The sequence below is a fragment of the Hypanus sabinus genome, chromosome 1, assembly GCF_030144855.1.
Source record: "Hypanus sabinus isolate sHypSab1 chromosome 1, sHypSab1.hap1, whole genome shotgun sequence".
In the NCBI taxonomy this organism is placed as follows: Eukaryota; Metazoa; Chordata; class Chondrichthyes; order Myliobatiformes; family Dasyatidae; genus Hypanus; species Hypanus sabinus.
In genome coordinates, this window is record NC_082706.1 from 44474793 (window position 1) to 45617480 (window position 1142688).

The window sequence follows — 1142688 nt, forward strand, 5'->3', positions numbered from 1 at the left end:
TGTTTGTTTTCACACCACACGCTGTAAACTCTAGAGATCGTTGTCCATGAAAATCCCAGGAGATCAGCAGGGTCTGAGATACTTAAACCACCCAGTCTGGCACCAGCAATTATTCCACAGTCAGTCACTTAGATCACATTTCTTCACCACTCTGATGTTTGGTATGAACCTCTTGACCATGTCTGGATGCATTTAAGCATGAAGTTGCTGCAAGATGATTGGATGTCCCTGATAAAGTAATCACTGAGTGCATGTTCCATGGAGGATTTGTCTAATGTTACATTTATTAAGAGTGGGATTAAAGATCTATCAGTTTTACATCTCTGAACGGTTTGCTTCTATTGGATTTCCTACGTCTCCTTGACAATTCGCTCCCTGTGTCCGTGTTTCTAATGTTAACATGTCACACTGCCTGAGCACACTCCCACCTGGGACAACTTCTGTTGGAATGTGCTCAGTGGAGCAGAACACATGCTTCAGTCCAACGACTGTGCATTTTCTCTCTCAGCCACAGCCCGTCCAATTTATGTGGTGCTTGCGCACAGTGTGATGCCCTTAATGCCAACGTCATAATATTTTTTTTTATCAATGGCCTGGATGGCAGGGTGTCTTTGATGATGAATGCTGGTTTCTTTTGGCAGCACTCCATGTAAACGTGCCCATTGGTGTGTGATTAATCACAGCATTGAGTGATGTTTCCTCTTGCTGAGAGTTTGCAATTGCTTATTGATGGACAGACCACGCTTGTGTGACGAGAAATGTCACAAGGCATATGGGTAATGTCTGAGATTGCCCAGGGGCACCTTGGCTTGCCTGTTGCACCCTGTCCAGTCCCATCCAAGGGGAGTGGGTGTGGGTGTATTGGTGAGGAAAAGTGGGTGAGTTGCATTGATCTGGCTGTGGGTTCAGAAGCCAGGGTGATCACTTCCAAGGGAGTGGATCTTGAGCACCCGTTCATTTCCGCATCACTTTGCTCAGTGTTAATATCTCTGGGTAGAGTTCGACAGCTACCCTGTCCCAAATTTTGCCACAAATGATCCCAACACAGCTTTGATTTCCAGTGATGAGGCATCAAAGGTTATTGCAGGAGATAAAGAGGTGCAGGAGATAACACATAAAGTCAAGGTGGGCTGGCTGATGGGAAGCAAGTGGAGGACTAACCAATCAGGTGAGGAGGATGTGATGAATGGTGTGCCACAAAGGGAAGTGCTGCAGCCTCGGATTTTCACATCAGTGCCAAAGCAAAAACTAAACCATACGCTGCAAACATCAGCCAGAAGGGCCATGTCTGTACACAGCAGACTTGAGCAGACAATATCTTCATCCTCCTGTAGTGGTCCCCAGCGTGATAGACACCAGTCCTCTGTCAGTTTGGTTGATTCCACAATATCAACAACAGATGGCATTGACACATCTAACCGGGCAGTTGCTTGGCAACAACCTGATCACAGAAGCTATTCCACTGAAGTCACCTTGTCTCCAGACTTCACCACAGCTCTGATCCAAACAAAGCCCCAGGGTTAGGTAGCATTCACTAGTCTCGTCATCAGGGCCACATTTGATTGTGTAGCATCAGGGGCTCTGGTTACACTGGAATCCTCCACTGCTCAGAATCATCCAAGGCCAAGGGAGAGAGAGTGGACATGCAGATGATGTTTGCAATAGTGGGAGAGTCTAGGACCACAGGGCTTAGCCTTGGAATAGGACGTCTGTTTGAACAGAGATGAGGAGGACGAATTTCATTAACCATACGGTGGTGAATTTACAGAATTCATTGCCGCAGATGGCTGTAGAGCCCAAGTCATTGAGTATATTTAAAGAGGAGATTGACGTGAACTTAATCAGTGAGGGTGTCAAACCAATGGGGAGAAAGTGAGGAGAATGGGGCTGAGAGGGAAAATAAATCAGCCATGAAAGAATGAAAGAAAAACACGATGTGCTGAATGGTAAAATTCTGTTGCTGGGCCTTATGGTCTATCACATCATGGTGGTGGGAGATGAATCATCTCAGTTACAGGATGTCCCTGTAGGGATTCCACAGGATGGTGTCCTGGGCTCAAACATCTTCACTGCTTCATCAATGACCTTCCATCCATCAGACGGTCAGACGTGATAGATGCACCGTGTTCACCGTTCACAACTCCCCAGGTAATGGAGCAGTCCACAGCCAAACGCTGGACAACACGCAGCCTGGGCTGATGTGTGGTGCCCGTGTCATTTGCCAGCTAAGTGTCAGATAGTAACGATATCTAACAAGAGAAAAATCAACCATTTATCGCTGACATTTAGTAGTATTTCTGTCATGGTATCCTCTACCGTCAATCCCCTGGGGTGGGGGGAAGGCAGCTCACAACCACATTCTCAACGACAATTAGGGATGGGGGATTAAATACCATTTCAGCCTGTGAAGCTCACTACCTCTGAGTGAATAATAAATGTTATTTTTTACATTTTATGTCAGTGACGTGAAGGAGAGCACAGAAGTTCTGGTTACTAATGGCATGTGATGGCACTGTGATTGTAATTGGTATCTGGTTTATTATTGTACAAGGATACAGTGAAAAGTTCCGTTTACATGCCAGCCATTCAGATCATTCCATACATAAGAACATCAAGGTAGTATTAAAGAGAAAACAATTTCAGAATGCAGAAGAAAGGCTACAGCTGCTGAGAAAGTGCAGTGCAAGCAGACAATAAAGTGAAGGGCCATGGAGAGGAACTTTCGGAGATCTGTTCTTTGTACAAAAAGCCCATTCAGGAGAATCTGAAGGTGGATTAGAACTCACCCCATCGGTCTATAGAGAGATGAGTTGAGCTCCAAGCATCCTAGATATTCAACCCCATTCGGGACAGGGATGGCACCCGAGTGTTCCCCAGAACTGACAAGTGGCATTTGTCCGAAGTGATACCAGGGAATGACCCTCTCCCTTCATCCCTCCCAATCTGCCAACACACACCTCATCCTCACTACTGACTCTCTGCCCTTGAACGTCAGCCAAAAGCATTGACAGTTCCTTCTACAGGCCCTTTCACCACTCCCCGCCCCACATTACTCACTTCCTGATACCCAAAGCCACTGTTAACCGGACTCAGGAGTGCAATTGAATACTCTCTGCAAGACAACATGAGAGTAGCTACAACGTACAAGATTCTCTCCACTGGTGCTGGAATCTGATCAGTAATAGAGGTGATAATGGGAACCATTAGGGGAAGGGAGAAGGGAAACGGAACCAGTATTTGATGATGGAGGAGTGGACAGAATGTCAGAGAGTGAAATGGGTGGGTGGATGTGCGAAGGAAGGCTGTGCGATGGGGAGGAGGACAACATAGAAGGATGGGAGGGGGAATAGGAAGTGATGGAGTTACCTTTAACCGGAATATGTATTGGAGTTGTTAGATAAACCCAGGAGAATATGTGGTGTTGTTCCTCAAGTTTCCTCTGGGCTTTGAATTTACCTTCCCCTCCCCTATCCAGCTCCCTCAGCCTATCATCCAAAGACTCCCACCATCCCTCCCAATATACCAACACACCACTCACCCTCAACGCTGACTCTCTCCCCTTCACTGCCAGTCCCAAAACATTGACAGTTCCTTCCACAATCCCTCCCCCACCCCCCACACATAGGTGGTACTGGACCAATTGAGATCCCCAACAGAGGTGCTCCACATTCAAACACGAACAGATAACTGGAGATAACACTCTGCCACACAAGTGCCTGGCAACTACCAGCTGCAACCGGAGAGAACAACCTCCCGTTGAGATTCAATGACAATCCTGACACTGAGTCCCAACCATCAACATCCTGGGGATCCCCAGTGTCCAGAAACTCAAGGGGACCATATGCATAAACCTTCAGATACAGGAGCAGGTCAGAGACTGGGTACCTGCACAGAGTAACATCCCCAAACTCCTAATGAAATACAGCCAGTGGCGTGCCTCCTTCGTGATTGATTCAATGTGTTGGATCCAGAACAGATCCTCTGAGATGTTGATGCTCAGGAACTTGAAGCTGCTCAGCCTTTCCACCGCTGACCCCAGGATGAGGACTGGAGTGTGTTCTCCCGACTTCCCCTTCCTGAAGTTCACAGTCAGTTGCTTGGACTTGCTGAGGCTGAGTGTAAGATTGTTGTTCTGACATCACGGAGAGGGCCGCACTGTGAAATGGGAGACATACGACCACCTCTCAGAGTACAAAGGATTCTTTGCACCACTACACTCCCCTCACTTCCCCTCACACCCTCTCCACTCCCCGTTCTACTTCCTATTGTGTTACGTCCTCCCTCTCCTTCCCCACTCCAACATGCCACTCCCTACGCAAACAGACCCTTCACTCTCTCTTCACACCTCCCTGTCTACTTGCAACCCCTTCTTCCCCCACCACTCAGACCCCTATTCCCTTCTCCCCACTCTTACATTCCTACCTCTCTTTCCCTCTTCCATCATACTCCAACACTCTATACCCACTCTGACAACTCTTCCCTCCTCTGACATCCCCTCCCCACTTGGATCACTATCCTCTCCCCACCACATGACGACAGACCCCTTTAGACCCCAACCTCCTCCTCAAATCACTCCCCCTTTCTCTCCTCACTTGGACTCCCCTCTCATCGCTCAGTCCGGCATTGAGTGAAGGGACACCATCACTGGTGGGAGCACACTGAGCCCAGCAGGCCAGAGCACTGCCACATAGAGTATTGACTCTGCACCTGAGGCCGCTGGTTATTGATCAGGTGTGGGGTTGAATTGTGTGTTGTCGATGTGGGGCTCAGTGGGGTGTTTGCTTCCCTCGCTCAGAGTTGGCTTTCTGGATTCACACTCACCCGTACCCTTGTGCAGAAAATGTATTTAGATTGGCCAGGGCAGGACTGACGGTGCACTGCTCTATCAGAGGGGCTGCACTGTTCAGAGGGCAGCACAGAGGGAATGCCACACTGTCACTGTTGAGGGAATACTGATCATCTGGAGCAGCTGTCTGCTTTCAAGGAGACAGTTCTTACCTGGATTATTGTGGAGTTTGCACTGGTTCTTTCATCTCATTTCCTGCTGCTGTACGAGACCATTTCATACAAATCCGTTGGCACAGGTCTTTCTACATTTCTGGTTGGACTAGGAACAGATTTGAGGACAACATTTAACTGGGGCAAGGTGCAATGAGAGAGGCTGGGGTCCAGGTGAGGGGGTGTAGCTGTGGAGGGGCTGACTTAGACGGGGAGGAGTGCAGGGGCTGGAGGAGATAACAGAGATGGGAGGGGTGTGTTGGGACCAGAGGGCATTACAGAGAAAAGGAGAATTACATGTTCCGAAGGAGGTTTCAGAAATTTTTGGGAGGTTTCCCAATACTCACTTGTCAGTTTTCCAGTAGGATTTAACTAACCAAATCACAGCCACTGTTGCAAGAAGAAAAAGAACTCCTCTTACAGCCAATGAGATGAGTAGTATCTTGGACGACTCTCCCTCAGCTGAGACACAAAGAACAAAGAGAATTATCGATATCAATCTCAGGCACGCTGTCATCAGTACTCATTCCTCAGGTACTGGGTGGCAAACAGAACGTGATTACTGTGATGGTCACTGATGGCTACAGAAACTTTGATGGGGTGAGAAAGGATTGTGAAAGGCTCGATTCCACCAAGCCATCTCAGATATCCCACAGAATGTGTTTGTAAAGCAGGATGTTCAATGTTTGCCCCGATACAGATAGAGTTAACAATTATCCCTCAACCACTAATTACTTCAAATCTATCTTCACTGCAAGGTGGGCATCAACAGATCTGAGGGAGGTCGACATCGGTTGTAGGGCAAATTTTGGGGCAGAAGTGAAGGAATGGCCCATTGTGGGAGAGCAAATACTGAAGGAACTCCATGTTTGAGTGGACATGGCGCACTGTGGAAGGTTGGGTGATGGGGCTGCACTGGACTATGAAGGGGTTAGCGATGAAGGAGAAGGAGCTCAAGATGAAAGGGTCAGTGAAGAACATAGAACAGCACAACACAGTACAGACCCTTCAATCCGTGAGTTGTGTTGGCCTTTTAACTCATTTCGGGATCAATCTAACTTTTCTCCCCTACAGAACCCTCCATTTTTCTTTCTCTATTTGTCTATTGAAGGGTTTCTTAAATGTCCCTAATGTATCTGTCTCGACCTCCACCCCTGTTAGTGCCTCTCACATACCCACCGTCTCACATACCCACCATTCTCACTCAACCTACTTCTGACATCTGCCCTATATATTCCTCCAAACACCTTCAAATTATGTTCCCTCATAGTAACCAATTCTGTACCGGGCCAGAGCTCGCTGTGTGAAGTGCGGTCAAATATAACTCAATGAGGGACGGCACCTCCGCGGGGATTTAACCACCTTTTCTCCTTTCCGCGCCGTCTGCTTATGCAGCTGGAGCGGGGTGGGGATGTCGAGGGATGCTTTCAGGTACAATTTCAGGAGTAATGTTACACAATTCCATGGCTACCAACCGTCTAGGAAGCACATAGTTCGGACATATTCGTAACCGCCAGGCTGCTAACCATCACGAAGGCAGAAGCCGACGCCTCTGGGCTTCCCCCGCTGCTCCCCTCTTTCTGTTCCTCCTGTCACCCCCCCCCCCTTCTCCCCTTGCCCTGGTGATGGAGGTCGGTGTTGGGCGCGGCACGGTTGAAAATAAGGGGTGGGTACAGATAGTAAGGCAAGGAAAAACAAGAAACACCCCGAGGCTTCTACCCCTGCGAAGGGGCGGACGGTTCCTGTTAAACCCGACACGGAGAGCCCAAAGCATCTGCGTTCCAGTAAAGGCCGGGAAAGGGGAGGTGGTGCCGGAGGCTGCGGACACATCCGAAATGGATGTCAGCATGCCTCTGCACATTTGTGGTCTGAAAGAGTCCAGGGGTCACACGAAGGGCAGGATTTACCCTCCGGTTAAGGCTGGATGCTCAGAGTGTGTCTCCCCAGAGCTGGAGGATACTCCTACCGTAGAGGAGCCCGCAGCCACGGCGGCATCTGCTGAGCGTGTGGCCTCCGGGCTGGTGAGTGGTGCCATAGCACTGGGTGCTGGCGGGGAACAAGCTCTGCCCCATGGTCGGGAGGAGAAGGGCGATGCTTTGGTAAAGCTGCAGTATCTGGAGGACGATGCTGACGGCCGCTACTGAGATTATTTCAGATGTCCCGGTAGGTTCAGAGCCCAGCGGCCCTCAGCATCGGTCATTCCGGCAGCCCCGTCCGCGGCGGGAGCCCCGCACAGCGAGGAGGTTTATGGCAGGTCGGAGATGCTCGTTTGAAAGGAGAGTTAGCGGGTATTCTGTGTCATTCCGGTGTTCCAATCAGCGCCAGGAGCAGCGCAGAGAGGTGTAAATAAAAGTAGAGAAGTGACAAGCGGAGCGGCCATTGTTGAGAGTGGGCCAGTGGTGAGAGTGCGAGTGACAGGCTTTGGCTCAAAGGAGGCTTCAGCTCGGAAGAGGCTTTGGCTCTGGGTAAGTTTCCGGGTAAGTTTCTGTTAAATTTCCCCTTTTCTGCTGTGTGGGGTAATAAATGTAGATTAATTGGTCATTGTTTGTTTTCGTGCTGCATGCTGAAGTCATTCTCAGAGTTTCCCAGGGAACTACATCTGCATGAGGTCCATCCAGCTGCAGTTACATGAAGAACATATTAGGGATCTGGAGGAGCAGCTGGGGATGACCTTCAGCTTGTACGGGTGAGGAGACCATCGATTATAGTCATAGGGAACGGGTCACCCCGAGGTTGCAGCAGGACGGGGTAGTTGGGTGACTGTCAGGAGACATGAACATGTGAAAAGTCAGTTCGTACAGAGCATCCCTGTGGCCGTTCCTCTCAATAATAAGTAAACCGTTTTGGATACTGTTGTGGGGGATGACCTTCCACAGGAATGGCATGGCGACCAGGTTTACTGGCTCTGAGCATGGGTCCATGGTGCAGAAGGGAAAGAGGGAGTAGAGGGGAGCGGTAGTGATTGGGGAATCAATAGTCAGGGGAACAGACAGGATATTCTGTGGATGTGAACAGGACACCTGGATGGTTTGTTGCCTCCCAGGTGCCAGGGTCAGGGACATCTCGGTTCACATCCACAGCATTTTGGAGGAGGGAGATCCGCCAGATGTCTTGGTACATATTGGCACCTTTGCATTTACTGACTTTACACAGACTCAACCTGTAAGTTAACCTTCTGTGGTGACCCACTTCCCAGCGCACTCGAACAGGCTCACAAAGCGGTGCGCGCCGGCATTGAGGCCGGTCCCAAAGAGGGCGCCAGGCCTGCTTCACCAGCAAGGGGAAAAGCCCGCGCGCGGGACGGGACTGTGAATACCCGCCCCCTACAGTATTTCCGCCCGGGGAGGGCGGGATCAGGAAGGCTTTAAAGCGAGGCCGCGAAGTTTGAATAAACCTCTTTTGCAACTGTAGCTCACTGTCTGCGTGTCGTTATTCCAGCGCTGTGTGTGGCACCCTGCTACAATTGGTGACCCCGACGGCCCAAACGATATTTGGACCGGAGATGAACGACGCCGCATCTGTTCATGCAGTTTCGTTAAAACTGCCAAGCTTCTGGACGCTGCGACCTCACCTATGGTTCCAACAAGCAGAAGCCCGATTCCACATTCGGCAGATAACCTCGGATGCCACACGTTACTACTACGTGGTGAGCTCCCTCGACCAGGAGACAGCCGCCCAGGTTGAGGAGTTCATACAATCGCCCCCGGAGGACGGCAAATACACAGAATTCAAAGCCTTGCTCATAAGGACTTTCGGACTCTCACGGCGTGAGTGAGCTGCACCTGGATAGTTTGGGGGACAGTCCACCGTCGGCTTTGCTGTCCCTGGCCGGAGGTCACAAGCCCTGCCGCATGTTTGAGCAGGCACGCCTGGAGCAGCTGCCCGAGGACATACGCCTGGGGCTGTACGACGCGGATTTTAGCGACCCCCGGAAGGTGGCGGTTCGAGCGGACGTGCTGTGTAAAGCCAAGTAGGAGAGTAGGGCGTCCGTCGCACAGATCACCAGGCCACGCTCCCAGCAGCACACCAGACCAGTCCCAGCCGCAGAGCCCGCCAACCCCAGGGGCACGGGTGGGGGGCCCAACGAACAATGGTGCTTCTACCACCAGCGGTGGGGCGCAGAAGCCCGCCGTGGTCGCCCGCCCTGCAAGTTCCCGGGAAACGCCGGGGCCAGCCGCAGCTGATGGCTACGGCGGCTGGCCATCGGGATAGCCTCCTGTATGTCTGGGACAAGCAGTCGGGACGCCGCTTTTTGGTCGACACCGGAGCCCAGATCTGTGTCTTACCTCCGAAGAGTTATGACACCTGCAACAGAGAACCGGGTCCCACCCTGAGGGCCGCGAACTGCAGCACAGTAAGGACCTACGGCACCCGTACGGTGCGGCTACTGTTCGGCTCCAGCCGGTTCACGTGGGACTTCACACTGGCCGCCGTAGCCCAACCGCTCCTGGAAGCGGATTTTTTGCGGGCTCACAGCCTACTGGTCGACCTGCCAAGGAAGAGACTGGTCCATGCCGAGACCTTTCAAACGTTCTCCCTGGGTGAAGCTCAGTTCCTGGCCCTACACCTAGACGTCATCATGCTGTCCGATAACAACTTCACCAGAGTCCTGGCGGATTTCCCATCGGTTCTGGCACCGCAGTTCATGGCAGCCATGCCCAGACACGGCGTACAGCACCACATCCCGACCCAGGGACCACCCCTCCACGCCCGTGCTCGAAGGCTTCCCCTGGGCAAGCTCTGACTGGCGAAGGAGGAGTTCAAGAGGATGGAGGAATTGGGGATTATCCGGCGGTCCGGCAGCCCATGGGCCTCCCCCCTGCACATGGTGCCCAAAGCGACAGGGGGCTGGAGACCATGCGGCGACTACTACAGGCTGAACGAGGCTACCACACCGGACCGCTACCCTGTGCCGCACATTCAGGACTTTGCAGCAAACCTGCACGGCACACAGATCTTCTCCAAGGTAGACCTCGTCCGGGGATACCACCAAATCCCGATGCATCCGGACGACGTCAACCAAACGGCACTCATCACCCCGTTCGGCCTTTTCGAGTTCCTTCGCATGCAGTTCGGCCAAAAGAATACCGCGCAGACGTTTCAGCGGTTAATGGACGCGGTGGGACGCGATCTGGACTTCGCTTTTACCTATTTGGACGACATCCTCATAGCCAGCAGCAGTCATCAGGAGCATCTGTCCCACCTCCGTCAACTCTTCGCCCGACTAAGTGAATACGGCCTCACGATCAACCCGGCCAAATGCCAGTTCCGGCTCGACACCATCGACTTCCTTGGCCACAGGATTACTAAAGACGGGGCAACCCCTCTACCCGCCAAGGTAGACGCGATCCGCCATTTCCCCCGACCCAACACAATCAAAGGCCTTCAGGAATTTGTGGGTATGGTGAATTTCTACCACCGCTTCCTCCCTTCAGCTGCCCGAATCATGCGCCCCCTGTTCGCCCTGATGTCGGGTTCGGGCAAGGTCATTACCTGGGACAAGGAGTCCGCAACCGCTTTCATTAAAACCAGAGAAGCGTTGGCAAACGCCACGATGCTAATGCGCCCCAGAACGGACGTCCCTACCGCCCTCACAGTGGACGCATCTAACACGGCAGTCGGTGGAGTGCTGGAACAGCTCATCTGGATATCTCGCTTTGGGGTACCGGCCCACATTACCTCCGACTGAGGCGCCCAGTTCACCTCCAGCCTGTGTTCAGCTATGGCCAGCCTTTTGGGGACACAGCTGCACCACACAACTGTCTACGGACTGTGGGGCGTTTCCACCGTCATCTGAAGTCGGCTCTCATGGCCCGCCTCAAAGGGCCTAACTGGGCGGACGAGCTTCCCTGGGTCCTGCTCGGAATTCGCACGGTGCCCAAAGAGGATATTCACACCTCGTCGGCCGAGTTGAAGTACGGCTCACCCCTGGTCGTCCCAGGAGAGTTCATACCAGCCCCAAGGGGGCAAGAGGAAGAACACGCAGTAGTCCTGGGCAGACTACGCGAGAGGCTCGGTAACCGGGCCCCCGTGCCGACTTCACAGCACGGGCGGACCCCGAACTGCGTACCTAAAGACCTGCAAAACTGTAAGTTCGTTTTTGTATGACGGGGCGGACATCGGGCACCCCTACAGCAACCCTACGAGGGGCCGTTTACGGCATTCAGAAACAACGGGTCCACATTCGTGCTGGACATTGGGGGGAGAGAGGAGGTTTTCACGGTGGACCGACTCAAACCGGCCCATGTGGATGGCGCAGACGGTCGAGACTCAGGCACCGCGGGCAGAGGCAGGCCTCCCAAATAGAGTCCGACCCAGACTGTGGACATTGGGGGGTGTATCGCCGGTTGCGGGGGGGGGGGTATGTGGCGACCCACTTCCCAGCGCACTCGAACCAGCTCACAAAGCGGTGCGCGCCGTCATTGAGGCCGGTCCCAAAGAGGGCGCCAGGCCTGCTTCACCAGCAAGGGGAAAAGCCCGCGCGCGGGACGGAACTGTGAATACATGCCCGCTGCATAGATCTGTCAAGCAAGAGCCCCGTTAACAGAAACCATGCTGACTTTGACTTTTTCTTATCAAGATGCGACGGATAATGGTAGTGGCATGGAATCCGAGCACACAATCCTCTCTGTGATGTCACTTGTGATGGTGTCAGCTCTCCACTCCTTCGACACTGCGGCTGAGGAGAGAATGAATAATGATTGACAATGGATGACTTGTCAAAACACCAGACATGATATCCACACCCTGTATCACTCCCGCACTGTGGACATAGTGCGCACCGAGTGTGGGAAACACAAGGAAACCCAGCCGGGCTCCTCACAGATGGCGGGGACATGTTAGATTTTGGGGGGCAGGTTCATTCTCTGTGGCTCATTGGCCTCAGGGTCAATGGAGTTTGTCTAATACTGTCAGGAAGGATCAATGAAATGGGTATCATCTAACACGGCAGGAAGAAATGGAGTGCCCAAAATTGGTCGTTTCTTCATTGGTAATCATTTCCTATATGCTCTTCAACGTATCACTATCTCTGCTCCTTCCATGATCTGCTACATTGGATGTATGTGATCTTATGCATCTCGGAATGAATGTGGATCATTATTATCTCAGTGATCCCTGTGGGACTGCCACAGGTACAAGGATGCCGATGTGTCTGTGATCGAGTAGCATTGATGCTGGTGACAGAGAGATTGCGATTCGGGTCCGTATTGACAGGTCCCACACATACAGAGCAGCTGGATGAACTTTGGCTTGTATGGGACAGTGAGATCATCAAATAGAGTTACAGGGAACTGGTTACCCTGATGTTGCTGGAGGAGGGGGTATTTATGTGACTGTGGACATGTGAAATGTCAGTTCATGCAGAGAATCCCTGTGGCCATTCCTCTCAATAATAAGTATAGCATTTTGGATACTGTTGTGGGGGATGACCTTCCACAGGAATGACATGGAGACCAGGTTTACTGGCACTGAGAATGGGTCCGTAGTGCGGAAGGGAAAGAGGGAGTAGAGGGGAGCGTAGTGATAGGGGAATCAATAGTCAGGGGAACAGACAGGAGATTATGTGGATGTGAACAGGACACCAGGATGGTTTGTTGCCTCCCAGGTGTCAGGGTCAGGGACATCTAGGTTTACATCCGCAGCATTTTGGAGTAGGGAGAGAAGTCTGATGTCTTGGTACATATTGGCAACTTTGCATTTACTGACTTTACACAGACTCAACCTGTAAATTAACCTTCTTAGAGTCTTGCATAAGGACTCCTGATTCCCTCTGGAACTGTAATGTTTGAACCCTTCCATTTCGATAATAGTCCGCACTACGGTTCCTTTTATCAAAATGGATTATCATGCATTTGCCAACACTCTATTCAATCTGCCACATTTTTGTCCATTCTTCCTGTTTGTCTAAGGCAGGGGTCAGCAACCCGCGGCTCCAGAGCCGCATGCGACTCTTTCATCTCTGTGCTGCGGCTCCCCGTGGTTTGTTAGTTTTTGAAATGTAATTCGAAATTTGAAGATTATGGTGATCTTGTACAATCTAAAAATGTTGTGGAGACCCCATTTCCTGGCACATCCGAACCGGCTCACAATTAGCCACCGTTCCGGCTAAGGGAGATAGCCTACGGGGGTTTGTGAGTACGTGTCTTTTGGAGCATCCGCGCCCACGGGGACGGGTTGAGGGAGGCTTTAAAGCAAGGCTGCTAGTTTGAATAAAGTTACCTTTGACTGCAGTGTCTTTATTTTAGCGCTGCGTTTAGCACACTGCTACAACGTGTTTTTTATCGCTATTAATATACATCACCACTGCCAATGCCTGACACCCACCAGTACGCGCTTTCTTTTAATTCTTTGATCCAAGGTAGGCTAACTATGGAGTAACCTTCAACCCAACGTCTTTTTTTCGGAGTTCAAAATGTTTTTGTTGCATGCAGAAATGTAATTTCGTTTTCTCTGCAGGAGTTCATCAATTTCATAAATGCAACACATTATAGTTTGTTTATACATAGCATAAAGGCAAAAAAAAACCGTTGTATACAGTGTTATTTCATTTTAAATGTCAAACGGGTTTTGTGGCTCCCAGTGTTTTCTTTTCTGTGGGAAATGGGTCCATATTGGCTCTTTCAGTGGTAAACGTTGCCGACCCCTGGTCTAAGGCCTGCTGCAATCACATTGTTTTGTCAGCACGACTGACCTCCCAACTATATCTGATCATCAGCAAAGTTGCCACAAAGCCATGAATTCCATTATCAAACAATGTGAAAAGCAGTGGTCACAATACAGACCACAAAACACCTCTAATCACCAGCAGCCAACCAGTCAAGGCCTCTTTTATTCCCATTCACTGCCTTCTGCCTGTCAGCCATTCTGCTATCACGATCTATCAAGCAAGTTCCTGCTTACAGAAACCATGCTGACTTTGACGTTTTCTTATCATGTCTCCAAGTACCTCGAAGCCTCATTCCTAATAATGGACTCCAACACTCCCAGCCACTGAGGTTCGGCTAACTGGCCTATAATTTCCTTTCTTCTGCCTAACCTCTTGTGCTTGCTAGAATTTAAAAGGATGAGGTTGGATCTCATTGAAATCGTTTGAACCTTAAAAGACCTAGACAGAGTAGATGTTGAAAGGATTTTACCTATGGTGGGGAAGTCTAGGACATGAGGACATGACCTCAGGATAGAGGGCTGTCAATTTAAAACAAAGAAACAGAGAAATTTCTTCAACCAGACGTTGGTGAATTTCTGGAATTTGTTCTCTGTTGTAGAAACCAGGTCACAGGTTGTATCTAAGGCAAAGATTGATGGGATCTTGATAGACCACGACATCAAAGGTTATGGGTAGGAGGTCAGGAGTGGGGCTGAGGAGGGAAAATGGATCAGCCATGACCGAATGATGGAGCAGGATCAATGGATCAAATGACTTAATTCTGATCCCATGTCTTATGGTCTTCTCATGGATATTCAGGGCGGTATATAGTTATCCTCATACTGAAATTTGCAGCATCTTTCTGTGTACTCTGCAGAGTATTGCTGTACCTGTGTGATAACTGTTCTCCATACTTACACACTGCACAGTAAGTGAGAGGGTCTGCTCCGATGAAACAGATGGGTATCTGACTCTGCAGGTGAGACTTTGCCCGTGGTGTTTGGGTACTGGGGTCATGGTCAGGACAGAAGTATATGTCAGAGTGTTGTGCCACCGAGTTACACTGCTTGAGACTGATGGTGGTACATCCGTGGGGGTGACCCAGGTTAAGGTGGGTGAAGTTCCATTACACGTTGTGTTGAAGACGCATTTTATGTTCACAGACTTTCCTTCAACAAGTTCAGCAGCAAATATCGTGGGTTTATCTGTGAAATCTAACACAGAGAAATGAATCATTCTAGTTCAAAATCACAAGATGCATCAGTTCAGATAGAAATCCCAGTTCCACAAGTGAAAATATGTTTACAGGATGATCCCTGAACAATGAGGGTAGAGTGTGAGGGGAAGTTGAACAGTGTGGGGTTCATTACTGTTCTGAAAGCTGTTGAGAGGGGAAATGGGAATCAGAGTCCTCCACTGAGAGCCTCAATATCACCCAGTCACTGATACATCCAGTGGGGTACGTCCTTCCCCAAACAGTGAGATATGGGCAAAGTGGACTTGGTCATGGGGAGGGGTGAGTTCAAAAAGATCAAATTAAATTTATTAGCAAAGTACATATACAGGTTGTTACCTTGTACTGTACTACCTTGAGATTCATTCTCTTTCAGGCATTTTGGGGGAAAAGTAATCAAATGGAATTTACAAAAATTTACACAAGTTGAAAAAGACTGACAAGAAAAAGATAAATTGTAAATTCAAAAAATACAGTATTGTAAATATGAGTTGAAAAGTGTCCTTGAAAGTGAGCCTGTAGGGCACAGTATCAGCTCAGAGTCGGGGTGTTTGAGGTTATCCACACCATTCCAGGAGACTGGTGTTTGAAGGGGAATAACTGTTCCTGAACTGGGTGGTGTGGGACACAAGGCTTCTGTACCTCCTGCCCGATGTTAGTAGTGAGATCAGGGCATGGCCTGGATGGTGGATAGAAACACAATGGACAGAGGAAGGTAAGGATGTGCACATGTTTGTGACAGAGAAGGAGAAGGAGTGGATGGTCAGTGGGATGATGCGCACTGTCACATGCAGAGAGACCCAATTGAACAAGTAACTGCATGTCATTCTGAGAACCTTTCGTATCCATGTCAGTTGTACTTCAATATGATTGAGAACATAGATCAGCTTTCATAACATAGCAATAGTTGATAAGATGAAAGTACAGAGGCTGCATCGGCAATGAATTTGAAGTTTCCAAAAATATCAGGAGTTGTGACAATGTGAATATTGAACTCGTACAAGTTTAGATCATTCCTCACTGACTGCTGATTGTCTGCTGTGGAGTCACCACACAGAACACCTACCAGAAACACTGAGCAATGTAGTAGATTGATAGTTGAAATTATCTTGTCCGCCAAATTCAATCCTGAAAAAGTATGGCCCTGCATCTTCCAGAGTGATGTTGTCTATAACCAGGGAACAGTCACCATCTTTCACGTCTGCAGGCATACGGGTCCGATAAAAAAAATTCAGGATCTCCTGACTGTGATCAATCAAGTGAAAGGCTATTTGAGGATTTTGTGCTATATCAGCCTTATACCAGATACCAGTCCTTGACTTCTTATCCAGATGTGACGGATAATGGTAGTGGCATGGAATCCGAGCACACAATCCTCTCTGTGATGTCACTTGTGATGGTGTGTCAGCTATCCACTCCTTTGACACTGCGGCTGAGGAGAGAGTGAATGATTATATGACAATGGATGACTTGTCAAAACACCAGACTTGATATGCACACCCTGTATCACTCCTGCACTGTGCACATAGTGCATGCTGAGTGTGGGAGACCCAGTAAAATGCATCAGGTCTCCTCACGGATGGCAGCGGCATGTTAGTTTTACAGGGGGCCGGTTTATTCTCAGTTGGCTCATTGGCCTCAGGGTCAATGGAGTTTGTCTAACACTGTCAGGAAGGATCAATGACATGGGTGTGATCTAACACGGCAGGAAGTAATGGAGTGCCCAAAATTAGTTGTTTCTTTATTGGTAATCATTTCCTATATACTCTTCAACGTATCACTGTCTCTGCTCCTTCCATGATCTGCTACATTGGATGTATCTGATCTTACGGATCTAGGAATGAATGTGCATTATTATTATCTCAGTGATCCCTGTGGGACTGCCACAGGTACAAGGATGTTGATGTGACCGTGATCGATTAACATTGATGCTGGTGACAGAGAGATTGCGATAGGGGTCCGTATTGACACGTCCCACACTTACAGAGCAGCTGGATGAACTTTGGCTTGTATGGGACAGTGAGATCATCAAAGAGAGTTACAGGGAACTGGTCACCCTGATGTTGCAGGAGGAGGGGGTATTTTGGTGACTGTCAGCAGAAGTGGACATGTCAAACCTCAGTTCATTCAGAGCATCCCTGTAGCCATTCCTCTGAATAATAAGTATACCATTTTGGATACTGTTGTGGGGGATGACCTTCCACAGGAATGACATGGAGAGCAGGTTTACTGGCACTGAGAATAGGTCCGTAGTGCAGAAGGGAAAGAGGGAGTGGAGAGGCGCGGTAGTATAGGGGAATCAATAGTCGGGGGAACAAACAGGAGATTCTGTGGATGTGAACAGGACACCAGGATGGTTTGTTGCCTCCCAGGTGCCAGGGTCAGGGACATCTGGGTTCACATCCACAGCATTTTGGAGTAGGGAGAGAAGTCTGATTTCTTGGTACATATTGGCAACTTTGCATTTACTGACTTTACACAGACTCAACCTGTAAATTAACCTTCTTAGAGTCTTGCATAAGGACTCCTGATTCCCTCTGCAACTGTAATGTTTCAACCCTTCCATTTCGATAATAGTCTGCACTACGGTTCCTTTTATCAAAATGCCTTATCATGCATTTGCAAACACTCTATTCAATCTGCTACTCTTTTGTCCATTCTTCCAGTTTGTCTAAGGCCTGCTGCAATCACATTGCTTCCTCAGAACAACTCACCTCCCAACTATATCTGATCATCAGCAGACATGGCACAAAGCCATCAATTCCATTATCAAGCAATGTGAAAAGCAGCGGTCACAAGACAGACCCTAAAGCACCTCTAGTCACCAGCAGCCAATGAGAAAAGGCCTCTTTTATTCCCACTCACTGTCTTCTGCCTGTCGGCCATTCTGCTGTCCGTGCCGGTAGATTTCCTGTAATGTCGCAGAATTTTCTCTTCTTCAGCAGGGTCATGTTACCAATCTTATCAATGTTATCATGGTCAGTTTATCAAACTCTTTCAGAAAATCCAAGTAAATTACTTTCACTGCCTCTCCTTTGACCACTCTGCTTGTTACTTCCTCAAAGAACTCTAATAGATCAATCAAGCAGGTTCCCGTTTACAGAAACCATGCTGACTTTGAGGTTTTCTTATCATGTCTCCAATTTCCTCAAAGCCTCATTCCTGCTAATGGACTCCAACACTCCCAAACACTGAATTTAGGCTAACTGGCCTATAATTTCCTTTCTTTTGACTACCCTCTTGTGCTTGCTAGAATTTAAAAGGATGTTGGATCTCATTGAAATCGTTTGAACCTTAAAAGACCTAGACAGAGTAGATGTCGAAAGGATCTATGGTTCGCTATGGTAGGTGAGTCCAGGACATGAGGACATCACCTCAGGATAGAGGGGCATCAATTTAAAACAAAGAAACAGAGAACGTTCTTCAACCAGATGTTGGTGACTTTCTGGAATTTGTTTTCTGCTGTGGAAACCAGGTCACTGGATGTATGTAAGGCAGAGATTGATGGGATCTTGATAGGCCACGACATCAAAGGTTATGGGTAGGAGGTTGGGAATGGGGTGAGGAGGGAAAATGGATCAGCCATGACCGAATGATGGAGCAGATTCACTGGATCAACTGACCTAATTCTGCTCCCATGTCTTATGGTCTTCTCATGGATATTCAGGGCAGTATATAGTTAAACTGAAATTTGCAGCATATTTCTGTGTACTCTGCAGAGTATTGCTGTACCTGTGTGATAACTGTTCTCCATACTTACACTGCACAGTTAGTGAGAGGGTCTGCTCCGATGAAACAGATGGGTATCTGACTCTGCAGGTGAGGCTTTGTCCGTGGTGTTTGGGCGCTGGGGTCATGGTCAGGACAGAAGTATATGTCAGAGTGTTGTGCCACCGAGTTACACTGCTTGAGACTGATGGTGGTACATCTTTGGGGGTGACCCAGGTTAAGGTGGGTGAAGTTCCAATACACCTGGTGTTGAAGACGCATTTTATGTTCACAGACTTTCCTTCAACAAGTTCAGCAGCAAATATCGTGGGGTAATCTGTGAAATCTAACACAGAAATGGATCCTTTTAGTTCAGTATCACCAGATGCATCAGTTCAGATAGAAATCCCAGCCCCACAACAGGAAAGGTGTTTACAGGATGATCCCTGAACAATGAGGGTAGAGTGTGAGGGAAAGTTGAACAGTGTGGGGTTCATTACTGTTCTGAAAGCTGTTGAGAGGGGAAATGGGAATCAGAGTCCTCCACTGAGAGCCTCAATATCACCCAGTCACTGATACATCCAGTGGGGTACGTCCTTCCCCAAACAGTGAGACATGGGCCGAGTGGACTTGGACATGGAGGAGAAGAGTTCAAAAAGATCAAATTAAATTTATTAGCAAAGTACATATACAGGTTGTTACCATGTACTGTACTACCTAGAGATTCATTTTCTTGCAGGCATTTTGAGGGTAAAAGAAATCAAATGGAATTTACAAAAATTTACGCAAATTGAAAAAGACTGACAACAAAAAGATAAATTTTAAATTCAAAAAATACAGTACTGTAAATATGAGTTGAATTGTGTCTTTGAAAGTGAATCTCTAGGAACAGAATCAGCTCAGAGTCGGGGTGTTTGAAGTTATCCACATCATTCCAGGAGACTGGTGTTTGAAGGGGAATAACTGTTCCTGAACTGGGTGGTGTGGGTCACAAGGCTTCTGTACCTCCTGCCCGATGTTAGTAGTGAGATCAGGGCAGGGCCTGTATGGGTGGATAAAAACTCAAAGGACAGAGGAAGGGAAGGATTTGCGGATGTTTGGGACAGAGAAGGAGAAGGAGTGAACGGTCAGTGGGAAGATGAATACTGTCACATGCAGAGAGACCCAATTCTGCTAGAAACCGCATGTAACTCTGAGAACCTCTCATGTCCATGTCAGTTGTGCTTCAATATGATTGAGAACATAGATCGTCTTTCGTAACATACTGATAGTTGATAAGACAAAAGTAAAGAGGCTGCATCGGGAATGAATTTGAAGTTTCCGGAAAATCTGTAATTGTGACAATGGGAATATGGACACAGTGCAAGTTTAGATCATTCCTCACTGACTGCTGTTTGTCTGCTGTGGAGTCACCACACAGAACACCTACACAGAAACACAGAGCAACGTAGTAGATTGATAGTTGAAATTATCTTGTCCGCCAAATTCAATCCTGAAAAAGTATGGCCCTGCATCTTCCAGAGTGATGTTGTCTATAACCAGGGAACAGTCACCATCTTTCAAGTCTGCAGGCATACTGGTCCGGTGACGAAACTTCAGGTTCTCCCGACTGTGATCATTCGAGTGAAAGGCTATTTGAGGATTCTGTGCTATATCAGCCTTATACCAGATACCAGTCCTTGACTTCTTATCCAGACGTGACGGATAATGGTAGTGGCATGGAATCCGAGCACACAATCCTCTCTGTGATGTCACTTGTGATGGTGTCAGCTCTCCACTCCTTCGACACTGCGGCTGAGGAGAGAGTGAATAATGATTGACAATGGATGACTTGTCAAAACACCAGACTTGATATGCACACCCTGTATCACTCCTGCACTGTGCACATAGTGCATGCCGTGTGTGGGAGACCCAGCGAAATGCATCAGGTCTCCTCACGGATGGCAGCGGCATGTTAGTTTTACAGGGGGCCGGTTTATTCTCAGTTGGCTCATTGGCCTCAGGGTCAATAGAGTTTGTCTAATACTGTCAGGAAGGATCACTGACATGGGTGTGATCTAACACGGCAGGAAGAAATGGAGTGCCCAAAATTGGTCGTTTCTTCATTGGTAATCATTTCCTATATGCTCTTCAACGTATCACTGTCTCTGCTCCTTCCATGATCTGCTACATTGGATGTATCTGATCTTACAGATCAAGGAATGAATGTGCATCATTATTGTCTCAGTGATCCCTGTGGGACTGCCACAGGTACAAGGATGTCGATGTGTCCGTGATCGAGTAACATTGATGCTGGTGACAGAGAGATTGCGATAGGGGTCCATATTGACAGGTGCCACACTTACAGAGCAGGTGGACGACCTTTGGCTTGAATGGGACAGTGAGATCATCAATTAGAGTTACAGGGAACTGGTCTGCCCTGATGTTGCAGGAGGAGGGGGTATTTAGGTGACTGTCAGCAGAACTGGACATGTCGAATGTCAGTTCATGCAGAGCATCCCTGTGGCCATCCCTCTCAATAAATACCATTTTGGATACTGTTGTGGGGGATGACCTTCCACAAGAATGGCATGGAGACCAGGTTTACTGGCTCTGAGCATGGGTCCATGGTGCAGAAGGGAAAGATGGAGTAGAGGGGAGCGTAGTGATAGGGGAATCAATAGTCAGGGGAACAGACAGGAGATTCTGTGGATGTGAACAGGACACCTGGATGGTTTGTTGCCTCCCAGGTTCCAGGGTCAGGGACATCTCGGTTCACATCCACAGCATTTTGGAGTAGGGAGAGAAGCCAGATGTCTTGGTACATATTGGCACCTTTGCATTTACTGACTTTACACAGACTCAACCTGTAAATTAACCTTCTTAGAGTCTTGCATAAGGACACCTGATTCGCTTTGCAACTGTAATGATTCCATTTAGATAACAGTCCACACTATGGTTCCTTTTACCAAAATGCATCATCATCCATTTGCCAACACTATTCAATCTGCCACTTTTTTGTTTATTCTTCCTGTTTGTCTAAGGCCTGCTGCAATCACATTGTTTCGCCAGCACAACTGACCTCCCAACTATATCTGATCATCAGCAAAGTTGCCACAAAGCCATTAATTCCATTATCAAGCAATGTGAAAAGCAGCGGTCACAATACAGACCTCAAAACACCTCTAGTCACCAGCAGCCAACCGGACAAGGCCCCTTTTATTCCCAATCACTGTTTTCTGCCTGTCGGCCATTCCGCTATCCGTGCCAGTAGATTTCCTGTAATGCCGCAGAATTTTCTCTTCTTCAGCAGGGTCATGTTATCAATCTTATGAATGTTATCATGGTCAGTTTATCAAACTCCTTCAGAAAATCCAAGTAAATTACTTTCACTGCCTCTCCTTTGACCACTCTGCTTGTTACTTCCTCAAAGAACTCTAATAGATCAATCAAGCAGGTTCCCGTTTACAGAAACCATGCTGACTTTGAGGTTTTCTTATCATGTCTCCAATTTCCTCAAAGCCTCATTCCTGATAATGGACTCCAACACTCCCAAACACTGAATTTAGGCTAACTGGCCTATAATTTCCTTTCTTTTGACTACCCTCTTGTGCTTGCTAGAATTTAAAAGGATGTTGGATCTCATTGAAATCGTTTGAACCTTAAAAGACCTAGACAGAGTAGATGTCGAAAGGATCTATGGTTCGCTATGGTAGGTGAGTCTAGGACATGAGGACATCACCTCAGGATAGAGGGGCATCAATTTAAGACAAAGAAACAGAGAACGTTCTTCAACCAGATGTTGGTGACTTTCTGGAATTTGTTCTCTGCTGTGGAAACCAGGTCACTGGATGTATGTAAGGCAGAGATTGATGGGATCTTGATAGGCCACGACATCAAAGGTTATGGGTAGGAGGTTGGGAATGGGGTGAGGAGGGAAAATGGATCAGCCATGACCGAATGATGGAGCAGATTCACTGGATCAACTGACCTAATTCTGCTCCCATGTCTTATGGTCTTCTCATGGATATTCAGGGCGGTATATAGTTATCCTCATACTGAAATTTGCAGCATATTTCTGTGTACTCTGCAGAGTATTGCTGTACCTGTGTGATAACTGTTCTCCAGACTTACACTGCACAGTTAGTGAGAGTGTCTGCTCCGATGAAACAGATGGGTATCTGACTCTGCAGGTGAGACTTTGCCCGTGGTGTTTGAGCGCTGGGGTCATGGTCAGGACAGAAGTATATGTCAGAGTGTTGTGCCACCGAGTTACACTGCTTGAGACTGATGGTGGTACATCCGTGGGGGTGACCCAGGTTAAGGTGGGTGAAGTTCCATTACACGTTGTGTTGAAGACGCATTTTATGTTAACAGACTTTCCTTCAACAAGTTCAGCAGCGAATATCGTGGGGTAATCTGTGAAATCTAACACAGAGAAATGAATCATTCTAGTTCAAAATCACAAGACGCATCAGTTCAGATAGAAATCCCAGTTCCACAAGTGAAAATATGTTTACAGGATGATCCCTGAACAATGAGGGTAGAGTGTGAGGGAAAGTTGAACAGTGTGGGGTTCATTACTGTTCTGAAAGCTGTTGAGAGGGGAAATGGGAATCAGAGTCCTCCACTGAGAGCCTCAATATCACACAGTCACTGATACATCCAGTGGGGTACGTCCTTCCCCAAACAGTGAGACATGGGCCGAGTGGACTTGGACATGGAGGAGAAGAGTTCAAAAAGATCAAATTAAATTTATTAGCAAAGTACATATACAGGTTGTTACCATGTACTGTACTACCTAGAGATTCATTTTCTTGCAGGCATTTTGAGGGTAAAAGAAATCAAATGGAATTTACAAAAATTTACGCAAATTGAAAAAGACTGACAACAAAAAGATAAATTGTAAATTCAAAAAATACAGTACTGTAAATATGAGTTGAATTGTGTCTTTGAAGGTGAATCTCTAGGGCACAGAATCAGCTCAGAGTCGGGGTGTTTGAAGTTATCCACATCATTCCAGGAGACTGGTGTTTGAAGGGTAATCACTGTTCCTGAACTGGGTGGTGTGGGTCACAAGGCTTCTGCACCTCCTGCCCGATGTTAGTAGTGAGATCAGGGCAGGGCCTGGATGGTGGATAAAAACACAAAGGACAGAGGAAGGGAAGGAAGTGCAAATGTTTGGGACAGAGAAGGAGAAGGAGTGGACGGTCAGTGGGATGATGCACACTGTCACATGCAGAGAGACCCAATTCTGCTGGAAACCGCATGTAACTCTGAGAACCTGTCGTGTCCATGTCAATTGTGCTTCAATATGATTGAGAACATAGATCGTCTTTCATAACATACTAATAGTTGATAAGACGAAAGTAAAGAGGCTGCATCGGGAATGAATTTGAAGTTTGTGGAAAATCTGGAGTTGTGACAATGGGAATATGGACACAGTGCAAGTTTAGATCATTCCTCACTGACTGCTGATTGTCTGCTGTGGAGTCACCACACAGAACACCTACCAGAAACACTGAGCAATGTAGTAGATTGATAGTTGAAATTATCTTGTCCGCCAAATTCAATCCTGAAAAAGTATGGCCCTGCATCTTCCAGAGTGATGTTGTCTATAACCAGGGAACAGTCACCATCTTTCAAGTCTGCAGGCATACAGGTCCGGTGACGAAACTTCAGGTTCTCCCGACTGTGAACTTTCGAGTGAAAGGCTATTTGAGGATTTTGTGCTATATCAGCCTTATACCAGATACCAGTCCTTGACTTCTTATCCAGACGTGACGGATAATGGTAGTGGCATGGAATCCACGCACACAAACCTCTCTGTGATGTCACTTGTGATGGTGTGTCAGCTCTCCACTCCTTTGACACTGCGGCTGAGGAGAGAGTGAATAATTATATGACAATGGATGACTTGTGAAAACACCAGACTTGATATCCACACCCTGTATCACCCCTGCACTGTGCTCATAGTGCAAGCCGAGTGTGGGAGACCCAAGGAAACGGATCAGGTCTCCTCACAGATGGCAGCGGCATGTTAGTTTCTCAGGGGGCCGGTTTATTCTCAGTTGGCTCATTGGCCTCAGGGTCAATGGAGTTTGTCTAACACTGTCAGGAAGGATCACTGATATGGGTGTGATCTAACACGGCAGGAAGAAATAGAGTGCCCAAAAACTGGTCGACTCTTCATTGGGAATCATTTCCTATTTGATCTTCAACGTGTCACTGTCTCTGCTCCTTCCATGATCTGCTATGTTGGATCTAGGAATGAATGTGGCTCATTATTATCTAACTGATCCCTGTGGACTCCCATAGGTAGAAGGATGTTGATATGCCTGTGTTAGAGTACCACAGTTACTTGTGACAGATATTTTGTGACATGGATCCATACCGACAGTTCCCACACTAACAGTGCAGCTTTCTTGCAACGTGTCCCATTCAACAAAACAGCAATCCCACACACTGTCCTGCTGATACTGCAGCCCAGTCAACGTGTAACATCACAGTACTTCACTGCGGCAATTTGGATCTTCTGGAACATGAGAAGCTGGTAAGAGTTGTGGACTTAACGCAGTATGTCACAGGTACATCCGCGCCCCCTCCCCCCGGTGACCATTAGGACTACTGTATCTACAATAGGCGCCACCTCAAGAAGGCAACGCCCATCGTCAAACATCCCCACCATCCTGACGGTGTCCTTTTCTCTCAGCTCCCATTGGGCAGGAGGGACAGAAGCCTGAAGGCCCACATCACCAGGTTCAGGAACAGCTCCTTCCCTTCAAACATCCCGATCTTGATCAAACACAACCACATCCTCAGTATCACAACACTGTGACCACTTCGCATTACAATAGGCTTCTTTTGTTTCAGTTGTGTTTTTTCTTGTAAACTTGTGTAGAATTTGTTTTTCTCCTGAATGTTGTGCATCTCGTGTTAATGTACCTGTGAGGCTGCTGCAAGGAAGTTTTTCATTACACGTGCAGACATGGAGTTGAGCGTCTGATAATAAACTCCACTTTAACACACGTGACTCTGAATGTGTGACACTCCAATATCTACAGTGCAGTGTTCCTTCTGCACCTCCCCTTTTCAGTTACAAGTTTATTCACACAAAAATACACAAAATACATATGTACAAGTGAATAAGTTTCAATTAAAATATGTTAATCAGCCAAATCCCTGGGGTGGGAGGGACACCGTTCCTGGAAATTCCCAAGTGTACCCAGGGTAACGCACGCCCACTCTCCAAGGACAGCCGGGCATGAACATATCCCCGGAAGCGGGGCAGTCATTCCGGCCGGACAGAATCCTTGATTCTCTTCCGCCTGGACCTATAAATGGCCAACCTGGCCAAGTCCACCAGTGGATCCTCCGAAGGACCTGCCCCTTCCGTACTGGGTGCCTGTATATCAGGAGCACAGGGCTGAAGTGCAAACAAAGCCTGAGGAACAGCCAATTCAGATACTCAAATAGGGGCCACAGCCCCTCACACTCCATATAAATGTGGTACACTGACTCTCCCTGGTCACAGAATGGACAGGTGGACGGCACCCCCAGTATACAGGGGAGGAACCCTTCATAAAGACATTTCCCCCGTAAATCCTTCCCCTGGATTGCAGACTCAGAGACACGTCTCTCCGTATCTGCAGACCTCAGGGGTGCTGTGGCACGCTGACCTCCATATCGGAGGCTCCCTCAGACTCGGGCACCACTTTCTGTACCCGGCTTCCCCAGGCCTTTGCTGAATCTCAGACACCATAGGGCCCTTCGAGTCGGGTTCAGGAGTAACCTCCTGCCCCTCTCCTCCGGGGGAGAGGCCTCGAGATGGTTGTTCTTTTTCATCACCTTCCTATCAGTCACCTGACCCCACCCCTCACCGTCATCTGCATCGCCCGCATCCCCAAATATCACCACCAGTGGTGGTGGCGGGGGGGGGGTGGTGTGGAGAGACTAGAGGAGGAACAGCAGGGGTAGGGCAGCTCAGGAAGTCTCAGCAGTGCTGCCCTGTGTCTCCGGAGTTAAGTTAGCAGCCCTTGAGTATGCCCGAACTCTTTACAGGCACGTCATGATGGTACGACAATAATGCCTCTCCAATTGCACCTGAAAGCACCCATCTGTGTCCCCACCCCATTCCAGTTGCATCAGCAAGTGGCGCTGAAATGAGAAAAGGTGATCAAACCCCTGCAGAGGTGTCCTGTACCACACTGGGGTGGTATTTGACCGCACCAAGAGAGGGCAGCTGGGGAGGAGGGCCGTACCAGGGATATTGGAGGTGGGTGTTGGAAAGAATAACCAACTTCACAAAAGCCCTCTCACGGCCAGGAACACATCTCTCCCAGACCAAAGATAGAATATGATCTCCCTGTTCAATTTTGTAGACTAACAAGATGATTATGACAACCAACAGTCTCAGCCATGGCTTTTAAAGCACTGTTTCTACTTATTGAAGTTGGTGCAGTGGCACTGGTTTAAAGTGATGGTGGAGAGGTTTAATGAAAACTCGAGGAGCAATTTCTTCTCCTAGAAAGTGAACAATATATAAGACCATAAAACCACATGACACATAATTAGAATTAGGCAATTCTGTCCATTGAGTTGCTCCACCATTCTCTCACGACTGACTTATTATCCCTCTCAACCCCATTCTCCTGCCTTCTCCCTGTAACTTTTGAGGTCCTTACTAATCAAGAACCTATCAACCTCTCCTTTAAATGAATAGGCCTCCACAGCTATCTGTGGCAATTAATTCTACAGATCCACCACACTTTTGCTAAAACATTTTCTCTGTTCTCAGGGGATATTTCTGTTCAGAGATAGTGCCCTCTGGTCTGAGTCTTTGCCACTATAGGAAACATCCTCTCCACATCCAGTCTATGAGGAACAAGGTGCCAGAAGCTGTTGTTGTGGCAGGGATATTAACAATGTATGTACAGGAACATGGAGGGGAGATGTGTAGAAGGACATGGGACAGAGGTGACCAAATGTCCAGATGAAGGCTCACGGCCCAAAATGTTTATTCCCCTCCAGAGATGCTTGCTGACCTGCTGAGTTCATTCAGCATTTTGTGTGTGTTACTCAAGATTTCCAGCATCTGCAGAATCTCTTGTGCTTGTGAATAATTTTGAAGGGAATCTTGGTCAGCAGGAACAATTTGGGCTGAAGGGCCTGTTTATGTGTTGTATGACTCTGGCTCTTTCAGCTAACCAGTCGGACACACAGCCCAGCCCCCTACTCAGCCCTGAGTACCCTGGTTAGTGTCACACCAGCCAGACTAGAGGAAAATCAGGGATTTGCTGCCCCAGCTGCTGCTGATTTACCTTGAAGAAGTGGTAGGAGGAAGTACACCTTTCCGATTGTTCTCAGATCCAGCATATTCTGTCAGTTTTCCGCCCTTAGACTGAAAAAGAAAGTAGTTACAATGAATCTCCAGCAAACTGTCATGCTTCCAACATCAGTGTGAGGGACAAGAATATTTCCAGACTGTTCCATGCTATTCCCATCAGTGATCCCAAACACTTCTAATTTATTCATTTTTAATGTTGTACTGGGCATTTTAAAGGGGGCTTTGAAAACAAGGACACATGAAAGAGGAACTGGGCCCCAGTGAACCAGAAGGGAACAGGAAACTGACACAAAGTGGTGAAGGAGGTGTTTGGTACATTGGACATATCGGTCAGGACAGTGAGAACTAACGTTAGAACGTTATCTTAAAACTGTTCAATGTGTTGGTAGACAAACCTTGGAGCATTTTTCTGTTGTTCTCGTCACCCAGCTGAGGAGGGTGTCATTAAGCTGAAGAGAATGCAGGAAAGATGTTACTGGGATTAGAGGGTTTGAGTTATAAGGAGAGACTGGACAGTTTTCCTGAAAGAGACGACGTTATTAATGATTAAAAACCATGAGGGGAAGAATTGTAAGTAGGCTCTATTGAGGATCATAGTCCAAATTTAATTGAGTGGGTTGCAGAACTATGAAACTTTATTTACATCATAAAAACACAAGGTACGGGCATTCAGTATTTACCAGACAGTGAGACCACTCTGTTTAAAACATGGTTACTACCATCTATAGACAATGAATACCCCAGGGCCCACCACCCCCAGAAATTCCCCAATGTGCCCATTGTGACTGTATGCTCCCTCTTCAAGGACAGCCAGGCATGAACTGATCCTTGGAAAAGGGGCAGACAGTCAGCCCCGGGAGTGCTCCCCACTTTCCGCCACCTCCACTCGTGAATTGCCATCAAGGCCAGGCCCAGGACCAAGCCCACCAGAGATCCTTCTCATGAACAATCTGCTTCTGAACTGGGTGCCCATACCTGTGGAGCGTGGGACTAAAACACAGCCAGAACCTCAGCAGCAGCTCTTTTAGAAACACAAACTGGGGCGGCAACCTCTCACATTCCGTGTACACGTGGTACACTGACCTCTCCACTCGCAGAATGGTCTAGTGGATGGGATGTCAGTAAAACTGCTCAAGAATCTGCAGTACAGGACTGCGAAGACAACACCTACCCCACCTCAGAACTGTCCCTCTGACAGTGGGACAGTCCTTCATTTCTATTTCTATGACTCGAATAATGTTCCCTTTTCCCTCTCACTGCTCACTTGAAGTGCAAAGCTCATTACATGGGTCGAGTGCGGGGTAGATTTAGCAGGATGTTGAGCAGACTCAAGGGAGTGAGTTATTGAGGAAAGGTGTGTCTTTTGGGATTTATTGTTTGGCGCCTGGGAGAATGTGGGCATCTTCTGAAGGTATATAAAATCATGAGAATCAGAGATAGGAGGAGTAAACCCAGTCTTTTAGCAGGACTACTGAAAGAAGACGTACAAAAAAAGTTGAATGAACTGAGCAGGTCGGGCAGCATCCTTTGAAAGGAGCAGTCAACGTTTCGGGTTGAGACCCTTCGTCAAGACTAAAGAAGGAGGGGGCAGGGGCCGTATAATGAAGGTAGGGGGAGGGTGGAAAACCAATCTGAGGAAAGATCAAGGGGTGGGAGAGGGGAAGCAGGGAGGGGATAGGCAGGACAGGTGAAGGAATGTAAGGGGAACTATGGCTAGTAGCACTATGGCTAGTAGAAGAAGGCAGAACCATGAGAGAGGTGATAGGCAGCTAGAAGAGGAGACAGAGTGATGGTGGGATGGGGGAAGGGAGAGGGAGGGAATTCAGAGAAGTTGGAGAATTCGATGTTCGTACCAAGGGGCTGGAGACTACCCAGACGGTATATGAGGTGTTGCTCCTCCAACCTGAGTTTGGCCTCATCATGGCAGTAGAGGAGGGCATGTATGGACATATTCGAATGGGAATGTGAAGGAGACTGCTCCTTTCAACGGATGCTGCCCGATCTGCTGAGCTTATCCAGCTTTTTCGTACATCTTAATTTGACCACAGCATCTGCAGTGCACTTTGTGTTTACTGCTCAATTAAGAACCAGAAGGCTCCTGTTTCAGGTAAGTGGGGAGAGATTTAATGGAGTCTGAAGAAACAACTTGTTCTGTCAGTTTGTGCTCTGTACCTGGAACAGGCTGACAGAGAAAGTTCTTGAGTCCGTACAATTACATTTATAATGCATTTAGGCAGATACAGGGATCAGAAAGTTTTAAAAGGATATGGGAAAGAATCAAACAAATGGGACTGGCTTAGTCAACATACATTGGATGGGCTGAATGGCCTGTTCCTGTGCTGTTTGATTCGACCATCGTTCGACAGTGTGACACTCTTTGAGCACTGACTCTGCGGTGGTTTGTCTGATGTGTGACACAGTCCACTGAGGTATGGTGGCATCGTGGTTAGCACAACACTTTACAGTACCAGTGACCAGGGTTCCATTCCCACTGCTCTCTGTAAGAAGTTTGTACATTCTGTGTGGCTTCCTCATACATCCAAAGACACACTGATTGGTAGGTTAATTGGTCATTCCAAACAGAAGAAAGGGAAGGAGGAGGGGCATTGGGAGGCAGGTGATTAGCACGAGGTAAGAGGGGAGCCGAAATAGGGAATGGATAAAGCGAGAACGGGTAAGGGAGAGAAATTTCTGGAAGTTAGAGACATCGATAATTTTGCCATCAGGTTGGAGGTTACCCAGATGAATATGAGGTGTGGCTCTTTCAACCTGAGTTTGGCCTCATTGTGACAGTAGAGGTGGCCATGGACAGACATGTCAGAATGGGAATGGGTATTGAACTGGGTCACCGATGGAGGATCTGCCTTTTGCAGTGGATGGAGTGAATATGTTCAACAGAACAGTCCCTCAATCTGTGTCGGGTCTTACTGATGTAGAGCAGTCCAGACCGAGAGCATCGAATACAGTCGATGACCCTGACGGAACCTCAGGTGAAGTGATGTGACACGTGGAAGGACTGCTTGGGGCCTTGAATGATGGAGAGGAAAGAGGGTGCTGGGCAGGTGGGAGTAGGGCAGGTGTAGTATCTGCCCCTCCTTCCACTTTATTCTGGCTCCTGCCCCCTTATTTACCAATCCTGATGTAGGGTCTCGGCCCAAATATTCCCTCTTTATTCCTCTATACAGATGCTGACTGACCTGCTGTGTTCCTCTAGTATGATGTGTGTACTGACGATCTTTATTACCACTCCCCACCACCCCCCCAATCTCAGTCCGGATTCAGGGTCTCAACCCAAAACATCTACGATTCCTTTCCTGCCACAGACCTGCTGACCCACTGAGTTCCTCCTGTGGTTGTTTGTTGCTCCAGATTCCCACATCTGCCGTCCTTTGTGTCTCCAGAGGCCGGAGGTCAGTCGGTGTGCAAACGACATGTAAATTGACGATGTTGTGATTAGCAGGGAAGTGTGTCAAATGTTGCCACAGGGCAAAGTGCAGGTGAAAAGTTCGGTGATGCCATGGCAGATGGAATTTAACCTGAACAAGTGTGAAGTGATGAATTTTGGAAAGTCAATGCCGACACTAAATAGTGGGGCCACAAGGAAAAGTGACAAGCAGAGAATTTTCAACAATACTAGAGAATCTCAGCAAATCTCACAGAATGTCTGACTCATTGAGTTCCTTCAGCATTTTCTGTGTGTTGCTCAAAACTTTCCCTCATCTGTAGAATGGTTTGTGTTTAAAAGCAGCGACTCTGAGACCACTGTTGTCTGACAGCAGTAACACAGGTGGATGGGATGGTGAAAGAGAAGACAGTATACTCCCCTTCATGGGTCAGTGTGCACAGTATCAGAGTTGGGATGATATGTTGCAATGTTACAAGCCACTGGTCAGACTGCAGTAGGAGAAATGCGTGCAGTTACGGTCATTGCATTATACAGAGGAAGTTATATTTTCTTTTTTTATCTCTCTCTGTCTGTCTGTCTCTCTCTCTCTCTCTCCCTCCCTCTCCCTCCTCTCTCCCACGCTCTCACCTGCTCACTCTGTAGGGTGAGGACAAGGGGTGACCTCATAGGAATAGAATGCAAGGAGAAGCACAGAGAGGAGCATTCAGTAGATTACCTCCTGGGTTGGAAGGCATTTACTGAGATATAGGGCTTGCTTTCTGTCTTTCTTTTCTCTCTCTCACTCTCTCCTGTCCCCTCCCCCCCTTCCCATTCCCTCTCTCTTTCTGCCCCTCTAGCCCATTCTCTCACCCTCTCACTCTCTGGAGTGAAGGAGGACAAGGGGTGACATGATAAGAATAGAATGCTAGGAGAGGCACAGAGAGGGTTGATCACTAGAATGTATTTTTGTCATGGTGAGGTGTCAGCAATGAGAGGATGCAGGGTGAAGGTGCCAACGAGGGGTTTCAAACGGGGTCTGAGAAGAAATTACTTTCTGCCGGTTTAGTTTAGAGTGAATTGTCAGAGGTGCCCCAGGCTGATACATTCAGTATATTTAAGAGGCATTGGAACAGGCACAATAATGGGAAGGAACAGAAGGATACAGACCTAAAGTGGCAAAAGGGCAGACGAGACAGCAGGAGTGTGGAGGGCTGGAGAGCCCATTGCTGTCCTGGATAAAGCCGGGAACTGAGAACCACAACCAAGTCCACCAATGATCGGACTCTGTACAGCATCCCACCGCCACTAAACAGGACGTAGAACCCCAAACATTGCATCAATGATCAGACTCTGTACAGCATCCCACCACCATTAAACAGGACGTAGAACCCCAAAAATTGCATCAATGATCAGACTCTGTACAATGTCTCACATTCACCAGTTCTTGCCAGAGTTGGCTACAAGCATGGAATTACATACCCAGGATCAGTCCACTGCTCGTCTCCAGAGTTAATCAGACACTTCAGGAGTCACTGCCCCCTCCTGCAGCAGCTGCACTGTGTGGATAAAATTGTTGAAGAGAACACTTAAATGAGGAAAGGGAAACAAAATGAGGAAGTATTCACAAATGATTAACCCATTCAATCCAACAGTGAATTTATTGTTGCTTAGCCTAGTGACTGCTGCACTGTGGGATAGGACAGGCAGAGCCCTCCCTCTCTCTGTAACCCCACTCTGGACCACACACCCCTCCCTGTCTCTGCAACTCGACCCCCTCTGGACCAGTTGTCTCATTCAAATTTCAGAGTCTCTTGATCAATAAATAGGGAGGATGAGGGGAATCCAGCTGATCGTTTTGAAAAGGCAAGTGATGCGAGACCACGTCAGGATTGAAGGTGCAGCCCAGTTGGTTAATTGGCCATTTTAAACCATTCTGACCGTACAGTTATTCAGTACAGTCTGAGAGGAACTGATAGGAATTTACTGTGGGTGTTGGGATCACCCCAGAAACTATAGATTCACTTTCAAGGACTTTTCATCTCATGTTCTTTTCATTTATTTTTTTTCTCTTTTGTATTTGCAGTTTGTTCTCTTTGCACACTGCTTGATTGTCCGTCCTTTTGGGTGTGACATTTCATTGATTCCATTGTGGTTCTTAGATTATCTATGAAATTCAATCCCTGGGTTGTGTATGGTGACACATATATACTTTGATATTAAATTTATTTTAGCTTTGCACTTTTGAAGTGCATTCCCTTTATGAATAAATGTTAATGACTGGAACTTGGGCACCAATTGGAATTTTTAAGCTAACAGATGAAACAGACTTGGAGAAGGGAGTGGATCGAGCAGGAGATCATGGGAAACATCAAGGAGCTAAATATAGAACAGGGAGGCAGCAGAAAAAGGAGAGGCGTTGGTTTTCACTGAGAAAGGAGAAGTGCTAAACGCAGAAAGGAAGAAAGAAAACAGGATGCAATTTTGCAGTCAATATAGGGGAAAGACATGGGGAAAGTGTGCTTACATCAAGGCAGGGCAAAGAAGTGGTTAGAGAAATGTTTCGAATAGAGACAGAACCCAGAGATCACTTTAATCAGAGGGTGGTGAATCTGTGCAATTCATTGCCCCAGACTGCTGTGGGGTCCAAGTCATAGAATATAGTTAAAGCAGAGGTTGATATGTTCTTGATTAGGGTGTCGATGGTTATGGGAAGGCAGGAGAATGGGGTTGAGAGAGATAATAAATCAGTCACGATGGAATGACCGAGCAGACTCAATGGGCCGAATGGTCTATTTCTGCTTCTCTGTCTTATGGACTTATGGTCACAATGAATTATTCCGAAAAGCCTCGTACAGGGGTTCCAAACTTTTTTTATTCCATGGACCCCTACTATTAACCAAGAGTCCACAGACCCCAGGTTGGGAACCCCTGGTCTGGTGTTTAGTCTGGTCATCACATTTTGGGGAAAAAGTCAGTGTGTGTGTGGTAGAGATGAATTGAAATTATTCTAGGTTCAGGGAGTTCAATTCTGCGGGTTGATTGGAGAATGATTCTCTGGTCATGAGGGTGGAAAATTGGAAAAACAAATGCTAAGAACTAAACACAAGGCTCAACGATCCTCAGTGGATAACTGCACACCCTCCAGCACACTCATACATCAAACCGCTGGTTACACATCCACAGGGACAAGCAATAATTTTAACCTTCACAGTTTTGGGTTCAGTTTCATCGTGAACTTCCTTCTCTATTTGAATCATAGAAAACATTCTGACCGGATGCGTCACGGCTTGGTACAGTAACCGCTCTGTCTGTGACCGCAAGAAACTTCACATCACGGAAACAAGCCTCCCCTCCATGGCCTCTGCCTACACTTCCTGCTGCCTGAGTAAAGCAGCCAGCATTGTCAAAACCCCCACACACCCCGGACACTCTCACCTCTCCCCTTCTCTCATCAAGTGAAGTCAAGTTTATTGTCATTTAATTATATGCATGTCAAACAATACAATGTTTCTCTGGACCAAAGAGTAAAGCACAGTAGTACACATAACATACATGTAGACATGTAAAAGGATAAAATCTATAGATGTATTAAGCATAAATGAACAAAGTAAATTTTATAAATTAAATATTATAAGGCACAGACACACTTGCTGGTGACACTTTGAATGCGATACCGCAGGGAGTTCAGAAGCCTCTCTGCACTCCAACTCATCATCGCTGTTGATGAGGCCAACCAATGTTGTGTCATCTCCAAACTAGTTGACGCGGTTTGGGTCACGGGTCAGGAGTGTGAATTCCAGTGGTCTGGGCACACAGCCCTGGAGAGTACCCGTGCTCAGTGTAATGGGACTAGAGACATTACTGCCTACACGGACTGACTATGGCCTTTCTGTTAGGAAGTCCAGGATCCAGTTACAGAGGAAGGAGTTAAGACCTGGGGAAATAGTTACCCCACTATTTCCTGGGGTATGATGGTGTTAAATGAAGTTTATAACAGCAGCCTGACATTTGAGATCCCATCTTCCAATTGGGGCAGCACAGAGTGGAGGGCAGAGGTCACTGATCATCAGAGGATCAATTCAAGCGATAATCAAACTGGAAAGGGTCCAATGTGGCTGGGATCAAAGCTTTAATGTGTTCCATGACCAGGCACTCAAAACATTTCATAATGGTTGATGTTAAAGGTACCAGACAATAATAATTTAGACAGGTTACCATCATTTTCCTTAGAACTGGAATGAAAGTTGCCATCTTGAAAACCAAGGGAACAATGAACATTTCAGGAGAAATGTTGAATATATCATTAGCACCTCGGTTATCTGGGCTGCACAGTCTTGGACCCCGACCTGGTCTGTTTTCAGGCCCCGGAGCTTTCTGTGAGTTGACTTGGTCAGGGTCTTCCTCACCTCAGCTTACAGAACATCTGCTTTACTGGGGGAGTTGCCTGTGTCACCAAGTCTACTAATTCACCACCCTCTGGCTAAAGACATTTCTTCACATCTCTGTTTTAACTGGGCTTTCCTCTATCCTGAGGCTGTGCTCTGTTGTCCTGCAGTCCCCACCATGGGAAACATCCTTTCCACATCTAATCCGTCTAGGACTTTCAATGTTCTAAATGTTTCAAAGAGATCCCCCGTCATACTTCTGAATTGCAACATGTACAGACCTTGAGCTATCAAACATTTCTTGTATGATAACCTTTAATTGGCAGAATCATATTTGTGAACATCCTTTAAGCCCTCTTTAATGCCAGCACATCTTTTCTTCAATGAGGAGCCCAAACTGTTTACAGTACTCAAGGCGGGGCCTCACTAGTGCCTTATAAAGTCTCAGGATCACAACCCGCAGTTATATTCTAGAACTCTTGAAATAAATGCTAACATTGCATTTGTGCTCCTCAACACTGACTATCTGCAGGGTAACCTTTGGGTGTTCTGCAGAAGGACTCCCCAGTCCCTTTACATCTCAGATATTTAGATTTTCTCCAAGTTTACAAAATAGTCTCCACATTTATTTCTACTACCAAAGTGCATAACCATGCATTTTCCAACATTGTATTTCATTTGACACTTTCTTGCCCATTCTTCTAATCCATATGTCTTTCTGTAGCCTTTCCACTTTCTCAAAATTACCTGCTCCTTCACCCATCGACATATTATCTGCAAACTTTGCAGCAAGGCCATCAATTTCATCATCTGAATCATTGAAATATAATATAAAAAGAATCGGTCTCAACACAAACCCCTCTGGAACCAGCAGTTAACCAGAAAAGGCTCCTGTCAGTACCTCCAGTTGAACTCTGTCTTTTTGTGTGTTTCCCCCTAGATGTCAGTCTGGATTTTGTATTACCATGTGCTCCTGTTTGTTTTTATGCCTGATGTGCTCCTGTCCATGCCCCTGCTCTACTCTGGCCCCTGTATTACTGAGTACCCTGCCTCTCACCTGTTTGTCATTATTACCTATTTTGCTGCCACCTGTGTCTCATAGTGCTCCACCTATCATCTGCCTCTCTGTTTATTGTTCAGTGTATCTTGGTCCTATGTTTTCACCTGCTTGTTGCCAGATTGTGCCAGTGAATTTTCCTGTGCCTTTCCAGCATTCATGTCTGTACTCTGTCAGTCTGAATATCAACTCTGCCTGTTTCCCGATTCTGGTTTTTGGATTTCTCTGGAATTTTTGATCTCTGCCTGAACTTTGATGCTGACTTTGTTGTTGCTCTGGATTTGTTACTCAGTAAATATCACAGTGTGCTCAGTACTGGGTCTGTGACTGGATCCCTGCTTCAGCGCCCTGACAGTACAATCTGGCCTGAATGGATCCAGCAGACCCCACTCGTCTGAGAGCTGCCCTGGAACAACAGGGAGTGATGCTGGGGAGGCACCAGAACCAGCTGGATTCCGTGCTCAGGGCAATGGAGTCACTTTCTGCCAATGTTACCAATCTTGTGGCCCAGACTCAGTCACTCCAGGTGTCCAAGCGCACCCATCAACGTTCTGCGACTGCATCTGTGCCCTTCACGTTCTCGCATGCTCCTCCCATCTAAAAGCCCTGTCTGCCTCCTCCAGAAAAGCACTCAGGTGAGCCCAATACCTGCCGCTCTTTTCTTTCCCAGTGAACCTTCATTTTATAAATACAACCATCAACATTTCCAACTGATCATCACCCAAATGTCCGGTCGGGCAAGAGAATGGGGAACAGCCGCCTGCGAGGCAGACTCACTTTTCTGCAGTAATTTCCGGTTATTTTCTGAGAAGATGAGAAAAGTGTTTGATCGCTCCAAATGTGGGAGAGAGGCTGCCTGTGAAATGCTGCACATGCACCAGGAGCGCAGATCTGTGTCAGATCACGCCATAGAGTACCGGACCCTAGCCACCTCCAACGGCTGGAATTCCTGAACAGCCCCTCCGAAGACATCAAAGGTGAGCTGGTCACCCTGGACCTTCCTGCCACCTTTGAAGCCCTGGTGGATTTGGCAAACATCTGGATTGATGTTTGCCTTTAGCAGCGCCACAGACGGAGGGGTTCCAGAGTGTCACTGGGGGGAACTGGATGATTTAAAAGCTCCTTGTCAGTCTACATTGCCTTGCTGTTTGCCCCCATCTACAATTCCCGTTCCAGAACCTGTCATGTTGACTGTACCAGCCTGATACTGACTGAAAGACAATCAGCATCCGCTGATACTGTGGCCAACTAGACCACTTCATCTCCACCTGCCCAGTAAAAGCCAAGCGCTCACCAGTAGGACGAGGAGTACTGGTGAGTGTGACCCCTGTCTGTCCCTCCTCAGCACCACTCACTCTCATACCTGCTTCTCTGGAGTGGGGTGTCCAACGGCGAGCAGTCTCCGTCTTGGTCGATTCTGCTGCAGAGGTTTTATCGATTCCGGCTTGGCTGCCTAGTAGGGAATACCCACGTCTGCTCTTCAGTCACCATTGTGAATGAAGTCATTGTTAAAAACCTTTACCCTCTTCTGCTCAAGACCTTCAGTTTTCACTAAGCTTGATCACTGTAATGCCTAACATCTTGTCCGCATCTGCAAATGTGATGAATGGAATAAGGCCTTCTACACCACTTCAGGCCATTATGAGTATCTGGTCATAGCATTTGGTCTCACCTATACCCCCGCCATGTTCCAAGCCCTTGTAAATGATGTTCTTGGGGAAATGCTGAACCAATTTGTTTTTGTGTATCTCGACAACATTTTGATTTCTTTTTCTAAGTCTCTTTCTGAACACACAGGTCATGTCCATAGAGTTCTCCAGCACCTTCTGCTGAACCAGCTCTTTGTGAAAGCTGAGAAATGTGAGTTTCATCACAATACACTCTCCTTCCTGGGGTATGTAATTTGAGGTGGTTCCATTCAGATGGACCAACAGAATCTCAAGACAGTTGTGAAATGGCCCCAACCTTCGGCTTGTTGGGTCCTGCAACACTCCCTGGGCTTTGCTAACTTTTATCGCCACTTCATCATAAATTACAGTACACTGGCTGCTCCACTCACTTCATCTGCTGTCAGATTCTCTTGATCCCCTGATGCTGAAAAAGCATTCTCTGACCTGATGTTTCACCTCTGCCCCCATCCTAATTCAACCTGACACTGCCTGGCGGTTCATTGTGGAGGTGGATGCATCTGACATTGGCATAGGAGCTGTTCTCTCTCGGTACTTGACAAGGGTGAGAAGGTAAACCCCTGCGCCGCCTTCTCTCACTGCTCGACTCCCACGGAGCGGAATTACGATGTCAGAAACCAGGAGATGCTGGCTGTGAAGCTAGCTCTGGAGGTGTGAAAGCATTGGCTGCAGGGAGCTAAGGTGCCATTCTGAGTCTGGACTGATCACAAGAATCTGGAATATATCTGTACTGCCGAGCATCTCAACTCTTGTCCCTGTTTTGCTCAAGATTCAATTTTACTGTCCATCTTCCCATTTGAAGGATGGAAAACCTGATGCCCTCTCCCAAAGATTTCCCTCCTCTGAGACCCCTGAGGTACCTGATGTCATCCTCCCTGCTCACTGTCTTGTGGGTGCAGACCAGTGGGACATTGAATCCCTGGTGCACACTGCTCAACAGAGCGAGGCAGCCCCTAGTCATTGCCCCACTAACCGTGTTTACCTGCCCAGCTCTGTCCACTCACAGGTATTGCAGTGGGGTCATTCTTCCCCGTTATCCTGTCACCTTGGAACCAGGCATATTCAGGCCTTCATTGTCCATGTTTCTGGTGGGAGATGACATCTGCAACTTCGCCTCAGCTTACGCTGTCTGTGCTCTAGGCAAGAACTCTAACCGATCACCTGCTGGTCTGTTCCAACCCCTGTATGTCCTCAAGAGACCCTGGTCCCACTTTGCCCTGGACTGTGTCACTGGTCTTCCCCCATCAGATGGTAACACCACTGTTCTCACAGTAGTTGACCACTTTTCCAAGTCTGTACACTTCATTCCTCCTCTGCCAAAGAAAGTCAAATTACTTTTACTACATGTTTTAAAATTACATGGTTTACCTGTAGATGTTGTGTCAGACAGGGGCTCGCAATTTGCACCCAACTTCTGAAAGGCATTCAGTAATCTTCTGGGTACCTCGGTGAGTCTGTCTTCAGGATTACACCCAAGGACCAATGGCCAAACCAAGTGGGCCAGCCAACAATTTGAGACTGTATTGTGGTGTCTGGTCTCCCATAAACTCTCATCCATTCTCACCCCCGGTCCATCTCCCTTCAAGTGCTGCCTTGGCTACCAATCTCCACAGTTTCCTGCCCAGGAGGAGGAGGTGGTTAGCATTCTATCTGCAGAGACATTCATCTGCCATTATCAGCAGATGTGGAAGTGCACTTGCTCTGCCTTTCTCTATGCTTCAACTAGGATTAAGCATCAAGCTGACTGCCATCAGTCCAAGGCCCCACGTTACCGTTACGGACAGCGTGTGCAGCTTTCAAACCGAGATCTGCCCCTTGAGGTGGATTCCCGCAAGGTCCCCCTCCCTCGCTTCATCAGATCCTTCCCATTGCTAAAGTTATCAGCCCTGCTGCCATCTGCCTCAAGCTCCATTCTGCTCTCCACCGCATTCATTCCACCTTCCATATGTTCTGCATCGTCTTTCACGAGCCACTCCCTGTGCCCTGTCCACAAATCCCCCCCTCCCCGACGGCTCATCGATGGGTCAGAGGTCTTCACGGTGTGTCGACTGCTGGACGTTTGTCGCCGGGGCCGTGGCCTCCAGTGCCTTGTGGACTGGGAGAGCTACTGAGGAGAGGTGCTGGGTCCTGCCCGTAACATCCTGCACCCCACTCTCATCAGGGACTTTCATCACCAGCATCCTGTTCCACCTGCCGGGATGCCAGAAGACATCCGTGGGGCAGGGGTGGGTGGGGTACCGTCAGTAACTCCAGTTGAACTCTGTCTTTTTGTGTGTTTCCCCCCTAGCTGTCAGTCTGTGGTTTTGTACTGCCATGTGCTCTTGCTTGTTTTTATGCGCCAAGTGCTCCTGCTCCTGTTCCTGGACCTGCTCTACTCTGGCCCCTGTATTACCGAGTACCCCTCCTCTCACCTTTCACTCATTATTACCTGTTTTGCTACCACCTGTGTCTCACTGTGCTCCACCTATCATCTGCCTCTCTGTTTATTGCTCAGTGTATTTCAGTCCAGTGTTTTCATCTGTTTGTTGCCAGATTGTGCCAATGAGTTTCCTGAGCCTGTCCAGCATTTATATCTGAACTCTGTCTGAATATTGACTCTGCCTGTTTCCCGGCTCTGGCTTTTGGAATTCTCTGCAATCTTTGATTTCCATCTGAACTTTGATGCTGTCTTTCCCCTCTGGATTTGCTACTCAGTAAATATCACAGTGCGCATAGTACTTAGTCTGTGACTGGGTCCCTGCTTCAGCCTCCTGACAGCTCCCCAGTCAACCATTGTTTCATCCATGTTAGTCGTTCCTGTAAAACCAGGGGCTCACAGCTTGTGAAGCTGCCTCATGTGTGGTACCTTGTCAATGGCCTTCAGAAAATCCAAGTTCACGTCAACCAATTCTCCTTCGGCCAGCCTGCTTGTTTATTCTACATTCTGTTATTGCTTTACCTTGTTCTACCTCAATGCACTGTGTAATGATTTGTTCTGTAGAAACAGTATGTAATACAAATTTTTACCTATGGTTTGGTATGAAACAATAATAAACTTATTGTCCATTCAGTGCCAATATTAGTTTTTAAATAGTAATCGATAAAGACAGTGCAGGTCCATGGGTTCAAATCTGGAACTGGAGCAGGTTTGACTTGGAGGGCATCAGGTAGGATCTAGCTGGGGTCGACTGGAATGTGGAAGGCTTTCAGAAGGGCCACAATAAGAGTCAGGGGCATCATGTTCCTCTTAAGGTGAAGGGTAAATATCAAGTTCAAATCTGAATCTGAATTAGGTTTATTATCATTGACATATATCATCAAATGTGTTATTTTGTGGCAAGAGTTACATTTAATACATAAAGCAGAAGATATACCGTAAAAATTAACAAATATGGTGGGGTAGTGTTCAGGAGTTCATGGACGATTCAGAAACCTGACATCAAAGGAGAAGAGGCTCTGACTAAAACATTGAATGTGGGTCTATTCAGTCTCCTGTACCTCTTCCTCGAAGGCAGCAAAGAGAAGAGCACATGTCCTGAATGGTGAGATACCTTCATGATGGATGCTACCCTCTTGAGGCATCACCTATTGAAGATGTCCTTGATCATGGGGATGGTTGTGCCTGTGATGGTGCTGGCTGAGTCTAGAACCCTCTGCATCCTTTTACAACTTTGTGCATACCAGACGGTGATGAAACCAGTCAGAATGTTCTCCACGGTACATCTGTAGAAACTTGCTCGAGTGGTTGGTGACACTCCAACTCTCCTCAAACTCCTATTGAAGTATTTCTGTTCATCAACATCTCAGAGCTTTGTGTGAGGGAGCAGAGAAGAAAGTGAAAACTCCAGTTTTCCTCTGCCTTCGCAACTCTTCCCATGGATTGTCGTGAGGCAAAAATCATCCCACTCTCTAAGGAGGGAGAGATAAAACAGGGAACTATAGAGATCTCCGCCCAATGTGATGGACAATTTTGTGACCTTTGCCTGGTCTCGAACATTTCATCATTTCTTGCCTCTTGCGATTTGAATAATTTTTGTAGATACACTGTAGAAAGTAAGTCTTCTAGGGTGCATCACAGCCTGGTATAGGAGTTGTCTTGTCCAAGACCGGAAGAAGCTGCCGAAGATTGTGATCGGAGCCCAGCACATCACACAAACCAATCTTCCATCCTTGGACTCACTTTACACCGCATGCTGTCGGAGCAGAGCTGCCAGGCTGCTCAAGGACATGACCCACCCAGCCAACACACTTTTTGTCCCTCTTCCTTCCGGGAGAAGGTTCAGGAGCTTGAAGACTCATACGGCCAGATATGGGAACAGCTTCTTTCCAACTGTGATAAGACTGCTGAACAGATCCTGACCCGGATCTGGGCCGTACCTTCCAAATATCTGGACCTGACTTGCACTATCTTACCTTACCTTTCTTACCTTTTCAATTTTCTAATTATGATTTATAATTTAAATTTTTATTATATTTACTTTGATTTGTACTTCAGGGAGCATGAAGCGCAGAAACAAATATCACTGTGATGAGTGTACATTATACTATCAATTGTTTGGTGACAATAAAGTATAAAATGTTGTCATTGAAGCCAAGCTGCCATTATGTAATTTTCCATGGATTAACATGGCTCTCTGAGGTGGATGTCTCTCTAACACGAGATATCAGACCCAAGGAAGATCTAACCAGCACAAACAACATGCTGCAGGAACTCAGCAGGTCAGACAGTATTAATGGAAATGCATAAACATTTCAAGCATTTTCATCTGGACGGAAAAGGAAGAGGGCAGAAGCTGGGGGAGGGCTGTGCAATCCATCAGCTGATAGGCAAGTCCAAGTGAAGGTAGAGGGGCGAGTAGGGAAGAATGGAGGAAGTAAGAAGCTGGGAAGTGATAGGTGGAAGAGGTGACGGTGAAAAGAAGGAATCTAATAGGCGAGGAGAGTGGGTCACGGAAGAAAGAAAAGGGGGTGACGAGCCAAAGCGAGGTATTCGACAGGTCTTGTGAGTGGGGGAGGGAAAGAGAAGGGCTGAGAGGGCCACCAGAACGTGTAATGAGGAATACAGCTAAAAAGGAGAACCAGGGGGAGATAGAGGGGAATGGTTACCAGAAGTTAGAGAAGGGCAACACGGTATCAAAGTAGTCAGCATCGCATAGTACAGCACCAGCAACTGGGGATCAGTCCCTGCTTCTGTCAGTAAGGAGTCTGTATCTCTCCTCTGTGACCACATGGGTTTCCTCCGAGTGCTCCCGCTTCCTTTAACAAAGATGTAGGGTTGAGGGTGAGTAAGTTGTGGGCATGTGATGTTGGTGACACTCAGCACAATCCTTGGACTGTGTTGGTCATGGACACAAATTATACATTTCATGGAATATTTCAATGTTTCAATGTACATGTTACAAATAACTTTCACCTTTAATAATTTATGCTCATGCTTTCAGTTTGAAATATGAGGTGTTGCTCCTGCTAACTGTATTTGGCCTCGAGTCATGGACAGACATGTCGGTGTGGGATGGGAAGTATGAAAAGGAGGATACAAAGAAGGCAATCACTCCTCCATCACTATCCACCGCCTCGGGATGCCCTAAAACCTGACAGCCAATGACGAATGCTCGATGGGTGGTCACTGGGAACCACAGAAGCCAATGTGCACACACCTCAGTCTCCACATGAATGGCAGCAGTTCATGGTAGTGGGACAACTCTACCTTCCTGTTAGGTCAGAACCCACATACTGAATAAGAGAACACATCGGTGTTTGTGGACCCAATTGATTTCAGTGGTCTCCATTTCCCTGTGCTCTGATTGGTCAGAAATACACTCAGGAGTACCTCCTGTATCAAATAGAGTGACCACTGAGTGTATGTTCATCGTCTTCTGCTGCTGTAGCCCATACACTTCAAGGTTTTATGTGTCGTGCATTCAGAGATGCTCTTGCCCAAGCCACTACTGTAATGTTTGCTTCCTGTCAGCTGGAACCAGTCTGACCATTCTCCTCTGAATTCTCTCATTCAGAAGACATTTTACCCACAGAACTACCACTCAGTGGATATTTTTGATTTGTTTTTCACACCTTCTCTGTAAATTCTGGAGACTATTGTATGCGAATATCTAAAGAGATCAACAGTTTCTGAAATACTCAAACCACCCCAGCTGGCACCAACAATCATTCTACAGTCAAAGTCACATAGATCACTTTTGAACAACCACCAAATCTCTTTACCATATCAACATTATTTATGCATTAAGTTCCTGCACATGACTGGTTGATTAGTCAAGTCAAGTTATTTTCTATTGTCGTTTCGACCATAACTGCTGGTACAGTACACAGTAAAAACGAGACAACTTTTTTCAGGACCATGGTGCTACATGAACAATACAAAAACTACATTGAACTACGTCAACCAATACAAAAACTACACTAGACTACAGACCTACCCAGGAGTGTAGTAGAGTGCAGGCATTACAATAAATAATAAACAAGGCAATAGGCCCAGCAGAGGTCAGTAGGTTGGTAGTCCGATGGCTTGGGGGAAAATCTGTTACTTAAATAATCAGCAGAATGGCAGCGCCGAGGATTCTGTTCATTTCTGTACTCCAGCCGAGTATTTCGTTGCCACAGATGTAGTCAATTTAATGTCCATTTGAGAGCAGACTGGACGGGAGAGCCGGCCGGCTAGGGCTTGTTTTTTTCCTGGCATGGACTCCTGCCCACTCCCCTCTCTTCCGCTTCCTCCGTCCCTACCTCTGGCCACCGGCATGAGGCGACTCCAAGGACTGCAGGCCTGATTCCCTCAGCAAGCGGACATTGGAGAGCAGAATAGACAGGAGAGCTGGCCGGCTAGTGCTTGCTTTTTTTCCTGCCACGGACTCCTGCCCGCTCGCCTCGCTTCCGCTTCCTCGCGCATCACCTCTGACGTTCCCAACTCCGGCTACCGGTATCAAGCGACTCTGACAACTGCAGGCCCAATTCCTTCAGCAAGCTGAGGTCGCGCAATCGACCCAGCAGATTTTCATGAAGGTTTGTTTTTGGGCGAACTCTGTATTGTAGCAGTTACTGGCGATGGTAGATAGTCCCTCTGTTATCCATTGCTGTAGACCCCAATTGTGCCTTAAAATTAAATTTTAATTTAAGATTAAATTTAAAAACTAAATTAAAGTAGCATCAGATCCGAAAGGCCGCTGCTGCCGTGTGCCGCGCCTGATTAGATACCTTTGTTAATGAGCAGTGTACAGGTGTACTTAATAAAGTTGCCACTGAGTGTTTGCAACAAGAAAGCTGTGATTTCACAGACTGTATCCTTTACTGCGATCCCACGGACTGTATCCTTTACTGCGTGATTTCACTATTGAATTCTAATTGCTGGACACACAGTTTCAGATTTGAACAAAGTTAAGAAAGTTAGCAAGTCCCAGTCAAACCTTACAAAATTTATCCCCAGTTTATTGTTCCCCAGTGTAATAGATTGGACTCTTGACATCACAATCTACCTCATTATGATGTTGCACTTTCTCGGTAACTGTTACACTTTATTCTGAATTGTTATTGTTTTGCCTTGTTCTACCTCAATGCACTGTGTAAGAATTTAATCTTTTTGAACAGTACGCAAGACAAGCTTTTCCCTGTATCTCAGCACATGTGACAATAGTAAACCAATACCAATACACGAGGATCCCATTCTATTCTCCCACTTTCCCAACGACTACCCCCACCTTCAGATGCTACTGCTCACACACACTCTGTCCAATCCCAATTGCAACTCCACAGTGAACCGGGTAGTCCATTCGTACACAGAGCAAGACCAGACAATATTCAGATACCAGAGTCGGCAGACGCTGGGATATGGAGCACTCGCCATCTGCTGGAGAATTTAGCGAGTCCAGCAACATGTGTGGTGGGGAAGGAATGGTCAACGTCTCACGTCCAGACCCTGTATCAGAACTCAGAGTGGACGGAGAGAGAGTACTCAGGGTGAATGGGGTGGTCGGGTCCAGAGGTGGTTAAGAAGATTGGCTTTATTTGTCAAATGTACATTGAAACAACCAGTGAAATGCGTCATTCCCGTCAATGAGTAACACTGGGGCAGCCCGCAAGTGTCGCCATGCTCCTCGCGCCAGGATAGCTTCCCACAACTTACAAACCCGAATTTGTGAGTCACTGGAGTGTTGGAGCAAAACTGGAGCACACGGAGGAAGCCCACACGGTTACAGGGAGAACATAAAAATTACTTGCAGCGGAGGAAATTGAACACCCCCCCCCCACATAGGTGATTGGGAGGGAGATGATGAGAGAGTGGTTTGATGATGGGAAGTGAGACTGGTAGAGGAAGTGGGAGGTAGATTCTCTACAAAGGGAACTCTGAGAATTAAATGAATGATTCCGCTGGGCTCATCTACAACTCCAATTGAATGAATAATTAGATTTTCCATTTTCAGATAAACCACTCCCCTTCCAATCCAACTCCTGTCTCTGTATTTTTGCTCTCTTCCCTCTCCACTAGGCAGTCAGCCCGGTCAGACCTCCACTGTACGTATCCAAGGTCATGGATACTTAGCTTAGCCAAATCAGGAGTAGATTATCGAGGACGTCCTCCTCCCTCCCTACTCCCCTCTTTACTGGATGACCAGAGATAAAGAGGGCGGGGTTAAAATGCGACGAAAGCGAGAAACAGTCTCTGCAGATATTCGAATAGGGGCTGCAGCCTCGCACACTCCCTGTTTATAAAGTACACGGTCTGATCCAGCCCGCGGAATGGACGGGTGGCCGGGAGATCCGTGTAGAAAGTGATGAACTTGTTGCAGAGCACAGCTCGATGGAGCACACTGTACCCCAGGTCCCTGATTTATGTGGGAAGGACACCCCGTAAAAAAAATCCACTGTGGACATGGCCCACCAGCGCACCCAGCTACACTGACTTTTCAAAACACAAAAACACAACTGCAGATGTTGTGGATCAAAGAATACGTACACAATGCTGGAAGAACTCAGCAGGTCAGGCAGCATCCGTGAGAAACGAGTAGTCAACGTTTCGGGCCGAGATCCTTCATCAGGAATGGTGGGGGGGGGGAGGAGGGAGACAGAGGGCCAAAGTCCAGTAATAGAGATAGGGGAGGGAGTAGGGACTAGAGGCGCCAGGTGGAAAACCAATCCGAGGAAAGATAAAGGGGGAGGGGATAAAGCATGAAAGAACTGTAGAGATAAAGGAGCAGAAAGTTGAATGAGGAGAGAGGCAGAGAGGGACCTGGGATAGGGGGAGGGAATTCCCGGAAATTGGAGAATTCAATGTTCATACCACCAGGCTGGAGGCTACCCAGACGGTAGATGAGGTGTTGCTCCTCCAACCTGAGTTTGGCCTCATCATGGCAGTAGAGGAGGCCATGTATGGACATATCTAGATGGGAATGAGAGGCAGAGTTGAAGTGGGTTTCCCTTCTGGCGTCATTAAAGATGCCCTCACCCGCATGTCCTCCACTTCCCGCACTTCAGCCCTTAACCCATCCTCCCGTCTCCACAACAGGGACAGGGTTCCCCTTTTCCTCACCTACCACCCCACCAGCCTCCGGTTCCAGCATATTATCCTCCGAAACGCCCACCACCTTCAACAGGACCCCACCACCAAGCACAGCTTTTCCTCCCTACCCCTCTCAGCTTTTCGCAGGGATCGTTCCCTCCGTTACTATCTGGTCTACACATCCCTCCCCACAGAACTCCCACCTGGCACATCTCTGCAAGCGCAAATACTACACCTCCCCCCTTACCACCATTCCGGGCCACAGTCAGTTCTTCCAAGTGAGTCAACCCTTCAGCTGTGAGTCTGTTGGGGTCATCTATTGCATCCGGTGCTCCCGGTGCAGCCTCCTCTACATCAGCGAGACCCGACACAGATTAGGGGACCGCTTCGGCGAGCACCTACGCTCCGTCCGTCACAATAGACAGGACCTCCCGGTTACCGCCCACTTCAACTCTGCCTCTCATTCCCATCTAGATATGTCCATACATGACCTCTTCTACTGCCATGATGAGGCTAAACTCGGGTTGGAGGAGCAACACCTCATCTACCGTCTGGGTAGCCTCCAGCCTGGTGGTATGAACATTGAATTCTCCAATTTCCGGTAATTCCCTCCCCCTCTCCCCCCCCCCCCGTCTCAATCTGCCTCTCTCCCCTTTCAACTTTCTGCTTTTTTATCTCTACAGTTCTTTCATGCTTATCCCCTCCCCTCTTTATCTTTCCTCTGATTGGCGCCTCTAGGCCCTACCCCCTCCCCTATCTCTATTACTGGGCTTCGGCCCTCTCCCCCCCCCCAATTCCTGATGAAGGGTCTCGGCCCGAAACATTGGCTACTCTTTTCTCACGAATGCTGCCTGACCTGCTGAGTTCTTCCAGCGTTGTGTATGTATTCACTGACTTTTGTTTTATAAAAATAAGTTTATTACAAATTACTTTCCACAATACGACAACAGACTTCAGCTAACATAACCACTGGCACTGATTAAGCTAAACAAACATTCTACAATCCTACAATAAATACAGTGACTTACATAAAAGCTAACACTGACTAAATTAAACAAGCACGTTCTACAAATCACATTCTACGATACTACAATAAATATGGTAACTAACAGACACAACTAAAATATTCTCGTCCTGATCTAGTATGACATTTATCCCCTGCAATTCCCAATGACCCCGGAGCAACTCAATGTTAGCCATGAACACCGCGTGTTACCTCTCCGTGGTTACCAGGACTCGGACATACCGCCCCCACCCCCCCGGAACATCGCCACGCAGTCAGCCTGGGCAGAAACCTCCGCTGCCCGCCGCTGGTGCCCGCGGATAGCAATTTTTCGCAGCCCCAGGAACTAGTTTCCCAGTACATCCTCCTCCATCCTTGCCCCCACCCCCACCATCCTCCTGTCCCATGGATGACCGCATATGAAGAAGGTGGGGCTAAAATGCAAGCCGAGAGAAGCAGCCTCTTCAGATATCCGGATAGGAGCTGCAGCCTCGCACACTCCATGTACATGTGATACTCGGTCTCTTCCCGTCCGCAGAAGCGAAAGGCGGCTGGGAGATCCCCGTACAAACTGATGAGATTATTGCAGCGAACACACAACACAATATCCTGGAGGAACTCAGCAAGACAGGCAGCATCGATGGAAAAAAGTATAGTCGACGTTTCGGCCTGCTGAGTTCCCCTAGCATTTTGTGTCCGTTGCTTGCATTTCCGGCATCTTCAGATTTTCTCTTGTTTGTGAACCTATTACAAGTCACCGGTCTATGCAGCACCCACAAGCCCAGGTCCCCGATGTACATGGGAAGGACAGCCTCGTAAAAAGGACTTCCCCTGGGGAGACCCTCCTCTTTCGCAGGTGGGAAATCCGACCGCCGCTGCATGTCGACACGCTGCAAGGGCTTGTTCATTTTTATAAGAAATACACTTGTTATAAATTCAACCCACAACAGTCACATTACCAATAGAACCAGACAAATCATAACTAATTCTCCGTCCTCATCGAGGGAAGCAGTTTCTCGTGCATTGTCCTGGCGGGACAGAAGAGGCAGAAGCTCTGCTCATTGACAGTGGCTGGGATTTGAATCCACGCCTCCCCGGTCACTGAACCCAGCGATTTTGAGCACAATACCACCCAGCTCGGTACAACTGTTTGCTGTCAAGTGCTGGGCTTCATTTTCGGGTGGATGTAGAGGTCGTGCCGCGGGGGTTCGGTGGGGGGGGGGGGGAAGGAGGATCCACAGGGTAATGTTATTCCGCAACTAGAAATGGGAGGGGGATAGGCTGCGGTGAGGAAGCCCCCTCAGTCGTTGAAATAGTATTCCATCCCAGGGGGCGACATGTGCGACAAAAGAGATGTTGATTTTAAAAGGTAACAACACTAACTAATGCATAGTCTGTGGATGTAAGAATGAAAATACCATGTACACTTTATTCTTGTAAATATTTGTATCTCAATAAAGTGTACAGGCAGAACACAGAACAGAACGGCACAGTACAGACCTTTCGATCCACATAAGAACAGGAGAAATTGGAGCAGGAGTAGTCCATCTGGCCCGTCAAGTCTGCTCCGTCATTCAATCAGATCATGGCGATCTGACCACGGACTCATCTCCTCCTACCGGCCTTTCCCCCTAACCCTTAATTACCCAACTATGCAAAAATCCATTCAAACTTGTCTTAAATATATTTACTGAGTTATCTTTCACTGCTTCATTGGGCAGAAAATTCCACAGATTAACCCACTCTGGGAAAAGCAGTTGTTCATCTCCATCCTAAATCGAATCCCCCGAATCATGAAGCTATGTCCCCTGGTTCTAGGCTCACCAATCAGTGGAAACAACTTTCCTGTCTCTATCTTATCTATCCCTTTCATAATTTTATATATTTCTATAAGATCTCCTTTTATTCTTCTGAATTCCAGCGAGTACAGACCCAGATGACTCACTCTCTCCTCAGAGTTCAACCCCCTCATCTCTGGAATCAACATGGTGAACTTCCTCTGCACCACCTCCAAAATCTGTACATCCTTCCTCAAATCAGGGGACTAGAACTGCACCAGTACTCCAGCTGTGGCGTCAGCAGTACCCTGTACAGTTGCAGCATAACCTCCCTTCTCTTCAATTCAATCCCTCTAGCAATGAAGGCCAACATCCCCGCTACACTTGAAAACAAAACTTTTGAAATTCGCACACAAGCACACTTCAAATCCCCCTGCATTGCAGAATGGGGCATTATTAACCATTTATATAATAATCTGGTGTTTTTCTTGCTAAAGTGGATGACCTCACAGTTACCAACATTGTATTTCATCTGCCAAACCGTTACTCTCTCTTTACCTAACTATATCTCTCTGCAGACTCTCCGTATCGTCAGTACGATTTGCTTCTCCATTCAATTTAGTATAATCAGCAAACTTAGTTACGCTACATTTGGTCCCCCTTCCAGAACTACGATGTAGTTTTGACCCTTTAACTTACTCCGTCAGTCCATTATTTTATCCATGTATGTATCCGAGAGACGTTTAAGTGTCCCTCATGAATCTACCTCTATCATCACCCCTGTCAGCGCGTCCCACGCACCCAACTCCTGCGGCATCTCCTAAAATAAACTACCTGTGGTAGTAAAGGTAGTAAAATAAACTACCTGTGACGTCTCCTAAATATTCCTCCAATCACAATAAAATTATGCACCCCAGTATCAGCCAAATACGAGGAGAATATAAAAACAAGTATCCTCGCTCTTTGTTGTATCTTAGGGGAGCGGTGGCCCTATTGTGACGGGAACAACCGCCGAGTGACCGTGCGATGTTCGGAGACCTCTGCTGCGCAGCAGCCTGCTCCCCCTAACCCACCAGCGGTCCCGCCTCGCTCCCGAAGCAGCTCGGAAGGCGGCTCCGACACGGAGATGCCACGGTCCAGCCTGGCGCCCGTGCTAATCCTACTCGCCGTACTGCCGAACCGGGGACGCGCCTGTGTGACCTGTGACGGGAGATTGTGGTCCAAGTTTCAGGAGATGATGGACCGCTGCCTGGTGGTAGCGAACGAGCAAGAATGTTCTTCACGGATGAAACCTCCCGTCAGCTACACCAGGAACTTCAAGATCGCTAAACACAAGAGATTGTGGAGACGCTGGAAATCATGAGCAACACACGCAAAAGGCTAGAGAAACTCAGCATGTCAGGCAGCATCTATGGATATGAAACAGTCGATCCTTCAAGACTGGGATGGAATGGGGATAGAAGCCTCCCGGCACTTACCCTGCGAGCATGACTTGCTATAGATCCACCCTCACTACTCTTGTGGCTCCCAAATAGTCCTTCCAGGTGAAGCAACACTTCACCTGCGAGTCTGTTAGTGTCAGGAACGGGGGCCGGATGGACCCGAACGCAGGACGCAGACACTGAAGTTCTAGGGGGAGGACAGGATGGGGATGCCGTGGCATTTAAGGGTTAATACAGGCGGGGCTGGATCCAAGAGTTCAGATGAGGCAGGCAGGAGGATCCCACAGTGCAGACGACGCAGGCAGGCAGGAGGATCCCACAGTGCAGACGACGCAGGGATCCCGGGCAGGGCCGCCTCCCAGGCGGGAACACAGAGGCCTGGGCCAGTCACGGACACCTGGGCAGGTGCTGGGCACAATCCATGGGACACGAGGGGAGGCAAGGATAGGAGTCCCTAGGGTGGGCCGCATGATTCCCAGGCAGGGCCGCCTCCCAGGAGGAAAACGCAGAGGCCTGGGCCAGTTGCAGACACCTGGACAGGTGCGGGGCATAACCCTCAGGGAGCAACAGGTGGAAAAGTTAGAATCCCCGCCGGGCAGCGGCAATCTGGCCAGTCCCGCCCGACAGAGGCAACGAGTAGGAGGGGGCAGAACCCCCGCCGGACAGCGGCAGTCCAGCCGGACCCGCCCAACAGAAGCAACGGGTAGGAAGCTGGTGAGCAGCAGAACTACAGTGATCCACCGGGTACATTGGTACAGGCAACCGAAAGCGCGGGCAAGTCGAATAAGATGGAACAGCGGGACCAGCGCACCCGAGAGGAGCAGGAAAAGCATGACGAACCGGGTAAAACAGGTACAGAGTGGGTTGCAGAGCGGAATGCAGAGCCGTTTGCAGAACAGGCGAAGAGTAGGATACGGAGTAAGATTCGGAGCAAACGAACCAGGTATAGAGCAGGGTAAACCGGCTTCGGAGCAGACAGGATGCCGAAAAAAACGACCCCCCCCCCCCCGCGGTCTCCGTCCCACGGCCCCTTATAAACACCTGCGGCCGAATTGGCCACAGGTGTGCCTCCTTGATCCAGGATGATCTTAACAGGCTCAACGGGGCCGGGAGGGACAGCTGCAAGACCCGGAGACCGGTGCATTCGGACCAGATCGAGACCCGGAACGTGGACTCCGGACCGGACTGGACCCTGACAGTTCGTGCCGTCTTCTGTATCCGATGCTCCTGGCGAGTCTCGACACAAAACTGGTGACCGCTATGTCCGCTGCAAATGGCATGATTTCCTGGAGGCCCCCATTTCAATTCTGTTTCCCATTCGCAAATGAGATGGCTCTCCATGGCTTCCTCTGCTGACAAGACCAACTTAAACTAGGGTTGGAAAAGCAACACCCCATATTCCATCTGTTTCGCCTCCAACACAATGGCATGAATATCGATTTCTCCAACATCCAGTAAATTCTCTCCCCGCCCCCTTTCATTTTCTATTCCACATTCTGGTTATCATCTCACCTCTTGTCCTCGTCTGCCCACCAACACCCTCTGGTTCTCCTCCTTCTCTTCATTACACAGTCTAGTCTCCTGCCCTTTCAGATTCCTTCTTCACCCATCACCTCCCAGCTTCTCACGTCATCTCCCTCCCCCTTCACTCACCTCCTTTCCCTTCATCTGGTCTGAACTTTCACCTGCCAGTGTCATAACAGCCGACTCAAATGCAAGACACAGAAACTGAACTACCAGGAACAGGATTAGGCATGAGACAGAAGGAAGGAAAGTGGGAAATAAAGGACGCTGGACATGACACAAGCCCCGGACGAGACACGGACTCCAGGCCTGGGCTAGGACCTGACTAGGATAGGCAACCAGGACATGAAACTGGGAACTAGGAGCCTGGACTTGGTCTCCGAGCCAGAGACTGGACAAGGACCCAGAACCTGGGTCTTGATTCGTTCCTGGACACCGGAAGTAGGCGAAGACAAGACGTGGCAACAGGACGAGGAGAGGCAACTGGATTAGACGTGAGACTCCTGGACAGGACGAGGGAACCCCAGCACCAGGCTGGACGAGGCTCATAGACAAGACGAGAACACAAAGCCGTGACTTGGACAGGACAAGGTTCTTGGACGTGACTAGGACTGGACAAGACCCCGAAGCCTTGACTTGGTCGAGGGAGAGACAGGAACATGGAACACAGAGCAGGGAGCCTTCCTTGGGAACAGGACATAGGGCCGGGACTCATTACACAGAATGCAGAATACGACGAGACGGTTCCCATCACAATGTAGCAGCAGATGACCGGACTTACCTAGCGAAGGCATGGACACAGACAGTTCCCGACACTAGGTAGTGGCAAAGGCCACCCTGGGTAGCGAAGGCGTGGACACAGAGACAGTTCAAAACAGCGGAAGACAGTCCCTTATCTTGCTCCAGTAGAAAAAGTTGACAGTGGTGAAGGGATACAGACAAAGAGTTTGGATAGAAACAATCCAGCAGCCAGAGGCGGAATCCTGAAGCTATTTATGAAGCCAGCCCTAACGAGAATCAGCTGCCTCAACAGAAAATGGAGAAAACCGGAAAACCTGGAATAAAGAACATGGACCAGACCGTTAACCGGAATGTGGATTTCACGGACCGGACCATGACACCCGGCTTCTCACTTCATCTCCCTTCCCCTTCATTCACCCACCTTTCCCATCACCTGGTCTCACCTATCACCTGCTAGTTTGTACTCCTTCCCCTACAACCGCCATCTTATTCTGGTTTCTGCCCTCTTCCTTGCCTCTCCTGGCGAAGGCTCTCGACCCGAAGCGCCGAATGTTTATTTCTCTCCAGAGATGTTGCTTTACACGCTGAATACCTCCAGCAGTTTCTGTCTTCAAGATGGGTAAAAGCTTCCAGCGTGGAGATGGGACAGTGGCAGTGGGGGAGGGGTGAAAGTGAGAAGAGGGGCGGGGCTGGGGGGTGAAACCAATTCGAGAGATACTGTGGTCATAATCCGGCCAAACATCTCCCTAGTGATAGTGATAAGAGGGTGACATGTTGCGATATGGAGAGTGCAGAGTGGGCACTGAAGGAGGGATGGTGATGAGGGTGTACTGTAGGAGGGGTGAGGAGGGGTCGCTGTGGGAGGGGCGGTGCTCTAGGTGGGGTGGTGTTGAGAACCCTGTGGGACGGGCAGTGAAGAGGGACCACTGTGGGAAGGGTGGTGAGATGGGAGCACTGTGGTAGGGACTTTTTAGGAGGGAGAGCTCTGGGAGGGGATTGTGAGGTGTGAGTTCTGTGCGACGGCCAGTGAGGAGGGGACGCTGAGCTATTAAAGTTCAGTTAGGGTCGGGTATGTACCTGGCAGTGCAGCACACTGAGTATGTGTCCTGGGAAGAGTCAGGCTGTCCTGGAGGAAGGTTAAACCGGTGTTTGGTTGAGATATAGTAGTCACTGCTCTGGAATTAATCTCACCACAGATATGACCCCCATCTGTCTCTTCCTCCCGTTAGTGTACATAGAGACAATGATTTATTCATTCCTGGAGCTGATGGATTTGATTTATCCTTTCATGTTTACCTTGGGTAAGTTGTAGTTCTAGATATAGTGCTCGGTCTTGTCGAGGAAAGGGGCTGATCCACCGGGAGGGCAGCAGTTTCTAGTGGCTCTGTAAAAAGTCTGGGAATCACCTCCATATGACTGTAAAGTAGAATTGTTCGCTCGTACACAGTCTCTGTTTCCCTGCGTCAGACCCACACCGAAAATACTGAGAAATGCTCCAATTTCCATATCCCTGGGTCAGACCCACACCGGGAGCACCGTGATTAGCTCCAGTCTCCATATCCCACACCTGGAACAGTTCAAGTCTCCATATCCCTGGGTCAGACCCACACCGGGAAGCCCCGCCCCCCCGCACCACCACCACCGCCACCTCTCCCTGAGCAGGTGGACTTCACCGCAGTGAGGAGGGAGCACCGCGCTACAGGAGGGGAAGAGGGGGAAGCGCCACATTGCGGAAGGGAACTCCGAGATGTTCCTCTCTCTTCCGTTCCCACTCAGAGACAGATCGTGAACATCGACACAGACAGCGAAATGCGTCACTTGCTTCATCGTTTGCGATGTCCGGGGGCAGCTCACGAGCGCCGCTACGCACCCGGTGCCAGCACAATTTACTCTTTTTAATCCTACCACCGAGGGAATGCTGGGAAACTAGATGAAACCCCCGGTTTGTAGCTACAAACTCCTTGCAGTCAGCGGCTGGACTCGAACCTCGGTGAAGTCTATTGTCATTCAACCATATAAATGTTTACTGCGGAACGAGCCCCGGTTCTGCTTCATCGGATCTGATCCCCGGGATTCCCTCCACCCCTGTTCCCCGGGTCTCCCTCCACCCCGATCCCCAAGCGGACTGCAGAGGAACGGTCGTGCAGGCCTGTCGATTGAGGGGCAGATCCAACACTGTACATTGGGGTCTTGTTGTTCTGTCCTCTTGGAGTTCTATGTGTACCGATGTTTGTTCACAGAGGGATGTATGAAAGACTGGAGCTTAACGACGTTTTTCTCTCTCTGAAGCCTATGAACCGTTAGATATGTCGCATGCCTTTACTCAGATGAAATTGAAGGAAGGTCAGACAGAATTCTTTTCCTGAGATCATATCAACAATTCCTGTAAATTAGTGTTTTAATTCCCCGTGAAAATTGAAATGCATCTATGGATGGTCTGACCCAGTTAGGAGGAAAGTGTAGGGGGGATACTGGGCTGTGGGAGGGGCGGTGAGGAGGGAGCGCTGTGCTGTGGGAGGGATGGTGACGGAGTGTGTGACAGCGCAATGTGCTGTGAGGCAGGACCGCTCATCCCAGTGACAGAGTTCCTCTTGTCCTTACCTACAATCCCATGAGCCTTTGCACCCAACACATCATTCTCCGCAAGCGATGCAAGCGGCCAAGGTGCTACAGCTGTCCATCACCTCCTCCCTCACCTCCAATCAGAGCCCCAAACACTCCTTCAAGGTGAGGCAACACTTCACCTGTGAATTTGCCTGGGTTGTCTATTATATCCGCTGCTCCCGATGCCCCATCCTCTATATTGGTGATACCCATTGTAAATTAGGGGGAAGATTCACTGAGCATCTTCGCTCCATCCACCACAAGCATAACTTCCCAGTGACCCAGCATTTTAATTCCAATTCCCATTCCCGCTCCAACATGTCAGTCCATGGTCTCCCCATAATAGGCCACAATCAAATTGGAGCAGCAACACAGTATATAGCGTATAGCCTTCAACCTGATGGTATGAATGTTGATTTTTCATCAAATTTAAAAAAAAACTTCACTTCTCTCTTCTTCTATTCTTCTCCTACCTTCTGCCTCTTCTCACCGGTCTATCACTTCTCTTGGTTCACTCTCCTCTCTTATCTGATTCCTTCATCTCCAGCCCTTTGCTTTTCCCGCCTAACTGGCTTCATCTATTATCTTCTAGCTATCACATTTCACTTCCCCCTAACTTTTTAATCTCGTGACATTCCCCTTCTTTTCCATTCCTGAAGAAGGGTTTGGACGGGAAGCGTCGCCTTTGTTCATTTTCATAGATGCTGCCTGACCTGCAGAGTTCCTCCGGCATTTTGTGTCTGTTGTTTTCGATTTCCGGCAACTGCAGAGATTCTTGTGTTTATACCCTGCTAATCGCACACTTTTGGAATGTGGGGGAGAACCGGAGGACCCGAAAGAAACCCACTCGATCACGAGGAAAACGTCCAAACTCCTCACCCACAGTGTTGGAATTGAACCAGGTCGCTGGCGCTGTAATAGTGTTCCGTTAACCGTTACACTGCCGTGCTGCCCACTGAATCTCTGAGTGGAGATGTTCGGGTTCCTATAACTCCTCCCCGATGGTTTTAATGAGAAGAGGACATGCCCTGGGTGGTGAGGGTCCTAGTGATGGATGCTACCTTCTTGAGGCACCGCTTCTTGAAGATGTCCTCGAATATGGGAACGGTTGTGGCCGTGATGAAGCTGGCGGAGTCTATAACACTCTGCAGCCCCTTTCCATTCTGCAGAATGCTCTGCACCGTACAGCTGTAGGGATTTGCAAGTGTTTGCCGACATTTAAATTCTCGACAAGCTCCCAACGAAGTGGAGTCACTGAATAAATGGTTCGGAAGGTGAGAGTGGACATGGACACCCGAACAGAATGCTCCTGTTTCCCCACTTAGTGTATAAGAATATAGACTTGCAGGTCCTGTCATCCACTGATCGTCTTCTCCTTTTCTTTCCCAACCCCAGCTGGTTGTGACGAAAACTGCAGTGAGTATCGGCTAATTTTTAAACTAAACTCAAAATTAGCAATTACTTTCATACGTGTGTTGGGTGGGTATTATTAATCCTCCCCGTCTCTGTGACTCCCTCTAGTCGCTACAACTCTCTGCATCTCTATGACACTCTCTAGTTCCTACACTCTTCCCTGTCCCTGACGCCCTCCATCACCGACACGAGCCCCCCGGCTCTCTGACCCTGTCTTTGTCCGACATTCCTACTGCCCTCCCTCCCCCTCTCTGTGACACCCCCCCTCTGGTACCTATACCCCTCCCCGTATCTGAGCCCCTCCGTCCCCTAAACACCTCCCCGACTGTGATGCCCCTCTAGTCCCTACACTACACCCTGTCTCTGTGACCCCACCCTCTCGTCCCTACAGTCCTTCGCATGATTCTGATCCACGCGCCCCACCTCCGATCTCTACACCAGTTCCTGTCTCTGTGTTCCCCTCTGGTCCCTATGTCCCTCTCTTGTTCCTACGCCCCTCAATATCTCTATACAACTTCCGTCCCTTACATCCCTCCCGTTTCTATGACATCCTACAAACACACTTCTGTCTCCTCCCTCCTCTACATCATCAAGACCCCCACCATCCAGGCCATGGTCTCATGTTGCTGCTGCCATCAAGAAGGAGGTACAGGAGCCTCAGGACCCACACCAGCAAGTTCAGAAATAGTTATTAACCCTCAACCATCGGGCTCTTGAACTAGAGGGGAGAACTTCATTCGCCCGTTGCTGATCTGTTTCCACAATCTATGGACTCAAAGACTCTTCATCTGATCTTCTCCAAATCTGTCGCTTATTTACTTATCTATTATTTTTTTCTTCGCTCAAGCTGGTAAAGCCTGAGGTGCGGACATGGCCAAGCACACTCATTTCTCAATAGCTAGGAACTTTCTGACTGTACCAGTGATGTTTAGTATTGTGGCTTTCTGGACATGTACATCAATACTGCGGTGTCGGCCTCATTGTTTAATGTTATTGTGTAGTGACTCTGGGATGATACCAGTTATAGATATTACTATTGGGATAATGTACACCCTGTTCACATTCCATAGTCTTTCAAATTCTTGTGTTAGTTCAGCATATTTCTGTCTTCACGTATTGGTTTATGTATGTTGTGTGTTTGGAATGGCTATATCTATTCAGTAAGTTGTTCTTGCTTGTTTACCCTGTAATATCGGCCAGTTATTATGGATTGTACTATCTGTCATAACAGATCGGTAGTAATATCATTTGTGGCATTCTGACTATAAACCGATCAAGCTTGTATTTATAATAAAGAATTGTGTCTTTTATGAGTTTGCATCGGTGTCGACATCTAGACTGCTCAGATCGTGGGGACGTCTTCCGTAGACAGTCGTGCTCCTCCATCGGTGAAGTTTTTCTTCTATGGTGATAATTTCATTTTTCTGGGTTGTACTTTCTGTGGCGTGTATCTCCTATCAGAATGGCGTAGCTCGCATGGATTGCCGGATCCTGTTTTGCTGATAAAAATATATCTTTAGAAGTGTTATCTGGTTGTTGTGTAATTTTATGTCTGTTTTTCTCCTTCCTCCTTCTGTCCCAGGTAGTGTTAATCTTATTTGTGATTTCAGTTCTAATTTTTCCTTGTAAAATTACCAGAGGTTTCAGACCAATATATTATCCCAAAAGAATACGTTTATATGGTATAATTAAAATATTTATTGTCTTCGTTATAGCTTTCTGCTATTCGGAAAATTTAGTTTAGTAAATTTTCTTAAGCTTCGAAATAAATTCTGTCGAGAGTTTTCCCTTTATCCCAAATGCTGATATGTTTCATCGGTTGTATTGTATCCCACTTGTCTGTTTTATATTCGATTAGCTCTGTTATTAGTGTTATTATTTTATGTTTATATTTTTGTATTTGCACAGTTTGTTGTCTTTTTCACACGGATTGCTCTTCCGTTGGGTGCGGGATTTCATTAATAGACCGATATATTATATTTACTCTGAATGCCCGCAATAAAATGAATCTCAGGGTACCCATGCTAACATAAATGTAATTTGATAATAAATTTACTTCGGGTTTTGAATTTTAGCTTCTCCACCCTCCTCCAGTCCCCATTGCTCCTCCATTGAGCGCGCCCCGAGTTCCGGAGTTCCTTCCCTGACACTCCTGCCTCTCCCTCCTCTTCTACCCTCTACCCCTCTCCTCACCGTCCCCTCGCTCTCTCCGTCCGGGTATTTTGTAACCGCTTCCCCCGAAATCTCTTTTTCCCGAAGTTTCTTGCGGCGTTTACTTGTGTTAAACTGGCCGTGTAAACCTTTAGTGCGATTGGATTCTGATACTTGCTGCAGCCGTTAGGCCCCTCTTCTCCCTGTTGCACGGTGACGGAAGCCGTTCTACACTCATTTCCCTCCCCACCCACCCCCACGTCGCTCTCCCAGCAGCCCCCCACACACAGTCCTCCCCAACCTCCCTAATAAAATTTCTCTCGGTCCGGATCCGAAACTGCCCCCGGGTGTGAAATGTCAGAACTCTCTCGCACCTTCCCCGTCGAGCTTTCGCGATTTTCGTTCCGGGATCCTGGAGCTGGGAATAACCCGTCTCCCGAGAACCCTCCCCGATCCCCGACCTTCGGGAATTACCGCTCTTCCATCCCAAATTGCCGGGAACACAGCACCATTTGTAGGGACCTCGCCCCTCCCCACCCCCGAGACTGACCCTCGGAGACCTGCGGCGGTGACGCGGGGTGTGATCGGTGGGTTGGCGGTTGGAGGTGAAGAGCGGGTCAGAATCAGATGCGAATGTCGTGAAATTTGTTATTTTGCGACAGCAATACATTCCTATATAAAATTAAAAACAAATTAAAATAAAGAAATCGTGCAAAAAGAGAGGAAAATAGCGAGACGTCGTAGGATGGTACATTGCCCGTTCAGAAATCTGATGGTGAAAAGGAAGAGGCTGATTCTGAAATGTCTTCAGGCTTCTGTACCGCGGTAGCAATGAGAAGAGGGCATGTCCTGGGTGATGGGATTTTCATGTTGGATGCCACCCTTTTGAGGCATCGGCTCCTGATAGTGCCCTACCGAGGCTGCACCAATTGCACTGACACTCCGCCTTGTCCGGTGTTTTAGGTAATGATTTCCCCGTCCCGGTCCTGTTCTGCAGCAACTGCTCGGTGAACCCGGTGCCCTGTCACTGGCCGCACATCTGCGGAGGCGGGAGGCGGCGCAGAGCCCGGGGTCCGGCCGCCCGATCCCGAAGAGGTACGACGTCAATGCTGGGAGTTGTGGCTGTTACTAACCTTTCCTCACCTCCTCTTACCCCAACCACCTCGCCGTCCCGTTCCAGCCACGCTCCCGGAGATGGGTCCCGGGGAGGAGGTACATCCCGGAGCGGTATCTGTGGTGAGTGGGAAGGCTGAAACAGTTCAGCTCTGACTCTACACCACCTTCACCTTCGCTCTAACTCATCCCTCCCTCGGGCACGGTGTGGAGTGGGGAGTGGGGGGATGGTGGATGTTATACAGACGGATCAGTGTGTGGCGTGGAGAGGGGTCGGTGTGGGTGGGAGAGAGTAGTTCGGGGACGGATCAGAAAGAGAAAGTGGGAAAGAGGTCGGTATAGGTTGTGGGAGGACTGGTCGGTGTTGGAGGAGGGGTCGGTTTGAGGAGATAGGTCAGTGTATAGGGACGGAGGAGTTTAGGAGTAGGGGTCTGTGGGAGGGATAAGTATGATGTGTGGATGAGAGGGGTCTGTGTGGGCTTGGATCGGAGGAAGTCAATGTGGGTTCCAGTCCCGTCACTGAGACCCGCCCTCCATTCGAGTTCCCAGGTTTCAGCCGAAAACGAGTATGGATCTCGTAGGCCTCGAGTCCCTGGAAGCCGAGATGATGATAATTCCCACCGTCGCCGTCCTCTTCACCGGCATGTGAGTGCGCCCCAGGGTTAATGACCTGTTAATTGTCAGAAGCAGAAGTCCATGGGTGTCAGTGCCAATACAGCAGAGACCAGTGCGGACCTTCGGCCCACGCTGTTGGGACTGAGGAACGAGAGTGTGAAGAGATCTGTAGGATGATTCAATCTGGACTGTTCCTTTAAAAAAAAGAGAGAGGGAGAGGGAGAGGGAGAGGGAGAGGGAGAGGGAGAGGGAGAGGGAGAGGGAGAGGGAGAGAGAGAGAGAGAGAGAGAGAGAGAGAGAGAGAGAGAGAGAGAGAGAGAGAGAGAGAGAGAGAGAGAGAGACTGGCTTTTCAACTAGATACGCCAGAGATAAGGAAGACACTGACACTGGTTGAGCTTTGTGTATTCATAAGCCCGTGTGTTTTCGGCTTTAATGTTGTCAAGTCAATTGTTGCCGGCACATGTTTCCCACATGCTATGATTATAGAGGACTCTCATTCAGGGGCTCAGTGGGGTCATTGTGTGGGAGAGGATGAATTCTCCCGGTGTCGCTCATTCGCACCTCGGAGGTTCTGATTCCCACATTTAATCTCGTATTTTTGTCTTTTGCTGGGGATCCTGCCGTTCTTTGGCCCACCTGGGTCCAATCCTTCGGGAGCGCACCATAACAAACATAACTTATGTACAATTGTACATCGAAGAGCACGTAATCAGAAGGAAGCTAATTTTAGCGGCAAAGGGTCAAAGTGAACATGCAATATCTGCGAGAAAATGGTAGGGAAGTGCACGAAAACGGGGTAACCTAGTCCAAGTGTACTTCTGGTCTTGAAAGGTAAATGCGAAAAGGTACTGCGACTCCGGAGCAAGGGGAATCGCAAAAAACTCATGCTGCAGATCCACTATGGTAAAAATTCGAGAGTCCGGTGGAATGCGGTTTAAAATCATAGCGGGATTAGGGACTACCAGATGTATCGGCTGCAAAATTTCATCAACCTTACGGAGGTCCCGTACCAACCGCCACTCTGGCCTGATAGTCTGGCACTCTGGCTGTGGAACCGGCATGATAGGAGTATTGCTAGGGGACTGGCACGGTACTAGAATGCCCTGCTTACAGAAAGATTCTGTGAGATGAGGTGATGCCGTCAACCACCTCCTTCTTGGGACGGTATTGGGGAATAGATGGCAACTGAGCGCCTTCCCGAACGTCTATCTTTACGGGAGGGACCGAGGTGAGACCCACCTCCATATTGGAGAGTGCCCAAAGATCCTGTACAGGTTCATCAGTTGCCATGTGGAAGGCTGATGGTGCTGCAGACAACCCGGGACACTGAAGAGTTGTTTGTAAAAGGTGAGGGTGGGTTGGGATTACCTTGGGGCGACCACTTGCCGTGGGTTGGGGTCGCCAGTCTTCCTCCTGCTCTGTCTCATGATCATCAAACAGCATGGGCAGTCCAGAGAGGTCAAGAGGTGCCTCAGTTTTACATTTGCCGGCTTCACCTTTACCTTGTCGCCTATCTTTAACCCGCCCATCTTTTATTTTCCTATTCTGTTTTCCCTTATTTGCATCACAATCCTCACACTTGTCTCCCACGATTTCAAATTTCCTTCATTATCACATACACTAATCCCTCTTCGATGTGCATTATGCACCCAACTACTCTGCTTAGATCTATTATTTAATTCTTCGGCCGTTTTTCTCCAATTCGACATTAAAACCTTCCATTTCTGTCCGGCACTACGTTTCCAAATTGCTTCCTCTGCCTTCAGACATTTATCTAAGTCCCAGGTCCCACCCACAGGCTAAATTTCACTTCCCATTTCTTATTTAGGCATGCCGATAACCTTCGGTGATCATTTTCTCTTTCAGGGTCATATCTGCATAGTTTAAAATTTAACGTTTAAAATGGCGTGTTATTTCATGACTTATCTAATGCTTGCCCCATACTTCCTAATTAGGTGCGTCAGCTGCCTCCTTTTCTCACATCCACTTCAGGGTCCTGACCTTCGCCTGGGGGATTTCCCCTCTTAACAACTGGTCTACAGCTGGATGCTGATACAGGAAAATTGGCGTAAGCATACCCCAAAGCGTATTTACAACATCCGGAAAGACTGCAGGAGAAAGCCTCTTCCCCTGTGTTTGGCCAAACTTTCGCTTTGTCCTGTGCTAGTCAATTTAACTTGCTACACACCCCGCCCCCCCACGTCAATTAAGGTGCTCACCAGCTTCAAATGTAATAGGTTACTGCCACTAACCCACTGCCCAATTTGCGGCGATGCACCAAAGAAAAATGTAATAGATCACTGTTGATGATCCGCTGCCTAATTCTTCAGCACACAGAGGCTAATACAATACCTCACAAACTTAAATACTCACATTATCTCGTCGGGTCCTCTGTTACCCCGAATCTACTGACCTGTGGTACTTGGGTGATCCTCAACTTAGGTTTCGGAAGGAGTCCGTCAGAGGATTACCCACCAGACAAAGGGGTCGTCAAGTTGGACAGTTAATGAGAGAGATCAAGGTTAATCTTACCCTGTGGGCCCATCCATCTCAGGTCACGGTTACCAAGGCGACCACTAACGCCGTCTCTCGGGAATACCTCATCTTGGACCCCTGGCTGGCTCGGCAAATTGTCAAAGACCCGATGAAAAGGCGCAATGACCAAGGACACAATAAAATCATAAAACAAGCGATACTTCATCAAATATTTTACTCTTTATTCATAGCATGCTATGGGGGAAGTTACAGACACATTTCCCAAAGAGCCAGTCCGGACACTGTCCTGCCCCCGAAGCACAATTCTTCACAATTTATATTTTACTTTATTTATTGTCACCAAACAGTTGATACCAGAGCATACAATCATCACAACAATATTTGATTCTGCGCTTCACGCTCCTTGAAGTACAAATCAAAGTAAATATAATAAAATTTTAAATTATAAATCATAATTAGAAAATAGAAAAGGGAAAGTAAGGTAGTGCAAGTCAGGTCCGGATATTTGGAAGGTACGGCCCAGATCCGCACCTTTATAACAGCAATCATTACAGGAAATATTATAATTACACGAGTTAATGCAGTTTTATAATAGTTTTGATCACATGCTGAGATATAATTAGATGTAAAATCAGCATTGGTTAGCTATAATTATTTTCTGCCAAAACTAGCCTGGATACAACCTTAGTTCCTCATGTTGATACCTCCCCCTACTCTCGAATGTTTTACCACCCCCCCCCCACCCCACCACGCCATCCTTCCTCTATATGGTTATGTTATACCTCAAAATGCTTTGTGTGACCAGACAATTCCTCATTTGGACCTATGTCTAACACTATTAGGGAGCAATGTCTGGTCCATCACTTGTTGCCTTTTGGCTGTCCAGCAACTAACGTAAGGTTCCTGCAAGGAAATTAATCATTAGCTAATCATTGTCTTTTAATCTGTTTTAATCTATACCCCTATTTACCTATTCCTTTATTCTATCAGCAGGGTAACAAATTTGATTACGGTATTACCCCTGTCTGGTTATTACCCTCCTGTGGATGAAGCAGGCGCGTTGGTACTCAGCGAGTTGCTGCCACGCTACTGATACGGTTGCTAATTATTCAGAGGACTCAAAGGAAGGCAGTTAACCTCTGAATAGCAGGCCACAAAGCTTCTAACTCAAGGTCAGTGGTTGTGAACTATGTACATTTTTCCCAATTATGTTTCACTACACATGGTCCCCAGAATTCAGTAGAGCATCCATTATGAGCTTTTTGGAGCTTGAATGAGCATCCCGGCTCTGGTTCCGTGTTCTGTGGATGGAGGAACCGTAGGTGTCTCTGGCTTGTCATGTCAACCACAGATGCTCATGGTCCTGTTGTGATGTCAGATCCATGGCAGCAGAATACTCCAAATGTTGGTGGGCCAGTTTAAGGTGATCTACCAAAATATGTTCAGGTTTACCTCTCTAATTTATGATAAAAGTTTTTTCTCCCCATTCTAAAATGAGGAATGGGCCATCATAAGGGGATGTTGTTGTGCGTCATGGTGGATAAAAATAAGCAAAGTGGAATGTAGGTCAACAGGAACTCAAGAGTGCTGTACGCTATGATTGGAGGTAGGGATCGGAATTGAATTTACTGACCAGGCATCATGGTGTCAGGAATGACATCATTTGGCATTCGTATCAGCTGCCTGTATAGAAACTGAGCTATGGAGGACTGCAGGTCCTCTTTTGGAGTAGTTTTAAGCCCCCCACAGGGCCCATGAGGGGCAATCATGCCAACACTCATTGGTCAGGGAGACATTTAGAGCAGCAAAACTGCTCGCATAGGCCATTGGACTATGGGTGATAGGCCGTAGTGTGATGCAACCTAACACCAAAGTTCTGGGCCACCACAGCCCAGACATCTGAAATGAATTGGGGACTGTGGTCTGAGGAAGTATTTGATGGGGTGCCAAACCAAGCATCCCAGCTGCTGATGAAAGCCCAAGCCATGTCTGCGGCCATCGTTGATTCTTGAGAGATGATCTCTGGCTAGCTGGTGGTACAGTCCACCATTGTAAGATGGTGTGTGAAACTGTGGGACAAAGAACGAGGATAAACAAGGTCCACATTGAGATGGTCAAACCATCTCTTAGGGATCTCAATAGTTGTCAATGGCGCCTGAACATTATGGTTAATTGTTGCCCTCTGGTACCCCACAAAAGCTGCAGTCCAATCACGCATGTCCTTTTTGAGGCCGTGCCAAACAAACTTTTGTGCAACCAGTTTTTGTGAGGCCTTCTGTCTTGGATGTGGCAGGCCATGCATAGAGTCAAATACAGACCATCTCCAGCATACAGGCACGATGGAACAAAAGTGTCTGTTTGAGACATCACACAGGAGACAAGACCCAGCTTTTCCAAACTTCATGTTAGCCAACCAGAGACTGGTGGCTGCTATTCTGTAAGCCTGGACCTTTGGGTCAGTAACTTTGTCAGCTATCATGCTGTTATAGTCAACCCCTGCGTCTACAGTATCAACAGCTGTACATGAGAGACAATCGGCCACGGCATCATTTTTCCCATGATATGTTGTATATCCGTTGTGAACTCGGATATGTAGGCCAAGTGCCTTTGCTGCCGTGCAGGCCAAGGATCTAATATTTTGGCCATCATGTCCGTAAGGGGTTTGTGGTCAACAAATGCTGTGAAATGGCAACCCTCTAGAAGAAAATAAGAATGGCAGACACCAGATAGAGACTGAGAAGCTCACAGTCAAACATACTGTACTTCCTTTCGGGTGGGGAGGTGGATCTTTTAGCTAAAGAAGGCAAGCGGCTGCCACACGGCTCTGACAAACTGTTCACGCACAGCACCCACAGCACAGTTTGAGGTCTCAGTAGTAATGGCTATAGGTGTGTTGGGGGAGGGTGCATCAGTAAGATTATGTTTGGAAAAGCTCGTCTGGTATCATCAAATGCCCAGATAATGTCTGCAGACCAGTCAAGCACTTGATTGAGGTATTGCCTTTAAGCGCACTATACAGGGGGAGTACAAGTTCATCAGCTTGTGGAATGAAGCAGTGATAATAAATCACCATAACTAAAAACTCCTGTAGATTTTATAGTGTGAGCAGAGGGAAATCCATAACAGCGACTACTTTTGTTGGGATGGCTTTGCACCTTCTGTGGAGATGCGACGGCCAAGAAAGTCAATGGTAAACAACCCAAACTGGTACTTAGCAGGGTTAATGATCAACTCATCTTGGCTTAAGCATTTAAATTATGCAGAGATGAGATACGTCTTCAGATTTGGACAAGCTAGCAACAAGTATGTCATCCAGGTGAACAAGAGGAAAATCTGTCTTAATTCTGAGTCCATCAGCTATTGGAAAGTCTGTGTGGCATTTTTCAGTCCAATCAACATGGACAGAAACTCAAAAATGCCAAACAGGGTTTTCACTCAGTTTGGGTAATGTCTTCTGAGTACACAGGCACTAGCTGATAGACCCTAAATGGATCAAGTTTGGAAAAAAGTTAACTTTCTGACTAAATGTGCCAAAAGGTCTTGGATGTGTGGGACTGTGTAACGATAGGCTGATCTTATTAGTGCATCGGTGATCACCACATGGGCAGCAACTACCATCAGACTTAGTGACCATATGGAAGGGTGAAGCCCAGGGGCTATTCAACAGTGTACAATGATGAGTCTTTCCATGGTGGCAAACTCACCCTTCACAGTTACAAGCACTTGGCATGGACTGGCAGACCAGTTGTGGGAGTATGGTGCTCAAAGCTACGTTTTGTGACTGCAGTGGAGAATGAGGGCAAGCTGAGGATTTGAAATTCGCCCAGCAGTCATGTAAATTCACATGCAATGGAGCATACACTTGACAGAATAACTGTGGGGATCCTACTAGGGGAACAGGGCAATGAAACAAAGTCCTTGACATGCCAGGCTGATACTGGATTGTTTGAAACATAACATGGAATAAAAACAACTATGGATTGCAAGTTGCCTCAGTAACAGACAACAGAGATCGGTCGACAAAAGAGATAATAGACAATAGACAATAAGTGCAGAAGTAGTCCATTCGGCCCTTTGGGCCTGCACCACCATTTTGAGATCATGGCTGATCATCTACTATCAATACCCAGTTCCTGCCTTGTCCCCATATCCCTTAATTCCCCTATCCATAAGATACCTATCGAGCTCCATCTTGAATGCATCCAGAGAATTGGCCTCCACTGCCTTCCGAGTCAGTGCATTCCAGACCCCTAAAGCTTTCTGGGAGAAGAAGTTTTTCCTTAACTCTGTCCTAAATGACCTACCCCTTATTCTCAAACCATGTCCTCTGGTACTGGCCTCTCCCAGCATCTGGAACATATTTCCTGCCTCTATCTTGTCCAACCCCTCAATAATCCTATATGTTGCAATCAGATCCCCTCTCAATCTCCTTAATTCCAGCGTGTACAAGCCCAGTTTCTATAACCTCTCTGCGTAAGACAGTCCGGACATCCCAGGAATTAACCTTGTGAATCTACGCTGCACTTCTTCTACAGCCAGGATGTCCTTCCTTAACCCTGGAGACCAAAACTGTACACAGTACTCCAGGTGTGGTCTCACCAGGGCCCTGTACAAATGCAAGAGGATTTCCTTGCTCTTGTACTCAATTCCCTTTGTAAGAAAGGCCAACATTCCTTCTTCACTGCCTGCTGCACTTGCTCATTCACCTTCAGTGACTGATGAACAAGGACTCCTAGATCTCTTTGTATTTCTCCCTTACCTAACTCTACACCGTTCAGATAACAATCTGCCTTCCTGTTCTTACTCCCAAAGTGGATAACCTCACACTTATTCACATTAAACGTCATCTGCCAAGTATCTGCCCACTCACCCAGCCTATCCAAGTCACCCTGAATTCTCCTAACATCCTCATCACATGTCACACTGCCACCCAGCTTAGTATCATCAGCAAACTTGCTGATGTTATTCTCAAAGCCTTAATCTAAATTGTTGATGTAAATCGTAAACAGCTGTGGTCCCAATACCGAGCCCTGTGGTACCCCACTAGTCACCACCTGCCATTCCGAGAAATACCCATGCACCGCTAACCTTTGCTTTCAATCTGCCAACCAGTTTTCTATCCATGTCAATGTCTTCCCCCCAATGCCACGAGCTTTGATTTTACCCACCAATCTCCGATGTGGGACCTTATCAAATACCTTCTGAAAATCGAGTTACACTACATCCACTGGATCTCCCTTGTCTAACTTCCTGGTTACATCATCAAAAAACTCCAATAGAATAGTCAAGCATGATTTACCCTTGGTAAATCCATGTTGGCTCGGCCCAATCCTATCACTGCTATCTAGATCTTAGATGCTGGAATACAGAACAAACAGGCAAACTGCTGGAGGAACTCAATGGGTCAGGCAGCATCTGTGGGGGGAAGGAATTTCAGGTGAAGAACCTGGAGCAGGATTAAGAACAAAAAGAGCAGTGTGCCAGCATAAATCAGAAGAGATGATGTGGTGAGGCAAGGCTGGATTGAGGACGGAGAGAACATGGGGACTGTTGGGTGCTTCTGGTCCTGGGATTTGTGAGTGGGGGAAGTGGAGAAGGAGAGGGTGAAGGTGTAGACATGGGATGGGGGTTGATGTGTGGAAGCACAGGATCAAGTGCTGGCCCCTGATATGAAAAGAAGGTGATAAGTTGAATCAAATAAGAGAGGGCTAATGCAGCAGAACCTGATAGGGGAGTGGACAGGCGACCCTCTGGAAAAGCGTGTGGTTTGTAGGTGGACATAACTGGTGTTGTGTAAGGTATGATGTCAAGAGACGATCAAGGAGAGGAACAATGTGGATCAGAAGAAGACAGAGAGGCTGGACACTGGAGGTGTGCGTTCCCTGAAGTTTGAAAATCTAATGCTCATCCATTACTTTTTAGATGACTTTGGCAGAAAATGAGAAGTTGTTCTACAAGTGGCAGCAGGGAAGGTCAAGGCGGGCAGATTCCAATCCGGAATGGTGGCTGATGTTGGTCAGGGAGGAGGTGTAGGGACAACCACTCGCGTCATGTGGTTGCAGGGGAAGGTGCCTGGAGAGCGAGAAGGATAGGTGGCCCAGGGAGTCACGGGAGAGTGGTCCCTGTGGAAAGAACAGGGATAGAAGCATTTGACGTAGTGGAATCCTGCAGCAATAGACAGGAGTGAAGGACAGTGCCCCAGACATGAAGCTTAGTTGTTTGAAGGGTGAAGAACAGGGAGTGTTATCTCTGTTCTGTTTGGAGGGAGGGTCTTTGAAAGCTGAAGGTCCAGAAAATGTAAGTGTGATCTCTATCAATCACAGGAGGATTTCTCAGATGCTCTGGAATAATAAACCTCATGTTGAGAGTGGATTCAGCAGAGGTGAAACTAAGATAAAGGGAAGGAATCCTTACAAGAGACAGGGAGGGAAGAGATGCAGTCAGGATAGATGTGGGGTCAGTGATTTTGTAGTAGTTGTGAGTTGACAGTTTGTATCCTGATATGGAAACAGAGATCTATGGAAAAAGGAGAGAAGTGTACATTATTATCCATGTGCACTGGGTGGAATGCAGTGTAGTGTCAATGTAATGTATTTGCAGTGCCAGCCACCTGGTTCAATTCTGCCACTGAATGAAAGGAGTTTGTACATTCTCCCTGTGAACACTTGGGTTACCTCCCAGAGCTCTGCCTTCCTTCCAATATCCAAAGGGTTGGTAAGTTAATTGGTCACAAGGGTGTAATTGGAATTAGGTTAAATGACTGGGAGGCTCGGGTTTATTGGGCCGTGAGTGCATGAGGGAGTGAGTAATGTCCTATGTCTATACAGGGTAAGGGAATGAGCAGGGAGCGGACAGGTAAAGGTTATCAGTGAGATATTGAACAGTGGGTTTAATAATGGCTTTCAAAGGGAATACCAATGATATACAGCTTAGGAGAATGGGCAAGGAACTTGCAGATGGAGTAAAGTGTCAGGAAGTGTATAGCCACGCCTTTGGCAAATGCAAAGGCTGTATCCTAAATAGAGAGTAAATTCAGAAATCAAAGTTGCACAGGGACTTGGGAGCCCTTGTGCAAGTTTCTCTAAAGCAAGGGTTCCAAACCTGGGGTCCATGGACACTTCAGGTAAAGTTAGGGTCTATGGCATCAAAAAGGTTGGGAACCCCTGCTCTGAAGGTTAATGTCGGTTGAGTCAGTGGTAAGGAAAGCAAATGGAAAATTAGCATTCATTCTGAGTGAACTGGAATATAAAAGCAAGGATATAGTACTGGGCATTGGCCAGGGCACACTTGAAGTCTTGTGATAAGCTTTGGGCCCCATATCAAAGAAAATATGTTTGTGAGAATGGCCCTAGGAATGCCAAGGTTAATGTATAGTGAGCATTGGAAGGCATTAAACTTGTACTTACTGGAGTTTAGTAAAATAAGACAGAAAGGATGTCATTTAAACTTAGCAAATATTGAAAGCCCTAGACAAAGTGGACACGCAGAGGATGTTTCCAATTCTGGGAGAGTCTAAGACACGAGGACTCAGCCTCAGAATTGAAGGACATCCCTTCAGAATGGATATGAGGAATTTGTTTTTTAGCTAGAGGGTGGTGTAACTGTGTAATTCTTTGCCACAGATGGCTGAGAAGGCCAAAACATTGGATATATTTAAAGCAAAGATTGATAGGTTCTTGATTTGTAAAAGAGTCAAAGGTTACGGGGAGAAGTTGGGAGAATGGAACAGGGAAATAAAGTCAGACTTGATGGAATGGCCGAGCAAATTTGATGGGCTGAAGGACCTCATTCTGTGTCCTATGTTTTTATGGACTTTTGAGTAAGTACCAGGAACTGGGACAGAGTGGGATGTGACAGACAGATCTTTGAGGTTATGACAGAGTGTCATGTCCTAAACAGCCTCCGTGCTGTAACCGTGGGTGAGCATCCTTAAGGGAGTGGTGGACGTAGGTCAGTCAGTAGGGCAGTTATCAGGATGGCTGCCTCACTGCGTTGTGGTCCAGGTTGTCCCAACTTGCAGCATTCTATGTGTTGAGTGTACCTGACGGAGTGGGCTTCTCCCTGGTGCTGCGGATTCCTCCATTATTCCAGGGACATGGAGGTCTATGGGTTCACTATCCACTGTGAATTGCCCGGTGGTGTCATCGTCAACGTAGTGGGTTGATGGGATGAGTGACTCTGTTATATTTGGTTCACTAGCCTTTATTTGCCGAACTCTTTGGTTTCAGTTCCTGTTTGGTTTCTTTGCCTTTGGGTCATAGTTCTAAGTTAAGAATGATCAAGAGGGTAAGTGTAAATATTGTGTAGCTATGTGGATGCTTATTGAAATTACGGCCCCTGTAGCTCCTCTAGCTCCAGCGTGGGGCTAGGAGAGGAGGGACAGACAGAATGTGTGGAGTTTGCTTTGGACGATTGCCTTCAAGAATGAGGGAGAGGAATAAAGAGATTTAGGAATTGTGAACTTGGAGCTCAGACAATTAAAATCATAACCAGACATAGCAGAAAGATGGAAATTGGATCAGCACCACACGGTCATGTAGAGAAGCACAGAAAAGAGGAAGGATGTTGACTGGTTACAGACTCAGCAAGGGTATAGAGGATGGAGGTGACAACACGGAGCTGGTTGCAGGAGCTTGGAGTTTACTGAGTCAGCGAAGGTGAGGAGGAGGTTCCAGGGGTTGGTGGAGGGAACAGAGAGGGAGATAGATGCAAGGGCAAGAAGAAGCTGCAGAAATAGGTGTGAATGTCTATCCTGGGGTTAAGCAGAGTGAAAGATTTTGGGCCTGGAGGGGTTTACAGACAAGGAGGACTATAGGGGTAGGAGAGCTCTATAGAAACAGTCAGGTAAAATAGAAAGTTGTGACAGAAGACTATTAGGGTCATATGAGGAGCACAGTGTTGCTATCTCACATTTCCAGAGGCTCAGGTTTGATCTGGGCTTCTGGTACTGTCTATGTGGAGTTTCCACCTTCTCCCTGTTGATTCCCCGCCCCATCTACATGGATTTCTCTGGGTGCTCTACTTCCTCCCACATCAACAATTGCTTCTCCTTGCTCCCCACAGTTCCTCCAGCTGATGTTTGTTGTTCCAGATTCTAGCATCTGATGTCTCTTGTGTCTCCTATCAAGAACCAAAGACCACAACATCAAGTTACACACCCAGACAGTGGCAAAACTTAGGAATTCTGTAGTGAGAGTATGGAAGGCAGAGTTTGATAAAAGATTTTGACTATTAAATGGACAAAGGAGCTGGAGTTAAATGAAGGAAATTGTCTTTCTGGTAAAAGATCAGTAATGACCTTAAGGAACATCAGACTGCAGTTTCCACTCCTCTCTCTCTCTCTCCTTCTCTGTTTGAGTACTCACACCTACTCAGAAACAAGTTCTCACACAGTAGGCTGTCATATCCCCACAATTTTAGTGGAGAATGAGATATACCTCTCCTGGGTTGCAACTCAAGTACTGCTGAGCATGGAGTTGGTGTTCTCCCTGTTGTGGCTCATCTTGTACTCCATTATCAGGTCACCTCTCATCCTCCTTTACTTACTGCTCCTGAGAAGGTCAGCTCCCTTCTTGAACCAGAACAGAGCTGGGGAGGGGTGCGGGGTTTACTTAGACAGGCTAAGGTGTATGATTCAGAAGGGGATTGAGGAAACTTGGAGGGGTGTAGGCACTGGAGGGAGTTACAGAAATGTACAGAGGGTCCAAAAGGAGAGTACAGAGACAGGCAGGAGTTTAGGAGCCAGGGGTGGTCACAGGGTGAGGGACAGTTCTGCCTCAGAGACCGATCCCATAGTGCAGCACTCCCTCAGCTCAACAAAAGTAACATCACTGTTGGATTGAATGGGCTCAGCATTTACTGATACTTCCTCATCTTGATTCCTGATTTGAGTATCCTCTTCAACATTTTTATCCAATCATTGCAGCTACTGAGGGGAGAGGACCCTGACCCCTGAAGTGTCTGTCAGTGATTAACTCTGGAAATGGCCCCTGAAGGGCCTGTCAGTGATTAACTCTGGAAACGGCCCCTGAAGTGTCTGTCAGTGATTAACTCTGGAAACGGCCCCTGAAGTGTCTGTCAGTGATTAACTCTGGAAACGGCCCCTGAAGTGTCTGTCAGTGATTAACTCTGGAAACGGCCCCTGAAGTGTCTATCAGAGCTTAACTCTGGAAACGGCCCCTGAAGTGTCTATCAGAGCTTAACTCTGGAAACGGCCCCTGAAGTGTCTATCAGAGCTTAGAACTGGAAATGGCCCCTGAAGTGTCTATCAGAGCTTAACTGTGGAAACGGCCCCTGAAGTGTCTGTCAGTGATTAACTCTGGAAATGGCCCCTGAAGTGTCTATCAGAGCTTAACTCTGGAAACGGCCCCTGAAGTGTCTATCAGAGCTTAACTCTGGAAACGGCCTCTGAAGTGTCTATCAGAGCTTAACTCTGGAAATGGCCCCTGAAGTGTCTATCAGAGCTTAACTGTGGAAACGGCCCCTGAAGTGTCTGTCAGTGATTAACTCTGGAAACGGCCGCTGAAGTGTCTATCAGTGCTTAACTCTGGAAACGGCCCCTGAAGTGTCTATCAGAGCTTAACTCTGGAAACGGCCTCTGAAGTGTCTGTCGGTGATTAACTCTGGAAATGGCCCCTGAAGTGTCTATCAGAGCTTAACTCTGGAAACGGCCCCTGAAGTGTCTATCAGAGCTTAACTCTGGAAACGGCCTCTGAAGTGTCTGTCGGTGATTAACTCTGGAAACGGCCCCTGAAGTGTCTGTCGGTGATTAACTCTGGAAACGGCCCCTGAAGTGTCTGTCGTGATTAACTCTGGAAATGGCCCCTGAAGTGTCTGTCAGTGATTAACTCTGGAAACGGCCCCTGAAGTGTCTGTCAGTGATTAACTCTGGAAACGGCCCCTGAAGTGTCTGTCAGTGATTAACTCTGGAAACGGCCCCTGAAGTGTCTATCAGAGCTTAACTCTGGAAACGGCCCCTGAAGTGTCTATCAGAGCTTAACTCTGGAAACGGCCCCTGAAGTGTCTATCAGAGCTTAGAACTGGAAATGGCCCCTGAAGTGTCTATCAGAGCTTAACTGTGGAAACGGCCCCTGAAGTGTCTGTCAGTGATTAACTCTGGAAATGGCCCCTGAAGTGTCTATCAGAGCTTAACTCTGGAAACGGCCCCTGAAGTGTCTATCAGAGCTTAACTGTGGAAACGGCCCCTGAAGTGTCTGTCAGTGATTAACTCTGGAAACGGCCGCTGAAGTGTCTATCAGTGCTTAACTCTGGAAACGGCCCCTGAAGTGTCTATCAGAGCTTAACTCTGGAAACGGCCTCTGAAGTGTCTGTCGGTGATTAACTCTGGAAATGGCCCCTGAAGTGTCTATCAGAGCTTAACTCTGGAAACGGCCCCTGAAGTGTCTATCAGAGCTTAACTCTGGAAACGGCCTCTGAAGTGTCTGTCGGTGATTAACTCTGGAAACGGCCCCTGAAGTGTCTGTCGGTGATTAACTCTGGAAACGGCTCCTGAAGTGTCTGTCGTGATTAACTCTGGAAACGGCCACTGAAGTGTCTGTCAGTGATTAACTCTAGAAACGGCCCCTGAAGTGTCTGTCGGTGATTAACTCTGGAAACGGCCCCTGAAGTGTCTGTCGTGATTAACTCTGGAAATGGCCCCTGAAGTGTCTGTCAGTGATTACTCCGGAAATGAGCAGTGCACCAATCCTGGGTATTTAATTCCATGCTTGTCGCTAACTCTGGCAGGAACTGGTAGTGTGAGACATTTTACAGTGTCTGTTCATAGATGCACTTTGTGGGGATCTCAGTTCCCGGCTTTATCCAGAAAAACTCTGGGCTCTCCAGCCCACCACGCTCCTGCTATCTAGTTTTCCCATTTGCCTGCATTCGGTCTGTATCCTTCTGTACCATTCCCATTCTAGTGCCTGTCCAAATGCCTCTAAAAGATAGTGAATGTATTTGTCTGGAGCAGCTCTGGCAAAACATTCAAAATTAAACTGGCAGAAAATAATTTCCTCTCAGATCCCCTATGAAACCTTAACCCTGTACCCTCTGCCATGGGGGCATCAATATGTTCTGCTGTTCAACCCTGTCTGGGTGTCTCATAGCTGATATTCCACTGTCACATCACTCCTTGGCTTCCTGCCCTCTAAGAAAATATCTCCTTAAACCTGATGTCCTCTCCAATCCAGGCTACCTTATAGTGAATCTCTACTGCACCTTCTCCAGCGCTGTCACGTCATTCATATGGTGCGGTGACCAGGACTGCTCAGAACACAGAGTTGTAAATTAACATCCCAACTCTTGTATTCTGTGCTAACACATGATTAATGTCCATGTAGAGAGCAACTACCATCCTACTCTGGTCAATATTCTTTGTTATCTCTTCAGAAATCCCAGTGAAATTTACTGGGTACCATTTTCCGCTCATAGACCCATGCTGACTGTCATTAATCAATCTTTATTATTCAGTCCATTAGAATATCTCCAGTAATTTTCCCATCACTGATGTTAGGTTCACTGTGACCTGTACATAGTTTCAAAGCTTGTCCTTTTGTCCTTTCTACCTCCTGCATTCCAATACCTCACCTGTGGCCAAACAGAATTCAGATATCCCCGCCAGGCCCCTGAACTCCTTCTCTACCTTCTCACAATGTCCGAGGTTCTACTGGCTCCCGGGTTCTCTTCCTGTTCATCACAGTTGTAGAATGCAATAGCTCAGAAAAACATGCCCCTTAACTCATCTAGTTCACACTGAACCACTATTTTGCCTAGGCCAATCAACCTGCACCTGGATCACAGCCCTCTATACATTTCCCAGCCATGTAGTTATCCAAACCTCTTGTAAGTGTTGAAATTTAACCTGCACTGCCTATTTCCACTGACAGTTCATTTCACACACTCACCGCCTTCTGAGTGAAGAAGTACCCCATCTTATTTCTCTTAAACATTTTATCTGTCACCTTTAACTCTTTATAGTATCCAAAGCTGTATGCTTGTTTTTAAGGAGGAATGACTTTTGAGGAGGGATACCCTGCACTGGGTGCCTATCTCCTTTCCCCATCCTGATGTCCACTCCATTACCTGTATTCTACACGTTAGGTGTTACCACTTCTCTGTATCATCTACCAATGAACCGCTCCGACTCCCTAATGATCCAGTGTTCATTCACCTCCAGTTCCCTGATATGGTCTGTGAGAAGCTGCAGCTGAATGCACCTCTTGCAGGTATAGTCTTCAGGGGCACTGGAGGTCTCCCTGCCTTCCCATATCCTCAAAAAGATTCTGGTTTATTTTTCAGTTCACTGGGGCTCTGGTTCTTATGCTCTCCTTAAGATATCCAGGTCATATTTCCCATGATCCCTTGAAACTGGAATAATGTCACTGGAAGTTTATTGTCATATTGTGCAACATTAAAAAGGAGTGAATTAATAGTGTGTGAGGGTATCAATGGGAATAGCTTGGGACAGTGTGGGAATCTGCTTCTTTCTCACCACTGATGTTGGAATCACGGTCGGTCATTGGATCTTCAATGTAATCACTTTCCCTTTCAGACTGAAGGTGGGAAACGGACAGAATATGTTGGATCTGAGAACAATCGGAAAGTTATGCTTCTTCCTGCCATTTCTCTCAGGTACATCAGCAGCAGTTCAGACATGTTTACAGGGAACAGTCTGCACAGGACTAATGGCAGTGAGCTGTGATGGGTCTGGGATTTCAGCAGAGATCCAGTGAACTAACTCACACCGAGTCCCTGTCACCATTATCATCTGCTCATTGACCCACACTGGCCTCCTGGTCCATCAAAGCCTCACCTTTAATATCCTTCTTTACAACGACAGCTGAGTTGCTCAGTTGTAATTGATCTATGAATTATCAACTGGTGGGTCATTAGCCAAGGTACCCAGGGATGAGTAGGGAGGGAGCTGGCCTCTGTGCCTGGCTGGTTAGTTGAAAGAGCTGTTCCACAGAAGATTCACTTCTAAGCTGGTCACATTTGCCCTCATTAGTCCCATAACTTTTTAACTTTTCATAACTTTCCTATCCATATACCTGTCCAAGAATCTTTTAATTGTTGTTAATGTGCCTATCCCAACAATATTTTCTCCATGGTAGCTCATTCCATATACGGACAACTCTGTGGATGAAAATGATGCCCTCAGGTTTCTATTGCATCTCTCTCCAATGAATAGGAGGGTAGGAGAATGAGGGTGAGATTTACAGGTTGATTCTCCGACTGGTGATCTGTGACTCGTGGAGTACCCCAGGGGTTAGTGTTGGAACCTCTGTTATATTAGTTATATATATAAATGATTTGGCTGTGATTGTAAATGGCATGATTAACAAGTCTGCTGATAATACTAAATTAGTAGGTCTTGTTGATAGTAAAGCAGGTTGCAATATATTGCAAAGTGGTATTGTAACGTTCTCCTTCGCGTGTAACGAACGCCGAATTTAACGTCGAGATAAACCACAGTTAATAAGAACCAGATCGCAGTAAGAGTAACCATTTACTGTTCACTCTTCACATTAACATATGGTGAAAACTGTTGATAAAACAATACAAGATTGATACAGTATTTGTTCCTTCCTTAATATCACATTTCAAGTGTAAATACTTGTAAAGGTGACTATAACTACATTACACTAAGGTGCAGTATACAGGGAGAGTTTACCTGCTCCATTGACTACTTTAAATACACTTCCATGCAAACTATCCGCGACTCTTTAACTAACGAAAGCATAAACATTATCTACCGTCGTTACTTCTAACAGGATCGGCATTAACATCTTAGTTCAATATATCGATTATCTATTAACTTACAGCGTTGCTGTCACTGTGATTTCTCATGCCTGCAAAACAACTTCTGCTCGGGTCTGCCTCGTGGTGAGCCCCCACCTTCGCGCTAATTTCAAACCGGTATTTTCCCACAAGACGCGGCGAAACCGGATGTGACATCATCGCATGCCAATATATTTTACATGCAATGAATATACTTTAAACACTTCTAATTCTAACTAGAAAATACTATCGAATGAATTACTAAGCAAAAATATTATAAACTAAATAACTGTCGTAAAGACAGCACAGGTATTATTGATCAGTTCGGGAGCTGAGCTGAGGAATCAAACAAATTTCAATATAGCCAAGCGTGAAGAGATTCATTTTGGACATTCAAACCAGGATAGGACATTTACAGTGAATGTCAGGGCACTGGAGAGTGTTGTGGATTACAAGAGCCTGGGAGCACAAGTACTCAGTTCACTGGTAATGGCTGCATTAGCATACAGGGTGGTGAAGAATGGTGTTTAGCATACGGGTCTTCGGTCAGGGCACTGAATCTAACAGCAGGGCCATTATGTTTCCAGTTATGTAAGCCACTGATGAGGCAAGACTTGGTTCCCTGATAATAGTGTTTGTTCCCTGGATCAGTCACAAATGAGCAGCTCAGCAGTAGTTGTAACAAGGATAATAAAGGTGAGGCATTGCAAGACCAGGAGGCCAGTGTGGGTCAGAGACACTGTCAGGTGGAAGAGGGTGCAGAAGAGATTTATGAGGATTCTACCTGGATGAAAGGCCACGTTACAGGGAGAGTTTGGCCACACTGAATCTGTATTCCCTGGAACAGACGAGAATGAAAGGTGACCTCATAGGTTTATAATATCATGAAGGCTGTGGATAAGGTGGATGGTCATAGTTACTTCCCCCCCAAACCCCACGGTTGGGAAGTCCACAATTAGAAGGCAAGGATACAATATAAGAGAGAGGAGATGTAAAAGAGACTGAGAGATTATCTTTACACAGAAGATAGTGAGCACTGGGAATGAGCTGGTAGGGTAACAGGCAGACACCATTGCAACATTTAAGAGCATTTGCATAGTAACATTAAAGGGGGAGGGGCTTTGAGGGTTACAGACCAAACTAAGGCAACTGGGAGTAGCAGGAAGGAAGCTGAGGTCAGCAGGGACCAGTAGGGCCAAAAGGCCTGCTTTATGCTCTACTACTCTATGGCCCAATAACTCTAAAGCCGTTTGTTCAGCCTCTCTCCATAAATTAGTCTCTCAGGTCCCAGCAACAGCCTCATCAGGGTAGAGGAGGCAGATTTGGCAAGTTTGATCGGTTGCAATTAGATCAGTTGTGAAACGTGGGGTGAGAGCCCGGCTGATTGGCGAACAGCATCACAGAGACATCACTGGCTCAATAAGAATAGTCAGTGAGAACTCAACAGTGTTGGTTAAGTTGAAATGTGTCAAACCGCTAATGCTGGGCAGTTCATACACAAGATTGTTCAAGCGCTCAATCCCACATATCAGAATTAGCTCAGAGGGTTGTGGAAACTCGAACAAAAAGTGCTGAGGGAGGGTCACACAATGTGGAGGCTGTAATAAGAGAGGGTCACACAGTGGGAGAGGTGTATTTGAGGGAGGGTCACACAATGTGGAGGCTGTACTAAGAGAGGGTCACACAGTGGGAGAGGTGTATTTGAGGGAGGGTCACACAATGTGGAGGCTGTACTAAGTGAAGGTCACACAGTGGGGGCTAGTCACTTTATGAGCTCTTTCTCGTAAAGTTGAAAGTTTTGTGGCAAAACCCTATCAGGGGTCAGCAACCTTTACCGCTGAAAGAGCCACTTGGACCCGTTTCCCACAGAAAAGAAAACACTGGGAGCCGCAAAACCCGTTTGACATTTAAAATGAAATAACACTGCATACAACGTTTTTTTTGCCTTTATGCTATGTATAAACAAACTATAATGTGTTGCATTTATGAAATTGATGAACTCCTGCAGAGAAAACGAAATTACATTTCTGCATGCAACAAAAACATTTTGAACTCCGAAAAAAAGACGTTGGGTTGAAAGTTACTTTTAAGTAAAATACTCAATGTCTATTTGAGTCCTTCTTGTATTTATGAAAAACGCCGAACTTAAATTTTCCGCCAGCAGCAAACCAAAAATAACATCAGCTAGCTGTCAGCCTGAAAAATAAAAGGACTATTTCACTGAACAATGAAAAAGTATGAATATACATAAAATAATAGGCAATTAAAATATTTATCATACTTGGTTAATGGGATTTCTGCTCCTGGACCTCAGCGCACAGCGTCTGCACATCAGGGCTGTATGACGTCACCTTCATCTTTACACAGGATCGCAAGCTGTCATCTGTGAGGCGTGCGCGATGTTTGTTTTTAATAAAGTTCATGTTGGAGAACACCTGCTCACATACATATGTGGATCCAAAGATCGACAGGACTCCAAGCGCATACTTTTTCATGTTTACATAAATGTCGGGCATAGCATTCCATGTTTCGAACACAAGTTTGTCCGGTTTTGGAAGGTTTTCAATATCACTCCATTTGTGATTCTGAGCAAGAACGGCCTTCTGACGGGCAACATCTTCAAGGTCTGCTGTCAAGCGTCTAAACTTGGACACCCATATGTCTTTGTCGGCTATGTCGGCCAGTTCCATCTCAAGATCAGGTTGACTCACACCTGCCAATGCAGTCGTATTCAGTAGGGAAGGATCGATGCTTAAGGGAGTGACCGGGAAGGATAATGTGTTTTTTTCCTCTCTGAACTCACAGAAGCGTTTCCCAAACGATGTTTGCATTGCGATGATTGCAGAATGTAAATACTCCGAAATTATCATGTCGTGCCCTTGTTTGAACTCTCTCAAATTGGGGAAGTGAGACAAAGTGCCTTTCTGTAAATCTCTGGCAAGCACTGTCAACTTGCGCTCGAATGCCAAGACATCCTCCAACATGTGCAGGGCTGTGCGTCCTTTCCCCTGAAGAGCTGTGTTCAGCGTGTTCAGGTGCGCTGTTATGTCTACCATGAAGTGTAGCTTTTCCAGCCACTCTGGCTGTTCCAGCTCAGGAAAGGTGAGCCCTTTGCTGCCCAGGAAAGTTTTCACTTCTTCCAGACACGCGACAAAGCATTTCAGCACCTTCCGTCTGGACAGCCAGCGATAAAAACACGTTGCAGCGGTGTCAGTAAACTGCAGTCAAAGATAGCTTTATTCGAACTAAACAGCCTTGCTTTTAAGCCTCCCTCAACCCAGCCCCCATGGACGCAGATGCTGCAAAAGACGCGTACTCACAAACCCCCTTAGGCTATCTCCCTTAGCCGGAATGCTGGCTAATTGTGAGCCGTTTCGGATGTGGCAGGAAATGTGTCGCCACACTTAGATTGTACAAGATCACCATAATCTTCAAATTTAGAATTACATTTCAAAAGCTAACAAACTAACATAAAATACATTTTAATTAAATACTGACCAATTATTTCCCAAAGCCACAGGGAGCCGCAGCACAGAGGTGAAAGAGCCACAAATGGCTCGGGAGCCGTAGGTTGCCGACCCCCGCCCTAGTTGAACAGTTCTGGAGACCACCAGAAGGCTCTGAAGCTGCTTAATGTCTTCTTGGCAGCGGACGAGAACAGTTTCTTTTTAGGAAAGACTCTGTTTTTGAAGATTTCTGTCCATGTCCCTCGAGCACTGAGCAGTGGCTGCAGCTGTCAGATTGCCAAAGCTCGCATTTTAAACTTCGTGGAGAGCAGGAACGTATTTATTCCGTTTTATGACAGGGGAAAACTCCTCCCATTAAGATTGTCCAGCCCAGGGCGACTGGGTGAAGGGGACTTTGGAGCACCAGAGGAAGAGAGGACTGGTCTGCGAAATGCCTTCGTTTACGCTGCGGCACGGACGGGCTGAGGTTGTTCCATCGCACGGACTTTCCTGCCTATAGACGAATAACTCCCAATTTTTGCATCTGTATTTACTCAGGAGAGAGACACACAGAGTCTATAGGATTGGGGCAAAGAGGCATTGACTTTATGGATCATATCCAGATTACAGAGGAGGAGATTGCTGTTTTCAGGCAAATAGGGTGGATAGGCTGGGATATCCATCTGGTTTTAAATACACCCAGTGACTTGACCTCCACCGCCATCATTGGCAATGAATTACACAGATTCACCACCCTCTGGCTAAAGAAATGCCTCCTCATCTGCTTTCTACATGACATCTCTCTATTCTGTGGCTGTTCCTTCTGGTCCACAGCCTACACACTATGGGAAACATTATCTCCACATCCTCTCGATGTAGGCTTACAATGTTCGATAGTTTCAATTAGATTCCTCCTCATTCTTGAAAAGTGTCAGCCCAAAGCCATCACATACCCCTCATTCATGTAAATCCACAAAGAACTATCTTCAACTCTCTCGTGCTCTGCAGATATGAGTCAACAGGCCCCAATCATAATTTAAAACTGATTTATGATCTTTTATCACAAACAAGAGAAAATGTGAAGACGCTGCAAATCTGAACAACACATGCACAATTTTGGAAGAGTTCAGCAGGGCAGGCAGCATCAATGGAAGACAGTAATCGATATTTCAGCCAGGCCTGCTGAAGGGTTTCAGCCCGAAACATCGACTGTACTTTTTTCCCATAGATGCTGCCTGGCCGACTGAGCTCCTCCAGCATTTGTGTGTGTTATATAATCTTTTATTGTCTCAAAACTGTTGCACTGTTCACCATCTGTTTGCCTTTAGACGCCCCACATAATTTCTCAATCACATTTCCCGATAACGTAAACAATTCCTGGGTGAATATAAAGGAAGGAATTACGACAGCGATCCTCTGCTCCGTCCAAAGATTCCTGGCATCCAACCCAGCATGGAGACATCTCGGTGTCACACTGAACACAAGAAGTTCCAGCAATGAACTGTGGCTGGAGTTTCCTCAGGTGACCCCCCAGCAGGCTGGAGTCTATCAGTGTGTAGCGGAGAATGAAAGTGGGGCAGCGGAGAGGGTCATCACCCTCACTGTGGAACGTGAGTGGACATTGCCCAGCACTCATCTTTAAACATAGATGTATCATTGCAGATGGGAGGAGCAGGTATTCACCATCACCACTCACACACGTGTGATCACACAAAGAAATGTGCACACACACATCAGTACAATTGCAGAAGCACGCACAGATACATCACGTGCAAGTACACACTCAATTTACAGATGTGCCTCTGAGATGCAGAAATGTGTTATCAGACACAGATTTACACTCACAGATTCCCCCTTCTCTTTGTTCTCAGTCTAACCCTCACTAATTGTACAGTTTAAGTATCGACCTCACTTACAGTGCATGGGTAGTATGATCCAGATCACGAGCCCTTTCATAGGGAGGTGCTCCCTCATCACAGACCACTTCAAAGTGTGGTGCTCTTTCATCTGATGCCTTCATACAGAAGTGTTCCCCCTTCACTGAACCCTTCATATTAAAGTGCTCCCTCTTCATTGACCATTTAATAGTGCACTGCTTCCTCCTCAGTGATCCTTTATAGTGAGGTACATGAGTCAGGAGAAATGAGATGCAGGGAAATTTGGCTGTCTGAATTCGGAATTGGCTTGCTCACAGAAGGTGGTTGTAGATTGAGTGTATTCTGCCTGGAGGTCAGTAACCAGTGGTGTTCCACAGGGATCTGTTCTGAGACCCTGCTCGAGGTGAATTTTATATCTGGGATGGATTAGAAAGTGGAAGGGCGGATTAGTAAGTTCATAGAAAACTCGAAGGAGTTCAACCCAGAACAGAGTGAAGCAATCCGTTTGAGAAGATTGAACCTAAAGTCATATTACAGGGTTAATGGTGTGATTCTTGGCAGTGTGGAGAAAGAGAGGGATCTCGGGGCTCACCATAGACTCTCAAAGCTGTGAAGGAGGCTCTGGGTCCAAGTGGGGAGGGGATGTCAGAGGAGAGAAGAGGTGTCACAGTGGGTATGGAGTGTTGGAATAGAATGGGAGAGGGAAGGGGAGGTGGGGATTTATGAGTGGGGAGGAGAAGGGAATAGAGTTCTGAGTGGTGGGGGAAGAAGGGTTTCCAAGTATAGTGGTAGGGTGTGTAGAGAGAGTGAAGGGTCTGTTTGTGTGGGCAGTGGTGTGTGGGCAGTTTGTGTGGGCAGTGGTGTGGGCAGTGATGGGAAGAAGAAATAGAGTCGGAGTTTGAAAGTGTGTTGGGAAGTGAGTGGAGTGTGGTGGTGCAAATTATCTTTTCTACTCTGAGGGTGGTTGAATGTCTCCCATTCCACAGTGAGGCCCTCCACATGCCTCACAACAACAATCTTACACTCAGCATCAGCAAGTCCAAGGAAATGACTGTGAACTTCAGGAAGGGGAAGTCGGGAGAACACACTCCAGTCCTCATCCTGGGGTCAACGGTGGAAAGGCTGAGCAGCTTCAAGTTCCTGGGCATCAACATCTCAGAGGATCTGTTCTGGATCCAACACATTGAATCAATCATGAAGAAGGCACGCCACTGGCTGTATTTCATTAGGAGTTTGAGGATGTTACTCTGTGCAGGTACCCAGTCCCTGACCTGCTCCTGTATCTGAAGGTTTATGCGGCTGGTCCCCTTGAGTTTCTGGACTCTGGGGATCCCCAGGATGTTCACGGTGGGGGCTCAGTGTCAGGATTGTCATTAAATCTCAACGGGAGGTTGTTCTCTCCGGTTGCAGCGGGTTGTTGCCAGGCACTTGTACGGCAGAGTGTTATCTCCAGTTATCCGTTCGTGTCTGAATGTGGAGCAGCTCTGTTGGGGGATCTCAATGGGTCCAACAGCATCTATGCGTGGGGGGTGGGGGAGGGATTGTGGAAGGAAATGTGAATGCTTTGCCTGACAGTGAAGTGGAGAGAGACAGTATCAAGGGCGAGTGGTGTGTTGGTCTATTGGGAAGGAAGGTGGGAGAGGGTTTGGATGATGAACGGAGTGAGCTGGATAGGGGAGGGGGAGGTAGGTTTAAAGCTCAGAGGAAACTTTAGGAATAACACCTCATTTTCTCCCGAGCTCATCTACACCCCAATGCATGTTTAATATACAGGTAACTCCATCACCTTCCAATCCCCCTTCCATTTTGTCCCCCACCCCCTCCCACAGCCTTCCATCACCCATCCACCCACCCATTGCACTCCCTGACTCTGCGTCTCCACCTCCCCATCAGAATCTGGTTCAGTTTGCCTTTCTCCGTCCCCTAATCGTTCCCATTATCACCTTTATTGCTGATCATATTCCACCACCAGTGGAGAGAGTCTTGAACGTTGCAGCTACTCTCATGTAGTCTTGCAGAGAGTATTCAATTGCACTCCTGTGTCCGGTTGACAGTGGCTTTGGGATCAGGAAGTGAGAGACTCACCACAGGGTAACAGTCCCAGACCAACGTCACCATATGTGGATGGCCGAGATGAGTGTCTGGTGATCACCCCCAGAATGTTCAGGGTACGGTAAGTGATGATGACATCGCCTTGAACATCCTGAGGGGCGTTGAATGTGGGGCCATCACTGATGCAAGGGGTAGCAGGTCAGACTCTCTCTGGTTGTAGGTGGTCATTTCCTGGCATCACTTTGGACAAATGCCACATGTCACCTGACAGTTTTGGGGAACACTCGGGTGCCATCCCTGTCCCGAATGGGGTTGAATATCTAGGATGCTTGGAGTTCAACTCATCTCTCTATAGACCGATGAGGTGATTTCTAATCCACCTTCAGATTCTCCTGAATGGGCCTTTTGTACAAAGAACAGATCTCCGAATGTTCCTCGCCATGGCCCTTTACTTTATTGTCTGCTTCCACTGCACTTTCTCAGCAGCTGTAGCATTTATTCTGCATTCTGTAATTGTTTTTTCTTTAATACTACCTTGATGTTCTGATGTATGGAATGATCTGAATGGCTGGCATGTAAACGAAGCTTTTCACTGTATCCTTGTACAATAATAAACCAGATACCAATTACAATCACAGTGTCATCGTGAAATTAGTAACCAGAATTTCAGTGCTCTCCTTCACATCACTGACATAAAATGTAAAAAGTAACATTTATTATTCACTCAGAGGAAGTGAGCTTCACAGGCTGAAATGGCATTTAATCCCCCATCCCTAATTGTCATCGAGAATGTGGTTGCGAGCTGCCTTCCCCCCACCCCAGGGGATTGACGGTGGAGGATGCCATGACAGCAATGCTACTCAATGTCAGAGAAATGGTTGAATTTCCCTTGTTGGATATCATTACTGCCTGACACTTAGCTGGCAAATGACACGGGCATCACCCATCAGCCCAGGCTGCGTGTTGTCCAGCGTTTGGCTGTGGACTGCTCTATTACCTGGGGAGTTGTGAACGGTGAACACGGTGCATCTATCACGTCTGACCCTCTGATGGATGGAAGGTCAATGATGAAGCAGTGAAGATGTTTGAGCCCAGGACACCATCCTGTGGAATCCCTGTGGGGACATCCTGTAACTGAGATGATTCATCTCCCAGCACCATGATGTGATGGACCATAAGGCCGAGCAGCATAATTTTATGGTTCAGCCCATCGTGGTTCTCCTTCATTCATTCATGGCTGATTAATTTTCCCTCTCAACCCCAATCTCTTCCCTCTCCCCATAACCTTTGACACCATCACTGATTAAGTTCCCATCAGTCTCCTCTTTAAATATACCCAATGACTTGGGCTCTATGGCCGTCTGTGGCAATGAATTGCATAAATTTATAACTGAGTAGTTAATGAAATTCCTCCTCCTTGTTACGTTTCAAAAGGGCATCCTATTCCGAAGCTGAGCCCTCTGGTCCGAGACTCCCCCACTATTGCAAACTCATCTGCATGTCCACTCTCTCTCCCTTGGCCTTGTATGATTCTGAGCAGTGAGGATTCCAGTGTAACCAGGGCCCCTGATGCCACACTGGATCAAATGTGGCTATGATGACGAGGGTGGAGAATGCCACCTCACCCTGGGAGTTTGGTTCTCTGTCTGTGTTTGGATCCCAGCTGTGATGAAGTCTGGAGTCGAGATGACTTTAGTGGAACAGCTTCTGTGATCAGATTGTTGCCGAGCAACTGGCCGGGTTAGACGTGTCCTGTTCAGTGTGGATAGGAGAAACTCAGTCAGTTTGTTGGATAGTTGCCAGTGACGTAGCTGCCCTGGAACAGTCTGGCTAAGGAGGTGGCAGGCTCTGGGTCACAGGGCATCAGTACCATTGTGAGAATGTCATCAGGAACCATGGTCTTTCCTGTACCCAGTGTCATCTCTTGTTGATATTGTGGAGTCAAGCAAACTGGCAGAAGACTGCTGTCTATCGTGCTGGGGACCACTGCAGGAGGGAAAAGCAGATCACCCGTCAGGGCTGGTGTCCATTCTGCCGGGGATCTTCCACTGCAGGAAGATAAGGTGGATCCCTGCCCTTTGTGGCACACAATTCACCACATCTTCCTCACCAGATTATTTAGTCCTCTCCTTGCTTCCCATTAGCCAGCCCACCTTGACTTTGTGTTTTATTTCCTGCACCTCTTTATCTCCTGCAGTAATCTTTGATGACTCATCTCTGGAATTCAAAGCTTTAGTGGGACAATTGGTGGAAACATTTCGGTGGGTAGCTGTCCAAACTGCGTAGAGATAATGACACTGAGCAAAGTGATCTGGAAATGGATGGTGCCCAAGATCCATTCCCTTGGAAGTGATCAACCTGGCTTCTGAACCCATGGTCTAATTAATGCAACTTACCCACTTTTTCTCACCTTTCCGCCCACAACCAGTCCCCTTGGATGGGACCCGGACATGGTGCACCAGGCAAGCCAAGGTGCCCCTGGGCAACCTCAGACATTACCCATATGGCTGCTAGACACTTCTGATCACACAAGGGTTGTCTGTTCATCATGAAGCAATTGCAAACTCTCAACAGGAGGCAACATCTCTCAATCACACACCAATGGGCACTTTTACATGGAGTGCTGCCAAAAGAAACCAGCATTCATCATCAAAGACCACCTGCAATCCAGGCTATTGATAAAAATATATCTTTGACTTTGGCATTAAGGGCATCACACTGTGCCTAAGGCATCACATAAATTGGACCTGTTGTGGCTGACAGAGAAAATGCATTCGTCGTTGGACTGAAGCATGTGTTCTGCCTCGCTGAGCACATTCCAACAGAAGTTGTCCCAGGTGGGAGTGTGCTCAGGCAGTGTGACATTTTAACATTAGAAACATGGACACAGGCAGCTGCATTGTCAAGGAGAGGAAGGAAATCCAATAGAAGCAAACAGTTCAGAGATGTAAAACTGATAGACCTTTAATCCCACTGTTAATAAATAAAACATTAGACAAATCCTTCATGGAACATGAACTCAGTTATTACTTTATTAGGGACACCCAATCATCTGACAGCAATTTCATGCTTAAACGCATGCAGACATTGTCAAGAGGTTCATACCAAAAATCACAGTGTTGAAGAAATGTGATCTAAGTGACTGACAGTGGAATAATTGTTGGTGCCAGACAGGGTGGTTTGAGTATCTCAGACCCTGTTGATCTCCTGGGATTTTATAGATAATAGACAATAGACAATAGGTGCAGAAGTAGACTATTCGGCCCCTCGAGTCTGCACCGCCATTCTGAGATCATGGCTGATCATTCATTATCAATACCCAGTCCCTGCCTTGTCCCCATATCCCTTGATTCCCCTATCCATCAGATATCTATCCAGCTCCTTCTTGAAAGCATCCAGAGAATTGGCCTCCACCGTCTTCCGAGGCAGTGCATTCCATACCTCCACAACTCTGTGGGAGAAGAAGCTCTTCCTCAACTCTGTTTTAAATAACTGACCTCTTATTCTCAATCCATGCCCTCTGGTACTGGACTCTCCCAACATCTGGAACATATTTCCTGCCTCAATCCTATCAAATCCTTTAATTATCTTAAACGTTTCAATCAGATCCCCTCTCAATCTCCTCAATTCCAGCGTGTACAAGCCCAATCTCTCCAATCTCTCTGCGTAAGACAGCCCTGCCATCCCAGGAATCAACCTAGTGAATCTACGCTGCACTTCCTCAATTGCCAGAATGTCCTTCCTTAAACCTGGAGACCAAAACTGTACACAATAAAACTGTACACAATTTTCATGGACAACGGTCTCTAGAGTTTATAGCGTGTGGTGTGAAAACAAACAAAGAAAAAAATAAAAACTGGTGAGCTGCAATTTTGAGGGAAAATATCTTGTTAATGAGAGACTCAGAGAAGAATGGGCAGACTGATTCAGCTGACAGGAAGGCGACAGTAGCTCAAATAACCATCAGTTACAACAGTGGTGTGCAGAACAACATCTCTGAGCACCCAATAGGTCGAACCTTGAAGTGGGTGAACTACAGCAGCAGCCAACCACATGACCTGTAATATCAGGACAAGACCATCTCTGTTCCACTATGCAATGGATATGACTGATTATGGACTACATCGTCACTTCCCTCCCCTAAGTCCATGCCCGCCAACTCCATTAATATTATCGTTGAGCACAGGCAGTGTCTGAGCCCCCATCACCCCGCGAGTAGACTCCCCTTCACACGGAGCCCAGAGCTGGCTGCAATATTCTAACTGTCCGGGCACCTTCTGTGCAAGGATAAACAGGTCAATGTTTCAGGACCATGTATGATTTTGGCAAGATATTGTTCTATGGTTCTATGTAGGTCAGTGGGACTAGATGGAAAAATGGTTTGGCTCAGCCAAGAAGGGCCAAAAGGCCTGTTTCTATGCTGTAATGTTTTATGGTTCTATGGTTCCATATCTTTGCCATTGAATTGGATTTCCATACAATTAAGGCAATGCAGTGTTTACCTTCACATGCCCAGCGTACCTGTGTTTTAACCATCAGCAACCTGTGCACAGTGAGCTGTGACAACTTCCATCGAGTCACAAGTTCGGAAACCAACCCTTCCAACCACCTGATCCATACCAACAAAGAATACCATCCAAGTGACCTTTAGCCCATATCCCTCTGTCCATGCACCTGTCCAGGCAGCTTTTACACTTTACGGATTAGCTGCTAGGTGAAAGCGATGCCCCCCCACCCGAGTTCCCAGAAAAGCTTTCCCCGCTCATCTTAACTGTGCATTCACCCTATCTGTGCCCCTGTTACTTTTATACAACTCCACAAGGTCACACCTCATTCTCCTGTACTCCAAATCTCAGCCTGTTCATCCTCTCTCCATAACTCAGTCCCTTGAGTCCTGACAATGTCCTCGTAAAACTCTTCTTCATTCTCTATTACAGCAAGGTGACTAAAACTGAGCATTGATTCCCGGACCGTAAGTAAAAGAATCCCTGTATTCAAACCGTCTCATTATGTTATGAAAGATATCTTTGTCTTCCTGTTTTTTTCTCTGACAAACCGGATTGTCCCAAATGATGTTGGAGTTGCAGACTCTGGGCCTGCCTCTGTACGTTGTACCCACTCCCGACCCTCACATGGTCTCTGTCCTCCTCACACCTCGTTTAATCTGCCTCTGACTTTGACTCCAACATGAGGAGGTAACCTGGCGGAGAGACCGAGCAGCCATCTGGGACAGTTCTAATTTATCCCCACAATCGCACTCCCAACCCCAGGACTCAGATGAAGTCTGCTAACTGAAGTCACATAGAGAATGCCATATCCTGGCGGAGATCAGTACAGAGACCCAGCAGCCATCTGTGACGTTCCACAGTGCAGTACTCCCTCCACCTCGCTGCTCCTCTCCACACCGCCCCCCCCCACAGTGTTACCTTCCTTCCATATCGTCCCCACCCTCCACATTGCCCCTTCCACGGTGCAGCACCTCCTCCTATAGTGTAGCACTCCCTCTTCACTGCCCCTCCCACACTGTGGTGCTCCCTCCTCACAGTCCCTCTCATAGCACAATGAACCTTCCTCACCGCCCCGCCCACAATGCAGTACTCCCTCCTCCCCACCCATTCCACAATGTGGTACACCCTCTTCACCACCCTTGCCACTGTTCTCCCTCCTCAACAGCTCCCCTCACCCTCGAGTGGCATTCACTGAGTGACGGCGTCTCCTCACTACGCACCCTCGCCCCCGAATCGAAGCAATGTGACTTTATTTGTCTGAGTCAGCGAGTCTCGTTTCTCTTGATATCAATGAATAAGATTAGAAAGTAGTTGATAACCTGGGTCTGGGGAATGCAGTCATCTGTGGGATCCTGCTGTGTAGTTGGCCGCAATGTTCCATTATTGGCCATCTCTGACCCCACCACTGACCCCTCAGGCTGGCCCGATTGACTGGAAGTGCAACTCTGCATATACAACCGTCTCCCCCCTGCGAACAGGACCCCCACCGCTGGACAGTTCCCGCAGGCTGGCATACACCGGGCTACACTCCTCCTTCTCTCCAACGGGCATTACTGGTGAAACTTCCAGTGGGATCTGGCTCCTCCTCTGCCTCTCCGTGTCCTGGGGCAGAAATTAAAGCAAAGCTCAATTCTTCATCAAACACCATTGAACTGCTCACTCCCCATCACGAAACTAATTCCACAACATCTGGATTTACTTCCAAGGACTCTACAACTCAGGCTCTCAATATTTATTACTTATTTGTTTACTGTTACTTTTTATTTTGTATTTGCAGAATGTTGTCCTTCGCACATTGGCTGTTTGCATCAATGATGTTTGGAGATTTAATTGATTCTATTGTGTTTCTTAGTTTTTATTGTGAAGGCCCACAAGAAAATGAATCTCATAATAGAATGTGGAGTACTTTGATAATAAATCTATTTTGAACTTTGAACACTGAGGACGATGACATTTAAATGCTGCGAACACTGGCTAGAATAACTGAATAACAGACTAGAACCCTGTTGTGGACACAGTCCTCTCGTTCTTTCCCCTCCCCTCCCTCATTCCTTCTCTATCAGTTACTCTCTCTCCTCTGAATTCCCTGCGAGTCTCTAATCTTTGTCTATTTCATTCATTTACTCTCTTATTCCTCCTTTTTCTCTCTTTCCACCTCTGCCTCTCTATCTCCCTCCCTTCCTCTCCCTCCATCTCTCTTTCACCCTCCCTCACTTTTGCTACTTCCTGCCCCCTCATTCACTCACCCATGCTCCTAAACCACTGTGGTGAACTATGTGCCTGTCTGGACACGCCCCCTGCTGACTGCTCCTGTGGCTCCTCCCACAGGCCCCTGTATAAAGGCGATCTGAGGCCTGACGCTCGGCCTCAGTCTCCAGGACAAAGTATGATAGACACTCACTCCTGGTTCCTTCTTCCAGTCAATAAAAGCTGATATCTCGCCTTACGTCTCAGTGTGAGTTATTGATGGTGCATCAACCACAAACCATGGCAGTCTGTGAGCATCGCCCCATGGTGCGACACCCCCCCCCCCCCATGTCCTTCCCGCAGCACTGTGCTCCCGGTATCCTGACCTTTACTGGACTGAGCTCTGACCTGTACCTGAAGTGCGGTCAAGTGTGCTCTGGAGCTGACGGTGCTGTCCAGGATCTCCAATGTCCTCTCCTTGCTCCGTGCATCCCGTCTGGAACAGCAGAAGTTTGGCCCAGGGTTACAGAACATCAGAGTGTCAGCCTAATCCCCACCCCGATCCCACCTCACTGTGACATCCAGACCGTCTGATACAACGTCCTCCACTGAGGCTGTGGAGTGGCATCATTCCACCCCTCCTCCTCCTTCGCTTCTCCACTCTTTCCCCACCCTCTGCCTTCCCTTCTCCCAACCCTCCTCCTCCCCTCTTACCATCGCCTCCCTTAACCCTCCTCCACCCATGAGAGGCAGATAGAAGAAATATATCTGAAAGTTTAATAGTTTCCTTCTTCGTTTGGATGCCTCACCTGTGGTGCTGACAACTGACCAAGCGCTGTGTGACCACGGGATGACAAGGACCAGACTGGAAGGCAGGGAATTCCCAGTCTCCCTGATTGTGCTTTTGGATCTGGAGCTCTCTTTGTTTATGTTGGTTTATTTTATAATGAAAGTCACGTATAACATACAGACGCCATGTACGTCCTCCCCGTGACAACGTGGATTCCTTTGGGTGCTCTAGTTTCCTTCTACATTCTAAAGACGTACCAGTTAGTAGCTCAATTGGTCAATGTAAATTGCCCTGTGATCGGCTCGTGTTTGGGAATGAAGGGCCTATTCTGTGCTGTGTCCTTAATAAATTATTTTGTCATATCTGTAATGTACAGTGCTGCCAAAGCATATTACAGTGTATAAAACTATTCAACCCCTCGGGTGTCTTCATGTTTTATTGTTTTACAACATTGATTCACAGTGGATTTATTTTGTCTTTTTGACTGAGCAACAGAAAAGGGCCCTTTCATGTCAAGGTTCAAAAAGCTCTCTACAAAGTGATCCAAATTAATTGCAAATATAAAATGCAAAATAATTGATTGCGTAAGTATTCACCCCTATAATATAATATGACACACCAAGTTATCACTGCTGTAGCCAATTGGTTTTAAAAGTCACATAATTAGTTTAGTGGAGATCTGCTTTTGGAGACCTGTGTACAGTCAAGGTGTTTCAATTGATTGTAGTAAAAATACACCTGTATCTGGGAGCTCCAACTGCTGGTGAGTCAGTATCCTGGCAAAAGCTACAACATGAAGACAAAAGAACACTCCAAGCAACTTTGTGACAAGGTTATTGAAAAGCACAACATAAAGAAGATGGATAAAAGAACATTTCCATGTCACTGGATATCCTTTGGAGAACAGTTAAGTCAATCATCAAAAAATGGAAAGGATATGGCACAGCTGTAAATCTCCCTTAGCAGGCCATCCTTAAAAAACTGAGTGACAGTGCAAGAAGGAGACTAGTGAGGAATGCCATTAAGAGACCGATGAAAATTCAGGAGGAGTTGCAAGCTTCAGTGGCTGAGATGGGAGAGACTGTGCAAACAACAACTGTTGTCCAGTTATCCAGAATGGGAGAGTGGCAAAGAGGAAGCTTCTGTTGAAAATCGCTCACATGAAATCTCAGCGAAAGTGGGATTATGTGAAGTCATCTGAAAGAAGGTTCTATGGTAGATTCAAACCAAAAGTGAGCTTGTTGGCCATCAGACCAAATGCTACGTTTGGCGTAACCCAAACACCACACATCAATAAGCACCATTCCTACCATGAAAATTAGTGGTGACTGCAACATGCTGTGGGAATGCTTCACTTCAGCAAGCCCTGGAAAGCTTGTGAAGGTAGAGGGTAAAATGAACGCAACAAAATACAGGAAATCATGATGCCATCTGCAAGGGAACTGAAACTAGGAAGAGGTTTGTTTTCCAGCAAGACTATGACCCCAAGCATAAATCCAAAGCTACACACGAATGGCTTAAAGCAGAAAATGTAATGCCCTGGAGTGGCCAAATCAGAGTCCAGATCTCAATCCACTGGAGAGTTCGTGGCTGGACTAGGAAAGTAATATTCACTCACAAACCCCATGCAATCTGAGCTGATTTTTTTGAAGAAGAATGGGGAAAAGTTGCAGTGTCTAGATGTGCAAAACAGAAAGAAACCTATCCACACGGACTCAACACTGTAATTGCCGCCAAAATTGCATCTACTAAGTACCAACTTGAAGGGGGTGAATACTTATTCAATCAGTTATTTTGTGTTTTATATTTGCAATTAATTTAGATCACTTGGTCAAGGTTTGTTTTCATTTTGATACGTAGGAGTCTTTCTGCTGATCAGTGTGAAAAAAAGCCAAATTAAATCTACTGTGATTCAATGTTGCAAAACAATAAAACCTGAAAACTTCCATGGAGGGGTGAATACTTTTTATAGGCACTGTATACCACCAGTATGTAGAATGTAAAATGTAACAATGAATGTGAATCTTTGTTGGTTGCTAGACAGTTGGGGGAACAGGGACGGGAACAGATGCAGACCCGGTGAAGCAGTCACCCACAGGCAGACAGCAGAGGGTAGGATTTGAACAGAAGCTGAAAATTCCTCACCTACAATTTCACCTGGTCCCGCAACACCATCTCTTTCGTCAAGAAAGCACAACATGTCTCCATTTCCTAAAGCGATTGAGACGTGTGAGGCTATCTCCTCCCTCTGTTCAAACCAATTTTTAACAGGAGCTCCATCGAGAGTGTCCTGACCAGCTGTATCACCGTCTGATACGGCAATTGAAAAGCATCTGATCACAAGACCCGACAAAGGTTACAAGGGCTGCTGAGATGGTCATTGGGGTATCTCTTCCACCCATCCAAGATGTTTACCAGGACGCTTAGGATTGCCAAAGATCTCTTCCATCCATCTCACAATCTCTTTGTCCATCTTTTCCCCCTCTAACCTCACCATCAGGCAGGAGGAACCGTAGCATTATGACAAAGACTGTTACAACGGAAAACAGCTTCTTCCCCACCACTGAACTCCAGGTCTCAGGTCTCATCACTTATGAAGTATCATAAATGCACCTTATGATCATCGTCAATCATATAGAATATATTTAACTATTTGTTAATTTATTTGTGGTAATGTTGTTTATGTGCTATGTGTATCATATGCACTGTGTTGTATACCCTAGTCCAGGGAACGTTGTTCCGTTTCGTGATATAAATGTATACAATACAAATGACAATAAAACTGAACTTGAATGTTCATCTGGACTTACTTCGGGATGTACCTGGAGATGAAGAATCCAGCCAGTAGCATACTGAGAATGACACTGCTCGTGAGTAACACAGTGATCCAGACAGCAGAGACCCCACCTGTAACATCAAGAAGCAGGACAGCTTCAGAATAGTCTACTGTACAAGTCAAACCGTTTCTTATTTATTGACGGACTAATGCACAGGATCTGAAAAAGCTACAGTAAGTTGCAAACTCAGTAGCATCATGGGCACTAGCCTCTTCAGTACCGAAATCATCTTCAAAAGTTGAAGCCTCACAAAGATGTCGTTATGGACCTGCACCACTCAGGATATGACTTCTCACTGCTTCCATCAAGGAGGAAGGACAAGAGCCTGAAGACACACACTCATGTGTGAGGAATAGCTTCATCCTGACTGCCACTGCCTCACTTTTTCGCACTCTTTTTGCCCTACGTATTTAATTTAACTTTTATAATATATATATATATAGTGCTTATAAAAAGTATTCATGTTTTATTGTTTCACTCTGTATTTAATTTGGCTTTTTGACACTAATCAACAGGAAAAAACACTTTTGTGTCAAGGTGAACAAAGTATCTCTACAAAGTGATCTAAATTAATCACAAATGCAAAGCACAAAATAATTCATTGCATACGAATTCAACCCTCTTTAACATGGCACACCAAGTCATCACTGGTACAGTCAATTGGTTTTAGAAGTCACATAATTAGTTATGAGGAATTTTTTTTTCTGGACTCCTGTGTACAGTCAATGTGTTTCAACTGATTGTGGTAAAATACACCTGTTTCTAAAAGCTCCAACTGCTGATGAGTCAGGGTCCTGGCAAAAACTACACCATGAATACAAAATAACACTCCAAGCAACTGTGTGACAAGGTTATTGAAAAGTACAAGTCAGGAGATGGATACAAGAACAAGTCATTGACTATCTGTTGCACAATTAAGTCAATCATCAAGAAATGGAAATAATATGACACAGCTGTAAATGTGCTTAGTACAGGCAGTCATCAAACATCAAACCATGCTAGAAGAGGACTTGTGAGGGAGGCCAGCAAGAGACCTATGATAACTGGAGGAGTTACTATCTTCAGTAGCTGAAATAGGAGAGAATGAGCATATAACAATTGTTGCCCGGGTACCTCACCACTTGCAGCTCTGTGGGAGAGTGGGAAACAGGAAACCACTGTTGAAAAGAAACTCACATGAAATCTCGGCTAGGGAGGGTAAAATGAATGCAGCACAATACAGGGAAATTTGGAGGAAAACGTGATGTAGTCTTCTAGAGAACTGAGAGTGGGGAGAAAATTTGTTTTCCAGCAAGACAATGACCCCATGCATAAAACCAAAGCTACACAGGAATGGCTTAAAAACAACAATGTTCCTTTAGTGTCCAAGTCAGAGTATTAACCTCAATTTGTGGCGGTACTGGGAAAAGGCTGTACAATCGCAATCCCCATGAAGTCTGACAAAGCTAGAGCAGTTTTGTAAAGGAGAATGGGGAAACAACACATTTGATGGCGTATGTCGTTTATATTGGACATGATTGTGATTCTGATTCTTATGTAATATCTAGGACTTTTGGCTTTTCATCATCAATATTTTGTAAGTCAGAGAGAGATCCATGTGTTCCTTCTGGATTTTATTTGGGTTTTGTCCTTAGCACATTGAGAGACATGGCTAAATCCTTGGATAAATGAAGTGAGGTCTTAAAAGAGCATGGAGAGTGTGATTCCTATCCCACCAGCACATTTCACCATCCCAATGTGTTCCTCAGCTTGTGATGTATGGTTGTCATCTGGTCCCATGGGTTCCTTGCTGATTTGATATTTTCTTTTTCATTTTTTTATTAATTACTTGCACAGATGAATACAAAATACATTATGATATTATGCAAACAGAAACAAAGTTGAAATGCCCCATATCTATGTATAGTCGGTTAACTATAATATTGAAAAGGTATAAGAATGAGAGAGCTTATAGGCTCTATGAACCACTTTAAGCTCTCTCATTTTAACTCAGATTTTTCTCCTTACTGTAATAGGTGTAATGTCGAAGAGGCCTCTCTAATTCATACGTTTTAGTCCTGCCCGCGGCTTGATAAATTTTGGAAAGAAGTGAAGGCAGATAATGAAGAGATGTGAACAAGTTTAAAAATTTCATTCCAAGTATCCTCATCAATTGAAATCTGTAGGTCTTGTTCTCAGAGATTTTTAATTTTGTCTATCAGAATGTTTCTCATTGCCAACAACATATATAAATATTAGAAATAGATCCATTATGAAAAGGTTTCAGAGTAAAACGTATCAATTAAATTCTTATCTGGACATTTAGGAAATGTATGAAGTTGAGAACTCAAGAAGCCTCTAATTTGTAAATATCTAAAGAGAGCTTTACGAAGATTATATTTAATACATAGTTGATCAAATGAGGAAAGACTATCTCCAACAACCAGATCCTGCAAATATTTAACACCTAGTCTGTACCACTTTTTAAAAACCACATCAGTCAAAGAAGGTTTAAAAAAAAATCAGAAAAAATTGGACTGGAGTGTGAAAAACCAAATATCACAAAGAATTTTCTAAATTGTAACCAAATCCTCAAAGAATGTTTAACTACATAGTTATCAGTTAAATTACTTAAGTTAAGAGGAATTGAAGAACCAAGAAGAGAAATGATAGGAAATTTATTAACAGAATTAAGCTCTCAAGAAACCCAAACCGGACAGTCATCACAATTAATATAATATAACTAAAACATAAGGTAGCGTATGTTGACTGCCCAGTAGTAAAACCTAAAATTGGGTAGGGCTAATCCGCCATTTTTTTAGTCTCTGAAGATGAACTTTTTTTAATCGGCAGGGGGTGGGGTGGTGTTATTCTTCCATAAATAAGAAGATATAATCGAGTCTAAAGAGTCAGAAAAGGATTTAGGAATAAAAACAGGTAGGGCTTGAAATAATTTTTTAAAAATAGGCAAAGTATTCATTTTAATAGAATTAATATATCCAATCAGTGATAAAGGGGAGACCAGTTTGACAGACCCTTCTTAACATATTCCAAAAGAGTGATAAAGTTTTCTTTAAAAATAAATTAATAATTCTTCGTAATTGTTACACCCAAATAAGCAAATTGATTTTTTCCAATTTTAAAAGGAAGGTCAGAGTTCACAGATGCCAAATTATTCAAAGGAAAAAGTTCACTCTTATGAAGATTAATTTATATCCTGAGAACTGACTAAATTCAGAAAGTAAAGAAAGTACTGAGGGTAGAGAGAACTCCACATTAGAGGTGTGGAGCAAAAGGTCATCAGCATAAAGCTGATTTTATTTGGGCTTTGCTCACAAAACATTGAGGGAAATGGCTAAACACTTGGATTAATTCAGTGGGATCTTAAAGGAGAGTGGAAAGTGTGATTCCCATCTCACCATCCCAAAGTGTTCCTCACCTTGAGATCTTATCCCTAAGGAAGCAATGTGGCCAGTCTGTATACAGCAAAGTCCCTAACCAGCAATGCGATAATGACCATTAGTGGGGTCGGGATGCTGGAGTGAACACCCCATTGGCCGTGCAATTTTCCCCATCCAGCTGGAAGGGAAGGCAGACTTTGCTCAGATGGAACTCAAGTGGAAATCAGAGGGAATTGCTGAGCTTAGGGCTGCACTCTGCTGAATGGAGAATATTTCTCATTGATATCCTCACCTTTCGGCCACAGGGACAAAGTGAACATGACCTCTCCATGCTGGTTTCAGACAGTGCAGAAGGCGGTCCCATCCTCCTCTCCCTCTCCCTCGCCCACACCCAAGGTCAACAAGCCAGTCACGAGTTGCCCGTCTGCCACCTGCCACGTCTGGAAACGACCGCACGAGGCGGAGGTGCCAGGTGAGCTCTCCGGGTGGGTTTGATCTGGCCGTGCACACACATGTGATGACCTCAGGAGTCCAAGTGCATCGTGAGTCTGGAGATATCGCAGGCTGATCTGGGAAGAAACAGGCAGGAGATGTTGGTAGCACTGATATATTGTAACGGTACCGTGTAACTCTGAAGCATCAGCTGTGCCTCAGTTGTCTTTTGGACACCCCTTTCCATTCTCTGTAAACTGAGGCTGTCTCCATTTTGATGCGTTGGATCTCCCTCCTTCACATTCAGAGATGCTCTTCTGCATATCACTGCTGTAACGTGATTGTTTGAGTTACTGTCGCCTTCCTGTCAGATTGAACCAGTCTAGCTATTCTCCACTGACCTCTCACATTAACAAAAGGTTTTCACCCACAGAACTGCCACTCGATGAAGTTTTTTCTCTGTTTGTTCCTCACACCATTCTCTGTAAACTCTAGTGTAACCTGACTGCTCTGAGGACAAATCAGCTGCGGAATTGAGTTCTGAGGAAGTGGTTGCTGCTCAGCGAGATGATCCGGGCATTGGCACCATTTGGGCAGTGGTTTCAAACTGGAGACAGAGTCCTCATAAGGTATTAGGGGCTATCTGTCTCCCTTTTTAACTGACACCCAAATGGTACCAGTTGAAGCCACAGCTTGGCAGGCCCAGGAAGGTAGCAAGAGTGGCGGGGACACCCAAATTTCCCAGAGTGCCCGAGGGCAAAGTCCTCTTAATGGATGCTCCAGAAGACCTCGAGAGGGAGTTGGGATTTCCTGCTGGGGTACTGGTGAGGCCCGAGCTGCAGATAGCCCCAAATTCCTTATGAGGACTCTGTCTCCCTTTTCGACCTCCATCCAAATGGTACCAAAGCCTGGATCATCTCGCTGAGCAGCACCGACCTTCCCAGAACTCAATTCCAGCAGCTAATTTGTCCTCATAGCAGTCAGGTTACACTATTGTGTGTGAAAACTCCATGGGATCAACAGTTTCTGAAATCATCAAGCTCTTGAACAAAAGGTGATAGCAGCACTCATTTAAGGAGTATTAAGGACTATTACTTCATGCTTGTTATTTATAAAGAGTTATTTATATCTGCATTTGCACAGTTTGTTTATAGTTAACAGTTACCGGTCCACGGATTTCTTAAGTATGCATGCCGAGAATGGTTAAAGTCACGTTGATCATATTCCTTCCACATTCCAATATTTGCTCTGAACAACAACAGAAACAGCAACAACAAATTCATTCCAGATGCCATTTAATGTGGATAAATGTGAGGTTTCCCGCTTTGGTGGCAAGAACAGGAAAACAGATTAATATCTGAATGGTGGCTGATTAGGAAAACGGGAGGTGCTACGAGACCTGGGTGTCATTGTACACCAGTCATTGAAAGTGGGCATGCAGGTACAGCAGGCGGTGAAAAAGGTGAATGGTATGTTGGCATTCATAGCAAAAGGATTCGAGTACAGGAGCAGGAAGGTTATACTGCAGTTGTACAAGGCCTCGGTGAGACCACACCTGGAGTATTGTGTGCAGATTTGGTCCCCTAATCTGAGGAAAGACATTCTTGCCATAAAGGGAGTACAAATAAGGTTCACCAGATTGATTCCTGGAATGGACTTTCATATGAAGAAAGATTGGATCGACTGGGCTTATACTCAATGGAATTCAGAAGATTGAGGGGAGATCTTATTGAAATATATAAAATTCTAAAGGGATTGGACATCTAGATGAAGGAAGATTGTTCCTGATGTTGGGAAAGTCCAGAACGAAGGGTCACAGTTTAAGGATAAAGGGGAAGCCTTTTAAGACTGAGATGAGGAGAAACTTCTTCATACAGAGAGTGGTGATTCTGTGGAATTCTCTGCCACTGGAAACAGTTGAGGCCAGTTCATTGGCTATAGTTAAGACGGAGTTAGATATGGCCTTTGTGGCTGAAGGGATCGGGGGTATGGAGACAGAAGGCAGGTACAGGGTTCTGAGTTGGATGATCAGCCATGATCATACTGATTGGTGGTGCATGTTCGAAGGGTCGAATGGCTATTTTCTATGTTTCTATCTCTTAATCTTGTCTGCATGCTTTTATGCATTGAGTTGGCAACACCTAATTCCCTGATTAGATATTTGCATTAATGAGCAGGTGTACAGGTGCTTAATAAAGTGGTCACTGAGTGTGTATTGTGTATCGAAGGATAAATAGTCCACTGACTTTGCATTTGTACTTAGAGATGTATCAATGCATCCACTTACACTCCACACTGAGGGTGACGGCCCTCTCCGCTGTCCCGTGTTCATTCTCTGCCACACACTGATAGACTCCAGCCTGCTGGGGTGTCACCTGAGAAAGCTCCAGGCGCAGTTCATTGCTGGAACTTGTTGTGTTCAGTGTGAAACCGAGATGTCTCCACGTTAGATTAGACACTGGGAAACTCTGGACGGAGCAGAGGATCGATGTAGGAATCTCTTCCTTCATATTCACCCAGGAATTATTCACGTTGCTGGGAGAAATGATTGATAGATTCTGTGGGACATCTATTAAAGAAAAACAAAGAGTTCAGTATGGGAACACCATGGTGTAGAAGATTCCACGTGTCAATCACCTGAATTTTTTCTGCACTCAATTCCATTCCAACTTTGCAATGTGTTCCAATATACATAGAATGTGGGAAAGTACAGCTCAGGAACAGCCCCTGCAGCACATGATGTCATGGTGAGCTAATTATTCTAGATACCAAATCCCTAACTAAACTAACCTATTCTGCCTACAGTATGTCCATATCCCTCCATTCCCTGCACAATGATATGTCCATCTTAGTGCCTTTGAAACACCTCTATCTTCATCAAACTCCCTGACAGAACATTGCAGGCTCCCTCAACTCGCTGTATATAAAGTAAACTTGTCCTGTGAATCTTCTTTGCATTTACGTCTTCTCACCTTTAGTGCATGGCCTCCAATACTGCACATTACGACCCCGGGTAAAAGATACCGACAGCTTATTTTTGCTCTGAGTTTTCCACTCAGTCTCTGGCGAAAAGAATTTCTATCTCCAACCTCTCCTTATTGCTCATGCTGTGTCATCAAGCTGGCAGCCTCTTCTTCACACCCTCCAAAGCCTCTATGCCTTTCTTGTAATGAACTGAACAGAACTGAACAAAATACTTCACATGCAGTCGAACAAAACTTTATTCAGCTCTAACGTAACTTCACAACTCTGGAACTCATAAAGGCAAACATGCCTTACACCTTTTTACCCACCCTATCAAACTGTTGTGAGCTGTGAACTCAGATCTCCAGCTTCTTCTGATCATCAACATTGTTAAGAGTCCTACCATTGACTGTTCCTGTCGCTTTACACCTGATTTTACAAACTGCAACACCTCACACATGCTTCCATCTGCCACTTCTCTGCCCCAATCTGCTACAGATCTATGTCTCACCTAAACTTTTGGAAACCTTTTTCACTATCCACAACAAGACCAATTTAGGAAGTATTAATTTGGGAAATGACAAATTAAATGGGCCCGCGAGCTGGGACACTCAGCTCATGGAGAACAAGAGGGAACTTTTCCCATCCTCACAATTTCTCCAATCTGTTGAAAGCTTTTAAACGACGATTCATTCTAAGCTTGGCTCTTTCATGGTGGATGTGGGACATCAGAGATGTGGGTGGGGTGAGGGAGTTCGGGTTTATGGGATATCAGGGTCAGTTCATTCTTCCTATTGATCAGCCTTGCTCCCCCCTCCCCACTCCCGTGTCAGGTAAAGTGGGGAGTGATGGGTTACAAGGAGAGGTGCTGAAGGTCTCTGGAGACGGCAGAGCAGCATCGTCAGGGTCCCGTGTCCAGTGTTTGTTGCACCTGATATTCCTTGAACATCTGAAATGAGCCCAGAATGTCTGACAAAGCTCTGCTGCATATCACTGCTGTAATGTTTGATTGTTTGAGTTACTGTTGCCTTCCTGTCAGATTGAACCAATTTGGCTATTCTCCTCTGACCTCTCTCATTAACAAAGTGTTTTCAGTCACAGAATTGCTACTCAATGAATTGTTTTCTGTTTGTTTTTCACACCATTCTCTGTAAATTCTATTATGCTTGAAAACTTGAGAGATCAGCAGTTTCTGAAATCATCAGGCTCTTGAACAAAAGGGGATAGCCACATTCATTTAATGACTCTGTATAATGGTATTTCATGCTCGTTATATATTAGGATTTATTTATATCTACATTTGCCAAGTCAACTGTTCATGGTGTTTCCAGTTTCCAGTTACTGCTCTATAGCTTTCCAAATTTTGCCTGCAGTGAAAGAATCTAATGGTTGCAGATAACACAAAGCTGGGTAGTTGTGTGAAATATGAGGAGGATGTTAGGAGAATGCAGGGTGACTTGGACAGTTTGGGTGAGTGGGCAGATGCCTGGCAGATGCAGTTTAATGTGGATAAATGTGAGGTTATCCATTTTGGTGCCAAGAACAGGAAGGCAGATTACTATCTGAATGGTGTCAAATTAGGAAAAGGGGAAGCACAATGAGATCTAGGTGTCCTTGTTCATCAGTCATTGAAAGTAAGCATGCAGGTACAGCAGGCAGTGAAGAAAACTAATGACATGTTGGCCTTCATAACAAGAGAAGTTGAGTATAGGAGCAAAGAGACCCTTCTGCAGTTGAACAGGTCCCTGGTGAGACAACACCTGGAGTATTGTGTTCGGTTTTAGTCTCCAAATTTGAGGAAGAACATTCTTGCTATTGAGGGTGTGCAGTGTAGGTTCATGAGATTAATTCCTGGGATGGTGGAACTGTCATATGTTGAAAGATTGGAGCGACTGGGCTTGTACACACTGGAATTTAGATGGTTGAGAAGGGATCTGATTGAAACATATAAGATTGTTAAGAGATTGGACACATTAGAGGCAGGAAAGATGTTCCCGATGTTGGGGGAGTCCAGAACCAGAGGCCATAGTTTAAGGATAAGGGGTAGGCCATTTAGAACAGAGTTGAGGAAAAACTTTTTCACCAAGAGAGTTTTGGATCTATGGAGTGCTCTGCCTCAGAAGGCAGTGGAGGCCAATTCTCTGAATTCTTTCAAGAAAGAGTTAGATAAAGCTCTTAAAGATAGCCGAGTCAAGGGATATGGGGAGAGGGCAGAATCCACACACTGTCCTGCTTGTACTGCAGCCTAGTCAATATGTCACGTCACAGTATGTCACACTATGGCGATTTGAATCTGCTGGAACATAAGAAGCTGCCAAGAGTTGTGGACCTAGAAAAATATATAACAGGTACATCCCTCCCAACCATTGGAACTATCTAGAATAGGAGCTACCTCAAGTGACAACGTTCATCATCAAACATCCCCACCATCCGGACCGTGTCCTGTTCTCACAACTCCCATTGGGCAGGAGGGACAGAAGCCTGTTGGCCCACATCACCAGGTTCAGGAACAGCTCTTTCCCTTCAAACATCCCGAACTTGAACAAATACAACCACATCCTCAGTATCACAACACTGTCACCACTTTGCATTACGATGGGCTTCGTTTGTTTCAAGAATCATAGAAACAGAGAAAACACAACAAAATACAGGCCCTTCAGACCACAAAGCTGTGCTGAACATGTCTTTACCTTAGAACAGCCTAGGGTTACCCATAACCCTCTATTTTTCTAAGTTCCATGTATCCATCCAGGAGTCTATTAACAGAGCCTATCGTTTCTGTCTCCAACACCGTCGCTGGCAGCCCATTCCACACACTCACCACTCTCTGCATAAAAATACTTACCCCTGATATCTCCTCTGCACCTACTTCCAAGAATCCCTCTCGTATGCCCTCTCGTACTAGCCATTTCAGCCCTGGGAAAATGCCTCTGACTATCCACATGATCAATGCCTCTCATTACCTTGTACACCTCTGTAAGGTCACCTCTCGTCCTCTGTCGTTCCAAGGAGAAAAGGCCAAGTTCACTCAACCTATTCTCATAAGGCTTGCTCCCCAATCCAGGTAACATCCTTGCAAATCACCTCTACACCCTTTCTATGGTTTCCATGGCCTTCCTGGAGTGAGGTGAAAAGAGCTGAGCACAATACCTCAAGTGGGGTCTGACTAGGGTCATATATAGCTGCAACTTTACCTCTCTGGTCTTAAACTCAATCCCACGATTGATGAAGGCCAATGCACCGTATGCCTTCTTAACGACAGAGTTAACCTGTGTAGCAGCTTTGAGTGTCCTATGGGCTTGGAGCCCACGCTCCTTCTGATACTTTGCACTGCCATGAGTCTTGCCATTAATGTTATATTCCACCATCATATTTGACTTACCAAAATAAACCACCTCACTCTTATCTGGGTTGAACTCCATCTGCCACTTCTCAGTCCAGAATTGCATCCTATCAATGTCCTGCTGTAAACTCTGACAGCCCTCCACACTATCCACAACACTTCCAACATTGGTGCCATCAGCAAATGTACTAACTCCTCCCTCCACTTCCTCATCAAGGCCATTTAAAAAAAAATACAAGGAGTAGGGGTCCCGGAACAAATCCCTGAGGCACACCACTGGTCACTGACCTCCATGCAAAATATGACCTGTCTACAACCACTCTTTGCCTTTTGTGGGCAAGGAAAGTCACCTTAGATCCCATACCTCCTTAGTTTCTCAATAAGCCTTGCATGGGGTGCCTTATGAAATGCCTTGCTGAAATCCATATACGCTACATCTACAGCTCTATCTTCATCAATGTGTTCAGTCACATCCTCAAAAAAATCAATCAGGATCCTAAGAAATGAACTGCCTTTGACAAAACCATGCTGGCCATTCCTGATCATATTATTCCTCTCCAAATGTTCATAAATCTTGCCTCTCAGAACCTTCTTCATCAACTTATCAAACACTGAAGTGAGACTGACTGGTCTCTATATCCTACCTGGGCTATTCCTGCTCCCATTCTTGAACAAGAGAACAACATCCACAACCCTCCAATCCTCTGCAAACTCTCCCATCCTCATTGATGATCCAAAGATCATCGCCAGAGGCTCAGCAATCTCTTCCCTTGTTTCCCATAGTAGACTGGGGTACATCCCATCTCGTCTGGGTGACTTATCCAACTTGATGCTTTCCAAAAGCTCCAGCACATCCTCTTCCTTAACATCTACATGCTCAAGCTTTTCAGTCTGCTGCAGGTCATCCCTACAATCGCCAAGATCCTTTTCCATAGTGAACACTGGAGCAAAGTATTCATTAAGTACCTCTGCTATCTCCTCCGGTTCCATACACTCTTTTGCACTGTCACACTTGATTGGTCCTATTCTCTCACTTCTTATTCTGTTGCTCTTCACATACTTGTAGAATGCCTTGGGGTTTTCCTTAATCCTGTCCACCAAGGCCTTCTCATGACTCCTTCTGGCTCTGCTAATTTCATTCTTAAGCTCCTTCCTAATAGCTTTATAATCTTCTAGATCTCTATCATTACCTTGTTTTTGAACCTTTCGCAAACTCTTCTTTTCTTCTTGACTTGATCCACAACAGCCTTTGCGCACCATGGTTCTGTATCCTATCATCCTTTTCTTGTGTCATTGGAACGTATCTATATAGAACTTCACACAAATATCTGCTGAACATTTGCCAAATTTCTTCCGTACACTTCCCTAAGAACATCTGTTTCCAATTTATGCTTCCAAGTTCCTGCCTGATAGCTTCATATTTCCCCTTACTCCAATTAAACGTTTCCCTAACTTATCTGTTCCTATTCCTCTCCAATGCTATGGTAAAGGAGACAGATCACTGTCTCCAAAATGCTCTCCTACTGACGGACCTGACACCTGACCAGGTTCATTTCTCAGTACCAGATCAAGTGCAGCCTCTGCTCTTGTAGGCTTATCTACATATTGTGTCAAGCTACCTTCCTGAACACACCTAACAACCCCCACCCTATCTAAACCCCGCACTCTAGGGTGATGCTAATCAATATTCGTGAAATTAATATCTCCCACCACAACCGCCCTGTTATTATTACTCCTTTCCAGAATCCGTCTCCCTATTTGTTCCACGGTGTCCCTGTAACTATTTTGTGGTCTATAAAAAAACACCCGGTAGAGTTATTGACCCCTTCTTGTTCTTAACTTCCAGCCACAGACTTCGCAGACAACTCCACAACTTCCTCCTTTTCTGCAGCCTTGGTACTATCTCTGATCAACAGTGCCACACCCCCACCTCTTTTGCTTCCCTCCCTGTCCTTTCTGAAACATCTAAAGCCTGGAACTTGAAGTTGCTGTTCCTGCCCCTGTACCATCCAAGTCCCTGTAATGGCCACAAATCATTTCTCCCAGTGATGATCCATGCTCTAAGCTCATCCTCTTTCTTCATAATGCTCCTTGCATTAAAACAGACACATCTCAAAACATCAGTCTGACTGCATCGCTTCTCTATCACCTGCCTATTCTGCCTTTTGCACTGTCTCCAAACTTTCTGTATTTGTGGACCTGCCTCTCTTTCCTCCATCACACTCCAACAATTCTAGTTTTAACTCTCCTGAATAGCCTTTGCAAAACTCCCTGCCAGGGTATTGGTCCCCCTCAAATTCAAGTGCAACCCGTCCTTTTCATACTGGCCACGCCTGCCCCAGAAGAGGTCCCAATGATCCAGAAATCTGAATCCCTGTCCCCTGCTTCAATCCCTCACCCACGCATTTATCCTCCAGCTCATTTTATTCCTATACTGACTGTCACGTGGCACAGGCAGTAATGCCACGATTACTACCGTCGAGGTCCTGCTTCTCAACTTCCTTCCTTACACTCTGTAGTCTGCTTTCAGGACCTCCTCCCTTTTCATACCTATGTTGTTGGTATCAACATTTGCCATGACCTCTGGCTGTTCTCCTTCCCACTTCAAGGTATCGTGGACGCGATCAGAAACACTCTGGACCCTGGCACCTGGGAGGCAAACTACCATTTGTGCTTTTTCCTACGTCCATAGAATCACCTGTGTGACCCCCTAAATATAGAATCCCCTATCACTACTGCCATCAGTAGTGTTTTTTTTCCATGTAAGATTGTGTATAATTTGTGTTGTTCTTCTGAATGTTGTGCATCTCATGTTAATGTGCCTGTGATGCTGTGATGCCTTGAGCGTCTGATCATAAGCTTCAGTTTAACACTCGTGACTCTGAATGTGTGACACTCCAATATCTACAGTGCAGTGTTCCTTCTGCACCTCCCTTTTTATGTTACAAGTTTATTCACACAAACATACACAAAATACAAACGTCAAATATTTACAAGAAAGTGAACAAGTTCAAATGAAAATATGTTAAACTAGCCAAATCCTTGGGGGGGGGGCGGGGGGCACGTCGTCTCGGTACGATAATAATGCCCCTCAAATTGCATCTGAAAGCGCCCATCTGCATCCCCACCCCATTCCATTTGCATCAGCAAGCGGCGCTGAAATGAGAAAAGGTGATCAAACCCCTGCAGAGGTGTCCTGTACCACACTGGGGTTGTATTAGACTGCACCAAGAGAGGGCAGCTGGCGAGAAGGGCCATACCAGGGATATTCGGGGTGGGCATCATAAAGTATAACCAACTTCACAAGTACCAGCATCGGCTCCACCATTGTGAAAAGCCTACTCACGGCCAAGAACATATCTCTCTCAGACCGAAGATAGAATTTGGTTTTCTCGTTCAATACGATCACAACAACCGACAATCTCGGCCATGGATTTCAAAGTGCCATTCTTACTGATTGAAGTTAGTTCCTGTACAGTGCCTTGCATAACGTTTTCAAAGTCAATAATTCGAATGGGTGACTTTCCACCGGCTGTAACTCCAGAAGTCACAGCCTCCACACATGACTGATTGGTCAGGGTATCAAAGGTTAATGCGAGAAGACAGGTGTGTGGGGTTGCTTGGGATCCGGGATCAACCATGATGAAATTGTCAGGCAGACCTGATGGGTTGAATAGCTTAATGCTGCTCCCAAATCTTGCGGTCACGCACCACTGGGAATCTACACAACTATGCAACCACGGGAACAGCAGCAAATAGTCTTTCAAAAACACCAGGTCAGACAGGGGAAGGAAAATGGGAGTTCTCTGTAGACATGAAGAGATGTCCATGTGGTAAAAAAAGAAAGCTTCAGCGCTGTCCGTGTCACTGCGAAAACCAAAGTCTAAAGTCCTCTTCACTCATTCGCACACCAGCCTGGACTTTGCATGCTGAAGAGAAGCCACCCAGCCAGAGGCCCTTGTGTGACAGGACTTTCCTCCAGCTCTGGGGAGACATACTCTGAGCATACGGCCTTAACCGGAGGTAAATCCTTCCCCTGGATTGCAGACTCAGAGACACATCTCTCCGTATCTTCAGACCTCAGGGGTGCTGTGGCACGCTGACCTCCATATCGGAGGCTCCCTCAGACTCGGGCACCACTTTCCGTACCCGGTTTCCCCAGGCCTTTGCTGAATCTCAGACACCATAGGGCCCTTCGGGTCGGATTCAGGAGTCACCTCCTGCCCCTCTCCTCTGGGGGAGAGGCCTCACACAGTGCTATCCTCCTCTATGGAGCTTCATCGTGCCCTTCCGATTTAAGAGGGCGTTGGTGAACCACAGTGACGACTTGCTGATAGCAAAGTCAACAAAACGGTAAATTACGGTCTTAATCACACTTTTTTCTCGGAACTTTCCTTTCGCAGTTGATCTTTTGATCTGCCTGTACGACCTGGTATTTTTGCGGTGTGAAGTCTGGGAAGTGCAGGACAGTTGTGACGTGGCCTGTAAGGGTCGAATCGAGACATCTGGACCTGGTCCTGAGAGCGGGGAATGAACCAATGTTTGGCCATTGCTGGAGTGAATTGGAGGCAATTCGACGCGGTAGAACAGAGGCGATGTGAGTGGAAGGAAGGCAGAGTGGAAGCGGTGGGACCCGGGCCCGAACCCGAACTCGTATCGAAACGGCAGGGTTCGTGTCCAAGAGCGAGGAACAACCCATGTTTGGCAATTTAAATGCTGGGACAGATTGAAAAGCTGAGGGTGTCGTGGCGGGGGACGAAGTTCAGCTCGCTGCTCCGCGACGTATCACAAGATTGTATATATTCTACATTCCGATAATAAATGTACTTTGAACTTTGAACTATGGGAACTAATTGCTGATGTGTGATATCGAGAAACTAACCAGCCGATTCCTGAGAACTGCCCAACACCCGTGGTTTCACACATTTCCACCGTCAGCAAGACTGTGAACCAACACTGCTGAGTTGTCACTGACTATTCTTAAGGAGCCAGTGATGACTCTGTGAAGCTGTTCACCAATCAGCCGGGCTCTCGTCCCACTGCCCCACACGTTCCATCCCCGAACGATCCAATTCCCACCGGTTAATCTTGTTAACGCTGCTTCCTCTACCGTGATGAGAGACTGAGTAACGGAGAGAGGTTGAACTGGTTGGGACATTCTTCATCGGAGTGTATCATACAGGGTGATCATATTGAGGTGTATAAAATCATAACGGACATCGACAGGGTAAAAGTTCACAGTCTTTTTCCGCGTTGGGAAATCAAGACCACAGAGGCACAGGTTTGCAGTGATGGGGGAGAGATTTTATGCGGTCTCGAGCAGCAATTTCTTCTCCCAGAGAATGAACAACATATAAGACCATAAATCCACAAGACACAGAAGTAGATTTAGGCCATTCAGCCCATCGAGTTGCTCTACCATTCTCTCTTATTATTCTTTATTATCCTTCTCCTGCCTTCTCTTTGTAACTTTTGAGGACGTTATTAATCAAAAACTTGTGAACTTCTGCTTCAAGTACACCTAATGAGTTGGCCTTCACAGCCATCTGTGGCAATTGATTTTACAGATTCACCACACACTGGCTAAAGAATATCCTCTTAGTCTGTTCTAAAGAGATGATTCTGTTTGGAGGAATTGCCCTCTGGTAACAGACTGCCGCTAGAAGAAATACCCTCTCCACATCGACTCTATGTGGAAAAAGTCACCAGTGGAAGTTGTTGAGGCAGGGAGATTAACAACAAAAGTGCAGGTAAATGGAGAGGAGGTGTGTAGAAGGATATGGGGCAGTGATGGCCAAATGTCCAGATGAAGGGTCTCGGCCCAAAATGTTTATTCCCCTCCAGAGATGCCTGCTGACCTGGTGAGTTCCTTCAGCATTTTGTGTGTGCTGCTCAAGATTTCCAGCATCTGCAGAATCTCTTGTGCCTGTGAATAACTTAGATGGGAATCTTGGTCAGCAGAAACAATTTGGGCTGAAGGGCCTGTTTATGTGTTGTACGATTCTGGCTCTTTCAGCTAACCCAGCCCCCTACTCAGCCCCGAGTACCCTGGTTAGTGTCACACCAGCCAGACTGGAGGAAAATCAGGGATTTGCTGCCCGAGCTGTTGCTGATTTACCTTGAAGGAGTGATAGGAGGAAGTACACCTTTCCGATTGTTCTCAGATCCAGCATATTCTGTCAGTTTTCCACCCTTAGACTTAAAAAGAAAGTAGTTACAATGAATCTCCAGCAAACTGTCGTGGTTCCAACATCAGTGTGAGAGACAAGAAGATTCCCAGACTGTTCCATGCTACTTCAATTTGCAATCCCACACACTTCTAATTCATTCAGTTTTAATGATGCACTGAGCATCTTAAAGGGGGCTTTGAAAACAAGGACACATGAAAGAGGAACTGGGCCCCAGTGAATCAGAAGGGAACAGGAAACTGACACAAAGTGGTGAAGGAGGTGTTTGGCACATTGGACGTATTGGTCAGGACAGTGAGAACTAAAATTAGAACGTTATCTTAAAACTGTTCAATGTGTTGGGAGATTGCACTTGGAGCATTTTGTGCTGTTCTGGTCACCCAGCTACAGGAAAGATGTCATTAAGCTGGAGAGAATGCAAGAAAGATACACGAGGATGTCACAGGATAAGAGGGTTTGAGTTATACGGAGAGACTGAACAGGCTGGCATGGTTTTCCCTGAAAGTGGCAAAATTATTAATGATCAGTATGACATTCCCTCAGTACTGTCCCTCTGACAGTGTGACACTCCCTCAATACTGTCCCACTGACAGTCAGACGCTCCCAAAGTACTTTAAAACTGCAGTACGCACTCAGTGTCGTCCCATCGACAGTGTGACACTCCCTCAGTACTTTCCCTCTGACAATGTGACACTCCCTCAGTACTGTCCCTCTGACAGTGTAATGATTGCTGTCGCTGGAATAATGTTCCCTGTCCAATGTCACCAGTCTTTTGAAGTACTATGCTCTCAATGTGGAAAGAGTGCAGGATAGATTTAGGTCAGACTCGAGGGACTGAGTTGAGCACAGAGGTTGTGTATTTTGGGATTTATTCATTGGAGCCAAGGCTAATGAGTGGTGTCTTCTAGAGGTACATAAAATCAAGAGGGGCAGAATCATGAGAAGATGAATGCACCCAGTCTTTTGCCAGGTACACTGAATTAAGATCCAGGCTCCTGTTTTAGGTATTGGGGAGAGATTTAGTGGAACAAGAAAAGTCAACTTTTATGCTCAGTGGGTGCTCTGTACCTGGAACAAGCCTCCAGAGAAAGTTCATGAGGCAGTACAATTACATTTAACATGCAGTTAGACAGATCCATGGATCAGAAAGTTTTAAAAGGATATGGGAAAGAAGTGAGCAAATGGGACTGGCAGAGATTTGGAATGCATTGGATGGGCTGAAGGGCCTGTTCCTATGCTGTTTGACTCAACCATCGTTCGATAGTGTGACACTCTTTGAGCATTGACTCTGCGGGGGTTTGTCTGATGTGCAACACAGTCCACTGAGGTACGGTTGCATTGTGGTTAGCACAACACTTTACAGTCCCAGTGACCAGGGTTCCATTCCCACTGCTCTCTGTAAGAAGTTTGTACATTCTGTGTGGCTTCCTCATACATCCAAAGACACACTGATTGGCAGGTTAATTAGTCATTCTAAACAGAAGAAAGGGAAGGAGGAGGGGGATCGGAGGCAGGTGATGAGCACGAGATAAGAAGGGAGTGAGAGGGGACCCAGAATGGGGAATAGTTAGAGTGAGAAGTGGGAGGGAGAGAAATTACTGGAAGTTAGAGACATCGATAATCTTGCCATCAGGTGGGAGGTTACCCAGATGGGTTGAGGTTTGGCTCTTTCAGCCTGAGTTTGGCCTCATTATGGCCATGGACAGACATGTCAGAATGGGAATGGGTATTGAATTGGGTCACCGATGGAGGATCTGCCTTTTACAGTGGATGGAGAGAATACGTTCAACAGATCAGTCCTTCAATCTGTGTTGGGTCTTGCTGATGTAGAGCAATCCAGACCAAGAGCATCAAATACAGTTGCTGACCCTGGCAGAACCTCAGATGAAGTGATGTGACACATGGAAGGTGCTTGGGGCCTTGAATGACGGAGAGGAAGGCGGTCGAGGGGTAGGTGGGAGTAAGGTATGTGTAAGGGAGTAAGGGCCTGCAAGAAATATATACTTTGATAACAAATTTACTTCAGTTTCACAATTTTAAAGTGGATTCCCTTTATGAATATATCTTTATGACTGGAAATTTTGCATTGGACAGAATTTCCAAGCTGACAGAAGAAGCGATCTTGGAGAAGAGGTGGATTGAGAGGAGGATTGTGGGAGAATTCAAGGAGATAAATATAGAATGGGGAGGTAGCAGAAAAGGGACGTGTAAGAATTACTGAGAAAAGAGAAATGATAAATGCAGGGGGAAGAAAGAAAAGAGGATGCAATATTGCAAGCCGTACTAGAAAGGAGAAAGACTCAGGGAAACCGTTCTTAGTTCATCAAAGGAAGCAAGTCAAGTGAGGAAGTAGTTAGAGAAACGTTTTAAATAGAGGCAGAAATGAAAGATCATTTTAACCAGAGTGTGGTGAATCTGAGCATTGCATTGCCCCAGATGGTGACGAAGTCATAGTATATATTTAAAACAGAGGTTGATGCGATCTTGATTAGTCAGGGTGTCAGTGTTTATGGGAAGAAGGCAGGAGAATGGGGGTTGAGAGAGATAATAAATCAGCCATGATGGAATGGCGGAGCAGACTCAATGGGCCGAAAGATCAATTCCTGCTTCTCTGTCTTATGGACTTATGGTCACAATGAAGCATTCTGAAAAGCCTAGAAGGGGGTTCCAAACTTTTTTTATGCCAAGGACCCCTACCATTAACCAAAGGTCTACAGACCACATGTTGGGAACCCTTGATCTAGTGTTTAGTCTGGTCGTCACATTTTGGGGAAAGGTCAGTGTGTGTGGTAAAAATAAACTGAAATTATTCCAGATTTAGGGAGCTCCGTTCTGCGGGTTGAATGGAGAACGATTCTGAGGGTCTCTAGTGATGAGGGTGGAGAAGTGAAAAAAATACAAAGAACTAGACACAAGGCTCAACTACCCTCAGTGGATAACTGCACACCCTCCAGCACACTCATACATCAAACCACCGGTTACACATCCGCAGGGACAAGCACTAATTTTAACCTTCACAGCTTCCCTTTTTCCAATTGGGGCAGCACAGAGTGGAGGAGGTCACTGATCGTCAATAGGTCAATTGAAGCATTAATCAAACTGGAAAGGGTCCATTCTGGCTGGGAATAAGGCTCTAATGCATTCCATGCACTCCAAGCATTTCATAATGGTTGATGTTAATGGCACCAGACAATGGTCTTTTAACAGGTTATTGTCAATTTCTTTAGAACTGGAATGCAAGTTGCTGTCCTGAAAACCGAGCGGACAATGAGCATTTCCAGAGAGATGTTGAATATATCCGTCAGCACCTCAGTTGTCTGGGATATGCAGTCATTTGGAACCTGACCCTGTCTATTATCAGGCCCCGCAGCTTTGCGTGAGGTGACTTGGCCAGGGTCTTCCTCACCTCAGCTTCAGCAAGACGGAGCGTCTGCTCCAGTGGTGGGAGTGGTGCCTTCCTCAGCTGCACTTTCTTCTGTGCGTCAACCTGGGTGTAAAAGATATTCAGCCTGTCGGGGAGTGAGGTGTCCTGGTCACTGATGCAGAGTGCAGACTTGTGGTTTGTAATCCTCAGAATTCCATGAAACCACAGACCGTAAGTTACAGGAGCAGAATGAGACCATTTGGCCCAGCAAATCTGCTCTGCTAATTGAACATGGCTGATTCTTTTTCCCCTCCTCAGCTCCACACCCTGACATTCCCCCATAACCACTGATGCTGTGTCCAATCGAGAACCTATTAAACTCTGCCTTAAATACACTGGTCTCCAACGAGAGGGAGATAAAACAAAGAAATATAAATCTTCTGGCCTAACATGATGAACAATTTTGTGACCTTTGTCCCGTCCCAAATATTCCATCATTTCCTGTGTCTTGTGACTTGAAAATACTGTCATTGAAGCCAAGCTGCTATAATGTAATTCTCCGTGGATTAATATGGCTCTCTGAGGTGGGTTGCTCTCGAAAATGAAACACCAAGGAAGATCTAAGCTACTCCCACAAAATGCTGGATCAACTCAGCAGGTCAGACGGTATCTGTGGGAATAAATAAATGTTTCAGACAAGACCCTTAATTAGGACTGAAAAGGAAGGGGTGAGAAGCTGGGGGAGAGGTTACCATCTGGTAGGTGACAGACAAGTCCAAGTGACAAGTAGATGGGTGAGTGGGGAAGGGTGAATGAAGAAAGAATCTTGGACGTTATCGGTGGAAGAGATGAAGGGTAGAAGGTGGAATCTAATAGAACAGAGTGGGCCTCGCAAGAAAGGAAAGGTGGTGGGGAACGACAGCGAGGTATTGGACATGTTATGTGGGTGGGGGAGGGAAAGAGAAGTGGCTTAGAGGGTCAGCAGAATGTGTAATACAACTAAAAAGGGGAGTGGGAGACAGAGGGGAATGGTTACCAGAAGTTAGAGAAGGGCAACACGGTATCATAGGGTCAGCATCGCATATTACAGCACCAGCAACTGGGGTTCAGTCCATGCTGCTGTCAGTGAGGAGACTGTTTGTCAATTCCGTGACCTCATGGGTTTCCTCCGAGTATTCCGGTTTCGTCCCACAAAGACTTTCGGGTGAAGGTGAGTAAGTTGTGGGCATATGATGTTGGTGACTCTCGCGGGCTGCCCCCAGCACAATCCTTGGACTGTCTTGGCCAATGACACAATGGAATATTTCGATGTGTCAATGTATATGTGACAAATAATCTTCATCTTGAGAAATTTATACTCATGCCATTAAATTGGAATCTGAGGTGTTGTTCCTCCAACCTGAATTTGGCCTCGAGCCATAGACAGACATGTCGGTGTGGGATGGGAAGTATGAAAAGGAGGATACAAAGAAGGCAATCACTCCTCCATCACTATCCACCATCTCTGGATGCCCTAAAACCTGACAGCCAATGACGAACGCTTGATGTGTGGTCACTGGGAACCACAGAAGCCAGTGTGCACACACCTCAGTCACCACATGAACTACAGCAGTTCATGGTAGTGGGACAACTCTACCTTCCTGTTAGGTCAGAACCCACATACTGAATAAGAAGAAAACACATCACCGTTTGTGCGCCAAATTGATTTCAGTGGCCTCTATATCCCTCTGCTCTGATTGGTCAGGTACACTCAGGGTACCTACTGTATCAAATAGAGTGACCACTGAGTGTATGTTTATTGTCTTCCACTGCTATAGCCCATACATTTCGGGGTTTTATATGTCGTGCATTCAGAGATGCTCTTCCCCAAGCCACAGTTGTAATTTCTCTCATTAAGAAGACATTTTTCCCCACAGAACTGCCGCTCACTCAATTTTTTGTTTATTTGCACACCTTCTGTGTAAACTCTAGAAACTGTTGTACATGAATATCCAAAGAGATACCAAGGCATTTGATAAGGTAACGCATGCAAGGCTTATTGAGAAAGTAAGGAGGCATGGTGTCCAAGGAGATAATGCTTTGTGGATCCAGAACTGGCTTGCCCACAGAAGACAAAGTGTGGTTGGAGACAGGTCATATTCTGCATCGAGGCTGGTGACCAGTGGTGTGCCTCACGGATCTGTTCTGGGACCCCTTCTCCGCATGATGTTTATAAATAACCTGGATAAGGAAGTGGAGGCATGGTTTAGTAAATGTGCTGATGCCACAAAGGTTGGGAGTGTTGTGGACAGTCTGGAGAGCTGTCACATTGGTAGGATGAAAAATTGGGCTGAGCAGTGGCAAATTGAGTCCAACCCAAGTAAGTGTGAAGTTGTTCATTTTGGTAGGTCAAATCTGATGGCAGAATATAGCATTAATGGTAAGACGCTTGGCAATGTGGAGGATCAGAGGGATCTTGTGGTCCGAGTCCATGGGCCACTCAAAGCTGCTGTACTTGTTGACTCCGTCGTTAAGAAGGCATACGGAGCATTGGTCCCCATCAATTGTGGGATTGAGTATAGGAGCTGGGAGGTAATTTTGCAGCTATATAGGACCCTGGTCAGACCGCACTTGTGCTCAATTCTGGTCACCTCACAACGGGAAGGACATGGAAACCGTTGAGAGATTGCAGATGATATTTACAAGGATGTCGCCTGGATTGGGGAGCATGCCTTATGAGAACAGGTTGAGTGAACTCTGTCTTTTCTCCTTGGAGTGATGGTGGATGTGTGATGACCTGATAGAGGTGTTCAAGATAATGAGAAGTATTGATCATGTGGATAGTCAGAGGCTTTTTCCAAGGCTCAAATGGCTAGCATGTGAGAGCACAGTTTTGAGGTACTAGGAAGTAGGTATAGTGGTGATATCAGCGTGCGTTTTTTTACGCAGAGAGTGGTGAGGGCATGGAATCGGCTGCCGGCAGCAGTGGTGGAGGTGGAAAGGATAGGGTCTTTTATGAGACTCTGTATGGGTACATGGAGGTTAGAAAATTAGAGGGCTATGGATAAGCCCAGGTTGTTCAAAGATAAGTACAAGTTTGGCTCAGCTTTACCAAAGGGCCTGTATTGTGCTGTAGGTTTTCTATCTTGCTATGCATTCTTTATTGCAATCTCACAGACTGAATTCTTTACTGTGATTTCACAGATTGTCTTCTTGACTGCAATCTCACAGTCTGTATTCTTTACTGTGATCTCACAGACTGTATTCTTTACTGCGATCTCACAGACTGTATTCTTTACTCTGATCTCACAGACTGTATTCTTTACTATGATCTCACAGACTGTATTCTTTACTGTGATCTCACAGACTGTATTCTTTGCTCTGATCTCACAGACTGTATTCTTTACTGTGACTCACAGACTGTATTCTTTGCTCTGATCTCACAGACTGTATTCTTTACTGTGATCTCACAGACTGTATTCCTTACTGTGATCTCACAGACTGCATTCTTTACTGTGATATCACAGATTATATTCTTTACTCTGTGATTTCACGGTAGAAAAATTCACACTGTTTCAGATCTGGTCAAGGTAAGAAAGTTAGTTAGTCCCTGTCAAACCCTACAAAATGTATTGACGTACCAGATAAACCATTCTAATGGATGCATCATGGCTCGGAATGGCAACAGTTTGTTTTGGCCCATGATCAGAAGAAACTGCCAAGAGTTGTGGACATACGTAGCTCAGCACATCTCCGAAACTACTTTTCCCTCCATGGATTCTGTCTACACTTCCCACTGACTCAGTAATCAAGGAGCCCACCCTCCTTGGACATACTCTTTTACAGCCCCTTCCATTGGGTAGGAGAGATGAAAGCCTTAAACAAGTACAGTATCAAAAGTTTCAAAGGCAGATTCTATCTCACCTTTGTAATAAGATTAAATAGTTCCCCAGCTGTTACACTTTATTTTACATTGTTATTGTTTTACCTTGTTTTGCCTCAATGCACTGTGTAAGAATTTAATCTTTTTGTACAAGCTTTTCCTTGTATCTCAGCATATGTGACAATAGTAAACCAATACCAATACACGAGGATCCCATTCTATTCTCCCACTTTCCCAATGACTACACCCACCCTCAGATTCTACCGCTCACACACTCTCTGTCCAGTCCCAATTGCAACTCCACAGTGAGCCGAGCAGTCCATTCGTACACAGAGCAAGACCAGACAATATTCAGATACCAGAGTCGGCAGACGCTGGCATACGGAACACTCGCCATCTGCTGGAGAATTTAGCGAGTCCAGCAACATGTGTGGTGGGGAAGGAATGGTCAACGTCTCACGTCCAGACCCTGTATCAGAACTCAGAGTGGACGGAGAAACAGTACTCAGGGTGAACGGGGTGGTCGGGCCCAGAGGTGCTTAAGAAGATAGGCTTTATTTGTCAAATATACATTGAAACAACCAGTGAAATGCGTCATTCCCGTCAATGAGTAACACCGCCCGAGGATGTACTGGGGCAGCCCGCAATAGTCGCTATGCTCTACCGTCAGCATAAAATGCCCTCAACTTACAAGTGCGAACTCGTGAGTCTTTGGAATGTTGGAGCAAAACTGAAGCACACAGAGGAAGCCCACACGGTTACAGGGAGAACATAAAAATTACCTTCCGCGGCGGAAATTGAACCCCCTTCCAATTCCATCTCCTGTCTCTTTATTTTTGCTCTCTTCCCTCTCCACCAGGCAGTCAGCCCGGTCAGAACCCCCACTGTAGGTCTCCAAGACTCACTTCAGCCAACCTCAGGAGTAAAATAACGAGGACATCCTTCTCCCTCCCCGCTCCCCTCTTTACTGGATGATCAAAGATAACGAGGGCGGGGTTAAAGTGCGACCAGAAAGTGAGAAACAGCCCCCGGAGATATTTGAATTTGGGCTGCAGCCTCGCACACTCCTTGTTTATATGGTACACGGTCTCCATCAGCCCGCGGAATCAACGGGTGGCCGGGAGATCCGTGTAGAAAGTGATGAACTTGTTGCAGAGCACAGCTCTATGCAGCACCCCGCACCCCAGGTCCCTGGTGTACATGGGAAGAGCACCCCCGTAAATAAACGTCCACTGGGGACATGGCCACTCACCGCACCCGCCTCCACTCCCAGGTGGAAAAACTGACCGCGCTGCGTGTTAGGCCGCCGTATAATTTTTTTTTTGGTTTATTTTGCTGTAATATGTTTATTACAAATTTCCTTCTACAATACGACAACAGACACAACAATTACTGTAACATAAAAGCTAACACCGATTAAGTTAAACAAACAGGTCCTACAAATTGCGTTCTACGTTGCTACAATAAATATCGATAAACACAACCACAGCCTAAATTAAACAAAAAAAAAAATCCCATCATGATCGAGGATGACATTTATCCTCTGCAGATCCCACCGGCCTCTGAACACCTCAGTAGTACCCGTGACATCGCGTGTTACCTCTCCATGGTTACCCAGGCACGGACATACTCCCCGGAACATCGCCAGGCAGTCAGCCCGGGCAGAACCCTCCACTGCCCACCGCCGAGTCACGCGGATAGCAATTTTTAGATATCCGGATTGAGGCTTCAGATATCCGGATAGGGTCTGCAGCCTCGCACACTCCATGTACATGATGTACATGTGATACTCGGTCTCTTCCCGTTCGCAGAAGCGAGAGGCGGCTGGTAGATCCCTGTACAAACTGATGAAATTATTACAGGGATCACACACACACACACACACACACACACACACACACACAATGCTGGAGGAACTCTGCAGGACAGGCAGCATCGATGGAAAATGTACAGTCGACCTTTCGGCCTGCTGAGTTCCTCCAGCATTTTGTGTCCGTTGCTTAGATTTCCAGCATCTTCAGATTTTCTCATTGTGAACTTATTACAGGGCACCGGTCTGTGCAGCACCCCGCACCCCAGGTCCCCGATGTACATGGGAAGGACACCCCCGTAAAAGGACCTCCCCTAGGGAGACCCTACTCTTTTGCAGGTGGGAGATTCGACCGCCGCTGCATTTCGGGACACCGCAAGGGCTCATTCATTTTTACAAAAAAAATATTATAAATTCATACCACAACAGTTACATTACAAATAGAACCCGACAAATCATAACTAATGAATACGTACACAACGCTGGAAGAACTCAGCAGGCCAGGCAGCATCCGTGAGAAAAGAGTAGCCAACGTTTCGGGCCGGGACCCTTCATCAGGAATGGGGGGAAGAGAGGGCCGAAGCCCAGTAATAGAGATAGGGGAGGGGGTAGGGCCTAGAGGCGCCAGGTGGAAAACCAATCCGAGGAAAGATAAAGGGGGGAGGGGAGGGGATAAGCGTGAAAGAACTGCAGAGATAAAGACGCAGAAAGTTGAAAGGGGAGAGAGGCAGAGTGGGACCTGGGATAGGGGAAGGGGGAGGGGGAGGGAATTACCGTAAATTGGGTAATTCAATGTTCATGCCACCAGGCTGGAGGCTACCCAGACGGTAGATGAGGTGTTGCTCCTCCAGTCTGAGTTTAGCCTCATCATGGCAGTAGAGGAGGCCATGTATGGAGATATCAAGATGGGAATGAGAGGCAGAGTTGGCTGGCAACTGGGAGGTCCTGTCTATTGTGACGGACGGAGCGGAGGTGCTCGACGAAGCGGTCCCCCATTCTGCGTCGGGTATCGCCGATGTAGAAGAGGCCGCACCGGGGGCACCGGATGCAATAGACGACTCCAGCAGACCCGCGGGTGAAGTGTTGCCTCACCTGAAAGGACTGTCTGGGGCCCGGAATGGTGGTAAGGGGGGAGGTGTGGGGACAGGTGTAGCAATTGCGCTTGCAGGAATAAGTGCCGGATGGGAGTTCTGTGGGGAGGGACGTGTGAACTAGGTAGTCGCGGAGGGAACGATCCCTACTAAAAGCTGAGAGAGGTAGGGTGGGAGAGATGTGCATGGTGAGGTCCTGTTGAAGGTGGCGGAAGTTGCGGAGGATAAATTGTCGGATCCGGAGGCTGGTGGGGTGGTAGGTGAGGACAAGTGGAATCCTGTCCCTGTTGTGGTGACGGGAGAATGGGTTAAGGGCTGAAGTATTTTTGTATTTTTGTGTTCTGAAATCATAACTAATTCCCTATCCTCATTGAGGGAAGCAGTTTCTCGTGCATTGTCCTGACGGGACAGAAAAGGCAGAAGCTCTGCCCATTGACAGTGGTTGGGATTTGAATCCACGTCGCTCCGGCGTCTGAACCCTGAACCCAGCGTTTCTGACAGCTTGAGCACAATACCACCCAGCTCGGTACAAGTCAAGTCAAGTCAAGTCACTTTTATTGTCATTTCGACCATAACTGCTGGTACAGTACATAGTAAAAATGAGGTGATGTTTTTCAGGACCATGGTGTTACATGACACAGTACAAAAACCCAGACTGAACTACGTAAAAAACAACACAAAGAAAAAAAAATCAACTACTCTAGGCTACAGACAGACCCAGGACTGCATAAAGTACACAAAACAGTGCAGGCATTACAATAAATAATAAACAGGACAATAGGGCAGTAAGGTGTCAGTCCAGGCTCTGGGTATTGGGGAGTTTGATAGGTTGAGGGAAGAATCTGGTACATAGTCTGGTCGTGAGTGCCCGAATGCTTCGGTGCCAGACGGCAGGAGGGAGAAGAATTTGTATGAGGGGTGTGTGGCGTCCTTCATAATGCTGTTTGCTTTGGGGATGCAGCGTGTAGTGTAAATGTCCGTGATGGATGGAAGAGAGACCCCGATGATCTTCTCAGCTGACCTCACTATCCACTGCAGGGTCTTGCGATCCGAGATGGTGCAATTTCCGAACCAGGCAGTGATGCAGCTGCTCAGGATGCTCTCAATACAACCCCTGTAGAATGTGATGAGGATTAAGGGTGGGAGATAGATTTTCCTCAGCCTTCGTAAAACGTAGAGACGCTGCTGGGCTTTCTTTGCTATGGAGCTGGTGTTGAAGGACCAGGTGAGATTCTCCATCAGGTGAACACCAAGAAATTTGGTGCTTTTTACGATCTCTACCGAGGAGCCGTCGATGTTCAGCGGGGAGTGGTCGCTCCGTGCCCTCCTGAAGTCAACAACTATCTCTTTGTTTTGTTCACATTAAGAGACAAGTTGTTGGCTCTGCACCAGTCCATTAGCCACTGCACTTTCTCTCTGTAAGCTGACTCGTCGTTCTTGCTGATAAGACCCACCATGGTCGTGTCATCGGCGAACTTGATGATGTGGTTCGAGCTGTATGTTGCATCACAGTCATGGGTCAGCAGAGTGAATAGCAGTGGACTGCCCGGGGGGGGGGGGTGTTGTGCTCAGTGTGATGGTGTTGGAGATGCTTTTCCCGATCTGGAGTGACTGAGGTCTCCCAGTCAGGCAAACTAGGATTCACTTGCAGAGGGAAGTGTTCAAACAACTGTTTGCTGACAAGTGCTGTGCTGTACTTTCGGGTGGATGTAGAGGTTGTGCCGCGGGGGTTCTGTGGGGGGAGGATGATCCACAGACTAATATTCTTCCGCCACTAGATGGAGGGAGGGGTTTAGGGTGCGCTGAGGAAGCCCACTCAATCATTGAAATAGTATTCAATCCCAGAGGGCGGCATGTACGCCAACTGTGCTTTTGATTAACGCTATTAAAGCATAGCCTGCGGACTTAGGTATGAAAAGGTCCTGCATGCTTTATTCTTGCAAATATTTGAATATCAATAAAGTTTCCAGGCAGAACATAGAACAGAACGGCACAGTAGAGACCATTGGATCCACCTAAGAACATGAGAAATAGGAGCAGGAGTAGTCCATCTGTCCCGTCGAGCCTGCTCCGCCATTCAATCAGATCATGGACTCATCTCCTCCTACCTGCCTTTCCCCATAACCCTTAATTCCCCAACTCTGCAAAAATCCAATCAACCTTCTCTTAAATGTATTTACTGTGTTAGCCTTCACGGCTTCATTAGGCAAAAAATTCCACAGATTAACCCCCTCTGAGAAAAACAGTTCCTCTTCATCTCCGTCCTAAGTCCACTCCCCCGAACCTAAAGGTTACGTCCCCAAGTTGTAGACTCATCTGTCAGAGGAAACAACATTTCTGCCTCTATCTCCTTCTCTTTCTCAACCCCAGCTGTGTGTGACAACAACTGCAGTGAGTATCAGCTATTTTTTAAAACAAATTCCAAATTCTCTGTGAGCCCCTCTGTCTCCTACACCCCTCCTCGGCTCTGTGACTCTTTCTGACAATATGCAATAGACAGTAGGTGCAGGAGTAGGCCATTCGCCCTTCTAGCCTGCACCGCCATTCACTGTGATCATGGCTGATCATATACAATCAGTACCCCGTTCCTGCCCTCTCCCCATATCCCTCGACCCCGCTATCTATAAGAGCTCTATTTAACTCTCTAGAATGCATCTAGAGACTTAGCCTCCACTACCCTAGAGCATTTCACATATCCACCACTCTCTGGGTGAAAAAGTTTTTCCACATCTCATTTTTAAATGGCCTACCCCTTATTCTTAAACTGTGTCTCTAGTTCTGGACTCACCCATCAGCGGGAACATGCTTCCTGCCTCCAGCGTGTTCAATCCCTTAATAATCTATATGTTTCAATCAGATCCCCTCTCATCTTTCTAAATTCCAGTGTATATAGGCCCAGTTGTTCCAATCTTTCAACATATGACAGTCCCGCCATTTCGGGAATTAACCTTCTGAACCTACGCTGCACTCCCTCAATAGCAAGAATGTCCTTCCTCAAATTTGGAGACCAAAACTGCACACAATACTCCAGGTGGGATCTCACCGGGGCCCTGTACAGCTACAGAAGCATCTCTTTACTCCTATACTCAATTCCTCTTGTTATAAAGGCCAGCATGCCATTAGCTTTCTTCACTGCCTGTTGTACCTGCATGCTTTCTTTCATTGACTGATGTACAAGAACACCTAGATCTCGTTGTACTTCCCCTTTTCCTAACTTGACTCCATTTAGATAGTAATCTGCTTTCCTGTTCTGGCCACCAAAGTGGATGACATCACATTTATCCACATTAAACTGCATCTGCCATACATTTGCCAACTCACTCTGCATTCTCATAATATCTTCCTGACATTTCACACTGCCACCCAGCTTTGAGTCATCAGCAAATTTGTAAATGTTACTTTTAATCCCTTCATCTAAATCATTAATGTATATTGTAAATAGCTGCAGTCCCAGCACCGAACCTTGCGGTACCCCACTGGTCACAGCCTGCCATTCTGAAAGGGACCCGTTAATCGCTACTCTTTGTTTCCTGTCAGCTAGCCAATTTTCAACCCATGTCAGTACTCTGCCCTCAATACCATATGTACTAATTTTGCCCACTAATCTCTTATGTGGGACTTTATCTAAAGCTTTCTGGAAGTCCCGGTACACTACACCCACTGGCTCTCCCTTGTCAATTTTCATAGTCACATCATCAAAAAACTCCAGAAGATTAGTCAAGAATGATTTTCCCTTCAGAAATCCATGCTGATTTGGACTGATCCTTCTACTGCTATCGAAATGTGTCGTAATGTCATCTTTTATAATTGACTCCAGCATCTTTCTCACCACTGACGTCAGGCTAACCAGTCTATTATAAAGAAAACCCTACTTTCTCTCTCCCTCCTTTCTTGAAAAGTGAGACAAATTTAGCCAGTCTACACTCAGCAGGAACTGCTCCTGAATCTATAGAACATTGGAAAATCATTACTAATGCGTCCACGATTTCTAGAGCCACCTCTTCAGATACCCTGGGATGCAGACCATCAGGTCCCGGGGACTTATCAACCTTCAGACTCAACAGCCTATCCAACACCATTTCTTGCGTAATATAAATTTCTTTCAGTTCATCCTTTTCTGCAGTTCCTTTGGCCACTATTACATCTGGGAGATTCTGGTCCCCATCTCGGTGGCACCATCTAATTCCTTCACCTTCCCCATCTCTAAGTCCCAATGCTCCTACACCTCTCTTCTCTCTCTGGGCCCGTCTTGGTCCTACACCACCCCGTCCACGGTCTCTGTGACACCCTCTCTTTCCTATACCCCTCTCCCTATCTGAGTTCCTCCGTCCTCTCCACACCTTCCTGTCTATGACCCCCTCTGGTCCCTGAACTACACCCTGTCTCTGTGGCGTCCTTCTGGTCCCTAAAACCCTTCCCGTGACTACGATCCACACACTCCCATCCCTTCACCAGTCCCTGTCTCTGTGCTCCCCACTGGTCACTATGTTCCTTTCCGGCTCCTATGACCCTCAATATCTCGATATACCTTCCGTCCCCTACATCCCTCCCTGTCGCCGAGACTCCCAACAAATCTTCCTCAGTCTCTTCCTTCCTCTAATTCCTTCATCATCAAGGATCGCCGACCATCCAGGCCATGCTCTCATGTCGCTGCTGCCATCAAGAAGGAGGTACAGGAGCCTCAGGACCCACACCAGCAAGTTCAAAAATGGCTATTAGCCCTCAACCATCGGTCTCTTGAACTAGAGGGGAGAACTTCATTCGCCCGTCACTGAACTGTTTCCACCATCTATGGACTCAAGGACTCTTCATCTGACCTTCTCCATATCTGTCGCTTATTTACAAGTACTTAACTATTTTTTTCTCAGCTCAAGCTGGTAAAGCCTGAGGTACGGTCATAACCAAGCACTCTCATTTCTCCATAGTTAGGAACTTTCTGACTGTACTAGTGAAGTTTGGTACTGTGGCTTTCTGGATATGTACATAAATATTGCGGTGTCGGTCTCATTGTTTAATGTTATTGTGTAGTGACTTTGGGATGATACCGTTTAAAGAGACTATATGGACTGTATGGACTTTAGGACCCGGCGGATCTCGGGACCTGCTGCCCGCAGTGTTCCTGTTCCTGAAAACGATCACGATTGAAAATAAGGTAGAAATAATAAAGCGATTGGAAAGAGGTGAAACGCCATTGCCTATTGGAAAACATTTAGGCTACAGTCGGTCAACGATCGGAATAGTTTTAAAGGATAAAGTGAGAATGATGGAGCATGTGAAGGATCTGCTCCGATGAAAGCTACAATTATTACTAAGCAACGCAGTGGTTTAATTATTGAAAAAATACTTTTCTTACATACATAGAAAGGTAAAATATATACTAAGACAAACGTCTGACTAACAGACACTAAATAATACTGGATGTACCTGCTGCGACTTAGAGAACTTCCGTTTTTATCGATTCCCAATCCGCAGTAACCTATACACATCCTCCCGCATACTTTAAATAATCTCTAGATTACTTATAATACCTATTACATTATAAACGCTATGTAAATAGTTGTTATACTGTATTGCTTAAGGAGTAATGACATGAAAATAGCCCGTACCTGGAAAGAGAACTTCCGGGTTTTCCCGATCCGCGGTTGGTTGAATCTGAGCATGCGGAACCCGCGAATAAGGAGAGCCGACTGTATTACTGTCGGGATAATGTATACCCTGTTCACCTTTCATAGTCTTTCAAATTGATGTTATAGTTCAGCATATTCTGTCTTCACTTATTGATTTATGTATGTTATGTGTGCTTGGGATGGCTATATCTATTGAGTAATTTGTTATTGCTTGTTTATCCTGTAATATCGGACAGTTCTTATCAATCGTACTATCTGTCATAACAGATCAGTTATAATATAATTTGTGGTATTCTGACTTTTAAACTGAATCAGGCTTGTATTTATAATTTTAAAAAAGTGTGCTTTATGAGTATGTATTTTAAAGCAAGATTTTAGTGAATGGTGATTATTCCCGTATACGCAATCAAGTTAATATGGTAAAGTTAAAATGTTTAATATCTTCGTTATATTTTTCTGCTATTCGGCTCTTTAGTAAATTTTCTTAAGCCTCGAAGTAAATTCTGTCGAGAGTTTTCCCTTTATCCCGAATGCTGATATGTTTCATCGGTTGCATTGTATCCCGCTTCTCTGTTTTATATTGGATTAGCTCTGTTATCAGTGTTATTATTTTATTATTTCTTTTTGTCCTTGCACAGATTGTTGTCTTGCACACAGATTGCTCTTTAGTCCTGATGGGTGCGGTATTTCATTAACTTTATTGTTTTTCTTATATTTACTCTGAATGCCCGCAATACAATGAATGAATCTCAGGGTGCCTATGCTGACATAAGTGTAATTTGATAGTAAATTTACTTTGTAATTTGAATTTTAGCTTCTTCACCCTCCTCCGGTCCCCATTTTTCCGCCATTGAGCGCGCCCCGAGTTCCGGAGTTCCTTCCCTGACACTCCTGCCTCTCCCTCCGCTTCTCCGCTCTAACCTTTGATCATCCGCCCCTCCCTCCTCACTCCGGATATATTGTAACCTCTGCCCCCGATATCACTTAACTTTTTCCCTAAGGTTCTTGCGGCGTTTCCTTGTGTTAAAGTGGCCGTGTAAACCATTCGTGAGGCTGCGTTCTGATTTTTGCTGCAGCCGTTAGGCCCCTCTCCTCCCTGTTGCACGGAGAGGGAAGCCGTTCCACACACATGCCCCTCCCCACTCATCCCCCCTCCCCAAATACACGCAGTCCTCCCCAACCTCGTTAATAAGATTTCTCTCAGTCCGGATCCGAAACTGCCCCGGGTGGGAAATGTCAGAACTCTCGCACCCTCCCCGTCGAGATTTCGCGACCTTCGCTCCGGGATCCCGTAACTGGAAAAATTTCGACTCCCAAGCACTTTCCCCGATCTTCAGGAATTGCCTCTCTTCCTTCCAAGATTCCTAAATTCCCGCAACTACACCATTTGTGGGGACCTCGCAGACCTCGAGACTGACCCTCGGAAACCAGCGGCGGTGACGCGGGGTGTGATCGGTGGGTTGGGGGTTGGGGGTGAAGAACGGGTCAGAATCAAAGGCATATGTCGTGAAATTTGTTGTTTTGCGATAGCAGTACATTCCTAACAGAAAAAAAGCAATAAATTACAATAAGGAATTAAAATAAAGAAATGGTGACAAACAGAGAGGAAAATAGTGAGGCGGTGTAGGTTGGTTCATTGCCCGTTCAGAAATCCGATGGTGAAAAGGAAGAAGCTGTTTCTGAAATGTCGTCAGGCTTCTGTACCGCGGTAGCAATGAGAAGAGGGCATGTCCTGGGTGATGGGGTTCTTTAATGTTGGATGCCACCTTTTTGAGTCATCGCCTCCTGAAGGTGTCCTACCGAGGCGGCACCAATTGCACTGACACTCCGCCTTGTCCGGTGTTTTAGGTAATGATTTCCCCGTCCCGGTCCTGTTCTGCAGCAACTGCTCGGTAAACCCGGTGCCCTGTCACTGGCCGCACATCTGCGGAGGCGGGAGGCGGCGCAGAGCGCGGGGTCCGGCCGCCCGATCCCGAAGAGGTACACGTCAATGCTGGGAGTTGTGGCTGGTACTAATCTTTCCTCACCCCCTCTTACCCCATCCACCTCGCCTTCCCGTCCCAGCCACGATCCCGGAGATGGGTCCCGGGGAGGAGGTACATCCCGGAGCGTTATCTGCGGTGAGTGGGGAAGGTTGAAACAGCTCAGCTCTGACTCTACATCACCTTCACCTTCACTCTAACTCATCCCCCCCTCGGGCTCGGTGTGGAGTGGGTGGTGGGGGAATGGTGGATGTTGTACAGACGGGTCAGTGTGTGGCGTGGAGAGGGGTCGGTGTGGAGTGGGGAGTGGGGGAGTTATGGTTGATGTTGTACAGACGGGTCAATGTGTGACGTGGGGGGGATGGTGGATGTTGTACAGACGGGTCGGTGTGGAGTGGGAGGATGGTGGATGTTGTACAGACGGGTCAGTGCGTGGCGTGGAGAGGGGTCGGTGTGGAGTGGGGAGTGGGGGGATGGTGGATGTTGTACAGACGGGTCAGTGTGTGACATGGAGAGGGGTCGGTGTGGGTGGGAGAGAGTAGGGTGGGGACGGATCAGTATGGAGAAAGAGGTCGGTGTGGGTCGTGGGCGGACCGGTCGGTGTGGGAGGAGGGGTCGGTTTGAGGAGATAGGTCAGTGTATGGGGACAGAGGAGTGTAGGAGTAGGGGACTGTGAGGGCTCTGATGGGATGGATAAGTATGATGTGTGGATGAGGGGGGTCTGTGTGGGCTTGGATCGGAGGGAGTCAGTGTGGGTTCCAGTCCCGTCAGAGACCCGCCCTCCATTCCAGTTCCCAGCATTCAGCCGAGGACGAGGAGGGATCCCGTAGGCCTCGAGTCCCTGGAAGCCCAGAGATGGAAGATAGCCGAGATGATCATAATTCCCACCATCGCCGTCCTCTTCATCGGCATGTGAGTGCGCCCCAGGGTTAATGAGCTGTTAATTGTCAGAAGCACAAGTCCGTGGCTGTCAGGGCCAATACAGCAGAGAACAGTGCGGCCCTTCGGCCCACGCTGTTGAGACTTAGGATCGAGAGGAAGGAGGGAACTAGGGAGGGAGAGGGAGCGTGAGGAAGAGAAAGAACTAATAAACAGAGAGAGACCGCTCTGTAAAACAAAACTATCTCTGACATCTCTCGCTACCACTCCCTATAATTTTCCAGTTTCTCGCTTCCTCTTTCTGCTCCTCTCCCTCCATCCTCTCGGTCCACAGTCGCTGACGGCCCAGGTCGAAGGGCCAGTACAGTGCTGTACTGTTCTGACGTCTACTGTCCCGTGCAGACTCGGACCTGTCTGCTTGATCTTCGCCTTTTATCAGCTTCTCCGCCGCTATCAAGTCAGAGCTAATGCAGAAGCACAGCATTATCGCATCAGATAAGGAAGAACATGGTCATGAGCCCTGCGGCTTGCCGTAGAGCTTTGAGCTTCCCGGGTGTTTGAGCACCTGTATTTGTGAATCGATATTTTAAACGGAATGGATAGGCCCTTGTGTTTTCGGTTTATTCTTGTCAAGTTAATTGTGGCCGGTGGGTGTGAGCGATTTGGACGGAAGAGTCTGGACCAGAGGCAGGGGCGGGGTCTGTGAGTGAGTGTTATAAAGGCGAGGAGGTTTCATCGCGAGGGAGGGAGTTACAGGGATTAGGACAGTGTCAAGGTTTCGTTGGGGGAGGGATGGTTCAATTTACCAAAAGTGTTGTCACCAGCCGCCTCCCTCCACAACTCGGCTAATCTCGGGATGTCCCAGCACAAGGCTTGTATAGAAGACACCCATGCCAATGAAACGGGGCAGTCAGTGTGCACACAGCAAGATCCCGTAGTCAGGAATGTGACAACCTGTACCTTCCACTCTGTCGTATCACACGCCTTGGGGTGAGACAGAGTAATGCTCCCTCCACACCATCGCATTTCACACTCCTGAGGTCAGGCACAGAGTGAAGCTCCCTCCGCACTGTTCTATCACATAACTACGGGGTCAAACACGGGGTGAAGCTCCCTCTACATCATCCCATCACACACTCCTGGGGTCAGACACAGCGTGGTGTTGTTCTGAAAGAGTTGGGAGAAATCGAGGAAAATCTGCTGCATAAATTTCGTGAGGTATTTTGGAGGGGATTCGAAGTCGCTCTTGGATATTTTAGTGAGAGGCTGTTTTATTGTGGAGGCTTCGTTCGGAGTTTTTCTGCCAGATTGGACTGGGTTTGTTGGCGGCTGCTAACTGTGCAGCTCCCAGCTGCGGCCGCTGGCAACGCGCCAGGAAACCGTTTCTCTCCGAAAACAGAGAGACAAGCGCCGTTGTCCCCCCATTAACATCGGGACAACATCCTTCGTCCTTTGTCGTCGTGATTTTCGTTCAGTGTAGGAGCTGGAATATTTTTTGAGACTTCTCGACCTCTCACGGCCTGGGAATACCTCAGAACCGACGGAGCCTTTCTGGGCGTTGAAATTTCTGGCGCCGAGCCAGCAATGTACTTTCGAGTACAAATGTTTCCGTCCAGTTACTTCACTCGCTCCAGGACTTTATAACAGGCGCCGCCGCATATTTATCCGATTCGGCCGTAGTGGCAGCATACCGGACCGATCTCCAGGGAGTCGCTGGCCTTCGGGGAGTTGCGTCTCCATCCTCGGACAACGCCCTGCTTCGGTAGGTGGAATATGAGCGCGGGGTGCAGTCTACTTTGCTTTCTGGATTAACTCTGGAACAATGTGCGGAGGCCATGGAGAACTTGATTGGGGAAAGCGGCATCTTGGTCCCCGAGAAAGAGTTCGGGAAGACAGTGTTTTATTTGAGAAATGATGAGTCAGTGCACCATGCTCTCAGTAGGGGGATCAATGTGGAAGACATCTTTTTACAGATGGAGCCGGTGACAAGTACAGTCAGGGATAACTGTCATAAGACACAAATCTAAGAGACATACCCCCCGCAACGTAATCTCTTTCCGGCGCCTGGTGTTCGTGCAGCTGGCACAGATAACACGGTTGAGGGCCGGTTTACTGTCCAGAGGACAGTCCGGCACCTTCCCGCACGCATGGCATCGCGGGCGCTCAGAGCTCCAATGCACCTGATGATCTACTGGGGCTCTGAGCGCCCGCGACGCCATGCGTGCAGGAAGGTGGGGCACTTTCACAGCACCCGAAACCCTAAGGAGAGCATTTCTAGCACCAATACCCCAGCTGCCCCTGCTCCGGTTCTTATTCCTGCCCCTACACCTGACCCTATTCCTGCGTCTCTTTCAATCCCTGTCCCAGCCCCTGTGGTTCGGGTGGGAGATCTTGAGGAGGCTGTGTGCAGGGAGCTTCCGGCAGGGGACGGGGTGGAGCCTGCCCGGGGCAAGAAAGCGAAGAAGAAACACAAACACCCTAAGAAGTCGGCCCCCGGCAACGCAGAGCTCACGCCCACTTGGGGAAGTGTACAGGTGGACGGGGAGAGTGCCGCCGCCTCGGTGAATTCTGCAGCTGTGTGCTCCTCTGGCTTGAAAAGGAGAAGGGGATCTTCCCCCAAGAGGGCATGGAGTGTAGACGCGGGGGAATCCCCGGGAGGGGTGGGAATCTGGGTGGAGGCTTTTAAACCTGAATCCCCAGATGTGGCCTCCAGTCCTGTGGTAGGTGGAGTGATTGTGCAGAAATGTGTTTTTTGCCCTGTTTATGCAACTGAGACAGCCCGAGAGCCCTCCACCCAGGACTTACTAGTTAGCGCCTTCCTGGAGGCAATAATGTCAGCGGAGCGGAGCCCAGTTCTGTCACTCTCAGCATCAGTCTGCCGGTGGACCCCTAGAAGCGGAGTTGCTCGGGTCCACCTCGTACCTGTCTCCTGGGGAGGGTGCAGTGCACTCCACATGCTGACCCCTGCAACTAATGGCTCGCCTGGTGATTATTCCTCCGTTGTCTCAATTGTGTATAAGGTTGATGCGACTGGGGAGCAGGCAGCTATGAGTGGGGTACCCACTGCGCAGTGTGGGTTACATGTACAGCCGTCAATTGGTACACACGCGGAAGAGATGAGGGATCTATTTGTAGTGAGGGGGTGGACGGAGTTTTCTTTGATAGCGAGACACCCACTCCTGAGAAATCACCGTTGATACCCTTGGAGGAAATCAGAGAGTTCATTCTCACCTCTGACCGTGCAAAGCATCGGCCGAAATTAGCATCTCTTCGCTGGTCTTAGTATGCCGAGACTGGTTAAATCCTTGCGTGTCATCCTCAGACGGATGGGGAAGGGGAAGAGGAATTCTGTGTCTGGGAACGACAGGCGACAGCTGAAATCCCTCCCGGATGACCTGGTGAGGACATCAGAGTGGTAAGCAGCTTTACCCCTTCGGGAGATGGTGGGTCACAGGGATGAGTATCACAAGTCCGCTTGGCTCCTGGACTGGCAGTGAGAGGTCTACATGAGCCACCTCAGCAACAGCTCTAGTGGGGTGGCGATCCTGCTGCCCCCAACCTTCCAGCCGAATATCGTGAGTCTAAGATGTCGTGCCCGGCCGTCTGCTCCACCTGGCCGTGCACCTGGATGATGTACCTCTGCAGTTTATCAATATGAATGCCCCGAGGCGCGGGGTGATGCAGACGCGCCTAATCTATCAGCAGTCAACTCCGCTGGTTCCATGGATCGTGGCGACTGCGTCATCCTAAGGAGAGACTTCAACTGTACGCTCGAGGTGGAGGACCGCTCTGGACTCCAGCGCAACCACTATCAGCAAATAAGTTAAAGGAGTCAGTCGGCTCCTTTACTCGGTGGTCACCTGACGGAATATTCACTCCGATTCTAGCGCCTTCTCGAGGAGGTCTAAAGCGGGAGGTTCTCTGGTGGGTTCTTTGCAGGCACTCGGGCTCGGACAACACTTTATAACCCGAGTTCGGCTCCTAAACTCTGCTGCAGAGAGCCTTGTTAAGATCAACGGATCGTTGACAGCGCTGATTCCCTTCAGAAGAGGTGTACGTCAGGGGTGCCTAATGTCCGGCCATTTGTATGCGATCTGTATCGAACCATTCCTGAGCCTTCTTCGGTGAAGGCTGATGAGTCCAGTTCTGCGCGAACCGGTCATGGAGGTCGTCCTCTCGGCTTAAGCCGACGATGTACTCCTCATGGTGACGGATCCCAGTGACCTGCGGAGGATGCACGAGTGCCAAGAAGTTTTCTCGGTAGCGTCCTCCGCTAGGATCAATTGGGTGAAATGTTCCCGACTCAGTGGTCAGGGGCAGGTGGACTCCCTGCTTGAGGAGATGAGAGTTTTTGAGTGGAGCACCAGGCATTTCCTCTAACTCGGAGACCACTTGAATCCTTCTGGGGAGACCTGGCTTGCGAACTGGCAGGACCTGGAGACGAAAGTCATGGCCCGGCTGGGGTGTTGGTCAAGCCTTCTCAGGGTGCTTTCCTATCGAAGCAGGGTGGTGGTCATAAACCAGCTGGAAGCCTCCATGTTGTGGGAACGGGTGGTCACTTTTGCTCCACCTACTCCCTTTGTCGCGAGAATGCAGAGGAAGTTAGTGGACTTCTTCTGAGGTACTGTAACACTGTGTCTCTGCAGCGGTCTAGAGTCTCCCAGTGGGAGACGGCGGACAGTCGTTGGTGTGTGTACGTCCGAGACTGGCGTCTGTCCGGCTCAGGACCCTGCAGAGATTACTGTATGCCGAGCACCCTCCCAGGTGGCACGTATAGGCGACATTCTTCCTCCGGAGGGGCTGCTGTCTTTACGAAGAGATGCAGCTACCACCCAGGGGCGTCAGCCGTGCTGCTTTGTGGATTCTGCCCGGCTTCAATCAGGACTTACTGAGAGTCTGGAACGTGGTTTGCTCGGGCCGGGTATCCCCTCCTCTGGCTGAGGGCGGAGTTCTGGCCGACCCTTGCCCTACCTCAACCGAAGCCGGTGCTGCTCGGGTGAGTGGAACGACTCAGGCTGGGCTCACCTCTGCACCGCCGGAACTGCTTGTCGGGCCCAGGCCCCGCAATCTGATCCGAGAGCCGAGCCAGACAACCGGAACCGTCGCTCCTCGACACCCACAATCCCATTCAGGGATGCAAGTAGGAGGTACCTGTATGGGTTGCTGCTCCACACCTTCCACTTCCCAGCCCTTGTCCACCGTCCCGGCACGCCATGGCGGGCTGACTTTCCACCTGGAGGTGAGGGGAGTCCCGAATGGAAGTCCCTTTACGAGGGAGTTCTTCCCATGAAGAACATAGACTGGAGGCTGCTGTATCGAGCAGCAATAATAAGTTATTTAGTTTGTACACGGATCTCCCAGCCGCAAGGAGGAGACCTTGTACCACAGTGCATGGAGTGTGCGAGACTGCAGCTCCTTTTTGCGCATCTTCGTGGTCTGCTCCTCGCCGTCTGGTTACATTTTGACCCCATCCTATTGATATATGGTCATCCAGTACCCAGCCCCATCCTATTTATATATGGCCATTGTGGGATGAGGACGTCCTTGTCAACCTGCTCCTGGGGCTGGCAAAAACAGCCAATCGTTGGTCTTGGAAACGGGTGGTGGGAGGATCCGCCCGGGTGGTCTGCCTGGCAATGTTTAGGGGGTATGTTCGTACCCCGGTAAATATTGAGAAGGAACAGGCGCAGTCCACGGCGACCACAGAGGCGTTCCGGGACCGTTGGGTTGGGCGTGGGTGGGGGTGGTGCTTAGTGTCCTGATTGATAATGATGGAAACATTTTGGTTTAATTGTATTGTCAATTTGCAGTGAAGTAATTGCGCTAGACACTGTTTTGTATATATAACACTGAATTTGTGATAAAGATATTTTGTATGGGAAAAAAGGGTCAGACACAGAGTGAAGCTCCTTCCACACCGTTCCATCACACACTCCCGGGGTCAGACACAACGTGGAGCTGTTCTGAATGAGCTGAGAGAAATCGAGGAAAAACTGCTGTATTGTTCTTGAGATACTTTGGAGGTGATTCTAAATGTCTATTGGACATCTGAGTGAGTGGCTGTTTTAGTGTGGATACTTCGTTTAGAGTTTTTCTGCCGGTTTGGACTAGGTTCGTCGGCCGCTTCTAACTGCGTACTTCTCATCTGCTGAAGCTGGTGTCGCGTCCCTGTCTGTGGTGATAAATGACACGGTGGTCTCTATACAGGCTCATTATGACATCTGGCCCAACTCTGCAGAGGCTGTGAGAAAGGGAGGAGGGATAGGAAGAGAGTAGGGGTGAAGACTGAGGGGAGAGAAGGAGAGGGAAGAAGCAGCGAGAGAGAAAAGGAAAGAGCGAGAGAGAGGTGGGGAAGAGAGAGAAGGTCAAGTGAAAGAGAGTGAGAGAGAAATAGAAAAGGAGGAGATAGAGACAGATAGGAAGGGTGACAAAGAAAGAAGATCAGAAGAGAAGCAGACCGAACAAGGTGGAAAAGAGCGTGGAGAAAGTGGGAGAGAGAACTGTTGAAGAAGTGAGGATGTGATGGAGAGGAGGAGAGGGACCAAAACTGGAGAGAGAAGGTAAGAGTGGAGAGGAAAGGGGAAAGGGAAGGGAAGGGAACTAGATTCTACATGGTTCTGGAGATCTGGGTAAATGAATATGTCACTCTATAAGAAAGGAGGGTGGCAGAAGGAAGGAAATTATAGGCCAGTTAATCTGACTTCAGTGGTTGGGAGTATGTTGGAATCCATTATTAAGAGTGAGGCTTTGGGATACTTGGAGACACTTAAGAAATCAGGCCAATGTCAGCATGGTTTCCTAAAAGGTAAAGGAATTCTTTGAGGAAGTAACAAGCAAGATAGACAAAGGAATGTCAGTGGATGTTGTTCACTTGGAGATTTAGAAGGCCTTTGAATAGGTGCTGCACATGCTGCTTAACAAGATGAGAACCAATGGTATTAAAGGAATGAAGCATGGATAGAACATTCACTGATTGGCAGGAGGCTAACAGTGGGAATAAAGGGAGCCTTTTGTAATTGGCTGCTAATGACTAGTGGTGTTCGTCGTGTTGGTGTTGGGACCATTTCTTTTCAAGTTATATGTGTGGTAAACTATGTATACCTGTCTGGACAAGCCCCTCTGCTGACTGCTCCTGTGGCTCCTCCCACAGACCCCTGTATAAAGGCGATTGGAGGCACTGCTCCTCCCTCAGTCTCCAGGATGTCATGGTCACTCGCTGCTAATTAAAGCCTATCGTTCACCTCCCGTCTCCGATGGTGCATTATTGATGGTGCATCAATTTTATTAGCAGCAAGTTTAATACATGGAGAGCATTTTACGACCAGACAGATTGGATCTCGACCCACAATCCCAGGAAGCCGGCGACGCTTTCGAACTCTGGCTAGCATGCTTCGAATCGTACCTGGAGGAGATTCTTGTGGCCGACCCTGCCACAAAGCGCAGGGTTCTCCTCTCCAGAGTCTACTCCATGATGAGAGACCAAACAGACTACGAGGCTGCGATGGATGCCCTCAAAAGGCAATACCTGCGGCCGATGAACACCGTCTACGCAAGACATCGCTTAGTGATATGGCGGCGCTGAGTTTGTCCGGCCCTACAGACACTCGTGTTAGCCTGCGACTGCAGGGGACTGACGGCGGAACAGCATGCGGAACTCCTGGTGCGAGACGCCTTCGTTACGGGGATCAGGTCAGTGTACATGTGCCAGCAACACGCTGATCTTACCGTACATTCGGCGTTGAAGCTGGTCGACACGCGGGAGGCCACTCTGCACAATGCTGACGCTGTCCAGGCGCGCGATCACCCGCCGACCCCATGGACGCTGCAGACCCCGCAACCCGCCGGCGAGTGGACCACGGCTGCTGCCAGTCGCAAGTCTGCGCAGTGTTACTTCTGCAGACTCTAAAAGCACCCCCATAAACGCTGCCCGGCCCGAGAAGCTACCTGCTCCAGCTGTGGAAAGAATGGCCACTTTGCCAAGGCATGTAAGTCCAAACCACGAGCGGGGTCACGCAGCGCCGTGTGCGAGGCATGGGGGTCGCCATCTTGGTCGCCGCCATCTTGCCTGCCCGCCACGTGCGAGGCATGGGGGTGGCCATCTTTCTCGGCGCCACCTCGCCCTGCCTCCGACCCACGGGTGCTTACCGGGCACCAAGACGCCAATTCAACTCTGGCCTCCGTGACCCTCGACCAAAGTGCTCCATACCAGCTGGCAAGGTCAATGATGGACATCCTGGTGGAGGGCAAGGACTAGCTGCCTGTTTGACATGGGCAGCACTGAGAGTTTTATTCACCCACACACAGTGCAATGCTGCCGACTCGTGACACAGCCGGTAAGCCAGAAGGTCACCATGGCTTATGGATCGCATTCCACAGACATCCAGGAGGGTTGTGTAGCGACATTGGTGGTGCAGGGCACAGGATATCTGGACTTTGCGTTACTGGTCATGCCTCAACTGTGTGCCCCTGTGCTATTGGGGCTCGACTTCCAGACCCACCTGAAAAGTGTGAGAATGGAGTATGACGGGCCCCTCCCACAAATCACTGTCAGAAATCCTCAGTTTTGTGGGTCTTCGTCATATACCCCGCTACTGGCCATACATACACATCGACCCGCACATCCCACTCAACACCATGCTAACAGCCGTGCTACTGACACCATTTGCAGCCTCTCCACCCTCAAGATCCCTCCCCCACCGCTGTTCGCCAACCTGAACCCTGACTGTAAACCTGTGGCAACTAAAAGCAGAATGTAAAGCGCGGGGGACAGGGCCTTCCTTAAGTCGGAGGGGCAGCGGCTGCTCAGGGAGGGGATCATTGAGCCAAGCACAAGTCCTTGGAGGGCCCAGGTGGTCGTTGTTCAGACCGGGCAGAAAAATAGGATGGTCGTGGACTATAGTCAAACCATCAATCAGTTCACGCAGCATGACGCGTACCCACTACCCCGCATCGCAGATATGGTCAATCAGATAGCTCAGTACAAGGTGTACTCGACCATAGACCTGAAATCCGCTTACCATCAGCTCCCCATCCGCCCGGAGGACGGCCCCTACACCACCTTCGTGGCAGGCGGCAGGGTCTATCATTTCCTGCACGTCCCCTTCGGTGTCTCTGTCTTCCAGAGGGAAATGGACCAGATGATGGACCAGTGCCAACTGAAGGCCACGTTCCCATACCTGGATAACATCACCATCTGTGGTCACGACTGGCAAGATCACGACACCAGCCTCCAACGATTTTTCCAAGTGGCCAAAGCTCTTAACCTTACCTATAACAGGGACAAGTGTGTGTTCGGAACCACCCGACTTGCTATCCTTGGGTATGTCATGGAAAACGGGGTCATTGGCCCTGACCCCAACCGTATGCGCCCACTGTTGGTACTCTCTCTTCCCACCACTCTCAGAGCCCACCCCCTGGTCAAGTCCACCGCATTTCCCCTCTTAGCTGAGGCCCGTGCGGCCTTCAGCCACATTAAAGAGGACATTGCCAAAGCAATGATGCATGCCATGGACGAGACCATTCCCTTCCAAGTAGAGAGTGACGTCTCCGATTTCACGTTGGCTGCTACCCTCGATCAGGCAGGAAGGCCGGTAGCATTATTCTCTTGTACCGTTCAAGACCCTGAAATTTGGCACTCTGCGCTGGAGAAAGAAGCCCAGGCCATAGTGGAAGCTATTAGGCACTGGAGGCACTATCTCGCCGGCAAAAGGTTCACCTTGCTGACCGACCAGCGCTCAATTGCATTCATGTTTAGCACCCAACAGAAGGGCAAAATCAAAAATGATAAAATTTTGAGGTGGAGAATGGAACTCTCCACTTATAACTATGACATCCTGTACCAGTCTGGAAGGCTCAATGAGCCCCCTGATGCCCTATCCCGGGGAACATGTGCCAGCGCGCAGTGCGACCTGCTACACGCCCTGCATGCAGATCTTTGTCACCCAGGAGTCACCCAACTTTACCATTTTGTGAAAGCCCGGAACCTGCCTTTCTCCCTTGAGGACATCAGGATGATGACCAGGAACTGTCAAGTCTGTGCTGAGTGCAAACCGCACTTCTACCATCCTGAAAAGGCACAACTTATCAAGGCCACCCGCCCCTTTGAGTGACTGAGTGTCGACTTTAAGGGTCCCCTTCCCTCCATGGACCGCAATGTCTACTTTCTCAACATAATCGACGAGTACTCGTGGTTCCCCTTTGCCATCCTCCGCCCCGATGCCACTACCACGTCCATCATAAAAGCCCTGCACCAGCTTTTCACTCTGTTCGGATATCCCTGCTGTATCCACAGTGATAGAGGGTCCTCGTTTATGAGTGATGAGCTGCACCAGTACCTGCTGGCTAGGGGTATTGCTACTAGTAGGACCATGAGCTATAATCCCCGGGGAAATAGACAGGTGGAGAGGGAGAATGCCACAGTGTGGAAGGCCACACTCTTAGCCCTTAGGTCAAAGGGTTTGCTGGTCCCTCGCTGGCAGGAGGTCCTCCCCGAGGCACTCCACTCTATCCGCTCCCTGTTATACATGTCCACCAATGCCACCCCTCATGAGCGACTCTTTTCTTTTCCCCGGAAGTCTGCCACTGGGACCACTCTAATGGCTTGGCTGTCGTCGCCAGGGCCAGCGCTGCTCCGGAAACATGCAAGGAGCAATAAATACTACCCGATGGTCGAGAGGGTTCACCTACTTCATGCGAACGCCCAGTATGCCTAAGTGGTCTTACCTGATGGGTGGGAGGAGACGGTCTCTGTCCGGTCTCTTTTAAAACAAAGCGTGGGGGGGGGGGTGAATGTGGTAAACTATGTATACCTGTCTGGACACGCCCCTCTGCTGACTGTTCTTGTGGCTTCTCCCATAGACCCCTGTATAAAGATGATTGGAGGCACTACTCCTTTCTCAGTCTCCAGGATGTCGTAGTCTCTTGTTGCTAATAAAAGCCTATTGTTTGCCTCCCGTCTCCGAGAGTTATTGATGCATCATTATGTGAATAATTTGAATGACAGAATTGATAGCTTTGTGGCCAGTTTTGAAGAGAATACAAGGATAGGTGGAGGGGCTAGTAATGCTGGGGAAGAAGGGAGTCTGTAGAAGGATTTAGACAGATAGGGAGAATGAGCAAAGAAGTGGGAAATAGAATATAATGTAAGAAAGTGTATGTTTATGAAATTTGGTTGAAGGAATAAAAGTGTCGATTGTTTTCCATATGGGGAGAAAATGCAAAAATCCGAGGTGTAGAGGATTCTCCAAAAGTTGACTTGTAGGATGAGTCAGTGGTAAAGAAGGCAAATGCAATATTAACATTCATTTCAGCAAGATTAAAATATAACAGCAAGGATGCAATGCTGAGGCTTTATATGTATTTTTCAAACTGCACTTTAAGTATTGTGAGTAATTCTGGGCCCCTTATCTGAGAAAAGATGTGAAAAGTACAACTATTAGTGTTTGTAGTCTTCTCAGTATTTCTGACTAGACCATCATGATTCCAATTCCAGGGATGTAACATCATGTCACCAGTACACACACGCTGGGATCAAGCAACGAAAAGGAAGAACCTGTTTCCTGTGATTGCGTTCAGTGCAACACTTCCAGAATGTGCTGGTCAGAACTGAGGCGAATGAAACTGCAAGCTTGGCTGTACAGCATATTAATCAGAATGGAGAAGGCAGGGACTATCATCTTTGATCATTACTTCTGACTGACAGCAACACTGTGAAGGTGATCAAACTAATACATTGACCAATCAGGATTCTCCAATGATTAGAATAGTACAGTTTTGTTCTCTGCTAAAATTCCTTGGCACTGAGCAACTGAGTTCTTCTTTGAGAGGTTTAGTGTATGTGAGTGAAAATGACTCTGTGTGTGTGTGTGTGTGTGTGTGTGTGTGTGTGTGTGTGTGTGTGTGTGTGTGTGTGTAACTGAAAGAGAGAGATCATGGAGCCTCAGGAATACTGTCCCACTCAGATGTAGGATTCCTCTTTGCTGTTTCTGTAACAATTTTGTTTTACCAGTCTTAGTTCTTAGCTAAATGACAGAAACTTGACCACTCTTAGTCGGCCCACTACTCTTCAATCCATTTGCAATGGGTGACCCCACCAAAGAGTCAAAACATAAAGCCTTGACGCCACGAACATATCTCTCCAGATCGTTGAGGCACACAAGACTCTGAAGCCAAGGGCAAGATTGTGATCCTCTTGGAGAATAGTGAAATAGAAAATGCTGAAAACTCTCAGCATCTGGGAGAGAGCAAAATGTTTCAGGTCCGAAATCTTTTGTGAGAACCAGGAAAGAGGGAAAACAATAGTGGTGATGGCGGGAGGAGAAATGGATAGAACAGAAAATAGCTCAGAAAGGGTGAGACTTGATGAGTTCATGGAATGATTTGGATCAGATTATGCCTCTAATATGTGATGTAGCAGGGTTGTGGGGGCATTCCCAGTAAACCCTGCCACATGAATAAAAAGAGAAAAACTGGACCAAAATCACATATGGATGACTAGCGGAAATGACTTATTCTGACACAGAAAGAAAGAATGATTTGAGGGTTCAGTACTGAATCAAAAAAGCTGGAGTATACCCAAATGGAAGATAAGGTGTTGTTCTTTAAGCTCGCGTTGGGTCTCATTGCAACAATGCAGAGGTAACAGACAGACAGGTCACAGTGGTGTTGGATAGGGAATTACACTCCTTGGCCATATTATTAGGTACCTCCTCTCCTGTCCATCTGCTGCTGTACACCATCCACTTCAAAAGATGCTTTTTTGAAGTTTAACACTTGCTTATGAGTTAGTGTCACCTCGAACCATTCTGACCATGCTCCTCTGACTGCTCTCATTTACAAGGCTTGGTTGTCCATAGAACTGCCTCTCACTGTCTGTTTTTCACCATTCCCAGTAAACGCTACAGTCTTTTGTGCATGAAAATCCCAGCTGACCAGCAGTTTCCGAGATACTCTAACCATACCGTCTGGCACAAGCAATCACTCCACAGTCAAAGTCACTTCGATCACATTTCTTCTGCATACTGATGTTTGGTCTAAAGAACAATCAAACCTCTTGACCATGTCTGCATACTTTTATGAATTGAGTTACCACCATGTGATTGGCTGCATGATCGAGCAGGGTACAGGTATAACTAAAAAAATGGCCGCTGAATGTGTGCTGATGGACAACCAGACTCTCAGAGTCACTTCTATAGACTGAATGAGTTAGGCAGTAATTGAGGAGTTTTGATTCCATCTGCTTTAACATTCAACAAATCACTTAAATATCGAAAGCTCCCATTTATCTCTTCCCTTCACAGGGATTTAGGGAACAGTTCTGGGTCATAGTGCTGTCTTGATTAAGTCACCGGGGAGGCACGGTTAAACAGTGTATTGTTCAAAACTTTGCAGTACAGACGATGTGGGTTCAATTCCCACTGCTTCCTGTAAGGAGGTTGTAAGTTCTCCCCATGACCACGTGGGTTTCCTCCAGGAGCTCCGGTTTCCTCCCACAGTCCAAAGACGTACAAGTTATTTGTTCGATGTAAATTGTCCCACTATTTGGTGAGCGATAAGTTGCGGGATTGCTGGGCAGTGCAGCTTGACGGACCAGATGGGCCGACTCTGTGCTAGATCAGATTAAATAAATAAATAAATAAACAAACGGACAGACAGACAGACAGAGAGATAGATAGATAGATAAATAAATAAATAAAATCTGGACCCTGGATTCACAGATTTGAATCCCAAATTAGCAGCTGGGTTTAAGTTTAGGTAACAAAAGCTACACTGTGTAATATGTCTGTGAAGCATCTGACATATTATAAAATACTACATATTATCCTTTTTTAAAAAATCCTCCCTCTTTATCTGCTCAAGCTGATTCACTTCTCCAGACCCAACAATAAGGTCCATTCTCAACCACTCCATGAGTTCATCTGAGGAGATCTTGTGGTATTAAATAATGATCAGTTGGGCACAGGAAGAATTTACATACTATAGAGTGACAAATATCTTTATTTGTTTAGTTAACAAGTAGCAGGTGACTAATAAAAAATAAACCTGTGTGAACAATGTTTATCTTAGCCTTCTTAAACTGTTAAAGAATATCAAATATAATGTCCAGGAATAGAGACTATGCTGGCTTCTTGATCCCAATTTAACCTCCATGTTTCCAATGTGAGTTCATCCATATATCCAGAGTGGTAACAGCTGATACTCTGGAAATTCTCCATTCTTATCCTTACCAGATCAAATTGTTATGCTTTAATTTCATTATTTCAGGTGTATCTGATTGACTCATGTCAGTTTTCTCATTGCATCTGGCCAAAACTACAAGCAGTGTTCTTGTGTCACAGGTATCTAAATGAGACCAAATCAAACCAGTTTAGCCAACTTAGCCAAACCTGGGCTCAGGCTGCTTAAGGTCACATGTTCTTCTTTATACAAAGGCTGTCATTTCTACTCTAGCAAATGAACAGCTTCTTATTTGGAAATGGGGAGAATTATAATGGCATTGGCATTGCTGTCCATGAAGTTCTGACCTCAAACAAAGATCTTAAACCCAATCAGATATTGATAGTTATGGGTACCCTCATGGAAGGGAGTTTATCCACCTGCTCTTGTTGTTTATCCAATGGCCAGTCTAGCTGCCAATGCCCAATATTTGAGCCGTGGATCCAAACCCACCCCCACCACCAAAGAGGATGTTATTTCCATCCAGACAATTAACTTTTAGTGATCCATATTCAAATTTTTGTAAAATTCCTAAAACACATTTAAAACTCACAAAGGATTTGTATCTTATAAAAGATTTGCAAATTACAAATGATTTTCAAAATACAATTTCCAAATCACAGGTAACATTCCTAAAAGATAAAAAGCATACAAACAAATTATCTGTTGCAGAAATCAAAGGCAGAGGAATGGATTCTTGTCTTTCTGTCATTTGTCTTGATCTTCCTTGACCGTTACTAACAAACCTGACTGCCAATATTTATACTGTTTTTTCTGCCATTAGATAATTTCACACAGAATGTTTAAAAGGCTATGGTGACAGAGATCCCAAACTTTTATGTAGCCCCCTGGTAAGCCTCAGGCCCCCTCAGCTTGCTTCCGTCTAGGGGGAGCAGCCTTCGGCCCCACCAAACTAGGTAATCAGCTTGTGTGGATGCTGTGTGATGTCCCTTCCATGCCAAATAACAGACAGTACACCATATGCGATTAAATGATTACACTTTATAGATCTTACTGGAACTATGTACTTAATCGAGCTTGAATATAAAAGGAAAAGTAAAAGGCGCCAAACTTATCAAAGCTCAACCACTTCATGCACAACCATTGGAGCTCAGTTAACGACGTCTTCTTGCCAGCATTCGATCCCCTCCAACCTCCTCAACACACCACCTGGGAGCAACAATGGTGGTCGACCAGACGTTCCAGAGAAATCTGTCCTCTTCTCCTCTCCTCACCGAAAACCCTGGGCCTCGGAACCCCACTTGGGGTCCGTCCCATCACCAAGCTTACAGCATCGCGCCTTCTCTCTCTAAACCTTCACCCCAAAATTCCGTGAAACACTAGCTTATAGACCCACAAGAAAGAATAGCATCTATCCCAATTGGTTAACAAATGAATACAATTCCTGTTATCAGTAATTAAAACCCAAAAAAGCTGCGGGAGAGAGCACTCTCACCAGTTAACATAACAAAGAAGCATTTTTACTTTTAACATAACAAAGAAGCCATTTTATTAGCTTTAGCAGTAACATAAAAGAAGAAACCCCTTACACTTATAATTAATGCTATGAGGGCTGATTCTCTGAGAACACATATCTCTCAACTATTGATAGATCAGCTATATGATGTGCTAAGCGATAGTATTAGTCTGGTCTACAGCATACTGTGAACTAAATAACTCAGTGCTGTCTTGATTGACGCAGGCCCAATGAACATAATCAATTGACTTACACTGTATCACTTGAGCAGCCAGCCCTGTGCTGTGAGCCAGCTGACTGTGTTCTATCGACAGAAGTTTGTTTGCATAGCTGCTCTTTTAACATCAGACTGATTATTGCATGCAATTTACAATTCAAAACAAGAAGCTGAGCAAAGAACATTGGTTCAATGTATAACTTACTCACAAACAACTCTTTGATCCCTGGAAGTGTAAGCAGCTGAGTTTGTCAAAATGGGCCCTGGACCATGGATAGTGAATATCCATCCCATATTAGGCCATTCAACCCAATCAAGTCTGCTTCACCAGTCAATTTTGACTGATATATCTCAACTCCATTGTCTTGCATTCTCCTTACTATGACATTCTTACTAACCTCAAACCTATCAACCTACTAATCCCCACTTAAAATATGTCCGGTTATTTGCCCTCTACATCTGTGGCAATGAATTCCACAGATTCACTACTCTCCTGCTGAAGAAGTTCCTGCTCATCTCCGTTCTAAAAAGATGTCCTTATATTCTGATGCCAGGGCATCTGGTCCTAGATCATCTAACTTTTGGAATCGTTCTCTCCACATTCCCTCTATCTCAGTCTTTTAATATTTGGTAGGTTTCTACAGGATGATGAAACCTCTCAAAATAGTAAAAAGAAAAAAAAACAGAATCCAGAATCACATGTGACCTGAAACTCAAAGCCCCTGAAACGAGTCCAAAGTCATGGCTCACCGATCAATTCTTGTAAAGTGGAACCCAAGACTCCTGCACTTCCCTCTGGCAGCAGCAAGCAAGAGGGATGGAAAATCAGGCCAACACAAGCAGATGGCTGACCGCATCTGAAGCCATTCCCAAAAGATGTCATGAAGTGAGGAGGCAGCCACTGGGTTGACTTCTGTGAGTCCTGCTTCAGCACAATCTCTCACTGCTGAAAATAAGCTCCACATCTCTCAGTCATTATTATCAGGTGACTAGTACGGCCTGAGTGGGTACGCTGGTGAGCGGAGATAAACAGTTCCCTGCGGTGCTAGGCGAGTAGCATGGTCCCGGGAGGCTGGAGAGACGTGCTGCCACTTCGCCACCACCTTCCCTTCCTGAACGTGCTCTTCCATCGCAGAAACCCGGTTAGCTGACTACCCACTGTCGCACCCCACAGCCAGTCGCCGTGTGACCATTCACAAAAGTAGTTCTTCTGCTTTTGTCCTCATCAATTTCCACCTTTCTCAATGCAAAAATGGCAGAGAACTAATGGAGATGATCAGAGGTGTCTGCTCTGCCTACAGCACACACACTCTGCTCTCAAACTCGTGGAACTTCCTCAGAGACAGCAGAAGGTTTCTTGACACCATATGTAGATCACTCAATTGGCCCGAATACACGCCATCAAAATGTAAATCACAGGCTCCAGCTTAATAGCAGAAACATATTTGAAAGATGAAGAAGTAGTTCTGTGCATGGCCATGCTCGCGCCCTGGGTGTCACCTGGCCAACGGCTGTGGGGAGTGATGGCGGGTAACAGACCGATTGGGTTTACAGGTTGCCAGGGTCTGGGATTTTTCTGATTGCGCCCACAATATCATGAAGTGGGATGGAGAACAGCCAGAGGTAGTGGTACATATTGGTAGCAATGACATAGGTAAGAAAAGGGAGGAGGTCCTGAAAACAGACTACAGGGAGTTAGGAAGGAAGTTGAGAAGCAAGACCTCAAAGGTAGTAATCTCAGAATTACTTCCTGTGTCACGTGACAGTGAGTAAAGGTATAGAATGAGGTGGAGGATAAATGATTGGCTGAGCAATTGGTGCAGGGGGCAGGCATTCAGATTTTTGGATCATTGGGACGTCTTTTGGGGCAAGTATGTCCTGTACAAAAAGGACAGATTGCACTTGTATCCCAAAGGGACCAATATCCTGGCGGGGAGGTTCCCAATCGATATTGGGGAGAGTTTAAACTAGAAGTGATGGAGGAAAGGGCTGTTGGTTCAAAAACAGAGAAAGCTTTTAGACAGTGTGAGAGGGAGGATAGGCAGGTGATAGAGAGACAGACTCAAACCGGTGGTTTGAGATGTGTCTATTTTAATGCAAAGAGTATTATGTACAAAGCTGATGAGCTTAGAGTGTGGATCAGCATCTGGAATTTTGTGACCATTACAGAGATTTGGATGATGCAGGGGCAGGAATGGCTACTTCAAGTGTTTCAGAAAGGATAGGGAGGGAGGCAAATAAGGTGGATCACTGTTGATCAGAGATAGTGTCACGGCTGCAGAAAAGGAGGAAGTAATTGAGGGGTTGTCTGTAGAGTCTCTGTGTGTGACAGTTTGGAATAGGAAGGGGTCAATAACTCCACCGGGCATTTTTATAGACCGTCCAACTGCCATTGAGAAGCAGATAGGGAGAAAGATTCTGGAAAGGAGTAATAATAACAGGGTTGTTGTGGTGGGAGATTTTAATTTCCCAAATATTGATTGGCATCTTCTTGGAGTGAGGTGTTTAGATGGGGTGGAGTTTGTTAGGTGTGTTCAGGAAGGGTTCTTGACACAATATGTAGATAGGCCTACAAGACGAGAGGCTGTACTTGATCTAGTATTGAGAAATGGACCTGAGCAGGTGTCGAGTCTCTCAGTGGGAGAACATTTTTGAGATAGTGATCACAATTCTATCTCCTATACCACTTTACCATGATATTGGAGAGGGATATGAACAGATAAGTTAAAGAAACATTCAATTGGAGTAGGGGGGAATATGAGTCTATCAGGAAGGAACTTGAAGCATAAATTTGAAGCCAATGTTCTCAGGGAAACGTACGGAAGAAATGCCACAAAGGTTCAGCAAATATTTGCGTGAGGCTCTGCGTATGTACTTTCCAATGGGACCGGCAACCGATAGTAGCATACAGGAACCATGGTGTAGGATTGAGATTAAAAGCCAACAGGTAATTTTGCAGCTATATAGGACCCTGGTCAGATCCCATTTGGGGTACTGTGCTCAGTTCTAGTTGCCTCAGTACAGGAAGGATGCAGACGACATAGAAAGGGTGCAGAGGAGATTTGCCTGGATTGGGGAGCATTCCTTAAAAGAAAAGGTTGAGTGAACTTGACATTTTCCCCTTGGAGGCCACGGAGGATGAGAGGTGACCTGATAGAGGTGTATAAGATGATGGCAGGCATTGATTAGTTGGATAGTTAGAGGCATTTTTTGAGGGCTGAAATGGCTAGCTCTAGAGGGTGCGGTTTTAAGATGCTTATAAGTAGGTACAGAGGAGATGTCAGGGGTAAGTTTTTTAAAGCAGTGAGTGGTGAGTGCATAGAATGGGCTGCCAGCAGCGGTGGTGGAAGTGGGAATGATAGGGTCTTCTAAGAGTCTCCTGGATGGCTACATGGAACGTTGAACTATAGAGGGCTAGGGTTAAGACTCGGTAATTTCTAACTTAAGGACATGCTGTGCACAGCTTTGTGGGAAGAAGGGCCTGTATTGTGATGTAGATTTTCTATGTTTCTATGAAGGAGCCAAGTTCTCACACGATCAGAAAGATACAGTGGTGGCGATTGGACCGGAAGTCTCTCCCATCCGCCAGGGTCACGTGACTTCTGTGAACAGAAGCACCTGCTTGGGCAACCTAATCACCTGATATTGATGATGGAGAAGTGTGGAGCTTATTTTCAACAGCGAGATATTGTCCTGAAGCAGGATGCATGGAAGAATCAATTTGCATCATTTGAATCAGGCTGTGAAGAATCAATTTGGCTGCACCTTCACTTCATAAAATGAACTTATGGGAACGGCCTTAGATTCTGTCTTGCAATAGAAACTGTACTGGAGAATGAATTGTTCATAAGTGGAATTTCAGACAATCCTTCCCTGATTATCTATCTTCTGTTCCTAATCTGATTAAACATTGGCATATTTGGAGTATCAAACTGACTGTTTTGTTATATATTTTCCATCTGATATTGGTTCGTGTGATGGTGCAATGCCGTTTCCGACTTCTTCTGTGCTCCCCCCTGCAACAAGAATGAAAGTAAGTCAATTGACACAAGCAGGTTCAAGATTTGTTTTGTTTGTTCGAAAACAATATTCCTCTTACTATTGATTATTGGAGTCGTATCAGTCTTTTATTGGAGTCATTGAGTTATGCAGCACAGAAAGTGCTTCTATAGACCAACCCATCCTTGCTGATCAATGTGCTAACCTGGGCTCGTCTATTTCCCTCCATTTGGCTCATATTTATTTAAGCATTTCCCATCCACAAAACCTGTCCCTAGTGTCTTTTAAATGTTGCAACTGTACCCTCTCAGCCAATTCCTCTGGCAGCTCATTCACATGGCCCACCACCCTCTGTGTGAAAATCTTACCCCTCCCATCGTCTTTCAATCCCTTCCCTCTCATTTGTGCCCTTTGGTGTTAGACTCCCATACCCTGTGGAAAAAGACCGTGATCATTCATGTTCATGCCCCTCTCGGTTCTATGTAACCCCTATAAAATTACCACTTATCAAGGGTAGAGTGAAATGATGATAGCACTAAATGGCGACTCTTTTGCATGCATCTTCAGAAACAGTTCTTTTTCTCTCTTTGATATTTTTTCCCCATTTCATGCTTCATTTGAAGACCTTGACTTGGAGTTACATCCTGACTTTGGTTCTTTGCGGGAATGGGACCCGGTCACGACCAGCTGCTTTTTGATATTCCAAGGATGTGGCCTGGAAGATCAGAGCGGCTTCAGGGTGCCAAATTTCCATAGCTCTGGAAGCCGGCAGATTTAAGCCCAGTGCACCTGACTGAGGCATTGCAGAAGAAGATAGAACATCAAGATAAGCAGGTTAGCTGCCATGGGCTGTGTGTGCAGGGCCTGAGCCTTGGGCTGACTCTCTGGGCACAGATCTTGGAAAATTGCAATGCAACAGACTTTTAACATCATAAAGCAGTGATTTCTTTTGTTATGTGTCCGTTCTCGCTGTGAAACAGGGACACCATTTTTTCCCTTATTCTGGGGCGATCCCGTGGTAGGTCTACTGGGTGATGAGTAATATTTGGTGTACTGCAAGACTATGTCTTTATTGACACTTTGCTGCTCTCTTGAGTGCACGGTGTTTTTGGGGGGGGATGCGCCAATACTTTTTTTGTTGTTGGGGAGGGGGGTGTTGTTGCCTTATTACCTTGCGTGTGGGAGGGGGAGCTGGAGGGAGTTTTGGGGTTCTAACATTTAACTGTCATTCATATTTTGGAGCACCTCTATTTCTGAAGAAAATAATTTCAGAATGTATGTGGTATAAATTTCTCCGACATTAAAAGTACCTATTGATGTGTTTTTGACTCCTGCACTTAAAGGGAAAAAAGGCCTGGTCTCCTTGTAACTCAAAACCTCCATTTAATTTGACTTCAATAATAGGGTGGCAGCTAGACCCAGTGGAGAGCTGAGTCTTGGACAGAAGGCTGTGAGTTCAGACTCACCTGCCATGTCTTAAACACAAGAACCGAGGCCTGTATTCCCAGGGAAGTAGTGAGGGACTGCTGTGTCTGGTACATTGCAAAGGGAGTACCATACTGCTAGAGGGGCTGTAGATTTCAAGTTGCGTTCGGTTCGATTGTAATTGTTTAACGTGTGGTTACTGGAGAATGGGCTGATACTGCACTCTTGTTTGCCTACCTTTAGAGTTAATGTCTTGTGTTTGTGTGTCAAATGAAAATAGAATAATTGTTACACTCACTGCATCTGTAACCTGGTTTTCAAATGGTTCATCGTGCTTTTGACCATGCTCCTTTTCCTTCTGTTTGTTTCTCATGGTCACCTTCCCAAATTCCTTCCCTGATGTGTGTCTTAATGCATCTTCTTGAGCACTAAGAGCAATGATGAAGGCAACATTAACATCCGCAGAGACACAGAGTCTTGTTGGGGGAACATTCCTGTGTCTGACTTTAACAAAACAGAGAGAGTTGAAATACTGGGCAATTTGCTCAGCTTCTTACATTTACTGAAATATCCCAGGAGCTTCATAGGAATAGAAATGAAAGAGGAATTTATCTGTGAGTCACATGAGATGTTGAGGACCGATATTTCTATTTATTCACTGAAGGGAAGTGACCATTACTGGCAGCACCATGTTCATTGTCCATGCCCAAATACCCCTGAGCTGAGGAGGCAGTTCAGATTCACCGACACGATGGGTCTGGACTTCTAACAGGTGGCAGGTTCTCTTTCACAAAGAGCTTTAGTTGCTCTGACAGGTTTGTATGATGTTCCCTTCTTATTGAGTCTATTTTGTTCAATTCCAGACAGATTTCATTTTAAAATTTAATTCCCCAGACACAGAGGTGGGAATTTATCTCTTTTCCAAGAATCAGTGATGCAGAACTCTGGCTGTTGATCCCTTAATAGAATCATTGTGCAAAAGAACCCAAGAAGCATGATCTAAGTGTATTTTAGAAAAAGGGGAGGTTGAAGAAGGTTGGGGAATTCTGGAGTTCTGGTCTAGGCTTTTGAAGGTAATGATGGAGCATTGAAAATCCTATATCAATTGGAAAGATGGAGTTGGAGAGGAAAAGAGGGTAGAATAGATGGAAGAATATATTATGGACATGGTCATTGTTCTACCACTTACCTGATTGTGCTTTGTTGCGTTTTGCAAATGAGGAAAATCACAGCTGACGTGACGATCAGGAACAGAATTACTGCTGTAACTGCCAATGGGATGACTGGTAATTTTTGTCCCACTGTTGTAGGTACTGAGATCAAAGAGGTGGTTAACAGAGATTGTCTTCCACAAAGCTGACATTCACTCGCAAAAACAGAATCCTCTCTTTGGCAGCTGCCTTAAAAATGTAAAGATTACTTTCATTTGTCTCAGATATATTGAAACATACAACGAAATGTGTTATTTGTGTCAAAGACCAATACAGTCTGAGGTTGTGCTGGGGGCAGCCCACAAGTGTCACCAAGCCTCTGGTGCCAACATTGCCTGCCCACAACTTACTAACCCCAACCTATACATCTTTGGAATCTGTGAGCAATCCGGAACACTCAGAGGAAACCCACACAGGCATGGGGAGAGCATACAATCTCTTTACAGAAAGCAGCAGAAACTGAACCCCAGTTGCTGGCACTGTAGAACATTATACTAACCACCACAGTACCATGTTGCCCTTCAGCAATATGTGAATTTAACTCCTCAGTGAGCAAAGTACTCAAAAAAATTGACTATAATTACATTTTGATTTTTTTTTGCCTTATTGCTCTTCGGAACACTTTGGTTGGTTTTGAAAGATGCATAATTTTCTAGTTTTGCACTATTTTGTGCAATATTGTATTCCCTCTCTTTAGATTTTATGCTGTATTTGACTTTCCTTTCAGCCACATTTGTACTCATCTTCCCTTTAAAATGCTGCTTTTTCTTTTGGATGAACCAATTCTGCATCCTCCAAATTACTCCCAGAAACTCCTCCTATTGCTGCTCTACCACCATTCCTGCTTGGGTCCATTTCCTATCAGCTTCATTTCTCTGTAATTCCCTTTACTCAACTGCAATACATATATCTGATTTTAGCTTCTCCCTCTCAAACTGCAGTATGTGTTCTATCATATTTTGATCACTGCTTCTTAAGGGTTCCTTTACATTGATTTCCTTAATCCATTCTGGTTCTCTGGTGGGCAAATTCCAACTTCCAACCTGGCCTCAAATTTACCCAGCCCATTTCCGACTCACCTCTCCCCTATCTTTATCTCTCTGTCTTCATCTCCGGAGAGAGCCTATCAACAGATATATTTTATAAATCCACTGATTCCAACAGCTGTCTGGACTATACCTCTTCCCACACTGTCACTTGTAAAAATGCCATCTCCTTCTCTCAGTTTCTCAAGCTCCACCATGTCTTGTCTCAGGATGAGATTTTCAATACTAAAACTAATGAAGTGTCTTTCTTCTTCAAAGAAAGTGGCTTTCTGTCCTCCGCCATCAATGCTGGTCTTAATACTTATCTTCCATATCCTGCATGTCTGCCCTCACCCTGTCATCCTGCCACCTAACCAGGATAGGGTTCCTCTTGACCTCACTTACCACCCCACCAGCTAATGCATCCAGCGCATAGTTTTCTGTAATTTATCCCTCTCCAACAGGGTGCCACCACCAAGCATGTCCTTCCCTCCTCCCCACTTTCTGCTTTCCATAGGGATCACCCTCTATCCAAACCCCTTGTCCATTCATCCCTCCCCACTGATCTCCCTCCTAGTGCTTATCCTTGCAAGAGGAACAAGTGCCATACCTGCCCCCTACACCTCCTCCCACTACTCCTGGTGTAGCTTCCTATAAATTGGTCAGATCCGACATAGCTTGGGAGACTGCTTCAATGAGCACCTACACCTCGTCCACTGGAAAAGGTGGGGTCACCTGGTAGCCATCCATTTCAAGTCTACTTTCCACTCCCATTCTGACCTGTCAGTCCATGACCTTCTCTGCTACTGCAAAGAGATACTTAGACTGGAGGAACAATACCTTACCTATGTAGACTACAACATGATGGCATGAATATCAATTTCTTAAACATCTGGTAATTGTACACCCCCCCCCCCCCACTCTCCCTCACCGTTCCCCATTCACAATTCCCTCACTCACCTTACCTGCCATCACCTCCCTCTGGTGGTCTTCTCCCTTCCCTTTTTTCATCTTCTCCCTCTCCTATCTGATTGCCCCTTCTCCAGCCTTTATCTCTTTCACCCATCAACTTCCCAGCTCGTTACTTCATCCCTCCCACCCTCCCGGTTTCACATATCAGCTACCACCTTCTACTTTTGGCTCCCTGCCACCTTCTTGCTCTGATTTGTCATCTTCTTTTATCCAGTCCTGAAGAAATATCTCAGCCTGATGTTGATTGTTTACTCTTTTCCATAGACGCTACCTGCCCCGCTGAGTTCCTCCAGCATTTTGTCTATGCAACTGTGCAGTTTGCTCATGACTCAGATGGTAATCTAGATTATTATTCTTTTGGTCCGCTTTTTAATTTCGTTCCTGGCTGCTCGAATTCCCTCACAAAACCTCTTTATTTCTTCTTCCTATGTCATTGGCCCACATATCAACCCCAACTACTGGATTTTTCCCCTTACACTCCAAATTCTTCTGCACGTTAAATGAAATTATCTGAAATCTGTCATCAGATAATAGAGCTTTCATGACACTCAATCCTTATGTCTATAGTAACTCCACTTGCAAATAGGTTTCCCTTCTCTTCTTTCTCTCTTGAATGGCTCCTTATACCACAGTGTCACAGTCAATTTTTTCATCCTTCCTACATCCACATAAGAAGCAACAATCTCAGACCTGTTAGCCAAACTCAAGGGCTGAGACTGCTCTAACATTACCTGCTGGATTGCCTTGCCTGCCTCACACACAATCACTCTCTTTTGTCCAGGCCACAGAACAAACTAAAAACAATTAATGCAACTGGTGTTATTAATGAAAACTATTTTCCTGCAGTGCCATTGCAGCTTCATTCTGGCCAGCATCCTAGCTTCATGAAGAGTCATCTGTGGATCAGTGGGAAGGCTGGATACTGTTTAGAAGTTGAAATGTTATTCATTCCTGTCCACAACTCAATTGTGTCTCTGCCTCCTGTTTCTCTTGATACAGCTGTGTCAACAACTCTTTTAAATGCCAGTTTGTTTCAGTTAAGAGCTGTTTTTGAATGCTTCTTTGCAATGTTCCACAAACTAAATGATCCCTGGGTGCATCATTAAGCCCATCACTGAACTAATAATGCTCAGCCAATCTTTACAATTCAGCGACATTTGCTGAAATGGTCTCTCCTAGCTTTCCATTCTGCTTATGAAACCTAAAGCATTCTGCAATCATCAATGGTTTTGGCTCTGACTGTTCCCGCATTACTTCCACAATATCAGCAAAACTCATTTCTGCTGGTTTGGTTGGAATGGATAACCTTCTAGGCAAATTGCATGCCTTTAAATCCAATGCACTCAGCAAAATTGGTGCTTGTTTCTGACTGGCTGTTTCATTTGATTTGAAATACTGCTCAATTCCCTCAGTGTATAAAATCCTGTTATCTGTTATGGAATTGAATGTGTCTATCTTTCTGGTGTAGCCAGCCATTTCTGCATTTTTATATTTTTGATTATTATAACTTTGATCTCACTGCTTATGAATCTGTGAATTTGCCTTTTTTAACTCAACTGTGTTCTCCCTCTCTTCTGAAGAGACACATGCTGTGCTGTTTTTTTAACACTTGAACATATCGTTGTGCTTCAACAAGTAGGTAGTTGTTTTGTGTTCATTTTAAAGATACCTTGTCACTACAGTTCTATTTTGTAACTCCAATGCATACAATTAATTGCAAGAAAAAATGTGAGCCTAGGAGAGTGGGTCATAGTTTTGTCTTTATTTTAGTGTCACAGCTTGGATAAGATTTTTACTGCTATACTGTAGGTATTTCATTTTAGCAGTTCTGTAAGAGCAATCTGTTCTGCTTTCAGCTTGTTTGGGTTGAGCTGAGAAAAGAGGATTGTTGTTCAATTTAGAATGTGGCGTCAGCTAATCGGGATAGTAGAATTGAGGGAAGGTGCCGGAGAATGCTGGGAAGACAGGCCTTTGTTGGTGGGATCTGGGTGTAGACAGGAGGGGAGATGGAGGATGCCATCCCTGTTGCATACTGTGCTTTGTGCAGATGAAAGGCTTTGAAGAGGAAGGGCCAATCCTCACATGGGAGAGCCCATTTGTTCAAGATGGATTTTGAGCAACCTTTGGAAAGTGCTGTGTGCATTCACACAGACTGAGGGTCCAGCGCATGATTTACAGACAAGTTCAAGATTCGAGCTCCACTGTGCACATGACTGTTTAAATCTAATGGACCCTTTTACTTTTTTTGCTTCCTTTTCTTTGCTAACTGTTTGCTTAAGTTAACATTCTTAAATATATTTCTGGTTAATTGTATACATTTGTATGATCTGTTATCTCTTGCCAACAGGTGATTGCCAGGGGCAGTAAACCACTCAGCGTTGACACAAACCGGGGTTTCTGTGGGCAGGACATCCCAACCTTACTGATTTGGCGGGACCACAGTCAAATACGCGGCAGACGTATGAAGCCTGATGAAGGTAGGTTTCTCCCTGTGGCTGTAAGGGAGGAACTAATGAGCTGCATTTTGTGAGATGCCGAGTAAAAGGTTTCATTAGTAAAATATGCACACATAAAGTGATAGCACAATTATGTACGCTATTTATGTACTTTTACATATAAACCACAACAGGTTATGTGAAGAAAAACAGATGCTTATTTAAACAATATATTTGCAATATTACTTTAATGTTATTTAAGTTCTGTATTAAATAGACATCAGATTCAATGAAGCACCTTAAAGGGAAATAAAAATCAAAGTCCTTACAGTGGTTCTGAAGTAAAATGAGAGTATCCAGGAACATCAGGTGTTTGATGTCAATACTAGTTGCTTTGCAAAGCACAATTCAAAGCAGTACTGTGGAGAGGACTGAGAATGCGCTACAGTAAAGCTTTCTATGTTCCACCTCCCCTCCTTTCCCTTCCACTTTTCCCTGCCTACACATTTTCCTCCGCATCTCACTCTTTCCTTCTTTATTCCCCCCTCTTTCCCTTCTTTACTCTTTCCTTTTTCTTCTCCCCTATCCCCCTTCACCTCCTTATTCCCACACACTCACATAGTCTTTGTCCCTCTCACCACCCCGAGGGTGGGAAGCTGGAATGTGCGTGCAGGGTGTTGGATGTGAGGCAGAGCTTGGCAAGGAAGGAGCCTGTCCTCGTCTGGGAAGAGACATCAGGCACCAGTTGGCTACCTCAGCTGTGGAGGAACGTGCAAGTCATTCCATCACTCCACTACTCAGCCCTTCCATTGCTTTGTATCTACTGAAAGTCCCCACCTTTACCTTGTAGATAGTTCCTTCACCATCACAGCTTCCTGTCAACTCTTGGGATCTGCTGTTTGATTAGTCTGTGCGAGTACTTGCAGTGCGTTCTGCAGGTGGTGCATAGGGCAGCTATGGTACACTATTGGGACTACTTTAATATCTCCTTACCCAGTCTTCGAACAACACCAGCTATATCAGACAGCAATGTCAAAGAAAACCCTTTATTCCACAAGGGCACACTGAATACTTCCAATTATTGAACTGTGATCTCTTTCCAATCCCAGGGTGGACTCACCCTTACCAACCAGTGTATCGCTGTTCACTGTGTCCTGTACCCAACACCAGGACTGTTCCCATGGGACAGACAGGAGGACCAACCACACCCACTCCATACAGACAGAACCGCAGAGATGACCAGCCGCATACTGAGAAGCCGAACACTTAACATGTGACTGACATCATGGAAGGATAATATGGTAGGTAGCGGGGGTCTGCAGATTGGAAGGAGCAGCATAGAGGGTGTGACACACTGTGGGAGGGGCAAGGCTGACAAAGCCTCACACGTATGAGGGGCAGTGCTGAGAGAGTCCAGCACTGGATCCTTTAGGAAACTATCCCAAGTGGAGAAATTCTCAGGGAGTGCCTCAATCTGGGAGAGCTGGAAGTGAGAGGCCCTTGATGTTTGGAAGAGGAGTGCTGAGGGAGGAGTGCAATTTGAGTGGGTGAGGGGTTGGTGGTCATTTCCGATAAAGCTCAAAATTGTTGAAATGTGTGCTTCTTGCTCTGAAGCAGTGATGTGAGAGTACAACTGTACATTTAGTATAATATCCTCCAGAAATCCAGTCAAGTAAGTGTTCTCATGCATATCAGGGCAATTTTTAACAGCAAAAGTGGATCAGTCGTGCTATGTAGTGTCTGGCATTTTACTAATCAATATACATTCAATGATCTCCATACTTACACTTCACAATTAGAGTGAGGGTCTGCTCCGATGAAACAAATGGGTATCTGACTCTGCAGGTGAGATTTTGCCCATGGTGTTTAAGTTCTGGAGTCAAGGTCAGAACAGAAGTATATATCATTGAGTCACCCCACGGAGTTATGATTCTTGAGCTTGAAGCTGAAATATCAGTGGGCATGTCCCAGGTTAATGTGGGTACCATTGTCTCACATTTGGTGTTGAAGGTGCAGTTTATATTCTCAGGCTTTCCTGCAACCATTTCAGTGGCAGATATCGAAGGTTTGTCTGTGAAATCTAACACACAGAGAAATGGATGCTTTTAGATAATTGTCACCAGATGGATCAGTTCAATGGAAATCGCAGTCCACAAGAGAAATGATGTTTACAAGAACAATTCATGAACTGGGAGGGTGCAAGTTTCAGGAAAGATCAATCAGGCTGAGCTCATTAGGAAAGGGGACACTGAATGGGAATGTAGAGAGACCTTTCATCCTCCAAAGGAAAGGTTAATGTGATAAAACACTAATTCAAATTCAAAGTAAATTTATTAACAAAGAACATATACTGTATGTCACCATGGACTGCTCTGAGATTCATTTCCTTGTGGACATTCACAGTAGCCACAAAGAAATAGAAAAGAATCAATAAAAAACAACTCACAAAGATGAAAAAAAAAGTGCAAAGGAAGAAAAACTGTACAAACACAAAATAAAACAGAATAAATTAATATTGAGGACATGAATTGCAGAGTCCTTGAACGTGAGTCAGAAGGTTACGGAATCAGTTCAGTGTTGATGTGAGTGAAGTTATCCACACTGTTACAGGGGTCTGATTACTGTTATACTATTATAATTATTATATAATATAATACTATAAAACTATAATTATAACTATTATAGTTATTACTGTTATAATAACCATCATAACAACTGTTCTGAATCCGGCAGTGTGGGACCTAAAGCTCCTGTACTTCTTCTGCAATGTCAGCAGTGAAAAGAACAGTGGTAAGGTGGAGTTTTTTTGGTCAGAGAGTGGTGAATCCATGGAATGCTCTGCAACATACTACGGCAGAGGCCAAGTCCGTGGGGTATTAAAGCAGAAGTTAGTAGTTTCCTGCTTGGTCGGGGCATCAAAGGATATGGCGAGAAGGCAAGTGTATGGTGTTGAGTGGGATGTGGGATCATCCATAATGGAATGGCGAAGACACGATGGGCTGAATGACCTTATTCTGCTCCTAGGTTTTATGGTCTTACGGTCTAAGCCAGCATGGCCTGGATGGAGGAGGTCCTCAGTGATGAATTCTGCTTTCTTGTGGCAGAGTTCCTTGTAGATTTGCTCAATGGTAGGGAGGGCTTTTCCTGTGATGGACTGGGCTATACGCAGTACTTTTTGTTGGCTTTTCAGTTCATGGTCATTGGTGATCCATACCAGGCTGTGATGCTTCCAATCAGGATACTCTCCACTGGGCATCGACAGAAGTTTATTAAAGTTTTAGATGACATGCCGAATCTTCACAAACATCTAAGAATGCAGAGGTGCTGCCATGCCTTCATTATAATGGCACCTATGTCTGGTATCAAGGCAGATCTTCTGAACTGATAACATCATGGAATTACAGTTACGGACCCTCTTCACTTCGAGTTCTCCAATGAGTGCTGGCTTATGGACCTCCAGTTTCCTCTTCTGTGGTCCATAATCAGCTGTTTGGTTTAACCGATGTTGAGTGAGTGCTTGTCATTGTAGTACTATTTAACCAGATTTTCGGTCTCCAGCCCCCATTTGCTAATTTAGCACCACCTTTGATCAGGCCAACAATGGTGGTTTTGTCAGCAAACGTGAGTGTGGCATTGGAAGTGTACTTAGCTTCACTGTCCTAAGTATAAAGCGAGAAGAGCGGAGGGTGAAACACTCAGCCTCATGGTCCCTGTGCTGATGGTGATTGTGGCAGAGATGTTGCTGCTCATCCAAAACTGACTGGGGCCTGCAACTGAGAAATCAAAGATCCACTTGAGCAAGTACGTATTGAGGACTGGGTCCTGGAGCCAGTTGTTTAGCTTTGAGAGGGGGATAGTATTGAATACGGAGCTGTAGTCAATGGGGAACATACTGATGTATGCGTCTTCACCATCCAGATGTTCTTGGGCTGAGTGAAGAGCCAATAAAGTGGCACTTGCTATTGACTTATTGCAATGGTCGGCAAATTGGAGTGGATCCAAGTCACTCCTCAGGCATGAGTTAATATGTTCTCAGTTAGAACCCCAATTTGAAGGAAAAACAGGAAAAGGGAAGAGGTCCTGAAAAAAGACTACAGGGAGTTAGGAAGGAGGTTGAGAAGCAGAACCGCATAACTGCCTGTGCCACGCGACAGTGAGAATAGGAAAAGAATGAGGAGGAGGATAAATGCATCGCTGAGGAATTGGAGCAGGGGGCAGGGATTCAGATTTCTGGATCATTGGGACGTCTTTTTGGGCAGGTGTGACCTGTACGAAAAGGATGGGAGACACCTGAATCCCAGGGGGACCAATATCCTGGAGGGGAGGTTTGCTAAAGCTACTGGGGAGAGTTTAAACTGGAATTGTTGGGGGGTGGGAACTGAATAGAAGAGACTAGGGAGGAGGAAGTTGGCTCACAAATAGAGAAAACTTGTAGACAATGCGAGAGGGAGGATAGGCGGGTGATAGAAAAGGGAAACGCTCAGACCAAAGGTTTAAAGATTTGTCTATTTTAACACAAGAAGTGTTGCAAACAAAGCCAATGAGCTTAGAGCGTGAATCAATACTTAGAGATATGATGTGGTGGCCATTACAGTGACTTGGACGGTTCAGGGACAGGAATCGTTACTTTAAATGCCGGGTTTTAGATGTTTCAAAAAGGACAGGGAGGGGGGCAAAAGAGGTGGGTGTGTGACACTGTTGATCAGGGATAGTGTTATGGCTGCAGAACAGGTGGAAGCTGTGGAGGGCTTTTTTACGGAGTCTCTGTGGGTGGAGGCTAGGAACAGTCTGAGACCAATAACTTTAATGGGTGGCTTTTTATAGTTCGCCCAATAGTAACAGGGATATCGAGGAGAAGAAAGGGAAACAAATCCTGGAAAGGTGTAATGATAACAGAGTTGTCCTGCTGGGAGATTTTCATTTCCCAAATAGTGATTGGCATCTTCCTAGAGAAAGGGGTTTAGATGGGGTGGAGTCTGTTAGGTTGTTCAGGAAGGTTTCTTGACATAATATGTAGATAAGCCTACAAGAGGAGAGGCTGTACTTGATTTGGTATTGGGAAATGAACCTGGTCAGGTGTCAGATCTCTCAGTGGGAGAGCATTTTGGAGACAGAGATCATAATTCTGTCTCCTTTACAATAACATTGGAGAGAGATAGGAACTGATAAGTTAGAAAAGTATTTAATTAGAGTAAGGGGAATTGTGAGGCTATCAGGCAGGAAATTGGAGGCTTAAATTGGAAACAGATGTTCCCAAGGAAAAGTACGGAATAAATATGGCAAATATTCAGGGGATATCTGTGTGGAGTTCAGTATAGGTGTGTTCCAAGGAGACAGGGAAGTTACGGTAGGGTACAGGACCTGTGGCTGTAATAAATCTAGTCAAGAAGAAAAGAAAAGCTTCCAAAGGGTTCAGAGAGCCAAGTAATGTTAGAAATCTAGGAGATTTTAAAGCTAATAGGAAAGAGCTTAAGAAGGAAATTAGGAGGGCCAGAAGAGGCCATGAGAAGGACTTGGTCTGTGGGTGAGAAAAAAAATCTGCAGGTGAAAACAATTTGCTAATGGGAGAAAGTGGAGCTGGGTGGTCAGACTGGGTTGAACAGACAGGAAGGCAACAGTACCTCAAATAACCTCGAACCAGGAAGTAGTTTTCTACAGCAGAAGAGGACTGTAAACAATACAGTTACTGGCCACTTGCTTAGGTGCTGGAGATAATTAATAAAGTGGCTACTGAGTTCACAACCCTATTTTTTGTATTGAGGTATGATCTGACAGATCTGATGAAGTTGCTGATCTGAGAACAGAGACAGATAGAATCAAAACATGTAACAAATGATCATCAGGTGCACAAAGGAGTTTCTGTTGCTACTGGACTGGGTGGGATTGTCAGATTACTGATGTTCAGGTCCTGCATTGGATGAAATTGTGTTCTGTTGGTATTAACTGCCATATTTCTAATTCCATCCTATTGGCTACTGAATGTAGATAGATACTTAATCATAAAACAGCACTCACCAGAAACATGAAGCTGGATGACTGGATAATCAAAATTGTGACCATTCTGAAATTCTATTCTGAAAAAATAAGGACCTTCATCTGTCTGTTTAACATAGTTTATAACCAGGGTGCATTCTCCGTCATCCAGATCTCCAGTTAGCTGAGTTCGATGGCGAAATTTTGAAGACTCAAATACATGATCCCTGGAGTGAAAGACGATAGAATGTGCTGCCCATTTCACATTATTGAACCATACTCCAGTTCGCAGTTCATTTTCCAGATTCGATGGGTAGCTGTAGTAGCATGGAATCCGGGCACACACGCCCCTCTGCGCTGTCACGTTTCTTGGGATGTCAGCTCTCCACTCTTCAGACACCACAGCTGAGGTGAGAAATATCAGTATTTAGCAAGCGATGACTAGAAGATTCAACAGACTTGATATGCACCCTCTGTGTCTGTGTACACAAAATAAGGCACTCCTCAAGAATAGAGGAAAAAAGAGGAATGGGAATGGATTACATCTATGGAGAGAAATAGACAGTCATCATTTCAGGTCGAGAATATGCAAAGCAATCTGTATGATACATCTCACCACAAAATCAACATCCATTTTCCTCGCTAAATGCTGTCTGAGACGTTGAGTTCCTGCAGCTTTTTGCCAGTTTCTCCAGATCTCAGCATCTCTTGTATCTCCATGGGAATTGTTAGTTGTTCATTCAGTCCTGGAGATCAAAACCCTAACTATTTAATATGACACTAAAATCGCCCATCTGGTCCATACTTCCATGTACAATCCCGTCAGTCCACTCCTCCTCCGACTACTCTGTAACCCTGCAGCATATTCCTTCTCACATATCCAGCACGTTAATGTTTGATTTTTGGACGGTTACCAACACCAAAGAGTGATTAACAGTTCATGTGGAAACTAAAGACTTGGAGGAGGTGGTGGGATGTGGTGGGGAACCATGTGATTACAGGGATGATGTGCAAACTCCACACAAATATAAACCAGGGTGAGGATTGAATCTGGGTTGCTGCTGACTCCACCACCTATTCCCATTGCCATTCCCACTCTGACCTGCCCATCCTCAAACATTCATTGCTACGGAGAAGGTGAACATTATTTTGAAGAGCAATATCTCAGTTCCGCTGAGTAACTAGCTACCGAATGGAATGAAACTCCCCAGAGTTATCTCCCACATACACTCCCCTGTTATAATCTCGGCCGCTTCTCCCTTTGTTCACCATTGCCATCCACTCCTGCTTGTCCCTCCTGCACCTGCCCATCAGTTTCCTCTCCCCAGTCACCACACAGCCTCTGTCCCACCCATGTTCCCCACACTGTTGATTCTTGGCTCTTTCCTCCTCTCTCCCAGTCCCAATGCAGAACCTCAACTTGAATCATCAACGTACACCTTTGACTCAATAGATGCCATTTAACCAGCTGAGTCTTTCTGGCATCTGGCTTCTTGCTGAGGGATTGTTCACATTGTTAGAAATGATTGACAAATTCCCTGAAGGTCTTAAAGGCAAATAAAGATCAGAGTCCAACACCGGTTCTCAAGTACACCGAGAGCGTGCCGGAATAGCACAGGCTTGATGTCAATACTGGTTCCTTTACAAAGCACAGATTCACTGTGGTGTGCTGAAGGTGTCCAACTTTAAGCTTCTGGTCTATAAAGCTATCACCCTCCCCTCCTGGCTATTTGGAGAGGAGTCATGGACAAAATACAGCAGGCATGTAAAATCCTTAGAAACGTACCTTCAAAAATGTCTCCAAAAGATTCTGAGAGTTAGCAGGTAGAACAGGGAAACTAACTCCTGCATCCTGGAGGGAGCTAACATTAACTCCATAGCCACAATTGTGACTCAACACCAATTGTGATGGGTTGGCCACATCATCTGTATGCCTGACTCCTGTTTGCCTGAACAACTCGTGTTTGGCAACTCAAGGATGCAGAGTGCACTCCTGGAGGGTGGAAAATGTGTTTCAAGGACAATATTAAAACCCAACTGAGGAAGTGCCATATCAGCCTGAATGGATGGGAGAAATTAGCACAGGACTGGAAAAGCTGGAGTCAGTGAAGAATACCTCAGCTTGAAGAATACCTCTACCGTACGCTGAGACTGAGCGGTTTCATCGTAAAGAGTGACTGGGAAAGGCCCAACCAGCTACATCCATCACTACTTCAAACACTGCATTAGGACTTGTGGGTCATGGATCGGCCTCTTCATTCATCTCAAGACCCACAAGTGACCAGACCAACCACCAGAAGAATCAGACTTCACTATGAGTGATCACAGATGTTGACTGTCGTTGTGCTGTAGTAAATCTTTTATCCCTCTCCCAGTTCCCCTTCCTCTTATTTCCCTGTTCTGCCTTGCCATGTCCCTTTTTCCTGTATTCCCCTCCCCTTTCACCCCAATTCTCATTCTCCCCTCTCCTTCACCACCTCTCCTTTAATCCCCCATCCTCCTTCACCACCATCCTCCTTCAACTCATCCTCCTCACCCCACCCTCTCTGTCCCCTGTCCTCACCCCCTCTGTCCTCCTTCACCCCGTCCTCCTGCATTTCCTGTTCTCCACCCCATCCTCCTTCACCCCTTCTTATCTGTCTTTCCTGTCTCCCCTCTGCCTTTCTCTTCTCATTCCATCTCTCCCCTTCCCTTTCTTTTTTCTCTCTCCCCAAATCCACTCCACCTGCTTAGTCCAACACACTTCCCCAGTAGTTGCCCCTTTCCCCATGACAAAGGAAGCTGGAATGTGTGTGCCAGGTGTTGGATGTGAGTTGGAGCTTGGCAATGTAGGAATCTGTCTTTGTCTGGGAGGGGGCATTAGGCACCTGTTGTCGACCTGGACTGATGTACGTTCAAGCCCTCCCACCACTACTCTCCTCTTCCTTTGACGTGTTTCCTTCCTGAAAGTCACCACCTTCCACCTGAGGGGAACGTGGAGATGGTGGTGCTCTCCTGCCCCCGCTGCTCTTGTGTCTCTGGGAGGGAGAGGTGTGCATTTGGGAGATACTGTTTGAGTAGCCTGGGTGAGTACCTGCCAGGTTTTCTGCAGATCCTGCAAAATGCACTGCAATTGGCAGCAATTTGATATCGCCATTTCCATTCTTCAGAACACTAGCCATTAGAATCGTCTAACATTACTTGTATAGACTGTGAAATTTGTTGTTTTGCAGCAGTGCAATGTATAATAAAAGATGATAAATTGCAATAAGAAACATACACACACATATATTTAGTGATATACCAAATCTCCTCAAACTCTTGAAATATCAGACATCAATGTCAAAGAGTACCATTTACATCACAAGAGCAAACTGATTATCTCCAATTATTCCATCATGATCTCTTTCCAATCCCAGGTGGACTATCCGTTACCAACCCGTGTTTAAAGGCCCTTCAACATGCCCTGTACCTAGCACCATCAGTGTTCCTGTGGGGAGACAGGAGAAAAACCCACACTCACTCCATACGGCCAGAATTGGGAAGACAGGCAGTCCACACACGAGGCCAAACTGTTAATGCGTGAGTGACAACATGGAAGGACCAGCACAGAGTGGTGGGGCAGTGCTGAGGGAGCTCTTCACTGTGGAATGACTGTGTTGAGAGAGCCTTGCATCAGGAGCAGTGGTGTTGAGGGAATCTTATACTGGGAGGAGTGGTTTGAGGGATCACTGTGCTGAGAGGAGTGGTGTTGAGGGAGCACTGTACTGGGAGGAGTGGTGTACTGAGAAGAGTGGTGTTGAGGGAGCACTGTACTGGGAGGAGTGGTGTACTGAGAAGAGTGGTGTTGAGGGAGCCCTGTACTGGGAGGAGCGGTGTTGAGGGATCCCTGTATTGAGAGGAGTGGTGTTGACGCAGCCCTACACTGGGGTGAGTGGTGTTGAGGGAACACTGTACTGAGGGGATCTGTACACTAGGAGGAGTGGTGTTGAGGGTGCCCTATACTGAGAGGAGTTGTGCTGAGGGAACACTGTACTGAGGAGTGGCTTGAGGGATCCCTGTACTGGGAGGAGTGGTGTTGAGGGAGCCCTATACTGGGGGGAGTGGTGTTGAGGGAGCCCTATACTGGGAGGAGTGGTGTTGAGGGAGCCCTGTACTGGGGGGAGTGGTGTTGAGGGAGCCCTGTACTGGGAGAAGTGGTGTTGAGGGAGCCCTGTACTGGGGGGAGTGGTGTTGAGGGAGCCCTGTACTGGGGGGAGTGGTGTTGAGGGAGCCCTGTACTGGGGGGAGTGGTGTTGAGGGAGCCCTGTACTGGGGGGAGTGGTGTTGAAGGAGCCCTGTACTGGGGGGAGTGGTGTTGAGGGAGCCCTGTACTGGGGGGAGTGGTGTTGAGGGAGCCCTGTACTGGGGGGAGTGGTGTTGAGGGAGCCCTGTACTGGGGGGAGTGGTGTTGAGGGAGCCCTGTACTGGGGGGAATGGTGTTGAGGGAGCCCTGTACTGGGGGGAGTGGTGTTGAGGGAGCCCTGTACTGGGGGGAATGGTGTTGAGGGAGCCCTGTACTGGGGGGAGTGGTGTTGAGGGAGCTCTGTACTGGGAGGTGGTGTTGAGGGAGCCCTGTACTGGGAGGAGTGGTGTTGAGGGAGCCCTGTACTGGGGGAGTGGTGTTGAGGGATCCCTGTACTGGGAGGAGTGGTGCTGAGGGAGCCCTGTACTGGGAGGAGTGGTGTTGAGGGAGCCCTGTCCTGGGGGGAGTGGTGTTGAGGGAGTCCTGTACTGGGGGGAGTGGTGTTGAGGGAGCCCTGTCCTAGGGGGAGTGGTGTTGAGGGAGCCCTGTACTGGGGGGAGTGGTGTTGAGGGAGCCCTATACTGGGAGAAGTGGTGTTGAGGGAGCCCTATACTGGGAGGAGTGGTGTTGAGGGAGCCCTGTACTGGGGGGAGTGGTGTTGAGGGAGCCCTGTACTGGGGGGAGTGGTGTTGAGGGAGCCCTGTACTGGGAGAGTGGTGTTGAGGGAGCCCTGTACTGGGGGGAGTGGTGTTGAGGGAGCCCTGTACTGGGGGGAGTGGTGTTGAGGGAGCCCTGTACTGGGAGAAGTGGTGTTGAGGGAGCCCTGTACTGGGAGAAGTGGTGCTGAGGGCGCATCTTCATCACATAAGTTGCAGTGGTTTATAAACATGGATACCACCCGTTTTTGATATTGTTGAGAGACAATAAGGGATGGACAATAAATATTGTCCACCCTGGGCCTCCCACAGTCTGAGAAATGCTACAAAGGAGACCAAGAGTGTAGCGGTGGAGGATATTTTTGAATAGAAAGGAATATAGGGGTTGGGGGAGGTTACTGCAATAGGGAGAAGAGTGGAGGAGTGGGTAGCTTACAGAGCTAATGACGGGTGCAGGGTCAGGAGGGGTGCACTGAGAAATAAACAAGTGTAGTTTGCAGAGACAGGGAGATGTATGGGACCTGGTGATGGTCAGAGATTTGGAGTAATTGAAAACAAGGATGAGAGCATTAAAATTGGCCATTGTCAGACCAGGAGCAGCAGATATCACCAACACTGGGGGAGGGGTTGTGGGAGTGCAGGGGATGATGGAAGGACCTCAGGACAAGTTTAGCCTACTGAGTCTCTGCTGAAATCAGTCCGTGTCGCAGATCACTGAGAACAATGTCGTCCAAAGATTTGTCAGTCATTAATATCTCTGACCTACAGCTGACTTACCTTGGAGAAGGGACAGCAGGAAGTAAAATTTACCGATCATTATCTAATTCTTGATATTCCGTTGGTTTTCCGCTGACAGGAATTGAAAGAGAGAATAATTAATTGACCTCTTGCCTGGCAGCAAACGAGATTACAATTCACAATGTGTTTTTACTTAGTATGATGACGGGGTCTTTTCTGTGTGACACAGGGATTAAATGAGAAAATGCTTTCATCGGGAATCCAAAAGCATCCCTCAGCACTGTTTCCCCAACCTCAGTAGCGTCTCTCTGACAGTCTGGCACTCCCTCAGTACTGTCCCTCTCTCAATGCAGCACTCCCAGGGTACAGTCCCCCTGACAATGCAATGTTACCCCAGTACTGCTCCAGACAGTTTGGAACTTCGTCAGTACTCTCCCTCTGACAGTAACACACTCCCTCAGTACCGTCTCCATGACAATGCGATGCTCACTCAGTGTTGTCCCTCTGACAGTGCAGAACATCCTCAGTACTGTCCCTCTGACTGTGACACTCCTTCAGTACTGTCCCTCCGACAGTGTGGCATTCCCTCAGTACTGTCCCTCTGACAGTGTGGCACTCCCTCAGTACTTTCCCTCTGACAGTGTGGCACTCCCTCAGTACTGTCCCTCTGACAGTGTGGCACTCCCTCAGTACTGTTCCTCTCACAGTGTGACATTCCCTCAGTACTGTCCCTCTGACAGTGTGACACTCCCTCAGTACTGTCCCTCTGACAATGTGACACTCCCTCAGTACAGTCCCTCTGACAGTGTGACACTCCCTCAGTACAATCCCTTTGACAGTGTGGCACTCCCTTAGTACTGTCCCTCTGACAGTGTGACACTCCCTCATTACTGTCCCTCTGACATTGTGACACTCACTCAGTACTATCCCTCTGACAGTGTGGCACTCCCTCTGTACTGTCCCTCTGGCAGTGTGACAATCACTCAGTACTGTCCCTCTGACAGTGTGACATTTCCTCATTTCCATCACTCGAATAATGTTCCCTGTTCCCAGTCAGTGGTCTTTCAAAGTACAAAGGTCATTACATGGAGAGAGTGCAGGGTAGATTTAGGAGGGTGTTGATCAGACTCGAGGGACTGAGATCTGCAGGGACGTTGTGTATTTTGCGTTTTATTCATTGGAGCCAAGACTAATATGGGGTGTTTTCTCGAGGTACATTAATTCATGAGGGGTAGAGAAAGGATGAATAAACCCAGTCTTTTACCAGGTCCACTGAATTAAGAAACAGAAGCTGCCATCCAACTAGACGGGCTAGCTTTATTTCGTTCGGACAGAGATGCAGCTCTCTCCGGTTGGACTCGCGGTGACGGTGTCTGTATTTATATCGACACGGAATGGTGTAAGAACTCTGTGCTGGTTTCCAGACACTGCTCATCGTTAGTGGAGTTTGTGGCAGTTCTATGCAGACCATTTAATTTGCCACGGGAATTCAGACCTGTCCTTATATTTAGTGTCTACATTCCCTCCAGCGTTAATGCTAAGGAGGCGTTCTGTGAACTGTACAGGGCTATTAGCGAACTGCAGAACGCACACCCTGATGGTCTGTTTATTGTCGCCGGTGATTTTAACCACGCGAATCTTAAGTCAGTGCTCCTTAAAGTCCATCAGTATGTGGACTTTGCAACGAGGAGTTTGAACGCATTGGACCTGGTTTACACAAACATCCCCGACACATACCGGGCAGAGCACCGCCCCCACCTCGGATACTCAGATCACATCTCTGTTATGCTAATCCCAGTGTACAGACCACTCGCCAGGCGCTCCAGACCAGTTCAGAAGCAGGTGAAAACCTGGCTAGCAAGAGCCATGTCTGCTCTTCAAAACTGCTTTGAAAACACCGTCTGGCACATGTTCAGGGAGGCTGCAACCGATGGCGACTCTACTAATTTAGAGGAGTACACAGCATCAGACACCAGATACAAGTGCATTGATGATGTTACGCTGTCCAAGACCATCAATATACGTGCCAACCAGAAGCCATGGATGACCGCGGAGGTGCGTGCGCTGCTGAGGTCCCGCGACTCCGCCTTCAGAGCAGGCAACAAGACAGCTTTAACAACAGCAAGGGCCAAACTGTCCCGAGCCATCAGAGGGGCAAATCGTGCACATGCGCAGATAATCTGCAGTTACTTCCAGGACAGCGGCGAAACGCGGCGCATGTGGAAGGGCATCCAGGACATCTCCAATTACAAGACAACATCTCCTGACTGTGCAGGTGATGCCTCCCTCCCAAATACGCTGAATAACTTCTACGCCCGGTTTGAGATGGAAAATGACGTGGCGGCGAGGAAGTCCACCCCTCCTGCGAATGAACAGGTGCTGTGTCTCTCCGTGGCCGACGTGAGAAGAACCCTGCGCAGGGTTAACCCACAGAAGGCTGCTGGACCAGACAACATCCCTGGTAGAGTGCTCAGAGGATGTACAGACCAGCTAGCAGATGTTCTCACTGACATCTTCAACATCTCCCTGAGCAGCGCCACCATTCCAACGTGCTTCAAGGCCGCCAGCATCGTCCCCGTGCCGAAGAAGTCTTCAGTGTCCTGCTTAAATGACTACCGTCCTGTTGCACTTACATCCATCATCATGAAGTGTTTTGAGAGGCTCGTCATGAGGCATATCAAGACCTTGCTGCCCCCCTCACTGGACCCCCTGAAGTTTGATGAACCCCCTAACCGCTCAACAGATGACGCCATTGCCACCACCCGCCACCTGGCCCTAACACACCTGGACAAAAAAAGATACATACGTTCGATGTTGTTCACAGACTTTAGTTCAGCATTCAACACAATCGTCCCTGAGAAACTGATTGGAAAGCTGAGCCTATTGGGTCTGAACACCTCCCTCTGCAAATGGATCCTAGACTTCCTGACTGGGAGACCTCAGTCACTCCGGATTGGGTGCAGCATCTCCAACACCATCACACTGAGCACGGGGGCTCCCCAGGATTGCGTGCTCAGTCCACTGCTGTTCACTCTGCTGACCCACGACTGTGCTGCAACACACAGCTCGAACCACATCATCAAGTTCACCGATGACACGACTGTGGTGGGTCTCATCAGCAAGAACGACGAGTCAGCTTACAGAGAGGAGGTGCAGCGGCTAACGGACTGGTGCAGAGCCAACAACCTGTCTCCTAATGTGAACAAAACAAAAGAGATGGTTATTGACTTCAGGAGGGCATGGAGCGACCTCTCCCCGCTGAACATCGACGGCTCCTCGGTAGAGATCGTAAAGAGCACCAAATTTCTTGGTGTTCACCTGACGGAGAATCTCACCTGGTCCCTCAACACCAGCTCTATAGCAAAGAAAGCCCAGCAGCGTTGTTACATACTCGTGACACATGACAGTGGTGCCCTTGTCATGTGACTGGGGTTGAAGCTGTACTGGACTTGAGGTGATGGTCTTGTGATGGTGGAATGACGTCATTTTCCCGCCAGTAGAGATCATGTGATGGGTTTTTTTTACAGGTTATAAAAGGTAGACCCCACCCTGTGAGGAGGGGCAGTTCGGGGCTGGATTTGCCAAGTTGACTTCATGCCACTGCGTGTTTGAAGTGATGACGCAGTTTAGTTGAAGGATGAAGTTTTTATTTAATGCCTAAAGTTTAAAAGGTCATTGCCAGCAGGTTCTTTATGATTCTGTTAGTTTGAGAATTAAAGGAGAGTGAAGATTCAAGGTTGGAAGTTAAAGATCGAGGAGAATCGCTTTCTACGGTGAAACGGGGGCGACCTTTGTTTGATCCTTATTTGGAAGGATTTCATTGACTATCTTCGTGATAATCCCTGGGTTTACCAGAAAGGATTGAAGGTAGTGAGGAAGGAAAGGTCAGTGCCTTTAAGCCGTTCTGTTTCGTAAATTCTTCGTGGGAATTTCGACGTCGGGGATCGAAGCAAGCGACGTGAAAGAGAACTTAAATCGTCCTGTAAAGTCTCTCCTTTTAAATGGACTGTGAGCATATCGAACTTTTGGCAATATCACTTTAAGAACTGTTTTGGAATATCACTTTACGAACTGTTTGAACAGCCGCTCAGCATCTGTTTCCGGTTATGGTAGTGTTTGTTTACCTTTGGGGGGTTTGTTTTCTGTGTTTAATAAACGTGTTGTTTGTTATAAGAAACCCTTGTCGAACTCATATATTTATTGTTGCCTGAATACGTAACAGCGTCTCTACTTTTTGTGAAGGCTGTGGAAAGTCCATCTCCCACCACCCATCCTCATCACATTCTACAGGGGTTGTATTGAGAGCATCCTGAGCAACTGTATAACTGCCTGGCTCGGAAATTGCACCATCTCAATAGACAATAGACAATAGACAAAAGGTGCAGTAGTAGACCATTCGGCCCCTCGAGTCTGCACCGCCATTCTGAGATCATTCACTATCAATACCCTGCCTTGTCCCCATATCCCTTGATTCCCCTATCCATCAGATATCTATCTAGCTCCTTCTTGAAAGCATCCAGAGAATTGGCCTCCACCATCTTCCGAGGTAGTGCATTCCACACCTGCACAACTCTCTGGGAGAAGAAGCTCTTCCTCAACTCTGTTTTAAATAACTGACCTCTTATTCTCAATCCATGCCCTCTGGTACTGGACTCTCCCAACATCTGGAACATATTTCCTGCCTCAATCCTATGAAATCCTTTAATTATCTTAAACGTTTCAATCAGATCCCCTCTCAATCTCCTCAATTCCAGCGTGTACAAGCCCAATCTCTCCAATCTCTCTGCGTAAGACAGCCCTGCCATCCCAGGAATCAACCTAGTGAATCTACGCTGCACTTCCTCAACTGCCAGAATGTCCTTCCTTAAACCTGGAGACCAAAACTGGACACAATATTCCAGGTGTGGTCTCACCAGGGCCCTGTACAAATGCAAAAGGACCTCCTTGCTCTTGTATTCAATTCCCCTTGTAACAAAGGCCAACATTCCATTTGCCCTCTTCACTGCCTGTTGCACTTGCTCATTCACCGTCATTGACTGGTGAACTAGGACTCCTAGGTCTCTTTGCATTTCTCCCTTACCTAACTCTACACCGTTCAGACAATACTCTGCCCTCTTGTTCCTGCTTCCAAAGTGGATAACTTCACATTTATTCACATTGAATGACATCTGCCAAGTATCTGCCCACTCACCCAGCCTATCCAAGTCTCCCTGTATTCTCCTAACGTCCTCTTCGCATGTCACACTGCCACCCAGTTTAGTATCGTCAGCAAACTTGCTGATATAGTTTTCAATGCCCTCATCTAAATCAGTGACATAAATCGTAAAGAGCTGTGGTCCCAATACAGAGCCCTGTGGTACCCCACTAGTCACCTCCAGCCAGTCCGAGAAACACCCATTCACTGCTACCCTTTGCTTTCTATCTGCCAACCAGTTTTCTAACCATGTTGAAACCCTGCCCCCAATGCCATGAGCTCTGATTTTACTCACCAATCTACTATGTGGCACCTTATCGAATGCCTTCTGAAAATCTAGGTATACAACATCCACTGGCTTACCCTCGTCTAACATCCTTGTTACACCCTCAAAAAACTCCAACAGATTAGTCAAGCATGATTTGCCCTTGGTAAATCCATGCTGGCTTGGCCTAATCCTATTTCTGCCATCTAGATGTTCCACTATTTCGTCCTTAATAATGGACTCAAGCATCTTCCCCATGACTGACGTTAGGCTAACAGGGCGATAGTTCTCCGTTTTCTCCTTCCCTCCCTTCTTGAAAAGTGGGATAACATTAGCCACTCTCCAACCTTCAGGAACTGATCCTGAATCTAAGGAACATTGGAAAATGATTACCAATGCATCCGCAATTTCCTGAGCCACCTCTTTTAGAACCCTCGGATGCAGACCATCTGGACCTGGGGATTTATTAGCCTTCAGTCCTACCAGTCTACTCATCACAGTTTCTTTCCTAATGTCAATCTGTCTCAATTCCTCTGATATCTTATGACCCTGGCCCATCCATACATCTGGGAGATTGCTTGTGTCCTCCCTGGTGAAGACAGATCTAAAGTACGCATTAAATTCAGATCGCAAGACACTGCAGCGGATAGTGATGTCAGCTGAGAAGATCTCTTCCCGCCATCACGGACATTTACACTACACGCTGCATCCGCAAGGGAAACAGCATTATGAAGGGCCCCATGCCCCCCAATACAATCTTTTCTCCCTCCTGCCATCTGGGAAAATGCTCCGAAGCAGTTGGGCTCTTACGACCAGACTATGTAACAGTTTCTTCCCCAAGCAGTCAGACTCCTCAATACCCGAAGCCTGGACTGGCACCTTGCTCTACTGTCCTGTTTATTATTTATTGTAATGCCTGTACTGTTTCTGTGCACTTTATGCAGTCCAGTGTAGGTCTGTAGTCTAGTGTAGCTTTCTCTGTGTTTTTTTTTATTACGTAGTTCAGTCTAGTTTTTGTACTGTGTCATGTAACACCATTGTCCTGAAAAACGTTGTCTCATTTTTACTATGCACTGTACCAGTAGTTATGGTCGAAATGACAATAAAAGTTGACTTGACTTGACTTGAAGAAGGCCCCTGTTTCAGCTAAAGTGGGAGAGATTACATAGAACCTGAAGAGCCAAGTTTTTTGCTCAGTGGGTGCCCTGTACCTGGAACAGGCTGACATAGAAAGTTCATGAGGCAGTACAATTGCATTTAAAATGCAGTCAGACAGATAACGCACATTGATCAGAAAGTTTTAAAAGTTATGGGGAAATGCTGGCTTAGTTGGCATGCATTGGATGGGCTGAAGGGCCTGTTCCTGTGCTGTTTGACTCAACTATCGCTCGACAGTGTGACACTCTTTGAGCACTGACACTGGTGGTTTGTCTGATGTGTGACACAGTCCACTGAGGTATGGTGGCATAGTGGTTAGCACAACATTTTACAGTACCAGTGACCAGGGTTCCATTCCCACTGCTCTCTGTGAGAAGTTTGTACATTCTGTGTGGCTTCCTCCTACATCCAAAGACACACTGATTGGTCATTCTAAACAGAAGGGAAGAAGAAAGGACATCAGAGGCAGGTGATGGGCACGAGAAGAGCTGAGAGAGAACCCAGAATTGGGAATAGATAGAGAGAGAAGGGGGATGGAGAGAAATTACTGGACTTTAGAGAAATCGATATTCTTGCCATCAGGTGGGAGGTTACCCAGATGGATATGAGGTGTGGCTCTGTCAACCTGAGTTTGGCCTCATTGTGACAGTAGAGGTGGCCATGGACAGACATGTCAGAATGGGAATGGGTATTGAACTGAGTCTCCAATGGAAGATCTGCCTTTTGCAGTGGATGGAGCGAATATGTTCAACAGATCAGTCCCTCAATCTGTGTCAGGTCTTACTGATGTAGAGCCATCCAGACTGAGAGCATCGAATACAGTCGATGACTCTGACAGACCTGCAGGTGAAGTATTGTCACACATGGAAGGATTGTTTGGAGCATTGAATGATGGTGAGGAAGGAGTTCAAGGGGCAGGTGGGAGTAGGGCACGTGTAGTATCTACCCTTCCTCCCTCCTCCTTATTCCGGCTCCTGCCCCCTTATTTACCAATCCTGATGAAGTGTCTCAGCCCAAACACTCTCTTTTTTCCTCTCTATAGATGCTGACTAACCTGCTGTGTTCCTCTAGTATTATGTGTGTACTGGTAATTTTTATTACCACCCCCCACCCCCTCCAATCTCAGTCCGGATTCAGGGTCTCAACCCAAAACATCTACGATTCCTTTCCTACCACAGACCTGCTGACCCACTGAGTTCCTCCTGTGGGTTGTTTGTTGCTCCAGATGGGTGGAGGTCAGTAAATATGCAAACGGCATGTAAAATGATGAAATTGTTGTTAGCACGGCAGCGTGTTAAACGTTGCCTCAGGGCAAAGTGCAGGTGAAAAGTACGGTGATGCAATGGCAGATGGAATTTAACCCAAACAAGTGTGAGGTGATGCATTTTGGAAAGTCAATGGCAACACTGAATGGTCAGGTCGCAAGGAAAGGTGACAAGCAGAAAACTTACAAGAATACTGGAGAACTCAGAAGATCACATAAATTATCTGACTCATTGAGTTCCTTCCGCATTTTCTATGTGTCGCTCAAACTTTCCCGCATCTGCAGAATGGCTTGTGTTTATAAGCAGAGACTCTGAGACCATTGTTGTCTGACAGTAGTAACACAGGTGGATGGGACGGTGAAAGAGCAGACAGTATACTTCCCTTCATGGGTCAGTGTGCACAGTATCAGAGTTGGGATGATATATTGCAATGTTACAAGCCACTGGTCAGACTGCACTCAGGAACTGCGTGCAGTTACAGTTATCACACCGTACATAAGAAAAACAGATGTCTACAGTAGTAGCTGTACATAAATCAAACTAATACTTTTCATCCACAAACAAGCTGATCTTAGTGTTGGAGCGGAACCACAGCCTGTTCTCTCCCTCCCTCTCTTCCTCCCACCCACCCACTCTCTAGAGTGAAGGAAAACAGTTAGTGATCTGATTAGAATGGAATGCTAGCAGAGGGACAGAGAGTGTTGATCACTGGAATGCATTTTTGATACAGCAGGAGTGTGGAGGGCTGGGAATTGAGTTTTGAATTGAGAACCACAACCAAGTCCACCAATAAACAGGACGTAGAACCCCAAAAATTGCATCAATGATCAGACTCTGTACAATGTCTCACATCACCAGTTCTTGCCAGAGTTGGCTACAAGCATGGAATTACATACCCAGGATCAGTCCACTGCTCGTCTCCAGAGTTAATCAGACAGACACTTCAGGAGTCACTGCCCCCTCCTGCAGCAGCTGCACTGTGTGGATAAAATTGTTGAAGTGAATACTTAAATCAAGAAAGGGAAACAAAATGAGGAAGTACTCACAAATGATTAACCCATTCAATCCAACAGTGACATTATTTTTGCTTAGCCTAGGGCAGGGGTCGGCAACCCCCGGCTCCGGAGCCGCATGCAGCTCTTTCATCTCTGTGCTGCGGCTCCTTGTGGTTTGTTAGTTTTTGAAATGTAATTCGAAATTTGAAGATTATGGTGATCTTGTACAATCTAAATAAAACGTTGAGGCGACCCCATTTCCTGGCACATTGGAACCCGTTGACAATTAGCCACCGTTCCGGCTAAGGGAGATAGCCTATGAGGGTTTGTGAGTACGTGTCTTTTGGAGCATCCACGCCCACGGGGGGGGGGGGGGGTTGAGGGAGGCTTTAAAGCAAGGCTGTTTAGTTCGAATAAAGTTATCTTTGACTGCAGAGTTGTTATTTTAGCGCTGCGTGTAGCACACTGCTACAACGTACAACGTGTTTTTTTTATCGCTATTAATATACATCACCACTGCCAATGCCTGACACCCGCCAGTGCGTGCTTTCTTTAATTCTTCGATCCAAGGTAGGCTAATTATGGAGTAACCTTCAACCCAACGTCTTTTATTCGGAGTTCAAAATGTTTTTGTTGCATGCAGAAATGTAATTTCGTTTTCTCTGCAGGAGTTCATCAATTTCATAAATGCAACACATTATAGTTTGTTTATGCATAGCATAAAGGCAAAAAAAAACGTTGTATGCAGTGTTATTTCATTTTAAATGTCAAACGGGTTTTGTGGCTCCCACTGTTTTCTTTTCTGTGGGAAATGGGTCCATATGGCTCTTTCAGTGGTAAACGTTGCCGACCCCTGGCCTAGGGACTGCTGCGCTGTGGGATAGGACTCTCAGGCAGAGCCCTCCCTCTCTCTGTAACCCCACTCTGGACCACACACCCCTCCCTGTCTCTGTAACCCGACCTGCTCTGGACCTGTTGTCTCATCCAAATTTCAGTCTCTTGATTGATAAATAGGGATGATGAGGGGAATCTAGCTGGTAGTTTCGAAAAGGCAAGTGATGTGAGACCACGTCAGGATTGAAGGTGCAGCCCAGATAGGTTAATTGGCCATTTTAAACAATTCCGACTGTACAGTTATTCAGTACAGTCTGAGAGGAACTGACGGGAATTTAGGAGTGGGTGTTGGGATTACCCCATAAACTGTCAGATGTAGACTCGATGGGCCAAATGTCTCTAATGTCCCAAGGAGATACGGAATTGTAAACAGGCTGGACTGAGAGTTTGTTGAGCAACAGGAAAGAATTAAATCTTTCAGAATGCATGGAAGTACAGAGTGGATCAGATCACTGAACTGTTCCCACAACCTATAGACTCACTTTCAAGGACTTTTCATCTCATGTTCTCGATATTTTTTTTCTCTTTTGTAATTGCACAGTTTGTTCTCTTTGCACACTAGTTGTGTCGTGGTTTCTCGTGCCCCACAAATGACTAGGAAACGCAGATGATTCTTCAAGAAGGGTTAAACTTTAATTTGCAAATCAAAGCTGAGACAGTCATTGAGCTAGTCGCTGATTGCCCACCGATCCTTGGACATAGCATGTTTTACAGCAATCTCCTGGTTTAGTTGCATTAGCATATGCAATCGGTCTATAGCTGCGTACCACACGTACATCCGCCACTATTGTTCCTACCCATTGACTTAATCATGTTCTAATCTACATCTCTTAGCTACCTCTCATTAACCCACCATTGTCTTCTACATTCTTCGGATTTTGTGACTTAATCATGTTCAAATCTACATCTTTTAGCTACCTTTCATTAACACACCATTGTCTTCTACATTCTTAAAATTTAATTCTCCTACTAAATTGGGTACATGCATAGCAAATAGCAAACTCAGATTACATAATTGACATCTCTTTGCTTCCTCTTATTAACACAACATTGTCTTCTACATTCTTAGGATTGCATTCTCTAGCAAATAGCAAGTTACAACTTTTATACTCCCAATAGTTGATTGTCCGTACTTTTGGGTGCGGTCTTTCGTTGATTCTATTGTGCTTCTTGGATTAATTGTGAAATTCAATCTCTGGGTTGTATATGGTGATACATATATACTTTGATAATAAATTTATTTTAGCTTTGCACTTTTCAAGTGCATTCCATTTATTAATAAATGTTAATGACTGGAACGGGCACTGGTCAGAGTTTACAAGCTGACAGATGAAGCGGACTTGGAGAAGGGGTGGATCGAGAGGTGGATGATGGGAGAATTCAAGGAGATAAATATAGGATGGGGAGGTAGCAGAGAAGGGTCAAACGTATGTTTTCACTGAGAAAGAAGAAGTGTTAAATGCAGGGAGGAAGAAAGAAAAGAGGATGCAATTCTGCAAGCAGTGCTTTAAAGGGGAAAGACATGGGGAAAGTGTGCGCAGTTCATCACAGGTGCCAAGGCAGGGTGAAGAAGTGGTCAGATAAATATTTTCAATACAGGCAGAAACAAGAGATCACTCTAACCAGAGGGTGGTGAATCTGTGTGATTCATTGCCCCAGGCGGCTGTGGGGTGCAAGTCATAGGATAAATTTAAAGCAGAGGTTAATGAGTTCTTGATTAGTCAGGGTGTCAATTGTAATGGGAAGAAGACAGGAGAATGGAGTTGAGAGAGATAATAAATCAGTCACGATGGAATGGCCGAGCAGACTCAATGGGCTGAATGGTCTATTCCTGCTTCTCTGTCTTATGGACTTATGGTCACAATGAAACATTCTGAAAGTGTAATATAGGAGTTCCAAACCTTTTTTATGCCGTGGACCCCTACCATTAACCAAGTGTCCACAGACCCCAGGCTGGGAATCCCTGGTCTGGTGTTTGGTCTGGTTGTCAGACTTTGGGAAAAAGTCGGTGTGCGTGGTAGAGATAAAGTGAACTTCCTTCTCTATTCAAATCATGGAAAGCACCTTCACCGGAAGCATCACAGCTTGATAACTGCTCTGTCCGTAACCACAAGAAACTTCACATGACAGAAACAAGCCTCCCCTCCATGGCCTCTGCCTACACTTTCTGCTGCCTGAGTAAAGCAGCCAGCATTGTCAAAAACCCCACACACCCCGGACATTCTCACCTCTCCCCTCTCCTATCAAGTCAAGTTTATTGTCATTTAATTATATACATATATACCATCAAAAGATACAACGTTTCTCTGGACCAAGGTGTAAAGCACAGTAGTACACATAACATATATGTAGACTTAGGTAAAAGATAAAATTTATAGATGAATTGAGCATGAATGAACAAAGTAAATCTTAAAAATTAAATATTTTAAAGCGCAGACAGATTTGCCGGTGACACTTTGAATGCGATACGACAGGGAGTTCAGAAGCCTCTCTGTACTCCAACTCATCATCGCTGTCAATGAGGACAACCAATGTTGTGTCATCTGCAAACTAGTTGACACGGTTTGAGTCACGTGTCAGGAGTTTGAATTCCAGTGGACTGGGCACACAGCCCTGGAGAGTACCCGTGCTCAGAGTAAATGGGACTAGAGTCATTACGGCCTACACGGAGTGACTGTGGCTTTTCTGTTATGAAGTCCAGGATCCAGATATAGAGGAAGGTGTTAAGACCCCATGAAAATAGTTTCCCCACTATTTCCTGGGGTTTGATGGTGTTAAATGCCGAACTGAATTTTATAATAGCAACCTGACATATGAGACCCCATCTTCCAACTGGGGCAGCACAGAGTGGAGGGCAGAGGTCACTGATCATCAATGGATCAATTCAAGCGATATGCAAACAGGGAAGGGTCAAATGTGGCTGGGATTAAGGCTTTAATGCGTTCCATAACAAGCTACTCAAAACGTTTCATAATGGTTGATGTTAAAGGTACAGACAATAATCATTTAGACAGGTTACCTGAAGGTTGCTGTTTTGAAAACCGAAGGGACAATGAGCATTTCAGGAAGAATGTTGAATATATCATCAGCACCTCAGTTATCTGGGCTGCATAGTCTTGGAACCCGACCTGGTCTATTTTCAGGCCCCGGGTCAACCATTGCTTCATCCATGCTACAGTCATTCCTGTAAAACCAGGGGCTCATAGCTTGTGAAGCAGCCTCATGTGTGGTACCTTGTTAAAGGCCTTCTGAAAATCCAAGTTCACATCAACCAATTCTCCTTCGTCCATCCTGCTTGCTTATTCTGCATTCTGTTATTGCTTTACCTTGTTCTACCTCAGTGCATCGTGTAATGATTTGTTCTGTAGAAACAGTATGTAATACAAGTTTTTACCTATGGTTTGGTATGAGACAATAATAAACTGATTGCCAATTCAGTGCCAATTTTGTTTTTAAATAGAAATCGATAAAGACAGTGCAGGTCCATGGGTTCAAATCTGGAAATGGAGCAGGGTTGACTCGGAGGGCATTAGTCAGGATCTAGCTGGAGTCGACTATGAAGTGGAAGGCTTTCAGAAGGGCCATAATAAGAGTCAGGGACATCATGTTCCTCTTAGGGTGAAGAGTAAACGTCGTTCAAAACTTAATCTGAATTAGGTTTATTATCACTGACATATATTATCAGGTGTTGTTTTGTGGCAACAGTAGTGTAAAACAGAAGAAATATAATAAAAATTAACAAATTATGGTGTTTCCGGACTATTCAGAAACCTGACAACAGAGGCTCTGACTAAAACGTTGAATGTGGATCTATTCAGTCTCCTGTACCTCCTGCTCTAAGGCAGCAATGAGAAGAGCACATGTCCTGAATGGTGAGGTTCCTTCATGATGGATGCTGCCCTCTTGAGGCATCACCTGTTGAAGATGCCCTCGATAGTGGGGATGCTTGAGCTGTGATGGAGCTAGCTGAGTCTAGAACCCTCTGCAGCTTTTTACAACTTTGTGCATTCCAGACAGTGATGCAACCAGTCAGAATGTTCTCCACGGTACATCTGTAGAAACTTGCTCGAGTGGTTGGTGACACTCCAACTCTCCTCAAACTCCTAATGAAGTATTTCTGTTCATCAACATCTCAGAGCTCTGTGTGAGGGAGCTGAGAAGAAAGTGAAAACTCCAGTTATCCTCTGCCTTCACAACTCTTCCCATGGATTGTCGTGAGGCAAAAATCATCCCACTCTCTAGGGAGGGAGAGATAAAACAGGGAACTATAGAGCTCTCCGCTCAATGTGATGGACAATTCTGTGACCTTTGCCTGGTCACAAATATTCCATCATTTCCTGCCTCCTCGTGATTTGAAAATGTTGTCATTGAAGCAAACTGCCATTATGTAGTTCTCCGTGGATTGGCATGGCTTTCTGAAATGGCTGTCTTTTTAACACGAAATATCAGACCCAAGGAAGATCTAACCAACACAAACAACATGCTGCAGGCACTCAGCAGGTCAGGCAGTATATATGGAAATGAATAAACATCTCAAGCATTTTCATCTGGACTAAAAAGGAAGGAGTCAGAAGCTGGGGGAGGGCTGTGTCAGGTGATAGGCAAGTCCAAGTGAGGGTAGACAGGTGAATGGGGAAGAGTGGATGAAGTAAGAAGCTGGGACGTGATAGGTGGAAGAGGTGATGGCGTGAAGAAGCAATCTAATAGGCAAGGAGAGTGGGCCACAGAAGAAAGGCAAGGTTGTGAGGAGCGAGAGCGAGGTGTGGGTGTGGGAGGGAAAGAGAAGGGCTGAGACGGCCAGCAAAATGTGTGATGAGGAATATAACTAAAAAGGGGAGGCTCTCAACAATCTCTACCGAGAAGCCGTCGATCTTCAGCGGGGAGTGGTCGCTCCATGCCCTCCTGAGGTCCACAACCATCTCTTTTGTTTTGTTCACATTCAGAGACAGGTTGTTGGCTCTGCACCAGTCCGTTAGCCACTGCACCTCCTCTCTGTAAGCTGACTCGTCGTTCTTGCTGATGAGACACACCACGGTCGTGTCATCGGTGAACTTGATGATGTGGTTCGAGCTGTGTGTTGCAGCACAGTCGTGGGTCAGCAGAGTGAACAGCAGTGGACTGAGCACACAGCCCTGCAGGGGAGCCCCCATGCTCAGTGTGATGGTGTTGGAGATGCTGCTCCCAATCTGGACTGATTGAGGTCTCCCAGTCAGGAAGTCTAGAATCCATTTGCAGAGGGAGGTGTTCAGGCCCAGTAGGCTCAGCTGTCCAGTCAGTTTCTGAAGGATGATTGTGTTGAATGCTGAACTGAAGTCTATGAACAGCATCCGAACGTATGTGTCAAAAGCTGTCGTTATAGCCCTATTTACCTGTGAGGCCTCTTCCAAGGAAATATGGACCTGTATTCCAAGATCCCTCTGTTCTACTGTGCTCGGTGGCGCACTACCATGTCCGTCTCAACTTGGTGTCCTTCTAAAGTGTAACTGCTCACACTTGTCACACATCTGAAATTTTTCAGCTGGTACAGATCATGCTGCAAGCGTTGATAATCTTCCTCACTGTCCACTATGCTCCCAGTCTTAGTGTCATCCACAAATTTGTTAATACAGTTTACCACATTATCATCCTGATCGTTGATATAGATGGCAAACAATAATGGATACAGCACTGAACCCTGCATTACACCATTTGTTACAGGGCTCCAGTTACACAGGCAATATCTAATCCAAATTAATACCTCATCTTGAATGCCAAGAAATTCAACCTTCTTGACGAATATCCTATGCAGTAATCTTGTTAAAGTTCATGTCGTCAACAACCACGTTGCCTAAAACGGCACTCCAAGTAACCTTCTCAGAAAACTCTATCAGATTGGTTGGACATGAATTAGTATAACATAGCCATGCTGACTATCCCTAACCAGTCCCTGTCAATCCAAATACTTGTATATCCTGTCCCTTAGTATACCTTCCAATGATCTACCGACTACTGATATCAGGCACACGTGCCTAAAATATCCTGACTTATTCTTAGAGCTTTTCTTAAACAACAGAACATTAGCTATCCTTCAATTCTCTGACACTTTACCCATGGCTAAGGATTTTTTAAATATCTCTTCTAGGCTCCCTACAATTTCTGCACTGGCATCACATAATATCTGACGGAAGACCTAGTCACGTTGTGGATATTTATCTTTTTTTTCAATCTTTTTGTTGATTTTTAAAAAATGCATATACAATCAGGAGGAGAATTCTCTGGTATAAATGTCAATAACATTACATACAGAAGGTAAAATAAACAGTATCAGAATCACACATAGTGTTGATCTACAAATTATAAATTTGATAAAGAATGTATAATTCTCTTATCAATTTATGAAGAAAGGAAGGACTATTAGAAATTCTTATATAAAAGAGGAAAACAAAACACTATTCTAAACAGGAAAAAAAAGGACTGGTCAGTCCATCCTGACAGAAAAAACCCAGCGAAGAGAGACTATCTGATCAAATCCAAGGTTCTGAAAAAATAGCTGGAAAAGAATCAGTACAAAAATCAGATCATATGAAAATATTGAATAAAAGGTCACCAGATTTCTTCAAATTTAAAGGATGTATCCAATGTCCAACTTCTTATTTGGTCCAGACTTAAACAGGACGTGACAGAGGAAAGCCGATAAAAGGCGGTAGGAGGGTTAGGGTATTTCCATTTAAGTAGAATGGCTTTCCTGGCCTATAAGGTTGAAAAGGCTATCATCCACTGAACGGAAGCAGGAGAATATCCTGTTTCTGATGGAATAATCCTAAAAATAGCTGTAAATAAGTTTGGTTGTAAATCCAGATCCAGCACTTTTGATAAGGTTTTAAAAACATTTTTCCAAAATTCTCCAACTTTATGCAAGACCAAAAAATATGAGTTAATATGGCCACCTGAGCAATACATCTATCACAAATAGGATTAATATTGGGAAAAAATATGGGCTTATTTATCCTTTTACATATGTGCCTGATACACTACCCTGAACTATATCAAGGAATGATTGGCACAAATAGATGAAGTATTTACCAAATGAAAAATTGTACTCCATTGATTATCTGAAAGTAACTCTTGAAATTCCAATTCTCAGGCAGCTTTAATTTTATCGTTACATTTCATTTGTAAAATCAATAACCATTTATAAATTATAGCTATTAATCCTTTTTGGAGTGATTTAACATGGAAGAGGGTATCTATTGTATTAGATAGATAAGCAGGGGGATAATTTGGAAGCAAAGTACGTTAAAAATTCCTAATTTGTAAATATTTAAAGAAGTATACATTGGATAAATCAAATTTATCTGCTAGCTGAGTAAAAGACATCATACAATTCCCTATAAACAAATCAAAAAAAAATATTCCTTTGGTTTTCCAAATGTGAAAAGCTTGATCTAAAATTGATAGTTTTAAAACATAGTTACGATATATTTTACGGGAAAGGACAAAATTATCTAATTCAAAAAATCAGTGAAACTGAAACCAAATTCTTAATGTATGTTGAATAAGAGGATTAAGGTCTTGTCTACCAAACTTAGAGAGTAGAAAAGGAAGACGAGCTCCCAGTAAGAGCCCAAAGAATAACCCTTCACTGCGTTTTTCTCCAATTCCACCCATAAAGGACAGTCATATATGACTGTATAATGAATCCAAGAGGTAATATATCAAATATTAATTGCTCAGTAGTACAGTCTAAGATTTGGCAAAGCCATACCACCATCCTTTTAAAATTTCTGCAATAAAGGTTTTGTAGTCGCGCTGATATACAACGAGTGAAAGCAACACACTGAGTCGAGCAGGGTCAGATTGAACTGTGCACTGTTTCAATCAGCGCGCGCTTAAGTACCCGCTCCCAGCATCCCCCACTCTCTGCGGGGCAGAAGTGACGTCAGCTTCTGGGCCGAGGTCTGCCCACTCTCAGAGCCTTCTCGGATGCCACTGGCTGCGGACTCGCCTGCAACTGTTGGAGCCGGTTCGCTTGCCACGTGGTCGAGCCGCCGCATGACCTCCCCGCGAAACCCCAGAACTGGTGCTAGGAGGTGCAGAGTCCACAGCCTGCACACTGTCCGTTCTTTTAGATGGCCGGCCTCGTCGTCGTGGAGGGTGGCACCGCAACCGGGCGTTCAAGGTCTAGATGCGCCGGTTTGAGACGGTCGATGGTAAAAGTCTCTTCACGGCCGCCGATGTCGAGAAGGCAGGTCGTCCCGTTATGGCACACCTTGTAGGGTCCTTCGTATGGTCGCTGCAGGGGTGGTCTGTGCGCGCCTCGGCGAACGAAAACATACTTGCTCTGTTGTAGGTCATTGGGCACAAAAGAGGGTGCTGCTCCGTGATGGGACGTCGGGACTGGGGCAAGTGTTCCAAACCGCTCCCGAAGTTTAGTTAGGACCGCCCTAGGTGTGTCCTCCTGGCCACGGGGCGCTGGCACAAACTCACCGGGAACTGTGAGTGGGTCACCGTAAACATGTTGGGCCGATGATGCGGCCAGGTCCTCCTTGGGTGCCGTGCGGATGCCAAGCAGCACCCAGGGGAGTTCGTCAACCCAGTCTGGCCCTCGGAGGCGTGCCATCATGGCTGACTTCAAGTGCCTGTGGAAACGTTCCACCAGGCCGTTGGACTGCGGGTGGTAAGCAGTCGTTCGGTGGAGCTGGGTTCCCAGGAGTTGTACCAGTGCAGACCACAAAGCCGATGTGAACTGCACATCCCTGTCTGAAGTGACGTGGGCTGGGAGTCCGAACCGTGCCACCCAGGTCATAATCAGAGCTCTGGCACATGTCTCCTTAGCCATGTCAGTGAGTGGGATAACTTCCAGCCACCTCGTGAACTTGTCCACCATGGTGAACACGTATCTTGCTCCTCTTGAAACAGGCAGTGGGCCAACGATGTCCATGTGGACATGTTCAAACATCCTATGTGTCGGCTGGAAGTGTTGCAGTGGGGCCCTCACGTGCCTCTGGAATTTGGAGGTTTGGCAGTGCGTGGATATCTTGGCCCAGTGCCCGACCTGCTTGCGTAGGCCGTGCCACTCATACCTGTCTGCGATCAGCCGGATGGTCGCCGGGATGGAAGGGTGGGCTAAACCACGCAAGGCGTAGAAAACACTGCTCCTCCAAGCAGTCGGGACAATGGGCCGAGGTTTCCCGGTGGTCACATCTGAAAGGAGCTCATTACCTTCGGCCACATGGGTATGTCTTCGAGGTGGAGTCCGGAGACTGCGGTTCGGTGCGCCGGCATCTCGCTCTCCAGTAGTTGCACCTTAGCTAACGTCACATAATCCACCCCCGGAGACAGAGAGTGCACTGACTGGACGGAGGTGCGTGACAGTGCGTCAGCTACCACGTTTCTCTTCCCAGAGATGTGTTTGATCGTTGTGGTAAACTCCGAGATGTACGACAGGTGGTACGACAGATGGGTCCGACACTGGCAAATGCGAAAGTGAGGGGCTTGTGGTCTGTGAAGACCGTGAACTCCCTCCCTTTCAGGAAATATTTGAAGTGCTGGATAGCAAGGTACAGGGCAGCAGCTCCCTGTCGAACGCGCTGTATTTCTGGGGTTCGTAGGTGCCGGCTGAAGAAAGCGAGCGGCTTCCACTGGCCTTCGATGAGCTTCTCGAGCTCGCCGCCAACTGCCACGTCAGAGGCATCCACAGTGACGTCGACCCGGGGGTGGCATTTGCTAGCATGTTCTTGGCGTGTTCAAAAGCCGCCGTCGTTTCCTCTGTCCAGGTGACCTCTTTGACCTTGCCAGACAGCAAGCTGAAAAGGGGCCGCATGATCCAGGCTGCTGAGGGCAGGAAACGGTGGTAAAAGTTAACCATCCCAACAAATTCCTGCAGGCCTTTAACAATGCTGGGACTGGCGAATCAGCGGATGGCTTCAACTTGCCGGCAGGGGCACAGCTCTATGGCGGTTGATCTGGTGTCCCATGAAATCGATGGCGAGTAGGCCAAACTGGCACTTGGCGGGGTTGATAGCCAGTCTGTAGTCACTTAGGCGGCGGCAGAGCAGGCATAAATGTGCTAAATGCTCATGGTGGGAACGGCTGGCGATAAGTACGCCATCCAAGTAGATGAACAGAAAGTCCAGATCTCACCCTACTGCGTCCATCAGGCGCTGGAACATCTGTGCCGCGTTTTTGAGCCCGAGCGGCATCCTGAAGAATTTGAACAGGCCAAAGGGGGTAATGAGAGCCATCTTGGGTACATCATCCGGGTGGACTGGAATCCGATGATACCCTCGGACCAGGTCAATCTTCGAAAAGATGCATCCCTGTGCAGGTTGGCTGTAAAGTCCTGGATGTATGGTACTAGATAGCGATCGGACATGGTGGCGTCATTCAGCCTCCTATGGTCGCCATACGTTCTCCATCTTCCCGTGGACTTGGGCACCATATGGAGTAGGGAGGCCCACAGGCTGTCGGAATGCGGCACAATCCCCATCTCCTCCATCTTCTTGATTCCTTCTTTCATGAGGCGGAACTTGTCGGGCGGTAGCCTGTGAAGCCAGGCATAAAGGGGAGGTCCCTGTGTGGGGATGTGGTGCATCACGCCGTGCTTGGGGTCTATTGAGGAAAACTGCAGCGTGATGATAGATGGAAACTCTGATAACACTCTGGCGAACTCGTTGTCAGAATACATGACAGAGTCCAGGTGTGGGGCCGTTAACCTTGCCTCACCCAGGAAGAAAGTCTGGAACGTCTTCCCATCGACCAGTCATCGTCCCTTCAAATCCACGAGCAGGCAGTGTGCGCAGAGGAAGCGCACACCCAGCAATGGCTGTGATACTGCGGCCAGCGTAAATGTCTATGTAAAGCAGCTGGAATGGAACTGCAAGAAGATGGTTCTTGTGCCATAGGTGCGGATGGTGCTGTTGTTGGCTGCTGTCAGTTCCGGTCCTGTTTTTCTAGTTCCAGTATTGTGGCTGGAGGGGCGCGCAGGACACTGATTTCCACCCCCGTGCCCACCAGGAATCTACGCCCGGAGTGCTGGACTTTCAGCCGTGCCGCAGCACTAATTCCGATGGTGGTTTCGCCTTATTGTTTGGCACGCCAAAGCATATCCGCTTGGGTGGCCACCCTGCAGTGGTCCTTGAAGTCTTCATCTGCTAGCAGGAGGAGGATGTCTTCCAGCATTTGCTGCAAAAAAATCTGTTCAAAAAGCATGCCAGTGCTAGCATGTCACTCATCAGGGCTGATGGCACGCGGTCACTCAGGCCATCCATATGCAGTAATGGCATGGCCCGTTTGTGGCGGGAAAGGCCAAGTGTGCAGATTAACAGTACCTTGAATGCCTCGCACCTGTCTGTTGCCGGGGGCTGATGCAGAAAGTCGATAACATGGCCCGCTGTCTCCTGGTCGAGGGCGCCCACCATGCAGTAATACCTGGTGACATCTAAACAATTTACCTGACCTGGAACTGGACTTCTGCTGCTCGAACCAGACAAGGGGTTGAGTGGTGCAGAAGGTTGGCAGTTTAAGGGAAAATGCATTCTGCAGAGCCGAGTCATTCATGCTAGGTCCAAATGCTGTCGGGGTCACCAATGTAGTCACGATGAGTCGCATAATGAGTGAAAGTGACACACTGAGTCGAGCAGGGTCTGGTTGAACATTGACTTCTCTAACTTCCATTAATGCCCCTCCTCCACTTCTTACCCCATCCCTGACATATTCAGTTGTTTGTTATTTTTTTTCTCTCTCTCTGCCCATCACCCTGCCTGTTCTCCATCCCCTCTCATGCTCACCCCTCCCCCTTTCTTTCTCCTGAGGCCTCCCGTCCCATGATCCTTTCCCTTCTCCAGCCCTGTATCACTTTCGCCAATCACCTTTCCAGCTCTTAGCTTCATCCCACCCCCTCCGATCTTCTCCTATCATTTCGCATTTCCCCCTCTCCCACTACTTTCAAATCTCCTAATATCTTTTCTTTCAGTTAGTCCTGACGAAGGGTTTCGACCCGAAACGTCAACATTGCTTCTTCCTGGCCTGCTGTGTTCCACCAGTATTTTGTGTGTTGTTGTTTGGATTTCCAGCATCTGCTGATTTCCTCGTGTCTGGTTGAACTGCTCACTGTTTCAATCCGCGTGCGCTTAAGTACCCACTCCCAGCATCCTCCGCTCTCTGCGGGGTAGAAGTGATGTCGGCTTCCGGACCAAGGTTTGCCCTGCACTCAGAGCCTTGTCGGATGCCACTGGCTGCGCATTCGCCTGCGACTGTTGGAGCCAGTTCGCTTGCCACGTGGGCGAGCCACCACAGTTTACTCATTCTAGGATTTTCATTGTTCCAAATTTTAGAGTCTATTCTGTCAAAAAAACGTTTAGGAATAGATGAAAGAACTGCTTGGAATATATATGTATACGAATTTTGGTAGAACTATCATTTTAATAGCATTAATTCGACCAATATATAGCGTCGTGGGAGACAATTTAGAAAGTATTTGTTGGGAATAATCAATTAATGGAAGAAAATTATATTTATACAGATCTTTAAAATTCTTAGTAACTTTAATACCAAGATAAATGAACTGATTTTTAGCAATACTAAAAGGTAATTGCTCATACTGATCCAAATGATTATTAATGGGAAATAATTCACTTTTGTTTAAATTTAACATATCCAGAAAAACTACTAAGTTCGGAGAACATGGAAAACATAGAAGGAATAGATTTCTTAGGATCTGAAATGTAGACTAAAGTGTCATCTGCATACAATGAAACCTTAAGCATTTTTTCCCATCTCTTAATACCCTGAATACTATTGCAATTCTGAAGAGCAATAGCAAGAGGTTCTAGAGCCAAGTTAAATAACAAAGGACTAAGAGGACAGTCCTGACAGGTACCTCTGTATAATCTAAAATAGGGAGATTTTTGATTGTTAGTGATAACTGCAGCCAAAGGTACCTGATAGATCAATTTGATCCAGGAAATGAGACCCAGAATGAAATTAAATCTTCCTAAAATTTCAAATAAACAAAACCACTTCAACCTATTAAAGGCCTTTTCTGTGTCAAGGGAAACAACATATTCAGGTTCTTTGGATGGAGAGGAATAAATAATGTTCAATACTCTCCAAATATTAAAATGTGAATATCTATTCTTAATAAATCCAGTCTGATTGTTAGAGATAACTTCAGATAAAATATTCTAGATCCTATTAGCCAAAATTTTGGAAAGAATTATAAAATCCACAGTTAGTAAAGAAATTGGACTATAAGAGGCACATTCAGATAAATCTCTTTCTTTTTTAGGAATTAGTGCAATTAATGTCTCATAAAAAGTTTTTGGGACAGTCCCAGAGGATACAGAATCAGTGAAAACTTGACATAAATGAAGTGCAAGTATCAAAGTAAAAGTCTTAAAAAATTCCACTGTATATCCATCTGGTCCCGGATCCTTACCTGATTGAAGAGAGGATATAGCCTTTATTATTTCCTCCTGTTTAATAGGCACATCTAATTTATTCATATCTTGAGTAGAAATTTTAGGTATATTCAGCTTTTGCAAAAATCTATTCATAGAAGGAGTATTGTCTGAAAAGTCAGATTTATAAAGGTTAGAGTGGAAATCCAGAAATACCTTAGTCATTTCCTGACCATCTGACGTTTCAATTCTATCAGCTCTTCATATTTTCAAAATCTGTCTTCTAGCCATCTCTGTTCATTATGTTTTAATGAATAAACTTTATCTATTTCTTTAATCCTGTTAGTAATCACTAAAAGTTCCTCTTTGGTTTTCCTTCTTAAGCCTACTGAATATGAAATTATCTGCCCCCTGAGAAAAGATTTCATCGTATCCTAAATAACCAAATTTGACATTCTCTCTGTTGTATTTAATTCAAAAATTAAAGAAATTTGGTTTTTAATAAAACTTACAAAAGCTAAGTCCTGTAATAACTTAGTATTAAATCTCCACTGAGAAGAATTTAAAATGTTATCACGAAATCTAAATGTTAACTTCATGGGTGCATGGTCTAACAATGTGATGACATCATACGTGCAATCAGCAACAAAAGACACCAATTGTATGTCCAGCAAAAAATAATCAATTCTTGAGTATTTATGATATGCATGTGAAAAGAAAGAAAATTCCATGCCTTCAGGATGTATTAATCTCCAGATATCATCCGAACCGTATTCCGATAAAAAAGAGTTAATACAAGTCACAGCCTTATTTGGAAGTAGCGGACTGGTTGATGACCTATCACTCGAAGGATTTAAACAACAATTGAAGTCACTGCCCATATTCAACTTGTATTATTTTAAGTTTGGCAATGCAGAAAGTATTTTCTTAAAAAAGTCAGGACTGTCTATATTAGGTGCATAAACACACTCTAAAGCCAATTTTTGACCACATAACGGACCAGTAAAAATTAAATATCTTCCAATTAAAGATTAGCTTCCCTCACTTCCTTCCATCTTGGAAAACCACTTCTTTAGTTGTAAAATAATGCAAGCATTATTTCATCTCAGCTGAATGCTTTGAGCGGAGAGAACGATGGGCTCTATCTTTCATCAGAGGAGCTTTAAGTATCTCAACAAGAAGTGAATGTAACATATCTGTAACATATTTTAGTGGCTCACTGGATTCTGTATTTTAAGGCAAACCCAGTATGCATAATTTCTACTTTCCAGATCAACCGTTTTCTTCTTAATTCTCGATATTTCTGAAGTAGCCTCATTAACTTTCTTTTCCATAGCGGATATCTTTAATTCTTGTTATTTAATAACTTGATTCATTGCCTCCTGTTCTCTTTTAAATCTGTTAGTAGTCTGCTTGAGTACCTCGAATTGGATTTCCAGATTGCCGCAAGATTCCTGGATGATGGAAGTAATTTTTTCAAACCTTTCATTAGCTTTCACCAGGTTATCAATCTTAATATTCATATCTTCCATTAAATAGAGCATTCTTTCTGAAGTAAAGATTTCTGCTGATTGCTCTGTTGGGTCAGTTTCAGCAATGGTTTATCCAGCTTTTTTAAAAAATCCCTGCCATCCTAATTAAATCGTAAAACCATTCAGTAAAAGTAATAAATCTTCAAACATTAAACGGATCTAGCAGTGTGAAGTAGGTTATCAAAGTTAGGAGCAGTGCCACATGGTTCCTACTCCACGGACTGCCAGGGGGACACTCCAGGTTGTGGCCATTTATCGACCCGAATTTAACCATCCCTCAGATTGCTCTCTGCTCCTTCAGCTCTGCCCTCCCACATTGTGCCACTCCCTCAATGCTGTCTCTCAGTTCTGGCGTATGATTTAGCAGCCCAGAGTATGGCATCAGTTGTTGGAGACCTGAGCATGTGAATGTTGGACAGGTGGATCAACAAGCCATCCAGTATGTATTTCATTCTCGGCTGTAGTGTCAGGTGAAATTTGAGATCATAAAACCATAAGATAATGGAGCAGAATTAGGTCATTTGCCCATCGAGTCTTCACCATTTCAGCATGACTGATCCAATTTTCCTCTCAGCTGCAATCTCCAGCCTTCACCCCATATCCCTCCATGACCTGAGCAATCATGAATCTGTCAATCTCTGAGTTAAATATACATGAAGACTTGGCCTCCACAGCTGTCGGTGCCGAAGAACATGGAATAAAAGCAATTATGGATTGTAAATTGCCTCAGTAACAGGAAACAGAAATTGGTCGACACAAGACATTTCAGATGCTGGAATACAGAACAAACAGGCAAACTGCTGGAGGAACTCAATGGGTCAGGCAGCATCTGTGCGGGAAAGGAATTTCAGGTGAAGAACCTGGAGCAGGATTAAAAACAAAAAGAGCAGAGTGGCTGCATAAATGAGAAGATATAGTGTGGGTAGGCAAGGGTGGATTGAGGACGGAGAGAACATGGGGACTGCTGGGTGCTTCTGGTCCTGGGATTTGTGAGTGGGGGATGTGGAGAAGGAGAGTGTGAAGGTGTAGACACAGGATGGAGGTTGATGTGTCGAAGCACAGGATCAAGTGCTGGCCCCTGATATGAAAGGAAGGTGATAAGTTAAACAAAATAAGAGAGGGCTAATGCAGCTGAACCTGATAGGGGAGCGGACAGGCGACCCTCTGGAAAAGTGTGTGGTTTGTAGGTGGACATAACTGGTGTTGTGCAAGGTATGATGTCAAGAGACGATCATGGAGAGGAACAATGTGGATCAGAAGAAGACAGAGAGGGTGAACGCTGGAGGTTTGCGTTCCCTGAAGTTGGAAAATCGAATGTTCATCCATTACTTTTTAGATCATCTTGGCAAAAAATAAGAAGTTGTTCTTCAAATGGCAGCAGGGAAGGCCAAGGCAGGTAGGTTCCCATCTGGAATGGTGGCTGATGTTGGTCAGGGAGGAGGTATGGGGACAACTACTTCTCATCCTGTGGTTGCAGGGGAATGTGCCTGGAGAGCGAGAAGGATAGGTGGAACAGGGAGTCATGGGAGAGTGGTCCCTGTGGAAAGAACTGGGATAGAAGCATTTGATGTAGTGGAATCCTGCAGCAATAGACAGGAGTGGTGAAGGACAGTGCACTGGATATGAAGCTTAGTTGTTTGAAGGATGCGAACAGGGAGTGTTATCTCTGTTCTGTTTGGATTGAGGGTCTATGAGATCTGAAGGTCCAGGAAATGTAAATGTGGTCTCTATCAATCACAGGACGCTTACTCAGATGCTCTGGAATAATAAACCTCATCTTGAGAGTGGATTTAGCAGAGGTGAAATTAAGATAAAGGGATGGAATCCTTACAAGAAACAGGGAGGCAAGAGATGTTGTCAGGAAAGATATCGGGTCAGTGATTTTGTAGTAGTTGTGAGCTGATAGTTTGTATCCTGATATGCAGACAGAGATCCATGGGAAAATAAGAGAAGGGAACACTATTATCCAAGTGCACTGGGTGGAATACAGTGTAGTGTCAATGTAATGCATTTGGAGTGCCAGCAACCTGGTTCACTTCTGCCACTGAATGTAAAGAGTGTGTACATTCTACCTGTGAGCACTTGGGTTACCTCCCAGAGCTCTGCCTACCTCCTAAAATCCAAAGGGTTGGTAAGTTATTTGGTCACAAGGGTGTAATTGTGTGTTGAATAAGGGTGTGCTGAGTGTACGTGATGGAGTGGGCTTCTCCCAGGTGCTGCGAATTCCTCCATTCTTCCAGGGACATGGAGGTCTATGAGTTCACTGTCCACTGTGAATTGCCCGGTGGTGTCATCGTCAACGTAGTGGGTGATGGGATGTGTGACTCTGTTATATTTGGTTCACTAGCCTTTATTTGCAGAACTCTTTGGTTTCAGTTCCTGTTTGGTTTCTTTGCCTTTGGTTATTTTGACCCTTGTCATAGTTCTGAGCTGAGAAGGAGAAGGAAGAGTAAGTGTAAATATTGTGTAGATATGTGGATGCTTATTGAAATTAGGGCTCCTGTTTTCCTCTAGCTCCAGCGTGGGGCTAGGACAAGAAGGAAAGACAGAATGTGTGGAGTTTGCTTTGGAAAAGTGCCTTCAATAATGAAGGAGAGGAATAAAGACATTTAAGGATTGTGAACTTGGAGCTCAGGCAATTAAAATGGAAATTGGAGCAGCACCACACGGTCATGTAGAGAAGCACAGAAAAGAGGAAGAATGTTGACTGGTTACAGACTCAGCAAGGGTGTAGAGGATGGAGGTGACAACACGGAGCTGGTTGCAGGAGCTTGGAGCTTACTGAGTCAGCGGGGGTGAGGAGGAGGTTCCAGGGGTTGGTGGAGGGAACAGAGAGGGAGATAAATACAAGGGCAAGAAGAAGCTGCAGAAATAGGTGTGAATGTCTATCCTGGGGTTAAGCAGAGTGAAAGATTTTGGGCCTGGAGGGGTTTACAGACAAGGAAGACTGTAGGGGCAGGAGTTGTGATAGAAGACTATTATGGCCACCTGAGGAGCACATTGTTGCTACCTCACATTTCTAGAGGCAGAGGTTTGATCTGGGATTCTGGTACTGTCTACGTGGAGTTTCCACCTTCTCCCTGTGATTCCCCTCCCCCACCATCTACGTGGGTTTCTCTGAGTGCTCTACTTCCTCCCACATCAACAATTGCTTCTCCTTGCACCCCACAGTTCCTCCAGAAGTCTGTTTGTTGTTCCAGATTCTAGCATCTGACGTCTCTTGTGCCTCGTATCAAGAACCAAAGACAATAACATCAAGTGATTCACCCAGACAGTGGCAAAACTTTGGAATTCTTTAATGAGAATGTCATCGTCTGGTCCGTGAAATCCGCATTCCGGGTTTTCCCAGTTTCTGTTGAGGCAGCTGATTCTGGGTTGGGCTGACCTCATAAATAGCTTCAGGATTGTTCCTGTCTTGCCTTGCCTCGCCTCGCCTCACTTCTGCCTGGAGCCTCGCCTCACTTCTGCCTGGAGCCTTGCCTCACCTCGCCTCACTCTGCCTGGAGCCTGCCTCGCCTTGTCTCGCCTCTACCTGGAGCCTTGCCTTGCCTTCTGCCTGGAGCCTTGCCTCGCCTTGCCTCACTCTGCCTGGAGCCTGCCTCGCCTTGTCTCGCCTCCGCCTGGAGCCTTGCCTTGCCTTGCCTCACTTCTGCCTGGAGCCTTGCCTCGCCTCGCCTCGCTTCTGCCTGGAGCCTTGCCTCGCCTCGCTTCTGCCTGGAGCCTTGCCTCGCCTCGCCTCGCTTCTGCCTGGAGCCTTGCCTCGCCTCACCTCGCTTCTGCCTGGAGCCTTGCCTCGCCTCACCTTGCTTCTGCCTGGAGCCTTGCCTCGCCTCGCTTCTGCCTGGAGCCTTGCCTCGCCTCACCTCGCTTCTGCCTGGAGCCTTGCCTCGCCTCGCCTCGTCTCTGCCTGGAGCCTTGCCTCGCCTCGCCTTGTCTCTGCCTGGAACCTTGCCTCGCCTCGCCTCACTTCTGCCTGGAGCCTTGCCTCGCCTTGTCTCTGCCTGGAGCCTTGCCTTGCCTCGCCTCACTTCCGCCTGGAGCCTTGCCTCATCTCGCCTCACTTCTGCCTGGAGCCTTGCCTCGCCTTGCCTCACCTCTGCCTGGTACCTTGTCTCGCCTCCGCCTGGAGCTTTGTCTAGCCTCCCCTCGCCTCCCCTAGCCTTGCCTCGCCTTGCCCCTGCATGGAGCCTTGCCTCGCTTCACCTCTGCCTGGAGCCTTGCCTTGCCTCGCTTCTGCCTGGAACCTTGTCTTGCCTCGCCTTGCCTTGTCTCTGCCTGGAACCTTGCCTCACCTCGCCTCACTTCTGCCTGGAGCCTTGCCTTGTCTCGCCTCACCTCGCTTCTGCCTAGAGCCTTGCCTTGTCTCGCCTTGCCTGTGTCTGGAGCTTCGCCCTGTTTGGAACTGTCTGTCTGTGTCCACGCCTTTGCTAGGTAGGACTGGCCATTTTGCCACTACCTAGCATTGGGAACTGCCTCTCCGTGTCCACGCCTTCGCTAGATAGGTCCGGCTGTTTTGTCGCTACCTAGCGTTGGGAACTGTCTTGTCATGTTCTGTGTTCTGTGTCATGAGTCCCAGCCCTATGTCCTGTACCCAAGGAGGGGTCCTGGCTCTTTGTTTCATGTTCCTGTCTGTCCCTCAACCAAGGCTCTGGGTTCTCGTCATATCCATGTGCCTCGCCCAGCACAGGTGTACCTTGCCCAGCCCAGTTCTGGGATTCCCTCATCCTGTGCTGAGGTTCCCTTGTCCCATCCAGGAGTTTTTCGTCTCATCCTGTGCCTCTCCTCATCCTGTAACCTTGTCTTGTCCTCTCGTGGTTCTGGAGTCCGAGCCCGAGTCGAGACCCTGGTTCTGGATCCTTACCCAGTAACTGGCTTAGAGTCCAGACCCAAGCCTCAAAGGACCATGGCCTTTTCATCCTGGGCCCACTTCGAGCCCGAGTCAAGACCCAGGTTCTCGATCCTTGTCCAGTCTCTGGCTCGAAGTCCAAGCCCAGGCTCCTAGTTCCCAGTTCCTTGTTCTGGTTCCTCTGTCCTAGTCAAGTCCTAGCCCAGGACCAGAGTCCTTGTTTCATCCGGGGCCTGTGTTGTGTCCAGCATCCTTTCTTCTCCACTTTCCTTGGTTCCTCCTCCCGCCGAGTCCTGTTCCTGGTAGTTCTGTGGCTGTGTCTTGCACTTGGGTCCGCTCCCAACACCCCCCTTATGACAGAGAATATTGACGACAGAGTTTGATAAAATATTTTGACCGTTAAATGAACAAAAGAGTTTGAGTTAACTGAAGGAAATTATCTTTCTGATAAAAGATCAGTAGTGATCTTACTGAACATCTGACTGCTGTTATCATCTGTCTTTGTGTCTTTATGTCTCTCTCAACTTATCTGCTCAAGTACTCACCTACTCAGACACAGGTTCTCACACAGTAGGCTGTCATATCCCCACAAATTTAATGGAGAATGGGATACACCTCTCATGGGTTGCAACTCAAGTACTGCTGGGCATGGAGTTGGTTTTCTACCTGTTGTGGCTCATCATGTACTCCATTATCAGGTCACCTCTCATCCTCCTTTGCTTACTACTCCTGAGAAGGTCAGCTCCCTTCTTGAACCATGGCAGAGCTGGGGAGTGGTGTAGGGTCTAGAGGGGTTTACATAGACAGGGTGAGGTGTATGATTCAGAAGGGGATTGAAGAAACTTGGAGGAGTGTAGGCACTGGAGGGAGTTACAGACAAGTATGGAGGGTCCAGAGGGAGTGTGCAGAGACAGGGAGGAGCTTAGGAGCCAGAGGTGGTCACAGGGTGAGGGACAGCTATGCCTCAGAGACTGATCCCATAGTACAGCACTCCCTCAGCTCAACAAAAGTAACATCACTGTCAGATTGAATGGGCTCACCATTTACTGATACTTCCTCATCTTGATTCCTGATTTGAGTATCCTCTTCAACACTTTTGTCCAAACAATGCAGCTACTGAGGGGAGAGGACCCTGACCCCTGAAGTGTCTGTCAGTGATTAACTCTGGAAACGGCCCCTGAAGTGTCTGTCAGTGATTACTCTGGAGATGAGTAGTGCACTGATCCTGGGTATTTAATTCCATGCTTGTCGTTAACTCTGGCAGGAACTGGTAGTGTGAGACATTGTACAGAGTCTGATCATAGATACACTTTGTGGGGATCTCAGTTCCCGGCTTTATCTAGCACAACTCTGGACTCTCCAGCCCACCACGCCCCTGCTATCTAGTTTGCACATTTGCCTGCATTTGGTCTGTAACCTTCTGTACTCTCCCCATTCTAGTGCCTGTCCAAATGCCTCTAAAAGATAGTGAATGTATCTGTCTGGAGCACCACTGGCAAAACATTCAAAATTAAACCAGCAGAAAATAATTTCCTCTCAGATCCCCTATGAAACCTTAACCCTGTATCCTCTGCCATGGGGGTATCAATATGTTCTACTGATCGACCCTGTCTGGGTGTCTCACAGCTGATATTCCACTGTCACATAACTCCTTGGTTTCCTTCACTCTAAGAAAAAATCTCCTTAAACCTGATGTCTTCTCCAATCCAAACTACATTTTGCTTAATCTCCACAGCACCATCTCCAGCGCTGGCACGTCATTCATATGGTGCAGCGGCCACGACTGCTCAGAACACTCAAAGTTGTAAATTAACATCACAACTCTTGTATTCTGTACTAACACATTGTTACTGTCCATGTAGAGAGCAACTACCATCCTACTCTAGTCAATATTCTTTGTTATCTTTGGGTACTATTTTCCACTCATAGAACCATGCTGACCGTCGCCAATCAATCTTTATTATTCTTTCCGTTAGAATCTCTCCAGTAATTTCCCCATCACTGATGTTAGGTTCACTGCCTTGTACTTAGTTTCAAAGCTTGGCCTTTTGTCCTTTTTACCTCCTGTATTCCAATACCTCACCTGTGGTCAAACAGAATACAAATATCTCTGCCAGGCCCCAGAAATCCCTTCTCTACCTTCCCACAATGTCTGAGGTTCTACCAGCTCCCAGGTTCCCTTTCTGTTCATCACAGTCATGGAATGCTCAGAAAAACAGGCCTATTATCTAGTTCACACTGAACCACTATTTTACCTCAGTCCAACCTACACCTGGATCACAGCCCTCCATACATCTCCCATCTACATAGTTATCCAAACTTCCCGAAAATGTTGAAATTGAACCTGCACTCACTATTTTCACTGACAGCTCATCCCACACTCTCACCACCTTCTGAGTGAAGAAGTACCCCATCTTATTCCCCTTAAACATTTTACCTTTCACCTTTATTGCTTTATAGTATCCAAAACTGTATGCTTGTTTCTGAGGAGGAATGACTTTTAAGGAGGGCTACCCTGCAGTGGCTAATGATCCCCTTTCCCCATCCTGATGCCCCACTCCATTATCTGTGTTCTACATGTTAGGTGTAACCACTTCTCTGTATCATCTAGCAATGAACCCCTCAGCCTCCCTAATGATCCAGTGTTCATTCACCTCCAGTTCCCTGATATGGTCTGTGAGAAGCTGCAGCTGAATGCACCTCTTGCAGGTATAGTCTTCAGGGGCACTGGAGGTCTCCCTGCCTTCCCATATCCTCAAAAAGATTCTGGTTTATTTTTCAGTTCACTGGGGCTCTGGTTCTTATGCTCTCCTTAAGATATCCAGGTCATATTTCCCATGCTCCCTTGAAACTGGAATAATGTCACTGGAAGTTTATTGTCATATTGTGCAACATTAAAAAGGAGTGAATTAGTAGTGTGTGAGGGTATCAATGGGAATAGCTTGGGACAGTGTGGGAATCTGCTCCTTTCTCACCACTGATGTTGGAATCACGGTCGGTCATTGGAGCTTCAATGTAATCACTTTCCCTTTCAGACTGAAGGTGGGAAACGGACAGAATATGTTGGATCTGAGAACAATCGGAAAGTTATGCTTCTTCCTGCCATTTCTCTCAGGTACATCAGCAGCAGTTCAGACATGCTTACAGATGACAGTTTGTGCACAGGACTAATGGCAGTGAGCTGTGATGGGTCTGGGATTTCAGCAGAGATCCAGTGAACTAACTCACACCGAGGCCCCGTCACCATCACCATCTGCTCATTGACCCACACTGGCCTCCTGGTCCAGCAATGCCTCACCTTTAATATCCTTCTTTAAAACTACAGCTGAGTTGCTCCATTGTAATTGATCCATGAACTATCGACTGGTGGGTCACTAACCAGGGTACCCAGGGATGAGTAGGGAGGGAACTGGCCTCTGTGCCCGGCTGGTTAGTTGGAAGAGCTGTTCACAGAAGATTCACTTCTAAGCTAGTCACATTTGCCCTCATTAGTCCCATAACTTTCTAAACCATTCCTATCCATATATCTGTCCAAGAATCTTTTATTTGTTGTTAATGTGCCTGTCCCAACAACATTTTCTCCATGGTAGCTCACTCTCTGGGTGAAAATGATGCCCCTCAGGTTCCTACTGCACCTCTCTCCAATGAATAGGAGTGTAGGAGAATGAGGGTGATATTGATTCTCCGACTGGTGACCTGTGACTCGTGGAGTACCCCAGGGGTTAGTGTTGGGACCTCTGTTATATTAATTATATATGTAAATGATTTGGATGTGATTGCAAATGACACGATTAACAAGTATGCTGAATATACTAAGTTAGGAGGTCTTGTTCATAGTAAAGTAAGTTGCAATGAATTGCAAAGGGGTATTATTGATCAGTTAGGGAGTTGGGCTGAGGAATCAAACAGATTTCAATATAACCAAGTGTGAGGTGATGCATTTTGGACATCAAATCAGGATAGGACATTTACAGTGAATGTCAGGGCACTGGAGAGTTTTTTGGAACACAAGAGCCTGGGAGTACAAGTACACAGTTCACTGAAACTGGCTGCATGAGTATACAGGGTGGTGATGAATGGTGCTTGGCATACTGGTCTTCAATCAGGGCACTGAATCTAACTGCAGGGCCATTATGTTGCAGTTATGCAAGTCACTGTTGAAGCAAGACTTGGAGTATTGTGTACTGTGTTGGTTCCCTGGATCAGTCACAATTGAGCAGCTCAGCTGTAGTTGTAACAAGGATAATAAAGGTGAGGCATTGCACGACCAGGAGGCCAGTGTGGGTCAGAGAAACTGTCAGGCGGAAGAGGGTGCAGAAGAGATTTATGAACATTCTACTTGGATGAAAGGGGCTACGTTACAGGGAGAGTTTGGCCACACTGAATCTGTATTCCTTAGAACAGACGAGAATGAAAGGTGACCTCATAGTTTTGTAATATCATGAAGGCTGTGAATAAGATGGATGGTCATAGTTCCCCCTCCCACCCCCACGGTTGGGGAGTTCAGAATTAGAAGGCAAGGATACAACATAAGAGAGAGGAGATGTAAAAGAGACTGAGAGGCATTATCTCAGCAGGGTCAGCAGGGACCAGAAGGGCCAAAAGGGCTGATTTATGCTCTATTACGCTATGGCTCCATAACTCTAAAGCCGTTTGTTCAGCCTCTCTCCATAACTCAGTCTCTCAGGTCCCACCAACAGTCTCATTGGGGTAGTGAAGGCCGATTTAGCAAGTTTGATCAGTTGGATTTAACCAAGTTGTGAAACATGGGGCGAGAGCCCAGCTGATTGGTGAACAGCTTCACAGAGACATCACTTGTTCTAAGTGACAACTCAACAGTGTTGGTTGAGTTGAAATGTGTCAAACCGCTGATGCTGGGCAGTTCTTACAAAAGATTGTTCAGGCGCTCAATCCCGCATATCAGAATTAGCTCAGAGGGTTGTGAAAACATTTGAATGAAAAGTGCGAGGGAGGGTCACATAGTGGGAGGGGCATTACTGAGGGAGGGTCACACAGAGGAAGGAGCGCTACTGAGGGAAGGTCACACAATGTGGAGGTTGTACGACGGGAGAGTCACACAGTGGGGGCTGGTACTGGGGGCCATGCTGTAAGAGCTCTTGCTCTTAAAGTTGAAAATTTTATGGTAAAATCCTAGTTGAACAGTTCTGGAGACCACCAGAAGGCTCTGAGACTGCGGAATGTCTTCTTGGCAGTGGACCAGAACAGTTTCTTTTCAGGAAAGACTCTGTTTTTGAAGAATTCTGTCCATGTCCCTCGAGCACTGAGCAGTGGCTGCAGCTGTCAGATTGCCAAAGCTCGCATTTTAAACTTTGAGGAGACCAGGAACGTATTTATTCCGTTTTATGAGAGGGGAAAACTCCTCCTGTTTTGAGTGCCCAGCCCAGGGCGACTGGGTGAAGAGGGCTTTGGAGCACCAGAGGAAGAGAGGACTGTTCTGCGAGATGCCTTCGTTTACACTGCGGCACGGACGGGCTGAGGTTGTTCCACCGCACGGACTTTCCCGCCTATAGACGGATAACTCCTAATTTTTGCATCTGTATTTACTCAGGAGAGAGACACAGAGTCTATAGGATTGGGGCAAAGAGGCATTGACTTTATGGACCATATACAGATTACAGAGGAGGAGATGTTTGCTGCCTTAAGGCAAATAGGATGGATAAATCCCCAGGGCCTGACAAAGTTTTCCCTCAGACTCTTAACTGCTCCTTGACAGCGCCCTTGCGCTGGAAGGGAGTGCATCAGGGATGCCTGTCTCCAGATAGTTGTACTCTGTTTATGTGAAGTCACTCCTGTGCCTTTTCCATAAGAGGTTGACGGGTTTGGTTCTACACAAACCAGATACGCTGGTTTATGCCAATGATGTCCTCCTCATGGTCACTGACCCTGTTTACTTGCAAAGATGTGAGACTGCCAGCAGATCTTCTCAGCTGCATCCTCTGTGTCAACTGGGAAAAGTGAGCCAGCCTCTTGGTGGGTCAGTGGCAGGTGAAGGGGTTAAGACCCTTTGCTGGAGCACATGCGCCTCTGCTACCTGTCGTTCCACTGAAGAGGCCTGGCCGGGAGAAAAGTCTCTGCCCAGTCGAAACAGCTTTGGGCAATTTCATACCGGTGAGAGCGCTGGTAATAAAGCAGCTGGTTTCCTCCATGATCCAGTGCCACCTTGTCAATCTGATCCAGCCACTGTTTCTGTCTCCAGGACCCGGAGGAGGCTGGGGGACTTCTGGGGCAATCGGAGTCATTGGGTCTCTGCTGCCGTCCTGAGTCTTCCGATTGCTGAGGGTGGTCAGTCATTGTTGTGCTCACGTACACAGCTGGCGGCTCCCCACATCAGGACCCTTCCTGCTTCTGTACACCGAGCACCCTCGGAGATGTCATGAACCAGTGACACATTATCTCCACTGGGACACTGGCTGCAGGAGGTCACACTGCTTCAGTGGCAAACCTCAGCCATTCTACTTTGCAGGAGCATTCTCAGTTTTATCAAGAGCTGTTGCATGTATGGGATTTAGTCACATCAGGTCAGGGAGCTCCAGTACCAGTAGGGGATTACTGCTGTCGTGAGAGGTCTGGTCCCCATCCCATTATGGTAGGTTCAGAGAGGCTTGCGTGTCTAGAGAGTCCAAGGTGTATTAACACCTGCTCAGAGGACCACAGGTGCAAGAATCCCCTCAGGAGAGGGACCCACGTAACATGAGGAACAGTGCAACAGGCTTGCAAGTTGGGTCACTAACATCCAGTCCACCTGTCCACTCTGTGGCCGAGAGGAGTTACTGTACCGGATTTATACGGAGTGTGAGAGGTCGCAGTCCCTATTCGAATATCTGAAGGGACTCTTCCTGAGGTTTCAGCTGCACTTCAGCCCTGCGCTCCTGATATACGAGCACCAAGTACGGGAGGTGGGGGGAGCGGGGGAGTGGTTGTGGGTCGTCAAGAAATCTACTGGTTGGCTTGCTCCTGGCCTGGCCGGGAAGGCCATCCACCGGACCAGTAAAGGGTTCTGTCTGCGCTGACTGCCTCCCTCCTCTGGCGATGTGTTCAGTCCTGGGTGTTCTTCGAGAAGGAGCCCAGGAGCTGCCAGGGGTACAGTGTGGAATTTCCGGGAGCAGTGTGACTCCCCAGGAATCTTGCTGTTTAGACCGTAATAATATTTTAATTTGAACTATTTCACCATCTTGTAAATATTTTGATTGTAATTCATGTATTTTTGTGTGATTAGTTTTGTAAAAGAAAAGGGGAGTTGGAGAAGGAACACTTCACTGTAGATAGAGGGACACAGTCGGAGGCACTTGTTATTAAAGTGGAGTTTGTTGTCAGATGCATGAGTCTATGTGAGCACAGATACAATGAAAAACTTACTTGAGACAACATCAGACACAGAGCATGATGTGCACAACAGTCAGACAAAAACAAATTATACACAATTTTACAAGAAGGAACACAACTAGAACAAAAAAAAGAGAACAAAAAAAGTCCATTGTAATGCAAAGAGGTCACAGTGTTGCTACACTGAGTTGTGATTATGTCTGTTCAAGGATCGACTGATCGAAGGGAAGTAGCTGTTCCTGAAACTGGTGCTGGGGGACTTCAGGCTTTTGTACCTCCAGCCTGATGGCAGCTGTGAGAAAATGGCACGGTCCGGGTGCTGGGGAGCTTTGATGGTCATTACCTTCTTGAGTTAGGTATTCTGGCCTGTTGGAAGGGTTTGTGATGCGATAATCTACTCCATATCAATGGCATTACTGGACGAAAGCAGAGGGCCATTGAGGACAGACAGTACAGAGGGAATGCCTCACTCCTGGATAGACAGCACAGACAGAATCGTGGCTCTGTGAATTCTGATGATTTGGTTTGAGTCAGTGCAGGAACAGTTAGTGCAGACCCCTATTCCCGTCTATCACCAGCATCTGTGACTCTCGATCACAGGCGTGTTGGCACTACTGGGTGCATCTAAAAACCAAATGGTTGAAGAGAAGCAGTTGTTCCTGAACCTGGCGATGTGGGTCTCCAGGATTCTGTCCCTCCAGCCTGATTGGAGCTGTGAGAACATGGCACGGTCCCGATGGTGGGGATTTTTGATGGTGGACATTACCACTTGAGGTAGTAGCGCCTATTGTAGAGATTTCCAATGGTTGGAAGGGATTTACCTGTCATATATTGTGTTAAGTTCACCACTCTTGATAGATTCTTGGGTTCCTGCAGATTCAAATCACTGGAGTGTGATATACTGTGATGTTACACGTTAACTGGGCTGCAGTATCAGCAGGGTTTTGAAGTGGGTTTGCTGCATTGTTGAATGTGACGATCTGTGAGAATGCTGCACTGTTAGAGTGTGAACAGTCAGTATGGACCCCTGTTCCAGTCTGTCTGTCAACAGCATCTCTGGTACTCGATCACAGGGATGTCAGCATCCTTGTAGATGCATGGAAGGAGCAAAGAAAATGACACGATGAAGAACAAATGGGAAGTGATTATTATTTTACACAGGATCAATACCAATCAGAATGGATCACAGAATCACATACTGAGGGATATCAAATAAAAACTAAGAATAGATCTTGGCAAAGACCAGGTATCTCGAATCAGTCTGTCTGAAGACTTGAAAGACAGTGATTGTTCCCTGGTTATAGACAACAACACTCAGGAAGATGAAGGGCTGTACTTTTTCGGGATTCAATTTGACCAAAGGAATCATTACAACTATCTCCCTGCTACGCAGCTCCGTGTTTCTGGTGGGTGCTCTGTGTTGTCATTCAACAGCAGGCATTCAGCAGTCAGTGGAGAATAATATACACTTGTACCTGGCCCATATTCACATCGGCACAATTACCAATTTTCAATTCATTCCCAATGTAGAGTCTGTACTTTCAACTGTTGAATCGACTGTTGCTATGTTATGAAAGGCAATCTATGTTCCCAATCATATTGTAGCACTAATGACATGAGTATGAGAGTTTCTCAGAGGTTCTGCAGTTTCTTGCAGAACTAGGTCTCTCTGCATGTGACAGTGTTCAGCTTCCCACCGGTCCTCCACACCTCCATCTCCATCTCGACCATCCGTACTTCCTTCCCTTCCTTTGTCCTTTGTGTTTTTATTCACCATCCAGGCAATGCCCTGATCTCACTACTAACATCAGGCAGGAGGTACAGAAGCCTTGCGGCCCACATCACCCAGTTCAGGAACAGTTATTCCCCTTCAAACACCAGTCTGCTGAAATGGTGTGGATAACCACAAATGCCTCTACTCTGAGCTGATTCTATCACCTACAGACACGTTCAATGACTCTTTGCAACTCAGGTTCTCAGTATGGTGTTTATTTTAAATTTATAGTTTCTCCTTTTGCACACTGTGTCATGGTTCTGGTTGGCTATTCCACCTAAATGCTCCTTTCTCCCTGATCATGCCCTAATTTCATTCATTAGATCTCCAAATGCTGGCTAGTTTACTCAATTACACTACACCTGATTTTCATCAGAGACTGAAATAAAAACGATGGCGTCATCATCACAGGTTCTCAGTTTGTTGGTCTATTCCCATGTGATAACTTCGTTTCTCGACTTCTTAGAACTGTTTGCTCCAAGTTCAGCTTCACTTTCAAGATATTCCATGAAAACTCCGTCTCTGTGTCAAGACTCCATACCAGAGCTCCGTGTCAAGATTCCTCCTGTTTGCTGTTCAACGTTCATGTCTGCACAAGCATCCCCAACTCAATCTCCGTGCCTGAGTCCTACAGTTGGGTTCTTCTCATTCGCTCCGTGCAACATATTGGTTGTTGTCAGTGTTTGTTTGTATAGATATTTGTAAATTCTATTAAATTTATTTCTTTTTTTTTCCTGTAAATGATGGCAAGGAAATAAAAGCTGTATATATACTTTGCTAATAAATTTACTTTGAACTTCCTGAACATCTCCTTCATGGCCAAGTCCACCCTCTCCCCCCACTGTTTAGGGAAGGACATATCCCCACTGTGTGATATTGCGGTTCTCAGTGGAGGACTCTGTTTCCCACTTACTCTCTCAATGGCATTCAGAACAGCAATGAACCCCACACTGTTCGAAGTGCTCTGACTGTTGTAGCCTTACTGTTCCAGGATGTCCCTTAAACATTTTTCTGTTTTGTGACTGGGATTTCTATCTGAACTGAAGCAATTTGTGATATTGAAATAAAAGGATCCATTTCTCTGTTTCAGATTTCACAGATAAACCCACAATATTCACTGCTGAAATTGTTGAAGGAGTTCTGTGAAAATAACCTGCACCTTCAAAGAACATGTTATAGAACTTCATCCACCTTAACCTCCCACGGTTGTACCACCATCAGTCTCAAGCAGTGTAACTCGGAGGCACAACACTCTGACATATACTTCTGTCCTGACCATGACCCCAGCGTCCAAACACCATGGGCAAAATCTCACCTGCAGAGTCAGATACCCATCAGTTTCATCAGAGCAGACCCTCACACTAACTGTGCAGTGTAAGTATGGGGGTCAGTTATCATACAGGTACAGCAATACTCCACAGAGTACACAGAAATATCCCACAGATTGCAGTATAACTAAATCATTTATCTAGTAACAACCATTGCCCTGAATATCCATGACTAGACTATAAGTATTAGGGACTGAAGTAGGTCATTTGGCCCATCGATTCAGCTCCACCATTCAATCCACTGATCCTTTTTCCTCTCCTTAGCCCCATTCCCTAGCCTCCTCTCCATAAATTTTGATGCCATAGCCAATCAAGAACTTCTCAATGTGGTAACAAATTCATCACCCCCTAGCTAAGAAATATTATTTACCTCTCTGTTTTAAATGAATGCTCCTCTAACCTGAGACTGTGCCCTCTTGTTCTAGTCTCCCCCACTGTGGGAAATACACTTTTCGCATCTACTCTGTCTAGACCTTTCAACATACGAAAGGTTTCAGTGAGATCCCCCTCATTCTTCTAGATTGCAGCAAATACATGTAGACAGCCATCAAACATTCTACTCATGATAACCCTTTCATTCTCAGAATCATCCTTGCGAATCTCATCTGAAACCTTTCCAAATCCACCATATCTTTTCTTAGCTGAGGAGCCCAAACTGTTCACAAAGTTCAAGGTGAGGCCTCACCAGTGCCTTATAAAGACTCAGCGACACATCCCTGGTCTTATTTTCTAGACTTCTTGGAATGAAAGATAACATTGCATTTGCCTGCCTTGCCGACTCAAACTGCAAGTTAACCTTCAGATGTTCTGCACAAGGGCTCTCAAGTCCCTTTGCATCTCTGAGTTTTGGAATTGTTCCCCATTTAGAAAATAATCTGCAGATATTTTTCTTCTACCAATGTGCATGTCAATACATTTTCCAACATTGTATTTCATTTGCCACTTTCTTGCCCATTCTTCCAATTTGTCTAGGTCCTTCTGCAGCCTTCCTGTTTCACAAATACTGTCTGTGCCTCCGACAATATTCATATCAATTGTAAACTTGGCAACAAAACCATCTATTCCATTATCTAAATCATTGATATACAGCATAAAAAGAAACAATCCCAACACTGACCCCTGCCAGTCAACCAGAAAATGATCCTTTTATTCACATTAAGTCAAGTCAAGTAACTTTTATTGTCATTTCGACCATAACTGCTGGTACAGTACATAGTGAGAATGAGATAACGTTTTTCAGGACCATGGTGTTACATGACACAGTGCAAAAACTAGACTGAACTACGTAAAAAAAACAACACAGAGAAAGCTACACTAGACTATAGACCTAACATGAGTGCATAAAGTGCACAAAAACAATGTAGGCATTACAATAAATGATAAACAGGACAATAGGGCAAGGTGTCAGTCCAGGCTTTGGGTATAGAGGAGTCTGATAGCTTGGGGGAAGAAACTGTTTTATAGTCTGGTCGTGAGAGCCCGAATGATTTGGAGCCTTTTCCCAGACGGCAGGAGGGAGAAGAGATTGTATGAGGGGTGCATGGGATCCTTCATAATGCTGTTTCCATTGTGGATGCAGCGTGTAGTATAAATATCCGTGATGGCAGGAAGAGAGACCCCGATGATTTTCTCAGCTGACCTCACTATCCGCTGCGATGTCTTGCGATCCGAGATGGTGCAATTTCTGAACCTGGCAGTGATGCAGCTGCTCAGGATGCTCTCAATACAACCCCTGCAGAAGTTAGAACGTAATGAGGATGGGGGGTGGGAGATAGACTTTCCTCAACTTTCGCAGAAAGTAGAGACGCTGCTGGGCTTTCTTTGCTATGGAGCTGGTGTTGAGGGACCAGGTGAGATTCTCCGTCAGATGAACAGCAAGAAATTTGGTGCTCTTTACGACCTCTACCGAGGAGCCGTCGATGTTCAGCGGGGAGTGGTCGCCCCGTGCCCTCCTGAAGTCAACAACCATCTCTTTTGTTTTGTTCACATTAAAAGACATGTTGTTGGCTCTGCACCAGTCCGTTAGCCGCTGCACCTCCTCTCTGTAAGCTGACTTGTCATTCTTGCTGATGAGACCCACCACGGTGGTGTCATTGGTGAACTTGATGATATGGTTCGAGCTGTGTGTTGCAGCACCATCATGGGTCAGCAGAGTGAACAGCAGCGGGCTGAGCTCGCAACCCTGGGGAGCCCCCGTGTTCGGTGTGATGCTGTTGGAGATGCTGCTTCCAATCCGGACTGACTGAGGTCTCCCAGTCAGGAAGTCTAGGATCCAGTTGCAGAGGGAGGTGTTCAGGCCCAATAGGCTCAGTTTTCCAATCAGTTTCTGAGGGATGAATGCTGAACTGAAGTGTATGAACGGCATCTGAACATTCGTGTCTTTTTTGTCCAGGTGTGTTAGCGCCAGGTAGAGGGTGGTGGCAATGGCGTCAGCTGTTGAGCGGGTGGGACAGTACACAAACTGCAGGGGATCCAGTGAGGGGGGCAGCAGGGTCTTGATATGCCACATGACGAGCCTCTTGAAACACTTCATGATGATGGATGTAAGTGCAACGGGACGGTAGTCACTTAGGCAGGACACTAAAGATTTCTTCGGCACGGGGACGATGATGGCGGTCTTGAAGCATGTTGGAACGGTGGTGCTGCTCTGTGAGATGTGAAGCTGTCAGTGCGAACATCTGCTAGCTGGTCTGCACATCCCCTGAGCACTCTCCCAGGGATGTTGTCTGGTCCAGCAGCCTTCATGGGTTGACCCTGCACAGGGTTCTTCTCACGTCAGCCACGGTGAGACACAACACCTGGTCATTTGTAGGAAGAGTGGACCTCTTCACCGCCACGTAATTTTCCGCCTCAAACCGGGCGTAGAAGTTATTCAGCGCATCTGGGAGGGAGGCATCACCTGCACAGTCAGGTGATGTTGTCCTGTAATTGGTCATGTCCTGGATGCCCTTCCACATGCGCCGCATGTCGCCACTGTCCTGGAAGTGGCTGTGGATTAGCTGGGTATGTGCATGCTTTGCCCCTCTGATGGCTTGTGACAGTTTGGCCCTTGCTGTTGTTAGAGCTGCCTTGTCGCCTTCTCTGAAGACGGAGCCGCGGAACCTCGGCAGCGCATGCACCTCTGCGGTCATCCATGGCTTCTGGTTAGCGCGTACGGTGATGGTCTTGGACAGCGTAACATCATCGATGCACTTGCTGAAGTAGCTGGTCACTGATGCTGTGTACTCCTCTAAGTTGGTAGAGTCGCCATCAGTTGCAGCCTCCCTGAACATGTGCCAGTCAGTGTGCTCAAAGCAGTCTTGAAGAGCAGAGATGGCTCCTGCTGGCCAGGTTTTCACCTGCTTCTGAATTCGTCTGGAGTGCCTGACGAGCGGTCTGTATGCTGGGATTAGCATAACAGAGATGTGGTCTGAGTATGCCAGGTGGGTCAGGGCTCTGCCCGGTACGTGTTGGGGATGTTTGTGTAAACCAGGTCCCATACGTTCTCCCCACTCGTTGCAAAGTCCACATACTGATGGAATTTGGGGAACACTGACTTAAGGTTCGCATGGTTAAAATCACCGGCGACAAAAAACAGACCATCAGGGTGTGCGTTCTGCAGTTCGCTAATAGCCTCATACAGTTCACAGAGCGCCTCCTTAGCGTTAGCGGTGGGGGGATTGTAGACACCGAATATAAGAACAGAGGTGAATTCCTGTGGTAAATAAAATGGTCTGCATTTAACAGCCACAAACTCCACTAGCGATGAGCAGTGTCTGGAAACAAGCACTGAGTTCTTACATCATTCCGTGTTGATGTAAACACACACACCACCACCGCGAGTCTTACCGGAGTGAGCTGCATTCCTGTCCACGCGAAACAAGGCAAGCCCATCTAGCTGGATGGCAGCGTCGGAAATCCCATCAGTGAGCTATGTCTCTGTGAAGACATACGCGGAGCAAACTCTGTACTCCCATCGAGTATTACATTGGAAGTCGGATGTAGTACATTTTCTTGTCCAGGGAGTGGATATTGGACAGCAGAATGGATGGGAGAGCCGGCTGGCTAGGGTTTGCTTTTAAAACACAAAAATACAGCTGCAGATGCTGTGAATCAAAGAATATGTACACAATGCTGGAAGAACTCAACTGGTCAGGCAGCATCCGTGAGAAAAGAGTAGACAACGTTTCGGGCCGAGACCTTTAATCAGGAATGGCGGGGGGTGGGAAGAGAGGGCTGAAGTCCAGTAATAGGGATGGAGTGGGAAGGGCCTAGAGGTGCCAGGAGGAAAACCAATCAGAGGAAATATAAAGGGGGGAGGGGAGGAGATAAGCATGAAAGAACGTTAGAGATAAAGACGCAGAAAATTGAAAGGGGAGAGAGGCAGAGAGGGAGCTTGGATAGGGGAATGACGAGGGGGAGGGAATGACCAGAAATTGGAGAATTCAATGTTCATACCACCAGGCTGGAGGCACCTCCAACCTGAATTTGACCTCATCATGACAGTAGAGGAGGCCATGTTTGGACATATCTGAATGGGAATGAAAGGGAGAGTTGAAGTGAGTGGCAACCGGGAGATCCTGTCCGTTGTGGCGGGCGAAGCGTAGGTGCTCGACGAAGCGGTCCTCCAATCTGTGTCGGGTCTCGCTGATGTAGAGGAGGCCGCAACGGGAGCACCGGATGCAATAGACGACTCCAACAGACTCGCAGGTGAAGGGTTGCCTCACTTGGAAGGACTGACTAGGGCCCGGAATGGTGGTAAGGGGGGAGGTGTAGCATTTGCACTTGCAGGGATGTGCCTTGTGGGAGTTCTGTGGGGAGGGATGTGTAGAACAGATAGTCACGGAGGGAACGATCCCTGCGAATAGCTGAGAGAGGTAGAGAGGGAAAGATGTGCTTGGTGGTGGGGTCCTGTTGAAGGTGGTGGAAGTTGCGGAGGATAATATGCTGGATCCAGAGGCTGGTGGGGTGGTAGGTGAGGAAAATGGGATCCCTGTCCCTGTTGTGGTGACGGGAGGATGGGTTAAGAGCTGAAGTACGGGAAGTGGAGGAGATGCAGGTGAGGGCATCTTTGAGGACGCCAGAAGGGAAACCACGATCCTGAAAGAAAGAGGACATTTGAGAAGTCCTGGAACGGAAAGCCTCATCCTGGGAGCAGATGCAGTGGAGTCGGAGGAACTGGGAATAGGGAATGGCATTGCTGCATTGGGCAGTGTGGGAAGAGGTATAGTCAAGGTAGTTATGGGAGTCAGTGGGTTTGTAGAAGATGTCAGTGGATAGTCTGTCTCCAGAGATGGAGACCGAGAGATCAAGAAAGTGGAGAGAAGTGTCTGAGATGGACCGAGTGAATTTGAGGGCTGGGTGAAAGTTAGAGGCAAAGTTGATGAAATTGACGAGCTCAGCATGGGAGCAGGAAGCAGCACCAATGTAGTCATCAATGCGCGGAGAAAAAGTTGGGGAGTGGTGCCTATATAGATTTGGAGCATAGATTGTTTGACATAACCCACAAAGAGGCAGGCATAGCTGGGGCCCATGCGAGTGCCCATGGCTACGCCCTTGATCTGGAGAAAGTGGGAAGAACCAAAGGAGAAGTTATTGAGAGTTAGAACAAGCTCCGCCAACCGGAGGAGTGAGGTGGCGCTGGGGAACTGGTGGGGTCTGTTATCCAAAAAGTAGCGGAGGGCTTTGAGGCCTTCTTGATGGGGGATGGAGGTGTATAATGATTGAACTTCCATGGTAAAAATGTAGCGCTCAGGGCCGGGGAATTGGAAGTTATTGAAGAGGTGAAGGGCATGGGATGTATCCTGGATGTAGGTGGGGAGAGACTGAACTATGAGGGATAAAATGGAGTCCAGGTAGGCAGACACAAGTTCGGTGGGGTAGGAGCAGGCTGAATCTATGGGTCTGCTGGGACAGTCAGGCTTGTGGATCTTGGGGTGGAAGTAAAATCGAGCTGTGCGGGGTGTGGGAATTATGGTATGAGCATTGAATTCTCCAATTTCCGGTAATTCCCTCCCCCTCCCCCTTCCCCTATCCCAGGTCCCTCTCTGCCTCTCTCCCCTTTCAACTTTCTGCTTCTTTATCTCTACAGTTCTTTCATGCTTATCCCCTCCCCCTCCCCCTTTATCTTTCCTCTGATTGGTTTTCCACCTGGCGCCTCTAGGCCATACCCCTGCCCTATCCCTATTACTGGGCTTCGGCCCGCTCTTTCCCCCCCCCCCATTCCTGATGAAGGGTCTAGGCCCGAAACATTGGCTACTCTTTTCTCACGGATGCTGCCTGACCTACTGAGTTTTTACAGCATTGTGTAGGGTTTGTTTTTAGCCTGGCATGGACCCCTGCCCTTTTGCCTCGCTTTTGCTTCCTCGGACATCGCTTTCGACGTCTCCATCTCCAGCTACCAGCATCCCGCGAGTCCGAGGAGTGTAGGCCCATTCCCCGAGCAAGCCGAGGTCGCGTAATTCAGCCAGCAGATCTTTGTGAAGGTTTGTTTGTGGACAATCTCTGTATTGTAATAGTATCTGGTGATGGTAGATAGCCACTCTGTTATCCATGTACCCTAATCAAAAATTGTGTATCAAAGTTAAAAAACAAAATTAAATTAAAGTAACGCCTGGTCTGAAAGGCCGCTGCTGCCATGCCGCGCTGCCTCATGTCGCTGCCTCTGACCAAAGAGCCAATGCTCTAACCATGCTAATAACTTGTGCTCTTAATACTATCGGCTTTTAACTTGGTAAACAGCCTCATGTGTGGCACCTTGTCAAAGGACTTTCGAAAATTCAATGTACAACATCCACTGCTTCCCCTTTATATATCCTACTTATATTCTCCTCAAAAGAATCCCAACAGGTTCATCATGTAAGATTGTACCCTAAGAAAACCATGCTGACTTTGTCCTATGTTGTCCAGAGTCACCAAGTACTCCATAACCTCATCATTAACAATTGACACCGACATTTTCCCAACCACTGAGGTTAGGCTAACTGCTCTACAACTTCCTTTCTGATGCCGCCTCCCTCCTTTCTGAATAAGTGGAGTGACATTTGCAATTTTTCAGTCATTTGCATGGTTTCAGAACCATGACTGATCCCAATGATTCTTGAAAGATCATTACTAATGCTTCCACGATCCCTACTGCAACCTCTTTCAGATCCCTAAGCTGCAGTTCATCTGATCCAGGTACCTTATGGGACTTTAGGTCTATCAGCTTTTTGAGCACCTTCTCTCTTGGAATTGTAACTGCACTCATTTCTCTTCCCTCACACATTTCCCTACAACATTTGCCACACAGCTAGTGTCTTCTTCAATCAAAACTAATGCAAAATACTCATACAGTTCATCTGCCATCTCCTTGTCCCCTGGAATTATTTCTCCAGCCTCATTTTCTAACAGTTCTATATCGAATCTCATTTCTCTTTGACTTTTTATATACATGAAAATGCTTTTTTATCCACCTTGATATTGTTTGCTAGCTTGCTTTCATATTTCATATTTTCCCTCCTAATGGTTCTTTTAGTTGCTTTCTGTAGGGTTTTAAAAGCTTCCCAATCCTCTATCTTCCCGCTTTTTTAAATTTTGTTATGCCCTCTCTTTACCTTTTAAAATAGCTTTGACTTCCCTTGTCAGCCGTGATTGCATCATTTTGTCTTCTGAGTACCGGTATTTCTTTGATTTTGGAATACACCCATCCTGCACCTTTCTCATTTTCCCAGAAACTCAAGCCATTGCTGCTCTGCTGTCAGGTGTGCCAGCATCTCCTTCCACTTTACTATGGCCAACTCCTCTCTCTTACCACTGTAATTTCCTTTACTGAAATACTGCTCTGTCAGACTTTACTTTCTCCTCATCAAATTTCAAGTTGAACTCTATCATATTGTGATCACTCCATCTTAAGTGGTCCTTTAGCTTAGCTCCCTAATCACCTCTGGTTCATATACTAGGGGTGATCAATAAGTTTGTGGCCTAAGGTAGAAGGATTTGGGTTATTAACTTCAAACTTTCTGCCTAATCACTCAAAGAGTTGACCTGCAAGTGCATGCAACAAGAGCTGTATCGCCAATTAGCAATAAATCTCCTCGCAGTGCGCTGCTCCCGCCGTGAACTGGGCTGCCGGCATAACCGATGCTGAGATCCGCTGGGCTCTGAACCTACCATGCCACCTGAAATAATTTCAGACGCGACCATCAGCATCATCCTCCAAACACTGCAGCTTTACCAAAGCAGCTCCCCTGCCCTACCACCCTCCTTTTGAATAATTGCGTGGGATGATGTGCCAGGGCTGGACGCTCCTCGGCAGGGTGCTTGGCCTCTATTGAGCCTTCCACCCACAGGCAATTCCTGTTCTTCAGGGCATTTCCCCCTTCCCGGAGGATATGCGCTCTGGTCGTGCAGCCTCAACCGGAGGAAATTCTGTCTCCCACACAGGGGCCCTACACTGAGGCGCCACTCACCAGCCCGGAGGCCGCATACTCAGTAGATGCTGCCGCAGCTGCGGGCTCCTGGATGGTAGGTCTATCCTCCAGCTCTAAGGAGACATATTCTGAGCACCCGGCCTTAACCGGAGGGTAAATCCATCCCTACGTGTGACCCCTGGTCTCCTTCAGACCACAAATGCACAGAGGTACGCTGACCTCCATTTCGGATGTGTCCGCAGCCTCCGGCTCCACTTCCCCTTTCCCGACCGTAACTGGAACTCGGATGCCTTGGGCCCTCCGGGTCGGATTGAATAGGAACTGCCCGCCCCTTTGCAGGGGAAGAAGCCTCGAGATTTTTCTTGTTTCTCTTTGCCTTCCTACTTAAACCCACTCCTCACCTTCCTCTGTGCTTTGCCCATCACTGATCTCTATCGCCACAGGCACGGGGAAAAGAAGTGAGGGTGGGGGCGACAGGAGGAACAGAATGATGATGCAGAGGGGGAAGACACAGCCACAACAGTTTATGCCTTCATGATGGAGTTAGCATCCTGGTGGTTACAAAATAGTCCAAACATATTGAAAATTGTATTCCCGTTCGATTTCTCAGATGCAACAATGCATTCAAGACCCTCTCCCTGCATCTCAGCCATGATATTCTCAGCATCATTCCTGCTGACTGAAGTTGGTACAGTACATTGTACAACATTTTTCAGAGCCATTAATTTGAAAGGGTGACCCACTTCGCGAGATGTAACTCCAGAGCTTGCATCCTCTGCATTCGACTGCGACCCACATCTCGGAGCTGCAGTCTGACATGACGGTCACTACTCAGTCTGAAATTCAACAACTACACAACTCTGAACCCAATGGGGCGCCAGCAACTAAACTCAAAATGCAACAGTTCAGAGAGGGAGGGAAAATAGTTATCCGTGGATAGGCTGGGATATCTGTTTGGTTTTCCAAATCCCCAGTGACTTGGCCTGGACAGTCATCTGTGTCAATTAATTTCACAGACTCACCACTCTCCAGCTAAAGAAATGCTTCCTCATCTGCTTTCAACATGGACATCCCTCAATTCAGAGGCTGTTCCCACTGGTCCTTGACAACACACTATATGAAGTATTATCCCCACATCCGCTCGACATAGGCTTACAATGTTCGATCGTTTCAATGAGATTCCTTCCTTCTTGCAAAATATAAACCCAAAGCCATCAAATGCTCCTCATAAGTGCAAGACCACAAAAAAACTACCTTTAACTCTCTTGCTCCGCAGACCCACCCCAACAGGCCCACTCACTATTTAAAAGTGACTTATGATCTTTTATCACAAACAAGAGAAAATCTACAGATGTTGGAAATCCAAGCAAAACACACAAAATGCTGGAGGAACTCAACAGGTCATGAATTATCCATGGAAAAAAGTACAGTTGACGTTTCTGCCAGTCCTGCTGAAGGGTTTCAGCTTGAAACATCGACTGTATTTCTTCCCATAGATGCTGCCTGGCCTACTGAGTTCCTCCAGCATTTTGTGTTTGTTGCTATGATCTTTTATTGCATTGAAACTGTGGCACTGTTAACCATCTGTCTGTCTTAAGATGCCATACTAAATCTCTCAATCACATTTTCTGACAATGTAAACAATTCCTGGGTGAATTCACTGGACAACAAAGATTTTGCTTCTTGAATACTTTTTGGTGCATCTCATGAATTTTGGCTACTGATCATGAAAATCACCATGAAATTTCCCTATCATGCACCATATTTAAAAAAAAACATTTATATTTTGATTCATAATTCAAGTCAATTAAAATGTTGCCCTCAATGTAAGCTGGAAAGTTTCCTATCTTGTCCAGGTGTGCTTGGGGATGCTTAGGTGGCACGGCAGCTGCATGGCAGGACAGGTTTTAGTAATAATTATTGGGTTCAGGAGTGCAAGGATGGAATTTGTTATCACCAGGCGCAAATTTTCTATGAAGGATTTTGATATTTGAGACAGATGCTTCCCAGAATAACTGATACTATGTTGTCCTTAAGACATTCATTTAACTTTATTACATTTTTGATTTAGTAATTCGTTTGTAACTATTTTCTAGTTAAAGTTAAAGGTTGTTAACTATGTTGCAGTTGTTGAAGGTAAATTCATTATCTGTGATGTATCGCGGCATGTGATGATGTCACATCAGTTTCGCCGCGTCTTGTGGGTAAGTTCCGGTTTGGAGAAATGGGAAGGTGGGGGTTGCGTGTGCAGGATCAACACGAGATAAACTCCATTTCTACCCACTAAGGAACATTATAGAAACAATGCCATAAGTTCATAAGGCAGTTGATATGTTGAAGAGAAAATGTGAACACTGCTTCTGTTAAAAGAAATGACAGTTAATGAGATTTATATTCTTGTGCTATTGAAAGCATTGCTGGAAAGTTTATGTATTTAAAGCTGTTGATGACGTAGGCAGATTCTGACTATATTGTGCTTTAATGAGTCTTTAATGTAATATAGTTTGTTGTAGTTTTACTTATACAAGTATTTATGATGTAAATGTGATGCCAAGAAGACAACAGATACTGTATATATTTTGTATTATTTTGTCAACAGTTTTCACCATACGTTAATGTGGAAGTGTGAACAGTGAACGGTTAATTGTACTGCGATCCTGTCCTCACTGACTTCAGTTTAACTTGGTGTTTAGTCAGAGTTTCAACACACTGCACGAGAACAATACAGATACCGAGATTAATGAAAGCATTTTGTTGGTCCACAAATCAAACAGGTCATCAATGACAGGCAATTTGAAGAATTTCTAGTGGGACTGGAGAAAATTGTTCAAGGAAATTGTTGAATTTTTTCTCAGCATCTGCAGAGCAACAAACTACATGTAGTTGGTTGAAAGCATGCTTCAAGCACATAAAACCATGAAATGCAACATGTCACTAAAGGTTAATTTTCTGCATTCCCATTTAGAGTTCTTCCCTGCACACCTTGGTGCTGTTAGTGACAACCATGGTGAAAGGTTTCACCAGGACATTGCGGTCATGGAGAAAAGATACCAGGGCAACCGGAATCCATCAATGCTGGTGAATTATTGTTGCACACTTAAATGAGAAGCCTCAGACACACAGTACAAATGAAAAAAAATACTAACAAAATATTTTAACTTAGTTGAACTATTGCAAAGCATCAGCACCATTATGCAATTAAACACATCATATTCAATAAAAGTTAATTTGTTGTTTCTCCAAATTCCTACATGATACAAGTATTCTGAAATTATATTTGTGTTCATCTTCAAGCAGTCTATCATAAACAAAGCAAAACATCCTGAGGAAGCAAAACTTTTCAAAAAAATTGTTGTCCAGTGATATGAAGGCAGGCATTCCTACAGTGATCCTCTGCTCCGTCCAGAGTTTCCCAGCATCTAACCTGACATAGAGACATCTCGGTGTCACGCTGAACCCAACAAGTTCCACACAAGATGTGACTTGATTTTCCTCAAGTGACACTCCAGCAGGCTGGAGTCTATGGGTGCGTGGCGGAGAATGAACACGGGACAGCGGAGAGGGTCAACACCCTCAGTGTGGAACGTGAGTGGACGTTGCCCAGCACTCGTCTCTAAACACAGATGTATCATTGCAAATGGGAGGAGCAGGTATTCACCAGCCCCACCCACACACGTGTGATCACACAAACAAATGTGATGTATGTTTATACACACACATCAGTGCAATTGCAGAAGCACACACAGATACATCACGTGCAAGTACACATTCAATTTACAGATGTGCCTCTGAGATGCAGACATGAGTTATCAGACACAGATTTACACTCACAGATTCCCCCCTCTCTTTGTTCTCAGTCTAACCCTCACTAATTGTGCAGTTTAAGTATCAATCTCATTTATTGTGCATGGGTAGTAAGATCCAGATCACGAGCCCTTTCATAGTAAGGTGCTCCCTCATCAATCACCCTTTTCATTGTGATGTGCTCCCTAGTCACTCATCCTTTAATTGTGAAATTCTTCCTCCTCACTGACTCTTTTATAGTGAAGTGCTCCCTCATTACTAACTATTTCATAGTGAGGTTCACCCTCAAGACTGGCCCTTACATTGTGAGGTGCTCCCTTGTCACTGACTCTTTTATAGTGAGGTGCTCCCTCATTACTAACTATTTCATAGCGAGCTGCTCCCTCATTACTGAATATTTCATAGTGAGGTTCTCCCTCAAGACTGGCCCTTTCATTGTGAGGTGCTCACTTGTCACTGACTCTTTCAAAGTGAGGTGCTCATTCATCTGATCCTTTCATACAGAAGTGTTCCCTCTTCCCTGACCATTTAATAGTGCACTGCTTCCTCCTCATTGATCCTTTATAGTGTGGTACATGAGTCAGGAGGCGTGAGATGCAGGGAAATTTGGCTGCCTGAATTCGGAATTGGCTTGCTCATGGAAGGTGGTTGTAGATTGAGTGTATTCTGCCTGGAGGTCAGTAACCAGTGGTGTTCCACTGGGATCTGTTCTGAGACCCTGCTGTAGGTGTGTTTTATATCTGGGATGGATTAGAAAGTGGAAGGGCGGATTAGTAAGTTTGTAGAAACACAAAGGATTTAAACGCATTAAAGTGTGAAGCGATGTGTTTGAGAAGGTGACAGCTGAAGGTATATTACAGGGTTAATGGCATGATTCTTAGTAGTGTGGAGAAAGACAAGGATCTTGGGGTTCACCCCCATTGACCCTCAAAGTTGTGATGGAGATTCTGGGCTGTGGGGAAGGGATGTCAGAGGAAAGAAGAAGTGTCAGAGTTGGTATGGAGTGTCAGAGTACGATGGGAGAGGGAAAGGGAGGTAGGGGTGTAAGAGTAAGGAGGAGAAGGGAATAGGGGTCTGAGTGCTGGAGGGAAAAGGGGTACCAAGTAGAGTGGAAGGGTGTGCAGAGAGAGCGAAGGGTCTGTTTGTGTGAGGAGTGGTGTGTTGTTGGAGTGGGGAAGGAGAGGGAGGAACAAGTAGCGCAGAAGGTGGAAAGGGTGTGTGGGAAAATGAGGAGAGTGCGGTCGTGAAAAGTATCTTTTCTGCTCTGAGAGGTGGTCGTATGCCTCCCATTTCACAGTGAGGCCCTCTCCATGATGTCAGAACAACAACCTTACAGCCTCAGCAAGTCCAAGGAACTGACTGTGAACTTCAGGAAGGGGAAGTCGGGAGAACACACTCCAGTCCTCATCCTGGGGTCAGCGGTGGAAAGGCTGAGCAGCTTCAAGTTCCTGGGCATCAACATCTCAGAGGATCTGTTCTGGATCCAACACATTGAATCAATCACAAAGGAGGCACGCCACTGGCTGTATTTCATTAGGAGTTTGAGGATGTTACTCTGTGCAGGTCCCCAGTCTCCGACCTGCTCCTGTATCTGAAGATTTATGCAGATGGTGCCCTTGAGTTTCTGGACACTGGGGATCCCCAGGATGGTGATGGTTGGGATTCAGCATCAGGATTTTCATTAAATCTCAACCGGATGTTGCTCTCTCTGGTTGCATTGAGTTGTTGCCAGGCTCTTGTATTGCAGAGTGGTTATCTGTTCGTGTCTGAATGTGGAGCAAGTATGTGTGGGGGGTGGGGTAGGGACAGTGGAAGGAACTGTCCATGTTTTGGGACTGACAATGTAGGGGAGAGAGTCAGTTTTGAGGGTGAGTGGTGCGTTGGTGTATTGGGAGGGATGGTGAGAGAGTGCTTGGATGATAGGTGAAGTGAGCTGGTTAGGGGAGTGGGAGATAGATTCGAAGCTCAGAGGAAATTTAAGGAACAACACATCATATTCGCCCGGGCTCATCTACAACTCCAATGCATATTCTGTTTACAGGTAACTCCATCACCTGTCAATCCCACTCACGGCCTTCTATTTTGTGCTCCTCCCCCGACTCCCACAGACTTCCTTCACCCATCCACCCACCCATTTAACTCGGTTACTCCACTCCATCCTCCCCATATAACACTGGTTCAGTTTGCCTTTCCCCTTCCCCTAATGGTTCCCATTATCACCTTTATCACTGATCAGATTCCAGCACCAGTAGAGAGAGTCTTGAATGTTGTAGCTACTCTCATGTAGTCTTGCAGAGAGTATTCAATTGCACTCCTGTGTCCGGTTGACAGTGGCTTTGGGATCAGGAAGTGAGAGACTCACCACAGGGTAACAGTCCCAGACCAACCCCACCATATGTGGATGGCCGAGATGTGTGTCTAGTGAATACCCCCAGAACGTTTAGGGTATGGTAAGCGATGAGGGCTTCACCTTGAACATCCTGAGGGGCGTTGAATGTGGGTCCATCACTGATGCAAGGGGTAGCAGATCAGACTCTCTCTGGTTACAGGTGGTCATTTCCTGGCATCACTTTGGACAAATGCCACTTGTCACCTGACAGTTTTGGGGAACACTGGGTGCCATCCCTGTCCCGAATGGGGTTCAACATCTAGGATGCTTGGAGCTCAACTCATCTCTCTATAGACTGATGGGGTGAGTTCTAATCCACCTTCAGATTCTCCTGAATGGGCCTTTTGTACAAAGAACAGATCTCCGAATGTTCCTCGCCATGGCCATTCACTTTATTGTCTGCTTCCACTGCACTTTCTCAGCAGCTGTAGCATTTATTCTGCATTCTGTAATTGTTTTTTCTTTAATACTACCTTGATGTTCTTATGTATGGAATGATCTGAATGGCTGGCATGTAAACGAAGCTTTTCACTGTATCCTTGTACAATAATACACCAGATACCAATTACAATCACAGTGTCATCGTGAAATTAGTAACCAGAACTTCAGTGCCCTCCTTCACATCACTGACATAAAATGTAAAAAATAACATTTATTATTCACTCAGAGGAAGTGAGCTTCACGGCTGAAATGGCATTTAATCCCCATCCATAATTGTCATTGAGAATGTGGTTGTGAGCTGCCTTCCCCCCACCCCAGGGGATTGACGGTGGAGGATGCCATGACAGCAATGCTACTCAATGTCAGAGAAATGGTTGAATTTCCCTTGTTGGATGTCGTTACTACCTGGCGCTTAGATGACAAATGACACGGGCACCACACATCAGCCCAGGCTGCGTGTTGTCCAGCGTTTGGCTGTGGACTGCTCCATTACCTGGGGAGTTGTGAACGGTGAACACGGTGCATTTATCACGTCTGACCCTCTGATGGATGGAAAGTCATTGATGAAGCAGTGAAGATGTTTGAGCCCAGGACACCATCTGTGGAATCACTACAGGGACATCCTGTGGCTGAGACAATTCATCTCCCACCACCATGATATGATAGACCATAAGGCTGAGCAGCAGAATTTTGCCATTCAGCCCATCGTGGTTTTCCTTCATTCATAGCTTATTTATTTTCCCTCTCAACTCCATTCTCCTCCCTTTCTCCCATAACCTTTGACACCATCACTGATTAAGTTCCCAACAATCTTGTCTTTAAATACACTGTCTGTGGCAAAGAATTCCATAAATTCACTATCATATGGCTAAGGAAATTCCTCCTCGTTACTTTCCAAAAGGGCGTCCTTCTATTCCGAGGCTGAGCCCTCTGGTCCTAGTCTCCCCTACTATTGCAGTCCTCTCTCACTCCCTTGGCCTTGTTTGATTCTGAGCAGCAAGGATTCCAGTGTAATCAGGGCTCCTGACACCACACTTGACCAAATGCGGCCTTGATGATGAGGGTAGTGAGCATCACCTTACACTGGGACTTCCATTCTCTTATCTGTGTTTGGATTCCAGCTGTGATGAAGTCTGGAGAGGAGGTGACTTTAGTGAACAGTTTCTGTGATCAGATTGTTGCCCGGCAACTGGCCGGGTTAGACGTGCCTGTTCAGTGTGGATAGGATCTACTCAGGCAGTTTGTTGGATAGTTGCCAGTGATGTAACTGCATTGGAACAGTCTGGCTAAGGAGATGGCAGGCTCTGGGTCACAGGGCATCAGTACCATTGCCAGAATGACGTCAGGAACCATGGTCTTTCCTGTACCCAGTGTTGATATTGTGGAGTCAACTAAACTGGCAGAAGACTGCTGTCTATTGTGCTGGGGACCACTGCAGGAGGGTGAAGTAAGTCACCTGCTAGGACTGGTGTCCATCATGCCTGGGACCACTGCAGGAAGACAAGGTGGATCACTTGCTCAGCCCTTCTGGCTGAAGGTTACAGTAAATGCTTTAGCTTTTCTTTGGCTCTGATGTGAAAATCAGAGGCTGCACGCTGCCCTTTGTGTCACACCATTCATCACATCCTCCTCACCAGATTAGTTAGTCCTCCACTTGCTTCCCGTTAGCCAGCCCACCTTGACTTTATGTGTTATCTCCTGCAATAACCTTTGATGCCTCATCACTGGAAATCAAAGCTTTGTTGGGACAACTTGTGGCAATATTTCGGTGGGTAGCTGTCCATCTCTGTGTAGAGATAATGACACTGATCAAAGTGATCTGGAAATGGACAGTGTTTAAGGTCCAGTCCCTTGGAAGTGATCAATCTGGCTTCCATCCCATGGTAAAATTAATGTAACTCACCCACTTTTCCTCAACTTTCTACCCACATCAACAACCTTTGTAGGGGCCTGGACAAGGTGCACCAGGCAAGCAAAGGTGCCCCTGGGCAACTTCAGACAATGCCCATATGCCTGGTCGGTACTTCTGGTCACACAAGAGTGGCTCTGTCCATCAGCAAGCAATTGCAAATGCTCAGCATGAGGCAACATCACTCAATGCTGTAATTAATCACACACCAATGGGCACGTTTATATGGAGTGCTGCCAAAAGAAACCAGCATTCATCATCAAAGACCCCTTGCCATCCAAGCCATTGATAAAAATAATTACTTGACTTTGGAATTAAGGGTATCACACTGTGCCCAAAGCACCACATAAATTGGACCTGCTGTGGCTGAGAGAGAAAATGCACAGTCGTTGGAATGAAGCATGTGTTCTGCTCCACTGAGCACATTCCAACAGAAATTGTCCCAGGTGGGAGTGTAGACAGGCAGTGTGACATGTTGACATTAGAAACACAGACACAGGCAGCTGCATTGTCAAGGAGAGGAAGCAAAGCAATCGTAACAAACAGTTCAGAGATGTAAAACTGATAGACCTTTAATCCCACTCTTAATAAATGTAACATTAGAAATATCTTCCGTGGAACATGCACTCAGTGATTGTTAGGTACATCCAATATCTGGCAGCAATTTAATGGTTAAACGTATCCAGACATGGTCAAGAGGTACATACTAAACATCAGAGTGGTGAAGAAATTTGATCTAAGTGACTGACTGTGGAATAATTGTTGGTGCCAGACAGGGTGGTCTGAATAACTGCTGATCTCCTGGGATTTTCATGGACAACGGTTTCTGGAGTTTACAGCATGTGGTGTAAAAACAAACAAAAAATAAAAACTGGTGAACTGCAATTTTGAGACCGGGCACGCAACAGATTGAAACTTGAAGTGGGTGGGTTATAATCGCAGAAGTCTACATAACCCGTAATATCAGGACAAGACCGCCTCTGTCCACTGTTCAATGAATACGACTGATTACTGTCCTGATCGTCACTTCCCTTCCCAAACCCCATGACTGCTGATTCCAATCATATTCAACAAATCAGTACTATCACTGAACAGAGGGCAGTGTCTGAGCCCACACGACTCCGCAGGTAGACTCCCCTTCCCACGGATCCCAGAGCTGGCTGCGGTATTCCAACTGTCCAGGCACCTTCTGTGCAGGGAGAAACAGGTCAATGTTTCAGGACTGTGTATGATATTGGCAAGATATTTCTGCCCTTGAACTTGGATCCCTGTACAAATCAGGCCAATGCAGTGTTTCCCTTCACATGCCCAGCGTACCTGCGTTGTAACCATCAGCAACCTGTGCACAGTGAAGAGATTTGTCCCAAATGATATCGGAGCTGCAGAGTCCTGTCCCACTTATGTGTCTGTATGTTACACCCACTACACACCCCCACATGTTCTCTGTCCGCCTCACAGACCCATTTAAACTGCCACTGTCTATGACTCCAACATGAGGAGGAAACCTGGTGGAGGGAACCAGCAGCCTTCTGGGACAGTCTGAATTTATCCCCACAACCCCCCCACCCCCAGGACTCAGACGTCTTGATATCAGCTCACTGATGTCACGTGGGGAATGTGGTAATCAGTCCACAGCAACGAGGGTGACCCAAATCGTCTCCAAGTAGACCAATGAATACTGGCTACAGCTCCCCACCCCTCAGCTGATGGGAACCAAGGTCCGTCTTCCCAACAGTGATACACTGTCAGAGATTCCTTCAAATCTGCTTACCTCGCCTCTCACAATGCAGTGCTCCCTCCTCCCCACACTTTCCACAATGTGGCGCATCCTCTTCACCATCCCTCCCACTGTACTCCCCCCTGAACAGGTCCCCCCATTCTCGAGCGGCATTTCCTGAGCGATTCTATCTCTTCACTGTGCACCATGCACCCCCCAAATAGAAGCAATAAGATTTTGTTTGTCTGAATCTGCGAGTCTCCAGTTTCGCTTGATATGAATGAACATGATTAGAAAGTAGGTGGTAACCCGGGTCTGTGGGACCCAGTGGTCTGTGGGATCCTGCTGTGTAGTTGGCTGCAATGTTCCCTCCAGCACTGGCCATCTCCCGGAGAACCAGAAGGATCTCTCCCCAACCTCCGCCCCCCCCAACCACCAGTGCTGTGACCCCTCAGGCTGGCCCGATTGATTGGAATTTCAACGCTGCGTATATGACTGTCTCCCCCCTGTGAACAGGACCCCCACCGCCGGGCAGCTCCCGCAGGCTGGCATACACCGGGTCACACTCCTCCACCTCGCCAACGGGCATTACTGGTGAAACTTCCTGTGGGATCTGGCTCGTCCTCTGCCTCTCCATCTCCTGGCGCAAAAATAAAAGCAAATCTCAATTCTTCATCAAACACCATTGAACTGCTCACTCCCCATCACAAAACTAATTCCACAACATCTGGATTTACTTCCAAGGACTCTACAACTCAGGTTCCCAATATTTGTTTCTGATTTGTTTATTTTTACTTCTTATTTTCTATTTGCAGAGTGTTGTCATTTGCACATTAGCTGTTTGCATCAATGATGTGTGGAGCTTTAAATGATTCTGTTTGTTTCCGTAGCTTTTATTGTGAAAGCCCACAAGAAAATGAATCTCAGGATATAATGTCGTGTACTTTCATAATAAATCTACTCTGAACTTTGAACACCAAGGACGATGATATTTAATGTTGCGAACACTGACTAGTGAATAACAGGCTAGAACTTTTTCGTGGACGCAGTCCTCTCATTCTTAACCCCTCCCCTCCGTCATCTCTTCTTTTTGAGTTACTTTCTCACCTCCCAGTTTTCTGCGAGTTTCTCATCTTTGTCTTTTTGATTCATTCACTGTCTTGTTCCTCTTTCTCTCTTTCCATCTCTGTCTCTCTATCTCCCTCCATGCCATTCCCTCCATCTCCCTCTCACCCTCACTCACCCTTCCTCCTAAACCCCAAACCATGGTAGTCTGTGAGCATCACCCCATGGTGCAAAACACTCCCCCCTCAATGTCCTTCCCGCAGCGCTGTGCTCCCGGTGTCCTGACCTTTACTGGACTGAGCTCTGACCTGTACCTGAGGTGTGGTCAAGTGTGCACTGGAGCTGACAGTGGTGTCCAGGATCTCCAAGGCCCTCTCCTTGGTCCGTGTATCCCGTCTGGAACAGCAGAAGTTTGGCCCAGGGTTACAGAACATTAGAGAGTCAGCCTAATCCCAACCCCGATCCCGCCTCACTGTGACATCCAGACCATTTGATACAACATCCTCCACTGAGGCTATGGAGTGGCACCGCTCTAACCCTCCTCCTCCTTCCTTCTTCCCTTCTCCCCTCCTTTCCCACTCCCTCCCTTCCCTTCTCCCAACTCTGTTCCTCCCTCCTAGGGTTTGGTAATGAAGGGCCTGTTCCGTGTTTTGTCTCTAAATAAATTATATTGCCATGTCTGTAATGAACAGTGCTGTTGTTACTTGCCAAATCCTATACAGTGCCTCTAAAACTATTCATCCCCCTTGGAAACTTTCATGTTTTATTGTTTACAGCATTGAATCACAGTGGATTTAATTTGTCTTTTGGACAAGAACAGAAACTGATCTCTACAAAGTGATCTACATTAAATACAAATATAAAACATAGAATAATTGATTGCATAAGTATTCACCCAGTATAATATGACACACCATATGATCACTGGTCCAGCCTATTGGTTTTAGAACTCACATGATTAGATAAGTGGAGATCTGTTTTTGGAAACCTGTGTATCGTCAAGGTGTTTCAATTTGATTGTAGTAAAAGTACACCTGTATCTGGAACCTCCAACTGCTAGTGAGTCAGTTCCCTGGCAAAAACTACTCCATGAAAAATTGCAGCAAGAGGCAGAAAGGGAAGAGGTAAGAGAAGCTCGGAGGGAAGCTGCTTTTTTTAACTGATCATGGCAAAGAGGCTAGACTGCGCAGGCGCGTGACGTAGCACACCAAAGGTTTAAAACGGAAAAAAAAAATGACATATAAGGAGGCCATCGTCGTAGCGGCCATTGTCGGAGTGCACTGAGGCAGATTGGGATGGCTTTGGCTCAATCAGGCTTCGGGGAGAACAGGCAGAGAGGAGGTTGAACAGGGCATGACTGCGCAAGTGCATGAAGGTCGGCCTCTGAGATCAGTGCAGGAATTTAAAAAGCGAGCAGAGGCTGAGGACAAGCTTCACTCCAGGTGAGATAAAGCCGGGTAAGCTCCTTTAATTAATCTAATTAGCTTAGGAGTAGGTAACGGAAGCAACAGTTAGGCAGTTGAGTGCTCCGTTTGCAGTATGTGGGAAGTCAGGGCGAGCACTATTGTCCCTGATGACAACACCAGCAAAAGGTGCATCCAGCTGCAGCTCCTGACAAACCATATTAGGGAACTGGAGCTGGAGCTGGATGAACTTCGGATCATTTGGGAGGCAGAGGCAGAAGTAGACAAGAGTTTCAGGGAGATAGTCACCACTAGGAGTCAGGAGACAGGTAGTTGGGTGACTGTCAGGAGAGGGAAGGGGACTAGACAGGAAGAGCAGAGCACCCCTGTGGCCACTCCCATCAACAATAAGTATAAAGTTTTGGATATTGTTGGTGGGGACGACCTATCACGGACAAGTTGCAGTGGTTGCGTTTCTGGCACCGAGACTGGACCGTCGGCTCAAAGGGGAAGGAGGGAAGAGAGGAGAGCAGTAGTGATAGGGGATTCGATAGTTGGGGGGGCAGATAGGAGGTTCTGTGGAAGAGATCGAGAATCTTGGATGATCTGTTGCCTCCCTGGTGCCAGGGTCCGCGATATCTCGAATCAACTTCTCAGTTTTCTCAAGAGGGAGGGTGAGCAGCCAGATGTCATGGTCCATGTAGGGACCAATGACGTGGGTAGGAAGAGTGAGGAGGTCCTGAAAGGTGAGTTTAGGGAGCTAGGTGCCAAGTTAAAGGACAGGATCTCCAGGATAGCAATCTCAGGATTGCTACCAGTGCCACGTGCAGGTGGGTTGAGAAATAGTAAGATAGTGCAGATCAACACGTGGCTGAAGACGTGGTGCAGGAGGGAAGGCTGCAGAGTTATAGATAATTGGGCAGTTTTCCAGCAAAGGTGGGACCTGTTCTGGTGGAAAAGTTTACATCTGAAAAGGAGTGGGACAAATATTCTTGCAGGTAGGTTTGCTAGAGAGGCTCCACTGGATTTAAACAAGATATGAAGGGGGAGGGGAACCAGTGTGTAGGAACAGATGTATGGGAGAAGGAAGAAAAAGAAGACAGTAAAGTTCTTTGTCCTGTTAGAGATAAGCAGAAAGGAAGAGGTGGAGAATTTCTTAAATGCATTTATTTTAATGCCAGGAGTGTTGTAAGAAAGGTGGATGAGTTTAGAACATGGATTGATACTTGGAAATATGATGTAGCTATTAGTAAAACATGGTTGCAGGAGGGGTGTGATTGGCAACTAAATATTCCTGGATTTCGTTGCTTCAGGTGTGATAGAATCAGAAGGACAAGAGAGGGAGGTGTTGCGTTGCTTGTCAGGGAAATTATTACAGCAGTGCTCTGGCAGGATAGATTAGAGGGCTTGTCTAGGGAGACTATTTGGGAGGAATTGAGGAATGGGAAAGGTGCAGTAACACTTATAGGGGTGTATTATAGGCCACCTAATGTGGAGCGAGAATTGGAGGAGCAAATCTGGAAGGAGATAGCAGATATTTGTAGTAAGCACAGGGTTGTGATTTTAATTTTCCACACATAGATTGGGAAGCCCATACTGGAAAAGGGATGGATGGTTTGGAGTTTTTTAAAATGTGTGCAGAATAATTTTTTGCAGCAATACATAGAGGAACCAACTACAGAAGGGGCAGTGTTGCATCTTCTGTTAGAGAATGAGATAGGTCAGGTGACGGAGGTATGTGTTGGGGAGCACTTTGAGTCCAGTGATCACAACACGATTAGTTTTAATATAATTATTGAGAAGGATAGGACTGGACCCAGGGTTGAGATTTTTTATTGGAGAAAGGCTAACTTTGAGGAGATGCGAAAGGATTTAGATGGAGTAGATTGGGATATTTTGTTTTATGGGAAGGATGTACTAGAGAAATGGCGGTCATTTAAAGGTGAAATTTGAGGGTACAGAATCTTTATGTTCCTGTTAGGTTGAAAGGAAAGATTAAAAGTTTGAGAGAGCAATGGTTTTCAAGGGATATTTGAAACTTGGTTAGGGAAAAAGAGAGATATCTACAATAATTATAGGCAGCATGGAGTAAATGAGGTGCTCGAGGAATATAAAGAATGTAAGAAGAATATTAAGAAAGAGATTGGAAAAGCTAAAAGAAGATACGAGGTTGCTTTGGCAAGTAAGGTGAAAATAAATCCAAAGGGTGTGTACAGTTATATTAATAGCAAATGGACAGTGAGGGTTAAAATTGGTCTGTTAGAGCATCATAGTGGACAGCTATGTGTGGCACCGAAAGAGATAAGGGAGATTTTGAACAATTTATTTTCTTCAGTATTCACTAAGGAGAAGGATATTGAATTGTGTAAGGTAAGGAAAATGAGGAGGGAAGTTATGGAAACTATGACGATTAACGAGGAGGAAGTACTGGCACTTTTAAGGAATATAAAAGTGGATAAATCTCCGTGTGCTGACAGAAAACTCCCTCTGACCTTCAGGAAGGTTAGTGTAGAACTAGCAGGGGTTCTGACAGAAATATTTCAAATGTCATTAGAAACGAGGATGGTGCTCGTGGATTGGTATATTGCTTATGTGGTTCCATTTTTTAAAAAGTGTTCTAATAGTAAATCTAGCAATTATAGGCCTGTCAGTTTGACATCAATGGTGGGTAAGTTAATGGAAAGTATTCTTAGAGATGGTGTATATAATTATCTGGATAGACAGGGTCTGATTAAGAACAGCCAACATGGATTTGTGCGTGGAAGGTAATGTTTAACAAATCTTATTGCATTTTTTGAAAAGGTCATGAGGAAAGTTGACGAGGGTAAAGCAGTGGATATTGTCTATATGGACTTCAGTAAGGCCTTTGACAAGGTTCCGCATGGAAGCTTAGTTAGGAAGGTTCAATCGTTAGGTATTAATATTGAAGTAGTAAAATGGATTCAACTGTGGCTGGATGGGAGATGCCAGAGAGTAGTGGTGGATAACTGTTCGTCAGCTTGGAGGCCAGTGACCAGTGGTGTGCCTCAGGGATCTGTACTGGGTCCACTGTTGTTTGTCATATACATTAATGATCTGGATGATGGGGTGGTAAATTGGATTAGTAAGTATGCAGATGATACTAAGGTAGGTGGCGTTGTGGATAATGAAGTAGGGTTTCAAAGTTTGCAGAGAGATTTAGGTCAGTTAGAAGAGTGGCTGATGGAGTTTAATGCTGATAAGTGTGAGGTGCTACATTTTGGTAGGACTAATCAAAATAGGACATACATGGTAAATGGTAGGGCATTGAAGAATGCAGAAGAACAGAGTGATCTAGGAATAATGGTGCATAGTTCCCTGAAGGTGGAATCTCATGTGGATACGGTGGTGAAGAAAGCTTTTGGCATGTTGGCCTTTATAAATCAGAGCATTAACTATAGGAGTTGGGATGTAATGTTAAAATTGTACAAGGCATTGGTAAGACCTAATTTGAAGTATTGTGTACAGTTATGGTCACCGAATTATAAGAAAGAGGTCAACAAAATAGAGAGAGTATAGAGAAGATTTACTAGAATGTTACCTGGGTTTCAGCACCTAAGTTACAGGGAAAGATTGAACAAGTTAGATCTTTATTCTTTGGAGCGTAGAAGGTTGAGGGAGGACTTGATAGAGATATTTAAAATTATGAGGGGGATAGATAGAGTTGACGTGGATAGGGTTTTTCCATTGAGAGTTGGGGAGATTCAAACAAGAGGACATGAGTTGAGAGTTAGGTGACAAAAGTTTAAGGGCAACACGAGGGTGAATTTCTTTACTCAGAGAGTTGTAGCTGTGTGGAATGAGTTTCCAGTAGAAGTGGTAGAGGCTCGTTCAGTATTGTCATTTAAAGTAAAATTGGATAGGTGTATGGACAGGAAAGGAATGGAGGATTATGGCCTGAGTGTGCGTCAATGGGACTAGGTGAGAGTAAGCAATCAGCATGGACTAGAAGGGCCGAGATGGGCTGTTTCCGTGCTGTAATTGATATATGGTTATATGAAGATAAAAGAACACGCCGAGCAACTTTGTGACAATGTTATTGAAAAACACAAGATAAAAGAAGATGGATAAAAGAAAATTTCCATGTCACTGAATATCCTTTGGTGAACTGTTAAGTTAATCATCAAAAAATGTAAAGGATATGGCACAGCTGTAAATCTGCCTCAGCAGGTCATCCTCAAAAACCTGAGTGACTGTGCAAGAAGGGACTAGTGAGGAAGGTCACCAAGAGACCTGTGACAACTCAGGAGGAGTTGCAAGCTTCAGTGGCTGAGATGGGAGAGACTGCGCAAACAACAACTGTTGTCCAGGTGCTTCACCAGTCCCAGGTTTATGGGAGAGTAGCAAAGAGAAAGCTACTGTTGAGAAAAGCTCACATGAAATCTCGGCCAGAAGGCACGTCAGAGTCTCCGAAGTCAGCTGGAAGAAGGTTGTATGGTAGATTGAAACCAAAAGTCAGCTTGTTGGCCGTCAGACAAAACACTATTAAAAACCACACAGCAGAAAGCACCATCCCGACCACGAAACATAATGGTGGCTGCAACATGCTGAGGGGATGCTTCACTGCAGCAAGCCCTGCAAGGCTTGTGAATGTAGAAGGTAAAATGAATGCAGCAAAATACAGGAAAACCCTGATTTCCCAGGAGAAATGGGACTTGGAAGAAGATTTGTTTTCCAGCAAGACAATGACCCCAAGCATAAAGCCAAAGCCACACAGGAATGGCTTAAAAGCAACAAATCAAATGTCAAGTCAGAGTCCAGGCCTCAATTCACTTCAGAGTTTGTGGCTGGACTAGTAAAGGGATTTTCACTCACAATCCCCATGCAATCTGACAGAGCTTGAGCAGTCTTTTTTTTTAAAGAAGAATGGGGAAAAATTGCAGTGCTCAGATGTGCAAAGCTGATAGAGACTGATCCTCACAGACTAAAGGCTGTAAATGCTGCCAAAAGTGCATCAACTATATATTGACTTGAAGGGAGTGCATACTTATGCAATAATTTATTTTCCATTTTACATCTGTAATTACTTTATATCACTTAGTGGAGTTCCGTTTTCACTTTGACACGTATGAGTCTTTCTATTCATCATTGTCAAAAATAGCTAAGATAAATCTACTGTGAGTCAAAGTTGTAAAACAATAAGACATGAAAACTTCCAAGGAGGGGTTAAAACTTTTTATAGGCACTGTATACCACCAATATGTAGGATGTAACAATGAACGTGAATGTTTGTTGGTTGCCAGTCAGTAGGGGAGACAGGGACAGGAAAAGATGCAGACCCAGTCTCTTTAGTCAAGAAAGCACAGCATGTCTCTATTTCCTGAAGAGATTGAGGCATGTGAGGCTACTTCCTCCATCTATTCCTACTAATTTTTAACAGGAGCTCCATGGAGAGTATCCTGACCAGCTGTATCACCGTCTGGTATAACAATTGAAAAGCATTTGACCACAAGACCCGACAAAGGATTACAAGGGATGCTGAGATGGTCATTAGGGTATCTCTTCCATCATCCAAGATGTTTGCCAGGACCCTTAGGAGTGTCAAGGATTCTTCCCACCCATCTCACATTCTCTTTAACAATCTTTGTTCCCTGCAACGCCCACCATCATGCAAGAGGAACCGTAGCATTATGAGGATTGTTAGGATGGGAAATACCTTCTTCCCCGCTGTTGAACTCCCTGTCACCGCCCTGGTCTCATCACTTATGATGTGTCGCAAATGCACTTTATGATCAATGTCAATCTTATAGAATATATTTTATTATTTGTTAACTTATTTGTGGTAATGTTGTTTTATGCTTATTGTGTGCTATATGCACTGTTTTGTATACCCTGGTCCAGGGAATGTTGTTTTGTTTCATGGTATAAATGTATACAATACAAATGACAATAAAACTGAACTTGAACGTTCATCTGGACTCACTTCTGGATGTACCTGAAGATGAAGAATCCAGCCAGTAGCATACTGAGAATGACACTGCTCGTGAGTAACACTGTGATCCAAACAGCAGAGACCCCACCTGTAACATCAAGCAACAGGACAGCTTCAGAGTAGTCCACTGTACAAGTCAAACCCTTTCGGCTTATGGATTGTCCACTGCCCAGAATTGGAAAAAAGCTGCAGAACGTTCTAAACTCAGCTTCATGGTCACTAGCCTCTTCAGTGCCGAGGTCATCTTCAAAAGTTGAAGCCTCAAAATGACATTGTTATGCAACCCCTCCACCAATGATATGCCTTCTTCGCATTGCTACCATCAAGGAGGAAGTACATTCTGAAGACAGATGCTCATGTGTGAGGAACAGCTTCATCCTCACTGCCACTGTTTTTTCAATTTTCAATTTTTCAATTTTTTTTCAAAAAATCCTCAATTTTTTGCTCTCTCATTGTACAACTTATTTAATATAATTTACTTTCTATCAATACATATCATGCATATAAAAAGTGTTCATGTTTTATTGTTTTACAACACTGAATCGCTGTGGGTTTTAATTTGGCTTTTTTGACACTAATCAGCAGAAAAAAAGACTCTTTCATGTCAAAGTGAAAATAGATCTCTGCAAAGTGATCTAACTAAATTGCAAATTCAAAACTCTAAATAATTGATTGCTTAAGTATTCACCCCTATTTAACGCGGCACAACAAATCATCACTGGTGCAGCCAATTGGCTTTAGAAGTCACATAATTAATTAAATGGAGATTTGTTTTTGGAGACCTGTGTGCAGTCAAAGTGTTTTAAATGATTGTGGTAAAAATACACCTGTGCCGGGAAGGTTCAACTGCTTGTGAGTCAGGGTGCTGGAAAAACTGCCCGATAAAGTCAAAACAATACTCCAAGCAACTCCCTGAAAAGGTTACTGAGTACAAGTCAGGAGTAGGATACGATAAAAGTTGCAAGTCACTGACTATCCCTTGGAGAATCAATCATCGAGAAATGGAAAGAATATGGCATAGCTGTACATCTGCCTGGAGCAGGATGTCTTCAAAAAGTGAGTAACCACGAAAGAAGGAGAATAGTGAGGGAGGCCACCAAGAGACCGATGACAACTCTGGAGGAGTTACAAGCTTCAGTGGCTGAGATAGGAGAGATTGTGCATACAACAACTGTTGCCCGGGTACTTCACCAGTTTCAGCGTATGGGAGAGTGGCAAACAAAAGGACACTGTTGAAAAGAAACCCACATGAAATCACAGCTAGAGTTTGCTGGAAGGCAGGCAGGAGACTCTGATATAAAAAAAAACCTGATGCAGTCTACCAGAGAACTGGGACTGGGAAGAAATGTATTTCCCAGCAAGACATAGACCCCAAGCATAAAGCCAAAGCTACAAAGCTTAAAAACAACAATATTCGTGTCCTGTACTGGCCAAGTCAGAGTATGGACTTCAATCCAATTGAAAAATTATGGCTGGACCGGAAAAAAATGGTACAATCGTGATCCCTATGAAGTCTGACAGAGCTTGAGTAGTTTTGTAAAAAAATAGGGAGAAATTGCAGTGTCCCTGTGTACAAAGCTGAAAGTACCCTTTTGTTATGTGTGAAGCCCAGCAGAGCTGCAGAACGGAGAGAGAGAGAGAGAGAGAGAGAGAGAGAGAGACTTAATTCAGTATTTTGATGTCTGCACTGATACTGCCATGGACAACACTAACACTCATGCTGAGACAAAAGGAAGTGGTGAAGTTTGATGGACAGGTGATACCCCATGGGGGGGGGTGTTAAATAGCGGGTTTGCTAAGACCTAAGACACAGCAGACACGCCACAAGACTCTGAAGAGAGCATTGTGCCCCCACAAGTTAGTGGGAGTTTGGAGGACCGATTCGCGGAAATCGGCCAGAGGCTCACGGGGTGTAAAGGCATGACCGGTGGGGACCACCCTTGGCTGGGTGACGGGTTCACCACGGAAGAGCTGTCGCATCTGGAACGGAGGGGTCACAGTCAGTGACCACAATGGCACAAGAAGACCACGGAAGGTTTGCCTGAAATTTCAGCTGAATCTCTCAATCTCTCTCTCCCCCCAAAGGTACCACAACAACTACCTCGAACTACACTAAACTGAACTGAACTCTGCTTCACTTGAAGACTGATCATTTACCCCTAGACTTCGATAGAGCTTGGCTGATTCCTATTCCCGTATTTTTGTGTATATGCGTATATTATCATTGCTAACCTGTTACATTGATATCCTTGCATTTAGTGTACTGTATTACTTAATTTACTAATAAACATTATTAGTTTCTAGTAAATACAGACTCCAACGAGTGTTCCATTTCTGATAGTTTGACAACCCAGTTACGGGGTACGTAACACTATCCACACAGACTCAAGGGTGTAATTGCTGCCAAAGGTGCATCTACTAAATACTGACTTGAAGGGAGTGAATACTTGTGCAATCAGTTATTTTGAGTTTTATATTTGTAATTAACTTAGATCACTTTGTAGAGATCCATTTTCACTTTGACATGCACGAGTCTTTTCCTGTTGATCAGTGTTACAAAAAAGCCAAATTAAGTCTACTGTGATCCAATGTTGTAAAACAATAAAACATGAAAACTTCCAAGGAAGTGAATACTTCTTCTAGGCACTGTATATATATAATTTATAGATAGTGTATTGTACATTGCCATGTAGTCTTGCCACAAAACAACACATTTGACAGCGTGTGCCGGTAATACTGGACCTGATTCTGATTCTAATGTAATATCCAGGATATTCGGATTTTTAGTGCTAACATTTTGTAGGATAGAGAGAGAGAGAGATCCATGTGTTCCTTCCTGATTTTACTTGGGCCTTGTCTTAGCACATTGAGGGAAATGGCTAAGTCCTGGATAAAGGCAGTGGGGTCTGAAAGGAGAGTGGGGGGTGTGAATCCCATCTCACCAGCACATTTAACTATCCCAATATGTTCCTCAGCTTGTGATGTATGGTTGTCATCTGCTAACCTGTGTTCCTTCCTGATTTCACTTGGGCTTTGTCCTTTACACATTGAGTAAAAACCCTAGTCCTTGGATAAAGGCAGTGGGGTTTTAAAGGTGAGTGGAGAGTGTGATTCCCAATTCACCATCCCAATGTGTTCCTCAGCTTGTGATCTGGTCCCAAGGAAAGCAGGGCAGCAGTTTGTACACAGCAAGATCCCATGACTAACAATTTGATGATGACCATTAGTGGGGTTGGGATGCTGGCGTAAACTCCCCTCTGGCCGTGCAATTTTCCCCACCCCGCTGGAAGGGAAGGTGAACTTTGCTCAGATGGAGCTCGAGTGGAGGTCGGAGGGTTAGGGCTGCACTCCGCAGAATGGGGAATATTTCTCAGAGATATCCTCACCTGTCATCCACAGGGACACCGCGAACATGGCCTCTCCATGTTGGTTTTGGACAGTACAGAAGGCGGTCCCATCCTCCTCTCCCTCACCCACACTCAAGGTCAGCGAGCCAGACACCAGTTGCCCGTCTGCCACCTGCCACGTCTGGAAACGACCGTGCGTCTGGTTCCCGCTGAGGTTGGCGAGGGGGAGGTGCCAGGTGAGCTCTCCGGGTGGGTTTGATCTGGCCGCACACACACATGTGATGACATCGGGGGTCCGAGTGCATCCTGAGTCCAGAGAAATCTCAGGCTTATCTGGGAAGAAACAGGCAGAAGATGTTGGTAGCACTGATAGATTGTAATATTGTAATTTTCATATATTGTTATTCTGAAGCCTCAGCTGTTCTCTGTTGGTCACCCCTTTCCATTCTCTGTAAACTGAGCCTGTCTCCATTTTGATGCGTTGGTTCCCCCTCCTCCGCATTCAGAGATGCTCTTCTGCATATCACTGCTGTAACGTGTGATTGTTTGAGTTACTGTCACCTTCCTGTCACATTGAACCAGTCTGGATTTTTTTTCTCTGTCTGTTTTTCACACCATTCTCTGTGAACTCTCAAGACTATTGTGCATGGAAATTCCAGAGGATTAGCAGATCCTGAAATTATCAGGCTCTTGAACAAAACGGGATAGCTATACTCACTTAACGCCTCTGGATACTGTGATTTCATGCTCTTTATTTATAAGGAGTATTTATATCTGCATGTACAGTTTGCTTACAGTTGACAGTTACTGTTCTATTGTTTTCCTAAGTATGCCTGCAGGGAATGGTTAGTCACTTTGAGCATATTTCTTCCCCATTCATATATTTGCTCTGAACAACAACTGAATCTCTTAACCATTTCTACATGATTTTATGCCACCACATGATTCACTGATTAGATATTTGCATTAATCAGCAGGTGTGCAGGTACTTAATAAAGTGGCCACTGAGTGTGCATTGTGTGTCGAAGGAAAATTGCTCCACTGCCTTTTCATTTGTACTTAGAGATGTAGCAATGCATCCACTTACACTCCACACTGAGGGTGAGGACCCTCTCCGCTGTCCCGTGTTCATTCTCCGCCACACACTGATAGACTCCAGCCTGCTGGGGTGTCACCTGAGGAAACTCCAGCCACAATTCATTGCTGGAACTTGTTGTGTTCAGTGTGACACCGAGATGTCTCCATATCAGGTTAGAGGCTGGGAAACTCTGGACAGTGCAGAGGACTGATGTTGGAATCCCCTCCTTCATATTCAGCCAGGAATTGTTCACGTTGTTGGGAGAAGTGATTGACAGATTCTGTGGGGCATCTAATAAAGACAAATAAAGAGCTAAGGATGAGGACACATGGTGTAGAACATGATTCCACATGTCAACCCTGAATGATTTCTGCAATCAATTCCATTCCACCTTTGCAATGCATTCCAATGTACATTGCTCGTGGGAAAGTACAGCTCAGGAACAGCCCCTGCAGCTCAGGAATTTATGGTGAGAGCATGATTCTAGAAACCAAATCCCTAACTGAGCTAACATGTTCTGCCCACAAAATGTCCATATCCCTCAATTCCCTGCACATTCATATGCCTAGCTCAATGCTTTCAAAACACCACTATCTTCACACCCCTCCCCAACAGAATATTACATGCTTCCACAGTTTGCTGTATAATAAGAAAACTTGTACTGTGAATCTTCTTTGCATTTATGCCTTCTCACTTTCAAAGCATCCTCAGAACTTCTCCAATCTGTTGGAAGCTTCTAAAGAGCGAAGCATCTTAAGCTCAGCCATTTTGTGGTGGATGAGGGACACCGGAGATATGGGTGGGGTGAGGGAGGTTGTTTTTGTGGGATATCAGTGTCAGTTCATTCTTCCTGTTGGTCAGCCTTGCTCACCCCCATGTTAGGTAAAGTGGGGAGTGATAGGTTACATGGGGAAGTGCTGAAGGTCTCTGGGGAGGGCAGAGCAACATCACCAGGGTCCCGTGTCTGGTGTTTGTGGCACTTGATATCCATGAAAATCAAGCAGAGTCCAGAAGATCAAACAGAGTGAAAGCAGGCAATGCATGTGGGATTACCCTGTCCCACAGTAAGGGCCAAGGTACGTGAGTGAGTGTGTGTGTGCGCATGCTCGCAAAATGAGTCCTGAACGATTCTCTCTCTTTCTCTCTCCCTCCCTCCAAGTAAGAGTAAGTGACTGTAATTTTGTGTTCTTGTCTACAAACATATATGTTTGAATCTCGTTAGGGCACGTATGTAAATTCCTGTTTGTGTGCCTTTATAACACCTATACGAGGTCTGATGATAACTGATTTCAACAGTCATAGGTTCTTGAACCCACCCACATTGTTTTATTTATTTCGTTGATTAAATGTATGTTAATTCATGTTCATCGTGTCTGCTTTGACATTCTGCTGTTTCTGCAAGAAGCTCGTTTTTACGGCATTGATAACCCGTGATGGCCCATGACAATAAACAAACTGCATGCGTGTTTGAGACAAGTGAGTACATGGTCATATGTTGCTGTTTGTGCATCACGTCTTTGTGTGCCTTGGAGATCTGAGGCTTCACTGAGGGAATGAACTGCAGGGAGGAGTGAGAGAGAGGGGAGTAAGGGATTGTGCTGGAGCAGGGGATGGTAGGATGTGTGGACAATAATTGAGGGTTGAGGTGGAAATGGTTAATGCTGGGGGAGTGAAAGAAACTGAGAACAAAGAGAGAGGGTGAGTGGAATGCATGAATTCCACTGTGTCTCACCATAAATCTGAGTCTGACAGCATGTCCGCATCTTGGAGGCACATCTGTAAATTGAGTGTGTACTTGCATGTGTTGTCTATATGTGTGCTTCTGCAGTTGCAATCAAGTGTGTGTATGCATTATATCCTTGTCTGATCACACCCGTATCGAACTGGGGTAATTGTCCCGTGATTAGGTTAGGATTAAACTAGGGAATTGCAGGGCAGTGTGGTTCGAAGGCCTGGAGGGCCTTTTCAGCGCCGTATCTCAATAAATAGATAAATAAATTTAGAGAGAACTCTTGGGCAATTTCCACCCACTCACATTCCACAGTGAGGGTCACTGCCCTCTTCGCTGTCCCGTGTTTATTCTCTGCCACACACTGATAGTCTCCGGCCTGCTGGGGTGTCACTTGAGGAAACACCAGCCACAGCTTGTTGCTGGAACTTGTTGTGTTCAGTGTGTCCCCGAGATGTCTCCACCTCAGGTTCGATGCTGAGAAACTCTGGACACAGCAGAGGATCAATGTAGGAATCCCTTCCTTCATATTCACCCAGGAATTGTTCACGCTGTTGATAGAAGTGATTGAGAAATTCTGTGGGGCATCTAAAGACAAACAGATGGTTAACAGTGCAACAGTTACCAGACAATAAAAGATCAAACAACACACACAAAATGCTGCTGGATTGCAGTAGGCCAGGCAGTATCTATAGGAAGTGGCACTGACAACATTTCGGGCCGAGACCCTTCGTCAGGACTCCTGACATGAGTCAGTATTGAGATAGGGTCACATTGTGGGAGGGACAGTACTGATGGAGGCTCACACTGTGGGAGGGGGGTACTGGGGAAAAGTCACACTGCAGGAGGTTAAATGCTGAGGAAGATTTACACTGTTGTAGGTATATACTGAGGAAGTATACTGAGGAAGTATACTGCGGGAGGGGCGATACTAAGGAGGAGTTACTCACTGGGAGGGGCAATACTGAGGGAGAGTCACTAAAGTTGAAAATATTGGCAAAATCCTAAAAGTTCGGGTTTAGAGACCTCCAGAAGGTTTTGGGAGAATGGGGTGTCATATTGACAGTGAACTAGAGCGGGTTCTTTCCTGCAAGGACCCGGTTTTTGAAGTTTTCGGTCCGTGTTTCTCGAGCGCTGAGCAGTGGCTGCAGCTGACTGATTGCCAAAGTTCGAGTCTTTAACTTTGTCGGGAGCGGGAACGGATTAAATCCGTTTTGAAACGGCGGAAACCCCTCCCGTTTAGATTGCCGAGCCCAGGGCGATTGGGAAGACTTCGGAGTGGCCGGAGGAAGAGCGGACTGACCTGGGAGACACCTTCGTTTTTGCAGCAGCACGGATGGCGCTGAGGTTTTTCAACCAGACGGACATCCAGCCTGTCCACGGATAACTCCCATCTCCCTCCCCTCTCTCAACTGTTTCTTTTTGAGAGATTATTTGCTGGGGTCTCGCTGTGTTTAGTCTCAGCGGCGCTGTCGAATTTCGGACTGAGTGGCAGACTGCAGCTCCGAGATGTCGGCATGGCGCGGAGGATGCGGACTCTGGAGTTACATCTCGCGAAGTGGGTCACCCTTTCAAATTAATAGCCCTGAAAAATGCTGTACAATGTACTGTACCGACTTCAGTCAGTAGGAATGACGCTTTAAAAGTCATGGCTAAGACTGTTGGGGGTCGTGAATGCGTTGTTGCATCTGCGAAATCGAACTAGAAGACCGTTTTCTATCTGCGGTCTGTGTTTCTGGTCCTGAGTAGGGGGTTAAAGGCGGGGAGGGTTTCCATAATGGTGGAGCCGGTGTTGGTCCCCGTGCAGATGGTTATAATTTCCAACGTCCACTATCGGATGTGGCCCTCCTCCCCGCCAGAGCTCTCTGTGTGAAGTGCGGTCAAATATAACTCAATGAGGGACGGCACCTCCGCGGGGATTTAACCACCTTTTCTCCTTTCCGCGCCGTCTGCTTATGCAGCTGGAGCGGGGTGGGGATGTCGAGGGATGCTTTCAGGTACAATTTCAGGGGTAATGTTACACGATTCCATGGCTACCAGCCGCCTGGGATGCAAATTGTTTGGACATATTCGAAACCGCCAAGCTGCTAACTCCATTACCAACGCAGAAAGCGACGCCGCTGTGACTTCCCCCGCTGCTCCCCTCTTCTTGTTCCTCCTGTCGCTCCCCCCCCCCCCCCACTTCTTGGCGATGGACGTCGGTGATGGCCGCGGCACAGATAAAAATGAGGAATGGGTTCAGATAGGAAGACGAGGAAAAACAAGAAACACTCAGAGGCTTCTACACCTGCGAAGGGGCGGACGGTTCCTGTTAATCCCGACCTGGAGGGGGCCCAAGGCCTCTGAGTTCCAGTAAAGGTCGGGAAAGGGGAAGTGGTGCCGGAGGGTGCAGACACATCCGAAATGGAGGTCTGCGTACCTCTGCACATTTGTAGTCTGAAGAAGATCACTGATCACACGAAGGGATGGATTTACCCTCCGGTTAAGGCTGGATGCTCAGAGTGTGTCTCCCCGGAGCTGGAGGATACCCCTACCGTACAGGAGTCCACAGCCGAGGCGGCATCTGCTGAGCGTGCGGCCTCCGGGCTGGTGAGTGGGGAGCAAGCCCTGTCCGATGTCGGTGTTGAGGAGCGATGCTTTGGTAAAGTTCTAATGTTTGGAGGAAGACGCTGACGGCCGCTACTGAGATTATTTCAGATGTCCCGGTAGGTTCAGAGCCCAGCGCCCTCAGCATCGGTCAATGCCGGCGGCCCAGTCCGCGGCGGAGCCCCGCTCAGCGTGGAGGTTTATGGCAGGTCGGAGATGCTCGTTTAAAAGGAGAGCTTCGCGGGCATTCTGTATCATTCCGGCGTCCCAATCAGCGCCAGGAGCAGCGCAGAGAGGTGTAAATAAAAGTAGAGAAGGGCCAAGCGGAGCGGCCATTGTTGAGAGTGCGAGTGACAGGCTTTGGCTCAAAGGACTTCGGCTGGGAAGAGACTTTGGCTCTGGGTCAGTTTCCGGATAAGTTTCTGTTAAGTTTCCCCTTTCTCTTGCTGTGTCAGGGGTATTAATGTAGATTAAATGGCCGTTGTGCAGTCTTCGTGCTGGATGTTGAAGTTATTCCTAGAGTTTTCTAGGGAAGGACATCTGCATGAAGTCCACCCAGCTGCAGCTCCATGAAGACCATGTTGGGGATCTGAAGGAGCAGCTGGGGATGACCTTTGGCTTGTACGGGAGAGTGAGGAGATCATCAATTAGAGTTACAGGGAGTGGGTCACACCGATGTCGCAGGAGGATGGGGTAGTTGGGTGACCGTCAGGGGACATGGACATGTGAAAAGTCAGTCAGTGCAGAGCATCCCTGTGGCCATTCCTCTCAATAATAAGTAAACCGTTTTGGATACTGTTGTGGGGGATGACCTTCCACAGGAATGGCATGGAGACCAGGTTTACTGGCACTGAGCATGGGTCCATGGTGCAGAAGGGAAAGAGGGAGTAGAGGGGAGCGTAGTGACTGGGGAATCAATAGTCTGGGGAACAGACAGGAGATTCTGTGGATGTGAACAGGACACCTGGATGGTTTGTTGCCTCCCAGGTGCCAGGGTCAGGGACATCTCGGTTCACATCCACAGCATTTTGGAGGAGGGACAGCAGCCAGATGTCTTGGTACATATTGGTACCAATGACATAGGAGGGAAAAGCAAAGAGGTCCTGAAGAGAGGATTTAGAGAGTGAGGCAAAAAGCTGAGAAGCTGGCCATCCAGGGTATTAATTTCCGGAATGGACCTGTGCCACGTGCCGGTGAGGGTAAAAGCAGGATGATTTGGCAGCTAGATGCACGGTTGAGAAGTTGATGCAGGGGGCAGGGCTTCAGGTTCTTGGATCATTTGTCTGGGGGAGATACGACCTGTGGAAAAGGAACCCGAGAGGGAATAACATTCCTGCAGGCAGGTTTGTTATAAGTTTTGCAGAGGGTTTAATCTAATTTGGTGGGGGGGGGGGGGGTGTGAACTAGAGGGAAGGGAGCCTGGATAGGACGGATGGCAAAAAAACAAAGACAGCATGCAGTGAGACTGCCAAGAAGGACAGGCAGATGAGAGGACAAAACTGCAGCCAGCAGGATGAATATCAGTGAATTAGGGATGCTGAGTCAAAAAAAGGTAACAAATACGATACTCAAAGTGTGATATCTCAGTGCATGGAGTATGAAATATAAGTTGGATTATCTTTTTGCTCTTCTACAGATTGTCAATTATGATGGTGTGGCCATCAGTGAATCGTGGCTGAAGGATGGTTGTAGTTGGGAGCTGAATGTCCAAGGTTACATATTGTATTGGTGGGATAGGAAGGTAGGCGGAGGGGATGGTGTGACTTTTCTGGTAAAGTACGGCATCAAATTATTAGAAAGATGTGACATTGGATCAGAAGATGGAGAATCCTTGTGGGCTGAGTAAAGAATCTGCAAGGGTAAAAGGACCCTGATGGCAGTTGCATTCAGGGCTCGAAACTGTAGCTGGGATGTGAACTACAGATTACAATGGGAAATAGAAAAGGTGTGTCAAAATGGAAACGTTATGATAGACATGGGAGATTTTACAAGCAGGTAGATTGGGAAAATGAGGTTCGTCGTAGATTCAAAGATAGTGAATTTGAATGCTTACGAGGTGGCTTTTTAAAGCAGTTTGTCATTGAGTCTACAAGGAGATTAGCTATACTGGATTGGGTGTTATGTAAATTTGGCGATTTGGAAGCTGAAGATAAAGTATTGAAATTTGATAGGAAGAAAGCAAAGTCTTACAGAACAGTATTTCAGTAAAGGAAATTACAGTTGTATGAGAGTGGAATTGGCATAAGTAAATTGGAAGGAGATGCTGGCACTCATGACAGCAGAGTAGCAATGGCTTGAGTTTCTGGGAAAATGAGCAAAGTGCAGGATAGGTGTATTCCAAAAACAAAGAAATACTCAAATGGCAAAATAGTACAATCACGGTTGACAAGGGAAGTGAAAGCTAATTTAAAAGCTAAAGAGAGTGCATACAACAAAGGGAAAATTAGCAGGAAGATAGAGGATTGGGATGCTTGTAAAAAAGTCATATCAACGGTATAGAAGAAGCATTTTCAATATTTAAGAAGAAAATAGAGATGAGCTTCGATATAAGACCATTAGAAGATGAAGCGGGAGAAATAATACTGGGGACAAGGAGATGGCAGATGAACTAAATGAGTATTTTGCATCAGTCTTTGCTGTGGAAGACATGAGCAGTAAGGCAGATGTAGACAGGTGTGAGGGAAGAGAAGTGAATGCAATTTCTACTACAAGGGAGAAGGTTGCTCAAAAAGCTAAACGACCTAAAGGTACACAAGTCACCCAGACCAGATGAACTGCACCATCGGGTTTTAAAAGTGGTGGCAATAGGGATTGAGGAGGCATTAGTTATGATCTTTCAGGAATCATTGGACTTTGACATAAGACCATAAGATATGACAGTTAAGCCATTCAGCCCATAAAGCTGCTCCACCTTTCTATCATGACTGATCCCAGGTCCCATTCACCTCCATACACTTGCCTTCTCGCTATATTCGTTGATATCTTGAAATAATTGCTAACTTTGCATTTGACTTCTTTACCACAGACTCAACCTGTAAATTGACCTTCTTGGAGTCTTGCATGAGGACTCCTAAGTCCTTCCACACCTCTGATGTTTGAACCTCTCCATTTAGATGATAGTCTACACTGTTTTATCTTTTACCAACATGTATTATGATACATTTCCCAACACTGTATTCAATCTGCCACTTTTTTGCTCATTCTTCCAAAAGTACTACTGCAATCTTATTGCTTCTTCAGAAATACCTATTTACACTTTGTATCATCCACAAATTCATCAATTCTATGATCTAAATCATGGACAAACAACATGCAAAGCAGCGGTCACAATACTGACCCTTGAACACCACCAGTCACTGGCTGCCAAGCAGAAAAGGCCCCTTTTTTTCCCACTCACTTCCACCTGTCTGACAGCCACTCTGCTATCTGTGCCAGTATCTTTCCGGTAATGCCATTTATCTTGTTAAGCAGCCTCATGTGTAGCACCTTATCAAATGTCTTCTGAAAATCCAAGTAAATTTCATCTACTCCCACTCCTTTGACCTTGTTTCTTGTTTCTTACTCGTAGATCTCTAACAGAGATTTCAGGCAAGATTTCCCTTTACAGAAACCATGCTGACTTTGACTTACCTCATTCTTCATACCTCAAAGCCTCATTCTTAATAATAGACTCCAACACTTCCCCAATCACTGAGTTCAGGCTAACAGTCCTATAATTTCCTTTCTTTTGCCTTCCTCAATTAAAGAGTGAAATGACATATGCAATCTTCCAGTTTTCCAGGACAATGCCAGAATCAAGAGATGGTTTGCAGAAGACTGGAAAATTGCAAACGAGGGACCAGTGGAAAAGAAATTGTAGAGCAGTTAGCCTGAATTCTGTGGTTGGTAAGAAGTTGGAGTCTAACAATTGACAAGGTTTTGGAGTACTTGGTAACACAGGACAAGATAGGATAAAGTCAGCACAGTTTCTTTAAGGGAAAATCTTGGCTGATAAACTTGTTAGAATTCTTGAGGAGGTGACAAATAGGGTAGATAAAGGGTAAGCAGTGGGTGTTGTAAATTTGGATTTTCAGAATGAATTTGACAAGGTGCCACACATGCTTACCAAATTAGGAGTCCATGGTGAGAGCATTGGCTGATTAGTGGGAGGCAGCAAATAGGATTAAAAGGATCTGGTTAAATGGCAGTGACATGGTGGTTCTGCAGGGGTTGGTGTTGGGACCACTTATGTTAAGCTGTATAGGTGATTTAGATGATGGCTTTGTTGCCAAGTTTGCATGGGATACAAATATTGTTGGAGGGGCAGGTAGTGTTGAGGAAGCAGGAAGGCTACAGAAGGATTGAAGGTTTGAAGAATAAGCAAGAAAGTGGCACATGAAATACAATGTTGCAAAGTGCATGGATATGCACTTTGGTAGAAGAAAATAAAATTGCAGATTATTTTGTAAACAGGGAGAAATTCCAAAATTCTGAGATGTCCTTTTGCAGAACACCCTAAAGGTTAAATTGTAGGTTGAGTTGGAGGGAAAATGGACTGTTAGCATTCATTTCAAGAGGTCTGGAATGTACGAGCAGGGTTGTGATGCTGAGGCTTTACAAGGCACTGGTGAGGCTTCACCTTGAGCATTGTGAACAGTATTGGGCTACCTATCTAAGAAAAGATGTGCTGACATTGGAGACGGTTCAGGTGAGGTTCACAAGGATGATTCTGGGAAGGAAAGGGTTATCATATGAGGAATGTTTGATGGGTCTGGGACTGTGCTTGCTGGAAATTAGGAGAATGAAGGGAGGGATCTCATTGAAATCTTTTGAATGTTGAAAGCCCTAGACAGCGTAGTTGTGGAAAGAATGTTTCCTATGGTGGGAGAGTCTAGAACAAGGGGACACAGCCTCGGGATAGAGAGGTGTCTATTTAAAACAAAGAGGCAAAGACATTTCTTTAGCCAGAGGTTGGTGAGTTTCTAGAATTTATTACTACAAGCAATTGTGGAAGCCATGTTATTGGGTGTACTTAAGGTGGAGATTGATAGGTTCTTGATTGGCCATGGCATGAAAGGTTATGGGGAAGAGGCTGGGGAGTGGGGCTGATGAGGGGAAAAATGGATCAGCCATGACTGAATAGTGGAGCAGATTGGATGGATCAAATGGCCTAATTGTGCTCCTGTCTGTTATGGCCTTCTCATGAATTTTTGGGGTACCATTTGTCACTAACTAGTTAATTTAGTAATCATACTGAAAGTTGTGGAATATTTCTGTGTTGTCTGTGAAATATTGCTGTACCTCTATGATAACTGATCCCCATACTTACACTTCACAGTTAGTGTGAGGGTCTGCTCCGATGAAACAGATGGGTATCTGACTCTGCAGGTGAGACTTTGCCCGTGGTGCTTGAGCGCTGGGGTCATGGTCAGGACAGAAGTATATGTCAGAGTGTTGTGCCACCGAGTTACACTGCTTGAGACTGATGGTGGTACATCCGTGGGAGTGACCCAGGTTAAGGTGGGTGAAGTTCCATCACACGTGGTGTTGAAGATGCAGGTTATGTCCACAGACTTTCCTTCAACAATTTCAGCAGCGAATATCGTGGGTTTATCCGTGAAATCTAACACACAGAAATGGATCTTTTTAGTTCAATATCACCAGATGCATCAGCTCAGATAGAAATTCCAGGTCCACAAGAGAAAAGGTGTTTACAGGATGATCCCTGAACAATGAGGGTAGAGTGTGAGGGAAAGTTGAACAGTGTGGGGTTCATTACTGTTCTGAAAGACACAAAGGATGATGGAAATGAATGATGTGCAGATGGGAGGAGATCGAGAAGGAGTGGAGGGTCAGTGGGAAGCTGAACACTACCACATGCAGAAATGTCCAATTCACCAAGAAACTGCACGTAACTTGGAGAACTTCTCATGTCCACGTCAGTGGTACTTCAATATGATTAATAACATAGATTAGCTTTCATAACCTAGTAACAGTCAATAAACTGAAAGCACAGAGGCTGCATTGGGAATGAATTGGAAGTTTCCTGAAAATCAGGAGTTGTGACGATGTGAATATGGACCCAGTACAGGTTTATATTATTCCCCACTGACTGCTGAATGTCTGCTGTTGAGTGACCACACAGAACACCTACCAGAGACACGGAGCTGCGTAGCAGGGTAATAGTTGTAGCGGTTACCTCCGACAAATTCAATCCTGAACAAATACCACCCTTCATCTTTCTGGCTGATGTTGTCAATAACCAGGGAACAGTCACCATCTTTCAAGTTTCCAGACAGACGTGCCCGAGAATGAAACTTCTGTTTCTCCTGACTGTGATCGTTGGAGTGAACGGCTATATGTTGAGATTTCGAATTGTCACTGTTATACCAGATACCAGTCCAGGACGACTTATCAACACTTGATGGATAATGGTAGTGGCATGGAATCCGGGCACACAAGCCTCTCTGTGCTGTCACTTGTGATGGTCTGTCAGCTGTCCACTCATTCGACACTGTGCCTGAGGAGAGAATGAATAATGTTTGGTAATGGACAGCTTGTGAACAAACCAGACTCAATATCCACCCCCTGTATCACTCCTGCAATGTGGACATGGTGTGTACCGAGTGTAGGAGACACAAAGAAACCCACTAGGTCTCATCACAGATGGAGGGGATGTGGTAGTCATGGGGGTGGAGTGGAGCAGGTTCATTCTCTGTTGTCTCATTGGCCTCAGGACCAATGAAGTTGGTCTAACACTGTCAGGAAGAATCATCGACGGGGTGTCGTCTAACATGCAGGAAGAAATAGAGTGGTCGAAACTGGTTTCCTCTCCTCTACTCAGAATCACTTCCTGTTTGCTCTTCAACGTGTCACTGTCTCTGCTCCTTCCATCCATCTACTACATTGGATCTATCAGCTCTAATGTATCTAGGAATGAATGTGGATCATTATTGCTTAAGTGATTCCTGTCAGACTCCCAAAGGTACAAGGATGCCAATGTGGCTATGATCGAGTACCACAGATGCTGGTTTCAGACAGACTGAAACAGGGGTCCATATTGACTGTTCACACTCTAATAGTGCAACTTTCTCACAATCTGTCCATTCAAAAAATGTAGTAATCCCACAGCAATGTCTTGCTCATACTGCAGACTAGTTAACATTTACCTTCACAGAAAATCACACTAAAGTGATTTGAATCTGCTGGAACATAAGACAGCTGACACTAACACATGACCGGCAGTGTGACTGTCGTTCTGTACCATCCATCCCGCAGAGTGACCCTCCCTCAGTATCACCCATCCAGCGGTATGACCCTTCCTTAGTACCACCCGTCCGGCAGTGTGGCTCTCCCTCAGCACTGCCCCTCACACAGTGTGACTCTCCCTCAGCATTGCCCCTCACACAGCGTGAATCTCCCTTAGCATTGCCCCTCACACAGTGTGAATCTCCCTCAGCATTGCCCCTCACACAGCGTGACTCTCCCTCAGCACTGCCCCTCACACAGTGTGACTCTCCCTCAGCACTGCCCCTCACACAGTGTGACTCTCCCTCAGCACTGCCCCGCACTCAGTGACTCTCCCTCAGCACTGCCCCTCACACAGTGTGACCCTCCCTCAGCACTGCCCCTCACACAGTGTGAATCTCCCTCAGCACTGCCCCTCACACAGTGTGAATCTCCCTCAGCACTGCCCCTCACACAGTGTGACTCTTTCTCAGCACTGCCCCTCACTCAGTGTAGCTCTACGTCAGCTCTGTCCCTTACACAGAGTGACTTTACCTCAGCGCTGCCCTTCACTGTGGTATTCTCCCTCTATGGAGCTTCATTTTACTCTTCCGGTTTAACAGGGTGTTGGTGAAGCACAGAGACGACTTGCTGACAGCAAAGCCAACAAAATGATAAATTACGGTATTAATCACACTTTTTTCTCGGATACGATCACAGCGATCACTAGCCTGTAACCTTCCTTTCGCAGTTGATCTTTTGATCTGCCTGTACGATCTGGTATTTTTGCGGTGTCAAATCTGGGAAGTACAGGACAGTTGTGACATGGCCTGTAATGGTCGAATCGAGACATTTGGACCTGGTCCTGAGAGAGGGGAATGAACCAATGTTTGGCCATTACTGGAGTGACTTGGAGGCAATTTGATGCGGTAGAACAGAGGTGATGTGAATGGAGGGAAGGCAGAGTGGAAACGGTGGGGCCCGGGTCCAGGACCAAGCATCTATTGAAGCTGCATGGTTCAGGTCTGAGAGCAAGAAATAACCCAAAATTTGGCAATTTAAGTGCAGGGACAGATTGAGAAAGTGAGGGTGTCGGGGTGGGGACAAGGCTGAGCTCGCTGCTCTGTGACATATCTCAAGATTGTATATGTTCTACATACTCCGATAACAAATGTACTTTGAACTTTGAACTATGGGAGCCAATTGTTGATGTGTGATATCGAGAAACTAACCAGTCGAGTTCTGACAACTGCCCAACACCCGTGGTTTCACACATTTCCACCGTCAGCAAGACTGAACCAACACTGTTGAGTTGTCACTGACTGTTTTTATCGAGCCAGTGATGTTTCTGTGAAGCTGTTCACCAATCAGCTGGGCTTGTTAAAGCTGCTTCCGCTACACTGATGAGAGTCTGAGTTACGAAGAGAGTTTGAACTGGTTGGGACATTCTTCATCGAAGTGTATCATACAGGGTGATCATATTGAGGTGTATAAAATCATAACAGACATAGACAGGGCAAAAGTTCAGTCTTTTTCCCAGAGTTGGGAATTCAAGACTACAGAGGCACAGGTTTAACATGATGGGGGAGAGATTTAATAGGGGCTCGAGAAGCAATTTCTTAAGCAAGAGAACAATATATAAGAGCATAAAACCAGAAGACACAGAAGCAGAATATGGCCATTCAGCCCTTCAAGTTGCTCTACCGTTCTCTCACCATTGACCTTTTATCCTTCTCAACCTCATTCTCCTGCCTTCTCCTTGTAAAATTTGAGGTCTTACAAATCAAGAAACTATCCATCTCTGCACTAAATACACCTAATGAATTGACCTCCACAGCTATCTGTGGGAACTAATGTTACAGATTCAACACACTCTGGAGAAAGAATTTTCTCCTCTTCTTTGTTCTAAAAGGATAATTTCTGTTCAAAGAATATGCCCTCTGGTCTGAGTCTCTGCCACTAGGTGCCAGAAGAAGTTGTTGAGATAGGTAGATGGACAACATATGGACAGGAACACAGAGAGGAGATGTATAGAAGGATGTGAAGCAGAGGTGACCAGATGTCTAGATGAAGAGACTCGGCCCAAAATGTTTATTCCCCTCCAGAGCTGCTTGTTGACCTGCTGAGTTCCTTCAGCATTTTGTGTGTGTTGCTTGAGCTTTCCACCGTCTGCAGAATCTCTTGTGTTTGTGAATAATTCAGATGGGAATCTTGGTCAGAAGGAACAAATTGGGCAGAATGGCCTGTTTATGTGTTGTATGACTCTGGCTCTTTCAGCTAACCAGCCGGACACACAGCCCAGCCCCCTACTCAGCCCTGAGTACCCTGGTTAGTGTCACACCAGCCAGACTAGAGGAAAATCAGGAATTTGCTGCCCGAGCTGCTGCTGATTTACCTTGAAGAAGTGGCAGGAGGAAGTACACATTTCCGATTGTTCTCAGATCCAGCATATTCTGTCAGTTTTCCGCCTTCAGACTGAAAAAGAATCTAGTTACAATGAATCTCCAGCAAACTGCCATGTTACCAGCATCAGTGTGAGAGTCAAGAAGATTCCAGTCTGTGCCACACTATTCCCATTAGTAATCCCACACACTTCTAATTCATTCTAATGTTGTACTGGGTATTTTAAAGGGAGCTTTGAAAACAAGGACACATGAAAGAGGAACTGGGCCCCAGTGAACCAGAAGGGAACAGGAAACTGACACAAAGTGGTGAAGGAGGTATTTGGTACAATGGACGTATTGGTCAGGACAGTGAGAACTAACGTTAGAATGTTATCTTAAAACTGTTGGTGCACGACACTTGGAGCATTTTGTGCTCTTCTGGTCCCTCAGTACTGTCCCTCTGACAGTGTGACACTCCCTCAGTACTGTCCCTCTGACAGCGTGACACTCCCTCAGTACTGTCCCTCTGACAGTGTGACACTCCCTCAGTACTGTACCCCTGACAGTGTGACACTCTCTCAGTACAGTCCCTCTGACAGTGTGACACTCCCTCAGTACTGTACCCCTGACAGTGTGACACTCTCAGTACTGTCCCTCTGACAGTGTGACACTCCCTCAGTACTGTCCCTCTGACAGTGTGACACTCCCTCAGTACTGTCCCTCTGACAGTGTGACAATCCCTCAGTACTGTCCCCCTGACAGTGTGGCACTCTTTCAGTACTCTCTTTCTGAAAGTGCAGCCCTCCCTCAGTACTTCCCTTTTTTGTTACAAAACTATTAATGTTTCTTCACTTTACGAAGACACAGTGAATGGACTTTCAGTACTTACAAGACAGAGAATACACTCACATTAAATTATGGTAACTACCTTCTATTAGGCAGTCAATAGCCCAAGGCCCACCACTCCCGGAAGTCTCCCAATGTGTCCATTGTAACCGCACATTCCCTCTACAAGGTCAGTGGGGCATGAACGTATCTTTGCAAAAGTGGCAGGCAGTTGGTCTGGGCAGTACTTTCCATTTTCTAACACACTTACCCGTGAATGACCATCTTGGCCAGGTGCAGGACAAAGCTCACCAGGAGATCCTTCTTTCTACCTGCCCCTTTCCAGACTAGGTGCCCCTACATGAGAAGAATGGGTCTAAAATGCAGCCAAAATCTACTCAGTGACCCTTTTAGAAACTCAACCAGGGGCAGCAACCTCTCACATTCCGTGTACACTGACTCATTCCACCCACAGTATGGACAAGTGGACGGGTGTCAGTGAACCATCTCAAGAATCTGTTGAATGGGACTGCCCGATGCAACATTTTCCACCCCATCAGTACTGTTGTTCTGACTGTGTGGCACACCCTCAGTACTGACTCTGACAGTGTGATGCTCCCTCAGTACTCGTTCATTCTCTCTCTCTCTCTCCTCTCTCTCTCTCTCGCTCCTCTCTCACTCCTTTCTCTTTCTCTCTCTCCTTTCTCTCTCCCCCTCTCTCTGCTCTCTCTCTCTCCTCTCTCTCCCCCCTCCCCCCCGTCTCCTCCCCCTCTCTCTCCCCCACTCTCTCTCTCTCCCACTCTCTTTTCCTGGCAGTTTCACCAATTGCTACCAGTTCCTGTTTGCTGCACCTTTGTTTTACCATTACAGTCTAGTATTGGAGAGTGAAGACCTCACCAAAGTACGAGAACCCGAAGGATTGAGTAAAGTTGGTGTCATTTGGTGGTTTTGTAAAGGCTCAACCTTATTCAGTTTCAGATTCAGTTTTTTGTCTTTTACCAACCACAAATTTAATGCAGTTAAACAATGAGACAATGTTCCTCCAGAATGATATCACAAAAACACATGACAAAACAGACTACACCAGAAAATCCACATAACGTTTGGCAATCCCCAATCCAGATTCCGGAGAGGCTGCTGTGTATTAATATTGCACTACTATCTTATTGCGTTCCCCGGAAAGGAGCTCCAAATCCACCAGACAAACAGGACCAAAAACTAAAGCTACAAGACATGCACAAATCCACATAGCGACAACATATAGTTACAACAGTGCAAACAATAGCATAATTGACAAAAAAACAGACCATGGGCACCGTAAAAATAGTCCAAAGATGTTAAAAAGACTATATGTTCGAAAGAAACCACAACACAGTTTCCACAACTCCTCAGGGTCCTGATTGACTGCTGATCCCACGCAGGCAGCAGAAGGAAATAACCCCGCTGCGTTGCCCGACTCAGCCTCGCAGATGCAGCACACAATGAAAGCGCTGTTGAACCTGGCCTCGCAGACGCAGCAGGCCCTGCAAACGACCTGACTACAGTGGACTTCAAGTCCGTCGAACCTCCGACCATCCCCTCCAGCACAGCTTCTCTGAGCACCATCCTCTGTCGAGCGTATTAAGTTGCCCCCACCAACGGCCATTGGCAACGTGACCCCAAGGACTGGGGCCTGTTCTTCCCAGCAGAGACCCGGACCTCAGGTGCAGCAGCAGCAATGAAGAAGATATTCCTGGAGATTTCTAGATGTTCCTCTATGCTCCCATGTCTGTTTTTCATCCAATTATGATTGCGCACGGCACTCCACTTCACAAATAACAGATAATCAGCTCCAGAGTGGCTGCTGCAAGCAGCATCACACCGCCATCTTGAATCTTCTTTCAGGAATAGTGGCCTGCATCTGAGATAGCCCCTGCAAGATCAGGAGTGTTTGTGCAGTGTTCACCCTCTAGCAAAAAGATCATTTCCTTTAAACCGTGTGATTTCCTTTCTTATGAATCCTTTGGACAAGACATCTCACGGCTGGGATCAGCAGTAACGTCACCTCTTCGAAGAAATCAGTTTTCAGGAAATTCTCTCCTTACTGACTGTATAAATCACTCAGACTTTTGAATTTACCACTTTAAGACTGTGTTTGAATTTACCACTCTAAGAACTATTCGAGAGTATGGCTGTTTGTTAAATTGCTATATGGCAGTTAACTTCTGGTTAAATTAGTTATCATATCAGAAGGAGGTGATAGCAGAGCAGAGTAGAGACCCTGTGATTATTAAGTTAAAAGAGCAAGCTCATACAGATAGTGAAATTGAGAAGGTGTCTGTAGGATATTATTTTAAGAATGGGGTGTTAATGAGGAAGTGGAAATCACCTACAGTTCCTGCTAGTGCGGAATGGGAAGTTGTTCACCAGGTAATAGTTCCTAAAGTTTATCGGAGTGAAATTTTAACTTTGGCTCATAGTCTGCCCTTGGGTGGCCATCAAGGTGTGAAGAAAATTGAGATCAAGGTTTTTAAATCATTTTACTGGCCTGGTTTAAGAACAGATGTGGCAACATTTTGCCAAACTTGTCATACTTGTCAGATTGTCGGTAAACCTAATCAAGTTATTCCAGTTGCCCCACTGGAACCCATTCCTGCATTTGGTGAACAGTTTTCCAAAATTATTGTAGATTGTGTAGGCCCATTGCCAAAAACTACAACTGGCCATCAATATTTGCTGACCATCATGTGCACTGCGTGTAGCTTTCCAGAGGCAATGACACTCAGGAATATAACAGCTAAAACTGTAATAAAGGCTCTTATAAAATGCTTTACTTATTTTGGGTTGCTTAAGGAAATACAATCTGATCAAGGTAGTAATTTTATGTCTGGGTTGTTCCAGCAGATAGTTTATAAACTGGAAGCCAAACAGACTACCTCACTGGATACCATTCAGAATTGCAAGGAGCCTTGAAAAGGTTCCATTCTACCCTTAAAACCGTGATTAGGACTTAATGTGTGGAAAATGAAAAGGATTAGGATGAGGGTGCATGTTTACTTTTATTTGCAGTACGGGAATCAGTACAGGTATCATTAGGTTTTAGACCTTTTTAACCTGTGTTTGGGCATAGAGTTAGATGACCTTTGGCCTTGTTAAATAAGGATTAATAAGGAGGTATATACTAATTTGCTGGATTATGTTTTGAAATTTCTGGAAAGATTGCATAAAGCTTGTAGCTTAGCCATGGTAAATTTAAAATGGGCTCAGGAGAAAAAGAAAACGTGGTATGATAAGGAAGCTAAAATTAGTTCATTTAAGCCTGAAGATAAGGTGTTGGTTCTTTTCTCGATGCAAATGAACCCTTTACAAGCTAAATTTCATGGTCCTTATGAGATTATATCTAAAGTTAATGACGAGGATTATGTGATTAAAAACACCAAATTGAAGAATGTCAAGCTTTGCCATTTAATTCTGATAAAACCATATAATGAAAAACAGTCCGCTACTATGACTGTTGTGGTTACTAATAATGAGTCTGATCCCACTGAGAACTTAATGGATGATTCATCTGAAACTCATTTTAAACCCAACATTATTTCAGCCAGATTACCAAACTCAACATTTCTGGACAATATTGATGAGAATTTAGTTCATTTACAGCCAGAGCAGAGGCAGCAGATGAAAAAGTTATTTTGAAATATATGGATTTATTTCCAGACGTTCCTAAAAGATCCACAGTAGTTTCACATGATGTAGATTTTGTAGATGCCAAACCCATAAAGCAACATCCATATCGGATGAACATAGAAAAATGTGAACTTGCTGAAAAAGAAATTAAGTATATGTTAGAGAATAATATTATTAGAACTTCTAATTTGAATTGGAGTTCACCTTATGTTATGGTGCCTAAATCAGATGGTAACATTCAGTTTTGTACTGATTATAGGAAGGTGAACGCTGTAACAAAAATAGATGTGTATCCAATCCCTAGAGTGGATGATTGTAGGGACAAAGTTGGACAAGCAAAGTTCCATACAAAGATTGATTTGTTAAAAGGTCATTGGTGTGCTCCATTGACAGATAGAGGCAGAGAGATTTCTGCATTTGTAAACACATCTGGGTTATATGAATATAATGTTCTTACCTTTGTGATGAAGAATGCTCCAGGTACTTTCCAGCGGATGATTAATTCTGTGATTCATGGGTTAAAAGATACAGATGCCTATAGTGATGATTTAGTTACAGGAAATGATACTTGGGACACATATTACTGTGGTGGAGGAACTATTTGAAAGGCTTTCAAAAGCTAACTTAACTATTAACTTAGCTAAAAGTGAATTTGGTCATGCCACTGTGACCTACCTTGGTTATGTTATAGGTCAACGTAAATCAGTTCATGCTCAGGCAATATTAAAGGTCCCCACTCCAACTGGTAATAAGACTCTCAGAAGATTCTTGGGAATGGTAGGATAATACTAAAAATATTGTAAGAATTTTGCTGACTTTGCCCTTCCATTAACTAATCTCTTGAAGAAAGATGAAAGGTTGATGTGGACAGTGCTTTGTCAGGAGGCATTTAATAAATTGAAAATTATGCTATGCCATCAACTTGTGCTCAGGTCGTTAGTTGTAGATGCTAGTGATGAGTCTGCAGGAGCAGTGTTAATTCAAAGGGATGAGGGTGATGAGGCTGATCATCCAGCAGCTAACTTTTCTAAGAAATTTAATGAGCATCAAATAAATTATTCAACTGTAGAAAAGGAATTAATCCTTGTTTTGGCTTTACAACATGTTGATGTGTCTGTGTGTACAACTCGGAAACCACTCGTAGTTTAGAGCAATCATAATACATTAGTGTTTTTGAGTAAGATGAAAAACAAAAAATATAAGGTTACTGAATTGGAGTTTGATGTTAGAGGATTATAATATTTTGTTAACTCATATTAAAGGCAAGGATATTGTGATTGCTGACTGTCTAGATGTTGATTGTACAATACAATTTTTTTATGGAGAATTATTTTAACGTTTATAACATTCCTACTATATATTAGATTGTAAGATGCTGTATGACAATACTGTGCACATTGTGCATGTTGTAGATTTTATACATTTGTTTTTTTTTGTAAATAGCTAGTTGTTAAAATTTTGCTCATAGCAGACCAAATTTCCGTTTTTGGAGGGAGGTGTTACATACCTCTTGGGTATCTTGTGACTGACTTATGACCATGATGTAATTGAGTATCTTGTGAACATGATGTAATTGTCTTGTGATGGTGGAGTGATGTAGTTTTCTAACCAGTGTGTCACATGATGTAATTTTCCCACCTGTGTGAGGTCACGTGACGGCATGTTCCTATAGGTATATAAGGGGAAACCAATGTTGTCATGTGGTTAGTTTGTTGGTTAGTTTGTTAGTTAGTTTGTTAGTTATTTTTGCTGCGTATTCATCTCATGACGCAATTTCGTTTTAAAGTGGAGTTTTACTTTCTATTTTAAGGTGCAAACGTTATTGCCAGCAGTTTCACAAATTGCTGCCAGTTCTCATTTTCTGCATTTTTGTTTTGCCTTTGCAGTCTAGTATTGGAGAGTGAAGACCTCAGCAATGTACGGGAACCTGAAGGATTAAGCAAAGTTGGTGTCACTCTGTGGTTTATAAAGGGTTGAACTTATTGAATCTTCATTCAGGAATAGTGGCCTGCATCTGAGATAACCCCTGCAAGATCAGGAAGTTTTCACCCTCCAGCAAAAAGGTCAGTTCCTTTAAGCCGTATTATTTCCTTCATCATGAATTCTTTGGACAAGGCTTCTCACAGCTGGGATCAGCAGTAATGTCACGTCTTCGAAGAAAACAGTTTTCAGGGAAGTCTCTCCTTTCAGACTGTATAAATCACTTGGACTTTTGAACCTACCACTTTAGGGCTGTGTTTGAATTTACTACTCTATGAACTATTCCAGGGTTTGGCTGTTTGTTAAATTGCCATATAGCAGTTAACTTCCAGTTAAGTTAGTTGTATGTTTACTTTTCACTTTTGTTGAGCAGAGTTTAATACATGTTTATTTTTGTTTATAAAACCTGACTCAATTTAATACATGTTCATTCTTGCCCACCACGTTACAATATATATCTCTATATATATCTGTCTACCTCTCTTTAGTGAAAGGAAAAGAGGTGACCTGATAGGAATAGAATGCTAGGAGAGGCACAGAGCGGGTTGATCACTAGAACGCCTCCTGAATGTGAGTACATCCATTTTACTGAGACACATTGCTTGTTTTCCATCTTTCTTTTCACTCTATCTCTCTTCACCCCACTCTCTTCCCCTCCCTCTCACCCCTTGCCCTCTCTCTCCCTCACCCTCTCCCTCTCCCCTCCTCCCCCTCCTCCTCCCTCTCTCCCCCTCGCCCCTCTCTCCCCTCCATCTCTCTTACCCTCTGTCTCTCTCCCCCTCTCACCCCTCTCGCCCACCTTTCTCTTTGGCCCCCCCTCCCTCTTCACATTCACTATTCCTGTCCCTTACCCTCTCGCTCTTTCCCAGCTCTTGCTCTCTTACCCTCTCACTGTCTGGAGTGAAGGAGGACAAGGGATAACCTGATAGGAATAGAATGCTAGGTGAGGCACAGAGAGGGATGATCACTAGAACACCTCCTGGATTGGAGTATATCAACTTTACTGCGATATAGATCTTGTTAGTTATCTTCTTCTCCTTCTCTCTCTCCTCTCCCTCTCACCCTCTCACACTCTCCCCCTCCAATTCTCTCTCCCCCTCCAATTCTCTCTCCCTTTCCCCCTCCTCCCTCACTCTTTCTTTCTCTGGAATGAAGGAGGACAAGGGGCGATCTGATAGGATTAGAATGCCAGGAGAGGCACAGAGAGGGTTGTAGAATGTATTTTTGTCGTGGCTGATGTGTCAGCAACAAGAGGGTGCAGGGTGAAGGTGCCAATGAGGGGTTTCAAAGGGAGTCTGAGAGGAAATTATTTTCTCCCAGTTTAGTTTTGAATGAATTGCTAGAGGTGACCCAACAAGATCCATTCAGTATGTTTTTTTATTGATTATTTAATGCATTTTCTACAACACTACAAAAAAAAACCAAGAGCGAAATAGGAAATTAATACAGTGCAAGATAAACATACAATGGTAATATAATACAGAATATAATCATTGGAAAAGCACCCAAATTGAAGTTGTGTAAAGTTAGTGTCCACCCCCACCCCCGCAAAAAAAGACTCCAGAACAAACAGAGCAAAATGGAGAAAACATACATCAGAACATTCAAATGCCAAAACTGTAAATACAATTAAAAACAGAAGATAATAATGCTTACTACCAAAAAAACTGAAGACAAGGGACTGAAAAAGAAACTTAATCAAAAGGAAAGTTATGAAAATACTCAATAAAAGTTCCCCAGACCTTATGAAACTTTATGTCCGAATTAAAAATTGAGTAATGAATTTTTTCAAGACAGGATGTGGACATGGTATTTTTTCAAGACAGGACATGGTATCGTTAAGCCATGCGTGGGTGGGGCAAAATCCCTCCATCTAAGAAGTATTAGATTTCTAGCCAGAAGAGAAGCAAAAGATAATATTCGACGCTTAGTCAAACTCAAACGTTTATCTGTCTCACCCAAAAAACCAAAAAGAGCAATTAAAGGGTTAGGTTCTAAGTGGCAATTCAGAATACAGGATAAAGTTAAGAAAACATCTCTCCAAAATTTCTCTAGCCCAGGACAATTCCACTACCTATGAATGGGAGAAGCCTTGCCACTTTTGTATTTATCACAAAGAGGTCTAATATTAGAATAAAATCGAGATAATTTAAATTTGGACGTATGAGCCCTATGAACAATCTTAAACTGTAAAAGACAGTGGCGAGCACAAAGAGAAGTTGAGTTAACCAACTTGAGAATCGAGTCCCAAACCTCATCAGATAAAGGTATATTTAAGTCATGCTCCCAAGCCATTCTGATTAAAAAAAAAATCAGAAATCAGTTATGTTAAAGAGGCATTGGAACAGGCACAAGAATGGGCAGGAACAGAAGGATACAGACATAAAGCTGGCAAAAGGGCAGATGAGACAGCAGGAGTGTGGAGGGCTGGAGAGCCCATTGCTGTCCTGGATAAAGCTGAAAATTGAGAATCCCCACCAAGTTCACCAATAAACAGGACGTAGAACCCCACAAAGTTCACCAACAATTAGAGTCTGTACAACGTCTCACATCCACAAGTTCTTGCCAGAGTTGGCTACAAGCATGGAATTACATACCCAGGATCAGTCCACTCCTCGTCTCCAGAGTTAATCAGACAGACACTTCAGGGGTCACTGCCCTCTCCTGCAGCATCTGCACTGTGTGGATAACATTTTTGAAGAGAACACTTAAATCAAGAAAGGGAAACAAAATGAGGAAGTATTCACAAATGATTAACCCATTCAAACCAACAGTGACATTATTTTTGCTTCGCCTAGGGACTGCTGCACAGTGGGATAGGACTCTCAGGCAGAGCTCTCCCTCTCTCTGTAACCCCACTCTGGACCACACACCCCTCCCTGTCTCTGCAACTCGACCCCCTCTGGACCTGTTGTCTCATCCAAGTTTCAGAGTCTCTTGATCGATAAATAGGGATGATGAGGGGAATCCCAGCTGATAGTTTTGAAAAGGCAAGTGATGTGAGACCACATCAGGATTGAAGGTGCAGCCCAGATAGGTTAATTGGCCATTTTAAACCGTACCGATGGTACATTTATTCAGTACAGCCTGAGAGGAACTGATGGGAATTTCCGAATAGATTGTGGATGTTGGTATCACTGCATAAACTGTCAGATTTAGACTCAATGGGGCAAATGTCTCCAATGTCTGAAGGAGATAAGCAATTATACACAGACTGGACTGAGAGTTTGTTGAGCAACAGGAAAAAATAAATCTGAAAACATTATTTTTCAGAATGAATGGAAGTACAGAGTGGATCAGATCACTGAACAGTTTCTGGAAATGATAGACTCACTTTCAAGGACTTTGCATCTCATGTTCTCGATATTTATTATTTTTTTCTCTTTTGAATTTGCACAGTTTGTTCTCTTTGCACACTGGTTCTTTGTCCGTCCTTTTGGGTGTGGTCTTTCATTGATTCTATTGTGCTTCTTGAATTAACTGTGTTTGCCCGCAAGAAAATCAATCTCAGGATTGTGTCTGGTGACACATATATACTTCAATAATAAATTTATTTTAACATTGCACTTTTGAAGTGCATTCCTTTTTTGAATAATTGTTAATGACTGGAACTTGGGCATTGGTCAGAGTTCTTAAGCTGACAGATGAAGCGGACTTGGCAAATTGGTGGATTGAGAGGAGGATCATGGGAGACCAAGGAGCTAAATATAGGATGGGGAGGTAGCAGAGAAGGGTCAAACGCAGGTTTTTACTGAGAAAGAAGAAGTGTTAAATGCAGGGAGGAAGAAAGAAAAGAGGATGCAATTCTGCAAGCAGTACTAGAAAGGGGAAAGACATGGGGAAAGAGTACTTAGTTCATCACAGGTGGTAAGGCAGGGTGAAGAATTAGTTAGAGGAATGTTTTGACTAGAGGCAAAAACAAAAGATTACTCTGACCAGACGGTTGTCAAATCTGTGCAATTCATTGCTACAGGCAGCTGTGGGGTTCACATTATAGGATATATTTAAAGCAGACGTTGAAAGGATCCTGATTATTCAGGGTATCAATGGTTATGGGAAGAAGGCAGGAGAATGGGTTTGAGAGAGATAATAAATCAGTCACGATGGAATGGGCCAAATGGTCTATTTCTGCTTCTCTGTCTGGTGGACTTATGGTCACAGTGAAACATTCTAAAAAACCTTGTACAGAGGTTCCAAACCTTTTTTATGCCATGGACACCTGCAATTAACCAAGGGTCCACAGACCACAGGTTGGGAACCCATGGTCTAGTGTTTAGACTGGTCATCGGATTTTGAGAAAACGTCAGTGTGTGTGGTGGAGATAAACAGAAATTATTCTAGGTTCAGGGAATTCAATTCTGTGGTTGATTGGAAAGCAATTCTAAGGGTCTCTTGCGATGAGATTGGAGTATCGGGGAAAAAATTCAAAGAACTAGACAGAAGGCTCAGTGGATAACTGCACACCCTCCAGAACACTCATACATCAAACAACTGTTTACCCATCCACAGGGACAAGCAATAATTTTAACCTTCACAGTTTTGGGTTCAGTTTCAGCATGAACTTCATTATCTATTCATATCATAGAAAGCATGTTGACCGGATGCATCACGGCTTGATACAGTAACTGCTCTGTCTGTGACCGCAAGAAACTTCACATTACAGAAAAAAGCCACCCCTCCATGGCCTCTGCCTACACTTCCTGCTGCCTGAGTAAAGCAGCCAGCATTGTTAAAAACCTCACGCACCCCGGACTCTCACCTCTCGCCTCTCCCATAAAGTCAAGTAAAGTTAATTGTTCTTTAATTAGATACATGTATACCGTCAAACGATACAATTTTTCTCTGGACCAAGGTGTATAGAACAGTAGGACACATAACCTACATATAGACTAACTTAAAGGATGAAATCTATAGATGAATTAAGCATAAATGAGCAAAGGAAATGTTATAAATTAAATATGATAAGGCGCAGACAGATTTGCCAGTGACACTTTGCAATCTGGCAGGGCGTTCAGAAGCCTCTGTACTCCAACTCATCATCGCTGTTGATGAGGCCAACCAATGTTGTGTCATCTGCAAACTGGATGATACAGTTTGATTCACGTGTCAGGAGTGTGAATTCCAGTGGACTGGGCACAAAGCCCTGGAGAGTACCCGTGCTCCATGTAATGGGATTAAGACATTACTGACTACACGGACTGACTGTGGCCTTTCTGTTACATAGTCCAGGATGCAGTTGCAGAGGAAAGTGTTATGACTCTGAGAAAATAGATTCCCCACTATTTCCTGGGGTATGATGGTGTTAAACAATGAACTGAAGTTTTTAACAGCAGCCTGACTTATGAGAACCCATCTTCCATCTCGGGCAGCACAGAGTGGAGGGCAGAGGTCACTGATCATCAGAGGGTCAATTCAAATGATAAGCAAACTGGAAAGGGTACAATGTGGCTTGGATTAAGACCTTAATGTGTTCCATGACCAGCTACTGAAAGCATTTCATAATGGCTGATGTTAAAGGTACCAGACAATAATAATTTAGACAGGTACCTTAGAAATGGAATGAAGGTTGCTGTCTTGAAAACCGAGGGAACAATGAGCATTTCAGGAGAAATGTTGAATATATCATTAGCACCTCAGTTATCTGGGCTGCTCAGTCTTGTAACCTGACCTGGTCTAACTTCAGGCCCAACAGCTTTGTGTGAGTTGACTTGGTCAGGATCTTCCTCAACTCACCTTACAGAACATCTGCTTTACTGGGGTAGTGTTGCCTGTGTAACCAAATCTACTAATTCATCACCCTCTGGCTAATGATATTTCTTTACATCTCTGTTTTAACTGGACTTTCCTCTATCCTGAGGCTTGTCCTGTAGGCCCCACCATGGGAAACATCCTTTCCACACCTAATCCGTCTAGGAATTTCAATGTTCTAAAGGTTTCAAAGAGATCCCCCCTTATACTTCTGAATTGCAGCATGTACAGACCTTGAGCTATCAAACATTTCTTGTATCATAACCTTTAATTTGCAGAATCATACTTGTGAACATCCTTTAAGCCCTCTTTAAATCCAGCACATCTTTTCTTCGATGAGGAGCCCAAACTGTCCACAATGCTCTAGGTGAGGCCTCACCAGTGCCTTATAAAGCCTCAGGATCACATCCCGCAGTTATATTCTAGAACTCTTTGAGTTGAATGCTAACATTGCATTTGCTTTCCTCAACACCAATTCTATCTGCAGGTTAACCTTTAAGTGTTCTACACAACGACTGCCATGTTCCTTTACATCTCAGATATTTAAATTTTCTCAGTTTAGGAAAGAGTCTCCACATTGATTTCTACCTCCAAAGTGCATAACCATCTATTTTCCAACATTGTATTTAATTTGACACTTTCTTGCCCATTTTTCTAATCCATATAAGTCTCTCTGTAACCTCTCAACTTTCGCAAAATTACCTGCTCCTTCACCCATCGACATATCATCTGCAAACTTTGCAACAAAGCATCGATTTCATCATCTGAATCATTGACATATAACATAAAAAGAATCGGTCTCAACACAGACCACTCTGGAAACAGCAGCAAACCAGAAAAGGCTCCTGTCAGTACCTCCAATTGAACTCAGTCTTTTAGTGTGTTTTCCCCCTAGCTGTCAGTCTGTGGTTTTGGATTGCTATGTGCTCTGGTTTGTTTTCATGCCCCATGTGCTCCTGTCCCTGCCCCTGATATAGTCTGGCCCCTGTATTACTGAGTTCTCTGCCTCTCACCTCTTTCTCATTATTACCTGCATTGCTGCCACCTGTGTCTTATTGTGCTCCACCTATCATCTGCCTCTCTGTTTATTGCTCAGTGTATCTTGGTCCTGTGTTTTCACTTGTTTATTGCTAGGTTGTGCCAATGAGTTTTCCTGAGACTTTCCAGCATTCATATCTGAGCTCTGTCTGAATATCAACTCTGTCTGTTTCCCAATTCTGGTTTTTGGATTTCTCGGGGTCTTTGAGCTCCATCTGAACTTTGATGCTGTCTTTCCCCTCTGGATTTGCTACTCAGTAAATATCACAGTGCACACAGTACTTGGTCTGTGACTGGGACCCTGCTTCAGCTTCCTGAGAGCTCCCCAGTCAACCATTGCTTCATCCATGCTACAGTTGTTTCTGTAAAACCAGGGGCTCACAGCTTGCCAAGCAGCCTCATGTGTGGTACCTTCTTAAAGATAATTTTAAGAAGGCTTAAAGGCCTTCTAAAAATCCAAGTTCACATCAACCAATTCACCACTGTCCATCCTACTTGCTTATTCTGCATTCTGTTATTGCTTTACCTTGTTCTACCTCAGTGCACTGTGTAAACATTTGTTCTGTATGTAATACAAGTTTTTACCTATGGCTTGGTATGAAACAATAATAAACTAATTTCTCATTCAGTGCCAATATTAGTTTTTAAATAGTAATTGATAAAGACAGTGCTGATCCATGGGTTCAAAGCTGGAAATGGAGCAGGGTTGACTCGGAGGGCATTAGGGAGGATCTCGCTGGGATCAACTGTTATGTGGAAGGATTTCAGAAGAATAAGAGTCAGGGGCATTGTGTTCCTCTTAGGGTGAAGGGCAAACATCAAGTTCAAATCTGAATCTGAATTAGGATTATTATCACTGACATATATCATCAGATCTGTTGATTTGTAGCAACAGTACAGTGCAATACATAAAGCAGAAGAAATACAGTAAAGATTAACAAATATGATGGTGTGATAGAGTCCTGAATTACCCCTATGAACTGTGTTTTTGGACAGAGAGAGGGAGTTGTGTTTGAACACAGGCCACCTTGTCATTAAGAGAGAGAAGAGAGAGAAAGAGAAAGAGAGACAAAGACTGCCCAGAGATAGTGTTATGGTTTCTCTGCCAGCTTGCTTATACTTTAACAGCAACACTGCCTGCTTGTGAGTTTTTGCAGAGAAAGAGCAATGAGCAGCTCATGGGTCACCATGGTGAGTGAGGAGAGCATTATTTGATGAACGGTTGGTGTTCAGCGTGCTGAGGTAATTAGTGGGTCAGCTGATAGACGTACAGACACATGGTTTCGGATACTGAATGAGCTTTGCTGGGCCCACAGAAAGGTGGGTTTTGGAAGATCAATCAGGAGAATCGATCAGTGGCTCTCGCAGTGTCGAAAAGGGTGTGACCGGTGGAGAGTTATTTGTGTGTCCAACCCTTGCCTGGGTTGATAATTCCACCACAGAAGAACAGTCGCCTTTGTTATGGTCACAGTCGGTAAATTCCAAAGCATTTTGGAGGACAATGGGATGATCGACGACGTCAGCCTGCCTGTGAACTCAAAACTATCTCCCCCTCTCCCCGCTCTCCCCCCGTCTCTCCCTCTGCCCCTTACCCCTTCTCCTCCTCCTCTCTCTCTCTCCCTCCCACATCATCCCCCTCTTCCCCCTCCCCGTTGTCCTTCCCCCCCATCACTACTCAACTCAATACCATGAATTGAAGAGAACTTCACTCATCATCATAAGACTGTATCCATTTACCCCTAGGCTTGAAGAAGCGTGGTTTACCTGCTTCCACACTTATATTCATTGCTAACCTGTTTGATATATCTGCCTTTATATTACTGTATTGCATAGTTACTAGTAAATAGTATTAGGTTATAGCAATACCAGACTCCATGGTGATTCTTTAGCCCATCACGGGGTACGTGACAAAATTGGGGCCTGCGTCTGGGATTTGAACAAATTGTTGGGGGACTTGTTTGAATTGATTGGGGACAATCCCTTTTGATTTGGTTGATTTGGCAAAATGGATGTTGAGGATTTTTTGGCTAATGCCAGACCCTGCAGGCTTAAAGCTAAAATGGATGAGTTGTGGGAAGTTGTTAATGCGAAGGTGGAACTCTGAAGGATAATAGTGGAGCACTATATTTCTATGAAGCACTTTAGTGAGGAAGAGTTAAAACGTTTCCTCTAGGTAAAGAGGAGATCCAGTTGTGACCGGAACAAATAAAGTTAGACTTAAATTAGAGAGAGAAGAGGCAGAAAAACAGAGAGTGTTCGAGAGAAAGGAATAGCAGTGACTGCATCAATCACCAGGTATTGGTAATGAGCTGGTGATGCCATTTAATATCAGGCTAGCAATTAAGTTAGTACTGCCCTTTGATGAAGCTGAAGTCGACTGGTATTTCCTACACTTCAAAAAGGCAGCCCAGATTTGGAAATGGCCGAGGGATGAGTGGGCTATCATGTTAAAATGTCTTGAAGGGGAGGCTTAACAGGTATTTTCTGCTCTGCCCCTTGAACAGGCAAAGGATTATAATGCAGTGAAAGATGCATGAGTTGGTTCCGGAGGCATATAGACAAAAGTTCAGAGATTTAAGGAAGTCCAGGTGTCAAACTTATGTGGAGTTTGCCCATGAAAAACAGAAGTACTTCAATCGCTTGTATACCTCGGAAGGAGTAACTGAAGGTTTGGACAGCTTGAAAGTGCTGGTTGTGATTGAGGACATTAAGAAGAGTGTTCCCAATTCTGTCAGGGCATACCGAGATGAAAAGCATGTCACTACCTTGCGGGATTCTGCTAGGTTAGCAGACATGGTTGTTTTAACCCACAAGGTTGAGTTTACTACAGATGGGAGTTTCCCAGACAGTAGCTGGGAGGATCAGGGGACCCTGGAATTTGAATCTGGGACTGGTATTGAAAGCCTAGAATAGGCAGCTGTCCCGATTGCCTGTGTTCAGGTTTGTGAAACACCTGTGAATTTCCAGGGTGTTGAACGTTGTGTAGAAACTCAGTTGAGGTCTGAGATGTCTGATTTGGTTGAAAAGGAATGCAGTGTTTTTATGTCAGATGGAGTTGGTTCGGTGAATAAAGGGTTAGCCTTGGTGCCAGTGGAAATTGAGGATTCTCAGTTACTTGCGTTAGATGGTGCTCTAAAACTTGGTGGTGAGTTGAAAGCTGGTGATGTGAATTTTATTGGAAATGTGGTGAAACGTGCTGTGTCTGGACTTTTACATAAAGAACTTGTGAAGTTAGGACTGGTTTTGCGACATTTGACCTGCTTGCAGGACAATGATCTGTTGAAGTATGTGTTAGCTTGTTAAATTCTGCTTTAGAAGTTGTTAGTAAACAACGCCAAAGTTTATGGAGTTGTTTTTCACAATTGCAACGTAGAGAGAAAGGATTGTTTTGGTTCTGAGAAGCCACCTGTCTGCGTTACTATGGAGATGAGTCAAACAAAAAGTCGAAGAAACAGAATAGTTGGATTGCTTGGAAACTTTCATAATGTAAACATGGTCTTCGTAAGCTTAATGATGGTGCTAAGTTTGGTAAACATTAGACTGGCACCTATCCAGGGTGAAGTTAATTCAACAGTACAGCTAACAAGCAAGCTTGTGGCTGACGACCCACGCACAGACACTGATGCAGTTAGCAAAGACGGGTTTAATTTTTTGGAATTTGTCAGAGACTTTTCTATCTTTCATGTTACATCAGGATTTGGGTAGTAAGGTGAATGAGAAAGATTTGTCCTTGTCGTGGAAGGAATTATGGAGGAACAGAATAAAGATCCTGAAATTGTGGCTTTAAAAGAGTCAGCTCTCTCTGAGGATGAAATTCAGAATGAGTCAATGGGATATTACCTTAAAGATGGGGTGTTTATGAGGAAGTGGAGACCACCTACTGTGACTGCAAGTGAGGATTGGGCATTGAACTTTAAGTTGTGGTCCCGAAAGTTTCACCTACTGTGACTGCAAGTGAGGATTGGGCATTGAACATTAAGTTGTGGTCCCGAAAGTTTACAGGGCTGAGATTTTAAACATGGCTCATTGTATATCTTTAGGTGGACACTTTGGAGTGAGGAAGATGGTAAACATGATTGTGAAGGAATTCTACTGGCCTAATTTAAGGATGGATGTTGTAAACTTTTGCAGGACTTGTCATACCTGTCAGTTTGCGGGAAAACCTAATCAGTTGATCCCAGCAGCACCACTTTAGAAGATACCCGCTTTTGGTGAACCATTTTCCAGGGTCATAGTGGATTGTGTGGGCCCATTGCCAAAGACTGCAGCTTGCTATGAGTATCTGTTAACCATCATGTGTGCCGTGTCTAGGTTCCATGGAGAGGTGTCCCTCTGGAACATTAAGGTCAGGACTGTGGTAAAAGCACTTAACAAATTTCCACACTGTTAGGTCTACCTAAAGAAATCCAATCTGACCAGGGTAGTAACTTTACTTTCAGAACATCCCAAAGGATAGTTAAAGAGTTGAGAGCTAAGCACATTCTGTCACCTTTGACCTTACTCAGAGAGCAGTGGTTAGATCAGAATGTAAATATGATCAAGCATTATCATGATCCAACCCTGCACCAGTGAGGGCTGTTATGAAAACAGAGGAGATTGTAGTGTCTGGTACTGAAATACCAGATCATTTTGATGAACACCCTGTAGTTTCCACAAGACTCAGAAAGTCTGATGTTTTGAAAAATATTGATGGAAAGATTCAACATTTGCAGTCAAAGCAGCAAGGCCAACTGAAGAGTTAAACAATTAACAAGTATAAAGGTTTATTCACTGACATTCTAAGACCATGCATGGCTATGGTGCATGACGTCATTGTAAATTCAGCCCAGCCCATAAAACAACATCCTTACAGAATTAACTTGGAGAAAAGCAAGTTGATTGAAAAAGAAATTGACTACATGCTAGCAACTGGTATCATTGGGAAATCTACCTCAGACTGGGCGGCACCTGGCGTTTTCGTGCCTAAACCGGACGGTAGCATGAGATTCTGTACTGACTACACGAAAATCAATTCAATAACCAAGACAGATGCTTATCCTATCCCGAGTGTGGATGACTATATTGATAAAGTGGGATAGGCTAAACACCTTACAAAGATTTACTGGTTGAATGGTTATTGGTGTGTTCCTTTAACAAAAGGGGCTAAAGAAATATCTGCATTTGTGACACCATCTGGATTGTATGAGTACAATGTTTTTCCCTTTGGGATGGAAAATGCTCAATGATCAATTCTGTGATTAAAGGTTTAGGAAATACAGGGGTTTATTTCGATGATTTGGTGGTCTGGAATGAGACACGGGAAGAGCATATTGTGGCTGTAGAAAACCAGTTTGAATGGCTGTCCAAGGCAAATCTCACTGTAAACCTCGTCAAAAGTGAATTTGGCTATGCCACTGTCACGTATCTTGGCTACATAGTAGGCCAGGGCCAACTGGTTCCTATATAGGCCAAGGTTCAAGCTATTGCTGAGGTTCCTGTTCCGACTGGTGAGAAAGCTTTGAGAAGGTTTTTGGGAATGGTTGGTTATTACCGAAAGTTTTGCAAGATATCGCTCTCCCCCTAACAAAATTCCTAGGGAAGAGTGGAAGATTTGTATGGAATCACCTTTGCCAGGAGGCGTTTGAATGTCTGAAAATTTGATTATGTTATCATCCTGTGCACAAAGCACCTGATTTTTCAAAGCCATCCTCTATAGCAACAGACACTAGTGACAAAGCTGTTGAGACAGTATTGTTACAGAAAGGTGTGAATGACATTGAACACCCAATGGCTTATTTCTCAAAGAAAGTTAATGTGCATCGGAAAAACTATTCCACTGTTGAAAAGGAATTACTATCACTTATTCTGGCTTTACAGCATTTTGAAGTCCAGAGACCACTGGTGGTTTACACGGATCAAAATCCATTGGTGTTTCTAACTAAAATGAAGGATCAGAATAGAAAGTTATTAAATTTGAATCTGATATTGCAAGAATGTGACTTAAAAATCAACAATGTGAAACGTACTGACAACAATGTAGCTAATTGTTTATCCAGATGTTAAGTTAGAAATTGTACACGGTTTTGCTCTGTTATGTAATGATTATATAGGTATGGGTTTAAACTTTGTAATCTACAGTTAAACTAAAAATTCGTAAAATCACTTCCTAACAGGAGGGGATGTGATGGGGTCCTGAATTATCCCTATGCACTGTGTTTTTGGAAAGAGAGAGGGAGTTATGGTTCAACACTGGACAGCTTATTATTGAGAGAGAGAGGGAGAGAGAGGGAGAGGAAGAGAGAGGGGGGGGAAGGAGACGGGGGGGGGGTGGGGGGGGGAGATATATATATATACCCGGAGATGGAGTTATGGTATTTCTTCAATCTTGTTTACACTTTAACAAGGACACTGCCTGCTTGTGAGTTTTTGCTGAGAAACAGCAACGAGCAGCTCATAGGTCGCCATGGTGACTGAGGAGAGCGTTATTTGATGGACTTTTGGTGTTCAGCATGCTGAGGTAATTAGCAGGTCAGCTGACAGACCTACAGACACATTGTTTTGGATACTGAATGAGCTTCGTTGTGCCCACAGAAAAGGTGGGTTTTGAAGGATCGATCAGTGGCTCTCGCAGTGTAGAAAAGGGGGTGACTGGTGGGGAGTAATTTCTGTGTCCATCTCTCTCTCTGTCCATCACTACTCAACTCAATACCACGAACTGAACTGAATTTCCCTCATCATCGAATATGTATATATATATACACATATATCCATTGCTAATCTGTTTGATATATCTGCATTTATATTACTTATCGCTTAGTTACTAGTAAATAGTATTAGTTTATAGCAATACTATTGTGTTGCCCTTAAGGCATTTTTTTTAGCTTTATTATGTTTGCGCTTTAGTAATTCATTTGTAATTATTTTCTAGTTAAAATTAAGGCTGTTGAAAGTAAATTTGTTGTCTGTGATACACCGCGGCATGCGATGACGCGACACCCGATTTCACTGCGTCTTGTGGGAAAATACCGATTTGGAGAAAGGGGGACTGTGTGTGCAGGAACAGTTGAGAAAAGTTTCATTTTACGCACTAAGAAACATCATAGAAACAACGCCGTAAGTTCAGAAGATAATCGATATGTCGAAGTAAAAATGTTAAAGCTGATTCTGTTAAAAGTAATGACGGTTGATAAAGTTATTTTCTTGTCCTATTGAAAATGTTACCGGATAGTGTGCATTGAAGTATTTAAATCAGTTGATGGCATAGGTAGATTCTGACTGTATGTTGTATTTTAATGTAATATAGTTTGTTGTAGTTTTATTTTTCCAAGTATTTATGATGTAAATGTGATGCCAAGAAGGAAACAAATACTTTATATAATTTGTATTGTTTTATCAACAGTTTTCACTTTTATCAACAGTTATCAATGTAGAACATTAGATGTGGGTCTATTCAGTCTCCTGTACCTCCTCCTCGAAGACAGCAATGAGAAGAGTACATGTCCTGAATGGTGAGGTTCCTTCATGATGGATGCTGCCCTCTTGAGGCATCACCTTTTGAAGGTGCCCTCAATAGTGGCGATGGTTGTGCCTGTGATGATGCTGGCTGAGTCTAGAACCCTCTGCAGCTTTTTACAACTTTGTGCATACCAGACGGTGATGAAACTAGTCAGAATGTTCTCCATGGTACATCTGTAGAAACTTGCTTGAGTGATTGGTGACACTCCAACTCTCCTCAAACTCCTGTTGAAGTATTTCTGTTCATCAACATCTCAGGGCTTTGCGTGAGGGAGCTGAGAAGAAAGTGAAAATTCCAGTTATACTCTGCCTTCACAGCTCTTCCCATATAACCATATAACAATCACAGCACGGAAACAGGCCACCTCGGCCCTCCTAGTCCGTGCTGAACTCTTAAACTTACCTAGTCCCACCTACCTGCAATCAGCCCATAACCCTCCACTCCTTTCCTGTCCACATACCTATCCAATTTTACCTTAAATGACACAACTGAACTGGCCTCTACTACTTCTACAGGAAGCTCATTCCACACAGCTATCACTCTCTGAGTAAAGAAATACCCCCTCGTGTTTCCCTTAAACTTCTGCCCCCTAACTCTCAAATCACGTCCTCTCATTTGAATCTCCCCTACTCTCAATGGAAACAGCCTATTCACGTCAACTCTATCTATCCCTCTCAAAATTTTAAATAACTCGATCAAATCCCCCCTCAACCTTCTACGCTCCAATGAATAGAGACCTAACTTGTTCAACCTTTCTCTGTAACTTAAGTGCTGAAACCCAGGTAACATCCTAGTAAATCGTCTCTGCCCCCTCTCTAATTTATTGATATCTTTCCTATAATTCGGTGACCAGAACTGTACACAATATTCCAAATTTGGCCTTACCAATGCCTTGTACAATTTTAACATTACATCCCAACTTCTGTACTCAATGCTTTGATTTATAAAGGCCAGCGTTCCAAAAGCCTTCTTCACCACCCTATCTACATGAGACTCCACCTTCAGGGAACTATGCACTGTTATTCCTAGATCTCTCTGTTCCTCTACATTCCTCAATGCCCTACCATTTACCCTGTATGTTCTATTTGGATTATTCCTGCCAAAATGTAGAACCTCACACTTGTCAGCATTAAACTCCATCTGCCAACGTTCAGCCCATTCTTCTAACCGGCATAAATCTCCCTGCAAGCTTTGAAAACACACCTCATTATCCACAACACCTCCTACCTTGGTATCATCGGCATACTTACTAATCCAATTTACCACCCCATCATCCAGATCATTTATGTACATTACAAACAACAGTGGGCCCAAAACAGATCCCTGAGGCACCCTGCTAGTTACCGGCCTCCATCCTGATAAACAATTATCCACCACTACTCTCTGGCATCTCCCATCTAGCCACTGTTGAATCCTTTTTATTACTCCAGCATTAATACCTAACGACTGAACCTTCTTAACTAACCTTCCATGTGGAACTTTGTCAAAGGCTTTGCTGAAGTCCATACAGACTACATCCACTGTCTTACCCTCATCAACATTCCTCGTAACTTCTTCAAAAAATTCAATAAGGTTTGTCAAACATGACCTTCCACGCACAAATCCATGCCAGCTACTACTAATTAGATCCTGTCTATCCAGATAATTATTAATACTATCTCTAAGAATACTTTCCATTAATTTACCCACCACTGATGTCAAACTGACAGGTCTATAATTGCTAGGCTTACTTCTAGAACCCTTTCTAAACAATGGAGCCGCATGAGCAATACGCCAATCCTTCGGCACAATCCCTGTTTCTAAAGACATCTTAAAGATCTCTGTCAGAGCTCCTGCTATTTCTACACAAACTTCCCTCGAGGTCCTGGTGAATATCCTGTCAGGACCTGGAGATTTATCCAATTTAAGTTTCTTAAAAGCACCAGTACTTCCACCTCTTTAATTGTCATAGGTTCCATAACTTCCTTACTAGTTTCCCACACCTTACACAATTCAATATCCTTCTCCTTAGTGAATACCGAAGAGAATAAATCGTTCAAAATCTTTCCCATCTCCCTCAGCTCCACACATAGCTGAGCACTCTGATTCTCTAAGGGGCCAATTTTATCCCTCACTATCCTTTTGCTTTTAATATAACTGTAGAAACCTTTCAGATTTACTTTCACCTTATTTGCCAAAACAACCTCGTATCTTTATTTAGCTTTTCTAATCTCTTTCTTAAGATTCCTTTTACATTCTTTATATTCCTCGAGCAATTCCTTTACTCCATGCTGCCTATATCTATTGTAGACATCCGTCTTTTTCCGAACCAAATTTCTAATATCCCTTGAAAACCATGGTGCTTTCAAACCTTTAACCTTTCCTTTCAACCTAACAGGAACATAAAGATTCTGTACCCTCATAATTTCACCCTTAAATGGCCTCCATTTCTCTATTACATCCTTCCCATAAAACAACTTCACCCAATCCACTCTCTCTAAATCCCTTCGCATCTCCTCAAAGTTGGCCTTTCTCCAATCAAAAATCTCAACTCTAGGTCCTGTACTGTCCTTCTACATAATTATATTGTGATAATGCTATTGTGATCGCTGGACCCAAAGTGCTCGCCAACACATACATCTGTCAGCTGACCTATCGTATTCCCTAACAGGAGATCCAACACTGCCCCATCTCTAGTCGGTACTTCTATGTATTGTTGCAAAAAACTATCCTGCACCCATTTCACAAACTCTAAACCATCCAGCCCTTTTACAGAATGAGCTTCCCAGTCTATGTGGAAAATTAAAATCTCCCACAATCACCACCTTGTGTTTACTACAAATATCTGCTATCTCCTTACACATTTGCTCTTCCAACTCACGCTCCCCATTAGGTGGCCTATAATACACTCCTATCAGTGTTACTACACCTTTCCCATTCCTCAATTCCATCCAAATAGCCTCCCTAGAGGAGCTCTCTAATCTATCCTTCCAAAGCACCGCCATAAGATTTTCTCGGACAAGCAATGCAACATCTCCTCCTCTGGCCCCTCCTACTCTATCACTACTCTAAATATCCAGGAATATTTAGTTGCCAATCACACCCTTCCTGCAACCATGTTTCACTAATAGCTACAACATCATAATTCCATGTATCAATCCATCCTTTAAGCTCATCCACCTTTCTTACCATGCTCCTAGCATTAAAATAGATACATTTAAGATACTCTCCACCTCCTCCCCTCTTTTCATCCCTAACAATGCATTCAAATTTATTATCCTTTTCTTTCTTCTCCCCTACATCTTTGGGCTGAGCACATCCCTTCTCCATCACCTGCCTTTCCTCCTCACACACTGTCTATTTACTTGCTCTACTGGTGAACTAACCTCCTCTCCCATAGTTTCCTCAAATTGATTCCCGACCCCCCATCTTACTAGTTTAAAGTCTGCCCTGCAGCCCTAGCAAACCTCCCCGCTAGTATATTGGTCCCCCCAGGTTTCAAGTGTAACCCGTCCTTCTTGAACAGGTCACGCCTGCCCCAGAAGAGGTCCCAATGATCCAGAAACTTGAATCCCTGCCCCCTGCTCCAATCCCACAGCCACGCATTCATCCTCCACCTAATTCCATTCCAACTCTCACTGTTGCGTGGCACAGGCAGTAATCCCGAGATTACTACCCTTGCGGTCCTTCTTCTTAACTGCCTTCCTAACTCCCTATACTCTCGTTTCAGGACCTCTTCCCCATTCCTACCTATGTCATTGGTACCTACATGTACCACGACCTCTGGCTCCTCACCCTCCCACTTCAGGATATCTTGGACGTGATCAGAAAAGTCCCGAACCCTGGCACCAGGGAGGCAAATTACCATCCGGGACTTCCGATCATCTCCACAGAACCACCTGTCTGAACCCCTGACTATTGAGTCCCCTATTACTATAGTCCTCTTTCTTCTATCCCTACCATTCTGAGCTACAGGGCCGTCCTCTGTGCCGGAGGCCTGGCCACTGTCACTTCCACCAGGTAGGCTGTCCCCCCCAACAGTACTCAAACATGAGTCAAGGGGTACAGCCACTGGGGTACTCTCTAGTACCTGCCTCTTCACCTTCCTGACCGTGACCCACCTATCTGCCTCCCGTGGCCCCGGAGTGACCACCTGCCTGTAACACCTATCACCTCCTCACTCTCCCTGACCAGGCGAAGGTCATCGAGCTGCAGCTCCAGTTCCATAACTCGGTCCCTCATGAGCTGCAGTTCGGCGCACCTGGTGCAGATGTGGACGTCCGAGAGGCTCAGTGACTCCAGGATCTCCCACATCCGACACCGAGAACAACAAGCTGCCCTCACACTCATACTTCCCAAATAACTGAAAATAACAAGAACTAAAAGATAAGCCTACTGTGCCCTCTTCCGCCTAAGCCCCCTAAGCCCAAGCCCTACACTCTGCTCCCGGCGCACTCCATTGCCCGCAAACGAAGCTGCCCACTTCTTAAGGCTGCATTCTTTTTATATCTTCCCTCCTTCCAGGCCTCCTTCACACGCCTGCGCCGTCCCGCCTCTCAAAACTCCGATCTGAGATGCAATTGGACAATTTGAAAATGGCCGCCGCCGCACTTCCTCTCAAAGCCTCGCTGTCCTCTTCCAAAAGAGAACTACCTCACTCAGTCTCTCCTTTTTATATCTTCCCTCCTTCCCAGGCCTCCTTCATGCGCCTGCGCAGTCCCGCCTCTCAGAACTCCGATCTGAGATGCAATTGGACAATTTGAAAATGGCCGCCACCGCACTTCCTCTCAAAGCCTTGCTGTCCTCTTCCATGTATTGTCATGAGGGAAAAATCATCCCACTCTCTGAGGAGGGAGAGATTAAACAGGGAAATATAGAGCTCTCCGCCCAATGTGATGGACAATTCCATGACCTTTGCTTGGTCACAAATATTCCATAATTTCTTGCCTCCGCGCAATTTGAAAATGTTGTCATTTAAGCCAAGCTGCCATTATGTAATTCCTCGTGGATTAACATGGCTTTCTGAGGTGGGTGGCTCTCTAGCACGAGATATCAGACCCAAGGAATATCTAACCATCCCACACAAGATGCTGCAGGGACTCAGCAGGTTAGACGGTATCTATGGAAATGAATAAACAGTTCAACTATTTTAATCAGGACGGAAAAGGAAGGTGTTAGAAGCTGGGGGAGGGCTGTGCAATCTGTCAGGAGATGGGCAAGTCCAAGTGAGGGTAGATAGGTAAGTGGGGAAGAGTGGATGAAGTAAGAAGCTGGGACGAGATAGGTGGAAGAGGTGACGGCGGAAAGAAGAAATCTAATAGGCGAGCAGATTGGGCCATGGAAGAAAGGAAAGAGGGTGAGGAGACAGAACAAGGTATTTGACAGGTCTTGTGAGTGGGGGAGTGAATTAGAAGGGCTGAGAGGGTCACCAGAATGTGTAATGAGGAATACAACTAAAAAGGGGATAGGGGAGACAGAGTGGAATGGTTACCAAAAGTTAGAGAAGGGCAACATGGGATCATAGTGTCAGCACAGCATATTTCAGCACCAGCAACTGGGGTTCAATCCCTACTTCTGACATTAAGGACAATAGACAGTAGGTGCAGGAGTAGGCCATTCGGCCCTTCTAGCCAGTACCACCATTCTCTGTGATCATGTCCGATCATTCACAATCAGTACCCCGTTCCTGCCCTCTCCCCATATCCCTTGACCCTGCTATCTACAAGAGCTCTATCTAACTCTCTCTTGAATGCATCCAGAGACTTGGCCTCCACTGCCTTCTGGGGCAGAGCATTCCACATATCCACCACTCTCTGGGTGAAAAAGTTTTTTAGCATCTCATTTTAAAATGGCCCCTTATTTTTAAACTGTGGCCTCTAGTTCTGGACTCACCCATCAGCGGGGACATGCTTCCTGCCCTTAATAATCTTACATGTCACAATCAGATCCCCTCTCATTCTTTTAAAGTCCAGTGTATACAAGCCCAGTTGCTTCAATCTTTCAACATATGACAGTCCCACCATTCCTGGAATTAACCTTGTGAACCTAAGCTGCACTCTCTCAATAGCAAGAATGTCCTTCCTCAAATTTGAAGACCAAAACTGCACACAATACTCCAGGTGGGGTCTCACCAGGGCCCTGTACAGCTGCAGAAGGACCTCTTTACTCCTATACTCAATTCCTCTTGTTATAAAGGCCAGCATGCCATTAGCTTTCTTCATTGCCTGCTGTACCTGCATCCTTGCTTTCATTGACTGATGTACAAGAACACCTAGATTTCGTTGTGTTTCCCCTTTTCCTAACTTGACTCCATTTAGGTAGTAATCTGCCTTCCTTTTCTTGCACTAAAGTGGATCAACTCACATTTATCCAGATTAAACTGCTTCTGCCATACATTTGCCCACTCACCCAACCTGTCCAAGTCACCCTGCATTCTCATAACATCTTCCTGACATTTCACACTGCCACCCAGCTTTGTGTCATCAGCAAATTTGCTAATGTCACTTTTAATCCCTTCATCTAAATCATTAATGTATATTGTAAACAGCTGCGGTCCTAGCACCGAACCTTGCAGTACCCCACTGGTCACAGTCTGCCATTCCAAAAGGGACTCGTTAATCGCTACACTTTGTTTCCTGTCAGCCAGCCAATTTTCAATCCATGTCAGTACTCTGCCCCCAATACCATATGCCCTAATTTTGTCCACTAATCTCCTATGTGGAACGTTATCAAAAGCTTTCTGGAAGTCCAGGTACACTACATCCACTGGCTCTCCCTTGTTCTTTTTCATAGTTACGTCCTCAAAAAACTCCAGAAGATTAGTCAAGCATGATGTCGCCCTCATAAATCCATGCTGACTCGGACTGATCATTCTAATGCTATCCAAATGTGTCATAATTTCATCTTTTATAATTGACTCCAGCATCTTTCCCACCACTGACGTCAGGCTAGCTGGTCTATAATTCCCTGTTTTCTCTCTCCCTCCTTTCTTGAAAAGTGGGACAACATTAGCCACCCTCCAATCAGCAGGAACTGTTCCTGAATCTATAGATGATTACCAATGCATCCAGAATTTCTAGAGCCACCTCTTTAAGTACCCTGGCCTGCAGACCATCAAGTCCCGGGGACTTATCAGCCTTCAGACTCAACAGTCTATCCAACACTGTTTCTTGCCTAATATAAATTTCTTTCAGCTCATCCTTTACCCTAGTTCCTTTGGCCACTATTACATCTGGGAGATTGTTTGTATCTTCCCTAGTGAAGACAGATCCAAAGTACCTGTTCAACTCGTCTGCCATTTCCTTGTTCCCCATAATAAATTCACCAGTTTCTGTCTTCAATGGCCCAATTTTGGTCTTAACTATTTTTTTTTGCTATTCACATACCTAAAGAAGCTTTTACTATCCTCCTTTATATTCTTGGCTAGGTTACCTTCGTGCCTGATTTTTTCTTGACGTATTGCCTTTTTTGTTATCTTCTGTTGCTCTTTAAAAGCTTCCGAATCCTCCAGTTTCCTGCTCATCTTTGCTATGTTATATTCTCTTTTATTTTTATACTGCCCTTTACCTCCATCGTCAGCCACGGCCGCCCCTTAGACCCCTTAGGATCTTTCTTCCTCTTTGGAATGAACTGAACCTGCACCTTCTGCATTATTCCCAGAAATACCTGCCATTGTTGTTCCACTGTCTTCCCTGCTAGGGTATTGTTCCATTGAACTTTGGCCAGCTCCTCCCTCATAGCTCCATAGTTCCCTTTGTTCAACTGTAATACTGACACATCCGATTTTCCCTCCTCCTTCTCAAACTGTAGGTTAAAACTTATAATATTATGGTCACTACCTCCTAATGGTTCCTTTACCTCGAGGTCCCTGATCAAATCCGGTTCATTGCACAACACTAAATCTAGAATTACCCTCTCCCTGGTAGGCTCCAGTACAAGATGCTCTAGGATCCATCTCGGAGGCACTCCACAAATTCCCTTTCTTGCGGTCCAGTACCATTCTGATTCTCCCAGTCTACCTGCATGTTCAAATCCCCCATGACAACTGTATCATTACCTTTGCAACATGCCAATTTTAACTCTTCATTCAACATACTCCCTATATCCAGACTGCTGTTTGGGGGCCCGTAGATAACTCCCATTAGGGTCTTTCTACCCTTAGAATTTCTCAGTTCTATCCATACTAACTCAACATCCCTTTATTCTATGTCCCCCCTCGCAAGGGACTGAATATCATTCCTCATCAACAGAGCCACCCCACCCCCTCTGCCAGTCAGTCTGTCCTTTTGATAAGATGTATACCCTTGAATATTCATTTCCCAGGCTCTGTCTACTTGAAGCCAGGTCTCTGTTATTCCCACAACATCGTACTTGCCAATTTCTAACTGAGCCTCAAGCTCATCTGCTTTATTCCTTATACTTCCTGCATTTATATATAACACATTTAATTCGTTACTCCCCTCTCCTTTCATATCAATTCCTGTTTCACCTGGCCATACTGTATGATCTCCTCTTGAGCTTTCTACTCCATTGATTCTGTTGTCCTTTTTAACTTTTCTTATTTTCACTTTCCCTTTAACACCATCCTTGTATTTCCAGTTCATCCCCCCCCCCACTACTTAGTTTAAACACATCCATGTTGCAGTGGCAAACCTGTCTGCCAGAATGCTGGTCCCCCTTCTATTAAGGTGCAACCCATCCCTTTCGTACAATTCATCCCTACCCCAAAACAGATCCCAGTGGTCCAAGAATGTAAATCCTTGCTTCCTGCACCAGTTCCTCAGCCACCCATTCAATTATCTCCCTGTTCCTGCCCTCTCCAGCATGAGGAACTGGAAGCAAGCCAGAGATAACCACCCTGGAAGTCCTGATTTTCAGCCTTCTTCCAAGTTCTCTGAAGTCCCGCTGCAGAATGTCCCTCCTCTTCTTCCCGAAGTCATTTGTGCAAACATGCACTACCACCTCCAGCTGTTCACCGTCACCCTTGAGGATTCCATGCAATCGGTCCATGATGTCTTGGATCCTAACACCAGGGAGGCAACACACCATCCTTAAGTCTCACCTGTTGTCACAGAAACCACTTTCCGTACCCCTTACTATGGAGTCCCCTACTAACACGGCTTTTCCTGATGTCCGACTCCTCAGCTCTGTAGTCTGCATCTCCCCTCTATGACCTCATGGGTTTCCTCCGAGTGTTCTGTTTTCCTCCCACAAAGATGTACAGGTGAGGGTGAGTATGTTGTGGGCATGCGATGTTGGTGACATTCATGGGCTGCCCCCAGCACAATCCTTGGCCTGTTTTGGTCATTGACACAAATTATACATTTCATGGAATATTTTGATGTTTCAATGTACTTGTTACGAATAATTTTCTCCTTTAGAAATTTATGCTCATGCCTTCAATTTGGAATATGAGGTGTTGCTCCTGCAAACTGAATTTGGTCTCGAGCCTTGGACAGACATGTCGGTGTGGAACGGGGAGTATGAAAAGGAGGATACAAAGAAGGCAATCACTCCTCCATCACTATCCACCACCTTGGATGCCCTAAAACCTGACAGCCAATGACGAATGCTCGATGTGTGATCACCAGGAACCACAGAAGTCAATGTGCACACACCTCAGTCACCACATGAACTGCAGCATGACAAGGTACTGGGACAACTCTACCTTCCTCTCAGGTCAGAAGCCACATACTGAATAAGAATGAACACATCGGCATTTGTGGACCCAAATGATTTCAGTGGGCTGCATTTCCCTGTGCTTTGATTTGTCAAAACTACACTTAGGGGTACCTCCTCTTTCAAATAAAGTGACCACTGTGTGTATGTACATGATCATCTGCTGCTGTAGCCCATACACACAAGGTTTTATATGTTGTGCATTCAGAGATGCTCTTCCCAAAGCCACTACTGTAAGTGTTGCTTCCTGGCACCTGGGACCATTTTCCCCTGACTTCTCTCATTAACAAGACATTTTACCCACAGAACTGTGGATATTTTTGTTTTGTTTTTGACACCTCTGTAAACGCTGGAGACTGTTTTACGCAAATGTCCTAAGAGATCGGCAGTTTCTGATCTACTCAAACCACCCTAGCTGGCACCAACAATCATTCCACAGTCGAAGTCACGTAGAGCACATTTGAACAACAACCAAATCTCTTGACCATATCAGCATTTTTATGCATTAATTTCCTGCACATGATTGGTTGATTAGATACCTTCATTAATCAGGTGTACAGGTGAACTTAGTAAATTTGCCACTGAGTGTTGTTTACAACCAGAGAGCTGTAATGTCACAGACTGTATTCTTTACTGTGATGTCACCCTTTGTAACCTTCACTGTGATCTCAGAGACACTGAGCAATTTCACCGTAGAAGAATTCTAATAGCTGGACACACTGTTTTAGATTTGAACAAGGTAAGAAAATTAGCAAGTGCAGTCAACCCTTACAAAATTTATCAATGCGCCAGAGAAACTATTCTAATCGATGTATCATGGCTTGGAATGGCAACGGTTTGGCGCATAACCAGAAGAAACTCCTGAGAGTTGTGGACATTGCTCAGCACATCTCCAAAACAATTTTTTTCTCTCCAAGGATTCTGTCTGCACTTCCCGCTATCTCAGGAATGCACCCAGCATACTCAAGGTCCCCACCCTCCTTGTACATTATCTCTTATACTCCCTTCCACGGGGTAAGAGAGCGGAAAGCCTGAAAGACAGACAGTATCACACACAAAATGCTGGTGGAACACAGCAGGCCAGGCAGCAACTATTAGGAGAAGCACTGTAGACGTTTTGGGCCGAGACCCTTTGTCAAGACTAACTGAAAGGAAAGATAGTAAGAGATTTGAAAGTAGTGGGGGGAGGGGGAAATGTGAAATGATAGGAGAAGACCGGAGGGGGTGGGATGAAGCTAAGAGCAGGAAAAGTGATTGGTGAAAAAGACACCGAGCTGGAGAAGGGAAAGGGTCATGGGACGGGAGGCCTCGGGAGAAGGAACTTGGGGGAGGGGGGGGAAGCACCAGAAGGAGATGGAGAACAGGCAAACAACTAAATATGTCAGGGATGGCATACGAAGGGGAGGAGGGGCATTAACAGAAGTTAGAGGAGTCAATGTTCATGCCATCAGGTTAGAGGCTGTTGTTCCTCCAACCTGAGTTTGGATTCATTTTGACAGTAGCGGAGGCCATGGATTGACATATCAGAATGGGAATGGGATGTGTAATTAAAATGTGTGGCCACTGGGAGATCCTGCTTTTACTGGCAGACCGAGCGTAGGTGTTCAGCGAAACGGTCTCTCAGTCTGTGTCGGGTGTCACCAATATATAAAAGTCCACACAGGGAGCACCGGACTCAGTATACCACACCAGCCGACTCACAGGTGAAGTGTCGCCTCACCTGGAAGGACTGTCTGGGGCCCTGAATAGTGGTGATGGAGGAAGCGTAAGGGTAGGTGCAGCACTTGTTCGCTTACAAGGTTAAGTGCCAGGAGGGAGATTAGTGGGAAGGGATGGGGGGGGGGGGGAGACGAGTGGACAAGGGAGTCGAGTAGGGAGCGATCCCTGCGGAAAGCCGAAAGTGGGGGAGGGAAATATGTGCTTGGTAGTGGGATCCCGTTGGAGGTGGCGTAAGTTAAGGAGAATTATACGTTGGACCCGGAGGCTGGTGGGGTGGTAGGTGAGGACAAGGGGAACCCACTCCTGAGTGGAGTGGTGGGCGGATGGGGTGAGGGTAGGTGTGCGGGAAATGGGAGAGATGTGTTTGAGAGCAGAGTTGATGGTGGAAGAAGGGAAGCCCCTTTGTTTAAAAAAGGAAGACAACTCCTTCGTCCTGGAATGAAAAGCCTCAACCTGAGATCAGATGCGGCAGAGATGGAGGAATTGTGAGAAGGGGATATCATTTTTGCAAGAGACAGGGTGGGAAGAGGAATAGTCCAGGTAGCTGTGAGAGTCTGTAGGCTTAAAGTAAATATCAGTAGATAACCCGTCTCCAGAAACGGAGGCAGAAAGATCAAGAAAGGGGAGGGAGGTGTCGGAAATTGGCCAGGTAAATTTGAGGGCAGGGTGAAAGTTGGAGGCAAAGTTTATGAAGTCAACGAGATTTTCCAACGGGATCCCACTACCAAGCACATCTTTCCCTCCCCTCCTCTTTCTGCTTTTCGCAGGGATCGCTCCCTATGCGACTCACTTATCCACTCCTCATCCCTTCTCACCGATCTCCCTCCTGGCACTTATCCTTGTAAGTGGAAGAAGTGCTACACCTGTCCTTACACTTCCTCCCTCACCACCATTCAGGGCCCTAGACAGTCCTTCCAGGTGAGGCGACACTTCACTTGTCAGTCGGCTAGTGTAGTATACTGCATCCGGTGCTCCTGGTGTGGCCATTTATATATTGGTGAGACCCGACGCAGACTGGGAGACCGTTTCACTGAACACCTACGCTCGGTCCGCCGGAGAAAGCAGGATCTCCCAGTAGCCACACATTTTAATTCCACGTCCCATTCCCATTCTGATATGTCTATACATGGCCTCCTCTACTGTCAAAATGAATCCAAACTCAGGCTGGAGGAACAACACCATATATAACAGCTGGGTAGCCTCCAACCTGATGGCATGAACATTGACTTCTCTAACTTCCGTTAATGCCCCTCCTCCCCTTCTTACTCCATCCCTGACATATTTAGTTGTTTGTTCTCCATCTCCCTCTGGTGCTTCCTTCCCAGTTCTTCCTCCCGAGGCCTCCCGTCCCATGATCCTTTCCGTTCTCCAGCTCGGTATCACTTTCACCAATCACCTTTCCAGCTCTTAGCTTCATCCCACCCCTCCGGTCTTCTCCAATCATTTCGCATTTCCCCCTCCCCCACTATTTTCAAATATCTTACTATCTTTCCTTTCAGTTAGTCCTGACAACGGGTCTCAGTCCGGAAATTCGACAGTGCTTCGCCTCGAGATGATGCCTGGCCTGCTGTGTTCCACCACCATTTTATGTGTGTTGTTGTTTGAATTTCCAGCATCTGCAGATTTCCTCATGTTTGCTCTTAGAAGACATACAGTATCACGAGTTTCAAGGACAGATTCTATCTCACCTTTTTAACAAGATTAAATTGTTCCCTAATACAATAGTTTGGACACATGCCATCACAATCTATCTCATTATGATGTTGGTATTAAGATTAAATATTTCCTCAGCTGTTACACTTTATTCTGCATTGCTATTGTTTTGCCTCAATGCACTGTGAGTATTTAATCTTTTTGAACAAGCCTTTCATTTTTTCTCTGCACATGTGACAATAGTAAAACAATACCAATACATGAGGATCCCATTCTACTCTCCCACTTTTCCAATGACTACACCCACCCTCAGATTCTACCGCTCACACACACTCTGTCCAATCCCAATTGCAACTCCAGAGTAAACTGAGCATTCCATTCGTACACAGAGCAAGACCAGACAATATTCAGATACCAGAGACGGCAGACGCTGGCATACGGAACACTCGTCATTTGCTGAAGGAAATTAACGAGTCAAGCAACATGCGTGATGGGAAAGGAATGGTCAACGTCTCACGTTCAGACCCTGTATCAGAACTCAGAGTGGACGGAGAGAGTACTCAGGGTGAATGGGGTGGTCGGGCCAAGAGGTGGTTAAGAAGATTGTCTTTATTTGTCAAATGTACATTGAAACATGCAGTGAAATGCGTCATTTGCGACACTGAGCATCGTCGTCCGAGGAAGTGCTGGGGGCAGACCGGAAGTGTCGTCATGCTTCTCGCGCCAGCATAGCTTCCCACAACTTACAAATCCGAACTCGTGAATCTTTGGAATGTTGGAGCAAAACTGGAGCACACGGAGGAAGCCCACACGGTTACGGGGAGAATATAACAATTACTTTCCACAGAGGAAATTGACCTCCCCCCAACATAGGTGATTGGGAGGGAGGTGGTGAGAGAGTGGTTTGATGATGGGAAGTGAGACTGGTAGCGGACGTGGCAGGTAGATTCTGTACAAAGGAAACCCTGAGAATTACACGTCTGATTCTGCCTGGCTCATCTACAACACCAATTGAATGAATAATTAGATTTTCCATTTTCAGGTGAACCCACTCCCCTTCCGATCCAACTCCAGTCTGTATTTCTGCTCTCTTCCCTCTCCACCAGGCAGTCAGCCCAGTCAGAACCTCCACTGTACGTCTCCAAGACTCATGGATAGGTAGCTTAGCCATCCTCAGGGGTGGATTAACGAGGACATCCTCCTCCCTCCCTACTCCCCACTTTTCTGGATGACCAAAGGTAAAGAGGGCGGGGTTAAAATGCGACCAGAAAGCGGGAACCAGCCCCCGCAGATATTTGAATAGGGGCTGCAGCCTCGCACACTCTCTGTTTACATGGTACACGGTTTCTTCCAGCCCGCGGAATCGACCGGTGGCCGGGAGTTCCGTGTAGAAAGTGATGAACTTGTTGCAGAGCACAGCTCGATGGAGCACCCTGCACCCCAGGTCCCTGATTTATGTGGGAAGGACACCCCGTAAAAAAATATCCACTGTGGACATGGCCACCTCCACTGACTTTTTTTTGTTTTACATAACTGTTTATTATAAATTACGTTCTACAATACGACGACAAACACATCAGCTAACATAACCACTAACACTGATTAAGCTAAACAAACACATTCTACAATCCTACAATAAATACAATGACTTATGTAAAAGCTAATACTGACTAAATTAAGCAAAAACATTCTACAAATTACATCCTGCGATACTACAATAAATACGGTAACTAACGTACACAACTAAAATATTTTAAACTAAGATATTATCATACTGATCTGGGATGACATTTATCCCCATGCAATTCCCAACGACCCCGGAGCACTTCAGTGTTGGGCGTGAACACCGCGTGTTACCTCTCCATGGTTAAACGGGCACGCTTAAACAAACAAACAGCTCATCCATATTACATTCTACGTTACTAATAATAAGTATCGTAATTTAGATAAACACTACCACAGACTAAATTAAAGTAAAATATTCCCATCCTGTTCTAGGATGGCATATCTCTTGCAGTTCCCAACGGCCCCGGAACACCTCAGTGGTACCCGTGAACACCGCTTGTTACATCTCCACGGTTACCTTCGCGCGTTCATACTCCTGGAACATCTCCAGGCAGTCAGCCTGGTCAGAACCCTCCGCTGCCGGCCGCTGGGACACGCGGATAGCAATTTTTAGTGGCTCCGGGAGCAAGTTTCCCAGTACATCCTCCTCCCTCCACGCCCCCAACCCCACCATCCTCCCGCCCCATGGATGACCGCATACGAAAAAGGTGGGGCTAAAATGCAACCCGAGAGGAGCAGCCTTTTCAGATATCCGGATAGGGGCTGCAGCCTCGCACACTCCATGTACATGTGATAGTCGGTCTCTTCCAGTCTGCAGAAACGGGAGGCGATTTGACTATTCCATCCCTGGGGGCGGCATGTATGACAACAGTCCTGTTGATTTTAAAAGGCAATAATACTAACTATGGCATAGTCTGCGGATTTAAGAGTGTAAAGGCCCTGCATGCTTTATTCTTGTAAATATTTGAATATCAATAAAGTTTATAGGCAAAACATAGAACAGAACGGCAAAGTACAGACCATTCGATCCACATAAGAGCATGAGAAATAGGAGCAGGAGTAGTCCATCTGGCCCGTCGAGCCTGCTCCGTCATTCAATCAGATCATGGGCTCATCTCCTCCTACCTGCCTTTCCCCATAATCCTCAATTTCCCAACTAAATATTGCGACATTTCCTAAATATTCCTTCAATCACATTAAAATTATACACCCTAGTATTAGTCAAATACGAGGAGAATATAAAAACAAGTATCCTCGGTCTTTGTTGTATCTTAGGGGAGCGGTGGCCCTATTGTGATGGGAACAACCGACGAGTGACCGTCCGATGTTCGGAGACCTCTGTTCCTTTTGCTTTTTCCAACTTATTTATTTTGTAATATTGTAATTTTTATTATTCACACTAAACTACTGCCAGAAAACAAGAAATTTCACATCATACTGTATAAGAGTGAAAATAAACCTAATTGTGATCGTGATTCTGAAGTTTTCATCAGAATCAGATCAGGTTTATTATCATCAGCATGTGACGTGGAGTTTGTTAACATAGCAGCATCAGTTCAATGGAAGGCATAATATAGAAGATAGAAAAGAAAAATAAAATAAAAATAAAAGTAATAATCAATAAATAATTTAATCAATTAAAGTATACACGCATTGAATAGATTTAAAGACATGCATAAAATAGTAATACTGTATATTTAAAAAAATGAGGTAAAGTCCAAGGTTTCAATGTCCATTTAGGAATCGGATGACAAAGGGTAAGAAGCTGTTCCTGAATCGCTGACTGTGTGCCTTTAAGCTTCTGTACCTTCCTGACGGTAACAGAGAGAAAAGGGCAAGCCCTGGGTGCTGGAGGTCCTGAATAATGGGCGCTGCCTTTCTGAGACACCGCTCCCTGAATATGTCCTGGGTTCTTTGTAGTCTAGTACCCAAGATGGAGCTGATTAAATTTAATCAGCTTCTTTGTAGCTTCTTTCCGTTCCGTGCAGCAGCCCCCCGCCCTCATTATAGGCAGTGATGCAGTCAGAACTCTCTCCACAGTACATCTTTAGAAGTTTTTTGAGGGTATTTGGTGACATGCCATCTTCTTTATAACTACATCGATATGTTGGGACCAGGTTAGATCCTCAGAGATCTTAACACCCAGGAACTTGAAGCTGCTCGCTCTCTCCACTTCTGATCCCTCGATGAGGATTGGTACGTGTTCCTTTCTCTGACCCTTCCTGAAGACCACAATCAGCTCTTTTGCCTTACTGACATTGAGTACCAGGTTGTTGCTACAGCACCACTCCACTATGTGGCCAATCTTACTCCTGTACGCCCTGTTGAGAGATTCTCTCAACAATGGTCGCATCGTTAGCAAATTTATAGGTGGTGTTTGAGCTATGCCCAGCCACAAATTCATGTGTATATAGAGAGTATATCAGTGGGCAAAGCACACACTACTGAGATGTGCCAGTGTTGACCATCAATGAGGAGGATATGTTATCACCAATCCGCACAGATTGTGGTCTTCCAGTAAGGAAGCCAAGGATCCAATTTCAGAGGGAGTTACAAGGGCCCCGGTTCTTCAATTTGTCAATCAAGATTGTGGGAATGATGGTATTAAATGCTGATCTATAGTTGAATGACAGCATCCTGACGTACCGTAAGTGTTCCTGGTGACTTGGTGGTCAAAAACCATTTGCCATTGACCTATTGTGGCTTTAGGCAAATTACAATGGGTCCAGGTCCTTGCTGAGGCAGGAGTTCAGTCTAGTCATGATCAACCTCTCAAAGCATTTCATCACTATAGATGTAAGTGCTTCCAGGTGATAGTTATTAAGGCAGCTCACCTTATTCTTCTTAGGTACTAGTATAATTGTTTCCATTTTGAAGCAAGTGGGAACTTCTGCCCACATCAGTGAGAGATGAGAAATTCCCTTGAATACACCCGCTAGTTGTTTAGCACAGGTTCTCAGAGCCTTACCAGGTACTCCATGTGGACTCTCTGTCTTGCTAGATTTCACACTCTTTAAAGGCCGCCTAAGATTGGCCTCTGAGACAGAGGTCACAGGGTCATCAGGTGCAGCAGGGATCTTCACAGCTGTGGTTATGTTCTCCCTTTCAAAGCCGGCATAATGGGCAATGAGATCAGCTGGTAGAGAAGCATCGCTGCCAATCACTATGTAGGAAACAGAGCTACCATGCTTCCGATTTCGCTTGCAACGTCATTTGAAATTGTCTTTTCACCCTTGAAATATCCCTCTGCAAATAATATCTGGTGTTCTGGTATAGGTCTGGGTCACCAGACTTGAATGCCTCAGATCTAGCCGTCAGCAGATGACGTACCTCCTGGTTTTTCCACGGCTTTTGGTTCGGGAATGTACAGTAAGTTTGTAGGCACATACTCATCCACACAGGTTTTAATGGAGTCGGCAACAACTGCAGCATACCCATCGAGGTTTGAAGATGAATTCCTGAATACAGTCCAGTACGCCGATTCAAATCAACTCCTATAGGCGCTCCTGTGATTCCCCTGTCCATCCATTCTTAGTCCTCACTACTGTTGCTGCAGTCTTCAGTCCCTGCCTATACTCAGGGAGTAGGAGTACAGCCAGTTGTTCAGACTTTCCGAAGTGAGGGTGTGGCATAGTACGGTAGGTATTCCACTATGCCCATTGTCCATCTATTTGGTGAAGAGCTGGTGGGTTTGCGAGAGTTTGTCAGAGCAGACTGGCAAGTGAATATATTTTGTAAGCTGTAGCCTAAGACACTGGTGTGAGAAACTGGCTCTTTGCCATCTGGTGCCTGCGATGACTAAGAAACAACCACACTAATTCGCCACGATGCGCTGTACAGTTGCCAGAGTGGGCAAAATACCATGAGATACAGGAGCAGAATTAGCGCATTCGGCACACTGAATCTGTACCGCCATTCAATCATGTCACTCTCCAATGCCAGCATATCCTTTCACAGATAAGTGGCCTAGAATTGCTCACAATACTCCAAATGCAGTCTGACGATTGCTTTATAAAGCTTTAGCATTCATCCTTGCTTTTATATTCTAGTCTTCTCGAAATGAATGCTAGCATTGCATTTGCCCTCTTCCATTGACTCAGCCTATAAGTTAACTTTTGTTTTATGTAGCAGCACAGTGCAGGCATACAAGTTACAATAAAAAAAAACAATGCAAAAGAGGAACAGCAAGGTAGAGTTCATGAGTTCACGGACGTTCAGGATTCTTCACTAGGCACTCATGGAGTGAAGTTAGATACCTATTCTCTCCATTACCGATATCCTTTTAACCCCATGATCAACCTTATTTAATCTGTTTTTATCGACACTAGAAGATGGTTACTATTGAAGTTTCTTTGAGCTTTGACTGTGAATTTTTGAAGAAACGAGCTCAGAAATGTCTACAAGATCTAAAGGGTTAGATGCACAAAACGGGGAAAATGCCGACGGTAACGGTAATAAGAAAAGAGGTGAATCTAAGCAAACTGGTTTAACTTATGATACAATGTTGGATCTCTTAAATGCACAATCTATTGAACTATGCCAAAATATTAAAGAAGTCTTTAATGCACTCCAGGATTCTTTGGATTCGCTTGGTCACGAAGTTAAACAACAGCAATCCAAAATCAGAGAACTGCAGGACGAAGCTCGGAAGAGAGATCAGAAAATTGAGTGTTGGAACGAACTCTGTCTTCGACAGTTAAACAGCTGGAGAGTTTAAAACCCAAGATTATTCATCTTGAAAATCAATCCAGAAGACAGAATCTGCGGATAATCGGTCTCCCTGAAGATGTCGAGAAAGGGGACACTTAAAAATTCTTTTCTCAACATTTAAAGGATGCGTTTACCTCTAAATTCCCAAATGACCCTCCATTACTCGACCGTGCTCATTGCTCCTTTCCCCGAAAACCGGACCTCGGGGCTAAACCCCGCACAGTGGTTGTCCTGCTTTATTATGTGCACGTGAAAGAACATCTTATCCGCTTCCCTCGTCAGCAAGGCATTATTAAGATTCAAAATGATCAATTCCGCCTCATGGAGGATTATAGCCCAGAAGTGATGAAGGCGCGGTTGGCTTTTAAATCTCTGATGTCGGAGTGTTAAGTAAAGGGTCTCAAAACAGCGTTAATGTATTCTGCGTGCCTCAGAAGTTTTCCTTTGGAAGGACAACGCCATATCTTCCTTCCTACAAGTGCAGCTCGAAGTTTCTTGAATGAACATTACCCATCTGCTTCGGACGCCCAGCTTTAATTAATTTATGGCTTTTGTAGTCCTGGCTCTGTACTTACGTGCTTCCTTTTAAAGCCTACAATTTTCTTATGAAGTTTGATCATTATAAGTTTAAGATTTTCGTTTTTTTTGTTTACTTGTCTAGTTATACTTTACATTTTAACTATAGGTTTTTTTTTGGTTGATGTACTCGTCTTTTTTCCTCTAATTTTTTAAACTATTTGATTTTAAACATTTTTATTAATGATTTGACGGTGGATTTTTATTATTTTGGAGGAATATCTCGTTTCTCTTTTTATTTCGTATAATCAAAATGGCGGTTTGTTTCTCTTATCTCATATTACCTCTTGTTCTTTAACTTCACCATTTCTTTTTCTCTTCGCCTTATTCTTCGCATAATGCCTTTTTGTATTTTGATGTGTTATTTTTAATCACTTATTTCCCCCCCGATTCATAATATTCCGACGTTTACTCTTTTTCCCCCTTTTTTTAGAAACCACTTTACAAGGATTGTTAAAGTACAATCTTCAACTTTTTTTGGATTTTGGGTGGTCTTTTTTAATATATATTTTTGGAGTTGCCTTCGGGAAAAATGGGGGATAGATTTAGTATTATTTCTCTTTCTGCCTTCTTTAGGCTCAGTCTTGGGTCCTTGTGGGTGGAGGGTGTGGCGATTTTCTTTTTAGTTATTTTTAGTTTTCTCATTTGGGCTGATTAGAACTACCAAAGATGTCTACACAGTCGTCATCTCCGGTTCCTCCCCGAGCTTTTGTTCCTCTTCCCGGTTCATGCGTTCACAATATGGTTAACTCTTTACATACCAAAGAGTTGATTCTACGAAATTATGGCTCAAGTTATTAATTTTGTCTCTTGGAATACAAATGGTTTCAACCATCCAATTAAACTGAAGAAGACTTTTAAAGTATTCTAAAGACAGAATGCGCATATTATTTTTGTACAAGAAACTCATGTGAGGAAAGAGGATAATCTGCATTTTTTCAGGTTTTGGGTCAATAGATTGATTCGAATTCGCATGCCAAAGTGAGAGGAGTTTCAATTTTTATAGATTCCTCAATTACATTTGTTCATCATGATACTGTTTCGGATCCGAATGGTAGAATTTTGCTTATTACTGGGTTACTTTTTAATAAAAAAGTGGTTATGGCTAATGTTTATGCTCGAAATGTGAATTATCCTGATTTGTTAAAGAATTTATTTAGTGCTTTCCCTAATCTAAATGAATATATGTTGATAATGGGTGGTGATTTTGATTGTTGCTGAAATCCCTCGATGGATAATTCCGTATCTACTCAAGCCTTACCAAACTATTCGGCCACACTTATCAACTCCTTCATGAATGATTCTGGAATTTTGGATATTTGGAGATTTCTACATCCCAAGGATGAAGTGTTTTCATTCTTTTCACATGTTTATCATTCTTACTGTAGAAATGATTACTTTTTCATTGACTCTCATCTCATCCCATCTATGATTGACTGTAACTTTGACATTTCTGATCATACTCCAATGAAACTTTCCATTAAATTAATGGATACAGCTCCTGGTATTAGACAATGGTGATTTAATTACAATCTGTTTGAAAACTCGGATTTTGTTATGAAGAAACAGATGGATTTATTTTTTTCAACTAATTTTACGAAAGAAATCTCCAACGGAACGCATTGGGACATTTTTAAGGCCTATATTCTTGGTCAGATTATTTACTAATCTGTTTGCTTGAGAAAACTTATTAAGAATGAAGCATTATTATTGGTTGATAAGATAAAAGAAATTGATAATAAATAATCCATCGCTACTAGTAAGGAGCTTTATAAACAAAGAGTCGAGGTTCAAATGGAACATAACTAATTACTTACATCCTCGATTAAAAATCAATTAATTAAAACAAAATGGGAGTTTTATATACACAGTGATAAATCGGGTAAATTATTAGCTATCAATTGAAAACTGCCCCGGTTAAACGACAAATTATTAAGATTCGTAAACAAGATGGTAATTTGACAGTTAGTCATGACGAAATAAACAAATCTTTTCAAGAGTTTTATACCTCTTTATATAACTCTGAATTTCCCAATGATCCCAATATCATATATGACTTTTTAAGGAAATTGAATTTTCCGAATCTATCGTCCGAAGAACGTTTAATATTAGAAACTCCTGCTACAGATGAAGAAATAAAATATGTTATTTGTTCAATGAATTCTGGTAAAGCACCAGGTCCAGATGGTTATACATTATATTCTTTATGTGTTCTTCTATTTCTATTTCTTCTATTCTTTAAGTGTTTTTCTTCAATTCTCTCTCCGTCGTTAGGTAGAATTTTTAAAGAAGCAATTGAATTAGGTAAATTACCACAATCATTTTATAGGGTTTCTATTTCTTTAATTTTTTAAAAAAAGAATAAAGGTCCTACTGATTGTGCTTCATATAGACTGATATCTTTGTTGAATGCAGATTCTAAAATTTTTTCCAAGATATTGGCGACTGGGTTGGAGATGATGAACCTCGAATTATATCTGTGGACCAAACTGGATTCATTAAAAACCATTACTCTTCATTAAATATCAGGAGATTAATGAATATTGTTTACACTCTTTTACGTAGTACTCCAGAATGTGTCATTTCATTAGACGCTAAGAAAGCATTTTACAGAGTTGAATGGCCATATTTATTTACTGTGCTTGAGAAATTTAATTTTAGTTCGACATGGATATCTTGGATTAAATTGATATATCATATCCCAGTAGCTTTGGTTATTATTCATAATCAAAGATCTCCTTTTTCTCGTTTATTTCGGGGCACCAGGCAAGGTTGCCCTCTCAGTCCATTACTATTTGTTATTGCTCTGGAACATTTAGCAACTGCTATTCGAGAACCACCTAATATTATTGCTATTACCCGCGGGAATGAAATAAATTAGCTATCATTAAATGCGGAAGATTTAATATTATATATTTATTATCCTGAGGAATTCATTCCCGCAGTTTTATCTATGTTGGCTTAGGCTAGTAATATTTCGGGTTTTGAAACTAAACCTTAATAAGAGTGAACTGTTTTCTCGAAATATGCAGGTTCCAATTTATGAACGTTTACTTTTTCGATTGGTTACCGACTATTTTATTTATTGAAGGCGTTAAAATTACAAAAGAAAACATAATATTTTATTTAAGGCTTTTTTTTACCTTTAATTGATCAGATTAAACATTTATTTACCAATTGGTCACCTGTGTTTTTGTCATTGATAGGTTGGATCAATGCTATCAAGATGATTATACTAACTAAATTTTTGTATTTATTTCAAGTGGTACCAATTTTTATACTGAAATCTGTTTTTTTGATAGTGTTGATTATAAAATCTCATCATACTTCTGGCAGAATAAAAATCCTAGTCTAGGTAAAAGGTATTTATAGTAGTCTAATAAGGAGTGTGGTCCGGTACTGTCGAATTTTAGTTTTTATTGTTGGGCAACTAATATGGGCTATTTTGGCTATGTGACTTGAACATAACTTCAAGTCCTCATTGGGTAAATCTTGAATGTAAATCTGTACATGAGTTTTCATTGGGTTCTATACTTGGGACCTCGCTTCCCTTTGCTGTTTCTGAATTGTATAAACAATTGGATAATCCAATAATTAAATACACTTTACAAATATGGTTTCAATTTCAGAAATTCTTTTGAATTGAATCGTTTTATTTTAGCAAGTCCTATTATTTCTAACTTTTTTTAATCCCTCTCTTGTGGATCAAGCCTATTTGACTTGGATAAAACTAAAGGTATACTACGATTTTGTGATTTATTTTTAGATAATTGTTTTATGTCCTTTGAACAATTATCTAAGAAATATAATTTATCTGGATCCCATTTCTTTAGATACTTACAGGTTAGAAACTTTTTAAATACCGTCCTTCCTACATAACCGAATCTATATTCTATGGACATTTTGGAAAAAAAATAAATTTAAATCATTTTCAGAAAGGTGGAACAGCAACTATCTACAAGATAATTATGAAGATGCGTTCAGATGCATCTAACAAAATTAAAAATGGTTGGGAAAGGGAACTTAAGCTCCTATCGAAAAATGGAAAAAAATTCTTCAATTAGTTAATTCATCCTCTATATGTGCTAAACATTCGTTGATACAGTTTAAAGTAGTGCATGGGGCCCATATGTCTAAGGATAAATGAGCTATCCTGGTGCCATCATATCAGACATTTGCAACCATTTAGAAGGCTTTCCATCGTACATCCATAGAAATTTACTAGAGTTTTTAGTGACAGATCAAAGCTTCTCAAACTCCTAATAAAGTATAGCTACTGGTGCGGCACCTTCATTATTGCACCAGGATAGATCCATTGAAATGTTGATACCCAGGAACTTGGAAGTTGTTCACCCTTTCCACAGCTGATGCCTCAGTTCAGCTTGGTGCATGTTTTCATGACTTCCCCATCCTGAATTCTTTGGACTTGCTGGTATTGAGTGCAAGGTTGTCATTTTGAAATAACAATGGATTCAATCAATCTAGGGCTTCGAAGAAGACTGGGATCAGGGTAGCCTGTTCCCAGTAAAAGACCACACTCCCAGAGCCAGCCAAAGTTTAACACTGAGCCATAAATTTAATCAATGAGAGGATATAACACACATCTAGTTTGGTTGGCATCAGCTCACAGGCTATGATAACATGTTGACAAATGGCTCACTAAGTTATGTGGAGAAGGCATCACTCCCTGCAGTCACACTGGTGGCTAGGTGACGATGAGCTCTCTCATCCACTCCCACCAACGTCATAGTTCACTTACTCTGCACCTCCCGTTTCTATCTCTTAACCAAGATCCATAAACCTGCACGTCCAGGTAGACCCATTGTTTCTGCCCACTAAATTGATACCTGCATACCTCAACAATATTCTATTCCCCCTTGGTTCAGTCCCTTCTCACATCTATGACACTTCATACAATCTGGATCTTTTCAATAACTTTAAGCTGCCTGGCCTCGATTGTCTCATTTTCACTATGGACATCCAGTCCTCATGCATCTCCATCCCTCATTAGGAGGGCCTGAAAGCTCTCAGCTTCTTTTTTAGACAACAGACCCAGCCTGTTCCCCTCTACCCCCATTCTCCTATGTCTGGTGGAACTGGACCTCACTTGCAATAATTTCTCTCTTATCTCATCGCACTTCCTCCCAATCAAAGGTGTAGGCATGGGTACTTGCATGAGTCCCAGTTATACATGCCTTTTTGTTGGGTGTGTGGAACAGTCTAGGTTCCAAGCCTACACCGGTTTTGCTCCTCAACATTTCCTACGCTACATCAATGACTGCATTGGTGCTGCTTCCTCCACCCATTGACTTCATCATTTGCCACTAACTTCCATTCTGCCATCAAATTTACCTGGTCTGTTTTCAACACCTTCCTCTCCTTTCTCAATCGCTCTGTCTCTGGAGAAAGTTTATCGACTGATATCTTTTATAAATCCATAGATACCCGCAACTATCTGGACTATATTTCTTCCAACCCAGTCACTTATACAAATGCCATCCTATTCTCTCAGTTATTTTGTCTCCACGACATCCTCTCTCAATATGATATGGCGTTTCATTTCAGAACTAATGGGATGACCTCGTTCTTCAAAGGAATTGGCTTTCCTTCCTCCACCATCAATCCTGCACTCATCCACATATCTTACATTTCACACAGGTCTGCCCTCACCCCATCCTCCCACCAACCCACCTGGGATAGGATGCCTCTTGTCCTCACCTGCACATAATTTTCTGTAAATTCCACCGTCTTCAACAGGATCCCATCACAGCAGCATAACTTCCTCTTCCACCCTTCACTTTCCATTTACTGCAGAGATCACTCCCTTGCCCTTTCATTCCTCCTCACTCATCTCCCTCTTGGTATTTATTCTTGCAAGCGGAAAAAGTGCCATATCTGCCCCGATATCTCCTCCCTCACTACCATTCAGTGCTCCAAACGGTCCATACAGGTGAGGTGACACTTCACCTGTGAGTCTGTTGGAGTCATAAAAAGTGTCTGGAGCTCCAGGTGTGGTTCCCTGTATATTGTTGAGTTCCAACATTGATCGTGAGACCACTGCACCAAACACGCCTGCCAGAAAAAGCGGAATCTCCCAATGGCCACTGATTTCAACTACACTTCCCATTCCCATTCTGACATTTCAGTCCTTAGCCTCCACTTTTGCTGCAATGAGACCACACTCAGGTTGAAGGAACAACACCTCATATTCTGTATGGGTAGCCTTCAAATGGACGGCACAGACATTAACTTCTCAAACTCCCCACCACCCTCCTGCACTATTCCCCCATTCCTGCTTTCCTCTCTCACTTCATCTCCTCACTTCGGTCTGATGCTCCTCCCCTTCCCCTTTCTTCCATAGTTTTCTACCCTCTCTTATCGGATTTCCCCCTTCTCCAGCCCTTTATCTCTTTTTCCAATCAACTTTACAGCTCTTAACTTCACCTTCCCCCAAACCACAGCCCTGCTCACATTTTCACGTACCTCTTACCACTTTACTCCCCCACCCGCATCCAATTGCTCTGGCTTCCTATCCTTTTTCCCCAGTCTGGATGACGAGTCTCAGCCCGAAAAGTCAACTATTAACTATTTTCCACAGAAGCTGCTTAGCTTGCTGAATTCCTCTAGCATTTTGCATGTGTTGCTTCGGTTTCCAGAATCTAGAGATTTACTCCTATTTAACCCTACCTAATTCAGTTTGCGTCGATCAAATCTTATCTCAATTTTCTACATTCCAGAGAATAAAGTTCTGACATATTCAATCTTTCCATATAACTCGGGTCCTTCAGAGCGAGCATCATCCTTGTAAATTTTCTATGTACTCGTTCAACATTATTTGCATTTTTTCTGCACGCAGTACACTAAGTTGGGCCTCGGCAATGTATTATTCAGCTTCAACATAGTACCCCATCTCCATTACTGCGTACTTTGATTTATGAAGGCTAATGTGCCAAAACTTTTCTTTATGACCCTATCAACCTGTGACGGCACTTTCAATGAATTATGAACCCTTTGTTCTACTGCACTCCTCAGCGCCCACCCATTCACTCTGTTTGACTGGTCCTGAATAATCCTACACCTGGCACTTGGCTGCATTAAATTCCATCTGCCATTTTTCTAGCTAGTTCAGAATCCACTGCAAGCCATGGTAGTCTTCCTCGCTGTCCACTACAACCCCAGTCTTGGTGTCATCTGCAAATGTGCTGATCCAATGAAACATGTTATCATCCAGATCATTAATACCTATAACAAACAACAACAGACCCAGCACAAATCCCTATGGCATTCCACTAGTCACAGGTCTCCAGTCAGAAAGGCAGCACACTCCACGCTACCACACTCAGGTTTTTCTCACCATGCAAATGTCTAACCCAATTTACCACCTCATCTTGAATGTTTAATGACTGAACCTGCTTAATTAACTTCCCATGTGGGACCTTGACAACATCCACTACCTTTCCTTCATCAGCTTTCCTAGTAGCTTCCTGGAAAGACTCTTTAACGTTAGATGGACATTACTTACTATGCACAAAGCTATGCTGACTATCCCTAATCAAATACTAACCAAATACTCAGATCTCCGGTCCCTTAGACTCCCTTCTTATAAACACTCCCACTGTAGTTTCGCAAACAAAAGCAGTGGAGGCATTAAGAAAAAATCATACTAACTAATTTATTGTGCTCCGAACACCGAACAGAAATAGCGGCAAAAATTATTTATGCAATCACGTCTTCATGTCAGACAGGCCATTAGAGTGAACTCCAACTCAATGTTGGAGACAGAGAAATATATATGTTTCCACTGATTACATTGGGCAATGCAGGCTCACTGGAATTCACTAATACCAGCATTGTCAGCCTGTCAGGAGGTCGGACGAGCCACCCGACCCCGGTCCTCTGTTCCATGAGTAGAGGAATAGCAGATGCCTTTAGCTCATCCAGAGGTCTGCTGATATGCTCGTGATCAAGCTGTACCAGCAGGGGCATGGTAGCAGAATCCTCCAAACCTTGGTGGGCCGACGTAAGGTGATCTACTGAAATATATTCAAGTTTACCCCTCTTATCTATGATCAAAGTCTTTTCTTTCCATTCCAAAATTCAGAATGAGCCATCGTAAAGGGGCCTAAAGGGATGTTTATGTGCTTCATGGCAGATGAAAACAAATTAGGGTGAATGCAGGTTAACTGGTCCCAGGAGTGCTGTATGCCATGATTGGAGGTAGGACAAGGTGCAAAGGAATTGAAGGAGGGTGAAACGACTCACATAGGCCATTGGACTGTGAGTGATACACCCTGTGTGATGCAGCCTAACACTGAGACTCTGCGCCATCGCAGCCTAGAGATCGGATATGAATTGGGGACTGTGGTTATAGGAGATATCGGATGGGATGCCAAACCGAGCAAACCAAGTTGTTATGAATGCATGAGCCACATCTACTGTCGTTGTTGATGCAAGAGGGATCTCATGGTAAGGAGGTGCAGGAAACCATTGCGGGGGGGTGTGGTGGAGAAGAAGAACAAGGACCATATTGACATACTCAAACCATCGCTCTGGGGCACCAAAGGTTGCCAATGGTGTCTGGACATGTTGGTCAATTTTTGCCCACTGGCAACCCACACAGGATGCAGTCCAATCATGCACACCCTTTCTGAGGTTGTGCCGCACATTTTTTAGTGCAACCAGTTTCTGCGAGGCCTTCCAACCCAGATGCGAGACCATACCTGCAGTCGACAACAGTCTTTCCCCAGCTTGAAGACACGATGGGATGAGGGCAACTGGTTGAAACATCGCACAAGAGAGAAATCCAAGCTTCCCTGAAATTAATGCCAGGCAACTGCAGAACTGTGACTGCTGTTCTGTAAGCCTGAACTTCTGGTTCAGTAGTTTAGTTGGCTGCAATGCTGGCACTGTCAACCCCTATGTGTATGGCCTCAACAACAGGCCATGAGGGACAATCGGCCACAGCATTATTTTTCCCCTTGGCATGTTGTATATCAGTTGTGAACTCTGATATATAGGTCAAGGGTCTGATATTTTGACCTTCGCATGTACGAGGGGTTTGTGGTCAATGAACTCAGTGAAATGGCGACTTTCTGAAAGAAATCTAAAATGGCGGACCATTCGCTAGAGACCGAGAAGCTCGCAGTTAAACTGCTGTACTTCCTTTCAAAGGGAGGGAGCTGCCAGCTGATGAAAGAGAGCAGCTGCCACACTTCTTCAACCAACCTTTCATGCACAGAACCCACAGCATAGTCTGACCCGTCAGTTATAATGGCTATGGATCCATCGGGCGGGGGTGGGGGGTGGGTATACCATTCGGATCACTTTGGAAACAGCTCGTTAGGTATCATCAAATGCCATGTTCATGCCCATTGACCAGTCATGCTTGTGATTAGTGGTATTGTCTTTAAGCACACTATACAGGGGAAGCATAAGTTCACCAGCTTATGGAATGAATCAGCGATGGAAATTTACCATAACTAAAAACTATAGTTTTTTTGGAGTGCAAGGCAATGGGAAATCCATAATAGCAGATAGTTTGCTTGGAAAGGATTTCACACCTTGTCTGGAGATGCGATGGCTGAGAAAGTCAGAGATTGACAACCCAAACTGGCATTTAGCGGAGTTAATAATTAATAATCAACCCGTGTTGGCTTAAGTGCTTAAAAAGTGTGCAGAAATAAACTACTTCTTCAGATTTGAAAGCACTGGTGACACGAATATCATCCATGTAAATAAAAAGAAAATCTAAATCATTTACTACAGAGTCCATCAGCCATTGGAAAGTCTGTGCTCCATCTTTCAGCCCAAGCCGCATATGTAGAAACTCAAAATGCCAAACGGGGCATTTTTCACAGCCAATTTCAGAATGTCTTCCGAGTACACAGGCTCCTGATGGTAGATCTAGATCAATTTTGGAAAAAATTAACTTTCCAGCTAAACGGGCCAAAAAGTCTTGTACGTGTGGGACCAGGTAGCAATATAGGTGGCAACCACCATCAGACTTAGAAACCATATGGAAGGTGGAAGCCCAGGGCTATTTGACCTGCGTACAATGCCAACTCTTGTTGTTGGTGATGTCCAAGAGGAAATCCTCTTGCATTTGTACAGGGCCCTTGTAAGACCACACCTGGAGTATTGTGTACAGTTTTGGTCTCCAGGGTTAAGGAAGGACATCCTGGCTGTAGAGGAAGTGCAGCGTAGATTCACGAGGTTAATTCCTGGGATGTCTGAACTGTCTCACGCAGAGAGGTTAGAAAGACTGGAAGACTGGACACGCTGGAATTAAGGAGATTGAGAGTGGATCTGATTGCAACATATAAGATTATTAAGCGATTGGACAAGATCGAGGCAGGAAATATGTTCCAGATGCTGGGAGAGTCCAGTACCAGAGGGCATGGTTCTTCTCCCAGAGAGTTGTGGGGGTCTGGAATGCACTGCCTCGGAAGGCAGTGGAGGCCAATTCTCTGGATGCTTTCAAGAAGGAGCTAGATCGGTATCTCATGGATAGGGGAATCAAGGGATATGGGGACAAGGCAGGAACCGGGTATTGATAGTAGATGATCAGCAATGATCTCAAAATGGCGGTGCAGGCTCGAAGGGCCGAAGGGTCTACTTCTGCACCTATTATGCATTGTCTATTGTCATCCTGCGCGGTTGTCAGCTTTTCTGGATCCAGTCCACACACGAGTACATGGACTGGTGGGACATTTGTGGGAATGTGGTACTTGACGCCATGTTTTGTGGCTGTAGTGGAGAATGTGGGGTGGTGAGGTTTGGGAATTCATCCAACAGTCGAGTGGATGCAATATGCATATGCTTGACAGAGTCATTGTGGGGAACTTACCGGGGAAGCACTATAACGACTAAAGTTCTTAAGATTGACTAATAGTCCTTCAGCACTCAGGAAATCTACACTGAGCCGTGGTCAAGGCACTTTAGCCAGGAACAAGTCCCATAGTGAAGCAGTTTATGTCCCATAGTCCCATAGTGAACCAATTTATGCAATAATCTGGATTCTGCTGCTATTAGTGGCCTTCAGCAAGGCTTCGCCACTCTTTAATTTCTTATACATAGGCAGTGGTAGTAGCACACTCACTTGAGCACCAGTGACACACAGGAAGTGTCACCTTGAAAGGGTGTCTGTAATCAATAGTAATCAACTCTGGAAGCTGGACACCATGGTGTTCACAGACCTCTGATGTCCCAATTGCTGGTACTGTTGAAACTGCAAGGTGCTCAGCAGTTCCAAGCATTCATACCAAAGCAAACATGGAAAAAGCAAAGGCTCACTGTCACCTATTTCACAGCTGCAGGCGTCTGTAGGTTTGTGGCCTTGCTGACCGGGATTATTGAGGTAGAGAAAGGAGGAGAAATTGCCTACTGCTCCCTGGCTCAGTGTAGACTATCAGCCATTTTAGCAAGCGCTATATAGTCCTTCTCGGATGCATTAGCGTGGGCTATGTGAACTTGATCAGGCATTTGCTGCATGAAGAGTTCTTTGAAAATAAACCAAGGGTTGTGATTTCCCAGGAGAGACAGCGTTGGTCCATTAGCTCCGATGGCCTAGCATCACCGAGGCTGTGCAAGGAGAACAACTGCTTGGTGTGGTCAGCTTCTGATAGTCCAAAAGTCTGTAAAAGATGAATTTTCAGCGATTGGATTTTCTTATGTTCCAGTAGACTCACCACTCTCACAGCCATGGAATTGGTACTGTCAGTAGAGATTTCTCACAATGTTAATTGGGCCTTGGCCGTAACAATGCAAGCAATAGCATTTTACTCCCTAAATTCCGGTAGTTTCAAAGCGACTGTGTTGATTGTCATGTTCAAAAAATCTGAAATCGTCCTGGAGCATCGGGGTCACCAATGTAATTTTTTGCAAATAAAAATGATGGAGGCATTTTATGTTTTAGGAAAAAAACACAGCAATTCATTTATTGTACTCCTAGCATGGAATACAAAGCATGATAAAAGTACTTTACCTAATTACATCATCATATCAGACCAGTCTCTTAAAGCAACCCCCATCTGAATGTCAGCGGCTGTGAATGATGTTCTGTACATTTCCACCAATTACCTCACCCTGCACCACTACTGATGTTCGGCTCACTGACCTATAATTTCCTGCTTTATTTTTAGAGTTTTTTTTTAAACAGTGGAACGACATTGGCTATCCTCCAATCCTCATGTCTGCATGCTTTTATGCATTGAGTTGCAGCCACGAGATTGGCTGATTAGATATCTGCATTAATGAGCTGGTGTACCTCATAAAGTGGCGACTGGTGTAATTAGAGTTAGCATAGAAACAGACCCTTCAGCCCAACCTTCACATGTCGACCAAGATATCTATCTAAGTCAGTCCTATTTGCCTGCATGCCCATATTTCTCTAAACCCCTCCTATCCAAATAGCTATTAAACAACCTAATTGCACCTGCTTCTGTATCTACCTCTGGTAGTTCATTGCATTTACCTGCCACCCTCAGTTTAAACAAAACTAGCCCATCAAGTCCCCTTTAATCTTTTCTTTCTCACCTAAAACTGTATGCATCTGTAAAAAGCATCATGACAATCCACCTTATCTATGCCCCTCAGGTTTAATAAATCTCTATCACATCAACTCTCAGCCTCCTAAGCTCCACAAAAAACTTGAGCCTTTCTCATCTTTCTTTGTAACTCAGTCTTTCCAGACTCACTAACATGCCTGTGAATCTTTTCTGTACCCTCTCCATCTTAATGTCATCCTCCCTATAGTTGGGCGACCTGAACTGCACACAATATTTATGTGTGGATGCAACAACATCTTGTCCAGGTGTAATATGACATCCCACTCCTGTACTTACTACCCTGAGCGATGAAGTCCAGTGTGCCAACCACCCTCTTCACTATCCTGTCTACCTGTATCTCCATGCTCTGGGAACTAGGTATTTGTATCCCTAGATTCTTCAACAGATCCCTGAGACGGCCATTAACCCTTCCCTAGCTTAACTGATAAAGCGGCAATACTTCATACTTATCCAATTTAAATTCCATCAGCCATTCAATTGTCCATTTTCCCAGCTGATCGAGATGCCCTCACTGTCCACCATGCCATCCATCTTGATGACACCCGCAAACTGAGGAACCATGCTAACCAGATGTTGGCCATAACGGAATTTAAATCTGCAAAATAGCCAACTGAAATGAGTTGAGGACTGTGGAAGAAGGCAAATCTGTGGTGCAGGGTATTGGATGCCCCCATTCTGTGAGCCCATTTTTGCGACCATCACTTTATAAAGTTGTTAGTTCTATTTCATGGTCAGGAAAGGTTTGATCCATGTAAGTGAAGGTGCACGCATTGAGGTCTCTACTGATAACTTGCTAAAGCAGAGTTAATTTCCAAACAGCAATCTGTTTGAGATCTCCTTTGGTATGATAGAATCTACAGGCTGATGAGGAGAATGACCTAAAGTAACCAGAGCCTCATACTTGCCTGAACTCGTCTGATTCAGGGAGATAAAGAAAGTAACCTGAGGTACATGTCCAGCAAAATGGCGCCAATGACCAGCGCCGACACCTTGCAGACAGCATGTAAAACTGCTGGATACTCTCCATTTTCACGATATACTTCTGTCTTCCTCATCTTCTAAACTAAGATCCAATGCAGCCTGTAATTTCCCTTTTAAGAAAGCATTTTTTGGCAGAGTGAATGATCTGGTACTTCTGCAATTTCCTGGGGCATTCTGCCCGAAAAGCAACTATGGCCATCCCGGGGGGGGGGGGGCGAGTGGGGATGGCTGCATCAAATCCTAATGGCAGAACATAAATGCATAAATGTGGAGCATCAAGCAGATTAAAATCGATGAGAATGAGAGTGGAAAACGAATAGTCTAGTGCATTTGCCTGCATTTGACCTATGCTCTCTCTCCTATGCTACTGGTGGAAAGTTTCGTGGGTCCCATGTTCAATCTTCTAGGCAGTTCATGAATATGTAGTTACTGTCGGCTGTGGTTTGATGTTTATTGTCCTCAGTGCTGAACGCTTTACTCTTTATGTGATTTGATCGAGGCACTTCAGTGCAGAACTGAATCTGCGATTGTGGCCTTCAGCCATTGACATAGAGCTGACTCAAAGGCTGTGGCTGCATCCATCGGTTCCTGGACCAGATTCACTCGTGCTGGCGGCTCGTGGATGTGTACTCACTTTTAGTTACGGACTCACTGTTGTAGTTTGTGATGTTTGATATTTAGTATTCCATGTTTATATTTAATATTGATATAGTGACTGTACTTTGTTCCATGGATCCTGGTGGCTTTCTGTTCCTCCAGCACTTGGTATGTGTTGCTTGGATTTCCAGCATCTGCAGATTTTCTCTTGTTTATATTTAATATTTGTTAGCTTTCCGTTTGATTTGTTCTTTTTTCACATGTTTGATGGTCTTTTTTTCTTTGAATGGGTTCTATTGTGTTTCTTTGCTTTGCAGCTACCTGCAAGAAGACAAATCTCAAAGTTGTGTACTGTATACGTACTCTGATAATGAATGTATTTGAACTTTGAAATCCCTCTCAGCTGCACAAGCAATAAACTGTAACCCTTGGGTCAGATCCAATGAGAAACTGACACAGGCTAAGCAGATGAACCTAAACCAAAGAAATTGAAACACAACATAGAACGGTACAACATAGTACAGACCCTTTCACCCACAATGTTGTGCTGCCCTTTTAACCTACTCCAAGATCAATCTTCCGCTTTCCTCCCAGACAGCACTCAGTTTTTATTTCATCCATGTAGCTATCTACAGTAAGAGTTTTTTAAATGTCCCTCATGTATCTGCCTCTACCACCGCCTCCGGTTGCGTGTTCCACGCTCCTACCACTCTGTGTAAAAAATCTAGGTCTGGTACGCCTCCCCTCCTCCTATATTTTCCTCCAATAACCTTAAAATGATGCCCCCTCATATAAGCCATTTACTCCCTGGGAAAATGTCTCTTTCTGTCCATTCGGTATAATCCTCCTATCGCCATATACACCTCTGTCAAGACACCATTCATCCTCCTTTGCTCCTAACTCACTCAAACTTTCTTCCTAAGAAATGATCTCAATTTCAGGCAGCATCATGGTAAATCTCCTCTGTGCCCTCTCTACAGCTTCCAATTCCTTCTTATAACGAGGAAAGCAGAGAAGATGGAGCATTTCCAGAGGAGTGGCAGTGAAATCTGTGGAGACCGAACATTACAGAAGTATGTGATGCTCACATTGGAGACATGGAGGTCTTGTTAGGAAGAGGAGGAATACCTGACCTGTGCAAACTCCTGTTTTCTGATGTTACCTTCCTAATGTTTGGCTGTTCAGCGAGATTCAGAGATACCTTGTGTGTGTGTGCACAGAGATATTTAGTTTTGCATGAACTGTTTGTTTTTAAATGAACTGATAAAAGGAGTAAAGGGTATTAGCTAATACAGATTGTCGGGTATAAACATTATGGTTTTGGGTTGAAACAGCTGACATGTGTGAGTGGCAGCAGCAGTTCAAAGTTCAAGGTAAATTTATTATCAAAGTATGTATATATCACCACGTACAACACTGAGATTCATTTTTTGTGGGCATACTCAAAAATCCAATAGAATCAATGAAAGACTGCCCCAACATTAAGGACAATCAGTGTGCAAAAGACAGCAAACAACCAAGGAATAAATATTCAGAACATGAGATACAGAGTCCTTGAAAGTGAGTCGATGGGTCGTGGGAATAGTTCAAGGTGCGGCAAGTGCAGTTGAGTGAGAGACTGATGGTTGAGGCCTGATAACATTTGCAGAGCAGTGCATGGATTCAGTGTGTTGGGTTGTAGGTAGCGCACTGAGGTCACCTATAGAAACTATTTGCACAGTGAAACAACTGACAGATCAGTCCTTCAGAACCCCGTTCAGATTGTTACCTTACACGATGAACAACGGTGAACCCAATTCCGATTCCTGTTCACAGCACTTGTCACGGGCCTCCAATGGTGCAGTGCCCCCCTCACTATATCTCTACGCTCCTTTGTCAGACCATTTTGACACTGCAATGTCCCATCAGATCCAGATTCATACAGTGAAATGTGTTGTTTGTGTTAACAAACAACGAAGGATGTGCTGGAGGCTTCCCGCCAGTGTTGCCACAAATGCCAGTGCCCACATAGCATGCCCACGATGCTTGGCAGAATATCACAAGCAGCAACAATAACATTGACAACAAACTAAAACAAGACAATGGCAAAATAAGCCCCTTCCCCAATCTTTTTCTCTCTCTCTCTCACACACACACACACACACACACACACACACACACACACACACACACACACACACACACACACACACACACACACACTTGCGAGAATTGGTGAAGGGGCATGTGGACGATTGTTGGGGTGAATTGGCCAGGGGGCATTGGTAAGGGAAGGGGACATGCGGACGTTTCTGTGGGTGAATTGGCGATGGGCATGTGGAGGATTGTAAGGGTGAAGCAGCAGAAGCAAGCCAAAGGTATACTCCCTCACTGATTAAGAAACTTCGCAATAAATGTTTCATGTGGAACAACAGAGGGGAAAGAAACGGATGATTCCAGCTGCAATGATTCCAGTTGTATTTCCCAACACAAGAAGACAATGCCTTTCATGTTAAAATTATATTGCTAAAACGGAATCAATTGGCTTCCAAAGATCATGGCACATTTTCGACCACAAGTAATCTATTGTGTCCAGTTCTGGGTGTCACACTTTAGAAAATATCAACAGACTTTGGAGAGAGTGTGGAAAGGAATTACTTTAAAGGATGCCACTAATTAGTGAATAGACTGCGGTTATTCTCCTTACAGAATAGGAGATGCTGGGAGATCTGATGTAGGTACTTAATGTATGAAATGGCCAGACTGAGTAGACATTAATGGGAGGGTCAACAATTAGGGATGGAGAATGTGGGTGTTGGCAAAAGAATCAAATATCACACAAGGACTCGATTTGCACGGAGAACAGGATGGGGTTGATCTGTTGGAGTAGTGGAGGTAAATTCAGTAGTAGTATTGAAAGGGAGCTGGATGAACACCATTAGGAATTAATTTCCAGGGTTGTGAAGATGAATGTAAGTGACACTTGAAGAGGACACTGCGATTCAAAGCTTTGCTCTAACCATGTCAGATGGTGTTTAACACATTGCAAATACACAGAGATCAGGAAGAATTCCTGTGCTGCTTGTGTATGGTTAATAAGGATGACGGAAATGAGTGAAAACAGAAAATCCTGGGAATACTCAGTAGATCAGGCAACATCTCCGAAAGGAGGAGACATTATCCTGCTTCAGATCAGTGATTATTCATCAGGTGAATAAAGTTAGACATCGGGCATATTTGTGTTGCAGATACGGAGGGGTGGGGAAACAAAAGGAGTGTCTGTGGAGAGAGAAGAATGGAGGCAACATTCAGTGGTCATGCTGTCATTGGAACTGGAAAATTTGGAAGCAAGCAGAAAGATTTTTGGTCTGAAATTGTTGCATTCACAGGATCAGAATGAGGTTTATTATCACAGACATATGGCATGAAAGGTATTGCCTTGCCTCAGCAGTACAGTGTAATACACAATAAACAAATAATAAATAAAATATTACAAATGTAATAAATATTTTGGGTTCTGAGGACCGTCGAGTGGCAGCACTTTAGACTTTTCAGAGCTGCAGGAGAAACTGTGAGCAAAGAATCATTGGTGCTGTTCTCCTTTCCTGATGCAACTCAGCAGTTTCTTCTAACTGTTCATCTGTGGTACCCTGTTACAGAGTTACACCTCAGTACTCTCTCCAACAGTGTTGCACTCCCTGAGTCGTTTTTACCCTCTGACAAAGTAACATCTTCTACCCTAGGCCACGAACGTATCAATCACCCCGATGAGTTATTAATTTCAAACTATTCGCATAATCACTCAAAGAGTTGAATTGCATGTGCACGTAACAAGAGCTGTATAACTAATCTCCTTCTACCTTAAGCCACGAACTTATCAATCAGTCATCTGTGCGCACATTCTGGAGGTCCAAGATCCGTATGCTCCACGACCACTGGACTAAGTGTGTAAATGTAGGAGAGGACAATGTTGACACCCACAAAAACAGAAGAGTGCCCCAAAGAATAAGTGTCAGTGAAAACATTAGAACTCAAATCCCCTCACTCTCCCCTCCCACTCATAAGCAGCAGGAAAGCATAGACCATCCCCCTCACCCACTAACTGTAGCGAAGGGAAGCATTAACATTCTCCACCACCAAGCAAGCAATAGCAAAGCCCCCAAGAGAGACCATGAACTGTTATGCAACAAAAACTAATCGCCCAACAATTCAAAATACCACAGGCTCCCTTCTCTCTCTTTCTCTCCATAATAAAGAGACAGAGAGGAGTCACACAGCAAGAGGGAGGCTAATAACACCAAAAAGCACTTGCTGAATTACGGTGTTAATATCTGCCACATTACTTTTTTTCCCCTGAGTTCACCAATTCGAGATTCGACAACAAACTTTACCCCGCTAACAAGAGAAAGGGAGAGGTGATATCTGTGAGTGTCAGCAGCAGTTCAAATTTCAAATTAAAGTTATTGTAGGTTCATATATATCACCATATACAGAACTGAGATTCATTTTCTTGTTGGCATACTCAATAAGTCCAATAACTGTAACTGAATCAATGAAAGTCTGCATCCAGCAAGGGGACAACCAATGTGCAAAAGTCAATAAACTGTGTACATTCAAAAAGAAAAACAGAAATAACAACAACAACAACAACAACAACAACAATAATAATAATAATAATAATAATAATAATCCAATAAATATCGAGAAATCGAGAACATGAGAAGAAGAGTCGTTGAAAGTGTCTCCATATGATGCGGGGACAGTTCAGTGATGGAGCAAGTGAAGTTGAGTAAAGTTATCAGTACTGGTTAAAGAGCTTGATTGTTGAGGGGTAATAATTATTCCTGCATCTGGTGGTGTGGGTCCTGAGGCTTCTCTGTGTTCTTTCTGATGGCAACAGCAAAAAGAACCCATTATCTGGGTGAGGGGTCTCCCTGATTATGGATGCTGTTTTCAAAGCTTTCATGCTGTATTTTCACAAACTTCTAAGGACGTAGAGGTGCTGTCATGCTTTATTCATAGTTGTCCCAGTGCTGGGTCCAGGACAGATGCTCTGAAATAAGAACACTGAGGAATTGAAAGTTGCTGACCCTCTCCATCTGTGATTCCCCAATGAGGACAGGCTCCTGACCTCCAGTTTCCTGCTCTAGAGTCAATAATTAGCTCCTTGGTGTTGCTGACATTCAGTAAGGGCTGTTACTGTGGAACCACTCAGCCAGATTTTCAATCTCCTTCTTACTGTATACACTGATTGACAGCACCTATAATTCGTCCAGTGACAGTGGTGTCCTCGGCAAACTGAAATATGGCACCGGAGCTGTGCTTAGCCTCTGAGTGATAAATATAAAGCGAGTAGACCGGACCGTAAGCACACAAAATACTTGTTAATCCGGATCTGATGCCGCAGAAAAACAAGCTGTGTTGGTCCGGTCCATGAAATCTACATTTCGGTTCACGGTCCGTTGCGTGGACTCTGGATCCGGGTCTTCCGGTTGTTGCTTGCTTCAGTTGGGTTTAATCAGAGGCACCTGGTTCTCGTCTTGAGGCTGGGAATATAAATGGCCCCTGCTGTCGACTGTGATGCTTGGTTTGTCTTGTCAGCGTTCCCTTGGAGCAACCTGCCGCTGGAAGGCTAGAGCAGCTCTTCATGATCTCAAGGTCTGATTGGAGGATCACTGCTTCATGGAGCCTTGTTGTTTCTAGTCGGAGCAGTCATCGTGGTATGGATAAGTCCGTTTCAGGAGCCAGCTGAATGGCCGTCTACACTCCGAGCTAGATCTAGATTTGGCTGTTTCTGTAGCCAGCCCAGGTCTCCCTCCTGTTCTTGCCTCCGTGGGGTAAGTCAGGCTGTCTTTACTGTTAGCCTGAGGTTGGACTGTTCCCTTCCCCTCCCCTTCCTTCCTTCTGAAGCCTTGCCTGCAACCTCGCCTGTATCGCTGTCAAGTTCAACTGCCGGGGCAAGACCGGAGTCTTGCTGTGTCTAGATAAGGGACTGTCTATCATTGTTCGGAACTGTCTCTTTGTATCCTCGCCTTCGCTAGGTAGGTCCGGCCATTTGCCGCTTCCTTGAGTTGGGAACTGTCTCTCAGTGTACTGTGTACGAGTCCCAGTCCTGCGTCCTGCTCCCTAGCCGGGGTCCTGACTCTGTGTAGAGCCTCGGCCCAAAGTGCTGTTCCCAAGGAGGGGTCCCAGCTCTGTGTTCCTATTCTCCCAAGACCAAGGCTCTGTGTTACCGTTCTCCTAAGACCAAGGCTCTGTGTTCCTGCTCTCCCAAGACTCAAGTCAAGGCTTTGGGTTCTTGTCCTGTCCATGTGCCTCGTCCTGTGCAGGATTTCCATGTCTAGTCCTGCAGCCAAGCATCGAAGAAGGCAAGCCTCGCCTCGTCCTGCAGCCAACCCTTGAAGAACCCAAGCTTCGACTAGTCCTGCAGCCAAGCCTTATCTAGTCCTAGCCAAAGTCCCACCCCAAGTCTGTGTCCTGCCCTGTCCCTAACTCTAGTCCATTCCAGTTCCTAGTACTTCAGTGTTTGTGTCTTGCAATTAGGTTCAGTCCCAGTGCCCACCTTATGACACAAACACAATAAAGATATATCACAATTCATAAAATTAAACATAATAAATATAAATACATGAGATACCTTATGTACAACAATTGTATGTACTTAAAGTGACACTAGACACAGAATTGTCTGTACATAAGTTGACTGACAAGAATTGATAAAGTAGTGCTGTTGGGGATGTGGTGTGGTGGGTCAGTGGGTAGAGGTGTTGATCAGCCTTACTACTTTAAGAAAGTGACTATTGTTGAGTCTGGTGGTCCCGGCGTTGATATTATGTAGCATCCTCCCTGATGGGAGTGGGACAAACAGTCCATGAGCAGGGAGGCTGGGATCTTTCCAGGGAGAATAGTATAACTGAAGTGTATAAAATTAGGACAGGATTGGATAGAGTAAATAGGAGAGACTTGCTTTCCATAAAAAAGTTATAAATCTAGGGGAAATGGATTTAAACTACTACGAAAGAGAAAGATTAGCTTTTTTGTCATATTGCGTCAAAACGTTGAAAAATAGAGTGAAATGTGTCATTTTGCGTCAATGACAAACACAGTCCGAGGACGTGTTGGGGACAGTACACAAGTATTTCCTTTCTTCTGGCACCGACATAGCATGCTCACAACTTATTTACCCTAATCCATACATGCAGAAGGATCTGGTGCTTTCCTGGTGAATATGATGAATAAACTCTTCTCGGGCTTCCAGCTGGGTACAGGTATCGATGCCCAACTCTGTTATTTTCATCTTGTGATCCTGGCTTGGATGTTACGTAGCCCCTCTCTTTCAATGGTGGGAAGGATCTCTCATAACATTACTGTCCATTTTTGGCACCTTTCTGTATATGGGTCCTTCCTAGAAAGGAGGCTGGTGCCAGTGACGCATCAGACAGTTTTGACTATCTATTCTAGAGTGTTTCAACCGCTGCAGAGCAGTTTAGGTATAATTCAGTGATGCAGTATGTTCAGATGCTTTCTACTGCGGATCTGTAGAAGGACGTGAGTATAGACGTGCATGACCCAGCTCTCTTCAGCCTTCTCAGACAGTAGAGATATTGGTGAGCTTTCCTGATTGAGTATGATGTATTCTCGGACCATGAGAGGTTATGTGAGGTGTGCACTCCCAGGAGTTTGAAACTGCACAGTTTTTCACTGCAGTGTCACCAATGCAAGGAGGGGCGTGATTTCTCATGAAGTCGATGTCCTTTGTTGATGATATTGAGGAAGAAGTTATTTGCCTGACAGTAGGTCTTCAGCTCTTCCACCTCTTTTCTGTAGGCTGTTTCATCATCCTTGGTAATAAGCCATCTTATCACATGATGACTGTCATGTCATCGGCCAACTTGACAATGTGATTACTTGGGTGTTTGGCTGTGCAGTTACGTGTGAGCAGCGCACACAGACATGGGGCATACCAGTGCTGAGGATGATTGGAAAGAAGGAGCGGTAGTGCATCCTGGCTATCTGTGGTCTGTTGCCTAGGAAGCCCAACACCTAGAAGTACAGAGGGAGATGTACATCACAGTAGATGCTGATACAAGCTACCTATTGATAAATACAATTGGAAATCGAGGGGTAGCTTCTTGAATAGACAATAGACAATAGGTGCAGAAGTAGACCATTTCGGCCCTTCGAGCCTGCAGCGCCATTCTGATATCATGGCTGATCATCTACTATCAATACCCGGTTCCTACCTTGTCCCCATATCTCTTGATTCCCCTATCCATAAGATACCTATCTAGCTCCTTCCTGAAAGCATCCAGAGAATTGGCCTCCACTGTCTTCTGAGGCAGTGCAATCCACACCCCCACAACTCTCTGGGAGAAGAAGTTTTTCCTTAACACTGTCCTAAATGACCCACCCCTTATTCTTAAACCATGCCCTCTGGTTTAAGAATAAGAAATAGGTCATTTAGGACAGAGTTAAGGAAAAACTTCTTCTCCCAGAGAGTTGTGGGGTGTGGAATGCACTGCCTCAGAAGGCAGTGGAGGCCAATTCGCCCACAGGGCAATAGGAAATTCGATCCTAGTTGTTGAAGAACTAAACCTAGTTGAATACAAGGGGAAGCTGGATACAATACAACAGAAAAAAATAAGTCAAAGTCATAGCAGCGGAATTATGCCATTCAGCCCATCAGGTCTGCTCTGCCAATCCATCGTGGCTAATCCTGGATCCCACTCAATCCTGTCCTGCTCAGTGCATTATTTTGCATGTCTCCAGTCAGAAATGCAACAGTAGATTGAAATAATATGCATTACGTATCAGACTAGTGCAGTCAACCTGTTGTCCCAGAAGAGAAGTGGTGACTTGAAAAAGTGTTTCAGAGATCCAGGACTCCATAGTCAACTACATAGTTGGTAATATATCAGGTACAAGATAAGAACATAAGAACAAGGAGCAGGAGGCGGTCATCAAGCCTGCTTTGCCATTCAATAAGATCATAGCTGATCTCCACTTATCAACCTTTTCCCCAGAACTCCTAATTCCTCTGCTATGCAAAAATCTATCCAACTGTTCCTTAAATATATTTTATGAGGTCACTTCTACTATAAACTGTCAGGTGTTTGATGAGACCAGATGAGGGGAAGATGGTGGGAAGGTGGGAGAGAGATGAAGGAAGAAGATTGGGCATGATAGTAAAAGACATGAAGGACCAAAGAAGAAGAAATTTGATAGGTGAGGTGAGTAGTCCATGGAAGAACGGGAAGGAGGAGTGAACCAGAGCGAGTTGATTGACAAGTGATGAGAAGAAAAGGGGTGAGTGGAGAACCAGAATGCGGAATGGAGAACGAGAGGAGGAGGGACTAACTTATCCCCCTCAATGCCATTCTCTGGTCTTCTCCGTAATATTTGACACGCTAAGCAAGAAGCAATCAACCTCCATTCTAAGTATACCCAATGACTTTACTTCCACAGCAATCTGTAGCAATGAATTACACAGACTCATCACCCTCTTGCTGAAGGATTGCTTCCTCATCTGCTTTCTGTGTAGACATTCTCCTATTCAGAGTCTGTTACCTCTGGTCCTCAAACTGCACAATATACGAAACATTATCTCCACCACATCTCAACATAGGTGTAAATGTTCAATATTTTCAATGAGATACCCCTCATTTTTGTAAACTCCAGTGAGTATTGGCCGAAAGCCATCTAACGTTCCTCATATGCACAACTCCACAAAGACCTGTCTCCAACTCACTCGGTGATCTGTTGTTCCGCAGACGTGACCCAACAGGCCCCGCTCACTTTTTAAATTTGATTTGTAGTATTTTACTACAAGCAAGAGAAAATCCGCAGATCCTGGAAATCCAAGCAGCACACACAAAAAGTTGGAGGAACTCACCAGCACAGGCAGCATCTATGGAAGTAAGTAATCGACGTTACAGCAATCCTGATGAAGGGTTTTGACCCGAAACGTCGACTCTACTTTTTTCTATAGATGCTGCCTGGCTTACTGAATTCCTGCAGCATTTTGTGTGTGTGTGTGTGTTGCCATGATCTTTTATTGCCTCAATTGCTGGATTGTTAACCATCCATTTGCCTTTACACGCCCCCACAGAATTTCTCAATCATTTGTCCCAACAACGTGAGCAATTCTTGGGTGAATATGAAGGAAGGGATTCCTACATCGATCCTCTGCTCTGTCTACAGTTTCCCAGCATCGAACCTGACATCGAGACATCTCAAAGTCACACTGAACACAAGTTTTAGTAATGAACTGTGGCTGAAGTTTCCTCAGGTGATACCCCAGTTGGCCGGGGTCTATCAGTGTGTGGCGGAGAATGAATACAGGACAGCGGAGAGGGTCATCACCCTCTGTGTGGAGTGTAAGTGGACATCGCCCAGCACTCGTCTCTAAACACAGATTTATCAGTGCACATGGGAGAAGGAGGTATTCACCAGCCCCACTCACACACGTGTGGTCACACAAAGAAATGTGATATATGTTTATACACACACATCAGTACAATTGCAGAAGCACACACAGATACCTCACGTGCAAGTACACACTCAATTTACAGATGTGCCTCTGAGATGCAGAAATGTGTTATGAGACACAGATTTACACTCATAGATTCCCCCCCCCCTTTGTTCTCAGTCCAACCCTCACTAATTGTGCTGTTTAACTATCAACCTTATTTATCGGGCATGGTTAGTAAGATCTAGATCACTCACCCTTGCACAGTGACTATCTATTTCATACTTAGGTGCTGACTCATTACTGACTTTCATAGTGAGATTCTTCCTTGTGACTGGCCCTTTCACAGTGAGGTGCTCCCTCATCACTGACCATTTCATAATGAAGTGCTCCCTTATCATTGACTCTTTCAAAGTAAGGTGCTCATTCATCTGATCCCTTCATATAGAAGTGCTCCTTCTTCACCAAACCCTTCATATTAAAGTGCTCCCTCTTCCCTGGCCATTTAATAGTGCACTGCCTCCTCCTCATTGATCCTTTACAGTGAGAGACATGAGTCAGGATTCATGAAGTCCCAAAAATTTGTCTGCCTAGATTCAGAATTGGCTTGCTCCCAGAAGGTGGTTGTAGATTGAGTGTATTCTGCCTGGAGTTCAGTAACCAGTGGTGTTCCACTGGGATCTGTTCTGAGACCCTGCTGTAGGTGTGTTTTATATCTGGGATGGATTAGAAAGTGGAAGGGCGGATTAGTAAGTTTGTAGAAACACAAAGGATTTAAACGCATTAAAGTGTGAAGCGATGTGTGTACGAAGGTTGAAATTGAATGTATATTACAGGGTTAATGGTGTGATTCTTTGCAGTGCGGAGAGAGAGAGGGATCTTAGGGTTCACCTCCATAGACCCTCAAATTTGTGAAGGAGACTCTGGGTCAAGTGGGGAGGGGATATCAGAGGAGGGAAGAGGTTGTCAGAATTGGTATGGGGTGTCGGAATAGGATGGGAGAGGGTAGAAGAGGTAGGGATGAAATTGCGGGGAGAAGAAGAGAATAGGAGTATTAGTGGTGGGGTAAGATGGGATTCCAAATAAGGAGGCAGAGTGTGATGAGAATGAAGGGTTTGTTTGCGTGGAGAGTGGTGTGTTGTTGGAGTGGGGAGGGAGAGGGTGGAATGAAAGGAGTAGGAGGTGGAGAGGGAGAAAGGGAGAGTGGAGAGGGTGTGTGGGGAAGTGAGGACAGTGTGGTGGTGCCAAGTATCCTTTCTACTCTGAGAGATGGTCATATGTCTCCTGTTCCACAGTGAGGCCCTTTCCGTGGTGTCACAATAATCTTACAAATAGAGTCAGCAAGTCCAAGGAACTGACTGTGAACTTCAGGAAGGGGAAGTCGGGAGAACACACTCCAGTCCTCATCCTGGGGTCAGCGGTGGAAAGGCTGAGCAGCTTCAAGTTCCTGGGCATCAACATCTCAGAGGATCTGTTCTGGATCCAACGCATTGAATCAATCACGAAGAAGGCATGCCACTGGCTGTATTTCATTAGGAGTTTGAGGATGTTACTCTGTGCAGGTACCCAGTCTCTGACCTACTCCTGTATCTGAAGGTTTATGCATATGGTCCCCTTGAGTTTCTGGACACTGGGGATCCCCAGGATGTTGATGGTGGCGACTCAGCATCAGGATTGTCATCAAATCTCATTGGGAGGTTGTTCTCTCCGGTTGCAGCGGGTTGTTACCAGGCACTTGTACGGCAGAGTGTTATCTCCAGTTATCCGTTCGTGTCGGAATGTGGAACAGCTCTGTTGGGGGATCTCAACGGGTCCAGCAGCATCTTGTGTGGGGTTGGGGGAGGGATTGTGGAAGGACTTGTCAATGTTTTGGGACTGACAGTGAAGGAGAGAGAGAGTCAGTATCGAGGGCGAGTGGTGTGTTGGTGTATTAGGAGGGATGATGAGAGATGGTTTGGATGATGGGTGGAGTGTGCTGGATAGGGGAGTGGGAGATAGAATCAAAGTCCAGAGGAAATTGAGTAACTGCCCCTCATATTCTCGAGGTCTCATCTACAATCCCAATGCATATTCCATTTACAAGTAACTCCATTACCTTCCAATCCTCCTTCCATCCTTCTATTTTTTCCTCCCCGCCACCCCATAGCCTTCCTTCACCCATCCACCCAGCAATTTCACTCTCTGACTCCGTCCCCTCCTTTCCGATCCTCCACTGGTTCTGTTTCCTTTCTCCCTTCCCCCAATGGTTCCGATTATCATCTTTATCACTGATCAGATTCCAGCACCAGTGGAGAGCGTCTTGAACGTTGTAGCTACTCTCATGTCGTCTTGCAGAGAGTATTCAATTGCACTCCTGTGTCCGGTTGACAGTGGCTTTGGGATCAGGAAGTGAGCGACTCACCACAGGGTAACAGTCCCAGACCAACCCCACCATATGTGGATTGTCGAGATGAGTGTCTGGTGATCACCCCCAGAATGTTCAGGGTACGGTAAGTGATGATGACATCGCCTTGAACATCCTGAAGGGCGTTAAATGTGGAGCCATCACTGAGTTAAGGGGTAGCAGGTCAGACTGTCTCTGGTTGAAGGTGGTAATTTCCTGGCATCATTCTGGACAAATGCCACTTGTCACCTGACAATTTTGGGGAACACTCGGGTGCCATCCCTGTCCCGAATGGGGTTCAGCATCTAGGATCAACTCATCTCTCTATAGACTGATGGGGTGAGTTCTAATCCACCTTCAGGTTCTCCTGACTGGGCCTTTTGTACAAAGAACTCTTGATCTCCGAAAGTTCCTGACCATGGCACTTCGCTTTATTGTGTGGATACGATCTACTCAGGCAGTTTGTTAGATAGTTGTCTGCGAAGTAACTGAACAGTAACTGCTTGGCTAAAGACGTGGCAGGCTTTGGATCACAAGGCATCAGTACCATTGCCGGAATGTGTTGAGGGAATATGGTCGTTCCTGTACCCAAAGCCATCTGTTGTTGATATTGTAGAGTCAACTAAACTGGCAGAAGACTGATGTCCATTGTGCCGGCGACCACTGGAGGAGGGTAAAGTAGATCACCTGTCTGGACTGGTGTCCATTGGACTGGGGACCACTGCAGGAAGAGAAGGTGCATCACTTGCTAAGCCCTTCTGGCTGAAGTATGCAGCTGTGGCGACCCACTTCCCAGCGCACACGAACCGGCTCACAAAGCGGCGCGCGCCGGCATTGAAGCCGGTCCCAAAGAGGGCGCCAAACCTGCTTCACCAGCAAGGGAAAAGCCCGCGCGCGGGACGGGACTGTGAATACCCGCCCCCTACAGCATCCCGTCCGGGGAGGGCGGGATCAGGAAGGCTTTAAAGCGAGGCTGCGAAGTTTGAATAAACCTCTTTTGCAACTGTAGCTCACCGACTCCGTGTCATTATTTCAGCGCTGTGTGTAGCACACCGCTACAATTGGTAACCCCGACGGCCCAAACGATATTTGTACCGGAGATGAACGACGCCGCATCTGTTCATGCAGTTTCGTTAAAACTGCCAAGCTTCTGGACGCTGCGACCTCACCTATGGTTCCAGCAAGCAGAAGTCCAATTCCACATTCGGCAGATAACCTCGGATGCTACACGTTACTACTACGTGGTGAGCTCCCTCGACCAGGAGACAGCCGCCCAGGTTGAGGAGTTCATACAATCGCCCCCAGCGGACGGCAAATACACAGAATCCAAAGCCCTGCTCATAAGAACTTATGGACTCTCACGGCGCGAGCGAGCTGCCCGCTTTCTGCACCTAGATGGTTTAGAGGACAGCCCCCCGTCGGTTTTGATGAACGAGATGCTAGCCCTGGCTGAAGGACACAAGCCCTGCCTCATGATTGAGCAGGCATTCCTGGAGCAGGTGCCCGAGGACATAAGCCTGTTGGTGTCCGACGCGGATTTCAGCGACCCCCGGAAGATGGCGGCCCGGGCGGACGCGCTGTGGAAAGCCAAGAAGGAGAGTGGGGCGTCCGTCGCACAGATCACCAGGCCACGCTCCCAGCAGCAAACCAGACCGGGCCCAACCGCAGAACCCGCTCACCCCAGAGGTAGGGGTGAGGAGACCAACGAATCATGGTGTTTCTACCACCAGCGGTGAGGCGCAGAAGCCCGCCGCTGTAGCCCGCCCTGCAGGTTCCTGTGAAACGTCAGGGCCAGCCGCCACTGATACCTACGGCGGCTGGCCATCGGGATAGCCTCCTGTATGTCTGGGACAAGCAGTAGGGACGCCGCTTTTTGGTCGACACCGGAGCCGAGATCAGCGTCTTACCTCCGACGAGTTACGACACCCGCAACAGAGAACCGGGTCCCACCCTGAGGGCCACGAAGGGCAACACAGTAAGGAGCTACGGCACCCGTACGCTGCAGGTACAGTTCGGCTCCAGCCGGTTCACGTGGGACTCCACGCTGGCCGCCGTAGCCCAACCGGTCCTGGGAGCGGAATTTTTGTGGGCTCACAGACTACTGGTCGACCTGCCAAGCAATAGACTGGTCCACGCCGAGACCTTTCAAACGTTCTCCCTGGTTGAAGCTCAGTTGTCGGACCCAAACCTAGACTTCATCACGTTGTCCGACAACGACTTCATCAGAGTCCTGGCGGATTTCCCATCGGTTCTGGCACCGCAGTTCACAACAACCATGCCCAGACACGGCGTACAGCTCCACATCCCGACAGAAGGACCACCCCTCCACGCCCGTGCACGAAGGCTTCCCCCGGACAAGCTCCGACTGGCGAAGGTAGAGTTCAAGAGGATTGAGAAATTGGAGATCATACGGCGGTCCGACAGCCCATGGGCCTCCCCCTACACATGGTGCACAGCAACAGGGGGCTGGAGACCATGCGGCGACTGCTGCAGGCTGAACGAGGCTACAACACCGGACCGCTACCCTGTGCCGCACATTCAGGGCTTTGCAGCAAACCTGAACGGCGCACGGATCTTCTCCAAGGTAGACCTCGTCCGGGGATACCACCAAATCCCGATGCATCCCGACGACGTCTCCAAAACGGCACTCATCACCTCTTTCGGCCTTTTCGAGTTCCTCAGCATGCCGTTCGGCTTAAAGAATGCCGCACAGACGTTTCAGCGGTTAATGGACACGGTGGGACGCGAACTGGACTTCGCTTTTATCTATTTGGACGACATCCTCATAGCCAGCAGCAGTCGTCAGGAGCATCTGTCCCACCTACATCAACTCTTCGCCCGACTCAGTGAATACGGCCTCACGATCAACCCGGCCAAATGTCAGTTCGGGCTCGACACCATCGATTTCCTGGGCCACAGGATTACTAAAGACGGGGCAACCCCTCTGCCCGCCAAGGTAGACGCAGTCCGCTATTTCCCCCGACCCAACACAATCAAAGGCCTTCAGTAATTCGTGGGTATCGTGAATTTCTACCACCGCTTCCTCCCTTATGCGCCCCCTGTTCGCCCTGATGTCGGGTTCGGGCAAGGTCATTACCTGGGACAAGGAGTCCGCGCCGCTTTCAATAAAACCAAAGAAGCCTTGGCAAACGCCACGATGCTAGTGCGCCCCAGAACGGACGTCCCTACCGCCCTCACAGTGGACGCATCTAATACGGCAGTCGGTGGGGTGCTGGAACAGCTCATCGAGGGACGCTGGCAACCCTTGCCGTTTTTCAGCAAACAGCTACGACTCCCCGAGCTCAAATACAGTGCTTTCGACCAGGAACTGTTGGCACTCTGCCTGGCAATCCGGCATTTCAGGTACTTCTTAGAAGGTAGGCCCTTCACCGCGTTCACGGGCGACTAACCGCTTACATTTACGTTCACGAAAGCATCCGACCCCTGGTCGTCCCGCCAGCAGCGACATCTGTCCTACATCTCCGAATACACGACGGATGCCCGGCATGTCTCGGCAAATGACAATGTCGTGGCGGACGCGCTCTCCCGCCCTAACATCCAAGCCCTGTTCCAGGGGGTAGACTATGAAGCACTGGCGAACCCGCAGCAGGCAGACGAGGAGATCTCTAGTTACAGGACTGCAGTCTCCGGTTTGCAGCTCCAGGACCTCCCCGTAGGCCCAGGTAAGAGGACCCTACTCTGTGACGGCACCACCGGCCAACCCCGCCCCGTCGTTCCGGCAGCAAGGCGGCGGCGCGTTTTCAACTCCAAACACAACTTAGCGCACCCCTCCATCAGGGCGACCGTCCGGATGGAAGCCAAAAGGTTCGTTTGGCACGAACCAAAGGTAAATGGGCCAAAACGTGCATGCACTGCCAAACAGCCAAGGTGCAGCGGCACACTAAAGCTCTGCTGCAGCAGTTACACCGCACCCGCCGGCGTTTCGGCCACATTCCTGTGGATTATAGTGGGCCCCCTGCCAATGTCGCGCGGAGCGCGGCACCTCCTGACTGTCGTGGACCGGTTCTCAAGATGGCCAGATGCGGTCCCGGTCACAGACACCACCTCCGAATCTTGCGCCCGGGCACTGATTGCCACCTGGGTATCTCGCTTTGGGGTACCGGCAGAGGCGCCCAGTTCACCTCCAGCCTGTGGTCAGCTATGGCCAGCCTTTTGGAGACACAGCTGCCTACCACCAACAGTCGAACGGACTAGTGGAGCGTTCCCACCGTCACCTGAAGTCGGCCCTCATGGCCGGCCTCAAAGGGCCTAACTGGGTGGACGAGCTTCCCTGGGTCCTGCTCGAATCCGCGCGGCGCCCAAAGAGGATCTGCACACCTCGTCGGCCGAGTTGGTGTACGGCTCACCCCTGGTCGTCCCACGAGAGTTCATACCAGAGCCAAGGGGCAAGAGGAAGAACCCGCAGTAGTCCTGGCCAGACTACGCGGGAGGTTCGGTAACCTGGCCCCCATACCCACTTCACAGCATGGGCAGAACACGATCTGCCTACCCAAAGACCTGCTAAACTGTGTTCGTTTTTGAAGGACGGGGCGGACATCGGGCACCGCTACAGCGGCCCTATGAGGGGCCGATAACGGTGATCAGAAACAACGGGTCCACTTTCCTCCTGGACATTGGGGGGAAAGCGGAGGCTTTCACTTTGGACCGACTCAAACCGGCCGATGTGGACTTGGCGCAGCCGGTCGAGATTCAGGCACCGCGGCACAGAGGCAAACCTTCCAAACCGACCCAGACTGTGGACATTGGGTGGTGTATCGCCGGTTCTAGGTTGGGCGTTATGTGGCGACCCACTTCCCAGCGCACTCGAACCGGCTTACAAAGCGGCGCGCGCCGGCATTGAGGCTGGTCCCAAAGAGGGCGCCAGGCCTGCTTCACCAGCAGGGGGTAATGCCCGCGCGCGGGACGGGACTGTGAATACGCGCCCCCTACAGCATTCCCGCCCCGGGAGAGCGGGATCAGGAAGGCTTGAAAGTGAGGCCACGAAGTTTGAATAAACCTCTTTTGCAACTGCAGCTTGTTACGAACCCCGTAACTGGGTCACTTACCAGTAAAGATAGAGGTCCGTTGAAGTCTGATGGTACTACTTTTAACAGTATTTTTTTAGTAAAAAAATAATATCAATGCAAATATACATATAATTTACGTCGTCAATACTAAATCTAAAAGTGCGGGTATAATAATAATCAATAAGAAATAGCTCTATCGTTGTCTAGGGGGTAATGTATTGTCCGATGGAAATATAAAGTTCACTCAATTCATGCAGCCTTTGGGGACCGCTGGGTTTGCAAAGTTTGGAGAGAGAGAGAGAGAGAGAGAGCTTTGGGAGAAAAACTTGCCGGCTTTCCTTTTATGATTTCGATCCGTCGGAGTCTCGTTGGTGTGGCCGTTCACTTGTGGCCTCATCTTTAGCTAAGCCGTTCTTCCGTGATGGGCCTGCCACCCTGGCAAGGGAAAGGACGCACACAAGCCCTCACTGGCGTTCGCTATAAAACACTGACACTGGATTTCCAGCGTTTCTCCTGATGGATCTAAAGGGGTTGTTCTCCAGACCCTCTTTTATCCTTACTCACGGGGTCTCAGATGTCAGTCAGGTTGTGATGATGCAATCCCTCAACCAGCCCACGCTGGTCGTCCCCTGAGGGGCTTCAATGAATAGTACAGTACTCAATACACAATTCCGTCTCCAAGAGATAATAGCTGTTATCAGTGGTTTTGTTTCGCTGAGGCCAGGACACATTCCAAACCTTGTGGATTCTCTGTCATTTCCTGGGACCCAGACCCGAATTAATAGCGATCTTGCGATTCTCAAAAAGGAGGGGGCGACTTTGTACCCTTCGGCCCCTCAGAGTTGCGGCACATTCATAACAAGCTCATCGACTCAGTGTCATTATTTCAGCGCTGCATGTAGCACACCGCTACACAACATATTTTCCTCGGAAAAGATGGCGGCGCGCATGGACGCAATGGCCCCTCGGGGAGCGATAAGTGTATCTAGTGTTTGTTCTGTTTGTCCTGGATGCATAACATACAGTCGGAATATGCTCGTTAACATCAGGGCAAACTATGTCGGAAAAACTGATGAGTTCTGGTGTGACATGGACAGTTTACACCGCTACGGACTACTATCCACTACCAAGCCGGCTGCTTCCCGAGGGAGGAGGAAGCGAAAGCGCTGTGAGAGAAGACAGAGGAGGGGTAAGAGGTCGGCATCCATGCTAGGCTAAAAGCTAACCCCACCAGGCCAGCGGTACCGTCCCTCCTGCTCTCAAATGTCCACTCCATGGACAACAAGCTGGATGAGCTGCGTCCGCTGAGAGAAACACGCAAGGAGTTTAAAGACTGATGTGTGTATGTTTTCTCGGAATCATGACTGCACGACAACATACCGGACGCGGCGATACAGCTAGAGGGAATTACATCGTTTCGTGCAGACAGATAGGCAGCTAGCTCCGGTAAGAGCTGGGGAGGGAATCTGTTTATCTACAGCATCAAAGACTGGTGTGCGGACGCTGCAGCAGCTGCTAGACACTGCTCACCTCTGGCCGAATTTCTCATTGTGATATGCCGGCCGTTCATTTTGCCGAGGAAATTCACCTTCATGCTTGTAGCAGCTGTTTCCGTAGCTCCCAGTGCAAATGCTAAGGCTAATGCTAACGAAGCACTGGGAGGCCTACATGAAGCCATCAATGAGCTACTGACTAGACATCCTGACAGCCCTGTGGTGATTGCTAGGGACTTTAACCACACCAGCTTAAAGACTGTGTTCCCCAAATTCCTGCAATATGTTGATTTCAAACCCAGGAGAGACAACACACTGGGTATGGTTTATACCAACACCTCACAGGCATACAAAGCAACCCCCCCCCCGCCCCTAACGGCCACTCTGACCACATATCTGTCATGTTAACACTAGCATATAAACCTCTGCTTAAACGTGTGAGAACAGAGAAAAGACAGATAAGGGTCTGGCCAAAAGGAGCAGCCTCAGCACTACAAAACAGTTTTTTTGCACACAGACTGGGGACATATTCAAGACAGCTGCCTCGTATGATGACCATATAGACATTGAGGAGTATGCTGAGGCAGTAATCAGCTACATAGCCAAATGCACGGAGTATGTCACTGTGATGAAAACCTTCACCGCACGTGGTAATCAAAAGCCATGGATGACAACAGGATGACTACTGAAGGCCCGTGACACAGACTACAGATTGGGGGACAGGACTGTGCTTTCACTAGGGACGAGGAAAGCGAAAAGGGCCTTCGGGGGAAAATACATGGGCACTTCTGTGACACAGGTGACATCAGACGGATGTAGCAAGGATTTCAAGCTCTGACAGACAACAAGATCAGGCAGAAAACTGATGACAACGACGCCTCTCTTCCAGACAGGTTCAACAATCTCTTTGCATGCTTCGAAGCATCAGTCACTATAGCAAGAGGGAGAGCCAGTCCCTTCTTAACATCTGACCAGCCCGCTCCAATCATTGATTCAGAGCACACACGGAGGACCCTTGCCAGAGTCAACCTACGAAAAGTGGGAGGTCCCGACAACATCCCTGGACATGTACTCAAGGAATGTGCTGATGTATTAGCAGATGTCCTGATAGACATTTTCAACATCAAGCCATTGTCCCCAGATGCTTCGAAACCTCCACAATCATCTCTGTAGCAAAGAAATCAGTTGTAGCCTGTCTGAATGATTACCGTCTCGGCGCCCTAACCCCCACAGTGGTGAAATGTTTTGAACGGCTTGTCAAGCCTCATATCACAGCCAGCCTCCCCTCATCGCTGGATCCTCTACAGTTTGCTTATCGTCCCAACCGCTCTACAGATGACACAATCTCCACCACACTGTACACAGTTCTCTCTCACTTGGACAATAAAGACACGTATGCCAGAATCCTGTACATTGATTTCAGTTCAGTGTTCAATACCATCATCCCGCAGAAAGTTGTGGAGAAACTGTCGCTGTTTGGCCTGTAGACTACCATGTGTCGCTGGATTCTGGATTTCTTGACAGAGAGACCATAGTCGGTCTGTGTTGGCAGGAACGTCTCTGACTCCATCACATTGAGCACTGGATCCCCACAAGGCTGTGTGCTTAGCCTACTGCTGTTTACACTGCTAACACATGACTGCAGCCAGAATCAAGGGGAAACTGATCATTAAATTTGTTGATGATACCACAGTGGTATGGCTCATCAGAAAAAATGATGAAACAATGTACAGGGAGAAGGTCAAACACCTAGAGAGCTGGTGCAGTGATAACAACTTGATGCTTAATGTCAACAAAACCAGGGAGATGATCGTCGATTTCGGACGGTCTGAGCCTGAGCACACACCCCTAGCATCAGCGGCTCCACAGTGGAGAGAGTGGAAAACATTAAGTTCCTTGGGGTGCAGATCTCGGACAATTTCACCTGGTCCAGGAACACCACTGGGATTGTGAAACGGGTTCAGCAGAGATTGCACTTTCTGAGGAATCTTAAACATGCATCACCCCCAGTAACATCTTAACTACATTCTACAGAGGAGTGGTTGAGAGTGAGCTGACCTTTTGCATCACAGCCTGGTACTCCAGCTGCAGTGCTGCCGACAAAAAAGCCTTGCAGATGATGGTTAGGAGAGCAGAGAAGGTTATTGGGGTCTCCCTACCTTATGCCCAAGACCTCTTTCAGAGTTGATGCCTCCAGAAGACATGGTACATCATTAAAGACCCCTCACACTCTCTTTATAAACTGTTTGTTCCTCTCCCATCAGGCAAACGTTACAGGAGCATCAAAAGAAAAATGACAAGGCTACTAAACAGCTTCCTCCCACAGGCAGTCAGATTGCTAAATAGCTGCTCTACCTGACTCTGCTTTGGACACATTTAACTTGCACTGGTCACTTATAACGTGATTTTAACCGAAATATGGCTGTTGTGTTTTACTATTTATTGTTGTGTTTACTATTTATTGTTACATTTGTTATGTTATGATTGCACTTGCCCCTGGGACACTCTGTCTCATTCCGCCCTGCGGAGCTGAATGACAGTTTTTGAAACTTGAATCTTGAATCAAATGTTTTAGTTTCTGCTTTGGCTCTGATGTGAAAATCCAAGGCTGTACACTGCCCTTTGTGGCACACCATTCATCACATCTTCCTTACCAGATTATTTAGTCCTTCCCTTTCTCCCCATCAGCCAGCTCACCTTGACTTTCTGTGTTATCTCCTGCACCTCTTTATCTCCTGCAATAACCTTTGATGCCTCATCGCAGGAAATCAAAGCTTTGTTGGGACAATTTGTGGCAAAATTTGGGACGGAGTAGCTGTCCAACTTTGTGCAGAGATAATGACACTGCGCAACGTGATCTGGAAAAGGACGTCGCTCAAGATCCACTACCTTGAAAGTGATCAATATGGCTTCTGAACCCACAGCCAGATCAATGAAACACACCCACTTTTCATCCCCTATCCACCCATACTAGCACCCCTTGCAGGTGGTGTGATATGTTGACATTAGAAACATGGACACAGGGAGCTGCATTGTCAAGGAGAGGAAGGAAATCCAATAGAAGCAAACCGTTCAGAGATGTAAAACTGATAGACCTTTAATCCCACTCTTAATAAATGTAACATTAGACAAATGCTCCGTGGAACATGCACTCAGTGATTACTTTATTAGGAATATCCAATCATCTGACAGCTACTTAGTGTTTAAAGGCATACAGACATGGTCAAGTGTTTCATACCAAACATCAGAATGATGAAGAAATGTGATCAACTTGACTGACTGTGGAATAAATGTTGGTGCCAGACAGGGTGGTTTGAGTATCTCAGACCCTGCTGATCTCCTGGGATTTTCATGGACAACGGTCTCTAGAATTTACAGCGAGTGGTGTGAAAACAAACAAACAAAAAATAAGAACTGATGAGCTGCAATTTTGTGGGGAAAATGCTTGGTAATGAGAGACTCAGAGAAGAATGGGCAGACTGATTCAGCTGACAAGAAGTTGACAGTAGCTCAAATAACCATCAGTTACAACAGTGGTGTGCAGAAGATCATCTCTGCGTGGACAATAAGCCGAACATTGAAGTGGGTGAACTACAGCAGCAGAAAGCCACATTAGCTGGAATATCAGAACAAAACCGTCGCTGTTCCACTATTCAAAGAAAATGACTGATTATTGACCTGATTGTCACTTCCCTCCCCTAATTCCATGCACGCCGATTCCATTAATATCCAGCAATCAGTATTATCACTGAACACAGGCAGTGTCTGAGCCCCCACCGACCCGCGAGTAGACTGCCCTTCACATGGAGCCCAGAGCTGACTGCAATTTTCCAACGGTCCAGGCTCCTTCTGTGGAAGGAGATGTGGATCAATGTTTGAGGACCACGTATAATTTTGGAAAGATATCTCTGCCTTTTAACTTGGATCCTGATACAATTAGTGCCAATGCAGTGTTTCCCTTCACATGCCCAGCGTACCTGCGTTGCAACCATCAGCAACCTGTGCACAGTGAACTGTGACAATTTCCATCGAGTCACAAAGTCAGAAACCGGCCCTTCCACCCACCTGGTCCATGCCAACCCAGTGTACCATCCAAGCGATCTTTAGCCTCTGTCCGTACCTGTCCAGGCATCTGTGCCTCAATCCCTTCCTCTGGAAGTTCATTTCAGATTCGGATTAGCCTCTAGGTGAAAAACATGCCCCCGGAGTCCCCGATAAATTTCTCCCTTTTCATCTTAAACTGTGCATTCACCCTACCTGTGCTCCTCATACTTTTACAGAACTCCATAAGGTCACACCTTGTTCTCATACTCTCAACATCTCAGCCTGTTCATCCTCTCTCCATAACTCTCCATAAGTTTGGGTCCTGACAACATCCTCGCAAAACTCATCTTCACTCTTTCCTACAGCAAGGCAGCTAAAACTGAACATTGATTCCCAAAACCTCGGTAAAGGAATGTCTGTATTCAGAACGTCTCATTACGTTGCAAAACGAAATATTTGTCTTCCTGTCCCAAATGATATTGGAGCTGCAGACTCTGGGCCCACTCACTCAGCCTGTCTCTGTACATTGCACCCACTCCCCACCCACACATGGTCTCTGTCCTCCTCACAGCCCTGTTTAATCTGCCTCTGTCTCTGACTCTAGCATGAGGAAGTATCCTGGTGGAATTCAGTACAGAGACCCAACAGCCATCTGGAACACCCCCTTTTTTACCCAACATCCCCCTTCTGCACTCAAAGGTCTTGGAAGCCACTCACTCTCGTCACGTGCGGAACGCACTAGTCAGTTCACAGCAGCAAGGGTGACCCAAGTAGTTTCTAAGTAGAGGGATGAATACTGGCCACGGCCCCCCATCCCTCTGCTGATGGGAACCATGGTCCTTCTTCCCACCACAGCTGCACTTTCAGTGGTTCCTTCAAAGCACCTTACCTATCCTCGCACAGTGCAGTTCTCCCTCCTCACCTCCCCTCCAACAGCACAGTGCTTCCTTCTCACTTCACCTCTCACCGCGTGGAGCTCCCTCACCTACACTCACAAGGTCAAATGCTCCCTTCTCTTTCAATATTTTTATTAGTTTCTGCATAACGGAATACGGAGTACAAGAAGATATATAAACCAATAGGAAAAAATAAAATAGTACCAAATATATTGTATGAAAAATACAGTTACAATCACAAAAGCCTGTATTCGTAAAAATAAATTAAATCATAATATTGAAACATAATAATTTTGTTATACAGAAAAAAATCTAAACCCACTACCAAAGTCAGAGCTGTTAGGAAAAGCAAGAAAAAGGGGGAAAACTGTTATCATATAATAAAATATATTATTAGCCACGATATGTACGTTATAACAAATCAAAGTTTTGAAAATAACTCAAAAATGGTCCCCATGATGTATAAAAGTCCTGGCTAGATTCAAAAACTGAACATCCGATATTCTCTTAACTTAAGCATGACATAACATCCCGTAACCATTGAGCATAAGTAGATGGAACAGCATCCTTCCATTTAAGCAAGAGCCCCGTCTAACTATAAATGGAATAAAAGCCAAAATATGCAAATCAGGTGTCTGCAAAATAAATTCTCTTCTCCAACAATACCGAAGAATGCGGTCAAAGGGTTAGGCTTAACATTTACCTTGAGAAGTATCCAGAACGTTCGGAAAACTTCTTTCAAGTATCTTTCAAGGCTCAGACATGTCTAAAACATGTGAATGAATGAAGCTTCTCTGCTGTTAACATTTATCACAGAAAGGGGATATATCCGAATAAAAACGTGATAGCTTATCTTTAGACATGTGAGCTCTATGAACCACTTCAAATTGTAAAAGGGAATGACGGGCACATAACGATAAAGTTCTAACCAATTTAAAAATTTCATTCCAAGTTTCCTCAGAAATTGAAGTCTGTAAATCATGTCCCCAAAGATTTTTAATTTTGTCTGTATAAACGTTTTTCATTCCTAACAAAATACCATAAATATTGGATATTGAACCATCATAAAAAGGCTTCAAACTAAAAAAATTACATCTAATAAGTCTTTATCGGAACTTATAGGAAATGTATATAATTGAAAGCGCAGAAAGACTCTAATTTATAAATAACGAAAAAAATGAGTTCTGGGTAAACTATATTTTGCTGACAATTACTCAATCGAACGAAGACTTCCTCCAACAAACAAATCTTAGAAGCATTTAATACCCAATCTATACATTTCTATAAAAAAAACTGAATTGGTCATCGAAGGTTTAAACAAATAGTTAAAACAAATGGAACTTGACAAAGAAAATCTGAATAGACCAAAGAATTGCCTAAATTGTACCCAGATCCTCAAAGTATGTTTAACTACCAAATTTTCAGTTAGTTTACTAAAAGATAAAGGGAGTGGGGTTCCGAGAAGAGAAATAATAGAAAATTTATGAACAGAGTTAGCTTCTAATGAGAACCATATCGGACAGTCCTCACGATTAACACTACCTCCTCAATTCCCTTCCAACAGCGCAGTTCCCCATCCTCATCTGCCTTCCCACAGCACAACGCTACCTCCCTCCTCACCTGTCCACGCAAAGTGCAGTGCTTCCTCTTCACTTCCCTTCCCACAGCAAGGTTTTCCCTCCTCCCCACCCCTCCCACAGTGCAGTGCCCCCTTCTCGTCTTGTTATGGTTTGGTCCGGAGCCCGCATTCCGGGTCTTGATCCGATCCGCGGACTCCAGATTCCGGGTCTTGCAGCCGTCCCTCCTGTCTCCCTTAAGGCAGATAGGATCATCTAGCATGTGGATGTAAGGGCCTCTGGGACCGAGTCTAGTTTGGGGGTGGTCCTGCTCTGAACCTGTTTGCTGGTTGTCTTGTACGAGCTGGTTTGCCATGTTCCGAGGTCTTTCGTCTGATCTGCTCTGTTCGTTCCTGTCGTCCCGGATTGGAGAGCCCACGATTTCATCCTCAAGTTCTGTGAGTCAGCCTTGGAATTACCCCGGACCAAGTTCCCTTCCAATTTCTTGCCTCCATTAGGCAGCAGGCCGGACTGCCGTTGCCTGGCTGGGGGACTCTGTCCCCTTCCTACCCCTCACTTCTGATGGGTTGTGCTGGCTACCTGCCCAGGTGTCCTGCGTCTTGCTCGGGCCTCCGTGTTCCCGCCTGGGAAGAGGCCCGGACCAGTAGTATGTGGCCCACCCTGAGGTCTCTGCCCCTTCTAACCCCTGGCTCCCTACTGATAGTGCCTGCACCTGCCCAGGTGTTCCGCGTCTTGCCCGGGCCTCCGTGTTTCTGCCTGGGAGGTGGCCCTGTCCAGGATTTATGCGGCCGCCCAGGGAGCTCACCTGCCGTGCCACGGCCTCAGGGACCCAGCCAAGCCATGGACTCTCTCTGAACCCCAGGATTACCGAGCACGCCCCGTCTCTTTCGCACGCTCTAGTCTCCCCATCTGGTTCTATCCTTTAGTTATTCCTGTCCTGCCCCTAGCACTTCAGTGGCTGCATCCTGCACTTGGGTCAAGCCTCCTGTACCCATGTGACACATCTTCCCTTTTCCATGATCTATCATTAACAATAGCTTGACAAATTCTGTTATAGAAATGCCCAGCTTTCATTCTTCGGTTACAAGTGCAATACCTCGTTCCCCTTCCGTGTCCCTCAATGCAAACAACACCGTCTTTTCCACTATTGCTTATTCGATCGGAAAATAGTTATTCAAACAAGAATGTAAGTTACCTTTTCAGCATAACTGATCTCACTGAGGATGTCAAACGTTTGCTATTTGTTATACTGCCAAATGTGACTGATCTTGGTCAGAAGGAGATCTCCAGATTTTGATTCCAACATGGTGAAGCTAGCACGCTCCACTCTTCAGCTCCACATGTTCTTCCCACTGCGTCTTGATCGTATATCTCTACAACCCCTGAAAATGGCTACCTCCCGTACCGCAGCACAGCACTGCCCCACCTATAGTGCGGCACTCACTCCACACCACCCCTCACTCAGTGCGGTGCTCGCTCCCCATAGACACTCCCAAGTGTGCGCTCCCTCCATGCCGCCCCTCCCATAGCCGGGCACGTCCTCCAAACACACTCTAAATAACGGCGCTCCCTTCAAACCGCCCATCCCACAGTGCGCTGCTCTCTCTTCCCCTCCCCTCCCAGACTATGGCGTTCCCTTCACGACCATCCCACAGTGTGGTGCTCCCTCCTCACAGTCCCTCTCATACCACAATCTACTCACCTCACAGCCTCTCACACAATGCTGTGCTCCCTGCTCCTCACCTTTCCCACAACGTGGTGCACCGTCTGCACCACCCCTCCCATTGTACTCCCCCTCAGCAGTTCCTCCCACACTCGATACTGTCTCCTCACTGACAATAGACAATAGACAATAGGTGCAGAATTAGGCCGTTCGGCACTTCGAGCCTGCACTGCCATTTTGAGATCATGGCTGATCATCTACTATCAATACCCGGTTCCTGCCCTGTCCCCATATCCCTTGATTCTCCTATCCATAAGATACCTGTCTAGTTCCTTCTTGAAAGCATCCAGAGAATTGGCCTCCACTGACTTCCGAGGCAGTGCATTCCAGCCCCCCACAACTCTCTGGGAGAAGATTTTTTTCCTTAACTCTGTCCTTAGTGACCTACCCCTTATTCTCAAACCATTCCCTCTGGAACTGGACTCTCCCAGCATCTGGAAAATATTTCCTGCCTCTATCTTGTCCAATCCCTTAATAATCTTATATATTGCTATCAGATCCCCCTCTCAATCTCCTTAATTCCAGCGTGCACAAGCCCAGTCTCTCTAACCTCTCTGCGTAAGACAGTCCAGACATCCCAGGAATTAACCTTGTGCACACACTGCGCCACCCACCCCGGCCCCCCGAATAGAAGAAATGTGATTTTATTTTTCTGAGTTAACGCGTCTCCAGTTTCTATAAATATGAATGAACATGATTAGAAAATGGTTGGTAACCTGGGTCTGAAGGACGCAATGCTCTGTGGGATCCTGATGTGTAGTGGGCTGCAATGCTCCCTACATCATTGACCATCTTCTGGGAAACCAGAAAGGCTCTCTACACCCACCCACCCACCCCACCCCCGCCCACTAGCGTTGCGACCCCTCACGCTGGCCCGACTGATTGGAAGTGGAGATCTGCGTATATGACCGTCTGCCCCTTGCGAACTGGACTTCCAGCACTGGGCAGTTCCCGCAGGTTGTTGTACACCGGGCCACACTCCTCCCTCTGTCCAACGGGCATTACTGGTGAAACTTCCTGTGGGATCTGGCCCGTCCTCTGCCTCTCCGTGTCCTGGGGCAGAAATAAAAGCAAATCTCAATTTTTCATCAAACACCATTGAACTGCTCACTCCCCATCACGAAACTAATTCCACAACATCTGGATTTACTTCCAAGGACTCTACAACTCAGGCTCTCCAATATTTATTGCTTATTTGTTTTTTGTTACTTTTTAATTTTGTATTTGCAGATTGTTATCTTTTGCACATTCACCGTTTGCATTAATGATGTGTCGAGATTTAATTGTTTCCATTTTGTTTCTTAGTTTTTACTATGAATGCTCGCAAGAAAATAAATCTCAGGATAGAATGTGGTGACATATATGCATTTCGATAATAAATCTACTTTGAACTTTGAACACTGAGGACGAAGATATTAAAACGCTGTGAACACCGGCTAGTGAATAAAAAGGCTAGAACCCTATTGTGGACACAGTCCTCTTGTTCTTTCCCCTCCCCTCCCTCATTTCTTCTCAGTTACTGTCTCCTGCCAATTCCCTGCGAGTCTCCTATCTTTGTCTATTTCATTCATTTCCTCTCGTGTTCCTCCTTTTTCTCTCTTTCCATCTCTGCCTCCCTATCACCCTCCCTTCTACTCCCTCCATCTCTTTCACACACCCTCACCTTTGCTCCTTCCCTCCCTCTCATTCACTCACCCATGCTCCTAAACCCTAAGCCAGGCAAATCTGTGAGCATAGACCCATGGTGCAACCTAAATGTATTTCCCGCAGCACTGTGCTCTCGGTGTCCTGAACTTTACTGGACTGAGCTGTAACCTGTACCTTAGGTGCAGTCAGGTGTGCGCTAGAGCCGGTGGTGGTGTCCAGGATCTCCAAGGCCTTCTCCTTGGTCCGTGCATTCCGTCTAGAACAGCAGAAGGTTAGCCCAGGTTTACGGAACATTAGTGTCACCCCAATCTCACCTCAGTGACATCCAGACCATTTGATACAACAACGTCCTCTGAGGCTGTTAGATGGCATCAGTCTGCCCCTCCTCCTCCTTCCCTTCTCCCCACTTTTCCCACCCCTCCCTTTCCTTCTCCCAACCCTCCTCCTCCCCACTTCCCCTTTCCCATTGCCTCTCTTAACCCTCCTCCACCCATGAGAGACAGATAGAGGAAATATATCTGAAAGGTTAATAGTTTCCTTCTTCGTTTGGACGCCTCACCTGTGGTGCTGACAACTGACCACTGATCAAGGTATGACCACCCAGGCGCTGTGTGACCACGGGATGACAAGGACCAGACTGGAAGGCAGGGAATTCCCAGTCTCCCTCATTGTGCTTTTAGATCTGGAGCTCTCTTTGTTTAGGTTGGTTTATTTTATCATGTAAGTTACGTATCACATAACTTACATAACAGGAAGGACATACGTCCTCCCTGTGACCACATGGATTCCTACGGGTGCTCTAGTTTCCTCCTACATTCTAAAGATGTACCAGTTAGTAGCTCAATTGGTCATTATAAATTGTCCTGTGATCGGCTCAGGTTTGGGAATGAAGGGCCTGTTCCGTGCTATGTCTTTAAATAAGCGATTTTGTCATGTCTGTAATATACAGTGCTGCTGCTAATTGCTATAACATATACAGTGCCTATAAAAACTATTCACCCCTCTTGGATGCTTTCATGTTTTATTGTTTTACAACATTGAATCGCAGTGGATTTAATTTGCCTTTTTGACTAACAGGAAAGGACTATTTCTTTCATGTCAAGATGCAAAACAGATCTCTACCAAGTGTTCTAAATCAATTACAAATATAAAACACAAAAAATAAGTAATCACTACCTATAATATGACACACAAAATCATGTCTGGTCCAGATTATTGGTTTTCGAAGTCACATAATTAGTTAAGTAGAGATCTATTTTTGGAGAACTGTGTACGGTCAAGATATTTCAATTGATTGTAGTCTACAGTGTCTCTAAAATGTATTCCCCTCTCTCCCATCACATAAGATTTCATGTTTTATTGTTTCCCAACATTGAATCACACGGATTTAACTTCCGAGGTTCGCTTGGAGCACTAGATGGAATAAGTTGCGTTTTGTCTTCGCTCCGTTAATTTTTCAGCTTTTTTTTACCCACCCTTTCACTATCTATATTAAAGTGTTTATAACACTTTTATATGCCTGACCTTTGATTTTTAATCGCTGGAAGTGAATAAAAGAGGGAAAAAGGCATCAGCCGAAGACAAAGAAGCCGGTAATGGACATGGAAGGAGAGAAAGTGATTCTAAACAGTCTCGACTCAGTTTGGAGGCTATATCGAAGCTCCTGGATGATAAATTCGATAAAAGATTTTCTACTTTGGAAGTATTGTTAAAGGAGATCGAAAGTAGACTGGGAGCACTTAAGCAGGAGAGTGAAAAACAAAAGCAGCAAATTTCTGAAATCGATGAAGTTGGAAGACAGAGAGATCGTAGATTGGACTCGTTGGAAAAGAAATTAACTTCGACCACTCAAACACTGGAACAGTATAAATTCAAAATTATTGACCTGGAAAGTCGCATCGTAGAAAGAAACTGCAAATAACAGGACTCCGTGATTACGTTGAGAGTGGTGACTTTACTAAATACTTTCCTCAATTTGTAATGGACGTGTTGGCTCTGAAGCTCACTCTACTCCACCTATACTTAATGGTGCTCACCATGCTTTGAGTAAAACCTCCTCAAGAGTTGAAGCCTCGACCTGTTATACTCCGATTCCACTACGTGCGTATCAAGGAGCACTTAATTCGAATTCCCCCTCGGAAAAGGGTTATTGAACACGAAGACCTCAAGTTTCGTTTGGTTGAAGACTATAGTCCCAAGGTAATGCAAGAAAGATCGTTCTTTAAACCGGTGTTGTCCGAGCTTTATCAAAGAAAGTTTCAACCAGTTCTATTATTTCCAGCTCGGTTAAGGGTCGATCTGCCTGATAATTCACTTAATGGTTTCAATCCATGGACGAAGCACATCAACTCCTTGAGGATCAACGTTCGATCTCAGCTGTCTAATAAATTTACATTTTCTTCTTGTCTCTATTCATTTGGTTTATAAGTTAATAATCAGTTCATAGATCTTGCATTTTAAAGTTTAAAATTTTTGCCCTTGGTTTGATAACAATCGTACATTGTTTTGGAGTATGGATGTTTATCATGCTTCTATGTTAAAGTTCTTTGTTTCCTTTATTATTTTATTATATTATTTTCAATTGTTCGTTTTTGAAAATAATTAAGAAATTGATTTGGTGATTGATATTAATATTTCAGGGGAAATAAAACTAAAATTGTATTCTGTTTCACTTCCCAAGATCTTGCCTTTCAAAATATTTTGGAAACGGCTGAGTTATTAAAACACGTTTCATTTGCTTTTTTTATGGCATTCTTTTTCAAAGGTTTTGACTATGGGTGGCATTTCGCATTCTTTTCAATTTTGGAGATCTGTCTTCAAAAGAGATGGGTGTAGGGGAATTTCTAGATAGCTTTCTAACTGACCATTGGCCAATTGTTGGGCTTTTGTGTTTGGGAGCGGGGCTATCTTTATTTTTTTTTTCATCTGGGCTGATCTGAAACTGCAAGTATGTCTGAATTGTCGTGACTTCTGGTTCCCGTTTAAAACTTTTTCTCTCTTTCAAATTCATGAGTTTCCTATGCAGGAAGGTTAACCCTTTACATACCATATGGCTTATTCAGGTAAAATGTGTATTATTAACTTTGCCTCATGGAATAAGAATCGTTATGAATCATCCAATTAAACGGAAGAATTTTTAAAAAAGTTTTTCATAGATTTAATGCTTATGTTATCTTTGCCCAGGAAACTCATACGAGGAAGGACAATAATCAGCATTTTTTAGGTTTTGGAAAGGTTAACGATTTCACCCCAACTCACAGGCTAAGGTGCAAGCTGTATCTGTTTTTATAGACTCCGCAATTTCATTTATTCACTATGAAACAATCTCAGACAAGAATGGTAGCTTTCTATTAATTACTGGCTTACATTATAACCAAAAAGTTGTATTGGTTGATATCTATGCACCAAATGCCGACTATCCTGAAGTCTGTAAGCATGCACTTGCATATCTTCCTAATTGAAATGAATGTACACTGATTTAAATCAAATGATTTTAACTGTTCCCTGAATCCCTCGATGGACAGGTCTGCGTCCAATCAGGTACTTTCAAGCAAGTCGTCTGTTTTTATTAGCAGCAGCACACAAAAAATGTTGGTAGAACACAGCAGGCCAGGCAGCATCGATCGAGAGAAGCGCTGTCGACGTTTCGAACCGGGACCCTTCGTCAGGACTATTTTTATTAATTCCTTTCCAGTTGATTCCGGAATTTTAGAAGATTGGAGGTTTTTAAATCCTAACCATAAAGAGTTCTCAATCTTTTCTTACGTCTATCATAATTATTCCAGAATTTATTTATTTTTATTGATTTTCAATTAGTTCCGTATGTTACTGCCTGTGAGTACTATGCAATCTCCGTTTCTGATCATGCGCTCTTGAAACTATCAGTCAAATTAACTGATGTGACTTTCAGTGCTAGACAAATGGCGGTTCAATTCAACTCTGCTTCAGGACTTAAACTTTGTCAACTTTATTAAAGAATAGATTGCCTTTTTCTTTTCTACTAACTTTATGGAAGAAATTTCCAGTGGGATATTATGGGATACTTTTAAAGTATATATCTGTAACCAAATTATTTCATATTCAGCTGGATTGATAAAACGAATTAATAATGAAATACATACATTGGTTGATAAGATTACAGAAATTGATAAAAAAAAGTACTCTGCTGCTCCTAATCTGGAGCCTCATAAAAAGAGAGTTGAACTTCAGATGCAGCACCATTTGTTATTAACATCCCCGACTGAAAATCAATTACTTAAAACTAAGTGTCATTTTTGTAGGAATGGTGATAAATCTGGTAAATTACTGGCCAACGAATTGAAAGTTGCTTCGGCTAAACATCAGATTATTAAAGTTCGTAAACGGGATGGTATTTTGACGGTTGACCATGACGAAATTAATAAATCTTTTCAATAATTTTATACCTCTTTATACCAATCAGGGTTTCCTGACGATTTTACCATAAAGCATGAATTTTTAAGGAAATTGAATTTTCTGAAATTACCACTCAACGAACGGTTAGCATTATATGCACGCATTACGGAATAAAAAATAAATAAAGCCATTTCTTTGATGAATTCTAGTAAAGCACCTGGTCTGGATGGGTATACAGCAGAATTTTTAAAATCTCTTTCAAATCTGGTTTCTCCATGGTCATATAGAATCTTTGATGCCTTATTTGTAGTTAAATTACCACAATTCTTTATGAGCATCTATTTCTTTAATTCCTAGAAAAGATAAAGAACCTACTGAATGTGCATCATATCGACCCAAATCCTTGATGAATGTTGACTCCAGAAATTTTTATTCCAAAAAGTTGGCAATTAGTTTGGAAAATGTATTGGCACAGATATCTCTGACAACCAGACAGGATTTACTAAAAATCGTTATTCGCATTTTAATGTTATGAGGTTATTGAACGTTGTACATACTACTTCATCTAAAACTCCAGACTGTGTTATTTCCCTTGACGCCAGGAAAACGTTTGATGGAGTTGAATGGGAATATTTATTTAACACGCTTGAGAAATTTAATTTTAGCCCAAAATTCATAGCTTGGACTAAAATGATATATCGTACACCTTTGGCGTCTGTACTTACCAATAATCAGAGATCCCCCTTTTTCAGGCTTTTTTGAGGTACTAGGCTGTTCTTTAAGTCCTTTACTATTTGATATTGCCTTGGAGCCCTTAGAAATTGCTCTTCGTGATTCACCCAGTATATTTGGCATTATTCGTGCGAATGAGACGCATATGTTATCACTATATGCAGATGAACTGTAACTATATATCTCTAACACAGAGAAATCCATCCCCGCAGTAATATCACCACTCGTTCAGTTTAGTAGCGTTTCTAGTTATAAAATGAATCTTAATAAGAGCGAGCTTTTCCATTAAATATTCAAGTTCCAATCTATAGACAATCACCATTTAGACTGGTTACTGATTATTTTACCTAATTGGGTGTTAAAACTACTAAGAAGCATAAGAATCTATTTAAAGTTAACATTTTACCTTTGATCATGTTAAAGAACTACTCACTAAATGGTCCCCATTGTCCTTATCATTGATTGGTCGAATTAATGCTATTAAGATTATTATTTTACCTATATTTCTGTATCTATTTCAGGCGGTACCAATCTTCATAGTTAAATCCTTTTTTTTGATAGTATTGGTTCTAAAATGTCTTAATATATATGGCAGAATAAAAATCCTAGGTTAAGTATGAAACATTTATGGAAATCAAAAAAAAGATGGTAGTTTGGCATTGCAGAACTATAGATCCTATTAGTGGGCAATTAACATTCAATATTTACAGTTCTGGACACAAGATTTGGATGAAATTCAATGTCCACGATGGGTGAACCTCCAGTGCGAGTCTGTAAAGGGTTTTTTATTGGCTTCTTTTTTAGGGGCCTCGCTTCCCGTTGCACTTACTAAACTGAATAAACAAATGACTCATCCAATAACTAAACATACAATACGAATATGGTTTCAATTTCGTAAATATTTTGGATTGATTAAATTTATCATATCAAGTCCTATTATATCCAATTTTTTTCCTTCCAAACATCCAGAGCTGATACGAGGAAATCTGCAGATGCTGGATATTCAAACAACAACACACATAAAATGCTGGTGGAACACAGCAGGCCAGGCAGCATCTATAGGGAGAAGCGCTGTCGACGTTTCGGGCCGAGACCCTTCGTCAGGACTGAGCACCAGCATTTTTTTGTATGTTGTTATCCAAAGCTGATCAAGCTTTTCTTTGATGAAAATCGAAGGAAATATGTTTTCGTGATTTATTCATGGATAACTGTCTCATGTCTTTTGAAAAGTTGTCTAATAAATATAATTTGCCTAGAGCACTTTTTTCGGATATTTACAGATTAGAAACTTCCTGAATGTTATTTTACCTACTTTTCGGATACCAAATAAAAACGAAATTACAGGGGAAAAATTCAGGTTTAAACCCCCATGATCTGCTTACGAAAATATGTCTGGTTACATCTGATAAAATTAAGAATGAATGGGAAAGAGAACTTCAGGTATCTTTACCTTTTGAGAAATGGGAGAAATTTCTCCAACTAATTAACATTTGTTCAATGTGTGCTAGACACGCTTTGATACAATTTAAGGTGGTTCATAGGGCCCATATGTCTAAAGATAAGTTAGCTTGTTTTTATTGCTATTTAAATCCTCTCTGTGATAGATGTAATTCTGAGGTAGCTTCCTTGACACACATGTTCTGGTCTTGTCCTCGTTTGAAAAACTATTGAGAAGATACTTTTGATATTATTTCAATAGTTTTGCATATTGATTTACAACCTCATCCTATTACTGCAATTTTTGAATTATCAGTTAAAGACTCTAGTCATTTATCCCCTTCAGCTTGCCGTTTGATTGCATTAGTTACAGGAATAGCCAGAAGATCCATTTTATTTAAATGGAAAGATTCGAAACGCCCTACTATAATTCAATGGTTTTCCCAAATATAACATATTTAAACTTAGAAAAAATTAGGAGTGGTGTTATCGATCCTTCGGTTAAATTTGAAGAAACTTGGAGGCCATTTATTCAACAGTTTCATATGATGTAAGCTGACGTTTTCCGAATCCTTCTCAATAACTTTTTGTTCATGTATAGTGGAGTGGAGTTAATGACAAATAATGATTTTAACCGACGAAACATGTCAGCCCAGCTTTTGTTTTGTTTTGTTTTTTTTTAGTTTAGGGTGACCTTTTTATATAAAATTTTTTGAATATTTTTCATGTTCAGTTATTAAGAGATTGGGAGGCTTAGATTACATATGTTACTCGGAGTCTGTGTCTGTATACGTTAACCGTTAATAATGTAATCCTGATCTTTTTGTATTATAATCATTGTTATGTTTATCAAATCGAAACTAAATAAAAAATATTTGTCTTTCTCTATACTGATCAATACTTTTTGTATTGTCATTGTGAAAACTGATCTCTACAAAATTACAAGTATAAAACACAAAATAACGGATTGCATAAATATTTACCTCCACTCCTTTAAAATGACTCCCAAATTATCAGTATCATCAGTCACATAATTATTTAAATGGAAACCTGTGTGCTGTCAAGGTGTTTCAATTGATTGTAGTAAAAAATATACATTTAAGTGGAAGGTCTAACTGCTGGTGAGTCAGTATTCCGACAAAGACTACACCATAAAGACAAAAGAACACTCTAATCAACTTTGTGACAAGGTTATTGAAAAGTACAAGTCAGGAGATGGATAACAGAAAATTTCCATGTCACTGAATATCCTTTGGAGAACAGTTATGTTAATCATCCAGAAATGTAAAGGATATGGCACAGCTGTAAATTTGACTCAGCAGACTATTCTCAAAAAAAACTGAGTGACTGTGCAAGAATGACACGAGTGAGGAAGTGGAGGAGGAATGGGGCCGGAGGAGTTACAAGCTTTAGTGGATGAAATGGGAGAGACTGCACATACAACAACTGTTGCCCAGGTGCTTCACCAGTCCCAGCTTTATAGGAGAGTGGCAAAGAGAAAGCTACTGTTGAGAAAAGTTCACATGAAATCTCAGATAGAGTTGGCCAGAAGGCATGTGGGAGTCTCAGAAGTCTGCTAGAAAAAAGGTTCCATGGTAGATTGACACAAAAAGTGGGCTTGTAGGCCATTAGACTAAATGCAATGTGTGGTGTAAGCCAAAAACTGAAACTCAAAAAGCACCATCACTACCATGAAACATGGTGGTGGCTGCAACATTCTGAGGGATGCTTCACTGCAGCAAGCCCTGCCTGCAATTAATGCAGCAATATACGGGGAAATACTGATTTCCCAGGAGAACTGGGACTTGGGAGAAGATTTGTTTTCCAGCAAGACAATGAACAAGCTTAAAGCTAAAGCCACACAGGAATGTCTTAAAAGCAACAAATGTAATGTCAAGTCAGAGTCTAGACCTCAATCCACTTGAGAGTTCGTGGCTGGACTACAAAAGGGATTTCCACTCATCATCCCCATGCGATCTGACAGAGGAGAAGTTTTTATTTAAAGAAGATTGGAGAAAAATTGCAATGTCCAAATGTGCAAAGCTGAAAGAAACCTATCCACACAGACTCAAGGTTGTAACTGTTGCCAAATGTCCATCTGCTAAATAGTGACATGAAGAGTGTGAATGCTTATGCAATGACTTATTTCGTGTTTTACATTTGTAATTAATTTAGATCACTTAGTAGAGGTCTGTTTACACTCTGACACGTAAGAGTCTTTCAGTTGATCAATGTGAAAAAAATCCAAATGAAATCTACTGTGATTCAAAGTTGCAAAACAATAAAACATTAAAACTTCAAAGGACGGGTGAATAATTCTTATAGGCACTGTATACCATCAGCATGTAGGATGTAACAATGAACGTGAATGTTTGTTGGCCGCCAGTCAGTCGGGGAAACAGGGACAGGAACAGATGCAGACCCGATCGAAGCAGTTACCCACAGGCAGACAGCAGAGGGTAGGATTAGAACAGAAGCTGAATGTTCCTCACAATTGCACCTGGCCCCCAACACTATCTCTTTATTCAAGAATGCACAGCATGTCTCCATTTCCTAAAGAGATTGAGGCGTGCGAGGCTACCTCCTCCCTCTATTCTAACTAATTTCAACAGGAGCGCCATTGTGAGTATTCTGACCACCTGCATTACCGTCTGGTATGGCAATTGAAAATATGTTAACCAGGACCATTAGGATTCTCACGGATCCCTCCCATCCGCCTGACAATCTCTTTGACCATCCTTGACCCTTCCAAACCCCACCATCAGGCGGGTGGAACCGTCGCATTATGAGAAGGACTGTGAGGATGGGAAACAGCTTCTTCCCCTCTACTGAACTCCCTGACACCACCCAGGTCTCATCACTTACGAAGTAAGTAAATGCATCTTATGATCATTGTCAATCGTATAGAATATATTTAATTATTTGTAATTCATTTGGAATGTTAGTTTACGTGTTGTGTGTGTTATATGCACTGTGTTGTGTACGTTGGTCCAGGGAATGTTGTTTCGTTTGGCAGTACAAATGTATACAATAGATATGACAATGAAACTAAACTTGAACGTTCACCTGGACTTACTTCTGGATGTACTTGTAGATGAAGAACCCAGCCAGTAGCATACTGAGAATGACATTGCTCGTGAGTAACACTGTGATCCAAACAGCAGAGACCCCACCTGTAACATCAAGCAACAGGACAACGTCAGTATATGCTGCTGTACAAATCAATCCCTTTCTACATTTATGGGCAGACTACTGCACAGGACATGAGGAAGCTACAGAAAGTTGCAAACTCAGCACCATCATAAGCACTATCATCTTCAGTACCTAAATCATCTTCAAAAGTTGAAGCCTCAAAAAGACGTCGTTATGGACCTGCACAACTCAGGATTTGATTTCTCAATGCTTCCATCAAGGAGGAAGTACATCCTGAAGACACACACACATGTGTGAGGAACAACTTCATCCTCACTGCCACTGCCTCACGATTCTTTTCACTTACTTTTGCTCTCTCTTTGCACACTTATTTAATTCAATTTATTTTCTATAAATATATATCGTACCTATAAAAAGTATTCATCCTTTATTGTTTTACAATACTGAATTACCGTGGATTTAATTTGCCTGTTTTGACACTAATCAACAGAAAAAAGACTCTTCCATGTCAAAGTGAAAACAGATATCTGCAAAGTGAAATACATAGATTGCAAATTCAAAACACAACATATTTGATTGCATAAGTATTCACCCCTCTTTAACAATGGTGCACCTTATCATCACTGGTGCAGCCAATTGATTTTTAAAAGTCATGTAGTTAGTTAAAAGGAGATTTGCTTATGCATACCTATGTACAGTGAAGGTGCTTTAATTGATTGTGTTAAAATACACCTTTACTGGGAAGTTCCAATTGCTTGTGAGTCAGGGTGCTGGCAAAAACTACACCATGAAGTCAAAAGAATACTCCAAGCAACTCGCTGAAAAGGTTATTGAACAAAGTCAGGAGTAGGGTACAATAAAATATCCAAGTCACTGACTATCCCTTGAAGAACAGTTAAGTTGATCATCAAGAAATGGAAAGAATATGGCAAAGCTGTAAATCTGCCCAGAGCAGACTGTCTTTAAAAAGTTAGTAACCATGCAAGAAGAAGACTAGTGAGGGAGGCCACCAAGATACCTATGACAACTCTGGAGGAGTTAAAAGTTTCAGTGGCTGTGATAGGAGAGATTGTGCATACAACAACTGTTGTCCCGGTACTTCACCAGTTGCAGTTTTATGGTAGAATGGCAAACAGAGCCTACTATGGAAAAGAAACTCACTGAAATCATGGCTAGAGTGTTGGCAAGCATGTGGGAGACTCTGAAGTCAGGTAAAAGAAGGTTCTATGGTCTGGTGAAACCAAAATTGAACATATTGGCCATCAGAATCAACACTATCTTTGGCGTAAGCCAGACACTGCACATCATCAAAAACACAATAATCACACAGTGAAACATGGCACTGACTGCATGACACTGTGGGGATGCTTCACTGCAGCAGGCCCTGGTAAGTTTGTAAGGTAGAGGGTAAAGTAATTGCAACAAATTACAGGGGAATCCTGCTGGAAAACCTGATGCAGTCTGCAAGAGGACTGGGGCTGGGAAGAAAATTTGTTTCCCAGCAAGACAAAGACACCAAGCATAAAGGCAAAACTACACAGGAATGTCTGAAAAACAACAATGTTCGTGTCCTGTTGTGGCAAAGTCACAGTATGGATCTCAAACTAATTGAAAATTTATGTCTGGACTGGAAATCTGTGGAACAATCACGATACCAATGAAGTCTGACAGAGATAGAGCAGTTTTGTAAAGGAGAATAGGGAAAAATTGTAGTGTTCAGATGTGAAAAGCTGAAAGAGACCGATACACAGACTCACGGTGTAATTTCTGCCAAAGGTGCATCTACGAAATACTGACTTGAAGGGGATGAATACTTATGCTATCACTTACTTTCTTATTATATTTGTAATAAATTTAGATCACTTTGCAGAGATCCATTTTCACTTTGCATTTTTCTATTAACTAGTGCCAAAAAAAGTCAAATTAAATCCACTGTGATTCAATGTTGTAAAACAATAAAATATTAAATTCTGATTCTGATTCTAATGTACTGTCCAGGACATTTGGCCTTTCATTGCCAAAATTTTGTTAGAGAGTATTCATTCCTTATTTTACTTGGGCTTTGTCCTCAGCACATTGAGTGAAATGGCTAAACCCTTGGATCAAGGCAGTGGGGTCTTAAAGGAGAGTGGAGAGTACGCTTCCCATTTCATCACCACATTTCACCATCCCAATGTGTTCCTCAGCTTGTGATGTATGGTTGTGACCTGGTCCCAAGAGAAGCAGGGCAGCGAGTATGTACACAGCAAGATCCCACAACTAACAAAGAAACTTGAGCATCATTGGCAAAGAGATGCTGGAATCAACTCCCCTCTGGCAATGATATCTTCCCCAACTAGTTGGGAGAGAAGGTGGACTTTGCTTAGATGGAGCTCAACTGGAGGATAAAGGGAATTGCTGAGGTTAGGGCTGCAATCTGCTGAATGGCGAATATCCCTCAGAGATATCCTTACCTTTCATCCACAGGGACACTGCGAACATGACCTCTCCATGCTGGTTTCGGACAGTACAGAAGGCGGTCACATCCTCCTCTTCCTCACTCACACTCAAGGTCAGCGAGCCAGTCACCAGTTGCCCGTCTGCCACCTGCCACATCTGGAAACGACCGTGCGTCTGGTTCCCGCTGAGGTTGGCGAGGGGGAGGTGCCAGGTGAGTTCTCCGGGTGGGTTTGATCTGGCCGCACAAAGACAAGAGATGACCTCGGGAGTCCGAGTGCATCCTGAGTCCCGAGAAATCTCAGGCTTATCTGGGAAAAAAGAAACAGGCAGAAGATGTTGGTAGCACTGATATATTGTAATGGTCCAGTGTTATTCTGAAGCATCAGCTGTCCTTTGTGGGACACCCGTTTCCATTCTCTGTAAAGTGAGGCTGTCTCCATTTTGATGCGTTGGATCCCCCTCCTCGACATTCAGAGATGCTCTTCTGCATATCACTGCTGTAACGTGAGATTGTTTGAGTTACTGTCGCCTTGCTGTCAGATTGAACGAGTCTGGATATTCTCATCTGACCTCTCTCATTATCAAAATGCTTTTACCCACAGAACTGTCACTCACTGGGTTTTAATGTGTTTGTTTTTCACACCATCCTCTGTAAAGTCTAAAGACTATTGTGTGTGAAAACTCCACACGATCAGCAATTTCTGTAATCATCAGGCTCTTGAAGAAAAGTGGATTGCTGCACCCATTTAAGTACTCTGTACACAGCTATTTCATGCTCGTTATTTATGAATATTTCTTTATATCTGCATTTGCAGTTTGCTTACAGTTAACAATTCCTGATGGTTACAATTTACAGTTACTGCTCTATAGATTTCCTAAGTCTGCCTGCAGAGGAAGAATCTCAGAGTTGTATGTGGTGACATGTATGCACTCTGATAATAAATCTTACTTGGAAATTTGTACTCAAACCACCCTGTCTGGAACCAACAATCATTCCATGGTTGAAGTCACTTAATTTATATTCCCTCCCCATTTCAATATTTCGTCTGACCAACAACAGAATCTCTTAACCATGTCTGCATGTTTTACTAATTGAGTTGCTGCCATATGATTCATTGATTAGACATTTGCATTAACGAGCAGGTGTACAGGTGCTTAATAAAGTGGTCACTGAGAATGTACTGTGTATCAAAGCATAAATAGTTCACTATCTTTGAATTTGTACTTTGAGATGTAGCAATGCTTCCACTTACACTCCACACTGAGTGTGATGACCCTCTCCGCTGTCCCGTGTTCATTCTCCGCCACACACTCATAGTCTCCGGCCTGCTGGGGTGTCACTTGAGGAAACACCAGCCACAGCTTGTTGCTGGAACTTGTTGTGCTCAGTGTGACACCGAGATGTTTCCATGTCAGGTTAGACACTGGAAAACTCTGGACAGAGCAGAGGATCGATGTAGGAATACCTTCCTTCATAATCATCCAGGAACTGTTCACGTTGTTGGGAGAAGTGATTGAAAAATTCTGTGGGGCATCTAAAGACAAACAGATCGTTAACAGTGCAACAGTTTCGAGGCAATCAAAGATCAAAAATCAGTTTTAAAAGTAAGCTGGGCCTGCTGGGACGTCTGCAGAGCAAGAGACCGCAGAGTGAGTTGGAGACAGGTCTTTGTGGACTGGCGCGTATGAGGAACATTTGATGACTCTGGGCCTGCACTCACTGGAGTTTACAAGAATGAGGTGGATAACAAATCAGCCATGATGGAATTTGCGTACCAGAGTCGATGGGCCGAGTGGCCTAATGCTGTTCCTATGTCATATGGTCCACAGTCCAAATTCCTCGTCGCAAGCTCATTACCAAGGACAACCCCGCACTGATTACGGAGAAGGTGTTGTCCAGACCAAAGGGCAGAAACGAGGGACAGTGTGATATCGCAGAGACAATGCTGAGCGTCATCAATGATTATTGTTGTCACACTGAGGGAGCGCCGCACTGTGGGAGGGGCGATAGTGAGGTAGGGTTACAGTGTGTGTGTTTGGGGGGGTAATTCTGAGGAAAAGTCACACTTAGGGTGGGGCGATACTGTGTGAGCTCTCTCTCCTAAAGTTGAAAATATCGGCAAAATCCTGAAAGATCGGGTTTGGAAACCTCGAGAAGGTTTTGGGAGAATGGGGTGTCATATTGACAGTGGACTAGAGCGGGTTCTTTCCTGCAAGGACCCGGTTTTTGAAGTTTTCTGTCCGTGTTTCTCGAGCGCTGAGCAGTGGCTGCAGCTGACCGATTGCCAATGTTCGAGTTTTTAACTTTGTCCGGAGCGGGAATGGATTAAACCCGTTTTGAAACAGCGGAAACCCCTCCCGTTTAGATTGCCGAGCCCAGGGCGATTGGGAAGACTTCGGTGCGGCCGGAGGAAGAGCGGACTAACCTGGGAGACACCTTCGTTTTTGCAGCAGCACGGATGGCGCTGAGGTTTTTCAACCAGACGGACATCCAGCCTGTCCACGGATAACTCCCATCTCCCTCCCCTCTCTCAACTGTTTCTTTTTGAGAGATTATTTGCTGGCGCCCCACTGGGTTTAGAGTTCTGTAGTTGTCGAATTTCGGACTGAGAAGTGACTGTCATGACAGCGTACATCTCCAATATGTCGGCATCGCAGTCGTATGCGGAGACTGCGGGCTCTAGAATTACATCCCGCGAAGTGAGTCACCCTTTCAAAGAAATGGCTCTGAAAAATGCTGTACAACGTACGGAACCAACTTCAGTTTTTAGGAATGAAGCTTTGAAAATCATGGCTGAGCTGCTGGTGCGACCCTCCTCCCTGCCTGCGCTCTGGGGAAAATGCGGTAAAATATCGTCGTCGTCGTGGCAATCCTTCGGTCGAGGATGACGATCTTCTTTCCGTTTCCACAAAGCGAAGACGCCTGTGCGTGTATTTGCTTAAAGTCTACTTGATGTTGCACTTCAAGAAGCACACGATACATCACAAATAAACCAGCTGATTCCAATGGCATGGAAACCACGACGATGCAAGCTGATGGATTTGTTGCAGCCTTCATCCGCCTTGACAGCCGTTGAGTTCAAAGTAACTTCGTCCGCTTGTTCCACCGTTCAGGGTGAGGTCCCTGACACAGTACAATCCAACCAAGACCTCAACAGTGGAACAGGCGGGGATTTAACCATCTTTTTTCCTTTCCGCGCCATCTGCTTATGCAGCTGAAGCGGGATGGAGTTCTCGAGGGATGCTTTCAGGTATAATTTCAGGGATGATGTTACACGATTCCATGGCTACCGGCCACCCGCGATGTAAGTAGTTTGGACATGTTCGTTACTGCCAGACTGCTGACTCCATCTGGAAGGCAGAAGCCGACGCCGCTGTGCCTTCCCCCGATGCACCCCTCTTTCTGTTCCTCCCGTCGGCACCAACTCCACCTACCCCTCTCCCCGCCTTTCCCCGTGCCTCCGGCACGGGTGAAGATAAGAAGCGGGTTGAAGTAGGAAGGTAAAGAGAAACTAGAAACACCCTGAAGCTTCTACCCCTGCGAAGCGGCGGGCAGTTCCTGTTCAACCCGACCCGGAGGGCTCAAGGCCTCTGAGTTCCAGTAAAGGCCGGGAAAGTGTAAGTAGTGCCAGAGGCTGCGGACACATCCGAAATGGGGGTCACACAACACATTCTGTTCTGAAGGAGATCAGGGGTCACACGATGGGATGAATTTATGTTCCGGTTAAGGCCAGATGCCCAGAGTACATCTCCCCAGATCTGGAGGAGTATGGAGTGTAAGAAATAAGGGGGATGATACTTTGCACTTTTACAGATTGTCAAGTAAGGTGTTGTGGTCATCAGTGAATCATGGCTGAAGGATGGTTGTAACTGGGAGTTGAATCTAAGTTTACATATTGTATTAGTGGGATAGGAAGGCAGTCGGAGTGGATGGTGTGACACATGTGGTAAAGTATGGCATCTACTCATTGGAAAGATTTGACAAAGGATCAGAAGATGATGAATCCTTGTGGGTTGAGTGAAGAAACTATAAGTGTAAAAGGTCCTTGATGGCAGTTGTATTCAGGCCTCCAAACAGTAGCTGGGATGTGGACCACAAATTGCAATGGGAAATAGAAAAGATGTGTCAGAAGCGCAAAGTTATCGTAGTCATTGGATATTTTTACATGTGGGTAGATTGGGAAAATGAGGTTCATAATAAATCCCAAGACAGTGAATGTGTTGAATGCCTACAAGATGGATTTTAAAGCAGTTTGCCATTGAGCCTACTCGGAGATCAGCAAACACTGGATTAGGCATTTTGTAAATGAACCAGAGGCGATTCGGGAGCTTAAGGTAAAGGAACCCTTAGGATGGAGTGATCACAATTTCACTGAGCTCAAATTGTAATTTGATAGGGAGAAAGCAAAGTCTGACGGAACGGTACTTCAGTAAAGGAAATTACAGTGGTATGAGAGAGGAGTTGGCCGAAGTAAATTGGAAGGAGATGCTGGCACACATGACAGCAGAGCAGCAATCAGTTTATTTTCTGGGGAAAGCGAGGAAAGAGCAGGATAGGTGTATTCCAAAAAAAAAAAAAAGAAATACTCAAAATGGCAAACTGGTATAAATATAGCTGACAAGGGAAGTCAAAGTAAATCTCAAAGTTAAGGATTGAATTTTTTAAAAACCTACAGATTAGGAGGGAAAATATAAAATACGAAAGCAAGCTAACAAACAATGTCAAGGTGGATAGGAAAAACATTTTCAAGTGTATAGAAAGAAAAATAGAGATGGAAGACACAAGCAGTGTGTAGGTATTGATGGAAGGAAGTGAGTGCAGCTACTATTACAGAGGAGACAGTGCTCAAAGAGCTGAAAGACACACAGGTACATAAGTCACCCTGACCAGATGAACTGTACCCTAGGGTACTGAAAGATGTAGTAGTAGAGATTATGGAGGCATTACATGATATTTTAAGAATTATTGGAATATGGCATAAGTCATGGGAGGATAATTAGGCCATTCAGCCTATCGAATCTTTTCCAGCATTCCATCCTGGCTGATTCCAGATCCCACTCATCTGCATACACCTGTCTTCTCACTATATCCTTTGATGCCTGACTGATCAGGAAATGATCAACTTCCACCTTAGATATACGCATGGACGTGGCCTCCACCACAGTCTGTGGCAGAGCATTCCCAGATTTACTACAATCTGGCAAAAAATAAATCCTGCTTACCTCCGTTCTAAAGGGTTGTTCCTCAATTTTAAGGCTATGCCCTCGAGTTCTAGATATCCCCACCATAGGAATTATCCTCTCCATATCGACCCTATCTTGTCATGGTGTCTTATAAAGGCTCAGCATTTTCTCCTTGTATTTATATTCTATTTCCTTTGCAATAAATGGCAGCATTGTATTTGGCACCTTTGCCTCAGACTCAACTGTAAATTAACCTTCCTGGAATCTTGCACAAGAATTCCTAAGTCCCTCTGCCGCTCTGATATTTGAACCACTCCATTGGGATAATCATCCACACTATTGTACCTTTTACCAAAATGTATTATCATACATTTCCCACACTGCATCCAATCTGCCAATTTTTTCCTCATTCTTCCAATTTGTCTAAGTCCTGCTGCAATCGCATTATTTCCTCAGCACTATCTGCCTCCCACCTGTCTTTGCAACATCTACAAACGTTGCCACAGATCTATCAATTCGATTATCTAAATCATTGACGAACAATGCGAAAAGCAACGGTTGCAATACTGACCCTGGAACACCGGTAGGCAACAGCAGCCAATCAGAAAAGGTCTCTTCTATTCCCACTTACTGCCTCCGGCCTGTCAGCCGTTCCACTATCTGTGCCACTATCTTTCCGGTAATGCCATAGGATTTTATCTTGTTTAGCAGCCTCATGTGTGGCACCTTATCGAACACACTCTGAAAATCCAAGTAAATTGCATCCACAGCCTCTCCTTTGACCACGCTGCTTGTTACTTCCTCGAAGGACTCGAACAAATTCGTCAGGCAAGATTTCCCTTTACAGAAACCATACCGACTTCGACTTATTTTATCATTAATCTCCAAGTACATCGAAGCCTCATTCCTAATAATGGACTCCAACACTTTCCCAACCTCTGAGGTTAGTCCTACAGGCCGACAATTTCCTTTCTTTTGCCTTCCTCCCTTAAAGAATGGAGCAACATTTGCAATCTTCCATTTCGCCGGGACCATGCCAGAATCAAAGAATGGTTCCAGAGGACGAGAGGACTGCAAATGCCACCCCACTCTTTAAGAAAGGAGGGAGGCAGCAGAAAGGAAATTATAAAGCAGATTGCCTGACCTCAGTGGTTGAGAAGGTGTTGGAGTTAATTGTTAAAGTACTTTGGATTATGGAGTACTTTGTCACAGGACAAGATGATATCTAGTCAGCATGGTTTCTTTAAGGGAAAATCTTGCCTGACGAATCTGTTGGAATTCTTTGAGGAGATGACAGTCGGACAGATAAAGGGGAAGTGGTGGATCTTGTACATTTGGATTTTCAGATGGAATTTGACAAGGTGCCACGCATGAGGCTGCTTAATAAGTTAACAGCCCATGGTTAGAGCATTGGCTGATTAGTAGGAGGTAGTGTGGGAATGAAAGCAGAATTTTCTGGTTGACTGACAGAGACCCCTGTTTTTCCGCAGGAGTCGATGTTGGGACCGTTAATTTAAATGCTGTATAGGTGCTTTAGATGCTGGAGTAGATGGTTTTGTTGCTAGGTTTGCAGATGATACGACGGTTGCTGGAGGGGCAGATAGTGTTGAGGATGCTGTTTGTGTGTGTAGGATGCAGAAGGACTTGGACTTAGATTAGGCGAATGGGCAAGAATGTGGGAAATGAAATACAATGTTGGAAAATGCATGGTCATGCACGTTAGTACAGGTGTCCCCCGGTTATGAATGTTCACCTTACACCACTTCACTTTTGCAAAAGACCTACATTAGTAACTTGTTTGCGCATTACAAAGAGGGTTTCTGCTTTTACGAAACTTTTTCCCATATAAATCACTTTACGCCATTTCGGCTTGAGGAAAGTTTCGTAGGGACACGCTACCTTTGTCAACATCTGTAGTAGAAATACATGTGCGGATTATTTCCTAAATGGCGAGAAAATTATATGTGGAGGAACTTGGGAATCCTTGAAAGTTAACTTGCAGGTTGAGTTGGTGATGAGGAAGGCAAATGCCAAGTTAGCATTAATTTCAAGAAGGCCAGAATATAAGAGCAAGGATATAATTTTGAGGCTTTATAAGGGCTCACTTTGAGTATTGTGAGCAGTTTTTGGCTCCTTGTCTAAGAAAAGACGTGCTGGCTTTGGAGAGGGTTCAGATGAGGTTCACAGGATGATTTTGGGAATGAAAGGCTTATCATAAGAGGAATGTTTGATGGCTCTGGAACTGTGCTTGCTGTAATTTAGAACGATGCTGGGGATTTCATTGAAATCTTTTGAATGTTGAAAGCCCTAGATAGAGTAGATGTGGAAAGGATGTTTCCTGTGGTGGGAGAGTCTAGGACAAGAGAACAGAGCTTCATAGAAGAGCGTCCATTTCATACAAAAATGCGGAGAAATGTCTTTAGCCAGATGTTCGTGAATTTCTGGAATTTGTTACAGACAACTGTGGATGCCAGGTTATTGGGTGCATTTAAGGAAGACATTGATAGGTTCTTGATTGCCCATGGCAGCAAAGTTTATGGGGAAGTGGCTGGGGTGTGGGGCTGAAGAGGGGGAAACGGATCGGCCATTACTGAATGTTGGAGCAGATTTGATGGACCAAATGGCCTAATTCAGCTCCTATGTTTTACCATCTTCTCATGGATATTCAGGACAACATTTGTTGCTAAATAAATGATTCAGTTATCCTCCTGCTGAAATTTGCAGAATATTTCTGTGTACTCTGTGGAAAATTGCTGTACCTGTATGATAAATGATTTCCATACTTACGCTGCACAGTCAGCGTGAGGTTCTGCTCCGATGAAACGGATGGGTATCTGACTCTGCAGGTTAGACTTTGCCCGTGGTGTTTGAGCGCTGGGGTCATGGTCAGGACAGAAGTATATGTCAGAGTGTTGTGCCACCGAGTTACACTGCTTGAGACTGATGGTGGTACATCCGTGGGGGTGACCCAGGTCAAGGTGGGTGAAGTTCCATTACACGTGGTGTTGAAGATGCAAGTTATTTTCACAGACTTCCCTTCAACAATGTCACCAGCGAATATCATGGGTTTATCTGTGAAATCTAACACAGAAAATGGATCCTTTAGTTTAATATCACCAGATGCATTAGTTGAGTTAGAAAACCCAGACCCACAACAGGACAGGTGTTTACAGGATGATCCCTGAACAATGAGTGTAGAGTGTGAGGGAAAGTTGAACAGAGTGGGGTTCATTACTGTTCTGAACAGAGTCCTCCACTGAGACCCTCAATATCACACAGTCACTGATACATCAAGTGGGGTACGTCCTTCCCCAAACAGTGAGACATGGGCCAAGTGGACTTGGTCATGGTTGAAGATGAGTTCAAAAAGTTCAAATTAACGTTATTAGCAAAGTACATATACATGCTGTTACCATATACTCTACTACCTTCAGATTCATTTTCTTGCAGGGATTTACAGGAAAAAAATAAAATCAAATAGAATTTATAAAAATCTACACAAAGACAGACAACAAAAAGACAAATTGCAAAATAAAATAAAATACAGTACTGAGAACGTGAGTTGCAATTAGTCCTTGAAAGTGAGTCTGTAGGACATAGAATCCGCTCAGAGTAGGGGTGTTTGAGGTTATCCTCAAGATTTCAGGAGATTGGTGTATGAAGGGGAGTAACTGTTTCTGAACTTCGTGGTGTGGGACACAATGCTTCTGTACCTCCTGCCCGATGTTAATAATGAGATCAGGACATGGACTAGATGGTGGATAAAAACACAAAGGACGAAGGAATCGAAGGATGTACGTGTGGTCGGGGTGGAGTAGGAGAAGGAGTGGAGTGTTCCTGGGAAGCTGAACTCTGCCACATGCAGAAAGACCTACTTTGGAAAGCAACTGCACTAAACTCAAACTAAATTCAAATTAAATTTATTAGCTAAGTACATATACAGTTTGTTACCATGTACTGTACTACCTTGATATTCACATTCTTGCAGGCATTTACAGGAAAAATAGAAATCCAATCAAATTTATAAAAATCTACACAAGCAGACAAAGACTGACAACAAAAAGACAAATTGCAGATTCAGAAATGATAGTACTGTCAACATGAGTTGAAAAGTGTTCTTGAAAGGGAGTCTGCACGGCATAGAATCAGCTCAAAGTAGGAGTGTTTGAGGTTATCCACACTATTCCAGGAGACTGGTGTTTGAAAGGTAATCACTGTTCCTGAACTGGGTGGTGTGGGTCACAAGGCTTGTGTACCTCCTGCCCGATGTTAGTAGTAAGATCAGGGCATAGCCTGGATGATGGATAAAAACACAAAGGACGAAGGAACGGAAGGAAGTGCAGATGGTTGGGATGGAGAAGGAGCGGAGGGTCGCTGGGAAGCCAGACTCTGCCACATGTGAGGTACCTAGTTTGGAAACAAACTGCATGTAACCCTGAGAACATCTTATGTCCATGACAGCGGTATTTCAATATGTTTGGGAACATAAACTGGCTTTCATAACATAGTAACAGTCGGTACACTGAAGGCGCAGAGGCTGCTTCAGGAATGAATGGGAAATTTCCTGAAAACTGGGAGTTGTGACGATGTGAATATGGATCCAGTACAGGTTTATATTATTCCCCACTGACTGCTGAATGTCTGCTGTTGAGTGACCACACAGAACACCTACTAGAAACACGGAGCCAAGTGACAGGCTGATAGTTGTAACGATCACTTCCGGCAAACTCAATCCTGAAATAATATGGCCCTTCATCTTCCTGTGTGATGTTGTCGATAACCAGGGAACAGTCATCATCATTCAAATCTCCAGACAGACGGGTCCGATGCTGAAACTTCTGCATCTCCTGACTGTGATCACTGGAGTGAAAGGCTATACGATTATTTTCCTGCTTTTTACTGTTATACCAGATACCAGTCCTTGAATTCTCATCCAGACGTGATGGATAACGGTAGTGGCATGGAATCCGGGCACACAAGCCTCTCTGTGCTGTCACATCTGATGGTGTTTCAGCTCCCCACTCATTCGGCACTGTGCCTGAGGAGAGAATGAACAATGTTTGGTAATGGACGACTTATGAACACATCGGACTTGATATCTACCCCCTTTATCACTCCTGCATTGTGGACAAGGTGTATACCTAGTGTGAGAGACACAAGGAAACCCACCAGGGCTCCTCATGGTTGGAGGGGATATGTTAGTCGGGGGGGGGGGGTGGAAGAATGAGTGATGCACGTTCAGTTTGTTTTGCCTCATTGGCTCAGGACCGAAAAAGTTGGTCTCGCACTGTCAGGAAGAATCAACGACAGAGGTGTCATTTAACAGTGCAGGAGGAAATGGAGTGGCCAAAACTTGTCTGCTCTCCTCTATTGGGAATCTCTTCCTGTTTACTCTACCACGTGTCACTGTCTCTGCTCCTTCCATCCATCCACTACACTGGATCCATCAGATCTTATGGATCTAGGAATGAATATGGATCATTATTATCTAAGGGATCCCTGTGGGACTCCCACAGGTACAAGGATGCCGACGTGCCTGTGACTGAGTACCACAGATGCTGGTGACAGACAGGCTGCAGTAGGGGCCCGTTTTGGCAGTTCCCACACTAACAGTGCAGCTTTCTCACAACCTGTCACAGTCAATAATGCAGGAATCCCACACACTGTCCTGCTTATACTGCAGCCCAGTCAACCTCTAGCATCACACTGCGGCAATTTCAATCTGCTGGAACATAATCTGCCATATGTAATGGATTTAGCAAAATGCATCATAGTACATCCCTCCTGACTATTGGGCTATCTACAATAACCGCCACCTCAAGAAGGCAACGCCCATCGTCAAACATCCCTACCATCCGGACCGTGTCCTGTTCTCACAGCTCCCATTGGGCAGGGGGGACAGAAACCTGAAGACCCACATCACCAGGTTCAGGAACAGCTCCTTCCATTTAGACATCCCGATCTTGATCAAACACAACCACATCCTCAGTATCGCAACACCATAACCACTTCGCACTACAATGGGCTTCTTTTGTTTCAATTGTTCTTGTTCTTGTAAACTTGTGTATAATTTATGTTTTTCTTCTGAATGTTGTGCATCTCGTGTTAATGTACCTGTGATGCTACTGCAAGGAAGTTTTTCATTACACGTGCAGACATGGACTTGAGCTTCTCATAATAAACTCCAGTTTAACACACGTGACTTTGAATGTGTGACACTCCAATATCTACAGTGCAGTGTTCCATATGCACCACCCCCTTTTTTTCACAAGTTTCACACAAAATACAAAAGTACAAGACGGTGAACAAGTTCAAATTAAGATATGTTAATCAGCTAAATCCCTGGGGTGGGAGGGACAGCGGTCCCGGAAATCCCTGTGTGTACCCAACGTAACAAATGCTTCCTCTCCAAGAACAGCCGGGCGTGAACATATCCCCGAAAGCGGTGCAGATGGTCGGCCCGGTCAGACCCCTTGACTGTCTTCCGCCCGGCCGTAGGAATGGCCAACTTGGCAAAGCCCACCAGTAGATCCTCAGAAGGACCTGTCCCTTCCGTACTGGGTGCCTGTATATCAGGAGCACAGGGCTAAAGTGCATTCAAAACCTGAGGAACAGCCCCTTCAGATTCTCAAATAGGGGCCCTAGCCCCTCATACTCCATATAAATGTGGTACACTGACTCTCCCTGGTCACAGAATGGACAGGTGCATACAGAGATTCCCACGCCGCTGGCTGATAAAAATAGACCGCCAAGATGTGTCTAGTCTGCAGTCGAAAGCAAGGAAGTGATATGTAGCCCTTACAAGAGCAGCCTGGGTGCATCACGAAAAGGGACTGTGAGCTTCGCACCACGGGTACCACCCCATCTTCATGATCAGTGACAGAGGAAAGGCCACCACCCCAGGATCCAGAATTCCTCCCAAAGACAGGTCCTGAGGCGGCACGGTACCGATCTCCCACTCAGTACCACCATGGAGTACCGTATAATCGATCTCGGAGCAGTCAGCCCACTGATCCTTCTGGAATTTGATCGGGATTTCTCTTGGGGCACTAGATGGAGTAAGGTGCATTTTGGCTTTGCTCCGTTGATTTTCCCATTTTCTAACCACCCTTTCTCTATCTATATTAACGTGTTTATAACACTTTTATATGTCTGACCTTTGATTTTTTTTATCGTTGGAAGTGAATACCAGAGAGCAAAAGGCATCAGCCGAAGGCAAGGAAGCCGGTAATGGAAATGGAACGAGAGAAGGTAATTCTAAGCAGTCTAAACAGTCTCGACTCACTTTGGAGGCTATGTCGAAGCTCCTAGATGGTAAATTCAATAGAAAAAAATCTACTTTGTAAGAATTCTTAAAGGAGATCGAAAGTCGACTGGAAGGACTTAAGTGGGATAGTGAAAAACAGCAACGGCAAATTTCTGAATTCGATGAAGTTGGAAGACAGAGAGATCGTAGATTGGACGCATTGGAAAAGAAATTAACTTCGACCACTCAAACACAGGAACAGTATAAAGTCAAGATTATTGAGCTGGAAAGTCACAGTCACAGACAGATCCTGCTAATAATAGGACTCCGTGAAGATATTGAGAGTGGTGACCATACTAAATCCTTTCCTCAAGTTTTAAATGGACGTGCTTGGCTCTGAAGCTCTCTCTACTACCCCTATACCTGATCGTGCCAACCGTGCTTTAAGAGCAAAACCTTCTAAAGAGTTGAATCCTCGACCTGCTACACACCAATTCCATTATGTGCATAGCAAGGTGCATTTAATTCAAATTGCCCGTCGGAAAGGGGTTATTGAACACGGAAATCTCGTTTAGTCTGGTTGAAGACTACTGTCCCGAGGTAATGCGAGAAAGATTACATTTTAAACTGGTGATGTCCGAGCTTTATCAAAGAAAGTTGCAACCAGCTCTGCTATTTCCAGCTCGTTTAAGGATCGATCTGGCTGATAACTCACGCAAACGGTTTAATTCCACCGAAGAAGCTCATCAATTCGCTGAGGATCCACGTTCGATCTCAACTGTCTAATAAATTTACTGTTACTTCGTATCTCTATTCATTTGGTTTATAAGTTAACAACCAGTTCATAGATCTGGGCCTTTGAAGTTTCAAGATTTTTGCCCTTGGCTTGATAATATTCGTATCTGTTTTGGAGTATCAATCTGCTATTAATAAGACTGTATTCTGTTTCACTTTTTAAGATCTCCTCTTTCAAAATGTTTTGCAGATGGCTGGATTTTTATTAACATTTGTTTGGTGTTTCTTTTATGGCATTCATTTTTCAGTGTTTTGATTGTCGGTGGTATTTTGCATTTTTTTCAATTTTGCAGATTCGCCTTCAAGGAAGTGGGGGTGGGGGAATTTGTAGTTAGCTTTCTGGTGGTAATTGGCCAATTTTAGGGCTTTTGTGGATGGTGGGTGCGGCCATTTTTAGTATAGTTTTTTCATATTTGCTGATCTGAAATTACAAATATGTATGAATGTCCTAACTTCCGGTTCCACTTTTTTCTCTCTTCCTGATCCATGACTTTACTATGCAGTAAGGTACATCACATACCATACAGTTTATTCAAATAAAATGATAATATTATTAACTTTCTCTCATGGAATACGAATGTTTGAATCATCCGATTAAATGGAAGAAGATTTTTAGAATGTTTCGTAGATTGAACTCTCAGATTATCTTTGCCCAGATTATCTTTCCGCTCATGTGCGGAAGAAGGATAACCAGTATTTTTTTTAAGTTTTGGAAAGAACAACTATTTCATTCCAACTCACAGGATACGGTGAAAGTTGTATCTAATTTTATAGACTCCTCGAATTCATTTGTTCACTATGAAACAATCGCAGACCCGAATGGTAGATTTCTATTAATTACTGGTCTGCTTTATATCCAATAAGTTGTTATAGTTAATATATATGCTCCAGATGCCAACTCTCCTGAATTCTTTAATCATCTATTTGCATCTATTCCTAATTTAAATGAATATACGTTGACAATGGGCAGAGAATTAAACTGTTGCCTGATTTCCTCGATGGGCAGGTCTGCGTCCAATCAGGTACATCGAAACAAATCCGCTATTCTTACTAATTTCGTTTTAACTGACTCTGGAATTGTCATGGTCCGGTCCGGAAACCGCGTTCCGGGTCTTGATCCGGTCTGAGGGCTGCGGACTCCGGGTCCTGCAGTTGTTCCTCCTGTCACCCGTGATCTAGTTCGGACCCTCCTGGCCCAAGGAGACACACCTGTAACTCATTGAGCTGCAGGCGTTTATAAGGTCCCAAAGACTGGGACCAGGCGGGTGGTCGTTTTGTTCTGTTTCCTGTTTCTCCGCCGGCTCCGAACTCTTCTCTGCATTTTGTTATCCTGCCCGGGCTCTGATCTACTCCTCATCGTCACAACTCCCGATTTTCAGGAAGCCTCCATTTCATTCACGATGCAGCCTTTGTATTTTCAGCTTGTCGACTGTTACTATGTTATGAAAAGCAATCTATGTTACTAATCATATTTAAGTACAACTGACATGGACACGAGAGGCTCTCGGAGTTACGTTCGGTGTCTTGCTGAATTAGGTCTTTCTGCATGTTGCAGTGTTCATCTTCCCACTGACCCTCCACTCCTTCTCCAAATTCATCCCAACCATCCACACATCCTTCCTTTCCATCGTCCTTTGTGTTTTTATCCACCATCCTGTGCATGCCCTGATCTCACTACTAACATCGAGCAGGAGGTACAGAAGCCTTGTGACCCACACCACCCAGTTCAGGAACAATTATTCCCCTTCAAACACCACTCTCCTGGAATGGTGTGGATAACCTCAAACCCCCCTACTCTGAGCTGATTCTGTGCCCTACAGGCTCAATTTCAAGGACTGTTCACAACTCACATTGACAGCACTGTTATTTTTGAATTTTCAAATTGTCTTTTTGTTGTCAGTATTTGTCTGTTTGTGTAGATTTTTATAAATTTTGTTTGATTTCTTTTTTCCTGAAAATGCCTGCAAGAAAGTGAATCTCAAGGTAGTAGAGTATACGGTAACAACTTGTACATGTACTTTGCTAATAAATTTACTTCGAACTTTTTGAACTCATCTCAACCATGACCAAGTCCACTTGGCCCATGTCTCACTGTTTGGGGAAGGACGTACCCAATTGGATGTTTCAAGGCGTCAGGGTCCGGTTTGGAATCCGCGTTCCGGGTTATGATCCGGTCCGAGGGCTCCGGACTCCGGGTACGGCAGTTGTCCCTCTTGTCACCCGTGATCTAGTTAGGACCCTCCTGGCTCAAGGAGGCACACCTGTAACTCATTGAGCTGCTGGTGTTTGTAAGGGGCCTTGGGACTGGGACGAGTCGGGTGGTCATTTTGTTGTTTCTCCGCCGGCTCCGAACTCTTCTCTGCATTCTGTTACCCTGTCCGGGCTCAGATCTACTCTTCATCATGCTTCTCTGCCCCGTACCAGTAATACCAGGTTGGTCCTCTGCCCCCCACCTTTCTTCCCATGCGCTGGTCCCGCTTCTCCACTCGTTTGTGTTTTTCGCGCGGTCGCGCTGTCTGCCGTCTTTCCCGATTTTCCTGTTATCATGACTGTTGTGTTGGTCACCCTGGACCTATGCCCATTCCTACCCCTTGCCTACGTCGGGCAGGTCCGGCCGACCTGCCGCTGCCCGGCAGTGGTTCTGCCCGTTCCTACTCCTTGCCTCCGTCGGGCAGGTCCGGCCGACCTGCCGCTGCCCGGCAGTGGTTCTGCCCGTTCCTACTCCTTGCCTCCGTCGGGCAGGTCCGGCCGACCTGCCGCTGCCCGGCAGTGGTTCTGCCCGTTCCTACCCCTTGCCTCAGTCGTACTAGCCCGGCCGGCCTGCCGTTGCCCAATGGAGGTTCTGCCCCGGCCTCATCTTCCGCCTGAACCCTGGAATTGTGCCCCGCATCTGCCTAGGGGTCCGCGTTGGGCCCAGGCCTCCGGTGTTTCCGTCTGCTCGGCGACCCTACCCGGGACATATGCGGCCCGCCCCGGGAGGGCTCTCCGCCAACCTATCTAGTCACCTAGACCTGCCTAACTGCCTGAATCCCAGGGACCTGCCTGCCTGCCTGCCTGAACCCCGGGGGACGTACCTGCCTGCCTGAACCCCGGGGGACGTACCTGCCTGAACCTGAGCTCCGGGAGCCCGCTCCACTCTGCCTGCCTGATCCTGAACTCCGGGAGCTCGCGCCGCTCTGCTTGTCTGAACTGCATCTACCTGAACCTCAGCTCTACCCTTAAATGCCATGGTAACCCCATCCTTCGCTCCCCTTAGTACTTTAGTGATTGCGTCCTGCGTTTGGGTCCATCCGGCAGCGTTCCTGACAGGAATATATAAACTTGGAGGATTTTATATCGTAACGATAAAGACTTCTCGTTCTTTTCTCATGTATATCATAATTACTCTAGAATTGATTACTTATCGATTAGTTCCGTCTGTTACTGCCTGCGTGTACAACGTAATCGCCGTTTCTGATAATTGCCCTTGAAACTATCAATCAAATTAACTGATATAACTTTTAGTGCTAGACAATGGAGTTTCGATTTTACTCTGCTTCAAGAGTCAAACTTTGTTAACTTTAATAAAGAACAGATTGCCTTTTTTCTTTTCAAATAACTTTATGGAAGAAATTTCAAGTGAGATGTTATGGGATGCTTTTTAAGTATACACCGGGGGGCAAATTATTTCATATTCTGCTGGAATGGAAAAAAACAAATTAATAATGAAATACATATATTAGTGGATAAGATTAAAGATATTGATTAAAAAAACTTTCTGCTGCTCCTCCTAATCTGGAGTTTTATAAACGGAGAATTGAACTTCAGTTGCAGTACCATTTGCTATTAACATCCCCGACTGAAAATCTATTACTTAAATCTAAATGTCATTTTTATAGGTATGGTAATAAATCGGGTAAATTACTGGCCAACCAATTGAAAGTTGCTTCGGCTAACCGTCAGATTATTAAAGTTCGTAAACCGGATGGTATTTTTACGGTTGACCATAACGAAATTAATAAAACTTCTCAAGAATTCTATACCTCTTTATACCAATGAGAATTTCCTGAGGATTCTACCATAATGCATGAATTTTTAAGCAAATTGAATATTCTAAAATAACCACTTAATGGACGTTTAGCATTAGATGCACCCATTCCGGAAGAAGAAATAAAGAAAATATTTTCTTCGATGAATTCTGGTGAAGGACCTGGTTTGGATGGGTATAGAGTAGATTTTTTTTAATTCAAATCTACTTTCTCCTTGGTTATGTAGAATCTTTAAGGATGCCTTCTTTGTAGGTAAATTACCACAATCCTTTATGAAGCATCTATTTATTTATTTCCCAAAAAAGATAAAGACTCCACTGCATGTGCATCATATAGACCAATATCCTTGTTGAATGTGGACTCCACAAATCCTTTCCAAAATATTGGCCAATAGATTGGAACATGTGTTGCCACAAATGTCTCTGACAACCAGACAGGATTTACTAAAAATCGTTATTCGCATTTTAATGTTATGAGGTTAATGAACGTTGTATATACTTCTTCATCTAAAACTCCAGAATGTGTTATTTCACTTGACGCCAAAAAAGCGTTTGATAGAGTTGAATGGCAATATTTATTTAACACACTTGGGAAATTTAATTTTAGCCCAAAATTCATAGCTTGGACTAAATTGATATATCATACACTTTTGGCTTCTATACTTACCAATAATCAGAGATCCCCCTTTTTCAGGCTTTTTTGAGGTAGTAGACAGGGCTGTTCTTTAAGTCCTTTACTAGTTGATATTGCCTTGGAGACCTTGGAAATTACTCTTCGTGATTCACCCAATATATTTGGCACTATTCGTGCGAATGGGACGCATATGGTATCACTATATGCGGATGATCTGTTACTATATAACTCTAACACAGAGAAATCCATCCCTGCATTAATATCACTACTCGTCCAGTTTAGTAGGGTTTCTGGTTATAAATTGAATCTTAATAAGAATGAGCTTTTCCCATTAAATATTCAAGTTACAACTTATAGACAATCACCATTTAGACTGGTTACTGATTACTTATTTTGGGTTGAAATTACGAAGAGTTACGAAAAGTTAACTTTCTACCCTTAATTGAAAATGTTGAACAACTGCTTACTAAATTGTCCCTGTTGTCCTTTTCATTAATTGGTAGAATTAATGCTATTAATATGATTATTTTACCTAAATGACTGTATCAATTTCAGGCGGTACCAATCTTCATTTCTAAATAATTTTTGATATTGTTGATTCAAAAATTTCTTCATATAAATGGCAGAATAGAATGCTATGTTCAGTAAGGAATATTTACAGAAACAAAAAAAAAAGGGATTTGTGGTTTGGTAATGCCGAACTTAAGATTCTATTAATGAGCAATTAATATTCGATATCTAACTTTCTAAAAACATGATCTGGATGAAATTCAATGTTCATGATGGGTGAACCTCGAGTGGGAGTCTGTACAATGGTTCTGATTGGCTTCTATCTTAGGGGCCTCGGTTCCCTTTGCACTTACTAAACTGAATAATCAAACTAATAAATAAACATACAATTTGGTTTCAATTTTGTATATATTTTGGATTGAATAAATTTATCCTATCAAGTCCTATTCTATCTATTTTTTTTTCTTCCGACCATCCAGAAATGATTGAGCTTTTCTTTTATGGAAAACGCAGGGAAAACATTCTTTCGTGATTTATTCATGGATAACTGTCTCATGTTTGAACAGTTGTCTACTAAATATAATTTGCCTAGATCACAATTTGTTTCACATAATTACAGATTAGAAACTTTTTGAATGCTATTTTATCTACTAATCTGATATCACATCAAACTGAAATTAAAGTAAACAAAATAGGTTTAATCCCCTATCAGAAGAGCTTAATAGCAATTATTTATGATCTGTTTACGAAAATACGCCTGAGTACATCTGATAAAATTAAGAAAGAACGTGAAAGAGAACTTTCAGGTACCTATAGAGAAATGGGACAACATTCTCAAACGAATTAACACTTAATCAATGTGTGCTAGACACGCTGTGATACAATTTAAGGTTGTTCATAGGGCCCATATGTCTAAGGATAAGTTAGCTCGTTTTTATTGCTATATAAGTCCTGTTTGTGACAGATGTAATTCTGAGGTAGCTTCCTTGACACATATTTCTTGTACCCTTTTGGGAAAATATTGGAAAGATATTTTTGATATTATTTCAGTAGTTTTGTTTATTGATTTACAACCTCATCCTATTACTGCAATTATTGGATTACCAGTGATAGACTCTGGTCAATTATCCCCTTCAGCTTGCCGTTTGATTGCATTTGTTACATTAATAGCCAGAGATCCATTTTATTTAATTGGAAAGATTCTAAACCCTCTGCTACATTTCAGTGGTTTCCCCAAACTATAAAATGTTTGAAAAAATAGCAGTGGCACAATCGATCCTTCAGTTAATTTTGAAGAATCTTGGAGGCCATGCATTCAACATTTTCGATATAACAATTACAGCATGGAAACAGGCCTTCTCCGCCATTCTAGTCCGTGCGGAATACTTTCTCTCACCTCATCCCACCGATCTACACTCAGCCCAAAACCCTCCATTCCTTTCCTGTCCATATACCTATCCAATTTTTTTAATGATAAAATTGAACCTGCCTCTTCCACTTCTAGAAGAAGCGCGTTCCAGACAGCTACACTCTCTGAGTAAAGAAGTTCCCCATCGTGTTACCCATAAACTTTTGCCCCCTAACTCTCATATGATGTAACTTGACCTTACGGAATCGTTCTCAATAACTTTTTGTTCGTGTATAGAGGATCGGAGCTAATGCCAAATAATGATTTTAACAGATGAAACATGGCAGGCCAGCTTTTGTGTTGTTCCGTTTTTATTTGTTATTTTTTTAGTATTTCCGTATAATTTTTTTTTGAATTTTTTTCATGTTCAGTTATTAAGAGATTGGGAGGCTTAGGTTACATATGCTACTCGGAGTCTGTTTCTGTATACGTTTACCGTTATTAATGTAATCCTGATCTCTTTGTATCTTTATTATTGTTATGTTTATCGATTCAAAACTTAATAAAAAAGATTGAGAAAGAAAGGAAGAATTTGATCAGAGGACACGAGCCATCCAGCACATGTTCACCTCTACATACTTGTCATCGTCTGCACAAGCAGCATTATCAGAGTCCCTTCCCTCTCACCTGTTTAAGCACCCTCCTTCTGAATAATGGCGCAGGATGGTGATCCCTCATGCACAGCGACCAGACTCCCTCCGTATCGGAGACTCCCTCAGACTCAGGCACCACTTTCCGTACCCGACTTCCCCAGGCCTTTGCTGAATCTCAATCACCATAGCGCTCTTTGGGTCGGGTTCAGGAGTAACCTCCTGTCCTTTCTTCTCCGGGGCAGAGGCCTCGAAATGTTTCTCGTTCTGTCTTTGCCTTCCTACCCGTTATCTGATCCCACCCCACACCATCGTCCGAGCCTCGCCCATCCCTGACTTTCACTACCATTGATGGGTGGGGGGTGGTGCGGGAGGCTGACTGGACGGGAACAGCAGGAATAGGTGCAGCTTGCGAAGGCTCAGCAGTGCTACCCTGTGCCTCTGAAGTGAAATTGATAGCCTTTGAGTATGTCCAAACTCTCTGCAGGCATATCGTTGCAGTACTATAATAATGCCCCTCAAATTGCACCTGAAAGTGCCCATCTGCGTACTCACCCCGTTCCAGTTGCATTAGCTAGCGGCGCTGAAATGAGAAAAGGTGATCAAACCCCTGCAGAGGTGACCCGTAATCCCATTTGGCTGCACCAAGAGAGAGCAGCTCGGGAGGAGGGCCGTAACAGGTGTATTGAGGTGGATTTTGGCAGGAATAACAAATTTCACAAGCACCAGCATCGGCTCCACCGTCATGAAAAGCCAACTTACGGCCAGGAACATATCTCTCCAAGACCGAATATAGCATATGTTCTTCCCATTCAATTTTGCAGATGCAACAAGATGATCACGACAACCGGCAGTCTCAGCTATGGCTTTTAAAGCATCATTCCTACAGATTAAATTTGGTACAGTTGCGTTTTGAAAGTCAATAATTTGAAAGGGTAACTCCAGAAGCCACAGCCTCCGCACACGACTGATTGGTCAGGGCGTCAAAGGTTATGGCGAGAAGGCAGGTGTATGGGGTTGATTGGGATCCAGGATCAGTTATGATCGAATGGCGGAGCAGTTTTGATTTGCTGAATGGCCTAATTCTGCTCCTAAGTGTTGTGGTCTTATGGACTTGGATGCCGACATCTTAGAGCTGCAACCCGCCATGACAATCATGCCGCCCCTGGGATTATGCAAAGCTATACAATCAGGGGAACACCAGCAAATAATCTCCCAAAAACAACAGGTCAGAGATGGAGGGAAGATAGGAGATGTCTGTGGACAGGCAGGGCTGCCCTTGTCGGGAAATAAATACATTAGGGCTGTCCGTGTCACTGCGAAAACCAAAGTCTAAAGTTCTCTTCACTCAGTCGCCCTTAGCTAGGCACTCCAAACGGGAGAGATATTCCTTGTTACAAAACGGAATAAATCCGTCCCCACTGCCGACACAGTTGAAGAAATGAATGTTCGCAATCCGTCAGCTGCAGAAACGAGTCGGAGTTCAACACACAGACCAAAAACTACACAAACAGAATCCTTCCGGGAAGAGACACTGTTCCAGTCCACATCCAAGATGAGACTCCATTCCCCGAAAACCTTCTGGTGGGTCTGAACCTGCTCTATCGGATTGTTCTGCAATTTTTCAACTTTCAGAGAGAGAGAGAGCTTGTACAGTGTGACACTCCCTCAGTACCACCTGTCCGGCATTGTGACACTCCCTCAGCACTGTCCCTCACAAAATGTGACTCTCCCTCAGCAGTGCCCCTTACAAGGCATTTGATAAGTTACACCAGGCAAGGCTTATTGAGAAAGTAAGGAGGCATGGGATTCAATGAGACATTGCAATGTGCATCCAGAACTGACATGCCCTCAGAAGGCAAAGAGTGGTTGTAGATGGTTCATAATCTGCATGGTGGTCGGTCATCAGCGGAGTGCCTCAAGTGCCTCAAGAGTAAGGGAACCTTACTCTTCGTGATTTTTATAACTGACCTGGTATTTATAAATGATGAAGAAGTGGAGAGATGGGTTAGTACGTTTGCTGATGACACAAATATTGGAGGTGTTGTCGATAGTGTGGAGGCAATCAGAGGTTACAGCGGGACATTGATATGATGCAAAACAGTGCTGAGAAGTAGCAAATGGAGTTCAACCCATGTAAGTATGAACTGGTTCATTTTGGTAGGTTAAGTACGATGGCAGAATATAGTATTAATGGTAAGACTCTTGGCAGACTGGAGGATCAGAGGGATCTTGGGGTCCAAGTCCATAGGATTCTCAACGCAGCTGAGGAGGTGGTTGACTCTATTTTTAAGAAGGCGTATGGTGTATTGGTCTTCATCAATCGTGAAATTGAATTTAGGAGCTGAGAGGTAATGTTGCAACTATATAGGAGCCTGGTCAGACCCCACTTGGAGTACTGTGCTCAGTTTTGGTCGCCTTACTGCAGGAAGCATGTGGAAGCCATAGAAAGGGTGCAGAGGAGATTTACAAGGGTGTTGCCTGGATTGGGGAGGGTGTCTTATGAGAATAGATTGAGTGAACTTGGCCTTTTCTCCTTGGAGCGAAGGAGGATGAGAGGTGACCTGATAGAGGTGTACATGATGATAAGAGGCATTCATTATGTAGATAGTCAGAGGTATTCTCCCAGGGCTGAAATGGTAGCCACAAAATGACACAGGTTTAAGGTGCATGGAAGTAGGTACAGAGGAGATGTCAGGGGTAAATTTTTCACTCAAAGAGTAGTGAGTGCGTGGAATGAGCTGCTGGTAATGGTGGTGGAGGCGGATATGGTAGGGTCTTTTAAGAGACTATTAGATAGGTTACATGGAAATTAGTAAAATAGAGGGCTATATGTAAGCCTAATAATTTCTAAGGTAGGGACATATTTGGCACAACTTTGTGGGCCGAAGGGCCTGTATTGTGCTGTAGTTTTTCTATGTTTCTATGAAACTATTCTGGGAGGGGTCAGAGGTGACATCAGATTCACGTCATCTCTGGCAGGGTTTGCATACCATTACTGCCTACAAAGCAAAGCCCAACATCATGAATGGTAACATTGCTTCACTAACAGACTTTTAGATAGATACACGGAATTTAGTAAAATAGAGGGCTATAGCTAGGGCTAGAAATTTCTGAGGTACGGACGCGTTCGGCACAACATTGTGGGCCGAACGGCCTCAATGATGCTGTAGGTTTTCTATGTTTTTATGTTTCTACGATTCTATGTTCTTGGCTGGGTAAAAGAAACAACAACCGTTCAAGATCTTGTCTGGCGAGTCATTCCGAAATCCACTAGAAATATCACCAGCCGTCAGTCATAGGAATATCGCCTTCAACTGGTTACAACAACAACCCGATTCTAGGTAAAGGGCCAACTAAAGTGATACCACACGATACTCCAACAAGTCCACACATATGGATTATACGAGGTGACAGTCACGCATCCGTTGTGCGCTGCGTGCCCATAAGCAACTCAACCTTTTGGGATTTGGAGAGTACGGAGTCTTCAATGACAGCAACAAACAAACTGGCTTTTCCAGTCAGTCAGTCAGTCAGTCTCAGACTCTCTCCCCCCTCTCTTCCCTCTCTCTCCCCTCTCTCCGCCACAGCAGGCTGCTACGGCCTGTGACTGACGTCATAGTCCCTCCACACTCAGGTGCTCTTAAAGTGACAGTCCACAGTACAATCCTGCTTCTCTCGTAACACCTCCTACACCCGGAAGAGCAAAGTTTTAACTGCAGACTACAATATGTGAACCAATTACAATTACGATATATCATACGACAGACTATTACAATATATTGCTGAAGCGTATACAAATACGGTAATAAATTCCAGTCCACTATTAATAATAGATTGCAGTTTAGCATCTGGAAAAGCAATCGGCAATTATGTTATCCTTGCTTTATTGTGCGTTATCTTGATATCATACTCCTACAAAATCCACAGCAGGCTGCTACAGCCAGTGACTGACGTCATAATCCCTCCACACTCAGGCGCTCTTAAACTGACAGTCAACAGTACAAGCCTGCGTCTCTCGTAAGAGCAGTGTGACACTCTCTTAGTGCTAACCCTGTCAGTTGGGCACTTCCTCAGTACTAACCCTCTGACTGTGAACACGCCCTCACTACTGACAGTCTAACAGTGGATACTCCCTCACTACTGACTCACTGACACTGACACTCCCTCAGTACTGCCTCTGACAGTGTGACTCTCCCTCAGTACAGTCACTCTGACAGTGTGACTCTCCCTCGGTAATCTCCCTCTCACAATGTGACACTCCTTAAAATGTGTCCTTCTGACAGTGTAACAGTCCCCCTGACAGTCTGACACTTCCTCAGCACTGCCCCTCACACAGTTATACTCGTCCTCAGCACTGCCCCTCACACAGTGTGCCTTTCTGCCAGTACGTCCCGTTAAACTCGTTTTGTGTCTTTTTTTGTGTTTCCCCCTAGCCCTCAGTCTGGGGTTTTGTATTGCCACGTGCTCTTGTTTGTTTTCATGCCCCATGTGCTCCTGTCTCCGCTCCTGCTCTACTCCGGTCCCTGTATTACTGAGTACTCCGGTTCTCACCTGTTTCACTACCACTTGTGTTTCATTGTGCTCCACCTATCATCTGCCTCTCTGTTTGTTGTAAAGCGAATCTTAGTCCTGTGTTTTTACCTGTTTGTTGCCAGATTGTGCCAGTGAATTTTCTTGATGCTTTCCAGCATTCATATCTGCACTCTGTCTATCTGAATATCGACTCTGCCTGTTTCCCGATTCTGGTGTTTTGATTTCTCTGTATGTTTTGATCTCTGCCTGAACTTTGACGCAGCTTTGTTTGCACCTTGACATTTGTTACTCAGTTAATATTACTGTGTGCACAGTACTGGGTCAGTGATTGGATCTGTGCTCCGGTGCCTTGACAGTACAATGTGACCCGAATGGATCCAGCAGACCCCGCTCGTCTGACAGCGGCCCTGGAACAACAGGGAGTCATGCTGGGCAGGGCAGTGGAGTCGCTTTCTGCCTATGAAGCTGATCTTGTGGCCCAGACTCAGTCACTCCCGCTGCCCCAGAGTGCCCATCAACAGTCTGCATCTTCCCCCTGCCCTTTGCGTCCTCGCATGCTCCTCCCGTCCAAGAGCCCAGTCCGCCTCTTCCAGAAAAGTCCTCAGCTGAGCCCGGTACCTGCCGCTCTTTTCTTTCCCAGTGCACCTTCATTTTAGAAATACAACCAACAATGTGTCCGACTGATCGAACCAAGGTAGCCTACGTCATCACCCGGTCCGGTCCGGTCCGGCGAAAGAATGGGAAACAGCTGTCTGGGAGGCAGGCTCACATTTCTGCATCAGTTTTCAGTTATTTTCTCAGGAGATGAGAAAAGAGTTTGATCAATCCGAACATGGGAAAGAGGCTGCCTGTGGAATGCTGCACATGTCAGATCAGGCCATAGAGTTTCGGACCCTAGCCATCTCCAACGGCTGGAATTCGGAGGCTCAGTACGACACCTTCCTGAACAGCCTCTCCGAGGACATCAAACATGAGCTGGATGTTCCTGGAACTTCCTGCCACCTTTGAAGCCCTGGTGGATTTGGCCATCCGTATTGATGTTTGCCATCAGCAACGCCACAGAGGGAGGGATTCCAGACGGTCCCTGGGGGGCACTGGGTGATTTCCAAGCTCCCCGTCAGTCTACATTGCCCTGCCGCTTTCCCCATTTACAATTCCCGTTCCAGAGCCCAAAGCTACGAAAGTTGACTGTGCCTGCTTAACGCCGACTGAAAGATAAGGAGAATCAGCACCCGCTCCTGTGGCCAACCAGACCACTTCATCTCCACCTGCCCAGTAAAAGCCAAGCGCTCACTAGTAGGATGAGGAATACTGGTGAGTGTGACCCCTGTTCGGCCCTCCTCGACGCCACTCACTCTCATACCAGCTTCTCTGGAGTGGGGCATCCAACGGCGACCTGTCTCCGTCTTGGTCAATTCTGGTGCAGAGCGGTGTTTTATTAATTCCAGCTTGGCTGCCCAAGTGGGGATTACCCATGTTTGTTCTCCAGTCACCATTGGTGGCCAATGCCTTCAACAGTCAGAGACTGGCTAACATCACCTGTATCACGTCCCTGGTGAGTCTCAGTTTCTTCGGGAACCATCATGTCCAGTTAACCCTTTATGTTATTGGATCTCCTCAAGTTCCCATTGTCCCAGGCCATCCCTGGTTACTTAACCGCAGCCCCCAAATTGACCAGCTCATTTCTGGCAAGGTATTAGGCTGGAGCCCATTCTGTCACTCCCACTCCCTCTGCCATACTCAGATCCCCTTGTCTCCAATCCCAGATCTCCACCCCCCACCCCCGAGGAATTTCCGGACCTTAGTGCCATCCCTCCTGAATACATGGATCTCAAGGTGTGTTCAGTAAGTTTCCGGCCACTTCCCTACGCCTCATAGTCCATATGATTGCTCCATTGACATCTTGCCTGGCACATCTCCCCCAAGGGGCCGCCTGTATTCCCTATCCGTAGCTGAAACAGAAACCATGAGTAAGTATATTCAAGAGTCATTGACTGCAGACGTAATCCGGCCGTCTTGCTCCCATGCTGGTGCTGCTTTTTTGTTGAAAAGAATTATTTGCACCTGATTGTGCCAATGAATTTTCCTGAGCCTTTCCAGCACTTGTATCTGTATTATGTCAGTCTGAATATCGACTCTGCCTGTTCCCCGATTCTGTTTTTTGGATTTCTCCCGATGATTTTATCTCTGCCTAAATTTTGACGCTGACTTTGTTTGCACCTCGGGATTTGTTACTCATTTAATATCACTGTGTACATTGTGCTGGGTCTGCGATTGGATCCCTGCTCCAGCTCATTGACACTCTCCTTCAGCACTGTCCCTCACGCAGTGTGGCTCTCCATCAGTTCTGTCCCGCACACAGAGTGGTTCTCCCTCAGTACAGCCCCTCAAGCGGTGTGACTCTTCCCCAGCACTTCCATTCACGCAGTGTTACTCTCCCTCAGCACTGCCCCTCACACAGTGTGAATTTCCCTCAGCACTGATCCTCACACCGTGTGGCTCTCCCTCAGCACTGCCCATCACACAGTGTGAATTTCCCTCAGCACTGACCCTCACACAGTGTGACTCTCCCTCAGCACTGATCCTCACACAGTGTGACTCCTTCAGAACTGCACCTCACACGGTGTGGCTCTCACTCAGAACAGCGCCTCATACAGTATGGATCTCCCTCAGCACTACCCGGCACATAGTCGTAATCTCCCTCTTTCGAGCTTCACCTTAAACCTCTTGTTTAAGGGAACGTTGGTGAAGCATAGCCAATATTCTGAGAACTGCCCAACATTTCCACCGTCAGCAAGACTGAACCAACACTTTTGAGTTGTTACTGACTATTCTTACCGAGCTAGTGATGTCTCTGTGAAGCTGTTGACCAATCAGCCGGGCTCTCGCCCCACTGCCCCATAAAGTTCCAACCCCGAATGATCCAATTCCCACCGGTTAATCTTGTTAAAGCTGCTTCCGTTACCCTCATGAGAGACTGAGCAACGGAGAGAGGTTGAGCTAGTCGGGATGTTCTTCATCGGAGTGTATCATACAGGGTGATCATATTGAGGTGCAGAAAATCATAACGGACATAGATAGAGCAAAAGTTCAGTCTTTTTCGCCAGAGTTGAGAAATCAAGCCCACAGAGGCACAGGTTTAAAGTGATGGAGAATTAATTTAATAGGGACTCACAGAGTAATTTCTTTCTATAACACACAGAAGTAGAATATGGCCATTCAGCCCATCGAGTTTCTCCACCATTCTCTCACAATGGATTTCTCAACCCCCATTCTCCTGTATTTTCCTTGTAACCTTTGAGCTCCTTTCTAATCAAGAAGCGATCAACCTCTGCTTTAAATAAACCTAATGAAATAGCCTCCACAGTTGACTGTGGAAAGTCATTCTACAGATTCACCACACTCTGGCTGAAGAATTTCCACCTCTCTCTGTTCTAAAGGGAAGATTCAGTTCAGAGATAGTGGCCTCTAGTCTGAGACTCTGCCACGATAGGAAACGCCACTCTATGAGGAACAAGATGTTGGATGAACTTGTTGAGGCAGGTAGATTAACAACATATTGACTGGAACTTAGAGAGGAGGTGTGAGGAAGGATATGTGGCAGATGTGACCAAATTTCTAGATGAAGGGTTTCGGCCCAAAATGTTTATTACCCTCCTGAGATGCTTGCTGACCTGCTGAGTTCCTTCAATGTTTTGTGTGTGTTGCTCAAGATTTCCACCACCTGCAGAATGTCTTGTGATTGTGAATAATTTAGATGGGAATCTTGGTCAGAAGGAACAATTTGGGCTGAAGGGCCTGCTTATGTGTTGTACGACTCTGGGTCTTTCAGCTAACTAGCCGGAAACACAGCCCAGCCCCCTACTCAGCCCTGAGTACCCTGGTTAGTGTCACACCAGCTGGACCAGAGGAAAATCAGGGATTTGCTGCCCGAGCTGCTGCTGATTTACCTTGAAGAAGTGGCAGGAGGAAGTACACCTTTCCGATTGTTCTCAGATCCAGCATATTCCGTCAGTTTTCCACCCTTAGACAGAAAAAGAAAGTAGTTACAATGAATCTCCAGAAAACTGCCTTGGTTCCAACATCAGTGTGAGAGTCAAGAAGATTCCCAGACTGTTCCACAGTATTCCCACTAGCAATCCCACACACTTCTAATTCATTCTTTTCTAACGTTGTACTGGGTATTTTAAAGGGAGCTTGAAAATGAGGACATATGAAAGTGGAACTGGACCCCAGTGAATCAGAAGGGAACAGGAAACTGACACAAAGTGGAGAAGGAGGTGTTTGACACATTGAGCCTATTGGTCAGGATGGTGAGAATAAAATTAGAACGTTATCTTAAAACTGTTCAATAGGTAGGCAGACGAAATTTGGAAACTTTTGTGCTGTCCTGGTCACACAGCTACTGGAAGGATGTCATTAAACTGAACAGAGAGCTGGAAAGATGTTATCAGGATTAAAATATTTAAGTTATAAGGAGGGAAGGGACAGGCTGGGACTGCTTTCCCTGAAAGGGATGACGTCATTAGTGAATAAAAACTATGAGGAGAAAGATTGCAGGCTCATCTGAGGATCTTGGTCCAAGCTTTAATTGCAGTCCTAACACTAGTGTATTCTACGCATTGTACTGCCAAAATGACAGTGTGACACTCCCTCAGTACTGCCCTCTGATAGTGTGACACTCCCTCAGTACTGTCCTTCTGACAGTTTGACACTCCCTCAGTACTGCCCCTCTGACCGTTTGACACTCCCTCAGTACTGTCCTGACAGTGTGACGCTCCCTCAGTACCGCCCCTCTGTCAGGGCAGACACTCTTCCAGCATTGACTTTTACCAGCTGCTATAGATTAAACACTGAGTTAGATTTTAATGTCAAAACCATTGTCCTTATTATTATCTACTCTGCATATTGTAACTTAAATGAGATAAAATCAAGTGTTAACAGTGTTATGGCTATGTAATGTATGTGTATGTATATGCAGCTCCCAAACTACCAAGCTTCGGAACAAATCCTAAAGAGTTAAAATGGTAAAGCAGAAACATTCAGTAATCGACAAAATAAGTGAGTGAGGAGAGAGATTTGTAATCCAGATATATTGTAGAGAGAAAGCGATTACGAAGAGTCACAGATTCCCGTCTGGGCAAATTAAATAACAGCTGTTGAAGATCTTGTCCGGCTACCCATAACAAAATCCAGCAGGTTTATCTGTAGGGAATAGTCACAGGAATAATCATCTTCAAGTGGTTTCCACATCAGCTCGATCCACGTAAAGGGCCAACAATGATGATACCACAGGATACCCCATCAAATCTACACATATGGATTTTACGAGTTGACAGTCACACAGCCGTTATGCACTGCGTGCCGATAATCAACCCAGCGTTTTTAGCAACGGAGAATATGGAACTTCTAATGACAGCAACATACTTTCCAACAGCTTTTCCAGTCATTCAGTCAGTCAATCTGAGACTCTCTCCCCTCTCTCTCCTCCCTCTACCCCCCTCATGCAACTTACTCCCTTCGACGCCCCGCCACCCCATCACCTCACCTCCCCGACAGCAGGCTGCTACGGCCTGCGACTGACATCATAGTCCCGCCTCACTCAGGCGCTCTTAAAGTGACAGTCCACAGTACAAGCGGGCGTCTCTCATAATACCTCCCACCAAAAAAAAGGAAAATTTTGATCTGGAAGAACAGCAATTTAACTGCAAACTACAATATGTGAACCAATACATTTATGGGTAACATACAGCATACTACAGACTAATACAGTACATTGCAGAAGCATATACAAACACAGTAATAAATTCCAGTCCACTATTAATAATAAATTACAGTTTAACGTCTGGAAAGGCAATCGGCAGTTATATTATCCTTGCTTTAATGTGAGTTATCATGATATCATATACCTGCAAAATCCAGAGCAGGCTGTTGCAGCCTATGACAGACGTCATAGTCCCTCCACACTCAGGCGCTCTTAACGTGTGAGTCCACAGCACAAGCCTGCGTCTCTCGTAACAGCAGTGTGACACTCCCTTAGGACTAACCATCTGTCAGTTAGGCACTTCCTCAGTATTGACCCTCTGACAATGAGCATGCCCTCACTACTGCCAGTCTAACAGTGGACACTCCCTCACTACTGACTCACTGACAGTGTGAAACTCCCTCAGTACTGTCCCTCTGGTAATGTGACACTCCCTCAGTACTGTCCCTCTGACAGTGTGACACTTCCTCAGTACTGTCCCTCTGACAGTCAAACACCCCCTCAGTACTGTCCCTCTGACAGTGTGACACTTCCTCAGTACTGTCCCTCTGGCAGTGTGCACTCCCTCAGTAGTGTCCCTCTGGCAGTGTGACGCTCTCTCAGTACTGACCCTCTGACAGTGTGCAACTACATCAGTACTGTGGCAATGTGGCACTCTCTCAGTACTGTCCGTCTGACAGTGTGAAACTCCCTTAGTACTGTCCCTTTGGCAGTGTGGCAGTTCTTCATTACACCCATTTTTTTTAAAGAAACTTTAAAAAGCTTGCTTATATTTCATATACACAAGTACAGTCAGTCAATATTTTCAAGACAGTAATTATATTCAAATTAAAATATTTTTACCGCCGTCTAGAAAACAGTCTTTATCCCATGGGGACCACCGTTCCCTTCTGTACTCATTGCTACTGCCTACACTCTGTCCAAGGGTAGCTGGGCATGAACGTATCCTTGAAAAGGTAGCAGGTAGTCTGACATTCCATCAGTTCTTTCCCTTTTTTCTCTGATATTCCGAATTTCCCTCATTGCTGTCCCCAAAACAACGTGAAATTCCTTCATTACTTTCCCTCTGACAACGTAACACTTACTCAGTACTGTCCCTCTGGCAGTGTGACACTCCCACCATATTTCCCCTCCGACAGAGAGACAATTCCTCAGTACTGTCCTGCTAACTGTACTCCCTCAGGACTTTCTTTTATTATCAATATGTTAATTAGGTTCAATAAAAGAGTATGTACATATATATATATATATAAACAATAGGAGAATTATCTCAAATATCCATATCACAAATATATCTATGAATAACAATTCGAATAAAGAAAAAAATAAAAATTATCAAGGTCAGACATAGGATTAATCTGGTAGTGCATAATAAAGAAAAAAGTCGTTTTATCATAAAAAGAAGAAGTAAGGTAAAGAAAATTTTATAATTGAAATGTACACTTAAAGCACAAAAAAGAACCAAAAAAGAAGAAAAGAAAGAACTGGCCTGCTCAACTGAGCGTGACAGCAAGAAAAATGGAAAAACATTCTGATCAAATCCAAAACTTCAAAAAGGTAACGGGAAGGGCCATAAGTCAGGGCATATGAAAATATTGAACAAAAGAGCAAGTTTCCTCAAATTTAGAGGATGTATCAAATTTCTGACTTCTTATTTTTTCTAAACTTAAACACGACGTATGGAGGTAAGCCAATAAATAACAGTAGGTAGAATAGAATCCTTCCATTTAAGCAAAACGCCTCTCCGAGCCAATAAAGTTTAAAAAGTTATCATCCATTGAGCAGAAACAGGAATATCCCCTGGTTCCGTTGGAATGATCACACAAATTGCAGTCTCACTCTGACAGTGTGACAATCGCTCAGAACTGTCCCTCTCACAATGTGACACTCTCTCAGTATTGTCCTTCTGACAGTGTGACATACACTCCCAGTGCTGTCCCTTTCACAGTGTGACACCCCTCAGTACAGACTCCCTGACAGTGTGACACTGCCTTTGTACTGTACATCTAACAGTGTTGTCACTATTACAGTGTGACACTCCCTCAGTACTGACCCTCTGACAGTATGACACTCCCTCAGCACTGTCCCTCTAACAGGGCGGCAATCCCTCGGTACAGCCCCTCTGACAGTGTGGCACTCCCTCAGTACTGTCCTTCTGACAAAGTGACACTCCTTGAGTGCAGCCCTTCTGACAGCGCGGCACTCCCTCTATACTGTCCTTCTGACAGTGTGACACTCCCTCATTACTGTTCCTCGGACAGTGTGGCACTCCCTCAGTACTGTCCTTCTGACAGTGTGGCACTCCCTCAGTACTGCCCCTCTGACAGTGTGACACTCCCTCAGTACTGTCCTGACAGTGTGACACTCCCTCAGTACCGCCCCTCTGTCAGGGCAGACACTCTTCCAGCACTGACTTTTACCAGCTGCAATAGATTAAACACTGAGTTAGATTTTAATGTCAAAACCATTGTCTTTATTAGTATCTACTCTGCATATTGTGACTTAAATGAGATAAAATCAAGTGTAACAGTGTTATGGCTATGTAATGTATGTGTATGTATATGCTGCTCCCAAACTACCAAGCTTCGGAACAAATCCTAAAGAGTTAAAATGGTGAAGCAGAAACATTCAGTAATCGACAAAATAAGTGAGTGAGGAGAGAGATTTGGAATCCAGATATATTGTAGAGAGAAAGCGACTACGAAGAGTCACAGGTTCCCGTCTGGGCAAATTAAATAACAGCCGTTGAAGATCTTGTCCGGCTACCCATAACAAAATTCAGCAGGTTTATCTGTAGGCAATAGTCACAGGAATAATCATCTTCAAGTGGTTTCCACATCAGCTCGATCCACGTAAAGGGCCAACAATGATACCACAGGATACCCCATCAAATCTACACATACGGATTTTACGAGTTGACAGTCACACAGCCGTTATGGACTGCGTGCCGATAATCAACCCAGCGTTTTTAGCAACGGAGAATATGGAACTTCTAATGAGAGCAACATACTTTCCAACAGCGTTTCCAGTCATTCAGTCAGTCAATCTGAGACTCTCTCCCCTCTCTCTCCTCCCTCTACCCCCCTCATGCAACTTACTCCCTTCGACGCCCCGCCACCCCATCACCTCACCTCCCCGACAGCAGGCTGCAACGGCCTGCGACTGACATCATAGTCCCGCCTCACTCTGGCGCTCTTAAAGTGACAGTCCACAGTACAAGCGGGCGTCTCTCATAATACCTCCCACCAAAAAAAAGGAAAATTTTGATCTGGAAGAACAGAAATTTAACTGCAAACTACAATATGTGAACCAATACATTTATGGGTAACATACAGCATACTACAGACTAATACAGTACATTGCAGAAGCATATACAAACACAGTAATAAATTCCATTCCACTATTAATAATAAATTGCAGTTTAACGTCTGGAAAGGCAATCGGCAGTTATATTATCCTTGCTTTAATGTGAGTTATCATGATATCATATACCTGCAAAATCCAGAGCAGGCTGTTGCAGCCTATGACAGACGTCATAGTCCCTCCACACTCAGGCGCTCTTAACGTGTGAGTCCACAGCACAAGCCTGCGTCTCTCGTAACAGCAGTGTGACACTCCCTTAGGACTAACCATCTGTCAGTTAGGCACTTCCTCAGTATTGACCCCCTGACAATGAGCATGCCCTCACTACTGACAGTCTAACAGTGGATACTCCATCAGTACTGACACACTGACAGTGTGAAGCTCCCTCAGTACTGTCCCTCTGGTAATGTGACACTCCCTCAGTACTGTCCCTCAGAAAGTGTGACACTCGCACAGTACTGTCCCTCTGGCGGTGTGACACTCTCTCAGTACTGTCCTTCTGACAGTGTGACAATCCCACAATACTGTCCCTCTGACAGTGTGACGCTCGCACAGTACCGTCCCTCTCGAGGTGTGGCACTCCTTCGGTACTGTCCCTCTGGCGGTGTGACACTCTCTCAGTACTGTCCTTCTGACAGTGTGACAATCCCACAATACTGTCCCTCTGACAGTGTGACGCTCGCACAGTACCGTCCCTCTCGAGGTGTGGCACTCCTTCGGTACTGTCCCTCTGACAGTGTGACACTTCCTCGGTACTGTCCCTCTGGCAGTGTGCACTCCCTCAGTAGTGTCCCTCTGGCAGTGTGACGCTCTCTCAGTACTGACCCTCTGACAGTGTGACATTACCTCTGTACTGTCTCTTTGGCAGTGTGGCACACTCAGTGCTGTCCGTCTGACAGTGTGACAGTGTGACACTCCCTTAGTGTGGCAGTTCTTCATTACACCCATTTTTTTTTAAAGAAAATTTTAAAAGTTTGCTTACATTTCATATACACAAGTACAGTCAGTCAATATTTACAAAACTGTAATTATATTCAAATTAAAATATTTTTACCGCCGTCTAGAAAACAGTCATTATCCCATGGGGACCACCGTTCCCATCAGTCCCCCACTGTACTCATTGCTACTGCGTACTCTCTGTCCAAGGGTAGCTGGGCATGAACGTATCCTTGAAAAAGTAGCAGGTAGTCTGTCATTCCTTCAGTTCTTTCCATTTTTTCTCTGATATTCCGACTTTCCCTCATTGCTGTCCCCAAAACAACGTGAAATTCCTTCTTTACTTTGCTTCTGACAACGAAACACTTACTCAGTACTGTCCCTCTGACAGTGTGACACTCTCACCATACTTCCCCTCTGACAGAGAGACAATTCCTCAGAACTGTCCTGCTAACTGTACTCCCTCAGGACTTTATTTCATTATCAATATGTTGATTAGGTTCAATAAAAGAGTATATATATATATATATAAGAAATAGAAGAATTATCTCAAATATCCATATCACAAATATCTCTATGAAGAACAATTCAAATAAAGAAAAAATAAAAATTATCAAGGTCAGACATAGGATTAATCTGGCAGCGCATAATAAAGAAAAAAGTCCTCTTATTCATAAAAAGAAGTTAGATAAAGAAACTTTTTTAATTGAAATGTACTCTTAAAGCACAAAAAAGAACCAAAAAAGAAGAAAAGAAAGAACTGGCGTGCTCAACTGAGAGTGACAGCAAGAAAAAAGGAAAAACATTCTGATCAAATCCAAAACTTCAGAAAGGTAACTGGAAGTGCCATAAGTCAGGGCATATGAAAATATTGAACAAATGAGCAAGTTTCCTCAAATTTAGAGGATGTATCAAATTTCTGACTTCTTATTTTTTCTAAACTTAAACACGACGTATGGAGGTAAGCCAATAAATAACAGTAGGTGGAATAGAATCCTTCCATTTAAGCAAAACGCCTCTCCTAGCCAATAAAGTTTAAAAAGTTATCATCCATTGAGCAGAAACAGGAATATCCCCTGGTTCCGTTGGAATGATCACACAAATTGCAGTCTCCCTCTGACAGTGTGACAATCGCTCAGAACTGTCCCTCTCACAATGTGACACTCTCTCAGTATTGTCCTTCTAACAGTGTGACATACACTCCCAGTGCTGTCCCTTTCACAGTGTGACACCCCTCAGTACAGACCCCCTGACAGTGTGACACTGCCTTTGTACTGTACATCTAACAGTATGACACTCCCTCAGCACTGTCCCTCTAACAGGGCGGCAATCCCTCGGTACAGCCCCTCTGACAGTGTGGTACTCCCTCAGTACTGTCCTTCTGACAGAGTGACACTCCTTGAGTGCAGCCCTTCTGACAGCGCGGCACTGCCTCTATACTGTCCTTCTGACAGTGTGACACTCCCTCATTACTGTCCCTCGGACAGTGTGGCACTCCCTCAGTACTGTCCTTCTGACAGTGTGGCACTCCCTCAGTACTGCCCCTCTGACAGTGTGACACTCCCTCAGTACTGTCCCTCTGACAGTTTGACACTCTCTCAGTACTGCCCCTCTGACAGTTTGACACTCCCTCAGTACTGTCCTGACAGTGTGACACTCCCTCAGTACCGCCCCTCTGTCAGGGCAGACACTCTTCCAGCACTGACTTTTACCAGCTGCAATAGATTAAACACTGAGTTAGATTTTAATGTCAAAACCATTGTCTTTATTAGTATCTACTCTGCATATTGTGACTTAAATGAGATAAAATCAAGTGTAACAGTGTTATGGCTATGTAATGTATGTGTATGTATATGCTGCTCCCAAACTACCAAACTTCGGAACAAATCCTAAAGAGTTAAAATGGTGAAGCAGAAACATTCAGTAATCGACAAAATAAGTGAGTGAGGAGAGAGATTTGTAATCCAGATATATTGTAGAGAGAAAGCGATTACAAAGAGTCACAGGTTCCCGTCTGGGCAAATTAAATAACAGCCGTTGAAGATCTTGTCCGGCTACCCATAACAAAATTCAGCAGGTTTATCTGTAGGCAATAGTCACAGGAATAATCATCTTCAAGTGGTTTCCACATCAGCTCGATCCACGTAAAGGGCCAACAAAAGTGATACCACAGGATACTCCATCAAATCCACACATATGGATTATACGAGTTGACAGTCACACAGCCGTTATGCACTGCGTGCCGCTAATCAACCCAGCGTTTGTAGCCTCGGAGAGTATGGAACTTCTAATGACAGCAACATACTTTCCAACAGCTTTTCCAGTCATTCAGTCAGTCAGACTGATACTCTCCCCCGTCTCTCTCCTCCCTCTACCCCCCTCATGCAACCTACACACTTCGACTCCCCTCCTCCCCATCACCTCCTCTCCCCCACAGCAGGCTGCTACGGCCTGTGACTGACATCATAGTCCCTCCACACTCAGGCGCTCTTAGAGTGTGAGTCAACAGCACAAGCCTGCGTCTCTCGTAACAGCAGTGTGACACTCCCTTAGGACTAACCATCTGTCAGTTAGGCACTTCCTCAGTTTTGACCCTCTGACAATGAGCATGTCCTCACTACTGCCAGTCTAACAGTGGATACTCCCTCACTACTGACTCACTGACAGTGTGAAACTCCCTCAGTACTGTCCCTCTGGTAGAGTGACACACCCTCAGTACTGTCCCTCAGACAGTGTGACACTCCCTCAATACTGTCCCTCTGGCAGTGTGGCAGTCCCTCAGTAATGTCCCTCTGGTAGTGTGACACTCTCTCAGTACTGACCCTCTGACAGTGTGCACTCCCTCAGTAGTGTCCCTCTGGCAGTGTGACGCTCTCTCAGTACTGACCCTCTGACAGTGTGCAACTACATCAGTACTGTGGCAATGTGGCACTCTCTCAGTACTGTCTGTCTGACAGTGTGAAACTCCCTTAGTACTGTCCCTTTGGCAGTGTGGCAGTTCTTCATTACACCCATTTTTTTTAAAGAAACTTTAAAAAGCTTGCTTACAGTTCATATACACAAGTACAGTCAGTCAATATTTTCAAGACAGTAATTATATTCAAATTAAAATATTTTTATCGCCGTCTAGAAAACAGTCTTTATCCCATGGGGACCACCGTTCCCTTCGGTACTCATTGCTACTGCCTACACTCTGTCCAAGGGTAGCTGGGCATGAACGTATCCTTGAAAAGGTAGCAGGTAGTCTGACATTCCATCAGTTCTTTCCATTTTTTCTCTGATATTCCGAATTTCCCTCATTGCTGTCCCCAAAACAATGTGAAATTCCTTCTTTACTTTCCCTCTGACAACGTAACACTTACTCAGTACTGTCCCTCTGGCAGTGTGACACTCCCACCATATTTCCCCTCTGACAGAGAGACAATTCCTCAGTACTGTCCTGCAAACTGTACTCCCTCAGGACTTTCTTTCATTATCAATATGTTAATTAGGTTCAATAAAAGAGTATGTATATATATATATATATATATATATAAACAATAGGAGAATTATCTCAAATATCCATATCACAAATATATCTATGAATAACAATTTGAATAAAGAAAAAATAATAATGATCAAGGTCAGACATAGGATTAATCTGGTAGTGCATAATAAAGAAAAAAGTCGTTTTATTCATAAAAAGAAGAAGTAAGATAAAGGAAGTTTTATAATTGAAATGTACACTTAAAGCACAAAAAAGAACCAAAAAAGAAGAAAAGAAAGAACTGGCCTGCTCAACTGAGCGTGACAGCAAGAAAAAAGGAAAAACATTCTGATCAAATCCAAAACTTCAGAAAGGTAACTGGAAGTGCCATAAGTCAGGGCATATGAAAATATTGAACAAATGAGCAAGTTTCCTCAAATTTAGAGGATGTATCAAATTTCTGACTTCTTATTTTTTCTAAACTTAAACACGACGTATGGAGGTAAGCCAATAAATAACAGTAGGTGGAATAGAATCCTTCCATTTAAGCAAAACGCCTCTCCTAGCCAATAAAGTTTAAAAAGTTATCATCCATTGAGCAGAAACAGGAATATCCCCTGGTTCCGTTGGAATGATCACACAAATTGCAGTCTCCCTCTGACAGTGTAACAATCGCTCAGAACTGTCCCTCTCACAATGTGACACTCTCTCAGTATTGTCCTTCTAACAGTGTGACATACACTCCCAGTGCTGTCCCTTTCACAGTGTGACACCCCTCAGTACAGACCCCCTGACAGTGTGACACTGCCTTTGTACTGTACATCTAACAGTGTTGTCACCATTACAGTGTGACACTCCCTCAGTACTGACTCTCTGACAGTATGACACTCCCTCAGCACTGTCCCTCTAACAGGGCGGCAATCCCTCGGTACAGCCCCTCTGACAGTGTGGTACTCCCTCAGTACTGTCCTTCTGACAGAGTGACACTCCTTGAGTGCAGCCCTTCTGACAGCGCGGCACTCCCTCTATGCTGTCCTTCTGACAGTGTGACACTCCCTCATTACGGTCCCTCGGACAGTGTGGCACTCCCTCAGTACTGTCCTTCTGACAGTGTGGCACTCCCTCAGTACTGCCCCTCTGACAGTGTGACACTCCCTCAGTACTGTCCCTCTGACAGTTTGACACTCTCTCAGTACTGCCCCTCTGACAGTTTGACACTCCCTCAGTACTGTCCTGACAGTGTGACTCTCCCTCAGTACCGCCCCTCTGTCGGGGCAGACACTCTTCCAGCACTGACTTTTACCAGCTGCAATAGATTAAACACTGAGTTAGATTTTAATGTCAAAACCATTGTCTTTATTAGTATCTACTCTGCATATTGTGACTTAAATGAGATAAAATCAAGTGTAACAGTGTTATGGCTATGTAATGTATGTGTATGTATATGCTGCTCCCAAACTACCAAACTTCGGAACAAATCCTAAAGAGTTAAAATGGTGAAGCAGAAACATTCAGTAATCGACAAAACAAGTGAGTGAGGAGAGAGATTTGTAATCCAGATATATTGTAGAGAGAAAGCGATTACGAAGAGTCACAGGTTCCAGTCTGGGCAAATTAAATAACAGCCGTTGAAGATCTTGTCCGGCTACCCATAACAAAATTCAGCAGGTTTATCTGTAGGCAATAGTCACAGGAATAATCATCTTCAAGTGGTTTCCACATCAGCTCGATCCACGTAAAGGGCCAACAAAAGTGATACCACAGGATACTCCATCAAATCCACACATATGGATTATACGAGTTGACAGTCACACAGCCGTTATGCACTGCGTGCCGCTAATCAACCCAGCGTTTGTAGCCTCGGAGAGTATGGAACTTCTAATGACAGCAACATACTTTCCAACAGCTTTTCCAGTCATTCAGTCAGTCAGACTGATACTCTCCCCCGTCTCTCTCCTCCCTCTACCCCCCTCATGCAACCTACACACTTCGACTCCCCTCCTCCCCATCACCTCCTCTCCCCCACAGCAGGCTGCTACGGCCTGTGACTGACATCATAGTCCCTCCACACTCAGGCGCTCTTAGAGTGTGAGTCAACAGCACAAGCCTGCGTCTCTCGTAACAGCAGTGTGACACTCCCTTAGGACTAACCATCTGTCAGTTAGGCACTTCCTCAGTTTTGACCCTCTGACAATGAGCATGTCCTCACTACTGCCAGTCTAACAGTGGATACTCCCTCACTACTGACTCACTGACAGTGTGAAACTCCCTCAGTACTGTCCCTCTGGTAGAGTGACACACCCTCAGTACTGTCCCTCAGACAGTGTGACACTCCCTCAATACTGTCCCTCTGGCAGTGTGGCACTCCCTCAGTAATGTCCCTCTGGTAGTGTGACACTCTCTCAGTACTGACCCTCTGACAGTGTGCACTCCCTCAGTAGTGTCCCTCTGGCAGTGTGACGCTCTCTCAGTACTGACCCTCTGACTGTGCAACTACATCAGTACTGTGGCAATGTGGCACTCTCTCAGTACTGTCTGTCTGACAGTGTGAAACTCCCTTAGTACTGTCCCTTTGGCAGTGTGGCAGTTCTTCATTACACCCATTTTTTTTAAAGAAACTTTAAAAAGCTTGCTTACAGTTCATATACACAAGTACAGTCAGTCAATATTTTCAAGACAGTAATTATATTCAAATTAAAATATTTTTATCGCCGTCTAGAAAACAGTCTTTATCCCATGGGGACCACCGTTCCCTTCTGTACTCATTGCTACTGCCTACACTCTGTCCAAGGGTAGCTGGGCATGAACGTATCCTTGAAAAGGTAGCAGGTAGTCTGACATTCCATCAGTTCTTTCCCTTTTTTCTCTGATATTCCGAATTTCCCTCATTGCTGTCCCCAAAACAATGTGAAATTCCTTCTTTACTTTCCCTCTGACAACGTAACACTTACTCAGTACTGTCCCTCTGGCAGTGTGACACTCCCACCATATTTCCCCTCTGACAGAGAGACAATTCCTCAGTACTGTCCTGCAAACTGTACTCCCTCAGGACTTTCTTTCATTATCAATATGTTAATTAGGTTCAATAAAAGAGTATGTATATATATATATATATAAACAATAGGAGAATTATCTCAAATATCCATATCACAAATATATCTATGAATAACAATTTGAATAAAGAAAAAATAATAATGATCAAGGTCAGACATAGGATTAATCTGGTAGTGCATAATAAAGAAAAAAGTCGTTTTATTCATAAAAAGAAGAAGTAAGATAAAGGAAGTTTTATAATTGAAATGTACACTTAAAGCACAAAAAAGAACCAAAAAAGAAGAAAAGAAAGAACTGGCCTGCTCAACTGAGCGTGACAGCAAGAAAAAAGGAAAAACATTCTGATCAAATCCAAAACTTCAAAAAGGTAACGGGAAGGGCCATAAGTCAGGGCATATGAAAATATTGAACAAAAGCGCAAGTTTCCTCAAATTTAGAGGATGTATCAAATTTCTGACTTCTTATTTTTTCTAAACTTAAACACGACATATGGCGGTAAGCCAATAAATAACAGTAGGTTGAATAGAATCCTTCCATTTAAACAAAACGCCACTCCTAGCCAATAAAGTTAAAAAAGTTATCATCCATTGAGCAGAAACAGGAATATCCCCTGGTTCCATTGGAATGATCCCACAAATTGCAGTCTCCCTCTGACAGTGTGACAATCGCTCAGACCTGTCCCTCTCACAATGTGACACTCTCTCAGAAGTGTCCTTCTGACAGTGCAACGGCTCCCAGTAATGACCCTTTGACAGTGTGACTCTCCCTCAGTATTGTTCTTCTAACAATGTGACATACACTCCCAGTGCTGTCCCGTTCACAGTGTGACACTCCCACAGTACTGTCCCTCTGACAGTTTGATACTCCCTCAGTACTGTCCCTCGGACAGTGTGACACTCCCTCAGCACAGCCCCTCTGACAGTGTGGCACTCCCTCAGTACTGTCGTTCTGACAGTGCGACACTCCCTCAGTACTGTCCCTCTGACAGTTTGACACTCCCTCAGTACAGTCCTGACAGTGTGACACTCCCTCAGTACAGCCCCTCTGACGGTTTGACACTCCCTCAGTATCGTCCCTCTGGCAGTGTGGCACGCCCTCAGTAATGTCCCTCTGGCAGTGTGACACACTCTCAGTACTGAACCTCTGACAGTGTGACACTCCCTCAGCACTGTCCCTCTGACAGTGTGACACTCCTTCAGTACAGTCCTTCTGACAGACTGACACTCCCTCAGTACTGTCCCTCTGTCACTTTGACACTCCCTCAGTACTGTTCCTCTGACAATGTGACACTCCCTCAGCACTGCCCCTCTGATAGTGTGACACTCCCTCAGTACTGTCCCTCGGACTGTGTGACACTCCCTCAGTACAGCCCCTCTGACAGTGTGGCACACCCTCAGTACTGTCATGACAGTGTGACACTCCCTCAGTACTGCCCCTCTGACAGTTTGACACTCCCTCAGTACTGTCCCTCGGACAGTGTTACACTCCCTCAGTACAGCCCCTCTGACAGTGTGACACTCCCTCAGTACTGCCCCTCTGACAGTTTGACACTCCCTCAGTACTGTCCTGACAGTGTGACACTCCCTCAGTACCGCCCGTCTGTCAGGGCAGTCACTCTTCTAGCGCTGACTTTTACCAGCTGCAATAGATTAAACACTGAGTTAGATTTTAATGTCAAAACCATTGTCCTTATTATTATCTACTCTGCATATTGTAACTTAAATGAGATAAAATCAAGTGTTAACAGTGTTATGGCTATGTAATGTATGTGTATGTATATGCAGCTCCCAAACTACCAAGCCACGGAACAAATCCTAAAGAGTTAAAATGGTGAAGCAGAAACATTCAGTAATCGACAAAATAAGTGAGTGAGGAGAGAGATTTGTAATCCAGATATATTGTAGAGAGAAAGCGATTACGAAGAGTCACAGATTCCCGTCTGGGCAAATTAAATAACAGCCGTTGAAGATCTTGTCCGGCTACCCATAACAAAATCCAGCAGGTTTATCTGTAGGGAATAGTCACAGGAATAATCATCTTCAAGTGGTTTCCACATCAGCTCGATCCACGTAAAGGGCCAACAATGATGATACCACAGGATACCCCATCAAATCTACACATATGGATTTTACGAGTTGACAGTCACACAGCCGTTATGCACTGCGTGCCGATAATCAACCCAGCGTTTTTAGCAACGGAGAATATGGAACTTCTAATGACAGCAACATACTTTCCAACAGCTTTTCCAGTCATTCAGTCAGTCAATCTGAGACTCTCTCCCCTCTCTCTCCTCCCTCTACCCCCCTCATGCAACTTACTCCCTTCGACGCCCCGCCACCCCATCACCTCACCTCCCCGACAGCAGGCTGCAACGGCCTGCGACTGACATCATAGTCCCGCCTCACTCAGGCGCTCTTAAAGTGACAGTCCACAGTACAAGCGGGCGTCTCTCATAATACCTCCCACCAAAAAAAAGGAAAATTTTGATCTGGAAGAACAGAAATTTAACTGCAAACTACAATATGTGAACCAATACATTTATGGGTAACATACAGCATACTACAGACTACTACAGTACATTGCAGAAGCGTATACAAACACAGAAATAAATTCCAGTCCACTATTAATAATAAATTGCAGTTTAACATCTGGAAAGGCAATCGGCAGTTATATTATCCTTGCTTTAATGTGAGTTATCATGATATCATATACCTGCAAAATCCAGAGCAGGCTGTTGCAACCTATGACAGACGTCATAGTCCCTCCACATTCAGGCGCTCTTAGAGTGTGAGTCAACAGCACAAACCTGCGTCTCTCGTAACAGCAGTGTGACACTCCCTTAGGACTAACCATCTGTCAGTTAGGCACTTCCTCAGTATTGACCCTCTGACAATGAGCATGCCCTCACTACTGACAGTCTAACAGTGGATACTCCATCACTACTGACAGTGTGAAACTCCCTCAGTACTGTCCCTCTGATAGTGTGACACTCACTCAGTACTGTCCCTTAGACAGTGTGACACTCGCACAGTACTGTCCCTCTGGCAGTGTGGCTCTCCCTCAGTACTCTCCTTCTGGCAATGTGACAATCCCTGAGTACTGTCCCTTTGGCATTGTGACACTCCTTCAGTACTGTCCCTTTGGCAGTGTGGCACTCCCTCAGTAATGTCCCTCTGGCAGTGTGACACTCTCTCAGTACTGACCCTCTGATAGTGTGACACTCCCTCAGTACTGTGGCAGTGTGGCACACTCTCAGTACTGTCCGTCTGACAGTGTGACACTCCCTTAGTACTGTCCCTCTGGCAGTTTGGCAGTTCTTCATTACACCCATTTTTTAAGGAAAATTTAAAAAGCTTGTTTACATTTCATATACACAAGTACAGTCAGTCCATATTTTCAAGACAGTAATTATATTCAAATTAAGATATTTTTACCGCCATCTAGAAAACAGTCATTATCCCCCACTGTACTCATTGCTACTGCCTACCCTCTGTCCAAGGACAGCTGGGCATGAACGTCAGTTTGAAAAAGTAGCAGGGAGTCTGACATTCCATCAGTTCTTTCCCTTTTTTCTCTGATATTCCGACTTTCCCTCATTGCTGTCCCCAAGACAATGTGAAATTCCTTCATTACTTTCCCCCTGACAACGTAACACTTACTCAGTACTGTCCCTCTGACAGTGTGACACTCCCACTATATTTCTGCTCTGACAGAGAGACAATTCCTCAGTACTGTCCTGCTAACTGTACTCCCTCAGGACTTAATTCATTATCAATATGTTGATTAGGTTCAATAAAAGAGTATATATATATATATATAAACAATAGCAGAATTATCTCAAATATCCATATCACAAATATCTCTATGAATAACAATTCGAATAAAGAAAAAAATAAAAATTATCAAGGTCAGACATAGGATTAATCTGGTAGTGCATAATAAAGAAAAAATTCCTCTTATTCGTAAAAAGAAGAAGTAAGATAAAGGAAGTTTTATAATTGAAATGTACTCTTAAAGCACAAAAAAGAACCAAAAAAGATGAAAAGAAAGAACTGGCCTGCTTAACAGAGCGTGACAGCAAGAAAAAAGGAAAAACATTCTGATCAAATCCAAAACTTCAGAAAGGTAACTGGAAGGGCCATAAGTCAGGGCATATTAAAATATTGAACAAAAGCGCAAGTTTCCTCAAATTTACAGGATGTATCAAATTTCTGACTTCTTATTTTTTCTAAACTTAAACACGACGTATGGAGGTAAGCCAGTAAATAACAGTAGGTGGAATAGAATCCTTCCATTTAAGCAAAACGCCTCTCCTAGCCAATAAAGTTTAAAAAGTTATCATCCATTGAGCAGAAACAGGAATATCCCCTGGTTCCGTTGGAATGATCCCACAAATTGCAGTCTCCCTCTGACAGTTTGAGAATCGCTCAGAACTGTCCCTCTCACAATGAGACACTCTCTCAGTAGAGTCCTTCTGACAGTGCAACGTCCCCCAGTAATGTCCCTTTCACAGTGTGACACCCCTCAGTACTGACCCTCTGACAGTGTGATACGGCCTTTGTACTGTACATCTAACAGTGTTGTCACCATGACAGTGTGACACTCACTCAGGACTGTCCCTCTGACAAAGTAACACTTTCACAGTTCGGTCCCTCTAGCTGTACTCCATCAGTGTTTTCTTTCGTTATTGAGAGAAATGATTCTTAAGGAGTCCATTTAGAATGTGCTGACACAGAAAGAACGTGCAAAGCAACTTGCAGGGCAACGTATAAACCAATTTGCAAAATCAGGATGAAACAATAGCTTGCTGATTAAAGAAGCGATACAGGTAACGGGAAGACATGCTTAACGATTGAACAATAACGGTGTTAATGCGCTGAGGCTGATAAGTGGGCCAAAGGGTGGTCACATTTGTAATTTTGTAATGAGATTAAGGAAGAATGTCTGCACCTCACATGGGTGCAACTCACAAAATTGTAAACAACTAGGGTATAAAAAAACTGTGCAAAGTGTAATTCGGCACTCAATCTAGCAGGAGCTGGTTGGGTCCGACTCTGCAGACTCGAAAAATAAAGTTTACCGTTCTGCAAATTGCTGAGACTCAGTGTGTTTCTGACAACGTGGGGGCTCGTCCGGGATCCACACTCCGGCCGCGGTGGACACGAGGAAGGACATCGGAGACGGTGCACCCCGCCGAGTTTGGCGGTCCCTGACTCCTTGCTCGTCGCTCCAACGCGGCTTGAGCGAGTGATATCCGGACAGCGCAGAGCGGTAAACGGGGAGAAGGGGACAGTACCTGGTACTGGAAGTCCCCAGGACGCACCGGGTAAGTGCCTACTATTATAGTAGAAGGGTGCGGGAATAAGTAAGGACGGAGAAGACCGGGATCGCTACCCGGGGGTCCTCCTGATTAAGTAAGAGCGGAATAAGATGGGAGGGGGTGGCTCTAAAAAGAAAGAGGAAACGGAGAGACCGGGACCATACCCGGGGGTTCCTCCTGATAGCCCCCTCGGTAGAATGTTTGAGAATTGGGGATGTGGAAGACTAAAAGGGAAACAAAAGAAAAAAATGATACAGTACTGTTTAATTTGGTCGAAACAGCCGATAGAAAAACCTGCGGTCTGGTGGCCGCGGCTTGGGTCTGAGGAGGATTGGGTACGACAAGCCTTAAACATTTACGTTAATTCAAAACCAAATGTAAAACCGGAAGAAATTGCTTATGCTTTTTGTTGGGCTCCCTGGCCAGGAGTAACAACAAAGAGTTTTAAATTGGGCATTAAAGGGGAGCGGAAGTGGGACCCACTCGATCATTTACCCCCTCCCTATGTCCAGCCTTCTGCGCCCCTTGCGGGAGCAGAGGGAGAACGTGAAGAAAGTGAAAAAACAGAAGAAATAGACCCGGAGAGGGAAGAGAGGGATGTTAGGGAAAAAGCAAAAGCAAGGATCGAAACAAGGAGTGTGACAGGAGCAGATAAGAAAAAGAAAGACGAATTAAAAAAGGAAGAGGTACAGCTGTGTCCCCTTCGAGAGGTTCCAATGGGAGGAGAACGGGGAGGAACAGGATTTGTAAACGTCCCTTTGACAAGTACCGAAGTACGAGGATTTAAGAATGATATGAAATCTTTATTAGAAGATCCAATGGGACTGGCAGAACAGTTGGATCAATTCTTAGGACCTAATGTTTACACTTGGGAAGAAATGCATGCGATTATGGGAACGCTATTTTCTGCACAAGAGAGGCAAATGATACGACAAGCTGCAATATCAATTTGGGGAAGGGAACAGCCGAATGAGTTACCGGGGGACCGGAAATTTCCAGCAAACGACCCACAGTGGGATAAACAAGCAGAAAAGGGAAGACGCAATATGCGACAGTGGCGAGAGTACATCATTAAGGGAATAAGGGAGGCTGTGCCAAAAGGTCACAACTTTGCCAAGGCGTTTGGAAACCACCAAGGGAAAGATGAGAGCCCAACCGACTTCCTCGATAGGGTGCGGAAAAATGTGCAACAGTATGCGGGGGTGGACCCTAATTTGGCAGTAGGGGAACAATTCATACGAATTGAATTTGTATCAAAAGCATGGCAAGACATCCGGAAGAAGCTTGAGAAACAGGAAGATTGGAACGAAAAACCACTGAGTGAATTACTGAGACAGGCCCAAAAGGTCTATGTCCAGAGAGATGAGGAAAATCAGAAAAAGGCAGCGAAAGTAATGGTTCAAACCATCCGCCAAGTAAACTCAGAGAACAAAGAGAAAAGGGAAGCAAGGCCAGAGAGAAGCGGCTGTACTGAGGGAAGGAGGATGAGGAGGGCGGCACGATGTTTTTACTGCAATGAGGAAGGCCACTTTAAGAGGGAGTGCCCAAGATATCGAAAAGAAGTCCGAGCTTATGCCCTCATGGAAGAAGAATAGGGGTGTCAGGGGTCCCAACCCTTGGGGACGAGATACAAGCAGGAACCCCTGGTAAATTTAAAATTAGGTCCTCAAGGGTCAGAAGTAACCTTTATGGTCGACTCAGGAGCTGAAAGAACTAGTATAATCCAAGCCCCTCCGGGAACCAAGATTGGGACCAAAACCATTGGGGTTTCCGGAATAGGAGGAAAAACTATGCAGGTCCCAATAATAGAAGATGTACAGATAAAATGCGACGACCGGGAAGGTATCCAGGATGTGTTATTACTTCCGTCAGCCGGATTCAACTTATTGGGAAGAGATTTGCAGGCACTGCTAGGGATCGGGACGGTGCCATATCAAGGTGAAATTCAGGTGAAACTGTTCGTAATGACTGAAAAGGATGATCAGGAAATAAAGGCCAGTGTCTGGTATCAAGAAGGTAATCGGGGCGGCCTGGACATCACCCCACTGAAAATCACCCTGTTGCCAAACAGCCGCCCGGTGAGAAGACGGCAATATCCCATTGCCATGGAAGGGAGGAGGGGATTACAACCTGTAATTGAGACATTAGTATCAGATGGACTCCTGGAAGAATGTATGTCACCCTTTAATACCCCCATCCTACCGGTCCGAAAGCCCGACGGCACGTATCGAATGGTTCAAGATCTGAGAGGCTTAAATGCGGTAGTCCAAACACGATACCCGGTAGTGCCTAACCCCTATACATTAATGAGCAAAACACCTCCTGAACATGAATGGTTCAGTGTGATAGATCTAAAAGATGCCTTTTGGAGTTGCCCGTTGGAGGAAGGTAGCCGAGATATGTTCGCATTTGAATGGGAAAATCCATTCACTGGGCGGAAGAAGCAACTCCGGTGGACCGTCTTGCCCCAAGGGTTCACGGAGTCCCCAAACCTATTCGAACAGGTACTGGAGCAAGTATTGGCTGGATTCCATTGTACCGAAAAGAACCAACTATTACAGTATGTCGATGACCTACTACTATCGGGACCAGCAGAGGAGGTAGTGCGAGACGATACTATAAGACTCCTGAATTACCTAGGAGAAAAAGGATTGCGGGTGTCCAAGAAGAAACTGCAATTTGTCGAGAAGGAAATAACATATCTCGGACACAGAGTCAGTAAAGGGCACCGCCAAATAACCCCAGAAAGAATAGCGGGAATAACTAAAATACCGCTTCCCAGGACAAAGAAGGAAATAAGACAATTTCTGGGCTTAGTGGGCTATTGCCGGATTTGGATAGAGAATTATACCTCCCTGGTGAAGTTTATGTACGACAAATTGGCAAAGGAAGACCGGGGAATAATCAGCTGGACCGAAGAAGAAGAACAGAAGTTCAGGAAAATAAAAGGGCAACTAATTCGGGCCCCGGTATTAACACTGCCAGCACTGGAAAAGCCCTTTCAGCTGTATGCAACAAACAATGAAGGAACTGCGTTAGGAGTACTAACCCAAGAAAAAGGAGGAAAGCGGCAACCTGTGGCCTTTTTATCAAAAATGTTAGACCCGGTATCCCGGGGATGGCCGACGTGCATACAAGCCGTAGCGGCAGCAGCCGTACTAGTAGAAGAAGCACGGAAATTAACCTTTGGGGGAAGAATGACGGTGTATACCCCGCACTCCGTTAGCACCCTCTTAGCCCAAAAAGCTCAGCGGTGGTTGACGGACTCTCGCATACTGAAATACGAAACCATTCTGATGGTCGGGGATGATTTAAGCTTTGAAAAGAACAATAGTTGTAACCCGGCACAGTTCTTATACGGGGAATCAACAGGGGAGGAAACCGAGCATAACTGCGTGGAGCTAACAGACCTTCAGACAAAAAGTAGGGAAGATCTACAAGAAGTTCCCCTAATTGAAGGCGAGGAACTATATATCGACGGCTCCTCCAGATGCATCAATGGGGTACGACACAGTGGATATGCTATTATAGACGGGAGGACTAGGGAGACGGTGGAGTCCGGCCGGCTCCCAGGTAATTGGTCAGCCCAGTCTTGTGAACTATATGCCTTGCAGAGAGGACTGCAACTGTTAAGAAACAAAATAGGCACTATATACACCGATTCTAAGTATGCCTATGGAGTGGTACACACCTTCGGAAAGATTTGGAAAGAACGGGGGTTGATAACAGCCAGGGGAAGGGAATTAGCTCACGAACAAATGATAAGCATGACTCTGGAAGCTCTAACACTACCACAAGAAATTGCAGTGGTTCACGTTCCAGGACATCAACGAGGAACAGTCCCGGAAGCAATAGGAAACCGGCTCGCAGATGAAGAAGCCAAGCGGGCAGCAATGGAAAAAACGGTCCGACTTCTAACCCTGATACCAATAAGGGAAGGGCTTAACAAACTACCAGTATTCACCCAAGTAGAAATAGACGCTATGAGCCAGCTGGGAGCCCGACAAACATCAGAAGGCGAGTGTACGACCCCCGACGGACGGCAAGTACTGAATAAGGAAGTAACTCGTCATATACTGCAACAACTACACCAACAAAGCCATTGCGGAGTGCAAGCTATGTGCGACACTATCCTAAGGGACTATGTTTGTAAAGGGATATTCACACTAGCTCAACAGGAGGTGTGGGGCTGTTACACCTGCCAAAAGGTAAACAAGAAAATGATGCGTGCCACCCATAAAGGGGGACAAACACTAGCCGTCCGACCGTTCCATCGGATCCAAATAGACTTTACGGAACTACCACAAGTTCAGAGATGGAAGTACCTGTTAGTAATTGTGGATCACTTCACTAGGTGGGTGGAAGCATTCCCAACCACTAAAGCGGACGCCCCTACAGTGGCACGGATCCTATTAGAAAATATAGTCCCGAGATATGGAATAATGGGGTCTATTGATTCAGATAGGGGAACACACTTTGCCTCAAAAACACACCAGTTAATCTGTGACGCCTTGGGAATCCAGTGGAAGCTGCACACCCCCTGGCACCCTCAGAGCTCAGGAAGAGTTGAGAGGATGAACAGTACTTTGAAGACGCAATTGACAAAACTAATGATGGAAACCAAGCTACCCTGGACCAAGTGTCTACCCCTGGCCCTACTAAGAATCCGCACGGCTCCTCGAAAAGATATAGGAGTATCCCCTTATGAAATGTTGTTTGGCCTTCCATATTGGAACAAGGTGGAGGGCTATCCTTCCCTGCAAGGGGGAGATGTCTTTGTAAGGGACTATTTACAGGCACTGTCTCGTTCTTTTGCAGAATTGCGCAGGAAGGGGTTACTCGCACAAACCCCACCTCTGGACTTCGCACTCCACCGAACTCAGCCCGGTGACTGGGTCCTGATTAAGACTTGGAAGCCAGAGAAGTTACAGCCGCAGTGGGAAGGCCCATTCCAGGTGCTACTGACCACCGAAGCCGCAGTAAGGACAAAAGAAAAAGGGTGGACCCACGCCGCGAGAATCAAGGGACCCGTAAAGCCCGAAGAAGGTGCAGAATGGACTTGCGTCCAGGGAGGAGACCCGATGGTGCTAAAGCTCAAAAGACGGACAGAATGAACTTTGGGACTGTAATGTATATACTGCTATTGTTGAGAAGCGCTGAAGGGGGATGTGATAAGTGCAGGACGACGGTAAGGGTGGGCATGACGGTTTTTCCAGGGTCCTTTGTATCACACTCTCATGTAAACGAGAAATGTTATGACTACAACAAAAAGGAGGAATGCCTGGAAAACGGAAGGCGATATTATCAAGTAAGAAATAAGGGATATGTGTGGGGGTTTGGGGGCCAAGGATTAGGGGTATATGGGAGTGTTACCACTTGTCCTCCCAAGGATAAATGGCTATGCATTAACAAGGGAGGACAGTGGGATATTCCCTCGATATTGGTAGACGATTATGTGGATAAAGTTAAGGAAACTATAATCCAGAATGAGAAAAAGAAAATAGCTGAGGAAACTCAACACAGACAAAAAGCTGCAGTCTCCACAGACCCATCGATATACCAAGAAATAGAAAGGGAGATTACGCTACCAGACGTAAAAGAAAACCTCTTTATAGATCTGGCAACTCGGATAGCAGGCAGTCTAAATATTAGCAACTGTTGGGTCTGTGGAGGGCCACACATGAGTGAACAATGGCCTTGGCGGGGTGAAAGCCTAAATACATGGGAATTAATTCAGCGGAACTGGACGGTGGTTAAGGATAGAAGGAAGCAGGGGTGGGAACTAACAAATCTCCCCGAAGGACAAATATGTGTTGCGCGGGACGGGAAAATAAAAGTAGGAAAAAGCCCCTGTCAGAGCATTAAGTATAAAGAGCAGAGCGGAAACATTACCTGGTGGCCAGAGGAACCGAAATGGTATATTACCATAGAACCAAAAGGAAACTGTACGCCCCTCCGGAATACCCCCGAAGTATGGAATTGTACTGGAACGGACCCATACCACGGAATTCCTGGGGTGAGCGAGGTTTGGAACAAAGGACAGGGTGTTGCCCCAGAGGGATTGTTTTGGATTTGCGGAGGTAGGGCATACACACGCCTGTTGCCCAACTGGGGGGGAGTGTGTTTCCTGGGAATTATCCGGCCTGAATTCTTCCTGTTGCCCGAGGAGGATGACAAAGCATTGGGGGTAAAGGTATTTGATTCCCTGCGAAGAAGTAGGCGAGAGTTGCAGGTTGGAGACTGGGGAGATAGCTGGCCACCCGCCCGGATTATTGAGTATTATGGACCAGCGACCTGGGCTCAGGATGGGTCTTGGGGATATAGGACGCCCATATACATGCTAAACCGAATAATCAGACTACAGGCGGTGGTAGAAGTAATTACAAATCAGACTGCATTGGCCCTGGAACTACTAGCTAAGCAACAAAATCAGATGCGCACTGCTATTTATCAGAACCGCTTGGCATTAGATTATTTGCTTGCGGCTGAAGGAGGAGTATGTGGAAAGTTTAATCTAACTAACTGCTGCTTAAAAATAGATGACAACGGAAAGGTGGTTCAAAAAATATCAGATAAAATAAGGAAACTGGCCCACGTGCCGGTACAGACCTGGAAGCCGCTGGGGTATTGGGACTGGCTGGACGGATGGTTGAAAGGAGGCTGGTGGTGAACCGCTTTAGGGGTTATAGGAGGGGGATTGATGGTCCTCCTTCTGCTACCATGTCTGATTCCCTGCTTGCGGGAGCTAGTAGCTCGGGTGGCAAGACAAGTCATGCAACCAGGGGCCCCAGCTGATCCTGTTCAGGTACTCCTACAAAGGGAAATAGAGCTAGAGGAAGACGCCTATGTAAACCCGTGGCAAAAGCCCAACTGATAGCACATTCTAAAAAGAAAAAGGGTGGATTGAGAGAAATGATTCTTAAGGAGTCCATTTAGAATGTGCTGACACAGAAAGAACGTGCAAAGCAACTTGCAGGGCAACGTATAAACCAATTTGCAAAATCAGGATGAAACAATAGCTTGCTGATTAAAGAAGCGATACAGGTAACGGGAAGACATGCTTAACGATTGAACAATAACGGTGTTAATGCGCTGAGGCTGATAAGTGGGCCAAAGGGTAGTCACATTTGTAATTTTGTAATGAGATTAAGGAAGAATGTCTGCACCTCACATGGGTGCAACTCACAAAATTGTAAACAACTAGGGTATAAAAAAACTGTGCAAAGTGTAATTCGGCACTCAATCTAGCAGGAGCTGGTTGGGTCCGACTCTGCAGACTCGAAAAATAAAGTTTACCGTTCTGCAAATTGCTGAGACTCAGTGTGTTTCTGACAGTTATCAATATTTTAATTAGGTTCACAAAAATGTATATATATGTACAATGTCCTGTGTATGTTACTCAAAATGGCCTCTTTGGTTTGTTACAAGTAGGAATGCTTCTTTGTCGGATAAGTGTTTCTCTCGCCGTTGTTTCACTTTAGAATGGCTGATATGGTAACTGTATTCATTTGTTAATCAATGGGGAATGTTATTGTGTCTTGTGATGCTGGGAACTTGGGGGAGGGGTTTTCGCGGGTTTTTTTGGGCGGGAGGAAGACGTCGAGGAAGGTGGACGTGCGCTGCACTGCTCGGAAGACCCCCGGGCGTGGTCCTCGGTGCGAAGACGTGGAGGTCGGAGGCAAGCGACGAGGGGTCGAATGGTTCGTTGATTGAGCTCCAGCGTGTGCACTAAACAGACTGAACTTTGATAAGTTGGCGCCTTTTGTTTTTTTCCTTGTATATATATATATATAGTGTATTGCGTACTACTCTTTTAATTTTAGTAAACTCTTTAAAGTGTATTTCATAACGGTATTTGTTGTGGGTTTGATACTGTTGGCGGGCGCGAGGCATAAAACTCGATTCTCACAGCACCTGCGTGTACGGGAGGTGGGTTGGTGAGTGGCTGGATCTCCTCTTTCCCCTAGCCAGCCTGTTGGGTAAGGGTTACATATAAATAAACAAAGGGAGAATTATCTCAAATATCGATACCACCAATATTTTATCAATAACAATTAAAATAAAAAGAAAAATAAACATTAGCAAGATCAGACATCGTATTCATGTATTAGTGTATAATGAAGAAAAAACTAATTGGCTTCTTCTTATTCATAAAAAGAAGGAAAAAGATAAAGAAACTTTTATAACTGAAATGTACACAAAACTACCCAAAACACAAAAAAGCACAAAAAGAAAAAAAAAGAGGAAAGAATGAACTGGGCAGCTCAACTGAGAGTGACAGCAAGAAAAAAAGAAAAAAAACTTTATGATCAAATCCAAAACTTCGAAAAGATAACTAGAAGGGCCGTAAGTCAGGGCATATGAAAATATTGAGTAATAGCTCGCCAAGTTTCCTCAAACTGAAAGGATGTATCACATGTCTAATTCTTTATTTTTTTCTAAACTTCATCATGACAAAATGGTAGTCAGCCAATAAATAACAGCAGGTGAAATAGAATCGATCCATTTAAGCAAAACGGCTCTCCTAGCCAATAAAGTTGCAAAAGATATCATGCATTGAGCAGAAACAGGAATATACCCTGCTTCAGTTGGAATGATCCCAAAAATTGCAGTCTCTCTCTGTCGGTGTGACACTCCCTCAGTACTGTCCGCCTCACAATGTGACACACTTTCAGTAGTGTCCTTCTGACAGCGCAACGGCCACCCAGTAATGCCCCTTTGACAGTGTGACACTCCCTCAGTATTGTCCTTCTAACACTGTGATACTCCGACTGTACTTTCCCTCTGACAGTGTGACACCCCCTCAATAGTGTCCTTCTGACAGTCTGACACCAACTCAATACTGTCCCTTTGACAATGTGACACATCCTCAGTACTGTCCTTCTGAAAGTGTGGCACTCCCTCTGTACTGTATTCTCACAGTGTGACACTACCTCAGTACTGTCCCTCTGACAGTGTGACACTGCCGTCGAACTGTACATCTAACAGTGTGACACTCCCATAGTATTGTCACTATATATATATATAAAAGCAAGAGGAGAATTATCTCAAAAATCTATATCACATGTCTCTATCAAAAACAATTCGAATAAAAAGAAAAATAAAAATTATCATGATCAGACTTAATATTAATGCATTAGTGTATAATGAAGAAAAAATAATTGACACCCTTCTTATTCATAAAAAGAACGAAAATGATAAAGAAACTTTTATATTTGAAATGTACACAAACAAAAAAGAAACAAAAAGGAAGAAAAGATAGAACTGGGCAGTTCAACTGAGAGTGACAGCAAGAAGAAAGAAGAAACTTTCTGATAAAAGAAATAACAGTAGGTGTAATAGAATCCTTCCATTTAAGCAAAACGCCTCTCCTAGCCAAAAAAGTTGCAAAGAGATATCATCCATTGAGCAGAAACAGGAATATCCCCTGCTTCCGTTGGAATGATCCCAAAAATTGCAGTCTCTCTCTGGCGGTGTGACACTCCCTCAGTACTGTCCCTCTCACAATGTGACACTCCCTCAGTAGTGTCCTTCTGACAGTGCAACGGCCCCCCAGTACTGTCCCTCTGACAGTCTGACACTCCCTCAGTACTTTCCTTCTGACAGTGTGACACTCACTCATTATTGTCCTTCTGACAGTGTGACACTCCCTCAGTACTGTCGCTCTGAGAGCACAGCAAGTTTCTCACTCAGTCAGTGTTCTTAGCTGGGGCAAGCTACCAGCGGAAGTTCATGAGGCAGTACAATTACTCTTAAAATGCAGTTAGAGGAAAATGCTAGCAAATGGGACTGGCTGAGTTGATATGCATTGGATGAGCTGAAGGGCCTGATCCTGTGCTGTTTGACTGGACCATCATTCGACAGTGTGACACTCTTTGAGCACTGACTCTGCGGTGGTTTGTCTGATGTGCGACACAGTCCACTGAGGTATGGTGGCATCGTGGTTAGCACAACACTTTACAGCACCAGTGACCAGGGTTCCATTCCCACTGCTCTCTGTAAGAAGTTTGTACATTCTGTGTGGCTTCCTCATACATCCAAAGACACACTGACTGGCAGGTTAATTGGCCATTCTAAACAGAAGAAAAGGAAGGAGGACGGGCATCGGAGGCAGGTGATGGGCCTGAGATGAGAAGGGGTGAGAGGGGACCCAGAATTGGGATTGGGTAGAGAGAGAAGGGGTGAAGGAGAGAAATCACTGGAAGTTAGAGGCATCGATATACTTGCTATCCGGTGGATATATGAGGTGTGGCTCTTTCAACCTGAGTTTGGCCTCATTTTGACAGTAGAGGTGGCCATGGACAGACATGTCAGAATGGGAATGGGTATTGAACTGGGTCACCGATGGACGATCTGCCTTTTGCAGTGGATGGAGCGAATAAGTTCAACAGAACAGTCCCACAGTCTGTGTTGGGTGTTACAGATGTAGAGCAGTCCAGACTGAGAGCATTGAATACAGTAGATGACCCTGATAGAACTTCATGTCAAGTGATGTGACACATGGAAGGATTGCTGGGGCCTTGAATGATGGTGAGGAAAGAGATCGAGGGGCAGGTGGGAGTAGGGCAGGTGTAGTCTCTGTCCCTCATTCTTATTCTGGCTCGACCCCCTTTGTTACCAATCGTGATGAAGGGTCTACGCCTAAATATTCTTTGTTTATTCCTCTCTATAGATTTTGACTGACCTGCTGTGTTCCTGCAGTATGATGTGATGATGTGTGTACTGGCTATCTTTATTTACCAATTCCACCCCCCCCCCCAATCTCATTCCAGATTCTGCACCTCAACCCAAATCATTTACGATTCATTTCCTGCCACAAACCTGCTGACCTATTGAGTTCCTCCTGTGGGTTGTTTGTTGCTCGAGATTCCCACATCTGCTGTCTTTTGTGTTTTCAGTGCTTGGAGGTTAGTAAGTATGCAAACAACATGCAAATTGAAATTGTTGTGTTTAGCAGGAAAGCGTGCCGAATGTTGCCAGGACAAAGTGCAGGAAAGTTAAGAAGCAGAGAACTTTCAAGAACACTAGTGGAACTCAGCAAATCACACAGAACGTCTGACACATTGAGTTCCTTCAGCATTTTCTATGTGTTGCTCAAACTTTTCCGCATCTGCAGAATGGCTTGTGTTTATAAGCAGAGACTCTGAGACCATTGTTGTCTGACAGTAGTAACACAGGTGGATGGGATGATGAAGGAGGCATACATTGTACCTCCCTTCATGGGTCAGTGTGCACAGTATCGGAGTTGCGATGATATGTTGCAATGTTACAATCCACTGGTCAGACTGCACTTGGAGAAATGTGCAGTTACGGCCATCACACTATACAGAGGAAGTTATTGTGCTGGAGAAAACTCAGTGGAGATTCACCAGAATGCCTCCTCCTGGTTTGGAGGATATCCATTTCATTTCTCCCTGCAGCGAAGGAGGAAAAGGAGTGACCTGATAGGAATAGAATAGGAGAGGCACAGAGAGGGTTGATCACTCGAATGTATTTTTGTCGTGGCTGAGGTGTCAGCAACAAGAGGATGCAGGGCGAAGCTGACAACGAGAGGTTTCAAAGGGAAACTGAGAGGAAATTATTTTCTGCCAGTTGAGTTTTGAAAGGATTGTCAGAGTTGTTCCAGGCAGATACATTCTGTATGCTTAAGATGCATTTTGAACAGGCACGAGAATGGGAAGGAACCAGAAGGATACAGACTTAAAGCGGGCAAAAGGGCAGACGAGGTGGCGGGAGCGTGGTGGGTGAGGTGGATCAATTCGCAGATAAAGCTGAGAATTGACAACCACAAGCAAGTCCACCAAAAACAGGAAGTAGAACAACAAAAATTGCATCAATGATCAGACTCTGTACAGCGTCTCACATCACCAGTTCTTGCCAGAGTTGGCTACAAGCATGGAATTACATACCCAGGATCAGTCCACTGCTCGACTCCAGAGTTAATCAGACAGACAGTTCAGGAGTCACTGCCCTCTCCTGCAGAGGCTGCACTGTGTGGATAAAATTGTTGAAGAGAATACTTAAATCAGGAAAGGGAAACAAAATGAGGAAGTATTTACAAATGATTAACCCATTCAATCCAACAGTGACATTATTTTTGATTAGCCTAGGGACTGCTGCACTGTGGGATAGGACTCTCAGACAGAGCCCTCCCTCTCTCTGTAACCCCACTCTGGACCACAAACCCCTCCCTGTCTCTGCAACCCGACCCCCACGGACCGGTTGTCTCATCCAAATTTCTCTTCAGTCTCTTGATCGATAAATAGGGATGATGAGGGGAATCCAGCTGATCGTTTTGAAAAGGCAAGTGATGTGAGACCACGTCAGAATTGAAGTTGCAGCCCAGATAGGTTAATTGGCCATTTTAAATCGTTCCGACTGTACAACTATTTAGTAGCGTCTGAGAGGAACTGAAGGGAATGTACAAATAGATTGTGGGTGTTGGGGTAATCGCATAAACTGTCAGATTTAGACTCGATGGGCCAAATGTCTCCGATGTCCTAAGAAGATATGGAATTGTAAACAGACTGGACTGAGAGTTTGTTGAGCAACAGGAAAAAATTAAATCTGAAAATGTTATATTTCAGAATAAATGGAAGTACAGAATATACCACAACCTATAAACTCACTTACAAGGACTTTGCATCTCATGTTCTCGATATTTATTGTTTTTTTTTCCTCTTTTGTATTTGCACAGTTTGTTCTCTTTGCACACTCGTTGATTGTCCGTCTTTTTGGATGTGGTCTTTCATTGATTCTATTGTGTTTCTTGGATTAACTGTTAATCTGTTTCAGCTTCGCACTTTTGAAGTGCATTCCCTTTATGAATATATGTTAATGTCTGGAAATTTTGCACTGGACAGTGTTTCCAAGCTGACAGATGAAGTGAACTTTGAGAAGGGGTGGATCGAGAGGAGGATCTTTTATTTTTATAATATTTTTATTCAGACGAAAAAACAAGATTTACAGAGTGCAACACATAGATACATCTGAACCTGAATTGTGTACTTTCATATATTGTAATAAAATTGATCAAAATCTTATAGCATATCACATAAAGGTATACCACTCAGTAATCAAAAATTTAAAGATATGTCATACATCATAAAATATTTTTATATAAAAAATTGAACCCCCTACCAACTACCAAAGATAAAAGCTGATGGATGATAATAGATAATTAGAAAAAAACATATTCGCTTAAGAAAGGAAGATAGAATTATACATAAAAGTCTATGCACTGTTAAACTTTATAAATTGGAAAAGTAATTTAGGAAAGGTTCCCAGATATCATAAAAAGATTTTTTTAAGACTGAGCAGTTGATCTTCTCTAAATATAAATAAGACATAATATCACGTAGCCATTGAAGATGTGTAGGAGGAATAGATTTCTTCCAATTTAGCAAGATTTCTCTCCTTGCTAAAAGAGAGGTAAATACTAAAACCTGTAGGTTAGGATTATTTAAAGTTATATCTTCATTTGCAATAATACCAAACAAGTAATTATTTTTTTAATTATTCCTTAATTTTTTTTATCCCTTCCATTACTGAAAACGTCTTTAAGGATTGGGATGAACTAGGTATTAAGTGTTTTTGGGACCTGTTTATCTCAGGATCTCTTGCTTCATTTAACCAATTGTCAATTAAATTTGCAGTGCCACAAACACATTTTTACAGATACCTTCAAATTAGAGATTTCTTACGTTCCCATTTAACTACTTTTCCTATAGGTCCTAATAAAAATTTACTGGACGATCTTTTAAACCTTTTGTTAATGGTTCTATTACCGGTATTTATAACTTGTTGATTGATTCTAGAGAAGACTTTTTAGACAAAATAAAAAAAAAGCTTGGGAGGATGACCTGAATTGTCAGATTTCTGATGAAAGATGAAATAAATTCCTTAAACGGGTTAATAAATCATCTTTCTATGCCCGTCATTCTCTTCTACAATTTAAAGTGGTTCATAGGGCTTACATTTCTAAACAGAAGCTGTCCAGTTTTTATCCGAACGTTTCTACACTAAATGCAGCTCTGCTGATGGCACTTTAATTCATATGTTTTGGTTTTGTCCTAAAATTGAAAAGTTTTGTTGAGAAGTATTCCATACCTTCTCATGAATTTTTAGTGTCCAATTTGTCCCAAATCCACTTACTGCCTTATTTGGTATTATTGCAAATGGAGAGGAAGATCGTGAGAGAATTCAAGGAGATAAATAAAGGACGGAGAAGCAGCAGAGAAGGGATAGGTGTAGGTTTTCACTGAGAAAGAAGAAGCGCTAAATGGAGAGAGGAAGAAAGAAAAGAGGATACAATTCTGCAAACCGTACTATAAAGGGAACGACTCGGGTAAAATATGCTTAGTTCATCACAGGTGGCAAGGCAAGTGAAGAAGTAGTTAGGGAAATGTTTTGAATAGAGGAAGAAACAAGAAATCACTTTAACCAGAGAGTAGTAAATCGATGCTATTCAGTGCCCACGTCATAGGATATATTTAAAGCAGAGGTTGATCGGACCTGGATTCGTCAGGGTGTCAATCGTTACGGTAAGAAAGAGAAGGAAGCATGAGATTCGGAGCGGGAGTGCGGCGGGAGCCATTTCGATTCTTTCTTCTTCTCATCGGAGTTAAGAGAGTCGGACTGCGCAGGCTTGTGATGTCGAACAGTGAACCGCGGAAGATTTAAAAGGAACGCAGCCTTTTACAGCAGACAGCGTCGTTTGCGGGCAGCGCAATGTGCCCGGAGCAGAGTTAAGACTTCAAAGCTTTGGCTCGGCGGGCTTAGGCAAAAGCTCATGAGGCAAGGTAGATTTAGTTTTCATTTTTTCCTGTTATTTGAGGAAAGGGGCAAGTATGAGTGTGAGGGCAGCTTGTTGTTCTCGGTATCAGATGTGGGAGGTTCTGGAGTCTCCTAGCCTCCCGGCCATCCGCATCTGTGCCCGGTGCGCCGAGCTGCAGCTGTTAAGGGATCATGTTAGGGAGCTGGAGTTGCAGGTCGATGACATTCAGGGAGAGCGAGGAGTTGATCGAGAGGTGTTACAGGCAGGTGGTCACACTGGGGCCACGGGAGGCAGACAAGTGGGTCACGGTTAGGAGAGAGAAGGGTAAGAGTTAGGTACTAGAGAGGACTCCAGTGGCTGTACCCCTTGACAATAAGTACTTGTACATCAGTCAATAAAAGCAAGCATGCACGTATAGCAGGCAGTGAAGAAAGCTAATGGCATGCTGGCCTTTATACAAGAGGAATTGAGTATAGGAGTACAATGTTCCTTCTGCAGCTGTACAGGGCCCTGGTGAGACCCAACCTGGAGTATTGTGCGCAGTTTTGGTCTCCAAATTTGAGGAAGGACATTCTTGCTATTGAGGGAGTGCAGCGTTTCTTCACAAGGTTAATTCCCGGAATGGCGGGACTGTCATATGTTCAAAGATTGAAGCGACTGGGCTTGTATACACTGGAATTTAGAAGGAGGAGAGGGGATCTGATTGAAACATATAAGATTATTAAGGGATTGGACACGCTGGAGACAGGAAGCATGTTCCCGCTGACGGCGAGTCCAGAACTAAAGGCCACAGTTTAAGAATAAGGGGTAGGCCATTTAGAACAGAAACTTTTTCACCCAGAGAGTGGTGGATATGTGGAATGGTCTGTCCCAGAAGCCAGTGGAGGCCAAGTCTCTGGATGCTTTCAAGAGCGAGTTAGATAGAGCTCTGAAAGATAGCGGGGTCAAGGGATATGGGGAGAGGGCAGGAACGGGTTACTGATTGTGTATGATCAGCTATGATCACAGTGAACGGCGTTTCTGGCTTGAAGGGACGAATGGCCTACTCCCGCACCTACTGATTATTGTCTACCCCTGTCTGAGTACTGTTGTGGGGGGGGGGGAGACAGCCTACCTGGGGGAAGTAACAGTGGCTGTGCCTCCGGCACGGAGTCCAGCCCTGTAGCTCAGAAGGATAGGGAAAGGAAATAGTAATAGGGGACTCGATAGTTAGGGATCAGAAAAGCGATTCTGTGGAGGCAGTCAGAAGACCCGGATGGTAGTTTGCCTCCCTGGTGCCAGGGTCCCGGATGCTTTTGATCGCGTCCAAGATATCCTGAATGGGAAGGTGAAGAGCCAGAGGTCATGGTACATATAGGTACCAATGACATAGGTAGGAAAAAGGAAGAGGTCCTGAAAGGAGAATATAAGGAGTTAGGAAGGGAGTTGAAAAGAAAGAGCGCAAATGTAGTAATCTGGGGATTACTGCCCATGCCACGTGACAGTGAGAGTAGGAATGGAATGTGGTGGAGGATAAATGCGTGTCTGAGGGATTGGAGCAGGGGGCAGGGATTCAGATTTGTGGACCATTGGGACCTCTTATGTGGCAGGTGTGTCCTGTACAAAAAGGATGGGTTGCACTTGAATCCTAGTGGGACAAATATCCTGGCGGGGAGATTTGCGAAGGCTATTGGGGAGACTTTCAACTAGAATTGTTGCGGGGTGGGTATCACATTGAAGAGACTAGGAGAGAGGAAGTTAGTTCACAAACAGAGAAAGCTAGTAGACAGTGTGTGAGGGGGGATATGCAGGAAGCAGAGAAGGGGAGCACTCAGACAGAAGATGTAGGGGAGAAGGAAGAAAAAGAATATAAAGTTGGTTGCACCGGTAGGGATAAACAGAGAGTAAGAGGTGAAGGGTTTCTTAAATGCATCTATTTTAATTCTAGGAGCATTGTAAGAAAGGTGGATGAGCTTTGGGCATGGATAGATACCTGGAAATATGATGTTGTAGCTATTAGTGAACCATGGTTACAGGAGGCGTGTGATTGACAACTAAATATTCCTGGATTTCATTGCTTCAGGTGTGATAGAATCAGAGAGGCAAGAGGGTGAGGTGCTGCATTGCTTGTCAGTGAAAATATTACAGTGGAGTTCTGGTAGGATAGATTAGAGGGTGGAATTGAGGAATGGAAAAGGTGTAGTAACACTTATAGGGGTGTATTATCGACCACCTAATGGTGAGCGAGAATTGGAGGAGCAAATTTTATGGATATAGCACGTATTTGTAGTAAGCACAGGGTTGTCATTGTGGGACATCTTAATTTTCCACACATAGACTGGTAAGCTATTTCTGTAAAAGGATTGGATGTTTTGGAGTTTGTAAAATGTGTGCAGGATAACTTTTTGCAGCAATACAATCCTGTTAGGTTGAAAGGAAAGTTTAAAAGTTTGAGAGATCCATGGCTTTCAAGAGACATTGGAAACTTGGTTCGGAAAAAGAGAGAGATCTACAATCAATATACGCAGCATGGAGTAAATAAGGTACTCGAGGAATATAAAGAATGTAAAAATAATGCTAAGAAATAAATTAGAAAAGGTAAAAGAAGATATGAGATTGCTTTGGCAAGTAAGGCGAAAATAAATCCCAAGGGTTTCTACAGTTACGTTAACAGCAAAAGGATAGTAATGGATAAAATTGGTCCTTTAGAGATTCAGTGTGGACAGCTATGTGTGAAGCCAAAAGTGATGGGGAAAATTTTGAATAATTTCTTTTCTTCAGTATTCACACTGGAGAAGGATATTGAATTGTTTAAGGTAAGTGAAACAAGTAGGGTAGTTATGGAAACCTTGATGATTAGAGAAGAGGAAGTACTGGCACTTTTAAAGAATGTAAAAGTGAATACTTTTTCGGGTCCTGACAGGATGTTCCCTAGGATCTTGAGGGAAGCTGATGTAGAAATATCAGAGGCTCTGACAGAAATATTTCAAATGTCATTAGAAACTGGAATGGAGTTGGACGATTAGTGTATTGCTCATGTAGTTCCATTGTTTAAAAATGGGTCTAAGAGTAAACCTAGTAATTATCGGCCTGTAAGTTTGGCGTCAGTGGTGGGTAAGTTAATGGAAAGTATTCTTAGAGATGATATATATATATATATATATATATATAATTATCTGGATAGAAAAGGACTGTTTAGAAACAGTCAACAGGGATTTGTGTGTGGAAGGTCATGTTCGACAAATCTTATTGAATTTTTGAAGAGGTTACAAGAAAAATTGATGAAGGTAAAGCAGTGGATGTTGTCTATCTGGACTTCAGTAAGGCCTTTGACAAGGTTCCACACGGAAGGTTAGTTAGGAAGGTTCAATCGTTAGGTATTAATATTGAAGTAGTAAAATGGATTCAAGTGTGGCTGAATGGGAGATGTCAAGGAGTCGTGGTGGGTAACTCTTTGTCAGGTTGGAGGTCGGTGACTAGTGGTGTGCCTCAGGGATATGTATTGGGTTCAATGGATTAGTAAGTATGCAGATGATACTAAGATAGGTGGCGTTGTGGATAATGAAGTAGGTTTTCAGAGCTTGTAGAGAGATTTAGGCCAGTTAGAAGAGTGGGCTGAAAGATGGCAGTAGGAGTATAATGCTGATAAGTATGAGGTGCTACATTTTGGTAGGACTGATCAAAATAGGACGTACTGGTAAATGGTAGGGCATTGAGGAATGCAGTAGAACAGAGTGATCTAGGAATAATGATGCATAGTTCTCTGCAAGTGGAATCACATGTGGATAGGGTGGTGAAGAAAGCTTTTCGTATGCTGGCCTTTATAAATCAGTGCATTGAGTCCAGGAGTTAGGATGTAATGTTAAAATTGCACAAGACATTGGTGAGGCCAAATTTGGAGTATTGTGTACAGTTCTAGTTACCGAATTATAACAAATTTGTCAACAAAATAGAGAGAGTGCAGAGAAGATTTACTAGAATGTTACCTGGGTTTCAGCACCTAAATTACAGAGAAAGGTTGAAGAAGTTAGGTCTTTATTCTTGGAGCGTAGAAATTTGAGGGGGGATTTGATAGAGGTATTTAAAATTATGAGGGGGAGAAGTAGAGTTGACGTGGATAAGCTGTTTCCACTGAGAATAGGGGAGATTCAAACAAGAGGACATGAGTTGAGAGTTAATGGGCAAAAGTTTCGGGGTAGCACAAGGGGAACTTCTTTACTCAGAGAGTGGTAGCTGTGTGGAATGAGCTTCCAGTAGAAGTAGTAGGGGCAGGTTCGATTTTGGCATTTAAACAAATGGATAGGTATATGGACAAGAAGTGAATGGAGGGTTATGGGCTGAGTTTAGGTAGGTGGGACTAGGTGGGAATAAGTGCTCGGCACAGACTAGAAGGGCCGAGATAGCCTATTACTGTGCTGAAATTGTTACATGGTTATATAGTTATAAGGCAGGAGATTGGGGTTTGAGAGAGATAATAAATCAGTCACGATAGAATGGTGGAGAAGACTCAATGGGCCGAATGGTCTGTTTCTGCTTCTCTGTCTTATGGATTTCTGGTCACAATGAAGCATTCTGAAAAGCCCAGTACAGGGGTTCCAATTTTTTTTTTTTATGTCATGGATCCCTACTATTAACCAAGGTTCCACAGAACCCAGGCTGGGAACCGTGGGTTTGGTGCTTAGTCTGGTAGTCAGATTTTGAGAAAAGTCTGGTATAGAGAAACTGAAATGATTCCAGGTTCAGGGAGTTAACTTCTTCAGTTTGACTGGAGGAAGATTCTGAGGGTCTCCAGTGATGAGAGTGGAGAACTGAAAAAAATGCAAAGAACTGGACATAAGTTTCAACGATCCTAAGTAGATAAGTGCACACCCTCCAGCACACACATACATGAAACGTCTAGTTACACATGCGCAATAATTTTAACCTTCACAGTTTTGGGTTGTTTCATCATGAAAGTCTTTCTCTATTCGAATCATAGAAAGCATGTTGACCGGCTGTATTACGGCTTAGTACAGTAACTGCTCTCTCTGTGACCACAATAAACTTCACATCACAGAAACAAGCCTCCCCTCCATGACCTCTGCCTACTCTTCCTGCTGCCTGAGTAAAGCAGCCAGCATTGTCAAAAAAGCCACACACCTCAGACACTCTCTCCTCTCCCCTCTCCCATCAAGCCAAGTTTATTGTCATTTAATTATATACATGTATACCACTAAACGATGCAACGTTTCTCTGAACCACATGAAAACACAGTAATACACATAACATACATGCACAATAACTTAAAAATTAAAATCATTTTTCAATTCATTTTTCAATCTTTTTATTGATTTTCATTAAAAAATATACAAATCAGAGGAGAAGTTTAGCAAACAGGTAATACAAAAGACATATAAACAGCAATAGGGAAAAGTATATATTGTCAAAATCAAATAGGTATAATATTGTACTGTTATATATACAGTATAATCAAAAAAACACAACTCCTCTTAACAAATCGTAAAAAAAAATGGAAAAAGCAAAAAGTAAAAGAAAAAAAAGACCACTAAACTAAATTGAAACAAAAAAAAAGAGAAAAGGAAAGAAAAAATTGGGCAGTCCATTTGAGGATAAAATTAGAAGAAAAAAGAAAGAGAAGAAAACACCCTTCTAGTCACCTCCGAACCTTCACGGATCAGGATTTTCCCCAAAGAGAATAAAGAAAAATAAACAAATAAAAAAATTAAATCATATGGAAATATTGAATAAAGGGTCGCCAGACTTGTTCAAAATTAAAAGATATATCAAACGTCTCTCTTCTAATTTTCTCCAAGCTTAGACATGACATAATGGAGGAGTGCCAATAGAAAACAGCAGGCGGATTAAATTCTTTCCAGTATAACAAGTTAGCTCTCCTAGCCAGTAAAGTTGAAAAGACTATCGTTGAGTGGAAGCAGATATTCTACCTACTTACTCTGGAATAATCCCAAAAATTGCCGTAAGTGAATAGGGTTGAACATCCACATCTAGAACTTTAGATAGTATTCCAAACACATCCCTCCAAAAATTGTTTAAGCTTACACTGGACCAAAACATATGAGTTAGAGTAGCCACCTCTACATTACATCTGTCACAAATAGGGCTTACATCAGGAAATATATGCGCCAATTTATCCTTAGACATATGGACCCTATGTAATATTTTAAAATGAATTAAGGAATGGTGTGCGCAGATAGATGGATTATTAACTAGATAAAAGATTTTACTCCACTGATCATCTGAAAATTTATGAATGAAGTTCTATTTCTCAGGTGCTTTGAACCTTATCATTAGGCGACATGCGAGCATTCATTAACTATTTATAAATGATAGCTATTAATCGTTTTCGAAATGGTTTAAGCTGAAAAATAGCATGACAGATTTGAAGAATAAGCCAAGGAATAATTCGGTAAAAAAAATCAGTAAAAAATTCCGGACCAGTGAATATCTAAAAAAAATGTCTGTTAGAGATATCATATTTATCCATTAACTGTGAAAAAGACATTAAACAATCCTGTATGAACAAATCTAAAAAAGGTTTTACTCCCTTAGTTTTCCATATTAAAAAATCCTTACCCAGAGTTGATGGTTTAAAAAAAATAGAATAAATATTACTAGCGAGTAAAAAATTACTTAATTCGAAAAATCTATGAAACTGAAACCAGAGTTATAAAGTCTGTTTAACAATAGGGTTCAGAGCTTGTCTTCCTATACTCGAGAATGAAAAAGGAAGAGGAGTTCCTAATAAAGAAGCTAAAGAAAACCCCGTTACCGAATTTTCCTCCAAATGTAACCATGGAGGGCACTCCTTGTTATCTATCTCATAAATCCAAGAAGTAATATAACGAATATTAATTGCCCAATAATAAAATCTAAAGTTTGGTAGGACCAGTCCTCCATATATTTTTTTTGATTTTTGCAATATAAAATATTCACTCTGGAGCTTTTGTTATTCCAAACATAAGACAAAATCATTGATTCTATTTTATCAAAAAATATGTTTGGAACAAAAGAAGGAACTGCTTGAAATACATATAAAAATTTCGGTAAAATATCCATTTTTATAGCATTAATTCGACCTATCAGTGACATCGACATAGGCAACCATTTAGAATGCGCGTGTTGAGTGTCTTCAATTAGAGGGAAGAAATCATACTTATATAGGCCCTTAAAAGTTTTTATTAATTCTGATACAGAGGTAAGTAAAATGGTTATTAGCAATATTAAAAGGTATTTGATCATAAGAATTAGAATAATTATTACTACGAAATAATTCACTTTTATGTAAATTAAGATTATATCCAGAGAAAATACTAAATTCCGTAAATATAGGTAGCATAAAATAAATAGATATCCTAGGGTATGAAATGTAAACTAATAAGTCATCCTCATATTACGAAATCTTAATAATTTATCCGCACTCTTAATACTCTGCACAGAATTAGAATCCCTAAGAGCGATAGAAACTAGTTCTAAAACCAAATTAATTAATAAAGGACTAAGAGGACATCCCTCGCAGAGTCCTCTATATAATGTAAAATAAGGAGACTTTTGATTATTCGTTATAACTGCGGTCACCGGTGTATGGTAAATCAATTTAATCCAGGAAATGAATCCCAGACAAAAATTAAACCTCTCCAAAACCTGAAATAAATAAGGCCACTCCACCCTATCAAAGGCTTTCTCTGCATCCAGAGATGCAATACCTTTAGATTCTTGGACTGAGGGGGAATAAATGATATTTAACCATCTTCGAATATTAAAATTTGAGTACCTATTTTTAATAAATCCTGTTTGATCATTTGAGATAACGTCAAGCAAAATATACTCTAGTCTATTAGCGAGAATCTTGGAGGAAATTTTGAAACCTATATTCAATAATGACGTAGGTCTTTAGGATACACATTCCAGTGAGTCTTTTCCTTTTATAAGAATCAATGAAATTAATGCCTCATAAAAAGTTTTTGGGAGGTTCCCAGAGGATATAAAATCGGTAAATGTTTGATGAAGATATGGTATAAGCATTTCATGAAAACTCTTGTAAAATTGTACCGTATAACCATCAGGTCCGGGAGCTTACCCTAATTGCGTACAGCATATAGCCTTGGTTATCACCTCTTGTTTAATAGGTGCATCTAATATATCAAAATTTTGAGTCGTAATTTGAGGTATATTTAACATTTGCAAAAATCTATTCATAGTAATAGTATTATCAGAGAGTTCAGATTTATAAAGATTATTATAGAAGTCCATGAAAATCTTATTAATTTCGTAAGGTCCTAAAGTTTCAATTCTCTCTGGTCTACGAATTTTTAAAATCTGTCATCTGAGCATCCCAGACTTTAACTGACCCGCCAAAAGCTTAGCAGATTTTCCCCATGTATATAAAAGAAACTGTTGGGTATAAACATTTGCTTTTCAATGGGAAAGGTCAGAAGCAAATCATACTGTGATTGAAGTTCGACCCTCTCTTTATATAGGTCCTCAGTAGGTTTAACTGAACACGCTTTATCTATCTCTCTAACTTTATTAATCAGCACTGACAATCCAACTTTAGTTTTCTTTCTCAAAGGTACTGAATATAAGATTATCTGTCCCCTATGAAAAGATTCCAACGTGTCCCACATAACCAGGTTTGACATTCCGTCAATTGGATTAGATTAGATTAGATTAGATTATGAGGAAACTCAGTCCTCGTTTATTGTTATTTATATTAAATTCAAAAAATATAGAAATTTGCTCCATAATAAAACTAACAAAAGCTGGATCATGAACCCGTACGGGATTCAGTCTCCACTGTGACATTTTCAAAAAGCTATTCGAAAGCTTCAGGGTTACCTTTAAAAGCGCGTGATCAGAGAGTGCAAGGATGTCATACGCACACTCGACAACGGAATATAATAAACGTGTATCTAAAAAAAAAGTAATCAATTCGAGAATACTTATGATGAACACGTGAGAAAAAAAGAGAAATATTTATATTGGGGCGTTTATATCTCCAGATATCGATCAGGCTATATTCTAATAAAAAAGAATTAATACAGGCCGCCACTTTATTAGGATGCGACGGATTGGTTGATGACTTGTCAATCGCCGGATTTAAACAACAATTGAAGTCACCACCTATTATCAACTTATATTCATTCAGATTCGGTAGCACAGAAAAAGGTTTCTTTAAAATATCAGAATTATCTACATTAGGTGTGTATACACACACCAGAGCTACCTTTTGCTCGCATAATAAACCAGTAACAATTAAATATCGTCCAATCGAATCAATAGTAGTATTAAAGTGTACAAAAGGGATTTGGAGACTAAGAAATATAGAAACGCCTCTTATCTACTATCTGATAACGAATGGTAGAAAGGATCTTTCCAAAATTGGAAAAATCTGTCCTCATCCTGTTTCCGTATATGATTTTCTTGCGCAAAAAATAATAGCTGTATTAAGTGTTTTTAATTTCTTAAAAATCTTTATACGCTTAATGGGGTGGTTGACACCGTTCCAATTCCAAGATATTATATTTATTCTATTAACATCTATGCTTAGAATTGAATTTAATATTATATAAAAGAAATGTTATTCAAGCACAGATTAAACCAAAAGTCACGGGTACAACCAGAATGAGTGACGCATTTACGAGAAAAAATCCATCAGAAGAACTGCCCAATCAAGAAAAAAACCTACTCTATTAGCCCCCTCCCCATTCCCGCCTCTTGAAAGATAAGGATTCAGCGACCGATAGGGTGGCCACATGCTAAACTAATAACACTTGACTCTATTCTCCATCTTGCAGCTATGTATTTAAAGCAAAACTCGCACGTAAAAAAGCCATAATAAAAAGCACAAACAAATTTTAACTACTACCATGTTATATCTAATAGTAATAAAAACATAATCGGCAAAGGCCATTTTAAAATCAACTAAAGTATCTTAAGAGCAAACACGAGGAAATCTGCAGATGCTGGAAATTCTAAAAACACACACAAAATGCTGGTGGAACACAACAGGCCAGGCAACATCTATAGGAGAAATACTGTCGACGTTTCAGTCCGAGACCCTTCGTCAGGACTAACTGAAAGGAAAGATAATAAAGGATTTGAAAGTAGTGGGAGGAAGGAGAAATGCGAAATGATAGGATAAGACCGGAGGGGGTGGGATGAAGCTAACAGCTGGAAAGGTGATTGGCGAAAGTGATACAGAGCTGGAGAAGGGAAAGGATCATGGGATGGGAGGCCTCGGAAGAAAGAAAGGGGGAGTGGGTGGAAGCATCAAAGGGAGATGGAGAACAGGCAAACAACCAAATATGTCAGGGATGGGGTAAGAAGGGGAGGAGGGGCATTAACGGAAGTTAGAGAAGTAAATGTTCATGCCATAAGGTTGGAGGATACCCAGCCGGTATATAAGGTGTTGTTGCTCCAACCTGAGTTTGTATTCATTTTGACAGTAGAGGAGTCCATGGATAGACATATCATTATGGAAATGGGGCGTGGAATTAATCTGCGTGGCCACTGGGAGATCCTGATTTCTCTGGCGGACCGAGCGTAGGTGTTCAGCGAAACGTTCTCCCAGTCTGCGTCGGGTCTCATAAATATATAAAAGGCCACACTAGGAGCACCGGATGCAGTATACACACCGGCCGACTCACAGGTGAAGTGTTGCCTCACCTGGAAGGACTGTCTGGGGCCCTGAATGGTGGAGAAGGAGGAATTGTAGGGCAGGTGTAAGACAAGTTCCGCTTACAAAGATATGTGCCAGGAGGGAGATCGGAAGGAAGCGATGCGGGCGACGAGTGGCCAAGGGAGTCGCTTTGGGAGCAATCCCTGCGGAAAGCAGAAAGTGGGGGAGGGAAAGATGTGCTTGGTAGTGGGATTCCGTTGGAAGTGGCGGAAGTTACGGAGAATTATACCTGGAGGCTGGAGGGGTGGTAGGCGAGGACAAGGGGAACCCTATCCCGAGTGGGGTGGCGGGTGGATAGGGTGAGGTCAGATGTGCGGGAAATGGAAGAGATGTGTTTGAGAGCAGAGTTGATGGTCAAAGAAGGGAAGCCCCTTTGATTAAAAAAGGAAGACATCTCCTTCGGTCTGGAATGAAAAGTCTCATCCTGAGAGCAGATGCGGCAGAGACGGAGGAACTGTGAGAAGGGGATAGCATTTTTGAAAGAGACAGGGTGGGAAGAGGAATAGACCAAGTAGCTGTGAGAGTCTGTAGGGTTATAGTAGATATCAGTAGATAAGCTGTCTCCAGAGATGGAGACAGAAAGATCAAGAAAGGGGAGGGAGGTGTCAGAAATGGACCCGGTAAATTTGAGTGCAGGGTGAAAGTTCGCGGCAAAGTTAATGAAGTCAGCGAGCTCTGCATGCGTGCAGGAGGCAGCGCCAGTGCAGTCGTCGATGTAGCGAAGGAAAGGAGGGGGACTGATACCCGTATAGACTTCTACTATACGATTTTCTGTTGATTTAAAAATTAACTTCCTTTTTTTTCTGGCTTCTCGAAGTATGGCTTCCTTGGTTATATAATAATAATGCAGAGAAAGCACAATCGGTCGAGGATGTAATTCAGGAGAACGCCGAGAAAATGGAATTCTATGGACTCTGTCAATTAAAGGGCTAGCTACCAGTGTCTCACTAAAAAGTGAGTTCAACATATATGAGAAAAATTTTAACAGGTCGCCAGATTCAGCATTTTCAGGCAGCCCCAGAATAAGCAAATTCCTCCGACCATTTTTTTCTTCGTTTAAGATAGTTCCGAGGTAATGTAATTGATTTTCTTTTCCATCGAAGATATCTTCATTCCTTCATTAAAGTAAACCTTTAATAGTTTACTTGAATTGATCATGTTAATTCTCAATTCGGGATGTAGTCTGCTGAAGTGTTTGAAGTTGACAGTCCAGATTTTTCAAAGAATCTTGAACCGTAGAGACAGCTTTTTCAAGCTTCCCGTTTGAGCCGTTCAGCTTATCAATCTTAGTATTAAGCGATCCGAATTCCGACTTCATGTCTTGTATTGCAGAAAATATTTCTGCTAAAGTAACAGGTTCCTCCGCCTTCTTAACTTGTTCTGTTTGTTCCGTTTCAGGAAAAGTCTTGCCGCTTCTCAGTTCAATACCAGAACGACTTTTGTCAGCCATTGCAATTAGATCGTAAGTCCTGCAATAAAAGTAATAAATCCTTCAGTAGCGGTAATAAATCTTAAAGCTAAAAAGGATCTGTCAGTGGGACAGAAAATATATAAAAAAGGGAATTAAGCATAAATCAACAAAGTAAATTTCAGAAATTAAATAATTTAACGCTCAGACAAATTTGCCAGTGACAGTTTTAATGCGATACAGCAGGGAGTTCAGAAGTCTGTTTGTACTCCTACTCAACATTGCTGTTGATAAGGCCAACTAATGTTGTGTCATCTGCAAACTAGAAGACACGGTTCGCGTCACGGGTCAGGAGAGTGAATTCCAGTGGTCTGGGCACACAGCCCTGGAGAGTACCCGTGCTCAGAGTAATGGAACTAGAGACATTGCAGTCTACATGGACTGACTGTGGCCTTTTTGTTAAGAAGTCCAGGATCCAGTTACAGAAGAAGTTGTTAAGACCCAGTGAGATAAAGTTTCTTAACTATTTTCTGAGGGACGGTGGTGTTAAATGCCAAAGTAAAATCTATAACAGCATCCTGATATATGAGACCCCATCTTCCAATTGTGGCAGCACAGAGTGGAGGGCAGAGGTCACTGATCATCAATGGATCAATTCAAGCAACAAACAAACTGGAAATGGTCGGATGTGGCTGGCAATAAGGCTTTAATGCGGTCCATGACCAGCCACTCCAAGCATTTCATAATGGTTGATTTTAATGGCACCAGACAATAGTCATTTTGACAGGTTACCGATTCGCCATTTTACAGCATATGGAGTAAGTCGCATTCTTAGCGGCTCTCTTTCTTAATATGTTTTACATCCCACTGATAGATCCCTTTCAGCTTTGATGATTTATTACTTCTACTGAAGGACTTTTTACTTCTACCGAAGGATTTACTACTTAATTACAATGCACGAAAAGTCGTTCTGGTATTGAACTGAGAAGCGGCAAGACTTTTCCTGAAACGGAGCAAACGGAACAAACGAAAAAAGACAGAGGAACCTGTTACTTAGCGGGAATATTTTCTTCAATACAAGATATGAAGTCGGAATTCGGGTCGCATAATATTAAAATTGATAAGCTGACTGGTTCAAACGGGAACCTTGAAAAAGCTATTTCTACGGTTCACAAGACTCTCTGAAAAATCTGGACTCTCAGCTTCAAATACTTCAGCAGACTACAACCCGAACTGAGAATGAGCATGATCTGTTCAAGCAAACTATTAAATATCAAGGAATGAAGATATCTCCGCTGGAAAAGCAAATCAATGAAATTACCTCGGAACTATCTAAAACGTAGTAAAGTATGGTTGATTTAGAGGGTGTCGGAGTAATTTGCGTATTCTGGGACTGTCTGAAAATACTGAAGCTGGCGATCTGTTAAAATTCTTCTCAGAAATGTTGCACTCACTTTTTAGCGAGACTTTGGAAGCTAGCCCTTTAATTGACAGAGTCTACTCTAGAGAATTCAATTTACTCGGCGTTCATCCGAATTACGTCCTCGACCAATTGTACTTTCTTTGTATTATTATACAACTAAAGAAGCTATTCTTCGAGAAGCCAGAAAGAAGCGGAAGTTAGTCTTTTAATTCAGCACAAATTCGTATAGTTGAAGACTATCCCCCCTGAAATCTTTGCCGAAAGAAGGAAATACCGAGAAGTTATGAGTGAAATGTGTAAATTAGAATTATACACCCCCACCCCTTCACTTTCCAGTAAAGCTGATAATTTGTCCAGAAAAATCTCAGTCACTGAGAATCTACTCTCCTCAGGAGGGATGGGATTACATTAAACATCTTAAAGTTAAGCCTACTGAATAAAATCTTGAAGTTAACCCGATTACTCAACAGGCAATTCTGAAGTATTTGAAGTATGAGTTGTTTATGGATGTTCTGAGTTAAGCTTATCCTATGCTTTTTTTAGTCTTTGGTATGGGACGTGGCTGATTTTCTTTTACCTATTAATAATTAGTATATACATAACTGTTTAGTAGGGAACTTTTATAGTATTGTACTCTAATGGTCTGTAAGGGACCTGTCGTCTATTAACCTTTTATCTCTTTTATTTGTTTCTATACTAATATAGTTTTACGTTTGTTATATATATATACTCATTTATTTTTATTTTTCGAGAGAAAGAATATTGTTTGTAATATTTGTTCGGATTTATTCACTTTCTTTAATATATGATTAAGATACTTTAGCTGATTCTAAGATGGACATTGTCGATTATGTTTTTATTGCTGTTAGACATATCATTACAGTAGTTGAATTCTGTTTGTGCCTTTTATTATGGCTATTTTCCATGAGATTTTTGTTTTAAATTTAATATGCGGAGCTGCAAAATTGAGAATAGCGTCAAGGGTTATTAGATTAGCATGGGACCAGCCAATGGTCACTGGTTTTCTGGGGAGAGGAGGCTATTAGAGTAGGTTTTTCTTTTGATTGGACAGTTCTTTCGATGTTTTTTTTTCGTTAATACGTCATTCCTTCTGGGAGGATCCGTGCCTTTTGGGTTAATCTGTGCTTGCGTAATTTTTTTGTATAGTATTAAATCCAATTTTAAACGTGAATGTTAATAAAATTAATATAACATCTTGGAATTGGAATGGGGTGAATTACCCCATTAAGCTTAAAAAGATCTTTAAGAAATTAAAAACACAACGCGGATATTATTTTTGCACAAGAAAGTCATATACGGAAACAAGATCAGGGCAGATTTTCCCACTTTTAGAAATAACCTCATACGCTGTCGAATAATAAAATAAGAGGCCATTCTATTTTTATTAGCTACAAAATTCCTTTTGTACACTTTAATACTATTAATGATTCGATCGGAAGACACTTAATTGTTACTGGTTTATTATGCGAGCAAAAGGTAGCTCTGGTATGTGTAAACACATCTAATGTACATAATTCTGATTTTTTTAAGGAACTTTTTTCTGAGCTGCCGAATCTGAATGAATATAAGCTGATCATGTTAATTGTTGTTTAAATCCGGCGATTGACAGTCATCAACCAATCCGTCGCTTCCTAATAAAGCGGCGGCTTGTATTAATTATTTTTTTTTACTAGAATATGGCCTGGTCGATATCTGGAGATATAATTACCCCAACAATAAAGATTTTTTTTAAATTTTTCCTCACACGTTCATCTTAAATACTCTCGAATTGATAACTTTTTTATTTGCACACGTTTACTAAATTCCGTTGTTGCGTGTGCGTATGACATCCTTGCGCTGTCAGATCACGCGCCTTTAAAGCTAACACTGAAGCTTTCGGATAACTTTTTGAAAATGTCACAGTGGAGACTAAATCCCGTACTGTTCCAGGATCCAGCTTTTGTTACTTTTATTAAGGAATAAATTTCTATATTTTTTTAATTTAATACAACTGAAGGAATGTCAAACCTGGTTTTATGGAACTCGGTGAAATATTTTCTTAGGGGAAAGATAATCTCATATTCAGCAGCTTTGAGAAAAAAATCTAAAGCGGAATTGTCAGTGCTTATTAATAAAATTGAACAGATAGAAAAAGCGTATTCAGTTAAACCTGTTGAAGACGTATATAAAGAAAGGGTCGAAGGTCAATTACAGTATGATTTGCTTCTGACCTTTCCCATTGAACAGCATTTTTTTAAATCTAAAAGTTTATTTTATATACTTGGGGAAAATCTGCTAAGCTTTTGGCGGGTCAGTTCAAGGCTGGAATGGTCAGAAGACAGATTTTTAAAAATCATCGACCAGATAGAACAGAAACTTTAGATTCTTATGAAATCAGTAAGATATTTATGGACTTCTATTCCAATCTTTATTAATCTGAATTATCTGATAGCACTATGGTCATGAATATATTTTTGCAAAGGTTAAACATACTTCAAATTTCGATTCAAGATGTTGATATGTTAGATGCACCTATCAAACATGAGGAGATAGCCAAGGCTATATCCTCTATGCAATTAGGTTAAGCATTTATTCCCCCTCAGTCAAAGAATCTGAATGTATTGTATCTTTGGATGCAGAAAAAGCCTTTGACAGGGTGGAGTGGCCTTATCTATTACAGGTTTTGAAGAGGTTTAAATTTGGCCCGGGATTTATTTCCTGGATTAAATTGATTTATCCTGCCCCGGTAGCTGCGGTTATAACTAATAATGAAATGTCCCCTTATTTTAGATTATATAGTGGAACCCGTCAGGGTTGTCCCCTTCGCCCTTTATTTTTTTAATTTGGCCTTAGAACCACTTGCTATCGCTCTTAGGGATTTTAATTCTGTGCAGGGTATTAAGAGATGGAATAAATTACATAAGGTCTCGTTATATGCGGATGATTTATTGGTTTATATTTCAAACCCTAAGAATTTTATTCCTTTTATGTTATCTATATTTATGGAATTTGGTTTTTTTTTGGATATAAACTTAATTTACATAAAAGTGTATTTTTCCTATTAATAATTATTCTGATTATTATGATCAGATACCTTTTAATATTGTTGAAATCCATTTCATTTACCTTGGTATCAAAATTTTTAAAAAAATATAAAGAGCTATATAAGTATAATTTCTCCCCTTTAATTCAATATACTCAACAAGCGCTTTCTAAATGGTCGCCTATGTCGATGTCATTGATAGGTCGAATAAATGCTATAAAAATGGTAATTTTACCGAATTTTTATATACATTTCAAGTAGTTCTTTCTTTTGTTCCAAACGCATTTTTTGATAAAATAGATTTTAAGATTTTGTCTTAACGTTTGGAATAATAATAGCTCTAGAGTGAATAAAATTTTATTGCAAAAACCAAAAAAAATGCAGGACTGGTTCTACCAAACTTCAGATTTTATTATTGGGCAATTAATATTCGTTGTATTATTTTTTTGGGTTTATGATATAGATGACCACAATCGCCCTTCATGGTTACATTTGGAGGAAAATTCAGTTACGGGGTTTTCCTTAGCTTCTTTATTAAGAGCTCACATTCCGTTTTCGCTCTCCAGAATAGGTAGACAAGCTCTCAACCCTATTGTTAAACATACTTTAAAAATCTGGTTGTAGTTTCGTAGAATTTTTTGAATTAAATGATTTTCTATTTTCTAGCAATATTTATTCTAATTTCTTTTTTAAACCATCAACTCTGGAAAAGGATTTTTTTAACACTGGAGATTAAGGAAATAAAAACTTTTTTAGATTTGTTCTTACAGGATTGTTTAATGTCCTTTTCTCAGTTAATGGATAAATATGACATCTCTAATACACATTTTTTTTTTAGGTACTTATAGGTTAGGAATTTTACGTGATTTTTTTACCGAATTATCCCTTGGCCTATTCATTAAATTTGGCTTATGTCATTTTTCAGCTTAAACCATTTCAAAAACGATTAATAGATATCATTTATAAACAGTTAATCAATGCTCTCTTGTCGACTAATGATAGGTTTCAACGCACTTGGGAAATAGAACTTCAACATTCACTTTCAGACAATCAATGGAGTAAAATTTATTATCTAGTCAATAACTCATCTATCTACGCTTGCCATATCTTAATTCAGTTTAATGTAATACTCGGGGTCCAGATATCTAAAGATAAATTGGCGCATATTTTTCCTAATACAAGCCCTATTTGTGACAGATTTAATGCAGAAGTGGCTACTCTAACTCAGATGTTTTGGTCACGAGTAAGCTTAAATAATTTTTGGAGGGATGTGTTTAGAATACTATCTAAAGTTATAAATGTGGATGTTCAACCCAATTCACTCACGGCAATATTTGGGATCATTCCAGAGGAAGCAAGCAAAGTCTCTGCTTCCGCTCAACATGTGATAGATAACCTTTTCAACTTTACTGGCTAGGAGAGCTATCTTGTTATACTGGAAAACTCTAATTCGCCTATTGTCTTTTATTGGCTCTTCTCCATTATGTCATGTTTAGGTTTGGAGAAAAATAGAAGCCGGACATTTGATACATCTTTTAATTTTGAGTAAGTCTGGCCACACTTTATTCAATATTTGCACGTGATGTAATCGTTATTTATTTATTTATTTATTTATTTATTTAGTTAGTTAGTTATTTTCCCTTCTTCTCTTTAGGGGAAGTCCTTATCCGGGAAGGTTCGGACATGACTGGAAGCATGTTTTGTTTTCTTCTTCTGTCTTTCGCTTTCTTCTAATTTTATCTTCAAATTGACTGCCCGATCTTTCTTTTCTTTCTTTTTTTTGCTTTAGTTTAGTTAGTGTTTTTATTCTTTATTAAATAAAATTTGCAATTTTTTTTACGATTGTTAAGCGGAATTGTGTTTTTTTATTATATTGTATATATAACAGCACAACATTTTGCCTAACTGATTTTGATGATATATACTTTTTTTTTACTGTTGTTTATATGTCATTATTATTAGTTTTTTGTTAAACTTCTCCTCTGATTTGTATAGTCTTTACTGGGAAATCAATAAAAAGATTGAAAAATGAAATAACAGGTTACCATCACCTTCTTTAGAACTGGAATGAAGGTTGCTGTCCTGGAAACTGAGGAGACAATAAGCATTTCCGGAGAGATGTTGAATATATTCGTCAGCACCTCAGTTATCTGGGCTGTGCAGTCTTTTGGAATCTGACTTGATCTGTTTTCAGGCCCCGCAGCTTTGCGTGAGTTGACTTGGTCAGGGTCTTCCTCACCTCAGCTTCAGCTGGATGGAGCATGTGCTCCACTGGTGGAAGGGGTGCCTTCCTCGCCTGCACTTTGTTCACAGCTTTGGGTTCAGTTTCATCATGAACTTCCTTCTCTCTTTGAATCATATAAAGCATGTTGGTACAGTAGCTGCCCATGCCTGTGACCGCAAGAAACTTCACATCACAGAAACAAGCCTCCCCTCCATGGCCTCTGCCTACACTTCCTGCTGCCTGAGTTAAGCAGCCAACATTGTCAAAAACCCCACACACCCCGGACACTCTCACCTCTCCACTCACCCATCAAGTCTAGTCAAGTTTATTGTCATTTAATTGGATACATGTTTACCATCAAACGATACGTTCCGCTGGACCAAGCTGTAAAGCACAGTCGTACACAAAACACACATGCACAACAACTTAAAGGTTAAAATCTACAGACAAATTAAGCATAAATAAACAAAATAAATGTTATAAATTAAATATTATAAGCCACAGACAGATTTGCCGGTGGCACTTTGAATGCAATACAGCAGGGAGTTCAGAAGCCTCTTTGTACTCCGACTCATAATCGCTGTTGATGAGGCCAACCAATGTTGTCTTATCTGCAAACGAGAGGGCACGGTTTGAGTCACGTGAGAGGAGTATGAATTCCAGTGGACTGGGCATACAGCCGTGGAGAGTACCAGTGTTCAGTGTAATGGGACTAGAGACATTGATTCCTACATGGACTGATTGTGGCCTTTCTGTTAAGAAGTCCAGGATCCATTTATGGAGGAAGGTGTTAAGACATGGTGAAAATAGCTTTCCCACTATTTCCTGAGGTATGATGGTGTTAAATGCCAAAATGAATTCCATAACAGCAGCCAACAGTGGATGAATTCAAGGGATAGCAAAACTGGAAAGGGTCCATTGTGGCCAGGATTAAAACTTTAATGCATTCCATGACCAGCCACTCCAAGCATTTCAGAATGGCTGATGTTAATGGCACTGGACAATGGTCATTTTGACTGGTTACCGTCAGCTTCTTTAGAACTGGACTGAACGTTGCCATCTTGAAAACCGAGGGGAAAATGAGCCCTTCCAGAGAGATGTTGAAGATATCCGTCAGCACCTGCGCAGTCTTTTGGAACCTGACCTGGTCTGTTATTGGGCCCTTCAGCTTTGCGTGAGTTGACTTGGCCAGGGTCTTCCTCACCTCAGCTACTGCCAGATGGAGCGTCTGCTCCACTGGTGGGAGGGGTGCCTTCCTCACTTGTACTTTCCTCTGTGCATCAACCTGGGTGTAAAAGATATTCAGCCTGTCAGGGAGTGAGGTGCCGTCGTCAATGATGCAGAGTGTAGACTTGTGGTTTGTAATCCTCAGAATTCCATGAAACCATAGACCATAAGTTACAGTAGCAGACTTGGGCCATTTGGCCCAGCAAATCTGCTCCGCCAATCAGTCAAGGTTTATTCTTCTTCCCCTCCTCAGCCACATTCCCTGACATTCATCCACAAGCAATCCAATCGAGAACCTATTAAACTCTGCCTTAAATACACCCAACAACCTGGTCTCCACAGGAGAGGGAGATAAAACAGGGAAGTATAAAAATCTCGGCCCAATGTGATGAAAAATTTCATGACCTTTGTCTGGTCCCAAATATTCTATCATTTCCTTCCTCTTGCGATTTGAAAATGTCATTGTAGCCTAGCTGCCAGAATTTAATTCTCCATGGATTAATATGACTGTCTGAGGTGGGTTGCTCTCGAACATTAAACACCAACGAAGATCTGAGCAACACCCACGAAATGATGGAGGAATTCCGCAGGCCAGGTAGCATCTGTGGAAATGATTAAACGTTTCAAGCAAGATCCTTAATTAGGACTGAAAAAGAAGGGGGCAGAAGCTGACATTCTGTCAGGTGATAGGCGAGTCCAAGTGAAGGGGTTTACAGGTGAGTGAGGAAGGGTGGATGAAGTAAGAAGCTGGGACGAGATAGGTGGAAGAGATGAACGGCAGAAGATGGAATCTAATAGGAAAAGAGAGTCGGCCATGGATGAAAGGTAGGCAGTGCGGAACGATAGCGAGGTACTGGACAGGTTATGTGGGTAGGGAAGGGAAAGAGAAGTGGCTGAGAGGGCCACCAGAATGTGTAATGAGGAATACAACTAAAAAGGGGAGGGGAAGACAGAGGGGAATGGTTACCAGAAGTTAGAGAAGGGCAACACGGTATCATAGTGTCAGCATAGCATATTACAGCAACAGCACCTGGGGGTCAGTCCGTGCTGCTGTCTGTAAGGAGACTGTATGTCCACTCTGTGACCTCATGGGTTCCCTCTGAGTGCTCTGGTTTCCTCCCACAAAGACATTCGGGTGAGGGTGAGTATGTTGTGGGTATGCGATGTTGATGACTCTCGTTGGCTGCCCCCAGCACAATCCTTGGACTGTGTTGGTCATTGACACAAATGGAATATATCGATGTTTCAATGTACATGTGACAAATACTCTACATCTTGAGAAACTTATATTCATGCCATCAAATTGGAGTATGAGGTGTTGTTCCTCCAACCTGAATTTGGCCTCGAGCCATGGACAGACATGTCGGTATGGAATGGGAAATATGAAAAGGAAGATACAAAGAAGGCAATCACTTCCCCCATCACTATCCATCACCTCGGGATGCCCTAAAAGCTGACAGCCAATGACAAATTCTCGATGTGCGATCACTGGGAACCACAGAAGCCAATGTGCGCACACCTCAGTCATCACATGAACGGCAGCAGTTCATGGCAGTGGGACAACTCTACCTTCCTGTTAGGTCAGAACGCACATAATGAATAAGAAGAGAACGCATCGGCTTTTGTGGACCCAATTGATTTCAGTTGCCTCTATTTCCCTGTGCTCTGATTGGTTAGAAACACAGTCGGGGAACCTCCTGTATCAAAAAAAAGTGACCACTGAGTGTATGTTCATAGTCTTCTACTGCTGTGGCCCATACGCTTCAAGATTTTAGACAATAGACAATAGACAGTAGGTGCAGGTGTAGGCCATTCGGCCATTCTAGCCAGCACCGCCATTCACTGTGATCATGGCTGACCATACACAGTCAGTACTCCGTTCCTGCCCTCTCCCCATATCCCTTGACACCGCTATCTATAAGAGCTCTATCTAGCTCTCTCTTGAAAGCATCCAGAGACTTGGCCTCCACTGCCTTCTCGGGCAGAGCATTCCACATATCCACCACTCTCTGGGTGAAAAAGTTTTTCTGCATCTCTGTTCAAAATGGCCTACACCTTATTCTTAAACTGTGGCCTTTAGTTCTGGAGTTACCCATCAGCGGGAACATGCTTCCTGCCTCCAATGTGTCCAATCCCTTAATAATCTTATATGTTTCAATATATGTTTTATATCTTATATGTTTTATATTTTATGCATTCAGAGATGATCTTCCCCAAGCCACAGTTGTAATTTCTCTCATTAAGAAGACATTTTACCCACAGAACTGCCACTCACTGGATTTTTTTGTTTTGTTTTTCACACCTTCTCTGTAAACTGGAGAGACTATTGCACATGATATCCCAAGAGATTACAGACTCTGAGATACTCAAGCCACCCCATCTGGCACAAACAAATATTCCACGGTCAAAGTCACTTGGATCACTTTTGAACAACAACCGAATCTCTTGACCATATTAACAAGTTTTATGCATCAAGTTCCTGCACATTATTGGTTGATTAGATATCTTCATTAATAAGCAGTGTACGGGTCTACTTAATAAAGTTGGCCCTAAGTGTGTTGGCACCTGGCCAAGTGGTTGAGGCGTTGGGCTAGTTATCTGAAGGTCGCTACTTCCAGGCTCAACTAAGGTAGTGTGTTGTGTACTTGAGCAAGACACTTAACCACACATTGCTCTCCGATGCCAAGCTGTATCGGCCCTTGGCTTTTCCATGGACAACATGACTTGCAGCATTGGCTCATACAACCCTGCCCAGGCCTGCGCCCTGGAAATATTCCAAGGTGCAAATCCATTGTCTCTCGACACTAACGGATCCCTATATAAGTGTTGTTTACACTTCAAAGCTGTGATCTCACAGACTGTATACTTTACTGTGATCTCAGACAATCTTTCCCCGAGCGGTTTGATCGGGGTACGATTGTGCAAGCGCGTGGAGGTCGGCCAGTGAGAACAGTGGGACGAATTTAAAAAGTAGACAGCTTTGCAGAGCTGGCGACATAGGAGCAAGTGATGGAGTAGAGGGAGACAGAGTGGTAGGGCTTTGGCTCAACAGGGCTTCGGCGGTAACGGGTCGAGGCACAGAAGGGTAGGAAAAGGAAGATGATAGCAGTAGTGATAGGGGGTTCTATAGTTAGGGGATCAGACAGGTAATTCTGTAGATGCAGGAAAGAAACGCAGATGGCCTTTTGCCTCCCAGGTGCGAGGGTCCGGGATGTTTCTGATCACATCCACGATATCTTGAAGTGGGAAGGAGAACAGCCAAAGGTTGTGGTACATATTGATACCAACGAGATAGGTAGGAAAATGGAGGAGGTCCTGAAAACAGACTATAGGGAGTTAGGAAGGAAGTTGAGAAGTAGGACCTCAAAGGTAGTAATCTCGGGACTACTGCCTGTGCCACGTGACAGTGAGGATAGGAATAGAATGAGGTGGAGGATAAATGCGTGGCTGAGGGATTGGAGCAGGGGACAGGGATTCAGATTTGTGGAACATTGGGTCCTCTACTGGAGCAGGTGTGACCTGTACAAAAAGGACGGGGTGCACTTGAATTTCAAGGGGACCAATGTCCTGGTGGGGAGATTTGCTAAGGCTACTGAGAGGAGTTTAAACTAGAGTTGCTGGGGGTTTGGTGCTGAACTGAACTGACAGAGGACAGGGAGGTCGCAAATAGAGAAATCTTGGACACAGGGCGAAATTGAGAAAAGAGAAGGGACGAACTCAGACAGAAGGTTTGAGATGTATATATTTTAATACAAGGAGCATTATGAATAAAGCACATGAGATTAAAGAGTGGATCAGCACTTGGAGCTATGAAGTTGTGACCTTTACTGAGACTTGAATCGTGCAGGGCAGGCATACCTACCTCAAGTGCCAGGCTTTAGATGCCTCCGTGGCTGGAAGTTAGGAATAGGAAGGGGTCAATAACTCTACGGGTTTTTTTTTATAGACCACACAATAGTAACAGGGCATTGAGCAGCAGATAGGGAGATAGATTCTGTAAAGGAATAACAGTAGCAGTGTTGTTGCGGGGGGAGCTTTTAATTTCCCAAATATTGATTGGCATCTCCCTAGAGTGGGGGGTTTAGATGGGGTGGAGTTTGTTAGGTGTGTTCAGGAAGGTTTCTTCACACAATTCGTAGATAAGCCTAAAAGAGCAGAGGCCGTACTTAATTTGGTTTTGGGAAATAAACCTGGTCAGGTGTCAAGTCTGTCAGTGGGAGAGCAGTTTGGAGATAGGGGTCACAATTCTATCTTCTTTTCCATAGCATTGGACAGGGATAGAAACAGACAATTTAGGGAAACGTTCAATTGGAGTAAGGAGAAATATGAGGCTATCAGACAGGGACTTAAAAGCGTAAATTGGAAACAGATTTTCTCAGGGAAACGTCGGGAAGAAATGTGGCAAATGTTCATGGGATATTTGAGTGGGGTTCTGCATATGTACGTTCCAACGAGACAGGGAAAAGATGGTAGAGTACAGGAACCGCGGTATACAAAGGCTGTCGTAAATCTCATCAGGAAGAAAATTTAAGCTTACGAAAGGTTCAAAAAACTAGGTAATGATAGCGATCTAGAGGATGATAAGGCTAGCAGGAAGGAGCTTAAGTATAAAATTGGGTGAGCCAGAAGGGGCCATAAGAAGGCCTTTGCGGACAGGATTAAGAAAAACGCCAAGATATTCTACAAGTATGTGAAGAGCAAGAGGATATGATGTGAGAGAATAGGACTAATCAAGTGTGACCGTGGAAAAGTGTGTATGGAACTAGAGGAGAGAGCAGAGGTACTTGAGCACGTTACTTCGGTATTCACTGTGGTAAAGGTACTTGGGTATTGTAGGGTTAACTTGCAGTGGACTGAAAAGCTTGACCATGTAGATATTAAGGAAGAGGATGTGCTGGAGCTTTCAGAAAGCATCAAGTTGGATAAGCCATCAACACCGGACGAGATGTACCCCAGACTACTGTGGGAAGCGACGGAGGTGATTGTTGAGCCTCTGGCGATGATCTTTGCATCATCAATGAAGACGAAAGAGGTTCTGGAGGATTAGTGGGTTGCAGATGTTGTTTCCTTATTCAGGAAAGGGAGCAGAGATAGCCCAGGAAATTATAAACCAGCGAGTCTTACTTCAGTGGTTGGTACGTTGATGAAAAAGATCCTGAGAGACAATGCTTATGAACATTTGGAGAGGCATAATATGATGAGGAATAATCAGCATGGCTTTGTCAAAGGCAGGTCGAGCCTTACGAGCCTGTTTGAATTTTTTTGAGGATGCGACTAAACACATTGATGAAGCTAGAGCCATAGGTTGGCAGTGTTGTGGATAGTGTGGTGAGTTGTCAGAGGTTACAGCAGGACATTGGGGGGATGCAAAACTGGGCTGAGAAGTGGCAGATGGAGTTCAACCCATATAAGTGTGAGGTAGTTCATTTTGGGAGGTCAAATATGATGGCAGAACATAGCATTAATGGTAAGACTCTTGGTGGAGGATCAGAGGGATTTAGGGGGTCCAAGTCCAAAGGACACTCAAAGTTACTGTGCAGGTTGACTCTGTGGTTAAAAAGCCATACGGTGTATTGGCCTTCATCAGTCGCAGGATTGAGTTTAAAAGCCGACAGGTTATTTTGCAGCTATATCTGACCCTGGTCAGACCCAGTTGGGTGTATTGTGCTGAATTCTGTTCGCCTCAATCCGGGAAGGACATGGAAGCCATAGAAAGAGTGCAGCGGACATTTACAAGTATGTTGCCTGGATTTGGGTGCATGTTTTGGGAGAACAGGTTGAGTGAACGCGGCCTTTTCGCCTTGGAGCAACGGTGGAGGAGAGGTGACCTGATAGAGCTGTACAAGATAATAATAGAGGTGTACAAGATAATAAGAGGCATTGATTGTGTGGATAGTCAGATGTTCTTTCTCGAGGCTGAAATGGCTATCACGAGAGGGCATAGCTTTAAGGTGCTTGGAAGAAGGTATAGAAGAGATGTCAGGGTAAGTTTTTTTTACGCAGACAGTGGTGAGGGCATGGAATGGGCTCCCGGTGGCAGTGGTGAAGGCAGCAAGGATTGGGTCTTTTAAGAGACTCTGGGTTGGTACATGGAGCTTAGAAAAATTGAGAGTTATGGGTAAGCCTAGGTAGTTCTAATTTAGTGATATGTTCGGCACGGCTATGTGGGCTGAAGACCCTGTATTGTGCAGTAGCTTTTCTATGTTTCTATGTATTCTTTACTGCAATCTCACAGACTGCATTCTTTTCTGCGATTTTACAGATTGTATTGTGCACTCTATGATTTCACGGTAGAAAAATTCTAATAGCTGGACACACTATTTCAGATTCGGACAAGGTAAGAAAGCTAGCAAGTCCCTGTCAATCCCTACAAAACTTAATGATGCACCAGATAAACAATTCTAATGGATGCATCATGGCTTAGAATAGCAACAGTTTGTTTTGGCCCATGAGCACAAGAAACTGCCAAGAGTTGTAGACATACAGTAGCTCAGCACATCTCCGAAACTACTTTTCCCTCCATAGATTCTGTCTACACTTCCCACTGACTCAGTAACCAAGGACCCCACCCTCCTTGGACATACTCTTTTATAGCCCCTTCCATTGAGTAGGAGAGATGAAAGCCGTAAACACGTGCAGTATCAAAAGGTTCAAACACAGATTTTATCTCACCTTTGTAATATGGTTATATAGCTCAACAGCTGTTGCACTTTATTCTGTGTTGTCATTGTATAACTTGTTTAACCTCAATGCATTGTGTGAGAATTTAATCTTTTTGAACAAGCTTTTTACTGTATTTCGTCACACGTGGCAATAGAAAACAAATACCAATACACGAAGATCCCATTCTACAGACAGACAGACAGACAGACAGACAAACATACTTTATTGATCCCGAGGGAAATTGGGTTTCGTTACAGAAGCACCAACCAAGAGTAGTGAAGAAATATAGCAATACAAGACCATAAGTAATTAAATAAGTTTATCATGCCAAGTGGTAATAAGTCCAGGACCAGCCTATTGGCACAGGGTGTTTGGCACTCCGAGGGAGGAGTTGTAAAGTTTGATGGTCACAGGTAGGAATGACTTCCTATGACGCTCAGTGTTACATCTCGGTGGAATGAGTCTCTGGCTGAATGTACTCTTGTGCATAACCAGTACATTATGTAGTGGATGGGAGACATTGTCCAAGATGGCATGCAACTTGGACAGCATCCTCTTTTCAGATACCACGGTCAGAGAGTCCAGTTCCACCTCCACAACATCACTGGAGGAATAAGTTTGTTGTTTTTGTTGGTGTCTACTACCCTCAGCCTTCTGACCCAGCACACAACAGCAAACATGATAGCACCATTCTCCCACTTTCCCAACGACTACCCCCAGCCTCAGATTCTACCGCTCACACACACTCTGTCCAATCCCAATTGCAACTCCACAGTGAACCGAGCAGTCCATTCGTACACAGAGCAAGACCAGACAATATTCAGATCCCAGAGACGGGAGACGCTGGGATATAGAGCACTCGCCATCTGCTGGTGAATTTAACGAGTCCAGCAACATGTGTGCTGGGGAAGGAATGGTCAACGTCTCACGTCCAGACCATGCATCACAACAGAGTGGACGGGGAGAGAGTATTGAGGGTGAATGGGGTGGTCGGGTCCAGAGGTGGTTAAGAGATTGGGTTTATTTGTCACATGCATATTGAAACATGCAGTGAAATGCGTCATTTGCGTCATCGAACAACGCAGTCCAAAGATGTGCTGAGGGCAGCCCGGAAGTGTCGTCATGCTTCTCGCCCTAGCATAAAATGCCCACAACTTACAAATCCGAACTCGTGAGACTTTGGAATGTAGGAACAAAACTGGCGCACACGGAGGAAGCCCACACGGTTACGCGGAGAACATAAAAATTACACTGCGCGGCGGAAATTGAACCCCACCCCTATAGGTGATTGAGAGGGAGGTGGTGAGAGAGTGGTTTGATGATGGGAAGAGTGAGACTGGTAGCGGAAGTGGCAGTAGATTTTCTACAAAGGAAACTCTGAGAATTACAGTCTGATTCGGCCTGGCTAATCTACAATTCCAATTGAAAAATAATTAGATTTTCCATTTTCAGCTAAACACACTTTCTTCCCTCTCCACCAGGCAGTCAGCCCGGTCAGAACCTGCACTGTACGTCTCCAAGATTCATGGATAGGTACCTCAGCCAACCTCAGGAGCGGATTAACGAGGACGTCCTCATCCCTCCCTACTCCCTTCTTTACTGGATGACCAAAGATAAAGAGGGCGGTGTTAAGATGCGAACAGAAAGCGAGAAACAGCCCCCGGAGATGTTTGAATAGGGGCTGCAGCCTCGCACACTCCCTGTTTAGATGGTACATCGTCTCTTCCATCCGGCGAATCGACGGGTGGCCGGGAGATCCGTGTAGAAAGTGATGAACTTGTTGCAGAGCACAGCTCTATGCAGCACCCTGTACCCCAGGTCCCTGGTGTACACGGGAAGGACACACTGGTAAAAGGGCTTCCCCTGTGGACATGGCCACTCACCGCACCACCTCCACTGACTGTATTGTTTTATAAAAATATGTTTATTACAAATTAATTTCTACAATAGGACAACAAACTCATCAGCTAACATAACCACTAAAGCTGATTAAGCTAAGCAAACACATTCTACAAATTACATTCTGCGATACTACAATAAATACGGTAACTAACAATCAAAACTAAAATATTTTAAACTAATATATTCTCGTCCTGATCTAGGATGAAGTTTACCCCCTGGAATTCCCAACGGCCCCAGATCACATCAATGTCAGCCGTGAATACCGCGTGTTACCTCTCCGTGTTTACCCGAGCACCGACATACCACTCCCCCCCGCGGAGCTTCGCCAAGCAGTCAGCCCGAGCGGAAGCCTCCGCTGCCCGCCGCTGGTACCTGCGGATAGCAATTTTTAGCAGCCCCAGAATCGTGTTTCCCAGTACTTCCTCTTCCCTCCATGCCCCACCCCCACCATCCTTCCGCACCATGGATGACCGCATATGGAAAAAGTGGGGCTAAAATGCAGCCCGAGAGGAGCAGCCGCTTCAGATATCCGGATAGGGGCTGCAGCCTCGCACACTCCATGTACATGTGATACTCGGTCTTGTCCAGTCTGCAGAAGCGTGAGGCGACTTGAGTATTCTATCCCAGGGGGCGGCATGTACGACAGCAGTCCTGTTGATTTTAAAAGGAAAATTAACACCATAGGCAGCCCTAGCTATGTTTCACCCGTTTCAACTGAAACGGGCCCCGCCCTTCCAGGGGCCCCCGGCTGACATGCAAAAATATAATGCACAGCTCCCAGACGCCACAATATTCTCCTGGTGGTCAGCCGAACCACCAGTGGGCGCTCGGTCACTGACATCTGAGAAAATACTGGAAAGATTGCTTCTAGCTAAGAAGGCTACTTTTCAATGAGAGAAAAATGAAATGCTCCTATCGCAGTGGTGCTGAAAAACGGAAAATATTAGACAACAATACAAAACGTCTACATAGTTTCCCAAAAGTTACATCTTTCTTTGGTCTAGAATCTGTAAAAGGTCCGCCGACTGCAGTTGCTGCTGCACCATCGTCACAGCTTGGGGCTGCAGTGCCAAGCGACAGTGTAAGCGGTACAGGAGATGTTGATAATCAGAGCAATGAAAATGAGAAGAACAATTCTACTCGAACGGATGGTGATAATGAAGGCCAAACTTTGTCTGATGAACAAGCACCACAGCATGATGACAGTCCTACAACTGAGACAGGTGAGGGAGATGCCGCCACCAGCACACCAGACAGAGAGAAAGCCCCGCTAACATTCAGAGAGACCGATCCGGCACGTTGGCCAACGCATATGACCAGTGACTAATGGATCGACATTGTTAGGAGAGGTCCCGTTCATGTTAAAGGACATTAACTTTCCACAGAGCCAATCACGCTGTCGTTGTACCAGGACAGATATCTTATGAAGATGAAAAATGGAAAAACCTTTCGTAGATCATGATTAGTGTACTCAGAATCATATGATTCAATCTTCTGTTTCTGCTGTACCCTATTTGGCAGGCGAAATGACAGTCTCATTTGTGGAGGTTTCAGAGTGTCGGAGTGACTCACTCTCACACTCCAGGATCATGAGACGTCAAATGCGCACCGTGCCAACATGGATAGCTGGCTCGAGCTGGAATCGCGCGTAAGAACGCACAGTGCAGTTGACAGCACGTACCAAGAAATGCAAATGCTGAAAAAAAACTGGAATGATGTCATGAAGAGGTTCATTGCCATAGTCTGTCACCTTGCAGAACGAAACCTTGCTTTTCGTGGCCACAATTCCACCCTACATGAACCTGATAATGGGAACTTTCTAGGTCTGGTGGAGCTGCTTGCCGAGTTCGACCCAGTGATGAGCGAACATGTCAGACGAGCAGAGAAAAAAGCGATTGCTGGCCACTACATAGGGAAAAATGAGTTAATCACACTTATTGGAGACAAGACACTGGAAGCGATAACAGAGAGAGTAAAACAATCACGTTACTACTCGGTGATAATGGACTGCACCGCTGACGCTGCACCCATAGAGCAGCTCTCTGTGACACTGCGCGTTGTCACATGCCAAGTAAATGTCGGAGCTACTGTTAGTGAGCATTTTGTCCGTTTCCTACCAGTGCTTGACACAACAGGTGCGGGCCTAACATGTTTTCTTAACGCATCTGGAGAAGTTAGGATTATATATCTCAAAATGCAGGGGGCAGACTTATGATAACCGGAGGAATATGAAGGGGAAAATAGCGGGGTGCAGAAGAGGGTGCTAGATATTAAGAAAAAAAAACACTGTTCATGCCATGCGCCTGCCACAGACTAAACCGAGTCATTGTTGATGCTGCAAAATGAACAGTGGATTCTGTGAGCTTCTTTGGTTTGCTGCAACGTCGAGACACACTATTCAGCTCATCGACACAGAGATGGGAGCTTTTGAAGGAGAAGGTGCCACAGTTGACCCTCAAGGCCATATCCAACACGCGATGGGAGTGCCGCGTGGAAAGTTTGAAAGTCCTGCGCTGCCAGCTTCCCGATGTTGGCAATGCGCTCCTGTCAGAGGAGCGTCTGTCAACTCTTGCTCAGATATCAATTGAGCATGAAATAACAAGCTCGCTGGACAAAGATGAGCTCATTAAAGCATTCTTAGCACTCAAGCACAGGAGGGTGGTGAAGTTCTAGTGGTAAGTCTTTTAACACATTTTTAGCAGAAATAAAGTTTATAATTAAAATAATAAAATAAACCACGTATTTCACTAAAATTGTGTATAGGCGATTGGGCGGAGTTTCCACAAATCGTAACTTCTTTCTCCTGCTTGCGTCCCCTCTCTCTCACTCTCCTCCTGTTCGCTCTCTAGGCCTTACGTGAGCTGTTCATGGTGCTGAAAGAGCGCGAGACGCAGTTTGTTGTAAACTTCCAGCAGTTAACTTCCAGACACTGTTCATTGAATAAATAAAGTGTGAATTTTCATTAAATATGATTTTACTTTTGTTATTAATTTAGTTAGAGGAAAATTGTTTAAGCTGTTCTTATGTCAGCTGATACATAACACATAGTGCCATTCAATGCAGACTAGTTGCTGAAAAGGGCGAGGCTTCTCACTCCAAAGCAAAAAATGTCATTGTTTCAGTTTTTAATTAAGAGAATTGTTTGGATTATGTTGAGCGGTCTGTCCATTATGCTGAAAGTTCATATAATGCATCGAAGTTTAAGTCCGAAATTATACCATTATTGATGCAAACCAACTCGAATGTACGCTTTTCTTCTTTTTTTGGGAAGCGGGGGTAGGGCCCCATATTAGCTCTTGAAACGTGCTCCCAGATGTTTAAGGCCGCCTATGGGGCAGACCACAGTTTCCTGGTGGGTACTCTGCATGCATTTGGGCTCGGACAACAATCTGTAACCCGAGTTTGGCTCCTATACTCTACTGCAGAGAACCTTGTTAAGATCAATGGATCGTTAACAGCTCGCATTCCCTTCAGAAGAAGAGTAAGTCAGGGATGCCCCGTGTCCGGCCTGTTGTATGCGATCTGTGTCGAACCATTCCCGAGCCTTCTTCAGAGAAGGCTGACGGGTCTGGCTCTGCATGAACCGGACATGGAGGTCATCCAGTCGGTCTATGTTAATTACGTTATCCTCATGCTGACAGATCCCAGAGACCTGCAGAGGATGCGTGAGTGCCAATAAGTTTTCTTAGAGGCGTCCTCTGCTAGGATCAACTGGGCGAAATGTTCCGGAGTCTTAGTAGGTCAGTGGCAGGTGGACTCCCTGCCGGAGGAGAGGAGAGCTTTTGAGTGGAGCACCAGTCGTCTCTGGGAGTCTGCCTGAGTCCTTCTGGGGAGACCTGGCTCACGAACTGGCAGGAACTGGAGTCAAATTCATGGCTTGGGCGCTGGGGCTCTGGTCAGGCCTTCTCAGGGTGCTTTCCTATAGCAGCAGGGTGGTTGTCATAAACCAGCTGGTGGCCTCTAAGTTGTGGTACCAGATGGTCAACTTGGCCCCACCTGCCTCCTTTGTCGCGAGAATGCAGAGGAAGTTAGTGGAGTTCTTCTGGGGTAACAGGAAACACGGAGTCTCGGCAGCGGTGTTAAGTATCCGAATGGGAGAGGGCGGACCAGTCGTTGGTGTGTGTATGTACGCGACTGGCGGCTCTCCGCCTCAGGATCCTGCAGAGATTCCCGTACGCCGAGCACCCTCCCAGGTGGCACGTGCTGGCAACGTTCTTTCTTCAGAGAGGCTGTTTTCTTAACCATCTGGAACATGGTTGCCTCGGACCGCGAATCCCCTGCTCTGGCGGATGGTGGAGTTCTGGCTGACTCCTGCCCTACCTCAACTGATGCCGGTGCTGCTCAGGTGTGTGGACCGACTCAGGCTGGGCTCACCTCTGCACCGCCGGAACAGTTTGTCGGGCCCAGGCCCCGCAATCTTATCCGAAAGCCGAGCCACACAACTGGCGCCGTCGCTCCTCGAAACCCACAATCCCATTCAGGGATTCAAGTAGGTTGTACCTGTATGGGCTGCTGCTCCATACCCTCTACTTCCTAGCTCTTGTCCACCGTCCCGACACGCCATGGTGGGCTGACTTTCCACCTGGAGGTGAGGGGTGAGCCGAGTGGAAGTCCCTTTACGAGGGAGTTCTTCCCATGAGGAACATGGAGTAGAGGCTCCTGCATAGAGCAGTGCCCTGTAATAAGTTATTTAGTTTGTACACGGATCTCCCAGCCGCAAGGAGGAGACCTTGTACCAAATGTAAATGGAGTGTCCGAGGCTGCAGCCTCTTTTTGCGTCTCTGCGTGGGCTGCTTCTCGCCGTCTGGTTACATTTTAGCTCCAACCTATTTATATATGGTCATCCAGTAAGGAGGGGACATGGAGGGATGAGGATGTCCTTGTCAACTTGCTCCTGGGGCTGGCGAAAACAGTCTTGGAAACGGATGATGGAGGGATTTGGCCGGACAGACTGTCTGTAATGTTTAAGGGGTATGTTCGTGCCCAAGTAAATATTGAGAGGGAACACTCGCTGTCCACGACCAAAGAGGCGCTCCGGGACCATTGGGCTCTGCAGGGGGTTAGTGCCATAACTGACAGAGATGGAAACATTTTAGTTTAATGCTGTTATCTAGTAGTAATCAAGTAATAGTGTTCGCCACTGGTTTGTATACTGTATATTGTAGCACTAAACTTGGAATAAAGATATTTTATATGAAATAAAGGGGTCAGACACAGAGCGAAGTTCCCTCACCACTCTCGGAGTCGGACTTAGAGTGAATCTCTCTCCACAACATAAGCCCCCGGGTCAGGCACAGGGTGAAGCTCATTCCACACCATCCCATTACAAACTCCTGGGTCAAAAAGAGTGTTAAGCACCCTGCACACAGTCACATCACACATTCCATGGGTCAAACACAGACTGAAGTTCCATCCTAACTATTCCATGATACATTTCAGTGGTCAGACACAGAATGAAGCTCCCTCTTCACCATACCATGTCAAACACCATGGGTGAGACACAGAGTAAAGGTCCCCCCACGTTGTCCCATCACGCACTCCCAAGATTAAACAGCAAGTCAAACTCTCTCCCTGCATCCCATCACATAGCCTTGAGGATAGACACGAGTGAAGATCCCACCACACCGCCCCATTCCACACTCCCAGGATCAGATACAGGGTGAAGCTCCCAACACACTGTCCCATCACACACTCCTGTAGTCAGACACAAAAGTATCGCCCTCCACACCATCTCAACACAGAACACCAGGGACAGACACAGAATGAAGCTTATTTCACACCATCCCGCCACACACTCGTGGGGACTGATACAGAGAGATGCTCCCTCCACAATGACAAATCACACATACCCAGGGTTAAACGCAGAGTGACGCTCCCTCCATACTGTCCAATTGCACAATCTCTGGGTCTGTTACAAAACTTCGCTCCATCCACAGCGTCCTATCACAAACTCCCAGGGTGAGACATGGAGTGTGACTCCCTCTAAAAGTCCAAACGGACAATCCCGGGCGGAGACACAGATTTTTGCTCTTCTACACTTTCCTAACACAGACCCCTGGGAACAGACACAGAGTGAATCTCGCTTCGAACAATCCCATCAACACTGCCAGGGTCAGATTCAGAGTGAAGCTCCCTCCACACTGTCCAATCACACACTGCGGGGTTAGACACTGGCTGAAGCTTCCTTTGCACCATCAAATCATACAATCCCAGGGTCAGACACAAATTGAAACTTCATCCACGTCATCCAATCGCACACTCCCAGGGTCAGACACAGCGTGGATCTCCTTTTACACTGTCCCATCACACACTCCCAGGGTCAGACACAGAGTGTATCTCATTTTACACTGTCCTATCACACACTCCTGAGATTAGAGACAAACTCCATCCACACGATCCCAACACAGACTCCCGGGGAAGACACAGAACAAAGCTTCTTCCAGACAGGGAGATTCACCGTGTCTGAACCCAGGTATGTGTGATGGGACATTGTGGTGGGAGCCACACTCCATGTCTCAGCCCCAGGAATCTGTGCTGGGATGTTGTGGACGGAGATTCACTCTGTTTAATTGCATGATTGTGTGTCGGGACAGTATGGAAAGAAACACATTGTGTCTCAGCCCAAGTATTGTGTGATTGCAGGATGTGGGGGAAGCATCAATCCATGTCTGACTCTGGGTGTGTGTGGTGCAATGCCAATGGGGGAGCTTCACTATATGTCTGATCCTGAGAGCGTGTGATGAGTCACTGTACAGGGAGTTTCACTCTGTGTCCCACCCCAAGCGTGTGTGTTGGGATGGTGTGGACAGATTTTCCCTCTGTGTCTAATCTTGGGAGTATCTGATTGGGTGGTGTAGAGGGAGATTCACTCTGTGTCTGACCCCAGGTGTGTTTGATGGGTCAATATGGAAGGAGCTTCACTCTGTGTCTATCCTCGGAAGTGTTTGATGGGATGATGGGGAGGGTGTTTCACTCTATATCTGACTCCTTTCATTTTACAAAATAACTTTATTACAAATCAGTGCTACAAAATATTCAAACCAGTAACTATCACAGTTACTACTCAACTACTAGACACATGAAAGTAAACTTAAATTTTCTGATCCCTGTCAATAATCCCGCAAACAGCTGTGGAGCCCAACGGTCCCAGAACACGTCTCTGGTTGCCGTGGACAACGCGTGTTTCCTCTCAATATTTTCCAGTGCATGAACTTACCCCCAAAATGGGTAACTATGATGTTGTTAGGATAACGGAGACATGGCTGCAGGGAGATCAGACCTGGGAAATGAATGTACAAGGGTATACGTGCTATCGTAGGGACAGAAATGTGGGCAGAGGGGGTGGGGTGGCCCTATTGGTGAGAAATGATATTCAGTCCTTTGCAAGGGGAGAAATAGGGTCAGGAGAAGTAGAGTCTGTGTGGATAGAACTAAGGAAAAGTAAGGGCAAAAGGACCCAAATGGTGTTGTCTACAGGCCACCAAACAGTAGCATGGATATTGGGTGCAAGTTGAATAGGGAGTTAACATTGGCATGTTGCAAAGGGAATGTCGCAGTAGTTATGAGGGATTTCAACATGCAGGTGAACTGGGAGAATCAGGTTGGTACTGGACCACAGGTTAGGGAGTTTGTACAGTGTCTACGGGATGCATTCTTGGAACAGCTTGTACGAGAGCCGACCAGGGACAAGACTATTCTGGATTTAGTGTTATGTAATGAACAGGATTTGATAAGCGATCTCGCAGTAAAGGAGCCATTAGGAGGTAGTGATCACAATATGATAAGCTTTCATCTGCAATTTGAGAAGGATAAGGGCAGCTCGGAGGTGTTAGTGTTTCAGATGAACAGGGGAAACTATGGAGCCATGAGGGAGGAGCTGGCCAAAGTTGACTGGACGGATAGCCTAGCAGAAAAGACAGTGGAACAGCAATGGCAGGTATTCTTGGGAATAATGCACAAGGTGCAAAATCAGTTCATCCCCCAGAGAAGGAAGTATTCAAAGGGGGGGAAAGTGGCCACAGTGGTTGACAAAGGAAGTCAGAGATTGCATAACATTAAAAAAAGGAAATATGACAGAGCTAAGGTGAGTGGGAGGACAGATGATTGGGAAGTTTTTAAGGAACAACAGAACTTAACTAAAAAGACAATACGGGGAGAAAAAATGAGTTACGAACGCAAGCTAGCCAGGAATATAAAGGAAGATAGCAAAAGTTTTTTTAGGTATGTGATGAGAAAGAAGATAGTTAAGAATAATGTTGGGCCCTTGAAGAATGAATTGGGTGAAATTGTTATGGGAAACAGAGAACTGGCAGAAGAATTCAATGAGTACTTTAGATCTGTTTTCACTAAGGAAGGCACAAGCAATCTCCCAGATGTATGGATGGGCCAAGGACGTAGGGTAACACAGGAAATGAAACAGATTGACATTCGGAAGGAAACGGTGATTAGAAGACTGATGGGACTGAAGGCTGACAAATCCCCAAGTCCAGATGATCTGCACCCTAAGGTACTAAAGGAGGTAGCCCTGGAAATTGCGGATGCATTGGTAATCATTTTCCAATGTTCCTTAGATTCAGTATCATTTCCTGAGGATTGGAGAACGGCTAATGTTATCCCACTTTTTAAAAAAGGAGGGAGGGAGAAAACAGAGAACAATCGACTTGTCAGCCTGACATCGGTGGTGGGAAAGATGCTAGAGTCCATTATTAAGGATGAAATAGTGGCATATCTAGATAGCAGTGATAGGATTGGGCCGAGCCAGCATGGATTTACCATGGGTAAATCATGCTTGACTAACCTGTAAGAGTTTTTCGAGGATGTAACCAGAAAGTTAGACAGGGGAGATCCAGTGGATGTCGTGTACCTCGATTTTCAAAAGGCATTTGATAAGGTCCCACATAGGAGATTGGTGGGTAAAATCAAAGCTCTGGGCATCGAGGGGAAGGCATTGACATAGATAGAAAACTGGTTGGCAGATAGAAAACAAAGGGTAGCGGTGAATGGGTGTTTCTCGGAATGGCAGGTGGTGACTAGTGGGGTGCCACAGGGCTCGGTATTGGGACCACAGCTGTCTACCATTTACGTTAACGATTTGGATGAAGGCCTAAAAAATAACATCAGCAAATTTGCTGATGATACTAAGCTGGGTGGCAGTGTAACGTGGGATGAGGATGTTAGGAGAATTCAGGGTGACTTGGATAGACTGGGTGAGAGGGCAGATACTTGGCAGATGGCGCTTAATGTGAATAAGTGTGAGGTTATCCACTTTTTGAGTAAGAACAGGAAGGCAGATTATTATCTGAGTTGCGTAAGGGAGAAATACAAAGAGATCTCGGAGTCCTTGTTCATCAGTCACTGAAGGTGAATGAGTAAGTGCAGCAGACCGTGAAGAAGGCGAATGGAATATTGGTCTTTATTACAAAGGGAATTGAATACAAGAGCAAGGAAATCCTCTTGCATTTGTACAGAGCCCTGGTGAGTATTGTACACACTGTACACACCTGGAGTATTGTGTACAGTTTTGGTCTCCAGGGTTAAGGAAGGACATCCTGGCTGTAGAGGAAGTGCAGCGTAGATTCACGAGGTTAATTCCTGGGATGTCTGGACAGTCTTACGCAGAGAGGTTAGAGAGATTGGGCTTGTACACGCTGGAATTAAGGAGATTAAGAGGGGATCTGATTGAAACATATACGATTATTAAGGGATTGGATAAGATAGAGGCAGGAAATATGTTCCAGCTGCTGGGAGAATCCAGTACCAGAGGGCATGGTTTGAGAATAAGGACAGAGTTAAGGAAAAATTTCTTCTGCCTGAGAGTTGTGGGGGTCTGGAATGCACTGCCTCGGAAGGTAGTGGAGGCCAATTCTCTAGATGCTTTCAAGAAGGAGCTAGATAGGTGTCTTATGGATAGGGAAATCAAGGGATATGGGGACATGGCAGGAACCGGGTATTGATAGTCGATGATCAGCCATGATCTCAAAATGGCGGTGCAGGCTTGAAGGGCCGAATGGTCTACTTCTGCACCTATTGTCTATTGTCTATTGTCTAAAACATTGCCAGGTACTCTACCCGGCCAAATCTCTCCGCCACCCGTTTCCAAGACAAATGTTACTCTGCTATTTAAGAAGGGTGGGCAGCAGCAGAAATGAAACTATAGATCTGTTAGCCTGACATCAATGGTTGGGACATTATTCGAATCGGTTGTTAGGGATGAGATTACTGAGTACCTGGAGGCACATAACAAGATAAGCCAAAGCCAGCATGGTTTCCTGAAAGGAAAATCCTGCCTGACAAACCTACTGCAACTCTTTGAGGATATTACAAGTAGGGAAGACAAAGGAGATGTAGTAGACGTCATGTTCTTGCATTTTCAGAAGACCTTTGACAAGGTGCCGCAGATGAGGCTGCTTAGCAAGATAAGAGCCCATGGAATTACAGGGAAGTTTCTAGTGGGTGGACATTGGCTGGTCAGCAGAAAACCAAGGGTGGGAGCAAAGGGGTCCTATTCTGGCTGGCTGCCCGTCACCAGTGGAGTTCCGCAGGGGTTGGTGTTGGGACCGCTGCATGTATATCAATGATTTAGACTTCAGATTTAGACTGTGGTATTAATGAGTTTGAGGCTAAATTTGCCAATGATACAAACATAGGTGGAGGAGCGGGTAGTGTTGAGGAAACAGAGAGCCTGCAGACAGACTCAGATAGTTTAGTGGAATGGGCAAAGAAGTGGCAAATGAAATACAATGTTGGTAAGTTTATGGTCATGTGCTTTGGTGGAAGAAATAAACAGACAGACTACTACTTGGATGGGAAAAGAATTCAAACTGCAGAGATGCAAAGAGAATTGGGTTAACCTCCAGGTTGAGTCAATTGTGAAAAAGGCGACTGCAATGTTGGTCTTCATTTCTGGAGGTAGACAATATAAGAGCAGAGATGTGATGTTGAGGCTCTATAAGGCACTTGTGAAATCACACTTGGAGATTTGTGTGCAGTTTTAGGCTCCTTATTTTAGAAAGTATATACTGACATTGGAGAGGGTTCAGAGAAGATTCACGAGAATGATTCCTGGAATGAAAGGGTTACCGAATGAGGAACGTCTGGCAGCTCCTGGGCTGAATTCCCTGGAGTTCAGGAGAATGAGGGGGGATCTTATAGAAATATTCCGAAAGTTAAAAGGCCTGAACAGATGAGATTTGACAAAGTTATTTCCCATGGTAGGGGAGTCTAGGACAAGAGTGCTCGACTTCAGGATCAAAGGTCATCCTTTTCGAATTGAGATGCGGATTAATTACTTTCGTCAGAGGGTGGTAAATCTGTGGAATTTGTTGCCATGTGTGGCTGTGGAGGCCAAGTCATTGGTGTATTTAAGGTTCTTGAATAGCCAGGGCATCAAAGAGTTTGTGATGAAAACAGCGGAGTGGGGATGACTGGAAGAATTGGATCAGCTCAAGATTGAATGGTGGACACTTGATGGGCCGAATGGCATACTTCTCTCCTACATCTTATGGTCTTATAGCCTTGCAGATATCTGGTTTTGGCAGCCCCAGGAGCAGGTTGACAAGGATATCCTCATCCCTCCATGCCCCACTCTTTACTGGATGACTATATAAATAGGTTGGAGCTACAATGTAACCAGACGGCGAGAAGCAGTCCTTACAGATAATTGAAAAGGGGCTGCAACCTCGCACACTCCAGGTACATGTGGTACACGGTCTCCACCAGCCCGCAGAAGCGACATGCATCTGGGAGATCCGTGTACAAACTAAAGAGATTATTACAGGGCACCGCTCTATGCAGCAGCCTCCACCCCAGATCTCCAAAGTGCATGGGAAGAGTTCCTACATGAAGAGACTTCCATTGGGGACCGGCCTCAACTCCAGGTGGAAGGACAGCCCACCATGGCGTATTAGGATGGTGAAAAAGTTCCGGGAAGTGGAGGGTGTGGAACAGCAGCCCATACAGGTACCTCCTACTTGTATCCCTGAATGGGATTGTGGGTGTCGTGGAGAGATGGCTCAAGTTGTGTGGCTTGGCTCTCGGATAAGATTGCGGGGTTTGAGCCCGACAAGCAGTTCCGGCGGCGCAGAGGTGACCCCAGCCTGAGTCGTTCCACACACCTGAGCAGCAGCGACATCAGTTAAGGTAGGGCAGGGGTCACCCAGAACTTCGCCCTGTCAGAGGAGGGGATTCCCGGCCCGAGGCAACCATGTTCCAGACTCTCAGTAGGTCCTGAGAGAAGCTGGGCAGACTCCACAAAGCAGTACAACTGACGCCCACTGGTACTAAGTGCATCACTTCATAAAGACAGCAGCCTCTCTGGAGATGAATGTCGACAACACGTGCCACCTGGGAGGGTGTTCAGCATACAGGAATCTCTGCAGTGTCCTGAGGTGGAGATCTGCCAGTCGTGTACATACACACTCTGGCGACCGTCCATCCTCTCCCAATGGGAGATATAAGGTCACTGTGGAAACCCAGTGTTCCCTGTTACCCCAGAAGAAGTCCACTTACTTCCTCTGCATTCTTGCAACACAGAGCACAGGTGAGGCCACAGTAACCATCCGGTACCACAATATGGAGGCCACCAGCTGGTTTATGATCACCACTCTTGATAGGAAAGCATCCTGAGAAGGGCTGACCAGCGCCCCAGTGGGCCATGACTTTCGTCTCCATGTCCTGCCTGTTCGCAAGTCAGGACTCCCCAAAAGGACTCAAGCACTCTCCCAGGTAAATGAGATGTCTGATGCTCCACTCAGAAACTCTCATCTCCGCCTGCCTCTGACCCACTAAGAGTCTGGAACATTTCGCTCAGTTGACCCTAGCACAGGACCCTGCCAAGGAAATTCCTGGCATTTGTGCATACTCCACAGGTCACAGGGATCTGTCACCATCAGAAGAACATGGTTAGCTTAGGCCGAGAGGACAACCACCATGTACAGTTCACGCAGAACCAGACCTATCAACCTCCTCCAAAGAAGGCTGAACATGAGACACACCTGACGTACTCTGTTCTAAAGGGAATGGGCGCTGGCAATGATCCATTGACCTTAATACAGCAATCTGTGGCAGGTGCCGAACTCGGGCTACAAAGTGTTATCCGAGCTCACATGTCTTCAGAGCGCCCAGCAGGTAACTGTGGTCTACCCGGTCAAACACCTTCTCCTGGTCAAGAGAGAGAAACACTGCAGGGGGCCCAGTCTTCTGGATCAGGTGGATCAGGTCCCGTACTGGATGAACATTGTCCTGAATGGACTGGCTCAGGACAGTTTAAGATATGTCAGGATGGATGACCCGTCTCAACACCGAGCAAAGATGGTTGGCCATTGCCTGGGTGAGGATCTTATACTCCGTGCACAAGAGAGAAACTGGACGACAGTTCCTAGCAAGCGACAGTTTCCCATCTTGGGCAGTAGGGCCACGACATCTCTCCCATTAGAGGGACATTAGAGGGCTGTAGTCATCCTGCATGATATCCCAGAAAACCTGAAAAAAACATCACACTCAGTCTATCTAAGCAAGAGGACCTACCCCTCTGGAGTGCTAAAGGGCAGTGGACAGCTCCCCCTGAGTCAGGGGAGCGTCCAGCCGCACTACGTCCTTTGGGCTGACGTGAGGAAATCTTTCCAGACCTCATTGCACGCCTCTGCAATTGACAGGTCTGGTGAGAAAAAGGACCGACAGAATCAGCCAACTTCTTTATTGATATCATCAGGGTCTGTATTGGAGGAGCCATCAGTAGCTAGTAATTCCATGAGCTGCTTTTGGATTCGCAGCCACCTCTCTAACGAGTAGAAGAAGGGTGAGCCATAGTCGAAATCCTGCAACATTTGGATCCCTGACCGCAAGTACGCACCTCGGAGCTGGAGATTCAGATTCAGCTGCAGATTCCTTAGTGAGCCCTTCTTCTCCTGTTATTCCTGCCATAGCTGTTGGTCTCCAGCGGTCGGACCAAGATGGACTCTCTTAGGTTAACCAGCTCTCTCTGAAGCCGCTCAAGCTCAGACTCCCACCTCTTTGTCAACCCCCTTGTGTACTTCCAAAATAAAAATCGAATGTGGGCTTTGCCCACCTCCCACCATCGCTGCAGGGAGCATATATCACACCACCCACCCCCCTCTCATTTTCCCTTCAGGTGTCCCAGATCACTCAGAAGGAATCTCGGAACCGGCAGTCCTCCAGCAGCCGGTTGTTAAAATGCCAATACCCAGATCCTACCCGAGGGTGCGGAGGAGTAAATTTCATCGTCCGAACACGACACCGACTCCAGGGAGGGTGCCGACATGCGGTAGATGTACGCCCGGGAGACATACAGGTGGTCTATCCGGGAACCTCTTCCTTTAGACCTTCTCGTAAAGGCGTTAGAATTGGGGTGAAATTTCCGTCAGGCTTCTACCAAGTCAAAGGAGCTGACTAACTCCTTTGACTTCTTTGCCGATGCTGTGTTGCACTGGGCCCCACCTCGTGGTTACAGTTGATGCCTCCCCCAAGGATGACGCAGTCCCTGGGATCGATGGAACTCAGCAGGGTGGACAGCTGACAGAATAGGCACGTCTGCACCACCCCGCGCCTCAGGGCGTCCACATTGATAAAATGCAGAGGTACACCATCGACGCGCACGGCCAAGTGGAGCAGACGGCCGGGCATGACGTCTTCGACTCTTCCTATTTCTGTCAGGAAGGTTGGGGCCAACAGAAAAAAAACACTACTAGAGTTGGAGCTAAGGTGGCTCATGTGTATCCCCCCCCCACCCCCGCCAATCCAGCAGCCAAACAGACTCGTCCCCCGGGATGGTATGGGTTTCTGAAGGAAACTCATCGCATATCTCCCATCCCCGAGTACTCTAAGATTGTTAAATCTGCACAGAGAAACCCTGCTACCATTTACATTTAGACTAGCTACGCTGAGCTTCATGTCAGGAGTACACAGCCTCAGCACCGATATCTTTCCCGGTGAGGACGGAAGCGTCCTTAACCACACTATCCCGAAAACAGCAAAAATACTCTTTGCTTTCCTGGCCCAAGTGGTGCCAACTCCACCCTGTAACCCACCATCTCCCGAAGGAGTAAAGCTGCTTCCCACTCTGATGCACCTCACCAGGTCATCCAGGAGGGATTTGAGCTGTCACCTGTCGTTCCCGGACACAGAATTCCTCTTCCACTTCCTTTTCCATCTGAGAATGACACGCAAGGACATAACCAGTTTCGGCATGCTAGACCAGCGAAGCGAGGCTAGTTTTCGCTGATGCTTTGAACATAGAAAATAGGTTCATGAGTAGGCTATTCGGCCCTTCGAACCTGCACTGCCATTCAGTATAATCATGGCTGATCATCCAACGCAGAACCCTGTACCTGCTTTCTTCCATACCCTTGATCACTTTAGCCACAAGGGCCATATGTGACTCCCTCTTAAATATAGCCAATGAACTGGCCTCAACTGTTTCCTGTGGCAGAGAATTCCACAGATTCACCATTCTCTGTGTGAAGAAGTTTTTCCTCATCTCGGTCCTAAAAGGCTTCCCCTTTATTCTTAAACTCTGAACCCTCGTTCTGGACTTCCCCGACATCGGAAACAATTAACCTGCATCTAGCCTGTCCAATCCCTTTAGAATTTTATACATTTCAATAAGATCCCCGCCCAATCTTCGAAATTCCAGCAAGTATAACGCTAGTCGATCCAGTCTTTCTTCATATGAAAGTCCTGCCATCCAAGCAATCAATCTGGTGAACCTTCTCTGTACTCCCTCTATGGCAAGAATGTCTTTCCTCAGATTAGGGGACCAAAACTGCACACATTACTCCAGGTGTGGTCTCACCAAGGCCTTGTGCAATTGCAGTAGAATCTCCCTGCTCCTGTACTCGAATGTTCTTGCTATGAATGCCACTATCTGATCTCCTCCACAAGTATCAACAGTGATTTCTCAGGGGGGATGAGGATATCCCATGTCTCACTATCAAAGGAGTCTCCCTTCAAACCCTCGCTACAAATAGATCCTCCATCTTCCTTCCCGTGCGTACCAATTGATGGCTGCGCTTGTAACCCACAATGAACAGCGGGTACCTCACTCATACCTGCCTGCTCCACCATCGCATCAGCCTTATCCACAGTCGCGAAAATGGAAGGACAATCCCCAGGAACTCTCTGCGAGCCATCTGTTGCTGGGGTCGGCATGCAAAGTATATCACCCTCCGCAGGAGACAGTTTACGAGGTGGACGACAGCAACTCCGGTCCCTGGGATTCACTGGCATCCTGATGCAGAGCGTGAGAGAGGCTGATTTCCGCTCTGCTGACATTATTTGATACACTTGCCTTCAGGGAGTCACTAATATGAAGTCCTGGGTGGAGGTCTCCAGGATTGTCTCAGTCACGCAAACAGTGCGAACACCACCTTTCCACACAAACACTCCACGGACCACAGGACTGGAGGCCACATCTGGGCATTTAGGTTTAGAACCAACCTCCACCAGGAAACCTACCCCTTCCAGGGACTCCCCCACATCTACAATATCTGCCCTCTTGCAGGAACATTCCTTTTTCTTCTTCAAGCCAGAGGAGCACAGAGCTGCAGGATTCCCAGATGCAGTGGCACTCTCCACTTCCACCCGCACAATTCCCCGGGCCTCATGCTCCACGTCAGGGCAAGTGGGTGTGAGCTCTACTTTCTCGTGGGCCAACATCGTAGGGTGCGTGTATTTCTTCCTCGCTTTCTTACCTGCACATAAACTCCCTGCACACAGCCTGAAGATCTCCCGTCCGGTTCACAGGGACTGAAACAGAGGCAGGAATCGGGTCAAGGGTAGGGGCAGGTACTGGCGCAGGAATAGGAACAAGGGCAGAAGCAGCTGGGACACTGGTGCCAGTAGTGATCTCCCTAGGGTTTCGGGTGTTGGGACAGTCCCTCCGAAACTGCCCCACCTTCCTGCACGCATGGTATCGTGGGCGCTCAGAGCTCCAATGCACATGATGGTCTACCCTCTTGTGCCGGACAGTAAACCGGCCGTCAACCGTGTTATCCGTGCCAGCTGCATGAACACCAGGCGCTGGAAAGAGATTACGTTGCGGGAGGTACGTCTCTTAACTTTGTGTCTCATGGCAGTTATCCCTGAGTGAACCTGTCCCAAACAGGCTTGATGGGGAAACAGTTCAATGGGAATGAAAGGCTTTACGTGACCGAGGACAATTCGTTGCGTGGGAGCTGTCACCGGCTCCATCTGTAGAAAGATGTCTTCCACAGTGTACCCCCTACTGAGAGCCCGGTGCACTAACTCAGGGGTCCCCAAACTTTGTTGCTCTACAGACTGGTTTAATTTTGACAATATTCTTGTGGACGGGCTGGCGGGGGTGGGGGGGGGGGTTGGTGGTGGTATTAATCACGACAGAATATAGGTGATGAGCGAACTACAAGTCACTTATAAGTGGCTAATACACTCAATTTCATGTCTAAAAGGGTTTATCTGACAAATTTAATTTTAAACACACAGTGCTTATTTTCCTCGCATGAATATAGTGATAAATCAATTATGTCACTTATAAGTCAATAGGATCATAACATTTTAAGTAACGTTTGCCTATTAAACACACAGTGCGTATTTTCCTCCTATGAACATATGAAATCATTGCAACGCACCAATATCGGTGAATCAGTGGGAGCCCTGGGCTTGTTTCCCTGTAACAAGACGGTCCCATCCAGGGGTGATGGGAGACAGCGAACAGCCATCAGTGATGAACACCTCAAAGGAGTGCTGGTGCTCTTCCTTGTTCTGGTCAACGGATACCAATGGAAGACTTTGTTGTTCTTTTGTTTCTCAGCTCTGGGACGGCTATCCACGGCGTGAGTCATTTCAACGGCTCTGCTTCTTTTCACCTCAGTGGCTCTGATCTGTTTCCTTAATAAACGCAGGAATACCAGGAAGTGAGTATTCAGAAACCTCCCACTGACTCAAAGGGTCATTTTGTTGTTGATGTGTGTATGTACAGTACAACTTTCATATGTGTCTTCACCATATAGCCATGAAATGCAATGGGTGTTGTTGAAAGGAAAGATATCAACTCTGCCCCCGCTACAAAAAGAAAGTTTTAAAAAAACTCACCAACCCCTTCCCCACAGAAAAAAAACAACAGAAGTGTCAAATCCCTCACCCTCCCCTGCAAAAAGAAACAGCGACAATTACAATCCCTGACCCCCACTCACAGAAAAAAACAGCAAACCCCCCACCCCACGTTACACAGAAAAAAATAACAGATCACCCTCCCACCAATCAACCACAAGGAAAACACTGAAAAACTGGAGACCGATATAAATCACAGCTCAGTTATCAGATAAATCTCAGAATTTCAAAAACATCTTTTCATCAGCAGACGAGGAGAGCTGTCACACAAACTCACTCTTTCCACCAACCCAGATCCAAACTCCACCAATCCAGCTGCTGACTGTCATCACACTGGTGACTTCCACTGGAAGCGATTGCTGATCATCTTCAGAAGCTTCCTCAGAAATTACTCTGATTTCTATCTCTGTAACCTCTAGCCCTACACCCCCCGCACACTCCCCTCTGTCTCTACACCCTCCACACACTTCCCTCTGCGCTACACCTCCCACACACTCCCCTCTGCCCTACACCCCCCACACTCCCCTCTGGCCCTACACCCCACACACACTCCCCTCTGCCCTACACTCCCCACACTCACCCCTCTATCCCTACATCCCCCACACACTCCCCTCCGGCTCTATACCCCCATACACTTACCCACACTCACCCCTCTGTCCTACACCTCCCACACACTCCCCTCTGCTGATTCCGAGGGCAGTGAATTCCACAGATTCATCAGTCTCTAGAGCAATGACCTCCTTTTGCAGTTAAAGGGGCTACGAACTCTGTCCTAAGCCAGAGATGGTGGGGTTCTCCCCCAAACATCTTTATTATTGATGCAGCTCTTATCGGCATCTCGTTTGTTTTTTCAGTTCTGTTCTCACCCAATTCCACTGCCACCCACCCACACGGAACAGTGATGCACTTTGCCTGGTCCATACCTACTACCCCAGCCAGTCTACACGTCCAACATATCATTCTTTGTAACTTCTGTCAGATACAATGAGATCCAATCATCATCTATATCTTCTCCTTCACTCCTCTCCTCTCTCTGCTTTCTACATGGATCACTCTCTTTGTAACTCCCAGGTCTGCTCATCCCTCTCTAGACACACTCCCCTGTTACGCTAGGGGATGTGACACCTGCCCTTGCACCCCCTGCCTCACTACCATCTCGGGTACCAAACAGCCTTCTCAGTGAGGCAGCCTTTCACAGTCCCCTGATGTTACTCATTGTATCCCGTGCTCTTGGTTTGGCCTCCTCTGCATCAGTGAGGCTGGCTACAGGTTGGATGACATTTCACAAAGCACCTTCACTTTGTCCACCATCGCTGCCTGGATTTCTCAGTGGCCAGACATCTTCATTCTCCTTTCCAATCCCCCACTGACATATCTGTCCTTGACCTCTTCAACTGCCAGGTTGAGGTAAATGGAAATTAGAGGAACAGTAGCTTGTATTCCATGTTGATACTCTCCAACCCAGTGTCACAGGTACTGAATTCCCCAGCTTCTGGTAACTGCTCCTTCTCTCTATCCCTTTCCTCTCTCTTTCTGGTCCACATGGCTCCCTTCCCCATCCTATCCACCTGCCCATCACCTACACATTCCTCCAACTAATTCCCTCTTAACCTTCCTCTCAAATAAGAGTCCATTATCATCCGTCTTTAGTCCGCCCCACCTTTGCTCCAGATCCATTCCAACCCTTGCCCATCTTCCTTTCTGCTCTTTCACCTCCATCCAGCTATCCTCTGCCAGCTCGCTACCCTGTCCAACGTTTTTAAGTGTTGTCCCAGGTTCCAGTATCACCAGTCCAAGGTGCCTCCAACAAAACAGTATATTGCTGCACATGGAGTGTGGAGTGGGGTCAATGAAGTTTCAACAAACACATTAGAGTTTCCTCACACCCTGCACTCCCTCACTTAGAGAGTTACCAACATCGGGATTCTCGAATCTGCCCACTTTTCTTCCCTTTTATAAACGCTGACCCGTCAAACTTTAGGATATGAGACCTATCCCTGGAGAGGGTTAGGGAGGGAGGATATTTCCCAGACGACTCCCAGAGATATTCATTTCTCCCGCAGAGAGACTGCAGAGGCAGTGTTCCCCAGAACAGGTCAATGGGAGATTGAATGAAGGGATTAAAAATCATGAGAGGTTACACAGGACATAGTGATTTGTGGCACCGTACCGACCCTCAGCCCACAATGTTCTAAACTATCCATCTCACAAGGCTCTCCATGTTCCTGTCATCCATGTGCCTATCTAAGGGTCTCTCAAACGTTGCTAATGTATCTGGTTCTACCACCAACCCCAGCAGTGAGTTTCACACCAACCACTCTACACTCCTCCAATCACCATAAAATTATGCCCCTGGTATTTCCCATTTCTGCCCAGGGGAAAAGTCTCTGACAGTTTACTTTGTCTATGCCTCATCATCTTATAATCCTCTAGCAATTCACCTCTCACATTCCTTCACTCCAAACAAAAAAGCCCGAGCTCACTCAACCTCATAGGAGATGCCATGATGTCCAAACAACATCCTGGTAAATGTCCTCTGCACCCTCTTTAGATTTTCCACATCCTTCCTAGAAAGAGGCCGGGTTGGACAGAGTCAATCAGGAGGGGGTGTTTCTGGAGGGAGGCCCATTAGAAACTGGGGAGTCTTTGACTGGAGTTGATCAGTGAGATGTCTCGAGGGAAAGGGAAGGGGACAGGACAGGTTGTTGTGATCTGGGATGGGCAGCATTAAAGGGCAGTGAGACCAGGTGCAGCAGGAACTTTCCAATCAACAGAACCAGAATAATGGGAAAATGTGCAAGGCCATGGGGGTAGGACAGGGACTGCAGGGCTGATTGGAGACTCTCACTGACAGTGATCACTACTAGACTCACCCAGGGTGGAATTTCTCATAATGTGTGGTGCATTCACCAAAATGTCACCCATTCCGGGGGACTAGTATTCTCTCCTCCCCACCCTGAGCTTGGCCTCTCTCATTGCTCTGTGTCTGACTAATGTTGTTCTCAACCCTAGACCAACAGAAAAAGCAGAAAGGCCTGTGTCAGAGCATTTGTATGAAATGGTCTTGATGAGTCGCGGGGGAGTCAAGGTGGAAGAATCAATGAAAGCTCCACAATAATCCAGATAAGAACTATTGCCCGGCACCCTGAGGGCTGTTGTTCAGATTACAAGCTCTTCCTCAGCATTGCCCACTGCCAATGCTCCTTCATTACTGTCTCCCCAACGTGATGGATAGTGTAGTGTTCCATGAGTGTTGTCCATCCAGCAATGTCACAGGTTTATAGGGTCAGCACAGCAGAAAGGCCCTCAATGTCCATACCAACTGTCAACTTCCAATCTGTACTCATCTAACACTTGGCCCATAACCCTCTCTGCCTTGCAATTCCAGGGTTTGTCGGATACTGAAATGTTGTGGAAATACCAACATCCAGCACCCCTCAGGCAGTACTTTCCATAATCCAACCACTCTCGGGGCCAAAATGTTGGAACCTTTCCAAACTTCTAACATCTTAGCCCAAACCTTGGCCCTCAAGTTTTAGATACCAGTGCTATGAGGAACAGTTTCCTTATTCCCCGTGAAGAAAAGTCTATGACCCAGATAACATCATTCCCTCTGTCATGGTCCCCATCCATCTCCACTTCTCCAAGGAAAACTATTGCAGCTGATCCAGTCTCCTCTTCATCAAAAAGCTCCAATCCCTTGTTAGATCTGGCGATATTTATCCAGAGGTCCTTCGGAAGTCAAGAATGAGGCAGAAAACTTGGTGGTTACAGTTGATTTATTATTTTTTTCCAGGAACAAAGAACGAGCATATGAAGGAAGAAAACAACGAAGTTGTGGTTGTCTTCAACAAAAAATAATCTCGAATTGTGAAATATTCTGTTGTGAAACAGTCTGGTTGTGGGGTGGTATGGGCTGCAGGAAAACATCCAGAAAATACAGAACCAATTGCTGAAAATTCACTCAACAGTTACACATACAAGTAATTACAGAAAAATTGCAGGCAAGCATAGGAAAGTGAAATCTGAAGAAAATGAAGGAAAAATAACAATTCTACACCTAATTCAGCACCTTGCAACATACTTGTAGAGCAACACAGAAGGGATCTGAAAGGAATCAATAGATCAGGCAGCATCTATCTTTGGATGGGTTCAGCCCAAAGTGCCCTCAGACTGTTTTCTTCCACAGATGCTGCCTGAACGGAGGAGTTCCTCCAGTATTTTGCGTAAAGCTCCACATTTCCAGAAACCACAGCAATCTGCATTGTGCCTCCAACATCCTTGCGAATATCCTCTGCACCTTTTCCTGTACAATCCCGTGGTGTGGTGACTCGAACTGAAAGCAGTTGTGACTGAGCCAATGTTCTATATAGTTGCAGCATAACTTCTCTGCTCGAATACTCTGTTCCTCAGCTATGACAGCAAACATCCCACGGCCCTTCTTCACACCTTTTACTTCAGTGCGGCACGGTAATTGGTCACGTGGGTCACGTGGGCTTGTTGGACCGATAGGGTCTTACCATGCTGAATCTATAAATGAATAAAAACAATATACGCTTCCTGCCACTTTGACTGCAGAAATTCTATTCCCCAATGTTATGTGTGGCCCTGCCATTAATTATGTATACCCTTCCCTCAGTAACCCTCCCTCTAATCACAACACACTGATCGAGATTAGGTTCTAATGCTCTCCCTCACTTGGGTTCTCCCTCAGTACTGCCATTCTGATAGCTGACTGGTTGTTCTGTTCTGTGACCCTCCCTCAGTATTAGATCTTTAACAATGGGGCAATCCCACAATCCTGCCCCAGACTGTCTGAATACTCACACCTTCTTTTCTCAAAGAATGCCGTAATCTGTTATCTTCACTGTGGGCAATACTCCAACAGTGTGTCTGATCTGACTTTTTTTGTTTCTACATGTGTGTGCGTATGTGTAGTCGCGCGTGTGTTTGTTTCTGGCGGTGTGTCTTTTGTACGCGTTTTGATCTATCTGTATTTGTGTGTGTGTGTGTGTGTGTGTGTGTGTGTGTGTGTGGGCGTGTGCTTTTCTGTGTGTCTCAGGTGGTCTGTGTCTGTGATCAGGGGGTCTGTGTCTGTGAGTGCGCTTCTTTTTCCGTGTGCGTGAGTGTATGTTTCTGTGTATGTATGTGTTCCTCTGTGAGTTTGTGTTTCTGCATGTGTGTGTGTGTGTGTGTGTGTTTCTGTCTGTGTGTTTTAGTACATGTTTTGATGTATCTGTGTTTGTGTGTGTGTCTGTCTCAGAGGTTTGTGTCTGTGTGCGCTTCTTTGTCTGTGTGGGTGAGTGTGTGTTTCTGTGTATGTGTATGTGTGTGCTCCTATGTGAGTTCGTATTTCTGCGCGCATGTGTGTGTGTGTGTGTGTGTGTGTGTGTGTGTGTGTGTGTGTGTGTGTGAGTGAGAGTTTATGTATCTGTTTCTTTGTGTGTGTGGATCTGCATGGACGCATATATCTGTGTTAATGAGACTCTGTTCTTGGGTGTTTCTATGTGTTGGTGCATTTCCATGTTTTATGTGGTCTGTGTGTGAGTTTATGTATGTCCTTATGTTTTTCTGTGTGTGCGTTTCTGGCTGTGTATGTGAGTTAATGTATGTGGTTTGCGTGTTTGTGTGTGTTTCTGCATTGTGTGTGTGTGTGTGTTTCTGTGCTTTATGTGTGTTTGTTTTTGTGTCTGTGAGTTTGTTTGTTTGTGGGTTGTATGTGTGCAAGTGTACTTTTCTGTTTGTGTGTGTGTGTGTGTGTGTGTGTGTGTGTGTGTGTTTCTGTCTCTGTGAATCTCTGTGTGTCTGTCTGTTTCCTTGTTTCTGTGTGTGCATTTGAGTTTGTGTGTATGTGTGTGTGCAATTCTGTGTGTTTCTGTGACTGGGTTTCTCTGTGTATGTGTTTGTGTGTTTGTATGCATGTGTGTGCGTGTGTGTGTGTATGTGTCTGTGTGTTTCTGTGTGTGTGTGTATGCGAGTACACACATTTGAGAGTGTGTATGTTTCTGCTTTTATCTGAGTGCATTTTAAGTGTGTGTTCATGCATGTGTGTGTTTCTGCATTTGTGCATGTATCTGTGTGTCTGTGCGTGTGTTGTATGGGTGTTTGTTTTTTGTCTGCATGCTTCTGTGTGACTGTGTTTGTTTCTGTGTTCTGTGTGTGTGGCTGTATGTGGTGATGGGTTGGGGAGAGGTTTCTGTCTGTGTATGTGTGTCTGTTGTTCGGTGTTTGTGTCTGTGATTCTGAGAGTTTTTCTGTGTTTTGTGCTTATGTGTGTTTTTCCATGTTTTGTGTCTGTGAGTTTCTGTTTTGTGAATATGTGAGTGTGTGAAGGGTCTGTTTGTGTGGGGAGTGGAGTATATTTGGAGTGGGGTAGGAGAAAGACGAACAAATGGAGTAGGAGGTGAGAGGGGCAGGGGGAGTGGAGAGGGTGTGTGGGGAAGTGAGGAGAGTGTGGTGGTGCAAAATATCCTTTGTACTCTGGGAGGTGGTCGTATGTCTCCCAGTTCACAGTGAGACCCTCCACATGGTCTCACAGCAACAATCTTACACTCAGCCTCAGCGAGTCCAAGGAACTGACTGTGAACTTCAGGAAGGGGAAGTCGGGAGAAAACACTCCAGTCCTCATCCTGGGGTCAACGGTGGAAAGGCTGAGCAGCTTCAAGTTCCTGGGCATCAACATCGCAGAGGTTTTGTTCTGGATCCAACATGTTGAAACAATGAGGAAGGAGGCGACTACCAGCTCTACTTCATCCAGAGTTTAAGTAAATTACTCTGTGCAGCTACCCCAGGGGACGGATTGTGGAAGGAACTGTCAATGTTTTGCGACTGATAGTGAAGGGGAGAGAGTATTCAGGGAGAGTGGTATGTTGGTGGGATGGTGGGAGAGGGTTTGAATGATGGGTAGAGTGGGCTGGATAAGGGAGCGGAAGGCAAATTCAAAGTCCGGAGGAAACTGGAGGAACACCACCTCATATTCTCCCCATACATATTCCATTTACAGGTCACTTTCCAATCCCCCTCCCGTCCTATTTTGTCCTTCTCCCCCCACCCCCAAAACCTTCCTTCACTCATCCACCCACCCGTTTCACACCCTGACTCCGCTCCCTCCTCCCCATCTAAAGCTGGTTCCGTTTGCCTTTCCCCTTCCCCCAATGGTTCCCATTATCACCTCTATTACTGATCAGATTCCAGCACCAATGGAGAGAGTCTTGAACGTTGTAGCTACTCTCATGTAGTCTTGCAGAGAGTATTCAGTTGCACTCCTGTATCCAGTTGACAGTTGCTTTGGGATCAGGAAGTGAGAGACTCAGCACAGGGTAACAGTCCCAGACCAACCCCACCATATGTGGATGGTCGAGATGAGTGTCTGGTGATCACCCCCAGAATGTTCAGGGTACGGTAAGTGATGATGACATCACCTTGAACATCCTGAGGGGCGTTGAATGTGGGGCCATCACTGAGATAAGGGGTAGCAGATCAGACTCTCTCTGATTGTAGGTGGTCATTTCCTGGCATCAATTTGGACAAATGCCACTTGTCACCTGACAGTTTTGGGGAACACTGGGTGCCATCCCTGTCCCGAATGGGGTTCAACATCTAGGATGCTTGTAGCTCAACTCATCTCTCTATAGACCGATGGGGTGAGTTCTAATCCACCTTCAGATTCTCCTGAATGGGCCTTTTGTACAAAGAACTCTTGATCTCCGAATGTTCCTCTCCATGGCCCTTCACTTTATTGTCTGCTTCCACTGCACTTTCTCAGCAGCTGTAGCATTTATTCTGCATTCAGTAATTTTTTTTCTTTAATACTACCTTGATGTTCTGATGTATGGAATGATCTGAATGGCTGGCATGTAAACGAAGCATTTCACTGTATCCTTGTACAATAATAAACCAGATACCAATTACAATCACAGTGCCATCGTGAAATTAGTAACCAGAACTTCAGTGCTCTCCTTCACATCACTGACATAAAATGTAAAAAATAACATTTATTATTCACTCAGAGGAAGTGAGCTTCACGGCTGAAATAGCATTTAATCCCCATCCCTAATTGTCATTGAAAATGTGATTGTGAGCTGCCTTCCCCCCACCCCAGCAGATTGTCGGTAGAGGATACCATGACTGCAATACTACTAAATTTCAGAAATAAATGGTTGATTTTTCTCTTGTTGGATATCGTTACTGCCTGGCCATTAGATGGCAAATGACACGGGCACCACACATCAGCCCAGGCTGCGTGTTGTCCAGCGTTTGGCTGTGGAATGCTCCATTGCCTGGGGAGTTGTGAATGGTGAACACGGTGCATTTATCAGCTCTGACCCTCTGATGGATGGAAGGTCACTGATGAAGTAGTGAAGATGTTTGAGCCCAGGACACCATCCTGTGGAATCCCTGCGGGGACATCCTGCAGCTGAGATGATTCATCTCTCACCACCATTATGTGATAGACCATAACGCCGGGCAGCAGAACTTTACCGTTCAGCCCATCGTGTTTTCCCTTCATTCATGGATGAATAATTTTCCTTCTCAACCCCAATCTCCTCCCTCTCCCCATAACCTTTGACATCCTCTCTAATTAAGTTCCCATCAATCTGCTCCTTAAATATACCCAATGACTTGGGCTCTATGGCCATCTGTGGCAATCAATTCCATAAATTCACCACTGCATGGTGAATGAAATTCCTCCTCATCATCTCTGTTCAAAAGGGCGTCCTATTCCAAGCTGAGGCCTTTGGTCCGAGACTCTCCCACTATTGCAAACATCATCTTCATGTCCACTCTCTTTCCCTTGGCCTTGTATGATTCTGAGCAGTGGAGGATGCCAGTGTTACCATGGCCCCTAATACCACACTGGATCAAATGTGGTCATAATGACGGAGGTAGAGAATGCCACCTCACCCTGGGAGTTTGATTCTCTTGCCTGTGTTTGGATACCAGCTGTGATGAAGTCTGGAGAGGAGGTGACTTTAGCGGAACAGCTTCTGTGAGCAGGTTGTTGCCGAGCAACTGGCCGGGTTAGACGTGTCCTGTTCAGTGTGGATAGGATCTACTCAATCAGTTTGTTGGATAGTTGCCAGTGATGTGGCTGCACTAGAACAGCCTGGCTAATGAGGTGGCAGGCTCTGGATCACAGGGCATCAGTACCATTGCCAGAATGTCATGAGAGAATATGGTCTTTCCTGTACCCAACCCCGTCTGTTGTTGATATTGTGAAGTCAAACAAACTGGCAGAATATTGTTGCCTATTTTGCTGGAGGCCACCGCAGGAGGGTGAAGTAGATCACCTGCTAGGACTGGTGTCCATCGTGCTGGGGACCACTGCAGGAAGACAAGGTGGATCACTTGCTCAGCCCTACTGGCTGAAGATGGCAGCAAATGCTTTAGTTTTTGCTTTGGCTCTGATGTGAAAATCCGAGGCTGCAGCACTGCCCTTTGTGGCACACCATTCATCACATCTTCCGCACCAGATTAGTTAGTCTTCCACTTTCTTCCCATCAGCCAGCCCACCTTGACTTCATGTGTTATCTCCAGCACATCATAATCTCCTGCAGTAACTTTTGATGTCTCATCACTGGAAATCAAAGCTTTGGTGGGACCATTCATGGCAAAATATGGGACAGGGTAGCTGTCCAACTGTGCAGAGATAACGATACTGAGCAAATAGATGTGGAAATGGATGGTGCTCAAGATTCACTCCCTTAGAAGTGATCAACTTGGTTTCTGAATCCAGATCAATGTAACTCACCCAGTTTACCTCACCTATCCACCCACTCCCACTTCCCTTGGATGGGACCATGCAAGGTGCACCAGGCAAGCCAAGCTGCCCCTCGGCAACATCAGATATTCCCCTTATGCGTGGTTGACACTTCTGGTCACACAACGGTAGTCTGGCCATCAACAAGCAATTGCAAACTCTTAGTAAGAGACAACATCAATGCCGTGATTAATCACACACCAATAGGCACGTTTACATGGAGTGCTGCCAAAAGAAACCAGCATTCATCATCAAAGACCCTCCACCATCGAGGCCATTGGTAAAACATTTACTATGACTTTGGCATTAAGGGCATCACACTGTGCACAAAGCACCACATAAAGTGGATCTGCTGTGGCTGAGAGAGAACATGCATAGTCGTTGGACTGAAGCATGTGCTCTGCTCCACTGTGCACATTTCAACAGAAGTTGTCCCAGGTGGGAGTGTGGACAGGCAGTGTGACATGTTGACATTAGAAACACGGACATGGAGTGAATTGTCAAGGAGAGGAAGGAAATCCAATAGAAGCAAACAGTTCAGAGATGTAAAACTGACAGACCTTTAATCCCACTCTTAATAAATGTAACATTAGATAAATCCTCCGTGGAACATGCACTCAGTGATTACTTTATTAGGGACATCCAATCATCTGACAGTAATTTAATTCTTAAAAATATTCAGACATCGTGAAGAGGTTCATACCAAACATCAGAGTGGAGAAGAAATGTCATCTCAGTGACTGACTGTGGAGTAATTGCTGGTGCCAGACAGGGTGGTTTGAGTAGCTGGTGTGCAAAAACATCTCCGAGTTGACAATAGGTCGAATCTGGAAGTGGGTGAACTCAGCAGCAGAAATCCTCATAACCCGTAATATCAGGACGACCGTCTCTGTTCAACCATTCAATGAATATGACTGATTATTGACCTGATCGTCACTTCCCTCCCTTAACCCCATGCCCTCCGATTCTATTCCTATCCAACCAATCAGTACTATCACTGAACATAGGCAGTGTCTGAGCCCCCACCACCCCGCGAGTAGACTCCCCTTCACACGGAGCCCAGAGCTGGCTGCGATATTCCAAATGTCCAGGCACTTTCTTTGGAAAGAGAAACTGATCAATGTTTGAAGGCCACGAATGATTTTGGCAAGATATCTCTGCCCTTGAACTTGGATCCCCATACAATTAGTGCCAATGCAGTTTTTCCATGCACATGCCCAGCGCACCTGCGTTGTAACCATCAGCAACCTGTGCACAATGAACTTTGACAACTTCCATAGAGTCACAAGGTCGGAAACCGGCCCTTCCCCCCACCTGGTCCATGCCAACAAAGAATACCATCCAAGCGACCTTTAGCCCATATCCCTCTGTCTATCTGCCTGTCCAGGAATCTTTGCCTCAACCACCTCCTCGGGCAGTTCGTTTCATATACAGATCAGACTTGAGGTGAAAAGATGACCCTCCATGAGTTTTCTCCCTTGTCATCTTAAAGTGTGCATTCACCCTACCTATGCCCCTCATACTTTTTTCACCTCCATAAGGTCACCAATGCTCCAAATTTCAGTCTGTTCATTCTCATTCCATAACTCAGTCCTTCAAGTTCTGACAATTTCCTCAGAACACTTATCTTCACTATTTCCTACAGCAAGGCGCCAAAAACTGAACATTGATTCCCTAACCCTGGGTAAAAAAAAAGAATGTTTGTATTCAAACCGTCTCATTATTTTACCAAAACAATCTTCGTCTTCCTGTTTTTCTCTGACAAATTTGAAGTCAATTGTCCCAAACGATATTGGCGCTGCAAAGTTTTAGCTCATTCACACGGCCTGCCTCTGTACATTGCACCCACTCCCCACACACACACACACACATGGTCTCTGTCCTACTCAGTTTAATGTGTTTCTGTCTGTAACACGAGCATGAGGAAACCTGGCGGAGATCAGTACAGAGACCCAGCGGCCCTCTGGGGCACACCCAATTTATCCCTAGTTCTCAAAACTCCTTAACTCCGCTCCCACAGCACGGCACTCCCTCCTGACCTGCCCTCACAAAATGCAGTGCTCTCTCCTCAACTCCCCTGCCACAGCACAGTTCCCTGTCCTCACCTCGCTTCCCACAATGCGGCACTTCCTCCTCACCTGCCCTCAGAAAGTGCAGTGTTCCCTCTTCACCTTTCTTCCCACTGCGAGATTCTCCCTCCTCTCCAAGCCTCTCACAGTACAGTGCCTCCTTCTTCGGTTAGAAGTGCAATACCTCGTTCCCTTTCGGTGTCCTTCAATACCAACAACACCGTCTTTGCCAGTATTGCTTATTCAATCAGAAAATAGTTAGTCAAACTAGGGCAAATTGCCTTTTCATAGTCAGGGATCTCACTTAGGATGTCAAACCTTTGCCATCTGTCAATATTATACTACCAAATGCCATTGATAGTAGTCAGATTTCCAGATTTTGATTTTCACATGGTGAACCATATAATTATTACAACACGGAAACAGACCATATCAGCCCTTCTCGTCCGTGCCGAACACTTATTCACACCTTGTCCCACCTACCTGCACTCAACCCATAACCCTCCATTCCTTTCCTGTCCATATACCTATCCATTTGATAAGGTCCCACATAGGAGATCGGTGGGTAAAATCAAAGCTCAGGGCATCAGGGGGAAGACATTGACATGGATAGAAAACTGATTGGCAGATAGAAAGCAAAGGTTAGCGGTGAATGGGTGTTTCTCCGAATTGCAGGTGGTGAACAGTGGGGTGCCACAGGGCTCGGTATTGGGACCACAGCTGTATACCATTTACGTTAACGATTTGGATGAAGGCATTGAAAATAAAATCAGCAAATTTGCTGATGATACTAAGATGGGTGGCAGTGTGACATGTGATGAAGACGTTAGGAGAATTCAGGGTGACTTGGATAGGTTGGGTGAGTGGGCAGATACTTGGCAGATGACGTTTAATGTGAATAATTGTGAGGTTATCCACTTTTTGAGTAAGAACAGGAAGACAGATTATTATCTGAACGGTGTAGAGTTAGGTAAGGGAGAAATACAAAGAGATCTTAGAGTCCTTGTTCATCAGTCACTGAAGGTGAATGAGCAAGTGCAGCAGGCAGTGAAGAAGGCTAATGGAATGTTGGCTTTTATTACAAAGGGAATTGAGTACAAGAGCAAGGAAATCCTCTTGCATTTGTACAGAGCCCTGGTGAGACCACACCTGGAGTATTGTGTACAGTTTTGGTCTCCAGGGTTAAGGAAGGACATCCTGGCTGTAGAGGAAGTGCAGCGTAGATTCACGAGGTTAATTCCTGGGATGTCTGGACTGTCTTACGCAGAGAGGTTAGAGAGACTGGGCTTGTACACGTTGGAATTAAGGAGATTGAGAGGGGATCTGATTGAAACATATAAGATTATTAAAGGATTAGATAAGGTAGAGGCAGAAAATATTTTCCAGATGCTGGGAGAGTCCAGTACCAGAGGGCATGGTTTGAGAATAAGGGGTAGGACATTTAGGATAGAGTTAAGGAAAATCTTCTCCTCCCAGAGAGTTGTGGAGATCTGGAATGCACTGCCTCGGAAGGTAGTGGAGGCCAATTCTCTGGATGCTTTCAAGAAGGAGCTAGATAGGTATCTTATGGATAGGGGAATCAAGGGATATGGGGACAAGGCAGGAACCGGGTATTGATAGTAGTTGATCAGCCATGATCTCAAAATGGCGGTGCAGGCTTGAAGGGCCGAATGGTCTACTTCTGCACCTATTGTCTATTGTCAAATTTTTGTAAAATGACAAAATCGAACCTGCCTCTACCACTACTACTGGAAGATCGCTCCACACAGCTACCACACTCTGAGTAAAAAAGTTCCCCCTCGTGTTACCCTTAAACTTTTGCCCCTTAACTCTCAACTCATGTACTCTTGTTTGAATCTCCCCTTCTCTCAATGGAGAAAGACTATCCACGTAATTTTGAATAACTCTATTAAGTCTCCCCTCAACCTTATACGCTCCAAAGAATAAAGACTTGAGTTATTCAACTTTTCTCTGTAACTTAGGTGCAGAAACCCAGGTAACATTCTGGTAAATCTCCTCTGTACCCTCTCTAATTTGTTGACATCTTTCCTATAATTCGGTGACCAGAATTGTACACCATACTCCATACTTGGCCTCACCAATGCCTTGCACAATTTTAACATTGCAACCCAACTCCTAGACTCAAAGCTCTGATTGATAAACGCCAGCACACCAAAAGTTTTCTTCACCACCCTACCCACACGGGATTCCACCTTCAGGGAACTATGTACCATTATTCCTAGATCACTCTGTGCTACTGTATTCCTCAATGCCCTACCATTTACCATGTATGTCCTATTTTGATTATTCCTACCAAAATGTAGAACCTCACACTTATTAGCGTTAAACTCCATCTGCCATCGTTCAGCCCACTCTTCTAACTGGCCTAAATCTCTCTGCAAGCTTTGAAAACCTATTTCATTATCCACAATGCCATCTATCTTAGTATCAGCTGCATACTTACTAATCCAATTTACCACCCCATCATCCAGATCATTAATGTATATGACAAACACCATTGGACCCAATACAGATCCCTGAAGCACACTAGCCACCGGCCTCCAACCTGACAATTATCCACCACTACTCTCTGACATCTCCCCTCCAGCCACACTTGAATCCATTTTAGTTCTTCAATATTAATGCCTAACGATTGTACCTTCCTAACTAACTAACCTACCGTGTCAACCTTGTCAACGGCCTTACTGAAGTCCATACAGACAACATTCACTGCTTTACTCTCGTCAACTTTCCTAGTAACCTCCAAATAATTCAATAAGATTTGTCAAACATGACCTTCCATTATGTTGACTGCTCCTAATAAGACCCTGTCTATCCAGATAATTATATATACCATCTCTACGAATACCTTCCATTAATTTACCCACCACTGATGTCAAACTTACAGGCCAATAATTGCTAGGTTTACTCTGAGAACCCTTTTTAAACATTGGAAGCACATGAGCAATACACCAATTCTCCGGCACCATCCCCGTTTCTAATGAAATTTGAAATATTTCTGTCAGTGCCCCTGCTATTTCTACACTAACTTCCCTCCAAGTTCTGGGGAATATTCTGACAGGACCTAGAGACTTATCCACTTTTATATTCTTTAAAAGCTCTAGTATTTCCTCTTCTTTAATCATCATAGTTTCCATACAACCCTACTTGTTTTCCTTACCTTACACAATTCAATATCCTTCTCCTTAGTGAATACCAATGAAAATAAATTGTTCAAAATCTCCCCTATCTCTTTTGGCTCTACACATAGCTGTCCATTCTGATTCCACAAGGGACCAATTTTATCCCTCACTATCCTTTTGCTATTAATATAACTGTAGAAACCCTTTGGATTCATTTTCACCTTCCTTGCCAATGCAAACTCGTATCTTCTTTTAGCTTTTCGAATTTCTTTTCTAAGATTCTGTTTACATTATTTATATTCCTGGAGCACCTCATTTACTCTATGCTGCCTATATTTATTGTAGATATCTCTCTTTTTCTGAACCAAGTTTCTGATATCGCTTGAAAACCATGGCTCTCTCAAACCTATATCCTTTCCTTTCAACTTAACAGGAACATAAAGATTCTGTACCCTCAAAATGTCACCTTTAAATGACCTCCATTTCTCTATTACATCCTTCCCATAAAACAAGTTGTCCCAATCCACTCCTTCGAATTGCATTTCTTCAAAGTTAGCCTTTCTCCAATCAAAAATCTCAACACTGGGTACAGCCCTATCCTCCTCCATAATTATATCGAAACTAATGGCATTGGGATCACTGGACCCAAAGTGCTCCCCAACACATACCTCCGTCACCTGACCTATTTTATTCCCTAACAGGAGATCCAACAGTGCCCCTTCTCTAGTTGGTACCTCTATGTATTGCTGCAAGATAACTGCACACATTTCACAAACTCCAAACCATCCAACCCTTTTACAGAATGGGCTTCCCAGACTATGTGTGGAAAATTAAAGTCTCCCACGATCACAACCTTGTGCTTGCCACAAATATCTGCTATCTCCTTACAAATTTGCTGCTCCAATTCTCGCTCCCCATTAGGTGGTCTATAATACACCCCTATACGTGTTACTACACCTTTCCCATTCCTCAATTCCACCCAAATAGTCTCCCTAGACGAGCCCTGTAATCTATCCTGCCGAAGGGCTGCTGTAATATTTTCTTGGACAAGCAATGCAAAACCTCCTCCTCTTGCTTCTCCGCTTCTATCACACCTGAAGCAACAAAATCCAGGAATATTTAGTTGCCAATCATACCCCTGCTGCAACCATGTTTCATTAAAAGCTACAACATCATATTTCCAGATATCAATCCATGCTCTAAGCTCATCCACCTTTCTTACAATGCTCCTAGCATTAAAATAGATGCATTTAAGAAACTCTCCACCTCTTCCTCTCTGTTTATTCCTAACGGTGCAAACAACTTTATTACTTTTTTCTTCCGTCTCCCATACATCTTCGGTCTGAGCGCTCCCCTTCTTTGTCACCTGCCTATCCTCCCTCACACACTATCTACTAACTTTCTCTATTTGTGATCTAACCTCCTCTCCCCAGTCTCTTCAAATTGATTTCCACCCACCAACCATTCTAGTTTAAAGTCTCCCCAGTAGCCTTAGCAAATCTCCCCACCAGGATATTGGTCCCCCTAGGATTCAAGTGTAACCCGTCCTTTTTTTTACAGGTTACACCTGCCCCAAAAGAGGTCTCAATGATCCAGAAACTTGAATCCCTGCCCCCTGCTCCAATCCCTCAGCCATGCATTTATCCTCCACCTCATTCCATTCCTACTCTCACAGTCGCGTGGCAAAGGAAGTAATCCCGAGATTACTACCATAGCAGTCCTTCTTTCTCATCTGCCTTCCAAACTCCCTGTATTCTCGTTGCAGGACCTCTTCCCTTTTCCTACCTATGTCATTGGTACCTATATAAACCATGACCTCTGGCTCCTCACCCTCCCACTTCAGTATATCTTGGACGCGATCAGAAACATCCCGAACCCTGGCACCAGGGAGGCAAACTACCATCCGGGTCACCTGACTACATCCACATAATCGCCTATCTGACCCCCTACCTATTGAGTCCCATTTTACTTCTGCCTTCCTCTTCCTTTCCCCGCTCTTCTGAGCTACAGGGACGGACTCTGTGCTAAGGCTCGGCCACTTTTGCTTCCCCCAGGTAGGCTGTACCCCCTCCAACAGTACTTAAACTGGAGTACTTATCGTCAAAGGGTACAGCCACTGGGGTACTCTCTAGTACCTGACTCTTCCCCTTCCGCCTCCTAACCATGACCCACCTGTATGCCTCCCATGGTCCTGGTCTAACCAACTGCCTGTAATTCCTCTTTATCAACGCCTCACTCTCCCTGACCAGACGAAGGTTATCGATCTGCAGCTCCAGTTCCCTAACACGGTCCCTTAGAAGCTGCAGCTCGGCACACCTGGCGCAGATATGGACATCCAGGGGGCTCGGAGACTCCAGGACCTCCCACATCCGACACCGAGAACAACAAGCTGCCCTCACTCTCATACTTCCTCCTTTACTCAAATAACAGGAAAAACTGAAACCTAAGCCTACCTTGCCTCGCCCGTTTCCGCCTAAACCCTTAAGTCTTCACTCCACTCTCAGTTCACTCCGCTGCCCGCTGTATAAGGCGGTATTATTTTAAATCTTCCAAGCTTCACTGCCCGACGTCACACGCATGCGCAATCCCACCTCTCTCAACTCGGACGCGAAGAACATCGAAATGGTTCTCGCCGCACCCGCATTCTGACTCTCCGATTTCCTTCTCCAAACTCCAAGTGAAGTTGAGAAAGCTCCAGTCCTGTGGAAATGCCACACCGTCTTCCCACGTTTGTGGCTTGTTTGAAAATATTGAGCTCCCCTGGAAATAGCTACCTCCCCTTCCACAGCACAGCACTGCCCCACCCACAGCGTGTCTCTCCCTCCTCACAGTCCCTCTCACAGCACGATGCACCCTCCTCACCGCCGCTCTCACAGCACAGTGCTTCCTCCTCCCCACTCTTTCTACAGCGTGGTGCACCCACATCACCGCCCCTCCCATTATACCCCCCCCTCACCAGCTCCCCCCACCCCCGAGCGGCATTCCCTGAGCGATGCCATCTCCTCACTGCGCATCCTCACCCCCGAATAGAAGCGACGCGATTTTATTTATCTGAATCAGCGAGTCTCCAGTTTCCCTTGATATGAATGAACATAATTAGAAAGTAGGTGGTAAACTGGGTCTGTGGGACCCAGTGCTCTGTGGGATCCTGCTGTGTAGTTGGTTGCAATGTTCCCTACAGCACTGGCCATCTCCAGGAGAACCAGAAGACTCTCTACCCAACCTCCCCCCACCCACCACCCACTAGCGCTGCGAACCCTCAGGCTGGCCCGATTGACTGGAAATGCAACTCTGCGTATACGACGGTCTCCCCTCTGTGAACAGGACGCCCAATGCCGGGCAGTTCCTGCAGGTTGGCGTACACCGGGTCACCCTCCTCCTCCTCTCCAACGGGCATTCCTGGTGAAACTTCTGGTGGGATCTGGCTCGTCCTCTGCCTCTCCGTGTCCTGGGGCAGAAATAAAAGCAAATCTCAATTCTTCATCAAACAGCATTGAACTGCTCAATCCCCATCACGAAACTAGTTCCACAACTTCTGGATTTACTTCCAAGGACTACAACTCAGCTTCCCAATATTTATTACTTATTTGTTTTTTGTTACTTTTTATTTTCTATTTGCAGAGTGTTGTCCTTTGGACATTAGCTGTTTGCACCAATGATGTGTGGAGTTTTAATTGATTCTGTTTGTCTCCTTAGATTTTATTGTGAATGCCCACATGAAAATGAATCTCAGGATAGAACGTGGTGATATATATATATATGTACTTTGATAAATAATCTACTTTAAATTTTGAACACTGACGATGAGCATATTTAAATGCTGCAAACACTGGCTAATGAATAACAAGTTCTGAATAACAGGCTGGAACACTGTTGTGAACACCATCCTCTTGTTCTTTCCCCCTCTCCTATCTCACCTCTTCTCTTTCAGTTACCCTCTTACCTCCCAATTCTCTACGAGTCTCTCATTTCTGTCTAATTCATTCATTCCTCTCTTGTTCCTCCTCTTCCTCTCTCTCCATCTCTGTCTTTCTGTCCAACCCTTCCACAACATTCATCTCTCTCCCACCCTCCCTCCCTCTCATTCACTCACTCATGCTCCTAAACACCAAACCTTGGCAGTCTGTGAGCACAGCCCCATGGTATGACACTCCCCACTCAATGTACCGCCCGCAGCGCTGTGCTCCCGGTGTCCTGACCTTTACTGGACTGAGCTCTGACCTGTACCTGAGGTGCGGTCAAGTGTGCAGTGGAGCTGACGGTCATGTCCAGGATCTCCGAGGCTCTCTCCTTCGTCCGTGAATCCCAACTGGAACAACAGAAAGTTGGCCCAGTGTTAAAGAACATCAGAGTGTCAGCCTAATCCCCACCCCGATCCCACCTCACTGTGACATCCAAACCTTCTGATACAACATCCTCCACTGAGGCTGTGGAGTGGCACCACTGTGCCCCTCCTCCTCCATCCTCCTTCCCTTCTGCCCTCTTTCCCCACCCCCTTCCTTCCCTTCTCCTGATCCTCCTCCACCCGCTTCCCCTTTCCTATCACCTCCTTTAACCCTCCTCCACCCATCAGAGACAGATAGAGAAAATATATCTGAAAGTTTAATAGTGTTCATCTTCGTTTGGACGCCTCACCTGTGGTGCTGACAACTGACCACTGATCAAGGTGTGACCACCCAAGCGCTGTGTGACCACGGGATGACAAGGACCAGACTGGAAGGCAGGGAATTCCCAGTCTCCCTCATTGTGCTTTTGGATCTGGAGCTCCCTTTGTTTAGGTTGGTTTATTTTATCATGTCAGTCATGTATAAAATACAGACGCCGTGTACGTCCTCCCTGTGACAACATGGATTGCTTCGGGTACTCTAGTTTCCTCCGACATTCTAAAGACGTACCAGTTAGAAGCTTAACTGGTCATTGTAAATTGTCCTGTGATCGGCTTGGGTTTGGGAATGAAGGGCCTGTTTCATGCTGTGTCTCTAAATAAATAATTTTGCCATCTGTAATGTACAGTGCTGCTGCTAATTGCCCAGAAAAACTATTCACCCTCTTGGAAGTTTTCATGTTTTGTTGTTTTACACATTGAAACACAGTGGACTGAATCTGGCTTTTTTGACTGACCAACAGAAAAGGACTCTTTCATATCAAGGTGGAAACAGATCTATGCAAAATGATCTAAATTAATTACCAATATAAAACACAAAATAATTGATTGCACAAATATTCACCACCTGTAATATGAGACACCAAATTATCGCTGGTGTAGCCAATTGGTTTGAGAAATCACAGAATTAGTTAAGTGGAGATCTGTTAAGTGGAGGCCTGTGTATGGCAAAGATGTCTCAATTGATTGTAGTAAAAATACACCTGTATCTGGGAGGTCCAACTGCTGATGGGTCAGTATCCTGGCAAAAACTACACAATGAAAACAAAAGAACACTCCAAGCAACTTTGCAACAAGGTTATTGAAAAGCACAAGTCAGGAGATGGATATCAGAAAACTTCCAAGTCGCTGAATATCTTTGGAGTACAGTTAAATCAATCATTAAGAAATGAAAAGAATATGGCACAGCTGTAAATCTGCCTTAGCAGGCCATCCTCTGAATATTGAGCGACTGTGCAAGAAGGGGACTAGTGAGGGAGGCCATCGAGAGATCCATGACAACTCTGGAGGTGTTACAAGCTTCAGTGGCTGAGGTGGAAAAGATTATGCATACAACTGCTGCCCAGGTGCTTCACTAGTCGCAGGGAGAGTGGCAAAAAGAAAGCCACTTTTGAAAACCCTCACCTGAAATCTCGGCTAGAGTTGGCCAGAAGGCATATGGGAGACTCTGAATTCAGCTGGAAGAAGGTTCTATGGTATCATGCAAACCAAAGTGAGCTTTCTGGCCATCAGGCTAAATGCCATGTTTGGTGTAAGCTGAACACTTCACATCACAAATCAGCAACCCTACCATGAAAATGTGGGCATGCTTCACTGCAGGGCCTGAAAGGCCTGTGAAGGTAGAGGGTAAAACGAGTGCAGCAAAACACAGGGAAATCCTGATTTCCCAGGAGAACTGGGACTTGGGAGAAGATTTGTTTTCCAGCAAGACAATAACCCTAAGCTTATAGCCAAAGCTAGACGGAAACCGCTTAAAAACGACAAATGTAATGTGCTGAAATGGCCAAGTCAGAGTCCAGACCTCAAAGCACTTGAGAGTTTGTGCTGGTCTAGAAAAGGGATGTTCACTCACGATCCCCATGCAATCTGACAGACCATGAGCAGCTTTTTAAAAGAAGAATGGGAAACATTGAAGTGTCCAAATGTCAAAGCAGAAATAAACCTCTCCACACAGACTCAAGGCTGTAATTGCTGCCAGAGGTGTATCTACTAAATACTGACTTGAAGGTGGTGAATACTTATGCAATCAGTTATTTTGTGCTTTATAATTGCAATTAATTTAGATCACTTAGTTGAGGTCTGTTTTCACTTTGACACGAAAGAGTCTTTTTCTGTTGATCAGCGTAAATAAAACAAATTAAATCCTGTAATTCAATGTTGTAAAACAATAAAACATGAACATTTCCAAGGAGGGGTGAATACTTTTTATAGGCACTGAATACCACCAGTATGTAGGATGTAGCAATGACTGTGAATGTTTGTTGATTACTAGTCAGTAGAGGAGACAGAAACAGGCACAGATGCAGACCCGATCGAAGCAGTCACCCACAGGCAGACAGCAGAGGGTAGGATTAGAACAATAGCTGAAGGTTCCTCATAATTGCATTAGACCCCCCCCCCCAACACCATCTCTTTACTCAAGAGCACAGCAATATCTGCATTTCCAAAAGGGATTGAGGTGCACTAGGCTACCTCCTCCCTCGACTCTAACTAATTTTTAACAGGAGCACCATCGAGAGTGTCCTGACCAGCTGTATCACCATCTGGTTTGGCAATGGAAAAGCATCTGACCACAAGACCCGACAAAGGATTACAAGGGCTGCTGAGATGATCATCGGGGTATCTCTTCCACCCCTTCAAGATGTTTACCAGGACCCTTAGGATTGTCAAGGATCCATCCCAACCATCTCACAAACTCTTTGACCATCTTTGTCCCCCCGCCCCCCAGCACCCCACCATCAGGCAGGAGGAACCGTAGCATTATGAGAAGGACGGTTAGGACGGGAAATAGCTTCCTCCCCACCACTGAACCCCCTGCCAGCATTCAGGTCTCATCACTTATGAAGTGTTGTAAATGCACCTTATGATCAATGTCAATCTTATAGAATTTATTTTATTATTTGTTAATTTATTTGTGGTAACATTGCAGTATGTGTTGTGTACCTTGGCCCAGGGAATGATGTTTCATTTGATGATATAAATTTATACATTTGAAATGACAATAAAATTGAACTTGAACGTTCATCTGGACTTACTTCTGGATGTACTTGTAGATGAAGAATCCAGCCAGAATCATGAGAATGATATTGCTCGTGAGTAACACTGTGATCCAAACTGTAGATACCCCACCTGTAACATCAACTAACAGGACAGCTTCAGAACAGTCCACTGTACAAGTCAGCCCCTTTCTCATTTATGGACGGACTACCGCACAGGATCTTAAACAACCGCAGAAAGTTGCAAACTCAGTGCCATCATGGGCACTAGTCATCTTCAAAAGTTGAAGACTCAAAAAGGCATCGTTATAGACCCCACCACTCAGAGTATGCCTTCTTCTCATTGCTACCATCAAGGAGGAAGTACACAAGCGAGGGTTTAAACTAGGGGAGGGTTTAAACTAGATTTGCAAGGGGATGGGAACCAGAGTGCCAGAGTAGATAGTGGAACTGGGGCAAAAATAAATGATGTTAGTAGTTCACGCAAAGTCATAAATAGTAAGGTTCTGTGTGGTGGTAACAACATTCTGAGGTGTATATATTTCAATGCAAGGAGTATTGTGGGAAAGGCAGAAGAGCCGAGGGCCTGGATTGACACCTGTAATTATGACGTCACAGCCATTACTGAAACTTGGCTACAGGAGGGGCAGGACTGGCACCTCAATCTTCCAGGGTTCCGAAGTTTCAGACGTGATAGAGGCAGAGGGATGAAGGGTGGGTGTGTGTGGTTTTGCCAGTCAGGGAATATATTACAGCAGGGCTTCAGCAGGAAAGATTAGAGGGCTTGTCTACTGAGGCCATCTGGGTGGAGCTGAGAAACAGGAAAGGTATGACCACATTAATAGAGTTGTATTATAGACCACCCAATAGTTAGCGAGAATTGGAGGAGCAAATCTGCAGAGAGATAACTGCAGGAGACAGAAAGTTGTGATTGTAGGGGGATTTTAATTTTCCACACATTGATTGGGAATCCCATACTATTAAAGGTCCAGATGGGTTAGAGTTTGTGAAATGTGTTCAGGAAAGTTTTCTAAATCAATATATAAATGTACCAACTCGGGAGTCTGCAATATTAGATCTCCTATTAGGAAATGAGTTAGGGTTAGTGACGGAAGTGTGTGTAGGGGAACACTTTGGTTCCAGTGATCATAACGTCATTAGTTTCAACGTGATCTTGGAGAAAGATAGATCTGGTCCTCGGGATGATGTTCTAAACTGGAAAAAGGCCAAATTTTAAGAAATGAGAAAGGATCTAAAAAGCGTAGATTCGGACAGGTTGTTCTTTGGCGAGGATGTGATTGGTAAGTGGGAGGCCTTCAAAGGAGAAATTTTGAGAGTGCAGAGTTTCCATGTTCCTGTCAGGGTTAAAGGTAAAACGAATAAGAATAAGGAACCTTGGTTCTAGAGGGATATTGGAACTCTGATAAAGAAGAAGAGAGAGATGTATAACATGTATAGGCAACAGGGAGGAAATAAGATGCTCGAGGAGTATAAAAAAGAGTAAGAAAATACTTAAGAAAGAAATCGGGAGGGCTAAAAGAAGACATGAAGTTGCTTTGGCAGTCAGGGAGAAGGATAATCCTAAGAGCCTCTACAGGTATGTTAAGAGCAAAAGGATAATAAGGGATAAAATTGGTCCTCTTGAAAATCAGAGCGATCGGCTATGTATGGAACCAAAAGAAATGGGAGAGATATTAAATGTTTTTTTTTTGCATCTGTATTTATTAAGGAAACTGGAATAGAGTCTATAGAAACAAGGCAAACAAGTAGGAGGTCATGGAATTTATACAGATTAAAGAGGAGGAGGAGCTTGCTGTTATGAGGCAAATCAGAGTAGATAAATCCCCAGGACCTGACAGGGTATTCCCTCGGACCTTGAGGGAGACTAGTGTTGAAATTGCAGGGTCTCTGGCAGAAATATTTAAAATGTCGATATCCACAGGTCAGGTGCCGGAGGATTGGAGGATAGCTTATGTAGTTCCGTTGTTTTAAAAAAGGCTCAAAAAGTAAGACAGAAAATTATAGGCTGGTAAATTTGACATAGGTAGTAGGTAAATTATTGGAAGGAATAAAGGAGATAGGATCTACAAGTATTTGGATAGACAGGGACTTATTAGAAAAAGTCAGCATGGCTTTGAGCGTGGAAGGTCATGTTTAACCAATCTATTAGAGTTTTTCGTGGACGTTACCAGGAAAGTGGATGAAGGGAAGGCAGAGGATGTTGTGTACATGGACTTCAGTAAGGCCTTTGACAAAGTCTCGCATTGGAGGATAGTTAGGAAGATTCAGTCGCTAGGTATACGTGGAGAGGTAGTAAATTAGATTAGACATTGTCTCAATGGAGGAAGCCAGAGAGTGGTAGTGGAGGATTGCTCAAAGAGTGCAGAGAAGGTTTACAAGGATGTTGCCGGGACTTGAGAAACTGAGTTACAGAAAAAGGTTGAATAGGTTAGGACTTTATTCCCTGGAGTGTAGGAGAATGAGAGGTGATTTGATAGAGGTGTATAAAATTATGATGGGTATAGATAGAGTGAATGCAAGCAGGCTTTCTCTACTGAGGCCAGGGGAGTAAGAAACCAGAGGTCATGGGTTAAGGGTGAAGGGGGAAAGGTTTAAAAGTTCTACAGTTCTAAGAGCCTGAAGACAGACACTCATGTGTGAGGAACAACTTCATCCTCACTGCCTCTGCCTCACTATTCTGTTCACTTTTTGCACACTTTTTGTACTACTTACACAATTTAATTTAATTTCTATAACATAAATATAGAGCTTTCAAAGGTATTCATTTTATAGTTTTACAACACTGAATCACAGTGGATTTAATTTGACTTCTTTGATACCAATTAACAGAAAAAGTCTCTTACGTGTCAAAGTGAAAACTGATCTGTACAAAATGATGTAAGTTAATTGCAAATGAAAACACAAAATATTGGTTGCATATATATTCACCCATCTTTAACATAGCACACCAAATCATCTCTGGTGCAGCCAACTGGTTTTAGAAGTCACATAATTAGTTAAGTTTTCGAATGGAAGATGGACACTACCGTGGCTGACCAGTGAAGCCAGAGCCAGAGTGAAAGCAAAAGAGAGGGCATAGAAAGAAGCCAAAGCTAGTGGGAAGATAGAGGATTGGGAAGCTTTCAAAAACTTGAAGAAGGAAACGGATGTAACCCTCAGGTTTGGCCGGCGGCGTTAGTCTCGGGAAAACTGTCTCTGGCCCTGCCAAGTGTGTGAAATCTGAGGAGTACAACCTCTTGCTTGTGTGGATGCTGTGTGATCTGTTCCCCCGTACAAATCATTACCACGGAATAACAGAAAGTACAATTAAACAATTTAACTCTTTAATTCTTAATTTGACTAAAGGGTTAGTAAAGAGAAACAAAAAGAACAGGGCTCACTTTAATGAAACAGTCTGATTTGCATGTTGGAGCCCACGGCTTCCCTGCTGTCGGTTGTCCATCGATTCCCCCGGGCCTCATCAACTCCCGGCCCCACTCCAAGTCCACTCCATCCTGCTGTCTAAAACCTCTCTTTTGCGGCATCTTCCCTCTTCATTTCTTGCCAAACAAAAGGCCCAGATCGCCTCGTTCTCAGGCACACAAGAAAGAAAACACTCCCTTCATTGAACGGCGCACATTCCGAAGCCTCTATTTTCTCTAGCCAGAATGTCAACACTACTGCTACAGAGAAACCATTACATTAGCAGTGAAACCATTCCCAGGGCTTTACACGCTCCCCCCACCAAATTTAGTCATGTCCTCATGACGTTGAAATAATTTGCCTACACTTACTGCAAAGCACAAAGTCCAACCCAGGTGTAAGAGGCAGTCACATAACTCCCCACAGTGGGGGCCACACTCTGTGCTACATAGGTCAGCTTATCCGATGGTCTCCTGATTCTTTCAGACTTCCGTACCCCCTCATCTACGTCTTCATGTTCTGACTGGGGATACTTCTGGTCTACCTGGTGAGGCCTACCCCGGTCTAACCCTCGAGTCCTCCTGCAACTCGGGCCCCTCTGTCCCTGGGCTGAGCCTCGCTTCATCCCTTTCAGTGTCCTGCTGCAACCCAGGCTGTCCACAGATAATACCTCCGCTCCCCGCCCCCCAATTCCACCTGACAGTGTGGGAACAATTGGGAATCTCTTCCTCAATCAGCGGGAGTTAGCAAAAGGCAACATAATTCACACTCCAAGTCCCTCATCCTCCGAATCAGTATTCCACTCAGGGTGGGGGCCGGTCCAATCTCTCCTGCATTTGGTCCTGTAGTCACTCCGCGTTGCCTCAAGAGTCCTCTTACCAGGTGCAGGCTCCAGGTCGGGCTTGGGGTCAACCTGAATATCTTGTCCCAGAGGCAGAAGGTGGTTTCGATCGAGATTCTTGACAGGTCCATTTCCATCCTCTGGTTTCACCCAGAAAACTGGTACATTTGGCATCTGACTCTCCACTACATAGGGCGTAGCTGCCCAGCGATCAGCCAACTTATGCTTCCCAGGTAGTCCCAAATCGCTAGGAAGACTCAGTCTCTCGGCATGAGTTGGGAGTACATAACCCTTTGATCATACCTCCTTTTATTTCCTTAATTCTGCTTGGCAGCCACGACCTCAGCCAATTCATAAGCCTTTCTCAGCTCCCTTCTCAGATCAGACATGCTTCAGATACGTCTTCAGTGGTAGGTCATTCTCATCTGTCCCAAAAGCAAGGTCGATGGGCAACCTCGCCTCATGCCCAAATATCAGATAATATGGTGAATACCCGTTAGCTTCATTTCGGGTACAGTTGTAGCAGTGGACCAGATGTCCAATATGTTGACTCCACCAATGCTTCTTGCTGATCTCCAAGGTTTCAAGGATATCCTGCAAGTTCCAATTATACATCTCGGACTGGGGATCCCCTGTGGGTGATAAGGAGTAGTCCTCGACTTCTTGACTCGGAGCATGCTCAGTAACTCAAGGATGAGCCTGCTCTCGAAATCCTGTCCCTGATACACTATGTATCCGCCTGGGAGGCCATAATAAATGAAATACTTCCCTCATAGATGGAGCACCAATCGTGAGTTGGATAGCAATGAGAGAGCAGGCAGTGCACAGGTCCAGGAGCAAAGATTAAAAGGGGAAAGCTTTGTGAGAACTTGGCTGTAACCGGCACGCCAATCATGAATTGGAGAGCAGGGAAGATTCAGGCATAAAAGGAAGACACGGTCATTGAAGGAGTGGTCTGAGACAGAGTGGTAGGGCTTTGGCTCTTTCGGGCTTCGACAAGGTAAGTGGGTAGGTGGACAACATATTTTCCTTGCATTTCTTTTTCTGGAGGAATAGACAGCAGGTCTGCAGGGTTACTTTACTTTGGGTGTCAGATGAGGGTATCCTGGGAGTCTTCCAGTCTCCCAGATGGCCATAGCTGTACCAGGTGCACTGAGATACGGCTCCTGAGAAACCATGTTAGGGATCTGTAGCTGCAGCTTGATGACCTACAGCTTGTTAGGGAAAATGAGCAGGAGATACAGTGAGGCTGCAGGAGTTGGACAATTGTGTGACAGTCAGGGAAGGGAAGAGCTCAAATAGTAGAGAGCTTCTCTGTGGCCACCCCTTTCAGTAATCTTTAACTCATTTTAGATGTTGTTGTGGGGGGTTGACCTGACAGAGGACGACCACGGCGATCAGGTCTCTGGCACTGAGTCTGGTTTTGTGGTGCAGAAGAGAGAAGAAGATGAGGAATGCGGTAGTCATAGGGGATTTCATAGTGAAGGGAACAGACAGGAGGTTCTGTCAGCCTGATAGAGATACCCGCATGGGGTGTTGCCTCCCAGATGCTGGGGTACAGGATTTCTCTGATCGGGTGCAGAGTATCGTGAAGGGAGAGGGTGAACAGCCATAAGTCTTGGTACACGTTGGTCCCAATGACATAGGTGGAGAAAGCGAGGAGGACCTGAAGACAGAATTCAGGGTTTTGGGTATGAAGCTGAAAACCAGGACTTCCCGGGTAGCAATCTCAGGATTGCTGCCTGTGCCATTTGCTATCGAGAGCAAGAATAGCATGATCGGGCATATTAAGGCATGGCTGAGTGGTGTAGGGGGCAGAGCTTCAGGTTCCTGGATCATTGGGGCATCTTCTGGAGCAAGAAGGACAGGTTACTCCAAAGGGGTCCAATTTCCTAGCAGGAAGGCTTGCTAGAGCTCTTAGGGAGGGTTTAAACTAATTTTGCAGTGGGATGAGAACCAGAGTGACAGGGCCTAGGAAAGGGAAAAGAGAAATAAATCAAAGATAGCGTACATCAGAGATAATAGGAAGGACAGACAGCAGATGAGGCATAATCACAGAAAGTGGGATGATATTCAACAGAAAGCAACAAATAATGTACTGAAAGTGTTATATTTTAATGCACATAGCATAAGATATTAAATGGACGATCTTGATAATTCAGCTACAGATTGGCAAGTATGATGTTGTGGCCATCTCTGAAACCTAAAGGACGGCTGCCATTGGGAGCTGAACATCCAAGGATATATGGTGTATCAGAAAGATAGGTTAGTAGGCAGAGGGGTTAGTGTGGCCCTGTGTATAATATTAAATTATTAGAAAGGGATGACATAGGTTCAGAAGATGTAGAGTCTCTATGGGCTGAGTTAACAAATGGCAAGAGTAAAAGGACCCTAATGGCAGTTGTATACAGGCCTCCAAACAGCAGCTGAGATGTGGAATACAAATTACAGCAGGAGATAGAAAACCGTGTCAGAAGGGCAATGTCATGATAATTGTTAGGGATTTTAGCATGAAAGTCTTTTGGGAAAACCAGGCCAGTGGCGGACCTCAAGAGAGAGAATTTATAGAATGTCTAAGGGACAGCTTTTTAGAACAGATTGTTGTTGAGCCTACTAGGGAGTTGGCTGTGCTAGATTTGGTGATGTGCAATGATCTGGAGGTGATAAGAGAGCTTAATGTTAAGGAATCCTTAGAGAACAGTGATCACAATATGATCGAGTTTACTTTGAACTTTGAGAAGGAGAAACTAAATTCCAATGTGTCAGTATTTCAGTGGAATAAAGGAATTTACAATGGCATGACACAGGAACTGACCAAAGTTGACTGGAAAGGGACACTAGCAGGAGTGACAGCAGGGCAGCAATAGCTGGAGTTTCTGCAAAAACTGAGGGAAGTCCAAGACAGATATATTCCAAAAAAGAAGAAATTTTTGAATGGAAGACAGACACTATCATGTCTGACAAGTGAGGTCAGATCCAACCTAAAAGCAAAAGAGAGGGCACACAAGGAAGCCAAAGCTAGTGGGAAGATAGAGGATTGGGAAGTTTTTAAAAACTTGCAGAAGGAAACTAAGAAGGTCATTAGGAATGAAAAGATGAATTGTGAAAGGAAGCTGGCAACTAATATCAAAGAAGATACTAAAAGCTTTTTTAAGTATATAAAGTGTAAAAGAGAGTTGAGGGTAGATATAGGACCAAACGAAAATGATGCTTGAGATATTGTAATTAGAGATGCAGAGATAGCAGAGGAACTAAATGCATATTTTGCTTCAGTATTCACAGTGAAAGACGTGCAGTATACCATTTACTTTGTACTCTGCCTTGAGTTAGTCCTTCCAAAGTGTACCACCTCACACTTCTCCGGGTTGAACTCCATCTGCCACTTCTCAGCCCCCTTCTGCATTCTATCAATGTCTCTCTGCAATCTTCGTCAATCCTCTACACTATCTACAACACCACCAACCTTTATGTCATCTGCAAATTTGCCAACCCACCCTTCTACCCCCAATTCCAGGTCATTAATAAAAATCACGAAAAGTAGAGGTCTCAGAAAAGATCCTTGTGGAATGCCACTAGTCACAACCCTCCAATCTGAATGTACTCCCTCCACCACAACCCTCTGCCTTCTGCAGGCAAGTCAATTCTGAATTCACCTGGCCAAAATTCCCTGGATCCCATGCCTTCTGTCTTTCTGAATAAGCCTATCATGTGGAACCTTGTCAAATGCCTTACTAAAATCTACGTAGATCACATCCACTACACTACCATCATCTATATGCCTGGTCACCTCCTCAAAGAACTCTATCAGGCTTGTTAGGCACGATCTGCCCTTCACAAAGCCAAGCTGACTGTCCCTGATCAGACCATGATTCTCTAAATGACCATAGATCCTATCTCTAAGAATCTTTACCAACAGCATTCCCACCACAGACGTAAGGCCCACTGGTCTATAATTAACTGGACTATCCCTACTACTTTTTTTGAACAAGGGGACAACATTTGCCTCCCTCCAATCCTCTGGTACCATTCCTGTGGACAACGAGGTCATAAAGACCCTAGCCAGAGGCTCAGCAATATCTTCCCTCACCTCATAGAGCAGCCTGAAGAATATTCCGTCAGGCGCCAGGGATTTATCCATCCGAATGTATTTTAACAACTCCAACACCTCCTCTCCCTTAATATCAACATGTTCCAGAGCATCAACCTCAGTCATATTGTCCTTATCGTCATCAAGATCCCCCTCAGTGGTGAATACCGAAGAGAGGTATTCATTGAGGACCTCGCTCACTTCCACAGCCTCCAGGCATATCTTCCCACTTTTATCTCTAATCGGTCCTACCTTCACTCCTGTCATCCTTTTGTTCTTCATATAATTGAAGAATGCCTTGGGGTTTTCCTTTACCCTACTCGCCAAGGCCTTCTCATGCTCCCTTCTTGCTCTTCTCAGCCCCATCTTAAGCTCCTTTCTTGCTACCCTATATCCCTCAATAGACCCATCTGATCCTTGCTTCCTAAACCTCATGTATGCTGTCTTCTTCCACCTGACTAGATTTTCCACTTCACGCCGCCCATGGTTCCTTCACCCTTCTTTCACGTGATGTTTCAGATCATGTCCAAGATATCCTGCAGTGGGAGGGAGGAAGGCCAGAGGTCATGGTACAAATTGGTACCAATGACATAGGTTGGAAAAGGGAAGAGGTCCTGAAAAAAGACTACAGGAAGTAAGGAAGGAAGTTGAGGATCAGGAACGCAAAGGCAGAAATCTCGGGATTACTGCCTGTGCCACGCAACAGTGAGAATGGGCATAGGATGAGGTGGAGGATAAATGTGTGGCTAAGGGATTGGAGCAGGGGGCAGGGATTCAGATTTCTGGATCATTGGGACCTCTTTTGGGGCAGGTGTGACCTGTAAAAAAGGACGAGTTGCTCTTTAAACCCAGGGGTACCAATATCCTGGCGGGAAGGTTTGCTACAGCTACTGGGGAGAATGTAAACTAGAATTGTTGAGAGGTGGGAACCGAACTGAAGAGACTGGGGAAAAGGAGGTTAGCTCACAAATAGAGAAAGCTTGTAGACAATGCAAGAGGGAGGATATGCATGTGACATAGAAGGGACGTGCTCAGACCAAAGGCTTGAGATGTGTCTATTTTAATGCAAGGAGTGTTGTAAACAAGGCAGCTGAGATTAGAGCATGGATCAGTACTTGGAGATATGATGTGGTGGCCATCACAGAGACTTAGATGGCTCAGGGACAGGAATGGTTACTTCAAGTGCCCAGTTTTAGATGTTTCCGAAAGGACAGGGAGGGAGGCAAAAGAGGTGAGGGCGTAGCACTATTGATCAAAGATACTGTCACAACTGCAGAAAAGGTGGACGCCATGAAGGGGTTGTCTACGGAGTCTCTGTGGGTGGAGGTTAGGAACAGGAAGGGGTCAATAACTTCACTGGGTGTTTTTTTATAGGCCGTCTAACAGTAACAGGGATATTGAGGAGCAGAGAGAGTAACAGATCCTGGAGAGATGTAATAATAACAGAGTTGTTTTGATGGGAGATTTTTATTTCCCAAATATTGATTGGCATCTCCCGAGAACGAGGTATTCAGATGGGGTGGAGTTTGTTAGTTGTGTTCAGGAAGGTTTCTTGACACAGTATGTAGATAAGCCTACAAGAGGAGAGGCTGTACTTGATTTGGTATTCGGAAATGAACGTGGTCGGGTCTCAGATCTCTCAGTGGGAGAGCATTTTGGACATAGTGATCATAATTCAATCTCCTTTAAAATAGCGTTAGAGACAGATAAGTACAGACAAAATAGAAAAGCGTTGAATTGGAGTAAGGGGAATTATGAGGCAACCAGGCAGGAAATTAGAGATTTAAATTGCAAACAGATGTTCTCACGGAAAAGTACAAAAAAATGTGGCAAATATTCAGGGGATATTTGTGCAGAGCTCTGTATACGTACGTTCCAATGAGCCAGAGAAGTTATGGTATGGTACAGGAACCGTGATGTGCAAAGGCTGTAATAAACCTAGTCAAGAAGAAAAGAAAAAAAATTCCTAATCTGTAAGTATATAAAAAAATGAAATCTAAGCAAATTATATTTGCTGGATAATTGCTCAAAAGACATAAAACACCATATCCAAAAATAAATCAGATCTTAGTAATCCCTTAGTCTTCCAAGCCAAATAAGCTTGTTCTATAATTGAAGGGTGGAAAAATCAATTGGATACAATAGGAATATTTGAGTCAACCCAAAAAGTTTCCGAAAGTGAAACCATATACGTAGAGTATGTTTAATTATCGGGTTGTTAATTCTTTTCGGCAATTTAGAAAAAGCAAATGTGAGAGAAGTCCCCAAAATAGAACCCAGTGCAAAACCTGGTACCGATTTAATTTCCAGGCTCACCCAATGGGGGCTAAGAGATCCATCCCAATCTTTTAACCAACATATCAAATATCTAATATTAACTGCCCAATAATATAATCTAAAATTAGGCAATGCTCGTCCACCTTCCTTCTTTGCCTTCTGTAAGTATATTGTACCTAACCTGGGATTTTTATTCTGCCATATATATGAGGAAATTTTTGAATCAACATTAGTAAAAAAGATTTCGGAATAAAAATTGGTACCGCTTGAAAATATATAAAAACCTAGGTAAAATAACCATCTCGATAGCATTAATCCTACCTATCAGAGTTAAAAATAATGGCGACCACTTAGTAAACAAGCATTTAATCTGATCAATTAAGGGTACAAAATTAACCTTAAATTAGTCTTTAAGGTTTTTTTGTGATTTTAATCCCTATGTAAATAAAAGAGTCATTAACTAATTTAAAAAGTAAGTTTCCATAGATTGGGACCTGTCTATTTAAAGGAAACAATTCACTCTTATTAAGATTTAATTTATACCCAGAAAAGTCACTAAATTGAACCAACAATGATAAAACTACAGGAATCGATTTCTCAGGATTAGAAATAAATAATAATAAATCATCTGCATACAAAAATAATTTATGAGTATCTGTCCCACGATTAATATCAAGAATATCCTGTGATTCTCTGATAGCAATTGCTAAGGGTTCTAAAGCAATATCAAATACTGTACTTCCTACTTTTCCAAATTTTGTGTCTTCAGGTATTTTGGAGAGTTTGTTTGAATTAAATCCCTTTCAAAAAGGGCTTATATCAAAACTTTATAATATAATTATGAAGATACGTTCAGAGCCCCTTTATAAGACAAAAATGTTTGGGAAAGAGAGCTTAATCTTATTATTCCTATTGAGAATTGAGATAGAATTCTTCAATTAGTTAATACATCATCTACAGGTGCCAAACATTCATTAATACAGTTTAAGGTCGTACATAGGGCCCATATGTCCAATGTTAAATTGGCTCATTTTTATTTCTATATAAATCCTATTTGTGATAGATGTCAATCTGAAATAGAGTCTATAACTCATATGTTTTGGTCGTGTCCGCTTTTGAAAAAAATAGTGGAAAGATATTTTTGATATTATTTCTGCGGTATTGAACATTGATTTACAACCCCATCCTATTACCGCAATTTTTGGTTTACCAATGATGGACTCACTTCATTTATCTTCTTCCACCTGTCAAATGATTGCGTTTCTTACACTAATGGCTAGATGATCTATTTTGTTGAACTGGAAGGAAATTAATCCTTCTACTGTATTTCATTGGTTTTCTCAAACTATGTTATGTTTAAATTTAGAACAAAATTAGAAGTGGTGTTTTTGATACTTCTATTAAATTTGAAAAGATATGGAGACCATTTATTCAATATTTTCATATGACCCTATTTCAAGCCTAATTGATTTTCCAGTTTTGATTTTATATATGTTGAGAGGATCGGAGTTGACGACACAGATGATTCTCTATTTTTGTGAGATATTATAAACAGCCTTTTTTCTTTTTTCAGTTTTTCTTCTTTTTCTTTTTTCCTTCTTTTTTTCCTTATTAGCTATTAGTTTATTAGATTATTTTATTTTTGCATTTTTTTTCTATTTCTTTTTTCTGTTGTTTTTTTAAATTACATATATAATTATTTTTTTATACATATATTATTTTTTTAATTACATATACCTAGATTATCCTTGTTTATTTATAAATTGTATCGTTCATGATTTGGGAATACTCATTTATACTGTAATCATTGCTTATGTATTCTTTTATATGCAGTTGAAATGTATATGTTTGTAATCCCATTATCTATGTATCAATTGTATTTTGTTGATATTAATAACAATAACAAAAAGATTGAAAAAGAAAAGAAGAAAAGAAAAGCTTACAAAAGGTTCAGAGAGCTAGGTAACGTTAGAGATCTAGAAGATTATAAGGCTAACAGGAAGGAACTTAAGAAGGAAATTAAGAGAGCTAGAGGTGGCCATGAGAAAGCCTTGGCGGGCAGGATTAAGGAAAACCCCAAGGCATTCTGCAAGTATGTGAGGAGCAAAAAGATAAGACGTGAGAGAATTGGACCAATCAAGCGTGACAGTGGGAAAGTGTGTATGGAACCAGAGGAAATAGCCGAGGTACTTAATGAATACTTTACTTCAGTATTCACTATGGAAAAGGAACTTAGCGATTGTAGTGACAACTTGCAGCAGACTGAAAAGCTTGAGCATGTAGGTATTAAGAAAGAGGATGTGCTGGAGCTTTTGGAAAGCATCAAGTTGGATAAGTCGTCGGGACCAGACAAAGTGTACCCCAGGCTACTGTTGAAGGTGAGAGGAGATTGCTAAGCCTCTGGCCATGGTCTTTGCATCATCAATAGGGATGGGAGAGCTTCCCGAGGATTGGATGGTTGCGGATGCTGTTCCTTTATTCAAGAAAGGGAGTAGAGATAGCCCAAGAAATTATAGACCAGAGAGTTTTACCTCAGCGATTGGTAAGTTGATGGAGAAGATCCTGAGAGGAAGGAATTATGAACATTTGGAGAGGTATAATATGATTAGGAGCAGTCAGCATGGCTTTGGAAAGGGCAGGTCGTGCCTTACGAGCCTGACTTAATTTATTTTTAGGATGTGACTGAACACATTGATGAAGGAAGAGCAGTAGATATAGTGTATGTGGATTTCCGCAAGGCATTTGATAAGGTACCCCATGAAAGGATTACTGAGAAAGTAAGGAGGCATGGGATCAAATGGGAAATTGCTTTGTGGATCCAGCACTAGCTTGCCCGCAGAAGGCAAAGAGTGGTTGTAGACGGGTCATATTCTGCATGGAGATTGGTCACCAGTGGAGTGCCTCAGGGATCTGTTTTGGGACCCCTACTCTTTGTGATCTTTATAAATGACCTGGATGAGGACGTGGAGGGATGGGTTAGTAAGTTTGCTGATGACACAAAGGTTGGAGGTGTTGTGAATCATATGGAGGGCTATCAGAGGTTACAGCAGGACATTGATAGGATGCAAAACTGAGCTGAGAAGTGGCAGGTGGCGTTCAATCCAGATAAGTGTGAAGTGGTTCATTTTGGTAGGTCAAACATGATGGCAGATTATAGTATTAATGCTAAGTCTCTTGGCAGTGTGGAGGATCAGAGGGGTATTGGGGTCCGAGTCCATAGGACGCTCAAAGCAACTGCGCAGGTTGACTCTGTGGTTGAGAAGGTATATGGTGAATTGAATTGCCGACACATGATTCACTGATTCGATATTTGCATTAACGAGCAGGTGTACAGGTACTTAATAAAGTAGCCACTGAGTGTGTATTGTGTATCGAAGGATAGATAGTTCACTGACTTTGCATTTGTATTTCGAGATATAGCAATGCATCCACTTACATTCCACACTGAGGGTGATGGCCCTCTCTGCTCTCCCGTGTTCATTCTCCGCCACACACTGATAGACTCCAGCCTGCTGGGGGGTCACCTGAGGAAACTCCAGCCGCAGTTCATTGCTGGAACTTTTTGTGTTCAGTGTGACACCGAGATGTCTCCATGTTAGGTTAGACACTGGGAAACTCTGGACGGAGCAGAGGATCGATGTAGAAATCCCTTCCTTTATATTCACCCAGGAATCGTTCACGTTGTTGGGAGAAGTGATTGAGAGATTCTGTGGGACATCTAATAAAGACAGATAAAGAGTTATGCATGAGAACACACGGGCTAGAGCAAGATTCCACGTGTCAACCACCTGAATGATTTCTACAATCAATTCCTTTCCAGCTTTGCATTCCAATGTACATAGAATGTGGGAAAGTACAGCTCAGGAACAGCCCCTGCGGCTCATGATGTTATGGTGAGCTAATTATTCTAGAAACCAAATCCCTAACTAAGCTAACCTATTCTCCTACAACATGTCCATATCCCTCCACTTTCTGCACATTCATATGCTAGATCGACGCTCAAACCAACATGGACGGATAGAAAGTGTGCAAGGAGCTGACCGGTTTCACACTTGGGACCAGATGCTGATGACACTACAGCGACGACCTGCTCAGTAGATTAATTGCTCACTGTAAATGGTCCCATGATTAGGCTAGGATTAAACTAGGGGATTGTGGGGCCTGGAAGGCCTGGAAGCATGTATCTCAATAAATAGATAAATAGATTTAGAGAGAACTGTTGGGCGCTGTCCACACACTCACATTCCACAGTGAGGGTCACTGTCCTCTCCGCTGTCCCGTGTTTATTCTCTGCCACACACTGATAGTCTCCGGCCTGCTGGGGTGTCACTTGAGGAAACACCAGCCACAGTTCATTGCTGGAACTTGTTGTGTTCAGTGTAACACCGAGATGTCTCCACTTCAGGTTCGATGCTGGGAAACTCTGGACGGAGCAGAGGATCGATGTAGGAATCCCTTCCTTCATATTCACCCAGGAATTGTTCACACTTTTGGTAGAAGTGATTGAGAAATTCTGTGGGACGTCTAAAGACAAGCAGATGGTTAACAGTGCAACAGTTTCAAAACAATAAAAGATCATAAATCAGTTTTAAAAGTGAGTTGGGCCTGTTGGGGCGTCTGCGGAGCAAGAGATCATGGAGTGAGTGGAGGCAGGTCTTTGTGGGTTTGCGCGTATGAGGAATGTTTGATGGCTCTGGGCCGATACTCACTGGAGTTTACAAGAATGAGGGGCAATCTGACTGAAACTTACCAAACATCAGAAGCCCATTCTGGGAGGATGTGGAGATAATGTTTACTCTAGCGTTGTAGGTCGAGGACCAGAGGGAACAGCCTCTGAATAAAGGGATATCCATGTAGAATGCAAATGAGGATGTATTTTTTTAGCCAGAGGCTGGTCAATCTGTGTAATTCATTGCCACAGAGGGCTGTGGAGGCCAAGTCATTGGGTATATTGAAAATGGAGGTTGATAGGTTCTTGCTTAGGGCGTCAAATATTACAGGGGTGAACAGAAACTGGGGTCGGGGGCCGTAACAAGTCAGCCATGATGGGATTTGCGTAGCAGAGTTGATGGGCCGAGTGGCTCCTATGTCATACGGTCCACAGTTAAATTCCTCCTCTCAAGCTCACGGCCAAGGACATGCCTGCACGGTCTATGGAGGAAATGTCTAGTTTGAAGGGGAGTGAAGGGCAGTGTGGAATCAGAGAGACAGTACCGAGGGAGCGATGTGGGCAAAGATACAATGGTGAGCATCATCAGTGGATTGTTGTCACACTGAGGGAGCGCCGCAATGTCGGAGGGGCGATACTGAGGAAGTATCAGACTGTAGGAGGGGCGATACTGTGGAAGTATCAGACTGTGGGAGGGGCGACACTGAGGACGAATCACACTGGATACTGAGGGAGAGGCACTCTGTGTGAGCTCTCGCTCCGACAGTTAAAAATAGCGGCAAAATCCTAAAGGTTCGGGTTTAGAGACCGCCATAAGGTTTTGGGAGTGTTGGTGTCATATAGACAGTGGACTAGAGTGGGTTCTTTCCTGCAAGGACCCGGTTTTGAAGTTTTCGGTCCGTGTTTCTCGAGCGCTGAGCAGTGGCTGCAGCTGACGGATTGCCAATGTTCGAGTTTTTAACTTTGTCCTGAGCGGGAACGGATTAAACCCGTTTTGAAACAGCGGAAACCCCTCCCGTTTAGATTGCCGAGCCCAGGGCGATTGGGAAGACTTCGGTGCGGCCGGAGGAAGAGCGGACTGACCTGGGAGACACCTTCGTTTTTGCAGCAGCACGGATGGCGCTGGGGGTTTTCAACCAGACGGACATCCAGCCTGTCCACGGATAACTCCCATCTCCCTCCCCTCTCTCAACTGTTTCTTTTTGAGAGATTATTTGCTGGGGTCTCGCTGGGTTTCGTCTCAGCGGTGCTGCCGAATTTCGGACTGAGTGGTGACCGTCACGGCAGACTGCAGCTCCGAGATGTCGGCATGGCGCGGAGGATGCGGGCTCTGGAGTTACATCTCGCGAAGTGGGTCCCACTTTCAAATTAATAGCCCTGAAAAATGCTGTACAACCTACGGTACCAACTTCAGTCAGAAGGAATGACGCTCTCGTGAATGCGTTGTTGCATCTGCGAAATCGAACTGGAAAGCCGTTTTCTATCTGCGGTCTGTGTTTCTGGTCCTGAGTAGGGGGTTAAAGGCGGGGAGGGTTTCCTTAACGGTGGAGCCGGTGTTGGTCCCCGTGCAGATGGTTATAATTTCCGACGTCCACTATCGCTGATGTGGCCCTCCTCCCCGCCAGAGCTCGCTGGGTGAAGTGCGGTCAAATATAACTCAATGAGGGACGGCACCTCCGCGGGGATTTAACCACCTTTTCTCCTTTCCGCGCCGTCTGCTTTTGCAGCTGGAGCGGGGTGGGGATGTCGAGGGCTGCTTTCAGGTACAATTTCAGGGATAATGTTACAGAATTCCATGGCTACCAGCCGCCTGGGATACAAATAGTTTGGACATATTCGTAACCGCCAAGCTGCTAACTCCATCACGAAGGCAGAATCCGACGTCGCTGGGCCTTTTCCCGCTGCTCCCCTCTTTCTGTTCCTCCTGTCGCTCCCTCCTCCTTTACCCTGGCGATGGACGTCGGTGATGGGCGCGGCACTGATGACACTGAGGGGTGGGTTCAGACAGGAAGACGTGGAAAAAACAAGAAACACCTCGAGGCTTCTACCCCAGCTAAGGGGCGGATGGTTCCTATTAAATCCGACCTGGAAGGGCCCAAAGCCTCTGAGGTCCATTAAAGGCCGGGAAAGGGGAAGTGGTGCCGGAGGCTGCAGATATTTCCGAAATGGAGGTCAGCGTACTTCTGCACATTTGTGATCTGAGGTAGACCAGGGATCACACGAAGGGATTTACCCTCCAATAAGCCCAGATGATCAGAATATGTCTCCCCAGAACTGGAGGATACTCCTTCCGTATAGGAGCCCGCAGCCGCGGCGGCATTTGCTGACCGTGCGTCCTCCGGGCTGGTGAGTGGCGCCACAGCACTGGGTGCTGGCGGGGAACAAGCCCTGCCACAAGGTCGGGAGGCGAACGGCGATGTTTTGGTAAAGCTGCAGTATCTGGAGGACGATGCTGACGGACGCTACTGAGATTATTTCAGATGGCACGGTACGTTTAGAGCCCAGCGCACTCAGCATCGGTCATTCCGGCGGCCCAGTCCGCGGCGGGAGTCCCGCACAGCGAGGAGGTTTATGGCACGTCGGAGATGCTCGTTTGAAAGGAGAATTAGCGGGTATTCTGTGTCATTCCGGCGTCCCAATCAGCGCCAGGAGCAGCGCAGAGAGGTGTAAATAAAAGTAGAGAAGTGACAAGCGGAGCGGCCATTGTTGAGAGTGGGCCAGTGGTGAGAGTGCGAGTGACAGGCTTTAGCTCAAAGGAGGCTTCAGCTCGGAAGAGGCGTTGGGTCTGGGGAAGTTTCCGTTAAGTTTCTCCTTTTTCTTATAGTGTCAGGGGTATTTAATGTAGATTAAATGGCCGCTGTGCATTCTTCACGTTGGATGTTGAAGTCAGAGTTTCCCAGGGAACTACATCTGCAAGAAGTCCATCCAGCTGCAGTTCCATGAAGAACATGTCAGGGATCTGGAGGAGCAGCTGGGGATGACCTTTGTGAAAGTGTATGGGACAGTGAGCAGATCATCAATTAGAGTTACAGGGAACTTGTCACCCCTAGGTTGCAGGAGGCCGGGGTAGTTGGGTGACTGTCAGGAGACATGGACATGATAAAAGTCAGTCAGTGCAGAGCATCCCTGTGGCCATTCCTCTCAATAATATGTAAACCGTTTTGGATACTGTTGTGGGGGATGACCTTTCACAGGAATGGCATGGAGACCAGGTTTTCTGGCTCTGAGCATGGGTCCATGGTGCAGAAGGGAAAGAGGGAGTAGAGGGGAATGCAGTGATAGGGGAATCAATAGTCTGGGGAACAGACAGGAGATTCTGTGGATGTGAACGGGACACCTGGATAGTTTGTTGCCTCCCAGGTGCCAGGGTCAGGGACATCTCGGTTCACATCCACAGTATTTTGGAGGAGGGACAGCAGCCAGATGTCTTGGTACATCTTGGTGCCAATGACATAGGAAGGAAAAGCAAAGAGGTCCTGAAGAAAGGATTTAGGGAGCGAGGCAAAAAGCTGAGAAGCTGGCCATCCAGGGTAGTAATTTCTGGGTTGGGCCTGTGCCACGTGCCGGTGAGGGTAAAACAGGATGATTTGGCAGCTAGATGCATGGTTGAGAAGTTGATGCAGGGGGCAGGGCTTCAGGTTCTTGGATCATTGGTCTGGGAGAGATATAAGCTCTAGAAAAAGAACCCAAAGGGGATTAATATTCTTCAGGCAGATGTGTTATAGCTTTCGGAGAGGGTTTAAACTGATTTGGCAGGGGGATGGGAACCAGAGTGAAGAGAGTCAGGATAGGACAGATGGCAAAAACGCAAAGATACCATGCAGTCAGACTGTCAAGCAGGACGGGCAGATAAGAGGACAAAGTTTCAGCCAGCAGAGTGAGCATCAGTGAATTAGGGATGCTGAATCAAAAACAAGTAACAAATACAGTACTCAAAATGTGGTATCTCAATGCATGGAGTATAAACAATAAGTTAGCTTATCTGTTTGCACTTTTAAAGATTGTCAGGTATGATGGTGTGGCCATCAGAGAATCATGGCTGAAGGATGGTTGTAGTTGAGAGCTGAATGTCCAAGGTTACATATAGTATTGGTGTGATAGGAAGGTAGGCGGAGGGGATGGTGTGACTCTTCTGGTAAAGTACGGCATCAAATCATTAGTAAGATGTGATATTGGATCAGAAGATGCAGAATCCTTGTGGGTTGAGTAGAGAAACTGCAAGGGTAAAAGGTCCCTGATGACAGTTGCATTCAGGCCTCCAAACAGTAGCTGGGATGTGGACGACAGATTATAATGTGAAATAGAAATGTTGTGTCAAAAGGGAAATGTTATGATAGACATGGGAGAGTTTACAAGCGGGTAGATTGGGGAAATGAGACTCGTAATTAATCTCAAGATAGTGAATGTGAATGCTTACAAGGTGGCTTTTTAATGCAGTTTGTCATTGGGCCTAGAAGGAGATTAGCTGGATTATACTGAATTGTGTGTTATGTAAATTAGGCCATTTGGAAGCTGAACATAAAGGACCCCTTAGCATGGAATAATCATAATTCGATTGAGCTCAAGTTGAAATTTGGTAGGAAGAAAGTAAAGTCTGATAGAGCAATATTTCAGTAAAGGAAATTACAGTGGTATGAGAGAGGAATTGGCCAAAGTATGTTGGAAGGAGATGCTGGCACACCTGACAGCAGAGGAGCAATGGCTTGAGTTTCTGCGGAAATGAGGAAGGTGCAGGATGGGTGTATTCCAAAAACAAAGAAATACTCAGAAGGCAAAATGGTGCAATCACGACTGAGAAGGTCAAAGCTAATTTAAAAGCTAAAGAGAGGGCATACAACATAGCAAAAATTAGCAGGAAGATATAGGTTTGGGAAGCTTGTAAAAAAGTTGCAGAGAGCAACTAAAAGAATCATTATGAAAGGAAATATGAGAGCAAGCTAGCAAACAATATCTAGGGGATAGATAAAGCATTTTCAATAGATTTCAGGATAGTGGCGCGACGAAGTTTGCAGTGGCCTCTCTGGAGTTCATATCTGTTATATGTCAAGCGGGGTGCCATGCACAATCCTAACCTAATGAAAAATGGAAGTGGGAGCTCGGAGGAACATCCCGACATCTCCAGGAAGGCCTTCTTTGTTGCTGCTGCTGCTGTGAGGTCCGGGTCTCTGCTGGGAAGAATAGGACCCAAGTCCTCGGGGTTGTGTTGCCGGTGGCAGGGTTGTCATAGTGCGCTCTGCAGAGGATGGTTCTCAGAGAGGCTGTGCTGGAGGGGATGGTCGGAGGCTCGGAGGTTCGACGGACTCGAAGTCCGCTGCGGTCGGGGTGCTTTCACTGTGTGCTGAGTCTGTCAGGCTGGGCCTGACGGCCCTATGGAAGTCCATAGCAAGGGTATTCCCTTCTGCCGCCTGCGTGGGATGACGAGTCTATCGGGACCCTGAGGACTTGTGGAAACTGTGTGGAGGCTTCTTTCGAACTTATAGTCTCTTAACATCTTTGGACTATTTTTGGTGTACCATTGGTCTGTTTTTCTTTTAACAATTATGGTAGTGTTTACATTGTTGTAACTATGTGGTTTTGTGTCGGTCTTGTAGCTTTAGTTTTTGATATGTTAGGTGGTAGAGTTGGTCTCCGGACTTGGAGTGTCTGGGTAGTCTTGTTCTGTCTGGTGGATTTGGAGCTCATTTCCGTGGAATGCGCTAAGATGGTAGCATGATATTAATACACAGCAGCCTCTCCGGACTCTGGCTTTGGGGATTGCCAAACGTTAAGTGGATTTTCTGGTGTATTCTGTTTTGTCGTGTGCTTTTGTGATATCATTCTGGAGGAATGTTATTTCATTTTTAACTGCATTGCAAATGTGTTTTTTAAATGACAATAAACTGAAATCCAATTCAATATATGAAAAGAGAATTGGAGATGAGAATCAATATAAGACCATTAGAAAATGAGGCTTGAGAAATAATAACAGGAGACAAGGAGAGAGCAGACGATCTAAATGAGTATTTTGCATCAGTCTTCACTGTGGAAGACACGAGCAGTGTGGCAGGTGTTGACGGGTGTGAGGGAAGGGAAGTGAATGCAGTTGCTGTTACAAGGGAGAAGGTGCTCAAAAAGATGAAGTTACACAAGTCACCCGGACCGGATGATCTACACCCTCGGGTTCTGAAAGAGGTAGCAGTAGAGATTGTGGAGGCATTAGTTATGATATTTCAAGAATTTTTGGAATTTGGCATAAGACCATATGACAAAGGAGGAGAATTAAGCCATTCAGCCCATTGAGTCTGCTCCACCATTCCATCATTGCTGATTCCAGGTCCCAATCACCTCCATAAACCTGCCTTCTCACTATATCCTTTGATGGCTGACCAATCAGGAAATGATCAACTGAAATATACGCACAAACCTAACCTCCACCACAGCCTGTGGCAGAGCATTCCCAGATTTACTACTCCCTGACTAAGAAACATTCCTACTACATCTCTTCCAAAGGGTCCTCCCTCAATTTTGAGGTTGTGTTCTCTAGTTTTGGATACCCTCACCATAGGAATCATCCTCTCCTATCCACCCTATCTAGTTATTTCAGCATTCGGCTTAACGTGTCTTATCAAGGCTCAGCATTATCTTCTTCATTTGATATTTTATTCCCCTTGAAATAAATGCCAACATTGCGTTTGACTTCTTTACCACAGAATCAACCTGTAAATTAACCTCCTTGAAGTCTTTCACGAGGAGGGCTAGGTCTTTCTACACCTGAGATGTTTGAACCTCTCCATTTAGATGATAGTCCACACTGTTGCACCTTTTACCAAAATGCATTATCATACATTTCGAAATACTGTATTCAATCTGCCACATTTTTTCCCATTCTTCCAAAAGTCCTGCTGCAATATCATCGCTTTCTCACCACTACCTATCTCCACCTATCTTTGTATCATGCACAAATCCATCAATTCCATGATCCGAATCATGGACGAACAACATGCAAAGCAGCTGTCACAGTACTGACCCTGGAACACCACTAGTCACCGGCAGCCAAGCAGAAAAGGCCCCTTTTATTCCCACTCACTGCCCCCTTGCCTGACAGCCATTCTGCTGTCTGTGCCGGTATCTTTCCTGTGATTCCATTTACCTTGTTGAGCAGCTTCATGTATGGCACCTTATCAAGCACCTTCTGAAAATCCAAGTAAATTACATCCACCGCCTCTCATTTGAATACTCTACTTATCTCTTCCGCAAAGAACTCTAACAGATTTGTTAGGCAAGATTTCCCTTTACAGAAACCACACTGACTTTGACTTACCATATCATTAGGCTCCAAGTACCTCGACCCCTCATTCCTAATAATGGACTCCAACACTTTCCCAAACACTGAGGTTAGTCTAACCGGCCTATAATATCCTTTCTTTTACCTTCTTCCCTTAAAGAGTAAAGTGACATTTTCCAATCTTCCAGTCCTCCGGGACGACACCAGAATCAAGGGATGCTTCCAGAGGACTGGAAAATTTAAAACGAGGGAGGCAGCAGAATGAAAATTATAGAGCAATTAGCCTGAAAGTGCTGGGAAGATGTCAATTGTTAAAGGAGAAGGTTATGGAGTACTTGGTAACATAGGACAAGATAGGATTAAGTCAGCATGGTTTCTTTAAGGGAAAATCTTGCCTGACAAAGCTGTTGGAATTCTTTGAGGAGATGACAAGTAGGATAGATAAAGTGTAAGCAGTGAATGTTGTACATTTGAATTTTCAGAAGGAATTTGACAAGGTGCCACACATTAGTCTGCTTATTAAGTTAAGAGCCCATGGTTATAAGAATAAACCTGTGCTTGCTGGAATTTAGAAGGATTATGGGGATCTCTTTGAAATCTTTTGAATGTTGAAAACCCTAGACAGTGTAGATGTGGAAAGGATGTTTCCTATGGTGGGAAGTCCAGGACAAGAGGGCACAGCCTCAGGATACAGGGGTGTCCATATTAAACAGAGGCAAAGACATTTCTTTTGCCAGAGGTTGATGAGCTGCAAGGATTTGTTACCACAGGCCAAAGTGGAAGCCGTGTCATTGGGTGTATTTAAGGCAGAGATTGATAGGTTCTTGATTGGCCATGGCATCAAAGGTTGTGGGGAAGAGAAGGGAGAGTGCGGCTGAAGAGATGAAAAACGGATCAGCCATGACCGAATGATGGAGCAAATTCAATGGATCAAATGACCTAATTCTGCTCCCATGTCTTATGGTCTTTTCATGGATATTAAGGGCAACATTTGTCAATAAATATATAATTTAATTATCCTCATACTGAAATTTACAGACTATTTATGTGTACTCTGCAGAGTATTGCTGTGCCTGTATGATAACTGATCCCCATACTTACACTGCACAGTTAGTGCGAAGGTCTGCTCCGATGAAACAGATGGGTATCTGACTCTGCAGGTGAGACTTTGCCCGTGGTGTTTGGGCGCTGGGGTCATGGTCAGGACAGAAGTATATGTCAGAGTGTTGTTCCAACGAGTTACACTGCTTGAGACTGATGGTGGTACATCCGTGGGGGTGACCCAGGTTAAGGTGGGTGAAGTTCCATCACACGTGGTGTTGAAGATGCAGGTTATGTTCACAGAATTTCCTTCAACAAGTTCTGCAGCGAGTATCGTGGGTTTATCTGTGAAATCTAACACAGAAAAATGGATCATTTTAGTTGAATATCACCAGATTAATGAGTTCGGATAGAAATCCCAGTTCCACAACAGGAAAGGTGTTTACAGGATGATCCCTGAACAATGAGGGTAGAGTGTGAGGGGAAGTTGAACAGTGTGGGGTTCATTACTGTTCTGAAAGCTGTTGAGAGGGGAAACGGGAATCAGAGTCACCCACTGAGAGCCACAATATCACACAGTCACTGATACATCCAGTGGGGTGCGTCCTTCCCCAGACAGTGAGACAAGTGGACTTGGTCATGGGGGAGATGAGTTCAAAAAGTTCAAATTAAATTTTTTAGCGAAGTATCTACAGGAAAAAAATCAAATAGAATTTACATAAATTTACACAAGCAGACAAAGACTGCCAACAAAAAAACAAATTGCAAATTCAGAAATAACAGTCCTGTCAATGGGAGTTGTGAAGAGTCCTTGAAATTGAGTCTGTACGGTATAGAATCAGTTCTGAGTAGGGGTGTTTGAAGTTATCTACACCATTTCAGGGGACTGGTGTTTGAAGGGGAATAACTGTTCCTGAACTGGGTGATGTGGGACACAAGGCTTCTGCACCTCCTGCCCGATGTTAATAGTGAGATCAGGGTATGGCCTGGATGGTGGATAAAAACACAAAGGACGATGGAAAGTAAGAATGTGTGGATGGTTGGGATGAAGATGGAGAAGGAGTGGAGGGTCAGTGGGAAGATGAACACTGCCACATACAGAGACAACTAATTCGGCAAGTTGCTGCACATAACTCCGAGAGCCTCTCGTGTCCATGGTAGTTGTACTGCAATATGATTAGTAACATAAATTGGCTTTCATAACATAGTAACAGTTGGGAAGCTGAAAATACAAGGCCTGCATTGGGAATGAATTGGAATTTTCCTGAAAATCGGGAGTTGTGACGATGTGACTATGGACCCACTACAGGTTTATATTATTCCCCACTGACTGCTGAATGTCTGCTGTTGAGTGACCACACAGAGCACCTACCAGAAACACGGAGCCATGTAACAGGGAGATAGTTGTAACGATTCCTCCTGTCAAATTCAATCCTGAAATAGTATGGCCCTTCATCTTCCTGTGTGATGTTGTCGATAACCAGGGAACAGTCACCGTCTTTCAAGTCTCCAGACAGACGGGTCCGAGACTGAAACTTCTGCATCTCCTGACTGTGATCTCTGGAGTGAAAGGCGATATGATGATTTTCCTGTTTTTCACTGTTATACCAGATACCAGTCCTTGAATTCCCATCTAAACTTGTTGGATAATGGTAGTGGCATGTAATCCGGGCACACAAACCTCTCTGTGCTGTCACATCTGATGGTGTTTCAGCTCTCCACTCATTCGACACAGTGCCTGAGGAGAGAATGAACAATGTTTGGTAATGGACGACTTGTGAACACATCAGACTTGATATCCACCCCCTGTATTTCTCCTGCACTGTGGACGTGGTGTGTACTGAGTGTGGGAGACACAAGGAAACCCACCAGGCATCCTCACGGATGGAGGGGACATGTTAGTCGTTTCGCTGGGGGGGGGGGGGCTGGGCACAGCAGGTTCATTCTTTGTTGGCGCATTGGCCTCAGGACCGATAAAGTTGGTCTAGCACTGTCAGGAAGAGTCAACGACGGGGTGTCGTCTAACATGCAGGAAGAAATGGAGTGGCCTAAACTAGTTTCCTCTCATCTACTCAGAATCACTTCCTGCTTGCTCTACTAAGTCTTGTGGTCTTATGAACTTGGATGCCGACATCTTAGAGCTGCAGATCGCAGTGACAATTACGCCGCTGGGTTTCTACACAGCTATACAACCAGGAGAGCACCAGCAAATAGTCTTTCAAAAACAACAGGTCGGAGAGGGGAGGTACAAACGGAGTTATCTGTGGACAGGCAGGGATGTCCTTGAGGTGGGAGAAAAACTTTAGCACTGTACATGCCACTGAGAAAATAACAATCTAAACTCCCCTTCCCTCATCGCCCTGGAATAGGCACTCCAAACGGGAGGGATTTTTCGCTGTTACAAAACTGAATATATCTGTTCCTGCGGCTGACAAATTTAAGATACGATCCTTCGCAATCTGTCAGCTGCGGCCACGACTCGGCGCTCGACACACGGGCCAAAAACTACACAAACAGAATCCTTCCGGGGAAGAGAAACTGCTCCAGTCCACATCCAAGATGAGACTCCATTCTCCCAAAACCTTCTGATGGTTCTGAACCTGCTCTTTCAGATTGTTCCGCAGTTTCCAACTTTAGGGGAGAGAGCTCGTACAGTGTGACCCTCCCTCAGTACTGCCCCTCGTACAGTGTGACTCTCCCTCAGTACTGTCCCTCACACAGTGTGACTCTCCCACAGCTCTGCCACTCACACAGTGTGACTCTCCCACAGCACTGCCCCTCTCACAGTGTGACTCTCCCTCAGCACTGCCCCTCACACAGTGTGGGTCTCCCACAGCACTGCCCCTCACACAGTGTGACTATCCCTCAGCACTGCCCCTCACACAGTGTGACTATCCCTCAGCACTGCCCCTCACACAGTGTGGGTCTCCCACAGCACTGCCCCTCAAACAGTGTGGGTCTCCCACAGCACTGCCCCTCACACAGTGTGACTCCCTCAGCACTGCCCCTCTCACAGTGTGACTCTCCCTCAGCACTGCCCCCACACAGTGTGACTCCCTCAGCACTGCCACTCTCACAGTGTGACTCTCCCACAGCACTGCCGCTCGGGGTTTCCGGTGACGTCATCGTCCAGAATGGCACCCTGTCACTAGCTCCTCCAGAAAAATGCGTATTAAGCCCTGATAACCCATCAAATATAGTATTTTTTGAAAAATATTTGAACTGAAAAGAGGGGCAAGAATGGAGAAAAGGAACGGAAATAATAAAAGCGACACTGCGGAGCCTGCGGCCGAGAGGAGTGCAGCGAGCGGCACTCCTACCCGACCGCGTGCGAGCGAGGCGGCTGCTGGGCCTCCTTCAGGCGAAGCGGCGAAAATTATCGAAATCCTGAAAGAGATAAGGGAGTTTCAGAAAGAAATAAAGCTGTAGCTCCGTGACATTAAGTCAGTGCTCGCCCATGTCAATCAAAAAATAGCGGTGGCAGAGACTCGAATTGAGAAGGTGGAAGATCGCGTTCAAAACGTGGAACGGATTCTGAGCAAGACAATAAAAATAATACATCACCAAGAAGGCAAACTGCTTGACCTGGAGGAAAGATCACGGCGGAAAAATATCAGAATGTACAACGTTCCCGAAGGAGTAGAGGGCTTGTCTTTGACGGAGTTTGTCGGAAAGTTGCTGCGGGACGCGCTGGAGCTTCCCTCAGCCATGGAGCTGCACTGAGAGAGCGCATCGCGCGCTCGTTCCAAAACCTACCCGAGATAAGCCACGCACAATAATAATTAAATTCCTTCTGCACTGTACCAAGACAGAGATTCTACAAAGGGCCTGGGGGAAGAAGAGCGTGTTTTTAGACAATAAATTAATATATTTTGACCAACATTACTCCCCGCCCCCATGGTCCTGCAGAAACGTAAAGAATGCTCTGAAGTAAAGCGAGTACTAAAGCAAGAAAGGATTAGATTTCAAACTCCGTATCCTGCTAAACTTCGAGTGTTTTATGAAGACGGGAAGCGGTTTTACCAGACAGTGTAAGAGGCGACTGCAGACATGAAGGCCAGTGGGTTGCCTAACAGCGTGATTAAACCGAGGGAAAGCCTGGCAGAGGAATTATCCCGCTCTGCTTGGGAAGTAGTGCGAGAATCGAGAAGGCAGGAGACGGGAGAAGGCCGAGAGAAATATATCAGGAAGAGACCAAGAGTTTTCCAAAGTCTTCCCTTCCAGAAGAGCCATAATGTAACTTTAAAAATGTTGAGAAGCTAAATGGAAGCAAAAGTAGACGTGATATAACTATCTCGAGAAATACTTACTATAATGTGTATTTTATATTACTTAGTTGTTTTTCTTTATTCGCTCAGTTACTCCTTTTTTCCCCAACAAAATGAGAATATATATATGAGAGAGAGTGTGTGTGTGTGTATGTATGTTTATATATATATATATATAGAGAGAGATATAGATATGTCTCTGTGTGTGTGTGTGTGTGTGTGTGTGTGTGAGAGAGAGAGAGAGTGTGTGTGAGAGTGTGTGTGTGTGTGTGTGAGTGTGTGTGTGAGTGTGTGTGTGTGTGTGAGTGTGTGTGTGTGTGTGTGTGTGAGTGTGTGTGTGAGTGTGTGTGTGAGTGTGAGTGTGTATAAGGAGTACACAGGGAAATGTTTTCTGTGCAATGGATTTGCTCGCTGACTTTTATGAATACTGCAATGGGAGCCCTCAACTCACAAGCAGGAGGGGTTATCCCCCACAGCTAGACATTTCCTCTAGCTCAACGCACGGTCATCTACCAGAGACTTCAGCCTTGGAATCACACCTTTGTTGCCTGTTTTGTTATTATTTGCATTTCTTGGTTCTTATCTGTTCAGGGAGTAGATCGATTAAGTTTTATTCGGATAATTTCAATGATACATTGACAGATAAATACAGATGGCTAAGGACAAGGTAAAATTCATTTCTTTCAAAGTAAATGGGCTATTAAATCCAATGAAACATAAGAGAATGTTATCCAAAATGACAAAAGAACATGCCCATGTAGTATATTTACAGGAAACTCATTTAAGTGATAATGAGCATAGAAAACTAAAGAGAATGGGCTTCACTAATTTGTTTTTCTCCTCATATAAATAAGGACATAGGAGAGGAGTTGCTATTCTTACGTCAAGTAAGCGAAATTTTGAAAACGCATTCGAAATGGGAGACAAAGAGAGCAGAGACATTCTGTTAAAGGGGAATATAGATGGAAGTTCAGTTACTCTATTGAATATATACACACCCCCGGGAAGTGATATTGGTTTCTTTCAGAAAATTACTGATATTATGGTAGCAGAAACAGAAGGTCTCTTGATATGTGGGGAGACTTAAATTTACAATTACAACCAAACTTAGACTCTTCCAATATAAAAACCTATGAAACAAAATCTTTACAGAAGAAAGTTAGTACACTTTTTGAGGATGTTGGTTTAATTGATATATGGAGGGACCTTTTCCCCGACAGAAAGGATTACATTCATTATTCTGCTCCCCATTCTGTATATACAAGAATAGACTATTTAATAACATTTGGAAAAGACAAAATAAACACCTGTGGAATTGGGATAATAGATGTAAGTGACCAGGCACCTATATATTTATCTGTTTACCTACAACCCAAGAATACTATTTGGAAACTAAATTCAAGTCTACTCAATGATCCGTACTTTAAGGAACAAATTAAAAAAGAAATTGGTCTTTACTTAGAATTTGTTGATAATGGAGAGGTTTCACCTCCCATTTTATGGGATACTCAGAAGGCTGTCTTAAGAGGAAAATTATAGCGATATCTTCATATAAGAAAAAAATAAGGAATAAAACATTAGAGGAATTACAAAATAGGCTGAAGGAACTAGAGAAAAAAAACACAAATTGAATTTGGCACAGGATACATTAAGGGAAATTTTTAAAAAAATATGAATGAAATTAATAATTTGGCTACGCAAGAAGTCAGGAAAGATTTAATGTTTCTGAAACAGAGACATTATGAAAGTGGATCAAAATCTATGAAAATACTGGCGTGGATACTGAAAAAAAAAGATAGCAGAGAATACAATTCATAGAATTAGGGACTCAAGAATGAAATTGATAAAAAATAAGCTAACTGAAATTCCAGAAGCTTCTGAAGTGTTTAACAAAACTCTATTTTCCAAAGTTCCAGGGGAAGCATAACCCAAACTGACAGCTTCTTGAATTCTCTAGAGTTACCCACTTTATGTGAATAACAAAATAGAACGATGACTGCTGACATAACTGGCATTGAATTAAGAGCTGTTATTAGTAGGCTTAAATTAAGCAATCACCAGGATCAGATGGGTATGCGGCAGAGTGGTACAAAGAATTTAAAAATAAGTTAATTCCTGTTTTACTCCCCACACTGAACTGGGCTCTAAAATAAAGGCACAAATGCCACCCAGTTGGAAGGAAGTGATAATCTCAGCTGTAGCGAAAGAAGGCAAGGATAAAATGGATTGCGGGTCATTTAGACCAATATCCGTTCTTAATGTAGATTATAGATTATTTACCTCCATCATGGCCAAACGATTAGAGGAGTTTCCACCCATTCTGATACATAACAATCAGATAGGTTTTATACGACGATGCCAAACACAAGACAATATACGAAGGACACTTCACATTATGGATCATATACAAAAAAAAATTAAAATCGAAGCAATAGTGATAAGCGTGGACACTGAAAAGGCATTTGTTTCAGTTAATTGGAATTTCCTTTACAGAGCTTTACATAGATTTGGTTTCCAAGACACAATTATTAAAACTATTCAGACAGTATATGACAACCCTACTGCTAGGATTAAAATCAATGGATATTTATCAAATAGTTTTACCCTAGAAAGTGCCACAAGACAGGGTTCTACATGGTCACCGCTACTCTTCGCATTGTATCTGGAACCATTAGCTCAATACATCAGAGAAAATGAAGATATCAGGGGAATTACTGTTAAAGGGACAGAACATAAAGTGGCTTGTTACGCGGATGATATTTTGATCTATATAGGGCAACCAACATACACTTTACCCAAATTGATGCAATTCTTTGAACAATATGGTCAATTATCAGGATACATGATCAACATAGATAAAGCCCAATTACTTTCATATTACTATAGCCCACCAAGAGAAACTGAAAATAGATACCGCAGTGCATGGCACACAGAATCTTTCAAATATTTGGGCATCATTATGCCCAAAGATTTGGCAAAATTATCAGAATGTAATTATCAGCCTTTATATAAAAAATATGGAAGATGTGGCAAGATGGAGCCTGATTCCTTTTTTCAGTCTCAGTTCAAGAATTGAGTCTATTAAAATGAATATACTGCCCAGACTGTTATATCTCTTTCAGACCCAACCAATAGAGTTCAATCAAAATCAATCTAATGAATGGAACAAGATGCTATCAAGGTATATTTGGCAGGGTAAAAGGTCTAGAGTTTGCCTCAAAATTTTGCAAATAGCAAAGGAAAAGGGTGATGGGGCCTACCTTCTCTTAGAGATTATTATTTTGCAGCACAGTTGAGAGCTGTGATAGGTTGGTGCAACCCATCACATGACGCTTAATGGAAAAATATTGAGGAGCGGGTACTTCCCATCCCCATACAAGCAATTTTGGCTGATAACAACCTGCAAAGGTACATAAATACTATTGATAAGCCATGGGTGAAATTGACTCTTAAAATATGGAAAACTACCATAAAATAATATAATCTAGAGGGAGATATTGCAATTCTTAAATGGTGTGCATATGACTCTGATTTTACACCAAATAAATTGGATGCTAGAATTAAGGACTGGACAGCTAAAGGAATAACAGTTCTTTGCAACAGAATGAAAGTAGGAACACTGTTCAGTTTTGAAACGCTTAAAGATAAACACTTACTTAAAAAAACAAGAGTTTAATCGGTATTTAAAGATGCAACAATATGTTAATAAGAGGCTAAAAAATGTAACCAAGGCAAGTACATGCTTGGTAGAGATATTTAGAAAAGCATATAATTCTGATAACGATAGTAGAATCATTTCAAGCATATATTAGGGGTTGTTAAATCTTAAAACACATTCGGTTTCATACATTAAAACAAAATGGGAGAAGTAAGGAGAGATAATTATATCTGAGGAAGAATGGACAATAATATAGAGGTATCTATGGAAGTGTACCAGTTCAGAGAAATGGAGGGAGTTTGGATGGAAAAACTTGATAAGATATTTTATTACATCCTCTCAGAAATCCTATTATGATAGTAACCTTCATGTTTGCTGGAGGAATTGTTGAAATGAAAATATCATATTTTTTGGGACTGTCCTGTTATCAAAAACTATTGGAGGGGGATACACAACACCCTACAGGACATCTTTCAATGTGAAATACCCTTAGAGAGTAAGGCCATATATTTTGGATATAAACCTGAATAATGGTGGAAAAGAAATAAATATTTAATGAATATACTGTGAGTGGCTGGTAAAAAGACTCTTGCTAGGAAATGGTTGTCACAGGAGAACAAAACATTAAATGCATGGATGGAAATTTCAATGGGCATTTACAAAATGGAGAAGATAACAGCAGCTGTTAATCTTAAGCTGGAGCAATTTGATTCATACAGGGAAAAGTGGTTTAACGACATAATGCCTCATAGGCCTGATTTTATTCTCACAAGTCAATGAATCTGTTATAAAAGAAAAAGATCACTCCCTGCTTGTGCATAGTTTTTTTTTTTCCTTTTGCTTTCCGGCTCTTTTCTTTAAGTGTATACCTCAGATAAATACTTTGTAGAGATTTGTGATATGTATGATTATATGATATATATGTACAATGTCTGAGATACATCTTAAGGAAAAGTTAAAAAAATAAATAAAGCGCTGCCCCTCACACATTGTGACTCTCACTCAGCACTGCACCTCACAAATTGTGACTCTCCCTCGGCACTGCCCCTCACACAGTGTTGGGGTCTCCCTCAGCACTGCCTCTCTCACAGTGTGACTCTCCCTCAGCACTGCCCCTTAAACAGTGGTATCTTTCCCTTCCCGTTTAAGGGGGAGTTGCTGAAGCAAAGCAAGAACTTGCTGATAACAAAGCTATTAATTACGGTATTAATCACACTTTTTTTCTTGGATATGATCACAGTATTCGATGGTAAGTAACTTCCCTTTCGCAGTTGATCTTTTGAACTGCCTGTACAACCTGGTATTTTTGCGGTGTGAAGTCTGGGAAGTGCAGGACAGTTGTGGCGTGGCCTGTAAGGGTCGAATCGAGACATCTGGACCTGGTCCTGAGAGCGGGGAATGAACCAATGTTTGGCCATTGCTGGAGCGACTTGGAGGCAATTTGATGCGGTAGGACAGAGGCGATGTGAGTGGAGGGAAGGCAGAGTGGAAGCGGTGGGACCCGGGCCCGAACCCGATATCGAAGTTTGGCAATTTAAGTGCCGGGACAGATTGAAAAGGTCAGGGTGTCGGGCCGGGGGCAAAGTTCAGCTCGCTGCTCCGCGATATATCTCAAGATTGTATATATTCTACATACTCCGATAATAAATATAATTTGAACTTTGAACTCTGGGAGCTAATTGTTGATGTGTGATATCGAGAAAATAACCAGTCGAATTCTGAGAACAGCCGAACACCCGTGGTTTCACACATTTCCGCCGTCAGCAGGACTGAACCAACACTGTTGAATTGTCACTGACTATTCTTATCGAGGCAGTGATGTCTCTGTGAAGCTGTTCCCTAATCAGCCGGGCTCTCGCCCCACTGCCCCACACGTTCCATCCCCGAATGATCCAATTCCCACCGGTTAATCTTGTTAAAGCTGCTTCCACGACCCATATGAGAGACTGAGTAACGGAGAGAGGTTGAACTGGTTGGGACATTCTTCGTCATAGTGTATCATACAGCGTGATCACATTGAGGTGTATAAGATCATAACGGACATAGGCAGGGTTTTTTTTCCCAGAGTTGGGAAATCAAGACCATAGAGGCACAGGTTTAAGGTTAGGCGGGAGAGATTTAATGGGGACTCGAGGAGCAATTTTTTTCTCCCATGACGTGAAAGATATATAAGACCAAAAAACCTAAGACACAGTAGGAACATGAGGCCATTCAGTCCATCAATTTTCTCCGCACTCTTTCATGAGTGACTTATTATCTTTTTCAATGCCATTCTCCTGTATTCTCCTTGTAACCCCTGAGGTCTTTACTAATCCAAACATCTATCAACCTCTGCTTTAAATACACCTGAAGAATTGGCCTCCGCAGCTGTCTGTGGCAATTAATTCTACAGATTCAACACACTCTGGCTGTAGAATTTCTTCCTCTTCTCTGTTCTAAAGGGATGATCCTGTTCGGAGGGAGTGCCCTCTAGTCTGAGACTAGGAAACTTCTTCTCCAAGTCCACTCCATAAGGAACAAGCTGCCAGAGGAAGTTGTTGAGGCAGGTAGATTAACAACATATGGACAAGAAAATGGAGTGGAGATGTTTAGAAGGATATGTGGCAGAGGTGGCCAAATGTCGAGATGAAGGGTCTCGGCCCAAAACATTTATTCCCCTCCAGAGATGCTTGCTGACCTGCTGAGTTTTTTCAGCATTTTAGTGTGTGTTGCTCAAGATTTCCAGCATCTGCAGAATCACTTGTGCTTGTGAATAATTTAGATGGGAATCTTGGTCAGCAAGTACAATTTGCGCTGAAGGGCCTGCTTATGTGTTGTACGAGTCTTGACTCTTTCAGCTAAACAGCCGGGCACACAGCCCAGCCCCCTACTCAGCCCTGAGTACCCTGGTTAGTGTCACACCAGCCAGACGAGAGGAAATTCAGGAATTTGCTGCCCGAGCTGCTGCTGATTTACCTTGAAGAAGTTGCAGGAGGAAGTACACCTTTCCGATTGTTCTCAGATCCAGCATATTCTGTCGGTTTTCTGCCCTTAGACTGAAAAAGAAAGTAGTTACAATGAATCCCCAGCAAACTGCCATCATTTCAACATCACTGTGAGGGACAAGAAGATTCCCAAACGATGCTGTGCTAATCCCATCAGTGATCCCACACACTTCTAAATCATTCATTTTAATTTTATACTCGACATCTTGAAAGGAGCTTTGAAAACGAGGGCGCATGAAAGAGGAACTGGGCCCCAGTGAAAGAGAAGGGAAAATGAAAATGACACAAAGAGGTGAGGGAAGTGTCTGACAGATTGGAGGTATTGGTCAGGAGAGTAAGAACAAATGTTAGAACGTTATCTTAACACTGTTCAATGTGCTGGCAGATTGCACTTGGAGCATTTTGTGCCGTTCTGGTCACCCAGCTAGAGCAAGGATATCATTAAGCTACAGAGAATGCAAGAAAGATTCACAATGATATCACCAGGATTGGGGGGTGTGAGTTATAAGGAGAGACTGATCAGGCTGGCATGGTTTCCCCTGAAGGGGCGATATTATAGATGATTACTGTGACAGTCCCTCAGTACTGTCGCTCAGACAGTGTGACTCAGCCGGGGACGAACATACCCTCCGAAAAGTGAGGTGGTCTGATCCTCCATCAGTGCTGCTGATTTTTCCCGATATTCTGACACTCCCTCAGTACTGTCGCAATGAGACATTGACTCTCCCTCAGTACTGTCCCTCTGATAGTGTGACGCTCCCTCAGTACTGAAACGCTGACAGTGTGACACTCTTTCAGTACTGTCCCTCTGAAACTCTGACACTCCGTCAGTACAGTCCCTCAGCGAGTTTGACACTCCCTCAGTCCTGTCCCTCTGACAGTCTGAAACTCGGTCAGTACAGCCCCTCTAACAGTTTGACACTCGCTCGGTACTGCCCCTCTGACAATGTGACACTCCATTAGTACTGTCCCTCTGACAGTGCGACACTCCCTCAGTACTATCCTTCTGTCTGTGTGACTCTCCCTCAGTACTCTCCCTCTGACTGTGTGACTCCTCCTCTGTACTTACCCTCTGACCGTGTGGCACAACTTCAGTACTATCCCTCTGACAGTGTGACACTCACTCAGTCTGTCCCTCTGACAGTATGACATTCCTCAGTACTATACCTCTGACATTGTAACACTCCCTCATTCCTCTCCCTCTGACTGTGTGACTCTCCCTCAGTACTGACTCTCTGGCACTGTGACAGTACCTCACTACTCTCCCTCTGACAGTGTGACAGTCCCTCAGTACCGTCACTCTGACAGTGTGACACTCCCTCAGTACTGTCCCTCAAACAGTGTGGCATTCATTCAGTACTGTCCGTCTGACAGTGTGACACTCCCTCAGTACTGTGCCTCAGACAGTGTGGCATGCACTCAGTACTGTCCCTCTGATACTTTGACACTGTCTCAGTACTGTGCCTCAGACAGTGTGAGATTCAATCTGTACTGTCCCACTGACAGTGTGACACTACCACAGTTCTGGTCCTCTGAAAGTGTAACACTCCCTCAGTACTGCGCCTCAGACAGTGTGACAATCACTACTGTCCCTGTGTCCGTGTGACACTTCGACAAAACTATCTCTCTAACACAGTAACAATCCATCAACACTGTCCCTCTCACAGTGTGACACTGCCTTAGTACTGTCCCTATGACCGTTTGACTATCCCTCAGTACAGTCCCTCTGTCAGTTTGACACTCTCTCAGAACTGTCCATCAGAGAGTGAGACACTGCCTCATTACAGTCCCTCTGAAACTCTGACACTCCCACAGTATTGTCCCTCTGACAGTGTGACACTCCCTCAGTATTGCCCCTCTGACAATGTGACACTCCCTCGGTACTGTTCATCTGACAGTGAGACAATCCATTAGTACTGCCCCTCTGATATGTGACACTTCATCAGTTCTGACCCTCGGTCATTGTGTCACTTCCTCAGAACTGCCCTCTCTCAGTGTGAGACCCCCTCAGTACTGTCCTTCTGACAGTGCGACACTCCCACAATACAGTCCCTCTGATTCTTTGACACTCCATCAGTCCTGTCCCTCTGACACTGTGATACTCACACAGTACTGTCCCTCTAACGTTGTGAATCTCCCTGAGTACTGTCTCACCGACAGTGTAACTCTCCCTGAGTACTGTCCCTCCGAGAGTGTAACTATCCCTTAGTACTGTCCCTCTGACAGTGTAACAAGGCCTCAGTACTATCTCTCTGAACCTCTGACACTCCCTCAATACAGCCCTTCAAACACTTCGACAATCCCTCAGTCCTGTCCCTCTGCCAGTGTGACACAACCACAGTACTGTCATTCTGACAGGGTGGCACTCCCTCAGTACTGTTCCTCCAACAGTGTGACACTCCCTCAGTCCTGTTCCTCTGTCAGTGTGACACTCCCTCAGTCCTGTCCCTCTGACAGTGAGACACGCCGGCTGTAAAGTCCCTCTAACAGTTTGACTCTCCCTCAGAACTGTCCCTCTGACAGTGTCACACTCCCTAAGTGCTGAACCTTTGCCAGGGTGGCACTCCATCAGTACCGTTCCTCTGATATCGTGACACTGCCTCAGTACTCTTTATCTGACAAGTGCGACAATCCATCAGTACTGCCCCTCTGCCAGTGTGACACTTCCTCAGTTCTGACCCTATGTCATTATGTCACTCCCTCAGAACAGCCCTCTCTCAGTGTGCGACCCACTCAGTACTGCCCCTCTGACAGTGCGGCACTCCCTCAGTACTGTCCCTCTGGCAGTGAGACACTTCCTCAGTCCTGTCCCTCTGACAGTGTGACACTGCCTCAGTACGGTCATTCTGACAGGGTGGCATTCCCTCAGTCCTGTTCCTCTGTCAGTGTTGCACTCACTCAGTACTGTCCCTCTGACAGTGTGACACTCCCTCAGTATATTACATCCGACAATCAGAAACTCCCTCAGTACAGTCCCTCCGACAATGTCACACTTCCTCAGTCTTGTCCCTCTGACAGTGTGACACACCCACAGTACTGTCCCTATGACAGTGTGACATTCGCTCAGTAGAGTGCATCTGACAGTGTGGTACTACCTCTGTATAGTCCCTCTGTAGTGTGATACTCACACAGTACTGTCCCTCTAACGTTGTGACTCTCTCTCAGTACTGTCTCTCCGACAGCGTAACTCTCGCTTAGTACTGTCCCTATGACAGTTTGACACTCCCTGAGTACTTTCAATCTGACAGTGTGACACGCCGGCTGTACAGTCCCTCGAATAGTTTGACACTCCCTCAGAACTATCCCTCTGACAGTGTCAAACTCCCTAAGTACGGAACCTTTGACAGGGTGGCACTCCCTCAGTACTGTTCCTCTGTGAGTGTGAGACTCCCCCACTACTGACATTCTGATAGTGTGAAACTCTCACAGTACAGTCCCTTCGACAGTGTCACTCTCCCTCAGTATTGTCCCTCCGACAGTGTGACACACCCACAGTACTGTCCATTTGACAGTGTGACATTCCCTCAGTACAGTACAATTGGCAGTGCGATAATACCTCCGGACAGTACCTCAGACAGTGTGATACTTCCACAGTACTGTCCCTCTAACGTTGTGACTCTGCCTCAGTACTGTCTCTCCGACATTGTAACTCTCCCTGAGTACTGTCCCTCCGACAGTGTAACTATCCCTTAGTACTGTCCCTCTGACAGTGTAACAAGGCCTCAGTACTATCTCTCCGAATCTCTGACACTCCCTCAATACAGCCCCTCAAACACTTTGATGATCCCTCTGTCCTGTCCGTCTGACAGTGTGACACTTCCTCAGTTCTGACACTCTGTCATTATGTCACTCCCTCAGAACTGCCCTCTCTCAGTGTGAGCCCCCTCAGTACTGCCCCACTGACAGTGCGGCACTCCCTCAGTACTGTCCCTCTGGCAATGAGTCACTCGCGCAGTCCTGTCCCTCTGAGAGTGTGACCCTCCCTCAGTACTATCATTCTGACAGTGTGGCATTCCCTCAATCCTGTTCCACTGTCAATGTTGCACTCACTCAGTACTGTCCCTCTGAGAGGGTGACACTCCCTCAGTACTGTCATTCTGACTGGGTGGCATTCCCTCAATCCTGTTCCACTGTCAATGTTGCACTCACTCAGTACTGTCCCTCTGAGAGGGTGACACTCCCTCAGTATAAAACATCTAACAATCAGAAACTCCCTCAGTACAGTCCCTCCGACAGTGTCACACTCCCTCAGTATTGTCCCTCTGACAGTGTGACACACCCTCAGTACTGTCCCTATGACAGTGTGACATTTGCTCAGTAGAGTGCATCTGACAGTGTGATAATACCTCTGTACAGTCCCTCTGAAAGTGTGATACTCCCACAGTACTGTACCTCTAACGTTGTGACTCTCTGTCAGTACTGTCTCACCGACAGTGAAACTCTCGCTTAGTACTGTCCCTATGACAGTTTGACACTCCCTGAGTACTTTCCCTCTGACAGTGTGACACGCCGACTGTACAGTCCCTCTAACAGTTTGTCTCTCCCTCAGAACTATCCCTCTGACAGAGTCACACTCCCTAAGTACTGAACCTTTGACAAGGTGGCACTCCCTCAGTACTGTTCCTCTGAGAGTGTGATACTCCCACAGTACTGACATTTTGATAGTGTGATACTCTCACAGTACAGTCCCTCCGACAGTGTCACTCTCCCCCGGAAGTGTCGCTCTGACAATCTGACACACCCGCAGTACTGTCCCTTTGACAGTGTAACATTCCCTCAATACAGTACAATTGGCAGTGTGATAATACCTCCGTACAGTACCTCTGACAGTGTGATACTCCCACAGTACTGTCCCTCTAACGTTGTGACTCTTCCTCAGTACTGTCTCTCCGACAGTGTAACTCTCCCTGAGTACTGTCCCTCCAACAGTGTAACTATCCCTTAGTACTGTCCCGCTGACAATGTGACACTCGCTTAGTACTGTCCCTCTGACAGTGTGACACTGCCTCAGTACTATCTCTCTGAATCTCTGACACTCCCTCAATAAGCCCCTCAAACACATTGACACTCCCTCAGCCCTGTCACTCTGACAGTGTGACACTCCCTCAGTACTGTTATTCTGATAGGGTGGCACTCCCTCAGTACTGTTCCTCTGATAGTGTGAAACTCCCCCAGTACTGACATTCTGATAGTGTGATACTCCCACAGTACAGTCCCTCTAATGTTGTGACTCTGCCTCAGTACTGTCTCTCCGACAGTGTAACTCTCCCTGAGTACTGTCCCTCCAACAGTGTAACTATCCCTTAGTACTGTCCCTCTGACAGTGTGACACTTGCTCAGTTCTGACCCTCTGTCATTATGTCACTCCCTCAGAACTGCCCTCTCTCAGTGTGAGACCCCCTCAGTACTGCCTCTCTGACAGTGCGGCACTCCCTCAGTACTGTCCCTCTGGCAGTGAGACACTCCCTCAGTCCTGTCCCTCTGACAGTGTGACACTGCCTCAGTAGGGTCATTCTGACAGGGTGGCATTCCCTCAGTCCTGTTCCTCTGTCAGTGTTGCACTCACTCAGTACTGTCCCTCTGACAGTGTGACACTCCCTCAGTATAGTACATCTGACAATCAGAAACTCCCTCAGTACAGTCCCTCCGACAATGTCACACTTCCTCAGTCTTGTCCCTCTGACAGTGTGACACACCCACAGTACTGTCCCTATGACAGTGTGACATTCGCTCAGTAGAGTGCATCTGACAGTGTGGTACTACACTGTAGTAGTCTGATACTCACACAATACTGTCCCTCTAACGTTGTGACTCTGCCTCAGTATTGTCCCTCCGACAGTGTAACTCTCCCTGAGTACTGTCCCTCCGACAGTGTAACTATCCCTTAGTACTGTCCCTCTGACAGTGTGACACTCGCTCAGTACTGTCCTTCTGACAGTGTGACAGTGCCTCAGTACTATCTCTCTGAATCTCTGACACTCCCTCAATAAGCCCCTCAAAACACATTGACACTCCCTCAGCCCTGTCCCTCTGACAGTGTGACACTCCCTCAGTACTGTTATTCTGACAGGGTGGCACTCACTCAGTACTGTTCCTCAGATAGTGTGACACTCCCCCAGTACTGACATTCTGATAGTGTGAAACTCTCACAGTACAGTCCCTCCGACAGTGTCATTCTCCCTCAGAAGTGTCCCTCTGACAGTGTGACACACCCACAGTACTTTCATTCTGACAGGGTGGCACTCCGTCAGTACTGTTCCTCCAACAGTGTGAAACTCCCTCAGTCCTGTTCCACTGTCATTGTGACACTTCCTCAGTCCTGTTCCTCTGACAGTGTTGCACTCCCTCAGCACTGTCCCTCTGACAGTGTGACACTCCCTCAGTATAGTACATCTGACAATCAGAAACTCCCTCTGTACAGTCCCTCCGACAATGTCACACTCCCTCAGTACTGTCCCTCCGACAGTGTAACTATCCCTTAGTACTGTACCTCTGACAGTGTAACAAGGCCTCAGTACTATCTCTCTGAATCTCTGACACTCCCCCAATACAGCCCCTCAAACACTTTGACAATCCCTCTGTCCTGTCCCTCTGACAGTGTGACACTCCCTCAGTACTGTCATTCTGACAGGGTGGTTCTCCCTCGGTACTGTTCCTCTAACAGTGTGACACTCACTCAGTACTGTCCCTCTGGCAGTGTGACACGTCGGCTGTACAGTCCCTCTAACAGTTTGACACTCCCTCAGAACTATCCCTCTGACAGCGTCACACTCCCTAAGTACTGAACCTTTGACAGGGAGGCACTCCATCAGTACTGTTCCTCTGATACTGTGACACTGCCTCAATACTGTCCCTCAGATAGTGTGACACTGCCTCAGTACTGTATATCTGACAGTGTGACAATCCATCAGTACTGCCCCTCTCACAGAGTGACACTTCCTCATTTCTGACCCTCTGTCATTATGTCACTCGCTCAGAACTGCCCTCTCTGAGTGTGAGACCCCCTCAGTACTGCCCCTCTGACAGTGCGGCACTTCCTCAGCACTGTCCCTCTGACAGTGTGACACTTCCTCAGTATAATACATCTAACAATCAGAAACTCCCTCAGTACAGTCACTCCGACAGTGTCACACTCCCTCAGTATTGCCCCTCTGACAGTGTGACACACCCACAGTACTTTCATTCTGACAGGGTGGCACTCCGTCAGTACTGTTCCTCCAACAGTGTGAAACTCCCTCAGTCCTGTTCCACTGTCAGTGTGACATTTCCTCAGTCCTGTTCCACTGACAGTGTTGCACTCACTCAGTACTGTCCCTCTGACAGTGTGACACTCCCTCAGTATAGTACATCTGACAATCAGAAACTCCCTCAGTACAGTCCCTCCGACAGTGTCACACTCCCTCAGTATTGTCCCTCCGACAGTGTAACTATCCCTTAGTACTGTCCCTCTGGCAGTGTGACACTCGCTCAGTACTGTCCCTCTGACAGTGTGACACTCCCGCAGTACTGTTCCTCTGACAGTGTAACACAGCCTCAGTACTGTTATTCTGATAGGGTGGCACTCCCTCAGTACTGTTCCTCTGATAGTGTGAAACTCCCCCAGTACTGACATTCGGATAGTGTGATACTCCCACAGTACAGTCCCTCTAATGTTGTGACTCTGCCTCAGTACTGTCTCTCCGACAGTGTAACTCTCCCTGAGTACTGTCCCTCCAACAGTGTAACTATCCGTTAGTACTGTACCGCTGACAATGTAACACTCGCTTAGTACTGTCCCTCTGACAGTGTGACACTTCCTCAGTTCTGACCCTCTGTCATTATGTCACTCCCTCAGAACTGCCCTCTCTCAGTGTGAGACCCCCTCAGTACTGCCTCTCTGACAGTGCGGCACTCCCTCAGTACTGTCCCTCTGGCAGTGAGACACTCCCTCAGTCCTGTCCCTCTGACAGTGTGACACTGCCTCAGTAGGGTCATTCTGACAGGGTGGCATTCCCTCAGTCCTGTTCCTCTGTCAGTGTTGCACTCACTCAGTACTGTCCCTCTGACAGTGTGACACTCCCTCAATATAGTACATCTGACAATCAGAAACTCCCTCAGTACAGTCCCTCCGACAATGTCACACTTCCTCAGTCTTGTCCCTCTGACAGTGTGACACACCCACAGTACTGTCCCTATGACAGTGTGACATTCGCTCAGTAGAGTGCATCTGACAGTGTGGTAGTACACTGTAGTAGTCTGATACTCACACAGTACTGTCCCTCTAACGTTGTGACTCTGCCTCAGTATTGTCCCTCCGACAGTGTAACTCTCCCTGAGTACTGTCCCTCCGACAGTGTAACTATCCCTTAGTACTGTCCCTCTGACAGTGTGACACTCGCTCAGTACTGTCCTTCTGACAGTGTGACACTGCCTCAGTACTATCTCTCTGAATCTCTGACACTCCCTCAATAAGCCCCTCAAACACATTGACACTCCCTCAGCCCTGTCCCTCTGACAGTGTGACACTCCCTCAGTACTGTTATTCTGACAGGGTGGCACTCACTCAGTACTGTTCCTCAGATAGTGTGACACTCCCCCAGTACTGACATTCTGATAGTGTGAAACTCTCACAGTACAGTCCCTCCGACAGTGTCATTCTCCCTCAGTAGTGTCCCTCTGACAGTGTGACACACCCACAGTACTTTCATTCTGACAGGGTGGCACTCCGTCAGTACTGTTCCTCCAACAGTGTGAAACTCCCTCAGTCCTGTTCCACTGTCATTGTGACACTTCCTCAGTCCTGTTCCTCTGACAGTGTTGCACTCCCTCAGCACTGTCCCTCTGACAGTGTGACACTCCCTCAGTATAGTACATCTGACAATCAGAAACTCCCTCTGTACAGTCCCTCCGACAATGTCACACTCCCTCAGTACTGTCCCTCCGACAGTGTAACTATCCCTTAGTACTGTACCTCTGACAGTGTAACAAGGCCTCAGTACTATCTCTCTGAATCTCTGACACTCCCCCAATACAGCCCCTCAAACACTTTGACAATCCCTCTGTCCTGTCCCTCTGACAGTGTGACACTCCCTCAGTACTGTCATTCTGACAGGGTGGTTCTCCCTCGGTACTGTTCCTCTAACAGTGTGACACTCCCTGAGTACTTTCAATCTGACAGTGTGACACGCCGGCTGTACAGTCCCTCTAACAGTTTGACACTCCCTCAGAACTATCCCTCCGACAGCGTCACACTCCCTAAGTACTGAACCTTTGACAGGGAGGCACTCCATCAGTACTGTTCCTCTGATACTGTGACACTGCCTCAATACTGTCCCTCAGATAGTGTGACACTGCCTCAGTACTGTATATCTGACAGTGTGACAATCCATCAGTACTGCCCCTCTCACAGAGTGACACTTCCTCATTTCTGACCCTCTGTCATTATGTCACTCGCTCAGAACTGCCCTCTCTGAGTGTGAGACCCCCTCAGTACTGCCCCTCTGACAGTGCGGCACTTCCTCAGCACTGTCCCTCTGACAGTGTGACACTCCCTCAGTATAATACATCTAACAATCAGAAACTCCCTCAGTACAGTCACTCCGACAGTGTCACACTCCCTCAGTATTGCCCCTCTGACAGTGTGACACACCCACAGTACTTTCATTCTGACAGGGTGGCACTCCGTCAGTACTGTTCCTCCAACAGTGTGAAACTCCCTCAGTCCTGTTCCACTGTCAGTGTGACATTTCCTCAGTCCTGTTCCACTGACAGTGTTGCAGTCACTCAGTGCTGTCCCTCTGACAGTGTGACACTCCCTCAGTATAGTACATCTGACAATCAGAAACTCCCTCAGTACAGTCCCTCCGACAGTGTCACACTCCCTCAGTATTGTCCCTCCGACAGTGTAACTATCCCTTAGTACTGTCCCTCTGGCAGTGTGACACTCGCTCAGTACTGTCCCTCTGACAGTGTGACACTCCCGCAGTACTGTTCCTCTGACAGTGTAACACTGCCTCAGTACTGTTATTCTGATAGGGTGGCACTCCCTCAGTACTGTTCCTCTGATAGTGTGAAACTCCCCCAGTACTGACATTCTGATAGTGTGATACTCCCACAGTACAGTCCCTCTAATGTTGTGACTCTGCCTCAGTACTGTCTCTCCGACAGTGTAACTCTCCCTGAGTACTGTCCCTCCAACAGTGTAACTATCCGTTAGTACTGTACCGCTGACAATGTAACACTCGCTTAGTACTGTCCCTCTGACAGTTTGACACTTCCTCAGTTCTGACCCTCTGTCATTATGTCACTCCCTCAGAACTGCCCTCTCTCAGTGTGAGACCCCCTCAGTACTGCCTCTCTGACAGTGCGGCACTCCCTCAGTACTGTCCCTCTGGCAGTGAGACACTCCCTCAGTCCTGTCCCTCTGACAGTGTGACACTGCCTCAGTAGGGTCATTCTGACAGGGTGGCATTCCCTCAGTCCTGTTCCTCTGTCAGTGTTGCACTCACTCAGTACTGTCCCTCTGACAGTGTGACACTCCCTCAGTATAGTACATCTGACAATCAGAAACTCCCTCAGTACAGTCCCTCCGACAATGTCACACTTCCTCAGTCTTGTCCCTCTGACAGTGTGACACACCCACAGTACTGTCCCTATGACAGTGTGACATTCGCTCAGTAGAGTGCATCTGACAGTGTGGTAGTACACTGTAGTAGTCTGATACTCACACAGTACTGTCCCTCTAACGTTGTGACTCTGCCTCAGTATTGTCCCTCCGACAGTGTAACTCTCCCTGAGTACTGTCCCTCCGACAGTGTAACTATCCCTTAGTACTGTCCCTCTGACAGTGTGACACTCGCTCAGTACTGTCCTTCTGACAGTGTGACACTGCCTCAGTACTATCTCTCTGAATCTCTGACACTCCCTCAATAAGCCCCACAAACACATTGACACTCCCTCAGCCCTGTCCCTCTGACAGTGTGACACTCCCTCAGTACTGTTATTCTGACAGGGTGGCACTCACTCAGTACTGTTCCTCTGATAGTGTGACACTCCCCCAGTACTGACATTCTGATAGTGTGAAACTCTCACAGTACAGTCCCTCCGACAGTGTCATTCTCCCTCAGTAGTGTCCCTCTGACAGTGTGACACACCCACAGTACTTTCATTCTGACAGGGTGGCACTCCGTCAGTACTGTTCCTCCAACAGTGTGAAACTCCCTCAGTCTTGTTCCACTGTCATTGTGACACTTCCTCAGTCCTGTTCCTCTGACAGTGTTGCACTCCCTCAGCACTGTCCCTCTGACAGTGTGACACTCCCTCAGTATAGTACATCTGACAATCAGAAACTCCCTCTGTACTGTCCCTCCGACATTGTAACTATCCCTTAGTACTGTACCTCTGACAGTGTAACAAGGCCTCAGTACTATCTCTCTGAATCTCTGACACTCCCCCAATACAGCCCCTCAAACACTTTGACAATCCCTCTGTCCTGTCCCTCTGACAGTGTGACACTCCCTCAGTACTGTCATTCTGACAGGGTGGTTCTCCCTCGGTACTGTTCCTCTAACAGTGTGACACTCACTCAGTACTGTCCCTCTGGCAGTGTGACACGTCGGCTGTACAGTCCCTCTAACAGTTTGACACTCCCTCAGAACTATCCCTCTGACAGCGTCACACTCCCTAAGTACTGAACCTTTGACAGGGAGGCACTCCATCAGTACTGTTCCTCTGATACTGTGACACTGCCTCAATACTGTCCCTCAGATAGTGTGACACTGCCTCAGTACTGTATATCTGACAGTGTGACAATCCATCAGTACTGCCCCTCTCACAGAGTGACACTTCCTCATTTCTGACCCTCTGTCATTATGTCACTCGCTCAGAACTGCCCTCTCTGAGTGTGAGACCCCCTCAGTACTGCCCCTCTGACAGTGCGGCACTCCCTCAGCACTGTCCCTCTGACAGTGTGACACTCCCTCAGTATAATACATCTAACAATCAGAAACTCCCTCAGTACAGTCACTCCGACAGTGTCACACTCCCTCAGTATTGTCCCTCTGACAGTGTGACACACCCACAGTACTTTCATTCTGACAGGGTGGCACTCCGTCAGTACTGTTCCTCCAACAGTGTGAAACTCCCTCAGTCCTGTTCCACTGTCAGTGTGACATTTCCTCAGTCCTGTTCCACTGACAGTGTTGCACTCACTCAGTACTGTCCCTCTGACAGTGTGACACTCCCTCAGTATAGTACATCTGACAATCAGAAACTCCCTCAGTACAGTCCCTCCGACAGTGTCACACTCCCTCAGTATTGTCCCTCTGACAGTGTGACACACCCACAGTACTTTCATTCTGACAGGGTGGCACTCCGTCAGTACTGTTCCTCCAACAGTGTGAAACTCCCTCAGTCCTGTTCCACTGTCAGTGTGACATTTCCTCAGTCCTGTTCCACTGACAGTGTTGCACTCACTCAGTACTGTCCCTCTGACAGTGTGACACTCCCTCAGTATAGTACATCTGACAATCAGAAACTCCCTCAGTACAGTCCCTCCGACAGTGTCACACTCCCTCAGTATTGTCCCTCCGACAGTGTAACTATCCCTTAGTACTGTCCCTCTGGCAGTGTGACACTCGCTCAGTACTGTCCCTCTGACAGTGTGACACTCCCGCAGTACTGTTCCTCTGACAGTGTAACACTGCCTCAGTACTATCTCTCTGACTCTCTGGCACTCCCTCAATAAGCCCCTCAAACACATTGACACTCCCTCAGTCCTGTCCCTCTGACAGTGTGACACTCCCTCAGTACTGTTATTCTGACATGGTGACACTCCCTCAGTACTGTTCCTCTGATAGTGTGACACTCCCCCAGTACTGACATTCTGATAGTGTGAAACTCCACAGTACAGTCCCTCCGACTGTGTCATTCTCCCTCAGTAGTGTCCCTCTGACAGTGTGACAATCCCTCAGTCCTGTTCCTCTGACAGGGTGGCAATCCCTCAGTACTCTTCCTCCAATAGTGTGACAATCCCTCAGTCCTGTTCCGCTGTCAGTGTTGCACTCACACAGTACTGTCCCTCTGACAGTGTGACACTCCCTCAGTCTTGTCCCTCTGACAGTGTCACACACCCACAGTACGGTCCCTATGACAGTGTGACATTCGCTCAGTAGAGTGCATCTGACAGTGTGATAATACCTCTGTACAGTCCCTCTGTAGTCTGATACTCACACAGTACTGTCTCTCTAACGTTGTGACTCTCTCTCAGTACTGTCTCTCCGACAGCGTAACTCTCGCTTAGTACTGTCCCCATGACGGTTTGACACTCCCTGAGTACTTTCAATCTGACAGTGTGACACGCCGGCCGTACAGTCCCTCGAATAGTTTGACACTCCCTCAGAACTATCCCTCTGACAGTGTCACACTCCCTAAGTACTGAACTTTTGACAGGGTGGCACTCCCTCAGTACTGTTCCTCTGAGAGTGTGAGACTCCCCCACTACTGACATTCTGATAGTGTGAAACTCTCACAGAACAGTCCCTCCGACAGTGTCACTCTCCCTCAGTATTGTCCCTCCGACAGTGTGACACACCCACAGTGCTGTCCATTTGACAGTGTGACATTCCCTCAGTACAGTACAATTGGCAGTGCGATAATACCTCCGGACAGTACCTCAGACAGTGTGATACTCCCACAGTACTGTCCCTCTAACGTTGTGACTCTGCCTCAGTACTGTCTCTCCGACAGTGTAACTCTCCCTGAGTACTGTCCCACCGACAGTGTAACTATCCCTTAGTACTGTCCCTCTGACAGTGTAACAAGGCCTCAGTACTATCTCGCCGAATCTCTGACACTCCCTCAATACAGCCCCTCAAACACTTTGACAATCCCTCTGTCCTGTCCGTCTGACAGTGTGACAATCCCTCAGTACTGTCATTCTGACAGGGTGGCACTCCATCAGTACTGTTCCTCTAACAGTGTGACAAACCCTCAGTCCTGTTCCTCTGCCAGTGTGACACTCACTCAGTACTGCCGCTCTGGCAGTGTGACACGCCGCCTGTACAGTCCCTCTAACAGTTTGAATGTCCCTCAGAACTATCCCTCTTACAGTGTCACACGCCCTAAGTACTGAACCTTTGCCAGGGAGGCTCTCCGTCAGTACTGTTCCACTGATACTGTGACACTGCCTCAGTACTGTCCCTCTGATAGTGTGACACTGCCTCAGTACTGTATATCTGACAGTGTGACAATCCATCAGTACTGCCCCTCTGACAGAGTGACACTTCCTCAGTTCTGACACTCTGTCATTATGTCACTCCCTCAGAACTGCCCTCTCTCAGTGTGCGACCCCCTCAGTACTGCCCCTCTGACAGTACGGCACTCCCTCAGTACTGTCCCTCTGGCAGTGAGACACTCCCTCAATCCTGTCCCTCTGACAGTGTGACACTGCCTCAGTACGGTCATTCTGACAGGGTGGCATTCCCTCAGTCCTTTTCCTCTGTCAGTGTTGCACTCACTCAGTACTGTCCCTCTGACAGTGTAACACTCCCTCAGTATATTACATCTGACAATCAGAAACTCCCTCAGTACAGTCCCTCCGACAATGTCACACTTCCTCAGTCTTGTCCCTCAGACAGTGTGACACACCCACAGTACTGTCCCTATGACAGTGTGACATTCGCTCAGTAGAGTGCATCTGACAGTGTGGTACTACCTCTGTATAGTCCCTCTGTAGTGTGATACTCACACAGTACTGTCCCTCTAACGTTGTGACTCTCTCTCAGTACTGTCTCTCCGACAGCGTAACTCTCGCTTAGTACTGTCCCTATGACAGTTTGACACTCCCTGAGTACTTTCAATCTGACAGTGTGACACGCCGGCTGTACAGTCCCTCGAATAGTTTGACACTCCCTCAGAACTATCCCTCTGACAGTGTCACACACCCTAAGTACTGAACCTTTGACAGGGTGGCACTCCCTCAGTACTGTCCCTCTGTGAGTGTGAGACTCCCCCACTACTGACATTCTGATAGTGTGAAACTCTCACAGTACAGTCCCTCCGACAGTGTCACTCTCCCTCAGTATTGTCCCTCCGACAGTGTGACACACCCACAGTACTTTCATTCTGACAGGGTGGCACTCCGTCAGTACTGTTCCTCCAACAGTGTGAAACTCCCTCAGTCCTGTTCCACTGTCATTGTGACACTTCCTCAGTTCTGTTCCTCTGACAGTGTTGCACTCCCTCAGTACTGTCCCTCTGACAGTGTGACACTCCCTCAGTATAGTACATCTGACAATCAGAAACTCCCTCTGTACAGTCCCTCCGACAATGTCACACTCCCTCAGTACTGTCCCTCCGACAGTGTAACTATCCCTTAGTACTGTACCTCTGACAGTGTAACAAGGCCTCAGTACTATCTCTCTGAATCTCTGACACTCCCCCAATACAGCCCCTCAAACACTTTGACAATCCCTCTGTCCTGTCCCTCTGACAGTGTGACACTCCCTCAGTACTGTCATTCTGACAGGGTGGTTCTCCCTCGGTACTGTTCCTCTAACAGTGTGACACTCACTCAGTACTGTCCCTCTGGCAGTGTGACACGTCGGCTGTACAGTCCCTCTAACAGTTTGACACTCCCTCAGAACTATCCCTCTGACAGCGTCACACTCCCTAAGTACTGAACCTTTGACAGGGAGGCACTCCATCAGTACTGTTCCTCTGATACTGTGACACTGCCTCAATACTGTCCCTCAGATAGTGTGACACTGCCTCAGTACTGTATATCTGACAGTGTGACAATCCATCAGTACTGCCCCTCCCACAGAGTGACACTTCCTCATTTCTGACCCTCTGTCATTATGTCACTCGCTCAGAACTGCCCTCTCTGAGTGTGAGACCCCCTCAGTACTGCCCCTCTGACAGTGCGGCACTCCCTCAGCACTGTCCCTCTGACAGTGTGACACTCCCTCAGTATAATACATCTAACAATCAGAAACTCCCTCAGTACAGTCACTCCGACAGTGTCACACTCCCTCAGTACTGTACCTATGACAGTGTGACATTCGCTCAGTAGAGTGCATCTGACAGTGTGATAATACCTCTGTACAGTCCCTCTGTAGTCTGATACTCACACAGTACTGTCCCTCTAACGTTGTGACTCTCTCTCAGTACTGTCTCTCCGACAGCGTATCTCTCGCTTAGTACTGTCCCTATGACAGTTTGACACTCCCTGAGTACTTTCAATCTGACAGTGTGACACGCCGGCTGTACAGTCCCTCGAATAGTTTGACACTCCCTCAGAACTATCCCTCTGACAGTGTTACACACCATAAGTACTGAACCTTTGACAGGGTGGCAGTCCCTCAGTACTGTTCCTCTGAGAGTGTGACACTCCCCCACTACTGACATTCAACTCTCACAGTACTGTCCCTCCGACAGTGTCATTCCCCCTCAGTATTGTCCCTCTGACAGTGTGACACACCCACAGTACTTTCATTCTGACAGGGTGGCACTCCGTCTGTACTGTTCCTCCAACAGTGTGAAACTCCCTCAGTCCTGTTCCACTGTCAGTGTGACATTTCCTCAGTCCTGTTCCACTGACAGTGTTGCACTCACTCAGTACTGTCCCTCTGACAGTGTGACACTCCCTCAGTATAGTACATCTGACAATCAGAAACTCCCTCAGTACAGTCCCTCCGACAGTGTCACACTCCCTCAGTATTGTCCCTCCGACAGTGTAACTATCCCTTAGTACTGTCCCTCTGGCAGTGTGACACTCGCTCAGTACTGTCCCTCTGACAGTGTGACACTCCCGCAGTACTGTTCCTCTGACAGTGTAACACTGCCTCAGTACTATCTCTCTGACTCTCTGGCACTCCCTCAATAAGCCCCTCAAACACATTGACACTCCCTCAGTCCTGTCCCTCTGACAGTGTGACACTCCCTCAGTACTGTTATTCTGACATGGTGACACTCCCTCAGTACTGTTCCTCTGATAGTGTGACACTCCCCCAGTACTGACATTCTGATAGTGTGAAACTCCACAGTACAGTCCCTCCGACTGTGTCATTCTCCCTCAGTAGTGTCCCTCTGACAGTGTGACAATCCCTCAGTCCTGTTCCTCTGACAGGGTGGCAATCCCTCAGTACTCTTCCTCCAATAGTGTGACAATCCCTCAGTCCTGTTCCGCTGTCAGTGTTGCACTCACACAGTACTGTCCCTCTGACAGTGTGACACTCCCTCAGTACAGTCCCTCTGACAGTGTCACACACCCACAGTACGGTCCCTATGACAGTGTGACATTCGCTCAGTAGAGTGCATCTGACAGTGTGATAATACCTCTGTACAGTCCCTCTGTAGTCTGATACTCACACAGTACTGTCTCTCTAACGTTGTGACTCTCTCTCAGTACTGTCTCTCCGACAGCGTAACTCTCGCTTAGTACTGTCCCCATGACGGTTTGACACTCCCTGAGTACTTTCAATCTGACAGTGTGACACGCCGGCCGTACAGTCCCTCGAATAGTTTGACACTGCCTCAAAACTATCCCTCTGACAGTGTCACACTCCCTAAGTACTGAACTTTTGACAGGGTGGCACTCCCTCAGTACTGTTCCTCTGAGAGTGTGAGACTCCCCCACTACTGACATTCTGATAGTGTGAAACTCTCACAGAACAGTCCCTCCGACAGTGTCACTCTCCCTCAGTATTGTCCCTCCGACAGTGTGACACACCCACAGTGCTGTCCATTTGACAGTGTGACATTCCCTCAGTACAGTACAATTGGCAGTGCGATAATACCTCCGGACAGTACCTCAGACAGTGTGATACTCCCACAGTACTGTCCCTCTAACGTTGTGACTCTGCCTCAGTACTGTCTCTCCGACAGTGTAACTCTCCCTGAGTACTGTCCCACCGACAGTGTAACTCTCCCTGAGTACTGTCCCTCCGACAGTGTATCTATCCCTTAGTACTGTCCCTCTGACAGTGTAACAAGGCCTCAGTACTATCTCGCCGAATCTCTGACACTCCCTCAATACAGCCCCTCAAACACTTTGACAATCCCTCTGTCCTGTCCGTCTGACAGTGTGACAATCCCTCAGTACTGTCATTCTGACAGGGTGGCACTCCATCAGTACTGTTCCTCTAACAGTGTGACAAACCCTCAGTCCTGTTCCTCTGCCAGTGTGACACTCACTCAGTACTGCCGCTCTGGCAGTGTGACACGCCGCCTGTACAGTCCCTCTAACAGTCTGAATGTCCCTCAGAACTATCCCTCTTACAGTGTCACACGCCCTAAGTACTGAACCTTTGCCAGGGAGGCTCTCCGTCAGTACTGTTCCACTGATACTGTGACACTGCCTCAGTACTGTCCCTCTGATAGTGTGACACTGCCTCAGTACTGTATATCTGACAGTGTGACAATCCATCAGTACTGCCCCTCTGACAGAGTGACACTTCCTCAGTTCTGACACTCTGTCATTATGTCACTCCCTCAGAACTGCCCTCTCTCAGTGTGCGACCCCCTCAGTACTGCCCCTCTGACAGTACGGCACTCCCTCAGTACTGTCCCTCTGGCAGTGAGACACTCCCTCAATCCTGTCCCTCTGACAGTGTGACACTGCCTCAGTACGGTCATTCTGACAGGGTGGCATTCCCTCAGTCCTGTTCCTCTGTCAGTGTTGCACTCACTCAGTACAGTCCCTCTGACAGTGTAACACTCCCTCAGTATATTACATCTGACAATCAGAAACTCCCTCAGTACAGTCCCTCCGACAATGTCACACTTCCTCAGTCTTGTCCCTCAGACAGTGTGACACACCCACAGTACTGTCCCTATGACAGTGTGACATTCGCTCAGTAGAGTGCATCTGACAGTGTGGTACTACCTCTGTATAGTCCCTCTGTAGTGTGATACTCACACAGTACTGTCCCTCTAACGTTGTGACTCTCTCTCAGTACTGTCTCTCCGACAGCGTAACTCTCGCTTAGTACTGTCCCTATGACAGTTTGACACTCCCTGAGTACTTTCAATCTGACAGTGTGACACGCCGGCTGTACAGTCCCTCGAATAGTTTGACACTCCCTCAGAACTATCCCTCTGACAGTGTCACACACCCTAAGTACTGAACCTTTGACAGGGTGGCACTCCCTCAGTACTGTCCCTCTGTGAGTGTGAGACTCCCCCACTACTGACATTCTGATAGTGTGAAACTCTCACAGTACAGTCCCTCCGACAGTGTCACTCTCCCTCAGTATTGTCCCTCCGACAGTGTGACACACCCACAGTACTTTCATTCTGACAGGGTGGCACTCCGTCAGTACTGTTCCTCCAACAGTGTGAAACTCCCTCAGTCCTGTTCCACTGTCATTGTGACACTTCCTCAGTTCTGTTCCTCTGACAGTGTTGCACTCCCTCAGTACTGTCCCTCTGACAGTGTGACACTCCCTCAGTATAGTACATCTGACAATCAGAAACTCCCTCTGTACAGTCCCTCCGACAATGTCACACTCCCTCAGTACTGTCCCTCCGACAGTGTAACTATCCCTTAGTACTGTACCTCTGACAGTGTAACAAGGCCTCAGTACTATCTCTCTGAATCTCTGACACTCCCCCAATACAGCCCCTCAAACACTTTGACAATCCCTCTGTCCTGTCCCTCTGACAGTGTGACACTCCCTCAGTACTGTCATTCTGACAGGGTGGTTCTCCCTCGGTACTGTTCCTCTAACAGTGTGACACTCACTCAGTACTGTCCCTCTGGCAGTGTGACACGTCGGCTGTACAGTCCCTCTAACAGTTTGACACTCCCTCAGAACTATCCCTCTGACAGCGTCACACTCCCTAAGTACTGAACCTTTGACAGGGAGGCACTCCATCAGTACTGTTCCTCTGATACTGTGACACTGCCTCAATACTGTCCCTCAGATAGTGTGACACTGCCTCAGTACTGTATATCTGACAGTGTGACAATCCATCAGTACTGCCCCTCCCACAGAGTGACACTTCCTCATTTCTGACCCTCTGTCATTATGTCACTCGCTCAGAACTGCCCTCTCTGAGTGTGAGACCCCCTCAGTACTGCCCCTCTGACAGTGCGGCACTCCCTCAGCACTGTCCCTCTGACAGTGTGACACTCCCTCAGTATAATACATCTAACAATCAGAAACTCCCTCAGTACAGTCACTCCCACAGTGTCACACTCCCTCAGTACTGTACCTATGACAGTGTGACGTTCGCTCAGTAGAGTGCATCTGACAGTGTGATAATACCTCTGTACAGTCCCTCTGTAGTCTGATACTCACACAGTACTGTCCCTCTAACGTTGTGACTCTCTCTCAGTACTGTCTCTCCGACAGCGTAACTCTCGCTTAGTACTGTCCCTATGACAGTTTGACACTCCCTGAGTACTTTCAATCTGACAGTGTGACACGCCGGCTGTACAGTCCCTCGAATAGTTTGACACTCCCTCAGAACTATCCCTCTGACAGTGTTACACACCCTAAGTACTGAACCTTTGACAGGGTGGCAGTCCCTCAGTACTGTTCCTCTGAGAGTGTGACACTCCCCCACTACTGACATTCAACTCTCACAGTACTGTCCCTCCGACAGTGTCATTCCCCCTCAGTATTGTCCCTCTGACAGTGTGACACACCCACAGTACTTTCATTCTGACAGGGTGGCACTCCGTCAGTACTGTTCCTCCAACAGTGTGAAACTCCCTCAGTCCTGTTCCACTGTCAGTGTGACATTTCCTCAGTCCTGTTCCACTGACAGTGTTGCACTCACTCAGTACTGTCCCTCTGACAGTGTGACACTCCCTCAGTATAGTACATCTGACAATCAGAAACTCCCTCAGTACAGTCCCTCCGACAGTGTCACACTCCCTCAGTATTGTCCCTCCGACAGTGTAACTATCCCTTAGTACTGTCCCTCTGGCAGTGTGACACTCGCTCAGTACTGTCCCTCTGACAGTGTGACACTCCCGCAGTACTGTTCCTCTGACAGTGTAACACTGCCTCAGTACTATCTCTCTGACTCTCTGGCACTCCCTCAATAAGCACCTCAAACACATTGACACTCCCTCAGTCCTGTCCCTCTGACAGTGTGACACTCCCTCAGTACTGTTATTCTGACATGGTGACACTCCCTCAGTACTGTTCCTCTGATAGTGTGACACTCCCCCAGTACTGACATTCTGATAGTGTGAAACTCCACAGTACAGTCCCTCCGACTGTGTCATTCTCCCTCAGTAGTGTCCCTCTGACAGTGTGACAATCCCTCAGTCCTGTTCCTCTGACAGGGTGGCAATCCCTCAGTACTCTTCCTCCAATAGTGTGACAATCCCTCAGTCCTGTTCCGCTGTCAGTGTTGCACTCACACAGTACTGTCCCTCTGACAGTGTGACACTCCCTCAGTACAGTCCCTCTGACAGTGTCACACACCCACAGTACGGTCCCTATGACAGTGTGACATTCGCTCAGTAGAGTGCATCTGACAGTGTGATAATACCTCTGTACAGTCCCTCTGTAGTCTGATACTCACACAGTACTGTCTCTCTAACGTTGTGACTCTCTCTCAGTACTGTCTCTCCGACAGCGTAACTCTCGCTTAGTACTGTCCCCATGACGGTTTGACACTCCCTGAGTACTTTCAATCTGACAGTGTGACACGCCGGCCGTACAGTCCCTCGAATAGTTTGACACTCCCTCAGAACTATCCCTCTGACAGTGTCACACTCCCTAAGTACTGAACTTTTGACAGGGTGGCACTCCCTCAGTACTGTTCCTCTGAGAGTGTGAGACTCCCCCACTACTGACATTCTGATAGTGTGAAACTCTCACAGAACAGTCCCTCCGACAGTGTCACTCTCCCTCAGTATTGTCCCTCCGACAGTGTGACACACCCACAGTGCTGTCCATTTGACAGTCTGACATTCCCTCAGTACAGTACAATTGGCAGTGCGATAATACCTCCGGACAGTACCTCAGACAGTGTGATACTCCCACAGTACTGTCCCTCTAACGTTGTGACTCTGCCTCAGTACTGTCTCTCCGACAGTGTAACTCTCCCTGAGTACTGTCCCACCGACAGTGTAACTATCCCTTAGTACTGTCCCTCTGACAGTGTAACAAGGCCTCAGTACTATCTCGCCGAATCTCTGACACTCCCTCAATACAGCCCCTCAAACACTTTGACAATCCCTCTGTCCTGTCCGTCTGACAGTGTGACAATCCCTCAGTACTGTCATTCTGACAGGGTGGCACTCCATCAGTACTGTTCCTCTAACAGTGTGACAAACCCTCAGTCCTGTTCCTCTGCCAGTGTGACACTCACTCAGTACTGCCGCTCTGGCAGTGTGACACGCCGCCTGTACAGTCCCTCTAACAGTCTGAATGTCCCTCAGAACTATCCCTCTTACAGTGTCACACGCCCTAAGTACTGAACCTTTGCCAGGGAGGCTCTCCGTCAGTACTGTTCCACTGATACTGTGACACTGCCTCAGTACTGTCCCTCTGATAGTGTGACACTGCCTCAGTACTGTCTCTCCGACAGTGTAACTCTCCCTGAGTACTGTCCCACCGACAGTGTATCTATCCGTTAGTACTGTCCCTCTGACAGTGTAACAAGGCCTCAGTACTATCTCGCCGAATCTCTGACACTCCCTCAATACAGCCCCTCAAACACTTTGACAATCCCTCTGTCCTGTCCGTCTGACAGTGTGACAATCCCTCAGTACTGTCATTCTGACAGGGTGGCACTCCATCAGTACTGTTCCTCTAACAGTGTGACAAACCCTCAGTCCTGTTCCTCTGCCAGTGTGACACTCACTCAGTACTGCCGCTCTGGCAGTGTGACACGCCGCCTGTACAGTCCCTCTAACAGTCTGAATGTCCCTCAGAACTATCCCTCTTACAGTGTCACACGCCCTAAGTACTGAACCTTTGCCAGGGAGGCTCTCCGTCAGTACTGTTCCACTGATACTGTGACACTGCCTCAGTACTGTCCCTCTGATAGTGTGACACTGCCTCAGTACTGTATATCTGACAGTGTGACAATCCATCAGTACTGCCCCTCTGACAGAGTGACACTTCCTCAGTTCTGACACTCTGTCATTATGTCACTCCCTCAGAACTGCCCTCTCTCAGTGTGCGACCCCCTCAGTACTGCCCCTCTGACAGTACGGCACTCCCTCAGTACTGTCCCTCTGGCAGTGAGACACTCCCTCAATCCTGTCCCTCTGACAGTGTGACACTGCCTCAGTACGGTCATTCTGACAGGGTGGCATTCCCTCAGTCCTGTTCCTCTGTCAGTGTTGCACTCACTCAGTACTGTCCCTCTGACAGTGTAACACTCCCTCAGTATATTACATCTGACAATCAGAAACTCCCTCAGTACAGTCCCTCCGACAATGTCACACTTCCTCAGTCTTGTCCCTCAGACAGTGTGACACACCCACAGTACTGTCCCTATGACAGTGTGACATTCGCTCAGTAGAGTGCATCTGACAGTGTGGTACTACCTCTGTATAGTCCCTCTGTAGTGTGATACTCACACAGTACTGTCCCTCTAACGTTGTGACTCTCTCTCAGTACTGTCTCTCCGACAGCGTAACTCTCGCTTAGTACTGTCCCTATGACAGTTTGACACTCCCTGAGTACTTTCAATCTGACAGTGTGACACGCCGGCTGTACAGTCCCTCGAATAGTTTGACACTCCCTCAGAACTATCCCTCTGACAGTGTCACACACCCTAAGTACTGAACCTTTGACAGGGTGGCACTCCCTCAGTACTGTCCCTCTGTGAGTGTGAGACTCCCCCACTACTGACATTCTGATAGTGTGAAACTCTCACAGAACAGTCCCTCCGACAGTGTCACTCTCCCTCAGTATTGTCCCTCCGACAGTGTGACACACCCACAGTGCTGTCCATTTGACAGTGTGACATTCCCTCAGTACAGTACAATTGGCAGTGCGATAATACCTCCGGACAGTACCTCAGACAGTGTGATACTCCCACAGTACTGTCCCTCTAACGTTGTGACTCTGCCTCAGTACTGTCTCTCCGACAGTGTAACTCTCCCTGAGTACTGTCCCACCGACAGTGTAACTATCCCTTAGTACTGTCCCTCTGACAGTGTAACAAGGCCTCAGTACTATCTCGCCGAATCTCTGACACTCCCTCAATACAGCCCCTCAAACACTTTGACAATCCCTCTGTCCTGTCCGTCTGACAGTGTGACAATCCCTCAGTACTGTCATTCTGACAGGGTGGCACTCCATCAGTACTGTTCCTCTAACAGTGTGACAAACCCTCAGTCCTGTTCCTCTGCCAGTGTGACACTCACTCAGTACTGCCGCTCTGGCAGTGTGACACGCCGCCTGTACAGTCCCTCTAACAGTTTGAATGTCCCTCAGAACTATCCCTCTTACAGTGTCACACGCCCTAAGTACTGAACCTTTGCCAGGGAGGCTCTCCGTCAGTACTGTTCCACTGATACTGTGACACTGCCTCAGTACTGTCCCTCTGATAGTGTGACACTGCCTCAGTACTGTATATCTGACAGTGTGACAATCCATCTGTACTGCCCCTCTGACAGAGTGACACTTCCTCAGTTCTGACACTCTGTCATTATGTCACTCCCTCAGAACTGCCCTCTCTCAGTGTGCGACCCCCTCAGTACTGCCCCTCTGACAGTACGGCACTCCCTCAGTACTGTCCCTCTGGCAGTGAGACACTCCCTCAATCCTGTCCCTCTGACAGTGTGACACTGCCTCATTACGGTCATTCTGACAGGGTGGCATTCCCTCAGTCCTGTTCCTCTGTCAGTGTTGCACTCACTCAGTACTGTCCCTCTGACAGTGTAACACTCCCTCAGTATATTACATCTGACAATCAGAAACTCCCTCAGTACAGTCCCTCCGACAATGTCACACTTCCTCAGTCTTGTCCCTCAGACAGTGTGACACACCCACAGTACTGTCCCTATGACAGTGTGACATTCGCTCAGTAGAGTGCATCTGACAGTGTGGTACTACCTCTGTATAGTCCCTCTGTAGTGTGATACTCACACAGTACTGTCCCTCTAACGTTGTGACTCTCTCTCAGTACTGTCTCTCCGACAGCGTAACTCTCGCTTAGTACTGTCCCTATGACAGTTTGACACTCCCTGAGTACTTTCAATCTGACAGTGTGACACGCCGGCTGTACAGTCCCTCGAATAGTTTGACACTCCCACAGAACTATCCCTCTGACAGTGTCACACACCCTAAGTACTGAACCTTTGACAGGGTGGCACTCCCTCAGTACTGTTCCTCTGTGAGTGTGAGACTCCCCCACTACTGACATTCTGATAGTGTGAAACTCTCACAGTACAGTCCCTCCGACAGTGTCACTCTCCCTCAGTATTGTCCCTCCGACAGTGTGACACACCCACAGTACTTTCATTCTGACAGGGTGGCACTCCGTCAGTACTGTTCCTCCAACAGTGTGAAACTCCCTCAGTCCTGTTCCACTGTCATTGTGACACTTCCTCAGTTCTGTTCCTCTGACAGTGTTGCACTCCCTCAGTACTGTCCCTCTGACAGTGTGACACTCCCTCAGTATAGTACATCTGACAATCAGAAACTCCCTCTGTACAGTCCCTCCGACAATGTCACACTCCCTCAGTACTGTCCCTCCGACAGTGTAACTATCCCTTAGTACTGTACCTCTGACAGTGTAACAAGGCCTCAGTACTATCTCTCTGAATCTCTGACACTCCCCCAATACAGCCCCTCAAACACTTTGACAATCCCTCTGTCCTGTCCCTCTGACAGTGTGACACTCCCTCAGTACTGTCATTCTGACAGGGTGGTTCTCCCTCGGTACTGTTCCTCTAACAGTGTGACACTCCCTGAGTACTTTCAATCTGACAGTGTGACACGCCGGCTGTACAGTCCCTCTAACAGTTTGACACTCCCTCAGAACTATCCCTCTGACAGTGTTACACACCCTAAGTACTGAACCTTTGACAGGGTGGCAGTCCCTCAGTACTGTTCCTCTGAGAGTGTGACACTCCCCCACTACTGACATTCAACTCTCACAGTACTGTCCCTCCGACAGTGTCATTCCCCCTCAGTATTGTCCCTCTGACAGTGTGACACACCCACAGTACTTTCATTCTGACAGGGTGGCACTCCGTCAGTACTGTTCCTCCAACAGTGTGAAACTCCCTCAGTCCTGTTCCACTGTCAGTGTGACATTTCCTCAGTCCTGTTCCACTGACAGTGTTGCACTCACTCAGTACTGTCCCTCTGACAGTGTGACACTCCCTCAGTATAGTACATCTGACAATCAGAAACTCCCTCAGTACAGTCCCTCCGACAGTGTCACACTCCCTCAGTATTGTCCCTCCGACAGTGTAACTATCCCTTAGTACTGTCCCTCTGGCAGTGTGACACTCGCTCAGTACTGTCCCTCTGACAGTGTGACACTCCCGCAGTACTGTTCCTCTGACAGTGTAACACTGCCTCAGTACTATCTCTCTGACTCTCTGGCACTCCCTCAATAAGCCCCTCAAACACATTGACACTCCCTCAGTCCTGTCCCTCTGACAGTGTGACACTCCCTCAGTACTGTTATTCTGACATGGTGACACTCCCTCAGTACTGTTCCTCTGATAGTGTGACAGTCCACCAGTACTGACATTCTGATAGTGTGAAACTCCACAGTACAGTCCCTCCGACTGTGTCATTCTCCCTCAGTAGTGTCCCTCTGACAGTGTGACAATCCCTCAGTCCTGTCCCTCTGACAGTGTGACACTCCCTCAGTACTGTTATTCTGACATGGTGACACTCCCTCAGTACTGTTCCTCTGATAGTGTGACACTCCCCCAGTACTGACATTCTGATAGTGTGAAACTCCACAGTACAGTCCCTCCGACTGTGTCATTCTCCCTCAGTAGTGTCCCTCTGACAGTGTGACAATCCCTCAGTCCTGTTCCTCTGACAGGGTGGCAATCCCTCAGTACTCTTCCTCCAATAGTGTGACAATCCCTCAGTCCTGTTCCGCTGTCAGTGTTGCACTCACACAGTACTGTCCCTCTGACAGTGTGACACTCCCTCAGTCTTGTCCCTCTGACAGTGTCACACACCCACAGTACGGTCCCTATGACAGTGTGACATTCGCTCAGTAGAGTGCATCTGACAGTGTGATAATACCTCTGTACAGTCCCTCTGTAGTCTGATACTCACACAGTACTGTCTCTCTAACGTTGTGACTCTCTCTCAGTACTGTCTCTCCGACAGCGTAACTCTCGCTTAGTACTGTCCCCATGACGGTTTGACACTCCCTGAGTACTTTCAATCTGACAGTGTGACACGCCGGCCGTACAGTCCCTCGAATAGTTTGACACTCCCTCAGAACTATCCCTCTGACAGTGTCACACTCCCTAAGTACTGAACTTTTGACATGGTGACACTCCCTCAGTACTGTTCCTCTGATAGTGTGACACTCCCCCAGTACTGACATTCTGATAGTGTGAAACTCCACAGTACAGTCCCTCCGACTGTGTCATTCTCCCTCAGTAGTGTCCCTCTGACAGTGTGACAATCCCTCAGTCCTGTTCCTCTGACAGGGTGCAATCCCTCAGTACTCTTCCTCCAATAGTGTGACAATCCCTCAGTCCTGTTCCGCTGTCAGTGTTGCACTCACACAGTACTGTCCCTCTGACAGTGTGACACTCCCTCAGTACAGTCCCTCTGACAGTGTCACACACCCACAGTACGGTCCCTATGACAGTGTGACATTCGCTCAGTAGAGTGCATCTGACAGTGTGATAATACCTCTGTACAGTCCCTCTGTAGTCTGATACTCACACAGTACTGTCTCTCTAACGTTGTGACTCTCTCTCAGTACTGTCTCTCCGACAGCGTAACTCTCGCTTAGTACTGTCCCCATGACGGTTTGACACTCCCTGAGTACTTTCAATCTGACAGTGTGACACGCCGGCCGTACAGTCCCTCGAATAGTTTGACACTGCCTCAGAACTATCCCTCTGACAGTGTCACACTCCCTAAGTACTGAACTTTTGACAGGGTGGCACTCCCTCAGTACTGTTCCTCTGAGAGTGTGAGACTCCCCCACTACTGACATTCTGATAGTGTGAAACTCTCACAGAACAGTCCCTCCGACAGTGTCACTCTCCCTCAGTATTGTCCCTCCGACAGTGTGACACACCCACAGTGCTGTCCATTTGACAGTGTGACATTCCCTCAGTACAGTACAATTGGCAGTGCGATAATACCTCCGGACAGTACCTCAGACAGTGTGATACTCCCACAGTACTGTCCCTCTAACGTTGTGACTCTGCCTCAGTACTGTCTCTCCGACAGTGTAACTCTCCCTGAGTACTGTCCCACCGACAGTGTAACTATCCCTTAGTACTGTCCCTCTGACAGTGTAACAAGGCCTCAGTACTATCTCGCCGAATCTCTGACACTCCCTCAATACAGCCCCTCAAACACTTTGACAATCCCTCTGTCCTGTCCGTCTGACAGTGTGACAATCCCTCAGTACTGTCATTCTGACAGGGTGGCACTCCATCAGTACTGTTCCTCTAACAGTGTGACAAACCCTCAGTCCTGTTCCTCTGCCAGTGTGACACTCACTCAGTACTGCCGCTCTGGCAGTGTGACACGCCGCCTGTACAGTCCCTCTAACAGTTTGAATGTCCTTCAGAACTATCCCTCTTACAGTGTCACACGCCCTAAGTACTGAACCTTTGCCAGGGAGGCTCTCCGTCAGTACTGTTCCACTGATACTGTGACACTGCCTCAGTACTGTCCCTCTGATAGTGTGACACTGCCTCAGTACTGTATATCTGACAGTGTGACAATCCATCAGTACTGCCCCTCTGACAGAGTGACACTTCCTCAGTTCTGACACTCTGTCATTATGTCACTCCCTCAGAACTGCCCTCTCTCAGTGTGCGACCCCCTCAGTACTGCCCCTCTGACAGTACGGCACTCCCTCAGTACTGTCCCTCTGGCAGTGAGACACTCCCTCAATCCTGTCCCTCTGACAGTGTGACACTGCCTCAGTACGGTCATTCTGACAGGGTGGCATTCCCTCAGTCCTGTTCCTCTGTCAGTGTTGCACTCACTCAGTACTGTCCCTCTGACAGTGTAACACTCCCTCAGTATATTACATCTGACAATCAGAAACTCCCTCAGTACAGTCCCTCCGACAATGTCACACTTCCTCAGTCTTGTCCCTCAGACAGTGTGACACACCCACAGTACTGTCCCTATGACAGTGTGACATTCGCTCAGTAGAGTGCATCTGACAGTGTGGTACTACCTCTGTATAGTCCCTCTGTAGTGTGATACTCACACAGTACTGTCCCTCTAACGTTGTGACTCTCTCTCAGTACTGTCTCTCCGACAGCGTAACTCTCGCTTAGTACTGTCCCTATGACAGTTTGACACTCCCTGAGTACTTTCAATCTGACAGTGTGACACGCCGGCTGTACAGTCCCTCGAATAGTTTGACACTCCCTCAGAACTATCCCTCTGACAGTGTTACACACCCTAAGTACTGAACCTTTGACAGGGTGCCACTCCCTCAGTACTGTTCCTCTGTGAGTGTGAGACTCCCCCACTACTGACATTCTGATAGTGTGAAACTCTCACAGTACAGTCCCTCCGACAGTGTCACTCTCCCTCAGTATTGTCCCTCCGACAGTGTGACACACCCACAGTACTGTCCATTTGCCAGTGTGACATTCCCTCAGTACAGTACAATTGGCAGTGCGATAATACCTCCGGACAGTACCTCAGACAGTGTGATACTCCCACAGTACTGTCCCTCTAACGTTGTGACTCTGCCTCAGTACTGTCTCTCCGACAGTGTAACTCTCCCTGAGTACTGTCCCTCCGACAGTGTAACTATCCCTTAGTACTGTCCCTCTGACAGTGTAACAAGGCCTCAGTACTATCTCTCCGAATCTCTGACACTCCCTCAATACAGCCCCTCAAACACTTTGATGATCCCTCTGTCCTGTCCGTCTGACAGTGTGACACTCCGTCAGTACTGTCATTCTGACAGGGTGGCACTCCATCAGTACTGTTCCTTTAACAGTGTGACAAACCCTCAGTCCTGTTCCTCTGCCAGTGTGACACTCACTCAGTACTGTCGATCTGGCAGTGTGACAGGCCGGCTGTACAGTCCCTCTAACAGTTTGAATCTCCCTCAGAACTATCCCTCTTACAGTGTCACACTCCCTAAGAACTGAACCTTTGCCAGGGAGGCACTCCGTCAGTACGGTTCCTCTGATACTGTGACACTGCCTCAGTACTGTCCCTCTGATAGTGTGACACTGCCTCAGTACTGTATATCTGACAGTGTGACAATTCATCAGTACTGCCCCTCTGACAGAGTGACACTTCCTCAGTTCTGACACTCTGTCATTATGTCACTCCCTCAGAACTGCCCTCTCTCTGTGTGAGCCCCCTCAGTACTGCCCCACTGACAGTGCGGCACTCCCTCACTACTGTCCCTCTGGCAATGAGTCACTCCCGCAGTCCTGTCCCTCTGAGAGTGTGACCCTCCCTCAGTACTGTCATTCTGTCAGTGTGGCACTCCCTCAGTATTGTCATTCTGACAGTGTGGCATTCCCTCAATCCTGTTCCACTGTCAATGTTGCACTCACTCAGTACTGTCCCTCTGACAGTGTGATACTCCCTCAGTACTGTCATTCTGACAGGGTGGCATTCCCTCAATCCTGTTCCACTGTCAATGTTGCACTCACTCAGTACTGTCCCTCCGACAGTGTGACACTCCCTCAGTATAAAACATCTGACAATCAGAAACTCCCTCAGTACAGTCCCTCCGACAGTGTCACACTCCCTCAGTATTGTCCCGCTGACAGTGTGACACACCCACAGTACTATCCCTATGACAGTGTGACATTTGCTCAGTAGAGTGCATCTGACAGTGTGATAATACCTCTGTACTGTCCCTCTGACAGTGTGATACTCCCACAGTAATGTCCCTCTAACGTTGGGACTCTCCCTCAGTACTGTCTCTCTGACAGTGTAACTATCCCTTAGTACTGTCCCTCTGACAGTGTGACACTCGCTCAGTACTGTCCTTCTGACAGTGTGACACTGCCTCAGTACTATCTCTCTGAATCTCTGACACTCCCTCAATAAGCCCCTCAAACACATTGGCACTCCCTCAGCCCTGTCCCTCAGACAGTGTGACACTCCCTCAGTACTGTTATTCTGACAGGGTGGCACTCACTCAGTACTGTTCCTCTGATAGTGTGACACTCCCCCAGTACTGACATTCTGATAGTGTGAAACTCTCACAGTACAGTCCCTCCGACAGTGTCATTCTCCCTCAGTAGTGTCCCTCTGACAGTGTGACACACCCACAGTACTTTCATTCTGACAGGGTGGCACTCCGTCAGTACTGTTCCTCCAACAGTGTGAAACTCCCTCAGTCCTGTTCCACTGTCATTGTGACACTTCCTCAGTCCTGTTCCTCTGACAGTGTTGCACTCCCTCAGCACTGTCCCTCTGACAGTGTGACACTCCCTCAGTATAGTACATCTGACAATCAGAAACTCCCTCAGTACAGTCCCTCCGACAGTGTCACACTCCCTCAGTATTGTCCCTCCGACAGTGTGACACTCCCGAAGTACTGTTCCTCTGACAGTGTAACACTGCCTCAGTACTATCTCTCTGACTCTCTGGCACTCCCTCAATAAGCCCCTCAAACACATTGACACTCCCTGAGTACTTTCAATCTGACAGTGTGACACGCCGGCTGTACAGTCCCTCGAATAGTTTGAAACTCCCTCAGAACTATCCCTCTGACAGTGTCGCACTCCCTAAGTACTGAACCTTTGACAGGTTGGCACTCCCTCAGTACTGTTCCTCTGAGAGTGTGAGACTCCCCCACTACTGACATTCTGATAGTGTGAAACTCTCACAGAACAGTCCCTCCGACAGTGTCACTCTCCCTCAGTATTGTCCCTCCGACAGTGTGACACACCCACAGTGCTGTCCATTTGACAGTGTGACATTCCCTCAGTACAGTACAATTGGCAGTGCGATAATACCTCCGGACAGTACCTCAGACAGTGTGATACTCCCAGAGTACTGTCCCTCTAACGTTGTGACTCTGCCTCAGTACTGTCCCTCTGATAGTGTGACACTGCCTCAGTACTGTATATCTGACAGTGTGACAATCCATCAGTACTGCCCCACTGACAGTGCGGCACTCCCTCAGTACTGTCCCTCTGGCAATGAGTCACTCCCGCAGTCCTGTCCCTCTGAGAGTGTGACCCTCCCTCAGTACTGTCCCTCTGACAGTGTGACACTCCCTCAGTACTGTCATTCTGACAGGGTGGCATTCCCTCAATCCTGTTCCACTGTCAATGTTGCACTCACTCAGTACTGTCCCTCTGACAGTGTGACACTCCCTCAGTATAAAACATCTGACAATCAGAAACTCCCTCAGTACAGTCCCTCCGACAGTGTCACACTCCCTCAGTATTGTCCCGCTGACAGTGTGACACACCCACAGTACTATCCCTATGACAGTGTGACATTTGCTCAGTAGAGTGCATCTGACAGTGTGATAATACCTCTGTACTGTCCCTCTGACAGTGTGATACTCCCACAGTAATGTCCCTCTAACGTTGGGACTCTCCCTCAGTACTGTCTCTCTGACAGTGTAACTATCCCTTAGTACTGTCCCTCTGACAGTGTGACACTCGCTCAGTACTGTCCCTCTGACAGTGTGACACACCCACAGCACTTTCATTCTGACAGGGTGCACTCCGTCAGTACTGTTCCTCCAACAGTGTGAAACTCCCTCAGTCCTGTTCCACTGTCATTGTGACACTTCCTCAGTCCTGTTCCTCTGACAGTGTTGCACTCCCTCAGCACTGTCCCTCTGACAGTTTGACACTCCCTCAGTATAGTACATCTGACAATCAGAAACTCCCTCAGTACAGTCCCTCCGACAGTGTCACACTCCCTCAGTATTGTCCCTCCGACAGTGTAACTATCCCTTAGTACTGTCCCTCTGGCAGTGTGACACTCGCTCAGTACTGTCCCTCTGACAGTGTGACACTCCCGCAGTACTGTTCCTCTGACAGTGTAACACTGCCTCAGTACTATCTCTCTGACTCTCTGGCACTCCCTCAATAAGCCACTCAAACACATTGACACTCCCTCAGTCCTGTCCCTCTGACAGTGTGACACTCCCTCAGTACTGTTATTCTGACATGGTGACACTCCCTCAGTACTGTTCCTCTGATAGTGTGACACTCCCCCAGTACTGACATTCTGATAGTGTGAAACTCCACAGTACAGTCCCTCCGACTGTGTCATTCTCCCTCAGTAGTGTCCCTCTGACAGTGTGACAATCCCTCAGTCCTGTTCCTCTGACAGGGTGGCAATCCCTCAGTACTCTTCCTCCAATAGTGTGACAATCCCTCAGTCCTGTTCCTCTGTCAGTGTGACAATCCCTCAGTCCAATTCCTCTGTCAGTGTGACTCTCACTCAGTACTGTCCCTCTGACAGTGTGACACGCCGGCGGTACATTCGCTCTAACAGACTGACTCTCCCTCAGAACTATACCTCTGACAGTGTCACACTCCCAGAGTACTGAACCTTTGACAGGATGGCATTCCATCAGTACTGTTCCTCTGATACTGTGACACTGCCTCAGTACTCTTTATCTGACAGTGTGACAATCCATCAGTACTGCCCCTCTGACAGTGTGACACTTCCTCAGTTCTGACCCTATGTCATTATGTCTCTCCCACAGAACTGCCCTCTCACAGTGTGAGACCCACTCAGTACTGCCCCTCTGACAGAGCGGCACTCCCACAGTTCTGTTCATCTGGCAGTGAGACACTCCCTCAGTCCTGTCCCTCTGACAGTGTGACACTCCCTCAGTGCCGTCCCTCTGACAGAGTGACACTCCCTCAGTACTGTCATTCTGACAGGGTGGCATTCCCTCAGTCCTGTTCCGCTGTCAGTGTTGCACTCACACAGTACTGTCCCTCTGACAGTGTGACACTCCCTCAGTCTTGTCCCTCTGACAGTGTCACACACCCACAGTACGGTCCCTATGACAGTGTGACATTCGCTCAGTAGAGTGCATCTGACAGTGTGATAATACCTCTGTACAGTCCCTCTGTAGTCTGATACTCACACAGTACTGTCCCTCTAACATTGTGACTCTGTCTCAGTACTGTCTCTCCGACAGCGTAACTCTCGCTTAGTACTGTCCCCATGACAGTTTGACACTCCCTGAGTACTTTCAATCTGACAGTGTGACACGCCGGCTGTACAGTCCCTCGAATAGTTTGACACTCCCTCAGAACTATCCCTCTGACAGTGTCGCACTCCCTAAGTACTGAACCTTTGACAGGGTGGCACTCCCTCAGTACTGTTCCTCTGAGAGTGTGAGACTCCCCCACTACTGACATTCTGATAGTGTGAAACTCTCACAGAACAGTCCCTCCGACAATGTGACACACCCACAGTACTGTCCATTTGACAGTGTGACATTCCCTCAGTACAGTACAATTGGCAGTGCGATAATACCTCCGGACAGTACCTCAGACAGTGTGATACTCCCACAGTACTGTCCCTCTAACGTTGTGACTCTGCCTCAGTACTGTCTCTCCGACAGTGTAACTCTCCCTGAGTACTGACCACCGACAGTGTAACTATCCCTTAGTACTGTCCCTCTGACAGTGTAACAAGGCCTCAGTACTATCTCTCCGAATCTCTGACACTCCCTCAATACAGCCCCTCAAACACTTTGACAATCCCTCTGTCCTGTCCGTCTGACAGTGTGACAATCCCTCAGTACTGTCATTCTGACAGGGTGGCACTCCATCAGTACTGTTCCTCTAACAGTGTGACAAACCCTCAGTCCTGTTCCTCTGCCAGTGTGACACTCACTCAGTACTGTCGCTCTGGCAGTGTGACACGCCGGCTGTACAGTCCCTCTAACAGTTTGAATGTCCCTCAGAACTATCCCTCTTACAGTGTCACACTCCCTAAGTACTGAACCTTTGCCAGGGAGGCACTCCGTCAGTACTGTTCCTCTGATACTGTGACACTGCCTCAGTACTGTCCCTCTGATAGTGTGACACTGCCTCAGTACTGTATATCTGACAGTGTGACAATCCATCAGTACTGCCCCTCTGACAGAGTGACACTTCCTCAGTTCTGACACTCTGTCATTATGTCACTCCCTCAGAACTGCCCTCTCTCTGTGTGAGCCCCCTCGGTACAGCCCCACTGACAGTGCGGCACTCCCTCAGTACTGTCCCTCTGGCAATGAGTCACTCCCGCAGTCCTGTCCCTCTGAGAGTGTGACCCTCCCTCAGTACTGTCATTCTGACAGTGTGGCACTCCCTCAGTATTGTCATTCTGACAGGGTGGCATTCCCTCAATCCTGTTCCACTGTCAATGTTGCACTCACTCAGTTCTGTCCCTCTGACAGTGTGACACTCCCTCAGTACTGTCATTCTGACAGGGTGGCATTCCCTCAATCCTGTTCCACTGTCAATGTTGCACTCACTCAGTACTGTCCCTCTGACAGTGTGACACTCCCTCAGTATAAAACATCTGACAATCAGAAACTCCCTCAGTACAGTCCCTCCGACAGTGTCACACTCCCTCAGTATTGTCCCGCTGACAGTGTGACACACCCACAGTACTATCCCTATGACAGTGTGACATTTGCTCAGTAGAGTGCATCTGACAGTGTGATAATACCTCTGTACTGTCCCTCTGACAGTGTGATACTCCCACAGTACTGTACCTCTAACGTTGTGACTCTCTGTCAGTACTGTCTCACCGACAGTGAAACTCTCGCTTAGTACTGTCCCTATGACAGTTTGACACTCCCTGAGTACTTTCCCTCTGACAGTGTGACACGCCGACTGTACAGTCCCTCTAACAGTTTGTCTCTCCCTCAGAACTATCCCTCTGACAGAGTCACACTCCCTAAGTACTGAACCTTTGACAAGGTGGCACTCCCTCAGTACTGTTCCTCTGAGAGTGTGACACTCCCCCAGTACTGACATTTTGATAGTGTGAAACTCCCTCAGTACAGTCCCTCCGACAGTGTCACTCTCCCTCGGTAGTGTCCCTCTGACAATGTGACACACCCACAGTACTGTCCCTTTGAAAGTGTGACATTCCCTCAATGCAGTACAATTGGCAGTGTGATAATACCACCGTACAGTACCTCTGACAGTGTGATACTCCCACAGTACTGTCCCTCTAACGTTGTGACTCTGCCTCAGTATTGTCTCTCCGACAGTGTAACTCTCCCTGAGTACTGTCCCTCCGACAGTGTAACTATCCCTTAGTACTGTCCCTCTGACAGTGTGACACAGCCTCAGTACTATCTCTCTGAATCTCTGACACTCCCTCAATAAGCACCACAAACACATTGACACTCCCTCAGTCCTCCCTCTGACAGTGTGACACTCCCTCAGTACTGTTATTCTGACAGGTTGGCACTCCCTCAGTACTGTTCCTCTGATAGTGTGACACTCCCCCAGTACTGACATTCTGATAGTGTGAAACTCCCACAGTACAGTCCCTCCGACAGTGTCATTCTCCATCAGTAGTGTCCCTCTGACAGTGTGACACACCCACAGTTCTTTCATTCTGACAGGGTGGCAACCTGTCAGTACTGTTCCTCCAACAGTGTGAAACTCCCTCAGTCCTGTTCCACTGTCAGTGTGACACTTCCTCAGTCCTGTTCCTCTGACAGTGTTGCACTCACTCAGTACTGTCCTGCTGACAGTGTGACACTCCTTCAGTATAGTACATCTGACAATCAGAAACTCCCTCTGTACAGTCCCTCCGACAATGTCACACTCCCTCAGTACTGTCCCTCCGACAGTGTAACTATCCCTTAGTTCTGCACCACTGACAGTGTAACAAGGCCTCAGTACTATCTCTCTGAATCTCTGACACTCCCTCAATACAGCCCCTCAAACACTTTGACAATCCCTCTGTCCTGTCCCTCTGACAGTGTGACACTCCCTCAGTGCTGTCATTCTGACAGGGTGGTACTCCCTCGGTACTGTTCCTCTAACAGTGTGACACTCACTCAGTACTGTCCCTCTGGCAGTGTGACACGCCGGCTGTACAGTCACTCTAACAGTTTGACACTCCCTCAGAACTATCCCTCTGACAGCGTCAGACTCCTTAAGTACTGAACCTTTGACAGGGAGGCACTCCGTCAGTACTGTCCCTCTGATACTGTGACACTGCCTCATTACTGTCCCTCTGATAGTGTGACATTGCCTCAGTACTGTATATCTGACAGTGTGACAATCCATATGTACTGCCCCTCTGACAGAGTGACACTTCCTCAGTTCTGACCCTCTGTCATTATGTCACTCCCTCAGAACTGCCCTTTCTGAGTGAGAGACCCCCTCAGTGCTGCCCCTCTGACAGTGCGGCACTCCCTCAGCACTGTCCCTCTGACAGTGTGACACTCCCTCTGTATAATACATATAACAATCAGAAACTCCCTCAGTACAGTCCCTCCGACTGTGTCACACTCCCTCAGTATTGTCCCTTTGACAGTGTGACACACCCACAGTACTTTCATTCTGACAGGGTGGCACTCCGTCAGTACTGTTCCTCCAACAGTGTGAAACTCCCTCAGTCCTGTTCCACTGTCAGTGTGACATTTCCTCCGTCCTGTTCCTCTGACAGTGTTGCACTCACTCAGTACTGTCCCTCTGACAGTGTGACACTCCCTTAGCATAGTACATCTGACAATCAGAAATTCCCTCAGTACAGTCCCTCCGACAGTGTCACACTCCCTCAGTATTGTCCCTCCGACAGTGTAACTATCCCTTACTACTGTCCCTCTGGCAGTGTGACACTCGCTCAGTACTGTCCCCCTGACAGTGTGACACTCCCGCAGTACTGTTCCTCTGACAGTGTAACACTGCCTCAGTACTATCTCTCTGACTCTCTGACACTCCCTCAATAAGCCCCTCAAACACATTGACTCTCCCTCAGTCCTGTCCCTCTGACAGTGTGACACTCCCTCAGTACTGTTATTCTGACAGGGTGGCACTCCCTCAGTACTGTACCTCTGATAGTGTGAAACTCCACAGTACAGTCCCTCCGACTGTGTCATTCTCCCTCAGTAGTGTCCCTCTGACAGTGTGACACTCCCGCAATCCTGTTCCTCCAATAGTGTGACAATCACTCAGTGCTGTCCCTCTGACAGTGTGACACGCCGGCGGTACAGTCGCTCTAACAGATTGACTCTCCCTCAGAACTATTCCTCTGACAGTGTCACACTCCCAGAGTACTGAACCTTTGACAGGGTGGCATTCCATCAGTACTGTTCCTCTGACAGTGTTGCACTCACTCAGTACTGTCCCTCTGACAGTGTGACACTCCCTTAGCATAGTACATCTGACAATCAGAAATTCCCTCAGTACAGTCCCTCCGACAGTGTCACACTCCCTCAGTATTGTCCCTCCGACAGTGTAACTATCCCTTACTACTGTCCCTCTGGCAGTGTGACACTCGCTCAGTACTGTCCCCCTGACAGTGTGACACTCCCGCAGTACTGTTCCTCTGACAGTGTAACACTGCCTCAGTACTATCTCTCTGACTCTCTGACACTCCCTCAATAAGCCCCTCAAACACATTGACTCTCCCTCAGTCCTGTCCCTCTGACAGTGTGACACTCCCTCAGTACTGTTATTCTGACAGGGTGGCACTCCCTCAGTACTGTACCTCTGATAGTGTGAAACTCCACAGTACAGTCCCTCCGACTGTGTCATTCTCCCTCAGTAGTGTCCCTCTGACAGTGTGACACTCCCGCAATCCTGTTCCTCCAATAGTGTGACAATCACTCAGTGCTGTCCCTCTGACAGTGTGACACGTCGGCGGTACAGTCGCTCTAACAGATTGACTCTCCCTCAGAACTATTCCTCTGACAGTGTCACACTCCCAGAGTACTGAACCTTTGACAGGGTGGCATTCCATCAGTACTGTTCCTCTGATACTGTGACACTGCCTCCGTACTCTTTATCTGACAGTGTGACAATCCATCAGTACTGCCCCTCTTACAGTGTGTCACTTCCTCAGTTCTGAACCTATGTCATTATGTCACTCCCAAGAACTGCCCTCTCTCAGTGTGAGACCCACTCAGTACTGCCCCTTTGATAGTGCGGCACTCCCACAGTTCTGTCCCTCTGGCAGTGAGACACTCCCTCAGTTCTGTCCCTCTGAGAGTGTGACACTCCTTCAATACTGTCATTCTGACAGGGTGGCACTCCCACAGTTCTGTCCCTCTGGCAGTGAGACACTCCCTCAGTCCTGTCCCTCTGACAGTGTGACATCCCTCAGTGCCGTCCCTCTGACAGTGTGACACTCCCTCAGTACTGTCATTCTGACTGGGTGGCATTCCCTCAGTCCTGTTCCGCTGTCAGTGTTGCACTCACACAGTACTGTCCCTTTGACAGTGTGACACTCCCTCAGTATAATACATCTAACAATCAGAAACTCCCTCAGTACAGTCCCTCTGACAGTGTGACACACCCACAGTACTGTCCCTATGACAGTGTGACATTCGCTCAGGAGAGTGCATCTGACAGTGTGATAATACCTCTGTACAGTCCCTCTGACAGTGTGATTCTCCCACAGTACTGTACCTCTAACGTTGTGACTCTCTCTCAGTACTGTCTCTCCGACAGCGTAACTCTCGGTTAGTACTGTCCCTATGATAGTTTGACACTCCCTGAGTACATTCAATCTGACAGTGTGACACGCCGGCTGTACAGTCCCTCGAACAGTTTGACTCTACCTCAGAACTATCCCTCTGAAAGTGTCACACTCCCTAAGTACTGAACCTTTGACAGGGTGGCAGTCCCTCAGTACTGTTCCTCTGAGAGTGTGACACTCCCCCACTACTGACATTCAACTCTCACGTACTGTCCCTCCGACAGTGTCATTCTCCCTCAGTATTGTCCCTCTGACAGTGTGACACACCCACAGTACTTTCATTCTGACAGGGTGGCTCTCCCTCAGTACTGTTCCTCCAACAGTGTGAAACTCCCTCAGTCCTGTTCCACTGTCAGTGTGACACTTCCTCAGTCCTGTTCCTCTGACAGTGTTGCACTCACTCAGTACTGTCCCTCTGACAGTGTGACACTCCCTCAGTATAGTACATCTGACAATCAGAAACTCCCTCTGTACAGTCCCTCCGACAATGTCACACTCCCTCAGTACTGTCCCTCCGACAGTGTAACTATCCCTTAGTACTGTACCTCTGACAGTGTAACAAGGCCTCAGTACTATCTCTCTGAATCTCTGACACTCCCTCAATACAGCCCCTCAAACACTTTGACAATCCCTCTGTCCTGTCCCTCTGACAGTGTGACACTCCCTCAGTACTGTCATTCTGACAGGGTGGTACTCCCTCAGTACTGTCCCTCCGACAGTGTAACTATCCCTTAGTACTGTACCTCTGACAGTGTAACAAGGCCTCAGTACTATCTCTCTGAATCTCTGACACTCCCTCAATACAGCCCCTCAAACACTTTGACAATCCCTCTGTCCTCTCCCTCTAACAGTTTGACACTCCCTCAGAACTATCCCTCTGACAGCGTCAGACTCCTTAAGTACTGAACCTTTGACAGGGAGGCAGTCCGTCAGTACTGCTCCTCTGATACTGTGACACTGCCTCAATACTGTCCCTCTGATAGTGTGACACTGCCTCAGTACTGTATATCTGACAGTGTGACAATCCATCAGTACTGCCCCTCTGACAGAGTGACACTTCCTCAGTTCTGACCCTCTGTCATTATGTCACTCCCTCAGAACTGCCCTCTCTGAGTGTGAGACACCCTAAGTACTGCCCCTCTGACAGTGCGGCACTCCCTCAGCAACTGTCCCTCTGACAGTGTGACACTCCCTCTGTATAATACATCTAACAATCAGAAACTCCCTCAGTACAGTCACTCCGACAGTGTCACACTCCCTCAGTATTGTCCCTCTGACAGTGTGACACACCCACAGTACTTTCATTCTGACAGGGTGGCACTCCGTCAGTACTGTTCCTCCAACAGTGTGAAACTCCCTCAGTCCTGTTCCACTGTCAGTGTGACACTTCCTCAGTCCTGTTCCTCCGACAGTGTTGCACTCACTCAGTACTGTCCCTCTGACAGTGTGTCACTCCCTCAGTATAGTACATCTGACAATCAGAAACTCCCTCTGTACAGTCCCTCCGACAATGTCACACTCCCTCAGTACTGTACCTCTGACAGTGTAACAAGGCCTCAGTACTATCTCTCTGAATCTCTGACACTCCCTCAATACAGCCCCTCAAACACTTTGACAATCCCTCTGTCCTCTCCCTCTGACAGTGTGACACTCCCTCAGTACTGTCATTCTGACAGGGTGGTACTCCCTCGGTACTGTTCCTCTAACAGTGTGACACTCACTCAGTACTGTCCCTCTGGCAGTGTGACACGCCGGCTGTACAGTCCCTCTAACAGTTTGACACTCCCTCAGAGCTATCCCTCTGACAGCGTCAGACTCCTTAAGTACTGAACCTTTGACAGGGAGGCACTCCGTCAGTACTGTTCCTCTGATACTGTGACACTGCCTCAATACTGTCTCTCTGATAGTGAGACACTGCCTCAGTACTGTATATCTGACAGTGTGACAATCCATCAGTACTGTCCCTCTGACAGTGTGACACTTCCTCAGTTCTGACCCTCTGTCATTATGTCACTCCCTCAGAACTGCCCTCTCTGAGTGTGAGACCCCCTCAGTACTGCCCCTCTGACAGTGCGGCACTCCCTCAGCACTGTCCCTCTGACAGTGTGATACTCCCTCTGTATAATACATCTAACAATCAGAAACTCCCTCAGTACAGTCACTCCGACAGTGTCACACTCCCTCAGTATTGTCCCTCTGACAGTGTGACACACCCACAGTACTTTCATTCTGACAGGGTGGCACTCCGTCAGTACTGTTCCTCCAACAGTGTGAAACTCCCTCAGTCCTGTTCCACTGTCAGTGTGACATTTCCTCAGTCCTGTTCCTCTGACAGTGTTGCACTCACTCAGTATAGTACATCTGACAATCAGAAACTCCCTCAGTGCAGTCCCTCCGACAGTGTCACACTCCCTCAGTATTGTCCCTCCGACAGTGTAACTATCCCTTAGTACTGTCCCTCTGGCAGTGTGACACTCGCTCAGTACTGTCCCTCTGACAGTGTTACACTCCCGCAGTACTGTTCCTCTGACTGTGTAACACTGCCTCAGTACTATCTCTCTGACTCTCTGACACTCCCTCAATAAGCCCCTCAAACACATTGACACTCCCTCAGTCCTGTCCCTCCGACAATGTGACTCTCCCTCAGTACTGTTATTCTGACAGGATGGCACTCCCTCAGTACTGTTCCTCTGATAGTGTGACACTCCCCCAGTACTGACATTCTGATAGTGTGAAACTCCACAGTACAGTCCCTCCGACTGTGTCATTCTCCCTCAGTAGATTCCCTCTGACAGGGTGACACTCCCTCAATCCTGTTCCTCCAATAGTGTGACAATCCCTCAGTCCTATTCTTCTGTCAGTGTGACTCTCACTCAGTACTGTCCCTCTGACAGTGTGACACGCCGGCGGTACAGTCGCTCTAACAGATTGACTCTCCCTCAGAACTATTCCTCTGACAGTGTCACACTCCCAGAGTACTGAACCTTTGACAGGGTGGCATTCCATCAGTACTGTTCCTCTGATACTGTGACACTGCCTCAGTACTGTTTATCTGACAGTGTGACAATCCATCAGTACTGCCCCTCTGACAGTGTGACACTTCCTCAGCTCTGACCCTATGTCATTATGTCACTCCCACAGAACTGCCCTCTCTCAGTGTGAGACCCACTCAGTACTGCCCCTCTGACAGTGCGGCACTCTCACAGTTCTGTCCCTCTGGCAGTGAGACACTCCCTCAGTCCTGTCCCTCTGACAGTGTGACACTCCTTCAATACTGTCATTCTGACAGGATGGCACTCCCACAGTTCTGTCCCTCTGGCAGTGAGACACTCCCTCAGTCCTGTCCCTCTGACAGTGTGACATCCCTCAGTGCCGTCCCTCTGACAGTGTGACACTCCCTCAGTACTGTCATTCTGACTGGGTGGCATTCCCTCAGTACTGTTCCTCCAACAGTGTGAAACTCCCTCAGTCCTGTTCCACTGTCAGTGTGACACTTCCTCAGTCCTGTTCCTCTGACAGTGTTGCACTCCCTCAGTACTGTCCCTCTGGCAGTGAGACACTCCCTCAGTGCCGTCCCTCTGACAGTGTGACACTCCCTCAGTACTGTCATTCTGACAGGGTGGCATTCCCTCAGTCCTGTTCCGCTGTCAGTGTTGCACTCACACAGTACTGTCCCTCTGACTGTGTGACACTCCCTCAGTATAATACATCTAACAATCAGAAACTCCCTCAGTACAGTCCCTCCGACAGTGTCACACTCTCTCAGTATTGTCCCTCTGACAGTGTGACACACCCACAGTACTGTCCCTATGACAGTGTGACATTCGCTCAGTAGAGTGCATCTGACAGTGTGATAATACCTCTGTACAGTCCCTCTGACAGTGTGATTCTCCCACAGTACTGTACCTCTAACGTTGTGACTCTCTCTCAGTACTGTCTCTCCGACAGCGTAACTCTCGGTTAGTACTGTCCCTATGATAGTTTGACACTCCCTGAGTACTTTCAATCTGACAGTGTGACACGCCGGCTGTACAGACCCTCGAACAGTTTGACTCTACCTCAGAACTATCCCTCTGACAGTGTCACACTCCCTAAATACTGAAACTTTGACAGGGTGGCAGTCCCTCAGTACTGTTCCTCTGAGAGTGTGACACTCCCCCACTACTGACATTCAACTCTCACAGTACTGTCCCTCCGACAGTGACACTCTTCCTCAGTAGTATCCCTCTGACTGTGTGACACACACACACATGACTGTCCCTTTCACAGTGTGACATTCCCTCAGTACAGTACAATTGGCAGTGCGATAATACCTCCGTACAGTACCTCTGACAGTATTATACTCCCACAGTACTGTCCCTCTAACGTTGTTACTCTGCCTCAGTACTGTCCCTCCGACAGTGTAACAATCCATCTGTCCTGTCCCTCTGACAGTGTGACACTCCCTCAGTACTGTCATTCTGACAGGGGGGCACACCCTCAGTCCTGTTCCTCTAACAGTTTGACTCTCCCACAGAACTATCCCTCTGATAGTGTCACACTCCCTAAGTACTGAACCTTTGCCAGGGAGGCACTCCATCAGTAGTGTTCCTCTGATACTGTGACACTGTCTCAGTACCGTCCCTCTAATAGTGTGCCACTGCCTCAGTACTGTATATCTGACAGTGTGACAATCCATCAGTACTGCCCCTCTGACAGTGTGACACTTCCTCAGTTCTGAACCTCTGTCATTATGTCACTCACTCAGAACTGCCCTCTCTCAGTGTGAGACCTCCTCAGTACTGCCCCACTGACAGTGCGGCACTCCCTCAGTACTCTCCCTCTGGCAATGAGTCACTCCCGCAGTCCTGTCCCTCTGACAGTGTGACACTCACTCAGTGCTGTCATTCTAACAGGGTGGCATTCCCTCAATCCTGATCCACTGTCAGTGTTGCAATCCCTCAGTACTGTTCAGCTGAGAGTGTGACACTCCCCCAGTACTGACATTTTGATAGTGTGAAACTCTCACAGTACAGTCCCTCCGACAGTGTCACTCTCCCTCAGTAGTGTCCCTCTGAATCTGTGACATTCCCTCAATACAGTACAATTGGCATTGTGATACTCCCACAGTACTGTCCCTCTAACGTTGTGACTCTGCCTCAGTACTGTCTCTCCGACAGTGTAACTCTCCCTTAGTACTGTCCCTCTGACAGTGTGACACAGCTTCAGTACTATCTCTCTGAATCTCTGACACTCCCTCAATAAGCACCACAAACACATTGACACTCCCTCAGTCCTCCCTCTGACAGCGTGACACTCCCTCAGTACTCTAATTCTGACAGGGTGGCACTCCCTCAGTACTGTTCCTCTAACAGTGTGACACACCTTCAGTCCTGTTCCTCTGTCTGTGTGACCCTCACTCAGTACGGTCCCTCTGACAGTGTGACCCTCACTCAGACATGTTCCTCTGTCAGTGTGCCACTCACTCAATACTGTCCCTCTGACAGCGTGACACTCCCTCAGTACAGTCCATCTGACAATCTGAAACTCCCTCAGTACAGTCCCTCTGACAGTGTCACTCTCGCTCAGTAGTGTCCCTCTGACAGTGTGACACACCCATAGTACTGTCACTACGACAGTGTGACATTCCCGCAGTACAGGACATTTGGCAGTGTGTTAATACCTCTGTACAGTACCTCTGACAGTGTGATACTCCCACAGTACTGTCCCTCTAACGTTGTGACTCTGCCTCAGTACTGTCTCTCCGACAGTGTAACTCTCCCTGAGCACTGGCCCTCCGAGTAACTATCCCTTAGTACTGTCCCTTGGCAGTGTGACACTCCCTCAGTACTATCTCTCTGAATCTCTGACACTCCCTCAATACAGCCACTCAAACACTTTGACACTTCCTCACTCCTGTCCCTCGGACAGTGTGGCACTCCCTCAGTGCTGTCATTCTGACAGGGTGGCACTCCCTCAGTACAGTTCCTCTAACTGTGTGACACTCCCTCAATCCTGTTCCTCTGTCAGTGTGACACTCACTAAGTACTGTCCCTCTGTCAGTGTGACACTCCCTCAGAACTGTCATTCTGACAGGGTGGCATTCCCTCAGTCCTGTTCCACTGTCAGTGTTGCACTCAATCAGTACTGTCCCTCTGACAGTGTGACACTCCCTCAGTATAGTACATCTGACAATCAGAAACTCCCTCAGTACAGTCCCTCCGACAGTGTCACTCTCCCTCAGTAGTGTCCCTCTGACAGTGTGACACACCTACAGTACTGTCCCTTTGACAGTGTGACATTCCCTCAGTACAGTACAATTGGCAGTGTGATAATGCCTCCGTACAGTACCTCTGACAGTGTGATACTCCCACAGTACTGTCCCTCTAACGTTGTGACTCTGCTTCAGTACTGTCTCTCCGACAGTGTAACTATCCCTTAGTACTGTCCCTTGGCAGTGTGACACTCCCTCAGTACTGTACCTCTGACAGAGTGACACTCCCTCAGTATTGTCATTCTGACAGGGTGGAATTCCCTCAATCCTGTTCCTCTGTCAGTGTTGCACTCACTCAGTACTGTCCCTCTGACAGTGTGACACTCCCTCAGTATAGTACATCTAACAATCAGAAACTCCCTCAGAACAGTCCCACCGACAGTGTCACAGTCCCTCAGTATTGTCCCTCTGACAGTGTGACACACCCACAGTACTGTCGCTATGACAGTGTGACATTTGCTCAGTAGAGTGCATCTGACCGTGTGATAATACCTCTGTACAGTCCCTCTGACAGTGTGGTACTCCCACAGTACTGTCCCTCTAACGTTGTGACTCTGCTTCAGTACTGTCTCTCCGACAATGTAACTCTCCCTGAGCACTGGCCCTCCGACAGTGTAACTATCCCTTAGTACTGTCCCTTGGCAGTGTGACACTCCCTCAGTAGTATCTCTCTGAATCTCTGACACTCCCTCAATACAGCCCCTCAAACACTTTGACACTCCCTCACTCCTGTCCCTCTGACAGAATGACACTCCCTCAGTACTGTCATTCTGACAGAGTGGCACTCCCTCAGTACTGTTCCTCTAACAGTGTGACACTCCCTCAATTCTGTTCCTCTGTCAGTTGGACATTTCCTCAGTCCTGTTCATCTGTCAGTGTGACACTCACTCTGTACTGCCCCTCTGACAGTGTGACACTTCCTCAGTTCTGACCCTCTGTCATTGTGTCATTCTCTCAGAACTGCCCTCCCTCAGTGTGAGACCCCCTCAGTACTGTCCCTCTGAAAGTGCGGCCATCCCTCAGTACTGTCCTTCTGACAGTGCGACACTCCCACAATACTGTCCCTCTGATACTTTGACACTCTCTCTGTACTGTGCCTCAGACAGTGTGACACTCCCTCAGTTCACGTCCTCTGAAAGTGTAACACTCCCTGAGTACTGTCACTCTGTCAGTGTGACCCTCCCTTAGTACTGTCTCTCAGACAGTGTGGCATTCACTCAGTACTGTCCGTCTAACAGTGTGACACTCCCTCAGTACTGTGCCTCAGACATTGTGACATTCAATCTGTACTGTCCCACTGACAGTGTGACACTCCCTCAGTACTATCCCTCTGACAGTGACAATCACTCAGTACTGCCCCTCTGTCCGTGTGACACTTCCTCAAAACAATCTCTCTAACACAGTAACAATCCAGCAGTACTGTCCCTCTGACAGTGTGACACTGCCTTAGTATTGTCCCTATGACAGTTTCACTCCCCTCAGTACTGTCCCTATGACAGTTTGACTACCCCTCAGTACAGTCCCTCTGAATCTCTGGCACTCCCTCAGTAGTGTCCCTCAGACAGTTTGACACACCCTCAGTCCTGTCCCTCTGACAATGTGACACTCCCTCAGTACTCTTCATCTGACAGTGTGACAGTCCATTAGTACTGCCCCACTGACAGTGTGACACTTCATCAGTTCTGACCCTCTGTCATTGTATCTCTCCATCAGAACTGCCCTCTCTCAGTGTGAGACCCCCTTAGTACTGTTCTTCTGACAGTGCGACACTCCCACAACACTGTTCCTCTGATACTTTGACACTCCCTCAGTCCTGTTCCTCTAACAGTGTGGCACTCCGGCGGTACAGTCCCTCTAACAGTTTGACTCTCCCTCAGAACTATCCCTCTGACAGTGTAACACTCCTTAAGTACTGAACTTTTGACAGGGTGGCACTCCCTCAGTACTGTTCCTCTGAAACTGTGACACTGCCTCAGTACTGTTTATCTGACAGTGGGACAATCCATCAGTACTGCACCTCTGACAGTGTGACACTTCCTCAGTTCTGACCCTCTGTCATTATGTCACTCCCTCAGAACTGCCCTCTCTCAGTCTGAGACCCCCTCATTACTGTCATTCTGACAGTGCGGCACTCCCTCAGTACTGTCCCTCTGGCAGTGAGACACTCGCTCAGTACTTTCCCTCTGACAGTGTGACACTCCCTCAGTGCCGTCCCTCTGACAGTTTGACACTCCCTCAGTACTGTCATTCTGACAGGGTGGCATTCCCTCAATCCTATTCCACTGTCAGTGTTGCACTCACTCAGTACTATCCCTCTGACTGTGTGACACTCGCTCAGTATAATACATCTAACAATCAGAAACTCCCTCAGTACAGTCCCTCCGACAGTGTCACACTCCCTCATTATTGTCCCACAGACAGTGTGACACACCCACATTACTGTCCCGATGACAGTGTGACATTCGCTCAGTAGAGTGCATCTGACAGTGTGATAATACCTCTGTACAGCCCGTCTAACAGTGTGATACTCCCACAGTACTGTCCCTCTAACGTTGTGACTCTGCTTCAGTACTGTCTCTCCGACAGTGTAACTATCCCTTAGTACTGTCCCTTGGCAGTGTGACACTCCCTCAGTACTGTACCTCTGACAGAGTGACACTCCCTCAGTATTGTCATTCTGACAGGGTGGAATTCCCTCAATCCTGTTCCTCTGTCAGTGTTGCACTCACTCAGTACTGTCCCTCTGACAGTGTGACACTCCCTCAGTATAGTACATCTAACAATCAGAAACTCCCTCAGAACAGTCCCACCGACAGTGTCACAGTCCCTCAGTATTGTCCCTCTGACAGTGTGACACACCCACAGTACTGTCGCTATGACAGTGTGACATTTGCTCAGTAGAGTGCATCTGACCGTGTGATAATACCTCTGTACAGTCCCTCTGACAGTGTGGTACTCCCACAGTACTGTCCCTCTAACGTTGTGACTCTGCTTCAGTACTGTCTCTCCGACAATGTAACTCTCCCTGAGCACTGGCCCTCCGACAGTGTAACTATCCCTTAGTACTGTCCCTTGGCAGTGTGACACTCCCTCAGTAGTATCTCTCTGAATCTCTGACACTCCCTCAATACAGCCCCTCAAACACTTTGACACTCCCTCACTCCTGTCCCTCTGACAGAATGACACTCCCTCAGTACTGTCATTCTGACAGAGTGGCACTCCCTCAGTACTGTTCCTCTAACAGTGTGACACTCCCTCAATTCTGTTCCTCTGTCAGTTGGACATTTCCTCAGTCCTGTTCATCTGTCAGTGTGACACTCACTCTGTACTGCCCCTCTGACAGTGTGACACTTCCTCAGTTCTGACCCTCTGTCATTGTGTCATTCTCTCAGAACTGCCCTCCCTCAGTGTGAGACCCCCTCAGTACTGTCCCTCTGAAAGTGCGGCCATCCCTCAGTACTGTCCTTCTGACAGTGCGACACTCCCACAATACTGTCCCTCTGATACTTTGACACTCTCTCTGTACTGTGCCTCAGACAGTGTGACACTCCCTCAGTTCACGTCCTCTGAAAGTGTAACACTCCCTGAGTACTGTCACTCTGTCAGTGTGACCCTCCCTTAGTACTGTCTCTCAGACAGTGTGGCATTCACTCAGTACTGTCCGTCTAACAGTGTGACACTCCCTCAGTACTGTGCCTCAGACATTGTGACATTCAATCTGTACTGTCCCACTGACAGTGTGACACTCCCTCAGTACTATCCCTCTGACAGTGACAATCACTCAGTACTGCCCCTCTGTCCGTGTGACACTTCCTCAAAACAATCTCTCTAACACAGTAACAATCCAGCAGTACTGTCCCTCTGACAGTGTGACACTGCCTTAGTATTGTCCCTATGACAGTTTCACTCCCCTCAGTACTGTCCCTATGACAGTTTGACTACCCCTCAGTACAGTCCCTCTGAATCTCTGGCACTCCCTCAGTAGTGTCCCTCAGACAGTTTGACACACCCTCAGTCCTGTCCCTCTGACAATGTGACACTCCCTCAGTACTCTTCATCTGACAGTGTGACAGTCCATTAGTACTGCCCCACTGACAGTGTGACACTTCATCAGTTCTGACCCTCTGTCATTGTATCTCTCCATCAGAACTGCCCTCTCTCAGTGTGAGACCCCCTTAGTACTGTTCTTCTGACAGTGCGACACTCCCACAACACTGTTCCTCTGATACTTTGACACTCCCTCAGTCCTGTTCCTCTAACAGTGTGGCACTCCGGCGGTACAGTCCCTCTAACAGTTTGACTCTCCCTCAGAACTATCCCTCTGACAGTGTAACACTCCTTAAGTACTGAACTTTTGACAGGGTGGCACTCCCTCAGTACTGTTCCTCTGAAACTGTGACACTGCCTCAGTACTGTTTATCTGACAGTGGGACAATCCATCAGTACTGCACCTCTGACAGTGTGACACTTCCTCAGTTCTGACCCTCTGTCATTATGTCACTCCCTCAGAACTGCCCTCTCTCAGTCTGAGACCCCCTCATTACTGTCATTCTGACAGTGCGGCACTCCCTCAGTACTGTCCCTCTGGCAGTGAGACACTCGCTCAGTACTTTCCCTCTGACAGTGTGACACTCCCTCAGTGCTGTCCCTCTGACAGTTTGACACTCCCTCAGTACTGTCATTCTGACAGGGTGGCATTCCCTCAATCCTATTCCACTGTCAGTGTTGCACTCACTCAGTACTATCCCTCTGACTGTGTGACACTCGCTCAGTATAATACATCTAACAATCAGAAACTCCCTCAGTACAGTCCCTCCGACAGTGTCACACTCCCTCATTATTGTCCCACAGACAGTGTGACACACCCACATTACTGTCCCGATGACAGTGTGACATTCGCTCAGTAGAGTGCATCTGACAGTGTGATAATACCTCTGTACAGCCCGTCTAACAGTGTGATACTCCCACGGTACTGTCCCTCTAACGTTGTGACTCTCTCTCAGTACTGTCTCTCCGACAGCATAACTCTCGCTTAGTACTGTCCCGATGATAGTTTGACACACCCTGAGTACTTTCAATCTGACAGTGTGACACGCCGGCTGTACAGTCCCTCGAACAGTTTGACTCTCCCTCAGAACTATCCCTCTGACAGAGTCAGACTCCCTAAGTACTGAACCTTTGAAAGGGTGGCACTCCCTCAGTACTGTTCCTCTAAGAGTGTGACACTCCCCCACTACTGACATTCAACTCTCACAGTACTGTCCCTCCGACAGTGACACTCTCCCTCAGTAGTATCCCTCTGACAGTGTGACACAAATGCACAGGACTGTCCCGTTGACAGTTTGACATTCCCTCAGTACAGTACAATTGGCAGTGCGATAATACCTCCATACAGTACCTCTGACAGTGTTTTACACCCACAGTACTGTCCCTCTAACGTTGTGACTCTGCCCCAGTACTGTCTCTCCGACAGTGTAACTATCCCTCAGTACTGTCCTTCTGACAGTGTAACAATGCCTCAGTACAATCTCTCTGAATCTCTGACACTCCCTCAATACAGACCCTCAAACACTTTGACAATCCCTCTGTCCTGTCCGTCTGACAGTGTGACACTCCCTCAGTACTGTCATTCTGACAGGGGGGCACTCCCTAAGTACTGTTCCTCTAAGAGTGCGACACTCCCTCAGTCATGTTCCTCTGTCAGTGTGACACTCACTCAGTACTGTCCCTCTGGCAGTGTGACACTCCCTAAGTACTGAACCTTTGACAGGGAGGCACTCGGTCAGTACTGTTCCTCTGATACTGTGACACTGCCTCAGTACTGTATATCTGACAGTGTGACAATCCGTCAGTGCTGCCCCTCTGACAGTGTGACACTCCCTCAGTACTGTCATTCTGACAGGGTTGCATTCCCTCAATCCTGATCCACTGTCAGTGTTGCACTCCCTCAGTACTGTCCCTCTGAGAGTGTGACACTCCCCCAGTACTGACATTTTGATAGTGTGAAACTCTCACAGTACAGTCCCTCCGACAGTGTCACTCTCCCTCAGTAGTGTCCCTCTGACACTGTGACACACCCTCAGTACTGTCCCTTCGACAGTGTGACATTCCCTCAATACAGTACAATTGGCAGTGTGATACTCCCACAGTTCTGTCCCTCTAACGTTGTGACTCTGCCTCAGTACTGTCTCTCCGACAGTGTAACCATCCCTTAGTACTGTCCCTCCGACAGTGTAACAATCCCTTAGTACTGTCCCTCTGACAGTGTCACTCTCGCTCAGTAGTGTCCCTCTGACAGTGTGACACACCCACAGTACTGTCCCTACGACAGTGTGACATTCCCGCAGTACAGGACATTTGGCAGTGTGATAATACCTCCGTACAGTACCTCTGACAGTGAGATACTCCCACAGTACTGTCCCTCTAACGTTGTGACTCTGCCTCAGTACTGTCTATCCCACAGTGTAACTATCCCTTAGTACTGTCTCTTGGCAGTGTGACACTCCCTCAGTACTATCTCTCTGAATCTCTGACACTCCCTCAATACAGCCCCTCAAACACTTTGACACTCCCTCACTCCAGTCCCTCTAACAGTGTGACACTCCCTCAATCCTGTTCCTCTGTCAGTGTGACACTCTCTCAGTCCTGTTCCTCTGTCAGTGTGACACTCACTAAGTAGTGTCCCTCTGACAGTGTGACACTCCCCCATTACAGTCCATCTGACAATCTGAAACTCCCTCAGTACAGTCCCTCCGACAGTGTCACACTCCCTCAGTACTGTCCCTCTGACAGTGTCACACTCCCTCAGTACTGTCCCTATGACAGTGTCACAATCCCTCAGTACTGTCACTATGACCGTGTGACATTCCCTGAGTAATGTCCCTCTGACAGTGTGACACTGCCTCAGTACTATCTCTCTGAATCTCTGACACTACCTCAATACAGCCCCTCAAACACTTTGACACTCCCTCACTCCTGTCCCTCTGACAGTGTGACACTCCCTCAGAAATGTCATTCTGACAGGGTGGCACTCCCTCAGTACTGTTCCTCTAACAGTGTGACACTCCCTCAATCCAGTTCCTCTGTCAGTGTGACACTCACTCAGTACTGTCCCTTTGACAGTGTGACACGCCGGCGTTACAGTCCCTCTAACAGTTTGACTCTCCCTCAGAACTATCCCTCTGACAGCGTCACACTCCCTAAGTACTGAACCTTTGACAGGGTGGCACTCCCTCAGTACTGTTCCTCTGATACTGTGACACTGCCTCAGTACTGTCCCTCTGATAGTGTGACACTGCCTCAGTTCTGACACTCTGTCATTATGTCAATCCCTCAGAACTGCCCTCTCTCAGTGTGAGACCCCCTCAGTACTGCCCCTCTGACAGTGCGGCACTCCCTCAGTACTGTCCCTCTGGCAGTGAGACACTCACTCAGTACTTTCCGTCTGACAGTGTGACAATCCCTCAGTGCCGTCCCTCTGACAGTGTGACTCTCCGTCAGTACTGTTCAGCTGAGAGTGTGACACTCCCCCAGTACTGACATTTTGATAGTGTGAAACTCTCACAGTACAGACCCTCCGACAGTGTCACTCTCCCTCAGTAGTGTCCCTCTGACACTGTGACACACCCTCAGTACTGTCCCTTCAACAGTGTGACATTCCCTCAATACAGTACAATTGGCATTGTGATACTCCCACAGTTCTGTCCCTCTAACGTTGTGACTCTGCCTCAGTACTGTCTCTCCGACAGTGTAACAATCCCTTAGTACTGTCCCTCTGACAGTGTAACTCTCGCTCAGTAGTGTCCCTCTGACAGTGTGACACACCCACAGTACTGTCCCTACGACAGTGTGACATTCCCGCAGTACAGGACATTTGGCAGTGTGATAATACCTCCGTACAGTACCTCTGACAGTGAGATACTCCCACAGTACTGTCCCTCTAACGTTGTGACTCTGCCTCAGTACTGTCTATCCCACAGTGTAACTATCCCTTAGTACTGTCCCTTGGCAGTGTGACACTCCCTCAGTACTATCTCTCTGAATCTCTGACACTCCCTCAATGCAGCCCCTCAAACACTTTGACACTCCCTCACTCCTGTCCCTCTGACAGTGTGACACTCCCTCAGTACTGTCATTCTGACAGGGTGGCACTCCCTCAGTACAGTTCCTCTAACAGTGTGACACTCCCTCAATCCTGTTCCTCTGTCAGTGTGACACTCTCTCAGTCCTGTTCCTCTGTCAGTGTGACACTCACTAAGTAGTGTCCCTCTGACAGTGTGACACTCCCCCATTACAGTCCATCTGACAATCTGAAACTCCCTCAGTACAGTCCCTCCGACAGTGTCACACTCCCTCAGTACTGTCCCTCTGACAGTGTCACACTCCCTCAGTACTGTCCCTATGACAGTGTCACAATCCCTCAGTACTGTCCCTCTGACAGTGTGACACTCCCTCAGTAATGTCATTCTGACAGGGTGGCACTCCCTCAGTACTGTTCCTCTAACAGTGTGACACTCCCTCAATCCAGTTCCTCTGTCAGTGTGACACTCACTCAGTACTGTCCCTTTGACAGTGTGACACGCCGGCGTTACAGTCCCTCTAACAGTTTGACTCTCCCTCAGAACTATCCCTCTGACAGCGTCACACTCCCTAAGTACTGAACCTTTGACAGGGTGGCACTCCCTCAGTACTGTTCCTCTGATACTGTGACACTGCCTCAGTTCTGACACTCTGTCATTAAGTCAATCCCTCAGAACTGCCCTCTCTCAGTGTGAGACCCCCTCAGTACTGCCCCTCTGCCAGTGCGGCACTCCCTCAGTACTGTCCCTCTGGCAGTGAGACACTCGCTCAGTACTTTCCCTCTGACAGTGTGACAATCCCTCAGTGCCGTCCCTCTGACAGCGTGACTCTCCCTCAGTACAGTCCCTCTGACAGTGTGACACTCCCTCAGTCCTGTCATTCTGACAGGGTGGCATTCCCTCAGTCCTGTTCCACTGTCAGTGATGCACTCACACAGTATTGTCCCTCTGACAGTGTGACACTCCCTCAGTATTGTACATCTGACAATCAGAAACTCCCTCAGTACAGTCCCTCCGACAGTGTCACACTCCCTCAGTATTGCCCTCTGACAGTGTGACACACCCACAGTACTGTCCCTATGACAGTGTGACATTCGCTCAGTAGAGTGCATCTGACAGTGTGATAATACCTCTGTACAGTCCCTCTGACAGTGTGATACTCCCACAGTACTGTCCCTCTAACGTTGGGACTCTCAATCAGTACTGTCTCTCTGACAGTGTAACTCTCGCTTAGTTCTGTCCCTAGGACAGTTTGACACTCCCTGAGTACGTTCCCTCTGACAGTGTGACACTCAGGCTGTACAGTCCCTCTAAAAGTTTGACTCTCCCTCAGAACTATCCCTCTGACAGTGTCACACTCCCTAAGTACTGAACCTTTGACAGGGTGGCAGTCCCTCAGTACAGTACCTCTGACAGTGTGATACTCCCACAGTACTGTCCCTCTAACGTTGTGACTCTGCCTCAGTACTGTCTCTCCGACAGTGTAACTCTCCCTGAGTACTGTCCCTCCGACAGTGTAACTATCCCTTAGTACTGTCCCTCTGACTGTGTGACACTCCCTCAGTACTGTTCCTCCGACAGTGTGACACAGCCTCAGTACTATCTTTCTGAATCTCTGACACTCCCTCAATAAGCACCTCAAACACATTGACACTCCCTCAGTCCTGTCCCTCTGACAGTGTGACACTCCCTCAGTTCTGTAATTCTGACAGGGTGGCACTCACTCAGTACTGTCCCTCTGCCAGTGTGACCCTCCCTCAGTCCTGTTCCTCTGTCAGTGTGCCACTCACTCAGAACTGTCACTCTGACAGCGTGACACTCCCTGAGTACAGTCCATCTGACAATCTGAAACTCCCTCAGTACAGTCCCTCCGACAGTGTCACTCTCCCTCAGTAGTGTCCCTCTGACAGTGTGACACACCCACAGTACTGTCCCTATGAAAGTGTGACATTCCCGCAGTACAGGACATTTGGCAGTTTGATAATACCTCTGTACAGTACCTCCGACAGTGTGAAACTCCCACAGTACTGTCCCTCTAACATTGTGACTCTGCCTCAGTACTGTCTATACGACAGTGTAACTATCCCTTAGTACTGTCCCTTGGCAGTGTGGCACTCCCTCAGTACTATCTCTCTGAATCTATGACACTCCCTCAATACAGCCCCTCAAACACTTTGACACTCTCTCACTCCTGTCCCTCTGACCGTGTGACACTCCCTCAGTACTGTCATTCTGACAGTGTGACACTCCCTCAGTACTGTCATTCTGACAGGGTGGCACTCCCTCAGTACAGTTCCTCTAACAGTGTGACACTCCCTCAATCCTGTTCCTCTGTCAGTGTGACACTCCCTCAGTCCTGTTCCTCTGTCAGTGTGACACTCACTAAGTACTGTCCTTCTGACAGTGTGACACTCCCCCATTACAGTCCATCTGACAATCTGAAACTCCCTCAGTACAGTCCCTCCGACAGTGTCACACTCCCTCAGAACTGTCCCTATGACAGTGTGCCATTCCCTGAGTACTTTCACTCTGACAGTGTGACACTGCCTCAGTACTATCTCTCTGAATCTCTGACACTACCTCAATACAGCCCCTCAAACACTTTGACACTCCCTCAGTCCTGTCCCTCTGACAGTGTGACACTCCCTCAATAATGTCATTCTGACAGGGTGGCACTCCCTCAGTACTGTTCCTCAAACAGTGTGACACTCCCTCAATCCAGTTCCACTGTCAGTGTGACACTCACTCAGTACTGTCCCTTTGACAGTGTGACACGGCGGCGTTACAGTCCCTCTAACAGTTTGACTCTCCCTCAGAACTATCCCTCTGACAGCGTCACACTCCCTAAGTACTGAACCTTTGACAGGGTGGCACTCCCTCAGTACTGTTCCTCTGATACTGTGACACTGCCTCAGTTCTGACACTCTGTCATTATGTCAATCCCTCAGAACTGCCCTCTCTCAGTGTGAGACCCCTTCAGTACTGCCCCTCTGCCAGTGCGGCACTCCCTCAGTACTGTCCCTCTGACAGTGTGACAATCCCTCAGTGCCGTCCCTCTGACAGTGTGACTCTCCCTCAGTACAGTCCCTCTGACAGTGTGACACTCCCTCAGTCATGTCATTCTGACAGGGTGGCATTCCCTCAGTCCTGTTCCACTGTCAGTGATGCACTCACACAGTATTGTCCCTCTGACAGTGTGACACTCCCTCAGTATTGTACATCTGACAATCAGAAACTCCCTCAGTACAGTCCCTCCGACAGTGTCACACTCCCTCAGTATTGCCCTCTGACAGTGTGACACACCCACAGTACTGTCCCTATGACAGTGTGACATTCGCTCAGTAGAGTGCATCTGACAGTGTGATAATACCTCTGTACAGTCCCTCTGACAGTGTGACACTCCCTCAGTTCTGTAATTCTGACAGGGTGGCACTCACTCAGTACTGTCCCTCTGCCAGTGTGACCCTCCCTCAGTCCTGTTCCTCTGTCAGTGTGCCACTCACTCAGAACTGTCACTCTGACAGCGTGACACTCCCTGAGTACAGTCCATCTGACAATCTGAAACTCCCTCAGTACAGTCCCTCCGACAGTGTCACTCTCCCTCAGTAGTGTCCCTCTGACAGTGTGACACACCCACAGTACTGTCCCTATGAAAGTGTGACATTCCCGCAGTACAGGACATTTGGCAGTGTGATAATACCTCTGTACAGTACCTCTGACAGTGTGAAACTCCCACAGTACTGTCCCTCTAACATTGTGACTCTGCCTCAGTACTGTCTATACGACAAACTATCCCTTAGTACTGTCCCTTGGCAGTGTGACACTCCATCAATACTGTCTCTCTGAATCTCTGACACTCCCTCAATACAGCCCCTCAAACACTTTGACACTCTCTCACTCCTGTCCATCTGACCGTGTGACACTCCCTCAGTACTGTCATTCTGACAGTGTGACACTCCCTCAGTACTGTCATTCTGACAGGGTGGCACTCCCTCAGTACAGTTCCTCTAACAGTGTGACACTCCCTCAGTCCTGTTCCTCTGTCAGTGTGACACTCACTAAGTACTGTCCTTCTGACAGTGTGACACTCCCCCATTACAGTCCATCTGACAATCTGAAACTCCCTCAGTACAGTCCCTCCGACAGTGTCACACACCCTCAGTACTGTACCTCTGACAGTGTCACACTCACTCAGTACTGTCCCTATGACAGTGTCACACTCCCTCAGTACTGTCCCTATGACAGTGTGACATTCCCTGAGTACTTTCACTCTGACAGTGTGACACTGCCTCAGTACTATCTCTCTGAATCTCTGACACTCCCTCAATACAGCCCCTCAAACACATTGACACTCCCTCACTCCTATCCCTCTGACAGTGTGACAATCCCTCAATACTGTCATTCTGACAGGGTGGCACTCCCTCAGTACAGTTCCTCTAACAGTGTGACACTCCCTCAATCCTGTTCCTCTGTCAGTTGACACTCCCTCAGTCCTGTTCCTCTGTCAGTGTGACACTCACTAAGTACTGTCCCTCTGACAGTGTGACACTCCCCCATTACAGTCCATCTGACAATCTGAAACTCCCTCTGTACAGTCCCTCCGACAGTGTCACACTCCCTCAGAACTGTCCCTATGACAGTGTGACATTCCCTGAGTACTTTCACTCTGACATTGTAACACTGCCTCAGTACTATCTCTCTGAATCTCTGACAATACCTCAATACAGCCCCTCAAACACTTTGAAACTCCCTCAGTCCTGTCCCTCTGACAGTGTGACACTCACTCAGTACTGTCCCTCTGACAGTGTGACAATCCATTAGTACTGCCCCTCTGATATGTGACACTTCATCAGTTCTGTCCCTCTGTCATTGTGTCACTCCCTCAGAACTGCCCTCTCTCAGTTTGAGACCCCCTCAGTACTGTCCTTCTGACAGTGCGACACTCCCACAATACTGTCCATCTGATATATTGACACTGCATCAGTCCTGTCTCTCTGACAGTGTGACACTCCCTCAGTACAGTCCCTCTGACAATCTGAAACTCCCTCAGTTCCGTCGCTCCGACAGTGACAGCCTCCCTCAGTAGAGTCCCTCTGACAGTGTGACACACACACAGTACTGTCCCTCTAACGTTGTGACTCTCCCTCAGTACTGTCTCTCCGACAGTGTAACTCTCCCTGAGTACTGTCCCTCCGACAGTGTAACTCTCCCTGAGTACTGTCCCTCCGACAGTGAAACTATCCCTTAGTATTGTCCCTCTGACAGTGTAACAAGGCCTCAGTACTATCTCTCTAAATCTCTGACACTCTCTCAATACAGCCCCTCAAACACTTTGACACTCTATCACTTCTGTCCCTCTGACAGTGTGACACTCCCTCAGTACTGTCATTCTGACAGTGTGACACTCCCTCAGTACTGTCATTCTGACAGGGTGGCATTCCCTCAGTCCTGTTCCTCTGTCAGTGTTGCACTCACACATACTGTCCCTCTGACAGTGTGACACTCCCTCAGTATTGTACATCTGATAATCAGAAACTCACTCAGTACAGTCCCTACGACAGTGTCACACTCCCTCAGTATTGTCCCTCTGACAGTGTGACACACCCACAGTACGGTCCCTATGACAGTGTGACATTCGCTCAGTAGAGTGCATCTGACAGTGTGATAATACCTCTGTACAGTCCCTCTGACAGTGTGACACTCCCTCAATGCTGTCCCTCTGTCTGTGTGACACTCCCTCAGTGCTGTCCCTCTGACAGTGTGACACTCCCCCAGTACTGTCCCTCTGACAGAGTGACACTCCCTCAGTACTGCCCCTCTGACAGGGTGGCACTCCCTCAGTACTGTTCCTCTGACAGTGTGACACTCCCTCAGTGCTGTCCCTCTGACAGTGTGACACTGCCTCAGTACTGTTCCTCTGATAGTGTGACACTGCCTCAGTTCTGTTTATCTGACAGTGGCACAATCCATCAGTACTGCCCCTCTGATAGTGTGACACTTCCTCAGTTCTGACCCTCTGTCATTATGTCATTCCCTCAGAACTGCCCTCTCTCATTGTGAGATCCCCTCAGTACTGCCCCTCTGACAGTGCGGCAGTCCCTCAGTACTGTCCCTCTGGCAGTGAGACACTCCCTCAGTCCTTTCCCTCTGACAGTGTGACACTCCCTCAGTGCCGTCCCTCTGACAGTGTGACACTCAGTCAGTACTGTCCCTCTGACAGAGTGACACTCCCTCAGTTCTGTCATTCTGACAAGGTGGCATTCCCTCAGTCCTGTTCCACTGTCAGTGTTGCACTCACACAGTACTGTCCCTCTGACAGTGTGACACTTCCTCAGTACAGTACATCTAACAATCAGAAACTCCCTCAGTACAGTCCCTCCGACAGTGTCACACTCCCTCAGCATTGTCCCTCTGACAGTGTCACACTCCCTGAGTATTGTCCCTCTGACAGTGTGACACACCCACAGTACTGTCCCTATGACAGTGTGACATTTGCTCAGTAGAGTGCGTCTGACAGTGTGATAATACCTCTGTACAGTCCCTCTGACAGTATGATACTCCCACAGTACTGTCCCTCTAACCTTGTGACTCTGCCTCAGTACTGTCTCTCCGACAGTGTAACTCTCCCTGAGTACTGTTCCTCTAACAGTGTTACACTCCCTCAATCCTGTTCCTCTGTCAGTGTGACACTCCCTCAGTCATGTTCCTCTGTCAGTGTGACACTCAGTACAGTCCCTCTGACAGTGTGACACTCCCTCATTACAGTCCATCTGACAATCTGAAACTCCCTCAGAACAGTCCCTCTGACAGTGTGTCACTTCCTCAGTTCTGACCCTTTGTCATTGTGTCATTCTCTCAGAACTGCCCTCCCTCAGTGTGAGACACCCTCAGTACTGTTCCTCCGACAGTGTCACTCTTCCTCAGTAGTGTCCCTCTGACAGCGTGATACTCCCACAATACTGTCCCTCTGATACTTTGACACTCTCTCAGTACTGTGCCTCAGACAGTGTGAGATTCAATCTGTACTGTCCCACTGACAGTGTGACACTCCCTCAGTTCATGTCCTCTGAAAGTGTAACACACCCTCAGTACTTTCACTCTGTCAGTGTGACACTCCCTCAGTACTGTCTCTCAGACAGTGTGACATTCAATCTGTACTGTCCCACTGACAGTGTGACACTCCCTCAGTACTATCCCTCTGACAGTGACAATCACTCAGTACTGCCCCTCTGTCCGTGTGACACTTCCTCAAAACAATCTCTCTAACACAGTAACAATCCATCTGTACTGTCCCTCTGACAGTGTGACACTGCCTTAGTATTGTCCCTATGACAGTTTGACTATCCCTCAGTACAGTCCCTCTGACAGTTTGACACTCTCTCAGAACGGTCCATCTGACAGTGAGACACTGCCTCATTACAGTCCCTCTGAATCTCTGACACTCCTTCAGTACAGTCCCTCTGACAGTGTGACACTCCCTCATTACAGTCCATCTGACAATCGGAAACTCCCTCAGAACAGTCCCTCTGACAGTGTGACACTTCCTCAGTTCTGACCCTCTGTCATTGTGTCATTCTCTCAGAACTGCCCTCCCTCAGTGTGAGACACCCTCAGTACTGTTCCTCCAACAGTGTCACTCTTCCTCAGTAGTGTCCCTCTGACAGCGTGATACTCCCACAATACTGTCCCTCTGATACTTTGACACTCTCTCAGTACTGTGCCTCAGACAGTGTGAGATTCAATCTGTACTGTCCCACTGACAGTGTGACACTCCCTCAGTTCATGTCCTCTGAAAGTGTAACACTCCCTCAGTACTTTCACTCTGTCAGTGTGACACTCCCTTAGTACTGTCTCTCAGAGAGTGTGACATTCAATGTACTGTCCCACTGACAGTGTGACACTCCCTCAGTACTATCCCTCTGACAGTGACAATCACTCAGTACTGCCCCTCTGTCCGTGTGACACTTCCTCAAAACAATCTCTCTAACACAGTAACAATCCATCTGTACTGTCCCTCTGACAGTGTGACACTGCCTTAGTATTGTCCCTATGACAGTTTGACTATCCCTCAGTACAGTCCCTCTGACAGTTTGACACTCTCTCAGAACGGTCCATCTGACAGTGAGACACTGCCTCATTACAGTCCCTCTGAATCTCTGACACTCCTTCAGTACTGTCCCTCTGACAGTGTGACACTCACTCTGTACTGCCCCTCTGACAGTGTGACACTTCCTCAGTTCTGACCCTCTGTCATTGTGTCATTCTCTCAGAACTGCCCTCCCTCAGTGTGAGACCCCCTCAGTACTGTCGCTCTGACAGTGTGGCCCTCCCTCAGTACTGTCCTTCTGACAGTGCGACACTCCCTCAACACGGTCCCTCTGATACTTTGACACTCTCTCAGTACTGTGCCTCAGACAGTGTGAGATTCAATCTGTACTGTCCCACTGACAGTGTGACATTCCCTCAGTTCATGTCCTCTGAAAGTGTAACACTCCCTCAGTACTTTTACTCTGTCAGTGTGACACTCCCTTAGTACTGTCTCTCAGACAGTGTGACATTCAATCTGTACTGTCCCACTAACAGTGTGACACTCCCTCAGTACTATCCCTCTGACAGTGACAATCACTCAGTACTGCCCCTCTGTCCGTGTGACACTTCCTCAAAACAATCTCTCTAACGCAGTAACAATCCATCAGTACTGTCCCTCTGACAGTGTGACACTGCCTTAGTATTGTCCCTATGACAGTTTGACTATCCCTCAGTGCAGTCCCTCTGACAGTTTGACACTCTCTCAGATCGGTCCATCTGACAGTGAGACACTGCCTCATTACAGTCCCTCTGAATCTCTGACACTCCCTCAGTACTGCCCCTCAGACAGTTTGACACACCCTCAGTCCTGCCCCTCTGACAATGTGACATTCCCTCAGTACTCTTCACCTGACCGTGTGACAATCCATTAGTACTGCCCCTCTGACAGTGTGACACTTCATCAGTTCTGACACTCTGACATTGTGTCACTCCCTCAGAACTGCCCTCTCTCAGTGTGAGACCCCCTCAGTACTGCCCCTCTGACAGTGTGACACTCCATCAGTACTGTCCCTCTGACAGTCTGACGCTCGCTCAGTACTGTCATTCTGACAGGGTGGCATTCCCTCAGTCCTGTTCCTCGGTCAGTGTTGCACTCACTCAGTACTGTCCCTCTGACAGTGTGACACTCCCTCAGTATAGTACATCTGACAATAAGAAACTCCCTCAGTACAGTCCCTCCGACAGTGTCACACTCCCTCAGTATTGTCCCTCTGACAGTGTGACACACCCAAGGTACGGTCCCTATGACAGTGTGACATTCGCTCAGTAGAGTGCATCTGACAGTGTGATAATAACTCAGTATAGTCCCTCTGACAGTGTGATACTCCTACAGTACTATCCCTCTAACGTTGTGACTCTCTCTCAGTACTGTCTCTCCGACAGCGTAACTCTCGCTTAGTACTGTCCCTATGACAGTTTGACCCTCCCTGAGTACTTTCCCTCTGAAAGTGTGACACGCCGGCTGTACAATCCCTCTAACAGTTTGACTCTCCCTCAGAACTAAACCTCTGACAGTGTCACACTCCCTAAATACTGAACCATTGACAGGGTGGCACTCCCTCAGTACTGTTCCTCTGAGAGTGTGACTCCCCCAGTACTGACATTCTGATAGTGTGAAACACTCAAAGTAAAGTCCCTCCGACAGTGTCACTCTCCCTCAGTAGTGTCCCTCTGACAGTGTGACACACCCACAGTACTGTCCCTTTCACAGTGTGACTTCCCCTCAGTACAGTACAATTGGCAGTGTGATAAAGCCTCCGTACAGTACCTCTGACAGTGTGATACTCCCACAGTACTGTCCCTCTAACGTTGTGACTCTGCCTCAGTACTGTCTCTCCGACAGTGTAACTCTCCCTGAGTACTGTCCCTCCGACATTGTAACTATCCCTTAGTACTGTCCCTTGGCAGTGTGACACTCCCTCAGTACTATCTCTCTGAATCTCTGACAATCCCTCAATACAGCCCCTCAAACACTTTGACACTCCCTCACTCCTGTCCCTCTGACTGTGACACTCCCTCAGTACTGTCATTCTGACAGTGTGACACTCCCTCAATCCTGTTCCTATCAGTGTGACACACACTCAGTCCTGTTCCTCTGTCAGTGTGACACTCACTCATTACAGTCCATCTGACAATCTGAAACTCCCTCAGTACAGTCCCTCCGACAGTGTCACACTCCCTCAGTACTGCCCCTCTGACAGTGTGACACTTGCTCCGTTCTGACCCTGTGACATTGTGTCATTCTCTCAGAACTGCCCTCTCTCAGTGTGAGACCCCCTCAGTACTGTCCCTCTGACAGTGCGGCACTCCCTCAGTACTGTCCTACTGACAGTGCGACACTCCCACAATACTGTCCCTCTGATACTTTGAAACTCTCTCAGTACTGTGCCTCAGACAGTGTGAGATTCAATCTGTACTGTCCCACTGACAGTGTAACTATCCCTTAGTACTGTCCCTTTGACTGTGTAACAAGGCCTCAGTACATTCTCTCTGAATCTCTGACACTCCCTCAATAGAGCCCCTCAAAAACATTTTGACAATCCTTCAGTCCTGTCCCTCTGACAGTGTGACACTCCCTCAGTACTGTCATTCTAACATGGTGGCACTCCCTCAGTACTGTTCCTCTAACAGTGTGGCACTCCCTCAGTCCTGTTCCTCTGTCAATGTGACACTCACACTGTACTGTCCCTCTGACAGTGTGACACTCCCTAATTACTGAACCTTTGACAGGGTGGCACTCCATCAGTACTGTTCCTCTGATACTGTGACACTGCCTCAGTACTGTTTATCTGACAGTGTGACAAACCATCAGTACTGCCCCTCTGACAGTGTGACACTTCTTCAGTTCTGACCCTCTGTCATTATGTCACTCCCTCAGAACTGCCCTCTCTCAGTGTGAGACCCCCTCAGTACTGCCCCACTGACAGTGCGGCACTCTCTCAGTACTGTCCCTCTGGCAGTGAGACACTCCCTCAGTCCTGTCCCTCTGACAGTGTGACACTCCCTCAATACTGTCATTCTGACAGGGTGGCACTCCCTCAGTACTGTCCCTCTGACAGTGTGACACTCCCTCAGTACTGTCGCTCTGACAGTCTGACACACCCACAATTCTGTCCCTCTGACAGTGTGACACTCCCTCAGTCCTGTTCCTCTGTCAATGTGACACTCACACTGTACTGTCCCTCTGACAGTGTGACACGCCGGCTGTAACGTCCCTCTAACAGCTTGACTCTCCCTCAGAACTATGCCTCTGACAGTGTCACACTCCCTAAGTACTGAACCTTTGACAGGGTGGCACTCCATCAGTACTGTCCCTCTGATACTGTGACACTGCCTCGGTACTGTTTATCTGACAGTGTGACAATCCATCAGTACTGCCCCTCTGACAGTGTGACACTTCTTCAGTTCTGACCCTCTGTCATTATGTCACTCCCTCAGAACTGCCCTCTCTCAGTGTGAGAACCCCTCAGTACTGCCCCACTGACAGTGCGGCACTCTCTCAGTACTGTCCCTCTGGCAGTGAGACACTCCCTCAGTCCTGTCCCTCTGACAGAGTGACACTCCCTCAGTACTGTCATTCTGACAGGGTGGCACTCCCTCAGTACTGTCCCTCTGACAGTGTGACACTCCCTCAGTATAGTCCCTCCGACAGTGTCACACTCCCTCAGTATTGTTCCTCTGACAGTGTGACACACCCACAGTACTGTCCCTATGACAGTGTGACATTCGCTCAGTAGAGTGCATCTGACAGTGTGATAATACCTCTGTACAGTCCCTCTGACAGTGTGATACTCCCACAGTACTGCACCTCTAACGTTGTGACTCTGCCTCAGTACTGTCTCACCGACAGTGAAACTCTCGCTTAGTACTGTCCCTATGACAGTTTGACACTCCCTGAGCACTTTCCCTCTGACAGTGTGACACGCCGGCTGTACAGTCCCTCTAACAGTTTGACTCACCCTCAGAACTATCCCTCTGACAGTATCACACTCCCTAAGTACTGAACCTTTGACAGGGTGGCACTCCCTCAGTGCTATCTCTCTGAATCTCTGACACTCCCTCAATAAGCCCCTCAAACACTTTGACACTCCCTCAGTCCTGTCCCTCTGACAGTGTGACACTCCCTCAGTACTGTCATTCTGACAGGATGGCACTCCCTCAGTACTGTTCCTCTAACAGTGTGACACTCCCTCAGTCCTGTTCCTCTGTCAGTGTGACACTCCCTCGGTAATGTTCCTCTGAGAGTGTGACACTCCCCCAGTACTGACATTCTGATAGTGTGAAACTCTCACAGTACAGTCCCTCCGACAGTGTAACTCTCCCTCTGTAGTATCCCTCTGAGAGTGTCACTCCCACAGCACTGTCCCTTTGACAGTGTGACATTCCCTCAGTACAGTACAATTGGCAATGTGATAATGCCTCCGTACAGTACCTCTGACAGTGTGATCCTCCCACAGTACTGTCCCTCTAACGTTGTGACTCTGCTTCAGTACTGTCTCTCCGACAGTGTAACTCTCCCTGAGTGGTGTCCTTCCGACAGTGTAACTTTCCCTTAGTACTGTCCCTCTGACAGTGTGACACTCGCTCAGTACTGTTCCTCTGACTGTGTGACACTGCCTCAGTACTATCTCTCTGAATCTCTGACACTCCCTCAATAAGCTCCTCAAACACTTTGACACTCCCTCAGTCCTGTCCCTCTGACAGTGTGACACTCCCTCAGTACTGTCCCTCTAACGTTGTGACTCTGCTTCAGTACTGTCTCTCCGACAGTGTAACTCTCCCTGAGTGGTGTCCTTCCGACAGTGTAACTTTCCCTTAGTACTGTCCCTTGGCAGTGTGACACTCCCTCAGTACTATCTCTCTGAATCTCTGACAATCCCTCAATACAGCCCCTCAAACACTTTGACACTCCCTCACTCCTGTCCCTCTGACTGTGACACTCCCTCAGTACTGTCATTCTGACAGTGTGACACTCCCTCAATCCTGTTCCTATCAGTGTGACACACACTCAGTCCTGTTCCTCTGTCAGTGTGACACTCACTCATTACAGTCCATCTGACAATCTGAAACTCCCTCAGTACAGTCCCTCCGACAGTGTCACACTCCCTCAGTACTGCCCCTCTGACAGTGTGACACTTGCTCCGTTCTGACCCTGTGACATTGTGTCATTCTCTCAGAACTGCCCTCTCTCAGTGTGAGACCCCCTCAGTACTGTCCCTCTGACAGTGCGGCACTCCCTCAGTACTGTCCTACTGACAGTGCGACACTCCCACAATACTGACCCTCTGATACTTTGAAACTCTCTCAGTACTGTGCCTCAGACAGTGTGAGATTCAATCTGTACTGTCCCACTGACAGTGTAACTATCCCTTAGTACTGTCCCTTTGACTGTGTAACAAGGCCTCAGTACAGTCTCTCTGAATCTCTGACACTCCCTCAATAGAGCCCCTCAAAAACATTTTGACAATCCTTCAGTCCTGTCCCTCTGACAGTGTGACACTCCCTCAGTACTGTCATTCTAACATGGTGGCATTCCCTCAGTACTGTTCCTCTAACAGTGTGGCACTCCCTCAGTCCTGTTCCTCTGTCAATGTGACACTCACACTGTACTGTCCCTCTGACAGTGTGACACTCCCTAATTACTGAACCTTTGACAGGGTGGCACTCCATCAGTACTGTTCCTCTGATACTGTGACACTGCCTCAGTACTGTTTATCTGACAGTGTGACAAACCATCAGTACTGCCCCTCTGACAGTGTGACACTTCTTCAGTTCTGACCCTCTGTCATTATGTCACTCCCTCAGAACTGCCCTCTCTCAGTGTGAGACCCCCTCAGTACTGCCCCACTGACAGTGCGGCACTCTCTCAGTACTGTCCCTCTGGCAGTGAGACACTCCCTCAGTCCTGTCCCTCTGACAGTGTGACACTCCCTCAATACTGTCATTCTGACAGGGTGGCACTCCCTCAGTACTGTCCCTCTGACAGTGTGACACTCCCTCAGTACTGTCGCTCTGACAGTCTGACACACCCACAATTCTGTCCCTCTGACAGTGTGACACTCCCTCAGTCCTGTTCCTCTGTCAATGTGACACTCACACTGTACTGTCCCTCTGACAGTGTGACACGCCGGCTGTAACGTCCCTCTAACAGCTTGACTCTCCCTCAGAACTATGCCTCTGACAGTGTCACACTCCCTAAGTACTGAACCTTTGACAGGGTGGCACTCCATCAGTACTGTCCCTCTGATACTGTGACACTGCCTCGGTACTGTTTATCTGACAGTGTGACAATCCATCAGTACTGCCCCTCTGACAGTGTGACACTTCTTCAGTTCTGACCCTCTGTCATTATGTCACTCCCTCAGAACTGCCCTCTCTCAGTGTGAGAACCCCTCAGTACTGCCCCACTGACAGTGCGGCACTCTCTCAGTACTGTCCCTCTGGCAGTGAGACACTCCCTCAGTCCTGTCCCTCTGACAGAGTGACACTCCCTCAGTACTGTCATTCTGACAGGGTGGCACTCCCTCAGTACTGTCCCTCTGACAGTGTGACACTCCCTCAGTATAGTCCCTCCGACAGTGTCACACTCCCTCAGTATTGTTCCTCTGACAGTGTGACACACCCACAGTACTGTCCCTATGACAGTGTGACATTCGCTCAGTAGAGTGCATCTGACAGTGTGATAATACCTCTGTACAGTCCCTCTGACAGTGTGATACTCCCACAGTACTGCACCTCTAACGTTGTGACTCTCTGTCAGTACTGTCTCACCGACAGTGAAACTCTCGCTTAGTACTGTCCCTATGACAGTTTGACACTCCCTGAGCACTTTCCCTCTGACAGTGTGACACGCCGGCTGTACAGTCCCTCTAACAGTTTGACTCACCCTCAGAACTATCCCTCTGACAGTATCACACTCCCTAAGTACTGAACCTTTGACAGGGTGGCACTCCCTCAGTGCTATCTCTCTGAATCTCTGACACTCCCTCAATAAGCCCCTCAAACACTTTGACACTCCCTCAGTCCTGTCCCTCTGACAGTGTGACACTCCCTCAGTACTGTCATTCTGACAGGATGGCACTCCCTCAGTACTGTTCCTCTAACAGTGTGACACTCCCTCAGTCCTGTTCCTCTGTCAGTGTGACACTCCCTCGGTAATGTTCCTCTGAGAGTGTGACACTCCCCCAGTACTGACATTCTGATAGTGTGAAACTCTCACAGTACAGTCCCTCCGACAGTGTAACTCTCCCTCTGTAGTATCCCTCTGAGAGTGTCACTCCCACAGCACTGTCCCTTTGACAGTGTGACATTCCCTCAGTACAGTACAATTGGCAATGTGATAATGCCTCCGTACAGTACCTCTGACAGTGTGATCCTCCCACAGTACTGTCCCTCTAACGTTGTGACTCTGCTTCAGTACTGTCTCTCCGACAGTGTAACTCTCCCTGAGTGGTGTCCTTCCGACAGTGTAACTTTCCCTTAGTACTGTCCCTCTGACAGTGTGACAATCGCTCAGTACTGTTCCTCTGACTGTGTGACACTGCCTCAGTACTATCTCTCTGAATCTCTGACACTCCCTCAATAAGCTCCTCAAACACTTTGACACTCCCTCAGTCCTGTCCCTCTGACAGTGTGACACTCCCTCAGTACAGTTCCTCTAACAGTGTGACACTCCCTCATTACAGTCCATCTGACAATCTGAAACTCCCTCAGTACAGTCCCTGCGACAGTGTCACACTCCCTCAGTACTGTCCCTCTGATAGTTTGACATTCCCTGAGTACTTTCCCTCTGACAGTGTGACTCTGCCTCAGTACTATCTCTCTGAATCTCTGACACTCCCTCAAACACTTTGACACTCCCTCAGTCCTGTCCCTCTGACAGTGTGATACTCCCTCAGTACTGTGCCTCTGACAGGGTGGCACTCCCTCATTACTGTTCCTCTAACAGTGTCACACTCCCTCAGTACTGTCCCTATGACAGTGACATTCCCTGAGTACTTTCTCTCTGACAGTGTGACACTGCCTCAGTACTATCTCTCTGAATCTCTGACACTCCCTCAATACAGCTACTCAAACACTTTGACACTCCCTTAGTCCTGTCCCTCTGACAGTGTGACACTCCCTCAGTACTGTCATTCTGACAATGTGACACTCCCTCATTTCAGTCCGTCTGACAATCTGAAACTCCCTCAGTACAGTCCCTCCGACAGTGTCACACTCCCTCAGTAATGTCCCTCTGACAGTATGACACACCCACAGTACTGTCCCTATGACAGTGTGACATTCCCTCAATACAGTACATCTGACAGTGTGATAATACGTCCGTACTGTCCCTCAAACGTTGTGACTCTCCCTCAGTACTGTCTCTCCGACAGTCTAACTCTCCCTTAGTACTGTCCCCATGACAGTTTGACACTCCCTGAGTACTTTCCCTCTGACAGTGTGACACGCCGTCTGTACAGTCCCTCTAACAGTTTGTCTCTCCCTCAGAACTATCCCTCCGACAGTGTCACTCTCCCTCAGTACTGAACCTTTGACAGGCTGGCATTCCCTCAGTACCGTTCCTCTGACAGTGTGACACTCCCTCAATACTGTCCCACTGAGAGTGTGACACTGCCTCAGTACTGTCTCTCTGAATCTCTGACACTCCCTCAATACAGCCCCCCAAACACTTTGACATTCCCTCAGTTCTGTCCCTCTGACAGTGTGACACTCCCTCAGTCCTGTTCCTCTGTCAGTGTGACACTCCTCAGTACTGTCCCTCTGACAGTGTGACACTCACTCTGGACTATCCCTCTGACCAAATGACACTCCCTCAGTACTATCCCTCTTGCATTGTGACAATCCCTCAGTAATCTCCCTCTGACTGTGTTACAGTCTCTCAATACCATCGCAGTATCTGTGTGTGATTTCCTCATTTGCTTCACTCAAGTAATATTTTTTGTTCCCTGTCACTGCTCTTCTGAATTACAAAGCTCATTACATGAGCAGCATGCACGGTAGGTTGATCTGACTCGAAGGACTGAGCTATGCCGACAGGTTGTGTATTTTGCAATTTATTCTTTGGAGCCAAGGAGGATGTGGGGTGTCTTCTAGAGGTGCATAAAATCGTCAGTGTCAGAATCATTGTCACAGGGGGCAAGAGGCTGGACCCAAGTGCAAGACAGAGGCACTGAATTACTAGGGGCAGGGCAGGGATAACTAAAGGATAGAACCAGATGGAGAGACCACAGCGTGCAAAAGAGACAGGTCATGCTCGGTAATCCTGTGGTTCAGAGAGAGTTCGTGGCAGGGCTGGATACAGGAGTCCGTGGTTTGGCAGGGCAGGCCCCTTGGCGGCCGCATAGTCCCTGGGCAGGGCCGCCTCACAGCCAGGAACACAGAAGCCCGGGCAAGACACAGAACACCTGGGCAGGTCAGGTGCAACCCATAGGGAGCAAGGGGCACAGGGTTGGAAACATTCTCCTGGGCAGGAACACAAAGGCCCAGGCAATACACAGTACACCTGGCCAAGTAGCAGGCACAACCCATCAGAGGTGAGGGATAGGAATGATACAGAGTCCCCCCGCCGGGTAACAGCAGTCCAGCCTGCTACCCAACAGAGGCAAGGGATCAGAAGGAAACTTGGTCAAGGGTGACTCCAAGGCGGACTCACAGACCTTGTGGATGAAGCCATGGGCCCTCCAAGCCAGGACAACAGGGACAAACAGAGCCGATTGAACAAAACACCTCAGAACATGGCAAACCAGATCATACAGCACAACCAGAAAAACAGGTTCACAGGAAGCCAACCACTGAACTGGGCTCGGTCCCAGATTCCCTTATATCCACCAGCCACTGATAGGCACCAGGTGCACATTCTTAGGCCAAGCTGATCGTGTTTGGCTTAAGGGTGACAGGTGGGACTGCTGCAAGATGCTGAGTCCAGAGTTTGCGGAACGGATCAAGACCCGGAATGTGGACTTCAGTCTGGACGATAACAATCATGAGAGGATGAATGCACCCAGTCTTTTACCGGGACTGCTGAATTAAGAACCAGAAGGCTCCTGTTTAGGTATAATGGAACATGGAGAGACAGGTTTTCAGTCAGTGGGAGCTCTGTACCTGAAAAAGTTCATGAGGCAATACAACTACATTTAAAATACAGTTAGACAGATACATGGATCAGAAAGTTTTCAAAGGATATGGGGAAATGCTGGCAAATGGGACAGGCATAGTTGGCATGCATTGGATGGGCTGAAGGGCCTGTTCCGGTGCTGTTTGACTCGACCATCATTCGACAGTGTGACACTCTTTGAGCACTGACTCTGCGGTGGTTTGTCTGATGTGCGACACAGTCCACTGAGGTACGGTGGCATCGTGGTTAGCACAACAATTTACAGTACCAGTGACCAGGGTTCCATTCCCACTGCTCTCTGGAAGAAGTTTGTACATTCTGTGTGGCTTCCTCATACATCCAAGGACACACTGACTGGCAGGTTAATTGGTCATTCTAAACAGAAGAAAGGGGAGAAAGAGGGGCATCGGAGGCACAAGAAGAGAATGGGTGAGAGGGGAGCCAGAATAGTTAATGGGTAGAGAGAGCAGGGGTAAGGGAGAGAAAATACTGGAGTGTGAGGTTACCCAGATGGATATGAGGTGTGGCTCTTTCAACCTGATTTTGGCCTCATTGTGACAGTAGAGGTGGCCATGGACAGACATGTCAGAATGGGAATGGACATTGAACTGGGTCACCGATGGAGGATCTGACTTTTGCTGTGGATGGAGCGAATATGTTCAACAGAACAGTCCCTCAATCTGTGTCAGGTCTCACTGATGTAGAGCAGTCCAGACCGAGAGCATCGAATACAGTCGATGACCCTGACAGAACCTCAAGTGAAGTGTGAGAAGTGTGGTGAAGAGCATGAAAGGAATATTTGGGGCTTTGAATGATTGAGAGGAAGGAGATCGAGGAGTAGGTGGGAGTAGGGCAGGTGTAGCATCTGCCCCTCCATCCTCCATCTTATTCTGGCTCCTGCCCCCTTTTTTCCCAATCCTGTTGAAGGGTCTCGACCCAACCACTCTCTGTTTATTCCTGTTTATTAGGAACATAGGTGGTTGGGATGGTGACGGAGGCTACAGTATATTTCCCTTCATGGGTCAGTGTTCACAGTATCAGAGTTGGGATGATGTGTTGCAATGTTACAAGCCTCCGGTCAGACTGCACTCGGAGAAGGTGCCAACGAGGGGTTTCAAAGGGGTTCTGAGAGGAAATTACTTTCTGCCGGTTTAGTTTTGAATGAATTGTCAGAGGTGCCCCAGGCAGATACATTCAGCATGCGTAAGAGGCATTGGAACAGGCACGAATGGGCAGGAACAGAAGGATACAGACAAAAAGCAGACGAGACAGCAGGAGTGTGGAGGGCTGGAGAGCCCATAGCTGTCCTGGATAAAGCCGAGAATTGAGAACCACAACCAAGTCCACCAATGATCGGACACTGTACAGCATCCCACCGCCACTAAACAGGACGTAGAACCTCAAAAATTGCATCAATGATCAGACTCTGTACAATACTTGCCAGAGTTGGCTAGAAGCATGCAAATACATACCCAGGATCCGTCCACTGCTCGTCTCCAGAGTAAATCAGACAGACATTTCAGGGGTCACTGCCCTCTCCTGCCGAAGCTGCACTGTCTGAATAAAATTGTTGAAGAGAATACTTAAATCAGGAAAGGGAAACAAAATGAGGAAGTATTCACAAATGATTAACCCATTCAATCCAACAGTGACATTATTTTTGCTTAGCCTAGGGACTGCTGCACTGTGGGATAGGACTCTCAGACAGAGCCCTCCCTCTCTCTGTAACCCCACTCTGGACCACACACCCCTCCCTCTCTCTGTAACCCCACTTGGGACCACACACCCCTCCTTGTCTCTGCAACCTGACCCCCTCTGGACCGGTTGTCTCATTCAAATTTCAGAGTCTCTTGATCGATAAATAGGGATGATGAGGGGAATCCAGCTGATCGTTTCGAAAGGCAAATGATGCGAGACCACGTCAGGATTGAAGGTGCAGCCCAGATAGGTTAATTGGCCATTTTAAACCGTTCCGACTGAACAGCTATTCAGTACAGTCTGAGAGGAACTGACGGGAATTTACGAATAGATTGTGCGTGTTGGGATCACCCCATAAGGAGATACGGAATAGTAAACAGTCTGGACAGGGAGTTTGCAGAGCAACAGAAAAGAATTAAACATGAAAATGTTATTTTTCAGAATGAATGGAAGTACAGAGTGGATCTGATCACTGAACTGTTCCCAAACCTATAGACTCACTTTCAAGGACTTTTCATCTCATGTTCTCGATATTCATTCCTTTCTTTCTCTTTTCTATTTGCACAGTTTGTTCTTTTTGCACATTAGCTTATTGTCCGTCCTTTAGGGTGTGGTCTTTCATTGATTCCATTGTGCTTCTTGGGTTAACTGTGTATGCCTGCAAGAAATTCATTCTCAGTTTTGCCTCTGTTGACACATGGATGCTTTGAGAATAAATTTATTTCAGCTTTGCACTTTTGATGTGCTTTCCCTTTCTGAATATGTTAATGACTGGAAATTTTGACAGAGTTTCCAAGCTGACAGATGAACTGAACTTGGAGAAGGGGTGGATCGAGAGGAGGACCATGGGAGAATTCAAGGAGATAAGTATAGGACAGGGAGGTAGCAGAGAAGGGACAGGTTTTGGTTTTCACTGAGAAAGGAGATGTGTTAAATGCAGGGAGGAAGAAAGGAAAGAGGATGTATTTCCGCATGCAGTACTAGAAAGAAGAAAGACTTGGGGTAATTGTGCTTAGTTCATCACAGGGAGCAAGGCAGGTGAAGAAGTGATTAGAGAAATGTTTTGAATAGTGGCAGAAGCTAGAGATCATTTTAACCAGAGGGTGGTGAATCTGTGTAATTCATTACCCCAGATGGCCGTGTGGTCCAAGTCTAAGGAAACATTTAAAGCAGAGATTGATAAGTTCCTGATTGTCAGAGTGCCAATTGTTATGGGAAGCCGACAGGAGAATCAGGTTGAGAGAGATAATAAATCAGTCACGATGGAATTGCGGCGCAGACTCAATGGGCCGAATGGCCTATTTCTGCTTCTCTGCCTTATGGACTTATGGCCGCAACGAAACATTCTGGAAGCCTAGTGCAGGGGTTCCAAACCTTTTTATGCCGTGGACCCCGACCATTAACCAAGGGTCCACAGACCCCAGGTTAGGGACCGTTGTTTGAATGTTTAGTCTGGTCATCATATTTTGGGAAAAGGTTAGTTTGTCGGTAGAGATAAATTGAAATGAATCCAGGTTCAGGGAGTTCACTTCAGCATGTTGACTGGTGAATGATTCTGAAGGTCTCTTGTGATGAGGGTGGAGAATTGGAAAAACAAATGCAAAGAACTAGATACAAGACTCAACTGTCCTCAGTGCACTCAACTGCACACCCTCCAGCACACTCATACATCAAACCACTGGTTACAGGTCAGCAGGGATAAGCAATAATTTTAAGCTTCACAACTTTGGGTTTAGTTTCATCATGAACTTCCTTCTCTATTTGAATCATAGAAAGCATGTTGACCGGATGCATCACGGCGTGGTACAGTAACCGATCTGTCTGTGACCGCAAGAAACTTCACATCACAGAAACAAGTCTCCCCTCCATGGCCTCTGCCTACACTTCCTGCTGCCTGAGTAAAGCAGCCAACATTGTCCAAAACCCCACACACCCCGGACACTCTCACCTCTACCCTCTCCCATCAAGTCTAGTGAAGTTGATTGTCATTTAATTATATAAATATTTACCATCAAACCATCCGATGTTTCTCTGGACCAAGGTGTAAAGCACAGTAGGACACATAACATACATGTACAGTAACTTAAAGGATAAAATCTATCGAGGAATTAAGAATAAATAAACAAAGTATCTTTCACAAATTAAATATTATAAGGCACTGACTGATTTGACAGTGTTACTTTGAATACCATATGACAGGGACTTCAGCAGCCTCTCTGTACTCCAACTCATCATCGCTGCTGATGAGGCCAACCAATGTTGTGTCATCTGCAAACTAGCAGACGCGGTTTGAGTCACGGGTCAGGAGTGTGAATTCCAGAGCTCTGGGCATACAGTCCTGGAGAGTCCTCGTGCTCAGTGTAATAGCACTAGAGATATTATTGCCTTCTCGGACTGACTGTGGCCTTTGCGTTAATAAGTCCAGGATCCAGTTAAAGAGGCGGGTGTTAAGACCTGCTGAAAATAGTTTCCCCACTATTTCCTGCGGTACGATGGAGTTTAATGCCCAACTGAAGTTTACAAGTTCAGCCTCACATATAAGACCTCCATCTTCCAATTGGGACAGCACAGAGTGGAGGACAGAGGTCACTTATCGGCGGTGGATCAATTGAAGTGATATTCTAATTAGAAAGGGTGTAATGTGGCCGGAAATAATGCTTGAATGCGTTCCATAATCAGGAACTCCAAGCATTTCACATTCAGTCTGTTGAGGAGTGGGGTGTCCTGGTCTCTGACCCGGAGAGTAGACTTGTGATTTGTAGTCGTCTGCATTCCATAAAATCATATACCGTAGGTCATAGGAGCAGAATTAGGCCATTTGGCTCAGTGAACCTGCTTCACCAATCAATCATGGCCGATCCTCCTTTCCCTTCCTCAGCCCCACTTCCCGAACTTCTCCCTGTAACCTTTGATGGCGAGCCCAATCAGGAAGCTATCAAACTCTGCGTTAAATGCACCCAATGACCTTCTCTCCAAAGCTGCCTGCGGTAACAAAATCTACTACTTCACCACCAACAGGCAAATGAAATTCCTCCACATCAATGTTTTAAATGAATGTCTCTCTATCCTGATGTTGTGCCCTTTTGTCCTAGACTCCCCCATCATGGGAAACATCCTTTCCACAGCTACTCTGCCTGAGGTATTTAACATTCGATATGTTTCAATGAGGTCCCCCCTCATCTTACAAAAAATTGAGTATAGACCGACAGCTATCAAATGTTAATACATAATAACCCTTTCATTCTCAGAATCAAACTTGTCAAACTCGTCCCTAATAACAGCGCATCTTTTCATAGATGAGTAGCACAAAGTGTTCACAATGCTGAAGTTCTGACCCTCCCTGAGTACAATCACTCAGACAGAGACACTCCCTCAGTACAGTCACTCTGACAGTGTGACACTCGCTCAGTACTGACCCTCTGACAGTGTGACACTCCCTCAATACTGCCCCTCTGACAGTGTGACACTCCCTCAATACTGTCCCTCTGACAGTGCGAAAATCCCTCAGTAACATCTCTCAGACTGTGTAACACACCACCAGTACCATCCCTCAGCCAGTGTGACAGTTCTTCAGTACTGTCCCTCTGACTGAGTGACAACCCATCAGTACTGCCCTTCTGACAGTCTGACACTCCTTCTGTACTATACCTCTGACCTTGTGACGCTCACTCAACACTGCCACTTTATTAAGAAAATGTCAACACTTTATTTACAACACTTCCTCAGTACTTCTCCATTTTTTTACAAAATTATGAAGATCATTTACATCACATATTCACAAGGTTCAGTCAGTCAATATTTACTAGACAGTAATTACACTCAAATTAAAATGTGGCCATTGCTGTCTATAAAACAGTCAATATCGCAGATGGTAGACAGCTCACGAAGTCTCAAATGGACAGTGTGCCACTCCCAATACTGTCCCTCTGACTGTGTGACTCTCCCTCAGTACTGTACCTCTGACTGTGTGACAGGCCTTCTGTAATGTCCCTCTGAAAGTGTGACACTCCCTCAGTACTGCCTCTGATAGTGCGACACTCTCTCAGTACTGTCCCTCTGACAGTGTGACACTCCCTCAGTACTGACACTCTGATCGAGTGACACTCCCTCATTACTGTCCCTCTGTCAGTGTGACGCTCGCTCAGTACAGTCCCTCTGACAGTGTCTCATCCTCAGGACAGTCCAAATCACACTGTGACACTCCCTCAGTACAGACACTCTGACTGTGCGGAACACATCCAGTACTGCCCCTGACAGTGTGACACTCACTCAGTACTGTCCCTCTGATAGTGTGGCACTCCCTCATTACTGACCCTCTGACCATCTGCAACACCTTCAGTACTGCCCCTGACAGTGTGACAACCCATCAGTACTGTCCGGCTGACAGAGTGACACTCCGTCGGTACTGTCCCTCTGACAGTGTAAAACTCCCTCAGTACCATCCCTCAGACTGTGTAACAAGCCCTCAGTATTGTCCCTCCGACAAAGTGACAACCTATCAGTACAGTCCTTCTGACTGTCTGACAATCCCTCAGTACTGTCCCTCTTACAGAGTGACAACCCATCAGTACTGTCCGTCTGACACAGTGACACTCACTCAGTATTGTCTCTCTGACAGTGTGCACTCCCTCAGTACTGTCCACAGATAGTGTGACACTCTCTCAGTACTTTCCCTCTGACAGAGAGACAACCCATCAGTACTGTCCGGCTGACAGAGTGACACTCCCTTAGTACTGTCCCTCTTACAGTGTGACACTAACTCAGTACTGTCCCTCTGACAGTGTGCACTCCGTCAGTACTGCCCCTCTGACAGTGTGACACTCCCTCAGTATTGTCCCTCTGATTGTGTGACACTCCCTCAGTACTGTTCCGCTGACAGTGTGACGCCGCAGTACTTTCCATCTGACAGTGTCAATCGCTCAGTACAGTCCCGCTGACAATGTGACTCTCCCACAGTACTGACACTCTGATCGAGTGCCACTCCCTCATTACTATCCCTCTGTCAGTGTGATGCTCGCTCAGTACTATCCCTCTGACAGTGCCTCTCCCTCAGTATTGTCCATATGACACTGTGATTCTCCCTCAGTACAGACACTCTGACCGTGCGGAACACATCCAGTACTGCCCCGGACAGTGTGACGCTCACTCAGTACTGTCCCTCTGATAGTGTGACACTCCCTCAGTACTGACCCTCTGACTGTGTGGAACACCTTCGGTACTGCCCCTGACAGTGTGTCAACTCATCAGTACAGTCCGGCTGACAGACTGACACTCCCTCCGTACTGTCCCTCTGACAGTGTGAAAATCCCTCAGTAACATCTCTCAGACTGTGTGACACCCCATCTGTACAATCCCTCAGACAGTCTGACACTCCCTCAGTACTGTCCCTCTGACAGAGTGACTACCCATCAGTACTGTCCGTTTGACAGAGCGCCACTCGCTCAGTATTGTCTCTCTGAGAGTGTGACATTCCTTCACTACTGTCAATCTGACCTTGTGACTCTCCCTCAAGACTGCCACTTTATTAAGAAAATGTCAACAGTTTATTTACAACACTTCCTTAGTACTTCCCCATTTTTAACAAAATTATGAAGATCATTTACATTACATATTCACAAGGTTCAGCCTGTCAATATTTACTAGTCAGTACTTATACTCAAATTAAAATGTGGCCATTGCTGTCTATAAAAAAAAATCAAAGACTCAGACAGTGGACAGCTCATGAAGTATCATATGGACAGTGTGCCACTCCCAATACTGTCCCTCTGAAATTGTGACACTCCCTCAGTAGTCTCCGTCTGACTGTGTGACTCTCCCTCAGTACTGTACCTCTGACTGAGTGACAGGCCCTCAATTCTGTCCCTGTGAAAATGTGACAAACCGTCTGTACTGTCCCTTTGACAGTTTGACACTCCCTCATTACTGTCCCTTTGACAGTGTGACACTCCCTCAGTAAGGTTCCTTTGACAGTATGACACTCCCACATTATTGTCTCTCGGACAGTGTGACACTCCCCCTGCACTGTTCCTCTGACAGTGTGACGCCGCCTCAGCACTGTCCATCTGACAGTGTTACACTCCCTCATACTGTCCCTTTTTCAGTGTGACACTCCCTCAGTACGGTACCTTTGACAGTATGACACTCCCACATTATTGTCCCTCTGACAGAGTGACTCTTTCCCTGTACTGTTCCTCTGACAGTGTGACGCTCGCTCAGTACAGTCACTCTGACAATGTCTCACCCTCAGTACCGTCCATATGAAACTGTGGCACTCCCTCAGTACAGACCTTCTGACCGTGTTGAACACATCCAGTACTGCCCCTGACAGTGTGACAACTCATTAGTACTGTCCGGCTGACAGAGTGACACTAACTCAGTACTGTCCCTCTGCCAGTGTGCACTCCGTCAGTACTGTCCCTCTGACACTGTGACACTCCCTCTGTACTGTCCTCTGATCGTGTGTCTCTCTCTCAGTACGGTCCCTCTGATAATGTGACAATCCCTCAGTACTGACCCTCCGACCGTGTGGAACACTTTCAGAACTGCCCCTGATAGTGTGACAACCCAGCAGTACTGTCCGGCCGACAGAGTGACACTCCCTCCGTACTGTGCCTCTGACTGTGTGAATATCCTTCAGTAACATCTCTCAGACTGTGTGACACCCCATCAGTTCAATCCCTCAGACAGTGTGACAGTCCCTCAGTATTGTCCCTCTGACAGAGTGACAACATATCAGTACTGTCCTTCTGACAGTCTGACACTCCCTCAGTACTGTCCCTCTGACAGAGTGACAACCCATCAGTACTTTCCGTCTGACAGAGTAACACACCTTCAGTATTGTCTCACGATAGTTTGACACTCCTTCACAACTGTCACTCTAACCTTGTGACTCTCCCTCAACACTGCCACTTTATTAAGAAAATGTCAACAGTTTATTTACAACAGTTTCTCAGTACTTCCCCATTTTTAACAAAATTATGAAGATCATTTACTTCACATATTCACAAGGTTCAGTCGGTCAATATTAACCAGACAGTAATTATAATCTAATTAAAATGTGGCCATTGCTGTCTATAAAAAAAATCAAAGTCTCAGACAGTGGACACCTCATGAAGTATCATATGGACAGTGTGCCACTCCCAATACTGTCCCCCTGAAATTGTGACACTCCCTCAGTAGTCTCCGTCTGACTGTGTGACTCTCCCTCAGTACTGTACCTCTGACTGAGTGACAGGCCCTCAATACTGTCCCTGTGAAAGTGTGACAAACCGTCTGTACTGTACCTCTGACAGTTTGACACTCCTTCAGTACTGCGCCTCTGACAGTATGACACTCCCACATTACTGTCCCTTTGACAGTGTGACACTCCCTCAGTACAGCTCCTCTGATAGTATGACTCTCCCTCATTACTGTCCCTCTGACTGTGTGACACTCCCTCATACTGTCTCTTTGACAGTGTGACACTCCCTCAGTACAACGCCTCTGACAGTATGACTCTCGCTCATTACTGTCCCTCTGACTGTGTGACACTCTCTCATACTGTCTCTTTGACAGTGTGACACTCCCTCAGTACTGTCCCTCTGACAGTGTGAAAATCCCTTAGTAACATCTCTCAGAGGGTGCGACACCCCATCAGTACAATCCCTCAGACAGTGTGACAGTCCCTCAGTACTGTCCCTCTTTCAGAGTGACAACCTATCAGTACTCTCCTTCTGACAGTCTGAGACTCCCTCAGTATTGTCCCTCTGACAGAGTGACAACCCATCAGTACTGTCCGGCTGACAGAGTGACACTCCCTCAGTACTGTCCCTCTTACAGTGTGACACTAACTCAGTACTGTCCCTCTGACAGTGTGATGCTCGCTCAGTACAGACACTCTGACCGTGCGGAACACATCCAGTACTGCCCCGGACAGTGTGACGGTCATTCAGTACTGTCCCTCTGACAGAGTGACAACCCATCAGTACTGTCCTTGTGACAGAGTGACACTCCCTCAGTATTGTCTCTCTGACAGTGTGACACTCCCTCATACTGTCTCTTTGGCAGTGTGACACTCCCTCAGTACGCTGCCTTTGACAGTATGACACTCCCACATTATTGTCCCTCGGACAGTCTGACACTCCCCCTGCACTGTTCCTCTGACAGTGTGACGCCGCAGTACTGTCCATCTGACAGTGTCAATCGCTCAGAACTGTCCCACTGACAGTTTGACTCTCCCTCAGTACTGACACTCTGACCGTGTAACACTCACTCATTACTGTCCCTCTGACAGTGTGACGCTCGCTCAGTACAATCCGTCTGACTGTGTCTCACCCTCAGTACCGTCCATATGAAACTGTGGCACTCCCTCAGTACAGACCCTCTGACCGTGTGGAACACATGCAGTACTGCCCCGGACAGTGTGACTACCCATCAGTACTGTCCGGCTGACACAGTGACACTCCCTCCGTACTGTCCCTCTGACAGTGTGAAAATCCTTCAGTAACTTCTCTCAGACTGTGTGTCACCCCATCAGAACAAACCCATCAGACAGTGTGACAGTCCCTCTGTACTGTCCCTCTGACTGAGGGACAACCCATCAGTACTGTCCGTCTGGCAGAGTGACATCCCATTAGTACTGTTCTTCTGACAGTCTGACACTCCCTCAGTGCTGAGCCTCTGACAGTATGACTCTCCCTCATTACTGTCCATCTGACAGTGTGACACTCCCTCATACTGTCTCTTTGACAGTGTGACACTCCCTCAGTACAGCGCCTCTGACAGTATGACTCTCCCTCATTACTGTCCATCTGACAGTGTGACAATCCCTCATACTGTCCCTCTGACAGTGTGACACTCCCTCATACTGTCCCTTTGACAGTGTGACACTCTCTAGTATGGTGCCTTTGACAATATGACACTCCCACATTATTGACCCTCGGTCAGTGTGACACTCCCCCTGCACTGTTCCTCTGACAGTGTGACGCCCGCTCAGTACCATCCCTCAGACTGTGTGACAAGCCCTCAGTACTGTCCCTCCGACAAAGTGACAACCCATCAGTACAGTTCTTCTGACTGTCTGACAATCCATCAGTACTGTCCCTCTTACAGAATGACAACACATCAGTACTGTCCGTCTGACGCAGTGACACTCTCTCAGTATTGTCTCTCTGACGGTGTGCGTTCTGTCAGTAACGGCCCTCTGACACTGTGACACTCCCTCAGTACTGTCCACAGATAGTGTGACACTCTCTCATTACTTTCCCACTGACAGAGAGACAACACATCAGTACTGTCCGGCTGACAGTGTGACACACCCTCAGTACTGTCCCTCTTACAGTGTGACACTAACTCAGTACTGTCCCTCTGACAGTGTGCACTCCGACAGTACTGTCCCTCTGACAGTGTGACACTCCCTCAGTATTTTCCGTCTGATAGTGTGACACTCCCTCAGTACTGTTCCTCTGACAGTGTGACGCCGCAGTACTGTCTATCTGACAGTGTCAATCGCTCAGTACAGTCCCGCTGACAATGTGACTCTCCCGCAGTACTGACACTCTGATCGAGTGCCACTCCCTCATTACTATCCCTCTGTCAGTGTGATGCTCGCTCAGTACAGTCCCTCTGACTGTGTCTCACCCTCAGTACCGTCCATATCACACTGTGATACTCCCTCAGTACAGACACTCTGACCGTGCGGAACACATCCAGTACTGCCCCGGACAGTGTGACGCTCACTCAGTACTGTCCCTCTGATAGTGTGACACTCCCTCAGTACTGACCCTCTGACTGTGTGGAACACCTTCGGTACTGCCCCTGCCAGTGTGTCAACCCATCAGTACTGTCCGGCTGACAGACTGACACTCCCTCCGTACTGTCCCTCTGACATAGTGACTGCCCATCAGTACTGTCCGTCTGACAGAGCGCCACTCCCTCAGTATTGTCTCTCTGAGAGTGTGACACTCCTTCACTACTGTCAATCTGACCTTGTGACCTGTGACCTCAAGACTGCCACTTTATTAAGAAAATGTCAACAGTTTATTTACAACACTTCCTTAGTACTTCCCCATTTTTAACAAAATTATGAAGATCATTTACATTACATATTCACAAGGTTCAGCCTGTCAATATTTACTAGTCAGTACTTATACTCAAATTAAAATGTGGCCATTGCTGTCTATAAAAAAAATCAATGTCTCAGACAGTGGACACCTCATGAAGTATCATATGGACAGTGTGCCACTCCCAATACTGTCCCCCTGAAATTGTGACACTCCCTCAGTAGTCTCCGTCTGACTGTGTGACTCTCCCTCAGTACTGTACCTCTGACTGAGTGACAGGCCCTCAATACTGTCCCTGTGAAAGTGTGACAAACCGTCTGTACTGTACCTCTGACAGTTTGACACTCCTTCAGTACTGCGCCTCTGACAGTATGACACTCCCACATTACTGTCCCTTTGACAGTGTGACACTCCCTCAGTACAGCTCCTCTGACAGTATGACTCTCGCTCATTACTGTCCCTCTGACTGTGTGACACTCTCTCGTACTGTCTCTTTGACAGTGTGACACTCCCTCAGTACTGTCCCTCTGACAGTGTGAAAATCCCTTAGTAACATCTCTCAGAGGGTGCGACACCCCATCAGTACAATCCCTCAGACAGTGTGACAGTCCCTCAGTACTGTCCCTCTTTCAGAGTGACAACCTATCAGTACTCTCCTTCTGACAGTCTGTGACTCCCTCAGTATTGTCCCTCTGACAGAGTGACAACCCATCAGTACTGTCCGGCTGACAGAGTGACACTCCCTCAGTACTGTCCCTCTTACAGTGTGACACTAACTCAGTACTGTCCCTCTGACAGTGTGATGCTCGCTCAGTACAGTCCCTCTGACTGTGTCTCACCCTCAGTACCGTCCATATGACACTGTGATACAGACACTCTGACCGTGCAGAACACATCCAGTACTGCCCCGGACAGTGTGACGGTCACTCAGTACTGTCCCTCTGATAGTGTGACACTCCCTCAGTACTGACCCTCTGACTGTGTGGAACACCTTCGGTACTGCCCCTGACAGTTTGTCAACCCATCAGTACTGTCCGGCTGACAGACTGACACTCCCTCCGTACTGTCCCTCTGACAGTATGAAAATCCCTCAGTAACATCTCTCAGACTGTGTGACACCCCATCTGTACAATCCCTCAGACAGTCTGACACTCCCTCAGTACTGTCCCTCTGACAGAGTGACTGCCCATTAGTACTGTCCGTCTGACAGAGCGCCACTCCCTCAGTATTGTCTCTCTGAGAGTGTGACACTCCTTCACTACTGTCAATCTGACCTTGTGACTCTACCTCAAGACTGCCACTTTATTAAGAAAATGTCAACAGTTTATTTACAACACTTCCTTAGTACTTCCCCATTTTTAACAAAATTATGAAGATCATTTACATTACATATTCACAAGGTTCAGCCTGTCAATATTTACTAGTCAGTACTTATACTCAAATTAAAATGTGGCCATTGCTGTCTATAAAAAAAATCAATGTCTCAGACAGTGGACACCACATGAAGTATCATATGGACAGTGTGCCACTCCCAATACTGTCCCCCTGAAATTGTGACACTCCCTCAACACTGCCACTTTATTAAGAAAATGTCAACAGTTTATTTACAACACTTTCTCAGTACTTCCCCATTTTTAACAAAATTATGAAGATCATTTACATCACATATTCACAAGGTTCTGTCAGTCAATATTAACCAGACAGTAATTATAATCTAATTAAAATGTGACCATTGCTGTCTATAAAACAATCAAAATCGCTGGCGGTGGACAGCTCACGAAGTATCATTTGGACAGAGTGCCACTCCCAATACTGTCCCTCTGACATTGTGACACTCCCTCAGTCGTCTCCGTCTGACTGTGTGACTCTCCCACAGTAATCTTCCTCTGACTGTCTGACAGGACCTCAGCACTGTCCCTCTGAAAGTGTGACAAATCCTCTGTACTGTCCCTCTGACAGTGTGACACTCCCTCAGTAACATCTCTCAGACTGTGTGACACCCCATCTGTACAATCCCTCAGACAGTCTGACACTCCCTCAGTATTGTCCCTCTGACAGAGTGACAAACTATCAGTACTGTCCTTCTGACAGTCTGACACTCCCTCAGTACTGTCCCTCTGACAGAGTGACAACCCATCAGTACTCTCCGTCTGACAGAGTGGCACTCCTTCAGTATTGTCTCTCTGACAGTTTGACACTCCTTCACAACTGTCCCTCTGACCTTGTGACTCTCCCTCAACACTGCCACTTTATTAAGAAAATGTCAACAGTTTATTTACAACACTTCCTCAGTACTTCCCCATTTTTAACAAAATTTTGATGATCATTTACATCACATATTCACAAGGTTCAGTCAGTCAATAGCTACCAGACAGTAATTATAATCAAATTAAAATGTGACCATTGCGGTCTATAAAACAATCAAAATCGCTGACGGTGGACAGCTCACGAAGTATCATTCGGGCAGAGTGGAACTCCCAATACTGTCCCTCTGACATTGTGACACTCCCTCAGTCGTCTCCGTCTGACTGTGTGACTCTCCCACAGTACTCTACCTCTCACTGTCTGACAGGACCTCAGCACTGTCCCTCTGAATGTGTGACAAATCCTCTGTACTGAACCTCTGACAGTGTGACACTCCCTCAGTACAGCGCCTCTGATAATATGACCCTCCCTCATTACTGTCCCTCTGACTGTGTGACACTCCCTCAGTACAGCGCCTCTGACAGTATGACTCTGGCTCATTACTGTCACTCTGACAGTGTGACACTCCTTCAGTATTGTCCCCCTGATAGTGTGACGCCGCAGTACTGTCCATCTGACAGTGTCAATCTCAGTACAGTCCCGTTGACAATGTGACTCTCCCTCAGTACTGACACTCTGATCGAGTGACACTCCCTCATTACTGTCCCTCTGTCAGTGTGACGCTCCCTCAGTACAGTCCCTCTGATAATGTGACACTCCCTCAGTACTGACCCTCCGACCGTGTGGAACACCTTCAGTACTGCACCTGACAGTGTGACTACCCATCAGTACTGTCCGGCTGACAGACTGACACTCCCTCCGTACTGTCCCACTGGCAGTGTGAGAATCCCTCAGTAACCTCTCTCAGACTGTGAGACACCCCATCAGTACAATCCCGCAGACAGTGTGACAGTCCCTCAGTACTCTCCCTCTGACAGAGTGACAACCCATCAGTACTGTCCGTCTGACAGAGTGACACTCCCTCAGTATTGTCTCTCTGACAGTGTGACACTCCTTCACTACTGTCAATCTGACCTTGTGACTCTCCCTCAACACTGCCACTTTATTAAGAAAGTGTCAACAGTTTATTTACAACACTTCCTCAGTACTTCCCCATTTTTAACAAAATTATGCAGATCATTTACATCACATATTCACAAGGTTCAGTCAGTCAATATTTACCAGACAGTAATTATAATCAAATTAAAATGTAACCATTGCTGTCTATAAAACAATCAGTATCGCAGACGGTGGACAGCTCACGAAGTATTATATGGACAGTGTGACACTCCCAATAGTGTCCCTCTGACATTGTGACACACCCTCAGTACTGTCCTCTGATCGTGTGTCTCTCTCTCAGTACGGTCCATCTGATAATGTGACAATCCCTCAGTACTGACCCTCCGACCGTGTGGAACACCTTCAGGACTGCCCCTGTCTGTGTGACAACCCATCAGTACTGTCCGGCCGACAGAGTGACACTCCCTCCGTAATGTCCCTCTGAATGTGTGAAAATCCCTCAGTAACATCTCTCAGACTGTGTTGCACCCCATCAGTTCAATCCCTCAGACAGTGTGACAGTCCCTCAGTATTGTCCCTCTGACAGAGTGAGAACCCATCAGTACAGTCCTTCTGACTGTCTGACAATCCCTCAGTACTGTTCCTCTTACAGAGTGACAACCCATCAGTACTGTCCGTCTGACACAGTGACACTCTCTCAGTATTGTCTCTCTGACAGTGTGCACTCCGTCAGTAACGTCCCTCTGACACTGTGACACTCCCTCAGTACTGTCCACAGATAGTGTGACACTCTTTCAGTATTGTCCCCCTGATAGTGTGACACTCCTTCAGTATTGTCCCCCTGACAGTGTCAATCTCAGTACAGTCCCGTTGACAATGTGACTCTCCCTCAGTACTGACACTCTGATCGAGTGACACTCCCTCATTACTGTCCCTCTGTCAGTGTGACGCTCCCTCAGTACAGGACCTCTGACAGTGTCTCAGCCTCAGTACCGTCCATATGACACTGTGACGCTCCCTCAGTACAGACCGTCTGACCGTGCGGAACACATCCAGTACTGCCCCGGACAGTGTGACACTGACTCAGTACAGTCCCTCTGATAATGTGACACTCCCTCAGTACTGACCCTCCGACCGTGTGGAACACCTTCAGTACTGCACCTGACAGTGTGACTACCCATCAGTACTGTCCGGCTGACACAGTGACACTCCCTCCGTACTGTCCCACTGGCAGTGTGAAAATCCCTCAGTAACATCTCTCAGACTGTGTGACACCCCATCAGTACAATCCCTCAGACAGTGTGACAGTCCCTCAGTATTGTCCCGCTGACAGAGTGACAACCCATCAGTACTCTCCGTCTGACAGAGTGACACTCCTTCAGTATTGTCTCTCTGACAGTGTGACACTGACTCAGTACGGTCCCTCTGATAATGTGACACTCCCTCAGTACTGACCCTCCGATCGTGTGGAACACCTTCAGTACTGCACCTGACAGTGTGACTACCCATCAGTACTGTCCGGCTGACAGACTGACACTCCCTCCGTACTGTCCCACTGGCAGTGTGAGAATCCCTCAGTAACCTCTCTCAGACTGTGAGACACCCCATCAGTACAATCCCGCAGACAGTGTGACAGTCCCTCAGTACTCTCCCTCTGACAGAGTGACAACCCATCAGTACTGTCCGTCTGACAGAGTGACACTCCCTCAGTATTGTCTCTCTGACAGTGTGACACTCCTTCACTACTGTCAATCTGACCTTGTGACTCTCCCTCAACACTGCCACTTTATTAAGAAAGTGTCAACAGTTTATTTACAACACTTCCTCAGTACTTCCCCATTTTTAACAAAATTATGCAGATCATTTACATCACATATTCACAAGGTTCAGTCAGTCAATATTTACCAGACAGTAATTATAATCAAATTAAAATGTAACCATTGCTGTCTATAAAACAATCAGTATCGCAGACGGTGGACAGCTCACGAAGTATTATATGGACAGTGTGACACTCCCAATAGTGTCCCTCTGACATTGTGACACACCCTCAGTACTGTCCTCTGATCGTGTGTCTCTCTCTCAGTACGGTCCATCTGATAATGTGACAATCCCTCAGTACTGACCCTCCGACCGTGTGGAACACCTTCAGGACTGCCCCTGTCTGTGTGACAACCCATCAGTACTGTCCGGCCGACAGAGTGACACTCCCTCCGTAATGTCCCTCTGAATGTGTGAAAATCCCTCAGTAACATCTCTCAGACTGTGTTGCACCCCATCAGTTCAATCCCTCAGACAGTGTGACAGTCCCTCAGTATTGTCCCTCTGACAGAGTGAGAACCCATCAGTACAGTCCTTCTGACTGTCTGACAATCCCTCAGTACTGTTCCTCTTACAGAGTGACAACCCATCAGTACTGTCCGTCTGACACAGTGACACTCTCTCAGTATTGTCTCTCTGACAGTGTGCACTCCGTCAGTAACGTCCCTCTGACACTGTGACACTCCCTCAGTACTGTCCACAGATAGTGTGACACTCTTTCAGTATTGTCCCCCTGATAGTGTGACACTCCTTCAGTATTGTCCCCCTGACAGTGTCAATCTCAGTACAGTCCCGTTGACAATGTGACTCTCCCTCAGTACTGACACTCTGATCGAGTGACACTCCCTCATTACTGTCCCTCTATCAGTGTGACACTCGCTCAGTACAGGACCTCTGACAGTGTCTCACCCTCAGTACCGTCCATATGACACTGTGACGCTCCTTCAGTACTGACCCTCTGACCGTGCGGAACACAACCAGTACTGCCCCGAACAGGGTGAGACTCACTCAGAACGGTCCCTCTGATAGTGTGACAGACCCTCAGTACTGTCCCTCTGACAGTGTGAAAATCCCTCAGTAACATATCTCAGACTGTGTGACAACCCATCAGTACAATCCCGCAGACAGTGTGTCAGTCCCTCAGTACTGTCCCTCTGACAGAGTGACAACCCATCAGTACTGTCCTTGTGACAGAGTGACACTCCCTCAGTATTGTCTCTCTGACAGTGTGACACTCCCTCATACTGTCTCTTTGGCAGTGTGACACTCCCTCAGTACGCTGCCTTTGACAGTATGACAATCCCACATTATTGTCCCTCGGACAGTATGACACTCCCCCTGCACTGTTCCTCTGACTGTGTGACGCCGCAGTACTCTCCATCTGACAGTGTCACTCGCTCAGAACTGTCCCACTGACAGTTTGACTCTCCCTCAGTACTGACACTCTGACCGTGTAACACTCACTCATTACTGTCCCTCTGACAGTGTGACGCTCGCTCAGTACAATCCGTCTGACTGTGTCTCACCCTCAGTACCGTCCATATGAAACTGTGGCACTCCCTCAGTACAGACCCTCTGACCGTGTGGAACACATTCAGTACTGCCCCGGACAGTGTGACTACCCATCAGTACTGTCCGGCTGACACAGTGACACTCCCTCCGTACTGTCCCTCTGACAGTGTGAAAATCCTTCAGTAACTTCTCTCAGACTGTGAGTCACCCCATCAGTACAAACCCATCAGACAGTGTGACAGTCCCTCTGTACTGTCCCTCTGACTGAGGGACAACCCATCAGTACTGTCCGTCTGGCAGAGTGACATCCCATTAGTACTGTTCTTCTGACAGTCTGACACTCCCTCAGTACAGAGCCTCTGACAGTATGACTCTCCCTCATTACTGTCCATCTGACAGTGTGACACTCCCTCATACTGTCTCTTTGACAGTGTGACACTCCCTCAGTACAGCGCCTCTGACAGTATGACTCTCCCTCATTACTGTCCATCTGACAGTGTGACAATCCCTCATACTGTCCCTCTGAAAGTGTGACACTCCCTCATACTGTCCCTTTGACAGTGTGACACTCTCTAGTATGGTGCCTTTGACAATATGACACTCCCACATTATTGACCCTCGGTCAGTGTGACACTCCCCCTGCACTGTTCCTCTGACAGTGTGACGCCCGCTCAGTACCATCCCTCAGACTGTGTGACAAGCCCTCAGTACTGTCCCTCCGACAAAGTGACAACCCATCAGTACAGTTCTTCTGACTGTCTGACAATCCATCAGTACTGACCCTCTTACAGAGTGACAACACATCAGTACTGTCCGTCTGACGCAGTGACACTCTCTCAGTATTGTCTCTCTGACGGTGTGCGCTCCGTCAGTAACGTCCCTCTGACACTGTGACACTCCCTCAGTACTGTCCACAGATAGTGTGACACTCTCTCATTGCTTTCCCTCTGACAGAGAGACAACCCATCAGTACTGTCCGGCTGACAGTGTGACACTCCCTCAGTACTGTCCCTCTTACAGTGTGACACTAACTCAGTACTGTCCCTCTGACAGTGTGCAATCCGACAGTACTGTCCCTCTGATAGTGTGACACTCCCTCAGTACTGTTCCTCTGACAGTGTGACGCCGCAGTACTTTCCATCTGACAGTGTCAATCGCTCAGTACAGTCCCGCTGACAATGTGACTCTCCCTCAGTACTGACACTCTGATCGAGTGACACTCTTCATTACTATCCCTCTGTCAGTGTGATGCTCGCTCAGTACAGTCCCTCTGACTGTGTCTCACCCTCAGCACTGTCCATATGACACTGTGATACTCCCTCAGTACAGACACTCTGACCGTGCAGAACACATCCAGTACTGCCCCGGACAGTGTGACGCTCACTCAGTACTGTCCCTCTGATAGTGTGACACTCCCTCAGTACTGACCCTCTGACTTTGTGGAACACCTTCGGTACTGCCCCTGACAGTGTGTCAACTCATCAGTACAGTCCGGCTGACAGACTGACACTCCCTCCGTACTGTCCCTCTGACAGTGTGAAAATCCCTCAGTAACTTCTCTCAGACTGTGTGACACCCCATCTGTACAATCCCTCAGACAGTCTGACCCTCCCTCAGTACAGCGCCTCTGACAGTATGAGTCTCCCTCATTACTGTCCATCTGACAGTGTGACACTCCCTCATACTGTCTCTTTGACAGTGTGACACTCCCTCAGTACAGCGCCTCTGACAGTATGACTCTCCCTCATTACTGTCCATCTGACATTGTGACACTCCCTCATGCTGTCTCTTTGACAGTGTGACACTCCCTCAGTACAGCGCCTCTGACAGTATGACTCTCGCTCATTACTGTCCCTCTGACTGTGTGACAATCCCTCATACTGTCCCTCTGACAGTGTGACACTCCCTCATACTGTCCCTTTGACAGTGTGACACTCTCTAGTATGGTGCCTTTGACAATATGACACTCCCACATTATTGTCCCTCGGTCAGTGTGACACTCCCCCTGCACTGTTCCTCTGACAGTGTGACGCCCGCTCAGTACAGTCCCGCTGACAGTGTGAAAATCCCTCAGTACCTTCTCTCGGACTGTGTGACACCCCATCAGTCCATTTCCTCACACAGTGTGACAGTCCCTCAGTACAGTCCCTCTGACAGAGTGACAACCCATCAGTACTGTCCTTCTGACCGTCTGACATTCCCTCAGTACTGACGCTCTGACAGAGTGACAACCCAGCAGTACTGTCCGTCTGACAGAGTGACACTCCCTCAGTATTTTCTCTGACAGTGTGACACTCCTTCACTACTGTCCCTCAGACCTTGTAAATCTCCCTTAACGCTGCCACTTTATTAAGAAAATGTCAGCAGTTTAGTTACAACACTTCCTCAGTACTTCCCCATTTTTAACAAAATTCTGAAGATCATTTACATTACATATTCGCAAGGTTCAGTCAGTCAATATTTACTAGTCAGTAATTATACTCAAATTAAAATGTGACCATTGCTGTCTATAAAACAATCAATATCGCTGGCGGTGGACAGCTCACGAAGTATCATTTGGACAGTGTGCCACTCCCAATACTGTCCCTCTGACATTGTGACACACACTCAGTCGTCTCCTTCTGACAGTGTGATTCTCCCACAGTACTCTACCTCTCACTGTCTGACAGGACCACAGCACTGACCCTCTGAAAGTGTGACAAATCCTCTGTACTGTCCCTCTGACAGTGTGACACTCCCTCAGTACGGTACCTTTGACAGTATGACACTGCCACATTATTGTCCCTCGGACAGTGTGACACTCCCTCATACTGTCCCTTTGACAGTGTGACACTGTCACATTAATGTCCCTCGGACAGTGTGACACTCCCCCTGCACTGTTCCTCTGACTGTGTGACGCCGCCTCAGTACTGTCCATCTAACAGTGACACTCCCTCATTACTGTCCCTCTGTCAGTGTGACGCTCGCTCAGTACAGTCATTCTGACAATGTCTCACCCTCAGTACCGTCCATATGAAACTGTGGCACTCCCTCAGTACAGACCTTCTGACCGTGTGGAACACATCCAGTACTGCCTCTGACAGTGTGACAACTCATTAGTACTGTCCGGCTGACAGAATGACACTCCCTCCGTGCTGTTCCTCTGACAGTGTGACACTAACTCTGTACTGTCCCTCTGACAGTGTGCACTCCGTCAGTACTGTCCATCTGACACTATTACACTCCCTCAGTACTGTCCTCTGATAGTGTGACACTCTCTCAGTACTTTCCCTCTGACAGTGTGACGGTCCCTCAGTATCGTCCCTCTGACAGTGTGACGCCGCAGTACTGTCCATCTGACAGTGTCAATCGCTCAGTACAGTCCGGCTGACAATGTGACTCTCCCTCAGTACTGACACTCTGATCGAGTGACACTCCCTCATTACTGTCCCTCTGTCAGTGTGACACTCGCTCAGTACAGGACCTCTGACAGTGTCTCACCCTCAGTACCGTCCATATGACACTGTGACGCTCCTTCAGTACTGACCCTCTGACCGTGCGGAACACAACCAGTACTGCCCCGAACAGGGTGACACTCACTCAGAACGGTCCCTCTGACAGTGTGAAAATCCCTCAGTAACATATCTCAGACTGTGTGACAACCCATCAGTACAATCCCGCAGACAGTGTGTCAGTCCCTCAGTACTGTCCCTCTGACAGAGTGACAACCCATCAGTACTGTCCTTGTGACAGAGTGACACTCCCTCAGTATTGTCTCTCTGACAGTGTGACACTCCCTCATACTGTCTCTTTGGCAGTGTGACACTCCCTCAGTACGCTGCCTTTGACAGTATGACACTCCCACATTATTGTCCCTCGGACAGTCTGACACTCCCCCTGCACTGTTCCTCTGACTGTGTGACGCCGCAGTACTGTCCATCTGACAGTGTCACTCGCTCAGAACTGTCCCACTGACAGTGTGACGCTAGCTCAGTACAATCCGTCTGACTGTGTCTCACCCTCAGTACCGTCCATATGAAACTGTGGCACTACCTCAGTACAGACCCTCTGACCGTGTGGAACACATTCAGTACTGCCCCGGACAGTGTGACTACCCATCAGTACTGTCCGGCTGACACAGTGACACTCCCTCCGTACTGTCCCTCTGACAGTGTGAAAATCCTTCAGTAACTTCTCTCAGACTGTGTGTCACCCCATCAGTACAAACCCATCAGACAGTGTGACAGTCCCTCTGTACTGTCCCTCTGACTGAGGGACAACCCATCAGTACTGTCCGTCTGGCAGAGTGACATCCCATTAGTACTGTTCTTCTGACAGTCTGACACTCCCTCAATACTCTCCCTCTGACAGAGTGACAACCCATCAGTACTGTCCGTCTGACTGAGTGACACACCCTCTGCCTTGTCTCTCTGACAGTGTGACATTCCATCACTACTGTCCCTCTGACTTTGTGACTCTCCCTCAACACTGCCACTTTATTAAGAAAAAGTCAACAGTTTATTTACAACACTTCCTCAGTAGTTCCCCATTTTTAACAAAATTATGAAGATCATATACATTACACATTCACAAGGATCAGTCAGTCAATACTTACTAGTCAGTAATTATACTCAAATTAAAATGTGGCCATTGCTGTCTATAAAACAATCAATATGGCAGACGGTGGGCAGCTCACTTAGTATCATATCGACAGAGTGCCACTCCCAATACTGACATTGTGACTCTCCCTCATTCGTCTCCGTCTGACTGTGTGACTCTTCCTCAGTACTGTACCTCTGACTGTGTGACAGGTGCTCAGTACTGTCCCTCTGAATGTGTGACAAACCCTCTGTACTGTCCCTCTGACAGTGTGACACTCCCTTAGTACTGCGCCTCTGACAGTATGACTCTCCCTCATTACTGTCCCTTTGACTGTGTGACACTCCCTCATACTGTCCCTTTGGCAGTGTGACACTCCCTCAGTACGGTGCCTTTGACAGTATGACACTCCCACATTATTGTCCCTCGGACAGTCTGACACTCCCCCTGCACTGTTCCTCTGACTGTGTAACGCCGCAGTACTCTCCATCTGACAGTGTCACTCGCTCAGTACTGTCCCACTGACAGTTTGACTCTCCCTCAGTACTGGCACTCTGATCGAGTGAAACCCTCATTACTGTCCTTCTGTCAGTGTGACGCTCGCTCAGTACAGTTCCTCTGACTGTGTCTCACCAGTGCCGTCAATATGAAACTGTGGCACTCCCTCAGTACAGACCCTCTGACCGTATGGAACACATCCAGTACTGCTCCTGACAGTCTGACACTCCCTCAGTACTCGCCCTCTGATAGTGTGACTCTCCCTCAGTACTGCCCCTCTGACAGTGTGCGAGCCCTTCAGTACAGTCCCTCTGACAGTGGAACATTCCCTCAGTACTGTCACTCTGAAAGTGGGACAGTCCCTCTGTACTGTCCTTCTGACAGAGTGACATTCCCTTAGTTCTGATTCTTTGACAGTGTGACACTCCCTCAGTACTGTCCCTCTGACAGTATGACTCTCCTTCATTACTGACCCACTGACAGTGTGACGCCGCCTCAGTGCTGTCCATCTGACAGTGTCACTCGCTCAGTACTGTCCCCCTGAAAGTGTGACTCTCCCTCAGTACTGACAATCTGATCGAGTGACACTCCCTCATTACTGTCCCTCTGTCAGTGTGACGCTCGCTCAGTACAGTCATTCTGACAATGTCTCACCCTCAGTACCGTCCATATGAAACTGTGGCACTCCCTCAGTACTGATCCTCTGACCGTGTGGAACACATCCAGTACTGCCCCTGACAGTGTGACACTCCCTCACTCCTGTCCCTCTGACAGTGTGACACTCCCACCGTATTGTCCATCTGATACTTTGACACTCCCTCAGTACTGCACTCTGACCGTGTGACACTCCCTCATTACTGTTCCTCTGTCAGTGTGACGCTTGCTCTGTATTCTTGCTCTGACAGTACCTCTGCATCAGTTCTGTCCATATGACACTGTGACACACCCTCAGTAATGACCCTCTGACCGTGTGGCACACCTTCAGTATTGTCCGTCTGACATTTTGACACTCCCTCAGTACTGTCCCTCTGACAGTATGACACTCCCTCAGTACTGTCCCTCTGACATTGTGACAATTCCCTCAGAACTCTCACTCTGACTGTGTGACTCTCCCTCAGTACTGTCTCCCTGGCAGAGTGACAATCCCTCAATACTATCCCCCTGAAAGTATGACAGACACTCAGTTCAGTCCGTCCGACAGTGTGACACTAACTTAGCAACGCACCTTTTTAAATTTCTTACAAAATTATAGAGTTCATTTACATCACATATTCACAAGGTTCAGACATAATATTTGCAAGACAAAAAGTATAATCAAATAAAAATGGGCTTTTTGCAATCTATGAAACAGAAAATATCACAGAGGTTTCACTGCCCTCGGAAGTCCCCCATTGTCCACATTGCAACGACGTGCTCCCAATGCAAGGACAGTCAGCAAAGAAAGTATACGCGGAAAAATGAAATGTTGTTTGCACTCCATCAGTACTGTTCATTTCTTTTCTGAACGGGATGCAATCCCTCAGTACTGTCCCTCCGGCACTGTGACACACCGTCAGTATCGTCCCTCCGGCAATGAGACACACCGTCAGTATCGTCCATCCGACACTGTGACAACCTCTCTCTACTGTACCTCTGACCGTGCTACACTCGCCTATTAATGTCGCTGTGACAGAGTGACATTCCTTCATTACTGCCCTCTGATAGCTTAACACTCCCTCGGTACTGTCGCTCTGACGGTGTGACACTCCCTCAATACTGTCTTACTGTCAGTTTGACACTCCCTCGGTACAGTCCCTCCGACAGTGTGACACTCCCTCAGTACTGTCCATATGACACGGTGACACTCCCTCAGTACTGACCCTCTGACTGTGTGGCACACCTTCAGTACTGTCCCTCTGACATTGTGACACTCCCTCAGTACTCGCCCTCTGACAGTGTGACGCTCCCTCAGTAGTCCCTCTGACATTGTGACACTCCCTCAGTACTCGCCCTCTGACAATATGACGCTCCCTCAGTACTGACCCTCTGACAGTGTGCGAGTCCTTCAGTACTGTCCCTCTGACAGTTTGACACTCCCTCAGTACTGTTCCTCTGACAGTGTGACACTCCCACAGTACAGTCCCTCCGACAGCGTGACACTCCCTCGGTACTGTCCATATGACACTGACACTCCCTCAGTAATGACCCTCTGATCGTGTGGAACACATCCAGTACTGCCCCTGACAGTGTGACACTCCCCCAATACTGTCCCTCTGACTGTATGACACTCCCTCAATACTGACCCTCTGACCGTGCAGAACACCTTCAGTACTGCCCCAGACAGTGTGAAACTCCCTAACTACTGGAACTCTGACAGTGTGACACTCCAGCAGTACTGTCCCACAGACAGTGTGACTTTCCCTCACTACTGTCCCTCTGACCGTGTGACACTCTCTCAGTACTGACACTCTGACCGTGTGATACTCCCTCATTCCTGTCCCTCTGACAATGTGACGCATGCTCAGTACTGTCCCTTTGACCGTGCTACACTCCCCTAGTAATGACGCTGTGACAGAGTGACATTCCTTCATTACTGCCCCTCTGACAGTTTGACACTCCCTCGGTACTGTCGCTCTGACTGTGTGACACTCCCTCAGTACTGTCCATATGACACGGTGACACTCCCTCAGTACTGACCCTCTGTGTGGCACACCATCTGTACTGTCCCTCTGACATTGTGACACTCCCTCAGTACTCGCCCTCTGATAGTGTGACTCTCCCTCAGTTCTGCCCCTCTGACTGTGTGCGAGCCCTTCAGTACAGTCCCTCTGACAGTGGAACATTCCCTCAGTACTGTCGCTCTGAAAGTGTGACAGTCCCTCTGTACTGTCCCTCTGACAGTGTGACACTCCCTCAGTACTGTCCCTCTGACAGTATGACTCTCCCTCATTACTGACCCACTGACAGTGTGACGCCGCCTCAGTGCTGTCCATCTGACAGTGTCACTCGCTCAGTACTGTCCCCCTGAAAGTGTGACTCTCGCTCAGTTCTGACATTCTGACCGTGTAACACTCACTCATTACTGTCCCCCTGTCAGTGTGACGCTCGCTCACTGCAGTCCCCCTGACAGTTTCTCCCCCTCAGTACTGTCCATATGGCACTGTGACATTCCCTCAGTACTGACCCTCTGACCGTTTGGAACACCTTCAGTACTGCCCCTGACAGTGTGACACTCCCTCACTACTGTCCCTCTGACAGTGTGACACTCCCACCGCATTGTCCATCTGATACTTTGACACTCCCTCAGTACTGTCCCTCATATAGTGTGACACTCCTTCACTACTGTTCCTCTGACAGTGTGACGCTTGCTCTGTACTCTTGTTCTGACAGTACCTCTGCATCAGTACTGTCCATATGACACGGTGACACACCCTCAGTAATGACCCTCTGACCGTGTGGCACACCTTCACTACTGTCCCTCTGAAAGCATGACATTCCCTCTGTACTGTCCCTCTGAAAGCATGACATTCCCTCTGTACTGTCCCTCTGAAAGTATGACACTCCCGCCGTAGTATCTCTTTGACATTGTGACAATTCCCTCAGTACTCTCCCTCTGACTGTGTGACTCTCCCTCAGTACTGTCCCTCTGGCAGTGTGACAGTCCCTCAGTAGTATCCCTCTGAAAGTGTGACATTCTCTCAGTACTGTCCCTCTGACAGTGTCTCTCCCTCAGTACTGTCCATATGACACTGTGACTGTCCCTCAGTACTGACGCTCTGACCGTGTGTTAGACCTTCAGTACTGTCCATCTAACAGTGGGACTTTCCCTCAGTACTCTCTCTCTCTGATGCTGTGACACTCCCTCAGTAGTTTCCCGAAGACAGTGTGATATTCCCTTAGTCCTATCGCTCTGACATTCTGACACTCCCTCAGTAATCTCCCTCTGACTGTGTTACCGTCCCTCAATACCATCGCAGTATCTTTGTGTCATTTCCTCATTTGCTTCACTCAGATAATGTTTTTTGTTCCCTGTCACTGCTCTTTTGAATTACGAAGCTGATTACATGGAGAGAGTGCTGGGTAGATTTAGGAGGGTTTTGATCTGACTCGAGGGACTGAGTTATGCAGACACGTTGTGTATTTTGCAATTTATTCATTGGAGCCAAGGAGAAAGTGGGGTGTCTTCTGGAGGTACATAAAATCATTGTCAAAGGGGGACAGGAGGCTTGATCCAAGTGCAAGACACAGGCACTGAAGTACTAGGGGCAGGACAGGTATAACTAAAGGATAGAACCAGATGTGGAGACCAGAGCGTGCAAAAGAGACAGGTCATGCTCGGTAATCCTGTGGTTCAGAGAGAGTTCATGGCAGGGCTGGATCCCGGAGTCCATGGCTTGGCTCTATCCCAGAGTCCGTGGCTTGGCGGGAGAGCCCCCTGGGCGGCCGCATAGTCCCTGGGCAAGGCAGCCTCCCAGCCAGGAACACAGAAGCCGGGGCAAGAAGCAGAACACCTGAGCAGGTGGCAGGCACAACCCCTCAGAGGTGAGGGATAGGAAGGGTACTGAGTCCCCCCGCCAAGTAACAGCAGTCCAGCCTGCTACCCGACAGAAGCAAGGGATCGGAAGGAAACTTGGTCAAGGGTGACTCCAAGGCGGACTCACAGACCTTGTGGATGAAGCCATGGGCCCTCCAAACCGGGACAACAGGAACAAACAGAGCCGATTGGAGAAAACACCTCTGAACATGGCAAACCAGATCATACAATACAACCAGCAAAACAGGTTCACAGGAAGCCAACCACTCAACTAGGCTCGGTCCCAGAGTCACTTATATCCACCTGCCACTGATAGGCAACAGGTGCACCTTAAGCCAAGATGATCGTATTTGGCTTTAGGGTTACAGGAGGGTAAACTGCAAGACCCGGAGTCCAGAGTCTGCGGACCGGATCAAGACCCGGAATGTGGACTTCAGTACAGACGATAACAATCATGAGAGGATGAATGCACCCAGTCTTTTACTGGGACTGCTGAATTAAGAGCAAGAAGGCTTCTGTTTAGGTATAATGGAACCTGGAGAGGCAGGTTTTCAGTCAGTGGGAGCTCTGTACCTGAATAAAGTTCATGAGGCAATACAACAGCATTTAAAATACAGTTAGACAGATACATGGATCAGAAAGTTTTAAAAGGATATGGGAAAATGCTGGCAAATGGGACAGGCGTAGTTGGCATGCATTGGATGGGCTGAAGGGCCTGTTCCGGTGCTGTTTGACTCGACCATCGTTCGACAGTGTGACACTCTTTGAGCACTGACTCTGCGGTGGTTTGTCTGATGTGCGACACAGTCCACTGAGGTACGGTGGCATCGTGGTTAGCACAACACTTCACAGTACCAGTGACCAGGGTTCCATTCCCACTGCTCTCTGTAAGAAGTTTGTACATTCTGTGTGGCTTCCTCATACATCCAAAGACACACTGACTGGCAGGTTAATTGGTCATTCTAAAGAGAAGAAAGGGGAGAAAGAGGGGCATCGGAGGCACAAGAAGAGAATGGGTGAGAGGGGAGCCAGAATAGTTAATGGGTAGAGAGAGCAGGGGTAAGGGAGAGAAAATACTGGAGTGTGAGGTTACCCAGATGGATATGAGGTGTGGCTCTTTCAACCTGATTTTGGCCTCATTGTGACAGTAGAGGTGGCCATGGACAGACATGTCAGAAAGGGAATGGGTATTGAACTGGGTCTCCAATGGAGGATTTGTCTTTTGCTGTGGATAGAGCGAATATGTTCAACAGAACAGTCCCTGAATCTGTGTCGGGTCTCACTGATGTAGAGCAGTCCAGACCGAGAACATCGAATACAGTCGATGACCCTGACGGAACCTCAAGTGAAGTGTGAGAAGTGTGGTGAAGAGCATGAAAGGAATATTTGGGGCTTTGAATGATTGAGAGGAAGGAGATCGAGGAGTAGGTGGGAGTAGGGCAGGTGTAGCATCTGCCCCTCCTTCCTCCATCTTATTCTGGCTCCTGCCCCCTTTTTTCACAATCCTGTTGAAGGGTCTCGGCCCAATCACTCTCTGTTTATTCCTCTCTAGTAGTAACACAGGTGGATGGGATGGTGATGGAGGCTACAGTATATTTCCCTTCATGGGTCAGTGTGCACCATGTCAGAGTTGGGATGATCTGTTGCAATGTTACAAGCCTCCGGTCAGACTGCACTCGGGGAAGGTGCCAACGAGGGGTTTCAAAGGGGTTCTGAGAGGAAATTACTTTCTGCCGGTTTAGTTTTGAATGAATTGTCAGAGTTGCCCCAGGCAGATATATTCAGCATGCGTAAGAGGCATTGGAACAGGCACTTGAATGGGCAGGAACAGAAGGATACAGACAAAAGCAGAAGAGACAGCAGGAGTGCGGAGGGCTGGAGAGCCCATAGCTGTCCTGGATGAAGCCGAGAATTGAGAACCACAACCATGTCCACCAACGATCGGACACTGTACAACATCCCACCGCCACTAAACAGGACATACAACCCCAAAAATTGCATCAATGATCAGACTCTGTACAATACTTGCCAGAGTTGGCTAGAAGCATGCAAATACATACCCAGAATCCGTCCACTGCTCGTCTCCAGAGTAAATCAGACAGACACTTCAGGGGTCACTACCCTCTCCTGCAGAAGCTGCACTGTGTGGATAAAATTGTTGAAGAGAATACTTAAATCAGGAAAGCGAAACAAAATGAGGAATTATTCACAAATGATTAATCCATTCAGTCCAACAGTGACATTATTTTTCCTTAGCCTCGGGACTGCTGCACTGTGGGATAGGAATCTCAGGCAGAGCCTTCCCTCTCTCTGTAACCCAACTCGGGACCACACACCCCTCCCTGTCTCTGCAACCTGACCCCCTCTGGACTAGTTGTCTCATCCAAATTTCAGAGTCTCTTGATCGATAAATAGGGATGATGAGGGGAATCCAGCTGATCGCTTTGAAAAGGCAAGTGATGTGAGACCACGTCAGGATTGAAGGTACAGCCCAGATAGGTTAATTGGCCATTTTACACCGTTCCGACTGAACAGCTATTCAGTACAGTCTGAGAGGAACTGACGGGAATTTATGAATAGATTGTGGGTGTTGGGATCACCGCATAAGGAGATACGGAATGGTAAACAGACAGGACTGGGAGTTTGTTGAGCAACAGAAAAGAATTAAACATGAAAATGTTATTTTTCAGAATGAATGGAATTACAGAGTAGATCTGATCACTGAACTGTTCCCAAACCTATAGACTCACTTTCAAGGACTTTTCATCTCATGTTCTCGATATTCATTCCTTTTTTTCTCTTTCCTATTTGCACAGTTTGTTCTTTTTGCACATTAGCTTATTGCCCGTCCTTTAAGGTGTGGTCTTTCATTGATTCCATTGTGCTTCTTGGATTAACTGTGTATGCCTGCAAGAAATTCATTCTCAGTTTTGCCTCTGTTGACATATGGATGCTTTGAGAATAAATTTATTTCAGCTTTGCACCTTTGATGTGCATTCCCTTTCTGAATATGTTAATGACTGGAAATTTTGTCAGAGTTTCCAAGCTGACAGATGAAGTGAAGTTGGAGAAGGGGTGTATCGAGAGGAGGATCGTGGGAGAATTCAAGGAGATAAATATAGGACGGGGAGGCAGCAGAGATGGGACAGGTTTTGGTTTTCATTGAGAAAGGAGTAGTGTTAAATGCAGGGAGGAAGAAAGAAAAGAGGACGTAATTCCGCATGCAGTACAAGAAAGGAGAAAGTCTTGGGGAAATTGTGCTTCGTTCATCACAGAGGGCAAGGCAGGTGAAGAAGTGATTCGGGAAATGTTTTGAATAGTGGCAGAAGCTAGAGATCACTTTAACCAGAGGGTGGTGAATCTGTGTAATTCATTACCCCGGATGGCCGTGTGGTCCAAGTCTTAGGAAACATTTAAAGCAGAGATTGATAAGTTTCTGATTGTCAGAGTGTCAATGGTTATGGGAAGCAGACAGGAGAATCAGGTTGAGAGAGATAATAAATCAGTCGCAATGGAATGGCGGCGCAGACTCAATGGGCCGAATGGTCTACTTCTGCTTCTCTGTCTTATGGACTTATGGTCACAATGAAACATTCTGGAAGCCTCGTACAGGTGTTCCAAACCTTTTTATGCCATTGACCCCGACCATTAACCAAGGGTCCAGAGACCCCAGGATAGGGACCCTTGTTTGAATGTTTAGTCTGGTCATCATATTTTGGGAAAAGGTCAGCGTGTCGGTAAAGATAAACCGAAATGAATCCAGGTTCAGAGAGTTCACTTCTGCGTCTTGACTGGAGAATGATTCTGAGGGTCTCTCGTGATGCGGGTGGAGAATTGGAACAAAAAATGAACGAGATACAAGACTCAACTATCCTCAGTGGATAACTGCACACCATCCAGCACACTCATACATCAAACCACCGGTTGCACGTCCACAGAGACAAGCAATAATTTTAAGCTTCACAGCTTTTGGTTTAGTTTCAACATGAACTTCCTTCTCTATTTGAATCATAGAAAGCATGTTGACCGGATGCATCACGGCTTGGTTCAGTAACTGCTCTGTCTGCGACCGCAAGGAACTTCACATCACAGAAACAAGCCTCCCCTCCATGGCCTCTGCCTACACTTCCTGCTGCCTGAATAAAGCAGCCAGCATTGTCAAAACCCCCACACACCGCGGACATTCTCACCTCTCCCCTCTCCCATCAGGTCTAGTCAAGTTTATTGTCATTTAATTATATACATATTTACCATCAAACGATCCGATGTTTCTCTGGACCAAGGTGTAAAGCACAGTAGGACACATAACATACATGTACAGTAACTTAAAGGATAAAATCTATCGAGGAATAAAGAATAAATAAACAAAGTAAGTTTCACAAATTAAATATTATAAGGCACAGACAGATTTGACAGTGTTATTTAGAATACCATATGGCAGGGACTTCAGAAGCCTCTCTGTACTCCAACTCATCATCGCTGCTGATGAGGCCAACCAATGTTGTGTCATCTGCAAACTAGCAGACGCGGTTTGAGTCACGGGTCAGGAGTGTGAATTCCAGTGCTCTGGGCACACAGCCCTGGAGGGTCCCCGTGCTCAGTGTAATAGCACTAGAGATATTATTGCCTACTCGGACTGACTGTGGCCTTTGCGCTAATAAGTCCAGGATCCCGTTAAAGAGGCAGGTGTTAAGACCTGCTGAAAATAGTTTCCCCACTATTTCCTGCGGTACGATGGTGTTAAATGCCGAACTGAAGTTTACAACAACAGCCTCACATATAAGACCCCCATCTTCCAATTGGGGGCAGCACAGAGTGGAAGACAGAGGTCACTTATCGTCTGAATTCCATAAAATCATTTACCGTAGGTCATTGGGCAGAATTAGGCCATTTGGCCCAGTGAATCTGCTTCACCAATCAATCATGGCCGATCCTCTTTTCCCTTCCTCAGCCCCACTTCCCGAACTTCTCCCTGTAACCTTTGATGCCGTGCCCAATCAGGAAGCTATCAAACTCTGCCTTAAATACACACAATGACCTTGTCTCCAAAGCTGCCTGTGGTAACAAAATCTACTAATTCGCCACCAACTGGCGAATAAAATTTATCCACGTCAATGTTTTAAATGAATGTCTCGCTATCCTGATGTTGTGCCCTCTTGTCCTAGACTCCCCCATCGTGGGAAACATCCTTTCCACAGCTACACTGCCTGAGATATTTAACATTCGATATGTTTCAATGAAGTGCCCCCTCATCTTTCTAAATTTTGAGTATAGACCCAGAACTATCAAATGTCCCTTGAAAAATAACCCTTTCATTCTCAGAATCAAACTTGTCAACCTCCTCTCTAATACCAGCACATCTTTTCTTAGATGAGTAGCACAAACTGTTCACAATACTCAAGGTGTGACGCTCCCTCAGTACCATCTCTCAGACAGTGTGACACTCCCACCGTACTGTCCTCTGACAGTATGATACTCCCTCAGTACTGATCCTCTGATAATGTGACACTCCCTCAGTACTGTCCCTCTGACAATTTGACTCTCCCTCATTACGGTCTCGCTGACAGCGTGACACTCCCTCTTACTGTCCCTGGGACAGTGTGACACTCCCTCTGTACTGTCCCTCTGACAGTGTGACGCCCCCCCAGTCCTGTCCCTCTGACAGTGTCACTCGCTCGGTACTGTCCCTCTGACAGTGTGACTCTCCCTCAGAACAGATACTCTGACCGTGTGACACTCCCTCATTACTGTCCCTCTGTCAGTGTGACGCTCGCTCAGTACTATCCCTCTGACAGTGCCTCGCCCTCAGTATTGTCCATATGACACTGTGACACTACCTCATTACTGACCCTCTGACCGTGTGGAACACCTTCAGTACTGCCCCTGACAGTGTGACACTCCCTCAGTACTGTCCCTTTGACAGTGTGACACTCCCACAGTACTGTCCCTTTGATTCTTTGAAAATCCCTCAGTACTGTCCCAGAAAGTGTGACATACCCTCGGTACTATCCCTCTGACACTGTGACACTCCTCCAGTACTGTCCCTCTGACAGTGTGACACTCCCTCAACACTGCCCCTTTATTAAGAAAATGTCAAACGTTTTTATACAACACTTCCGCAGTACTTCCCCATTTTTGGCACAAAATTATAAAGATCATTTTCATCACATATTCAAAAGGTTCAGTCAGTCAATATTTACTAGACAGTAATTAGACTCAAAATAAAATGTGGCCATTGCCGTCTATAAAACAGTCAATATCGCAAACGGTGGACTGCTCACGGATGTCTCAGATCGACAGTGTGCCACACCCAACTGTCCCTCTGACGTGTGACAATCCCTCAGTACTGTCCCTCTGATGCTCTGACACTCCCTCCGTAGTGTCCCGAAGACAGTGTGACATTCCCTCAGTTTTGTCCCTCTGAGAGTGTAACATTCCCTCAGTACTGTCCCTCTGTCAGTGTTACTCTCCCCCAGTACTATCCCTCTGACCGTGTGCCACTGCCTCAGTATTGTCCCTCTGACAGTGTGACACTCAGTAACTCCCCTTTTTAAATGTCTTACAAAATTATAGTTCATTTACATCACATATTCTCAAGGTTCAGTCTGTTAATATTTACAAGAGAGTAAGTATAATCAAATAAAATGAACTTATTGCAGTCTATAAAACAGAAAATATCACGGAGGATTCACTGCCCATGGAAGTCCACCATTGTCCACATTGCAACGACGTGCTCCCTCTGCAAGGGCAGTCAGGAATGAAAGTATACGCGGAAAAATGAAATCTGGTTTGCACTCCATCAATACTGTCCATTTTTTCTGAACGGGTTGCAATCCCTCGGTACAGTCCCTCCGACAGTGTGACACTCCCTCAGTACTGACCCCCTGACCGTGTGGCACACCTTCAGTACTGTCCCTGTGACTGTGCGACTCTCCCTTAGTACTGTCCCTCTGACAGTGTGACATTCCCTCAGTACTGTCCCTCTGACAGTGTGACAGCCCCGCAGTTCTGCCCCTCTGATAGTGTGACACTCCCTCAGTACTGACGCTCTGACTGTGTGGCAGACCTTCAGTACTGTCTCTCCGACATTGTGGCACTCCCTCAGTGCTGACTCTCTGACAGTGAGACACTCCGTCGGTGCTGTCCCTCTAACCGTGGAACACTCACTCAGAACTGCCCCTCTGACGGTGTGGCACTCCCTCAGTGCCATCTCACATACAGTATGACTCTTACTCAGTACTTTTCCTCTGACAGTGTGACACTCCCTCACTACCATCCCTCAGACAGTGTAACGCTCCCTCAGTTATGTCCCTATAACAGTGTAACACTCCCTCAGTACTGTCCCTCTTACAGTTTGACACAACCTCAGTACTGACCCTCCGACAGTGTCACTCCCTCAGTACTGTCCATATGACACTGTGACACTCCCTCATTACTGACCCTATGACAGTGTGGCACTCCCTCAGTACTGTCCTTCTGACAGTGTGACCCTCCATCATTATTGTCCCTCTGACAGAGTGACACCCCCTCAGTACTGTTCCTCGGCACCGTGACACTCCCTCAGTACTGCCGCTCTGATTGTGTGACACTCGCACATTAATGCCCCTGTGACAGTGTGACACTCACTCAGTACTGTCCCTCTGTCAGTGTGACGTTCACTCTGTTCTGTTCCTCTGACCATGTGAAACTCCCTCGGTAATGTCCCTCCGACTGTGTTCCACTCCCTCAGTACTGACCCTCTGACAGTGTTACATTTCCTCAGTACTGTCCCTCTGATAGTGTGACACTTGCTCATTAATGCCCCTGTGACAGTGTGACACTCCCTCAGTACTGTACCTCTGATAGTGTTACACTTCCTCAGTACTGCCCCTCTGATAGTGTGACACTCCCTCAGTACTGACCCTTTGGCAGTGTGGCATACCCTCAGTACTGTCCCTCTGACAGAGTGGCAAAACATCAGTACTGTTCCTCCGGCAGTGTGACTCTCCTTCAGTACTGTTACACAGAAAGTGTGACGCTCCCCAGTACTGTCTCTCTGTCAGTGTAACACTCTCTCAGTACTGTCCCTCTGACAGTGACATTCCATCAGTATTGTCTCTCTGATAGTGTGACACTCCCTCAGTACTGACCCTTCGGCAGTGTGGCATACCCTCAGTACTGTCCCTCTGACAGAGCGGCAAAACATCAGTACTGTTCCTCCGACAGTGTGACTCTCCTTCAGTACTGTTACACAGAAAGTGTGACGCTCCCCCAGTACTGTCTCTCTGTCAGTGTAACACTCTCTCTGTACTGTCCATATGACACTGTGACACTCCCTTATTACTGTCCCTCTGACATCTGACACTCTCTGAATACTGTGCATATGACACTGTGTCACTCATTACTGACACTTTGACAGAGTTGCACTCCCTCAGTACTGTCCCTCTGACACAGTGACACCTCCTCTGTACTGTTCCTCCTGCAGTTTGACACTCCGTCAGTACTGTCCCTCTGACAGTGTTGCACTCCCTCAGTACTTTCACTCTGATCGTGTGACACTCCCTCAGTACTTTCCCTCTGATCGTGTGACACTCCCTCAGTAATGCCCCTGTGATAGTGTGACACTCCCTCAGTACTGTCCCTCTGACAGTGTGACACTCCCTCAGTACTGTCCCTCTGACAGTGTGACACACCCTCAGTACTGTTCCTCTGACAGTGTGAAACTCCCTCAGTAATGTCCCTCTGATAGTGTTGCACTCCCTCAGTACTGTCCCTCTGACAATGTGAAACTCTCTCAGTAATGTCCCTCTGATAGGGTTGCACTCCTTCAGTACTGCCCCTCTGACACTGACATTCCCTCAGTTGTCTGCCTTTGACAGTGTTACAGTCTCTCTACACAATCACACTAGCAGTGTGTCATTTCCTCACTTGCATCACTCAAATAATTTTTCTTGTTCCCTGTCACTGTTCTTTCGATGTATTAAGCTAATTACATAGTGAGAGTGCAGGGTAGATTTAGGAGGGTATTGATATGACTCGAGGGACTGAGTTATGCAGAGAGTTTGTGTATTTTGTAATTGATTCATTTGAGCCAAGGAGAGCGTGGGTTGTCTTCTAGAGGTACATAAAATCATGAGGGTCAGAATCATTGTCACAAGAGTACAAGAGGCTGGACCCAAATGTAGGACATAGGCGCTGAAGTACGAGGGGCAGGACAGGATTAACTATAGGATAGAACCAGATGGGGAGACCTGGTCTTGCAAAAGAGACAGGGTGTGCTAGGTAATTCTGGGGTTCAGAGAGAGTCCGTGGCTGGGCTGGATCCCAGAGTCCATGGCTTGGCAGGAGAACCCCCTGGGCAGCTGCCTAGTCCCTGGGCAGGGCCGAACACAGAGGCCCATGGAAGTCACCGGACTGCTGGGCAGATAGCAGGCACAACCCATCTGAGTCCCCCCACCGGGTAACAGCAGTCCAGTCTGCTACCCGACAGAGGCAAGGTATAAGAAGTAAAATTTGTCCAGGGTGACTCCAAGGCTGACTCAAAGAAGTTGGGGATGAAGCCATGGGCCCTCCAAGCCAGGGCAACAGGAACAAACAGAGTCGATTGGACAAAACACCTCAGAACATGGCAAACCAGCTCGTACAAGACAACCAGCAAAACTGGTTCAGAGCAAGCCAACCCCGCAACTGGACCCGGTCCCAGAGTCCCGCATATCCACCTGCAACAGGTTCACCTTCTTAAGCCAAGATGATCCTATTTGGCTTAAGGGTGACAGGAGGGACAGCTGCAAGACCCAGAGTCCGGAGACTGCGGACCGGATCAAGACCCAGAATGTGGACATCAGTCCGGACCATAACAATCATGAGAGGATGAATGCACCCAGTCTTTTACCGGGACTGCTGAATTAAGAACCAGGAGGCTCCTGTTTAGGTATAATGGAACATGGAGAGACAGGTTTTCAGTCAGTGGGAGCTCTGTACCTGAAAAAGTTCAAGAGGCAATACAACAGCATTTAAAATACAGTTAGACAGATACATGGATCAGAAAGTTTTAAAAGGATATGGGAAAATGCTGGCAAATGGGATTGGCTCAGTTGGCATGCATTGGATGGGCTGAAGGGCCTGTTCCTGTGCTGTTTGACTCGACCATCGTTCGACAGTGTGACGCTCTTTGAGCACTGACACTGTGGTGGTTTGTCTGATGTGTGACACAGTCCACTGAGGTATGGTGGCATAGTGGTTAGCACAACACTTTACAGTACCAGTGACCAGGGTTCCATTCCCACTGTTCTCTGTAAGAAGTTTGTCCATTCTGTGTGGCTTCCTCATACATCCTGATTGGCAGGTTAATTGAACATTCAAAACAGAAGAAAGGGGAGGAGTAGGAGCATCGGAGGCACAAGAAGAGAATGGGTGAGGGGGAGCCAGAATAGGGAATGGATAGAGAGAGAAGGGATAAGGGAGAGAAATTACTGGAAGTTAGAGACATCGATAATATTGCCATCAGGTGGGAGGTTACCCAGATGGATGTGAGGTGTGGCTCTTTCAACCTGAGTTTGGCCTCATTGTGACAGTAGAGGTAGCCATGGACAGACATGTCAGAATGGGAATGGGTATTGAACTGGGTTACCGATGGAGGATCTGCCTTTTGCAGTGGATGGAGCGAATATGTTCAACAGAACAGTCCCTCAATCTGTGTCGGGTCTCGCTGATGTAGAGTAGTCCAGACTGAGAGCATCGAATACAGTCGATGACCCTGACGGAACCTCAAGAGAAGTGTGGGAAGTGTGGTGAAGAGCATGGAAGAACTATTTGGGGCTTTGAATGATTGAGAGGAAGGAGATCGAGGGGTAGGTGGGAGTAGGGCAGGTGTAGTATGTTCACCTCCTTCCTCCATCTTATTCAGGATACTGCCCCCTTATTTCCCAATCCCGTTGAATGGACTCGGCTCAGTCACTCTCTGTTTATTCCATTCTAGTTGTAACACAGGTGGATGGCATGGTGACGGAGGCTACAGTATATTTCCCTTCATGGGTCAGTGTGCACAGTATCAGAGTTGGGATGATATGTTGCAATGTTACAAGCCACTGGTCAGACTGCACTCGGAGAAGATGCCAACGAGGGGTTTCAAAGGGGATCTGAGAAGAAATTACTTTCTGCTGGTTTAGTTTTGAATGAATTGTCAGAGCGGCCCCAGGCAGATATATTCAGCATGGTTAAGAGGCATTGGAACAGGCACAAGAATGGGCAGGAACAGAAGGATACAGACCTACAATGGGCAAAAGGGCAGAGGAGACAGCAGGAGTGTGGAGGGCTGGAGAGCCCATTGCTGTCCTGGATAAAGCCGGGAATTGAGAACCACAACCAATTCCATCAATGATCAGACTCTGTACAGCATCCCACCACCACTAAACAGGACGTAGAACCCCAAAAACTGCATCAATGATCAGACTCTGTACAACGTCTCACATTACCAGTACTTGCCAGAGTTGGCTGAAAGCATGGAATTACATACCCAGGATCAGTCCACTGCTCGTCTCCAGGGTTAATCAGACAGACACTTCAGGAGTCACTGCCCTCTCCTGCAGCAGCTGCACTGTGTGGATAGAATTCTTGAAGAGAATACTTAAATCAGGAAAGGGAAACAAAATGAGGAAGTATTCACAAATGATTAACCCATTCGATCCAACAGTGACATTATCTTTGCTTAGCCTAGTGACTGCTGCACTGTGGGATAGGATTCTCAGGCAGAGCCCTCCCTCTCTCTGTAACCCCACTCTGGACTACACACCCCTCCCTGTCTCTGCAACCCGACCCCCTCTGGACCAGTTGTCTCATCCAAATTTCAGTCTCTTGATCGATAAATAATGATGATGAGGGGAATTCAGCTGATAGTTTCGAAAAGGCAAGTGATGTGAGACCATGCCAGGATTGAAAAGGTGCAGCCCAGATAGGTTAATTGGCCGTTTTAAACTGTTCCGACTGAACAGCTATTCAGTACAGCCTGAGAGGAACTGATGGGAATTTATGAATAGATTGTGGGTGTTGGGATTACCCCATAAGAAGATAGGGAATTGTAAACAGACTGGACTGGGAGTTTGTTGAGCAACAGAAAAGAATTAAACATGAAAATGTTATTTTTCAGAATGAATGGAAGTACAGAGTGGATCTGATCACTGAACTGTTCCCAAACCTATAGACTCACTTTCAAGGACTTTTCACCTCATGTTCTCGATATTCATTCCTTTCTTTCTCTTTTGTATTTGCACAGTTTGTTCTCTTTGCACAATAGTTGTTTGTCCGTCCGTTTGGGTGTGGTCTTTCATTCAGTCTATTGTGTTTCTTGAATTAACTGTGTTCGCTGGCAAAAAAATAATTCTCCGGGTTGCCTGTGTTGACACATACATACTTTAATAATAAATTTATTTCAGCTTTGCACTTTTGAAGTGCTTTCCCTGTACGAATATATGTTAATGACTGGAAATTTTGACAGAGTTTCCAAGTTGACAGATGAAGTGAACTTGGAGAAGGGGTGGATCGAAAGGAAGACCATGGGAGAATTCAAGGAGATAAATATAGGACGGGGAGGTAGCAGAGAAGGGTCAGGCGTAGGTTTTCACTGAGAAAGGAGAAGTGCGAAATGCAGATACGAAGAAAGAAAAGAGGATGCAATTCTGGAAACAGTACTAGAAAGGAGAAAGACGGAGAAATTGTGCTTAGTTCATCACAGGGGGCAAGCAGTTGAAGAAGTGATTCGGGAAGTGTTTTGAATAGTGGCAGAAGCTGGAAATCACTTTAACCAGAGGGTGGTGAATCTGTGGAATTCATTACCCCAGATGTCTGTGGGGTCCAAGTCTCAGGAAACATTTAAAGCAGAGGTTGATAGGTTCTTGATTAGTCAGAGTGTCAATGGTTACGGGAAGCAGACAGGAGAATGGGGTTGAGAGAGATAATAAATCAGCCACGATGGAATGGCGGAACAGACTCAATGGGCCGAATGACCCTTGTTTGAATATTTAGTCTGGTCATCATATTTTGGGAAAAGGTCAGTCTATCTGCTAGAGATAAATTAAAATAATTCCAGATTGTGGGAGCTCAGTTCTGTGGGTTGAGTGGAGATCGATTCTGAGGGTCTCTCGTGATGAGGGTGGAGAATTGGAACAAAAAAGAACTAGATACAAGACTCAACTATCCTCAGTGGATAACTGCACACCCTCCAGCACACTCATACATCAAACCACCGGTTACACGTCCACAGGGACAAGCAATAATTTTAAGCTTCACAGCTTTGGGTTTAGTTTCATCATGAACTTCCTTCTCTATTTGAATCATAGAAAGCCTGTTGACCGGATGCATCACGGCTTGGTACAGTAACTGCTCTGCCTGTGACCGCAAGAAACTTCACATCACAGAAACAAGCCTCCCCTCCATGGCCTCTGCCTACACTTCCTGCTGCCTGAGTAAAGCAGCCAGCATTGTCAAAAACCCCCACACATCCCGGACACTCTCACCTCACCCCTCTCCCGTCAAGTCAAGTCAAGTTTATTGTCATTTAATTGGATACATATTTACCATCAACCGATACATTTCTCTGGACCAAGGTGTAAAACACAGTAGTACACATAACATACATGCACAATATCTTAAAGGATAAAACCTACAGCTGAACTAAGAATAAATAAACAAAGTAAGTTTCACAAATTAAATATTATAAGCCACAAACAGATTTGCCGGTGACACATTGAATGCGATACGGCAGGGAGTTCAGAAGCCTCTCTATACTCCGACTCATCATCGCTGCTGATGAGGCCAACCAATGCTGTGTCATCTGCAAACTAGAGGATGCGGTTTGAGTCACGGATCAGGAGTGTGAATTCCAGTGGTCTGGGCACACAGCCCTGGAGAGTACCCGTGCTCAGTGTAATGGGACCAGAGACATTACTGCCTACATGGACTGACTGTGGCCATTGTGTTAAGAAGTCCAGGATCCAGTTACAGAGGCAGGTGTTAAGACCTGGTGAAAATAGTTTCCCCACTATTTCCTGAGGTTCGATGGTGTTAAATGCCGAACTGAAGTTTACAACATCAGCTTCACATATAAGACCCCCATCTTCCAATTGGGGCAGCACAGAGTGGAGGGCAGAGGACACTTATCGGCGGTGGATCAATTGAAGTGATAATCAAACTGGAAAGGGTGTAATGTGGTCGGAAATAATGCTTGAATGCGTTCCATAACCAGGCACTCAAAGCATTTCATATTCAGTCTGTCGAGGAGTGGGACGCCCTGGTCTCTGACCCGTAGAGTAGACTTGTGGTTTGTAGTCATCTAAATTCCATAAAATCATAAACCATTAGTCATAGGAGCAGAATTAGGCCGTTTGGCCCAGTGAATCTGCTTGACCAATCAATCATGGCTGATCCTCTTTTCCCTTCCTCAGGCCCACTTCCCGACCCTCTCCCAGTAACCTTTGATGCCGTGCCCAATCAGGAAGCTATCAAACTCTGCCTGAAATACACCCAATGACCTTGTCTCCAAAGCAGCCTGTGGTAACAAAATCTACTAATTCACCACCCTCTGGCTAATGAAATTTCTCCACATCTCTGTTTTAAATGAATGTCTCTCTATCCTGATGTTGTGCCCTCTTGACCTAGACTCCACCACCATGGGAAACGTCCTTTCCCCACCTACTCTGCCTGAGATTTTTAACATTCGAAATGTTTCAATGAGGTGCCCCCACATCCTTCTAAATTTTGAGTGCTGACCCACAGCTATCAAACAGTCCTTGTATGATAACCCTTTCATTCTCAGAATCATACTTCTGAACCTCCTCTCTAATGTCTGCAAATCTTTTCTTATATGAGCAGCCCAAACTGCTCACAATACTCAAGGTGAGGCCTTGAAATGAAAAATAACTTTGCATTTGCTTTCCTCACAACCGACTCTACCTGCAAGTTAACCTCAGCACAAAGTCTCCCAAGTTGCATTGCATCTCAGATTTTGCATTTTGCATGAAAGTGCATGAAGATGTATTTTCCTCATTGTATTTCATTTGGAAATTTCTTGCCCCTCACACAGTGCAAGCTACACACACAAAATGCTGTGGGAACTCAGCAGGTCAGACAGCATCAATGGAAATGAATAAACATTTCAGACAAGACCCTTCATCTAGCCTGAAAAGGAAGGGGTCAGAAGCTGGAGGAGGGGTTTACAATCTGTCAGGTGATAAGCAAGTCCAGGTGAGGGGTAAATAGCTGAGTGGGGAAAGGTTGATGAAGTAAGAAGCTGGGATGTGATAGGTGGAAGAGGTGAATGGAAGAAGAGGAATCCAATAGGAGAAGAAAGTGGGCCACGGAAGAAAGGAAAGGCAGTGGGGAACCAGAGTGTGGTGATGGACAGGTCATGTGGGCGGGGGAGGGGATGAGAAGGGCTTCCAGAATGGTAAGAGGAATATAACTAAAAAGGGGAGATGCGGGTGCGGGGAGAGAGACGGGAATAGTTACCAAGAGTTAGAGAAGAGCAACACGGTATCACAGTGGTCAGCATAGCATATTATAGCAACAACTGAGGTTGAGTTCCTGCTGCTGTCTGTAAGGAGTCTGTACGTCCACTCTATGACTTCATGGGTTTCCTCTGAGTTTCCCCCCACAAAGTCGTACGGTTGAGGGTGAGTAAGTTGTGGGCATGCGATGTTGGTGACAGCCGTGGCCTCGAGCCATGGACAGACATGTCGGTTTGGAATGGGAAGTTTGGAAAGGAGGGTACAAAGAAAGCAATCATTTCATTACTTTCCATCACCTTGGGTTTCCACCCAAAACCTGACAACCAATGACAAATGCTCGATGTGTGGGCACTGGGAACCACAGAAGCCAATGTGCACACACCTCAGTCTCCACATAAACAGCAACAGTTCATGGTAGTGGGACAACTCTACCTTCCTGTTAGGTCAGAACCCACATACTGAATGAGAGAACACATCGGCTTTTGTGGACCCAATTGATTTCAGTGGCCTCTATTTCCCACTGCTCTTATTGGTCAGAAATACACTCGAGGAAACTCCTGTATCAAATAAAGTGACCACTGAGTGTATGTTCATCATCTTCTGCTGCTGTAGCACATAGACACAGGGTTTTACGTGTCGTGCATTCAGAGATGCTCTTCCCCAAGCCACAGTTGTAATCTGCTGCTTCCTGTCAGTTTGAGCCGGTCGAACCATTCTCCTCTGACTTCTCTCATTAACGAGACATTTTACCCACAGAACGGCCACTCACTGGATTTTTTGTTTTGTTTTTCACACCTTCTCTGTAAACTCGAGAGACTGTTGTATCTGAATATTCCAAGAAAAGAGCCATTTCTGGGATTTCAAACCACCTCACTGAAATCACATTTCTTCCTCATTCTGATGTTTGGTCTGAACAACAACTGAATCTCTTGATAGTATCTGCATGTTTTATGCATTAAGTTCCTGCACATGTGTGCTTGATAAGATATCTTCATTAATGAGCAGTGTACGGGTGTATTCAATAAAGTTTCCACTGAGTGTTGTTTACAACTAGAGAGTTGTGATCTCACAGACTGTATTCCTTACTGTGATCTCACAGACTGTATTCTTTACTCTGTGGTTTCACAGTAGAGGAATTCTAACAGCTGTTTCAGCTTTGGAGAAAGTAAGAAAGTTAGCAAGTTCCAGTCAACCCAAACAAAATTTATCAATGCACCTGAGAAACCATTCTAATGGATGCATCATGGCTTGGAATGGCAATGGTTTGGCCCAGGATCACAAGAAACTGCCGGGAGTTGTAGACATAGCTCAGCACATCTCCAAAACTAATTTTCCTTCCATAGACTCTGTCTACACTTCCCACTGTCTCAGTAAAACACCCAGCATACTCAAGGACCCCACTCTACATGGACATTATCTCTTATAGCCCCTTCCATTGGGGAGGAGAGATGAAAGCCTTCAACACGTACTGTATCGCCAGGTTCAAGGACAGATTCTATCTCATGTTTATAACACGACAGAACTGTTCCCCAGTACAACAGGTTGGACTCATGACAACACAATCGACAGGAGCTCATTATGATGTTGCGCTTTATCGTTCACCTGTACTGCACTTTCTCGGTAACGGTTACACTTTATTCTGAATTCTTATTGTTTTGCCTTGTTCTACCTCAATGCACTATGTAATAATTTAATCTTTTTGAACAAGCTTTTCCTTGTGTCTCGGCACATGTGACAAAAGTAAACCAATACCAATACACGAGGATCCCATTCTATTCTCCCACTTTCCCAATGACTACCCCCACCCTCAGATTCTACTGCTCACACACACTCTGTCCAATCCCAATTGCAACTCTACAGTGAACTGAGCAGTCCATTCGAACAAAGAACAAGACCAGACAATATTCAGATCCCAAGAACGGCAGACGCTGGGATATAGAGCACTCGCCATCTGCTGGAGAATTTAGCGAGTCCAGCAACATGTGTGGTGGGGAAGGAATGGTCAACATCTGACGTCCAGACCCTGTATCAGAACTCAGAGTGGACGGAGAGAGAGTACTCAAGGTGAATGGGGTGGTCAGGTCCAGAGGTGGTTAAGAAGATTGTCTTTATTTGTCAAATGTACATTGAAACAACCAGTGAAATGCGTCATTCCCGTCAACGAGTAACACCGTCCGAGGATGTACTGGGGCAGCCCGCAAGAGTCGCCATGCTTCTCGCGCCAGCATAGCATGCCACAACTTACAAACCCGAACTCGTGAGTCTTTGGAATGTTGGAGCAAAACTGGAGCACACGGAGGAAGCCCACACGGTTACAGGGAGCACATAAAAATTACTTTCCGCAGCGGAAATTGAACCCCCACATAAGTGATTGGGAGGGAGGTGGTGAGAGAGTGGTTGGTGATGGGAAATTAGACTGGTAGTGGAAGTGGCAGGTAGATTCTGTACAAAGGAAGCCCTGAGAATTACACGTCTGATTCCGCCTGGCTCATCTACAACACCAATTAAATGAATAATTAGAATTTCCATTGTTAGGTAAACCCACTCCCCTTCCGATCCAACTCCAATCTCTGTATTTCTGCTCTCTTCCCTCTCCACCAGGCAGTCAGCTTGGTCAGAAACTCCACTGTACGTCTCCAAGACTCATGGATAGGTAACTTAGCATACTCAGGAGTAGATTAACGAAGACTTGGAGGCAATTCGATGTGGTAGAACAAAGGCGATGTGAGTGGTGGTGCAGCAGAGTGGAAGTGGTGGGACCCGGGCCCAAACCCGAGCGTATATCGAAGTGGCAGGGATCTGGTCTGAACGCAAGGGACAACCCAACGTTTGGCAATTTAAGTGCCGGGACAGACTGAAAAGGTGAGGGTGTCGGGGCGGGAGACGAGGTTCCTCTCGCTATTCCATCACATATCTCAAGATTGTATATATTCTACATACTCCGATAACAAATGTACTTTGAACTTTGAACTATGGGAGCCAATTGTTGATGTGTGATATCAAGAAACTAACCAGCCGAGTTCTGAGAACTGCCCAACACCCGTGGTTTCACACATTTCCACCGTCAGCAAGACTGAACCAACACTGTTGAGTTGTCACTGACTATTCTTATCGAGCCAGTGATGACTCTGTGAAGCTGTTCAGCAATCAGCCGGGCTCTCGTCCCACTGCCCCACACGTTCCATCCTCGAATGATCCAATTCCCACCGGTTAATCTTGTTAAAGCTGCTTCCACGACCCTGATGAGAGACTGAGTAACGGAGAGAGGGTGAACTGGTTGGGACATTCTTCATCAGAGTGTATCATACAGGGTGATCATATTGAGGTGTATAAAATCATAACGGACAGACACAGGGTGAAAGTTCAGAATTTTTCCCAGAGTTGAGAAATCAAGACCACAGAGGCACAGGTTTAAAGTGATGGGGGAGAGATTTAATGGGGATTCGAGAAGCAATTTCTTCTCCCAGGAAGTGAACGATATATAAGGCTATAAAACCATAAAACAGATAAGTAGAATAAGGCCATTCAGTCCATCGATTTGTTTGTTGGTGATAGTTTCTCTTCAATTGAACATCTGTCAGTTAAGTATAGTCTACCGAGAACTCACTGTTTTCGATATTTACAGATTAGAGATTTTTTGCATTCTCAAGTACATACATTTCCTAAGAGTCCAGATAAAAATTTTCTTGATATAATTTTTAATATAAAACACTTTCATAGTCTAATATTTATGGTATGTTTTTGGGAATGAGAGATATTCCTTTAGATAACATTAAAAATCTTTGGGAACAAGGTTTACAGATTTCAGTTTCTGAGGAACACTTAGAATGAAATTAGTAGATTGGTTAATACCTCATTGTTATATGCCAGTCATTCCCTTCTACAATTTAAAGTGGTTCATAGAGCCCATATGTCTAAAGATAAACTGCCTCGTTTTTATTCGGATATATCTCCCTATTGTGATTGATGGAGAAACGTCACGAATCCTTTTTTTTTGGACTTGTCTGAGGTTTGAAAAATATTGGAAGGAAGTATTTCAAACTTCTTCGGTGCTTTTCAAAGTAAATTTTAAACCTAATCCTTTGACTGCCTTATTTGGTATTGTTGGAGGAAATGATATTATTTTGGAGACACACGATTTGGTTATTTTGGCCTTTATTTCTCTTATAGCCAGGAGGGCAATGTTGCTTAAGTGGAAGGATGCCACTCCACATACTCATTCTCCTTGGTTACACAATGTAATGTCTTGCTTAAATTTAGAGAAGATTCGCTGTTAAATTTCTGAACTTAGACAAGATTTTTTAACATTTTGGGGACTTTTTTGAATTACTTTCAAAATCGTTGATTTGCTATTAAGCACAGATATTGACTAATAATATGTTTTACTATATGTTAAGGATTTTTTCCTTTTCAGTTTTTTTAACCAGATAGCTGTTTTTTTTTTTGTCTATTTCCGGGAGTTGGTTTAGATTTTTTTGGATAAAAATCTATTTCTTTTCAATTTTATGTTTAAATTTAATCTATATGGATATGGGGTCGTTACACCTCATCTGTGATCTCAATATATTGTAATTAATATGTTATATATTTTATACTGTAGCGATGTGCTCGACACAGCGCTGAAATAACGACACGCAGTCGGTAAATCGTTTCGAGACTAGTTTATTCAAACTTCGCGGCGTTGGCATTTAATCCCTCGTGCCCGCCTTCTCCGGGCGGAAATGACGTCAGAGGTGCATTACCAAAGTCTCTCCCCGCGCGCTGGCTATTTGGGAACCGGTTCGCCTACGCAGAATGTGGGTCGCCACATAACCCCGCCCCCCACCCCACCAGAACCGGCGATACACCCCCCAATGTCCACAGTGTGGATCAGCCTCTGTTTGGGAGGTCTGCCTCTGCGCCGCGGTGCCTGAACCTCGACCGGCTGCGCCAAGTCCACATGGGCTGGTTTGAGTCGGTCCACCGTGAAAACAACCTCTTTCCCCCCAATGTCCAGAATGTATGTGGACCCGTTGTTGCTGATCACCTTGAACGGCCCCTCGTACGGGCGCTGTAGCGGTGCCCGGTGTGCGCCCCTTCGTACAAACACAAACTTACAGTTCTGCAGGTCTTTGCGTACATGGGTCGGGGTCCGTCCGTCCTGTGAAGTTGGTACGGGGGTCAGGTTGCCGAGCCTTTCGCGTAGCCTGTCCAGAACAGCTGCGGGGTCTTCCTCTTGCTCACTTGGGACTGGTATGAACTCTCCTGCGACGGCCAGGGGCCGTCACCAACTCAGCCAACGAAGCGTACAGATCCTCTTTGGGTGCTGTTCCAAGTAGGACCCAGGGAAGCTCGTCCACCCAGTTAGGTCCTCTCAGGCGGGCCATGAGAGCCGACATCAAGTAACAGTGGAAGCGTTCCACTCGTCCGTTCGATTGTGGGTGGTAGGCAGTTGTGTGTTGCAGCTGCGTTCCCAACATGCTGCTCACAGCCGACCACAAGCTGGAGCTGAACTGGGCGCCTCAGTCGGAGGTAATGTGGGCCGGTACCCCGAAGCGTGCTACCGAGGTTGCAATCAGTGCTCGGGCGCAGGAATCGGCAGATGTGTCGATGAGCGGGACCGCCTTTGGCCACCTCGTAACCAGTCTACCAAAGTTAGGAGATACCGCGCTCCTCGGGACACTGGTAGGGGGCCCACGATATCCACATGAATGTGGTCGAACCTCCGGTGGGTGGGTTTGAACTGCTGCAGCAGGGCTTTAGTGTGCCGATGCACCTTGGCTGTTTGGCACTGCGCGCACGTTCTGGCCCATTCGCTGACCTGTTTGCGAAGACCAGCCGGATGGTTGTCCTGATAGATGGGTGTACCAAGCCGTGTATGGAATCGAAAACTCGCCGCCTCCAGGCTGCTGGGACGATGGGGCGAGGTTGGCCGGTAGCCACGTCGCACAAGAGGGTCCCCTCACCTGGGCCTACGAGAAAGTCTTGCAGCTGCAAACCCGAGACCGCGGTCCTGTAGCTGAGCATCTCGTCGTCTGCCTGCTGCGCCTCCGCCAGGGCTGCATATTCCACCCCTAGGAACAGGGCCTGGACAGCTGGTCTGGAGCGTGAGTCCGCCACGACGTTGCCCTTTCCCGAGACATGCTGGATGTCCGTCGTGTACTCCGAGATGTAGGACAGATGTCGCTGCTGGCGAGCCGACCAGGGATCGGATACCTTCGTGAACGCGAAGGTCAACGGTTTGTGGTCCGTGAACGCGGTGAACGGCCTGCCTTCCAAGAAGTACCTGAAATGCCGGATTGTCAGATACAGTGCCGACAGCTCCCGGTCGAAAGCACTGTACTTGATTTCGGGTGGTCGTAGGTGCTTGCTGAAGAACGCCAGGGGTTGCCAGCGCCCCTCGATTAGCTGCCCCAGCACCCCACCGACTGCTGTGTCGGATACGTCCACCGTGAGGGCGGTCGGAAAGTCCGTTCTGGGTGCACCAGCATCGCGGCATCTGCCAAGGCTTCCTTGGCTTTAACGAAAGCGGCCACGGCCTCCTTGTCCCAAGTAATGTCCATGCCTTTACCCGACATCAGGGTGTACAAAGGGCGCATGATACAGGCCGCTGAGGGGAGGAAACGGTGGTAGAAGTTCACCATACCAACGAACTCCTGCAGGCCTTTGACCGTGTTGGGCCGGGCAAAGTGGCGGATCGCGTCTACCTTGGCGGGCAGAGGTGTTGCCCCGTCTTTGGTAATCCTGCGGCCCAGGAAGTCGATGGTATCGAGACCGAACTGGCATTTGGCTGGTTTGATCGTGAGGCCGAAATCACTCAGGCGGGAGCAGAACCGGCGGAGGTGGGACAGATGCTCCTGACGCCAACTGCTGGCTATAAGGATGTCGTCCAAATAGATGAGCGTAAAGTCCAGGTCGCGTCCCACCGCATCCATTAGCCGCTGGAACGTCTGGGTGGTATTCTTCAGGCTGAACGGCATTCGGAGGAACACGAACAGGCCGAACTAGGTGATGAGTGCTGTTTTTGGGATGTCTTCAGGTTGCACCATGCACAGGGTGCATGGTATCCCCGGACGAAGTCTACTTTGGAAAAGATTCTTGTCCCGTGCAGGTTTACTGCAAAGTCCTGTATGTGCGGCACGGGGTAACGGTCTGGAGTTGTAGCCTCGTTCAGTCTGCGGTAGTCGCCGAATGGTCTCCAACCCCCGGCTGATTTGGGCACCATGTGCAGGGGGGAGGCCCATGGGCTGTCGGACCTCCGTACGATCCCCAATTCCTGCATCCTCTTGAACTCCTCCTTCGGCAGGCGGAGCTTTTCCGGGGGGAGCCTTCGTGCGTGGGCGTGGAAGGGTGGTCCCTGGGTCGGGATGTGGTGCTGTACACAGTGTCTGGGCATGGCTGCCGTGAACTACGATGCCAGAATCGATGGAAACTCCGCCAGGATTCTGGTGAATTCGTTGTCCGACAGCGTGATGGAGTCCAGGTGTGGAGCCGGCAACTTGGCTTCACCCAGGGAGAACGTCTGGAAAGTCTCGGCATGTACCAGTCTTTTCCCTTGCAAGCCGACCAGCAGGTTGTGAGCTCGCAAGAAGTCCGCCCCCAGGAGTGGTTGGGCCGCGGCGGCCAGTGTGACGTCCCACGTGTACCGGCTGGCGCCGAACTGCAGCTGCACTGTGCGGGTGCTGTAGGTCCGTATCGTGCTGCCGTTTGCGGCCCTCAGGGTGGGTCCTGGCTTCCTGTTGCGGGTGTCCTACCCCGTCGGGGGCAAGACCCTGATTTCTGCTCCGGTGTCGACCAAGAAGCGCCGTCCCGACTGTTGCCCTGGTGGCCAGCCGCCATAGTCATTAGCGGCAGCTGGCCCTGGCCTTTGCAGGGCGGGCGACAACAGCGGGCTTTTGTGCCCCACCGCTGGTGGTAGTAACACCACTGTTCACTGTCCTCCTGGTCAAAGGCGCTCACCATGTTGTAGTAAAGCGTGGAATCAGAGGGTATCTACCGAATCTGGAACTGGGCTTCTGCTTGGCTAAACCACACACGTGGTCGCAGCGTCCAAAAAGTTTGCATTTTTAGTGAAACTGCGTGAAAAGATGAAGAGTCGGTCATCTTTGGCCCAAATCCCGTTTGGACCGTCGGGGTCACCAATGTAGCGATGTGCTAGACACAGCGCTGAAATAACGACACTCAGTCGGTAAGTCGTTTCGAGACTAGTTTATTCAAACTTCGCGGCGCTAGCATTTAATCCCGAGCGCCCGCCCTCTCCGGGCGGAAATGACGTCAGAGGTGTAGCACCAAAGTCTCTCCCCGCGCACTGGCTATTTGTGAGCCGCTTCGCCTGCGTAGAAAGTGGGTCGCCACAATATATTATATTTCTTACGGCACCCTGTATTCTTTTATGTGAGAAATTAATAAAAATATTGAAAAAGAAAGGAACATACAGTGAAATGCGTCACTTGAGTCAACGAGCAACACCGGCCGAGGATGTGCTGGGGCAGACCGCAAGAGTCCCCAAGCTTCTCGCGCCAGCATCGCATCCCACAAGTTACAAACCCGAACTCGTGAGTCTTTCGAATGTTGCAGCAAAACTGGAGCACACGGAGGAAGCCCACACGGTTACGGGGAGAACGTGAACATTACTTTCCGCAGCGGAAATTGAACAGCCCCCCCCCCCCCATTGGTAATTGGGTGGGAGGAGGTGAGAGAGTGGTTGGCTGATGGGAAGTGAGACTGACAGCAGAAGTGACAGGTAGATTCTGTACAAATCAAACGCTGAGAATTTCACGTCTGAATCTGCCTGTCTCATCTGCAACTCCAATTGAATGAATAATTAAATTTTCCATTTTCAGATAAACCCACTCCCCTTCCGATCCAAGCCCAATCTGTCTATTTTTGCTTTCTTCCTTCTCCATCCTGGTCAGAACCTTCACTGTACGTCTCCAAGCCTCATACCTTAGTACCTTAGCCAACCTCAGGAGCAGATTAACGAGGACATCCTCCTTCCTTCCCACTCCCCTCTTTATCGGATGAACAACGATAATGAGGGCAGGGTTAAAATGCGACCAGAAAGCGCAAAAGTGCTCCCGCAGATGATTGACTAGAGGCTGCAGCCTCGCACACTCCCTGTTTATAAAGTACACGGTCTCCTCCAGCCCGCGGAATCGACGGGTGGCTGGGAGATCCGTGTAGAAAGTGATGAACTTGTTGCAGAGCAGAGCTCTATGGAGCACCCTGCACCCCAGGTCCCTGATGTACACGGGAAGGAGACACTCATAAACTGACTTCCACTGGGAACATGGCCACTCACCACATCCGACTCCCAGATGAAAAAACTGACCGCGCTGCGTGTCAGGACGCCGCATTTTATTTCTATTTTATAAAAATGTGTTTATTAGAAATTACATTCTACAGTACGACAACAAGCACAACAACTAACACTGATTAAATTAAACACGCATTCTACAAATTACATACTACATTACTACAATAAGTACGGTAACTAACAAACATTACCACAGACTAAATTAAACTAAAATATTCCCATCCTGATCTCAAGTCAAGTCATGTCAACTTTTATTGTCATTTCGACCATAACTGCTGATACAGTACATAGTAAAAATTAGACAACGTTTTTCAGGACCATGGTGTTACATGACACAGTACTAAAACTAGACTGAAATACGTAAAAAAAAACAACACAGAGAAAGCTATACTAGACTACAGACCTACACTGGACTGCATAAAGTGCACAAAACAGTGCAGGCTTTACAATAAAAAATAAATAGGACAGTAGGGCAAGGTGTCAGTCCAGGTTTCGGGTACTGAGGAAGCTGATAGCTTGGGGGAAGAAACTGTTACATAGTCTGGTCGTGAGTGCCCGAATGCTTTGGAGCCTTTTTCCAGGCGGCAGAAGAGATTGTATGAGGGGTGCGCGGGATCCTTCATAATGCTGGTTCCTTTGTGGATGCAGCGTGTAGTGTAAATGTCCGTGATGGCAGCAAGAGAGACCCCGATGATTTTCTCAGCTGACCTCACTATCCGCTGCAGGGTCCTGCGATCCGAGATGGTGCAATTTCCGAACCAGGCAGTGATGCAGCTGCTCAGGATGCTCTCAAAACAACCCCTGTAGAATGTGATGAGGATGGGGGGGTGGGAGATGGACTTTCCTCAGCCTTCGCAAAAAGTCGAGATGCTGCTGGGCTTTCTTTGCTATGGAGCTGGTGTTGAGGGACCAGGTGAGACTCTCCGTCAGGTGAACACCAAGAAATTTGGTGCTCTATACGATCTCTACCGAGGAGCCATCTAGGATGACATTTATCCTCTGCAGTTCCCAAAGGGTCCGGAACACCCCAGTGGTACCCGTGGACACCACGTGTTACCTCTCCACGGTTACCCGGGCGCGGACGTACCTCAGGGAGTATCGCCAGGCCGTCAGCCCGGGCAGAACCCTCCACTGCCCACCGCTGGGACACGCAGATAGCAATATTTAGCAGCCCCGGGAACTAGTTTATCAGTACATTCTCCAACCTCCTTTCCCCCAACCCCACCATCCTCCCGCCCCCACAGATGGCCGCATAAGAAAGGGGTGGGGCTGCAATGCAACGCGAGAGGAGCAGCCTCTTCAGATATCCGGATAGGGGCTGCAGCCTCGCACACTCCATGTACATGTGATACTCGGTCTCTTCCCGTCCGCAGAAGCGGGAGGCGGCTGGGAGATCCCCGTACAAACTGATGAGATTATTACAGGGAGCGAACACACACACACACACACACACACACACACACACACACACACACACACACACACACACACACACACACACACACACACACACACACACACACACACACACACACACACACACACACACACACACACACACACACACACACACACAATGTTACAGGATCTCAGCAGGACAGGCAGCATCGATGCAAACAACTACAGTCGACATATCGCCCTGTTGAGTTCCTCCAGCATTTTGTGTGCGTTGCTTGTACTTCCAGCATCTGCAGATTTTCTCTTGTTTGTGAACTTAGTTACAGGTCACCGGTCTATGCAACACCCTCTACTCTCGGTCGCCGATGTACACGGGAAGGACACCCTCGTAAAAGGACGTGTCCTGAAGAGAATCTCCTCTTTCCCCGGCAGAAATTCTGACCGCCAGTGCGTGCCGAGACACCGCAACGGTTCCTTAATTTCTGCAAAAAAAGATTTGTGATAAATTCAAACCACAGCAGTCAAATTGCAAACAGAGATCAGACAAATCATAACTAATTCCCCATCCTCATCGAGGGAAGCAGTTTCTCGTGCATTGTCCTGGCGGGACAGAGGAGGCAGAAGCTCTGCCCATTGACAGTGGCTGGGATCTGAATCCACGCCTCTCCGGTCACTGAACCCTGAACCCAGCGATTTTGAGCACAATACCACCCAGCTCGGTCCAACTGTTTGCTGGCAAGTGCTGGGCTGCACTTTCGGGTGAAGTAGAGATTGTACCGCATGGGGGTGGGGGGAAGGGGTACCACAGACTCTCGATTCATACACAAGCAAACCTAAGTCTCTCTGCAGAGCAGCATACTGCATTTTATTACCGTTTAAATAATAGCCTGCTCTTCCATTTTCCCTTCCAAAGTTGATGAGCTCGCAGTTACCATCTGCCAGACCCTTACCCACCCACTTAACCTATCTATATCTCTCTGCAGACTCTCCGTATCTTCTGCACAATTTGATTTTCAACTCAATTCACTATCATCGGCAAACTTAAATACACTACACTCGGTCCTCCCTTCCAGATCCACGTTGTTGTACTGACCCTATAACTTGTTTCTTGTCTCCATTAGTTTATCCATGTGTATGTCTGAGAGTCTTTTAAATGTCGATCATGCATCTGCCTCTACTGCCACCCCTGGCAGTGCGTTCCACGCACCTAACACCCTCTCTGCAAAATAAACTACCTGTGACATTTACTAAATATTCCTTCAATATAATTAAAATTATGCACCCCCGTATCAGCCAAATACGATCAAAATAGAAAAACAAGTATCCTCGGTCTTTGTTGTATCTTAGGGGAGCGGTGGCCCTATTGTGACGGGAACAACCGCCGAGTGACCGTCCGATGTTCGGAGACCTCTGTTGCGCAGCAGCCTGCTCCCCTTAACCCACCACCGGTCCCGCCTCGCTCCCGAAGCAGCTCGGAAGGCGGATCCGACACGGAGATGCCACGCTCCAGCCTGGCGCCCGTGCTAATCCTACTCGCCGTACTGCCGAACCGGGGACGCGCCTGTGTGACCTGTGACCGGAGGCTGTGGTCCAAGTTTCAGGAGATGATGGACCGCTGCCTGGTGGTAGCGAACGAGCAAGAATGTTCTTCATGGTTGAATCCTCTCGTCAGCTACACCAGGAACTTCAAGATGGGTAAACACACGAGATTGTGGAGACGCTGGAAATCAAGAGCAACACACGGAAAACGGTGGAGAAACTCAGCAGGTCAGGCAGCATCTATGGAAATGAATAAACAGTCGACGTTTCGGGCTGAGACCCTTCTTCAAACCTGGAACGGAATGGGGGTAGAAGCCTCCAGGCACTTACCCTGTAAGCATGACTTGCTACACCTCCACCCTCACCACCCTTCAGGGTCCCAAATAGTCCTTCCAGGTGAGGCAACACTTCACCTGGAGTCTGTTAGTGCCGTCTTCTGTATCCGATGCCCCTGATGTGACCTCCTCCACATCGGTGAGTCTCGACACAAATCTGGTGACCGCTATGTCCGCTGCAAATGGCATGAGTTCCCGCTGGCCCCCATTTCAATTCTGTTTCCCATTCACAAACCAGATGGTTGCCCATGGCTTCCTCTGTTGACAAGACAAATCTAAATTCGGGTTGGAAAAGCAACACCCCATATTCCATCTTGTTAGCCTCCAACACAATAGCATAAATACCGATTTCTCTAACGCCCAGTAAATTCTCCCCCCACCCCCGCCTCACTTTCTCCATTCCACATTCTGGTTATCATCTCACCTTTTCTCGTCGCCTGCCCACCAATTCTCATCCTCCTTCTCTTTATTACACGGTCTAGTCTCCTTCCCGTTCAGATTTATTCACCTGTCAACTCCCAACTTCTCACTTCATCTCCCTCCCCACTTCACTCACCCCCTTTCCCTTCACCTGTCTCAGCTATCACCTGCCAGCTTGTACTCCTTCTCCTCCACAGCCACCGTCTTATTCTGGTTTCGCCCTCTTCCTTTCCTGTCCTGGCGAAGGGTCTCGAAGCGAAACGTCGATTGTTTATTTCTATCCAGGGATGTTGCTTTACACGCTGAATACCTCCAGCGTTTTCTGGCTTCAGGATGAGTAAACGCTTCCAGCGTGGAGATGGAACAGTGGCACTGCGGGAGGGATGAAGGCGAGAAGAGGGACGAAGGTGTCGGGGGTCAATTCCTCAACTGGAGAGATACTGTGGTCATAATCCGCCAGACATCTCCCTCGTGATAGTGAGAAAGGTGAAAACATGCTGTGATATGGTGATTGCAGAATGGGAATTAATGTAGGGATGGTGAGGTGGGAGGGCTGTGGGATAGGGATGAGAAGGGAGCGCTGTGGAATGGGCGGTGTGGAATAAATTCTGTGGGTGGGGCGGTGTTGGGAACCCTGCGGAACAGGCGGTGAGGAGTGAGCACTGTGGGAGGGTGGTGAGAAGGTAGTGCTGTGGAAAGGTGTGGTGGGGAGGGAGCACTGTGGGAGGGGCGGCGAGGAGGAAGAGCTGTGGGATGGAGCACTGTGCGAGGGATGGTGAGATGTGAGTCCTGTGGGTCGGGCGGTGAGGAGGGGACGCTGAGCTATTAAAGTTCAGTTAGGGTCGGGTATGTGCCCTGGCAAGAGTCAGGCTGTCCTGGAGGAAGGTTAAACCGGTGTTCGGTTGAGATACAGTAGTCACTGCTCTGGAATTAATCTCACCACAGTTATGACCCAATCTGTACAAAGTTCCAGTCCCCATATCCCTGGGGCAGACCCACACCCAGAACCATGGTTAGGTTTCCATATCGCTCCGAATTCAGTGCATCGTTTTGATCTCCATATTGCTTTGTTGCACCATACTGTGGATAGTTGCAGTACTGTCAGACCATCCGCCCTACCGGTACAAAGTTGCTTGAACTACGGAACCGACAGCATTGGTACATCGCCCAAAGAGATAATCGAGAAAGGATTTCTGTCCTCTCGTCGGCAACATTTTTCCCCGATGCTTTGTTTGGTCGCTGTCACCTTGCTGTGCGTTGGAGTTGCTGTCTACAACGTGGAGTTATTGCGGTAGTGTCTGCACTTTCAAATAATCGCCTTGCCAAACTGCCGACTGCCCCGACCCCCGCCGCCACCTCTCTCCGCGCAGGTGGACCTGCAGTGAAGAGGGAGCACCGCGCTACAGGAGGGGAAGAGGAGGAACTCCGAGACGTTCCTCACTCTTCCGTTCCCACTCAGAGAAAGACAGTGAACATCGACACAGACAGCGAAATGCGTCACTTGCGTCATCGTTTGCGATTTCCTGGGGCAGCTCACGAGCGCCGCTACGCGCCCAGTGCCAGCATAACATCCACACAATTTACTCATTTTGATCCTCCCATCCAGGGAATGTGGGGAAACTAGTTACAAATTTCCTTGCAGTCAGCGGCAGGAATCGAACTTCGGTGAACTTATTGTCATTCAAACATATAAATGTTTACTGCGGAACGAGCCCCGGTTCTGCTTCATCGGATTTGAACCCCGGGACTCTCTCCACCACTGATCCCCGGGACTCCCTCCACCCCGATCCCCAAGCGGACTGCAGAGGAACGGTAGTGCAGACGTGTCCATTGAGGGGCAGATCCTACACTGTACATTGGGGTCTTGTTGTTCTGTCCTCTTGGAGTTCTATGTGTATTGATGTTTGTTCGCAGAGGGATGTATGAAAGACTGCAGTTTAACGACGTTTTTCTCTCTCTGCAGACTATGAACCGTTAGATATGTCGCATGCCTTTACTCAGATGAAATTGAAGGAAGGTCAGACAGAATTCTTTTCCCAAGTTCGTATCAACAATTCCTGTAAATTAGTGTTTTAATTCCCCGTGAAAATTGAAATGCATCTATGAATGGACTGACCCAGTTAGGAGGAAAGTGTAGGGGGAATACTGGGCTATGGGAGGGATGGTGACGGAGTGTGTGACAGCGGAATATGCTGTGAGGCGGGGGCGCTCATCCCAGTGATAGAGTTCCTCTTGTCCTTACCTACAACCCCATGAGCCTTTGCACCCAACACATCATTCTCCGCAAGCGATGCAAGCGACAAAAGTACTTCAGCTGTCGATTACCTCCTCCCACACCTCCATTCAGGGCCCCAAACATTCATTCAAGGTGAGGCAACACTTAACTTGCGAATTTGCTGGGGGTGTCTATTGAATCGGGTGGTGCCAATGCGACCTCTTCTATATCGATGGTACCCATTGCAAATTAAGAGTAAGATTCACTGAACACCTTCGCTCCATCCACCACAAACATTACCTACCAGTGACCAAGCATTTTAATTCCAATTCCCATTCCCGTTCCAACATGTCGGTCCATGGTCTCCTCTTGTGCCGCGATAAGCCACACTCAGGGTAGAGGAGCAACACCTTATATAACGTGTAGCCTCCAGTCTGACAGCATAAATGTCGATTTTTCGTCCAATAAAACATCTGCCCTTCTCTCTTGTTCTGATTTCCTCCGGACTTCATACCTCTTCTCACCAGTCTATCTCCTCCCGCTGTGCCCCTTCTACTTCCCTTGCTCCTCTGGTTCACTCTCCTCTCCTATCAGATTCCTTCATCTCCAGCCCTTCACCTTTACCACCTACCTGTCTTCACCTGTCACGTTCTAGTTAGCATTCTGAACAGTTCTAAAGAGGGACATGTTCGGCACAACTCTGTGGGCTGAAAGGGCGTGTATTGTGCTGCAGGTTTTCTGTTTCCATGAAAACTATGCAACTCTGAAATTGTGTCCCAGCAACATACCATCCAGGACTCTCGTTCTCATCGACAGAGCCTCCTTCCCTTCCCCCTACCGATTTAATTTGGTGACTTCCCTCTTCTTTTCCATTCCTGAAGAAGGGTTTGGACCGGAAACGTCGCCTTTGTTCATTTCTATAGATGCTGCCTGACCTGCAGAGTTCCTCCGGCATTTTGTGTCTGTTGTTTTCGATTTCCGGCATCTGCAGAGATTCTTGTGTTTATGCCCTGCTAATCGCACACTTTTGGAAAGTGAGGGAGAACCGGAGGACCCGAAAGGAACCCACTCGATCACGAGGAAAACGTACAAACTCCTCACCCACAGTGTTGGAATTGAACCAGGTCGCTGGCGCTGTAATAGTGTTCCGTTAACTGTTGCACTGCCGTGCTGCCCACTGAATCGCTGAGTGTAGATGTTCGGGTTCCTATAACTCCTTCCCGATGGTTTTAATGAGAAGAGGACATGTCCTGGTGGTGAGGGTCCGAGTGATGGATGCTACCTTCTTGAGGCACCGCTTCTTGAAGACGTCCTCGATTATGGGAACGGTTGTGGCCGTGATGGAGCTGGCGGAGTCTATAACACTCTGCAGCCCCTTTCCATTCTGCAGAATGCTCTGCACCGTACAGCTGTAGGGATTTGCAAGTGTTTGGCGACATTTAAAATCTCGACAAGATCCCCACGAAGGGGAGTCACTGGATAAATGGCTCGGAAGGTGAGAGTGGACATTGACACCCGAACAGAATGCTCCCGTTTCCCCACTTAATGTATAAGAATATAGACTTGCAGGTCCTGTCATCCACTGATCGTCTTCTCCTTCTCCTTCCCAACCCCAGCTGTGTGTGGCTGCAGTGAGTATCAGCTATTTTTAAATCAAATTCCAAATTAACACTTGTTTTCAAACGTGTGTTGTGTGGGGTTATTAATCCTCCCCGTCTCTGTGAGCCCCTCCGTCCCTTATGCCCCTCCTTGTCTCTCTGACTCATTCTGGGCCATACACCCCTCCCAATCTCGGTGACTCCGTTTAATTTCTTCACCCTTCCCCAACACTGAACCCCAATCCTTTACAACTCACTTCCCTTTCTGGGCCCGTCTTGGTCTGACACCCCTCCCGGTCTCTGTGACCCCCTCTGGTTCCTTTACCTGTATCTGAGATCATCCGCCTTCTACACACCATCCCGTCTGTGAACCCCTCTAGTCCCTACACTACACCCTGTCTCTGTGACGCCGTTCTAGTCCGTAAAACCCTTCCCATGACTAAGATTCCCCCCCCCATCCCTTCACCAGTCCCTCTGTGTGCTCCGCAATGGTCACTATGTTCCCTTCCGCCTCCTACGCCCCTCAGTATGTCGATATACCTTCCGTCCCCTACATCCCTCCCCATCTCTGTGACTCCCTACAAATCTTCCTCAGTCTCTTCCTTCCTCTAATTCCTTCATCATCAAGGACCCCCACCATCCAGGCCATGCTCTCCTGTCGCTGCTGCCATCCAGAAGGAGATACAGGAGCCTCGGGACTCACACCAGCAAGTTCAAAAACAATTATTAGCCCTCAAACATCGGGCTCCTGAACTAGAGGGGAGAACTTCACTCGCCCGTCACTGAACTGTTTCCACCATCTATGGACTCAAGGACTCTTCATCTGATCTTCTCCATATCTGTCGCTTATTTACTTACCTATTATTTTTTTCTCAGCTCAAGCTGGTAAAGCCTGAGGTGCGGACATAGCCAAGCACACTCATTTCTCAATAGCTAGGAACTTTCTGACTGTACTAGTGATGTTTAGTATTGTGGCTTTCTGGATATGTACATCAATACTACGGTGTCGGCCTCATTGTTTAATGTTATTGTGTAGTGACTTTGGGATGATACCAGTTATAGATATTACTATTGGGATAATGGAGACCATGTTCACATTCCATAGTTTTTCAAATTCTTGTTTTAGTTCAGCATATTTCTGTCTTCACGTATTGGTTTATGTATGTTGTGTGTCTGGAATGGCTATATCTATTCAGTAAGTTGTTCTTGCTTGTTTACCCTGTAATATCGGCCAGTTATTATGGATTGTACTATCTGTCGGTACAGATCGGTAGTTATATCATTTGTGGCATTCTGATTCTTAAACTGAATCAGGCTTGTATTTATAATAAGGAATCGTGTACTTTATGAGTTTGTATTTTACGGCAGGATTTTAGTGAATGGTGATTTTTCCCGCGTAAGTAATCAGATTGAGTTAAACAGCGACAGGATCCTGTAATGTGTTTGATTGTTTCTGGTTTCTTGTGACATTTTCTGCACTTAATGTTTTGAAATTGTTGGTCTATTATTGTGTAATTTTGATAAGTTCTATTGGACCTGTATTGCCAAAAGGAAACCCTCTGTGTCTGGGAAGAGGTCTCCAACTCTGAGTCAGACATTCGACACTTCCTTGTCGACATCTAGACTGCTCAGATCGTGGGGATGCCTTCCATAGATAGTCGAGCTCCTCCATTGGTTAAGTGTCATCGGTTGTATGGTACTTCGCTTCTCTGTTTTATATTCGATTAGCTCTGTTATTAGTGTTATTATTTTATTTTTTTTCTTGTTTTTTCTTATATTTACTCTGAATGCCGGCAATAAAATGAATCTCAGGATGCCTATGCTGACATAAATGTAATTTGATAATAAATTTACTTTGACTTTGAACTTTAGCTTCTTCAACCCCCTCCAATCCCTATTGCTCCTCCATTGAGCGCGCCCCGAGTTCCGGAGTTCCTTCCCTGACACTCCTGCCTCTCACTCCTCTTCTACCCTCTACCCCTTCCATCACCCTCCCCTCCCTATCTCCCTCCGGATATTTTGTAACCGCTTCCCGCGAAATCACTTAACTTTTCCCCTAAGGTACTTGCGGCGTTTACTTGTGTTAAACTGGCCGTGTAAACCTTTAGTGCGATTGGATTCTGATACTTGCTGCAGCCGTTAGGCCCCTCTTCTCCCTGTTGCACGTTGAGGGAAGCCGTTCCACAAACCCCTCTTCCCACCTACACCACCCCCCCAACACACACAGTCCTCCCCAACGTCCTTAATAAAATTTCTTTCGGTCCGGATCCAAAACTGCCCCGAGTGAGAAATGTCAGAACTCCTCTCGCACCCTTCCCGTCGAGCTTTCGCGTCCTTCGCTCCGGGATCCCGTAGCTGGGAATATCCCTGCTCCCTCGATCCCTCCCCGATCCCCGACCTTCGGGAATTGCCTGTCTTTCATCCCACATTGCCGGGACCACACCACCATTTGTGGGGACCTCGCTTCTTCCCCCCCCCCTCCCCCGAGACTGACCCTCGGAGATCTGCGGTGGTGACGCGGGGTGTGATCGGTGGTTTGAGGGTTGGAGGTGAAGAGCGGGTCAGAATCAGAAGTGTATGTCGTGAAATTTGTTGAGTTGCGACAGTAGTACATTCCTATACAGAAAAAAAACAACAATAAATTACAATAAGGAATTAAAATAAATAAATCGTGCAAAAAAGGGACGAAAATATTAAGGCTGTGTAGGTTGGTTCATTGCCCGTTCAGAAATCCGATGGTGAAAAGGAAGAAGCTGTTTCTGAAATGTCTTCAGGCTTCTGTACCGCGGTAGCAATGAGAAGAGGGCATGTCCTGGGTGATGGGATTTTCATGTTGGATGCCACCCTTTTGAGGCATCGCCTCCTGAAGGTGCCCTACCGAAGCGGCGCCAATTGCACTGACACTCCGCCTTGTCCGGTGTTTTAGGTAATGATTTCCCCGTCCCGGTCCTGTTCTGCAGCAACTGCTCGGTAAACCCGCTGCCCTGTCACTGGCCGCACATCTGCGGAGGCGGGAGGCGGCGCAGAGCGCGGGGTCCGGCCGCCCGATCCCGAAGAGGTACGACGTCAATGCTGGGAGGTGTGGCTGGTACTAACCTTTCCTCACCCCCTCTTACCCCATCTACCTCGCCGTCCCGTTCCAGCCACGCTGCCCGATATGGGTCCCGGGGTGGGGGGACCATCCCGGAGCGGTATCTGAGGTGAATGGGGAAGGTTGAAACAGTTCAGCTCTGATTCTACACCATCTTCATCTTCACTCTTACCCTTCCCTCACTCGAGCTCGCTGTGGAGTGGGGAGTGGGGGAATGGTGGATGTTGTACAGACGGGTCAGTGTGTGGCGTGGCGAGGGGTTGGTGTGGGTGGGAAAGAGTAGGCTGGGGACAGATCAATATGGGGGAAGAGGTCGGTGTAGGTTGTGGGAGGATCGGTCGGAGTGGAAAGAGGGGTCGGTTTGAGGAGATAGGTCAGTGTATGGGGACAGAGGAGTGTAGGAGTACGGGTCTGTGAGGGCTCTGGTGGGATGGATAATTATGATGTGTGGATGAGAGGGGTCTGTGTGGGCTTGCAGCGGAGGGAGTCAGTTTGTGTTCCAGTCCCGTCACTGAGGCCCGCCCTCCATTCCAGTTCCCAGGATTCAGCCGCAAACGAGGAGGGATCTCGCAGGCCTCGAGTCCCTGGACGCCCAGAGATGGAAGATAGCCGAGATGATCATAATTCCCACCATCGCCGTCCTCTTCATCGGCATGTGAGTGCGCCCCAGGGTTACTGAACTGTTAATTGTCAGAAGCACAAGTCCGTGGGTGTCAGGGCCAATACAGCAGAGAACAGTGCGGCCCTTCGGCCCAAGCTGTTGGGACTGAGAAACGAGAGGATGGGGGGAGCTAGAGAGGGAGAGGGAGCGTGAGGAAGAGAAAGAACTAATAAACAGAGAGAAACCACTCTGTAAAACAAAACTATCTCTGACATCTCTTGCTTCCCCTCCCTATAATTTTCCAGTTTCTCGCTTCCTCTTTCTGTTTCTCTCCCTCCATCCTCTCGTTCCTCAGTCCCTGACGGCCCAGGTCGAAGGGCCAGTACAGTGCTGTACTGTTCTGAGGTCTATTGTCCCGTGCAGACTCCGACCTGTCTGCTTGATCTTCGCCTTTTATCAGCTTCTACGCCGCTATCAAGTCAGAGGTAACGCAGAATCACAGAATTATCGCATCAGTTAAGGATGAACATGGTCATGAGTCCTGCGGGTTGCCGTAGAACATTGAGCTTCCCGGGTGTTCGACCACCTGTATTTGTGAATCGATATTTTAACCGGAATGGATCGGCCCTTGTGTTTTCGCTTTAATCTGGTCAAGTTAATTGTGACCGGCACATACTTCCCACATGCTGTGATCATAGAGGACTCTCATTCAGGGGCTCAGTGGGGTCATTGTGTGGGAGAGGATGAATTCTCCTGGTGTCGCTCATTCGCACTTCAGGGGTTCTGATTCCGACGTTTAATCTCTTGTTTCCGTCTATTCCCGGGGATCCCGCCGTTCCTCGGCGCCTGGGTCCAATCTCCGTGAACACACCATGACAAACATAACTTAGGTACAACTTTACACCGAAGAGCACAGAATCAGAGACGTCAATTTTAGAGGCAAAGGGTCAAAGTGAACAAGGTGTTACCCGACTGAGGTTGTGCCGGTTAGTTCAAGAACGTCCCCGCACCCTCCCCATTGCCTTTCTCTCTCCCACACTCCCTCACAGATACCCTTTCTCATCCATTCACTCACTCACTATGCGCGGTCCAGCCTCTGCACTCCACCAGTCTGTATGACATCATTCGGCCCCTGTACCCTTCCCTGCCTCTGTGACTCACGTCTCCATTGACTCCTACATCCCACTCCCCTTTCGTGCCTACTCCGCTCCCTATCTCTGTGACCTTCGCCCATCACCGAGCCCCGTATCCCTCTCCATTTCTGTGACCCTCTCTGACCCATATGTCCCCTCCAGCCCCTACAACCCTCCCCGTCTCTGTAATTTCTCCGTCATCTACAAGCCCCCTGTCTCTGTGAGTCCCTTCGGCACCTATACCCTTCCCCCGTATGTGTCAACCCATTTGACCCGGACTTCCCTCCATATTTCTATGAACCCCCAAGCGCCCACAAAATCTCAATTTCTGTGACCCTCTCTGACCCCGATGCACCGTGACCGTTTTCCGACTCCCAGACCGCTCTCCGTTTCTGTGACCCCCTCCAGCCCCTGCACCCCTCCCCGTCTCTGTGACCCTCTGTGAGGTGCAGTATACAACGGGCAGTATCGTTGCAGGAGTGGGGTTGGGTTCGCACCCCGAGAGTGCACGGCACGGGGGCAGCGTGGGAGGGGGTGAAGCGCCTACATTGTGGAGCGTATTAATCCTTCGCCTCCTGGTGTTCCTCTCCCGCAGGGGATCGATTCTGATTATTATCCTCCTGTGGATGAAGCAGGTGCGACAGTTGGCAGCGAATTGCAACCAGGGCTCCCGATACCTGAAAGACGAGACCGTGACGCCCACCCACTGATGGGGATGGGGGAGGCCCCGTTCTGGTTTGGAGCGGGAGGGCCAGGTCTCGGTCTGTAACCACATTCTTCAATAAAGACTCGAAGTTTAAACACAAGAGATTTTGAATATGCCGGAAATCCAGAGCAACACGCAAAAAATGCAGCAGGAACTCAGCAGGTCAGGCAGGATGTGTGCAGGGGAATAAACAGGGGTGGGGTCGCAAGGTCGCTGTGAATTGCAGATGTGGGGAGGGGAGTATTGGGGCGGTGTCAGGCTGAAGGGGCTGTGAACTGGAAGCTGGTCAGGGTGTGAGCGATTTGGACGGAAGAGTCTGGACCAGAGGCAGGGGCGGGGTCTGTGAGTGAGGGTTATAAAGGCGGGGAGGTTTCATCAGTGAGGGATTTGGATTGAGTCGAGGTTTCATTGGGGGAGGGATGGTTCCATTTACCAAAAGAGTTGTCACCATGCCCCTCCCTCCACAACTGAGCTAATCCCGGGTTGTCCCAGCACAATGCTTGTATAGAAGACACCCATGCCAATGAAACGGAGCAGTCAGTGTGTACACAGCAATATCCCGCAGTCAGGAATGTGACAACGTGTCCCTTCCACTCCGTTGTATCACACGCCTTGGGGTGAGACAGAGAGTATTGCTTCCTCCACACCCTCCCATTACACACTCCTGAGGTCAGACACACAGTGAAGCTCCCTCCACACCTCCACACTGTCCCACCGCGCACTCTCGTGGTCAGGCACAGCGCGCAGCTGTTCTGAATGAGCTGGGAGAATCGAGGAAAAACTGTTGTAATACGTTCGTGAGATACATTGGAGATGGTTCGAAATGTCTCTTAGACATGCGAGTGGGTGGCTGTTTTAGTGTGGAAGCTTCGTTCGGAGTTTTTTCTGCCACTTTGGACCGGGTTAGTTGGCGGCTACTAACGGCGTACTTCTCAGCTGCAGCCGCTGGCAACTCGCCAGGAAGCCATTTCGCTCCAAATCCCGGAAGCAAACGTTGTTCCCTCACTAATGTCGGGACAACAACCCTCCTCCTTTATCGTCGTGATCCTCGTTCGGTGTTGGAACCGGAGCATCTGTTGAGACGTCTCGACCTCTCCCGGCCTGGGAGTTCTTTAGAACCGGCAGAGCCTTTCCTGGCGTTGGAATATGTGGCGCCGAGGCAGCACGGAACTTTCGAGTACAAACTTTTTCGTCCAGTTACTCTACTTGCTCCAGAACTTTATAACCGGCACCATAGTGCCACCATGCCGGATCGGTCTCCACGGAGTCGCAGGCCTTCGGGGAGTTATGCAAAGGCGGCTGCCTCTCCGGCCTCGGACAACGCCCTGTTTCGGTCGGTGGAAGAGGAACGCGGTGTGCAATGTATTTTGTGTCCTGGAATTGCTCTGGAAAAGTGTGCGGAGGCCATGGAGGACTTGGTTGAGAAAGTTGGTATTTTGGCCACCTGCTCTTATCTGCTCTCACCCCATCCTCCCGCCACCCCACTTAGGTAGGTTTCCCCTTGTCCTCACCTAATACCCAACCAGCCTCCGGGTCCAACAGAAATTTCTCCTGACTTCCGCCACCTCCAACGGGATCCCACCACCAAGCACATCTCCTCTTTCTGCTTTCCGCAGAGATCGCTTCCTACGCAACTCCCTTGTCAATTTGTCCCCTGCATCCCTTCCCACCAATCTCCCTCCCGGCACTTATCCTTGTAAGCGGAACAAGTGCTACACCTGCCCTTACACTTCAGGGCCCCAGACAGTCCTTCCAGGTGAGGCAACACTTCAACTGTGAGTCGGCTGGTGTTGTATACTGCGTCCGCTGCTCCCGGTGCAGCCTTCTAAATATTGGTGAGACCCGACACAGACTGGGAGATCGTTTCGCTGAACATCTCCGCTAAAATTCCTGTGAACATCCTGCCACAGAAAGCAGGATCTCCCAGTGGCCACAGATTTTAATTCCACGTCCCATTCCCATTCCGATATGTCCATACATGGCCTCCTCTACTGTCAAGATGAAGCCACACTCAGGTTGGAGGAGCAACAACTTATATTCCGTCTAGGTAACCTACAACCTGATGGCATAAATATTAATTTCTCTAACTTCCGTTAATGCCCCTCCTCCCCTTCTTATCCCACCCTTTCTTTCTTTCTTTCCCTATTTGTTTGTTTGTCTATTTATTTATTGATTAATTGATTTTTCCCTTTTTTTCTTCTTTTCCCTCTCTCTTTTTCTCTGTCCCTCTCAGTCACTCCTTGCCTGCTCTCCATACCCTTCTGGTGCTCCCCTTCTACCTTCTTTCGTTGTAGACCCGTCCCATGATCCTTTCCCTTCTCCAGCTCTGTATCACTTTTGCCAATCAACTTTCCAGCTCTTAGCTTCATCCCTCTCCCTCACCTATCTTCTCCTATCATTTTGGTTCTCCCCCACTCCCTCTCAAATCTCTTACTATCTCTTCTTTCTGTTAGTTCTGACGAAGAGAAACTTCGACAGCAATTCTCCTATAGATGTTGCCTGGCCTGCTGCGTTCCACCAGAATTTTGTGTGTGTTCCTGCATTCTCCATTGGGTCGCTTGGAACAAATAAGGTCAGAGATAACTGCCATAAGATACATATTTAAGAAACGTACCCTCCGCAACGTAATCACTTTCCGGTATCCGGTGTTCATGCAGCTGGAACAGGAGGACGACGTTGAGGGCTGGTTCACTATTCAGCACAAGTGGTGTACTGAAGCTCTGAGCGCCCAGGGTGCCATGCGTGCAGGGATGTGACGCACTTCCGGAGGGACTGTCCTACCACCCGAAACCTTAGGGAGTCCACTTCGGGCAACAGTGCCCCAGCTACCTCTGCCCCTGCACCTATTCATGCGCCTGCCCCTGCTTCTACAAATGACCCTGGCCCTATTCCTACGTCTGTTCCATTCCCTGCTCCTGCCCCTGTGGTTCAGCTGGGAGATCTTGAGGCTACGTGCAGGGAGCTTCGGAGGTGGGGGTGGGGGAGCCTGTGCGGGGCAAGAAAGCGAAGAAGAAATACAAACACTCTAAGAAGTCAGCCCCCGAGAATGCAGAGCTCACGCCCATCTGCCCTGAAGTGGAGCGGGAGGCGCGGGGAAGTGCGCAGGTGGACCGGGTGATGGAAGCGGGGAGTGCCCGCCCATCGGTGAATCCTGCACCAGTGTGTTCCCCCAAGAGGACAGGGAATGTAGTTGCGGGGGAGTCCCAGGAAGAGGTGGGAATCCGTGTGTGGGTTGGTTCTAATACTGAATCCCCAAATGTAGCCACTAGTCCTGTGGTAGGTGGAGTGTTTGTGCAGAAAGCTAGGGTCAGCAACTGAAACAGCCCTAGAGCCCTCCGCCCAGGACTTAGTAGTTAGTACCTTCAGGGAGGCATGTGTATCAAATAATGCAAGCGGAAAGGAGACCAAGCCCTTTCACTCTCAGCATCAGGCTGCCGGTGGATCCCTAGGACCAGAGATGCTGGGGTCCTCCTCATACCTGTGTCCTGGGGAGGGGGATACACTTCGCATGCTGACCCCAGCAACTAATAGCCCTCAGGGAGTCCCTGGGGATTATTCCTCCATTGTCATAACTGTGGATAGGACTGATGTGACGGTGGAGCGGGCAGGTATGAGTGGGGTATCCGCTGCGTAGTGCGGGTTACAAGTGCAGTCATCTATTAGAACACAGGGGGAGGAAGATGGGGGATGTATTTGTAGTGAGGGGTTGAAGGGAGACTCCTTTGATAACGAGACAATGAACTTCCAAACCTCTCCTGAGAAATCGCCGTTGATACCTGAGGAGGAAATCAGAGAGTTTATTCTCACCTTTGAGGGTGCAAAGCATCGGCAGGAACTAGCCTCTCTTCGCTGGTCCAGCATGCTGAGCCTGGTGAAGTCCTTGTGTGTCATCCTCAGACGGAAGGGGAAGGGGAAGAGGAATTCTGCGTCTGGGAACGGCAGGCGGCAGCTGAAATCCTTCCTGGATGACCTGGTGAGGGACATCGGAGTGGTGAGCAGCTTTACCCCTTCGGGACATGTTGGGTGGGTTGGGTTGGCACCACTCGGGCCCGGAAAGCAAGAAGTATTCTTGTTTTTTTTTAGGGTAAACGTGATTAAGGGCGCGGCCGAGTGTACTCCCGACATGAAGCTCACCGTGGCTAGTCTAAATGTAAATGGTAACAGGCGTTCTGTCCACAGATTTAGCAATTTCTCAGTCCTGCAGGAAACTCATACCATCCCGGGGGGGGATGAGTCCTCTTGGCTCCTGGACTGCAGGGAGAGGACCCATTGTCCGGCCAGATGTATGCGATCTGTGTCGAGTCATTCCTAAGCCGTCTCCGGCGAAGGCTGATGGGTGTTGTTCTGCGCGAACGGACATGAAGGTCGTCCTCTCGGCCTACGCCGATGATGTACTCCTCATGGTGACAGATCCCAGTGACCTGCGGAGGATGCGCGAGTGCCAAGACGCTTTCTCGGCAGCATCCTCCGCCAGGATCTACTGGGCGAAATGTTCCAGACTTTAGTGTGACAGTGGCAGGTGGACTCCCTGCCGGAGGAGATGAGAGCTTTTGAGTGGAGCACCAGGCATTTCCTCTATCTGGGAGTCTACCTGAATCCTTCTGGGGAGACCTGGCTTGCAAACTGGCAGGAGCTGGAGACGAAAGTCATGGCCCGGCTGGAGCGCTGGTCAAGCCTTCTCAGGGTGTTTTGCCCAGGCCCCGCAATCTGATCCGAGAGCCGAGTCGCACAACTTGAGCCGTCGCTCCTCGACACCCACAATCCCATTCAGGGATGCAAGTAGGATGTACCTGTATGGGTTGCTGCTCCACACCTTCCACTTCCCAGCCCTTGTCCACCGTCCCGACACGCCATGACGGGCCGACTTTCCACCTGGAGGTGAGGGGAGTCCCGAATGGAAGTCCCTTTACGGGGGAGTTCTTCCCATGAAGAACATGGGCTGGAGGCTGCTGCATAGTGCAGTACCCTGTAATAAGTTATTTAGTTAGTACACGGATCTCCCAGCAGCAAGGAGGAGACCCTGTACCACAGTGCATGGAGTGTGCGAGACTACAGCCTCTTTCTTCGTATCTGTGTGGGCTGCTTCTCCCCGTCTGGTTACATTTTAGCTCCACCCTATTTATATACGGTCACCCAGTAAGGAGGAGACATGGAGGGATGAGGATGTCCTTGCCAACTTGCTCCTGGGGCTGGCGAGATCAGCCATCCGTGGGTCTTGGAAACGGGTGGCGGAGGGATCCCCCCGGGCAAACTGTCTGGCAATGTTTAGGGGGTATGTTCGTGCCCCGGTAAATATTGAGAAGGAGCACGCGCTGTCCACGGCGACTTTAGGGGCGTTCCGGGATCGTGGGCTTCTAGTGGGGGCTGGGGCGGGGGGAGTTGGGGATTAGTGCCATCATTGACAGAGATGGAGACATTTTAGTTTAATGTGTATTGCCTATTGTGGTGTAATAATTGTATTAGTCACTGGACTATATATGTCGCGGCACTGAATTTTAGAAAGATATTTTGTAAAATACAGGGGTCAGATACAGAGTGAAACTCCATTCAAACAGTTCTGCGGTCAGACACAGAGTGAAGCTCGCTCGACACTGTCCCATCACGCACTCCCATGGTCAGAAACAGCGTGGAGCGGGCGAAATCCAGGAAAAACTGCTGTATTAAGTTCGTGAGATACTTTGGAAGTGGTTCGAAATGTGTCTTGGGCATCTAAGTGAGCGGCTCGGTCAGTGTGGAAGCTTCGTTTGGAGTTTTTCTGCCAGTTTGGACTGGGTTTGTTGACGGCTGCTAACTGCGTAGCACCCAGCTGTGGCCGCTGGCAACGCGCCAGGAAGCCGTCTTGCTCTACAAAACCGGAGACAAACGCCTTGGTTCCCCCATTGACATCGGGACAACCTCCTTCCACCTTTACCGTCGCGACTCACGTTCGGTGTAGGAGCCGAAGCATCGTTTGAGACATCTCGATCTCTCACAGCCCGGAAGTTCTTTAGGACCGACGGAGCCTTTCCTGGAGTTGGAATTTTTGGCGCCCTTCCAGCAAGGTACCGTCGAGTACAAACTTTTTCGGCCAGTTACTCAACTCGCTCCAGGACTTTATAACCAGCACCGGTGTATAATTTTCTATTCGGACATAGTGCCACCATGCCGGACCGGTCTCCAGGGAGTCGTAGGCCTTCAGGGAGTTATGCAAAGGCGGCTGCCTCTCCAGGCTCGGACAACGCCCTGTTTCGGTCGGTGAAAGTTGAACGCGGGGTGCAATGTATTTTGCATCCTGGAACTACCCTAGAAAAGTGCGCGGAGGCCATGGAGGACTTGTTGGAGACAGATAGAATTCCAGCCCCCAAGAAAGAGTTCAGGAAGGCAGTGTTTTATCTGAGGAATGATGAGTTGGTGCATCGGCCTCTCAGTAGGGGGATCACGGTTGAAAACATCTTTTTACAGATGGAGCTGGTGACAGCACCCACACAACACATCGTCCTCCGTCACCTTAAGCCTTTCATCCCCAACGAGGACCTGCTTCCCGCACTAGCACGCTTCGTAAAAGTAAGGTCAGAGATAACTGCCATCAGGCACAATTTCAGGAGACGTACCCTCCGTACCGTAATCTCTTTCCGGCGACAGGTATTCATGCACCTGGAAAGGGAGGACGACGTTGAGGGCCGGTTTACTGTCCGGCACAAGGGAGTAGACTATCAAGTGTGTTGGAGCTCTGAGCCCCCACGGTGCCATGCGTGCAGGGAGGTGGGGCACTTTCGGAGGGACTTTCCTAACGCCCGAAACCCTAGGGAGTGCCAGTGCCCCAGTTATCTCTGCCCCTGATCCTATTCCTGTGGCTGCACTTGCGCCTGCCCCTGCTCCTGCCCCTGTCGTTCAGGCGGGGGACGGGGTGGAGCCTGTGCGGGGCAAGAAAGCGAAGAAGAAATACAAACACTCTAAGAAGTCAGCCCCCGAGAATGCAGAGCTCACGCCCATCTGCCCTGAAGTGGAGCGGGAGGCTCGGGGAAGTGCACAGTTAGACGGGGTGATGGAAGCGGAGAGTACCGCTCCATCGGTGAATCCCACACCTGTCTGTTCCTCCGGCTTGAAGAGGAGAAGGAAATGTTCCGCCAAGAGGGCAGGGAATGTAGACGCGGAGGAGTCCCGGGAAGGTGTGAGAATCCGGGTAAAGTTGGTTCTAACCCAGTTATGGCCACAGTCATGTGGTAAGTGGTGTGTTTGTGCAGGAAGCTAGTGTTAGGCCTGTTTGCACAACTAAGACAGACGTGGAGCCCTCCACCCAGGACTTAGTAGGGTTACGAACCCCGTAACTGGGTCACTTACCAGCAAATTTAGAGAGGTCCGTTGAAGTCTGATGCTAATATTTTTAAAAGTACTTATTGATAAAGGGGCACAAAAATAATATCAATGCAAACATACAGATAATATACGTCGTCAATACTAAATCTAAAAGCGCGGGATCATAATAGCCAATAAGAACTGGCTCTATCGTTGTCTAGGGGAAAATGTATTATCCGATGGAAATATAAAAGTCACTGTTAGTTCGTTCAAGCTGCAGCGTTTTGGGTTTAAGAGACAGACGGTTTAAACTTGCCCCGGGTCGTTTATGATGCCAATCTTTTGAGTCGGGGAGTTGGTTTCCCCGTTTTTAGCTAAAAGCCGTTTTCCGTGTTACAAGCCACCAGTCCCAGACAACGGAACTGAACGCACGTGGCCTCCTTCGAGTGGCTTCCCGCGATCACGGGATCGCTAGCGTTTCTTCTGGTGCGTCTGAGGGGCTGTTCCCACAGACCCTCTTTTATCCTGACTCACAGGGTCGCAGATGTCAATCAGGTTGTGGTGATGCAATCTCTCCCTCAACCAGCCCACTTTGCCTGAGGGCGTCCACGTAGTATAGTAGCTCAATCCACAAATTCGCCTTCCGGAGACAATGGCCATGACCTGTAGCTTTACATCGCCGGAGGAACGAGACATTCCGCATGTCTCTCCCTCATTTCATGGGCCCCCTGACCGAACCCAACAGTGATCTTGCGATTCTCACAAAGGAGGAGGCTGCAGGAATAACACCCCCTTTCTTCAACGCGTTTTTACGAGCGGTTAAAACGAAGTAGGACAGAGTCTGACAGGATTGTGGAATCTAACACAATACAAAAGCTTTTTCTTTTCACTACAGAGGAATACAGTTATACAGTCAATTTAGCATCTAAACAGTTAATGATTACAGTGTCACTTCCTTTAATATCCTAACATCTTGTACCTTACTAAAGTCTTGTAGCATCAGACTTCAATTTAATAACCACCTATCTTTATTTCCTCCCCTCAGCAACAAAACTAAGGAGTTGTGATCTTAGATTACGTGCATCTACAAAAGTTTATGTAAATACTAATCTTTTGGTCGTTTTCAAACTTAGTAGGCAGGCTTCCATGGGGTTGTCTTTATTATTCACCTGCTTTGTCGAAATCCCGTACAACCGGCTTTGCTATTTAAAAATGGCGTCCCCATTAACCGTCGCCTCTTTTCCGGTTAGTTCCCACTTTGGCGAGGTAAACTCCCGCCCGCCTCTTTCATAGGGGTTATTTTATCAACACCGTGTCCCAAACGTAGACCATCTTCTGAATTGCCACCCAGCTCTTTAATTTTACACAGGTGACTAGCCCTCTCGTCAGGACCCTTCAGGCTATCTGTTTTCAGTTCGAACTCTTTGCTCAAGCAGCAAATCAAATTCTGCCTTTTCACTCCACACTCTGGAATAACAATAGCACGGGGGTCCCCGTCATCCCCCGGCTTAATCTGTAAACGATCTGCAGGGTTTAAAATTTCTTCATTCGATTTGGGAACTACAGATTTCCCGTTTCCTTCAATAATAATATTTATCTCCCCATTTTTGAGCTCTGCATTAACTTTTAACACACCTTTGAGCACAAACACCTGGGAACTCTCACTTCCCACTATTACCAAGGTTAACCCTTTCTTCACTGAACCAAGTCTAACTGACCCACAAGGACGGCCATCTCGTTCCACTGAATCAAATACCTCAGACTTTTTCTGAGCTCCGTTATTAGGTTCGGTGCCAAGTGCATCCCCATCTTGTACACACTCAAACAGGACATTGGCCTCTTCCCGACATTCAATACCCGTACGCTTTTCAAATTCTATGTTCCCCCGATCCTCCCAGTTACTCTCTGGGCAACTCCCTTCCGGAGTAAACTGAACCCGGCGGGTTGAAACAACTTCATCTGCCAACCCAGCAGACTTCTTCAAGGCAAGGGCACCCTTTTCATCTAGGATTGCCCTCATTTCATTATCGGGAACACCTTTAAAATTTTCAACTTCTTCAAACAGTTCTGCCAAGCCAGACAGATCATCGCTGTCCAACTGGACCTCTTAACCGCTCTACCGGTTCCTCATCTTTATTTTCTGCCTCTAGAACCTTTCTCCTCGCTAAGGGCAGATCTACCTCCTCTCCCTTACCCTCTTTCGCTTTACTACTCTTCGTTTTACCACCCTCTAAACCCTCGAGGTACAGGGTTGGTGGAAACGTCTCGGCCAAATCGAAACTGGCCAGATTTAAACTGCACTCGTTCTCAGCTGCCTCTCCCGACATGCTGCGAGTGACCGCGCATGCGGGATAAATCTTGGAATCTAGGGGCGAGGCCGCAACACTCACCGGCCGGCTTGTCGGCATCATTGCTGCCCAAACCTTACCACCTGCTAAATTGTTACCGAGAAGGACGTCCGCGTCAGTTCTCGGGAAGTCTGATCGCACCCCTATTTCAACTGGTTCAGACACCAGCTCACAATCCATAATGACCTTATGTGAGAACACCATTTCTGTCCCTTTACTTATTCCTTTCACAGCTACCATTCTCGTCTTGCGACCAAACTCTAGTACCTTACTGCTGATCAACGATAGGTCAGCCAGATCCGTACGGGAACTGGTGTGTCTCCCTCCCTCACAGACAAGGTTCCGTGTGACAGACAAATCTCAGACCCTTCTCGTACTCTGTCTACCCGGGGCTCTCTTGTCGATTTACTGATTACCACGGTACATCCGATAGGGACTGCTGCTTTCCCTTTCCGAAGGGCAAAGCACCGAGACGCAATATGCCCCCCCCCCTTTCCACAATTAAAACAGTTCAAGCCCGGAAATCTCTGGCCGTCTGGCCTTTCCCCTCAACCTTACCACTAGCTCCCGGGGGGACCTCCGCCTCAGCCGGCGCACTTTCTCGATCGTTCCCACGGTCTCTCTGGAAACTTTTATTCGAGGAAAACTTTGTCTTGCGTGTTAGGGCATATTCTTCTGCGGACCTAGCAAATTCTGAGATGGACTTACTCGGCTTCTCATTCAAATACATCCGGATATCCTCCGAAACACAACCTTCAAATTCCTCAATTAGAATTAACTCCCTGAGACGCCAATAATCCTCTTCGGTGCACCAACGGTCCCAGAGCACACCCTTCTCATAGGCAAACTCGGTATGCGTCTGATTCCCCCCTTTCTTTAAATTTTTAAACTTTTGTCTATACGCCTCGGGTACTAGCTCATAACTCCGGAGAATGGCCGCCTTTACGTTGTCATAACTCTCCTCCTCTTCCTCCTCCATGGCCAACGCCGTATATGCCCGCTGTGCCTTCCCTTTTAACACACTTTGTAACAGCTCCACCCATTGACCTCTAGGCCACTTCTGATTCACTGCCACCTTTTCAAAAAGCAAAAAATAACTATCAACATTTGTCTCCTCGATCGGAGGTACTAACCTCAACGCTCGACTAACATTGAACCGCTCCTATCGGTCTGACCCCGGAACTCGTGGCTCTTGCCATAACTTCTCCATTTCCAAGTCATGTTTCCTCTGCTTTTCTGCCTCCTTCTCCTTCTCAGCTCTTTCTTTCTCTTTCTCAGCTGCTTCCAGCTGTTTTAACCGAAGTTCATGTTCATGCTCTCTTTGTGTCTCAGCTCTTTCCTGCTCCCGTTTCACCTCTAACTCCTTTAGCTGGAGCGCATACTCTCTCTCTCTCTCTCTCTCTCTCTCTCTCTCTCTCTCTCTCTCTCTCTCTCTCTCTCTCTCTCTCTCTCTCTCTCTCTCTCGGCTCTTTCCCTCTCTTTCTCTCTCTCGGCTCGTTCAGTCTCCTTCTCAGCTGCCTCCAGCTGCTTTAACTTAATTGCATGTTCCAACTTTAATTTCTCCATCTCTAACTGAGCCGTCCCACTATCTGGTAGCTTTTCAGGGATATTTTCCAATACCTCGGCTGCAAACACATTCTTCCCGATATAATACTGAGTTATTGCCCTTCACACCTCCCGCTTTTTCATTGATAACCTCACCCCTTCGAGGTTTAACACTTTCACCAAATTTATCAAGTCTGATTTGGTGGCCGCCTCTAGCGCCTCCAGAGTCGGGTTTTCTATAAATTCACCCCCGTCCATCTTTGCTGGTTTCCCGTCTGGCTACCTGCGTAACCAGATCCAAGTTTTGGACTCACAAGCCCGATTCAATGGCCTCCCAATTTGGTGTCAAATCCCGAGACGAGAACTACACTTGTTACGAACCCCGTAACTGGGTCACTTACCAGCAAAGATAGAGAGGTCCGTTGAAGTCTGATGGTACTACTTTTAAAATTATTTATTGATAAAGGGGCACAAAATAAGATTAATGCAAACATACAGATAATATACGTCGTCAATACTAAATCTAAAAGCGCGGGTATCATAATAACCAATAAGAACTGGAGCTATCGTTGTCTAGGGGTTAATGTATTATCCGATGGAAATATAAAAGTCACTGTTAGTTCGTTCAAGCTGCAGCGTTTTGGGTTTAAGAGACTGACGGTTTAAACTTGCCCGGGGTCGTTTATGATGCCAATCTTTTGAGTCGGGGAGTTAGTTTCCCCGTTGTTAGCTAAAAGCCGTTTTCCGTGTTACAAGCCACCAGTCCCAGGCAACGGAACTGAACGCACGTGGCCTCCTTCGAGTGGCTTCCCGCGATCACGGGATCGCTAGCGTTTCTTCTGGTGCGTCTGAGGGGCTGTTCCCACAGACCCTTTTATATCCTGACTCGCAGGGTCGTAAATGTCAATCAGGTTAGGGGTGATGCAATCTCTCCCTCAACCAGCCCACTTTGCCTGAGGGCGTCCACGTAGTACAGTCTCCAATCCACAAATTCGCCTTCTGGAGACAATGGCCATGTCCCGTAGCTTTACATCGTCGGGGGAACGAGTCAATCCGCACGTCTCTCTGTCATTTCCTGGGCCCCCCGACCCAACCCAACAGTGATCTTGCGATTCTCACAAAGGAGGAGGCTGCAGACATAATAGTAGTAAGCGCCTCCCTGGAGGCAAGTGTACTGAATAATATGAGCGGAGAGGAGACCAAGCTCTCTCACTGTCAGAATCAGGCTGCCGGTGAATCCGTTGGACCAGAGCTGCTGGGGTCCCTTTCATACCTGTCTCCTGGGGAGAGTGATATACCCTGCATGCCGAGCCCGTCAGCTAATAGCTTGCAAGGAGTCCCCGGGGATTTTCCCTCCATCGTCGTAACTGTGGATAAGACTGATGTAATGATGGAGCAGGAAGGTATGAGGGAGGTACCCTCTGTGCAGTGTAGGTTACAAGTGCAGCCACGGTATACACCACACGAGGAGGAAGATGGGGGATCTGTCTACAGTGAGGAGTTGGTGGGAGACAATGGACATGCTCACGCCTCCTGAGAAATCCCCATTGATATCTGTGGAGGAGATTAGAGGGTTCATTTTCACCTCTGAGGGTGCAAATCATCGGCCTAAACTAGCTTCGCTTCGCTGGTCTAGCATGCCGAGGCTGGTGAAGTCCCTGCGTGTCATCCTCAGATGGAATGGGAAGGGGAAGAGGAATGCTGTGTCGGAGAATGACAGACGGCAGCTGAAATCCTTCCTGGATGACCTGGTGAGGGAAATCAGAGCGAAAAGCAGCTGCGCTCCTTCGGGAGATGGTGGGTCACAGGGTAGCGATGGTAGCAGTCGGGCCCAGAAAGCAAAGAATATTCTTGGTTTTCTTCAGGGTTGAGGGCGCCTCCGCTCTCAGTGGGAAGGATACTGGTGCTGAAGCCTAGTGTGCTCCCGACATGAAACATACCATAGCTAGTCTTAATATAAACGGTAGCAGGGGCTTGCTCCGCCGATACAACCATATCTCAGTCCTCAGGGATGGGGATATGCGGTGAGTTTCCTGCAGGAAACCCATCGCATCCCGAGGGACGAGTCCGCTTGGCCCCTGGAGTGGCTGGGCGGGGTCTACATGTGTCATCTTATCTCCAACTCTAGCGGGGTGGCGATCCTGTTGGACAATCTTCTCGCCAGAAATCGTAAGAGTCCAACATGTTGTGCCCGGCCGTCTGCTCCACCTGGCTGTGCGCCTGGATGGAGTACCGTTACATTTTATCAACGTGTACGCTCCGAGGCGCGGGGTGATGCAGACGCGCCTATTCTGTCAGCTGTCCATCTTGCTGAGTTCCATCGACCCGGGGGACTGCGTCATCCTCGGGGGAGACTTCAACTGTACCCTCGAGGTGGAGGACCGTTCGGGCCTCCGACGCGACCCAGCATCGGCGAAAAAGTTAAAGTAGCTAGTCGGCTCCTTCGACTTGGTGGACAGCTGGTGGAATCTTCACCCCGACGCTAGCGCCTTCTCGAGAAGATCTAGAGAGGGAGGTTCCCGGATAGACCGGCTGTATATCTCTCGGGCTTATCTCTCCCGCGTGTCGGCGTCCGTCATGCGGCCCGTGTCGTGCTCGGATCATCGTCTTGCACTCCTTTGCACCCTCGCGTGGGATCCGGCTATTGCATTTTAACAACCGACTTCTGGAAGACACCCGATTCCAGGATTCGTTCCGAGCGTTCTGGGTCACCTGGAGGGAGAGAGACGGAGGTGGTTCTGTTCTCGACGGCTGTGGTGGGATCCAGTTTTTATGTCGGGAGGGCACTGGGTGGAGGGGCAAACAGGTGGGGCTCTGAGACTGAGCAGCTGGAGAGAGCGTTGTTTGATCCTTCTTGGTCCGACCGCTGGACCGCTGGAGACCAACAGCCATGGCAGGAATACCAGGAGAAGAAGGACGCACTGAGGAATCTGCAGCTTCAGCAGTCCCGAGGTGCGTACGTGAGGTCGCGGATCCAAATTCTGCAGGATTTAGACCGCGGCTCACCCTTCTTCTACTCGTTGGAGAAGTGGCGGGGAGTTCAAAAGCAGCTGGTGGATCTACTGGCTGCTGATGGCTCCTCCATCACGGACCCCGACGAAATTATCAAAGAAGTCCGCACTTTCTATCGGTCCTTATTTTCACCAGATCCGTCAAATGCAGAGGCGTGCAGTGAGGTCTGGGAAGATTTGCCTGAGCTCTTCGTTGATCCCATCATTCCCACCTTCTGTTCCTGAACCAGTCATCAAATGGAACAACCTTCTTCCACACATCCAACCCCAACGGGCCGTGGGTTTGCTCATCTCTGAAGGTGAATTGTGACATGAATAATTCATGTCCCAGAATTTATTCCGGGCACGTGTGAAATGATCCACTTCGGGAGATCAATATGTGGAACACTGTGTTGACAGGGTTGTTCAGGAGATGTTTGGTGTTTTGGCATTCATTAGTCACGGGATTGAGCTCCAGAGCCGCCAGGTGATATTGCAGATCGATAAAACTCTGATTAAAACATACTGGAGTATTATGTTCACTTCTGGTTGCCGCAATTTCAGAAGGATGTGGAAGCCAAGGGAATCTACCAGGATGCTGTCTGGATTAGACAGCCTGTCTTCTGAGGATAGATTGAGTGAACTAGGGCTTTTCTCTTTGGAGCAAAGGGGAATGAGACTTCACAGAGGGGTACGATATGATAAGTGGTATGTATGGAGCGGACAGCAGCGACTTTGTCTCGAATGTGCCGCCTGGTAGAGGTAGATACGACAGAGGTGGTTAATAGTCAATTAGACAGGAGCAGGAATGTGTGGACAATGGAGAGATGTGGGGAGAAGGAGTTGGGTGACATTAGTTTTAATAGTTTGGCACAATATGATGGGTGGAAGAACCTTTTCCAGTGTGGTACTGTTATCCTTGGCTCCAAGGAGATCTTTCCAATCACCTCTGGTCTCCCTGCCACAGTCAAACACTCTCGTCCTGGGAACCATTCCGGTAAACCACTCCTGTGTCCTCTCACAAGCTCCCAGAGCGTAATTCCCTGAATTACCCCAAGCATTTCAGGCTGGAATAACTAAGCCCGATGTGCTCGCGACTGGGGAGGGGGTGTGGTGGGTCGGGACTTAGAAAAACCTGTGCGCCCCCTCTCCAGCCTGTTCGAAGACAGGAGCAGCGGAGGGAGAGGGAGAGGGAGAGGGAGATCGTTCAGCCGAATGACCCTGACACAGAAGCAGAGGAAACGGCGATTTGGCCCCATGACCCAATGAACACTCGCCAGAGGTCCAAAAGCAGTTCCAGGGGCTTTGCCCTATCCATGCACTCACCTCCCCAGGACTGAACCCTAGAACACGCCCCATGGGTGATGAGGCAGACCAGCACAGAGATGACAGTCGTGACTGCCTCTTCCCTCCTCCTCTCCCCGTCCTCCTCTTCCCCTCCTCTCCTCCTCTCCCCTCTTTTCCCACCTCTTCCCCTCTCCTCCTTCCCCTCTCCCACTTTTCCTACCTCTCCTCCATTATTCCCCTTTCCCTCCTCTCTCTTCCTCACCCTCCTCCCTTCCTTACTCTCTCCCCTCATTCCCCTCTCCTATTCCTCCCGTCCCCATCCTCACCTCTCCCTTTCCCCCATCTTCTTCTGTTCCGCCCTTCCTCCCTCCCCCCCCCCCCCCCCCATTCCAGGTGATCTTCAGCCGTTTATCCAGTCCGTCCGACGTCCGGGACCTCTTGTGTGCCGCTGCTGGGCTTCTCAGGTCAGTCGGGCCACTTGGCGCAGCGACTAACTCCCCGCTCTTCAGTCAGAGGGTGGCACGTTCGAATCCGTACGTCTTAGCACCGAGGTCCGTGCTGGGGGAGGAGTAGTGAGGGGGGGGGGAGCGCTACGGGAGGCGGGGTGTGGAGGGAGCACTGTGGGACCGACCGCTAAGAGGGAGTACTGTGGGAGGGAGTTTTATGGAAAGCCGAGGCGGAGTCTGCCTTTGGTTCTCAGATCTTCTCTTCCTATCCAGAGGGGGCGCGCTGTCCTTGTTTGTCCACAAGGGGTCGCCGGTGACCATTGATCCTGAGATGCCAGCCAATCCCAAGAGGTAGGATTCGACGGTCAAGGGGATCGGGATGTTTGGGAATATCCTTGAAATGAGGAGATGATTGAGTGAACAATGGACAGGTTTAGTCGAGATTTAATCCCAGAGGCCTGGGTTCAATCCGGCTCCTCACACAACGTTCCCTCCCTCCTGACTATCTGTAATGGAGTTTGTCAGTGGACTGGCTGGAGATTCATTTTGGGGAGAGTGTCTGTGGGCAGTGGGAGGGCATTCAGTGGGTGAGGGGGGAGTTCGTGATCGGGAGTGGGGAGTGTCTGTGGGAAGAGGTTCAGTCGGTGGGGGCAGTGTTCAGCAAAGTGACAGATATTAATTATGAAATATTTGTTTTATAGTTCTCCATATAAGGTTGTTGTTACATCATCAGGGCCCTCAGTTAAACAGTATTTAAATGTTAAATTCTTCCTTGCATCAGGCCCTCACTGGCCCAGACCAGCGTTTTGCCCATTACTCTATCCCCGTCGCTTTTCAGGCCGTAATTCTGGTGCAGACATGTGCACCCATGGACAAGACAGCTCACGAACATCTCTACTTACTCCAGGGGTTTGAGAAATTCAACATGCCACTGTTGACCTTGATAATTTTTATCAATGCGTAAAGGAAAGCTTCCTGCTCCGGTGCATCAGGGCTCGATACAGCAACTGCTCTGCCCATGACCACAAGGAGCTACAGAGAGTTGGACACAGCTGCGCACAACGCAGGCACCAACTTCCCTTCCAAGGACTCTGTTTACACTTCCCTCTGCCTTGGTAAAGCAGCCAGAATAATCCATGACCCGTCCATCCCCAGACATTCTGTCTCCTCCCCTCTCCCATCGGGCAGAGGATACAAAAGCCTGAAAGCATGTACCACCGGGCTCAAAGACAACTTCTACCTCACTGTCATAAGATTATTGAACAGTCCCCTAGTGCAATAAGATGGACACTTGACCTCACAATCGACCTTGTACCTTGCCGTCTGCCTGACTGCGCTTCCTGGGCAATTGTAACTGTTATTGTTTTACCCTTGCACTATGTCGATGCACTGATGTGAGGAAACGATGTGTGGACAGAATGTAACATCACTGTACCTCGGCACTTGTGACAATAACAAGCTGATTTATTGATCTCACTCACAGACAGAGAGGTCCTCCTACAGAAATTCTGCACTGATGTCACCGTCCAGCTCTCCAGGTACTGGATTGAGAATAGCGGAAAGCGGGAACGTGACTACCAGCGTTCTCTCTTCGCTTCATCGCTGACGGTCCCCGTTGCCTCTGGCGGCCAGGCCCACAAGACCACAAGACAGAGAATTCTGCTCCGTTATCCCATCATGGCTGATTTATTTTCTGTCTCAACTCCATGGACATCAGGAGACTGGAGAGACCAGATAGTCTGAGACTGTTTACCCTGGAGCAGTGGAAGCTGAGGGGGTGACCTAGCAGAGGTCTATAGGATTTGTGGGAAACATGTAGGCAAGACAGTTTTACCTTGTTAATGGATCCCCAAGCATGATAAAATGGACTTCTGATCTCACACTACCTCGTTGTCGCCCTTGGCTTCCTGCACTGCACTTCCTCTGCGACTGTAACACTTTATTCTGCATTTTGTTATTGTTTTTCATTTTTATTTTTTTCATGTATGGGTATCATAAACAAGGGGGCAGAGGGTGGAGGGGTAAAGTCCATCCGAGGGGTAATTACTTTCACACAGGACATTAAAATTATTCCTACACAGAGAGGGGTTCGTTTTCTGGAACGGGCTGTTAGAGAACATCTTCTGTTCTGTGTGTTCTCGCTGAACCTCCCTCATCCCTCACCAGGCCATGTAGGTCTTTGACGCAAAATGACATCTTTCACCGTGCATATCAATGATTTGGTGTTACATGTGACAAATAAAGCCAATCTTTAATCTTAATCTTTTTGCACTCCCCCCCCCCCCTTGATTTCTCGGAAAATTCCCTATATCCCCTCTCTCCTCACTGCCTCCTTCCCTTCCCCTCTGCAGGTCCCTGAGGGTGGACGAAATCGAGAGTGAGATTCGGAATAAGCTGGCTGTCTTGGAGAGACGGGTGGAGGGTGAGTGATATTTGTCCACTCCTGCACCTCCGACCATGGTCTCCATCCCCCTCCTCAGTGACTGGGGGAGGGGGAACGTGGCATTTCCACAGTAATGTCATGCAGCTACCCCCTCCTCCCTCATCCTGCCCCTCCCTACTTATCCTCCTCCCCCTTGTTCTGCCTCCTTACCTCGTTCATGTCCCTGTCCTTTGAGTGACGCTCGAGCTCTCTCAACCTTTCCTCATAAGACATGCTCTCTAATCCAGGCAACATCCTGATAAATCTCCTCTGCTCCCTCTCTGAAGTTTCCTCATTCTTCCTATAAAGAAGTGACCAGAACTGAACACAGCTCTCCAAGTGGGGTCGAACCAGAGTCTCACAGAGCAGCAACATCACCCTGCAGCTCTTGAACCCAACTCAGTCCCCCACTGATGAAGGCCAACACACCACAAGCCTTCTTAAAAACCACTCCCATGTTCCTATTAAATCTCGCCCCTTTCACCCCAAACATCTGGTCCAGTGGTTCCAAACCCTGGGTCCATGGAGCCTCGGCTAAGGGGAGGGGCCCATAGCATAAAAATGGTTGGGAACCGCAGCTGTAGTTCTTGGTTCTCTAACCCTGGCGAAAAGATTCATCGTAATTACACACCTCATGATTTTCTACACCTCTATAATTTCACCCTTCTGTCTCCTACGCACAAAGGAATGACTTCCTAATCTGCCCAGCCAGTTCCTATCACTCAAGGCCTTGAGTCCCGGCAATATTCCCATAAACATCTGCCTTCTTTCTAGCTTAGCGGTAGTTTTTCTATAACGGGATGACCAAAACGGTACACAATATTCAAAGCGAAGCCTCAACAACGTTTGGTGCCTCTGTAACATTACCTCCGACTCCAGTACTCAGTGCCCTAACTGATGAAGGCCGGTGTTTAGAAGGACGGTGGGTGAACTCACTGAACCTGCTCAGATCCTGAGGGGACAGGGAAGGGGAGATAGTTTCCCCCGTGGGAATGTCTCTCGATTGAGGAGACAGAGTTATCAGAACTGGGGCGGGGGGAATCATTTAATACAGTGATGGGTAGGGGCCAGCACATGTCATCAGAAACAGGCATGACAGTGCCTCTGTTTTGTGGAATTTATTGCCACGCTTGGTGGTGAACACCAAGTCATTGGGTATACTTAAACCAGAGTTTGATATCTCAAAGTGGGTCTCAATATCTCTGAAAATCAATGTTCTTTAAACCTGTTATCCTTGCCTTTTATTGTTACAGTCACATACAAGCTTTGTACTCATGAAAATTGAAGTCCTCCCCCTTACCAAGTACACCTTTCCCAGAAAATAACCTATCCCAATCTATACATGCCAGATCCTTTCTGATACCATCTCCAATTTAGAATCTCAAACCTACCCTTTTCCATAAATATCTTGAAACCAATGGCAGTATGATCACTAGTTGCAAACTGGACCCCTACACAAACTTCTGTCACTTACCCTGTTGCATTCCCTAATCAGAGATCTATTATTGCACACTCTTTTGTTGGGATTTAAGGAAACATTCTTGACTAACTCTTTCCCATCCAGCCCTTTCCACAGTATGGGAGCCCTAGTCAATAGATGGAGAATACAGGAGAGAGGCAATGCCGAGGCAAGGTAATGGGTCCTACACAGATTACAGAGGAGGAGCTGTTTGCTGTCTGAAGCAAATTGTGGTGGATAAATCCACAGAATCTTGTGTTTTTTTACAACAGTCTGCGATCTCACTACAAATTTGCTCTTCTAAATCCCAGGGACTGTTGAGTGGTCGGTGACGGAGGCAGATGCACTAGTGAAATTTAAGAGACAACTAGATAGGTAGATGGAGGAATTTAAAGTGGCGTTATATGGGAGGTAGAGTTTAAGGATCGGCACAACATTGTGGGCCGAAGGGCCTGTACTGCGCTGTACTATTCTATATTCTATATAATTCCATTAAAGTGGTCATAACTTTCTTATTCCTCAGTTCTACCCATAAAGTCTCCGTGGACGAACATTCCAGTCTTTTCTGACTGATCACTGCTGTGGCATTTTCCATGACCGGTAATGCCACCCCCAGCCCTTTCACCCCCCGGTCGATCTGCCTCGTTCAGACCCGGCGATGGTGAAGGAATGGCACACAGATTTCCGAGTGGGAGTACAGGAGGGGACAAACTGTCCCCACAAACCTGAAGCTGCCCTCATCCTTCTGGGTAGTAAGAGGTGCGGACGTAGATACTGTCCGAGTCGCCCGGGCGACTAACAGCAGAGTGTTCTGTAGACGCTGCACACTGCAGCCGTGGTGGGGCAGTGGCCGAGGGTGAGGGGGAGGTGTTTAGGTTGGGTAGGTGCGGAGCTGATTGAACGGCCTACCCTGTTCTGGACGGTAATGAGCTCCTTGAGAGGTGATGGACAACCGTGGGTCACCAGCGTCCGAAAAAATAACCTCGACAGAATTTTCTCAGCAACTCTGAGAACACCCTGGAAATGTGGGGCGAGGTCATCAGTGTTGGACAGAGGGAAGGGGACACACGGGGGGAGGGGCTGAGGCTCAGGGTGAGTGGACCCTAGTCGTCGAGCAGCATTGTGAAGGGTCGTGGGATTGGGGTGAGGAATGAATGCTGAACGCTGATCTCTCTGTCTCTCTCTCCCTCAGATCCCTCTGGATTTGTGCCTCCCCGTGTCCCCCTGCCAGCAGGAGGCTTATCCCTCGCCGTGATGTTCCCTCATATCCTAAGGTAAGAAGCCCCTCTCCCAATGTCTTCAGTCACTCCCCCTTGTCTCTGTGACCTTCTCCAGCACCGAGAACCCACCTTGTCTATGTAAACTCCTCCTACCCCTCCACCCCTCCCCATCTCTATAACGCTTCCAGCCCCCACACACCTCCCAGTCTTTGTCACCCCTCCAGCTCCTATACCCCTCTCTGTTTCTGTGAACTGCTCTTCCTGCCAGCTCGCCCCTCATGGAGTGGGGATCGCAACACTGTGGAGGGGCTGTGAGGAGGGAGCGTGGGCTGTGGGAGGGGTAGTTCGGAGGGTGAAACGCGCTGCAGGAGGGGCACTGAGGGGGAAAGCTCACACTTTCTCCAGATCAGACGTTAATCCAAGGCCCGGTCTGTGCATGTTAAAGTCCCACAGCCACACATGGGGAGTCTGGGATGGGTGGGGGAGTGTTTCTCTCTGGGGTCTCAGAATGCTGTTTATGAGATCTTACTGAGCGGTGTTTCTGTCTGCATAGACATAGGTATGTGCTTCTGTGAAGAGGCGCCAGGCCAGGGGTGGGGTATGTGGTTTGGTGGGGTGGAGGTTTAAGACACGCATGTGGCTCTGACGTGGAGATGTTGCCCTCATACACTGACCTCCTGTTCCTCCTTGTGCCTCTCCCTGCCAGTACACCCTCTCTCCAGAGACCATCGAGGCACTGAAGAAGCCAACCTTCGACATCTGGCAGTGGGCTCCCAACGAGGTAGGCATCGGTAATTTCAGAGGCGGACCTTCTGAGAACAGCAAGAGTCCATCACCGGGCCATGAGGTGCAGTTCCTCATCGAGTCCCACTCCATGGGGGATTGCCTGTTTGAACACAATGTTATTGTACTTGGCCAACTCTGCTTGGAATTTTTATTGGCTTGTTATTGTCACGTGCACTGTGATACAGTGAAAAGCTTGTGTTGCATACTGTTCATACAGATCAGATCAGTACACAGTGCATTGAGCCAGATCGAGGCAAAACAATAATAACGTAGAATAAAGTGTAGAAGCTACCAAATGAGTGCAGTGCAGGACTACGATAAAGTGCAAGATCATAACGAGGGAGATTTTGAGCTCAAAAGTCCAGCTTATCACATAAAAAGTCAATTCTGGAGTCTGAAAACCATAAGATAGAAATTGACCTTGAGCTTGGTGGTGTATGCTTTCAGGGTTTTGTACCTTCTGTCTGATGGAAGAGGAAATGTCCAGGATGAGTGTGGTCTTTGATTCTGCTGTCACCTCTCCCTGTCCCAATCTATGAAATGTACACAACCTGTCACCTCTCTTCCCCAGTCTCTCAAATGTACACAACCTGTCACCTCTCCCTGCCCCTGTCTCTCAAATGTACACAACCTGTCACCTCTCTTCCCCAGTCTCTCAAATGTACACAACCTGTCACCTCTCCCTGCCCCTGTCTCTCAAATGTACACAACCTGTCACCTCTCTTCCCCAGTCTCTCAAATGTACACAACCTGTCACCTCTCCCTGCCCCGTCTCTCAAATGTACACAACCTGTCACCTCTCTTCCCCAGTCTCTCAAGTGTACACAACCTGTCACCTCTCTTCTCCAGTCTCTCAACACAACCCATGTCACTGCCCCCCCAGTCCATCAAATGCACACAACCTCTCTCCCCAGTCAATCAATCCTGTCTTTCTCCCACCCATCGCCCCAATCACGTTTTCATCAGTTTCTCTCTACCTCCTTCTCTTTCTCTTTTTTAATTCTGTTGTGCTCTCTATCTCCCTCCCCTCCCCAATTCCCTCAATCACTGCAGCTCTCTCTCCCTTCCCTCCCAACCTCTCTCCATCTATTGCTTCAGTCAATTGCTCACTTTCTCCCAAATATTCATCATTCTCTCTTCATTTCCTGTCTCTCTCTTTCTTGTCATTTCAATTTCTTAAGTCTCTTTCCATTCTCTCATTCCCTGCATCTCATTCTCTACAATTTCTTAACTTTGCTACATCTTCTCTTTCTGTCTGTCTGTCTCTCTCACTCTCACTGTCTCTCGTTTGCATCCTCAGATCTGCTTTCACACCATTCCTCCCCACCCCCTTTCAAGCAGAGAGTCCCAGACCACAACAGCTTCCCCCAGGAAATGTCAGCTCCAGCCCCGGTGGGTTATGTTGGGGATGAGGAGGACTGGGGAGAAGAGGGAAGATTGGAGGTGGGATGGGTGTCTGGATCTGGATGTGTTTCTGCTCTCCCCACAGATGCTGAGTTGTATTGAGTACATGTTCCACAGTCCGGGCCTGGTCAACCAGTTTAACATCAATGCCATCACTCTGAAGCGATGTAGGTATCCTCTCCTTATCCACCCCTCCCAGGAACCATTCATCCACAAGATCCCCATCCCAAACCCTTCCTATCTACCTGGCTAATGCCCCTCCCTCTGTCTGCTACACCTCCCTCATCTCACTCCTCATCTTTCTCCTGATTCATCTCTCTCTCCCTCTCTCCTTTTCCCATCCATCTCTCTCCCTCTCTCCTTTTCCCATCCATCTCTCCCTCTCTCCTTTTCCCATCCATTTCTCTCCCTCTCTCCTTTTCCCATCCATCTCTCTCCCTCTCTCCTTTTCCCATCCATCTCTCTCCCTCTCTCCTGTTCCCATCCATCTCTCTCCCTCTCTCCTGTTCCCATCCATTTCTCTCCCTCTCTCCTTTTCCCATCCATCTCTCTGTGAAAGAGTTGAAGGAGTGGGGCAGCGTTCTCGATTATTATATATCTCTCTATTCTTCTCTGATCTCTCTTAATTTTTCTCTCTAATGCCTCTCCCTCTATTTTTCTCTCTTTCTTCTTCCCTACATCTTCATCTGCATCCTTCCCCTTACCCTTCCAGACGTAATGAGATGGGATGGCGATGCGTGCCGGAGGGGGTCACAGAGATGGGAAGGGGTGCAGAGGCCAGCGGGGCTGACAGAGATGGAGGGACTAATGGGGTTGAAGGGGGTTACAGGGATGGGAGATGGGGAAGGGTTAATTGGTTCTGTTCGATGAGGTTGAACCCAGTGACGGAACAGAGGGATCCTCCCCTGATTCCACCACAAACCGCTCCCATCCCGATCCCACTGGGGGCTCGTTGATGTTGGACAGAGGGAGGGTAGTTAGGGGCTGAGGAGGGGAGGATACACAGCCCCTGATGGAGGGATTGGACAAGAATGAGGCCGGAGCACCAGCAGGAACCTGATGGACCGAAGGGTCTGTAACTGTCTGCACCCTCTCTCTGTGCCAGAGCTGAGCGTCCATGAGTGGTGAGGAGGGAGTGCTGTGGGAGGAGCTGTGAGGAGGGAGCTCTGTGGGAGGAGTGGTGAGGAAGGAGCGCTGTGGGAGGAGCGGTGAGGAGGGAGCGCTGTGGGAGGAGCGGTGAGGAGGTAATGCTGTGGGAGTTGTGGTGAGGAGGGAGCGCTGTGGGAGGAGCGGTGAGGAGGGAGCGCGGATGGAGGAGCGGTGAGGAGGGAGTGCTGTGGGAGGAGCGGTGAGGAGGGAGTGCTGTTGGAGGAGCGGTGAGGAGGGTGTGCTGAGGGAGGAGCGGTGAGGAGGGAGTGCTGTGGGAGGAGCGGTGAGGAGGGAGCGCTGTGGGAGGAGCGGTGAGGAGGGAGCGCTGTGTGAGGAGCGGTGAGGAGGGAGCGCTGTGTGAGGAGCGGTGAGGAGGGAGCGCTGTGGGAGGAGTGGTGAGGAGGGAGCGCTGAGTGAGGAGCGGTGAGGAGGGAGCGCTGTGGGAGGAGTGGTGAGGAGGGAGCGCTGTGGGAGGAGTGGTGAGGAGGTAATGCTGTGGGAGGAGTGGTGAGGAGGGAGTGCTGTGGGAGGAGCTGTGAGGAGGGAGCTCTGTGGGAGGAGTGGTGAGGAAGGAGCGCTGTGGGAGGAGCGGTGAGGAGGTAATGCTGTGGGAGTTGCGGTGAGGAGGTAATGCTGTGGGAGTTGTGGTGAGGAGGGAGCCCTGGGAGGAGCGGTGAGGAGGGAGCGCTGTGGGAGGAGCGGTGAGGAGGTAATGCTGTGGGAGTTGTGGTGAGGAGGGAGCGCTGTGGGAGGAGCGGTGAGGAGGGAAGGGATGCCTCGCTGTCAGGGGAGGTTCGGTCTCTATCACGGCTGATGCAGTTGGACCTGTTCCAGGGAGACCGAGAGAAGTCGGAGGGTTTACCAGTGTCGCCCTTCATGGACCGGGACTGGGTGTGGAAATCTCACACACAGAGCGCATTCATCACTTCCACCCTCATGCCCATGCTCGAGTCCTTGACCAAGGTAACGGGGGTGAGAGTGGGCGGGGGGGGGGGGAGAATTCACTAGGGGAGGGAACACGTAATCGGGCTCATACTGAGTGGGGATGGGGAACTGAGCAGGTCTTCACCCTCTCTGCATCCCATCCCCTGCCGCTCCAACCCTTCCCTCTTGAGGCTCACTCTCTTGACGATGTACTCAGTGGAGGGGACGGTTCTGCCATGGTGGAGTGGAGTTGAATGAGTTTACAGTCCTCTGCTGCCTCTTGTGATCCACCATAACAGGTAGTGATGCAGCCAGTCAGAATGTTCTCCACCATACATCTATTAAAAAAACTGTTGAGTATTTGGTGAGATACCAAATCTCTTCAAAGTACAAACAGTGGCAATGCCTTCAAGATAAAAATATAGGCCCCTTTGCCCCAACACCCCTCTGTGTCTCTGTGACACACCTCTAGTCCCTACACCCCTCCCCGTCTCCATGATCCCCTCTATCTCCTACACCCCTCCATGTCTGCATGATCCCACCTGGCCCCTACACCCCTCCCTGTCTGCATGATCACCTCTGGCCCCTACACCCCTCCCTGTTTCTATGATCCCCTCTGGCCACTACACCCCTCCTCTGTCTCCACGATCCCCTCTGGCCAGTACACCCCTCCCTGTCTCCATGATCCCCTCTGGCCACTACACCCCTCCCTGTCTGCATGATCCAACCTGGCCCCTACACCCCTCCCTGTCTGCATGATCCGACCTGGCCCCTACACCCCTCCCTGTCTGCATGATCCCACCTGGCCCCTACACCCCTCCCTGTCTCCATGATCCCAACTGGCCCCTACACCCTCCCTGTCTGCATGATCCGACCTGGCCCCTACACCCCTCCCTGTCTGCATGATCCGACCTGGCCCCTACACCCCTCCCTGTCTCCATGATCCCACCTGGCCCCTACACCCCTCCCTGTCTGCATGATCCGACCTGGCCCCTACACCCCTCCCTGTCTCCATGATCCCACCTGGCCCCTACACCCCTCCCTGTCTGCATGATCCCACCTGGCCCCTACACTCCTCCCTGTCTGCATGATCCCCTCTGGCCCCTACACCCCTCCCTGTCTCCATGATCCCATCTGGCCCCTACACCCCTCCCTATCTCCATGAGCCCCTCTGGCCCCTACACCACTCTCCGTCTCCATGATCCCACCTGGCCCCTACACCCCTCCCTGTCTCCATGATCCCACCTGGCCCCTACACTCCTCCCTGTCTGCATGATCCCCTCTGGCCCCTACACCACTCCCCGTCTCCATGATCCCACCTGGCCCCGACACCCCTCCCTGTCTCCATGATCCCACCTGGCCCCTACACCACTCTCCGTCTCCATGATCCCACCTGGCCCCTACACCCCTCCCTGTCTCCATGATCCCACCTGGCCCCTACACCCCTCCCTATCTCCATGATCCCCTCTGGCCCCTACACCACTCCCCGTCTCCATGATCCCCTCTGGCCCCTACACCCCTCCCTGTCTGCATGATCCCACCTGGCCCCTACACTCCTCCCTGTCTGCATGATCCCCTCTGGCCCCTACACCCCTCCCTGTCTCCATGATCCCATCTGGCCCCTACACCCCTCCCTATCTCCATGATCCCCTCTGGCCCCTACACCACTCTCCGTCTCCATGATCCCACCTGGCCCCTACACCCCTCCCTGTCTCCATGATCCCACCTGGCCCCTACACTCCTCCCTGTCTGCATGATCCCCTCTGGCCCCTACACCACTCCCCGTCTCCATGATCCCACCTGGCCCCGACACCCCTCCCTGTCTCCATGATCCCACCTGGCCCCTACACCACTCTCCGTCTCCATGATCCCACCTGGCCCCTACACCCCTCCCTGTCTCCATGATCCCACCTGGCCCCTACACCCCTCCCTATCTCCATGATCCCCTCTGGCCCCTACACCACTCCCCGTCTCCATGATCCCCTCTGGCCCCTAAACCCCTCCCTGTCTGCATGACCCACCTGGCCCCTACACCCCTCCCTGTCTCCATGATCCCACCTGGCCCCTACACCCCTCCCTATTTCCATGATCCCCCTCTGGCCACTACATCCCTGCCCCCTCCATGAACTCCCTCTCGCCCCCTACACCCCTCCCCCTCTCTGAAACCCCAAACTCGAATTCCTGGGAATATTATCAGGAGATACCTTGTGATTGCGCTAGGATGACCGGGAATGCCAACAGAGGGGAACGTGAGTCCGAATCTGCTCCCAGGATGTGACGGGACGTTGTCTCCTCTCTTCCAGCTCTTCCCACAGCTGGAGGAGGTGATGCTGCAACCCCGCAGGCTGGCGAGGGATCGTTACCAGCAGCTCGGAGTGGGGGAGATGGCGAGACTGGAGGTGCCCTCGGAGCCCACCGTGGCATCAGTCTCCATCTGACGGGACAATGGCATTTTCCTCTCTTGGGGGTGGGGATGGGTTGGAGGTTTGGGTAAGGGGGATGGGATAGAGATGGGCAGAGCACTCACTCACTCTCACAAACACTCTCTGTAGCGTTCTCGCTCGGGTGTAATGAAACGCCGAATGGAACGCCGAGATAAACCACAGTCAATGAAACAAGGTCGCAGTAAGATTAACCATTTACTGTTCATTCTTCACATTAACATATGGTGAAAACTGTTGATAAAACAATACAAGATTGATACAGCATTTGTTCCCTTCTTGATATCACATTTACATTGTAAATACTTGTAAAAGTAACTATAACTACATTACATTAAAGTGCAGCATACAGGCAGACGTTACCTACGCCATTGACTGCTTTAAATACACTTCAATGCGAACTATCCGCAATTCTTTAACTAACGAAAACATAAACATTATCAACCATCATTACTTTTAACAGGATCGGCGTTAACATTTTAATTCAACATATCGATTATCTATTAACTTACAGCATTGCTCTCACTGTGATTTCTAATGCTTGCAAACAACCTCTTGCTCGGGTCTACCTCGTGCGAGCCCCCGCCCTCGCGTTCATCTCACACTGGTATTTTCCCACAAGACGCGGCGAAACCGGATGTGACATCATCGCATGCCGATATATTTTACAGGCGATGAATATACTTTAAACAATTCTAATTCTAACTAGAAAATACTAACAAATGAATTACTAAGCGAAAATATTATAAACTAAATAACTGCCATAAAGGCAACACACTCCCCGCTTGACCTTTGTAAGGTCACAATGAGCAGAATACAAAACTTAGTCTCTAATTCAGTCCTTAGGTAGAAGTAGATTGACTTCTGTAACAGGCCTTTGGTAAATTTTCACATCGCCTTGGTCGGTAGTCTTCAACTCGACCTTCCTGACATGTCCATCCCCACTAGGGAATGTAGCAGTGATTCTGGCCATTGGCCAGCTGTTGCGGGCGATTTGCTTGTCCCTGAGCAGGACTAAGTCTCCAACTTGAAGATTCCTGCGGGGTTCTGTCCACTTTTGTCTGTGTTGCAACAAGGGTAGATATTCCTGTCTCTAGCGAGACCAGAACCGATTTGCCAGAGCTTGAACTTGTCTCCATTGCTTTGTGTACAAATCCTTGTCTGAGAAGTCTCCTGGTGGAGGGGGAGCTCCTGCCTTCTGCGTAAGGAGCATTGATGGCGAGAGTATGAAGGGGTTTTCTGGGTCAGAAGACACAGGTAGGAGTGGTCGTACGTTTATAATGGCTGTGACCTCTGCCATTAGGGTACACAGCACCTCATGGGTCAATCGGGTGCGTTGCTGCATCTCAGGTTTCCTTTTCAGGGTTTTTTGTAAGGACATGAACCGCTTGACCGCCTGCTCTTTGTTATTTGGCAAGCGCTGGCGTGGTTCTTTGAGGGGTAGTGGGGCGACCCAATTATTTGCTTCGTCCCTGAAGACTTTGGTGTCCATCATTTTTAAGAAGAAGACGTCTTGAGCTGATGGAGCAAGTTTATTATCATGCTCCGTTTGAGCGAAGACTGACTGGCCCAGCGTCTCGTCGGTTACTTTGCATTTGTTAACGCCTTGTCATGCTTCCTTAATACACGGGACACTTGTGCGGGGTTGGAAAATTGAAAGGCTGTCACTCTCTAGCACATTGGTCTTGAGTGTGCTAACCGTCGGTTTGTGTACATTGCCAGGGCACACCTCTCCTATCACCACCCAGCCCAGATCCAGGCGTTGCACAAAGGGGGCGTCGTGTGGTCCATTGACCTGCTGCCTAATCTTGTGCACCTGGAGAACGTCTCTCCCTAATAGCAGGAGTATTTCCGCTTTTGGGTCCAGTTCTGGGATGTGTTTTGCGATGTGGTGGAGATGTGTCTGGTGTAGCTCCGCACTTGGCGTCGGGATCTCAGTGCGGTTACTCATGATTTCAGTGCACTCTAAGAGCGGAGGGAGACAGATGACGACTTTACCATCCAGGGACTCGATCTGGACGCCTTCTGCCTTCCTTCCTTGGGTTTCCATGTTGCCTGAGCAAGTTCTAAGGTAGTATGGGAACTGCTCACTCTCAATGTTGAACAACTTAAAGAACTCTGGACTGACTAGTGAGCGATTGCTCTGATCATACAGAATTACATAGGTTTTGCGGGCCTTGTCCATTGGGAGTATACCTTAGTGAGGCAGATCTTTGAACAAGAACGGCTTGACTGAGCTTGACCGCAAACTTCTGTACAGCTCGAGCTGACAACTGTTGTCCTGGAGTGAGCCTCTCCCTCCCCGCCGTCCTGTTGTGGGGGTGAAGGAGCGTTGTCGGTTTGCCGTGACAGGCCGGGATGCATGGCCCCAACGTGATTAGTGCTATCACATTCCGGACACTTCAGGGCGATCGTACACTCTCTGGCGAGGTGAGAGGTTGACGAACAGCATTTAAAACATATTCTTTTCTCCTTGAGAAGGGCCGTCCTCTCTTCAAGGGGTTTTTCCCTAAACGTTCTGCATCCTTTGAGGGGGTGAGGTTTGTTATGCAATGGACAATACTTGCTAGGGTCGTTGTTAGTTGTAAAGGCTTCAGTCTCGAGCACTGAGACGGGTCTATTGATGTTGAAAGTATTCAAAGAGGATCTACCTGGCTTGGTGTAAATTGTACTGCTTCCTGGACCCGTGAGGCTAGGGTCATTTCGCATCTTCGCCTCCTTGCACACAAACCTAGTGAGGTGCTTAAAGGGAGGAAATCGACCACCATGGCCTTCCTTGTACTCTGAGGCAACAGACAGCCACCTGTCCTGCAGCCCAAATGGAAGTTTGTCCACGATTTGTCTAATCCCGGATAGAGTATCTAGGTATACTAGATCAGCTAAGTAGCCATCTTTTTTGGCGTCTTGGATCTCCATGAGTAAATCTCCGAGTTCTCTTAACTTAATGTGATCTTTGGCTGACACCTTAAGAAAGTTTTCCAGATGTCGATATAGCACCGCTTCAATAATTTCGGGGGCCCCATAGCCCTCCCAAAGTCTCTCCCATGCTTTTCTTAAGGCTAGCTCGGGTTTGTCGAAGTACACTGAACGTATGCGTCTCACCTGTTCGCGTGATTCTTTTCCCAGCCATTTCGCCATAAGATCCAACTCTTGGGTTGCTCTGAGCTGGACTCCGTCGATAGCTTTGGTGAATGTGGAGTACCATGCACGGTAATTTTCAGGTTTATCGTCAAACTGGTACAGTCCCGAAGTGACGAGATCCCATCGTGCTAAATACTGCATCATGGGATCAACTGTAAGTGGCATGCGGGCTGGGGAAATACGTTGGTGCGTATATGACTGGTGCGTACATTTCTTATGGAATTCGCTATCCTGAATTCGACCTCTGCATCTCTTCTCCCCAGATCTTGTAAGTTTGGTGTCAAGAAGTATTGGTCGTCAGCTCTTTCATTCTCGACTTCATCGCGGAGTCGCAAGGGTAAATTGTCTTCCTCGTATGGATGTAATGCAATCGGGCCTCCCCGACGTTCCTCATGGCATGGACGAGCCTTCCTGTCCATTTGAGATCGGACATAGTCGCTTGTGCGTTCCAATCTGGTCCTTTCTGAAGTAGATCTTACTTCGGCCAGATCATGCATTCCTTCAGCTTCTTCTATGTACTCTGCTTCCACCTTGGCAGCTTCTTCTATGTACTCTGCTTCCACCTTGGCAGCTTCTTCTTCTCCTTCTAGCTGCAGCGCTTCCAACTCTGCCAATATCCTTGTCATTTCCAACTGGATTTCGGCTTCTCTGGTGGCCGCTTCCATTTTTTTGGCAGCCTTTTCCTTCTGGATTTTGGCCTCTCTTGCAGCCTTTTCCTTCTGGATTTTGGCTTCTCTGGCAGCTCCCTCCATTTTCAGTTTTACTGCTCGCTTGGCGTAGTCCACCCGCACATGGGCGGCTTCTGCTTTAGCTCTTGCCTGGGCGGCCTTACTTGATGATGCCCTACTGCCCTTGTCGTTGGGTGGCATCGACTTGATGCTGGATCGAGATGACATCGCAGCACTTGAAACACCTGATAATGCCGCTTTTTCACTGTAGCGTTCTCGCTTGGGTGTAATTAAACGCCGAGATAAACCACAGTCAATGAAACAAGGTCGCAGTAAGATTAACCATTTACTGTTCATTCTTCACATTAACATATGGTGAAAACTGTTTATAAAACAATACAAGATTGATACAGTATTTGTTCCCTTCTTGATATCACATTTACATTGTAAATACTTGTAAAAGTAACTATAACTACATTACGTTAAAGTGCAGCATACAGGCAGACGTTACCTACGCCATTGACTGCTTTAAATACACTTCAATGCGAACTATCCGCAATTCTTTAACTAACGAAAACGTAAACATTATCAACCATCGTTACTTTTAACAGGATCGGCGTTAACATTTTAATTCAACATATCGATTATCTATTAACTTACAGCATTGCTCTCACTGTGATTTCTAATGCTTGCAAACAACCTCTTGTTCGGATCTACCTCGTGCGAGCCCCCGCCCTCGCGTCGATCTCAAACTGGTATTTTCCCACAAGACGCAGCGAAACCGGATGTGACATCATCGCATGCCGATATATTTTACAGGCAATGAATATACTTTAAACAATTCTAATTCTAACCAGAAAATACTAACAAATTAATTACTAAGCGAAAATATTATAAACTAAATAACTCCCATTAAGGCAACACACTCACACCCCCAGTCACTCACACTCCCAGGGCACAGCGTTGTACAGACTAACTCTTTCCAGATCCTTTTGAACGTCAACACTAACCAATCTCCCACAGTTTAACAAATACTTTGTTCTGTTCTGTGCTTTAGTGGATGTCTCCAAACATCTCCACATTATAATCTCTCATCTGTGTTCTCACCCACTCTCAGCACGCCCTCTCCTTTCGAAGCTCTGAATATCCTCCCTCCCCCAGTGGCGCTGGAGCACAAGGCTTTACAGTACCAGTGACCTGGGTTCAATTCCCAGAGCTGTCTCTGAGGAGTTTGCATGTTCGCCCCATGAAAGTATGTGTTTCTTCCCACAGGCCAAAGCCCTACCAGGTAGGTGTGATCAGTCCAGGGTTAAATCGGGGGTGCTGGGTGGTGTGGCTTTAAGGGGCAGAAAGGCCTATTAAGTGTCTCAATAAGTCAATAAAAACTCCCAATTTCAGCCAGTCTAGTCAGGTCAGTGACCTGTCAGCAGTCCTTATCATGAATTACCGTAAATATCCTGAAAAACTTGCCCCAGATACTGAAAATATTGTGTGAACACACATAAACGATTATAATAAATATCAGTGACAAGCGTATTGTTAATCAGCCTCAGATACGGGTCATGTTGCAAACCAGTCCCTCTGAAAACTGCAAACACTGAACCAGCCCCTCTGAATACCGCAAATATTGTGAACCAAAGTCCGAAGTTGCAGATAAATTTATTAACGTGCTGTATGTTACCACAGAGCACCTTGAGATCCATTTCTTTGCAGACGTTTATGGGAAAAGAGAAATACCATAGAGTTTAGGAAATGCTGGATGTGGAGACTGCAAACAACCAACATGCAAAAGAAGACACACTGTACAAATAAAAAATAATCCTGACTAAAGGAGTTGTAAAGAGTCATTGAAAGTGAGTCTGTAGCTCACAGAATCAGCTCAGTGTGGAGGAGAGTGAAGTTGTCCACGCTGGTTCAGGAGTTGATGGTTGCAGGGGATTAGCTGTTCCTGAACTTGGTGTTGTGGGATCTAACCAGTCTCACTGTCAAAATATTATGGACCTTCTGCACCAGCTACTGTGAAGATTGTGAACACAACACTATAAATATTGAGCACATGTGATATGAAATGTAAATATTGGAAGAGAAATGCCCTGAACCATAAATATCGTGAGCAAGCTGCGGTGATAAAGGGTTTAAGATAGTGCTGGTGAACACAGAGACAACTTGCCGGCTACAAACAAAACTACTAATTCTTTTGTGACGTGGTCCATATGGGCTGAATTGAGGTGGCAGGACCCAGGCCCAGACCAAAGGGGGGGACCGAGTTCACGTCCATCAATTTAAGCGCCGGGCCAGATGGGATAGTTCGGTACAGACAGATTGGAAAGGTCGGGTACGGGCCAGATGGGAAAGGTCAGTTATAGGTCAATGGAAAAGGTCAGGTACAGGCCATATCAAGGCAATGGGTCCTGGACCCAAGAGCACATCAAAGCGACATGGCCCAGGTCAAAGAGCGAAACATGACCCACTGTTAGGCCGATCTAAACTCTGGGCCAGATTGAACGCTAAAGGTGTTGGGTGAGTGTTCAGCTCGCTGCTCGGTGAGGTTCACTTGTCTCTGCGGTGAACTGAGATTGCAACCTGCAACTAACGGCCTGGATCGACTGTGTCCGGCTCCGTGACTGTGGACTCACTTCTGTAACTTCAGTTCTGGATGACATTTCCTTACTTTTATAGTTTGCACAATTAGAGTTTTTGTTCAGCACACTGGGTGTTTGACGGTCTTTTTGTAAGGGGTGCCATTGGGATTCTTCATTTTGTTGCTGCCTGTAAGGAGAGAAATCTCAAGGTTCTATATAGTGTACACACTTTGTTAATAAATCTACTCTGAACTGCAACCTGCAAAGAACGTGACGACAGAGCACCAACGAACATAAATATCATGAACACACTCTGCCAGATACACAAATATTTTGGCATCAATACTGTAAATACTGTGAATACCAGTACCATAATGTACACTCACTGGCCACTTTATTAGGTACCCCTGTACACATGATCATTAGTGCATATATCTAATCAGCCAATCATGTGGCAGCAACTCAATGCATAAAAGCATGTAGACATGGACAAGAGGTTCAGATGTCACCCAGAACAAATCTCAGAATGGGAAAGAAATGTGATCTAAGTGATTTTGACAGATTGTTGGTGCCAGAAGGGGTGGTCTGAGTATCTCAGAAGCTGCTCATCTCCTCAGATTTACATGCACAACAGTCTCTGGAGGTTACAGAGAATGGAGTGAAAAGCAAAACAGAAAAATATCATCCAGCGAGTGGCATTTCTGTGGGTGAAATGAGAGAGGTCACAGGAGAATGGCCAGGCTGCTTCAAGCTGACGTGAAGGTGACAGTCACTCAGATAAACGTGTGTTGTAACAGTGGTGTGCAGAAGAGCATCCCTGAACACACAGCACCAGCAGACCACGAAAGGACACCCAGTCACCACTTTATTATGCAAAGGACGAACGGAATAAAGTGGTCTGAGTATTTATACCAGAATTATGGTACTGGTGTTATACTAAATATCATAATGGTGAGCCAGCTTACCGTATACCATAAATATTGCGACCTCACTGCATGAAGTACCATAAAGATTGGGAAGTAACCTCACAAAATATGCTCTAAACACACAGTAATACACCACGAATATTGCAACGAGCCACACCGTATCCTCTCACTGAATTCTGCAAATACTGTGGACACAGAGCACTGTTCGTCGTAAATATCATAATTGAAGAGCAGGAAATAGCGAAAACACTGATGATGTCACACCAAACGCTACAAATATTATGAACCGGGTCCTATAAACATTGTGAAAATGGTGCCGTTCACAAGTTAGAGTGGCTACCGTAAATATTAGGGACACGGGGCAACAAAAGCCGTAAATATTGACCGGGTCAATCGCAGTGCTACTGTCACGTGAGCGCCAATACCGTAAACGTTATAAACAGCCCGCGCTAAAGATGATCACTATTGGGACAGTGAAATTGTACCGTGGTTAGACCGGAAAGAGTACAGGGAAGATTATCGAGACATTGCCGGGACTGGAGCGGCTGTGTTACAGGGGGAGGTTGGACAGGCTGGGTTTTCATTCCTTGGAACGGAGGAGATGGAGGGCGAATTTAAAGAAGCGTTGATAGGCATCGATAAGGTGGGAGGTAACTGGGTAGGACGATCGAAAGCTAAAGGGCACGGGTTTAGAGTAAGAGAGGAAACATTTAAAGGGGAACTGAGGGACAAATTCTTCACACAGATGACGGTGAGTAACTGGAACGAGCTGCCAGAGGAAGTGGTTGAAGCAGGAACATTAGTATCATTTTCGAAGCGCTTGGATCGATATGTAGAGGGGCAGGGGTTGAGGAATATGGGCCGAATGGAGGAAACCGTGATTAGCTGGTGGCACTGTGGTCGGCATGTATTGGTGGGACCGAAGGTCCTGTAGCCGGTCTGTATCGTTGTGACTCCTCGCTGACCCTGGTCAATCCTATCTCACTTTTAACACCGCTATACAACCCCACCTTTCGTTTCAGATTCCTGCTTTTTAAGCCCCACTGATGTCTGGCTGGTGGCTCAGTAGTTCACTGTAGTTCAGCAAAGGAACAGGACCTTCGGCCCATCATGTTAGTGCCGACCCATGACACCAATCGACCAATTCCCGTGCATGTTGCGTTTCGCTGCACTCCCTGTCTGCTCACACGTCTCCCTGAAGGTTTCTTCACTGTTGCCATCATATCTGCCCCCTCACAACACCTGGCAGCTTTTCCCAGACACCAACCCTTCCGCGGGAAAAAAGCTTGCCAGCGACTCCTTCAAAGTCCTCTCTCACTTTAAAACTATGCCTTCTCGTATTTGACTTCTCAACCCTGTCGAGGAAGACACTGTCTGCCTACCGCCTTCTGTGCCGTTAAAAGTATCATGAAAAGTTCCATTAAAACCTCCCCTCAGCCTCCGCTACTCCAGAAAAAACAACCTCACCCCCTCCAGTCCAGGCAGCATCCTGATGAACATCTTCTGCACCCTCTTCAAATCTTTCCGATACTGGGCGAGCAGGAATGAACACAATACTCCAAGTGCGGCTTGACCAGTTTTAAACAGCTGCGACTTAACTCCCCGATGTTGTTCCTTTTCGTGTCTAGTGGCGCATGGGGCAGCATTTCCCCCCGTTTCTGTAGCGTTTGACTGGTGTTTCAACCCAGCCCAGTACGGATAGAAAGCTACAAAGTGCCGGCCGGATTCGAACTCGGGACCATCCGCATCTGATGCCACCACAACACCGGCCGGTTTGTCGTCCACAATATTAACGGCATTGGGTACCGTAAATGTTGTGGAACACAGTTCCGGTATCGTAAATTGTCGGCAGGTCGGGCACAGAAATATCATGAAATACATGGTATTGAATCCTGTCAATATCGTGGATCTCACAATAATGAGTATCGCAAATATTGTGGATTAGAGCGCTCTGTACCAAAGGTATTCTGGACACATGGCAGTGAGTAAATATTGTGGACACACAACACTTAGTACCGTAAATACTGTCAACACACTGCAATGAGTACCGTAAATATTGTGGATGCAGCTCTGAGTGACGGAGGTATTTGGAACACTCAGCACTGAGTACCATAAATATTAGAAACATACAACGTCAAGATGTAATTATTCTTTTTAGCTCTCTCAAGGGGCTGCTCCTCAGGTCCTGGCTGCACACCGGCCCCAGGCTCCTCATCTCCGGTCGCCCGGGGTCACCAGGTGCGGATAACGGCCCAAGTGCGGAGCGAGAGACACTGAAACAGGTCGATAGTTCACAGACTTTAATGCGAACAGTGTTAAAGGAGAAAGAAAACAATAAACGCCAGACCAAACAGGACCGTTAACTAAAACTCTCAAATGGAAAATGAAGCCTACACTGCAGCTGAAAAGAACAACTATGAATAAAACGAATACCTCTCGCCTTCAGAGCCAGTTGACCCGACAGTCCAATTTCTCAGACAAGGCTGAATGCAAGAGGCATTTTGGGCCAAGACCCTTCATCGGAGTCTTAGCTCGAAACCTCGACTGTTTACTCTTTTCCATCGATGCTGCCTGTCCTACTGAGTTCCTCCAGCAATCGTGTGCATTGCTTTGATTACCAGTATCTGCAGATTTTTCTCTTGAATAAGAAGTTGGTGTTCTGGCACCACTCAGCCCGATTTTCAATCTCACTTCTATATGCTGATCCATCACCGCCTTTGACAGTGGTGTCATCAGTAAACCTGAATATGACATTGGAGCTGTGCTTAGCAACACAGTAAAGTGAGTAGAGAATGGGCTAACCACACAGCCTTGTGGTACACCTGTGCCGATGGAGTTTGTGAAGGAGATGTTGTTGCCAGTCCAAACGGACTGAGGTCCAAATGAGAAATAGTGGACCCAATTGCACAAGGACGTATTGAGGCCAACGTCTTGGAGTTCGTTGATTAGTTTTGAGGGGATGCTGCACTGAATGCTGAGCTGTGTCGATAAAGAGCATCCTGATGTTTGCATCTCTGCTGTCCAGATGTTCCAGAGCTGAGTGAAGAGCCAATGAGATGGCATCTGTTGTGGACCTGTTGCTCCAGTAGACAATTTGGAGCAGATCCAACTTGTTTCTCAGGCAGGAGTTGATATGTTTCATCACCACCCTCTCAAAGCACCACATTACTGTAATGTACATGCTGGTGTTCAATAGTCCCTGAGGCTGGTTTGCTGATTCTTCTGAAGTACCGGTATAATTGAAGCCTGTTGAAGCAGGTGGTACCTCAGGCTGCTGAAGTGAGAGGTTAAAGATCTCAGTTGATCAGCACAGGTCATTGGTCTTGTGTGTTGAGACCTTGGTGCTACAGGTTATATGCTGATGGAAACTGAGCAAGGTTTTCTTCACACAAGCTTGGTTGAAGTCCCTGTCTATGATTTGAAATGCATTGGAATGGACTATTTCTTGTTTGGAGATGGCATCATGTAAACTCTCAGGCACTTGATTATAGTTACTGCTAGTAGCATGTAAACTGTGGTCAGGATTATGGAGGAGAACTCCTTTCATAAATAGAACAGGTAGGGATAACCTCAAAGGGACAACTACAATCACTTGCCCATCGATTCAGATGTTCCCACAACCAATGATCTCACTTGAAGTTTGGAGGAAAATCAGTTGGATAAAACTACTACATCAGAGCACTACCAAGAGTTTATCATGAAACACACACGATCACGTTTTGCCTTTCCCAATTCAGCAGTTTGGGCCATACCATAAATTGAGATTTTTATCATGTTCATACACTTAACTTTGCAGCAACATCTGTACCTGCAATGTAGCAGAAAGCGATGGACCACGTGCTGCAAGGCTGCCTGGGTACTCAGTGTCACCTGGGTGATCACTGTCACCAGTCAGGATGACAAGGAGCATCTCCAAACTCTCAAGACAGTGTTAAATAATGAGGATTATAGGCTCACGACATGATGCAACAAGTTTTTTAAATCAAGCATTTGGGGTGTAAAAATCTTCAACCAGTTCTTGTATGGGAGAGATTTTATCCTCATTACTGATCCCCAACCACAAGTGTCCATCTTCAATACACAGAAGGGTGTTCCAGTAACAGCAGAGCAGCAAGCACACAGATGGGCTCTGTTTCATGAAGGACACAGTTACATGATTGAATTCAAGAGGATGACTAATCATTGAAATGCTGATGGATTGTCCTGTTTACCCTTAAAACACATAGCTGAGAAATTTAAAAAAGAAAACACTCCTCTTGATATAACACAAATCAACTGTCTCCCTTTTACGCCAGAGGTGATCAAAGAGAAATCAGAAAATCCCCCATGCTGTCTCAAGTCTACCAGGCCACACAAGATAGCTGGAATGTGCAACAGAAATCTCACGTCCCCCACTTTTTACTTGCACTGAGATGATTTTGCTCTTGACAGAGGTTGCCTTATGTGTGGATTGTGAGTTCCTGTACCTTCCTGGCTAAGAGCCAAAGTGTTAGAGGAGCTTCTCAGCCAGGATGCTGCTCATCTCAATGAGTTGAAACTGAAAGCATTGACTTAAAGCTTTGTCTGGAGGCCTGGGATAGATCAACAGATCGAGCAGTTTGTTATGCATTGTTCGGGATGCCGACATGTCTAGAAGAATGGAGTCCAGAGCTGTCTGAACCACTTCCTGCGGCACCAGAGTCAACACTTACAACCACCAGGGAGGAGGAACCAGAACTTGAGATTGTTTCACAGCCACAAGTTTCTCCTGCCAACCAGAGAGACCCCCTCTACCCCCATCACCGTTACAAGTACAGTGGCTGATTGACTTCATACTGTGCTGTAGATTTTCTGATTCTCTGCCCTTGAATTCTACATTTTGCATCACACAAACGGTCCAACTCAGTTCATCCTCCCTCACATGGAAAGCAGATGCTAATAACATTTTCAATATTCAACAGTAAAGTGAACGAACAGGCCCATTGACGCACTGAATCTGTGCTGAAATGTTCCTCTTTCTCTCCTCTTCCATTCTCATTCTGGTTACCCTCTTACCCTTTCTATTCTCTTTGCCAGCCCATCACTTTCTTCTGGTTCCCCTGCTCTTTCCCTTTCTTCTCTAGTCCATTGGCCTCGCCTATCAGATTCCTTCTTCAGTCCATACCTCTTCCACCTATCCCCTCCCTGCTCCTTACTTACACCATAAGACATAGGAGCAGAATTAGACTATTCACCCCTTTGAATCTACTCTGCCATTCCATTATGGCTGACTCCAACTCTTTCCCAGCCATAATGGAATTGGCCTTTAATTTCCTTTCATTTGGTTCACAGGATGTGTCAGTTCTCGTTTGTTCTGGTGCCAGCACGCTGTTGATCATCGTGCAGGTTTAGGATTGATTACATGATTCAGCTGGGATGTCCGGAGAGCACACTCCTGTCTCTCAGAGATGGGGTGTAGGGTTCAAGGCCCTCCTGCCCTGTGTCAAGAATAAAAAGCAAGACAGACACTAACAGGGCTGTATTTAAGCTCTTTCTGTGTGATGTGGCTTTGCTGAGGGATTGCCACACTGTTGAACACATTGCCGCATCACAGCCATTCTGAGTCAATTCATAAATGGTATTGTGGAATATGACACAGAAGGGTCTACCAGGCTCGTCTTATTATAATAGGGAAAGTCTTTTGTTTTTTAGTTCACGTTGATTTTCGACATGATCAACCCACTTTGATGTTCCAGTTATTGGACAACTCTGCCAAAAGAGAGTAAAATTGTGCTCTTCTGGTCCACGTTGGGATGATGATGAGATGGCCCAAGGAAGCAAAGGAATGCCTGAAAACCAATGTTCATCAGTTCCAGGAGGCAGCTTTTGCTAATAGGAAGTTTTAGTTGACACCTGTTTCTAGAAGGAAGCCATTCAGAAAGGGGCATTTGATTATTTTAGGATATGCTTTGAACTTTAGTCAATGATTCTCTTGCGTTCTGATGATTCTGTAAGGATATTGATTTCCACTCAGCTGCAGATCATTGATGTGCCTATGCTATATCCTATACACATAAAGGCCTGATGGTTGGGTTGAGTTGTTCTCCAATCTTGGTCATTTACTTGCAAACATTTTGTCACCATGTGAGGAGACATCATCAGATAGTATGCATATGCATTCCTCCATATGCATTGCCTCTATTTTCTTTTTATTTGGAAGACACAACACAATCAATAGCACACTGATGATGTCTCCCTGCATGGTGACAAAACATTTGCAATTAAAATCCCAAGGTCGGAGAGCAACTCATCCCAACCATCAACTACCTGAGCTTCACATCTTCCAAATTATTTCAAAATAAAGGTTTCTGATGTTGTTCAGCCGGTTAAAGTCTGTATTTCCTACAATATAAAATGTTTCTTATTGATAAAAAAAAAGTTCCAAGATGTAGTAAATGTTCATTGGAAAGCCAAACAAAAGGAGCTGTTGATCCTGAGCTGTTTTGGTTGGACTGTGATCCTTTAAGGGAAAAGTGCAATGGTGTGAAAAGGTGATCATCTTGCTATGATTTTAGCACCTTCTGCTGCTTGTTCAATGAGCAACGTTAATTGTGACACAGGCATTGCTTGGGATGGTTGTTACCTTCGCTGCTGCAGACCGTGAATGGTGCATTTTAATATATTCTTGCTGCCTGCCGCTTTCTCTTTGGCATTGTTGCAGGGTCCTCTCTGACTCAGATCCTCATGCAGCTCCTGCTGGGCTAAGAGTCGAGATAAAGGCAATGGTAGCATGGAGAGTTCTGGAAATATTAATCTTGGTTGAGGAAATTCCGTGTCTGATTTTTAACATCAAGGAAAGAAAGAGTGTGAGGGAGGGAGAGTGTGAGTGTGATGGGACAGGAAGGGAGCAAACCCCATCCTCCTTTCGCAGTCTCAATGTCTCAAATCATTCTTTGTGGTCTGAGCTCATGTTTCAACCACAGCCTCTTTCACTGAGCTTCGCGGGAGTGTAAATAAAGCAGTACTCTGATTCTGAGCTCAGAAAAAGACATTACAGATTGGCTCCTTGATCCTTGGAGCATAGCAGAATAAGGGGTGACCTCACAGAAAGTTATAAAATCATGAGGGGTGTGTATGGGATGAACGGTCATGGTCTTTTCCCTGGGGTTGGGGAGACCAAAACTAGAAAGTATGGATACAAGATAAGAAGGTAGAGATTTCAAAGTTCGAAGTAAATTTATTACCAAGTACATATATGTCACACAAGCAACCTTGAGATGTATTTCCACGTGGGCATGCCGAGCAAATCCAGAACACAATAATTACCATAATAGAATCAATGAAAGACCACACCAACTGCGTGTACAACCAGTGTGCAAAAGACAACAAACTGTGCAAATAGAAAAAGACAAAAATAACAACAACAAATAAATAAGCAATAAAAATTTTAAAAATGGGATGAAGAGCCCTTGAAAGTGAACCCATTGGTTGTGGGAACATTTCAATGATGGGGCAAGTGACGGTTCAAGTCCCTGATTGTTGAGGGATAGTAACAGTTCCTGAACGTGGTGATGTGAATCCTGAGGCTCTTGTGCCTTCTTCCTGATGGCAGCAGTGAGAAGAGAGCATGCCTTACAGAGAAGGTACTGAGCACCTGGAACAAGTGGCCAGACAAAGTTTTTGAGTGGATATGACTGCAACGTTTAAGAGGCATTTGGATGGGTACACTGAGTGAAAGGATTAGTGGCTGAATGTGGGCAACTGGGATGAACAGGCTGGATGCTGTGGATGCCCTGGCACAGTTGGACCGAAGGGCCTGTTTCTATGCTGTATTACTCGTTGACTACATTTTAAAATATACGTGCACTCCAGATTTCTCAGTGCCAGTGTTTCTTATCCCTGAAATGAGGATCAGACACCCTGTAGATCTGGTGTCAGTACAATGGCAGAGCAGGCAAGCTTGTACATTTTATTCCTAAAGAGATATTAGTGAATGCTATAAATCTTATGACAGTCCTGTGTTACAGTAACCAAAACAATATATTGTAAAGTTCCAGCCCAAAGACAAGGAGGGAGAAGGTATTCCAGAGCTTATGGCCCAGGCAGCTGAAGGCCAATAGCCGAACAGTGCAGGAGAAGAGTTAATTGAGGCCAGACCCTGGCAGAAAAAAAGAGGGGAAGAGGGTTTTAGGGACGGCAGCCGGTCTCGGGGATGGAGGCACTCACCTGTCGGTTCTGACAGGTCCTGAGAATGAAACAAATCACAGCCAATGAGATGATCAAGAATACAGTCCCAGCTACAGCAGCCAATGGAACAACTGGTATTGACTGATCGACTGTTGTAGGAGGCAAGATTGAAGAGACAATTAATGGTGACAGTATCCCCCGCTCCATAAGTCACAGGCTCACTCTCAGATAGACCCATCTCGTGGATCATTGGACAGCAGCAGTGTCCCTGAACAGGAAAGAAGTCTCGTCCCCTCCAACCCATTGAGACTGCTTGTAAAGATATTGAGCACAGGAATGGGTATATTATTTTGCACTTGTACAGGATGCTGGCGAGATTGCACTTGAATTATTGTGTGCAGTTTTAGTCACAGTGTCATAGAAAAGGTGTAATTAATTTGGAAGGAGTGCAACAAAAGGCTTAGAATGTTGTCAGACATTGAGGGCCACAATTTTAGGTCAGGCTGGGCTTTTGGGGCCTTATTTTTTGCAATATAGGAGACGGAGGGCTGATCTTTTAGAAGTGTATAAAACCATGAGAATCATAAATGAAGAGAATGCACACAGTGTTTTTCCCAGGGAATGGGAACAAAAAGCTAGAGGACACAGCTTTCAAGTGAGTGGGGAAAGATTTAAAGGGGTCCTGAGGGGAAACTTCTTCAAACAGGGGATAGTGCATGAATGGAGTAAGATGAATAGGGAAGTAGATGAGGCAAGTATAATGACAACAGTTAAGCCATGTTTGGGTAAGATCGTGGATAGGAAATATTTAGAGGTGAGCCAAACATGGTCAAATGGGACTCGCTTAGGTTGGCACTTTTGTCAGCAGGGATGAGCTGGGCAGAAGGGCCTCTTTCTAATTTGTATTACTCTGTGGCTCTAAGATGGACCGATTTGAAAGTTTTATCTGACTCTAAGACAACCTAACCATTCCCTCACACATAGCCCTCCAAGTTTTGTTCATCGATACCTATCTGAAAGTGCCTCAAATGTCCCTAAAGAAGAGTATCTGCCTCTACTAGTGTGCAGATACAGTACTTTGTGTTCCTTCATCTCTCTGTATAAAAATCTACCTTTGACAGCCTTTCATATTTTCCTCCAATCACCTGAAAACACGTCCTCCTTTATCAGCCATTTGCTGTCCACCATATCTATGCCATTTATCATCTCGTGCACCTGGACTATGGTGAGTTTTAGACTATGACCACTGATGTTGCACAGTGAGGGTGAGGACCCTCTCCACTGTCCCGTGTTCATTCTCTGCCACACTCTGATAGGGGGGTCACCTGAGGAAACTCCAGCCGCAGTTCATTGCTGGAACTTGTTGTGTTCAGTGTGACCCTGAGATGTCTCCATATCAGGTTAGATGCTGGGAAACTCAGGATGGAGCAGAGGATCACTGTAGAATTTCCTTGTTTTACACTGACCCAGGAATCATTCACTTGCTTGGGAGAAGTGATTGAAAGATTTTGTGGGGTGTCAATAGACAAATAAAATGAGCAACAGTTCACCAGCTGTGAAACACTTTCAGTGATTTCCCGGGATCATTTCCCGGGTGCGATACCAGTGCAAAGTTATTTTGTCACAAAGTACACAGCTGAGGAAATTATTTATTTTATTTAGAGATACAATATGGTACAGGCCCTTTCGGCCCAACAAGCCCATGCTGTCCCAATATATCCATATGAGCAATTAACCTATCAACCCATCTGGCTTTGGAATGTGGGAGGAATTACACACCGTCACGAGGAGAAAATACAAATTCCTTACAGAAAGGTTTGGGAGTGAATCCGGGTTGCAGGCGCTCTCATGGTGTTGTGCTAACTGCTACACTACCGTGCCAGCCCTGGTTGCAGAACTGAGGAAGCAATGCAGAGTAGGAGGGCAGAGCTGAGGGAGGGCCACAGTGTCCGAGGGAGATGTAGAAGAGCACCTTACAGTTTGTGGGCCATTAATGAGTGAGCCTGTGCTGAGAGTGTGCTGTCATGTCAGAGAACAGAGCTGAGGAAGGTCGCACTGTCAGAGCTAGAGGGCTAATAGACTGTGGCCCCATTGGATGGACAGAACTGACAGAACATGGTGGTGTTGAGGGAACACTGAAGACCGGAGCTGAGGGGCATGCTACTGCTAGAGGGGTGATACTGATGGTCCACTGTGCTGTAAGGAAGGTAGCACCCTAAGGCTTGAAGAGTATTCCTGCTTTAAGCTGAGATATCAGTGTGAAGGCTAAGCTGCCATCTTAGACTGAGTTATTGAAAGGCTCTCCTGTTCTAATTTTCATCAGTAAAGTCAAGGAATCTGATTAGCTTTGTGGTATAGTTGCTGTGTAAAATGTGGAGAAATGCTGTTCGTGTATGAGAGATAATGTCCATAATTACACTGCACAGTTAGTGAGAGGGTCTGCTCCGATGAAACAGATGGGTATCTGACTGCAGGTGAGATTTTGCCCGTGGCGTTTGAGCGCTGGGGTCATGGTCGGAACACACTTGTATGTTAGATCGTTGTTCCACTGAGTGACTCTGTGTGAGACTGACAGTAATACATGATTAGGGGTGTTCCAAATTAACTTGGGTGCCATTCCATCACACATAGTGCTGAATGTGCAGCTTATATTCACAGGCTTTCCTGCAACCATTTCAGCAGGGATAATCAAGGGCTTATCTGTGTGATTGTGCTGGAGAGAGCACTGAGGAGATTCACAGGGATGTTGCCTGGATTGGAGCATTTTCTTTATAAGCAGGAAGCTGATTATTTTCCTGTGGTGTGGAGGAGGCTGAGCGTAATATAAAATTATGAATGGGACAGAGAGGATAAATAGTGAAAATCCCTTTCCTTCGGTGTATCTGTGTGGAAAAGATTCAGAGGTTATCTGAGGGGTGAGATTTTTTACAAACAGATGGTGATTAGAGTCTGGAATGTGCTAAATGAAGAGATATTGGAGGCAGGTACTCTCACATATTTATGAAGCATTGACAAGTACTCAACTCACCAAGGCATAGAGAGATAAGGTCCAAAGAGATTCTGCAGATTCTTGAAATCCAGAGAAACACACATGAAATGCTGGTGGAAATCAGCAGGTCAGGCAGCAGCTATGGAAATGAATCAACAGTTGACGTTTCAGGCCAAGACTCTACATCAAGACTAGAAGGAAGGCGGAAGATGCCACAATAAGAAGGCGGGGAGAGGGGAGGAGGACAAGTTAGAAGATGGGTGAGGGATGGTGAAGTAAGAATTTGGGAGGTGGTACGTGGAAAAGTCACTTCACAGTCCTGATGAAGGGTCTTGTCCTGAAATGTTGTTTATTCATCTCCAGAGAAAGATAAGGACCAACCTTGTACTAAAAAATGTGTACTGTTGAGGTTACCCTGTTATATATAAAAAAAAACTGGAATGAGTTCAGAAAAGACTTACCAGGATATTGCCTTGGCTTGGGGGTATGAATTACAAAGAGAGGTTACTGGGTATATTGAAAGTGGAAGTTGATATGTTTTAGATTTGTCACAATGTCAAAGGTTACAGGGAGAAGCCATGAAAATCAGAGTTGAGCGATAATCAATCAGGCATGATGGAATGGTGGAGTAGACTTGATGGGTAGAATGGCCTTATTCTGCTCCTATGTATGGTCTCCATGGTATAACCTTCATTTTAAATATACTCAGTGACTTGACCTCCATAATCATATATGGCAATGAATTTCACAGATTCACCATCCCTGGGCTGAAGAAATTCCTCCTTATACCTGTTCTAAAGGCATGTCCCTGTATTCCGAGGCTCTGCCTCTGATCCTAGACTCCCCCACTATTGGAATGATCCTCTCCACGTCCACTCTATTTGGGCCTTTTAATGTGATTAGTGAGATGTATTGGGCTGAATCTAAACATTTTAATCAATGACTTTGGAAAAAGAATCAGAGGTTGTGATGAGCTGGAGGCCAAATCCATTACTTAAGTTTGTTACTCAGATGTAGTATTGTACTAAACTATGGTTTGTGTGGATGAGGTACCAGCATAGCTTATACCATTCCCCACCGACTGCTCAACATCAGCTGAATGATGTTCGCTCAGCACACTTACCAAAATCATGGAGCCGTGCCACAGGCGTGAGAAACCCCATTGTCAAATTCAATTCTGAAAAACCAAGGGCCTTCATTTTCCAAACTGATATTGTTTATAACAAGGGAACAGTGGCTGTATTTCTGGTCTCCAGTCAGCTGGGTCCGATGGCAAAACTTCTTCAAGGTGCGCTTGGAATCCTTGGTGACAATGGTGTCACTTCCTCTGTGTTGAACCAGACTCCACCTCGTGGTTCATTGGCCAGCTGCGATGGATAACAGTAGAGGCACGGAATCCAGGCACATAAACCCCTCTGTGCTGTCACAATTCATGGATTTCTGGCTCTCCACTCTTCCAACACAGCAGCTGAGAAGAGAAAGAACAAAGTTTGGTACTGAACAACTCGTGGATCCACCAAACTCCTATGTGTAGGAACTGGACCTTGGGTTTTGCTGGTGTGGTAATTGTGTGCTGTGTACAGCACAAATACCAGTTTGGAAGTTCAAGTTTAATTGTCATTCAACCATACATGAATAGCAATGAATATGGCCAAATCAAACTCTATTCCTCTAGGAAAGTACTTGCTTTTCTGCTAAATGTGTAAAAAGTCTTGGACGTGTTGGATCAGGTGGCAATGACCATCAGACTTAGGGACCATATTGAGGGTCAAAGCGCAGGGACTATTTGACCTGTGTACAATGCCAACTCTTTTCATGTTGGCAATCTCAGCCTTCGTGGTTGCCAGCTTTTCTGGCTCCAGTCTACAGAGCAGCACATGGACTAGTGGGCCAGTTGTAGGACGTGGTGCCTGACCCCATGTTTTGTGGCGATAGTGGAGAGGTGAGATGTGATGTTTGGGAATTCATCCAGCAGTTGAGTAAACTCACATATGCTTGACAGAGTCATTGTGGGGAACGTACTGGGGGAGCAGGGTAATGACTAAAGTCCTTGACATCCAGAAGCTGCCAGTTCTTAAGATCGACTAATAGTCCTTGAGCACTCAGGAAATCTACACTGAGTAGTGCTCTAGCCACTTTAGCCAGGAAGAAGCCCCATGTGTAACGTCGACAAGTGAAGCAGAGCGCCACCCAATGTGTCCCGTAAGTCTGGATCCTACTGGTGTTGGTGGCCTCCAGCAAGGCTTCACTGCTTTTCACAGGTGATGGTAGCAGCACACTCACTTGAGCACAAGTGCCACACAGGAAGCGTCACCCTGAAAGGGCATCTGTAATGAATAGTAGTCAACTCTGGCAGCTGGAACCCATGGAGTTCACAGACTCTGATGTCCAATGCGCTGGCACTGTTGAAGCTGCAAGGTGGTCAGCATTCGTACCAAAGCAAACATGGTGACCGGACTTATTGAGGGAGAAAGAGGAGGAGGAATGACCTACTGCTGCCTGGCTCAGTGTAGACTATCAGCCATTTTAACAAGCTCCGTTTAGTCCTTCACAGGTACATCAGCGAGGGCTACGTGAAATTGATCAGGCATTTGCTGCATGAAGAGTTCTTGAAAATGAAACAAGGATGGTGATTCCTCAGGAGAGACAGCATGCAGTCCATTAGCTCCAACGTCCTAGCATCCCTGAGGCCGTGCAAGGAGAGGAACTGTCTGGTGTGATCAGACTCCAGTAGTCCAAATGTCTGTGAAAGGTGAGCTTTCAGCGATTGGAATTTCTGGTGTTCAGGCAGGTGTTCAAGTAGACTCACCACGCTCACAGCCACGGAATTGCTGAGCCATGGAGTTGGTGTTGGCCGTAAAATAACGAGCATTTTACTCTCTAAACTCTGGCAGTTTCAAAGCAACTGTGTTGATTGACATGTTCAGCAACTCTGGAATCGTACCAGAGCATCAGGGTCACCATTGTGAGTTTTAGCAAATAAAAATGGTGGAGGCATTTTATGTTTTAGAAAAACCACAGCAATTGATTAATTGTACTCCTAACACAGAAGACAAGGCATGCTAAAAGTACTTTACCAAATTACATCATCACCTCAGACGAGCCCCTTAAAGCGACCCCCATCTGAATGTCAGTGGCTGTGAATGATGTTCTGTACATTTCCACCAATTACCTCACCCTACATCACTACTGATGTTCGGCTCACTGACCTATAATTTCCTGCTTTATTTTTAGAGTTTTTCTTAAAGAGTGGAACATCATTGACTATCCTCCAACCCTCATGTCTGCATGCTTTTATGCATGGAGTTGCAGCCGCATGATTGGCTAATTAGATATTTGCATTAATGAGCTGGTATAAAGTGGCGATTGAGTGTAATTAGAGTTAGCACTGAAACAGACTCTTCAGCCCAACTTCCACATGCCCTCCCATTTGCCCACATTAGGCCCATATTTCTCTAAAGCTTTCCTATCCAAATACCTTTTAAACAACCTAATTGCACCTGCTTCTGCAGCTACCACTGGCAGTTCATTCCATTACCTACCACCCTCAGTCTGGTCAAAACTCGCCCCTTAAGTACCCTTTAATCTTTTCTTTCTCACCTTAAACCTACTGAATGCATGTGTAAACACCATGACCATCCACCTTATCTATAGCCCCTCAGGTTTTATAAATCTCAATCACGTCAGCTCTCAGCCTCCTGAGCTCCAAGAGAAAAAGCTTGAGCCTTTCTCATCTTTCTTTATAACTCAGTCGCTCCAGTCCCAGTGACATCCTTGTGAATCTTTTCTGCACCCTTTCCAGATTAACACCATCCTCCCTATAGTTGAGTGACCTGAATTGCACACAATATTTAAGTGTGGTCCCAACAACATCCTGTACAACTGTAACATGACATCCCACTCCTGTACTCATTGCACTGACCGATGAAGTCCAGTGTGCCAACCACCCTCTTCACTATCCTGTCTACCTGAATCTCCATGTTCTGGGAACTAGATTCGACAACAGATCCCTGAGACTGCCATTAATCCTACCCTGGATTAACTGATAAAACTACAATACTTGATACTTATCCAATTTAAATTCCATCAGCCAGTCCCTTGCCCACTTTCCCAGCTGATCGAGATGCTCTCACTCTCTACCATGCCACCCATCTTGGTGACAGCCACAAACTGACCATAACGGAATTCAAATTGGCAAAACGGTTAACAGACATGAGTTGAGGAATGTGAAAGTAGGCAAATCTATGCCAGACGATATCGGAAGCTGTCATTCTGTGCACATGTTCTCGTGGCCACCACTTTGCAAACTGTTTTCGCTCTGTTTCGTGGTCAGGAATGGTTTGATCAGAGCAACAGAAGATGCACGCAATGAGGTCTCTCCCGATAACCCACTAAACCAGAGATAATTTCCAAGCAGTAATCTGTTTGAGATCTCATTTGGTATGACAGAATCTGCAGGCTGATGAGGAGAATGACCTGAAGTAACGGAGACCAGTGCTTGACTGAACTGTGCAAGATTACAATCAATGGGAATGAGAGTGGAAAATGAATGGCTGTCCAGTGCCATTTGTTCAAATGTGGCTATGATGACAAGGGTAGTGAATGCCACCTCACCCTGGGAGTTTGGTTCTCTGTCTGTGTTTGGATCCCAGCTGTGGTGAAGTCTGGAGAGGAGGTGACTTTCGCAGAACAGCTTCTGTGAGCAGGTTGTTGCCCGGCAACTGGCCGGGTTAGACGTGTCCTGTTCAGTGTGGATAGGATCTACTCAGTCAGTTTGTTGGATAGTTGCCAGTGACGTAGCTGCCCTGGAACAGTCTGGCTAAGGAGGTGGCAGGCTCTGGGTCACAGGGCATCAGCACCACTGCCAGAATGTCATCAGGAACCATGGTCTTTCCTGTACCCAGTGTCATCTCTTGTTGATATTGTGGAGTCAACTAAACTGGCGGAAGACTTGTGTCTGTTGTGCTGGGGCCCTGTTAGGAGAGTGAATTCGATCACCCCCTCCAGACTTGTGTCTATTGTGCTGGGGCCCAGTGCAGGAGGGTGAATTCGATCACCCACTCCAGACTTGTGCCTATTGTGCTGGGGACCAGTGCAGGAGGGTGAAGTCGATCACCCACTCCAGACTTGTGTCTATTGTGCTGGGGCCCAGTGCAGGAGGGTGAATTCGATCACCCACTCCAGACTTGTGTCTTTTGTGCTGGGGCCCAGTGCAGGAGGGTGAAGTCCATCACCCACTCCAGACCTGTGTCCGTTGTGCTGGGGCCCAGTGCAGGAGGGTGAATTCGATCACCCACTCCAGACTTGTGTCCATTGTGCTGGGGACCAGTGCAGGAGGGTGAAGTAGATCACCCACTCCAGACTTGTGTCTATTGTGCTGGGGCCCAGTGCAGGAGGGTGAAGTCCATCACCCACTCCAGACCTGTGTCCGTTGTGCTGGGGCCCAGTGCAGGAGGGTGAATTCGATCACCCACTCCAGACTTGTGTCCGTTGTGCTGGGGACCAGTGCAGGAGGGTGAAGTAGATCACCCACTCCAGACTTGTGTCTATTGTGCTGGGGCCCAGTGCAGGAGGGTGAAGTCGATCACCCACTCCAGATTTGTGTCTATTGTGCTGGGGCCCAGTGCAGGAGGGTGAAGTCGATCACCCACTCCAGACTTGTGTCTATTGTGCTGGGGCCCAGTGCAGGAGGGTGAATTCGATCACCCACTCCAGACTTGTGTCCGTTGTGCTGGGGACCAGTGCAGGAGGGTGAAGTAGATCACCCACTCCAGACTTGTGTCTATTGTGCTGGGGCCCAGTGCAGGAGGGTGAAGCCCATCACCCACTCCAGACTTGTGTCTATTGTGCTGGGGCCCAGTGCAGGAGGGTGAAGTCGATCACCCACTCCAGACTTGTGTCTATTGTGCTGGGGACCAGTGCAGGAGGGTGAAGTAGATCACCCATTCCAGACTTGTGTCTATTGTGCTGGGGACCAGTGCAGGAGGGGGAAGTCGATCACCCACTCCAGACTTGTGTCTATTGTGCTGGGGCCCAGTGCAGGAGGGGGAAGTTGATCACCCACTCCAGACTTGTGTCTATTGTACTGGGGACCAGTGCAGGAGGGTGAAATCCATCACCCACTCCAGACTTGTGTCTATTGTACTGGGGACCATTGCAGGAGGGTGAAGTCGATCATCCACTCCAGACTTGTGTCTATTGTACTGGGGACCAGTGCAGCAGAGTAAAGTCCATTATCCACTCCAGACTTGTGTCTATTGTGCTGGGGCCCAGTGCAGGAGGGTGAAGCCCATCACCCACTACAGACTTGTGTCTATTGTGCTGGGGCCCAGTGCAGGAGGGTGAAGTCGATCACCCACTCCAGTCTTGTGTCTATTATGCTGGGGCCCAGTGCAGGAGGGTGAAGTCGATCACCCACTCCAGACTAGTGTCTATTGTGCTGGGGACCAGAGCAGGAGGGTGAAGTCGATCACCCACTCCAGTCTTGTGTCTATTGTACTGGGGACCAGTGCAGCAGAGTAAAGTCCATTATCCACTCCAGACTTTTGTCTATTGTGCTGGGGCCCAGTGCAGGAGGGTGAAGTAGATTGGCCACTCCAGTCTTGTGTCTATTGTGCTGGGGCCCAGTGCAGGAATGTGAAGTCGATCACCCACTCCAGTCTTGTGTCTATTGTACTGGGGACCAGTGCAGCAGAGTAAAGTCCATTATCCACTCCAGACTTGTGTCTATTGTGCTGGGGCCCAGTGCAGGAGGGTGAAGCCCATCACCCACTACAGACTTGTGTCTATTGTGCTGGGGCCCAGTGCAGGAGGGTGAAGTCGATCACCCACTCCAGTCTTGTGTCTATTGTGCTGGGGCCCAGTGCAGGAGGGTGAATTCGATCACCCACTCCAGACTTGTGTCTATTGTGCTGGGGACCAGTGCAGGAGGGTGAAGTCGATCACCCACTCCAGACTTGTGTCTATTGTGCTGGGGCCCAGTGCAGGAGGGTGAAGTCGATCACCCACTCCAGTCTTGTGTCTATTATGCTGGGGCCCAGTGCAGGAGGGTGAAGTCGATCACCCACTCCAGACTAGTGTCTATTGTGCTGGGGACCAGAGCAGGAGGGTGAAGTCGATCACCCACTCCAGTCTTGTGTCTATTGTACTGGGGACCAGTGCAGCAGAGTAAAGTCCATTATCCACTCCAGACTTTTGTCTATTGTGCTGGGGCCCAGTGCAGGAGGGTGAAGTAGATTGGCCACTCCAGTCTTGTGTCTATTGTGCTGGGGCCCAGTGCAGGAATGTGAAGTCGATCACCCACTCCAGTCTTGTGTCTATTGTACTGGGGACCAGTGCAGCAGAGTAAAGTCCATTATCCACTCCAGACTTGTGTCTATTGTGCTGGGGCCCAGTGCAGGAGGGTGAAGCCCATCACCCACTACAGACTTGTGTCTATTGTGCTGGGGCCCAGTGCAGGAGGGTGAAGTCGATCACCCACTCCAGTCTTGTGTCTATTGTGCTGGGGCCCAGTGCAGGAGGGTGAATTCGATCACCCACTCCAGACTTGTGTCTATTGTGCTGGGGACCAGTGCAGGAGGGTGAAGTCCATCACCCACTCCAGACTTGTGTCTATTGTGCTGGGGCCCAGTGCAGGAGGGTGAAGTAGATCACCCACTCCAGACTTGTGTCTATTGTGCTGTGGACCAGTGCAGGAGGGTGAAGTAGATTGGCCACTGCAGGAAGACAAGATAGATCCCTTGCTCGGCCCTTCTGTCTGAAGGTGGCAGCAAATGTTTTAATTTTTGCTTTGGCTCTGATGTGAAAATCCAAGGCTGTACACTGCCCTTTGTGGCACACCATTCATCACATCTTCCTTACCAGATTGGTTAATCCTCCCCTTTCTCCCCATCAGCCGGCCCACCTTGACTTTATGTGTTATCTCCTGCCCCTCTTTATCTCCTGCAATAACCTTTGATGCCACATTGCAGGAAATCAATTTGTGGCAAAATTTGGGACGGAGTAGCTGTCCAACTCTGTGCAGAGATAATGACACTGAAAGTGATCTGTAAAAGTACATTGCTCAAGATCCACTTCCTTGGAAGTGATCAGCCTCGCTTCTGAACCCACAGCCAGATCAATGCAACTCACCCACTTTCACCCCCTATCCACCCACACCAACACCCCTTGCAGGTGGTGTGACATGTTAACATTAGAAGCATGGACACAGGGAGCTGCATTGTCAAGGAGAGGAAGGAAATCCAATAGAAGCAAACCGTTCAGAGATGTAAATCTGATAGACCTGTAATCCCACTCTTAATAAATGTAACATTAGACAAATCCTCCATGGAGCATGCACTCAGTCATTACTTTATTAGGGACATACAATCCTCTGGCAGCAACTTCATGCTTAAAAGCATCCAGACATGGTCAAGTGTTTTATACCAAACATCAGAGTGGTGAAGAAATGTGATCTAAGTGACTGACTGTGGAATAATTGTTGCTGCCAGACAGGGTGGTTTGAGTATCTCAGACCCTGCTGATCTCCTGGGATTTTCATGGACAACGGTCTCTGGAGTTTACAGCATGTGGTGTAAAAACAAACAAACAAAAAATAAAAATTGATTAGCTGCAATTTTGAGGGAAAATATCTTGTTAATGAGAGACTCAGAGAAGACTGGCCAGATTGATTCAGCAGACAGGAAGGCGACAGTAGCTGTAATAACCATGTTACAACAGTGGTGTGCAGGAAAACATCTCTGAGTGGACAATAGGGCGAAGCTTGAAGTGGGTGAACTACAGCAGCAGAAAACCACATAACCCGTAATATCAGGACAGGATCGTCTCTGTTCCACTATTCAATAAATATGACTGATTATTGAACTGATCGTCACTTCCCTCCCCTAATCCCATGCCCACCGATTCCATTAATATCCAACAAATCAGTAACATCACTAAACACAGGCAATGTCTGAGCCCCCACCATCCCACAAGTAAACTCCCTTTCACACGGATCCCAGAGCTGACTGAGATATTCCAACCGTCCAGGCACCTTCTGTGCATGGAGAAATAGATCAATGTTTGAGGAGCACATATGATTTTGGCAAGATATCTCTGTCCTTGAACTTGGATCCCCATACAATTAATGCCAATGCAGTGTTTCCCTTCACATGCCCAGCGTACCTGCGTTATTCCCGAAACCTGGGTAAAAGGATGTCTATATTCAAAACGTCTCATTACTTTACAAAGCAAAATACTTGTCTTCCTGTTTGAAATGATATTGGAGCTGCAGAGTCTGGGCCCATTCACTCAGCCTGTCCCTGTACATTGCACCCACCCCACCCCCACCGCCACATGGTCTATGTCCTCCTCATAACCCCATTTAATCTGCCTCTGTCTCTGACTCCAGCATGAGGAGGTAACCTGGCGGAGATCAGTACAGAGAGCTAGCAGCCATCTGGGAAACCCTTCCAATTTATCCCAACATCACCCCACCCCCACTCTCAAAGGTTTTGAAGTCCGCTCACTGTTGTGACGTGGGAAACGCTCTGGTCAGTCCACAGCAGAAAGGGTTACCCAAGTCATCTCTAAGTAGAGGGATGAATACTGGCCTCAGTCTCCCACCCCTTGGCTGAAGGGAACCAAATGCCTTCTTCCCAACAGTGTTGAACTTTCAGAGGTTCCTTCAAAGCACCTTACCTCTCCTCCCACAGTGCAGTTCTCCCTCCTCACCTCCCCTCCCGCAGCACAGTGCTTCCGTCTCACCTCACCTCTCACCACGCGGAACTCCCTCACCTACCTCAGAAGGTGAAATGCTCCCTCCTCTTTCAATAATTTTTAATAGTCTCTGCATAACTGAATACAGAGTACAAGAAAATACATATTATGAGTCAAAAGAAAATACAAAATAGTACCAAATGCCTTCCATTAAAAATACAGTTACAATCACAAAACCCTGTATTCATAAAAATTAAATCATAATATTGAAATATAATAATTTTGTTATACGGAAAAAATATCTAAACCCACTACCAAAGTCAGAGCTGTTAGGAAAAGCAAGAAAAAGGGGGAAAAACCCTTATCAAATAATAAAATATATTATTAGCCACCATCTGTACTTTACAACAAATCAACGGTTTTGAAAATAACTCAAAAATAGTCCCCACAATGTATAAACGTTTTGGCTAGATTGACAAACTGAACATTGGATCTTCCCCTTCCTCACTTCGTTCCCGCAGCGCGGTGCTCCTTCCTCACCTCCCTTCCCACAATGAGATTCCCCCTCCTCCCCACCCCATTCATAGCGCAGTGCTCCCTTCTCCTTTTCCATGATCCATCATTAACAATAGCTTAAGAAATTCTGTTTTATAAATGCCCAGCTTTCATTCTTCGGTTACGAGTGCAATACCTCGTTCTCTTTCCGTGTCCCTCAATGCCAACAGCACCGTCTTTTTCACTACTGCTTATTCAATCGGAGAATAGTTAGTCAAACTGGAAGGTAAGTTGCCTTTTCAGCGTAACGGATCTCAGTGAGAATGTCAAACCTTTGCTATTTTTCGATGTTGTACTGCCGAATGTCACTGATCTTGGTCAGAAGGAGATCTCCAGATGTCGATTCCAACGTGGTGTAACTCGGCGACCCACTCCTGAGCTCCACAACTTCTTCCCACAGCCGCTTGATCGAATATCTCTCGCCCCCCTCCCCCCGGAAATGGCTACCTCCCCTTCCGCAGCACAGCCCTGCCCCTCACACAGTGTGACACTCACCCCACACCTCCCCTCACACAGTGTGACACTCACCACACACCTCCTCTCACACAGTGTGGCACTCACGCCACACCTCCCCTCACACAGTGTGGCACACACTCCACACCTCCTCTCACACAGTGTGGCACTGACTCCACACCTCCTCTCACACGGTGTGGCACTCACCCCACACCTCCCCTCACACGGTGTGACACTCACTCCACAACTCCCCTCACACGGTGTGGCACTCACCCCACACCTCCCCTCACACGGTGTGGCACTCACCCCACACCTCCTCTCACACGGTGTGACACTCACTCCACACCTCCCCTCACACAGTGTGGCACTCACTCCACACCTCCCCTCACACAGTGTGGCACTCACCCCACACCTCCCCTCACACAGTGTGGCACTCACTCCACACCTCCTCTCACACAGTGAGACACTCACTCCACACCTCCCCTCACACGGTGTGACACTCACTCCACAACTCCCCTCACACGGTGTGGCACTCACCCCACACCTCCCCTCACACGGTGTGGCACTCACCCCACACCTCCTCTCACACAGTGTGACACTCACTCCACTTAACCCCTCACTCAGTGTGGCACTCACTCCACACCTCCCCTCGCACAGTGTGACACTCACTCCACACCACCCCTCACACAGTGTGACACTCACTCCACACCTCCCCTCACACAGTGTGGCACACACTCCACACCTCCCCTCACACAGTGTGACACTCACTCCACACCTCCCCCAGTATGACACTCACTCCACACCACCCCTCACACAGTGTGTGATTCACTCCACACCTCCCCTCGCACAGTATGGGACTCACTCCACACCTCCCCTCGCACAGTGTGACACTCACTCTACACCACCCCTCACACAGTGTGGGACTCACTCCACATCACCCCTCACTCAGTGTGGCACTCACTCCACACCTCCCCTCACACAGTGTGACACTCACTCCACACCTCCCCCAGTGTGACACTCACTCCACACCACCCCTCGCACAGTGTGGGACTCACTCCACACCTCCCCTCGCACAGTGTGGGACTCACTCCACACCTCCCCTCGCACAGTGTGACACTCACTCCACACCCCCCTCACACAGTGTGACACTCACTCCACACCTCTCCTCACACAGTGTGGCACACACTCCACACCTCCCCTCACACAGTGTGACACTCACTCCACAACTCCCCCAGTGTGACACTCACTCCACACCACCCCGCACACAGTGTGGGACTCACTCCACACCACCCCTCACACAGTGTGACACTCACTCCACACCACCCCTCACACAGTGTGGGACTCACTCCACACCACCCCTGACACAGTGTGGGACTCACTCCACACCACCCCTCACACAGTGTGACACTCACTCCACACCACCCCTCACACAGTGTGGGACTCACTCCACACCTCCCCTCGCACAGTGTGGGACTCACTCCACACCTCCCCTCGCACAGTGTGACACTCACTCCACACCAGCCCTCACACAGTGTGACACTCACCCCACACCTCCCCTCACACAGTGTGGCGTTCACTCCACACCACCCCTCACACAGTGTGGGACTCACTCCACACCACCCCTGACACAGTGTGGGACTCACTCCACACCACCCCTCACACAGTGTGACACTCACTCCACACCACCCCTCACACAGTGTGGGACTCACTCCACACCTCCCCTCGCACAGTGTGGGACTCACTCCACACCTCCCCTCGCACAGTGTGACACTCACTCCACACCAGCCCTCACACAGTGTGACACTCACTCCACACCTCCTCTCACACAGTGTGGCACTCACCCCACACCTCCTCTCACACAGTGTGGCACTCACCCCACACCTCCCCTCACACGGTGTGACACTCACTCCACACCTCCTCTCACACAGTGTGGCACTCACTCCACACCTCCTCTCACACAGTGTGACACTCACTCCACACCTCCCCTCACACAGTGTGGGACTCACACCACACCTCCTCTCACACAGTGTGGCACTCACTCCACACCTCCTCTCACACAGTGTGACACTCACTCCACACCTCCCCTCACACAGTGTGGCACTCACTCCACACCTCCTCTCACACAGTGTGACACTCACTCCACATCACCCCTCACTCAGTGTGGCACTCACTCCACACCTCCCCTCACACAGTGTGGGACTCACTCCACACTTCCCCTCACACAGTGTGACACTCACTCCACACCTCCCCTCACACAGTGTGGCGTTCACTCCACACCTCCCCTCACACAGTGTGGCGTTCACTCCACACCTCCCCTCACACAGTGCGACACTCACTCCACCCCACCCCTCACCCAGTGTGACACTCACTCCACACCTCCCCTCACACAGTGTGACGCTCACTTCACACCACCCCTCACACAGTGTGGCGTTCACTCCACATCTCCCCTCACACAGTGCGACACTCACTCCACCCCACCTCTCACCCAGTGTGACACTCACTCCACACCTCCCCTCACACAGTGTGGCACTCACTCCACACCTCCCCTCAAACAGAGTGGCACTCACTCCACACCTCCACTCACACAGTGTGGTACTCACTCCACACCACCCCTCAGACAGTGAGACACTCACTCCACACCTCCACTCACACAGTGTGACACTCCACACCTCCCCTCACACAGTGTGGCACACACTCCACACCTCCCCTCACACAGTGAGACACTCACTCCATACCTCCCCTCACACAGTGAGACACTCACTCCATACCCCCCCTCACACAGTGTGGGACACTCCACACCTCCCCTCACACAGTGAGACACTCACTCCATACCCCCCCTCACACAGTGTGGCACTCACTCCACACCGCCACTCACACAGTGTGACACTCACTCCACACCTCCCCTCACAGTGAGACACTCACTCCACACCTCCCCTCACACAGTGTGACACTCACTCCACACCACCCCTCAGACAGTGTGGCACTCACTCCACACCACCCCTCACACAGTGTGTGATTCACTCCACACCTCCCCTCGCACAGTATGGGACTCACTCCACACCTCCCCTCGCACAGTGTGACACTCACTCTACACCACCCCTCACACAGTGTGGGACTCACTCCACATCACCCCTCACTCAGTGTGGCACTCACTCCACACCTCCCCTCACACAGTGTGACACTCACTCCACACCTCCCCCAGTGTGACACTCACTCCACACCACCCCTCGCACAGTGTGGGACTCACTCCACACCTCCCCTCGCACAGTGTGGGACTCACTCCACACCTCCCCTCGCACAGTGTGACACTCACTCCACACCCCCCTCACACAGTGTGACACTCACTCCACACCTCTCCTCACACAGTGTGGCACACACTCCACACCTCCCCTCACACAGTGTGACACTCACTCCACAACTCCCCCAGTGTGACACTCACTCCACACCACCCCGCACACAGTGTGGGACTCACTCCACACCACCCCTCACACAGTGTGACACTCACTCCACACCACCCCTCACACAGTGTGGGACTCACTCCACACCACCCCTGACACAGTGTGGGACTCACTCCACACCACCCCTCACACAGTGTGACACTCACTCCACACCACCCCTCACACAGTGTGGGACTCACTCCACACCTCCCCTCGCACAGTGTGGGACTCACTCCACACCTCCCCTCGCACAGTGTGACACTCACTCCACACCAGCCCTCACACAGTGTGACACTCACCCCACACCTCCCCTCACACAGTGTGGCGTTCACTCCACACCACCCCTCACACAGTGTGGGACTCACTCCACACCACCCCTGACACAGTGTGGGACTCACTCCACACCACCCCTCACACAGTGTGACACTCACTCCACACCACCCCTCACACAGTGTGGGACTCACTCCACACCTCCCCTCGCACAGTGTGGGACTCACTCCACACCTCCCCTCGCACAGTGTGACACTCACTCCACACCAGCCCTCACACAGTGTGACACTCACTCCACACCTCCTCTCACACAGTGTGGCACTCACCCCACACCTCCTCTCACACAGTGTGGCACTCACCCCACACCTCCCCTCACACGGTGTGACACTCACTCCACACCTCCTCTCACACAGTGTGGCACTCACTCCACACCTCCTCTCACACAGTGTGACACTCACTCCACACCTCCCCTCACACAGTGTGGGACTCACACCACACCTCCTCTCACACAGTGTGGCACTCACTCCACACCTCCTCTCACACAGTGTGACACTCACTCCACACCTCCCCTCACACAGTGTGGCACTCACTCCACACCTCCTCTCACACAGTGTGACACTCACTCCACATCACCCCTCACTCAGTGTGGCACTCACTCCACACCTCCCCTCACACAGTGTGGGACTCACTCCACACTTCCCCTCACACAGTGTGACACTCACTCCACACCTCCCCTCACACAGTGTGGCGTTCACTCCACACCTCCCCTCACACAGTGTGGCGTTCACTCCACACCTCCCCTCACACAGTGCGACACTCACTCCACCCCACCCCTCACCCAGTGTGACACTCACTCCACACCTCCCCTCACACAGTGTGACGCTCACTTCACACCACCCCTCACACAGTGTGGCGTTCACTCCACATCTCCCCTCACACAGTGCGACACTCACTCCACCCCACCTCTCACCCAGTGTGACACTCACTCCACACCTCCCCTCACACAGTGTGGCACTCACTCCACACCTCCCCTCAAACAGAGTGGCACTCACTCCACACCTCCACTCACACAGTGTGGTACTCACTCCACACCACCCCTCAGACAGTGAGACACTCACTCCACACCTCCACTCACACAGTGTGACACTCCACACCTCCCCTCACACAGTGTGGCACACACTCCACACCTCCCCTCACACAGTGAGACACTCACTCCATACCTCCCCTCACACAGTGAGACACTCACTCCATACCCCCCCTCACACAGTGTGGGACACTCCACACCTCCCCTCACACAGTGAGACACTCACTCCATACCCCCCCTCACACAGTGTGGCACTCACTCCACACCGCCACTCACACAGTGTGACACTCACTCCACACCTCCCCTCACAGTGAGACACTCACTCCACACCTCCCCTCACACAGTGTGACACTCACTCCACACCACCCCTCAGACAGTGTGGCACTCACTCCACACCTCCCCTCACACAGTGTGGTACTCACTCCACACCAACCCTCACACAGTCTGACACTCACTCCACACCTCCCCTCACACCGTGCTGTGATCTCTCTTCACCTCCCCTCACACACCATGGTGCTCCCTCCTCACAGTCCCTCTCACACCACGATCCACTCACCTTACAGTCCCATCACACAACACTGTGCTTCGTCCTCCCCACCCTTTCCACAACGTCGTGCACCCTCTTCACCACAACCCCCATTGTACTACCCCCTCAACAGTTCCCCCACTCCGTGCAGCATTCAGTGAGTGATTCTGTCTTCTCACTGCACAGCCTGTGCTTCCCACCCCTGAATAGAAGCAATGTGATTTTATTTGTCTGAGTTAACGAGTCTCTAGTTTCTGTTAATGTGAATGAACATGATGAGAATGTAGTTGGTATCCCGGGTCTGTGGGACCCAGTGCTTTGTGGGATCCTGCTCTGTCGTTGGTTGCAAATTTCCCTATATCATTGGCCTTCTTACCAAGAACCAGTAGGCTCTCTACACCCCCCACCCCGAACCCCCTGCCCACTAGCACTCTGACCCCTCAGGCTGGCCCGATTGATTGGAAGTGCAGCTCTGAGTATATGACCGTCTCCCCACTGCGAGCAGGGCCCCCACCACCGTGCAGGTCCCGCAGGTTGGCGTACACTGGGTTACACGCCTCCCCCTCTCCAACAGACATTCCTGGTGAAACTTCCAGTGGGATCTGGCTCGTCCTCTGCCTCTCCGTGTCCTGGGGCAGAAATAAAAGCAAATCTCAATTCTTCATCAAACAGCATTGAACTGCTCACTCCCCATCACGAAACTAATTCCACAACCTCTGGATTTACTTCCAAGGACTCTACAACTCAGGCTCTCAATATTTATTACTTATTTGTGTATTGTTACTTTTAATTTTGTATTTGCAGAGTGTTATCTTTTGCTCATTAGCTGTTTGCATCAATGATGTGTGGAGATTTAATTGCTTCTGTTTTGTTTTTTAGTTTTTATTATGAATGCCCGTAAGAAAATAATTCTCAGGATAGAATGTGGTGACATGTATGCACTTTGATAATAAATCTACTTTAAACTTTGAACACTGAGGACAAAGATATTAAAATGCTGTGAATACTGGCTAGTGAATAACAGGTTGGAACCCTGCTGTGGGCACAGTCCTCTTGTTCTTTCCCCTCCCCTCCCACATTTCTTCTCAGTTACTCTCTCCTCCCAATTCCCTGCAAGTCTCTCAACTTTGTCTATTTACTTCATTTACTCTCTTGTTCCTCCTTTTACTCTCTTTCCACCTCTGCCTCCCTATCTCCCTCCTTTCCACTCCCTCCATCTCTCTTTCACACTCCCTCACTTTTGCTCCTTCCCTCCCTCTCATTCACTCATCCATGCTCCTAAACCCCAGACCATGGTAATCTGTGAGCAATTCCCCCTCAATGTCCTTCCCGCAGCGCTGTGCTCCCGGTGTCCTGCCCTTTAGTGGACTGAGCTCTGACTTGTACCTGAGGTGCAGTCAAGTGTGCAGTGGAGCTGACGGTCCTGTCCAGGATCTCCAAGGCCTTCTCCTTGGTCCGTGCATCCCGTCTGGAACAGCAGAAGGTTGGACTAGAGTTACAGAGCATTAGTGTCAGCCAAATTGACACCCCAATCTCACCTCACTGTGACATCCAGACCATTTGATACCCTCAGCACCAGTCTGTCCCACCTCCTCCTTCCCTTCTCCCCTCTTTCCCCACCCACTCCCTTCCCTTCTCCCAACCCTCCTCCTCCCCACTTCCACCTTCCCATCACCTCAATTAACTCTACTCCACTCAGAAAGAGAGAGAAATATCTGAAAGTTTAATAGTTTCCTTCTTCGTTTGGACGCCTCACCTGTGGTGCTGACAACCGACCACTGATCAAGGTGTGACCACCCAAGCGCTGTGTGTCCACGGGATGACAAGGACCAGACTGGAAGGCAGGGAATTCCCAGTCTCCCTCATTGTGCTTTTGGATCTGGAGCTCTCTTTGTTTACGTTGGTTTATTTTATGATGTAAGTTATGTATAACATACAGACGCCGTGTACGTCCTCCCTGTGACCACATGGATTCCTACGGGTGCTCTAGTTTCCTCCTACATTCTAAAGATGTACCAGTTAGTAGCTCAATTGGTCATTGTAAATTGTCCTGTGATCGGCTCAGGTTTGGGATTGAAGGGCCTCTTCCGTGCTGTGTCTCTAAATAAATTATTTTGTCATGTGTGTAGTGTACAGTGCTGCTGCTAATTGCCATAACATATACAGTGCCTATAAAAATTATTCACCCCCTCTTGGATGTTTTCATGTTTTCTTGTTTTACAACATTGAATCACAATGGGTTCAATTTGCCTTTTTGACTGAGTAACAGAAAAGGACTCTTTCATGTCAAGATTGAAAACAGATCTCTACAAAGTGTTCTAAATTAATTACAAATATAAAACACAAAATAATTGATTGCATAAGTATTGACCCTGTATAATGTGATACACCAGATCATGACTGGTCCAGCTTATTGGTTTTCGAAGTCACATAATTAGTTAAGTGGAGATCTGTTTTTGGAGACCTGTGTACAGTCAAGATATTTCAGCTGATTGTAGTATCCTGTGTCTCTAAAATGTATTCACACCCCCATCCCATAAGTTTTCATGTTTTATTGTTTTCCAACATTGAATCACATGGATTTAATTTGTTTTTATTGACACTGATCAATACTGTTTTTATTGTCAAGATGAAAACAGATCTCTACAAAATTACAAATATAAAACACAAAATAACTGATTGCATAAATATTCACCCCCCCCACTTTATAATGACCACCAAATTATCACTGCTGCAGCCAATTAGTTTCAGCAGTCACATAATTAGTTAAATGGAAACCTGTGTGCTGTCAGGGTGTTTCAATTGATTGTAGTAAAAATACACCTGTATCTGGAAGGTCCAACTGCTGGTGAGTCAGTATCCTGGCAAAAACTACTCCATGAAGACAAAAGAGCACTCCAGACAACTTTGTGACAAGCTTATTGAAAAGCACAAGATAAAAGAAGATGGATAAAAGAACATTTCCATGTCACTGAATATCCTTTGGAGAACAGTTAAGGTAATCATCCAGAAATGTAAAGGATATGGCAGAGCTGTAAATCTGCCTCAGCAGACCATCCTCAAAAACCTGAGTGACTGTGCAAGAAGGGGACTAGTGAGGAAGGTCACCAAGAGACCTGTGACAACTCAGGAGGAGTTGCAAGCTTCAGTGGCTGAGATGGGAGAGACTGTGCAAACAACAACTGTTGTCCAGGTGCTTCACCAGTCCCAGGTTTATGGGAGAGTGGCAAAGAGAAAGCTACCGTTGAAAATCGCTCACATGAAATCTCAGCTAGCATTGGCCAGAAGGCACGTGGGAGTCTCTGAAGCCAGCTGGAGGAAGGATCCATGGTAGATTGAACCCAAAGTGAGCTTGGTGGCCATCAGACTAAACGCTATGTTTGACATAACCCCAAAACCACACATCAGAAACCACCATCCCTACCATGAAGCATGGTGGTGGCTGCAACATGCTGAGGGGATGCTTCACTGCAGCAAGCCCTGCAAGGCTTGTGAAGGTAGAGGGTAAAATAAATGCAGTAAAATACAGGAAAATTCTCCTGTTAACCAGATGTTAACCAGGACCCTTGGGATTGTCAAAGATCCTTCCTATCCGTCTCACAATCTCTTTGACCATCTTTGTCCCCTCCAGCACCCCACCATCAGGCAGGAGGAACTGTAGCATTATGAGAAGGACTGTGAGGATGGGAAACAGATTCTTCCCCACCACTGGACCCCCTGACAACACCCAGGTCTCATCACTTATGAAGTGTTGTTAATGCACCTTATGATTAATGTTAATCTTACAAAATATATTTAATTATTTGTTAATTTATTTGGTAATGTTGTTTTATGTATTCTGTGTGTGTTATATGTACTGTTTTGTATGCCCTGTTCCAGGGAATGTTGTTTCATTTCATGGTATAAATGTATACAATTGAAACGACAATAAAACTGAACTTGAATGTTGATCTGGACTTACTTCGGGATGTACCTGGAGATGAAGAACCCAGCCAGTAGCATACTGAGAATGACACTGCTCATGAGTAACACAGTGATCCAGACAGCAGAGACCCCACCTGTAACATCAAGCAACATGACAGCTTCAGAATAGTCCACTGTACAAGTCAAACCCTTTCTCATTTATGGACAGGCTACTGCACAGGATCTCAAAAAAGCTGCAGAAAATTCCAAACTCAGCAGCATCATGGGCACTAGCCTCTTCAGTACCGAAATCATCTTCAAAAGTTGAAGCCTCACAAAGACGTTGTTATAGACCTGCACCACTCAGGATATGACTTTTTCTCAATGCTTCCATCAAGGAGGAAGTACATCCTGAAGACACACACTCATGTGTGAGGAAAGCTTTATCCTCACTGGCACTGCCTCATGATTCTTTTCACTTTTTGTTTTGCTCTCTCTTTGCACAACTTATTTAATTCAATTTACTTTCTATAAAAATGTATCATGCCTATAAAAAGTATTCATCCTTTATTGTTTTACAACGCTGATTCACTGTGTATTTAAGTTGGCTTTTTTGACGCTAATCAATAGAAAAACACTCTTTCATGTCAAAGTGAAAACGGATCTCTGCAAAGAGATATAAAGAAATTGCAAATTCAAAACAAAATATTTGATTGCATAATTGTTCACCCCTCTAGAACAATGGCACACCAAATCATCACTGGTGCAGCCAATTGCTTTTAGAAATCACATAATTAGTTACATGGAGATCTGTTTTTGGAGACCTATGTACAGTCAAGGTGCTTTCATTCATTGTGGTAAAAATACACCTGTGCCGGGAATGTCCACCTGCTTCTGAGTCAGGGTGCTGGCAAAAACTACACCATGAAGTCAAAAGAATGCTCCAAGCAACTCCCTGATAGGGTTATTGAAAAGTACAAGTCAGGAGTAGGATACAATAAAATTTCCAAGTCACTGACTATCCCTTGGAGAAGAGTTAAATCAGTCATCGAGAAATGGAAAGAATATTGCACAGCTGTACATCTGCCCGGAGCAGGCTGTCGTCAAAAAGTGAGTAACCATGAAAGAAGAAGAGTAGAGAGGGAGGCCACCAAGAGACTGATGACAACTCTGGAGGAGTTACAAGCTTCAGTGGCTGAGATAGGAGAGATTGTGCATACAACAACTGTTGCCCGGGTACTTCACCAGTTTCAGCGTATGGGAGAGTGGCAAACAAAAGGACACTGTTGAAAAGAAACCCACATGAAATCACAGCTAGAGTTTGCTGAAAGGCAGGTGGGAGACTCTGAAGTCAGGTAGAAGAAGGTTCTATCGTCTGATGAAACCAAAATTGAACATTTTGGCCATCAGAGTCAACGCTATGTTTGGTGTAAACCAAACACTGCACGTCATGAGTACGCACCATCCCCACGATGAAACGTGACAGTGACTGCATCACGCTGTGGGGATGCTTCACTGCAGCAGGCCCTGGTAGGCTTGGAAGGCAGAGGGTAAAATGAATTCAGCAAAGTACAGGGGAATCCTGTTGGAAAACCTGATGCAGTCTGCTAGAGAACTGGGAATGGGAAAAAAAGTTTCTTTTCCAGCAAGACAAAGATTCATGTCCTGTTGTGGCAAAATCACAGTACGGACCTCAATCTAATTGAGAATTTATGGCTGGACTGGAAAAAGGCAGTACAATTGCGATCCCTATGAAGTCTGACAGAGCAAGAGCAGTTTTGTAAAGAAGAACAGGGGGAAATTGCAGTGTCCAGATGTGCAGAGCTGAAAGAGACCGATACACACAGACTCAAGGCTGTAATTGCTGCCAAAGGTGCATCTATTAAATACTGAGTTAAAGGGGGTGAATACTTATGCAATCAGTTATTTTGTGTTTTATATTTGTAACTAGTATATATGACTTTTCAGAGATCCATTTTCACTTTGACACATAAGTATTTTTCCGTTGATTCGTGTCAAAAAAGCCAAATTAAATCCACTGTGATTCAATATTGTAAAATAATAAAACATAAAAACTTTTTGGGGGGTTGGGGAGGAATACTTTTTATAGGCGCTGTATATAGTTCTCTTTGTAATTTATAGATATTGTACTGCACATTGCCATGTAGTCTTGCTGCAGAACAACATATTAGACATCATGTGCCGCTGATATTGGACCTGATTCTGCTTCTGATTCTAATGTAATAACCAGGACATTCAGCTTTTCATTGCCAACGTGTTGTGGGAGAGAGAGATCCATGTGTTTATTCTCACTTTTACTTGGGCTTTGTCCTTTGCACATTGAGAGAAAAGCCTAAATTCTTGGATAAAGGTAGTGGGGTCTTAAAGGAGAGTGGAGAGTGTGATTCCCATTTCACCATCTCAATGTGTTCCTCAGCTTGTGATCTGGTCCCTAGGGAAGCAGGGCAGCAGTCTGTACACAGCAAGATCCCATGACAAGCAACGTAACAATGACCATTAGTCATTTGTCAACCTCACCTGTCATCCACTGGGAAACTGCGAACATGACCTCTCCATGTTGGTTTTGGACAGTACAGAAGGCGGTCACATCCTCCTCTCCCTCGCCCACACCCATCGTCAGCGAGCTAGTCACCAGCTGCCCGTCTGCCACCTGCCACGTCTGGAAACGACCGTGCGTCTGGTTCCCGCTGAGGTTGGCGAGGGGGAGGTGCCAGGTGAGCTCTCCGGGTGGGTTTGATCTGGCCGCACACACACATGTGATGACATCGGGGGTCCGAGTGCATCCTGAGTCCCGAGAAATCTCAGGCTTATCTGGGAAGAAACAGGCAGGAGATGTTGGTAGCACTGATATATTGTCATGGTCCAGTGCTATTCTGCAGCATCAGCTGTCCTCTGTTAGCCCCCCTTTCCATTCACTGTAAACTTAGTCTGTCTCCATTTTGATGCGTTGGATCCCCCTCCTCCACATTCAGAGATGCTCTTCTGCATATCACTGCTGCAACGTGTGATTGTTTGAGTTACTGTCGCCTTCCTGTCAGATTGAACCAGTCTGGCTTTTCTCCTCTGACCTTTCCCATTAACAAAGTGCTTTTGCCCACAGAACTGCCACTCACTGGGTTTTATTGTGTTTGTTTTTCACACCATCCTCTGTAAGCTCTAAAGACTATTGTGTGTGAAAACTCCACACGATCAGCAGTGTCTGCAAACATCAGGCTCTTGAACAGAAGTGGATAGTTATACCCATTTAAGTACTCTGTATATCGCTATTTCATGCTCGTTATTTATGAAGATTGATTTATATCTGCATTTGCACGGTTTGTTTACAGTTAACAGTTCCTGATCTTTACAATTTACAGTTACGGTTCTACAGATTTCCTAAGTCTGCCTGCAGAGAAAGAATCTCAGGGTTGTATGTGGTGACGTGTATGTACTCTGATAATAAATCTTACTTTGAACTTTGTACTCAAGTCACCCTGTCTGGCACCAATGATCACTCCATGGTTAAAGTCACTTAGATCATATTCCCCCCCCATTCCAATATTTGGTCTGACAAACAACAGAATCTCTTAACCATGTCTGCATGCTTTTATGCATTGAGTTGCTGCCACATGATTCGTTGATTAAATATTTGCATAAACGAGCAGGTGTACAGGTATTTAATAGTGTGGCCACTGAGTGTGTATTGTGTATCGAAGGATAAATAGTCCACTGACTTTGCATTTGTACTTAGAGATGTAGCAATGCATCCTTCATATTCACCCAAAAATTATTCACGTTGTTGGGAGAAGTGATTGAGAGATTTTGTGGGGCATCTAATAAAGACAAATAAAGAGTTAAGCATGAGAACACATGTTGTAGAACAAGATTCCACGTGTCAATCACCTGAATGATTTCTGCAGTCAATTCCATTCCACCTTTGCAATGTGTTCCAATGTACACAGAATGTGGAAAAGTGCAGCTCAGGAACATCCCCTGTGGCTCATGATGCTATGGTGAGCTAATTATTCTAGAAACCAAATCCTTAAATAAGCTAACCTATTTTGCCTACAACATGTCCCTATCCCTCCATTCCCTGCACATTCATATGCCCATCTTAGTGCCTTTGAAACACCTCAACCTTCACCACCACCCCGACAGAACTTTACAGGCTCCCTCAGCTCGCTGTATGAAAAGCAAACTTGCCCCACGAATCGTTTTTGCATTTACGCCTTCTCGCCTCATGCATGGCCTCCAATATTGAACATCACAACCCCGGGTAAAAGATACGGTCTGTCTATACTTGCTCTGAAATCTCTCTCAGTGTCTGGAGAAAACAATTTGTATGTCCAGCCTTTCCTTATCACACCTGCACTGTCATCCGGACAGCATCCTCTTCTTCACCCTCTCCAAAGCCTCTCCACCCTTCCGATAATGTGGTGAACAGAACTGAATGCAATAGTTCACATGGGGTCTAACCGAAACTTTATTCACCTTTAACATAACTTCTCAACTCCAGAGCTTATAAAGGCAAACATGCCTTACACCTTCTTTCCCAGCCTATCAAACTGTTGGGAGCTATGAACTCAGATCCCCACATTCCTCTGATCAGCAACATTGTTAAGGGTTCTGCCATTGACTGTTCCTGTCACTTTACACCTGATCTTCCAAACTGCAACACCTCACACTTACTTCAATTAATCTCCATCTGCCACTTCTCTGCCCCGACCTGCAACTGATCTCTATCCTGCCTAATCTTTTGGCAACCTTATTCACTGTCCACAACAACACCAGTTTAGGAAATGGTAAATTAAACGGACCCACAAGCCAGGATGCCCACAAGAAGAAGGAACTTTCTCCATCCTCACAACTTCTCCAATCTGTCGAAAGCTTCAGAACATCAACTCACCATAAACTCAGCATGGCGATGTGGGTACCGGAGATATAGGTGGGGTGAGGGAGGTTGGGTTTGTGGGATATCGAGGTCAGTTCTTGCCTTGAGTCTCATCAGGCAGCTCAATTTTCTATTTCCGTAGCATATGTTTCCTCAAACCAACACGGATGGATGGAAAGCATGCAAGGAGCTGGCCGGATTCACACTCAGGACCAGTTGTTGATGCCCCTACAGTGACGTCCCGCTCAGTAGGTTAATGCTCATTGTAAATTTTCCTGTGATTAGGCTAGGATTAAACTGGGAAACTGTGGGGTGGTGTGGCTCGAAGGCCTGGAGGGCGCTTTTCAGTACTGTATCTCAATAAACAAATAAATAGATTTAGAGGGAACTCTTGGCTTAAGACCACCCACTTACATTCCACAGTGAGGGCTATTTCCCTCTCCAAACACCAGCCACAGCTTGTTGCTGGAACCTGTTGTGCTCAGTGTGACCCTGAGATGTCTCCACCTCAGGTTCGATGCTGAGAAACTCTGGACGCAGCAGAGGATTTTTGTTGGAATGCCTTCCTTCATATTCACCCAGGAATTGTTCAGCCTGTTGGTAGAAGTGACTGAGAAATTCTGTGGGGCATCTGAGGACAAACCAATGGTTAACAGTGGCACAGTTTTGAGGCAATAGAAGATCATAAATCAGTTTTGAAAGTGAGCTGGGCCTGTTGGGACATGTCTGCGGAGCAAGAGATCACAGAGTGAGTTGGAGACAGTTCCTTGCGGAGTGTTTGATGCTCTGGGCCAACTCACTGGAATTTAAAAGCATGAGGTGGAATCTCATTGAAACATATCGAACATTGAAAGCCTTTACTGGGACGATGTGGAGATAATGTTTCCTATAGTGTGTATGTCGAGGGCCAGAGGGAACAGCCTCTGAACAGACGGATGTCCATACAGAATGAAGATGAGGCGGCATTTCTTTAGCCAGAGGGTGGTGAATCTGTGTAATTCTTTGCCACAGACGGTTGTGGAGGGTGTCATTGTGTATATTTATTAGCTTCTTGCTTAGGGTGTCAAATATTATGGAGAAGACCAGAGACTGGGTTTGAGGGGGATAACAAATCAGCCATGATGGAATTTGTGTAGCAGTGTCGATGGGCCGAGTGTTAAGTATAACATATCAAGTGTCGTGTAGCCGCCCACCCTCCTGATAATCTGGCAAACGCCTGAGCTGTTACATTTCCCCAGCCTGAGCAGAGGGGGCTGGATAACTGGATTGTGCCATTCTGCTACAGCCAGAGGGTTCCTGGAGCTGCTTCATTTTTGCCAGATCTTTTTAAGGAGAGGAATGTTTTCACACCCCAGCAATTTACTATGGACTGGCCAGCACTGAATATAAACCCACAGTCAGGAGATGGTCGGGTCACTTGGTTTGAGGAGTATTTATTATGTTGTAACCAAGTTCTGTTCTGTTCAGCTGATTCATGTTTGGACTCTGGGACTTTTCTGTTGAGTTTGTAGATACTTTGGGTAAATAAAACCCCTATTTTTTTCACCTTTACCTACTCTGTCAGTTTTATGCTTACCCTCGTCCTTCACAGATGTGGCAGCGGTGGGGCCAGCGGTAGAAGGTGCAGGAAAGGTGCTTTGAATTTTTTTCCAACATGAAGAAAGCAGTAGGAGGAGGGAAAACACCGGCCGATCGAGAGCAGCAGCTGGAGTTGGGGAGCAGTCTGAGGCTGAAGCGGAAGGTGGGGCCAGGTCCTCAGAAATAGAGGAGCCCCGGGAGCCCACTATAATCGACCTGGCCAATATTCTTTGCACGTATATGGGTCAGCAGCAGGTACGAGATGCCCAGTTGGTGAGGCCAAGAGCAGCGATTTAAAGCACAGCAGCCCCAGTTCAATCTGCTCCAGTCAGAGGTGCAGGCCCGCACCCCTCCAACATTTGATCAACCTTCTGGTAAGACAGATACTGTGGGGGCAGATGTTGTGGGTTCAGACACAGGCCCCCCTCCTGCCCGGGTAAACTTTGGGGTCTCCCATCAGGATGGCTCTAAAGCAATACACTTGAGATCTACTCAGGAGCCAAAGCTTCAGCAGCTGACTGATCCTGATGATATTGAACATTTTCTTGTCACTTTTGAGAGAATAGCAACAGCGTGCAGATGGCCAATTGGAGATTGGGCCTTTAGGCTCATTCCATTATTGACAGGCAAAGCTAGGAATGCCTATGATCATATTGACATTGATGATGCTGCAGACTATGAGGAAGTTAGAAGGGCTATTACAAAAAAAAGATATAGATCCAGAAACCTACAGACAGAGATATCGCGGCCTTGAGATTGAAGCATATGAAGGCCCAAAAGAAGTTTTATGTTTTAGGTTAAAGAAGCTTTATGGGAAATGGGTTCACCCGAAGGGGAAGACGGTAAATGAAATTGGAGAATTTACTGTCCTGGAACAATATCTGAGAATGCTTTCCCCTGAGCTACAGGTCTGGATTAAGGAGCACAACCCTGCAACGGCCGTAGAAGCAGCTGGCCTAGCTGACGTGTTTGTTGCTGCCAGATGGAAGAAGCAGCCGTGGAGCTTCACTGCCTGGAAGTTAACTAAGGATCACAAAGTGCCAGGTGTCTCCCGGTCAGTACAAAGGGTGGATTCAGCCAGGGGTAGGTCTCCTGTAAAGGAGAAATCTACAGAGGTTAACTCATTTTCTAGATCTTTCAAGAGACTTATTTGTTACATGTGTGGTGAAGAGGGGCACACTAAATTTGTCTGTCCCAGTAATTCTCTGAAACTAATCCAGATGTGCTATGTGCCCAGAGGTGACCTGAAGTCAAAGAAAGCACACAACAGTCGCAGAGTGAGATCATGGTGGAGGTGAATGGCTGTGAATTAAAGGCACTTATTGACAGTGGCAGTGACCAGACCCTTGTTCATAGACAGTTCATTCCTCCTCATACTGTGTGTATGACTGAGACTGTGCCCATCTGTTGTGTACATGGAGATGACAAGCTTTATCCCACAGCAGATGTTCATATCAAAGTGCAAGGCCAGAATTATCTCCTGAACGTAGGGGTTGCTGATCATCTCCCCTTTCCGGTGGTGCCAGGTCAGGATTTGCCTGTTCCTCTTGATCTTTTGCATCCAAGTTAGGTCTGTAAAGTTGCACTTACCCGGGCAAAAGCCAAGGACATCAAACCTCTCTACCCAACCTCTCAGTGAACTTCCTTTTTATAATGTTGAAATTGAAACTAAGCCTGGAAGGGACGGTAAAGCTTGTAGCCAGAAAAGATGGGAAAAGTTATAAAATACTGAAGTGAATTCATCCATTGAACCTCACCCACCCCGGCTTTTGGGGTTTCAAATACCGATATCCAGACAATGCAACAAAATGATGTTAGTCTAACTCTGCATTTCAAGCAGGTTAAACACATTATGGAAGGGGAAACAATTGAACTGATGAAGGGAAATGGATATTTTAGAGAAAATGGGATATTTACCGCCAGCAGGGGTCAGCGATGCAGCTAATGGTGCCTATATCTGCTAGAGGAACTGCACTTGAGTTGGGTCACTATTCCCTAGGCAGGCCACCTGGGGAAACACAAAAGTTTTGACTGTATTAAGAAACATTTTCACTGGTCGGGTCTACGTGCTGCTGTGGCCCAGTATTGCAGAAGCTGTCCTCAATGTCATCAAACCTCAGTCAGATTTCCTTCTCAAGTTCCCCTTCGGTCTTTGCCAAGCATTGCCACTCCAGTTGAAAGGTTGGGTATGGATGTTGTGGGCCCAGTAGAAAGAAGCAAGTCAGGAAATCTCTTTATGTTAGTAATTACTGACTGTGCTACCAGATATCGAGAAGTTTTTCCACTTAAAACTGTCAAGGCTAAGTCAATTGCTTTTTGTTTGGTGCAATTCTTTGCAAGGGTGAGGTTTTCGAAGGAAATTCCTGCTGATCAGGGGACAAACTTCATGTCCAGATTATTGAGAGATGTGTACAAACCAGTGGGGATTAAAGGCATCTGTACTACCCCATATCATCCCCAGACTGATGGGTTGACAGAGGTTCAACCAAACCCTTAAACAGCTGGTCAGAAAGTTCATAAGTGGTACAGGATCTGATTGGGAACGATGGTGACCCTATTTGCTTTTTGCTTACAGGGAAGTACCTCAGGCACCAACCGGTTTTTCACCTTTTGAATTATTGAATGGACATGAGGTAAGAGGCCGACTTACTTTACTTAAAACCCACTGGGAAAAGAGTCACAAAATAGCAGAGCCACAGGGTGTCGGAGCCCATGTTGCCCACATGAGGGAGAAATTGGAGAAAATGGCTGCATTGGCTCAGCAGAATGTGACGGAGGACCAACAGAAGCAAAAAACCTGGTACGACCAAACTGCCCGGGAGCGGAGTTTTTCCACTGGACAGAAAGTTTTGGTAATGCTCCCTAAACAAGGCAGCAAGCCTTTAGCTAAGTGGCAAGGGCCTTATGACATAACACAGAAAGTGGGTCCAACTACATATGAGATAGCAGCTCCTGGCTAGGCACGCCCACAGAGAATTTTGCATATTAACTTACTGAAAGAATGGTTTCCCAGGTCTGACCAGAAAGAGGTGTTGTTGATTAGACGTGTGGAAGAAGAGGACAACGATGAGAAACATTACCTTCCGGTACCTGCCTCTGCCTTGCCCGATCTCGTCCAAGTCACGGCTGGCCACCAGACCCACGTCAGTGCCCTCAGTGTCCCAAATATTTTTAAAGAAATTCCTGGTCATACAAAAGTAACTGAACATAACATTGTGCTTAAAAGTAATGCCGCTGTGAGAAGAAGGAGCTACAGAATCCCGGAGTGCCTCCTGGTGCTCCTGAAAAAGGAGATAGAATTGATGCCGTCCCTGGGCATCACTGAGGTATCAAGAAGTGAGTGGTGTAACCCATTGCCTTGGTTCCAAAGAAAGACGGCGCTATAAGATTCTGTATAGATTTTCATTATCTGAATCCAATCTCTGAATTTAATTCCTATCCATTTCCTCGCATTGATGAACTTATTGACTGGTTAGGCAAATCGAGATTTCGAACCGCCATTGATCTCTGCGAGGGTTACTGGCAGGTGCCATTGACTCTACAGTCCCGTGAGCTGACAGCCTTCCGTACGCCATGGGGTCTGTGTCAGTTCACCGTAATGCCATTTGGACTTCACGGTGCCCCAGCTACGTTCCAACGATGAATGGACCAGGTGTTGTTGGGACTTTCTGATTTCGCTGCAGCCTACTTGGACGATATTGTTGTTCACGGGGCTGCCTGGGAGGAGCATAAAGATCACCTGAAGACGGTCAGCAGATGTCTCCAGGAAGCCGGATTGACTGCCAACCCCTCAAAGTGTCAGTTTGCCAAGACTGAGATTGAATATTTTGTCTACATTATTGGCAGTGGGGTTATCAAACCACAGGCACACAAACATCAAGCCATTTAGTCCTGTCCGTGTCCACGGACAAAGACCCAGCTGAAATCATTCCTTGGAATGTCAGGATGGTACAGGAGATTTGTGCCTGACTGTTCCTCTCGTGCTGCTGTTCTCACAGATATGACTCTGCGGATGAGTCCTACTCAGCTGCAGTGGAGGGAGGAGGCGGAACGTTAGGATGCGCTGAGTGAGAACCCTGTATTGTGCAGTCCTGACTTTATTAAGGGTTTTGTGTTGCAGACGGATGCCTCAGAGTGAGGTTTGGGAGCAGTGCTTTTGCAGGGACAGCCCAGTGATCGTCACCCACTGGCTTACATCAGCAGGAAGTTGTTCCCGAGCGAGACTCGTTATTCCACTGTGGAGAAAGAATGCTTGGCACTGAAATGGGCTTTGGACTCCCTCAAGTATTATATCTGGGGAAGAGAGTTCATCCTGGAAACTGACCATAAAGCCCTGAGGTGGATGGAAGGGGTGAAGGATGCTAATAGCCCTGTCACCTGCTGGTATTTGGCGATGCAGCCATATCGTTTCACCATTCAGCCATTCTCGGGAGAGATAACACCACTGCAGACTTTTCTTCCCACTCTTAGGGCGTGATACTAGAAGGAGGGGAATGTGTGGCTGCGGCAATTACCAGCCGCACATTCAACCGGGCATATTAAGTGTCCTGTAGCCACCCATCCTCCTGATGATCTGGTAGAGGACTGAACTGTTACATTACACCAGCCTGAGTAGATGGGGCTGGATAACTGGATGGGCCATTCTGCGACAGCCACAGCGGTGTTCTCTGGATCTGCTTCATTTATGCCGCATCTTCTTAAGCAGAGGAATATCTTCTCTCATCTGCAATGTACTATGGACTGGCCAGCATTGAATAAACCCTCAGTCAGGAGATGTGTGGTGACACGTGGTTTGAGGAATGCTTATTATGTTGTTGAAGGGGAACTTTAGAAGGAAATCTGGCTGAGGTTTGACGACATTGAGGACAGCTTCTGCAATACTGGGCCACAGCAGCACGTAGACCCGACCAGTGAAAATGCTTCGTAAAACAGTCAAAACTTTTGTGTTTCCCCAGGTGGCCTGCCCAGAGAATAGAGTGACACAATTCAAGTACAGTTTCTCTGGCAGATATAGGCACCATTAGCTGCATCGATGACCCCTGCTGGCAGTACAGTATCCCATTTTCTATAAAATATCCATTTCCATTCACCAGCTCAACTTTTTCCCCTTCCATAAAGTGTTTAACCTGCTTGAAATACAGAGTTAGACTAACATCATTTTGTTGCATTGCTTGGATGTCAGTTGGTATTTGAAACCCCAAAAGCTGGGGTGGGTGAGGTTCAATGGATGAATTCACTTCAGTATTTTATAACTTTTCCTGTCTTTTCTGGCTACGAGCTTTACCATTCCTTCCAGGCTTAGTTTCAATTTCAACATTATAAAAACGAAGTTCACTGAGAGGTTGGGTAGATTGTTTGATGTTCTTGGCTTTTGCCAGGGTAAGTACAACTTTACAGACCTGACTTGGACGCAAAAGATCAAGACGAACAGGCAAATCCTGACCTGGCACCACCGGAAAGGGGAGTTGATCAGCAACTCCTACGTTCAGGAGATAATTCTGGCCTTGCACTTTGATATGAACATCTGCTGTGGGATAAAGCTGGTCATCTCCATGTACACAACAGATGGGCACAGTCTCAGTCATACACACAGTATGAGGAGGAATGAACTGTCTATGAACAAGGGTCTGGTCACTGCCACTGTCAATAAGTGCCTTTAATTCACAGCCATTCACCTCCACCATGATCTCACTCTGCAATTAGCGTGGCTCCCTCTTTGACTTCAGATCACCTCTGGGCACATAGCACATCTGGATTAGTTTCAGAGAATTATTGGGGCAGACAAATTTAGTGTGTCCCTCCTCACCACACATGTAGCCAATAAGTCTCTTGAAAGATCTAGAAAATGAGTTAACCTCTGCAGATTTCTCCTTTACAGGAGCCTTACCCCCGGCTGAATCCACCCTTCGTAGAAACATAGAAACATAGAAAATAGGTGCAGGGGTAGGCCATTTGGCCCTTTGAGCCTGCACCACCATTCAGTATGATCATGGCTGATCATTCAACTCAGAACCCTGTATCTGCTTTCGCTCCATACCCCCGATCCCTTTAGCCACAAGGGCCATATCTAACATATCTAACCTACATATCTAAGGTTCGTATTGACCGGGAGACACCTGACCCTTTGTGATCCTCAGTTAACTTCCAGGCAGTGAAGCTCCACGGCTGCTTCTTCCGTCGGGCAGCAACAAACACATCAGCTAGGCCAGCTGCTTCTACGGCCGTTGCAGGGTTGTGCTCCTTAATCCAGACCTGTAGCTCAGGGGAAAGCATTCTCAGATATTGTTCCAGGACAATAAATTCTCCAATTCCATTCACCGTCTTCCTCTTCAGGTGAACCCATTTCCCATAAAGCTTCTTTAACCTGACATATACTTAGTTTGGGCCTTCATCTGGTTCAATCTCAAGGCTGCGATATCTCTGTCTGTAGGTTTCTGGATCTATATCATTTTTTTGTAATAGCCCTTCTAACTTCCTCATAGTCTGCAGCATCATCAATGTCCATATGTACATAGGCACTCCTAGCTTTGCCTGTCAATAATGGAATGAGCCTAAAGGCCCAATCTCCAATTGGCCATCTGCACGCTGTTGCTATTCTCTCAAAAGTGACAAGAAAATGTTCAATATCATCAGGATCAGTCAGCTGCTGAAGCTTTGGCCCCTGAGTAGATCTCAAGTGTATTGCTGTAGAGCCATCCTGATGGGAGACCCCAAAGTTTACCCGGGCAGGAGGGGGGCCTGTGTCTGAACCCACAACATCGGCCCCCACAGTATCTGTCTTACCAGAAGGTTGATCAAATGTTGGAGGGGTGCGGGCCTGCACCTCTGACTGAAGCAGATTGAACTGGGGCTGCAGTGCTTTAAATCTCTGCTCCTGGCGTCACCAACTGGGCCTCTCGTACCTGCTGCTGCCCCATATACGTGCAAAGATATTGGCCAGGTCGATAATAATGGGCTCCCGGGGCTCCTCTATTTCTGAGGCCCCAGAACACCCTGGAAGGCCCCACTGATTCAGCCTCAGACTGCTCCCGAACTCCAGCTGCTGCTCCCAACTGGCTCGATTGGATAAAAAAATTCAAAACACCTTTCCTGCACATGCTACAGCTGACCCCACCGCTGCCACATCTGTGAAGGACCAGGGTAAGCATAAAACTGGCAGAGTAGGTAAAGGTGATTGCAGATTTTCAATGACTGATGTAGAAGAATATATTGTACTTCCCGTTTTCCTAACTTGACACCATTCAGATAGTAATCTGTCTTCCTGTTTTTGCCACCAAAGTGGATAACCTCACATTTATCCACATTAAACTGCATCTGCCATGCATCTACCCACTCACCCAACCTGTCCGAGTCACCCTGCATTCTCCTAACATCCTCCTCATATTTCACACTACTACCCAGCTTTGTGTCATCTGCAAATTTGCTAATGTTACTTTTAATCCCTTCATCTAAATCATTAATGTATATTGTAAATAGCCGTGGTCCCAGCACCGAGCCTTGTGGTACCCCACTAGTCACTGCCTGCCATTCTGAAAAGGACCTGTTAGTCCCGACTCTTTGTTTCCTGTCTGCCAACCAATTTTCTATCCATGTTAGTACCCTACCCCCAATACCATGTGCTCTAATTTTGCCCACTAATCTCCTATATGGGACCTTATCAAATGCTTTCTGAAGGTCCAGGTATACCGCATCCACTGGCTCTTCCTTGTCAATTTTCATAGTTACATCCTCAAAAAATTCCAGAAGATTAGTCAAGCATGATTTCCTCTTTGTAAGTCCATGCTGACTCGGACTGGTCCTGTTACTGCTATTCACATGTGCCGCTATTTCATCTTTTACAATTGACTCCTTCCCACCACTGATATCAGGCTAACTGGTCTGTAATTCCCTGTTTTCTTTTTCCCTCCTTTCTTAAAAAGTGGGAATACATTAGCTACCCTCCAATCCTCAGGAACTGATCCTGAATCTATAGAACATTGGAAAATGATTACCAGTGTATCCACAATTTCTCGAGCCACCTCCTTAAGTACCCTGGGATACAGACCATCAGGCTCTGGGGATTTATCAGCCTTCAGTCCCATCAGTCTGCCCAACACCATTTTCTGCCTAATGTGAATTTCCTTCAGCTCTTCCATTACCCTAGGTCCTCTGGCCACTATTACACCTGGGAGATTGTTTGTGTCTTCCCTAGTGAAGACAGATCCAAAGTACCTGTTCAACTTGTCTGCCATTTCCATGTTCCCATAATAAATTCACCCATTTCTGCCTTCAAGGGCCCAACTTTGTTCTTAACTAATTTTTTCCTCCTCACATACCTAAAGAAGCTTTTACTATCCTCCTTTATATTCTTGGATGGTTACCTTTGTATCTTATATTTTCTCCCCGTATTGCCTTTTTAGTTATCTTCTGTTGCTCTTTAAAAGTTCTCCGTACATCTTTGCTATGTTTTATATCTCTTTTATTTTTAAACTGTCCTTGACTTCCCTTGTTAGCCATGGTCACTCCCTACTCCCCTTAGAATCTTTCTTCCGCTTTGGGAAGTACTGATCCTCTACCTTCTGTATTATTCCCAGAAATACCTGCCATTGTTGTTCCACTGTCATCCCTGCTAGGGTATCCTTCCAGTCAACTTTGGCCAGTTCCTCCCTCATGGCTCCATAGTCCCCTTTGTTCAACTGGAATACTGACACTTCCGATTTTCCCTCTCCCTCTCAAATTGTAGATTAAAAGTTATCATATTATGGTCACTACCTCGTAATGCTGTAGGATAGCAAAACAATGGAAAGAAGATGAGATTAAAGCAAATATATAACTGAGCCTTTTGATAATTGGAACCCGATTCATCTGACGAAGGTAATAAACAAACTTGTAGGTGAGCTCAAAATAGCAAAGGTATTATGAAATGGATCGCTATTAGTGATTTGTCGGGATAGTGCTCAGCAAGGCAAAGTGATAAGATAAATCTAAGTACAATGCTCAGTACCCAACAACAGAAAGTGGACGAGAGGAGTTATTTCAGGAATACCAACAGAAGTTACTATGGTTGAGATTAAACAGAACATAAAAGGAGCAAAAATTGAGGCCAAACGTTTGAAAGTTACAAGAAAAAGAAACAAGTGTGATAGTTTATCAGTTATGATTAATTTTGATGAGGAAAGATTGCCGACTAAAGTTTATTTCAGGTATATGTGTTTTGAGGTCAGAATATATATACCACCGCCTTTAAAATGCTTTAAATGTCAGAAATTCGGGCATATCGCGGCGGTATGCAGAGGGAAACAAAAATGTGGGAGATGCCCTGGAGAACATGAATATGGGAAATGCGAGGCGGAAGCTGGGCTGAAATGTTGCAATTGTGGTGGGGAACATGGTGCAGCTTATCGAGGGGGCATTAATGGCAAGAAGGCAGCTGAGATACAACATGTTAAAGTAACAAGGGATTAGCTATGCAGAGGCAGTGAAAGGAATTGCTGAAAAAGAGATGGCGATCAAGTGAACAAATATAGGGAATAATAAGCCAGTGAACTGTGAGGGCTGTAATGTGATAAATAAGGATGCACTAATAACGAGTAGAAAGGATTTCGTACTGTTCATGGTAGATGTAATTAACTGTTTAGTGTTAACAGACAAGAGAACCAAGAAAGTTAAAATTATCGTCAGGTCTGCAGAAAAATATCTTGGTATTACAGGGCTTTGGTGGGAAGTAGTTAAAGAAACACTGAATTGAGGGTCAAACAGTTCACAGGCAGGGGAGGCGGGATCTTAATGGCAGTATATATATTTTACAATGGAATGCAAGGAGCCTTATCGCAAATAGTCTAGAATTTAAGAAATAGGTATCAGAGCTTAAGGAAAAAACTCAGATTTTATGTATACAGGACACATGGTTGAAACCACAATTAGATTTTGTTTTTCAGCTATTAGGAAGGATAGAAGTAATGGCAATGTGAGAGGAGTAGCAATATTTATAACCAGTGGGATGTGTAATATAATCAACATAGGGCAGAAATATGAATCAATAACAATCAAAATTTGGAAAGGCAGAGAACGTTTTGTAATAATAAATTATTATAATCCATGTAGAAGATTAAGCAAAGATGCATTAAACACAGTGGGTGGTGGGATGAAAGGAAAAATAATATGGTGTGGGGATTTCAATGGACACAGTCAACTATGGGGATGTAAAAATATTGATGAAAACGGATTAATGATAGAAGAATTTATAGATGATAAAAATTGGCATGTGTAAATAATGGACAAGGTACGAGATATAACATTTCCCAAAACATAGAATCCACAATAGACTTAACATTTGTAGGTAGAGAATTAGCAGGGATCAGTACTTGGAACGTATTAAAACTAACTGCAGTAGGAAGTGATCATTATCCCATACTCACAAAGATTCAGATTAAAATAGAACAAAATAAAGGACCTACAGTGTCAAGGTGGAAACTAAATAAGGCAGATTGGGAAATATTTTAAAGAAGAAGTGAAGTAAGATGAATAAAGATTTTAGATGAAAATATATTGGATATAGAAGAAATGAATGATAAATTGGTCACAGCAGCAGTTATAAATTCAGCAGAAGAAACAATTCCAAAAAATAAAGGTAGAGGAAAGAGTTAAAGTATTCCATGGTGGAATTGTGAATGTAGAAGTATAAAAGTAAGAAAAACAGCATTTAAAGAGTTAAAATGACAACATTCGGTAGAAACATGAATACAATATAAAATAGCACAAGCAGAAGTTTGGAAAATAATCAAACAAGCAAAGCGAGCACACTGGAGACAATATTGAAACAAAATTGGAAAAGAAACTCAACTGCCTGAAATACGGGGCATGATAAGGAAAATGAATGATATAAGAAGTAGCAAAGAGATTCCTGTACTAAAAAGCAAGGACAGAATTGCAATTAACAATGTAGAAAAAGCAGAAATATTGGCAAAAACTTTTGTTAACATACATAGCTTGGAAAATTTGACTGTTAAGGCTAGACCGCAAAGGGAGGAGAGGCTTTAGCAAAAGTCAGGAATTATGGACAAAAGAGCAACATCAGAAGAAGTGCTGGAGATACCTATTTGCAAAACAAAAATAGAAAGAGCTATTATGAATGCGCGGCCAACTTGTCTGGGAAGGATCAAGTATGGAGTATAATGCTGAAGCACTTATCAGGAAGTGCACTTCTAGTTCTGCAGTGACTGTTTCATGATATATTGGAAAGAGGTAAAACACCATCTGCATGGAAACATTCTGCTATTGTTCCAATATTAAAACCTGGTAAAGATTCATCAGACCCATCAAACTATAGACCAATTGCATTAATTTCACAGCTAGGTAAACTTACGGAATGAATAATAACTGATAGGCTTACATACTTTCTAGAAAAAAGAATTCTTATTTCTCCCTACCAAAGCGGTTTTCACAAAGGAAGAACTACAGTAGATTCAATACATAGCTTGGAAACTGAAATTAGAAAGGCTCAAACAAATAAAGAAATGGTACTGGTAGTATTCTTCGACAGAGAAAAGGCATATAATATGCTCTGGAAAAGGGAGTGTTAATTAAATTGAAAAACTTAGGGGTGGAAGGAAAATTATATAACTGGGTTTTAGACTATCTTTTTGATAAAACAATTCAAGTCAAGGTGGAAGAAGAGTACGCCAGAACATATTCGGTTGAAAATGAACACCACAAGGTAGTGTCTGCAGTCCATTAATATTTACCATAATGATAAATGACATATTTGCACAAGTTGAAAATAGAGTGGGGAAATCCTTATCTGCAGATGATGGGGCTTTATGGGTGAGGGGAAAAAATCTAATTTATATACAAAGGAAAATGCAAGATGCAATTAATGAGGTGGAGGAGTGGGCAAATAAATGGGGTTTCAAATTGTCTCCAAGTAAGTCGCAAGTGATATGTTTCTCAAGAAATCACAAACCAGTTTGCGTGAAATCAAATGAACAAAAATTAGAGCAGATAAAGATAATTCCATTCCTCGGTTTGTTATTTGATGAGAAACTTACATGGAAAAAGCAAATTGAGAAAATTACGAGCAAATGTAACAAAATAAGCAACTTATTGAGGTGTCTTGCTGGACAGGATTAGAGTACAAGCAGGATATTGTTATTAAATATTTATCAAGCTCTAATGAGGGCTACTCTGGATTGTGGATGTGCAGCATACATGTCAGCTGCAGAAAGTAATTTAAAAATGCTGGATGTTGAGCGAGCTCAGGCCCTCAGGATATGTAGTGGTGCATCAGCTGTATCAGCTCTTCAAGTCAAAATGGGGGAAATGCCTTTAAGACTTAGAAGAATAAAGCTAATGGTACATTACTGGGTTAACACCATGGGGTATAACTACTCACATCCAGCTAAAGCTATATTAAAAGACTGCTGGGAACATAATAATCCAAATTATAATAGCTTTGGATGGATTGGGGATGCAGCAGCACAAAAATATGATCTGCACAAAATGGAATATAGCCCTACAGTTCCATTACCTGATGTTCCTCCATGGCTCTTTACAATACATACAGTGGATACAAACCTGCAACAACTTTTTAAAAAGTAGTCTAACTGTGGAATCAAATTGATAGTACAAGAATATATAGACCTGCATTTTAGAAACAAATTAGTAATATTTACGGATGGCTCCAAAGACCCTTGCTCTGGCCACACAGGTATTGCAGTCTACATTCCTCAGTGCAAAACTAGTATCAGGAAAAGAACATCAAACCATTTATCAGTGTATACAACAAAATTAATGGCAATATTGAGTGAATTATCTTGGTTAGAAGAAAATAATGCCAAAAAGCTGTAATCTGTTCAGACACTTTGTCTGCATTAACCTCTATCAAATCAAGAAAATCAGAAAGTAGACAGGATATTTTATTGGAGATTCTATGCAAGTTATATACACTGACCAAAATGGGGTAGAAGTAAGCTTCCTTTGGGTTCCTGCTCATAGTGGTGTGGAGGGTAATGAAAAAGTGGACATTATAGCTAAACAATCACTCAAATCATCTATAATACAGGTCCAGATCCCTCTAAGCAAAGTGGAAGTCAAAAGCATTATAAAAACAGGTATTGAGGAGACGTGGCAGAAACATTGGGATGAGAGTGAAACAGGGAGACAACTGTACAAAATATAAGGGCAAGTCAGATACCAAAGAATATCAGGTGGGCATAGAAAGATAGAAGTGATCATCAGTCATTCAAGAATTGGACACACAAGTCTTAATTACACATTATATTAAATAGGGAAATGTCCAACTGGGTTGTGTGAAAACTGCAATCAACCAGAAACAGTTGGACATGTATTGATTAAATGCAAGAAGTATGAAAGTGAAAGGGTGAAGATGATAGGAGCGCTTAAGATGAACAAAAATAAAACTGCTGTGGGTATAGAAGACATTTTGGGAGTTCAAGAGAAATACGGACCTATATCATGGAGTATCTGAAAGACTCTGGTTTATAGTATAGAATTTAGGAACGCATTTCTTTCCTCCTGTTTATCAAACGATCCACACTCCAGTCTAGCAGGTGGCGGTAATGCACCTTAAAGCTGGTTTGGCAACCGTCATAAAACAAAATAAGAAGAAGCAGAAGCTCAGCCGTTTGCCAGATTATCAGGAGGGTGGGCGGCTACAGGACTCTTGATATGCCCGCTTGGTGGTGCGGCCGGACGTTGCAGCCGCCACAGTCCAAATTCCTCGCCGCAAGCTCACTACCAAGGACAGCCCCGCACTGATTACGGAGAAGGTGTTGTCCAGTCTGAAGGGCAGAAACGAGGGACAGTGTGATATCGCAGAGACAATGCTGAGCATCATCAATGAATGTTGTTGTCACACTGAGGGAGCGCCGCACTGTGGGAGGGGCGATAGTGAGTTACAGTGTGAGAGGGGTAATTCTGAGGAAGAGTCACACTGTGGGAGGGGTGATACTGTGTGAGATCTCTCTCCTAAAATTGAAAATAGCGGCCAAATCCTAAAAGAACGGGTTTAGGGACCTCGAGAAGGTTTTGGGAGAATGGGGTGTCATATTGACAGTGGACTGGAGCGGGTTCTTTCCTGCAAGGACCCGGTTTTGAAGTTTTCGGTCCGTGTTTCTCGAGCGCTGAGCAGTGGCTGCAGCTGACTGATTGCCAAAGTTCGAGTCTTTAACTTTGTCCGGAGCTGGAACGGATTAAATCCGTTTTGAAACGGCGTAAACCCCTCCCGTTTAGGTTGCCGAGCCCAGGGCGATTGGGAAGACTTCGGTGCGGCCGGAGGAAGAGCGGACTGACCTGGGAGACACCTTCGTTTTTGCAGCAGCACGGATGGCGCTGAGGTTTTTCAACCAGACGGACATCCAGCCTGTCCACGGATAACTCCCATCTCCCTCCCCTCTCTCAACTGTTTCTTTTTGAGAGATTATTTGCTGGGGTCTCGCTGGGTTTAGCGTTCTGTAGTTGTCGAATTTCGGACTGAGTAGTGACTGTCATGACAGCGTGCATCTCCAACATGTCGGCATCGCAGTCGTATGCGGAGACTGCGGGCTCTGGAATTACATCCCGCGAAGAGAGTCACCCTTTCAAATTAATGGCTCCGAAAGATGCTGTACAACGTGCGGTACCAACTTCAGTCAGTAGGAAGGACGCTTTGAAGCCGACGTCGCTGGGCCTCCCCCCGCTGCTCCCCTCTTTCTGTTCCTCCCGTCGGCACCCCCCCCCCCCTTCACCGTGCCTGTGGCGATGGAGGTCGGTGATGGGCGCGGCACGAGTGAAGATAGGGAGTGGGTTGAGGTAGGAAGGCAAAGAGAAACTAGAAACACCCCGAGGCTTCTACCCCTGCGAAGGGGCGGGCAGTTCCTGTTAAACATCTTGAGAGTAGAGGAGGCCATGGATAGACATATCAGAATATCCATATAAATATCCATAGCCTCCTCTTCTGTCAAGATGAATCCACACTCAGGTTGGAGGAACAACACCTTATATACCGGCTGGGTAGCCACCATGATAATGGCATGAACATTGACCTCTAACTTCCGTTAATGCCCCTCCTCCCCTTCTTACCCCATCCCTGACATAATTAGTTGTTTGTTTTTTTTCTCTCGCTCTCTGCCCATCACCCTGCCTATTCTCCATCTCCCTCTGGTGCTCCCGCTCCCATTTTCTTTCTCCCGAGGCCTCCTGTACAATGATCCTTTCCCTTCTCCAGCTCTGTATCACTTTCAACAATCACCTTTCCAGCTCTTAGCTTCATCCTACCCCCTCCAGTCTTCTCCTATCATTTCCCCCTCCCCCCACTATCAAATCTCTTAGTATCTCTCCTTTCGGTTAGTCCTGACGAAGGGTCTCGGCCCGAAATGTCGACAGTTCTTCTTCCTATAGATGCTGCCTGGCCTGCTGTGTTCCACCAGCATTTTGTGTGTGTAGGATGCAGAAGGACTTGGACAGATTAGGAGAATGGGCAAGAAAATGGCAAATGAAATACAATGTTGGAAAATGCATGATCATGCACTTTAGGAGTAGAAATAAATGTGTGGATTATTTTCTAAATGGGGAGAAAATGAGATGCAGAGGAACTTGGGAATCCTTGAGCAGAATACCCTGAAAGTGAACTTGCAGGTTGAGTTGGTGGTAAGGAAGGCAAATGCCATGTTTGCATTAATTTCAGAGGCCAGAATATAAGAGCAGGGATGTAATCTTGAGGCTTTATAAGGCACTGGCGAGGCCTCACCTTGAGCATTGTGAACAGCTTTGGGCTCCTTATCTAAGAAAAGATGTGCTGGCTTTGGAGAGGGTTCAGAGGAGGTTCACAGGATGATTCTGGGAATGAAAGGTTTATCACAAGAGGAATGTTTGATGGCTCTGGGCCTGTGCTTGCTGGAATTTAGAAGGATTATGAGGATCTCTTTGAAATCTTTTGAATGTTGAAAGCCCCAGACAGAGTAGATGTGGAAAGGATGTCTCCCATGGTGGGGGAGTCTAGGACAGGAGAACAGGGCCTCAGAGGAACGTCCATTTCATACAAAAATGTGGAGAAATTTCTTTAGCCAGAATTTCTGGAATTTGTTACGGACAACTGTGGAAGCCAGGTCATTGGGTGTATTTAAGGCAAACATTGATAGGTTCTTGATTGGCCATGGCATCAAAGTTTATGGGGAAGAGGCCAGGGTGTGGGGCTGAGGAGGGGGGAAAATGGATCAGCCATGACTGAATGTTTAAGCAGATTTGATGGACCAAATGGCCTAATTCTGCTCCTATATTTTATCATTTTCTCATGGATATTCAGGACAACACTTGTTACTAAATAAATGATTCAGTTATCCTCATACTGAAATTTGCAGAATATTTCTGTGTACTCTGCGGATTACTGCTGTACCTGTATGATAACTGATCCACATACTTACACTGCACAGTTAGTGTGAGAGTCTGCTCCGATGAAACTGATGGGTATCTGACTCTGCAGGTGAGATTTTGCCCGTGGTGTTTGTGCGCTGGGGTCATGGTCAGGACAGAAGTATATGTCAGAGTGTTGTGCCACCGAGTTACACTGCTTGAGACTGATGGTGGTACATCCGTGGGGGTGACCCAGGTTAAGTTGGGTGAAGTTCCATCACATGTGGTGTTGAAGATGCAGGTTATGGTCACAGACTTTCCTTCAACAAGTTCTGCAGCGAATATCATGGGTTTATCTGTGAAATCTAACACAGAAAAATTGATCCTTTTAGTTCAGTATCACCAGATGCATCAGTTCAGATAGAAATCCCAGCCCCACAACAGGAAAGGTGTTTACAGGATGATCCCTGAACAATGAGGGTAGAGTGTGAGGGAAAGTTGAACAGTGTGGGGTTCATTACTGTTCTGAAAGCTGTTGAGAGGGGAAATGGGAATCAGAGTCCTCCACTGAGAGCCTCAATATCACACAGTCACTGATACATCCAGTGGGGTACGTCCTTCCCCAAACAGTGAGACATGGGCCAAGTGGACTTGGTCATTGGGGAGATGAGTTCAAAAAGTTCAAATTAAATTTATTAGCAAAGTACATGTACAAGTTGTTACCATATACTGTACTACCTTGAGATTCATTTTCTTGCAGGCATTTACAGGAAAAAAGAAATTGAATCGAATTTATAAAAATCTACGCAAACAAAGACTGACAACAAAAAGACAATTTGCAAATTCAAAAAAATACTGTACTGAAAACATGAGTTGAAAAGAGTCCCTGAAAGTGAGCCTGTAGGGCAAAGAATCAGCTCAGAGTCGTGCTGATTGAAGTTATTTGCACCATTCTAGGAGACTGGTGTTTGAAGGGGAGTACCTGTTCCTGAACTGGGTGATGTGGGACACAAGGCTTCTGCACCTCCTGCCTGATGTTAGTAGTGAGATCAGGGCATGGCCTGGATGATGGATAAAAACACAAAGGACGAAGGAACGGAAGGAAGTGCAGATGGTTGGGATGGAGAAGGAGTGGAGGGTCGCTGGGAAGCCAAACTCTGCCACATGTGAGGTACCTAGTTTGGAACAAAACTGCCTGTAACTCTGAGAACCTCTTGTGTCCATGACAGCGGTATTTCAATATGTTTGGGAACATAAACTGGCTTTCATAACATAGTAACGGTCGGTACACTGAAGGCGCTGAGGCTGCTTCGGGAATGAATGGGATATTTCCTGAAAAATGGGAGCTGTGACAAAGTGAATATGGACCCAGTACAGGTTTATATTATTCCCCACTGACTGCTGAATGTCTGCTGTTGAGTGACCACACAGAACACCTACCAGAGACACGGAGCCGCGTGACAGGCTGATAGTTGTAACAATCATTTCCGGCAAACTCAATCCTGAAATAATATGGCCCTTCATCTTCCTGTGTGATGTTGTCAATAACCAGGGAACAGTCAGCATCATTCAAGTCTCCAGACAGACGGCTCCGATGCTGAAACTTCTGCATCTCCCGACTGTGATCTCTGGAGTGAAAGGCTATTTGATGATTTTCCTGTTTTTCACTGTTATACCAGATACCAGTCCTTGAATTCTCATCCAGACGTGATGGATAACGGTAGTGGCATGGAATCCGGGCACACAAGCCTCTCTGTGCTGTCACATCTGATGGTGTGTCAGCTCCCCACTCATTCGACACTGTGCCTGACGAGAGAATGAACAATGTTTGGTAATGGACGACTTGTGAACACATCGGACTTGATATCCACCCCCTTTATCACTCCTGCACTGTGGACATGGTGTGTACTGAGTGTGGGAGACACAAGGAAACTCACCAGGCCTCCTCATGGTTGGAGGGGACCTGTTAGTCGGGGGGGGGGGGGGGGTGGAAGGATGAGTGGTGCACGTTCATTTTGTTTTGCCTCATTGGCTCAGGAACAAAAAAGTTGGTCTCTCACTGTCAGGAAGAATCAATGACAGAGGTGTCATCTAACACTGCAGGAGGAAATGAAGTGGCCAAAACTGGTCTGCGTTCCTCTGTTGGGAATCACTTCCTGTTTGCTCTACCACGTGTCACTGTCTCTGCTCCTTCCATCCATCCACTACACTGGATCCATCAGATCTTATGGATCTAGGAATGAATATGGATCATTATTATCTAAGGGATCCCTGTGGGACTCCCACAGGTACAAGGATGCCGACGTGCCTGTGACTGAGTACCACAGATGCTGGTGACAGACAGGCTGCAGTAGGGGCCCGTTCTGGCAGTTCCCACACTAACAGTGCAGCTTTCTCACAACCTGTCCCATTCAACAATACAACAATCCCACACACTGTCCTGCTCGTACTGCAGCACAGTCAACGTGTAACGTCACAGTACGTCACACTGGGGCAATTTGAATCTGCTGGAACATAAACTGCCACGAGTAATGGATTTAGCGAAATACATCACAATACATCCCTCCCGACTATTGGGACTATCTACAACAGGTGCCACCTCAAGAAGGCAACGCCCATCGTCAAACATCCCCACCATCCGGACCGTGTCCTGTTCTCACAGCTCCCATTGGGCAGGAGGGACAGAAGCCTGAAGGCCCACATCACCAGGTTCAGAAACAGCTCCTTCCCATCAAACATCCCGATCTTGATCAAACACAACCACATCCTCAGTATCGCAACACCGTGACCACTTCGCATTACAATGGGCTTCTTTTGTTTCAGTTGTGTTTTTTCTTGTAAACTTGTGTAGAATTTGTTTTTCTTCTGAATGTTGTGCATCTCGTGTTAATGTACCTGTGAGGCTGCTGCAAGGAAGTTTTTCATTACACGTGCAGACATGGAGTTGAGCGTCTGATAATAAACTCCACTTTAACACACGTTACTCTGAATGTGTGACCCTCCAATATCTACAGTGCAGTGTTCCTTCTGCACCTCCCTTTTTCTGTTACAAGTTTATTCACACAAAAATACACAAAATACAAACGTACAAGACGGTGAACAAGTTCCAATTAAGGTAAGTTAATCAGCCAAATCCCTGGGGTGGGAGGGAAACCGTTCCCGGAAATCCGCGAGTGTACCCAAAGTAGCACATGCTCCCTCTCCAAGGACAGCCGGGCATGAACATATCCCGTAACAGGGAGGGGCAGAGAGTCGGCCTGGGCCGAGCAGACACCTTGACTATCTTCCGCCCGGACATAGGAATGACCAACTTGGCCAAGCCCACCAGTAGATCCTCCGAAAGACCTGCCCCTTCCGTACTGGACGCCTGTATATCAGGAGCACAGGGCTGAAGTGCAAACAAAACCTGAGGAACAACCCCGCTGGGGGGTAAAAACAGACCGCCAAGGCGTGTCTCGTCCGTACTCGAAGGCAAGGAAGCGAAATGTCGCTCTTACAAGAACAGCCTGGGTACATCACGAAAAGGGACTGTGAGCTTCGCACCACGGGTACCACCCTATCTTCATGATCAGTGACAGAGGAAAGGCCACCACCCCAGGATCCAGAATCCCTCCCAGAGACAGGTCCCCCACTCACTACCACCACCCAGTACCGTATAATCCGATCTCGGAGCAGACAGCCCACTGATCCGCCTGGAATTCGACCGGAGGTCACAATCCGTCCGGGACAATGTCACCTCTACACGCTTGTCACCCTCCCGAGCAATATCCTCCTCTTCTCTGTTCTAAAGGGAAGATTCTGTTCGGAGATAGTGGCCTCTAGTCTGAGACTCTGCCACGATAGGAAACGCCACTCCATGAGGAACAAGCTGCCAGAGGAAGTTGTTGAGGCAGGTAGATTAACAACATATGGACAGGAACATGGAGTGGAGATGTGTAGAAGGATATGGAGCAGAGGTGGACAAATGTCGAGATGAAGGGACTCCACCCAAAATGTTTATTCCTCTCCAGAGATGCTTGCTGACCTGCTGAGTTCCTTCCGCATTTTGTGTGTGTTGCTCAAGATTTCCAACTTCTGCAGAACCTCTTGTGTTTGTGAATAATTTAGATGGAAAACTTGGACAGCAGGAACAATTTGGGCTGAAGGGCCTGTTTATGTGTTGAATGACTCTGGCTCTTTCAGCTAACCAGTCGGACACACAGCCCAGCCCCCTACTCAGCCCTGAGTACCCTGGTTAGTGTCACACCAGCCAGACTAGAGGAAAATCAGGGATTTGCTGCCCGAGCTGCTGCTGATTTACCTTGAAGAAGTGGCAGGAGGAAGTACACCTTTCCGATTGTTCTCAAATCCAGCATATTCTGTCAGTTTTCCACCCTTGGACTGGAAAAGAAAGTAATTACAATGAATCTCCAGCAAACTGCAGCGATTCCAACATCAGTGTGAGAGACAAGAAGATTCCCAGTCTGTTCCATGCTGTTCCCATTAGTGATCCCACACACTGTTAATTCATTCAGTTTTAATGTTGTATTGAGCATTTTAAAGGGAGCTTTGAAAACAAGGACACATGTAAGAAGAACTGGGTTCCAGTGAACCAGAAAGGAACAGGAAACTGAAAAAAAGTGGTGAAGATTTGACACATTGCACGCATTGGTCAGGACAGTGAGAACTAAAGTTAGAATGTTTTCTTAAAACTGTTCAATGTGTTGGTAGATTGCACTTGGAGCAGTTTGTGCTGTTCTGGTCACCAAGATACAGGGAGGATGTCATTAAACTGGAGAGAATGCAGGAAAGACGTTACCAATATTAGAGTGTTTGAGTTAGCAGGAGAGACTGGACTGGCTGGGACAGTTTTCCCCAAAATAGGCGAGGTTATTAATGATTAAAATCCATGAGGGGGAAGATTTCAGGCTCAGCTGAGGATATTGGTCCAAGCTTTAATTGAGCGGGTTGAAGATATAACACTGGGATATTTAACTCATTGTACTGCCTAACTGACAGCGTGACACTCCCTCAGTACTGTCCCTCTGACAGGATGACATTCCCTCAGCCCTGTCCCTCTGACAGTGTGACACTCCCTCAGTATTGTCCCTCTGACGTGTGACACTCCCTCAGTAATGTCCCTCTGTCGTGTGACACTCCCTCAGTACTGTCCCTCTGACAGAGTGACTCTCCCTCAGTACTGTACCTATGAAGTGTGACACTGCCTCAGTACTGTCCCTCTGACAGTGTGACACTCCCTCAGACCTGTCCCCCTGACACTGTGACACTCCCTCAGTACTGTCCTACTGACAGTGTGACACTCCATCAGTACTGTCCCTCTGACAGTGTGACGCTCTCTCAGTACTGTCCCTCTGACAGTGTGACACTCGCTCAGTACTGTCCCTCTGATGCATGACACTCCCTCAGTACTGTCCCTCTGACAGTGTGCCACTCCCTCCGTAAAGTCCCTCTGACAGTGTGACACTCCCTCAGTACTCTCCCTCTGACAGTGCGACAGACCCTCTTCACACCCATTTTTCACAAATTCAAAAAGCTTGTTTACATAACAGATAACATGGTACAGTCCGCTAGTATTTTCAAGACAGTAATTATACTCAAATTAAAACATTTTTACAGCCGTCTAGAAAACAGTCATTATCCAATGGGGACCACCGTTCCCATCAGTCCCCCACTGTACTCATTGCTACTAAGTACTCTCTGTCCAAGGACAGCTGGGCATGAACATATCCTTGTAAAAGTAGCAGGTAGTCTGACATTCCTGCAGTTCTGTCCCTTTTTTTTCTGGCATTCAGAGTCTCCCTCATTACTGACCCTCTGACAGTGTGTCACTCCCTCACTATTGTCCCTCTGACGGTGTGACACTCACTCAGTACTGTCCCATTCACAGTGTGACTCTCCCTCAGTATTGTCCCTCTGACAGTGTGACTCTCCCTCAGTACTGTACCTATGAAGTGTGACACTGCCTCAGTACTGTCCCTCTGACAGTGTGACACTCCCTCAGACCTGTCCCCCTGACACTGTGACACTCCCTCAGTACTGTCCTACTGACAGTGTGACACTCCATCAGTACTGTCCCTCTGACAGTGTGACGCTCTCTCAGTACTGTCCCTCTGACAGTGTGACACTCGCTCAGTACTGTCCCTCTGATGCATGACACTCCCTCAGTACTGTCCCTCTGACAGTGTGCCACTCCCTCCGTAAAGTCCCTCTGACAGTGTGACACTCCCTCAGTACTCTCCCTCTGACAGTGCGACAGACCCTCTTCACACCCATTTTTCACAAATTCAAAAAGCTTGTTTACATAACAGATAACATGGTACAGTCCGCTAGTATTTTCAAGACAGTAATTATACTCAAATTAAAACATTTTTACAGCCGTCTAGAAAACAGTCATTATCCAATGGGGACCACCGTTCCCATCAGTCCCCCACTGTACTCATTGCTACTAAGTACTCTCTGTCCAAGGACAGCTGGGCATGAACATATCCTTGTAAAAGTAGCAGGTAGTCTGACATTCCTGCAGTTCTGTCCCTTTTTTTTCTGGCATTCAGAGTCTCCCTCATTACTGACCCTCTGACAGTGTGTCACTCCCTCAGTACTGTCCCTCTGACAGGATGACATTCCCTCAGCCCTGTCCCTCTGACAGTGTGACACTCCCTCAGTATTGTCCCTCTGACGTGTGACACTCCCTCAGTAATGTCCCTCTGTCGTGTGACACTCCCTCAGTACTGTCCCTCTGACAGAGTGACTCTCCCTCAGTACTGTACCTATGAAGTGTGACACTGCCTCAGTACTGTCCCTCTGACAGTGTGACACTCCCTCAGACCTGTCCCCCTGACACTGTGACACTCCCTCAGTACTGTCCTACTGACAGTGTGACACTCCATCAGTACTGTCCCTCTGACAGTGTGACGCTCTCTCAGTACTGTCCCTCTGACAGTGTGACACTCGCTCAGTACTGTCCCTCTGATGCATGACACTCCCTCAGTACTGTCCCTCTGACAGTGTGCCACTCCCTCCGTAAAGTCCCTCTGACAGTGTGACACTCCCTCAGTACTCTCCCTCTGACAGTGCGACAGACCCTCTTCACACCCATTTTTCACAAATTCAAAAAGCTTGTTTACATAACAGATAACATGGTACAGTCCGCTAGTATTTTCAAGACAGTAATTATACTCAAATTAAAACATTTTTACAGCCGTCTAGAAAACAGTCATTATCCAATGGGGACCACCGTTCCCATCAGTCCCCCACTGTACTCATTGCTACTAAGTACTCTCTGTCCAAGGACAGCTGGGCATGAACATATCCTTGTAAAAGTAGCAGGTAGTCTGACATTCCTGCAGTTCTGTCCCTTTTTTTTCTGGCATTCAGAGTCTCCCTCATTACTGACCCTCTGACAGTGTGTCACTCCCTCACTATTGTCCCTCTGACGGTGTGACACTCACTCAGTACTGTCCCATTCACAGTGTGACTCTCCCTCAGTATTGTCCCTCTGACAGTGTGACTCTCCCTCAGTACTGTACCTATGAAGTGTGACACTGCCTCAGTACTGTCCCTCTGACAGTGTGACACTCCCTCAGACCTGTCCCCCTGACACTGTGACACTCCCTCAGTACTGTCCTACTGACAGTGTGACACTCCATCAGTACTGTCCCTCTGACAGTGTGACGCTCTCTCAGTACTGTCCCTCTGACAGTGTGACACTCGCTCAGTACTGTCCCTCTGATGCATGACACTCCCTCAGTACTGTCCCTCTGACAGTGTGCCACTCCCTCCGTAAAGTCCCTCTGACAGTGTGACACTCCCTCAGTACTCTCCCTCTGACAGTGCGACAGACCCTCTTCACACCCATTTTTCACAAATTCAAAAAGCTTGTTTACATAACAGATAACATGGTACAGTCCGCTAGTATTTTCAAGACAGTAATTATACTCAAATTAAAACATTTTTACAGCCGTCTAGAAAACAGTCATTATCCAATGGGGACCACCGTTCCCATCAGTCCCCCACTGTACTCATTGCTACTAAGTACTCTCTGTCCAAGGACAGCTGGGCATGAACATATCCTTGTAAAAGTAGCAGGTAGTCTGACATTCCTGCAGTTCTGTCCCTTTTTTTTCTGGCATTCAGAGTCTCCCTCATTACTGACCCTCTGACAGTGTGTCACTCCCTCACTATTGTCCCTCTGACGGTGTGACACTCACTCAGTACTGTCCCATTCACAGTGTGACTCTCCCTCAGTATTGTCCCTCTGACAGTGTGACTCTCACTCAGTACTGTCCCTCTGACAGTGTGACACTCACTCACTATTGTCCCTCTGACGGTGTGACACTCACTCAGTACTGTCCCATTCACAGTGTGACTCTCCCTCAGTATTGTCCCACTGACAGTGTGAATCTCCCTCAGTACTGTCCTTCTGCCAGTGTGATACTCCCTCTGACAGTGTGACACTCCCTTAGTATTGTCCCTATGACGTGTGACACTCCCTCAGTACTGTTCCTCTGACAGTGTGACACTCCCTCAGTACTGTCCCTCTGACAGTGTGACACTCCCTCAGTACTGTTCCTCCGACAGTGTGACATTCCGTCAGTACTGTCCCTCTGAAGTGTGCACTCACTCAGTATCATCCCTCTGACAGCGTGACACTCCCTCAGTACTGTCCCTCTGAGAGGTTGTGTATTTTGAGGTATATTCACTGGAGCCTAGGGAAATGTGGGATGTCTTCTAGAGGTACATAAATTCATGAGGGGCAGAGATAGGATGAATAAACTCAGTCTTTTACCAGATCCACTGAATTAAGAACCCGAAGGCTCCTGTTTTAGGTCAGTGGGCAGAGATATAATGGAACCTGAAGAGACTAGTATTTCACTCAGTCGGCGTTCTGACCCTGGAACAAGCTACGAGTGAAACTTCATGAGGCAGTACAATTACACTTACAATACAGTTATGGGGAAATGCTAGCATTTGGGACTGGCTTAGTTGGCATGCAATGGATGCGCTGAAGGTCCTATTCCTGTGCTGCTTGACTTATCCATCGTTCAACAGTGTGACACTCTTTGAGCACTGACTCTGTGGTGGTTTGTCTGATGTCCGACACAGTCCACTGAGGTACGGTGGCATCGTGGTTAGCACAACACTTTACAGTACCAGTGACCAGGGTTCCATTCCCACTGCTCTCTGTAAGAAGTTTGTATATTCTGTGTGGCTTCCTCATACATGGTGAAAGAGGCTACAGAATACATCCCTTCATGGGTCAGTATGCACAGTATCAGAGGTGGGATGATATGTTGCAATGTTACAAGCCGCCAGTCAGTCTGCACTCGGAGAACTGCGTGCAGTTACGGCCATCACACTATACAGAGGAAGCTATTGTGCTGCAGAGAACTCAGTGGAGAGTCCCCAAAATGCCTCCTCCTGGTTTGGAGGGGATCCATTTTCTTTTCTCCCCCTCACTCTCCTTCTCTCTCACTCTCTCTCTCACGCCTCTCCATCCCTCTCTCCCTCTCTACTCTCCCCCCCCCCTCTGGTGTGAAGGAGGACAAGGGGTGACCTGATAGGAATAGAATGCTAGGAGAGGCACAGAGAGGGTTCATCACTAGAATGGATTTTTGTCATGGTGAGGTGTCAGAGGATGCAGGGTGCAGGTGACAACAAGGGGTTTCAAAGGGGATCAGAGGAAATTATTTTCTGCCTGTTGATTACTGAATGCATTGCCAAAGGGGTTCCAGGCAGATACATTCAGTATGTTTGAGAGGCATTTGAACAGGCATGAGAATAGGAAGGAACAGATGGATAAAGTGGGCAAAAGGGCAAGCGAGATGGCAGGTGTGTGGTGGGCGTGGTGGATCTATTCCTGGATAAAGCCGGGAATTGAGATCCACAACCAAGTCCACCAATAAGCACAATGTAGAGCCCCACAAAGTCCACCTATGATTGGATTCTGTACAATGTCTCACCACCAATAAACAGGACATAGAACACCAAAATTTCCATCAATGATCAGACTCTGTACAATGTCTCACATTCACCAGTTCTTGCCAGAGTTGGCTAAAGCATGGAATTACATACCCAGGATCAGTCCACTGCTCGTCTCCAGAGTTAATCAGACAGACACTTCAGGGGTCACTGCCCCCTCCTGCAGCAGCTGCACTGTGTGGATAAAATTGTTGAAAAGAACACTTTTAATCAGGAAAGGGAAACAAAATGAGGAAGTATTCACAAATGATTAACCCATTCAATCCAACAGTGACATTATTTTTGCTTAACTGAGGGACTGATGCACTGTGGGATAGGACTCTCAGACAGAGCCCTCCCTCTCTCTGTAACCCCACTCTGGACCACACACCCCTCCCTGTCTCTGCAACTTGACCCCTCTGGACCAGTTGTCTCATCCAAATTTTAGAGTCTCTTGATCGATAAATAGGGATGATGAGGACAATCCAGCTGATAGTTTCGAATGGCAAGTGATGCGAGACCACATCAGGATTGAAGGTGCAGCCCAGATAGGTTAATTGGCCATTTTAAACCGTTCCGACTGAACAGCTATTCAGTACAGTCTGAGAGGAACTGACGGGAATTTACCAATAGATTGTGGATGTTGGGATCACCCCATAAACTGTCAGATTTAGACTCAATGGGCCAAATGTCTCCAACGTCCTAAGGAGATACGGAATTGTAAACAGACAGGACTGAGAGTTTGTTGAGCAACAGGAAAGAATTAAATCTGAAAATGTTATCTTTCAGAATGAATGGAAGAACAGAGTGGATCAGATCACTGAACTGTTCCCACAACTGACAGACTCACTTTCAAGGACTTTTCATCTCATGTTCTTGGATTTTTTTTTTCTCTTTTCTATTTGCACAGTTTGTTCTCTTTGCACACTAGCTGACCCATCCTTTTGGGTGTGATCTTTGATTGATTCTATTGTACTTCTTGGATTAACTGTGTATGCCCACAAGAAATTCAATCTCAGGGTTTCATATGGTGACACATATATACTTTGATAATAAATTTGTTTTAGTTTTGCCCTTTTGCAATTCATGTTCTTTATGAACATACGTTAATGACTGAAAATTTTGTACTGGACAGAGTTTCCAAGCTGACAGGTGAAGCGAACTTGGAGAAGTGGTGGATCGAGAGGAGGATTGTGGGAGACTTCAAGGAGATAATTATAGTATGGGGAGGTTGCAGAGAAGGAACAAGTGTAAGTTTTTACTGAGAAAAGAGAAGTGCTAAATGCAGGGAGGAAGAAAGAAAAGAGGATGCAATTCTGCAAGCCGTACTAGAAAGGGGAAAGACTCGGAAAATGTGCTTAGTTCATCACAGGGGGCAAGACAGGTGAAGAAGTGGTCAGAGAAATGTTTTGTATAGTGGCAGAAATGAGAGATAACTTTAATGAGAGGGTGGTGAATCTAAGCAATTCATTGCTGCAGATGGGGTCGAAGTCATAGAATATGTTCAAAGCAGAGGTTGTAAGGATCTTGATTAGTCAGGGTGTCAATGGTTATGGGAAGAAGGCAGGAGAATGGGGGTTGAGAGAGATAGTAAATCTGCCATGATGAATTGGCGGAGCAGACTCAATGGGCCGAATGGTCTATTTCTGCTTCTATCTCTTATGGACATATGGTCACAATGAAACATTCTGAAAAGCCTAGTACAGGGGTTGCAAACCTTTTTTATGCCATTGACCCCGACCATTAACCAAGGGTCCACAGACCTCGGTGTTTAGTCTGGTCACCACGTTTTGGGGAAATGTCAGTGTGTGTGGTAGAGATAAACTGAAATTATTCCAGATTGAGGGAGCTCAGTTCTGCGTGTTGACTGGAGAACGATTCTGACGGTCTCCCGTGATGAGGGTGGAGAAGTGAAAAAAATGCAAAGCACTAGATACTGGGCTCAACTGTCCTCAGTGGATAACTGCACACCCTCCAGCACACTCATACATCAAACCACCGGTTACATGTCCACAGGGACAAGCAATAATTTTAACCTTCACAGCTCTGGGTTCATTTTTTGCATGAACTTCCTTCTCTATTCGAATCATAGAAAGCATGTTGACCGGATGCATCATGGCTTGGTTCAGTAACCGCTCTGTCTGTGACCGCAAGAAACTTCACATCACAGAAACAAGCCTCCCCTCCATGGCCTCTGCCTACACTTCCTGCTGCCTGAGTAAAGCAGCCAGCATTGTCCAAAACCCCACACACCCCGGACACTCTCACCGCTCCCCTCTCCCGTCAAGCCAAGTGTATTGTCATTTAATTATATACATATTTACCATCAAACAATCCAATGTTTCTCTGGACCAAGGTGTAAAGCACAATAGTACACATAACATACATGCACAACAACTTAAAGGATAAAACCTACAGATGAATTAAGTATAAATAAACAAAGTAAATTTTATAAATTAAATATTATAAGGCATAGACAGATTTGCCAGTGACACTTTGAATGCGATACGACAGGGAGTTCAGAAGCCTCTCTGTACCCCGACTCATAATCGCTGTTGATGATGCCAACCAATGTTGTGTCATCTGCAAACCAGAGGACGTGGTTTGAGTCATGTGCCAGGAGTGTGAATTCCAGTGGACTGGGCACACAGCCCTGGAGAGTACCCATGCTCACTGTAATGGGACTCGAGACATTGCTGCCTACATGGACTGATTGTGGCCTTTCTGTTAAGAAGTCTACGATCCAGTTACGGAGGAAGGTGTTAAGACCTGGTGAAAATAGCTCCCCTTTACTTCCTGAGGTATGATGATGTTAAATGCCAAAATGGAATCTATAATAGCAGCCTAACATAGGAGACCCCTTTTTCCAATCAGGGCAGCACAGAGTGGAGGGCAGAGGTCACTGATCATCAGACGATCAATTCAAGCGATAATCAAACTGGAAAGGGTCCAATGTGGACGGGATTAAGGCTTGAATGTGTTCCATAACCAGCCACTCCAAGCATTTCATAATGGTTGATGTTAATTGCACCGGACAATGGTCATTTTGACAGGTTACCGTCACCTACTTTAGAACTGGACTGAACATTGCCATCTTGAAAACCGAGGAGACAATAAGCATTTCCAGAGAGATGTTGAATATATTCGTCAGCACCTCAGTTATTTGGGCAGTGCAGTCTTTTTGAACCTGACCTGGTCTATTATCGGGCCCTTCAGCTTTGCGTGAGTCGACTTGGCCAGGGTCTTCCTCACCTCTGCTTCTGCCAGATGGAGTGTCTGCTCCACTGGAGGGAGGGGTGCTTTCCTCACCCGCACTTTCCTCTGTGCGTCAACCTGGGTGTAGAAGATATTCAGCCTGTCGGGGAGTGAGGTGTTCTGGTCACTGATGCAGAGTGCAGACTTGTGGTTTGTAATCCTCAGAATTCCATGAAACCATAGACCGTAAGTTACAGGAGTAGTATTAGGCTTTTTGGCCCAGCAAATCTGCTCTGACAATCAATCATGGCTGATTCTTTTTTCCCCTCCTCAGCCCCACTCCCTGATGCTCTCCCCATAACCACTGATGCCGTGTCCAATCGAGAACCTATTAAACTCTGCCTTGAATACACCCGTCAACCTGGTCTCCACAGCTGCCTGTGGTAACAAAGTCTAGTCATTCACCACCATCTGGCTAAAGAAATTTCTCCAATAGACTTCCCTCTATCCTGATGTTGTGCCTTCTTGTCCTCGACTACCTCGCCATAGGAAACATCCTTTCCGCAGCTACTCTGCCTAGGCCTTTTAAAAGTTCAAAAGGTTTCAAAGTCATGCCCCCTCATCCTTCTAACTTTTAATGAGTACAGACCCAGAACTATCAAATGTTCCTTGTACGATAACTCTTTCATTCATAGAATCATACTTGCAAACCTGCTCCAAACCCTCTCTAATGCTGGCACATCTTTTCTCAGATCAGAGCACAAAACTGTTCACTATACTGAAGGTGAGGCCTCACTGGTGCCCTATAAAGCCTCAGCATCACATCCCTGCTCTTATGTTCTAGATGTCTTGAAATGAATGTGAACATTGCATTTGCCTTCCTCACCACCAACTCTACCTGCAAGTTAACCTGTGGGTATTCTACACAAGGATTCCGAATTTGCTTGGCATCTCAGGTTTTGGATTTTGTCCAGTTTAGAAAATAGGCTGTACATTCATTTCTACTACCAATGTAAATGACCATACATTTTCCAACATTGTATTTCATTTGAAACTTTCTTGCCAATTCTCCTAATCTGTCTAATGCCTTCTGTAGCCTCTCGACTTCCTCAAAACTACCTGCTCCTCCACCTATCATCATATCGCCTGCAAACTTTGCAAGAACTCTATCAATTCCATCATTCAAATGTTTGACATATAATGTAAAAAGCATCGGTCCAAACACAAACCCCTATGGAAGACCACTTGAACCAGCATCCAACCAGGAAATGTTCCTTTATTCCTAGTCTTTACCTCCTGCCAATCAATCACTGCTTTATCCATCTACAGTCTTTCCTGCAATACCATGGATTCATAGCTTGTTAAGAGGCTTCATGTGTGGTTCCGTGTTAAAGGCCTTCTGAAAATCCAACTGCACAATATCATCTGATTCTGCTTTACCCATCCTGCTTGCTTATTCTGCATTCTGCATTCTGTTATTTGCTTTACCTTGTTCTACCTCAATGCACTGTGTAATAATCTGATCTGTAGAAACAGTATGCAACACAAGTTTTACAGTGTGTTGGCAAATGAGACAATACAAACTGATTTCAGTACCAATGTTAGTTTTTAAATAGTTATGGATAAAGACAGTGCAGGACCACAGGCTTAAATCTGGAACTGGAGCAGGTTTGACTTGGAGGGCATCAGGCAGGATCTAGCTGGGGTCGACTGGAATGTGGAGGGCTTTTAGAAGGGCCACAATAAGAGTAAAGGGCAGCATTTTCCTCTGAGGGTGAAGGGTAAATATCCAAGTTCAAATCTGAATCTGAATCAGGATTATCATCACTGACATATATCATCAGATGTGTTGTTTTGTGCAACAGTACAGTGTAAAACAGAAGAAATATAGTAAAAATTAACAAAGATGGTGGGATAGTGTTCATGAGTTCATGGACGATTCAGAAACCTGACATCAAAGGAGAAGAGGCTCTGACTAAAACGTTGAATGTGGGTCTATTCAGTCTCCTGTACCTCCTCCTTGATGGTAGCAATGAGAAGAGCATGTCCTGAATGGTGAGGTTCCTTCATGATGGATGCTGCCCTCTTGAGGCATCACCTTTTGAAGATATCCTCGATCGTGGGGATGGTTGTGCCTGTGATGGAGCTGGCTGAGTCTAGAACCCTCTGCAGCTTTTTACAACTTTGTGCATACCAGACAGTGATGCAACCAGTCAGAATGTTCTCCACGGTACATCTGTAGAAACTTGCTCGAGTGGTTGGTGACACTCCAACTTTCCTCAAACTCCTATTGAGTATTTCTGTTCATCAACATCTCAGAGCTCTGTGTGAGGGAGCTGAGAAGAAAGTGAAAACTCCAGTTATCCTCTGCCTTCACAACTCTTCCCATGGATTGCCCTGAGGCAAAAATCATCCAACTCTCTAAGGAGGGAGAGATAAAACAGGGAACTACAGAGCTCTCGGCCCAATGTGATGGACAATTCCATGACCTTTGCCTGGTCACAAATATTCCATCATTTGCTGCTTCTTGCAATTTGAAAATGTTGTCATTGTAGCCAAGCTTCCATAATGTAATTCTCCATGGATTAGTATGGCTCTCTGAGGTGAGTGGCTCTCGAACACGGGATATCAGACACCAAGGAAAATCTAAGCTACTCACACAAAATGCTGTGGGAACTCAGCAGGTCAGAGAGCATCTGTGGAAATGAATAAACATTTCAGGCAAGACCCTTAATTAGGACTGTAAAGGAAGGAGTGAGAAGCTGGGGGAGAGGTTTACAATCTGTCAGGTGATTGGCAAGTCCAAGTGAGGGGGTAGACGGGTGAGTGGGGAAGAGTGAATGAATTAAGAATCTGGGACGTGATAGGTGGAAGAGATGAAGGGAAAAAGGTGGAATCTAATAGAACAGAGAGGGCCACGGAAGAAAGGAAAGGTGGTGGGGAACGATAGCGAGGTATTGGACAGGTCATGTGGGTGGGGGAGGGAAAGAGAAGTGGCTTAGAGGGCCACCAGTATGTGTAATGAGGAATACAACTAAAAAGGGGAGGTGGGGGTTGACAGAAGGGAATGGTTACCAGAAGTTAGAGAAGGGCAACATGGTAGCATAGTATCAGCATAGCATATTACAGCACCAGCAACTGGGGTTCAGTCCGTGCTGCTGTCTGTAAGGAGACTGTATGTCCACTCTGGGACCTCATGGGTTCCCTCTGAGTGCTCTGGTTTTCTCCCACAAAGACATTTGGCTGAGGGTGAGTAAGTTGTGGGCATGCGATGTTGGTGACACTTGTGGGCTGCCCCCAGCACAATCCTTGGACTGCGTTGGTCATTGACACAATGGAATATTTATGTTTTGATGTACAAGTGACAAATAATCTACATTTTGACAAAGTTATGCTCAAGCCATCAGATTGGAATATGAGGTGTTGCTCCTGCAACCTAAATTTGGCCTCGAGCCATGGACAGACATGTCGGTGTGGGATGGGAAGTATGAAAAGGAGGATACAAAGAAGGCAATCACTTCCCCCATCACTATCCACCACCTTGGGTTGCCCCAAAACCTGACAGCCAATGACGAATGCTCAATGTATGGTCACTGGGAACCAAAGAAGCCAATGTGCACACACCTCAGTCACCACATGAACGGCAGCAGTTCATGGTAGTGGGACAACTCTACTTGCCTGTTAGGTCAGAACCCACATACCGAATAAGAAGAGAACACATCGGCGATTGTGGTCCCAATTGATTTCAGTGGCCTCTATTTCCCTGTGCTCTGATTGGTCAGAATTACACTCGGGGTACCTACTGTATCAAATAAAGTGACCACTGAGTGTATGTTCATCATCTTCTGCTGCTGTAGCTCATACACTTCAAGGTTTTATATGTCGTGCATTCAGAGATGTTCTTCCCTGAGCCACAGTTGTAATTTCTCTCATTAAGAAGGCATTTTACCACAGAACGGTTGCTCACTGGATTTTTTTGTTTTGTTTTTCACATCTTCTCTGTAAACTCGAGAGTCTGTTGTACATGAAAATCCCAAGTTCAGCAGATTCTGATACTCAAACCACCCCATCTGGCACCAACAATCATTCCACGGTCAAAGTCACTTAGATCACATTTGAATTGAACCACGCATTGCTCTGCGATTAACCCAATCACAAGCTGTATCAGCCCTTGCCCTTCCCTTGGACAACATCAGTGGCATGGAGAAGGCAGACTTGCAGCATGGGCAGCTGCCGGTCTCCCATACAACCCTGACTGGAAACTGTCCAAGGTGCAAATCCATCGTATCTCGAGACTAACGGATGCCTACAGAAGTCACACAAAATGCTGGTGGAACACAGCAGGCCAGGCAGCAACTGTAAGGAGAAGCACTGTCGACATTTCAGGCTGCGACCCTTCGTCAGGACCTCGGCCCGAAACATCGACAATGCTTCTCCTTATAGATGCTGCCTGGCCTGCTGTGTCCCGCCAGCATTTTGTGTGTGTTTGAATTTCCAGCATCTGCAGATTTCCTCATGCTTGCCTACATAAGTGTTGTTTACACTTGAAAGCTGTGATCTCACAGATTATATTCTTTACTGTGGTCTCACAAACTGTATCCTTTACTGTGATCTCACAGACAGTATTCATTACTGTGGTCTCACAGACTGTATTCTTTACTCTGATCTCACAGTCTGTATTGTTTACTCTGATCTCACAGACTGTATTCTTTACTGTGGTCTCACAGACTGGATTCTTTACTGCGATCTCACAGACTGTATTCTTTACTGTGGTCTCACAGACTGGATTCTTTACTGCGATCTCACAGACTCAAGAATGCAAATTGGAGAGCCAGAAGGGTCATTGGAATGCCTTGGCGGACAGGATTCAGGAAAACCTGAAGACATTCTACAAGTATGTGAAGAGCAAGAGGATAAGATGTGAGAGAATAATACCAATCAAGTGTGACAGTGGAAAAGTGTGTATGGAACCAGAGGAGATAGCAGAGGTACTTATTGAAGACTTTGCTTCAGTATTCACTAAGGGAAAGGATCTTGGTGATTGTTGGGATGACTTGCAGCAGACTGAAAAGCTTGAACATGTAGATATGAAGGAAGAGAATGCGCTGGAGGTTTTAGAAAGCATAAGTTGGATAAGTTACCAGGACCGGATGGGATGTACCCCAGGCTACTGTGGGAAGTGAGGGAGGAGTTTGCTGAGCATCTGGCATTGATCGTTGCATCATCAATAAAGACGGGAGAGGTTCTGGAGGATGGGAGGGTTGCAGATGTTGCTCCCTTATTCAGGAAAGGGAGTGGAGTTAGCCCAGGAAATCATAGACCAGTGAGTCTTACTTCAGTGGTTGGTAAGTTGATGGAGATGATCCTGAGAGTCAAGATTTATGAACATTTGGAGAGGCATAATATGATCAGGAATGGTCAGCATGGCTTTGTCAAAGGCAGGTCGTGCCGATTGATTTATTTGAGGATCTGTCTAAACACATTGATGAAGGTAGTGCCATAGATGTAGTGTACATATATGGATTTTAGTAAGGCATTTGATAAGGTACACCATGCAAGGCTTATTGAGAAAGCAAGGAGGCATGGGATCCAAGGAGACATTGCTTTGTGGATCCAGAACTGGCTTGCCCACAGAAGGCAAAGTGTGTTTGTACATGGGTCATATTTTGCAATGAGGCTGGTGACCAGTGGTGTACCTTAGGAATCTGTTCTGGGACCCCTATTCTTTGTGATTTTCATAAATGACCTGGATGAGGAAGTGGAGGGATGGGTAAGTAAATTTCCTGATGACACAAGGTTTGGGGTGTTGTGGACAGTGTGGAGAGCTGTCAGAGGTTTCAGCGTCACATTGGTAGGATGCAAAACTGGGCTGAGATGTGACAGATAGAGTTCAAGCCAAATAAGTGTGGTTCATTTTCAAATATGATGGCCGAATATAGTACTTATGGTAAGATTCTTGGTAATGTGGAGGATCAGAGGGATATAGGGGTCCGAGTCCATAGGACACTCAAAGCTGCTGTGCAGGTTGACTCTGTCGTTAAGAAGGCATATGGAGCATTGGTCTTCAATCGTGGGTTTGAGTTCAGGAGCCGGGAGGTAATGTTGCAGCTATATAGTGCCCTGGTCGGACCCCACTTGGAGTACTGTGCTCAATTCTAGTTGCCTCACTACGGAAAGGACATGGAAACCATAGGATGAGTGCAGAGGAGATTTACAAGGATTGTAACGTTCTCCTTCGGGTGTAACGAAACGCCGAATTTAACGTCCGGATAAACCACAGCCAATGCAAACCAGATCGCAGTAAGATTAACCATTTACTGTTCACTCTTCACATTAACATATGGTGAAAACTGTTGATAAAACAATACAAGATTGATACAGTATTTGTTCCTTCCTTAATATCACATTTCAAGTGTAAATACTTGCAAAGGTGACTATAACTACATTACACTAAGGTGCAGTATACAGGGAGAGTTTACCTGCTCCATTGACTACTTTAAATACACTTCCATGCAAACTATCCGCGACTCTTTAACTAACGAAAGCATAAACATTATCTACCGTCGTTACCTCTAACAGGATCAGCATTAACATCTTAGTTCAATATATCGATTATCTATTAACTTACAGCGTTGCTCTCACTGTGATTTCTCATGCCTGCAAAACTGCTTCTGCTCAGGTGAGCCTCGTGGAAAGCCCCCACCCTCGCGCTAATTTCAAACCGGTGTTTTCCCACAAGACGCGGCGAAACCGGATGTGACGTCATCGCATGCCGATATATTTTACATGCAATGAATACACTTTAAACACTTCTAATTCTAACTAGAAAATACTATTGAATGAATTACTAAGCGAAAATATTATAAACTAAATAACTGTCGTAAAGACAGCACACTCCCCGCTTGACCTTCGTAAGGTCACAATGAGCAGAGTACAAAACTTAGTCTCTTAATCAGTCATTGGGTAGAAGTAGAATAACTTCTGTAACTGGCCTTTGGTAAATTTTCACATCGCCTTGGTCGGTAGTCTTCAATTCGATCTTCCTGACATGTCCATCCTCGCTAGGGAATGTAGCAGTGATTCTGGCCATTGGCCAGCTGTTGCGGGTGATCTGCTTGTCCCTGAGCAGGACTAGGTCTCCGACTTGAAGATTCCTTCGGGGTTCCGTCCACTTTCGTCTCTGTTGCAACGAGTGTAGATATTTCTGTCTCCAGCGGGACCAAAACTGATTTGCCAGAGCCTGGACTTGTCTCCATTGCTTTGTGTACAAATCCTTGTCTGAGAAGTCTCCTGGTGGAGGAGGTGCTCCTGCCTTCTGCGTAAGGAGCGTTGATGGCGAAAGTATAAAGGGGTTTTCTGGGTCAGAAGACACAGGTAGGAATGATTGTGCGTTTATAATGGCTGTGACCTCTGCCATTAGGGTGCACAGTACCTCGTGGGCCAATCGGGTGCGTTGCTGCATCTCAGGTTTCCTTTTCCGGGTTTTCCGTAAGGACGTGAACCGTTTGACTGCCTGCTCTTTGTTATCTGGTGAGCGCTGGCGTGGTTCTCTGATTGGCAATGGGGCAACCCCATTATTTGCTTCATCTCTGAAGACCTTGGTGTCTTTGATTTTTAAAGAAATGGTATCTTGAGCTGATTGTGCAAGTTTGTTGTCATACTTCGTTAGAGCGAAGACTGACTGGCCCAGCGACTCGTCGCTTGCCTCGCGCTTGTTAACGCCTTGTTGTGCTTCCTTGATGCACGGGACACTCGGGCAGGGTTGAAAGATTGAATGGCGGCCACTCTCTAGCACATTGGTCTTGAGTGTGTTAACCATCGGTTTGTGTACGTCACCGAGACACACCTCTCCTATCACCACCCAGCCCAGATCCAGACGTTGCGCGAAGGGGGCGTTGAGTGGTCCATTGATCTGCTGCCTAACCTTGTGTACCTGGATAACATCTCTTCCTAATAGCAGGAGTATTTCCGCTTTCGGATCCAGTTCTGGGATGTGTTTGGCGATGTGGTGGAGATGCGGCTGGTGTAGCACCGCACTTGGTGTCGGGATCCCAGCGCGGTTATTCATGATTTCATTGCACTCTAAGAGCGGAGGGAGACAGATGACGACTTTACCATCCAGGGACTCGATCTGGATGCCTTCTGCCTTCCTTCCTTGGGTTTCCATGTTGCCTGAGCAAGTTTTGAGGTAGTATGGGAACCGCTCACTCTCAATGTTGAACAATTTAAAGAACTCTGGACTGACTAGTGAACGATTGCTCTGATCATCCAGAATCACATAGGCTTTGATGGCCTTGTCTTTGGCTCCTTTAGGGTACACCTTAGTGAGGCAGATCTTGGAACAAGAACGACTTGACTGAGCTTGACCGCAAACTTCTGTACAGTTCGTGCTGACAGCTATTGACCTAGAGTGAGCCTCTCCCTCCCCGCCGTCCTGTTGTGGGGGTGAAGGAGCGCTCTCGGTTTGTGGTGACAGGTCGGGATGCATGGCCTCGACGTGATCTGGGCTGCCACATTCCGGACACTTCACGGCGATCGTACACTCTCTGGCGAGGTGAGAGGTTGAGGAACAGCATCTAAAACATATTCTTTTCTCCTTGAGAAGAGCCGTCCTCTCTTCAAGGGGTTTTTCCCTAAACATTCTGCATGCTTTCAGGGGGTGAGGTTTGTTATGCAATGGACAATACTTGCCAGGGTCGTTGTTAGTCGTAAGGGCTTCGGTCTTGAGCACTGACACGGGTTTATCAATGTTGAAAACATTCGAAACGGATCTGCCTGGCTTGGTGTAAATCGAACTGCTTCCTGGACCTACAAGGCTAGGGTCGTTTCGCCTCTTCGCCTCCTTGCACACAAACCTAGTGAGGAGCTCAAAGGGAGGAAATCGACCATCGTGGTCTTCCTTGTACTCTGAGGCAACAGTCAGCCACTTGTCCTGCAGCCCAAATGGAAGTTTGTCCACAATTGGTCTAATCCCGGATGGAGTATCTAGGAATACTAGACCAGCTGAATAGCCATCTTCTTTGGCGCCTTGGATCTCCTTGAGTAAATCTCCGAATTCTCTTAACTTAAAGTGATCTTTGGCTGACACCTTAGGAAAGTTTTCCAGACGTCGATATAGCGCCCCTTCAATAATGTCGGGGGACCCATATCTCTCCCAAAGTCTCTCCCACGCTTCGCTTAAGGCTAGCTCAGGTTTGTTGATGTACACTGAACGCATGCGTCTCACCTGGTCGCGTGATTCTTTCCCCAGCCATTTCGCCATAAGGTCCAACCTTTGGGTTGCACTGAGCTGGACCCCGTCAATCACGTTGGTGAATGTGGAGAGCCAAGCACGGTAATTTTCGGGTTTATCGTCAAACTGGTACAGTCCCGAAGTGACGAGATCCCGTCGTGCTAAATACTGCAGCGTGGGATCGGCTGCAAGCGGCATGCGGGCTGGAGAAGTACGTTGGCGCCCATATGACTGAGAACGCACGTTTCTCATGGAATTTGCCATCCTGGATTCAACCTCCGCGTCTCTTCGCATCGAACTTTGTAACTTTGGTGTCAAAGTATATCGGTTGTCAGCTCTTTCATTCTTGACTTCATCGCGGGGCCGCGAGGGTAAATTTCCTTCCTCGTATGGATGTGATGCAATCGTGACTCTCTGAGGTTCCTCGTAGCTGGGGAAGTTATCGAATAGGTATGGAGAGGGGAGACGAGCCTGCCTGTCTGCTTGATATTGTACATAGTCGCTCGTGCGTTCCAGTCTGGTCCTTTCTAAAGCAGAACTTGTTTCGGTCAGATCACGCGACCCTTCAGCTTCTTCTATGTACTCTGCTTCCACCATGGCAGCTTCTCCTTCTCCTTCCAGCTGCAGCACTTGCAACTCTGTCGATATTTTTGCCATTTCCAACTGGGTTTCGGCTTTTCTGGCGGCCTTTTCGGCTTCTTTGGTGGCCAGTTTCATTTTCAAAACTGCTTCTTGTTTGGCGTAATGCAGTCGCACCTTGGCGGCTTCTGCCTTGGCTCTTGCCTGTGTGGACTTACTTGATGTCGTTCTACTGCCCTTGTCGCTGGGCGCCATCGACTTGATCCCGGATCGAGCTGACATTGCAGCACTTGGAACACCTGATAACGCCCGGGTGGGCTTACTTGATGTCGGTTTACCGCCCTTGTCGCTGGGCGGCGTCGACTTGATGCTGGATTGAGCTGACATTGCAGCACTTGAAACACCTGATAATGCCGCTTTTTCACTGTAACGTTCTCCTTCGGGTGTAACGAAACGCCGAATTTAACGTCCGGATAAACCACAGCCAATGCAAACCAGATCGCAGTAAGATTAACCATTTACTGTTCACTCTTCACATTAACATATGGTGAAAACTGTTGATAAAACAATACAAGATTGATACAGTATTTGTTCCTTCCTTAATATCACATTTCAAGTGTAAATACTTGCAAAGGTGACTATAACTACATTACACTAAGGTGCAGTATACAGGGAGAGTTTACCTGCTCCATTGACTACTTTAAATACACTTCCATGCAAACTATCCGCGACTCTTTAACTAACGAAAGCATAAACATTATCTACCGTCGTTACCTCTAACAGGATCAGCATTAACATCTTAGTTCAATATATCGATTATCTATTAACTTACAGCGTTGCTCTCACTGTGATTTCTCATGCCTGCAAAACTGCTTCTGCTCAGGTGAGCCTCGTGGAAAGCCCCCACCCTCGCGCTAATTTCAAACCGGTGTTTTCCCACAAGACGCGGCGAAACCGGATGTGACGTCATCGCATGCCGATATATTTTACATGCAATGAATACACTTTAAACACTTCTAATTCTAACTAGAAAATACTATTGAATGAATTACTAAGCGAAAATATTATAAACTAAATAACTGTCGTAAAGACAGCACAAGGATGTTGCCTTGATTGGGGAGCATGCCTTATGAGAATCGGTTGAGTGAACTCGGCCCTTTCTCCTTGGAGTGACAATGGATGAGAGGTGACCTGATATGATGTACAAGTTAATGAGAGGCATTGATTGTTTGGATAGTCAGAGGCTTTTACCCAGGGCTGAATTGGCTAGCACGAGAGGGCATAGTTTTAAGGTGCTTGGAAGTAGGTATAGAAAAGATGTCAGGGTAAAATCTTTTAAGCAGTGAGTGGTGAGTGAATGGTGTTACGAAATCCCGTAACTGGATCACTTACCAGCAAAGATAGAGAGGTCTGTTGAAGTCTGATGGTACTATTTTTAAAAGTATTTATTGATAAAGGGCACAAAATTAAGATCAATGCAAACATACAGATAATATACGTCGTCAATACTAAATCTAAAGCGCGGGTTTAATAATAATCAATGAGAAATAGCTCTATCGTTGTCTTGGAGATAATGTATCGACCGATGGAAAGATAACAGTCACTATCACTTTGTTCAAGCTGCAGCGTTGTTGGGTTTAAAAACGTGGCGGTTTAAACTTGCCTGAGTCTTTTATGATGCCAATCCGTGGAGTCAGGGGAGCGGATTCCCCCCTTTGTTAGCTAAAAGCTGTTTTCCGTGGTTCCAGCCACCAATTCCAGCCACGGAACCAAACGCACGTGGCCTCCTTCAGATTACTTCCTGCTGTTACGTGGTCGCTTAACGTTTCTTCTGGTGCGTCTGAGGGGCTGTTCCTACAGATCCTCTTTTATCCTGACTTGCAGGGTCGCAGATGTCAATCAGGTTGGGGGTGTGCACTCTCTCCCTCAATCAGCCCACTTTGCCTGAGGGCGTTCACGTAGTATAGTAGCTCAATCCACAAATTGGACTCCAAGAGACAATGGACATGTCCCGTAGCTTTACATCGCCGGGGAAACGAGCCAGCCTGCTCGTCTCTTTTCCCATTTTCTGGGACGCCTGACCCAATCCAGCATTGATCTTGCGATTCTCACAAAGGAGGGGGCTACGGACGTAACAATGGGAATGAGCTGCCAGCGGCAGTGCTGGAGGCGGAAACATTAGGGTCTTTTACGAGACTCTGGATGGGCACATGAAGCTTAGAAAAATAGAGGGCTATGGGTATGCCTAGGTAGTTCTAAGGTAGGGACAAGTTCGGCACAGCTTTGTGGACCGAAGAGCCTGTATTGTGCTGTAGGTTTTCTATCTTGCTATGTACTCTTTACTGCAATCTCACAGACTGAATTCTTTATTGGGATTTTACAGATTGTATTCTGTACTCTGTGATTCCACAGTAGAAAAATTCCAATAGCTAGACACCTTGTTTCATATTTGGACAAGGTAAGAAAGTTAGCAGGTCCCTGTCAAACCCTACAAAACGTAGTGATGCACCAGATAAACCATTCTAATGGCTTGGGTTGGCAACGGTTTGGCCCATGAATACAAGAAACTGCCAAGAGTTGTGGACATACGTAGTTCAGCACATCTCCGAAACTACTTTTCCCTCCATGGATTCTGTCTACACTTCCCACTGACTCAGTAGTCAAGGACCCCACCCTCCTTGGACATACTCTTTTACAGCCCCTTCCATTGGGTAGGAGAGATGAAAGCCTTAAACAAGTACAGTATCAAAAGCTTCAAAGGCAGCTTCTATCTCACCTATGTAATAAGATTAAACAGTTCCTCAGCTGTTACACCTTATTCTGAACTGTTATTGTTTTACCTTGTTTTGCCTCGATGCACTGTGTAAGAATTTAATCTTTTTGAACAAGCTTTTCCCTGTATCTCGGCACATGTGACAATAGTAAACCAATACCAATACACGAGGATCCCATTCTATTCTCCCACTTTCCCAACGACTACCCCCACCCTCAGATTCTACCGCTCACACACACTCTGTCCAATCCCAATTGCAACTCCACAGTGAACCGAGCAGTCCATTCGTTCACAGAGCAAGACCAGACAATATTCAGATACCAGAGACGGCAGACGCTGGGATATGGAGCACTCGCCATCTGCTGGAGAATTTAGCGAGTCCAGCAACATGTGTGGTGGGGAAGGAATGGTCAACGTCTCACGTCCAGACCCTGTATCAGAACTCAGAGTGGACGGAGAGAGTACTCAGGGTGAATGGGGTGGTCGGGTCCAGAGGTGGTTAAGAAGATGGGCTTTATTTGTCAAATGTACATTGAAACATGCAGTGAAATGCGTCATTTGCGTCAAGAGTAACACCGTCCGAGGATGTACTGGGGCAGCCCGCAAGAGTCGCCATGCTTCTAGCACCAGCATAAAATGCCCACAACTTACAAACCAGAACTCGTGAGTCACTGGAATGTTGCAGCAAAACTGGAGCACACGGAGGAAGCCCACACCGTTACGGGGAGAACATGAAAATTACTTACCGCGGCGGAAATTGCACCCCCCCACCATAGGTGATAGGGAGGGAGGTGGTGAGAGAGTAGTTGATGTTGGGAAGTGAGACTTTAGCGGAAGTGGCGTGTAGATTCTGTACAAAGGAAACGCTGAGAATTACCCGTCTGATTCCGCCTACTCCAATTGAATGAGTAATTAGATTTTCCCTTTTCAGCTGAACCCATTCCCCTTCCGATCCAACTCCAGTCTGTCTATTTTTCCTCTCCTCTCTCTCCGCCAGGCAGTCAGGCCGGTCAGAACCTCCACTGTGCGTCTCCAAGACTCATGGATAGGTATCTTAGCCAACTTCAGGAGTAGAATAACGAGGACATCGTCTTCCCTCCCTACTCCCCTCTTTACTGGATGACCAAAGATAATGAGGTTGGGGTTAAAATGCGACCAGAAAGCGAGAAACAGCCCCGGAGATGTTTGAATAGGGGCTGCAGCCTCGCACACTCGCTGTTTATGTGGTACACGGACTTTTCCAGCCTGTGGAATCAGCGTGTGGCCGGGAGATCCGTGTAGAAAGTGATGAACTTGTTACAGAGCACAGCTCTATGGAGCACTCTGTACCCCAGGTCCCTGATGTACATGGGAAGGGCACCCCCGTAAATAAACGTCCACTGGGAACATGGCCACCCGCCGCACCCTCCTCCACTCACAGGTGGAAAAACTGACCGCGCTGCGTGTCAGGCCGCCGCGTATTTTTGTTTTGGGTTTATTTTGGTGTAATATGTTTATTACAAATTTCGTTCTGCAATACGCAACAAACACAACTAGTGCAACCAAAAAGCTAACACCGATTAAGATAAGCAAACAGGTCCTACAAATTGCGTTCTACGTTACTACAATAAATATCGATAAACACAACCGCAGACTAAATTAAACTAAAATATTCCCATCCTGATCTGGGATGACATTTATCCCCTGCAGTATCCAACGGCACCGGAATACGTCTGTGGTACCCGTGACACCGCGTGTTACCTCTCCAAGGTTACCCAGGCACGGATATAATCCCGGGAACATCGCCAGGCAGTCAGCCAGGGCAGAACCCTCTGCTGCCCGCCGCTGAGTCACGCGGATGGCATTTTTTAGCAGACCCAGGAACTAGTTCCCCAGTACATCCTCCGTCCTCCTTGCCCCCACCCACACCATCCTCCCGCCCCAGGGAACGAACACACACACACACACACACACACACACACACACACACAATATCCTGGAGGAACTCAGCAGAACAGGCAGGATCGATGGAAAAAGTACAGTCGACATTTCGGCCTGCTGAGTTCCTGCCGCATTTAGTGTGTGTTGCTTGGATTTCCAGTATCTGCGGATTTTCTCATGTTTGTGAACTTATTACAGGTCACCGGACTATGCAGCACCCCCCACCCCAGGTCCCCGCTGTACATGGGAAGGACACCCCCGTAAAAGGACTTCTCCTGGGGAGACCCTCCTCTTTCGCAGGTGGGAAATCCGACCGCCGCTGAGTGTCGGGACGCCGTAAGATTTCGTTCATTTTCACAAAAAATAACATCTGTTATAAATTCAAACTACAACAGTCACATTACAAACAGAACCAGGCAAATCGTGATCAATTCCCCATCCTCATCGAGGGAAGCAGATTCTCGTGCATTGTCCTGGCGGGACAGAGGAGGCAGAAGCTCTGCCCATTGACAGTGGCTGGGATTTGAATCCACGCCGCTCCGGCGACTGAACCCTGAACTCAGCGATTTTGAGCACAATACCACCCAGCTCGGTACAACTGTTTGCTGTCAAGTGCTGGGCTGCACTTTCGGGTGGATGTAGAGGTTGTGCCGCGGGGGATCGGTGGGGGGAGGAGGATCCACGGGGTAATGTTCTTCCGCAACTAGATGGAGGGAGGGGGATGGGGTGCGGTGAGGAAGCCCCCTCAATCAAAGAAATCGTATTCCATCCCAGAGGGCGGCATGTACGGCAACAGTGCTTTTGATTCACGCTAATTAGCCCATAGTCTGCGGACTTAAGAATGAAAAGGCCCTGCATTCTTTATTCTTGCAAATATTTGAATATCAATATCAGAACACAAAACAGAACGGCACAGTACAGACCTTTAGATCCACATAAGACAATGAGAAATAGGAGCAGGAGTAGTCCATCTGGCCCGTCAAGCCTGCTCAGCCATTCAATCAGATCATGGCGATCTGACCACGGACTCATCTCCTCCTACCGGCCTTTCCCCATAATTCTTAATTACCCAACTATGCAAAAATCCATTCAAACTTGTCTTAAATATATTTACTGAGTTTACTGAGTTAGCCTTCACTGCTTCATTGGGCAGAAAATTCCACAGATGCACCACCCTCTGGGAAAAACAGTTCCTCTTTATCTGCGTCCTCAGTTTACTCCCCCGAATCTAGAGGCTCTGTCCCCTAGTTCGAGACTATCTATCAGAGAAAACAACTTTCCTGCCTCTATCTTATCTATCCCCTTAAGAATTTTGTTTCTGGAAGATCTCCTTTCATTCTTCTGAAGTCTAGCGAGTCAATATTTCCTCATCGTCCAATCCCTTCATCTTCGGGAATCAACCTGGTGAATCTTCTTCCCACCGCCTCCAAAGCCAATCCATCTTTCTGCAAGTAACGAGACCGGAACTGCACGCAGTACTCCAGGTGTGGCCACACCAGGACCCTGTACAGTTGCAACACAGCTTCCCTGCTCTTAAATTCAATCCCTCCAGCAATACAGTCCAACTGCAAACCTGCTACACCTGCAAACCAACCGTTTGCAATTTTGACACAAGCACACCCCAGTCGCTCTGCACAGCAGCATGCTGAAATTGTTTTACCATTTAAATAATAATCTGCTCTTTCAATATTCGTTCCAAAGTGGCTGACCTCACATTTACCAACATTGTGTTCCGTCTGCCAAACCCTTACCCACGCATTTAATCTATGTATATCTCTGCAGGCTCTCCGTATCATCTGCACAATTTGCTTTCCCACTCAATTTTTTATCATCAGCAAACTTAGTTGCGCCACATTCAGTCCCCTCTCCCAGATCCACGATGTAGTACTGACACTTTAACTTTCTCCTTCCTTCCATTATTTTATCCATGTATATATCCGAGAGACGTTTAAGTGTCCCTCATGAATCTGGCTCTATCACCACCCCTGTCAGCGCGTTCCACGCACCCAACCCCTGTGACATCTCCTAAAATAAACTACCTGTGGTAGTAAAGGTAGTAAGATAAACTACCTGTGACGTCTCCTAAATATTCCTCCAATCACAATAAAATTATGCGCCCTGGTTTTCGCCAAATACGAGGAGAATATAAAAACCAGTATCCTCGCCTCTTTGTTGTATCTTAGGTGAGCGGTGGCCCTATTGTGACGGGAACAACCGCCGAGTGACCGTCCGATGTTCGGAGACCTCTGTTGCGCAGCAGCCTGCTCCCCCTAACCCACCACCGGTCCCGCCTCGCTCCCGAAGCAGCTCGGAAGGCGGATCCGACACGGAGATGCCACGCTCCAGCCTGGCGCCCCTGCTAATCCTACTCGCCGTACTGCCGAACCGGGGACGCGCCTGTGTGACCTGTGACCGGAGGCTGTGGTCCAAGTTTCAGGAGATGATGGACCGCTGCCTGGTGGTAGCGAACGAGCAAGAATGTTCTTCACGGCTGAATCCTCTCGTCAGCTACACCAGGAACTTCAAGATGGGTAAACACAAGAGATTGTGGAGACGCTGGAAATCATGAGCAACACACGAAAAACGGTGGAGAAACTCAGCAGGTCAGGCAGCATCTATGGAAATGAATAAACAGTCGACGTTTCGGGCTGAGACCTTTCTTCAAACCTGGAACGGAATGGGGGTAGAAGCCTCCTGGCACTTACCCTGTAAGCATGACTTGCTACACCTCCACCCTCACCACCCTTCAGGCTCCCAAATAGTCCTTCCAGGTGAGGCAACACTTCGCCTGGAGTCTGTTAGTGCCGTCTTCTGTATCCGATGCTCCTGGTGTGACCTCCTCCACATCGGTGAGTCTCGACACAAACCTGGTGACCGCTATGTCCGCTGCAAATGGCATGATTTCCCGGTGGCCCCCATTTCAATTCTGTTTCCCATTCACAAACGAGTGGCTGTACATGGCTTCCTCTGCTGACAAGACAAATCTAAATCCGGGTTTGAAAAGCAACACCCCATATTCCATTGGTTAGCCTCCAACACAATGGCATGAATATCGATTTCTCTAACATCCAGTAAATTCTCTCCCTGCCCCCTTTCATTTTCTATTCCACATTCTGGTTATCATCTCACCTTTTCTCCTCGCCTGCCCACCAACACCCTCTGGTTCTCCTCCTTCACTTTATTACATAGTGTAGTCTCCTCCCCTTTCAGATTCCTTCTTCAACTATCACCTCCCAGCATCTCACTTCATCTCCCTACCCCCCCCGACTCGTCACCTTTTCCTTCACCTGATTTCCCCTATTATCTGCCAGCTTCTACTCCACCTGCCCCCCACCCAGCTACCTTCCTATTCTGGTTTCTGGCTTCTTCCTTTCCTGTCCTGGCGAAGGGTCACCAGCCGAAACGTCGAATGTTTATTTCTCTCCAGAGATGTTGCTTTACACGCTGAATACCTCCAGCAGTTTCTGTCTTCAAGATGGGTAAAAGATTCCAGCGTGGAGATGGGACAGTGGCAATGGGAGAGGGATGAAGGCGAGAAGAGGGGCGGTTTAACGGGTCAACTCCCAAACTCGAGAGCTACTGTGGTCATAATCCGGCCAGATATCTCCCGTGATAATAAGAAGGGGGCAACATGCTGTGATATAGAGAGTGCAGAGTGGGCACTGAAGGAGGGACAGTGATGAGGCTGTATTGGGGGAGAGGGTGAGGAGGGAGCGCCGTGAGAGAGGCGGTGAGCAGTAAATCCTGTGGATAGGTCGGTTTTGGGAGCCCTGTGGGACGGTCGGTGAAGAAGGATCACTGTGGGAGGGAGGGTGAGATGTGGTGGGAGAGCTGTGGGAGGGAGTGGTTAGGAGGGAGAAATGTGGGAGTGGTTGGGTGAGGTGTGAGTCCTGTGCGACGGCCGGTGTGGAGGGGACGCTGAGCTATTAATGTTCACTTAGGGTCGGGTGTGTGCCTGGCAGTGCAGCACACTGAGTATGTGCCCCGGCATGAGTCAGGCTGTCCTGGAGGAAGGTTAAACCGGTGTTTGGTTGAGATATAGTAGTCACTGATCTGGAATTAATCTCACCACAGTTATGACCTAATCTGTCTCTTCCTCCCGTTAGTGTACACAGAGACAATGATTTATTCATTTCTGGAGCTGATGGATTTGATGTACCCTTTCATGTTTACCTTGGGTAAGTTGTAGTTCTAGATACAGTGCTCGGTCTTGTCGAGGAAAGGGGCTGATCCAGCGGGAGGGCAGTAGTTTCTAGTGGCTCTGTAAAAAGTCTGGGAATCACCTCCATATGACTGTAAAGTAAAATTGTTCGCTCGCAAAGTCTCCTTATCTGTGGGTCAGACCCACACCGGAAGCACCATGAATAGTTCCAGTTTCCGTATCCCGGGTTCAGACCACACCGGGATCGCCCACAACCCCCTCCTCCCGACACCCTATCACCTCTCCCCGAGTAAGTGGACTGCAGTGAGGAGGGAGCACCGCGCCACAGGAGGGGAAGAGGGGGAAGCGCCACATTGCGGAAAGGAACTCCGAGACGTTCCTCACTCTTCCGTTCCCACTCAGAGACAGACAGCGAAATGCGTCACCTGCGTCATCGTTTGCGATGTCCTGGGGCAGCTCACGAGCGCCGCTACACGCCCGGTGCCAGCATAACATCCACACAATTTACTCATTTTAATCCTCCCATCCAGGGAATGTGGGGAAACTAGATGAAACCCACGGTTTGCAGCTACAAACTCCTTGCAGTCAGCGGCAGGAATCGAACCTCGGTAAAATCTATTGTCATTCAAACATATAAATGTTTACTGCGGAACGAGCCCCGGTTCTGCTTCATCGGATCTGATCCCCGGGACTCCCCCCACCCCTGTTCCCCGGGACTCCCTCCACCCCGATCCCCAAGCGGACTGCAGAGGAACGATAGTGCAGGCCTGTCCATTGAGCGGCAGATCCAACACTGTACATTGGGGTCTTGTTGTTCTGTCCTCTTGGAGCTCTATGTGTATTGATGTTTGTTCGCAGATGGATGTATGAAAGACTGGAGTTTAACAATGTTATTCTCTCTCTCTCTCTGCAGAGTATGAATCGTTAGATAAGTCGCATGCCTTTATTCAGATGAAATTGAAGGAAGGTCAAGCAGAATTATTTTCCTCAACTCGTATCAATAATTCCTGTAAGTTAGTGTTTTAATTCCCCGTGAAAATTGAAATGCATCTATGGATGGTCTGACCCAATTAGGAGGAAAGTGTAGGGGGGATGCTGGGCTGTGGGAGGGGCGGTGAGGAGGGAGCGCTGTGCTGTGGGAGGGATGGTGACGGAGTGTGTGACAGCGCAATGTGCTGTGAGGCGGGAGCGCTCATCACAGTGACAGAGTTCCTCTTGTCTTTACCTACAACCCCATGAGCCTTTGCACCCAACACATCATTCTCCGCAAGCGATGCAAGCGGCCAAGGTGCTACAGCTGTCCATCACCTCCTCCCTCACCTCCAATCAGAGCCCCAAACACTCCTTCAAGGTGAGACAACACTTCACCTGTGAATTTGCCTGGGGTGTCTATTATATCCGCTGCTCCCGAAGCCCCATCCTCTATATTGGCGATACCCATTGTAAATTAGGGGGAAGATTCACTGAGCACTTTACTCTATCCACCACAAGCATAACTTCCCAGTGACCCAGCATTTTAATTTTAATTCCCATTCCCGCTCCAACATGTCGGTCCATGGTCTCCTCTTGTACCGCGATAAGCCACATTCAGCGTGGAGGAGCACCACCTTATATAACGTGTAGACTCTAATCTAAAGGCATAAATGTCGATTTTTGTCCAATAAGAAAATCTTTCCTTACCTTCTCCAGCCTTCTACCTCTTCTCATCTGTTATTCACTTTCCGCCGCTGTACCGCTTCTACTTTCCTTGCTCCTCTGGTTCACTCTCCTCTCCTATCAGATTCCTTTATCTCCAGCCCTTCACCTTTCCCACCTACCTGTCTTCACCTATCACGATCTAGTTAGCATCCCTCCCTTCCCCCACCGTTTTAATTTGGTGACTTCCCTCTTCTTTTCCATTCCTGACGAAGGGTTTGGACGGGAAACGTCGCCTTTGTTCATTTCCATAGATGCTGCCTGACCTGCAGAGTTCCTCCGGCATTTTGTGTCTGTTGTTTTCGATTTCCGGCATCTGCAGAGATTCTTGTGTTTATGCCCTGCTAATCGCACACTTTTGGAATGTGGGGGAGAACCGGAGGACCCGAAAGAAACCCACTCGATCACGAGGAAAACGTACAAACTCCTCACCCACAGTGTTGGAATTGAACCAGGTCGCTGGCGCTGTAATGGTGTTCCGTTAACCGTTACACTGCCGTGCTGCCCACTGAATCGCTGAGTGTAGATGTTCGGGTTCCTATAACGCCTGCCCGATGGTTTTAATGAGAAGAGGACATGCCCTGGGTGGTGAGGGTCCTAGTGATGGATGCTACCTTCTTGAGGCACCGCTTCTTGAAGACGTCCTCGATTATGGGAACGGTTGTGGCCGTGATGGAGCTGGTGGAGTCTATAACACTCTGCAGCCCCTTTCCATTCTGCAGAATGCTCTGCACCGTACAACTGTAGGGATTTGCAAGTGTTTACCGACATTTAAATTCTCGACAAGCTCCCAACGAAGTGGAGTCACTGGATAAATGGTTCGGAAGGTGAGAGTGGACATTGACACCCGAACAGAATGCTCCTGTTTCCCCGCTTAGTGTATAAGAATATAGACTTGCAGGTCCTGTCATCCACTGATCGTCTTCTCCTTCTCCTTCCCAATCCCAGCTGTGTGTGGCGACGACTGCAGTGAGTATCAGCTATTTTTAAACCAAATTCCAAATTAACACTTATTTTCAAACGTGTGTTGTGTGGGGTTATTAATCATCCCCGTCTCTATGAACCCCTCCGTCCCCTACATCCCTCCTTGTCTCTGTGACTCCTTCTGGTCCCTACAACCCTCCCAATCTTGGTGACACCGTCTAATTCCTTCCCCCTTCCTGTCCCTGTGAGCCCCTCGGTTTCCTATACCAATCCCCGTATCTGAGCACATCCGTCCTCTACACACCTTCCCGTCTGTGACCCCCTCTAGTCCCTACCCTACACACTGTCTCTGTGACGCTCTTCTGGTCCCTAAAACCCTTCTCGTGACTACGATTCCACACCCCACTCCCCCCGCATCCCTTCACCTGTCCCTGTCTCTGTGCTCCCCACTGGTCACTATGTTCCTTTCCGGCTCCTATGCCTCTCAATATCTCGATATACATTCCGTCCCTGCTTCCCTCCTCGTCTCTGTGACTCCTCACAAATCTTCCTCCGTCGTCTCCCTTCTTCTAATTCCTTCATTATCAAGGACTCCCACCATCCAGGCCATGCTCTCCTGTCACTGCTGCCATCAGGATGGACGTACAGGAGCCTCGGGACCCACACCAGCAAGTTCAGAAACAGTTATTAGCCCTCAAACATCGGGCTCTTGAACTAGAGGGGAGAACTTCATTCGCCCGTCACTGAACAGTTTCCACAATCTATGGACTCAAGGACTCTTCATCTGATCTTCTCCATTTCTGTCGCTTATTTACTTATCTATTATTTTTTTCTCAGCTCAAGCTGGTAAAGCCTGAGGTGCGGACATGGCCAAGCACACTCATTTCTCAATAGCTAGGAACTTTCTGACTGTACTAGTGATGTTTAGTATTGTGGCTTTCTGGATATGTACATCAATACTGCGGTGTCGGCCTCATTGTTTAATGTTATTGTGTAGTGACTTTGGGATGATACCAGTTATAGATATTACTATTGGGATAATGTACACCCTGTTCACATTCCATAGTCTTTCAAATTCTTGTGTTAGTTCAGCATATTTCTGTCTTCACGTATTGGTTTATGTATGTTGTGTGTTTGGAATGGCTATATCTATTCAGTAAGTTGTTCTTGCTTGTTTACCCTGGAGTATCGGCCAGCCAGTTATTATGGATTGTACTATATGTCATAACAGATCGGTAGTAATATCATTTGTGGTATTCTGACTCGTAAACTGAACCAGGCTTGTGTTTATAATAACGAATTGTGCCTTCTATGAATGTATTTTAATCAATATTTTAGTGAATGGTGATTGTTCCCTGGTAAGTAATCAGATTGAGTTAAACTGCAGCAGGATCCTGTAATGTGCTGGGATGTTTCTCGTTTCTCGTGACATTTTCTGCACTTATTGTCTTGAGATTGTTGGTCTTTTACTGCGTAATTTTGTGTTCTGTTTGGTCCACTTGGTCCTGTATTGCCATAAAGAACTCCTCTGTGTCTGGGAAGAGGTCTCCAGCTCTGAGCCAGGCATTCGACACTTCCTTGTCGACATCTAGACTGCTCAGACCGTGGGGATGTCTTCCATAGACAGTCGTGCTCTGCTATCGGTTAACTTTTTCCTCTATGGTGATAATTTCATTTTTCTGCGTTGTACTTTCTGTAGCGAATTGCACAGCTTGCATGGACTGCTGAACCCTGTTTTACTGATGAAAATATATCCTTAGACGTTTTATCTGCCTGTTGTGTGATTTTATGTTTGTTTTCCTTCTTCTTCGTTCTGTCCCAGGTAGTGTTAATCTTCGAGTGTTTCCGAAAATTTGTCATTTCAGTTCTAATTTTTCCTTGCAAATTTTCCAAATTGGTTTCAGACTGATATATTATACCAAAAGAACACGTTAATATAGTAGAGTGAAAATGTTTACTGGCTTCGTTATTCTTTTACTATTTGGCTCTGTTTAGGAAATTTTCTTCCTCCTTGAAGTAAATTCTGTCGAGAGTTTTCCCTTTATCCCAAATGCTGATATGTTTCATCGGTTGTATTGTATCCCGCTTCTCTGTTTTATATTCGATTAGCTCTGTTATTAGCGTTATTATTTAATTTTGTTCTTTTTGTCTTTGTACAGTTTGTTATCTTTTGCACACGGATTGCTCTTTAGTCCTGTTGAGTGCGGTATTTCATTAATGTTATTGTTTTTCTTTTATTTACTCTGAATGCCCGCAATAGAATGAATCTCAGGGTGCCTATGCTGACGTAAATTTAATTTGATAATAAATTTACTTTGGGCTTTCCATTTTAGCTACTTCACCCTCCTCCAGTCCCCATTGCTCCTCCACTGAGCGCGCCCCGAGTTCCGGAGTTCCTTCCCTGACACTCCTACCTCTCCCTCCTCTTCTACCCTCTACCCCTCTCCTCACCGTCCCCTCGCTCTCTCCGTCCGGATGTTTTGTAACCGCTTCCCCTGAAATCTCTTTTTCCCTAAGGTCCTTGCGGCGTTTACTTGTGTTGAAGCGACCGTGTAAACCTTTAGTGCGATTGGATTCTGATACTTGCTGCAGCCGTTAGGCCCCTCTTCTCCCTGTTGCACGGTGAGGGAAGCCGTTCCATAAACCCCTCTTCCCACCTACACCACCCCCCCCCCCCCCCCCGGTGAGGCGGTGTAGGTTGGTACATTGTCCGTTCAGAAATCCGATGGTGAAAAGGAAGAAGCTGTTTCTGAAATGTCTTCAGGCTTCTGTACCGCGGTAGCAATGAGAAGAGGGCATGTCCTGGGTGATGGGGACCTTTAATGTTGGATGCCACCCTTTTGAGGCATCGCCTCCTGAAGGTGCCCTACCGAGGCGGCGCCAATTGCACTGACACTCCGCCTTGTCCGGTGTTTTAGGTAATGATTTCCCCGTCCCGGTCCTGTTCTGCAGCAACTGCTCGGTAAACCCGGTGCCCTGTCACTGGCCGCACATCTGCGGAGGCGGGAGGCGGCGCAGAGCCCGGGGTCCGGCCGCCCGATCCCGAAGAGGTACGACGTCAATGCTGGGAGGTGTGGCTGGTGCTAACCTTTCCTCACCCCCTCTTACCCCATCCACCTCGCCTTCCCGTCCCAGCCACGATCCCGGAGATGGGTCCCGGGGAGGAGGGACCATCCCGGAGCGGTATCTGCGGTAAGTGGGGAAGGTTGAAACAGTTCAGCTCTGACTCTAAACCACCTTCACCTTCACTCTAACTCATCCCTCCCTCGGGCTCGGTGTGGAGTGGGGAGTGGGGGAGTTATGGTGGATGTTGTACAGACGGGTCAGTATGTGACGTGGGGGGGATGGTGGATGGTGTACAGACGGGTCGGTGTGGAGTGGGAGGATGGTGGATGTTGTACAGACGGGTCAGTGTGTGGCGTGGAGAGAGGTCGCTGTGGGTGGGAGAGAGTAGGGTGGGGACGGATCAGTATGGAGAAAGAGGTCGGTGTAGGTCGTGGGCGGACCGGTCGGTGTGGAGTGGGAGGATGGTGGATGATGTACAGACGGGTCGGTGTGGAGTGGGAGGATGGTGGATGTTGTACAGACGGGTCAGTGTGTGGCGTGGAGAGAGGTCGCTGTGGGTGGGAGAGAGTAGGGTGGGGACGGATCAGTATGGAGAAAGAGGTCGGTGTAGGTCGTGGGCGGACCGGTCGGTGTGGGAGGAGGGGTCGGTTTGAGGAGATAGGTCAGTGTATGGGGACAGAGGAGTGTAGGAGTAGGGGACTGTGAGGGCTCTGGTGGGATGGATAAGTATGATGTTTGGATGAGAGGGGTCTGTGTGGGCTTGGATCGGAGGGAGTCAGTGTGGATTCCAGTCCTGTCACTGAGACCCGCCCTCCATTCCAGTTCCCAGGCTTCAGCCGCAGACGAGGAGGGATCTCGTAGGCTTCGAGTCCCTGGAAGCCCAGAGATGGAAGATAGCCGAGATGATCATAATTCCCACCATCGCCGTCCTCTTCATCGGCATGTGAGTGCGCCCCAGGGTTAATGACCTGTTAATTGTCAGAAGCACAAGTCCGTGGGTGTCAGGGCCAATACAGCAGAGAACAGTGCGGCCCTTCTGCCCACGCTGTTGGGACTGAGAGACCAGAGGATGGGGGGAACTAGAGAGGCAGAGGGAGCGTGAGGAAGAGAAATAACTAATAAACAGAGAGAAACCACTCTGTAAAACTAAACTATCTCTGACATCTCTCGCTTCCCCTCCCTATAATTTTCCAGTTTCTCTCTTCCTCTTTCTGTTTCTCTCCCTCCATCCTCGCGTTCCTCAGTCCCTGACGGCCCAGGTCGAAGGGCCAGTACAGTGCTGTACTGTTCTGAGGTCTATTGTCCCGTGCAGACTCGGACCTGCCTGCTTGATCTTCGCCTTTTATCAGCTTCTACGCCGCTATCAAGTCAAAGGTAACGCAAAATCACAGAATTGTGTGGGAGAGGATGAATTCTCCTGGTGTCGCTCATTCGCACTTCGGGGGTTCTGATTCCGATGTTTAATCTCTTGTTTCCGTCTGTTCCCGGGGATCCCGCCGTTCCTCGGCGCCTGGGTCCAATCTCCGTGAGCACACCATGACAAACATAACATAGGTACAACTTTACACCGAAGAACACAGAATCAGAGAGAAGTCAATTTTATAGGCAAAGGGTCAAAGTGAACAAGGTGTTACCCGACTGAGGTTGTGCCGGTTGGTTCAAGAACGTCCCCGCACCCTCCCCAACCCCCTTCTCTCTCCCACCGTCCCTCACAGATACCCTTTCTCATCCATTCACTCACTCACTATCCGCCGTCCAGCTTCTACACTCCACCAATTTGTGTGACATCATTTGGCCCCTACACCCTTCCCTGCCTCTGACTCACGTCCCCATTGACTCCTACATCCCACTCCGTCTGTCCGCCTCTTTGACGCCTACTCCCCTCCCTATCTCTGACCCTCCCCCACCACCGACTCCCGTATCCCTCTCCATTTCTGTGACCCTCTCTGACCCCTGTGTCCCCTCCAGACCCGACAACCCTCCCCGTCTGTGTAACCCTCTTCAGGCCGCTACACCCTTCCCTGTCTCTGTGACCCCTCCGTCAACTACTCGCCTCCCTTTCTCTGTGATCTCCTCCGACACGAATACCCCTCCCCCGTATCTGTCACCCCATTTGACCCCGACTGCCCTCCCTATTTCTGTGAACACCCACCGTTCCCGTATCTCCATTTCTGTGAGCCTCTCTGACCCCGATGCACCGTGACCCTCTTCCGACTCCTGGACCGCTCTCCCTTACTGTGACTCCCTCCAGCCCCTGCACCCCTCCCTGTCTCTGTGACCCTCCCTCCGGACGTGAGGTGCAGTATACAACGGACAGAATCGCTGCAGGTGTGGGGTTGTGTTCGTACCCCGACAGTGCACGGCACGGGGGCCGCACGTTCATGGGCAGCGTGGGAGGGGGTGAAGCGCCTACATTGTGGAGCGTATTAATCCTTCGCCTCCTGGTGTTCCTCTCCCGCAGGGGATCGATTCTGATTATTATCCTCCTGTGGATGAAGCAGGTGCGACAGTTGGCAGCGAATTGCAACCATGGCTACCGATACCTGAAAGACGAGACCGTGACGCCCACCCACTGATGGGGATGGGGGAGGCCCCGTTCTGGATTGGAGGGGTAGGGCCAGGTCTCGGTCTGTAACCACTGTGCTGTCTTTACGACAGTTATTTAGTTTATAATATTTTCGCTTAGTAATTCATTCGATAGTATTTTCTAGTTAGAAATAAGAAGGTATACACTAATGAATAGAAGTATATTCATTGCATGTAAAATATATCGGCATGCGATGATGTCACATCCGGTTTCGCCGCGTCTTGTGGGAAAGGACCGGTTTGAAATTAACGCAAGGGTGGGGGCTCACCACGAGGCACACCTGAGCAGAAGTTGTTTTGCAGGCATTAGAAATCACAGTGAGAGCAACGCTGTAAGTTAATAGATAATCGATATATTGAACTAAGATGTTAATGCCGATCCTGTCAGAAGTAACGACGGTCGATAATGTTTATGCTTTCGTTAGTTAAAGAGTTGCGGATAGTTTGCATTGAAGTGTATTTAAAGTAGTCAGTGGAGCAGGTAAACTCTCCCTGTATACTGCACCTTAGTGTAATGTAGTTATAGTCACCTTTGCAAGTATTTACAATTGAAATGTGATATTAAGGAAGGAACAAATACTGTATCAATCTTGTATTGTTCTATCAACAGTTTTCACCATATGTTAATGTGAAGAGTGAACAGTAAGTGGTTATTCTTACTGCGATCTGGTCTCATTGACTGGTTTATCTCGACGTTGAATTCGGCGTTATTAGTACACGCGAAGGAGAACGTTACAGTGAAAAAGCGGCATTATCAGGTGTTTCAAGTGCTGCAATGTCAGCTCGATCCAGCATCAAGTCGACGCCGCCCAGCGACAAGGGCGGTAAACCGACATCAAGTAAGCCCACCCAGGCGTTATCAGTTGTTCCAAGTGCTGCAATGTCAGCTCGATCCGGGATCAAGTCGATGGCGCCCAGCGACAAGGGCAGTAGAGCGACATCAAGTAAGTCCACCCAGGCAAGAGCCAAGGCAGAAGCCGCCAAGGTGCGACTGCGTTACGCCAGACAAGAAGCAGTTTTGAAAATGAAACAGGCCACCAGAGAAGCCGAAATCCAGAAAGAAAAGGCTGCCAGAGAAGCCGAAATCCAGAAAGAAAGGGCCGCCAGAGAAGCCGAAACCCAGAAGGAATGGGCCACCAGAGAAGCCGAAACCCAGTTGGAAATGGCAAAAATATCGACAGAGTTGCAAATGCTGCAGCTAGAAAGAGAAGAAGAAGCTGCCAAGGCGAAAGCAGAGTACATAGAAGAAGCTGAAGAGACGCGTGATCTGACCGAAGTAAGATCTACTTTAGAAAGGACCAGACTGGAACGCACAAGCGACTATGTACAATCTCAAATAGACAGGCAGGCTCGTCTCCCCTCTCCATACGTATTCGATAACTTCCCCAGCTACGAGGAACCCGGAGAGGCACGATTGCATCACATCCATACGAGGGAGAAAATTTACCCTCGCGACTCCGTGATGAAGTCAAGAATGAAAGAGCTGACAACCGATACTTCTCGACACCAAACTTACAAAGTTTGATGCGAAGAGATGCAGAGGTCGAATCCAGGACGGCAAATTCCATGAGAAACGTACGCTCTCAGTCATATAGGTGCCAACGTACTTCTCCAGCCCGCATGCCGCTTACAGCCGATCCCACGATGCAGTATTTAGCACGACGGGATCTCGTCACTTCGGGACTGTACCAGTTTGACGATAAACCTGAAAATTACCGTGCATGGTACTCCACATTCACCAACACGATCGACGGAGTCCAGCTCAGTGCAACCCAAAAGTTGGACCTTATGGCGAAATGGCTGGGGAAAGAATCACGCGACCAGGTGAGACGCATACGTTCAGTGTACATCAACAAACCCGAACTAGCCTTAAGCAAAGCGTGGGAGAGACTTCGGGAGGGCTATGGGGCCCCCGAAATTATTGAAGCGGCGCTATATCGACTTCTGGAAAACTTTCCTAAGGTGTCAGCCAAAGATCACATTGTTAAGAGAATTCGGAGATTTACTTATGGAGATCCAAGGCGCCAAAGAAGATGGCTACTCAGCTGGTCTAGTATACCTAGATACTCCATCCGGGATTAGACAAATCGTGGACAAACTTCCTTTTGGGCTGCAGGACAGGTAGCTGTCCGTTGCTTTAGATTACAAGGAAGAGCACGATGATCGATTTCCTCCCTTTGAGCTCCTCACTAGGTTTGTGTGCAGGGAGGCGAAGAAGCGAAACGACCCTAGCCTCGCGGGTCCAGGAAGCAGTACGATTTACACCAAGCCAGGTAGATCCTCTTTGAATGTTTTCAACATTGAAAAACCCGTCTCAGTGCTCAAGACTGAAGCCCTTACAACTAACAACGACCCTAGCAAGTATTGTCCATTGCATAACAAACCTCATCCCCTCAAAGGATGCAGAATGTTTAGGGAAAAACCCCTTGAAGAGAGGACGGCCCTTCTCAAGGAGAAAAGAATATGTTTTAGATGCTATTCCTCAACCTCTCACCTCGCCAGAGAGTGTACAATCGCCGTGAAGTGTCCGGAATGTGTTAGCCCAGATCACGTCGGGGCCATGCATCCCGACCTGTCACCGCAAACTGACAGCGCTCCTTCACCCCCACAACAGGACGGCGGGGAGGGAGAGGCTCACCCCAGGACAACAGTTGTCAGCACGAACTGTACAGAAGTTTGCGGTCAAGCTCAGTCAAGCCGTTCTTGTTCCAAGATCTGCCTCACTAAGGTGTACCCTAAAGGAGCCAAAGACAAGGCCATCAAAGCCTATGTGATTCTGGACGATCAGAGCAATCGCTCACTTGTCAGTCCAGAGTTCTTTAAATTGTTCAACATTGAGAGTGAGCAGTTCCCATACTATCTCAAAACTTGCTCAGGCAACATGGAAACCCAAGGAAGGAAGGCAGAAGGCATCCAGATCGAGTCCCTGGATGGTAAAGTCGTCATTTGTCTCCCTCCGCTCTTAGAGTGCAATGAAATCATGAATAACCGCACTGAGATCCTGACACCAAGTGCGGTGCTACACCAGCCACATCTCCACCACATCGCCAAACACATCCCAGGACTGGATCCAAAAGCGGAAATACTCCTGCTATTAGGAAGAGATGTTATCCAGGTGCACAAGGTTAGGCAGCAGGTCAATGGACCACTCGACGCCCCCTTCGCGCAACGTCTGGATCTGGGCTGGGTGGTGATAGGAGAGGTGTGTCTCGGTGACGTACACAAACCGACGGTTGACACACTCAAGACCAATGTGCTAGAGAGTGGCCGCCATTCGATTTTTCAACCCTGCACAAGTTCCATGTATATCAAGGAAGCACAACAAGGCGTTAACAAGCGCGAGGCAAGCGACGAGTCGCTGGGCCAGTCAGTCTTCGCTCAGACGAAGTATGACAATAAACTTGCTCCATCAGCTCAAGACGTCTTCTTCTTAATAATGATGGACACCAAAGTCTTCAGGGATGAAGCAAATAATTGGGTCGCCCCACTACCCTTCAGAGAACCACGCCAAATAACAAAGAGCAAGCGGTCAAGAGGTTCATGTCCTTACAAAAAACCCTGAACCGGAAACCCGAGATGCAACAGCAATATATAGCATTTATGGGAAAGATCTTCGCTAACGGACATGCCGAAGTAGCACCACCACTGCCGGAAGGCGGGGAGTGCTGGTACCTCCCAACATTTGGAGTTTACCATCCACAAAAACCCAATCAGATCAGGGTGGTCTTCGACTCCAGTGCCCAGTGTTCCGGCGTCTCCCGAAATGACACGCTTCTCACAGGCCCCGACCTTAACAATACCCTACTCGGGGTCCTGCTGCGCTTCCGGAAGGAGAAGGTCGCAATCTTAGCGGACATCCAGCAGATGTTCCATTGCTTCTTAGTACAGGAGGACTATCGTGATTTCCTCCGTTTCTTATGGTATAAGGACAACGACATCAACAAGGAAGTTATCGAGTACCGGATGAAAGTCCACGTTTTCGGCAACAGTCCGTCACCTGCCGTGGCCATCTATGGGCTGCGAAGAGCCATCAGAGAGGGTGCACAGGAGCACGGTGACGACACCGTTAAGTTTGTAGAAAGGCACTTCTACGTCGACGATGGTTTGATATCACTACGGACAGAAGATGAAGCAATCGATCTGCTCCGACGTACACAAGCCTCACTCGCGGAGTCAAACCTCCGCTTGCATAAGTTTGCATCAAACCGTCAGGCAGTAATGGAGGCCTTTCCACACGATGACTGTGCTCCAGCAATCAAAGACCTAGATTTAGATGGAGAAACCATACCTACACAAAGGAGCTTGGGTCTCCTCTGGGAGATAACGACCGACTCGTTCACATTCTCTGTGCCGATCGTGATCAAACCATTTACTCGCCTTGGAGTCCTCTCCACTGTCAACAGTATTTTCGATCCTTTGGGTCTACTGGCACCAGTTACGATTCAAGGAAGAGCCCTTCTCAGAGAACTTACGTCTGAGTCCTCTGACTGGGATACTCCTCTGCCTGAAGACAAGCTAAGCAAGTGGGAGGCTTGGAGAGATTCACTCCCGGATTTAAAACAGCTTCATATCCAACGCAGGTACACTGTGACCTCACCCACCGAGACAAGGCACACAGAATTGTGTGTTTTTTCGGATGCGTCCACCAAGGCCATCGGCGCTGTGGCTTACTTGAAAGTAGTCGGAGAGGACGGCCAAGTCGAAGTGGGATACGTAACGGATAAGGCGAAGCTCACTCCTCCGTCGGAGCCGACGATTCCAAGGCTTGAACTGTGCGCAGCCGTCCTGGCCGTGGAAATGGCAGACCTTATCCAGGACGAGCTGGACCTAGAGTTCGACGATATCAAGTTCTACACAGACAGTAAAGTCGTGCTTGGTTATATTTACAACGAATCAAAACGCTTCTACGTGTACGTTCATAATAGAGTTCAACGCATCCGCCTGTCATCTAAACCCGAACAATGGCATTATGTACGTACCGAGGATAACCCTGCAGACCATGCATCAAGATCCTTACCTGCATCCCGTCTGGCTCAGACAACCTGGTTTACCGGACCCCCCTTTCTGCATCAGCCACCATCGGAAAGGACTCAAATGAACGAGATATTTGAACTGATCGAACCCGAGAGAGACTCGGAAATTCGGCCGCAAATACAAACAGGAGCCACCTACCTCGAAGAATCGATACGTACCAACGAACGCTTTCGGCGGTTCTCCACTTTGAACTCTTTAGTGAGAGGACTTGCGTTCCTCATTCATATGGCCAGATCACACAAACATTCATCCCGAAACAGTAAATGTAGGGGATGGCACAAATGTACTTTGCCTCGCACCGCGGACGAATTAGCCCAGGCAAAGGACGTCATCTTCAAAGCAACGCAAAGAGCGGCTTTCGCAAGGGAGTTTTCAGCTCTCCAAGTCAACAAACCAATACCAAAGGACAGCCCTTTGAGGAAATTCAGCCCGATCCTGAAGAACAATATCATCTGCATTGGAGGCCGGTTAATACACTGCCAACTTCCGGCCGCAGAAAAGAGTCCAGTACTCCTGCCCAAAGGCAGCCATGTATCCTTACAGCTCGCCCGCCATTATCATGAACAGGTAAAGCACCAGGGCCGTCACCTTACCGAAGGAGCAATAAGAGCAGCGAGACTGTGGATCTTGGGAGGTAAAACACTGATCAATTCGGTACTTCATAAATGTGTAACCTGCAGGAAACTACGAGGCAGATTAGAAGTTCAACGCATGGCGGACCTCCCACCTGAGCGCCTTGAAGCCTGCCCTCCCTTTACATATGTGGGACTCGACGTATTCGGCCCCTGGTCTATCACTACGAGACGCACCAGAGGAGGTCAAGCAGAGAGCAAGCGGTGGGCCATCATGTTTAGCTGCATGAGTTCAAGAGCGGTACACATTGAGGTCATCGAATCTTTGGATACATCCAGCTGCATCAACGCTCTCAGGCGGTTCTTTGCGATAAGAGGCCCTGCAAAACAGTTAAGATCTGATTGCGGCACGAACTTTGTAGGAGCATCAAAGGAGCTGGGGATGGACAAAGCAGTGCAAAGGTACCTCAGTCAACAGGGATGCAACTGGGAGTTCAACACACCACACGCCTCCCACATGGGAGGCGCATGGGAGCGGATGATTGGGATCGCCAGAAGAATTCTGGATTCAATGTTTCTGCAGCAACGCACCCGATTGACCCACGAGGTACTGTGCACCCTAATGGCAGAGGTCACAGCCATTATAAACGCACGACCACTCCTGCCTGTGTCCTCTGACCCAGAAAACCCCTTCATACTTTCGCCATCAATGCTCCTTGCACAGAAGGCAGGAGCACCTCCTCCACCAGGAGACTTCTCAGACATGGATTTGTACAAAAAGCAATGGAGACAAGTCCAGGCTCTGGCAAATCAGTTCTGGTCTCGCTGGAGACAGGAATATCTACCTTTGTTGCAACAGAGACAAAAGTGGACAGAACCCCGCAGGAATCTTCAAGTTGGAGACTTAGTCCTGCTCAGGGACAAGCAAATCGCCCGCAACAGCTTGCCAATGGCCAGAATCACTGCTACATTCCCTAGCGGGGATGGACATGTCAGGAAGATCGAAATGAAGACTACCGACCAAGGCGATGTGAAAATTTACCAAAGGCCAGTTACAGAAGTTATTCTACTTCTACCTAATGACTGATTAAGAGACTAAGTTTTGTACTCTGTTCATTATGACCTTACGAAGGTCAAGCGGGGAGTGTGCTGTCTTTACGACAGTTATTTAGTTTATAATATTTTCGCTTAGTAATTCATTCGATTGTATTTTCTAGTTAGAATTAGAAGTGTTTAAAGTATACTCATTGCATGTAAAATATATCGGCATGCGATGATGTCACATCCGGTTTCGCCGCGTCTTGTGGGAAAGTACCGGTTTGAAATTAACGCAAGGGTGGGGGCTCACCACGAGGCACACCTGAGCAGAAGTTGTTTTGCAGGCATTAGAAATCACAGTGAGAGCAACGCTGTAAGTTAATAGATAATCGATATATTGAACTAAGATGTTAATGCCGATCCTGTTAAAAGTAACGACGGTCGATAATGTTTATGTTTTCGTTAGTTAAAGAGTTGCGGATAGTTTGCATTGAAGTGTATTTAAAGTAGTCAATGGAGCAGGTAAACTCTGCCTGTATACTGCACCTTAGTGTAATGTAGTTATAGTCACCCTTGCAAGTATTTACAATTGAAATGTGATATTAAGGAAGGAACAAATACTGTATCAATCTTGTATTGTTTTATCAACAGTTTTCACCATATGTTAATGTGAAGAGTGAACAGTAAATGGTTAATCTTACTGCGATCTGGTTTCATTGACTGTGGTTTATCTCGACGTTGAATTCGGCGTTATTAGTTACACCCGAAGGAGAACGTTACAGGTGTCATACTAAATATCATAATGGTGAGCCAGCTTACCGTATACCATAAATATTGCGACCACACTGCATGAAGTACCATAAAGATTGGGAAGTAACCTCACAAAATTTGCTCTAAACACACAGTAATACACCACGAATATTGCAACGAGCCACACCGTGTCCTCTCACTGAATTCTGCAAATACTGTGGACACAGAGCACTGTTCGTCGTAAATATCATAATTGAAGAGCAGGAAATAGCGAAAACACTGATGATGTCACACCAAACGCTACAAATATTATGAACCGGGTCCTATAAACATTGTGAAAATGGTGCCGTTCACAAGTTAGGGTGGCTACCGTAAATATCAGGGACACGGGGCAACAAAAGCCGTAAATATTGACCGAGTCAATCGCAGTGCTACTGTCACGTGAGCGCCAATACCGTAAACGTTATAAACAGCCCGCGCTAAAGATGATCACTATTGGGACAGTGAAATTGTACCGTGGTTAGACCGGAAAGAGTACAGGGAAGATTATCGAGACATTGCCGGGACTGGAGCGGCTGTGTTACAGGGGGAGGTTGGACAGGCTGGGTTTTCATTCCTTGGAACGGAGGAGATGGAGGGCGAATTTATAGAAGTGATGATAGGCATCGATAAGGTGGGCGGTAACTGGATAGGACGATCGAAAGCTAAAGGGCACGGGTTTAGAGTAAGAGAGGAAACATTTAAAGGGGAACTGAGGGACAAATTCTTCACACACATGACGGTGAGTAACTGGAACGAGCTGCCAGAGGAAGTGGTTGAGGCAAGAACATTAGTATCATTTTCGTAGCGCTTGGATCGATATGTAGAGGTGCAGGGGTTGAGGAATATGCGCCGAATGGAGGAAACCGTGATTAGCTGGTGGCACTGTGGTCGGCATGTATTGGTGGGACCGAAGGTCCTATAGCCGGGCTGTATCGCTGTGACTCCTCGCTGACCCTGGTCAATCCTATCTCTCTTTTAACACCGCTATACAACCCCACCTTTCGTTTCAGATTCCTGCTTTTTAACCCCCACTGATGTCTGGCTGGTGGCTCAGTAGTTCACTGTTGTTCAGCAAAGGAACAGGCCCTTCGGCCCATCATGTTAGTGCCGACCATGACACCAATCGACCAATTCCCGTGCATGGTGCGTATCGCTGCACTCCCTGTCTGCTCACACGTCTCCCTGAAGGTTTCTTCACTGTTGCCATCACATCTGCCCCCTCACAACCCCTGGCAGCTTTTCCCAGACACCAACCCTTCCGCGGGAAAAAAAGCTTGCCAGCGACTCCTTCAAAGTCCTCTCTCACTTTAAAACTATGCCTTCTCGTATTTGACTTCTCTACCCTGTCGAGGAAGACACTGTCTGCCTACTGCCTTCTGTGCCGTTAAAAGTATCATGAAAAGTTCCAATAATACCTCCCCTCAGCCTCCGCTACTCCAGAGAAAACAACCTCATCCCCTCCAGTCCAGGCAGCATCCTGATGAACATCTTCTGCACCCTCTTCAAATCTTTCCGATACTGGGCGAGCAGGAATGAACACAATATTCCAAGTGCGGCTTGACCAGTTTTAAACAGCTGCGACATAACTCCCCGATGTTGTTCCTTTTCGTGCCTAGCGGCGCATCGGGCGGCATTTCCCCCCGTTTCTGTAGCGTTTGACTGGTGTTTCAAGCCAGCCCAGTACGGATAGAAAGCTACAAAGTACCGGCCGGACTCGAACTCGGGACCATCCGCATCTGATGCCACCACAACACCGGCCGGTTTGTCGTCCACAATATTAACGGCATTGGGTACCGTAAATGTTTTGGAATACAGTTCCGGTATCGTAAATTGTCGGCCGGTCGGGCACAGAAATATCATGAAACACACTGCATTGAGTACCGTAAATATTGTGGATGCAGCTCTGAGTGACGGAAGTATTTGGAACACTCAGCACTGAGTACCATAAATATTAGAAACATACAACGTCAAGATGTAATTATTCTTTTTAGCTCTCTCAAGGGGCTGCTCCTCAGGTCCTGGCTGCACACCGGCCCCAGGCTCCTCATCTCCGGTCCCCCGGTGTCACCAGGTGCGGATAACGGCCCAAGTGCGGAGCGAGAGACACTGAAACAGGTCGATAGTTCACAGACTTTAATGCGAACAGTGTTAAAGGAAAAAGAAAACAATAAACGCCAGACCAAACAGGACCGTTAACTAAAACTCTCAAAAGGAAAACGAAGCCTACACTGCAGCTGGAAAGAGCAACTATGAATAAAACGAATACCTCTCGTCTTCAGAGCCAGTTGACCCGACAGTCCAATTTCTCAGGCAAGGTTGAATGTAAGAGGCATTTTGGGCCAAGACCCTTCATCGGAGTCTCAGCTCGAAACCTCGACTGTTTACTCTTTTCCATCGATGCTGCCTGTCCTACTGAGTTCCTCCAGCAATCGTGTGCATTACTTTGATTACCAGCATCTGCAGATTTTTCTCCTGAATAAGAAGTTGGTGTTCTGGCACCACTCAGCCCGATTTTCAATCTCACTTCTATATGCTGATCCATCACCACCTTTGACAGTGGTGTCATCAGTAAACCTGAATATGACATTGGAGCTGTGCTTAGCAACACATTAAAGTGAGTAGAGAATGGGCTAACCACACAGCCTTGTGGTACACCTGTGCCGATGGAGTTTGTGAAGGAGATGTTGTTGCCAGTCCAAACGGACTGAGGTCCAAATGAGAAATAGTGGACCCAATTGCACAAGGACGTATTGAGGCCAACGTCTTGGAGTTCATTGATTAGTTTTGAGGGGATGCTGCACTGAATGCTGAGCTGTGTCGATAAAGAGCATCCTGATGTTTGCATCTCTGCTGTCCAGATGTTCCAGAGCTGAGTGAAGAGCCAATGAGATGGCATCTGTTGTGGACCTGTTGCTCCAGTAGACAATTTGGAGCAGATCCAACTTGTTTCTCAGGCAGGAGTTGATATGTTTCATCACCATCCTCTCAAAGCACCACATCACTGTAATGTACATGCTGGTGGACAATAGTCCCTGAGGCAGGTTTGCTGATTCTTCTGAAGCACCGGTATAATTGAAGCCTGTCGAAGCAGGTGGTACCTCAGGCTGCTGAAGTGAGAGGTTAAAGATCTCAGTTGGTCAGCACAGGTCATTAGTCTTGTGTGTTGAGACCTTGGTGCTACAGGTTATATGCTGATGGAAACTGAGCAAGGTTTTCTTCAAACAAGCTTGGTTGAAGTCCCTGTCTATGATTTGAAATGCATTGGAATGGACTATTTCTTGTTTGGAGATGGCATCATGTAAACTCTCAGGCACTTGATTATAGTTACTGCTAGTAGCATGTAAACTGTGGTCAGGATTATGGAGGAGAAATCCTTTCATAAATAGAACAGGTAGGGATAACCTCAAAGGGACAACTACAATCACTTGCCCATCGATTCAGATGTTCCCACAACCAATGATCTCACTTGAAGTTTGGAGGAAAATCAGTTGGATAAAACTACTACATCGGAGCACTACCAGGAGTTTATCATGAAACACACACGATCACATTTTGCCTTTCCCAATTCAGTAGTTTGGGCCATACCATAAATTGAGATTTTTATCACATTCATACACTTAACTTTGCAGCAGCATCTGTACCTGCACTGTAGCAGAAAGCGATGGACCACGTGCTGCAAGTCTGCCTGGGTACTCAGTGTCACCTGGATGATCACTGTCACCAGTCAGGATGACAAGGAGCATCTCCAAACTCTCAAGACAGTGTTAAATAATGAGGATTATAGGCTCACGACATGATGCAACAAGTTTTTTAAATCAAGCATTTGGGGTGTAAAAATCTTCAACCAGTTCTTGTATGGCAGAGATTTTAACCTCATTACTGATCCCCAACCACAAGTGTCCATCTTCAATACACAGAAGGGTGTTCCAGTAACAGCAGAGCAGCAAACACAGAGATGGGCTCTGTTTCATGAAGGACACAGTTACATGATTGAATTCAAGAGGATGACTAATCATTGAAATGCTGATGGATTGTCCTGTTTACCCTTAAAACACATAGCTGAGAAATTTAAAAAAGAAAACACTCCTCTTGATATAACACAAATCAAATGTCTCCCTTTTACGCCAGAGATGATCAAAGAGAAATCAGAAAATCCCCCATGCTGTCTCAAGTCTACCAGGCCACCCAAGATAGCTGGAATGTGCAGCAGAAATCCCAAATCACCCACTTTTTACTTGCACTGGGATGATTTTGCTCTTGACAGAGGTTGCCTTATGTGTGGATTGAGGGTTCCTGCACCTTCCTGGTTAAGAGCCAAAGTGTTAGAGGAGCTTCTCAACCAGGATGCTGCTCATCTCAATGAGGTGAAACTGAAAGCATTGACTTGAAGCTTTGTCTGGAGGCCTGGGATAGATCAACAGATCGAGCAGTTTGTTATGCATTGTTCGCGATGCCGACATGTCCAGAAGAATGGAGTCCAGAGCTGTCCGAACCACTTCCTGCGGCACCAGAGTCAACTCTTACAACCACCAGGGAGGAGGAACCAGAACTTGAGATTGTTTCACAGCCACAAGTTTCTCCTACCAACCAGAGTGACCCTCTCTCCCCCCATCACCGTTACAAGTACAGTGGCTGATTGACTTCATACTGTGCTGTAGATTTTCTGATTCTCTGCCCTTGAATTCTACATTTTGCATCACACAAACGGTCCAACTCAGTTAATCCTCCCTCACATGGAAAGCAGATGCTAATAACATTTTCAATATTCAACAGTAAAGTGAATGAACAGGCCCATTGACGCACTGAATCTGTGCTGAAATGTTCCTCTTTCTCTCCTCTTCCATTCTCATTCTGGTTACCCTCTTACCCTTTCTATTCTCTTTGCCAGCCCATCACTTTCTTCTGGTTCCCCTGCTCTTTCCTTTTCTTCTCTAGTCCATTGGCCTCTCCTATTAGATTCCTTCTTCAGTCCATACCTCTTCCACCTATCCCCTCCCTGCTCCTTACTTACACCATAAGACATAGGAGCAGAATTAGACTATTCAGCCCATTGAATCTACTCTGCCATTCCATCATGGCTGACTCCAACTCTTTCCCAGCCACTGGGGTTAGGCGAATTGGCCTTTAATTTCCTTTCATTTGGGTCACAGGATGTTTCAGTTCTGGTTTGTTCTGGTGCCAGCACGCTGTTGATCATCGTGCAGGTTTAGGATTGATTACATGATTCAGCTGGGATGTCTGGAGAGCACACACCTGTCTCTCAGAGATGGGGTTTAGGGTTCAAGGCCCTCCTGCCCTGTGTCAAGAATAAAAAGCAAGACAGACACTAACAGGGCTGTATTTAAGCTCTTTCTGTGTGATGTGGCTTTGCTGAGGGATTGCCACACTGTTGAACACATTGCCGCATCACAGCCATTCTGAGTCAATTCATAAATGGTATTGTGGAATATGACACAGAAGGGTCTACCAGGCTCGTGTTATTATAATAGGGAAAGTCTTTTGTTTTTTAGTTTATGTTGATTTTCGACATGATCAACCCACTTTGATGTTCCAGTTATTGGACAACTCTGCCAAAAGAGAGTAAAATTGTGCTCTTCTGGTCCACGTTGGGATGATGATGAGATGGCCCAAGGAAGCAAAGGAATGCCTGAAAACCAATGTTCATCAGTTCCAGGAGGCAGCTTTTGCTAATAGGAAGTTTTAGTTGACACTTGTTTCTAGAAGGAAGCCATTCAGAAAGGGGCATTTGATTATTTTAGGACATGCTTTGAATTTTAGTCAATGATTCTCTTGCGTTCTGATGATTCTGTAAGGATATTGATTTCCACTCGGCTGCAGATCATTGATGTGCCTATGCTATATCCTATACACATAAAGGCCTGATGGTTGGGTTGATTTGTTCTCCAATCTTGGTCATTTACTTGCAAACATTTTGTCACCATGTGAGGAGACATCATCAGATAGTATGCATATGCATTCCTCCATATGCATTGCCTCTATTTTCTTTTTATTTGGAAGACACAACACAATCAATAGCACACTGATGATGTCTCCTTGCACGGTGACAAAACATTTGCAATTAAAATGCCACGGTCAGAGAGCAACTCATCCCAACCATCAACTACCTGAGCTTCACATCTTCCAAATTATTTCAAAATAAAGGTTTCTGATGTTGTTCAGCTGGTTAAAGTCCGTATTTCCTACAATATAAAATGTCTCTTATTGATAAAAAAAAGTTCCAAGATGTAGTAAACATTCATTGGAAAGCCAAACAAAAGGAGCTGTTGATCCTGAGCTGTTTTGTTTTGACTGTGATCCATTAAGGGAAAAGTGCAATGGTGTGAAAAGGTGATCATCTTGCTATAATTTTAGCACCTTCTGCTGCTTGTTCAATGAGCAACGTTAATTGTGACACAGGCATTGCTTGGGATGGTTGTTACCTTCGTTGCTGCAGACCATGAATGGTGCATTTTAATATATTCTTGCTGCCTGCCGCTTTCTCTTTGGCATTGTTGCAGGGTCCTCTCTGACTCAGATCCTTATGCAGCTCCTGCTGGGCTAAGAGTCGAGATAAAGGCAATGGTAGCATGGAGAGTTCTGGAAATATTAATCTTGGTTGAGGAAATTCCGTGTCTGATTTTTAACATCAAGGAAAGAAAGAGTGTGAGGGAGGGAGAGTGTGAGTGTGATGGGACAGGAAGGGAGCAAATCCCACCCTCCTTTCACAGTCTCAATGTCTCAAATCATTCTTTGTGGTCTGAGCTCATGTTTCATCCACAGCCTCTTTCACTGAGCTTCACGGGAGTGTAAATAAAGCTGTGTGCTCTGATTCTGAGCACAGAAAAAGACATTACAGATTGGCTCCTTGATCCTTGGAGCATAGCAGAATAAGGGGTGACCTCACAGAAAGTTATAAAATCATGAGGGGTGTGTATGGGATGAACGGTCATGGTCTTTTCCCTGGGGTTGGGGAGACCAAAACTAGAAAGTATGGATACAAGATAAGAAGGTAGAGATTTCAAAGTTCGAAGTAAATTTATTACCAAGTACATATATGTCACACAAGCAACCTTGAGATGTATTTCCATGTGGGCATGCCGAACAAATCCAGAACACAATAATTACCATAATAGAATCAATGAAAGACCACACCAACTGCGTGTACAACCAGTGTGCAAAAGACAACAAACTGTGCAAATAGAAAAAGACAAAAATAACAACAACAAATAAATAAGCAATAAAAATTTTAAAAATGGGATGAAGAGCCCTTGAAAGTGAACCCATTGGTTGTGGGAACATTTCAATGATGGGGCAAGTGACGGTTCAAGTCACTGATTGTTGAGGGATAGTAACAGTTCCTGAACGTGGTGATGTGAATCCTGAGGCTCTTATGCCTTCTTCCTGATGGCAGCAGTGAGAAGAGAGCATGCCTTACAGAGAAGGTACTGAGCACCTGGAACAAGCGGCCAGACGAAGTGTTTGAGTGGATATGACTGCAATGTTTAAGAGGCATTTGGATGGGTACACTGAGTGAAAGGATTAGTGGCTGAATGTGGGCAACTGGGATGAACAGGCTGGATGCTGTGGATGCCCTGGCACAGTTGGACCGAAGGGCCTGTTTCTATGCTGTATTACTCGTTGACTACATTTTAAAATATACGTGCACTCCAGATTTCTCAGTGCCAGTGTTTCTTATCCCTGAAATGAGGATCAGACACCCTGTAGATCTGGTGTCAGTACAATGGCAGAGAAGGCAAGCTTGTACATTTTATTCCTAAAGAGATATTAGTGAATGCTATAAATCTTATGACAGTCCTGTGTTACAGTAACCAAAACAATATATTGTAAAGTTCCAGCCCAAAGACAAGGAGGGAGAAGGTATTCCAGAGCTTATGGCCCAGGCAGCTGAAGGCCAATAGCCGAACAGTGCAGGAGAAGAGTTAATTGAGGCCAGACCCTGGCAGAAAAAAAGAGGGGAAGAGGGTTGTAGGGACGGCAGCCGGTCTCGGGGATGGAGGCACTCACCTGTCGGTTCTGACAGGTCCTGAGAATGAAACAAATCACAGCCAATGAGATGATCAAGAATACAGCCCCAGCTACAGCAGCCAATGGAACAACTGTTATTGACTGATCGACTGTTGTAGGAGGCAAGATTGAAGAGACAATTAATGGTGACAGTATCCCCCGCTCCATAAGTCACAGGCTCACTCTCAGATAGACCCATCTCGTGGATCAATGGACAGCAGCAGTGTCCCTGAACAGGAAAGAAGTCTCGTCCCCTCCAACCCATTGAGACTGCTTGTAAAGATATTGAGCACAGGAATGGGTATATTATTTTGCACTTGTACAGGATGCTGGCGAGATTGCACTTGAATTATTGTGTGCAGTTTTAGTCACAGTGTCATAGAAAAGGTGTAATTAATTTGGAAGGAGTGCAACAAAAGGCTTAGAATGTTGTCAGACATTGAGGGCCACAATTTTAGGTCAGGCTGGGCTTTTGGGGCCTTATTTTTTGCAATATAGGAGACGGAGGGCTGATCTTTTAGAAGTGTATAAAACCATGAGAATCATAAATGAAGAGAATGCACACGGTGTTTTTCCAAGGGAATGGGAACAAAAAGCTAGAGGACACAGCTTTCAAGTGAGTGGGGAAAGATTTAAAGGGGTCCTGAGGGGAAACTTCTTCAAACAGGGGATAGTGCATGAATGGAGTAAGATGAATAGGGAAGTAGTTGAGGCAAGTATAATGACAACAGTTAAGCCATGTTTGGGTAAGTTCATGGATAGGAAATATTTAGAGGTGAGCCAAACATGGTCAAATGGGACTCGCTTAGGTTGGCACTTTTGTCAGCAGGTATGAGCTGGGCAGAAGGGCCTCTTTCTAATTTGTATTACTCTGGGGCTCTAAGATGGACCGATTTGAAAGTTTTATCTGACTCTAAGACAACCTAACCATTCCCTCACACATAGCCCTCCAAGTTTTGTTCATCGGTACCTATCTAAAAGTGCCTCAAATGTCCCTAAAGAAGAGTATCTGCCTCTACTAGTGTGCAGATAAGTACTTTGTGTTCCTTCATCTCTTTGTATAAAAATCTACCTTTGACAGCCTTTCATATTTTCCTCCAATCACCTGAAAACACATCCTCCTTTATCAGCCATTTGCTGTCCACCATATCTATTCCATTTATCATCTCGTGCACCTGGACTATGGTCAGTATTAGACTATGACCACTGATGTTGCACAGTGAGGGTTATGACACTCTCCACTGTCCCGTGTTCATTCTCCGCCACACACTGATAGACTCCGGCCTGCTGGGGGGTCACCTGAGGAAACTCCAGCCACAGTTCATTGTTGGAACTTGTTATGTTCAGTGTGACCCTGAGATGTCTCCATATCAGGTTAGATGCTGGGAAACTCAGGATGGAGCAGAGGATCACTGTAGAATTTCCTTGTTTTACACTGACCCAGGAATCATTCACTTGCTTGGGAGAAGTGATTGAAAGATTTTGTGGGGTGTCAATAGACAAATAAAATGAGCAACAGTTCACCAGCTGTGAAACACTTTCAGTGATTTCCCGGGATCATTTCCCGGGTGTGATACCAGTGCAAAGTTATTTTGTCACAAAGTACACAGCTGAGGAAATTATTTATTTTATTTAGAGATACAATATGGTACAGGCCCTTTCGGCCCAACAAGCCCATGCTGTCCCAATATATCCATATGAGCAATTAACCTATCAACCCATCTGGCTTTGGAATGTGGGAGGAATTACACACCGTCAGGAGGAGAAAATACAAATTCCTTACAGAAAGGTTTGGGAGTGAATCCGGGTTGCAGGCGCTCTCATGGTGTTGTGCTAACTGCTACACTACCGTGCCAGCCCTGGTTGCAGAACTGAGGAAGCAATGCAGAGTAGGAGGGCAGAGCTGAGGGAGGGCCACAGCATCCAAGGGAGATGTAGAAGAGCACCTTACAGTTTGTGGGCCATTAATGAGTGAGCCTGTGCTGAGAGTGTGCTGTCATGTCAGAGAAACAGAGCTGAGGAAAGTCGCACTGTCAGAGCTAGAGGGCTAATAGACTGTGGCCCCATTGGATGGACAGAACTGACAGAACATGGTGGTGTTGAGGGAACACTGAAGACTAGAGCTGAGGGGCATGCTACTGCTAGAGGGGTGATACTGATGGTCCACTGTGCTGTAAGGAAGGTAGCACCCTAAGGCTTGAAGAGTATTCCTGCTTTAAGCTGAGATATCAGTCTGAAGGCTAAGCTGCCATCTTGGACTGAGTTATTGAAAGGCTCTCCTGTTCTAATTTTCATCAGTAAAGTCAAGGAATCTGATTAGCTTTGTGGTATAGTTGCTGTGTAAAATGTGGAGAAATGCTGTTCGTGTATGAGAGATAATGTCCATAATTACACTGCACAGTTAGTGAGAGAGTCTGCTCCGATGAAACAGATGGGTATCTGACTGCAGGTGAGATTTTGCCCGTGGTGTTTGAGTGCTGGGGTCATAGTCGGAACACACTTGTATGTTAGATCGTTGTTCCACTGAGTGACTCTGTGTGAGACTGACAGTAATACATGATTAGGGGTGTTCCAAATTAACTTCGGTGCCGTTCCATCACACATAGTGCTGAATGTGCAGCTTATATTCACAGGCTTTCCTGCAACCATTTCAGCAGGGATAATCAAGGGCTTATCTGTGTGATTGTGCTGGAGAGAGCACTGAGGAGATTCACAGGGATGTTGCCTGGATTGGAGCATTTTCTTTATAAGCAGGAAGCTGAATATTTTCCTGTGGTGTGGAGGAGGCTGAGGGTAATATAAAATTATGAATGGGACAGAGAGGATAAATAGTGAAAATCCCTTTCCTTCGGTGTATCTGTGTGGAAAAGATTCAGAGGTTATCTGAGGGGTGAGATTTTTTACAAACAGATGGTGATTAGAGTCTGGAATGTGCTAAATGAAGAGATATTGGAGGCAGGTACTCTCACATATTTATGAAGCATTGACAAGTACTCAACTCACCAAGGCATAGAGAGATAAGGTCCAAAGAGATTCTGCAGATTCTTGAAATCCAGAGAAACACACATGAAATGCTAGTGGAAATCAGCAGGTCAGGCAGCAGCTATGGAAATGAATCAACAGTTGACGTTTCAGGCCAAGACCCTACATCAAGACTAGAAGGAAGGCGGAAGATGCCACAATAAGAAGGCGGGGAGAGGGGAGGAGGACAAGTTAGAAGATGGGTGAGGGAGGGTGAAGTAAGAATTTGGGAGGTGGTAAGTGGAAAAGTCACTTCACAGTCCTGATGAAGGGTCTTGTCCTGAAATGTTGTTTATTCATCTCCAGAGAAAGATAAGGACCAATCTTGTACTAAAACATGTGTACTGTTGAGGTTACCCTGATATATAAAAAAAGACTGGAATGAGTTCAGAAAAGACTTACCAGGATATTGCCTTGGCTTGGGGGTATGAATTACAAAGAGAGGTTACTGGGTATATTGAAAGTGGAAGTTGATATGTTTTAGATACGTCACAATGTCAAAGGTTACAGGGAGAAGCCAGGAAAATCAGAGTTGAGCGATAATCAATCAGGCATGATGGGATGGTGGAGAAGACTTGATGGGTAGAATGGCCTTATTCTGCTCCTATGTATGGTCTCATTTTAAATATACTCAGTGACTTGACCTCCATAATCATATATGGCAATGAATTTCACAGATTCACCATCCCTGGGCTGAAGAAATTCCTCCTTATACCTGTTCTAAAGGCATGTCCCTGTATTCCGAGGCTCTGCCTCTGATCCTAGACTCCCCCACTATTGGAATGATCCTCTCCACGTCCACTCTATTTGGGCCTTTTAATGTGATTAGTGAGATGTATTGGGCTGAATCTAAACATTTTAATCAATGACTTTGGAAAAAGAATCAGAGGTTGTGATGAGCTGGAGGCCAAATCCATTACTTAAGTTTGTTACTCAGATGTAGTATTGCACTAAACTATGGTTTGTGTGGATGAGGTACCAGCATAGCTTATACCATTCCCCACCGACTGCTCAACATCAGCTGAATGATGTTCGCTCAGCACACTTACCAAAATCATGGAGCCGTGCCACAGGCGTGAGAAACCCCATTGTCAAATTCAATTCTGAAAAACCAAGGGCCTTCATTTTCCAAACTGATATTGTCTATAACAAGGGAACAGTGGCTGTATTTCTGGTCTCCAGACAGCTGGGTCCGATGGCAAAACTTCTTCAAGGTGCGCTTGGAATCCTTGGTGACAATGTTGTCACTTCCTCTGTGTTGAACCAGACTCCACCTCGTGGTTCATTGGCCAGCTGCGATGGATAACAGTAGAGGCACGGAATCCGGGCACATAAACCCCTCTGTGCTGTCACAATTCATGGATTTCTGGCTCTCCACTCTTCCAACACAGCAGCTGAGAAGAGAAAGAACAAAGTTTGGTACTGAACAACTCGTGGATCCACCGAACTCCTATGTGTAGGAACTGGACCTTGGGTTTTGCTGGTGTGGTAATTGTGTGCTGTGTACAGCACAAATACCAGTATGGAAGTTCAAGTTTAATTGTCATTCACCCATACATGAATAGCAATGAATATAGCCAAATCAAACTCTATTCCTCTAGGAAAGTACTTGCTTTTCTGCTAAATGTGTAAAAAGTCTTGGACGTGTTGGATCAGATGGCAACGACCATCAGACTTAGGGACCATATTGAGGGTCAAAGCGCAGGGACTATTTGACCTGTGTACAATGCCAACTATTTTCATGTTGGCAATCTCAGCCTTCGTGGTTGCCAGCTTTTCTGGCTCCAGTATACAGAGCAGCACATGGACAAGTGGGCCAGTTGTAGGACGTGGTGCCTGACCCCATGTTTTGTGGCGATAGTGGAGAGGTGAGATGTGATGTTTGGGAATTCATCCAGCAGTTGAGTAAACTCACATATGCTTGACAGAGTCATTGTGGGGAACGTACTGGGGGAGCAGGGTAATGACTAAAGTCCTTGACATCCAGAAGCTGCCAGTTCTTAAGATCGACTAATTGTCCTTGAGCACTCAGGAAATCTACACTGAGTAGTGCTCTAGCCACTTTAGCCAGGAAGAAGCCCCATGTGTAACGTTGACAAGTGAAGCAGAGCGCCACCCAATGTGTCCCGTAAGTCTGGATCCTACTGGTGTTGGTGGCCTCCAGCAAGGCTTCACTGCTCTTCGCAGGTGATGGTAGCAGCACACTCACTTGAGCACAAGTGCCACACAGGAAGCGTCACCCTGAAAGGGCATCTGTAATGAATAGTAGTCAACTCTGGCAGCTGGAACCCATGGAGTTCACAGACTGTGATGTCCAATGCGCTGGCACTGTTGAAGCTGCAAGGTGGTCAGCATTCGTACCAAAGCAAACATGGTGACCGGACTTATTGAGGGAGAAAGAGGAGGAGGAATGACCTACTGCTGCCTGGCTCAGTGTAGACTATCAGTCATTTTAGCAAGCTCCGTTTAGTCCTTCACAGGTACATCAGCGAGGGCTACGTGAAATTGATCAGGCATTTGCTGCATGAAGAGTTCTTGAAAATGAAACAAGGATGGTGATTCCTCAGGAGAGACAGCATGCAGTCCATTAGCTCCAACGGCCCAGCATCCCTGAGGCCGTGCAAGGAGAGGAACTGTCTGGTGTGATCAGACTCCAGTAGTCCAAATGTCTGTGAAAGGTGAGCTTTCAGCGATTGGAATTTCTGGTGTTCAGGCAGGTGTTCAAGTAGACTCACCACGCTCACAGCCACGGAATTGCTGAGCCATGGAGTTGGTGTTGGCCGTAAAATAACGAGCATTTTACTCTCTAAACTCTGGCAGTTTCAAAGCGACTGTGTTGATTGACATGTTCAGCAGCTCTGGAATCGTACCAGAGCATCAGGGTCACCATTGTGAGTTTTAGCAAATAAAAATGGTGGAGGCATTTTATGTTTTAGAAAAACCACAGCAATTGATTTATTGTACTCCTAACACAGAAGACAAGGCATGCTAAAAGTACTTTACCAAATTACATCATCACATCAGACGAGCCTCTTAAAGCGACCCCCATCTGAATGTCAGTGGCTGTGAGTGATGTTCTGCACATTTCCACCAATTACCTCACCCTACATCACTCCTGATGTTCGGCTCACTGACCTATAATTTCCTGCTTTATTTTTAGAGTTTTTCTTAAAGAGTGGAACATCATTGACTATCCTCCAACCCGCATGTCTGCATGCTTTTATGCATGGAGTTGCAGCCACATGATTGGCTGATTAGATATTTGCATTAATGAGCTGGTATAAAGTGGTGATTGAGTGTAATTAGAGTTCGCACTGAAACAGACTCTTCAGCCCAACTTCCACATGCCCTCCCATTTGCCCACATTAGGCCCATATTTCTCTAAAGCTTTCCTATCCAAATACCTTTTAAACAACCTAATTGCACCTGCTTCTGCAGCTACCACTGGCAGTTCATTCCATTTACCTACCACCCTCAGTCTGGTCAAAACTAGCCCCTTAAGTACCCTTTAATCTTTTCTTTCTCACCTTAAACCTACTGAATGCATGTGTAAACACCATGACCATCCACCTTATCTATAGCCCCTCAGGTTTTATAAATCTCAATCACGTCAGCTCTCAGCCTCCTGAGCTCCAAGAGAAAAAGCTTGAGCCTTTCTCAAATTTCTTTATAACCCAGTCTCTCCAGTCCCAGTGACATCCTTGTGAATCTTTTCTGCACCCTTTCCAGATTAACGACATCCTCCCTATAGTTGAGTGACCTGAATTGCACACAATATTTAAGTGTGGTCCCAACAACATCCTGTACAACTGTAACATGACATCCCACTCCTGTACTCATTGCACTGACCGATGAAGTCCAGTGTGCCAATCACCCTCTTCACTATCCTGTCTACCTGAATCTCTATGTTCTGGGAACTAGATTCGACAACAGATCCCTGAGACTGCCATTAATCCTACCCTGGTTTAACTGATAAAACTACAATACTTGATACTTATCCAATTTAAATTCCATCAGCCAGTCCCTTGCCCACTTTCCCAGCTGATCGAGATGCTCTCACTCTCTACCATGCCACCCATCTTGGTGACAGCCACAAACTGACCATAACGGAATTGAAATTGGCAAAACGGTTAACATACATGAGTTGAGGAATGTGAAAGTAGGCAAATCTATGCCGGACGATATCGGAAGCTGTCATTCTGTGAACATGTTCTCGTGGCCACCACTTTGCAAACTGTTTTCGCTCTGTTTCGTGGTCAGGAATGGTTTGATCAGAGCAACAGAAGGTGCACGCAATGAGGTCTCTCCCGATAACCCACTAAACCAGAGATAATTTCCAAACAGTAATCTGTTTGAGATCTCATTTGGTATGATAGAATCTGCAGGCTGATGAGGAGAATGACCTGAAGTAACGGAGACCAGTGCTTGACTGAACTGTGCAAGATTACAATCAATGGGAATGAGAGTGGAAAATGAATGGCTGTCCAGTGCCATTTGTTCAAATGTGGCTATGATGACGAGGGTAGTGAATGCCACCTCACCCTGGGAGTTTGGTTCTCTGTCTGTGTTTGGATCCCAGCTGTGGTGAAATCTGGAGAGGAGGTGACTTTTGCAGAACAGCTTCTGTGAGCAGCTTGTTGCCCGGCAACTGGCCGGGTTAGACGTATCCTGTTCAGTGTGGATAGGATCTACTCAGTCAGTTTGTTGGATAGTTGCCGGTGACGTAGCTGCCCTGGAACAGTCTGGCTAAGGAGGTGGCAGGCTCTGGGTCACAGGGCATCAGTACCACTCTGAGAATGTCATCAGGAACCATGGTCTTTCCTGTACCCAGTGTCATCTCTTGTTGATATTGTGGAGTCAAGCAAACCAGCGGAAGACTTGTGTCTGTTGTGCTGGGGCCCAGTTAGGAGGGTGAATTCGATCACCCACTCCAGACTTGTGTCTATTGTGCTGGGGCCCAGTGCAGGAGGGTGAATTCGATCACCCACTCCAGACTTGTGTCTATTGTGCTGGGGCCCAGTGCAGGAGGGTGAATTCGATCACCCACTCCAGACTTGTGTCTATTGTGCTGGGGCCCAGTGCAGGAGGGTGAATTCGATCACCCACTCCAGACTTGTGTCTGTTGTGCTGGGGACCAGTGCAGGAGGGTGAAGTCCATTACCCACTCCAGACTTGTGTCTATTGTGCTGGGGACCAGTGCAGGAGGGTGAAGTCCATCACCCACTCCAGACTTGTGTCTATTGTGCTGGGGACCAGTGCAGGAGGGTGAAGTCGATCACCCACTCCAGACTTGTGTCTATTGTGCTGGGGCCCAGTGCAGGAGGGTGAAGTATATCACCCACTCCAGACTTGTGTCTGTTGTGCTGGGGACCAGTGCAGGAGGGTGAAGTAGATCACCCACTCCAGACATGTGTCTATTGTGCTGGGGGCCAGTTCAGGAGGGTGAAGTAGATTGGCCACTGCAGGAAGACAAGATAGATCCCTTGCTCGGCCCTTCTGTCTGCAGGTGGCAGCAAATGTTTTAATTTTTGCTTTGGCTCTGATGTGAAAATCCAAGGCTGTACACTGCCCTTTGTGGCACATCATTCATCACATCTTCCTTACCAGATTGGTTAATCCTCCCCTTTCTCCCCATCAGCCGGCCCACCTTGACTTTATGTGTTATCTCCTGCCCCTCTTTATCTCCTGCAATAACCTTTGATGCCACATTGCAGGAAATCAAAGCTTGTTGGGTCAATTTGTGGCAAAATTTGGGACGGAGTAGCTGTCCAACTCTGTGCAGAGATAATGACACTGAAAGTGATCTGTAAAAGTACATTGCTCAAGATCCACTTCCTTGGAAGTGATCAGCCTCGCTTCTGAACCCACAGCCAGATCAATGCAACTCACCCACTTTCACCCCCTATCCACCCACACCAACACCCCTTGCAGGTGGTGTGACATGTTAACATTAGAAGCATGGACACAGGGAGCTGCATTGTCAAGGAGAGGAAGGAAATCCAATAGAAGCAAACCGTTCAGAGATGTAAATCTGATAGACCTGTAATCCCACTCTTAATAAATGTAACATTAGACAAATCCTCCATGGAGCATGCACTCAGTCATTACTTTATTAGGGACATACAATCCTCTGGCAGCAACTTCATGCTTAAAAGCATCCAGACATGGTCAAGAGGTTCACACCAAACATCAGAGTGGTGAAGAAATGTGATCTAAGTGACTGACTGTGGAATAATTGTTGCTGCCAGACAGGGTGGTTTGAGTATCTCAGACCCTGCTGATCTCCTGGGATTTTCATGGACAACGGTCTCTGGAGTTTACAGCATGTGGTGTAAAAACAAACAAACAAAAAATAAAAATTGATTAGCTGCAATTTTGAGGGAAAATATCTTGTTAATGAGAGACTCAGAGAAGACTGGCCAGATTGATTCAGCAGACAGGAAGGCGACAGTAGCTGTAATAACCACGTTACAACAGTGGTGTGCAGGAAAACATCTCTGAGTGGACAATAGGGCGAAGCTTGAAGTGGGTGAACTACAGCAGCAGAAAACCACATAACCCGTAATATCAGGACAGGATTGTCTCTGTTCCACTATTCAATAAATATGACTGATTATTGAACTGATCGTCACTTCCCCCCCCTAATCCCATGCCCACCGATTCCATTAATATCCAACAAATCAGTAACATCACTAAACACAGGCAATGTCTGAGCCCCCACCATCCCACAAATAAACTCCCTTTCACACGGATCCCAGAGCTGACTGCGATATTCCAACCGTCCAGGCACCTTCTGTGCATGGAGAAATAGATCAATGTTTGAGGAGCACGTATGATTTTGGCAAGATATCTCTGTCCTTGAACTTGGATCCCCATACAATTAATGCCAATGCAGTGTTTCCCTTCACATGCCCAGCGTACCTGCGTTATTCCCGAAACCTGGGTAAAAGGATGTCTATATTCAAAACGTCTCATTACTTTACAAAGCAAAATACTTGTCTTCCTGTTTGAAATGATATTGGAGCTGCAGAGTCTGGGCCCATTCACTCAGCCTGTCCCTGTACGTTGCACCCACCCCACACCCACCGCCACATGGTCTATGTCCTCCTCATAACCCCGTTTAATCTGCCTCTGTCTCTGACTCCACCATGAGGAGGTAACCTGGCGGAGATCAGTACAGAGAGCTAGCAGCCATCTGGGAAACCCTTCCAATTTATCCCAACATCACCCCACCCCCACTCTCAAAGGTTTTGAAGTCCGCTCACTGTTGTGACGTGGGAAACGCTCTGGTCAGTCCACAGCAGAAAGGGTTACCCAAGTCATCTCTAAGTAGAGGGATGAATACTGGCCTCAGTCCCCCACCCCTTGGCTGAAGGGAACCAAATGCCTTCTTCCCAACAGTGTTGAACTTTCAGAGGTTCCTTCAAAGCACCTTACCTCTCCTCCCACAGTGCAGTTCTCCCTCCTCACCTCCCCTCCCGCAGCACAGTGCTTCCGTCTCACCTCACCTCTCACCACGCGGAACTCCCTCACCTACCTCAGAAGGTGAAATGCTCCCTCCTCTTTCAATAATTTTTAATAGTCTCTGCATAACTGAATACAGAGTACAAGAAAATACATATTATGAGTCAAAAGAAAATACAAAATAGTACCAAATGCCTTCCATTAAAAATACAGTTACAATCACAAAACCCTGTATTCATAAAAATTAAATCATAATATTGAAATATAATAATTTTGTTATACGGAAAAAATATCTAAACCCACTAGCAAAGTCAGAGCTGTTAGGAAAAGCAAGAAAAAGGGGGAAAAACCCTTATCAAATAATAAAATATATTATTAGCCACCATCTGTACTTTACAACAAATCAACGGTTTTGAAAATAACTCAAAAATAGTCCCCACAATGTATAAACGTTTTGGCTAGATTGACAAACTGAACATTGGATCTTCCCCTTCCTCATTTCGTTCCCACAGCGCGGTGCTCCTTCCTCACCTCCCATCCCACAATGAGATTCCCCCTCCTCCCCACCCCATTCATAGCGCAGTGCTCCCTTCTCCTTTTCCCTTTTCCATGATCCATCATTAACAATAGCTGAAGAAATTCTGTTTTATAAATGCCCAGCTTTCATTCTTCGGTTACGAGTGCAATACCTCGTTCTCTTTCCGTGTCCCTCAATGCCAACAGCACCGTCTTTTTCACTACTGCTTATTCAATCGGAGAATAGTTAGTCAAACTGGAAGGTAAGTTGCCTTTTCAGCGTAACGGATCTCAGTGAGAATGTCAAACCTTTGCTATTTTTCGATGTTGTACTGCCGAATGTCACTGATCTTGGTCAGAAGGAGATCTCCAGATGTCGATTCCAACGTGGTGTAACTCGGCGACCCACTCCTGAGCTCCACAACTTCTTCCCACAGCCGCTTGATCGAATATCTCTCGCCCCCCTCGCCCCCCGGAAATGGCTACCTCCCCTTCCGCAGCACAGCCCTGCCCCTCACACAGTGTGACACTCACTCCACACCTCCCCTCACACAGTGTGACACTCACTCCACACCTCCCCTCACACAGTGTGGCACTCACCCCACACCACCCCTCACACAGTGTGACACTCACTCCACACTCCTCTCACACGGTGTGGCACTCACTCCACACCTCCCCTCACACATTGTGACACTAACTCCACACCTCCCCTCACACAGTGTGACACTCACTCCACACCTCCTCTCACACAGTGAGACACTCACTCCACACCACCCCTCACACAGTGTGACACTCACTCCACACCTCCCCTCACACAGTGTGACACTCACTCCACACCTCCTCTCACACAGTGTGACACTCACTCCACACCACCCCTCACACAGTGTGACACTCACTCCACACCTCCTCTCACACAGTGTGACACTCACTCCACACCTCCCCTCACACAGTGTGACACTCACTCCACACCTCCTCTCACACAGTGCGGGACTCACCCCACACCTCCCCTCACACATTGTGACACTAACTCCACACCTCCCCTCACACAGTGTGACACTCACTCCACACCTCCCCTCACACAGTGTGACACTCACCCCACACCTCCCCTCACACAGTGTGACACTCACCCCACACCTCCCCTCACACAGTGTGGCACTCACCCCACACCTCCTCTCACACAGTGTGACACTCACTCCACACCTCCCCTCACACATTGTGACACTAACTCCACACCTCCCCTCACACAGTGTGACACTCACTCCACACCTCCCCTCACACAGTGTGACACTCACTCCACACCTCCCCTCACACGGTGTGGCACTCACTCCACACCTCCCCTCACACGGTGTGGCACTCACCCCACACCTCCCCTCACACAGTGTGACACTCACTCCACACCTCCCCTCACACAGTGTGACACTCACTCCACACCTCCCCTCACACGGTGTGGCACTCACCCCACACCTCCTCTCACACGGTGTGGCACTCACTCCACACCTCCCCTCACACAGTGTGACACTCACTCCACACCTCCCCTCACACAGTGTGGCACTCACTCCACACCTCCCCTCACACAGTGTGACACTCACCCCACACCTCCTCTCACACAGTGTGACACTCACTCCACACCTCCCCTCACACAGTGTGGCACTCACTCCACACATCCCCTCACACAGTGTGACACTCACTCCACATCACCCCTCACACAGTGTGACACTCACCCCACACCTCCCCTCACACAGTGTGACACTCACTCCACACCTCCCCTCTCACAGTGTGACACTCACTCCACACCTCCTCTCACACAGTGTGACACTCACTCCACACCTCCTCTCACACAGGGTGATACTCACTCCACATCACCCCTCACACAGTGTGACACTCACTCCACACCTCCTCTCACACAGTGTGGCACTCACCCCACACCTCCCCTCACACAGTGTGACACTCACTCCACACCTCCTCTCACACAGTGTGACACTCACTCCACACCTCCTCTCACACAGTGTGGCACTCACCCCACACCTCCCCTCACACAGTGTGGCACTCACTCCACATCACCCCTCACACAGTGTGACACTCACTCCACACCTCCCCTCACACAGTGTGGGACTCACTCCACACTTCCCCTCACACAGTGTGACACTCACTCCACACCTCCCCTCGCACAGTGTGACACTCACTCCACACCACCCCTCGCACAGTGTGACACTCACTCCACACCTCCCCTCACACAGTGTGGCACACACTCCACACCTCCCCTCACACAGTGTGACACTCACTCCACACCACCCCTCACACAGTGTGGGACTCACTCCACACCTCCCCTCGCACAGTGTGGGACTCACTCCACACCTCCCCTCGCACAGAGTGACACTCACTCCACACCACCCCTCACACAGTGTGGGACTCACTCCACACCTCCCCTCGCACAGTGTGGGACTCACTCCACACCTCCCCTCGCACAGTGTGTCACTCACTCCACACCACCCCTCACACAGGGTGGGACTCACTCCACACCTCCCCTCACACAGTGTGACACTCACTCCACACCAGCCCTCACACAGTGAGACACTCACTCCACACCTCCCCTCACACAGTGTGACACTCACTCCACACCTCCCCTCACACAGTGTGACACTCACTCCACACCTCCCCTCGCACAGTGTGACACTCACTCCACACCAGCCCTCACACAGTGAGACACTCACTCCACACCACCCCTCACACAGGGTGGGACTCACTCCACACCTCCCCTCACACAGTGTGACACTCACTCCACACCAGCCCTCACACAGTGAGACACTCACTCCACACCTCCCCTCACACAGTGTGACACTCACTCCACACCTCCCCTCACACAGTGTGACACTCACTCCACACCTCCCCTCGCACAGTGTGACACTCACTCCACACCAGCCCTCACACAGTGTGACACTCACTCCACACCTCCCCTCACACAGTGTGACACTCACTCCACACCTCCCCTCGCACAGTGTGACACTCACTCCACACCAGCCCTCACACAGTGAGACACTCACTCCACACCTCCCCTCACACAGTGTGACACTCACTCCACACCTCCCCTCACACAGTGTGACACACACTCCACACCTCCCCTCACACAGTGTGACACTCACTCCACACCTCCCCCAGTGTGACACTCACTCCACACCACCCCTCACACAGTGTGGGACTCACTCCACACCTCCCCTCGCACAGTGTGGGACTCACTCCACACCTCCCCTCGCACAGTGTGACACTCACTCCACACCAGCCCTCACACAGTCTGACACTCACTCCACACCTCCTCTCACAGTGTGACACTCACTCCACAGCTCCCCTCACACAGTGTGGCACTCACTCCACACCTCCCCTCACATAGTGTGGCACTCACTCCACACCACCCCTCACACAGTGTGACACTCACTCCACACCTCCTCTCACACAGTGTGACACTCACTCCACACCTCCCCTCACACAGTGTGACACTCACTCCACACCTCCACTCACACAGTGTGGTGCTCACTCCACACCACCCCTCACACAGTGTGGCACTCACTCCACACCTCCCCTCACACAGTGTGACACTCACTCCACACCTCCCCTCACACAATGTGGCACACACTCTACACCTCCCCTCACACAGTGAGACACTCACTCCATACCTCCCCTCACACAGTGAGACACTCACTCCATACCCCCCCTCACACAGTGTGGGACACTCCACACCTCCCCTCACACAGTGAGACACTCAATCCATACCCCCCCCTCACACAGTGTGGGACACTCCACACCTCCCCTCACACAGTGTGGCACTCACTCCACACCTCCACTCACACAGTGTGACACTCACTCCACACCTCCCCTCACACAGTGAGACACTCACTCCATACCCCCCCTCACACAGTGTGGGTCACTCCACACCTCCCCTCACACAGTGTGGCACTCACTCCACACCTCCCCTCACACAGTGTGGGACTCACTCCACACCTCTCCTCACACAGTGTGGTACTCACTCCACACCAACCCTCACACCGTGCTGTGATCTCTCTTCACCTCCCCTCACACACCATGGTGCTCCCTCCTCACAGTCCCTCTCACACCACGATCCACTCACCTTACAGTCCGCTCACACAACACTGTGCTTCGTCCTCCCCACCCTTTCCACAACGTGGTGCACCCTCTTCACCACAACCCACATTGTACTACCCCCTCAACAGTTCCCCCATCCCGTGCAGCATTCAGTGACTGATTCTGTCTTCTCACTGCACACCCTGTGCTTCCCACCCCTGAATAGAAGCAATGTGATTTTATTTGTCTGAGTTAACGAGTCTCTAGTTTCTGCTAATATGAATGAACATGATGAGAATATAGTTGGTATCCCGGGTCTGTGGGACCCAGTGCTTTGTGGGATCCTGCTCTGTCATTGGTTGCAAATTTCCCTATATCATTGGCCTTCTTACCAAGAACCAGTAGGCTCTCTACACCCCCCACCCCGAACCCCCTGCCCACTAGCACTCTGACCCCTCAGGCTGGCCCGATTGATTGGAAGTGCAGCTCTGAGTATATGACCGTCTCCCCACTGCGAGCAGGGCCCCCACCACCGTGCAGGTCCCGCAGGTTGGCGTACACTGGGTTACACGCCTCCCCCTCTCCAACGGACGTTCCTGGTGAAACTTCCAGTGGGATCTGGCTCGTCCTCTGCCTCTCCGTGTCCTGGGGCAGAAATAAAAGTAAATCTCAATTCTTCATCAAACAGCATTGAACTGCTCACTCCCCATCACAAAACTAATTCCACAACCTCTGGATTTACTTCCAAGGACTCTACAACTCAGGCTCTCAATATTTATTACTTATTTGTGTATTGTTACTTTTAATTTTGTATTTGCAGAGTGTTATCTTTTGCTCATTATCTGTTTGCATCAATGATGTGTGGAGATTTAATTGCTTCTGTTTTGTTTTTTAGTTTTTATTATGAATGCCCGTAAGAAAATAATTCTCAGGATAGAATGTGGTGACATGTATGCACTTTGATAATAAATCTACTTTAAACTTTGAACACTGAGGACAAAGATATTAAAATGCTGTGAACACTGGCTAGTGAATAACAGGTTGGAACCCTGCTGTGGGCACAGTCCTCTTGTTCTTTCCCCTCCCCTCCCTCATTTCTTCTCAGTTACTCTCTCCTCCCAATTCCCTGCAAGTCTCTCAACTTTGTCTATTTACTTCATTTACTCTCTTGTTCCTCCTTTTACTCTCTTTCCACCTCTGCCTCCCTATCTCCCTCCTTTCCACTCCCTCCATCTCTCTTTCACACTCCCTCACTTTTGCTCCTTCCCTCCCTCTCATTCATTCATCCATGCTCCTAAACCCCAGACCATGGTAATCTGTGAGCAATCCCCCCTCAATGTCCTTCCCGCAGCGCTGTGCTCCCGGTGTCCTGCCCTTTACTGGACTGAGCTCTGACTTGTACCTGAGGTGCAGTCAAGTGTGCAGTGGAGCTGACGGTCGTGTCCAGGATCTCCAAGGCCTTCTCCTTGGTCCGTGCATCCCATCTGGAACAGCAGAAGGTTGGACTAGAGTTACAGAACATCAGTGTCAGCCAAATTGACACCCCAATCTCACCTCACTGTGACATCCAGACCATTTGATACCCTCAGCACCAGTCTGTCCCACCTCCTCCTTCCCTTCTCCCCTCTTTCCCCACCCACTCCCTTCCCTTCTCCCAACCCTCCTCCTCCCCACTTCCACCTTCCCATCACCTCAATTAACTCTACTCCACTCAGAAAGAGAGAGAAATATCTGAAAGTTTAATAGTTTCCTTCTTCGTTTGGACGCCTCACCTGTGGTGCTGACAACCGACCACTGATCAAGGTGTGACCACCCAAGCGCTGTGTGACCACGGGATGACAAGGACCAGACTGGAAGGCAGGGAATTCCCAGTCTCCCTCATTGTGCTTTTGGATCTGGAGCTCTCTTTGTTTACGTTGGTTTATTTTATGATGTAAGTTATGTATAACATACAGATGCCGTGTACGTCCTCCCTGTGACCACATGGATTCCTACGGGTGCTCTAGTTTCCTCCTACATTCTAAAGATGTACCAGTTAGTAGCTCAATTGGTCTTTGTAAATTGTCCTGTGATCGGCTCAGGTTTGGGATTGAAGGGCCTCTTCCGTGCTGTGTCTCTAAATAAATTATTTTGTCATGTCTGTAGTGTACAGTGCTGCTGCTAATTGCCATAACATATACAGTGCCTATAAAAATTATTCACCCCCTCTTGGATGTTTTCATGTTTTCTTGTTTTACAACATTGAATCACAATGGATTCAATTTGCCTTTTTGACTGAGTAACAGAAAAGGACTCTTTCATGTCAAGATTGAAAACAGATCTCTACAAAGTGTTCTAAATTAATTACAAATATAAAACACAAAATAATTGATTGCATAAGTATTGACCCTGTATAATGTGATACACCAGATCATGACTGGTCCAGCTTATTGGTTTTCGAAGTCACATAATTAGTTAAGTGGAGATCTGTTTTTGGAGACCTGTGTACAGTCAAGATATTTCAGTTGATTGTAGTATACTGTGTCTCTAAAATGTATTCACACCCCCATCCCATAAGTTTTCATGTTTTATTGTTTTCCAACATTGAATCACATGGATTTAATTTGTTTTTATTGACACTGATCAATACTGTTTTTATTGTCAAGATGAAAACAGATCTCTACAAAATTGCAAATATAAAACACAAAATAACTGATTGCATAAATATTCACCCCCCCACTTTATAATGACCACCAAATTATCACTGCTGCAGCCAATTAGTTTCAGCAGTCACATAATTAGTTAAATGGAAACCTGTGTGCTGTCAGGGTGTTTCAATTGATTGTAGTAAAAATACACCTGTATCTGGAAGGTCCAACTGCTGGTGAGTCAGTATCCTGGCAAAAACTACTCCATGAAGACAAAAGAGCACTCCAGACAACTTTGTGACAAGCTTATTGAAAAGCACAAGATAAAAGAAGATGGATAAAAGAACATTTCCATGTCACTGAATATCCTTTGGAGAACAGTTAAGGTAATCATCCAGAAATGTAAAGGATATGGCAGAGTTGTAAATCTGCCTCAGCAGACCATCCTCAAAAACCTGAGTGACTGTGCAAGAAGGGGACTAGTGAGGAAGGTCACCAAGAGACCTGTGACAACTCAGGAGGAGTTGCAAGCTTCAGTGGCTGAGATGGGAGAGACTGTGCAAACAACAACTGTTGTCCAGGTGCTTCACCAGTCCCAGGTTTATGGGAGAGTGGCAAAGAGAAAGTTACCGTTGAAAATCGCTCACATGAAATCTCAGCTAGCATTGGCCAGAAGGCACGTGGGAGTCTCTGAAGCCAGCTGGAGGAAGGTTCCATGGTAGATTGAACCCAAAGTGAGCTTGGTGGCCATCAGACTAAACGCTATGTTTGACATAACCCCAAAACCACGCATCAGAAACCACCATCCCTACCATGAAGCATGGTGGTGGCTGCAACATGCTGAGGGGATGCTTCACTGCAGCAAGCCCTGCAAGGCTTGTGAAGGTAGAGGGTAAAATAAATGCAGTAAAATACAGGAAAATTCTCCTGTTAACCAGGACCCTTGAGATTGTCAAAGATCCTTCCTATCCGTCTCACAATCTCTTTGACCATCTTTGTCCCCTCCAGCACCCCACCATCAGGCAGGAGGAACTGTAGCATTATGAGAAGGACTGTGAGGATGGGAAACAGATTCTTCCCCACCACTGGACCCCCTGACAACACCCAGGTCTCATCACTTATGAAGTGTTGTTAATGCACCTTATGATTAATGTTAATCTTACAAAATATATTTAATTATTTGTTAATTTATTTGGTAATGTTGTTTTATGTATTCTGTGTGTGTTATATGTACTGTTTTGTATGCCCTGGTCCAGGGAATGTTGTTTCATTTCATGGTGTAAATGTATACAATTGAAACGACAATAAAACTGAACTTGAATGTTGATCTGGACTTACTTCGGGATGTACCTGGAGATGAAGAACCCAGCCAGTAGCATACTGAGAATGACACTGCTCGTGAGTAACACAGTGATCCAGACAGCAGAGACCCCACCTGTAACATCAAGCAACATGACAGCTTCAGAATAGTCCACTGTACAAGTCAAACCCTTTCTCATTTATGGACAGGCTACTGCACAGGATCTCAAAAAAGCTGCAGAAAATTCCAAACTCAGCAGCATCATGGGCACTAGCCTCTTCAGTACCGAAATCATCTTCAAAAGTTGAAGCCTCACAAAGACGTTGTTATAGACCTGCACCACTCAGGATATGACTTTTTCTCAATGCTTCCATCAAGGAGGAAGTACATCCTGAAGACACACACTCATGTGTGAGGAAAGCTTTATCCTCACTGGCACTGCCTCATGATTCTTTTCACTTTTTGTTTTGCTCTCTCTTTGCACAACTTATTTAATTCAATTTACTTTCTATAAAAATGTATCATGCCTATAAAAAGTATTCATCCTTTATTGTTTTACAACGCTGATTCACTGTGTATTTAAGTTGGCTTTTTTGACGCTAATCAATAGAAAAAGACTCTTTCATGTCAAAGTGAAAACGGATCTCTGCAAAGAGATATAAAGAAATTGCAAATTCAAAACAAAATATTTGATTGCATATTTGTTCACCCCTCTAGAACAATGGCACACCAAATCATCACTGGTGCAGCCAATTGCTTTTAGAAATCACATAATTAGTTACATGGAGATCTGTTTTTGGAGACCTATGTACAGTCAAGGTGCTTTCATTCATTGTGGTAAAAATACACCTGTGCCGGGAATGTCCACCTGCTTGTGAGTCAGGGTGCTGGCAAAAACTACACCATGAAGTCAAAAGAATGCTCCAAGCAACTCCCTGATAGGGTTATTGAAAAGTACAAGTCAGGAGTAGGATACAATAAAATTTCCAAGTCACTGACTATCCCTTGGAGAAGAGTTAAATCAGTCATCGAGAAATGGAAAGAATATTGCACAGCTGTACATCTGCCCGGAGCAGGCTGTCGTCAAAAAGTGAGTAACCATGAAAGAAGAAGACTAGTGAGGGAGGCCACCAAGAGACCGATGACAACTCTGGAGGAGTTACAAGCTTCAGTGGCTGAGATAGGAGAGATTGTGCATACAACATCTGTTGCCCGGGTACTTCACCAGTTTCAGCGTATGGGAGAGTGGCAAACAAAAGGACACTGTTGAAAAGAAACCCACATGAAATCACAGCTAGAGTTTGCTGGAAGGTATGTGGGAGACTCTGAAGTCAGGTAGAAGAAGGTTCTATCGTCTGATGAAACCAAAATTGAACATTTTGGCCATCAGAGTCAACGCTATGTTTGGTGTAAACCAAACACTGCACGTCATGAGTACGCACCATCCCCACGATGAAACGTGACAGTGACTGCATCACGCTGTGGGGATGCTTCACTGCAGCAGGCCCTGGTAGGCTTGGAAGGCAGAGGGTAAAATGAATTCAGCAAAGTACAGGGGAATCCTGTTGGAAAACCTGATGCAGTCTGCTAGAGAACTGGGAATGGGAAAAAAGTTTCTTTTCCAGCAAGACAAAGATTCATGTCCTGTTGTGGCAAAATCACAGTACGGACCTCAATCTAATTGAGAATTTATGGCTGGACTGGAAAAAGGCAGTACAATTGCGATCCCTATGAAGTCTGACAGAGCAAGAGCAGTTTTGTAAAGAAGAACAGGGGGAAATTGCAGTGTTCAGATGTGCAGAGCTGAAAGAGACCGATACACACAGACTCAAGGCTGTAATTGCTGCCAAAGGTGCATCTATTAAATACTGAGTTAAAGGGGGTGAATACTTATGCAATCAGTTATTTTGTGTTTTATATTTGTAACTAGTATATATGACTTTTCAGAGATCCATTTTCACTTTGACACATAAGTATTTTTCCGTTGATTCGTGTCAAAAAAGCCAAATTAAATCCACTGTGATTCAATATTGTAAAATAATAAAACATAAAAACTTTTTGGGGGGTTGGGGAGGAATACTTTTTATAGGCGCTGTATATAGTTCTCTTTGTAATTTATAGATATTGTACTGTACATTGCCATGTAGTCTTGCTGCAGAACAACATATTAGACATCATGTGCCGCTGATATTGGACCTGATTCTGCTTCTGATTCTAATGTAATAACCAGGACATTCAGCTTTTCATTGCCAACGTGTTGTGGGAGAGAGAGATCCATGTGTTTATTCTCACTTTTACTTGGGCTTTGTCCTTTGCACATTGAGAGAAAAACCTAAATTCTTGGATAAAGGTAGTGGGGTCTTAAAGGAGAGTGGAGAGTGTGATTCCCATTTCACCATCTCAATGTGTTCCTAAGCTTGTGATCTGGTCCCTAGGGAAGCAGGGCAGCAGTCTGTACACAGCAAGATCCCATGACAAGCAACGTAACAATGACCATTAGTCATTTGTCAACCTCACCTGTCATCCACTGGGAAACTGCGAACATGACCTCTCCATGTTGGTTTTGGACAGTACAGAAGGCGGTCACATCCTCCTCTCCCTCGCCCACACCCATCGTCAGCGAGCTAGTCACCAGCTGCCCGTCTGCCACCTGCCACGTCTGGAAACGACCGTGCGTCTGGTTCCCGCTGAGGTTGGCGAGGGGGAGGTGCCAGGTGAGCTCTCCGGGTGGGTTTGATCTGGCCGCACACACACATGTGATGACATCGGGGGTCCGAGTGCATCCTGAGTCCCGAGAAATCTCAGGCTTATCTGGGAAGAAAGAAACAGGCAGGAGATGTTGGTAGCACTGATATATTGTAATGGTCCAGTGCTGTTCTGCAGCATCAGCTGTCCTCTGTTAGACCCCCCTTTCCATTCACTGTAAACTGAGCCTGTCTCCATTTTGATGCGTTGTATCCCCCTCCTCCACATTCAGAGATGCTCTTCTGCATATCACTGCTGCAACGTGTGATTGTTTGAGTTACTGTCGCCTTCCTGTCAGATTGAACCAGTCTGGCTTTTCTCCTCTGACCTTTCCCATTAACAAAGTGCTTTTGCCCACAGAACTGCCACTCACTGGGTTTTATTGTGTTTGTTTTTCACACCATCCTCTGTAAGCTCTAAAGACTATTGTGTGTGAAAACTCCACACGATCAGCAGTTTCTCCAAACATCAGGCTCTTGAACAGAAGTGGATAGTTATACCCATTTAAGTACTCTGTATATCGCTATTTCATGCTCGTTATTTATGAAGATTGATTTATATCTGCATTTGCACGGTTTGTTTACAGTTAACAGTTCCTGATCTTTACAATTTACAGTTACGGTTCTACAGATTTCCTAAGTCTGCCTGCAGAGAAAGAATCTCAGGGTTGTATGTGGTGACGTGTATGTACTCTGATAATAAATCTTACTTTGAACTTTGTACTCAAGTCACCCTGTCTGGCACCAATGATCACTCCATGGTTAAAGTCACTTAGATCATATTCCCACCCCATTCCAATATTTGGTCTGACAAACAACAGAATCTCTTAACCATGTCTGCATGCTTTTATGCATTGAGTTGCTGCCACATGATTCGTTGATTAAATATTTGCATAAACGAGCAGGTGTACAGGTATTTAATAGTGTGGCCACTGAGTGTGTATTGTGTATCGAAGGATAAATAGTCCACTGACTTTGCATTTGTACTTAGAGATGTAGCAATGCATCCTTCATATTCACCCAAAAATTATTCACGTTGTTGGGAGAAGTGATTGAGAGATTTTGTGGGGCATCTAATAAAGACAAATAAAGAGTTAAGCATGAGAACACATGTTGTAGAACAAGATTCCACGTGTCAATCACCTGAATAATTTCTGCAGTCAATTCCATTCCACCTTTGCAATGTGTTCCAATGTACACAGAATGTGGAAAAGTGCAGCTCAGGAACATCCCCTGTGGCTCATGATGCTATGGTGAGCTAATTATTCTAGAAACCAAATCCTTAAATAAGCTAACCTATTTTGCCTACAACATGTCCCTATCCCTCCATTCCCTGCACATTCATATGCCCATCTTAGTGCCTTTGAAACACCTCAACCTTCACCACCACCCCGACAGAACTTTACAGGCTCCCTCAGCTCGCTGTATGAAAAGCAAACTTGCCCCACGAATCGTTTTTGCATTTACGCCTTCTCGCCTCATGCATGGCCTCCAATATTGAACATCACAACCCCGGGTAAAAGATACGGTCTGTCTATACTTGCTCTGAAATCTCTCTCAGTGTCTGGAGAAAACAATTTGTATGTCCAGCCTTTCCTTATCACACCTGCGCTGTCATCCGGACAGCATCCTCTTCTTCACCCTCTCCAAAGCCTCTCCACCCTTCCGATAATGTGGTGAACAGAACTGAATGCAATAGTTCACATGGGGTCTAACCGAAACTTTATTCACCTTTAACATAACTTCTCAACTCCAGAGCTTATAAAGGCAAACATGCCTTACACCTTCTTTCCCAGCCTATCAAACTGTTCGGAGCTATGAACTCAGATCCCCACATTCCTCTGATCAGCAACATTGTTAAGGGTTCTGCCATTGACTGTTCCTGTCACTTTACACCTGATCTTCCAAACTGCAACACCTCACACTTACTTCAATTAATCTCCATCTGCCACTTCTCTGCCCCGACCTGCAACTGATCTCTATCCCGCCTAATCTTTTGGCAACCTTATTCACTGTCCACAACAACACCAGTTTAGGAAATGGTAAATTAAACGGACCCACAAGCCAGGATGCCCACAAGAAGAAGGAACTTTCTCCATCCTCACAACTTCTCCAATCTGTCGAAAGCTTCAGAACATCAACTCACCATAAACTCAGCATGGCGATGTGGGTACCGGAGATATAGGTGGGGTGAGGGAGGTTGGGTTTGTGGGATATCGAGGTCAGTTCTTGCCTTGAGTCTCATCAGGCAGCTCAATTTTCCATTTCCGTACCATATGTTTCCTCAAACCAACACGGACGGATGGAAAGCGTGCAAGGAGCTGGCCGGATTCACACTCAGGACCAGTTCCTGATGCCCCTACAGTGACGTCCCGCTCAGTAGGTTAATGCTCATTGTAAATTTTCCTGTGATTAGGCTAGGATTAAACTGGGAAACTGTGGGGTGGTGTGGCTCGAAGGCCTGGAGGGCGCTTTTCAGTACTGTATCTCAATAAACAAATAAATAGATTTAGAGGGAACTCTTGGCTTAAGACCACCCACTCACATTCCACAGTGAGGGCTATTTCCCTCTCCAAACACCAGCCACAGCTTGTTGCTGGAACCTGTTGTGCTCAGTGTGACCCTGAGATGTCTCCACCTCAGGTTCGATGCTGAGAAACTCTGGACGCAGCAGAGGATTTTTGTTGGAATGCCTTCCTTCATATTCACCCAGGAATTGTTCAGCCTGTTGGTAGAAGTGACTGAGAAATTCTGTGGGGCATCTGAGGACAAACCAATGGTTAACAGTGGCACAGTTTTGAGGCAATAGAAGATCATAAATCAGTTTTGAAAGTGAGCTGGGCCTGTTGGGACATGTCTGCGGAGCAAGAGATCACAGAGTGAGTTGGAGACAGTTCCTTGCGGAGTGTTTGATGCTCTGGGCCAACTCACTGGAATTTAAAAGCATGAGGTGGAATCTCATTGAAACATATCGAACATTGAAAGCCTTTACTGGGACGATGTGGAGATAATGTTTCCTATAGTGTGTATGTCGAGGGCCAGAGGGAACAGCCTCTGAACAGACGGATGTCCATACAGAATGAAGATGAGGCGGCATTTCTTTAGCCAGAGGGTGGTGAATCTGTGTAATTCATTGCCACAGACGGTTGTGGAGGGTGTCATTGTGTATATTTATTAGCTTCTTGCTTGGGGTGTCAAATATTATGGAGAAGACCAGAGACTGGGTTTGAGGGGGATAACAAATCAGCCATGATGGAATTTGTGTAGCAGTGTCGATGGGCCGAGTGTTAAGTATAACATATCAAGTGTCGTGTAGCCGCCCACCCTCCTGATAATCTGGCAAACGCCTGAGCTGTTACATTTCCCCAGCCCGAGCAGAGGGGGCTGGATAACTGGATTGTGCCATTCTGCTACAGCCAGAGGGTTCCTGGAGCTGCTTCATTTTTGCCAGATCTTTTTAAGGAGAGGAATGTTTTCACACCCCAGCAATTTACTATGGACTGGCCAGCACTGAATATAAACCCACAGTCAGGAGATGGTCGGGTCACTTGGTTTGAGGAGTATTTATTATGTTGTAACCAAGTTCTGTTCTGTTCAGCTGATTCATGTTTGGACTCTGGGACTTTTCTGTTGAGTTTGTAGATACTTTGGGTAAATAAAACCCCTATTTTTTTCACCTTTACCTACTCTGTCAGTTTTATGCTTACCCTGGTCCTTCACGGATGTGGCAGCGGTGGGGCCAGCGGTAGAAGGTGCAGGAAAGGTGCTTTGAATTTTTTTCCAACATGAAGAAAGCAGTAGGAGGAGGGAAAACACCGGCCGATCGAGAGCAGCAGCTGGAGTTGGGGAGCAGTCTGAGGCTGAAGCGGAAGGTGGGGCCAGGTCCTCAGAAATAGAGGAGCCCCGGGAGCCCACTATTATCGACCTGGCCAATATTCTTTGCACGTATATGGGTCAGCAGCAGGTACGAGATGCCCAGTTGGTGAGGCCAAGAGCAGCGATTTAAAGCACAGCAGCCCCAGTTCAATCTGCTCCAGTCAGAGGTGCAGGCCCGCACCCCTCCAACATTTGATCAACCTTCTGGTAAGACAGATACTGTGGGGGCAGATGTTGTGGGTTCAGACACAGGCCCCCCTCCTGCCCGGGTAAACTTTGGGGTCTCCCATCAGGATGGCTCTACAGCAATACACTTGAGATCTACTCAGGGGCCAAAGCTTCAGCAGCTGACTGATCCTGATGATATTGAACATTTTCTTGTCACTTTTGAGAGAATAGCAACAGCGTGCAGATGGCCAATTGGAGATTGGGCCTTTAGGCTCATTCCATTATTGACAGGCAAAGCTAGGAGTGCCTATGCTCATATTGACATTGATGATGCTGCAGACTATGAGGAAGTTAGAAGGGCTATTACAAAAAAATGATATAGATCCAGAAACCTACAGACAGAGATATCGCAGCCTTGAGATTGAACCAGATGAAGGCCCAAAAGAACTATATGTCAGGTTAAAGAAGCTTTATGGGAAATGGGTTCACCCGAAGGGGAAGACGGTGAATGAAATTGGAGAATTTACTGTCCTGGAACAATATCTGAGAATGCTTTCCCCTGAGCTACAGGTCTGGATTAAGGAGCACAACCCTGCAACGGCCGTAGAAGCAGCTGGCCTAGCTGACGTGTTTGTTGCTGCCAGACGGAAGAAGCAGCCGTGGAGCTTCACTGCCTGGAAGTTAACTAAGGATCACAAAGTGCCAGGTGTCTCCCGGTCAGTACAAAGGGTGGATTCAGCCAGGGGTAGCTCCTGTAAAGGAGAAATCTACAGAGGTTAACTCATTTTCTAGATCTTTCAAGAGACTTATTTGTTACATGTGCGGTGAAGAGGGGCACACTAAATTTGTCTGTCCCAGTAATTCTCTGAAACTAATCCAGATGTGCTATGTGCCCAGAGGTGATCTGAAGTCAAAGAGGGAGCCACAACAATCGCAGAGTGAGATCATGGTGGAGGTGAATGGCTGTGAATTAAAGGCACTTATTGACAGTGGCAGTGATCAGACCCTTGTTCATAGACAGTTCATTCCTCCTCATACTGTGTGTATGACTGAGACTGTGCCCATCTGTTGTGTACATGGAGATGACAAGCTTTATCCCACAGCAGATGTTCATATCAAAGTGCAAGGCCAGAATTATCTCCTGAACGTAGGGGTTGCTGATCATCTCCCCTTTCCGGTGGTGCCAGGTCAGGATTTGCCTGTTCCTCTTGATCTTTTGCGTCCAAGTTAGGTCTGTAAAGTTGCACTTACCCGGGCAAAAGCCAAGGACATCAAACCTCTCTACCCAACCTCTCAGTGAACTTCCTTTTTATAATGTTGAAATTGAAACTAAGCCTGGAAGGGATGGTAAAGCTCGTAGCCAGAAAAGATGGGAAAAGTTATAAAATACTGAAGTGAATTCATCCATTGAACCTCACCCACCCCGGCTTTTGGGGTTTCAAATACCGATATCCAGACAATGCAACAAAATGATGTTAGTCTGCATTTCAAGCAGGTTAAACACATTATGGAAGGGGAAACAATTGAACTGATGAAGGGAAATGGATATTTTAGAGAAAATGGGATATTGTACCGCCAGCAGGGGTCAGCGATGCAGCTAATGGTGCCTATATCTGCTAGAGGAACTGCACTTGAGTTGGGTCACTATTCCCTAGGCAGGCCACCTGGGGAAACACAAAAGTTTTGACTGTATTAAGAAACATTTTCACTGGTCGGGTCTATGTGCTGCTGTGGCCCAGTATTGCAGAAGCTGTCCTCAATGTCATCAAACCTCAGTCAGATTTCCTTCTCAAGTTCCCCTTCGGTCTTTGCCAAGCATTGCCACTCCAGTTGAACGGTTGGGTATGGATGTTGTGGGCCCAGTAGAAAGAAGCAAGTCAGGAAATCTCTTTATGTTAGTAATTACTGACTGTGCTACCAGATATCGAGAAGTTTTTCCACTTAAAACTGTCAAGGCTAAGTCAATTGCTTTTTGTTTGGTGCAATTCTTTGCAAGGGTGAGGTTTTCGAAGGAAATTCCTGCTGATCAGGGGACAAACTTCATGTCCAGATTATTGAGAGATGTGTACAAACCAGTGGGGATTAAAGGCATCTGTACTACCCCATATCATCCCCAGACTAATGGGTTGACAGAGGTTCAACCAAACCCTTAAACAGCTGGTCAGAAAGTTCATAAGTGGTACAGGATCTGATTGGGAACAATGATGACCCTATTTGCTTTTTGCTTACAGGGAAGTACCTCAGGCACCAACCGGTTTTTCACCTTTTGAATTATTGAATGGACATGAGGTAAGAGGCCGACTTACTTTACTTAAAACCCACTGGGAAAAGAGTCACAAAATAGCAGAGCCACAGGGTGTCGGAGCCCATGTTGCCCACATGAGGGAGAAATTGGAGAAAATGGCTGCATTGGCTCAGCAGAATGTGATGGAGGCCCAACAGAAGCAAAAAACCTGGTACGACCATACTGCCTGGGAGCGGAGTTTTTCCACTGGACAGAAAGTTTTGGTAATGCTCCCTAAACAAGGCAGCAAGCCTTTAGCTAAGTGGCAAGGGCCTTATGACATAACACAGAAAGTGGGTCCAACTACATATGAGATAGCAGCTCCTGGCCAGGCACGCCCACAGAGAATTTTGCATATTAACTTACTGAAAGAATGGTTTCCCAGGTCTGACCAGAAAGAGGTGTTGTTGATTAGACGTGTGGAAGAAGAGGACAACGATGAGAAACATTACCTTCCGGTACCTGCCTCTGCCTTGCCCGATCTCGTCCAAGTCACGGCTGGCCACCAGACCCACGTCAGTGCCCTCAGTGTCCCAAATATTTTTAAAGAAATTCCTGGTCATACAAAAGTAACTGAACATAACATTGTGCTTAAAAAGAATGCCGCTGTGAGAAGAAGGAGCTACAGAATCCCGGAGCGCCTCCTGGTGCTCCTGAAAAAGGAGATAGAATTGATGCCGTCCCTGGGCATCACTGAGGTATCAAGAAGTGAGTGGTGTAACCCATTGCCTTGGTTCCAAAGAAAGACGGCGCTATAAGATTCTGTATAGATTTTCATTATCTGAATCCGATCTCTGAATTTAATTCCTATCCATTTCCTTGCGTTGATGAACTTATTGACTGGTTAGGCAAATCGAGATTTCGAACCGCCATTGATCTCTGCGAGGGTTACTGGCAGGTGCCATTGACTCTACAGTCCCGTGAGCTGACAGCTTTCCGTACGCCATGGGGTCTGTGTCAGTTCACCGTAATGCCATTTGGACTGCACGGTGCCCCAGCTACGTTCCAACGATGAATGGACCAGGTGTTGTTGGGACTTTCTGATTTCGCTGCAGCCTACTTGGACGATATTGTTGTTCACGGGGCTGCCTGGGAGGAGCGTAAAGATCACCTGAAGACGGTCAGCAGATGTCTCCAGGAAGCCGGATTGACTGCCAACCCCTCAAAGTGTCAGTTTGCCAAGACTGAGATTGAATATTTTGGCTACATTATTGGCAGTGGGGTTATCAAACCACAGGCACACAAACATCAAGCCATTTAGTCCTGTCCGTGTCCACGGACAAAGACCCAGCTGAAATCATTCCTTGGAATGTCAGGATGGTACAGGAGATTTGTGCCTGACTGTTCCTCTCGTGCTGCTGTTCTCACAGATATGACTCTGCGGATGAGTCCTACTCAGCTGCAGTGGAGTGAGGAGGCAGAACGTTAGGATGCGCTGAGTGAGAACCCTGTGTTGTGCAGTCCTGACTTTATTAAGGGTTTTGTGTTGCAGACGGATGCCTCAGAGTAAGGTTTGGGAGCGGTGCTTTTGCAGGGACAGCCCAGTGATCGTCACCCACTGGCTTACATCAGCAGGAAGTTGTTCCCGAGCGAGACTCGTTATTCCACTGTGGAGAAAGAATGCTTGGCACTGAAATGGGCTTTGGACTCCCTCAAGTATTATATCTGGGGAAGAGAGTTCATCCTGGAAACTGACCATAAAGCCCTGAGGTGGATGGAAGGGGTGAAGGATGCTAATAGCCCTGTCACCTGCTGGTATTTGGCGATGCAGCCATATCGTTACACCATTCAGCTATTCTCGGGTGAGATAACACCGCTGCAGACTTTTCTTCCCACTCTTAGGGCGTGATACTAGAAGGAGGGGAATGTGTGGCTGCGGCAATTACCAGCCGCACATTCAACCCGGCATATTAAGTGTCCTGTAGCCACCCATCCTCCTGATGATCTGGTAGAGGACTGAACTGTTACATTACACCAGCCTGAGTAGATGGGGCTGGATAACTGGATGGGCCATTCTGCGACAGCCACAGCGGTGTTCTCTGGATCTGCTTCATTTATGCCGCATCTTCTTAAGCAGAGGAATATCTTCTCTCATCTGCAATGTACTATGGACTGGCCAGCATTGAATATAAACACTCAGGTGTGTGGTGTCACGTGGTTTGAGGAATGCTTATTATGTTGTTGAAGGGGAACTTTAGAAGGAAATCTGGCTGAGGTTTGATGACATTGAGGACAGCTTCTGCAATACTGGGCCACAGCAGCACGTAGACCCGACCAGTGAAAATGCTTCGTAAAACAGTCAAAACTTTTGTGTTTCCCCAGGTGGCCTGCCCAGAGAATAGAGTGACACAATTCAAGTACAGTTTCTCTGGCAGATATAGGCACCATTAGCTGCATCGCTGACTCCTGCTGGCAGTACAGTATCCCATTTTCTATAAAATATCCATTTCCATTCACCAGCTCAACTTTTTCCCCTTCCATAAAGTGTTTAACCTGCTTGAAATACAGAGTTAGACTAACATCATTTTGTTGCATTGCTTGGATGTCAGTTGGTATTTGAAACCCCAAAAGCTGGGGTGGGTGAGGTTCAATGGATGAATTCACTTCAGTATTTTATAACTTTTCCTGTCTTTTCTGGCTACGAGCTTTACCATTCCTTCCAGGCTTAGTTTCAATTTCAACATTATAAAAACGAAGTTCACTGAGAGGTTGGGTAGATTGTTTGATGTTCTTGGCTTTTGCCCGTGTAGGGGCAACTTTACAGACCTGACTTGGACGCAAAAGATCAAGACGAACAGGCAAATCCTGACCTGGCACCACCGGAAAGGGGAGTTGATCAGCAACTCCTACGTTCAGGAGATAATTCTGGCCTTGCACTTTGATATGAACATCTGCTGTGGGATAAAGCTGGTCATCTCCATGTACACAACAGATGGGCACAGTCTCAGTCATACATGCACTATGAGGAGGAATGAACTGTCTCTGAACAAGGGTCTGATCACTGCTACTGTCAATAAATGCCTTTAATTCACAGCCATTCACCTCCACCATGATCTCACTCTGCGATTGTTGTGGCTCCCTCTTTGACTTCAGATCACCTCTGGGCACATAGCACATCTGGATTAGTTTCAGAGAATTATTGGGGCAGACAAATTTAGTGTGTCCCTCTTTACCACACATGTAACCAATAAGTCTCTTGAAAGATCTAGAAAATGAGTTAACCTCTGTAGATTTCTCCTTTACAGGAGCCTTACCCCCGGCTGAATCCACCCTTCGTAGAAACATAGAAACATAGAAAATAGGTGCAGGGGTAGGCCATTTGGCCCTTTGAGCCTGCACTGCCATTCAGTATGATCATGGCTGATCATCCAACTCAGAACCCTGTATCTGTTTTCTCTCCATACCCCCTGATCCCTTTAGCCACAAGGGCCATATCTAACATGTCTAACCTACATATCTAACCTACATATCTAAGGTTCGTATTGACCGGGAGACACCTGGCCCTTTGTGATCCTTAGTTAACTTCCAGGCAGTGAAGCTCCACGGCTGCTTCTTCCGTCTGGCAGCAACAAACACATCAGCTAGGCCAGCTGCTTCTACGGCCGTTGCAGGGTTGTGCTCCTTAATCCAGACCTGTAGCTCAGGGGAAAGCATTCTCAGATATTGTTCCAGGACAATAAATTCTCCAATTCCATTCACCGTCTTCCTCTTCAGGTGAACCCATTTCCCATAAAGCTTCTTTAACCTGACATATACTTAGTTTGGGCCTTCATCTGGTTCAATCTCAAGGCTGCGATATCTCTGTCTGTAGGTTTCTGGATCTATATCATTTTTTTGTAATAGCCCTTCTAACTTCCTCATAGTCTGCAGCATCATCAATGTCAATATGAACATAGGCATTCCTAGCTTTGCCTGTCAATAATGGAATGAGCCTAAAGGCCCAATCTCCAATTGGCCATCTGCACGCTGTTGCTATTCTCTCAAAAGTGACAAGAAAATGTTCAATATCATCAGGATCAGTCAGCTGCTGAAGCTTTGGCCCCTGAGTAGATCTCAAGTGTATTGCTGTAGAGCCATCCTGATGGGAGACCCCAAAGTTTACCCGGGCAGGAGGGGGGCCTGTGTCTGAACCCACAACATCTGCCCCCACAGTATCTGTCTTACCAGAAGGTTGATCAAATGTTGGAGGGGTGCGGGCCTGCACCTCTGACTGGAGCAGATTGAACTGGGGCTGCAGTGCTTTAAATCGCTGCTCTTGGCGTCACCAACTGGGCCCCTCGTACCTGCTGCTGCCCCATATACGTGCAAAGAATATTGGCCAGGTCGATAATAGTGGGCTCCCGGGGCTCCTCTATTTCTGAGGCCCCAGATCACCCTGGAAGGCCCCACTGATTCAGCCTCAGACTGCTCCCGAACTCCAGCTGCTGCTCCCAACTGGCTCGATTGGATAAAAAAATTCAAAACACCTTTTCTGCACCTGCTACAGCTGACCCCACCGCTGCCACATCTGTGAAGGACCAGGGTAAGCATAAAACTGGCAGAGTAGGTAAAGGTGAAAAAAATAGGGGTTTTATTTACACAAAATATTTACAAACTCAACAGAACTGTTCTAGACTCCAAGCTTGAATCAGCTAAACAGAGCAGAACTTGGTTACAACATAATAAACACTCCTCAGACCAAGTGACGCCATCATCTCCTGACTGTGGGTTTATGTTCAATGCTGGCCAGTCCATAGTAAATAGCAGGGGTGAGAAAACATAAATGAAGCAGCTCCAGAGAACCCTCAGGCTGTAGCAGAAGGGCACAATTCAATTTTCCAGCCCCCTCTACTCAGGCTGGTGTAATGCAACAGCTCAGTCGTTTGATCTGGAAGGTTGAACTGCTGACAACTCGGCGAATCGGGTGGTTGGGAGTGGAGAAAGGACGGCAGTTGTTTAAACAACTAGATTGTGAATGGATGGAGGATGGCAGGGGGACCTGATGATTCGTGAAGTGAATTAGAGATGGAGGTTGGTGGGAAAGAGAAATGGAGTGGAAAAAGCAGGAAAAGAAATGAGATGTCAAACTCTGAGGAGTCAGGGGATGACTGAAGCAGACAATAGACAATAGGTGCAGGAGTAGGCCATTCGGCCCTTCGGGCCAGCACCGCCATTCTATGTGATCATGTCTGATCATCCACAATCAGTACCCCGTGCCTGCCTTCTCCCCATATCTCTTGACTCCACATTCTTTAAGAGCTCTATCTAACTCTTTCTTGAAAGCATCCAGAGAATTGGCCTCCACTGCCTTCTGAGGCAGAGCATTTCATAGATCCGCAACTTTCTGGGTGAAAAAGATTTTCCTGAACTCTGTTCTAAATGGCCTACCTCTTAATCTTAAACTGTGGCCTCTGGTTCTGGACTTCCAACATCAGGAACATGTTTCCTGCCTCTAGTGTGTCCAATCTCTTGATAATCTTATATGTTTCAATCAGATCCCCTCTCATCCTTCTAAATCCCAGTGTATACAAGCCCAGTCGCTGCAATCTTTCAGTATATGACAGTCCCACCATCCCAGGAATTAACCTCATTTTCCTATGCTATGCTCCCTCAATAGCAAGACTATTCCTCCTCAAATTTGGAGACTAAAACTGAACATGATACTCCAGATGTGGTCTCACCAGGGCCCTGTATAACTGCAGAAGGACCTCTTTACTCCTATACTCAACTCCCCTTGTTATGAAGGCCAACGTGCCATTAGCTTTCTTCAATGCCTGCCGTACCTGCATGCAGATTTTCAATGACTGATGTAGAAGAATATATTGTACTTCCCGTTTTCCTAACTTGACACCATTCAGATAGTAATCTGGCTTCCTGTTTTTGCCACCAAAGTGGATAACCTCACATTTATCCACATTAAACTGCATCTGCCATGCATCTACCCGCTCACCCAACCTGTCCGAGTCACCCTGCATTCTCCTAACATCCTCCTCATATTTCACACTACTACCCAGCTTTGTGTCATCTGCAAATTTGCTAATGTTACTTTTAATCCCTTCATCTAAATCATTAATGTATATTGTAAATAGCCGTGGTCCCAGCACCGAGCCTTGTGGTACCCCACTAGTCACTGCCTGCCATTCTGAAAAGGACCTGTTAGTCCCGACTCTTTGTTTCCTCTCTGCCAACCAATTTTCTATCCATGTTGGTACCCTACCCCCAATACCAAGTGCTCTAATTTTGCCCACTAATCTCTTATATGGGACCTTATCAAATGCTTTCTGAAGGTCCAGGTACACCGCATCCACTGGCTCTTCCTTGTCAATTTTCATAGTTACATCCTCAAAAAATTCCAGAAGATTAGTCAAGCATGATTTCCTCTTTGTAAGTCCATGCTGACTCGGACTGGTCCTGTTACTGCTATCCACATGTGCCGCTATTTCATCTTTTACAATTGACTCCTTCCCACCACTGATATCAGGCTAACTGGTCTGTAATTCCCTGTTTTCTTTTTCCCTCCTTTCTTGAAAAGTGGGAATACATTAGCTACCCTCCAATCCTCAGGAACTGATCCTGAATCTATAGAACATTGGAAAATGATTACCAGTGTATCCACAATTTCTCGAGCCACCTCCTTAAGTACCCTGGGATACAGACCATCAGGCTCTGGGGATTTATCAGCCTTCAGTCCCATCAGTCTGCCCAACACCATTTTCTGCCTAATGTGAATTTCCTTCAGCTCCTCCATTACCCTAGGTCCTCTGGCCACTATTACACCTGGGAGATTGTTTGTGTCTTCCCTAGTGAAGACAGATCCAAAGTACCTGTTCAACTCGTCTGCCATTTCCATGTTCCCATAATAAATTCACCCATTTCTGCCTTCAAGGGCCCAACTTTGTTCTTAACTAATTTTTTCCTCTTCACATACCTAAAGAAGCTTTTACTATCCTCCTTTATATTCTTGGATGGTTACCTTTGTATCTTATATTTTCTCCCCGTATTGCCTTTTTAGTTATCTTCTGTTGCTCTTTAAAAGTTCTCCGTACATCTTTGCTATGTTTTATATCTCTTTTATTTTTAAACTGTCCTTGACTTCCCTTGTTAGCCATGGTCACTCCCTACTCCCCTTTGAATCTTTCTTCCGCTTTGGGAAGTACTGATCCTCTACCTTCTGTATTATTCCCAGAAATACCTGCCATTGTTGTTCCACTGTCATCCCTGCTAGGGTATCCTTCCAGTCAACTTTGGCCAGTTCCTCCCTCATGGCTCCATAGTCCCCTTTGTTCAACTGGAATACTGACACTTCCGATTTTCCCTCTCCCTCTCAAATTGTAGATTAAAAGTTATCATATTATGGTCACTACCTCCTAATGCTGTAGGATAGCAAAACAATGGAAAGAAGATGAGATTAAAGCAATTATACAACTGAGCCTTTTGATGATTGGAACCCGATTCATCTGACGAAGGTAATAAACAAACTTGTAGGTGAGCTCAAAATAGCAAAGGTATTATGAAATGGATCGCTATTAGTGATTTGTCGGGATAGTGCTCAGCAAGGCAAAGTGATAAGATAAATCTAAGTACAATGCTCAGTACCCAACAACAGAAAGTGGACGAGAGGAGTTATTTCAGGAATACCAACAGAAGTTACTATGGTTGAGATTAAACAGAACATAAAAGGAGCAAAAATTGAGGCCAAACGTTTGAAAGTTACAAGAAAAAGAAACAAGTGTGATAGTTTAGCAGTTATGATTAATTTTGATGAAGAAAGATTGCCGACTAAAGTTTATTTCAGGTATATGTGTTTTGAGGTCAGAATATATATACCACCGCCTTTAAAATGCTTTAAATGTCAGAAATTCGGGCATATCGCGGCGGTATGCAGAGGGAAACAAAAATGTGGGAGATGCCCTGGAGAACATGAATATGGGAAATGCGAGGCGGAAGCTGGGCTGAAATGTTGCAATTGTGGTGGGGAACACGGTGCAGCTTATCGAGGGGGCATTAATAGCAAGAAGGCAGCTGAGATACAACATGTTAAAGTAACAAGGGATTAGCTATGCAGAGGCAGTGAAAGGAATTGCTGAAAAAGAGACGGCGATCAAGTGAACAAATATAGGGAATAATAAGCCAGTGAACTGTGAGGGCTGTAATGTGATAAATAAGGATGCACTAATAACGAGTAGAAAGGATTTCGTACTGTTCATGGTAGATGTAATTAACTGTTTAGTGTTAACAGACAAGAGAACCAAGAAAGTTAAAATTATAGTCAGGTCTGCAGAAAAATATCTTGGTATTACAGGGCTTTGGTGGGAAGTAGTTAAAGAAACACTGAATTGAGGTTCAAACAGTTCACAGGCAGGGGAGGCGGGATCTTAATGGCAGTATATATATTTTACAATGGAATGCAAGGAGTCTTATCGCAAATAGTCTAGAATTTAAGAAATATGTATCAGAGCTTAAGGAAAAAACTCAGATTTTATGTATACAGGAAACATGGTTGAAACCACAATTAGATTTTGTTTTACAGCTATTAGGAAGGATAGAAGTAATGGCAATGTGAGAGGAGTAGCAATATTTATAACCAGTGGGCTGAGGTGTAATATAATCAACATAGGGCAGAAATATGAATCAATAACAATCAAAATTTGGATAGGCAGAGAACGTTTTGTAATAATAAATTATTATAATCCATGTAGAAGATTAAGCAAAGATGCATTAAACACAGTGGGTGGTGGGATGAAAGGGAAAATAATATGGTGTGGGGATTTCAATGGACACAGTCAACTATGGGGATGTAAAAATATTGATGAAAACGGATTAATGATAGAAGAATTTATAGATGATAAAAATTGGCATGTATAAATAATGGACAAGGTACGAGATATAACATTTCCCAAAACATAGAATCCACAATAGACTTAACATTTGTAGGTAGAGAATTAGCAGGGATCAGTACTTGGAACATATTAAAACTAACTGCAGTAGGAAGTGATCATTATCCCATACTCACAAAGATTCAGATTAAAATAGAACAAAATAAAGGACCTAGAGTGTCAAGGTGGAAACTAAATAAGGCAGATTGGGAAATATTTTAAAGAAGAAGTGAAGTAAGATGAATAAAGATTTTAGATGAAAATATATTGGATATAGAAGAAATGAATGATAAATTGGTCACAGCAGCAGTTATAAATTCAGCAGAAGAAACAATTCCAAAAAATAAAGGTAGAGGAAAGAGTTAAAGTGTTCCATGGTGGAATTGTGAAAGTAGTAGAAGTATAAAAGTAAGAAAAACAGCATTTAAAGAGTAAAAATGACAACATTCGGTAGAAACATGAATACAATATAAAATAGCACAAGCAGAAGTTTGGAAAATAATCAAAATTGGAAAAGAAACTCAACTGCCTGAAATACGGGGCATGATAAGGAAAATGAATGATATAAGAAGTAGCAAAGAGATTCCTGTACTAAAAAGCAAGGACAAAGTTGCAATTAACAATGTAGAAAAAGCAGAAATATTGGCAAAAACTTTTGTTAACATACATAGCTTGGAAAATTTGACTGTTGAGGCTAGACAACAAAGGGAGGAGAGGCTTTAGCAAAATTCAGGAATTATGGACAAAAGAGCAACATCAGAAGAAGTGCTGGAGACACCTATTTGCAAAACAAAAATAGAAAGAGCTATTATGAATGCGCGGCCAACTTGTCTGGGAAGGATCAAGTATGGAGTATAATGCTGAAGCACTTATCAGGAAGTGCACTTCTAGTTCTGCAGAGACTGTTTCATGATAAATGGGAAAGAGGTAAAATACCATCTGCATGGAAACATTCTGCTATTGTTCCAATATTAAAACCTGGTAAAGATTCATCAGACCCATCAAACTATAGACCAATTGCATTAATTTCACAGCTAGGTAAACTTACGGAATGAATAATAACTGATAGGCTTACATACTTTCTAGAAAAAAGAATTCTTATTTCTCCCTACCAAAGTGGTTTTCACAAAGGAAGAACTACAGTAGATTCAATACATAGCTTGGAAACTGAAATTAGAAAGGCTCAAACAAATAAAGAAATGGTACTGGCAGTATTCTTCAACAGAGAAAAGGCATATAATATGCTCTGCAAAAGGGAGTGTTAATTAAATTGAAAAAATTAGGGGTGGAAGGAAAATTATATAACTGGGTTCTAGACTATCTTTTTGATCAAACAATTCAAGTCAAGGTGGAAGAAGAGTACGCCAGAACATATTCGGTTGAAAATGAACACCACAAGGTAGTGTCTGCAGTCCATTACTATTTACCATAATGATAAATGACATATTTGCACAAGTTGAAAATAGAGTGGGGAAATCCTTATCTGCAGATGATGGGGCTTTATGGGTGAGGGGAAAAAATCTAATTTATATACAAAGGAAAATGCAAGATGCAATTAATAAGGTGGAGGAGTGGGCAAATAAATGGGGTTTCAAATTGTCTCCAAGTAAGTCGCAAGTGATATGTTTATCAAGAAATCAGAAACCAGTTTGCGTGAAATCAAATGAACAAAAATTAGAGCAGATAAAGATAATTCCGTTCCTCGGTTTGTTATTTGATGAGAAACTTACATGGAAAAAGCAAATTGAGAAAATTACGAGCAAATGTAACAAAATAAGCAACTTATTGAGGTGTCTTGCTGGACAGGATTGGAGTACAAGCAGGATATTGTTATTAAATATTTATCAAGCTCTAATGAGGGCTACTCTGGATTGTGGATGTGCAGCATACATGTCAGCTGCAGAAAGTAATTTAAAAATGCTGGATGTTGAGCGAGCTCAGGCCCTCAGGATACGTAGTGGTGCATCAGCTGTATCAGCTCTTCAAGTCAAAATGGGGGAAATGCCTTTAAGACTTAGAAGAATAAAGCTAATGCTACATTACTGGGTTAACACCATGGGGTATAACTACTCACATCCAGCTAAAGCTATATTAAAAGACTGCTGGGAACATAATAATCCAAATTATAATAGCTTTGGATGGATTGGGGATGCAGCAGCACAAAAATATGATCTGCACAAAATGGAATATAGCCCTACAGTTCCATTACCTGATGTTCCTCCATGGCTCTTTACAATACATACAGTGGATACAAACCTGCAACAACTTTTTAAAAAGTAGTCTAACTGTGGAACCAAATTGATAGTACAAGAATATATAGACCTGCATTTTAGAAACAAATTAGTAATATTTACGGATGGCTCCAAAGAACCTTGCTCTGGCCACACAGGTATTGCAGTCTACATTCCTCAGTGCAAAACTAGTATCAGGAAAAGAACATCAAACCACTTATCAGTGTATACAACAGAATTAATGGCAATATTGAGTGAATTATCTTGGTTAGAAGAAAATAATGCCAAAAAGCTGTAATCTGTTCAGACACTTTGTCTGCATTAACCTCTATCAAATCTAGAAAATCAGAAAGTAGACAGGATATTTTATTGGAGATTCTATGCAAGTTATATACACTGACCAAAATGGGGTAGAAATAAGCTTCCTTTGGGTTCCTGCTCATAGTGGTGTGGAGGGTAATGAAAAGGTGGACATTATAGTTAAACAATCACTCAAATCATCTATAATACAGGTCCAGATCCCTCTAAGCAAAGTGGAAGTCAAAAGCATTATAAAAACAGGTATTGAGGAGACGTGGCAGAAACATTGGGATGAGAGTGAAACAGGGAGACAACTGTACAAAATACAAGGGCAAGTCAGATACCAAAGAATATCAGGTGGGCATAGAAAGATAGAAGTGATCATCAGTCATTCAAGAATTGGACACACAAGTCTTAATTACACATTATACTAAATAGGGAAACGTCCAACTGGGTTGTGTGAAATCTGCAATCAACCAGAAACAGTTGGACATGTATTGATTAAATGTAAGAAGTATGAAAGAGAAAGGGTGAAGATGATAGGAGCGCTTAAGATGAACAAAAATAAAACTGCTGTGGGTAAAGAAGACATTTTGGGAGTTCAAGAGAAATACGGACCTATATCATGGAGTATCTGAAAGACTCTGGTTTATAGTATAGAATTTAGGGAACGCATTTCTTTCCTCCTGTTTATCAAACGATCCACACTCCAGTCTAGCAGGTGGCGGTAATGCACCTTAAAGCTGGTTTGGCAACCGTCATAAAACAAAATAAGAAGAAGCAGAAGCTCAGCCGTTTGCCAGATTATCAGGAGGGTGGGCGGCTACAGGACACTTGATATGCCCGCTTGGTGGTGCGGCCGGTCGTTGCAGCCGCCACAGTCCAAATTCCTCGCCGCCAGCTCACTACCAAGGACAGCCCCGCACTGATTACGGAGAAGGTGTTGTCCACTCTGAAGGGCAGAAACGAGGGACAGTGTGATATCGCAGAGACAATGCTGAGAATCATCAATGAATATTGTTGTCACACTGAGGGAGCGCCGCACTGTGGGAGGGGCGAGTGAGTTACAGTGTGGGAGGGGTAATTCTGAGGAAGAGTCACACTGTGTGAGGGGTGATACTGTGTGAGATCTCTCTCCTAAAGTTGAAAATAGCGGCCAAATCCTAAAAGTTCGGGTTTAGAGACCTCCAGAAGGTTTTGGGAGAATGGGGTATCATATTGACAGTGGACTGGAGCGGGTACTTTCCTGCAAGGACCCGGTTTTTGAAGTTTTCGGTCCGTGTTTCTCGGGCGCTGAGCAGTGGCTGCAGCTGACTGATTGCCAAAGTTCGAGTTTTTAACTTTGTCGGGAGCGGGAACGGATTAAATCCGTTTTGAAACGGCGGAAACCCCTCCCGTTTAGATTGCCGAGCTCAGGGCGATTGGGAAGACTTCGGAGCGGCCGGAGGAAGAGCGGACTGACCTGGGAGACACCTTCGTTTTTGCAGCAGCACGGATGGGGCTGAGGTTTTTCAACCAGACGGACATCCAGCCTGTCCACGGATAACTCCCATCTCCCTCCCCTCTCTCAACTGTTTCTTTTTGAGAGATTATTTGCTGGGGTCTCGCTGTGTTTAGAGTTCTGTAGTTGTCGAATTTCGGACTGAGTAGTGACTGTCATGACAGCGTGCATCTCCAATATGTCGGCATCGCAGTCGTATGCGGAGACTGCGGGCGCTGGAATTACATCCCGCGAAGTGAGTCACCCTTTCAAATTAATGGCTCCGAAAGATGCTGTATAACGTACGGAACCAACTTCAGTCAGTAGGAAGGACGCTTTGAAGCCGACGTCGCTGGGCCTCCCCCCGCTGCTCCCCTCTTTCTGTTCCTCCCGTCGGCAGCCCCCCCCCCCCCCCTTCACAGTGCCTGTGGCGATGGAGGTCGGTGATGGGCGCGGCACGGGTGAAGATAGGGAGTGGGTTGAGGTAGGAAGGCAAAGAGAAACTAGAAACACACCGAGGCTTCTACCACTGCGAAGGGGCGGGCAGTTCCTGTTAAACATCTTGAGAGTAGAGGAGGCCATGGATAGACATATCAGAATATCCATATAAATATCCATAGCCTCCTCTTCTGTCAAGATGAATCCACACTCAGGTTGGAGGAACAACACCTTATATACCGGCTGGGTAGCCACCATGATAATGGCATGAACATTGACCTCTAACTTCCGTTAATGCCCCTCCTCCCCTTCTTACCCCATCCCTGACATAATTAATTGTTTGTTTTTTTTCTCTCGCTCTCTGCCCATCACCCTGCCTATTCTCCATCTCCCTCTGGTGCTCCCGCTCCCATTTTCTTTCTCCCGAGGCCTCCTGTACAATGATCCTTTCCCTTCTCCAGCTCTGTATCACTTTCAACAATCACCTTTCCAGCTCTGAGCTTCATCCTACCCCCTCCAGTCTTCTATCATTTTGCATTTCCCCCTCCCCCCACTATCAAATCTCTTAGTATCTCTCCTTTCGGTTAGTCCTGACGAAGGGTCTCGGCCCGAAATGTCGACAGTGCTTCTTCCTATAGATGCTGCCTGGCCTGCTGGGTTCCACCAGCATTTTGTGTGTGTAGGATGCAGAAGGACTTGGACAGATTAGGAGAATGGGCAAGAAAATGGCAAATGAAATACAATGTTGGAAAATGCATGGTCATGCACTTTAGGAGTAGAAATAAATGTGTGGATTATTTTCTAAATGGGGAGAAAATGAGATGCAGAGGAACTTGGGAATCCTTGAGCAGAATACCCTGAAAGTGAACTTGCAGGTTGAGTGGGTGGTGAGGAAGGCAAATGCCATGTTTGCATTAATTTCAGAGGCCAGAATTTAAGAGCAGGGATGTGATCTTGAGGCTTTAAAAGGCACTGGCGAGGCCTCACCTTGAGCATTGTGAACAGCTTTGGGCTCCTTATCTAAGAAAAGATGTGCTGGCTTTGGGGAGGGTTCAGATGAGGTTCACAGGATGATTCTGGGAATGAAAGGTTTATCACAAGAGGAATGTTTGATGGCTCTGGGCCTGTGCTTGCTGGAATTTAGAAGGATTATGAGGATCTCTTTGAAATCTTTTGAATGTTGAAAGCCCCAGACAGAGTAGATGTGGAAAGGATGTCTCCCATGTTGGGGGAATCTAGGACAGGAGAACAGGGCCTCAGAGGAACATCCATTTCATACAAAAATGTGGAGAAATTTCTTTAGCCAGAATTTCTGGAATTTGTTACGGACAACTGTGGAAGCCAGGTCATTGGGTGTATTTAAGGCAAACATTGATAGGTTCTTGATTGGCCATGGCATCAAAGGTTATGGGGAAGAGGCTGGGGTGTGGGGCTGAGGAGGGGGGAAAATGGATCAGCCATGACTGAATGTTTAAGCAGATTTGATGGACCAAATGGCCTAATTCTGCTCCTATGTTTTATCATTTTCTCATGGATATTCAGGGCAACACTTGTTACTAAATAAATGATTCAGTTATCCTCATACTGAAATTTGCAGAATATTTCTGTGTACTCTGCAGATTACTGCTGTACCTGTATGATAACTGATCCACATACTTACACTGCACAGTTAGTGTGAGGGTCTGCTCCGATGAAACTGATGGGTATCTGACTCTGCAGGTGAGATTTTGCCCGTGGTGTTTGGGTGCTGGGGTCATGGTCAGGACAGAAGTATATGTCAGAGTGTTGTTCCACCGAGTTACACTGCTTGAGACTGATGGTGGGACATCTGTGGGGGTGACCCAGGTTAAGTTGGGTGAAGTTCCATCACACGTGGTGTTGAAGATGCAGGTTATGGTCACAGACTTTCCTTTGACAATTTCACCAGCGAATATCGTGGGTTTATCTGTGAAATCTAACATAGAAAAATGGATCCTTTTAGTTCAGTATCACCAGATGCATCAGTTCAGATAGAAATCCCAGCCCCACAACAGGAAAGGTGTTTACAGGATGATCCCTGAACAATGAGGGTAGAGTGTGAGGGAAAGTTGAACAGTGTGGGGTTCATTACTCTTCTGAAAGCTGTTGAGAGGGGAAATGGGAATCAGAGTCCTCCACTGAGAGCCTCAATATCACACAGTCACTGATACATCCAGTGGGGTACGTCCTTCCCCAAACAGTGAGATATGGGCCAAGTGGACTTGATCATGGGGGTGATGAGTTCAAAAAGTTCAAATTAAATTTATCAGCAAAGTACATATACAGGTTGTTACCACATACTGTACTACCTTCAGATTCATTTTCTTGCAGGCATTTACAGGAAAAAAGAAATTGAATCGAATTTATAAAAATCTACGCAAACAAAGACTGACAACAAAAAGACAATTTGCAAATTCAAAAAAATACTGTACTGAAAACATGAGTTGAAAAGAGTCCCTGAAAGTGAGCCTGTAGGGCAAAGAATCAGCTCAGAGTCGTGCTGTTTGAAGTTATTTGCACCATTCCCGGAGACTGGTGTTTGAAGGGGAGTAACTGTTCCTGAACTGGGTGGTGTGGGACACAAGACTTCTGTACCTCCTGCCCGATGTTAGTAGTGAGATCAGGGCATGGCCTGGATGGTGGATAAAAACACAAAGGACGAAGGAACGGAAGGAAGTGCGGATGGTTGGGATGGAGAAGGAGCGGAGGGTCGCTGGGAAGCCAAACTCTGCCACATGAGAGGTACCTAGTTTGGAAAGAAACTGCATGTAACTCTGAGAACCTCTTGTTTCCATGACAGCGGTATTTCAATATGTTTGGGAACATAAACTGGCTTTCATAACATAGTAACAGTCGGTACACTGAAGGCGCTGAGGCTGCTTCGGAAATGAATGGGATATTTCCTGAAAAATGGGAGCTGTGACAAAGTGAATATGGACCCAGTACAAGTTTATATTATTCCCCACTGACTGCTGAATGTCTGCTGTTGAGTTACCACACAGAACACCTACCAGAAACACGGATCCAAGTGACAGGCTGATAGTTGTAAAGATCACTTCCGGCAAACTCAATCCTGAAATAATATGGCCCTTCATCTTCCTGTGTGATGTTGTCGATAACCAGGGAACAGTCACCGTCTTTCAAGTCTCCAGACAGACGGGTCCGATGCTGAAACTTCTGCATCTCCTGACTGTGATCATTGGAGTGAAAGGCTATTTGATGATTTTCCTGGTTTTCACTGTTATACCAGATACCAGTCCTTGACTTCTTATCCAGACGTGACGGATAACGATAGTGGCATGGAATCCGGGCACACAAGCCTCTCTGTGCTGTCACATCTGATGGTGTTTCAGCTCTCCACTCATTCGACACTGTGCCTGAGGAGAGAATGAACAATGTTTGGTAATGGACGACTTGTAAACACATTGGACTTGATGTCCACCCCCTTTATCACTCCTGCACTGTGGACATGGTGTGTACTGAGTGTGGGAGACACAAGGAAACCCACCAGGCCTCCTCATGGTTGGAGGGGACCTGTTAGTCGGGGGGGGGGGGGGTGGTGGAAGGATGAGTGGTGCACGTTCATTTTGTTTTGCCTCATTGGCTCAGGAACAAAAAAGTTGGTTTCACACTGTAAGGAAGAATCAACGACAGAGGTGTCATCTAACACTGCAGGAGGAAATGGAGTGGCCAAAACTGGTCTGCGTTCCTCTGTTGGGAATCACTTCCTGTTTGCTCTACCACGTGTCACTGTCTCTGCTCCTTCCATCCATCCACTACACTGGATCCATCAGATCTTACGGATCTAGGAATGAATATGGATCATTATTATCTAAGGGATCCCTGTGGGACTCCCACAGGTACAAGGATGCCGACGTGCCTGTGACTGAGTACCACAGATGCTGGTGACAGACAGGCTGCAGTAGGGGCCCGTTCTGACAGTTCCCACACTAACAGTGCAGCTTTCTCACAACCTGTCCCAGTCAACAATGCAGCAATCCCACACACTGTCCTGCTCATACTGCAGCCCAGTCAACGTGTAACGTCACAGTACGTCACACTGGGGCAATTTGAATCTGCTGGAACATAAACTGCCATGAGTAATGGATTTAGCAAAATACCTCACAGTGCTTCCCCCCCCCCAGTGACAATTGGGACTATTGTATCTACAATCGGCACTACCTCAAGAAGGCAACGCCCATCGTCAAACATCCCCACCGTCCGGACCGTGTCCTGTTCTCACAGCTCCCATTGGGCAGGAGGGACAGAAGCCTGAAGGCCCACATCACCAGGTTCAGGAACAGCTCCTTCCTTTGTTATGGACTCAGCAACAATAAATATGAGTGGGGCAGGGGTTTTTATAATAAATAAAACATTTATTAAACACTGAAACCCCCCCCCCCCAGAAGTAAACAAATCACTAATGTAACCGGAAGTCAGCTGCTGTGTGGCAGCTTAAACAGTTCTTAAAGAGATGAAGCTTAAATAGTTCTTAAAGCGATGTTGCAAAAACAGTTCTTCAAAGTAGTACTGCAAAAGTTCAAAATGCTTACAGTCCATTAAAGGAGAGATTTTTTAGATGATTTAAATTCTCTTTCACGTCGCGTCATTGCGGTTCCCAGTCGAACTATATTTTTCCCACGGAGAATTTACGAAGCTGGAAATGAAACGGCTTAAAGGCACTGACCTTTCCTTTGCAAAACTGTATCCAATCCTTGCTGCTGTATTTTGCCGGAACTAACACGGGGACAGCCAACAAATTCCTTCCGAATGAGGATCAAACAAGGTCGAACCTGTTTCACCATCAAAATCGACCTTCCTTGATCTTTTAGCTCCCGAACTCCAATCTTCACTCTCCACTGATTTTTAACTGGCAGTATTATAAAGAAACTGCCGGCAATGACCTTTAAAACTTTAGGCATTAAATAAAACTCCATTTTTCAACCAAACTGCACCATAATATTGAACCACGCAGTAGCATGAAGTCAAAATAGCGAATCCAGCCACGAACTGCCCCTCCTCACAGGGAGGGGTCCTCCTTTTATACCCTATATAAAAAAAGCTGTCACATGACCTCTACTGGCGGGAAAATGACGTCACTCCCCCATCACAAGACCATTACCTTAAGTCCAGTATAGCTTCAACACCACTGTCACGTGTCACGGGTACGTAACACCTTTCAAACATTCTGATCTTGAACAAATACAACCACTCCATCAGTATCGCAACACCGTGACCACTTCGCATTACAATGGGCTTCTTTTGTTTCAGTTGAGTTTTTTCTTGTAAACTTGTGTAGAATTTGTTTTTCTCCTGAATGTTGTGCATCTCGTGTTAATGTACCTGTGATGCTACTGCAAGGAAGTTTTTCATTACACGTGCAGACATGGACTTGAGCATCTGATAATAAACTCCACTTTAACACACGTGACTCTGAATGTGTGACAATCCAATATCTACAGTGCAGTGTTCCTTCTGCACCTCCCTTTTTCTTTTACAAGTTTATTCACACAAAAACACACAAAATACAAACGTACAAGACGGTGAACAAGTTCCAATGAACCTCCTGCCCCTCTCCTCTGGGGAGAGGCCTCGAGATGGTTGTTCTTTTTCTTCGCATTCCCTTCAGTCACCTGAACCCACCCCTCAGCGTCATCCACACTGTGCCCATCCCTGACTTTCACCACCAGTGGGGGGTGGGTGCGGAAGGATGACTGGAGGGGTATCAGCAGGGATATGGGCTCCGCAGTGCTGCCCTCTGCCTCTGAAGTGAAGTTAGCAGCCTTTGAGCATATCCAAAGGCTTTACAGGCACGTTGGCGTGATACTATAATAATGCCCCTCAAATTGCACCTGAAAGCCCCCACCTGCATTCCCACCCCGTTCCAGTTGCATGAGCAAGCGGCGCTGAAATGAGAAAAGGTGATCAAACCCCTGCAGAGGTGTCCTGTACCACACTGGGGTTGTATTTGACCGCACCAAGGGAGTGCAGCTGCGGAGGAGGGCCGTACCAGGGATATTGGGGGTGGGCATTAGAAATAATAACCAACTTCACAAGCACCAGCATCAACTCCACCATCACACCCATGGTGTCACACATTTCCACCATCAGCAAGACTGAACCAATACTGTTGAGTTGTCACTGACTATTCTTAAGGAGCCAGTGATGTCTCTGTGAAGCTGTTCACCAATCAGCCGGGCTCTCGCCCCACTGCCCCACGCGTTCCATCCCCGAATGATCCAATTCCCACCGGTTAATCTTGTTAACGCTGCTTCCTCTACCCTGATGAGACACTGAGTAACGGAGAGAGGTTGAACTGGTTGGGACATTCTTCATCAGAGTGTCTCATACAGGGTGATCATATTGAGGTGTATAAAATCATAACGGACACCGACAGGGTAAAAGTTCACAGTCTTTTTCCCAGATTTGGGAAATCAAGACCACAGAGGCAATGGTTAAAAGTGATGGGGGAGAGATTTAATAGGGAATCGAGGAACAATTTCTTCTCCCGGAAAGTGAACAATATAGAAGACCATAAAACTATAACACACAGAAGTAGAATCAGCCCATCAAGTTGCTCCACCATACTCACACAATGGAATTCTCAACCACATTCTCCTGCCTTCTCCTTGTAACTTTGAGATCCTTTCTAATCAAGAAACTATCAGCCTCTGCTTTAAATAAACCGAATGAATCGGCCTCCACAGTTGACTGTGGAAAGACATTCTACAGAGTCACCACACTCTGGCTGAAGAATATCCTCCTCTCTCTGTTCTAAAGGGAAGATTCTGTTCGGAGATAGTGGCCTCTAGTCTGAGACTCTGCCACGATAGGAAACGCCACTCCATGAGGAACAAGCTGCCAGAGGAAGTTGTTGAGGCAGGTAGATTAACAACATATGGACAGGAACATGGAGTGGAGATGTTTAGAAGGGGCAGAGGTGGACAAATGTCGAGATGAAGGGACTCCACCCAAAATGTTTATTCCCCTCCAGAGATGCTTGCTGACCTGCTGAGTTCCTTCAGTGTTTTGTGTGTGTTGCTCAAGATTTCCAACACCTGTAGAATATTTTCAATTTGTGAATAATTTAGATGGGAATCTTGGTCAGCAGAAACAATTTGGGCTGAAGGGCCTGTTTATGTGTTGTATGACTCTGGCTCTTTCAGCTAACCAGTCGGACACACAGCCCAGCCCCCTACTCAGCCCTGAGTACCCTGGTCACACCAGCCAGACTAGAGGAAAATCAGGGATTTGCTGCCCGAACTCCTGCAGATTTACCTTGAAGAAGTGGCAGGAGGAAGTACACCTTTCCGATTGTTCTCAGATCCAGCATATTCCGTCAGTTTTCTGCCCTTCGACTGAAAAAGAAAGTAGTTACAATGAATCTCCAGCAAACTGTTGTGATTCCAACATCAGTGTGAGGGACAAGAAGATTCCCAGTCTGTTCCACGCTGTTCACATTAGTAATCCCACACACTGCTAATTCATTCTGTTTTAATGTTGTAGTGAGCATTTTAAAGGGGGCTTTGAAAACAAGGACACATGAAAGAGGAATTGGGTTCCAGTGACCCAGAAGGGAAAAGGAAACTGACACAGTTTCACAGTGGGAGTGTTTGAAACATTGGACGTGTCGGTCAGGACAGTGAGAACTAAAGTTAGAATGTTTTCTTAAAACTGTTCAATGTGTTGGTAGATTGCACTTGGAGCAGTTTGTGCTGTTCTGGTCACCAAGATACAGGAAGGATGTCATTAAACTGGAGAGAATGCAGGAAAGACGTTACCAATATTAGAGTGTTTGAGTTAGCAGGAGAGACTGGCTGGGACAGTTTTCCCCAAAATAGGTGAGGTTATTAATGATTAAAATCCATGAAGGGGAAGATTTCAGGCTCAACTGAAGATCTTGGTCCAAGCTTTAATTAAGAGGGTTGCAGACATAAGACTGGGGTATTCTAATCATTGTACTGCCCAAATGACAGTGTGACAGTCCCTCAGTACTGTCCCTCTGACAGAGTGACAATCCCTCAGTACTGTCCCTCTGACAGTCTGACACTCACTCAGGCCTGTCCCTCTGGCAGTGTGACACTCTCTCAGGCCTGTCCCTCTGACCGTGTGACAATCCCTCAGGCCTGTCCCTCTGGCAGTGTGACACTCCCTCAGTACTGTCCCTCTGACTGTCTGACACTCCCTCAGGCCTGTCCCTCTGGCAGTGTGACACTCCCTCAGTACTGTCCCCCTGACAGTGTGACACTCACTCAGTACTGTCCTTCTGACAGTGTGACACTCCCTCAGTACTGTTCCTCTGACAGTATGACACTCCCTCAGTACTGTTTCCCTACGGTGTGACACATCCTCAGTACTGTCCCTCTGACAGTGTGACACTCACTCAGTACTGTCCCCCTGACAGTGTGACACACCCTTAGTACTGTCCCCCGACAGTGTGACACTCCCTCAGTACTGTCCCTCTGACAGTGTGACACTCCCTCAGTACTGTCCCCCGACAGTGTCACACTCCCTCAATACCGTCCCTCCGACAGTGTGACACTCCCTCAGTACCGTCCCTCTGACAGTGTGACACTCTCTCAGTTCTGACCCTCTGACAGTTTGACACACGCTCAGTACTGTCCCTCTGACAGTCTGACACTCCCTCAGGCCTGTCCCTCTGGCAGTGTGACACTCCCTCAGGCCTGTCCCTCTGACTGTGTGACAATCCCTCAGGCCTGTCACTCTGGCAGTGTGACACTCCCTCAGTACTGTCCCCCTGACAGTCTGACACTCCCTCAGGCCTGTCCCTCTGACTGTCTGACACTCCCTCAGGCCTGTCCCTCTGGCAGTGTGACACTCCCTCAGTACTGTCCCCCTGACAGTGTGACACTCACTCAGTACTGTCCTTCTGACAGTGTGACACTCCCTCAGTACTGTTCCTCTGACAGTATGACACTCCCTCAGTACTGTCCCCCTACGGTGTGACACATCCTCAGTACTGTCCCTCTGACAGTGTGACACTCACTCAGTACTGTCCCCCGACAGTGTGACACTCCCTCAGTACTGTCCCTCTGACAGTGTGACACTCCCTCAGTACTGTCCCCCGACAGTGTCACACTCCCTCAATACCGTCCCTCCGACAGTGTGACATTCCCTCAGTACCGTCCCTCTGACAGTGTGACACTCTCTCAGTTCTGACCCTCTGACAGTTTGACACACCCTCAGTACTGTCCCTCTGACAGTATGACACTCCCTCAGTACTGTCCCCCGACGGTGTGACACATCCTCAGTACTGTCCCTCTGACAGTGTGACACTCCCTCAGTACCGTCCCTCTGACAGTGTGACACTCTCTCAGTTCTGACCCTCTGACAGTTTGACACACCCTCAGTACTGTCCCTCTGACAGTATGACACTCCCTCAGTACTGTCCCCCGACGGTGTGACACATCCTCAGTACTGTCCCTCTGACAGTGTGACACTCACTCAGTACTGTCCCCCTGACAGTGTGACACTCCCTTAGTACTGTCCCCCGACAGTGTGACACACCCTCAGTACTGTCCCTCTGACAGTCTGACACTCCCTCAGGCCTGTCCCTCTGGCAGTGTGACACTCCCTCAGGCCTGTCCCTCTGACTGTGTGACAATCCCTCAGGCCTGTCACTCTGGCAGTGTGACACTCCCTCAGTACTGTCCCCCTGACAGTCTGACACTCCCTCAGGCCTGTCCCTCTGACTGTCTGACACTCCCTCAGGCCTGTCCCTCTGGCAGTGTGACACTCCCTCAGTACTGTCCCCCTGACAGTGTGACACTCACTCAGTACTGTCCTTCTGACAGTGTGACACTCCCTCAGTACTGTTCCTCTAACAGTATGACACTCCCTCAGTACTGTCCCCCTACGGTGTGACACATCCTCAGTACTGTCCCTCTGACAGTGTGACACTCACTCAGTACTGTCCCCCGACAGTGTGACACTCCCTCAGTACTGTCCCTCTGACAGTGTGACACTCCCTCAGTACTGTCCCCCGACAGTGTCACACTCCCTCAATACCGTCCCTCCGACAGTGTGACATTCCCTCAGTACCGTCCCTCTGACAGTGTGACACTCTCTCAGTTCTGACCCTCTGACAGTTTGACACACCCTCAGTACTGTCCCTCTGACAGTATGACACTCCCTCAGTACTGTCCCCCGACGGTGTGACACATCCTCAGTACTGTCCCTCTGACAGTGTGACACTCCCTCAGTACCGTCCCTCTGACAGTGTGACACTCTCTCAGTTCTGACCCTCTGACAGTTTGACACACCCTCAGTACTGTCCCTCTGACAGTATGACACTCCCTCAGTACTGTCCCCCGACGGTGTGACACATCCTCAGTACTGTCCCTCTGACAGTGTGACACTCACTCAGTACTGTCCCCCTGACAGTGTGACACTCCCTTAGTACTGTCCCCCGACAGTGTGACACTCCCTCAGTACTGTCCCTCTGACAGTGTGACACTCCCTCAGTACTGTCCCCCGACAGTGTCGCTCCCTCAATACCGTCCCTCCGACAGTGTGACACTCCCTCAGTACCGTCCCTCTGACAGTGTGACACTCTCTCAGTTCTGACCCTCTGACAGTTTGACACACCCTCAGTACAGTCTATCTGACAGTGTGGCAGACCCTCATTGCACCCTTTTTTAACATATTCAAAAAACTTTTTTACATTACATATAGACACAGTACAGTCCGTCAATATTTTCAAGACAGTATTTATACTCAAATTAAAATAGTTTTACCGCCATCTAGAAAACAGTCATTATCCCATGGGGACCAACGTTCCCATCAGTCCCCCACTGTACTCATTGCTACTAAGTACTCTCTGTCCAAGGACAGTTGGGCATGAACGTATCCTTGAAAAAGTAGCAGGTAGTCTGACATTCCTTCAGTTCGCTCCCTTTTTTTTCTGACATTCAGACACTCACTCATTACTGTCCCTCTGATAGTCTGACACTCCCTCAGTACTGTCCCTCTGACAGTGTGACACTCCCTCAGTACTCTCCCTCTGAGAGTGTGACACTCCCTCAGTACTGTCCCCAGACAGTGTCACACTCCCTCAATACCGTCCCTCCGACAGTGTGACACTCCCTCAGTACCGTCCCTCTGACAGTGTGACACTCTCTCAGTTCTGACCCTCTGACAGTTTGACACACCCTCAGTACTGTCCCTCTGACAGTCTGACACTCCCTCAGGCCTGTCCCTCTGGCAGTGTGACACTCCCTCAGGCCTGTCCCTCTGACTGTGTGACAATCCCTCAGGCCTGTCCCTCCGACAGTGTGACACTCCCTCAGTACCGTCCCTCTGACAGTGTGACACTCTCTCAGTTCTGACCCTCTGACAGTTTGACACACCCTCAGTACTGTCCCTCTGACAGTCTGACTCTCCCTCAGGCCTGTCCCTCTGGCAGTGTGACACTCCCTCAGGCCTGTCCCTCTGACTGTGTGACAATCCCTCAGGCCTGTCCCTCTGGCAGTGTGACACTCCCTCAGTACTGTCCCCCTGACAGTCTGACACTCCCTCAGGCCTGTCCCTCTGACTGTCTGACACTCCCTCAGGCCTGTCCCTCTGGCAGTGTGACACTCCCTCAGTACTGTCCCCCTGACAGTGTGACACTCACTCAGTACTGTCCTTCTGACAGTGTGACACTCCCTCAGTACTGTTCCTCTGACAGTATGACACTCCCTCAGTACTGTCCCCCTACGGTGTGACACTCCCTCAGGCCTGTCCCTCTGGCAGTGTGACACTCCCTCAGGCCTGTCCCTCTGACAGTGTGACACTCCCTCAGTACTGTCCCCCGACAGTGTCACACTCCCTCAATACCGTCCCTCCGACAGTGTGACACTCCCTCAGTACCGTCCCTCTGACAGTGTGACACTCTCTCAGTTCTGACCCTCTGACAGTTTGACACACCCTCACTACTGTCCCTCTGACAGTATGACACTCCCTCAGTACTGTCCCCCGACGGTGTGACACATCCTCAGTACTGTCCCTCTGACAGTGTGACACTCACTCAGTACTGTCCCCCTGACAGTGTGACACTCCCTTAGTACTGTCCCCCGACAGTGTGACACTCCCTCAGTACCGTCCCTCTGACAGTGTGACACTCTCTCAGTTCTGACCCTCTGACAGTTTGACACACCCTCACTACTGTCCCTCTGACAGTATGACACTCCCTCAGTACTGTCCCCCGACGGTGTGACACATCCTCAGTACTGTCCCTCTGACAGTGTGACACTCACTCAGTACTGTCCCCCTGACAGTGTGACACTCCCTTAGTACTGTCCCCCGACAGTGTGACACTCCGTCAGTACTGTCCCTCTGACAGTGTGACACTCCCTCAGTACTGTCCCCCGACAGTGTCACGCTCCCTCAATACCGTCCCTCCGACAGTGTGACACTCCCTCAGTACCGTCCCTCTGACAGTGTGACACTCTCTCAGTTCTGACCCTCTGACAGTTTGACACACCCTCAGTACAGTCTATCTGACAGTGTGGCAGACCCTCATTGCACCCTTTTTTAACATATTCAAAAAACTTTTTTACATTACATATAGACACAGTACAGTCCGTCAATATTTTCAAGACAGTATTTATACTCAAATTAAAATAGTTTTACCGCCATCTAGAAAACAGTCATTATCCCATGGGGACCATCGTTCCCATCAGTCCCCCACTGTACTCATTGCTACTAAGTACTCTCTGTCCAAGGACAGTTGGGCATGAACGTATCCTTGAAAAAGTAGCAGGTAGTCTGACATTCCTGCAGTTCGGTCCCTTTTTTTTCTGACATTCAGACACTCACTCATTACTCTCCCTCTGATAGTCTGACACTCCCTCAGTACTGTCCCTCTGACAGTGTGACACTCCCTCAGTACTGTCCCCAGACAGTGTCACACTCCCTCAATACCGTCCCTCCGACAGTGTGACACTCCCTCAGTACCGTCCCTCTGACAGTGTGACACTCTCTCAGTTCTGACCCTCTGACAGTTTGACACACCCTCAGTACTCTCCCTCTGACAGTGTGACACTCCCTCAGTACTCTCCCTCTGAGAGTGTGACACTCCCTCAGTACTGTCCCTCTGACAATGTGAAACTCCCTCAGTACCATCCCTCAGACAGTGTGACACTCCCACAGTACTGTCCCTCTGACAGTGTGACACTCCCTCAGTACCATCCCTCAGACAGTGTGACACTCCCACAGTACTGTCCCTCTGACAGTGTGACACTCCCACAGTACTGTCCCCCTGACAGTGTGACACTCCCACAGTACTGTCCCTCTGACAGTGTGACACTCCCACAGTACTGTCCCCCTGGCAGTGTGACACTCCCGCAGTACTGCACCTCTGACAGTGACACTCCCTCAGTACCATCCCTCTGACAGTGTGACACTCCCTCAGTACAGACCCTCTGATAGTGTGATACTCCCTCAGTACCATCCCTCTGACAGTGTGACACTCCCTCAGTACTGTCCCTCTGACAGAGTGACACTCCCTCAGTACAGACCCTCATACAGTGTGACAATCCCTCAGTACTGTCCCTCTGACAGTGTGACACTCTCTCAGTTCTGACCCTCTGACAGGTTGACACACCCTCAGTACTGTCCCTCTGACAGTCTGACTCTCCCTCAGGCCTGTCCCTCTGGCAGTGTGACACTCCCTCAGGCCTGTCCCTCTGACTGTGTGACAATCCCTCAGGCCTGTCCCTCTGGCAGTGTGACACTCCCTCAGTACTGTCCCCCTGACAGTCTGACACTCCCTCAGGCCTGTCCCTCTGACTGTCTGACACTCCCTCAGGCCTGTCCCTCTAGCAGTGTGACACTCCCTCAGTACTGTCCCCCTGACAGTGTGACACTCACTCAGTACTGTCCTTCTGACAGTATGACACTCCCTCAGTACTGTCCCCCTACGGTGTGACACACCCTCAGTACTGTCCCTCTGACAGTCTGACACTCCCTCAGGCCTGTCCCTCTGGCAGTGTGACACTCCCTCAGGCCTGTCCCTCTGACAGTGTGACACTCCCTCAGTACTGTCCCCCGACAGTGTCACACTCCCTCAATACCGTCCCTCCGACAGTGTGACACTCCCTCAGTACCGTCCCTCTGACAGTGTGACACTCTCTCAGTTCTGACCCTCTGACAGTTTGACACACCCTCAGTACTTTCCCTCTGACAGTATGACACTCCCTCAGTACTGTCCCCCGACGGTGTGACACATCCTCAGTACTGTCCCTCTGACAGTGTGACACTCACTCAGTACTGTCCCCCTGACAGTGTGACACTCCCTTAGTACTGTCCCCCGACAGTGTGACACTCATTCAGTACTGTCCCTCTGACAGTGTGACACTCCCTCAGTACTGTCCCCCGACAGTGTCACGCTCCCTCAATACCGTCCCTCCGACAGTGTGACACTCCCTCAGTACCGTCCCTCTGACAGTGTGACACTCTCTCAGTTCTGACCCTCTGACAGTTTGACACACCCTCAGTACAGTCTATCTGACAGTGTGGCAGACCCTCATTGCACCCTTTTTTAACATATTCAAAAAACTTTTTTACATTACATATAGACAGTACAGTCCGTCAATATTTTCAAGACAGTATTTATACTCAAATTAAAATAGTTTTACCGCCATCTAGAAAACAGTCATTATCCCATGGGGACCATCGTTCCCATCAGTCCCCCACTGTACTCATTGCTACTAAGTACTCTCTGTCCAAGGACAGTTGGGCATGAACGTATCCTTGAAAAAGTAGCAGGTAGTCTGACATTCCTTCAGTTCGGTCCCTTTTTTTTCTGACATTCAGACACTCACTCATTACTGTCCCTCTGATAGTCTGACACTCCCTCAGTACTGTCCCTCTGACAGTGTGACACTCCCTCAGTACTCTCCCTCTGAGAGTGTGACACTCCCTCAGTACTGTCCCCAGACAGTGTCACACTCCCTCAATACCGTCCCTCCGACAGTGTGACACTCCCTCAGTACCGTCCCTCTGACAGTGTGACACTCTCTCAGTTCTGACCCTCTGACAGTTTGACACACCCTCAGTACTCTCCCTCTGACAGTGTGACACTCCCTCAGTACTCTCCCTCTGAGAGTGTGACACTCCCTCAGTACTGTCCCTCTGACAATGTGACACTCCCTCAGTACCATCCCTCAGACAGTGTGACACTCCCACAGTACTGTCCCTCTGACAGTGTGACACTCCCTCAGTACCATCCCTCAGACAGTGTGACACTCCCACAGTACTGTCCCTCTGACAGTGTGACACTCCCACAGTACTGTCCCCCTGCCAGTGTGACACTCCCACAGTACTGTCCCTCTGACAGTGTGACACTCCCACAGTACTGTCCCCCTGACAGTGTGACACTCCCGCAGTACTGCACCTCTGACAGTGACACTCCCTCAGTACCATCCCTCTGACAGTGTGACACTCCCTCAGTACAGACCCTCTGATAGTGTGATACTCCCTCAGTACCATCCCTCTGACAGTGTGACACTCCCTCAGTACTGTCCCTCTGACAGAGTGACACTCCCTCAGTACAGACCCTCATACAGTGTGACAATCCCTCAGTACTGTCCCTCTGACAGTGTGACACTCCCTCAGTACTCTCCCTCTGACAGTGTGACACACCCTCAGTACTGTCCCTCTGACAGTGTGGCACTCCCTCAGTACACTCCCTCTGAGAGTGTGACACTCCCTCAGTACTGTCCCCCTGACAGTCTGACACTCCTTCAGTACCGTCCCTCTGGCAGTGTGACACTCCCTCAGGCCTGTCCCTCTGACTGTGTGACAATCCCTCAGGCCTGTCCGTCTGGCAGTGTGACACTCCCTCAGTACTGTCCCACTGACAATCTGACACTCCCTCAGGTCTGTCCCTCTGACTGTCTGACACTCCCTCAGGCCTGTCCCTCTGGCAGTGTGACACTCCCTCAGTACTGTCCCCCTGACAGTGTGACACTCACTCAGTACTGTCCTTCTGACAGTGTGACACTCCCTCAGTACTGTTCCTCTGACAGTATGACACTCCCTCAGTACTGTCCCCCTACGGTGTGACACATCCTCAGTACTGTCCCTCTGACAGTGTGACACTCACTCAGTACTGTCCCCCTGACAGTGTGACACTCCCTTAGTACTGTCCCCCGACAGTGTGACACTCCCTCAGTACTGTCCCTCTGACAGTGTGACACTCCCTCAGTACTGTCCCCCGACAGTGTCACACTCCCTCAATACCATCCCTCCGACAGTGTGACACTCCCTCAGTACCGTCCTCTGACAGTGTGACACTCTCTCAGTTCTGACCCTCTGACAGTTTGACACACCCTCAGTACTGTCCCTCTGACAGTATGACACTCCCTCAGTACTGTCCCCCTGACAGTGTGACACTCCCTTAGTACTGTCCCCCGACAGTGTGATACTCCCTCAGTACTGTCCCTCTGACAGTGTGACACTCCCTCAGTACTGTCCCCCGACAGTGTCACACTCCCTCAATACCGTCCCTCCGACAGTGTGACACTCCCTCAGTACCGTCCCTCTGACAGTGTGACACTCTCTCAGTTCTGACCCTCTGACAGTTTGACACACCCTCAGTACAGTCTATCTGACAGTGTGGCAGACCCTCATTGCACCCTTTTTTAACATATTCAAAAAACTTTTTTACATTACATATAGACACAGTACAGTCCGTCAGTATTTTCTAGACAGTATTTATACTCAAATTAAAATAGTTTTACCGCCATCTAGAAAACAGTCATTATCCCATGGGGACCATCGTTCCCATCAGTCCCCCACTGTACTCATTGCTACTAAGTACTCTCTGTCCAAGGACAGTTGGGCATGAACGTATCCTTGAAAAAGTAGCAGGTAGTCTGACATTCCTTCAGTTCGGTCCCTTTTTTTTCTGACATTCAGACACTCACTCATTACTGTCCCTCTGATAGTCTGACACTCCCTCAGTACTGTCCCTCTGAGAGTGTGACACTCCCTCAGTACTGTCCCCCGACAGTGTCACACTCCCTCAATACCGTCCCTCTGACAGTGTGACACTCCCTCAGTACCGTCCTCTGACAGTGTGACACTCTCTCAGTTCTGACACTCTGACAGTTTGACACACCCTCAGTACTGTCCCTCTGACAGTATGACACTCCCTCAGTACTGTCCCCCTGACAGTGTGACACTCCCTTAGTACTGTCCCCCGACAGTGTGATACTCCCTCAGTACTGTCCCTCTGACAGTGTGACACTCCCTCAGTACTGTCCCCCGACAGTGTCACACTCCCTCAATACCGACCCTCCGACAGTGTGACACTCCCTCAGTACCGTCCCTCTGACAGTGTGACACTCTCTCAGTTCTGACCCTCTGACAGTTTGACACACCCTCAGTACAGTCTATCTGACAGTGTGGCAGACCCTCATTGCACCCTTTTTTAACATATTCAAAAAACTTTTTTACATTACATATAGACACAGTACAGTCCGTCAATATTTTCTAGACAGTATTTATACTCAAATTAAAATAGTTTTACCACCATCTAGAAAACAGTCATTATCCCATGGGGACCATCGTTCCCATCAGTCCCCCACTGTACTCATTGCTACTAAGTACTCTCTGTCCAAGGACAGTTGGGCATGAACGTATCCTTGAAAAAGTAGCAGGTAGTCTGACATTCCTTCAGTTCGGTCCCTTTTTTTTCTGACATTCAGACACTCACTCATTACTGTCCCTCTGATAGTCTGACACTCCCTCAGTACTGTCCCTCTGACAGTGTGACACTCCCTCAGTACTCTCCCTCTGAGAGTGTGACACTCCCTCAGTACTGTCCCTCTGACAATGTGACACTCCCTCAGTACCATCCCTCAGACAGTGTGACACTCCCACAGTACTGTCCCTCTGACAGTGTGACACTCCCTCAGTACCATCCCTCAAACAGTGTGACACTCCCACAGTACTGTCCCTCTGACAGTGTGACACTCCCACAGTACTGTCCCCCTGACAGTGTGACACTCCCACAGTACTGTCCCTCTGACAGTGTGACACTCCCACAGTACTGTCCCCCTGACAGTGTGACACTCCCGCAGTACTGCACCTCTGACAGTGACACTCCCTCAGTACCATCCCTCTGACAGTGTGACACTCCCTCAGTGCAGACCCTCTGACAGTGTGACACTCCCTCAGTAGTGTCCCTCTGACAGTGTGACACACCCTCAGTACTGTCCCTCTGACAGTGTGGCACTCCCTCAGTACTCTCCCTCTGAGAGTGTGACACTCCCTCAGTACTGTCCCCCTGACAGTCTGACACTCCTTCAGTACCGTCCCTCTGACAGTGTGACACTCCCTTAGTACCGTCCCTCTGACAGTGTGACACTCCGTCAGTACTGTCCCTCTGACAGTGTGACACTTCCTCAGTACAGACACTCATACAGTGTGACAATCCCTCAGTACTGTCCCTCTGACAGTGTGACACTCCCTCAGTACTCTCCCTCTGAGAGTGTGACACTCCCTCAGTACCTTCCCTCTGACATTGTGACACTCCCTCAGTACAGACCCTCTGACAGTGTGACACTCCCTCAGTACTGTCCCTCTGACAGTGTGACACACCCTCAGTACTGTCCCTCTGACAGTGGCACTCCCTCAGTACTGACATTCTGACAGTGTGACACTCCCTCAGTACCATCCCTCTGACAGTGTGACACTCCCTCAGTACAGACCCTCTGATAGTGTGACACTCCCTCAGTACCATCCCTCTGACAGTGTGACACTCCCTCAGTACTGTCCCTCTGACAGTGTGACACTCCCACAGTTCTGTCCCTCTGACAGTGTGACACTCCCTCAGTACCATCCCTCAGACAGTGTGACACTCCCACAGTACTGTCCCTCTGACAGTGTGACACTCCCTCAGTACCATCCCTCAGACAGTGTGACACTCCCACAGTACTGTCCCTCTGACAGTGTGACACTCCCACAGTACTGTCCCCCTGACAGTGTGACACTCCCGCAGTACTGTACCTCTGACAGTGTGACACTCCCTCAGTACTGTCCCTCTGACAGTGTGACACTCCCTCAGTACAGTCCCTCTGACACTGTGACACTCCCTCAGTGCTGTCCCTCTGACAGTGTGACACTCCCTCAGTACTGTCCCTCTGACAGTGTGACACTCCCTCAGTACTGTCCCTCTGACAGTGTGACACTGCCCCTTTGCAGTCGCTGGAATGATTTTTCCTGTTCCCTCTCACTGGTCTTTCGAAGTACAAAGCTCTTTACATGGACAGAGTGCAGCTTAGATTAAGGAGTGTGTTCTTCTGACTCGAGGCTCTGAGTTATGCAGAGAGGTTGTGTATTTTGTGATTTATTCACTGGAGCCTACAGGAATGAGGGATGTCTTCTGGAGGTACATAAAATCTTGGGGGGCAGAGATAGGATGAATAAATCCAGTCTTTTACCAGGTCCACTAAGTTAAGAACCAGAAGGCTCCTGTTTGAGGTAAGAGGGCAGAGATATAATAGAACCTGAAGAGACTAGTTTTTCACTCAGTCGGTGTTCTGACCCTGGAACAAGCTACCAGTGAAACTTCATGAGGCAGTACAATTACACTTAAAATGCAGTTATGGGAAAATGCTAGCATATGGGACTTGCTTAGTCGACATGCATTGGATGGGCTGAACGGCCTGTTCCTGTGCTGTTTGACTCGACCATCATTCAACAGTCTGAATTGTGACACTCTTTGAGCACTGACTCTGCGGTGGTTTTTCTGATGTGCGACACAGTCCACTGAGGTACGGTGGCATTGTGGTTAGCACAACACTTTACAGTACCAGTGACCAGGGTTCCATTCCCACTGCTCTCTGTAAGAAGTTTGTACATTCTTTGTGTCTTCCTCATACATCCAAAGACACACTGATCATTCCAAACAGAAGAAAGGGAAGGAGGAGGGGCATAGGAGGCAGGTGATGGGCACAAGAAGAGAAGGGGTGAGAGGTGAGCCAGAATACGGATTGGGTAGAGAGAGAAGGGGTAAGGGAGAGAAATTTGTGTAAGGTAGAGAAATTGATATTCTTGCCATCAGGTGAGAGGTTACCCAGATGGATATGAGGTGTGGCTCTTTCAACCTGAGTTTGGCCTCATTGTGACAGTAGATGTGGCCATGGACAGACATGTCAGAATGGGAATGGACATTGAACTGGGTCACCGATGGAGGATCTGCCTTTTGCAGTGGATGGAGCGAATATGTTCAACAGAACAGTCCCTCAATCTGCTTCAGGTCTTACTGATGTAGAGCAGTCCAGACCGAGAGCATCGAATACAGTCGATGACCCTGACAGACCCTCAGGTAAAGTGATGTGACACATGGAAGTACTGCTTGGGGCCTTGAATGATGGTGAGGAAGGAGGTCGAGGGGAAGGTGTGAGTAGGGCAGGTGTAGTGTCTGTTCCTTCTCCATCCTTCTTATTCTGGCTCCTGCCCCCTTATTTACCAATCCTGATATAGGGTCTTGGCCCAAACAAACTGTTTATTCCTCTCTATAGATGCTGACTGACCTGCTGTGTTCCTCTAGTATGATCTGTGTACTGGCTATTTTTATTTACCAATCACCCCCCTCCCCAATCTCAGTCCAGATTCAGGGTCTCAACCCGAAACATCTACGATTCCTTTCCTACCACAGACCTGCTGACCCACTGAGTTCCTCCTGTGGTTGTTTGTTGCTCCAGATTCCCACATCTGCTGTCCTTTGTGTCTCCAGAGGCCGGAGATTAGCAGGTATGCAAGTGACATGTTAATTGACAGTGTTGTGTTTAGCAGGAAAGTGTGTTAAATGTTGCCAGGACAAAGAGCAGGAAAGTTGACAAGCAGAGAACTTTCGAGAATACTAGAGTAACTCAGCAAATCACACAGATTGTCTGAATCATTGAGTCCCTTCAGCATTTTCTATGTGTCGCTCAAACTTTCCCGCATCTGCAGAATGGCTTGTGTTTAAAAGCAATGACTCTTGTCTGTTGTCTGACAGTAGTAACACAGATGGATGGGACGGTGAAAGAGGAGACAGTATACTTCCCTTCATGGGTCAGTGTGCACAGTATCAGAGTTGGGATGATATGTTGCAATGTTACAAGCCTCCGGTCAGACTGCACTCGGAGAACTGCGTGCAGTTACGGCCATCACACTATACAGAGGAAGTTATTGTGCTGGAGAAACTCAGTGGAGAGTCACCAGAATGCCTCCTCCTGGTTTGGAGGGGATCCATTTTCTTTTCTCCCCCTCACTCTCCTCCCTCTCTCTCACACGCCTCTCCATCCCCTCTCTCCCTCTCCCCTCTCCCCCCCCTCTGGGGTGAAGGAGGACAAGGGGTGACCTGATAGGAATAGAGTGCTTGGAGAGGCACAGAGGGGGTTGATCACTAGAATGTATTTTTGTCGTGGCTGAGGTGTCAGCAACAAGAGGATGCAGGGTGAAGGTGCCAACGAGGGGTTTCAGAGGGGGACTGAGGGGAAATTATTTTCTGCCTGTTTAGTTTTGAATGAATTGTCAGAGGTGCCCCAGGAAGACACCATTCAGTATGTTTAAGAGGCATTGGAACAGACACTAGAATGGGCAGAAACAGAAAGATAAAGCGGGCAAAAGAGCAGGTGAGATGGCAGGAATGTGGTGGGCGTGGTGGATCTATTCCCGGATAAAACGGGGAATTGAGATCCACAAGCAAGTCCACAAATAAACATGATAAAGAACCCCACAAAGTCCACCAATGATCGGACTCTGTACAATGTCTCACCACCATTAAACAGGACATAGAAACCCAAAATCTGCATCAATGATCAGACTCTGAACAATGTCTCACATCACTAATTCTTGCTGCAGTTGGTTACAAGCATGGAATTACATACCCAGGATCAGTCCACTGCTCGTCTCCAGAGTTAATCAGACAGACACTTCAGGAGTCACTGCCCCCTCCTGCAGCAGCTGCACTGTGTGGATAAAATTGTTGAAGAGAACACTTTTAATCAGGAAAGGGAAACAAAATGAGGAAGTATTCACAAATGATTAACCCATTCAATCCAACGGTGACATTATTTTTCCTTAGCCTAGGGACTGCTGCACTGTGGGATAGGACTCTCAGACAGAGCCCTCCCTCTCTCTGTAACCTCACTCTGGACCACACACCCCTCCCTGTCTCTGCAACCCAACCCTCTCTGGACCAGTTGTCTCATCCAAATTTCAGTCTCTTGATCGATAAATAGGGATGATGAGGGGAATCCAGCTGGTAGTTTTGAAAAGGCAAGTGATGCGAGACCACGTCAGGATTGAAGGTGCAGCCCAGATAGGTTAATTGGCCATTTTAAACCGTTCCGACTGAACAGCTATTCAGTACAGTCTGAGAGGAACTGACGGGAATTTACAAACAGATTGTGGGTGTTGTGATCACCCCATAAACTGTCAGATTTAGACTCGATGGGCCAAATGTCTCCAATGTCCTCAGGAGATACGGAATTGTAAACAGGCTGGACTGAGAGTTTGTTGAGCAACAGGAAAGAATGAATGGAAGCACAGAGTGGATCAGATCACTGAACTGTTCCCACAACCGATAGACTCACTTTCAAGGACTTTTCATCTCATGTTCTCGACATTCATTCCGTTTTTTCTCTTTTCTATTTACACAGCTTGTTCTTTTTGCACATTAGTTGATTACAAACAGAACCAGGAAAATCGTGATCAATTCCCCATCCTCGTCGAGGGAAGCAGTTTCTCGTGCATTGTCCTGGCGGGACAGAAGAGGCAGAAGCTCTGCCCATTGACAGTGGCTGGGATTTGAATCCACGCCTTCCCGGTCACTGAACCCTGAACACAGCGATTTTGAGCACAATACCACCCAGCTCGGTACAACTGTTTGCTGCCAAGCGCTGGGCTGCACTTTCGGGTGGATGTAGAGGTTGTGCCGCGGGGGATCGGTGGGGGGAGGAGGATCCACAGGGTAATGTTCTTCCGCAACTAGATGGAGGGAGGGGGATGGGGTGCGGTGAGGAAGCCCCCTCAATCAATGAAATCGTATTCCATCCCAGAGGGCGGCATGTACGGCAACAGTGCTTTTGATTAACGCTAATTAGCCCATAGTCTGCGGACTTAAGAATGAAAAGGCCCTGCATGCTTTATTCTTGCAAATATTTGAATATCAATATCAGAACATAGAACAGAACGGCACAGTAGAGACCATTGGACCCACATAAGAACAGGAGAAATAGGAGCAGGGGCAGTCCATCTGGCCCGTCAAGCCTGCTCCGCCATTCAATCAGATCATGGCGACCTGACCACGGACTCATCTCTCCCTACCTGCCTTTCCCCATAATCCTTAATTACCCAACTATGCAAAAATCCATTCAAACTTGTCTTAAATATATTTACTGAGTTTACTGAGTTAGCCTTCACTGCTTCATTGGGCAGAGAATTCCACAGATGCACCACCCTCTGGGAAAAACAGTTCCTCTTTATCTCCGGCTTAAGTCTACTCCCCCGAATCTAGAGGCTCTGTCCCCTAGTTCTAGGCTATCTATCAGAGGAAACAACGTCCCAGCCTTTATCTTTATCTTATCTTATCTATCCCTTTCATGATTTCATACGTTTCTAGAAAACCTCCTTTCATTCTTCTGAAGTCCAGCGAGTCAATATTTCCTCATCGTCCAATCCCTTCATCTTCTGGAATCAACCTGGTGAATCTCCAGTCCACCGCCTCCAAAGCCAGTCCATCTTTCAAGTAGAGCCGGAACTGCACGCAGTACTCCAGGTGTGGCCACACCAGGACCCTGTACAGTTGCAACACAGCTTCCCTGCTCTTAAATTCAATCCCTCTAGCAATACAGTCCAACATCCCAACAGATAGCCGGCTCCACCTGCAAACCAACCGTTTGTAATTCAGACACAAGCACACCCCAGTCGCTCTGCACAGCAGCATGCTGAAATTGTTTTACCATTTAAAAAATAAACTGCTCTTTCAATATTCGTTCCAAAGTGGCTGATCTCACATATACCAACATTGTGTTCCGTCTGCCAGACCCTTACCCACTCATTTAATCTATCTATATCTCTCTGCAGGCTCTCCGTATCATCAGCACAATTTGCTTTCCCACTCAATTTTTTTATCATCAGCAAACGTAGTTACGCTACAATCGGTCCCCTCTTCCAGATCCACGATGTAGTACTGACGCTTCAACTTTCTCCTTCCTTCTATTATTTTATCCATGTATATATCCGAGAGACGTTTAAGTGTCCCTCATGAATCTGCCTCTAATACCACCCCTGTCAGCGCGTCCCACGCACCCAACCCCTGTGACATCTCCTAAAATAAACTACCTGTGGTAGTAAAGGTACTAAAATAAACTACCTGTGACCTCTCCTAAATATTCCTCCAATCACAATAAAATTATGCGCCCTGGTTTTCGCCAAATACGAGGAGAATATAAAAACAAGTATCCTCGCCTCTTTGTTGTATCTTAGGGGAGCGGTGGCCCTATTGTGACGGGAACAACCGCCGAGTGACCGTCCGATGTTCGGAGACCTCTGTTGCGCAGCAGCCTGCTCCCCCTAACCCACCACCGGTCTCGCCTCGCTCCCGAAGCAGCTCGGAAGGCGGATCCGACACGGAGATGACACGCTCCAGCCTGGCGCCCGTGCTAATCCTACTCGCCGTACTGCCGAACCGGGGACGCGCCTGTGTGACCTGTGACCGGAGGCTGTGGTCCAAGTTTCAGGAGATGATGGACCGCTGCCTGGTGGTAGCGAACGAGCAAGAATGTTCTTCACGGCTGAATCCTCTCGTCAGCTACACCAGGAACTTCAAGATGGGTAAACACACGAGATTGTGGAGACGCTGGAGATCATGGGCAACACACGGAAAACGGTGGAGAAACTCAGCAGGTCAGGCAGCATCTATGGAAATGAATAAACAGTCGACGTTTCGGGCTGAGACCCTTCTTCAAACCTGGAACGGAATGGGGGTAGAAGCCTCCTGGCACTTACCCTGTAAGCATGACTTGCTACACCTCCACCCTCACCACCCTTCAGGGTCCCCAATAGTCCTTCCAGGTGAGGCAACACTTCACCTGGAGTCTGTTAGTGCCGTCTTCTGTATCCGATGCTCCTGGTGTGACCTCCTCCACATCGGTGAGTCTCGACACAAATCTGGTGACTGCTACGTCCGCTACAAATGGCATGATTTCCCGGTGGCCCCATTTCAATTCTGTTTCCCATTCACAAACGAGTGGCCGTGCATGGCTTCCGCCGCTGACAAGACGAGTCTAAACTAGGGTTGAAAAAGCAACACCCCATATTCCATTGGTTAGCCTCCAACACAATGGCATGAATATCGATTTCTCTAACGTCCGGTAAATTCTCCCCCACCCTCTCTTTCTCCATTTCACATTCTGGTTATCATCTCACCTTTTCTCCTCGCCTGCCCACCAACACCCTCTGGTTCTTCTCCTTCCCTTTATTACCCAGTTCAGTCTCCTCCCCTTCCAGATTCCTTCTTTAAACATCACCTCCCAGCTTTTCACTTCATCTCCCTACCCTCCCTTCACTCATCACCTTCTCCTTCACCTGATTTCCCCTATTATATGCCAGCTTGTACTCCACCTGCCCCCCACCCAGCTACCTTCCTATTCTGATATCTGGCTTCTTACTTTCCTGTCCTGGCGAAGGGTCTCCAACCGAAACGTCGAATGTTTATTTCTCTCCAGAGATGTTGCTTTACACGCTGAATACCTCCAGCAGTTTCTGTCTTCAAGATGGGTAAAAGATTCCAGCGTGGAGATGGGACAGTGGCAATGGGAGAGGGATGAAGGCGAGAAGAGGGGCGGTTTAACGGGTCAACTCCCCAACTCGAGAGCTACTGTGGTCATGATCCGGTCAGATATCTCCCAAGTGATAGTAAGAAGGGGGCAACATGTTGTGATATAGAGAGTGCAGAGTGGGCACTGAAGGAGGGACCGTGATGAGGCTGTATTGGGGGAGAGGGTGAGGAGGGAGCGCCGTGAGAGAGGCGGTGAGCAGTAAATCCTGTGGATAGGTCGGTTTTGGGAGCCCTGTGGGACGGTCGGTGAAGAAGGATCACTGTGGGAGGGAGGGTGAGATGTGGTGGGAGAGCTGTGGGAGGGAGTGGTTAGGAGGGAGAAATGTGGGAGTGGTTGGGTGAGGTGTGAGTCCTGTGCGACGGGCGGTGAGGAGGGGACGCTGAGCTATTAAAGTTCAGTTAGGGTCGGGTGTGTGCCTGGCAGTGCAGCACACTGAGTATGTGCCCCGACATGAGTCAGGCTGTCCTGGAGGAAGGTTAAACCGGTGTTTAGTTGAGAAACAGTAGTCACTGCTCTGGAATTAATCTCACCATAGTTATGACCCAATCTGTCTCTTCCTCCCGTTAGTGTACACAGAGACAATGATTTATTCATTCCTGGAGCTGATGGATTTGATTTAGCTTTTCATGTTTACCTTGGGTAAGTTGTAGTTCTAGATATAGTGTCGAGGAAAGGGGCTGATCCAGCGGGAGGGCAGCAGTTTCTAGTGGCTCTGTAAAAAGTCTGGGAATCACCTCCATATGGCTGTAAAGTAAAATTGTTCGCTCGCAAAATCTCCTTATCTGTGGGTCAGACCCACACCGGAAGCACCATGAATAGTTCCAGTTTCCGTATCCCGGGTTCAGACCACACCGGGATCGCCCACAACCCCCTCCTCCCGACACCCTATCACCTCTCCCCGAGTAAGTGGACTGCAGTGAGGAGGGAGCACCGCGCTACAGGAGGGGAAGAGGGGGAAGCGCCACATTGCGGAAGGGAACTCCGAGACGTTCCTCACTCTTCCGTTCCCACTCAGAGACAGACAGCGAAATGCGTCACTTGCGTCATCGTTTGCGATGTCCGGGCGCAGCTCACGAGCGCCGCTATGCGCCCGGTGCCAACATAACACCCACACAATTTACTCATTTTAATCCTCCCATCCAGGGAATGTGGGGAAACTAGATGAAACCCCCGGTTTGTAGCTACAAGCTCCTTGCAGTCAGCGGCAGGAATCGAACCTCGGTGAAGTCTATTGTCATTCAAACATATAAATGTTTACTGCGGAACGAGCCCCGGTTCTGCTTCATCGGATCTGATCCCCGGGACTACCTCCACCCCTGTTCCCCGGGTCTCCCTCCACCCCGATCCCCAAGCGGACTGCAGAGGAACGATAGTGCAGGCCTGTCCACTGAGCGGCAGATCCAACACTGTACATTGGGGTCTTGTTGTTCTGTCCTCTTGGAGCTCTATGTGTATTGATGTTTGTTCGCAGATGGATGTATGAAAGACTGGAGTTTAACAATGTTATTCTCTCTCTCTGCAGAGTATGAACCGTTAGATATGTCGCATGCCTTTATTCAGATGAAATTGAAGGAAGGTCAGGCAGAATTATTTTCCTCAACTCGTATCAATAATTCCTGTAAGTTAGTGTTTTAATTCCCCGTGAAAATTGAAATGCATCTATGGATGGTCTGACCCAGTTAGGAGGAAAGTGTAGGGGGAATACTGGGCTGTGGGAGGGGCGGTGAGGAGGGAGCGCTGTGCTGTGGGAGAGATGGTGACGGAGTGTGTGACAGCGCAATGTGCTGTGAGGCAGGAGCGCTCATCCCAGTGACAGAGTTCCTCTTGTCCTTACCTACAACCCCATGAGTCTTTGCACCCAGCACATCATTCTCCGCAAGCGATGCAAGCGGCCAAGGTGCTACAGCTGTCCATCACCTCCTCCCTCACCTCCAATCAGAGCCCCAAACACTCCTTCAAGGTGAGGCAACACTTCACCTGTGAATTTGCCTGGGGTGTCTATTATATCCGCTGCTCCCGATGCCCCCTCCTCTATATTGGTGATACCCATTGTAAATTAGGGGGAAGATTCACTGAGCACCTTCGCTCTATCCACCACAAGCATAACTTCCCAGTGACCCAGCATTTTAATTCCAATTCCCATTCCCGCTCCAACATGTCGGTCCATGGTCTCCTCTTGTGCCGTGATAAGCCACATTCAGCGTGAAGGAGCACCACCTTATATAACGTGTAGACTCTAATCTAAAGGCATAAATGTCGATTTTTGTCCAATAAGAAAATCTTTCCTTACCTTCTCCAGCCTTCTACCTCTTCTCATCTGTCTATCACTTTCCGCTGTGCCCCTTCTACTTTCCTTGCTCCTCTGGTTCACTCTCCTCTGCTATCAGATTCCTTTATCTCCACCCCTTCACCTTTCCCACCTACCTGTCTTCACCTATCACGTCCTAGCTAGCATCCTTCCCTTCCCCCCACCGTTTTAATTTGGTGACTTCCCTCTTCTTTTCCATTCCTGACGAAGGGTTTGGACGGGAAAAGTCGCCTTTGCTCATTTCCATAGATGCTGCCTGATCTGCAGAGTTCCTCCGGCATTTTGTGTCTGTTGTTTTCGATTTCCGGCATCTGCAGAGATTCTTGTGTTTATGCCCTGCTAATCGCACACTTTTGGAACGTGGGGGAGAACCGGAGGACCCGAAAGGAACCCACTCGATCACGAGGAAAACGTAGAAACACCTCATCCACAGTGTTGGAATTGAACCAGGTCGCTGGCGCTGTAATGGTGTTCCGTTAACCGTTACACTGCCGTGCTGCCCACTGAATCACTGAGTGCAGATGTTCGGGTTCCTATAACTCCTCCCCGATGGTTTTAATGAGAAGAGGACATGCCCTGGGTGGTGAGGGTCCTAGTGATGGATGCTACCTTCTTGAGGCACCGCTTCTTGAAGACATCCTCAATTATCGGAACGGTTGTGGCCGTGATGGAGCTGGCGGAGTCTATAACACTCTGCAGCCCCTTTCCATTCTGCAGAATGCTCTGCACCGTACAGCTGTAGGGATTTGCAAGTGTTTGCCGACATTTAAATTCTCGACAAGCTCCCAACGAAGTGGAGTCACTGGATAAATGGTTCGGAAGGTGAGAGTGGACATTGACACCCGAACAGAATGCTCCTGTTTCCCCGCTTAGTGTATAAGAATATAGACTTGCAGGTCCTGACATCCACTGATCGTCTTCTCCTTCTCCTTCCCAACCCCAGCTGTGTGTGGCGACTACTGCAGTGAGTATCAGCTATTTTTAAACCAAATTCCAAATTAACACTTATTTTCAAACGTGTGTTGTGTGGGGTTATTAATCATCCCCGTCTCTGTGAACCCCTCCGTCCCCTACATCCCTCCTTGTCTCTGTGACTCCTTCTGGTCCCTACAACCCTCCCAATCTTGGTGTCACCGTCTAATTCCTTCCCCCTTCCTGTCCCTGTGAGCCCCTCGGTTTCCTATACCAATCCCCGTATCTGAGCACATCCGTCCTCTACACACCTTCCCGTCTGTGACCCCCTCTAGTCCTTACCCTACTCACTGTCTCTGTGACGCTCTTCTGGTCCCTAAAACCCTTCTCGTGACTACGATTCCACACCCCACTCCCCCCGCATCCCTTCACCTGTCCCTGTCTCTGTACTCCCCACTGGTCACTATGTTCCTTTCCGGCTCCTATGCCTCTCAATATCTCGATATACATTCCGTCCCTGCTTCCCTCCTCGTCTCTGTGACTCCTTACAAATCTTCCTCCGTCGTATTCCTTCCTCTAATTCCTTCATCATCAAGGACCCCCACCATCCAGGCCATGCTCTCATGTCGCTGCTGCCATCAAGATGGACGTACAGGAGCCTCGTAAACCACACCAGCAAGTTCAGAAACAGTTATTAGCCCTCAAACATCGGGCTCTTGAACTAGAGGGGAGAACTTCATTCGCCCGTCACTGAACTGTTTCCACCATCTATGGACTCAAGGACTCTTCATCTGATCTTCTCCATATCTATCGCTTATTTACTTACCTATTATTTTTTTCTCAGCTCAAGCTGGTAAAGCCTGAGGTGCGGACATAGCCAAGCACACTCATTTCTCAATAGCTAGGAACTTTCTGACTGTACTAGTGACGTTTAGTATTGTGGCTTTCTGGATATGTACATCAATACTGCGGTGTCGGCCTCATTGTTTAATGTTATTGTGTAGTGACTTTGGGATGATACCAGTTATAGATATTACTATTGGGATAATGGAGACCCTGTTCACATTCCATAGTCTTTCAAATTCTTGTGTTAGTTCAGCATATTTCTGTCTTCACGTATTGGTTTATGTATGTTGTGTGTTTGGAATGGCTATATCTATTCAGTAAGTTGTTCTTGCTTGTTTACCCTGGAATATCGGCCAGCCAGTTATTATGGATTGTACTATATGTCATAACAGATCGGTAGTAATATCATTTGTGGTATTTTGACTCGTAAACTGAACCAGGCTTGTGTTTATAATAACGAATAATGTCTTCTATGAATGTATTTTAATAAATATTTTAGTGAATGGTGATTGTTCCCTGGTAAGTAATCAGATTGAGTTAAACTGCAGCAGGATCCTGTAATGTGCTGGGATGTTTCTCGTTTCTCGTGACATTTTTTGCACTTATTGTCTTGAGATTGTTGGTCTTTTACTGTGTAATTTTGTGTTCTGTTTGGTCCACTTGGTCCTGTATTGCCATAAAGAACTCCTCTGTGTCTGGGAAGAGGTCTCCAGCTCTGAGCCAGGCATTCGACACTTCCTTGTCGACATCTAGACTGCTCAGACCGTGGGGATGTCTTCCATAGACAGTCGTGCTCTGCTATCGGTTAACTTTTTCCTCTACGGTGATAATTTCATTTTTCTGCGTTGTACTTTCTGTGGCGAATTGCACAGCTTGCATGGACTGCTGAGCCCTGTTTTACTGATGAAAATATATCCTTAGACGTTTTATCTGCCTGTTGTGTGATTTTATGTTTGTTTTCCTTCTTCTTCGTTCTGTCCCAGGTAGTGTTAATCTTCGTGTGTTTCCGAAAATTTGTCATTTCAGTTCTAATTTTTCCTTGCAAATTTTCCAAATTGGTTTCAGACTGATATATTATACCAAAAGAACACGTTAATATAGTAGAGTGAAAATGTTTACTGGCTTCGTTATTCTTTTACTATTTGGCTCTGTTTAGGAAATTTTCTTCCTCCTTGAAGTAAATTCTGTCGAGAGTTTTCCCTTTATCCCAAATGCTGATATGCTTCATCGGTTGTATTGTATCCCGCTTCTCTGTTTTATATTCGATTAGCTCTGTTATTAGCGTTATTATTTAATTTTGTTCTTTTTGTCTTTGTACAGTTTGTTATCTTTTGCACACGGATTGCTCTTTAGTCCTGTTGAGTGCGGTATTTCATTAATGTTATTGTTTTTCTTTTATTTACTCTGAATGCCCGCAATAGAATGAATCTCAGGGTGCCTATGCTGACGTAAATTTAATTTGATAATAAATTTACTTTGGGCTTTCCATTTTAGCTACTTCACCCTCCTCCAGTCCCCATTGCTCCTCCACTGAGCGCGCCCCGAGTTCCGGAGTTCCTTCCCTGACACTCCTACCTCTCCCTCCTCTTCTACCCTCTACCCCTCTCCTCACCGTCCCCTCCCTCTCTCCGTCCGGATATTTTGTAACCGCTTCACCCGAAATCTCGTTTTCCCTAAGGTCCTTGCGGCGTTTACTTGTGTTGAAGCGACCGTGTAAACCTTTAGTGCGATTGGATTCTGATACTTGCTGCAGCCGTTAGGCCCCTCTTCTCCCTGTTGCACGGTGAGGGAAGCCGTTCCACAAACCCCTCTTCCCACCTACACCCCCCCCCCCCCCCCGGTGAGGCGGTGTAGGTTGGTACATTGTCCGTTCAGAAATCCGATGGTGAAAAGGAAGAAGCTGTTTCTGAAATGTCTTCAGGCTTCTGTACCGCGGTAGCAATGAGAAGAGGGCATGTCCTGGTTGATGGGGACCTTTAATGTTGGATGCCACCCTTTTGAGGCATCGCCTCCTGAAGGTGCCCTACCGAGGCGGCGCCAATTGCACTGACACTCCGCCTTGTCCGGTGTTTTAGGTAATGATTTCCCCGTCCCGGTCCTGTTCTGCAGCAACTGCTCGGTAAACCCGGTGCCCTGTCACTGGCCGCACATCTGCGGAGGCGGGAGGCGGCGCAGAGCCCGGGGTCCGGCCGCCCGATCCCGAAGAGGTACGACGTCAATGCTGGGAGGTGTGGCTGGTGCTAACCTTTCCTCACCTCCTCTTACCCCATCCACCTCGCCTTCCCGTCCCAGCCACGCTCCCGGAGATGGGTCCCGGGGAGGAGGGACCATCCCGGAGCGGTATCTGCGGTGAGTGCGGAAGGTTGAAACAGTTCAGCTCTGACTCTAAACCACCTTCACCTTCACTCTAACTCATCCCTCCCTCGGGCTCGGTGTGGAGTGGGGAGTGGGGGAGTTATGGTGGATGTTGTACAGACGGGTCAGTATGTGACGTGGGGGGGATGGTGGATGGTGTACAGACGGGTCGGTGTGGAGTGGGAGGATGGTGGATGTTGTACAGACGGGTCAGTGTGTGGCGTGGAGAGAGGTCGCTGTGGGTGGGAGAGAGTAGGTTAGGGACGGATCAGTATGGAGAAAGAGGTCGGTGTAGGTCGTGGGCGGACCGGTCGGTGTGGGAGGAGGGGTCGGTTTGAGGAGATAGGTCAGTGTATGGGGACAGAGGAGTGTAGGAGTAGGGGACTGTGAGGGCTCTGGTGGGATGGATAAGTATGATGTGTGGATGAGGGGGGGTCTGTGTGGGCTTGGATCGGAGGGAGTCAGTGTGGGTTCCAGACCCGTCACTGAGACCCGCCCTCCATTCCAGTTCCCAGGCTTCAGCCGCAGACGAGGAGGGATCTCGTAGGCTTCGAGTCCCTGGAAGCCCAGAGATGGAAGATAGCCGAGATGATCATAATTCCCACCATCGCCGTCCTCTTCATCGGCATGTGAGTGCGCCCAGGGTTAATGACCTGTTAATTGTCAGAAGCACAAGTCCGTAGGTGTCAGGGCCAATACAGCAGAGAACAGTGCGGCCCTTCTGCCCACGCTGTTGGGACGGAGAGACCAGAGGATGGGGGGAACTAGAGAGGGAGAGGGAGCGTGAGGAAGAGAAATAACTAATAAACAGAGAGAAACCACTCTGTAAAACAAAACTATCTCTGACATCTCTCGCTTCCACTCCCTATAATTTTCCAGTTTCTCTCTTCCTCTTTCTGTTTCTCTCCCTCCATCCTCGCGTTCCTCAGTCCCTGACGGCCCAGGTCGAAGGGCCAGTACAGTGCTGTACTGTTCTGAGGTCTATTGTCCCGTGCAGACTCGGACCTGCCTGCTTGATCTTCGCCTTTTATCAGCTTCTACGCCGCTATCAAGTCAAAGGTAACGCAAAATCACAGAATTGTGTGGGAGAGGATGAATTCTCCTGGTGTCGCTCATTCGCACTTCGGGGGTTCTGATTCCGATGTTTAATCTCTTGTTTCCGTCTGTTCCCGGGGATCCCGCCGTTCCTCGGCGCCTGGGTCCAATCTCCGTGAGCACACCATGACAAACATAACATAGGTACAACCTTACACCGAAGAACACAGAATCAGAGAGAAGTCAATTTTATAGGCAAAGGGTCAAAGTGAACAAGGTGTTACCCGACTGAGGTTGTGCCGGTTGGTTCAAGAACGTCCCCGCACCCTCCCCAACCCCCTTCTCTCTCCCACCGTCCCTCACAGATACCCTTTCTCATCCATTCACTCACTCACTATCCGCCGTCCAGCTTCTACACTCCACCAATTTGTGTGACATCATTCGGCCCCTGCACCCTTCCCTGCCTCTGACTCACGTCCCCATTGACTCCTACATCCCACTCCCTCTGTCCGCCTCTTTGACGCCTACTCCCCTCCCTATCTCTGACCCTCCCCCACCACCGACTCCCGTATCCCTCTCCATTTCTGTGACCCTCTCTGACCCCTGTGTCCCCTCCAGACCCGACAACCCTCCCCGTCTGTGTAACCCTCTTCAGGCCGCTACACCCTTCCCTGTCTCTGTGACCCCTCCGTCAACTACTCGCCTCCCTTTCTCTGTGATCTCCTCCGACACGAATACCCCTCCCCCGTATCTGTCACCCCATTTGACCCCGACTGCCCTCCCTATTTCTGTGAACACCCACCGTTCCCGTATCTCCATTTCTGTGAGCTTCTCTGACCCCGATGCACCGTGACCCTCTTCCGACTCCTGGACCGCTCTCCCTTACTGTGACTCCCTCCAGCCCCTGCACCCCTCCCTGTCTCTGTGACCCTCCCTCCGGACGTGAGGTGCAGTATACAACGGACAGAATCGCTGCAGGTGTGGGGTTGTGTTCGTACCCCGACAGTGCACGGCACGGGGGCCGCACGTTCATGGGCAGCATGGGAGGGGGTGAAGCGCCTACATTGTGGAGCGTATTAATCCTTCGCCTCCTGGTGTTCCTCTCCCGCAGGGGATCGATTCTGATTATTATCCTCCTGTGGATGAAGCAGGTGCGACAGTTGGCAGCGAATTGCAACCATGGCTACCGATACCTGAAAGACGAGACCGTGACGCCCACCCACTGATGGGGATGGGGGAGGCCCCGTTCTGGTTTGGAGGGGTAGGGCCAGGTCTCGGTCTGTAACCACTGTGCTGTCTTTACGACAGTTATTTAGTTTATAATATTTTCGCTTAGTAATTCATTCGATAGTATTTTCTAGTTAGAATTAGAAGTGTTTAAAGTATATTCATTGCATGTAAAATATATCGGCATGTGATGACGTCAGATCCGGTTTCGCCGCGTCTTGTGGGAAAGGACCGGTTTGAAATTAACGCAAGGGTGGGGGCTCACCACGAGGCACACCTGAGCAGAAGTTGTTTTGCAGGCATTAGAAATCACAGTGAGAGCAACGCTGTAAGTTAATAGATAATCGATATATTGAACTAAGATGTTAATGCCGATCCTGTTAGAAGTAACGACGGTCGATAATGTTTATGCTTTCGTTAGTTAAAGAGTTGCGGATAGTTTGTATTGAAGTGTATTTAAAGTAGTCAATGGAGCAGGTAAACTCTCCCTGTATACTGCACCTTAGTGTAATGTAGTTATAGTCACCCTTGCAAGTATTTACAATTGAAATGTGATATTAAGGAAGGAACAAATACTGTATCAATCTTGTATTGTTCTATCAACAGTTTTCACCATATGTTAATGTGAAGAGTGAACAGTAAGTGGTTATTCTTACTGCGATCTGGTCTCATTGACTGGTTTATCTCGACGTTGAATTCGGCGTTATTAGTACACGCGAAGGAGAACGTTACAGTGAAAAAGCGGCATTATCAGGTGTTTCAAGTGCTGCAATGTCAGCTCGATCCAGCATCAAGTCGACGCCACCCAGCGACAAGGGCGGTAAACCGACATCAAGTAAGCCCACCCAGGCGTTATCAGGTGTTCCAAGTGCTGCAATGTCAGCTCGATCCGGGATCAAGTCGATGGCGCCCAGCGACAAGGGCAGTAGAGCGACATCATGTAAGTCCACCCAGGCAAGAGCCAAGGCAGAAGCCGCCAAGGTGCGACTGCGTTACGCCAGACAAGAAGCAGTTTTGAAAATGAAACAGGCCACCAGAGAAGCCGAAATCCAGAAAGAAAAGGCTGCCAGCGAAGCCGAAATCCAGAAAGAAAGGGCCGCCAGAGAAGCCGAAACCCAGAAGGAATGGGCCACCAGAGAAGCCGAAACCCAGTTGGAAATGGCAAAAATATCGACAGAGTTGCAAGTGCTGCAGCTAGAAAGAGAAGAAGAAGCTGCCAAGGCGGAAGCAGAGTACATAGAAGAAGCTGAAGGGTCGCGTGATCTGACCGAAGTAAGATCTACTTTAGAAAGGACCAGACAGGAACGCACAAGCGACTATGTACAATCTCAAATAGACAGGCAGGCTCGTCTCCCCTCTCCATACGTATTCGATAACTTCCCCAGCTACGAGGAACCCCAGAGAGGCACGATTGCATCACATCCATACGAGGGAGAAAATTTACCCTCGCGACTCCGTGATGAAGTCAAGAATGAAAGAGCTGACAACCGATACTTCTCGACACCAAACTTACAAAGTTTGATGCGAAGAGATGCAGAGGTCGAATCCAGGACGGCAAATTCCATGAGAAACGTACACTCTCAGTCATATAGGTGCCAACGTACTTCTCCAGCCCGCATGCCGCTTACAGCCGATCCCACGATGCAGTATTTAGCACGACGGGATCTCGTCACTTCGGGACTGTACCAGTTTGACGATAAACCTGAAAATTACCGTGCATGGTACTCCACATTCACCAACGCGATCGACGGAGTCCAGCTCAGTGCAACCCAAAAGTTGGACCTTATGGCGAAATGGCTGGGGAAAGAATCACGCGACCAGGTGAGACGCATACGTTCAGTGTACATCAACAAACCCGAACTAGCCTTAAGCAAAGCGTGGGAGAGACTTCGGGAGGGCTATGGGGCCCCCGAAATTATTGAAGCGGCGCTATATCGACGTCTGGAAAACTTTCCTAAGGTGTCAGCCAAAGATCACATTGTTAAGAGAATTCGGAGATTTACTTATGGAGATCCAAGGCGCCAAAGAAGATGGCTACTCAGCTGATCTAGTATACCTAGATACTCCATCCGGGATTAGACAAATCGTGGACAAACTTCCTTTTGGGCTGCAGGACAGGTAGCTGTCCGTTGCTTTAGATTACAAGGAAGAGCACGATGATCGATTTCCTCCCTTTGAGCTCCTCACTAGGTTTGTGTGCAGGGAGGCGAAGAAGCGAAACGACCCTAGCCTCGCGGGTCCAGGAAGCAGTACGATTTACACCAAGCCAGGTAGATCCTCTTTGAATGTTTTCAACATTGAAAAACCCGTCTCAGTGCTCAAGACTGAAGCCCTTACAACTAACAACGACCCTAGCAAGTATTGTCCATAGCATAACAAACCTCATCCCCTCAAAGGATGCAGAATGTTTAGGGAAAAACCCCTTGAAGAGAGGACGGCCCTTCTCAAGGAGAAAAGAATATGTTTTAGATGCTATTCCTCAACCTCTCACCTCGCCAGAGAGTGTACGATCGCCGTGAAGTGTCCGGAATGTGATAGCCTAGATCACGTCGGGGCCATGCATCCCGACCTGTCACCGCAAACCGACAGCGCTCCTTCACCCCCACAACAGGACGGCGGGGAGGGAGAGGCTCACCCCAGGACAACAGTTGTCAGCACGAACTGTACAGAAGTTTGCGGTCAAGCTCAGTCAAGCCGTTCTTGTTCCAAGATCTGCCTCACTAAGGTGTACCCTAAAGGAGCCAAAGACAAGGCCATCAAAGCCTATGTGATTCTGGACGATCAGAGCAATCGCTCACTTGTCAGTCCAGAGTTCTTTAAATTGTTCAACATTGAGAGTGAGCAGTTCCCATACTACCTCAAAACTTGCTCAGGCAACATGGAAACCCAAGGAAGGAAGGCAGAAGGCATCCAGATCGAGTCCCTGGATGGTAAAGTCATCATTTGTCTCCCTCCGCTCTTAGAGTGCAATGAAATCATGAATAACCGCACTGAGATCCTGACACCAAGTGCGGTGCTACACCAGCCACATCTCCACCACATCGCCAAACACATCCCAGGACTGGATCCAAAAGCGGAAATACTCCTGCTATTAGGAAGAGATGTTATCCAGGTGCACAAGGTTAGGCAGCAGGTCAATGGACCACTCGACGCCCCCTTCGCGCAACGTCTGGATCTGGGCTGGGTGGTGATAGGAGAGGTGTGTCTCGGTGACGTACACAAACCGACGGTTGACACACTCAAGACCAATGTGCTAGAGAGTGGCCGCCATTCGATTTTTCAACCCTGCACAAGTTCCATGTACATCAAGGAAGCACAACAAGGCGTTAACAAGCGCGAGGCAAGCGACGAGTCGCTGGGCCAGTCAGTCTTCGCCCAAACGAAGTATGACAATAAACTTGCTCCATCAGCTCAAGACGTCTTCTTCTTAATAATGATGGACACCAAAGTCTTCAGGGATGAAGCAAATAATTGGGTCGCCCCACTACCCTTCAGAGAACCACGCCAGCGCTTGCCAAATAACAAAGAGCAAGCGGTCAAGAGGTTCATGTCCTTACAAAAAACCCTGAACCGGAAACCCGAGATGCAACAGCAATATATAGCATTTATGGGAAAGATCTTCGCTAACGGACATGCCGAAGTAGCACCACCACTGCCGGAAGGCGGGGAGTGCTGGTACCTCCCAACATTTGGAGTTTACCATCCACAAAAACCCAATCAGATCAGGGTGGTCTTCGACTCCAGTGCCCAGTGTTCCGGCGTCTCCCTAAATGACACGCTTCTCACAGGCCTCGACCTTAACAATACCCTACTCGGGGTCCTGCTGGGCTTCCGGAAGGAGAAGGTCGCAATCTTAGCGGACATCCAGCAGATGTTCCATTGCTTCTTAGTACAGGAGGACTATCGTGATTTCCTCCGTTTCTTATGGTATAAGGACAACGACATCAACAAGGAAGTTATCGAGTACCGGATGAAAGTCCACGTTTTCGGCAACAGTCCGTCACCTGCCGTGGCCATCTATGGGCTGCGAAGAGCCATCAGAGAGGGTGCACAGGAGCACGGTGACGACACCGTTAAGTTTGTAGAAAGGCACTTCTACGTCGACGATGGTTTGATATCACTACGGACAGAAGATGAAGCAATCGATCTGCTCCGACGTACACAAGCCTCACTCGCGGAGTCAAACCTCCGCTTGCATAAGTTTGCATCAAACCGTCAGGCAGTAATGGAGGCCTTTCCACACGATGACTGGGCTCCAGCAATCAAAGACCTAGATTTAGATGGAGAAACCATACCTACACAAAGGAGCTTGGGTCTCCTCTGGGAGATAACGACCGACTCGTTCACATTCTCTGTGCCGACCGTGATCAAACCATTTACCCGCCGTGGAGTCCTCTCCACTGTCAACAGTATTTTCGATCCTTTGGGTCTACTGGCACCAGTTACGATTCAAGGAAGAGCCCTTCTCAGAGAACTTACGTCTGAGTCCTCTGACTGGGATACTCCTCTGCCTGAAGACAAGCTAAGCAAGTGGGAGGCTTGGAGAGATTCACTCCCGGATTTAAAACAGCTTCATATCCAACGCAGGTACACTGTGACCTCACCCACCGAGGCAAGGCACACAGAATTGTGTGTTTTTTCGGATGCGTCCACCAAGGCCATCGGCGCTGTGGCTTACTTGAAAGTAGTCGGAAAGGACGGCCAAGTCGAAGTGGGATTCGTAACGGGTAAGGCGAAGCTCACTCCTCCGTCGGAGCCGACGATTCCAAGGCTTGAACTGTGCGCAGCCGTCCTGGCCGTGGAAATGGCAGACCTTATCCAGGACGAGCTGGACCTAGAGTTCGACGATATCAAGTTCTACACAGACAGTAAAGTCGTGCTTGGTTATATTTACAACGAATCAAAACGCTTCTACGTGTACGTTCATAATAGAGTTCAACGCATCCGCCTGTCATCTAAACCCGAACAATGGCATTATGTACGTACCGAGGATAACCCTGCAGACCATGCATCAAGATCCTTACCTGCATTCCGTCTGGCTCAGACAACCTGGTTTACCGGACCCCCCATTTCTGCATCAGCCACCATCGGAAAGGACTCAAATGAACGAGATATTTGAACTGATCGAACCCGAGAGAGACTCGGAAATTCGGCCGCAAATACAAACAGGAGCCACCTACCTCGAAGAATCGATACGTACCAACGAACGCTTTCGGCGGTTCTCCACTTTGAACTCTTTAGTGAGAGGACTTGCGTTCCTCATTCATATGGCCAGATCACACAAACATTCATCCCGAAACAGTAAATGTAGGGGATGGCACAAATGTACTTTGCCTCGCACCGCGGACGAATTAGCCCAGGCAAAGGACGTCATCTTCAAAGCAACGCAAAGAGCGGCTTTCGCAAGGGAGTTTTCAGCTCTCCAAGTCAACAAACCAATACCAAAGGACAGCCCTTTGAGGAAATTCAGCCCGATCCTGAAGAACAATATCATCTGCATTGGAGGCCGGTTAATACACTGCCAACTTCCGGCCGCAGAAAAGAGTCCAGTACTCCTGCCCAAAGGCAGCCATGTATCCTTACTGCTCGCCCGCCATTATCATGAACAGGTAAAGCACCAGGACCGTCACCTTACCGAAGGAGCAATAAGAGCAGCGAGTCTGTGGATCTTGGGAGGTAAAACACTGATCAATTCGGTACTTCATAAATGTGTAACCTGCAGGAAACTACGAGGCAGATTAGAAGTTCAACGCATGGCGGACCTCCCACCTGAGCGCCTTGAAGCCTGCCCTCCCTTTACAAATGTGGGACTCGACGTATTCGGCCCCTGGTCTATCACTACGAGACGCACCAGAGGAGGACAAGCAGAGAGCAAGCGGTGGGCCATCATGTTTAGCTGCATGAGTTCAAGAGCGGTACACATTGAGGTCATCGAATCTTTGGATACATCCAGCTGCATCAACGCTCTCAGGCGGTTCTTTGCGATAAGAGGCCCTGCAAAACAGTTAAGATCTGATTGCGGCACGAACTTTGTAGGAGCATCAAAGGAGCTGGGGATGGACAAAGCAGTGCAAAGGTACCTCAGTCAACAGGGATGCAACTGGGAGTTCAACACACCACACGCCTCCCACATGGGAGGCGCATGGGAGCGGATGATTGGGATCGCCAGAAGAATTCTGGATTCAATGTTTCTGCAGCAATGCACCCGATTGACCCACGAGGTACTGTGCACCCTAATGGCAGAGGTCACCGCCATTATAAACGCACGACCACTCCTGCCTGTGTCCTCTGACCCAGAAAACCCCTTCATACTTTTGCCATCAATGCTCCTTACACAGAAGGCAGGAGCACCTCCTCCACCAGGAGACTTCTCAGACAAGGATTTGTACACAAAGCAATGGAGACAAGTCCAGGCTCTGACAAATCAGTTCTGGTCTCGCTGGAGACAGGAATATCTACCTTTGTTGCAACAGAGACAAAAGTGGACAGAACCCCGCAGGAATCTTCAAGTTGGAGACTTAGACCTGCTCAGGGACAAGCAAATCGCCCGCAACAGCTGGCTAATGGCCAGAATCACTGCTACATTCCCTAGCGGGGATGGACATGTCAGGAAGATCGAATTGAAGACTACCGACCAAGGCGATGTGAAAATTTACCAAAGGCCAGTTACAGAAGTTATTCTACTTCTACCTAATGACTGATTAAGAGACTAAGTTTTGTACTCTGTTCATTATGAACTTACGAAGGTCAAGCGGGGAGTGTGCTGTCTTTACGACAGTTATTTAGTTTATAATATTTTCGCTTAGTAATTCATTCGATAGTATTTTCTAGTTAGAATTAGAAGTGTTTAAAGTATACTCATTGCATGTAAAATATATCGGCATGCGATGATGTCACATCCGGTTTCGCCGCGTCTTGTGGGAAAGTGAAATTAACGCGAGGGTGGGGGCTCACCACGAGGCACACATGAGCAGAAGTTGTTTTGCAGGCATTAGAAATCACAGTGAGAGCAACGCTGTAAGTTAATAGATAATCGATATATTGAACTAAGATGTTAATGCCGATCCTGTTAAAAGTAACGACGGTCGATAATGTTTATACTTTCGTTAGTTAAAGAGTTGCGGATAGTTTGCATTGAAGTGTATTTAAAGTAGTCAATGGAGCAGGTAAACTCTCCCTGTATACTGCACCTTAGTGTAATGTAGTTATAGTCACCTTTACAAGTATTTACAATTGAAATGTGATATTAAGAAAGGAACAAATACTGTATCAATCTTGTACTGTTTTATCAACAGTTTTCACCATATGTTAATGTGAAGAGTGAACAGTAAATGGTTAATCTTACGATCTGGTTTCACTGACTGTGGTTTATCTCGACGTTGAATTCGGCGTTATTAGTTACACCCGAAGGAGAACGTTACAGGTGTCATACTAAATATCATAATGGTGAGCCAGCTTACCGTATACCATAAATATTGCTACTTCACTGCATGAAGTACCATAAAGATTGGGAAGTAACCTCACAAAATATGCTCTAAACACACAGTAATACACCACGAATATTGCAACGAGCCACACCGTGTCCTCTCACTGAATTCTGCAAATACTGTGGACACAGAGCCCTGTTCGTCGTAAATATCATAATTGAAGAGCAGGAAATAGCGAAAACGCTACAAATATTATGAACCGGGTCCTATAAACATTGTGAAAATGGTGCCGTTCACAAGTTAGGGTGGCTACCGTAAATATCAGGGACACGGGGCAACAAAAGCCGTAAATATTGACCGGGTCAATCGCAGTGCTACTGTCACGTGAGCGCCAATACCGTAAACGTTATAAACAGCCCGCGCTAAAGATGATCACTATTGGGACAGTGAAATTGTACCGTGGTTAGACCGGAAAGAGTACAGGGAAGATTATCGAGACATTGCCGGGACTGGAGCGGCTGTGTTACAGGGGGAGATTGGACAGGCTGGGTTTTCATTCCTTGGAACGGAGGAGATGGAGGGCGAATTTATAGAAGTGATGATAGGCATCGATAAGGTGGGCGGTAACTGGGTAGGACGATCGAAAGCTAAAGGGCACGGGTTTAGAGTAAGAGAGGAAACATTTAAAGGGGAACTGAGGGACAAATTCTTCACACAGATGACGGTGAGTAACTGGAACGAGCTGCCAGAGGTAGTGGTTGAGGCAAGAACATTAGTATCATTTTCGTAGCGCTTGGATCGATATGTAGAGGTGCAGGGGTTGAGGAATATGCGCCGAATGGAGGAAACCGTGATTAGCTGGTGGCACTGTGGTCGGCATGTATTGTTGGGACCGAAGGTCCTGTAGCCGGGCTGTATCGCTGTGACTCCACGCTGACCCTGGTCAATCCTATCTCTCTTTTAACACCGCTATACAACCCCACCTTTCGTTTCAGATTCCTGCTTTTTAAGCCCCACTGATGTCTGGCTGGTGGCTCAGTAGTTCACTGTTGTTCAGCAAAGGAACAGGCCCTTCGGCCTATCATGTTAGTGCCGACCATGACACCAATCGACCAATTCCCGTGCATGGTGCGTATCGCTGCACTCCCTGTCTGCTCACACGTCTCCCTGAAGGTTTCTTCACTGTTGCGATCATATCTGCCCCCTCAAAACCCCTGGCAGCTTTTCCCAGACACCAACCCTTCCGCGGGAAAAAAAGCTTGCCTGCGCATCTCCTTCAAAGTCCTCTCTCACTTTAAAACTATGCCTTCTCGTATTTGACTTCTCTACCCTGTCGAGGAAGACACTGTCTGCCTACCGCCTTCTGTGCCGTTAAAAGTATCATGAAAAGTTCCATTAAAACCTCCCCTCAGTCTCCGCTACTCCAGAGAAAACAACCTCATCCCCTCCAGTCCAGGCAGCATCCTGATGAACATCTTCTGCACCCTCTTCAAATCCTTCCGATACTGGGCGAGCAGGAATGAACACAATACTCCAAGTGCGGCTTGACCAGTTTTAAACAGCTGCGACTTAACTCCCTGATGTTGTTCCTTTTCGTGCCTAGCAGCGCATCGGGCAGCATTTCCCCCCGTTTCTGTAGCGTTTAACTGTTGTTTCAACCTAGCCCAGTACGGATAGAAAGCTACAAAGTGCCGGTCGGATTGGAACTCGGGACCATCCGCATCTGATGCCAGCACACCACTGGCCGGTTTGTCGTCCACAATATTAACGGCATTGGGTACCGTAAATGTTGTGGAACACAGTTCCGGTATCGTAAATTGTCGGCCGGACGGGCACAGAAATATCATGAAATACATGGTAATGAATCCTGTCAATATCATTGAACTCACCATAAAGAGAATTGCAAATCTTGTGGATTAGAGCGCTCTGTACCAAAGGTATTCTGGACACATGGCAATGAGAAAATATTGCGGACACACAACACTTAGTACCGTAAATATTGTCAACACACTGCATTGAGTACCTTAAATATTGTGGATGCAGCTCTGAGTGACGGAAGTATTTGGAACACTCAGCACTGAGTACCATAAATATTAGAAACATACAACGTCAAGATGTAATTATTCTTTTTAGCTCTCTCAAGGGGCTGCTCCTCAGGTCCTGGCTGCACACCGGCCCCAGGCTCCTCATCTCCGGTACCCCGGGGTCACCAGGTGCGGATACCGGCCCACGTGCGGAGCTAGAGACACTGAAACAGGTCGATAGTTCACAGACTTCAATGCGAACAGTGTTAAAGGAAAAAGAAAACAATAAACGCCAGACCAAACAGGACCGTTAACTAAAACTCTCAAATGGAAAATGAAGCCTACACTGCAGCTGGAAAGAGCAACTATGAATAAAACGAATACCTCTCGTCTTCAGAGCCAGTTGACCCGACAGTCCAATTTCTCAGGCAAGGCTGAATGCAAGAGGCATTTTGGGCCAAGACCCTTCATCGGAGTCTCAGCTCGAAACCTCGACTGTTTGCACTTTTCCATCGATGCTGCCTGTCCTACTGAGTTCCTCCAGCAATCGTGTGCATTACTTTGATTACCAGTATCTGCAGATTTTTCTCCTGAATAAGAAGTTGGTGTTCTGGCACCACTCAGCCCGATTTTCAATTTCCCTTCGATATGCTGATCCATCACCACCTTTGACAGTGGTGTCATCAGTAAACCTGAATATGACATTGGAGCTGTGCTTAGCAACACAGTAAAGTGAGTAGAGAGGGGGCTAACCACACAGCCTTGTGGTACACCTGTGCCGATGGAGTTTGTGAAGGAGATGTTGTTGCCAGTCCAAACGGACTGAGGTCCAAATGAGAAATAGTGGACCCAATTGCACAAGGACGTATTGAGGCCAATGTCTTGGAGTTCATTGATTAGTTTTGAGGGGATGCTGCCACTGAATGCTGAGCTGTGTCGATAAAGAGCATCCTGATGTTTGCATCTTTGCTGTCCAGTTGTTCCAGAGCTGAGTGAAGAGCCAATGAGATGGCATCTGTTGTGGACCTGTTGCTCCAGTAGACAATTTGGAGCAGATCCAACTTGTTTCTCAGGCAGGAGTTGATATGTTTCATCACCACCCTGTCAAAGCACTTCATCACAGAGATATACGTGCTGGTGTTCAATAGTCCCTGAGGCAGGTTTGCTGATTCTTCTGAAGCACCGGTATAATTGAAGCCTGTTGAAGCAGGTGGTACCTCAGGCTGCTGAAGTGAGAGGTTAAAGATCTCAGTTGATCAGCACAGGTCATTAGTCTTGTGTGTTGAGACCTTGGTGCTACAGGTCATATGCTGATGGAAACTGAGCAAGGTTTTCTTCAAACAAGCTTGGTTGAAGTCCCTGTCTATGATTTGAAATGCATTGGAATGGACTATTTCTTGTTTGGAGATGGCATCATGTAAACTCTCAGGCACTTGATTATAGTTACTGCTAGTAGCATGTAAACTGTGGTCAGGATTATGGAGGAGAACTCCTTTCATAAATAGAACACGTAGGGATAACCTCAAAGGGACAACTACAATCACTTGCCCATCGATTCAGATGTTCCCACAACCAATGATCTCACTTGAAGTTTGGAGGAAAATCAGTTGGATAAAACTACTACATCGGAGCACTACCAGGAGTTTATCATGAAACACACACGATCACATTTTGCCTTTCCCGATTCAGCAGTTTGGGCCATACCATAAATTGAGATTTTTATCACGTTCATACACTTAACTTTGCAGCAGCATCTGTACCTGCACTGTAGCAGAAAGCGATGGACCACGTGCTGCAAGGCTGCCTGGGTACTCAGTGTCACCTGGATGATCACTGTCACCAGTCAGGATGACAAGGAGCATCTCCAAACTCTCAGGACAGTGTGAAATAATGAGGATTATAGGCTCACGACATGATGCAACAAGTTTTTTAAATCAAGCATTTGGGGTGTAAAAATCTTCAACCAGTTCCTGTATGGCAGAGATTTTAACCTCATTACTGATCCCCAACCACAAGCGTCCATCTTCAATACACAGAAGGGTGTTCCAGTAACAGCAGAGCAGCAAACACAGAGATGGGCTCTGTTTCATGAAGGACACAGTTACATGATTGAATTCAAGAGGATGACTAATCATTGAAATGCTGACAGATTGTCCTGTTTACCCTTAAAACACATAGCTGAGAAATTTAAAAAAGAAAACACTCCTCTTGATATAACACAAATCAAATGTCTCCCTTTTACGCCAGAGATGATCAAAGAGAAATCAGAAATTCCCCCATGCTGTCTCAAGTCTACCAGGCCACCCAAGATAGCTGGAATGTACAGCAGAAATCCCAAATCACCCACTTTTTACTTGCACTGGGATGATTTTGCTCTTGACAGAGGTTGCCTTATGTGTGGATTGAGGGTTCCTGCACCTTCCTGGCTAAGAACCAATGTGTTAGAGGAGCTTATCAACCAGGATGCTGCTCATCTCAATGAGGTGAAACTGAAAGCATTGACTTGAAGCTTTGTCTGGAGGCCTGGGATAGATCAACAGATCGAGCAGTTTGTTATACATTGTTCGCGATGCCGACATGTCTAGAAGAATGGAGTCCAGAGCTGTCCGAACCACTGCCTGCGGCACCAGAGTCAACTCTTACAACCACCAGGGAGGAGGAACCAGAACTTGAGATTGTTTCACAGCCACAAGTTTCTCCTGCCAACCAGAGTGACCCTCTCTCCCCCCATCACCGTTACAAGTACAGTGGCTGATTGACTTCATACTGTGCTGTAGATTTTCTGATTCTCTGCCCTTGAATTCTACATTTTGCATCACACAAACGGTCCAACTCAGTTAATCCTCCCTCACATGGAAAGCAGATGCTAATAACATTTTCAATATTCAACAGTAAAGTGAATGAACAGGCCCATTGACGCACTGAATCTGTGCTGAAATGTTCCTCTTTCTCTCCTCTTCCATTCTCATTCTGGTTACCCTCTTACCCTTTCTATTCTCTTTGCCAGCCCATCACTTTCTTCTGGTTCCCCTGCTCTTTCCTTTTCTTCTCTAGTCCATTGGCCTCTCCTAATAGATTCCTTCTTCAGTCCATACCTCTTCCACCTATCCCCTCCCTGCTCCTTACTTACACCATAAGACATAGGAGCAGAATTAGACTATTCAGCCCATTGAATCTACTCTGCCATTCCATCATGGCTGACTCCAACTCTTTCCCAGCCACTGGGGTTAGGCGAATTGGCCTTTAATTTCCTTTCATTTGGGTCACAGGATGTTTCAGTTCTGGTTTGTTCTGGTGCCAGCACGCTGTTGATCATCGTGCAGGTTTAGGATTGATTACATGATTCAGCTGGGATGTCTGGAGAGCACACTCCTATCTCTCAGAGAGGGGGTTTAGGGTTCAAGGCCCTCCTGCCCTGTGTCAAGAATAAAAAGCAAGACAGACACTAACAGGGCTGTATTTAAGCTCTTTCTGTGTGATGTGGCTTTGCTGAGGGATTGCCACACTGTTGAACACATTGCCGCATCACAGCCATTCTGAGTCAATTCATAAATGGTATTGTGGAATATGACACAGAAGGGTCTACCAGGCTCGTGTTATTATAATAGGGAAAGTCTTTTGTTTTTTAGTTCACGTTGATTTTCGACATGATCAACCCACTTTGATGTTCCAGTTATTGGACAACTCTGCCAAAAGAGAGTAAAATTGTGCTCTTCTGGTCCACGTTGGGATGATGATGAGATGGCCCAAGGAAGCAAAGGAATGCCTGAAAACCAATGTTCATCAGTTCCAGGAGGCAGCTTTTGCTAATAGGAAGTTTTAGTTGACACTTGTTTCTAGAAGGAAGCCATTCAGAAAGGGGCATTTGATTATTTTAGGATATGCTTTGAATTTTAGTCAATGATTCTCTTGCATTCTGATGATTCTGTAAGGATATTGATTTCCACTCGGCTGCAGATCATTGATGTGCCTATGCTATATCCTATACACATAAAGGCCTGATGGTTGGGTTGAGTTGTTCTCCAATCTTGGTCATTTACTTGCAAACATTTTGTCACCGTGTGAGGAGACATCATCAGATAGTATGCATATGCATTCCTCCATATGCATTGCCTCTATTTTCTTTTTATTTGGAAGACACAACACAATCAATAGCACACTGATGATGTCTCCCTGCATGGTGACAAAACATTTGCAATTAAAATGCCAAGGTCAGAGAGCAACTCATCCCAATCATCAACTACCTGAGCTTCACATCTTCCAAATTATTTCAAAATAAAGGTTTCTGATGTTGTTCAGCCGGTTAAAGTCTGTATTTCCTACAATATAAAATGTTTCTTATTGATAAAAAAAAGTTCCAAGATGTAGTAAATGTTCATTGGAAAGCCAAACAAAAGGAGCTGTTGATCCTGAGCTGTTTTGGTTGGACTGTGATCCTTTAAGGGAAAAGTGCAATGGTGTGAAAAGGTGATCATCTTGCTATAATTTTAGCACCTTCTGCTGCTTGTTCAATGAGCAATGTTAATTGTGACACAGGCATTGCTTGGGATGGTTGTTACCTTCGCTGCTGCAGACCGTGAATGGTGCATTTTAATATATTCTTGCTGCCTGCCGCTTTCTCTTTGGCATTGTTGCAGGGTCCTCTCTGACTCAGATCCTAATGCAGCTCCTGTTGGGCTAAGAGTCGAGATAAAGGCAATGGTAGAATGGAGAGTTCTGGAAATATTAATCTTGGTTGAGGAAATTCCGTGTCTGATTTTTAACATCAAGGAAAGAAAGAGTGTGAGGGAGGGAGAGTGTGAGTGTGATGGGACAGGATGGGAGCAAACCCCACCCTCCTTTCGCAGTCTCAATGTCTCAAATCATTCTTTGTGGTCTGAGCTCATGTTTCAACCACAGCCTCTTTCACTGAGCTTCGCGGGAGTGTAAATAAGGCAGTACTCTGATTCTGAGCTCAGAAAAAGACATGACAGATTGAATCCTTGATCCTTGGAGCATAGCAGAATAAGGGGTGACCTCACAGAAAGTTATAAAATCATGAGGGGTGTGTATGGGATGAACGGTCATGGTCTTTTCCCTGGGGTTGGGGAGACCAAAACTAGAAAGTATGGATACAAGATAAGAAGGTAGAGATTTCAAAGTTCGAAGTAAATTTATTACCAAGTACATATATGTCACACAAGCAACCTTGAGATGTATTTCCACGTGGGCATGCCGAACAAATCCAGAACACAATAATTACCATAATAGAATCAATGAAAGACCACACCAACTGCGTGTACAACCAGTGTGCAAAAGACAACAAACTGTGCAAATAGAAAAAGACAAAAATAACAACAACAAATAAATAAGCAATAAAAATTTTAAAAATGGGATGAAGAGCCCTTGAAAGTGAACCCATTGGTTGTGGGAACATTTCAATGATGGGGCAAGTGACGGTTCAAGTCCCTGATTGTTGAGGGATAGTAACAGTTCCTGAACGTGGTGATGTGAATCCTAAGGCTCTTATGCCTTCTTCCTGATGGCAGCAGTGAGAAGAGAGCATGCCTTACAGAGAAGGTACTGAGCACCTGGAACAAGCGGCCAGACGAAGTGTTTGAGTGGATATGACTGCAATGTTTAAGAGGCATTTGGATGGGTACACTGAGTGAAAGGATTAGTGGCTGAATGTGGGCAACTGGGATGAACAGGCTGGATGCTGTGGATGCCCTGGCACAGTTGGACCGAAGGGCCTGTTTCTATGCTGTATTACTCGTTGACTACATTTTAAAATATACGTGCACTCCAGATTTCTCAGTGCCAGTGTTTCTTATCCCTGAAATGAGGATCAGACACACTGTAGATCTGGTGTCAGTACAATGGCAGAGAAGGCAAGCTTGTACATTTTATTCCTAAAGAGATATTAGTGAATGCTATAAATCTTATGACAGTCCTGTGTTACAGTAACCAAAACAATATATTGTAAAGTTCCAGCCCAAAGACAAGGAGGGAGAAGGTATTCCAGAGCTTATGGCCCAGGCAGCTGAAGGCCAATAGCCGAACAGTGCAAGAGAAGAGTTAATTGAGGCCAGACCCTGGCAGAAAAAAAGAGGGGAAGAGGGTTGTAGGGACGGCAGCCGGACTCGGGGATGGAGGCACTCACCTGTCGGTTCTGACAGGTCCTGAGAATGAAACAAATCACAGCCAATGAGATGATCAAGAATACAGCCCCAGCTACAGCAGCCAATGGAACAACTGTTATTGACTGATCCACTGTTGTAGGAGGCAAGATTGAAGAGACAATTAATGGTGACAGTATCCCCCGCTCCATAAGTCACAGGCTCACTCTCAGATAGACCCATCTCGTGGATCAATGGACAGCAGCAGTGTCCCTGAACAGGAAAGAAGTCTCGTCCCCTCCAACCCATTGAGACTGCTTGTAAAGATATTGAGCACAGGAATGGGTATATTATTTTGCACTTGTACAGGATGCTGGCGAGATTGCACTTGAATTATTGTGTGCAGTTTTAGTCACAGTGTCATAGAAAAGGTGTAATTAATTTGGAAGGAGTGCAACAAAAGGCTTAGAATGTTGTCAGACAATGAGGGCCACAATTTTAGGTCAGGCTGGGCTTTTGGGGCCTTATTTTTTGCAATATAGGAGACGGAGGGCTGATCTTTTAGAAGTGTATAAAACCATGAGAATCATAAATGAAGAGAATGCACACAGTGTTTTTCCAAGGGAATGGGAACAAAAAACTAGAGGACACAGCTTTCAAGTGAGTGGGGAAAGATTTAAAGGGGTCCTGAGGGGAAACTTCTTCAAACAGGGGATAGTGCATGAATGGAGTAAGATGAATAGGGACATAGTTGAGGCAAGTATAATGACAACAGTTAAGCCATGTTTGGGTAAGTTCATGGATAGGAAATATTTAGAGGTGAGCCAAACATGGTCAAATGGGACTCGCTTAGGTTGGCACTTTTGTCAGCAGGTATGAGCTGGGCAGAAGGGCCTCTTTCTAATTTGTATTACTCTGGGGCTCTAAGATGGACCGATTTGAAAGTTTTATCTGACTCTAAGACAACCTAACCATTCCCTCACACATAGCCCTCCAAGTTTTGTTCATCGATACCTATCTAAAAGTGCCTCAAATGTCCCTAAAGAAGAGTATCTGCCTCTACTAGTGTGCAGATAAGTACTTTGTGTTCCTTCATCTCTTTGTATAAAAATCTACCTTTGACAGCCTTTCATATTTTCCTCCAATCACCTGAAAACACATCCTCCTTTATCAGCCATTTGCTGTCCACCATATCTATGCCATTTATCATCTCGTGCACCTGGACTATGGTCAGTATTAGATTATGACCACTGATGTTGCACAGTGAGGGTTATGACACTCTCCACTGTCCCGTGTTCATTCTCCACCACACACTGATAGACTCCGGCCTGCTGGGGGGTCACCTGAGGAAACTCCAGCCACAGTTCATTGTTGGAACTTGTTATGTTCAGTGTGACCCTGAGATGTCTCCATATCAGGTTAGATGCTGGGAAACTCAGGATGGAGCAGAGGATCACTGTAGAATTTCCTTGTTTTACACTGACCCAGGAATCATTCACTTGCTTGGGAGAAGTGATTGAAAGATTTTGTGGGGTGTCAATAGACAAATAAAATGAGCAACAGTTCACCAGCTGTGAAACACTTTCAGTGATTTCCCGGGATCATTTCCCGGGTGTGATACCAGTGCAAAGTTATTTTGTCACAAAGTACACAGCTGAGGAAATTATTTATTTTATTTAGAGATACAATATGGTACAGGCCCTTTCGGCCCAACAAGCCCATGCTGTCCCAATATATCCATATGAGCAATTAACCTATCAACCCATCTGGCTTTGGAATGTGGGAGGAATTACACACCGTCACGAGGAGAAAATACAAATTCCTTACAGAAAGGTTTGGGAGTGAATCCGGGTTGCAGGCGCTCTCATGGTGTTGTGCTAACTGCTACACTACCGTGCCAGCCCTGGTTGCAGAACTGAGGAAGCAATGCAGAGTAGGAGGGCAGAGCTGAGGGAGGGCCACAGCATCCGAGGGAGATGTAGAAGAGCACCTTACAGTTTGTGGGCCATTAATGAGTGAGCCTGTGCTGAGAGTGTGCTGTCATGTTAGAGAAACAGAGCAGAGGAAAGTCGCACTGTCAGAGCTAGAGGGCTAATAGACTGTGGCCCCATTGGATGGACAGAACTGACTGAACATGGTGGTGTTGAGGGAACACTGAAGACTAGAGCTGAGGGGTATGCTACTGCTAGAGGGGTGATACTGATGGTCCACTGTGCTGTAAGGAAGGTAGCACCCTAAGGCTTGAAGAGTATTCCTGCTTTAAGCTGAGATATCAGTCTGAAGGCTAAGCTGCCATCTTGGACTGAGTTATTGAAAGGCTCTCCTGTTCTAATTTTCATCAGTAAAGTCAAGGAATCTGATTAGCTTTGTGGTATAGTTGCTGTGTAAAATGTGGAGAAATGCTGTTCGTGTATGAGAGATAATGTCCATAATTACACTGCACAGTTAGTGAGAGGGTCTGCTCCGATGAAACAGATGGGTATCTGACTGCAGGTGAGATTTTGCCCGTGGTGTTTGAGTGCTGGGGTCATAGTCGGAACACACTTGTATGTTAGATCGTTGTTCCACTGAGTGACTCTGTGTGAGACTGACAGTAATACATGATTAGGGGTGTTCCAAATTAACTTCGGTGCCGTTCCATCACACATAGTGCTGAATGTGCAGCTTATATTCACAGGCTTTCCTGCAACCATTTCAGCAGGGATAATCAAGGGCTTATCTGTGTGATTGTGCTGGAGAGAGCACTGAGGAGATTCACAGGGATGTTGCCTGGATTGGAGCATTTTCTTTATAAGCAGGAAGCTGAATATTTTCCTGTGGTGTGGAGGAGGCTGAGGGTAATATAAAATTATGAATGGGACAGAGAGGATAAATAGTGAAAATCCCTTTCCTTCGGTGTATCTGTGTGGAAAAGATTCAGAGGTTATCTGAGGGGTGAGATTTTTTACAAACAGATGGTGATTAGAGTCTGGAATGTGCTAAATGAAGAGATATTGGAGGCAGGTACTCTCACATATTTATGAAGCATTGACAAGTACTCAACTCACCAAGGCATAGAGAGATAAGGTCCAAAGAGATTCTGCAGATTCTTGAAATCCAGAGAAACACACATGAAATGCTAGTGGAAATCAGCAGGTCAGGCAGCAGCTATGGAAATGAATCAACAGTTGACGTTTCAGGCCAAGACCCTACATCAAGACTAGAAGGAAGGCGGAAGATGCCACAATAAGAAGGCGGGGAGAGGGGAGGAGGACAAGTTAGAAGATGGGTGAGGGAGGGTGAAGTAAGAATTTGGGAGGTGGTAAGTGGAAAAGTCACTTCACAGTCCTGATGAAGGGTCTTGTCCTGAAATGTTGTTTATTCATCTCCAGAGAAAGATAAGGACCAATCTTGTACTAAAACATGTGTACTGTTGAGGTTACCCTGATATATAAAAAAAGACTGGAATGAGTTCAGAAAAGACTTACCAGGATATTGCCTTGGCTTGGGGGTATGAATTACAAAGAGAGGTTACTGGGTATATTGAAAGTGGAAGTTGATATGTTTTAGATACGTCACAATGTCAAAGGTTACAGGGAGAAGCCAGGAAAATCAGAGTTGAGCGATAATCAATCAGGCATGATGGGATGGTGGAGTAGACTTGATGGGTAGAATGGCCTTATTCTGCTCCTATGTATGGTCTCATTTTAAATATACTCAGTGACTTGACCTCCATAATCATATATGGCAATGAATTTCACAGATTCACCATCCCTGGGCTGAAGAAATTCCTCCTTATACCTGTTCTAAAGGCATGTCCCTGTATTCCGAGGCTCTGCCTCTGATCCTAGACTCCCCCACTATTGGAATGATCCTCTCCACGTCCACTCTATTTGGGCCTTTTAATGTGATTAGTGAGATGTATTGGGCTGAATCTAAACATTTTAATCAATGACTTTGGAAAAAGAATCAGAGGTTGTGATGAGCTGGAGGCCAAATCCATTACTTAAGTTTGTTACTCAGATGTAGTATTGCACTAAACTATGGTTTGTGTGGATGAGGTACCAGCATAGCTTATACCATTCCCCACCGACTGCTCAACATCAGCTGAATGATGTTCGCTCAGCACACTTACCAAAATCATGGAGCCGTGCCACAGGCGTGAGAAACCCCATTGTCAAATTCAATTCTGAAAAACCAAGGGCCTTCATTTTCCAAACTGATATTGTCTATAACAAGGGAACAGTGGCTGTATTTCTGGTCTCCAGACAGCTGGGTCCGATGGCAAAACTTCTTCAAGGTGCGCTTGGAATCCTTGGTGACAATGTTGTCACTTCCTCTGTGTTGAACCAGACTCCACCTCGTGGTTCATTGGCCAGCTGCGATGGATAACAGTAGAGGCACGGAATCCGGGCACATAAACCCCTCTGTGCTGTCACAATTCATGGATTTCTGGCTCTCCACTCTTCCAACACAGCAGCTGAGAAGAGAAAGAACAAAGTTTGGTACTGAACAACTCGTGGATCCACCGAACTCCTATGTGTAGGAACTGGACCTTGGGTTTTGCTGGTGTGGTAATTGTGTGCTGTGTACAGCACAAATACCAGTATGGAAGTTCAAGTTTAATTGTCATTCACCCATACATGAATAGCAATGAATATAGCCAAATCAAACTCTATTCCTCTAGGAAAGTACTTGCTTTTCTGCTAAATGTGTAAAAAGTCTTGGACGTGTTGGATCAGATGGCAACGACCATCAGACTTAGGGACCATATTGAGGGTCAAAGCGCAGGGACTATTTGACCTGTGTACAATGCCAACTATTTTCATGTTGGCAATCTCAGCCTTTGTGGTTGCCAGCTTTTCTGGCTCCAGTATACAGAGCAGCACATGGACAAGTGGGCCAGTTGTAGGACGTGGTGCCTGACCCCTTGTTTTGTGGCGATAGTGGAGAGGTGAGATGTGATGTTTGGGAATTCATCCAGCAGTTGAGTAAACTCACATATGCTTGACAGAGTCATTGTGGGGAACGTACTGGGGGTGCAGGGTAATGACTAAAGTCCTTGACATCCAGAAGCTGCCAGTTCTTAAGATCGACTAATTGTCCTTGAGCACTCAGGAAATCTACACTGAGTAGTGCTCTAGCCACTTTAGCCAGGAAGAAGCCCCATGTGTAACGTCGACAAGTGAAGCAGAGCGTCACCCAATGTGTCCCGTAAGTCTGGATCCTACTGGTGTTGGTGGCCTCCAGCAAGGCTTCACTGCTCATCGCAGGTGATGGTAGCAGCACACTCACTTGAGCACAAGTGCCACACAGGAAGCGTCACCCTGAAAGGGCATCTGTAATGAATAGTAGTCAACTCTGGCAGCTGGAACCCATGGAGTTCACAGACTCTGATGTCCAATGCGCTGGCACTGTTGAAGCTGCAAGGTGGTCAGCATTCGTACCAAAGCAAACATGGTGACCGGACTTATTGAGGGAGAAAGAGGAGGAGGAATGACCTACTGCTGCCTGGCTCAGTGTAGACTATCAGCCATTTTAGCAAGCTCCGTTTAGTCCTTCACAGGTACATCAGCGAGGGCTACGTGAAATTGATCAGACATTTGCTGCATGAAGAGTTCTTGAAAATGAAACAAGGATGGTGATTCCTCAGGAGAGACAGCATGCAGTCCATTAGCTCCAACGTCCTAGCATCCCTGAGGCCGTGCAAGGAGAGGAACTGTCTGGTGTGATCAGACTCCAGTAGTCCAAATGTCTGTGAAAGGTGAGCTTTCAGCGATTGGAATTTCTGGTGTTCAGGCAGGTGTTCAAGTAGACTCACCATGCTCACAGCCACGGATTTGCTGAGCCATGGAGTTGGTGTTGGCCGTAAAATAACGAGCATTTTACTCTCTAAACTCTGGCAGTTTCAAAGCGACTGTGTTGATTGACATGTTCAGCAACTCTGGAATCGTACCAGAGCATCAGGGTCACCATTGTGAGTTTTAGCAAATAAAAATGGTGGAGGCATTTTATGTTTTAGAAAAACCACAGCAATTGATTTATTGTACTCCTAACAGAGAAGACAAGGCATGCTAAAAGTACTTTACCAAATTACATCATCACATCAGACGAGCCTCTTAAAGCGACCCCCATCTGAATGTCAGTGGCTGTGAATGATGTTCTGCACATTTCCACCAATTACCTCACCCTACATCACTACTGATGTTCGGCTCACTGACCTATAATTTCCTGCTTTATTTTTAGAGTTTTTCTTAAACAGTGGAACAACATTGACTATCCTCCAACCCTCATGTCTGCATGCTTTTATGCATGGAGTTGCAGCCACATGATTGGCTGATTAGATATTTGCATTAATGAGCTGGTATAAAGTGGCGATTGAGTGTAATTGGAGTTCGCACTGAAACAAACTCTTCAGCCCAACTTCCACATGCCCTCCCATTTGCCCACATTAGGCCCATATTTCTCTAAAGCTTTCCTATCCAAATAACTTTTAAACAACCTAATTGCACCTGCTTCTGTAGCTACCACTGGCAGTTCATTCCATTACCTACCACCCTCAGTCTGGTCAAAACTAGCCCCTTAAGTACCCTTTAATCTTTTCTTTCTCACCTTAAACCTACTGAATGCATGTGTAAACACCATGACCATCCACCTTATCTATAGCCCCTCAGGTTTTATAAATCTCAATCACATCAGCTCTCAGCCTCCTGAGCTCCAAGAGAAAAAGCTTGAGCCTTTCTCATCTTTCTTTATAACTCAGTCTCTCCAGTCCCAGTGACATCCTTGTGAATCTTTTCTGCACCCTTTCCACATAAACGACATCCTCCCTATAGTTGAGTGACCTGAAATGCACACAATATTTAAGTGTGGTCCCAACAACATCCTGTACAACTGTAACATGACATCCCACTCCTGTACTCATTGCACTGACTGATGAAGTCCAGTGTGCCAATCACCCTCTTCACTATCCTGTCTACCTGAATCTCCATGTTCTGGGAACTAGATTCGACAACAGATCCCTGAGACTGCCATTAATCCTACCCTGGATTAACTGATAAAACTACAATACTTGATACTTATCCAATTTAAATTCCATCAGCCAGTCCCTTGCCCACTTTCCCAGCTGATCGAGATGCTCTCACTCTCTACCATGCCACCCATCTTGGTGACAGCCACAAACTGACCATAACGGAATTGAAATTGGCAAAACGGTTAACAGACATGAGTTGAGGAATGTGAAAGTAGGCAAATCTATGCCAGACGATATCGGAAGCTGTCATTCTGTGAACATGTTCTCGTGGCCACCACTTTGCAAACTGTTTTTGCTCTGTTTCATGGTCAGGAATGGTTTGATCAGAGCAACAGAAGGTGCACGCAATGAGGTCTCTCCCGATAAACCACTAAACCAGAGATAATTTCCAAACTGTAATCTGTTTGAGATCTCATTTGGTATGATAGAATCTGCAGGCTGATGAGGAGAATGACCTGAAGTAACGGAGACCAGTGCTTGACTGAACTGTGCAAGATTACAATCAATGGGAATGAGAGTGGAAAATGAATGGCTGTCCAGTGCCATTTGTTCAAATGTGGCTTTGACGTTGAAGGTAGTGAATGCCACCTCACCCTGGGAGTTTGGTTCTCTGTCTGTGTTTGGATCCCAGCTGAGATGAAATCTGGAGAGGAGGTGACTTTTGCAGAACAGCTTCTGTGAGCAGCTTGTTGCCCGGCAACTGGCCGGGTTAGACGTGTCCTGTTCAGTGTGGATAGGATCTACTCAGTCAGTTTGTTGGATAGTTGCCAGTGACGTAGCTGCCCTGGAACAGTCTGGCTAAGGAGGTGGCAGGCTCTGGGTCACAGGGCATCAGCACCACTCTGAGAATGTCATCAGGAACCATGGTCCTTCCTGTACCCAGTGTCATCCCTTGTTGATATTGTGGAGTCAAGCAAACCAGCGGAAGACTTGTGTCTGTTGTGCTGGGGCCCAGTTAGGAGGGTGAATTCGATCACCCACTCCAGACTTGTGTCTATTGTGCTGGGGCCCAGTGCAGGAGGGTGAAGTCCATTACCCACTCCAGACTTGTGTCTATTGTGCTGGGGCCCAGTGCAGGAGGGTGAAGTCAATCACCCACTCCAGACTTGTGTCTGTTGTGCTGGGGCCCAGTTAGGAGGGTGAATTCGATCACCCACTCCAGACTTGTGTCTATTGTGCTGGGGACCAGTGCAGGAGGGTGAAGTCCATTACCCACTCCAGACTTGTGTCTATTGTGCTGGGGCCCAGTGCAGGAGGGTGAAGTCCATCACCCACTCCAGACTTGTGTCTATTGTGCTGGGGCCCAGTGCAGGAGGGTGAAGTCCATCACCCACTCCAGACTTGTGTCTATTGTGCTGGGGCCCAGTGCAGGAGGGTGAAGTCGATCACCCACTCCAGACTTGTTTCTGTTGTGCTGGGGCCCAGTGCAGGAGGGTGAAGTCGATCACCCACTCCAGACTTGTGTCTATTGTGCTGGGGACCAGTGCAGGAGGGTGAAGTCCATTACCCACTCCAGACTTGTGTCTATTGTGCTGGGGCCCAGTGCAGGAGGGTGAAGTCCATCACCCACTCCAGACTTGTGTCTATTGTGCTGGGGCCCAGTGCAGGAGGGTGAAGTCGATCACCCACTCCAGACTTGTGTCTATTGTGCTGGGGCCCAGTGCAGGAGGGTGAAGTCGATCACCCACTCCAGACTTGTGTCTATTGTGCTGGGGACCAGTACAGGAGGGTGAAGTAGATCACCCACTCCAGACTTGTGTCTATTGTGCTGGGGCCCAGTGCAGGAGGGTGAAGTCGATCACCCACTCCAGACTTGTGTCTATTGTGCTGGGGACAAGTGCAGGAGGGTGAAGTAGATTGGCCACTCCAGTCTTGTGTCTATTGTGCTGGGGACCAGTGCAGGAGGGTGAAGTCGATCACCCACTCCAGACTTGTGTCTATTGTGCTGGGGACCAGTGCAGGAGGGTGAAGTAGATTGGCCACTCCAGACTTGTGTCTATTGTGCTGGGGACCAGTGCAGGAGGGTGAAGTCGATCACCCACTCCAGACTTGTGTCTATTGTGCTGGGGACCAGTGCAGGAGGGTGAAGTCCATTACCCACTCCAGACTTGTGTCTTTTGTGCTGGGGCCCAGTGCAGGAGGGTGAAGTAGATCACCCACTCCAGACTTGTGTCCGTTGTGCTGGGGCCCAGTGCAGGAGGGTGAAGTAGATTGGCCACTCCAGACTTGTGTCTATTGTGCTGGGGACCAGTGCAGGAGGGTGAAGTAGATTGGCCACTCCAGACTTGTGTCTATTGTGCTGGGGCCCAGTGCAGGAGGGTGACGTCCATCACCCACTCCAGACTTGTGTCTATTGTGCTGGGGCCCAGTGCAGGAGGGTGAAGTAGATCACCCACTCCAGACTTATGTCTATTGTGCTGGGGCCCAGTGCAGGAGGGTGAAGTAGATCACCCACTCCAGACTTGTGTCTATTGTGCTGGGGCCCAGTGCAGGAGGGTGAAGTAGATGACCCACTCCAGACTTGTGTCTATTGTGCTGAGGACCAGTGCAGGAGGGTGAAGTAGATTGGCCACTGCAGGAAGACAAGATAGATCCCTTGCTCGGCCCTTCTGTCTGAAGGTGGCAGCAAATGTTTTAATTTTTGCTTTGGCTCTGATGTGAAAATCCAAGGCTGTACACTGCCTTTTGTGGCACATCATTCATCACATCTTCCTTACCAGATTGGTTAATCCTCCCCTTCCTCCCCATCAGCCGGCCCACCTTGACTTTATGTGTTATCTCCTGCCCCTCTTTATCTCCTGCAATAACCTTTGATGCCACATTGCAGGAAATCAAAGCTTGTTGGGTCAATTTGTGGCAAAATTTGGGACGGAGTATCTGTCCAACTCTGTGCAGAGATAATGACACTGAAAGTGATCTGTAAAAGTACATTGCTCAAGATCCACTTCCTTGGAAGTGATCAGCCTCGCTTCTGAACCCACAGCCAGATCAATGCAACTCACCCACTTTCACCCCCTATCCACCCACACCAACACCCCTTGCAGGTGGTGTGACATGTTAACATTAGAAGCATGGACACAGGGAGCTGCATTGTCAAGGAGAGGAAGGAAATCCAATAGAAGCAAACCGTTCAGAGATGTAAATCTGATAGACCTGTAATCCCACTCTTAATAAATGTAACATTAGACAAATCCTCCGTGGAGCATGCACTCAGTCATTACTTTATTAGGGACATACAATCCTCTGGCAGCAACTTCATGCTTAAAAGCATCCAGACATGGTCAAGAGTTTTATACCAAACATCAGAGTGGTGAAGAAATGTGATCTAAGTGACTGACTGTGGAATAATTGTTGCTGCCAGAAAGGGTGGTTTGAGTATCTCAGACCCTGCTGATCTCCTGGGATTTTCATGGACAACGGTCTCTGGAGTTTACAGCATGTGGTGTGAAAACAAACAAACAAAAAATAAAAATTGATTAGCTGCAATTTTGAGGGAAAATATCTTGTTAATGAGAGACTCAGAGAAGACTGGCCAGATTGATTCAGCAGACAGGAAGGCGACAGTAGCTGTAATAACCATGTTACAACAGTGGTGTGCAGGAAAACATCTCTGAGTGGACAATAGGGCGAAGCTTGAAGTGGGTGAACTACAGCAGCAGAAAACCACATAACCCGTAATATCAGGACAGGATCGTCTCTGTTCCACTATTCAATAAATATGACTGATTATTGAACTGATCGTCACTTTCCTCCCCTAATCCCATGCCCACCGATTCCATTAATATCCAACAAATCAGTAACATCACTAAACACAGGCAATGTCTGAGCCCCCACCATCCCACAAGTAAACTCCCTTTCACACGGATCCCAGAGCTGACTGCGATATTCCAACCGTCCAGGCACCTTCTGTGCATGGAGAAATAGATCAATGTTTGAGGAGCACGTATGATTTTGGCAAGATATCTCTGTCCTTGAACTTGGATCCCCATACAATTAATGCCAATGCAGTGTTTCCCTTCACAAGCCCAGCGTACCTGCGTTATTCCCGAAACCTGGGTAAAAGGATGTCTATATTCAAAACGTCTCATTACTTTACAAAGCAAAATACTTGTCTTCCTGTTTGAAATGATATTGGAGGTGCAGAGTCTGGGCCCATTCACTCAGCCTGTCCCTGTACATTGCACCCACCCCACCCCCACTGCCATATGGTCTATGTCCTCCTCATAACCCCGTTTAATCTGCCTCTGTCTCTGACTCCAGCATGAGGAGGTAACCTGGCGGAGATCAGTACAGAGAGCCAGCAGCCATCTGGGAAACCCTTCCAATTTATCCCAACATCACCCCACCCCCACTCTCAAAGGTTTTGAAGTCCGCTCACTGTTGTGACGTGGGAAACGCTCTGGTCAGTCCACAGCAGAAAGGGTTACCCAAGTCATCTCTAAGTAGAGGGATGAATACTGGCCTCAGTCCCCCACCCCTTGGCTGAAGGGAACCAAATGCCTTCTTCCCAACAGTGTTGAACTTTCAGAGGTTCCTTCAAAGCACCTTACCTCTCCTCCCACAGTGCAGTTCTCCCTCCTCACCTCCCCTCCCGCAGCACAGTGCTTCCGTCTCACCTCACCTCTCACCACGCGGAACTCCCTCACCTACCTCAGAAGGTGAAATGCTCCCTCCTCTTTCAATAATTTTTAATAGTCTCTGCATAACTGAATACAGAGTACAAGAAAATACATATTATGAGTCAAAAGAAAATACAAAATAGTACCAAATGCCTTCCATTAAAAATACAGTTACAATCACAAAACCCTGTATTCATAAAAATTAAATCATAATATTGAAATATAATAATTTTGTTCTACGGAAAAAATATCTAAACCCACTACCAAAGTCAGAGCTGATAGGAAAAGCAAGAAAAAGGGGGAAAAACCCTTATCAAATAATAAAATATATTATTAGCCACCATCTGTACTTTACAACAAATCAACGGTTTTGAAAATAACTCAAAAATAGTCCCCACAATGTATAAACGTTTTGGCTAGATTGACAAACTGAACATTGGATCTTCCCCTTCCTCATTTCGTTCCCACAGCGCGGTGCTCCTTCCTCACCTCCCTTCCCACAATGAGATTCCCCCTCCTCCCCACCCCATTCATAGCGCAGTGCTCCCTTCTCCTTTTCCATGATCCATCATTAACAATAGCTTAAGAAATTCTGTTTTATAAATGCCCAGCTTTCATTCTTCGGTTACGAGTGCAATACCTCGTTCTCTTTCCGTGTCCCTCAATGCCAACAGCACCGTCTTTTTCACTACTGCTTATTCAATCGGAGAATAGTTAGACAAACTGGAAGGTAAGTTGCCTTTTCAGCGTAACGGATCTCAGTGAGAATGTCAAACCTTTGCTATTTTTCGATGTTGTACTGCCGAATGTCACTGATCTTGGTCAGAAGGAGATCTCCAGATGTCGATTCCAACGTGGTGTAACTCGGCGACCCACTCCTGAGCTCCACAACTTCTTCCCACAGCCGCTTGATCGAATATCTCTCGCCCCCCTCGCCCCCCGGAAATGGCTACCTCCCCTTCCGCAGCACAGCCCTGCCCCTCACACAGTGTGACACTCACTCCACACCTCCCCTCACACAGTGAGACACTCACTCCACACCTCCCCTCACACAGTGTGACACTCACCCCACACCTCCCCTCACACAGTGTGACACTCACTCCACACCTCCCCTCACACAGTGTGACACTCATTCCACACCTCCTCTCACAGTGTGACACTCATTCCACACCTCCTCTCACAGTGTGACACTCACTCCACACCTCCCCTCACACAGTGTGACACTCACTCCACACCAGCCCTCACACAGTGTGACACTCACTCCACACCTCCTCTCACACAGTGTGACACTCACCCCACACCTCCCCTCGCACAGTGTGGCACTCACTCCACACCTCCCCTCACACAGTGTGACACTCACTCCACACCTCCCCACACACAGTGTGACACTCACTCTACACCTCCTCTCACACAGTGTGGCATTCACTCCACACCCCTCACACAATGTGGCATTCACTCCACACCTCCTCTCACACAGTGTGACACTCACTCCACACCTCCTCTCACACAGTGTGGCATTCACTCCACACCTCCCCTCACACAATGTGGCATTCACTCCACACCTCCTCTCACACAGTGTGACACTCACTCCACACATCCCCTCACACAGTGTGGCATTCACTCCACACCTCCCCTCACACAGTGTGGCACTCACTCCATACTTCCCCTCACACAGTGTGACACTCACTCCACACCTCCCCCCACACAGTGTGGCACTCACTCCACACCTCCCCTCACACAGTGTGACACTCACTCCACACCTCCCCTCACACAGTGTGACACTCACTCCACACCTCCCCCCACACAGTGTGGCACTCACTCCACACCTCCTCTCACACGGTGTGGCACTCACTCCACACCTCCCCTCACACGGTGTGACACTCACTCCACACCTCCCCTCACACAGTGTGACACTCACTCCACACCTCCCCTCACACAGTGTGGCACTCACCCCTCACCTCCCCTCACACAATGTGACACTCACTCCACACCTCCACTCACACAGTGTGACACTCACTCCACACCTCCCCTCACACAGTGTGACACTCACCCCACACCTCCCCTCACACAGTGAGACACTCACTCCACACCTCCCCTCACACACTGTGACACTCACCCCACACCTCCCCTCACACAGTGTGACACTCACCCCACACCTCCCCTCACACAGTGTGGCACTCACTCCACATCACCCCTCACACAGTGTGACACTCACCCCACACCTCCCCTCACACAGTGTGACACTCACTCCACACCAGCCCTCACACAGTGTGACACTCACTCCACACCTCCTCTCACACAGTGTGACACTCACCCCACACCTCCCCTCGCACAGTGTGGCACTCACTCCACACCTCCCCTCACACAGTGTGACACTCACTCCACACCTCCCCACACACAGTGTGACACTCACTCCACACCTCCTCTCACACAGTGTGGCATTCACTCCACACCTCCCCTCACACAATGTGGCATTCACTCCACACCTCCTCTCACACAGTGTGACACTCACTCCACACCTCCTCTCACACAGTGTGGCATTCACTCCACACCTCCCCTCACACAATGTGGCATTCACTCCACACCTCCTCTCACACAGTGTGACACTCACTCCACACATCCCCTCACACAGTGTGGCATTCACTCCACACCTCCCCTCACACAGTGTGGCACTCACTCCATACTTCCCCTCACACAGTGTGACACTCACTCCACACCTCCCCCCACACAGTGTGGCACTCACTCCACACCTCCCCTCACACAGTGTGACACTCACTCCACACCTCCCCTCACACAGTGTGACACTCACTCCACACCTCCCCCCACACAGTGTGGCACTCACTCCACACCTCCTCTCACACGGTGTGGCACTCACTCCACACCTCCCCTCACACGGTGTGACACTCACTCCACACCTCCCCTCACACAGTGTGACACTCACTCCACACCTCCCCTCACACAGTGTGGCACTCACCCCTCACCTCCCCTCACACAATGTGACACTCACTCCACACCTCCACTCACACAGTGTGACACTCACTCCACACCTCCCCTCACACAGTGTGACACTCACCCCACACCTCCCCTCACACAGTGAGACACTCACTCCACACCTCCCCTCACACACTGTGACACTCACCCCACACCTCCCCTCACACAGTGTGACACTCACCCCACACCTCCCCTCACACAGTGTGGCACTCACTCCACATCACCCCTCACACAGTGTGACACTCACCCCACACCTCCCCTCACACAGTGTGGCACTCACTCCAAACCTCCCCTCACACAGTGTGGGACTCACTCCACACCTCCCCTCACACAGTGTGGCACTCACTCCACATCACCCCTCACACAGTGTGACACTCACCCCACACCTCCCCTCACACAGTGTGGCACTCACTCCAAACCTCCCCTCACACAGTGTGGGACTCACTCCACACCTCCCCTCACACAGTGTGACACTCACCCCACACCTCCCCTCACACAGTGAGACACTCACTCCACACCTCCCCTCACACAGTGTGACACTCACCCCACACCTCCCCTCACACAGTGTGACACTCACCCCACACCTCCCCTCACACAGTGTGGCACTCACTCCACATCACCCCTCACACAGTGTGACACTCACCCCACACCTCCCCTCACACAGTGTGGCACTCACTCCAAACCTCCCCTCACACAGTGTGGGACTCACTCCACACCTCCCCTCACACAGTGTGGCACTCACTCCACATCACCCCTCACACAGTGTGACACTCACCCCACACCTCCCCTCACACAGTGTGGCACTCACTCCACACCTCCCCTCACACAGTGTGGCACTCACTCCACACCTCCCCTCACACAGTGTGACACTCACCCCTCACCTCCCCTCACACAGTGTGGCACTCACTCCAAACCTCCTCTCACACAGTGTGGCACTCACTCCACACCTCCCCTCACACAGTGTGGCACTCACTCCACACCTCCGCTCACACAGTGTGACACTCACTCCAAACCTCCTCTCACACAGTGTGACACTCACTCCACACCTCCCCTCACACAGTGTGGCACTCACTCCACACCTCCCCTCACACAGTGTGGGACTCACTCCACACTTCCCCTCACACAGTGTGGCACTCACTCCACACCTCCCCTCACACAGTGTGGGACTCACTCCACACCTCCCCTCACACAGTGTGACACTCACTCCACACCTCCCCCAGTATGACACTCACTCCACACCACCCCTCACACAGTGTGGGACTCACTCCACACCTCCCCTCGCACAGTGTGGCACTCACTCCACAACTCCCCTCACACAGTGTGACACTCACCCCACACCTCCCCTCACACAGTGTGGGACTCACTCCACATCACCCCTCACTCAGTGTGGCACTCACTCCACAACTCCCCTCACACAGTGTGGCACTCACTCCACAACTCCCCTCACACAGTGTGACACTCACTCCACACCTCCCCCAGTGTGACACTCACTCCACACCACCCCTCACACAGTGTGGGACTCACTCCACACCTCCCCTCGCACAGTGTGACACTCACCCCACACCTCCCCTCACACAGTGTGACACTCACTCCACACCTCCCCTCACACAGTGTGACACACACTGCACACCTCCCCCAGTGTGACACTCACTCCACACCACCCCTCACACAGTGTGGGACTCACTCCACACCTCCCCTCGCACAGTGTGGGACTCACTCCACACTTCCCCTCACACAGTGTGACACTCACTCCACACCAGCCCTCACACAGTGTGACACTCACTCCACACCTCCTCTCACACAGTGTGGCGTTCAGTCCACACCTCCCCTCACACAGTGTGGCACTCACTCCACACCTCCCCTTACAAAGTGTGACATTCACTCCACACCTCCTCTCACACAATGTGACACTCACTCCACACCTCCCCTCACACAGTGTGGCACTCACTCCACACCTCCCCTTACAAAGTGTGACACTCACTCCACACCTCCTCTCACACAATGTGACACTCACTCCACACCTCCCCTCACACAGTGTGGCACTCACTCCACATCACCCCTCACACAGTGTGACACTCACCCCACACCTCCCCTCACACAGTGTGGCACTCACTCCAAACCTCCTCTCACACAGTGTGGCACTCACTCCACACCTCCCCTCACACAGTGTGGCAATCACTCCACACCTCCCCTCACACAGTGTGACACTCACCCCACACCTCCCCTCACACAGTGTGGCACTCACTCCAAACCTCCTCTCACACAGTGTGGCACTCACTCCACACCTCCCCTCACACAGTGTGGCACTCACTCCACACCTCCCCTCACACAGTGTGACACTCACTCCAAACCTCCTCTCACACAGTGTGACACTCACTCCACACCTCCCCTCACACAGTGTGGCACTCACTCCACACCTCCCCTCACACAGTGTGGGACTCACTCCACACTTCCCCTCACACAGTGTGGCACTCACTCCACACCTCCCCTCACACAGTGTGGGACTCACTCCACACCTCCCCTCACACAGTGTGACACTCACTCCACACCTCCCCCAGTATGACACTCACTCCACACCACCCCTCACACAGTGTGGGACTCACTCCACACCTCCCCTCGCACAGTGTGGCACTCACTCCACAACTCCCCTCACACAGTGTGACACTCACTCCACACCTCCTCTCACACAGTGTGGCGTTCACTCCACACCTCCCCTCACACAGTGTGGCACTCACTCCACACCTCCCCTTACAAAGTGTGACACTCACTCCACACCTCCTCTCACACAATGTGACACTCACTCCACACCTCCCCTCACACAGTGTGGCGTTCACTCCACACCTCCCCTCACACAGTGTGGCACTCACTCCACACCTCCCCTTACAAAGTGTGACACTCACTCCACACCTCCTATCACACAATGTGACACTCACTCCACACCTCCTCTCACACAGTGTGACACTCACTCCACATCACCCCTCACTCAGTGTGGCACTCACTCCACACCTCTCCTCACACAGTGTGGGACTCACTCCTCACCTCCCCTCACACAGTGTGGGACTCACTCCACACTTCCCCTCACACAGTGTGACACTCACTCTACACCTCCCCTCACACAGTGTGGCGTTCACTCCACATCTCCCCTCACACAGTGTGGCGTTCACTCCACATCTCCCCTCACACAGTGCGACACTCACTCCACACCTACCTCTCACACAGTGTGGCACTCACCCCACACCTCCCCTCACACAGTGTGGCACACACTCCACACCTCCCCTCACACAGTGTTGCACTCACTCCACACCTCCCCTCACACGGTGTGGCACTCACTCCAGACCTCCCCTCACACAGTGTGGCACTCACTCCAAACCTCCCCTCGCACAGTGTGGCACACACTCCACACCTCCACTCACACAGTGTGGCACTCACTCCACACCTCCACTCACACAGTGTGGTACTCACTCCACACCTCCCCTCACACAGTGTGGCACTCACTCCACACCTCCCCTCAAACAGTGTGACACTCACTCCACACCTCCACTCACACAGTGTGGTACTCACTCCACACCTCCCCTCACACAGTGTGGTACTCACTCCACACCTCCCCTCACACAGTGTGGCACTCACTCCACACCTCCCCTCAAACAGAGTGGCACTCACTCCACACCTCCCCTCACACGGTGTGGCACTCACTCCACACCTCCCCTCAAACAGAGTGGCACTCACTCCACACCTCCACTCACACAGTGAGGTACTCACTCCACACCTCCCCTCACACAGTGTGGCACTCACTCCACACCTCCCCTCAAACAGAGTGGCACTCACTCCACACCTCCACTCACACAGTGTGGTACTCACTCCACACCACCCCTCAGACAGTGTGACACTCACTCCACACCTCCCCTCACACAGTGTGGCACTCACTCCACACCTCCCCTCACACAGTGAGACACTCACTCCATACCTCCCCTCACACAGTGAGACACTCACTCCACACCCCCCCTCACACAGTGTGGGACACTCCACACCTCCCCTCACACAGTGTGACACTCAATCCATACCCCCCCCTCACACGGTGTGGCACTCACTCCACACCTCCCCTCAGACAGTGTGACACTCACTCCACACCTCCCCTCAGACAGTGTGACACTCACTCCACACCTCCCCTCACACAGTGTGGCACTCACTCCAGACCTCCCCTCACACAGTGTGGCACTCACTCCACACCTCCCCTCAAACAGAGTGGCACTCACTCCACACCTCCACTCACACAGTGTGACACTCACTCCACACCTCCCCTCACACAGTGTGGCACTCACCCCACACCTCCCCTCACACGGTGTGGCACACACTCCACACCTCCCCTCACACGGTGTGACACTCACTCCACACCTCCCCTCACACAGTGTGACACTCACTCCACACCTCCCCTCATACAGTGTGACACTCACTCCACACCTCCCCTCGCACGGTGTGGCACTCACTCCACACCTCCCCTCACACAGTGTGGCACTCACTCCACACCTCCCCTCACACAGTGTGGCACTCACTCCACACCTCCTCTCACACAGTGTGACACTCACTCCACACCTCCCCTCACACAGTGTGGCACTCACTCCACACCTCCCCTCACACAGTGTGACACTCACTCCACACCTCCCCTCACACAGTGTGGCACTCACTCCACACCTCCCCTCACACAGTGTGGCACTCACTCCACACCTCCCCTCACACAGTGTGGGACTCACTCCACACCTCCCCTCACACAGTGTGGCACTCACTCCACACCTCCCCTCACACAGTGAGACACTCAATCCATACCCCCCCTCACACAGTGTGGGACACTCCACACCTCCTCTCACACAGTGTGACACTCACTCCACACCTCCTCTCACACAATGTGACACTCACTCCACACCTCCCCTCACACAGTGTGGCACTCACTCCACATCTCCGCTCACACAGTGTGGCACTCACCCCACACCTCCTCTCACACAGTGTGGCACTCACTCCACACCTCCCCTCACACAGTGAGACACTCACTCCATACCTCCCCTCACACAGTGAGACACTCACTCCATACCCCCCCTCACACAGTGTGGGACACTCCACACCTCCCCTCACACAGTGAGACACTCAATCCATACCCCCCCCCTCACACAGTGTGGGACACTCCACACCTCCTCTCACACAGTGTGGCACTCACTCCACACCTCCACTCACACAGTGTGACACTCACTCCACACCTCCCCTCACACAGTGAGACACTCACTCCATACCCCCCCTCACACAGTGTGGGACACTCCACACCTCCCCTCACACAGTGTGACACTCACTCCACACCACCCCTCAGACAGTGTGGCACTCACTCCACACCTCCCCTCACACAGTGTGGGACTCACTCCACACCAACCCTCACACAGTCTGACACTCAGTCCACACCAACCCTCACACCGTGCTGTGATCTCTCTTCACCTCCCCTCACACACCATGGTGCTCCCTCCTCACAGTCCCTCTCACACCATGATCCACTCACCTTACAGTCCGCTCACACAACACTGTGCTTCGTCCTCCCCACCCTTTCCTCAACGTGGTGCACCCTCTTCACCACAACCCCCATTGTACTACCCCCTCAACAGTTCCCCCATCACATGCAGCATTCAGTGAGTGATTCTGTCTTCTCACTGCACACCCTGTGCTTCCCACCCCTGAATAGAAGCAATGTGATTTTATTTGTCTGAGTTAACGAGTCTCTAGTTTCTGCTAATATGAATGAACATGATGAGAATGTAGTTGGTATCCCGGGTCTGTGGGACCCAGTGCTTTGTGGGATCCTGCTCTGTCGTTGGTTGCAAATTTCCCTATATCATTGGCCTTCTTACCAAGAACCAGTAGGCTCTCTACACCCCCCACCCCGAACCCCCTGCCCACTAGCACTCTGACCCCTCAGGCTGGCCCGATTGATTGGAAGTGCAGCTCTGAGTATATGACCGTCTCCCCACTGCGAGCAGGGCCCCCACCACCGTGCAGGTCCCGCAGGTTGGCGTACACTGGGTTACACGCCTCCCCCTCTCCAACGGACGTTCCTGGTGAAACTTCCAGTGGGATCTGGCTCGTCCTCTGTCTCTCCGTGTCCTGGGGCAGAAATAAAAGCAAATCTCAATTCTTCATCAAACAGCATTGAACTGCTCACTCCCCATCACGAAACTAATTCCACAACATCTGGATTTACTTCCAAGGACTCTACAACTCAGGCTCTCAATATTTATTACTTATTTGTGTATTGTTACTTTTAATTTTGTATTTGCAGAGTGTTATCTTTTGCTCATTATCTGTTTGCATCAATGATGTGTGGAGATTTAATTGCTTCTGTTTTGTTTTTTAGTTTTTATTATGAATGCCCGTAAGAAAATAATTCTCAGGATAGAATGTGGTGACATGTATGCACTTTGATAATAAATCTACTTTAAACTTTGAACACTGAGGACAAAGATATTAAAATGCTATGAACACTGGCTAGTGAATAACAGGTTGGAACCCTGCTGTGGGCACAGTCCTCTTGTTCTTTCCCCTCCCCTCCCTCATTTCTTCTCAGTTACTCTCTCCTCCCAATTCCCTGCAAGTCTCTCAACTTTGTCTATTTACTTCATTTACTCTCTTGTTCCTCCTTTTACTCTCTTTCCACCTCTGCCTCCCTATCTCCCTCCTTTCCACTCCCTCCATCTCTCTTTCACACTCCCTCACTTTTGCTCCTTCCCTCCCTCTCATTCATTCATCCATGCTCCTAAACCCCAGACCATGGTAATCTGTGAGCAATCCCCCCTCAATGTCCTTCCCGCAGCGCTGTGCTCCCGGTGTCCTGCCCTTTACTGGACTGAGCTCTGACTTGTACCTGAGGTGCAGTCAAGTGTGCAGTGGAGCTGACGGTCGTGTCCAGGATCTCCAAGGCCTTCTCCTTGGTCCGTGCATCCCGTCTGGAACAGCAGAAGGTTGGACTAGAGTTACAGAACATTAGTGTCAGCCAAATTGACACCCCAATCTCACCTCACTGTGACATCCAGACCATTTGATACCCTCAGCACCAATCTGTCCCACCTCCTCCTTCCCTTCTCCCCTCTTTCCCCACCCACTCTCTTCCCTTCTCCCAACCCTCCTCCTCCCCACTTCCACCTTCCCATCACCTCAATTAACTCTACTCCACTCAGAAAGAGAGAGAAATATCTGAAAGTTTAATAGTTTCCTTCTTCGTTTGGACGCCTCACCTGTGGTGCTGACAACCGACCACTGATCAAGGTGTGACCACCCAAGTGCTGTGTGACCACGGGATGACAAGGACCAGACTGGAAGGCAGGGAATTCCCAGTCTCCCTCATTGTGCTTTTGGATCTGGAGCTCTCTTTGTTTACGTTGGTTTATTTTATGATGTAAGTTATGTATAACATACAGATGCCGTGTACGTCCTCCCTGTGACCACATGGATTCCTACGGGTGCTCTAGTTTCCTCCTACATTCTAAAGATGTACCAGTTAGTAGCTCAATTGGTCTTTGTAAATTGTCCTGTGATCGGCTCAGGTTTGGGATTGAAGGGCCTCTTCCGTGCTGTGTCTCTAAATAAATTATTTTGTCATGTCTGTAGTATACAGTGCTGCTGCTAATTGCCATAACATATACAGTGCCTATAAAAATTATTCACCCCCTCTTGGATGTTTTCATGTTTTCTTGTTTTACAACATTGAATCACAATGGATTCAATTTGCCTTTTTGACTGAGTAACAGAAAAGGACTCTTTCATGTCAAGATTGAAAACAGATCTCTACAAAGTGTTCTAAATTAATTACAAATATAAAACACAAAATAATTGATTGCATAAGTATTGACCCTGTATAATGTGATACACCAGATCATGACTGGTCCAGCTTATTGGTTTTCGAAGTCACATAATTAGTTAAGTGGAGATCTGTTTTTGGAGACCTGTGTACAGTCAAGATATTTCAGTTGATTGTAGTATACTGTGTCTCTAAAATGTATTCACACCCCCATCCCATAAGTTTTCATGTTTTATTGTTTTCCAACATTGAATCACATGGATTTAATTTGTTTTTATTGACACTGATCAACACTGTTTTTATTGTCAAGATGAAAACAGATCTCTACAAAATTACAAATATAAAACACAAAATAACTGATTGCATAAATATTCACCCCCCCCCCCACTTTATAATGACCACCAAATTATCACTGCTGCAGCCAATTAGTTTCAGCAGTCACATAATTAGTTAAATGGAAACCTGTGTGCTGTCAGGGTGTTTCAATTGATTGTAGTAAAAATACACCTGTATCTGGAAGGTCCAACTGCTGGTGAGTCAGTATCCTGGCAAAAACTACTCCATGAAGACAAAAGAGCACTCCAGACAACTTTGTGACAAGCTTATTGAAAAGCACAAGATAAAAGAAGATGGATAAAAGAACATTTCCATGTCACTGAATATCCTTTGGAGAACAGTTAAGGTAATCATCCAGAAATGTAAAGGATATGGCAGAGCTGTAAATCTGCCTCAGCAGACCATCCTCAAAAACCTGAGTGACTGTGCAAGAAGGGGACTAGTGAGGAAGGTCACCAAGAGACCTGTGACAACTCAGGAGGAGTTGCAAGCTTCAGTGGCTGAGATGGGAGAGACTGTGCAAACAACAACTGTTGTCCAGGTGCTTCACCAGTCCCAGGTTTATGGGAGAGTGGCAAAGAGAAAGTTACCGTTGAAAATCGCTCACATGAAATCTCAGCTAGCATTGGCCAGAAGGCACGTGGGAGTCTCTGAAGCCAGCTGGAGGAAGGTTCCATGGTAGATTGAACCCAAAGTGAGCTTGGTGGCCATCAGACTAAACGCTATGTTTGACATAACCCCAAAACCACGCATCAGAAACCACCATCCCTACCATGAAGCATGGTGGTGGCTGCAACATGCTGAGGGGATGCTTCACTGCAGCAAGCCCTGCAAGGCTTGTGAAGGTAGAGGGTAAAATAAATGCAGTAAAATACAGGAAAATTCTCCTGTTAACCAGATGTTAACCAGGACCCTTGAGATTGTCAAAGATCCTTCCTATCCGTCTCACAATCTCTTTGACCATCTTTGTCCCCTCCAGCACCCCACCATCAGACAGGAGGAACTGTAGCATTATGAGAAGGACTGTGAGGATGGGAAACAGATTCTTCCCCACCACTGGACCCCCTGACAACACCCAGGTCTCATCACTTATGAAGTGTTGTTAATGCACCTTATGATTAATGTTAATCTTACAAAATATATTTAATTATTTGTTAATTTATTTGGTAATGTTGTTTTATGTATTCTGTGTGTGTTATATGTACTGTTTTGTATGCCCTGGTCCAGGGAATGTTGTTTCATTTCATGGTGTAAATGTATACAATTGAAACGACAATAAAACTGAACTTGAATGTTGATCTGGACTTACTTCGGGATGTACCTGGAGATGAAGAACCCAGCCAGTAGCATACTGAGAATGACACTGCTCGTGAGTAACACAGTGATCCAGACAGCAGAGACCCCACCTGTAACATCAAGCAACATGACAGCTTCAGAATAGTCCACTGTACAAGTCAAACCCTTTCTCATTTATGGACAGGCTACTGCACAGGATCTCAAAAAAGCTGCAGAAAATTCCAAACTCAGCAGCATCATGGGCACTAGCCTCTTCAGTACCGAAATCATCTTCAAAAGTTGAAGCCTCACAAAGACGTTGTTATAGACCTGCACCACTCAGGATATGACTTTTTCTCAATGCTTCCATCAAGGAGGAAGTACATCCTGAAGACACACACTCATGTGTGAGGAAAGCTTTATCCTCACTGGCACTGCCTCATGATTCTTTTCACTTTTTGTTTTGCTCTCTCTTTGCACAACTTATTTAATTCAATTTACTTTCTATAAAAATGTATCATGCCTATAAAAAGTATTCATCCTTTATTGTTTTACAACGCTGATTCACTGTGTATTTAAGTTGGCTTTTTTGACGCTAATCAATAGAAAAAGACTCTTTCATGTCAAAGTGAAAACGGATCTCTGCAAAGAGATATAAAGAAATTGCAAATTCAAAACAAAATATTTGATTGCATATTTGTTCACCCCTCTAGAACAATGGCACACCAAATCATCACTGGTGCAGCCAATTGCTTTTAGAAATCACATAATTAGTTACATGGAGATCTGTTTTTGGAGACCTATGTACAGTCAAGGTGCTTTCATTCATTGTGGTAAAAATACACCTGAACCAGGAATGTCCACCTGCTTGTGAGTCAGGGTGCTGGCAAAAACTACACCATGAAGTCAAAAGAATGCTCCAAGCAACTCCCTGATAGGGTTATTGAAAAGTACAAGTCAGGAGTAGGATACAATAAAATTTCCAAGTCACTGACTATCCCTTGGAGAAGAGTTAAATCAGTCACCGAGAAATGGAAAGAATATTGCACAGCTGTACATCTGCCCGGAGCAGGCTGTCTTCAAAAAGTGAGTAACCACGAAAGAAGAAGACTAGTGAGGGAGGCCACCAAGATACCGATGACAACTCTGGAGGAGTTACAAGCTTCAGTGGCTGAGATAGGAGAGATTGTGCATACAACAACTGTTGCCCGGGTACTTCACCAGTTTCAGCGTATGGGAGAGTGGCAAACAAAAGGACACTGTTGAAAAGAAACCCACATGAAATCACAGCTAGAGTTTGCTGAAAGGCAGGTGGGAGACTCTGAAGTCAGGTAGAAGAAGGTTCTATCGTCTGATGAAACCAAAATTGAACATTTTGGCCATCAGAGTCAACGCTATGTTTGGTGTAAACCAAACACTGCACGTCATGAGTACGCACCATCCCCACGATGAAACGTGACAGTGACTGCATCACGCTGTGGGGATGCTTCACTGCAGCAGGCCCTGGTAGGCTTGGAAGGCAGAGGGTAAAATGAATTCAGCAAAGTACAGGGGAATCCAGTTGGAAAACCTGATGCAGTCTGCTAGAGAACTGGGAATGGGAAAAAAAGTTTCTTTTCCAGCAAGACAAAGATTCATGTCCTATTGTGGCAAAATCACAGTACGGACCTCAATCTAATTGAGAATTTATGGCTGGACTGGAAAAAGGCAGTACAATTGCGATCCCTATGAAGTCTGACAGAGCAAGAGCAGTTTTGTAAAGAAGAACAGGGGGAAATTGCAGTGTTCAGATGTGCAGAGCTGAAAGAGACCGATACACACAGACTCAAGACTGTAATTGCTGCCAAAGGTGCATCTATTAAATACTGAGTTAAAGGGGGTGAATACTTATGCAATCAGTTATTTTGTGTTTTATATTTGTAACTAGTATATATGACTTTTCAGAGATCCATTTTCACTTTGACACATAAGTATTTTTCTGTTGGTTCGTGTCAAAAAAGCCAAATTAATTCCACTGTGATTCAATATTGTAAAATAATAAAACATAAAAACTTTTTTGGGGGGGTGGGGAAGAATACTTTTTATAGGCGCTGTATTTAGTTCTCTTTGTAATTTATAGATATTGTACTGTACATTGCCATGTAGTCTTGCTGCAGAACAACATATTAGACATCATGTGCCGCTGATATTGGACCTGATTCTGCTTCTGATTCTAATGTAATAACCAGGACATTCGGCTTTTCATTGCCAACGCGTTGTGGGAGAGAGAGATCCATGTGTTTATTCTCACTTTTACTTGGGCTTTGTCCTTTGCACATTGAGAGAAAAACCTAAATTCTTGGATAAAGGTAGTGGGGTCTTAAAGGAGAGTGGAGAGGGTGATTCCCATTTCACCATCTCAATGTGTTCCTCAGCTTGTGATCTGGTCCCAAGGGAAGCAGGGCAGCAGTCTGTACACAGCAAGATCCCATGACTAGCAACGTAACAATGACCATTAGTCATTTGTCAACCTCACCTGTCATCCACTGGGAAACTGCGAACATGACCTCTCCATGTTGGTTTCGGACAGTACAGAAGGCGGTCACATCCTCCTCTCCCTCGCCCACACCCATCGTCAGCGAGCTAGTCACCAGCTGCCCGTCTGCCACCTGCCACGTCTGGAAACGACCGTGCGTCTGGTTCCCGCTGAGGTTGGCGAGGGGGAAGTGCCAGGTGAGCTCTCCGGGTGGGTTTGATCTGGCCGCACACACACATGTGATGACATCGGGGGTCCGAGTGCATCCTGAGTCCCGAGAAATCTCAGGCTTATCTGGGAAGAAACAGGCAGGAGGTGTTGGTAGCACTGATATATTGTAATGGTCCAGTGCTATTCTGCAGCATCAGCTGTCCTCTGTTAGACCCCCCTTTCCATTCTCTGTAAACTGAGCCTGTCTCCATTTTGATGCGTTGGATCCCCCTCCTCCACATTCAGAGATGCTCTTCTGCATATCACTGCTGTAACGTGTGATTGTTTGAGTTACTGTCGCCTTCCTGTCACATTGAACCAGTCTGGCTTTTCTCCTCTGACCTTTCCCATTAACAAAGTGTTTTTGCCCACATAACTGCCACTCACTGGGTTTTATTGTGTTTGTTTTTCACACCATCCTCTGTAAACTCTAAAGACTATTGTGTGTGAAAACTCCACACGATCAGCAGTTTCTGCAAACATCAGGCTCTTGAACAGAAGTGGATAGTTATACCCATTTAAGTACTCTGTATATCGCTATTTCATGCTCGTTATTTATGAAGATTGATTTATATCTGCATTTGCCCGGTTTGTTTACAGTTAACAGTTCCTGATCTTTACAATTTACAGTTACGGTTCTACAGATTTCCTAAGTCTGCCTGCAGAGAAAGAATCTCAGGGTTGTATGTGGTGACGTGTATGTACTCTGATAATAAATCTTACTTTGAACTTTGTACTCAAGTCACCCTGTCTGGCACCAATGATCACTCCATGGTTAAAGTCACTTAGATCATATTCCCTCCCCATTCCAATATTTGGTCTGACAAACAACAGAATCTCTTAACCATGTCTGCATGCTTTTATGCATTGAGTTGCTGCCACATGATTCGTTGATTAAATATTTGCATAAACGAGCAGGTGTACAGGTATTTAATAGTGTGGCCACTGAGTGTGTATTGTGTATCGAAGGATAAGTAGTCCACTGACTTTGCATTTGTACTTAGAGATGTAGCAATGCATCCTTCATATTCACCCAAAAATTGTTCACGTTGTTGGGAGAAGTGATTGAGAGATTTTGTGGGGCATCTAATAAAGACAAATAAAGAGTTAAGCATGAGAACACATGTTGTAGAACAAGATTCCATGTGTCAATCACCTGAATGATTTCTGCAGTCAATTCCATTCCACCTTTGCAATGTGTTCCAATGTACACAGAATGTGGAAAAGTGCAGCTCAGGAACATCCCCTGTGGCTCATGATGCTATGGTGAGCTAATTATTCTAGAAACCAAATCCTTAAATAAGCTAACCTATTTTGCCTACAACATGTCCCTATCCCTCCATTCCCTGCACATTCATATGCCCATCTTAGTGCCTTTGAAACACCTCAACCTTCACCACCACCCTGACAGAACATTACAGACTCTCTCGGCTCGCTGTATGAAAAGCAAACTCGCCCCACAAATCCTTTTTGCATGTACGCCTTCTCGCCTCATGCATGGCCTCCAATATTGAACATCACAACCCCGGGTAAAAGATACGGTCTGTCTATACTTGCTCTGAAATCTCTCTCAGTGTCTGGAGAAAACAATTTGTATGTCCAACCTTTCCTTATCACACCTGCGCTGTCATCCGGACAGCATCCTCTTCTTCACCCTCTCCAAAGCCTCTCCACCCTTCCGATAATGTGGTGAACAGAACTGAATGCAATAGTTCACATGGGGTCTAACCGAAACTTTATTCACCTTTAACATAACTTCTCAACTCCAGAACTTATAAAGGCAAACATGCCTTACACCTTCTTTCCCAGCCTATCAAACTGTTGGGAGCTATGAACTCAGATCCCCACATTCCTCTGATCAGCAACATTGTTAAGGGTTCTGCCATTGATTGTTCCTGTCACTTTACACCTGATCTTCCAAACTGCAACACCTCACACTTACTTCAATTAATCTCCATCTGCCACTTCTCTGCCCCGACCTGCAACTGATCTCTATCCTGCCTAATCTTTTGGCAACCTTATTCACTGTCCACAACAACACCAGTTTAGGAAATGGTAAATTAAACGGACCCACAAGCCAGGATGCCCGCAAGAAGAAGGAACTTTCTCCATCCTCACAACTTCTCCAATCTGTCGAAAGCTTCAGAACAACAACTCACCATAAACTCAGCATGGCGATGTGGGTACCGGAGATATAGGTGGGGTGAGGAAGGTTGGGTTTGTGGGATATCAAGGTCAGTTCTTGCCTTGAGCCTCATCAGGCAGCTCAATTTTCCATTTCCGCAGCATAAGTTTCCTCAAACAAACACAGACGGATTGAACGTGCAAGGAGCCGGCCGGATTCACACTCGGGACCAGTTGCTGATGCCGCTACAGCGACGTCCCGCTCAGTAGGTTAATGCTTATTGTAAATTTTCCTGTGATTAGGCTAGGATTAAACTGGGGAACTGTGGGGCAGTGTGGCTCAAAGGCCTGGAGGGGGCTTTTCAGTACTGTATCTCAATAAACAAATAAATAGATTTGGAGGGAACTGTTGGCCTAAGACCACACACTCACATTCCACAGTGAGGGCTATTTCCCTCTCCAAACACCAGCCACAGCTTGTTGCTGGAACCTGTTGTGTTCAGTGTGACCCCGAGATGTCTCCACCTCAGGTTTGATGCTGGGAAACTCTGGACACAGCAGAGGATCAATGTAGGAATCCCTTCCTTCATGTTCACCCAGGAATTGTTCAGCCTGTTGGTAGAAGTGACTGAGAAATTCTGTGGGGCATCTGAGGACAAACCAATGGTTAACAGTGGAACAGTTTTGAGGCAACAGAAGATCATAAATCAGTTTTGAAAGTGAGCTGGGCCTGTTGGGACATGTCTGCGGAGCAAGAGATCACAGAGTGAGTTGGAGACAGTTCCTTGCGGAGTGTTTGATGCTCTGGGCCAACTCACTGGAATTTACAAGCATGAGGTGGTATCTCATTGAAACATATCGAACATTGAAAGCCTTTACTGGGACGATGTGGAGATAATGTTTCCTATAGTGTGTATGTCGAGGGCCAGAGGGAACAGCCTCTGAACAGACAGGTGTCCATATAGAATGAAGATGAGGAGGCATTTCTTTAGCCAGAGGGTGGTGAATCTGTGTAATTCATTACCACAGACGGTTGTGGAGGGTGTCATTGAGTATATTTCATAGCTTCTTGCTTAGGGTGTCAAATATTATGGAGAAGACCAGAGAATGGGGTTGAGGGGAATAACAAATCAGCCATGATGGAATTTGTGTAGCAGTGTCGATGGGACGAGTGTTAAGTATAACATATTAAGTGTCAGCAGTTCAACCTTCCAGATCAAACGACTGAGCTGTTGCATTACACCAACCGAAGTAGAGGGGGCCGGATAATTGAATTCTGCCATTCTGCTACAGCCTGAGGGTTCCTGGAGCTGCTTCATTTGTGTTTTCTCACCCCTGCTATTTACTATGGAATGGCCCGCATTGAACATAAACCCACAGTCAGGAGATGACGGTGTCACTTGGTTTGAGGAGTATATATTATATTATAACCAAGTTCTGTTCTGTTCAGCTGATTCATGTTTGGACTCTGGGACATTTCTGTTGAGTTTGTAGATATTTTGGGTAAATAAAACCCCTATTTTTTTCACCTTTACCTACTCTGTCAGTTTTATGCTTACCCTGGTCCTTCACAGATGTGGCAGCGGTGGGGTCAGCGGTAGAAGGTGCATGAAGGGTGCTTTGAATTTTTTTCCAACATGAAGAAAGCAATAGGAGGAGGGAAAACACCGGCCGATCGAGAGCAGCAGCTGGAGTTGGGGAGCAGTCTGAGGCTGAAGTGGAAGGTGGGGCCGGGTCCTCAGAAATAGAGGAGCCCCGGGAGCCCACTATTATCGACCTGGCCAATATTCTTTGCACGTATATGGGGCAGCAGCAGGTATGAGATGCCCAGTTGGTGAGGCCAAGAGCAGCGATTTAAATACTGCAGCCCCAGTTCAATCTGCTCCAGTCAGAGGTGCAGGCCCGCACCCCTACAACATTTGATCAACCTTCTGGTAAGACAGATACTGTGGGGGCAGATGTTGTGGGTTCAGACACAGGCCCCCCTCCTGCCCAGGTAAACTTTGGGGTCTCCCATCAGGATGGCTCTACAGCAATACACTTGAGATCTACTCAGGAGCCAAAGCTTCAGCAGCTGACTGATCCTGATGATATTGAACATTTTCTTGTCACTTTTGAGAGAATAGCAACAGCGTGCAGATGGCCAATTGGAGATTGGGCCTTTAGGCTCATTCCATTATTGACAGGCAAAGCTAGGAATGCCTATGCTCATATTGACATTGATGATGCTGCAGACTATGAGGAAGTTAGAAGGGCTATTACAAAAAAATGATATAGATCCAGAAACCTACAGACAGAGATATCGCAGCCTTGAGATTGAACCAGATGAAGGCCCAAACTAAGTATATGTCAGGTTAAAGAAGCTTTATGGGAAATGGGTTCACCTGAAGAGGAAGACGGTGAATGGAATTGGAGAATTTATTGTCCTGGAACAATATCTGAGAATGCTTTCCCCTGAGCTACAGGTCTGGATTAAGGAGCACAACCCTGCAACGGCCGTAGAAGCAGCTGGCCTAGCTGATGTGTTTGTTGCTGCCAGATGGAAGAAGCAGCCGTGGAGCTTCACTGCCTGGAAGTTAACTGAGGATCACAAAGTGCCAGGTGTCTCCCAGTCAGTACAAAGGGTGGATTCAGCCAGGGATAGGTCTCCTGTAAAGGAGAAATCTACAGAGGTTAACTCATTTTCTAGATCTTTCAAGAGACTTATTGATTACATGTGTGGTGAAGAGGGACACACTAAATTTGTCTGTCCCAATAATTCTCTGAAACTAATCCAGATGTGCTATGTGCCCAGATGTGACCTGAAGTCAAAGAAAGCACACAACAGTCTCAGAGAGAGATCATGGTGGAGGTGAATGGCTGTGAATTAAAGGCACTTATTGACAGTGGCAGTGACCAGACCCTTGTTCATAGACAGTTCATTCCTCCTCATACTGTGTGTATGACTGAGACTGTGCCCATCTGTTGTGTACATGGAGATGACCAGCTTTATCCCACAGCAGATGTTCATATCAAAGTGCAAGGCCAGAATTATCTCCTGAACGTAGGGGTTGCTGATCATCTCCCCTTTCCGGTGGTGCCAGGTCAGGATTTGCCTGATCCTCTTGATCTTTTGCGTCCAAGTTAGGTCTGTAAAGTTGCACTTACCCGGGCAAAAGCCAAGGACATCAAACCTCTCTACCCAACCTCTCAGTGAACTTCCTTTTTATAATGTTGAAATTGAAACTCAGCCTGGAAGGGACAGTAAAGCTCGTAGCCAGAAAAGACAGGAAAAGTTAAAATACTGAAGTGAATTCATCCATTGAACCTCACCCACCCCAGCTTTTGGGGTTTCAAATACCGATATCCAGACAATGCAACAAAATGATGTTAGTCTAACTCTGCATTTCAAGCAGGTTAAACACATTATGGAAGGGGAAACAATTGAACTGATGAAGGGAAATGGATATTTTAGAGAAAATGGGATATTGTACCGCCAGCAGGGGTCAGCGATGCAGCTAATGGTGCCCATATCTGCTAGAGGAACTGCACTTGAGTTGGGTCACTATTCCCTGGGCAGGCCACCTGGGGAAACACAAAAGTTTTGACTGTATTAAGAAACATTTTCACTGGTCGGGTCTACGTGCTGCTGTGGCCCAGTATTGCAGAAGCTGTCCTCAATGTCATCAAACCTCAGTCAGATTTCCTTCTCAAGTTCCCCTTCGGTCTTTGCCAAGCATTGCCACTCCAGTTGAACGGTTGGGTATGGATGTTGTGGGCCCAGTAGAAAGAAGCAAGTCAGGAAATCTCTTTATGTTAGTAATTACTGACTGTGCTACCAGATATCGAGAAGTTTTTCCACTTAAAACTGTCAAGGCTAAGTCAATTGCTTTTTGTTTGATGCAATTCTTTGCAAGGGTGAGGTTTTCAAAGGAAATTCCTGCTGATCAGGGGACAAACTTCATGTCCAGATTATTGAGGGATGTGTACAAACCAGTGGGGATTAAAGGCATCTGTACTACCCCATATCATCCCCAGACTGATGGGTTGACAGAGGTTCAACCAAACCCTTAAACAGCTGGTCAGAAAGTTCATAAGTGGTACAGGATCTGATTGGGAACGATGGTGACCCTATTTGCTTTTTGCTTACAGGGAAGTACCTCAGGCACCAACCGGTTTTTCACCTTTTGAATTATTGAATGGACGAGGTAAGAGGCCGACTTACTTTACTTAAAACCCACTGGGAAAAGAGTCACAAAATAGCAGAGCCACAGGGTGTTGGAGCCCATGTTGCCCACATGAGGGAGAAATTGGAGAAAATGGCTGCATTGGCTCAGCAGAATGTGATGGAGGCCCAACAGAAGCAAAAAACCTGGTACGACCAAACTGCCTGGGAGCGGAGTTTTTCCACTGGACAGAAAGTTTTGGTAATGCTCCCTAAACAAGGCAGCAAGCCTTTAGCTAAGTGGCAAGGGCCTTATGACATAACACAGAAAGTGGGTCCAACTACATATGAGATAGCAGCTCCTGGCCAGGCACGCCCACAGAGAATTTTGCATATTAACTTACTAAAAGAATGGTTTCCCAGGTCTGACCAAAAAGAGGAGTTGTTGATTAGACGTGTGGAAGAAGAGGACGATGATGAGGAGCATTACCTTCCAGTACCTGCCTCTGCCTTGCCCAATCTCGTCCAACTCACGGCTGACCACCAGACCCACGTCAGTGCCCTCAGTGTCCCAAATATTTTTTAAAGAAATTCCTGGTCATACAAAAGTAACTGAACATAACATTGTGCTTAAAAAGAATGCCGCTGTGAGAAGAAGGAGCTACAGAATCCCGGAGTGCCTCCTGGTGCTCCTGAAAAAGGAGATAGAATTGATGCCGTCCCTGGGCATCACTGAGGTATCAAGAAGTGAGTGGTGTAACCCATTGCCTTGGTTCCAAAGAAAGATGGCGCTATAAGATTCTGTATAGATTTTCATTATCTGAATCCAATCTCTGAATTTAATTCCTATCCATTTCCTCGCATTGATGAACTTATTGACTGGTTAGGCAAATTGAGATTTCTAACCCCCATTGATCTCTGCGAGGGTTACTGGCAGGTGCCATTGACTCTACAGTCCCGTGAGCTGACAGCCTTCCGTACGCCATGGGGTCTGTGTCAGTTCACCGTAATGCCATTTGGACTTCACGGTGCCCCAGCTACGTTCCAACGATGAATGGACCAGGTGTTGTTTGGACTTTCTGATTTCGCTGCAGCCTACTTGGATGATATTGTTGTTCACGGGGCTGCCTGGGAGGAGCGTAAAGATCACCTGAAGACGGTCAGCAGATGTCTCCAGGAAGCCGGATTGACTGCCAACCCCTCAAAGTGTCAGTTTGCCAAGACTGAGATTGAATATTTTGGCTACATTATTGGCAGTGGGGTTATCAAACCACAGGCACACAAACATCAAGCCATTTAGTCCTGTCCGTGTCCACGGACAAAGACCCAGCTGAAATCATTCCTTGGAATGTCAGGATGGTACAGGAGATTTGTGCCTGACTGTTCCTCTCGTGCTGCTGTTCTCACAGATATGACTCTGCGGATGAGTCCTACTCAGCTGCAGTGGAGTGAGGAGGCGGAACGTTAGGATGCGCTGAGTGAGAACCCTGTATTGTGCAGTCCTGACTTTATTAAGGGTTTTGTGTTGCAGACGGATGCCTCAGAGTAAGGTTTGGGAGCGGTGCTTTTGCAGGGACAGCCCAGTGATCGTCACCCACTGGCTTACATCAGCAGGAAGTTGTTCCCGAGCGAGACTCGTTATTCCACTGTGGAGAAAGAATGCTTGGCACTGAAATGGGCTTTGGACTCCCTCAAGTATTATATCTGGGGAAGAGAGTTCATCCTGGAAACTGACCATAAAGCCCTGAGGTGGATGGAAGGGGTGAAGGATGCTAATAACCCTGTCACCTGCTGGTATTTGGCGATGCAGCCATATCGTTTCACCATTCAGCTACTCTCGGGTGAGATAACACCGCTGCAGACTTTTCTTCCCACTCTTAGGGCGTGATACTAGAAGGAGGGGAATGTGTGGCTGCGGCAATTACCAGCCGCACATTCAACCGGGCATATTAAGTGTCCTGTAGCCACCCATCCTCCTGATGATCTGGTAGAGGACTGAACTGTTACATTACACCAGCCTGAGTAGATGGGGCTGGATAACTGGATGGGCCATTCTGCGACAGCCAGAGCGGTGTTCTCTGGATCTGCTTCATTTATGCCGCATCTTCTTAAGCAGAGGAATATCTTCTCTCATCTGCAATGTACTATGGACTGGCCAGCATTGAATATAAACACTCAGTTGTGTGGTGTCACGTGGTTTGAGGAATGCTTATTATGTTGTTGAAGGGGAACTTTAGAAGGAAATCTGGCTGAGGTTTGATGACATTGAGGACAGCTTCTGCAATACTGGGCCACAGCAGCACGTAGACCCGACCAGTGCAAATGCTTCGTAAAACAGTCAAAACTTTTGTGTTTCCCCAGGTGGCCTGCCCAGAGAATAGAGTGACACAATTCAAGTACAGTTTCTCTGGCAGATATAGGCACCATTAGCTGCATCGATGACCCCTGCTGGCAGTACAGTATCCCATTTTCTATAAAATATCCATTTCCATTCACCAGCTCAACTTTTTCCCCTTCCATAAAGTGTTTAACCTGCTTGAAATACAGAGTTAGACTAACATCATTTTGTTGCATTGCTTGGATGTCAGTTGGTATTTGAAACCCCAAACGCTGGGGTGGGTGAGGTTCAATGGATGAATTCACTTCAGTATTTTATAACTTTTCCTGTCTTTTCTGGCTACGAGCTTTACCATTCCTTCCAGGATAAGTTTCAATTTCAACATTATAAAAACGAAGTTCACTGAGAGGTTGGGTAGATTGTTTGATGTTCTTGGCTTTTGCCCGGGTAAGTACAGCTTTACAGACCTGACTTGGACGCAAAAGATCAAGACGAACAGGCAAATCCTGACCTGGCACCACCGGAAAGGGGAGTTGATCAGCAACTCCTACGTTCAGGAGATAATTCTGGCCTTGCATTTTGATATGAACATCTGCTGTGGGATAAAGCTGGTCATCTCCATGTACACAACAGATGGGCACAGTCTCAGTCATACATGCACTATGAGGAGGAATGAACTGTCTATGAACAAGGGTCTGGTCACTGCCACTGTCAATAAGTGCCTTTAACTTGCAGCCATTCACCTCCACCATGATCTCACTCTGTGATTGTCGTGGCTCCCTCTTTGACCAGATCACCTCTGGGCACATAGCACATCTGGATTAGTTTCAGAGAATTATTGGGGCAGACAAATTTAGTGTGCCCCTCTTCACCACACTTGTAACCAATAAGTCTCTTGAAAGATCTAGAAAATGAGTTAACCTCTGTAGATTTCTCCTTTACAGGAGCCTTACCCCCGGCTGAATCCACCCTTCGTAGAAACATAGAAACATAGAAAATAGGTGCAGGGGTAGGCCATTGGGCCCTTTGAGCCTGCACTGCCATTCAGTATGATCATGGCTGATCATCCAACTCAGAACCCTGTATCTGCTTTCTCTCCATACCCCCTGATCCCTTTAGCCACAAGGGCCATATCTAACATATATCTAACATATCTAACCTACATATCTAAGGTTCGTATTGACTGGGAGACACCTGGCACTTTGTAATCCTTAGTTAACTTCCAGGCAGTGAAGCTCCACGGCTGCTTCTTCTGTCTGGCAGCAACAAACACATCAGCTAGGCCAGCTGCTTCTACGGCCATTGCAGGATTGTGCTCCTTAATCCAGACCTGTAGCTCAGGGGAAAGCATTCTCAGATATTGTTCCAGGACAATAAATTCTCCAATTCCATTCACCGTCTTCCTCTTCAGGTGAACCCATTTCCCATAAAGCTTCTTTAACCTGACATATACTTAGTTTGGGCCTTCATCTGGTTCAATCTCAAGGCTGCGATATCTCTGTCTGTAGGTTTCTGGATCTATATCTTTTTTTTGTAATAGCCCTTCTAACTTCCTCATAGTCTGCAGCATCATCAATGTCAATATGAGCATAGGCACTCCTAGCTTTGCCTGTCAATAATGGAATGAGCCTAAAGGCCCAATCTCCAATTGGCCATCTGCACGCTGTTGCTATTCTCTCAAAAATGACAAGAAAATGTTCAATATCATCAGGATCAGTCAGCTGCTGAAGCTTTGGCCCCTGAGTAGATCTCAAGTGTATTGCTGTAGAGCCATCCTGATGGGAGACCCCAAAGTTTACCCGGGCAGGAGGGGGGGCCTGTGTCTGAAACCACAACATCTGCCCCCACAGTATCTGTCTTACCAGAAGGTTGATCAAATGTTGGAGGGGTGCGGGCCTGCACCTCTGACTGAAGCAGATTGAACTGGGGCTGCAGTGCTTTAAATCGCTGCTCTTGGTGTCACCAACTGGGCCTCTCGTACCTGCTGCTGCCCCATATACGTGCAAAGAATATTGGCCAGGTCGATAATAGTGGGCTCCCAGGGCTCCTCTATTTCTGAGGCCCCAGAACACCCTGGAAGGTCCCACCTCCGATTCAGCCTCAGACTGCTCCTGAACTCCAGCTGCTGCTCCCAACTGGCTCGATTGGATAAAAAAATTCAAAACACCTTTCCTGCACATGCTACTGCTGACCCCACCGCTGCCACGTCTGTGAAGGACCAGGGTAAGCATAAAACTGGCAGAGTAGGTAAAGGTGAAAAAAATAGGGGTTTTATTTACACAAAATATTTACAAACTCAACAGAACTGTTCTAGACTCCAAGCTTGAATCAGCTAAACAGAGCAGAACTTGGTTACAACATAATAAATACTCCTCAGACCAAGTGACGCCATCATCTCCTGACTGTGGGTTTATGTTCAATGCTGGCCAGTCCATAGTAAATAGCAGGGGTGAGAAACATAAATGAAGCAGCTCCAGAGAACCCTCAGGCTGTAGCAGAATGGCGCAATTCAATTATCCAGCCCCCTCTACTCAGGCTGGTGTAATGCAACAGCTCAGTCGTTTGATCTGGAAGGGTGAACTGCTGACAACTCGGCGAATCGGGTGGTTGGGAGTGGAGAAAGGATGGCAGTTGTTTAAACAACTAGATTGTGAATGGATGGAGGATGGCAGGGGGACCTGATGATTCGTGAAGTGAATTAGAGATGGAGGTTGGTGGGAAAGAGAAATGGAGTGGAAAAAGCAGGAAAAGAAATGAGATGTCAAACTCTGAGGAGTCAGGGGATGACTGAAGCAGACAATAGACAATAGGTGCAGGAGTAGGCCATTCGGCCCTTCGAGCCAGCACCGCCATTCTATGTGATCATGTCTGATCATCCACAATCAGTACCCCGTGCCTGCCTTCTCCCCATATCTCTTGACTCCACATTCTTTAAGAGCTCTATCTAACTCTTTCTTGAAAGCATCCAGAGAATTGGCCTCCACTGCCTTCTGAGGCAGAGCATTTCATAGATCCGCAACTTTCTGGGTGAAAAAGATTTTCCTGAACTCTGTTCTAAATGGCCTACCTCTTAATCTTAAACTGTGGCCTCTGGTTCTGGACTTCCAACATCAGGAACATGTTTCCTGCCTCTAGTGTGTCCAATCCCTTGATAATCTTATATGTTTCAATCAGATCCCCTCTCATCCTTCTAAATCCCAGTGTATACAAGCCCAGTCGCTGCAATCTTTCAGTATATGACAGTCCCACCATCCCAGGAATTAACCTCATTTTCCTATGCTATGCTCCCTCAATAGCAAGAATATTCCTCCTCAAATTTGGAGACTAAAACTGAACATGATACTCCAGATGTGGTCTCACCACGGCCCTGTACAACTGCAGAAGGACCTCTTTGCTGCTATACTCAACTCCCCTTGTTATGAAGGCCAACGTGCCATTAGCTTTCTTCAATGCCTGCCGTACCTGCATGCAGATTTTCAATGACTGATGTAGAAGAATATATTGTACTTCCCATTTTCCTAACTTGACACCATTCAGATAGTAATCTGCCTTCCTGTTTTTGCCACCAAAGTGGATAACCTCACATTTATCCACATTAAACTGCATCTGCCATGCATCTACCCACTCACCCAACCTGTCCGAGTCACCCTGCATTCTCCTAACATCCTCCTCATATTTCACACTACTACCCAGCTTTGTGTCATCTGCAAATTTGCTAATGTTACTTTTAATCCCTTCATCTAAATCATTAATGTATATTGTAAATAGCCGTGGTCCCAGCACCGAGCCTTGTGGTACCCCACTAGTCACTGCCTGCCATTCTGAAAAGGACCTGTTAGTCCCGACTCTTTGTTTCCTCTCTGCCAACCAATTTTCTATCCATGTTAGTACCCTACCCCCAATACCATGTGCTCTAATTTTGCCCACTAATCTCCTATATGGGACCTTATCAAATGCTTTCTGAAGGTCCAGGTACACCGCATCCACTGGCTCTTCCTTGTCAATTTTCATAGTTACATCCTCAAAAAATTCCAGAAGATTAGTCAAGCATGATTTCCTCTTTGTAAGTCCATGCTGACTCGGACTGGTCCTGTTACTGCTATCCACATGTGCTGCTATTTCATCTTTTACAATTGACTCCTTCCCACCACTGATATCAGGCTAACTGGTCTGTAATTCCCTGTTTTCTTTTTCCCTCCTTTCTTAAAAAGTGGGAATACATTAGCTACCCTCCAATCCTCAGGAACTGATCCTGAATCTATAGAACATTGGAAAATGATTACCAGTGTATCCACAATTTCTCGAGCCACCTCCTTAAGTACCCTGGGATACAGACCATCAGGCTCTGGGGATTTATCAGCCTTCAGTCCCATCAGTCTGCCCAACACCATTTTCTGCCTAATGTGAATTTCCTTCAGCTCCTCCATTACCCTAGGTCCTCTGGCCACTATTACACCTGGGAGATTGTTTGTGTCTTCCCTAGTGAAGACAGATCCAAAGTACCTGTTCAACTCGTCTGCCATTTCCATGTTCCCATAATAAATTCACCCATTTCTGCCTTCAAGGGCCCAACTTTGTCCTTAACTAATTTTTTCCTCTTCACATACCTAAAGAAGTTTTTACTATCCTCCTTTATATTCTTGGATGGTAACTTTTGTATCTTATATTTTCTCCCCGTATTGCCTTTTTAGTTATCTTCTGTTGCTCTTTAAAAGTTCTCCGTACATCTTTGCTATGTTTTATATCTCTTTTATTTTTAAACTGTCCTTGACTTCCCTTGTTAGTCATGGTCACTCCCTACTCCCCTTAGAATCTTTCTTCCGCTTTGGGAAGTACTGATCCTCTACCTTCTGTATTATTCCCAGAAATACCTGCCATTGTTGTTCCACTGTCATCCCTGCTAGGGTATCCTTCCAGTCAACTTTGGCCAGTTCCTCCCTCATGGCTCCATAGTCCCCTTTGTTCAACTGGAATACTGACACTTCTGATTTTCCCTTCTCCCTCTCAAATTGTAGATTAAAAGTTATCATGTTATGGTCACTACCTCCTAATGCTGTAGGATAGCAAAACAATGGAAAGAAGATGAGATTAAAGCAATTATACAACTGAGCCTTTTGATGATTGGAACCCGATTCATCTGACGAAGGTAATAAACAAACTTGCAGGTGAGCTCAAAATAGCAAAGGTATTATGAAATGGATCGCTATTAGTGATTTGTCGGGATAGTGCTCAGCAAGGCAAAGTGATAAGATAAATCTAAGTACAATGCTCAGTACCCAACAACAGAAAGTGGACTAGAGGAGTTATTTCAGGAATACCAACAGAAGTTACTATGGTTGAGATTAAACAGAACATAAAAGGAGCAAAAATTGAGGCCAAACGTTTGAAAGTTACAAGAAAAAGAAACAAGTGTGATAGTTTATCAGTTATGATTAATTTTGATGAAGAAAGATTGCCGACTAAAGTTTATTTCAGGTATATGTGTTTTGAGGTCAGAATATATATACCACCGCCTTTGAAATGCTTTAAATGTCAGAAATTCGGGCATATCGCGGCGGTATGCAGAGGGAAACAAAAATATGGGAGATGCACTGGAGAACATGAATATGGGAAATGCGAAGCGGAAGCTGGGCTGAAATGCTGCAATTGTGGTGGGGAACACGGTGCAGCTTATCGAGGGGACATTAATAGCAAGAAGGCAGCTGAGATACAACATGTTAAAGTAACAAGGGATTAGCTATGCAGAGGCAGTGAAAGGAATTGCTGAAAAAGTGACGGCGATCAAGTGAACAAATATAGGGAATAATAAGCCAGTGAACTGTGAGGGCTGTAATGTGATAAATAAGGATGCACTAATAACGAGTAGAAAGGATTTCGTACTGTTCATGGTAGATGTAATTAACTGTTTAGTGTTAACAGACAAGAGAACCAAGAAAGTTAAAATTATAGTCAGGTCTGCAGAAAAATATCTTGGTATTACAGGGCTTTGGTGGGAAGTAGTTAAAGAAACACTGAATTGAGGGTCAAACAGTTCACAGGCAGGGGAGGCGGGATCTTAATGGCAGTATATATATTTTACAATGGAATGCAAGGAGTCTTATCGCAAATAGTCTAGAATTTAAGAAATATGTATCAGAGCTTAAGGAAAAAACTCAGATTTTATGTATACAGGAAACATGGTTGAAACCACAATTAGATTTTGTTTTACAGCTATTAGGAAGGATAGAAGTAATGGCAATGCGAGAGGAGTAGCAATATTTATAACCAGTGGGCTGAGGTGTAATATAATCAACATAGGGCAGAAATATGAATCAATAACAATCAAAATTTGGAAAGGCAGAGAATGTTTTGTAATAATAAATTATTATAATCCATGTAGAAGATTAAGCAAAGATGCATTAAACACAGTGGGTGGTGGGATGAAAGGGAAAATAATATGGTGTGGGGATTTCAATGGACACAGTCAACTATGGGGATGTAAAAATATTGATGAAAACGGATTAATGATAGAAGAATTTATAGATGATAAAAAATTGGCATGTATAAATAATGGACAAGGTACGAGATATAACATTTCCCAAAACATAGAATCCACAATAGACAACATTTGTAGGTAGAGAATTAGCAGGGATCAGTACTTGGAATGTATTAAAACTAACTGCAGTAGGAAGTGATCATTATCCCATACTCACAAAGATTCAGATTAAAATAGAACAAAATAAAGGACCTAGAGTGTCAAGGTGGAAACTAAATAAGGCAGATTGGGAAATATGTTAAAGAAGAAGTGAAGTAAGATGAATAAAGATTTTAGATGAAAATATATTGGATATAGAAGAAATGAATGATAAATTGGTCACAGCAGCAGTTATAAATTCAGCAGAAGAAACAATTCCAAAAAATAAAGGTAGAGGAAAGAGTTAAAGTGTTCCATGGTGGAATTGTGAAAGTAGTAGAAGTATAAAAGTAAGAAAAACAGCATTTAAAGAGTAAAAATGACAACATTCGGTAGAAACATGAATACAATATAAAATAGCACAAGCAGAAGTTTGGAAAATAATCAAACAAGCAAAGCGAGCACACTGGAGACAATATTGTAACAAAATTGGAAAAGAAACTCAACTGCCTGAAATACGGGGTATGATAAGGAAAATGAATGATATAAGAAGTAGCAAAGAGATTCCTGTACTAAAAAGCAAGGACAAAGTTGCAATTAACAATGTAGAAAAAGCAGAAATATTGGCAAAAACTTTTGTTAACATACATAGCTTGGAAAATTTGACTGTTGAGGCTAGACAACAAAGGGAGGAGAGGCTTTAGCAAAATTCAGGAATTATGGACAAAAGAGCAACATCAGAAGAAGTACTGGAGACACCTATTTGCAAAACAAAAATAGAAAGAGCTATTATGAATGCGCGGCCAACTTGTCTGGGAAGGATCAAGTATGGAGTATAATGCTGAAGCATTTATCAGGAAGTGCACTTCTAGTTCTGCAGAGACTGTTTCATGATAAATGGGAAAGAGGTAAAATACCATCTGCATGGAAACATTCTGCTATTGTTCCAATATTAAAACCTGGTAAAGATTCATCAGACACATCAAACTATAGACCAATTGCATTAATTTCACAGCTAGGTAAACTTACGGAATGAATAATAACTGATAGGCTTACATACTTTCTAGACTATCTTTTTGATCAAACAAAGAGTACGCCAGAACATATTCGGTTGAAAATGAACACCACAAGGTTGTGTCTGCAGTCCATTACTATTTACCATAATGATAAATGACATATTTGCACAAGTTGAAAATAGAGTGGGGAACTCCTTATCTGCAGATGCTGGGGCTTTATGGGTGAGGGGAAGAAATCTAATTTATATACAAAGGAAAATGCAAGATGCAATTAATAAGGTGGAGGAGTGGGCAAATAAATGGGGTTTCAAATTGTCTCCAAGTAAGTCGCAAGTGATATGTTTATCAAGAAATCAGAAACCAGTTTGCGTGAAATCAAATGAACAAAAATTAGAGCAGATAAAGATAATTCCGTTCCTTGGTTTGTTATTTGATGAGAAACTTACATGGAAAAAGCAAATTGAGAAAATTACGAGCAAATGTAACAAAATAAGCAACTTATTGAGGTGTCTTGCTGGACAGGATTGGAGTACAAGCAGGATATCGTTATTAAATATTTATCAAGCTCGAATGAGGGCTACTCTGGATTGTGGATGTGCAGCATACATGTCAGCTGCAGAAAGTAATTTAAAAATGCTGGATGTTGAACGAGCTCAGGCCCTCAGGATACGTAGTGGTGCATCAGCTGTATCAGCTCTTCAAGTCAAAATGGGGGAAATGCCTTTAAGACTTAGAAGAATAAAGCTAATGCTACATTACTGGGTTAACACCATGGGGTATAACTACTCACATCCAGCTAAAGCTATATTAAAAGACTGCTGGGAACATAATAATCCAAATTATAATAGCTTTGGATGGATTGGGGATGCAGCAGCACAAAAATATGATCTGCACAAAATGGAATATAGCCCTACAGTTCCAGTACCTGATGTTCCTCCATGGCTCTTTACAATACATACAGTGGATACAAACCTGCAACAATTTTTTAAAAAGTAGTCTAACTGTGGAATCAAATTGATAGTACAAGAATATATAGACCTGCATTTTAGAAACAAATTAGTAATATTTACGGATGGCTCCAAAGAACCTTGCTCTGGCCACACAGGTATTGCAGTCTACATTCCTCAGTGCAAAACTAGTATCAGGAAAAGAACATCATACCATTTATCAGTGTATACAACAGAATTAATGGCAATATTGAGTGAATTATCTTGGTTAGAAGAAAATAATGCCAAAAAGCTGTAATCTGTTCAGACACTTTGTCTGCATTAACCTCTATCAAATCAAGAAAATCAGAAAGTAGACAGGATATTTTATTGGAGATTCTATGCAAGTTATATACACCGACCAAAATGGGGTAGAAATAAGCTTCCTTTGGGTTCCTGCTCATAGTGGTGTGGAGGGTAATGAAAAAGTGGACATTATAGTTAAACAATCACTCAAATCATCTATAATACAGGTCCAGATCCCTCTAAGCAAAGTGGAAGTCAAAAGCATTATAAAAACAGGTATTGAGGAGACATGGCAGAAACATTGGGATGAGAGTGAAACAGGGAGACAACTGTACAAAATACAAGGGCAAGTCAGATACCAAAGAATATCAGGTGGGCATAGAAAGATAGAAGTGATCATCAGTCATTCAAGAATTGGACACACAAGTCTTAATTACACATTATACTAAATAGGGAAACGTCCAAATGGGTTGTGTGAAATCTGCAATCAACCAGAAACAGTTGGACATGTATTGATTAAATGTAAGAAGTCTGAAAGAGAAAGGGTGAAGATGATAGGAGCGCTTAAGATGAACAAAAATAAAACTGCTGTGGGTAAAGAAGACATTTTAGGAGTTCAAGAGAAATACGGACCTATATCATGGAGTATCTGAAAGACTCTGGTTTATAGTATAGAATTTAGGGAACGCATTTCTTTCCTCCTGTTTATCAAACGATCCACACTCCAGTCTAGCAGGTGGCGGTAATGCACCTTAAAGCTGGTTTGGCAACCGTCATAAAACAAAATAAGAAGAAGCAGAAGCTCAGCCGTTTGCCAGATTATCAGGAGGGTGGGCGGCTACAGGACACTTGATATGCCCGCTTGGTGGTGCGGCCGGTCGTTGCAGCCGCCACAGTCCAAATTCCTCGCCGCAAGCTCACTACCAAGGACAGCCCCGCACTGATTACGGAGAAGGTGTTGTCCACTCTGAAGGGCAGAAACGAGGGACAGTGTGATATCGCAGAGACAATGCTGAGCATCATCAATGAATATTGTTGTCACACTGAGGGAGCGCCGCACTGTGGGAGGGGCGAGTGAGTTACAGTGTGGGAGGGGTAATTCTGAGGAAGAGTCACACTGTGGGAGGGGTGATACTGTGTGAGATCTCTCTCCTAAAGTTGAAAATAGCGGCCAAATCCTAAAAGTTCGGGTTTAGAGACCTCCAGAAGGTTTTGGGAGAATGGGGTGTCATATTGACAGTGGACTGGAGCGGGTTCTTTCCTGCAAGGACCCGGTTTTTGAAGTTTTCGGTCCGTGTTTCTCGGGCGCTGAGCAGTGGCTGCAGCTGACTGATTGCCAAAGTTCGAGTTTTTAACTTTGTCGGGAGCGGGAACGGATTAAATCCGTTTTGAAACGGCGGAAACCCCTCCCGTTTAGATTGCCGAGCCCAGGGCGATTGGGAAGACTTCGGGGCGGCCGGAGGAAGAGCGGACTGACCTGGGAGACACCTTCGTTTTTGCAGCAGCACGGATGGCGCTGAGGTTTTTCAACCAGACGGACATCCAGCCTGTCCACGGATAACTCCCATCTCCCTCCCCTCTCTGAACTGTTTCTTTTTGAGAGATTATTTGCTGGAGTCTCGCTGTGTTTAGCGTTCTGTAGTTGTCGAATTTCGGACTGAGTACTGACTGTCATGACAGCGTGCATCTCCAACATGTCGGCATCGCAGTCGTATGCGGAGACTGCGGGCTCTGGAACTACATCCCGCGAAGAGAGTCACCCTTTCAAATTAATGGCTCCGAAAGATGCTGTACAACGTACGGAACCAACTTCAGTCAGTAGGAAGGACGCTTTGAAGCCGACGTCGCTGGGCCTCCCCCCGCTGCTCCCCTCTTTCTGTTCCTCCCGTCGGCAGCCCCCCCCCCCCTTCACCGTGCCTGTGGCGATGGAGGTCGGTGATGGGCGCGGCACGGGTGAAGATAGGGAGTGGGTTGAGGTAGGAAGGCAAAGAGAAACTAGAAACACACCGAGGCTTCTACCACTGCGAAGGGGCGGGCAGTTCCTGTTAAACATCTTGAGAGTACAGGAGGCCATGGGAAGACATATCAGAATATCCATATAAATATCCATAGCCTCCTCTTCTGTCAAGATGAAGCCACACTCAGGTTGGAGGAACAACACCTTATATACCGGCTGGGTAGCCACCATGATAATGGCATGAACATTGACCTCTAACTTCCGTTAATGCCCCTCCTCCCCTTCTTACCCCATCCCTGACATAATTAGTTGTTTGTTTTTTTTCTCTCGCTCTCTGCCCATCACCCTGCCTATTCTCCATCTCCCTCTGGTGCTCCCCCTCCCATTTTCTTTCTCCCGAGGCCTCCTGTACAATGATCCTTTCCCTTCTCCAGCTCTGTATCACTTTCAACAATCACCTTTCCAGCTCTGAGCTTCATCCTACCCCCTCCAGTCTTCTCCTATCATTTTGCATTTCCCCCTCCCCCCACTATCAAATCTCTTAGTATCTCTCCTTTCGGTTAGTCCTGACGAAGGGTCTCGGCCCGAAATGTCGACAATGCTTCTTCCTATAGATGCTGCCTGGCCTGCTGGGTTCCACCAGCATTTTGTGTGTGTAGGATGCAGAAGGACTTGGACAGATTAGGAGAATGGGCAAGAAAATGGCAAATGAAATACAATGTTGGAAAATGCATGGTCATGCACTTTAGGAGTAGAAATAAATGTGTGGATTATTTTCTAAATGGGGAGAAAATGAGATGCAGAGGAACTTGGGAATCCTTGAGCAGAATACCCTGAAAGTGAACTTGCAGGTTGAGTTGGTGGTGAGGAAGGCACATGCCATGTTTGCATTAATTTCAAAGAGGCCAGAATATAAGAGCAGGGATGTAATCTTGAGGCTTTATAAGGCACTGGCAAGGCTTCACCTTGAGCATTGTGAACAGTTTCGGGCTCCTTATCTAAGAAAAGATGTGCTGGCTTTGGAGAGGGTTCAGATGAGGTTCACAGGATGATTCTGGGAATGAAAGGTTTATCACAAGAGGAATGTTTGATGGCTCTGGGCCTGTGCTTGCTGGAATTTAGAAGGATTATGAGGATCTCTTTGAAATCTTTTGAATGTTGAAAGCCCCAGACAGAGTAGATGTGGAAAGGATGTCTCCCATGTTGGGGGAGTCTAGGACAGGAGAACAGGGCCTCAGAGGAACGTCCATTTCATACAAAAATGTGGAGAAATTTCTTTAGCCAGAATTTCTGGAATTTGTTACGGACAACTGTGGAAGCCAGGTCATTGGGTGTATTTAAGGCAAACATTGATAGGTTCTTGATTGGCCATGGCATCAAAGGTTATGGGGAAGAGGCTGGGGTGTGGGGCTGAGGAGGGGGGAAAATGGATCAGCCATGACTGAATGTTTAAGCAGATTTGATGGACCAAATGGTCTAATTCTGCTCCTATGTTTTATCATTTTCTCATGGATATTCAGGGCAACACTTGTTAATAAATAAATGATTTAGTTATCCTCATACTGAAATTTGCAGAATATTTCTGTGTACTCTGCGGATTACTGCTGTACCTGTATGATAACTGATCCACATACTTACACTGCACAGTTAGTGTGAGGGTCTGCTCCGATGAAACTGATGGGTATCTGACTCTGCAGGTGAGATTTTGCCCGTGGTGTTTGGGTGCTGGGGTCATGGTCAGGACAGAAGTATATGTCAGAGTGTTGTTCCACTGAGTTACACTGCTTGAGACTGATGGTGGGACATCTGTGGGGGTGACCCAGGTTAAGTTGGGTGAAGTTCCATCACACGTGGTGTTGAAGATGCAGGTTATGGTCACAGACTTTCCTTTGACAATTTCACCAGCGAATATCGTGGGTTTATCTGTGAAATCTAACATAGAAAAATGGATCCTTTTAGTTCAGTATCACCAGATGCATCAGTTCAGATAGAAATCCCAGCCCCACAACAGGAAAGGTGTTTACAGGATGATCCCTGAACAATGAGGGTAGAGTGTGAGGGAAAGTTGAACAGTGTGGGGTTCATTACTGTTCTGAAAGCTGTTGAGAGGGGAAATGGGAATCAGAGTCCTCCACTGAGATCCTCAATATCACACAGTCACTGATACATCCAGTGGGGTACGTCCTTCCCCAAACAGTGAGACATGGGGCAAGTGGACTTGGTCATGGGGGAGATGAGTTCAAAAAGTTCAAATTAAATTTATTAGCAAAGTACACGTACAAGTTGTTACCATATACTGTACTACCTTGAGATTCATTTTCTTGCAGGCATTTACAGGAAAAAAGAAATTGAATCGAATTTATAAAAATCTACGCAAACGAAGACTGACAACAAAAAGACAATTTGCAAATTCAAAAAAATACTGTACTGAAAACATGAGTTGAAAAGAGTCCCTGAAAGTGAGCCTGTAGGGCAAAGAATCAGCTCAGAGTCGTGCTGTTTGAAGTTATTTGCACCATTCCGGGAGACTGGTGTTTGAAGGGGAGTAACTGTTCCTGAACTGGGTGGTGTGGGACACAAGACTTCTGTACCTCCTGCCCGATGTTAGTAGTGAGATCAGGGCATGGCCTGGATGGTGGATAAAAACACAAAGGACGAAGGAACGGAAGGAAGTGCGGATGGTTGGGATGGAGAAGGAGTGGAGGGTCGCTGGGAAGCCAAACGCTGCCACATGAGAGGTACCTAGTTTGGAAAGAAACTGCATGTAACTCTGAGAACCTCTTGTGTCCATGACAGCGGTATTTCAATATGTTTGGGAACATAAACTGGCTTTCATAACATAGTAACAGTCGGTACACTGAAGGCGCTGAGGCTGCTTCGGGAATGAATGGGATATTTCCTGAAAAATGGGAGCTGTGACAAAGTGAATATGGACCCAGTACAAGTTTATATTATTCCCCACTGACTGCTGAATGTCTGCTGTTGAGTTACCACACAGAACACCTACCAGAAACACGGAGCCAAGTGACAGGCTGATAGTTGTAAAGATCACTTCCGGCAAACTCAATCCTGAAATAATATGGCCCTTCATCTTCCTGTGTGATGTTGTCGATAACCAGGGAACAGTCACCGTCTTTCAAGTCTCCAGACAGACGGGTCCGATGCTGAAACTTCTGCATCTCCTGACTGTGATCATTGGAGTGAAAGGCTATTTGATGATTTTCCTGGTTTTCACTGTTATACCAGATACCAGTCCTTGACTTCTTATCCAGACGTGACGGATAACGATAGTGGCATGGAATCCGGGCACACAAGCCTCTCTGTGCTGTCACATCTGATGGTGTTTCAGCTCTCCACTCATTCGACACTGTGCCTGAGGAGAGAATGAACAATGTTTGGTAATGGACGACTTGTAAACACATTGGACTTGATGTCCACCCCCTTTATCACTCCTGCACTGTGGACATGGTGTGTACTGAGTGTGGGAGACACAAGGAAACCCACCAGGCCTCCTCATGGTTGGAGGGGACCTGTTAGTTGGGGGGGGGGGGTGGAAGGATGAGTGGTGCACGTTCATTTTGTTTTGCCTCATTGGCTCATGAACAAAAAAGTTGGTTTCACACTGTAAGGAAGAATCAACGACAGAGGTGTCATCTAACACTGCAGGAGGAAATGGAGTGGCCAAAACTGGTCTACGTTCCTCTGTTGGGAATCACTTCCTGTTTGCTCTACCACGTGTCACTGTCTCTGCTCCTTCCATCCATCCACTACACTGGATCCATCAGATCTTATGGAGCTAGGAATGAACGTGGATCATTATTATCTAAGGGATCCCTGTGGGACTCCCACAGGTACAAGGATGCCGACGTGCCTGTGACTGAGTACCACAGATGCTGGTGACAGACAGGCTGCAGTAGGGGCCCGTTCTGGCAGTTCCCACACTAACAGTGCAGCTTTCTCACAACCTGTCCCAGTCAACAATGCAGCAATCCCACACACTGTCCTGCTCATACTGCAGCCCAGTCAACGTGTAACGTCACAGTACGTCACACTGCGGCAATTTGAATCTGCTGGAACATAAACTGCCATGAGTAATGGATTTAGCAAAATACCTCACAGTGCTTCCCCCCCCCCCCCCAGTGACAATTGGGACTATTGTATCTACAATCGGCACTACCTCATGAAGGCAACGCCCATCGTCAAACATCCCCACCGTCCGGACCGTGTCCTGTTCTCACAGCTCCCATTGGGCAGGAGGGACAGAAGCCTGAAGGCCCACATCACCAGGTTCAGGAACAGCTCCTTCCTTTGTTATGGACTCAGCAACAATAAATATGAGTGGGGCAGGGGTTTTTATAATAAATAAAACATTTATTAAACACTGAAACCCCCCCCCCAGAAGTAAACAAATCACTAATGTAACCGGAAGTCAGCTGCTGTGTGGCAGCTTAAACAGTTCTTAAAGAGATGAAGCTTAAATAGTTCTTAAAGCGATGTTGCAAAAACAGTTCTTCAAAGTAGTACTGCAAAAGTTCAAAATGCTTACAGTCCATTAAAGGAGAGATTTTTTAGATGATTTAAATTCTCTTTCACGTCGTGTCATTGCGGTTCCCAGTCGAACTATATTTTTCCCACGGAGAATTTACGAAGCTGGAAATGAAACGGCTTAAAGGCACTGACCTTTCCTTTGCAAAACTGTATCCAATCCTTGCTGCTGTATTTTGCCGGAACTAACACGGGGACAGCCAACAAATTCCTTCCGAATGAGGATCAAACAAGGTCGAACCTGTTTCACCATCAAAATCGACCTTCCTTGATCTTTTAGCTCCCGAACTCCAATCTTCACTCTCCACTGATTTTTAACTGGCAGTATTATAAAGAAACTGCCGGCAATGACCTTTAAAACTTTAGGCATTAAATAAAACTCCATTTTTCAACCAAACTGCACCATAATATTGAACCACGCAGTGGCATGAAGTCAAAATAGCGAATCCAGCCACGAACTGCCCCTCCTCACAGGGAGGGGTCCTCCTTTTATACCCTATATAAAAAAAGCTGTCACATGACCTCTACTGGCAGGAAAGTGATGTCACTCCCCCATCACAAGACCATTACCTTAAGTCCAGTATAGCTTCAACACCACTGTCACGTGTCACGGGTACGTAACACCTTTCAAACATTCTGATCTTGAACAAATACAACCACTCCATCAGTATCGCAACACCGTGACCACTTCGCATTACAATGGGCTTCTTTTGTTTCAGTTGTGTTTTTTCTTGTAAACTTGTGTAGAATTTGTTTTTCTCCTGAATGTACCTGTGATGCTACTGCAAGGAAGTTTTTCATTACACGTGCAGACATGGACTTGAGCATCTGATAATAAACTCCACTTTAACACACGTGACTCTGAATGTGTGACACTCCAATATCTACAGTGCAGTGTTCCTTCTGCACCTCCCTTTTTCTTTTACAAGTTTATTCACACAAAAACACACAAAATACAAACGTACAAGACGGTGAACAAGTTCCAATGAACCTCCTGCCCCTCTCCTCTGGGGAGAGGCCTCGAGATGGTTGTTCTTTTTCTTCGCATTCCCTTCAGTCACCTGAACCCACCCCTCAGCGTCATCCACACCGTGCCCATCCCTGACTTTCACCACCAGTGGGGGGTGGGTGCGGAAGGATGACTGGAGGGGTAACAGCAGGAATAGGGGCTCCGCAGTGCTGCCCTCTGCCTCTGAAGTGAAGTTAGCGGCCTTTGAGCATATCCAAAGGCTTTACAGGCACATTGGCATGGTACTATAATAATGCCCCTCAAATTGCACCTGAAAGCCCCCACCTGCATCCCCACCCCGTTCCAGTTGCATGAGCAAGCGGCGCTGAAATGAGAAAAGGTGATCAAACCCCTGCAGAGGTGTCCTGTACCACACTGGGGTTGTATTTGACCGCACCAAGGGAGTGCAGCTGCGGAGGAGGGCCGTACCAGGGATATTGGGGGTGGGCATCAGAAATAATAACCAACTTCACAAGCACCAGCATCAACTCCACCGTCACACCCGTGGTTTCACACATTTCCACCATCAGCAAGACTGAACCAATACTGTTGAGTTGTCACTGACTATTCTTATGGAGCCAGTGATGTCTCTGTGAAGCTGTTCACCAATCAGCCGGGCTCTCGCCCCACTGTCCCACACGTTCCAACCCCGAATGATCCAATTCCCACCGGTTAATCTTGTTAAAGCTGCTTCCACTACCCTGATGAGAGACTGAGTAACGGAGAGAGGTTGAACTGGTTGGGACATTCTTCATCAGAGTGTCTCATACAGGGTGATCATATTGAGGTGTATAAAATCATAACGGACACAGACAGGGTAAAAGTTCACAGTCTTTTTCCCAGATTTGGGAAATCAAGACCACAGAGGCAATGGTTAAAAGTGATGGGGGAGAGATTTAATAGGGAATCGAGGAACGATTTCTTCTCCCGGAAAGTGAAAATATAGAAGACCATAAAACTATAACACACAGAAGTAGAATCAGCCCATCAAGTTGCTCCACCATACTCACACAATGGAATTCTCAACCACATTCTCCTGCCTTCTCCTTGTAACTTTGAGATCCTTTCTAATCAAGAAACTATCAGCCTCTGCTTTAAATAAACCGAATGAATCGGCCTCCACAGTTGTCTGTGGAAAGACATTCTACAGAGTCACCACACTCTGGCTGAAGAATATCCTCCTCTCTCTGTTCTAAAGGGAAGATTCTGTTCGGAGATAGTGGCCTCTAGTCTGAGACTCTGCCACGATAGGAAACGCCACTCCATGAGGAACAAGCTGCCAGAGGAAGTTGTTGAGGCAGGTAGATTAACAACATATGGACAGGAACATGGTGAGGAGATGTGTAGAAGGATATGGGGCAGAGGTGGACAAATGTCGAGATGAAGGGACTCCACCCAAAATGTTTATTCCCCTCCAGAGATGCTTGCTGACCTGCTGAGTTCCTTCAGTGTTTTGTGTGTGTTGCTCAAGATTTCCAACACCTGTAGAATATTTTCCATTTGTGAATAATTTAGATGGGAATCTTGGTCAGCAGAAACAATTTGGGCTGAAGGGCCTGTTTATGTGTTGTATGACTCTGGCTCTTTCAGCTAACCAGTCGGACACACAGCGCAGCCCCCTACTCAGCCCTGAGTACCCTGGTTAGTGTCACACCAGCCAGACTAGAGGAAAATCAGGGATTTGCTGCCCGAGCTGCTGCTGATTTATCTTGAACAAGTGGCAGGAGGAAGTACACCTTTCCGATTGTTCTCAGATCCAGCATATTCTGTCAGTTTTCTGCCCTTAGACTGAAAAAGAAAGTAGTTACAATGAATCTCCAGCAAACTGCAGTGATTCCAACATCAGTGTGAGGGACAAGAAGATTCCCAGTCTGTACCACGCTGTTCCCATTAGTGATCCCACACACTGTTAATTCATTCTGTTTTAATGTTGTAGTGAGCATTTTAAAGGGGGCTTTGAAAACAAGGACACATGAAAGAGGAATTGGGTTCCAGTGACCCAGAAGGGAAAAGGAAACTGACACAGTTTAACAGTGACACAGAAGGGAGTGTTTGAAACATTGGACGTATCGGTCAGGACAGTGAGAACTAAAGTTAAAACGTTTTCTTAAAACTGTTCATAGTGTTGGTAGATTGCACTTGGAGCAGTTTGTGCAGTTCTGGTCACCAAGATACAGGAAGGATGTCATTAAACTGGAGAGAATGCAGGAAAGACGTTACCAATATTAGAGTGTTTGAGTTAGCAGGAGAGACTGGACTGGCTGGGACAGTTTTCCCCAAAATAGGTGAGGTTATTAATGATTAAAATCCATGAAGGGGAAGATTTCAGGCTCAACTGAGGATCTTGGTCCAAGCTTTAATTGAGAGGGTTGCAGACATAAGACTGGGGTATTCTAATCATTGTACTGCCCAAATGACAGTGTGACAGTCCCTCAGTACTGTCCCTCTGACAGAGTGACAAACCCTCAGTACTGTCCCTCTGACAGTCTGACACTCCCTCAGGCCTGTCCCTCTGGCAGTGTGACACTCCCTCAGGCCTGTCCCTCTGACCGTGTGACAATCCCTCAGGCCTGTCCCTCTGGCAGTGTGACACTCCCTCAGTACTGTCCCCCTGACAGTCTGACACTCCCTCAGTCCTGTCCCTCTGACTGTCTGACACTCCCTCAGGCCTGTCCCTCTGGCAGTGTGACACTCCCTCAGTACTGTCCCCCTGACAGTGTGACACTCACTCAGTACTGTCCCTCTGACAGTATGACACTCCCTCAGTACTGTCCCCCGACGGTGTGACACATCCTCAGTACTGTCCCTCTGACAGTGTGACGCTCTCTCAGTACTGTCCCTCTGACAGTGTGACACTCCCTCAGTACTGTCCCTCTGACAGTGTGACACTCCCTCAGTACTGTCCCCCGACAGTGTCACACTCCCTCAATACCGTCCCTCCGACAGTGTGACACTCCCTCAGTACCGGCCCTCTGACAGTGTGACACTCTCTCAGTTCTGACCCTCTGACACACCCTCAGTACTGTCTATCTGACAGTGTGGCAGACCCTCATTGCACCCTTTTTTAACATATTCAAAAAACTTTTTTACATTACATATAGACACAGTACAGTCCGTCAATATTTTCAAGACAGTATTTATACTCAAATTAAAATAGTTTTACCGCCGTCTAGAAAACAGTCATTATCCCATGGGGACCACCGTTCCCATCAGTCCCCCACTGTACTCATTGCTACTAAGTACTCTCTGTCCAAGGACAGTTGGGCATGAACGTATCCTTGTAAAAGTAGCAGGTAGTCTGACATTCCTTCAGTTCGGTCCCTTTTTTTTCTGACATTCAGACACTCTGATAGTCTGACACTCCCTCAGTACCATCCCTCAGACAGTGTGACACTCCCACAGTACTGTCCCTCTGACAGTGTGACTCTCCCTCAGTACTCTCCCTCTGAGAGTGTGACACTCCCGCAGTACCGTCCCTCTGACATTGTGACACTCCCTCAGTGCAGACCCTCTGACAGTGTGACACTCCCTCAGTAGTGTCCCTCTGACAGTGTGACACACCCTCAGTACTGTCCCTCTGACAGTGTGGCACTCCCTCAGTACTCTCCCTCTGAGAGTGTGACACTCCCTCAGTACTGTCCCCCTGACAGTCTGACACTCCTTCAGTACTGTCCCTCTGACAGTGTGACACTTCCTCAGTACAGACCCTCATACAGTGTGACACTCCCTCAGTACCGTCCCTCTGACATTGTGACACTCCCTCAGTACAGACCCTCTGACAGTGTGACACTCCCTCAGTACTGTCCCACTGACAGTGTGACACACCCTCAGTACTGTCCCTCCGACAGTGTGGCACTCCCTCCGTACTGACATTCTGACAGTGTGACACTCCCTCAGTACTCTCCCTCTGATAGTGTGACACTCCCTCAGTACCGTCCCTCTGACATTGTGACACTCCCTCAGTGTAGACCCTCTGACAGTGTGACACTCCCTCAGTACTGTCGCCCTGACAGTGTGACACTCCCGCAGTACTGTACCTCTGACAGTGTGACACTCCCTCAGTACAGTCCCTTTGACAGTGTGACACACCCTCAGTACTGTCCCTCCGACAGTGTGGCACTCCCTCCGTACTGACATTCTGACAGTGTGACACTCCCTCAGTACTGTCCGTCTCACAGTGTGACACTCCCACAGTTCTGTCCCTCTGACAGTGTGACACTCCCTCAGTAGTGTCCCTCTGACAGTGTGACACACCCTCAGTACTGTCCCTCTGACAGTGTGGCACTCCCTCAGTACTCTCCCTCTGAGAGTGTGACACTCCCTCAGTACTGTCCCCCTGACAGTCTGACACTCCCTCAGTACTGTCCCTCTGACAGAGTGACAATCCCTCAGTACTGTCCCTCTGACAGTCTGACACTCCCTCAGGCCTGTCCCTCTGGCAGTGTGACACTCCCTCAGGCCTGTCCCTCTGACCGTGTGACAATCCCTCAGGCCTGTCCCTCTGGCAGTGTGACACTCCCTCAGTACTGTCCCCCTGACAGTCTGACACTCCCTCAGTCCTGTCCCTCTGACTGTCTGACACTCCCTCAGGCCTGTCCCTCTGGCAGTGTGACACTCCCTCAGTACTGTCCCCCTGACAGTGTGACACTCACTCAGTACTGTCCCTCTGACAGTATGACACTCCCTCAGTACTGTCCCCCGACGGTGTGACACATCCTCAGTACTGTCCCTCTGACAGTGTGACGCTCTCTCAGTACTGTCCCTCTGACAGTGTGACACTCCCTCAGTACTGTCCCTCTGACAGTGTGACACTCCCTCAGTACTGTCCCCCGACAGTGTCACACTCCCTCAATACCGTCCCTCCGACAGTGTGACACTCCCTCAGTACCGGCCCTCTGACAGTGTGACACTCTCTCAGTTCTGACCCTCTGACACACCCTCAGTACTGTCTATCTGACAGTGTGGCAGACCCTCATTGCACCCTTTTTTAACATATTCAAAAAACTTTTTTACATTACATATAGACACAGTACAGTCCGTCAATATTTTCAAGACAGTATTTATACTCAAATTAAAATAGTTTTACCGCCGTCTAGAAAACAGTCATTATCCCATGGGGACCACCGTTCCCATCAGTCCCCCACTGTACTCATTGCTACTAAGTACTCTCTGTCCAAGGACAGTTGGGCATGAACGTATCCTTGTAAAAGTAGCAGGTAGTCTGACATTCCTTCAGTTCGGTCCCTTTTTTTTCTGACATTCAGACACTCTGATAGTCTGACACTCCCTCAGTACCGTCCCTCTGACATTGTGACACTCCCTCAGTACAGACCCTCTGACAGTGTGACACTCCCTCAGTACTGTCCCACTGACAGTGTGACACACCCTCAGTACTGTCCCTCCGACAGTGTGGCACTCCCTCCGTACTGACATTCTGACAGTGTGACACTCCCTCAGTACTCTCCCTCTGATAGTGTGACACTCCCTCAGTACCGTCCCTCTGACATTGTGACACTCCCTCAGTGTAGACCCTCTGACAGTGTGACACTCCCTCAGTACTGTCGCCCTGACAGTCTGACACTCCCGCAGTACTGTACCTCTGACAGTGTGACACTCCCTCAGTACTCTCCCTCTGACAGTGTGACACTCCCTCAGTACAGTCCCTTTGACAGTGTGACACACCCTCAGTACTGTCCCTCCGACAGTGTGGCACTCCCTCCGTACTGACATTCTGACAGTGTGACACTCCCTCAGTACTGTCCGTCTCACAGTGTGACACTCCCACAGTTCTGTCCCTCTGACAGTGTGACACTCCCTCAGTAGTGTCCCTCTGACAGTGTGACACACCCTCAGTACTGTCCCTCTGACAGTGTGGCACTCCCTCAGTACTCTCCCTCTGAGAGTGTGACACTCCCTCAGTACTGTCCCCCTGACAGTCTGACACTCCCTCAGTACTGTCCCTCTGACAGAGTGACAATCCCTCAGTACTGTCCCTCTGACAGTCTGACACTCCCTCAGGCCTGTCCCTCTGGCAGTGTGACACTCCCTCAGTACTGTCCCCCTGACAGTGTGACACTCACTCAGTACTGTCCCTCTGACAGTATGACACTCCCTCAGTACTGTCCCCCGACGGTGTGACACATCCTCAGTACTGTCCCTCTGACAGTGTGACGCTCTCTCAGTACTGTCCCTCTGACAGTGTGACACTCCCTCAGTACTGTCCCTCTGACAGTGTGACACTCCCTCAGTACTGTCCCCCGACAGTGTCACACTCCCTCAATACCGTCCCTCCGACAGTGTGACACTCCCTCAGTACCGGCCCTCTGACAGTGTGACACTCTCTCAGTTCTGACCCTCTGACACACCCTCAGTACTGTCTATCTGACAGTGTGGCAGACCCTCATTGCACCCTTTTTTAACATATTCAAAAAACTTTTTTACATTACATATAGACACAGTACAGTCCGTCAATATTTTCAAGACAGTATTTATACTCAAATTAAAATAGTTTTACCGCCGTCTAGAAAACAGTCATTATCCCATGGGGACCACCGTTCCCATCAGTCCCCCACTGTACTCATTGCTACTAAGTACTCTCTGTCCAAGGACAGTTGGGCATGAACGTATCCTTGTAAAAGTAGCAGGTAGTCTGACATTCCTTCAGTTCGGTCCCTTTTTTTTCTGACATTCAGACACTCTGATAGTCTGACACTCCCTCAGTACCATCCCTCAGACAGTGTGACACTCCCACAGTACTGTCCCTCTGACAGTGTGACTCTCCCTCAGTACTCTCCCTCTGAGAGTGTGACACTCCCGCAGTACCGTCCCTCTGACATTGTGACACTCCCTCAGTGCAGACCCTCTGACAGTGTGACACTCCCTCAGTAGTGTCCCTCTGACAGTGTGACACACCCTCAGTACTGTCCCTCTGACAGTGTGGCACTCCCTCAGTACTCTCCCTCTGAGAGTGTGACACTCCCTCAGTACCGTCCCTCTGACATTGTGACACTCCCTCAGTACAGACCCTCTGACAGTGTGACACTCCCTCAGTACTGTCCCACTGACAGTGTGACACACCCTCAGTACTGTCCCTCCGACAGTGTGGCACTCCCTCCGTACTGACATTCTGACAGTGTGACACTCCCTCAGTACTCTCCCTCTGATAGTGTGACACTCCCTCAGTACCGTCCCTCTGACATTGTGACACTCCCTCAGTGTAGACCCTCTGACAGTGTGACACTCCCTCAGTACTGTCGCCCTGACAGAGTGACACTCCCGCAGTACTGTACCTCTGACAGTGTGACACTCCCTCAGTACTGTCCCTCTGAAAGTGTGACACTCCCTCAGTACAGTCCCTTTGACAGTGTGACACACCCTCAGTACTGTCCCTCCGACAGTGTGGCACTCCCTCCGTACTGACATTCTGACAGTGTGACACTCCCTCAGTATTGTCCGTCTCACAGTGTGACACTCCCACAGTTCTGTCCCTCTGACAGTGTGACACTCCCTCAGTAGTGTCCCTCTGACAGTGTGACACACCCTCAGTACTGTCCCTCTGACAGTGTGGCACTCCCTCAGTACTCTCCCTCTGAGAGTGTGACACTCCCTCAGTACTGTCCCCCTGACAGTCTGACACTCCTTCAGTACCGTCCCTCTGACAGTGTGACACTCCCTTAGTACCGTCCCTCTAACAGTGTGACACTCCGTCAGAACTGTCCCTCTGACAGTGTGACACTTCCTCAGTACAGACCCTCATACAGTGTGACACTCCCTCAGTACCGTCCCTCTGACATTGTGACACTCCCTCAGTACAGACCCTCTGACAGTGTGACACTCCCGCAGTACTGTACCTCTGACAGTGTGACTCTCCCTCAGTACTCTCCCTCTGAGAGTGTGACACTCCCGCAGTACCGTCCCTCTGACATTGTGACACTCCCTCAGTGCAGACCCTCTGACAGTGTGACACTCCCTCAGTAGTGTCCCTCTGACAGTGTGACACACCCTCAGTACTGTCCCTCTGACAGTGTGGCACTCCCTCAGTACTCTCCCTCTGAGAGTGTGACACTCCCTCAGTACTGTCCCCCTGACAGTCTGACACTCCTTCAGTACCGTCCCTCTGACAGTGTGACACTTCCTCAGTACAGACCCTCATACAGTGTGACACTCCCTCAGTACCGTCCCTCTGACATTGTGACACTCCCTCAGTACAGACCCTCTGACAGTGTGACACTCCCTCAGTACTGTCCCACTGACAGTGTGACACACCCTCAGTACTGTCCCTCCGACAGTGTGGCACTCCCACCGTACTGACATTCTGACAGTGTGACACTCCCTCAGTACCGTCCCTCTGACATTGTGACACTCCCTCAGTGTAGACCCTCTGACAGTGTGACACTCCCTCAGTACTGTCGCCCTGACAGTGTGACACTCCCGCAGTACTGTACCTCTGACAGTGTGACACTCCCTCAGTACTGTCCCTCTGACAGTGTGACACTCCCTCAGTACAGTCCCTTTGACAGTGTGACACTACCTCAGTACTGTCCCTCCAACAGTGTGGCACTCCCTCCGTACTGACATTCTGACAGTGTGACACTCCCTCAGTACTGTCCGTCTCACAGTGTGACACTCCCACAGTTCTGTCCCTCTGACAGTGTGACACTCCCTCAGTAGTGTCCCTCTGACAGTGTGACACACCCTCAGTACTGTCCCTCTGACAGTGTGGCACTCCCTCAGTACTCTCCCTCTGAGAGTGTGACACTCCCTCAGTACTGTCCCCCTGACAGTCTGACACTCCTTCAGTACCGTCCCTCTGACAGTGTGACACTCCCTTAGTACCGTCCCTCTGACAGTGTGACACTCCGTCAGAACTGTCCCTCTGACAGTGTGACACTTCCTCAGTACAGACCCTCATACAGTGTGACACTCCCTCAGTACCGTCCCTCTGACATTGTGACACTCCCTCAGTACAGACCCTCTGACAGTGTGACACTCCCGCAGTACTGTACCTCTGACAGTGTGACACTCCCTCAGTACTGTCCCTCCGACAGTGTGGCACTCCCTCAGTACTGACATTCTGACAGTGTGACACTCCCTCAGTACTGTCCCTCTGACAGTGTAACACTCCCTCAGTACTCTCCCTCTGAGAGTGTGACACTCCCTCAGTACCGTCCCTCTGACATTGTGACACTCCCTCAGTGTAGACCCTCGGACAGTGTGACACTCCCTCAGTACTGTCCCCCTGACAGTGTGACACTCCCGCAGTACTGTACCTCTGACAGTGTGACACTCCCTCAGTACTGTCCCTCTGACAGTGTGACACTCCCTCAGTACAGTCCCTTTGACAGTGTGACACTCCCTCAGTACTGCCCTCTGACAATGTGACACTCCCTCAGTGTAGACCCTCTGACAGTGTGACACTCCCTCAGTACTGTCCCCCTGACAGTGTGACACTCCCGCAGTACTGTACCTCTGACAGTGTGACACTCCCTCAGTACTGTCCCTCTGACAGTGTGACACTCCCACAGTTCTGTCCCTCTGACAGTGTGACACTCCCTCAGTACTGTCCCTATGACAGTGTGACACTCCCTCAGTATTGTCCGTCTGACAGTGTGACACTCCCACAGTTCTGTCCCTCTGACAGTGTGACACTCCCTCAGTACCATCCCTCAGACAGTGTGACACTCCCACAGTACTGTCCCTCTGACAGTGTGACACTCCCACAGTACTGTCCCCCTGACAGTGTGACACTCCCGCAGTACTGTACCTCTGACAGTGTGACACTCCCTCAGTACTGTCCCTCTGACAGTGTGACACTCCCACAGTTCTGTCCCTCTGACAGTGTGACACTCCCTCAGTACTGTCCCTATGACAGTGTGACACTCCCTCAGTATTGTCCGTCTGACAGTGTGACACTCCCACAGTTCTGTCCCTCTGACAGTGTGACACTCCCTCAGTACCATCCCTCAGACAGTGTGACACTCCCACAGTACTGTCCCTCTGACAGTGTGACACTCCCACAGTTCTGTCCCTCTGACAGTGTGACACTCCCTCAGTACCATCCCTCAGACAGTGTGACACTCCCTCAGTGTAGACCCTCTGACAGTGTGACACTCCCTCAGTACTGTCCCCCTGACAGTGTGACACTCCCGCAGTACTGTACCTCTGACAGTGTGACACTCCCTCAGTACTGTCCCTCTGACAGTGTGACACTCCCACAGTTCTGTCCCTCTGACAGTGTGACACTCCCTCAGTACTGTCCCTATGACAGTGTGACACTCCCTCAGTATTGTCCGTCTGACAGTGTGACACTCCCACAGTTCTGTCCCTCTGACAGTGTGACACTCCCTCAGTACCATCCCTCAGACAGTGTGACACTCCCACAGTACTGTCCCTCTGACAGTGTGACACTCCCACAGTACTGTCCCCCTGACAGTGTGACACTCCCGCAGTACTGTACCTCTGACAGTGTGACACTCCCTCAGTACTGTCCCTCTGACAGTGTGACACTCCCGCAGTACTGTACCTCTGACAGTGTGACACTCCCTCAGTACTGTCCCTCTGACAGTGTGACACTCCCTCAGTACTGTCCCTATGACAGTGTGACACTCCCTCAGTATTGTCCGTCTGACAGTGTGACACTCCCACAGTTCTGTCCCTCTGACAGTGTGACACTCCCTCAGTACCATCCCTCAGACAGTGTGACACTCCCACAGTACTGTCCCTCTGACAGTGTGACACTCCCTCAGTACTGCCCTCTGACAATGTGACACTCCCTCAGTGTAGACCCTCTGACAGTGTGACACTCCCTCAGTACTGTCCCCCTGACAGTGTGACACTCCCGCAGTACTGTACCTCTGACAGTGTGACACTCCCTCAGTACTGTCCCTCTGACAGTGTGACACTCCCACAGTTCTGTCCCTCTGACAGTGTGACACTCCCTCAGTACTGTCCCTATGACAGTGTGACACTCCCTCAGTATTGTCCGTCTGACAGTGTGACACTCCCACAGTTCTGTCCCTCTGACAGTGTGACACTCCCTCAGTACCATCCCTCAGACAGTGTGACACTCCCACAGTACTGTCCCTCTGACAGTGTGACACTCCCACAGTACTGTCCCCCTGACAGTGTGACACTCCCGCAGTACTGTACCTCTGACAGTGTGACACTCCCTCAGTACTGTCCCTCTGACAGTGTGACACTCCCTCAGTACAGTCCCTCTGACAGTGTGACACTGCCCCTTTGCAGTCGCTGGAATGATTTTTCCTGTTCCCTCTCACTGGTCTTTCGAAGTACAAACTCTTTACATGGACAGAGTGCAGCTTAGATTAAGGAGTGTGTTCTTCTGACTCGAGGCTCTGAGTTATGCAGAGAGGTTGTGTATTTTGTGATTTATTCACTGGAGCCTACAGGAATGAGAGATGTCTTCTGGAGGTACATAAAATCTTGGGGGGCAGAGATAGGATGAATAAATCCAGTCTTTTACCAGGTTCACTAAGTTAAGACCCAGAAGGCTCCTGTGTGAGGTAAGAGGGCAGAGATATAATGGAACCTGAAGAGACTAGTTTTTCACTCAGTCGATGTTCTGACCCTGGAACAAGCTACCAGTGAAACTTCATGAGGCACTTAAAATGCAGTTATGGGAAAATGCTAGCATATGGGACTGGCTTAGTCGACATGCATTGGACGGGCTGAACGGCCTGTTCCTGTGCTGTTTGACTCGACCATCATTCAACAGTCTGAATTGTGACACTCTTTGAGCACTGACTCTGCGGTGGTTTTTCTGATGTGTGACACAGTCCACCGAGGTACGGTGGCATTGTGGTTAGCACAACACTTTACAGTACCAGTGACCAGGGTTCCATTCCCACTGCTCTCTGTAAGAAGTTTGTACATTCTGCGTGTCTTCCTCATACATCCAAAGACACACTGATCATTCCAAACAGAAGAAAGGGAAGGAGGAGGGGCATAGGAGGCAGGTGATGGGCACAAGAAGAGAAGGGGTGAGAGGTGAGCCAGAATACGGATTGGGTAGAGAGAGAAGGGGTAAGGGAGAGAAATTAGTGTAAGGTAGAGAAATTGATATTCTTGCCATCAGGTGAGAGGTTACCCAGATGGATATGAGGTGTGGCTCTTTCAACCTGAGTTTGGCCTCATTATGACAGTAGATGTGGCCATGGACAGACATGTCAGAATGGGAATGGACATTGAACTGGGTCACCGATGGAAGATCTGCCTTTTGCAGTGGATGGAGCGAATATGTTCAACAGAACAGTCCCTCAATCTGCGTCAGGTCTTACTGATGTAGAGCAGTCCAGACCGAGAGCATCGAATACAGTCGATGACCCTGACAGACCCTCAGGTAAAGTGATGTGACACATGGAAGTACTGCTTGGGGCCTTGAATGATGGTGAGGAAAGAGGTCGAGGGGAAGGTGTGAGTAGGGCAGGTGTAGTGTCTGTTCCTTCTCCATCCTTCTTATTCTGGCTCCTGCCCCCTTATTTACCAATCCTGATATAGGGTCTTGGCCCAAACAAACTGTTTATTCCTCTCTATAGATGCTGACTGACCTGCTGTGTTCCTCTAGTATGATCTGTGTACTGGCTATTTTTATTTACCAATCACCCCCCTCCCCAATCTCAGTCCAGATTCAGGGTCTCAGCCCGAAACATCTACGATTCCTTTCCTACCACAGACCTGCTGACCCACTGAGTTCCTCCTGTGGGTTGTTTGCTTCTCACAAATTCCCACATCTGCCGTCCTTTGTGTCTCCAGAGGCTGGAGATTAGAAGGTATGCAAGTGACATGTTAATTGACAGTGTTGTGTTTAGCAGGAAATTGTGTTAAATGTTGCCAGGACAAAGAGCAGGAAAGTTGACAAGCAGAGAACTTTCTAGAATACTAGAGGAACTCAGCAAATCACACAGATTGTCTGAATCATTGAGTCCCTTCAGCATTTTCTATGTGTCGCTCAAACTTTCCCGCATCTGCAGAATGGCTTGTGTTTAAAAGCAACGACTCTTGTCTGTTGTCTGACAGTAGTAACACAGATGGATGGGACGGTGAAAGAGGAGACAGTATACCTCCCTTCATGGGTCAGTGTGCATAGTATCAGATTTGGGATGATATGTTGCAATGTTACAAGCCTCCGGTCAGACTGCACTCGGAGAACTGCGTGCAGTTACAGCCATCACACTATACAGAGGAAGTTATTGTGCTGGAGAAACTCAGTGGAGAGTCACCAGAATGCCTCCTCCTGGTTTGGAGGGGATCCATTTTCTTTTCTCCCCCTCACTCTCCTCCCTCTCTCTCACACGCCTCTCCATCCCCTCTCTCCCTCTCCCCTCTCCCCCCCCCTCTGGGGTGAAGGAGGACAAGGGGTGACCTGATAGGAATAGAGTGCTAGGAGAGGCACAGAGGGGGTTGATCACTAGAATGTATTTTTGTCTTGGCTGAGGTGTCAGCAACAAGAGGATGCAGGGCGAAGGTGTCCAACGAGGGGTTTCAAAGGGGGACTGAGGGGAAATTATTTTCTGCCTGTTTAGTTTTGAATGAATTGTCAGAGGTGCCCCAGGAAGACACCATTCAGTATGTTTAAGAGGCATTGGAACAGACACTAGAATGGGCAGGAACAGAAAGATAAAGCGGGCAAAAGAGCAGGTGAGATGGCAGGAATGTGGTGGGCGTGGTGGATCTATTCCCGGATAAAACGGGGAATTGAGATCCACAAGCAAGTCCACCAATAAACATGATATAGAACCCCACAAAGTCCACCAATGATCGGACTCTGTACAACGTCTCACCACCATTAAACAGGACATAGAACCCCAAAATCTGCATCAATGATCAGACTCTGAACAATGTCTCACATCACTAATTCTTGCTGTAGTTGGTTACAAGCATGGAATTACATACCCAGGATCAGTCCACTGTTCGTCTCCAGAGTTAATCAGACAGACACTTCAGGGGTCACTGCCCCCTCCTGCAGCAGCTGCACTGTGTGGATAAAATTGTTGAAGAGAACACTTTTAATCAGGAAAGGGAAACAAAATGAGGAAGTATTCACAAATGATTAACCCATTCAATCCAACAGCGACATTATTTTTCCTTAGCCTAGGGACTGCTGCACTGTGGGATAGGATTCTCAGACAGAGCCCTCCCTCTCTCTGTAACCCCACTCTGGACCACACACCCCTCCCTCTCTCCGTAACCCCACTCTGGACCACACACCCCTCCCTCTCTCCATAACCCCACTCTGGACCACACACCCCTCCCTCTCTCTGTAACCCCACTCTGGACCACACACCCCTCCCTGTCTCTGCAACCCAACCCTCTCTGGACCAGTTGTCTCATCCAAATTTCAGTCTCTTGATCGATAAATAGGGATGATGAGGGGAATCCAGCTGGTAGTTTTGAAAAGGCAAGTGATGCGAGACCACGTCAGGATTGAAGGTGCAGCCCAGATAGGTTAATTGGCCATTTTAAACCGTTCTGACTGAACAGCTATTCAGTACAGTCTGAGAGGAACTGACGGGAATTTACAAACAGATTGTGGGTGTTGTGATCACCCCATAAACTGTCAGATTTAGACTCGATGGGCCAAATGTCTCCAATGTCCTCAGGAGATACGGAATTGTAAACAGGCTGGACTGAGAGTTTGTTGAGCAACAGGAAAGAATGAATGGAAGTACAGAGTGGATCAGATCACTGAACTGTTCCCACAACCTATAGACTCACTTTCAAGGACTTTTCATCTGATGTTCTCGACATTCATTCCATTTTTTCTCTTTTCTATTTACACAGCTTGTTCTTTTTGCACATTAGTTGATTGTCCGTCCTTTTGGGTGTGGTCTTTAATTGATTCTATAGTGCTTCTTGGATTAACTGTGTATGCCCGCAAGAAATTCATTCTCGTGATTTCCTGTGGTGACACATATATACTTTGATAATAAATTTATTTCAGCTTTGCACTTTTGAAGTGCATTCCCTTTATGAAAAAAAGTTAATGACTGGAACTTGGGCACTGGTCAGAGTTTCCAAGCTGACAGATGAAGCGAACTTGGAGAAGGGGTGAATCAAGAGGAGGACTGTGGGAGAATTCAAGGAGATAAATATAGGACGGGGAAGTAGCAGAGAAGGGACAGGCATAGGTTTTACTGAGAAAAGAGAAGTGCTAAATGCAGGGAGGAAGAAAGAAAAGAGGATGCAATTCTGCAAGCCGTACTAGAAAGGGGAAAGACTCGGAAAATGTGCTTAGTTTATCACAGGGGGCAAGGCAGGTGAAGAAGTGGTCAGAGAAATATTTTGTATTGTGGCAGAAATGAGAGATAACTTTAATGAGAGGGTGGTGAATCTGAGCAATTCATTGCTCCAGATGGGGTCGAAGTCATAGAATATATTCAAAGCAGAGGTGGTTAGGATCTTGATTAGTCATGGTGTCAATGGTTATGGGAAGAAGGCAGGAGAATGGGGGTTGAGAGAGATAGTAAATCAGACACGGTGGAATAGTGGAGCAGACTCAATAGGCCGAATGGTCTATTTCTGCTTCTCTGCCTGATGGACTTATGGTCACAGTGAAACATTCTGAAAAGCCTAGTACAGGGTAAGTGTTTTTATGCCATGGACCCCTACCATTAACCAAGGGTCCACAGACCCCAGTGTTTAGTCTGGTCATCACATTTTGGGGAAATGTCAGTGTGTGTGGTAAAGATAAACTGAAATTATTCCTGATTGAGGGAGCTCAGTTCTGCGGGTTGAGTGGAGAACGATTCTGAGGGTCTCTCGTGATGAGGGTGGAGAAGTGAAAAAATGCAAAGAACTAGACACAAGGCTCAACTGTCCTCAGTGGATAACTGCACACCCTCCAGCACACACATACATCAAACCACAGGGACAAGCAATAATTTTAACCTTCACAGTTTTATGTTCAGTTTCATCATGAACTTCCTTCTCTATTTGAATCATAGAAAGCATGTTGACAGGATGCATCATGGCTTGGTTCAGTAACCGCTCTGTCTGTGACCGCAAGAAACTTCACATCACGGAAACAAGCCTCCCCTCCATGGCCTCTGCCTGCACTTCCTGCTGCCTGAGTAAAGCAGCCAGCATTGTCAAAAACCCCCACACACCCCGGACACTCTCACCGCTCCCCGCCCCATCAAGTCTAGTCAAGTTTATTGTCATTTAATTGGATAAATATTTACCATCAAGCGATACGTTCAGCTGGACCAAGGTGTAAAGCACAGTAGTACACATAACACACATGCACAATAACTTAAAGGTTAAAATCGACAGATGAATTCAGCAGAAATAAACAAAGTAAATTTTTATAAATTAAATATTACAAGGCACAGAGAGATTTGCTGGTGACACATTGAATGCGATATGGCAGGGAGTTCAGAAGCCTCTCTGTACTCCGACTCATCATCGCTGTTGATGAGGCCAACCAATGTTGTGTCATCTGCAAACCAGAAGACGCGGTTTGAGTCACGGGTCAGGAGTGTGAATTCCAGTGGACTGGGAACACAGCCCTGGGGAGTACCTGTGCTCAGTGTAAGGGGACTAGAGACATTGCTGCCTACATGGACTGATTGTGGCCTTTCTGTTAAGAAGTCCAGGATCCAGTTACAGAGGAAGGAGTTAAGACCTGGTGAAAATAGCTTCCCTTTACTTCCTGAGGTATGATGATGTTAAATGCTAAAATGAAATCTATAACAGCAGCCTAACATAGGAGACCCCTTTTCCCAACTGGGGCAGCACAGAGTGGAGGGCAGAGGTCACTGATCATCAGTGGAATAACTCAAGTGATAATCAAACTGGAAAGGTTCCAATGTGGACTGGATTAAGGCTTTAATGCGTTCAATGACCAGCCACTCCAAGCATTTCAGAATGGCTGATGTTAATGGCACACGACAATGGTCATTTTGACAGGTTACCTTCACCTTCTTTACAACTGGAATGAACGTTGCCATCTTGAAAACCGACGGGACAATGAGCATTTCCAGAGAGATGTTGAATATATTCATCAGCATCTCAGTTATCTGGGCAGTGCAGTCTTTTGGAACCTGACCTGGTCTATTATCGGGCCCTTCAGCTTTGCCTGAGTCGACTTGGCCAGGGTCTTCCTCACCTCAGCTTCTGCCAGGTGGAGTGTCTGCTCCACTGGAGGGAGGGGTGCTTTCCTCGCCCGCACTTTCCTCTGTGCGTCAACCTGGGTGTAAAAGATATTCAGCCTGTCGGGGAGTGAGGTGTCCTGGTCACTGATGCAGAGTGCAGACTTGTGGTTTGTAATCCTCAGAATTCAATGAAACCACAGACCGTAAGTTACAGGAGCAGAATGAGACCATTTGGCCCAGCAAATCTGCTCCGCTAATCAAACATGGCTGATACCTTTTTCCCCTCCTCAGCTCCACACCCTGACATTCTCCCTGTAGCCACTGATGCCGTGTCCAATTGAGAACCTATTAAACTCTGCCTGAAATACACTCGTCAGCCTGGTCTCCACAGCTGTATGATAACCGTTTCATTCATAGAATCATACTTGCGAACCTCCTCCAAACCCTCTCTAATGCTGGCACATCTTTTCTCAGATCAGGAGCACAAAACTGTTCACAATACTGAAGGTGAGGCCTCACCGGTGCCCTATAAAGCCTCAGCATCACATCCCTGCTCTTATGTACTAGATGTCTTGAAATGAATGTGAACATTGTATTTGCCTTCCTCACCACCAACTCTACCTGCAAGTTAACCTGTGGGTATTCTACACAAGGGTTCCCAATTTGCTTGGCATCTCAGGTTTTGGATTTTGTCCAAGTTTAGAAAATAGGCTGTACATTCATTTCTACTACCAATGTAAATGACCATACATTTTCCAACATTGTATTTCATTTGAAACTTTCTTGCCAATTCTCCTAATCTGTCTAATGCCTTCTGTAGCCTCTCGACTTCCTCAAAACTACCTGCTCCTCCACCTATCATCATATCACCTGCAAACTTTGCAAGAACTCTATCAATTCCATCATTCAAATGTTTGACATATAATGTAAAAAGCATCGGTCCCAACACAAGCCCCTATGGAAGACCACTTGAACCAGCAGCCAAAAGGAAAAGTTCCTTTATTCCTAGTCTTTGTTTTCCTGCCAATCAATCACTGCTTTATCCATCTGCAATCGTTCCTGCAATACCATGGATTCATAGCTTGTTAAGAGGCTTCATGTGTGGCTCCTTGTTAAAGGCCTTCTGAAAATCCAAGTGCACAATATCAATTGATTCTCGTTTGTCCATCCTGCTTGCTTATTCTGCATTCTGCATTCTGTTATTGAGACAATACAAACTGATTTCAGTACCAATGTTAGTTTTTAAATAGTTATGGATAAAGACAGTGCAGGACCACAGGCTTAAATCTGGAACTGGAGCAGGTTTGACTTGGAGGGCATCAGGCAGGATCTAGCTGGGGTCGACTGGAATGTGGAGGGCTTTTATAAGGGCCATATCAAGAGTAAAGGGCAGCATTTTCCTCTAAGGGTGAAGGGTAAATATCCAAGTTCAAATCTGAATCTGAATTAGAATTATTATCACTGACAGATATCATCAGATGTGTTGTTTTCTGGCAACTGTACAGTGTAAAACAGAAGAAGTATAGTAAAAATTAACAAATATGGTGGGGTGGTGTTCATGGATTCATCGACTATTCAGAAACCTGACGACAAAGGAGAAGAGGCTCTGACTAAAATGTTGAATGTGGGTCTATTCAGTCTCCTGTACCTCCTCCTTGATGGTAGCAATGAGAAGAGGGCATGACCTGAATGGTGAGGTTCCTTCATGATGGATGCTGCCCTCTTGAGGCATCACCTATTGAAGATGTCCTCGATAGTGGGGATGGTTGTGCCTGTGATGGAGCTGGCTGAGTCTAGAACCCTCTGCAGCTTTTTACAACTTTGTGCATACCAGACGGTGATGCAACCAGTCAGAATGTTCTCCACGGTACATCTGTAGAAACTTGCTCGAGTGGTTGGTGACACTCCAACTCTCCTCAAACTCCTATTGAAGTATTTCTGTTCATCAACATCTCAGAGCTTTGTGTGAGGGAGCTGAGAAGAAAGTGAAAACTCCAGTTATCCTCTGCCTTCACAACTCTTCCCATGGATTGTCGTGAGGCAAAAATCATCCCACTCTCTAAGGAGGGAGAGATAAAACAGGGAACTATAGAGCTCTCGGCCCAATGTGATGGACAATTCCGTGACCTTTGCCTGGTCACAAATATTCCATCATTTCCTACCTCTTGCAATTTGAAAATGTTGTCATTGTAACCAAGCTGCCATAACGTAATTAATATGGCTCTTTGAGGTGGGTGGCTCTCTAACACAAAACACCAAGGAATATCTGAACAACACACACAAGTGCTGGAGGAATTCAGCAGATCAGACAACATCTGTGGAAATGAATAAACATTTCAGGCAAGATCTTTAATTAGGACTGTAAAGGAAGGGGTCAGAAGCTGGGGGAGAGGTTTACAAACTGGCAGGTGATAGGCAAGTCCAAGTGAGGGGGTAGATGGGTGAGAGGGGAAGGGTGAATGAAGCAAGAAGCTGGGATGTGATAGGTGGAAGAGATGAAGGGCAAAGGGTGAAATCTAATAGAACAGAGTGGGCCTCGGAAGAAAGGAAAGGTGGTGGGGAATGATAGCGAGGTATTGGACAGGTCATGTGAGTTGGGGAGGGAAAGAGAAGTGGCTTAGAGGGCCACTAGTATGTGTAATGAGGAATACAACTAAAAAGGGGAGGTGAGGGTTGACAGAGGGGAATGGTTACCAGGAGTTATAGAAGAGAAACACGGTATCATAGTGTCAGCATAGCATATTAGCATCAGTAACTGGGGGTCAGTCCGTGCTGCTGTCTGTAAGGAGTCTGTATGTCCACTCTGGGACCTCATGGGTTTCCTCTGAGTTTCCTCCCCCAAAGACATTCGGCTGAGGGTGAGTAAGTTGCGCTCATGCGATGTTGGTGACTCTCGCAGGCTGCCCCCAGCACAATCCTTGGACTGCGTTGGTCATTGACATAAAGGAATATTTTGATGTTTTGATGTACGTGACAAATAATCTTCATTTTGAGAAAGTTATGGTCAAGCCATCAGATTAGAATATGAGGTGTTGCTCCTGCAACCTGAATTTGGCTTTGAGCCATGGACAGACATGTCGGTGTGGAATGGGATGTATGAAAAGGAGGATACAAAGAAGGCAATCACTCCTCCATCACTATCCACCGCCTCGGGTTGCCCCAAAACCTGACAGCCAATGACGAATGCTCGATCTGTGGTCACTGGGAACCACAGAAGCCAATGAGCACACACCTCAGTCACCACATGAACGGCAGCAGTTCATGGTAGTGGGACAACTCTACCTGCCTGTTAGGTCAGAACCCACATACTGAATAAGAAGAGAACACATCGGCATTTGTGGACCCAATTGATTTCAGTGGCCTCTATTTCCCTGTGCTCTGATTGGTCAGAAATACACTCGGGGTACCTCCTGTATCAAATAGAGTGACCACTGTGTGTATGTTCATTGTCTCCTGCTGTTGTAGCCCATACACACAAGGTTTTATATGCCATACGTTCAGAGATGCTCTTCCCCAAGCCACAGTTGTAATGATTTCTCTCATTAAGAAGGCATTTTACCCACAGAACTGCTGCTCACTGGATTTTTTTGTTTTGTTTTTCACTCCTTCTCTGTAAACTCTGTTCTACATGAACATCCCAAGAGAGCAGCAGATTCTGAGATACTTAAACTACCCCATCTGGCACCAACAATCATTCCACGGTCAAAGTCAATTAGATCCTGTTTGAATTGAAACATACATTGGTCTGCGACGAACCCGATCACAAGCTGGATTGGCCCTTGCCCTTCCCTTGGACAACATCGGTGGCAGTCTGCCAGTCTCCCATGCAAACCCGCTTGGAAACCGTCCAAGGTGCAAATCCATAGTATCTGGAGACTAACGGATGCCTACAGAAGTCACACAAAATGCTGGTGGAACACAGCAGGCCAGGCAGCAACTGTAAGGAGAAGCACTGTCGACATTTCAGGCTGAGACCCTTCGTCAGGACCTCGGCCCGAAACATCGACAATGCTTCTCCTTATAGATGCTGCCTGGCCTGCTGTGTCCCGCCAGCATTTTGTGTGTGTTTGAATTTCCAGCATCTGCAGATTTCCTCATGTGTGATCTCACAGATTATATTCTTTACTGTGATCTCACAGACTGTATTCTTTACTGTCACTTCACAGACTGTATTCTTTACTGTGATCTCACAGACTGTATTCTGTACTGTAATCTCACAGACTGTATTCTTTACTGTCACTTCACAGACTGTGTTCTTTACTGTGATCTCATAGACTGTATTCTTTACTGTGATCTCACAGACTGTATTCTTTACTGTGATCTCTCAGACTGTATTCTTTACTGTGATCTCACAGACTGTATTCTTTACTGTCACTTCACAGACTGTGTTCTTTACTGTGATCTCATAGACTGTATTCTTTACTGTGATCTCACAGACTGTATTCTTTACTGTGATCTCACAGACCGTATTCTTTACTGTGATCTCACAGACTGTACTCATTACTGTCACTTCACAGACTGTGTTCTTTACTGTGATCTCATAGACTGTATTCTTTACTGTGATCTCACAGACTGTGTTCTTTACTGTGATCTCATAGACTGTATTCTTTACTGTGATCTCACAGACTGTATTCTTTACTGTGATCTCTCAGACTGTATTCTTTACTGTGATCTCACAGACTGTATTCTTTACTGTGATCACACAGACTGTATTCTTTACTGTGATCTCACAGACTGGATTCTTTACTGTGATCTCACAGACTTAAGAATGAAAATTGGAGAGCCAGAAGGGCCATTGGAATGCCTTGGCGGACAGGATTCAGGAAAACCTGAAGACATTCTACAAGTATGTGAAGAGGAAGAGGATAAGATGTGAGAGAATAGAACCAATCAAGTGTGACAGTGGGAAAGTGTGCATGGAACCAGAGGAGATAGCAGAGGTACTTAATGAATACTTTGCTTCAGTGTTCACTAAGGGAGAGGATCTTTGTGATTGTTGGGATGACTTGCAGCAGACTGAAGAGCTTGAACATGTAGATATTAAGGAAAAGGATGCACTGGAGGTTTTAGAAAGCACCAAGTGGGATAAGTCTGGATGGGATGTACTGGATCCAGGACTGGATGGGATGTACACCAGGCTACTGTGGAAAGCGAGGGAGGAGTTTGCTGAGCATCCGGCATTGATCGTTGCATCATCAATGAAGACGGGTGAGGTTCTGGAGGATTGGCAGTTTGCAGATGTTGCTCCCTTATTCAGGAAATGGAGCAGAAATAGCCCAGGAAACCATAGACCAGTGAGTCTTACTTCAGTGGTTGGAAAGTTGATGGAGATGACCCTGAGAGGCAAGACTTATGAACATTTGGAGATGCATAACATGATCAGGAATGGTCAGCATGGCTTTGTCAAAGGCAGGTCGTGCCGATTGATTTATTTGAGGATCTGTCAAAACACATTGATGAAGGTAGTGCCATAGATGTAGTGTACATATATGGATTTTAGCAAGGCATTTGATAATGTACACCATGCAAGGCTTTTTGAGAATGTAAGGAGGTATGGCATCCAAGGAGTCATTGCTTTGTGGATCCAGAAATGGCTTGCCCACAGAAGGCAAAGTGTGTTTGTAGATGGGTCATATTCTGCATGGAGGCTGGTGGCCAGTGGTGTACTTTAGGAATCTGTTCTGGGACCCCTATTCTTTGTGATTTTCATAAATGACTTGGATGAGGAAGTGGAGGGATGGGTTAGTAAATTTCCGGATGACACAAAGGTTGGGGGTGTTGTGTATAGTGTGAACTGTCAGAGGTTACAGCGGGACATTGGTAGGATGCAAAACTGGACTGAGAGGTGACAGATAGAGTTCAAGCCAAATAAGTGTGGTTCATTTTCAAATATGATGGCCGAATGGTAAGATTCTTGGCAATGTGGAGGATCAGAGGGATATAGGGGCCCGACTCTGTAGGACACTCAAAGCTGCTGCGCAGTTTGACTCTGTGGTTAAGAAGATGTACGGAGGACTGGTCTTCAATCGTGGGATTGAGTACAGGAGTTGGGAGGTAATGTTGCAGCTATATAGGACCCTGGTCGGACCCCACTTGGAGTACTGTGCTCAGTTCTGGTTGCCTCATTACGGAAAGGACATGGAAATCATAGGATGATTGCAGAGGAGATTTACCAGGATGTTGCCTTGATTGGGGAGCATGCCTTATGAGAATCGGTTGAGTGAACTCAGCCTTTTCTTCTTGGAGTGACTGTGGATGAGAGGTGACCTGATAGAGCTGTACAAGATAATGAGAGGCTCAGATCCTCTGGATAGTCAGAGACTTTTCCTCAGGGCTAGCATGAGAGAGCGTAGTTTTAAGGTGCTTGAAAGTAGGTATAGAAGAGAAGTCAGGGTGAAATGTTTTACGCACTGAGTGGTGAGTGCATGGAATGGGCTGCCGATGGCAGTGGTGAAGGCAGAAAGAATTGGGTCTTCTAAGAGACTCTGGATGGGTACATGCAACTTAGAAAAATGGAGGGCGATGGGTAAGCCTAGGTAGTTCTAAACTAAGAACAAGTTCGGCACAGCTTTGTGGACCAAATGGCCTATATTATGCTGTAGGTTTTCTATCTTGCTATGTGTTCTTTACTGCAGTCTCACAGACTGAATTCTTTATTGCAATTTCACAGATTGTATTCTTTATTTTGTGATTTCACGGTAGAAAAATTCCAATAGCTGGACACCCTGTTTCATATTTGGACAAGGTAAGAAAGTTAGCAAGTCCTTGTCAATCCCTACAATATTTATTGATGCACCAGATAAACCATTCTAATGGATACATCACGGCTTGGAATGACAACGGTTTGGTTTGGCCCATGATCACAAGAAACTGCCAAGAGTTGTGGACATATGTAGCTCAGCACATCTCCGAAACTACTTTTCCCTCCATGGATTCTGTCTACACTTCCCACTGACTCAGTAATCAAGGAGCCCACCCTCCTTGGACATACTCTTTTACAGCCCCTTCCATTGGGTAGGAGAGATGAAACCCTTAAACAAGTACAGTATCAAAAGATTCAAAGGCAGGTTCTATCTCACCTTTGTAATCAGATTAAATAGTTCCTCAGCTGTTACACTTTATTCTACATTGTTATTGTTTTACCTTGTTTTACCTCGATGCACTGTGTAAGAATTTAATCTTTTTCAACAAGCGTTTTACTGTACCTCAGCACATGTGACAATAGTAAACCAATACCAATACACAAGGATCCCATTGTATTCTCCCACTTTCCAAACGACTACCCCCACCCTCAGATTCTACCACTCACACACACTCTGTCCAATCCCAATTGCAACTCCACAGTGAACCGAGCAGTCCATTCGTACACAGACCGAGACCAGACAATATTCAGATACCAGAGACGGCAGACGCTGGGATATGGAGCAGTCGCCATCTGCTGGAGAATTTAGCGAGTCCAGCAACATGTGTGGTGGGGAAGGAATGGTCAACGTCTCACGTCCAGACCCTGTATCAGAACTCAGAGTGGACGGAGAGAGAGTACTCAGGGTGAATGGGGTGGTCAGGTCCAGAGGTGCTTAAGAAGATTGGCTTTATTTGTCAAATGTACATTGAAACAACCAGTGAAATGCGTCATTCCCGTCCACGAGTAACACCGTCCCAGGATGTACTGGGGCAGCCCGCAAGAGTCGCCATGCTTCTCGAGTCAGCATAAAATGCCCACAACTTAGAAACCCGAACTCGTGAGTCAGTGGAATGTTGGAGCAAAACAGGAGCACACGGAGGAAGCCCACACGGTTACAGGGAGAACATAAAAATTACCTTCCGCGGCGGAAATTGAACCCCCTTCCAATTCCATCTCCTGTCTCTTTATTTTTGCTCTCTTCCCTCTCCCCCAGGCAGTCAGCCCGGTCAGAACCCCCACTGTACGTCTCCAAGACTCATGGATAGGTTTCTTAGCCAACCTCTGGAGTAGAATAACGAGGACATCCTCCTCCCTCCCTACTCCCCTCTTTACTGGATAACCAAAGATGACGAGGTCGGAGTAAAATGCGACCAGAAAGCGAGAAACAGCTCCCGGAGATGTTTGAATAGGGGCTGCAGCGTCGCACACTCGCTGTTTAGATGGTACACGGTCTGATCCAGCGGGCGAATTCGACCGGCAGATCCGTGTAGAAAGTGATGAACTTGTTGCAGAGCACAGCTCTATGGAGCACACTGTACCCAGGTCCCTGATGTACATTGGAAGGACACCCCCGTAAACTGACTTTCACTGGGAACATGGCCCCCCACCACACCCGCCTCCCGGATGGAAAACTGGCCGCGTTGCGTATCAGGCCACGGCTTATTTTTCTTTTGTTTATTTTGCTGTAATATGTTTATTACAAATTTCGTTCTACAATACGACAACAGACACAACAATTACTGTAACATAAAAGCTAACACCGATTGTTAAACAAACGGGTCCTACAAATTGCATTCTACGACACTGCAATGAATATCGATAAACAAAACCAAAGACGAGAATTAAACTAAAATATTCCCATCCTGATCTAGGATGACATTTATTCCCTGCAGTTCCCACCGGCCCTTGAACACCTCAGTGGAACCCGTGGACACCGCGTGTTACCTCTCTACGGTTACCCGGGCAGGGACATAACCCCGGAACATCGCCAGACATTCAGCCCAGGCAGAACCCTCCGCTGCCAGCCTCTGGGACCCACGGATAGCAATTTTTAGCAGCCCCGGGAACTAGTAACCTCACACAGAAGGTTAGTTAGGAAGGTTCAATCGTTAGGTATTAATATTGAAATAGTTAAATGCATTTGACAGTGGCTGGATGGGAGATGCCAGAGAGTAGTGGTGGATAACTGGTGGTGTGCCTCAGGGATCTGTACTGGGACCAATGTTATTTTTCATATACATTAATGATCTGGATGATGGGGTGGTAAATTGGATTACTAAGTATGCAGAAGATACTAAGGTAGGTGGTGTTGTGGATAATGAAGTAGGTTTTCAAAGTTTGCAGAGAGATTTAGGCCAGTTAGAAGAGTGGGCTGAACGATGGCAGATGGAGTTTAATGCTGATAAGTGTGAGGTGCTACATTTTGGTAGGAATAATCCAAATGGGACATACTTGGTAAATGGTAGGGCATTGAAGAATGCAGTAGAACAGAGTGATCTAGGAATAATGGTGCATAGTTCCCTGAAGGTGGAATCTCATGTGGATAGGGTGGTGAAAAAAGCTTTCGGTATGCTGGCCTTTATAAATCAGAGCATTGAGTATAGGAGTTGGGATGTAATGTTAAAATTGTACAAGGCATTAGTAAGGCCGAATTTGGAGTACTGTGTACAGTTCTGATCACCGAATTATAGGAAAGATGTCAACAAAATAGAGAGAGGACAGAGAAGATTTACTAGAATATTACCAGGGGTTCAGCACCTAAGTTACAAGGAAAGATTGAACAAGTTAGGTCTTTATTCTTTGGAGCGTAGAAGCTTGAGGGGGGAATTAATAGAGGTATTTAAAATTATGAGGGGAATAGATAGAGTTGATGTGGATAGGCTTTTTCCATTGAGAGTAGGGGAGATTCAAACAAGAGGACATGAGTTAAGAGTTAGGGGGCAAAAGCTAAAGGGTAACACGAGGGGGAAGTTCTTTACTCAGAGAGTGGTAGCTGTGTGGAATGAGCTTCCAGTAGAAGTGGGGTAGAGGCAGGTTCGGTATTGTCTTTTAAAGTAAAATTGGACAGGTATATGGACAGGAAAGGAATGGAGGGTTGTGGGCTGAGTGCGGGTCAGTGGGACTAGGTGAGTGTAAGCGTCGGCACGGACTAGAAGGGCCGAGATGGCCTGTTTCCTTGCGGTAATTGTTATATAGTACATCCTCCTCCCTCCTTGCCCCCAACCCTACCATCCTCCCGCCCCATGGATGACCGCATATGATGAAGGTGGGGCTAAAATTCAACCCGAGAGAAGCAGCCTCTTCAGATATCCGGATAGGGGCTGCAGCCTCGCACACTCCATGTACATGTGATACTCGGTCTCTTCCCGTCCGCAGAAGCGAAAGGCGGCTGGGAGATCCCCGGACAAGCTGATAAAATTATTACAGGGAGCGAACACACACACACCCACACACACACACACACACACACACACACACACACACACACACACACACACACACACACACACACACAATCACACACACACACACACACACAGACACACACAAACACAGACACACACACACACACACACACAGACACACACACACACATACACAGATTTTCTCATATTTGTGAACTCATTACAGGTCACCGGTCTATGCAGCACCCCCCACCCCACCCCAGGTCCCCGCTGTACATGGGAAGGACACCCCCGTAAAAGGACTTCTACTGGGGAGACCCTCCTCTTTCGCAGGTGGGAAATCCGACCGCCGCTGAGTGTCGGGACGCCGTAAGGTTTCGTTCATTTTTGCAAAAAATAACATCTGTTATAAATTCAAACCACAACAGTCACATTACAAACAGAACCAGACAAATCGTGATCAATTCCCCATCCTCATCGATGGAAGCAGTTTCTCGTGCATTGTCCTGGCGGGACAGAAGAGGCAGAAGCTCTGCCCATTGACAGTGGCTGGGATTTGAATCCACGCCTTCCCGGTCACTGAACCCTGAACACAGCGATTTTGAGCACAATACCACCCAGCTCGGTACAACTGTTTGCTGCCAAGCGCTGGGCTGCACTTTCGGGTGGATGTAGAGGTTGTGCCGCGGGGGATCGGTGGGGGGAGGAGGATCCACAGGGTAATGTTATTCCGCCACTAGATGGAGGGAGGGGGATGGGGTGCGGTGAGGAAGCCCCCTCAATCAATGAAATCGTATTCCATCCCAGAGGGCGGCATGTACGGCAACAGTGCTTTTGATTAACGCTAATTAACCCATAGTCTGCGGACTTAAGAATGAAAAGGCCCTGCATGCTTTATTCTTGCAAATATTTGAATATCAATATCAGAACATAGAACAGAACGGCACAGTAGAGACCATTGGACCCACATAAGAACAGGAGAAATAGGAGCAGGAGTAGTCCATCTGGCCCGTCAAGCCTGCTCCGCCATTCAATCAGATCATGGCGACCTAACCACGGACTCATCTCCCCCTACCTGCCTTTCCCCATAATCCTTAATTACCTAACTATGCAAAAATCCATTCAAACTTGTCTTAAATATATTTACTGAGTTTACTGAGTTAGCCTTCACTGCTTCATTGGGCAGAGAATTCCACAGATGCACCACCCTCTGGGAAAAACAGTTCCTCTTTATCTCCGGCTTAAGTCTACTCCCCCGAATCTAGAGGCTCAGTCCCCTAGTTCTAGGCTATCTATCAGAGGAAACAACGTTCCTGCCTTTATCTTTATCTTATCTTATCTATCCCTTTCATGATTTTATACGTTTCTAGCAAACCTCCTTTCATTCTTCTGAAGTCCAGCGAGTCAATATTTCCTCATCGTCCAATCCCTTTATTTTCTGGAATCAACCTGGTGAATCTCCAGTCCACCGCCTCCAAAGCCAGTCCATCTTTCTGCAAGTCAGGAGACCGGAACTGCACGCAGTACTCCAGGTGTGGCCACACCAGGACCCTGTACAGTTGCAACACAGCTTCCCTGCTCTTAAATTCAATCCCTCCAGCAATACAGTCCAACATCCCAACAGATAGCCGGCTACGCCTGCAAACCAACCGTTTGTAATTCAGACACAAGCACACCCCAGTCGCTCTGCACAGCAGCATGCTGAAATTGTTTTACCATTTAAATAATAAACTGCTCTTTAAATATTCGTTCCAAAGTGGCTGATCTCACATTTACCAACATTGTGTTCCGTCTGCCAGACCCCTACCCACTCATTTAATCTATCTATATCTCTCTGCAGGCTCTCCGTATCATCAGCACAATTTGCTTTCCCACTCAATTTTTTTATCATCAGCCAACGTAGTTACGCTACAATCGGTCCCCTCTTCCAGATCCACGATGTAGTACTGACGCTTCAGCTTTCTCCTTTCGTCTATTATTTTATCCATGTATATATTCGAGAGACGTTTAAGTGTCCCTCATGAATCTGCCTCTATTACCACCCCTGTCAGCGCGTCCCACGCACCCAACACCTGTGACATCTCCTAAAATAAACTACCTGTGGTAGTAAAGGTAGTAAAATAAACTACCTGTGACGTCTGCTAAATATTCCTCCAATCACAATAAAATTATGCGCCCTGGTTTTCGCCAAATACGAGAAGAATATAAAAACAAGTATCCTCGCTCTTTGTTGTATCTTAGGGGAGCGGTGGCCCTATTGTGACGGGAACAACCGCCGAGTGACCGTCCGATGTTCGGAGACCTCTGTTTTGCAGCAGCCTGCTCCCCCTAACCCACCACCGGTCTCGCCTCGCTCCCGAAGCAGCTCGGAAGGCGGCTCCGACACGGAGATGCCACGCTCCAGCCTGGCGCCCGTGCTAATCCTACTCGCCGTACTGCCGAACCGGGGACGCGCCTGTGTGACCTGTGACCGGAGGCTGTGGTCCAAGTTTCAGGAGATGATGGACCGCTGCCTGGTGGTAGCGAACGAGCAAGAATGTTCTTCACGGCTGAATCCTCTCGTCAGCTACACCAGGAACTTCAAGATGGGTAAACACAAGAGATTGTGGAGACGCTGGAGATCATGAGCAACACACGAAAAACGGTGGAGAAACTCAGCAGGTCAGGCAGCATCTATGGAAATGAATAAACAGTCGACGTTTCGGGCTGAGACCCTTCTTCAAACCTGGAACGGAATGGGGGTAGAAGCCTCCTGGCACTTACCCTGTAAGCATGACTTGCTACACCTCCACCCTCACCACCCTTCAGGCTCCCAAATAGTCCTTCCACGTGAGGCAACACTTCACCTGGAGTCTGTTAGTGCCGTCTTCTGTATCCCATGCTCCTGGTGTGACCTCCTCCACATCGGTGAGTCTCGACACAAATCTGGTGACCGCTATGTCCGCTGCAAATGGAATGATTTCCCGGTGGCCCCCATTTCAATTCTGTTTCCCATTCACAAACGAGTGGCCGTGCATGGCTTCCTCTGCTGACCCGACGAGTCTAAACTAGGGTTGAAAAAGCAACAGCCCATATTCCATTTGTTAGCCTCCAACACAATGACATGAATATCGATTTCTCTAACGTCCAGTAAATTCTCCCCCACCCTCTCTTTCTCCATTTCACATTCTGGTTATCATCTCACCTTTTCTCCTCGCCTGCCCACCAACACCCTCTGGTTCTCCTCCTTCTCTTTATTACACGGTCCAGTCTCCTCCCCTTTCAGATTCCTTCTTCAACTATCACTTCCCAGCTTCTCTCTTCATCTCCCTACCCTCCCTTCACTCATCACCTTTTCCTTCACCTGATTTCCCCTATTATCTGCCAGCTTCTACTCCACCTGCCCCCCCACCCAGCTACCTTCCTATTCTGATATCTGGCTTCTTCCTTTCCTGTCCTGGCGAAGGGTCTCCAACCGAAACGTCGAATGTTTATTTCTCTCCAGAGATGTTGCTTTACACGCTGAATACCTCCAGCAGTTTCTGTCTTCAAGATGGGTAAAAGATTCCAGCGTGGAGATGGGACAGTGGCAATGGGAGAGGGATGAAGGCGAGAAGAGGGGCGGTTTAATGGGTCAACTCCCCTACTCGAGAGCTACTGTGGTCATAATCCGGCCAGATATCTCCCAAGTGATAGTAAGAAGGGGGCAACATGCTGTGATATAGAGAGTGCAGAGTGGGCACTGAAGGAGAGACAGTGATGAGGGTGTGTTGGGGGAGAGGGTGAGGAGGGAGCGCCGTGAGAGAGGCGGTGAGCAGTAAATCCTGTGGATAGGTCGGTTTTGGGAGCCCTGTGGGACGGTCGGTGAAGAAGGATCACTGTGGGAGGGAGGGTGAGATGTGGTGGGAGAGCTGTGGGAGGGAGTGGTTAGGAGGGAGAAATGTGGGAGTGGTTGGGTGAGGTGTGAGTCCTGTGCGACGGCCGGTGAGGAGGGGACGCTGAGCTATTAAAGTTCAGTTAGGGTCGGGTGTGTGCCTGGCAGTGCAGCACACTGAGTATGTGCCCTGGCATGAGTCAGGCTGTCCTGGAGGAAGGTTAAACCGGTGTTTGGTTGAGATACAGTAGTCACTGCTCTGGAATTAATCTCACCACAGTTATGACCCAATCTGTCTCTTCCTCCCGTTAGTGTACACAGAGGCAATGACTTATTCATTCCTGGAGCTGATGGATTTGATTTATCCTTTCATGTTTACCTTGGGTAAGTTGTAGTTCTAGATATAGTGCTCGGTCTTGTCGAGGAAAGGGGCTGATCCAGCGGGAGGGCAGCAGTTTCTAGTGGCTCTGTAAAAAGTCTGGGTATCACCTCCATATGACTGTAAAGTAAAATTGTTCGCTCGCAAAGTCTCCTTATCTGTGGGTCAGACCCACACCGGAAGCACCATGAATAGTTCCAGTTTCCGTATCCCGGGTTCAGACCACACCGGGATCGCCCACAACCCCCTCCTCCCGACACCCTATCACCTCTCCCCGAGTAAGTGGACTGCAGTGAGGAGGAAGCACCGCGCCACAGGAGGGGAAGAGGGGGAAGCGCCACATTGCGGAAGGGAACTCCGAGACGTTCCTCACTCTTCCGTTCCCACTCAGAGACAGACAGCGAAATGCGTCACTTGCGTCATCGTTTGCGATGTCCGGGGGCAGCTCACGAGCGCCGCTACGCGCCCGGTGCCAGCATAGCATCTACACAATTTACTCATTTTAATCCTCCCATCCAGGGAATGTGGGGAAACTAGATGAAACCCACGGTTTGTAGCTACAAACTCCTTGCAGTCAGCGGCTGGAATCGAACCTCGGTGAAGTCTATTGTCATTCAAACATTTAAATGTTTACTGCGGAACGAGCCCCGGTTCTGCTTCATCGGATCTGATCCCCGGGACTCACCCCACCCCTGTTCCCCGGGACTCCCTCCACCCCGATCCCCAAGAGGACTGCAGAGGAACGATAGTGCAGGCCTGTCCACTGAGCGGCAGATCCAACACTGTACATTGGGGTCTTGTTGTTCTGTCCTCTTGGAGCTCTATGTGTATTGATGTTTGTTCGCAGATGGATGTATGAAAGACTGGAGTTTAACAATGTTATTCTCTCTCTCTGCAGAGTATGAACCGTGAGATATGTCGAATGCCTTTACTCAGATGAAATTGAAGGAAGGTCAGGCAGAATTATTTTCCTCAACTCGTATCAATAATTCCTGTAAGTTAGTGTTTTAATTCCCCGTGAAAATTGAAATGCATCTATGGATGGTCTGACCCAGTTAGGAGGAAAGTGTAGGGGGGATTCTGGGCTGTGGGAGGGGCGGTGAGGAGGGAGAGCTCATCCCAGTGACAGAGTTCCTCTTGTCCTTACCTACAACCCCATGAGCCTTTGCACCCAACACATCATTCTCCGCAAGCGATGCAAGCGGCCAAGGTGCTACAGCTGTCCATCACCTCCTCCCTCACCTCCAATCAGAGCCCCAAACACTCCTTCAAGGTGAGACAACACTTCACCTGTGAATTTGCCTGGGTTGTCTATTATATCCGCTGCTCCCGATGCCCCATCCTCTATATTGGTGATACCTATTGTAAATTAGGGGGAAGATTCACTGAGCACCTTCGCTCTATCCACCCCAAGCATAACTTCCCAGTGACCCAGCATTTTAATTCCAATTCCCATTCCCGCTCCAACATGTCGGTCCATGGTCTCCTCTTGTGCCGCTATAAGCCACCTTCAGCGTGGAGGAGCACCACCTTATATAACGTGTAGACTCTAATCTAAAGGCATAAATGTCGATTTTTGTTCAATAGGAAAATCTTTCCTTACCTTCTCCAGCCTTCTACCTCTTCTCATCTGTCTATCACTTTCCGCTGTGCCGCTTCTACTTTCCTTGCTCCTCTGGTTCACTCTCCTCTCCTATCAGATTCCTTTATCTCCACCCCTTCACCTTTCCCACCTACCTGTCTTCACCTATCACGTTCTAGTTAGCATCCTTCCCTTCCCCCCACCGTTTTAATTTGGTGACTTCCCTCTTCTTTTCCCCTCCTGACGAAGGGTTTGGACGGGAAACGTCGCCTTTGTTCATTTCCATAGATGCTGCCTGACCTGCAGAGTTCCTCCGGCATTTTGTGTCTGTTGTTTTCGATTTCCGGCATCTGCAGAGATTCTTGTGTTTATGCCCTGCTAATCGCACACTTTTGGAATGTGGGGGAGAACCGGAGGACCCGAAAGAAACCCACTCGATCACGAGGAAAACGTACAAACTCCTCACCCACAGTGTTGGAATTGAACCAGGTCGCTGGCGCTGTAATGGTGTTCCGTTAACCGTTACACTGCCGTGCTGCCCACTGAATCGCTGAGTGTAGATGTTCGGGTTCCTATAACGCCTCCCCGATGGTTTTAATGAGAAGAGGACATGCCCTGGGTGGTGAGGGTCCTAGTGATGGATGCTACCTTCTTGAGGCACCGCTTCTTGAAGACGTCCTCGATTATGGGAACGGTTGTGGCCGTGATGGAGCTGGCGGAGTCTATAACACTCTGCAGCCCCTTTCCATTCTGCAGAATGCTCTGCACCGTACAGCTGTAGGGATTTGCAAGTGTTTACCGACATTTAAATTCTCGACAAGCTCCCAACGAAGTGGAGTCACTGGATAAATGGTTCGGAAGGTGAGAGTGGACATTGACACCCGAACAGAATGTTCCTGTTTCCCCGCTTAGTGTATAAGAATATAGACTTGCAGGTCCTGTCATCCACTGATCGTCTTCTCCTTCTCCTTCCCAATCCCAGCTGTGTGTGGCGACTACTGCAGTGAGTATCAGCTATTTTTAAACCAAATTCCAAATTAACACTTATTTTCAAACGTGTGTTGTGTGGGGTTATTAATCATCCCCGTCTCTGTGAACCCCTCCGTCCCCTACATCCCTCCTTGTCTCTGTGACTCCTTCTGGTCCCTACAACCCTCCCAATCTTGGTGACACCGTCTAATTCCTTCCCCCTTCCTGTCCCTGTGAGCCCCTCGGTTTCCTATACCCATCCCCGTATCTGTGCACATCCGTCCTCTACACACCTTCCCGTCTGTGACCCCCTCTAGTCCCTACCCTACACACTGTCTCTGTGACGCTCTTCTGGTCCCTAAAACCCTTCTCGTGACTACGATACCACACCCCACTCCCCCCGCATCCCTTCAACTGACCCTGTCTCTGTGCTCTCCACTGGTCACTATGTTCCTTTCCGGCTCCTATGCCTCTCAATATCTCGATATACATTCCGTCCCTGCTTCCCTCCTCGTCTCTGTGACTCCTTACAAATCTTCCTCCGTCGTCTTCCTTCTTCTAATTCCTTCATTATCAAGGACTCCCACCATCCAGGCCATGCTTCTCCTGTCACTGCTGCCATCAAGATGGACGTACAGGAGCCTCGGGACCCACACCAGCAAGTTCAGAAACAGTTATTAGCCCTCAAACATCGGGCTCTTGAACTAGAGGGGAGAACTTCATTAGCCCGTCACTGAACAGTTTCCACAATCTATGGACTCAAGGACTCTTCATCTGATCTTCTCCATTTCTGTCACTTATTTACTTATCTATTATTTTTTCTCAGCTCAAGCAGGTAAAGCCTGAGGTGCGGACATGGCCAAGCACACTCATTTCTCAATAGCTAGGAACTTTCTGACTGTACTAGTGATGTTTAGTACTGTGGCTTTCTGGACATGTACATCAATACTGCGGTGTCGGCCTCATTGTTTAATGTTATTGTGTAGTGACTTTGGGATGATACCAGTTATAGATATTACTATTGGGATAATGTACACCCTGTTCACATTCCATAGTCTTTCAAATTCTTGTGTTAGTTCAGCATATTTCTGTCTTCACGTATTGGTTTATGTATGTTGTGTGTTTGGAATGGCTATATCTATTCAGTAAGTTGTTCTTGCTTGTTTACCCTGGAATATCGGCCAGTTATTATGGATTGTACTATATGTCATAACAGATCGGTAGTAATATCATTTGTGGTATTCTGACTCGTAAACTGAACCAGGCTTGTGTTTATAATAACGAATTGTGTCTTCTATGAATGTATTTTAATCAATATTTTAGTGAATGGTGATTGTTCCCTGGTAAGTAATCAGATTGAGTTAAACTGCAGCAGGATCCTGTAATGTGCTGGAATGTTTCTCGTTTCTCGTGACATTTTCTGCACTTATTGTCTTGAGATTGTTGGTCTTTTACTGTGTAATTTTGATGCGTTCTGTTTGGTCCACTTGATCCTGTATTGCCATAAAGAACTCCTCTGTGTCTGGGAAGAGGTCTCCAGCTCTGAGCCAGGCATTCAACACTTCCTTGTCGACATCTAGACTGCTCAGACTGTGGGGATGTCTTCCATAGACAGTCGTGCTCTGCTATCGGTTAACTTTTTCCTCTATGGTGATAATTTCATTTTTCTGCGTTGTACTTTCTGTGGCGAATTGCACAGCTTGCATGGACTGCTGAGCCCTGTTTTACTGATGAAAATATATCCTTAGACGTTTTATCTGCCTGTTGTGTGATTTTATGTTTGTTTTCCTTCTTCTTCGTTCTGTCCCAGGTAGTGTTAATCTTCGTGTGTTTCCGAAAATTTGTCATTTCAGTTCTAATTTTTCCTTGCAAATTTTCCAAATTGGTTTCAGACTGATATATTATACCAAAAGAACACGCTAATATAGTAGAGTGAAAATGTTTATTGGCTTCGTTATTCTTTTACTATTTGGCTCTGTTTAGGAAATTTTCTTCCTCCTTGAAGTAAATTCTGTCGAGAGTTTTCCCTTTATCCCAAATGCTGATATGTTTCATCGGTTGTATTGTATCCCGCTTCTCTGTTTTATATTCGATTAGCTCTGTTGTTAGCGTTATTATTTAATTTTGTTCTTTTTGTCTTTGTACAGTTTGTTATCTTTTGCACACGGATTGCTCTTTAGTCCTGTTGGGTGCGGTATTTCATTAATGTTATTGTTTTTCTTTTATTTACTCTGAATTCCCGCAATGAAATGAATCTCAGGGTGCCTATGCTGACGTAAATGTAATTTGATAATAAATTTACTTCGGGCTTTCCATTTTAGCTACTTCACCCTCCTCCAGTCCCCATTGCTCCTCCACTGAGCGCGCCCCGAGTTCCAGAGTTCCTTCCCTGACACTCCTACCTCTCCCTCCTCTTCTACCCTCTACCCCTCTCCTCACCGTCCCCTCCCTCTCTCCGTCCGGATATTTTGTAACCGCTTCCCCCGAAATCTCTTTTTCCCGAAGTTTCTTGCGGCGTTTACTTGTGTTAAACTGGCCGTGTAAACCTTTAGTGCGATTGGATTCTGATACTTGCTGCAGCCGTTCGGCCCCTCTTCTCCCTGTTGCACGGTGAAGGAAGCCGTTCCACAAACCCCTCTTCCCACCTACACCCCTCCGCCCCAAACACACACAGTCCTCACTACCCTCTTTAATAAAATTTCACTCGATCTTGATCGAAACTACCCTGGTGGGAAATGTCAGAACTCCTCTCGCACCCTCCCCGTCGGGATTTCGCGACTTTCGCTCCGGGATCCTGGAGCTGGGAATATTCCGGCTCCCGAGAACCCTCCCGGATCGCCGACCTTCGGGAATTGCGTCTCTTCCATCCCAAATTCCCGGGACCACACCACCATTTGTGGGGTCCTCGCCACTCCCCACCCCGGAGACTGACCCTCGGAGACCTGCGGCGGTGACGCGGGGTGTGATCGGTGGGTTGAGGGTTGGAGGTAAAGAGCGGGTCAGGATCAGAAGCGTATGTCGTGAAATTTGTTGATTTGCGACAGCAGTACATTCCTATACATAATTAAAAAAATGAAATATAATAAGAAATTAAAATAAAGGAATAGTGACAAACAGAGAGGAAAACAGTGAGGCGGTGTAGGTTGGTACATTGTCCGTTCAGAAATCCGATGGTGAAAAGGAAGAAGCTGTTTCTGAAATGTCTTCAGGCTTCTGCACCGCGGTAGCAATGAGAAGAGGGCATGTCCTGGGTGATGGGGACCTTTAATGTTGGATGCCACCTTTTTGAGGCATCGCCTCCTGAAGGTGCCCTACCGAGGCGGCGCCAATTGCACTGACACTCCGCCTTGTCCGGTGTTTTAGGTAATGATTTCCCCGTCCCGGCCCTGTTCTGCAGCAACTGCTCGGTGAACCCGGTGCCCTGTCACTGGCCGCACATCTGCGGAGGCGGGAGGCGGCGCAGAGCGCGGGGTCCGGCCGCCCGATCCCGAAGAGGTACGACGTCAATGCTGGGAGGTGTGGCTGGTGCTAACCTTTCCTCACCTCCTCTTACCCCATCCACCTCGCCTTCCCGTCCCAGCCACGATCCCGGAGATGGGTCCCGGGGAGGAGGGACCATCCCGGAGCGGTATCTGCGGTGAGTGGGGAAGGTTGAAACAGTTCAGCTCTGACTCTAAACCACCTTCACCTTCACTCTAACTCATCCCTCCCTCGGGCTCGGTGTGGAGTGGGGAGTGGGGTAGTAATGGTGGATGTTGTACAGACGGGTCAGTGTGTGACGTGGAGGGGATGGTGGATGGTGTACAGACGGGTCGGTGTGGAGTGGGAGGATGGTGGATGTTGTACAGACGGGTCAGTGTGTGGGCTGCAGAGGGGTCGGTGTGGGTGGAGAGGGGTCGCTGTGGCGTGGAGAGGGGTCGGTGTGGAGTGGGGAGTGGGGGGATGGTGGATGTTGTACAGACGGGTCAGTGTGTGACGTGGAGAGGGGTCGGTGTGGAGTGGGGAGTGGGGGGATGGTGGATGTTGTACAGACGGGTCGGTGTGGAGTGGGAGGATGGTGGATGGTGTACAGACGGGTCGGTGTGGAGTGGGGGGATGGTGGATGTTGTACAGACGGGTCAGTGTGTGGCGTGGAGAGGGGTCGGTGTGGAGTGGGGAGTGGGGGGATGGTGGATGTTGTACAGACGGGTCAGTGTGTGGCGTGGAGAGGGGTCGGTGTGGGTGGGAGAGAGTAGGGTGGGGACGGATCAGTATGGAGAAAGAGGTCGGTGTGGGTCGTGGGCGGACCGGTCGGTGTGAGAGGAGGGGTCGGTTTGAGGAGATAGGTCAGTGTATGGGGACAGAGGAGTGTAGGAGAAGGGGACTGTGAGGGCTCTGGTGGGATGGATAAGTATGATGTTTGGATGAGAGGGGTCTGTGTGGGCTTGGATCGGAGGGAGTCAGTGTGGATTCCAGTCCTGTCACTGAGACCCGCCCTCCATTCCAGTTCCCAGGCTTCAGCCGCAGACGAGGAGGGATCTCGTAGGCTTCGAGTCCCTGGAAGCCCAGAGATGGAAGATAGCCGAGATGATCATAATTCCCACCATCGCCGTCCTCTTCATCGGCATGTGAGTGCACCCCAGGGTTAATGAGCTGTTAATTGTCAGAAGCACAAGTCCGTGGGTGTCAGGGCCAATACAGCAGAGAGCAGTGCGGCCCTTCTGCCCACGCTGTTGGGACTGAGAGACCAGACGATGGGGGGGAGCTAGAGAGGGAGAGGGAGCGTGAGGAAGAGAAATAACTAATAAACAGAGGGAAACCACTCTGTAAAACAAAACTATCTCTGACATCTCTCGCTTCCCCTCCCTATAATTTTCCAGTTTCTCTCTTCCTCTTTCTGTTTCTCTCCCTCCATCCTCGCGTTCCTCAGTCCCAGCCAGTACAGTGCTGTATTGTTCTGTTCTGAGGTCTATTGTCCCGTGCAGACTCGGACCTGTCTGCTTGATCTTCGCCTTTTATCAGCTTCTACGCCGCTATCAAGTCAAAGGTAACGCAAAATCACAGAATTGTGTGGGAGAGGATGAATTCTCCTGGTGTCGCTCGTTCGCACTTCGGGGGTTCTGATTCCGACGTTTAATCTCTTGTTTCCGTCTGTTCCCGGGGATCCCGCCGTTCCTCGGCGCCTGGGTCCAATCTCCGTGAGCACACCATGACAAACATAACTTAGGTACAACTTTACACCGAAGAACACGGAATCAGAGTGAAGTCAATTTTAGAGGCAAAGGGTCAAAGTGAACAAGGTGTTACCCGACTGAGGTTGTGCCGGTTGGTTCAAGAACGTCCCCGCACCCTCCCCAACCCCCTTCTCTCTCCCACCGTCCCTCACAGATACCGATTCTCATCCATTCACTCACTCACTATCCGCCGTCCAGCCTCTACACTCCACCAATTTGTGTGACATCATTCGGCCCCTGCACCCTTCCCTGCCTCTGTGACGCACGTCCCCATTGACTCCTACATCCCACTCCGTCTGTCAGCCTCTTTGACGCCTACTCCCCTCCCTATCTCTGACCCTCCCCCACCACCGACCCCCGTATCCCTCTCCATTTCTGTGACACTCTCTGACCCCTGTGTCCCCTCCGGACCCCACAACCCGCCCCGTCTCTGTAACCCTCTTCAGGCCCCTGCACCCTTCCCTGCCTCTGTGACGCACGTCCCCATTGACTCCTACATCCCACTCCGTCTGTCCGCCTCTTTGACGCCTACTCCCCTCCCTATCTCGGACCCTCCCCCACCACCGACTCCCGTATCCCTCTCCATTTCTGTGACCCTCTCTGACCCCTGTGTCCCCTCCAGACCCGACAACCCTCCCCGTCTGTGTAACCCTCTTCAGGCCGCTACACCCTTCCCTGTCTCTGTGACCCCTCCGTCAACTACTCGCCTCCCTTTCTCTGTGATCTCCTCCGACACGAATACCCCTCCCCCGTATCTGTCACCCCATTTGACCCCGACTGCCCTCCCTATTTCTGTGAACACCCACCGTTCCCGTATCTCCATTTCTGTGAGCCTCTCTGACCCCGATGCACCGTGACCCTCTTTCGACTCCTGGACCGCTCTCCCTTACTGTGACTCCCTCCAGCCCCTGCACCCCTCCCCTTCTCTGTGACCCTCCCTCCGGACGTGAGGTGCAGTATACAACGGACAGAATCGCTGCAGGTGTGGGGTTGTGTTCGTACCCCGACAGTGCACGGCACGGGGGCCGCACGTTCATGGGCAGCGTGGGAGGGGGTGAAGCGCCTACATTGTGGAGTGTATTAATCCTTCGCCTCCTGGTGTTCCTCTCCCGCAGGGGATCGATTCTGATTATTATCCTCCTGTGGATGAAGCAGGTGCGACAGTTGGCAGCGAATTGCAACCATGGCTACCGATACCTGAAAGACGAGACCGTGACGCCCACCCACTGATGGGGATGGGCGATGCCCCGTTCTGGTTTGGAGGGGTAGGGCCAGGTCTCGGTCTGTAACCACTGTGCTGTCTTTACGACAGTTATTTAGTTTATAATATTTTCGCTTAGTAATTCATTCGATAGTATTTTCTAGTTAGAATTAGAAGTGTTTAAAGTATATTCATTGCATGTAAAATATATCGGCATGCGATGACGTCACATCCGGTTTCGCCGCGTCTTGTGGGAAAGTACCTGTTTGAAATTAACGCGAGGGTGGGGGCTCACCACGAGGCACACCTGAGCAGAAGTTGTTTTGCAGGCATTAGAAATCACAGTGAGAGCAACGCTGTAAGTTAATAGATAATCGATATATTGAACTAAGATGTTAATGCCGATCCTGTTAAAAGTAACGACGGTCGATAATGTTTATGCTTTCGTTAGTTAAAGAGTTGCGGATAGTTTGCATTGAAGTGTATTTAAAGTAGTCAATGGAGCAGGTAAACTCTGCCTGTATACTGCACCTTAGTGTAATGTAGTTATAGTCACCCTTGCAAGTATTTACAATTGAAATGTGATATTAAGGAAGGAACAAATACTGTATCAATCTTGTATTGTTCTATCAACAGTTTTCACCATATGTTAATGTGAAGAGTGAACAGTAAATGGTTAATCTTACTGCGATCTGGTTCTCATTGGCTGTGGTTTATCTCGACGTTGAATTCGGCGTTATCAGTTACACGCGAAGGAGAACGTTACAGTGAAAAAGCGGCATTATCAGGTGTTTCAAGTGCTGCAATGTCAGCTCGATCCAGCATCAAGTCGACGCCGCGCAGCGACAAGGGCGGTAAACCGACATCAAGTAAGCCCACCCAGGCGTTATCAGGTGTTCCAAGTGCTGCAATGTCAGCTCGATCCGGGATCAAGTCGATGGCGCCCAGCGACAAGGGCAGTAGAGCGACATCAAGTAAGTCCACGCAGGCAAGAGCCAAGGCAGAAGCCGCCAAGGTGCGACTGCGTTACGCCAGACAAGAAGCAGTTTTGAAAATGGAACAGGCCACCAGAGAAGCCGAAATCCAGAAGGAAAGGGCCGCCAGACAAATAGAAGAGGCCGCCAGAGAAGCCGAAATCCAGAAGGAAAGGGCCGCCAGACAAATAGAAGAGGCCGCCAGAGAAGCCGAAATCCAGAAAGAAAAGGCTGCCAGAGAAGCCAAAACCCAGAAGGAAAGGGCCGCCAGACAAAGTGAAGCGGCCGCCCGAGAAGCCGAAACCCAGTTGGAAATGGCAAAAATATCGACAGAGTTGCAAGTGCTGCAGCTAGAAAGAGAAGAAGAAGCAGCCAAGGCGGAAGCAGAATACATAGAAGAAGCTGAAGGTACGCGTGATCTGACCGAAGTAAGATCTACTTTAGAAAGGACCAGACAGGAACGCACAAGCGACTATGTACAATCTCAAATAGACAGGCAGGCTCGTCTCCCCTCTCCATACGTATTCGATAACTTCCCCAGCTGCCAGGAACCCAGAGAGGCACGATTGCATCACATCCATACGAGGGAGAAAATTTACCCTCGCGACTCCGTGATGAAGTCAAGAATGAAAGAGCTGACAACCGATACTTCTCGACACCAAACTTACAAAGTTTGATGCGAAGAGATGCAGAGGTCGAATCCAGGACGGCAAATTCCATGAGAAACGTACACTCTCAGTCATATAGGTGCCAACGTACTTCTCCAGCCCGCATGCCGCTTACAGCCGATCCCACGATGCAGTATTTAGCACGACGGGATCTCGTCACTTCGGGACTGTACCAGTTTGACGATAAACCTGAAAATTACCGTGCATGGTACTCCACATTCACCAACGCGATCGACGGAGTCCAGCTCAGTGCAACCCAAAAGTTGGACCTTATGGCGAAATGGCTGGGGAAAGAATCACGCGACCAGGTGAGACGCATACGTTCAGTGTACATCAACAAACCCGAACTAGCCTTAAGCAAAGCGTGGGAGAGACTCCGGGAGGGCTATGGGGCCCCCGAAATTATTGAAGCGGCGCTATATCGACGTCTGGAAAACTTTCCTAAGGTGTCAGCCAAAGATCACATTGTTAAGAGAATTCGGAGATTTACTTATGGAGATCCAAGGCGCCAAAGAAGATGGCTACTCAGCTGGTCTAGTATACCTAGATACTCCATCCGGGATTAGACAAGTCGTGGACAAACTTCCTTTTGGGCTGCAGGACAGGTAGCTGTCCGTTGCTTTAGATTACAAGGAAGAGCACGATGATCAACCACCTCCCTTTGAGCTCCTCACTAGGTTTGTGTGCAGGGAGGCGAAGAAGCGAAACGACCCTAGCCTCGCGGGTCCAGGAAGCAGTACGATTTACACCAAGCCAAGTAGATCCTCTTCGAATGTTTGCAACATTGATAAACCCATCTCAGTGCTCAAGATCGTAGCCCTTACAACTAACAACGACCCTAGCAAGTATTGTCCATTGCATAACAAACCTCATCCCCTCAAAGGATGCAGTTTAGGGAAAAACCCCTTGAAGAGAGGACGGCCCTTCTCAAGGAGAAAAGAATATGTTTTAGATGCTATTCCTCAACCTCTCACCTCGCCAGAGAGTGTACGATCGCCGTGAAGTGTCCGGAATGTGATAGCCCAGATCACGTCGGGGCCATGCATCCCGACCTGTCACCGCAAACCGACGATGCTCCTTCACCCCCACAACAGGACGGCGGGGAGGGAGAGGCTCACCCCAGGACAACAGTTGTCAGCACGAACTGTACAGAAGTTTGCGGTCAAGCTCAGTCAAGCCGTTCTTGTTCCAAGATCTGCCTCACTAAGGTGTACCCTAAAGGAGCCAAAGACAAGGCCATCAAAGCCTATGTGATTCTGGACGATCAGAGCAATCGCTCACTAATCAGTCCAGAGTTCTTTAAATTGTTCAACATTGAGAGTGAGCAGTTCCCATAATACCTCAAAACTTGCTCAGGCAACATGGAAACCCAAGGCAGGAAGGCAGAAGGCATCCAGATCGAGTCCCTGGATGGTAAAGTCGTCATCTGTCTCCCTCCGCTCTTAGAGTGCAATGAAATCATGAATAACCGGACTGAGATCCCGACACCAAGTGCGGTGCTACACCAGCCACATCTCCACCACATCGCCAAACACATCCCAGAACTGGATCCAAAAGCGGAAATACTCCTGCTATTAGGAAGAGATGTTATCCAGGTGCACAAGGTTAGGCAGCAGGTCAATGGACCACTCGACGCCCCCTTCGCGCAACGTCTGGATCTGGGCTGGGTGGTGATAGGAGAGGTGTGTCTCGGTGACGTACACAAACCGACGGTTGACACACTCAAGACCAATGTGCTAGAGGGTGGCCGCCATTCGATTTTTCAACCCTGCACAAGTTCCATGTATATCAAGGAAGCACAACAAGGCGTTAACAAGCGTGAGGCAAGCGACGAGTCGCTGGGCCAGTCAGTCTTCGCCCAAACGAAGTATGACAATAAACTTGCTCCATCAGCTCAAGACGTCTTCTTCTTAATAATGATGGACACCAAAGTCTTCAGGGATGAAGCAAATAATTGGGTCGCCCCACTACCCTTCAGAGAACCACGCCAGCGCCTGCCAAATAACAAAGAGCAAGCGGTCAAGAGGTTCATGTCCTTACAAAAAACCCTGAACCGGAAACCCGAGATGCAACAGCAATATATAGCATTTATGGGAAAGATCTTCGCTAACGGACATGCCGAAGTAGCACCACCACTGCCGGAAGGCGGGGAGTGCTGGTACCTCCCAACATTTGGAGTCTACCATCCACAAAAACCCAATCAGATCAGGGTGGTCTTCTACTTCAGTGCCCAGTGTTCCGGCGTCTCCCTAAATGACGCGCTTCTCACAGGCCCCGACCTTAACAATACCCTACTCGGGGTCCTGCTGCGCTTCCGGAAGGAGAAGGTCGCAATCTTAGCGGACATCCAGCAGATGTTCCATTGCTTCTTAGTACAGGAGGACTATCGTGATTTCCTCCGTTTCTTATGGTATAAGGACAACGACATCAACAAGGAAGTTATCGAGTACCGGATGAAAGTCCACGTTTTCGGCAACAGTCCGTCACCTGCCGTGGCCATCTATGGGCTGCGAAGAGCCATCAGAGAGGGTGCACAGGAGCACGGTGACGACACCGTTAAGTTTGTAGAAAGGCACTTCTACGTCGACGATGGTTTGATATCACTACGGACAGAAGATGAAGCAATCGATCTGCTCCGACGTACACAAGCCTCACTCGCGGAGACAAACCTCCGCTTGCATAAGTTTGCATCAAACCGTCAGGCAGTAATGGAGGCCTTTCCACACGATGACTGTGCTCCAGCAATCAAAGACCTAGATTTAGATGGAGAAACCATACCTACACAAAGGAGCTTGGGTCTCCTCTGGGAGATAACGACCGACTCTTTCACATTCTCTGTGCCGACCGTGATCAAACCATTTACCCGCCGTGGAGTCCTCTCCACTGTCAACAGTATTTTCGATCCTTTGGGTCTACTGGCACCAGTTACGATTCAAGGAAGAGCCCTTCTCAGAGAACTTACGTCTGAGTCCTCTGACTGGGATACTCCTCTGCCTGAAGACAAGCTAAGCAAGTGGGAGGCTTGGAGAGATTCACTCCCGGATTTAAAACAGCTTCATATCCAACGCAGGTACCCTGTGACCTCACCCACCGAGACAAGGCACACAGAATTGTGTGTTTTTTTCGGATGCGTCCACCAAGGGCATCGGCGCTGTGGCTTACTTGAAAGTAGTCGGAAAGGACGGCCAAGTCGAAGTGGGATTCGTAACGGGTAAGGCGAAGCTCACTCCTCCGTCGGAGCCGACGATTCCAAGGCTTGAACTGTGCGCAGCCGTCCTGGCCGTGGAAATGGCAGACCTTATCCAGGACGAGCTGGACCTAGAGTTCGACGATATCAAGTTCTACACAGACAGTAAAGTCGTGCTTGGTTATATTTACAACGAATCAAAACGCTTCTACGTGTACGTTCATAATAGAGTTCAACGCATCCGCCTGTCATCTAAACCCGAACAATGGCATTATGTACGTACCGAGGATAACCCTGCAGACCATGCATCAAGATCCTGACCTGCATTCCGTCTGGCTCAGACAACCTGGTTTACCGGACCCCCCTTTCTGCATCAGCCACCATCGGAAAGGACTCAAATGAACGAGATATTTGAACCCGAGAGAGACTCGGAAATTCGGCCGCAAATACAAACAGGAGCCACCTACCTCGAAGAATCGATACGTACCAACGAACGCTTTCGGCGGTTCTCCACTTTGAACTCTTTAGTGAGAGGACTTGCGTTCCTCATTCATATGGCCAGATCACACAAACATTCATCCCGAAACAGTAAATGTAGGGGATGGCACAAATGTACTTTGCCTCGCACCGCGGACGAATTAGCCCAGGCAAAGGACGTCATCTTCAAAGCAACGCAAAGAGCGGCTTTCGCAAGGGAGTTTTCAGCTCTCCAAGTCAACAAACTAATACCAAAGGACAGCCCTTTGAGGAAGTTCAGCCCGATCCTGAAGAACAATATCATCTGCATTGGAGGCCGGTTAATACACTGCCAACTTCCGGCCGCAGAAAAGAGTCCAGTACTCCTGCCCAAAGGCAGCCATGTATCCTTACTGCTCGCCCGCCATTATCATGAACAGGTAAAGCACCAGGGCCGCCACCTTACCGAAGGAGCAATAAGAGCAGCGGGACTGTGGATCTTGGGAGGTAAATCACTGATCAATTCGGTACTTCATAAATGTGTAACTGCAGGAAACTACGAGGCAGATTAGAAGTTCAACGCATGGCGGACCTCCCACCTGAGCGCCTTGAAGCCTGCCCTCCCTTTACAAATGTGGGACTCGACGTATTCGGCCCCTGGTCTATCACTACGAGACGCACCAGAGGAGGACAAGCAGAGAGCAAGCGGTGGGCCATCATGTTTAGCTGCATGAGTTCAAGAGCGGTACACATTGAGGTCATCGAATCTTTGGATACATCCAGCTGCATCAACGCTCTCAGGCGGTTCTTTGCGTTAAGAGGCCCTGCAAAACAGTTAAGATCTGATTGCGGCACGAACTTTGTAGGAGCATCAAAGGAGCTGGGGATGGACAAAGCAGTGCAAAGGTACCTCAGACAACAGGGATGCAACTGGGAGTTCAACACACCACACGCCTCCCACATGGGAGCGGATGATTGGGATCGCCAGAAGAATTCTGGATTCAATGTTTCTGCAGCAACGCACCCGATTGACCCACGAGGTACTGTGCACCCTAATGGCAGAGGACACAGCCATTATAAACGCACGACCACTCCTGCCTGTGTCCTCTGACCCAGAAAACCCCTTCATACTTTCGCCATCAATGCTCCTTACACAGAAGGCAGGAGCACCTCCTCCACCAGGAGACTTCTCAGACAAGGATTTGTACACAAAGCAATGGAGACAAGTCCAGGCTCTGGCAAATCAGTTCTGGTCTCGCTGGAGACAGGAATATCTACCTTTGTTGCAACAGAGACAAAAGTGGACAGAACCCCGCAGGAATCTTCAAGTTGGAGACTTAGTCCTGCTCAGGGACAAGCAAATCGCCTGCAACAGCTGGCCAATGGCCAGAATCACTGCTACATTCCCTAGCGGGGATGGACATGTCAGGAAGATCGAATTGAAGACTACCGACCAAGGCGATGTGAAAATTTACCAAAGGCCAGTTACAGAAGTTATTCTACTTCTACCTAATGACTGATTAAGAGACTAAGTTTTGTACTCTGTTCATTATGACCTTACGAAGGTCAAGCGGGGAGTGTGCTGTCTTTACGACAGTTATTTAGTTTATAATATTTTCGCTTAGTAATTCATTCGATTGTATTTTCTAGTTAGAATTAGAAGTGTTTAAAGTATACTCATTGCATGTAAAATATATCGGCATGCGATGATGTCACATCCGGTTTCGCCGCGTCTTGTGGGAAAGTACCGGTTTGAAATTAACGCAAGGGTGGGGGCTCACCACGAGGCACACCTGAGCAGAAGTTGTTTTGCAGGCATTAGAAATCACAGTGAGAGCAACGCTGTAAGTTAATAGATAATCGATATATTGAACTAAGATGTTAATGCCGATCCTGTTAAAAGTAACGACGGTCGATAATGTTTATGCTTTCGTTAGTTAAAGAGTTGCGGATAGTTTGCATTGAAGTGTATTTAAAGTAGTCAATGGAGCAGGTAAACTCTGCCTGTATACTGCACCTTAGTGTAATGTAGTTATAGTCACCCTTGCAAGTATTTACAATTGAAATGTGATATTAAGGAAGGAACAAATACTATCAATCTTGTATTGTTTTATCAACAGTTTTCACCATATGTTAATGTGAAGAGTGAACAGTAAATGGTTAATCTTACTGCGATCTGGTTTCATTGTCTGTGGTTTATCTCGACGTTGAATTCGGCGTTATTAGTTACACCCGAAGGAGAACGTTACAGGTGTCATACTAAATATCATAATGGTGAGCCAGCTTACCGTATACCATAAATATTGCGACCTCACTGCATGAAGTACCATAAAGATTGGGAAGTAACCTCACAAAATATGCTCTAAACACACAGTAATACACCACGAATATTGCAACGAGCCACACCGTGTCCTCTCACTGAATTCTGCAAATACTGTGGACACAGAGCACTGTTCGTCGTAAATATCATAATTGAAGAGCAGGAAATAGCGAAAACACTGATGATGTCACACCAAACGCTACAAATATTATGAACCGGGTCCTATAAACATTGTGAAAATGGTGCCGTTCACAAGTTAGGGTGGCTACCGTAAATATCAGGGACACGGGGCAACAAAAGCCGTAAATATTGACCGGGTCAATCGCAGTGCTACTGTCACGTGAGCGCCAATACCGTAAACGTTATAAACAGCCCGCGCTAAAGATGATCACTATTGGGACAGTGAAATTGTACCGTGGTTAGACTGGAAAGAGTACAGGGAAGATTATCGAGACATTGCCGGGACTGGAGCGGCTGTGTTACAGGGGGAGGTTGGACAGGCTGGGTTTTCATTCCTTGGAACGGAGGAGATGGAGGGCGAATTTATAGAAGTGATGATAGGCATCGATAAGGTGGGCGGTAACTGGGTAGGACGATCGAAAGCTAAAGGGTACGGGTTTAGAGTAAGAGAGGAAACATTTAAAGGGGAACTGAGGGACAAATTCTTCACACAGATGACGGTGAGTAACTGGAACAAGCTGCCAGAGGAAGTGGTTGAGGCAAGAACATTAGTATCATTTTCGTAGCGCTTGGATCGATATGTAGAGGTGCAGGGGTTGAGGAATATGCGCCGAATGGAGGAAACCGTGATTAGCTGGTGGCACTGTGGTCGGCATGTATTGGTGGGACCGAAGGTCCTATAGCCGGGCTGTATCGCTGTGACTCCTCGCTGACACTGGTCAATCCTATCAATCTTTTAACACCGCTATACAACCCCACCTTTCGTTTCAGATTCCTGCTTTTTAACCCCCACTGATGTCTGGCTGGTGGCTCAGTAGTTCACTGTTGTTCAGCAAAGGAACAGGCCCTTCGGCCCATCATGTTAGTGCCGACCATGACACCAATCGACCAATTCCCGTGCATGATGCGTATCGCTGCACTCCCTGTCTGCTCACACGTCTCCCTGAAGGTTTCTTCACTGTTGCCATCATATCTGCCCCCTCACAACCCCTGGCAGCTTTTCCCAGACACCAACCCTTCCGCGGGAAAAAAAGCTTGCCAGCGACTCCTTCAAAGTCCTCTCTCACTTTAAAACTATGCCTTCTCGTATTTGACTTCTCTACCCTGTCGAGGAAGACACTGTCTGCCTACCGCCTTCTGTGCCGTTAAAAGTATCATGAAAAGTTCCATTAATACCTCCCCTCAGCCTCCGCTACTCCAGAGAAAACAACCTCATCCCCTCCAGTCCAGGCAGCATCCTGATGAACATCTTCTGCACCCTCTTCAAATCCTTCCGATACTGGGCGAGCAGGAATGAACACAATATTCCAAGTGCGGCTTGACCAGTTTTAAACAGCTGCGACATAACTCCCCGATGTTGTTCCTTTTCGTGCCTAGCGGCGCATCGGGCAGCATTTCCCCCCGTTTCTGTAGCGTTTAACTGGTGTTTCAACCCAGCCCAGTACGGATAGAAAGCTACAAAGTGCCGGCCGGATTCGAACTCGGGACCATCCGCATCTGATGCCACCACAACACCGGCCGGTTTGTCGTCCACAATATTAACGGCATTGGGTACCGTAAATGTTGTGGAATACAGTTCCGGTATCGTAAATTGTCGGCCGGTCGGGCACAGAAATATCATGAAATACATGGTAATAAATCCTGTCAATATCGTGGATCTCACAATAATGAGTTTCGCAAGTATTGTGAATTACAGCGCTCTGTACCAAAGGTATTCTGGACCATGGCAGTGAGCAAATATTGTGGACACACAACACTTAGTACCGTGAATACTGTCAACACACTGCATTGAGTACCGTAAATATTGTGGATGCAGCTCTGAGTGACGGAAGTATTTGGAACACTCAGCACTGAGTACCATAAATATTAGAAACATACAACGTCAAGATGTAATTATTCTTTTTAGCTCTCTCAAGGTGCTGCTCCTCAGGTCCTGGCTGCACACCGACCCCAGGCTCCTCATCTCCGGTCCCCCGGTGTCACCAGGTGCGGATAACGGCCCAAGTGCGGAGCGAGAGACATTGAAACAGGTCGATGGTTCACAGACTTCAATGCGAACAGTGTTAAAGGAAAAAGAAAACAATAAACGCCAGACCAAACAGGACCGTTAACTAAAACTCTCAAAAGGAAAATGAAGCCTACACTGCAGCTGGAAAGAGCAACTATGAATAAAACGAATACCTCTCGTCTTCAGAGCCAGTTGACCCGACAGTCCAATTTCTCAGGCAAGGTTGAATGTAAGAGGCATTTTGGGCCAAGACCCTTCATCGGAGACTCAGCTCGAAACCTCGACTGTTTACTCTTTTCCATCGATGCTCCCTGTCCTACTGAGTTCCTCCAGCATTTGTGTGCATTACTTTGATTACCAGCATCTGCAGATTTTTCTCCTGAATAAGAAGTTGGTGTTCTGGCACCATTCAGCCCGATTTTCAATCTCACTTCTATATGCTGATCCATCACCACCTTTGACAGTGGTGTCATCAGTAAACCTGAATATGACATTGGAGCTGTGCTTAGCAACACAGTAAAGTGAGTAGAGAGGGGGCTAACCACACAGCCTTGTGGTACACCTGTGCCGATGGAGTTTGTGAAGGAGATGTTGTTGCCAGTCCAAACGGACTGAGGTCCAAATGAGAAATAGTGGACCCAATTGCACAAGGACGTATTGAGGCCAACGTCTTGGAGTTCATTGATTAGTTTTGAGGGGATGCTGCACTGAATGCTGAGCTGTGTCGATAAAGAGCATCCTGATGTTTGCATCTTTGCTGTCCAGATGTTCCAGAGCTCAGTGAAGAGCCAATGAGATGGCATCTGTTGTGGACCTGTTGCTCCAGTAGACAATTTGGAGCAGATCCAACTTGTTTCGCAGGCAGGAGTTGAGATGTTTCATCACCACCCTCTCAAAGCACCACATCACTGTAATGTACATGCTGGTGGACAATAGTCCCTGAGGCAGGTTTGCTGATTCTTCTGAAGCACCGGGATAATTGAAGCCTGTTGAAGCAGGTGGTACCTCAGGCTGCTGAAGTGAGAGGTTAAAGATCTCAGTTGATCAGCACAGGTCATTGGTCTTGTGTGTTGAGACCTTGGTGCTACAGGTTATATGCTGATGGAAACTGAGCAAGGTTTTCTTCAAACAAGCTTGGTTGAAGTCCCTGTCTATGATTTGAAATGCATTGGAATGGACTATTTCTTGTTTGGAGATGGCATCATGTAAACTCTCAGGCACTTGATTATAGTTACTGCTAGTAGCATGTAAACTGTGGTCAGGATTATGGAGGAGATCTCCTTTCATAAATAGAACAGGTAGGGATAACCTCAAAGGGACAACTACAATCACTTGCCCATCGATTCAGACGTTCCCACAACCAATGATCTCACTTGAAGTTTGGAGGAAAATCAGTTGGATAAAACTACTACATCAGAGCACTACCAAGAGTTTATCATGAAACACACACGATCACATTTTGCCTTTCCCGATTCAGTAGTTTGGGCCATACCATAAATTGAGATTTTTATCACGTTCATACACTTAACTTTGCAGCAGCATCTGTACCTGCACTGTAGCAGAAAGCGATGGACCACGTGCTGCAAGTCTGCCTGGGTACTCAGTGTCACCTGGATGATCACTGTCACCAGTCAGGGTGACAAGGAGCATCTCCAATCTCTCAAGACAGTGTTAAATAATGAGGATTATAGGCTCAGGACATGATGCAACAAGTTTTTTAAATCAAGCATTTGGGGTGTAAAAATCTTCAACCAGTTCTTGTATGGCAGAGATTTTAACCTCATTACTGATCCCCAACCATAAGTGTCCATCTTCAATACACAGAAGGGTGTTCCAGTAACAGCAGAGCAGCAAACACAGAGATGGGCTCTGTTTCATGAAGGACACAGTTACATGATTGAATTCAAGAGGATGACTAATCATTGAAATGCTGACGGATTGTCCTGTTTACCCTTAAAACACATAGCTGAGAAATTTAAAAAAGAAAACACTCCTCTTGATATAACACAAATCAAATGTCTCCCTTTTACGCCAGAGATGATCAAAGAGAAATCAGAAAATCCCCCATGCTGTCTCAAGTCTACCAGGCCACTCAAGATAGCTGGAATGTGCAGCAGAAATCTCAAATCCCCAACATTTACTTGCAATGGGATGATTTTGCTCTTGACAGAGGTTGCCATATGTGTGGATTGAGAGTTCCTGTACCATCCTGGCTAAGAGCCAAAGTGTTAGAGGAGCTTCTCAGCCAGGATGCTGCTCATCTCAATGAGGTGAAACTGAAAGCATTGACTTGAAGCTTTGTCTGGAGGCCTGGGATAGATCAACAGATCGAGCAGTTTGTTATGCATTGTTCGGGATGCCGACATGTCTAGAAGAATGGAGTCCAGAGCTGTCTGAACCACTTCCTGCGGCACCAGAGTCAACTCTTACAACCACCAGGGAGGAGGAACCAGAACTTGAGATTGTTTCACAGCCACAAGTTTCTCCTGCCAACCAGAGTGACCCTCTCTCCCCCCATCACAGTTACAAGTACAGTGGCTGATTGACTTCATACTGTGCTGTAGATTTTCTGATTCTCTGCCCTTGAATTCTACATTTTTCATCACACAAACGGTCCAACTCAGTTAATCCTCCCTCACATGGAAAGCAGATGCTAATAACATTTTCAATATTCAACAGTGAAGTGAATGAACAGGCCCATTGACGCACTGAATCTGTGCTGAAATGTTCCTCTTTCTCTCCTCTTCCATTCTCATTCTGGTTACCCTCTTACCCTTTCTATTCTCTTTGCCAGCCCATCACTTTCTTCTGGTTCCCCTGCTCTTTTCCTTTCTTCTCAAGTCCATTGGCCTTTCCTAATAGATTCCTTCTTCAGTCCATACCTCTTCCACCTATCCCCTCCCTGCTCCTTACTTACACCATAAGACATAGGAGCAGAATTAGACTATTCAGCCCATTGAATCTACTCTGCCATTCCATCATGGCTGACTCCAACTCTTTCCCAGCCACTGGGGTTAGGCGAATTGGCCTTTAATTTCCTTTCATTTGGTTCACAGGATGTTTCAGTTCTGGTTTGTTCTGGTGCCAGCACGCTGTTGATCATCGTGCAGGTTTAGGATTGATTATTCAGCTAGGATGTCTGGAGAGCACACACCTGTCTCTCAGAGATGGGGTTTAGGGTTCAAGGCCCTCCTGCCCTGTGTCAAGAATAAAAAGCAAGACAGACACTAACAGGGCTGTATTTAAGCTCTTTCTGTGTGATGTGGCTTTGCTGAGGGATTGCCACACTGTTGAACACATTGCTGCATCACAGCCATTCTGAGTCAATTCATAAATGGTATTGTGGAATATGACACAGAAGGGTCTACCAGGCTCGTGTTATTATAATAGGGAAAGTCTTTTGTTTTTTAGTTCACGTTGATTTTCGACATGATCAACCCACTTTGATGTTCCAGTTATTGGACAACTCTGCCAAAAGAGAGTAAAATTGTGCTCTTCTGGTACACGTTGGGATGATGATGAGATGGCCCAAGGAAGCAAAGGAATGCCTGAAAACCAATGTTCATCAGTTCCAGGAGGCAGCTTTTGCTAATAGGAAGTTTTAGTTGACACTTGTTTCTAGAAGGAAGCCATTCAGAAAGGGGCATTTGATTATTTTAGGACATGCTTTGAATTTTAGTCAATGATTCTCTTGCGTTCTGATGATTCTGTAAGGATATTGATTTCCACTCGGCTGCAGATCATTGATGTGCCTATGCTATATCCTATACACATAAAGGCCTGATGGTTGGGTTGAGTTGTTCTCCAATCTTGGTCATTTACTTGCAAACATTTTGTCACCATTTGAGGAGACATCATCAGATAGTATGCATATGCATTCCTCCATATGCATTGCCTCTATTTTCTTTTTATTTGGAAGACACAACACAATCAATAGCACACTGATGATGTCTCCCTGCATGGTGACAAAACATTTGCAATTAAAATGCCAAGGTCAGAGAGCAACTCATCCCAACCATTAACTACCTGAGCTTCACATCTTCCAAATTATTTCAAAATAAAGGTTTCTGATGTTGTTCAGCTGGTTAAAGTCCGTATTTCCTACAATATAAAATGTCTCTTATTGATAAAAAAAAGTTCCAAGATGTAGTAAACATTCATTGGAAAGCCAAACAAAAGGAGCTGTTGATCCTGAGCTGTTTTGTTTTGACTGTGATCCATTAAGGGAAAAGTGCAATGGTGTGAAAAGGTGATCATCTTGCTATAATTTTAGCACCTTCTGCTGCTTGTTCAATGAGCAACGTTAATTGTGACACAGGCATTGCCTGGGATGGTTGTTACCTTCGCTGCTGCAGACCGTGAATGGTGCATTTTAATATATTCTTGCTGCCTGCCGCTTTCTCTTTGGCATTGTTGCAGGGTCCTCTCTGACTCAGATCCTTATGCAGCTCCTGCTGGGCTAAGAGTCGAGATAAAGGCAATGGTAGTATGGAGAGTTCTGGAAATATTAATCTTGGTTGATGAAATTCCGTGTCTGATTTTTAACATCAAGGAAAGAAAGAGTGTGAGGGAGGGAGAGTGTGAGTGTGAAGGGACAGGAAGGGAGCAAACCCCACCCTCCTTTCACAGTCTCAATGTCTCAAATCATTCTTTGTGGTCTGAGCTCATGTTTCAACCACAGCCTCTTTCACTGAGCTTTGCGTGAGTGTAAATAAAGCAGTATTCTGATTCTGAGCTCAGAAAAAGACATTACAGATTGAATCCTTGATCCTTGGAGCATAGCAGAATAAGGGGTGACCTCACAGAAAGTTATAAAATCATGAGGGGTGTGTATGGGATGAACGGTCATGGTCTTTTCCCTGGGGTTGGGGAGACCAAAACTAGAAAGTATGGATACAAGATAAGAAGGTAGAGATTTCAAAGTTCGAAGTAAATTTATTACCAAGTACATATATGTCACACAAGCAACCTTGAGATGTATTTCCACGTGGGCATGCCGAGCAAATCCAGAACACAATAATTATCATAATAGAATCAATGAAAGACCACACCAACTGCGTGTACAACCAGTGTGCAAAAGACAACAAACTGTGCAAATAGAAAAAGACAAAAATAACAACAACAAATAAATAAGCAATAAAAATTTTAAAAATGGGATGAAGAGCCCTTGAAAGTGAACCCATTGGTTGTGGGAACATTTCAATGATGGGGCAAGTGACGGTTCAAGTCCCTGATTGTTGAGGGATAGTAACAGTTCCTGAACGTGGTGATGTGAATCCTGAGGCTCTTATGCCTTCTTCCTGATGGCAGCAGTGAGAAGAGAGCATGCCTTACAGAGAAGGTACTGAGCACCTGGAACAAGCGGCCAGACGAAGTGTTTGAGTGGATATGACTGCAACATTTAAGAGGCATTTGGATGGGTACACTGAGTGAAAGGATTAGTGGCTGAATGTGGGCAACTGGGATGAACAGGCTGGATGCTGTGGATGCCCTGGCACAGTTGGACCGAAGGGCCTGTTTCTATGCTGTATTACTCATTGACTACATTTTAAAATATACGTGCACTCCAGATTTCTCAGTGCCAGCGTTTCTTATCCTTGAAATGAGGATCAGTCACCCTGTGGATCTGGTGTCAGTACAATGGCAGAGCAGGCAAGCTTGTACATTTTATTCCTAGAGAGATATTAGTGAATGCTATAAATCTTATGACAGTCCTGTGTTACAGTAACCAAAACAATATATTGTAAAGTTCCTGCCCAAAGACAAGGAGGGAGAATGTATTCCAGAGCTTATGGCCCAGGCAGCTGAAGGCCAATAGCCGAACAGTGCAGGAGAAGAGTTAATTGAGACCAGACCCTGGCAGAAAAAAAGACGGGAAGAGGGTTGTAGGGACGGCAGCCGGTCTCGGGGATGGAGGCACTCACCTGTCGGTTCTGACAGGTCCTGAGAATGAAACAAATCACAGCCAATGAGATGATCAAGAATACAGTCCCAGCTACAGCAGCCAATGGAACAACTGGTATTGACTGATCGACTGTTGTAGGAGGCAAGATTGAAGAGACAATTAATGGTGACAGTATCCCCCGCTCCATAAGTCACAGGCTCACTCTCAGATAGACCCATCTCGTGGATCATTGGACAGCAGCAGTGTCCCTGAACAGGAAAGAAGTCTCGTCCCCTCCAACCCATTGAGACTGCTTGTAAAGATATTGAGCACAGGAATGGGTATATTATTTTGCACTTGTACAGGATGCTGGCGAGATTGCACTTGAATTATTGTGTGCAGTTTTAGTCACAGTGACATAGAAAAGGTGTAATTAATTTGGAAGGAGTGGAACAAAAGGCTTAGAATGTTGTCAGACATTGAGGGCCATAATTTTAGGTCAGGCTGGGCTTTTGGGGCCTTATTTTTTGCAATATAGGAGACGGAGGGCTGATCTTTTAGAAGTGTATAAAACCATGAGAATCATAAATGAAGAGAATGCACACAGTGTTTTTCCCAGGGAATGGGAACAAAAAGCTAGAGGACACAGCTTTCAAGTGAGTGGGGAAAGATTTAAAGGGGTCCTGAGGGGAAACTTCTTCAAACAGGGGTATAACGTTCTCCTTCACGTGTAACTGATAACGTCGAATTCAACGTCGAGATAAACCACAGCCAATGAGAACCAGATCGCAGTAAGATTAACCATTTTCTGTTCACTCTTCACATTAACATATGGTGAAAACTGTTGATAAAACAATACAAGATTGATACAGTATTTGTTCCTTCCTTAATATCACATTTCAAGTGTAAATACTTGCAAAGGTGACTATAACTACATTACACTAAGGTGCAGTATACAGGGAGAGTTTACCTGCTCCATTGACTACTTTAAATACACTTCCATGCAAACTATCCGCGACTCTTTAACTAACGAAAGCATAAACATTATCTACCGTCGTTACTTCTAACAGGATCGGCATTAACATCTTAGTTCAATATATCGATTATCTATTAACTTACAGCGTTGCTCTCACTGTCATTTCTCATGCCTGCAAAACAACTTCTGCTCAGGCGAGCCTCGTGGTAAGCCCCCACCCTCGCGCTAATTTCAAACCGGTATTTTCCCACAAGACGCGGCGAAACCGGATGTGACGTCATCGCATGGCCGATATATTTTACATGTAATGAATATACTTTAAACACTTCTAATTCTAACTAGAAAATACTATAGAATGAATTACTAAGCGAAAATATTATAAACTAAATAACTGTCGTAAAGACAGCACAAGGGGATAGTGCATGAATGGAGTAAGATGAATAGGGAAGTAGTTGAGGCAAGTATAATGACAACAGTTAAGCCATGTTTGGGTAAGTTCATGGATAGGAAATATTTAGAGGTGAGCCAAACATGGTCAAATGGGACTCGCTTAGGTTGGCACTTTTGTCAGCAGGGATGAGCTGGGCAGAAGGGCCTCTTTCTAATTTGTATTACTCTGGGGCTCTAAGATGGACCGATTTGAAAGTTTTATCTGACTCTAAGACAACCTAACCATTCCCTCACACATAGCCCTCCAAGTTTTGTTCATCGATACCTATCTAAAAGTGCCTCAAATGTCCCTAAAGAAGAGTATCTGCCTCTACTAGTGTGCAGATACAGTACTTTGTGTTCCTTCATATCTTTGTATAAAAATCTACCTTTGAAAGCCTTTCATATTTTCCTCCAATCACCTGAAAACACGTCCTCCTTTATCAGTCCACCATATCTATGCCATTTATCATCTCGTGCACCTGGACTATGGTGAGTTTTAGACTATGACCACTGATGTTGCACAGTGAGGGTTATGACATTCTCCACTGTCCCGTGTTCATTCTCTGCCACACTCTGATAGACTCCAGCCTGCTGGGGGGTCACCTGAGGAAACTCCAGCCACAGTTCATTGTTGGAACTTGTTATGTTCAGTGTGACCCTGAGATGTCTCCATATCAGGTTAGATGCTGGGAAACTCAGGATGGAGCAGAGGATCACTGTAGAATTTCCTTGTTTTACACTGACCCAGGAATCATTCACTTGCTTGGGAGAAGTGATTGAAAGATTTTGTGGGGTGTCAATAGACAAATAAAATGAGCAACAGTTCACCAGCTGTGAAACACTTTCAGTGATTTCCCGGGATCATTTCCCGGGTGTGATACCAGTGCAAAGTTATTTTGTCACAAAGTACACAGCTGCGGAAATTATTTATTTTATTTAGAGATACAATATGGTACAGGCCCTTTCGGCCCAACAAGCCCATGCTGTCCCAATATATCCATATGAAAATTAACCTATCAACCCATCTGGCTTTGGAATGTGGGAGGAATTCCACACCGTCACGAGGAGAAAATACAAATTCCTTACAGAAAGGTTTGGGAGTGAATCCGGGTTGCAGGCGCTCTCATGGTGTTGTGCTAACTGCTACACTACCGTGCCAGCCCTGGTTGCAGAACTGAGGAAGCAATGCAGAGTAGGAGGGCAGAGCTGAGGGAGGGCCACAGTGTCCGAGGGAGATGTAGAAGAGCACCTTACAGTTTGTGGGCCATTAATGAGTGAGCCTGTGCTGAGAGTGTGCTGTCATGTCAGAGAACAGAGCTGAGGAAGGTCGCACTGTCAGAGCTAGAGGGCTAATAGACTGTGGCCCCATTGGATGGACAGAACTGACACAACATGGTGGTGTTGAGGGAACACTGAAGACCAGAGCTGAGGGGCATGCTACTGCTAGAGGGGTGATACTGATGGTCCACTGTGCTGTAAGGAAGGTAGCACCCTAAGGCTTGAAGAGTATTCCTGCTTTAAGCTGAGATATCAGTGTGAAGGCTAAGCTGCCATCTTAGACTGAGTTATTGAAAGGCTCTCCTGTTATAATTTTCATCAGTAAAGTCAAGGAATCTGATTAGCTTTGTGGTATAGTTGCTGTGTAAAATGTGGAGAAATGCTGTTCGTGTATGAGAGATAATGTCCATAATTACACTGCACAGTTAGTGAGAGGGTCTGCTCCGATGAAACAGATGGGTATCTGACTGCAGGTGAGATTTTGCCCGTGGTGTTTGAGCGCTGGGGTCATGGTCGGAACACACTTGTATGTTAGATCGTTGTTCCACTGAGTGACTCTGTGTGAGACTGACAGTAATACATGATTAGGGGTGTTCCAAATTAACTTGGGTGCCGTTCCATCACACATAGTGCTGAATGTGCAGCTTATATTCACAGGCTTTCCTGCAACCATTTCAGCAGGGATAATCAAGGGCTTATCTGTGTGATTGTGCTGGAGAGAGCACTGAGGAGATTCACAGGGATGTTGCCTGGATTGGAGCATTTTCTTTATAAGCAGGAAGCTGATTATTTTCCTGTGGTGTGGAGGAGGCTGAGGGTAACCTAGCAGAGATATATAAAATTATGAATGGGACAGAGAGGATAAATAGTGAAAATCCCTTTCCTTCGGTGTATCTGTGTGGAAAAGATTCAGAGGTTATCTGAGGGGTGAGATTTTTTACAAACAGATGGTGATTAGAGTCTGGAATGTGCTAAATGAAGAGATATTGGAGGCAGGTACTCTCACATATTTATGAAGCATTGACAAGTACTCAACTCACCAAGGCATAGAGAGATAAGGTCCAAAGAGATTCTGCAGATTCTTGAAATCCAGAGAAACACACATGAAATGCTGGTGGAAATCAGCAGGTCAGGCAGCAGCTATGGAAATGAATCAACAGTTGATGTTTCAGGCCAAGACTCTACATCAAGACTAGAAGGAAGGTGGAAGATGCCACAATAAGAAGGCGGGGAGAGGGGAGGAGGACAAGTTAGAAGATGGGTGAGGGATGGTGAAGTAAGAATTTGGGAGGTGGTAAGTGGAAAAGTCACTTCACAGTCCTGATGAAGGGTCTTGTCCTGAAATGTTGTTTATTCATCTCCAGAGAAAGATAAGGACCAATCTTGTACTAAAACATGTGTACTGTTGAGGTTACCCTGTTATATAAAAAAAAAAACTGGAATGAGTTCAGAAAAGACTTACCAGGATATTGCCTTGGCTTGGGGGTATGAATTACAAAGAGAGGTTACTGGGTATATTGAAAGTGGAAGTTGATATGTTTTAGATTTGTCACAATGTCAAAGGTTACAGGGAGAAGCCAGGAAAATCAGAGTTGAGCGATAATCAATCAGGCATGATGGAATGGTGGAGTAGACTTGATGGGTAGAATGGCCTTATTCTGCTCCTATGTATGGTCTCCATGGTATAACCTTCATTTTAAATATACTCAGTGACTTGACCTCCATAATCATATATGGCAATGAATTTCACAGATTCACCATCCCTGGGCTGAAGAAATTCCTCCTTATACCTGTTCTAAAGGCATGTCCCTGTATTCCGAGGCTCTGCCTCTGATCCTAGACTCCCCCACTATTGGAATGATCCTCTCCAAGTCCACTCTATTTGGGCCTTTTAATGTGATTAGTGAGATGTATTGGGCTGAATCTAAACATTTTAATCAATGACTTTGGAAAAAGAATCAGAGGTTGTGATGAGCTGGAGGCCAAATCCATTACTTAAGTTTGTTACTCAGATGTAGTATTGCACTAAACTATGGTTTGTGTGGATGAGGTACCAGCATAGCTTATACCATTCCCCACCGACTGCTCAACATCAGCTGAATGATGTTCGCTCAGCACACTTACCAAAATCATGGAGCCGTGCCACAGGAGTGAGAAACCCCATTGTCAAATTCAATTCTGAAAAACTAAGGGCCTTCATTTTCCAAACTGATATTGTCTATAACAAGGGAACAGTGGCTGTATTTCTGGTCTCCAGTCAGCTGGGTCCGATGGCAAAACTTCTTCAAGGTGCGCTTGGAATCCTTGGTGACAATGGTGTCACTTCCTCTGTGTTGAACCAGACTCCACCTCGTGGTTCATTGGCCAGCTGCGATGGATAACAGTAGAGGCACGGAATCCAGGCACATAAACCCCTCTGTGCTGTCACAATTCATGGATTTCTGGCTCTCCACTCTTCCAACACAGCAGCTGAGAAGAGAAAGAACAAAGTTTGGTACCGAACAACTCGTGGATCCACCGAACTCCTATGTGTAGGAACTGGACCTTGGGTTTTGCTGGTGTGGTAATTGTGTGCTGTGTACAGCACAAATACCAGTTTGGAAGTTCAAGTTTAATTGTCATTCAACCATACATGAATAGCAATGAATATGGCCAAATCAAACTCTATTCCTCTAGGGAAGTACTTGCTTTTCTGCTAAATGTGTAAAAAGTCTTGGACGTGTTGGATCAGGTGGCAATGACCATCAGACTTAGGGACCATATTGAGGGTCAAAGCGCAGGGACTATTTGACCTGTGTACAATGCCAACTATTTTCATGTTGGCAATCTCAGCCTTCGTGGTTGCCAGCTTTTCTGGCTCCAGTCTACAGAGCAGCACATGGACAAGTGGGCCAGTTGTAGGACGTGGTGCCTGACCACATGTTTTGAGGCGATAGTGGAGAGGTGAGATGTGATGTTTGGGAATTCATCCAGCAGTTGAGTAAACTCACATATGCTTGACAGAGTCATTGTGGGGAACGTACTGGGGGAGCAGGGTAATGACTAAAGTCCTTGACATCCAGAAGCTGTCAGTTCTTAAGATCGACTAATTGTCCTTGAGCACTCAGGAAATCTACACTGAGTAGTGCTCTAGCCACTTTAGCCAGGAAGAAGCCCCATGTGTAACGTCGACAAGTGAAGCAGAGCGCCACCCAATGTGTCCCGTAAGTCTGGATCCTACTGGTGTTGGTGGCCTCCAGCAAGGCTTCACTGCTCTTCGCAGGTGATGGTAGCAGCACACTCACTTGAGCACAAGTGCCACACGGGAAGCGTCACCCTGAAAGGGCATCTGTAATGAATAGTAGTCAACTCTGGCAGCTGGAACCCATGGAGTTCACAGACTCTGATGTCCAATGCGCTGGCACTGTTGAAGCTGCAAGGTGGTCAGCATTCGTACCAAAGCAAACATGGTGACCGGACTTATTGAGGGAGAAAGAGGAGGAGGAATGACCTACTGCTGCCTGGCTCAGTGTAGACTATCAGCCATTTTAACAAGCTCCGTTTAGTCCTTCACAGGTACATCAGCGAGGGCTACGTGAAATTGATCAGGCATTTGCTGCATGAAGAGTTCTTGAAAATGAAACAAGGATGGTGATTCCTCAGGAGAGACAGCATGCAGTCCATTAGCTCCAACGGCCCAGCATCCCTGAGGCCGTGCAAGGAGAGGAACTGTCTGGTGTGATCAGACTCCAGTAGTCCAAATGTCTGTGAAAGGTGAGCTTTCAGCGATTGGAATTTCTGGTGTTCAGGCAGGTGTTCAAGTAGACTCACCACGCTCACAGCCACGGAATTGCTGAGCCATGGAGTTGGTGTTGGCCGTAAAATAACGAGCATTTTACTCTCTAAACTCTGGCAGTTTCAAAGCGACTGTGTTGATTGACATGTTCAGCAACTCTGGAATCGTACCAGAGCATCAGGGTCACCATTGTGAGTTTTAGCAAATAAAAATGGTGGAGGCATTTTATGTTTTAGAAAAACCACAGCAATTGATTAATTGTACTCCTAACACAGAAGACAAGGCATGCTAAAAGTACTTTACCAAATTACATCATCACCTCAGACGAGCCCCTTAAAGCGACCCCCATCTGAATGTCAGTGGCTGTGAATGATGTTCTGTACATTTCCACCAATTACCTCACCCTACATCACTACTGATGTTCGGCTCACTGGCCTATAATTTCCTGCTTTATTTTTAGAGTTTTTCTTAAAGAGTGGAACATCGTTGACTATCCTCCAACCCTCATGTCTGCATGCTTTTATGCATGGAGTTGCAGCCGCATGATTGGCTGATTAGATATTTGCATTAATGAGCTGGTATAAAGTGGCGATTGAGTGTAATTAGAGTTAGCACTGAAACAGACTCTTCAGCCCAACTTCCACATGCCCTCCCATTTGCCCACATTAGGCCCATATTTCTCTAAAGCTTTCCTATCCAAATACCTTTTAAACAACCTAATTGCACCTGCTTCTGCAGCTACCACTGGCAGTTCATTCCATTACCTACCACCCTCAGTCTGGTCAAAACTCGCCCCTTAAGTACCCTTTAATCTTTTCTTTCTCACCTTAAACCTACTGAATGCATGTGTAAACACCATGACCATCCACCTTATCTATAGCCCCTCAGGTTTTATAAATCTCAATCACGTCAGCTCTCAGCCTCCTGAGCTCCAAGAGAAAAAGCTTGAGCCTTTCTCATCTTTCTTTATAACTCAGTCGCTCCAGACCCAGTGACATCCTTGTGAATCTTTTCTGCACCCTTTCCAGATTAACAACATCCTCCCTATAGTTGAGTGACCTGAATTGCACACAATATTTAAGTGTGGTCCCAACAACATCCTGTACAACTGTAACATGACATCCCACTCCTGTACTCATTGCACTGACCGATGAAGTCCAGTGTGCCAACCACCCTCTTCACTATCCTGTCTACCTGAATCTCCATGTTCTGGGAACTAGATTCGACAACAGATCCCTGAGACTGCCATTAATCCTACCCTGGATTAACTGATAAAACTACAATACTTGATACTTATCCAATTTAAATTCCATCAGCCAGTCCCTTGCCCACTTTCCCAGCTGATCGAGATGCTCTCACTCTCTACCATGCCACCCATCTTGGTGACAGCCACAAACTGACCATAACGGAATTCGAATTGGCAAAACGGTTAACAGACATGAGTTGAGGAATGTGAAAGTAGGCAAATCTATGCCAGACGATATCGGAAGCTGTCATTCTGTGCACATGTTCTCGTGGCCACCACTTTGCAAACTGTTTTCGCTCTGTTTCGTGGTCAGGAATGGTTTGATCAGAGCAACAGAAGATGCACGCAATGAGGTCTCTCCCGATAACCCACTAAACCAGAGATAATTTCCAAGCAGTAATCTGTTTGAGATCTCATTTGGTATGATAGAATCTGCAGGCTGATGAGGAGAATGACCTGAAGTAACGGAGACCAGTGCTTGACTGAACTGTGCAAGATTACAATCAATGGGAATGAGAGTGGAAAATGAATGGCTGTCCAGTGCCATTTGTTCAAATGTGGCTATGATGACGAGGGTAGTGAATGCCACCTCACCCTGGGAGTTTGGTTCTCTGTCTGTGTTTGGATCCCAGCTGTGGTGAAGTCTGGAGAGGAGGTGACTTTCGCAGAACAGCTTCTGTGAGCAGGTTGTTGCCCGGCAACTGGCCGGGTTAGACGTGTCCTGTTCAGTGTGGATAGGATCTACTCAGTCAGTTTGTTGGATAGTTGCCGGTGACGTAGCTGCCCTGGAACAGTCTGGCTAAGGAGGTGGCAGGCTCTGGGTCACAGGGCATCAGCACCACTGCCAGAATGTCATCAGGAACCATGGTCTTTCCTGTACCCAGTGTCATCTCTTGTTGATATTGTGGAGTCAACTAAACTGGCGGAAGACTTGTGTCTGTTGTGCTGGGGCCCTGTTAGGAGGGTGAATTTGATCACCCACTCCAGACTTGTGCCTATTGTGCTGGGGACCAGTGCAGGAGGGTGAAGTCGATCACCCACTCCAGACTTGTGTCTATTGTGCTGGGGCCCAGTGCAGGAGGGTGAATTCGATCACCCACTCCAGACCTGTGTCCGTTGTGCTGGGGCCCAGTGCAGGAGGGTGAATTCGATCACCCACTCCAGACTTGTGTCCGTTGTGCTGGGGACCAGTGCAGGAGGGTGAAGTAGATCACCCACTCCAGACTTGTGTCTATTGTGCTGGGGCCCAGTGCAGGAGGGTGAAGTCCATCACCCACTCCAGACCTGTGTCCGTTGTGCTGGGGCCCAGTGCAGGAGGGTGAATTCGATCACCCACTCCAGACTTGTGTCCGTTGTGCTGGGGACCAGTGCAGGAGGGTGAAGTAGATCACCCACTCCAGACTTGTGTCTATTGTGCTGGGGCCCAGTGCAGGAGGGTGAAGTCGATCACCCACTCCAGACTTGTGTCTATTGTGCTGGGGCCCAGTGCAGGAGGGTGAAGTCGATCACCCACTCCAGACTTGTGTCTATTGTGCTGGGGCCCAGTGCAGGAGGGTGAATTCGATCACCCACTCCAGACTTGTGTCCGTTGTGCTGGGGACCAGTGCAGGAGGGTGAAGTAGATCACCCACTCCAGACTTGTGTCTATTGTGCTGGGGCCCAGTGCAGGAGGGTGAAGCCCATCACCCACTCCAGACTTGTGTCTATTGTGCTGGGGCCCAGTGCAGGAGGGTGAAGTCGATCACCCACTCCAGACTTGTGTCTATTGTGCTGGGGACCAGTGCAGGAGGGTGAAGTAGATCACCCATTCCAGACTTGTGTCTATTGTGCTGGGGACCAGTGCAGGAGGGGGAAGTCGATCACCCACTCCAGACTTGTGTCTATTGTGCTGGGGCCCAGTGCAGGAGGGGGAAGTTGATCACCCACTCCAGACTTGTGTCTATTGTGCTGGGGCCCAGTGCAGGAGGGTGAATTCGATCACCCACTCCAGTCTTGTGTCTATTGTACTGGGGACCAGTGCAGCAGAGTAAAGTCCATTATCCACTCCAGACTTTTGTCTATTGTGCTGGGGCCCAGTGCAGGAGGGTGAAGTAGATTGGCCACTCCAGTCTTGTGTCTATTGTGCTGGGGCCCAGTGCAGGAATGTGAAGTCGATCACCCACTCCAGTCTTGTGTCTATTGTACTGGGGACCAGTGCAGCAGAGTAAAGTCCATTATCCACTCCAGACTTGTGTCTATTGTGCTGGGACCCAGTGCAGTATGGTGAAGCCCATCACCCACTACAGACTTGTGTCTATTGTGCTGGGGCCCAGTGCAGGAGGGTGAAGTCGATCACCCACTCCAGTCTTGTGTCTATTGTGCTGGGGCCCAGTGCAGGAGGGTGAATTCGATCACCCACTCCAGACTTGTGTCTATTGTGCTGGGGACCAGTGCAGGAGGGTGAAGTCGATCACCCACTCCAGACTTGTGTCTATTGTGCTGGGGCCCAGTGCAGGAGGGTGAAGTCGATCACCCACTCCAGTCTTGTGTCTATTATGCTGGGGCCCAGTGCAGGAGGGTGAAGTCGATCACCCACTCCAGACTAGTGTCTATTGTGCTGGGGACCAGAGCAGGAGGGTGAAGTCGATCACCCACTCCAGTCTTGTGTCTATTGTACTGGGGACCAGTGCAGCAGAGTAAAGTCCATTATCCACTCCAGACTTTTGTCTATTGTGCTGGGGCCCAGTGCAGGAGGGTGAAGTAGATTGGCCACTCCAGTCTTGTGTCTATTGTGCTGGGGCCCAGTGCAGGAATGTGAAGTCGATCACCCACTCCAGTCTTGTGTCTATTGTACTGGGGACCAGTGCAGCAGAGTAAAGTCCATTATCCACTCCAGACTTGTGTCTATTGTGCTGGGGCCCAGTGCAGGAGGGTGAAGCCCATCACCCACTACAGACTTGTGTCTATTGTGCTGGGGCCCAGTGCAGGAGGGTGAAGTCGATCACCCACTCCAGTCTTGTGTCTATTGTGCTGGGGCCCAGTGCAGGAGGGTGAATTCGATCACCCACTCCAGACTTGTGTCTATTGTGCTGGGGACCAGTGCAGGAGGGTGAAGTCCATCACCCACTCCAGACTTGTGTCTATTGTGCTGGGGACCAGTGCAGGAGGGTGAAGTCGATCACCCACTCCAGACTTGTGTCTATTGTGCTGGGGCCCAGTGCAGGAGGGTGAAGTAGATCACCCACTCCAGACTTGTGTCTATTGTGCTGGGGACCAGTGCAGGAGGGTGAAGTAGATCACCCACTCCAGACTTGTGTCTATTGTGCTGGGGACCAGTGCAGGAGGGTGAAGTCCATCACCCACTCCAGACTTGTGTCTATTGTGCTGGGGACCAGTGCAGGAGGGTGAAGTCGATCACCCACTCCAGACTTGTGTCTATTGTGCTGGGGCCCAGTGCAGGAGGGTGAAGTAGATCACCCACTCCAGACTTGTGTCTATTGTGCTGGGGACCAGTGCAGGAGGGTGAAGTAGATCACCCACTCCAGACTTGTGTCTATTGTGCTGGGGACCAGTGCAGGAGGGTGAAGTCGATCACCCACTCCAGACTTGTGTCTATTGTGCTGGGGACCAGTGCAGGAGGGTGAAGTAGATTGGCCACTGCAGGAAGACAAGATAGATCCCTTGCTCGGCCCTTCTGTCTGAAGGTGGCAGCAAATGTTTTAATTTTTGCTTTGGCTCTGATGTGAAAATTCAAGGCTGTACACTGCCCTTTGTGGCACACCATTCATCACATCTTCCTTACCAGATTGGTTAATCCTCCCCTTTCTCCCCATCAGCCGGCCCACCTTGACTTTATGTGTTATCTCCTGCCCCTCTTTATCTCCTGCAATAACCTTTGATGCCACATTGCAGGAAATCAATTTGTGGCAAAATTTGGGACGGAGTAGCTGTCCAACTCTGTGCAGAGATAATGACACTGAAAGTGATCTGTAAAAGTACATTGCTCAAGATCCACTTCCTTGGAAGTGATCAGCCTCGCTTCTGAACCCACAGCCAGATCAATGCAACTCACCCACTTTCACCCCCTATCCACCCACACCAACACCCCTTGCAGGTGGTGTGACATGTTAACATTAGAAGCATGGACACAGGGAGCTGCATTGTCAAGGAGAGGAAGGAAATCCAATAGAAGCAAACCGTTCAGAGATGTAAATCTGATAGACCTGTAATCCCACTCTTAATAAATGTAACATTAGACAAATCCTCCATGGAGCATGCACTCAGTCATTACTTTATTAGGGACATACAATCCTCTGGCAGCAACTTCATGCTTAAAAGCATCCAGACATGGTCAAGAGTTTTATACCAAACATCAGAGTGGTGAAGAAATGTGATCTAAGTGACTGACTGTGGAATAATTGTTGCTGCCAGACAGGGTGGTTTGAGTATCTCAGACCCTGCTGATCTCCTGGGATTTTCATGGACAACGGTCTCTGGAGTTTACAGCATGTGGTGTAAAAACAAACAAACAAAAAATAAAAATTGATTAGCTGCAATTTTGAGGGAAAATATCTTGTTAATGAGAGACTCAGAGAAGACTGGCCAGATTGATTCAGCAGACAGGAAGGCGACAGTAGCTGTAATAACCATGTTACAACAGTGGTGTGCAGGAAAACATCTCTGAGTGGACAATAGGGCGAAGCTTGAAGTGGGTGAACTACAGCAGCAGAAAACCACATAACCCGTAATATCAGGACAGGATCGTCTCTGTTCCACTATTCAATAAATATGACTGATTATTGAACTGATCGTCACTTCCCTCCCCTAATCCCATGCCCACCGATTCCATTAATATCCAACAAATCAGTAACATCACTAAACACAGGCAATGTCTGAGCCCCCACCATCCCACAAGTAAACTCCCTTTCACACGGATCCCAGAGCTGACTGCGATATTCCAACCGTCCAGGCACCTTCTGTGCATGGAGAAATAGATCAATGTTTGAGGAGCACGTATGATTTTGGCAAGATATCTCTGTCCTTGAACTTGGATCCCCATACAATTAATGCCAATGCAGTGTTTCCCTTCACATGCCCAGCGTACCTGCGTTATTCCCGAAACCTGGGTAAAAGGATGTCTATATTCAAAACGTCTCATTACTTTACAAAGCAAAATACTTGTCTTCCTGTTTGAAATGATATTGGAGCTGCAGAGTCTGGGCCCATTCACTCAGCCTGTCCCTGTACATTGCACCCACCCCACCCCCACCGCCACATGGTCTATGTCCTCCTCATAACCCCGTTTAATCTGCCTCTGTCTCTGACTCCAGCATGAGGAGGTAACCTGGCGGAGATCAGTACAGAGAGCTAGCAGCCATCTGGGAAACCCTTCCAATTTATCCCAACATCACCCCACCCCCACTCTCAAAGGTTTTGAAGTCCGCTCACTGTTGTGACGTGGGAAACGCTCTGGTCAGTCCACAGCAGAAAGGGTTACCCAAGTCATCTCTAAGTAGAGGGATGAATACTGGCCTCAGTCTCCCACCCCTTGGCTGAAGGGAACCAAATGCCTTCTTCCCAACAGTGTTGAACTTTCAGAGGTTCCTTCAAAGCACCTTACCTCTCCTCCCACAGTGCAGTTCTCCCTCCTCACCTCCCCTCCCGCAGCACAGTGCTTCCGTCTCACCTCACCTCTCACCACGCGGAACTCCCTCACCTACCTCAGAAGGTGAAATGCTCCCTCCTCTTTCAATAATTTTTAATAGTCTCTGCATAACTGAATACAGAGTACAAGAAAATACATATTATGAGTCAAAAGAAAATACAAAATAGTACCAAATGCCTTCCTTTAAAAATACAGTTACAATCACAAAACCCTGTATTCATAAAAATTAAATCATAATATTGAAATATAATAATTTTGTTATACGGAAAAAATATCTAAACCCACTACCAAAGTCAGAGCTGTTAGGAAAAGCAAGAAAAAGGGGGAAAAACCCTTATCAAATAATAAAATATATTATTAGCCACCATCTGTACTTTACAACAAATCAACGGTTTTGAAAATAACTCAAAAATAGTCCCCACAATGTATAAACGTTTTGGCTAGATTGACAAACTGAACATTGGATCTTCCCCTTCCTCACTTCGTTCCCGCAGCGCGGTGCTCCTACCTCACCTCCCTTCCCACAATGAGATTCCCCCTCCTCCCCACCCCATTCATAGCGCAGTGCTCCCTTCTCCTTTTCCATGATCCATCATTAACAATAGCTTAAGAAATTCTGTTTTATAAATGCCCAGCTTTCATTCTTCGGTTACGAGTGCAATACCTCGTTCTCTTTCCGTGTCCCTCAATGCCAACAGCACCGTCTTTTTCACTACTGCTTATTCAATCGGAGAATAGTTAGACAAACTGGAAGGTAAGTTGCCTTTTCAGCGTAACGGATCTCAGTGAGAATGTCAAACCTTTGCTATTTTTCGATGTTGTACTGCCGAATGTCACTGATCTTGGTCAGAAGGAGATCTCCAGATGTCGATTCCAACGTGGTGTAACTCGGCGACCCACTCCTGAGCTCCACAACTTCTTCCCACAGCCGCTTGATCGAATATCTCTCGCCCCCCTCGCCCCCCGGAAATGGCTACCTCCCCTTCCGCAGCACAGCCCTGCCCCTCACACAGTGTGACACTCACCCCACACCTCCCCTCACACAGTGTGACACTCACCCCACACCTCCTCTCACACAGTGTGGCACTCACGCCACACCTCCCCTCACACAGTGTGGCACACACTCCACACCTCCTCTCACACAGTGCGGCACTCACCCCACACCTCCCCTCACACAGTGTGGCACACACTCCACACCTCCTCTCACACAGTGCGGCACTCACTCCACAACTCCCCTCACACGGTGTGGCACTCACTCCACACCTCCCCTCACACGGTGTGACACTCACTCCACAACTCCCCTCACACGGTGTGGCACTCACCCCACACCTCCCCTCACACGGTGTGGCACTCACCCCACACCTCCTCTCACACAGAGTGACACTCACTCCACACCTCCCCTCACACAGTGTGGCACTCACCCCACACCTCCCCTCACACAGTGTGACACTCACTCCACTCCTCCTCTCACACAGTGTGGCACTCACTCCACACCTCCCCTCACACAGTGTGGCACTCACTCCACACCTCCCCTCACACAGTGTGGCACTCACCCCACACCTCCCCTCACACAGTGTGGCACTCACTCCACACCTCCTCTCACACAGTGTGGCACTCACTCCACACCTCCCCTCACACAGTGTGGCACTCACTCCACACCTCCCCTCACACAGTGTGGCACTCACGCCACACCTCCCCTCACACAGTGTGACACTCACCCCACACCTCCCCTCACACAGTGTGGCACTCACCCCACATCACCCCTCACACAGTGTGGCACTCACCCCACACCTCCCCTCACACAGTGTGGCACACACTCCACACCTCCCCTCACACAGTGTGGCACTCACCCCACACCTCCCCTCACACAGTGTGGCACTCACCCCACACCTCCCCTCACACAGTGTGGCACTCACGCCACACCTCCCCTCACACAGTGTGACACTCACTCCACACCTCCCCTCACACAGTGTGGCACTCACTCCACACCTCCTCTCACACAGTGTGACACTCACTCCACTTAACCCCTCATTCAGTGTGGCACTCACTCCACACCTCCCCTCGCACAGTGTGACACTCACTCCACACAACCCCTCACACAGTGTGACACTCACTCCACACCTCCCCTCACACAGTGTGGCACACACTCCACACCTCCCCTCACACAGTGTGACACTCACTCCACACCTCCCCCAGTATGACACTCACTCCACACCACCCCTCACACAGTGTGTGACTCACTCCACACCTCCCCTCGCACAGTATGGGACTCACTCCACACCTCCCCTCGCACAGTGTGACACTCACTCCACACCACCCCTCACACAGTGTGGGACTCACTCCACATCACCCCTCACTCAGTGTGGCACTCACTCCACACCTCCCCTCACACAGTGTGACACTCACTCCACACCTCCCCCAGTGTGACACTCACTCCACACCACCCCTCGCACAGTGTGGGAGTCACTCCACACCTCCCCTCGCACAGTGTGGGACTCACTCCACACCTCCCCTCGCACAGTGTGACACTCACTCCACACCACCCCTCACACAGTGTGACACTCACTCCACACCTCCCCTCACACAGTGTGACACTCACTCCACAACTCGCCCAGTGTGACACTCACTCCACACCACCCCTCACACAGTGTGGGACTCACTCCACACCACCCCTCACACAGTGTGACACTCACTCCACACCACCCCTCACACAGTGTGGGACTCACTCCACAGCACCCCTCACACAGTGTGGGACTCACTCCACACCACCCCTCACACAGTGTGACACTCACTCCACACCACCCCTCACACAGTGTGGGACTCACTCCACACCACCCCTGACACAGTGTGGGACTCACTCCACACCACCCCTGACACAGTGTGACACTCACTCCACACCACCCCTCACACAGTGTGGGACTCACTCCACACCTCCCCTCGCACAGTGTGGGACTCACTCCACACCTCCCCTCGCACAGTGTGACACTCACTCCACACCAGCCCTCACACAGTGTGACACTCACCCCACACCTCCCCTCACACAGTGTGGCGTTCACTCCACACCACCCCTCACACAGTGTGACACTCACTCCACACCTCCTCTCACTTTGTGACACTCACTCCACACCTCCCCTCAAACAGTGTGGCAATCACTCCACACCTCCCCTCACACAGTGTGACACTCACTCCACACCTCCCCTCACAAAGTGTGACACTCACTCCAAACCTCCACTCACACAGTGTGGCACTCACTCCACACCTCCTCTCACACAGTGTGACACTCACTCCACACCTCCTCTCACACAGTGTGGCACTCGCCCCACACCTCCTCTCACACAGTGTGGCACTCACCCCACACCTCCCCTCACACGGTGTGACACTCACTCCACACCTCCTCTCACACAGTGTGGCACTCACTCCACACCTCCTCTCACACAGTGTGACACTCACTCCACACCTCCCCTCACACAGTGTGGGACTCACACCACACCTCCTCTCACACAGTGTGGCACTCACTCCACACCTCCTCTCACACAGTGTGACACTCACTCCACACCTCCCCTCACACAGTGTGGCACTCACTCCACACCTCCTCTCACACAGTGTGGCACTCACTCCACATCACCCCTCACTCAGTGTGGCACTCACTCCACACCTCCCCTCACACAGTGTGACACTCACTCCACACCTCCCCTCACACAGTGTGGCGTTCACTCCACACCTCCCCTCACACAGTGTGGCGTTCACTCCACACCTCCCCTCACACAGTGCGACACTCACTCCACCCCACCCCTCACCCAGTGTGACACTCACTCCACACCTCCCCTCACACAGTGTGACGCTCACTTCACACCACCCCTCACACAGTGTGGCGTTCACTCCACATCTCCCCTCACACAGTGCGACACTCACTCCACCCCACCTCTCACCCAGTGTGACACTCACTCCACACCTCCCCTCACACAGTGTGGCACTCACTCCACACCTCCCCTCAAACAGAGTGGCACTCACTCCACACCTCCACTCACACAGTGTGGTACTCACTCCACACCACCCCTCAGACAGTGAGACACTCACTCCACACCTCCACTCACACAGTGTGACACTCCACACCTCCCCTCACAGTGTGGCACACACTCCACACCCCCCCTCACACAGTGTGGGACACTCCACACCTCCCCTCACACAGTGAGACACTCACTCCATACCCCCCCCTCACACAGTGTGGCACTCACTCCACACCGCCACTCACACAGTGTGACACTCACTCCACACCTCCCCTCACAGTGAGACACTCACTCCACACCTCCCCTCACACAGTGTGACACTCACTCCACACCACCCCTCAGACAGTGTGGCACTCACTCCACACCTCCCCTCACACAGTGTGGTACTCACTCCACACCAACCCTCACACAGTCTGACACTCACTCCACACCTCCCCTCACACCGTGCTGTGATCTCTCTTCACCTCCCCTCACACACCATGGTGCTCCCTCCTCACAGTCCCTCTCACACCACGATCCACTCACCTTACAGTCCCATCACACAACACTGTGCTTCGTCCTCCCCACCCTTTCCACAACGTCGTGCACCCTCTTCACCACAACCCCCATTGTACTACCCCCTCAACAGTTCCCCCACTCCGTGCAGCATTCAGTGAGTGATTCTGTCTTCTCACTGCACAGCCTGTGCTTCCCACCCCTGAATAGAAGCAATGTGATTTTATTTGTCTGAGTTAACGAGTCTCTAGTTTCTGTTAATGTGAATGAACATGATGAGAATGTAGTTGGTATCCCGGGTCTGTGGGACCCAGTGCTTTGTGGGATCCTGCTCTGTCGTTGGTTGCAAATTTCCCTATATCATTGGCCTTCTTACCAAGAACCAGTAGGCTCTCTACACCCCCCACCCCGAACCCCCTGCCCACTAGCACTCTGACCCCTCAGGCTGGCCCGATTGATTGGAAGTGCAGCTCTGAGTATATGACCGTCTCCCCACTGCGAGCAGGGCCCCCACCACCGTGCAGGTCCCGCAGGTTGGCGTACACTGGGTTACACGCCTCCCCCTCTCCAACGGACATTCCTGGTGAAACTTCCAGTGGGATCTGGCTCGTCCTCTGCCTCTCCGTGTCCTGGGGCAGAAATAAAAGCAAATCTCAATTCTTCATCAAACAGCATTGAACTGCTCACTCCCCATCACGAAACTAATTCCACAACCTCTGGATTTACTTCCAAGGACTCTACAACTCAGGCTCTCAATATTTATTACTTATTTGTGTATTGTTACTTTTAATTTTGTATTTGCAGAGTGTTATCTTTTGCTCATTAGCTGTTTGCATCAATGATGTGTGGAGATTTAATTGCTTCTGTTTTGTTTTTTAGTTTTTATTATGAATGCCCGTAAGAAAATAATTCTCAGGATAGAATGTGGTGACATGTATGCACTTTGATAATAAATCTACTTTAAACTTTGAACACTGAGGACAAAGATATTAAAATGCTGTGAATACTGGCTAGTGAATAACAGGTTGGAACCCTGCTGTGGGCACAGTCCTCTTGTTCTTTCCCCTCCCCTCCCACATTTCTTCTCAGTTACTCTCTCCTCCCAATTCCCTGCAAGTCTCTCAACTTTGTCTATTTACTTCATTTACTCTCTTGTTCCTCCTTTTACTCTCTTTCCACCTCTGCCTCCCTATCTCCCTCCTTTCCACTCCCTCCATCTCTCTTTCACACTCCCTCACTTTTGCTCCTTCCCTCCCTCTCATTCACTCATCCATGCTCCTAAACCCCAGACCATGGTAATCTGTGAGCAATTCCCCCTCAATGTCCTTCCCGCAGCGCTGTGCTCCCGGTGTCCTGCCCTTTAGTGGACTGAGCTCTGACTTGTACCTGAGGTGCAGTCAAGTGTGCAGTGGAGCTGACGGTCGTGTCCAGGATCTCCAAGGCCTTCTCCTTGGTCCGTGCATCCCGTCTGGAACAGCAGAAGGTTGGACTAGAGTTACAGAGCATTAGTGTCAGCCAAATTGACACCCCAATCTCACCTCACTGTGACATCCAGACCATTTGATACCCTCAGCACCAGTCTGTCCCACCTCCTCCTTCCCTTCTCCCCTCTTTCCCCACCCACTCCCTTCCCTTCTCCCAACCCTCCTCCTCCCCACTTCCACCTTCCCATCACCTCAATTAACTCTACTCCACTCAGAAAGAGAGAGAAATATCTGAAAGCTTAATAGTTTCCTTCTTCGTTTGGACGCCTCACCTGTGGTGCTGACAACCGACCACTGATCAAGGTGTGACCACCCAAGCGCTGTGTGTCCACGGGATGACAAGGACCAGACTGGAAGGCAGGGAATTCCCAGTCTCCCTCATTGTGCTTTTGGATCTGGAGCTCTCTTTGTTTACGTTGCTTTATTTTATGATGTAAGTTATGTATAACATACAGACGCCGTGTACGTCCTCCCTGTGACCACATGGATTCCTACGGGTGCTCTAGTTTCCTCCTACATTCTAAAGATGTACCAGTTAGTAGCTCAATTGGTCATTGTAAATTGTCCTGTGATCGGCTCAGGTTTGGGATTGAAGGGCCTCTTCCGTGCTGTGTCTCTAAATAAATTATTTTGTCATGTGTGTAGTGTACAGTGCTGCTGCTAATTGCCATAACATATACAGTGCCTATAAAAATTATTCACCCCCTCTTGGATGTTTTCATGTTTTCTTGTTTTACAACATTGAATCACAATGGGTTCAATTTGCCTTTTTGACTGAGTAACAGAAAAGGACTCTTTCATGTCAAGATTGAAAACAGATCTCTACAAAGTGTTCTAAATTAATTACAAATATAAAACACAAAATAATTGATTGCATAAGTATTGACCCTGTATAATGTGATACACCAGATCATGACTGGTCCAGCTTATTGGTTTTCGAAGTCACATAATTAGTTAAGTGGAGATCTGTTTTTGGAGACCTGTGTACAGTCAAGATATTTCAGTTGATTGTAGTATACTGTGTCTCTAAAATGTATTCACACCCCCATCCCATAAGTTTTCATGTTTTATTGTTTTCCAACATTGAATCACATGGATTTAATTTGTTTTTATTGACACTGATCAATACTGTTTTTATTGTCAAGATGAAAACAGATCTCTACAAAATTACAAATATAAAACACAAAATAACTGATTGCATAAATATTCACCCCCACCCCACTTTATAATGACCACCAAATTATCACTGCTGCAGCCAATTAGTTTCAGCAGTCACATAATTAGTTAAATGGAAACCTGTGTGCTGTCAGGGTGTTTCAATTGATTGTAGTAAAAATACACCTGTATCTGGAAGGTCCAACTGCTGGTGAGTCAGTATCCTGGCAAAAACTACTCCATGAAGACAAAAGAGCACTCCAGACAACTTTGTGACAAGCTTATTGAAAACCACAAGATAAAAGAAGATGGATAAAAGAACATTTCCATGTCACTGAATATCCTTTGGAGAACAGTTAAGGTAATCATCCAGAAATGTAAAGGATATGGCAGAGCTGTAAATCTGCCTCAGCAGACCATCCTCAAAAACCTGAGTGACTGTGCAAGAAGGGGACTAGTGAGGAAGGTCACCAAGAGACCTGTGACAACTCAGGAGGAGTTGCAAGCTTCAGTGGCTGAGATGGGAGAGACTGTGCAAACAACAACTGTTGTCCAGGTGCTTCACCAGTCCCAGGTTTATGGGAGAGTGGCAAAGAGAAAGTTACCGTTGAAAATCGCTCACATGAAATCTCAGCTAGCATTGGCCAGAAGGCACGTGGGAGTCTCTGAAGCCAGCTGGAGGAAGGTTCCATGGTAGATTGAACCCAAAGTGAGCTTGGTGGCCATCAGACTAAACGCTATGTTTGACATAACCCCAAAACCACGCATCAGAAACCACCATCCCTACCATGAAGCATGGTGGTGGCTGCAACATGCTGAGGGGATGCTTCACTGCAGCAAGCCCTGCAAGGCTTGTGAAGGTAGAGGGTAAAATAAATGCAGTAAAATACAGGAAAATTCTCCTGTTAACCAGATGTTAACCAGGACCCTTGAGATTGTCAAAGATCCTTCCTATCCGTCTCACAATCTCTTTGACCATCTTTGTCCCCTCCAGCACCCCACCATCAGACAGGAGGAACTGTAGCATTATGAGAAGGACTGTGAGGATGGGAAACAGATTCTTCCCCACCACTGGACCCCCTGACAACACCCAGGTCTCATCACTTATGAAGTGTTGTTAATGCACCTTATGATTAATGTTAATCTTACAAAATATATTTAATTATTTGTTAATTTATTTGGTAATGTTGTTTTATGTATTCTGTGTGTGTTATATGTACTGTTTTGTATGCCCTGTTCCAGGGAATGTTGTTTCATTTCATGGTATAAATGTATACAATTGAAACGACAATAAAACTGAACTTGAATGTTGATCTGGACTTACTTCGGGATGTACCTGGAGATGAAGAACCCAGCCAGTAGCATACTGAGAATGACACTGCTCGTGAGTAACACAGTGATCCAGACAGCAGAGACCCCACCTGTAACATCAAGCAACATGACAGCTTCAGAATAGTCCACTGTACAAGTCAAACCCTTTCTCATTTATGGACAGGCTACTGCACAGGATCTCAAAAAAGCTGCAGAAAATTCCAAACTCAGCAGCATCATGGGCACTAGCCTCTTCAGTACCGAAATCATCTTCAAAAGTTGAAGCCTCACAAAGACGTTGTTATAGACCTGCACCACTCAGGATATGACTTTTTCTCAATGCTTCCATCAAGGAGGAAGTACATCCTGAAGACACACACTCATGTGTGAGGAAAGCTTTATCCTCACTGGCACTGCCTCATGATTCTTTTCACTTTTTGTTTTGCTCTCTCTTTGCACAACTTATTTAATTCAATTTACTTTCTATAAAAATGTATCATGCCTATAAAAAGTATTCATCCTTTATTGTTTTACAACGCTGATTCACTGTGTATTTAAGTTGGCTTTTTTGACGCTAATCAATAGAAAAAGACTCTTTCATGTCAAAGTGAAAACGGATCTCTGCAAAGAGATATAAAGAAATTGCAAATTCAAAACAAAATATTTGATTGCATAATTGTTCACCCCTCTAGAACAATAGCACACCAAATCATCACTGGTGCAGCCAATTGCTTTTAGAAATCACATAATTAGTTACATGGAGATCTGTTTTTGGAGACCTATGTACAGTCAAGGTGCTTTCATTCATTGTGGTAAAAATACACCTGTGCCGGGCATGTCCACCTGCTTGTGAATCAGGGTGCTGGCAAAAACTACACCATGAAGTCAGAAGAATGCTCCAAGCAACTCCCTGATAGGGTTAATGAAAAGTACAAGTCAGGAGTAGGATACAATAAAATTTCCAAGTCACTGACTATCCCTTGGAGAAGAGTTAAATCAGTCATCGAGAAATGGAAAGAATATTGCACAGCTGTACATCTGCCCGGAGCAGGCTGTCTTCAAAAAGTGAGTAACCATGAAAGAAGAAGAGTAGAGAGGGAGGCCACCAAGAGACCGATGACAACTCTGGAGGAGTTACAAGCTTCAGTGGCTGAGATAGGAGAGATTGTGCATACAACAACTGTTGCCCGGGTACTTCACCAGTTTCAGCGTATGGGAGAGTGGCAAACAAAAGGACACTGTTGAAAAGAAACCCACATGAAATCACAGCTAGAGTTTGCTGAAAGGCAGGTGGGAGACTCTGAAGTCAGGTAGAAGAAGGTTCTATCGTCTGATGAAACCAAAATTGAACATTTTGGCCATCAGAGTCAACGCTATGTTTGGTGTAAACCAAACACTGCACGTCATGAGTACGCACCATCCCCACGATGAAACGTGACAGTGACTGCATCACGCTGTGGGGATGCTTCACTGCAGCAGGCCCTGGTAGGCTTGGAAGGCAGAGGGTAAAATGAATTCAGCAAAGTACAGGGGAATCCTGTTGGAAAACCTGATGCAGTCTGCTAGAGAACTGGGAATGGGAAAAAAAGTTTCTTTTCCAGCAAGACAAAGATTCATGTCCTGTTGTGGCAAAATCACAGTACGGACCTCAATCTAATTGAGAATTTATGGCTGGACTGGAAAAAGGCAGTACAATTGCGATCCCTATGAAGTCTGACAGAGCAAGAGCAGTTTTGTAAAGAAGAACAGGGGGAAATTGCAGTGTTCAGATGTGCAGAGCTGAAAGAGACCGATACACACAGACTCAAGGCTGTAATTGCTGCCAAAGGTGCATCTATTAAATACTGAGTTAAAGGGGGTGAATACTTATGCAATCAGTTATTTTGTGTTTTATATTTGTAACTAGTATATATGACTTTTCAGAGATCCATTTTCACTTTGACACATAAGTATTTTTCCGTTGATTCGTGTCAAAAAAGCCAAATTAAATCCACTGTGATTCAATATTGTAAAATAATAAAACATAAAAACTTTTTGGGGGGTTGGGGAGGAATACTTTTTATAGGCGCTGTATATAGTTCTCTTTGTAATTTATAGATATTGTACTGTACATTGCCATGTAGTCTTGCTGCAGAACAACATATTAGACATCATGTGCCGCTGATATTGGACCTGATTCTGCTTCTGATTCTAATGTAATAACCAGGACATTCAGCTTTTCATTGCCAACGCGTTGTGGGAGAGAGAGATCCATGTGTTTATTCTCACTTTTACTTGGGCTTTGTCCTTTGCACATTGAGAGAAAAACCTAAATTCTTGGATAAAGGTAGTGGGGTCTTAAAGGAGAGTGGAGAGTGTGATTCCCATTTCACCTTCTCAATGTGTTCCTAAGCTTGTGATCTGGTCCCTAGGGAAGCAGGGCAGCAGTCTGTACACAGCAAGATCCCATGACTAGCAACGTAACAATGACCATTAGTCATTTGTCAACCTCACCTGTCATCCACTGGGAAACTGCGAACATGACCTCTCCATGTTGGTTTTGGACAGTACAGAAGGCGGTCACATCCTCCTCTCCCTCGCCCACACCCATCGTCAGCGAGCTAGTCACCAGCTGCCCGTCTGCCACCTGCCACGTCTGGAAACGACCGTGCGTCTGGTTCCCGCTGAGGTTGGCGAGGGGGAGGTGCCAGGTGAGCTCTCCGGGTGGGTTTGATCTGGCCGCACACACACATGTGATGACATCGGGGGTCCGAGTGCATCCTGAGTCCCGAGAAATCTCAGGCTTATCTGGGAAGAAACAGGCAGGAGATGTTGGTAGCACTGATATATTGTCATGGTCCAGTGCTATACTGCAGCATCAGCTGTCCTCTGTTAGACCCCCCTTTCCATTCACTGTAAACTGAGCCTATCTCCATTTTGATGCGTTGGATCCCCCTCCTCCACATTCAGAGATGCTCTTCTGCATATCACTGCTGCAACGTGTGATTGTTTGAGTTACTGTCGCCTTCCTGTCAGATTGAACCAGTCTGGCTTTTCTCCTCTGACCTTTCCCATTAACAAAGTGCTTTTGCCCACAGAACTGCCACTCACTGGGTTTTATTGTGTTTGTTTTTCACACCATCCTCTGTAAGCTCTAAAGACTATTGTGTGTGAAAACTCCACATGATCAGCAGTGTCTGCAAACATCAGGCTCTTGAACAGAAGTGGATAGTTATACCCATTTAAGTACTCTGTATATCGCTATTTCATGCTCGTTATTTATGAAGATTGATTTATATCTGCATTTGCACGGTTTGTTTACAGTTAACAGTTCCTGATCTTTACAATTTACAGTTACGGTTCTACAGATTTCCTAAGTCTGCCTGCAGAGAAAGAATCTCAGGGTTGTATGTGGTGACGTGTATGTACTCTGATAATAAATCTTACTTTGAACTTTGTACTCAAGTCACCCTGTCTGGCACCAATGATCACTCCATGGTTAAAGTCACTTAGATCATATTCCCTCCCCATTCCAATATTTGGTCTGACAAACAACAGAATCTCTTAACCATGTCTGCATGCTTTTATGCATTGAGTTGCTGCCACATGATTCGTTGATTAAATATTTGCATAAACAAGCAGGTGTACAGGTATTTAATAGTGTGGCCACTGAGTGTGTATTGTGTATCGAAGGATAAATAGTCCACTGACTTTGCATTTGTACTTAGAGATGTAGCAATGCATCCTTCATATTCACCCAAAAATTATTCACGTTGTTGGGAGAAGTGATTGAGAGATTTTGTGGGGCATCTAATAAAGACAAATAAAGAGTTAAGCATGAGAACACATGTTGTAGAACAAGATTCCACGTGTCAATCACCTGAATGATTTCTGCAGTCAATTCCATTCCACCTTTGCAATGTGTTCCAATGTACACAGAATGTGGAAAAGTGCAGCTCAGGAACATCCCCTGTGGCTCATGATGCTATGGTGAGCTAATTATTCTAGAAACCAAATCCTTAAATAAGCTAACCTATTTTGCCTACAACATGTCCCTATCCCTCCATTCCCTGCACATTCATATGCCCATCTTCGTGCCTTTGAAACACCTCAACCTTCACCACCACCCCGACAGAACTTTACAGGCTCCCTCAGCTCGCTGTATGAAAAGCAAACTTGCCCCACGAATCGTTTTTGCATTTAAGCCTTCTCGCCTCATGCATGGCCTCCAATATTGAACATCACAACCCCGGGTAAAAGATACGGTCTGTCTATACTTGCTCTGAAATCTCTCTCAGTGTCTGGAGAAAACAATTTGTATGTCCAGCCTTTCCTTATCACACCTGCGCTGTCATCCGGACAGCATCCTCTTCTTCACCCTCTCCAAAGCCTCTCCACCCTTCCGATAATGTGGTGAACAGAACTGAATGCAATAGTTCACATGGGGTCTAACCAAAACTTTATTCACCTTTAACATAACTTCTCAACTCCAGAGCTTATAAAGGCAAACATGCCTTACACCTTCTTTCCCAGCCTATCAAACTGTTGGGAGCTATGAACTCAGATCCCCACATTCCTCTGATCAGCAACATTGTTAAGGGTTCTGCCATTGACTGTTCCTGTCACTTTACACCTGATCTTCCAAACTGCAACACCTCACACTTACTTCAATTAATCTCCATCTGCCACTTCTCTGCCCCGACCTGCAACTGATCTCTATCCTGCCTAATCTTTTGGCAACCTTATTCACTGTCCACAACAACACCAGTTTAGGAAATGGTAAATTAAACGGACCCACAAGCCAGGATGCCCACAAGAAGAAGGAACTTTCTCCATCCTCACAACTTCTCCAATTTGTCGAAAGCTTCAGAACATCAACTCACCATAAACTCAGCATGGCGATGTGGGTACCGGAGATATAGGTGGGGTGAGGGAGGTTGGGTTTGTGGGATATCGAGGTCAGTTCTTGCCTTGAGTCTCATCAGGCAGCTCAATTTTCTATTTCCGTAGCATATGTTTCCTCAAACCAACACGGATGGATGGAAAGCATGCAAGGAGCTGGCCGGATTCACACTCAGGACCAGTTCTTGATGCCCCTACAGTGACGTCCCGCTCAGTAGGTTAATGCTCATTGTAAATTTTCCTGTGATTAGGCTAGGATTAAACTGGGAAACTGTGGGGTGGTGTGGCTCGAAGGCCTGGAGGGCGCTTTTCAGTACTGTATCTCAATAAACAAATAAATAGATTTAGAGGGAACTCTTGGCTTAAGACCACCCACTTACATTCCACAGTGAGGGCTATTTCCCTCTCCAAACACCAGCCACAGCTTGTTGCTGGAACCTGTTGTGCTCAGTGTGACCCTGAGATGTCTCCACCTCAGGTTCGATGCTGAGAAACTCTGGACGCAGCAGAGGATTTTTGTTGGAATGCCTTCCTTCATATTCACCCAGGAATTGTTCAGCCTGTTGGTAGAAGTGACTGAGAAATTCTGTGGGGCATCTGAGGACAAACCAATGGTTAACAGTGGCACAGTTTTGAGGCAATAGAAGATCATAAATCAGTTTTGAAAGTGAGCTGGGCCTGTTGGGACATGTCTGCGGAGCAAGAGATCACAGAGTGAGTTGGAGACAGTTCCTTGCGGAGTGTTTGATGCTCTGGGCCAACTCACTGGAATTTAAAAGCATGAGGTGGAATCTCATTGAAACATATCGAACATTGAAAGCCTTTACTGGGACGATGTGGAGATAATGTTTCCTATAGTGTGTATGTCGAGGGCCAGAGGGAACAGCCTCTGAACAGACGGATGTCCATACAGAATGAAGATGAGGCGGCATTTCTTTAGCCAGAGGGTGGTGAATCTGTGTAATTCATTGCCACAGATGGTTGTGGAGGGTGTCATTGTGTATATTTATTAGCTTCTTGCTTAGGGTGTCAAATATTATGGAGAAGACCAGAGACTGGGTTTGAGGGGGATAACAAATCAGCCATGATGGAATTTGTGTAGCAGTGTCGATGGGCCGAGTGTTAAGTATAACATATCAAGTGTCGTGTAGCCGCCCACCCTCCTGATAATCTGGCAAACGCCTGAGCTGTTACATTTCACCAGCCTGAGCAGAGGGGGCTGGATAACTGGATTGTGCCATTCTGCTACAGCCAGAGGGTTCCTGGAGCTGCTTCATTTATGCCAGATCTTTTTAAGGAGAGGAATGTTTTCACACCCCAGCAATTTACTATGGACTGGCCAGCATTGAATATAAACCCACAGTCAGGAGATGATTGGGTCACTTGGTTTGAGGAGTATTTATTATGTTGTAACCAAGTTCTGTTCGGTTCAGCTGATTCATGTTTGGACTCTGGGACTTTTCTGTTGAGTTTGTAGATACTTTGGGTAAATAAAACCCCTATTTTTTTCACCTTTACCTACTCTGCCAGGTTTATGCTTACCCTGGTCCTTCACAGATGTGGCAGCGGTGGGGTCAGCAGTAGAAGGTGCAGGAAAGGTGCTTTGAATTTTTTTCCAACATGAAGAAAGCAGTAGGAGGAGGGAAACCACCGGCCTATCGAGAGCAGCAGCTGGAGTTGGGGAGCAGTCTGAGGCTGAAGCGGAAGGTGGGGCCAGGTCCTCAGAAATAGAGGAGCCCCGGGAGCCCACTATTATCGACCTGGCCAATGTTCTTTGCACGTATATGGGGCAGCAGCAGGTACGAGATGCCCAGTTGGTGAGGCCAAGAGCAGCGATTTAAAGCACAGCAGCCCCAGTTCAATCTGCTCCAGTCAGAGGTGCAGGCCCGCTCCCCTCCAACATTTGATCAACCTTCTGGTAAGACAGATACTGTGGGGGCAGATGTTGTGGTTTCAGACACAGGCCCCCCTCCTGCCCAGGTAAACTTTGGGGTCTTCCATCAGGATGGCTCTACAGCAATACACTTGAGATCTACTCAGGAGCCAAAGCTTCAGCAGCTGACTGATCCTGATGATATTGAACATTTTCTTGTCACTTTTGAGAGAATAGCAACAGCATGCAGATGGCCAATTGGAGATTGGGCCTTTAGGTTCATTCCATTATTGACAGGCAAAGCTAGGAGTGCCTATGCTCATATGGACATTGATGATGCTGCAGACTATGAGGAAGTTAGGAGTGTATTACAAAAAAAAGATATAGATCCAGAAACCTACAGACAGAGATATCGCGGCCTTGAGATTGAACCAGATGAAGGCCCAAAAGAACTATATGTCAGGTTAAAGAAGCTTTATGGGAAATGGGTTCACCCGAAGGGGAAGACGGTGAATGAAATTGGAGAATTTACTGTCCTGGAACAATATCTGAGAATGCTTTCCCCTGAGCTACAGGTCTGGATTAAGGAGCACAACCCTGCAACGGCCGTAGAAGCAGCTGGCCTAGCTGATGTGTTTGTTGCTGCCAGATGGAAGAAGCAGCCGTGGAGCTTCACTGCCTGGAAGTTAACTAAGGATCACAAAGGGCCAGGTGTCTCCCGGTCAGTACAAAGGGTGGATTCAGACAGGGGTAAATCTCCTGTAAAGGAGAAATCTACAGAGGTTAACTCATTTTCTAGATCTTTCAAGAGACTTATTTGTTACATGTGTGGTGAAGAGGGGCACACTAAATTTGTCTGTCCCAGTAATTCTCTGAAACTAATCCAGATGTGCTATGTGCCCAGATGTGACCTGAAGTCAAAGAAAGCGCACAACAGTCTCAGAGAGAGATCATGGTGGAGGTGAATGGCTGTGAATTAAAGGCACTTATTGACAGTGGCAGTGACCAAACCCTTGTTCATAGACAGTTCATTCCTCCTCCTACTGTGTGTATGACTGAGACTGTGCCCATCTGTTGTGTACATGGAGATGACCAGCTTTATCCCACAGCAGATGTTCATATCAAAGTGCAAGGCCAGAATTATCTCCTGAACGTAGGGGTTGCTGATCATCTCCCCTTTCCGGTGGTGCCAGGTCAGGATTTGCCTGATCCTCTTGATCTTTTGCGTCCAAGTTAGGTCTGTAAAGTTGCACTTACCCGGGCAAAAGCCAAGGACATCAAACCTCTCTACCCAACCTCTCAGTGAACTTCCTTTTTATAATGTTGAAATTGAAACTCAGCCTGGAAGGGACGGTAAAGCTCGTAGCCAGAAAAGACAGGAAAAGTTATAAAATACTGAAGTGAATTCATCCATTGAACCTCACCCACCCCAGCTTTTGGGGTTTCAAATACCGATATCCAGACAATGCAACAAAATGATGTTAGTCTAACTCTGCATTTCAAGCAGGTTAAACACATTATGGAAGGGGAAACAATTGAACTGATGAAGGGAAATGGATATTTTAGAGAAAATGGGATATTGTACCGCCAGCAGGGGTCAGCGATGCAGCTAATGGTGCCCATATCTGCTAGAGGAACTGCACTTGAGTTGGGTCACTATTCCCTGGGCAGGCCACCTGGGGAAACACAAAAGTTTTGACTGTATTAAGAAACATTTTCACTGGTCGGGTCTACGTGCTGCTGTGGCCCAGTATTGCAGAAGCTGTCCTCAATGTCATCAAACCTCAGTCAGATTTCCTTCTCAAGTTCCCCTTCGGTCTTTGCCAAGCATTGCCACTCCAGTTGAACGGTTGGGTATGGATGTTGTGGGCCCAGTAGAAAGAAGCAAGTCAGGAAATCTCTTTATGTTAGTAATTACTGACTGTGCTACCAGATATCGAGAAGTTTTTCCACTTAAAACTGTCAAGGCTAAGTCAATTGCTTTTTGTTTGATGCAATTCTTTGCAAGGGTGAGGTTTTCAAAGGAAATTCCTGCTGATCAGGGGACAAACTTCATGTCCAGATTATTGAGGGATGTGTACAAACCAGTGGGGATTAAAGGCATCTGTACTACCCCATATCATCCCCAGACTGATGGGTTGACAGAGGTTCAACCAAACCCTTAAACAGCTGGTCAGAAAGTTCATAAGTGGTACAGGATCTGATTGGGAACGATGGTGACCCTATTTGCTTTTTGCTTACAGGGAAGTACCTCAGGCACCAACCGGTTTTTCACCTTTTGAATTATTGAATGGACGAGGTAAGAGGCCGACTTACTTTACTTAAAACCCACTGGGAAAAGAGTCACAAAATAGCAGAGCCACAGGGTGTTGGAGCCCATGTTGCCCACATGAGGGAGAAATTGGAGAAAATGGCTGCATTGGCTCAGCAGAATGTGATGGAGGCCCAACAGAAGCAAAAAAACCTGGTACGACCAAACTGCCTGGGAGCGGAGTTTTTCCACTGGACAGAAAGTTTTGGTAATGCTCCCTAAACAAGGCAGCAAGCCTTTAGCTAAGTGGCAAGGGCCTTATGACATAACACAGAAAGTGGGTCCAACTACATATGAGATAGCAGCTCCTGGCCAGGCACGCCCACAGAGAATTTTGCATATTAACTTACTGAAAGAATGGTTTCCCAGGTCTGACCAGAAAGAGGTGTTGTTGATTAGACGTGTGGAAGAAGAGGACAACGATGAGAAACATTACCTTCCGGTACCTGCCTCTGCCTTGCCCGATCTCGTCCAACTCACGGCTGACCACCAGACCCACGTCAGTGCCCTCAGTGTCCCAAATATTTTTTAAAGAAATTCCTGGTCATACAAAAGTAACTGAACATAACATTGTGCTTAAAAAGAATGCCGCTGTGAGAAGAAGGAGCTACAGAATCCCGGAGTGCCTCCTGGTGCTCCTGAAAAAGGAGATAGAATTGATGCCGTCCCTGGGCATCACTGAGGTATCAAGAAGTGAGTGGTGTAACCCATTGCCTTGGTTCCAAAGAAAGATGGCGCTATAAGATTCTGTATAGATTTTCATTATCTGAATCCAATCTCTGAATTTAATTCCTATCCATTTCCTCGCATTGATGAACTTATTGACTGGTTAGGCAAATTGAGATTTCTAACCCCCATTGATCTCTGCGAGGGTTACTGGCAGGTGCCATTGACTCTACAGTCCCGTGAGCTGACAGCCTTCCGTACGCCATGGGGTCTGTGTCAGTTCACCGTAATGCCATTTGGACTTCACGGTGCCCCAGCTACGTTCCAACGATGAATGGACCAGGTGTTGTTTGGACTTTCTGATTTCGCTGCAGCCTACTTGGATGATATTGTTGTTCACGGGGCTGCCTGGGAGGAGCGTAAAGATCACCTGAAGACGGTCAGCAGATGTCTCCAGGAAGCCGGATTGACTGCCAACCCCTCAAAGTGTCAGTTTGCCAAGACTGAGATTGAATATTTTGGCTACATTATTGGCAGTGGGGTTATCAAACCACAGGCACACAAACATCAAGCCATTTAGTCCTGTCCGTGTCCACGGACAAAGACCCAGCTGAAATCATTCCTTGGAATGTCAGGATGGTACAGGAGATTTGTGCCTGACTGTTCCTCTCGTGCTGCTGTTCTCACAGATATGACTCTGCGGATGAGTCCTACTCAGCTGCAGTGGAGTGAGGAGGCGGAACGTTAGGATGCGCTGAGTGAGAACCCTGTATTGTGCAGTCCTGACTTTATTAAGGGTTTTGTGTTGCAGACGGATGCCTCAGAGTGAGGTTTGGGAGCGGTGCTTTTGCAGGGACAGCCCAGTGATCGTCACCCACTGGCTTACATCAGCAGGAAGTTGTTCCCGAGCGAGACTCGTTATTCCACTGTGGAGAAAGAATGCTTGGCACTGAAATGGGCTTTGGACTCCCTCAAGTATTATATCTGGGGAAGAGAGTTCATCCTGGAAACTGACCATAAAGCCCTGAGGTGGATGGAAGGGGTGAAGGATGCTAATAACCCTGTCACCTGCTGGTATTTGGCGATGCAGCCATATCGTTTTACCATTCAGCTACTCTCGGGTGAGATAACACCGCTGCAGACTTTTCTTCCCACTCTTAGGGCGTGATACTAGAAGGAGGGGAATGTGTGGCTGCGGCAATTACCAGCCGCACATTCAACCGGGCATATTAAGTGTCCTGTAGCCACCCATCCTCCTGATGATCTGGTAGAGGACTGAACTGTTACATTACACCAGCCTGAGTAGATGGGGCTGGATAACTGGATGGGCCATTCTGCGACAGCCAGAGCGGTGTTCTCTGGATCTGCTTCATTTATGCCGCATCTTCTTAAGCAGAGGAATATCTTCTCTCATCTGCAATGTACTATGGACTGGCCAGCATTGAATATAAACACTCAGTTGTGTGGTGTCACGTGGTTTGAGGAATGCTTATTATGTTGTTGAAGGGGAACTTTAGAAGGAAATCTGGCTGAGGTTTGATGACATTGAGGACAGCTTCTGCAATACTGGGCCACAGCAGCACGTAGACCCGACCAGTGCAAATGCTTCGTAAAACAGTCAAAACTTTTGTGTTTCCCCAGGTGGCCTGCCCAGAGAATAGAGTGACACAATTCAAGTACAGTTTCTCTGGCAGATATAGGCACCATTAGCTGCATCGATGACCCCTGCTGGCAGTACAGTATCCCATTTTCTATAAAATATCCATTTCCATTCACCAGCTCAACTTTTTCCCCTTCCATAAAGTGTTTAACCTGCTTGAAATACAGAGTTAGACTAACATCATTTTGTTGCATTGCTTCGATGTCAGTTGGTATTTGAAACCCCAAACGCTGGGGTGGGTGAGGTTCAATGGATGAATTCACTTCAGTATTTTATAACTTTTCCTGTCTTTTCTGGCTACAAGCTTTACCATTCCTTCCAGGATAAGTTTCAATTTCAACATTATAAAAACGAAGTTCACTGAGAGGTTGGGTAGATTGTTTGATGTTCTTGGCTTTTGCCCGGGTAAGTACAGCTTTACAGACCTGACTTGGACGCAAAAGATCAAGACGAACAGGCAAATCCTGACCTGGCACCACCGGAAAGGGGAGTTGATCAGCAACTCCTACGTTCAGGAGATAATTCTGGCCTTGCACTTTGATATGAACATCTGCTGTGGGATAAAGCTGGTCATCTCCATGTACACAACAGATGGGCACAGTCTCAGTCATACACACAGTAGGAGGAGGAATGAACTGTCTATGAACAAGGGTCTGGTCACTGCCACTGTCAATAAGTGCCTTTAACTTGCAGCCATTCACCTCCACCATGATCTCACTCTGCGATTGTCGTGGCTCCCTCTTTGACCAGATCACCTCTGGGCACATAGCACATCTGGATTAGTTTCAGAGAATTATTGGGGCAGACAAATTTAGTGTGCCCCTCTTCACCACACTTGTAACCAATAAGTCTCTTGAAAGATCTAGAAAATGAGTTAACCTCTGTAGATTTCTCCTTTACAGGAGCCTTACCCCCGGCTGAATCCACCCTTCGTAGAAACATAGAAACATAGAAAATAGGTGCAGGGGTAGGCCATTGGGCCCTTTGAGCCTGCACTGCCATTCAGTATGATCATGGCTGATCATCCAACTCAGAACCCTGTATCTGCTTTCTCTCCATACCCCCTGATCCCTTTAGCCACAAGGGCCATATCTAACATATATCTAACATATCTAACCTACATATCTAAGGTTCGTATTGACTGGGAGACACCTGGCACTTTGTAATCCTTAGTTAACTTCCAGGCAGTGAAGCTCCACGGCTGCTTCTTCTGTCTGGCAGCAACAAACACATCAGCTAGGCCAGCTGCTTCTACGGCCATTGCAGGATTGTGCTCCTTAATCCAGACCTGTAGCTCAGGGGAAAGCATTCTCAGATATTGTTCCAGGACAATAAATTCTCCAATTCCATTCACCGTCTTCCTCTTCAGGTGAACCCATTTCCCATAAAGCTTCTTTAACCTGACATATACTTAGTTTGGGCCTTCATCTGGTTCAATCTCAAGGCTGCGATATCTCTGTCTGTAGGTTTCTGGATCTATATCTTTTTTTTGTAATAGCCCTTCTAACTTCCTCATAGTCTGCAGCATCATCAATGTCAATATGAGCATAGGCACTCCTAGCTTTGCCTGTCAATAATGGAATGAGCCTAAAGGCCCAATCTCCAATTGGCCATCTGCACGCTGTTGCTATTCTCTCAAAAGTGACAAGAAAATGTTCAATATCATCAGGATCAATCAGCTGCTGAAGCTTTGGCCCCTGAGTAGATCTCAAGTGTATTGCTGTAGAGCCATCCTGATGGGAGACCCCAAAGTTTACCCGGGCAGGAGGGGGGGCCTGTGTCTGAAACCACAACATCTGCCCCCACAGTATCTGTCTTACCAGAAGGTTGATCAAATGTTGGAGGGGTGCGGGCCTGCACCTCTGACTGAAGCAGATTGAACTGGGGCTGCAGTGCTTTAAATCGCTGCTCTTGGCGTCACCAACTGGGCCTCTCGTACCTGCTGCTGACCCATATACGTGCAAAGATATTGGCCAGGTCGATAATAATGGGCTCCCGGGGCTCCTCTATTTCTGAGGCCCCAGAACACCCTGGAAGGTCCCACCTCCGATTCAGCCTCAGACTGCTCCTGAACTCCAGCTGCTGCTCCCAACTGGCTCGATTGGATAAAAAAATTCAAAACACCTTTCCTGCACATGCTACTGCTGACCCCACCGCTGCCACGTCTGTGAAGGACCAGGGTAAGCATAAAACTGGCAGAGTAGGTAAAGGTGAAAAAAATAGGGGTTTTATTTACACAAAATATTTACAAACTCAACAAAACTGTTCTAGACTCCAAGCTTGAATCAGCTAAACAGAGCAGAACTTGGTTACAACATAATAAATACTCCTCAGACCAAGTGACGCCATCATCTCCTGACTGTGGGTTTATGTTCAATGCTGGCCAGTCCATAGTAAATAGCAGGGGTGAGAAACATAAATGAAGCAGCTCCAGAGATCCCTCAGGCTGTAGCAGAATGGCACAATTCAATTATCCAGCCCCCTCTACTCAGGCTGGTGTAATGCAACAGCTCAGTCGTTTGATCTGGAAGGGTGAACTGCTGACAACTCGGCGAATTGGGTGGTTGGGAGTGGAGAAAGGATGGCAGTTGTTTAAACAACTAGATTGTGAATGGATGGAGGATGGCAGGGGGACCTGATGATTCGTGAAGTGAATTAGAGATGGAGGTTGGTGGGAAAGAGAAATGGAGTGGAAAAAGCAGGAAAAGAAATGAGATGTCAAACTCTGAGGAGTCAGGGGATGACTGAAGCAGACAATAGACAATAGGTGCAGGAGTAGGCCATTCGGCCCTTCGAGCCAGCACCGCCATTCTATGTGATCATGTCTGATCATCCACAATCAGTACCCCGTGCCTGCCTTCTCCCCATATCTCTTGACTCCACATTCTTTAAGAGCTCTATCTAACTCTTTCTTGAAAGCATCCAGAGAACTGGCCTCCACTGCCTTCTGAGGCAGAGCATTTCATAGATCCGCAACTTTCTGGGTGAAAAAGATTTTCCTGAACTCTGTTCTAAATGGCCTACCTCTTAATCTTAAACTGTGGCCTCTGGTTCTGGACTTCCAACATCAGGAACATGTTTCCTGCCTCTAGTGTGTCCAATCCCTTGATAATCTTATATGTTTCAATCAGATCCCCTCTCATCCTTCTAAATCCCAGTGTATACAAGCCCAGTCGCTGCAATCTTTCAGTATATGACAGTCCCACCATCCCAGGAATTAACCTCATTTTCCTATGCTATGCTCCCTCAATAGCAAGAATATTCCTCCTCAAATTTGGAGACTAAAACTGAACATGATACTCCAGATGTGGTCTCACCACGGCCCTGTACAACTGCAGAAGGACCTCTTTGCTGCTATACTCAACTCCCCTTGTTATGAAGGCCAACGTGCCATTAGCTTTCTTCAATGCCTGCCGTACCTGCATGCAGATTTTCAATGACTGATGTAGAAGAATATATTGTACTTCCCATTTTCCTAACTTGACACCATTCAGATAGTAATCTGCCTTCCTGTTTTTGCCACCAAAGTGGATAACCTCACATTTATCCACATTAAACTGCATCTGCCATGCATCTACCCACTCACCCAACCTGTCCGAGTCACCCTGCATTCTCCTAACATCCTCCTCATATTTCACACTACTACCCAGCTTTGTGTCATCTGCAAATTTGCTAATGTTACTTTTAATCCCTTCATCTAAATCATTAATGTATATTGTAAATAGCCGTGGTCCCAGCACCGAGCCTTGTGGTACCCCACTAGTCACTGCCTGCCATTCTGAAAAGGACCTGTTAGTCCCGACTCTTTGTTTCCTCTCTGCCAACCAATTTTCTATCCATGTTAGTACCCTACCCCCAATACCATGTGCTCTAATTTTGCCCACTAATCTCCTATATGGGACCTTATCAAATGCTTTCTGAAGGTCCAGGTACACCGCATCCACTGGCTCTTCCTTGTCAATTTTCATAGTTACATCCTCAAAAAATTCCAGAAGATTAGTCAAGCATGATTTCCTCTTTGTAAGTCCATGCTGACTCGGACTGGTCCTGTTACTGCTATCCACATGTGCTGCTATTTCATCTTTTACAATTGACTCCTTCCCACCACTGATATCAGGCTAACTGGTCTGTAATTCCCTGTTTTCTTTTTCCCTCCTTTCTTAAAAAGTGGGAATACATTAGCTACCCTCCAATCCTCAGGAACTGATCCTGAATCTATAGAACATTGGAAAATGATTACCAGTGTATCCACAATTTCTCGAGCCACCTCCTTAAGTACCCTGGGATACAGACCATCAGGCTCTGGGGATTTATCAGCCTTCAGTCCCATCAGTCTGCCCAACACCATTTTCTGCCTAATGTGAATTTCCTTCAGCTCCTCCATTACCCTAGGTCCTCTGGCCACTATTACACCTGGGAGATTGTTTGTGTCTTCCCTAGTGAAGACAGATCCAAAGTACCTGTTCAACTCGTCTGCCATTTCCATGTTCCCATAATAAATTCACCCATTTCTGCCTTCAAGGGCCCAACTTTGTCCTTAACTAATTTTTTCCTCTTCACATACCTAAAGAAGTTTTTACTATCCTCCTTTATATTCTTGGATGGTAACTTTTGTATCTTATATTTTCTCCCCGTATTGCCTTTTTAGTTATCTTCTGTTGCTCTTTAAAAGTTCTCCGTACATCTTTGCTATGTTTTATATCTCTTTTATTTTTAAACTGTCCTTGACTTCCCTTGTTAGTCATGGTCACTCCCTACTCCCCTTAGAATCTTTCTTCCGCTTTGGGAAGTACTGATCCTCTACCTTCTGTATTATTCCCAGAAATACCTGCCATTGTTGTTCCACTGTCATCCCTGCTAGGGTATCCTTCCAGTCAACTTTGGCCAGTTCCTCCCTCATGGCTCCATAGTCCCCTTTGTTCAACTGGAATACTGACACTTCTGATTTTCCCTTCTCCCTCTCAAATTGTAGATTAAAAGTTATCATGTTATGGTCACTACCTCCTAATGCTGTAGGATAGCAAAACAATGGAAAGAAGATGAGATTAAAGCAATTATACAACTGAGCCTTTTGATGATTGGAACCCGATTCATCTGACGAAGGTAATAAACAAACTTGCAGGTGAGCTCAAAATAGCAAAGGTATTATGAAATGGATTGCTATTAGTGATTTGTCGGGATAGTGCTCAGCAAGGCAAAGTGATAAGATAAATCTAAGTACAATGCTCAGTACCCAACAACAGAAAGTGGACTAGAGGAGTTATTTCAGGAATACCAACAGAAGTTACTATGGTTGAGATTAAACAGAACATAAAAGGAGCAAAAATTGAGGCCAAACGTTTGAAAGTTACAAGAAAAAGAAACAAGTGTGATAGTTTATCAGTTATGATTAATTTTGATGAAGAAAGATTGCCGACTAAAGTTTATTTCAGGTATATGTGTTTTGAGGTCAGAATATATATACCACCGCCTTTGAAATGCTTTAAATGTCAGAAATTCGGGCATATCGCGGCGGTATGCAGAGGGAAACAAAAATGTGGGAGATGCACTGGAGAACATGAATATGGGAAATGCGAAGCGGAAGCTGGGCTGAAATGCTGCAATTGTGGTGGGGAACACGGTGCAGCTTATCGAGGGGACATTAATAGCAAGAAGGCAGCTGAGATACAACATGTTAAAGTAACAAGGGATTAGCTATGCAGAGGCAGTGAAAGGAATTGCTGAAAAAGAGACGGCGATCAAGTGAACAAATATAGGGAATAATAAGCCAGTGAACTGTGAGGGCTGTAATGTGATAAATAAGGATGCACTAATAACGAGTAGAAAGGATTTCGTACTGTTCATGGTAGATGTAATTAACTGTTTAGTGTTAACAGACAAGAGAACCAAGAAAGTTAAAATTATAGTCAGGTCTGCAGAAAATATCTTGGTATTACAGGGCTTTGGTGGGAAGTAGTTAAAGAAACACTGAATTGAGGGTCAAACAGTTCACAGGCAGGGGAGGCGGGATCTTAATGGCAGTATATATATTTTACAATGGAATGCAAGGAGTCTTATCGCAAATAGTCTAGAATTTAAGAAATATGTATCAGAGCTTAAGGAAAAAACTCAGATTTTATGTATACAGGAAACATGGTTGAAACCACAATTAGATTTTGTTTTACAGCTATTAGGAAGGATAGAAGTAATGGCAATGCGAGAGGAGTAGCAATATTTATAACCAGTGGGCTGAGGTGTAATATAATCAACATAGGGCAGAAATATGAATCAATAACAATCAAAATTTGGAAAGGCAGAGAATGTTTTGTAATAATAAATTATTATAATCCATGTAGAAGATTAAGCAAAGATGCATTAAACACAGTGGGTGGTGGGATGAAAGGGAAAATAATATGGTGTGGGGATTTCAATGGACACAGTCAACTATGGGGATGTAAAAATATTGATGAAAACGGATTAATGATAGAAGAATTTATAGATGATAAAAAATTGGCATGTATAAATAATGGACAAGGTACGAGATATAACATTTCCCAAAACATAGAATCCACAATAGACAACATTTGTAGGTAGAGAATTAGCAGGGATCAGTACTTGGAATGTATTAAAACTAACTGCAGTAGGAAGTGATCATTATCCCATACTCACAAAGATTCAGATTAAAATAGAACAAAATAAAGGACCTAGAGTGTCAAGGTGGAAACTAAATAAGGCAGATTGGGAAATATTTTAAAGAAGAAGTGAAGTAAGATGAATAAAGATTTTAGATGAAAATATATTGGATATAGAAGAAATGAATGATAAATTGGTCACAGCAGCAGTTATAAATTCAGCAGAAGAAACAATTCCAAAAAATAAAGGTAGAGGAAAGAGTTAAAGTGTTCCATGGTGGAATTGTGAAAGTAGTAGAAGTATAAAAGTAAGAAAAACAGCATTTAAAGAGTAAAAATGACAACATTCGGTAGAAACATGAATACAATATAAAATAGCACAAGCAGAAGTTTGGAAAATAATCAAACAAGCAAAGCGAGCACACTGGAGACAATATTGAAACAAAATTGGAAAAGAAACTCAACTGCCTGAAATACAGGGCATGATAAGGAAAATGAATGATATAAGAAGTAGCAAAGAGATTCCTGTACTAAAAAGCAAGGACAAAGTTGCAATTAACAATGTAGAAAAAGCAGAAATATTGGCAAAAACTTTTGTTAACATACATAGCTTGGAAAATTTGACTGTTGAGGCTAGACAACAAAGGGAGGAGAGGCTTTAGCAAAATTCAGGAATTATGGACAAAAGAGCAACATCAGAAGAAGTACTGGAGACACCTATTTGCAAAACAAAAATAGAAAGAGCTATTATGAATGCGCGGCCAACTTGTCTGGGAAGGATCAAGTATGGAGTATAATGCTGAAGCATTTATCAGGAAGTGCACTTCTAGTTCTGCAGAGACTGTTTCATGATAAATGGGAAAGAGGTAAAATACCATCTGCATGGAAACATTCTGCTATTGTTCCAATATTAAAACCTGGTAAAGATTCATCAGACACATCAAACTATAGACCAATTGCATTAATTTCACAGCTAGGTAAACTTACGGAATGAATAATAACTGATAGGCTTACATACTTTCTAGACTATCTTTTTGATCAAACAAAGAGTACGCCAGAACATATTCGGTTGAAAATGAACACCACAAGGTTGTGTCTGCAGTCCATTACTATTTACCATAATGATAAATGACATATTTGCACAAGTTGAAAATAGAGTGGGGAACTCCTTATCTGCAGATGCTGGGGCTTTATGGGTGAGGGGAAGAAATCTAATTTATATACAAAGGAAAATGCAAGATGCAATTAATAAGGTGGAGGAGTGGGCAAATAAATGGGGTTTCAAATTGTCTCCAAGTAAGTCGCAAGTGATATGTTTATCAAGAAATCAGAAACCAGTTTGCGTGAAATCAAATGAACAAAAATTAGAGCAGATAAAGATAATTCCGTTCCTTGGTTTGTTATTTGATGAGAAACTTACATGGAAAAAGCAAATTGAGAAAATTACGAGCAAATGTAACAAAATAAGCAACTTATTGAGGTGTCTTGCTGGACAGGATTGGAGTACAAGCAGGATATCGTTATTAAATATTTATCAAGCTCGATTGAGGGCTACTCTGGATTGTGGATGTGCAGCATACATGTCAGCTGCAGAAAGTAATTTAAAAATGCTGGATGTTGAGCGAGCTCAGGCCCTCAGGATACGTAGTGGTGCATCAGCTGTATCAGCTCTTCAAGTCAAAATGGGGGAAATGCCTTTAAGACTTAGAAGAATAAAGCTAATGCTACTTTACTGGGTTAACACCATGGGGTATAACTACTCACATCCAGCTAAAGCTATATTAAAAGACTGCTGGGAACATAATAATCCAAATTATAATAGCTTTGGATGGATTGGGGATGCAGCAGCACAAAAATATGATCTGCACAAAATGGAATATAGCCCTACAGTTCCAGTACCTGATGTTCCTCCATGGCTCTTTACAATACATACAGTGGATACAAACCTGCAACAATTTTTTAAAAAGTAGTCTAACTGTGGAATCAAATTGATAGTACAAGAATATATAGACCTGCATTTTAGAAACAAATTAGTAATATTTACGGATGGCTCCAAAGAACCTTGCTCTGGCCACACAGGTATTGCAGTCTACATTCCTCAGTGCAAAACTAGTATCAGGAAAAGAACATCAAACCATTTATCAGTGTATACAACAGAATTAATGGCAATATTGAGTGAATTATCTTGGTTAGAAGAAAATAATGCCAAAAAGCTGTAATCTGTTCAGACACTTTGTCTGCATTAACCTCTATCAAATCAAGAAAATCAGAAAGTAGACAGGATATTTTATTGGAGATTCTATGCAAGTTATATACACCGACCAAAATGGGGTAGAAATAAGCTTCCTTTGGGTTCCTGCTCATAGTGGTGTGGAGGGTAATGAAAAAGTGGACATTATAGTTAAACAATCACTCAAATCATCTATAATACAGGTCCAGATCCCTCTAAGCAAAGTGGAAGTCAAAAGCATTATAAAAACAGGTATTGAGGAGACGTGGCAGAAACATTGGGATGAGAGTGAAACAGGGAGACAACTGTACAAAATACAAGGGCAAGTCAGATACCAAAGAATATCAGGTGGGCATAGAAAGATAGAAGTGATCATCAGTCATTCAAGAATTGGACACACAAGTCTTAATTACACATTATACTAAATAGGGAAACGTCCAAATGGGTTGTGTGAAATCTGCAATCAACCAGAAACAGTTGGACATGTATTGATTAAATGTAAGAAGTCTGAAAGAGAAAGGGTGAAGATGATAGGAGCGCTTAAGATGAACAAAAATAAAACTGCTGTGGGTAAAGAAGACATTTTAGGAGTTCAAGAGAAATACGGACCTATATCATGGAGTATCTGAAAGACTCTGGTTTATAGTATAGAATTTAGGGAACGCATTTCTTTCCTCCTGTTTATCAAACGATCCACACTCCAGTCTAGCAGGTGGCGGTAATGCACCTTAAAGCTGGTTTGGCAACCGTCATAAAACAAAATAAGAAGAAGCAGAAGCTCAGCCGTTTGCCAGATTATCAGGAGGGTGGGCGGCTACAGGACACTTGATATGCCCGCTTGGTGGTGCGGCCGGTCGTTGCAGCCGCCACAGTCCAAATTCCTCGCCGCAAGCTCACTACCAAGGACAGCCCCGCACTGATTACGGAGAAGGTGTTGTCCACTCTGAAGGGCAGAAACGAGGGACAGTGTGATATCGCAGAGACAATGCTGAGCATCATCAATGAATATTGTTGTCACACTGAGGGAGCGCCGCACTGTGGGAGGGGCGATAGTGAGTTACAGTGTGGGAGGGGTAATTCTGAGGAAGAGTCACACTGTGGGAGGGGTGATACTGTGTGAGATCTCTCTCCTAAAGTTGAAAATAGCGGCCAAATCCTAAAAGTTCGGGTTTAGAGACCTCCAGAAGGTTTTGGGAGAATGGGGTGTCATATTGACAGTGGACTGGAGCGGGTACTTTCCTGCAAGGACCCGGTTTTTGAAGTTTTCGGTCCGTGTTTCTCGAGCGCTGAGCAGTGGCTGCAGCTGACTGATTGCCAAAGTTCGAGTTTTTAACTTTGTCGGGAGCGGGAACGGATTAAATCCGTTTTGAAACGGCGGAAACCCCTCCCGTTTAGATTGCCGAGCCCAGGGCGATTGGGAAGACTTCGGAGCGGCCGGAGGAAGAGCGGACTGACCTGGGAGACACCTTCGTTTTTGCAGCAGCACGGATGGCGCTGAGGTTTTTCAACCAGACGGACATCCAGCCTGTCCACGGATAACTCCCATCTCCCTCCCCTCTCTGAACTGTTTCTTTTTGAGAGATTATTTGCTGGAGTCTCGCTGTGTTTAGCGTTCTGTAGTTGTCGAATTTCGGACTGAGTACTGACTGTCATGACAGCGTGCATCTCCAACATGTCGGCATCGCAGTCGTATGCGGAGACTGCGGGCTCTGGAATTACATCCCGCGAAGAGAGTCACCCTTTCAAATTAATGGCTCCTAAAGATGCTGTACAACGTACGGAACCAACTTCAGTCAGTAGGAAGGACGCTTTGAAGCCGACGTCGCTGGGCCTACCCCCGCTGCTCCCCTCTTTCTGTTCCTCCCGTCGGCAGCCCCCCCCCCCTTCACCGTGCCTGTGGCGATGGAGGTCGGTGATGGGCGCGGCACGGGTGAAGATAGGGAGTGGGTTGAGGTAGGAAGGCAAAGAGAAACTAGAAACACACCGAGGCTTCTACCACTGCGAAGGGGCGGGCAGTTCCTGTTAAACATCTTGAGAGTAGAGGAGGCCATGGATAGACATATCAGAATATCCATATAAATATCCATAGCCTCCTCTTCTGTCAAGATGAAGCCACACTCAGGTTGGAGGAACAACACCTTATATACCGGCTGGGTAGCCACCATGATAATGGCATGAACATTGACCTCTAACTTCCGTTAATGCCCCTCCTCCCCTTCTTACCCCATCCCTGACATAATTAGTTGTTTGTTTTTTTTCTCTCGCTCTCTGCCCATCACCCTGCCTATTCTCCATCTCCCTCTGGTGCTCCCCCTCCCATTTTCTTTCTCCCGAGGCCTCCTGTACAATGATCCTTTCCCTTCTCCAGCTCTGTATCACTTTCAACAATCACCTTTCCAGCTCTGAGCTTCATCCTACCCCCTCCAGTCTTCTCCTATCATTTTGCATTTCCCCCTCCCCCCACTATCAAATCTCTTAGTATCTCTCCTTTCGGTTAGTCCTGACGAAGGGTCTCGGCCCGAAATGTCGACAATGCTTCTTCCTATAGATGCTGCCTGGCCTGCTGGGTTCCACCAGCATTTTGTGTGTGTAGGATGCAGAAGGACTTGGACAGATTAGGAGAATGGGCAAGAAAATGGCAAATGAAATACAATGTTGGAAAATGCATGGTCATGCACTTTAGGAGTAGAAATAAATGTGTGGATTATTTTCTAAATGGGGAGAAAATGAGATGCAGAGGAACTTGGGAATCCTTGAGCAGAATACCCTGAAAGTGAACTTGCAGGTTGAGTTGGTGGTGAGGAAGGCACATGCCATGTTTGCATTAATTTCAAAGAGGCCAGAATATAAGAGCAGGGATGTGATCTTGAGGCTTTATAAGGCACTGGCAAGGCTTCACCTTGAGCATTGTGAACAGTTTCGGGCTCCTTATCTAAGAAAAGATGTGCTGGCTTTGGAGAGGGTTCAGATGAGGTTCACAGGATGATTCTGGGAATGAAAGGTTTATCACAAGAGGAATGTTTGATGGCTCTGGGCCTGTGCTTGCTGGAATTTAGAAGGATTATGAGGATCTCTTTGAAATCTTTTGAATGTTGAAAGCCCCAGACAGAGTAGATGTGGAAAGGATGTCTCCCATGTTGGGGGAGTCTAGGACAGGAGAACAGGGCCTCAGAGGAACGTCCATTTCATACAAAAATGTGGAGAAATTTCTTTAGCCAGAATTTCTGGAATTTGTTACGGACAACTGTGGAAGCCAGGTCATTGGGTGTATTTAAGGCAAACATTGATAGGTTCTTGATTGGCCATGGCATCAAAGGTTATGGGGAAGAGGCTGGGGTGTGGGGCTGAGGAGGGGGGAAAATGGATCAGCCATGACTGAATGTTTAAGCAGATTTGATGGACCAAATGGTCTAATTCTGCTCCTATGTTTTATCATTTTCTCATGGATATTCAGGGCAACACTTGTTAATAAATAAATGATTTAGTTATCCTCATACTGAAATTTGCAGAATATTTCTGTGTACTCTGCGGATTACTGCTGTACCTGTATGATAACTGATCCACATACTTACACTGCACAGTTAGTGTGAGGGTCTGCTCCGATGAAACTGATGGGTATCTGACTCTGCAGGTGAGATTTTGCCCGTGGTGTTTGGGTGCTGGGGTCATGGTCAGGACAGAAGTATATGTCAGAGTGTTGTTCCACCGAGTTACACTGCTTGAGACTGATGGTGGGACATCTGTGGGGGTGACCCAGGTTAAGTTGGGTGAAGTTCCATCACACGTGGTGTTGAAGATGCAGGTTATGGTCACAGACTTTCCTTTTACAATTTCACCAGCGAATATCGTGGGTTTATCTGTGAAATCTAACATAGAAAAATGGATCCTTTTAGTTCAGTATCACCAGATGCATCAGTTCAGATAGAAATCCCAGCCCCACAACAGGAAAGGTGTTTACAGGATGATCCCTGAACAATGAGGGTAGAGTGTGAGGGAAAGTTGAACAGTGTGGGGTTCATTACTGTTCTGAAAGCTGTTGAGAGGGGAAATGGGAATCAGAGTCCTCCACTGAGATCCTCAATATCACACAGTCACTGATACATCCAGTGGGGTACGTCCTTCCCCAAACAGTGAGACATGGGGCAAGTGGACTTGGTCATGGGGGAGATGAGTTCAAAAAGTTCAAATTAAATTTATTAGCAAAGTACACGTACAAGTTGTTACCATATACTGTACTACCTTGAGATTCATTTTCTTGCAGGCATTTACAGGAAAAAAGAAATTGAATCGAATTTATAAAAATCTACGCAAACGAAGACTGACAACAAAAAGACAATTTGCAAATTCAAAAAAATACTGTACTGAAAACATGAGTTGAAAAGAGTCCCTGAAAGTGAGCCTGTAGGGCAAAGAATCAGCTCAGAGTCGTGCTGTTTGAAGTTATTTGCACCATTCCGGGAGACTGGTGTTTGAAGGGGAGTAACTGTTCCTGAACTGGGTGGTGTGGGACACAAGACTTCTGTACCTCCTGCCCGATGTTAGTAGTGAGATCAGGGCATGGCCTGGATGGTGGATAAAAACACAAAGGACGAAGGAACGGAAGGAAGTGCGGATGGTTGGGATGGAGAAGGAGTGGAGGGTCGCTGGGAAGCCAAACGCTGCCACATGAGAGGTACCTAGTTTGGAAAGAAACTGCATGTAACTCTGAGAACCTCTTGTGTCCATGACAGCGGTATTTCAATATGTTTGGGAACATAAACTGGCTTTCATAACATAGTAACAGTCGGTACACTGAAGGCGCTGAGGCTGCTTCGGGAATGAATGGGATATTTCCTGAAAAATGGGAGCTGTGACAAAGTGAATATGGACCCAGTACAAGTTTATATTATTCCCCACTGACTGCTGAATGTCTGCTGTTGAGTTACCACACAGAACACCTACCAGAAACACGGAGCCAAGTGACAGGCTGATAGTTGTAAAGATCATTTCCGGCAAACTCAATCCTGAAATAATATGGCCCTTCATCTTCCTGTGTGATGTTGTCGATAACCAGGGAACAGTCACCGTCTTTCAAGTCTCCAGACAGACGGGTCCGATGCTGAAACTTCTGCATCTCCTGACTGTGATCATTGGAGTGAAAGGCTATTTGATGATTTTCCTGGTTTTCACTGTTATACCAGATACCAGTCCTTGACTTCTTATCCAGACGTGACGGATAACGATAGTGGCATGGAATCCGGGCACACAAGCCTCTCTGTGCTGTCACATCTGATGGTGTTTCAGCTCTCCACTCATTCGACACTGTGCCTGAGGAGAGAATGAACAATGTTTGGTAATGGACGACTTGTAAACACATTGGACTTGATGTCCACCCCCTTTATCACTCCTGCACTGTGGACATGGTGTGTACTGAGTGTGGGAGACACAAGGAAACCCACCAGGCCTCCTCATGGTTGGAGGGGACCTGTTAGTTGGGGGGGGGTGGAAGGATGAGTGGTGCACGTTCATTTTGTTTTGCCTCATTGGCTCAGGAACAAAAAAGTTGGTTTCACACTGTAAGGAAGAATCAACGACAGAGGTGTCATCTAACACTGCAGGAGGAAATGGAGTGGCCAAAACTGGTCTACGTTCCTCTGTTGGGAATCACTTCCTGTTTGCTCTACCACTTGTCACTGTCTCTGCTCCTTCCATCCATCCACTACACTGGATCCATCAGATCTTATGGAGCTAGGAATGAACGTGGATCATTATTATCTAAGGGATCCCTGTGGGACTCCCACAGGTACAAGGATGCTGACGTGCCTGTGACTGAGTACCACAGATGCTGGTGACAGACAGGCTGCAGTAGGGGCCCGTTCTGGCAGTTCCCACACTAACAGTGCAGCTTTCTCACAACCTGTCCCAGTCAACAATGCAGCAATCCCACACACTGTCCTGCACATACTGCAGCCCAGTCAACGTGTAACGTCACAGTACGTCACACTGCGGCAATTTGAATCTGCTGGAACATAAACTGCCATGAGTAATGGATTTAGCAAAATACCTCACAGTGCTTCCCCCCCCCCCCCAGTGACAATTGGGACTATTGTATCTACAATCGGCACTACCTCAAGAAGGCAACGCCCATCGTCAAACATCCCCACCGTCCGGACCGTGTCCTGTTCTCACAGCTCCCATTGGGCAGGAGGGACAGAAGCCTGAAGGCCCACATCACCAGGTTCAGGAACAGCTCCTTCCTTTGTTATGGACTCAGCAACAATAAATATGAGTGGGGCAGGGGTTTTTATAATAAATAAAACATTTATTAAACACTGAAACCCCCCCCCCAGAAGTAAACAAATCACTAATGTAACCGGAAGTCAGCTGCTGTGTGGCAGCTTAAACAGTTCTTAAAGAGATGAAGCTTAAATAGTTCTTAAAGCGATGTTGCAAAAACAGTACTTCAAAGTAGTACTGCAAAAGTTCAAAATGCTTACAGTCCATTAAAGGAGAGATTTTTTAGATGATTTAAATTCTCTTTCACGTCGTGTCATTGCGGTTCCCAGTCGAACTATATTTTTCCCACGGAGAATTTACGAAGCTGGAAATGAAACGGCTTAAAGGCACTGACCTTTCCTTTGCAAAACTGTATCCAATCCTTGCTGCTGTATTTTGCCGGAACTAACACGGGGACAGCCAACAAATTCCTTCCGAATGAGGATCAAACAAGGTCGAACCTGTTTCACCATCAAAATCGACCTTCCTTGATCTTTTAGCTCCCGAACTCCAATCTTCACTCTCCACTGATTTTTAACTGGCAGTATTATAAAGAAACTGCCGGCAATGACCTTTAAAACTTTAGGCATTAAATAAAACTCCATTTTTCAACCAAACTGCACCATAATATTGAACCACGCAGTGGCATGAAGTCAAAATAGCGAATCCAGCCACGAACTGCCCCTCCTCACAGGGAGGGGTCCTCCTTTTATACCCTATATAAAAAAAGCTGTCACATGACCTCTACTGGCGGGAAAGTGATGTCACTCCCCCATCACAAGACCATTACCTTAAGTCCAGTATAGCTTCAACACCACTGTCACGTGTCATGGGTACGTAACACCTTTCAAACATTCTGATCTTGAACAAATACAACCACTCCATCAGTATCGCAACACCGTGACCACTTTGCATTACAATGGGCTTCTTTTGTTTCAGTTGTGTTTTTTCTTGTAAACTTGTGTAGAATTTGTTTTTCTCCTGAATGTTGTGCATCTCGTGTTAATGTACCTGTGATGCTACTGCAAGGAAGTTTTTCATTACACGTGCAGACATGGACTTGAGCATCTGATAATAAACTCCACTTTAACACACGTGACTCTGAATGTGTGACACTCCAATATCTACAGTGCAGTGTTCCTTCTGCACCTCCCTTTTTCTTTTACAAGTTTATTCACACAAAAACACACAAAATACAAACGTACAAGACGGTGAACAAGTTCCAATGAACCTCCTGCCCCTCTCCTCTGGGGAGAGGCCTCGAGATGGTTGTTCTTTTTCTTCGCATTCCCTTCAGTCACCTGAACCCACCCCTCAGCGTCATCCACACCGTGCCCATCCCTGACTTTCACCACCAGTGGGGGGTGGGTGCGGAAGGATGACTGGAGGGGTAACAGCAGGAATAGGGGCTCCGCAGTGCTGCCCTCTGCCTCTGAAGTGAAGTTAGCGGCCTTTGAGCATATCCAAAGGCTTTACAGGCACATTGGCATGGTACTATAATAATGCCCCTCAAATTGCACCTGAAAGCCCCCACCTGCATCCCCACCCCGTTCCAGTTGCATGAGCAAGCGGCGCTGAAATGAGAAAAGGTGATCAAACCCCTGCAGAGGTGTCCTGTACCACACTGGGGTTGTATTTGACCGCACCAAGGGAGTGCAGCTGCGGAGGAGGGCCGTACCAGGGATATTGGGGGTGGGCATCAGAAATAATAACCAACTTCACAAGCACCAGCATCAACTCCACCGTCACACCCGTGGTTTCACACATTTCCACCATCAGCAAGACTGAACCAACACTGTTGAGTTGTCACTGACTATTCTTATCGAGCCAGTGATGTCTCTGTGAAGCTGTTCACCAATCAGCCGGGCTCTCGCCCCACTGTCCCACACGTTCCATCCCCGAATGATCCAATTCCCACCGGTTAATCTTGTTAAAGCTGCTTCCACTACCCTGATGAGAGACTGAGTAACGGAGAGAGGTTGAACTGGTTGGGACATTCTTCATCGGAGTGTCTCATACAGGGTGATCATATTGAGGTGTATAAAATCATAACGGACACCGACAGGGTAAAAGTTCACAGTCTTTTTCCCAGATTTGGGAAATCAAGACCACAGAGGCACAGGTTAAAAGTGATGGGGGAGAGATTTAATAGGGAATCGAGGAACAATTTCTTCTCCCGGAAAGTGAACAATATAGAAGACCATAAAACTATAACACACAGAAGTAGAATCAGCCAATCAAGTTGCTCCACCATACTCACACAATGGAATTCTCAACCACATTCTCCTGCCTTCTCCTTGTAACTTTGAGATCCTTTCTAATCAAGAAACTATCAGCCTCTGCTTTAAATAAACCGAATGAATCGGCCTCCACAGTTGACTGTGGAAAGACATTCTACAGAGTCACCACACTCTGGCTGAAGAATATCCTCCTCTCTCTGTTCTAAAGGGAAGATTCTGTTCGGAGATAGTGGCCTCTAGTCTGAGACTCTGCCACGATAGGAAACGCCACTCCATGAGGAACAAGCTGCCAGAGGAAGTTGTTGAGGCAGGTAGATTAACAACATATGGACAGGAACATGGAGTGGAGATGTTTAGAAGGATATGGGGCAGAGGTGGACAAATGTCGAGATGAAGGGACTCCACCCAAAATGTTTATTCCCCTCCAGAGATGCTTGCTGACCTGCTGAGTTCCTTCAGTGTTTTGTGTGTGTTGCTCAAGATTTCCAACACCTGTAGAATATTTTCAATTTGTGAATAATTTAGATGGGAATCTTGGTCAGCAGAAACAATTTGGGCTGAAGGGCCTGTTTATGTGTTGTATGACTCTGGCTCTTTCAGCTAACCAGTCGGACACACAGCCCAGCCCCCTACTCAGCCCTGAGTACCCTGGTCACACCAGCCAGACTAGAGGAAAATCAGGGATTTGCTGCCCGAACTCCTGCAGATTTACCTTGAAGAAGTGGCAGGAGGAAGTACACCTTTCCGATTGTTCTCAGATCCAGCATATTCCGTCAGTTTTCTGCCCTTCGACTGAAAAAGAAAGTAGTTACAATGAATCTCCAGCAAACTGTTGTGATTCCAACATCAGTGTGAGGGACAAGAAGATTCCCAGTCTGTTCCACGCTGTTCCCATTAGTAATCCCACACACTGCTAATTCATTCTGTTTTAATGTTGTAGTGAGCATTTTAAAGGGGGCTTTGAAAACAAGGACACATGAAAGAGGAATTGGGTTCCAGTGACCCAGAAGGGAAAAGGAAACTGACACAGTTTCACAGTGGGAGTGTTTGAAACATTGGACGTGTCGGTCAGGACAGTGAGAACTAAAGTTAGAATGTTTTCTTAAAACTGTTCAATGTGTTGGTAGATTGCACTTGGAGCAGTTTGTGCTGTTCTGGTCACCAAGATACAGGAAGGATGTCATTAAACTGGAGAGAATGCAGGAAAGATGTTACCAATATTAGAGTGTTTGAGTTAGCAGGAGAGACTGGCTGGGACAGTTTTCCCCAAAATAGGTGAGGTTATTAATGATTAAAATCCATGAAGGGGAAGATTTCAGGCTCAACTGAAGATCTTGGTCCAAGCTTTAATTAAGAGGGTTGCAGACATAAGACTGGGGTATTCTAATCATTGTACTGCCCAAATGACAGTGTGACAGTCCCTCAGTACTGTCCCTCTGACAGAGTGACAATCCCTCAGTACTGTCCCTCTGACAGTCTGACACTCCCTCAGGCCTGTCCCTCTGGCAGTGTGACACTCCCTCAGGCCTGTCCCTCTGACCGTGTGACAATCCCTCAGGCCTGTCCCTCTGGCAGTGTGACACTCCCTCAGTACTGTCCCCCTGACAGTCTGACACTCCCTCAGGCCTGTCCCTCTGACTGTCTGACACTCCCTCAGGCCTGTCCCTCTGGCAGTGTGACACTCCCTCAGTACTGTCCCCCTGACAGTGTGACACTCACTCAGTACTGTCCTTCTGACAGTGTGACACTCCCTCAGTACTGTTCCTCTGACAGTATGACACTCCCTCAGTACTGTCCCCCTACGGTGTGACACATCCTCAGTACTGTCCCTCTGACAGTGTGACACTCACTCAGTACTGTCCCCCTGACAGTGTGACACTCCCTTAGTACTGTCCCCCGACAGTGTGACACTCCCTCAGTACTGTCCCTCTGACAGTGTGACACTCCCTCAGTACTGTCCCCCGACAGTGTCACACTCCCTCAATACCGTCCCTCCGACATTGTGACACTCCCTCAGTACCGTCCCTCTGACAGTGTGACACTCTCTCAGTTCTGACCCTCTGACAGTTTGACACACCCTCAGTACTGTCCCTCTGACAGTCTGACACTCCCTCAGGCCTGTCCCTCTGGCAGTGTGACACTCCCTCAGGCCTGTCCCTCTGACTGTGTGACAATCCCTCAGGCCTGTCCCTCTGGCAGTGTGACACTCCCTCAGTACTGTCCCCCTGACAGTCTGACACTCCCTCAGGCCTGTCCCTCTGACTGTCTGACACTCCCTCAGGCCTGTCCCTCTGGCAGTGTGACACTCCCTCAGTACTGTCCCCCTGACAGTGTGACACTCACTCAGTACTGTCCTTCTGACAGTGTGACACTCCCTCAGTACTGTTCCTCTGACAGTATGACACTCCCTCAGTACTGTCCCCCTACGGTGTGACACTCCCTCAGTACTGTCCCCCGACAGTGTCACACTCCCTCAATACCGTCCCTCCGACAGTGTGACACTCCCGCAGCACCGTCCCTCTGACAGTGTGACACTCTCTCAGTTCTGACCCTCTGACAGTTTGACACACCCTCAGTACTGTCCCTCTGACAGTATGACACTCCCTCAGTACTGTCCCCCGATGGTGTGACACATCCTCAGTACTGTCCCTCTGACAGTGTGACACTCACTCAGTACTGTCCCCCTGACAGTGTGACACTCCCTTAGTACTGTCCCCCGACAGTGTGACACTCCCTCAGTACTGTCCCTCTGACAGTGTGACACTCCCTCAGTACTGTCCCCCGACAGTGTCACGCTCCCTCAATACCGTCCCTCTGACAGTGTGACACTCACTCAGTACTGTCCCCCTGACAGTGTGACACTCCCTTAGTACTGTCCCCCGACAGTGTGACACTCCCTCAGTACTGTCCCTCTGACAGTGTGACACTCCCTCAGTACTGTCCCCCGACAGTGTCACACTCCCTCAATACCGTCCCTCCGACAGTGTGACACTCCCTCAGTACCGTCCCTCTGACAGTGTGACACTCTCTCAGTTCTGACCCTCTGACAGTTTGACACACCCTCAGTACTGTCCCTCTGACAGTCTGACACTCCCTCAGGCCTGTCCCTCTGGCAGTGTGACACTCCCTCAGGCCTGTCCCTCTGACTGTGTGACAATCCCTCAGGCCTGTCCCTCTGGCAGTGTGACACTCCCTCAGTACTGTCCCCCTGACAGTCTGACACTCCCTCAGGCCTGTCCCTCTGACTGTCTGACACTCCCTCAGGCCTGTCCCTCTGGCAGTGTGACACTCCCTCAGTACTGTCCCCCTGACAGTGTGACACTCACTCAGTACTGTCCTTCTGACAGTGTGACACTCCCTCAGTACTGTTCCTCTGACAGTATGACACTCCCTCAGTACTGTCCCCCTACGGTGTGACACTCCCTCAGTACTGTCCCCCGACAGTGTCACACTCCCTCAATACCGTCCCTCCGACAGTGTGACACTCCCGCAGCACCGTCCCTCTGACAGTGTGACACTCTCTCAGTTCTGACCCTCTGACAGTTTGACACACCCTCAGTACTGTCCCTCTGACAGTATGACACTCCCTCAGTACTGTCCCCCGATGGTGTGACACATCCTCAGTACTGTCCCTCTGACAGTGTGACACTCACTCAGTACTGTCCCCCTGACAGTGTGACACTCCCTTAGTACTGTCCCCCGACAGTGTGACACTCCCTCAGTACTGTCCCTCTGACAGTGTGACACTCCCTCAGTACTGTCCCCCGACAGTGTCACGCTCCCTCAATACCGTCCCTCCGACAGTGTGACACTCCCTCAGTACCGTCCCTCTGACAGTGTGACACTCTCTCAGTTCTGACCCTCTGACAGTTTGACACACCCTCAGTACAGTCTATCTGACAGTGTGGCAGACCCTCATTGCACCCTTTTTTAACATATTCAAAAAACTTTTTTACATTACATATAGACACAGTACAGTCCGTCAATATTTTCAAGACAGTATTTATACTCAAATTAAAATATTTTTACCGCCGTCTAGAAAACAGTCATTATCCCATGGGGACCATCGTTCCCATCAGTCCCCCACTGTACTCATTGCTACTAAGTACTCTCTGTCCAAGGACAGTTGGGCATGAACGTATCCTTGAAAAAGTAGCAGGTAGTCTGACATTCCATCAGTTCGGTCCCTTTTTTTTCTGACATTCAGACACTCACTCATTACTGTCCCTCTGATAGTCTGACACTCCCTCAGTACTGTCCCTCTGACAGTCTGACACTCCCTCAGTACTCTCCCTCTGAGAGTGTGACACTCCCTCAGTACTGTCCCCAGACAGTGTCACACTCCCTCAATACCGTCCCTCCGACAGTGTGACACTCCCACAGTACCGTCCCTCTGACAGTGTGACACTCTCTCAGTTCTGACCCTCTGACAGTTTGACACACCCTCAGTACTGTCCCTCTGACAGTCTGAGACTCCCTCAGGCCTGTCCCTCTGGCAGTGTGACACTCCCTCAGGCCTGTCCCTCTGACTGTGTGACAATCCCTCAGGCCTGTCCCTCCGACAGTGTGACACTCCCTCAGTACCGTCCCACTGACAGTGTGACACTCTCTCAGTTCTGACCCTCTGACAGTTTGACACACACTCAGTACTGTCCCTCTGACAGTCTGACACTCCCTCAGGCCTGTCCCTCTGGCAGTGTGACACTCCCTCAGGCCTGTCCCTCTGACTGTGTGACAATCCCTCAGGCCTGTCCCTCTGGCAGTGTGACACTCCCTCAGTACTGTCCCCCTGACAGTGTGACACTCACTCAGTACTGTCCTTCTGACAGTGTGACACTCCCTCAGTACTGTTCCTCTGACAGTATGACACTCCCTCAGTACTGTCCCCCTACGGTGTGACACATCCTCAGTACTGTCCCTCTGACAGTGTGACACTCACTCAGTACTGTCCCCCTGACAGTGTGACACTCCCTTAGTACTGTCCCCCGACAGTGTGACACTCCCTCAGTACTGTCCCTCTGACAGTGTGACACTCCCTCAGTACTGTCCCCCGACAGTGTCACACTCCCTCAATACCGTCCCTCCGACAGTGTGACACTCCCTCAGTACCGTCCCTCTGACAGTGTGACACTCTCTCAGTTCTGACCCTCTGACAGTTTGACACACCCTCAGTACTGTCCCTCTGACAGTATGACACTCCCTCAGTACTGTCCCCCGACGGTGTGACACATCCTCAGTACTGTCCCTCTGACAGTGTGACACTCACTCAGTACTGTCCCCCTGACAGTGTGACACTCCCTTAGTACTGTCCCCCGACAGTGTGACACTCCCTCAGTACTGTCCCTCTGACAGTGTGACACTCCCTCAGTACTGTCCCCCGACAGTGTCACGCTCCCTCAATACCGTCCCTCCGACAGTGTGACACTCCCTCAGTACCGTCCCTCTGACAGTGTGACACTCTCTCAGTTCTGACCCTCTGACAGTTTGACACACCCTCAGTACAGTCTATCTGACAGTGTGGCAGACCCTCATTGCACCCTTTTTTAACATATTCAAAAAACTTTTTTACATTACATATAGACACAGTACAGTCCGTCAATATTTTCAAGACAGTATTTATACTCAAATTAAAATAGTTTTACCGCCATCTAGAAAACAGTCATTATCCCATGGGGACCACCGTTCCCATCAGTCCCCCACTGTAATCATTGCTACTAAGTACTCTCTGTCCAAGGACAGTTGGGCATGAACGTATCCTTGAAAAAGTAGCAGGTAGTCTGACATTCCTTCAGTTCGGTCCCTTTTTTTTCTGACATTCAGACACTCACTCATTACTGTCCCTCTGATAGTCTGACACTCCCTCAGTACTGTCCCTCTGACAGTGTGACACTCCCTCAGTACTCTCCCTCTGAGAGTGTGACACTCCCTCAGTACTGTCCCCAGACAGTGTCACACTCCCTCAATACCGTCCCTCCGACAGTGTGACACTCCCTCAGTACCGTCCCTCTGACAGTGTGACACTCTCTCAGTTCTGACCCTCTGAAAGTTTGACACACCCTCAGTACTCTCCCTCTGACAGTGTGACACTCCCTCAGTACTCTCCCTCTGAGAGTGTGACACTCCCTCAGTACTGTCCCTCTGACAATGTGACACTCCCTCAGTACCATCCCTCAGACAGTGTGACACTCCCACAGTACTGTCCCTCTGACAGTGTGACACTCCCTCAGTACCATCCCTCAGACAGTGTGACACTCCCACAGTACTGTCCCTCTGGCAGTGTGACACTCCCTCAGTACTGTCCCCCTGACAGTGTGACACTCACTCAGTACTGTCCTTCTGACAGTGTGACACTCCCTCAGTACTGTTCCTCTGACAGTATGACACTCCCTCAGTACTGTCCCCCTACGGTGTGACACATCCTCAGTACTGTCCCTCTGACAGAGTGACAATCCCTCAGTACTGTCCCTCTGACAGTCTGACACTCCCTCAGGCCTGTCCCTCTGGCAGTGTGACACTCCCTCAGGCCTGTCCCTCTGACCGTGTGACAATCCCTCAGGCCTGTCCCTCTGGCAGTGTGACACTCCCTCAGTACTGTCCCCCTGACAGTCTGACACTCCCTCAGGCCTGTCCCTCTGACTGTCTGACACTCCCTCAGGCCTGTCCCTCTGGCAGTGTGACACTCCCTCAGTACTGTCCCCCTGACAGTGTGACACTCACTCAGTACTGTCCTTCTGACAGTGTGACACTCCCTCAGTACTGTTCCTCTGACAGTATGACACTCCCTCAGTACTGTCCCCCTACGGTGTGACACATCCTCAGTACTGTCCCTCTGACAGTGTGACACTCACTCAGTACTGTCCCCCTGACAGTGTGACACTCCCTTAGTACTGTCCCCCGACAGTGTGACACTCCCTCAGTACTGTCCCTCTGACAGTGTGACACTCCCTCAGTACTGTCCCCCGACAGTGTCACACTCCCTCAATACCGTCCCTCCGACATTGTGACACTCCCTCAGTACCGTCCCTCTGACAGTGTGACACTCTCTCAGTTCTGACCCTCTGACAGTTTGACACACCCTCAGTACTGTCCCTCTGACAGTCTGACACTCCCTCAGGCCTGTCCCTCTGGCAGTGTGACACTCCCTCAGGCCTGTCCCTCTGACTGTGTGACAATCCCTCAGGCCTGTCCCTCTGGCAGTGTGACACTCCCTCAGTACTGTCCCCCTGACAGTCTGACACTCCCTCAGGCCTGTCCCTCTGACTGTCTGACACTCCCTCAGGCCTGTCCCTCTGGCAGTGTGACACTCCCTCAGTACTGTCCCCCTGACAGTGTGACACTCACTCAGTACTGTCCTTCTGACAGTGTGACACTCCCTCAGTACTGTTCCTCTGACAGTATGACACTCCCTCAGTACTGTCCCCCTACGGTGTGACACTCCCTCAGTACTGTCCCCCGACAGTGTCACACTCCCTCAATACCGTCCCTCCGACAGTGTGACACTCCCGCAGCACCGTCCCTCTGACAGTGTGACACTCTCTCAGTTCTGACACTCTGACAGTTTGACACACCCTCAGTACTGTCCCTCTGACAGTATGACACTCCCTCAGTACTGTCCCCCGATGGTGTGACACATCCTCAGTACTGTCCCTCTGACAGTGTGACACTCACTCAGTACTGTCCCCCTGACAGTGTGACACTCCCTTAGTACTGTCCCCCGACAGTGTGACACTCCCTCAGTACTGTCCCTCTGACAGTGTGACACTCCCTCAGTACTGTCCCCCGACAGTGTCACGCTCCCTCAATACCGTCCCTCTGACAGTGTGACACTCACTCAGTACTGTCCCCCTGACAGTGTGACACTCCCTTAGTACTGTCCCCCGACAGTGTGACACTCCCTCAGTACTGTCCCTCTGACAGTGTGACACTCCCTCAGTACTGTCCCCCGACAGTGTCACACTCCCTCAATACCGTCCCTCCGACAGTGTGACACTCCCTCAGTACCGTCCCTCTGACAGTGTGACACTCTCTCAGTTCTGACCCTCTGACAGTTTGACACACCCTCAGTACTGTCCCTCTGACAGTCTGACACTCCCTCAGGCCTGTCCCTCTGGCAGTGTGACACTCCCTCAGGCCTGTCCCTCTGACTGTGTGACAATCCCTCAGGCCTGTCCCTCTGGCAGTGTGACACTCCCTCAGTACTGTCCCCCTGACAGTCTGACACTCCCTCAGGCCTGTCCCTCTGACTGTCTGACACTCCCTCAGGCCTGTCCCTCTGGCAGTGTGACACTCCCTCAGTACTGTCCCCCTGACAGTGTGACACTCACTCAGTACTGTCCTTCTGACAGTGTGACACTCCCTCAGTACTGTTCCTCTGACAGTATGACACTCCCTCAGTACTGTCCCCCTACGGTGTGACACTCCCTCAGTACTGTCCCCCGACAGTGTCACACTCCCTCAATACCGTCCCTCCGACAGTGTGACACTCCCGCAGCACCGTCCCTCTGACAGTGTGACACTCTCTCAGTTCTGACCCTCTGACAGTTTGACACACCCTCAGTACTGTCCCTCTGACAGTATGACACTCCCTCAGTACTGTCCCCCGATGGTGTGACACATCCTCAGTACTGTCCCTCTGACAGTGTGACACTCACTCAGTACTGTCCCCCTGACAGTGTGACACTCCCTTAGTACTGTCCCCCGACAGTATGACACTCCCTCAGTACTGTCCCTCTGACAGTGTGACACTCCCTCAGTACTGTCCCCCGACAGTGTCACGCTCCCTCAATACCGTCCCTCCGACAGTGTGACACTCCCTCAGTACCGTCCCTCTGACAGTGTGACACTCTCTCAGTTCTGACCCTCTGACAGTTTGACACACCCTCAGTACAGTCTATCTGACAGTGTGGCAGACCCTCATTGCACCCTTTTTTAACATATTCAAAAAACTTTTTTACATTACATATAGACACAGTACAGTCCGTCAATATTTTCAAGACAGTATTTATACTCAAATTAAAATATTTTTACCGCCGTCTAGAAAACAGTCATTATCCCATGGGGACCATCGTTCCCATCAGTCCCCCACTGTACTCATTGCTACTAAGTACTCTCTGTCCAAGGACAGTTGGGCATGAACGTATCCTTGAAAAAGTAGCAGGTAGTCTGACATTCCATCAGTTCGGTCCCTTTTTTTTCTGACATTCAGACACTCACTCATTACTGTCCCTCTGATAGTCTGACACTCCCTCAGTACTGTCCCTCTGACAGTCTGACACTCCCTCAGTACTCTCCCTCTGAGAGTGTGACACTCCCTCAGTACTGTCCCCAGACAGTGTCACACTCCCTCAATACCGTCCCTCCGACAGTGTGACACTCCCTCAGTACCGTCCCTCTGACAGTGTGACACTCTCTCAGTTCTGACCCTCTGACAGTTTGACACACCCTCAGTACTGTCCCTCTGACAGTCTGAGACTCCCTCAGGCCTGTCCCTCTGGCAGTGTGACACTCCCTCAGGCCTGTCCCTCTGACTGTGTGACAATCCCTCAGGCCTGTCCCTCCGACAGTGTGACACTCCCTCAGTACCGTCCCACTGACAGTGTGACACTCTCTCAGTTCTGACCCTCTGACAGTTTGACACACACTCAGTACTGTCCCTCTGACAGTCTGACACTCCCTCAGGCCTGTCCCTCTGGCAGTGTGACACTCCCTCAGGCCTGTCCCTCTGACTGTGTGACAATCCCTCAGGCCTGTCCCTCTGGCAGTGTGACACTCCCTCAGTACTGTCCCCCTGACAGACTGACACTCCCTCAGGCCTGTCCCTCTGACTGTCTGACACTCCCTCAGGCCTGTCCCTCTGGCAGTGTGACACTCCCTCAGTACTGTCCCCCTGACAGTGTGACACTCACTCAGTACTGTCCTTCTGACAGTGTGACACTCCCTCAGTACTGTTCCTCTGACAGTATGACACTCCCTCAGTACTGTCCCCCTACGGTGTGACACATCCTCAGTACTGTCCCTCTGACAGTGTGACACTCACTCAGTACTGTCCCCCTGACAGTGTGACACTCCCTTAGTACTGTCCCCCGACAGTGTGACACTCCCTCAGTACTGTCCCTCTGACAGTGTGACACTCCCTCAGTACTGTCCCCCGACAGTGTCACACTCCCTCAATACCGTCCCTCCGACAGTGTGACACTCCCTCAGTACCGTCCCTCTGACAGTGTGACACTCTCTCAGTTCTGACCCTCTGACAGTTTGACACACCCTCAGTACTGTCCCTCTGACAGTATGACACTCCCTCAGTACTGTCCCCCGACGGTGTGACACATCCTCAGTACTGTCCCTCTGACAGTGTGACACTCACTCAGTACTGTCCCCCTGACAGTGTGACACTCCCTTAGTACTGTCCCCCGACAGTGTGACACTCCCTCAGTACTGTCCCTCTGACAGTGTGACACTCCCTCAGTACTGTCCCCCGACAGTGTCACGCTCCCTCAATACCGTCCCTCCGACAGTGTGACACTCCCTCAGTACCGTCCCTCTGACAGTGTGACACTCTCTCAGTTCTGACCCTCTGACAGTTTGACACACCCTCAGTACAGTCTATCTGACAGTGTGGCAGACCCTCATTGCATCCTTTTTTAACATATTCAAAAAACTTTTTTACATTACATATAGACACAGTACAGTCCGTCAATATTTTCAAGACAGTATTTATACTCAAATTAAAATAGTTTTACCGCCATCTAGAAAACAGTCATTATCCCATGGGGACCACCGTTCCCATCAGTCCCCCACTGTAATCATTGCTACTAAGTACTCTCTGTCCAAGGACAGTTGGGCATGAACGTATCCTTGAAAAAGTAGCAGGTAGTCTGACATTCCTTCAGTTCGGTCCCTTTTTTTTCTGACATTCAGACACTCACTCATTACTGTCCCTCTGATAGTCTGACACTCCCTCAGTACTGTCCCTCTGACAGTGTGACACTCCCTCAGTACTCTCCCTCTGAGAGTGTGACACTCCCTCAGTACTGTCCCCAGACAGTGTCACACTCCCTCAATACCGTCCCTCCGACAGTGTGACACTCCCTCAGTACCGTCCCTCTGACAGTGTGACACTCTCTCAGTTCTGACCCTCTGAAAGTTTGACACACCCTCAGTACTCTCCCTCTGACAGTGTGACACTCCCTCAGTACTCTCCCTCTGAGAGTGTGACACTCCCTCAGTACTGTCCCTCTGACAATGTGACACTCCCTCAGTACCATCCCTCAGACAGTGTGACACTCCCACAGTACTGTCCCTCTGACAGTGTGACACTCCCTCAGTACCATCCCTCAGACAGTGTGACACTCCCACAGTACTGTCCCTCTGACAGTGTGACACTCCCACAGTACTGTCCCCCTGACAGTGTGACACTCCCACAGTACTGTCCCTCTGACAGTGTGACACTCCCACAGTACTGTCCCCCTGACAGTGTGACACTCCCACAGTACTGCACCTCTGACAGTGACACTCCCTCAGTACCATTCCTCTGACAGTGTGACACTCCCTCAGTACAGACCCTCTGATAGTGTGATACTCCCTCAGTACCATCCCTCTGACAGTGTGACACTCCCTCAGTACTGTCCCACTGACAGAGTGACACTCCCTCAGTACAGACCCTCATACAGTGTGACAATCCCTCAGTACTGTCCCTCTGACAGTGTGACACTCCCTCAGTACTCTCCCTCTGACAGTGTGACACACCCTCAGTACTGTCCCTCTGACAGTGTGGCACTCCCTCAGTACTCTCCCTCTGAGAGTGTGACACTCCCTCAGTACTGTCCCCCTGACAGTCTGACACTCCTTCAGTACCGTCCCTCTGGCAGTGTGACACTCCCTCAGGCCTGTCCCTCTGACTGTGTGACAATCCCTCAGGCCTGTCCGTCTGGCAGTGTGACACTCCCTCAGTACTGTCCCACTGACAATCTGACACTCCCTCAGGTCTGTCCCTCTGACTGTCTGACACTCCCTCAGGCCTGTCCCTCTGGCAGTGTGACACTCCCTCAGTACTGTCCCCCTGACAGTGTGACACTCACTCAGTACTGACCTTCTGACAGTGTGACACTCCCTCAGTACTGTTCCTCTGACAGTATGACACTCCCTCAGTACTGTCCCCCTACGGTGTGACACATCCTCAGTACTGTCCCTCTGACAGTGTGACACTCACTCAGTACTGTCCCGCTGACAGTGTGACACTCCCTTAGTACTGTCCCCCGACAGTGTGACACTCCCTCAGTACTGTCCCTCTGACAGTGTGACACTCCCTCAGTACTGTCCCCCGACAGTGTCACACTCCCTCAATACCGTCCCTCCGACAGTGTGACACTCCCTCAGTACCGTCCTCTGACAGTGTGACACTCTCTCAGTTCTGACCCTCTGACAGTTTGACACACCCTCAGTACAGTCTATCTGACAGTGTGGCAGACCCTCATTGCACCCTTTTTTAACATATTCAAAAAACTTTTTTACATTACATATAGACACAGTACAGTCAGTCAATATTTTCTAGACAGTATTTATACTCAAATTAAAATAGTTTTACCGCCATCTAGAAAACAGTCATTATCCCATGGGGACCACCGTTCCCATCAGTCCCCCACTGTACTCATTGCTACTAAGTACTCTCTGTCCAAGGACAGTTGGGCATGAACGTATCCTTGAAAAAGTAGCAGGTAGTCTGACATTCCTTCAGTTCGGTCCCTTTTTTTTCTGACATTCAGACACTCACTCATTACTGTCCCTCTGATAGTCTGACACTCCCTCAGTACTGTCCCTCTGAGAGTGTGACACTCCCTCAGTACTGTCCCCCGACAGTGTCACACTCCCTCAATACCGTCCCTCCGACAGTGTGACACTCCCTCAGTACCGTCCTCTGACAGTGTGACACTCTCTCAGTTCTGACACTCTGACAGTTTGACACACCCTCAGTACTGTCCCTCTGACAGTATGACACTCCCTCAGTACTGTCCCCCTGACAGTGTGACACTCCCTTAGTACTGTCCCCCGACAGTGTCACACTCCCTCAATACCGTCCCTCCGACAGTGTGACACTCCCTCAGTACCGTCCCTCTGACAGTGTGACACTCTCTCAGTTCTGACCCTCTGACAGTTTGACACACCCTCAGTACAGTCTATCTGACAGTGTGGCAGACCCTCATTGCACCCTTTTTTAACATATTCAAAAAACTTTTTTACATTACATATAGACACAGTACAGTCCGTCAATATTTTCTAGACAGTATTTATACTCAAATTAAAATAGTTTTACCACCATCTAGAAAACAGTCATTATCCCATGGGGACCATCGTTCCCATCAGTCCCCCACTGTACTCATTGCTACTAAGTACTCTCTGTCCAAGGACAGTTGGGCATGAACGTATCCTTGAAAAAGTAGCAGGTAGTCTGACATTCCTTCAGTTCGGTCCCTTTTTTTTCTGACATTCAGACACTCACTCATTACTGTCCCTCTGATAGTCTGACACTCCCTCAGTACTGTCCCTCTGACAGTGCGACACTCCCTCAGTACTCTCCCTCTGAGAGTGTGACACTCCCTCAGTACTGTCCCTCTGACAATGTGACACTCCCTCAGTACCATCCCTCAGACAGTGTGACACTCCCACAGTACTGTCCCTCTGACAGTGTGACACTCCCACAGTACTGTCCCCCTGACAGTGTGACACTCCCGCAGTACTGCACCTCTGACAGTGACACTCCCTCAGTACCATCCCTCTGACAGTGTGACACTCCCTCAGTACAGTCCCTCTGATAGTGTGATACTCCCTCAGTACCATCCCTCTGACAGTGTGACACTCCCTCAGTACTGTCCCTCTGACAGAGTGACACTCCCTCAGTACAGACCCTCATACAGTGTGACAATCCCTCAGTACTGTCCCTCTGACAGTGTGACACTCCCTCAGTACTCTCCCTCTGAGAGTGTGACACTCCCTCAATACCGTCCCTCTGACATTGTGACACTCCCTCAGTGCAGACCCTCTGACAGTGTGACACTCGCTCAGTAGTGTCCCTCTGACAGTGTGACACACCCTCAGTACTGTCCCTCTGACAGTGTGGCACTCCCTCAGTACTCTCCCTCTGAGAGTGTGACACTCCCTCAGTACTGTCCCCCTGACAGTCTGACACTCCTTCAGTACCGTCCCTCTGACAGTGTGACACTCCCTTAGTACCGACCCTCTGACAGTGTGACACTCCGTCAGTACTGTCCCTCTGACAGTGTGACACTTCCTCAGTACAGACCCTCATACAGTGTGACAATCCCTCAGTACTGTCCCTCTGACAGTGTGACACTCACTCAGTACTGTCCCCCTGACAGTGTGACACTCCCTTAGTACTGTCCCCCGACAGTGTGACACTCCCTCAGTACTGTCCCTCTGACAGTGTGACACTCCCTCAGTACTGTCCCCCGACAGTGTCACACTCCCTCAATACCGTCCCTCCGACAGTGTGACACTCCCTCAGTACCGTCCCTCTGACAGTGTGACACTCTCTCAGTTCTGACCCTCTGACAGTTTGACACACCCTCAGTACTGTCCCTCTGACAGTATGACACTCCCTCAGTACTGTCCCCCGACGGTGTGACACATCCTCAGTACTGTCCCTCTGACAGTGTGACACTCACTCAGTACTGTCCCCCTGACAGTGTGACACTCCCTTAGTACTGTCCCCCGACAGTGTGACACTCCCTCAGTACTGTCCCTCTGACAGTGTGACACTCCCTCAGTACTGTCCCCCGACAGTGTCACGCTCCCTCAATACCGTCCCTCCGACAGTGTGACACTCCCTCAGTACCGTCCCTCTGACAGTGTGACACTCTCTCAGTTCTGACCCTCTGACAGTTTGACACACCCTCAGTACAGTCTATCTGACAGTGTGGCAGACCCTCATTGCACCCTTTTTTAATATATTCAAAAAACTTTTTTACATTACATATAGACACAGTACAGTCCGTCAATATTTTCAAGACAGTATTTATACTCAAATTAAAATACTTTTACCGCCATCTAGAAAACAGTCATTATCCCATGGGGACCACCGTTCCCATCAGTCCCCCACTGTAATCATTGCTACTAAGTACTCTCTGTCCAAGGACAGTTGGGCATGAACGTATCCTTGAAAAAGTAGCAGGTAGTCTGACATTCCTTCAGTTCGGTCCCTTTTTTTTCTGACATTCAGACACTCACTCATTACTGTCCCTCTGATAGTCTGACACTCCCTCAGTACTGTCCCTCTGACAGTGTGACACTCCCTCAGTACTCTCCCTCTGAGAGTGTGACACTCCCTCAGTACTGTCCCCAGACAGTGTCACACTCCCTCAATACCGTCCCTCCGACAGTGTGACACTCCCTCAGTACCGTCCCTCTGACAGTGTGACACTCTCTCAGTTCTGACCCTCTGAAAGTTTGACACACCCTCAGTACTCTCCCTCTGACAGTGTGACACTCCCTCAGTACTCTCCCTCTGAGAGTGTGACACTCCCTCAGTACTGTCCCTCTGACAATGTGACACTCCCTCAGTACCATCCCTCAGACAGTGTGACACTCCCACAGTACTGTCCCTCTGACAGTGTGACACTCCCTCAGTACCATCCCTCAGACAGTGTGACACTCCCACAGTACTGTCCCTCTGACAGTGTGACACTCCCACAGTACTGTCCCCCTGACAGTGTGACACTCCCACAGTACTGTCCCTCTGACAGTGTGACACTCCCACAGTACTGTCCCCCTGACAGTGTGACACTCCCACAGTACTGCACCTCTGACAGTGACACTCCCTCAGTACCATTCCTCTGACAGTGTGACACTCCCTCAGTACAGACCCTCTGATAGTGTGATACTCCCTCAGTACCATCCCTCTGACAGTGTGACACTCCCTCAGTACTGTCCCTCTGACAGAGTGACACTCCCTCAGTACATACCCTCATACAGTGTGACAATCCCTCAGTACTGTCCCTCTGACAGTGTGACACTCCCTCAGTACTCTCCCTCTGACAGTGTGACACACCCTCAGTACTGTCCCTCTGACAGTGTGGCACTCCCTCAGTACTCTCCCTCTGAGAGTGTGACACTCCCTCAGTACTGTCCCCCTGACAGTCTGACACTCCTTCAGTACCGTCCCTCTGGCAGTGTGACACTCCCTCAGGCCTGTCCCTCTGACTGTGTGACAATCCCTCAGGCCTGTCCGTCTGGCAGTGTGACACTCCCTCAGTACTGTCCCACTGACAATCTGACACTCCCTCAGGTCTGTCCCTCTGACTGTCTGACACTCCCTCAGGCCTGTCCCTCTGGCAGTGTGACACTCCCTCAGTACTGTCCCCCTGACAGTGTGACACTCACTCAGTACTGTCCTTCTGACAGTGTGACACTCCCTCAGTACTGTTCCTCTGACAGTATGACACTCCCTCAGTACTGTCCCCCTACGGTGTGACACATCCTCAGTACTGTCCCTCTGACAGTGTGACACTCACTCAGTACTGTCCCGCTGACAGTGTGACACTCCCTTAGTACTGTCCCCCGACAGTGTGACACACCCTCAGTACTGTCCCTCTGACAGTGTGACACTCCCTCAGTACTGTCCCCCGACAGTGTCACACTCCCTCAATACCGTCCCTCCGACAGTGTGACACTCCCTCAGTACCGTCCTCTGACAGTGTGACACTCTCTCAGTTCTGACACTCTGACAGTTTGACACACCCTCAGTACTGTCCCTCTGACAGTATGACACTCCCTCAGTACTGTCCCCCTGACAGTGTGACACTCCCTTAGTACTGTCCCCCGACAGTGTGATACTCCCTCAGTACTGTCCCTCTGACAGTGTGACACTCCCTCAGTACTGTCCCCCGACAGTGTCACACTCCCTCAATACCGTCCCTCCGACAGTGTGACACTCCCTCAGTACCGTCCCTCTGACAGTGTGACACTCTCTCAGTTCTGACCCTCTGACAGTTTGACACACCCTCAGTACAGTCTATCTGACAGTGTGGCAGACCCTCATTGCACCCTTTTTTAACATATTCAAAAAACTTTTTTACATTACATATAGACACAGTACAGTCCGTCAATATTTTCTAGACAGTATTTATACTCAAATTAAAATAGTTTTACCACCATCTAGAAAACAGTCATTATCCCATGGGGACCATCGTTCCCATCAGTCCCCCACTGTACTCATTGCTACTAAGTACTCTCTGTCCAAGGACAGTTGGGCATGAACGTATCCTTGAAAAAGTAGCAGGTAGTCTGACATTCCTTCAGTTCGGTCCCTTTTTTTTCTGACATTCAGACACTCACTCATTACTGTCCCTCTGATAGTCTGACACTCCCTCAGTACTGTCCCTCTGACAGTGCGACACTCCCTCAGTACTCTCCCTCTGAGAGTGTGACACTCCCTCAGTACTGTCCCTCTGACAATGTGACACTCCCTCAGTACCGTCCTCTGACAGTGTGACACTCTCTCAGTTCTGACACTCTGACAGTTTGACACACCCTCAGTACTGTCCCTCTGACAGTATGACACTCCCTCAGTACTGTCCCCCTGACAGTGTGACACTCCCTTAGTACTGTCCCCCGACAGTGTGATACTCCCTCAGTACTGTCCCTCTGACAGTGTGACACTCCCTCAGTACTGTCCCCCGACAGTGTCACACTCCCTCAATACCGTCCCTCCGACAGTGTGACACTCCCTCAGTACCGTCCCTCTGACAGTGTGACACTCTCTCAGTTCTGACCCTCTGACAGTTTGACACACCCTCAGTACAGTCTATCTGACAGTGTGGCAGACCCTCATTGCACCCTTTTTTAACATATTCAAAAAACTTTTTTACATTACATATAGACACAGTACAGTCCGTCAATATTTTCTAGACAGTATTTATACTCAAATTAAAATAGTTTTACCACCATCTAGAAAACAGTCATTATCCCATGGGGACCATCGTTCCCATCAGTCCCCCACTGTACTCATTGCTACTAAGTACTCTCTGTCCAAGGACAGTTGGGCATGAACGTATCCTTGAAAAAGTAGCAGGTAGTCTGACATTCCTTCAGTTCGGTCCCTTTTTTTTCTGACATTCAGACACTCACTCATTACTGTCCCTCTGATAGTCTGACACTCCCTCAGTACTGTCCCTCTGACAGTGCGACACTCCCTCAGTACTCTCCCTCTGAGAGTGTGACACTCCCTCAGTACTGTCCCTCTGACAATGTGACACTCCCTCAGTACCATCCCTCAGACAGTGTGACACTCCCACAGTACTGTCCCTCTGACAGTGTGACACTCCCACAGTACTGTCCCCCTGACAGTGTGACACTCCCGCAGTACTGCACCTCTGACAGTGACACTCCCTCAGTACCATCCCTCTGACAGTGTGACACTCCCTCAGTACAGTCCCTCTGATAGTGTGATACTCCCTCAGTACCATCCCTCTGACAGTGTGACACTCCCTCAGTACTGTCCCTCTGACAGTGTGACACTCCCTCAGTACTGTCCCTCTGACAGTGTGACACACCCTCAGTACTGTCCCTCTGACAGTGTGGCACTCCCTCAGTACTGACATTCTGACAGTGTGACACTCCCTCAGTACCATCCCTCTGACAGTGTGACACTCCCTCAGTACAGACCCTCTGATAGTGTGACACTCCCTCAGTACCATCCCTCTGACAGTGTGACACTCCCTCAGTACTGTCCCTCTGACAGTGTGACACTCCCTCAGTACAGACCCTCATACAGTGTGACAATACCTCAGTACTGTCCCTCTGACAGTGTGACACTCCCTCAGTACTCTCCCTCTGAGAGTGTGACACTCCCTCAGTACCATCCCTCTGACATTGTGACACTCCCTCAGTGTAGACCCTCTGACAGTGTGACACTCCCTCAGTACTGTCCCCCTGACAGTGTGACACTCCCGCAGTACTGTACCTCTGACAGTGTGACACTCCCTCAGTATTGTCCCTCTGACAGTGTGACACTCCCTCAGTACTGTCCCTCTGACAGTGTGACACTCCCTCAGTACTGCCCTCTGACAATGTGACACTCCCTCAGTAATGTCCGTTTCACAGTGTGACACTCCCACAGTTCTGTCCCTCTGACAGTGTGACACTCCCTCAGTACTGTCCCTATGACAGTGTGACACTCCCTCAGTATTGTCCGTCTGACAGTGTGACTCTCCCACAGTTCTGTCCCTCTGACAGTGTGACACTCCCTCAGTACCATCCCTCAGACAGTGTGACACTCCCACAGTACTGTCCCTCTGACAGTGTGACACTCCCTCAGTACCATCCCTCAGACAGTGTGACACTCCCACAGTACTGTCCCTCTGACAGTGTGACACTCCCACAGTACTGTCCCCCTGACAGTGTGACACTCCCGCAGTACTGTACCTCTGACAGTGTGACACTCCCTCAGTACTGTCCCTCTGACAGTGTGACACTCCCTCAGTACAGTCCCTCTGACACTGTGACACTCCCTCAGTGCTGTCCCTCTGACAGTGTGACACTCCCTCAGTACTGTCCCTCTGACAGTGTGACACTCCCTCAGTACTGTCCCTCTGACAGTGTGACACTGCCCCTTTGCAGTCGCTGGAATGATTTTTCCTGTTCCCTCTCACTGGTCTTTCGAAGTACAAAGCTCTTTACATGGACAGAGTGCAGCTTAGATTAAGGAGTGTGTTCTTCTGACTCGAGGCTCTGAGTTATGCAGAGAGGTTGTGTATTTTGTGATTTATTCACTGGAGCCTACAGGAATGATGGATGTCTTCTGGAGGTACATAAAATCTTGGGGGGCAGAGATAGGATGAATAAATCCAGTCTTTTACCAGGTCCACTAAGTTAAGAACCAGAAGGCTCCTGTTTGAGGTAAGAGGGCAGAGATATAATAGAACCTGAAGAGACTAGTTTTTCACTCAGTCGGTGTTCTGACCCTGGAACAAGCTACCAGTGAAACTTCATGAGGCAGTACAATTACACTTAAAATGCAGTTATGGGAAAATGCTAGCATATGGGACTTGCTTAGTCGACATGCATTGGATGGGCTGAACGGCCTGTTCCTGTGCTGTTTGACTCGACCATCATTCAACAGTCTGAATTGTGACACTCTTTGAGCACTGACTCTGCGGTGGTTTTTCTGATGTGCGACACAGTCCACTGAGGTACGGTGGCATTGTGGTTAGCACAACACTTTACAGTACCAGTGACCAGGGTTCCATTCCCACTGCTCTCTGTAAGAAGTTTGTACATTCTTTGTGTCTTCCTCATACATCCAAAGACACACTGATCATTCCAAACAGAAGAAAGGGAAGGAGGAGGGGCATAGGAGGCAGGTGATGGGCACAAGAAGAGAAGGGGTGAGAGGTGAGCCAGAATACGGTTTGGTTAGAGAGAGAAGGGGTAAGGGAGAGAAATTTGTGTAAGGTAGAGAAATTGATATTCTTGCCATCAGGTGAGAGGTTACCCAGATGGATATGAGGTGTGGCTCTTTCAACCTGAGTTTGGCCTCATTGTGACAGTAGATGTGGCCATGGACAGACATGTCAGAATGGGAATGGACATTGAACTGGGTCACCGATGGAGGATCTGCCTTTTGCAGTGGATGGAGCGAATATGTTCAACAGAACAGTCCCTCAATCTGCGTCAGGTCTTACTGATGTAGAGCAGTCCAGACCGAGAGCATCGAATACAGTCGATGACCCTGACAGACCCTCAGGTAAAGTGATGTGACACATGGAAGTACTGCTTGGGGCCTTGAATGATGGTGAGGAAGGAGGTCGAGGGGAAGGTGTGAGTAGGGCAGGTGTAGTGTCTGTTCCTTCTCCATCCTTCTTATTCTGGCTCCTGCCCCCTTATTTACCAATCCTGATATAGGGTCTTGGCCCAAACAAACTGTTTATTCCTCTCTATAGATGCTGACTGACCTGCTGTGTTCCTCTAGTATGATCTGTGTACTGGCTATTTTTATTTACCAATCACCCCCCTCCCCAATCTCAGTCCAGATTCAGGGTCTCAGCCCGAAACCATCTACGATTCCTTTCCTACCACAGACCTGCTGACCCACTGAGTTCCTCCTGTGGTTGTTTGTTGCTCCAGATTCCCACATCTGCCGTCCTTTGTGTCTCCAGAGGCTGGAGATTAGCAGGTATGCAAGTGACATGTTAATTGACAGTGTTGTGTTTAGCAGGAAAGTGTGTTAAATGTTGCCAGGACAAAGAGCAGGAAAGTTGACAAGCAGAGAACTTTCGAGAATACTAGAGGAACTCAGCAAATCACACAGATTGTCTGAATCATTGAGTCCCTTCAGCATTTTCTATGTGTCGCTCAAACTTTCCCGCATCTGCAGAATGGCTTGTGTTTAAAAGCAATGACTCTTGTCTGTTGTCTGACAGTAGTAACACAGATGGATGGGATGGTGAAAGAGCAGACAGTATACTTCCCTTCATGGGTCAGTGTGCACAGTATCAGAGTTGGGATGATATGTTGCAATGTTACAAGCCTCCGGTCAGACTGCACTCGGAGAACTGCGTGCAGTTACGGCCATCACACTATACAGAGGAAGTTATTGTGCTGGAGAAACTCAGTGGAGAGTCACCAGAATGCCTCCTCCTGGTTTGGAGGGGATCCATTTTCTTTTCTCCCCCTCACTCTCCTCCCTCTCTCTCACACGCCTCTCCATCCCCTCTCTCCCTCTCCCCTCTCCCCCCCCTCTGGGGTGAAGGAGGACAAGGGGTGACCTGATAGGAATAGAGTGCTTGGAGAGGCACAGAGGGGGTTGATCACTAGAATGTATTTTTGTCGTGGCTGAGGTGTCAGCAACAAGAGGATGCAGGGTGAAGGTGCCAACGAGGGGTTTCAGAGGGGGACTGAGGGGAAATTATTTTCTGCCTGTTTAGTTTTGAATGAATTGTCAGAGGTGCCCCAGGAAGACACCATTCAGTATGTTTAAGAGGCATTGGAACAGACACTAGAATGGGCAGGAACAGAAAGATAAAGCGGGCAAAAGAGCAGGTGAGATGGCAGGAATGTGGTGGGCGTGGTGGATCTATTCCCGGATAAAACGGGGAATTGAGATCCACAAGCAAGTCCACCAATAAACATGATAAAGAACCCCACAAAGTCCACCAATGATCGGACTCTGTACAACGTCTCACCACCATTAAACAGGACATAGAAACCCAAAATCTGCATCAATGATCAGACTCTGAACAATGTCTCACATCACTAATTCTTGCTGTAGTTGGTTACAAGCATGTAATTACATACCCAGGATCAGTCCACTGCTCGTCTCCAGAGTTAATCAGACAGACACTTCAGGGGTCACTGCCCCCTCCTGCAGCAGCTGCACTGTGTGGATAAAATTGTTGAAGAGAACACTTTTAATCAGGAAAGGGAAACAAAATGAGGAAGTATTCACAAATGATTAACCCATTCAATCCAACAGTGACATTATTTTTCCTTAGCCTAGGGACTGCTGCACTGTGGGATAGGACTCTCAGACAGAGCCCTCCCTCTCTCTGTAACCTCACTCTGGACCACACACCCCTCCCTGTCTCTGCAACCCAACCCTCTCTGGACCAGTTGTCTCATCCAAATTTCAGTCTCTTGATCGATAAATAGGGATGATGAGGGGAATCCAGCTGGTAGTTTTGAAAAGGCAAGTGATGCGAGACCACGTCAGGATTGAAGGTGCAGCCCAGATAGGTTAATTGGCCATTTTAAACCGTTCTGACTGAACAGCTATTCAGTACAGTCTGAGAGGAACTGACGGGAATTTACAAACAGATTGTGGGTGTTGTGATCACCCCATAAACTGTCAGATTTAGACTCGATGGGCCAAATGTCTCCAATGTCCTCAGGAGATACGGAATTGTAAACAGGCTGGACTGAGAGTTTGTTGAGCAACAGGAAAGAATGAATGGAAGCACAGAGTGGATCAGATCACTGAACTGTTCCCACAACCGATAGACTCACTTTCAAGGACTTTTCATCTCATGTTCTCGACATTCATTCCGTTTTTTCTCTTTTCTATTTACACAGCTTGTTCTTTTTGCACATTAGTTGATTGTCCGTCCTTTTGGGTGTGGTCTTTAATTGATTCTATAGTGCTTCTTGGATTAACTGTGTATGCCCGCAAGAAATTCATTCTCGGGGTTGTGTGTGGTGACACATATATACTTTGATAATAAATTTATTTCAGCTTTGCACTTTTGAAGTGCATTCCCTTTATGAAAAAAAGTTAATGACTGGAACTTGGGCACTGGTCAGAGTTTCCAAGCTGACAGATGAAGCGAACTTGGAGAAGGGGTGAATCAAGAGGAGGACTGTGGGAGAATTCAAGGAGATAAATATAGGACGGGGAAGTAGCAGAGAAGGGACAGACATAGGTTTTACTGAGAAAAGAGAAGTGCTAAATGCAGGGAGGAAGAAAGAAAAGAGGATGCAATTCTGCAAGCCGTACTAGAAAGGGGAAAGACTTGGAAAATGTGCTTAGTTTATCACAGGGGGCAAGGCAGGTGAAGAAGTGGTCAGAGAAATATTTTGTATAGTGGCAGAAATGAGAGATAACTTTAATGAGAGGGTGGTGAATCTGAGCAATTCATTGCTCCAGATGGGGTCGAAGTCATAGAATATATTCAAAGCAGAGGTGGTTAGGATCTTGATTAGTCATGGTGTCAATGGTTATGGGAAGAAGGCAGGAGAATGGGGGTTGAGAGAGATAGTAAATCAGACACGGTGGAATAGTGGAGCAGACTCAATAGGCCGAATGGTCTATTTCTGCTTCTCTGCCTGATGGACTTATGGTCACAGTGAAACATTCTGAAAAGCCTAGTACAGGGTAAGTGTTTTTATGCCATGGACCCCTACCATTAACCAAGGGTCCACAGACCCCAGTGTTTAGTCTGGTCATGACATTTTGGGGAAATGTCAGTGTGTGTGGTAAAGATAAACTGAAATTATTCCTGATTGAGGGAGCTCAGTTCTGCGGGTTGAGTGGAGAACGATTCTGAGGGTCTCTCGTGATGAGGGTGGAGAAGTGAAAAAATGCAAAGAACTAGACACAAGGCTCAACTGTCCTCAGTGGATAACTGCACACCCTCCAGCACACACATACATCAAACCACAGGGACAAGCAATAATTTTAAACTTCACAGTTTTATGTTCAGTTTCATCATGAACTTCCTTCTCTATTTGAATCATAGAAAGCATGTTGACAGGATGCATCATGGCTTGGTTCAGTAACCGCTCTGTCTGTGACCGCAAGAAACTTCACATCACGGAAACAAGCCTCCCCTCCATGGCCTCTGCCTGCACTTCCTGCTGCCTGAGTAAAGCAGCCAGCATGGTCAAAAACCCCCACACACCCCGGACACTCTCACTGCTCCCCGCCCCATCAAGTCTAGTCAAGTTTATTGTCATTTAATTGGATAAATATTTACCATCAAGCGATACGTTCAGCTGGACCAAGGTGTAAAGCACAGTAGTACACATAACACACATGCACAATAACTTAAAGGTTAAAATCGACAGATGAATTCGGCAGAAATAAACAAAGTAAATTTTTATAAATTAAATATTACAAGGCACAGAGAGATTTGCTGGTGACACATTGAATGCGATATGGCAGGGAGTTCAGAAGCTTCTCTGTACTCCGACTCATCATCGCTGTTGATGAGGCCAACCAATGTTGTGTCATCTGCAAACCAGAGGACGCGGTTTGAGTCACGGGTCAGGAGTGTGAATTCCAGTGGACTGGGAACACAGCCCTGGGGAGTACCTGTGCTCAGTGTAAGGGGACTAGAGACATTGCTGCCTACATGGACTGATTGTGGCCTTTCTGTTAAGAAGTCCAGGATCCAGTTACAGAGGAAGGAGTTAAGACCTGGTGAAAATAGCTTCCCTTTACTTCCTGAGGTATGATGATGTTAAATGCTAAAATGAAATCTATAACAGCAGCCTAACATAGGAGACCCCTTTTCCCAACTGGGGCAGCACAGAGTGGAGGGCAGAGGTCACTGATCATCAGTGGAATAACTCAAGTGATAATCAAACTGGAAAGGTTCCAATGTGGACTGGATTAAGGCTTTAATGCGTTCAATGACCAGCCGCTCCAAGCATTTCAGAATGGCTGATGTTAATGGCACACGACAATGGTCATTTTGACAGGTTACCTTCACCTTCTTTACAACTGGAATGAACGTTGCCATCTTGAAAACCGACGGGACAATGAGCATTTCCAGAGAGATATTGAATATATTCATCAGCATCTCAGTTATCTGGGCAGTGCAGTCTTTTGGAACCTGACCTGGTCTATTATCAGGCCCTTCAGCTTTGCCTGAGTCGACTTGGCCAGGGTCTTCCTCACCCCAGCTTCTGCCAGATGGAGTGTCTGCTCCACTGGAGGGAGGGGTGCTTTCCTCGCCCGCACTTTCCTCTGTGCGTCAACCTGGGTGTAAAAGATATTCAGCCTGTCGGGGAGTGAGGTGTCCTGGTCACTGATGCAGAGTGCAGACTTGTGGTTTGTAATCCTCAGAATTCAATGAAACCACAGACCGTAAGTTACAGGAGCAGAATGAGACCATTTGGCCCAGCAAATCTGCTCCGCTAATCAAACATGGCTGATACCTTTTTCCCCTCCTCAGCTCCACACCCTGACATTCTCCCTGTAGCCACTGATGCCGTGTCCAATTGAGAACCTATTAAACTCTGCCTGAAATACACTCGTCAGCCTGGTCTCCACAGCTGTATGATAACCGTTTCATTCATAGAATCATACTTGCGAACCTCCTCCAAACCCTCTCTAATGCTGGCACATCTTTTCTCAGATCAGGAGCACAAAACTGTTCACAATACTGAAGGTGAGGCCTCACCGGTGCCCTATAAAGCCTCAGCATCACATCCCTGCTCTTATGTTCTAGAAATCTTGAAATGAATGTGAACATTGTATTTGCCTTCCTCACCACCAACTCTACCTGCAAATTAACCTGTGGGTATTCTACACAAGGGTTCCCAATTTGCTTGGCATCTCAGGTTTTGGATTTTGTCCAAGTTTAGAAAATAGGCTGTACATTCATTTCTACTACCAATGTAAATGACCATACATTTTCCAACATTGTATTTCATTTGAAACTTTCTTGCCAATTCTCCTAATCTGTCTAATGCCTTCTGTAGCCTCTCGACTTCCTCAAAACTACCTGCTCCTCCACCTATCATCATATCACCTGCAAACTTTGCAAGAACTCTATCAATTCCATCATTCAAATGTTTGACATATAATGTAAAAAGCATCGGTCCCAACACAAGCCCCTATGGAAGACCACTTGAACCAGCAGCCAAAAGGAAAAGTTCCTTTATTCCTAGTCTTTGTTTTCCTGCCAATCAATCACTGCTTTATCCATCTGCAATCGTTCCTGCAATACCATGGATTCATAGCTTGTTAAGAGGCTTCATGTGTGGCTCCTTGTTAAAGGCCTTCTGAAAATCCAAGTGCACAATATCAATTGATTCTCGTTTGTCCATCCTGCTTGCTTATTCTGCATTCTGCATTCTGTTATTGAGACAATACAAACTGATTTCAGTACCAATGTTAGTTTTTAAATAGTTATGGATAAAGACAGTGCAGGACCACAGGCTTAAATCTGGAACTGGAGCAGGTTTGACTTGGAGGGCATCAGGCAGGATCTAGCTGGGGTCGACTGGAATGTGGAGGGCTTTTATAAGGGCCATATCAAGAGTAAAGGGCAGCATTTTCCTCTAAGGGTGAAGGGTAAATATCCAAGTTCAAATCTGAATCTGAATTAGAATTATTATCACTGACAGATATCATCAGATGTGTTGTTTTTTGGCAACTGTACAGTGTAAAACAGAAGAAGTATAGTAAAAATTAACAAATATGGTGGGGTGGTGTTCATGGATTCATCGACTATTCAGAAACCTGACGACAAAGGAGAAGAGGCTCTGACTAAAATGTTGAATGTGGGTCTATTCAGTCTCCTGTACCTCCTCCTTGATGGTAGCAATGAGAAGAGGGCATGACCTGAATGGTGAGGTTCCTTCATGATGGATGCTGCCCTCTTGAGGCATCACCTATTGAAGATGTCCTCGATAGTGGGGATGGTTGTGCCTGTGATGGAGCTGGCTGAGTCTAGAACCCTCTGCAGCTTTTTACAACTTTGTGCATACCAGACGGTGATGCAACCAGTCAGAATGTTCTCCACGGTACATCTGTAGAAACTTGCTCGAGTGGTTGGTGACACTCCAACTCTCCTCAAACTCCTATTGAAGTATTTCTGTTCATCAACATCTCAGAGCTTTGTGTGAGGGAGCTGAGAAGAAAGTGAAAACTCCAGTTATCCTCTGCCTTCACAACTCTTCCCATGGATTGTCGTGAGGCAAAAATCATCCCACTCTCTAAGGAGGGAGAGATAAAACAGGGAACTATAGAGCTCTCGGCCCAATGTGATGGACAATTCCGTGACCTTTGCCTGGTCACAAATATTCCATCATTTCCTACCTCTTGCAATTTGAAAATGTTGTCATTGTAACCAAGCTGCCATAACATAATTAACATGGCTCTTTGAGGTGGGTGGCTCTCTAACACAAAACACCAAGGAATATCTGAACAACACACACAAGTGCTGGAGGAATTCAGCAGATCAGACAACATCTGTGGAAATGAATAAACATTTCAGGCAAGATCTTTAATTAGGACTGTAAAGGAAGGGGTCAGAAGCTGGGGGAGAGGTTTACAAACTGGCAGGTGATAGGCAAGTCCAAGTGAGGGGGTAGATGGGTGAGAGGGGAAGGGTGAATGAAGCAAGAAGCTGGGATGTGATAGGTGGAAGAGATGAAGGGCAAAGGGTGAAATCTAATAGAACAGAGTGGGCCTCGGAAGAAAGGAAAGGTGGTGGGGAATGATAGCGAGGTATTGGACAGGTCATGTGAGTTGGGGAGGGAAAGAGAAGTGGCTTAGAGGGCCACTAGTATGTGTAATGAGGAATACAACTAAAAAGGGGAGGTGAGGGTTGACAGAGGGGAATGGTTACCAGGAGTTATAGAAGAGAAACACGGTATCATAGTGTCAGCATAGCATATTAGCATCAGTAACTGGGGGTCAGTCCGTGCTGCTGTCTGTAAGGAGTCTGTATGTCCACTCTGGGACCTCATGGGTTTCCTCTGAGTTTCCTCCCCCAAAGACATTCGGCTGAGGGTGAGTAAGTTGCGCTCATGCGATGTTGGTGACTCTCGCAGGCTGCCCCCAGCACAATCCTTGGACTGCGTTGGTCATTGACATAAAGGAATATTTTGATGTTTTGATGTACGTGACAAATAATCTTCATTTTGAGAAAGTTATGGTCAAGCCATCAGATTAGAATATGAGGTGTTGCTCCTGCAACCTGAATTTGGCTTTGAGCCATGGACAGACATGTCGGTGTGGAATGGGATGTATGAAAAGGAGGATACAAAGAAGGCAATCACTCCTCCATCACTATCCACCGCCTCGGGTTGCCCCAAAACCTGACAGCCAATGACAAATGCTCGATCTGTGGTCACTGGGAACCACAGAAGCCAATGAGCACACACCTCAGTCACCACATGAACGGCAGCAGTTCATGGTAGTGGGACAACTCTACCTGCCTGTTAGGTCAGAACCCACATACTGAATAAGAAGAGAACACATCGGCATTTGTGGACCCAATTGATTTCAGTGGCCTCTATTTCCCTGTGCTCTGATTGGTCAGAAATACACTCGGGGTACCTCCTGTATCAAATAGAGTGACCACTGAGTGTATGTTCATCGTCTCCTGCTGTTGTAGCCCATACACACAAGGTTTTATATGCCATACATTCAGAGATGCTCTTCCCCAAGCCACAGTTGTAATGATTTCTCTCATTAAGAAGGCATTTTACCCACAGAACTGCTGCTCACTGGATTTTTTTGTTTTGTTTTTCACTCCTTCTCTGTAAACTCTGTTCTACATGAACATCCCAAGAGAGCAGCAGATTCTGAGATACTTAAACTACCCCATCTGGCACCAACAATCATTCCACGGTCAAAGTCAATTAGATCCTGTTTGAATTGAAACATACATTGGTCTGCGACGAACCCGATCACAAGCTGGATTGGCCCTTGCCCTTCCCTTGGACAACATCGGTGGCAGTCTGACAGTCTCCCATGCAAACCCGCTTGGAAACCGTCCAAGGTGCAAATCCATAGTATCTCGAGACTAACGGATGCCTACAGAAGTCACACAAAATGCTGGTGGAACACAGCAGGCCAGGCAGCAACTGTAAGGAGAAGCACTGTCGACATTTCAGGCTGAGACCCTTCGTCAGGACCTCGGCCCGAAACATCGACAATGCTTCTCCTTATAGATGCTGCCTGGCCTGCTGTGTCCCACCAGCATTTTGTGTGTGTTTGAATTTCCAGCATCTGCAGATTTCCTCATGTGTGATCTCACAGATTATATTCTTTACTGTGATCTCACAGACTGTATTCTTTACTGTCACTTCACAGACTGTATTCTTTACTGTGATCTCACAGACTGTATTCTGTACTGTAATCTCACAGACTGTATTCTTTACTGTCACTTCACAGACTGTGTTCTTTACTGTGATCTCATAGACTGTATTCTTTACTGTGATCTCACAGACTGTATTCTTTACTGTGATCTCTCAGACTGTATTCTTTACTGTGATCTCACAGACTGTATTCTTTACTGTCACTTCACAGACTGTGTTCTTTACTGTGATCTCATAGACTGTATTCTTTACTGTGATCTCACAGACTGTATTCTTTACTGTGATCTCACAGACCGTATTCTTTACTGTGATCTCACAGACTGTACTCATTACTGTCACTTCACAGACTGTGTTCTTTACTGTGATCTCATAGACTGTATTCTTTACTGTGATCTCACAGACTGTGTTCTTTACTGTGATCTCATAGACTGTATTCTTTACTGTGATCTCACAGACTGTATTCTTTACTGTGATCTCTCAGACTGTATTCTTTACTGTGATCTCACAGACTATATTCTTTACTGTGATCTCACAGACTGTATTCTTTACTGTGATCACACAGACTGTATTCTTTACTGTGATCTCACAGACTGGATTCTTTACTGTGATCTCACAGACTTAAGAATGAAAATTGGAGAGCCAGAAGGGCCATTGGAATGCCTTGGTGGACAGGATTCAGGAAAACCTGAAGACATTCTACAAGTATGTGAAGAGGAAGAGGATAAGATGTGAGAGAATAGAACCAATCAAGTGTGACAGTGGGAAAGTGTGCATGGAACCAGAGAAGATAGCAGAGGTACTTAATGAATACTTTGCTTCAGTGTTCACTAAGGGAGAGGATCTTTGTGATTGTTGGGATGACTTGCAGCAGACTGAAGAGCTTGAACATGTAGATATTAAGGAAAAGGATGCACTGGAGGTTTTAGAAAGCACCAAGTGGGATAAGTCTGGATGGGATGTACTGGATCCAGGACTGGATGGGATGTACACCAGGCTACTGTGGAAAGCGAGGGAGGAGTTTGCTGAGCATCCGGCATTGATCGTTGCATCATCAATGAAGACGGGTGAGGTTCTGGAGGATTGGCAGTTTGCAGATGTTGCTCCCTTATTCAGGAAATGGAGCAGAAATAGCCCAGGAAACCATAGACCAGTGAGTCTTACTTCAGTGGTTGGAAAGTTGATGGAGATGACCCTGAGAGGCAAGACTTATGAACATTTGGAGATGCATAACATGATCAGGAATGGTCAGCATGGCTTTGTCAAAGGCAGGTCGTGCCGATTGATTTATTTGAGGATCTGTCAAAACACATTGATGAAGGTAGTGCCATAGATGTAGTGTACATATATGGATTTTAGCAAGGCATTTGATAATGTACACCATGCAAGGCTTTTTGAGAATGTAAGGAGGTATGGCATCCAAGGAGTCATTGCTTTGTGGATCCAGAACTGGCTTGCCCACAGAAGGCAAAGTGTGTTTGTAGATGGGTCATATTCTGCATGGAGGCTGGTGGCCAGTGGTGTACTTTAGGAATCTGTTCTGGGACCCCTATTCTTTGTGATTTTCATAAATGACTTGGATGAGGAAGTGGAGGGATGGGTTAGTAAATTTCCGGATGACACAAAGGTTGGGGGTGTTGTGTATAGTGTGAACTGTCAGAGGTTACAGCGGGACATTGGTAGGATGCAAAACTGGACTGAGAGGTGACAGATAGAGTTCAAGCCAAATAAGTGTGGTTCATTTTCAAATATGATGGCCGAATGGTAAGATTCTTGGCAATGTGGAGGATCAGAGGGATATAGGGGCCCGACTCTGTAGGACACTCAAAGCTGCTGCGCAGTTTGACTCTGTGGTTAAGAAGATGTACGGAGGACTGGTCTTCAATCGTGGGATTGAGTACAGGAGTTGGGAGGTAATGTTGCAGCTATATAGGACCCTGGTCGGACCCCACTTGGAGTACTGTGCTCAGTTCTGGTTGCCTCATTACGGAAAGGACATGGAAATCATAGGATGATTGCAGAGGAGATTTACCAGGATGTTGCCTTGATTGGGGAGCATGCCTTATGAGAATCGGTTGAGTGAACTCAGCCTTTTCTTCTTGGAGTGACTGTGGATGAGAGGTGACCTGATAGAGCTGTACAAGATAATGAGAGGCTCAGATCCTCTGGATAGTCAGAGACTTTTCCTCAGGGCTAGCATGAGAGAGCGTAGTTTTAAGGTGCTTGAAAGTAGGTATAGAAGAGAAGTCAGGGTGAAATGTTTTACGCACTGAGTGGTGAGTGCATGGAATGGGCTGCCGATGGCAGTGGTGAAGGAGGAAACAATTGGGTCTTTTAAGAGACTCTGGATGGGTACATGCAACTTAGAAAAATGGAGGGCGATGGGTAAGCCTAGGTAGTTCTAAACTAAGAACAAGTTCGGCACAGCTTTGTGGACCAAAGGGCCTATATTATGCTGTAGGTTTTCTATCTTGCTATGTGTTCTTTACTGCAGTCTCACAGACTGAATTCTTTATTGCAAGTTCACAGATTGTATTCTTTATTTTGTGATTTCACGGTAGAAAAATCCCAATAGCTGGACACCCTGTTTCATATTTGGACAAGGTAAGAAAGTTAGCAAGTCCTTGTCAATCCCTACAATATTTATTGATGCACCAGATAAACCATTCTAATGGATACATCACGGCTTGGAATGTCAACGGTTGGTTTGGCCCATGATCACAAGAAACTGCCAAGAGTTGTGGACATACGTAGCTCAGCACATCTCCGAAACTACTTTTCCCTCCATGGATTCTGTCTACACTTCCCACTGACTCAGTAATCAAGGAGCCCACCCTCCTTGGACATACTCTTTTACAGCCCCTTCCATTGGGTAGGAGAGATGAAAACCTTAAACAAGTACAGTATCAAAAGATTCAAAGGCAGGTTCTATCTCACCTTTGTAATCAGATTAAATAGTTCCTCAGCTGTTACACTTTATTCTGAACTGTTATTGTTTTACCTTGTTTTACCTCGATGCACTGTGTAAGAATTTAATCTTTTTCAACAAGCGTTTTACTGTACCTCAGCACATGTGACAATAGTAAACCAATACCAATACACAAGGATCCCATTCTATTCTCCCACTTTCCAAACGACTACCCCCACCCTCAGATTCTACCACTCACACACACTCTGTCCAATCCCAATTGCAACTCCACAGTGAACCGAGCAGTCCATTCGTACACAGACTGAGACCAGACAATATTCAGATACCAGAGACGGCAGACGCTGGGATATGGAGCACTCGCCATCTGCTGGAGAATTTAGCGAGTCCAGCAACATGTGTGGTGGGGAAGGAATGGTCAACGTCTCACGTCCAGACCCTGTATCAGAACTCAGAGTGGACGGAGAGAGAGTACTCAGGGTGAATGGGGTGGTCAGGTCCAGAGGTGCTTAAGAAGATTGGCTTTATTTGTCAAATGTACATTGAAACAACCAGTGAAATGCGTCATTCCCGTCCACGAGTAACACCGTCCGAGGATGTACTGGGGCAGCCCGCAAGAGTCGCCATGCTTCTCGAGTCAGCATAAAATGCCCACAACTTAGAAACCCGAACTCGTGAGTCAGTGGAATGTTGGAGCAAAACAGGAGCACACGGAGGAAGCCCACACGGTTACAGGGAGAACATAAAAATTACCTTCCGCGGCGGAAATTGAACCCCCTTCCAATTCCATCTCCTGTCTCTTTATTTTTGCTCTCTTCCCTCTCCCCCAGGCAGTCAGCCCGGTCAGAACCCCCACTGTACGTCTCCAAGACTCATGGATAGGTTTCTTAGCCAACCTCTGGAGTAGAATAACGAGGACATCCTCCTCCCTCCCTACTCCCCTCTTTACTGGATAACCAAAGATAACGAGGTCGGAGTAAAATGCGACCAGAAAGCGAGAAACAGCTCCCGGAAATGTTTGAATAGGGGCTGCAGCGTCGCACACTCGCTGTTTAGATGGTACACGGTCTGATCCAGCCGGCGAATTCGACCGGCAGATCCGTGCAGAAAGTGATGAACTTGTTGCAGAGCACAGCTCTATGGAGCACCCTGTACCCAGGTCCCTGATGTACATTGGAAGGACACCCCCGTAAACTGACTTTCACTGGGAACATGGCCCCCCACCACACCCGCCTCCCGGATGGAAAACTGGCCGCGTTGCGTATCAGGCCACGGCTTATTTTTCTTTTGTTTATTTTGCTGTAATATGTTTATTTCAAATTTCGTTCTACAATACGACAACAGACACAACAATTACTGTAACATAAAAGCTAACACCGATTGTTAAACAAACGGGTCCTACAAATTGCATTCTACGACACTGCAATGAATATCGATAAACAAAACCAAAGACGAGAATTAAACTAAAATATTCCCATCCTGATCTAGGATGACATTTATTCCCTGCAGTTACCACCGGCCCTTGAACACCTCAGTGGAACCCGTGGACACCGCGTGTTACCTCTCTACGGTTACCCGGGCAGGGACATAACCCCGGAACATCGCCAGACAGTCAGCCCAGGCAGAACCCTCCGCTGCCAGCCTCTGGGACCCACGGATAGCAATTTTTAGCAGCCCCAGGAACTAGTAACCTCACACAGAAGGTTAGTTAGGAAGGTTCAATCGTTAGGTATTAATATTGAAATAGTTAAATGCATTTGACAGTGGCTGGATGGGAGATACCAGAGAGTAGTGGTGGATAACTGGTGGTGTGCCTCAGGGATCTGTACTGGGACCAATGTTATTTTTCATATACATTAATGATCTGGATGATGGGGTGGTAAATTGGATGACTAAGTATGCAGAAGATACTAAGGTAGGTGGTGTTGTGGATAATGAAGTAGGTTTTCAAAGTTTGCAGAGAGATTTAGGCCAGTTAGAAGAGTGGGCTGAACGATGGCAGATGGAGTTTAATGCTGATAAGTGTGAGGTGCTACATTTTGGTAGGAATAATCCAAATAGGACATACTTGGTAAATGGTAGGGCATTGAGGAATGCAGTAGAACAGAGTAATCTAGGAATAATGGTGCATAGTTCCCTGAAGGTGGAATCTCATGTGGATAGGGTGGTGAAAAAAGTTTTCGGTATGCTGGCCTTTATAAATCAGAGCATTGAGTATAGGAGTTGGGATGTAATGTTAAAATTGTACAAGGCATTGGTAAGGCCGAATTTGGAGTACTGTGTACAGTTCTGATCACCGAATTATAGGAAAGATGTCAACAAAATAGAGAGAGGACAGAGAAGATTTACTAGAATATTACCAGGGGTTCAGCACCTAAGTTACAAGGAAAGATTGAACAAGTTAGGTCTTTATTCTTTGGAGCATAGAAGCTTGAGGGGGGAATTAATAGAGGTATTTAAAATTATGAGGGGAATAGATAGAGTTGATGTGGATAGGCTTTTTCAATTGAGAGTAGGGGAGATTCAAACAAGAGGACATGAGTTAAGAGTTAGGGGGCAAAAGTTTAAGGGTAACACGAGGGGGAAGTTCTTTACTCAGAGAGTGGTAGCTGTGTGGAATGAGCTTCCAGTAGAAGTGGGGTAGATGCAGGTTCGGTATTGTCTTTTAAAGTAAAATTGGACAGGTATATGAACAGGAAAGGAATGGAGGGTTATGGGCTGAGTGCGGGTCAGTGGGACTAGGTGAGAGTAAGCGTCGGCACGGGCTAGAAGGGCCGAGATGGCCTGTTTCCTTGCGGTAATTGTTATATAGTACATCCTCCTCCCTCCTTGCCCCCACCCCTACCATCCTCCCGCCCCATGGATGACCGCATATGATGAAGGTGGGGCTAAAATTCAACCCGAGAGAAGCAGCCTCTTCAGATATCCGGATAGGAGCTGCAGCCTCGCACACTCCATGTACATGTGATACTCGGTCTCTTCCCGTCCGCAGAAGCGAAAGGCGGCTGGGAGATCCCCGGATAAAAACTGATGAGATTATTACAGGGAACACACACACACACACACACACACACACACACACACACACACACACACACACACACACACACAGATTTTCTCATGTTTGTGAACTCATTACAGGTCACCGGTCTATGCAGCACCCCCCACCCCAGGTCCCCGATGTACATGGGAAGGACACCCCCGTAAAAGGACTTCTCCTGGGGAGACCCTCCTCTTTCGCAGGTGGGAAATCCGACCGCCGCTGAGTGTCGGGACGCCGTAAGGTTTCGTTCATTTTTACAAAAAATAACATCTGTTATAAATTCAAACCACACCAGTCACATTACAAACAGAACCAGGCAAATCGTGATCAATTCCCCATCCTCATCGAGGGAAGCAGTTTCTCGTGCATTGTCCTTGCGGGACAGAAGAGGCAGAAGCTCTGCCCATTGACAGTGGCTGGGATTTGAATCCACGCCTTCCCGGTCACTGAACCCTGAACACAGCGATTTTGAGCACAATACCACCCAGCTCGGTACAACTGTTTGCTGCCAAGCGCTGGGCTGCACTTTCGGGTGGATGTAGAGGTTGTGCCGCGGGGGATCGGTGGGGGGAGGAGGATCCACAGGGTAATGTTATTCCGCCACTAGATGGAGGGAGGGGGATGGGGTGCGGTGAGGAAGCCCCCTCAATCAATGAAATCGTATTCCATCCCAGAGGGCGGCATGTACGGCAACAGTGCTTTTGATTAACGCTAATTAACCCATAGTCTGCGGACTTAAGAATGAAAAGGCCCTGCATGCTTTATTCTTGCAAATATTTGAATATCAATATCAGAACATAGAACAGAACGGCACAGTAGAGACCATTGGACCCACATAAGAACAGGAGAAATAGGAGCAGGGGTAGTCCATCTGGCCCGTCAAGCCTGCTCCGCCATTCAATCAGATCATGGCGACCTAACCACGGACTCATCTCTTCCTACCTGCCTTTCCCCATAATCCTTAATTACATAACTATGCAAAAATCCATTCAAACTTGTCTTAAATATATTTACTGAGTTTACTGAGTTAGCCTTCACTGCTTCATTGGGCAGAGAATTCCACAGATGCACCACCCTCTGGGAAAAACAGTTCCTCTTTATCTCCGGCTTAAGTCTACTCCCCCGAATCTAGAGGCTCTGTCCCCTAGTTCTAGGCTATCTATCAGAGGAAACAACGTCCCAGCCTTTATCTTTATCTTATCTTATCTATCCCTTTCATGATTTCATACGTTTCTAGAAAACCTCCTTTCATTCTTCTGAAGTCCAGCGAGTCAATATTTCCTCATCGTCCAATCCCTTCATCTTCGGGAATCAACCTGGTGAATCTCCAGTCCACCGCCTCCAAAGCCAGTCCATCTTTCAAGGAGAGCCGGAACTGCACGCAGTACTCCAGGTGTGGCCACACCAGGACCCTGTACAGTTGCAACACAGCTTCCCTGCTCTTAAATTCAATCCCTCTAGCAATACAGTCCAACATCCCAACAGATAACCGGCTACACCTGCAAACCAACCGTTTGTAATTCAGACACAAGCACACCCCAGTCGCTCTGCACAGCAGCATGCTGAAATTGTTTTACCATTTAAATAATAAACTGCTCTTTCTATATTCGTTCCAAAGTGGCTGATCTCACATATACCAACATTGTGTTCCGTCTGCCAGACCCTTACCCACTCATTTAATCTATCTATATCTCTCTGCAGGCTCTCCGTATCATCTGCACAATTTGCTTTCCCACTCAATTTTTTTTATCATCAGCAAACGTAGTTACGCTACAATCGGTCCCCTCTTCCAGATCTGACGCTTCAACTTTCTCCTTCCTTCTATTATTTTATCCAAGTATATATCCGAGAGACGTTTAAGTGTCCCTCATGAATCTGCCTCTATTACCACCCCTGTCAGCGCGTTCCACGCACCCAACCCCTGTGACATCTCCTAAAATAAACTACCTGTGGTAGTAAAGGTAGTAAAATAAACTACCTGTGACGTCTCCTAAATATTCCTCCAATCACAATAAAATTATGCGCCCTGGTTTTCGCCAAATACGAGGAGAATATAAAACAAATATCCTCGCTCTTTGTTGTATCTTAGGGGAGCGGTGGCCCTATTGTGACGGGAACAACCGCCGAGTGACCGTCCGATGTTCGGAGACCTCTGTTGCGCAGCAGCCTGCTCCCCCTAACCCACCAGCGGTCCCGCCTCGCTCCCGAAGCAGCTCGGAAGGCGGCTCCGACACGGAGATGCCACGCTCCAGCCTGGCGCCCGTGCTAATCCTACTCGCCGTACTGCCGAACCGGGGACGCGCCTGTGTGACCTGTGACCGGAGGCTGTGGTCCAAGTTTCAGGAGATGATGGACCGCTGCCTGGTGGTAGCGAACGAGCAAGAATGTTCTTCACGGCTGAATCCTCTCGTCAGCTACACCAGGAACTTCAAGATGGGTAAACACACGAGATTGTGGAGACGCTGGAGATCATGGGCAACACACGGAAAACGGTGGAGAAACTCAGCAGGTCAGGCAGCATCTATGGAAATGAATAAACAGTCGACGTTTCGGGCTGAGACCCTTCTTCAAGGCTGGAACGGAATGGGGGTAGAAGCCTCCTGGCACTTACCCTGTAAGCATGACTTGCTACACCTCCACCCTCACCACCCTTCAGGCTCCCAAATAGTCCTTCCAGGTGAGGCAACACTTCACCTGGAGTCTGTTAGTGCCGTCTTCTGTATCCGATGCTCCTGGTGTGACCTCCTCCATATCGGTGAGTCTCGACACAAATCTGGTGACCGCTATGTCCGCTACAAATGGCATGATTTCCCGGTGGCCCCATTTCAATTCTGTTTCCCATTCACAAACGACATGGCCGTGCATGGCTTCCGCCGCTGACAAGACGAGTCTAAACTAGGGTTGAAAAAGCAACACCCCATATTCCATTGGTTAGCCTCCAACACAATGGCATGAATATCGATTTCTCTAACGTCCGGTAAATTCTCCCCCACCCTCTCTTTCTCCATTTCACATTCTGGTTATCATCTCACCTTTTCTCCTCGCCTGCCCACCAACACCCTCTGGTTCTTCTCCTTCCCTTTATTACCCAGTTCAGTCTCCTCCCCTTCCAGATTCCTTCTTTAAACATCACCTCCCAGCTTTTCACTTCATCTCCCTACCCTCCCTTCACTCATCACCTTCTCCTTCACCTGATTTCCCCTATTATCTGCCAGCTTGTACTCCACCTGCCCCCCACCCAGCTACCTTCCTATTCTGATATCTGGCTTCTTCCTTTCCTGTCCTGGCGAAGGGTCACCAGCCGAAACGTCGAATGTTTATTTCTCTCCAGAGATGTTGCTTTACACGCTGAATACCTCCAGCAGTTTCTGTCTTCAAGATGGGTAAAAGATTCCAGCGTGGAGATGGGACAGTGGCAATGGGAGAGGGATGAAGGCGAGAAGAGGGGCGGTTTAAAGGGTCAACTCCCCAACTCGAGAGCTACTGTGGTCATAATCCGGCCAGATATCTCCCAAGTGATAGTAAGAAGGGGGCAACATGTTGTGATATAGAGAGTGCAGAGTGGGCACTGAAGGAGGGACCGTGATGAGGCTGTATTGGGGGAGAGGGTGAGGAGGGAGCGCCGTGAGAGAGGCGGTGAGCAGTAAATCCTGTGGATAGGTCGGTTTTGGGAGCCCTGTGGGACGGTCGGTGAAGAAGGATCACTGTGGGAGGGAGGGTGAGATGTGGTGGGAGAGCTGTGGGAGGGAGTGGTTAGGAGGGAGAAATGTGGGAGTGGTTGGGTGAGGTGTGAGTCCTGTGGGACGGGCGGTGTGGAGGGGACGCTGAGCTATTAAAGCTCACTTAGGGTCGGGTGTGTGCCTGGCAGTGCAGCACACTGAGTATGTGCCCCGGCATGAGTCAGGCTGTCCTGGAGGAAGGTTAAACCGGTGTTCGGTTGAGAAACTGTAGTCACTGCTCTGGAATTAATCTCACCATAGTTATGACCCAATCTGTCTCTTCCTCCCGTTAGTGTACACAGAGACAATGATTTATTCATTCCTGGAGCTGATGGATTTGATTTATCCTTTCATGTTTACCTTGGGTAAGTTGTAGTTCTAGATATAGTGCTCGGTCTTGTCGAGGAAAGGGGCTGATCCAGCGGGAGGGCAGCAGTTTCTAGTGGCTCTGTAAAAAGTCTGGGAATCACCTCCATATGGCTGTAAAGTAAAATTGTTCGCTCGCAAAGTCTCCTTATCTGTGGGTCAGACCCACACCGGAAGCACCATGAATAGTTCCAGTTTCCGTATCCCGGGTTCAGACCACACCGGGATCGCCCACAACCCCCTCCTCCCGACACCCTATCACCTCTCCCCGAGTAAGTGGACTGCAGTGAGGAGGGAGCACCGCGCCACAGGAGGGGAAGAGGAGGAAGCGCCACATTGCGGAAGGGAACTCCGAGACGTTCCTCACTCTTCCGTTCCCACTCAGAGACAGACAGCGAAATGCGTCACTTGCGTCATCGTTTGCGATGTCCGGGGGCAGCTCACGAGCGCCGCTACGCGCCCGGTGCCAGCATAGCATCCACACAATTTACTCATTTTAATCCTCCCATCCAGGGAATGTGGGGAAACTAGATGAAACCCCCGGTTTGTAGCTACAAACTCCTTGCAGTCAGCGGCAGGAATCGAACCTCGGTGAAGTCTATTGTCATTCAAACATATAAATGTTTACTGCGGAACGAGCCCCGGTTCTGCTTCATCGGATCTGAACCCCGGGACTCCCCCCACCCCTGATCCCCGGGACTCCCTCCACCCCGATCCCCAAGCGGACTGCAGAGGAACGATAGTGCAGGCCTGTCCACTGAGCGGCAGATCCAACACTGTACATTGGGGTCTTGTTGTTCTGTCCTCTTGGAGCTCTATGTGTATTGATGTTTGTTCGCAGATGGATGTATGAAAGACTGGAGTTTAACAATGTTATTCTCTCTCTCTGCAGAGTATGAACCGTTAGATATGTCGCATGCCTTTATTCAGATGAAATTGAAGGAAGGTCAGGCAGAATTATTTTCCTAAACTCGTATCAATAATTCCTGTAAGTTAGTGTTTTAATTCCCCGTGAAAATTGAAATGCATCTATGGATGGTCTGACCCAGTTAGGAGGAAAGTGTAGGGGGGATACTGGGCTGTGGGAGGGGCGGTGAGGAGGGAGCGCTGTGCTCTGGGAGGGACGGTGACGGAGTGTGTGACAGCGCAATGTGCTGTGAGGCGGGACCGCTCATCCCAGTGACAGAGTTCCTCTTGTCCTTACCTACAATCCCATGAGCCTTTGCACCCAACACATCATTCTCCGCAAGCGATGCAAGCGGCCAAGGTGCTACAGCTGTCCATCACCTCCTCCCTCACCTCCAATCAGAGCCCCAAACACTCCTTCAAGGTGAGGCAACACTTCACCTGTGAATTTGCCTGGGGTGTCTATTATATCCGCTGCTCCCGATGTGACCTCCTCTATATTGGTGATACCCATTGTAAATTAGGTGGAAGATTCACTGAGCACCTTCGCTCTATCCACCACAAGCATAACTTCCCAGTGACCCAGCATTTTAATTCCAATTCCCATTCCCGCTCCAACATGTCGGTCCATGGTCTCCTCTTGTGCCGCGATAAGCCACATTCAGCGTGGAGGAGCACCACCTTATATAACGTGTAGCCTCTAATCTAATGGCATAAATGTCGATTTTTGTCCAATAAGAAAATCTTTCCTTCCCTTCTCCAGCCTTCTACCTCTTCTCATCTGTCTATCACTTTCCGCTGTGCCCCTTCTACTTTCCTTGCTCCTCTGGTTCACTCTCCTCTGCTATCAGATTCCTACATCTCCAGCCCTTCACCTTTCCCACCTACCTGTCTTCACCTATCACGTTCTAGTTAGCATCCCTCCCTTCCCCCCACCGTTTTAATTTGGTGACTTCCCTCTTCTTTTCCATTCCTGACGAAGGGTTTGGACGGGAAAAGTCGCCTTTGCTCATTTCCATAGATGCTGCCTGACCTGCAGAGTTCCTCCGGCATTTTGTGTCTGTTGTTTTCGATTTCCGGCATCTGCAGAGATTCTTGTATTTATGCCCTGCTAATCGCACACTTTTGGAATGTGGGGGAGAACCAGAGGACCCGAAAGGAACCCACTCGATCACGAGGAAAACGTAGAAACACCTCACCCACAGTGTTGGAATTGAACCAGGTCGCTAGCGCTGTAATAGTGTTCCGTTAACCGTTACACTGCCGTGCTGCCCATTGAATCGCTGAGTGTAGATGTTCGGGTTCCTGTAACTCCTCCCCGATGGTTTTAATGAGAAGAGGACATGCCCTGGGTGGTGAGGGTCCTAGTGATGGATGCTACCTTCTTGAGGCACCGCTTCTTGAAGACGTCCTCGATTATGGGAACGGTTGTGGCCGTGATGGAGCTGGCGGAGTCTATAACACTCTGCAGCCTCTTTCCATTCTGCAGAATGCTCTGCACCGTACAGCTGTAGGGATTTGCAAGTGTTTGCCGACATTTAAATTCTCGACAAGCTCCCAACGAAGTGGAGTCACTGGATAAATGGTTCGGAAGGTGAGAGTGGACATTGACACCCGAACAGAATGCTCCTGTTTCCCCGCTTAGTGTATAAGAATATAGACTTGCAGGTCCTGACATCCACTGATCGTCTTCTCTTTCTCCTTCCCAACCCCAGCTGTGTGTGGCGACTACTGCAGTGAGTATCACCTATTTTTAAACCAAATTCCAAATTAACACTTATTTTCAAACGTGTGTTGTGTGGGGTTATTAATCATCCCCGTCTCTGTGAACCCCTCCGTCCCCTACATCCCTCCTTGTCTCTGTGACTCCTTCTGGTCCCTACAACCCTCCCAATCTTGGTGACACCGTCTAATTCCTTCCCCCTTCCTGTCCCTGTGAGCCCCTCGGTTTCCTATACCCATCCCCGTATCTGAGCACATCCGTCCTCTACACACCTTCCCGTCTGTGACCCCCTCCAGTCCCTACCCTACACACTGTCTCTGTGACGCTCTTCTGGTCCCTAAAACCCTTCTCGTGACTACGATTCCACACCCCACTCCCCCCGCATCCCTTCACCAGTCCCTGTCTCTGTGCTCCCCACTGGTCACTATGTTCCTTTCCGGCTCCTATGCCTCTCAATATCTCGATATACATTCCGTCCCTGCTTCCCTCCTCGTCTGTGTGACTCCTTACAAATCTTCCTCCGTCGTATTCCTTCCTCTAATTCCTTCATCATCAAGGACCCCCACCATCCAGGCCATGCTCTCATGTCGCTGCTGCCATCAAGATGGACGTACAGGAGCCTCGGGACCCACACCAGCAAGTTCAGAAACAGTTATTAGCCCTCAAACATCGGGCTCTTGAACTAGAGGGGAGAACTTCACTGGCCCGTCACTGAACAGTTTCCACAATCTATGGACTCAAGGACTCTTCATCTGATCTTCTCCATATCTATCGCTTATTTACTTATCTATTATTTTTTTCTTCGCTCAAGCTGGTAAAGCCTGAGGTGCGGACATGGCCAAGCACACTCATTTCTCAATAGCTAGGAACTTTCTGACTGTACTAGTGATGTTTAGTACTGTGGCTTTCTGGATATGTACATCAATACTGCGGTGTCGGCCTCATTGTTTAATGTTATTGTGTAGTGACTTTGGGATGATACCAGTTATAGATATTACTATTGGGATAATGTACACCCTGTTCACATTCCATAGTCTTTCAAATTCTTGTGTTAGTTCAGCATATTTCTGTCTTCACGTATTGGTTTATGTATGTTGTGTGTTTGGAATGGCTATATCTATTCAGTAAGTTGTTCTTGCTTGTTTACCCTGGAATATCGGCCAGTTATTATGGATTGTACTATATGTCATAACAAATCGGTAGTAATATCATTTGTGGTATTCTGACTCGTAAACTGAATCAGGCTTGTGTTTATAATAACGAATTGTGTCTTCTATGAATGTATTTTTAATCAATATTTTAGTGAATGGTGATTGTTCCCGGGTAAGTAATCAGATTGAGTTAAACTGCAGCAGGATCCTGTAATGTGCTGGAATGTTTCTCGTTTCTCGTGACATTCTCTGCACTGATTGCCTTGAGATTGTTGGTCTTTTACTGTGTAATTTTGATGCGTTCTGTTTGGTCCACTTGGTCCTGTATTGCCATAAAGAACTCCTCTGTGTCTGGGAAGAGGTTTCCAGCTCTGAGCCAGGCATTCAACACTTCCTTGTCGACATCTAGACTGCTCAGACCGTGGGGATGTCTTCCATAGACAGTCGTGCTCTGCTATCGGTTAACTTTTTCCTCTATGGTGATAATTTCATTTTTCTGCGTTGTACTTTCTGTGGCGAATTGCACAGCTTGCATGGACTGCTGAACCCTGTTTTACTGATGAAAATATATCCTTAGACGTTTTATCCGGTTGTTGTGTAATTTTATGTTTGTTTTCCTTCTTCTTCGTTCTGTCCCAGGTAGTGTTAATCTTCGTGTCTTTCCGAAAATTTGTCATTTCAGTTCTAATTTTTCCTTGCAAATTTTCCAGATCGGTTTCAGACTGATATATTATACCAAAAGAACACGTTAATATAGTAGAGTGAAAATGTTTATTGGCTTCGTTATTCTTTTACTATTTGGCTCTGTTTAGGAAATTTTCTTCCGCCTTGAAGTAAATTCTGTCGAGAGTTTTCCCTTTATCCCAAATGCTGATATGTTTCATCGGTTGTATTGTATCACGTTTCTCTGTTTTATATTCGATTAGCTCTGTTATCAGTGTTATTATTTTATTTTGTTCTTTTTGTCTTTGTACAGTTTGTTATCTTTTGCACATGGATTACTCTTTATTCCTGTTGGGTGCGGTATTTCATTAATTTTATTACTTTTCTTTTATTTACTCTGAATTCCCGCAATAAAATGAATCTCAGGGTGCCTATGCTGACGTAAATGTAATTTGATAATAAATTTACTTTGGGCTTTCCATTTTAGCTACTTCACCCTCCTCCAGTCCCCATTGCTCCTCCACTGAGCGCGCCCCGAGTTCCAGAGTTCCTTCCCTGACACTCCTACCTCTCCCTCCTCTTCTACCCTCTACCCCTCTCCTCACCGTCCCCTCCCTCTCTCCGTCCGGGTATTTTGTAACCGCTTCCCCCGAAATCTCTTTTTCCCTAAGGTCCTTGCGGCGTTTACTTGTGTTGAAGCGACCGTGTAAACCTTTAGTGCGATTGGATTCTGATACTTGCTGCAGCCGTTAGGCCCCTCTTCTCCCTGTTGCACGTTGAGGGAAGCCGTTCCACAAACCCCTCTTCCCACCTACACCCCCCCCCCCAAACACACACAGTCCTCACTACCCTCTTTAATAAAATTTCACTCGATCCTGATCGAAACTGCCCAGGTGGGAAATGTCAGAACTCCTCTCGCACTCTCCCCGTCGAGATTTCGCGACTTTCGCTCCGGGATCCTGGAGCTGGGAATATTCCGGCTCCCGAGAACCCTCCCCGATCCCCGACCTTCGGGAATTGCCTCTCTTCCATCCCAAATTCCCGGGACCTCACCACCATTTGTGGGGACCTCGCCCCTCCCCACCCCCGAGACTGACCCTCGGAGACCTGCGGCGGTGACGCGGGGTGTGATCGGTGGGTTGGGGGTTGGAGGTGAAGAGCGGGTCAGAACCAATACCGTATGTCGTGAAATTTGTTGATTTGCGACAGCAGTACATTCCTATACATAATTAAAAAAATGAAATATAATAAGAAATTAAAATAAAGAAATAGTGTCAAACAGAGAGGAAAATAGTGAGGCGGTGTAGGTTGGTTCATTGCCCGTTCAGAAATCCGATGGTGAAAAGGAAGAGGCTGTTTCTGAAATGTCTTCAGGCTTCTGTACCGCGGTAGCAATGAGAAGAGGGCATGTCCTGGGTGATGGGATTTTCATGTTGGATGCCACCTTTTTGAGGCATCGCCTCCTGAAGGTGCCCTACCGAGGCGGCGCCAATTGCACTGACACTCCGCCTTGTCCGGTGTTTTAGGTAATGATTTCCCCGTCCCGGTCCTGTTCTGCAGCAACTGCTCGGTAAACCCGGTGCCCTGTCACTGGCCGCACATCTGCGGAGGCGGGAGGCGGCGCAGAGCGCGGGGTCCGGCCGCCCGATCCCGAAGAGGTACGACGTCAATGCTGGGAGGTGTGGCTGGTGCTAACCTTTCCTCACCCCCTCTTACCCCATCCACCTCGCCTTCCCGTCCCAGCCACGATCCCGGAGATGGGTCCCGGGGAGGAGGGACCATCCCGGAGCGGTATCTGCGGTGAGTGGGGAAGGTTGAAACAGTTCGGCTCTGGCTCTACACCACCTTCACCTTCACCTTCACTCTTACCCTTCCGCCCCTCGGGCTCGGTGTGGAGTGGGGAGTGGGGGAGTTATGGTGGATGTTGTACAGACGGGTCAGTGCGTGGCGTGGAGAGGGGTCGGTGTGGAGTGGGGAGTGGGGGGATGGTGGATGTTGTACAGACGGGTCAGTGCGTGGCGTGGAGAGGGGTCGGTGTGGAGTGGGGAGTGGGGGGATGGTGGATGTTGTACAGACGGGTCAGTGCGTGGCGTGGAGAGGGGTCGGTGTGGAGTGGGGAGGGGTCGGTGTGGAGTGGGGAGTGGGGGGATGGTGGATGTTGTACAGACGGGTCGGTGTGGAGTGGGGGGATGGTGGATGTTGTACAGACGGGTCGGTGCGTGGCGTGGAGAGGGGTCGGTGTGGAGTGGGGAGTGGGGGGATGGTGGATGTTGTACAGACGGGTCAGTGTGTGGCATGGAGAGGGGTCGGTGTGGGTGGGAGAGAGTAGGTTGGGGACGGATCAGTATGGAGAAAGAGGTCGGTGTAGGTCGTGGGCGGACCGGTCGGTGTGGGAGGAGGGGTCGGTTTGAGGAGATAGGTCAGTGTATGGGGACAGAGGAGTGTAGGAGTAGGGGACTGTGAGGGCTCTGGTGGGATGGATAAGTATGATGTTTGGATGAGGGGGGTTTGTGTGGGGCTTGGATCGGAGGGAGTCAGTGTGGATTCCAGTCCTGTCACTGAGACCCGCCCTCCATTCCAGTTCCCAGGCTTCAGCCGAGGACGAGGAGGGATCCCGTAGGCCTCGAGTCCCTGGAAGCCCAGAGATGGAAGATAGCCGAGATGATCATAATTCCCACCATCGCCGTCCTCTTCATCGGCATGTGAGTGCGCCCCAGGGTTAATGACCTGTTAATTATCAGAAGCACAAATCCGTGGGTGTCCCTTCGGCCCACGCTGTTGGGACTGAGAGACCAGAGGATGGGGGGAGCTAGAGAGGGAGAGGGCGTGAGGAAGAGAAAGAACTAATAAACAGAGAGCAACCACTCTGTAAAACAAAACTATCTCCGACATCTCTCGCTTCCCCTCCTATAATTTTCTAGTTTCTCGCTTCCTCTTTCTGTTTCTCTCCCTTCACCCTCTCGTTCCTCAGTCCCTGACGGCCCAGGTCGAAGGGCCAGTACAGTGCTGTACTGTTCTGAGGTCTATTGTCCCGTGCAGACTCGGACCTGTCTGCTTGATCTTCGCCTTTTATCAGCTTCTACGCCGCTATCAAGTCAAAGGTAACGCAAAATCACAGAATTGTGTGGAGAGGATGAATTCTCCTGGTGTCGCTCATTCGCACTTCGGGGGTTCTGATTCCGACTTTTAATCTCTTGTTTCCGTCTGTTCCCGGGGATCCCGCCGTTCCTCGGCGCCTGGGTCCAATCTCCGTGAGCACACCATGACAAACATAACTTAGGTACAATTTTACCCCGAAGAGCACGGAATCAGAGAGAAGTCCATTTTAGAGGCAAAGGGTCAAAGTGAACAAGGTGTTACCCGACTGAGGTTGTGCCGGTTGGTTCAAGAACGTCCCCGCACCCTCCCCAACCCCCTTCTCTCTCCCACCGTCCCTTACAGATACCCTTTCTCATCCATTCACTCACTCACTATGCGCCGTCCAGCCTCTACACTCCACCAATTTGTGTGACATCATTCGGCCCCTGCACCCTTCCCTGCCTCTGTGACTCACGTCCCCATTGACTCCTACATCCCACTCCTTCTGTCAGCCTCTTTGACGCCTACTCCCCTCCCTATCTCTGACCCTCCCCCACCACCGACCCCCGTATCCCTCTCCATTTCTGTGACCCTCTCTGACCCCTGTGTCCCCTCCAGACCCGACAACCCTCCCCGTCTGTGTAACCCTCTTCAGGCCGCTTACACCCTTCCCTGTCTCTGTGTCCCCTCCATCAACTACTCGCCTCCCTTTCTCTGTGATCTCCTCCGACACGAATACCCCTCCCCCGTATCTGTCACCCCATTTGACCCCGACTGCCCTCCCTATTTCTATGAACACCCACCGCCCCGCATCTCCATTTCTGTGACCCTCTCTGACTTCGATGCACCGTGACCCTCTTCCGACTCCTGGACCGCTCTCCGTTTCTGTGACCCCCTCCAGCCCCTGCACCCCTCCCCGTCTCTGTGACCCTCTGTGAGGTGCAGTATACAACGGGCAGAATCGTTGCAGGAGTGGGGTTGGGTTCGTACCCCGACAGTGCACGGCACGGGGGCAGCGTGGGAGGGGGTGAAGCGCCTACATTGTGGAGAGTATTAATCCTTCTCCTCCTGGTGTTCCTCTCCCGCAGGGGATCGATTCTGATTATTATCCTCCTGTGGATGAAGCAGGTGCGACAGTTGGCAGCGAATTGCAACCAGGGCTACCGATACCTGAAAGACGAGACCGTGACGTCCACCCGCTGATGGGGATGGGGGAGGCCCCGTTCTGGTTTGGAGGGGTAGGGCCAGGTCTCGGTCTGTAACCACATTCTTCAATAAAGACTCAAAGTTTAAACACAAGAGATTCTGAAGATGCCGGAAATCCAGAGCAACACGCAGAAAATGCAACACGAACTCAGCAAGTCAGGCCGGATGTGTGCAGGGGAATAAACAGGGGTGGGGTCGCAAGGTCGCTGTGAATTGCAGAGGTGGGGAGGGGAGTATTGGGGGCGGTATCAGGCTGAGGGGGCTGTGAACTGGAAGCTGGTCAGGGTGTGAGCGATTTGGACGGAAGAGTCTGGACCAGTGGCAGGGGCGGGGTCTGTGAGTGAGGGTTATAAAGGCGTGGAGGTTTCATCGCGAGGGAGGGAGTTACAGGGATTAGGACAGGGTCAAGGTTTCGTTGGGGGAGGGATGGTTCAATTTACCAAAAGTGTTGTCACCATCCCCCTCCCTCCACAACTCGGCTAATCCTGGGATGTCACAGCACAAGGCTTGTATAGAAGACACCCATGCCAATGAAACGGGGCAGTCCGTGTGTACACAGCAAGATCCCGCAGTCAGGAATGTGACAACCTGTACCTTCCACTCTGTCGTATCACACGCCTTGGGGTGAGACAGAGAGTAATGCTCCATCCACACCCTCCCATTACACACTCCCGGGGTCAGACAGAGAGTAATGCTCCATCCACACCGTCCCATCACACACTCCCGGGGTCAGACACAGAGTGAAGCTCCATCCACACCGTCCCATTACACACTCCCGGGGTCAGACACAGAGTGAAGCTCCCTCCACACCCTCCCATTACACACTCCCGGGGTCAGACACAGAGTGAAGCTCCCTCCACACCCTCCCATTACACACTCCCGGGGTCAGACAGAGAGTAATGCTCCATCCACACTGTCCCATCACACACTCCCGGGGTCAGACACAGAGTGAAACTCCCTCCACACCGTCCCATCACACACTCCCGGGGTCAGACACAGAGTGAAGCTCCCTCCACACCGTCCCATTACACTCTCCCGGGGTCAGGCACAGAGTGAAGCTCCCTCCACACCGTCCCATTACACTCTCCCGGGGTCAGGCACAGAGTGAAGCTCCCTCCACACCGTCCCATTACACACTCCCGGGGTCAGACACAGAGTGAAACTCCTCCACACCGTCCCATCACACACTCCCGGGGTCAGACACAGAGTGAAGCTCCCTCCACACCGTCCCATCACACACTCCAAGGGTCCGGCACAGAGAGAAGCTCCCTCCCCACTGTTCTATCACATAACTACGGGGTCAAACACGGGGTGAAGCTCCCTCCACATCATCCCATCACACACTCCTGGGGTCAGACACAGCGTGGTGTTGTTCTGAAAGTGTTGGGAGAAATCGAGGGAAATCTGCTGCATAAACTTCGTGAGGTATTTTGGAGGGGATTCGAAGTCGCTCTTGGACATTTTAGTGAGTGGCTGTTTTATTGTGGAGGCTTCGTTCGGAGTTTTTCTGCCAGAATGGACTGGGGATCAATGTGGAAGAGATCTGTTTACAGATGGAGCCGGTGACAGCTCCCACGCAACGAATTGTCCTCGGTCACGTCAAGCCTTTCATCCCCATTGAACTCCTGCTTCCCCATCTAGCCTGTTTGGGACAAGTACAGTTAGGGATAACTGCCATAAGACACAAATCTAAGAGACGTACCCCCCACAACGTAATCTCTTTCCGGCGCCTGGTGTTCGTGCAGCTGGCACGGATAACACGGTTGAGGCCGGTTTACTGTCCGGCACCAGAGGGGAGACCATCAGGTGCATTGGAGCTCTGAGCGCCCACGACGCCATGCGTGCGGGAAGGTGGGGCACTTTCGGAGGGACAGTCTCAACACCCTGGGGAGAGCACTTCTGGCACCAATGCCCCAGCTGCACCTGCTCCGGTTCCTATTCCTGCCCCTACACCTGACCCTATTCCTGCGTCTCTTTCATCTCCTGCCCCTGCCCCTGTGGTTCGGGTGGGAGATCTTGAGGCTGGGTGCAGGGAGGTTCCGGCAGCGGACGGGGTGGAGCCTGCGCGGGGCAAGAAAGCGAAGAAGAAATACAAGCACCCTAAGAAGTCGGCCCCCGGAAACTCAGAGCTGACGCCCACTTGGGGAAGTGTACAGGTGGACGGGGAGAGTGCCGCCGCCTCGGTGAATCCTGCAGCTGTGTGCTCCTCTGGCTTGAAAAGGAGAAGGGGGTCTTCCCACAAGAGGGCATGGAGTGTAGATGCGGAGGAATCCCCGGGAGGGGTGGGAATCCGGGTGGAGGTTGGTTCTACACCTGAATCCCCAGATGTGGCCTCCAGTCCAGTGGTAGGTGGAGTGATTGTGCAGAAAGGTGGTTTTAGCCCTGTTTATGCAACTGAGACAGCCCGAGAGCCCTCCACCCAGGACTTATTAGTTAGCGCCTCCCGGGACGCAATAATGTCAGCGGAGCGGAGCCCAGCCTCTGTCACTCTCAGCATCAGGCTGCCGGTGGACCCCTAGAACCGGAGTTGCTAGGGTCCACCTCGTACCTGTCTCCTGGGGAGGGTGCTGTGCTCTCCACATGCCGACCCCTGCAACTAATGGCTCGCAGGGAGTTCCTGGGGATTATCCCTCCATTGTCGCAATTGTGGATAAGGTTGATGCGACGGTGGAGCAGGCAGGTATGAGTGGGGTACCCACTGCGCAGTGTGGGTTACAAGTACAACCGTCAATTGGTACACACGCGGAAGAGATGAGGGATCTATTTGTAGTGAGGGGGTGGACGGAGTTTTCTTTGATAGCGAGACACCCGCTCCTGAGAAATCACCGTTGATACCTGTGGAGGAAATCAGAGAGTTCATTCTCACCTCTGACCGTGCAAAGCATCGGCCGAAATTAGCATCCCTTCGCTGGTCTTAGTATGCCGAGACTGGTTAAATCCTTGCGTGTCATCCTCAGACGGATGGGGAAGGGGAAGAGGAATTCTCTGTCCGGGAACGACAGGCGACAGCTGAAATCCCTCCTGGATGACCTGGTGAGGGACATCGGAGTGGTGAGCAGCTTTACCCCTTCGGGAGATGTTGGGTTGGTTGGGTTGGCACCACTCGGGCCCGGAAAGCAAAGAGTATTCTTGCTGTTTTCGGGATAGTGTGGTTAAGGACGCCACCTAGTGTACACCGACATGAAGTTCACCGCAGCGAGTCTGAATATAAATGGTAACAGGCGTTCTCTCCGCAGATTTAAAACTTCCTCATTTCTCCGGGACGGGACATATACAGTGAGTTTCCTGCAGGAAATCCATACTATCCCGGAGGATCAGTCCGCTTGGCTCCTGGACTGGCAGTGAGAGGTCTACATGAGCCACCCCAGCAACAGCTCTAGTGGGGTGGCGATCCTGCTGGCCCCAACCTTCCAGCCGAAAATCGTGAGTCTAAGATGTCGTGCCCGGCCGTCTGCTCCACCTGGCCGTGCGCCTGGATGGTGTTACCTTTGCATTTTATCAATGTGAATACCCCGAGGGGCGAGGTGATGCAGACGCGCCTATTCTGTCAGCTGTCCACTCTGCTGAGTTCCATCGATCCTGGGGACTGCGCCATCCTCGGGGGAGACTTGAACTGTACCCTCGAGGCGGAGGACCGCTCTGGACTCCAACACGACCCAGTATCGGGAAAGAAGTTAAAGGAGTCAGTCGGCTCCTTTGATTTGGTGGTCACCTGACGGAATATTCACCCCGATTCCAGCGCCTTCTCGAGAAGGTCTGGAGGGGGAGGTTCCCGCATCGGCCGCCTGTACATCTCCCGGGCGTACAGCTCCCGCGTGTCGGCGCCCTCCATGCGGCCGGTGTCGTGCTCGGATGATCATTTTGTGTGGATGGAATTTACTCCTCTGCACCCTTGGGTGCGATTGGGTATTGGCATTTTAACAACCGACTACTGGAGGACAGCCGATACCGGGATTCTTTCCGAGCGCTCTGGGTCACCTGAAGAGAGAGACGGGAGATTTCTGCTCCCTCTGGCTATGGTAGGAAATGGGCAAAGCCCGCATCCGGTTTTTATGTCGGGAGTACACCAGGGTTTCGACAAAGAGGCGGGGCTCTGAGACTGAGCGGCTTGAGAGAGCTTTGCTTGACCCGAGTCCCGTCTTGGTCCGACCGCTGGAGACCAAAACCTATGACATAAATACCAGGAGAAGAAGGGCGCACTGAGGAATCTGTAGCTCCAGCAGTCCCGAGGTCAGGGACCCAAATGCTGCAGGATTTAGACCGCGGCTCACCCTTCCTCTACTCGTTGGAGAGGTGGCGGTGAGTCCAAATGCAATTAGTGGAGTTACTGGCTGCTGATGGATGGTTCCTTCGTTACGGACCCTGAAGAAATCAATATAGAAGTCCGTTCATCCTATCGGTCCTTATTCTCACTGGACCAGTCAAATGCAGATTCGTGCAATGAGGTCTGGAACGATTTGCCTATGGTCAGCCCTGAGGACATAATGGGGCTCCACGCTCTCCTGACTCGGGAAAAGCTGTCTTCTGCCCTTAAACAACTCCGGAGTGGTAAATCCCCTGGCTTAGATGGTCTAAGTGTATTGTTTTACCAGGGTTTCTGGGATGTCCTGGGGGATGACTACATCCTTGTCCTAGGGGAGAGCCCCCCCCCCCCACGGGGAAAATGCTGCCCCTTTTGTCGCGAGAATGCAGAGCAAGTTGGTGGACTTCTTCCGAGGTACTGTAACAAGAAACCCTGGGTCTCCGCAGCGGTCTGGAGTCTCCCAGTGGGAGACGGCGGACAGTCGCTGGTGTGTGTACGTCCGCGACTGGCGTCTCTCCGGCTCAGGACCCTGCAGAGATTCCTGTACGCCGAGCACCCTCCCAGGTGACACGTATTGGCGACATTCTTCCTCCGGAGGGGCTGCTGTCTTTACAAAGAGATGCAGCGACCACCCAGGGGCGTCAGCCGTGCTGCTTTGCGGATTCTGCCCGGCTTCAATCAGGACTTACTGAGAGTCTGGAACGTGGTTTGCTCGGGCGGGGAATCCCCTCCCCTGGCAGAGGGCGGAGTTCTGGCCGACCCCTGCCCTACCACAACCGAAGCCGGTGCTGCTCGGGTGAGTGGAACGACTCAGGCTGGGCTCACCTCTGCACCGCCGGAACTGCTTGTCGGGCCCAGGCCCCGCAATCTGATCCGAGAGCCGAGCCATACAACCGGAACCGTCGCTCCTCGCCACCCACAATCCCATTCAGGGATGCATGTAGGAGGTACCTGTATGGGTTGCTGCTCCACACCCTCCACTTCCCAGCCCTTGTCCACCGTCCCGACACGCCATGGCGGGCCGACTTTCCACCTGGAGGTGAGGGGAGTCCCGAATGGAAGTCCCTTTACGAGGGAGTTCTTCCCGTGAAGAACATGGGCTGGAGGCTGCTGTATCGAGCAGTACTCCCAGCCGCAAGGAGGAGACCTTGTACCAAATGTAACTGGAGTGTGCGAGGCTGCAGCCTCATTTTGTGTCTCTGCGTGGGTTGCTTCTCGCCGTCTGCTTACATTTTAGCCCCACCCTATTTATATACGGTCATCCAGTAAGGAGGGGACATGGAGGGATGAGGATGTCCTTGTCAACTTGCTCCTGGGGCTGGCGAAAACAGCCATCCGTGGGTCTTGGAAACGGGTGGTGGAGGGATCTGCCCGGGCAAACTGTCAGGCAATGTTTAGGGGGTATGTTCGTTCCCGGGTAAATAAGGTCCACAGCAACCTTAGAGGCGTTCCGGGATCGTGGGCTCGTGGGGGCTGGGGCGGGGGGGAGGTGGGGGGTTAGTGCCATCTTCGATTGAGATGGAAACATTTTGGTTTAATGTGTATTGTCTATTTGTACTGCAGTAATTGTATTAGTCTCTGGTTTGCATATCAAGTCAATTCACTTCTATTGCCATTTCGACCATAACTGCTGGTACAGTACATAGTAAAAATGAGACAACGTTTTTCAGGACCATGGTGTTACATGACACAGTACTAAAACTAGACTGAAATACGTAAAAAAAAACAACACAGAGAAAGCTACACTAGACTACAGACCTACACTGGACTGCATAAAGTGCACAGAAATAGTGCAGGCATTACAATAAATAATAAACAGGACAACAGGGCAAGGTGTCAGTCCAGGCTCTGGGTATTGAGGAGTCAGATATCTTGGGGGAAGAAACCATTGTACAGTCTGGTCGTGAGAGCCCGAATGCTTCGGAGCCTTTTCCCAGATGGCAGGAGGGAGAAGGGATTGTATGAGGGACGCATGGGGTCCTTCATAATGCTGTTTCCTTTGCATTTGCAGCATGTAGTGTATGTTCCGTGATGGCTGGAAGAGAGACCCCAATGACCCCAATGATCTTCTCAGCTGACCTCACTATCTGCTGCAGGGTCTTGCGATCCGAGATGGTGCAATTTCCGAACCAGGCAGTTATACAGCTGCTCAGGATGCTCTCAAAACAACCAATGTAGAATGTGATGATGATGGGGGGGGGGTGGGGTTGGGAGATGGACTTTCCTCAGCCTTCGCAGAAAGTAGAGATGCTGCTGGGCTTTTCTTGCTATGGAGCTGGAGATGAGGTACCAGGTGAGATTCTCCGTCAGATGAACAGCAAGAAATTTGGTGCTCTTAATGATCTCTACCGAGAAGCCGTCGATGTTCAGTGGGGAGTGGTCGCCCCGTGCCCTCCCGAAGTCAACAACCATCTCTTTTGTTTTGTTCACATTCAGAGACAAGTTGTTGGCTCTGCACCAGTCCGTTAGCCGCTGCACCTCCTCTCTGTAAGCTGACTCGTCGTTCTTGCTGATGAGACACACCACGGTTGTGTCATCGGTGAACTGGATGATATGGTTTGAGCTGTGTGTTGCAGCACAGTCGTGGGTCAGCAGAGTGAACAGCAGTGGACTGAGCACGTAATCCTGGGGGGCCCTGTGCTCAGTGTGATGGTGTTGGAGATGCTGCTCCCAATCCGGAGTGACTGAGGTCTCCCAGTCAGGAAGTCTAGGATCCAGTTGCAGAGGGAGGTGTTCAGGCCCAGTAGGCTCAGATTTCCAATCAGTTTCTGAGGGATGTTTGTGTTGAATGTTGAAGTAAAGTCTATGAACAGCATCCGAATGAATGTCTTTTTTGTCCAGCTGGGTTAGGGCCAGGTGGAGGGTGATGGCAATGGCGTCATCTGTTGAGCGGTTGGGACAGTACGCAAACTGCAGGGGGTCCAGTGAGGGGGGCAGCAGGGTCTTGATATGCCTCATGATGAGCCTCTCGAAACACTTCATGATGATGGATGTGAGTGCAATTAGGCAGGACACTGAAGACTTCTTCAGCATGGGGACAATGATGGCGGCTTTCAAGAACATTGGAATGGTGGCGCTGCTCAGGGAGATGTTGAAGATGTCAGTGAGAATATCTGCTAGCTGGTCTGCACATCCTCTGAGCACTCTACCAGGAAAGTTGTCTGGTCCAGCAGCCTTCTGTGGGTTGACCCTGCACAGGGTTCTTCTCACATCGGCCACGGTGAGACACAGCACCTGGTCATTTGTAGGAGGGGTGGAAACACCGCCTCGTCGCTATATATTGTAGCACTGAATTTTAGAAAGATATTTTGTAAAATACAGGGGTCAGACATAGAGCAAAACTCGCTCCACACAGTCCTGTGGTCAGACACAGATGGAAGCTCCCTCCACACAGTCCTGTGGTCGGACACGGAGTGAAGCTCCCTGATCATTATCCCATCACACCCTCTCGGGACAGGGAAATCACAGTTTATTGTTTATGTCTCCCTCCAGTTAAGGTAAGAAGGTTGGGGCTTTGGAAAGAACTGTGGACACACATGCAGCGTGTAAATACAGGTCAGCGGGGAGGCTGCTGAGAGGTTTCTGTGATGTTAATTAGCGCCCAGTCTGTCTATTGTTACCTCGGCTTTGAGGACTGATTTACATCTGCCGAGGATTAAACCCCTGTGATGCAGACACGGTGACACTCTCTCCCCCAAACCCAGCGCCCAGCACCCCGGCATGGCGGGCTGCAGGACTGAACCCGTTCAATGAACATCCACGGGTTCTGATCGAGCAGCCGCCCCCGAGCTCCCAGAGGCAGAGGGAAGAGATGATAATGAGCCGATGATGAATATTTTCCATCCCTCAGACGCCAAGGACTGGGTTACCCTGGAAACTGGGTTGCAGGGAGGTTGTAATCAGCCCATGAGAGAGGCAGAGAGGGTGGAGAGAGAAGAAAGCAGTTAGTGATCAGTGTGTGAGAGAGGGCAGAGAGAGAGAGAGAGAGAGAGATAGTGTGAGTGAGGGGGTAGAGGTGGAGAGATAGTGATAGAGATAGCGAGGAAAGCATATTGAGTTTGCTGAGGGATTGTAATCATTTTGTGTGAGAGGCAGAGAGAGAAAGGGAGTGGGAGGCTGTGTAAGTGGCAGAGAGTGAGAAAGAGAGAGACAGGAAGTGTGTGAGACCGGGAGAGCAAACTCCATAGTTATTGAGAAGTTGTAATCAGTTTGTGGTCGATAGAGAGACGGAGTGAGTGAGAGAGAGAGAGAGGGAGAGAGAGAGACAGAAGGTGGAGCGGAGGGAATGAGTGAGATAGAGAGAGAGAAGGAGAGAGAGAGAGAGGGGGGGAGAGAAGGCGGAGGGAGGGAGAGCAGAAGAGACTCGGAGATCCCAGCTTTGTATTGGATTTCCGCGGAGGTAGTTCTGGAGTATGGTTCTCTGAGACACTATGGGATCTGCCCCTTCCACAGCCCTGCCCAAGGTCATTCACCTGGAGGTGGACGGAAGGATTTTAAAGGTAGGATTATTGTCCAATGGTTTCTCATTTCATCCCTCATTATCAGCGCCCAGAAACAGCTCATCCTTTGAAGGAATAGAGTCCGCCCTTATCCAGAACTGGGTTCACGGGATAGGAATCCAACCGTAACATGGATATTTATGATGGGATGGTATGGAGGAAAATTCACTCTGTGTCTGACTCCGGGAGTGTGTGATGGGACGGTGTGGAGGGAGTTTCACTCTGTGTCTGACCCCGGGAGTGTGTGATGGGACGGTGTGGAGGGAGATTCACTCTGTGTCTGACCACAGGAGTGTGTGATCGATTGGTGTGGAGGGAGCTTTGCTCTGTTTCTGACCACAGGAGTGTGTGCTGGGACGGTATGGAGGGAGCTTTGCTCTGTGTCTCACCCTAGAAATCTGTGATAGTGTGGTGGAAGTTCCACTTGGTGTCTGACCTCGGGAGCGTGTGATGGGTTATTTGAAACTCTAGTGGTGGTCCTAGACACTGAAGAAGATTGGTTATTTCCTTGAACCCCAAGAGGTGGCCACAAGGCCCATCCTGACTGTGACGGTGCACGGAGCAGTCCCATTCCCACACGGAATTTACACGTAACCGGTTTTCCTCGCAGTCACGATCTGAGAGCTGGGTCAGTAACTGAGACAAAGGCGCCCCTGTCTTGTCAAAATGTTCTGACAGCTCGTCATGTGCGCTGCCAGGGTGTCTGATCCCACTCCACGCCGAGGGTTTCTCCTGACCCCGGGAAACCTCTCCAGCCTGTTCTGTCTCTCCTGTCGCCAGCCAGTAGTGAGGCCATTCGGACAACCCCTCTCATTCCAGCCTTTGAAATAGCCTTTCCAATCAGACCCCCATCTCCTTCTCCCGATGTTTATTCTCCATTGGGAATCTCCCACCCGATCTGTTTATGTCGCACTTCCCCCTCCTTTCAGACAGAACATTATCTCCCCTTCACCTCTCCACGGAAAATGTTTTACCCCCGCATTTACTCCACCATTTTGTTTTGCTCCGATCACATTATCGTCCCCAGGAGTAGATATTTCCCATTGCTAAACCCGGGAATCCAGGAAGGAGGCGCTTCAGCCGGCTCAGAGTCCGTGCTAGCTCTTCGTCGATCCCATCATTCCCACCTTCTGTTCCTGAACCAGTCATCAAATGGAACAACCTTCTTCCACACATCCAACCCCAACGGGCCGGGGGTTTGCTCATCTCTGAAGGTGAATTGTGACATGATTAATTCATGTCCCAGAATTTATTCCGGGCATGTGTGAAATGATCCACTTCGGGAGATCAATATGTGGAACACTGTGTTGACAGGGTTGTTCAGGAGACGCTTGGTGTTTTGACATTCATTAGTCACGGGATTGAGCTCCAGAGCCGCCAGCTGATACTGCAGTTTGATAAAACTCTGATTAAAACATACTGGAGTATTGTGTTCACTTCTGGTCGCCTCAATTTAGGAAGGATGTGGAAGCCAAGGGAATCTACCAGGATGCTGCCTGGATTAGACAGCCTGTCTTCTGAGGATAGATTGAGTGAACGAGGGCTTTTCTCTTTGGAGCAAAGGGGAATGAGACTTCACAGAGGGGTACGATATGATAAGTGGTATGTATGGAGTGGACAGCAGCTACTTTGTCTCGAATGTGCCGCCTGGTAGAGGCAGATACGACAGAGGTGGTTAATAGTCAATTAGACAGGTGCAGGAATGTGCGGACAATGGAGTGATGTGGGGAGAAGGAGTTGGGTGACATTAGTTTTAATAGTTTGGCACAATATGATGGGTGGAAGAACCTTTTCCAGTGTGGTACTGTTATCCTTGGCTCCAAGGGGATCTTTCCAATCACCTCTGGTCTCCCTGCCAGAGTCAAACACTCTCGTCCTGGGAAACATTCTGGTAAACCACTCCCGTGTCCTCTCACAAGCTCCGGGAATGTATTTCCCTGAACTGCACCAAGGCATTTCAGGCTGGAATAACTAAGCCCCATGTCCTCACGCCTGGGGAGGGGGTGTGGTGGGTCGGGACTTAGAAAAACCTGTGCGCCCCCTCTCCAGCCTGTTCGAAGACAGGAGCAGCGGAGGGAGAGGGAGAGGGAGATCGTTCAGCTGAATGGCCCTGACACAGAAGCAGAGAAAACTGCGATTTGGCCCCATGACCCAATGAACACTCGCCAGAGGTCCAAAAGCAGTTCCAGGGGCTCTGCCCTATCCATGCACCCACCTCCCCAGGACTGAACCCTAGAACACATGACCCATGGGTGATGAGGCAGACCAGCACAGAGATGACAGTCGTGACTGCCTCTTCCCTCCTCCTCTCCCCCTCTTCCCTGCTCCTCTCCCCGTCCTCCTCTTCCCCTCCCATCCTCTCCCCTCTTTTCCCACCTCTCCTCCCTCTTCCCCTTTTCCTCCTCTCTCTTCCTCATCCTCCTCCCTTCCTTACACTCTCCCCTCATTCCCCTCTCCATCCCCCCTCCCCTCCCCCATCTTCTTCTGCTCCGCCCTTCCCCCCTCCCCCCCCCATTCCAGGTGATCTTCAGCCACTTATCCAGTCCGTCCGACGTCCGGGACCTCTTGTGTGCCGCTGCTGGGCTTCTCAGGTCAGTCGGGCCGCTTGGCGCAGCGACTAACTCCCCGCTCCTCAGTCAGAGGGTGGCACGTTCGAATCCGTACGTCTTAGCACCGAGGTCCGTGCTGGGGGAGGAGTAGTGAGGTGGGGAGTGCTACGGGAGGCGGGGTGTGGAGGGAGCGCTGTGGGACCGACCGCTAAGAGGGAGTACTGTGGGAGGGAGTTTTATGGAAAGCTGAGGGCTGTGGGAGGGCATTCAGTGGGTGAGGGGGGAGTGTCTGGGGGAGGAGATTCAGTCGGTGGGGGGAGTGTTCAGCAAAGAGACGGATATTAATTATGAAATATTTGTTTCATAGTTCTCCATATAAGGTTGTTGTTACATCATCAGGGCTCTCAGGTAAACAATTTTTAAATGTTAAATTCTTCCTTGGATCAGGCCCTCACTGGCGTTTTGCACATCACTCTATCCCCGTCGCTTCTCGGGCCGTAGTCCTGGTTCAGACATGTGCACCCACGGACAAGACAGCTGACGCACACCTCTACTTCCTCCGGAGGTTTGAGAAATTCAACGTGCCACTGTTGACCTTGACGATTTTTATCAATGCGTAAAGGAAAGCTTCCTGTCCCGGTGCATCAGGGCTCGATACGGCAACTGCTCTGCCCGTGACCGCAAGGAGTTACAGAGAGTTGGACACAGGTGCGCACATCGCAGGCACCAACTTCCCTTCCAAGGACTCTGTTTACACTTCCCTCTGCCTTGGTAAAGCAGCCAGAATAATCCATGACCCATCCATCCCCAGACATTCTGTCTCCTCCCCTCTCCCATCGGGCAGAAGATACAAAAGCCTGAAAGCATGTACCACCGGGCTCAAAGACAGGTTCTACCTCACTGTCATAAGATTATTGAACAGTCCCCTAGTGCAATACGATGGACACTTGACCTCACAAACTACCTTGTACCTTGCCGTCTGCCTGACTGCGCTTCCTGGGCAATTGTAACTGTTATTGTTTTACCCTTGCACTATGTCGATGCACTGATGTGAGGAAACGATCTGTGTGGACAGAATGTAACATCACTGTACCTCGGCACTTGTGACAATAACAAGCTGATTTATTGATTTCACTCACAGACAGAGAGGTCCTCCTACAGAAATTCTGCACTGATGTCACCGTCCAGCTCTCCAGGTACTGGATTGAGAACAGCGGAAAGCGGGAACGTGATTACCGGCGCTCTCTGTCCCCTTCATCGCTGACGGTCCCCGTTGCTGCTGGTGGCCAGGCCCACAAGACCACAAGACAGAGAATTCTGCTCCGCTATCCCATCATGGCTGATTTATTTTCCCTCTCAACTCCATGGACATCAGGAGACTGGAGAGACCAGATAGTCTGAGACTGTTTACCCTGGAGCAGTGGAAGCTGAGGGGGTGACCTAGCAGAGGTCTATAGGATTTGTGGGAAACATGTAGGGGAGACAGTTTTACCTTGTTAATGGATCCCCAAGCATGATAAAATGGACTCCTGACCTCACAATCTACCTCATCGTAGCCCTTGTCTTCCTGCACTGCACTTTCTCCGTGACTGTAACACTTTATTCTGCATTTTCTTGTTTTTCATTTTTAATGTTTTTTTCATGTATGGGTATCAAAACAAGGGGGCAGAGGGTGGAGGGGTAAAGTCCCTCTGAGGGGTAATTACTTTCAGACAGGACATTAAAATTATCCTTACACAGAGAGGGGTTCATTATCTGGAACGGTCTGTCAGAGAACATCTTCTGTTCTGTGTATTCTCCCTGAACCTCCCCTCATCCCTCAACACATCTTCAGGCCGTGTAGGTCTTTGACGCAAAATGACAACTCTCACCGTGCATATCAATGATTTGTTGTTACATGTGACAAATAAAGCCAATCTTTAATCTTAATCTTTTTGCACTACACCCCCCCCCAAATTCTCAGAAAATTCCCTATATCCTCTCTCTCCTCACTGCCTCCCTCCCTCCCCCTCTGCAGGACGAAATCGAGAGGGATATTCTGAATAAGCTGGCTGTCTTGGAGAGACGGCTGGAGAGTGAATGATGTTTGTCCACCCCTACACCTCCGACCATGGTCTCCATCCCCTTCCTGGGGAACGTGGCATTTCCACAGAAATGTCATGCAGCTAGCCCCTCCTACCTCAATCCCTATCTATTATTGCACTCTCTAATGCTGGGATTTAAGGAAACGTTCTTGAACGTACTTGACTAACTCTTTCCCAACCAGCCCTTTTCACAGTATGGGAGCCCCAGTCAGTAGATGGAGAATACAGGTGAGAGGCAATGCCGAGGCAAGGTAATGGGTCCTACACAGATTACAGAGGAGGAGCTGTTTGCTGTCTGAAGCAAATTGTGGTGGATAAATCCACAGAACCTTGTGTTTTTTGCAACAGTCTGCAATCTCACTCCAAATTTGCTCTTCTGAATCCCAGGGATTATTGAGTGGTCGGTGACGGAGGCAGATACACTACTAGTGAAATTAAAGAGACTACTAGATAGGTATATGGAGGAATTTAAGGTGGCGTTATATGGGAGGCAGGGTTTAAGGGTCAGCACAACATTGTGGGCCGAAGGGCCTGTACTGTGCTGTACTATTCTATATTCTATATAATCCCATTAAAGTGGTCATAACTTTCTTATTCCTCAGTTCTACCCATAAAGTCTCCGTGGACGAACATTCCAGTCTGTTCTGACTGATCACTGCCGTGGCATTTTCCCTGACCAGTAATGCCACCCCAGCCCTTTCATCACCTCCCCCCCCACCCCGGTCAGTCTGACTCGTCTAAAACAATGGATCCCCGAAATACTGAGCTGCCAGCCCTGCCTCTCCCCCCACAACCAAATCTCAAAGATGGCTAAAATGTCATAATTCCCCGTGCTGATCCGTGCCTTAAGCTCGGCCGCCTTTCCTACAACACTCCTTGCACTGAAACACGCGCAGCTCAGAGCACCAGTCCCACCAGGCTCAACCTTTTGATTCGTGACTTTGCAACATCTTTCTTCACAACATTTGCGATTAGTAATTTCGTGATTAGTAAGGGTGTTAAAGGTTACGGGGGGAAGGCGAGAGAACGGGGTTGAGAGGGATAGTAAATCAGCTGTGACCGAATGGCGGATCGGGTCAGCCCACACGCCGACGCTCCGGTTCGATCGCTCCCCGTGATCGTTGCCCTCCCCCGTGGGTGTCCTCAGCACAGGCTGATCCCAGGATCCCACGGACCCGGAAGACGAGGCGGTTAATCGGGAATGGCTTGGATTGTGTTGCAGTGGAGAGCGGGAGGAGAGCCGAGATCGCCAAGTGTCAGGGGGAGATCGAGAGGCTGCGGGAAGAGCTTGCCAAGAGGTAGGAGGTACACAAGAGGCCAGCCTCCGTCCGATCCATGTCCTCAGGGTGAATTCTTCCCTCTCTTTGGGCCGGATCAGCATTTATCGGCTCCCTGTCGCCTCCCTCAAAGGTGGGGCTGAGTCGCCCCTTCGAACCTCCGCAGACCACGGTACTGTGGGGAGAGAGGGAGTCCCAGGGTTCAGACCCGGCGACGGTGAAGGAATGGCACACAGATTTCCGAGTGGGAGTAGAGGAGGGGGCAAACTGTCCCCACAGACATAAAGCTGCCCTCATCCTTCTGGGTAGTAAGAGGTGGGGACGTAGATACTGTCCGAGTCGCCCGGGCGACTAACAGCAGAGTGTTCTGTAGACGCTGCACACTGCAGCCGTGGTGGGCCAGTGGCCAAGGGTGAGGGGGAGGTGTTTAGGTTGGGTAGGTGCGGAGCTGATTGAACGGCCTACCCTGTTCTGGACGGTAATGAGCTCCTCGAGAGGTGATGGACAACCGTGGGTCACCAGCGTCCAAAAAAATAACCTCGACAGAATTTTCTCAGCAACTCTGAGAACACCCTGGAAATGCGGGGCGAGGTCGTCAGTGTTGGACAGAGGGAAGGGGACACACGGGGGGAGGGGCTGAGGATCAGGGTGAGTGGACCCTAGTCGTCGAGCAGCATTGTGAAGGGTCGTGGGATTGGGGTGAGGAATGAATGCTGAACGCTGATCTCTCTGTCTCTCTCTCCCTCAGATCCCTCTGGATTTGTGACTCCCCGTGTCCCCCTGCCAGCAGAAGGCTCACCCCTCGCCGTGATGTTCCCTCATATCCCAAGGTAAGAAGCCCCTCTCCCAATGTCTTCAGTCACTCCCCCTTGTCTCTGTGACCTTCTCCAGCACCGAGAACTCTCCTTGTCTATGTAAACTCCTCCTACCCCTCCACCCCTCCCCATCTCTATACCCCTTCCAGCCCCCACACACCTCCCAGTCTTTGAAACCCCTCCAGCTCCTATACCCCTCTCTGTTTCTGTGAACTGCTCTTCCTGCCAGCCCGCCCCTCACTGAGTGGGGATCGCAACACTGTGGAGGGGCTGTGAGGAGGGAGCGTGGGCTGTGGGAGGGGTGGTTAGGAGGGTGAAACGCGCTGCAGGAGGGGCACTGAGGGGGAAAGCTCACACTTTCTCCAGACGAGACGTTAATCCAAGGCCCGGTCTGTGCGTATTAAAGTCCCACAGTCACAAATGGGGAGTCTGGGATGGGTGGGGGAGTGTTTCTCTCTGGGGTCCCAGAATGCTGTTTATGAGATCTTACTGAGCGGTGTTTCTGACTGCATAGACATAGGTATGTGCTTCTGTGAAGAGGCGCCAGGCCAGGGGAGGGGTGTGTGGTTTGGTGGGGCGGAGGTTTAAGACACGCATGTGGCTCTGACGTGGAGATGTTGCCCTCATACACTGACCTCCTGTTCCTCCTTGTGCCTCTCCCTGCCAGTACACCCTCTCTCCAGAGACCATCGAGGCACTGAAGAAGCCAACCTTCGACATCCGGCAGTGGGCTCCCAATGAGGTAGGCATCGGTAATTTCAGAGGCGGAGCTTCTGAGCACAGCAAGAGTCCATCACCGGGCCATGAGGTGCAGTTCCTCATCGAGTCCCACTCCATGGGGGATTGCCTGTTTGAACACAATGTTATTGTACTTGGCCAACTCTGCTTGGAATTTTTACTGGCTTGTTATTGTCACGTGCACTGAGATACAGTGAAAAGTTTGCATTGCATACGGTTCATACAGATCAGATCACTACACAGTGCATTGAGCCGGATCGAGGCAAAACAATAGCAACGCAGAATAAAGTGTAGAAGCTACCAAATGAGTGCAGTGCAGGAATACGAAGAAGTGCAACATCATAATGAGGGAGATTGTGAATACAAAAGTCCATCTTATCACATAAAAAGTCCATTCTAGAGTCTGAAAATCATAAGATAGAAATTGTCCTTGAGCTTGGTGGTGTTTGCTTTCAGGGTTTTGTACCTTCTGTCTGATGAAAGAGGAAATGTCCGGGATGGGTGTGGTCTTTGATTCTGCTGTCACCTCTCCCTGTCCCAATCTATGAAATGTACACAACCTGTCACCTCTCTTCCCCAGTCTCTCAAATGTACACAACCTGTCACCTCTCTTCCCCAGTCTCTCAAATGTACACAATCTGTCACCCCTCTTCCCCAGTCCCTCAAATGTACACAACCTGTCACCTCTCTTCCCCAGTCCCTCAAATGTACACAACCTGTCACCTTTCCCTGCCCCAGTCTCTCAAATGTACACAACCTGTCACCTCTCTTCCCCAGTCTCTCAAATGTACACAATCTGTCACCCCTCTTCCCCAGTCCCTCAAATGTACACAACCTGTCACCTCTCTTCCCCAGTCCCTCAAATGTACACAACCTGTCACCTTTCCCTGCCCCAGTCTCTCAAATGTACACAATCTGTCACCCCTCTTCCCCAGTCTCTCAAATGTACACAATCTGTCACTTCTCTTCCCCAGTCCCTCAAATGTACACGACCTGTCACCTTTCCCTGCCCCAGTCTCTCAAATGTACACAACCTGTCACCTCTCTTCCCCAGTCTCTCAAATGTACACAACCTGTCACCTCTCTTCCCCAGTCTCTCAAATGTACACAACCAGTCACCTCTCTTCCCCAGTCTCTCAAATGTACACAACCTGTCACCTCTCTTCCCCAGTCTCTCAAATGTACACAACCTGTCATCTCTCTTCCCCAGTCTCTCAAATGTACACAACCTGTCATCTCTCTTCCCCAGTCTCTCAAATGTACACAACCTGTCAGCTCTCCCTGTCCCAATCTATGAAATGTATACAGCCTGTCACCTCTTTTCCCGTCTCTCAAATGTACACAACCAGTCACCCCTCTCTGCCCCAGTCTCTCACATGTACACAACCTGTCACCTCTCTTCCCCAGTCTCTCAAATGTACACAACCTGTCACCTCTCTTCCCCAGTCTCTCAAATGTACACAACCTGTCACCTCTCCCTGCCCCAGTCTCTCAAATGTACACAACCTGTCACCTCTCTTCCCCAGTCTCTCAAATGTACACAACCTGTCACCTCTCTTCCCCAGTCCCTCAAATGTACACAACCTGTCACCTCTCTTCCCCAGTCTCTCAAATGTATACAATCTGTCACCTCTCTTCCCCAGTCTCTCAAATGCACACAATCCATCACCTCTCCCTGCCCCAGTCTCTCAAATGTATACAACGTCACCTCTCTTCCCCAGTCTCTCAGCACAACCCATGACATCTCTCCCCCCCTCAGTCCATCAAATGCACACAACCTGCCATCTCCCTTTTTCCCCAGTCTCTCAAATGCACAAAACCTCTCTCCCCAGTCACTCAATCCTGTCTTTCTCTCACCCCTCCCCAATCACTCGTTTTCATCAATTTCTCTCTCCCTCCTTCTCTTTCTCTTTTTCAATTCTGTTGTGTTCTCTATCTCCCTCCCCTCCCCAATTCCCTCACTCACTGCAGCTCTCTCCCTTCTCTCCCACCCTCTCTCTATCTATTGCTTCAGTCACATGCTAACTTTCTCCCAAATATTCATCACTCTTTTTTCCATTCCCTGTCTCTCTCTTTCTTGTCATTTCAATTTCTTCAATCTTTCTCCATTCTCTCATTCCCTGCATCTTATTCTCCACAGCTTTGCTGCATTCTCTCTTTCTGTCTGTCTGTCGGGAAGCGGCCTGGTCGAGGGATGTTCCTGGTGTGAAAAGTGTTTGTCTTTGGCTCGAGAGATTCTGCCAGATTTGGCAGTTGGATAGTGCAATCAAAAATTGATTAGCAGTTGATTGGTAATCAAGATTTGAATTGCTTGGAGTCAGCAGAAAACAGCTGATTGGACAATCGAGGTCAGGTGACCTTGCAGCTCACAAAGCTCAAGCAAATAAAAGGAGGGAGCGCTGTAGTGGAGTGGCCTGGTTGAGGGAAGTGCTGGCCTTTGGTGAGGAGGTTGAGGGAGGAGACATGACCTCTAAGCTGATTCAGTGTGCTATGTGCATGATGTGGGAGGTCAGGGACACTGATGGTGCCCCTGGATGCTACAGCTGTGGAAGGTGTGTCCAGATTCAGCTTCTGAAGGAGCATGTTGCAACACTGAAGAAAGACCTGGATGACCTCAGGTTTATCAGTGAAAATGAGAGTTTTCTGGGCAGGACCTACAGTGAGGTTGTTACACTGAGGATACTGGAAGAGAGAAAGGGAGTGATGATGAGGAAGGAAAGGATGCTTGAAGTACAGAAGACCCCAGGGGATGTACCTCTTGTAAACAGGTTTACCCTCTTGGAAGCTGTCAGGACAAGATACTGCCAGTCTGAGAGGTGGACAGGTCTGTGAGCTGAAAATTGGTGCAGAAGCAGAGCTGAGGAGTCAGACATCAGGAAGAGCTGTGGTGGTAGGGGACTCTATAGTAAGAGATATGGAAAGGGGTTTCTGTGGCAACAGGTGAGGTTTAAGGATGGTGTGTTGCCTCCCTGGTGCTAGGATCCAGGGCATCACGGACTGATTGCAGGGAATCCTCAAGGGTGAAGGTGAACAGCCAGAAATGGTAGTGCATGTTGGCACAAATGACATTGGGAAGAAGGGGAAGGACATTCTGCAGTGGGACTTCAGAGAACTCGGAAGAAGGCTGAAAATCAGGACTTCCAGGGTGGTTATCTCTGGTTTGCTTCCAGTTCCTCATGCTGGAGAGGGCAGGAACAAGGAGATAATGGTTCTGAATGTGTGGATGAGGAACTGGTGCAGGAAGCAAGGATTTACTACATTCTTGGACCACTGGGATCTGTTTTGGGGTAGGGATGAATTGTACAAAAGGGATGGGTTGCACCTTAATAGGCGGGGGACCAGCATTCTGGCAGACAGATTTGCCACTGCAACATGGATGTGTTTAAACTAAGTAATGGGGGGGGGGGAGGGGATGAACTGGAAATATAAGGATGGAGTTAAAGGGAAAGTGAAAATAAAAGTTAAAAAGGACGACAGAATCAATGGAGTAGAAAGCTCAAGAAGAGATCATACAGTATGGCCAAGTGAAATAGGAATTGATATGAAAGGAGAGGGGAGTACTGAATTAAAAGTGTTATATATGAATGCACAAAGTATAAGGAATAAAGTAAAAGCGCTTGAGGCTCAGTTGGAAATTGGTAAGTACAATGTTGTGGGAATAACAGAGACATGGCTTCAAGCAGACAGGGCCTGAGAAATGAATATTCAAGGATATACATCTTATCAAAAGGACAGACTGACTGGCAGAGGGGGTGGGGTGGTTCTGTTGGTGAGGAATGTTATTCAGTCCCTTGCAAGAAGGGATATAGAATCTGGGGATGTAGAGTCAGTATGGATAGAACTGAGAAATTCTAAGGGTAGAAAGACCCTAATGGGAGTTATCTACAGGCCCCCAAACAGCAGTCTGGATGTAGGGTGTAAGTTGAATGAAGAGTTAAAATTGGCATGTCGCAAAGGTAATGATACAGTTGTCATGGGGGATTTCAACATGCAGGTAGACTGGGAGAATCAGAATGGTACTGGACCCCAAGAAAGGGAGTTTGTGGAGTGCCTCCGAGATGAATTCTTTGAACAGCTTGTACTGGAGCCTACCAGGGAGAAGGCAATTCTAGATTTAGTGTCATGCAATGAACCGGATTTGATCAGGGACCTCGAGGTAAAGGAACCATTAGGAGGTAGTGACCATAATGATATGTTTTAACCTACAATTTGAGAAGAAGGGAAAATCAATGTCAGTATTACAGTTGAACAAAGGGAACTATGGAGCTATGAGGGAGGAGCTGGCCAAAGTTCAATGGAACAATACCCTAGCAGGGAAGACAGTGGAACAACAATGGTAGGTATTTCTGAGAATGCAGAAGGTGCAGGATCAGTTCATTCCAAAGAGGAAGAAAGATCCTAAAGGGAGTAAGGGGCAGCCATGGCTGACAAGGGAAGTAAAGGGCAGTATAAAAATAAAAGTATAACATAGCAAAGATGAGCGGGAAACTGGAGGACTGGGAAGCTTTTAAAGAGCAACAGAAGATAACAAAAGGCAATATGCCAAGAAAAAATGAGGTACAAAGGTAAACTAACCAAGAATATAAAGGAGGATAGTAAAAGCTGGTTTTGCTATGTGAATTGCTAATAAATAGTTAAGACCAAAGTTAGGCCATTGAAGACAGAAATTGTTGAATTTATTATGGGGAAACAAGGAAATGGCAGATGAGTTGAACAGGTACTTTGGATCTGTCTTCACTAAGGAAGACAAACAATCTCCCGGATGTAATAGTGACCAAAAGAACTAGGATAAAGGATGAATTGAAGGAAATTTGTATTAAGCAAGAAACTGTTGGATAGACTGAGTCTGAAGGCTGATAAGTCCCCGGGACCTGATGGTCTGCATCCCAGGGTATTTAAAGAGGTGGCTCTAGAAATTGTGGATGCATTGGTAATCATTTTACAATGCTCTATAGATTTAGGAACAGTTCCTGCTGATTGGAGGGTGGCTAATCTTGTCCCACTTTTCAAGAAAGGAGGGAGAGAGAAACAGGTAATTATAGACCTGTTAGCCTGATGTCAGTGATGGGAAAGATGCTGGAGTCAATTATAAAAGAGGAAATTACGACACATTTGGACAGCAGAAGGATCAGTCCAAGCCAGCATGGATTTATGAAGGGACAATCATGCTTGACTAATCTTCTGGAGATTTTTTGAGGATGTAACTATGAAAATGGACAAGGGAGAGCCAGTGGATGTATTGTACCTGGATTTCCAGAAAGCTTTTGATAAAGTCCCACATAGGAGATTAGTGGGCAAAATTAGGGCACATGGTATTGGGGGCAGAGTACTGACATGGATTGAAAATTGGCTGGCTGACAGGAAACAAAGAGTAGTGATTAACGGGTCCCTTTCGGAACGGCAGGCTGTGACCAGTGGGGTACCGCAAGGTTTGGTGCTAGGACTGCAGCTGTTTAAAGTATACATTAATGATTTAGATGAAGAGGTTAAAAGTAACATTAGCAAATTTGTTGATGACAAAGCTGGGTGGCACTGTGAAATGTCAGGAGGATGTTATGAGAATGCAGGGTGACTTGGACAGGTTGGGTGAGTGGGTAAAATGTATGGCAGATGCAGTTTAATGTGGATAATTGTGAGGTTATCCACTTTGGTGGCAAGACCAGGAAGGCAGATTACTATCTAAATGGAGTCGAGTTAGGAAAAGGGGAAGTACAATGAGATCTCGGTGTTCTTGTATGTCAGTCAATGAAAGCAAGCATGTAGGTACAGCAGGCAGTGAAGAAAGCTAATGGCATGCTGGCCTTTATAACAAGAGGAATTGAGTATAGGAGTAGAGGTCCTTCTGCAGCTGTACAGGGCCCTGGTGAGACCCCACCTGGAGTAATGTGTGCAGTTTGAGGAAGGACATTCTTGCTATTGAGGGTGTGCAGCGTAGGTTCACAAGGTTAATTTCCGGAATGGCGGGACTGTCATATGTTGAAAGATTAGAGCGACTGGGCTTGTATACACTGGAATTCAGAAGGATGAGGGGGATCTGATTGAAACATAAGATTATTAAGGGATTGGACATGCTGGAGGCAGGAAGCATGTTCCCGCTGATGGGTGAGTGCAGAACTAGAGGCCACAGTTTAAGAATAAGGGGTAGGCTATTTAGAACAGAGATGCGGAAAAACTTTTTCACCCAGAGAGTGGTGGATATGTGGAATGCTCTGCCCCAGAAGGCAGTGGATGCCAAGTCTTTGGATGCATTCAAGAGAGAGTTAGATACTGGGGTCAAGGGATATGGGGAGAGGGCAGGAACAGGGTACTGATTGTGTATGATCAACCATGATCACAGTGAATAGAAACATAAAAAATGGGTGCAGGAGTAGGACATTCAGCCCTTCAAGCCTGCACTGCCATTCAGTATGATCATGGCTAATCATCCAACTCAGAACCCTGTACCTGCTTTCTCTCCATACCCCTGATCCCACAAGCCACAAGGACCAAATCTAACTTCTTGAATATAGCCAATAAACCAGCCTCAACTGTTTCCTGTGGCGAGAATTCCACAGATTCACCACTCTCTGAAGAAGTTTTCCCTCATCTCGGTCCTAAAAGGCCTTTATCCTTAAACTGTGACCCCTCGTTCTGGACTTTCCCAACATCAGAAACCATCTTCCTGCATCTAGCCTGTCCAATCGCTTTAGAATTTTAAACATTTCAATAAGATCCCCCCTCAGTCTTCTAAATTCCAGTGAGTATAAGCCTAGTCGATCCACTTTTTTCACATGAAAGTCCTGTCATCCCAGGAATCAATCTGGTGAACCTTCTCTGTACTCCCTCTATGGCAAGAATGTCTTTCCTCAGATTAGGGGACCAAAACTGCACACAATATTCTAGGTGCAGTCTCACCAAGGCCTTGTATAACTGCAGTAGAACCTCCCTGCTCCTGTACTCAAATCCTTTTGCTATGAATGCCAACATACCATTTGCCTTTTTCACCGCCTGCTGTACCTGCATGCCCACCTTCAATGACTGGTGTACAATGACAACCAGGTCTCGTTGCATCTCCCCTTTTCCTAATCGGCCACCATTCAGATAATCTGTTTTCCTGTTCTTGCAACCAAAGTGGATAACCTCACATTTATCTGCATTAAATTGCATCTGCCATGAATTTGCCCACTCACCTAACCTATCCAAGTCACCCTGCATCCTCTCAGCATCCTCCTCACAGCTAACACCGCCACCCAGCTTTGTATCAACTGCAAACTTGGAGATGCTGCATTTAATTCCCTCATCTAAATCATTAATATATATTGTAAACAACTGGGGTCCCGTCACTGAGCTTTGCAGTACCCCACGAGTCACTGCCTGCCATTCTGAAAAGGTCCCGTTTACTCCCACTCTTTGCTTCCTGTCTGCCAATCAATTCTCTATCCACATCAATACCATACCCCCAATACCATGTACTTTAAGTTTGCACACTAATCTCCTGTGTGGGACCTTGTCAAAAGCCTTTTGAAAATCTAAAAATACCACATCCACTGGCTCTCCCCTATCCACTCTACTAGTTACATCTTCAAAAAATTCTATAGGATTCGTCAGATATGATTTTCCTTTCACAAATCTATGCTGACTTTGTCCGATGATTTCACTTCTTTCCAAATGTGCCGTTATCACATCTTTGATAACCGACTCTAGCATTTTCCCCACCACCGATGTCAGACTAACCAGTCTATATTTCCCCGGTTTCTCTCCCTCCTTTTTTAAAAAGTGGGGTTACATTAGCCACCCTCCAATCCTCAGGAACTAATCCAGAATCTAAGGAGTTTTGAAAAATTATCACTAGTGCATCCATTATTTCTTGGGCTACTTCCTTAATAACTCTGGGATGCAGACCATCTGGCCCTGGGGATTTATCTGCCTTTAATCCCTTCAATTTACCTAACACCACTTCCCTACTAACATGCATTTCCCTCAGTTCCTCCATCTCACTAGACCCTCGGTCCCTTACTATTTCTGGAAGATTATTTATGTCCTCCTTAGTGAAGACAGAACCAAAGTAGTTATTCAATTGGTCTGCCATGTCTTTGTTCCCTATAATCAATTCACCTGTTTCTGACTGTAAAGGACCTACATTTGTCTTGACCAATTTTTTTCTTTTCACGTATCTATAAAAGCTTTTACAGTCAGTTTTTATGTTCCCTCCCAGCTTTCTCTCATAATCTTTTTTCCCTTTGTCCTCCTCTGCTGGTCTCTGAATTTCTCCCAGTCCTCAGATGTGCCGCTTTTTTTATTTTGCTAATTTATATGTTTCTTCTTTGGACTTGATACTATCCCTAATTTCCCTTGTCAGCCACAGGTGCACTACATTCCCTGGTTTATTATTTTGCCAAACTGGGACGAACAATTGTTGTAGTTCATCCATGCAATCTTTAAATGCTTGCCATTGCATATCCACAGTCAACCCTTTAAGTATCATTTGCCAGTCAATCATAACTAATTCACGTCTCATACCTTCAAAGTTACCCATTCAGTTCAGAACATTTGTTTCTGAATTAACTATGTCACTCTCCATCTTAATGAAGAATTCCACCATATTATGGTCACTCTTACCCAAGGGGCCTCGCACGACAAGATTGCTAACTAACCCTTCCTCATTGCTCAATACCCAATCTAGAATGGCCTACCAATCTCCAGTTGGTTTCTCGACATGTTGGTTCAACATGAATGGCGGTGCTGGCTAGAGGGGCCGAATGGCCTACTCCCGTATCTACTGTCTATTGTCTGTCTGTCTCTCTATCACACTCTCGTTTGCATCCTCAGATCTTCAGTCATGCCATTCCTCCCCACCCCCTCTCAAGCAGACAGTCCCAGACCACAACAGCTTCCCCCAGGAAATGCCGGCTCCAACCCCGGTGGGTTATGTTGGGGAGGAGGAGGACTGGGGAGAAGAGGGAAGATTGAGGGTGGGATGGGGGTCTGGATCTGGATGTGTTTCTGCTCTCCCCACAGATGCTGAGTTGTATCGAGTACATGTTCCACAGTCTGGGCCTGGTCAACCAGTTTAACATCAATGCCATCACTCTGAAGCGATGGCTGGTAGGTATCCTCTCCTCATCCACCCCTCCCAGGAACCATTCAGACCCAATCCCCATCCCAAACCCTTCCTGTCTACCTGGCTAATGCCCCTCCCTGTCTGCTACACCTCCCTCATCTCACTCCTCATCTTTCTCCTGATTCATCTCTCTCTCCCTCTCTCCTTTCCCCATCCATCTCTCTGTGAAAGAGTTGGGGGAGTGGGGCAGGGCTCTCGATTATTATATATCTCTCTACTCTTCTCTGATCTCCCTTAATTTTTCTCTCTAATGCCTCTCCCTCTATTTTTCTCTCTTTCTTCTTCCCTACATCTTCATCTGCATCCTTCCCCTTACCCTTCCAGACGTAATGAGATGGGATGGCGATGCGTGCCAGAGGGGGTCACAGAGATGGGAAGGGGTGCAGAGGCCGGCGGGGCTGACAGAGATGGAGGGACTAATGGGGTTGAAGGGGGTTACAGGGATGGGAGATGGGGAGGGGTTAATTGGTTCTGTTCGATGAGGTTGAACCCAGTGACGGAACAGAGGGATCCTCCCCTGATCCCACCACAAACCGCTCCCATCCCGCTCGTTGTTGTTGGACAGAGGGAGGGTAGTTAGGGGCTGAGGAGGGGAGGATACACAGCCCCTGATGGAGGGATTGGACAAGAATGAGGCCGGAGCACCAGCAGGATCCTGATGGACCGAAGGGTCTGTAACTGTCTGCACCCTCTCTCTGTGCCACAGCTGAGCGTCCAGGAGAACTACAGGGAGAATCCGTTCCACAACTTCCGCCACTCCTTCTGCGTCACCCAGATGATGCATGGCATGATCCAACTGTGTGGGCTGCAGGTGGGTGTATGGGAGCACGTTCTGACCATCCTGTCTGTACTAGCCCTCTGTAACGATCACTTCGGTCCAGTTCACTCCTGCGGAGTAGCACTCCTTCCCCACCGCACGCTCCTCATTGCCCCTTCCTCCTCACCACCCCTCCACCACACTCCCTCCTCACTGTCCCTCCCACAGCACTCCCTCCTCACACTCCCCCCCTGATTTGGAGGTGTTGGAGAGATGTTGGGGGGAGAGTGCCTCAGTTGGCTGATGTGTTGTGGTGGGAAAGGGTGAGGTGTGAGCCCAGACATACACTGACCCCGTCCTCCCTCGTCATCTCAGGCCCGGCTGAAACCCATCGAGATCTTGATCCTGATGACCTCCGCTGTCTGCCATGACCTGGATCACCCCGGGCTCAACAACACGTGAGTCTGAGTGCCCGGCCCCAGGGGTCACTCCGAGCTGGTATTCCCACTCCAACGCCGGCCTTGATCCCGATTCCCCCGTCTCCCAACAACAGCTCCAGTGAGCACACCAAATGCTCCTCACACATCAACCTTTTCATTCTCGGAATCATCCTCATAAACCTCCTCTGGAACCTCTCCAGTGGCGGCTTATCCTTCCGTAGCTAAAGGGCCCAAAACTGCTCACAGCGCTCCAAGTGCGGTCTGGCCGATGTTTTATAAAACCTCAGCATTCCCTCATTGCTTTTATAGTCTAGTTTGCTGAAAATGAATGCTAATATTCCGATTGCCTTCCTGACTTCCGACTTAACCTGCAAGTTAACCTTCACAGAACCCTCACAAGGATTCCCAAGTCCCTTTGCACTTCCAATTGCTGAATTCGCTCCCAATTTCAAAATTCGTCTGTGCCTTTATTTCTTCTACCAAAATATGCGGCTGTGCACAATGCTACACTCTTCCATCTGGTATTTCTTTGCCCATTCTCCTAATCTGTCTAGTCCTTCTGCAGTCACCCTGCTTCCTCAACAGTACGTGCTCCTCCACCTATCTTCGTATGGTCTGCAAACGTGGCCACAAAGCCAACAATCCCATCATCCCGATAATTGACACTACGTGATGCCGAGCTTGCTGCGGAGGAGAGATGCGGGAGGGGGCCGCAGGAGTGGGAACAAGCTCACTTCGAAGATTACGGGGTGGGAAGCTCTCGGGATGGGAATGGGAGGGGGTAAGGGTGATCCAACATCTTCCAGATTTCCACAGACATCGCAGGATATTTCAGGGAGTGACTGATCCTTCAAAGATACTGAAATAGTCCAAACACTGAAAACCAACAGGCCGTAGACAAGGAAGAACCAGACAAGGCTTGCTACAAAAATTGGTCTGACAAGGTAGCAATGGCACAGGAGATGGGACATTATGTTACAGCTGTAGAAGTCATTGGGGAGACCACACTTGGAGGTTTGAGTGCATTTCTGGTCGTCCAGCTATAGGAAGGATATCATGAAGCTGGAGAAGATGGAGGAAAGTTCTGCTCGAGAACATCTTCCCAACAACACGGTGACCAACACTGATGTTGGGGGGGGGGGTGTGCTTGTGTCGGTGACGGTGGGGAGGGTTGTGTCCGTTACGGAGGGAGGGTTGTGTCCGTGATGGTGGTGGGGGGTTGTGTCCGTGACGGTGGGGGGGTGGGGAGGGCTGTGTCCGTGATGGATCTGGCTGAGTCTACGACCCTCTGCAGCCTCTTGTGGTCCATGTGTTGGAGCCTCCACACCGGGTGGCAATGCTACCAGTCCGAATGCTCTGTTACAGGGAGAGCTGGTGGGTGGGGGGGGAGGGGGGGGGGAGGGGGGGGGGTGAGCCACGTGTTTGTACGAGAGGGGCTCTGACCTTCTCCCTTGCCCCCAGGGGATGATGGAGCTGATCTTGGCCACAGACATGGCGAGACACGGGGACATCATGGATGCGTTTGCACAATGCCTCAACGTGTTCGACGACCAGAACCAGGAACACGTCCGACTGGTCAGTACCGAGACCCCAGGGCACTCTGGACAGCTGAAGGCAGAGAGGAGGGGGCACAAAGACAGCGAGGGGTGTAGGGGTCAGAGGGGCTCATAAAGATGGGATGGGTAGAGGAACTGGAGGGTGGAAGGAGTGGCAGAGATGGAAAGGTGTGTCAGGGTTAGAGGGCTCACAGAGACCAGGAGTGTGTTGGAACTGGAAGGAATCACAGAGACAGGGAGGGGTGTAAGGGGCGGAGTGGGCCACAGAGACAGGGAGGGGTGTAAGGGGCGGAGTGGGCCACAGAGACGGGGAGGTGTGTAGAATCCAGCGGCAGGGAGGGGGGTGATATGGAGGCAGGGAATGTAGGGGTCATAGGCAGTGATAGAGATGGGGATACACACTCAATGTTCTTGTTAATTGGAATAGGTTCATTATTGTCACATACAGAGATACAGTGAAACGCACACTGTTCATACAGATCAGATCATTACACAGTGCATTCAGCTGGAATAAGGTCAGACAATAACCGAACGCAGAATAGAGTGTCACAGCTACAAGGAGGGTGCCGTGCAGGTAGACAATAAGGTGCACGGCCTTGACCTGGATTGTGAGGTCGAGTCCATTCATTGTACGAGAGGTCAACTCAAGAGTCTGATATCTGAAGGGTGGAATCTGTTTGAGCCTGGTGGGACGTGTCTCTCGAGGAAGCTTTACCTTCCCCAGGGGTGTGGCGGGAAGGTTTGACGATGAGGGACTGTCTGGGGCCAGACATCACTGTGTTAACAAGTTGGGCAGAGGGGTGGGAATGGGCTACCCGCGACTTGTCGACTTCTCCGCAGCTCACTAACACCCTCGTCCTCCCTGTCGACAGCTGGAACAAGTACTGATCAAATGCTGTGACACCTCCAACGAGGTGCGGCCCACCCAGGTCTCTGAGCCCTGGCTCGACTGTTTGTTACAGGAGTACTTCATGCAGGTGGGTGGTGGCGGGAAGGAGTGAGGCAGGAGCACCTCGCTGTGAGGAGGGAGTGTCGCATTCAGTAAGGGGCAGTGAGGAGGAGAGTGTCGTGGGAGGGCAGAGGGATGGGAGAGTTGTGGTCAGGAGGGAGCATCAGAATAGTGGTGGTGAGGAGGGAGCGCTGTGGGGGGCAATGAGGAGGGAGCAATGTGGAGGGCAATGAGGGAGGGGCAGTGAGGAGGGAGCTCTGAGGGAGGGGCAGTGAGGACGGAGCGCTGTGGGGGAGCAATGAGGAGGTAATGCTGTGGGAGGAGTGGTGAGGAGGGAGCGCTGTGAGAGGAGCGGTGAAGAGGGAGCGCTGTGGGAGGAGCGGTGAGGAGGGAGCGCTGTGGGAGGAGCGGTGAGGAGGGAGTGCTGTGGGAGGTGGTGATGAGGGAGCGCTGTCGGAGGAGTGGTGAGGAGGGAGCGCTGTGGGAGGAGTGGTGAGGAGGGAGCGCTGTGGGAGGAGCGGTGAGGAGGGAGTGCTGTGGGAGTGGAGAGGAGGGAGCGCTGTGGGAGGAGTGGTGAGGAGGGAGTGCTGTGGGAGGAGCGGTGAGGAGGGAGTGCTGTGGGAGGAGTGGTGAAGAGGGAGTGCTGTGGGAGGAGTGGTGAGGAGGGAGCGCTGTGGGAGGGGCTGTGAGGAGGGAGTGCTGTGGGAGGGGCTGTGAGGAGGGAGTGCTGTGGGAGGAGTGGTGAGGAGGGAGCGCTGTGGGAGGAGTGGTGAGGAGGGAGCGCTGTGTGAGGAGCGGTGATGAGGTAATGCTGTGGGAGGAGCGGTGAGGAGGGAGTGCTGTGGGAGGAGTGATGAGGAGGGAGCGCTGAGGGAGGAGTGGTGAGCAGGGAGCGCTGTGGGAGGAGCAGTGGAGGGAGTGCTGTGGGAGGAGTGGAGGGAGCGCTATGGGAGGAGTGGTGAGGAGGTAATGCTGTGGGAGGAGCGGTGGAGAGGGAGCGCTGTGGGAGGAGCGGTGAGGAGGGAGCGCTGTGGGAGGAGTGGTGAGGAGGGAGCGCCGTGGGAGAAGTGGTGAGGAGGGAGTGCTGAGGGAGGAGTGGTGAGGAGGGAGTGCTGTGGGAGGAGTGGTGAGGAGGGAGCGCTGAGGGAGGAGTGGTGAGCAGGGAGCGCTGTGGGAGGAGCGGTGAGGAGGTAATGCTGTGGGAGGAGCGGTGAAGAGGTAATGCTGTGGGAGGAGTGGTGAGGAGGGAGCGCTGAGGGAGGAGTGGTGAGCAGGGAGCGCTGTGGGAGGAGCGGTGAGGAGGTAATGCTGTGGGAGGAGCGGTGAGGAGGGTGCTGTGGGAGGGTGGTGAGGAGGGAGCGCTGTGGGAGGAGCGGTGAGGAGGGAGCGCTGTGGGAGGGCGGTGAAGAGGGAGTGCTGTGGGAGGGCGGTGAGGAGGTAATGCTGTGGGAGGAGCGGTGAAGAGGTAATGCTGTGGGAGGAGTGGTGAGGGGGGAGTGCTGTGGGAGGAGTGGTGAGGGGGGAGTGCTGTGGGAGGAGTGGTGAGGAGGGAGTGCTGTGGGAGGAGCGGTGAGGAGGGAGCGCTGTGGGAGGAGCGGTGAGGGGGGAGTGCTGTGGGAGGAGTGGTGTGGAGGGAGTGCTGAGGGAGGAGCGGTGAGGAGGGAGCGCTGTGGGAGGAGTGGTGAGGAGGGAGTGCTGTGGGAGGAGTGGTGTGGTTGGAGCGCTGTGGGAGGAGTGGTGAGGAGGGAGTGCTGTGGGAGGAGTGGTGTGGAGGGAGCGCTGTGGGAGGAGTGGTGAGTAGGGAGCACTGTGGGAGGAGCGGTGAGGAGGGAGCGCTGTGGGAGGAGTGGTGAGGAAGGAGCGCTGTGGGAGGAGTGGTGAGGGGGGAGTGCTGTGGGAGGAGTGGTGAGGGGGGAGTGCTGTGGGAGGAGTGGTGAGGAGGGAGCGCTGTGGGAGGAGCGGTGAGGAGGGAGCGCTGTGGGAGGAGTGGTGAGGGGGGAGTGCTGTGGGAGGAGTGGTGAGGGGGGAGTGCTGTGGGAGGAGTGGTGAGGGGGGAGTGCTGTGGGAGGAGTGGTGAGGGGGGAGTGCTGTGGGAGGAGTGGTGAGGGGGGAGTGCTGTGGGAGGAGCGGTGAGGAAGGAGCGCTGTGGGAGGAGTGGTGAGGGGGGAGTGCTGTGGGAGGAGTGGTGAGTAGGGAGCACTGTGGGAGGAGTGGTGAGGAGGGAGCGCTGTGGGAGGAGTGGTGAGGAGGGAGTGCTGTGGGAGGAGCGGTGAGGAGGGTGCTGTGGGAGGAGCGGTGAGGAGGGAAGGGATGCCTCGCTGTCAGGGGAGGTTCGGTCTCTATCACGGCTGATGCAGTTGGACCTGTTCCAGGGAGACCGGGAGAAGTCGGAGGGTTTACCAGTGTCGCCCTTCATGGACCGGGACCGGGTGTGGAAATCTCACACACAGAGAGCATTCATCACTTCCACCCTCATGCCCATGCTCGAGTCCTTGACCAAGGTAACGGGGGTCAGAGTGGGGGGGGGGGAGAATTCACTAGGGGAGGGAACAAGTAATTGGGCTCATACTGAGTGGGGAGGAGGAAGGGAGCAGGTCTTCACCCTCTCTGCATCCCATCCCCTGCCGCTCCTACCCTTCCCTCTTGAGGCTCACTCTCTTGACGATGTACTCAGTGGAAGGGACGGTTCTGCCATGGTGGAGTGGAGCTGTCTGAGGTTACAGTCCTCTGCTGCCTCTTGTGATCCACCATAACAGGTAGTGATTCAGCCAGTCAGAATGTTCTCCACCATACATCTATTAAAAACTGTTGAGTCTTTGGTGAGATACCAAATCTCTTCAAAATACAAACAGTGGGAATGCCTTCAAGATAAGAAGCAACACCCCTCTTTCTCTCTGTGACACCCCTCTCGCCCCTACCCCCACCCAATCTCCATGAACTCCCTGTCGCCCCTACACCCCTCCCCCTCTCTGAAACCCCGAGCTCGAATTCCTGGGAATATTATCAGGAGATACATTGTGATTGCGATAGGATGACCGGGAATGCCAACAGAGGGGAACGTGAGTCCGAATCTGCTCCCAGGATGTGACGGGACGTTGTCTCCTCTCTTCCAGCTCTTCCCCCAGCTGGAGGAGGTGATGCTGCAACCCCTCAGGCTGGCGAGGGATCGTTACCAGCAGCTCGGAGAGGGGGAGATGGCGAGACTGGAGGTGCCCTCGGAGCCCACCGTGGCATCAGTCTCCATCTGACGGGACAGTGGCATTTTCCTCTCTTGGGGGTGGGGGTGGGTTGGAGGTTTGGGTAAGGGGGATGGGATAGAGATGGGCAGAGCACACTCTCTCTCTCTCACAAACACTCTCACTCCCACTCACACTCACACCCCCAGTCACTCACACTCCCAGGGCACAGCATTGTACAGACTAACTCTTTCCAGATCCTTTTGAACATCAATACTAAGCAATCTCCCACAACTTAACAAATACTTTGCTCTCTGTTCTGTGCTTTAGTGGATGTCTCCAAACATCTCCACATAATAATCTCTCATCTGTGTCCTCACCCACTCTCAGCACGCCCTCTCCTCTCGAAGCTCTGAATATCCTCCCTCCCCCAGTGGCGCTGGAGCACAAGGCTTTACAGTACCAGCGACCTGGGTTCAATTCCCAGAGCTGTCTCTGAGGAGTTTGCATGTTCTCCCCATGAACCTGTGGGTTTCCTCCCACAGGCCAAAGCCCTACCAGGTAGGTGAATTGCTGGTTGTAAGTTTTCCTGTGATCAGTCGAGGGTTAAATCGGGGGTGCTGGGTGTTGTGGCTTTAAGGGGCAGAAGGGCCTATTCCGAGCTGTGCCTCAATAAGTCAATAAAAACTCCCCATCTCAGCCAGTCTAATCAGGTCAGTGACCTGTCAGCAGTCCTTACCATGAATTACCGTAAATATCCTGAAAAACTTGCCCCAGATACTGAAAATATTGTGTGAATGCACATAACCCAGTATAATAAATATCAGTGACAAGCCTCACTGGCTCCCGTATTGTCAATCAGCCTCAGATACGGAAAAAGAGAAATACCATAGAATTTACGAAATGCTGTTTGTGGTGACTGCAAACAACCAAGGTGCAAAAGAAGACACACTGTACAAATAAAAAATAATCCTGACTAAAGGAGTTGTAAAGAGTCCTTGAAACGTGAGTCTGTAGCTCAAAGAATCAGCTCAGTGTGGAGGAGAGTGAAGTTATCCACACTGGTTCAGGAGTTGATGGTTGCAGGGGATTAACTATTCCTGAACTTGGTGTTGTGGGATCTAACCAGTCTCACTGTCAAAATATTATGGACCTTCTGCACCAGCTACTGTGAAGATTGTGAACACAACACTATAAATATTGAGCACATGTGATATGAGATGTAAATATTGGAAGAGAAATGCCCTGAACTGTAAATATCGTGAGCAAGCTGCAGTGATAAAGGGTTTAAGATAGTGCTGGTGAACACAGACAATTTGCTGGCTGCAAACAAAATTACTAATTTTATTAATCACACTTTTTCTCTAAACCGATCACTGTAATCAATAGCCTATAACTTCCCCTTCACAGCTGAGCATCAGAACTCCCTATATGGAATTTTTGTGGTGTGAACTGAGATTAGACAGTGCAGCACACCTGTGACGTGGTGTATATGGTCTGAATTGAGGTGGCAGGGCCCAGGCCCAGGCCCAAGAGGGGGGACCGAGTTCATGCTCATCAATTTAAGCGCTGGGCCAGATTGGAAAGGTTAGGTACAGGAAGATGGGAAAGGTCAGGTACTGAGGCAATGGCTCCTGGGACCAAGAGCATATCAAAGTGGCAAAAGCGCAAAAAATAACCCACTGTTTTGGCCGATTTAAACTCCGGGCCAGATTGAACACTAAAGGTGTTGGGTGAGTGTTCAGCTCGCTGCTCGGTGAGGGTCACTTGTCTCTGCAGTGAACTGAGATTGCAACCTGCAATTAACGGCCTGGATCGACTGTGACCGGCTTCATGACTGTGGACTCACTTCTGTAACTTCAGTTCTGGGTGACATTTCCTTACTTTTATAAGTCTCCAGTCTGATACACAGTCATCCACCGTCACTCTGCCTCCTACCATTGAGAGATTCACCAACTCTCTGAGCACACAGCTCCAAGTACCACAAATCCTGTGACGGCACAGACAGATAACCTTGAATATTGGAAAATGCTACAGAATGCTGAGAATATCAGAGACATTTATAGTAAGACTGTAAAGATTGAAAGACTCTGCTGGTCTTTAACAGAACAGTCTTTTGCAGAATTCTGAAATGAGAGTTGCAAGGGGACTTGGGAGTCCTCGTGCAGGTTTCCCCGAAGATTAATTTGCAGGTTGAGTCAGTGGTAAGGAAGGCAAGTGCAATGTCAGCATTCTTTTCGAGAGGATTAGAACATACAAGCATAGATGTAATGTTGAGACTTTATAAGACATCAGTCAGTCTGCATTTGGAACATTGTGAGCAGTTTTGGGTCCTGTATCTAAGAAACGATATGCAGGTATTTGCGAGGGTCCAGAGGAATTGTACAAGAATTACCTTGGGCACAAAAGGGTTAATCTATGAGAGGGAGTTGCTATTTTTAGCCCTGTACTGCTGAAGTTTAAGAGAATGGTGCTGGATAAGGGTTGTGTGGGATCTCTTTAAAACCTCCTGAAAGCCCTAGAGAGGCCCGAATCAGGAGATGTGGTGAGGATGTTTCCAATACTGGAGAGACCAGAACCAGAGAGCATAGCCAAGTCAGGTTCTGTTTAATGGCTGCCTGCAAGTAGACAAACGCCAAGGTTGTATACTGTATACAGACTTCGATAATACATGTGCTCTGAACTTTGATTAGATCACGGTGCTGAACCCAAAATAGATCATCTGAGATGTTGACACTCAGGAACCAGAGGGTATTTACCATTTGCACCCTCAGTGAGGCCTGGGTGTGTGTGTTTGCCAGAGTTTAAGGAAAGCACTTGTTCATTGAAGATTAAGTTATTCTGGAAAGGGTGCAGGCTGGAATGAGCCAATGTGACAAGAGTCAGCAGAAAGACTTGTACAGAAGTCGGAGCTTGCTGACACCAAGTTATAAGTATATTTATAACTTACTTCTAAGATGATAACAGGACCCATGTGAACACAATTTCACTTCCCCCAGGAAGAGATGGTCAATGTGGAAGAGGGCAGAACCCAAATCTCAAACCTCACAAACTCCTTCTCTGTGAACTCCACTGGCACCTTCATTCCTCCATCTGTGACTCGACACCCCTATCCTTAGACCCCTGACAATCTCTGACCCTCTCCAGCCCCAACAACCTCCACTCCTCCCTGTCTCTGAGACCCTTCCAGCCCCTGCACCTTTCACCGCCTCTGTGACTCCTTCCTTTCCAGACACTTTCCCCATTTTCTACGGAATTACATGACCTGCCTGGTTACTGGGGGCTCAGAGCTGGGAGGGTCACCGGGGACAGGATACGGACTTTGTCCTGCTTATTCTACTTGTGTATCAGAGGGATTCGCTGTGGGCGGAAAGATGGTGGGCCACTCTCCATCCCCACCCAGAGCCTGAAAATGTCTGCTCTCAGATGTCCAGAATTACAGGAGGGCAGGGATTTCTGCTGCCCCCTGAAGAACTGGAGGTCAGAGTCTGGTCTGAACTCACGATGTCTGTACCAACTTCTCCCCCTCTGGACCCAACATCATGAGGGTGAATGGAAAGTGTGGCTTAGTTTCATCATCCATATCCTCCTTGTCTGAGAGAGACACGTCCTCCCTCCCTGATCCACCCATCATCTTCTACCCACTGCCTACCCTTGTCTGAGAGACACGTCGTCCCTCCCTGATCCACCCATCATCTTCTAGTCACTGCCTACCCTTGTCTGAGAGACACGTCGTCCCTCCCTGATCCACCCATCATCTTCTACCCACTGCCTACCCTTGTCTGAGAGACACGTCCTCCCTCCCTGATCCACCCATCATCTACTACCCACTGCCTACCCTTGTCTAATAGAGACACGTCGTCCCTCCCTGATCCACCCATCATCTTCTAGTCACTGCCTACCCTTGTCTGAGAGAGACATGTCCTCCCTCCCTGATCCACCCATCATCTTCTAGTCACTGCCTACCCTTGTCTGAGAGAGACACGTCGTCCCTCCCTGATCCACCCATCATCTTCTAGCCACTGCCTACCCTTGTCTAATAGAGACACGTCGTCCCTCCCTGATCCACCCATCATCTTCTACCCACTGCCTACCCTTGTCTGAGAGAGACACGTCGTCCCTCCCTGATCCACCCATCATCTACTACCCACTGCCTACCCTTGTCTGAGAGAGACACGTCGTCCCTCCCTGATCCACCCATCATCTACTACCCACTGCCTACCCTTGTCTGAGAGACACGTCGTCCCTCCCTGATCCACCCATCATCTACTACCCACTGCCTACCCTTGTCTGAGAGACACGTCCTCCCTCCCTGATCCACCCATCATCTTCTAGCCATTGCCTACCCTTGTCTGAGAGACACGTCGTCCCTCCCTGATCCACCCATCATCTTCTAGTCACTGCCTACCCTTGTCTGAGAGACACGTCCTCCCTCCCTGATCCACCCATCATCTTCTACCCACTGCCTACCCTTGTCTGAGAGACACGTCGTCCCTCCCTGATCCACCCACCATCTTCTAGTCACTGCCTACCCTGGTCTGAGAGACACGTCGTCCCTCCCTGATCCACCCATCATCTACTACCCACTGCCTACCCTTGTCTGAGAGAGACACGTCGTCCCTCCCTGATCCACCCATCATCTTCTAGTCACTGCCTACCCTTGTCTGAGAGACACGTCCTCCCTCCCTGATCCACCCATCATCTTCTAGCCACTGCCTACCCTTGTCTGAGAGACACGTCGTCCCTCCCTGATCCACCCATCATCTTCTAGTCACTGCCTACCCTTGTCTGAGAGACACGTCCTCCCTCCCTGATCCACCCATCATCTTCTACCCACTGCCTACCCTTGTCTGAGAGACACGTCCTCCCTCCCTGATCCACCCATCATCTTCTAGTCAATGCCTACCCTTGTCTGATAGAGACACGTCCTCCCTCCCTGATCCTCCCATCATCTTCTAGTCACTGCCTACCCTTGTCTGAGAGAGACACGTCGTCCCTCCCTGATCCACCCATCATCTTCTAGCCACTGCCTACCCTTGTCTGAGAGAGACACGTCCTCCCTCCCTGATCCACCCATCATCTTCTAGTCACTGCCTACCCTTGTCTGAGAGAGACACGTCCTCCCTCCCTGATCCACCCATCATCTTCTAGTCACTGCCTACCCTTGTCTGAGAGACACGTCGTCCCTCCCTGATCCACCCATCATCTTCTAGCCACTGCCTACCCTGGTCTGAGAAGCACAGAGGGCCCACGGGGACCAGTGCTAATCCTGTCGTGACGAAGGGTCTCCGCCCGAAACATTGACTGCTCGTTTCAACGGATGCTGCCCGACCTGATGAGTTATCCAGCTTTTTTGTAAGTGCTGTCCCTGTGCTGGCCAGTGTTTGTGATAAAATAATTTGGATGACCCTTCCTATCTCTGTATGTAGTGAGATCCAGATGGTGTCCAGACAATGTCTGATCAGTAGACAGCACCCCACACATCTCCTGTGACTGTCTCCCACAGGAGTCTCACCACCATCCCCTGTCACTCAGTGGTGTTCTCTTCACTCAGATCCTCCCTCCCTCCTCATCCTAGGGGGTTGTGCCATCATCACTGACCAGGAACTCAACCAGACCAACCGCAGAAACACTGTGGCTACAGGGGCAGGTCAGAGACTGGATGAACCACGGAGAGTGACATTGACAGGGTTCGGGAATGTAATGGGACACTTCCCACCTCCCTGGGTGGAGTTACTCAATTAACCACATAACCTGCCCCATTTTCCCCCCCCCCCCACCTTTCACAAGTCAGTCGTGTGAAGAGACACTCTCCATTTCCTTAGTCGAGTGCAACTCTAATAAATCTCAGGGTTATATAGTTTATACATTCTTTGATAATAAATATACTTTGAAATAACAAATGGGACATAGCAGCTCACTAGGTTAGCACTCCAATACCTTTGGAACTCCAATGCCTTTGAGTGAAAAACTCCACAAAAGGTAGTGGTCTAGAGCCTTGGTCTTGAGAGAGACAGGAACATGGAACACAGAGCCAGGTCCCCTCCTTAGGAACAGGACTTAGGGCCAGGGCTCTATACAGAGTCAAGACCCCTAGGGTGCAGGACACAGGGCCAGGACCAAACACAGAACACAGAGAGACAGTTCCCAACACAAGGTAGCAGCAAACAGCTGGATCTACCTAGCAAATGTGTGGACACAGAGACAGTTCCACACAATGATAGACAGTTCCTTATCTAGACATAGCATGGCTCCAGTCTTGCTCTGGCAGTAGAACTTAACAGCATTACAGCCAAGGTTGCAGGCAAGGTTTCAGGAGGAGAGTGAAAGAAAGGGAACAGTCCAGCAACTGAAGCTGAACTCAGGAGCTATTTATGTAGCCAGCCCAAAATGAGAATCAGGTGCCTCAATTAGAGAACCCAACAGAACAAGGAAAAACCAGAAAACCTGGAATAAGGAATGGTGGACTAGACTGTGAACCAGAATGTGGAGTTCATGGACCGGACAATGGCAAATAAAGCTAATCTTTGCTTTCAGTAATCATAAAATCACAATTCCTGTGCTCCGTGCCCTGACGGATGAAGGCCAGCATGTCAAATCTCTTCTTCACTGTCCTGTCGGCATAGGTCATCACATTCAGGGAACAATGTACCTGTATTCCCACATCCCTCTGTTCTCCAGCTTCCTGGAGCCTGACCATTCACTGACTTAATTTGATTTCTCAATTTGCAACACCTCACTATTATCCAAATGAAACTCCATTTGCCATTTGTCAGCCCCACTTATTCAACTGATCAAGATTTCCTGTAAATCCTGATAACTTCTTCACTGTTGATTTCACCACCTCTCTAAGTGTCATCTGCAAACTTCTTCACCATATCTTGTACATTCTTATCCAAACTGTGGATGTACAGTACTGTGCAAAAGTCTTAGGCATATGTTAAAAAAAGTAAAACAAAGATGCTTTCAAAAACAATAAAATGAAAAGTCTCTGTAGGGTTCTCAGGTTATTAACTGTAATGTTAACTTTTAACTGCTTATATAAAATGGCTTCTCTGTAGCGTTATAATGAAATGGCTTCTTTGTGGGTAACTGATGAGGTGATGCTCTGTTTAGTTAGAATGCCTGGGATATAGTTATTGATAATGGAGGAACTAACCAATGGAAGCAATGTTGTTCTGTCTGTATGTGTGGGAACCTGGAGTGAGTTTGCAGGATTTTCGGGAGGAGAACTGAAGTGGAAGGACGTGCTGGACGCACTCTGGTTGACCACCAAGGGTGGTCCCAGGCAGCAGGTCAAGGATGTCGGAGAAGATCCAATGGTGAACGGAAGGCTTCGATAATTGAGCTCCAAGGGTTGTGCATGAATTGATTGAACTCTGATAAGTTTTGGCACCTTTTTTTCTTTCCTTTTTATATTGTATTGCTATTAATTACCTAGTTCCAGTAAAATTTATAAAGTGTACTCTGTAAATGTACATTGTGTGCTGTCTGATATTGTGTGTGTGTGTGAGTTTGTATCAGTGTGCGTTACACACCATCCACGCAGATGAGAGACATGGTTTGGTGGGTGGACAGATTTTCCCCTAGACACACACAAGCCGATAACTCTGGGCGTTACATTTCTAAATAACAAAAAATTACAATGAAGTTCAATAAACCAATCAGTATTTAGTGTGACCGCACTTTGCTTTGAAAACTGCACCAATTCTCTTAGGTACAGTGTCGTGCAGTTTTATCAGAAAATTGGCTGTGAGGTTGTTCTTAGCATCTTGGAGAATTTGCCACAGTTCTTCTGCAGACTTTGGCTGTCTCACTTGCTTCTTTCTCTGCAGAAAATCCTTAACATCCTTGATGATGTTGAGATCAGGGTTTGTGTAGGTCATAGCACCTGAAACCATACAAAAGGTCTCGGTGCCTACGACTTTTGCACAGAACTGTAGATGCCAAGTAACAATTGTGCCAGCGCTGAGCTCTGGGGAGAACCGTTAATCAAAAGTCTCCAGTCTGATACACAGTCATCCACCGTCACTCTGCCTCCTACCATTGAGCGATTCACCAACTCTCTGAGCACACAGCTCCAAGTACCACAAATCCTGTAACAGCACAGACAGATAACCTCGAATATTGGCAAAAGCTACAGAATGCTGAGAATATCAGAGACATTTATAGTAAGACTGTAAAGATTGTAAGACTCTGCTGGTACTTAACAAAACAGTCTATTAGAGAATTCTGAAATGAGATTTGCAAAGGGACTTGGGAGTCCTGATGCAGGTTTCCCCGAAGATTAATTTGCAGGCTGAGTTGGTGATAAGGGAGGCAAGTGCAATGTCAGCATTCCTTTCGAGAGGACTAGAACATACAAGCATAGATGAAATGTTGAGGCTTTATAAAACATCAGTCAGACTGCATTTGGAACATTGTGAGCAGTTTTAGGCCCATACCTAAGAAACGATTTGCCGATATTTGAGAGGATCCAGAGGAATTATACAAGAATGATCCAGGGCACGAAAGGGTTAATGTACCTGAGGGATTTAATATTTTTAGCCATGTACTGCTGGAGTTTAAGAGAATGGTGCTGGATAAGGGTTGTGTGGGATCTCTTCAAAACCTCCTGAAAAACTTAGAGAGGCCCAAGACAGAGAGGAGAGGATGTTTCCAATACCGGAGAGACCAGGACCAGAGAGCATGGCCAAGTCAGTTTCTGTTTAATGGCTGCCTGCAAGTAGACAACTGCCAAGGCTGTATACTGCATACCCACTTCGATAATACATGTGCTCTGAACTTTGATTACATCACTGTGCTCAATCCAAAATAGGTCATCTGAGATGTTGACACTCAGGAACCAGAGGGTATTTACCATTTGCACCCTCAGTGAGGCCTGGTGTGTGTGTTTGCTAGAGTTTAAGGAAAGCATTTGTTCACTGAAGATTAAGTTATTCCGGAAAGGGTGCAGGCTGGAATGAGCCAATGTGACAAGAGTCAGCAGAAAGACTTGTACAGAAGTCAGAGCTTGCTGACACCAAGTTAAAAGTATATTTATAACTTACTTCAAAGAAGACAACAGACTCATGTGAACACAATTTCACTTCCTCCAGGAGGAGATGGTCAATGTGGAAGGGAGCAGAACCCAAATCTCAAACCTCACATACTCTCTTTCTCTGTGAACTCCACTGGCACATTCATCCCTCCATCTCTGTGACTCGACACCCCCATCCTTAGACCATTTACCAACTGTGACCCCTTATGGCCCCTGCACCCTTCACTGTCTCTGTACTCCTTCCTTCCCAGTCACTTTCCCCATTTCATCTGGAATTACATGACCCGCCTGGATACTGGGGGCTCAGAGCTGGGAGTGTCACCTGGAATAGAACACGGACTTTGTCCCGCTAATTTCTGCTTGTGTATCAGAAAGATTTGCAGTGAGTGGAGTGATAGTGGGCCACTCTCCATCCCCAACCAGAGCCTGAAAATGTCTACTCTCACAGGTCCAGAATTACAGGAGGGCAGGGATTTCTGCTGCCCCCTGTAGAACTGGAGGTCAGAGCCTAGACTGAACTAAAGATTTCTGTACCACCTTCTCCCCCTCTGGACTCAACATCATGATGGTGAGTGGAAAGTGTGGCTTAGTTTCATCGTCCACATTGTCCTTGTCTCAGAGAGACACGTCCTCCCTCCCTGATCCACCCATCATCTTCTAGCCACTGCCTACCCTGGTCTGAGAGACACGTCGTCCCTCCCTGATCCACCCACCATCTTCTAGCCACTGCCTACCCTTGTCTAATAGAGACACGTCCTCCCTCCCTGATCCACCCATCATCTTCTACCCACTGCCTACCCTTGTCTGAGAGAGACACGTCGTCCCTCCCTGATCCACCCATCATCTTCTACCCACTGCCTACCCTTGTCTGAGAGACACGTCCTCCCTCCCTGATCCACCCATCATCTTCTAGCCACTGCCTACCCTTGTCTGAGAGACACGTCCTCCCTCCCTGATCCACCCATCATCTTCTACCCACTGCCTACCCTTGTCTGAGAGAGACACGTCCTCCCTCCCTGATCCACCCATCATCTTCTAGTCACTGCCTACCCTTGTCTAATAGAGACACGTCGTCCCTCCCTGATCCAGCCATCATCTTCTAGTCACTGCCTACCCTGGTCTGAGAGACACGTCCTCCCTCCCTGATCCACCCATCATCTTCTAGTCACTGCCTACCCTGGTCTGAGAGACACGTCGTCCCTCCCTGATCCACCCATCATCTTCTAGTCACTGCCTACCCTTGTCTGAATAGAGACACGTCCTCCCTCCCTGATCCACCCATCATCTTCTAGCCACTGCCTACCCTGGTCTGAGAAGCACAGAGGGCCCACGGGGACCAGTGCTAATCCTGTCCTGCCGAAGGGTTTCCGCCCGAAACATTGACTGCTCGTTTCAACGGATGCTGCCCGACCTGATGAGTTTATCCAGCATGTTTGTAAGTGCTGTCCCTGTGCTGGTCAGTGTTTGTGATAATATAATTTGGATGACCCTTCCTATCTCTGTATGTAGTGAGATCCAGATGGTGTCCAGACAATGTCTGATCAGTAGACAGCACCCCACACATCTCCTGTGACTGTCTCACACAGGAGTCTCACCACCATCCCCTGTCACTCAGTGGTGTTCTCTTCACTCAGATCCTCCCTCCCTCCTCATCCTAGGGGGTTGTGCCATCACCACTGACCAGGAACTCATCCAGACCAACCGCAGAAACACTGTGGCTACAGGGACAGGTCAGAGACTGGATGAACCACAGAGAGTGACATTGACAGGTTTCAGGAATGTAATGGGACACTTCCCACCTCCCTGGGTGGAGTTACTCAATTAACCACAAACCCTGACCCATTCCTCCCACCTTCCACAAGTCAGGAGGGTGATGAGACACTCTCCACTTCCCTGGTCAGTGCAACTCTAACAAATCTCAAGGTTATTTATATAATTTATACATTCTTTGATAATAAATAAACTTTGAAACTCCAAATGGGACACAGCAGCCCACTTGGTCAGCACTCCAATGCTTTTGGAACACCAATGGCTTTGAGTGAAGAACCTACAAAAGGTAGTGGATTCATCCCAGTACGTCACAGGTAAAACCCTCCCCACCACTCAGCACACCTACATGAAACATTGCCGTCAAAAAACAGCACCCATCATCAACCATCCTCCCCACCCAGGCCATGCTCTTTTCTCACTGCTGCCAACAGGTAGAAGGTACAAGAGCCTCAAGACTCACACCACCAGGTTCAAGAGCAGTTACTACCCCTCAACCATCAGGCTCTTGAACAAAAGGGGTAACTACTCTCCTTTGACTCAATTACCTTCTTATTTCATACTTGTTATTTATTGCTATTATTTAAATCTGCATTTGCAGTTTGTTGACAGTTTACAGTTCCTGATGTTGACAGCTTACACATCCTGTTTCAATAGGTTTCAATAGGTACGTTTACTGTCAGAGAAATGTATACAAATGCACCCTGAAATTCTCTTTCTTCTCAAACATCCACAGAAGAGGAGAGCCCCAAAGAATGAAAGACAGTAAAATGTTAGAACCACAAAGGTCGCCCCAGCTCCCCTCTCCCACCCACAAGCAACAGCAAAGCAAAGACCCCCTCCCTCCCCCATATCATTGGCACCCCCCACCAAGCAAAGGATCAATAAAGACACAGACTTGCAGAACCCCAAAGACTACTTGTTCACCCAGTATTTGACATACCACAGGGTCTCTCTCTCTCCCTGAACAGGGAAAAAGAGGTGTCCCTGTTTAACAGCGAGAGGGAAGACATAAAACATCTCTCCGATTTATGGTGCTAGAAGTCTGCTGTGTCGTTTTACCGAGCTCCGTACCTCTTGTTCGCCCACGGCACATCAGAGGGCAGCAGCCCACCTCCAGAGCCACGGAAATCCGGCACCCTGAAGGCGCACCTGCCTTCCAGTCCGCGTCGGTATGTTAAAAAGTGGCCGATGGTGAGGCCCTGGGAGCGGGTCCCATTCCAGCAAAGAACCAAACTCAGAGAGTCACTCCAGGTCAGGGTCTTCAAAAGAACCTGAGAGGGAACAGAGGGGGTATCAGAGACGGAAATAAAGCTGTTTCTGAAGATGCAAGCAAAGGGCTCGCCCTTTCCAGTTACTGTTCTGTCGATTTTCTCAGTCGGCCTGCAGAAACAGAATCTCAGAGTTGTAGGTGGTGAAATGTATGTACTCTGATAATAAACTTTACTTTGAACTTAAAATCCACCTTCCTCCCCACCCCTCCCCCTCCCTTGTTTATGGATCATCATTGCAAATTCCAGACCTGCTGGATGGGGGA

The 1142688-nt window shown here is 46.8% G+C and overlaps 10 protein-coding genes, 1 long non-coding RNA gene and 2 pseudogenes across 17 annotated transcripts; 1 reads left to right on the plus strand and 12 right to left on the minus strand.

Annotated features, from left to right (window-relative positions):
- Nucleotides 1-5029: 5029 nt before the first annotated feature.
- Nucleotides 5030-745986, minus strand: LOC132399117 (sialic acid-binding Ig-like lectin 10). Its single transcript, XM_059979146.1, has 4 exons — nt 745815-745986; nt 744446-744739; nt 724118-724411; nt 5030-5460 (listed from the first exon to the last, which is right to left on the minus strand). Exons 1-4 carry the CDS (start codon nt 745984-745986, stop codon nt 5342-5344), a joined length of 879 nt encoding a protein of 292 aa, XP_059835129.1. The 3' UTR covers nt 5030-5341.
- Nucleotides 146182-179696, minus strand: LOC132393411 (sialic acid-binding Ig-like lectin 7). 3 transcript variants are annotated; one of them, XM_059968609.1, is made up of 7 exons: nt 179583-179696; nt 170844-170915; nt 165189-165551; nt 160960-161253; nt 154720-154843; nt 153829-153958; nt 146182-152122 (listed from the first exon to the last, which is right to left on the minus strand). In XM_059968609.1, exons 2-7 carry the CDS (start codon nt 170881-170883, stop codon nt 152051-152053), a joined length of 1023 nt encoding a protein of 340 aa, XP_059824592.1. In that variant the 5' UTR covers nt 170884-170915; nt 179583-179696; the 3' UTR covers nt 146182-152050. The 3 variants fall into 3 exon arrangements, with proteins under 3 accessions (XP_059824592.1, XP_059824581.1, XP_059824600.1); XM_059968598.1 differs by having other exon boundaries at nt 154720-154930; XM_059968617.1 differs by lacking the exon at nt 146182-152122 and having other exon boundaries at nt 153870-154930.
- Nucleotides 242070-265312, minus strand: LOC132393822 (sialic acid-binding Ig-like lectin 8). The gene is made up of 5 exons (XM_059969242.1): nt 265245-265312; nt 256188-256267; nt 252720-253085; nt 251895-252188; nt 242070-242562 (listed from the first exon to the last, which is right to left on the minus strand). Exons 2-5 carry the CDS (start codon nt 256240-256242, stop codon nt 242243-242245), a joined length of 1035 nt encoding a protein of 344 aa, XP_059825225.1. The 5' UTR covers nt 256243-256267; nt 265245-265312; the 3' UTR covers nt 242070-242242.
- Nucleotides 352451-364578, minus strand: LOC132377428 (sialic acid-binding Ig-like lectin 13). Its single transcript, XM_059947346.1, has 6 exons — nt 364489-364578; nt 363900-364074; nt 362182-362547; nt 360297-360590; nt 353579-353860; nt 352451-352560 (listed from the first exon to the last, which is right to left on the minus strand). The coding sequence occupies exons 1-6, from the start codon at nt 364576-364578 to the stop codon at nt 352451-352453; spliced, it is 1317 nt and encodes a 438-aa protein (XP_059803329.1).
- Nucleotides 478933-483101, minus strand: LOC132393893 (uncharacterized). The gene is made up of 3 exons (XR_009512097.1): nt 482996-483101; nt 479804-479885; nt 478933-479024 (listed from the first exon to the last, which is right to left on the minus strand). It is a non-coding gene; the product is annotated as an uncharacterized LOC132393893 (long non-coding RNA).
- LOC132383579 (sialic acid-binding Ig-like lectin 8) lies at nt 490191-591278 on the minus strand. The gene is made up of 7 exons (XM_059958199.1): nt 591250-591278; nt 517440-517519; nt 507931-508296; nt 506619-506912; nt 497827-498108; nt 497021-497302; nt 490191-490201 (listed from the first exon to the last, which is right to left on the minus strand). The coding sequence occupies exons 2-7, from the start codon at nt 517492-517494 to the stop codon at nt 490191-490193; spliced, it is 1290 nt and encodes a 429-aa protein (XP_059814182.1). The 5' UTR covers nt 517495-517519; nt 591250-591278.
- A 55135-nt stretch (nt 745987-801121) lies between the features above and the next one.
- LOC132399165 (sialic acid-binding Ig-like lectin 12) lies at nt 801122-804034 on the minus strand. The gene is given in 4 exon segments (XM_059979277.1): nt 801122-801417; nt 802317-802369; nt 802371-802599; nt 803995-804034. Coding segments are annotated over 4 exon segments (618 nt in total).
- Nucleotides 804035-815440: 11406 nt separating this feature from the next.
- Nucleotides 815441-863289, minus strand: LOC132393923 (sialic acid-binding Ig-like lectin 10). Of its 2 annotated transcripts, none has more exons than XM_059969488.1 (8): nt 863208-863289; nt 848599-848678; nt 844332-844697; nt 842963-843256; nt 821444-821737; nt 818965-819061; nt 816402-816483; nt 815441-815644 (listed from the first exon to the last, which is right to left on the minus strand). In XM_059969488.1, the coding sequence occupies exons 2-8, from the start codon at nt 848651-848653 to the stop codon at nt 815456-815458; spliced, it is 1377 nt and encodes a 458-aa protein (XP_059825471.1). In that variant the 5' UTR covers nt 848654-848678; nt 863208-863289; the 3' UTR covers nt 815441-815455. The 2 variants fall into 2 exon arrangements, with proteins under 2 accessions (XP_059825471.1, XP_059825396.1); XM_059969413.1 differs by having other exon boundaries at nt 816402-816504.
- A 29348-nt stretch (nt 863290-892637) lies between these two features.
- Nucleotides 892638-896643, minus strand: LOC132399209 (sialic acid-binding Ig-like lectin 12; annotated as a pseudogene).
- Nucleotides 896644-911417: 14774 nt separating this feature from the next.
- Nucleotides 911418-940903, minus strand: LOC132393997 (sialic acid-binding Ig-like lectin 10). 3 transcript variants are annotated; one of them, XM_059969784.1, is made up of 6 exons: nt 940611-940903; nt 939242-939535; nt 917970-918263; nt 915501-915585; nt 912911-912992; nt 911418-912153 (listed from the first exon to the last, which is right to left on the minus strand). In XM_059969784.1, the coding sequence occupies exons 1-6, from the start codon at nt 940780-940782 to the stop codon at nt 911965-911967; spliced, it is 1116 nt and encodes a 371-aa protein (XP_059825767.1). In that variant the 5' UTR covers nt 940783-940903; the 3' UTR covers nt 911418-911964. The 3 variants fall into 3 exon arrangements, with proteins under 3 accessions (XP_059825767.1, XP_059825682.1, XP_059825607.1); XM_059969699.1 differs by having other exon boundaries at nt 915489-915585; XM_059969624.1 differs by having other exon boundaries at nt 912911-913013; nt 915489-915585.
- A 60237-nt stretch (nt 940904-1001140) lies between these two features.
- LOC132399268 (sialic acid-binding Ig-like lectin 12) lies at nt 1001141-1004081 on the minus strand (annotated as a pseudogene).
- A 13365-nt stretch (nt 1004082-1017446) lies between these two features.
- Nucleotides 1017447-1045066, minus strand: LOC132394108 (myelin-associated glycoprotein-like). Of its 2 annotated transcripts, none has more exons than XM_059969982.1 (5): nt 1044839-1045066; nt 1023528-1023821; nt 1021060-1021144; nt 1018471-1018552; nt 1017447-1017713 (listed from the first exon to the last, which is right to left on the minus strand). In XM_059969982.1, exons 1-5 carry the CDS (start codon nt 1044933-1044935, stop codon nt 1017525-1017527), a joined length of 747 nt encoding a protein of 248 aa, XP_059825965.1. In that variant the 5' UTR covers nt 1044936-1045066; the 3' UTR covers nt 1017447-1017524. The 2 variants fall into 2 exon arrangements, with proteins under 2 accessions (XP_059825965.1, XP_059825885.1); XM_059969902.1 differs by having other exon boundaries at nt 1021048-1021144.
- A 65442-nt stretch (nt 1045067-1110508) lies between these two features.
- On the plus strand, nt 1110509-1130508 carry LOC132399330 (high affinity cGMP-specific 3',5'-cyclic phosphodiesterase 9A-like). Its single transcript, XM_059979613.1, has 12 exons — nt 1110509-1110648; nt 1112759-1112834; nt 1113562-1113643; nt 1114296-1114370; nt 1123364-1123450; nt 1124173-1124277; nt 1124599-1124681; nt 1125704-1125791; nt 1126125-1126238; nt 1127092-1127196; nt 1129541-1129669; nt 1130282-1130508. The coding sequence occupies exons 1-12, from the start codon at nt 1110627-1110629 to the stop codon at nt 1130414-1130416; spliced, it is 1101 nt and encodes a 366-aa protein (XP_059835596.1). The 5' UTR covers nt 1110509-1110626; the 3' UTR covers nt 1130417-1130508.
- The last annotated feature ends 12180 nt before the right edge of the window (nt 1130509-1142688 follow it).

Excerpts from the sequence above, each read along its gene's own strand:
- LOC132393411 (XM_059968598.1), bottom strand. The coding sequence starts at position 170,883 with ATGATCGGTAAATTTTACTTCCTGCTGTCCCTTCTCCAAG. Across the intron at positions 161,254-165,188 it reads CATCCAGCTTCATGTTTCTG|ATTTCACAGACAAACCTTCG; the intron begins GTGAGTGCTGTT and ends TCTGTGTGTTAG. Across the intron at positions 152,123-153,828 it reads AAAACCAGGTTACAGATGCA|GGGGGAGCACAGAAGAAGTC; the intron begins GTGAGTGTAACA and ends TTCTTGTTGCAG.
- LOC132393822 (XM_059969242.1), bottom strand. The coding sequence starts at position 256,242 with ATGCTGGATCTGAGAACAATCGGAAATGTGTACTTCCTCCTGCCACTT. Across the intron at positions 252,189-252,719 it reads TACGCAGCTCCGTGTCTCTG|ATTTCACGGATAAACCCACG; the intron begins GTAGGTGTTCTG and ends TCTGTGTGTTAG. Across the intron at positions 242,563-251,894 it reads CCTCACACTAACTGTGAAGT|ATGCCCCACAGAATCTGTCA; the intron begins GTAAGTATGGGG and ends TGTCTTTATTAG.
- LOC132377428 (XM_059947346.1), bottom strand. The coding sequence starts at position 364,578 with ATGCACCTTACTCCATCTAGTGCCCCAAGAGAAATCCCGATCAAATTC. Across the intron at positions 362,548-363,899 it reads GGAGAGGAAGCATTTGTTAC|GCACAGTGCCGAATGAGTGG; the intron begins GTTGGGTACACA and ends TTCTCTCCTCAG. Across the intron at positions 353,861-360,296 it reads CCTCACGCTGACTGTGCAGC|ATGCCCCACAGAATTTTTCA; the intron begins GTAAGTATGGAA and ends GTTTGTCTTTAG.
- LOC132383579 (XM_059958199.1), bottom strand. The coding sequence starts at position 517,494 with ATGCTGGATCTGAGAACAATCGGAAAGGTGTACTTCCTCCTGCAACTT. Across the intron at positions 508,297-517,439 it reads CCTCCTGCAACTTCTTCAAG|GCACTGTGTCGAATGAGTGG; the intron begins GTAAATCAGCAG and ends TTCTCTCCTCAG. Across the intron at positions 498,109-506,618 it reads CTTCGCACTAACTGTGCAGT|ACGTCCCACAGAATTTCTCA; the intron begins GTAAGTATGGGG and ends GCTTGTCTTTAG.
- LOC132399117 (XM_059979146.1), bottom strand. The coding sequence starts at position 745,986 with ATGCAGAAGTTTCAGCATCGGAGCCGTCTGTCTGGAGACTTGAATGAT. Across the intron at positions 744,740-745,814 it reads CACGCGGCTCCGTGTCTCTG|ATTTCACAGATAAACCCATG; the intron begins GTAGGTGTTCTG and ends TTTCTGTGTTAG. Across the intron at positions 724,412-744,445 it reads TCTCACACTAACTGTGCAGT|ATAAGCCTGAGATTTCTCGG; the intron begins GTAAGTATGTGG and ends GTTTCTTCCCAG.
- LOC132393923 (XM_059969413.1), bottom strand. The coding sequence starts at position 848,653 with ATGCTGGATCTGAGAACAATCGGAAAGGTGTACTTCCTCCTGCCACTT. Across the intron at positions 844,698-848,598 it reads CCTCCTGCCACTTCTTCAAG|GCACAGTGTCGAATGAGTGG; the intron begins GTAAATCTGCAG and ends TTCTCTCCTCAG. Across the intron at positions 815,645-816,401 it reads CACACTTGACTGCACCTCAG|GACACGGAGAGGCAGAGGAC; the intron begins GTACAAGTCAGA and ends TTTCTGCCCCAG.
- LOC132393997 (XM_059969624.1), bottom strand. The coding sequence starts at position 940,782 with ATGCAGAAGTTTCAGCATCGGACCCGTCTGTCTGGAGACTTGAAAGAC. Across the intron at positions 918,264-939,241 it reads CCTCACACTAACTGTGCAGT|ATAAGCCTGAGATTTCTCGG; the intron begins GTAAGTATGTGG and ends GTTTCTTCCCAG. Across the intron at positions 915,586-917,969 it reads AGTTTCCCAGTGGATGACAG|GTGGGGTCTCTGCTGTCTGG; the intron begins GTGAGGTTGACA and ends TTGATGTTACAG.
- LOC132394108 (XM_059969902.1), bottom strand. The coding sequence starts at position 1,044,935 with ATGACCCCAGCACCCAAACACCACGGGCAAAATCTCACCTGCAGAGTC. Across the intron at positions 1,023,822-1,044,838 it reads CCTCACACTAACTGTGCAGT|ATAAGCCTGAGATTTCTCGG; the intron begins GTAAGTATGTGG and ends GTTTCTTCCCAG. Across the intron at positions 1,017,714-1,018,470 it reads CACACTTGACTGCACCTCAG|GACACGGAGAGGCAGAGGAC; the intron begins GTACAAGTCAGA and ends TTTCTGCCCCAG.
- LOC132399330 (XM_059979613.1), top strand. The coding sequence starts at position 1,110,627 with ATGTCACCGTCCAGCTCTCCAG. Across the intron at positions 1,124,682-1,125,703 it reads CACCCCGGGCTCAACAACAC|CTATAGGAAGGATATCATGA; the intron begins GTGAGTCTGAGT and ends CTGGTCGTCCAG. Across the intron at positions 1,126,239-1,127,091 it reads ACCAGGAACACGTCCGACTG|CTGGAACAAGTACTGATCAA; the intron begins GTCAGTACCGAG and ends CCCTGTCGACAG.